The following is an 867,147-nucleotide window of genomic DNA, read 5'->3' as shown; positions in this document are numbered from 1 at the left end:
AGAATGCATTCAAAAGATGCGCCTATATACTCTTATTACTCTAAGGCTTACAGCATATTGATGAACTAGCGCACTAAAGTGTCCTGCTATTCACCAATAAGTAGTTCCTAACTTAATATTATTCATCCAGGGCATCCTAAAGATAACTTAATTCTTGTAGTGGAATTCCTAATATGATAATTTGCTATAACACAACGGATAGTTGAAAGCTCTACTACGTATAAAGAGGAACAACGCTAGCAGAACCACAAGAAAGTTCCACTTACGAGCAGGCAAAACAATAAAAGAAATAAAAGCGCAACACAGTACTACAATACGCATAAAGCAGTATTAGATTGTGAAGCTCTGTTCTTAAACAAAGCAGCACGGTTTTTATTGCTCAATGATCTCTAACCGTCTGTTAGGAAAGAGTATTGAGGCGAGAAGTCGCAAGTTCAATGCACGAAGAGCATTCACCTCCCAAAAAAAAAAAAAAAAAACTGCAGTATGCACAGGGCAACACAAGGCAAACCATTGAATATAATTATCAGGCTTTTACTGCGATGAGTATTTTCCTCTGAATTGACAACTAAAAAGCGCGTGATGTGCTTTTTAAGTGAGATTTTATGGATGCAATGAGCAACGTTATTCAAAAAGCTTACAAGTAATGTTTACAAAAACAAGTGTACCTGATTTTTGTAAACAACACATGTTACATCTTCAATTTCGTATCAAGATCGCACACAAGCTTTTCCCTCATCGAATGCACCCTTTGTTGACCAAGGCGAAAGAAAAGGTTCCAAGAATAAGATGACAACAGTTGATCAAAACAACCCTTTATAGATGCTTCCGAACAATGAATAAAGACCTATTTTTGGGGAGTGATGCCATTATAGAATTCCTATCTTACTAAAATCAGTATCACGCGTTTGTTTTCTCTTTATTTCACTGTTTGACTATGGCATTGTAAGGAGAAGACTCGGCGGCATTATGCTTTTTTGCTATACACCATGAAGGGAGAATCACGGCGACGTCCAGCAAATGAATTTTCTCTTGTTCACACGTATAGAAAGCATATAATGCTAATAGCTATGCCTGAAATTAATATAATTCAAACATTTTTGTTGCATGATAAAGTAAACAAAAATGCTGAACAAATGTGCATGTGCTTTTTTCATTGTAAGCGTGAGGGCAATATCTTGAAATCGATCCAGTTTATGTGTTCTCAAAAGCCCTCAAGCCGATGATAGATTACAATTGCTTGCACGCTTTATAGCTACAAGCATCCGTTCTTTCATATTCAATCAGATACTTCATTATCTTTCACTGCCCCTGAGATTGATGTCTGAGCTTATTACTAGCTGATATTTGATTGCAAACTAGACGACACATGCTGCTTAAATGCTCTGCAATAGTTTGCAGACACGTCACACCAAAAATGATAGTTCCATCGCTACATGTACACTATTTTCAGAATTGCAAAGCACCATTTGGAAGCCTTGTGCAGATTCTGAGATGTTTTGATCTGGGTGATATATATATATATATATATATATGATGCGCTGATTAAAATTAGGTACAGGATGTCTGTACACATTTCTTCGGAAACAGCTCAATAGGATTCGAGTTACCAAACAAACAGTAAAACTAAAAGCTGCATATGCCCATCATGATTGACATTAGTAGCCTTGGTCATTTCCATTTCAACTTGATATCATCATGTAGGGCACAGCCTCTGCCGCACTGATGATTGATAGATTACCCATCATGGATATACTTTTCGGTCAATGTATTCTAGACAACTGAGGCTTTAAATAGATTGTGTTGCGTGATAGGCCAAAAACCACTCACAAGTAGCGATATAAAGCGATTGGTATTTCTGGAGCAAAAATTTCTTTCCCCAATTGACCCGTTCCATTCAATTGGGACTCAACTGAAATAAGCTATATGTTGCTTGTCTCGCATTGATCAATTGATCTGGGATGAAGATTTTGCTTGAACAGCCAAATTTGGATCACCATCCGGCCACGTTCTTTAAGACAATATCTGAATGATTCATGTGATTTTTAGGTTACAGGCCATAAGCATCATGGTGAGAGATGTTGAAATAAGATGCTATCAATGAATCAAATGCCATGACCCTGATCATCGGTCTTGGGTGTTTTATTGCAATTAAACGCAGCAAATAAGCTGCGGCATCTGTACATGTTGTTGACATTCGTATGCCTGTTGAGGATGAGGGTAATCTTATACATTGCAATTAAAGAGGGAATTTCCGAAGCATCCGTGTACTCGCCCGAAATCCCCTTTTTAACAAAATTACTGCTTCTTGTTGTTTCAAACAGGTGATGCTATTTAAGTTGCAATTGGTTTACCAGCGAGAGTTACACTACAGACCCCGTGCCATTTTTGACGAAAAAAAAAGTTTAATTTATTTAATGAAAAAGTTGTTGAGTGAGTCAACATTTTGGTCAAGAGGAGACAGCTTGGATCCTTTTGCTTGTTACACATTCACGCGGGTTAAGGGAGGGAAGGGAATAGGATAAACAAAACATTGTTATAATTTCACACATTAAAAAGGGGATGCATCTTGTTTATTTGTTTTGTTCAATGTTGGATACAGATAGAAGAATTTTTGTGGTATATTAACATCTAGAGTTTGCAGAGAGAAATAAAGAAATATCAGAAGGAAGAGTGGGTATCATTTCTTTATCTTGTGCTTGGCATTCATTCTGGTGTATAGGGTGGGATGGGTAAATGAAGATCAAGAATCCTTGAGAGTGTCTTTTTGAGATCACTGGCTGAAATTGGCTTTCCAATGCATCCATTCTATAACAAGAAAATGAGTCAAATGCTGTGCATCATTCATTGATTTGACTATTACCATGCCAATTTCCTTGTACGTTGCTTGCCATGTGCTAGAATCGTTTGTTGTCACAGCCACAATGGGCGCTTTGCGGTTTCTTGGCAGGATATCAAATTCAGTCGATGAGCGAATGTGCTTTGTGGTTTCAATACCGTTCAGGATTGGCATGTCAATGTCCATCAAGATAAGATCGAATGGTCGACATTTCAATATCTCAAGGGCTTTCACACCGCTCTTGACCAGCTCCATATGCTCAATTGCAGCCGACATGTGTAAATTCAGCATTCTCGACAGTATTTGAAGATTAATAGCATTGTCATCGACCAGCAAGACATGCAGTCTGGGCGAGTGGACAGTGTGCGGAGGATTGCTGAATCGTCGTCTGAATGATTTCGATGGGGATGGCAGGGATAATGACAGCGAAGGTAAGGCAGGTAACTGATGGTGCGGCGTGATAGGTGGCGAAGGCAGCGATGTCGATAATGCGCTGGGAGTATTTTCCTGAAAAAACGATGCTGAATAGCGGATGCATGTTGGCTTGGAGGGCGATTTGCCAGCGTCGTGTATAAAGATGGTTGGTGTTGGTGGCATGGAATTGGATGGTTCGCTCGATGCTGTATTTTCAATGAACTCCTTGATGTGCGCAACAGACTTTCGTTTGCTCTGGTAAGCGAAATAATCCATGTTTGTGTTGAAAGAGTAAAAGAAAGGTAAATCAAATGTGCAACCCTTTTTATCTGTTTCTTAAATAGCTTTTTTTTTTTTTTCATTTTTTGCAACACCACACAAATGGCATAAATTTGGGTCGACGGAAAGTCCCCAAATTAGAACATGGGGCCTCTCAATTGCTTGCCACAGAGAGCGACAACAAGTAGAGGAGAAGGGCAATGCGGTTATTCAATCACCCAAAAGAGGGCTTTCTTAATTTACCTTTTATGCTTGGAACCAATCCTGATACAGAGAGTAAACGCACAAACATTGCCATTGCCTTTTTCTTGACAGTGTTGGCTGAAGAGGCGGAAAGGGACAGAAAGAGGAGAAACTGTTTACCCTCCAACATGTTTATTCGAAAAAAGGGGGGGAACTTCCGCCACTTTCCATCAGGCTGATTAATCCAACATACGCAATCTCCGTATACGTATTCACTCTGCCAATTTATTGTGATTTACATTTTTTTTTTTCCTCTTCTTTTTCTCTATCAAATACAATGTACAATATGGAATCACCAACAAAAGATTATTCCAATATTCGATGGAGCTCTCATTTTACCGTAGAAAACGCACCAGTCGAATTAAATCATGGCGATAAAGTTATATTACCTCCCTCAGCTCTGGAACAACTGCTTCAGCAAGTAGGCCCTTCTGGCACATTGCCTTCACCACTGACGTTTGAGCTACGCCACCCTCATACAGCAGCCACGATTCACTGTGGTGTCAAAGAGTTCAGTTCTGAAGACAGCACTATTCAGCTGCCTGCTTGGATGAGAGAATCGCTTGGTCTCAGCAGAGAGGATCATGTCTTGATCAAGCTGTCATTGCTTCCAAAAGGAACCTTTGCTCGGTTGAAGCCGATATCGCACGATTACAGAGACATCACAGACTACAGAGCCGCTTTGGAAGCCCATTTACGAGGACATTACAACACGTTGAGCAATGGTCAAACGCTGTCTTGCAGATATGGTGGTCGTGTGTATGATTTTCAAGTTGTGGAACTGAAGCCTCAAGATGCAGTTTCTATCACGGACACAGACCTGGAAGTAGAAATGGATCCCATCACTAGTATATCGACAAAGTCCAGTGCATCAACCTCAATAGTTCAGCTGAATCAGCCTGTACTAGCAACGAGCATTGCAGCAAAACAGTATCACTATTGGAAATTAGAATTGAATCATGCGCAAAATGTCGTCTTGAATGTAAAGGTGGAGAGTGGGAATGCAGGTAGGGACCAAAAAAAAAGGGGGGGGCAAACAGAAAGAGTGTGGTTCAAGCGTTCTATAGACGTTGTGGTTAGTGGCACAGACAAAACACCAACTTTGGACAATCATGAATGGTCAGATCTATCCAACGACACTGAACGAAGCATTCAAATCAGCAACATCTCAACAGACGTATTGTTTGTGGGCATTCATGGATATACGGATACAGCGGTGTCATGGGAGGCGACTGGGAACACGGATATGGACATCAGCACCAAGAAAGAAGAGGATCAAGCAGAGGATACAACGGGAAAGGTGCAATGCAAGAACTGTCACGCATGGATCGCTGAAAGAACCCTCATGTTGCATGAAGGCTTCTGTTACAGAAACAACGTGGTTTGTGAATGGGGCTGCGGAAAAGTGTTTAAAAAGGATAGTCAAGAGTTACAAGAACATTGGCATTGCGATCAATGCGATGCTATCGGGAACGCGCAGGAGAACGGCGAGAGAGAGAAACACATTGCCTATTGTCACACACTTAAAACATGCGTCTGTACCACCTTTACCACACAGTCGTATGAGGCATTAGCGGAACACCGTCGCACAACCTGTGCTGAGAAGCTGATCACTTGCAGATATTGTCATGTAAGGCAGTATGAATGATTCGCGGAGACCGCATCTCGTTACTGATAGCCCGTTTTGAATTCTAGATTCTGACAGCCCAAGGGGTCGTATCACTTGATTCAAGAGACAGATTACTAGGATTGCACTCGCATGAAAGTTATTGCGGGTCTCGTACGATAACCTGCCAGAAATGCAACAAGCCTATACCCATCAAAGATATCACCGTACATGCCAAGATACATGATGTTAAACGCCAGCAGCAAATTTTACCGCCCGTATGTTGCAATCGGAATTGCATCCGCCCAAAGCAGAAGAACCGACTGTCGTTGTGCCAGTACTGCTTTGGTCCATTCTGGATCACTGAGGACGATCCAAAGAACGCCAAATTGATGCAACGAGTGGCTCGCAAACTTCATTCGCAGTTAACCGTAGGATGTGGTAATGCGTGGTGTAGAAACAAGGTAATTATTATGAGTGCAATTGGTGCTGTGAGCAAATGACTAACATCATGAGCCAGTATTGCGCAACGAGTACAAAAGACCCAAAAGACGCTACGACCGCTGCAAGTTTATTAATCCCAATGATTAAACATTTACCAAAGGAATTAGCCTCGTATAATCCAAATCCCGAGCTGTACTTTTGCGTAGATGAATCAGTGACAAGAAAAAAGGCGCTGGCGGAATCACTAGCCAGTCAATTTGGGGGCAAGTATGATTTGGGCTGGTGTGTGGTCGCCATTGAGAGCAGTCAGGAAGATCCGGACAAAGCTCGATTATGGTTAGATAGAAATGCACCTAGAAAAAATGTGAAATATTGAATAAATCGCCCATTTACTGCTGCTGTATCCATCTCCCATAGATGTACAGTATGGTAAATGTAAACAAACCATTAGATTCATGATCCGAAATTTCGAGCTACTCCTTTTTGCATTCATGATTTCGACATGTTTGTTAATTACAATTGCAAATTTATTTGTCAATTGGATGTGATGGGGGCCGTATTTGTGTATTAGGCTGCTGATACACCATAAGCAAAATGGTGTTAAAGGGCCTGCGTATTGTTTACCGCTGCCATAATTTGATTTGCCTAAATTCGACCATTCATCCCCGTTTGAGAAGAATCACATTACTGCTCTTAATCAATTCTTTCCAAAATGAATGCTAAATTATCTGCAATTAACAAATGTCTGCGCAACTGTGTGGTTTCCATGTATCTTTCCGTCCTTTTTCTCTGCATTGTATCAGAGCATATGCTATCATGGAGGATCTAAGGCAAATCGTCATTTGTTTTGATTTCCTCGAGTTGGGAAATCAATAACAAGGTTTCATATTCATAACCTGAGAAAGAGCGTTCCTGAAACGAGAGATAAATAGCTCATCAATGCATCCTGATTACCAGCAGGTTACACACCCATGGTTATTGACACTCTGAACTCCTCTTTCCTGCTGCTGACTCGCTCGGATCGCTTTCCTGTTCCCCTTCTTCCCTCACTAAAACCAACTCCACCCATCCTTCCTTCGTAATATAATGTGAAGAGTCGTCAATCATTTTTTTTTCGATTGCTAAATGTAACATAGCATTACGAAATAATTCACATCTCCTGGATCGATGCCCTTGATTTTTTTTTTATATAAAAGAGGCCAGTGTCAAAACACATTTCTTTTTTCATCAATTCATTTGTTATTCTATTAACAAACGGTCTTTCAATCGCTACTACCGCTACCACTACATCTTTGACCCTATTTACCACATGAAGTCCTCAACATTGGCATTTGTTTCCGCTCTCGCTTTAAGCGCCTGTCTCTCCATTGCTAATTCTCAGCCAATTCATAACACAGATCTGGTCAATGTGAACACATCTACTCAAGTTGTCAAGCCTGTGGCCAATCAAAAGCGATATGTCAAACATCATTCAAGCGGTAGGAAGAAGAGATCTACGACTACCAAGTATACAACAAAGTATACTACCAAGCGCACTACCAAGTATACCACCAAGCATACGTCCAAGAGCCATTTGACGAAGCGTACATCGAAGCACTCCAGCAGACACTCTAAAAGAAGATCTAGCAAGCACTCTTCCAAGAAGCATTCTAGCTCAAAGCATTCTAGCTCAAAGCATTCTACCAAAACGTCTTCCAAGAAGAGATCATCCACCAAGAAACCAGCCAAAAAGTCTTCTTCTAAAAATTCAGTCAAGACGAAATCAATCAGTAGCTGTTACAAAAAGGCAACATTCACGCAATACTGGATTCCCAAGGAAGGCGATAAAGACATGCTGAACGACGGCAAAATTGTGACATTGACAGGCCCAAAGAACAAGGCACTTAAATCAGACTCTGGATCAACTATTGCCAAGGTATCCAAGACAACATACGATGTAAGTATTCTTAATACTTGTCAAGAAAAAGCATGCATTGACCTGATTTTACATAGAAATTCCAAATGGAGGGTACTGGTCTACTCAAAAATGGTGTCATGGTCAATCTAGGCGACAGTGATAAAACATTCCAAAAGGTGGATCGTTCAGAAGCTCCCTATGGTCTCGGCAGCGATGATAACATTCATTTAAGTCCCTGGGTCAGTGTAGCATCAAATGATCTCAAAATCGGTACAAAGCTCTATGTCAAAGAATTGGATGGTGTCAAATTACCTGATGGCAAGACGCACAATGGCTGTGTTCGTGTGGACGATGAAGGCTGGAGCTTCCATGGATGTCAGCTCGATTTCTTTGTGCTTCAATTCACTGCTTATGAGAAATTAGAGAACATACTGCCTGAGAAAGTTACTGTATCAGCACAAGATTGCAAGATTTTGGATTATGTTACTGATTCCGTCAAGAATTGGGCTGTCATTAACAAATAACTCTCATACCACCCTTCTTCCCTCTTTCTTCAGTTCTGTACTATACACATTCCTTGTCTCTATCTTATATAACATACATACATACATACATACATACATACATATTATACATATTATACATATCTTTTCTCTCTTTTTGTTGTCAGTAATAAAAAAAAATCCTTATTAGAAATTAAATACATGTCAGTTGATCTTAATTGCAATTAAAACCTGAATTTGGGTTGGTGATCTCTATAGGAAGAACAATAGGAAATTCAATCCCGATAGCCAAACAAATACACAAATGAACATTTTTAAGTAGCCTTTTATACTTGGGAACTGATGATAAATAGACTCATTTCAATGTACCATCGTTTGTGTTTGTGTCTGATTCTCATGCAACACGTTTTCCATGTCATATCAGCAACATTTGGAGGAGTAATCCTCATCAAGAGCTTCAGCCTATCGGAAACAATGATTAATTAAGCTATTGTTTACGGAGCACACAATTTAAGGTACATGGAACCACGCAGTTGACATTAACTCAGTTTAAGGGGAACAAACTCGTTAGTTTACCAATTGATGGCTCGAAATATATATATATATATATATAGCTTTCATCTGTAGAAATTACATTCGCCTGCAGTGTAGCTTCGTATATTAGGCTTCACCAAACAAAGCGGTGATGATTGTACCCAAATTGCCTTGATTTGCGCATCATTGCTTGTTAAGACACTACCAACCTGTATTGAATATCATGAGGGCTTTTTTTTTTGCTCTTTGCTCCAGCGTGTGTTGCAACAGCAATTTACAGGCAGTGTTTTGATCAGTAGTCAGTTTTCTATTCAAAATGTGTTTAACTTGCATGCTTGATCTTCATGCTCTAACACTAATGAGTGGTTCAACCAGGCCTCCGTAGGACAAAGTTACACACAACAACTACTAGGTAACAACGGCCCGTGTCCGTTTGATAGCTCCATACTTTTAAGGATTAGTTTTGGATGAATGATCACATCATATAGCAAGGAACTGATGCCATCTAACCCTCTTTAATATACCAAGTGTGGTGTCGATTATGTAATTACCATACTTGCTCTAAAGATCAGACATGTGCCTGTAAAATTATCACGAACGTATAGCTTTTATTGTTAAAGAGCTTGCTTCATTGCATAATAAAAATCATAGAACATCATCATTATATATACTAGAACAGAACAGCATTGTCGTAGCAAATCAGAGATTAAAAGCTTCTCTCCCAAGAACACAACGCATCTAATTCAAGTTATTTCTTGCCTGCTATTTGGCTGTGAATTGAGTGATTTGTGGTTTTAAGGCAACATTTGGTAACACTGACCTTAAGAGGGTTTTACCGTAGCAAAGTAAACCTGCAAAACCATAGTATTCAAGCAGTAGATTTGGCTTTTCATTTCCATCATTAACAGGCTTATCAACAACATGACGCATCAAAATTTGCATGAATTAGCTTTACCAAAATCAATATCCCTTCTATTCGACTATATAAATTGTGATGATCAGCCTGTACTTCCTAATGCATTCTAAGAGTTCTTTTTAAGGCGCTTCCAATGATGCCAAGTAAAATAGGTGTTTTGACTGAGCTAATTGAGCTATTTTAAAAAATATAAAATGATGTTTTTGGCCGAAATGTCAAAATCCTGCATATGAAAGTCTCATAAAAGTAATTTCAGAAGTTGCTTTGGGTCGAGAGGAACATTTTGATTCAATATATACCATAGCAAAAGTCTTCGTTTTCAAGGTGAAAATCATGAGGGATACCTCATGGTTTTGAGTCGATTTTTGGCCATGTTTTTTTTTTTTTTTTTTTTTTTTTTTTTTTGGTCCAAAAAGTCGAGCAAAGGTATCAGGATGTTACTGCTACTCAAGTACAATTGTTTGGGGGGGGGTAATTCCGGTGGCTCAGAAAGGCCTACATGTCAAGATATGAAGGCCTGAAAGCTGTCAAATTTGATTGTATCTCATATCTGCTTGTAGTGCAGCGTCATCGAAACAAGTATTGAAACTTGATCTAATGTTGTTATCCAATACACACATCAAATATGTATGGGACATTTCACATAGGACTAGGAAATCCATAATATAAACGATTTTGCGCGCAATTTGTATTAGTACAAAGAATATAGAATGTACCACGTTCAAGGGTTTGTGTATCATGTGAGAATGCATTAGATATGGTAGCTGTTCGTAGCTGCCTGTCAAGCATTCCACATGATACAATCGTGAACAATGCATCATGCCGTGTAATCTTGCTTTTTCTTTATCCATTGCATATACAGCGCATTTGACGCATGCACGAGCAATCACCAGCGCCATATCATAAGCGTAAAACGCGTGCAGATATATTTGAAGGTGCGGATATACATGATCCAACAGAATGGACCATTGTTGTGTGAATATTCATCGGATATCCAACCTTATTACTCAACAAATTGCTGTCAAGGAAGAACACGCATGATTCCGTTAGATTTGACTATTTATTTCAACGATTCAAGATTGATCTGTTTTATACGGGCTGGCAAAGGAAAAAGGAATACTGTTAAAAGGGAATATTAGCAGAAAGAGAGGGAGAGGGAGAGGGAGAGAAAGAGACAGAGAGAGAGAGAGCGTATATGTACATGATTTTTGATAATAATGATAGAAAAAAGCAAGTGAACAGTGCCAAAGAGATATAAATTAGAGAGGAAAAAAAAAAAAAAAAAGTAGAGAGCCTCATTACTATAATATACAAATGACTCTCATGTACTAAACACAGATGAAAATAAAAAAGCAAGTGAGTAAAAGGAAACAATAGGAAATAAAGGGATTAGAATGAATCGTCATCATCATCGTCAGGAGCTTCAGATAGAGGTGATGGTGGTATATAATTTAAGTCTGCTGGATCATCTTGCATCTGATATACGGGCGTGGATGGTGCTTGTGTTGTGGCTGTTGTTGTTGCTGCTGCTGCTGGTATTTGTGCTGCTACAATCACGGGAGAAGATGACAGGGCAGATTTCTTGTGTACAGTGGGCTTCTTCTTTGTCTTTTTTCGTTTGATGCTTATACTACTACCACTACTGCTGTTATTGCCGGATGATTTTGATTTCTTGTCATCTTCATTTTCATCCTCAGATAATGGCTTCTTCTTTTTGATCTTTCGGTTTGGCCATTCTTGCTTGAAGATGAGACGGTGACGCTCACAACGTGGACATCTCTTGGGATTCCAATCAGTAAATATCGCACTAGGGCTCCATGTCCATGTTGCTAGCTCATTGGTGATTGACATATCCGCTCCTACTTGCTCCGAGATATCTTCCTTCTTCAAGGGACGAGAACAGGCGATGCAAGCTAGAGGAGCTTGTTGCTGACGATGGCCATGCGCAGACAGAGGCGATGCTGATTTTTTGGCTTTTCTGGCAGGGGCAACTGGCACCTCTTCCATCTCTGATTCCAATTCTGTGCTACCAACAGACGAAAGATCCGACACATCATCCAAAAAATCATCAAAATCATCATGGCTTTCAAAGAGACCGTCGTCCATTTCTCGTCTAAAGAAATGCTTGCAATCCTCCTCCTCATTCTTGATGCTGTTCAATTGGAGTCGAGGTGATAGACTGACAGCTGAATCCGCTTTTGATTCACTTGAGTCTAATGAAGATGACTGTGGCGAGTCCGGCTGTGTCGGCGATTCTTTGCTGTGTCTGGATATTTGTAGATTTGATTTTGATTGCTCTTGATGTGGATGCTGATATTGGAAATGCTGTTGTTGCTCCTGTTGTTGCTGCATGTAGACTCGATGAGCAGCATCACGATGGATCTCTGGATTCACTACCACTGTGATTTGACCCGACTGGTGATGATGGTGTGTTTGCTCTTCTGATTTCAAATAACCGGCATCCATCGCAGCATCTACCAACAAATCAAGCAATGGACAGTCCGATACTCTGCGATCTTTTGGTGCAGGCGACATTTCCTCATCACTCCCACACAAGAAATCAATGCTCATGACCTTCAATCGAGCCATTCTCTCTGTCGTTGCAGTGGTCGGTGACACAGGCATGGGTGGAGTCGCTTCCTTTTTGATGGTGATGTGTGAGTCCAATTCCATCATTTGCTGCTGCTGTTGCTGCTGCTCTCCAATCAATTCTTCCAATGAATTGGAAGGTTTTGGTGATGGCTCAATGGAAGCTCTCTTTGAGCGTCTTGTGCTTGGATTAGGAGATGCTGATGGTGAGTTTGATTGCGAGTAATCGACGTATTCTGTGTAGAAGGAAAAGATCAGTTGGCTATTAAGGTTTCTATTTTGTTTTGTTATACAAACCTTCGTGTAAAGCCGACTTTCGCTTCCGCGTACTACGCCTGGTACCACCTTGCTCCTCTTCTTTCATGTCGATTGGTGTGCTCTCTTTTGTTTCAAGTGATGCAAAATATCCCATACCCAAACTATATATATAAAAAAAAAAAAAAAAAAAAAAAAAAAAACCTCACATTGAGTCCTTTTGCCTTGCGCATTATAGCAGGCGGTAACTTACTTTTCACATGTAATGCATCTGCATTCGCAGTTGTTTTCGCCAAAATAATGCTTGCCATAGTACACAGTGATCTCTTCGCCGCATTTGATATTCTTCAGCACCTTGAAAGTGATTGAATTCTGACCCAAGGATATGAATTTGCAATTGCTATCACAATCGTGGTTGGCAAAGCGGGCAGGACCCAAAAACAAACAGCTGCAGTTCTTGCGGGTAGACCACATGACGCTGAAATCGCGATTGCCCCTCTTCAATTCGGCATCGTCCTTTGGATCCAAACATGCTATCATGCCGGTCAACAACCGCATTTCATCGCCAACCTGCCAATCCTTTGTAGCGACCAAACAGGCTTCCACTCTGCGTCCATTGCTGCCATAGCGTCTCGTATCTCCTACCTCATAGCCTGCATTGGGCATGTACCTAGCAGGATCACAAGGTTCAAATTTAATTACACCAAAAAATATATCCCATAATGAGTGTAACTTACATGTATAAATACCGTTTCATATGCTGGACGAATTCCTGAACTTGCTTTTGGTTTTTGGCCATGAGATAATGCTTGAAATAGCCCAGTCTATTTCAAAAAGTGTGAGCAATTCAGTGTATCCTCAACATGATGTATATACAACAGAAAAAATTTTTTTTTGAGTGTGTGAAACATGGGCATTTCAAAGATAGAAGAAATGGTATTACAGCACTAAATCGCAACACACATACCCACAATCACACACACCCAACGCATTGGACATACACTTACGCTAATAGTTCCGTTACAGCATCCATGGGCCTTGCCTTCTCCAGTATGTTTCTCTGAATGATATCCAGGATGGTTTGGTTGGAGACCCTTGGTTTACGATGGTCGTTGTTCATCTTGATCGTAGCAAACCACAAGAACATGTTGTCCAAGAATATATCTGTAAATAGATCGTCGTATCTAGACAGCACCTTGAAGTTCATCAGATTATCCTTGTTTTCTTTAGTGTTGTTATTTGTGTTTGATAGCATCGTCAATGTGTATATGTTATTTTTGGGGAATGAGTTATTTTTTTTTTTTGTGGTTTTTTGTTATATGAGACTATGAAATGTACAGTGGATTTAGCTGTTCATTGAAATGGAGGGTGTGGATAGAAAGATGAAGAGAAGGAAAAAAAAAGAAAAAGAAGAAAAAGGTATACAACAGAGAAAAAGAACGATGAAAAGGAATTTTATAAAGGAAAAAAAAAAAAAAAAAAAAAAAAATGGAAACAGAAAATGGAAAATCAAATGGGTTTGCAAACAATCGCCACCTAAACCCTCTTTGCCTTGCCCAATGACAGATGATGATTACGAAGCTAATACGAGTACGAATTGGATCAAAGTGATATCATTTGTGCAAGGTAAATGTACTACCACCATTTCGCTTCTTCACCTGATCAAGAACACACACCATATAAGATTTGCCCCCCCCCTCTTTGCTGGCTCCATCTCATCTCTCTCTCTCTCTCTCTTTCTCCCTCCCTCCATCTTTATTTACATTGAAAAAATGTCTCGCAATATAGACGGATCCATCTTCCAGGTTGATTCACCTGAACCCACCCTCATCAAAGTAGAAGTTCGAGATCCCGGGTAATTTTTGGTGAGATGTTCCCTTTTTAACAGTGTCTCTAACACTTCATACCACCTTTTTATGCAGACAACACTATCAAACTCAGTCTTGGAAGAATGGCCTAGGAAAGACATCTGAAATAAGCATCTATCCAAATGATAAGGACTACACAAAGGATTCGTTTTTTTGGAGATTAAGTGAACACGAAATTGACGCTGATTTCAATTTTCCCATCTTATTGGGCTATGAGCGCACAAATATCATCTTGCCAAATGAACACGGTACAAAGAGTACTATCCATTTAAATCATCGTGGTGAGGAAGCATCCACCACTGTTAAGCCATTGTTCCCTTATTCGTGGAATGCCGAGTGGGCTACAACTTGTAAAGTGACAAATGCACCTGTATCCAGCCTGCAATTCCTGATCAAAAGAGATCTGGGTACGGCTCAGTTTTCCATCGATAAAATCGGCCAACCTGTGTCAAATGAGAGTGGCGAGACTGGAAGAAAGTTGATTTTGGGTGCCTTCGCGTTGGTCTATGTGGTTGATGGCCATGTTCGCATCGGATTAGACGAAAATAGCCCTCAGGGTCACAGCAATGTCTTGTCTGCTGGACAAACCTTGTATGTTGAACGTGATGAAGACGCTTCTCCTACGAGTATGATCATTCAAGCATCAGATGCCAGTGGCAGTGTCGGTCGCCGTGACCAAGGTATGATACAGTGGAGTGTGTGCATTTTCCCTTTACTGAACACGTATATATCATACAGAAGACGCTACCGTTATCACTATCCAAATCACAGAGGTGAAACCAAAAGGGGCTCCATCAACAATCGGCACAACCATCTCTGATTACTTTGCCTTACAAACAAACAATTATTCAGCCTTGAATACGCCTGCTCTACCAGTATCTCCTGGTTCTACTTATCAAGCATCAGCCGGGGGATTGGTTTCAGCTGCCACACCCAACAGTAGTACGACAACAGGCCCTCCTCCTGCAACTGCAGCAGCAGACGATGATGTACCCAGCCGACGTCGAGAACCTCGTCGAAAGGGATCACTTGTTGTCTATGATGACCAACCCTATTGGAATCTTCCGCAAAACATGGCTCAGCGCATGGCAGCACAGGAAGCATCTGCCTCTGCCTCTGCTATCCCTAGCTCATTCGATGATGTAGGAGGTGAGCTGGCTTCCTCTATGAAGCAGCAGCAGCAGCAGCAGCAGCAAGAAACTCACAAGGAGAGAAGAAATAGTGTGTCGATGCTGAGAGGCAAGTTGGACGCCACGCAAATCTATGAGCCTCCCAACTTTTCCTTGAATCAAGATACAGACGTGCCACCTCCCGTTGTTCGAGATAGGTTAGTGGTAGAAGACTACCCAAAGCACACTATCAGCACAGCATGGATCAAAATGGTAAAACAGGGATTGAGCGAGTGGTTAAGAATGCCTGTGATTGTGTGCAGAGGCACAGAAGATGGACCTGTTGTAGGTATCACGGCAGCAGTGCATGGCAATGAATTGAACGGTGTGCCATGTATACATCGCGTCGTGTCAGAGATTGATGTCAATAAACTACGCGGCACCGTAGTTGCCGTTCCTTGTGTCAACGTATCTGGCTATCTCAAATTCCAGCGCGAATTTGCAGATGGCAGAGATTTGAATCGATTGTTTCCTGGGCGCGAGGATGGCTTTTCAAGTCAAGTCTATGCCTATCAATTGATGAACAAGGTGATTTCTCAATTCAACTACCTAATAGATCTGCACACGGCTAGCTTTGGACGAGTCAACTCTTACTACGTGCGTGCTGATATGAATGATTCTGTTTCTGCCATCATGGCCAGACTGCAGCAGCCTCAAATCGTACTGCATAATTCGGGTCAAGATGGCACACTTCGATCTGCCGCTTCTGCACGAGGCATACGTGCAATCACTGTGGAAATTGGAAATCCACAGTTATTTCAAAGCCAATATGTTCAGGCAAGTCAAAGGTTTCTGATCTGATCACTGATTGTGGTCATGGTCGTTTATTCATTTACCCTTTGTACTTACCCAAATGTCCTACCTTGAATGTACAATAGTGGTCTTATATTGGCGTGATGCGTATATTGGATCATTTGGAAATGTATACCCTGGATTACCAACCCATAACAGATGACCAGGTAGCATTAGGCCCCCCTAATACCATTTTGTGTTCAAAGGGATTTTGGGTAATGTGAAATAGGAATGATGAGAAAGTGGTTCGATGTTGTCAGCTCACCCACCATGATAAATATAGATTTACACTAAAACGGGTGGTGTTTTAGAGGTGTATCCTGGAGTAAATACCATCATTAAAAAGGGAGACTTGATTGCTCGTATAAAGAACATCTTTGGTAATGTGGTCGATGAATATTATGCACCATGTAGTGGCATAGTAAGTGATTATACAGCATGGAATAGTGACATACATCTTACTGTGCGTATCTGCAGGTTATTGGTCGTAGCTCAAATCCTGTGGCAATGTCAGGCGATCGTATCATCCACTTGGGTGTTATTAAAAAGAAGAGCGAGAGTCTGCCCAAGGAAGCCAAAGAGAATTATTGAAAGTGATAATGATAGAGATAGTTTATTGCTTGAAAATAAAAATACAGGCGGGGGGGGGGAGAGATGCGAATTAAGATTTGAATGCTTATATAATATGTATAAATGTTGTGCTTGAGTGTGTATATAAATATTCTTTAGATGGGAGTTCTGATGGAACTAAAAGCATGAGGCGAGTAAGCGTATGCGGTCATTTTTTGTTGACCACAATGGCCGCCCATATAAAGAGGAGAGCGAACATCAGCTAGAAAGGTAGGCTGATCATCGTGATGAAAGCTGGAGGATGTACTGCTAAGACCAGATGTGGTATCGTCAAGGGAAGGCATTGGAGAGCAAGACAGCTCGACGTGTTGCTTGCGAGTCTTGTTTCTTTCCTCGATTAGAATCTTGGCTTCAGCATCATAATCGCGAGTGGGATCGATTGGCTCGGGTTCTTCAGTAAAGCAACCAAGTTCTTCAAAGAAAAGGTGAACACCGTCGACATTTTGGATATGATTCTCGCTGTCAATCACGCATTCTTCAGGATTCAAGGACAGGATGGTAGCAAGGTTCTCTTGACATTCACAGTCATCGATCCAGTTGTATTCTTCTTGATCTTGTTCTTCGTCGTTGTACTGGTAATCATCTTCAGGCGTAAGACACATGAGTTGAAGACCAGGAATAAAGTCTTGTTGTTCTTGTTGATTCATCATTTTGTGCAGTTGTCAGTTTTCTTATTCTAATTCAGGGTATAGTTCAGTTGATTTAAATCGTTGATTCCATTAGAACAAATCAATAAAGTATAAAGTATGTTGAGTGATTTAGAGTTTTTTAATACAGAGTAAAGTCTTTAGTCAAAGTAGGCCACCCTTATATACTAAAAAATTTTACTACAAATATGGGTTTTTTTCGATCTATGTTTAATCTCAATATTCGGGCATTTCAGGGTGGTATACTTAGACCATAGCAGACCAACCAATCGTAATACATTTCGATATATTTGATAGACTTTCCGCCACTCCAAATCCTGTGGCGAATTAAGGTTGCATCAAAATGACCTTAAGATTCTTGAGATTCTTTCTTATAGTAGACGAGATACTAAGCAATGTAGCCGCAGTCAACGTGAGAATGCAACACATGGAGCCAAGCCTAGATGGCTAAAACAGCAAATGTTGAGCTATAGTATCCGCGGCCTCATACATGTCATGTTAATTGAGCGGGCGAAATCAAACCCCAATTTGTAACTACGTGCTGGTATACCTTCAAAAGGTAAATGAACCGAGCAGTGTTATAATTCCCAAGAAAGGTTACACTGTCGTGACATGACGAGCAGGAGAGACATACCATTTATTCGAATAAATATCGTGCTCATTATTTCTTTGAATCATCACACTGCTTTTTTCACCTCTCTGTTATCTTGTTTTTTTTGCTGTAGAAATCAAAACACTTTGGTTTATTCGGCTAATCTCGGAAACTTGTTCTCAAACCAGGTCAATAAACATCCTTGGCTTGCAAGTAAATTTTTTTTCTCACCCCGCATTCTTTGGTATGTTTTACTAGAGAATCCCAGAGTCTCCCGGATTGATTCGAAAGGAGGAAATCCGGCAATTAACCCCAAAACAGAACTACGTACATGGAAAAGAAATACAAACGGCTTTGTGATAATGATCTGGCCTTTCCTCTGAATGAATGGCACTAACCCTCACATATTACAGACATCTAGACTGATTCCATTCCACTAATTCCTCCTTTTCATTAGAATGAACTATATATTCGATTTCTAAAGCGCGAACCTATCTAATCTGCTAAAAAAAAAACCCCCCCTCCCCCCCCACACAATTATTCAACTGATAGAATACGTTTATCTTAAACTTTCTAATGTGCATAAATTGTTCTAATTTACATCATTATTGTATCTTTGTCAGCGTTTGCATCAAGTGTCAACAATGGACTGCATGAGCATACCAGCGATCATCTTCCATTGGTCGTTCTCATGTTAAACATTTTTGTAGAAAGAACTTCCTTTTGTTTCCTTGTATGACATGAATTAGGAGAAGGGTCTTTTTCGATTCTAAATGAGGAAATTAAGAATTACAAGATATGCTAGTCCTTCAGGTCCATTATTATGACGTTGGTGCCCAATTCAACTAATGCATTGAGAGATTGATTGATTGAATGTTCTTTTCATTCAAAAAAGGCTAAAATCATCAACGTGATCACAAGGCTTATCAGAAGATGGTATAATATGGTTGCTATTTTGACATCTGATGCCCCTATTCACGTTGTTTCTATAATAAGATCATTTCTCTGATTTAGTTTGGGCATGGAATGTTCTCTTTTATCAATGCATTGCCTTTGCTCGCTCGTTTGATGTCTGGCAGATAATGCTATTCTTCAAGAAAATTCGTTAATACATGGCTACAAAGAGTGCAAGCATTGTATTTGTTTAGTGAGTTCTGACTTTTTCGTATATACCTTAATATGAAGCAAAGTTGTGGATAAATTAGGAGGGTGACCATTTAGCATTTGATGTTGAAAAGGATTTATAATTAGAGCTTACATTTGGAAAATCAATCTGTACGATTACACTTGTAAAATATAAGAGTTTACAACAGGATTAAAAGGTGCTAAAATTAACCTGTAGTACGATAATAGCTTCACAAAACGTCGATTGTGTTCATTGGAAAAGCATTGGGAGGCCAGCCACCAAAATTGATCAATCTCCGCTCAGCCTTTTTTTTTGTTCCAGATTGGTCAAAATCTGATTAAAATCTACTTCATTGAACTATTTTGCCAAATTCGACTATGTAAACTGTGATGCCCACCCCATGCTTCCTTAAGCTTTCTGAATGTACTTTTCAAGGCGCTTCCAATGATGCCAAATGTAGTAGGTGATTTGAATGAAATTATAGAGTAATTCGATAAAATACGAAATGAGGATTTTAGCGAAAAAATCCTCATTTTGCATATGAAGGCCTCATATACGTGGTTTCAGAGGTCGCTTTGGATCGAGAGAAACATTTTGATTCAATACATACCATAGTAAAAGTTTTCATTTTCAAGATGAAAAATGCGATCGTTTGATTTTTGATGGAAACCATGAGGCACCCCTCATGGTTTTTGGACGATGTTTGGTCATGTTTTTTAGGTCTTCAAAAAGTTGAGCAAAGGTGTCAGGAAGTGAATGCTAGGCGAGAGCAATTATATAGTGCTATTCTGGTGGTCTAAATCGGCTTCTAGCACAAGAAAACACGTCTCGAATCAGTCCAGATTTCGCTGAAATTCACTTATTTTTGACTAGTAAAAGGCATCGCAAGTATGCTACCTGCCCGTATATAAATTGTTTTCATTGACACAAATGTAAAGTGTCTTATAGGAGTCAAATCCACAGTTCTAGGATGGTCTTCATGTGATGGTGGGAAGCCAAGAAGCAAAAATTGAATATATAAGCATGTCGACCAGCGCCCCACTCGTTTATTCATGTCAGTTCGTGGCAAAATCGGCTTCAATTGATTATTCTAGGTTTAAAAACTTTCATCAGCTGAACTATCCAGTCTTCAGGTCAAGGGCTTTATACAAAGCTGTTCCTTGAATGCATCAAGACGTTTGCTGCCATCAGATCCATGTGTCATAGTGCTACAGTCAATGCAGCTTAGCATGCCTGATAGCGAACAATGGTTTGCATAAGAGTAGTGTGTCGAATACGGCTCATACAAAAGCTTTTCGTCTTGTCTAAAGTTGGTGCTTCCCTTTTCTTTCTGGCATCTTCCCTATTTTTTTTGTGCCCTGCCTTATATTACTAGCTGGCAACTGCTTTTCTAGGCTTTCCTGTATATATATACAAATCAACACTGACCATGGAATAATCAAGCATCTGCTGCAAATCACAGCATCACGAATTTGCCATTATATTTTCGTTTTGTAGTTTACCAGCGTCAAAAAGCTAAATCTCTCTGCTCTCGGCTGCATAAATCATTTGAAAGAGTACATGTGGTACGAAAATGATAGACGAAAAATGATCTCATGGTGAAAATATGGAATGAGAAGATCATTAGATTAGTCCTGGAAGATTTTTTTTTTTTTTTTACATTACATTTGCGTTGATGACCTAATAGTGATTTAGTCATAATTTCCTTCTCATGTCGACGCCTAGAAAAGTATTAGCTTGTCAGATTGCGTGGGTTTTCTGTTTCTATTTCAGGCAAAAACGAAAACGGCTGGCTCCTAATTTCAGAAACACAAAATGGGACCACATTAACAAGTTCACGTTCATCTCTTGTTTCCCTGTTAAAAAATATCACTTAAATATGTCTGAAGAAAAATCAATGGGCCATGCCTATAGAAACACAGAAGAAGGTAGCTTTGGCGTGCTGAACTTTCGAGATTTAGGTGTCTCCTCTGCTGATAATGCCGAGAAAAAAAAGTAACTATATATATTTTTGAAGAAGCCGAAAGCTGGTATTCATTGACTTTTTGGTAGGTATGTCAAAGAAGGACTAGTTTTCAGATCTGCTACATTGGACAATATGAGCCAGGAGGATGTGGATGCTTTTATTAAAGCTCATAATATCAATACCATTCTTGACTTGCGTACAGGGTAAGAATTTGGATAGTCTGAAACTGGATGGTGATTGACAGTGAACATCCGCCTATAGTATGGAAGGAAGAGAGGGCCTGCCTATTGACAAGAGCTTTCCCACAAGCGCTCTGGATAGTGTAAAGTATCGTCATTGAGTATACACGCGAAGTTACATGGTATTAACTCTGAGTAGTTGGACGCCTCGACCTTGGTAGACGACGATGTCTCTATAAAGGCACAGACCTCTGAGAATTTCGATACAACAGGACATGGCACGCTGATTAGAAAAAAGTACAGAGTGGATTTTGCAGGAAAGAACTTTCAAAGATATTGCGTCTTTGCATCTTGTTCTTTCCATTTGAAACTGTAAGTGGAATGGGCATCGTTGCCGAGGCTTGTGTTGACAGACCGACTCAATTGGTTGCTAGATACATCATCTATCTGATGGCATTTTGTCAGCGCAAGAAAGCAGCATACATTATTGGGCAAAAGGTGTTGACACCCATGGGCGTGAATAAGATGTACAGAGAGTTTGCCACCTACTGTAAAGCAGAAATTCGAGAGGCTTTGATGGTGTTTGCCGATCCTCAAAACTATCCCATTGAAATTCACTGCACTCAAGGCAAAGACAGAACTGGTATGGTATCCGCATTGATCCTCTCTATTGCTGGAGTGCCTGAAGATATTATTGTCAACGACTATGCCAAGACACAAAAGGCTTTAGCACCTATCTATGACGAAATGCTTGAAGAAGTGCGAAGGTCTGGATTATCCGAAGACTTTGCTCAAGCACCGCCTCAAAATATGAGAGATTTATTAAGCTTTTTGAACAAGGAGTATGGATCCATTGAGAATTATTTGGATGCTATTGGTTTTGGTAAAGAGCTTCGCGACAGAGTTAGAAGTGTAATTTGTGTTTGAATGAATAAATAGATTTTTATTATTTACAATGAAGAGCAGTAATCGAAAAGCTTAGGTGCCAAGTTATTCAATTCGTCTGTTAACGCGCCACCACTGGATTCAATGTATTGAAGCGTGTCCTGCACGAGTTCAAGTAATGCTGATCTGGCTTTATGGTAATGATAATTGCTGCCATCTTCTGGTATGTCATCTTCTTCGTCAATCAATGAGAAATCTTCGTCTGAGGTGAACATGCCGGATGCTTCATCGTCATCGTTTTCTTGCTGATACAACAATGTCTCCTTGTAATGCAAAAGCTCAACAGCTGGTGTCTGAAGCAACGTCTTTTGATGATCTAGTGCCTCGTCATCCTCTTGAATTGTCGTATGTAGCTCCCTGATCCGTGGCTCAGGATTCAAGTAGAACTCGTTGCTATCCTCTTCAATAGCTGGACATTCTTTTGTTTGCTGTGACGAAACGTCTTCAAAATCGCAGATTTGGAGCTGTTGATGGTACACAGAGCTTGACGAGGGTACCAGTTGATGTACGGTAACAGGATGTTGTGGCACCAGGTTGCATTGCACCAAAAACGGGTTCATTGTATTTGGTGATAGCAGAAAATCCAAAGAGTCAATTTGGTTCACGGACAACGATACAGTTCCGCAATGATATGTAACACATACAACGGTGAATAGACACGGTACATTGGCGTACCGTATTTCCATATGCTCTTGTTGCTCATGAGGTATTTGAAAATGAACAGATACGGTGCTCTCATGCTTGCGATACGCAGGAACGACAGCATTTTCATGACTGACAACGGGTAAAAGGCCGGCTTCACTCGTTGTTGACGATGGCATGATGCATAGCGGTGCGCTTGATGAGGTACGACGGGGTCGATTTGGCCGCTGCTGGTGCAACCTATAGTGTTGGTTTTTCTCTGCGTTTCGTTTCAATTGTTCCATAGGATTACAAAGCCAATTTTCAACCAATTGAGATACATGGCCACATCGCATCAACACAGACAAAGAGCGAAATTTAGGAAGCTGAAGATAAATAGAGACATGCGATGGTGATTTAGGCAAGATGTAGATGGCTTGTTGTAATGCATTCTTTGCAGCTTGCCTGGCAACTGCAGTAGCTTGCTTCTTTTCATCCTCTTTGGCGGGTTGATGCGTGCTTGAGATGGGCTTCCAGAGAGGACTTTGGAGGAACTGCCGATGGTGCCCAAATGAATTGGATTCTCCTTTGTCAGACAGGAAAGATGTGTAGAAAGAAGCCGTTGAAAATGTCAATTTATTACTATTCATTACATAAGAGAGAAAGGATGCTTGAATGGAAGCATAGGGAATCTGTTGGCAATTTATAGTAGCCAAAAAAAAAAAAAAAAAAAAAAAAGATTTTCCTCGTATTTAGTGGCGCATCCAATCGATACGACACTTGAAATTAGTTTGGTCGTTCTGTATAGAGATGAGTCCTATAATTGTGAGAACACCCCGCAATTCCTCATTGCCATCTTGATAGAGTTCAACTCCAGTTTCCATCATCATCATGGAAATAAATCTCATGATGTTTTAGATGTTTCAGGGAAAAGACAGAGGAGCTTTTTTGACGCAATACAACAGTGCACAATCAATTGACTCTCATCTTATTCATTAGGCGTATATATTGCTTGTTTGTATGAGTCAATTGAAATGAGTGCTTAGTTGGCAGTGAACTCAAAGAGAAGACTAATAAAGGAGGCGCTGGATCGATTGGATCAGAGAGAACAATAAAAATCGTGTGGTCCGGGAACTTGAGGAACATCAAAGTGCTCAAAATAGGTATTTAAACGAATGGACGTTTCGCTGCAACAAGGTCAAAGCATGCTCCCATACCTAACATTTCGTACCCTTGCATAGGCTATATGATTTATGCATTGAGTGTATTGTGAGTTGTTGATAGAGTTCAAGCCTGGCGTCAATTCCATCTAGTATGAAATGCCACATGCCAGGCACATGTCTGCTTGATAGCTGCACATTTTAATGCCGGAAGCTAGAGCCATGGTCAGTGCGTTTATGAGACCATGTCACTGAAAACGAGGCACATTTCTTTAAAGTATATATTTATTTGCATAATTCATATTTTTACATGGGCATAGGATGATGACTATTTACAACAATTTAATGCATGGAATGATTGCTTTGGTTTGCACCAGCAACAACTACTTGGCCGTGGTGATTCAGTAGAACCGGTCTATTGGAAGTACTTGGCTTCAGATCTGGCATATGTTGACGGATCACGTCTGTGTGGTGTTGCTGAGCAGAAGCATAGACGCCCAAGCCGTACCTGCTGCTTGTCGTTTGAGGCTGTGGAGTGAGCATGGTTGCTGGTTGCTGTTGTGGTTCATTATTTTTGTTGGCTTGCTGGTCCCACAAAGAGTACAGTTCTGAGTCTGCCGTCATGTGTCCGTTTCCAACAGCTGTGTTGCTGCTATCAGCACCCGATACTGTCGTGTCGAAACTACTGGCTGCCTGCATTGTGTTGGCGGCAGCAGAAGACGACGAGGAAGGGGCCGGTTCAAAGTGCTGCTTTTCTTCTTTTTCCTGTCTGATTTGCTGTCTGGTGGAATTAATGAACGAGTTGTCTAAATGATCAGATGAAAACTGCTGTAATCCGTTTTCGAGCGATGTTCTTGACCAGATGTTTGAATACATCTCCATTTGCTGTTGTTCCTGGTTCGGTGTTGGCTGCGACGATGAATTCTTGCTGTGGTTGGGAGAGACAGCAGGCGATCGCCATGCGGTTGGTGTTGATGAAGTTGTTGCAGGTATTTGGAAGGTTGTGGGTCGAGAGTAGGGATCCATGAGAGGCGTTGCTGTCGTCATGGAAGTGGTGGACGAATGTGGTGCTGATAAATGACTGTAGACATGGTTCATTTGCGATAGTGAGGAGTGTGGACGTGCAATGTCTTCATCACGAGACACGGCAGACTTTTCCAGAGGAGCCGAGGCAGTGCTAGATGTAGGCGATACAAGTCCATAGGGTAAAATACCATTACTGTTGTTGTTAGCCCTCGCTGGCCAGCGCTCATCTACGCTGGAATAGTGGTCCATTGGCATGGGTACAATCGTATTGTGTGTGGATGCTGATGCAGTTGTTCGAGGAATGATGGGCGACAAGACATGGATCTTTGGGCTGCTATTTCGACTACTGCTGTTGCCGGTGTCAGCATCGACCAGTGCCTTTTCAATCGTGGTAGCAAAGTCTTGAATACGATCAAGCACCCGGTGATGAAGAATAATCCGCATGGAGCGCAAGGAGCGCTGAAACATGAATCGAGCATGGCGGGCAGTGCTGGTCTTTTCATCTGCGCAATTCATAATGTGCACACGGAGGGCAGCCATGATTGCTTCGGCCATGAAGGCGAAGGAGATGACAAAGGTGGGCTGCTCTGCCATGGCGCAGGTCAATTGAGTGAGATTGGTGGCCACTGAAGCACAGCGTTGCTGAATGATCAGCGATGCAGGTGAAGAACTGAGTGATGTGGATGCGATAGGCTGTAAAACGGAGATCTCCAAGAAGTTGAAGACGAGATGCAGATGAGCTACAAGAGCGTTCTGGGGGGGCTGTGTGGGTATCGTGTCATTGTTTGTGTTGAGAGGCGTCCACTGCAGTGATGGCGGCAGATTTCGCAGCCAATAAAGCAACTGTCCGTCGAGATCAAGCACCAGCTGTTCGTTTTCAGGCGACCGCAGCATGCCCGCTTGCCGATCTGGAATCTCGAGTTGAAGCACCCGCTCGCTGATTTGCATCAATTTGATGTGCTCTAGAAAACAGGTGTTGACATCAAATTCGCTGCTGTCGTCAGTACCAAGCACCACAGGGAAATCAATATCAATGTCCTTGGAAGACAGTAAATACGGTTTACCAGCAACCAAACTCTGCACCTTATCTAAGCAATAACAAACCCAATACGCCCGCTTACGAAGCTCAATGTCATCCGGAGTCGCACCAGTGTTATGAAAGCTGTATCGTTTGTGTAATTTGAGATCGTAACACATGCGGCAGGCCATGTCACGGTAGATGCAAGCCTTGCTTCTCCCAATAGGAGGACCTGTGCCATAGCGGTTGGATTCAAATGTAGACAAGAGGCAGAGCGAAATGACCAGACTGAGATTGGGGGTATCGATGTAGGTGTCTAGCAATGTCTGGGCAGTTTTAAAGTAGTTGTCTGCTTCCGTTGCATCTTCTTGCGAGTAATGAGCAGCATTGCAATACATGCTGTTTAGCAATAAGGGCGTAATTAATGCATCTCGATGCTCCAATAAGCGATAGAATATGGATTTGGGAAGAATCGGGAAGATGGTATGTCGGTGACGGAAGAAGAGGGCCAGCAGGTTATTGTTCAGGTTGAGAAAGGATGCTGAAGTAGGCTGCGCTGGTTCATTCATGGTTGTTTCCTCGGCACCATTGAATAACAGGTTGATATCAACTAACCATCGACCTTCTCTACCCTCACCTGGCCACATCATGCTGAGTCTCTCCAGCTGCTGAAACGTCTTGTTCAACTCGCCTTGCTCTTTGGATTTCTGCTGTTCCAAACTCACGTCGTTGGCATGCTGACATTCATCGTCCATGCATAAGAGTCTCTTTTTGGAGGCAGATGTGGTTGAAGAATGGTTTGTGTACTGATGAGGCTGCTTGGGCTGTCTGTCATCTTCCACACTGGAATTGTTGGCGGGATAAGCATCAGGCAATTGCTGAGTTTCGTCCACAGTGCCATCTTTGGAAAAGGAACAGGGCCTTCGTCTTGCTACAAGAACGAGCACAAGCGTTAGATGCATGCCATGCTTTGTATCAATAGCGTCAGCCTACCTTTACACTGTGACATGTCAAGCATGAACAAACCATCCCACATTTAGTAAACGAATCCTACAACCATCCACATCCAACAACTATTTACCTGCATACAAGGTTGAACTCCATCACACTGTGGAAATCGAAAGCAATTTGGTGAGCAAGTGGATGGCATGAGCTTTGCAAATGTGCGAGGTTTTTACCTTTATCTTCTTGACTCGACATGTAAAGCAGGCTCTTGACACTTTGAGCCGCTTTTCCCTCAGTGGATGTGCTTTTTGTTGGTGAACTTGAAGAGAATTCATGGCGAGAAGGGTATTTGTGATGAAAAAAAAAAGGGAAAAAAGGGAAAATGAAAGTTTTTTCCTTTACTGAAGACGAAATAAAAGCTTTTTCAATGAGAGAGAGACATTCTCGCATTTCTTTGGACGAAAAAAAAGGGTCCATGTGTCTCATAAAACACTACCTTTAGGTAAGCTCCGCTTATCCAATCCAGGCCTCAGATGCAGAAACACCCGAGGGAAAGGGCCCTTCCTTGGACCCTGTAAAACCAAGCTCTACCCTGAAGAAAAATAATGAGGTGACATTGTGCTCAGCTAAACATTCTCGTCGCACGTGCGGAAGAAGAGCCATCTTTTGCTGCTCATTGTAAAATGGAGCAACATGTACATCATCACTGGATCGTATCCAAGTGCGATTTGCCATTTGCTTTATAAAAAAAATATGAGATACCTGTATACTGGAATGCTTGAATACATGTGCTGAGAATATAATCATGCACGCAACAAATAGTCGATGAGCAGCAGAGCACAATGTACGCCGGGTTCTTCTCTGCTTCATTCAAGTAGTCGAGTATTCAAGTCTACTTCATCAGTCGTATTGATGGATGATTGGGCTGAATGCCTGTAAAAGGAACCTCGGTAAAATGTGTGCTTATCTAAACGAGTTCTGTGTTTCAAGAAGGGTGCACAAGTCAGGGCTGGCTGCTTGTGCGACGATTTGGTAATGAATTTCATTTCAATCACGGCATTTCATAGGTTGGGAGGAGTGTACCTTGGTAAATGTAGTAATTCATGTTGGTTTTCCCGTGGCACAAAGAAACGAAACGATGCAAGAACGAAGCTTGCAAGCATTGTTTGCATACAGCTGTAATTGATGTGCCAATCTAGAAATCCAATATAAACAAGGCCAAATAGTGTAGATCAATAAAGATGGTAGATATACCTCAAATGAGGGCTGTTTACGTAAATTTCAAGTAAATAAACATTTTGCACTGGCTTTCCAACATCAAATTCTCGTAGGGAACTCCATGTGTCAACACAGAATTAAGCCAGTGTGAACATCATTGATATTTGGTTGAAACCTAAATCAATTAATGATTACAGATTAGATCCATTCATATGCCAGATAGCTTGTATGCGGGTGGTCATGTCAAACAACAGCAGGCGGGATCAAGTAATAACCCAGCATGCCTATATATGCAGTGCTACGACAGTCTGAACTTATATAATACCACATTTCTCTATTTGACGCATCGATACGAGATGATCACAAATTCTGCTTTAATGACCGTAACAAGTAACAACAACAAATCAAGTTTTTTGTATTATGTAAGATTGGATTATCATATCAAGCCCTCTAAAACCGCAACAATTACTCAAAAGTGCTCATTTGTATTCAAGCAACCCTGATGCTTATGTACTCAGTTTCACTTGTACGATAATTGACCCTTCTATTATCTCGTTGTGCATGCAAACCAGTATATGGCAAGGTACCACACTATCGAGTGACATGGTTGTGGACCACTGAAACACAGGTACAGTCCATCTCATGCGAATGAAAGTCGCACCAATAAGCTCATCTAATGTTTCAAGACGTTATTCGTCATTTAATGCAACGTTGACAGTATAGCCTCAAGTGCTATCATTGCATTCTCTAGGCATGGCTTTTTTGTTGTACCCTCATTGAAGCTCAAAATGCTGGAGCTGCATTTGATGCCAGGCTCTGAACATTAGAGTCGCTTACAAATAGGCTATGCAGATTGCAAATCACCCCGCTGTTAACGACTAGCCCAATATACACGAATAGAATTTCAGCCGCTTTTTCACGAAGAGCATATCAAGCAAGAGCTAATCATGCGTATAAAAGACTGTGTTAGTCATCCGAACGCGTTAAAGACTAATGCATCCGTATTTATGGCTTTCAAAGCTTGATTTTTATTAATAAATGCTTGATGCTCAAACAACATGAAGCCTTCACTTCACGAAACTTCTGTTCTCAAACAAACAAGATTATCAGCATGAAACTAAACTTCATGATGTATCTGTTGTTTTGCACTCAAGACCTCAGAGGACGACGAGTGTATACAAAACAATCCATGCGAGGTAATCACAAGCCTACTTTTCATGATTTTGAAAGCAAAATAAATGGGGTGTTGCACGATTCAAAGGCTCCAGAATACGCCAAACGAATCCTCAGAGCTCGCTGTTACTTTCAGACGCATTTTTAGAGAAAAAATTGGGCCACGGAAAGTTGGCCATTTTGAGCCGTTTCTGATGAGGGTACACTTATCCTAACTTAATGGATATGCTATTATCCGAATTTTGACCTGCAAAAAAGCAATTTTTATATATGGTATGTATTAATACAAAATGTGCAGAAATACTCGTATTAACGCCTGCAACTACATTTTCAAGGAATTCTTAATGAAAAATTGCAATTTTGTTGTATGCTCTGATTTTTAAAATGCTTGGTCAAATGCACACTTGTGAGGTGTACACATGCGGAAGGTCAACGGAGCTTCAATTTCTAATATTCTGAATGATGATCCATGGGATTTCGAAATCTATCGACGACAAAATTACTTGATTCTTGATAGTCAACACGCCTTCAAACTTATATAAAATTTGTAGCGAATTCAAATTGAATACAACGGTACCCATATCAAGTGTCTGGTGTACATTGCTAAACTGATGTTTGATGAGATAAATCTTGCACTTCTCGCGTAGAAACACATTTTTCTATTAATAAAAATTGCTCAAAATTCATGGTGAAAAGCATGCACAAAAATAATATCATTAGATTTCAATTAAAGTATTCTACAGCAGTACTTAGACACAGAATGTATGTTTATTAGGCATAATGGTGAGGAGCTCCTCAAACTACGTCAAAATTCGGAAAAATTATGCAGCCAGGGCTCACTTGACGAAAATGAAAATCAATTGCGGCCTTTAGTTTTGGTGGTTGCTGCTGCTATCCATCATCACGCTAAGCATGATACTGATGCTTGTTGCCCTGCTGACGGAACATACACTTTTGAACGTAGCAAGCCAAGCAAACTGCAACTTTGGCTCTAAATCCAAAATCATGTGATATATTACTGTCATTCAATCATTCAATCATGCAACCATCAGGCAGACAGCAGAGACAGTCCCTGTGATTGATTGTTGTGTAAATGATGTGTATGATCAGCTATTTATTTGCTTTTTCTCTATCCTTTTTTTCGTTTATTTTATTCATACAGTTACAGTTACATACCATATGCGAAGTGCAAGGCTAATACATATTATATTCTTCGCAGCCTGTTTGAGCAGTACAAGAGAGAAGCAATCAGCATTTGCGTTTCAGACTGACAATCCGCAGGAGCAGCGTGTGTTTCACCAACAACAGCGACAGCAGCAACAAGCAAGCAGTAGCTCGATTCTATCACCGTTCTCGTACGAATGGATTCAGTTGCTAGAGCAGTTTCACAACACGCTAGGACACAGAAATACATCCAAAGACGACGACGCTTGTTTATTCCCGGTGCCAGCTTTTGATTGCGAGCCCTTCATCTGGCATGACGCTATATTGAATAGAGATGCTTATCATTTGCGGCCCAATGTATGCATATAGAGCAACTTTTCAGAAAGAAAAACGACGAATAACCCAAATTATATAGGACATCAAGGCTGTCATTGCCATTGGCGACAGCATCAGCGCAGGATTTGGCATGATCTCCGGCAAGTATACATTATCAGACTACATTTTCTCAGGCAAGTATAGTAATACGACACTTTTATATAGGGAGACCACCCTTCTCGACTATTCTTGAATACAGAGGAAAGGTATTCTCAGTTGGAGGAGACAAAGGAGAATACACAATCCCAAATTATTTGTCAGCATGGACAAATGCATCTAATAAAGGGCCACCAACAGGTTATACATTACCGCTTTCTCGGGGTAAACAGCTGGATAATGCAGTGAGTGGATCGAAAGCCCAGGAACTAGACGATCAAATTAGTCGACTTGTGCATTTGCTGAAGGCTGAAAAGTACAAGGACATTCGAGATGAGTGGAAGTTGATTACGCTGTTCATTGGAGCCAATAACGTGTGTGTTTTATGCGAGCCACCTATGAGCACATTGCCAGGATTAGCTGAAGCCGATGTATTCGAAGAGAATGTTCGACAAGCATTAATGAGAATCAAAGATCAAGTCCCCAAATCGTTTGTGAATCTCGTGGCTCTATTTAATGTAAGACAAGAAGGGTTGGAATACATTTCCCGATATTAAATGTGGTATTTTTAGGTCTCCAGTGTCTATGAAGCTTCTCGAGGCGATCCCTACTGTGAACTTGTATTGGATCCATCTCATATGGTCATATGTTCTTGTATCCAAGGCGATGAGAAGCAAAGGAGAGGTGGGTATATTGCATTTAATTTGCAAGCCAAATGTCATTCATTTATACTTGTCGCCTATAAATAGCTGCTGATCGTGTTGTCAATGAGTATAATCTAAGATTAGAGAAGCTGGAGCAAGAATTCAAGCAACAGGATACAATGCAATTTGGTCTTAGTTACCAACCTGGCTTCAAGGAATTCCCTATAGCCAAGTACAAGCAATCTTATTTTAGCGGTGTCGACTGGTATAAAAATGGATCACTTGCGAATACAGCACATTGTAGATTGACTTTTTTGAACATAGCTTCCACCCTAATAAGTGCGCCAACCAGCTGATGTCTATACTTTTGTGGAATGTAAGCTTCTTGCTGTATAGCGTCTGTCTTTATCCATTGCACATCTAATATCTATTTTACATAGAATATGTTTTCAAACAAACAAGACAAGAAGAAGGAGTATGATGTTGAGACACTAGCATTTGTATGTCCCAGCCCTGCCAACCCGTATATTCAATGAGCAAGCTGTTGCAAGAACAAGACCAAAGTAACCGTGTACCTTCTGCACTACGTTTCACCGACATGGTCTATCAAATTAGTTTTGTGAAGCACATTTTATATAATAAAAAAAAAAAAAACATATATAACATGCCTTGGTTTTGCCATCTCTCTCTTCTTGCTCATTTTTCTTTCTTTCCTTTACATTATCCTCATAATACATACTTTCATTCCATCACCTCTAATGTTTCGTTCTCGTAAATACTCTCAAAGCACCTCTTCTCCAGTCAAATCCACTTCGTCACTTTCCTCTGGAAATGCATCCATCAAAAGACCTGCCACCGTTACATCTGCTGAAGAGCAGCCATCATACCAATACAATGACGACGAGGAAATCAACCACGATGAGATCATCGACTTGCAGGCACCTCAACAGCAACAGCAGCCTGACTTGACCATCGAATCCATGTCGGCTGTACTTGCCGCTGCAGTTCAAATGTCTGCTGCTGGCGGTGCTCCGTCATCTCTTTCACTTGGAAGTGCTTCCATCTTACAGCCATTCGCTAAAGCCGAAGAGACCAGCGTGAAGCGTAGATTCTCTGCTCGTCTGTTCATGAATCCCTGGAAGAAATCATCAGTCGCAGCATCCACATCGCCCACGACACCCACGACGCCTGGCTTGGAGCCTTCTTCTCCCTTTGATTCATCCTTGGACGACGATAATTCCTCTCAAGGATCTCCCCGTAGCTCCTCCATCTCTGGCTCAAGGACATCAACCACGACCACGGTTGACGACGGTCGTGATGAGTTATTATACCGTGGTATTCAGATTAAAGAAATCAAGACCACATTAAAAACCTTGGTGGTTTCTGATGAACAACGTTACCCAATGCCTGAGGTTAGGCTCGAAAGACCTGGCTTTGCCCGTATCAACTACTAAGTTGACCATATCATACCCTTACTTACAAACACCTTCATCCTATATTCTGTATCATATTTGTCCAATAAAAACCTCCATTCTACCATTCAAAATGTAGACAATAGCATATGGTATTACAATTTTAATTGGAAAAAATCATGTTATGAGCGCATATCTGATTTGACAAAGAGTATCGCCCCAGTATATAGGCTTGTGTGTGTGTGTGTGTGTGTGAGGTGGTCGGATGTTCATCAAAGCACACGACAATAAACAGTCGACTGCTTTATTACTGAAACTTGCCATTATACACCTTTTATCGCCACTTTTTTTCTGCTATTTTCCACTTTATGGTGAGCTTACGAGATATTGTCAAATCGATCACACAATCTGTTCGAAATGCAACAGCAGAATCAGAGGGGCAGTCCTCTTTTGATACCATAGAAAAATACATTGACGAGCAAACCAGTGCCAACATTGGAGACACCTCTCTTTTGGCTTCAGTGGATTCAGCTTCTGTCGACAAACTATCGCAAGAGCTGGTTACGCTATACGAAACAACGATTGGCGCTAGCAAGAACACGAGTACTGCTCATCCAACATCACAGTCCTCAGTAGCAGCAGCAGCACCCACACCAGCAACACAAGCTACCGTCATCTCGTGCAGACCAGACATCGAGCGCACTCATGCACAGCACTATATCCTGCTTCGTTCGCTGAGGGCATTGCTGCCTATACTGCGACCCACCAGAATATTTGAGGACTGGTGGCATCTACTGAAACCCATCCTGACATCTGCTTGCTATACCACTCGCATCAAAAAGGAGACACGATTGATTATTACAGACTCGTTGATCATGGAGCAGGATCTAGTGCGAATCCATGAAATGACAGATTGCGTCTACTTTCATAAAATAGTCAACACTTACTTGGAGTGGGGAGAAAGCAGCTATCAGAGACAAGAGGAAAGAGACGAAACAAGCAGACAGCATCAAGCCTTGTTGGATTTGGATCAAGATGAGTGGTCCAAGAATCTCACCACTATTCTGTTATCGGTGGGTGCCTCAGAAACGAAGGTGAGTGCGTTATGTTGATGTTGCAGTCATTGCATTAAACAACTGGGTCTGCAGCAATTCTTTCATCTGCTGAATAGATACTTTTTGTCCAGCAAGCATCGATTGCAGATTGTATATTTGCTGAGTGAGTTTATGAGGAGACGAAGAACACACCTACACGAGATCCTAGATACCCCACTATTCGAATCCATGCTCAAGTCGTTGATGGTAAGACAGTGCACTTGGTCTATTTGAAAAACACTTACTCAATCGCTCTGCTTTTCACAGTACGATAATTCGACTACTTTGATCGCCATTTCAGTGACAAACCTCATCATGTTGCTGCCAAGAATGTGTACCTCGTTGCCCCAATTTTTGCCTCAATTATTCTATATCTTTGCAAGAGCTATCTGCTGGGATCAATTAAGAGATCTTCGAAAGAAACAAAGCTCAGACTCTTTTGCTTATCCCTCGCCCAACAGAAAAGTAGCAGATGGATGGGATTGTGTCGGTATGGCATTCTTGCTCTGATTTGCAGTAGTGGTTTGACTGACATGTTTTTATACAGATTATACCTTTTCAAAATTATCAGCCCCTCCTTCCAACCCGCAGACAGGCGCTTTCTTTACATCGCTCTACGGCCTGTATCCGTGCAATTTTCTCAAGTTTTTATACAAACCCTATGTCTATTTCAAGGAAAACGACTTTTCATTGCCTGAAGAGTTTGACGAAGAAACGTTCAAAGCTAGAACCATCGTAAGTTGGATGCCTGTGTCTGTTGAGAGCAGTTTGACTCAGTTGAAAACCATACATAGCCTCAAGTGACCAGACATATGTTACATCCCAGTCTAGTAGTAATGGACGCACAAACTGAATTGACCGACAAAACTCGTTGGATGAAAATGGAACCACCAGATGTGATTGCGCAGATCATGGGACTTGACCTGACCAACGCGGCTTCCAGAGTAGCTTTCACAGCAAGTGAAGAGGCAGAGGAGAACAAACAGCTGGATCTGTTGGATGAAACGCTCTGGTGTGAAGCAAAAGAGGAAAACAAAGAGTCTAAGCGATCGGAGGGACTCTCAGATGATAGCAGTGGATCCATAGAGGCACCACAGCAACCACCGCAGCAGCAACATAACAACACTGCTAATAGACCGTACATGATTTCAAACATTGTGACATTGCACAAAGCACTCAAAAGTGGAGCTGAAGTGTTGGTGGGCGATGATGTCTGGGATGCAGTTGCAGAGCCTACACCGACTACAACAACACCTTCTACGCCCATGGCCAACACCACGACGCCCTCCAGCACGGATCAGTCTATTGATATCAGCGGCATGTCATCAGAGACTAAATTACTTTTGGCAGCTTTGAAAAGAGAAGTGCTGTTGCTCAGAAACGAGCTGAATTTTGAACTGTTTTTAAAGCAACAACATCTTCAGCATATAGGACGCCTTCATCGTGAGCATGTGCTTGATACATCTGTGGAAGCAGAGAGACAACAACTGGTAAGAATCACACATGTCATTGCACCATTATTGATACTCATCTGTCGCACTCAGTACAACACCACTCGCATGTTGAAAGCACAACTGAATCAGACTACATCTGCTCTGGAAAAGCTGAAAGCCGAATCAGCATTAACCAAGCAAAAACACATTAAATGGGAAGATGAGCAATCAGGGAAGCTGCGCAATTACCGTGAAGCGCGCAAAGAGTGGCAAAACCAGATGGCTAGAGCAGCGCATCAAGTGAAGGACTACGAAAAGCAGCTCAACGAACAGCGCATTCAACTAGACAGTGCTCGGCAACGTGTGTTTGAGATGGAGAACGAGCTCAAGACATTAGAACCGACATTGAATCGAGTGACTGAAAACGAACATCGAGTGAAGCAGCTGACACAGCAGATGCTGTTATGGGAGGAGGATACTATTCATATGGAAGAACAAAAGAGATACATCAAGGGCCTTTTGTCGCAATGGTGGAGTATGGAGGAGTTGGTGGCTAGTTTGCAAGCTGAAAACAGACGCTTGCAAGAGGAACAAATGTAAGTAATATTTCATAGCCTTGATGCTGTGCTGATGCGAACATTTCAATTTAGTCATAAAGAGGAGCGCTTTGAGAAACTAAAAGTCGAACTGACGGACTCTCACACAAAGATGGAGAGTCTCAGCAAGACGTTCAACTGCACCAAAGACTCTGTAAAGACAGAAAAATTGCAGCAGACCATCAACCAGCTCAAATCGAGATTAGAACAACTAGAGGTATGGGTTTCGATCCTTCGCTTTCTTGTTTACTGATGCGTGTACATGTTTAGATTGAAAAGCTCGAGTGGAATGCTGAAATAGAAGCATTGCAGTCTAAATCAAACAGTCTTCGGGAACAAGTTGCATCATCTACTCCATCAGAAGAATAAAAATATAAACGTTTCAACATACCCATATTTTATACAAGGGGAGGGGGGGGGGGGGTTGCTTTTATTCGCGATGTTTGTATAGAGCTTTTTGGTACCACACGAGAGAAAACCTTTGACACAATTCAAACGCTGAAGTATCGAAAAGGTACAATTCTTTTCAAGCACAGAGTATATTCAGCTTGGAATTTCAAAGCCAAATCGGCTTGTACAGTCTCGGCTGTAACCACATTTGCTCCGTATCAATTCATTACTATAGAACAGTAAGCCCTTCCGTTGCATCAAAAAGCTATTATCAATCGCTGTTATTCAAACAGCAAAGAATGATTGGATCATGTTAAATGAATAACACGTTTCCCTTCCTCTTCTTGCCACTACCATTTCTTTTACTCTTACCTTCCTCACTTTAGTTACGTACAAACCAACTCAATCGAATCTTGGTAGTCCAGCAGAGGCCTTTCCAACGACGAGATGTCGTCTCACAGGGCCAAACAAGTACGCGTTTCAAAGTTAATATGGCCCTTTTCGTATGCTCCGATTTTTAAAATGCTTGGTCAAATGCATACTTGTTTGTCAAGAAATGGGACACTGCTTCAACTGACATTGTCATTTGATGGCATTGCATCTACCGCCTAGAAACAGGGTGACAGTCGACATTTGCTATCGCAATAGTGCGGGTTGGTGATCTTGTCGTAGACTGATCGGTAACTGCTCTCAAATGACGTATAAACCTTCTCAGAACAAATTTAATTAAACTCTATATACAGTTGATACTTCAGGTCCATGTTCAGAACCGCATCCTTCATACATGGAGCTTGCCGTGTCTCATAAAAAAGATCGACCTCAGGGTCGCTAGAATAACAGCATGGTTATTCCCTAAATCTTCAACCAACAACAATTGACAAAATGTCGATTGTTGTTGGTAGAGGAAGGACGAGTTTGTGCCAATCTAATATCCTCTTCTGCTCAAATATCCTTAACGAATTCCGGGGCACAAGATGAAAGGTTGTGGTAACACGCTCCAACATCGACAGCCAAAAGTCTGCAAATCCTGCTATTTGGCTTGATATATACATCCACACTCCTGTTCTTCTCTGCTGGATGAACGCCTCCTGTTTCTAGGTCAAGTCTTTCAATCATTTAGGTCCATTATTATCTATGCGCATTGGGCCCAACAGCACTTGGGTTCATCAGGTGCCTTGTGATAGAGGCGTTGGAACGGTTGTCCCAGGCCGGTAGACACCTGCTACGTTTCGGTCTGAAGTTTAGATGAGGCACTTTGTAGTTTATTTATACGTTCCTCGAGGATTCTTAATTAATGGAGCACCACGAATGCAAATAAAAATGACATATTCACTCTTTGACAGTGCAAGGAAAAATCAGCCGAAAGCAAATGGGGGGGGGGGGGGGTTTGCGGTTGCCCGTAAGATTACAAAGAGCCTACGGAAAAGTATACTTGACAATGGGAAAGGGTTCAAGATTCAATGCCAAAAATATTATCCTGGTCATATAAAAGGCTGATTAATTGTACGGAGCTCTTTGGATTTACAAGTAATTTATGCAAAATATATATAAAGAAGCTTCATTCTGTCCTTAATCGTATGGCACGGTCATCTAGAAGCTAGAACTGCTGTAGTTAGAATATCACTCAAATTAATATGTATATATAGTATCCGTAAACCTAGCCCTGACATTATTAAAAAAAGAGTTTCCACATCATTCCTTGGCAATATGGAATGGCTAGATCTGTTGAATGTAGAAGAATACTCAAATTACCAAATATGGTAACTACCAAATATGGTAACCAGTACGCCTAACCCCATTGTATTTGAGATTCTGATTCTCTATCTCTAGAATAACGAAAGAGATTCATATACGGGCAGATATAATACTTGCATTGTCTCTTGATGCCAAAATTATACCAAAAATAAACGAAATTGGGATACAATTTGGCGATAGACATACAATTTTAACGTACGGAACGTAAGAAGATTGCCAATCAAATCCTAAATGCATATGACACTTACAGTAACGCTGGTACGTTTTATGCTAAAAACCTTATGCTTCGCGTGCAAGGAAGACGTACTTTATTACATGAAGATGAAATGCAACGTATACATTTACAGTTTAAGTCCTTCGTGGTGAAGCTAATCAACGTGTTGCCATATCAGTAATTTAGAAAGAAAAAAAAGGATTTATACAAAATTTAAATCAATTAAATCTGAAGGGAATCATAATGAACAGGGCAACCTTTTCCTTTCTGTAACCACGATGCTAAGCATTTCTGATGATAAGAGCACAGACAAATCATTCTCGATATTTTATCACCTAAATGAGGTCCTTGTCATTAGTGAATGCATTTCACACACCTTGATTTGCTCCCTTACCTGCTTCAAACTCTTCGAAACAAATGGGGCATTCATCATCAATTTGTGTTGATTCTTGTGATAATTGATACACTAAAAGAAAGATAAATAACGCCATTTCTATTCTCCTTCCAACGATAAAACTTACCTATATAGCGTGGGGATTGCACGGGTGGACTGCCTACGTTCAGACATCTCTGTAAATGCTCCTCTTGTTCACCTTTTTGCATGCCCAAAAATGTACTTCCACATACGGGGCAATCAATCATTAAGCTTTGGCTACTGTCTGTGCGTCTCATTTGTGATCCAAAAGCCATGGGCCTACTGTTAGAGGATCGATGGCCCCTTCGTTGATGTGATTCAGATGAACGACGTATAGGTTCTCGATAGCAAGTGTCACAGACACGCTGAGATTGTGAAGCTAGTAATGGATACTGAGAGGGTGATACCATAGGATCTTCGATTAGTTCTTCTACAGGCAGTCGGATTCTATTTGAACTGCATTTGTCGCATACAATTTGTCCACAACGACTATTGAATTCATGCTATACGTTAGTAACACTTGATGCTTGTCATGGCTGTTTGCATATTTTACCGGCAATGGTGCCTTCTCACTAGGAAATTAAACCGTCTGTGGCAGCGTCGACATTCAGGCGCTTGTCTATCCATCTCCCATACTCTTTGCGACCGAGGCAAGAGATTGCCGTTCAAGGTACTAGGGCTTACACTACTAACACTTCGGCCTCTTGGGGAATAAGGTGTGCTGTTTGTATTTGGCACTGTGATGTTGTTATTACTGCTGCTCGATGTCGCTGTAGTAGCAGCAGGCCTTGATCCACTATTGACAGTGTCTGTGGGTGCTATCGAATGACTATCAGATGACTCTCGTTCTGGATCTGCATGCTCACGCTCAATGGTTGGTATATTCGAGTGTATCTCCTCTTGCCCATTCTCCGTGTGCTGCTCTCTATCATATGGTGTAGATGCCTCTATCTCTGCTACTGGTGTTCTTGCATGTTCACTTGTATCGGTGCTCAAATTGTCCATGTGGGTAACCAGATTACCAACATCGTAATGCTGTACGTTCTCCTCTGTCATGTCCTCCTCAGAATCGGATCCACCATTCTGATGCAATCTCTTGTGTGTATTTTGGGGCGGTAAGGGCGTGCTGTTTACATGAATGATATTGGCAGCAGCCTCTGTAATATCTCCCTCTTCAGGTATGCTGTCTACATCTCGTTCGCTTGTGGTAGATACCGGCTCTTCTGATATGACTTGGTTCTGTAAAGAGTGCTGTGTGATCTCTGTCATTGATAATACGTATTTTAACGGGGCAGAGAAAGAATAGGATGGAACGAGAGCAAATGAAAAAAGGAAAAGAAGAAGAAAAAGAAAAAGAGAAAAGGTACTCTCTTTGCTTACTTGAATTCCAGACAATTTTTATCATGACGCCAGATGCCTGTATCTCTTTTCTCACACAAACCAGATCAAATGCTTACAGCTTTAAAACATTGCTAAAACGAGCTTCCTATAACTTTTCGGCATGTTGCTTGGAAGCCTATCATCTTGACTTCGTTGCATCATCCAGCCTCAAACAATGCATCATTCAAACTTTGGTAATGATGATGCTACGGATTGACATCTATACCCAATCATGCAACAAGTACTCATCGCAACATTTTTAATTTAAAATGTACATTTTCCAGAGATTCGATCTGATAGTAGTAGCGCAGCCGAGACAACATGCTAAAGTTACTAAGCACTTTATATTCTTGCTGCTTACTCTTTGAGGCAGTTGAGATCCCCGTTTTTTTTTTCGAGCTCTTTGCTTTTTAAGATGACTCAAGTATGACATGACGATGGATTGATGAGATCCGCCACCTACCACTACTGTGCAATGCGGTATCACAAAAGCAGTGGCTTCATTCTTGTAAGATGTAGCTTTATGGCAAATAGTGTAAGATGGTATACCGATCAAAGGTTAAATGGGGTGTTTTCTTTGGCAAAATTCGAGATTGAGCATGCTTATTACAGTGTTGATAAGCATTTTCGTGGTCTTGTTACCCAATGATCACATTTTGCAATCTTTGTGTAATCGAGGGATGAAGTGATGCTCCAAGCTGTTCAATCCAAAACAATCGTTTCAAATGTTCGCTGGAAACTAAAGCATCTTCAGTGGAGTACAGAAGCAATGCGATTACAAGTCTGACCCCCCTTTCATGATACGTAAGCTATTTTAGCAAGTATATGATAGTCTTTGGCTTGTTGCATCAAAAGAGCCCACAATCGTTTGCTGATGTATACATAGTTCAGACAACGAGTTGATACAACATGGATCCAGTGCCACTGAAACTACATGGCTGCGCTTCAGTCACTAGAGAAGCAACATCTACATGGTGGTCTACGGTATACGATACTAGCCGAGCTATCTCACTACGTTCGATGTCGGCGTCGCCCTGTGGGCTCTCGCCAAATACATTTTAAATCAGATATAATAAAACTTTGGCATATCAAGTAGATTTTAAACAATCTATTATTAGTATAAAAAAAAAAAGAAAAAAGAAAGGTTATATTAGAGCCACCAGGAGGAGGAGAGGAGGTATCTCCCTCAGTATCCTTTTTGCTTGCACCGATATCAAACGAAGTCTATTACTGAGACGATATGAAAGAAAGTTCAAGTTTTATGCACCATTTGTACACCACAATCTCCATTTTCTGATAGTAGAATTGTCCCATCATTCGCTGCTGCTGATGCTCTTAATAAGATGGCGCATAAAACTGGTCATGCGCAAATACAGGACTTGTGTACGGTCTACAGCGACGTTTTTGAGATATAGTCATTGCAAAATACAGCTTTATGAGGAAAAGCTTCCCCTAAAAAAAGCATTCGAGCTAAGCAATTGTCCTTTCAATTCCATGATCCTCATTTAATCAACATCGCAATTATCATTGCCATCAACAGAAAGGCATTTAGGTCAACCAGCAGCAATGCCGCCGCTAAAATTAATTGAAACTCCGTGTATTTTTTTCTGTTCAAGATTGGACAGATTTCGTCTTTTTTTCAACTTCTTTAATCAATTTTGTAATATCCGACTATATAAACTGTAATGATCACCCTACGCTTCCTAATACATCTTTGAAGCACTTTTCAAGGCGCTTCCAATGGTGCTAATTGTAATAAGCGCTTTGACTGAAATTACTGAGTAATCCAGTAAAATATGAAATGAAGTTTTTAGCGTAAATAGCCATATTTTGCATATGAAAACCTCATAAAAGTGGTTTCATAGGTTGCTTTGGATCGACAGAAACATTTTGATTTGATATATACCATAGTAAAAGTCTTCATTTTCGAGGTGAAAAATGCAATCGTTTGATTTTCGATGAAAACCATGAGGTACCCCTCATGCTTTTTGGTCGATTTTGGGCCATGTTTTTTTTGGACCCAAAAAGTTGAGCAAAGGTGCCAGGAAGTTACTACTACTCAAGTACAATTATTTGGCGTCATTCTGGCGGCTCAAAAAAAGTCTACATATCAAGGTATGAAGGCCTGAAAACTGTTCAATTTGGGTGATTTTTTTGCTTTATGGCTTTTATTTATACGGCATGAACCACACCTCTAGTAGCTGTACTTTCTGGAAGGGCAGTTCTGCAGCTTGTGCAATTTCTAATTCGAATAAGAGGCATATTGATTTTGGTAAGACTAATTCATGCAATTTTTGATGCGTTATTATGTTGTTGGTAAACTTATTAATGATGGAAATGTATAACCGAATTTGCTGCTTGAATATTATGGTTTTTCTCCTTCGCTTCGCTATAGTAAAACCCTCTTAAGGTCAATGTTACCAAATGTTGCCCTAAAGCCACAAATCATTCAATACACAGCCAAATAGCAGGCAAGAAATCACTGTTTTATGTTCTTGGGAGAGGAGCTTCTAATCTCTGATTGGTTACGACGCTTTTGCGTTTAGGTTTACCAGTATAGATAATGATTATCTAGTATATATATATAATGATGAAGCCTGCGCTACACACTTGAATATCAAAAATCTCTTTAATGTTCAGATAACCTTCAGAATGGCATATCCAAGTATAGGGTCTGTTTACCAACACTCACATACAATACAATGGCTTTATAGGCATTCAAATCAGACCTGTCAAAAAGTTACATTTCATGCTGAGTGCTAAATTGAGGCGAGGGAGGAAGAAAAGCAGAATTGACTAGCTTGTTTCGACCCATGTTTTGATTGTTCCCTATACTTTGTACACTATTTTTCTCTTCCAATGTCTATATTGCACCGATTGGGACGACTCCCAGCACGAAATGTATATAAATGGATTCACACTTCAGCCTATCTGAGGACTGCAGCGACAGAATCACCCGCCAAACCTGCAATAGACTCAAAGACAACGACCAGCTTATTAAACTCAAAGCATCATGGCCGTCACCGTTCGTCCAAATTGAAACAAACCATGGCCAAGGCCACGTTACCAGGTAAATCTGATCTCAGTGCATTTTATGGTGCACCGATTGTCTGATACACATCTAAACAGAGTCCTTTTTGTCGACAAATTACACCAAGCATACAGCATTGAAATCACTGCCACCTAAATACGCACCATTTGTACCGGATTATGTGTGGAAAGAACTAGAGTATTCCGTCAGATCAGGGCTGGCACCCAAAGGCACATTGGCGGCGTATGATCATACAGACCATATCGGCCTGACCGTGCCCAACGCAGGAGCATGCTATTTGCAGGACCATATAGTACATCAGCTGGCAGCCAATGTCAATGCTAATGTGCTCACCTTGGATCCTCAGGACTTTATATTCTTGGCTCAACGTAGTTTCAGCAGGGACGGTAGGTGACCATAGAAGAATACACTCAAGTCAATGTCTAATCATTGATGATAGCTGCCGATTTGATGCCTCTCTTTTCATCCAGCGAGCAAGAGCGCAAAAAGCTGCTAGCACTCAGTCAGGAATATCAGGACGAAATGGATAACGCAGACACCATGGATTCAGATGGTGATGTCCGTGGCGCTTTTGGCCTTGTTAAACAACAGCCTCAGGACACAAACCAAGACAATGAGGAGGATGCAGAAGAATACGACGAGGATGACTACGATGAAGATGACGATGAAAGCGCTGACCAAGACGACGGCAAGGTGAAATTGCGAGTTGTGCCTTTTGGACAGCCCACTTCTGCCGGGAAGATCATTGAAGTGCACCGCAACAAGAGAGATAAAGAGGCAGAATCCGTGCTAAGGCACTTATCCAAAAAATACACTCACATGTTCAAACGGCATTTGGCAGATGGCGATAGCAGCAACGACAACAAGATTGTGTATCTGAGGGATTACGGAGGCATCCATGATCAGTTTTCCAAGATACTGTTGAACTCACTTGTGGATGCAGTGGCCGATCTGAAACAAAAGGGACATGCTTTGATCATGATTGCCTCTCACTGTCAGAGAACAAGAAAGCTGGACGAGGATTATCCTGACATATCAAATATGCGTCGTATCTCTGTGCTACCACCGCTGCAGGATGAAGCTCAAGTAGCAGAGTGGACGTCCATAATGAAACAAGACGAAGGTCGCAGAATCAAGGAAATCAACGCAAAGCAGCTGCTGGCCATGTACAACCACAAGAGCACGCTTGGTCTAACAGCAGACAACCAGGGCGATTTGCTCAGAGATCTACTCGCCATGGAAGACCTCACTCTCTCAAAAGCGATATGGACTCCTGATAATGTAGATCGTCGTGTTACGGCAGCGATAGGTCACGCATTGGAAAAGAACAAGACAAGCCTCGATGTGCAAGACTTTGAAGCCGCCAACCGCATTGTTGATCAGTACACAGAGATGCTGGAAAAGAGCACGTCCAAGTTAACAACTCTGCCCAAAGAGGCTCTGAAACTAGAGCCAGACGGAAGCGTGGATTTCGCTCATTTGAAAAAGACGTGCAATGATTTCGAACGCAAGTTGTTGAGCAGAGTGGTGGATGGCAGTAAGTTGAACCGTATGTTTAAGTTTGATGGATGAGTAACACGTGTCTGCTGTAGCTCAAGTCCAGGGATCCTTTCAAGATGTACGTGCACCGCCACTCACTATCAGTACACTCCAGTCGTTGATTTCTTTGCCTTTGATTCGTCCAGAACTATTTAGAAAAGGTATCCTAAAGAAGAACTTTATACCTGGTGTATTGCTCTTCGGTCCACCTGGTACAGGAAAGGTATTTGCTCTTTGTGCAACTGAACAAATGTGAGGAAAAACTCAGTTGTATCTCTTCAATAGACCATGTTGGCCAAGGCCGTTGCCAGAGACAGTGGTAGCCGCATGCTGGACATTCAAGCAAGCGATGTGTAAGTTGAAGATCTGAAGTCGGCAATGCTGTGTACTCTCTGACACCTTCATTCTAGCTATGAAATGTATGTTGGACAAGGCGAGAAAAATGTCAAGGTACACACAGACACAAGCAAATTAGACATGACATGGAAACTCATATACGGCTCTTGTTGTTGTTCCATCTCATATTAGGCAATTTTCTCTCTCGCAAGAAAGCTCTCTCCTTGTGTCATCTTTATAGATGAAGTGGATAGTCTGCTGAACCAGCGTGGATCTGACCATGCAGCGAGATCGCACCGGGAAATCATCAACCAGTTTATGGTGGAGTGGGATGGCCTCTCTAGCCATAATCAAGGCATCATTGTCATGGCAGCTACTAACCGACCCTTCGATTTGGATGATGCTGTTCTTAGACGTATGCCTCGTCGTATTCTCGGTAAAAGATCATGTAGAAAGCAGTGGCACAAATATTTGGTATTTATTGTTTGCTGTTTGTAGTTGATTTGCCTAATGAAGACGATCGTGCAGAGATATTAAAGATACTCTTGAAAGATGAGGATCACCACCAAGTGTTTATAGCAGAGATAGCCAAAGCTACGGAGCACTACTCTGGCTCTGATCTAAAGAATGTCTGTGTCACAGCTGCCCTGAAAGCTGTTCAGGAACAAGTGGCGACAAACCAACCTCAGGCACTGACCATGGAACATTTTAGAGAAGCCATCAAGATGGTGCCTGCTAGTTCCAGCGATGACATGGAGAGCTTGGTTGAACTGAAAAAGTGGGATAGCAAATTTGGTGATGGCAAAAAGAAAAAGAAGACTAGCATTGGGTTCTCTTGAACATATAAATCATGTGCAAAATCTTAATTTTTTTTCCCTTTTACTTCTTTCTCTCTCTTCCCTATACATATCCCCTCACTCGTGGTAAATAGAATATAGACCTGTATACATATAGACATTTAGTAATAAACAAACCCTTAGAAAAAAAAAATGGACTCCAAAAGACAACGCAGATACACCATTGCCAGACCTGAATCAGCCCTGAAAATGCTTACAGAAAACAACGATGCCTTGCAAGAAGAGGATCAGCAATTTGATAGAATATCAGACATTCTATCCAACTTGATTCAAGAGGCAAATCAAGCTGTCTCTATTCCCTTGACACCACCAAGACTAGCCAACACACTATTTATCTCCAGCAAGAAGAAATCATCCAAAAGACCCATTTCATATCCATCAAAAAGGTCACTGACTCCTGTGCCTTCCTTACCATCCACCGTCATGACCACAAAAAGGCACCATGTCACACAGAGAAACAACACAACACCTGTACTATTGGAATCATTCAAGCGGCTGGACTCTTCCATGGCTATCCTTGATTCTCTATCCAAAGACTTGATCGTGCCTGCTGCCAACAGCGTCAAAAAGCAAAGAAAGAAGCACCATCATTTGACATTTGATACTCGACTGTCCACTCTCATTTTGCTGCCACTATTTCACGTACCACATGTGCTTATTTCCATGGTATTTGATACCATCTCTAGCTACGACACCCTGATGCCTGCAGCCTCCTCTGCTACCAGTAGTCAGAGTAATAGCTTCAGTGGTATGCTTATCTGGGCGTTCATCTTTGCTGTCACCAATGTCATTATGGCGGAAAACGCACTTCCATCAGCACCGATGCCGACTTCAGCACACCAAGTTATACCCGGTGCTTACAATGTCAAAAGACGCCGACGAAGCAGTAGTAAACGAAGCGACAGCCCTAGCACACAGTTTTATTTACAACGACATGATCGTTCCATGTGCACATTGCATGGCTCCTCTCCTACAAATAGTGCCATACTGACAGGCAACAAATTCCGTCTATCCAGCACTGTTCATGCTAGACGAAACTCTTTTTGATAAATAAAATAAAGCTTGATTCTATCTCTGTATTTGTATTTACATACTCATTTACATACATTGTATGTACACCCGCACACACATATTCAGGGCATCCAGAAACATGTGAACATTTGAGTGTTGCACAAGGTATGATTATCAACATGTCCCCCATTCAATGTGTGTGCAAAGGAAAGCGGACCGAGATTGGGATCACAAATGTAACCTTGCTATAGACTTGCTGCATAAAAAGAGCTACCTGACAAACCTAAATAGAAAACACCATTATAGGGATATCGTTGTTCTTGTTGAACCTTTCTTGATTTCAAGCTTAGATAGACAAAATGCAGGGCGAAACAACACAATGTATATAAAACATGCAGGTCAATGTCCTTTTGCCTCCTATTTTCTGTTGCTCATAAGAACAATTGAGCCCTACAATGCAATCTCTCTTTTTGTTTTTCGCAACCACAAGTACAAGATGCCAACCGATAGAAACCATTTGTGTTGACTGTCCCATTAGTAGTGTAAGTGGAGAGAGCCACTGTCTAAATCCCCTTTTCAGCTCAACACACCCATTCAGCAAGATAGATATGCAGCTTTTGCCTCTCTTTTGCTTGTTCTATCTACTGAGCTCGTTATACAGGTAACATGCTGAAGTATACACTCAATCTCTGCAGTTTGCTAATAATAATAATAAAAAAAAAAAAAACTCATAGATCAAGCACAGAGTTCTCGAATATCAGCGGACTGGTAATAGATTTGAATATCAAAAATACTCAGGCACAATGGGCTGTTGCCATCTACTACTTTTGTGTCATTATTTTCAACCTTCCATCCAACATTATACTGAGACGCTGGCGTCCATCATGTTGGTTTGGGTTTCTGATGGGGTAAATAATAGTAATTTGAGCTTGTTAAACGTGAAAGGCTAATGAGTAATTTCTAACAGAGCTTGGGGGATCATATCAGTCTCGGTAGCAGCTTGTACTGATTTTAATGGGCTGGTCATTGCTCAATTGTTACCCAGCATTTTTGAAGCAGGTATGCGACATGACACATGCCAAGTCGTACCCGTCATTCACACAAATGACAGGCTTCTTTCCGGGCGCCATCTACTATCTATCGTATTGGTATACGAGAAGGGAGTTTGGCAAGAGAATGGGCATCTTTTGGTCATGTAGATGTCTGGCACGAGGTAGTGGAGGCTTATTTGCATATGGTGTCAGTTATATCAGCAACACACAGATTCATGTTTGGCAATGGTGACTAACTACTGTTGGAGTGTCTGTATGAAAGACTAAATCTGTTAATTTAGGACATACATCATACAAGGAGCTCCATGTGTCGCATTGGCTGTGATAGCTTCTTGGTATCTTCCTGATGGTCCGAGATTACGCCACCTTCCTCTTGATAGAAGAAGGTGCCATTATCAAAAAAAAAGTTGAGAGAAGGTATAAAACGCCATATAGACAAGCTGCTTCAGATTCGCGAGGACTGATCTATCATAACAGACTACTTGACATTAAATTACAATGATTGGTCTTGGGATCAAGTGGGATCCGTGTTTCTAGATTTGAAAACGTACGCTTACATTATACTGTACCTTCTGGGGTCTGCCTGCCTTCAAGGAGTTACCTTGTTTCTTCCTATTGTCATTATGAAATTAGACTCTAAACCGACGAGTTTGCAAAGCCAATTGCTGCTGCTTCCTCCTTATCTCCTAGCTACAATAACAACATTTACGTTGAGCTACAGCTCCGGTACATTTGTATGATTCCAATTTGGTTTGTAACTAATCATTTCCATAGACCGAACGTTTAATAGGTCGTATCATATTGTGATGGCTGATAGTGTTGCCATTATTTCAATCATTGTATTACTGGTATTACCATCCACTGCTTCGTTTCATATCGGACACTACATTGTCACAAGCATACTCGTAGCAGCCATTTATGCCCACATTGCGATTATAATAACATGGATGGTGAATAATTTGTAAGGATATTGCCATGATTGCTTTCGACTGCATGTCGTATGTCTGACTCATTCTCTAATGCAATAGTGTTGGATTTACTCGTCGAACCATTGCCATTGGAGCAACCATATCCATAGGATCAGTTGGTGGAGCAGCTGGAAGTCAGCTATTCAATGGCAAGTTGTCCCTTGAAATATTGGGTAATCTTTGCTCATTCTATGCATGTAGATACCAGCAACTACACATACGGTAAAACAGTCATCATAGTACTGCTGGCGATTGAAATTCTGTCTGTTCTGCTCATGAGACACTGCTTTGCCAAGGAAACAGCCAGGCGATCCAATTTGAATGCAGATGATCGACAATATCAAATCTATAAATTTGGCGGCATTGATCTAGCGCATGACAGACACCCAGACTTTGAATACACACTCTAGTACTGTAGAATGAATACAGACGGAATCAAGCAACTGAAAAACTTGAAAAATGTATGTGTTTATTGTTTTTGTTGGTTTTTAGCAGCAAGAAAATGTATAGACAATAAAAAAAAAGGGGGGGGGGGAAAACTCACAATGAAGAATTTGTTTGATAATAGAATATTAGAAGGTGCGTGATAATGAATATAAAGTAAAAAAGGAAAAAGTGAAAAGGAAGTATGAGCATCTATAATTACAGGTAAAATCAGTGAATGAAAGTATGAAACTATTCTTCAGTCTTCAAAACAGCAACATTTTCAGAGACAGTGGGCATAGCTTCAACTTGATTTTCGATTTTCTTCATCTCCTCCTTCTCCTCTGGATCCTCCTTCTTTTCCAAAGGTGCAACAACGGGTGCTTCTACTGCTGCTGTTACAAAGGCTTCAGCTGGCTGAAATTCAGTGGTGGGCTCCATTAGATTCTTGAGATCCATCTTGACATCTTCCTTCACAAGGTCATTGGCAGCAACATCAATGGGTCCATTGTTAATAAAAGTAGTAGTAGTAGTAGTAGTAGTAGTAGCCTCTTGAATAACGCCCTCCATGGGCTCATGCTCTTCTTGATATTGCACATCACCAGAAACACTGTCAGCAGCAATAGAAGATGGTGCATTTCCGTCATCTTCTTCATCAACATAATCATCTTCGTCATTCATTTCCTCTTCGCTCAAATCACTACGATTGGCTTGATCTTCACCTCCTTCTGTAATCTCATCTTTAGCCTTCTTCTTGCGTCCGCCTGAACCACGAGCACCAGCCATTTGCTTGCGTTTTCTAGATGCGCGCATACTAAGAGGCTTGGGGTTTGTCACCAATTCACAGAGAGAGTCGATACGACGGAAGATGACAAGGTCTCTGGGCCAAACAAACTTGAACAGGTTCAAATCGCCTTCTTCGCCTTCCACATCCTTGCCTCCTTCAGTGAGACTCTTCTTGACATGATAGAATGGTAGCTCGGGGTCTTCAATGATGGACTCTTGACGATTCATGCCGTGCTTACTGACACCTTCCAATAGAGCAATATCGTGTTTAGGCACCTCCCACCAACTAGAAAGACACTGTTAGCCAACATATTCGTTCATAAATCCTACTACAAACATACCTTGGTAGACCTGATGTCTTTTTAGCTCTGATCAAAATGGATTCTAATTCAGGATTCACTAGCACCTTTTCACGAATAATCTCCATCTGTGCAATACGTCTCAAAGAACGACGGGCTTTATCAAAAGGTACAGCATCACCATTGTCATTGGATTCTTCGGGTTCAAGACTAGCTTCACGACTCATGGTGTCTCCATTGTCCTTGGGAGAAGATACAGGCGTGTCCACATCAGCTCCTCCGGCAGCAGAAGAGGCAACACCATTCTCGAGAGCATGCTTTTTGACTGATTCCTCACAAGCAGCATAGACTTCCTTGTAATGGCTGGTAAGTGACTCATCTGTTTTCTTCTCCAGATTGGCAATTTCCTTGAATCGATCCCACCTGTAATCATCGTCTTCACGTTCCACACCAAACGACATGAGGGTCTTGATGAAATCACTCTTGTTCTTCTTGGTCCAACGGTTAGAGACTTCATTTTGTTTGGCTCTTTGTCTTTGCGCAGCACGTGTTTCCTTCTGACGTTGACGTGTTTGACGCTCACTTTCCTTCTTTTGCACCTTTTCCTCCAACTTGCGCTTGCGAGTGTTGTTGGCTCTTTCTCTCAAAAAGGCAGCAATAATGCGACGAAGACGCATGCCAATATCAGCCTTGGATGGCCAGACATAGATCTTGGGCTTGCCCGTGTAATCTTCATCGTCAGACGAGTCGTCAGCCTTCTTGTCGTCGTAATCACTATCGTCATCGTCCTTCTTCGTGTAGGTCTTTTTGGCAATCACATTGACAGGCGTCTTGACAGGCTCCAGAGAGGCTTGTCTGCTGCTGTCAGCATCATCGTTCTTGTCATTGTCCTTGGCATCATCGTCACCGAGGTCACCGGATTGGCTGTCGTCGTACTTTCTGCCATAGAAACAGAGCTCAGGGTCATTACGCATAGCAAGGTACTGCTGATAACCATGCTTGCAGATACCAAGCAAGAGACAACGGTCTTCATTCTCGCCCCACCATCTGGCAGGGGGCAAACCAGTAACCTTGGGCATCTCGAGTACCTTGGCTTCTTCCCAGTCAGTAGGCACAATCTTGTCACGAATCAAATGGAGCATTTGAATACGAAGCAAAAAGTTGCGTCCCTTTCTTTCAATATGATCCACATAGTCTTCAGGTGCTTGGAGCAAGAATGTCTTGAATTCGGCAATCTGCTTCTTGGTGGCGCCAATGTAAGGAATGCCTTCGCCCTTCTTGACTTCATCACGAGCATCGTTGGTCAGGATATTCTCAATATCTTCAATCAACTTGCGGTCTTCTTCGGTCGTCTTCTTGACATTCTTTAGGATGGGGAGCACCTTGCGCATCAATGCTCGAGTCACAGCCTTCAAATCCTTTTCAGAGCGACGAGGGAAGTATTGAGCCATCGAGTCCCACTTGCCATAGCCATAAATCATCAGTTTGCGCTCATACTTGGTCTTTTCAGAGAGGGTCCAGGGACGAACTTGATCACCACGGCCACCACGACGAGGCCTGGTCTCGAGTTCTTCTTCATAGGCAGCATCAGAGTCGGCAGCTTCGTCATTGGAGGAGTAGGAGCCATCCACACCACGAGAACCAAAACGTTGGACTTGACGACGTCTACGAGGCAGAGACACAATCAATTCATTTTCATCAGGCAGTTCAGAGGTATCAATGTGTGCTTTGGCAGCCCATTTCTCCCAGAAATCAGGATCGTCTAAATCAACACCGGCGTTATCATCGTCTGCAGCAGAGAAAGTGGCCTTGGAGAAAACAGAGCCCTTTTCATTGCCTTCATGACGAATCACAGTGGTACGACGCTCAAGAATTTGATCAATATCTTCCTCACAAAACTTGGCACTGGCCTCATCGTCGAGCATGGCACCATAAGCACCCTTCTTTAGCAGATCTTCAATTTCCTTTCTGTTCAGTTCAGCCGTCTTGTTGGCACTTCCATCATCGTGTGTACCCATCACAGCTTTATCGAGACCCAACTTCATACCAGCACGATCAAACATGTCCTTTTCATATGTATTGGCACAGATCAGACGGTAGATTTGAACAGGCTTGGTTTGACCAATACGATGACATCTGGCTTGGGCTTGAAGATCGTTCTGAGGATTCCAATCACTGTCAAAGATAATACAAGTATCAGCAGCCTATAAAGGGGGGATTAGCAGAAGGTCTGACAGCAGTGCGTCTCTAATACATACGGTTAAATTGATACCAACACCACCTGCTCTGGTACACAGCAAAAACACAAAGGATTCTTCGATAGGAAGAGTGGAGAATCTATCGATAGCAGCTTGACGTTGTTCACCTGGAACACTACCGTCAATACGTTCATAGGCATATTCTCTTCCACGAAGATAATCGGCAAGAATATCCAAACAACTAGACCAGTATGTGAGTTAAACAGCACCTACTTGCATTTTAAAAGAGTATTCTTACCTTGTGAATTGGGAAAAGATCAACACCTTGTGGTTACCTTGGATCAACTTTTTCAGCAATTTATCGATGAGCACAAGTTTACCAGAAGATTGGACGAGACAGTTGAACTGCTCTTGATGTCCAGAAGCATTGCACTCGTTGACAATGACATCTTCAGCGCCCTCCAAGAGGTAAGGATGGATACAGCACTTACGAAGTTGCATCATAATGTTGCGAAGATGAGGCATTTCCTTGTTGGACTTGGATCCCTTCTTGAGGAAACTAAAGTTCTTTTCCAGAATAGCACGATACCACTTCTTTTGAGGGTTGGTTAATTCAACTTCAATGACGGTTTCTTCCTTGACAGGAATGGTCTTTTCTACGTCTTCCTTGAAACGTCTCAACATGATGGGTTTCAACAAATACTGCAGTTTCTCTACTTCGTGGGCTGTTTTCAGGGCACCGTATTCTGCAAAGAATCGCTCCTCGTCGTTAAAGATGTCAGGCTGCATAAAGTGGAGCAAACTGTAGAGTTCACCCAAGTTGTTTTGCAAAGGAGTACCAGTCAGCAGTAATTTATGGTCCATGTAGAAGGTCTTGAGCACTTCCAGTACCTTAGAATTCTTGTTCTTAAGACGATGCGCTTCATCAAAGACACCGCAACGCCATGGAATATCCTTCAAAGTCATAGCGCCAGCAGAAGCCATTTCATAGGTGGTGATCAAGACATCAAACTTAAACTTGTTGGGAATTACGTTGCCTTCAGCGTCTTGATAATGGAACTCAGTTTCCACAATCAGATTACGAGCAGTGACACTACCACGGAAGTCAATGACATTCAGGTCAGTCCAGGCACCAAATGCACGGGTCCAATGAGGAATGGTCGACAGTGGCGCAATGATCAAGAAGGGACCACGGATACGAATAGCATTGTAGATATCATTCAACAGAGCGACAGACTGCACCGTTTTACCCAAACCCATTTCATCAGCCAAAATACACGATTTGAAAGTATAGTAACAGAATCGAAGCCAGTTGAGACCTTCCAGCTGATAAGGACGCAATGAATTGCCGTATTTGTATGGTGGAGAATCAGCGTATTCGATGAAACGACTGGAATCAGGTCGAGGAGGAGAGGGCGCCATCTTTTCCTCAGGGATTTGCTTTCTAGCAATAAATTCGTCGAGTAACACGCTGTTGGTTTTGCGAACATCCTCTTCAGTCTCCCAGGTTGATGAATCGTAAAACATGCCGTTCCACTTGACAAGATAATACACCTTACTTTCGCCAGTGTCAGGGTCTTCCAATTCACCGTCATCAATGACACGGTCCATCTAATGGAGACGTAAGTACGCTGCTTTTTCAGTACCGCTAAACAACGTTTTTTTTTTTTTTTACCTTTAAATACTCTTGGAAATCTTCGCCCTTCTCGCCATCTTGATGATACTTTTGCAAAAACTTCTTGACACGGTGCTTACCCAAATGCTCAGCTTCGATTTGCTCAATAGGCACCCATTCGACGTGGAGGAAACTGGTGTGCTTGTATTTGATCAACAGCTCTTCCTTTCCATTGCTCAGCTTTCTGTAGTCCAAAATACGCTCAAACACATGAGTGCCCATAGGAATCATGACAGGCTCATCATCAGCAGCTGCTTGTTGTTTCTTTCTGGATGCGGTCTCTCCATCGCTGTCTTCAAAATCGCTGACAGGAGGTTCAGACTCTTCAGATTCCAGATCAAATTCATCCTCCTCATCAGACGAAGCTTCGTAACCACGTTTCTTTTTAGCTGCATTTCTAGTAGGTCGCTTTGGACGTTCAGCTAACTGGCGTTGCTGCTGTTGTTGCTGCAAATGGTGCTGTTGTTGGAACTGAATTTGGTGTTGATGCATTTGCATCAAAAATTGCTGCTGTTGGTGAGGTTGCAATTGATGGAAACGAGGATCAAAGCCTTGTTGCATCATCATTTGCTGCTGACGTTGCATCTGTTGATGGCGTTGCAACTGCTGCTGGTAAGCTTGGAATTGCTGAGGATTGAGTTGCTGTAATTGCTGAGGAGGCAATTGCATAAAAAATCCGTTGGGAAGAGGAGGACGCTGCTGGTTTTGTTGTTGGGGATGCTGAAGGTGTTGCTGCATTTGTTGCATTTGCTGCATTTGCTGTTGCTGAGGATGATGTGGTGGATGAGGAGCTTGAGGATGTTGCTGAGGAGAGGGCTGGTTGTTATTAAACATGTTTACAAACTGAGCATTGGGACGTTGTTGCTGCTGAAGACGTTGTGCTTCTGCCAATTGCTTTTGTATGGCTGGATTGCTCATCATTGGACTAGCATACACCGGTTTGCTGCTGGCACCAGGTTGCTGTTGGGGATTGGGCATAGCAGCTCTGTTCATGTTGGGCGAAGCAGAGTTCATCAGCATGGGAGACACATTTTGCGCAGATGGAGGAGCTCTTTGTGGTTGTTGCTGATAGTTATTGAACCCGCCCACGTTGTTAAAATTTACTTGCTGCTGCTGTTGTTGTTGTTGTCTCAAATAGTTGATCTGTTGCTGCTGGATCATTTGAGGAGAGGGTTGATTAGGTGATGGTTGCTGTGGTTGAAAATTCTGTGGTGATTGCGATGGCATTTGATTTTGCTGTTGATAGTAAAAATTAGGGTCATTCTGTTGCTGTGGTGGTTGACCAAAATTTGGATTGGCTTGTCTATTAAGTTGAGGTTGTTGCTGCTGTTGAGGCGATGGCACTTGCTGCTGCTGCTGCTGCTGCTGTTGTTGATTTGGGCTATTCATGGAAAAGCCTGGATTAGCCAAGAAATTCTGATAAGTGTCTCGTTGTTGAGCCATAGTGTAAAAATGTCGTGACTAAATGGTCTCCGGTTAATTCGAGATTTTCCCCTTTTTTAAGCTTTCTAATTTCTTTTTTTGAACAATTTCCTCTTCGTTTTACTATAACAAAGCTGCGTAAAATAGGAAAAAAAAAAAAGAAAGTGGAAAGGAAATCTCCTAAAAAATGATTACAGAAAAGAAAAAGAGTCAGCTAAATTATTTCAAAAAAAAGTTTTTTATGAATGTCCAGATTCCCTATTCTCTTCAGTTGGTTGTTTTAAACCAGCGTCTTTAGTAATTGGTTCGTGTTCACCATCGCGTTCTGGAAAGAAGTTGACGTGTGGCCCAAACAATTGCATCCAGCGACACTGGTCTTGCCAATGGTGAGTCACCATGGTAACAGCCATCCTATCCTCTAATGAGGCAGGCCCGCCTCCTCACCAATCCACCCGCATTCCTCATGGTCCAATGTAGACTCACCTAATTTGATATTTTCTATATGCGATAAGCTTTTCCTCTCTTTTCAAACAAAGCAAAAGTGATGGGCAAAGGTCCTTTCTCTGATGAAATAGCGAAAGAAAGGAAGATGAAAAAGAAAAACAAAAAGACTAAAATTCTAAAGAATGAGCAATTTTATTATTTAATCGTATTTTTTTATTGTTGTTATTCGCTCTGGAGGCAAATCAACCCCAGTTATTTGAACGACACACTAGCAAATGGCCGCTACATGATATGCCCTTTGTCCATCATCAAAGACGCTATTAACTTACCCCTTTTTTTTTGCCCTTTTTGAAGATGGCCAAAACCATGATCAGGTTACTCAATTTCATTTAAACAACGATGACAAACTCATAGAGCATGGCTCCTTTTCAATATACATGAACCCATACCTGATCATTCCATCGATTTGAAAAAAAAATTTTCCTGGGTTTACCGTGAGATTTCAGATTTGAAAAACATCTCATTTCATGTTTTTATAGGCTCCTACACTTTCGTAGTCTTAAAAAGTACCTAGATGAAAACAAAAATATATATTTGTTTGCTTGTGTGCACATCAGGTTATACGTAGCCTTGTTCTTTTGCATTTTCATTGACTATCAATGCCACCTTGGCTATTGTTTATAAGCTAAGGCGTCAATGAAATCCTTGTTTTGGATGGACAAAAGTCATGAGAGCACATGAAATTTCACTGTTCGATCTTGATCTCTTGTTTAAGCCATTGCTATCTGATGAGGCCCTTCGTACCCTTATTTTTAAAAACATGGAGCATAACCCTGTCAATCTATTAAATAACTGTATTGAATTCATTGTGCAAAATTTGCCTTTGATCCATTAATAAATAATGCACATTAAAGTTATTGCAAATGTGGATGAGGAAGCTGAGCTTGCTTTTAGTATTAAAGCCAGATTGAATAACGCTATCAGATTTAAGTTTTCAGGGCGAATTCAAGAAAAAAGGTGTCAAGACTAATTTATAGTACCTTTACTATGTTATCGTCTTCCCATGAAGCTTCAGAAACATCGATTGCTTTTATGCTGAAGGAATCCATTAGTTTCCCCTGCCAGACCATATTGAAGCCCCGTCAATATTTCGCCTGAAATAGATCAATTTTCAACTTCTTTAACTTATCTTGCGCATCTCTTTCGCATGTCAGACACTAGTCAAGTACATCAACGTTTCTCGCAAGCTGACACTGCGGCTCCACTGTTGTGGACTCATGTGGTTAACTCACGCCGCAAAGGGAACAACAGACAACAACAATCCGTCGTCTCTTTCAATCCCACTATTGTCAAACGACCTGTAACTGAAGCAGAAGCCTCGCAACAGGCCATCAATGGGGATACTTCGCCACCTCCTCAGGCGGTTATCCGTCCATTCCTCAAAGGCGTGGAACAGGATTCCGTCTTCATCGATCTGACACCTATCAAGAATCGCAATCTCTTGAACAAGGCTCTTCTTCAATTCAACGAATCCTCCAATGCTGAAGACATGTATGAAGAATTCCTTGGATACAGGAAACAACCTCGACACCACCTCAGCCATGCCTTCTTAGAAACCATGTGGCTGCCCAACAGCGAAGGTCGTAAGACTCTCATTGAAGAAGGTATCTCTCTAGAGGATGGCACTTTTGTGAAAGGGTTTGCCTCGTACCATGCTGATGCTACGATTGTGAAACTGACTCTGGAGAATCTCCCTTTCTTGCCTGCCCTTCAGTTGAAGGAGGAAATGGCTGCCCGTTTTCCTGCGTTCGGGGATGTTTTGGATCACGGCATCTCGAGAACTAATGGGATCTATCAAGGAGAAGGTTATGCTACTCTTAATCTAACGGCTCCTTCCTGCCCTGGTTATGAATGTCAAGAGTTACATCCTGTTGGGAAATCTTGCCCTGGTCATCGCCATTTGGAGAAACTCAGCCGTGTCATTGTCTGGGATTTGACAGCTTCGGATCAACGAAAAGTTTTACTCCAATGGGATCAATTGCCGGCTTTCTGTCGTAAGTGTCAGAGCTCTGAACACTGTCGGGCTGATTGTCCTGACTACAAGAAGTGGGTTCGCTGCCACCATTGCAATGAAACTGGACATGTGGTGAAGAACTGCAGTCGCAATGACAGCCCAAACAAGGTCCGTGCGGTGGAAAACACTCCTGCCAAACCCCGAAAGGGCTCTCAGGTGGCCAAAGAGGGTAAAAAGGGTACTCAAGGTGGCTCCAAAGTAACTCCTGGTGGTGTTTCAGTTGGAAACAAAGGTGGTGCCCAAAGAAAAGGCCAAGATGGTGCATCTGGTGGACCCCAAGGTGGTTCTGATAATCGAACTGCTGCTACCCAGCAAGGTAGCTCTCAAGGTGACGCTGATAGTCAAACAGGTGCTAGAAAGCAGGTAGTTGATAGAGATGTTCAAATGGATGATCTTCCAGAACTCCAAGTTAAAGAAGTCGATGGGAAAGGAGCTTCTGATGATATTGTCATGTACAACTCTTCTACCCATTCTGCTAATGAAGGAGAGGAGCGCCCTGAACGCCCTGCGAAGAAGATCGGTAAATTTAATGGCGCGGATGATGTTAGCTCTGCCAAACAACAAGCTGCATCTAGTGAAGTAGAGACTGGACACCAACTCGGCTTGACATGCTCTCTTTCACCTCCCCAACATTAATATGATTAATCAGCAAAATACAGTGAAAATAGCCACCCTCAATTGCCGTGGGCCTAAAAAAAAACAGATAACACCAAAAAAAGTCAACAATTTATTAGATATCTTTGAACATTAGGATATGACATCTTAGTACTTCAAAAAACACATGCAACAGACAACACATTTATAGACATACTCAACACTCAATTTACTTGCAAGTCGAGTCTTTGGACTCAACATTGCGGCATCATTTCCCTCAACACTTATTACACACTCAAACACATCTCAGAAGGCATTGATGGGGGTCGATTTATCTTGGCTTCCCTTCACCTTACTCGAGACTTGGAAACTTCACCCAATTCACCACCAATAGCAACAATACTTAATATTTACGGTCGTGCGTCCGCTCACACCGGCCGATCAGCATTCTATTCAGAACTCATTGACACATAAATTGTCAAAGATACTATTACTAATACAACAAGCACCACCTTTATCATGGGAGACTTCAACTAACAGTACAAGAATCGTCGAGTCGATGGCACCCTCACCAGTGCACCAGAGGAATGGACCGATCTACTCGATGACTACTTTATTGACGTTTTTGGGAATGATAAACATAACACTTGGCATAGTGGAAGCAATGCAGGGATTCTGGATTACATCTTTTGTAGTTGAAACGTTCATCATTTAGTCACTAGTACCAACCAGCAGTATCTATCTCCTGCCTGGACCGACCATGAACTCTTGGGATTCTCTTTTCGATTTCAAGATGCGAATGGCCGTGGTCCTGGTAACTGGAAGGCAAATCCGCTCTTGGCTCGCAACAAGGCATTTAGAAAGGCATTGGCAGAATTCCTCATTGATAGTGAGGCACGTCTGGCAGAGATCAAGCGTTTCTCCACTCCACAACAACAATGGGATTGGATCAAAGCCGAAGTAAAGATGTTTATCAAACAATATCAAATGGAGGACTTGAACTGGCGGAAACAACAGCTACACCGACTGCTATCAAAGAGAAACAAGATGATGCGGCATAAGAAGACAAGAGGCTTGATTTTTCAAGGCTTGGACATAGTTAATCAACAGATTCAATCTCTCCAGCACTCTCTTGCAGAAATAGAGATCTTGAAGGCAGGAAAATTTTGGCGGGAACATGGTGAGAAATCTCCAGGCTTCCTGAAGCACTCTGTGGTGTCTCGAGAAAATCGTCGTTCAATTGTGGGACTCAGGAACCCTACAACTGGCGATCTATGTCAAGATCAACCTAGCATCTCCAACATTGCTACCAACTTTTACACCTCATTGTTCACACCGGAGGCTCTGGATTCAACCTCCCTCAGTGTTATAATTCGCAACATCCCAGGTCATTTGAAGCTCAACAGCGAGCAGCAGGAATCATTGATGATGCCGATTGATGTGGAGGAACTCTTGACCGATAGCAAGCAGACTCGTCGTTTGAGTAGTCCTGGACCTGATGGATTACCTTATGAAATCCTGTACTTGGTAATGAAATTTCCACCGTTCCATGATCTCATCCAATTAGTCTACAATGAAGCTTTGAAGAAGGGTAAGTTCCCGCCATCTTGGAACGAATCCGTAATGTGTCTGCTTTACAAGAAAGACGATCCAGCTGACATGAAGAACTACCGCCCTCTGTCTTTGGCTAATTCGGATTACAAGCTCTTCACTCGCAATGTTAACCGTCGAATCATGGAAGTCTCTTCCAACTTGATCAGCCGACAACAGCTTGGTTTTATTCTTCCTGGTCGATTCATTGCTGAAAAAGGAATGATCTGCCAGCTGCTAATGGAAGATGCTCAACGGAAATGGTCCATCGCTGAACAACAGGAAAATGATCCTACCTTTAGAACCTTGGATTATGACATTGGTCTTCTTCTGGACCAAGAAAAGGCATACGATCGGGTGAACCTGGATTATTTGATGAAGGTATTGGGGAAATTTGGGTTTCCTCGTCCTCTTATCAAGTGTATCTCCAAATTGATGGGTGGCAACCTCATACGTATCAACATCAATGGTTATTTGTCAACTGAAGTGGCGAAACTTCGTGGATTAAAGCAGGGGGATCCTCTCTCTCCTGTACTGTACAACTTGGCATTTGAACTTTTTCTGCTTGCAATCCTGCATGATCGTCAATTTCAAGGCTACTTGATGGGTACCGAACGAACAAAACTCCTGTGCTGTGCTGACGACGCTTTGGTGTTTATCCATGACTCCAATGATTTGACTCGGTTACAGCTCCATATGGCTCGTTACTGTGCTGCCTCCAACGCCAAGTTCAATAATGCCAAGGTGGAAGCCTTTTCAGTGTCTGGTCGGGATACGAGGGATACGAGGGATATGTGGGATATGTGGGATATGTGGGAGGGTCCATTATCTCAAATGGGCATCACACATCTCCATTCTGTTGAGGACGATGAACCGTTGACCTATCTGGGATTTCCCCTCGTCCAAATTAGGATACAACGTGTTCATTTTATGGGTGCTTTGGTAACCAAGATCAAAACTGCCATCCAGATTCATTCAGATCGCTCCTTGTCGGTCGTTGGAAAGGCTACAGTGCTGAACTCTCTTTTGCTGTCCAAGCTATGGTACATCCTGCGTGTGGCGCCTTTGACTCAAGCTGATTTCAAGCAGCTGCGCTCTCTGGCTATTCATTTCTTGAGAAGAAACATCTTCCCCGTCATACCTTGGAAGGTGTGGGCTCTACCAAAGGAAAAAGGTGGTCTCGGTGTTGTAGACATCCAAATACAAGCTTCGGCTTTGTATTTTCGTTGGCTCCTCCCACTACTGGTTCAAGATCAAGATATCATTGATTTCCATCCTGTGTCGTACCTCTTAAGCTACCACATCCGCAATGTCAATGGTTATCCCTACCATCAAATCCCGCTGCTATTTCCCTCTGCTCGGCGCACCAAGGGGTTGAAAAAGCAACGCACGGGAACTGTCGATATGTTATATTGTGCAGTTGACTACCTTCCCAAGTCGTTTGATGCGGCTCCGATCAATACTGCAACTGCCATGGCTCTTCCATTGCAGGCGGCTTTCTATATTCCTCCAACCTCCTCACTGGTTGTTCCTCTTTAAGTCAAAGCGATGATGGTTTCTGATGTCTTTCAATACGATGCTCGGCTTAACTTTGTACACTGGAAAGATACTCGTGACCCTTCCCTCCTCAGTTGGAAGCGAGCTCCCTCAACAGTGTTTAGAGGCCTCGCATCTGACACTCTTAAATTCCAGCCCTACTTCCTCCCAGTGTGTAGCCCAGCCCCTCTTGTAGATCCTGGAGTCTCTATTGTGCCGCTGGTGGATCAATTTAGTCTGCACGATGGCCAATCTCTTGGATACGCTCAGGCTTCGGTCAAAACATTTCGTCTGTCTGTACTGTCGTCGGTGGAACAACCCTTGGTCTTGCAGAATGTCTCTGCTGCTAATTGGAAATTCTTTTGGTCCCTATCTCTTACCTACATTCAACGTAATGTGATATACCGGTTCATCGCAGGCTGTATCCCTTCTAGAAGCAGATTACACTACATGATGCCTGCAGCCTTCGAGTCTCACAGTTGTCCTGTCTGCTTGTCTCCCAATGAAACCGCCAGCCACCTGCTCTTTGACTGTCCATCCAAAGTAAAGGTATGGCAAGGCGTCATTTTCGAATTCCTTTGGCCCACCACGACTATCACTGACATCAAAGAGGCTCTTCTGTCCCTGGACTTTTCGGATATCTGGTACTCCCAAGTCAAAGACATCCATCTATACAGAATCCTACTCATCACCCTGTCTCAAATATGGCTAGCCCATATGCGATTTGTGTTTGACAACATCATCCTTGTCCCTGAGGCGATTCTGGAGAATATTCGCTCCACTGTTCGCCAGACAGTGGAAGAGGACCAAATCCATTCCCTCTTGCAGTTTGATAGTTTAGATAGTTCTTTAGATTAGATTAGTTAGTATTTTATGTTCTTATAGTATTTCTTCTCAATTGCATCCGCCTCTTCACTTCGACCCATTACTCTTAGTGTACGCGGCTCAACCAATAAACAAAAAAAAAAATAAAAAAAATACTTATCTTGCAGGATTCGACTATATAAACTTTAAACATCGTCCCATACTCCCTTAAGCTTCCTTGTAGCGCTTTTCAAGGCGCATCTAATGGTGCTACTTTTGATACATGTTTTGAAAAAAATTAGTGAGTAATATTCAAAAATATAAAATGAGGTTTTTGGCGAAAGTGTCGAGATTTTGCATATGAAGTTCTCAGAAACAAAGTTTCAGGGGTTGCTTTAAATCTAGGGGAATGTTTTGATTAAAAAAATGCCATAATAAAGGTTTTCATTTTTAAGGCAAAAAACGCGATCGTTTGAATTTTGATGGAAACCATGAGGTACCCCTCATGCTTTTTGGTCGATTTTTGACGATATTTGGTGGGTCTCCAAAAAGTTAAGCAAAGATGTCAGGAGGTTAGTACTAGTTGAAAGCAATTGTTTGGCGCTATTCTGGCGGTCCAAGAAAGTTTTTAACGCGAGAAATCATGACTAAAAGGCACCAGGAGTTTGCTGCGTTTTGTATGATTTCAAAGGTTAAGATGTTATACAGCTATGATGCATGTCCGCATACCAGCTGTTTTCATTGAAGCAAACGCGGAGCATCGTAGAAGAGTCATATATAAAGCTCCAAGACAATTTCCATGTGGAAGTGGAAAGTTAAGAGGTCTGCATTATTAGGCTGTTCCAAACGGTTCTTTGTAGCTTAATGAGAAAAACAAAGCTCAACCACCGACACGTTGGTAAGCTCTCATTTAAGCATACCTGGATCAGATTGTGTGGTTGACGAAAATATGTCCATTCCCGAAAGAACAATTGATTGTAACAATCGTGTGTGCATATTTGCCGAGTATATGTAAGACATGGTGTGCATTTCAGATTTGCATATTTAATACTTGATAACGCATGATACAGTGCATACATAGAGCATTAGTACTTCATGCATTCAAATGTCGTACATGGATTTAAATATAGATCATTTATGAAAAATGGCGTTTGCGGTTTATTTGTTTATAATAAATATTACAAGACTCGGGTATAGAGGCTCTGGAACATGTTACATATACTAGATATGTATTGCATTGTTATTTTTTCGGTCCAAAATGTGAATTGGTTTCAAATTGATAGTGTTGGTTGCAGGCTTACTTTTTGTTTTCACGCCAAATGTGCGTATAATGATGGTGATGAAGCTTTGGTACATCAACCAAGCAGTAAAAGATACTATCGACATACAGAACTGTACAACCTGCTTATTTTTACTCGTTTTGGCCACAGTTGTGCTCTGTTGCTGTTGTTTTTGGTAGTACCCGCCAAAGAGAGATGAAAACAAGGCAGATTTGATGTAAGAGCCAACCTGTAAAACAGCTTTCCACAGTTCATCATCTGCCTCCTGATCGTCTTCTTCTTCTCCATCTGAATCCAAGCTGAAATAGCATGTTTTGAAAGACTCTTTCACAGGAGTTTCTGATAGGAAGTTCACTTCGGTGATATCTGGATTAAATCGCACGCTCTGTTTGCCTGATTCCGAAGCGCATTTTGACCAATGTCGATCATTTATCCTCCAATAGTCTTTTTGTAGTAGAATAGATGAAGTTGATGTGTTTTTCTTTAGCACTGGTCTAAGCGAAGCGAGGGTTTTATTCGGCGAGTAGAAGCTCGTATTGAACGATAGTGAAGGATGCGTGTTTGTCTCTTTGTCAGATGATGTTGCTGGCTCATCAGGTGGCATGTACAATGGTCCATATAACCCTGAATACAGGCGAAAAATAAAATAAAATTAATTTCATCTACAAGAATGATCCATAAATTTCCAGGGTACTCACATGTAACATCAGATTCTTTTTGCCTAAAGAAATGCGTATCAGTACATGGTCTCAGAATAATCTACAGTGAAGTATATACCAATTCACAGTGGATGGATGTATCATTTGGTTTGAATGACTCAGTTTTTTTGTGCAAGATCGAGCCATTTGCCTCCAAATTGCATTTTGATATCGAATCTGCTTGTTGCGTTCAATGGATAGCTTTTTTAACTCCTTTGCAGTGCCTTTATGTTGCTTTGTGATGATGTTGAATTGGGTTTTAGATTTCTGTCGTTGAAGTTCTCTGTGAGCTTGAATGAGATCCGTCGAGGACCATTCATGCGACAAGTAGTCGACACAGACACAAGCCTTCATTTTTGAATTTTGGTAAAGGTGTAGTAAGGAAAGAAAAGAAATTAGATGTTTCCCCTTTCATCTCTTTATATTCCCACCAAAAAGAAAGTCGAAACACTTTATTATAGTTTCATTTTAGCCAAAAATAAAATCTTCCGACGCGATTTCTATTGTACATATAATGGGCGTTTTATCTAACATTTAAAATCTCATACACACACACGGACCCAGTTACACACATGGCTACTCTCTCTTTCCTCTGAATGCTCGATGTAATATCTTGTAGATCATTTAGATGCATCGATAATTTCCCGCCTAAATCGTAATTGATGCAGTTTAAAATAACTTGATAGAAGGAGGTTTTTTTTTTTTTTTTTTTTTTTTTTTTTTTTGATAGGAGGAATGTATTGCATGATGATTAATGAATACAGACGACAGCGACATTTCAAAGCCCAAGAGTTTGGTTATGTTTTGTCAAATTGAACAAACAGATTTGGATGCATAAGCTGCCACTAGGCCTCATACGGAATGAGACAAACATGGTAAAAGTTCTTGGGCTTGATGAAACACAACAACACCATCATGTAACAATGTACTATCATGTCTTTTCAAGTAATCGATCTGCTATCCAGCTTTACTTATACTTTATCACCATAGCAACGGAATATCAAGTGACATATTTGAGCTCGTTGCCATGGAAACTGTTCCTGAAACCATCTTCCTGACAAACTGACCAAAGTTTAGAGTGAAGATACGCGTTCATTCATAGATTTCTGAGTTCACCCATTGTTCATAGACCCTCTAAAGGCCACTTCGACGTCATACAGTGCAATTTGTATCCGAGCAGAAAGGGCTGCAACCTAAATTTCGTGATTAATAAATTTATTCTTATCATCTTTTTCTTATTTATTCAAAATGGCCCAACCTACTGATGGAATTAAGGTTGTTGACGCAGAGCCTCAGCCTACAGCTGCCCCTACTCAAAATGCCAGCATGAATGCAAACGCCCTTTTGAACAACACTTTGGATGGATTTGCCAATTTGAGTTCTCGCTTTAACCCATTTGCTCAAAAACTCAACAAAGGTTTAGGTCAAGTCAGACAGGTCAGTTCTACATGGATACTCGCTAATGTGAGATGAGGAAATTTACTCTATGGCTACAGTATGCTCAAGAAAAGCTGGGAACTGCTGAAAATGTCACCGAATTACCTCAAGAATACAAGGATTTGGAAAAGGTAAAATATATGGAACAATGCCCAAAGATGTACATCAACTAATGATAAATCAAAAAAGCGTATCGATGCTCTTCGCACTGTTCAGACCAACTTGCTCAAAGTGTCTCGCACCTACAACAACTCTTCTTATGACTATCCTGTTCAAATCCAAGAATCGCTGCTTGGCATGACCAACACTGTCACGAGAGAGATCCAACATTTAGCCTTATCGTCCACTTCATCAGCTGCTGATCGTGCTGTAGACAGTACTCCTGCTCCTGTAGAAGAACCAAAGACCCTGTTGCATGGCCTCGCTCGTGTTGCTTCTCAAGGATCTGAAGCTATTGGCGTTGAAGAGCCTTTGGGCACTGCACTCTTCAAATATGCCACAATTACCGAAAAAGTAGCTGATGCTCGTGTCAAGATGGATCACACTATCGTCGAAAAATTCAATAAGCCAGTTCAAACGACTCTCAACTCATCCATTGAACAAGCTCTGAAAGCCAGACGCAATGTTCAATCTATTCGTTTATCGCTTGACGCATGTAAGGCTAGATATCGTTCAGCACGCCCTGAGAGATCAGAGGCAGCTCGTCTGGAAGTTGAACAAGCCGAAGATCAGTTTGTTGCAGCAGTTGAAGAAGCCACTAATTTGATGAAGGCAGCACTGGAGAATCCTGAGCCTTTCCGCAATTTGGCAGACTTGGTAGCAGCACAATTGCAGTATTTCAAGGAAGCCCAAGATCTTTTAAGCGATCTTGCACCTGAATTGGATGAAATTCAAGTAACCCAAGAGTCTTTGTACAGAAATAGTCGTGTTTAAATTCTTGTATTAAACAAATTTTGAATGTGTTTTATATGTGTGTTTGTTTGTATCACCATCTGTACAATCTGCTTTGAAATCACATGAAATTATCTACCTTTTTATTCATTCGATAAACGCAAACCCTAAACCCCAACTTGGCTTTTCTCTCTTAATCTTTTGACTCCCTTTTTCTTTATCAAAATGGCCAACAACAAAAGAAATCAATCTCCACCTCCATCAACTGATAAGCAGGACAAGAAGCAGGTAGTTCAGCAGCCAGATGTGAATATCAGCCATTCTTCTTGGTTGTATAAACTGGCATCTGCACCGAGTTTGAGTGCAACAAGGTTGGAGAGCAGCGAGGAAACAGAGCCTCCATCAGAAAAACAGAGCAAGCAAGAAGAACAGGTCAACAACAGCACTACAGAAAATACTCCTAGTCAGCCCAAACAAGACAATAGTGTGCCTCTGCATGCCAATGGAAGCACTGGAGGTAGCATATGGTCATGGTTAGGTTATTCAGGCACTCAATCAGTTACATCAGTGCCTGAGTCTCATCCAGTATCAGAGTCAGCATCAACACCCGTGCCTTTGGAAGAAGTGAATGAGACGAAACAAGAGCAAACAACAAACGACCAGAAGGGTAACAATAGTGTTACACCACAAGAGCATCATCATGGCCATCATCATCAATCCAAACCGTCTTACTGGAAATCGTTCTTCACCTCCAACAACAACCAAGAAGAGAGTCAACAAGATTCTGTGATTATATCTGATAAAGACGATGCATCTGAGCAAGAGATACCAGCACCCACGCCCGAAGCAGAACAGCAGACAGCACCTGAAGAACCACAGCAACGAAAACCAGCAGTTGCACCATCTCGGCATAACGTTGTCTTGCCAACATTCGAATCACAATTCAACAAAGCAACTGTGTCATATCATGATTCGAATACCTCTCTATTCTCAAAAGCAATCAATGCTATCAATTCGATCATATTTACACAAAAACCAGTTATTGACGATAATTGGCAAGACATCAACCGATTGTCAACTATACTCGACTCGCTCAAGGCAGATATATCTAGCAAAAGCATTGTGATTATAGGCGTGCATGGTTGGTTTCCTATGAAGGTAAGCCTTGGTATAGAATTGGCCTTGATTCATGCATACTGACCATCCATGAAGCTTGTAAGAAGTATGGTGGGCGAACCCACAGGCACCTCAATCAAGTTTTGTGAGCAAATGACAGCAGCAGTAAAGAAATACTTTGAGGGCACACACAACATCACTATACCAGACGAATCCATTGTGAATATTCCACTTCAATGGGAGGGAAAAGTGCTTGAAAGAGTAGAAAAATTATACAGTCTTATTGAATTAGACTACATGAAAATGATTCAAGACGCTGATATCATTTTGTGGGCAACACATTCTCAGGGAACGCCTGTTTCTGCTATTCTGCTGCGCAAACTGATCGAGGAGGGCATTATTCAGGTGAATAAGCAACCCATTTGCATGCTTGCTATGGCCGGAATTTCACATGGTCCGTTCCCATCACTAAAGGGAAATCTTCTTGTAAAGGTAATTGGACTAGCAGCCTGTGGAATCTACGTAATAGACTAAGAAGAATCAAACTAGTATTTCGAAGCAGATGCAGCTAGAGAGTTATTTGATTTCATGGACTCCAATTCAGACATATCTGTGCAATACAGAGAGGCCATGGCATATATACTGCAGAACGAGGTGAAGACTGTGCTTGTAGGATCAATGCAGGATCAAGTGGTTCCGCTGTATTCCGCCATTATGTCTGGTATCAGCCATCCCAACATTTTGCGTGCAGTGTACATTGATGGGCATATCTATACCAAAGACGACTTTCTGATTCGACTGATTACATTTGCATTGCGATTACTCAATGTGGGTCTCTCCGATCATGGATTTCTCATACACATCAGCGAGGTACTGGCAGGAAATTTGTATGCTTGGGAAGGGGGCCACTCGACAGTGTACGAAGAGCTGGATGTATTCATGCTGCCGCTGCAATATTTATTTGAAACAAGACCCATTGGCCAATTTGAGATACTGAAGCCTGCATCTATGCTATCGCAAAAGGTCAGCGATGCCAGAGATAGAGCAAAGGAAAAGGTGCTGGATAAAGTGAAAGCGAGGTTGGATCCATTCCAGGCAAAGTTGAGACTGAACCCTTTTCACTTGCCATGGGCAATGCGAGGCATCTGGGATGACCCTAGAATTCTGGAAGATAACACTCTGAGCAGCGAATTAGATACATTGCAGAATCTGTTTGATAAGTGGAATCCTACTAGTGCTCGTTTAAAGGAAATCAAGTTTAGGTTAGAGCCATTGAAAGCAAGATTGTAGCAATAAAGTGTTGTAAATAGCATTGCAAATTTGGTATGTATATTGCACGTCGCTCAAGTTGCACATTCTCATTACATTGTATTGCGTTGCTTCGATTTGAACTGTTCATTTTGCCAATGTATTTCGCGATGATAAATGCCGTACATCCTTGTGTAAAGGTCCCAAACTGTCCTCGAATGGAGTGATCCAGCCAGTGAGAATCTGTCAATCATCCATCCAAACATCTAGGCTATGGCCCTTTTTTCAACCTCGTGTACTGTTTGACTCTTTGAAATGAAATTCAAAAATGCCGATTGGCTTTTATGCTGTGCAGCATGACACTAATGTCAATTTACAATGGCTTTATTTCAGGTATCATTGGACTTGTACATGGCCTCCATCATGATAAATTGGTTCTCCATGCGAGTTTTTATATACACCTGTTCTTCAAATATCGACAGTACTCAACCAAACAGCAGTTCTGCATGTCTATATCCTCAGGCCCAGCGTACACGATTAACCGAGCATCAGTTGCACAAGAGGTTATTAATCAAAGATGCTCTGCATATATCCCATTGATATTTAATGAATGCAGATGTTCACGTATCCGCGGTGAGGGTCTGTGATACCTTGAGTTCAGGGAGATTAGGGCATTTTGCCCAATTTTAGGCTATTAAATTATGCCCTTCTTTCAATGTTGCAATTTCAATAACTTGCTGATTTAATCAAATCAGATTTGATTAAGGTACAATACCGAGGCATCTGTCAATTTTAGATATAAAAGGACAGGACAAATACATCAATCGTTTTTCATCAACAACCGCTCAACCAACACACCATGGTCTACATTCCCTCCATTGCCTCTTCTCTTGCTCTCCTTACTCTCGCTGCCTCTTTTGCCCAAGCAGCTACTACTTGTACCGTTGCCAAAGATGCTTCTGATGATGCTACCACTATTACTGCTGCCTTCAATGCTTGTAAGAACGGTGGTACCGTTGTCTTTACTAAAGGTCAAACCTACAATATGAAATCCTTGGTCAGTGTCAGCGGTCTGAAGAACGTCAATGTTCAATTCTACGGTACTGTCAATCTTCCTGCCTACAATACCAAATTTGATGGCGGAAGCTCCTACTTCTTCATCAAGGGTGACAATATCCATTGGGATGGAAAGAACCTTGGTAATTTTGTCGGTGGTGGACAAGATTGGTGGAATGCTCAAGATAAGAAAGCTCCCAGTGTCTTCAGAATCACTGCCACTGCCTCCAGCTTTGTTAGCTTCAAAATCTCTCAATCTCCCAGAGCTCACTTGGGTGTTACCAGCTCTGATGATGTCCTTCTTCAAGATATCACGCTTCATTCTGTCTCTGGCAACAGCAACTTGCCCAAGAACACGCAAGTATATGCGATTGTGTTTAAAAGACACATGTAACTAACGCTCTCCCCTTGTTTCTTAGTGATGCTTTGGATATTTCCAACAGTAAGAACATTGTTGTTCAACACTCGGACTTTACTGTAGGCGATGATTGTCTCGCCATCAACGGAAGTAAGTGAGGCACACATCCTTAGCCGATCATACTTGTGATACTGACATACCATTGAACAGATGTCTCTAATGTTACTCTTACTGATGTCACTTGCACCAATGGTCATGGTTTCAGTGTTGGTTCTCTTGGTAAAGGCGGTGAAACTGATGTCGTCAAGGACATTACTGTACAGAACAGTGCCTGTATCAACTGTCAAAACGGCGTTCGTATCAAGACCTGGCCCGGTGGAAAGGGCTCTGTCAGCAATGTCAAGTTCAAGAATGTTAATTTGCCTAGCGTCGAGAATGCTGTCCTGATTACTACACATTACTGTGACAATAATCAAATGAGCTACTGTAACGGCAAAGACGATGCCTCCTTGACTATCAGCGATGTTAACATTAGCGGTTTGACCGGGTAAGTGATGATTTTTGAGTCAAAATGAGTATAACTAACTCTGCTTTGTATATATAGTTCCATGTCTGGCTCGAACCCTATCGTCAACATCAACTGCTCCAAAAACACTCCTTGCTCTGGCTTCACACTCTCCGGTGTTACCATTAGCAAGAACTCCAAGACCAAGGCTAATGTTTGCACCAATCTCAGTGGTTCCAGCAGTATCAGCTATTGTAAATAGACTGTGATATCCGAAATAAACAATCAATGCTTGCTCTAAAGCCCTTGAACCACTCTAAATGTCTCTTTTTTTTTTCTGAATGCGTATTTGACATGTTTATTGATTGGGTGTGTATATATAAATGAACCGATTCTAATCCTAATTTTTCTCCTTCTTCTTGTCTTTTTGCTTGTTCAGGAAGTACTCGCCACTCTCCAATTGTAAATCGATCTTTGACTTTGTCTGTACAGGAGGGAATGGTGTGTATTCCTTCTTTGGCTTCTCGACCACCTTCTTCTTTGATTTGACATTTCTCTTCTTGAAGTGAGGCAAAAATCTATCCCATGATTCTGTGGCTAATTTGGGATCCTTTGCCAATTCACGCTTAATCATCAGTTCCTAAAAGTACATGTTAGGCACATGCCAATCTCTTAATTAGCTCAAAAATTCTTACCTTGATGTGATAAATAGGGTGGATGTTCTTCATACAGTCAAGCACAATACGACGAAGATCCTTGAGACCCTTGTATGGGCCCATTGCAGACACTGTATTACCTTGAACCATCATATAGCATTTTGTCAATAATTCGATAGCTTTTAATGTCGAACCATTGGGACCGATCAATCTTTGTCTACGCTTCACAAATCTCTCCTTGTTACGAGTGATGTTGCCAATCTTGATAATATCACAAGCAATGCCATCCTCCATCACTTTCACTGCCTAAGCAAGATGCGCTCAATATCAAATCATACATCCTAACCGACAGTGCAACTTACTTGAGGGAAAGGCACACTTCTTGCCAACAATTTGATAAGATCTCTTGCTTTCAGAATTGAATAGGGATCGTATGACTTTCTAGTAGTTTTGACGGTCATACTACCTTCGACTAAATCCAATACACAAGCGATACCCTGACAAGTACACATTAGGTATTACTCTACAAATATAGCTATAATCCACATGCTTACATATTTCTCAAGTGCTGCAGTAACCAGAGGCCATGTCTCCTTCAAGTAGGCTTCTCTGTATTTGGGGAAAAGGGTTGCAAAAGAAGATTCTTCGGTGAATGGTTGTTCAAGATGCTCAGGCTTGAATTCCTCAATCTTCCAGTGATCAATATCGTCGGTATCCCAAGCTAAAATACATCAAAGCATGAGCAAATCTACTCGCAAAAAATGAGTTAAGCAGACGTACGTTTATCTTTTCTGAATCGCTTGTTGTTCTTTGGTTGAGTCTCTTCGGCCATGTTTCTTTTAAGTGAAAGGGATCGGAAAAAGCACAGTTATTTTTTTCGAGAAAAGTCTCTTCCTGTTAATTCTGTAGTTGTGGCTTAATTTGGAGTCACAGGCACTGCTCTGATGGATGGATCATGCAAACGATAAACAAACAGCATTGCATAAATGAAGCAATTTAGCTTTTTGGTGCCATACGAGCAACCTTCAAGAAGCTTCTCTCATTAGACAAACTAAGCATTGGGTGCTTGCATTGTCGGCTTTGGCACTCTTGATATCTTCATTGAGTTCCAATGCACAAGTTCTCATCAGAAGGGTGGGCATCGCAGGCACTACTACAGCCAAAACTGAGTATCTGCTTGTATATTGAAATTGAGATACTTTATTCCTCTAAATCAACTATCACTGGAGCATCGTCTTCATCCTCTTCCTCGTCCTCATGATCTGCTACTTTCCAATCAAACTTGTTTACAATGAAATATCGAAGCTTTGAATAACGTGACACTAATCTCTCTTCTGATCCAGGGATATTTCTTTGCAATGTCTATTATACCTTGCATTAGTCGTATTCAGCAACTGAGAATAAGCACAAATATACCTTCAACATGATGCTTGTGAAATTGCCTTCAGACAGAATATCGCGATAGAAATCTTCAGGGCACTCATCCAGCTGAAACTGTAGCACATCTAGGACACTCAGTGTTATTATCAAGAGCTCCCCTTATACGAAACCTATCGTCTTACCCATAAACTCAATAAACAAGTCCGATTTCTCTGTCATCAATTCATTGCATGAGCACAGCAAATGAACCATCTTTTTCCATTGATTGAATCCTGAAAAATTCTGTGCCATCAACAAACAGACAAACGAGAGTTGCAGCTCGCCCAGCATGATCTTGTAATCTATAACAGTGTTAATCTCTGGCATGAATTGCATGATTATTGCAGTCGTTACCATCATGATACACATCCCGAAGTAAGTGTCCAGCCAGCCATGACTTGTCCAAGCTCCATTTTGTCACTTCATCCCCAGAAGCTCCAGTTGGAAACGATTTTCGAAGATCAAATGCTGTAAAATCCATGCCTTCCTCTTTTTCAATTGCTTTGCCCAACCTTTTATCATTGACTGTATTGGTATCTTGATCTAGCATATCAACTGATTTATCTGGCAAATGACTCACTTTGCCGTTGTTTGGCAAAACACGTCTAACAAGCCCTGGTGTAATATAATTTGTCAACTTTTTCCATCGTTGATAGTAAATGGGTGGATCAAGCGGGTAAGGGCCCATATTACGGTCAAAGCTTTTGATATCTACGAGTGGTGATGAGTCACGAGGCACTCAAGATGTAGCACTGCGTCTTACTATAGCGAATGCGTTCTACTTGAAGAGGGTCCAAGTCGGATTCATCTCGAAGATCTTCAATCTGTGGATTCCATTCTCTGACTAGAATCTAATGGAATATGGATGAGGCATATGTCAATCGAGTAGTGTGCGCGCAACCATACCTCTTGCGATTCAAAGAAATGGAAAAAGCCAGTTCTGATGCCTTGAGTGCCTTCTTTGCTTGTTGTTCTATCAAATCAAGTGTGAGTCATCTATGGTATTGGATGGTCTATTACTGTATTTACGAAAAGTATATGAAATGAAGACCAGGCGGTATTAACTTGACACCTTTGAATAAGGGTCCAATTGTCCAAGCATTGTAATCGATGCCAAACTCTAGGTTAGGAGGCGCATCCATAAAGAGCATGAAAGCTCCAACGTCAAAGAGCTTGTTTGCAGTCTCTTGATCCATTCCGTTTGAAATGTATTTGTAGACAGAAGAAAGGGTTTCTAATTGAAAAAAAAAAAGCTTGTTTGAATTTGAAAAAGAGTTCGAAATGTAGTGCAGATAAACTTTATTATGCAAATAGTAGTGATCGAAGTATTTAATTTAATGATAATTTTGGTTTCTTATATACAGGTTTTTTTTTTTATAATTCTTGATGCTTCAAGTTAGATGGTACATGGTGATAATGTTGGAGATCCTCATTGTATTCGAGTTTGCCCTTTTCTGTAAGATTGTTGATATGGAATGATGGCTTATCGCTGCAGGACAAGCTGATTAGTAAACGACCCATAGTCTACACCACGGTTCAACTTACAGATTAAGACGTGTGGTTACTTCGGTCAAATTCAAATCAAGTATCTTGGTAATGAATTCGCCAACTTGTGTGTTCTCGTGGCTTCCAATCAGGTACTCAGAACCGCTGCCATAAGCATACAAATTGACATCAACACCACTATGGCCATGCGTTGCCCACTTGAAACCATATTAGTACACTTATGAACAAGAAAAAAAAAAGTAACAGTTCACTTACGCCTAGCTGTGCTCGGATGGATACCATATCTGCTAAATATTTATCCAAATTGCTCTTCTTCATTAGCTGTTTAATCTCTTTTTCCGTAGCATCTGTAATGCCAAGATGATCTTTCAGCACTGTATCCACAATGAACTCCCTTGTCAAGGCGGGCTGTTGATTGATCAAGCCTTCGAGTTTAATGGTCGAACTCCTCACTTTAGTCAATACATCTGGATACCATAAATACTCGGGGTATGTCTTGGCTACTTGTCTTGCTAGTGATAGACCGCCAGTTTCGTGATCGCTGGTGGAAATCATGATTGTGTCTGGGTGTTCATCTACATATTTCTTGACGAGTTCGATTGTGTTCTGATACTCCAAGATCTCGTGCACATGCGTTGCAGCATCATTCCTATGGATTCTCTTATTTAATAAGGATATTCTCAGCTAGAACTCGATGCGCAACTTACGAGTGGGCCGCCATATCAATTCTACTGCCTTCAATCATCAAAAAGAAGCCTTTCTCCTTTTTTTCAGTTGCTTTGTACAGAACATCTAAGGCCTTTTTTGACATTTCTGTCAAACTGGGTTGAGTTTGAGAATCTCTGTCAATTTCATATTCCATGTGCTATAAATAAAAAAGCTTGAGCATCTAACCACAATACGTAATCTAGACATAATCTTACATCGGATGAGAATAGGCTGATGGCAGGCAATATGCTTTCATCAGATGGCAAGGCCTCGAATGCCTTTTTACTATTGTACATGACCGTAGTCCAGTTATATTTGCTTGTTGCTTCATCCAATAGATGTCGGGAATCAGACCTGCATCCGCCCTTCTCTGATTTTGGTAGGAAGTGACAATATCCACCGCCAAACATCAAATCGACGCTCCTTCCTAGTGGGTTATCGCCTATTTGTTGTTTTGCAATCGCATTTTCGTTATCTCTGTCTTGCACATGAGCCGAGAAAGAAGCGGGTGTAGCATGAGTAATACGAGATGTTGCAACCAATCCGGTCAACATTCCTTGTGCATGCTTGGCAGATTCAAGTATAGTTCCACAAGGATTCTTTTTGGGGCCCACTATTTCATAGTGAGTACAAAAAAATATACACACATGTGTGATATACAGTTACCTCCAACTGCACCGTTGTAAGTCTTCATATTACAGCTGAATGCTGTAGCACCGGCAGCACTATCAGTAACGAGGGTAGATGAGCTTCTGGTTCTGGACTGTCCAACATGGATTTTATCCAGAGGCATCTCGTAGTCATAGGGCTGATTTTGTGTGTATTGATAATAAGTTCGGGCAAATGAGACTGAAGCTGGTCCGAGTCCATCGCTAATCATCATGATTACATTCTTTGGTTTTTGTGAAGATGATGAGCTAAAGAATCTTGTTGGCTGTTGGTCTGTTCGGCAATAAGAGTCAATTTGATATGTAAGGGATAAATTAACATATGCTACTTACTGTAGACCCATGATCGAGAGGAATCTTTATTAGTTCCCTCCTCGATCGCATCCTCGGTGGAATTTCCATTAAAACTCATTGAAATGGCTATACCAATGACTGATAATACAGTCGCAGTGCAGCCAGTAATAATCCATTTGCGATATCGACGCTAAATCCAGACGTTAGTAGGCAACATACTTACTCATCCGTCTTCAATGATGATTACCATGCAAGAGGGTCTTTTTTCATTAGGAACCCAGCTGTTATCTAAAGATATATCCTCGCTATAATCCTGCTCTTCTTCGGCAGAAGATCGAGCTGTTTGGTTCGAATTCAAAAGTGGCTCACTCATGTCAACGACAGTAACTTCAATATTTTGATGAAAGAGAAGGAAAGAAAATGAGGAAAATGCATGTGTCCAACAATACGACTTATATATGCGGAGATCTAGCGGAACGCAATCAATCCCTAGTCGGTTGCCGATCTTTTCTTTTGATTTAATGCTTTACCTCTTTTGGAGAGATGGTTCATTTGCCCGTGATTAGGATTTGAGTAAAATTTCAGATCTACCTCTAGCCATTGTTCAATCCAGATGTCATTGATCAATACTGGCAGTTTGTTATAATGTATTTTTCTTAACAAATAGTTTGCAACCAATATTTCATTAATTAATTCTGCCCTTCCATAAATCTCAAAGAGCGATCTTGTACTACCAAAACAAGCTTTAATTGTATGTGCTCCAATGAAGCAAACAGCGTCATACACAATAAACATTCAACAAATAAAGCAAGCTGTACCTTACAAGGTGTAGTAAGGCTGCATATCGTTAGTAGCATTTCTCTTTCTATAGCAGAAATACGTAGACGAACAATTTGGTCCTTAAACAGACAGTTAAAGACCTTTATTCCATATATGACAAGATGAAATATAAGATTGGGGAGCCTGATAACATAAAAGGGCTTCCAGCTCGTAGTTTCTTTCGGAAAAGACGCTCAAATGAAAAAAATCACTTACAAGAGCTGTAGTGCACTGCTCGAAGAGCATATTCAGCGCTGCATATCCTGTTAATTCGTGTTTAAACTAAGATACATCGCATACCTTTAGGTATATAAGATGCACAACGTCCATTCAATGAGGACAGAATACTTTAATTAGATATCATATCCATTCCATCACACAAACGCCACTGAAGGATCAAAATACTGTGAAGTTTGATGATTTTGAACGCGCTATATCTCCCTCTCCTAGCCGCTTTAAATCGCCAGAACAGCACCAAATGATTACTCTTGACCTGTACTTACTTGCTGTAGCAATATCTCAATTTTTTCGTCTTGAATATTATTGACCAGAATTCTCACATTTTCCATGAGGGATACCTCATGGATTTTCTCAAAAATCAGTTAATCGCTTTTTATGCCCTTAAAACAACGCTTTTTACTATGACATGTATTAGTGAAAACAAAAGCCAAGAGTTCCCTACACCACGTAAAATTACTATTTTGAACAATTGTTAGTACGAAATTTGACTTTTCGACCAAATGAGCGTTTTATAATTTTGGTAATTTAAGAAAGATTTTGGGTACACGAAAAAAAAGTTATTGGTACCATTTGATAGAGAATCTAAAGAAGTACTTATTATTTTTAATATGCTAGTTGCAGCCTATATGATTATTTTGGAGCAATCCTGGTTCGAAAGAAATTTTTTGTCAAAATGACCTCAAATTCAGTCCTGAGGTCTCAAAACTTGTTTCTGTTATCCCAATTCTGATTGGCTGTTATTTCTGAACGCGCATTCGAGGCGTGGCAGCCTGGGCACTTATCTGATTGGTTGATTGAATACTATCTTCAGGTGCCGACTGATTCAGCTCACTTTAGCCAATATACGAATAAATAGCTGAAAAAAAATATGGGTAATTCTAAATTTTTGAACGCTGGAATGGGTGAAATACTATTTTTTTGGCTAGTTATAATAGCTCAAAGTATTACTTATCCAATCGTGTTAGTTTCGAAAAAATCATATTATAGAATTCCTTTTGATTTGTAGCGAAAACTTTATATTTTTCCTGAGGGTTGAGGTATAAAAATGGGGCTCAAAACTAAATTGTATCTAATTCTGTGAAAAATGACTCTTTTCTCAAACTTCAAACTAGCAGATAGTAGAAGTATCAATTTGCATTCTTGTCTGAAGCTTAAAAGTGCTTTGGCTCTATCGCCATCAATCGAAAATTTCAAATTTTACACGAGCGCTATATCATCAACAGCAGACTTGAACTCGTAACTGTTGCACATGATGCCAGTAGTAAGACCAAAAAAAAAAGAAAAAAGAAAAAAGAAAAAAACGAGTAAGTGAAATTGATGATTAATGGTATAAATATCGTATGCATATACTGCATCAGATCAAATATCACGTAGCAGTAGCTTTATGTTCTGATTCAAAGATCAATATATGCAAGGTTCATATGTCTGAATTGCATGTGAAATCAGGTCCTTGAGGCGTCTCATGCCGAAGCCCTACCGTAAACGCAAAGGCCCTGTAAACCAAACATAGATCGGCGTAAATGGCATCATTTTTCTTTGCTAGCTTATTGCTACGAATCTTCTACTTGATGGATCTAAGGTGAGGGCAGCAAGACAAATCTAGGACTTTAGTGAGGAATCATCTCTTTTGGCGTATGTTTTATTTATATATTAACGAGAATTTTAAGCTATTTTTCTATACAAGTTATTTTCCCGCACCATGTAGGATAAGTTTCTTTCAAGAGATTGGATATGGGAATTTTGATTTCTTTTGGGATGTTGATGTGAATGAATGATACAGTATTTACCAACCACGCTTGGCAAACTTCTCGTTCTCAGACAAATCTTCCAAGTTGATACCGACCATAGCCTCACCGAGGTTCTCAGAGACCTCAGCCAAAACCTTAGCATCGTTAAAGTGAGTGACAGCTTGGACAATAGCCTTAGCACGCTTGGCTGGGTCACCAGACTTGAAGATACCAGAACCAACAAAGACACCATCACAACCCAATTGCTATGTTACAAAAAAGAGATCAGTAAATCGGCCATCTAATCAACCTTTGGCTGCGCGGTTACACGCAACCTTGAAAAAAAAAAAAGAAAGAAAAAAAAAAAAAAAAGTAAATGTCTTACCATCATGAGAGCGGCATCAGCAGGGGTGGCAACACCACCAGCAGCGAAGTTAACAACAGGGAGACGACCGAGCTTGGCGGTTTCCTTGAGCAAGTTGAAAGGAGCTTGGATATCCTTGGCATAAGCATAGAGTTCTTCATCAGACATGACAGAGGCACGACGGATTTCAGTGGTGACAGTGCGAATATGACGGACAGCTTCAACAACGTTACCAGTACCAGCCTCACCCTTGGTACGGATCATGGCAGCTCCTTCGTTGATACGACGGAGAGCTTCACCAAGGTTCTTGGCACCACAGACGTAAGGGATCTTGAAGTTGTGCTTGTTGATGTGGTTGGCTTCATCAGCAGGGGTCAAAACTTCAGATTCATCAATGTAATCAACACCAATGGACTCAATGATTTGAGCTTCAACAAAGTGACCAATACGGACCTTGGCCATGACAGGAATAGTGACAGCCTCAATAATCTCCTTGATCATTTGGGGATCAGACATACGGGCAACACCACCTGAGATTTTCGAGGAATGAGCTAATATGACTCAACGCGATCAATGAAAATGACTTACCGTTCTTACGGATATCAGCGGGGACACGCTCCAAGGCCATGACAGCACAGGCACCAGCCTCTTCAGCAATTCTAGCTTGTTCAGCGTTGATGACATCCATGATAACACCACCCTGTTTGTCATTGCATTTAGTACCGAGAAATCTAATCTGCTCACATGTAAATATAAACAAACCTTCAACATTTGAGCCAAACCAGCCTTGATGCTGTAGGATTGACCTTCAGAGCCGTTTTCCTCGGTCTTGGTGGAGTGGAGGTTAGCAGGAACAGCGAAAGAAGCAGACATTTTATTGAATTTCAAAAAAGAGATAAGAAAGAAAAGAAGGATTTGTAATATAGGCTTGCAGGTTTTCGATTATATACCCTACTGATAATTTTTTTTTTCAAATGGTTTGAAGCTCAAAGCACATCGAGAGTTGTCATTGAGTAATCAATGCTCAGTAATTGGCTCTACTGCACGTGATTGTGTGAAACATCTCTTACCTCTGAGTCATTTTAACTCGACAGGATTAAGCTGAAGGTGAAGGCAAGGCATCGAGATCTCTCGATTGATGTCGATGTCTTATTACTCACTGATTTCAGTCATTTGACATGCAAGCATATTTGGCTATTTCCTGTTGGCCTTGGCCTCTCTATGATCGTATTGTACTCCCATGAAGCAAAGATGCATTTCAAGAGATCTAATGTCACAGATGGCGGTCACCTAATAGATGTGCGATTTCCATTGTCTCGGGATCCTATAAAATGGATGCAATATGTTTGATCTGATGTTTGTATGGGCCATTTTCTACCAGTTTGCATTTAGAAAAGCTTAAATTTTTATTCTCACGTATCTTATATACCAACATATTACCTAAAATGTCACATATTAAAGGACCAACATGGAGGATGGGAGTGGTAGCACCGAACATTTAAGACAAAATCCATCCAAAGTAAACGGAAGTTTAAACCAATGCTATCGTATAAAATGACTCGTAAGATAGAGTAATCGTCGATAAGCGGCATTCATTCTCATACGACAGCTTTATGACATTTTTACTTGATATAGGTTGTGTTAAATATATAACGGTATTGTATTGAGAGTATTGGGACCATATTCAGTGCATTGCATGGAAAGTTCCTTCTTTTTATGGATGAGACTTGTCATCATACCAGCTGTTTCACTGTCTGCGATGCTAGTTTTGCTTGAAATGACAGATGCCATTTTAAAAGAGCATGGAAATCCTCCCCTGACAATGGATTATCATAGCACGAGATGTCAAATAGACAACCCCTGAATTATGGTGAGCTAATGAATAGCATGCTTACATGTTGGATTGACAGGGTCATACTGATTAAGCTTTTTCCATTGAACTTTCTGTAATGGAAAATATACCTTTCTCATTTTAACCGCCTGCTAAATTGCGGATTCTTACCCATCATTATGCTAAGCATTCACTCTATGGGAGATCTCAAAAGGATGGTTCTGATACCCACCTTGTCCTTTTTGATTTTAAATAACCTATCTCTTTGAAAAAAAAGCATCTACTATTTGGGCATCCAAGCCAAGCTGAAGCCTATTCTTTCAATTATAAAGCTTTCCGTATATATAGCAACAGCTTCATATGTTAAAATCACAATATTTCATTCAATTTGACTTTGAATTCTGCAACTCTTGCTGCTCACATTGGTGCTTTAAGAATGCTGAATAGAGATAAGGTTTCTACTTGGACGCACAAGCTACACTTGCTTGTATTATTGCCGTTCATCTACCATCATTAGCTATAGTTTGGAAACTTGTAGTATAAGGTGTCTCGGAGCAAAGCTTATATCACTTGAAAATCAAACCAAAGCAAGATGAGATGTAATTTTAGATGATCTGACCACTACGGTGCATTGGGTACGCCAAACACGCAAATCGCGGAGATCAGTATAGCTTAAATGTAGCACAATCATCAATTCGTCAGGTAAATGTGGGGAGCATCAACTCGGTAGCAGAAGGTACGCAATTTGGATAATCATTTACTCGCGTTAGTTCGCTCACGAGCGACCTATAATCACTCCAATGTAGTGTTTCTGTTTTTCTTTTGTTTCTACGTCATTGAAACACAAAAACCTCAACAATTAAATATACAACGATCTTGCGCACGAGGAAAACTTGGCTTTTCTTTCACTTTTGTACTTTTATATATCATTATCAATGACTCGGATAGAGCGAAACTTGCCCGATGTATATAACGAACCTCATTTATTTGACCCGCCGAGCAATGCATACGACAATAATCAAGACGACGAAGCAAGAGCACCAATGCTGCCTTCAGTAGCAGCTAACACACTTGCAAACTCTGACAATAACGAATCTTACATCCGTGGACCTACTAATACTCTCAAAATTATATTCTTGACGCTCTGTTTGGCAGGGTAAGATGATTTTGTCATAAACTAATGCAATAATGCTGATATATCTTGCTTCTCGTCAATCACAGGCTTCAGTTTACATGTAAGAATAATGAAATAAGCTGTTATATACATTGGATTCTAAACATTTATTTTCAAAAATAGGGACAGTAGAGATGGCTTATGGTAAATTGCAGACTAGTTGAAGTAGTGTAGCATGAATCTGATTTGAAAGCGCTTAGGTACACCATACTTGCTCTCGCTGGGCTTATCGAAATCATATATGTCACTGGTGTGGATTGCTGGACCATTATCAGGTAATTTATATCGTTTTCTAGATTCCTATACGATTATACTCAATTCTGGCATATGTAGGTCTCATCATGCAACCCATAGTCGGGGTTATCTCTGATGGCTGTAGATCAAAATGGGGACGACGAAGGCCATTCTTGGTTGGAGGCAGCATCATTGTGGTGTTGAGTTTGTTGGCAATCGGATGGACTCGAGAGCTTACACGGCTTTTGACTAATTCAGAGGAGGGAGACACGGTAGGATGTTTATATGTTTACATGCGAAGGGACAAATGTTGATCTATGGATCTAGTTCAAGACGGTGTCGATTATCATTGCCATTGCGTCAATCTACGCTTTGGATTTCAGTGTGAATTGTGGTATGAAAATGTGGATAGTTTTTGCAGAACGAGTGTATTAAAACTAGGTCTAGTTCAAGCATCTTGTAGAGCATTAATTGTCGATTCGTTACCATCGTCGCAACAAGAGGATGGCACTGCGTGGGCAGGAAGAATGGTTGGGTTAGGGAACGTAGCTGGCTATTTTATGGGATATGCCGACCTGGTTCGAGTGTTTCCTTTCTTTGGAAATACCCAGTTGAAAGTGCTCTGCGTCTTTGCTACCATTGTACTTTTGGGCTGTGATTTCATCACATGTTATGCAGTGAAAGAGAAAGTGTTCAATGTTGATTATACCAACGGGTGGGTTCCGGATCAGTACATGGTTTATATTATCACTAACATTTGCAACAGATCTAGAAAGAAGAGATCTCCTTTTGCACTATTTTCAGACATTTTTCGAAACATTTGGCATCTCCCCAAGCCAATTCAGCGCATTTGTAACGTGCAATTCTTTGCTTGGATAGGGTGGTTTCCATTTCTTTTCTATTCCACCACCTGGGTCGCAGAAATCTACAACAACTCGTCATTAGGCGACGACACTGTACAGGATAAAGTGGGTCAAGCCACACGAGCTGGGTCGTTTGCATTCCTAGTGTACTCTTTGGTGTCCTTGTCCTCTTCATTTGTGATACCATTGTTTGTATCGCCATCCTCAACGAAATACGAACAGGAGAATAGTATTTACACCTTTCGGCTGTTCGGGAAAAGAGAGTTCAAGTTGTCTTGTCTCTCTTACCTGAAACTCTCGTTCTTGACACTTCCGCGTGCATGGACATTGAGCCATTTCATATTCTGCATATGTATGTTGTCCACCATTTTCGTCTCTGATGTTACAGCAGCGGCAATCGTCATTGGATTTTGTGGCCTCAGTTGGGCTATTTCCATGTGGGCACCCTTCTCCTTGCTTGGAGAATACATCTCGGAACAAGAAGCGAATTTGGGTAGCAATGGAGAGCAGCCCAATGGCTTTCATTATCACCCGGAGATGATGGCGTCGAGAACTAGTATAGGCGGCGTTGGCATCATTGGCACAGAACCAGCTATATACCACCCCGTGTCTACTGAGGAGGAAGATATTGAGATGCTGGGTATCAAGCAGCCAGATCAACAAGAACATGCTCAGACAAATGGAGAGACAAGCGAAGCTCCAAGTATACCAAGCCAGTCTGACAACAACCCACCTGCTGCTGGTGTGCTCTTGGGGATTCACAACATGTACATTGTTCTCCCTCAGTTTCTGGTGACATTTCTTAGTAGTATTGTATTTCGCATTCTAGAAAGTAGTGAAGGGTCCACTGATACCATTGGCATTATATTACGAGTTGGTGCTGTGATGGCTGGTGTAGCTGGTTTCATCAGTTTGAAGATTGGAAACGAGTGCTAGACTGAATAAATTACAACTTTTGCTTGTCAAATGAACCCTCCATTTCTTACATTTAATTACGTGAATTACAGGATCAGAGCATAATCAACGTGTTTATTTGCAAGATTTTTTTTTTTCGCGTATATATATATATTTACATTACAAACAGATTGCTTGCTTTAACTGTATTTTACATTTCATGGTGAATAAATAAACAGAAGAAATTAGTGTCTGTGCTTTTCATAACCCTTAACGATATCTTCTAAAGATCTGCCTTTCGTTTCAGGCAAGAAGATCAAGGTAAACGTAAAGGCGATGGCAGCAATGACAGCAAAAATGGCAAAAGAATAACCAGCGATACGAGCGAATATGACGGGAAAACATTGACCGATGACAAAGTTCATTGTCCAGTTAATGCAAGTAGCAATGGCACCGACAGCCGAAGAAGCGTAGGTGGGAGTCAATTCAGAAGTAAGCAACCAAGGAATGGGTCCAATACCGATGGCAAATGAAGCGACGTACAAGAACACAGAGACAACCAAGAGAGCGGGAATCTGGTACACGTAACCAATGACCAACAAAACGGAAAACAGACAAGCGCCAAAATTAGCAATCAATAGCAATGGACGACGACCCATACGGTCGATCAATGCAACAGCTACAGCCGTCATGACAAAGTTGACAACGGTGGTGACAATGGCCATGTACTTTGACATATTGGCATCAAATGCCAAGTTGAAAATGGTAGTCGAGTAGTACATGACAGCATTGATACCCACCAATTGCTGGAAAGCGTGCAAAAGAATGACAGTGATGGCAATGCGACGAATGACAGGATCAGTAAAGATTTGGACAACTCCCATCGTATCATGTTGAGTTATGGGGGCAACGACTTCACCAGATGAGTTGTCAAAGTCATCATCAGCATGTGATACAGGTTGAGACGTTGTCAAATGATCTGTGTCTTTGACAGCATCTGGATGATCAGTGGGCACGGTAGCAGCAGCAGGACGAGGGGGAGAAGTGGGGACAGCAACACCTTCAGTTTCTTCAATGTGCTTCTTGTCTTCTTCTGGAGCAGGGCCTTGGTAGTGGGTCATTGATTGAGCAGCAGCAGTACCATAGTAGCCTTCGACCATGCCATAGAATTCTCTGTCGACATTAAGATCGCCTCTTAACTTTTGCAAAGAATGTTTGGCATCTTCTATTCTGTTTACAGAAATGAGGTAGCGTGGGGTTTCAACGCATGTGGACATCAAGAAGAACTGAGCAATTGCAGGAATGGCGACAATAGCATAATTCACACGCCAGAGAGGAACATCTGCTAAGGGTAGGCCTATAACAGAGGATAGCAGGATACCAATAACGATAAAAAACTGATTGCAAGTGCCCATAGCACCTCGAGCTTTGATAGAGGACACTTCTCCAATGTAGGTTGGAATAGACAAAGAGCCCATACCACAGCCTAAACCACAAAGGATACGACCAATGATGAACATGGCTTCATGCACTGAACATCCAATCAAGATACCACCAGTAATGTAGCCTAAATTGTTGAGAACAATAGCCTTTCTTCGGCCCACTTTGGTCTGGAGAGGACCAGCAGAGAGACCACCAATAAGACCACCAACGCAGAACGAGGCAACAGCAAAACCCCTATATCAAATGTCAGCCAGAGCCTCCTATATAAATGCACCACATACCATAGTGCGTTGTCCATTGGCAGACAATCTGGAAACGACTTGTTGTAGACATGCGCATTGCCATTAGGACAATTGTGTGTGATTTCACCGGGAACATTGGGCGAACCAATGACCCAGCCATTACTGAAGGAGCCCAAGCATGCTACGAACACACAGTAGAGCATGTATTTGGGAAATTTTGCACTATACGAATCCATTTTTTTCTGAAGAAAGCAAAACGAACAAAAAGGATAATGGCATCTGTAGAGTGGATCAGATCAAGATATGGCCTATCCGGTGAAACCCTGGAAAATTTAGTTTTGGTTTCAATTACAATTTGCAAACGAGATCAACAAATCATTCTTTAGTCACTCACAAGGAATATTATGCAAAAAAAAAAAAAAAAAGAGGGAATGTTTTGATTAAAAATAATACAAAAAGGGTGAGAAATGCTAAGAATATATATATGAAATAATAATAGAAATATCGAATAAATTATAAAAGTAAGTAAAAAGTTAGAAGGCTAAGATAGTTGTGGATCAAAATTGCTGGTTGTAATGCTGTCTTTTCTATTGTGAAAGGCGCTCATGAGAGGGAAGCTATTGTGTGTGGTGGGGGTTGCCGTGCTGGTGGTGGTGATGGTAGCCGAGGTGGTCGCAACGGGGGTATTTTGACGCACGCCCTAAACCAATAAACATTAAATTCTTGCCTGTAAACAAAAACTACACATCACTTACCAATGGGTTCTTGCTAAATGACAAACGAATACCGCCCTTGACTGAATTGCTGAGAGGGTTGCCATGGAGATCTTGCAGTGCCTGTGCAGCATAAATAGCATCATCGAATTCAACAAAACACATGGGCCCGTTCGATTTGTTGCGGAAGGACAATCGCTTGTAACCTGGACATTTGGAGAACATGCTTCTCAACTCATCTTCGTTGGTATTGGGGGGCAAGTTGCCCACATACAACGTGTTGCAAGGTGGATTCTGATCTGCTGGATTTGAGCTGCCGACCAACATGCCACCTAAGCTTCTATAGCTTGTGGTAGGTGACAAAATGCCTGGTGGAGGCGGAGGAGATGAAGATTTGGGTGGTGTAGACAGTGAGTTGAGAGGATGGAATCGTGTGATGATAGGTTCATGATGGTGATGATGCAATTGTTGTTGTTGATAAAAATTGTTATTTTCCTCCATGACTCTGGCCAAACCTGTTGATGTAGAGCTGGATGGTGGAGATGCAATGCTAGTATTGGAAATTGGTGTAGTACTGTTTATTGTGGATGTTGTATTTGTTGCTGTATTAATCGTGTTGCTGGGTGTATTGTGATTTGCGGAAAAGAAGGAATTCATTGCTTGAAATGTACGGTCTGCGGTAGGTGTAGATTTTGAAAGATAATCAACATCATAGTTATTGGTAGGTGTAAATCTGCCATTACTCGGGTTGAATCGACTGGTAGAAAGGGAAGGCTTCACAAATAGATCCACTGATCTGGCATCTACCGATTGTGATCTTGCAATGAAAGATGCATCAAGTGGAGGCGACATGAGATCAGAGTAAAAGTCGGGATAGCCATCATTAGACATGAATTCATTGGGAACTGAATGAGGAACTGAATAAAAGGCTTCATAAGCTGCAGAAGATGAGTTGGGAAAGCGAGCAGTCGAAGGGGATTGTGCTTGTGCTTGTGCTTGTGCTTGTTGTTGCTGCTGTTGCTGTTGCTGTTGCTGTTGCTGTTGTTGCTGCTGCAAAATTTGGAACTGTTGAAGCTGCTGTGTTTGTTGTTGCAATTGTTGTTCGTTTAGTAGACCTCTTTTAGTGTGTAGATTCTTTTTAGCCATCTCTGCCTTAAGCATACAGCCCTTTTCAGCATCTACTTTACGACCGTTCAAGATATCCCGAGCATCCATGGCCTCTTTTCGTGTACGAAATTTAGCGAATCCAATCTAGATTGTGGAGACAAATGTTAGATCTCAGTTTTCTACTCCACAGTGGCACTATCCACATCCCGGTTCTTCATCATCCCACTCTCTCCCCCCCACTTCCCAGTGTATTAAACTCACTATTTGCTTTCTGCCAGTGCTGTTGTTCATCATATAATCATCTTCTCCATCCTTGGAGGGCACCTTCAGAGTGGCTGCTTCGAAACCAGGGGAAAACATAAACATATTCTGGAATTCACGCTCTTGCATGTCCTCTGGAAATCCAACGACAAATATAGTCGAAATCTCCTCTTTCGTGGGTGAAATAAGACCATCTAATTGCTGCTGCTGCTGTTGGAGCAAAATGCTATTGCTGTTATTGTTATTCATTAGTACATTGAAAAATGATGTATTCAAAGGAGTGGGTGATAGAGGTGTTGTAGGTGTTTGACTCATACTATCCCTAGAAAAAATAATATAGAAAAAAACGTGGGGAAAAAGGGAACTCTGATAAAAATATTAGTAATAGCCTAGAAAAAACGAAATGTGTGCTTACCAAAAGAAAAAGAAGATCAAAATCACTCTTTTTTTTTTCTTTTTTTTTAAAAAAAAAAACGATAAAGATGGATTTGCCTTTTCTTTATCAGTTGTTGTGTGATTTGGTACCTTTACTCTTATGAGAAATAAAAAATAAAAGTGGGAAAATAAGGAAAAGAGGGCCAGATATATCAGTTGTATAACAAAACTATACAATCTCACTTTCAAATAATACAAAACACGAGGCAAATGGCAAGACTTGTCCTGATTGAAGCACACGTGACACTATTTGCGTGTACATGGCCAGATCAAAGTCGTGCTGTCGACATGCATTCTCGATCTGCCATGTATCTTTGGTAATCTGTCACCATGGAAGCCCAATTCCTGCTTTGGTAGACTCATGGAGCCCAATGTGACACATTCAAGTCAAATCAAGAGGAATATATGGCTTTAATTACACATATCCCAATGCCCTTGAATTCAATTATGGCTCATATGAATGTGTGTAATGTGAGATGATATATTGTGCATGATTTAAAGTTGGTGCAAAACTTTATATGTTTATGAAATGCACAATAATTACATCTACTACCACAAAAGAATGTAATAATATTAAAAAAGGGTCAAATATGTAAAATGAAATTCGCAGGGGCACAGAAACAAGGATACATGATAGAATAAGAGATGCTTATTTACTTTTTTTTTTTTTCATCTCTTTCTCTTTCGACTCAACATTCATCCCAAAAATGATGTATACTTCTCAGCCTAGACCCATCGCAGTATTCAATGTACTTGTATTTCTTTGATTGCATCGTTCCAGCTCGATATTAACATGTGCAGCAGGATTCATGCTTTGTCGATGTTGATTTATCCGAAGATGTCAAAATTCGAAACAATGAAGGTATTTTCTCATCAAGGCAGTCAGAGCGAATAAATGAATCTAATCCTCGGAAACAATATGATAGTGATTCAAAGGCCATGCCAGCAAATTGTTACAATGGAATCAGAGCCCACTATGTCTATTTGGAAAGCGGCTGAAATGGGTAATATGGCCGCATTGACATATTTTATTTACAACCATTCATCACAGCAGCAACAAAAACAACAACTGGATGATTCAGCAGAGCCCAGCATAACTCAGCTTTTGAATTCTCGAGATCCAAATACAGAATGCACATTGATCTATCTGATAGTAGCAAACAATCCGAACCCTGTTGAGCCACTTCGATTACTACTGGAGCAAGGAGCTGATGCAACCGCCCGCAATATCTACAATGTACAAGCGATCCATGCTCTTTTTCTTCGATGTCCTGAGCCATTAGAACCATTACAGCTCTTATTAGATTATGACGCCGACCCAAATGCTCGAGATGGTGATGGTTGGACACCTATTCATTATGCTGCACGATTTTGCAAATCGCCAAAACCCATCTTGGAGCTACTAATCAAAGCCGGTGCAGATGTCAATGCAGAGGATGCTAGCCATAAAACGCCATTATTTTGTCTATTAGCGAATGGCGACCATAGTCTAACGCTGGACTGGCTGATTCATACAGCCAAAGCAAACATCAAGATCAAGGGCGATTTTCTGGATGGACAGACTCGACGCACAAAGCAGGGATCACTCATACTACAAGCCGCTAAATACGGTCGTTTATCATCATTGCGTATTCTAATCAGTTCAGCTTCAGCGATGGAAAGCCTTGAAACAATTTTGACAAAAGACGAATTGGTTTTAGCCATTGACGTGGTGCGAGAACAGCTGGTTAAAGTTACAGAACGGGATACTATCGAAAAACTAGGGCTGATGATTATGATATTGGAAAACTTGATACAGAAATTTTACAACCAGAAACAGGTTGAGAAGGATTCGCCACAGCTAGAGGAAGGTCAAGAGCAAGAAGCGAATGGGTTAAAACGGAAGCCAAGTCTGCTAAAGAGAATAGGAAGCCTATCTTGGAGACAAAAGTAAGCATCTCCTCTTTAAAGATGTGCCAATAAACCTCTTTTACATCACTATTGCGGGCATGAATTGATGAAACAGGCTTAAATTTTTCAGTGAATATATAAAGAGAATCTACTAGAAATTTGCTTTCTCTCCTTGTAACTCTATTCAGAATGACAGACCCTATAAACATGCAACCATCCACATCTAATCATTTTAGCGCAGATAGAGGTAGACGAAGCAGCTGCTGCTCTCACTGTGAGCACTCTCCAAGCAATTTCGCATCAATAGTAAATGAATTTGAGCCCCAAACATTATCATTAACACCACCTCTTGAAAATGTGTATTTTAAAGAGCAAAACCAGCCTTTCTCCTGCATATATTTGCTGAATTTGTTTTTGGCTCCTGACATGACTCGATACCTTGCGGAAACAAGCATTTCAGATGATGTCTACTCCTTACCTGTTCATTTACAAACGCTCATCTGTGAAGCAAGAATGGAGGTATTGGTATCCAAGCAAAACAATCACCCTTTAGAGGGAAACGCTATAAAACGATTGGAAAAGGTGCGAGAGTACATCAAAAGCGTCGCTAATTATGACACAGCTGCCATTATCAACACCTTGAGCGAACTCATCCGCGATGAAGATGAAATGTCCATCATCTTGGAGCAGTAATACCTTGATTCTATTCTATTGCACTCTTGTAAATTATTCATAATAGTACATATCCAATATATTCCAAATCAATAAAAACCTTATATTGCTTTTCATTGATGTAATTTGCTACTTTTGCAATCATGACATAAGTGATCCAAAACTACGGTAAGCAAATGCAATTTCGTCAAATCAGATCACTTTAGGTTTCGAGACAAATGATTTCATGGTGAACGATATGTCGACACACATTACAAGATAATGATACTGTATGGGGCTCAAACTCGTTGAGAATACAGCATCAGACCCTTTTAGTGCACGAGCGAACATTACCAGTTACATTAATACTTATTTCGCATCAAATTCGTATTTGGCTGAGCAATAATAATAAATATTTGCTGATATAAAAATTAAAACAAAAGCGTAGCAGATAAAGTAGACTATGCCATAGCATTTTTTTAATTCGCAACCTCCTCCTGGATGATAGATTCAAAAAGCAGCGATTTGTCTTTATGGCAAGGGAGGCAATCAGTCTGTCAGCAAGCGGCCGCCGCAGAAATCGGTTTACGCTCCACTCCATTTCTCGCTCGAAGTAGAAATATTCAATTGATTTTCGACTTCTTTAAACTATTTTGCTAGATTCGACTATATAGACTGTGTTGATTATCCCATACTCCTTTAAGCTTCCTTGAAGTACTTTTCAAGGCGCATCCAATGGTGCTTATTATGAGAGGTGTTTTGAACAAGCTTATCGAGTAATGCTGAGAAATATGAAATGAGGCTTTCGCCTAAAATGTAGAGATTTTATATAGGAAAGCTTCACAACAGTGATTTCAGGGGTTGCGTTGGATCGATAGAAGTATTTTGATTTAACACATACCATAGTAAAAGTCTTCATTATCAAGGTCGAAAACGCGATCGTTTGATTTTCGATGAAAAGCATGAGGGGTACCTCATGCTTTTTGGTCGAATTTTGGCCATATTTTCTTGGTCCCCAAAAAGTTGAGTAACAGTATCTGCCAGATAAGAGCAATTGTTTGGTGCCATTTTGACAATCTAAAACGGCGTTGAATGCGAGAAAATACAGCCCACATGCGCACAGATTTTGCTGTATCAGGGACACCAAGGGTTGAAAAGTGTTGATATCTGTATGCTATTTGCCCATAAATGAAGTCTTTACGTGTATATGGATGTAGAGCATCACATAAGAGTCAGGCCCACAGATAACATGAAGCGTTTTCATGTATAAATGGAGGATCAAAATGAAAGTAGCAGTATCCTGATAAAATACGCAAGTGCATTTCAAACTCAAAGTGCAATGCTATAATCGCCATTGAAAGATGTCCTGTTTAGACATCTATTGGTGTATGCGAGTACATATCTTTATGAGCAATTACTTTTTATTTGGATACTATATGATACATGGCTCTATTGTTCGTCTTCCTCCTCCTCCTCTTCTTCTTCATCTTCTTGATCTAATTTTCTCTTATTACGTCTCTCCTCCATGAATTTATCCACAACAAGTGTATACATTTCGTTGTGTAATGATTTCGACTTTAAATGATGTTCATTCAAACGCATCAGTTCTGCTTGAAGTGCATTGACTTGATTCTGTAAACCAGCACTCGAATCATCGGTCTATATCAATGTACAAATCAGCCACTCGGTAGTCTTTCTAATAATACACCACTCACCTTCATGTCTCTAATGGCATTGGACGCTTTTTGAATAGGCTTCAACTCTGTTGTAAGAGAAGAGTAAGCAGGACCAGATTCCACCAGGTGCTGATGAGCATTCAAGTCAATGCTTGTGTTTTGAATCGTCTGTTGACTGGCATCACGATGCTCCTCCTCTGTTGTAGGCATAGCACGCTTCAATTGTTTCCAGGGCATTGGAATGATGTTTTGAGTGGGGGCATCTGGATGTAATTCAATAGGTCGCAAAAAGCAAGCGACATGGCTGACAGGGCCCTTGTGTGATTCAAATTTGCGTAAAGGCTGTCTACTCAACACATCCCACACAATGCAATTGCCGTCCTCTGCACCAGAGATCAAGATGGTGCCATCGAATGATAAAGTAAGTGAGTTGATTTCGCCTGTATGTCCGATAAACACAGATCCCAACATGGCAGATTTTCCTTGATCGCCTGTCATGTTAGGTGTGGTTGACTTGATACCAATAGATTCGACTCGACTCATGCCGCCCAAACTCTCTACAGTGTTGATCTTGTAAGATTGATCCTGACGACGTTTGTATAAATCCACAGAATAAATTTTGTCTTCACAGGCAGCAAAAATAGTGGTTTCTGAAGGATCCATAATGACACTCGACACAGCTTTGGGGAATAAAAAGGTAGTTAAAAGCTGGCCTGTAGCAAGATCCCAGAGTTTGACAGTATGATCCAAGCTTGCTGTACACACACGAGCACCTGATAGATTACCGTTGCCGATATAGATATCAGATACAGGTAAGGTATGGTCAGACCAAGAGTATAATGGGGCGGGACGAGCTGTAATATCCTCATATCCATCGGCACTGACAGGCGAAAGAAGATGTGCCAATAGCCAAACATTGACAGCGGCATCTTCACTAGCAGTTAGTAATGTGGAATCGTCATTACTGAATGCAAGGCGAGTGATGCGACGGTAGTGAGCTTCGAATACACGCATTAAATGTCCAGTAGGCACATGCCATAAATACACTTTTCCACTGACAGTGGCAGCAGCCAAGTATTGACCTTGGTGCGAAGATGCAACGCTGACCATCTTTTCAGCAGTATTCATTTTATGGAGTACTTGATCGCGCTGCCATTGATAGACGTTGAGAATAGCACGATCAGTTTGAGCAGTGACAATGGAACCGATCTGAAAGCTGGCGCCAGGTTTTGACACTAGTGCGAGGCCGCCCTTCTGCGACATGCTTTGCTTGAATGAAAACAAGCTGGATCCAGATCGAATGTCCCAGACATAGATGGTGTTGTCTGTGTTAGATGCTGATAATGCGACTTCAGTTGCCATGGTGAAGATGATGATTGACAGAAAAAATAAATTTGCATTGGGGATGGTTTATTGCAAAATGTCAATCAGCCAGCCACTTGAGTATGAAAAGCAGTCTGTGAGACAACTACAATGTCGTCCCCTCTGGCATGCCATCATTGCCATGATGGAAAGAGGCATTACTCCCTAGGTAAACGTTAGGTTATGAAAGCCCTTCCGTTTTGTTCAGCCAAACCAAAACTTGTTGTACACAAGTGGGCCAAATTATTGAAAAAGAGTGTAGATTGTGGATTCAGACAATGGTAAATCCAATGTGACAAGGGGACAGGCCCTTTGTCTTTTTTTTGCTCTCTAGAGTACAGCGGAGAGAAAGCCAAAGAGCTTGAAAACTTGAAGATTTTGGATATCTGCTATACTGAAGACTCAAAAAACCAATGTTGATGTCAGTAGTAAGGGTGCAAGCTTCTCCTTCAGAATATCACAAATAAACAATATGACAAGCACTACAGATATATGATTCTCCTTGAATATAGGAAACAAATTCCATTGAATCAGCATGTTGTATTCTCATTGTTGTACTAGCTTATAGTATTGATAAAACCAAGCCGCAATAGATTGTTTTTATCACCACTTGAAAGTATGAAGATTGCATCCATGAAGTGCCTTGTTGACAATTATGATTTTACTGGCATTGATTGTGTTTGAATGCTGATCTCGCCTCAAAAGAAGCCATTAAAGGGCCAACAAGAAGCTCCTAAAGAGTAGGAAACCTTACGCTCAAGCCTTTAATGAAACTCTTGCTATTGATAAATTTAGTAAGATATGATAGAAACCTATTAGAGAAAGGGAGCTACATATCAATCCTCCCACTTTTATTGATGCTGTAATAAGTTACTGTTCGATTCACTATTACTTACGAGCGTTGTATAATATAGAACAATAAGGATGATACATCCTAAAGTACGATTTCTATACAGTATATGTTTTGTAGTAGTAGTTGGATATTTATAGTCATTGTTTGCAAACATACAATCTCATAGGATAGGATAGATCCTGTTTATTACATGTATTTAAATTTAGAGGCTTTGGAAATTGAGAGTGGCTATATATGTGGGTTACAATGCATTGAACGATACAGCTGTCAGATAGAAAACTGTCATTGTATGTCGTTCTGATATCAATCACATTTTGTTGTTTGGATCCTCTTTACTAAAAGGCTTTACTGGGTACTTTTTTAAGATTCAGGCCAGTTGAAAAGGCTGGAATATTCGTTTGGTCATCTTGTGCCACTAACAAATCTGTTTTACAGCATCAAAGGCGATGACTAATATACCGTTTTGACCATGTCCTATAACTCAGGCGATCGACCAAATATTGCACGAAACTGACCAGGCTAAATCTATTCAAAATTTATAAGAAAATTCAGTGTTTTAGCGAAACTTTAGATTGAACACGCCAGTGAACATCAATCCAACTTCGACTTGGGCGGTAGCAGAAATTTTCATCATCGTAGTCAGTGAACAATATAGCACTCCCAAACTTGAATTGCTCTCAACAATGTAAAGGGGTCCATTGCAAAATATCATACTTTCTAGTGCACATATTATCTAAGATTGACTGGTGAGCAGTCATTTCTTGAAATATCATATAGATGTAAATAATCCCTTCCATTTTCACTAGCTTGTTGCAACTTGCACCAACCACAGGTATTGCAAAACATTCAGACGCACACCGAGAAAATGTCAAGTTACAAGGCACTTGAGAGCCGCATCCGTGTGGATTATCGTATCAAGCAAGTAGAAAATAGGTTCATTATAAGAAGTTACATTGCTTTTTTGGATTAGCTGTACCGTATACGAAACTCTAATGACAGTGCATGCACCTCATTTAGTTCATCTAAATTGTCTATGAAGACACATTTAATATTTTTTTTTTGCTACTATAATAGTTGCATTAGAAATTATACTAATATAAACAAGTTCCTGCATTACCTTCGGATATCTATTAAATCAGCAGTATTGGAGATCAACCTCAAAATCAAAAAACATTTTGTACATCCAGGTCCTCAGGTGAAAAAAATTAGAATCATATAAAACTAAAATATGTTGTAGAATAATGATATTGGAGCAATTTCTAAGTGGAAACATTATATTGGAAATGCATACTTCATGAGATAATCAACCTTGGAGATGCTACTTTTAAACAGGGGAATGTACGTACTTTAAATCGAAAGGCTTATTATTCTTGAATAAAGCAGGCCACAGTTGTCTAGTCTTAACAACAAGATTTTTCAACATGTCAAGTATCTATTGATAGCTTGAAACCAGCAAGTTAATATGGCCCTTTTCGTTCGCTCCAATTTTTAAAACGCTTGGTCAAATATACACTTATGTGATTTACACCAGTGGAAGGTCAACGGAGCTTCAATTTTTAATTTTCTGAACGAGGATCCATAGGATTCCGAAATATATCGACCTTAAAAGTACGCGTTTCTTGATAGTAAGCACCCATTCAAACTTATATGAAACTTGTAGAGAATTCAAAGGAGAATACAATGGTATTTATATCAAGTGTCTGGTGTACATTGTTCACCAGATATTTGGTACGATTGTTTTTGTAATTTTTGACTGTTTTCTAAAGATTAATCAATATCTCTCATCAAAACATTTTGTTAAGCATTACCAAACATTATAGATCAAAAAATTTCCTATCGAATGAGCTATTGTTTGAAGCTCTAGCATAAATCTATCATGAGATACTGACGATCTTGTCCTGACTAAAAAAAAAGGTCACCAGATTTTTTGCTTGCTATCACAGGCAGATTTTGAACAAATATCCATGATTTTGCACGATACTCTTTTTTGACCATATCTCGACAAATACTGACTGGATTTGCACAAAACAGAGATCATTCAATAGCTCTACATAATATCCATTATAATGTGCTAGTTTTAGATGCCAGAGGTACCCTCCCTTTATGAATTCGTTTAAAATCTTATATTTGACTACAAGCAAAGACTTTTCAAAACTCAAAAAATATATCTATAAAAAGCATACTATCGTATAGAGAATTGAAAGGGAAACAAAGGATACTAAGCTTCAAGCTCAGGTAGACTTGATAAATTCAGCAGTACAGTTCCTTAAAAGTTGATTATTATTTTTTCTCATTACTCATCGACGTCGTTCACAGTAACCTCAAGTCAAACAGGTCTCAGCCAAGTAAGATACCGTCTAGACTTGCTACTGAATTCCCACCTAACACTTCATCTCTTCAAGGAAACTAACCACAAAAAACTCGGATGCCACAGCATTGGAAATAATAATCTAATCAATACTGACATGTTCCACAAACTGTTGCATAGCTCTTGAAATTTAATGATTTTACAAAGACGTAAAACTAGTAGATTACTGTCAATAGAAATCAACGAGTCTTAATTGTACGTAAAGCGAAAAATTCTTCTATTTCAGTACAAAAAGAAGAGTCTTTACACGTTTGAATTTAGCTTACAGCGTTAGTGATGATAGAGTGCAATAGGTGCTGCTGCTATTGCGATGTCCGGCAAATGTTGTTGACGTTTGATTAGAGAGGTAATAAATTCAAAAGCACCGGCTATAATAAGAACCAGTCTAAGTAACCCTGACAAGGCTTGGATAAGCTATTATAGCAATCAAAGCAGTTGTAATGCAACATTATTGAAAATAGAAGGCGAGGTGTGATATTAGCTACAGTTAGTTGTTTATCCTGGTCTAGAGCGCTGTGCAATTGTAATATCTAGGTATTGTTCACGAACTCAAATGTTTTCTACTGAACTGTTTTCATTGAGACATGAACAGTGTTCATTCTGAAGAACATCACAAATATTGTTGTAAATGTATGATAAGTACGTGAGAATGGGTATAGATTTTTATTCGGTAAGAATCAGATAAAAGAAGAGGAAAAGGAAGAGTGAATATCCACTGCTGTTTATAATTATTTATGAATTGCTTACGCATCCGTCTAGAATGGTGTACTCATACTAAGTTTTACTGTCAATTCTTCACTTACGCTGAATGGTAATTATTTCAGATGTAGATGGTCAGTCTAAATGTCTTTAGTTGCTTTTTGCAACGTTAACTACTTACATTTTTTATCTGATATCTTTTGATATATAAAGAATGACTTACTGAAACTCAGCTTATGTTGATACATGATGAATTTGTAATAATAAGTCGATGAAAATAATCAGTTGTCAACTGTATTTAAAACGAAAAGCAAAAAGTTTCTTTATTACAAGGCATCTAACAAGCTTAAATATGATATATCCCTGGTCAATGACTACTATGTTGAGATGGTATATAAATAGCAGGCCACCACTGGGATCTTATGGATTGTTGGTATAGCTTGTTGAGAGGCCACCTAAGTTGATATGTTTCATGTAATGCAAGTGGATCTCGACATCTTGACATTAAGGAGATTGAATCTATTGTAGTTCCTGAGGCACCCTTGCACACACAATTGACTGGACTTGTAAACATAGATGTGATGTGATACGATGATAAACATCATCTATGTTGCTACACTGTAGAAAGTGGCTTGAGGAGAAAGTGAATGTACCGTAAGTTGCATGCTTGTATGCAACAATACAGTTAATTTACATATGCTCCATATGTGCATAGGTTATTACTGAATTCAGTCTACGATATTGTGATTTAGAAACAGTTATATGAGTGAATACAACAAGTATGATTATGCACTTTTATTTCCATTTTATTAAACTTTTATTATTACAATAGACAATATCTTATTAAATAGCAAACCAGCAGAAAATTAACTAGTTGTAGACCTTCGTTGTTTCAACCTCTTAGCCAATCAGATTGCTTGAAAACTCCGCTGACCTAAAAAAAATTTTGCGAGGGTTTCCCCCTGTTTTGATGTGAGGCAAAATTTTAAGCTCAGCTATATAGCAGTATAGCAGATGCTATCATCAAATTTCCCTCAGGTGCTAGAGCATGCCTTACTTACACCACCTAGCTTTTAAATTCTGGCATTGAGACTCTCAATCATCACTAAAGTAAGTAGCGATAACCAAGTGGAGGCGGCCTATCTACCTCCTAGCCTCGGATAAAGTCTTGTTGAGCTTCAGGGATAGGCACATCCACACAACGTAAAAAAAGATATGCTTCAAAAGAAACATAAAAAAAAAGAAGAAAAGAACATATTACTATAGGAGTATAGTAGTATGTAGGCAAAAAAAAGGACACTCACGCGAAGTGGGTTAAAGAAAAGTATAACAAATACAACATCAGAGATGTTTAAAAGAGCTCATTGTTGTTGCAACAAAAATGCATACATGAGCATCGTGCATGGCAGTAATAGTCGGATGTAAAGCAACACAAACACGCACAACAGCTGCAAAAGCAACAGTGGTATTATAAGTTTGCGATACAACATAATGACTAATGTTGTTTCATGTAAAGCTACAGAGGAAACATTACCAACAAAAGAAAAAGAAGAAAAAGAAAAAGAAAAAGTGCAACAACGCAAACATCATGAATGCATTATTACGAGAAAGGAAGCAATAATATAAACGTTCAAAGAAGGTTTACATCATTGCGACCAGAAGAAAGAACATACTTACCACTTACCACAGCCATAAATACACCAGAATAGTATGGGCAATTACCGGAGACAGACTAGAGAACAAGCATGCACCAAGTATAGTAGACCAGAAAAGACCAGATGAGCAGCAGCAACACTAGTACCATAGACAAACTAAAGAACGAACGCCATCAGCAGAGAGCAGACAAAGACCAAAGAAGTTACTTACCACTTATCACCGCCACAGATAGACCAGAGAACGAGCATGCACCAAGTATAGTAGACCGGGAAAGACCAAATGGGTAGCAGCAACACCAGCACCATAGAAAAACTAAAGAACGAATACCATCAGAAGAGAGCACACAAACACCAAAGAACTTACCACTTATCGCCACCACAGATAGAGATATTACGCAATTACCGGGTATGGACCAGAGAACGAGCATGCGCCAAATACAGTAGACCAGGAAAGACCGGATTAGCAGCAGCAGCAATACCAGCGCCATAGAAACACCGAAGAATGAACGACATCAGAGACCAGACGAAGACCAAAGAAGCAACCACCAGATATGATAAGCCAAAGAAGCAAACAGTAGAGATAGCAGAGACGTAATGGCAGCACCACCCACGTCAACCAGACAAAAAGAATCATCAAAGCCTAATAAATAAATTCAATTAGTGTTAATTCTAAGTCTTCCAGTGCTCGTTATCGAATGGTACTTAATATATTCCACTTCAAAGAAGCAGTATTAAGTTCTTTCAACGGTACATGACAGTGTTATCAGAAGCTAGAGTGTTATTATCAATCAAACGGTTTTCAAAACCACCATGGTTTGATACTGAACGCGTTTTGCAAAAAAGGAAAAAAAACGGGGGTATGGGAGTATGAGAGGGCGCCCTACCCGACGTCACAACCAGTAAATCTAATCTCAGTCTTTTGCAGCGGCAGCCATAGTTGCGGTAATTTAATATGAATTTGTGCTGTGGATATTTTCGTGTTCAAACTTGTCTTGATCTGACATCTTTTAAACGTTTTTGCTAAACTTGACTATGAAAACTGTCGATATCACACCCAGCTTTCTAATATACTTTTAAAGGAATAGAGAAGCCGCATCGAATGGTGTTGATTACATTTAGCTTTCAGACCGAAAATAATGAGCAATTTGCAAAAGTATGAAAACATGTTTTTTGGCAAAATGTCGAAGTCTTATATAGGAAAATCTCACAGAAAGTGTTTCCAGTGTTGCATCTCATTTTTACAATCAACTTGATTTCATATGTATCTTAGGAAAAGTCTCCATTTTTGGGATGAAAAACGCGATCGTTTGATTTTCAAGAATATTCCCTTGCTAATACTCATGAAAAAACAATGATTTTCATGAATTTGCAATGACCAAAAAAAAATTGAGATAAAGCATCAGTAAGTAAAGCGCAACCAAGGGGAGTCGTTTAGCTCTATTCCAAGCGTCCAAAATGCTTTTTGGCATAACTTATTCGAGTTGAAAAATGACTACATTTGGACAGAATTCGACCTAAAAATATGGTATAGCGGGCTGTGTTGCCGAACAAGTAGATAAACTACAGTGCTTTATAGTTACTAGGATTTTCTGCGTTGCAAAAACCCAGATTTGTATCTTGAAATGTGAGATTACAGTGATTTAAAGGCTCGAGCATCAATGACATTATACAGACTTGAATCTAGTACTACACAGCAGTATACTAGGCACAGGATTCTCCCAGCATCAAATGTCCCGCCAAACATGCAATGTAAATCATTGATTTCCATCATATATGTTTCAATGTTTTCATCATAGTTTGATATCTTCTACCTAACATCCAAGACTCCGGAGATGCAAAGGTATTTTCGGTTTTGAGGTTTGGGCCATCCGAAATTTGGTTTTGCAATTCCGTTAATGCTAGAGCTCTGACAACAGCATGTTCCTATAGCAAAATCTTGCAAGGAAAGCAATAGTATAGTTGGATCTTAGATCGGATGGTGCTGCAGTGAAATCAGGTTTGAATAGATTTCACAAAAAAAAATAAAGCAATAGTAAAATACAATAGAAATCAACTGTATTTTATTTGTGTATAAAATGAACTGAAGATCTTGGAATTGAGTAAAAAAAATAAGAGTATTTATACATTTGCAACTAGCTTGTAGGATTAGTGATGATAGAGAGCAATAGGTTCTGCTATTGCGATATATGGCAAATGTTGTTGATGTTTGATTTAAAGTGGTAATCAATGCAAGAGCACTGGCCATAAGGGTCGATTTGAGTAACCTTGATGGGCTTGGGTGAGCTATCGTCATAGCATGAATTAATGTAATCTTGATGGTTTAAAGTGTGATGTTTGTTATTGAAGTATGGAATCCTTTATCTGGGATATTGTGCAACTATGGCGGCAGGGCATAGTTGTCATATTTGAATATGCTTGTTATTGATTTGATTTTATTTGGATAAAGATACCATCACTTATTACGACCATCATGGGTGTGATTGAATACACTGTGCTCAGGAGTGATTCATTCACACGATGTGCGATATAAGCATGCATCTTTACTTCAGTATTTTTAAATGGTTCTTTGATGTACATTTGAGCGCTTTCATTAATAGATCCAAATAGCATGAATTTGAATGAGTGCTATTTGATGAACTTTGGTTTTCAATTAAGTTGCGTTTGGGTGGCTATTTCATTACAGGTGCGTTGCTGATCAAATACAAATGATTCCAAACGTAAACGGTTATGAACAACGATATACGTATAAAAGCTACTGTTGAAAGCTGTTGTAATTGCAAACGATTAAAAGTAAAAGATCCATGAATTAGGTGTTGCGTTGTAGTGAAAAATTGGTTATATCTTGGTGAAGATTTCCTAAAAAGTCAAAAGTGTGTTACGTATCGTAACAGCTTTTGAGTAATAAACTTCTTATAAATACTTCTTGATTACGAGCGACTAGAAGTAAGAGATCAATGGAATTGATACTGGAGAATGCTGTGCAAAACTACTTTGTGAAAGCTTGCTTTGTTGTGTTGTCGTGGCAGAGATTCGAATCTAAACTGCTCATTTTACGAAAAAGGAGAAAGAGCTATTCCAATCTCTATACTGACGCCAAAGCTTTTATATCAGGGTCATTTTGTGTTTACATTGAAGGGTTGCTATACATCTAGAGTGAATTCCAGTTACTACGTTCGTTGTCGAACAATTAAGTGAGGAAAATGTAGTAAATGAACCATTATTGTGGAATTTGAGACTTTATAGACTAAAATTCACGGAAAAAAAAGAATAAAAAAACGGTAATGTCAACTTGATAAAGGTATGTTTTATTATCACACTGACAGGTGTAAAGTAAACTGAAGTATCTCTACTGGCCAGGTAGATGATCCTTCTTATATACTATAACAATGGATAAAAGTTCTATTAATTAGATTAACAAATAAGTCAACTCAGATCAACTAATGTCTAATCATGCTAAAAGACAACTCCAGCAAGCTAATCATGATTTAGCTCTGTCTGGATGAATAATTAGACTCTCATCCGAAGTACCCTGATCTATCCTTTCTATAAGGATAATTAATATCGATCTAGTAGCATGTATTTGATAGGTACAGTCTTCTTAGTCTACATTAATAGTACATATCTGAGTGTATATCGCTAAGCATACATCTTTAGCATGTATCTGGATATATGACATGTCTATAGCATATCGTATGCATGTCTATAGCATGATGTCTCATATATATAGTACAAGTCTGTAGTACATAAAGTATCTGTAGCTAGTATCACAGATATAAGCATGTGTCTTATAGCGTGTATCATAAAGTGCACATCTGAAGCAACAAGCTCATATTGCATTAATCTTGATGTCTATCCAGATATGGCAAACATCCGTAGTCAATGTCGGAATACAAGTATAAGTCTGTAGCGCCATCCATGTCCGTGGTGCCATCTATAGCCTATATCTTATATAGTATGAATCTTATAGTACTAGCGTATCTGAAGTCCATATCTTCTTATAGTATAAATCGATATCGTACATCTAATCCAGTGTACATACAGTTTATATCATCTAAATCTGGTAACTGGATGAACTGTCGGAATGCAGATCGTAGTGGATGTATTCCACAGGTGGCATCGCCCGGGTAGGATAAAAAACCCCTCAAATAGGTACCGTCTTCCAGGGTAATGCCGTCGTTGATGAGTGTGGTGCGTCCTACACACTCAGGCAGCCACATTGTCTCGAGGAAAGTATGGCCAAAATAATGTTTTGGTTTGCTACGGCAACCAAGAAAGTCTTCATAAAGTTCAGAGTTGGTTGTAGCTTCATTGAACTTGAGAACGGCCTTGTTCAATAGATTACGATCTTTGACAGGTTCCAGATCGATGAAAACCGAATCCTCCTCGATCCCCTTGAGGAATGGACGTATGGCGGCCGTAGGTCCTGAAGAGGCCTCTCCATTGATGGCCTGCTGAGATGCCTCTGTCTCCGTAACTGGTCGTTGGATGTGCGTAGGGTTGAAAGAAACAATGGATTGCTGTTGCTTGTTGTTGCCTTTGCGTTTTGAGCCGACTACATGAGTCCACAGCAGTGGGATCTCAGCGTCGGGTTGCGAGGGAGAACGATGTTTATGGCTAGTGTCAAACATATTTACAGGATTCGCAAAAGACGCAAAAACGTTTAAAAGATGTCAGATCAGGCCAAGTTTGAACACGAAAATACCCACTGCACAAATTCAAATTAGATTGCCACAGGTACTGCGGCTGCCACGGCAGAAGGCTAAGACCAAATCTACTGGCCGTGACGTCGGATAGGGCGCATTCTAATTTTCCCATACCACCGTTTTTTTTTTCTCTTTTTGCAAGACGTGTTTAGCATCAACCCATAGTCGTTTTGGAAATCATTTGATTGACAATAACATTCTAGCTTCCGATAACCCTGTCTTGCACTGTTGGAAAAACTTGATTCTGCTTCTTTGAAGTGGAATATGCTAGGTACCATTCGGTAACGAGCACTGGAAGGCGTATAATTAACACTAATTGAGTTTGTTTTTTATTAGGTATTAGTATTTTTTTGCTTGTATGAGTGAGTGCTGCTGCTATTACTTCTCTGCAATCTCTGCTGCCTGCTTCTTTGGTTTATCATGTCTGGTTGTTGCTTCTTGTTTGGTCTTTGTCTGGTCTTTGCTGGTGGCGTTCGTTCTTTGGTTTTTGTCTCGTCTCTGGTGTCGTTGCTGCTGCTGCTACTAATATGGTCTTTCCTGGTCTACTGTCTTTGATGCATGATTTTCTTCTGGTTTATCTCTGGTGATTGCCTATTCTTTGGTCTATCTGTGGCTATGGTAAGTGGTAAGTATCATTTTTTCTTCTGGTCGCAATGATAAAAGGCTTCTTTGAACGTTGGTATTATTGTTTCCTCTCCCATGATATTGCATGCATGTTTTTTTGTTGCGCTTTGTTGCGTTTTTTTTTTCTTTTGCTGGTTGTGTTTCCTTTGTGGCTTCACATGAGACAACATTAGTCATTATGTTGTATTGCAAACTTATAATACCACTGTTGCTTTTGCAGCTGTTGTGCGTGTTTGTGTTGCTTTACATCCGACTATTACTGCCATGCACGATGCTCATGTATGCATTTTTGTTGCAACAACAATGAGCTCTTTTAAACATCTCTGATGTTGTATTTGTTATACTTTTCTTTAACCCACTTCGCGTGAGTGTCCTTTTTTTTGCCTACATACTACTATACTCCTATAGTAATATGTTCTTTTCTTCTTTTTTTTTATGTTTCTTTTGAAGCATATCTTTTTTTACGTTGTGTGGATGTGCCTATCCCTGAAGCTCAACAAGACTTTATCCGAGGCTAGGAGGTAGATAGGCCGCCTCCACTTGGTTATCGCTACTTACTTTAGTGATGATTGAGAGTCTCAATGCCAGAATTTAAAAGCTAGGTGGTGTAAGTAAGGCATGCTCTAGCACCTGAGGGAAATTTGATGATAGCATCTGCTATACTGCTATATAGCTGAGCTTAAAATTTTGCCTCACATCAAAACAGGGGGAAACCCTCGCAAAATTTTTTTTAGGTCAGCGGAGTTTTCAAGCAATCTGATTGGCTAAGAGGTTGAAACAACGAAGGTCTACAACTAGTTAATTTTCTGCTGGTTTGCTATTTAATAAGATATTGTCTATTGTAATAATAAAAGTTTAATAAAATGGAAATAAAAGTGCATAATCATACTTGTTGTATTCACTCATATAACTGTTTCTAAATCACAATATCGTAGACTGAATTCAGTAATAACCTATGCACATATGGAGCATATGTAAATTAACTGTATTGTTGCATACAAGCATGCAACTTACGGTACATTCACTTTCTCCTCAAGCCACTTTCTACAGTGTAGCAACATAGATGATGTTTATCATCGTATCACATCACATCTATGTTTACAAGTCCAGTCAATTGTGTGTGCAAGGGTGCCTCAGGAACTACAATAGATTCAATCTCCTTAATGTCAAGATGTCGAGATCCACTTGCATTACATGAAACATATCGACTTAGGTGGCCTCTCAACAAGCTATACCAACAATCCATAAGATCCCAGTGGTGGCCTGCTATTTATATACCATCTCAACATAGTAGTCATTGACCAGGGATATATCATATTTAAGCTTGTTAGATGCCTTGTAATAAAGAAACTTTTTGCTTTTCGTTTTAAATACAGTTGACAACTGATTATTTTCATCGACTTATTATTACGAATTCATCACCAAGGTGTAAACTTGCTTCACCCATCACAAGATCATCGACACGCTCAAGTCGCCTTCATCTCCGGATCATAGGGTTGACCCCTACTCTCGTCGGCAATAAAGCTTGTGATCATCCCGTAGCATGACCAATGGATTTGTCCCGCAGTCTACTCATGATTATGAGGCGGTGATCCTACTCAGTCCCTACAAAGTAGGTTTTCGGCACTATGTAATCAATAGGTTAGTCAACATGGCTCATACGTCCAACAAGATAATGACTTACTCGCACAGTTCACCAAAGTCTGCATGTATCAAAGATAGTGTGGCCTTTTTCTAGCATGGACCAAGAGACGTAGAGAGGACCATGGATTTGTAAGGCATTGTATGTAGCAGTAGTAGAGGCCAATAGACAGCAGAGTGTTTGATTTATGTGACCATATGTAGAGAGTGAGAGCCCGAACATCTTGTAGAGCGTTTGTTTGTATGGAGTATTTTGCTTTTTGTAAAGAGAAGGAAACGCTGTTGAAACAAACCTCTATTTATATCCTTCTCATCGGCTTTCATGTGAGTCTAGTATCCTTGCCACACTCAAATTTGTTTCCTTTTACTTTTCTCCACAATATGCTTATTTAGGAACGCGAGAGTAGTACCATTTTGACGTTTGACACTTGCTCTATTTGATCGGCTTCGTCCGACGCTTCCAACTATTTTCTGTCGAGTTATATCCATTTTGCTATTTCAAAAAGCCCTTTTTCCACTTTCACAAGAAACGAGTTCCCCCATCTCTTCCTAGATGTAATCAACAGACAGCTTTTCATGGGCTCATTCTCATCAAAAAGTAAACAAAAAATGTCATTTGACTCTGAAAAAAATGCTCGATTAAGTAATCTTTCTCTACTTTCTTAATTTCTTTCCGTAAAATCATACGGTTCTCGGTCCATCTCTCTTATTACTTGTATTCGCCATAAACTGTCCATCTAATTGGGCAATACAGGATGATAAGGTTGGCTTACTTGTCGTTTTACATCACCTCGGAACCAGTGTAATTGATTCTGTCCCAAGAGACAAGTGTACACCTCGGAAAACAAGAGTATTATCATATGAATATTACTGCGGCAGTCTCCATGGAATGGAACATAATTGATTGTTTTCGAACCAGTGCAAGTCATCTTGTTTCAACTACCATGGTTGCTGTCAATGATATCAATCAAGTGTTCGCACTACTAGATATCATCAATATGCCCACATTTACATAGTGAGTTGGTCATTCCCATGTATCATTCCTGCAACCAGTTGTAGTTCTTGTATCAAGAGTATTCATCTCATAAAGAGTCAACACATTTCATGTCATTCTTTTAGGAACTGTCTTCTTTTAGAAGGTACTAGGATCATGTAAAATCAAAATAATTCATTTGCTAGGCAAAGTTAAGCTTTAAAAAAATCACATGTAAACAAGTAAACAAAAAGGACATGAATTGAAGAGAGATAAGCAAGTAAATGGTCAATTTGTGGTCAAAGAGAGGATATTTTATTAGAAAGTATGTACACCATTAGAAAGCAAGTCGCTTGAGGAATCCAGTGGTACTATTTTCAGGGTTCAAGGTAAAGTACACATCGCGAAATTCTTCAAACAAGACCGTGGGATTTCCAAAAGAGGGAGGTTTCTGAATTGAACTCCACCTCTCTTCTCCTGCAAAATCCCTTTGTCTGTATGCTATTCTGTTGTTTTGGATCATGTCACGCTCATCCTATGTCACCATCCTGTCGTTTTCGGGTCTCACGTTGAGTGCGCTATCCATTTGGGAAGGAGTCTCGCTTTCTCGTAGAATCGTTCCGGTGGGTATCATCACCGTTATATGATAGGGCTTTGAGCAATCAAGGAGAGTCTTCTTTTAGCCAGCCAAAAAGGATTACAATCCCGCTCGACATTCTATCACAGTTCGTTGATTTTTGATCCTTTTGCGACTTGATCGACTCATTTTACCAAATTCGACTATGAAAGTTGTAGTGATCATCCTTTACAGCCTTAAGCTATCTAGAAGAACTTTTCAAGGAGCATTCAATGGTGTTAGGTAAAACATATGCTTTGATTGAACTTGTTGAACAATTTATCAAATTATGAATTGTCGTTTTTGGCGAAAATGCCGAGATTTTATGTATGAAGGTCTCACAAACATAGTTTCAGTGGTTGCTTTGAACTGAAAGAAACATTTTGAACTAATATATACCATAGTAAAAGTCTTCGTTTTCGTAATAAAAAATGCGATCGTTTAATTTTTGATGAAACCCATGAGGTACCCCTCATGCTTTCTGGCGATGTTTTCGAAATCCCAAAAAAATGCTCAAAGGTGTCCGTAAGTAACCGCTAGGTGAGAGCAACTGTTTGGTGCTATTTTGATGGTCTAAAACAGCTTCAAACACGAGAAAATGCGATTCAAATGCACGCAGTTTTTGCTGTGCTTTGTATAGTTTTGGGTAATAAAAGACAATACAAGTATGCTGTTTGCCGGAATATGAAGTACTTGTGTGTATTCGGATGTAAAACATTGGATAAGAGTTAGATCCACAGGTAATATGAAGGATTCTCATGCGTAAGTGGAGGGTTAAGATAAAAGTAGCAGTATTTTGATGAGATAAGCAAGAACGGTTGGCAGCGTGAGCTGCCGCTGCGCAGGTTGATTCTCACCGAAGCGAAGCAAAGGTAGAGAGCCATCCGAAGCATAATCACTCGTATATTATAATGCAAAATGCTGCTCTATCATTCCAGATGATCATTGAAAAGTATGGTAATGTGATAATGATACGGTTAAGGTCGTGCTTTTTGGCATCCTATATAGCGTGATATTCAGTCATTCTACCAATATATGTTAGTGTTTCACTTTATAGATTTCAATAATTGCAAGTGAGTCATTTATGTACGATCTGCAACTGTGCATCTGGCGTTTCAACAATGTCCCACGCTTATATCAATGGAAAGAACTAATATGCGTACAGTCAGCATACTTGTATTGTCTTTTATTACCCAAAACTATTATGCAAAACACAGCAAAAACTGCGTGCATTTGAATCGCATTTTCTCGTGTTTGAAGCTGTTTTAGACCATCAAAATAGCACCAAGCAATAGCTTTCATCTAGCACTAACTTACTGACACCTTTGCTCAACTTTTTTGGGATCTCGAAAATATGGACAAAATTTGGCCAAAAAGCATGAGGTACCTCTCATGGTTTTCATCGAAAATCAAACGGTCGCGTTTTTGACCTTGATAATGGAGACTTTTACTATGGTACATATTGAATCAAAATGCTTCTCTCGATACAAAGCAACCCCTAAAACCACTTTTATGAGGATGTCATATACAAAATATGGATATTGTTGCTAAAAACTTCATTTCAAATTCTATCAAATTACTCAATAGCTTCATTCAAAACACCTGTTACAATCGGTACCTTGGAAGCGCCTTGAAAAGTACTCCAAGAATGTATTAAGAAGCTTAGGGTGATCATCAAAATTATATAGTCGAATCTCACAAAATAGTTCAATCAAGTCGACAAAAGACAAAAGTTGGCCAATCTTGAGCAGAAAAATACAACTGAGATCGAATAAATTTTGGCGGGCGGCGGCAGGCGACGATGCTGCTGACTGGCTCAAATGCCTTTCTGATGATGATGATGATGATGATGATGATGATGATGATGATGATGATGATGATGATGATGATGATGATTGTGATGCTGATTGCGATGCTGATTGTGATGCTGATTAAATGAGTACAATGGGGTTTAAAGGACAGTTGATTAGCCTGAATACTTTTTTGAGGAGTTTTCCCTAATAAACGTGTCTTTTACAATGACAGTATCTCAAAAAAGTCGCTGTAGATCTTACACAAGTCCTCTATTTGCGCATGACCAACTCTATGTCGCCATTATAAGAGCATCAGCAGCAGCGAATGATATGGCAATTCTACTATCAGAAAATGGAGATTGAGGTGTACAAATGGTGCATAAAACTTGAATTTTCTTTCACATTGTCTCAATAGTAGGCTTCGTTTGGTATCAGTATAAACAAAAAGATTGCTGAGGGAGACACCTCCTCTCCTCCTGGCTCTGATATTACCTTTCATTTACTAATAAATGATTGTTTAAAATCTACTTGATATACCAAAATTTAATCATGTCTGATTTAAAATGTCTTCAACGAGAGCCAGCAGAGCGACGTCGACATCGAGCGTAGCAAGATATATCAGCTAGTGCCTTTATACCATACAATATGTTGTAATCCTATTGATACAAATGTTACTGTTGCAGTAATAAAAGCTCTAAACCGGTTTAATAAAGTCATTTTAAAGCACATTCACCTTCTCTACAGAAATACTAAAGAAGGATGTCGGGATGTATCCCTAAGAAGAGAATGTATGCCCAGTTGGCCTTATCAGGTTATTGACTGGCAGCGTAAAAAGCCTTTTGGCATGCCGTATTTACTGTGACAGAGCTAAACATGTTCAAGTGAGGAGATATGAGAGATTTATTAAAGGTTGAGTCCAGCCTGAAATGGGACGGTATTGTTTTTGTACTGACGCGCTGCTGTGTACTTTAGAGGGTCATTGTAGGAGAACTTTAATGTGTTTATCACTGCAGTAATCTCGAACCAGCTCGACTCTCTGGCAGATAGGCCACGGACTCACAATAATGAGAAGCTTTCAGTGGGCATTTCAAGGTATCATCACCATGTAATTGCGCCTCCATGAATACATAACGTCACTTTATTTTATATACTCTTGCCGTTGAATATACAGAAGCATACATTGTTTATAGTATTAAGCATGCAGTGATATACAAGCATCACTGCGGGGCGTGTCATTGCTCAATTACACTACATCCTAACGATGCAGATCACACTACTGCTAAATTTGGGCATTTTCCTATGAAAACACAGAAGGAAAAGATACTACTCATAAGCCATTGGTAGGTTACAAATGTTTGAGTAGCGTACTCATCCCTTCATACAATATGCTAAAAAAAAAAGGTCTCTGATGATACAGTGATGAAAGAATTGACCAGATCAATGATAAAAACGTCAAGGGTGAGACATTTGCGAATGTTCAACTCAGCTGGAATGCTAGCCGCTTTGTAACTTTCATGTGGTTCGATGATCTCAAAGGATTCCGTTCTCAGAGCAAAGCAAAACCGAGATTCTTCCGAGCAAATGCTCCATTTAGTCAAACAGTTGGCAAATCATGAAAAAAAAAAAAAAAACGAGAATAACCCAAGTAAAAAACGCGCATTCCGAGGTTCCTGAATGTGTAAGATCTTGTTACTTCTCTACATCGAAGCGTCGGGAAAGTGCAGAATGACCCGAGAAAGAGATTTTATATAGTCACTTTAACCCAATCATAGCGGACGAATGGATTTGTTAAACAACATGCTGAAAACTTTTTCATTCTTGTGCCAACAAAAGCCATCCAAAATTTGGTGCTAGAAAGTTTTTTTTTTCCCTCTTCTTCTTCTTTCTCTTCACTGTTTTTTTCTTTTTGTAGTTTTTTTCAACAAAAATACTTTTACAAGAAAGAATACTGGTCGTTTTTGATTGAACGTCGCAGTGAATAGCCCAACATCTCTCTAGAAGCCGTTGATACAAGTTTTCCTCTCTCGCCTTTTGTACTCGAAGCAGTACAGATAATACCTTTTCGACCTCCGTAATACACAATCCATACTCTTTATCCAATTTATGGTCAATTTATCCAGCAACGCAACTACTACTACGACTCCTACTGCTGGTGAGAATTACTCTGCACAAGAGGGTGCTTTTGAAGGTCCTGAAAAGCTCTTGGAAATCTGGTTTTCGCCTTCGCCGGATAGATTAAAGGATCACCAAAATTTGTCCTCTGACGAATCGGAAGACGATGTCAACTGCGTTCGCAATCAGAGAAGAAGAAGCCATGCTCCTGTAGAAGGAAAGACCGGTCTGCGTGTCATTCCAAGACCCGTGCTCGATAAAATGCTGGCGTTGGTGAAATGTACTGTTCTGAATGTGATTTCCAACAAGGATGTGGATGCTTATTTATTGAGGTAAGAGATCAAGAGAGGGAAAGAAGGGAGATCAAAGAATTACTGTTTATTTATACTGTCTTGTTTTAGTGAATCATCCATGTTTGTGTACCCTCACAAAATGATCTTGAAAACATGTGGTACTACCACTCTGCTTTTGGCAGTATCTAGACTCTTGGAAATCGCCAAGAATTACTGTGGTTTCGAAAAGGTGTGGAGAGTGTTCTATTCTAGAAAGGCTTTCATGTTTCCTGAACGTCAAATTGGTCCCCATCGCTCATGGGATGACGAAGTCAAGTTTTTGGATAAATACTTTGGTGAGTGCTTTGTAGTTTGTGTATAGTGGTAGATTACTAACCCGTATAAACAGACGCCGGGTCTTCTTATATTGTTGGCAAGGAGCGTCAAGATCAATGGCATCTCTACATGACCAAACCTTCTGATGATGTCTTGCACCACCCCTCATCTCGTCCTATTCTACCTCATTTGCGCGGTGTAATGCAGGAACATGAGATTGCAAGCGGCGCTTCCACTCCCGTCACTTCAGACAGTGAAGATCCTTCTCCTTTTGGTAACGCAGGTCATTTTCATCCAGACCAAACGATTGAGATCCACATGACAGGACTCAATCAGGAAAAGATGAAAAAGTTCTACCATGATGTCTCTCAGACAGAAAGCGGTATACCCGGGGGTAAGTGGGTCGATCAGCAAACCGGTATCGATAAACTGTATCCAATGGCCACGCTGGACAGTTACTTGTTTGAGCCTTGCGGTTACTCTAGCAACGCTATCTGGGATGATATGTACTTTAATTTCCATGTCACTCCCGAGGAGGAATGCTCGTACGCTTCATTTGAGACGAATATACCTGTCGAGAAGTCTCATGCCAACTCGGGTGAGCAGAGTCCAGTGGAAGCATTGATTACGCAGGTGTTGGATGTGTTTGATCCCTCTCAGTTCACTGTAACCTACTTTACATCTCACCACAAGGAGCATCATAGCCACAGTCATATGGTCCGATCCATGAGCGCACTGCATGGCTACAAGCGCACGAACCGCATCTTGTATGAATTCGAGGGCTACGATTTGGTCTATGGCCATTATGCGAAATAAAGTCATTATGATGAGTATCATCTGTAAATAATAATCCAATTTATTCTGTTTGTTGTACAAGATTACGTTCAATTTAACTAGTCTTTCTTTTTTTCATTGCGAACCTGATTTATAGGATTGTGCGACAACAGTGTCTCATTTTCATCATGAGAAGGGGGGCAAAAGTCCGTGTCTATAAATTTCTGATTTGTGCTAATTCCTCCCTTTCTTTTTTTTTTTTTTTTTTTTTTTTTTTGTATTCTACATTTGACAATAGCATTTTCTCCTTTCCTTAAATAGACTCAAGATGCGCTTGGAATCCAAAGTCAAGGTCTCTCGACTGGCGAAATATGCCATCCTGGTATACGTGATGATCTCGATATGCTACACTACCAGCCATTACTTTTCATCCCACTATGTAAATAACAACATGAACAGACACAACAGCATGGAGGCATTGGCTGTGGATCAGCAGCAAGATGTCTTGATGCAGTCAGATGCATCCTCCTCCTCTTCTTCTTCTTCTTCTTTTTCCTCCTCTTCATCGACTGCCTATACCAAGCCAAAATTGCAACATCCAGGCAGCCACGAAGACGCAGAAGATGTTGAATATACCAATCAAGTGACATGGCCTGGTTCAAAAGGTAAAAAAAAAAAAAAAAAAAATACGGTTTATTTTATAATGGGGAGGGCAAATGATGTTGACGTTTAGACTATCACAGGCAGCGACATCAACCATAAATTGTCAGAGGAAATCATGAAATCCAAAATCTTCTCTAGCAGCATGGGGTTAGACAATGTTACACCTTATTATTTCAAAGCCTCGCACATTATCAACACACAAGACATCACATTGGCCACACTGGTCACTCGCAACAGATTCCATGTCCTCTCTCGATTAGCAACAAATTACAAAGGTCAGTTGGCAACAAATGTTGCGGGAAATCTTTTTTGATATACTAATAATCAAGACAATATGCAGGTCCAATCTCAGCTGCTATCCATGTTCTAGACGACGGCGACAAACTAGCTACCATCAAGGAGCTGGGCAAAATCTACAGCTCCAATCCTGACATGCAAAAGTATGTCGACATCCACTTGATCATTGACAAGTTCGACAGACAGTTTAACATGTGGAGAAACACAGCCAAATTGTTCACGCGCACTGACTATTTGATGATGCTCGATGTGGATTTCCATCTCTGTACTGATTTCCGAAAGACCATCTTTGGTAACCCCACAATTAGCAATATGCTCGCTGCAGGCAAAACCGCGATTGTTGTACCTGCATTTGAGTACCTGAACCAAAAAGACGGCATGGACTACAAGACATTCCCTACCAAAAAGGCCCAAGTCATCCAGCAAGTGCAAGACATGAAGCTCGATAGTTTCCACAGCTCATGGGTGAGTGGGCATGGTGCAACCAACTATTCTCATTGGTACACTGCTACAGAGATGTATCCTGTCACTGAGTACGAATTCAGTTATGAACCTTACGTTATTTACAAGAAGGAGGGCACTCCTTGGTGTGACGAACGCTTCATTGGATACGGTGCCAATAAGGCTGCCTGTCTCTTTGAGATCTTTATCTCTGGCGTGGATTACTATGTCTTGCCCAACGACTTTTTGATTCATCAATCGCACAAGTATGCTAACCATGACCGTACGAGAGAGGTAAGAATGCTCTCTATATACCAACATGGCATACATACTCACCCACCTGTAGAGAACACACAATCGAGTCTTGTACGAGAATTTCAGAACCGAAATCTGTCTCCGTTATTCCCGCAAATATGTCATTGAAGAGACTTGGTACACGCCTGCTGCCAAGAACATGAAGCAAGTGTGCACAGATATTCCCAAATGGAAGTATTTATCAGGCATCTCCAAGGAGCAGAGACTCAAAGATCTGGAAGAAGAAGCCGCCTTGAAAGCTCAGCAAGAGCAAGGCAACAATACTCAACAACAAGCCTCATTAGACGTTGAAACTGTACAATTACCTGAAGAAGACGAGCAAGAAGACGAAGAGATCATTGCCACTATATAATCGCATTCGGAAAATAAAAATCAATGTGTATAGCTCATAAAGATTGTTTTTGACGACAAGCAAACGACGATGATGCCAGTGATTTGCACGTGAATGCCATTTAGCTGTTCAAGCAGATAAAGCTATTTTTTTTTATTTTATTTTTTTTTTTTTTCATTATTCTCTTTTCTCTCTTTCTTCTTTCCTCTCATCTTTTGCTTGAACTCAGTTATACATGAACAAACTGAAGGAAACACCCACTCGATTATGGCCAAATGTAGGTTGACCATCACACAAACATGCAGGCATTTGCGCTGATGAATAATCTCATCTATAATGCAGATTTATGATCGCATTGTGTCCACTAGCAACAACAACAACAACAGCAGCCATTCCAAATCATACTATGAACATCTCCTCAAGACAGCAACCAACTACGACGCATGGTGTGAAGCAGCAACCAAGTTGGACGAAATTGATGGTTTGGATCATTGGAAAAGAGAAATGGCATCTCCTGACTATGATCATGAACTTATAAAAACTAGGCTGGATCAATTGAGACAGATCAGAAAAACCAACAAGGGCCAGTCAGCCATGATCTTTGCTCTGAGAACAAGCCTAGCGAGAAATTTAGGTGATATGGGCAATCCAAAGGTACACAACTCAATGTTTGTTTATCGTAAACATGGAAAGATTTTCTTATATTCTTTGTTTGGTAAACAACACATAGCTCTACTCATATTCACGTGTAGGCACAAAAGACTTGACCTGTGAATACATTGATGAAGTCGTCAAACAGCTCAATTGGATATGTGATGAGCCTGCAGATCCTGACGATGATCCCCATCTGGACTTGAAAGCCAAGCATGATTTCTTTATGAACATACGACAGAGCTTTGGACGCACTGCGCTGCTATTGAGTGGTGGAGGCACATTAGGTACCTATTTCGTTGTTTCATGTGTGAATGTCATGACATAACAATCATATGAAATTGTGTGTATAGGGTTAAATCATATAGGCGTTATCAAGTGTCTACATGAGGCTCAATTACTACCTCGCATCATCTCCGGGGCCTCCAGTGGAAGTATTATGGCATCGCTGGTGTGTACAAAGACAAGCGATGAACTGCCTTCCATGTTTGATCCTTCTTTGGTTCGTCTGGTAAGTTTTTTGCATGTCTGCGTGCATTGTTATCTATATACCAACACCCAAACTCCAGGATGTGTTTGCCAGAGACGGTGTTCCTGACACTCCCTACGCCCGTCTCCAACGTTTGATGATACAAAACCAGCTGTTTGACGTTGAGATCCTCAAAGAAGCCATGCGAGCCAATATAGGTGACATGACATTTCAGGAGGCATTCAACAGAACTCGTTTTATTTTGAACATTACCGTCAGCTCATCCACCTTGTACGACATGCCTCGACTTTTGAACTACATTACGGCACCAGACGTGGTATGTAATCAGAGTAATGCGACGAACCTGCCTACTAATTGCCCTGTTTAGCTTATTTGGTCTGCAGTGTAAGTTTGAATCGCAATAGCTTTAGATCAGCTTGTTTTGACGCTGTATACAGTGCCGCTTCATGTGCTGTGCCTGTATTCTATGGATCAACACCCTTGTTCGCCAAAGATAAGAATGGGAATGTCGTGCCTTGGAACCCAAATGGTGAGTGAGGATAAGACAGCTGACTATCTGCAAATATTAACACATGATGTATACTAGATCAACTGTATATTGATGGCTCTGTGGAAAAGTAAGCGTGCCAAATATCACATGAAATACACACAACCACTAAATGCTCTTTCACATGTTATAGTGATTTGCCAATGAACAAGCTCTCAGAGCTTTTTAATGTAAATCATTTTATCGTCTGTCAAGTCAACCCACATGTCATTCCCTTTCTACAAAAGGCAAATACCCCTTCTAAATTGAGACAAGCTGCTAATTTTTGCATGCACATGGCCAAGACAGAAGCACAGCATCGTTGCACACAGGTACAGTGGATCTAGATGCCAGCTGTTGCAGTACTAACACGCTGTTGATAGCTGACAGAACTCGGAATATTGCCCTCCTTCTTTTACAAAATTCAATCCATCATGTCCCAGAAATACTCTGGCGATATCACCATTGTGCCTGATATTGGCTATTCAGATTTTCTCAAGGTACTCTCCAATCCAACACCTGAATACGCTTTGGATTGTCTCTACCGTGGCGAACGAGCCACATGGCCCAGTAAGTTGTTATGGTATGCACCTTGATACACCATGGTTTAACAGATTTGAAACTAGAGCTATCCGTGATCAAAAACCACTTGCAAATAGAGCTCTCAATTGACCAAATCTTGTATCGTTTGCGTCTTTTGAGACTGAATGAGCTACCAAACAAGAAGCTCTTGATTGCCAACAACAATCTGCTTACAAAACATTACCACAACAGACCCACGTTGGAAACACGCTCCACATCGCAGTTTAATGTGCGCAATACCTGCATGTCTCCTATTGATGAAAACGATGAGATGACACCTCGCAAACGCACAGAAATGATAGATTCCATAACAGACACGCTTCTCAATATACCAGAAACACTCACTGTTCAATCCTCTCAAAGCACACCTATGATTGTTGCCTTGTCTGATCAAATACAGCTTGTACATGGCACCAAGAAGCCTAGCAACGCCAAACATGACGCCAGTAAGAAGCAGCAAGAAAAAGAGTTGCTCAAAGAGCGACACCAAACAAGACGAGGCCTTTTAATGACCAAACCCGAGTAAGCCTTACAGCCCTTGTATACTCTCGTTTTATCACTTGCTATGAGACACACCCTATATATATGCCATGTATATTATACATCTACACTGTATGCCCTGATTTATTTATTTGTACTCTACAGTAAACGTTATGATTTCAAAGTGGGTTGCATGTTTATTGTTCACAAGTTATTACAGTCAGCGAATGGGTATAGAAATAGCAGCAGCAGAAGAAGTATTTGGGTATAGTGCATGGTCATTCGTTAATGGTTTCTGCTGTTGCTGTTGGTTCTGTTGCACATTCTTAACACTATCGCAATAATCGCAGCATTCGGGCAGCTCCAGATCATCATTCATAGGATCCTCAAAACCAAAAAGAGACTCTGATGAGGATATTGAGGAAGATGTGTAGATGGATTTGGATAACTGGGGCAGAGTACTGCTGGATTCTTGCTTTTTTTTGCGCAACAATGATTTTGGCTTGAGGAACGACAAGAATTTGGTTGGATTTATTTGACTTTTTGTATCCACCAAGAAGCAATTGACTGAGCAATACAATGAATCCTATAGGTGTAGTGGTTAGTTGGGCATGCTTTATTAGAAACGCACAGACATACAGATTCGCATGAGATGGCTTTTTCGCAAACAGGACACCAGTTCAAATCACACATTGCAAACGTAGAGAGATGGAGGAGAGAGAGAGAGAGAGAGAGAGAAACGAGTGTATTAGGTTGAATTTATATAAATTTTTATTAGCTTTTTTGGGTTTCATTGATATTCTTTCCTCTCATTTCATACAGCATCATGTAAATCTTTTAAAATTTCTGGCATAAATTTCCATGCAAAAATTTTGTGACCTGCTGCTTGAATTGATTTTATTGCAATAATTCACCGACTAAGCGGGTGTCCTCACATTGCCAGTCTGGCGTGCAAAGACATGTGAATAAATGGGGGATAAGACGTACCTATAAAAAAAAAAGTAAGAGGTCAAAAAATCTGCTGATAGATCCCAGTGAAAAGGCCAACTTACTTATCAGGATTTTGAGCTCGACTGAAAGGAGGCAACACCTTGTTGTCAAGTGAGACCAGTGCCGAAAAACCAATGAGGGCAATGTTACTCGCTCCTTGCTCATCACGATTCATGGTAGTTTGTTTTAGCCAGCCTTTTTGGACACTCAGGGTTAAAGCATGTAACGGCACCGAGGTTCCTCTTCATTCTATTCTCCTCACCACGCACCAGTTGTTTCTGTGTCGCCTTGAAACATGAGCAGCAAATTCTTGTAGAATTGTATTCGTCCACCAATCTGACTGTGCTTCTTGTGGACAGCGTTGACATGTACGGCTTCATACTTCGAGTGCTGTGGCCACGGAGGTACTGAGTATTGCGATGCCAGTTTCGTATGAAGGAAACCATCTTTGGCTTGTTGAAGGTGGACATGGTTGCAGCAGATCTGGCTTCACTGGCTACCAAATGTTGGTGAAGTTTCTTCAAGCGGATTCGTCCAGTTGCCCTTCCTTTCTGTAGCTTCTTGACTGATGACTTCTTTCTCTTCTTTCGCCTATTGGAAAAGACAGCATTGTCGACTTTGTTGGCTGTCATTTCATACTTGACGAATGTTTCTTCGTTTCCAAGAGAGGTTGCAGTGTCAGAATACTCTTGCAGCATTTGAAACCGATTGATCGACTCAAAAAGAGTGAGAGAAGCCACTAGAAACGAATAATTCCTGAACACTGGCACTGATGTCGTCAATAATTGCAATGGGCTTGACACTCTTACTCAAACCACAATCAAATAAATCAACAGCTTTGATGTCAAAGAAAGACATCTTTTTCTGTGTCGCATGTTGGATGAGGATAACATTACCATCTCTGAGATTGGACATATAGCGAAATACTGTATAGGCAATGTATTGTGTATATCATTCTACCACAGCTCAGATTTCGTATGATACCTTGTTACAGACTATGTTACTTGATTCCATAAGCACAGTACTTGATGATGGCTATTAGATATTGACAAGGCCCATGTATTTTGCTTGCCTGAACATTTACACGAGGTACATTTCATGATTATTGAATAGTGCATGCCTCTTTTTTTTTTAACTTCAAGAGATCTCGCAGCTTTTTTCAGGCACCAAATCAACATTATTGAACATAGTAGGGTAGGCCTTAACAAAAATCACCATTTATAGCTCTAAGAAACCACTGCTTGAAGAATAATCGCCTTTTATGTTAATGTTTGAATGAAAGCTTGTTCTGTTCTTTAATTGGTCACACATACAAGTTTACAATAGAATGCAATTGTGTCTCGCAACATTTTATTGCCACCAAAAAGCGACAAGTTGAGTTAGGTTGAGCCTTAATAATCCGAGGACACAAATTGTGTCCCAACAGTGTCCTTCGCCCCATACAAATTAATCTTGCATCTGAACATCTCCATCGCTGTTCAAGTTCTCGGCATTGGAGTCTTGTTGCGTGGTACTAGTTGCATCATTGGATTCTACTGTCACTGAAGAAGCCTCCTTTTCATCTACTGCACTCGAGCTGGCTTGCTCATCACCAGCAGTAGCAGTAGATGTAGGGATGGCTGTTGCTGTGCTTTCATTCAAGGTGGATCCAGGTGTAGTAGGTGCCGTATTTGCTGCGACACTGGATGATTGGCTTTCATCTTCGTTTCTAGATTTACCATCCAACAGTTCATCAGTAACCGGTTGTGCTGTGTGTTCGTCGTGATGATGATGGGGTTGAGGGTTATAAATGTTGCTTGCCATCTGCCATACTTGAACAATATTATCATCAGCTGTGCTTGATAATACCCAAGGATCTGCAGGATTCCAACTGAAATCAGAGATTTTGTTTGTATGACCACCGTGCATGAACTAGTGAGGATAATCATCAGACACTGTGCTGATACAACGTCTGTATTTCTTACCAAAAGCTCGGGTGGTCCATCTTCTGCTTCTTCGGGAAGTTGAGGGGTATCGATCTTAGAGAGATCCCACACAAGAATTCTTCTATCGCTACTAGCTGTGGCCAAAACAGCATCATGGTGTGGTGACCATGCCAATTGAAGGATCTCGGATTGATGAGCTCTTAGGCTGTGAATCGATTGTTTTAGGTTACGCAAATCCCATAAAGCAGCAGTCTACAAACGCCCATGGTGAGTATACACATGATTCGTCTTGCGAATTTTTTTAGTTACCTTATCTCCAGAGCCTGTGGCGAGCACCCATTCACTTCCAGGGGCAAATGCAACACAGTTGATTTCAGCATCATGCGCTTGAATGTTGTGAATTGGCTTGTTGGAGTCGTTTCTGGCGTCCCAGCTAATCAAATATCAACAGTTAATATCCTTCATTTGCTGTTTAGAGCTATACCTACATCATGAGTCGAGCATCGTCGCCGACAGAGGCGAATATAGATTCGAATTTAGTGTGCCATGCGACATCCTACAGTTTTATTTTTGTATCAATGGCTGTTGGTGCAAACAGTGTCATGATTCCTTACTTCTACACCTGTTGTATGAGCTGTATATGTACGCACAGGCTCCAATTCACGATTTTCCCTTGACGTTCCTGCAACATCCCATTGACAAATCTTCGAATCAAAGCCAGCACTTAGTAAATGAGTCGAGTTTCCTTTATGAGGGCTCCAGGCTAAACCATAGCTATTCAAAGTCATGTTAATACCAGTGTCTGATATACAATGCAACCCAACTTACCCCTCCTTGTCGTGTCCAGTCAATCTGAGAGTAGGATTGAATTTTTCGCCTTCTTTGGGCATTGGGTCAAAGGTAGTGCGATCAAAAACATACACATCGCCAGTTCTGGATTTTGTAGCAATGATGTCTGGATTTTCGATTTGATAACGAGCACGGTTCACCTCTCCGTCATGAAGGATCTTTTGCGTGATTTTGATGAACGTCTCATTGTCTTTTTCGACTATGCAAAAAGAAAATCCAGCATTGGTGTACTAGTCAAATCTCTCTTTCTATCAACAGCCGACTTACCCTCGCTAGCATCCTCCATGGCTGTATCTTCAGATTTTTTGACTTCGTTAGGGAGTCTTACAGATGCAATCTGCAGATAATTCGGTTCATTATCATTGGTGTGAGTTCCCAATAACAGGTTCTGGATCTTGTAATTCTTGTCAGGCATTCTACAAGGCATATTAGCTATTGGTCTACCATCCAAGCATCTCAACATACTCTTCTACAGTAGGGAACCATTGACAAGTCAGACTAGGCCACTCAAGCGCGTGTGTGACAACAAGGTCATATAGAAAAGGCGAGTTCTTTTTCCACATTTTGTACTCCTCGTTGATGAGCTTTTCATTCTCTTCTTCTGTCTTGTTCTCAAGTTCTTTGTAGGTGCAGTTAGTAAGTCTCTGTTATCAAGCGTGTTTTGCGGCCATGTGCTTACCGTAATCCATGATATAAACTCTGTTGGTAAAAAGAGAAAGAAAAGCCAACAACAAAGTTGGTGTCTGCAAGGTCATTGCTCATCTATTCAACAGTCCCGAAGTCACAATTACCTGCAATACGCTTGCCATGAAGGATGGATGAGACACTTTACACTGTAGCAAGCATGACCAAACGTCCACCATCATCTCGGGATTCGCAAGAGCCAGAACCCAAGATCCAGCGCATAGACAACATTTTTAGTAACATGAGGCTAAGAAGAATCGTCAAAGAGAATCATGGACATGACATTTCTCAATTGTCCTTTTTCAATGACCATTTGAGCAAGAAATCAGCAAAGCAAATCGATACCAGTAATGTACTTGCTTCAGTGGGAGGATGCCAGGTAAAAGCATGCAACAAAGCCCATTTTATGGTATTGGTGATTGACATACAGACAAGTTGAGCGTGTACGATAATGAGCATTGTGGAGACCATCTAGACATCATGTCAAACTTTGATATCACACCATCGCATGAAAAGCAGGAAGCCAGACACAGGCTAAAGACGGTATGCTGGTTTTATAGAGAGAGCGGCGATGCATTGATGGCGACAGCAGGTGCTGATGCCATGATACATGTATTGAGCTTAGCCAACTCGGAGGAGATCATCCTTTTAACAGGGCATACAAGTATGAGCAACCAATGTGAATGTGTACCTTGGATCTAACAAGGATTCTACAGGCACAGTAAGTGATCTTCAATCACATCCATTGAACGACCATTATATGCTATCCACATCCAAGGACGGCACTGCGAGATTATGGGATCTTCGCCAAGAGAGATGTCTCGTTGTATTCGAGGCAAATGCTGCCCTGTCTATCTCTGTGAGTTTGCCTATATGTTTGCTTGTGGCAGTCAATCTTAATAATGCTAGTGTTTTCATCCTTCAGGTACCACATTTATCACTGGAAGCGAGCATGGTGACATCTATGAATGGACTATCCCGTCGCTCGACAACTCCATTAGCAATGATTCACCAGTAAGAGTATCTAAACAGGAGGCACGCATTTTCAACAAACTACATGGCAGCAAGTATATGGACTGCATCCGCTATGCGAATGGCAATCTCCTTACAAAATCAGTGGACAATCAGTTGCATTACTGGCGACCGGATACACAGGAGATTATTCACTCTTTTTCCATCGCATCCCAAGAGAACAACCATTCAAGATTTGATGTGAGCAGAGACGGACACTACTTGTGTGTGGGGTCACATCATGGCTATGTGTATGTGTTCGATATACATACAGGTGATCTGCTGGCAGAGCTATGTCATAAGAAGGCAACCAAAGCAGTGCGATGTAGTGTCTTTACTCGAGACTGCAGGTAAGGTAGTTGTGGGGCTATGTATCCATTAGATGTTGACTCTATATAAAGGCAAATTGTAGTCGCTGGTGAAGATGCATTCATCATGAGATACGATTACATTGATAGAAAGACTTTGGATGAATGGGCCAAGTGGAGGAAGTCTAAGTGATAGTCATAATGTAATATACAAACAGGATAGAATAAACAATGGCATTTAAGCGACACGCTTTTATGTACAAATGTTTGAATGAAATGCTATATTTTTATCATGAAGTCTTGATCATCAGAATCGTCATCACTAGGGCAATTCATATTACGAGCAGGTGCAGACACGATAGACTCAACTTTCTTCATCGCAGCAACGATACTCTTCAATCCAGAAAAGCCATAGCAGCTTCTCGGCATGTAGAAAACATCAACCAAGACCAGTTTGTATAGACAATCTTGTAGGAGTCTTCTGCTGTGGGCAGCTAATACTATAGTAAAAGATATAATGCCTATAACATATCCCATTGAGACTAGAATGAGTGAATACCCTATCTTACAACCCTCTTTTTATTTACTTCAAAAACATCAAATGCCTTCATAATTAGCATGACAGTTATCACCAGCCGCCGCCAAAACATGTTTAATGTCCGATTAGTATTCAGTTCTGATTTGTGGTCTTTAATTAGTTTTCGACTTGCAAAAGACTATTTTGCTAGATTCGACTATGAAAAATGCAATGATCGTCCTATGCTCCTCTGAGCTGCCGTGGTGGTAGGGTGAAGTGGTTAAGCATCCAACATGCCATCTGGATGATCCCGGTTTAAATCTCAGTGAGTGCATTTTTGGTGATTATTTTGACGTAGTACTGATGTCCTCGTTTGGTGTTTTGTGCTCTTATCCAGTATCCATATTTTGACGATTCGCATGATTGTATTGGCTCTAGGTGTCGCACCTGATTAGTAGTAGATTTCTTTCCCAAATTAGTATATTATATATCTTATTCCCCATCATTGCAGACATTGGGTCCACCAACAGTCTTTTCTTTCCCTCAGTATGGCATTTTAAGGACTTTAAATAAAACCTGGAGCTTGACTCCCCTACAAAAAAAAATGCTCCTTTAAGCTTCCTTGAAGTGCGTTTCAAGGCGCATCCACTGGTGCTAATAATAGTCTATGTTATTAACAAGCTTATTGAGTAATGAGTGAAAAAGTAAAATGAGGTTTTTGACCAAAACGTTGAAATAGTACATACGAAGGCCTTACAAAAGTGATTTCAGGGGATGCTTTGGATAGAGAGACTCATTTTGATCTAATATATGTCATAGTAAAAGTGTTCATTTTTGTGGTCAAAAGAACGATCGTTTGATTTTTGATTAAAATCATGAGGTACTCATGGTTTGAAGTCGATTTTTGGTGGTTTTTTTTTTTTTTTTTTTGTCCCTAAAAAGTTGAGCAAAACTGTCAGGAAACAATTGCTGGAAGAAGGCAATCGTTTGGTGTTATTCAGGCGTTCTAAACCGCTTTTTGACACGGTAAATTATTGCTCAAATGTGTCCAAGTTTTACTGTATTTTGGATAGTGTGCAGTAATAAGAAGCAATACAAATATGCTGCCTGCTCTTGCATGAGTTGCATTCATTAATACACAAGTGGCAAAACATCGTAAAGGACCCAAATCGACAGTTGCAGGCCGTTTATAAAGGGCTTTATGCAATAATGAAAAGCGAATATATGTATTTGTAAAATACCGCTTGCATATAAAGCTGGTACACGGAGGCAGTGATATATACTAGTCAAGTAACGCATCTTATCCTATCAAACGTCATTTGCCTTTGCTAAAGTATTCTTCAAGAACCTTTGTAGTACTTGCTTCATGCGAGGAGGTGTCATTTTGGGCGCGTATTTGCGAATACGATAATCTAAACACCTTGCAACAACGTCGCTTGTTGGTGAAGATACAGTGGACGTGGCCGTGGTAATGAAGGGAGCCGGCAGCCTTTCTTCAACTTGATGATCCTCCTTTGAGCTCTTCTTTGGTAGCATGACAGATGTGGCAGGTCGACTGTAGTAAAAAGAAGGCGACATCCAATTGACATGCGAATTCTTCTGTGTTGAGGCAGAGTACCATGTGGGTGACATGGTCATACTTGGTAGAATTGTGTTGGAATAGCTTGGTTGGTAGAGGGAAGGTGGCGGCAATGGAACAGCAGCGGCAGCAGTGATAGAGCTTAGCGACGGCAGCTTGATCAAACGAGGATTTTGCTCTTCAAATTGGATATGGGAAACGAGATTCAAGTGTGGGCTGCTCTGCTGTTGTGTAGGTTGTTGTCCAAAAGAGCGATAGCCACTACGCATGGCAAATTCAGGTGGTATGATATCCAGTGTTACATGTTTGGAGCTGTGTAAATACTGAAAGGTTTCCAATATCTCTGTGTCTAGATGGTTCCTGGAAATTAGCTGCTGCGTTGATAACTTCAAAATGCTCATTACCGTAGACATATTCCAGAAAGACCCTGTTTCTAAACATCTTCTTTTCTCGCATACGACTGACAATCTTGTGCCAGAAATTGGTCCTCGTGCTCCAGTAATTCCAGCCAAATTGCATCAAGACAATAATTTGGCCTGCTTTTTCGTCCCAGCGTAAAGCAGAATCAATAGAAGCCATGCTATTGTCTGTTTGTGATGATCTGTTGTTGCTGTTGTTCAAGCTTACATTCAAATGTTTGATGCATCGAACCACAAGGCCTTGTTGAGTGACCCGCATCAATCCGAATTCATGCTCTTGAAAAATAGCTGTGATTGTTCTACAATCAGCTTCATCTGCCAGAAAATCGCTGTCGTCTAAATTACTGGGTACAGGGAATACGGAGAGTATGATGGCTATTTCAAGTGTCGATTGCTATGGTATACATGCGAAATGAGACGAGCATCTAGGAGTGCACAGTATGGACCTACCGGTATACTGCCGACTAGCAAGTAGATAACGCTGATATTGTACAAGACTCGAAAGGCAAACATGAATGGAACCTCAAGCTCTGGTGGTGTCTCGCTCTCATTCTTGTATCTTTGGCGTTGTGCTTCTATTCTATCACAGATGGATTGAGACAGCTTTAAGGCTTTGGCCATGTTTCCTGATGTTGAAGGCTATATATATGAGGTATATGAGTGCGTTATTCATGATGAAACTTGTGGACGGCGTACCGATGACAAGGCCAGATCACTTCGAACAAGCAGCACAGCATTGGTCAGATCAAACGGCAATTGATATAACTCAATCACACGAAGAAACTCTAGAATAGAATTAGTTCAAATACGTACTGATTTTAACAGCTACACAACTACCTTTCTCCCAACTACCGTACAGCTGATCCAGACTCTTATTCTCTGGTAATGCTACTTTCAAAGCCCAATCCCATAACCCTACAGCGTGTCTCATACAATCTGCTGCTTGACTAAGTATCTGCAATGCGTTATCAACACCACCCATACAATAAGAATCGAGACCTTCGCCGCCACGATATGGGTATGCCATCAATTTTCTGCGCTTTTCCGTAGAGGATGACGAGGGAGATCGAGAGCGTTTGTTGTTCTCATTGATGGTATCACTATTGACGCGCTCATCTTGCTCATTGCTATCGGCAGTCGCACGAGATGGAGCCTGATAATATTCAGGCTGTATTGCTGTGTTGACATCTTGATGACCACGATCTGTTATTGATTTCATGGAGCAAATAGGGATCAAGCAAGACTTTTCATGAGAACTACTATCATCCAACATGCAGACAGCACGATAATACTCGTTTGACAAGCGAATGAAATCAGCAGTAACAGCTTTGAATTCAAGCATGAATACAATAGAGATGTGCAATAGCTGAGGCATCTGGTGGTGCGTATCTATATGCAGATAGTGCCGCTTTTGGTGTAGATGCTGAAATCTGCTACTGTTGGCGTTGTCTATAGGTGCTAGTGATGATTTGCTGTATCCACAACAATCCAGCATCATGTGGGTAAATATGGATAGATGATGCCATTCTCTGAGCTCAATGTAATACTGTTGACCCAGCAACAGATATTGTTCAAATAGATTATAGGGTATAGATATGTACTGCTTTCCATCTGTTGACTTCACTGCGGGATGTATGTCTGAATCTGTCAACACAATACGTTGTTTGCATAGCCTGGGAAACAGTTCTGTCACTAGTGTTCGGATATACTTTTTGCTTTCTGTCTGGCTCAATGCTTGCGCCCCTAAAACGAGCAGCTTGATGGCTCTGATCTGTTTCGAATGTTAGATGCTACTGCGTATTCATGCAACGAAACTAGAATACCAAATATTTGTACGCATGTCTCGAGTAATTATGTATGTAATCAAACAGTGCCTGATAGGCTCGAATGGCATCCTTCTTTTCGAGCGAGGCTGTTGAGAAATTGGTAAGTATGCAGTATCGGCTGTTGACCCAAGCACATTACCTGCGATTGCCTCAATGATAGTAGATTGGATCAAGGCTGGTAAGGAAGCAAAAAACACTATAAACAAAAAGTACTCAGTACATGACATAAGCACATTAATTTGGAATGTGTATTACAACTAATATCTGTGTTCCTTGCAGGATCAATGTGATCCGAGAATTTAATTATATAAGCTTTGAATATTTTGTTTTCAGCAGCATTGGCTTGGCTACCATAATTACCATGTTAACCATAGATTCAGAGCGTATTTAAGCAACTTACAGTAAAATAAATGTGTGTAAAGCCTCTTCCATATCATTAATGCGTATGGCTCGTTTGTGCTTCTCAAACTAGAATCAAACATTAGTGTGTGTGTATGCCGAAAGACATGTTTTGTAGTCGCAATTACTTCAACTTCAAACGAAAAGACAGCCTGTCTCTGTTGTCTTTGTGGAGGCTGCTGCGATGATGGTGATAGCGATGATTGACTCTGATTGCTTAGGGTGCTGCCATGGGATCTATTGTACATTGAGAGAATGTGCGAAAAGAAGAGTGAGAAAACGAAAGAAAAAAGAAGGGATCTCTTTGAGAAGAGAAACAGGGAACCACCTTTTTTTTTTTAGGGCTGTTAGTAGCACAATGAGCCATAATCAAATAAGCTCGTATGGCTATGTTTGGAACCCAGTGCTACTTGGTTAGGTAATCAATGCGCACATTGGTCATCGCAAGTAGCTGACCCTGATAGCCTTTAGCTGTAATTTGTAATCAGGCATGCAGATCAGTCTATGAACATTGAGACAACAGGGTTGCCGCCCTGACGCTATGTCTGATGCCAACCCCAATCCTATACTATACACTCTGCTCAGAAGAATAGCCGTGCATCTTCTGCCAAGTCAAGAATTTCCCGAAGACCTCATCTCACTCACATGCTGTCATAATGAGGCAGACACAAGGGGATCATTTCAATTTGAACCTTTTTTCCTTGTCATTTCATGAATCAGTACAAAATTTACCGAGAAAACAATATACATAGATGTCTTTTTCATTTTAGATACTTCATTTTTCTTCTCTCGTACTTATTTTAAATAGTATACACTTGGATTTTAAAGATGAAGGACATTCTTTCGCCAACAACACAACATGCATATCTTGATTTCGATTTCTCAGAATTTATTGACAACAATTTCGACATGTCAAATGACATACTTCCGAACACAAAACCGCTGCTGTCTCCTTCCGTTGTGTCCTCTTCTTCCGTAGCAAGCAACACGCACCTAGATGACTTGTTCTCAGACACGGCTTCCAACAGCAACTATACGCTGGAGCACAGTCCATCTTCCGTCTACCTCAACAATCCCTTGTGGTCCAGCATTGAGGAACTGGCCTACAACACCAGCAAAAAGGAGCAGATCACATCACTGTCTTGCATTGACACGTTTATCAATGACCCCAACAGCGATCTCGTCAAGCTCGTCCAGCAATCGCAGGCAGAGCACGACTTCTTTCAACACTTAATTATTGAAAGCTTGATAAACCAGCCACCACAATACGACTATTACCAACAACAGCGCGTCAATTACGAGGCACAGCAGAGGTATTACCAGGGACAACATGGTGTGGGCTTGACCAGGGCCAATACCTACACCACGCCCCCTCCTCCTCCTCTTTCTGCTCCTACACTTGCCAATCTACCCAAGAAACGAAAGCAAAACCCCACCACCAAGCGAAACTCGGCAAAATCAAGTGCTGCATCACAGTATTCCTCTGCCAACAACACACAGTATACGCACAGCGATCAAGTCAATGCGCAATTACTCAAAGAGCTTATCCGTCAAGCAGGAAGAAACGCAAAGCATCCGATGAACAGCAGCTTGGGCTTTGACATGGCAGCAGCAGCTTCTCTCAACAAAAGCTTGAATATATCTCCTCCCCTTTTTGCTGGTCCTACTGTTCCCTCGACTTCTATGGATCTTCAGCAGTACACATCGCCCAGGATGAACGGAAATTATCCTGCAAATCACAATACGAAAACAGCATATCAAAGCAGTTCCTCGAATAATAGTAGCAGGTACTCGCATCATCTACCTTACAAGATCCAAACCAACGCCACCAGCAAGAAGACCAAACAGCAAAAGACACATTTATATCATCCATACCAGCGATCCTCGTCTTTTGCTAACAGCAGCAGCAGCAGCAGCAACATCATTATGGGAAAACCTTCCATGTATTCATCCGACATGTCTCAAGCGCAATTGTTGGAAATACAGGCAATCTCTCGAGCACAGCAAGACTTTATTCGCGCTCGTGAGCAACAAGAAGCAGAAAAGGGATTGTTGATGAAACATCATCACCATCATCCGCATTCAAAGAAACCAGCTCAATAAGCTCCTGTCACTGTACCAAACTCTATACATATCATCTCACCTACTTACATGTTATATATTTAATTGCTAAAATAAAAAATCTCACCCCCATTATCAATTTCATGCATTCATTCAATTCGCAGGATTTCATCCAATGGATAGTAATGTGGCTTAGTAACTGTAACTTGTCAACATTGAAAAATATTCCAGCTAGACAAAATTAGGCTTTCTCTCCATCCTTTTGATTCAGAATGAAATTAGATGCAAAAGCACTTCGTTACATGTCCTCCGAGGACTTTCGAGTTTTGACAGCTGTAAGAGAGAATCACAAAACACATTATCGACAGACATTTGTATTGACACAGGCATCACATTTAGGTCGAAATGGGCTCCAAAAACCATGAAGTCGTTCCCAGCTCACTTATTGCTCAAATTGCCCAACTGCGCCATGGTGGTGCTCACAAACTTGTAGGCGATTTGGCCAAGAGAAAGCTCATTGCCCGTGTGCAAAACATGAGCTGTAAGTTGTCAACTTTGCTTATAGCTGGGATCTGTTGGACTCATCTTTCTACACATTAGATGACGGCTACCGTTTGACCTATGGTGGTTACGATTACCTTGCATTGAAGACATTTGCCAAGAGAGGCACCGTTTACTCTGTTGGCAATCAGATTGGTGTAGGTAAAGAATCCGATATCTACTTGGTTGCCGATGAAGATGATAATCAGCATGTATTGAAGCTTCAAAGGTAAAGAAGCGGCTGCTGGATGTGTGCTTGGATGCTGTCGTATTTATCGCTCTTCTTTAGACTTGGCCGTATGTCTTTCCGTACCATCAAGTCCAAGCGTGATTACCTGCAAAAGAGAAAATCAGCTTCCTGGATGTACATGTCTCGATTGGCTGCTATGAAAGAATACGCTTTCATGAAAGTGCTGTATGAAAACGGCTTTCCTGTGCCTGAACCCATTGATCAAAGCAGACATTGTGTTGTGATGGGCCTGATTGATGCTTTCCCATTGCGTCAAATTGAGGAGATTGGCAACCCAGGCAAGCTCTACTCTGATTTGATGAGCATGATTGTCAAATTAGCACAATATGGTCTGATTCATGGTGATTTCAACGAATTCAATATTTTGATCAAGAGTGATGGGTCTCCTGTTTTGATTGATTTCCCTCAAATGGTGTCCACCTCTCATATCAATGCTGAGTACTACTTTAACCGTGATGTCGAGTGTATCCGTGTGTTCTTCCGTCGTCGATTTGGCTATGAAAGTGCATTGTATCCTAGATTCACACATGATGTCAACCGTGAATTCAGTTTGGATGTTCAAGTGGCTGCCAGTGGTTTTAGCAAAAAAATGCAAAAGGAGCTGGAAGACTATCAAGAAGAAATCAAGGACATGTCGTCCGATGAAGACGAAGATGATGATGATGATGATAGCGATGAAGAGGAAGAGGAGGAAGAGCAACAGCTTACCAGAGATGATATACCAGAAATGACTGAAGAGGAAAAGATGGAAGAAAAGTTGAGAAATATTCGTCTTGGCAACACCGAGCCCACAACAGAGGAGGAGGGAGAGTCTGAAGACGAAGCTGAAGCATCTCAAGAGGATTCTGACGAGGAGGAACAAGTGGACGAAGAGACAGAATTGGCCAGACGAAGCGAGAAGATTGAAAAGTTGAATAATCGTGATTATAAAGCCCATCGTGATGTGAAGCCCAAGAAAAACACCAAAAAATCAGGCACAGCAGCAGCATCAGCAGCAGCCAAAGAGGAAGCTGTCAAAAACAAAGTTGCGCGTGCGCTCAAGAGTCAGACCAACAAACAAAACATCAAAAACACTCGTGGTAACAACCTCAAAAACAAAGGCAAGAGAAGAGACAAGGCTGACTGTAAAGGTGGTGGCATCTTTGATTAATCCTTCATTCAATTTCATGTATCATATAAATAAAATCATAGAATCTTTATATTACACTTGTGTCTGTTTAGGATCCACTTCGAGTCGTTCTAGCCACTCTTTGAAGTTCTTGGAATCGATTTCATATTCTTTGCCAACCTGGTTTATCAAGGATCTACATGCACGGCAACAGTGTCAGTTCAAGTCGATCTATAAAGACAGTGGGTGCACTCGTATATATACCTTTCTTGCAAATACACGTGTGCCGTTTTCATTTCTTCTTCAATGCGTTCTGCCATGTCCATATTCGCCTTGAGCTTTACTTTTTGTTCCTCAATATACTGCAGTTCCGTGTGCTCAAGGTGATCTAAAGGACGCTTATGAGAAAACGGCCACGCCCAAAAACCACGCTCATCTTACCTCGTAAGGCATCCACGGACTGTATAACATTGTCAATGCCATCATGCACCTCGGGTATGTTTTGTGGTATTGGAATATGTTGTCTGTGCAATGACGATTCCCACTTCTTGACTAGTTTGTCCAATGTCTCTCTGATATCTGTACACACACTTTCCACTGACTCTTTTGACAGGTAGTCTATTGATTCTATTAAATTTACAATTTGAGATAATGCCTCTCCCAGGGACTATAGATATGTGTGAATTTGTCATGTTGATAGCATTAGGACCAGATTACCTACTATGGATGCATGTGGGCTCAGCGTGTTTTTGATGATAGTTGCCTCCTCCAAAGCATGATCTTTGGAAGGGCTCGTGGTGGCCCTGTTGCTTGGCTTGAAGGGTTGCAATCGCTCTAATTGTAGTCTTACTTTCTCCTTTTTGATGCTGTCCATTAACTGTTCGATCTTTTCTCTATTCTCGTCTTTCGCTTGCACTCTACTCTCTCGAATGGCGGTATTTCCAGTCTCGTTGGCATGTATCAAACTATGGAGAGACTGCACAGCTTTTATCTGCATTCTTCGACTTAGTCTGATTCCAAGACAGTAGTTTTTGCTTTTCAATACTTACTATTTTCGTTTCGTAATCCTTCATGATTGATTCTTTATTTGCAGGTGCTTGGAATTCTTTGGATGATGTGATTTCTTCTACAAGAGAGTCAGCTTGATTCATCAGGGACTGTAGCTCGACATTCACTTGCTGAGCGGTCGCTTTGATTCGTATGTTCTTTCTAAAGCAAGAGTGTCAATGACGGCAAAATACGAGAATGCATGCAATACAGACGAACACATACGCTACAGCAGATTGAACCACGGGGTCGACATGAACTTCTCGAATGCGCTGGATCAGGGTGCTCTCTGATTCTCTAATCTTCAGTTCCAATTCATCTTTTCGTTTAGTCAACTGCTCGATCTCCTGTTTCTGTTTGGATGCAGATGCCTGAATGTCCTTGTACTCTTTTGTCTCCAGTATTTGAAAAGCACAGTATTCGGGTTTTGGCATGTCCTTTACATGTTGTAGCAGTGAATTCACCATGTGATACGTCTGCTGTTTGTCGTGCTTCTCTGGTAATCTGTCTATTAAATGTTTGATCTGGTTAATTTCTGCTCCACTGATGAACTTTTGCATCTCGAATTGACGCTTGATGTACAGCTCTAGCTTCTTGCAAATCATGTCAGGTGTTGTCGGTAGTAGCTGGATGAGATCGCGTCTGCGTCTAAGCGGCATCGATGGATTGATTGCATCTGATCTATTGGAAGTAGGTTGCTTTTGTGATTGTGCTGATTGTGTACGTCTATATTGTGCTTGTTTCCGTCTCAATTCACCTAGAGAGCTCTTTTTCACTTCAATTTGGGCTCGAGCTTGGCTTATTCTGGATTCTACAAATACCCTGTCAGTGTACTGCCCCTGATATCGATGCAGAGCGTTCACATTACCAAGGCTTTGTATATCGATTATTTTCTGCTCATTTCTCTTTTTACATTCATAAAGCTTTGACTTGTGGTCCATCGTTTTTTAAAGTCTGAAAAGGGAGAAAGAAAGCAATGCGTTGATGGACAAGAAAACCTTTTTAGTCTTGCTTTCGTTTCACAAAATCTCCGCGCCATGAACATGATGATTACTGTTGGAATGCAATGTGTGCTCATGGTAATGAATTTATTTGAATGACTGGTATTGTAAAAGTATCTTTTCTGTAGGGCCAGTGGTATCGTAGAACAGAAAGGTCATGAAGTGGGATTTTCTGGCTTCGATTTACTAACAGCAGATTTCAACGTGCTGGATATTTGACCAGCCATGTGGGGCGGTAACTGAGCTATCGCTTGTGGCAATAATTGAGCAATGGAAGGTGGCAATGGGTATTTGGTGGGGTCTAGTAGATGCTGGCGTATCGCGTCTTGTAATTGAGATTGAACAACAGCGGAAGGAGAGGGAGACATTGGTGATGTGCTATGAGATGTGGGACTAGAGGAAGGCTTGCATGGGAGATCAGGCACTTGCACTGTTGCTCGCTCTGCTTTTACAGCCACCAATTCCTCCTTGGCATGCTCTTCTTCTTTTACCTGCACAAGATCGCTATCGGACTCTTGCGCTTCTTTTTTGTCCACATTTGCGTTAAATTCATCTTCAAGACCATCATCATCTTCGTCCTCCTCCTCCGTCTGGTGTTCAGCCTCCAATCTCATGCGTTTGTGTGGTAGAGTAGGCGACACTGTATCTTTGGATGCTGAATTTGATCTCTTTAATTTCTTGTAGATTCCTTGTCTAAACTGAGCCTCTGCAACTGCATCGATAGTCCAGAACGCACCTTTACCAGGCTCAGAATCTCTTCGTGGCACCTTGATAAATGCTTTGTTGAGAGAAAGATTATGGCGTATTGAATTCTAAGCAGGAAACAGTAAGCCAAAGCAGTACCATCAGAGTAAATCCTACGGCCTTACCTGCCATCCATTGGATGCCATTTGGTAATACGGGTAATGGGTCGCAATAAAAGTGTAAATGCCATGCAGTGTCATTTTCTTGTTTTTGTCTGAGCTGATGGCTTGGGCAATCAAAGATGCATAAGAGTAAGGTGGCTTGCTATCTTTTGATACGTATTGTGTAATGTCGTCTGCTGGAGACATGGAGTTGGCCCAGCAATCCTCTTTGGGTGACGACAATTGAATAGAGGGTCTCTTTCTCTTGACTTGATGTAGTAGGCGTTTCTTTTCCAACTGCTGTGGTGCTGATATATAGCCAGAGCTTTCGTTCTGTGGAGCTTCTTCTACATCTATGCGTGGCAGTAGAAAGACAAACGACAGGTCACCTATCTGGATCTTTGTTCTACTCGTGGTGCGAGTCAGTGGCGTTGTCTTGGCAGTACAATGGATAGCAAGCTCACCTGTTTTCCAACGGCACAGTAGTCCCCTTTTCAACAAACTGCTCATTGACGAAAGCGCCATTCTTGCCAAATATCATCAATTCAAAGCGCTGCGTTGAGAAATTGTAAAACAAGCGAGCATGCTGTCTTGATACAGACTTGATGTTTCCCAGCGGAATATCCACACTGTCAGGCTTCTTGACCTTTCTGCCCAACGTTACCTGAAGAGTGCGAATGTAGTAGCAGAAATCATCGCTTTCAAGCTTTGCATAGGCCTGAACAGGAGCTGACGATTCCGATGTTTGTTTGTTATCAATGGCTGGTCCCTTTTTTGTTGTTTCAAAAGTGGCCATTCTCCCTGTTTATGTTTTTAGCAAAGAGATAAAGAAGAAACATAAATAGAAAATCCTTCTTGTGTCTTCAAAAAGATATACGGGATCACTTCAGAAAACTGCTTGTGTTTGGGACAGCTGCTTCAAGCTGCTATTTTTGAAAGCCAGGTTGTTTTGCATTTCATGTAAATTTTTTCACTTTCTTCAATAACAACGCGAAGTACTACACACATGGACGAACCGCAAGCGAAACGTGTTCGATTAAGCTCTCCTGAAAAGTCAGTGACAGAAGTTGCAGCCAGCAAAACTGATTCGACAGATCTTTATTTGGACACGATTGATAGACACATGTTGGATTTCGACTTTGAAAAGGTCTGCTCAGTCTCTTTATCACAAATCAATGTGTATGCCTGCTTGACCTGTGGCAAATACTACCAAGGTCGTGGAAAGTCTTCGCATGCCTACTTTCACAGCATGGATAAAGACCACCATGTATTTATCAACTTACAAACATTGAAGGTGTATGTGCTTCCAGATGGATACGAGGTCGACAATGCTTCATTGAATGACATTAAGGTAAGTAGAAGCACAGGATTTGAAGGGCATGCATACTAAAGGTGTCAACATGTAGTATGTATTGAACCCCATTCTGACCAAGGCGCAAGTGCACCAGCTAGATACAACGCTCAAAATGTCGTACGACTTGAACAATAAGAAATACCTGCCTGGATTCATCGGTCTAAACAACGTCAAAGCAAATGATTATGTCAATGTTGTCATTCAAGCGTTGGCTCATATTCCTTCCATCAGAGACTACTTTATACTCGAGGATTTTGAAAAGAAGGGCTCATCTCAACTTGGTATGTTGTATGTTTGGGCAAAAACAAGAGCAATCAAGAACTGACATGGACATTACATTAGTGTGTAGATTCAGTGCTTTAATCAGAAAGATGTGGAATCCAAAGGCATTCAAGGGACAAGTGAGTCCTCACGAGCTTTTGCAGGAAATCTCCAATGCCAGTCAGAAAAAGTTCAAATTGACAGAGCAGAGCAATGCCATTGATTTTTTGTCCTGGTTCTTGAATACGCTCCACAAAGATTTAGGAGGAACTAGAAAGAAGAACAGCAGTAAGTATCGGCCACCATCTTTAGATGCCAGATTGGATCTAATAACTCGAATTCTGCTAGGCATCATTTACAAGAAATTCCAGGGCGAAGTTAGAGTGGAATCTCAAGATTTTGGATCTGCTGGAGCACCTACTGAGAAAGAGGCATTGCTATTATTCGACGAAGCCAAAGAGATCAAATCCGCAACCTCACCTTTCCTGTTTTTAGCTCTCGATCTGCCCCCAGCACCCTTATATCAAGATGAAAAGGACAAGGAAATTGTGCCTCAAGTGCCATTAACGACTATTCTCGCCAAATTTGATGGCCACAAGGTGCAAGAAGTAGCAAATCAAATGAAAAGATACAGCATCACTCGTTTACCACAATTCCTCATTTTCCACATTAAACGATTCAACAAAAACAGCTGGACCAGCGAGAAGAATCCAACCATTGTCAATTTTCCCATCAAAAACTTGGATGTATCTAATTTCACAACAGATCCAGATGCTGAAAAACTAGGAGATCATTATGATTTGTTGGCCAACATTTGTCATGAAGGTAAACCTGATGCAGGCAAAGGAACATACAAGGTTCATGTGCGTCATCGAGGTACGGGTCAATGGTATCAAATTCAAGATTTGATTGTAGAGGAAATCATGCCGCAAATGATTTTTATGTCGGAAAGTTACATCCAGGTAAAACAAATCAAGTCTATCGTGTTACACTGTGTATATTAACCATCGAGATAGATCTGGGAGAGAAAAAAGAATACAACAAAAGCATAAAATGTGAATAAAGGATATCTCTAAAGTCGCTTTTTGAGAAATTCATCTGTTAAGCTGTCAGCCTCACGAATATCGAAATCCTAATGAATTGTCATGAGGATCAATGGCGCATAAAAAAAAAAAACATCCAACATGATATCCTTACTCTCATGATATCAATCTTTTCTTGGAGGAATGTCTTGGCTGATGCGTACTATCGGTTGCAAGTGTGTCAAGTAACCAATCCCACGCTAATCAATGTGTAGCACTTACAAGCATATTAATCTCGGCCTTGGCTGTAGATGGGGACCAGTAAATGAACACAAGAGGAAAGTTGGTTCTTCCATCCCCATGCTTCAACTAGGCACACAGTCGTTTTTAATCACCTTAAGCTTGTATCTTAAGCATCTTTCCCTCACTTACCTCGTAACTCAAAATGATGAAGCGAGGCGTATTCTCCGGTAATTCTATAAGTTCACGTCAACAAATCGGACTCGATAGACATTACAGATAACAAATACCTTCTACCAAATCCTCCAATGTAATATCATCATACACCTCATCCTCAACAATCTTCAAAGTCTTGCGATCAATTTGCACTATTGTCCACATCAATGTACCTCTCTCGTTTGCAAGCCATTTCAGAAACACTTACAAACAAAAGCTGCGTTTCCACTCTCATATTTAGCAAAACGAAAATCCTTGATCTTTTGCACCAAGTCGGCATCAATTTCGCAGGTGGATGTGGCACTCTATCGGACCAAAATAATGATTAGGCGACAAGAGCTCTCTTTGCTTCTACGGTCTAAAGTACCATCGTATGTGATCAACTATTTAGTAATGGAAAGAACTTTGGGGTTTTTTTTATTAGTAAAATTCAAGGTTTTTAAACCAAACTGATTTCGCGGAAGTTGAAACAATGATACTGACCATGGTTAAGTACAGCCTATTCACTTCGATTTCGTGAATGCAAGTTGAATTCGTAAAACCTGACATCATAAGCCGGATCGTGCGCTGCTCACTGTGTTTTTGTAGTGTCAGGCTTTATTGTCATCCTCTTGTCTGCATGCTTGGATTCAATATATGCTTTTCTAGTACAGATGCGTTTTTCATCCCTCAGTCGTTTTTTACTGATGATTCCTTTCTTCGGCATGAGTAAATAATATGACGATCAGCATTCTCTGATATGTAAGTAAAGCTACCAGTATTTGTGCAATCACAGTTTCGTGTTTTGTGATGGAAAGCAGTTGAATTAACGGCTGATTCAATATTGATTTTGCTGTGGTTAATGGAGGTGCATCCTTTCTCTATTGTTAGAGCTGCAGTACCATACATTCCTCCATAGACTTCTCCTAACTTCATGACTAAGATACATTCACTGTATAGGGATCAGGGCTTTAATTATCAAAAAGACTTTGAAGATATCTTACTGAACACCTGCAATAACGGTTATATGTTTGAGACAATATCAGTAATTTGCATCTCACTACACCCATAAAACACTGCTGTGCTGAAATATGATATGGTCTCACATTTCATTCATTAATTTAACAATATTTAGTAATAAGCACGTATAACAACCTTCCTAAAATCAATTAAACAAGTCTATAGCACATATCTGGTTTGATGTGTAAGTATTCCCTTTTTCCTCAAACAATTCCTCATGCCATTGAACACAACACGAGTATCAATTGACATTTCCTAATTAGAAAAGTGCAGTAAAATTTTCGGATTCCGATTTCGAAGTTTTGTTTGATTTGAACCCCCGCTCTTGTCCTCTAAACGATGGTGCAACTGAAATTTGCGTAGGTAGCATGGTTGTTGAGAAAAGGGAGATTTTAGAAAATAGTTCATTTTGAATAGATGCTGCTAGTAAAACTTTTTAAATTACTATATGAATGTGTGATGTACGTGTAGTGAAAGTTGTAGAAGAAACGTTTTTTGACTAGGGCATGCTTGATGTGTGGTTATTGAAGGTGATGCCAATGAGTAATGACAGAAAATGTTCCAAATGATCGATTTTCAAAAGGCCATATCTCTGAATTTTACTAAATAAACGAGAGATTCAAACTTAATAACTTCTGTTTCTTTTTCAATTTTCTATACGATGGTATGGTTATTATAGATAAATAAAAAAAAACTAAATATCCCCTGCTTGTAGCTCATAAAATATATGATTTTGAACAAATCTATGAAGAGAACGTATATCTGGTACTCGAAACCCTTATATTATAATGAATATAACGTAGAGCTACCGAATGGTCTTTGTTTTGTGCGAATCAAGGGAGTATTTGTCGAGATATGGTCAAAAAAGGGTATCATGCTAAATCATGGATTTTTCTTCAAAATCTACGTGTGATAGCAAGCAAAAAAATTGGGTGACCTTTTTTTGGTCAGGGCAATATTGCCAATATTTCATGATAGAGTTATGCCAGAGCTTCAAGCAATAGCTCATTCGATAGGAAATTTTTTGGTCTACAATGTTTAGTAATGTTTAATAAAATGTTTTGATGACAGATACTGATTAATCTTTAGGAAACAGTCAAAAGATTGCAAAAACAATCGTGCCAAGTATCAGGTGAATAATGTATACCAGAGACTTGATATGGGTACCATTGTATTCTCCTTTGGATTCTCTACAAGTTTCATATAAGTTTGAGGGGGTGGTTACTATTAAGAAACGCGTAATTTGAAGGTCGATAGATTTCGGAATCCTCTGGGTCATCATTCAGAACAATAGAAATTGAAGCTCCGTTTAGTCTTGGCATGTGTACACGACACATTATGAATTTGACCGAGCATTTTAAAAATCAGAGCGTACGAAAAGGGCCATATTAACTTGCTGGTTTCAAGTTATCAATAGATACTTGACATGATGGAGAATCTTGTTGTCAAGAAGTGTTAAGCACAAAGAATAAATGGATTATGATTTGTAATAACTTATAAAAAATGTTTGATATCGCAAAAACAAAAAAAAAGACTTATTTGAATAAGATCAGACTTAAAAACTAAAGATTTACTGATGAAGACAAGAGTTATATTTATCCTAAATTCTGGATGCCAAAGTAGCAATTTATCTTGTACAACGCTTATCACATCGTGTGAACCTCAGCATCTAGATAGCTGAGATTTACTTATTATCATAGCTTGTCCATTTTTTTGCACAACACAGACATATCTACCTATCAAGAACACCTTAATCTTTATAGACATTTGTAGTCTTTTTGGCACAACAGGAGGTTCAAAATGAAAATAACAATGTTTTGATAAAATACGCCAGGGCAACCGGTAGCGCGAGCGACCGTTTCGCAGGGTGACACCAAAGCGAAGTAAAGGCGGAGAACCATCCTAAGCGTAAACACTCGTATATATTTCAGAGGTAGAACCCAACGACAACAACAACGCAATTGCAACAATTGCAAAAAAAATTGCTGTAAAAATCTATATATTTGCATCTGACATACCTGTCGTGCCTAAATTTAGGTTTAAGCCAGATTTGAAGAAAGCGACTAAAAGGCGTCAGCGTATACTACTCGAAGATTCTGGAAACTGATAGCAGGCATTGATCTAATTATCAGTTGCTATATCAAGTACTATATCTACTCGAAAGTTCCATTGATTAAGTAATTATCGATAGTAGAAATAGTATAAATATAAGTTGTAAATGCAATCAATAAACAGTATCTTCAAACATAATCTCAATCTAATAGTTACACTCTAAGTTATTTGTTAACTCCTACCATTGCATCTATCTATCAAGACGACATACCAACTAATGGTTCTGTGGCGTAGTTGGTTATCGCGTCGCCTTTACACGGCGAAGGTCTTCGGTTCGAACCCGGATAGAATCATTTTTTGCCACCTCAATGAGGGTAAACAATTAACCGATCATATTGAACGAAGGTGTCGAGATGTGAGATAAAATGGTCGTATTACCTTTTGAACAGCTTTAATGTATATACTTGTTGTACATGCACAGTAAATGTGAGCCTTTGGTACACTTTTTTTGAATGTTAATTTAAATGTGATGATGTTGGTGTCGATTGATTTGATGTCAAGACTGAGATGCCCATCAGAAAGCAAGCCTCGAGTTTAAAAGATGTTTTCTATTTTTGCCTTCAGTGTCTCCTGTGGTTCTACTTTAAGGGTACAATTTTAGAGGTTCTTCTCAATTATCTAAATGTGATCAGCAAGTTCCACTCTTGGGCAAATCTGTAATTGACTGTGAAGTATAACTTTTACTTGAAAAACTTTATCGCAAATAACTTTATCAGCAAAACTGTCGTAAAAAAAAGTGATTCTTTTATTGAAATATGTTACAAAATTTACTAATATTACAGTAATGGTATAGATATGATTGATTGAATTTCAGAGTTTTGATAGTAGACCAGGTTAAGCAGTCTTTTCAAAACCACGGACAATGTCCTCGAGAGAGCGACCCTTGGTTTCAGGAACCTTAAAGTAGGTAAAGACGAAGGCAAGAGCGGCAACACCAGCAAAGATAGCGAATGAGTAGCCCTTGATGCCATCAAAGATCAGAGGGAAACATTGACCAATCAAAAAGTTCATGGCCCAGTTGACAGCAGTGGCAATGGCACCAACAGCAGAGGAAGCATAGACAGGTGTCAGCTCAGAGGTCATCATCCAAGGAATGGGTCCAACACCAATGGCAAAGGCAACTACATAACCAAAGACAGAGACAATCAAGAGAGCACCCAGGTTGTAGACATAGCCAATGATCAAGAGAACAGAGAAAATACAAGCACCAACTTCAGCAATCATGAGCAAAGGACGACGACCCATACGATCAATCAAAATCAAAGACAAGATGGTAGAAGCAAAGTTGACGACTGTGGTGACAATGGCCATGTACTTGGACATTTCAGCATTGAAAGCCATGTTGAAGATGGTGGTAGAGTAGTACATGACAGCGTTCATGCCAATCAATTGTTGAGTAACGTGGAGAGCAATGACAGTCAGAGCAATGCGGCGGATAAGAGGATCAGTAAAGATTTGAATCATGTTTATAGGAGAGCGAGCACCTTCATCTTGAGTAATAACACCCTCTTCGATTTGATCATCAAATGACTTTTTGTCTTCAATAGAAGCAGCATCAGCACCAACAATAGCCTTGGCAGCAGCAGTGCCCAATTGACCTTCAACCATACCGTAGAATTCCTTGTCAATGTTGGAGTTGGGACGAAGTCTTTGGAGGTTTGCTCTGGCTTCTTCAATACGGTTGATAGAGACAAGATAGCGAGGAGATTCGACACAGCCGGCCATCAGGAAGAATTGAGCAATAGCAGGGATCGCAACAATAGCATAGTTGATTCTCCAGAGAGGCACACTAGCAAGAGGAAGGCCGATAACAGAAGCAAGCAAGATACCAATCACAATAGCAAATTGGTTACAGGTACCCATGGTACCACGAGCCTTGATAGTAGAGACTTCACCGACATAAGTAGGAGTAGACAGAGAGCCAAGACCACAAGAAAGACCACAGAAAATACGACCGATAATGAACATGGCAGGATTGACAGCGACACCGATCAACAGGGCACCAATGATCCAGCCAATGTTGTTAAAGATGATGGTCTTTTTGCGGCCAAATTTAGTCTGAATAGCACCGCCAAAGAGACCGCCGATCAAACCACCCACACAGAAGGAGGCAACAGCGAAACCCCAGAGAGCATTGTTCATGGGAAGACAATCAGGGAAGGCTTTACTAGCCACATGAGCAGCACCATTTTCACAGGCATGAGTCACTTCACCAGGCACATTGGCAGAACCAATAACCCAGCCGTTACTAAAGGAGCCGAGACAAGAAATGATTACACAGTATACCATGTAACCTGGCATTTTGAGTTCAGTAGAATCCATTATAGTAGTAGTAGTAGTAGTAGCAGTAGTAGTAGTAGTAGTAGTAGTAGTAATAGTACGAATTTAGAAGGATGAATGTATTGAAATGTCAAAGAGAGAGAGAGACAGAGAGAGAGACTTGTTTGTTGTATAAAATCGATGAAATGATATTGAATAATGAAGAGTGGAAAGGGCCATATATCGGTTCCTTATATACATGATTTTCATAATGCAATTGAAGTTTTCTAATAATGTGGACCCTTCATTTCTCCAGGAAGTTTCTTATTTTCCATCCACATCTTTGAAACAGCGATGACACGATGTTTTGCTTCAATGTTTCAAACTACTATGGTGTTTTTATTTGATTGAAATCTACTCTACGGACATTTCTGAAAAACAGAAAAATTCAACATGATGCTCGGTGATGCAACTTATATACTTAGAATCTCAATGCTTCGACGCATAAGAACATCATATGCCGTATAGCTCTTTAACAATTACTTAGCAAATGAATGATGCCTATTTTCGGAAGGCATAAAACTTTTCTCATTGGAAGGATTTCATAGCTCGAGTGAAAAATCAGGCAATCATACGCTACGTTCAGGCACGCTATACAAGAAAAATTCATTGGCTTGAGTGTTTATGGTATGTTTATTGAGAAATCAAGGAGTAATTCCACATACACCTTGGACACAGGTATCGAGACAATCATCACTATGGTTACAGCAGGCACCTGTTGCACCGCCTCCGTTTCTTTGTCCACTGTAACCAGAGACGCATGCGACACCATTAGTAAATGAAGGGATGTAAGTAACTGTGGTAATACTGACAGTCAAGCCACTGTTAGTAGTGCTGGAGGCAACATTTGCAGCTATAGAAACAGGGACTTCACCAACAGGCAGCGCGGCAGGGGTAGCATTACCGCAAATATACTCTTTGTACACAGATGTCTTCTCAGCCAAGACACAATTGAGAACTTCTTCAGAATCCAGCACAGTGAGATAGTGCAATACTCGGTTGTTTCCGTGAAGAGACACTTTCTCGACTCCATCGCAGCCATGAAAACCTGATTTCTTTCCATAGATGATAGAGTTTTTATCTTGAAATGGGTTTGTGTTGACGCGGCATTTGATCTCGCTCGAGTCCACTCCGTTGAATTCAATCTTTGTCAGCTCTGCCCAGAATGTGCCGTCTTTTCTTGGTGCGTATTTCTCTCTCACTGTCCAATAAGCCTCGGTGTGATGAACCAAGAGAAGTAAAGCTACTGCTGATAACATGAGATAGGCGTTTGCAAACATTTTAAACTAGTAAACCAAAAAGAACAACGCAATAAGATTGCAACTTGAGCGTATTCATATTTAAACATTCCATATGTTACTGGATTTGGGTGGCTAAATAGACGCATATCTTTCCATTTGAACCAAACAATGGGCTTCAGCATTGACAACAAACAAATAGAGAAGGCATCGAGTGATAGTCGGTATCCATATAATCAACTCTGAAAGCTAGTATCAGGTTTGAATGCTGCGAGAACTAGCAGTATGAACAAATAAAGCATAAAAGATGGATCAACTAATATCATACACGTAATACATTGATGCAAGCCATGCTACTACGTGATGGCTGGCTCATTTTAATGAGATTAATAGGAAGCAAGTGATCGATTATCTACTAAAGAAAATCCTTGTATTTATAGTATCATACCAGACTATAATATGTCAATCAAAGGGTTTGGGCTTATAATGAAACTGATCTACCAACTCACTGCTACCGTATTTGCACAAGCAACGATGCACTCTAGTCAATGTTTGAGTAGATATTTTAATAAATGCGTATTCAATTGGGATCAATCCGAGTATTTGCATGTACAAGCCAAGCGGCGCAATCGGAATTCAGGTCTTCACTATAGATTCCACGGAAAGCTAGAAACTTTTTACGATCAAGTAATGAAGTGTGGAGTACAATTGGGAGATCGAATGATTTACATCAACTGCCTCCATTTTCCCCACCAATCATCCATTGCGCCCTTAATCTGAGCTGACCATTTGAACCTTCCAAACCAAGAAAAGCGCGTTGAAGATCGCCTGATACAGAATCATGTACAATGTTGCATTTTGACAGCTGCATGTGGTGTTGATGTATACATATTACAGTTAAACGACTCGATTTCGCCATATATGCAAAGCAAGATTCACAAAACATTCTTTTTTTCTGTAACTACAGGTTTTGCAATAATTGTTTGCTCAGGACACACCATGGATGTTCTGAAACATATGCAAAATCGTATGTTTGGCTTTTAAGACAAACATGGAAAATAAGAAAAACTGGTTTTCCTGCGATTGAAGGGTCCACATTATTAGAAAACTTCAATTGCATTATGAAAATCATGTATATAAGGAACCGATATATGGCCCTTTCCACTCTTCATTATTCAATATCATTTCATCGATTTTATACAACAAACAAGTCTCTCTCTCTGTCTCTCTCTCTCTTTGACATTTCAATACATTCATCCTTCTAAATTCGTACTATTACTACTACTACTACTACTACTACTACTACTGCTACTACTACTACTACTACTATAATGGATTCTACTGAACTCAAAATGCCAGGTTACATGGTATACTGTGTAATCATTTCTTGTCTCGGCTCCTTTAGTAACGGCTGGGTTATTGGTTCTGCCAATGTGCCTGGTGAAGTGACTCATGCCTGTGAAAATGGTGCTGCTCATGTGGCTAGTAAAGCCTTCCCTGATTGTCTTCCCATGAACAATGCTCTCTGGGGTTTCGCTGTTGCCTCCTTCTGTGTGGGTGGTTTGATCGGCGGTCTCTTTGGCGGTGCTATTCAGACTAAATTTGGCCGCAAAAAGACCATCATCTTTAACAACATTGGCTGGATCATTGGTGCCCTGTTGATCGGTGTCGCTGTCAATCCTGCCATGTTCATTATCGGTCGTATTTTCTGTGGTCTTTCTTGTGGTCTTGGCTCTCTGTCTACTCCTACTTATGTCGGTGAAGTCTCTACTATCAAGGCTCGTGGTACCATGGGTACCTGTAACCAATTTGCTATTGTGATTGGTATCTTGCTTGCTTCTGTTATCGGCCTTCCTCTTGCTAGTGTGCCTCTCTGGAGAATCAACTATGCTATTGTTGCGATCCCTGCTATTGCTCAATTCTTCCTGATGGCCGGCTGTGTCGAATCTCCTCGCTATCTTGTCTCTATCAACCGTATTGAAGAAGCCAGAGCAAACCTCCAAAGACTTCGTCCCAACTCCAACATTGACAAGGAATTCTACGGTATGGTTGAAGGTCAATTGGGCACTGCTGCTGCCAAGGCTATTGTTGGTGCTGATGCTGCTTCTATTGAAGACAAAAAGTCATTTGATGATCAAATCGAAGAGGGTGTTATTACTCAAGATGAAGGTGCTCGCTCTCCTATAAACATGATTCAAATCTTTACTGATCCTCTTATCCGCCGCATTGCTCTGACTGTCATTGCTCTCCACGTTACTCAACAATTGATTGGCATGAACGCTGTCATGTACTACTCTACCACCATCTTCAACATGGCTTTCAATGCTGAAATGTCCAAGTACATGGCCATTGTCACCACAGTCGTCAACTTTGCTTCTACCATCTTGTCTTTGATTTTGATTGATCGTATGGGTCGTCGTCCTTTGCTCATGATTGCTGAAGTTGGTGCTTGTATTTTCTCTGTTCTCTTGATCATTGGCTATGTCTACAACCTGGGTGCTCTCTTGATTGTCTCTGTCTTTGGTTATGTAGTTGCCTTTGCCATTGGTGTTGGACCCATTCCTTGGATGATGACCTCTGAGCTGACACCTGTCTATGCTTCCTCTGCTGTTGGTGCCATTGCCACTGCTGTCAACTGGGCCATGAACTTTTTGATTGGTCAATGTTTCCCTCTGATCTTTGATGGCATCAAGGGCTACTCATTCGCTATCTTTGCTGGTGTTGCCGCTCTTGCCTTCGTCTTTACCTACTTTAAGGTTCCTGAAACCAAGGGTCGCTCTCTCGAGGACATTGTCCGTGGTTTTGAAAAGACCGCATAATCAGAGATGTCACTTGCTACTCTCTACTTGTACTTTTAGCTTCTATTAAATCCATAAATACCCCTTTCAATAAATAAATCAACAATTTTTCCATTAAATTTAATAATGTACAAAAGCAAGTTTATTGATGCATGTCTAAAAAAAAGTGGTCTAAAAAGCGATTTGATGCAAGCCATTAACTAACGAGTCAACGACGTCTGGTTGATATTGTTGTTGATAGGGTTGATGACGATACGAATGTTGATAGTGTTGTTGTTGTTGCTGCTGCTGTTGAGGATGGTCGGGCTCAATGTCCATCGGTTCAGCAGTACTGTCCTCCTCCTTTTCCACCTGCACCTCCTCTCTTCTGCTTTTTCCTATTAAAGAATACGGCCAAATCGCACGTCTGACAGCACTATATGAAGCGACCAGTAACTGCAAGAAGAATCAGCACAAATGCCAAATATCCTGTATCAAAGCTGGGTAACTTACACTGCAGTAAACAACAAGAACAGCCACTTCCATGGTTCGATTCGCATCCATTGCAATCAATGCAAATAGCGCCCATCGTAACAAGATCAACACTTTTTGTACATTCTAACACACACAGCCATCAATCACTGACACACACGCACACATTCGAGCAAACTCTACCTTGTAAACGCTGTAATTCTTCAGCTTGTCCGCAGCTTCTTCTATCAGCAAATGGTGCCAGTTTCTGAGAACAAAGGACAGACTTGTCATCAACACCAAAATGATCACATGTTGATAGCTCATGTCCCAATAGCAAGACTCGTCCGTTCTTGAAAACACACATCGCACAGGATCGAATAAGGTGGTACTTGTGTCAGAGAGATAGTCCATCCATTCTTGTAGTATGTCAGGCTGGTGTAATTGCAGCACCTTACTGGAAACGTTGAAATGTGTGTTCTGTGGGTGGTATACAATGCCTACCACAATCATTAGCCATGCCCAAAACGCTGGTGACGGGAGCGAGACTACTTACAAAAAACGCCAAAGAGAATGGTCCAAGCATGAACCAGCAACCATGCACATCCTCTCAGTCTGTGTGCATGTCGTGGGGGTCTAGCGAGTGTCTGAGGCTTTGCGCTTTCGATCAAAGAAGCAGTGAAGCGCATTCTTTTCATGTATTCTCTTTGCTCTTCATTCAGTTTTGAGATTTTTTGCTGGCATTCGTTGCATAGCTTGTAGCGTTGATGCAGCTTGGCCTTGTATTCATCGACACTATTGAATTTGATCTGGTAAGTGGGGTCCTAGATGTATTGTTCAGTCGTCTTTTCGCAAGAAGAACAGGCATTCAGCAGCTTACTGATTCATCTGGGATGTAGTCTGCCAAGTAGCGATAGATGATTTCTTGATTGGCAACACAGTCAGAACACAGTGTTTTAGATGAGTTCTTGCGAATGGAGCTTGGGGTTCTTTCAATGGAGGGTATGTCTGTAAAGAGCTGTCAGTGATCGTGCGTGTTAAAAGTGTGCTGAATGTCACAACATACGTCGAGTGCTGGATGCTTCAAACACTGTGGGATCAGCAATCTCTCCTTTCTATACATGTGTGAGTGAGTGCGATTGGATCCAGTAGCGCTTGTGCACGAATTACCTCGTCTCTGATATTCGTGCTCTCACACAAGTTGCAATACCAATGTTTGACTGTATTCTTGGATCCTGGAAGCAAATAGGAATCCTGACAGCAATACCAGCAATTCACTTTCTGCGGCGAGACTCCAAATCCAAGTGTGGTCAAGATCTGCTGTGTTAGAGAGGGCTTCTTGTTGGTGATATGGCGATTCATCCAGCGTAGAATTGAAAAAGAAAGCGAAAGAAGAACAACAGGTGCTTTTAGAGCTCCAACGACTCAATTAAATCTCAAACAAAAAAAAGACATGGTGGTGGGTGTACTACCAGTGGATGATCATGCTATAAAAACAGAAAAGAACAATAGCTCATGTATTTTATTAAGGGGTATTTCCTTCCTTCATCAGATAACGCATCAACTCGGACACCAATTTAACATTAATACTGTTGCCCAGTGTTCTGTATTTTTGCTTGATGGTGCTGGTGTCTGGAAATGAGAATTCTTGAGGAAAGCCCATTAGATTAGAGACCTCTCTTGGACTAAAGTATCTCAGTTTCAAGGTACGTAGCAGCTCTAGCTGCTTGTCCTCGTCCACGCCCTTGAATGTCATTGCTTTGGAAAAGACGCCTGCAGTCTATCATTGTGTGGAGAGATGGCTGTGAGTCGGGATCCCTTGTGGTTTGGCAGTACCTATACTTACATCCACATCTTGGTTCATCTGCAGAATAGACCCTGTCCCCTGAGCATAGTGAAAGTAACCCTTGGTGAAGCAACAGCTGCGATGTCCATCTGGCTTCACAATGTCAAACACATGGCTGTTCTTGGCCAGCACCTTATCAGGCACCAAATACTGCTCATACTGGCTATCGTGCTCCAAGTATTTTGATAGTGGATCCACAGGAGTGACAGATTCATCGACCAGTTTCTCCTCGTCCGTGATGCCTCGTGTATCGATAAATTCAGTCGACATGTGTGTTGACAGTGGAATGTAGCCAATGATGGTGCCTGTCACAGGCTTTGCAAATGTCAATGGCTTTAGTTTGGCTAATAAATAGTATCTCATTCGAGAGTTGGGGATGCCCAGCTGTAGAGGTGTTAGGAGGAATTCCTGAAATGTGTAGTCGCAGTGGGTCAGCTTGTCAACAAGCATGTCTCTAGAGTCAGATTCCTGTTGTCGTGCCACTTTAGTTTGGGATAGACTTAAGCTAGCACAGTATCATTACCTCGAATCCCTTGACGTTTTCCACCAAGATATACTTTGGCTTGTGCTCCATTTCTCCCAGTACGTTGAGCAGATGCAAAAAGCTCTTGGCACGAGCATCCACACTGCCTTGTTGAAGGCCGATACGAGTGTAAGGTTGACAAGGAGGCGACATGGTCCAGATATCAGCAGCGAGGGCGTCGTAATGCTTTGCTGACAGTGTTTCTATCAAATTTTGTCCCACTGTTTTGGGATCAAAGTTGTGTCTGTAGATCTAATATGGTTATATCAGTTGTCAGCAACTGGAGAGTCGCGCCCGCGAATGATAAATCCCTTACTTCGTTGGCTACCGTGTTGATATCAAATGCCTTGACAATCTCCACATCCCAATCAGCCAGCTTGGCAGCATAATGCTAAGAAATATGAGTTGCTGTCGCCACATGTGATGCAAAATCAGCCCGTACCATGCCTCCAATACCAGAGTAAAATTCCAACTGACGCAATGGTGCCATGGTTATAGTGTGCAATCCACAAAAGAAGAAGGTATTATCTGTGTCACATATTGACAGGCCTGCCACCTCCTTTCAATTGTGGCTTTTCCCGACCATCGTGGATCACAAAACCCCGTGGCCCCAGTTCGATCTGGTACATGCAATTAGCTCAGCAAGGCTATTGTATGAGCTTCATAACTTGTTGAATCTAATCGACTCTTGACTTTTTGTCTATACAGGATACTGGAGCATGTTAGATGGCATCCAAGTAACCCAATCAGAGCCTTGATCTTCTACCATACTCGACCACACAGACGCTGTCATTTTGCATGACATGGCGGACTCTTGTTTTGTGATCTAGTCATAATTGCAACGTGAGAGAGTGAGAGAGCGAGCGAGAGAGCTGTCAATGCAATTTCCCTCGCAATTTATTTTTCCGCAGATAGCAATGACAGAAACGACCCTTTCATATAAATGCCTTTCACAATCGGTTCTATGGCTGAAGAACAATGGAACTTTTCGTCGTCTCAATGGCTTGGACTCATGATAACAGGAGCAGCAGCAGCAGCAGTGTCCTTTATATCCAATGGCTGTGTGCTGATATTGCATGCATTCATGACCTGGTATCGTCCAGTCGTCGTCAATCGATTATCACTGCGCATGATTGTTGTTTCCGTCGTATTCAACATGGTGTATTGCGCATGCCAACTCGTCACCGACGATATCTCTAATCAATCCAGCGCATGTCGAGCCATTGCCTATGTGATGATTGCGGCAGATACCATGGCTTGCATGTGTCTGGCCATGATCGGCTTGAATCTGGTCATGATATTCGTGCTCAAGGTGTCACGATCCATCAAGATTGAGATCCTGTACTATCTGATTGTGCTGGCATCCGGCGTCACTGTGTGTCTGGTACCAATCTACCTGGGTTCACCCAAAGGTCCCAAAGACAAACAAGAAAAAGCGTCGTGCTGGTAAGCATCTTTGGTAATGGAGTGTGTTGAATCTGACGTCTTTCTCCAGGTATCACTATTACTTTAACGGTCGCATCCATAACATATTCAACTGGGTAAGCATATGATACACACGACAGCGACTTGAAGCGACCAACACAGCTCTTAGATGTGGTACTATGCTTGGCTGCTCTTTTCTTCTGTATTCGCAGCTCTCTGTGCTGCCATCTCGATTCGGTTTGTGGTCAAGAAGCAAGAGAACTTTAACGGTGCACTCGACATGTTTACCAAGCGGAACCAAAAAGACCTGCACACCATGGCCGTCATCAAGCGATACGCCGCAGACAACACGGACGTATTCCAGAAAATCGCCAGGCGATGTATCTGCTATCCCATAGGTAAAACAAGAATTGACATATTTAGAAAGAAAGCGTGTCTCTCATGTGTATTTTCTCCTTCTCCTTCTCCCCAACTACACTTTATCTAGTACCATTGATATCCAAGTCGTGGGGTGTTGGCATTGAGATTGCAGCTACTCAACAGGCCCCTGTCCCGTACGCAATTTATGTCATTGACCGTGCCTTTTCCTGCTTACTAGGTATTTCTCGTCTGTGTCATACAACAGCAAATGCTAATATAACGTATGGCTGAATGACTTAGGGTTCATGATAAGTTGCATTTATTTCACAGACCCTGCCATCAGAGCAGTGGTCAAAGAGTCCATTCATAAACTCAAGCAGCGCTATGTGTACGACTATTTCAGCATCAAATACCTGCCAGGAAAAGATCCAGATGTCCAAGCTGCATCACAATACCCCAAGATACTCAAAATTGTGCCTGTTACTGATGATATAGACCGCACACCGGAATACGTACAAGAGGTGAGAAATCGATACTTTAGTCAGGACTTGGAGGTACACAGACAGGAAGACGATACAGTACGCATAGAGGGGTTCATGCTGGATCCGCTGGATCACCACACTATTGACCCCACCCAGTTCCACTCAAGACCGCCATCGCACAAGCCAGATGTGCCTACCATCACCATTCAAACAGCACACCACACATCCGACAGGGAGACGTCTCCAGATGAACGACAGTACAGTGTATTGAATGCGACATCTGTCAATGGCAATACATACACGCCGAATGAAGAGGCTGATGTCACCGATTCCAAGCGTCGACACTCCACAACCAGAGGAAAGACAATCCCCATGCACCGAGTCGACAATACGATTGATTTAGGCGTCAATATGAACCGAAAGGGCCAATACAGCAACCACCAGCACAGGTATCTAAAGTACACAGAAAAGGTAGAGACACTTGTGCCATACAAGTTTCCTTTCATGGCAAGAATGATACATTGGGTGCTTGTCAACCTATTCAGAGTCAAGGAAGCAAAAGCACATCGTCATGACTGGAACGACGATGACAGCAATGATGATGATTTCTGTGTAAAGTCAAGTAGACATCAAGATGGCCCAAGCAGAATGTTCCGCGATTATACAGAAAGCTCGGATCCAGAGTCGCCCAAGCAGGTGCGCAGAAATGACTCTATCATTTTCTCTCCAGACTTTGAATTGAAGGGTGTTCCGCCCTTGCCCAAAAGACCGCCACTCTACACGCAGCAGCGCGATACGGGCTCCACATCGTCCATGAATGCAAGCAGATCACAAGCAGAGGGCTCATCAACAACCGATATGACAAGAAGGAGATCGATGTCTGACATGCTATTCCCTCGCAGCGGAAGTGTTACAAGGTACACTAAAAGTCTGAAAGAAAGAAGCGAATCTCCCAAGTTTCCATTGCGAAGAGCGTCATCTATCAGTGTTGCGACTTTGCAGCGAAATCGAGCCAACAAGAAGCCAATGAAACCTGAAAGCATACAAACATTGCCACCACTAAGCAATATTGATCCAGAACAAAGCGCAACATCCAACAGCAGCAGCAAACCAAGCACCGGCCTCAGTAAAATGCTGACTCGAGGGAGATCCATGTCATTCAGCTGGAGTCGATTGACCAACGTCAAGGGAAAGTACGCCTTGTCTGGATCTCCACTGAACCTAGAGAAGCCACTGAAAGCGACCAAATATGCAGACAGTACGTGCAGTGCAACCAACCAGAGCCGTCAGGATGTATCAAGTGTTGGTGACGGTGGTGGTGGTGGTGCTGGCCAAACACAATCAAGAGCCATGGGCGACGCCCCTCATCAAGACCCCATCCCCATGGTGGACATGGATGTGGATCATCATAGCATCGATATACCTGAAGAACCTGAACTCTCATGCTACCCAAAAGAGCTATCGCCTCGACCTCGTTCTCAATACAAAAAACCGCGTACCATCTCCAAATCGCTCATGCAAGAAAGACGAGAATCCACTGCCTCCGTCTCGCCCAATAGCAGCCATGTCATGACTAAAGCTGCTAACAGACTCAGTAAGCGAAAGCAGCAGAATCGACGCAGTTCTATCATTTCAGACAAGGAGCAATCCTTGTATTTGAACGAGCTGTTTTATGGTGCCACATCTGCCTATCAGCAAATACGGGATTTAGAGAAGGTTACGCTCAAGCACGATTCCATGCAGTCAGAGCTGTCTCGCTTTGAATCCGACAAGAAATCACCAGACATCAAGCGCATCTCTGACTTGTCCATGGATCAGCAGGAAGGGTTTGCTCAAGGCCACACTTCCATCGAGTTCATTTCCAACTGGCAGGAAAGCAATATCAATGACGACTCGAACCGCATCATGGACATTTCTGAGCCATGGGATTTACGACAACAACTCAAGCAGCAATTTGAGTTAGCAGACGATATTGCACACATGTAAAAAATAATAATAGTAATAATAATAGTAATAATAATAAAGTAGCTCTATTGATACAACTTATCCGTACAACCTATCGGCTTAACTACTAAAGAAGTGCGTCTTGTGCCTTTTGCATGGATTTGGCTGCCCTGTTCTCTGCATGACGAGCTAGATGCATATCTTTGGCATCATAAGCTTCTGAAATAGCAGGGAACACTTGACCAGAGTAACCTGTCCAAAGACCTGGAGCATACACAACATGTTTGTACCATTCGCGGTCCTTCATGCCCTCTGGGTCAATAAATCCTCGCTCAAACGAGGTCAATCTGTCATTCATCTTTTCTACGCGCTTGGCCCATTTCGCAGACATCTTTTGATCTTCGTCACCGCCAAACTTGCGAAGCTTCTTTTGGATCGATACCAGATTTGCCTCGAATGTAGAGGCGGCTTTGATGAGTGAGTTGACGGATTTCTTGAGCGTGGGGAAGGTGTGTGGCGAAGAGTGAATGTACAATTGATGCACGTATTTCTGTAGTTCATGCGCATAGTCCACAGGATGGATGGGGAGGATAAGATCGTCCGCTAAACGAAGTGCGAGTAAGCCCCAAATTTTAACCATGGTTTGATGGTAATGGAATTGGGGATCCCCGTACTTTTCCATCCAATGGAAGGAATCATACACACTGTGGTAGACGCCGTAGTCTCCATTGAAGGACATGTCAATACTAGCGACACCTAAATGATCCATAAAGGCCGTGAAATCAGAGCCAGAGCCCAACACGCCCACAGGTGGTTTGGCGGAAGGAATGCCAGTGGCATTGTTTCTTTCTCCCCATGCTTCATAGACTGATTTCTTGGTGAGAGGATCTTGCACCATGCTTGTCACTTCATACAGGAGCTGATTTAATGAGGGAGAGGCACCTATTTCAAAATAAGGTCCAGCTACAGCCACATCGCAATTAACATAGACGGCCGCTTCTTTTGCCAGCCATTCTTTATGATCTTCTACCCACTCTGTAGAGCCAATCAAACCAAACTCTTCAGCATCCCAAGAGGCAAGAATGATGGTACGTTTGGGTCTCCAACCAGTTTGTAACATTTGTCCAAGCACACGAGCAATTTCCAACTGAAACAACTCACACTATGAGTAAAAAAAAAAAAGCCAACATGCAACTTTTTGATCAACTTACAAGCGTGGCAGATCCAGAGGATGGATCTACAGCACCAAACACCCAAGCATCACGATGATTACCCAAGATAATGGATCGATGAGGCTCAACTGAACCTTCAATACGCCCAATGACATTCCAAATGGGCGTCACTTTGTAATCCACAATGTTCTCTAGTTCCACCATGCCTTCAGTAGGTCCACTGAAATAATCCACTTCTTCTAATCCACCCGCCCAATCAAACTCGCCAAACACGCCGCGACCTTCTGTTGCCTTTAGCAAAGGTAACGCATCCTTCCACGACAAGGGCAGGGAAGGAATTTGAGGCAAGACAACCGCATCTTCCATTTTGATACGAGTGGCATTTTCAGTGGCAGCATAACCTGGTGTGAGAGGATCGCCTGGGTAAAAGGGCAAGTACTGAACAGATCCACGTTGTGCAGAAGAAGGAGATCGCCAGGGTCCATCTGGGTACGATTCAGGTGGATTCAAGGTGGTGTCCTTGTCGATGGGTCCATCATCAATGGGGTCCGAGTAAATGAGCACCCCGACACAGCCATATTGTTCTGCTGCTCTTATCTTGAGTCCACGCATGGTCGTACCGTATCTCACGAGCGCAATGGTACCATTGACTTGTACACCTTGATCTACTAGAAATTGGAAATCCTCCAAGCGGCCGTAATTAGCATAAATCACAGGACCTTTTGCGGTGCCATTCTTTGAGAAACCTGTGCTCCACAATGTGAGCTATTTTTACCACGGTCATGTATATGTGTATCATCTTTACCATGAAATAAAGGGACGATATCGGGATGCTTGGTAGACTTATCCTCTTCCACTCGATCCTCCTTGAGCGATGCATTGTAACGAAGGTATTCAGGTCCAGATACAATGGCCAGACGGCGTGAAATGGGATAGTTGAGCAAAGGCCAGTAGGTCTCGATCTTGGCGTTAGGGATACCAAATTCATTGAACTTTTCACGTGTCCATTCTGCTTGTCGTTTGTCGGAAGCTGTGCCAGCAACGTGAGGTTCAGATGTGTAGTTTCTCAAATAGCTCTTGAGCCGTTTGGCGGATGGCAGATCAAGCATCATTTGTTCTGCTGCTGATAATTTTCTGGTAGGGAAGCCTATTGACTGAGCGATGAGACGATATGACGCCATCATGTCATAGACACCAACTCACCTCGAGGATTGTCCCAAGTCCCTACAGACAACAGAATTGCCATGGCCACCAACACGAATATACCTACAATCACAGTGATCTCGATACCCACTCGCAATGGACTCTTTCTAGGCGCCTCCAATGTCATGCGATGTCTGTTGATCAATGGCGCATGCTCTGATCCACTGCTTCCCCAATGCTGTATCCACCAATGCTTAAGTTTTGCAAATGGATTCGTATCTTTCAAAGCAGGAGAAGGTGCAACTGGTTCTGATGTGGACTGTTGAGCTGCTGCTGCTACTGCTGAGCCAGTGTCTGATTGTCTATCAGCATCTTCTCGAGGAATAGCTGAATACCCCTCAGTCGATGCCATGTTGGTGGAAAAATCACTTGAACGATGTATAAAAGAAAAGAAAAGAAAAGGCGGAAAATTTAGAGCAAAAACTGAGGTTTTATACTTTTCTCCAGATGGAACATGCCCGGGCGACTCGTTGTAGCAAATCTCTCTCGCTTGCATTAAATTTAATTTCATTGGATCATGATCTATTACTACTTTTAAAGCATACATTATCGTGGAAGTCTATCTTGATATCAACTTTCGTCTCCAGAGGATATGTCCATATCATCACTTTCGTTGTCATTACCCGCCTGCCTGCTGTAACTCATGTGTGTATTCAAAGAGTCCGCATTAGGGGTGGTTTGTATAGAAGGTTCCAAGCTAGGCGGTGGCAGTGGTGGTAGTGGTTCTGAGGTATAATACATTTGTTGATAGTACTGGTATTGATTGTAGTAGTATTCATCCCATTGCTGCTGAAGAGCTTGCGTCTGGCCAGACACATAGGATGTCGATTGGTCTACTGCTTCAAGTGCATGATACTCATTTTCGGTGTAAAGCCCAGGATAGTGGACAGAATACGTAGGCGCTGATTGCGATCTACCCTGCCGCCCTCCATCTTGTGTGTGTATTACGCAATCGCCATCATATACTTTGAGCAAAGGTGTCTCTGTAGTCAGTGAATGGCTAGTGTAAGATATGTATCCAGGAGGGTATCCATAGTATCGCATTCGACTATAATAGGGCGGTTCATCTTGTTCCAATGTCATACCTAAAGCGTCTTTCAGTTGTTGTGATAATCTACCCGCTTTCATTGCATCTCTCTCCCCATGTATAGATAAACGACCAGAGTGGCTATTGACCTTGGTATAGTTTATTGGTCGAGGGCATTTTCGGAAATGGTGTCCACGCTTGCCGCAGTTGTAGCACAGATACCTGTATCAATCAAGTGTTAACCACAGTGTGTTGAAAAGCCTGTATAGTCACTGACCCAGGAATGTCAAGAGGTGTATCGCTTCCTAAAGGCTGTATATCCAGCTTATCGTACTCGTAGAAACGCACATTAGAGAGCCCTGTAAATCGATGATGTTCGTCGTCAACGTAAAATTTGCCGTTATCGTAGATGACAGGCTGCACTTGATGAGGTTGACTTGTATCTACGTTATCGAGATCTTCCTCTATGAACCCAAGCGCATTCGTTTCGTAGAACCTTGCATTGTCCTTGAGCCCTACTCTGGTCAAATCACTGCTCCATCGGAACCGTTGATCCAAATCGCGTGGTACACAATATTCTACATAATCCAATGGATATGGCTTGAGTTGGGACGTCATACTGTAGACCAGTTTGAGAGATACAAGACCGTCTTTGGGTGCGTTTATAATGCTTTGCAAGACGCTATTTCCATACAGTATTGGGTTCTTGAGTATTTGATACAGCTGATCCAACACTTGTTGCCGTAACAAATGAGCAGTGGCCATGAATAAAAAAGAGAAGGAAGTAGTAGTGCTGTTCAGTAACTCAGCAACAGCGATTTATGTATTATAATCCCTGCACTGGGGTCCGGACAAGCACATCAAACCTATTTTTTTTTTCATCATCCACAATTTGATATCTTTTTTCTTCTTCTAATTTGAATTGTTTGAACCGAGAAAGGAGGTTCAGGTACTATTCCAAAGGGTAAAAGCATGTCTGTAAAGGATTTTAGGTACGATTTCTGGGGTTGGCGATGTAATTCTCGTTGACTGATACATTGATAGAGATGAAAAGGTGGAGATGAATAGCTTAAGCAACAATCTCACTGCAAGAGAGAGGCTGCTGCAATGTATGGTGGGATAAGCAAACCTGATTGAATACGCTGTTAATCACTTGTTTCATTAGCCAACAGAACCATCATTGCAGCTTCTTGTGCTGCTTGGATCTCTGTCTTGGCCGGCTTTCCTGTAAGTTTCTGTTATAGCATGTATAACATAGCGACACTCATCTCCACCCATCCAGTTTGACTCTGTCAAAACTCGAATGCAGACACACTATTATCCATCAATTTTGTCATGCGTCAAAATCACCTACGCCGAAGAAGGAGCAAGAGGCTTCTTTAGAGGAATGATGCCGCCACTCGTTACTGTGAGCATCATCAAATCAGTTTCTTTTTCAATCTATGAAGGCACCAAACGATCGCTGCTGCAAGACAATGGATACAAATACGACACATTATCTGATGTATTAAAAGTGTCATCGTTGAGTGGCGGTGTCAGTGGTGCATTCATCGCATTATTGAGTTGTCCGTTAGAACTCGTCAAGATTCAACGGCAATTGGAGCAAGTCATGTTGAAAGACCAGATAGAGGCAGGCCGAGTAGCAGCAAATCAAGTCGTTGAAGCATCATCATGGAAGGCTGTAAAGCAAATTGTACAACGCAAAGGTGTATTTGGTTTATGGAGTGGGGTAACTTGTCATTCGGGTAAATGATTAACTGCATATCCAATGACAAATCTCATTTTATTCACCATCATCTTTATTATTCACAGCAAGAGATGCTCTAGGTACAGGCATATACTTTGGAGGATATGAATCCATGAAGCGTATATTATCCAAAGATGGCTCAACGATGACAGCTGGACCACTGACTCATTTCATGTCGGGTGGATTTTGTGGAATCATGAGTTGGCTCATTGTTTTCCCTGTGGATGCCATCAAGACCAATTTACAAAAGGATATCATGATGCCGAAACCAAGATACAATGGGTTCATGGATTGTGCAATATCACTAGCAAAGAAGAATGGAATTAAGGGACTCTACAGAGGGCTGAATGTAACATTGCTCCGGGCATTCCCTATTCATTCTCTAAATTTCTTGGTTTATGAGCAGGTCCTCAAATCGATACCTCCATCATCATCATCGTGATAGACTTTTTTTTTTTTTATTTATTTAACTTATTCATATGAAATCGACATGTAAATAAATGGCATGCTGATGAAGCTTTCGTTGGCTCATCAATTGAACGTCTGACAAGAATGGCCAGTGTTTTCGCCATATACAGATACAGCTACCACAAGCAAGCATACTCATATCCGTATTCATGACACAGCCGCCAGTAAAACAAAAATTAAACACCCGCTCTGCTTGTGCTCCAGATTGGCCAGATTTGATCCAATTCGACTCAATCTCGACTAATTTGCTAGATTCGACTATGTAAGACATGCCAATTCGACTATCCGCCCTTAAGTTTTCTACAAGGCCTTTTCAAGGCGCATCTGACGGTACTAGCTACAAGAGATATTATGAATAAATTTATTGAGCAATTAATGAAAATGTGAATTGAAGATTCTGGCCAGAATGTTGAGATTTCACATACGACGACCTCGCAAACGAGGTTTCAGGAGCTACTTTGCATCAATAGAATCATTTTGCATCAATATATACTTTAGTAAAAGTCTTCATTTTTGAGGGGGAAAATGCGATCAATTGATTTCTTGATGTTTTCTATGAGGGATACCTCATGGTTTTGGGTCGATTTTCGATGATGTTTTTTTTAGGTCCCAAAAAAGTTGAGCAAACGTGCTAGTAAGTAAATGCAAGTTGAAAGTGATTGTGTGGTGCTACTCCAGCGGTCTAAAACGGCCTTTAACAGGAGAAATCACGACTTGAAGACGGGGATGACTAACGTATCAACAAATCGTCTCTAGATATTGACAGACTTGCAAACTTTCCGTATTGCACGTAATATAAATACAAGGTAATAAATGACGACAATGCAAGTTTTTGATTCCTAGTAAGTATGAATTCATCAATAGAGGCTTTCAGTTTGGGTTGTAGTAAAATTTAATTGATTTACATTACTGAAGGATAGTTGTATATATGTGAGGTCTTGAGAATGATTTTGAGCTTTACCAAAATCAATATGCATTCTATTCAAATTAAAAGCTGCACAAGCTGCAGAACTGCCCTTCTAAAGAATTTCAGCTCTCTATCGAAGATGTGATTCATGCTGTGTAAATAAAAGCTATAAAGCAAAAACATAACCAATTTTGACAGCTTTCAAGCCTTCATATCTTGACATGTAGGCCTTTCTGAGCCATCGGAATAACGTCAAACAGTTGTACTTGGGTAGCAGAAACTTCCTGACACATTTACTCAACTTTTAGGGGACCCAAAAAATATGACCCAAAATCGACCAAAAAGCATGAGGGGTACCTCATGGTTTTCTTCAAAAATCAAACGATCGCGTTTTTTTTACCTTGAAAATGAAGACTTTTACTATGGTATATCTTGAATCAAAATGTTTCCCTTGACCTAAAGTAACCTCCGAAGCTAATTTTATGAGGTTTTCATATGCAAAATCTGGCTATTTTTGCTAAAAACCTCATTTTAAACTCTATCAAATTGCTCAATGGCTTCATTCAAAACACATATTACAATTAGTACCATCGGAAGCGCCTTGAAAAGTACTCCAAGAATGTATTAGGAAGCATCCGATGGGCATTGCAATTTCATAGTCGAATATCGCAGAATAGATCAATCGAGTCGAAAAAAGCCAAAATCTGGCGAATCTTGAACGAAAAAAAAAAAAAGAAGCTGGGTTTGAATAATTTTTGGTGAACGTCGCTGCTGCTGGCTGACCCAAATGCCTTTCTGATGATGATGACAATGATAATTGGGGTTGTACGTTTTTTATTATGAGGCTTTTCGCCTATAATAATAGTAGCGTAAGTTTCAAAAGTCGAGCCCCATAGAGTGGTAGGATAAACGGTGGTTAATGTGTCAGACACGGAAGTGAGGCACATCAAGTAGTTTTCACGGTCAATTTCTCTGCCAGATCGCCTACTGAAGAATGCGACAGTTAGAGACCGTTCAACATAAGACTAATATCAACAGAGCAGCATAGAGATTAATGTTTTAAAATTTGTTTATTCACATGTTGAATGCCAGTTATTTTTTGGTTTTATGTGCACTACCAGCATATATATATCTTCACAAGAACATGTTGAAACGTTCATTTTTTACAATAAAAGTGGATGCAACTTCATTTATATTTATAGAAAGAATGAAGAGGCATCATATATTAATGATATACAAAAAGAAATGCAAGGTGGGGCCGCTTAGTAACGGTAATGATCGGGCTTGTAAGGACCTTCAACAGCAATACCGAGGTATTCAGATTGAACGGGAGAGAGTTCAGTGAGCTCAACATCGAGCTTACCCAAGTGAGAACGAGCAACTTCTTCATCCAACTTCTTGGGGAGGACATGGACACCAACGGTCCACTTCTCAGGTTCAGTCCACAAAGCAATTTGAGCCAAAACTTGGTTGGAGAAAGAGTTGGACATGACGAAAGAAGGATGACCAGTGGCACAACCCAAGTTGACAAGACGACCTTCAGCAAGGAGGATGACATGACGACCGTTCTTCATGGTGAAACGGTCAACTTGAGGCTTGATGTTGGTGACGGAAGCAGCGTTGGCCTTCAACCATGCGACATCGATTTCGATATCAAAATGACCAATGTTACAAACAATAGCATCATCCTTCATGTTTTCAAAGTGACGACCGACAATGATATCACGACAACCAGTGGTGGTGACAAAGATATGAGCTTCAGTGACAGCCTTCTCCATGGTGGTAACTTCATAACCTTCCATAGAGGCTTGGAGAGCATTGATGGGATCAACTTCGGTGACAATGACACGAGAACCGAAAGCACGGAGAGCAGCAGCACAACCCTTACCGACATCACCGTAACCAGCGACAACGGAAACCTTACCAGCAATCATGACATCGGTGGCACGCTTGATACCATCGACAAGAGATTCACGACAACCGTAGAGGTTATCGAACTTGGACTTGGTGACAGAGTCGTTGACGTTGATGGCAGGGAGCTTGAGCTCACCGTTCTTGAACATCTTGTACAAGTTGTGGACACCAGTGGTGGTTTCCTCAGAGAGACCCTTGATACCAGGAAGCAAGTGAGGGTACTTTTCGTGAACAATGTTGGTCAAATCACCACCATCATCCAAAATCATGTTAAGGGGTTGACCATCAGGGAACATGATGGTTTGTTCGATACACCAGATGAATTCTAATGTATGTCAGATATATGTACATGGTACTCACATTATCTGGTATAGACTTACCCTCATCAGTCTCACCCTTCCAGGCGTAGACGGGGACACCGGAAGCAGCGATGGCAGCGGCAGCATGGTCTTGAGTAGAGAAGATGTTACAGGAAGACCAGGTAACCTCAGCACCGAGAGCAATCAAGGTACGGATGAGGATAGCAGTTTGGATGGTCATGTGCAAACAACCAGCAATTCTGGCACCCTTGAGGGGTTGAGTGGGACCATACTTGCGGGTGATTTCCATCAAACCGGGCATTTCATTCTCGCTATAATGATTGTAGGTTAATAAAGCAGCTTTGTGGATCAGTCAACGAATGAGCACTTACGCGATCTCGATTTCCTGATTGATTCCAAATAAAATAAAAAAAAAAAAGACAAATGGGGGTTAATTATCAGCAATTCCAAGATCAATCCAACATGAGTGATGCAAGATTTACCTTCATACCGAAAGCGGCTATCAAATGTACATGGTTAATGGCAATGACAACGAATCATACAGACATGCACTTACCAAGGGAGATATCAGCGACCTTGTAGTTGTTAGTAGACATGATTTTGGATTAAAAAAAGAGGGTGGAAGCAAGAGTTTGCGCGTTCAAATGGTCCTTTTATTCAAAGATTTTTTTTTTTTTGGTTTGAAAAATTTTCCTCTCCTTCTTCCAATCATCAGAAAGGATCTGTAAGAAAGGCTGTCCCTGGCTCCGCTCAATTGGCTAGCTATTAAGCATCTTTTTGAGATCCCATCTATTTAACAGTGTAGCACATACACGTTTGTTACTGTTTGCATGCTGAAAGGTATACATATTACTCGTTTGAGTCTAGCCAGAATGCCTGCTCAATCAATGATGTATCCATGCTACATCATAAGCCATTGTAAATGGACTGGTTTTAAGCGTAATGATAGTATTTAGAAGCCGCCAACTAAACTTCACTTTCTCTGCTTCTTCTTTACATGTGTTTAACCTTAAACAGACAAAAAGGGAAAGTCCATGATACGCTGCATGTACATGGCAGCCACTGGCCGGGAGAAGTTAGGCTGTATCTATCTATACAAGGAGCCAAATTACTCGAGTCATTTCTGATCAAATCCAACATTTGCAATCTAGCATAAACTTCTGGGTGTCTCTCCCTTCCCCCCCCCCAGAACAGAGGCGGACAACTAAACCTTAATATGCGTTACAGAGCTGTAAAGGAGGAGATGGGAACGGGTAACCTTGCACAAGGCTTCATTTAAATTGCATTTATCGTGGTTGAATAAGACTGGATGGATAGTTTTTACTAGGAATGTCTCTTATGGTCTGTGCCTGGTTTTCATATGCTAAAGCTGATTACTGTTTGATTCGTTGGGGGTGTTTGTTCCTGATCCCTCCATCATTTTGATGAGTGAAAGACTGTCAATCTCATTGATAAATTACTGCTAGCGATCTCGAGATCGTAGTGTAGATTTCTTAGTTTGATGCACATATTTTCACGTTTTTTTTTTTACTTGGATTAGTGGGCGTAATGCTAAAGCGCTCATAACAACAGCTACATATGAAGAGAATGGCCTTGACTGCACTCTTTCTCAAAAAAAAAATAAGGGGTAATCAACACATTTAGCAATATTAGCTGGCAGTTGCTCGTACCAGATGCTTTTTAAAGTATTTAACCTTAGGATATACGTTGATTCTTCGTTAAAAGCGTTATTCCAAAAGGACCTCTGCCATTATAACTACTCTAGTATTTGCATTTTGTACGCCATGGCCATCTGACTGCAGCGGTGCAGTTGAATACTAGTGTTGAACTGTGTAGGTTTGAAGAAAGTCGCTCCCAGCAACGAACGCGTTTTGCGTCTTTGATCAAGTATAACCAAACTTATCCTGATACATTTTAATCACGGTCGCTTTGCGTTATACATGTCTGTTAAGGATTGATACGTGAACTCGAAAGACTCGCTTGATTCAATAATAGCAAGCGTAAGATAGATAATGACAGAGTAGTGTGAGCATGGTTTGGATTGTATGTTAGATCTGACTGAGCTTGACCAAGAGAAATAAGAGTGGTTAAGATGCATCTCTCTATCAAAATATCCAAATTGATCCATAGCAACAGTTAAATTACACAGTATTGCGCAAAGAGGGCTTGCTTGTCAGTTCAAATCGCTTGCTTGTCGTACAGATCAACCCGTAAGGCATCAAAAGTCGCTAATACATTGGGCTGATCTTGAATCCGGTGCACATGAGCCTCAATATTTCGTCATGCGCATGAAATTCGACAAAATAGATGGAGGCAAACAGCACTTCATTGATCAAGAAGCACAATACAATGCGTTCAACAGCAGGAAATCAAAAAAAATACGACCCAAGAACTTGGCAACTGTAGGAATTCCTCCACAGAGGATCTTTTCTATACATGGATTAACGTCAAAACGAGTCGAAAAATGATATATCCAGTAAGATTTAATCTGGATGATTTTCTTTTTTTCTCTCCCACTTGACTCCCCCCCTTTTGCAAATACTGCTTTTTCTTGTATATATTCATCCATGTATCTTCATAGACGGTGCTTCGTTTTGCTGCTTCTTCTATCCGAAATAAATGCTTGCGGGATGTATGCTTGGTATTGATTGTGTTTCAATGACAGAGTCGATTGATAAGCTGTTTTCTTTAGTGCCGTCCACAACGAGGTTACTTTTCGGTCCCTGGAACACTTTACACCTACAACAGCAGTGCAGCGGCTATACAAGGATGATTTGCTTGATTCCGCTAGCTATACACAAGCAGGATCGTTTTTTCCAGATTGGTATGTATAACTGCTCAACAAACCACATCAATTCACGAGCATGTACTCATTGATTTGCTGGCGTATAGGGGATACCAATGCTTGGGCAACAATCAGCAATCAGAAGATGGCAAGTGTGTGCAAAACAGCCAGATTGCATCGTTATTAATAGCCATGGTACGATTAGCTCATTGGCCATCATTCATAAAGACGGCTGTAAATTACATCCGAGAGGTGTATCCAGCAACGCAATTCCACACGGATACGCATGTAAAGGTAATCAAATCTAAACATCCGCTGGAAATGATTCATGCTTACGGAAATTAGGGGCTGATATCTTTTGTGTTTGCCATCATGTCTCATGGCATGGCCGATGTAAAATGGCATAGTTTAAGCGGCCTTCAAGATTACTTTATTGTTGCAATGGCGAAATCGGATTTTCATGGTAATGCCGAGGAGTCTCATATAGCCGCTGATGCAGGGGCAGAATTCACATTAAGGCATTCAAGCAAGCTGTCTTATTTGAATGAAACATGGAAGGTGCCAGTAAACGACATCATCGAAATATACAAGCGACTCTACGAACCCTCAGGGCAAAGAATACCCCTCGCATCACATATCCAGTATTGTATGGCGGCCGCGTTCGCTGCATCCAAAATAGACGTCGAGTTTGGCCAATTGATGTTTGGCTATTATGGCTCAAAAAGCCCATTTTTGATAGAGGAACTGTACGACTACTACAGGGGAGGTATGATTGCATGATGACTACTAACAAACATCAATGACTCTGACGAGTATTGCAACAGGCATTGAGGATTTATCTGGCAGTGTATCAGATTGTTATCCAGAACTCGTCAATGCATTTGAAAACGGCGCAAAGCATGATCATCCAGACACACTGTGTGCTAGCTACTTCTTCAGCGAGACAACAAAGCCAATATCGAAAAGGGCAAGATGCCTGAATCACGGCATTCAATCACCGTATCGCACTAACGGAAAGGACGCTACAAACAAGATTTACCAAGACTATGATGCTACGACAGGCGTGTTGACCCTCACTGTCAATAAAACAAAACAAATACGTATGGCGAAACATGATGTTACGTTTCCTCACATCACTACAACGGTTGTGTTACCCACATTGATCAACAACCACAACAAAAAGCATGCTGCTATTCAGCAGCAGTTCGGTCGCCCTGTGTTCGATTCAAATTCAGCTGCAAATGCGGACAAGGTGAAAAAAGGATCTTCATCAAATAGCCTCAACAAACACCAATGTCTATCACTTCACCAAGAACGAGAACCCATGTCCAAAATCACATTGACGATACCAATGTCATCTTCGAGAGTAGGGCATCAAATTGTCTCTGGCCATTTTAGGAGTAGCGACAGTAACGACGACCAAATGGACATTGCCATCTCTGCACCATTTTACTACAAGGATGGATTACAAATAGGGGCGGTGTTCGTGTTGGACAGCAATCTACAGCCTGCAAATATAGACACGGATATACGTAATGTATCTCACACAATCTTGCATGGTAACACCCATCATGGCCGATTTGGTTGGTCTATGGCGGTCTTAGATTTAAATAAGGATGGGATCGATGATTTAGCCATTGCAACACCGTTTAATGACAGAGTGGATGTCTATTTTGGACAAGTTCATACGGGGCTTTCAGAATCGTCGTGTGCCCAAATTCAGCTTCACTCCCAAGGATCACAAGGAACAGTTTTAGCGGGGATCGATGTGGATCAGGACGGCTTCAAAGACTTGGTGATTGGCTGCCCACTATGTCCTATTGGGAACCAACCACAGGTAGAGTTGCTGACACTCAAGAGAGAGACAGACAAGGTTCTAATAGTAGCACTTTCTCTAGGCTGGAAAAGTATCCATCTACCTCGGTCATGGAAATCAATTGACTCAACCCCATTTCGTGATTGAAAATCCAGATGTGAATGCATATGATCATTTTGGAGAATCCATCTTGATCATTCAAGACACGCTATTGATAAGCGCTCCTAGTTATTCCGTAGACCAAATGCAGCGTGTTGGAAGAGTTTATGCATTTGATACATCTACGTACAAATTGAAGTGGACTGTTACTGGCACCAAAGAATTTCAACAATATGGAAAGTAAGGCCCAAAAGACTAAAAAAAAAAAAAACAGTTTCACCTGAGATCAATTGAATGGAAAAAAAAACAAACTAACAAAAAAATGTTGATTCTATAGAGTATTAGCGACAAACGAAAGGCAGGACGTCCTAGCTATCTCGAGTCCATCGGAAGTAAGTTTGAACAAGTCCAAATATGATGTATAACCAACATTACCAATAGGAAACCAGGTCAAAATTACAAACATTTTGGCAAGGGGGAACTGTGCGACTATATGACTGGAATATCATGCAACAACAGATTCGAGATCATGTAAATCAAAAGAATGTTGTGCCGAATCTTGTTATGGAACAGGGAATGATGGGTCTGATAGAAGGTCGCACAAACGCAGGGCATTTAGGTCAATCGATTCTGATGGGAAAAGATGATGTGATTTGGATAGGTGAGCCAATGTCAGAACAAGGTTAGGCTTTGGAATGTATCAATGTGTTAAATACATGTGCTTACTCATATCTTGCTTTGATTTTTTTTTTTTTAGAGAACGGCCGAGTGTATCAATGGTGGTATAAGAAGACTCATGAACTAAAGTGTATTAGAAATAATGAGCATCTCTTAGTAAGTGTCAAGGAGCGGTGTTGGAAGCGGAGTGTTTTGTCGGAGCGTACCTGAAAAGAGCCGAGGTTTAAATCAACGATTTCATAGGCACGGTTTGGGTCTCAAATCGGCTCATTGGGTCCTGATGCCATTTGTATCACATCGCAGCGATATGGTCAAAACGCACGGTAGGGTGCACAAAATACAATAAGAAATGAGGTTGACACTAATAACGAAAATCTTTTTCGCCTCCACAGATATTCGGGTGCAGTAAATATTTTGACAAGACCAGAAAATGGAAAGGAGACTGATAAATTAACATGAGATAATCAGTTTGAAACATTCATATCGTCAATTCGTATTCATTGAACCTAGATCTTTTTTTTTTTTTTTTTTTTTTTCTTTTCTGCTGCTCATTTTCTTTTTAGCTTTGCCTGAGACAAAAAATTGTCTTAAGAAGGTGATTGAAAAATAAAATTTTTTAGTTTGTGCCCTGGACAAACACTGTGCGATTGCATGACGGTGTGTCATTTTGTCATTTAGGATAGAAAAAGAGGGAAAAACTATAATTAAAACGCTGTCCCAGTGAAAAAAAAAAAAATGGAATAAATTTATAGGAACCTGCGCCTTTCCCCTTTTTCTTTTTCGATTTATTACTTTTCTTCCTCACATACTCTTTCTCTTGACATTTGTTAATTGACAACAACGATAACCCCTTATTTGCAATTTAATTCATATTTAATCTATTCAAATTGACTTCCTTTCACCCATCAACTACCTCTTCATCAAGTGATTCATACAACATGCCACAGAAGAAACGAACACCAGGACGTAGATCTGAACCGAAATTGTTCAAATGTACAGGCTTTGGCAACTGCGACATGGTCTTTACCAGAAGTGAACATTTGGCTAGACATGCCAGAAAACATACAGGCGAGGTAACTATTTGTAAACATTAGATGAAATGATGATCACTGACGTCAATTGGCTTGTTTTTCCCTCCAGAAACCATTCAGATGTGTTGTGCCTAATTGTGATCGCATGTTTAGCAGATTTGATAATATGATGCAGCACACCCATACTCACAATCGTCCAAAGAAGAAGGACTCCTCTGACTCATCTGAAGGAAAGCTCTCTCCCATGTCGATTCCCGAAGATCATAGTATGATGCATGTGCCTTCTTTACCAAGTTCTCCTGCTACAAGCACTATTATGATGGAAAATCATCATCATTTGCTCAGCGATGAGGAAAAATTCGCATCATATTATCAAAATCAGCATCAACCAACATCTCCCGCTTCCGAGAAAGATTTCGTCAAGTACAAGCAGCAGCTCTACGGCTACTCACCTCAACCTTTCTCATCTTCAGAATCTACCAGTGCCTCATCTCAACAAAACCAGCGACAATGGAGTCCAATGTACTATAACAGCCCCACATCTCCACCTCACAACGCAAGTTTGATGAACGCACTTCCCCCTGCTCATCCTCCACCATCCAGTGTTACTTCCAATACAGTAGCACAAGCACCCAAACCCTTTTCTTCTGTTACATCTACTGAGTATTTCCATCACACCCAACATCAACATCAACCACGCAAAAACTCCATGCACAGTGAAACCACACCCACCATGTTGAAAAGACGTTTGTCCTACGTAGATCTTTCGACTCCTATTCAAGAATTAGGTCATACTTACAGCACGCCCTCCTCCACCTCATCCTACACAACATCAGATGAAGAGGCAGACGAAGACGTCGACACAGCAACAAAGCATACTAGCATGCCTTCCTATTTACAGTCCCGCTTTAAAGCTGATGGCATTGATATCACTCCTGATGAATTTGAAGCTCTGCAAGGCTTTGGCAAATTCTGCTCTGAACCTGTTGTAAGAGAGCCCATCTTGATGACTCGTATCACTACTTCGCCAACATGTTCAGTTTCATTTCCCATCAAATTACCACCTTTACGCAATGTTTCTCCCACTGCTGTCATCAGCAACTACACAACTTCTCAAATCAATGCTTTCCGCCAGCAAATCTCCACTGCTCATGAATCTTTCTCAAGAAATCGTACATAGGAAAAAAAAAAAAAAAAAAAAAAAGATCCAGATCATGAAGTTTATTTTCTTTTTTTTTTACAAGATAAGGACATTCTCCTGCCCTCCAACAAGTTACTATTATACAAAGCATTTTCATCTATACTATTATCATTTTAAACGCGCAACATTTCACGAATAACTATAGCTTTTAGTTCTGTACATTTTCACCCAAAAATAAAAACACCCTTGTATACAATTAGAATTTTATCCTTTGCATCATGAATCCTAGCTGCTTGATGTACACTGGTTTCTCATGCTGCCATGAACGCTTATATTTACAACACAAGAGATAGACTTGCTCCTCGATGGAAGCTTTGGAGTGAAAAAGGGCTGCGGTTGCGCCATGTCTTACAGGGAGATTGGAAATTCACAGAACAAAGCTTAATTCACAAAGCCCTGCTCTTGTACATCAAGGCGATGACAATCATAATGGTATTTCCATTTTCATGTCTGAACCTTAAATGGCTCAATAAGCGTATTACATGATTCATATGTCTGTGTATGTTTTCGCCCCGAAATACAACATGCAAATAGCCACAGTTTAATATGAAACCATTTAGATTGAAATGGATCAAAAAAGTTAGTTTATGATGTTTTAGGAAACACAGGTACATGAGGGCTCGAAATACGAAAAACTACCCAGCGAATGATTGTCATGATAGAATGTTTGTTCGTGTATTGTTCTTTGCAGACTTTTGCTCCTGCAAAGGACACTATACAATGTCAACATCTGCCGTACACCCAGGCTCAGCCTTTTTGATGCCGATCTTGATGAGAGAGATTCAAGACAAGAACACAAAATCATGCAATTCATTAACTTAGTTGTAAAATGCGTGTCCGTTAAGGAAATGAAACTTGGCCAGGTAGAAATCCGGACCATGCAGTCTAAACAGTGTTTTAAGAATAGATTTCTTAAAGGAAAAATTTAAAATCACATCCATCAGTGATAGCAAAACGGCTCGATGCTAAGCATAAATTACGCAACATACTCTTAAAGCCTAGTGCAAAGGATACAGATACCAGTTCTCCTATGTCCTATCTTTCTGGCTGGAGTTTTCTCTTCTTCTAACAAAATCCACAAATGACCGTGTTTGAAATGCACATGTCTAGTTTGTCAAGGGCATGAACAGGGTGAATGACTCTACAGATGTCAATTAAACTGCAGTAGGCAGCCTAGAGTTTCTCATTGTCGATTTTCACACATGAATGACATTGCAGGCATCATATGGACAAATGTAAACGTGCTTGGCATCTTCTATTTGACTCGCAGAAAAACTGCGATTGACAGACATTCAATGTTTTCATGCACATTGTGTTGGAGTAGAGATGTTGATGCTCAATTTGCCAAATGCATTGTTTACAATCTAGAATAGTACCACAACAGAAGCACAAAGTTGCCTTCTAATGTGAAACGATACATTTACATGAAATGTTTCACTGTCATTTGTCTGGAATATTCAATGAACGAAACCAGTTGCGGCTTATACCATCTCTATTTTGGCTGCCTTCCGAGCCTGTACCACATGCAAGCAGGCTATGTCAATGAGTAAGCTACAAGTTGTGCATTGCACAGCTAATCCAAAATAAGCATCAACCATTGCTAGAACATAGCATTGAGACTGGTGACAGCATAGGACGAAGAGCCTTCAATTTTACTTTTTCGATAAGGCTAGTATAGCGTTTTTTTTTTGGCCTTCAATCAGTGTCATTTATCTATATCAGGTACGTGAGCGGATTCAGAAGACGTAATTCTACTGTACTTGTAAAATCATGATTTCGTAACTGAAAAAACGGTGATACGAAATCGGCATGGCTGGCAAATTGGGAAATTGCAGCTACAAATTTGACATAAGTATACCAAGTCTGATTGGTGGTATCAGAGGTTTTACTTTTTCAAACTTGATTTTAATTCAGAGAGGACCCATGAACAGCAGGTCCCTTGTGTACCTGAATTGGAGATAGTAGTATGATGTTTATTGATGCAATGATGAAGGGTATATTGGATGGAAGAGTATATACATGAATGCATGGAAGATATACATATAGAATAAAAGTTGAAATCATGGTAATAAGGAAGATACAAGCTTGCTGTCTGGCATCATAAAGATGCTCTCATTTTGTCGATTGATCTCGAACCCTGCATCGAGTAACGATTGTATCATTTCATTTTTGTGCCTTGATTTATTCTTGGGATTCACCGAGTACTTTACACCGCGAAGAACACCATTGCAGTTGGGATTTGCGCCCTTCTTCAATAGTAGCTTGAGCGTGTCCAATTGATCATAAACAAGCGCCAATTCCAAGAGGACTCCATCTCCAATATCAAAGGTGCCTGTCAATCTGTAGAGATACTCGACAATGTCATTAAATCCTTGTCCACAGGCGTGTCTCAATGGCCAGTCATGGTTGCACCTTGGATCAATGCCGCCCTTTTCAATCAAGCACTTGACCATGTTTAAATCGTTGTTGTTGATGGCGTGTTGAATACAAACATTTTGATTAATGTCAGCATGCGCCCCAGCATCCAATAGCAACGCCACGATATCACTGAACCCTTTGTAACATGCATTTTGTATAGCAGCATCGTTGTAAGCATGCACATTGGCGCCGTCCAACAGGAATTCCACCAGCTCCGAGAATCCAAGCAGACAAGCATTCCTGAGATGGCGTTCACTATGACTATGCGCATTGACACTGTAAGCCTTCACCAAATGTCTAACCAGCTTGACTTGATTTTCTCGACAGGCTAATGCCAATACGCTGTCATGATATACATTGGCTCCAAATTCATTCACCAACATATCCACCACCCCCATGGAGCCCTTCATGGCTGCCAAATTGATCAAATGTGCTACATTGCAGTGTCCTACTTGTACTATCCGTCTACATAGATCCACTTGGTCTATTCCGCATGCTTCGATGAATAGCCAGTTATCGTCAGCAGTAGGATCACAATTCAGTCTTAACAGTTGATGAATAGTCGGTAGTGACACAATATGTCGCCGCATTGCTGTCTCGCCTAACACAGCCGTCGGACCATAACGATGCATTAAATAGTCGGCTCGTAGCATGGCTGATTGTCCCAGGCTCCAGAATTGTTTACAGACAATCGCTAATGTTGGGTTTTGGGCATAGACAAAGATACGATGAAGTAGCTCATTGGGTAGATCAAGTAATCGACATTTACCGCTGTACATTTCCCTTCCTGTGGAGATGCTGTTTACCGAGGTATTTGTTATCTTTGATGCTCGCCTTGTATTGAAGAGTTCATGCAGCTGTCCTTGATGTCTCTGCTGGTTCTTGGTGTATTTAAACATAAACGGTGGAAAAAAAGAAAGAGGTATGAAAGAAAAGAATTTTCAAATGCTAATCTTGCCAATAGCAAAGAATGAATAAGAGGTAATTGTGACGATGCAAAGAGAAAGACTCGAAACGAATCCAGATAGCCGGTTCTCCCGAGCCCAATTTATTACTAGTGATACCTGAATTCTACTGTTTCTCTTTGGTTCAATCTCTTACTTCAGCTCAAACATCATCAGTGTATATAAAATATGGCTGTATTCTCACAATCAAGGAACTGCTGCTTTATGGTTCCGCTGAAGACAGGTAGGCGATGCTCTTCAGGATGTTAAGTGATAGCACAGTGTTGAACAAGTCGAGAATTTAGGTGTCTATTTGATTACAACGTTCGGCCTAGTAAGTATCAGCAGTGGCAAACTTTTCACTCATCAATCAATCTAACATTTGCATAGCTCAACAAACTATCAGGATTCTACGGACTTATTTCGCTCGACTATAGCAATCCATTTGTAGTTTGTGTCCATGTGTACTCACTCTTGGCATTGTTTGTATTTGGGTTTGGACTCTACAGTATCAGCAAAGTAAACATTTACTCGACAGTAGTGAAAGGCATATATTCATTGATTGCAATAGGACAAGTACACCTTTATTCGATGGTTCACTCTATTTTACTGGATTGATTTCACTATTAGCACCATCACAACCATTGTCTTTAGTGTGCAATGGTTTGTTTATACCGATCATAGTTTACCAGATTTAGAGGACAATCCAGAGGAAAAGCAACAACACGATGATTCATTCAAGGCTGAGAGCATTGTCAGCATTGTTATCTTATGTCTCGTTCGACTTGTTCATGTAAGATATTCTTCAAATCCATGGGTGTGAGAATACTAAAATAGAAGCTTTTCTTAGCTTTATTTTGCCTATGTGATTACATGCTACTATGTATCCATGGGTAAAACTCATTATTCCAAGATGACAGCTGCGGTTGATGAAGAGCTGAATTTTGCTGGTTACGATGAAATGAACGAAGAGGACGATGATGATTTGGATGATGATTCAAGACCTTTGTCTGGTAGAACAAGACCACTTTGAGATGGTGGTTTAGTGTATCAGATGATGTCCTCCTTTTTCTATATACAACAACAACAGCCAAATAAAGACACACCGTCTATGGGCATTATATAAAGCAGAATACCTCATTGTTCATACTCTGTTGCCTACCAAACCCGTTCTGTTGAATTCAGATATACAGTCTTTTTATTACTTTTGCTTTGCTAATCACATATTGTTCAAATGTCTATGCAGCACAGTTAATAATCCATTGACAGTTGTGCATGTTTGGAAGGTTACCTCTTGTAGATACTCATCACATTGGCAACGAATGCCTCTAAATGAAAAATGTCCTTTCTTCCAATGTGCAAACGATGTTCCTGCGCAAAAAATGAGTACTACTTCTATCAGTTCTAAGCTTTACTTACATGGAAAGCAGCTTGCTGGATGATTTTGATCTTGACTGGTTCAGGCACTTTTTCCAATAAATAAAAGGTTAATCTCTTCAAGATAACGGAGGGCTGTATGCATTTAGTGATAATGTCATAAAGATGGGTACGAATCTGAAGCAACTTGTTGGCTGATTGTTCTTTGATGATGGCATCTGCCACGGAAGCGATCGCCTTTTCCCAATCCAAATCCTCTGGCTTGCTGATAGCGTGCAGATCAGGACTAACAATCAACAACAAGATGAGCTAAACACATCCACTATGGCTCCGTACGCACTTACTGTCGAACTGCTGTGCTCTCCAATGCTAATAATGCAGCACGCATGTTTCTCTCTGCATGCTCCGCGATATTCGCAGCCAATTCCTTTGGTAACGAGAATCCTTCCTTGTGAGCCACATCTTGCAATACACGCACAATTTCCGTAGTCTCTGGTCTTCCAACACGCATCAACAAGCAGCGAGATCGAACAGGTGCAATGATTTTACTGAGACTGTTGCAGCACAGAATGAGTCTCATGGAAGAGGTGTATTTTTCCATAGTACGACGAAGTGCTGCCTGAGCTTCTCTGGTCAATTCATCTGCCTGATCAATAATGACAACTAAATAAAACAGCACTGTAAGCATCTGTGTTTCTCTCTCTAGGCGAGCGTTGCCATTTTACCCTTGAATTGATGCTTGGCATTGGAGTCGATTTGTTGAGTTTGAGCAATGCCTTTGATAACGTCTTGAACGATAACACGATCATACATGCCCAAATCACTAAGCAAATCAGTCAGTATCAAGCGTTGTGTGTGGGAATGCTAGAGTAATACCTAGGATTCAGCTCCAAATGAAAGTTACTAGAGACAACAGTGAACAGCATTTTACGGTTGGAAGTGGTAACAAATTGACGCTGGTCTACTTTAAGCTATATATCAAAACAGTTAATCAGTGTATAACAGGGCATACACACCACATACCTTGTCGACTGAAGGGCCAAAGATCTCTCTCAAAACAGCAGTTAAACGAGTCTTTTTACCAGCACCAGAGGGGCCATAAAACAGCATGTGAGGGAAATTGTCAGAATCAGCCTATTGAACATGTGGATGAGTGTGTGTGTGTGTGTGTGTGTGTGCATACTCGTCATGGAAACAAGGTGTCTCACCAATTTCTTCAAGTGATTCGACAGATCTTTGTGGTATGAAAGTTGATCTAACGTCTTTGGCTTGTACTTGTCGGCCCAGAGACTCATGTCGTTTATATGTAGTGGATTGAAATGCAAAGAAAAAATTGCACCGCGTTTGAATCCAAAGCGCGTCTTTTAATGTCATTTTGCTTTATTCAAGTCACTGCCATCATTTGGATATCAGTGCAATTGCATTGACAAGTGATCCCTCAATTAGGTTCTCTGTCTGTCTCACGCTGAAGAATCGTTGCTGCGGTTTGTTATTCATTCGTTGAGACACACCAAGTGTTTGATGGTAATCAGCTCCATGCTAGAAGCAACCCTCCTTCAAAGCCGTCAGATGCGTCCATTGAGGCAACGCATTTATGCCAGCACATTCACGACCAGACATTGGATTTTCCTTCTAATCTGCTCTCCACAATGCCATGCTCCATCTTTACCATTTCCTGTCTCTAGTATTACTTTTGTGAAAAGCATAGGGCTAGCCATGTCTCTTCACTCTATATACTGTAAACCACTCAAAAAAAGTAGACAAGCCAATCATACCCTTTCAAAATTTTAAAGAATTGTGTGCCGTACAGAGTGAATAATACCACCGGCAAAGCCGGCGATGGGGAGGGGGTTTGGCGAGGGGGGAAGAACATAATGCGTCAAATTCAACACTTGATAGCATTGATTTATAGGGAGGTTTTACCGTAGCGAAGCAAAGGTGCAAAGCCACGGTAATAAGGCGTCTAATCCAACACTTGGTAACATTGATCTATATGAGGGCTTAATCGCAGCGAAGCACAGATGCAAACCTATGACAACTAAGCATCCAATCCAGCATTTGATAGCATTGATCTATACGAGGGCTTGATTGTAGCGAAGCGAATATGCAAAACCATAGTATCTAAGCAGCAACTTTGGGTATTCATCTCCATTATTCATAAGCTTATCAACAACATAGCGCACCAAAAGTTGCATGAACTAGCTTTACCAAAATCAATATGCCTCCTATTCGAATTAAAATTTGTTCAAGCTACAGAACTGTCTTTTCAGTGAATTGCAGCTGCCAAAGATGTAATTTATGCCGTGTAGATACACCCTCTAAAGCCATACATAACCAAATTTGACAGCTTTCAAGTCTTCATATCTTGACATGTAGACCTTTATGAGCCATCTGAATGACGCCAAACAATTGTACTTGAGTAATAGTAACTTCCTGACACCTTTGCTCAACTTTTTGGGGACCTAAAAAACATGGCCAAAAATCGGCCAAAAAGCATGAGGCACTCCTTATGGTTTTCATCGAAAAATCAAACGATCGCATTTTTCACCTTGAAAATGAAGACTTTTACTATGGTATATCTTGAATCAAAATGTTTCCCTTGACCCAAAGTAACCTCCGAAGCTAATTTTATGAGGTTTTCATATGCAAAATCTGGCTATTTTCGCTAAAAACCTCATTTCAAATTGTATTAAATTGCTCAATAAGCTCAGTCAAAATGCTTATTACAATTAGTACCATTGGAAGCGCCTTGAAAAGTACTCCAAGAATGTATTAGGAAGCGAAGGGTGATCATCACAATCTATATAGTCGAATACCATAAAGTAGATTAAAAAAGTCGAAAAAAAAACAATAACTGTCCAATCTTGAGCAGAAAAAATACACTGAGTTTGAATTAATTTTGGCGGAGGCATTGCTGCTGGCTGACCTAAATGCCTTTCTGTTGATGGCAATGATGATTGCGATGCTAATTAAATGGGGACTATGGGATTGAAAGGACAATTGATTAACGCAAATACATGAAGATGTCTTTTGCAATGAAAATATCTCAAAAAAGTCGCGCAGGGCGACACCGACATTGAGCGTAGCGAGACAGATCGGCTAGTACTGATTTACGGTAATCAACAGCTTCTCAAGTAAGGAATGCTCAGGTCAAATGCATATCATGTCAATCTCATGAAGCTTATGTCGAGCTCAAACTTGAATGCGCTGCCGATCGTATAGGGTCACAGGTAGGATATATCTTCAGCTAATGCCCTGATGGTAAGTAACGATATATCATCTCATTACGATACTATCATATCAGCAATCATAAGCGCTTGTATATCAACTCAGTTGCTAGCAAGAAGGATCGGCAGTGATTGTTGGATATGAGCAAAGAGAGGAGGCAATATGAAGAGGAAAAGACGCACGACGCACTCAGCAACCAAATGCGGAAATGGTTCTAGATCTGCCTAATCAGAAGCTCCTTTCAGAAGCAAGGTAACATTCCGTTTGATTACTGAATGCTCCCCAAATGATTTGCAAACAACATGGGAGTTGTCAGATACTCTATCTTGAGGAGGAAGCAATGTGGCCGTGCTGTTAGATTGTGAAAAGAAAGAGACAAAGATCAACGTTGACATTAACTGGAAAATTGACTGACAAAATGTCGCAATGAGGCATATTTGCTGAGCGAGACCCAATGTCAACTGTAGCATATACCATGATTGCAGGCGGAGATACCCTACACAAAGCAACAAGTGATACAGACACCCACGACAATTCTCCAGTTGCAGAAATGCCTTCTTTGATCAACAACTCTTCTCACATTTCTACTCCTTCTCTTTCCAATATATATATATATATATATACACACAAATGAGAACCTCGCTTATTTTGGCCTTTGCAATTTTATCAATACAGTCAGCATGGGCCATTGAAAAGAGAGATTACGATAAACGATCCTATTACACAATCCATACCCTTCAACCCAATGACAGAGCTTCAGCAGACTTGATAGCTCATGAGATGGGAGGCAGAATAGAAGGCCAAGTGGGCGAACTAAGCCATTACTATTGGTTGAGTATACCCAAAGGCAGCAAAGATGTGCTACAACATTATAAAAAGCATAAAAGAAATTTTGATACCATGGTGACGGATATCCAACCACAGATCCCAAATCGACGCTTATACAAACGAGCACCACCGCCTATCATTGAAAACAAGGGCGAAGAATACAAGTTGAATGGCGAGGCGATACCATTACCTTCACTAGATGACGCCAATGGATATCAGCTCATAAAAGAAGCGCTGTCCATACGAGATCCTGGATTTGATCGACAGTGGCATCTAGTAACGTATAAATTAAAATATGTGGATAACACATATATTAACTATTTGTGTCCTGCATAGATTAATAGAGATGAGCGCGGAAACGACGTGAATGTAACAGGCGTGTGGAGTCAAGGCATCACAGGCAAAGATGTTGTTGTGGCCATCTTGGACGATGGATTACAGATGGATCATCCTGATCTAAAGGAGAATTATGTAATTATCCATTGTGTGTCCATCCAGCGTATTTATGCTTATTCTGTTGCTTAGTTTGCTAAAGGCTCGTATGACTTTAACGACCATACAGAAGAGCCCAAACCTAGACTCAGTGATGACACTCATGGCACTCGCTGTGCTGGTGAAATTGCAGCTGTAAAGAATGATGTGTGTGGTATTGGTGTTGCCTATGATGCCAAGGTGGCGGGTATCCGTATTTTGTCAGGCGATATTACAGAAGCCGATGAGGCGGCTGCACTCAATTACGCTTACCAAGACAACTCCATCTATTCATGCAGTTGGGGTCCTGCTGATTCGGGCGAGGTTGCTGAGGCCCCTCAAGGCATTATTTTGGATGCCATCAAGAATGGTATCAAGAATGGTAGAAATGGTACTGGCTCTATCTTTGTATTTGCCTCTGGGAATGGTGGTGCTCATGATGATAACTGCAATTTTGACGGTTACACCAATAGCCTGTATACAATCACAGTGGGTGCCATTGATAAAGCAGGCAACCATCCCTACTACTCTGAAAGATGTGCAGCGCAACTTGTGGTAACGTATTCGAGCGGAAGCGGCGGCTATATTGTAAGTATTCCTTGTTACATGTTGGCTGAATTCCTCCTATTAACGCGGTTACCATAGTATACATCCGATGCAGGAGATAACCAGTGCTCTGATCGACACGGCGGTACGTCTGCAGCTGCTCCTTTGGCAGCAGGTGTGTTTGCTTTGGTTTTATCCGTGCGTCCTGATTTGACATGGCGTGATATGCAACATCTGTGTGTACAATCAGCTGTGCCAATATCGCTATTCGATGACGACTGGTCAAAGCTCCCCTCTGGTCGAATGTTCAACCACAAGTATGGTTATGGTGTTTTGGACGCCTATCGCATTGTCGAGTTAGCCAAAACCTTTGAATCCGTGCGTCCACAAACCAATCTGGAAGTTTTGTCTATCATTGATCCTGAAAATGAAAAACAAGATATTCCAGACTTGACACCACCAACATCATTCAATGGAACTATCGAGAAGGAGAAGGCATTTACAACTTCATTGACAATCACGCGAGATATGCTTGACGAGGTGGGTTTGAGCCGTTTAGAGCATGTCACAGCGACAGTGAATATCGAGCATGAAAGACGCGGTGATTTGGAAATACTGCTAGAAAGCCCACATGGTGTTATCAGTCAATTGGGATCACCACGCCAGTTTGATAAGAGCGATGCTGGCTTGAAGGATTGGACATTTATGACTGTAAAGCATTGGGAAGAGGATCCTGTTGGCGAATGGACTTTGCGCATCGTAGATGGAAAACATCCTGAATATAAGGGCCAATTCATCGACTGGAAGCTGACTTTGTGGGGTGAAGCGAGGGAAGGCTTTCAAGCGAAACCAAAGCAGAAGGCAGATGACGACAGTGATAAACCAAATATCGGTGTCGATGATTTTGAACAAGATCAGCAAGAAACAGATGGTTCAGATGAGCACCAGAACAACCAGTCATTTATAGATCAGCAAGACACAGTAAAGGATCCAAACAAAGCATACGTGATTTACGGCGTTGTCTCTGTTTTTATGATTGCTAGTGTTGCAAGTACAGCATTTATTGTCAAAAAGTACATGCTGAGCACAACGCAATTGAGTTACACTAGGCCCACTGAAGAAGATGCCTTTGAATTTGACAATTTGTTAAATGATTCAAACAATGATGAGGATGAGGATGAACAACTTGATTTTGACGATGATAGTGTAGACGCATTTCAAGTAGATGATGACAATAGCAGCAATAGTCGGGCGTAGCTACCTTACCGTAATAAAGAGCTATTTTCTACTGCATACAAGTGTATTTATGCCTCGGGTGGCTCACTATCTTGTCTTCACTTCGGTGAGAACCAATCTGCGCAGCGGCAGCTCGTGCTACTGATTGCTCTTGCGTATCTTATCAAAATACTGCTACTTTCATTTTGATCCTCCACTTACACATAAAAACCCTTATATTATCTGTAGATCTGATTATTATGTGATGCTCTACATCCATATACACGTAGCAATTTCATATACGAGCAAGTATCATATAGATATTATCCCTTTTTAATCAAGAGTGACCCTGATACAGCAAAATCTGAGCGCATTTGAGCTGCGTTTTCTTGCGTTCAAGGCCGTTTTAGATGGTCAGAATAGCACCAAACAATTGCTCTCATCTGGCAGTTACTTTCTGACATATTTGCTCAACTTTTTGGGGATCAAAAAAACGGCCAAAAAGCATGAGGTACTCCTCATGGTTTTCATCGAAAATCAAACGATCGCGTTTTTGACCTTGAAAATGAAGACTTTTACTATGGTGTGTATGAAATCAAAATTTGAATAATATAAGCACGATGCTCTAACCAATGTATGAAATCAAAATGTTTCTATCAATCTAATGTATCCCCTGAAATCATCTTTGTGGGACCTTAATATGGAAAATCTCGACTTTTTGGCCAGAAACCTCTTTTTATATTTTCTTAAATTACTCAATAAGTTTATTCAAAACATCTATCTTACTTAGTACCGTCGGATGCGCCTTGAAAAGCATTCCAAGTAAGCTTAAGGGAGTACAGGGTTATCATCACAATTTATATAGTCAAATCCTGCAAAATAGATCAAACAAGTCATTTTGAGCGGAAAAATGTTCGGCGATTAAACCGGATTTGGCGGCTGTTTGTTGCCTGAAATGCCGTACTCATAGAGATAATCAATGCTTAAAAAGGGAATTGCGAATTAAAAAGCACTACAGCTTAGCCTGAATACTCTCTTTTGCATATGTTGCGTATTTCTATATCCGAAAGACTTGACCGTTACAAACTACTCTTGCGAATGTGAATTTCGTTTGCCGAATGCATAATTGCCACCTATTCAATTGCGCATGCTGTTACAAAAGCTTGTAAAAGCTCATTTTAGCCATCAACAGTAAAAAGAAAGAAATTAAACTATGAATCACTGCTCTTGACTCTTTGTCTTATTGCCAGACCTGGAATCATCCGAGTATTAGGATACGCCTTGCTATACACTGCATGATTTGGATAACTTATTTAGACCCTAGGCCACCATCCAGCAAGTAATAAAAACCAAGTTCGGGAATAGGCCAGATGACCCTATAGTCTCGACTACAGTAACAGTGAATCATGCAGTGAGCATCATTTTTGTGGTTGTTGTATATATTTGTTGCGCTGCTCAAGCTTGGCATCGATCGAGGAAGCCCATCAAGCTTTTTTGAGCTGTTTCTCAATTGCTGCTTAGTCTTCGATGCCCTGAAAACGTAATCGATGTCTAGTAGATTTCAAAAGAACGATTTTACTTACACAATAAACACTCGATCGTCGGCTCTGAATCTAAAGTGTACACACAGATTTTGATGTGAACATTGTGGTCCTAATCTTGCATCAACCCTATGTAATCAAAGCCTATAACAAGGCTTCTAAACCACGCATAAAATGAGGTCAATATGATTAATCATTCTATTAAATGGCGAACTTTATAGTGTGTTTAATATTTTAAATCCAATAAAAGTCGACGTTGTGAGAACAGACATGAGGATTCTTGTAGTACACGGTCGTACATATGCCATCTGGCACAAGTAACACGGATACAAATTACACTTCTTTGGGATGTGGAACTCTTTTCTTTTCTCTTTTTTTCCCCAGTCATTTCAGTATTTCATACCGTTAGATGTCAGCAGCAACGCTCCACCAGAAATATGGTCCAAGCTTTAGTAATAAATGTAGCGAAAGATCCACATCTACAGCATCGATCGGGGAGGCAGCAACAACAGCAGCATTGGCAGATTATTGTACTCCATTAAAAGATAATACAAAAGTACTAGCTGAAGATAGCGATCTGAAATTACTAAATGAGATTAACTCTTTCTCAACCTCTAATGGTAATAACAGCAATTACGACCTTTCTTATTATTTTGGTCAATCAATGTCGACAAGCACTACAAAGACTACAACAAATTTGTCTGATAATTTCCCAAATGTCATTTACAAAAGAGGCCGATCACTCTCGATCGACAGCATAATTTCGGTTAATCATCAACAACAACAGCAACAGCAGGCAATGCCACTAACACAGCCATTTGTGATATTGAGTGATGAGAACAAGACTCAAATTTATAAAAAGAAAACCGATAAAAGCAACAAAAAGGCTTTCCAGTTTTTTGGGGAACAAGTAAAACTGGAGATATCAGCCAAAGAAATTAGAAGAGAAGGACCACGGGCATTACTACATTCCACTGTACCACTAGCATATTTTTTATATCACCTATTGAATAAATACAGCAGTGAAAATCTGGTAAATATAAACGTAGAGTAGCCAATGTACAGAAAGCTCATAAACTCGCATCTAGTTTTTCTATTTAGCTGTCGATAATTATGAGCATTTCAATTTCTCAAGCTACAGCGAGCGATATCAAGTTGCCAACAAGATTTACAAAACGTATCTTACCCGGAATTCAGACGTTGAGGTGAACTTGGAGGATAGAATTTACCGGCAAGTGACCAATGCACTAAGTAGCCAATACACGACTACTGGCAAAGAGTTTGAAGCAGCAAAGAGGCACGTATTCTCACTCTTGAACGTGAGTTATCAGCAATTCAGAACAAGTTCAGTTTGGGATATCATGGAGTCCAAATGCAGTAAGTCATGTATTTGCCAAACGTATTGTATGATAACTTATCAGACAACAAAATTATTCAGGTGATCTCAAGTCATACAACCGTAGTAGGTCGCAGGCACTAGTTGTCAATCTACTGTTATCGCAAATCAAATGGAGAAATCGAGACTCTGCCACATTCAAACTTGTACATTCATTTTGTCGCATTTACCTACCATTCGGATATGATCACCGGCTGTTAGAAGAACCAACATCAACCCCCACATCATCTAGTAGCATAACAAATAGAAGGAGCAGAAGCAAGAGCACGAGTAACAGTTCAGAGAGCAAAAAGAATGGTGGATTTATCACTAGCAAATTTGATATTTTCAAACTATCTCGTAAATAAATCATCCTTTGTGCCTGAATTTATATGTGCCCAAGACTTTCAAGGTGCTCATCCTGATAGGGGTTATTCTCGAATGCAATCAATATACTGCGTGGTATCGTCACTCAGTTATTGCCTCATTCACTACATGAGCTACTATTTTGTTCAATAAAGTATATAATGCTACCTTGTAGTTTGGATGTTTTGAACAAGCGTATCAATAATAATAAAAAAAGCCTGTGCTTTATTGAATTCGCATTACGTGTGGATAAGAAAGAAGGCTTAAGTAATTGGCCATTGAGAGGGATTAGTTATTAAAGAGTGATATAGGTAGATATAGAGTAAATATGATAAATATATGTATGTTAATAAAGTTTTACGTAGCAATTAATTAAAGGTTGTAAACATAGTTCTTGTCTGCCTTGTCTGTCAGGTTGAGGTATACATCGGTAGGCTCATCTGTTCTTTCGGCCGCACGCTTCTTGTTGATACGGGCCAAAATCAGACGAACGAGTAAAAGACACGCCATATTGAGAAGGTTAGCTCCAAAGAGACCCCACATCGTGGGTGTATAAGAAGGCTTGGTGCTATCGACAAGCATAAGAGGACCAGCAAAGTTACCAATGGTGTATGCCAGCATGTTAGCACCATTGTAGAAGATCTTCTTTGAATACCCAGATACAGTTGATCCAATGATGGAGATGAGCATGACATAACCTAGTCAGCTTTAATCAGTACACAGCTTCAATTAATGTTGATAGTGAAAACTTACTTCCAGTTTGAGCCCAAGTGAAATAATAGCCAACAAGCTTCACACCAGTGTTGGGTAACACAGCTAGCAGCAAACAGCCTAAAGCAGAGACAGTGTAGCAAATAAGGGCAGTGTAGATAATTTGCTTTGATCTGCGATTGATGTAGACGGCAATAGCAATATAAATGACAGTAAAAGCGCCACTAGGGATTTGCAAAAGAATGGATTCATAGGCATCAAAACCAAGGCCATGGACCAGCACGGTACTGTAAGTAACCAAACCACCGTTTTGAAGATTATGTGAAAGTGAAGTAATGAAAAGAAGCCATAAGCGAGGTTCTCGGAGGGCTTCCCAATATTGACTAACTTTGACCTTTTGCTTGCGCACAACAGCGTTATCCTGAGTACGCAATTTAGTAATCTCTTTCTCCTCCTCTGTCAATTGCAAGACCCAGGATTCAGGACTATCGATCAAGAAGATGACGGTAATGATACCAATTACAACAGTGATGGTGCCCCAAATAACATAGCCCCTTTAATGGAAGAGAAACGTTAATGTTGTTTGTCAAGGATACGTGAGTGCCGTGTTTTGCTTACCATTGCCATGCAGTAATTCCATTTCGTGTGCCCATTTTGGCGATACCAACAGCGGCAGCAGAGCCAACACAGCTGCCGAGGCCATTACTCAAATACAGGAAACCAAAACAAGCAGACTGCTCGCTACGGCGATACAATGTGTTGAATATCATGATTAATGCGGGATAGGTACCCGCTTCAAAGACGCCAAGAAGAACACGCAAAACCGCCAACTGAGCAAAGTTTTTACCAAAGGCAGTAGCAATAGTGATAGCGCCCCAAATAATTAAAAGAGTACCGAGATATTTGCCAATTGGAAACTTTTGAAGAAGGTACGTGTTGGGCAATTGCCATACAAAATAACCCAAGTAGAAAAGAGCACCCAACCAACTGTATTGATCCATTGTCATCTTTGTATCTTGAATGATACCTAAAACGGCAGCAACACTCAAGGCAGCTTTATCGACAAACTAGAGTACGGTCAGAATGCGTGTACTGAATAAAATCTTGAGAAATGTACCTGAAGGAAGATGATCAAACCGGCAAGTGGCAATAATCTTGTATTCAGCTTTCTAACCAAGCGTTTCTCTGCATCAGACTTGACAAACGAAACATTGGTTACTTCAATGCGATCATTTTGGCCTTTTTCCTCGAATGAAGAGGATGTTGTGCTGGATTTTTCTATTTTTTCACTCATTTTAAGTTTGAGCGTATCGCTAGAATAGGGAAGAAAAGGGGAAACATGTCAAAATGCACTGTATTTATATGGAGAAAAACTTGAGAGTTTGTTTCGCACGAAATATCAGTTTGTCATTATTTTTGTCTTGAGAATAAATCCAGAAAAATAAATAAAAATGTATATATGTGTAAAGCAATGAAAACAGGATTTCTGGTACGAGTTTGCATTCACAAAAAAAAAAACTGTCATTTTGTTTGAGGAAAAAACACACACGCACATCTTTCTCATGATTTGGTATATACATGGTCAGAGTTGCACAAGTTGAATGAAAATAATGCTTGATTTGGGAACTTATTGGCCTTCTTGATTTGTTCTCACCCGATTGCAAAAACTTGGATCAGAGTTACATGCCGTACTAGCACTACAAAGTGCTGGTGCATGCCAATAAATTTTGCAATGGTTATCAAACATACTGGGATGATGCGACATATACAAACGACTACGATATTTGACTCATTATAATCGCCTTAGAAACCCTTCATCTGATTGTTGCTGTGGAACATTGTACAGACTAACAATTCCATGAAAGAATGAAAGGAGGGATATGATATTTACTTGGTCATTTTCTTTCTGATACATGATTCACATACGCATTTAGCGCTATGAAAAGCATCATGATGCACACAGTATATAGATGCGAATGCATTACGCACCGCCATAGATAGCCACTACAGTAATATTAATCAAAGCGATGGTGTGCGCATTGACATTATCAGTAATGCCTTCTCGTACTAGGGAAACCTAATCCATTAAAAATATACTTGCTAAATTTACTAATGTCTTAGCAACCAACACTCTTTTCCTATTTAACACACATTAGATGGACACAGATTTGCTTTTATTCTTAATGTCTGTATACAACAATGTTATACTGGGCTTACAAGCTTTTAACGCAAATAATTACGATACAAGGCATCTTTGAAGCAAATGCTACTTCGACACTGCATATCGCCTCTCAGTATCCGTATACAATAAAAATGAGAAGAATGGTAGGAACCGAAATCCTAAAGCGCGGAATCATCGACTGTTGTACAATACTATGCTGTTTGCTGTTTGCATAAAACTCACAGCGTCTTGGCTGAAAGTGTTACACCATCTATTATATGGCTCAGTTGAACAAAACGCTAACAGGAACGTCCTTGATTTAGAGACGCCTTGCAATTCAAGTCAAGAAAAATGGCACCTAATGACTGGATCAGAATCCAACGCAAACTATTACTTGTGGAGCACATGATTGCATTGTTGCAAATATTTCCTAGTTGAGCAATTTCTCCATGGGTGTCTCGCCGATTCACTGCTCATTTGCCCTTTTGCAACCTTCTATTCTCGACATCTTGTGTTTAGTTATTGAATCATTTCAGTCAACATCATGAAACATATGAAAACGCATGTGTATTTATGAAAAAGGGGGGGGGGATTTAGTGTGGCATTTATTTTTTGTCGTATTACACACGCTTTATCAACATTAGCTGGAATACCGAATTGTACTACAGTTAGTGCAAATATCTGGGGTACATTCTTCCTATTTGGTTTCTTCTGTCCTCTTTCCTGTATTTTTCTCTTGCCCATTTTTTACAGCGTATCAATAATTGGTATTAATAATTCAGAATTTTCAAGACGGGTGCTATGATTTATAAATACATGACATGACTAAACGTTTATGGACGAGCTTCGTAACAATCAGTGACCCGTTGAGACGAATTGTCATAAAGCAACTACCAAAAGTAGCTCAATTGCAATCACTTGCCTCTGAAATACGAGATACTTACAGTAAACAGCATTAGTAACGGCATCTACTTGAGAGTTTATGGCATTAGCATGAGAAACCAGCGATACCCTAACTCAGTGGCTAACAAAAGATCGCTTAAAGCTCATTACTGCCGACATAGGAGCAAACTGTACAGTAGCATCCGTTTCTATTTGATACATTTGACTTGTTCTACATACACAGATGAAGCATGGCAGTACTACCATTATATTGTTGGTGAGTCACACAAAACAATACCAATTGATATAAGCTACTGAAGCCCCTGAAAACAACTTTATATCCAATTGATGCTTCGGTAAGCATTGCCAAGTTTTCTCCAACCGAAATCATAGGCTGTTCTCCTGCCATTACACCTCATAGAATTAAGAAACCTTTTCTTCCAGGTCAGATTGAGAGCAATGATGGCAGCGATGTATAACTCAAGTAGACTAGCAGCATTGAATGTTGCATTAATACCCAAGATGAAGTGCTTTATACTCAGTCTCTTAAGGAGTGTAGATTTGCTTAACCTTCAAATACATGCACATTACCAGGGGATCAAAATCTAATGAATAGAGAAGATGCTTGGTTGAGTAGTTGGCAGTTGTACAGCTTATAGCGTCGAAACACTGTTGTTTTTATAGCCTTTTTGACAACCAATGTAACCACTGAAAGTCCCTTTATACGTTTAACAACCCCTCAAAATGGGCATATAATCCCCATGATAAAATGCCTTCTTTAGTATCAACATAGGGCGTGAAAAAGCTGTTCTCCCTTCTTGGTAATGAGGTACGCGGCAGAGCTTAGAAGCTTTGCCAAGCCACAATAGAGCAGTATAAGGTATTCTCAACAAACAGTAGTTTCCAATATAATGTTTCCCAACATCGCATCCATCATTAGTCTATTACTTGTTGTAGTCACTTGTAATTAACAGGCTCTCTTATCAAGGTCATGGTTTAACATTGGCTTATGTTAAAAACTATCCGTTTCTGAACAATAACTACCCTTTCAGTCTAAAATCCTGTTACACTACCGTTTTTATCGCAAATCTTTGTCATAGGAGCATGCTACTTTCAAAGCGAATTTCAGTCCGAAATTCAAAGAGAAATCAAAAGAGAAATAAAAACCGAATAGAGAAAGGCCCTAGTCATCCGTCTGTTACAATTCCAATTGTTGACAAGTCATACTGCACTGTCTTGGAGATGCGATTCGAGTCATTGAAGACTGAAATGCGAGTGATTGACAGCTTAACGAATCAGGTACAAATTGACATTGCACTCTTTACGCAGTAAAAAACTTCTCTAGCATCATTTATGGATGAGCCCTCTAAAGAAACAAGACAATCACTCTTCAACATGTAATGAGTAACAGGTAAAGAGATATAAATAACTTGCCTATCAAAGTAGCTCAAAAAACTTTGTTGAGTTGGCACTTGTAGAGATAATAGAGATGAAAAGCTAATAATGTAAAGAGAAGACGATCCACGAAGAAGACGTAAACATTAGCATAAAAGGAAACAATGATTTCGACTTTGTAGATTTGTTATAAGCATTTAAACTACACCAAGCAAATGTCAGCTTAATTGCCATGCATAGTCATATCAGTGATAATAAAATGCTCTGATATTTACAAATGTGCCTCTTGTGTTAAAGATTTTGACTCGCTGCATCTTCTTGTTTTCGATTTTGGCGATGTTGCGGTGGATACATAGTAGGCTTTCTCGCAGTTACTTTGCTTGTCTTTGAACATTTGACGAAAGCTTGTCAATTACCAACGAACAACTTTATACATGTATCAGGCCTAAATAATTATTGACTCACGCTGTTTATGAATCGCAAGTTTTGTCGAGAAAGTCCTCATCTTTGAATACTTCGACCATATAGTAGCTGAACAGCCGACTATAGCTAGTCATGCTCTAGTTGATTTGTGATCTAGCCATTAATATCTTGGTCATTTCTGAATTGCATTGGGTTACGATCTTTGCATATAATCTACATAGCACCACTTACAATAATTATATTATAAGTTATAATACTGGTAGTTTATGGAAACATTGACCAAGAAGGCGCCTTCAGCCTGTAAATCAGCACATTTACGCACCAATTGGTACCTTGAACCCTCGTAGACATTGACTGGATACTGTACAAATCAAAATGGCTTGGGAATGCCCTCAATAAAACCCATCATATCTTCCGGTATAGTTTGAATACTTCGATGACATGCAATTCTTTGAATATTGAGAACAACAACGATGGTTATGAGCATTGGAGTTACATGCAATCTCCAAGCAAAAGATCTGATTGTTGGATTCTGAGGTTGAATAAACTTGATGTCACCCAGCTACATGGAAAGTCGCGTTGAATGCTGTCCACCACTGGCTGTATTGGGTTTATTTGATATCTTTCAAGACGAGATCCGAATGAGGGGTCTTTTCTTTTACACTTCCTTTGCCTTTTATATAACCCCAACATGCCACCCAATTCAGGTGTGAGACAAAGAAACAGCCTAAATGATATCAAATCACTTCGAGCTCAATACAGACAAGCATTGCCTTCCTTAACTGAACTATTTCCAGATTGGAGTCATAATGATTTGCTGTTTGTAATGGACGAATGCCAAGGCGATTTGGATCTTGCCATCACACGTATTTCAGAAGGCCATGCAAATCAATGGGGTCAAGTCAAGTCGAAGAAACCAAAGCCCAAGCCATCATCAGCACAGTTGAATCATAAAAAGTCAAATCATAAATCATCATCCAACAACACCACTCCAACATCAACAGCAAATGCTTTGGCCGATGGTAAAGGTAACAAAACGCCTTCGAACTCAATAGACAGCTTATTAACCATATTTGACATCATATTAGCGCTTGGAAATAACAGCAAATCCAAGAACAATGGAAAGCATCGTATGTCAATTATAAAGCATGCAACGATGCATAAACAACTCATCATTACGATATCAAATAGATAAATCAAAGAGAAATAACAGCAAAAAAGACAAGGTCGAAAAGGAAGTTGTGGAGAAAGAAGAGGATGAGGAGGAAAAAAAGCCTTCGTGGGCAAGCATTGCAAAAGGGCCAACAAAACCTGAAGTAATGGTTCAACCCATGGAGGATTCGCCTTCTGAGGCCCCACCCATCTTAACGGCACGAGAAGAAAAAAAGGTAGAAGTTGATAATACAATGGTCAAACAACTAGTAGATCATATTCAGGAGGAAGTAGTCGAGCAAGTATTGGAACAAATTACAGACAAAGCAATCGAACAGGCAGTGGATCAGTTGAATACACATGAGCCAGAAACTTTAGCAGCGATTGTTGAGGAAGAGCCTAACGCAGAGCCAGTGGTAATTGCAGAGCCAGTGGTACTTGCAGAGCCAGTGGTGGTATCAAATACAACTACTACTACTACTACTACTATCCGAAAGCCTACTATCAGACGATTGAAACAGACAGAGCCAGTGATTTTGCCCAACAATCAACAAGCAGACTTACCATCTGTCAATGTGCAATTTGGTAGTCTAAATTTAGCGAATGGAGAAGAGATGAGTAGAGATGAGAACGAAGAGGCCGTGGAAGAAACAGCCATTATCGAAAATATTGCCAAACAAGCACCGCAACCGCTGGAAGAGATTACTGTGGATGTAACACCTTCCCCATCACCAGCACCTACCATAGCACAAATTTCGGAGCAAGCTAAACCCAAAGAAACACCAATCGTAGCTACTGCTGCTACTGCTGCTACAAATACAACAACATCATCAGTAGTGTCTAATGGCTTGGCGTCTTTTCATAATATTGATAAGCCTCTTCCTGAACCATTCCATCCTCAACAACAACCTGCACACATTCAGCCACAGCAACAACAAGCTGTTCAGCCTCAACCTACCCAACCACATGTATATACCGAACCTTATTCCATGAATCCATATGCAACCTACGTTGCTAATATACATAATTCGGTCGCAGGATACTCTGGCGGTATACCGCCAGACTACTACAGTGCTGATCCCCAGAGAATGGTATGCATATAGATACAGGCTTACATTTCGATTCGAAAGATTGACATTGACCCATAATTAGGCTTATTATGACACTTCTTTTTATGGTCATTCTCCTCTAATGAATGGTGGTGCAAATGGACATTTATTTGCTCGTGATAGATACAATACATTACCACCACATCCACCAATGGAAATGATGAACCAAACACCTCCTCCTCCTCCTCCACATTTAGCACAGCAATATCCTCACCCACACTCTCATCCAGCACATCATGCTCCTCCTCCTCCACCACCCGTACCACAAGCTCAAAACCATGGATATTATCCATTATCCTACCAGCAACAACAGCAACAGCAACAAACACAACCTCCACCTCAACAGCCTTATGTAAATAAATCAATGTACAATGCTGCTATACCCATCAATAAATACGACTATAGTGCTTATGAAGACTATTATCATCAACAGCAACAGCTACAGCAACAACAACAACAACAACAACAAAATCACGACATAATGTACACTAGCAACAATCATCCAGCACCTTCTGCTCCTCGAGCTCACCCTCCATTCCAGCAACTGTACCAACCACAACAACCACAACCCCCTCGACAACCCTACTGGCATTAGGATTATTATTTGATTAGATATGGGGGTGGCAAGTTGCCGTCTTTTTATTCTGTCCGTATTAGCAATTATGCCCGGCTCTAGTCAATCATGCCGTCTTTCATATCTTCTTAACCTGCCACCTTTTTTAAAAAAAAATGGAATTGTTGTTATTGGAACATAGAATATAACACAATTTCAACTTTTTGAAAATCCTTCAGATTCCAATTCATAAATAATATATTAAATCATAACTTTTATCTGCATGGCAGTGCTTATCAGAGAGTAATCCTTAAATCTTGTACTCCTAAGCGGATGAAACTTTGTATGTGACATGTGTCATTTCAGCACGAATTCACTAGCTTTTCTACAATTCTCGATGCCTCGCAAAATTTGGATGCATTCAAGTCGTACTTTCTCGTGTTATAAGCCGTTTTAGACTGCCAAAATAGCGCCAAATCATTACTTTCTTCTAGCACTTACTTTCTAACACCTTTGTTCCATTATTTTGAGACCTAAAAAAACATGGCCAAAAATCGATCAAAAACCATGAGGGGCACCTCATGGTTTTCATCAGAAATCAAACAATCGCATTTTTCACCTTGAAAACGAAGACTTTTACTATGGTATATATTGAATCAAAATGTTTCTTTCACTTCAAAGCAGCTCCTGAAACTTTGTTTGCGAGACATTTGTACACAAAATCTCGACATTTTAACCAAAAACCTCAATTCGAATTTTCTGATGGTGCTCAATAATTTCAGTCAAAAACCTATTTGTGATCGCCACTATTAGATGCGCCTCGAAAAGTGCTCCAAAAAAGCATAAGGGGGGCATAAGATGATCATCACAATTTATATAGTCGAATCTTGCAAAATAGATCATTTGAGTCCAATTTAGCAAAATTTGGCCAATTTGGAACAAAAGTGTAGCAAGTGTTTAAATTGTTTCTTTGGCGGCTGTCAAGATTAACAGTGATACTCATACCATGAAGACAATCAATGTTTGTGAAGCCAATATGATAACGATTGAGAACTGATACGCACTGTAGCTTAGACTGGCTACTTTTTCGTTGTCTCTAACGTTCGCCTTTATACTTGGTGGATTTATTCGCTATATTTGGCCGTCCAGAAGGCAATTTACGTTGCGAAATGCAAAATTGCCCACCTTATTCAAGTTTCCATAATTTGAATGTGTGCCTTGTTAACATCTACGTGTTTATTTTATATATGTTTATTTAAAGCAACCTTAAACCATACACTAATGCTAGGCTTGCTTTAATTGTGTTCATTCACTTGATCATGGCGTAGAACGACGGGCATAGCGGCTCTTGCATTTTGTCTAACCGAAGGGGTTGATAAACCACCTTTCTCCATGACACCTGAGAACTGCATGTTTTTCAGTGGAGGAAGTCTCTTCAATTACATTCTATCCGATGTATCCAATTCATGCTCTGAATCCGATCAAGTGATTTAACTATTTTAGAGATCAAAGGTTGAGTTCACCCATTTTGCACCCAAAAAGAAAAAGGGGATTGGAGATAAAGGCTTTATGATGATATGCGGGCTCAATGAATAACCTGACATCGAGAGGTATGCTTTTCCAGAAAGTAATAATGGAATATATACCGCTCACAAATATAAATAATACATATCTTGAAATGACCATTGACATAGATTCAACGGTGGTATACGTACTGCCTATCTCACTCAGTTCTTACTTAGATTCACTAAAATTTGAATATGACAGTATGTTTTCTGAAGTAACCTATTCATTTTGTATTTTCTTAAAGAACACTCTGATCTACCGTACACCACTACTAGATTTATCTATGATATTGGCTCAGAACGTCTGTCATATACACAGCACAATACTGCCAGTAATCAGGTGTATCTACCTTTAACCCACACAAATGTTTCTGATATGCAAATCCAATCATCGCAAAAAGAGGGCTGATGTGGATGTTCTGAACTTGATTTCTTTACATACATAGTGATGTTACCTTTGCAAAGCCTTTCTACACCCCCTTTTTGTGGTTTTTGCCAGTTGAAGTTGCCCAAACGTTATCGTTTCATCACTCAATGTACCTCTTCTTGGTAGAGTTATCCGACATTTGCAGTCAGTAAAATCGTATCTAGTCTGAAATAAAAGTGCACATCAGATTTATATATATTGCAATCAAGTCCAGGCCCCTCTTTTTTATGTAATTTTTCCTACATGCGATGTCTTTGGCAGTAGTACTGTCGTTAGGGAGTAGCCCATTAGGAGATTTCAGATATGAGAAGCGAGAGTACACCAACAATAAAGTTTAATCCATATCTCTCTTTCTCAAGTCATACAAAAATCCAAATATAAAAAGGGCCATTTGGAGGGGCTAAATTTAGATTTCAAAAAATATCCTCTTTTTTTCCTCTTTCTATCACTTTATATATATATATATATATATGTTGATGCTCAAGGAAGAAATCTGGAGACCACTGCTAATTGCGCTGGTAGCAAGCATGACACAGGCATTCGGTATCTCATTGCAAAGAAAGTCGCATCTCGTCATCGATTCAACTATACCACTGTACAAAAGACCTATGTGGGTATCTGGTTTTCTGGTTTACACAATATCAAATTTAATAGGATCGACATGCACAATAGGCTATTTACCTATAGTGATACTGGCTCCCATCGGTGCCATTGGTCTTGTATTCAACGCTCTGTTTGCAAAGTGTATTCTGGGTGATCCGTTTACCAAGCGAACTGTTTTCGGCACTGGATTGATCGTTTTGGGGGCTGCACTCGTCGCTGGATTCGGTACTGTACCAGAGCCTCAACACACACTCAAGGACCTGATTGCTCTGTATAAGCGACCTTCATTCATTATTTACTTTTCGCTGGTGGAGGTGTTCACTTGTATTGGCTTGTTCTCGACTCATGTGATTGAATATTTGATGAAAGTAAGACCGAATCATTGGACACATCCCGATTTGAAAATGTGGTTGGGCATTAGTTACGGTGTGTTTGGAGCCAATATCAGCAGCCAAGCCATGTTGTTTGCCAAAAGCGGCTTGGAGCTGTTGATCTTGACAGTATTTCAGCACGACAATCAGTTCATCTATCCTCTGACTTGGGTAATCGTGTTTGCATTGGTTTTCACGGCTGTATTACAGGTAATCAAATTAACATGTGGGTTTTCCTAGTTTTATATTAACCATTTTCTGCAGTTGTATTATTTAAATCGTGGTGTTCAATTGTGTGATACCATCATTTTGGTGCCCCTCAACTTTTGCTCTTTCAACGTGTCCTGCTTGTTTAACGGCTTGGTGTATTACAATCAATGGGAGAGACTATTTTACTGGCAAGTATTGGCCGTGCTTTTCGGCATTGTGCTGTTGGTGTATGGCGTCTTGGTGATATCATTGCAGCCTTCATCTTCAACATCGACATCCAGCGATTCAAATTCGACGTTGAGCATCACACCATCTGACTATTCACAGCCTTTTCTCAAGACAGATTCACTAGATGAGGAGGATGGCATATGCGGAACGACGTGGTGGACTCGAATGAAGTTGATCTATAAAAAGTCAGATTATCAAAAACCACATACCAGTGAACCTGATGAGCACACAGGTTTATTAACCTCAATTTAAAACAAAAAAAAATACATATATACCAAATTGTACATAAACTCATATATCATACAATAAACGTTTACAAGACATTCAATCCAGAGAAGCAGTTTTAAGTAGTGTTGCATAGAAACTCATTGGGCGTGAAACATTCGTAGGTTGCAAGCTGGTTGAGTGCTGTAATATGCAAAATATGTTGATCTGATACCATGTGCGTGATACAAGGAACAGGATCATGGCAGAGGCCTGGTGCTAGGAGAAATTTTCAAGTATGGGACCAAACACCCTACTCGGACCATTCAATGCAAATAAACAAATTATTCAACTTTAATTAAATAGTTTTTACGTTCGAAAATATACAAGTAGAAATGATATCATGGATCGTTTGATTGAGTCTGTGTAACTACCGTAGTTGGGTGATATGATGAAATATATAATGTAAATATGTACATTTAATTAGCCATGATGACATTAGAAGATGATGGCAGTGGTGAAGGTGTTGTTGACCACCAATTTTCGGCATGTTGAGTGTATCTTTTGCTGTTTTCTGAATCGAGTGCCAAGGCATACATCAAGGTTTCCTGAGACCAGCTCATTTGAATAGTATCGTCTGCACAACATGTCAGAATACAAGGCCAAATGTCGGCTGTTAGGGAGAGTTTCCTTACCTTGTTCTTCATTAAGAGATGCAATCAGTGTATGCTTCTCTGGTGTTTCTTGGTAATTGCTCAGACAGCAATGCACTGTATTTGATCGTCGTGCAGTTGATGGATGTGTATGCTGATTTAATGATTTTTTGATGCGTCGTAATAATGGGCCAATGTTAGAGACAAAACTCGACGGTCTCTTTCGTTTGTAACTGCTTAGATTCAAGCTGATGGATGTGGATAGTGTTAGTTTGCTGAGCATCATTTTGAAAGAGTGATGTAAGAGAGAGAAATAAGAAGAAATTCAAGTATCCCTTGAGAAGTTGTTTGTTTATATATGGGTAAATAGACTTGTAGTCTAGAATTCAAGCCATTTATGATCTAAATCATTTTAATATCACACTTTAGACTCCTCTTCCTCTTCACTTGAGCTTGATCCTCTCTATGTTTGTACTATAAAAATAAGGATAGCAGGATAAAGACTAATCTACAACTAGCAACAGAAATAGACACTGAAATATGTAGGCACATTTTTTGAACAATTTAAACAATTAAATGTAATTTTAGATGGACTCTCAAGGAGCTTTTTCATCTCCCACTCCTTGAAGTCTGTATACTCAAATGTAATCGGATCTCCGGCTTTCATTTAGTCAGCATGTGGAGATATTTATATATTCATAGCAAATTCTACCATCATCAGTGGCGGGAGTTTGGAGCATCAAGACGATCAAGAGGTGTCAAGTCAGGGTCATACCACCCAATTAGCGCCATTATAAATAGATTTTGTAGGCCACCATTGCCGAATATCCTGCTGCACATGTCTGCGATATGCACTTGCGTAGAAGGTATATATTACGACAGCAAGAGTGGCCCTGATGTCAATGCCAATCTCGCATATCGTACAGCACATGGACAAGGCATAGCATACAAAATGCAATGCACACCCTCGCGGCCAAGTTTCTGATCCAGGTGCATGTAAGCCGTGTATCACGCAGAATCTGGATTTTCCCCACAATGCTAAAATCCCAAATCTTTTCAGTTATCAGTTTTTTATTATTAGAACAAGTGTTTACGCTTTGGATGGCTCTCTACCTTCGCTTTGCTTCGGTGAGAACCAACCTGCGCAGCAGCAGCTCGCGCTATCGATTGCCCTTGCGTATCTTGTCAAAATACTGCTACTTTCATGTTGACCCTCTACTTACACATAAAAACTCTTCATATTGTCTGTGGATCTGATTCTTATGTGATGACCTACATCCATATACGCGTAGCTATTTCATATACGGGTAAGCAGCATAGAGATATTATCCCTTTTTAGTCAAAAGTGTGTCTAATACAGCAAAATCTGGGTGCATTTGAGCTGCGTTTTCTCGCGTTCAAGATCGTTTTAGATCGTCAGAATAGCACCAAACAGTTGCTCTCATTTGGCACTTACTTCCTAATACTTTTGCTCAACTTTTTGGGGATCAAAAAAAACATGGACAAAAATTGACCCAAAAGCATGAGGGGTACCTCATGGTTTTGATCGAAAATCAAACGATTGCATTTTTTTACCTTGATAACGAAGACTTTTACTATGGTATGAATTGAATCAAAATGTTTCTCTCGATCCAAAGCAACCTCTGAAACCAATTTTACCAGGTCTTCATATGCAAAATTTCGACATTTTGACCAGAAACCTCTTTTCATATTTTCGCAAATTATTCAATAAGTTTATTCAAAACATATATCTTACTTGGCACCATTGGATGCGCCTTGAAAAGTACTCCAGGAAGGCTTAAGGAAGCATGGGGTGGTCATGATGTGTTACTTAGTCAAATCTGCTAGAATAGTTCAATCGAGTCGAAAAAGCTCCAGATTTGGCCAATCTGGAACAGACCGTGATTCTGGGCTTAAATTAATCTTGGCTGGTGGGCTGGTTAATCATATATGAGCCAGGCTTGACAGATGCCAGGCAACTCAGTTTCCATATTAGGGCTGTAAAAGTGTTGAGGGATTGAACATTTATTATAATATAAGTGGGTTCTTTACAAGCTTAGGCAACTATATTCTTAGAGTAATATTTTTTTAACATAAGGACTTTAAGGGATTATTTTGTTGGCTTAGCAGCTTTTCTAACATTTGATGCATTGCGATGATCACGAAAAAAGTATTTCGATCTTTTGATTTCCTTGATGGGAGAAGATTCTCTATTTGCATGATTGCCTACAATAAACGAATGTCTTGCGCTGTTGTCGGGTGTGCTTGTGCGGACGATAGCGTCTCGAAAACTGAAACCAGCATCAGAGGGGCCGTTAGTGTCAAGTACAGGAGACTGTCGTCGTGGTTGATTATTAGAGCTATTGCATTGCATTGGGCCCAAGTTACTCAGTAATTTAGAGCTGCATCGATGCGCAGGCTCTTTTTCTGAATTATCTACGATGTCGCTTTTACACTTTTTATCCAAAGAAGCTTTGTTTGCTTGAGATCCTGATCCAGGTACCGTATGCTCTTTAGTGCTTTTGTCATGGTTGTCATCATGGAGGTTTGCAGTAGGTGTATCGATTGAGCTACTCTTGGTGTGGGTGCGAACAGTAGACTGAGGTTTGTCTCCAGAGGCATTCTCGCTTAGCACATCCTTCAACAAATGTATACACAAGCGTAAATGAATAAACTACCTTGGTATCCATTAGTAAAAATGCACCTACCTTGAAGGCCGCCATATCATCGTCGCTACCGTATAGTAGCCATGAAGAGAAATCCTTGCCGTCGAGGTCGTCCTCAAACATGAAAGGTTTATCATTGCCAGACAGATCATGCTTTGAACTACCGAGTCTCTCATTGATGTGATCTTCGCTGTTGAAGGCACTGCCAGTGATTCTTTGTATCTCTTCTGATTCGATCAATTCAAGCTTGTTAAGTTGCACTTGGTGGTGGTGGAGGGGTACATCTTCACCCATGAGAAGCTGCTCGTGTCTGGCTTGTTCGGTCTCTTGCTCGCTGTTTCTTCCTCCTTCTAATGCACAAGCGTTGTGATCTATTACTGAACTGAATGTAGGCTGCTGGGCATTAAGTTGCATCACAACATTGACTAGAAATGCTTCATCGACTTGTCTGACTGATCTGCACAATGCTTGCACAAAACCAGAGCTGTAGCTGGAATCCACACTAGGAGGAATGGTTGTTTGAGGGTCGTTTGCCGATAACTGATTGTAAATGATGCATTCTCTGTACGGCTCTCCCGAGAAACTCGCATAAACAGGACACTCTTCGAGATCAGGATCCTGACTGATGCTCCAGTCGTTTGTCATGTACTCTTCATCGGTCGCATTGAGAAAGTATGCTTCTTCAGAAACGTTCATGTAGCCCTCGTCAAACTGATTCAAGTCAATGGAATCATCCACATCAGACTGAAGTGCATTGAGAGATCCATCTTGTTCAGAAGGGAGAGACATAATGTGAAATCTAGTGTATGAATATAAAAAGAAAAGGGGCGAAAAAGAAAAAAAAAAAAAAAAAAAAAAAAAAAAGAGCATCTCAAAATGCAATTATGTATGTAATTTTTTTAATGTGGTTTTTGTTCAATATTCATAATACAAAGGAGAGAAAAGAGAGAGTTAAAATCTATATACGTAAATCTTTTGGCGATAAAGCAGCTTATCGTCTTGGTCTAGGCTTGACCACGAATTGATTAGGTGTCTTTCTGGTCTTACCACCCTTTGCCAATACACCCCAAGGAGATCTAGGGTCTTTGTTACCCTTTGATTTACCTCTACCACCACCGTGAGGATGGTCGCAAGCATTCATAGCCATACCACGAACTGTGGGACGAATACCAAGCCATCTTGATCTACCAGCCTTACCAAGCATTTCATGCTGATGATCAGGGTTACTGACAGCACCAATAGTAGCACATGCATCCACAGGTACTAAACGAACTTCACCGCTGGACAAACGAACTTGAGCGTAACCAGTTTCTCCAGTTTGGATCAATTGAGCATAAGCACCAGCTGCTCTTGCCATGACTGCAGGTCCATTGCGCTTCAAACCAATGTTGTGCAAAATGGTGCCGACCGGAATCATCTTCAAAGGCATACAATTACCAGCATCCACTGCGACTGTACGAGTGATCACAGGATCCTCGGGGCTCTGCTCTTCTTGTTGTTGTTGTCTGTAAGATGTCACTTTGTCGCCAGCTTTGATGCCGTGAGGAGCGATGATGTAGCTCAGTTTTCCAGTAGTGTCATTCTTTAATAAGGCGATCCATGCAGTACGTCCAGGGTCATGTTCGAGTCGCATCACAGTTTGTGAGCCTGCTTCTTGACGGTGCCAATCCAACACACGAATACGTCTCTTGTGTCCTCCACCGCGGTGACGGATAGTGATGCGACCTGTGTTGTTACGACCACCAGAGCTGCGTTTAGCCACAGTCAAACTACGAACTGCTTTACCCTTGTAGAGATGATCACGAGGCACACGCTTCAACCAACGTTTACCAGGTGTTGTGGGCTTCTTTGTCTTGAATTGGCTAGAAGGTGAAGCGGAAGACTTGATGCTGTTCATGGCATTGCCTTGTGTATTGAAACCTGTCAAAAAGCTAGGACTTTCCACAGGGGGTTTGTTGCTGCTAGTGTAAGTGCGCATTTGACTGAAGCGAGAGATCAATGAAGCCATGCTGTTGTTGGTAGGTTGGTATACTTTTGCACCAAACACAGTAGGTGCCTTACTGGTGGCATGTTGCAAAACTCTTCCTAAACGAAACATTTACGCAAAAAAAAGGGTGTTGAAGAGAAGAGATGCTTCCAGTTTTGTCCTCCAATGTTCACCCCCCACTCTGTGTGTTTTTTAGACAGGCCCCTTCCCTTCAAAATGGTGTGAATACATTGCTCCAGACGGTCACTTACACAGTCACCAGCATTCATGAACAAAGTGAGCTGCAGTCCTTGACCTATCTATGGATCCAGCTAAAAAGAGGCATATTTGAGCCATTGTAGATGCTGGACAATATGATGAATGCCTGTCTATTTGAATTATTTGAAAGCAAAATGCGTAGAGTGGTGAAAATGCCATGAAGATTTTTCACAAATGTCAAAGAGATGTGTGATTGGAGCTCCTCCCTTATTTATACCACAATTGGTGCCTGACAGCTGGATTTCATGCGTTTGTAATCTACTAGACATGACGAGAATATGAGTTTAGATGACTTTCTTGATGTTGATTTGAGCAATAAACATTCGAGTCATCAGAGCGACCAAGCATACTTACTGGGCAAGGATTTCTTGCTAAGCAATTAGCAATCACTTGGAAATTTATATAAAAACTTGACAATGATAGCCTAATAGCTTAAGCCCACGTTTTCTTGGAATAGATATTTCGTGGAAACGAAATTCTTTCAGGTGCTGTCATGCAGCTTTTCATGTAAATGAAGCCCTTGAATACAATGATACCTCAAGATCAAGCTTAATACTCCCAAGTGCTTACATGTATGCGTCCAATACAATATCCAGTCTCTAGAGGAGATATCTGTAAAAAAAATATAAACGCTTAGTTTATTGATAATAAATGCTCTTGTATAAACCTTTGCTCTGAATCATTTCTATACGGGTACATTACCAATGCAGTCTACTGGAATTTTACTGTTTAACAGTTAGCCATCAAATGAGAACCTTTCCTGAACAGTCTGTAACGGTGGATCTGATTCCCTGCAACACTTCGTAAGTGTATCGACAGGGACAGTTGTTCAATGGCGTATGGAACACTTGCACTAACTCTTTTGACATGAAAATTAGCAAAACCCAGTGAGTATTGTATTCATTCGGGCAGAAAATTCTCGCGTTGGAAGCCGTTTCAGACCACCAGAATAGCGCCGAATAATTGCTTTTATCTAACGCTTATTTTCTTACATCCTTGCTCAGCTTTTTTGGGACCAAAAAATCATCATCAAAAATCGACCAAAAAGCATGAGGTACCCCTCATGGTTTTCATCAAAAATCAAACGATCACGTTTTTGACCCCAAAAATGAAGACTTTCATTAAGGTATTTATTAGATCAAAATGATGCTACCGATCCAAAGCAGCCCCTGAATTCACTTTGGTGAGGTTTTGGTATGCAAAATATCAACATATTCGCTAAAAATCTCATTTCACATTTACTGATTTTGCTCAATAAATTTATTCAAAACGCCTCTTATAATTAGCACCATTATATGCGCTTTGAAGAGCACTTCAAGAAAGCCTATGGAAGTACGGGATGATCATCACATCTTACAGAGTCGAATCTGACAAAATAGTTTAAACAAGTCGAAACTAAACGCGTTTTGACCAATCTGTGTTGAAAATGATAGTCGACATTTCAATTATTTTTGCCTGTCGAAAATGTTTCTCATAAAGATAAACGATAATTTATTCAAAAAGGGAGTCGCAAACAGAAGAGCACGATAGATTAGCCCTGACTACTTTTTTTCTGTTTGTGTTGCACATTTTTTACAAAAAAAAAAAACCGAGATTTAAGGGCCATGTATGAGAATTATACGAGATGCAAAATTGTCCAACGTAGTAATCAAAACTCCATTATTTCGAGCCTCTAATTCAATCTAAATATAATGGCAGTAATCATTGGTGCCATGTCGATTGCTCAATCATGAAGCGATATTGTACATGAAAATTGTAACGTAGCTAATCGAACCCGTATTGGTACATGATTCTAAATTGAGTGATTTATGCTAAAATCAGATATTAATAAACCATTGGTTGATTCGTCCTCTCTGCCCCATAAAAATCATTAATTTACTAAAACGATTTATTCGTCAATCAAAATTTCTTGCATCAAATGTGATCTATTGCGCTTAGTGCCGCGTACAAAAGCATCCTTTCTTCTAGGCAAAAAACCTCTTGGCTTCAATGGACTCAGTAGTTTTCGCCCTCTCATCATATTCAATTCGGCGGAAATCATTCGCAAGTGGTCTGGATTGGATCTCGTATCTCTTGTATAGGTGTTGGTATCTGGGTTAAATCTTGGTTGAGTGGTTGCTTCTGATCTTCTTTTTTGAGATATCTTTCTGGGTGGTATAGGCATAGGGATTAATTTGCTAGTGGCTCTTTTCTTTTTAGTAGACGACGACGAAGAGGATGCTGGTGCGGGTACAGGTGGTGGTGGTGTTGGAGGTGTTGGAGGTGATACAAATAGAGATCGTTTTAATTTAGCTAGTGTTTCTTTCCATAATTCATGATCCGTATTTGACAGGTGTGGAGGAGACGACGATACTGCATAAGACGCTGTAGTAGTGGAGGAAGTAAATGAGGATATCGAGTGTCGACGTAATAAATCTTTGTGTATTACAGAGCTTGACGACTTCCAGCTGGTGCCTAATACCTGATCATCCTCATCATCGCTTGCGCCATCGTACTCTTGTATTAACTCTAACGATAACTGTGCATCATCATGTAATTTTCGGCCTTCGCCTTGTTCTTCCTCTAATCCAAATCGCTCGCTCAAAGAGGGTGGTGGCATGTGTAGTGGCAACACCTCTGTAAAGAAGTCTCCAGATAGAAAATTTTTGAATGGTGATTGTACCTGTAATCACGTTAATTTTCCCATCACACTAAAATTTGGCCGAGTTGGACATACCAGCTCTTCCTCATCGGGTAAGGATTCTTTGCTGTCGACAACAATCCAATCCTCGACATGCGACATCCTTCTCATAGGTTTGGTTCTCTCTGACGAAGCAGTCGATGTTGCTTTTGACGTTGGTGGACTCTCTTTGTCTTTTTTGGTTTTTTTTTTCTTTTTCGATTTCATCATAGGGGGTATATCACCATACGGTTTCGCTGTAGTTTGTGCCAATTGTTTTATAATCTCTCGATACGACATTTCAGTCTCCAGCGGTTGTCCTGGAATGGTGATAGGTTTTGAAGGCAGCATCAGGGTTGTACTTGGCATTTATTAATGTTGCAATAAAACAGAACAAGGAGGTAAGGAAAGGGAGGGTTAGAGGCAAGAAGGGGTATTTGGTATATATATATATATATATATATATATAAAAAGAAAAGAAAAAGTTAAAAAGAGAAGAAAGAGAGAAAGAGAGGGAAATGTGGTAAGCCCATTGTGAACCCATTTTTACCCTTTTCGCCATTCACGATAACTGGTTCCGGCTGCCTGCCACGGGGTTACATCATTGCTTTTCACTTGTTCCTGGTCTGATGCAGTAGTAGAATTCGCTGCTGAAGGATGTGCTGCTGTTGCCAATTTCCTCTTTTCATGAGGTAGCAAGGCTTTGGATGAGGATGACCTGCCCTCATACGCATAAGCAAATGTTAAGGCAACCAATGCAAATCCAAAAATGTAACTTCTCTTTGTCCACAGATTAGTATTAATTGGCTTGTGATTGTAATTGTAGTTTTTGATTTCTAGTGCTTGCTGGTGTTTATTGTTTGTTAACATATCATAAGCAACTGTGATTTCTGTGAAATCCACCTTTTTATTTGCTGAAATATCTGGATGGTACGTCTTACAAAGTTGTAGGTAGCGTCTCCGGATTTCCTTTTGTGTCGTAAACCGGCCTACTCCTAGCACTTCGTATGGGCTTCTTTGTTGTTGTTCTTGTTGCATAGTGTACACCAAAACCCCACTGCAAAATACAAATGTGTTTATTTTTAAAAATGAGATGACCCCGCGCGCACTCGTGGTTTCGTATAGGATGGGGCACAGCATCCCAGTGCGACAAAGTCACTTTTTTCATCTGAGGGGGGGGGTATGTCCACGTGGAGGGCCAGTGTGCTACATGGGCACTCACATTCCATGTTTTGTACGCTGGGTTGTTGAGCGACTGCTTGGACTCTGCTAAATAAGTCGCAATGTGGTGCCTGACATCTATGATCGGGACGCCAATATAGGCTGATCTGCCTTGGAAGCATTGTATTGCACAATCTGCTGAATTGACATGCAATGCCAATGTATGATTTGCAAGTGGATGTGCAAGCATTTATTATTATAAGGTTTACAAAAAAAAGCATCAGTTGATGTGATTGATTAGGAAGTATGATGTAGTTGTGGAATAATAGTAATGGGGCTTTACAAGTTGGAAATGGGATAAATGTACAAATGATTTAAGCAATACATGCGCTATGTTGAGTGTGTATCTTTTCAAGTTCTTGGTCTTCATTTTGCTTGGCAAAGTCAGCCTTGTCGCTCTTGTCCAGATCAGAAACGTCAGCCAAGTCAGGGTTGTTCAAAATGTATAAATCAGGCATATGCTTTTGCTCAAATGACCTTCTCCATTTGGTGCCTTTCAGGTAGCAAGCAATAATGAAGCCTCCGTTGAGAATACCAATCACTGCCAAAATGGTAAACATAATGCCATTTCCTAAGCCGTCTACAGCAGCGCTCGAGAATACCGTGGTGATGGCAGCAAATATGCAACGAACACAGCTGTTGACACCAACTGCAGTTGCCGAATACCCTGATGTCGATCAAACAAATCAGTAAACAGACTGCTATTATCTAAATTGAAATGTTACCTGGTTTAGCATCCACGAGATACACACTTGTAGGTGTGAAAGCCCACATTTGACCCATTGCATCTACATGAATTAAGCAAAAAGAGTCAAAACATTGACTAGAAGCAGCCACATCGTATCCGACTTACAGATGAACAAACCAATAAGAGGAGCATAGACACCTACTTGCTTCTCTGTAGTCCAACCATAAATCAAATAACCTGCAGGCATAAGAAAAAACGATGGCACTGCAGCTTGCAACCGCATTTCAGAAATGACCTTTTTGCCATCTGCATTCTTTTTGGCGAGTTGCTTCAAGACATAATCCGAATGACGTCCACTGACAATGGATCCAATCATGAATCCAGCGCCCAGGGACAGATAGCACAGGCCTGTCTGCCACTCAGTGTAACCGTAGATCTGCTTGAATGTCTGAGTGATGGTAGGATTCAAAATGTACAGACTGGCAAAGATGACACTGTTGAATAGCATTAAAAGGATGACGTTGGGGTCGTACAACATGGTGACCATTGGACGGAAACTGTGGTAGAGTGTTGTCAAAAGGGAGGAAGATGCGAATTTGGACTTGACTTGAACGGTAGTGCTGGTAGAAGACAAGCTATCGTCCATTGGCTTTTCTGGTGAAGGCCGCTGCTTTCTCATTGTCTCTGGTAAGAAGAATGCTGTGAAAATGAGCAAAACACCACACAAGATGGCAGTAAAGTAAAACGTGGATCTCCAGCCCAGGTATTGACACAGGAAGCCGCCAATAGTAGGACCTATACGTGCAAAAGGGTGAGTTGCTCAGAACAGATCAACGAAATCGAGATGAAGACTTACCAATGACAGGACCTAGTAAAGGACCCCTACAAAAATACTACGTAAGTCAATGCTATCAGCGTGGTGCTACAGTTACCTACGTGTAAAATACGCCATACGCTTTGCCTCTAGATTCAACAGGGATCATATCTGCAATAACACCAGCGCCCAGCGTCAAACCAGCATTGGAACCAAAAGATTGCAAAGCACGGAATACAACCAACATGCCAATATTTGAAGAATTAGCGCCGATAACAGAGCTGACTACACTGATGATGCCACTATAGATGTACATTGGTTTTCTGCCATACGTATCACTCAAAGCGGCCCAAACCAACGGCTGTATATCATCAAGTTAACACAGATGCACACAAGTGTCGTGAGCAAAAACCTACCGATATACCCATGAACACTACGAAAGCCGAGATTGTGCCATTGACAGCAGACGTTGTTGTATGCAGATCCTGCACTACAGCCAAGATACCAGGCATGTACATCATAGAGGACATTGGTCCAGCAATTCCACTGAGGGCTACCAGCAAAATGATGACATTCTTTCGCCTTTCGGAATACAGGTTGGGATCATCTGAAGCATAGATGTCTCCCATGATGAAATGATACCAAGATGCGAGTCCATTGCTCTTTTGGCTACTACTGTTGTGTGTGGTATTCGTTGAGTCTGCTGCACCATCTTTGCAGGTAATGACAGTATCCCCTGCAGCAGCATCGGTATTCCTTGATGCATACATTTGATGCGTCATTGTATTGACAGTAGCATCGTTTTCTTCAATGATCTCTGCTGTAGGCAGATCAATAGAATGCTTCATTTGAAAGATATGTGATGGTATGAAAACACGCTATTAGAAAGGAAGGAGATCGAGAACCTTTTGCTATTTATATGGCTTTCTGTTCATGACATTGGATCTGGTAATTCTTTAGCGGAGACAATCGGATTGGTCCGTAGATACAAACCGTATTTCTTTGCTGTTCAATATCCTACACAGCGGATCATGACTCATCAGAGCTCCATAGCTGCTAGTGATGCGTATCATCCGAGTGATCTGCAGGCACAATAAATACATTTTAAGCCAGTTTTGCGTATGCCATCATTTATTAGCTGTAGAAATCAAATGCTCGATCCATATCTTCGCTGTAAGAGACATATTCGCTGTCCAGGCAGGGTAAAGTATGTCCCACGCAACAAGGTTCTGTGTATACAGAGGCATGCAGTCTCCGGTCGATCGGATCAACAGAGCAACCCAACCAACCGGACATTTTACAGGCTTCATCAACTCTACAACAATAGGCATCTATGCTGATCCAGATCAAGTAACCAAACGATAAGCCAGATCCAGCTTCTCAAGGCCAGACAGAGGCAATGCTATCCGTTGGGACAAGACTACTGATGTATCTCACTAAAAGGAGTGCCGAGAAGATGCAACAGGGCTTTCAGGAATATCTCACGGAAAATTTCTTGATTTAGATCCAGAACCTAATTGTCAGACATAGCACCATTTTATAATTTGGTAACCTTGTAAAAGCAGGGAAAAAAAAAAACCAAAAAGAAGGGCATAAGATGAAAGTCATAAGAACATCATTCTATGATGCTATTCTTATTCTTAAACTTATCGCCACTTAATAATAGTTTTAGCTCTCTTTGGTATTGCATACATTCATAGAGACTTGACTTGATTTGCGTGAAAGATACGCATTGTGAAAGGACAATCTCTTGTCGCGCTATCTAGCATGCAGTTTGTATGATTCAATGCCCGTGTTGCAAACGAATTGAGTAAGAGTACGTGTGTTTGTTTTGATTACTTTTTAATCAAATCAGGTGTGTAGGGTAGGCTTGCGATACAGAGATGTTCTGTGTGACTTGAAGCGCACTGTATTTTCGATTTCTAGACGATTGCATCTGCTTTGTTTGGACAAGAGGCGACGAGTAATGCAAATGACGCTGTTATCCGTAGTTCCGGAGAAACATTTGTCACAACTTTAAACTTGATGGCATTCATGCAACAAAGCCATTCAATACGACCCCAAACTTGTCGAAACAGCTCAGGAGAGGGTACGAAAGTAAAAGTACGGTACGGACAGCTATATCGAGTTGGAGAATCCTCAGTAGTCAGATTCAGAAACGATCAACGTTTTATTATACAAAAACAATATAATCTATTAAACTATTTTACATGGCATCGCTTATCAAGGCAAACACATTTCTATAAATATCCAACATGGCCTTGCATCTTTCTCTCTCTGAAGCCACCGCTGGATCTTCCTTCAACAGCTCATCGAAAAGATCCTCGCGATACAAAGACGAGACCAGTCGATTCTGGACATTCTCCTTGGTAAAATTGACCAATAAATGCATGATGGCTTTAGGAACCAAGTCCTGGATGGATTTACGGATAATGTTGAAATACGATGTGATCAAGTAACCTGTAGTTAGGCGTGTTAGCACAATGAAGAGCGCTACGCTGGCACACTTACGGATAAGTTCCACCTCTTTGTCATCTCTTTCTGTCGTCTTGATCTTGAGGTCGCCTTCCAATTCTGAAGAGAGCGCGTCCATGCTTTTTGAAAAGTGCTGCTCTACATTCTCGTTTACAGATAACAGTGGCGATAGTCCAGCAGCTGGTTTGGTGATAATATTACCACTGCTATTGCCGAAAAAGAGGTTCAAAAACGAGTCTTTGGGTGGTGTTGAAGTAGATGTGGTTGATGAAATGGAGGTGATTGACATGGATCGAGAGGATTTTCTATGATGCGTCTCTGCTACATTTGGACCGAGTATCATCTGTTGACGAGCTTGCCTCTTTTTCTCTGCCTTTTCCTCCTCTTTGTGTCGCTTTTGCATTTCTAGCATGGCGCCTGATGCGCCTGGAAAGTCGGGATGGTTTGTATTGATGTAAGAGCATTCTACAGCGATCAGGCTTTGAATGTATTCGGACGATGGGCTCAATCTTTCCTGCAGCAAATCGGACACTACTTCAACAAGCTTGGTGTGTAGCTTGGGAAATCGAGTGATTTCCTTGTTGCCGCAAGTGTGACATATCTTGGACAGTTCTTCATAAGCCAGGTCCACACATCGTAAGCTAGGTGCTTCCAAGAGCTTGATTTGAGGTCGCACTAGCAAATCAAAGGCAATTTCAGGCACAAATAATGAACAGCGCGGTCCCTTTGAGTTTCTGATGGCCGTGCGAATATCGTCATCTGTCAAATTGGTGCAAGGATAGATACTGTCAAGTGCATGTCCAAAGATGGAGTTGAATATGAAATAGATGCGTGCGCCTCCAGACAGCTCCTTTGTCGAGATGGAGGAGGATGTACCGTCAATGGAGGACACAAATTCAGATGAGTACATGGTCAGCAATTTCAGGATGAGCGATCCCTGATGAATGGACATAAATAGTTAGATTTCTTTTCAGCTTGGTTTGACAGGTTGCAAGCTTACACGATGCACTGATCCAGTAAAGGCAGGATCGCCGTATTGTGATAATTCATGCTGTGTTTGACCTATCAGCGAGCTTGTCTTTGAGCGAAGATCTGGCAGTTTCTCTCGAATGTGATTGACGAGAATCTGATGTAGCTGTTTGCTCAAATACACGGATCCACATCGCTGCGATATGCTTCTGTACGCAGGATGGCTTTGAAAGAACAGCCTTTCTGATTGAATTGCATCTTGCATTGATTTGCTGGTGATGATATCTTGTTGGCTCCGATTCACTACACCAACAAACCCCATTTTCAATGGAAAAGACTTGCCTGTCAGCACATCCAAGGCGTTTGTACCCGTGTCCATCAGATCTAACTTTGTCAATACACCCATCGTTCTCTTTCCTGCTGGATCTACTTGTTTAGCAAGCTTCAAACTATCGGAGTTGGCTAAATCAGCGTTTGCAGGGGTCACCGCTAGAATAATGCTAAAAAAAAGAGAGAGAGAGAGAGAGAGGTTGGCCACACTTGCCCATAAGACGCACTTTTCACATTTCTACCTATTCACTTTGGAGATATAGTCGAGCACCAACTTTCTAATTTGGACATCAATGTCTTGTGGTTGATCCCCTACACAAAGTAATTGATGTGTTGAATACAAGGAATAGCTGTATTAAAGTGTCATGTGGAAGAATACCTATTGGAAACTACATCGCTGGGTCAACGACCAATCTCAACCAGCGTGTGCTAATTCAAGGCTTACCTTTGTGAGTCCCGGTAAATCGATCAATGTCAGGTTGAGCACGTTCTTGGAGTAGATTTTGAGATGGATAGGTGATCTTGAAATGCCCTTGTTGTTTCCAGCAATACGGTCAGTCTCATTCACAATCTCTTGTCGCACTTGATTAAAGTCGTATATCTTTTGATTTGGCAGATGCAAAAATTCAGCGTAATCGTCTTGCTCGCCATTTCTGATAGTAACAAGCTGTAATACGAGTGGTCTTCTGGTGACAATGCCACTGCCTCGAGGCAGGAAATCGCGTTGAACAATGTGCTCCAAGACGGATGATTTTCCAGAGCTCTGCTCGCCCACAGTGATGATTTGAGGCAAATCTAAGCTCTCGTTGCCTCCAATGGTAATGAATGCATCCTGGATTTTGTTAATTAGCTCGATGCTCGTATCTGACATTTTGTTTGTGCAAAGGAAAAAAGAAGAGAAATCCTCTATTTCACGATTTAAGACCTTTTATATATTTCTGAATTTGAATCATAAAGGTGGGCAATGATGAAATGTACATCCCACACAACACATCCATAAAATGTGCTGGTAGCGAAAGACACTGAATTCAAGGCAACTAGGCAAAGTGTCGTCTGCATCAGATCAAGCACTTGCACCATCTTTATTATGATCACCACTCAGCAACCTGTGGAACTCTGAATGCGACTGATCCATTTCAAACAACATTTGTCTAGCCTGTTCCTCTGTAATCTCATCACTGGCCTTCATGGAATGCAGTGTAATAAGCCATTGACGCACCTTTTGCTTACCCTCAAAATCTGCTGATAGTCCAGGCACATTGTTCAGTGATTGGATCAAATCTGCTAGAATGGGATGTAGCTCATCGACTGCATATCTGTTTAATCGCAGCGTATCCATCAGTGTGATGAAATGGAGCACGCTCTCTGCAATGTATTTGGCTGATTTGGCAACGTCCTTTGTGTTGTCCCCAATAGCATGTTCGTATGTTGCGGGCACTCCAATCTTGAACCGATTGACTGCTGCAGGACAGGACAGCTATCGGGCAACATGAGTTATCTACCATCTTATGATCAGTGCTATGCTGTACTCACCTTGTAGTCGTTCATGAATGTCTCCAAATTATCAACCGAATCAGATAGGAAGTTCATGGTCGTCTTGTACTTTGCAATCAGGTTGGCACATTGAGGTGTGTATTCATCCGCTGTGATAGAGTCTCGAATAAATGCCTTCTCCAGGTGCTCCATCAAGACGATGATGGAATACAAGTCGGCCATGTTGTCGTACTTATCTCTCTCCTTGTTGTTTGTGAATAGCTTGACTTCCTAATTACAGCCGTTCAGTGCCTCTCTTATGCTACCCTATACACATATATCGCAATTACCTCGTCCATATTGAGGTCTAGCAATGCACTTTACATATGAGTCATCTTGCCGTCCGTGATATCCTCGACACTTACTTGCTAGATTGCTGCGATAGCTGGGAGCATACTGTGGCACTTGTGCGTTGGTTGGTGAATCCATGTTGGTAGTAAAAAGAAGAAAAGATGCTAGAACACGTTATCAGGCAGCCGAGATGATATTAATGGTGCTGGCATTACAGATATCATTGGTCAGTTACTCAACGGTCATGAAAAAGAAACTCCTCCCCTGTATCCTTAAAACCCACATCAACCCTCACAAACCTTTTTTTTCTTGCTCCATCTCGTAGCACACTTTATTGAAATATACCATGAATAGACCTTTGGGTAGCATGGGAGGCCAGCAAAACAGCGGCATGTCTCTCCAAGAACAACAGACTATTAAAATGATGCAAGGCGCAATGGAATCATGCGTTGCCAAGACTGCCATGTCTGGTGTAGCAGGTAAAAAAGGAGCATCAGCTTGCAGTCGTATATCCACTGACATGTGTCTCCTAGGTTTTGGTATGGGTGCAGCATTTGGTCTTTTCATGTCCTCATTTGAGTATGCTGGTCCAACAATGAACGAAGAAATGGTGAAACAGACAACAAAGCAGCAAATCAAGCATGCATTCAAAGATATGGGCACCAGATCATTATCCATGGCAAAGAATTTCGGCATGGTGGGCATGATTTACTCTGGATCTGAATGTTGTATTGAATCAGTAAGTCTACAGGAATCGAGAGCCATCATTGTCATGGTTTTGCTGATGCTTCAATCAATACAGTATCGTGCCAAAAACGACTTGACAAACAGTGTGGCAGCAGGTGCTTTCACAGGCGGTTTATTGGCTGCGAAAGCAGGTCCTCAGGCTATGGCACTGGGTGCTGGTGGTTTTGCTTTGTTTTCATTAGCCATTGATTGGTATATGCGTCGTGATTAATTGTGTAAAGTATAATAGAATATTTAGATGTTGTAAATAAAGAAATTAGGGTTTATTTTAGCCTCTATTGAGCTCTTGACAGACGGCTAGGATGGCTTTTGCTACAGTCTCGAAATCAGACTCGTCATTGTAGACTTGTGCGCTCAGACGAGTGTACCACATGGCATTATGCTTGTAGACAGGCGCCATGCAATTATGCTCATACAGCAACTTGTCAATGAAAATGCCAATGATTTCCGCATCCGAGAGCTTGACATCTGTGAGTGGAATCTCGACATTGACCATGGCTATCTGACCAGAATTAGCCATCACCTTGGTGCCTAGAATTTTAGCTGCAATTTCTCCTCCCTTGGCAGCCAAATCATGACAATATGTCATGATAGCGTCCTCCCCTCCTATCGATTTTCTAAATTCCACCGCTAACAGAATGCATCTATGAGAAAATAGCTCATCCAGGGCAACATCTTACTTTAGATCATTACCTGCTTCAACACACATAAAGTTGGAGAAATCTGTTGTACCTGGCCAAGCAAATTCATCTTGGAATGATACTGATTTATCGGCTGGGTCACTGTGGTCTGCGTAGGCTGAATTGATGATGGCAGGGTGAATCAGACGCTGATTTCTAAAAGGCACATATAGCACAGCACATCCTCTGGGCGCATAGAGCCATTTGTGGCAATTGGTGATGAAGAAATCAGGGTCTACTTGATGCAAATCCAATGGAATCTGCCCTATAGCGTGTGCACCGTCCACCAAGCTAAGAATGTTGTGTTCACGCACCAGTTTAACAGCTGACTCAAATGGAAATCGCACCGCTGGCACAGAGGAAATGGCGTCCATAAAACAGAGCTTGATTTTACCATCGCCTTTACTATTCTCACGCTCAATCGTCTCTTGGATCTTTGTTAGCACCTCATTGTCATCCAAGGGGTACGTCAATTCAATGCGGATAAGCTTGAGCTTTTCCGAGTTTTTGATGAACTTGATGGTACTTTCCACAGAGTTGTAAGCTGTACTAAACTGTACGTGAAATTGAGTATCGTGATGAACATTTGTGTGATATGATACATACATAAATGACTTTATCGCCTGCTTCCAAAGGCAGACTTCGAGCTACTGTATTGATGCCAGTCATGGAATTAAATACGAAAACTAGTTCTTGAGGGTCGACATGAACAAGATCTGCCACCACTTGCTTGTTCCGTTCAATTACTGGAAACATCTCACGTCGTAACCAACGATCAGGGTTGACTTCGGCTTTGAGACGAAGATCCTCCAGAACTGGCAATAGCACTCTAGGGATAGAGCCATAAGAGCCGTGATTCAACGGAGTGTATTGAGGCTCTAACAGGAATTGAGAGCGAAGGCTTCTGCCAAATTTGGTGGCTCCTTGAGTCATGATGATAAATGTTGAGAAAAAGAGTAAAAGTGCCACCAATACCATTTAGATTGAAACCCCCTTTTTAGCTTGAGCTTGTGATGGATTTTATAAAAAAAAAAAAAAAAAAAGCCTGTGAAATGAAAGAAATAGAGATTTACCTTCTCTACTTCTTAAAGCACTTTTTGAGACACTCATATTGTAATTTGAATGTATTTATATAAATTAAAATGCATTTCAAAAAGAAATAAAAGGACAAATAAAAACAAAGGCGCTGCTAATTTATGCAAAATATTACTGAATTCTCAAATGGATATATTGTTCGAGGTTTTACTGAATACATGCTTGTTTGTACGTTTTCAATATCGAATAGTAGATAGTGAATTTTTCATAATAGCATATGCTACTACCGTATACATAGTTGCTCTGCCACGAGAAACATGTTTATAAGCAACCTACGAGTTCGGACCTGGCTCTCTACGATAATTTACGTCTGTATCAATGAGAAACTCTCATCATGGATGGACAGCATACAATTATTGCCTCTTAATACTCCAGACTATGCAAAACACAGCAAAACCTCGGCGTCTTTGAGTCGTGATTTCTCGCGTTAAAAGCCGTTTTAGACCTCCAGAATAGCACCACACAATCGCTCTCAACTAGCATTCACTTACCAACGCATTCACGCAACTTTTTTAAGACCTAAAAAAAAATCATCGAAAATCGACCCAAAACCATGAGGCACCCCTCATGGAGAACAATAAAAAATCAATTGATCGTGTTTTTCACCTCAAAAATGAAGACTTTTACTAAGGTATACATATCAATTCAAAATTTTTTTTTTGTATTTAAATGTGTTTTTTATTTATATTATAGACAGTAAGGTGCCATAAGGGTCTTACATGTCTAAGAAAGAAGAAATTAACTTGGAATGATCTTCCAGAAAAGAGGAGAAAACAGCCCGAGTGATCCAAGATTTACCATCAATTGTGCAGCCCCAATGATGTTGCCAGATAGATGAGAAGGCAGCGCCGAGAAGTTCCAAGATGGAAATGTCCAGAGGATTGTTGTCCTGGCCGTGAAGGGTGGTCAACCCAATCCAGATGGCCTCGTCCGTAGGGAACAGATCAGCAAGACCAAGGTGAGAGACAAACTCATACCAGAAGAGGGACTTCATACTGCAGCCAATGACCATATGGTATTCATCTTCAGTTGCTTCATGACACATCTTACACAGTGGGGAAGGATACTTCACACGGTTCATGGAGTGCAGGCGAACCTGCACCGAGAGATGTCCATGCAGCAAACGCCACCACGGTGTAAATGCCTTGGGCGGGAGACAGAGAGACCAGAAATCACGCCAGAGGTGAGGAGGAAGCAGGAGATGTGGTGGGCGATAGCCAGGAGGATGGGCTGGGCGACGCAACATGTCAAATGACGGATGCCAGGAACGGCGTAACGCCCCGAGAGTGATCTTGTCCACTGTAGCTTTTGAGCGAGGGCCAGTGGTGATGAACCAATGCGAAAAGCTAGCCGTGGGTGGAGAGGGGGTAGTGGAACTCTCCAGCAGTGCGGTTCGCTCTGGAGCGGTGAAGGCCATGACGGACCTGAGAGGAGCAGGGACAGCCCAAACAGGAGGACCCTCGATGGGGCACAAGGCATTGAACAGATGTTGCAATGCAGCAGTATCACGGGGACGCACGCAAACCAAGATGTGGGAGTTGGGGAGCACGCTCAAGAGGCTGGCAATCAAGGCATGAGGTGGCAGTTTGTCACTGTTCCTAGTCAAAGGCAAAGTCGCTGTGGGAGACAGGGAGCATACTTGTAACCAGGGCAGATCTAGGAGCCACCAAGACGGCCACTCAGGAGTGAGAGTCAAGGGAGGCAAACGAGTGAGTAGACGAGCCAGATGCTCCAAGTGAGGGCATTTCCGCACACGCGGCCAGCAGGTACGTGGGTATAGCAGCAAAGGCAGCACCGTAGCATGACCTGAGTATACATGGAATGTATACATCAGCCAGGGAGTGAGGAAATCCGCTGGGGATCTGGGACGAAGCAGACGCTTGACATATATGAGATGCAAGGCGAGATGTTGCTTCTTGATGTCAACCAGACCAATACCTCCATGCTTCCTAGGAAGGCAGAGAGAATCCCAAGCCACAGTAGGCCAAAACGAGACGATGTACTGGCGTACCACGCGCTGTATCTCCTCCAGCCACTTGTCAGGAACCACAACCACACGCAGGAGATGCCACAAGCGAGACAGCAGAAGGGAATTCGCCACTAAACCCTTTCCACGAATGGATAGCTGCCGCTTGGTGAGCAGATTGCAATGACGTTGAATCTTCACGGTAATGGAATTCAGGAAATGCTGCAACTGCTCCTCTGTATGATACAGAGGGTAACCTAGATACCTCACAGAGCCAACTGACGAGCTGTCGTACCACTCAATGTTAGACGTTTCCGTCACTCGCTTCCAATCAGCATGAGCCTCGCCTGACAGCGACAACAGCACGGTTTTCTCCAAATTGACCTTGGCGTTGGACGCTTTGCCATAGAGCGACAAAAGAGACAGCAGCACAGGCCATTCCGCCGTAGAAGTCAGGAAGACTTCCAGATCATCGGCATAGCTCAACAGCTTCACCCGTGGAGGGGTCGCCGGAGCGCGTAGGAGATCATGGTCGCCTTGGACCGGCACGAGAGAGGAGGCACGAGAGATACGCCCTGCGAGAGGAGCACGGACAGCGGTAGACATTAAGACGCCTTGAAGAGAAGGGCAGGCCAAGATGGTTCTAAGAAACGGCTCGAAAGCCAGATTGAACAGCAAAGGGGACAACGGATCACCCTGTCGTAAACCACGTTGTTGATCGATGGGGGCGCCCAACCACCCATTGATTGACAAGGAGATACGAGTACCAAAGAACAGACTTGACACACTGGATACCAACGATGCCGGGAAGCCAAACTGACGAAGAACCATCGCCAGATATGTCGGATTGACCCGATCATAGGCTTTCTCTTGATCCAAGAGTACGGCGACATTGGGATCCTGAGGAGCTGCATCACGGAGGTTGGTCATCAGCGTCTGGTTCAACCACGCATTGTCCGAGATGAGCCGGTGAGGCATAAAGCCTGTTTGGTACGGCGTAATCAATCGGGAGAGGACACGTTTGAACCGGTTGGCTAACATCTTGGTGAACAGCTTAGCATCGCTATTGATCATCGAGAGAGGTCGCCAGTTCTTGAGGAGCTCTGGATCGCCCTTCTTGAACAGCAGTACCATCCTCGTTTCTTTCCAAGAGTCAGGGAAGACACCACGCAGCGCATCAGTCAGCACTTGCTGCAAGAGAAGCAGAACAGCAGGGAACTTCGCCGCCAAATAGCGATACACCTCAAACGGAAGGCCATCCAAACCAGGAGACTTGTTCTTGGGTGCATGGTCCAGTAACAGCAAGACAGAGTCTGTGGAGGGTGGTTCAATCAGCCGGTCTGCCTCAGCTTCTTGTAGCTTCGCATCAGCAGGGATATTGTCAAAGAGAGAGTTGACGGCAGCCAAATCAATGTCTTCAGGTGTGTAGAGATCTTGATAGAAAGTACGAGCTTCTTGGAGAATGTCGCCCATGTCTGTCAGCTTCTCTCCAGTGCCAGCCTTTTTCAAGGACTGGATGGTTTGTTGCGCCTCACGATCCTTGATCACATTGAAAAAGTATTTGTTGTTTTGCTCTCCCATTTCCAGCCAACGAGTAGCCGAACGCAGCATAGCTTGACGAGTGTCATCTTGAATCCGTTGCTCAATCAGTTGCTCCAGTCTTTTGATCCTTGCCGACTCCTCCGGGGTCCCAAGTAGCTGTTCCCGTTCACGTTGGAGGTGGGAGACTCGAGCTTTGAAGCGAGCCTTCTGGCCTTTGGTGAACTGTTTGGCACAGTACTTGATGATCGACTTGAGAGATTCCCACTTCTCCTGAGCAGAGACACCCATATCAGCCACATCTGTCGTATAATAGTCAGACGCCAAAAACATATCCACGGTTTTATCCAAAAGGGCTTGGAATTCACGGTTCTCAAGCAAGTACGGATTCAAACGCCAGCTGCCAGGACCCAACTGGACGCCAGAGGTGACCAGATCGATTGTGAGGAGGCTGTGATCGGTCCACTCAGGTGGAATGTGGTGAGTCTGAGTGTTGATGATACGAGTCGCCATAGGAGGAGGAGCAAAGACATAGTCAATGGTGGTGCCAGCTTTAGGGAGAGTCATTGTGCCTTTTGGAAAACAGTTGAAAAAATGAGTGTTCAGCCATTCAACAAAAGGTTGGACTCTAGGGAGACGAGCTTCGACCGCATCATGTAAATGGATATTGAAATCCCCAAGCAAGATCCACTGGGAGTCAAGCATATCAGACCAGAAGGGCATGGACATCAGCTCCTCCAGGAAAGCATAGCGATGGGCTCTGTGCACGGGCATGTACACATTAGCTATCTGGCATATGGTGTGATTAGCGTCCTTAATAGTGGCGGTGATGCAGCGTTCGTCACGAGAGATGGTGGCATCCGCGAGCTCCAAGCCTTGCTTCAGACACACTATTGCACAATGCTTCGAGACGACAAAGGAAGACCGAGGAAACATAAAAGAGAAAGCACGCACATTATCATCAGTGAGGTGGGCCTGCTGACGGTAATGAGAGACCTCCTGCAGACAGAGAATATCTAGCTGGAGGGTTTTGGAGCGCAGAAAGGAAGTGAATTCCTTCTGTATAGATTTTGAGGAACCCTTAAAGATGCTCCGGGCATTAAGGGTACCTATGCGCAATGATTGTTGTATCATTATGCCCTATGGGCGACATGATACACTTGAGGCTGCGACATAGACGTCGAGCTCATAGAATGACGGCGGAGAGAGGGCACATCAGTCTGGAAATCATTGGGAGAGGAGACATTGTCAGCAGATAACTTGGGATCCAAATGCATATGGAAGGACGAAGCTAACGGAGCATGCTTAGAAGCATCGCTACCGTTGGGAGAACGCTGGAGGGTCTGGGGATCTACCTCCATCACATCCGGAGACTGGTCCCAGGTTTGGCTGTCATTTGCGGAAAACAAGGTACTGATCTGGCTACTTGTGAGCTCGGTCGTTTTGCCGGCTAGCTTGTCTGTGGTGGTGGGCTGAGATGGCAGTTGCTGCGCGAGAATATCATTGATCGCAGGGGATGCTCTATGGCCCTTCTCTTTTTCGTTAACTTTATCAATTGGAGTGACTGAGTAGGAATCAGTGTGATCCCTTTGGCTCGACTCATATTCAGCGATTGCTTCGTCAAAAGGCTTCTCTTCCTCTCGACAGAACTTAACAGTGTGTCCCAACTTGTGACATTTGAAACATTTGCGTTTAGCTAGGATAGGACAAGCAGCGCGAATGTGTCCACTCTGACGGCAGAAATGGCAAACTGGTGGTGCTCCTCTGTATGTCGCTGGCACATAGACATCCCAGGCGGAAAGGTAAAGCATGCGACTCAAAGGCTGTACGTCGTAGGAGTGACCTTCCGCGTCAGTGTGCTTGACCGAAGTGTCGATCAGGAAGCTGACATGACCCTCAAAGAAGCCATCAACAGTGTACTTCTTGATTTGGTATAGCTTACCATAGTATTTCAGCGAGCGTTGCAAGTCCTCCAGAAAAGTGGTCATGTTTGGCATGCGGACAATAGTCATTTGCACATGGGTGAGTTTGCCCTCGCTGTTGTCCTTGACAGCAGTAGCTTTGTATACCACATCGCCATGAGTGATGCCATTGTTGATGGCTCGTTTGGCATCCTCAGGGGAGTCAAATTTAGCTTCCACCAAGAGATCTCCAGTTGACTTCTGGTGATACAGACTAAGGGGGCGAAACTGGACATTAGCAGCTATTTGTTCCTGAATGAGGCGATACGCTGTTGTACGATGCACAAAAAGTTTGTTTGGAAAGGTAAACAAAACCGATCCCGGTGTCAAAGCTTGCTGCAGGATGGCAGTAGCTTTACGAGTGAGCACCTCGGCCTTCAGATCTTCGTGTTCGAACATAACTTCAGGAATTAGTTTAAAATGGTCATCTTTAGCTCGCTGTTGTGGAGCATTGATGACCTTCTTGGAGAGGCCTCGAGAGAGGACCGTGACCCAAGAGAGGTCAGTGGTGGTAGCCATGAGGATGGGTAGTGGAACGCTGGTGGTTATAAGGTTGTAGATGTGATTTAAGCAGTGGCGTAATTTTCACCTTAGGGGTAGTGATGGTTACGCGAAAGAGCTTTATATCAATTCAAAATGTTTCTCTCGATCCGAAGCAACCCCTGAGACATTGCTCGTGAAACCTTTATATGTAGAATCTTGACAATTTGATGAAAACCCTTATTTCATGTTTTGTAAAATTACCCAAAAAGCTTGCTCATAACAACTATATGTATTAGCACCATTGGATGCGCCTAGAAAAAACACTCTAGGAAAGCATAAGGTCGTATGGGATGATCACCACAATTTATATAGTCGAATTTCGCAAAGTCTGTCGATCGAGTCAATTTTAATCAAAACTAAACCAATCTTGAACAGAGACTGAACTGAGTTTAAGGTGGGGTTTGTTGCTGGCCAAAGCCAATGTCTCTTGTATTATGAAGACGAGCGTTCATGCTTCAGATGGCTCTCTACCTTCGCTTTGGTGAGAACCAACCTGAGCAGCAGCAGTCCGCGCTACTGATCTTCCTTGCGTATCTTGTCAAAACACTACTGCTTTCATGTTGACCCTCTACTTACACATGAAAATCCCTCAAATTATCTGTAGATCTGATCCTTATGTGATGCTCTACATCCATATACGCATAGCTACTTCATATATGGGCAAGCAGCGTACTGGTATTTCCCCTTTTTATTCCTTAGTGTGCCTAATACAGCAAAACCTGAGTGCATTTGAGCTACGTTTTCTCGCGGTCAAGACCGTTTTAGATTGTCAGAATAGCACCAAACAGTTGCTCTCATCTGGCAGTTTCTTTCTGACACCTTTGCTCAACTTTTTAGGGACCAAAAAAAAACATGGCCAAAATTCGACCAAAAAGCATGAGGTACCCCTCATGGTTTTGATCGAAAATCAAACGATCGCATTTTTTGCCTTGATAATAAAGACTTTTACTATGGTATGGGTTGAATCAAAATGTTTCTCTCGATCCAAAGCAACTCCTAAAGTCATCTTTGTGGGACTTTGATATGTAAAATTTCGACATTTTGGCCAGAAACCTCTTTTCATGTTTTCGTAAGTTATTCAATAAGTTTATTCAAGACATCTATCTTACTTGGTACCATTGGATGCGCCTTGAAAAGCACTGCAGGAAAGCTTAAAGGAGCATAGGATGATCATCATATTTTACTTAGTCGAATCTGCAAAAATAATTCGATCGAGTCGAAAAGTACCAAAATTTGGCTCATCTAGAGTAGACTAAGGGTCTGAGGTGGAATTTATTTTGGCGACTGGCTGGCAAACTCAGTGCCATTTCTATCATGAAGGCAATACAGTAATAGATGCTTTTGAAGCGTATGGAAAGTAAGTGAAAAATTACATAGCACTATCGCTAACTATGTTATTTTTCTTGCATTCTATATTTAATAGATGCAGTCTATCAAAATACTTGTTAGATCAACTTCTTTCCTTTTCGAGGCTTTGAAAGTGTTTAGGGACAATAATTTTATTATTTTATGAAATACAATGCCTGCGAAGCTAATTAGAAGGGGGAGTGCGTGTTCGAGACGCACCAGAGCTTGACCTAACCTCTTTATTTTGCTTCCTGTACTTACTTTTATTTTTAGTAGACTTAATCGTTGCAAACTTCTCACCTGAATGTAAATCCTAGTATTTACATTTGCTAATCGAGTATGCGAAACACATCTGGCTAAATTATACTGTGCTGTTATGTATCGTCGGATACGTATTGTGCAGCATTTCATATATTTCATGGATCCTCGGTTCACTAAGCCGTTTTTTATTTATATTCCTTTTCAGGGCAATTTCTAGCGACAGGTTTATTTTTAACATTGAGAAGGGTGATATCGATGCGTGGGGCATATACGCAAAAAAAGGCACAGTTCTCTTGTAAGACGGCTTGTATTTCACACGTGGCTTTTTCATTTGTGCCAAGTATATCCAGGCTAAAGGTCCTGTTTACGAAGAAAGAGTTGTTTATGTGTACAACAAGGAAAGCTACTTTCATTTCATTTCATACAACCCGCGCATGCATGTGCAAAGCAACATTGTTGCGGATGAAAAGGACTACCTTTGTCTAAAAACACACATCTTGTTCATAAAGGCATGAGAGAATGCACCCAAAAGAATATATCATTCAATCAGGATATTAGTCTTGATAAGAATACCTCTGTTGTAAAACCTTTGGCTGTATTACACATGATAGCTTTGTTGTTGTTGTTTTGATGATCTTCTGGTTGCTGCAGTTTTCTTATCAAAACAAGAAATCCGCATAAACAAGCAAGATCCAAGATGATGATCTTACTTTGATACTATATAAATACATGCGCATTTGTTGGATGTTTATTGCGTCTTTTATTTTATCAAACTTGGTTCTCTTCACATGAAAGCTGTTATCCTGCTAGTGCTGCTCACAACGTTTTTGGTGTTGACACAAGCTGGGCAAACATATTCATCCTCTGTCAACCTACAATTGCAACGTCCACGTCAGTTCTTGATGGACGTCTACACTCGGCCAAACAGAAAGGGGTTAGTGCAACATATGAGATTAGAGCCAGGAGCAGGTATTCTAAGACTGTAAAAACGTATCTATTCACAGGTATTAACAAATTCTACGCAGCTTTTACACGGCCCTGTTGGAACTTGCAGTCAAGACATGTTGGATCTGTAACGTTAAATGATCCATTTGTCAAAGTTTCATTCTATAGGGTAACGTACCTCACAGCATCAAATCCTCGATGCATATTACTAACGGATTATTGACCTGTTTACATATAGGCAGCTGATTGCAATGGATTCGCAATTAACACTTTCCACGGTTCTGAAACCCTCCCTGGAGGTGGCAAATACACCTCAATTATCAAGGCAAAGTCAGTTTCTATAACAAGAATAAGGCCCATTTTATTACAGGACACGGACCGATTCTATGAAGCTTCTGTGTAGTACACATTGATTTTGCAAGCATCAAATCAAAATTATATTAATAAACAATCTTTGAAGCAACACTTCACTATACATTAAATAACACGATAGGGCTTTAGTATAGAATTTGATTATTCAAAATTCGAATTAGCAGACATTGCTGAACACTATGTCATCGATGGTCCTCTTGGACTCTTGGTATGTAAAACAAATATGAATTTAAAGTTGCAGTGAAATTTTATTGCAGGTGGCCATTGATGTGTAACTTTTGATGGCAAAAGCATGCTTTTTGATGCGTTATGTAGACATTTTATTTTGAAATGTTTCTTAAACTGTCTTTATTCAATGCCGCCTTTCGCATTCTAAGGGAGCAGCGCCTCTATGACATACTTTCATATGCGCTAAGGGTACTGCTGTTGTAGCTCCAGTGCTTTTATCATTGCATTGCTTTTTTATCAATCAACCATCTTTATTCAGGGATCTGTAGAAACCAGGAGTATTTCTTAGCTAAGCATTCAGAAAACAGAGCTTTTGTAGCTGTGCCACCAATACAAACGTTTGGAACGCTTGTTTATTATTTAGGGACCACAGCAAGACGATCAGTAGAAATATATACGCTATCTTTTGTATCAAATAGACTGTATGATGTAGCCTGATACAACCTATCCTTTGTAGTTTTAATTAATGCTTTTGAATGTATCCATCAAGAGGAGCAAGACAATAAAATCTTGAAATGGCAACCAGCCAAAGCAGCAACTGATGTCTAGTAATCACATGCATCTTTTACTGCTTCTTCAAAACCGAGATTGTGTTTTAATTAAAGGAGAGCTTATATATATATATATATATATATATATATCGCATCTCCTGAACAGGAGTGGCCTCATGAATGAGTGTACATAAAGATAAAGATCTTCAATGAAAATGTAATTTAGCAGGAGACTTGAAGGCGATGATTCTCCCTAACTTGAGTTTCTGGAAAAACGTGAATAACTGTATCAAGACAGATATTGGGAGAGATGGTTGATTTGATATAAATACGTGTCCATTTTACAACAAATCCCACATCTTTCATTCATATCTCTTTCATTCATAATATACATTCCTTTTCAACGATAAAAATGAAGGTAAGTAGCCTCATATGGCTTGATACATGGATATAGAGCATTAACTAAAAGCACTCTAGTTTTCTCTCCTTTCTGCCATCTTTGTCGGTCTTGCTGCCACCTTTGTTCTCGCTGAGGACGAGCCCCATTATTTCTTTTTCCCTAATGAAGGTGCTGAATTTTCTGTCACTGACCAAATCACATTTGCCATGAATGGAATCACCAACGATGCCGATGAAACCATTATCGCCAAATTATTCAATGCTGAGGATGACAGCGAAGTCAAACAAATTGGATCCTACACCGGTGATACTATCGTTCGCCCTGATGATGACGATGAATGGACTTTCACCTGGGTCATTGATGTTGAACCTGGAACTTATTATGTTCGTCTCTATGAGCAAGATGCCGACGGTCAAATTGATGATGACGACGAGTGGGATAATGAAATCATCAGTTATGATTTCCGTATCAGAGATTACTCTTCCAAGAGAAAGAGGGCCGCTTTGAAACGTTCTCAGAACATGAAAAAGAGAGCTGCCGCAAATGCTTTAAAAAAGGCCAGCTTGTAAAACAACTCATTCTAACACATGCTTCATTATTATACATCTTGTAGCGGCCTACGAGCGTTCATTTGCTATCGCTCACAGTTTAAACCATCTAGTTTTTCTTTTACATTAGCTTATCTTCCATTACATTCGTTAAAATAATAAACCATCTATTATTTGTTACCTCTCTAATTCAGTATGGATCGTTTTTGGTGGATCAATCAACGTACGTGTTCCTGGTCGCATTTGACTCTCATACATCGATCCATCGCCAATCCAATCAACAACAAAAATAAGACTAACGACCATTATGTCTTTCGGGTGAAGTTATATGTAGTTATTCAGTGCTTCGTAGTCAAAGTGCTTGCCAGCATTAGCATAAAGTGTGTTTGTGCCTTGAAATGCGGTACAAATCCCGCCCTCGAAATCCTCTGGAGTCACAGATGGATTGCAACAAATGAAGCTTCACTTTAATTTGAGAGCAACGTGTCTTTTCCTACACATAAATCTTATACAATGGTCCAAAATAATACAGTTGACCTTCATGCCTATGCCATCCCTCTTTTACACGCTGCTAAATACCCCTCCTCTGATGTTTGTGGTGTTTTGTTGGGTCAACATACTTCAGATGGATTACTAGTCAAGACAGCTATACCATTTTTCCACCACTGGACAACTGTAACTCCAATGCTTGAGATTGCTTTAAAGCAGGTACATAAAAGAGGCTCCAGATTGGCAAGCGTCATGTTAACATGTGTTCAACTTAGACGGATCTTTATGCCAAGAAGAATGATTTAAGCATTCTCGGTTGGTATCATGGCAACGCTCGTAACGATGACACCGTGCTGCCAGAGAGAGCCATCAAAGTGACAGAAACTATCAAGAGAAATAACCAAGATAAGGCCATCATCTTTTTAATCAACAACAAGCAATTCACACACTTGGAAGAAGATGAATCTGCCATCACAGTAAGCTGTCCTATGGTGATGTTTAGAGTGTTTGTATACTAATCGTTCATATAATGAATAGCCATTTGTGCATGTAGACAATCAATGGAGAAAGATCAAAGAACCCTTCACTAGCAACAACACAGAAGCTAAATTGAACGAGAAAGATACCTATTCCAAAGTTCGCGGCTTGTTCAGCAGCAGTGCTTACAATAGAATTCATGATTTCGATGAGCATGTAGATGACGTTTCATTAAATTGGTTAGAAACAAGCAAGATGGCTTTATAAATAAATAATATAGTGGTTTTTAAACAAATTTCTTATCATTGCGTTCTACACGCAGTTTCCAGTAGAGATAAGCAGCGATACCAAACAGGAATTGAGCAACAAATGCGTAGAATATGTATTTGAGCAAGCTGGACATGGTGCCTTTGGTCTCTGCTGAATGGATATTGACTTCATTCATCTTTTTTTGCATCATATTGGATTGAGAAAGTAAGCGTTTCTACAGTGATTCGAGATGCAAATCTGTGAGTACCATGCTCTTTTAATATTCATCAAGTCGACTTACATCCAGTACAGCTAGGGACGCCTCCAATCTTGCGATGGCTGTTTGAATATCCTCCATTTTGCGATTTTGTTCCAGCGTTAATCTGTCGAATTGGTCGGCTGTCTTTTTTGATTCAGATCGCACTTGATCTGTGATGCGAGATAGATCACTAAAAATTGCGACTCTGTCAACAAAAGGTGCCACTTGTAGACTGCTACTATATGACTTACATGTTGCTGCTACTACTGCTGCCCTTACCACTGTCTCCACTACCGCCGCCCGTAGCCAAACTGCGAAGATCTATCTTTTCATATTGACCCGTAATGGCATCATCTGGACTTGGAGCTCCCAAGGCTTCAATCTGTAACTGCACAATTTGAATGTGCTCAATGGCTCTTCTCTGCGTATCATAGATGGCAGCCTAATTCGCAATGTTAGCACAGCTGCTCCACATTACTCACACACACACACACACACCATCAGCTTACCAAGCTAACAGCAGTTTCTCCCTGGAAATCATCAGCATTTGCCTGATCTCTGAGTTTTCTCATTTGGAATTCTGCTTCCTCAATCTTCTTTTTCTGTTCCTCATCTATACCAGTAAACTCCTCTCCTCTCTTCTTCTTTTCCTCTTCCAATGGACGCTTTGGGTGCTACACGAGATGTGTGTCAGTATGTAAATTTTCAGTGTGCGATTCTAAAATCTTACCTCTAACTTTTGAGGAGGATTCAACTGTTTTGTCTCGAAAGAATAAATGTCATGGTCATCTACAATGGTAAATCAATTTAATTAGTACATTTAAGTGTATACAAATAAAGCTGTTACAAACCAGCAGGTGTGTGTGACGCAGCCTAAAGATCAACATGATGAACGTGTCAGAATTTAATCTAAACGAGAGAGTAAACGCTTTGTAACTTACAGATACGCCAAAGTAATAGCCTGTGGGCAGTTTGATGCCTGACTTTTGAACACAAATACGGTAATCTTTGGCGCCAGATCCATTGTCCATAGAAACCTAAACAAATTTTCAATTAAGGAAGATCAGCAGCATGTATAAAAGGGCACACAAAGGAGGCCCAAGGGGGGGGGGGACGGGAGCAGCGAAAAGCCAAAACAAACAAAAAGACACTTACGCTAAGTGTATTGTCCTTGTAAGACACCTTGAGGTACGCTGGTGATTCTGTGTTTCTGTAACTGATGGAGCAAGAACCCAGCATGTGTTTCGTGGGATCCGTGCCAGCAGCAAATGCCATGGTTCCATCGTTCAACAAGACCATGGTGCTTGGCTTATGCGTCTATTCAACAGGGTCAGCTTGACGTCAATTGGATTCTCTCTGGTACCCTACCACTGGATTAGCAGAATCAAGCCAGACACTCAGTCCATCCCACTGATCTTTGGAGCCAAACACAGGGCCTGTTTCCTCTCTGTCCTTGGTATACCAAAATGCTAAACCACGTCCACCGTGCATGTTATTCCCTGTCACCTTGAATGCAATCTCTACCTCCCAGGCTTCATAAGGATTTGGGATTTCAGACCAGATGAAGCCCTTTGTGTTTGGCACAGAAGGAGACAAACGGATGAAATCATCGGATTTGAATACGTCTACAAGAATGTTGGTTGTCTGCTATGCTACATGTAGAACAGCAGCATACTTACCACCGCCCATTGACCAGAATGGAACAGTGCCATTGTAGTAAAAGTTCTTTTTGAATGAGAGCTTGTAGTCGAATTTGGATGTTGGAGCAAATGGCAAGTTTTCTTCTGCTACGATGGGGTCGACTTTGTTGCTTCCCCAGAGACCAGCAGAGCAGGTTTCCAGCAGTAGTAATGACGATACAGCTATGATGCCAAAGATCTTCATTATAATCAAGAGAACACGTAAACAGAGATTGTAATTTGGAGGAAAGAAAGAGGAAACTTAGGGGGGGGTGAAATTGCGATGAGTGTATAGATAAATTTACTTTTTTTTTTTTTTTTTTTTACTACTAAAACTTTAATTTTGTAAAGCAGCGATACAACAGCTGCCAGCATGAGAACAAAGTCCTATTAGATAAAAAGTGTGGTGCATCTAAGACATGAAAGCCGCCTCACCAAGAAGCGTTTTACATTAATAAACATGGGCTATCAAAGCTCGGCATTGTTTATTGAGAGGGAATATGCTTTTTTATACGACCAAGACGACGTTGAATTATCACCAGAAGAGGGGGTGGGGCTCTGGTCAAACAAATGCACTGGTGTTTACAATGTCGATGATGTTGATTGTTCCTGATCTTCCTGCTGCTGCTGCTCTTTGCTCTTCTTCAGAGCTTCTTTTCTATCATTTTCTTCTTGCTCAGCAAGAGATAATCGTATTGCCTCCATCACCATCCAGTCCTCCAAGTCCATATTTACATCTCTCATATTGTTCAAATGTTGATGATACTCGGTTGCTGCGGCTGATGATGCGGATCTACCTGGTCTTGTCAACAGCGATGTGACACCTGCGGCTCTCAGCAGGTTGTTATGGCGAGATCCACCACTGCCAGCATTGGAAGCAGAGTTTCTTCTAGAGACAGCTCGTGCGGGAGTTGGTGCAGGTGTTGTTGTTTTGTCCCAATTAGGTCTGATGTGATCTACACCATGGTTGATAAAATGGCCCATTTCACCTCTTCTAAACACTTACCAATCAATACAACGTCAGGGTTCTTGTGGCCTACACTTTCACGACGGGGTCCATCTGATCCTCCTACACCAGATGTTGTATGTCGAGTGCCTGTCATTGTGCTGTGCGAACCACTTCGAGAGCGAGCCTGAAACCTCTCGCTCCACGTGGGCGGTTCATACAAAATGCCGTAATTCTCCTCCATACAAAAGGGACATGTAGCAGGCACTGAGGGTGTTTCGATAGGGCGATGGATCTGAACAAAGCATTCGGTGCAAATAGGCTGATCACAGCAGCGAGAGTAGTTGATATTTGCAGGATAATACTTAAAAGCGACAACATGAGATAACAAAGCTCATTGTGGACAGCAAGCAGCCACTTACCAGGAAACAAATGGGACATTCAACAGCATCATTGTACAGCATTTTCTCTCTTTGTTTCATCTTTTCAAGGTATGCCTTCTTTCGCTCGACATAAGGGTCATAAGAAGCGTCTCTTTGCGAAGCACTGCGAGGTCTGTTTTTTGGTTTGCTGTCTGCTGCGGCTGGTACTGGTGCTGGAGCTGATACTGATAGTGAGGATGTTGTTGCGTTTGGGTTTGTGATGGATGAGGAGGTGGATATGGTGGACAAAGATGAGGATGATTGTGGTATAGGCAAGTTGGGAGATAGCGTTGCTACTGTCACTGTCTCTGGAGCATCTGGTAAACCTACATACCTGTGTAAGTGTCAAGATGTCATGGCAAACTGCAATGGAGTGTACCTTTGTAGAACGGAGCTATCTTTCTCTGTACAATGAGCTTCTGTAAAATACGAGGGTCGTAATCTTGCTCTGTGGTTGGATACAGGCCGTTTGGAAACACAGCACCAAGGTCAACCAGGTCTTCAATCTTTTGTTGCGGCATACGACCAGGCTTTGCGTTTTTGCTGCTGCTACCAGACTGCTTAGACGCGTTAGCACCCATTGTATATATAAATGATAGGATGGTGTTGTAGAAATGGAAAAAGAAAAAAAGGAAAAAAAAAAGAAGAAAAAGCCCTGTTGGTTGTTTCCCACCCCTCTTCAAGCATTGGTTTATTAATTTTCAAACGGTAAAATGTACAAAGCGCCCTAAACCTAAATGATGCATTTGAACGGGACACACATTCAAACTCATTGCTGCCCGCCTCTTCTCTATCATGGAAGGGATATGTAGTTATCGATATCTAAGCTGTGCTGGTAGCGGACGATATAGGTTGCACGTCAATAATGGCATTGGCAGGTGCATGGCCTTGATTCTCGGTTAAAGCACCATCCAAAACGTAAGTGTATGGGCCTAGCTTTCGATGCTCGTTCATTTCGTATGCAATGACTAATTGACATCCTATGCAATTAATTCAGTTACTGTAGCACTCACATCAACGTCATGGCATCTTACTGGGACAGTGATATCTGAATTGCTTCTCATATCCATCGCGTCTAGATCCACAAGAGGATTAAAAAAAAAACAGACATTTTAGAGTTACAGACTACAACATTACTTCATGGATCAAACCTTTTCAGCAGCACACATTCACCTGCTTCAGCTGTTAGTTTGTATGTGCGTCTGGCATTGGAAACAATGATGGCATTGTCTGTTCTGCGTCGAGGTAGTTGTCGAAGATCCGCATCAATCACCAGTGCAAATTCTGAGCAGAGACAGTAATAGACATGCAGTGATTTTGGCTGATCCTCTGGTTTTGTGGCATGATCTGAAGAAGAGACGACTGACGAAGATACAATTTTAGGCATAATGCAAAATGGGGAAAGACGGATACACGGCTTGTTTGAACACAAAAAAGTCTTTCGTATGTCTGAAGCTGTGACTCTGAGCCATTGGGCCAATGTGAGCACCATGATATCATGAATACAACAAGAAAAACCATGCCTCTCCGATTAAACCTATTACAAGCACAATGGCAATTTTTTACGTCATTTGCGCCTCTTTTTGCCCTGATCAGAAATCAATAAAAGACCCAAGTTTCAGTTCATTTTGATTTTACTACGTTTTCTCTCATTTTACATTTTACAACATGGATATCACACCAAAGCAGCTACACTATTTCAAACGAGAGCTGATTACTGAGCAGTTGATTCACGAGATCAACACACTGATCAAGAGTCCTGATATTGCGTCTATCATTGATAAGGAGGACAGCGAGGCATCGCCGTTTCTTCGCTACATCTTTCAGAACATGATTATTGAGTTTCCATTGCTCAAACACACCTGCGGCGAGGATTTCTGGCCCAAGTGCAAGGTGTTCCTGAACGAATTCAACAAGGTGAATCTGGATTCCTACTATACGCCTCGCAGCAGCGACTCCACCAAGCAACGAAAGATGATCCAGCACAAGATCCAGAAATCGCTGGTGTTTGCATTCTGCGCCAGTATCAAGACATTGCAGGGCCAAGAAGAGAGCATTCGTGTCAACCCGCAGGAGACATCCGCAACTACCACAGCGCCATTATCGCCCGTATCAGCAGCTGCTGCAGCTGCTGCCGCAGAGCAGAACGACATGTTTCGAGTGAATATCGTTACAGTACGTCAAATCAAGGAGAAGAAGACATTGCGAGAAGTTTCACATGCCGAATTCTTGATCGAAACCTGGTTTCCACATCAAACGGAACCTATTTACGTGGGTCGCCGCCATGGAGAATTTAGGCGTCTTCGAGATCAGCTCAAGCATCACTTCAAGAACATGGATATACCTCCTGCTCCATCCAAATCAACAAACACAGCACATCAGCAAGGCTTTCGTGAGAATGATAGACTCCTATTGCGTGCCTTTCTGTACCATTTGACGGGCGATCCTTGTAGCACCTCCATGCCTTCCAAGCACCAACAGCAGATCCAGAAGAGTCACATACTCCGCAAGTTCTTAACAGACTCACCCATCCTATTCACTGTGGAGGAAGAGAAGGATACACTATTGAGAGAGGCAGCTGACAAGCGCCGTCTCGATGAGCAGCAACAGTTTCAAAAGGAATTGGACAAACGAGTGCTAGAACTGAATGAAACGTTGGAAGATCTAAAGAAGGATATACTGCAGCCGGGCGGTTTAACTGGTGTATTTGACATAATCAAAAAGACGCCGCAAATGAAAGATCTGCCAGAGTCTCTCAAGAAAGCATTTGAATGGGGCCGCATTAAGTAAGTAAACTTGTGATACAGAGTAGTTTAGTAAAAGGCTGATTATTCTCTCTACTCTCCTGATAGCTTTGCATTTGCTTTGCATCGGCAGTTCTTAACATCAGATACAGCTACTGAGAATCTGAACAACCTGCGCCGAACGCATGGTCTCATGCCCTATCGCACAATGTCTGTTATTCTTCGATTTTCCAATCCCATGTCCATGGTGAAGAGCATCATGGATCTGTTCTTGGCTCAGCCGTTTGGCGGAAGAAGTTTGTTTCAGAGGTATATAATTCAAGCAACTGGGCTCGACGTTTTATGATCCATCTTACCAATCAATCCACACTTACAGGATTATCATCTCCAATATGAACGAAGAGTCAAAAGTTTTTGAAAAGGATATCAAAATTTTGGAAGAAAAGATTCAAGACAAGGTGCTATGTCAGAAAGTGTATAATGCTGTTAGAACACCGTTGCCCGAAAACTCCAACTTTAGAGGTATGTGTCTCTCTTTACCCAGGCTCGCAATGTCGATTTTTTAATCCGCAATGACATTAGATTACGATACGCGAACCATGGAGATATTGGCGTTGCTTGGCAACGATGAAATCAAGCCATTACTGTCTGCAGAGCAAATTACAATGCTTGCTACATTTGACCAAACACACGAGACCAAAAAGCTAGTCAAGCATATTGCTCAATTGTGGGAACTGTACGCACGTCAGTATGAGCAAGAACTTATGATGAATTTGGTATTCCAAGGTGTCACTGGTGAACTATTAAAAGAATTTATATCCGTCTTTTATCAACCCTTGGCACAAGTATACAAGGCTGCTGATATCAGTACTACCATACGTCACGTTGCCTCTTTCTTGGATGATTTACTGCAAGTCATTGACGAGTTGCCAGCAGATCTGGGTGTTACTGATACTATCCAGCTATTTATTGATCTTGTGCAACGCCATGAACAACATTTCTACGAATTTGTCCATAATGTGCATAGTCAAGAGGCATCGAAAGTATTTGACGAATTGGTTCAATACCTGGATAAACTATTTACGTTTGTGGCGCAAGGCATTCCTGGCAAAATCGACATTTGGCACAGCGTGGAAAAGGCGGTTAGCAAGGAGGAACTGCCGACCTTAGAACAAGAAATTGACGCTATCTGTCAATATCGATATCAGCAAAAGATGTATCATTTTGAAAGACAACGCAGAAAGTTGATGATTCATCACCATGGCAGCGGCATCCATACTGGCACCATCGAAGGATTGGCTAAAATCGCAGCTGATGCAGACCAAGAACGTCAAAATGACATATTCCAGTATATTTCCCAGCGAAAAGAACTCGTGGGCGTCATGGGTGATTTTGAAGAATTCCAATACGAGGACGATGCTCTCCACTGTTCAAGCATCAGCAGTAGTAGCGATGACGATGATATAGACGATGGCCAATCGAGTGGTTCTTCGCTAGCATCAAGAAGAAGTAGCAAGAGCAGCTCAAGTCAAATATCCCATGTTGGCATTGAAAAGCCAGTGTTGAAACTGATACCCAGAATTGTACCTTACTTTGTACAAGACGTAGTAGAAATGATGAGGAAGAGCAACCAAAATATTAACTGTATCTAATTTTTTTTATTCATATCTTATAAACAATTTCATTCATCAAGAAACTACCATCCTTGAGTTCCAGACTTGTTTGCGCCACGGATCAATAAACTTCGTAAAACTTCCCATCTCTTTTCGCATACATCTGCACTGTGTTTACCACGCAATTTTGCTTCAGCTTCTTTCCATCGACATCCGCTTAATCTTGTCAATACATGAGCCATGAGTATCTTGTCGTCATCCATTGTCCATGTTTCATAACCCCGAATGAATTCATGTTCTTGTTTTGGTGAGATGGATGGTTCGCTGACAGGTGGAGACAGTATTGATCTGGTATCGTTAGTTGCTTTTATTTGTTTATCATTGCAGTTCGAATCACGTGGTGGTGTAGGAGGTCTCCACTTTTCTTGCTCCTCATGTTTCACGAATACCTAATAAGAAGCGTTAATATATACATTACAATTATTGCAAATAATATATATATATATATACACTCTTCTCTGGCTGTTGTGCTTTACTCAAAACGTAGGCTATTAAATCCTTGGCTGAAGGTCTTCTGGCTCTGATCTTTGCCTTCAAAGGAGAGTCAGTTGGTAAGGATGTAGACTACACATGTATATGAATAAGTTGAAATACAAAGTGATGATACAAGACTAGAATACTTTACAGCAATATCAGTGCTCTCCTCATCGTCGCTATCAATCAAATTTCCCTCTCCATCATATTCTAGAAAAGGTTTGGATTTTTCTATCCATTGATAACAAGATGTTTAGCTATCGGTTACTGTACATGCAATGCTATCCAAACCTTTTGGTGTTAGGCCTCTGGGTAAAGTAGGTGATCCTGTCTTTTTGAAATTGAGGATAGTACGACGAACGCTTGGTTGATTGATTTTACACATGCGTGCAATTTGTCTTTCATTTGCTCCTGCTTGATATGCGCCAATGATGAGCCATCGTTTCGCATCTCTCTCATCTTGACTTGCCGTTGATGCTGTTAACGATTTTGCTGGTGATTTGACTCTTTTGTACGGCATGCTTTGATGTTTGTTGCTAAAAGGAAAAAGAAGAAAGAAGGTGAAAGGGGAATAAAGGAGAGAAATGTTCTGTTAGCCGACTGAAAAATTTCCACAACGCATGACGTATTGAGCCAATAGCGTTGAGATTTTGGAGCATTGCATTAAATGTAAAACGGGCCTGGTACCTGATGTCGCTCATGTCTATAACCTGATAATGAGCCATCATGTACATTTGATTTTCTCATGCTGGATTGAACAAATTTTTTGACATTCTTGAATGTAAATATTGGATCTGATTGATGCAATTTAATTCATCTTTGGCTTTGACCATTGGTTCTCTATTGTGATTATCAAAAGTGGTAGTGAGTTTCTTTATGCAAACGTTATTTCGTGAAAACATCACATGGGTATAGTAATTTCGTTTTCTATAATTTTACGAGCCTTTTGACACTTTGGGTGGTTTCCCGACTTACGGCTTCGCTTCGGTAAAAATCAACCTACGTTCAGACGGCGAGCGCTGCTGTGGGCCTTTGGCTAATATTGCAAAATTAATATAGCTAAAATACCAGAAGAATCTTGATTGCTGATTGATGTAAAATCACTAATCATATGAATGTTTATGCTTTGGATGGTTCTCTACCTTCGCTTTGCTTTGGTGAGAACCAACCTGCGCAGCAGCAGCTCATGCTACTGATTGCTATTGCGTATCTTATCAAAATACGACTACTTTCATGTTGACCCTCTACTTGCACATGAAAATCCCTCAAATTATCTGTAGATCTGATCCTTATGTGATGCTCTACATCCATATACGCATAGCTACTTCATATACGGGCAAGCAGCGTACTGGTATTTCCCCTTTTTATTCCTTAGTGTGCCTAATACAGCAAAACCTGAGTGCATTTGAGCTACGTTTTCTCGCGGTCAAGACCGTTTTAGATTGTCAGAATAGCACCAAACAGTTGCTCTCGTCTGGCAGTTTCTTTCTGACACCTTTGCTCAACTTTTTAGGGACCAAAAAAAAAACATGGCCAAAATTCGACCAAAAAGCATGAGGTACCCCTCATGGTTTTGATCGAAAATCAAACGATCGCATTTTTTGCCTTGATAATAAAGACTTTTACTATGGTATGAATTGAATCAAAATGTTTCTCTCGATCCAAAGCAACTCCTAAAGTCATCTTTGTGGGACTTTGATATGTAAAAATTCGACATTTTGGCCAGAAACCTCTTTTCATGTTTTCGTAAATTATTCAATAAGTTTATTCAAAACATCTATCTTACTTGGTACCATTGGATGCGCCTTGAAAAGCACTGCAGGAAAGCTTAAAGGAGCATAGGATGATCATCATATTTTACTTAGTCGAATCTGCAAAAATAATTCGATCGAGTCGAAAAGTACCAGAATTTGGCTAATCTAGAAACAGACTATGAGTCTGGGTTTTAATTGAGTTTGGCTGGTGGAGCTGGTTAATCATATATGAGCCATGCCTGACAAATGCCTTGAAACTCATATTAGGGTTGTAAACGTGTCTAGGGACTGAACATTTATTCTATATCTCAACTTTATTTATTCAAAGCAGTTATATTGGAGTTTTGACAATCCTCGCTTACTGTGTGATGTGCTCGCTTCGCTTGTACGGATTGCAACGTTGGCGTTGCTATGATGGTGTAATCAGTTAGTACGGTTGCACAGCCAAGGGTGCCTTAGTTCTGCTCATCAGAAATATATCTAAGATTTGAGTTAGTAAACAACAATGGTGGCACTAAAGCTTCTTTATGACAACTTGACTCATTGATTGTCTGCTGTGCGGATAAGTAAACTTATCAATGAACAAGATCTCATTATTAAAAGCGCATATAAAATAGCAGTTTCGTCGTTTAATTACTGATTAGATTTATAATTTACGACAATATGCTCCCATACCTTTTGCTCTTAACTCCTTTTCTTATCGTTGCAATCAAGCAATTTTCAAACGTCAAGATACTTGTCAAGATTTCAGAGCGTAATTTGTAAAGTTGCATTCAAATTACTATCATCTAACAAAGAGTTCATAGAATTCCGTTATAAAATGTTGACACGATTGATACACGGTATGTACAATTTAGAAACTCTTATATCTGTAGTACTAACATTGATCTTGCTTTGTTTTGACAATATCAAATCCAATAGATAATTTCTCGTTTATGAAGAGTAGAGAAATCCCAATTGACGAGGTAAATTTTAGAAAATTTTCTGTATCCAAATCAATCAATTGATGTTTGTATTTAGGTCAACAAATTGGAAACGGAGCAATCTGTATCCAATGTAGATCAGTTTACACCGCCTGCTGTTGACTCTCTTCTGCAAAGACTGGAAATTCTAGAAGACATACTCTGTAGCAGCCAAAAGTCTCTCACTGAATCTCAAGCAATTGCAAAGATCAATGACCTTGTGGAAGCATCAAAAAATATGGAATTGACGCTCTCAAATTTGCAGGAAAAATACATTGATTTACATGCTAAACAGAGCAACTACAAAACAACCATAACCAACATAAACCGCGTAAAGAAAAACCAGCAGCTTCTTGGATCGAGGTTGGATTTGTTGGAAAACAAGAGAGAACAAGATGACGGTTATGGTAATAGTGCTGCTGAGCAGTTTTTGGAATCTCGGATCAAACTTTTGGAAGAAGCTTTATTCAGTGTGCAAGCCTTTGAACCCAACGCACAGTTGATAAAAGAGATGAAGGATTTATCCGAAAAGAACAAGGCTGCAGAAGTCAAAAACAAGTTCTTGCAAAAGAAACTGGCCGATACTCATGCAAATCAAGTGGTTCTTCGTGTAGATTTGGACAATTTGGACCGCAGAACCGCAAGTATCCGAGAAGATTTGGATAGCATGAACAATACAGTTGCAACAAAAATTTTGGCTTTGAAAGAAAAGAATGTCTCTATTGCTTCTAACAAAAAAAATGACAACCAAGAACAAAATAGCATGAATAACACAACATCACCTACACAATCATCTGAACATTAGCTTATAAACTTTTCTTTGACACATTTCAAAAATAAACACGCTTTTTGTATCTAATACATATTTACTAATGCGATGTATAAAATGTAACATCTTGCTCTTGGTCCCCTTTTTATGAGCTTCCAACAGCATCAATTACCTCCACAATCATGGTACAGCATTTGGCAACAGCAGCCAGAATTATTAATTCTCCGCTTATTTTCATTTCGCTCGAAATAGAAATAATTTGTTCAATTTTCGACTTGTATGAAGTATTTTTAAGATTCGACTATATAAATCGTGATGATCATCCTAACCACCTTAAACTCTAGGTTTCGCACCTTATTAGTAGTAGATTTCTTTCCCAACTTAGTTCAAAAATTTCTTATTCCCCTTCATTGCAGACATTGGGTCCACCAACAGTCTTTTCTTTCCCTCAGTATGACATTTTAAGGACTTTAAATAAAACCTGGAGCTCGTCTCCCCTACAAAAAAAAACCCCCACCTTAAGCTTTCTTGTAGTACTTTTCAAGACCTATCTAATGGTACTAATTATAAAAGGTGTTTTAAATAAATTTATTGAGCAATATTAGAAAATATGAAATAAGGTTTTTGCAAAAAAAAAAGTTGATATTTTGTATATATAAGTCTCGCAAAAGTGGTTTCAGGGGTTGCCCTAGATCGATAGAAACACTTTGATTCAATATATACCATAGTAGAAGCCTTCATTTTTGAGGTCGAAAACACGATCGTTTGTTTTTCGTTGAAAACCATGAGGTATCCCTCATGGTTTTGGGTCGAATTTTGGCGATCCCAAAAAAGTTGAGCAAAAGTATCAGCAAGCCATTGCTAGCTCAGAGCAATTGTGTGGTGCTATCCTAACGGTCTAAAACAGCTTCTAACGCGAGAAACTACGGCCTAAATATACCCAGATTTCGCTGTATTTTGCATTCTCGTGGGTAGTAAAAGGCAATTTAAGTATGCTATCTGCCCTTATATGAATGCTTTTACTTGATGCAAACGTGTAACATAATGGAATAACAGTCAGATTCATGATTACAAGTCGATAATGGAGAAATCTACGTCGTGAAATGAAAAAAGTCAAAATGTGAGACTTCAATACGCATTAAAAAGATACTAGGATTTATTGAAGTTTTTGTTTGATGAAATAAAAAAGTCCTTCCTTAAGGAAAGAATAAAATAAAATAGAGGTAATAGTACAAAAGGTAATTATAGTAATATAATTAAGAATAAGTTTACAAGGGGATGGAAGAATTGATTAATTTTAAGCTGAAGACTTTTCCTCATAGTCGTATTCAACTTCTTGATTTTGCTTCTCGTCATGACGACCAATGGCATCATCTGCAACATCAGTAGCATCATTTTTACCGTGACAATAATAGAACAGTGGAGCACAGATACCCATAGCAATAGAGATACCAGCATACATCCACTTGAGCTTGGGGTTATAGGCAACAGAGACAAGAGCGAAACCAAGAACGGAACCAAGACAGTTCATGAACAAAAACAAGGCCATGACCAAAGACTTCATCTTCTCAGGAGCCTTCTTGTAAGCATATTCAAGGCCAGTGATAGAAGCAAAAATTTCTGAAATACCAATCAAGATATAAGCAGGGACAATGTAACCAGCAGACACGTCGTTCTTGTTGGTACCACTTGGGTTGTCATAGTATGGACCAGTGCTGTAGATGAGAGCTTGAATGCCTGCAGCGTAGGCCATAGCAAGAGAAGCAAAGATAAAACCGCAGGTGATACGCATGATGGGACGGAAAGGAATACCAATTCTACGGAGGCCAGGATAAACAAATTTATCCATGAGAGGAATGAAGAGGACGAGAGTCAAAGGATTGATGTTTTGCATGATATCATTGGGGACATTGCCAGTTTGCATAGTAGCAGCCATGGAAACCATGTTGCTAGTCATTTGGGAGTAGCAAAGCCAGTAGATGGGATACCAACAAAAGACAAGACAGGCCCTGAAAGTACGCTTCAATTCATCAATAAAGACATCATCCCAAGTAGCCTTGGCAGCAAGTTCAGGGTGGGAAACGGCCAAATTACTGGGCTTACAGCCCTCAAGGCCGTTCTTGAAAGAGAGCTTGATGATCTTGAAGACTTCCACAAAGATGGAGCCACGGGGAGGATTGCGAACGTAGAATTTTTTACCCAAAAGCACAACGCAAATACATGGAATGAAAACGAGGGTAGGCAAAAGAAAAGCAGCCCAGAAACCAACTTGTTGTTCGATTACGATGGTGGTGATGGCGATAAGACTACCGACATTGATACCTAGAATAGTGATTGATGCTCGGTTAATAAACACGTTTATGCCCTTCTTTTTGAGATATACATACCCCAATAAAAGTAATTGAAGAGCTTTTGGTATGTAGCTTGAGGAGAGACGATAACACGAGTTTCAGAGCCGGAGGCAGCAACAACAGTTTGGCCGTGAGCAGGCATATCACCTTCATCAGCAGTGTATTTGGAGGAGGTCTTGTGTTTGATGGTTCTAATGAAAGGCTTGGTGTTCTTGTATTGTTCAGCAACGAGGGGAGACACATTGGCCTTAATACCGCCAGCAGCAAGACCAATAACAATGATGGCGACAATGAAACCAGGAAAAGTAGCACCAGCTGAAATGGCAGCAGGCATGGCAGTCAATGTCAAGATGAGCAAACCGAGGAAGTAAAGACCAGAAAAGACAAGAATGGTCTTGTATTTGCCCCAGTATTGATCAGCAACGATAGCGCCGATGATAGGAGTAACATAACACCAGAACTGGAAGAAGGTATTCAATGCAGTAGCCGTTTGTTGACCTCTACCCATAGCACCAGGCAATTCAGCGGGATCTACCGAGGATGGGTCAATTATTGGCTCACATTCAACATCTAAACCAACCTACATGATCCAGGGTCAGGATTTTGGATATAGTTTTGGAATGGACCTGTTAAGCCATAGAATGTGAATCTCTCACAGAATTCAATAAGGATGACGAGGTAAGCAGCTTTAGGAATATGATCAGCGACTTCTCTCAAATGCTTGTAATCTTCGTCGGTGGGCTCAACGAGGATTTCGCCAGTTTCGGACACCTCAAAACCACCTTCATGTTCTTGCACGACGACTTCTTGCTTTTCTTTTTCACTCATAGACGAAGTATAGTAAAATATAGCTGAAAAAAAGGTGATAAATCGAGAAATGCATGCTGCTTTATATACACGGATCAGAAAACTGTTTATTTCGGAGTTACCTTGATAAGATGAATGGAAAAGGTGAATTCATGTTTTTCTATTGTCAAACCCTCCTCGTACGCTTCCTCAAGTTCTATTTTCCATTTAAGAGCAAGAAAATTCCATGGTCGTTGAACGGGTAGCCGTGTGTGGTAAAATTGTAAATGAATCCTGGGAATTCTTCTTTCTATCTATCATCTTTTGCAATGACGGAGCAGATGAAGATTGCAAGATTGAAGTTTTTGATCTCTTCAGTGTATCAACTTTAAAATAGCACTGCGGATCAAATAGCTCAAATTACATTGCAAGAAAACCATGCACAGCACACAGCACAGTGGCCAGTTTAATTTACCAAGAAATCATCTGAAAATGTCGTAGTACAGTTGTAACCATATAATCTTAGATTTGAGTGCCCTTAAAATCAAATCTTTGGTATTGATGGTGCACGAAATGCACTTGTATTACAAGCAATACCTCGTTTTGTACTGAATCTTGAATAAAAATTCTAGCTATTTATTTGATTGAAAAAGGAAAGAAAGCACAAATAGAGTAAGTGCAACGCCTAGAGAATATGCATCTCTCTCTCTCTCTCTGGCGCAATGCATTCATCTAAATGCATTGCAGCTCGGAGTCAAGGGCGATATGAATTTATTTAAAACTATATCGCAGCTATACAATGCAATGTGATGTGATGCGATGCAATAAGGCACAATATCTTCTTTTTAGCTTTTCGCGCTGTTGTTGAGCTGGTTTTCTTGTCAAGTTTCACCAGCAAACTCATTTTTTTCTCGACGTTCCAAACCAAATATAATATAAAGGGCATCAAGGAAAGAAGGGAAGGAATGATCCACCAATGAACGATAAGAAAATCTCATATCACTGATGATACAAAGCTGATCATTTCATTACATGAAAAGAAATCATAATTTGTAACATTAGTTCGGGATTTGGCCGTCTTGAAAGCCTCATACGCGTTTAGCTCATCACATTTAGCGCATCGTGAAATCTTTCAACAGAAATCGGTTGTTTAATGAAAACAGTATGCGATGACAAATTAGATTGCTTGAAAAGTTAATGTTTCCTTGTGACAGATGAACTATTTATTATTACTAAATACTACAACTGCCTTATTGGCATGGGTCACGCTCCATGTATACAAGAATAGCTGCACCGATTAAATGGAGAGAAATCGGAGAAACCCCTTAGAGGATCAAAGATACACAAACACACATGATTTTTACCACGAACCCTCGCTTTGAGGATGCCAATTTTCTCACATTCAAAGATTCACGACTTGCGATTCTAACATCCCACATCAGGGAATGGTTACAATAATACAGGCTCTTGCGCTCTTCTTTTCAAGCTACAAATCATACTTTTTTTTTCTTTCCATTTTCTGATTCATGTTTCAAATTTTAAGAAACCTTACGATGATTACATGAAAATATTGATTTTTTTTATTAAAAAACTGCATACGATGAAGCATCAAACTATGTATAAAGGTATATATTACAAAAAAACAGATTAGATTATGTATGATAAGAAATAGATGTCTAAACAGCAGGCTTGAATTCAGCTTCATATTCAGCGAAAACTTCGGCCTTCTCAGCTTCTTGATCATGATCACCTCTGATACCAATTGCATCTTCAGCAACATCCGACTTATCGTTCTTTCCATGGCAGTAGTAGAAGAGAGGAGCACAAACAAACATAGCAATGGCAATACCAGCGTACATCCATTTGAGCTTAGGATCAACAGCAACAGAAACGAGTGCAAAACCAAGAATGGATCCGAAGCAGTTGGTAAGCAAGAAAAGAGCCATTACCAAGGACTTCATCTTTTCAGGAGCCTTTCTGTAAGCGTATTCAAGACCAGTGATGGAAGCGAAAATTTCAGAGATGGCAACCAAAACATAGGCAGGGACGATCAGACCAGCAGATACATCATTTTTGCCATGGCCAGTAGGATGGTCGTAGTAGGGACCTTGCATGTAAATGTAAGCTTGGATACCGGAAGCATAGGCCATGGCAAAAGAAGCAAACAAGAAACCGGTGGTGATACGAGCCATAGGACGGAAGTTGATGTTCATACGACGAAGGGCAGGGTAGAAAACTCTGTCCATGATGGGAATAAGAATGACGAGAGCTAAGGGATTGATGTTTTGCATGATATCATTGGGGACATTGCCAGTTTGCATAGTAGCAGCCATGGAAACCATGTTGTTTGTCATTTGAGAGTAACAGAGCCAGTAGATGGGATACCAACAAAAGACGACACAGGCCCGGAAGGTACGCTTCAATTCATCAACGAAAATGTCATCCCAGGTAGCCTTAGCAGCAATCTCAGGATGCTCGCTTCTCAATACAGAAGGCTTACATCCCTCAAAACCGTACTTGAAAGAGAGGCGAATGACCTTGAAAGCTTCAAAGAAGATGGAACCACGAGGAGGGTTTCTCACATAATACTTCTTACCAGCGAGAACGATCAAGATACCAGGAATGAAAACAAGAGTGGGCAAAAGGAAAGCAGGCCAGAAACCAACGTTTTTCTCCAAGATAACGGTGGTAATGGAAGCCAAGGAACCGCAATTGATACCTAATGAAAGCAGACACGTCTCGGTTAGTAAAACTTTTTCTCGATTCCTGTTGTTCTAAAATAGTTGCATACCCCAATAAAAATAATTGAAAAGTTTTTGATATGTTGCTTGAGGAGAGACAATGACGCGAGTTTCAGCACCATCATGAGCAGCGGCAGTAGCATTATGAGTAGGCAGATCACCCTCATCAGCAGTATATTTGGAGGATTTCTTGGGAACTAATGTCTTGACATACGGTGTTGTGTTTTTATATTGCTCAGCAACCAAAGGAGACACATTGGACTTGATACCGCCAGTAGCAAAACCAATGATAATGATTGCAACGATGAAACCAGGGAAAGTGGCACCAGAGGCGATGGCAGCTGGAATGGATGTCAAGGTCAAGATGACCAAGCCAACGAAATAGATACATGCAAAGATGAGGATAGTCTTGTACTTGCCCCAGTATTGATCAGCGACAACGGCGCCAATGATGGGAGTGATATAGCACCAGAATTGGAAGAAGGTAGTCAAAGCAGTGGCAGTTTGTTGTCCCTTGCCCATGGCACCGGGCAATTCTGCAGGGTCTATGAGATGACAATGGTATGAGTTTGAATGAACGTGAGAATATGAACGTGAGAAAAAACACTGAAAACTTACAGGATGGAGGGTTAGGGTTCTGGATATAATTCTGGAAGGGACCGGTCAGACCTAAAAAAAAAAAAATTGACAGAAGGTCAACATCTGCAGTAATTGCATGTATATATACATAGTATCTTACCATAGTAGGTGAATCTTTCACAAAATTCGACAAGGATAACAAGGTAGGCGGCCTTGGGGATGTCATCAGCAACTTCTCTCAAGTTTTTCCAATCCTCTGCGGTGGGTTCAGGGCGAATCTCGCCATATTCATCCACTTGATAGCTTTGTTCTTCATGCTCTTTTACGATAACATCATGTTTAGAGTCTTTATGGTCTTCCATGACATTATCACTCATTGCAAGGATATTCTTTAGAAAAATAGAAGAGAGGAAAGAAGAAAATATTCCTTTAAACACAAACATTATCGATTTATATATCCAAATCACAGTAAATTCGATTGAGTTTCGGATGTTTAACATCATTGAACGAGACAAATTTCCTCCTCTCTCCAATGCTTATTTAAAAATAGAAAGTTCTTCGTTTCCTGGGTCATTTCCTTTTTATAATTACTAAATGTGGTAAAAATCGACATTGGTAGGTCATGGAGATGATGGAGGATATATTATTATACGAGATTTCCTTCTTCAGAGTTTGCACTGACGCGTTGATGTCTCTTGCGGTCCACATTCTCATAGAAAGCAATTACCTTGTCATTCGCCTTAACAACCTCTTTTGAGAAATTAAACACCTGCAGATTTTCCATGCTTCTCACTCGAGACAATGCAACGTAAGCGTGACCAAAATCAAAGCTGTTTTTCAGATCAATTCGCAGGTAATCGATTGTTTGTCCTTGAGATTTGTGAATTGAGAGCGCCCAAGCTAGAATCAATGGAATTTGCACTCTTGTTGCTACTGCGTAGCCTATTTTTCATAAAGTGAATGAGTAATCATAATACAAGACATAGATAAATTCAGCCCTAGTTTTACCGTGCGAGTCAAATGTAAAGCTATACTGGGTTATCATCAACTTTTCACCGTTTGTGAATGTCACCACAGGATACAATTTCTTCTGCTCATCCTCTTTGAATCCTGAAACGACACCTCTGGATCCGTTGACTAATGTCGATGTCAAATTCTTGGTTAGCATGACTTGGGCATCTACTTTGAGTGTAATCTCTTCAGGCGCTATACAATGTTTTAGAAGCCCTGGTTGGCCAGAGTCTGTTGATTTGTATGTGATGGGCTCTCCGCTCAAAGCTGTCAGTTTTCCGTAATTCGCCGCATCCAGTTCTTTTCTAAGGGGGTATCTTGAAAAAAAAAATCATTCTTATGGTTCCATTTAACCATGAAAGTGGACTTACAATTCGGTTGGTTCGATGCCATGATGGATTGTCAGTGGTCGCTGCAGTCTTTGGAGCTCCATTAACGTCTTGTCCGAAACCACACCTCGTTTTAATTCGTTCAGGATGTCCGTAAAATCTGCAATTGTTTCAGACGCAGTTTGTTAGCGATCTTCGGGTCTGATAAGTAGAGTTATTGAGCCCAAACTCACGTTGATCTGTCTGTCTGAAGGCTTTTGTCAGAGTCATTGTCTCTTGGACAGCTCCATCCCAGCATTCGGCTTCAAATGCGTATTTTATAAAGCGGCTATTTCGATTGATGGGCGGCAGCTGATAGAAATCTCCACACAATACTAATTGCATTCCCCCAAATGGGGCCAAGCTGTCCCTCAACGCTTGCGCAATTTGACTGATTTTGTCAAATAGCCTGGCATCAATCATGGATATTTCATCTATAACAAGCGCTTTGAGTGAGTTGATTTTGCTGTAAGTTCTCCCTTGCTTTCGAAGCATTTTGGTGTAATGGTCAACACTTTTGTCCCCCAGACCTATGCCGAATTCACTGTGTAGCGTAACTCCTCCAATATGACATGCTGCAAGACCTGTAGATGCCGTTACTGCAATTTGGTTTGCCCCATACTTGGATTGAAGCCCTTTGATGATGGCTCTCAGCACAACCGACTTTCCTGTACCAGCTGTTCCTGTTAGGTAAATACTTTTCCCCAAACGAACAACGCTATCGTAGATGGCTAGTTGTTCGTTTGATAGAGATTTCGTCAAATCAGGATTGTGCGGGCTGTTGGAGTTTTGGATACTGTCACTTGACTTTTTGACCCAATTCCCTTCAATTGGTGGTGCTTGGATAATACGACTCGACGAAGGCATAGACGCAATGCCTGGTATAGGAAAGACGGCTGACGATGAATGGGCTTGAGATGATTGAATTATAGTTTGCTGATTAATTTGAGCATAGCGGTTTTGTTGAGCAGGATGATTGTGCTGAGCAGAATGATTATATTGAGCATTGTGGTTGTCTAGAGCATTGTGGTTGTCTAGAGCGTCATGGTTGTGTTGAGCAGAGCGATTGTATAAACCAGGAGGATTTTGAACCGGCAATATTCTTCGAGCCTTTTGTGAGGGGGTAATAGTGTATTGATCTGCGCAGATCTTTGAATATGTATCTGGCTGCATTTGCGCACTCGGCAGAGGCATATTCGAATCACATACTTGAGGAGCACGCATTACCTTGGCAGGTGCCTGAGAATGGCTGCTGTTGCTGGCGGGGCTCTTTCTTTTGGCAGGTATCGCTGAGGGCAGTGTATTCGTAATTCTTTTGCCCAACATGGCATTCAATCCCGAGATGGGCGAAGAAGCATTGATGGTAAGTCCATGCAGTCCAGCAGCAGGATGATAATAAGTGTTTTCGTCTATAGAATAGCCTTGCTCGTCCTCTTGTTCTTGTAAGGTTTTAGTCATGACCATAAAAGAGTTGTGATATAGCGATCGAACAGCTCGAGCTTTGATTTTGTTGCATGTCCGCCCAGACATGAGGTCGCGACAAGGCCGCACTTTCGTGAGACGCGTACATTTGACGGTCCTCGTTGCTCGTCCTGCAAGGTGCGACCAAAATTCAGGTATCTGATGCCATCCAGAATTGCAGTAACATAGTTCGCAATTGATGGTGGAATGAAATAACCTAGCTGATGTAGTAGAGCATATCGAAGCAAATCAGTTTATTATAAATTCAATAAATTTGCAAGTTTGACACTGACTACAGGAACCTCATCCGCTTCTTCATTATGGTGATGGTGATCAAGCTCCTGCGGATGACGGGGTAAATTGAGGCCATAGGAATTGGCGTGCTGGTGGCTGCCGCTTGTTGGATCCTCTGTATTGCTCTCTTCTTCCTCGCTACTGGTCTCATCCTCATCGGATTCATCGTCTGATTCTGCAAGTATGATTCCAGCCTGAGGACCTCGATGCAATCTGGCATGAATTTCAATTTTTTCCAACGGGATGGGTTGACTGTACTCGGCACTATCGGGTCTGCTGTCGTTTTTGTGAGCAATGTAAATGAGATAGCTCTCGACTACCCATGGAAAGCTCATGTATCTCTGCAGTGTTTTGCTGTAAACCATGTCGCTCTTGATTTCAGATGGATGATACGTGACATAGTACCAAGCTGCTGCTTTTGCCTCAATTTCAACCGATTGATCCTTCGTATCGGCTCTGGGCGGCTGTCCATTGTCAACTGCATCGCTGGCCCATTGTGAATCAAAAATTCTTTTCCAATATCCTCTGAAGCGGATATAAGCAGCCTTGATGCGCTCCAAGAATTGAGGGCGGTATTGTTCATTGAGGTACTTTGGCCATTCAATGATATGGCCTGATATGAATTCAATTTCTGTCTTGACTGAATACTGGCCAAGCAAGATGCGCAAGCTGTGGTCGTACCTGGCTTTCATCTTGCGTGCCTCGATAATGTATTTGTACATGTCTTCCACATACAATCGGGTGTCATAATAGCAGTGGCTGTTGGAGAGCGGCCTTTCGTACATGCTTTTGGTGGTGCGATAGAGGGATCCCAATGGTGTGGATGATGTGTATGTTTTGAGAGGCCGCTGTCTCATGAAGTCTGGGTATGGGTATTGCATGAGATCATACTTGATGGTGGCGTACATGCCAGTTTTAGCAAAATCTAGTAGGAGAATTATTACACATGTATGACACGCTTTGCTAAACACTATTACCCAAAGCTCTCGACATTTGCAGAGACATATAAATGCAATCGCCGTTAAAAACACCGTCCTTGTGTCGATCTGCTACGGCGATAAATGCTTCATGCAGCTTTCTGGACATGTCTCTAGCTATATAAGTAGTGAAGAACTTGGCGGCTTCTCTGAACGAGATTTTCTTGGATTGATGAGGCGTCATTACAGTTTGATAGCTTCGTGCGGCCACATTGCATTTGGCAGGTAAAAGACGCGTATCCCAAATGACACTGTATATTGCACTATAAGAAGACATGCTGCATATGTTGAACACTAGAAGCCTTACTTGAAATTGTCTTCATCTGGGTCATCATTCGAGCACAAACTAGGGAGATCACAGTGGTCAATGGACGAAAAGATCAAAACATTAGTATAGTGTCTCAGCTGGGAGTAGTTGATGGCAGCCATGACACGCACATCACCAGGAAAGCAGGAGGAGTCTCTGTAGATAACAACAGGGCCCTCAATGACTTTTCTGTTGGCCGCTAAACCTGATGGATCCGTGATTTGTAAAAAGACTTCGCCTGGCTTCAATGTCCCTGTCTCGTCCATGGCAGCAAACACCCTGACACCTTGATGAACATAGAGTTGGCATTGCTGAAGATACCTGAGAACATGGTTCTGATAGCTAGAAACGAGATTGGTTATGAACGGATCATGCCTGTCTTGGAACTTGCAGTCAAGGATCTGTCTGAAATGGTCCATGCGTCCATTTGAGTAGTGCACATCCATCATATCCATGTTGGGGTACTTTTCACAATAGTCCATGTTCTCATCCAGCAACTGATGAAAGATGTAGTTCTCGACACCAAGAGATGACAGCAGCAAAATAGACTTTTCGTTCAGATAGAGCTTGTTGGGCTTGGAATACTTGATAACCTCCAGCGAGAGCTGTGTGCTTTCAAAGTGAATCTGGCTTGATCTCAGTTGAATTCTGCGTTTGGTCAGAAAGTTGGACAACAGGAGAATGCCTCTGGCACCGTTAAGATTAAACTTGATCACGGAGGGCGTGTAATCCAACTCGAGCTGCTTGGCTACTTCTCTGGCAATCTGTGGCGACATTTTGCCGCATTCCGTAGTAAAAATGTGTTGGTTATATATGTAGTCCTCCACTTCCTCAATGTATTCTCCTCTGATCTGTACATGCATCAACCGAGGCGTCAATGACTATATTACTGTTAATCCACATGCTATCTCGTGATACAGAGAGCTTTACTTACCTGTCCTGAACAATTGATAAAGGTCGATATAAACTTGATTTCTGAAAAATCGCCCAGCCAAGCCATGATCTGGCTTCGACTCACTTGGGGTGTTGATGCAAAAAACCAGCAGCCATGTGCCCGCAGGTCCTGCATGCTGGTGCCCAGAAACTTGTAGGTTCTCCCTGCAATTCTCAATCCACGACGCAGGATGTTGTAGATGCGATCAAACAGCTTTGCGTTTTGCGATGTCTCCTCGTCTTCTTGAGGCGCCACCAGGCTCAAATCTTCGTCTGTGAACTGCAAATACAAGAATCGATCTGTGTGCTCTTTAAAGTGATACTGCAAGTGGGTCATTGGTTCCACAGTGGGTTGCATTGGATACACGGACGTGGGTGTCACCAACACACGTCTCGTCCAGGCACAGTCGTCGGGTATTGGTATTTGAAAGCCAATTTGGTCTTTGCATAATCTGTAAATATACTTAATAACCGTGTCAGGATTGTACACGCGCTGTTGTGGTGCTGACAACAGTGTCAAGAAGACGCAGCTCACTTGGGGTGGCAGTTCTCGCATTTTTTCGAAAAAGTCCAGATCCACATTATACTCCCGTAGTATCTTGAGTCGAAAAGCGTGCTCCATCATATACTGGACCTCAAATGCCATGTCTGCAATTTGTCGCTCAAAGTCGATTGTTTTGGTAGATGACCTGACAAGGATCTGCTCGGTCAAACGCTGTTGATGCCCACCCACGGCTTGTCTCAGCTTGTACTCGATGGCTTCATGCGTCACATTGCTGGGCGAGAGTGATGCTGGATCCTTCTTGCTGCTCAACGGGATGTCAAACTGCAAGCGGTACACGGTCCACATGCCGAGCTTTATGTTGTGATCTGGGTATTGTCCACCAGGCAAAATAGGCCCTTTGTTCTGACTCGCACCTTTAGCTGCCTTTTGACGGATCATATCTTGAGAGAATTCGTCCAACGGGATGTCTGTCACCCTCTCCCAATCTGATAAATAATATGTGTCGCCAAGTTCCTCCATTGGCTTCTTTGATTTCCAGACGTAGGCAGGGTATTTACCACTTAAAGTAAGTGATGTCTTGTTGTCGTATCTCTGCAATATAACATTGTCTCGCAGATTGTCATCGTACATAATGCGCAATCGATAGTAGCCATCCACATGCTGGAAGAATATATCAATGTACTGATCGTTCAAGTTGAGGTCGAAAGCAACGTACTGATCAGTTGACCACTCTTCAATGAATAAGCGTGGAGTCTCCAGTCCACCAAGCGACAGTTTGTTGGCGGGTATTGCTCTACTGAAATCAGCAATGTATTCTGCTATGGGCAATGGCTGCACGACAATCAGTCGATCAAGGATGTAGATCTGTTGAGTAAAGAGGTACTCGGATGGCTGTGAGCTGTAATAAACGGGCCATGTTAGCTAGAGCGTAACATGCATCAGCTTGCTTACTTGTATATAATGGCTGCTTTGCTCAGTTGTCCCAATTTGATTTCAAGCTGTATGATAGTGCCAAATGCACCGAGGACTCGCCACAATGTGTCTCTGTCAGTCTGAGGACTTAGATTGGATATCAAATAGCAGAAAGCATCCTCCTCTAGTGATGTTTATGGGTATACTGCATCGCTATTCTTGTATCTGTGCTTACCAAAGTTTGAAGTGGATGATAGTGACATTTTACAACAGAGAACAAGAGGAAAAGTGATAACATGCTTTCGGCGTTCTGCATGTTTATATACTTTTTGTGCTTTCCAGTCACAGGCCATCAAGGTGGATCAGGTTGTTTCAAGGAACACTTGTTTATCCAATGTCAAGACCATATGCTTGGCTTCATGCTTTATCAGTGTTGTTGATTAGTTTCATTGAAGTATCTTCAAATAGCCAGAATACGCACATGATACCTCCCTACTTTGATCCACCTGGATCCATCATGTTATTTGATCTGCTTGAAGAGCGAGAGAGAAGGAACAATCAAATGTCGGCTATTCAACATGAGCTCATATCTAATGGATTTTGACATTTCGCATTCATGAGCATTTCTTTCCTCTCCTTTCATCCTCATAACATGCCCAGAGAAAATTGCCGCTGCGGCCTGCCTCCATCCTGCTTAGAAGTAAAGGCGCCGGGAGAGAATAGAGGCCGTTGGTATTGGAAGGTAAAAACCAGGCACAAAAAGATGGCCAATTTATCACATACTCACTATTCACAGTGTTCAACAGGTACCTGCCGATATTTCAAATGGGACAATTCAGCCATGCCCTTCATTCGGCATCCAACAGAAGCTTATGCTGCTGCCAATACACTAGGCAGTCTTTCAAGACGTCCAGCCTCAATTCCATACTACTACAGAACGCCCAGCAAAGAAATCACACTAACACGTACCACTGTCAAAGTCGTGTTTAGTTTGGTCTCTGCAGACTGCATCACTATCAAGGCTCAAAAAAACCTGACAATTGATCCACTCATCAAAAAGATCAATGGCGTGCAATGGGACGAACATCGTCAATTGTGGACTATTCCAACGTCCATGCGGATCTACAACGATGCCATGCGATCGCTGCCAACAGATCTGCCCAACATCCATCTCGACATTGAGCCCATTCCAAAGTCCTTGATTGAGCTGTTGCACCCAGACGAAGCAGCAGATGACCCTGATATTATAAACGAACCAGAGCTCAAGTGGACTGAATTCGTGGAATCACCCATGCGATCTCGACTCAATACATTCCAGCGAGAAGCGGTACGATTAGGCGTAGAGAGAAGAGGACGTATTCTGATGGGAAACGAGCATGGTGTGGGTATGAAGGAACAAGCACTTGCACTAGCTAATGTCTATGAGAACGAAGGCCCTGTGCTACTGACATGTCCTGGTATCTTATGCAGCACGTGGAAGGAGGAAATTCAGAATTTCTTGGATTTGGAGGACGACGAAGTGTGCATTCTGGATAATGTGCTGAACGGGCTGTTTAGAGAAAATCCATTGGTGATGAAGCGAAAGAGAGTGACGCCTACGCCAACAAAGAAGAGATCAACAACACGAGTGAGACAGCCCTACCAAAAAAGAATGAAGATGCGCATGGAGAACCCAGACTATGAGAACAGCTCATCAGACGACGAACAGGAAGCCGAAGGTGTGGGCAACAGCGACGTGTACGAGATCTTGAACAGAAAACCTGTGAAATACTACATTGCAAGCCATAAAAAGGTCTCCAACAACAAGACCAAGATTGCAGATCAGCGGTTTAAGGTTATGATTTGTGATGCTGGCCATTATCTGAAATCTAAAGACGTGAGTATGTGTGCGCCTTGTGTGGTTAGCAGTAGTCTCATACGCCAACTGTAGCAAAATTTACCCAAGAATCTGTGTGCGCTATTAAAGAGGACCCCAAGAGCGATTATTCTATCCGATACAGCCATCTTCTCATTGCCCATTGACCTCTACATGCTGATTGACAGCATTGACGAGAAGCTGCACAAGGATGTGGAGGCCTACACGCAGCGCTATTGCAATCCCAAAAGCACGGTGTTTGGTTGGACAGTCAATGGTCGATCCAATGTGGAGGAATTCAACTTTTTCATGAATAGAAAGATTTGGTATTGTCCCAGAGCCGTTGATATGAAGTCTGAATACAGAGATGCCATTCGAGACAAGATTGTCGCCACTATCAAACCGCAAGCAAAGCGCGAATTCCATGTACATTTCCTGGCATTGCAATCTGGAGAACATGAGTTTGACGACTATGTCAAGGAACACAACTTGGTAAGTCCCGATTGCATGATGATGTGGATGCCTGTGTATTGACGGATGATACTCTAAAGCTCAAATTGACAAACGACGCCAAAAAAGACGCCATTTACGATTTTATGGAATATGTGTTTTTCACTTATAAACGGCCCAAGATTGCGATAGCTTATTTTGACGACACTACCTTGCTCCATATCAAGGAATCCATGGCAAAGAAAAAGGTAAGTTGAGGAGTAGGGCTCTGATTATCAAAAGGACATTCACTCAGCTTTTCTGCGGTGCTAGATGAAATATGTTGAATTTAACAATATTCAAGATTTAAGTGACAACGTGGACAGATACAATGCAAGTCGTACAGAGCAATTTGTGTTTGTGAATATGAAATTGGATGATCTCAACATTTGCCTAAGTGCAGTGGATATCGTCGTGATGATTGATTTGCCCACAACCAGAGAAAAGTTGCAAGATGTCGAGTCGTATTTCCAGGTACGAGCATGCATTATGGTATATGATGTGAGACTCATGCTTATATCCTTCTAGTTTGCTGATAGAAAGACACCACTGATCATCAAATACTTGATTGCTCCAGAAACACTCGGTAATTATAGAGCTAATCATGAAAAAACAGCTTATTGATCACATTTGCATAGACACCTATCTGTGGCCAGCTATCATGCCAGAAGACCAAACAGCCCTACAGTACAATATGTATGCAACTGATGATGACAAGTATGAGGCAGAAGATATTTGGGATGCCTCTCTTGATGGTAATGATTTGCAAGAGTTGATAAAAGTGGAGGCATTGGCTATTCCTGTTGATAGTAGCAAGGCGGAGAAGGCTATGAAAGAGGAGGCCATGAAAGGCGAAGCCGTAAAGGCGAAACCGTAAAAGAGGAGGCCAAGGCTATCTCGCTGGATTCACCATCACCACCTCCCACGTTGGCCGTTCTCTGTGATTAAGCATATTCTTCACTCGGAGCGTTGAAGTATGGTGCTGGGTGCGAAGAAGATAGTTCACATCAAGCAATTATATTTGATGATTAAGTTTGTAATATTTCTAGTATATCATCATAACATAATAAATTTATGGTCCCTAGACACTTTCAAAGCCTCAAAAAGAAAAAAAGCTGATCTAAAAGCTATTTTGATACACTGGCGTTATTAAATATAGAATAAAAGGAGAATAGCATGACTAGAAACAATGCTATTCAATTTGCCACCTACTTTCCATACGCATCAAAAGCATCTATTACTGTATTGCCTTCATGATGGAAAGGGCACTGAATTTGCCAGCCAGCCCCGCCAGCTGCCAAAATTAATTCCGACTCAGACATTTAGTCTACTTCAAATTGGACAAATTCTTATGAATTTTCGATTTGATCAAATTTTGATGATACTGGACTCGATCGATGGCTTCCTCCGCTAAAAAACAGAGTGATAACAGTGATCCACCCACACAAGGTGGCTCAATGGATTCTAGCCATAATCCAAGCAATCAACTATTTACTTACCAATCCTTTACCGATGCTCTCAAGGAACAGAAGAGACACAACTTTGAAGTTGTGCCGGATGTGGATAACAACACATTCAAACCTCTGAACACCTACTCAACATTCATTGAAGCTAAAGAACGCAATTCTATCGTCATCGACTGTGCTCAGTTCTTGGGCATGGAGTTCAAGGACACGACTCTCCTCAAGGTACTGCGAGAACAGTTTCCCAAATGCTTAGGTCTCAAGCCTAGGATCATTGGCAAAAACAGGAAGAAGGCCATTGAACTTGGGTTCTCAACTGAAAACCTCTGTCGCGACGCTCTCTTGAAGGAGTTCAAGGTCAATGGAAAAGTCATTGAAGTCAACAAGACTCTGAATCACACTGCAAACGTAATCAACATTGGTATCTCTGAGATCCCACTCATGGAAGAGGATGAATTGAAACCAGCCTTGATCAAGACATTTGAAAGATATGGCGATATCTTGAACATTGGTATCTCAAAGAGTGGAGACTCTGACTGGTTCACTGGAAGAGGATTTGCTACTCTTAATCGGGATAAATTAAAGGAGTCCACTTATGCAAACACCCTAACCCCTCAAGTTGAATTGGAAGGTTTCCCAGGCGCCCATCTGCACTTGGTATGGTCCCAGATGAAGCCTATCTGCACCGACTGCCACACGGACGAGCACGTTAGACTTGACTGCCCCAAGAGAAGAAGAAGACTCTGTCACCGTTGCAAGAGTCCTAACCACTTGATTGCGAAATGTCCTGTGGCCCCATGGAACAACAAATCAACGGAGAATAGCAATGAAACCAAATCAAGCAAGTCTACCCCTGGATCCAATGAGAATGAATTCCAGTTGGTGTCACGAAGAAATTCCAGCAGTAGAGAAGTCAACCTGCTTGATCTTGTGAAACAAGGTCAGCCACAACAACCAGCATCCCAAAACCAATTTGAAATATTAAATCACGAAGTGGAAATGGGAGAGGTCGAAGAGGTCGAAGAGTCCCAAGGAAATGAAGAAAACGACACTGAAAAGTCCACTTCACTAGACAAAGGTGTCAAAATGTCTCGCTCCTCAAGTGAACTAGCCAACAAGAAGCCGTTCAATGTTACCCCATCTGTCACACAATCTACTCCTCGCCTCGCCACCAGAAGTAACCAAACTTTGAAGCTCACTGACGTTGACAAGCTCACTCCATCGAAATCCAAGAGAAATCTGGATGATGCTATATCCCCAAATGGTCAACAGGAAACTGTCCCATTTTCAAAAAAAAAGAATACAAAAAAGAATGAATCAAGCACCAACGAAGCAGCCGGTTCTTCCAATACCTCTGGTAGCGGAAAGCCACCGCTAAATAAGTTGGATTAGAACTTGAGCCAGAAAAAAAAAAAGAAAAAAAAAAAAAGAAAAAAAATAATAATAATATATATAGAAAAAAAATGAATAATAATACTAAACACCTAAACATCAAAGTAGGATCTCTTAACTGTAGAAACCTACATTTGAACACCAACCAACACACTACTGACACCTTTATTGGCCTGCTGAAAGACAAGAAATTAAATATACTACTGTGCCAAGAAACCAACATCCCTTCTCACTCTTTTGAAGAAGTAACAGACAACATGAAGATCAAATTCAACTACCACCAAGCAATATGGACCCAACATTGTGCCATAATCAATTTCAACAACTCACTTAACCTGGAAAAAATCAAAGAATCTAACGATGGTAGAATGATCCTGGCAAAACTCTCCATAGCCGACAACTCCATTCCACCAGTATACATTTTGAATCTGTACGCTCGCTCAGGTATATTTGCTGAAGAAACCTCACAACGCAATCAATTCTACAAGAGAACAGTAGAGATGTTGCTAACAATGCCTGAAATTATCCCTGACCTGATAATGGCGGGCGACTTTAACTATAGCTTTGACAGCTCATCAAACCACGCTACTAGGCGCATAGCAAAACCGAAACATCTCATCAACTTTGTAAAGGGGTATATGAATGACTGTATTAACACAAAAGGTGAAAAGTATACCTATACCTGTATTCAAAAGCGGCGAGAACGAGTTACCCTATCCACAATCGACTACATCTTTGCTGGCACCAACACTCACAAAAAGATGCACGACGGGGACGTGGAATTCTTCAGCGATGTATACACCGACCACGCTCTAATTACGATTACACTGACAGTGGAAATGAGCAACAATGGAAAAGGCATATGGAGAGCAAACCCACATCTGGCTAAAAACAAGAGATTCACCAAGAAGCTATCAAAGGAAATCAACAACTATGTACAACACAAGCTGGACCCGGATCTTTCTGCACAAGTCAAATGGGATTTAATCAAGAACATGGCCAAGAAAGTTACAACAAATTTCTGCCGCCATCACAACCAATGGAGAGAGACTAAATTGAAACAACTGAACAGTGAAAGGAACAGAATACTCCGACTCTATGGAAAAGAACCCCTAACTTTGAAGGCACTACTACCACCTATACACCAGGAGATCAGCAAAATCCAAGAAGAAAAGTACAACATTAGCAAATTGAGAGCAGGCAAGCGCTGGATGGAGCAGAATGAAAACTCGCCAGCATACATCAAGAAGACCATTGACAGGCGACTAGAAACGAAGACAATGCCCATGCTGAAGCACCCAACTACTGTAACAGAGTGCACTGACACCAAGTCGAAACTGGATGCCGTCCATACCTTCTATTCCAAATTGTATAGCCCTGAACGGATCGATATAAATAGCATGGAAGGCATACTGAACCACATTACTGTATTTATTTCCCAGGAGGAAAGCGATCAGATCATTGATGACATTCCGTTTGCAGAGATATTCGAGGGATCCCGTAGGAGCCCCAAGTCTAGTAGTCCAGGTTTGGATGGACTTCCATACGAGATCTTACATGTCATAGCAAGTCAACCGATATGCCAAAGAATTATCACCCAAGTATATAACGACGCAATCAAGCTCGGTATATTCCCAAAGTCGTGGCAACAGGCTTGCGTAGTATTACTGCCCAAGAAAGGCGACTTATCTGATCTCAGCAATTGGCGACCTATTACACTGATCAATACAGATTGTAAAGTCTTCACGCGGATCATGAACTCACGAATCACGACAGTGGCAAGCAGACTCATAAACAAAGTACAGACCGGGTTCATGCAAGATAGATACATTGGTGACCAAGGAATGGCCCTACGAGTGATGATGGACAATGCCAAGACAGCAAAGGGAAATAACAAGGACGAATTTGAAGAATATGTGGGAGTCATGTTGGATAACAACAAAGCCTACGACCGAGTGCACCCACACTACCTGGCTCAGGTACTCCAGAAGTTTGGATTCCCAATGGAGTTCATTAGATGTATAGAAAACCTGTTTTTTGGCAACGAGATTTTCATCAACATGAACGGATTTCTAACCAAACCAGTCAAACAGAAGAGAGGATTGCGACAAGGAGACTCTATTTCACCAATCTTGTTCAACTTTGCAATAGAGCCCTTCATACTGTCAATCATCAACAGTCAAGACATATCTGGATACTCAATACAACCAACCAAGCCAGCACCACAGAGGACAATTCAGCTCAACACCCCACCACCTACAAAGATCATGGCCTATGCGGACGATATTCTCATCTTTGTCAAATCAAGAACGGAATACATGGCAATGGAGGAATGCATCAAGACGTATGGTAAGGCATCAAACTCAAAGATCAACTATGACAAGTCATTGGCGTTTCCCCTACATGGTGGCAGAATGGAAGGGTATTTCGGTACAAGACTGAAAACTTACACTCAACAGCGAATGAAATGGTTCGACTACAGTAGCCCAGAGTACATCAAATACCTAGGGTATCCAATATACTATACAATACAACAACGGGATTGTTTCATTGCAGACTTAACCGCCAAGATCAAAGCGCAAGTAGAATTCCTCAAGCCCAGGAAAATATCAATGTACGGTAAAGCTAATGTCGCTAACACAATTATCCTGTCCAAACTGTGGCATGTCCTCAGGCTGACACCTCTACCGAAAGCAACCATCAACAAGCTCAACTCCATCATATATCAATACATAGTGGATGAGAAGAGACTGCAAATCAAAAAAGATGTGTACTACCTACCCAAGGACCAAGGAGGACTAGGTTTGCTACATGTAGGCGCCCAACAACAAACCCTGCAAATGAGGTATATCACAGCACTACTATACCACGACCAGCACAAAACAATCCCGCAGTACCTATACCAATTGATGTCACATACGCTACAAATGGAGACGAACCTGCCTTACATTGATACCATACTGATATTTAAAGAAGCAAGAAGCTACAAGAACAACCTAAAAGATGGGGCCATGAAACTGATTATTGAAACAATGAATAGTCTTCTTGCAAACTGCCGACCAGACTTTACCAATACACCCATCAATATCAACACTTGTTTAACTTTACCACTGACCACTATATACAAGGACTGGGAAGACTTGGAAACTACTGACTACCTCAGGAACCCTACAGCCAAGAGAAGCCTAGTGCAGGATTTTTTCAAGCCAAATCTTAATTACACAGCTCTCGAATACAAGACAAGACAAGAATGCAAATCACCGCAGATACTGTACAAGCTCAAAAGAGACCACAACAACAACCAGTTACACCTTCAAGATTTCTTCAGCAACCTGCTTCATCCAAACAACTCAACTCCCAACAACCAGGAAGAGGCAGCAAGTCTAATCCAACATTTTGAGCACGATAGCAACATCATTTGGCTCTGCAAGAACAAAATAATCAGACAACTGCTCCTCAAACAACTGCCTATACAACTGCCAAAAGATCACAACAAAAACATCAACCCCAAGCAATGGAAAGCATTCTACAGATCACATATGCACCAGTCACCTCGAAATTTATGGCTCAAGATCATATACAACAAAGTCCCCTGCAGAAGTTTCCTATACCAAAGTCAAATCAAAGATATAGAAAACAACAGATGCATACAATGTAACGAAGTAGAAGATGCCAGACACCTTCTCATGGAATGCGGAAACAAACACGACGTCTGGGAGTCCGTCTTTAAAGAACACCTAAGCTACCCAACCACAATCAACACTCACCGCATATACAAAGACATGCAGAACCTGACATTATCAAGATACTACATTTACAACCTGGACCTCAAGATCAACATCTTCGACCTTTTTGCCACCATAATCCGAATAATCTGGACCCACCATTTCTTCGTACACTACCGTGGTACCCCTTTTGAGCCCCAAACAGTTGTTAGCAATATCAACAGAGAACTGGATAAGCTGTCCAAAATGGATAGTATTGATTTATAAGACCTCATAAGATACAATATGGCAAGTCACTTTACCTAGTATACACTTGATCCATTTATACAATGATTTTATTAACTATTTATTCATAACTACTTAATAAAACTTTCATTCCATACAAAAAAAAAAAAAAATTTTCGATTTGATTGAACTATTTTGCTAGACTCGATTATAAAATGGTGTTGATCAACCCATACTCCCTAATGCATCTTTGGAGTACTTTTTAAGGCGCTTTCAATGGTACCAAGTAATATAGATGTTTTGAATAAACTTATTGAGCAATTTATGAAAATATGAAAAGCGGTTTATGGCTAAAAAGTCGAGATTTTACATATCAAAATCCCACAAAAATAAGTTCAAGAGTTACGCTAGGTCGATAGAAACATTTTGATTCAATACATACCATAGTAAAAGTCTTCATTATCAAGGTCAAAAACGCGATTGTTTGGTTTTCGAAGAAAACCATGAAGGATACCTCATGCTTTTTGGTCGAATTTTGGCCATGTTTTTTTGGTCCCCAAAAAAGTTGAGCAAAGGTGTCAGGAAGTAACCGCCAGATGGGAGCGATTGTTTGATGCTATTCTGACGATCGAAAACGGCCTTGAACGCGAGAAATCGCAGTTCAAATGCACTCAAATTTTGCTGTATTAGGCACACTAAGGAATAAAAAGTGCTAATATCTGTATGACACTTGCCCGTATATGAAATAGCTACGTGTTATTGATGTAGAGCATTACATAAGAATCAGATCCACAGATAATATGAGGGATTTTCATATGTAAGTGGAGAGTCAAAATGAAAGTACAGTGTTTTGACAAGATACGCAAAGGCAACCAATAGCGCAAGCTGCTGCTGCGCAGATTGGTTTTCACCGAAGCGAAGCAAAGGTAGGGAGCCACCTGAAGCGTAAACACTCGTACACAATAATGTTATTCATAAATTTTGCTTCAAGCTACTTGTACCATTTTAATGCGCAATCTGTTTATTATAAACTCCAATGCGCGTACAAACAAATTGGGGCAACGAGCTGGGTTGTTTACGCGATGTTAAAATTAAAACGACCGTGGAACTTTTGTAGAAATACAATATCTTTCATCATGTCAAATTCAGAAGGTTTGGCTGTTGTATCAACCTAAAGTAGCACTGCATTATTCATCCATTGAACCTCTTAGATGAACTCCAAGCAGAGATATTAAAGGAGCAAGGCTCTGTCATCCAGACACACAGCAAAGTGTCGGCTCCAGGACGCAAAGTAAACCCACTTTTATCAACTGATGTAGAAGAGCACTCTGGATTGCGGATCAAGTAGGCCTATCTCCATTGAATATTGAATACTTTGCTAATTGCATACAGTAGAAGACGTATCGTATCAACATCCAAGTGCAAAACTGGCCTTCAGAATGTAGAATTCGTCCCTATTCAAAACGTAGAGCATCGCACCAAGCAGTACTTTTCAATTCATGTTGGAGTCAAGCCCTCTAAGGATTGGGGCACAATTGGTGTTGTTGATAAGTGCGTTGCTCTATCAGATTTCAGCGTTACTCGCATAACAGACATGCGAGGCTCATTTTTAAACCTCTACATCACCGGCAAAGCATTCGCTCAGAATCAAAATCACATTGGAATGGGCTCCATCATTGCCATTAAGAGGCCCTTTCTACTAAAGCCCACAGAAACACACCATTCCATTGGATTACATGTCGATCAGTTGCAGCAAATGTGGGTAATAGGTCAGAGCATGGATCTAGCCCAGTGTAGTAGTTATGTGAGAAAGGATGTTCGATGCACAGAATGGACCGATATGTAAGGCCTTGAATCGCAGTGTGCCTGAAGGATGAGCATTGACATTTGCGATAGTCGATCTGGTGATTATTGTGATAAGCATCTGGAACGAGTGTGTAATTTTTCCAAAAACGGCCGAATGGAGTTAGCAGGAGGGTGAGTAGCTGGTTATTATCTACTTGGCAATGCTGATACTGAATCATGCACAGGGATAGTGGATTTGATATTCGATGGGCAACCCAAAAACGACAATCCGATGGATCTATACTGTATGAATCCAAGAGAGAAAGAAGAGTGGATCCCATGTTAAAACTGTTCTCCAGCACGTCCAAATCCGGCAAGGACAGGGAAGCGTACTATCTCAAAGGCAAGGGACTTGTCGCTGTGGATGGTACCCTGATCCAGAAGACAGCACCGCCTAAAAGGGAACCCACAGCAGCAGAAAAACAAGAATTAACGTACTCTTATTAAATTTCCTAAGTCCTGTTCGATTTCTAACATGTAGAATTTGTAGGGAATTTTTAAAGGGTAGAAGAGATCCCGGTGCTGAAATGATCCGAAAAATCAAAGGCATCAAGGAGGACTCACCGAGTAAGAACAGCTAAAAGTTTATATGTTGTATGTGTGTTTGTTGACCCCATGTGTACCTTTTTTCATTTCCTTCAGGAACTGTGCTCTCTAAAGAGGCATTGGATAAGATGGGCATTGGCATCAAATCGCTAACAAAGGAAGAGGAACAAGCTAAGGTAAGACACTGTTATCAGGCATGATTTTAATTGCTAAGTTTCGGTTGATTAGAAACGCTCATTTGAGGCTCTTAGTAAAGCCAGTGACAAAGACGACGATGGCAGCCAAAAGAAGCCTCGCTATGTGTATCTCTAAGTTTAGTCGGTCCACACCTTAATATATAAATTCCACAACATGTCCTTGTATTTATACACAAACATTCTCTATGTGATATTTCATTTCTTCTCATTTCTCTCTCTCTCTCTCTCTCTCTCTCTCTTCTTGTTCATCTTCTTGAAATCCCACTCCACCCCTCCCACTCCTTCACATTATGTTTTTGACTCGATCAAAAACGAGTTCTGCAATAAATGAAGAGCAACATGTAGATACCAACACATACCCCACCATTCCTCTTGATATGCTCGCAACTATTGAAAACGCTGTGCCTGACATGGATTCAGCTTTAAGCCAGATTTTACCTGATCATGCTAAGCATTTAATGCTCAATATGATTTCTACCTGGATTATTTCCTCTCGCATTACACTGAATAATAACATTGCCACTGACAACAAGCTGCAATACCGATCAAACAGTAATAAAACTACACTTCGTTCTTGGGCCACTCGTTCATTCTCATTGAAACCAAAACCAATAGTAGCACCTATGCAACTACCCGAAATTCCCGATAAGATCCAAGAGCAACAGGCACCGTCTTCATCACCACCTTCCTTGGCAAATTCCTCAAAATCCACGCTTTCCAGTTATGAAGAGGAAGACGATGATTCCTTGTATACACCAAGGATCGACCATGCGGCAGGCGCTCCAACATCTGCTACTGCCTCCAAGCATCCATGCTCTCAGTTACCAGTGTCGCTCAAAAGTATGATCGACCTACTAGATACCCCACCTTTAATACCAGATACCAGCACCTTATCTTTGATTGAAGAGTCGCTAACACCTTTGACATCTGCCTTCTTTGAGGGCCAAGACCATTTAGCGACAAGCCCGTCTTCAGCTGTTGTTGGCGAGAGCAACAACACAATTGAAACGGCATCCGACATTCGCCACAGTAACAGCATTGTTGCGACGTTTGCATCCTCTAAAGACGCCAAGTCAATTGGAAGCAGTATTTCGACTATATTCACTCAACTGGGTAACTCTGTGAAGAAGGCTTTCAAAAAGAAAGCACAATCATCGTCCATCAGTCAGCTCAAAAAGACATTTTCTGTCCAGCATCATTTGTCTCTGAACAGGGAAGGAAACTCATCATTTACACCATCCAAGGAGAAAGTAAGTCTGTTGTAAATCATGCCAGGTGCAGTTATTGACTTGTTTTGCTAGGCAGTACGTCGCTCATTCTCATCACTGGCTTCAGCAACGTTGGATCAGAATAATCAGGCAAAAGAATCGGCTTCCATTTCATCGCCTTTTGTGAAAAAAGAGCATGTATTTAACAGCAACAATAGTGAAGCAGCAAACAGTTTGACAACCATCAGCTCTCGCAATACTGACGACATTCAGTTCATGCCATCGCATGAAAGTTTCAATCGTGCTATCAACTCGTCGTACTGGGATGGCGATTCAACGCAATCACAGCAATTCGATAAGCTGTTGGACGACATCTGGGAAAGATCGCAAGAATATCGAGATTACTTTGCTACTCAGGAAAACGAACTGCTATCAAAAAGAGCATCAAAGCAAACATATGCGTGTCTTGACTACAAACACGAAGTATGGTCGCCTTCCATGGACGATACTATGAAGGGGTCAACAGCTGTTGTGCGTGCAAGCCAAACTGAGGGCAACATGAACAGTATTCAAGAGAGCATTCCCTATGTGTGTGTGGGTAGACAACAGGCAAACCAACGAACCAGTCATATTCCTAGACCAGTCAATAAGAAATTGCTGTTGGACATTGAAGATGTCAAGACGTACAAAAAGTCGACCTCTGTGTACTCCAGTATCAAGGATTACGATATAGAATGGCAGCGATCGTTCCATGAAGAGCAAAAGAGCAGGGATAAAGTAGCCAACACATTAAAGAGGTAAGCATGCAGCCAAGACATGGTGGTATATTGCGCTCACATTATGAATATTGAAGTGTTTCGTGGGCTTTTTACTGCATCATCAAACGAAATCATACTCTGCATGAATTTGAATGTGATGTGATTTTCGATGAAAATGAATCCAATATGGAGGATTTCGAACCCTACAGCCAAGATGAACCTTTGACAGAGTGGAACGACGTGTATGATCAACTGGCCTATGTATTTGATTGTGGCGAGGTAAGCATATGTCAGGCATCGATATGCCCTAAAGTTATTAAAAACACAATGTACACCAGCTGACGGCCGAGCATGCCATCATCACTCTGATCTACGTGAAACGAATGTTGGAACTATCAAATCAAAGATTGTGGGATTTCAGCTGGAGAATGATCATCATGTCAGCACTACTGACCGCTGTTAAAGTGTGGGATGATTGCGCTATTTTCAATGCTGATTTTGCCATGATCTTTCCTGAATTGAGCTTGGACGTCATGTAAGTAACACTCTCGCTTACAGCCATGCCAATACTCATCTTTCTATAAAACTTATAGTAACAATATTGAGCGCGTATTTCTGACGTATTTGCAATGGGATGTGTCTGTCAGTTGCTCTGAATTCGCAAAGACATACTTTCATCTTCGCGACATTGAGCACATGATGGAGCAGTGGTAGACACTTTTTTTATTGTCAACATTTCAGTCATTATATATATGTGGAGAAATGATTCCAAATAGAATAAAATGTAAAAAGAGAAACTCAATGGTGAACCAGACTGGCTGGTATTACCAAGCTGATCTATAGTGCTTTTCAAGCGTAATTCTCTTCTGTCTACTGCTCACAACAGCTTAATTATGGTCGCCTGCTGCTTGCAAAAATTTAATCTCAGATTAGGTTTTTTTTTTTTTTTTTCAATCGATTAGATTAATTTTCGACCTGTTTGATCTATTCTGCAAGATTCGACTATATGAATTGTGCTGATTCTCTTGTACTTTCTTAAGCTTTCTTGAAGTACTTTTCAAGGCGCTTTTAATGGTGCTAATTTTCAAAGGTGTTTTGAACAAGCTTATTGAGCAATGTTTGGAAATAAGAAATGACGTTTTCAGCCAAAATGTAGAGATTTTGTATATCAAGGCCTCACAAAGGTAGTTTCATTGAAAACCATGAGGTATCCCTCATGCTTTTGATGTGGTTTAAGTCGAATTTTGACGACCCCAAAAAAGTTGAGCAAACGTATCAGCAAGTCATTGCTAGCTCACAGCAATTGTGTGGTGCTATTTTGGTGGCCTAAAACAGCTTCTAACGCGAGAAATTACGGTTTAAATATGCCCAGATTTCGCGGTATTTTGTGTTCTTTTGAGTAGTAAAAGATAGGGCCAGTATACTGTCTGCTTGTATACGAATCGCTTTCAATAAAACAGACGCAAAGTATCATAAAAGACAGATTTACAGCTGAAAACAACTTTAACGGGATACTGATAGGTCAAGAAGTCTATCTTGGTAGGATATTTGACGAAGCTTACAGTTTGGTGATGAGATGGATGAAGGCGAGCCACAGTCGCGTGGGTTGGCTCTCAGTAAAGTCAAGCAAAATGTAGAAAGCATCCCAAAGTGCATAGGAACTCGCGAATCAATATTGCATTCATGGCTTTCAGCCAATTTTAACAGTGCATCAAGTGGTGCCATGTATGCCTGCCAGGGATTGCGCATCTTTCTGAAAATGTATTTGAAGCGGCATCAGTAAATTGGTCCAGTGATGTTCCCGCTGCAGGAAAAAAGTAGGAATGAATCATGTCCCGTAGAGATCAAATGCAGGCAATTCTTGCTAACAAAAAGGGTAAATCGAAGACAGGGACACATCCTAATAAGCTTGAACGTATTTGCCTCATCAGAGACACGGCGCATATGGACTTGCGAGCATCCATATCGAAAAGCAGATTGTTTTCCATTTCGAGCGGTAAATATTTTATCAGGAGTCGAAAATGTATCTCACCAATGACTCAGAATCAAGAAAAGCTATTCTGCTCTAACACACATATCCACTATGCGGTGCGCATGTGGATCTTGTCGCCAATACTCTAGCATGATTCCAAAGTTTTGACTGCTTTGAAAGGATCTAGTGAACTGTATGCGATTTTAAATAAGGCACAAGCACCAAAATCCCCACGGTTTTTTCCAGTGATTTGAAGGAAATCAACTCAGCGATTAAGATTCCCTTTGTAAGGGCCGTGTAACCAGTATAGAGAACAGTGGATTATCAATGGGCTTTAGGATAAACAGTATAGAAAACTTGACGAAACTGATCTCAATCTTGCCAAGGATGGGAGCTAAAAGAGACAAATCAAGAAAGATCGCAGTACAGGGCAAGTCAGGGCTGCGCAATGTCCCTTTGACGTTGATTCCGAACTCAAATGTTGAACCCCATGTTCAAGAAAAGTAAACGGATAAAAAAGAAAAAAGAAATGCGCAGGATCCAATTCACTCCAAATGCAATTGAAGACACTCCAGCTCCTTTTCTGTTTGTGAAATCATTTAAGAATATTCAAACAGGGATAACATTAAGGATTCCATCTTTAAAAGGTAAATTGTAACAAAGAAATGAGATTTGCTAGCATATTCTAGCACAAAGTTACAAGATGAGATTGGTTGCCTTTAAGATCCCCGCCTGTCTTTTAGTGCAAATGAATTGAACCTTTCGAGAATCGAAAGAATCGGGACGAATGAGAAAGAATATTTAGACTGTCTCTTTAAGCCCAACCCCGGCAAAAGTTTTTCGTAAGGTACCTGGCATATAAAGCACCCTTCAGATTTCTGCCCTTTTTACATCTTTTTTTTTTTTTCCTTTCTCCACCTTTTTCTTCATTCGAAATTATACAAATGTACAACTTGTCAAAGGTTGCTCACCAACGTCTTTTCCCTACCTTGGCCCGTAATGTAAGTTGCGAATCAATTCGATTTCACGAGATTTGACATGCGAGATAATGGATCAAACTAACCTGCATTTGCATTTATAGACCGGTGTCCTCTCCACCGCTTCTCGTGCTTACAGCCAAGCTGTGAATGGCCCTGTTATTGGTATCGATTTGGGTACTACCAACTCTTGTGTTTCCGTCATGGAAGGCAAGAATCCCAGAGTCATTGAAAATGCTGAAGGTGCTCGTACCACTCCCTCCATTGTTGCATTCACCAAGGATGGCGAATTATTAGTTGGTCAAGCTGCTAAGCGTCAGGTAAATACAATGAGCAATTGGGAAAGGGAATGGGATCGGTCGAGGCGATCCGTTGCTTTTCCGATGGGCATTTCGATTATGAGTCATCTAGGGCACTGGCATTAATCTGACATATTTTTCTATTTCAGGCTGTCGTCAACTCTCAAAACACCGTCTATGCTACCAAGCGTTTAATTGGTCGTCAATTCAAGGATCCCGCAGTTCAAGCTGATATCCCTGCCGTCTCTTACAAGATTGTCGCTCACAGCAACGGTGATGCTTGGGTCGAAGCCAACGGTAAGAAGTACTCTCCTTCTCAAATGGGTGCCTTCGTTTTGGGTAAGATGAAGGAAACTGCTGAAGGTTATCTCAGCAAGAAGGTCAAGCACGCTGTTATCACTGTCCCTGCTTACTTCAACGATGCTCAACGTCAAGCTACCAAGGATGCTGGTAAGATTGCTGGTCTCGATGTTATGCGTGTTATCAACGAGCCTACTGCCGCTGCTTTGGCCTATGGTCTCGATAAGACTGGTGATTCTACCATTGCTGTTTATGATTTGGGAGGTGGTACCTTTGATATCTCCATTCTCGAAATCCAAAACGGTGTCTTCGAAGTAAAGTCTACCAACGGTGATACTGCTCTCGGTGGTGAAGATTTCGACTCTCATCTCGTCCGTCATGTTGTCAAGGAGTTTAAGGACGAGTCCGGCATTGATCTCTCTACTGACCGTATGGCCATTCAACGTATTCGTGAAGCTTGTGAGAAGGCCAAGATTGAATTGTCTTCCACTGTCCAAACCGACATCAACTTGCCTTACATCACTGCTGATGCCTCTGGCCCCAAGCACATCAACTCCAAGTTGACTCGTGCCAAGTATGAGACCCTCGTTGGTGACCTCATTCACCGTACTATCTCCCCCTGTGAGAAGGCCATGAAGGATGCCGGTATTGCCAACAAGGATGTTCACGATGTTATTTTGGTTGGTGGTATGTCTCGTATGCCCAAGGTTGTTGAGACCGTCAAGTCTGTCTTTGGTAGAGAACCCTCCAAGTCCGTCAACCCTGATGAGGCTGTCGCCATTGGTGCTGCTATCCAAGGTGGTGTCCTCGCTGGTTCCGTCACTGACATCTTGTTGCTCGATGTCACTCCTCTCTCTTTGGGTATTGAAACCCTCGGTGGTGTCTTCACTCGCTTGATCAACCGTAACACTACTATTCCTACCAAGAAGTCTCAAGTCTTCTCTACTGCCGCTGACGGTCAAACTCAAGTTTCCGTTCGTGTCTTCCAAGGTGAACGTGAACTCTGTCGCGACAACAAGCTTTTGGGTGACTTCAACTTGACTGGTATTCCTCCTGCTCCCAAGGGTGTTCCTCAAATTCAAGTTGAATTTGATATTGATGCTGATGGTATTGTCAACGTCAGTGCCAAGGATAAGGCCACTAACCGTGATCAATCCATGACCATTGCTGCCTCTTCTGGCTTGAGCAATGATGAAATTGAGAACATGATCCAACAAGCTGAGGCCAATGCTGAGGCTGATAAGGCTCGTCGTGATACTATTGAAATGGCTAACCGTGCTGACTCTGTCATGAGTGAAACCGAGAAGGCTATGGATGACTTCAAGGAGCAACTCGATAGCGCTGAGGCTGATAAGCTCAAGGAAAAGATTACTGCTCTCCGTGGTGAAGCTTTGAAGGCTCAATCTGGTGATGCTGCTGTCAACCCTGAAGACCTCAAGGCCAAGATTGACGACCTCCAATCTAGCTCTTTGAAGCTCTTTGAGATGGTCTACAAGAACCGCGCCAGCCAAAACGAAGGTGCTGCACCTGAGAACAACAACAACGGTGGTGCCAACCCTCAATAAATTACCATCAACTAATTCCCTTATTACCTTTACAACACACAAACACAACATTACCTGTAAACACTTTTCTTCCACCCTCCTCCAACAAACCCACTTATCTGTAGATTATTTATAGGATGATTTCTTATTAAAAAAATATATTGTAGACACTTTTTTCATACTCTAAAACGTTTGACCCTTTTTTGACATTTTGCTGCATTATTTACGTCAATGAGTAATGACAAGAGTTGATGCTTAATTTGGTCAGCTTTTTTCTTGCCAAGGCCAACAAATGATTGGTGAAATGGAGTGGTCGAAAAACCATTTAAGCGCACTGATGTCTAAAGAAGTGACGCTGATAAAAATAGACGATACAAATGCCGTTCATTTCTCGGAACTGTTTCAGTGTAATTGTACTAAATCATTATATTAATGGTGAGGTATAGACGGATGCCATCAATGACGTTTTTTTATACTACAAAATGTCTGCAACGCAGTTTTTCGAGAAGATTACATCAATAATGCTAAATAAATCCATAACGTAGGGTCAAAAACGATGATGTAACATGGAAAATTGCCTAGATTGGCATATTTCGTTCGAAAGGTCTGGAATTCAACACTGCAAAACCATTGGACTCATGCTGATATTTTATGCTTTTTTGTATGGTACGGCGGAAAATGCAGCAATTGCATAGCAACCAATGTGCTGTAGCTTTTACAATAGCAGCAATTATTTATTTAGCTATCAATGGCCTCAGTCTCTCGCTAAAAAGTAAAATCAAGCTACGGAATCATGGAGCAGACAAAGTTTAAAAGAACAGGCGGAGATGAGGTTGGAAACGGTTGAATTCTCGAAAGAGTGCTTAAACTATGCGTTTGTATTGGTTACGAGTCAGTAAGCAATAGTAAAAAAAATCTTGCATCTGTATAAAAAGCAAACGATTTCAACAGTTTGCCATGATCCCCCCCCCCTTTAATTTAATTTACTATTATGTCCTTTACTTCAAAATTTACAGAGAGATTTGATATTGATCCATCTCAATCCATGATGTTAGATCTATCAACCACACCACACTCAGATTCATTAGCATCTGTCTACTCTACACCTTCCCTGACGCTGTCAGACCCCGTCTTGACCGATCAATCAACTACGGCCACTAGTCGTCCCATTGCGATTCCCAAAAAGAACAACATCAAGAATAGAAGCATGTCCACCTCGCCTCAACAAGAACATTGCCCAAGTCCCAAAGATCATGCAGGCTCCAAATTCAAGCATTTCCTGAGCACCTTGTCCAGAAAACGGGATAGATCCTCTGTGTCATCCTCCTCGTTATCCAGAGCCATCTCGACCAAATATTAGATATCTTATACCATTTTATTCAAGCAACTTTTCTTTCACTCTCACTGTATATTACAAATCTCTACTGTAAATCTCCTTGTATATTACTATCTGTTAAATACTAATACTTATTAAAGCTCGTGTATTATTCTTTTGTATTTTTCTTGTCTCGCTTTGCATTACAAAGATGAAGAGGTCATCTCGCTTCTTAGAAAAGGTTATTTCTTCTACGCAGAATCTAGTAATAGATGACACATGTGCTACACCGAGAATGTCGTCAATTCTACGTTCTAGCTCGAGTCCATGAGAGCAAATGTTGCGTGAAGTTTGACTAACATTGACAGTAGAGCATTGACAAATTACGATGCTCTCAGCGCATCGAAGCCGAACCGTGAAGAGACAATGTGATAGTTAGGAGCCATCTTGTGATATCTATTGATTGCATACTACAACATCATTCTAATACAAGTAGTGGCGCCAGTGAACAAGCTCAATCATGAACTTGATAATTTAGTGTGTTGCATTTTCATTATTAAGATGTTGCAAGACAATGCCTATCAGTGACACTATAGTAAACCATCCTAAGTAAAGAAAGTGAGAGTTTGCTGTAGGCAACGTTCTCACTTAAGCAGTAAATTATGTGAGCATTATACGACAAAGGGTAATGAACAAGTAGCCTTTTCCATGCACAAAACTAGAAATCCATTATCACTGATGTTTGGAGTCACAACACGTGCGGTACCTCCTATTACCATATTCTCCTCGAGCCTGTAACTAATGATGAATTAAGCTTTTTCACTCTTGTTTATTTTCATGTCTATTGTAACACTATTCGTTGATACCTCTGACGAGAAGGTCAGTTCTGAGAGACGCTTTGATAAGAGTTTGACCATCTCTCAGCTCAAGGTAAGGAAAAGTATCATCAAATCTGCTTTCTTACTTGACAATTTCCATGACAAACTAGTACAAGCTTGAGCCTATCACTGGTATTCCCTACTCTACACAAAAGATCGATCTCTTTCAAGGCAACAACCTTCAAGGATCACTGGACGATGACAACAAAATGTTGGGAGCGTACCCTGTCGAGGACTATATGAGAATCCATATTACGGATACGAACCCACATCGTGTCAGAAACCAATACACAGATGTTTCACTCGTCGAAAAGTTTGAGTTGACAGAGGATGAATACGAGAAGAGAACAGGTGGGTTGACACACTTGGTATGATAGAGTATGGCGTGAGGCTAACGTATGCTCAAAAGACACGGTCAGAGCTTTCAAAGAACGTAACAAATTAGGTAGATTTTCGGCTGAAGCCGCTGCCAAAGAAGAAGCCATCGAAACAGCATATGAAAACGCAGCTAAACAGATCAAGGTCGGTGATCGATGCGAGGTTTTAGGAGACGATTACACTGCGCAGCGACTTGGCACTGTCAGATTTGTGGGAGAAACAAAGTTTCAGCCAGGATTATGGGTTGGCATTCAGTACGATGAGCCATTAGGCAAGAATGATGGTAGCGTGCAAGGGGAAAGATACTTTGAGTGTCCTCCAAAGTATGGTGGTTTCGTGCGTCCTACAAAAGTGAATGTTGGTGATTTCCCTGAGGAGGAGCTGCTTCTAACAGACGATGAGCTTGAAGAGATGTAGAATGTATACGTGCACTTGATTTTGAAAATAAAGCTCGACCCCATTTTGCATCGAACAGCATATTTCCTGGTTAAAAGAATCGATGACTGATCTTGCAAGCAACGGCTCGACGTACCTGATACGCATAATGGCCAAAGGTGCATTTACTATTGAATAGCACTGCGTTTCAAAAAGCTGTGAGCCGGATCAGTGTGGTAGAGGACAGCAATTCCTCATACACCAAAGCCGAATCTCACTGTACAACATCCCAGCCTTTATCGACAACACCGTGCCCAGAAGCTTCATTTATTAGGCTGAAAGGCTGCCTCCTGTATGTTTTACTTAAAAGACTTTGATGCTCTGGAGATTGAAATAGCAATGTGAATTGAGCAATGTGTATTGTACATCAAACCAAATTCATGCTGTCAAATTGCTCTGGCAGTCACTGTCGTATTACGATAAAAACTTTTCATTAGATGTTTGGACACCTTTGCTTCCTCTTGGATCGATTCTTTATAGCTACTATGTCTGATGAATTAAAGGTACTGAGAGAAAGTGAATTGATAGCAGCGCTAGTGCTAACATGAGTGAATTGAAATGACATTAGCCTGTTGAAAACACTATGACCACAGCTAATGAAGAAGAGCGAGAATCATTTCATGGGGACGTCATTAGAAGAAGGTATAAATGCATTCAGATTTCTACTCAAGTCAATCTTAATCTCTATTCGAATAGATCAGTGGTTTCAGAAGATGAAGATGAAGAATTAGATGAATTTGGAAGAGTGAAACGTCGCAGAGAAAAATTCAAGAGAGAGAGATCTGAAGAGGATGATGTGGATCGAGATGAGCGCTCTGAAAGTGATCGTGGCAGAAGAGAGGATAGATACCAGCATAGACGCCATCACCGCAGACCTTCTTCTGGCTCGCGTTCACCAAGACGTTCATACCGTCGTCGACACTCAGACTCTGACAGCGACTATGAACACCATCGCAGTGACAGTAGACATCGACACCGCCGCAGTGATAGCTACCGAGGCTATAGGGGTCATCAACACCATGGCAATAGAGGTGGCGCGGATGTAAGTGAGCGTTTTTAGCACTTTGAAAAGAATATTAAATCAGTATCCTTTTTGTAGCTCTACTCTGAGGCAGCACAATATATCGATACTGAATTTTATCCTACCAAAGTTTATATCGGTGATCTCGAAAGTGTTGATGAGAGTCAAATCGAATCTGTATTTTCTCGTTTTGGGCCTTTACAAAGCGTCAAACTTGTGGAGGGGAAGGAGTAAGATGAATTGCAACAAGAATATTTTTCTTTGCTAATCAGTTTTTCATGGTAGTTATGGATTCATTACATTTGAGAAGAAAGAGGCTGCATTATCTGCTATCCAAAGTATGCATGGTGCATTGTTGGGAGCCAGACATATCAAAGGTAAGTTTATGAATTGACAAGGTAGCATGCTTTGCTGAATTGGGTATAATGTGTAGTAAATCGTGCCAAAATTCCTGAGAGAAACAAGGTTGGATTTGGCAATGTACCTTGGCAAGATGAGGATGGCTTGATGGCAAAGGAAGCATCATTTGACAGCTATGTTAGAAGAAGCTCATCCACTATAAGAATGGGTTTAGATGACTCAAGTCACCCTTTATTGGACCCTGCGGCTGCTGCTATACCTCGCCGAGTATTAACAAGTTATGATGATCTCTAACCAAATTTATAACCTATTACTATTCAATTGTATTTTTCCTGTAAATTCATGTATACTTCAATCTCGTAATTATTTAATAAAAGCTTTAAACATTTTTACATTAATAGGCTCCACACAATTACATAATGGCCATTCAATGACCATTGTGAATTGCACAAATTTTCAAAGTAGTAGGCTAACTTTGAGCAGTAATGAGCTTCATATAAGAACCTCTTGATTAAGAGCATTTACGAGTAATAGGTCGACAGATAAGGTGTTATTGACAACACCAGGCCACGGGAGCATCTTCTATGCGGTCCTCAAGTCTATAAAATAAACTTAGGGCTTGGTATAACTAATAGCAAGGCATGAAAAGAAATTTGTATGCGCCACTACAGCAAAAGTTAGCTTTGAGCAATCGTTTTTCTCCTACGAGGACCTGGATGTACAAAATGGTTTTTGATTTTGAGGTTTTCAATTTTTGGACGATCGAAAATCGGTTTTCTAAATATTGATGCTAGAGCCTTGAGACTAGCATGTTCCTATACCAGTTTTTTGCCCTCTAAACGATGGTGCAATTGAAATTTGCGTAGGTAGCATGGTTGTTGAGAAAAGGGAGGTTTTAGAAAATAGTTAATTTTGAATAGATGCTGCTAGTAAATTTTTTTAAATTACTATATGAATGTGAGATGTACGTGTAATGAAAGTTGTAGAGGGTACATTTTTTGGCTAGGGCATGTTATGTCAAAATACAATGTAAAATTGAATCTGCCAAAGAATTACACTTTTATTGAGAATGCATCCTTGGGATGCATTCATATACTTTTCATTATGCTAGAGTTTATAGCATGATGGTTGTAATGAAATAGCCACCCAAACGCAACTTGATTGAAAACCGAAATTCATCAAATAGCACTCATTCAAATTCATGCTATTTGGATCTATTAGTAAAAGCGCTCAAATGTACATCAACAACCATTTAAACATACCAAAGTAACGATACACAATTTTTTCGCATATCGTGTGAATGAATCACTCCTGATCACAGTGTATTCAATCACACCCATGATGGTCGTAATAAGAGATGAAATCTTTATCCAAATAAAATCAAATCAATAACAAGCATATTCAAATATGACAACTATGCCCTGCTGCCATAGTTGCACAATATCCCAGATAAAGGATTCCATACTTCAATAACAAACATCACACTTTAAACCATCAAGGTTACATTAAATCATGCTATGACGATAGCTCGCCCAAACCCATCAAGACTACTCAAATCGATCCTTATGGCCAGTGCTCTTGCATTGATTACCACTTTAAATCAAACGTCGTCAACAACATTTGCCAGATATCGCAATAGCAGAACCTATTGCTCTCTGTCATCACTAATTCTACAAGCTAGTTGCAAATGTATAAATACCCTTCTTCTTATTTTACTCAATTCCAGAATCTTCAGTTCATTTTATACACAAATAAAATACAGTTGATTTCTATTGTATTTTACTATTGCTTTATTTTTTTTGTGAAATCTATTAAAACCTGATTTCACTGCACTCACGAAATATATGATTTTGAGCAAATTTATGAAGGAACGTACACCTGGTACTTTAAACCCTTATATTAAAATGGATATAACGTAGAGCTATCGAATCGCCTTTGCTTTGTGCGAATCTAGTGAGTATTTGTCGAGATATGGTCAAAAAAGGGTATCATGCAAAATCGCAGATTTTTGTTCAAAATCTACGTATGATAGCAAGCAAAAAATCTGGTGACGATTTTTTGGTCAGGACAAGATTGTCAATATTTCATGATAGAGTCATGTCAGAGCTTTAAGCAATACCTCATTCGATAGGAATTTTTTGGTCTACAATGTTTAGTAATGCTTAGCAAAATGTTTTGATGACAAATACTGATTAATCTTTAGAAAACAGTTAAAAAACCGCAAAAACAATCGTACCAAATCTCTAGTGAACAATGTACACCAGAGACTGGATATGGGCACCATTGTGTTCTCCTTTGAATTCTCTACAAGTTTCATATAAGTTTGAAGGAACGGTTACTATCAGGAAACGCGCATTTTTAAGGTCGATAGATTTCCGAATCCTATGAATCCTCATTCAGAACAATAGATATTAAATCTCCGTTGAGCTTCCGCATGTGTACACCAGGCAAGTATGCATTTGACCAAGCATTTTAAAAACCGGAGCGTACGAAAAGGGCCATATTAACTTGCTGGTTTCAAGTTAACAATAGATACTTGACATATTGGAGAATCTTGCTTTTAAGGCTAGACAGCTATAGCTTATCTTGTTCAGTTATAGTAAATCTTCCAACTTAGCATATGAATTAATATTCCGCTACCTAATAATGATTGCCTCTTCAATGTCGTTCATCGCTCTTCTAGAGAAAACAACCCGTATATTATATGCGGCGAGTACTACTGATCAATAAAAAAAATTCCACTCTTTTCATTGTTTGTTGTTGCGTCGAGGTAGCTGTTTGCTGATATGGTGTAAATCAGTTGATGTATGATTTATCAGAAATAAATTATTTATAAAAAAAAAGAGTATGAAATTAATCAGGTAAAGAATATCGTTTATTACATTGAAAATAAGAGGGTTTATATACTATTTGAATTGAAGGATTTGATGTGAGGATAAGGTATTAGATGGGTTGATTTGGGTGATAGGATAATAGATCCAATCTATTATCCTGAACATGCCATGATATGGATCGTAACTGAATCCTGTTTCATGTCAAAGTTTATGATCTGATGTGATCGGTGCTTGAACTGCTTGTTTCTACGCATTTGGAGATCCGGTTTAGAAATGATACATCAATGTATATACAACAATAATAATGATGCAAAATTATATATATATATATATATAATAGCGCTGATTTCGGATTGAGTGAATTAAAGGTAGTATATACTACAGTATATGTATTTACTATGATAATACTTAGTTTGTGTAGAATACGCCTATCACGTTCTGCACTTTAAAGCTTCTTTCAGGTAACTCATTTTGCTATATAAACTACTACATAAATATAACACTAGATTGATGAGAAAATTGTTTAACTGCAAAACAAACTCCAGGTACAGCACAAAGTGTCAAGAAGAAGAGGTTTATACTACATAGAAATAGATCATATATAATAGATGGCACTATTAGCATGGATGACGCTATTACCTCAAGCTTTGCTTGCATTTAAGGTAGGCTAAGAGCATGTGCCACATACAGTACACGCTATGGATCTATAAAATATAAAACTAATGCTTCAGATGTGTAATTAGTGATCTGAACCACCAGACATAAGCCAAGATAACACTAGTTACGGATACATTACGTACCGCAGACTTGTACTTTAAGAGCTATGCTCTAAGCAAACCGTATATTTAGATGCATATCATGCTTGAATTGAACAATCCGCGATACTGTATAGCACTGAGGAAAATATGCAAAATCGCTGTAATATCTCTGTTCACAGTGTTTAGATGTAATTCCTTAAAATGACTACAGGCTTTCCTATTTATGAGTGCTTTTTTCTCGTAATGAGGTGATAAAAAACTTTGGTACGTTGGCAGTATATGGCCTGAAAAGCAGCTACATTCTACAATCATGCAATCGTATATTGTTCTTTGCTTGAGCAGTGCAGTAAATACGAGCGTATTAAGCAATTATCTACTAAAAAATATGTTTTCTGTTATACAATGTGTATCTCCATAGTGGTGTTACGTATTTAACCCGCTATTAGGTTTACAAAATACGAACTATTATGATCTGTATTGCTACAACTTTGTGGTATTTTTTGAAAATGTTCTTTGACCGTCAGTCCCAAGTAATGCATAAACCGTATATTCAGCGAACGAATACCTATAACCGTTGCTACACCTAACATTTAGCTATTTCATGAAGGATAGTACGCATAATCTCTGACGGATTCGAACTCTCGTTCATCAATATCTGAACATTCCCCAGACTCTTCAACTCTTAATATTGTTACACCGACGAAAATATACCAACTATCATACAATTTTATTACAGTAGTATATTCGAATAATTTAACTACCACGATAGGTAGTGTAAGAATAAGGACTGATCAGCAAGGGAATATGATAGTGTTGTTCAGGGTTGGCCAACTCAAAGACAATCTATAAAAAATAGCATGTCAAAACCTTGGACGCTTTGCTTCTTCCTGCCAAAAACACCATATACTTACTTGGACATAGGGGTAGAAACATTCTTGACCAATCTTGGAAAAGAAAGCCTTGGTTTCAAAGGTAACACGGTAGATACCTTTCTCGGCCTTATAGCCTTCAGGCAACAAGGTAGGGCAACGACCATCACTGTTGGTTTGACTATTCAAAAAGCATGAATATCCCATCATGCTCTGTCCAACATCATTAGAAAACTTACGAAGTAGAGAGAGTAGCAAAGGCACCAGATTGATCCAACTTTTCGATCTTTACATCGATATTTTGGCCAGGAGTACCCAAAGAAGCGATGAGAACGTGGCAAGTGATAGGGCTCTTGTGTGCTGACATTGTAGGCTAATGAAGACCTGTGGTTAGATACATCAAGATCATTATTTATGCTGAATAGATCATATACCTTTAAGTGATCTTTGACAGTTTCAAGACGAGAAGAAGCAACAGACATGATAAAGAGAAAAAGAGAAAAGAAACAATATAATAGGTATAATTTTCCAATCTTTTATAGTTGGCAATCCTTGACCAAGCGAACCTGAAATCACCGCACATGACCTATCAAAAACATTGTCCTCTCTAGAGGCCCATCCAACAATTCTAAATTACAATGACATTCACTTTCAATAAGTATCAGTTTTTTTATTTCTATCTGTTTGCCATCTCCTAACAAGCATAATTTTGTGTTTCCTCGACCAATATATGTGAAAAAAAAAAGAAAAATAAAGAGAGATAAGCATGAGACGGGATTGTAAGCCCAAAACGGTTGTTGTGTATATATATCAATCTTTCGAATTAATGGTGGTGGGCAGCAGCATCATTCTAGAGAATTCAAGCCGTCAGTAAACCACGCATGCTGAACATTCACTATGAATCACTTACGACAACAGGAGGAAGATTACGCTCCCACTTGGTACCCTCGGGACCCATAGGCACTACAAATTTGAAAGGTGGATATATTAGTAAGCGTCCAGAATCTGTTCATGTCGTTCAGCTTTACATTTGTAGGGATCAGGATGAGCCCAATCTTGAAGTTCTTTCTCTGCTTTCTGGACAAGAGCTTGAATTTCCTTGGGGCTGGTTACATGCTTATTTTGCTCAAATTGAGCTCTGATTTGAAGAGCTTTTTGTCTCCATAAATCACGTTGAATATACCAATCGAGCGAAAGCTTCAATGAGCGCTTATAGAGTGATTGAACATGCAAACGATGAGCAACTGCAGATGGAGTAGACATGATTTTTGAGATGTTGTTATTATAAGAAAGGGCTAAAGAACAAAAAACACAAAAACAAAACAATCCAAGCTCTTGTTTTCGCTCCCGCTTGAGGGGTGTGGGGCTCGCCTTCTCTCATCCACTACATCAATCTATCTCAGTGCCTATGATGACGTACGTGCCATGATTGGACATTCATATTGAATGAGTAGAAATGTCAAATCTGGAGAAAATCCAAATGCTCAAGACTCTCCTTCCTGAATCTCTTACTACTAAATTGCTCTTCTCTGGGCGCCCCCCCACTACTTAGTGTATTTGCTATATTCCGTTGACCTTACCCCAAACGATAATGTACTGGATCCATCTAGCGTATAGTTTATTCACTTTTGTCTCAGCAGGAAGGGTATAATCGACATTGACCAAACGTTACATATCAAGGAGATTCATCCGAGTCGTACCTTGCATAACGGAATGTATGTGGTTGCGTGCCGTCGTCTTCATCATCGTCTTGAGGCTGCTGCTGCTGCTGGTCATACATGGGGTTGTGGAAATCATCGTTGTCAGTTGGGAGATGGGATGCTGAAAGATCCGTCTCATCAAGCCCATCATCGTCAACCACCTCTTCCTCCATAGGCTCTTCTTCATCTTCGTCTTTGTCTCCATTGACGTTGGTCATCTTCGAGGGTAGGATAGGCTGGCCACGGATCAAGATGGGAATACCCACCTGGATGTCATTCAACCTTTTTGCTTCCATTTTATCCTCCAGATACGCTATCTCCAGCGCCTTGTCTTGGACAGTTTGCTTTTCAGTGTACCAATGCGAGCTTTTTCCTACAGGCGTCAGTGTCGGATACATGATAAAGAATGGATGAGAACAGAGAAGAGCGGATGCACTTGCCAATGGAGCTACTAGTAGTGCTGATTGTGTGACGTTTTAAACATGAAGGTTGCAATCCTACGAGAATTTAGACAGTGGGGTTTTTTTTAGTTGATTGTTAAAGTGAAGATGTTGCCCAAACAAAGCAAAAAAGTACAGGAAGAAGAAGAGGATGCTGTCTATGAAGTCGAGGAAATTGTTGGTCACCGACGCTCTGCAAAGAATCAAGTAAATTTCGCGTGTAAATCTTAATGCGAAAAAAGGAATTCTGACTGTATTGCCTTTGGTAGAGTATGGTTGAATACCTCATCAAATGGAAAGACTATGCTCCTGAATATAACACCTGGGAAAAAGAACGCAATGTGTAATTTGGATACATGCCTACGTTTATTGCTGTACGCTGACCCTTGCTCTATCTCTCTCTTTCCCTCGCTAGCTATTCTAAAGGCCTGATCAGCAACTACTGGTCTACTCAGCCATACACTCTTACTGCATTCAAAAAAAAACTTCATGAAACAGACTCTACTATACCAAAGAAGCGTCCAGCTGCACCGCCGGCAACAAAGGTCGACCGAAAGAAGGTAGCTCAAGAGATTAGGTCTTCCCAAATTTCCACTGCACCTCCTTCTGGACTTGTCTGGTCTGATGTCGAAGCCATCGTTAATGTATTCCATAGTGAACCTGCTACCTTCTTTGCTGAAGTCAAGTGGAAGAATGGACAGCGAAACACCTATATTCCCACCAGAATCATCAAGAAGTACTGTCCTCAACAAGTAAGTGTAATAGCAATTGACGTTGGTTTTACTAGCAACTCATGTTTTGCCGTTAGCTCATTGCCTTTTACGAGAGTCAAATCGAGTTTTACCTACCTCCTTGATTGCGCGTTTGATAGCGGTGTTCATTTGTTTCGTTCAGAAGCTTAGCTTATTTTTCATTTCTTAGTATAAACATACAAAACCTCCATCATATCATCAACAAATACGATAATGCAAACCATTCAAATCTTTGTTAATCTTGGCAGCATTTGGCGATTTAATCATCCTCTTTCTGGGCAGCATTATTCAGGCCACACACGCCTTTTCAATTTTGTGATCCATCAAAAACGTTTTTCGGGTTTTTTTTGTGATACTATTATGCATTTAAGCACGACAGCCGCTCAAGCAAGCTGCTTACCATCAACTACATATTTCCTTGATTTCCTATGATCCGAAATAAAAAAAAAAAAAAAAAAAAAAAAATACCAGGTCTTTAAACAGATAGATTTTTGCCCATGATGTGCGTATCAAGACGTTAGGAGCCTAGTAAGAAACGAACTTTGCAAGCATACTCATAGCTATGATCAGTATTTCAGCTCTTAATTTCCCATGCATGTACACTATCAACTTGTCTGTATCAGATGCGTATAGTTTAAAACGATAAATCAAATATTTTAATCAAGGATAAGAAATTACATGCAAAAAAAAGTATAAAATGGGGATGTGAGTGTGAGAGGGCAGTCTGTTGCACGACGGTCAACAAAGAGAATAATAAGTCTAATAGCAAAATAAAAAGAGTGAAATGTAAATGAAGCTTAGTCGAAAACAATCTTGGTGGCCTTCTTGACTTCTCCTCCAGTATCCTTGTAAAAGGCACCATAGGCACTGTGAGTCTTCTTCTTGACAGTAGTACCGAAAGCCATCAATTCTTCAGGGACTTGCATGTTGGCTTGCTTCAAAACATTGATCAATTCGCCTGAATGCGACTTGTCTTCGGGGGTGAAGAAAGTGTAAGCAGTACCCTTCTTACCACCACGACCAGTACGACCAATACGATGGACATAAGCCTCGATAGTGAGAGGGAAAGTAAGGTTGATCACGTACTCCACATCAGGGATATCGAGGCCACGAGCAGCAACATCAGTAGCAATCATCAAGGGAAAAGAACCATCCTTAAAGGAGCTCAAAGCTTCAGTACGTTGCTGTTGGTTCTTATCACCATGAATACCGACAACCTTGTAACCGTGGTACTCCAGAGATCTCTCTACACGAATGGCTTCCTTCTTGTAAAGTGCGAATATCAACACACGGTTCGTACGAGATTTGTGAACCTTCTTTAGTAAATCCAGTAAATGACGCTCTTTGTCTCTGGGGTTGTCAATGACTTTGACAATTTGTTGCACATTCTGAGAGGCGGCAAGATCAGGTGAACCGATAGTAACACGCATAGGATTGTTCAAGAAATCACTGGCAAGCTTACGGATGCTCTCGGGCCATGTAGCAGAGAACATGAGTGTTTGGCGATCCTTGGGAGAATAGCTCATGATGGAACGGATATCGTTCTCAAAACCGTCATCCAACATACGATCAGCTTCATCCAACACCATGAAAGAAACATCGGTCAAATCACAGGTACCTTCATTAATAAGATCAATCAAACGACCGGGAGTAGCAACAACGATATCAACACCTCTTTGGAAAGCTCTGCGTTGAGGCTGCTTGTCCACACCACCATAGACACAGATGGAAGTGACACCCACAGCCTTACCAGCAGCTTCAGCTTGTTCAGCACTTTGCATAGCCAGTTCACGAGTAGGGGACACAACCAACATGGAAGGCTTACCGCTCTTCTTACCCTTCTTCAATTTGGCAGCAATATGCACTAAACCAGGGATAGTGAAAGCAAGTGTCTTACCAGAGCCAGTCTCGGCAATACCAATGATATCACGGCCAGAGAGTGTAATGGGCCATGTAGCAGCTTGAATAGGTGTGGGGTTGGAGAAGTTCTTGACGACTTCCAAAATGTTATCAGGAAGACCAGCTTGCTTGAATTCTAGGATAGGACGAAGCTTGAGATCGCCAGTGACCTCAATAGTGTGCTTCTTGTAAAATTCGTCAATCGTGCTTTGAGGAAGAGCAGTGAGTTCGTCGTCTTGTTGATATTTGTATGATGCAAGGATTTCGACGTTCTTTTTGATGGCCTTCTTGGGTTCAACAGCAGCGGGAGCAGCAGTGTTGACATCCATCTTTTCTTCAACAGGCTTGGCCTCCTTCTTCTTGTCTTTCTTGTCCTTCTTCTTGTCCTTTTTCTCCTTCTTGCTCTTTTTGCTGACGGCAACGTCCTCGTCTCTCTTTCTCTTCTCAACCTAAGAGATGTTTTGTTACTGTCAGTTCGAATTGACCTCAGTATAGATTATTACCTTTTCAATCTTTGCAGGTGACATGTTTGTGTTTAGTTACAGGAAAAAGCAGCATTAGATCAAATACATTGAAAACCTTTCAAATTGACAGAAAAAAAGTGACTGATTACCTTTCCCATCTCATGTACGCCACCAACAGATTGCAAGTAAAATGTGCGGTTAGTGATTTGCAGACTGCAAATGCGACTAGAGTCAATTACAGGTTTACCTGAAATTCACCTAATATGCCAGCAGACGAGAACAAGAAGCATCAATTAGAAGACATTCTATCAGATAATGTGTCTATCATGGATACAGAGGATTTGTCATTTGAAGCAAACCCAGCAGTAGTGGATGAACAAGTCAAAGAGGGCTTCTGTGTGGAATGCAAAGACCAAGCTGCAGATACTTTTTGTGTTCAATGCAATGAGCCTTTTTGCGAGGTTTGCTATGGTAAATTTATGCAGGTTTATTGCCGAGAAACCATGATTTACGGTGCTTTTTTTTTTGTAGGCATGATTCATAGAACTGGCAAGCGCAAATTGCACACGAGCAGAGAATATTCGACATCGACTCAAGCGACACTCGATAAAACAGATGGAGATCAAGACAACGAGACACTCGTGGATCACGACCATGTGAGTTGATCATGTACAAACGATTGCTTGTGTATCTAATACATATTCAAGCAGGCCAAAATCGACGAGAAGGTAGTAGAGCCTCTCTCTGAGAAATCCAAGCAAGCAAAATTCAGAGAAATCATGGAGAACCGAGCCAAGTTCATCCCACTGCGACTCAAGTTGGAAGAGAGAAAATACCTGAGAATGTAAGGCAGAGATCGTTCGATTTTTGGAACAGCAGCAATGGATACTGATAGTATTGTTTGCAGGCTGGAGGCAGCGCTGAATGTGACGGAATACACGGAAAAGATTGACAATGAAAGCAGCACTGGAAAAGCAAAGCGTGTCGTCAATCAAATCAAGGAACTGTGTGCCATTCTAACAGGCATTGTGCTTGGATGTGATTACAAGCGCGGTCAGGAGCTTTTTGCAGAGAGAAGTTATGAGGAGAATGAGGAGTTTTTCCAGACCATCTTTGAGATTGGACGTAGACACAAGATCATGAACCCTGAGAAAATGAGAAGTGCTTACGGTAAATTAATGTATCTCTTGTCTGTAAGTACCTCATGCATTGTATTGCTACAAGATGGCTTATATAGTTGAGACGTTTATAGGATTCCATGATCCCTGAGGTCAAGGAAATGCTTGGATTCGATTGTGTTGTGCCTATCCAGACTGTATACACTTTTTTGGAGGAGAGAGACTGCCTGGGTGTTTTGCATGAAGAGATTGTATTGCTGGCTACCATGGAGATCATGCCTGATAGAAAGACAAGACCCCAGATTCAAGCAGAGATCAAGCGCAAAGAGAGAAGCATTGAGCAACTGAGTCGAAAGTATCAGTCCAAGTACATTTCTGCTGATGAGATCCGTCATTGTTTGTACAGTATTGGTGATAACAATGCTTATTTGAGAGCAAATCGGTATGTTGTCTATCAGGACTGTCTCGGCTTGGTTACTGACGCTGTTCTACCACTTTTTGTAGTGATCCTTGCGAAAAGATGATCAAATATCTCGAGAAATACTTTAGCCCTGACGATGGCGATGATTCCGAGTACTCTCTGTCCATTGCATCTGGATCTCAAGGCCATCGTCTGAGCCACGATCACGAAACACAGTACATTTATGTGAATCAAACACTGCAGCTGTGGAAAGAAATTTTGAACGACATGTTTAAGCTGTGGACATTGGCCGATCAAGACATGCTGTCGACCTCAAATCCTTATACCTTATCGCAAACTGGCCAAGGTGTGCATCGTGTTCAACCCTGTCCTGCTGTGTCGCGAGAGATGCATCGTACGTTATTCAAGGCACAAAAGAAGGCAGGTACCTGGATTGGTAGTAGTGTGATTCATTTGGGCGACAAAAATGTGCCAAATGCACTGATGTTTATTGACAAGGTAAGCAAGTTGTATGTGTCACGCTTAGCAAGCTACTCACATGCTTCATCTCTTTAGTATAATCAAGTCGCTCGTATCTTGAGCCCTATATGTATTACCATTAATATCTTGGATGACTTGGCAAAAGATGAGGGTATTTGCCAGTTTATCGAAAACAAGTTTGAAAGTCTGGATCTCTGCAGAAAGACCATCCTGAGTAAGTTGATTCATAGACTGACATGGAGCGGTTTGACTGACTCGGAATGTGTCACTAGCTGATTTTTTCCGCTTTGCATTTGACGGATCTGGCGCTGATAATTTCTACGATGCGGGTAGTTGTATTGATGGTAGACTAACGTCTGCGTGGAATTGTGAGTTGCTCATTAGGATTGATGTGTCTGTTGGATCTAATCTCTATTTATGTGTATAGGGTGTTCGCAAATCGAGCAAAAGCCATATTTCCCAGTGTTTTTATTAGCAGGATTCGCTGGTTTTGATGGCGGTGGATGGTAAAGAATAAATAAAAGTTCTCCCATAGACAGAGTTAGACATTAAACACCACGGATTGCGCGTACATGAGTTCAATTGTAGTCATCATTTCCATGGAACACATTTGATTCCACGGATCAGCTATGTATAGACGGCAGATTTGGCAGCATTGCCAAGTAACTGACTGATGCTCTATCAAGAAGCAAAAGGATCAGCTTCAAACCAGCAGCCCGGATAGTAATCTACACAGGCACAAGCTGCGCCAAGATATGGTTGCTATGGTGTACCTTACATATGCATCAAGCTAAATGTAGGAAATATTTCTCGAATAGGCTACAGTGCTTGTTTGATCAGCGTTACACTGTATATTGCACCCTTGAATACAAGAAACCGCAGTTTATCTGTTGTTTACGATAATGAGCTGCTGCGGATATTTTTCACAAGTCGTTTGATCGTTTTTATGGAAAGAATTACTAAATGAGGATGAGAATCGTATTTCGTGCAACCCGACCTATTTGAATAAATAGCAAGTGATGGAGTCCAAGCGAGGAAAGAATGCTCCGTTTTATCTCTTTTTCTTTTTTTTTTTTCTAATCGATTGAGAAATTGAGTCTGTTGTGCATCTATGGTAATAATGAACTCCACAGTGCACATTACCTCCTGCATGTATACTTATGTTCAATTCTGTTTCAGGAACAACACGAAACACACGGCAATGTCTATTATTACAGGTAAAGAAAATCAAGGCACCAATCTCTTACAGGATGGCATGCTGAAATCAGGGCATTTAGACTTGCATACGCACTATCGCCGTTAGTGGTGACAGGATTAAGCGTCCTGTTTCTGTCTTGCAAACGATATGGCTCCAAGTATGCCGCATTCACTGAAATAGAGTCGATTACAATCTCGCTGCAGAAAAGGAAGATTGCATTGATGCTGCTTACAGGCATCCAGACAGCGAGTTGGCTGTATCAATTCATTCAGTACGCATTAGCATCGCAACATCACAATTTGACAAATTCCTTATCTTTGGTGTCACTGTTTATCACCTGGGTAATGTGTTGTTTTTTTTAGCGTTTTAGACGAAGGCGTGTGCGTTTTAACAATCCATCATCTCTAGTTGACACTGTTTGTCTTGTCGTGTACATCACCACGATTGAATCACTACAAGGAGCGTGCCTACAATTACGTCTTTACCTTTGTGTTTTGTTATTTATCTCTGGATTCCGTATACCGCTTATTATCAACAGACAACGTACAACGTAGCAGCCTCATCTACTGTGCCATCAGTTTTGTCTTGTTTGCCATTGCAGGTACCACACAACAACCCTATCACCCTAGAGATTTGCAAGCTGCCAGCTATGAAAATTTAGAGATCAAGGATGGTACAGTGTATCGCAATGTAAGTTTGTGTTCCCCTGTATGACCCTATTTGTGTGTGTGTGTGTGTGTGTTCTGATCTGGTATCACAATAGAACCTTGTCCTAAGTCCAGAAGCCACAGCCAGTATTTTTTCATGGTCTGCTTTCCAATGGGTACGTTGGAGAAATGCGGTCGAGTAATATAAGATACTAACAGCAGGATGGTCATTAGATGAACCCTTTGGTCGTCTTTGGTTTTCACAATGTGGTCACTCGCGAAAACATCTACGCCATGACCTTTCAGCACTTGTCTCGCACCACCTACGCTGATTTCGTAGACACAAAGCTATTCATGGCTCGTGCAAGAGTACTGGGCCGTATCTACAGAGCCAACAAGAGCACCATTTGGTTCCAATTCATCTTTGCCATGGCTGCCTGTGGTGTCGCTTACCTTAGTCCTTACTTTCAGCAGAAATTCCTAGAGTACATTGAGCTGTACGAGGAAAGATCACCCATTCAAACTGCCTACCTATACGTCTTGGGCTTGTTTTTGGTTGGCATCGTCAAGCTCTTGTGCAATTCAGTTCAATTGTGGATGGGCCGTCGTTGGAACATTCGTACATTGATCATGTTGGATTCAGAAATTTTTGCAAAGACTTTGAAGCGTAAGGACATGTCTGGAAAGCTCTCTAAAGCAGCTGAGGCAGCAGAAGAGGAGGCTGACGGAAAGAAAGACTCCAAAAAGAAGGACGCTAAAAAGAAGGACGCCAAGGAGGAAGAGGAAGAGACCTTTAGTAACGTGGGCAAGATTACCAACTTGATGAGTGTGGATGCTGATAAGCTGTCTGATGTGCCTAGTTATATCTTTGTATGTATATATCAATGAGGTGTAACGCTTTATACTAACCTCACTGTCTCTAGATGATGTACACTGCTCCTGTCGATATCACCATTGCCATCATCTACTTGTACAGTTTGCTGGGTAGCGCAGCACTGGTCGGTCTCGTTGTCATGATCTTGTGCTTCCCCATCACTGGCATTTTGACCAAGAAGATGTCTTCTAGCTACACTGCACTCACTACAGCCAAAGATCGCCGCAATGACCTGGTTAATGAGCTCTTGCAAGGTATCCGTATGATCAAATACTTTGCTTGGGAGGACAATTGGAAGGAAAAGGTCTACGAAGCCCGTCGTGACGAGATCAAAAAGTTGATTCGCACCATTGTGATTGATGTCTTGGTCAATCTTATCTTTTTGGCTGTGCCTGTCCTGGTTACAGCAACTTCCTTCATCTGGTACACCAAGGTTGCTGGTAACGAACTTACTGCCAGTGTTGCCTTTGTCAGTATCACGTTATTCGAAATGCTGCGTGGACCACTCATCTTTATCCCAGAGACCATCAATACCTGTACAGAAGCTTATGTCAGTTTGAACCGTATTGCCAACTACTTGGAGGAACCTGAAGTTGAGGAAAATGTGAACAAAGATCCTGTTGATTGCCCTGAAAACGTCGATCCTCAGATTGTATTGGCTCGTGTTGGCTTTGAGCAATCTGTATTCCAATGGCACATTGAAAAGGAGGTACCAAGGGCGGCTCCTAAGGCTGCTACTGCTGCTTCTCCTGCCACTACACCTCGATCAGACGAAGAACAGCATCTGATCTCTGCTAGCTCTACCTCCTCTACCCTGAGTGTTGCTGCTGCTCGTCTCAGTCGTCGTACCTTCCAATTGAACGTGCCCAAGTTTAACTTTCCCATTGGAAAATTGAGTTTGGTATGTGGCCCTACTGGCAGTGGTAAATCCAGTTTCCTCAATGCCTTGCTGGGTGAGATGGATATCATCTCTGGTCGTGTCTATTTGCCCTCCAAGGTCGTCCTCGCCAATGAGAATGTGTCCAAGATTGACGCCAACTACGAGAATTTGTATTTAGACAAGGTTGCCTACGTGGCGCAACAACCGTTCTTGAGACACGCCTCTATCCGCGACAACATTTTGTTTGGTCTTCCCTTTGACGCTGCTCGCTACAAAAAAACGCTGTATCAGTGTGCTTTGATCAAGGATCTCACCATCTTGCCTGACGGAGACCGCACTGAAATTGGTGAAAAGGGTATCTCGCTCTCTGGTGGCCAAAAGCAGCGCGTCTCTTTGGCTCGTGCTGTCTATTCCAATGCTAAAACGGTCCTTTTGGATGATTGTCTCAGCGCAGTGGATGCGCATACTTCCAAGCATATCTACAGAAAGTGCTTTATGGGCGATCTTTTGCTGGGCCGTACTGTGATTTTGGTGACACATCAAGTCAGACTCTGTCTGCCTGGTGCTAGTTTCTTTGTCAAGATTGAAAATGGCCATGTCTTGGGCTGTGATTCTGTTGACAACTTGAAGGCCAGTGGCGAACTACAAAAGTTGCTAGGTGCTGACGAATCCAAGGAGGAACAAGCTGAAGAAGACGAGGAAGAAATTGAGGACCTTGTAGACGATGATAATGCAGATGCGGATGTGGACCTCGACAATAAAAAGGAAGCTGCTAAGCTCGTCCAAGAAGAAACTTCGGAAAAGGGCCAAGTCAAGCTCAAGGTCTATGTCAAATACTTGGCTGCCTGTGGTGGCTGGTTCTTTTGGATCGCTTTACTTTGTTCCTATGTGTTTGCTCGCTTCCTGACCTTTGGTGAAAACTGGTGGCTAAGAATCTGGGCCGCGTCTTACGAGACACATGCACCTGCGAATGCTACTCTCTCTGCACTCTCTGCTGCTTCCCCTGTGATCGCCAGCAACAAGGCGCCTATGATCCAAGGCGTGTTCGATACGATGGGCGCTGCTATTCAAAAGCAAAACATGTTTAGAACGTGGGTATTTGAAGAAAAAGCACCTGTGAATGTGGACTACTACATTGGTGTCTACATTGCCATCTGTACCACCTATATCATCTTTGATGCCTGCAGAAACATGCTGATTTACTGGGGCTCCATTCGTGGTGCTCGCACTTTGTTTGACTCGTTGCTCGATCGCATCATCCATGCTCCTATGCGCTTCTTTGATACAACGCCCGTGGGCCGTATCCTGAACAGATTTGGCAAGGATGTGTCTACCATTGATATGCAAATCGCTCGTTCTGCTAGTTTCCTGATTGAATGTGTCACTGGTGTCATTGCCTCTACTGTGGTCATCTCCATCATCACGCCTCAGTTCTTTATCGTGGCTGTTGCTATCAGTTGCTTGTACTTTGTCATTGGTTTGTTCTACCTGCGCATCTCTCGTGAATTGAAGCGTCTCAATTCTGTCAGCCGTTCTCCCATCTACTCTCACTTTACTGAATCTTTGATTGGCGTTACTACTATCAGGGCGTACGGTGTTGAGGAGCAATTCATGCGCACTGTCTATGAAAAGATTGATGCCTTTGTTGCACCCTTCTATTTCCTGTGGATGAGTAATCGCTGGCTCTACTGTCGCATTGAATTTACTGGTGCGTTTGTCACCTTCTTTACTGGTATCTTTTTGATCTTGAATATTGATCATATCGACGCTGGTATGGCTGGTATCTCCTTGTTCTATGCTCGTAGTTTCTTGGAGTATATTTACTGGTTCATTCGTCAATACACTACTGTGGAGATGAACCTCAACTCTGTTGAGCGTGTCCAAGAATACCTTGAATTGGATCAGGAGCCTCCTGCTACCATTGAGGGTCATAAGCCTCCTGCTGCCTGGCCAACCACTGCTGCTATCGAAGTCAAGGATTTAGTCATTCGCTATGCTCCTGAACTCGACCCTGTCTTGCATGGCATTTCGTTCTCTACCAGGGCACATGAAAAGATTGGTATTGTAGGTCGCACAGGCTCTGGCAAGAGTACCATGGCATTGAGTTTCTTCCGTTTCTTGGAAGCTAGTAATGGCTCCATTTCCATTGACGGCATTGATATCTCCACAATCGGTATCCAAGATTTACGTTCTCAAATCACCATCATTCCTCAAGATGCCGTCCTGTTCTCTGGTACTATCCGTTCTAACATTGATCCCTTTGAAGAGCATTCAGATGAGGCCGTTTGGGAATCCTTGGAACGTGCTCATCTCTCCAAGGCTTCTGATAGACTGCGAAAGGTGCAAGGCTATGGCTCTGGCGATGTGACACCCAAGAGTGCTACAAGTACCCATACCGTCGACGATGATGAACAGCGCATCTCTCCTATTACTAGTCTAAATCAACAAGTCAGTGATGGTGGCAGCAACTTTTCTCAAGGTCAGCGTCAACTATTGTGCTTGGCTCGTGCTCTGCTCAAGAACAGTAAACTGATCATCATGGATGAAGCTACTGCTAGTGTGGATTTCGATACAGATACCAAGATCCAAACCACCATTCGTGAGGAGTTCACCAACTCTACTTTGCTGTGTATTGCCCATCGTCTTCGTACCGTCATTGATTATGATCGCATCTTGGTCCTTGATCAAGGTCATGTAGCAGAATACGATACACCTTACAACTTGATTGCCAAGAACACGGGTACTGGTATCTTTAAATCCATGTGTGAAAAGTCTGGTGAATATGAGATTTTGCTCAAGATGGCTACTGAATCTGATGCAAACAACAAACACGATGAAGCAGAAGAGAGACCTGACAATCATGCAACTATCTATTAAATATCTATCTACAATCTTATTTACTTTCCACCATACCACTATTTTTTTTTAAAATCATTATATCGCAATAAACAATCTGATTTACATCATTTCAATGTTCTGCTTGTAGCCTTTTGTCAGAAAGAGAAAAGAAAATAATAATAGTTATTGATTTACATCATAAGAGAGGGGGGGGGGGGAATAAATAATAGTTTTATATATATATACATGATGAATACGAATCTTAGCATTTAATAGGACTTTACTGAGCTTACAGATTCACGTCTTTGAGCTCTGTCATAGCCAAATCGAGATGGCTGTTGATGCTGCTTTTGGATGAATTTGGATGCTTTGCTGGTATCCTTTTTGCTTTTAGCAAAGGCGGGTACCGTTGCAAACTCATGTCTAGACTTGTCGGCAAATTTGTCCCAAATAAAGATAGTAAGCACCTTGATGACATCGATAATGAAAAAGGTACCGAGCGAGATGGCTATGATGATCATACCACGAGCCCAGCCTATGCTGGTAATGTTGGGATCTGCTCCAAAGGCACCGTATACAGATAACACTAATGCAATGACTTGTGTACCCAGTACGATAGCAGTAAACACAAGCGATGGCATACTAGTCCACCAGAAAGAGTTTGTACGAGTTGAGAAGATGACGAAATGAGGGGCTGATGATGATATGGCGTTAGTACCAAGCCTCTTGCGCTATCACGACACAAGTAACTTACCAGAAGAGATATGAAGATACATGATGGAAGAGAGTTCTCCAGGAGTAGCATGCAATACATCACGGAAGATGTAAAAGTGTGCAAAAGAGAATCCTGACAAGACAATTGCGAGAACACAAGAAAGCACAAGCAGCAGACGAAGACGCCACATATTGGGTGAGTGGGAGATGCTAACGCTGTCAACTGCCATGATCAATGTGGCTGCATCGTTCAGCAACGAAATCAAGATGAGGAATACAGGTGGCATCTTCCAGTCTTCAGCGAGTGTGATGACAAAGAAGAAGATGAGAAAGTGAATGGTCGATGTGATGCGGTACAGGGCGTAGGACTGAAGACGTTGGAAGATGATTCTTGATACTTTGATACCATCGATGATAGCAGACAAACCTGGCGCCAGTAAGACAATGTCGGATGCTGAGCGAGCTGCATCAGTCGCTCCTGCTACAGCAATACCCACATTGGCCTTTTTCAATGCTGGTGCATCGTTGACACCATCACCCGTCATGGCAACAAAGTAGCCTCTTTCTTGTAGCAGTTCCACCACTCTGTATTTGTGCTCTAAAATGTAATAGTGTTAATGGCGCTAGTCTATGTATCGATTCCTTCGCGCTAGATACTCACCAGGAACCACGCGGGAGAAACCATCAGAAAACAAGACAGCATCCGACAGCTCTTGCTCTGATTTTGTAGGATCCACAAGCTCGTCTACGTCCAAAATGTTCTTTCCCATGCCTAATCTCCCAGCCACTTCTTTGGCAATAACACCTTGATCACCGGTAATCATCTTGACAGTAATACCGTATTGGTTGCATTCAGCCAAAGTCTCTGCAGAGTCGTCTCTGGGAGGATCAATCAAACTAAGCAAGCCCACCAACTCCCATTGATCCATGCCTTTCACAGTTCTTGCGACGCCCAAGGAGCGGAGTCCTCGAGCAGCAAAAGCTTCCACTGTTTCCTCAGCCTGCTTGTTACCACCCACCAGGCTCAGAATCACTTGAGGAGCACCTTTGGCTACACGAAATTTGGAATCCGTTGCTAGTTCCTGCACAGTAGCCTCAGCGGTCTTGTCGGAGGGATTAAAGGGCTTGAAAGATACCACCTTGTAACCTTGTACAGAGTGGCTGCCATCGTTGTTCACTTGCGGATGGTGCTTTTCAGCGGCTGTGCGTACAGCGAATTCAATCGGATCATCTGTGGCTACTTCGGCAGCCAAGTAAGAGTAGAGCAAAATGTCGTTTTTATCGTAAGAGCCAGACAAGTAGGGCTTGTCAAATGTGAGTTCGTTTTTGGTGAGTGTGCCTGTTTTATCGCTGCAAAGAATGGACACAGATGCGAATTCCTCAACAGCAGTTAATCTCTTGACAATCACTTGTTTCTTGGCTAGCTGTTTAGCGCCGATGGCCATGGTGACAGACATGACGGTAGGTAAGCCGACCGGAATACTAGTGCAGCGTGTTAGACGTCGCATAAATTACTGCTTCCAGCCTTCAACTTACGCTGCAATTGTCAATACCACCATCTGGTTCAATGCCGATAACACTTGGCCCTGTGTCACTGCGCCAGTAGCCACCTTCTCCTCCAACAGTTCATGGATGAAGATGATGAGCACGAGCAGCACCGAGATGATGATGAGAAAGTTACCAATGTAGTTTATCACCTTTTGGAATCTTCCAGATCCTGTTGTCACCGAGATCAAACTAGCGGTCTTTCCGATAAACGTATCAGGTCCAGTGCGAACGACAATGGCTTGCTGTTGACCTTGTTTGACGACACAGGATGAAAATACAACGCTTCCGGGCTTCTTTTTTGATGGTAAAGATTCGCCTGTCAATGAACTTTGGTCGATCTGAATGTCTGTCTCAATGGCTTCACCTGATGCGCCAATGCCTAGTAAACGAGCATCTGCTGGTACAATATCACCCAATCTCAGCACAATGATATCACCCACCACAATGTCCGCAGAATTCACTTCAATCAATCGACCATTTCTCCAGCATTTACAACGCAATGCAAGGCTGTTCTTGAGTGATGCAATGGATGATTCTGCGCGTGCTTCTTCGACGTAACCAATGACTGCATTGATGATCAGCATGCCAGCAATGATTCCAAAATCAAGCCAATCTGAGGTAACCGCTGTCAATATCAGCGATAGTATCATCAAATATGAAATGGCGCCAGTAACTAGGTAGACATGAATCATAAGTAATGCTGGTTTTTTTTTTTTTTTTTTTTTTTTTTCAGGGGCGAAACAGTCAATGGACAACTTACAAAACGATAGAAAATGCAGTAATTTGTTCCTCTTCTTTTCGGCCAACTCATTTCTACCAAATCGTTGCATTCTCTCATGCACCTGATCGTCTGTTAATCCAAATGTCGGTTGTGTTTGAAGATACGGCTCCAAATGAGCAGGCACATCATCAATGATATTTTGCTGTGGTTTCTCATTTGATGATTTGTTGATGGTGTTGGTTAAAGGCACGACCTCTTCCAGATCATTTGCATATTGATTTGTGATATCTTCTGGCTCGTTTGTGAGCTTTCTAAATCCCATTTTTGAAAAAATTGATAAAGAACAAAAGGGACCAAAGAAAAGAAAAGAGAGAGAGAGAGCAAGAGAGGCTAAAAATAACAACATCCAAATAGGCTAATTAAATCAAATAGCCTTATTGGCTTATGTGACTCGAACGAGGCTCATATCAACCCATCAATTATTTTGGCCTTCCATAATGGTCATTGAATGTGGCTGAATGAGTTTGTATTGCAAATACGCACATCTGGAGATGATTTCATTGTGTTTGGTTATCTACCTATCCGTTTCATTTCAGCATCTTATCAAGCATATAGAAGCTGAACTTTGTGAAAATAAAAACTATCACATAAAGGCAATATAAGTCATTCAGACAACACTATAGTACTATTCACTTTGTAATTTCTTTCGTATTAGTTTTACTGTACTATCACATTAAGCATGGCGTATCAGAATCGCCTGCCGCCAAAATCGGTTGTATTTCCGACAAATTGCTTCGACCAAGATTGGCCAAATGTGGTCGATTTTAAATCGATTTAAGCTATTTTGCAAGATTCGACTAGGTAACATGTGATAATTATGCAATGCTTCCTTAAACTTTCTTTGAGTACTTTTCAAGACAAATCCAATGATGCTAACTATGAGAGATGTTTTGTACAAACTTATTGAGCAATATTTGAAAATATGAAATGAGGTTTCTCCCTAAAATGTTGAGATTTTGCATATTAAGTTTTCACAAAAGTGTTTCTAGGGGTTAGTTTGAAGTGATACAATCATTTTGATTCAATACATGCCATAGTAAAAGTCTTCGTTTTTGGGGTCAAAAACGTAATCGTTCGATTATTGATAAAAACCATGAGGTGTCCCTCATGGTTTTGCTGTGGTTTTTGGTCGAATTTTGACGATCCCAAAAAAAAATGGAGCAAAGGTAACAGCAAGCAAGTACTATATCAGAGAAACTGTTTGGTGCTATTCCGGCGGTCTGAAACAGCCTTTAAAGCGAGAAAACATGCCTAATTTTCACTGTGTTTCGCATGATTTCGAGTAGTGAGAGGTAACGCCAGCAAGCTGTATACCAATATATGAGTTGTTCTCAATAATTTAGACGGGGAGCATCACGGAAAAGCTGGATCCACAGTTACAGGTCGTTTACAGAAGAGTTTTACACGATTAAAGAGGCTTAGTACTTAAAATTCCAGTATACATCAGCAAAATCGTGAATTTATGAGTAAGGTATTCAGGGTATAGCAATTGATGAGCATTTCAAACGGTTGGTTGGTTGGAATACTTTGATATAGTAGGCGAGTATCTGATTCTGATAAGTTGCAGCCGGCATTTGGTTAGCCCAAGATGAATAAGCGTTAAATCAAGCTGCAGTTGTCTTTCTTCCCGCTCTTCATAATCTCAACAAAGCCCTTTCGTTCTCTTGATCAAATGATCCTTCATCCATTGTTTATCAAGACACACTAAAATGCGCTGCACGCTTATTCTTCTTGAAAAAGAAGATGGAGCTGTCAGAAACACTGTTAGCATATAGATTGGGGTATTTCATCCGGAATCAAATAAGTAAGTAAAGAACATTGCTTCCACAGCCTGTATTTGAGAGCGCTCGACCGAGCCTTGCTCGATCATGACCAACTTTGTTCAATGATGCTCTTGAAACCGATCAAGCGCATTGTAAAGTCTTGATGTATTCAGCTCCATCATGATGAATACAGAACTGATTGGCTTCAAGCAATTGCGGTGTCTTGATATCTCGATGGTATCTTGTGATGAAATCCTCTGTTTTTGTATTTCCTTGTTGAAGAATGTATTTTTGCTTATCGCTAACAAAAGCAACAAAGGAAACGTCAGACAGGCACCAGTGAACAATAAAATACTTTGGTTGCAGTGGTAAATTGTTTAAAGTAATGTTGGCATTTATAACGCTTCTGTTGCTAATGTAAATACAGCATTTCCACAAAGACCAAAGAGAGAAGGTTTCTGGGGCCAGTTCTGAACAAGTGTGCAACAAAAGAGCATGTACGGTACTGCAGTTTTATCAAAGGCGAAATGAAAGAGGTATAAGCATTTGAATTACGCTCATTCAAGAATCAGCATTAAATACATAAGGACGCTCTTAAAGGAAGTACTATATGTATGTATTCTCCACATCAAGCGTCTTTTTTGTAACTAATGCATGCTTTATATATGTAAAAAGTAGAATATGGTAAACTGTACAATATTTAAAATGATTAGACTCTCCCTTTATCAACATAATCCTTGAATTGGAATGAGGTGTCTGTGCTGAGGAAGTCATGCGCTAATAAATCAGTAGCTGTTGGTCGTTTCAGTGGATCGCTATAGATAAAGTTTGTTAGTACTTGACTAGTGAATCGATCAAGCGACTTACATGACGAAGCACTGCCGCAGGAAATCCTTTGCACATTCAGATATATTTTCGGGTATAGTGGGTGTATTTAGTCTACCAAGCTTTACAAGAGACATTAGACACGCATGAATCACATTTAACGGCAAGCACTTACATTGTACAAGGCAGCAATTTGACTCAAGGCAATCCATGGCCTCTGTCCTGTCAGCATTTCAATCATAGTGCACCCTAGACTCCAGATATCCACTTTGGCGCTATAGGGTTCGTTTTTCACCACTTCAGGAGCCATCCAATAGATAGAGCCACGTAGCGACATTCTTGAGTTTTGATCGTATACCTCATCGTAGTCGTTCTTTTTCGATAAGCCAAAATCAGAAATCTTGCATACGCCATCCACCTCCACCAAGATGTTGGCAGCCTTGATATCCTGTAATGAAACAAGGTCAGTGATACAGTCTCCAGTTGGTCCTTGCTTGAAAACTCACTCTATGCAATATGTGCCTTGAATGGAGATAGGCCAGACCCGAGCATATTTGTCTAGTGAAATATTTTGTCAGGGCTTCGTCAAATGCACCATGCAGTGCCAATCGACTCGCTACGCTTCCACCAGAGACATACTCCAAAAAGATATTGATGACACCCTCTGCATTGTCCTGACCATAGCCAAGATACTGCACAATGTTCTCATGGTCTAGATCTCGCAAAGTCATGATTTCTTGATATAGGGCTTCCACCATATCATGCTGCTCTTCATTGAGTAGATCAGATGCGGTCTTTGGGATTTCTACCTGTTTCACAGCAATCACTTCACCGGTGCCCACATTAAAGGCCAAGTACACTCGTCCAAAGGAGCCTTTGCCAATCAATTTACCTCGAATCCACTGCATTGTATCATCAGTGCCTTCGTCTTTGATGTTACTCTGACCATGCGAGAGACGCATATGCTCACTGACGGATGGCAAGCGCGCCATGACGTTCTGACTACGGTTCTTGAGCTCCACCACACGCTGGCCCCATACTTTGGTGCTCTTGCGACGTACCATCTTGTTGTTCTTGTACTTTCGACTGGCTTCACGTGCGACTAATCGGATGGATTTGGTGTGTCGTTTGATGGGCTCGACTACAACCTCTTTATCCAAATCTTTGCTATCAAAGAATTGCTCCATGTGTTGAAAGACAACTTCTGCAGGAGGTCTCTCTCCCCAAAACACGACTCCACTCGTTTTTTTAAGGGGAGGTGTAGGTAATGGCTTATTTACTGCTGGTGGTTTCCTAGAGGAATGGATCGGCATTTGGCCTAGATCATTGGATATACCATGATGGCTAACGATCGTGTGGTTAGTAGTATGAGGTGTTACAGCCCATAACTGCTGCTGCTGCTGCTGCTGCTGTTGCTGCTGCTGTTGCTGCTGCTGTTGCTGTTGCTGTTGCAGAGGAAGTTGCGGAAGCTGTTGTTGCTGGGTAGGAGGCACAGCCCATAAACTGGCACCATTGTTGTTGCTGTGACGATTACTGGTTTCTATCATCTTTTCCATCTCGGGTTCAGAGCGACGCCATAATGCTTGTGCTGTGGGTAGTACAATAAATGGCTCACTGCCTGTCCTACATTTCTCCATTTGTGGTGGATCGGATAATTGGATACCAACAGGTTGTGGCTGCTGGTATTGCTGTTGCTGTTGCTGGTGTTGCTGAGGGGGCATGGGTCTTCTGGCTGCTTTTCGACATAGTGGTTTGAATGTAGGCGATCCTTTATTGCCTGTGCTGGAAGGACTACATGACAGAGAGACGAATGAGCAACAGAGCTTCTTTTTAATCTGCACTGTGCTTACCTTTGATTTGAGGGTATATCTGTAGGTGATTTGCCTAACTCTGGTGTGGATAGCGTGAATACGAAATCGTTAAAGGCTTGAGTATGTACAACGACGGGTTTTACTAAAATGCGCTGTGAAGCCGAGCGATCAGCAATTGAGCATAGATACATGAGCTCTTGTGGGTCCATTGGCCTCTCTGATAACAAAGGAGACATTTTAGTATTTGTTTTGGTCAAGATAGCAATGATGCTATTACCTGGATCAGCGCCATTTTCATGAAAGTATTGATACTGATCACAATCACCACTGAATTGCATGCGTCTCAGGATATGTTGTTTGATGGCTACTGGGTCTCTCATGTTGGTCACATTGAGACTGTACCAAGTCTCTTTATCGCCAGTGATCTGAATGCGTTGATCTGTCGGTTTCTTGAGCTGTGGTGACTGATATTCGTGGGTATACGATGATGGTGAGGGCTTCTTATGATTGGAGGATGGTGATGAGGAATGCCAGTTTGAATAAGTAGCCCAAAACTTTGTAATCTTGTCTGGTGTGGATGACACACGTGCAGGTATAGCTGGCGATGTGCGCCTACCTCGGTCATCATCGCCCGATTCATGCCGTGCAGAACGCGGACTTGAAGATGCTGAGTTTTGCTGTGGTGGGTGTTGTTGTGGATGGTTAAAATGGGTAGGCTGAATCACAGTAGTGGTTTGCATTTGATTTAATGGAGCAGCATGTGATCTGAATGTGTTTTTAATCTTGTGGAAAGCAGCTTTGGGCGAATACGAAGATCTGGTCGGTGAGCTGCTGTTGTATTTCTTCGAGAAGGGTGCAATCAAATGGTCAGAAGAAGGCGAAGCTGAAGGCGAAGGTGAGGAAGAACCAGCAGAGTAATGAGATAAATAGCCAATGCCGCTATCTCTGGTAGTTATATGCTCTGCAATGGCACTTGGTGGACTATGAGATGTTCGAGTATTTTTAGCTCTGTCTCCCCCTTTTCCATCTTGTTCTCCTAATCTCGTATATTCATGTAAATTTGTATTAATTGAAATCTATACAAAAAGGTTAATTATTAGCATGTAGGAGTTTCTCATTCAAACACACAAGTCTAGATTACATTACATTGGCGGGTGTGCTCGGTGTGTGCTTTTGCTGTTGCCCAGGCGTTGTAGGGAGTAATGATCTGATCTCACTTAAAAGTCTCCGTCTTTCATAATAAGTTGTCATGGTCCTAAACTGATTATTTAGTGGGTAAATTCATGCTAGATGCTACCTGGCAGATTGTTTTAGTTTAATACCTTGGTAAATACTCGACTAGTTCAGCTAGAGTGATTTGAAAGAATTTTTCTCGACAGATCCCATGCTCTACATGAAATGATGGGTATTTAGTAGCATTTCAAATGTGTGTGTATGCTCTGTATTTACTTTCAAACGTGGACGCGAACTGGCCCCAACCCTTCTCTTCCAGCCATTGTGTCACTTTTTCCTGATTCCATGTATCCACCGTCGCATCTCCCAAAAGTGTCCGAATGTCGTCTTCCGTCGGTGGGTCTACCATGTCGTGTGAATCCAAAGCTTAGAAAATAGTGTAAAGAAGAGAAAAAAGATGGTAGATGTTTACAGAGAGAAAGAAAAAAAAAAGAACGAATGAATACTTGTTTTCGATGTGGTTTTGTTTAGGGTTGACACAATAGAAGCAAGAAGGAGTTTAAATGGCTGCCTTGTTGTTGATGTTGTAGTCGTTGCTTTGGAAGGAAAAAGAGGAAAGAAAAAGACTATGTAATTATGTGATAAGAGAGAAAGAAAAAGAAGGGATTAAGGGATGTAATTTAGGGAGAGCATTTTTATTATGGTGAGTGTAACACTTTTTTATGTAATATTAATCCGTTTCAAGTGTAATGTGGTAAGGTAATAGATCAAACAAATACTGCTTCTACGAAATAATGCCATCTTTCATCATCACATCAATCAATTCTTGCAATGGCTGAATTTCCTTCTTCTCTAATAGATCAAACTCTTTGGCGAACGATATAAAATGTGCAAACAGCGAGTTCAAATGAGGTTCCTCATGTAAAGACAGGATCTTGTCGTAATGGTGGTGGTATATATGAGCGAATAATCGAAACAACTGCCCGAAAATGCGTCGAACGAGTTGAGGAAATTCTCGTGGAAAATCTCGGCCTGCTTTTGTGGGGAATAGTGTCTCGTCTCCCATCATATTTTGTATGCTGGATGCCATGTAATCAATGTATTGCGGTGCTGAAAGCTTGATCTTTTTGGAGGACGCATCAACCCAGGTATATTCAACCCTGTGCATGTCCATTTAATACCACACATCCTATACCGTTGCCATAACTAACTCACCCTGGCCCAGCAGACATGGAGGGGCACATCTGTGGCGTACAAAAATCAGTAATTGAGCCGTAAAACATGTTGATATGATTGAAGAATTCAAACGCTATAACAGAATGTAAGCATTTACTACACCAAATCAATAAATTACTCACTGTTGAACGCAAGCCATTCATCTATATCAATGTATTTTGGTAATTCAGTGATTGTTTTAAAGTTGCCCTTGACCAACATATGAGTTACGTATGGATTGGTCAGAAATAATGGCTTCGTATCAGCATTCGGAAAGGCGGTTGACCCTTTTGATTTCGATAATTTGTTCTTTTTTCCACCTAAACTGTTCTACTATTTAATACAGCTCAACTACTGCAGCCTGCACGGGTTTTTACCTAAAGTTTAGAAAACTCATCCTGTTATTTTTCGGGTTACAAAAGGGGGTATATGTGAAGAGAGAAAAAAGAAAGTGTATTGCTCATCTCGTTTCCTATTCCATTTACCCCCTACTATAACTCAGCCGTTTTTCTTATTGGAGTGACCATGTGCTCACATTACCAAAGTTTATAGTGCAATCAAACAGGTAAATTAAAAAATCGATCTGATATTGCAAGCTTGGCAAAAAAAAAAAAAAAAAAAAAAAAAAAAAAAACTTATATTTGGTCCTTCTCGCGGTGCCATTTGGTTTTCTATGGACATCTTACTTGGCCAAATTTCACAACTTATGTTGTTTGATTTGCCAACAGAGGCGCATTCCATGATGAAGAGACACTATCTGCGTATTTTAAACTAACTAGCCGATCTATCTTGCTACGCTCGATGTCGGCGTCGCCCTGCGGGCTCTCAGCGAAGACATATTAAATCAGATATAATAAAATTTTGGAATATCAAGTAGTTTTTAAACAATCAATTATTACTAATAGAAAGGTTATATCAGAGTCAGGAGGAGGAGAGGAGATATCTCCCTCAGCATCCTTTTTGCTTACACTGATATCAAACAAAGCCTATTATTGGAACAATGCGAAAGAAAATTCAGGTTTGATGCAGCATTTGTAGATCATAATCGCCATTTTCTGATAATAGAATTGTCGTATCATTCGCTGCTGCTGATGCTCTTAATAAGATGACGACATAAAGCTGGTCCTAAGTAAAATACAGGACTTGTGTAAGATATACAGCGACTTTCTGGAGATTTTGTCATTTTAAAAGACACATTCATGAGGCAAAGCTCCCCAAAAAAAAGCATTTGCACTAATCAATTGTTATTTCAAGTCCATGATCCCCATTTAAATAGCATCGCAATCATCATTGTCATCAACAGAAAGGCATTTGGTGGGTCAGCCAACAGCAGAGCCCAATTTGATTCAAACCCAGACTGTTTTTTCTGTTCCAATATTGGCCAAATCTGTTCTTTCTTCGACTTGATTAAACTATTTTTTGAGATTCGACTATATACACTGTGGTTATCATCCGATGTTTCCTAATACATTCTTGAAGTACTTTTCAAGGCGCTTCCAATGGTACTAATTGTAATAGGTGTTTTGAATGAACTCTTTGAGCAATTCGATAAAATATAATATGTGGTTTCTAGCAAAAATAGCCAAATTTTGTATATGAAAGCCTCATAAAAGTGATTTCAGAAGTTGTTTTGGATCGAGAGAAGCAATTTGATCCAATACATACCATAGTAGAAGTCTTCATTTTCAAGGTGAAAAACGCAATCGTTTGATTTTCGATGAAAGCCATGAGGGGTACCTCATGCTTTTTGATCAATTTTTGGCCATGTTTTTTGGGTCTTCAGAAAGTTGAGCAAAGGTATCAGGATGTTACTAGTACTCAAATACAATTGCTTGGCGTTATTCCGGTGGCCCAGAAAAGTGTACATGTCAAGATATGAAGTCTTGAAAACTGTCCAATTTGGCTGTGTTTTGCTTTATAAGAGCTTTTATTTACACGGTGTGGATCACATCTTTGATAGCTGTAATTTACTGGAAGGGTAGTTCCATACCCCGTGCAATTTTTAATTCGAATAGGAGGAAAATTGATTTTGGTAAAGCTAATTCATGCAAATTTTGATGCGTTATGTTGTTGATAAGCTTATTAATAATGAAAATGAAAAACTGAATTTGTTGTGGGGCTGCACCTTCGCTTCGCTATGGTAAAACCGCCTCATAGGTCAAAATTGCCAAATATTGAATTAGACGCGTCATGTTCTTGATGGATGGGCTTAGCGCCTCCTCCAAACCCTCTCCCTAATGCCGGCTCTATGCATCTTGTACGGTACTCCATTTTTTAAATCTTTGAAAGGATTTGATTTGTTTGTCTACTTTTTTTTTAAAAAAGTGTTTTACAGTATATATATTAGACTAGCCGATCTATCTCGCTACGCTCGATGACGGCGTCGCCCTGCGGGCTTTGGCCGATTACAATAAAACTGATTAAATCAATAGTTATAAAGGGTAAAAAAAAATATATAGAGTAGTTATATTAGGTAGTATCTGAAAATAGAACTTCAGGATACACTACATTTTCTGTGTGTTTCATATTTTCGGGTAATAAAATGGTCATGCCATTGGCAGATGTTGCTCTTGACATGGCAACATAGAGTTGACCATGAGTAAATACGGGACTCCTGAGGTCCACGGCAACTTTCCTGAGAGATTGACCCTGCGACTTGTTGATGGTCATTGCGAAAGATACTTTAACCGGGAATTGCTTCCTGGTCAATATGAATGGCAATGTGCCAGGCAATGTAGACAAAGTAAAGCGAGGAATCAACTCGACTGCACCTGACCCTCCGAGGATTTTCACCTTGAGGACATACTGTCCAATTTGCTGAATGATCAGCCTTGTACCATTGCACAAACCTCTTTCAGGGTTGAGGTTTCTCAAGAGCATTACAGGAAGACCTACTTTCAACTCCAAAACTGCTGGCGGCAGCCCTGAAGGCGAAAGGGTTTGCAAATACTCTGAGGGATAGGCTTGGGTCTCAGTGTTGGTCAGATCAGATTGCACCGTGTCAGCAGAGTACAAAGTGACCTTTTCCCCAATCACGTTCTCCATCACCTTGCTGTTAATAGCATCAACGTTGACGTTCTTTGAACAGAGAATAGCTCTTTCCTTGAAGAAATCACTATTTTGCAGAGGACACTGCAGAACATGCTGAGGATAGATATCTTCAATGAACTGATCAAGATCAGTCATCTGCCTCAAAAAAGAGGGCAAAGCAATGCTGCCAATCATGGATGGTTCATACGACATTTTTCCTATCCAATCTGCAAATTGCCTATCTGTGTCATTGGAGTTGGCAAGTCTCATATTCTCAGTCAGGCTCAGCTTTTGTAATTTGGGCCATAATCTTGACGATTTCAGTGAGGCATTGACGATTTCAGGACGGCCACCTTGCCTAACAACAGGTGGAATTTGAGCAAAATCACCGCCAAGAACAACAGGAATACCACCAAAGGTAACTTCATCACCACGACTACAAATATCACGAAGTGTTCGATCAAAAGCTTCAAAGCAATATCGATGCTGCATTGGCACTTCATCCCAAATTATCAATGCTGTCTCTCGAATGAGATCAGCAAGGTCATCGTTCTTCTTGATCGCACACACAGACTGCTCGTGGATGTTGAGTGGAATGGCAAAGCGAGAGTGTGACGTACGCCCACCAGGAAGTAGCAAAGCAGCAATGCCAGAGGAGGCAACACAGAGAACAATTTTTCCTTGGCTTCTATAAAAGTGACAAAGAGTATTGTAAATGAAGGTTTTGCCAGTGCCAGCTGGACCTTGCAAAAAGAAATGTGAGCTGTTGGCGTTGCTGTTGATGGAGGAGGTGATGGTCTCAAATATGTGCTTCTGGGTAGCGTTCATTTGAGCATACTTTTGCTGATACGAAAAGGCTTCTTGATCTTGGAGATATGACATTTCATTGAGTATCAATGAATTGCGCTGTATGCCAGTCATTCTGCTTATCAAGCCATTCCAGTTGAAGAGAGGCAAAGGCAAATTGAACTGACCTAGAGATCTGTCTTGTGCACCAAGAGATGTTTGCAACAGATATAAGCCATAATCAAGACTTCGCGTTCCATGGTAAAATTCAGCGTCAGGTTGCACGCTGAGCAGCAGCGAATACCCTTTTTGCACGATTGCATGCTCAAGGTCATCACAGAAACTTTCACAGAATTGATCCCAAATCTGAACAGGCGATACCAATGAGTTGAACATGAGCGCAGAGACAAACATTGAACGCATTGCGTAGCCAGAGGCAAAGGTAGCAGCTTCTTCAAAGGCTCTGGTCCATTCTCCATCATCTTCGATCAAATGCAGCATCATACAGGCCTCACGAAAGGTGGCATACTCGTGATTATTGACAGTTCTCAGATGAGAAAACGACGTGGCTCCTCTGACAACTGTGAGCAGCAGACGCAGATAATACCTCTCGCCGGCAGCAGGGCTACAGTAGTACATGCGGCCGATAGACATGGTATCGGTTCGTCTTGCTTCCCACCTTTTTGGCTTCTTTTCTTTCCAAGTCATATGCTCTGGGAATTGCTGGTAAAGCAATGGTTGAAAACCAGGTTTGTTTTGATTCACGGCATTATAATGAAAGTAACCCATGAGCGTGGTATGACTCTCTCTCAGGACATTATCAATTCTTGATTGAGGCCAGGAAGGATCAAAATATACAGGCTGCTCATTTTCAAGATGAATAGCAAGTGTAGTGACAGGTGGGCTTTCCTCATGCATTGGGAACTCTTTCAACCTCCAGACGGCTTCACACGGGCTGATATAACGGCCATTCAGATATTTGGCACATTCATCATTCTGATACATTGCTGCAGTACCAGCTGTTGCGGTTGTTGTCGCGGTAGTCGTGGTTTTCAGAGTAGTCTGATCAGAACCTTTGTATATATACTTGTTGATGTATTTGATAGCCTGGACACTGGCGCATACTTCCACGTTGATATGAGCGTTGTATCTCTTTGATAGGAATGGATTATACGCTACCACCCATTCATTTGTCATATGAAAGTCGTGGTACACGTTCTGATCATCTTTGATGCGTATTACATGAGAGCGGCCATCCATTCTTCTACGATAGAGTGGATACCCATCATCAGGAACTATGGTTGCTGGCTGATAAGGCTTTGGGAACTTTTTTGAGCAGACGTCGTTACCGAAAGCATCCTTCACCATACAGGGAGATTTCTTGTTATAACCACCACATGGACCGTGCATCATGTTGCGGGTGACAATTGCATGTAGTTCAGGGTCTTGATGAACGTCTGGAATTTCTGTGGAAATAATCTGGTCGATCCTCTCTGCCGTATCAAACCGGTCATTTTGGTTATCCAAGAACAACAGCATATGACTATGCGGGAGGCCGCGCTTCTGGTATTCGATTGTTCTCACAATCCCTTTATAAGCACCAAAGATTTTCTTTTGCTTCAGGTCTTTGAGTAATGCGTCGTGCTTCCGGTTGAATACTTCAGCAACCAAATCTGGGCGATCAGCAGCACTTTGGCCAGGCAACAACTCATCTTGGATCTCCCTCCAGTTTGGGTTTGCAGTAAACGTTATGAATAACGTTGGCTTACCAAAGAATCTAGAAATAGCCATTGCGTTTTGGTACAGCTCTGCCATAAACCGGGGACCACCAGTGAAACTGCTTGGCAAAATAAACGTTCTACCCACCGTTTCAAGATCTGTATCAGAAGCACTGATAGCATCAGCAAGACCTTTGTAGACATCAGCACGGAGAGTCGTTTGATTAGCCTTGATCCAGTTTAACTTGGTTTGTTCACAAACAGCCCAAGCATCGATCAGGTATTGCTGGAATAGACGTCTCGAGAGGAACAGGATTTTGGATTCACCATTCCTGACATGCAATCTAAATCTATAGAAGGCACGCTGGGTAAGCCTGCCTGTTGCTCGACGTTGTCCCTCTTCTTGCGCTTCTTCATTGTCAACATCCATGGCATCAACAGTTGAAGCAGGCAATTGCAAACGAAGGCCCCAATGCCACCCATATTCACCTCTGGGAAAAAGCAAAACGTAATGGAGAGGCATGTAGGCAGCATGCGTCTCGTTGATCCTTCTAAAGAGTCCTCTGGAACTGGTGGAGGTGCTATTTCGATAGGTAATCAGGATGTCTCTGAAACTTGAATCAGCATATTCATTGGGGATAATAGCTGCAATCTCGTTGACAGTTGGCAAGTTCTGAGTACGCCTATCTTCACCGACAACCAATTCCAGTCTCATTTGAGGATTGAGTCGAATATACGCATCCTCGCTGACATGATCTTGGGCTTGTCGTTCTTCCTCTGCACTCAGAATTTCGTGGGCATGCTTGTAGATACGTACAAATGGGTTACCACAACGAACCGGGTCATCAATCATTTCACTTAATGCTTCAATGATTGAATCATCTAAATGCTGATTTCTGGGGTTGGCAGATCGACATGCAGCAGCATACTCGGGATCGTAAATGTACAGTTGATTGTACTTTGGAGCATTACCAAAATTCAAGGGTGCTTGCATGTGATACAATTCACCATGGGCACTTACTGGAGTAACTCCACCTCTTCTCTCCTCCTCTCCTTCTCTCTGGGCCCCTGCTGGCGTAGCAGTGGTACCGAATGAAGTAAAAGCAAACAAAGTATTGTATTGCCTTATATGCTTCAAGAAATGGGATGAGCGTGGATGGCTTCCGTTGATTAAGCTATTCAAGGGCTCAGGCGGATCTTGCAATAAGGGCAATATGGCCTTTCCTTTTTTACAGCAAGAGTAGAAGAGATTGTTGCTTCTGGATTGACCGGTAGTTCTTGCTGCGTCCCAATGCAATGCGCCACAACCATCACATACAACGTCCATTCTTCCCAGATAATGAGGTTGCATTCTTCCAAGTTCTGATATGAAAGCGGCAGGTGCTCTAGGTGCTCTAGGTGGCCTTAATGCAGCTCTCTGTCTGGCGTAGTTTCGGGCACGTTCCTGAAACAAAAATATATATATAAGGTTCGTTCGAATGTTTGTTTTCCATTTCTTTTCTATTTACTCGACATGAATCACATTTTCGAAAATTGTAATCTTCAGGTAGAGCAACTCTACAGGTTACACAGTTTCTAGCTTGAACAGGAGGCATGATAATTCGATTTGATTTTAACAAAAAGATATTTCATACACTTTATGCAAATTGTGATGCTTGATGTTCTTGGTGGAGGGGCTAAGCCCCCTCCCCCAAACCCCCTCCCCATTGCCGGCTTCGCCGGTGGTTATGCCCTCGTTTGTTCTGGCTTTTAATACTATTAGATTTTAAAAGGATATGATTGGCTTGTCTATTTTTTTTTCATAGTTTTCCAGTATATATATTTTAGATTAGACTAGCCGATCTATCTCGCTACGCTCGATGACGGCGTCGCCCTGCGGGCTCTGGCCGAAGACATTTCAAATCAGAGATAATAAAAATTTGGTATATCAAGTAGGTTTTAAACAATGATTATATTCGATTCGAAGATTTTAAAACAAAAAATAGACTTGAAACTTGATTGAGACGACAGGAGTTGGGAGTTACAGACCAACTTTTTTTATACAGCATTTATATTATATAATACTTCTGGGTAGACAACATTCTCTGTCCGAGTCGCATTTTCTGGCAGTAGAATTGTCATACCATTTGCAGATGTTGCTCTCGAGATGGCAACATAGAGTTGGCCATGTGTGAAAACAGGACTCCTGAGGTCTACAGCGACTTTTCTAAGGGATTGCCCCTGAGACTTGTTGATTGTCATCGCAAAAGACACTTTTACAGGGAACTGTTTCCTAGTCAAAATAAATGGTAATGTACCAGGCAATGTTGATAATGTAAAGCGAGGAATCAACTCTACTGCACCTGACCCTCCGAGGATTTTCACCTTGAGGACATACTGTCCAATTTGCTGAATGATCAGCCTTGTACCATTGCACAAACCTCTTTCAGGGTTGAGGTTTCTCAAGAGCATTACAGGAAGACCTACTTTCAACTCCAAAACTGCTGGCGGCAGCCCTGAAGGCGAAAGGGTTTGCAAATACTCTGAGGGATAGGCTTGGGTCTCCGTGTTGGTCAGATCAGACTGAGCTGTGTCAGCAGAGTACAGAGTGACCTTTTCCCCAATCACGTTCTCCATCACCTTGCTGTTAATAGCATCAACGTTGACGTTCTTTGAACAGAGAATAGCTCTTTCCTTGAAGAAATCACTATTTTGCAGAGGACACTGCAGAACATGCTGAGGATAGATATCTTCAATGAACTGATCAAGATCAGTCATCTGCCTCAAAAAAGAGGGCAAAGCAATGCTGCCAATCATGGATGGTTCATACGACATTTTTCCTATCCAATCTGCAAATTGCCTATCTGTGTCATTGGAGTTGGCAAGTCTCATATTCTCAGTCAGGCTCAGCTTTTGTAATTTGGGCCATAATCTTGACGATTTCAGTGAGGCATTGACGATTTCAGGACGGCCACCTTGCCTAACAACAGGTGGAATTTGAGCAAAATCACCGCCAAGAACAACAGGAATACCACCAAAGGTAACTTCATCACCACGACTACAAATATCACGAAGTGTTCGATCAAAAGCTTCAAAGCAATATCGATGCTGCATTGGCACTTCATCCCAAATTATCAATGATGTCTCTCGAATGAGATCAGCAAGATCATCGTTTTTCTTGATTGCACACACAGACTGCTCGTGGATGTTGAGTGGAATGGCAAAGCGAGAGTGCGACGTACGCCCACCAGGAAGTAGCAAAGCAGCAATGCCAGAGGAGGCAACACAGAGAACAATTTTTCCTTGGCTTCTATAAAAGTGACAAAGAGTATTGTAAATGAAGGTTTTGCCAGTGCCAGCTGGACCTTGCAAAAAGAAATGTGAGCTATTGGTGTTGCTGTTGATGGAGGAGGTGATGGTATCAAATACGTGCTTCTGGGTAGCGTTCATTTGAGCGTACTTTTGCTGGTACGAAAAGGCTTCTTGATCTTGGAGATATGACATTTCATTGAGTATCAATGAATTGCGCTGTATGCCAGTCATTCTGCTTATCAAGCCATTCCAGTTGAAGAGAGGCAAAGGCAAATTGAACTGACCTAGAGATCTGTCTTGTGCACCAAGAGATGTTTGCAACAGATATAAGCCGTAATCAAGACTTCGCGTTCCATGGTAAAATTCAGCGTCAGGTTGCACGCTGAGCAGCAGCGAATACCCTTTTTGCACGATTGCATGCTCAAGATCATCACAGAAACTTTCACAGAATTGATCCCAAATCTGAACAGGCGATACCAATGAGTTGAACATGAGCGCAGAGACAAACATTGAACGCATTGCGTAGCCAGAGGCAAAGGTAGCAGCTTCTTCAAAGGCTCTGGTCCATTCTCCATCATCTTCGATCAAATGCAGCATCATACAGGCCTCGCGAAAGGTGGCGTACTCGTGATTATTGACAGTTCTCAGATGAGAAAACGACATGGCTCCTCTGACAACTGTGAGCAGCAGACGCAGATAATACCTCTCACCGGCAGCAGGATTGCAGTAATACATGCGCCCAATTGACATTCTACTCGAAGACCTAGGCTTCCACTTTTTTGCATTCTGCTGCCAAGTCATATGTTCAGGGAACTCTTGATAAAGCAACGGTCGAAAACCGGGTTTGCCGTGATTTGCATGGTTGTAATGAAAGTAAGCCATCAAAGTAGAGCGACTCTCTCTCAATACTTTGTCAATTTTCTCCTGTGGCCATTGGGGATCAAAATAAACAGGTTGCTCGTTTTCAAGATGCACAGCAAGTGGAGTAACAGATGGGCTTTCCTCATGCATTGGGAATTCAAACAACCTCCATGCAGCTTCAACAGGACTAATATAACGGCCATTTAGATACTTGGCCACTTCGTTATTCTGAGTTGTTGCTGTGGTAGTGGCATTTGCTGTTTCAGTGGCTGTGGTGGTGGTTGTAGTTTTGAGCGTTGTCTGATCAGAGCCTTTGTAAATATACTTGTTGATGTACTTAATTGCCTGGACGCTACCACATACTTCGACATTTACATGGGCATTGTATTTTTTTGACAAATAAGGGTTGTATGGCACCACCCACTCATTCGTCATGTGGAAATCGCGGTAGACACCCAACTTGTCCTTGACGCGCACCTGATGAGAACGACCATCTCTTCTTCTTCTATAAGTAGGATAACCATCAGCACTGGTCACCGTTACTGTCTGGTAGTTTTTGGGAAATTTTTTTGAGCATACATCATTGCCAAAAGCATCTTGTACCATACACGGAGACTTTGAGTTTAGCTCGCCACATGGGCCATGCATCATATTGCGAGTGATGATTGCATGCAATTCAGGTTCTTCTTCAACATTTGGGATCTCAGCGCAAATGATCTGATCAATCCTCTCTGGCGTATCAAATCTATCTGTTTCTGCATCCAAAAACAATAGCATATGACCGTGAGGGAGACCACGCTTTTGATACTCAATAGTCCTTACAATGCCTTTATAACAGCCAAAGACCTTTCTGTCTTTCAAGTCTTTAAGCAGCTCTCGGTGCTTAAGGTTGAATACTCGAGCAACCAAGTCGGGGCGATCAGCGGCTGTTTGGCCTGGCAACAATTCATCTTGGATCTCCCTCCAGTTTGGGTTGGCAGTAAATGTGATGAATAACGTTGGCTTACCAAAGAATCTAGAGATAGCCATTGCATTTTGATATAGCTGCATCATGAATCGCGGTCCACCAGTGAAGCTACTGGGCAAGATGAACGTCTTTCCCACCTGTTCGAGGTCTGAGTCAGCAGCAGAGGTAGCATCAGCAAGTCCTTTATACACATCAGCGCGAAGATTCGTCTGATTGACTTTGATCCAGTTCAGTTTTGTTTGCTCACAGATTGCCCAGGCATCAATCACATATTGTTGAAATAGACGTCTTGACAAAAAAATGATCTTTGACTCGTTGTTTCTAACATGCAATCGAAATCTGTAGAACACGCCTTGGGTAAGTCGGCTATCTGACACTTGTGGTTGTTGTTGTTGTTGTTGCTCTGCTGGTGTCTCATCTTCTTCGCTCTCAATAATCATGGCATCAGCAGTTTGCGCTGACGATTGCAGTCTTTGGCCCCAATTCCACCCATATTCACCTCTAGGAAAAAGCAAAGCATAATGAAGAGGCATATATGCAGCATGCGTCTCATTGATACGCTTAAACTGGCCTTGAGCCCTGGCCGAGGAATTGCTACGATATGTGATCAAAATATCTCTGAAACTCCTGTCAGAACACTCGTTTGGAATGATGGCAGCAATCTCGTTGACAGTTGGCAGATTTTGAGTGCGTCTGTCCTGGCCAACAACCAATTCCATTTGCATCTGAGGACTGAGCCTGATGTGAGCATTCTCGCTAACACCATCTTGAGCTTGCCTCTCCTCTTCTTCTTTCAGGATTTCGTGAGCATGTTTGTAGATGCTTACAAATGGATTGCCACAAACTACAGGATCAGCAATCATTTCACTCAGTTGCTCAATGATCGTGTCGTCCAATCCTTGATTTCTGGGGTCTGCACAGCGAATCGCAGCGGCATACTCTGGGTCGTAAACGTACAGCTGGCTATACTTTGGCACATTGCTCAAATTTAGTGGTGCTTGCAAGTGATAGAGTTCCCCATGAACACGAACCGGCGTGATGCCGCCTCTCATCTCATTCTCTCTATCCCTTTGGAGCTGCTCAGGCGTAGCATCGGTGCCAAATGATGTAAATGCGAACAAAGTGTTGTATTGTCGCATGTGCTGCAAAAAATGAGAGGATCGAGGATGGCTTCCGTTGATCAAGCTATTTAAAGGCTCGGGAGGCTCTTGCAAAAGGGGCAAGACAGCTCTACCTTTTTTGCAGCAAGCATGAAAGCAGTTGTCGTTTACTCGCTGTTGAACAGCCCTCTCTGCGGCCCAATGCAAAGCTCCACATCCATCACATTGGTTGTCCATTCTGCCCAAATCTGAACGTTGTACTCTTCCAAGTTCTGATACAAACGCTGCAGGTGCTCTTGGTGTTCTTCGATTCGCCAATCTTCTTTGCCTGGCGTAATTTCGCGCTCGTTCCTGAATTTGAGTACAAACAAAATAAACCATTGCGTCTCAGGGTTTTATTAGGCGTTAAAAGCCATTTTACTTACTCGACATGAATCACATTTCCGATAAGCATAGTCTACTGGAAGAGCAGCTCTACAGGTCGTGCAGTGTCTTGTTTGAATAGTAGGAGGCATATTATTACGTACGTATAATAACAAAAAGCAATGTATCAAATTTTTTTTTTGGTGCCTTATATTCTTGGTGGAGGGGCTAAGCCCCCTCCCCCAAACCCCCTCCCCATTGCCGGCTTCGCCGGTGGTTATGCCCTCGTTTGTTCTGGCTTTTAATACTATTAAATTTTAAAAGGATATGATTGGCTTGTCTATTTTTTTTTCATAGTTTTCCAGTATATATATTTTAGATTTTAGATAGATGATGGCAACCCAGGGCACGATTTGCTTAAGCTCTGACGTTGTCTCGGGCTAAAGAGATATAGCATCGGCTCACTAAGCTGCTAATTGGCACAGCAAGCCATTTCAAGGTCAATGACAGTTTCAAGGTCCTATAGCGCATCGAATCTTGGATTTCATATGGTACTTGCCATGATTACTTGCGTGTATCTGCACGAGATTGACTCAACTCGACAAACATCTATTTTTTATCACTTGTATTTGTCGCTAACAAGGACGATTGATGCTTCTTTGTCTACTTTCATGAGAGATTGTTTATGATTTGGCATATAAATCTCTTGATCGTACTTTTTATTTCAACAATTAGCATCTCAAATAATGCCATTGCGACTATCATCAATAGCGGTTAAGCCATTCTCAACTGTTTATTGAAAACCTGCTTACATCTAACTTGCTTATTTGCTACAAATTTTTTGTAAACTGTGCGATATTCATGCTGAGGAAAGTGTGAGTAAATAGCACCATTGGATACACCTTAAAAAATGCCATGGAAACTAATTCAAGCTCGACACCTGGTAGGTATGGTTTAGTACAGTAGGCTGTAATATACAACTAGATGGATTCATGTAACGGAGCTAGTTTGTGGCAGCAATATTTTTGATTAATTACACAACACAGCTACAAAACCTTCCTCCTATCCTCAAGATACCTGCTTTACAGCAGCAGGAACCTTTAACGGTTAAAAACTATACTCAATATACGAAAAATATTAAGTTAATTGCGGTAGATGTCTGTATCTTCCTAATGATGATTTTGAAATGTCTATTTTGTTGTCAGGGGCATTTTTAATAATCAGTCCTGTAAGTATAAAACAGATCAAAAGCTTATATTTTGTTTAACAACACGCCGGGTACGGTCCATTTTTTTTTTTTTTTTGGGGTTGCTTATCTACTGTAAGATGTCAAAAACTGGAGAGTTGAACATGGCTGAGTTTAGCAGGTGCAATTTGAGTGGCAAATGAGCATATGCAAGCAAAACAACCCCACCCATATGCATTGAAAGAATGTTCTTTTTTTTTTGGTTAGAGCACAAATTTTGAGCTTTCAGAGTTCAATTGACTGTGTGCATTTCATTAAACTCTTGTTGCACTAATGAAAAACTAAAATGCCTACTGTTTAGAGGTATAAATTAGGCAAAAAATCGGCTTCTATCGCCAAGAAATAGCCAATGGTTTCTGTGATCCAGGTACGATGACAATGCTATTTCAGTGAATCGGAAGAATTGCGATATTACAAAGCAAATGTCTAATTTTCACAAGATCGAGAGCAAAGGTTTTATGTATGCAATTTACACCAAAGATTAGGCAGCAGCAACAATAGCAAGATTCCCAATGAATCCAAACATTTTTATTATTTACAGTACAAGATTCAACTAATTACAAAACTTCGGCAGCATGAGCAACACCTTCGCTGTACCAAACAATGATACCTTTCCTTAGTTCCTTCTGCCACAAGACACCTTTGTATTGAAAAGTCCAGAAGCTCCAGAAGATAATCATCATAAATCCACCCATTGTGCTGACCAGCAACAATTTCATAATGTGATGAATTTGTAGCAGATATTTGAAGGCATAGCCATCTAATTTGGCTAGGCCAATATAGGACAAACCCCAGAAGCTACCGGTGCCTAGTAAGCACCATATGCGAAAGACCAAGAGACGAAAGCTGCCAAGTTCCCACAGCTTGAGAGGCCTTGTTGTTTCCAGATTGCTACCAGCAGAGGACGAGGAGTTTAGATTTTGATCTAATCTACTAACAAACTCCCAAACAATGATGCCCCAAGCATTTCTTCTTTCTAACATAAGGAGCCAAAATAGAATTGTTGTTGAAGCATTATGAGCGATATTCACTGCCAGGCGTTCAGAAAACAATAAGGTGCCAAGTAGCCAGCCAGTCCAATACAGCCATGTGCCATAAACAACACAGTGGCGTTCCAGTTGAAGCCAACTAAACATATGAGCTGATAAGTGTGCAACATGGAACAATAAATGGAATAAAACAAAGATAGGTGGAAATGTATGTCCCCATGGAAATGGCTGTAGCAAAATAGTATGAATAGATAGTACGATGATAGATAATGTGAGGGTATAAGTCAATGGTGAATAGGATATTTGACTAAATGGAAGCTGTTAGTGTTCTATCAAGGATTATTGATAGTTTATACATACATAATGCGGTTGCTTTTTAGAATGGGTATCTCGTTGTCATGTTTGTTTTGCTGTTGATGATGATTGTTGTTTTGATATGGTTTTTCATCGGTGTGATATCCTTCATCTGTTATACAGGAATCATATGAAGATGTTGGTGAAAATGGCTTCCAGCTCGTTCGAGGCAATGGATCAGAATCGTAAAATTCTCTTGTAAAATCTACCATTGAATTGATTGTTATATTCAATTGATTGACATGTAGGTTTTTTTTTTTTAAGACAAAATAGAGAGAAAAGAAATTTCAAATGTTGTAATAGGAAGAAAAAAAAGATTTCAAATATATAGCTGCTTGATTTTATAAGTCTGACACGTGAATGCCAATATTCATATGCCTCTTACATATGAAATTATTGCAAACATGCTGTGCAGTTACACGGATATGAAAGCGATAGGCCATTTATGTTCTCCACTTGCAACTGGATCGAATCCTTACGTCTTTAACAAGAAAGTTTGACTTTCATATGCCAAACAAACACACTTGAGTATCTTGCAGATGGATGTGCACGCCTATTTTGCTATTTTTTTATACTCCCAAAGACTTATGTAATAAAATAGTCTTAATTTGGTCATTGAAAGTCTATATCGTCTTTGTGATTTGTACCATTATCATATGCAATTTCATGATTAACAGATAGAAAGTCTTTTTACTTTTTGAGGTCTACAAGTAAAGGAGCCTACAGGTTGCTATGCTTACAGGCAGTGAGCTTGTACGCTAAGTTGATATTTCTTGTTTGTTGTTCCTGATTCACCTTCTGGATGCAAGTCTGTTAGCATCAATGAATGTAATACGTAACAACAAATGGTTTGTTGCATGTCCTTTCATCCAATGGGAAAAACAAGCTTGAATATATATCACCTAATGTTTATTTGCAGGCTTTCTTTTATGTATATGCAAAGTAATAGTGTTGTATGTATATCTACATCAGATTTTGCCTTTCCTATGTTATTGTTCATCTGCTTGAATGATCAAGTGTAAACAGTACCTGCTTTCATGAAAAAGCACAACGTTTCGACTCCTTTTAGGACTTGTGTCTGCTGGCATGATGGCGATGGAGAAATAAAGGTCTAGTCATATAGCATTTGCTCACCTCGACGCTGATGTGTCTTTGCATATGTTGTGCTTGAATGCGTATGTTCATGCGTAGAAGATGCTATTCATATAGTGTATTGTACTTGAGCTAATAAAACACAGCAACTCATTCAAGTGTTTCGGATTCAAGAAAACTCGTTCAGGTAGGATGCGAAGATATCCAACCAGAAGTGAAATAGTTGGAGACAAAATATGAGGATTATACATCTCTGTTTTGTTTTCGCATTACATTTCACTGAGTGACGAAAATCTTTGTTCAATATCAAGTGTAACACATGCATCCTGCCATATGTTGCATCTCCTCATGGCACTAAGTATTAGCAGTTTATTAGAATAATAAACCGAAATTATTAGAATAATAAACCGAAATTATTATGAAAAGATGTAGCCTTCCCATATACGATAGTGTTGTTCAGACTTCAATTTTTGTGACAATAATCACTGTCCCTGGAGTTAACTCAATTGTGAATCAAGCATTAACAATACATGCACATCTCTTAAAGTAAAGACACTTGAAAAATGCATGCTTCTAAGACAAGAAAGAGGATAGACAGACAGTGGACTATGATATCCATCATTACACAACACTATTGACAGCAACTCCGTTCTGTTTGATTATTAACTAAATCAAAAGAGAACACTTCATATCAGTTCCAGAACCCCTTCAACGCCCCTAAATCATAATGCTTCTCTGCCTGCAATGCGTCTTGTACTGCTGCTGGAGTCATTATCGCTTTCAAGGGTACATATCACAGATAATTGAGATATAAATACTGTATGTAACTTGACATTTATCGTATTTTCTTTTCTTTTCTAACTTTTATACTTCACCTCACGCCGGCCGTCTGTCTTCACCATACATTACATTGGCTATGCAGCTTCTATCAACTTCTATTATTTCTATGCTCGTAGCTTCAGCATTGCTCATGTCCTCACAAGCAGCTCCTACTCTTCAAACTCGCAGCTCAATGTCTGGAGATGCCACATTTTACTCTGTAGGATCCGGCTCCTGTGGAGGCTCAAACTCTGATAACGAGTTTGTTGCAGCGATTTCTGCTGAATTGATGGGCTCTGGCTCCAAGAAGAGCTCTCATTGCGGTAAATACATTACTGTTAAAGGCAAGCACGGATCTGTCAAGTTGAAGATTGTCGACACTTGTCCTGGATGCAAAAAAGGCGATGTTGACATGAGCAGAGCCGCATTCGAAAAGATTGCAAAGCTTAGCGAAGGCCGTGTCCCTATTTCATGGTCTATTTAAAGTTGTGTTTTATACATTTATGCGGCTGGTTTCGCTTCAACTTTTGTATAGAACATCTCCCGTTCCATATCTCATCTCACACGCCACTCTTTTCATAGTTTGACAATCCCCACTCCTTGAATTTCGCTATTAATATCTCATGAATAGACATATATGCGAATGATTTATTTGATTGAAATTGTTTTAAAAATAAATGCTTAATTAGCAATGCTTGTATTCGAGAATTGGTCCTCCAATGTCTGAAATCTCTGCCAAAGTGCAGTTCAAATCAAAAACTTTTGCCAGCACAATTTTGTATATCTTTTGTACATTGATAGACTCTGCTGTCGAGCAGAAAACTAAAGGCGCCTTCATCACTTTTGCGTATTTTCTCGCCTGTCGAGTAATCTCCTCCTGATCAGCGTCTGACAAATTGACAAATTCATCGTATTTCGTGCCCACTAACAAAGGCACAGCGCTCTAGCCATGAGGTGTTATATTAGCAAAATGACATGTTTGTTGGCAACATGCAACCTACCTTATTTAAACCTCTAGCTTGTCTATACCACTCCCTTAAGCTATTTAAAGTAGATTTTCTTGATAAATCAAATGTAAATAGAATAGCGACCGCATCACTACACACGAGTGGTAGCATGCTAGCAAACTCCTTTTGACCTAGTTACGCATGTTAATATATATTTGCCATGGTAGCACACACATTTGCACACTTTATTACCTCCTAAATCCCATATACTAAATGTAATTTCTGCTTGCCGGATAAGAATCGTTTTCTCCATGAAATTAACACCCAATGTTTGAGTGTACTCTGTATCATACGCTCCCTCAGCATATTTTATCATCAAGCTGGTCTTGCCTATCTGCGCATCTCCAATAATACCCATCTTCAGCACAACGCTACATTGCACATTTCTTAGTATCCTGTTTCACTAGCTGTGATACGATTCGGTTTTGGGTTCTCAATACCTGGTAGTCGGAGATGAACCATCTGCTCCAGATGTTGAAGCTGCTACTGCTGCTGTTGCTGTAGCAATTGATGATGATGAGGTAGAAGCTGTTGGAGTAATCATGTTGCAAAATAATCAATAAAAACGAGAGAGGAAAGAAAGAAAGAAAGAAGCAAAATAATCCCTAGCCCTCTCAATCTTACTTCATTATCCATCCAAACAGACAATGAATGTAAGCATCATCGCAATAAACATTAAGAATAATGAATTTCAAAACGATATCCTTAACTGGCACTACCATTACAGACCCTTGACGGTGACTGGATCTAATCAATGAATTAGGGAGCAAACATAAACAAAAGAGTAGTACCTTACCAGTTCTGCGTCAGTATCCGATTGGCCAGCATACAACACCGTTTGGGGGGAATCTTGTGAAAGAAGGTACCTCACTGGTCATCTTTCTCTCCTGGTTTCCTGTTGGTATATAAACAAGCCTAATCAATTCAGCTTGATCCTCTTTTCTTTCCTTCCTTCTATTTCAACTCTTTTTGTTTCACTTGATCTTTTGGATTTTTTTCTCGAGACTGACAAGTGTATATATATATATATATATCTGTAGAATCAAATTACATTACTTGATTCATCAACCTTCCTTCCCGAGAATTTCTATACACAGCAGAAAATCCTGAAGCAGCATGGCACCTCCACAGATGGCAGAACAACCTCTTTTAGGGGATGATTTACTATCAGATCAAAGCAACCTCCACTTGCGTCGATACTCACAATCCCATGTCATCTCTGCCTCTTCAGCAAAAGACAGTTTAACAGTTCCCTACACTCGTGGGCGTTCATTTTCGACATCTGTTGTTCCAGGTTCCTCTCTGGCAGCTCAGATCTTGGCCACTGTCAACAATAAATTGAAAACAAAGGACGAATATGACGACCCCTCGTTTTTGGAGTACATGGATGGCCAAATCCATGAGACATGGGATACAGCAAAGGCCTTGATGCTCGGTTCAAAGCGTCTGCTTTTGATTGAAGAGTTGCCCAAGGATCGACAAGAAAATCAGTATGTCTTGTCTGGCTATCGTTTCTATCGCAATAGTAAGGATTGCCTGCGATCTTTATTCACATTGCACAATGAAACCATGAACATCTGGAGCCATCTACTTGGTTTCTTTTTCTTTTTGTATCTTTCGGTCAATGTATTCCAGGTATGATTTCCACCATCTCAACTCTTTTTTACAAGAACTTATCACTGACAGCCATTTAATAGAGAAAGTTTCCTAATGCTTCTACTCAAGACTTGGTCATGTTCACAGCCTTTTGCTTAGCTTCATTGACATGTCTTTTGTGCTCATCGATTTACCATACTTTTGTTTGCCACTCGGCCCATCACATCAAGAGTTTTACAGCGACATTGGATTACATCGGCATCACATTTCTAATCACTGCTTCTATCTCAATGGTTGTGCACTTTGGTTTCTACTGCGATCCCATTCCTCGATCACGCTACATGTTGTTTAGTTGCTTGATTGGACTTATTGGTGTCATCTTACCCTTCTTTCGCTTTTTCGACACTAAAAGATACAGACCCCTCCGTATCGGGCTTTTCGTTGCCATGGCATTTTCCAGCGTTGTCCCTCTACTGCATTTAACTACAGTCAAGGGTACCACTGCAACAGGAGCCTTCCTCAAGCCCGCTTTACTTGGTGCTCTCATGTACATTTGTGGTGTCATTGTCTATGGTAAACGTTTCCCTGAAAAGTTTTTTCCCGGTAGATTTGATGCTGCAGGTATGACAAGTCATGCCATCTGGCATGTATTTGTTTGTTTAGGAATCTTTGTAAGTTTTGATCGTCTCATGTAAATTGACCTGCCGCATATACTGACGTTTGTTCTATCTCTTAGTTCCATTACATCGGTTCTTTCCATTTCTACAATTTGCGTGAAGAATATGGTTGCATGCTCAATTAACTTCAATCCATCACAACAGCAATTACAGCAATACCTCTTTAAAACTAAAGAAATCCTATTCCACCCAAATTCGTATGAGCAGGCTCATTGTATCCTCCCTTCTTGTCAGTTTCTCCTCTTATAACTCCTATTCCACATGTAAATCTTTCCTCCTTTGCTTTTGTCATTATTTCCAGTTATCATCTTCTTTTCAACAGGCTGATGGTATTAATTCAAAAAAATAAAACTGTTCTTTTCTTGTTTTTGACATGATTGCTTGAATTCAATGTGTGATCTATCGTGTCCCTTGTTTTTACAAGGTTTAGTCTGGGATACTAGAGTAAATTAAACCTTCGTTCAAACCAAAAAGGTCCAATTTGGTAATTCTGTATGTGAACGATCGCAGAAATTTTTTTTTTTTTGGGTCTCAGGATCTACCATGAAGATCCACAGTCAATCCCGACATATAGTATTGGTCCTTTGTTTGGTCAACGAAAAAGCTATCATCTTGTCGATTATCGATTAGACATCAGATTTAGATTTGCACGAGGACCCGTTGCCTATTGTTTTCATTACATTTTTTCGTTATGATTCAATGCCTGACTTGAATGAAAATACGTGATCAAAGAAGCGGTGCTAAACATTTATCCACTGAAATGGGGTCAGTTTCATTCTTTAGCATAAGCATGGCTTTGGAAATGCCTTCGAAAGAGCATCTGTAAACCCCTTCTATCTGAAGACAAAATGAAAGGGATTTCTCGTTATCTCTCTCTACGTTTACTTACCGACCAACAACGGTACCTCTCAATTTTTTGTTAAAACTTGATATCAGTGTTGTAGTTAACATTAGGATTTGCGTTTAGATGATCATTCGCACCCAAGTGAGCATTTTGCAATATTTAAATATATTAGATAGAGCATTGTACAGAGAAGCAATAAAACTTGTTTGGAATAGGCTATTATTATATCTTTCAATTCACAATCTTCATTTTATTCGCCTCAAAATCATTTCTTTCATGAAGAAGGCAATATTATTGACAGCAGGCCAAAATAAATTAACGCTCCGCCTAATTTTTTGGTTCCAGGGGAAGTTTGGGTTGGACAAAATCTGATCTTTTCTCGACTTGTTTGAACTATTTTGCCAAATCCGACTATGCAAGTTGCGATAATCACCCATACTTCCTAATGCATTCCTAAAGTACTTTTCAAGGCGCATCCAATGATGCTAACTAAAATAGATGTATTGAACAAACTTATTGAGCAATTTTAAAAATTATAAAATGACGTTTTTGGCCAAAATGTCGAGGTTTTGTATATTAGGGTCTTACAAAAGAACTTTCAGGGGTTGCTCTGGATCTAGGGAAACATTTTGAATCTATATATGCCATGGTAAAAGTCTTCTCTTTTAGGGACAAAAACACGATCAACTGATTTATTGATGTTTACCATGAGGGATACCTCATGGTTTTGGGTCGATTTTGGATGATGTCTTTTAGGTCCCAAAAAAGCTGAGCAAAGGTGCCAGCAAGTAAGTGCCATCTGAGAGCAACTGCATGGTGCTATTCTCGAGGCTTAAAGCAGCCTCTGGCACAAAAAATTGCTGCTCAAATGTACACAATTTGGCCCTCATTTAAGGTATACTTGAGGAGTGAGAGGCTTTTTCGCCAAACGGCTATATGTAAAAAAAAGCTGCAACCAATGGCCTAGATGTGCTGCATCGCACGAAGAGTATATAGCAAGTGACATGTACTATTTGCAGGCCTTTTGGAATATAAATCCGCCTTAAAACGTGTTGCAATGAGCTGATGCGAGCTTTTTGGTGAGAAGGTAAATGACCGCAATTCAGATTTGCATAAATCTTCAATAGTAAGTAGTTTTGAACAGCATTAACGCTCTTTACGTGCATTCCCAGTACAATGAGTCTATGGCAGGGGTTTGCAGCAAATTTGAATTGTTACATACATTTAGCAAATCATACCTTGTACCAGCTTTGCTGCAAACAAGCCAATATAGATCGTTGCAAGCATTCAATAGAGCTACATTTACATCTTCAAGGCAATTATTGGTCAAGTACCTAAGCAAGCATTTAGGCAAGAAGACGTTATTCTCAGCAAATTTGGAAGGAAATTTCAGCCATTTGGCTAGCCTTTAATAGCCCAAACACAAGCAGCCCATATAGAGCCTGCTGAATGTCATTATTCATGTCAGGCACTGAACCTTAATTATAGGATTTGTCAGTCGATTGAATAGAAGATTCTTAGCAAAGCTAAGCTGAAGGCTTTTCAAGGAGCAGCAGATTTAAAGCCATGTTCCTCAGGGTGGCAGCTTGAATGAATAACTGCTTGTATGCTGCGAGATGTCTAGTCGTCCATTCGGCAAGCAGATCTTTTGTAAACAACGTAATTATTGCACGATCAACTCCCTGTACTGCCCCAATGATCAAAAGAAGCCCCTTAGCGAGGAATCAGGACATGAATGGCATGTGGATTGGATGCAGAAAGGCATTCCCCAGCGATATACATGCACAATTAGTAATGTGGATACTAACTCTTTCCAGAGGCGAATTCCTAGAGTCTATTGGTCCATAAATAGCACTACAGGATTACACACACAGCTAAACAACAACAACAACTCCTCCTCCCTTCTTTTGCTGCTTGATGTCGAAACTCATTTTAAAACTTTAAGGACTTGTTTTTCCCTTTCCTTTCCTTTCTTTTTTATTCTTTTTTCCTCTTGAAAGAAAACAACACTACCAGCACAATAAATACAAATCAAATATGGGTTCTGAAAGTGATTTCGAAGATGAATGCATGGTAAAGTCATGAAATTTGATCTTGTCACAACTCACTGATTGGAAAAAATTCCCAAAATAAAATAAAAATAGTACGAAGATGACTCTGACTTTGCCAGTTCCATGAGTGGTAAATGTGAAATGGTATGTAAATATTTGCTGCTATGCAAATCGTCTAGAGATATTAACGGAATTTATAGATATTTTTGAAATACGGGGGGGAGGAGGGAGGGAACATACATACTGAACCTTTGTGAATGTTAGAGAGTGAGGGCTACAACAGCAACGACGACGTGAACGACGATGTGTTTGTAGAGAAGCAGCACAAGAAAGCTTATCAAGTGGACTACAATGTCCTGGGCTCACTTCATTTGAAGAGCAAGCAAGATAAAGAAGTATCACAGGTGTCTCTTATTTTAGGTAAATTGATTTTCAATCCGCAGTTTACTTATAATTCCTAAGCTTATATGATTGCCTCTTGAATAGGACTATCAACAGAAGATGCTGCTACTTTACTGCGATACTTTCGTTGGAACAAGGAAAAGCTGTTTGAGCAGTACATGGATTCATCGGAAAAGGTGTTGAGATTAGCGGGCGTATCGTCTGTGTCCGATTTAAAGCATGCTATCGTCTTGGCCAAGGACCTTGGTGTCGATTTCATGTGCGATATCTGCTGCGATGACTCTCCTGACATGGAAACGATCAGTGTCTCATGTGGACATCGATTTTGCAGAACATGTTACACACACTATGTTGTTCAGAAAATCAGAGAAGAAGGCGAAAGTCGAAGAATTCAGTGTCCTCAAAGCGATTGTGCCGTCATAGTGGACGAAAAGACTGTCGAATTGCTGGTTGACCATGACACGAACCTCAAATACCGCGAGCTACTCAACAGAACATTTGTGGATGACAACGACTTTCTAAGATGGTGTCCAGCTCCTGATTGTGAATATGCTGTCGAATGTAGTGTGCCAAGCACTAGTTTAACCTCCATTGTACCAACTGTAGAATGCAAATGTTCATGCCGCTTCTGCTTTGGTTGTGGGTTAGACGATCATCAACCTTGTATCTGTGTATTGGTCAAAAAGTGGTTGCAAAAGTGTGAGGATGACTCAGAGACGGCTAATTGGATATCAGCTCACACAAAAGAATGTCCCAAATGTCATTCTACAATTGAAAAGAATGGTGGTTGTAATCATATGACATGCAGAAAATGTAGATACGAGTTTTGTTGGGTTTGCATGGGTACCGTATACGAGCCTCAAATGATGGTCCAGTGTGTTATTGACAGCATGTTTATAGGTCCTTGGTCAGAGCACGGAACTTCCTGGTATACCTGCAACAGATACGACGAAAAGAGCAGCGAAGAAGCAAGGGACAACCAAACACAATCTAGAGCCAGTTTAGAAAGATACCTCCATGTAAGTTTGCATTCTATTCAGACGTATACTAGGCACAATGGCTAATTGGACGCTGCGCAGTATTATAATCGTTATGCAAACCATGAGCAATCTGCTAAACTGGATCAAGATTTATATCAAAAGACTGAAAAGAAGATGGAAGAGATGCAGCAAACAAGTGATCTTTCATGGATCGAAGTGCAATTCCTCAAAAAAGCAGTAGATGTCACAGTACAGAGCAGAACTACTTTGAAATGGACATACGCATTTGCCTTTTACCTTGACAGAACCAATCAAACAGAGCTATTCGAGGTAAGATGTGTACTGCACGGACTATGCCAACATGAGCTCATTGTGCGTATCTTGTAGGATAATCAACGGGATTTGGAAATGGCGACTGAACAGCTATCAGAATTATTGGAAAAGCCATTGGAGCCAGAGAAGATTTCAGAGTTGAGACAGGCCGTTCTGGACAAAACTGTCTATGTCAAGCAAAGAAGAGAAATCTTACTGGAAGACACTGCCAAGGGCTTACAGGAAGGTAGATGGGCATTTTTTGTTGAGTTAAAGTAATCGTTTCAATAAAAAAAAGAGATTCATAAAGAGCAAATGTACATTGACAAGGCACATGGGTTGTTTAGAAGAATCGATGCATTACAGCCTTCAGCTGCGAAATGGCTTGATGTAAGCTGTCACATTGCTCAGGTCTAAAATTTGAATGCTTGCCTAAATATAAAGCTTGATACCTTCTTTCCTCTCCTTCCCACTTCTATTTCTCTTTTCTTCCAAGATTATGATATCACTGTCTAATAGAATCATCAGTCAGTGTAATAGATATCATTTACCCAAATCTTGTATCCAACTCGTATCCATCACTACGTTGAAAGTTGAAATGTCAACAAGGTAAATCTGCACAAGGTGGATTGCTGACGTTTGCCTGATTGTTAAAGTGAATGAAATAGCACGGTCAGCTCAAGCACAAAGAAAATCATCAACGTATCATCACCCACTACAATACCGTACCCAGGACATGCTACCATCACACAATTAGATCAAAAGGCCATAGAGAAGGAGCGTTTGAAATTGGAGAGACAGAAAGCAGCAGAGGAAAAACGAGCGAGCAATGCCCGTTTCAACACATATCTGGATTCTCTGCCTACTTTGATCTACCCTAACTTTTATCAAGTAGACTGCATTGGTAACATGGATGAAGCAAACAGGCGTCTGCGCCAAATGACAAAGACTGAAAAGATATTTGGAGTCGATTTGGAGTGGCCACCCACTTTTATCAAAGGCCAGTCTGAAAAGAAGACATCTCTAGTTCAGATCTGTTCAGCAAACAACATTTTATTGCTCCAACTTGGCCGAATGCATGGTAAAAACTGTTTGTATGCCACAAAAATTGGAAATCTAACCAGTTTCCTTTGCGAAACGAAGGATTCCCTAGTGAATTGAAACGGTTCTTTGAAGATAAACAAGTGCTGAAGAGTGGCGTTAATATTGGAGCTGATGGACTCAAGCTGTACCGTGATTTTGGCATCAAAACAAATGGCCTTGTGGAGCTTAGAGATGTTGCCGAATCAGTGAAATCACCCAAGCTCAAGATATCTCACCTACGATCATTGCGTGCATTAACTGGCATCTTTGTGAGTTGCAATCATCATAGTCTCCATGGTTAGATAGCTCATCATGTTGCTGATTATAGCTGGATCAAAATATGGCGAAGGGGAAGGTTAGACTCAGTAACTGGAGCAGGCCAGATCTATCAAACACACAGATCAAATATGCTGCCCTCGATGCTTATGTAAGTGATGTTACATTTGCATTTGATGGCCAACGCTGAATATACGATGCTCCTCTAGGCTTCCTACAAATTATACGTGGTTTTGAACGAGCTGCGGGATCAATCAAAACCCATTGCAGTACGACACTTATCACAAGAGGATCTAAAGAAATCCCTCAACACTAAAAAGAAACCTCTTGAGAACCAACCATCAAGCGCAAGCCATGCTGTAAAGTATTACACTGCGAAATATTTGTGCTACTTGAACTAACAATCAATATTCAGGTACACAACAAATCTTTTCCAACGTCAACTACCACAGTGATCCTCAAAAAGAAGTCGTTCGTTCCAGCTGGAAAACCTGTAATGACAAATACAAAGAACGAATCCTGATTTCATCATGTGTGTATATAATAGAAAACTTGAACCAAGTAGGCAAATGCCTCAATTTCTATAGCTATATCAAATGTTCAGTGGCTGTCAGTCATGGCAAGCCATGTGTTGAGAAAGACCTATTATATAAGTACATGTAAAAGAGACAGATTTCCGGGCCAGATGATGGCTTGAGGTCAACCAGTAAATCATATCGGCCATAAAGCACAGCAAACCGCCCTATTTGGAACCAGATAGTTTTGAATTTCAATTTCTCTTTCTTTCAAACTTGCTCTCACCCCTTGTTTAAATTATAAATATGAGTTTTGGCAGACCTCCCAATATCGAATCTTCACCAGGAAAAGCTCCATTAAGAGGCAGTTTCCCTTTAGATCATGATGGTACTGTATCCAATCAAACTAGGGTGGGATTACTTTGCTGATGCATTTTCTTAGGTGAATGCAGAACCTTCATGAAGGATTATGTCAAGTGCTTGAAAGAAAATAAAAACAATAATGGGTTATGCCGTCAATTCTCAGAAGCCTATTTGCAATGTCGCATGGACAAGTAAGGGCTCGCGTGTATTTATAGCATGGATGTTGTTTCTGAATGTGTTTGTGTTAGTGGTTTGATGGATAAAGATGACATGGGAAACCTTGGTTTTGCTGATTTGCGCAAGAACAAGCAAGAGAAACCACCCAATTCAAAGGCAAAAGAAGAAACATAGCCTTTATTTATCATATTTTGCGCTCTTGACAACATAATCTGCATACAATGCAAATGCGGATCCGAAAGGCTGTAGATTGTATCTCATCAGTAAAATAAACAATACCATGTAATCCCTTCTTACCTGTCCAATGGCGGCTAAAATGTAATCGAGAACCAGGTTGTTGGTTGGGCTGACACCTCTGACTACACAACGCAGCACTTCGCTAATAGCATCAGTGACAATCATGTATTGGCCTTGATGCAAACCCTTCATCAAGGATCTGGCACACTCGGCACCCGTTTGTGGTGTATTAGCTCCTTCAATAATCTTGGTTACTTGGGGTTTTGTTAGATTTTCAATCTCGAACCCAGGAGATTCAATACCACCAGGAAAGAAGATGTGGACGCCAATGGCGTATCTCTTGAGCTCGTTGCGCAAAGTATCGGCCAATCCACGAATAGCGTATTTGGTAGGTGAATAGGTAGCCCATCCAGCAAAACTAATCATACCCAGCATGGATGAAATAAAGACAATCTTGCCGTCCTTGATGCTGGAGTCTCTCATGCGTTGTGCAGCTTGCTGTACCGAATTTGCTTAGTGATCACGCTTGGATTGACAACTGTAAACTTACATGTGCAACATAGGCTTGACCGAGGTAATTTAAGGTTGTTAATTTCTCGAAATCCTCCATTGTGTGATCCAGAAAGAATTTGGGATATGAAGCACCAGCACAGGCACAGACGAAATCAGGGTTACGGCCCATCTTGACCTTGGCCTCATCAAAGGCACGCACTACATCCTTTTGGTTTGTCACATCTGCACTAATATAAATGACCTTTTGGCTCTCGCTAAGACAGCTTGCCTATTTTCACAACTATGAGCTTATGGTAATCCTTCTCTGGTATAGTCCATACCTTGATCTCTTCCACAGCAGCCTCTAACTCAGACACTCTTCTTGCGACAATACAAACATCTGCACCTTCTTTGACTAATTGAACAGCCAAAGACTTTCCTAAACCAGTACTTCCACCAGTGATAAAGCAATGCTTCCCGGCTGCTTTGAAAGGAACGCGAGTCAGTTTGCTATAAATGAAATCTCCTACAACAACAAGCACAGTAGCAGCTCCTAGAGCGATAATGACTGATGCCCAGTTCGGAAAACCCATATTGTAATAAAGAAAGGGGTTAATAATTAAGAAAGAGAGGGACACACTGACTTGACTTGTAAATCCAAAATGGACTTTATACACACCACTTTCGAACCACTCTTTTTCGCTCACCTTAATTACAGCATGGTACAGAGTTTAAACTTGTCAGGCATAGCAAATGCGTTTCGAGTGCTACTGAATCCTAGCTTAGCCATGCCACATATCATTGTGGATGACATTCGGCACATCAATTTCAAACACATCAAGCAACATGCCAACATCAAAGCCATTGGGTTCGATAAAGACAACTGTCTAACAGCACCATATGTCTCGACTATATATCCTCCATTCAAAGAAGCATGGAAGGACTGCATAGATACATTTTCTAAAGACAAGGTGTTGATTGTCTCCAACTCTGCTGGCACAAGAGACGATGTAGATTACAAAGAAGCTCAAAAGCTGGAGGAGTCCTTGGGTGTGGCAGTTTTGCGACATGATGAAAAGAAGCCGTCTGGCGGGCAGTTTCTCAAGAAGAGATTGGATCCTATTCCAGCAGATCAAACTGCCTTTGTGGGTGACCGCATACTGACTGATGTCCTGTTTGGCAATCGAAATGGAAATCTGACCATCTGGACGAGAAAAGTAGTTACAGAGCAAGGCGACAATAAAGCAGCAATGATTGTAAGTTTGCCATGTTTACAAGATGATTTTTTTTTTATTTACAATAAGAGGGTAGTTGCGCCGAATGGAATACAGATTGATAAGTTTGTTACAGAGGCTGAATGTCAAGCCACCGCCGCATGCAGGTTTCAACAGCATGATGTCTATCAAGGAGAAGGTGGTGGTGGTGGAGGCGGAGGAAGAATGATGTCTATGGAAATCTTGTCCATCTTCTTTAGCTCTTCGTTCAGTTTTTTTGTCGTAATGATATTAAAAAAGTACTTCAAATGCTCTATCAGTGTTTTAGCTGTCAATTTGGCAAGCAAATTTTTATTTCCTCTGATTGAAAAGAACGATACTGGGTCAACAAAGGGTTGAACGATCCAGCTGCCCCAGAAATACTTTAGGTAGTCCTCGTTCAGCTAAGAGAAAGTAGCGTTAGCTTTGGTTCATCACAAGAGCATGCCATGATTACCTGTTGCTCCAGAACCTCTTGCAGGCCCTTTTCATTACTTAAAAAAGCTTCTTCCGTTATGTTCATTGTGCGTATATGATGGAGATGTCTTTGAGTAAAGTCAATGCGATACATGTACAATTCGTCCTTGATGAGCGTCGCCAGTTCTTGAAGTGATTGCGTGTAGAAGCCGCAGTCGACATATTGAGCCAGATGCATACACTCTTGATCTGACAAGTATCGTTTTTTAATAAAGGCTCGATGTAAACAGACAGAGTAGTCTCTGCTCTTGTTATGATGACTCATATCATCTTTCGTCAAAAAGCGTAAGCCGTCCTCAGAATCATCTACTGGACGAAAGCGAGTTTTATCATAGTATGCATCTTGGTCGTTTCTAAGAATGTCTCGTCTCTTCTCGGATGTGGTGCCTCGTAGGAAAGATGATGGTAATTGTTGTAGTTCTTGCAAATAGATGTCGAGATTAGATTTCGGTAAATAGGGCAGCTCGTATTGCAGCTCTCTGAATTCTGTTGCGAGGAGATGCTTAGCCATCTCTCATGCCATTTGTACAGTGTATGGGCTTACCAGGATCTTTTTTGTAGTTTTTGTCTTTGCTCTTGCCTTTGCCTTTATGCTTTCGACTTTTTTTCTTTTTAGACTTTTTATCGACCTTTTTATGTTTGACATTAGGTGGATTCTCAACATTTGGCGATGATTCTGCTGAAGAAATGGGAGCAGAGCGAAGAGGTGCGCTACTGCTATCGTCTTGAGATTTTGTACGATTTCTCGTGCGAGTAGCAATAGGTTTCCGTTCTTTAGCCATTTGTTGCTTGAATGTGTGTAGTTGTAGAGAAAACCCTCATTGTTCCTTGGATTTGCTATCCTTGGGCACTTTTAAATGCGTTTTTTCTAGTCACAGAAGGTATACCGTTGAGTCATTTAGTCCATGCACCAGCCATGATGATCATGTTTTCAGCCTGTTTATTAATTGAATGTTGCTCAATTCTGATGAAGGAGCCATTTAGTTGTGTTGTCAGTATGATGTCTTGCTTCAATCTATAGAAATCAGCCATAAAAAGTGGACGATCTATTTCCAAGTTTTAAAGCTTAAATCGTTGCCTTAGCTCTTATTTTGCTTTGCATTTCACAATCTGTTTCCATGTGAACGTTGTGATAGCAGTGTTATTGAATTCACCCAAATGGGGCAGACCCGTTCTTCGTTGAAAGCCGCATTGTGTATCTCAGTTACATGTCGCGCCATCAGATTCCATTCTTTGACCGACATCATGAGCTGGTGATAACAACGCTATTTGCAAACAAGTCGCTCGGTACAAGATTGGGTTAAACAAGACCAGGAGCGTATTTATTCCATCAAAAATAGCATTAAAAATTGGTCTTGATTACTACTGAAATAACTGAAAAGATTTAAATTGTACATATAAAGAAATAAGCTCTAACCAATATCTTCAATATTGGTTAGAGCTTACTATGTTGTGAAATGTTAAGGTTCGCCAAAGTTTTAAAGAGAACTTATGTTTGATATTCAATCCTACTCGTTGAACATGTAGAGCGACTGTAAAGCTACTGGATTGTTTTTTTTTTGTTCACATCTGAAAGAGACGATGCTTTCCCTTGCTACATTGTTTGTCAAAAAGTTAAGTGAGGAAAGTGCAACGAAACCAACATAAAAAGAGCCAGTGTGATTTATTAGAAATAAATTATTTAGAAAAAGAGTATGAAATAATCTAGTAGTAAAGAATAATATTTGTTGCAATAATGAAAATCAGTGGGTTTATATAATACTATTCAAATCGAAAGACTTGATGTAAGGGTAAGGCATTAGATGGGTTAATTCGGATGATGATTGTTTAAAATATAGATCATATCTGAGACGCAAATGTATTATACAACGAATAATACATGAGAAGGATCGAACAGAAGCAGAGATGCGCGATATATTCAGATCTCTTTATTCAAGCAGCACAAAGGAACATGAGTAGTGCCATCAAATGGCTAATCTATATCTTGGTTCCTGAAGTACGGTAGTCTATAACTTCTCATCTCTGAAAGCATGTTTAAATTCTGACAAATGTTCTTTCATCAAATCTACTGTAAAGAACATTCTATTCTGGATCTTCAGTGCTGTTCGTTCTTGACTGGTAGTCCATGAGCGTTTACGCAGCATATCTTCAAAGCCTATAATACAATTATCCCGTATTCAAGATCAAGGTCCTACTGTTGGGGCACTATCAAATAATAACTATAAATATCTTCGAAATTTACACTATTCGTTTTAATCCTCAAACAAGCTTAGAGTAAAATAATAAATATGTTCAGTTCTAATTGTTATTCTAAGCAGATAGCACCACTGTGTTGTTGAAGTACCGTAATATCTATATAGCTTTCCTACTACCTAATGATAACTTTAAAAGACGTTCCTCACTTTAAACTATTGTGCAATATGTGGAATACATCCACTATGATCTGCATTCCGACAGTTCATCCAGTTACCAGATTTAGATATAAACTGTATGTACACTGGATTAGATGTACGATATCGATTTATACTATGATCATGAGAAGATATGGACTTCAGATACGCTAGTACTATAAGATTCATACTATATAAGATATAGGCTATAGATGGCACCACGGACATGGATGGCACTATAGACTTATACTTGTATTCCGACATTGACTACGGATGTTTACCATATCTGGATAGGCACCAAGATTAATGCAATATGAGCTTGTTGCTTCAGATGTGCACTTCATGATCCACGCTATAAGACACATGCTTATATCCGTGATACTAGCTACAGATACTTTATGTACTACAGACTTGTACTATATATGAGACATGCTATAGACATGCATACGATATGCTATAGACATGCCATATATCCAGATACATGCTAAAGATGTATGCTTAGCGATATACACTCAGATATGTACTATTAATATAGACTAAGAAGACTGTACCTATCGGATACATGCTACTAGATCGATATTAATTATCCTTATGGAAAGGATAGATCAGGGTACTTCGGATGAGAGTCTAATTATTCATCCAGACAGAGCTAAATCATGATTAGCTTGCTGGAGTTGTCTTTTAGCATGATTAGACATTAGTTGATCTGAGTTGACTTATTTGTTAATCTAATTAATAGAACTTTTATCCATTGTTATAGTATATAAGAAGGATCATCTACCTGGCCAGTAGAGAGACTTCAGTTTACTTTACACCTGTCAGTTTGATAATAAAATATACCTTTATCAAGTTGACATTACTGTTTTTTTTATTCTTTTTTTTCCGTGAATTTTAGTCTATCAAGCCTCAAATTCCACACAATAGATGCTAGATTAAATGCTTGCGCCTTACCATACTTTTATATAAAGAAGACTTTAAATTGTATTCATTTGGCTACCCTTTTATAACAAGCACAAAATCATATTTATTGACGGATCATTAATAGGAACTCAACTACCGTAGGGGGAAAAACTGTCCCGTTCGTTCAAATAATCTTGACTTTTACCCAGTATATTGCCAAAACTCAAAAAGAAAATCCCTCCCATACTGCGTTCGACAGAACAGCTAACAGGAATTACAGCAACATAAAAAACTTATGGTTGGGCTATATTTTAATCCCAGTATAACCAGCCAAAGTGGGAAGTGTCAAAAATGTTAGGTGGGTAATTCTAGATGATATGAAATAGTTGATATCTTTACTTCCAATAAACGTATCGAAGAGATCTAAAAAACTACCCGCGGTATGCCCAGATTATTTAATACTCGAGGAGCATTTTAAAAGTATAAAAGAAGCTAGTTTTTTCATATTTTTTTCTTTATTTCTTTGCTTTCTTATTTTTTTTCAAAACTTTCGTTATGTCTGCTCATTTAACACAAGATTTGCGCAACACTCTCCAATCTTTGCTCCAACGTGGTCTTTCGTTCTCAAAGACAAAAAAATATGTATCCAGGAGTCGGTAACTGTACTCTTACAAGGCTCAGAAAACTCTATTGCCCTGACCTAGCTATACCTGTTGGCGGAAGACCGAAAAAACTTGGTACTAAAACTGTCCCTAGTGTCAAGAGGACTTCGATCAGGTACAGTCTCCTTAGTCTATATCAATAGTACATATTTGAGTGTATATCGCTGAGCATACATCTTTAGCATGTATCTGGATATATGACATGTCTATAGCATATCGTATGCATGTCTATAGCATGTCTCATATATAGTACAAGTCTGTAGTACATAAAGTATCTGTAGCTAGTATCACGGATATAAGCATGTGTCTTATAGCGTGGATCATGAAGTGCACATCTGAAGCAACAAGCTCATATTGCATTAATCTTGGTGCCTATCCAGATATGGTAAACATCCGTAGTCAATGTCGGAATACAAGTATAAGTCTATAGTGCCATCCATGTCCGTGGTGCCATCTATAGCCTATATCTTATATAGTATGAATCTTATAGTACTAGCGTATCTGAAGTCCATATCTTTTTATAGTATAAATCGATATTGTACATCTAATCCAGTGTACATACAGTTTATATCTAAATCTGGTAACTGGATGAACTGTCGGAATGCAGATCATAGTGGATGTATTACACATACCCATCAAGAATAACGTAAACCTTATAGACACTTGTAACCTTTCCAGCGCAACAGCAGCTCATGAAATTGAATGTTGGGAGTCAATCTTAAACGATGTAAGTTTGGCAAGGCATACGGCATTGGGATTATACTTGGTACCTAGTAGTATACTGCAGCAGCTATATAACTTTCCTCACATACTGCAGTGAACTTATTTAAAGAATATCCCTCGCACAAAACCGTGTGATAGATGCCAGATCCAGTAATTGCACCTTATCTTACTTTTGAATAAAGAAGGATTTAAATTTTATCAATATTTGAATATATTTTTATTACAAACACAAAATTATAATACATGACATCAAGCGGAAATCAACTAGTTGTAGACCTTCGTTGCTTCAACCTCTCAGCCAATCAAATTGCTTGAAAACTCCGCTGACCTAAAAAAAATTTTGCGAGGGTTTCCCCCTGTTTTGATGTGAGGCAAAATTTTAAGCTCCGATATACAGCAGTATAGCAGATGCTATCATCAAATTTCCCCCAGGTGCTAGAGCATGCCTTACTTACACCACCTAGCTTTTAAATTCTGGCATTGAGACCCTCAATCATCACTAAAGTAAGTAGCGATAACCAAGTGGAGGCGGCCTATCTACCTCCTAGCCTCGGATAAAGTCTTGTTGAGCTTCAGGGATAGGCACATCCACACAACGTAAAAAAAGATATGCTTCAAAGAAACATAATAATAATAAAAGAAAAAAGAATATAATGCTATACGAGTATAGTAGTATGTAGGCAAAAAGAGACACTCACAATACGAAGCGAGTCAAAGAAAAGCATAACAAACACAACATCAAAGATGTTCAAAAAAGCTGGTTGCTGTTGCAAGAAAAATACATACATGAGCAACGCACATGGTAGTACTAGTCGGATGTAAAGCAACATGACACAAATACGCACAACTGCAAAAGCAACAGTGGTATTATAAGTTTGCGATACAACATAATGACTAATGTTGTTTCATGTAAAGCTACAGAGGAAACACTACCAACAAAAGAAAAAGAAGAAAAAGCGCAACAAGGCAAACATCATGAATGCATTATCACGAGAAAGGAAGCAATGATATAAGCGTTCAAAAAAGTTTGATATCATTGCGACCAGAAGAAAGAAGATACTTACCGCTTACCATAGCCATAGATAGACCAGAAGAGTATAGGCAATTACCGGAGACAGACCAGAGAACGAGCATGCACCAAGTATAGTAGACCGGGAAAGACCAAATGGGTAGCAGCAACACCAGTACCACAGACAAACTAAAGAACGAACGCCATCAGCAGAGAGCAGACAAAGACCAAAGAAGTTACTTACCACTTATCACCGCCACAGCAGATAGACCAGAGAACGAGCATGCACCAAGTATAGTAGACCGGGAAAGACCAAATGGGTAGCAGCAACACCAGCACCATAGAAAAACTAAAGAACGAATACTATCAGAAGAGAGCACACAAACACCAAAGAAGTTACCACTTATCACCACCACAGATAGAGATATTACGCAATTACCGGGTATGGACCAGAGAACGAGCATGTGCCAAATACAGTAGACCAGGAAAGACCGGATTAGCAGCAGCAGCAATACCAGCGCCATAGAAACACCGAAGAATGAACGACATCAGAGACCAGACGAAGACCAAAGAAGCAACCACCAGATATGATAAGCCAAAGAAGCAAACAGTAGAGATAGCAGAGACGTAATGGCAGCACCACCCACGTCAACCAGGCAAAAAGAATCATCAAAGCCTAATAAATAAATTCAATTAGTGTTAATTCTACGTCTTCCAGTGCTCGTTATCAAATGGTACTTAATATATTCCACTTCAAAGAAGCAATATTAAGTTCTTCCAACGGTACATAACAGTGTTATCAGAAGCTAGAGTGTTATTATCAATCAAACGGTTTTCAAAACCACCATGGTTTGATACTAAACGCGTTTTGCAAAAAAGGAAAAAAAAAAACGGGGGTATGGGAGTATGAGAGGGCGCCCTACCCGACGTCACGACCAGTAAATCTGATCTCAGTCTTCTGCAGCGGCAGCCATAGTTGCGGTAATTTAATATGAATTTGTGCAGTGGATATTTTCGTGTTCAAACTTGTCTTGATCTGACATCTTTTAAACGTTTTTACTAAATTTGACTGTGAAAACTGTCGTTATCATACCCAGCTTTCTAATATAAGCTTACAAAGCTAAAGAAGCTGCACCGAATGGTTCTCATTGTATTTAGCTTTCAGACCGAAAATAATGAGCAATTTGCAAAAGTATGAAAACATGTTTTTTGCCAAAATGTCGAAGTCTTATATAGGAAAATCTCACAGAAAGTGTTTCCAGTGTTGCATCTCATTTGTACAATCAATTTGATTTCATATGTATCTTAGGAAAAGTCTTCATTTTTGGGATGAAAAACGCGATCGTTTGATTTTCAAGAATTTTCCCTTGCTAATACTCATGAAAAAACAATGATTTTTATGAATTTGCAATGACCCAAAAAAATTGAGATAAAGCATCAGTAAGTAAAGCGCAACCAAGGGGAGTCGTTTAGCCCTATTCCAAGCGTCTAAAATGCTTTTTGGCATAACTTATTCGAGTTAAAAAATGACTACATTTGGACAGAATTCGACCTAAAAATGTGGTATAGCGGGCTGTGTTGCTGAACAAGTAGATAAACCACAGTGCTTTATAGTGACTAGAGTTTTCTGCGTAGATTTGTATCTTGAAATGTGAGATTACAGTGATTTAAAAGCTCGAGCATCAATGACATTATACAGATTTGAATCTAGTACTACACAACAGTATACTAGGCACAGGATTCTCCCAGTATCAAATGTCCCGCCAAGCAAGCATTGTGAATCATTGATTTCCAACATATATGTTTCAATTTTTTCATCATGGTTTGATATCTTCTACCTAACATCCAAGACTCTGGAGATGCAAAGGTACTTTCGGTTTTGAGGTTTGGGCCATCCGAGATTTGGTTTTGCAATTCCGTTAATGCTAGAGCTCTGACAACAGCATGTTCCTATAGCAAAATCTTGCAAGGAAAACAATAGTATAGTTGGATCTTAGATCGGATGGTGCGTTGCTGATCAAATACAAATGATTCCAAACGTAAACGGTTATGAACAAAGATATACGTATAAAAGCTACTGTTGAAAGCTGTTGTAATTGCAAACGATTAAAAGTATAAGATCGATGAATTAGGTGTTGCGTTGTAGTAAAAAATTGGTTATATCTTGGTGAAGATTTCCTAAAAAGTCAAAAGTGTGTTACGTATCTTAACAGCTTTTGAGTAATGAACTTCTTATAAATACTTCTTGATTACGAGCGACTAGAAGTAAGAGATCAATGGAATTGATACTGGAGAATGCTGTGCAAAACTACCTGTTGAAAGCTTGCTTTGTTGTGTTGTCGTGGCAGAGATTCGAATCTAAACTGCTCATTTTACGAAAAAGGAGAAAGAGCTATTCCAATCTCTATACTGACACCAAAGCTTTTATATCAGGGTCATTTTGTGTTTACGTTGAAGGGTTGCTACACATCTAGAGTGAATTCCAGTTACTACGTCTGTTGTCGAACAATTAAGCGAGGAAAATGTAGTAAAGGAACCATTATTGTGGAATTTGAGGCTTTATAGACTAAAATTCACGGAAAAAAAGAATAAAAAAAAAACAGTAAAGTCAACTTGATAAAGGTATGTTTTATTATCAAACTGACAGGTGTCAAGTAAACTGAAGTATCTCTACTGGCCAGGTAGATGATCCTTCTTATATACTATAACAATGGATAAAAGTTCTATTAATTAGATTGACAAATAAGTCAACTCAGATCAACTAATGTCTAATTGTGCTAAAAGACAACTCCAGCAAGCTAATCATGATTTAGCTTTTGCCTGGATGAATAATTAGACTCTCATCCGAAGTACCCTGATCTATCCTTTCTATAAGGATAATTAATATCGATCTAGTAGCATGTATCCGATAGGTACAGTCTTCTTAGTCTATATCAATAGTACATATTTGAGTGTATATCGCTGAGCATACATCTTTAGCATGTATCTGGATATATGACATGTCTATAGCATATCGTATGCATGTCTATAGCATGTCTCATATATATGGTACAAGTCTGTAGTACATAAAGTATCTGTAGCTAGTATCACGGATATAAGCATGTGTCTTGTAGCGTGGATCATAAAGTGCACATCTGAAGCAACAAGCTCATATTGCATTAATCTTGATGTCTATCCAGATATGGTAAACATCCGTAGTCAATGTCGGAATACAAGTATAAGTCTATAGCGCCATCCATGTCCGTGGTGCCATCTATAGCCTATATCTTATATAGTATGAATCTTATAGTACTAGCGTATCTGAAGTCCATATCTTTTTATAGTATAAATCGATATTGTACATCTAATCCAGTGTACATACAGTTTATATCTAAATCTGGTAACTGGATGAACTGTCGGAATGCAGATCATAGTGGATGTATTCCACATCAATATTTAGAAAATCGATTTTCGATCGTCCAAAAGTTGAAAACTTCAAAATCAAAAAACATTTTGTACATCCAGGTCCCCATAGGTAAAAAAATTAGAATCTCGTCAAACTTAAATATGTTGTAGAATAACGATATTGGAGCAACTTCTTAGTGGAAACGTTATATTGGAAATGTCTGCTTCATGAGATAATCGACATTGAAGTTGCTATTTTTAAGCGGGTGAATAATCATACACTAAGGCTTATTATAATTGAACAAAGCAAATCTTTGCTACAGTAAAGACCCATATAAATCTTCATTTGTGTGTCAGCTTTATTAGTCAATTCGAGTCCTAGTTTTTTTTATAGACTGAAGTACTATATGGACGTTTCTTTGTTGTTATCAAAGAAAAACGTGTTTTCACCACTGTAAATATAAACTCCAATTTGAGAATATTTTTGTAAAGCAAATACAGGAGAGCAGAGTTTATTTAATAGATGAGAAGCTTAGTCGAGCTAGCATTTGCACAGATAATAGAGTAGTTAAAACCCTGTTCTTTTCATATTATTTATTTCTTTTTGTTGTGCCAGAAGGGCTACAACTGTCTATAAAGATTAAGGTATTCTTGATGGGTAGATATGTCTGTGTTGTGCAACAACATGGACAAGCTATGATAAGTGAAGTGCATCTCAGCTATCTAAATACTGAGGTTCACCAGATGTGATAAGCGTTGTACAAGATAAATTGCTACTTTGGCATTCAGAACTTAGTATAAATAGAATAACTCTTGTCTTCATCAATAAATCATTAGTTTTTGTGTCTGATCTTATTCAAATAAGTCTTTTCTTGTTTTTATAATATCGAACATTTTTTATAAGCTACAAATAATAATCCTTTTATTCTTTGTGCTTAACATTTTTTAAGATCGTGTAAATCAGAATCTTCCAGATTTTAACCTACCTATCTAATTTAAACCGAAAATATGACTATGAATGATTTTACTGTGTCTTCTGCAGAACAGAACAAGAGTTCAGATGTTCAAGCTGTTGGAAGCGAGCTTTCGTACGGAGGAGCTGTAGAGCGACTTCGTCAGGAGGTTCATGGGTTGATCGCTGAAGTTGCGAACAGTGGGGACAAGTCGGACGAAGAGGTCGACGCTTTGAAGGCTGCCCTGTCAAAGAAGTGCTCTAACTTGGAGGCTATAGAGAAAGCTCTCTCTATGGTCACACCTAACCAGAGTCCTTCCCAAGCAACAGTGGTTAGTCAAGGTGCGGCTAATAGTTCAACTGTACCTGATGATCTTCCTTTGTTCCAATGGTTTGGACGTGTCAAAGATGAAAAAAAGGAAGTTTTTGCCAACATTGAGGAGTGTTGTCGCCGGTTTTCCGATAAGTTGAGCAGTTGCACGCTTGATCTTGACGAACACTGGTATCGTTTGCTTCCTCCTTGTCTTCCCGGCGATCTTCGCAATTGGCTTGATGAGTTTGTGAAAGCATCTGGCTCCACTGTGTCTTGGGCTACCTTTAAGGGAGCTATCATCGGTCGTTTTGGTACACCAAAAGAACAGCTCAGATTCGAAAGAATTAGGGAGTTTCTTCGTTGTACTAAAGGAAACGAAGAATCCGTTGATGGTTTCGTAGAGCGGTTTAAGACGTTGAGAAATAGAGCTGACATCAGTGATAAGGGTGTCGTTGCGATGGTGTTTTTTGACGCTTTCCCCAAGGTTACCGCTAGGTTGCTAATGGTTGCTATGAGTCAGGCACCAGAATCGTCATTTTATGACATTGATTATGTGTCCTCTCTCGTGCGCAAGATGGATATGATGGCTATTGAGACGGGTCAAGAATCTTTGGGCTCTGTTTTTGATGGAAGAAAACGCGCTGCTGACATACCTGTTTCGAACGAAGCAAAGAAGTCTCGGTACGCACCTTCTTCTAGTGGAAACGCTCTGCAAAGTAGCTCTTCGTCGAGATCCAATGGTCCCTCGTCCAACCCTCCACGTTCTGGTGCTAATCGTTTTGGCAAAACATTTGCTGAACATGTTGCTGAAGGGACTTGCTCCAAATGTAACGGTCCTCGACCAAAGGGGCAGATGCATCACTGCAACACTGCTATTCGTACTGGTGGTGGTAACACTCATCAGGGTAATGGTGGTAAAAAAGTTTTGCGTGCCATGACTAAGAAACGTGGTGGCAAACATTCGATGGATGCTGCAATCCAAGCTGCTTTTCTCTCTGCTCGTGTTGATCGTGCGTTAGCTGAGAAAGGTGCTTCTTCCCCTGCTGTCTCCTCTGCTGAACAATCGGTGGATGATGTTGTCCTTGCTCCTTCTTCTGGTGACAGTGACAATGTTGATGTTGACCAAGATGCTGTGATGAGTGAAGCTCATGGTATCTTTGAGGATACTGACCTGGTGAATCGTGCCCAGTCTATTCTTCTTGAAAAAGAGATGAGTAGCATGTCTGTGGACGACGATACGCTACAAAATATATTTGCTCAGCAATGCAAGTTCGATGCTAGATTTAGTGCTCCACCTACTATGACCACCAATGCTATTTGTGTTCCTATTGTGGTTCAAAATGTCATTTGCTTTGGCTTAGTGGATACGGGTGCTACGTTTTCGTGCGTCACTGACAAGTTCTTTCAATTCTTAGGAGGAACCTCTCTTGCTGGATTTGAGGCTAATGATGATGATGAGAGCTTTGTTCAAATGGCTCATGAAGTAACGACTGTGCCTAGAATAGGTGCGGTACGTTTGCACATTAGCTACAATAAATCAAATAAAAACCATTTGTTTGAAGTATTTCCATTCTATTCTGAGGAAAACGTACCTGTATTGCTTGGTATGGATATTTTGTCCAAGCTTGGTATTGGTCTTACGGGCTTGGTGAGTCAACATGGCTTTCAATCAGGTCCTCGTGTACCAGATCCTATTGATGATGGTATTACTCCAAACGCACATCCTTTTGGTAGTGAGGAAGAGAGACAACCGTTTCTACTTGCACTAAAGGGGTTATTAGAAGAGAATTCGCGCATTGATATGAAGAATACTCAGTGTAATCTGCCGGATTCGATTATTAAGCTTGATACTAAACCAGGTGCTGTCGCTTGGCGAGCTCAATATCCTTTGCCTGAAGCTTATCGTGATGCTGTTGCCAAACAAATTCAGATATGGCTTGATGAGGGTGTTGTTGAAAGATCTGCTAGTCATACACGTTTCAATCATCCATTGTTGGTTGTAAAGAAAAAGGACGCTGATGGTAATTACACAATGTCTAAGCCTAGAGTGGTGTGTGACGTTCGTAAGTTGAATGCTATCTTGGAAGTGGATGACAAACAGCAGTTACCTTTGATCTCTCATATCCATCAGAGCATTGGTACGAAAATGATTCATACTTGTCTCGATATCCATGCTTGCTTTACTAGCTTTGGTTTGGATCCAGAGCAAGCTCATAAAGTTTCATTTACTTGTCCCTTCACGAATATCCAATACACCCATAAAAAGGCTGCTTATGGAATTCGCCATGTCGGATCGGTGGTTGTACGCACATTGCAAACACTGCTCTCTGATTTGAATACAAGCTCTGGTTCTACTTCGTTTCCTACTGATGGTGATCACTCGGTTTCCTGCTATGTAGATGACATCTTATGCAGTAGTAATGGGAGCCTACAAGATCACTATGCGTTGGTTGCTGAGGTAATTCGTCGTTTAACCGATGCTAATTTGGTGCTCAATCCTGAGAAAGTCGTCTTCGCTCAGCGTAGTATTTATCTCTTGGGATGGAGTGTTATTAATGGTAAATTACTGCCTGACGGTAGAAAACTTACCAACATTGCAGATTGGCCGGCTATTACCACTGGTCGTCAATTGGCATCTTTCTTGGGTTTAATGTCGTACTTTCGTGCTGCCATTCCATGTTATTCTCGTCTGACTCGAGATCTTGATAGCTTGAAACAGTACAAGGATCTAACAGATGTTTGGAATGAGTCTCATACAAAAGCGATTGCCGACTTGAAGGATGCACTTACGATGGCACTTGTGCTGTCACCTCCTGATTTTTCGATTCGATTTCACTTGGCTACTGATGCTAGTTTAACTGCTCTTGGCGCGGTTTTATATCAAGTGGTCAACGATGAAATTCGATATGTAGGTCTCGTATCTCGTAAATTGTCTGTTTCTGAGCGTAACTACAGTACTACGAAAAGGGAATTGCTAGGGATTTGCTATGCCTTGGTTAAGTTTCATCGTTTTCTGTATATGCGAGAGTTTACCTTACATACGGACCATAAGAGTCTGATCTACTTGAATACACAGGAAGTCCCCAATGCACTCATGCTTGGATGGTGGGAGACCATTTTTTCTTATACTTTCGATATTGTGCATTTGCCCGGTGTCCTTAACGTAATTCCTGATGCTTTATCTCGACTTTACGAAGATTCGGATGCTGATGCTTCAGCACGACATCTTCTGGGGGGGCAGGTACTATGCTGATGGTGGTGAAAGTGTAAAGAGAAAGAAAAAGGGTTCCAAAAACAAAGTCAAGGTTGTCACACCTTCGCCTCCAATGAAACGTACTTTGGTCAAGACAACTAAGGCGTTACGATCTAATTCTTTTAGCAACCATGCACGCACTGCGGTAAACGCTACTCTTATCAAAGATGGCACCACCACAGCTGTCTCGCAAAAGCAAAAGGAATTCATATTGCGTACGCTTAGGTTTGCTGACTATATCACTCCTCTTGCTAATGAAAGAGACAATATGATCATTGCTCAGCATCTGGTTGGACATTTTGGGATCAAACATGTTGAAACTGCAATTCATCATGAAGGGTTTCACTGGGTGAACATTCGGAAAGACATAGAAAGAATATTAGCTGATTGTGACGAGTGTAACAGGTACAATATCGCTAGAGAGGGATATCATCCTTTCCGTAGTGTCAATGCAGCCCAACCTTTGGATCATTGGTGCATGGATCTCGGTGATATGGGTGTTACTAGCTCTTTCGGCAGCAACTTTCTATTTGTCCTTACTGATTACTTTACGAGATTTACTGTGATAAGATGCATTCCAGACAAGAAGGCTACGACAATTGCCAGGGAAATGCTTCAAGTTTTCTCACTTTTTGGATGGCCAATCAAGTTGACTTCAGACAGAGGCCTGGAATGGATAAATGAGGTGGTCCGTGCTATGATGGACATCAGTGGGATAGACCATCGCCTGTCATTAGGGTACAATCCATTGGGTAACTCGGTTTCTGAGTCATTTATCAAAATATGTAAGTTAACGACTATCAAGTTGTTAAAAGGTAAGAGGGATCAATGGGAGCACTTCATTCCGTGGGTGAATTACTGCATCAATGTCAAGTATGCTCGGTTACATAAATCTCGTCCGTATACACTTTTGTTTAATCGTCAACCAAATGGTCTGGCTGATTACTCAAAGGTGGACTATTCCAAACGTTTGGAGAAAGCTGATAACAGACTCATTGACAAACGATACCGTTTTGTACAAGATGTTCTTATCCCGGCTATTTCTAAGCGTATTGTGGATACACAAAATGCTGATCATGCTAACTTTGCGAAGAAACATAAGGTCATTGCCGAACCCTATCCTATTGGTAGTAAAGTTATGATTAAAAATGTTCATCGTCAAAATAAGTTAGATGAACGGTATGAAGGACCTTATTTGATTCATAGTATAACCGATAAAGGTTCCTATGTGCTGGCTGACAAGACGGGTGCACTCCTTAGTCGAGATGTGCCTACCCATCATATCAAGTACCAAGTCGCTGCGAATCCTCAGCCAATCACAACTGATGAATTCTCTGCAGAGCATTACGAAATTGAAGCTGTGATTGATCATAGAGGATCTCCTGGTAACTATGAGTATAAGGTAAAATGGAAAGGGTTCGATGATCCTAGTGAAGATACTTGGGAGCCTGTGAAAAACTTTGATTCGGCCAAACACATTGAGTTGTATTGGGCTCGAAGAGAAGGTGCAAAGGCTGCTGGTAAACGTAGGTTAGCTCCTCAAACAGTTAACTGGCGAACTACTACTACTCGCGAAATTGGTCAGAGTGGTAAATCAAACAGGTCTTAAATGGCTACTAGCATGATGGGATCAAGTCTTTTCCTTACATTTTTGTCCTATGAAAGGTTTTTACACAAGGTTTTTACTGACTGATCTCGGATGCAGTGTCATTTGGTAATTATTTGTTGGAAAGTGCTTTATGTGCTATATTGTCATGATGTTTTGTAATCTGGGATTACGAAATGTCCACAAGAAGTACCTGAATCTGGGGGGGGCAATGTTGTGCCAGAAGGGCTACAACTGTCTATAAAGATTAAGGTATTCTTGATGGGTAGATATGTCTGTGTTGTGCAACAACATGGACAAGCTATGATAAGTGAAGTGCATCTCAGCTATCTAAATACTGAGGTTCACCAGATGTGATAAGCGTTGTACAAGATAAATTGCTACTTTGGCATTCAGAACTTAGTATAAATAGAATAACTCTTGTCTTCATCAATAAATCATTAGTTTTTGTGTCTGATCTTATTCAAATAAGTCTTTTCTTGTTTTTATAATATTGAACATTTTTTATAAGCTACAAATAATAATCCTTTTATTCTTTGTGCTTAACAATTTGACAGCAACAGCGAATGCCATGAATGATAATCCGCTCATATATGTTTATCCACCCCTTAAAGTGGGCATGTGATGATCCTAATATAAAAGCTCTAGAACCGACGTAGGGCGTGAAACAACGATGTCTCCTTCACCGCCGTTCGTTGGTGGGATGCGCAGCACAACTTCGACCCTCTACTAAACAGCTCCACCGAAGCAAGGAATAATGGCTAAGCTGCTTTGACTATAAGTCAATCAAACTTCTTGTCGTCTATCATCGCTTCATCACTTATTATGGTTGCTTGTGAAAGACAACAAGCGGTAAATATCTAATTTACACTTACTGTGCAGCCAGCAACTAAATTTCAAAACAAAACTGCGTTTACGGTGTGGAGTGTAACCCTCTACTAGTCTGTGAACAAAAATTCTGTGGTAATAGTTCGAAATGTAATTGTGTAACACTCAATACAAATTAAAAGTAGAAACCACTACTAATGAGCAGCAATGAAGTACACTCACTCTATGTAAACTAAGTATGAAAAGTTATCATAATATCGTAAATGAGAAAATATAAATTTAGCAACGACACTACTGTTTGGCCAAGTGGCAAAGGTTTCTTCAACCATCATAATGTTTCACCAAAGCACAAACGTTATGAGCCAAACGGTTTTCGACAATCTAGAATACAGCAGTTAGACGTTTTCTGCAGTTTGCAATGGTAGAGCGTAACACAGTACAGTAAGTAATTCTGAAACTGGATTGTTGACAAGGCAAACAGACTTCGAGCTGGTGGATAATTGCAACAACAGCTTACCATGCTAAATTGGCCCTTTCTTAATCTCTCTTAAAGCACTCGGCGTACATTTGATAGATTCAGCAATTACTTTAAAAAATTGAATCAAATTGACAGCATGCAGATTGATCAATCAAGCTATGATATCAAAGATACACTCTCTTTCCCACATTATTTTTAGTGAGTTTATAGCAAGTGAGTGGATGCTGCTGTAGATGGCCAGTAATTGTCCTCATTTTTGCATAATACAAGCGTGTTTCTGAGATAAGTTTACCTCCCTCTCAAACCAATCCTACCATGTAGTTGCAAGGATTCTATTGTTTGCATCATACCACATCTGTGTTTACAGTCGGTTGGGTGTATTCGGATATCTCACAAACGACAGTAGGTTCAAGCTGCTTAATACCAAAATGTCAAGTTCCGCCAATATCACATGAAACAAGCTGACTTGGGTGATGTCTCTTCAACCAACAAGCAATATGCTTCACGCTTAAATATATTAATCTATTGCTTTGCTATTTTTATGTTATTTCAACGTAGCAGTGACTGATTAGGAGTCTATCATATTTACGCCAGCTAAGTGCATTGTAATAAAAATACTCTTTCCTTCCACTTTAAAAACATTTGACAACTAGTCTTTATTCATTGCTTATTTTTAATTGATTTTTTACGTTTAAATTGAACACTCAATATCAGATGGATTGTTGAAGGCTGTCCTATCGTCGTCTTGGTCTTGAAAGTTTGATTGTAGCATCTCCTAAATTTCATCATGATTGGCCTTTTTTGGAGTATTATTCAGTATTTGTTGCTGTTGTTGTACTGGTACAACCGTATCTTTAGTAGTAGCTGTAGATCTAATGATAGATAAACAAACATCCACTAGGGATCGGGCAATCAGGATGGGCAAGACAACAGGAGATGACAAAGCAGCAGAAGATGGCGAGACTGTGGTAGATTAAAATGAATTATTTTCATATTGAATAATCCTAGCATTGGATTTCATATTCAAATGCTGAAAATCATGATTTCGAATAATTTGAGCGAATAACTCCAACGATGGGGCATCTATTATATTTAAATCAGTTGATGGACTAAACAGAAAAATATGTGTCAGTACTAGTCGCGAATTCAATTCATTAAATCCTGAAGGTCGTTTTCAAACGTAAGAATGCCGCCTTGGGCTCAGAAGAGTTTGTGCTGATTGAAAATAGTAATGATGAAAATCTTTACTGGTAGAGAGAGAGAGAGAGAGAGAGAGTGTGTGTGTGTGTGTGTATGTATGTAAATGGAAGGATAAGAGATTGAGAAAGAGAACAAGAGAAAGGGGGTGGTCTCATCTGTATCTATAAGAGAAGACTTTAACAGTGCCCATTGCTACAACAACATCAATGAAGAAGTCATAAAGACACTCATTGTCCTTAAAACGTTAAAGATGTGGAAATTAAGAAGCTATCAAAAAAAAATTCAAGATGTTTAACTCTGCCAGAGAGCGCAAGTATCACATGTAAGCAAGCTGTTAAGCAGTATTTCTTGCGCCAAACGTTTGGTTCAAGACAAACAGGGAAGCAATTAACAGACAGAAAGTTTTAAAAGTATGTGTTTTTAGGTAGGCAAGCTGGTTTCAATCAGATGTCAAATGCTTGTCATTTAAAGTGTGCTTCGCAAAGAGATTCGCAAGCAAATGTATAATACCAGGTTAAAGACCTCACTTGCAGAGCCATTGAAAGATCTAAAATCGACTGATAACAGTTTACAAGAAACATGAAGCCCCCCCCCAAAGAGCATAACGCATCTAATTCAACACTTGAAAGCACTAATTTATATAAAAGTTTTACCGTAGCGAAGTGAAGATGCAAAACCATGGAGACTAAGCATCTAATTCATCATTTGATAACACTGGCCTATAAAGAGGGTTTTATCGTAACCAAAGGTGCAAAATCATTTTATTCAAGCAGCAAATTCGGATTTTCATTTCCATTGTTAATAAGCTTACCAGCACCATAGCGCATCAAAATTTGCATGAATCAGCTTTATCAAAATCAATGCGTCTCCTATTCGAATTAAAAATTGCGCAAGCTACAGAACTGCCTTTCTAATAAGTTCCAACTACCAAAGATGTGATTTATGCCGTGTAAATAAACTCTATAAAGCAATACATAACTAAATTTGACAGCTTTCAAGCTTTCATATTTTGACATGTAGACCTTTATGAGCCTCTGGAATGATACCAAACAATTGTACTTGAGTAGTAATAACTTCCAGGCACCTTTGCTCAATTTTTTGAGATCAAGAAAAATATAACCAAAAATCGAGTCTTGACCATGAGGGGTACCTCATGGTTTTCATCAAAAATCAAATGATCGCGTTTTTCACCTTGAAAAGGAAGACTTTTACTATAGTATATTAAATAAAAATGTTTCTCTCGATCCAAAGCAACTTCTGAAACCACTTTTATGAGGTTTTCATATGCAAAACATGGGTATTTTCGCTAAAAACCTCATTTCAATTCTTATTAAATTGTTCAATAATTTCAGTCAGAACACTTATTACAGTTAGAACCACTGGAATCGCCTTGAAAAGTACTTCAAGAATGTATTAGGAAGCGAAGGGTGATCCTCACAGTTTATATAGTCGAATATCATAAAATGAATTAAAGAAATCGAAAAAATACAATATCTGTCCAATCTTGAATAGAAAAAAAAACTGAGTTTGAATGAACTCTGGCGACGGCGGTGGGCAGCACTGCTGCTGGCTGGCTCAAATGCCTTTCTGATGATGACAATGATGTAAATGGCAAAGATGATTGCAATACTGGTTAAATGGGGATCATGAAGTTAAAAGGACAAATGATTATCCCAAATAATTTTTTTTCTTGGGAGTTTTCCTTATAGAGGGGTCTTTTGCAATGACAATATCTCGAAAAAGTCGCTGTAGATCTTACACAAGTTCTATAGTACTTAGGTATGGCCAGCATTATGTCACCATCTCAAGAGCAACATCAGCGACTGAATACTTCTCCCTCCTAACTCTTATATAGCCTTTTTTTTTTTTTTTTTTTTTTTTTTTTTTTTTTTACTATTGATTGCTTGTTTAAAATCTATTTGATATGCCTGAAATTTATTATCTCTGATTTGGAATGTCTTGCGCGAGAGCCCGCAGGGCGACGCCGTCATGGAGCGTAGCGAGATTGATCGGCTACCTGATATATCTACTGTACAAGATGCTCTTGGCAGCATGGCAAAATCAAATAGTAGTAAAAATAGAAATTGCTTGTACCAAGAATACAAAATATACAGCATCATATTTTCTGCGTCGTGTTTAATAACACCAACTGCACAAAAGATGCATAGTGCTAATATTGATTTCGTCGCAGAAGCACACTCAACTTATGAAAGAGAGCAATTCAGGAACCAATAATGCATTCAGCAAAAGAACTATATCTTCTCAAAAGCCAATGCTATCATGGAATACTGCCAAGATGGCTCTAATAAAACTACTAATTTTTCATATAAAACTTGAAGCTATAATTCCTTTCTTTTCAACAGCAATCACATGGAAACAAATTCATCTGTGAGATGCCAATGACGTTGATCATTATAGAAATGTATGGCAAGAAAGCAGTAGCATTGCTGTTTGTAACAAGTTATCCTAAAAGGACGGTACATTGTGATGTGCAACCCTATCAAAATTGATCAAATATAGACATAATAATACAATCTTGTGCTCGACAAGAATACCAAGCAATTGATGTCAGATAATCAAAGCTTTAGCCCAACGTTTGTTGGCCGTTCCACATGCGAATTTTCATATGCAAGTAATTCGTGTCCAATTAGAGCAAATGCTTTCAGTTTGGGACCTTAATCAACCTATTTGGAGTCACAGATCTTCTCTTTTGCCAAAGATTGGGGGCAATTTTGATTTTTTGTATATAAATATAAGCCGGTGTCATATATCAAACGACGTAATATACTTCTTTAACATAAACTCTATCGAGATACCATGGCAATTCAGCAGCGTAATACAAGTCAAGCTATCAACTCTGATATTCAAAAGCAAAAGGATGATCAAGGTCGAGATACAGACAGATTATTACCCAGTCCACCTGAAAAACTTATATTAAGCTGGCATGAGATTCCCGCCTGGATGCAGGACAATGTCTACATTACCGGTGGTTATAGACGTCAAACCAACAACTACTGGGATTGCGTAAAAAGTTTGGGCTATCTGCATAACGAGAGCGGTACGTACACTGGGTTGCTCGTGTGGAAAGGAGAAAGTACTGAAGGTTGCATTTACAGTGAATATCTGGAGCCATTTATTGACATTTATACTGTTTGTTGGTTTTGGAATTCATTTTCTGTGGTCACAGCCCTTTCAAGAGACTTTAACTACGTTCGATATCACCTATTTCTTCTTGTTCATTGTAGGCGCATTGTTGTGTTTGGGTTTCAGTGCTAGTTTTCACTGTTTTTCATGCCACTCTGAAAAAGTAGCTGCTACATGGAATCGATGTGATTATGCCGGTATCACTTGTCTTATTGTGTAAGTGGACACATTTAAAAGTTTAGATAGGATGCTAATTCCGGATTATTGGCATAGTGGCTCCTTTTTCCCTGTCATCTACTATGGATTTCATTGCCATCACATTTTACAAGGTAAGCATTGAGGCAGTAGTATAGATTACGGTGATCATATGCTAATTGGAGGATTGCCGTTTAGTTGTTTATTTGTCAATCATTGTTTCATTGGGATCTGTCACTGTAAGTATGCCGAGCTGTTTGAGGGGAACATGCAACTGAGTGTTTTAATAGGCTGCTGTCACATTGATGAAGCACTTCCGAACACCTGCTTATAGATGGATTCGTGCCTCACTCTTCATGGCATTGGGCTTGTTTGGCTTGATTCCTACCTTCCATGGTATTTGGATCTATGGTGTAAGTGTGTCTGATATCGAATGGAAAACAGTACATGTACTGATGGCTTTGCTTTACTTGTAGTTGAACAATGCTACTAAAACCATTGCTCTGGGTCATATGGCACTCATGGCCACTACATACATTGCTGGTGCCTTGATCTATGGCTGTCGATTCCCTGAGCGTGTCATGCCTGGTAAATTCAACATTTTTGTAAGTATCCTTGTAGCAGCATCTTGATTATATGGTCTAACATGGGGCGATCATTAGGGCGCTTCACATCAAATCTTCCATATCTGTGTGACAATTGCAGTGTTAGCTCATTACTTTGGCGTAATGAGCGCAATGGCATTTTGGCATGACGTCTCCAATGAGGAATTTTGTCAAACTTTATTCTTTTAAATACATAGATACGCTTACACAAACAAATAGTGATACCCCTCTAAAATTCTCTCTCTCTCTTTTAGCCTTAGAAACATTCATTTTGTATAGATTTATTTTGATTGATTAAATCATGGATTATTATTATTATAATGAGACAGAAGAAAGTTGACCTACCTGACCAGAATTGCTATTTAAAGTATGGGCACAGATATTGGGATTGATTGCTCTGTAATAAGCGATACAATTATGCAATGTATGCCAGTTTTCTAAGACCTTGCGTCGTATTGGACGAGAAATGCCGAGACGCACGCGTTCTGGACCTGCAATCATCTCTCCAGGCAAAATTGATTGATTGGATGATCATATGATCTTCACTATATATAATGGAAAACTATGATTTAAAAAAAAGTCAATCACATTCTTTTAAATATAATTCTAAAGAATTGAGAGCTGGACAAAGGTGAATAAAACCACCAGAGAAGCCGACAACAATGAGGGGGGGGGGGTTTATCGTAGCGAAGGAAAGGTGCAAAGCCATGTTAATTAGGTATCGGATCCAATACTTGACAATATTGGTTTTAATGACGGCTTTACCGCAGCCAAGCAAAGGTGCAAAATCAGAGTATTCAAGCAGCATATTCGGATTTTCATTTCCATTGTTAATAAGCTTACCAGCACCATAGCGCATCAAAATTTGCATGAATCAGCTTTATCAAAATCAATGCGTCTCCTATTCGAATTAAAAATTGCGCAAGCTATAGAAATGATCTTTCAGTAAATTACAGCTATCGAAAACGTGGTTTATGCATTGTAAATAAACTCTATAAAGCAATACATAACTAAATTTGACAGCTTTCAAGCTTTCATATTTTGACATGTAGACCTTTATGAGCCTCTGGAATGATGCCAAACAATTGTACTTGAGTAGTAATAACTTTTAGGCACCTTTGCTCAATTTTTTGAGATCAAGAAAAATATAACCAAAAATCGAGTCTTGACCATGAGGGGTACCTCATGGTTTTCATCGAAAATCAAATGATCGCGTTTTTCACCTTGAAAATGAAGACTTTTACTATAGTATATTAAATAAAAATGTTTCTCTCGATCCAAAGCAACTTCTGAAACCACTTTTATGAGGTTTTCATATGCAAAACATGGGTATTTTCGCTAAAAACCTCATTTCAATTCTTATTAAATTGTTCAATAATTTCAGTCAAAACACTTATTACAGTTAGAACCACTGGAATCGCCTTGAAAAGTACTTCAAGAATGTATTAGGAAGCGATTTTTTTTTTTTTTTTTTTTTGTAGGGGAGACGAGCTCCAGTTTTTATTTAAAGTCCTGTAAATGTCGCTATGAGTTGTATTAGGAAGCGAAGGGTGATCCTCACAGTTTATATAGTCGAATATCATAAAATGAATTAAAGAAATCGAAAAAATACAATATCTGTCCAATCTTGAATAGAAAAAAAAACTGAGTTTGAATGAACTCTGGCGGCTGGCTGGCTCAAATGCCTTTCTGATGATGACAATAATGATTGCGATGCGATTGAATGGGGACAATGGAGTTGAAAGGACAATTGATTAGCCCAAATATATTTTTAAGGGGGTTTTGCCTCACAAATAAAGGGGTCTTTTGCAATGGCTATATCTCTAAAAAAAATCGCTAGAGATCTTACACAAGTCCTATATTTGCGCATGGCCAGCTTTTTGTCGACATCTTAAGAGCAGCAGCAACAGCAGCAAATGGTATGACAACTCTACTATCAGAGAATGGAAATTGTGTAGTAAAACTGCTGCATAAAACTTGAATTTTCTTTCACATTGTCTCAATAATAATAGGCTTCGTTTGATATCAGCGTATAAGCAAAAGGGGCGCTGAGAGAGATGTCTCCTCTCCTCCACCTCCTGGTTCTGATATAACTTTTCTTTTACTAAAAATTGACTGTTTAAAATCTACTTGATATACTAAAATTTTATTACAACTAATTTAAAATGTCTTTGGCGAGAGTCCACAGGGCGATGCCGACATCGAGTGTAGCGAGATAGATCGGCTAGTATTCAAATACAGGTCATTGTCAAATGTACGCATTACCATACTGAGAACACATTCGATCAAACCTGCATCTGAATATGTAGATAGAACTAGATCATCCCCATGCTTCCACCTAGCAACAATACTTTACTGCGCATATCTGTATAAAACGTTCATTGTGAACGAATAGTAACTAAATGCAGCGTATTAACAACCTGAATAATACAGAAAAAAAAACCACCTGGGGTTTTACTTTAATCAGATAATGAGGAAAACTCAAGCATTGCAAATTTTCTGGTGGCTTTAGCTTGGGTGGCAATATGTATACAAGTGGGCCACTTGATGAGTAAGCCATACCAGTGGCTGCATTGCTGGTGTGCAACCACCCATTGACATATTACAACGCTTATGATGTTACACTCAACTTTGTACAGACAATGTCGAGTAGATTTTTTAAAAAAAGCCTTATTGTTTTAAGCTTTTTCCACCCCTTTTGATTCAACGATCTCAATTTGGTATCATTGGATCCGGAATGAATGGCAGCAGAATATGGTTTGATTGATAAAAAGATAGGGCACATCATTGGCAATGCCAGAATACAGGCACAATCGACAATGGCTGGGAAAGCATTGCTAGCCATGTCGAAAGCCTTTGTATCCGAAGTAGAGCATAATGTGTATGTGTACAGATGAAGTCCAGACAAGCTTATTGTCCGAGTAGATGCCAACAAGCGTTCAATGTACATAGAATAGCAAGTGTATGATTAGACATCCGCAGAAAAACATCACCCCATTTGACATTTATTAGAGCAGAACAGTCATTTTCGGTGTGGCATACCGAATGGTCATTGCACTTAAATAAGGATTGATTTGACCTTTTCTCTGCTTGTAATCTTCTTTTTCTTCTTCCTGCTTAATTTATTACCGTATTTAATTCTTATTTATTCTTATAATGAATTCTACTTTGGCAGCTACAGGTGAGCCATATCAATTAAGTTGGTTAGAGAATCAATGGGAACAACTCTACGAAGGCCGCAATCCTTTGCTTGTCACTGGCACTGTTGCCTTTGTCATGCACGAACTCGTCTATTTTGGCCGTTTCCTTCCTTTCCTTCTGTGTGATTTTATTCCTTACTTTAAGCAATACAAGATTCAACCAAACAAGGTCAACACCTCTGCTGATTACTGGAAATGCACCAAGGAAGTTCTCTATCAGCATTTCCTCTATGAAGCTCCTCTCATCTTCCTTTTTCACCCTGCTGCTACCTACTTGGGCATGAACATCTCTGCCCCTTTCCCTCAATGGTAAGTTTTTTTTTTGTGTGTGATGAGGAATCAGAGTATGTGGGTACGAGAACATTTGTTCTAATCTGTTTCTTGCAGGAAACACATTTGGCCCCAAATTGCCATCTTCTTTGTCTTTGAAGATGCCTTCCATTACTGTGTGCACAGACTCATGCACTGGCCTCCTCTTTACAAGTCCATCCACAAAGTTCATCACGAATATGCTGCTCCCTTTGGTATTGCCGCTGAATACGCTCATCCTTTGGAAACTTCAATTCTCGGTTTTGGTACCATTGGCGGTCCCCTCATCTATCATTTCGTTGAAACTCATTACTTCCACGGCACTCGTGATTGGCAGCTTCACATGTTCACCATGCTCTTCTGGATCACTTGCCGTCTCTTCCAAGCCATTGATTGTCACTCTGGCTATGATTTCCCTTGGTCTGCTCGCCACTTTATTCCCTTCTGGGCTGGTGCTGATCACCATGACTACCACCACATGGCCTTTGTTGGTAACTATGCCTCCAGTTTCCGTTGGTGGGATTACCTTCTTGGCACTGATACCAAGTATCGTGCTTACCGTGCTCGTCAAGCCGAAGAGAAACGCCTTCAAAAGAAGAAGGGATTGTAAATCATTTCGCATCTAAAACACACATTGTTTTACCTTTTTACCCATCATCAACTCACATTTAATTTCAAACCTTACATTGTTTCATTTTCAATAGCTTAAACACCTCGTATCCATTTAGAACATTTTCTCCTCAAGGGGAAATATTTGATTATTCTTGTACTTTCTTTCTTTCATCTAATAATAAAACCTTTAGCATGTACTAGACAAATCTTGGCCTTCATTTGCAGTGATTGATAATAGAATGTTCCAAGCACCAGCAGATTATTTTGGATATTTGTCCCGTTCAAGACTACAGCGATCTTTGCACTAATGAAATGCTGCAAAACTCGTTTATTTCTATTAAATTTTTCTTATATATTATGATACACATAGATAAAAGAGATGCAGACAAGACTAAGCGAGTGTTTACAATAATTGAAGCTTCCAGTCAACCTTGGCAATGACAGGTTTATCAATGATCTTGGGGTTGTTCTTGGCCTCCTCGTATTCTTCTAATGTAGCATACTGTACAGAAATTGCATTAGCAATCACTCTTGATATCTTTATATCCACTTACCAAGCTAACAGTGAGCTGCAAAGGCACAAAAACGGTGGCTATGGATGCCTCGAGCTCCTTGATGAACTTTTCAAACTTTTCTTGGATGGCTCTTGCTTCTTCAACATACTCGAATGGAACCAAAGCGCGAATCAGGTTACCGAGATCATCTATAAACACAACATATCAGTATACACTGAAAAGCTCTGTAATGAACACACTTACTTTGCATAGTACTGGCTTTTTCTATAAGCTTTTTGACAGAGTTGACAATGTATTCCTCCTCAAACACGGAACCCTTCTTTCCGCGAGCTCTCTTGCGTTCCTCCTTCTTTCTAAGTTTAGATGTCTTTCTTGATTTACTTGATCCTTGAGAGGACACTGAGGACACTCTTGAAGATGCATTCGTATATCTTGTGAACTGACTATACATGGATGTTGTGTCTGAGAACATGTCGATATTATCCAAAGACTCATCGTTTGCCATGGTATTCTCAATATTGACTTCTGGCTTCTTGGTACGCAGCTCGACCAAACGTGCGCTTTGCTTATGGAATTGCGCCAGCATTTCATCAATGTCATCATCCATCTGTGTGTATCCTTCAACGAGTCCAGGCTTGACGTGAGTCTCAATCAAATCAGGACGATCATGTGTATAAGATGTGCGTTCAGCCTCTTTCCAAAAACTGCCCTTCAACAGACAATCAACGACTTCCTCGATATCCTTGGCGTAATCGCGAGCAACCATGGCTGCATCTTGGAATCTACGCTTCTCCTTCAGGTACTCAATCATGTCATAGGCCAACGAGTGAATCTCCTCTTCAGTGTATTTCAATTGCTTTGCAATAGAGAATGCCTCTCTCCAGCAGCCAGCCATGCGATAGGACTCCAGTGCCTTGACAGAGTTGCCAGCCATGGTATAGACAATACCAGCTTCTTCAAAGTTGCTTGTGAAATCAAGATGAGCAGCATACACTTGCAAAATAGCCAGCTTTTGTTGCTTTCTATGTGCGTATTCCTCGATGGCCACGTGATAAAGAGAGTGCTTTTGCATGTAATCGAGCAGTTCATCAAAGTGCTGATCACCAGCCATACTGAGGTTTTTGATGGCTTTTTCATAACGCTTCAGATGGTCGTCAATCTTGTAGCGCTGATAGTACTTTTCAAAATTCTTCAATTCTTGCAAGAAGGGAAGATACTCTTTGGGATCCATTTGCGCTTGCTGAGCGACCATGAGTACGAGAGGGAAATTGTACATACCCAAAGCGACATCATACAACGAAGCAGCCTTACACAGGAAAATGGTATACTTTAAGGCATCTTCAGCAGCTGCCATGTTGGTTTCACGAAGCTCAGATAACAGAGCCATTGCAGATTCAATATCAGGGGGCGAGCTTCTGACATAGGTGGACAGAATAGATTGGATATAGTGTTCACGGCCAAGCTCAATCAAGACGTTGCGGACAGCTTCACAGATGTTATTCACCTTGTTTTCCACGCCAGTAGCAGCAGTGAGTTGATCAGCAGTGCGACCACCGCGACGATACATGGTAACCAGTGTATCTTCATTGCGAAGATTGGACAGAAACAAGTTGAGGTAATCTACTTCAGGCACTTGCTCGATGAATGTACGGATGTTCTCAACAAAGCGTTCAGGACTATCGTCGTAAAGAATGTTGAGATCGATGCGGTTTTTACGACAGGCAACAAAGGCAGAGCGAAAGTTCAGAGCCTTTAAGTCTTCACGAATAGTGGCGAGAACAAAGGCACGAGGACTGATGGTTTCCAGATTACCGCGAGGCATTTGAAGAACAAGCGAAGGCTTGTGCTGAGTAGCCATCACAATCTTGGAGCCACGTTCCAGACGTCTAGAGGTTTCGTCGTAAGCATCACCAGCTTCATCTGAGAGCTTCAAGTCTTGTAGAGATGCACTATCCAAGGCCAAGAATCTTGCGGAATGACTTGTAGTGGAGAACACCAACCATGTGCCGCGCAAGAAGAACGACGTAGCTTCTGAAGAGATGAGCTTATCATTGATGTAGAGTTTGCTGCGTTCGGTCAAACCAATGATGGCACGTTCAGTCTGTTCACTGCTGGCGCCGACACGAGCAGTGGCAATCCAAGGGCAGAAATCAGGGAACTGTTCAATACGGCTGACAGTAGGCATATCCTCGTCTAATTCGATATTGAACACAGATCCGTCTACTCCTTCCACAATCAAATCCAAAGTTGTAGCATTGTAGTAGATGCGTCCAATATGTCCATCCAAAGGGTTGGCTGATACAGACATGGCTTCATTGCTCAAGGTGAATGAAGCGACGCAGAGCATATCGGTTTGCAGTTCCTCGTCGTATTGACAGTACACAAGCTTTGATTCACTGATCCAACACAGTTGTCTAATGGGATTCTTTGCATAGGTCTCGTTGCTAGCAGTGATCTCGGGTAGAGCGAGTTGTCCAATAAGAGGAGCATCGCCATGGCCTCTTTCAGGTAAGTCGAACAATTGGATCATTTGATTGGTGAGTACAGCAATCTTCAATCCATTCGCTTGTGGTCCAAAAGCGACGTATTGGATGTTACTCTGTGTCGAGACGGTAAGCGAGCTCATGGGTGGAGGCACATTCATGTAACTGAAGGGTGTCAATAACAATTGAGATCCATCAATCACTGCAACATATCCCGAGTTAGATTCGTCAATGGAAGTGCTAGTGTATACACCCCATGTGTAAGCGAGTCGTTGATAATCGCCAGAGTTACTGAATACATGAGCGATCAGCGCATTTTCGACATCCCAAGCAAATCCAGCAATATCTCTGTCCTCGGAGAGTACAACGTGTTGTTTCATGTACCAGTGATAATTCTTGGATGTCCACAGTTGCACTGTTTTTTGTAGCTTGCCATTTGTGTTGACGGACTCAATCCAAACTGCAAGAATAGTAGAATCAGCATTCCAAGATACCTCCAAAACCCGTTGTGTTTGATCTTTGGTCTCTCTCAGTGTAAATTCGCCATGTCTCAAGCCATTTCTCTCGAAAAACACAATGTCATGACGGTGAGGCAAGCGCTGACTAGATACGATCAAGTTTCCAGAAGGTCTCCAATCCAATGCTTGCTCTAATTTGTCCACCGGCTCGCTGGTGTTTTGCAATGTGCCTTCACGATTAAAGATACGAATGACACGGGCTGATCTACTGGGATCAATGTCTGAAACGACAAAGAAACTGCCATCGCCTCTCCATGAAACACGAGGTCTGGCATCGTCGTCATCTGAAGTGCCGAATTTACTGGTATCCACCTTTTGTTTTGCTGCTTCTTTGCCTGCTGAGCCATGGAACTGAGTCTCCTTGCTGCCCCATCCTACACTGTGTTGCACGCCTTCTCCTTGGTCCTCAATATGGAGGTCGAATTCAGTGATTGTATCGAAATCCTGTGTCATTTCCAGCACCTTCTTCTCACCTGTCATCAAGATGGTTATGATGTGATGGCTCGATTGACATGTTCTGCATGATGTTTACCTGTGACCAGAACAACCAAATCCTGGTCTGGACTCCAGCACATGGCATGAATCCCAGAATCAACAGAACCCATAATTTCCATCTAACAAGTGAATGTTAATGTCAATGCATCTCCCACCTGTCAAAACAAGACTGTATACATACTGCTTCATCTCCATTCTCGAAACGCTCTTTACTAAAGAGCATGATATCGCCATTATAAGTACAGAGACAAACCACTTGCAAGTCGGCTAAAAAGGTGAAGCTGACAATAGCTGATGCAGGGCAACGGCCAAGCTCTATAAAGGCATTGGGATCGCCTGGAGCTAAATTGGTGGCTGCAACCCGAATGTTGGATTGCTCATCTTCAAAAGCAACATAGACCGTGAGTGATTCGGGATCTGTTGCAATGAAGGATCTTCCTTTGATTTCTGAACTGGTGACCTTGGAGGATCTTTGTCCCAAGAGTTCCAAACTACGCATAGTGTAAGAAGTGTATTGAAGAAAGGGAAAACAAGGCAGTTATGGATCCTGATGTCCAATTTCAACATTTGGGTTTGCTAGAAAATTTTGTTCGAACAGTCACTACAAGCATGCCTCTATGCAATCCTCCACATAAGATTGATGTTGCGGATTACTGTTTGTCTATCAGTCTTGGTTTTGTTATCAAAGTTTCTGCTTTCATCAAGAGCGAATGTCTCAGAATGCTTTACATATAGAGATACCACGCAAGAATGTGACGGAAACAAAGCCAGAAGGTTGCATTTACCATGCAATCAAGCGGATCCGTCACATCTCTTCAGTAACTAGATGGCTTTGATACTCTATCAATGAAAAAGTTAGTTCTACAATGTCACTATGCCAAAAGACTAGTGATAAGACAGCTGGAGTATTATGCAAATATTCAATGAAACCATACGGTCAGCCGTTCAACGCTACCGACGATGCTATTAGAGCAAGCATGCTCCAACGTCTTCCAAAGCTCAGGACATCACCAAGCAGTTTCTAAGGTCATAAGCTTGCATTTTTCTGCACTTTGTGAGAAAGACATGCTCCCTGTGCTTTTCACTCTAAAGTGACCTCTTCTATAGACGTCCAAAGGAGGTAAACTATGCGTTCTGCATAACTGATTCAGTTTGACAGACTAAACAGCTATTTGGTTGGACGTCTGCTTTTTGCTGATCTCTACTCTGGAAACTGTCAAAATATTTGCTCATATAACCTTCAAGAATGTTTATCAAACTTGAAGAGTATAGTTGCATAGTGTGTTTGTATTAAAACTATTGCAACAAAATGATCAAGGTAATATACTTAAAAACATTGGATCTGGCAATCGTAATAAACGTTATCATGGACTAAGATTCGTATTCCCTACAAATAAACCCATCAGATATGAGGATCCATAAAAACAGAAAGGTAGCTATACTAGAATATGGCTTCTAAGATTCGCAACTCTCCCTTTATGAGCATGCAAGAGCTTCAATTAATTCCACAGCGGTCATGGCATTGCTTACTAACTGCTGCCAAAAACGGTTATATCTCCGACAAATTGCTTCGACCAAGATTGGCCAAATGTGGTCGATTTTGAATCAATTTAAACTATTTTGCAAGATTCGACTAGGTAAAATGTGATAATTACGCAGTGCTTCCTTAAACTTTCTTGGAGTTCTTTTCAAGACAAATTCAATGATACTAACTATGAGAGGTGTTTTGTACAAACTTATTGAGCAATATTTGAAAATATGAAATGAGGTTTTTCGCTAAAATGTCGAGATTTTGCATATTAAGTTTTCACAAAAGTGTTTCTAGGGGTTAGTTTAAATTGATACAATCATTTTGATTCAATATATGCCATAGTAAAAGTCTTCGTTTTTGGGGTCAAAAACGCGATCGTTCGATTATTGATGAAAACCATGAGGTATCCCTCATGGGTTTTGGTCGAATTTTGACGATCCCAAAAAAACGGAGCAAAGGTAACAGCAAGCAAGTACTACATCAGAGAAACTGTTTGGTACTTTTCCGGCAGTCTGAAACAGCCTCTAAAGCGAGAAAACACGGCTCAAAGCACCTAACGTTTGCTGTGTTTTGCATAATTTTGAGTAGTCGCAGGTAGTGCTGCTATGCTTTGTACCAATATACAAGTTGTTCGCATAAATACAAACTTGGAGCATTATAGAAAAGAAATACCCGCAGCGATAGAGAGTTCTCAAGTGAGCAATAGGCTGAAAGTAGAATTTCAAGGTATTTTATGACTTTGATAACTGGTCAATACCCAACCTCAGGTCTGCCAAGAAGCTCAAGCGAACTTTGTAGCAGCCAGCTAGTGTTATCCCATTAAAATCAGGACTCGAGAATAATGATTTTGAAGGCAGCCGAATGCCATCCTATTGAATGCTTGCAGGAAATGATCTCAAAAGATATTAATTACACTAGTTCTGGGTAGGAACATGAAGGAATTCCGTAATCATACACGAGCGATAACAATCTGGATCATGTCCAAATAGAAAATGAAGCGCATTGTGTTGTCAATGCAAGCCTACATCACACATTCAATGGCATCTCTGCCCAGCATCCCACACGAGCTAGCAAAACAGCAATTTACTTTACAATCTTTTTACCGTGGTTTATTATATTTTAATGCTTCAATTCAACTTATCCTTCCCAATGAACTATTAAAAAAAAGTTAGTTTACAAACACATCGATTATCCCTGAATCTTCGTAGTTACCAGGCAAAGCGTTTCCAGGAACGAACAATCTCTCGACACCATCTTTTGTAATAACAGCTAAACGAATAACACCACCTGAAGAGCCATCACGAGACATTGCTAATGACAGAGCTATTTCACGTATCATGTCAGTAATAGTTACAGTGACCCATCATCTATAAACACTTACAATTCTTGACAAAAGTTTCGCACTCTTCGCGAGCCATATCATCTCTATAGTTTGCATCACAGTAACCGTAGATATAAGTTGATCCAGAGCCTACACGTGCATTGCATTGATTAAACGAACTACTATGAAATGGATACAGATTCAACACATACCACCGATGGCAAAAGGAGCTTTGTGTAAGGAACCACCAAGGGGAATATTATATACAGAGGGACCATCTGTCTTGTCCCAACCAGCAACAATGATACCTGCAGATAAATTATCCTTGTTTTGATAGCACATTTCTTGGAAGAGAGCAGAAGCTGTATGAACAGAAGGAGCTTCGTTTTCATTTACACTACATGTTGACAATCTACTTTAGCATGATTGCATTTAGTCTTCCAGAATGAGCCGCAACTTACGAATACATCTGAAGATAGTAATGAACAATGTCGGCAACTGCTTGAGTATCGGCAGCAGAGCCAGAACGGCAACAGTAAATAGTGTCATGAACTTTGGTCAATTTGTCGGTAACTCTGTTGGCAATGTAAGCACCAGTGGTTGTACGTGAATCAGCACCAAGAATTACACCATCTTTGAAGGCAACTGCCATGATGGAAGTCTATTGGAGAAGTTTAGTACATGGCCATCTTGTTATTCAAGTGCGTCTCTACTTTACACCAAGATTAACTTCTCCTTTCTTCAGACTCATGATTGATATATGTTAATTGTTAAAGGATAAAGAAGATGTCGTTGTAGAATACGTATGTAGGTTTGACCTTTGACTGACTATTAAAATTAGCAAGAACTTTTTTCTTGCGCTTATAGATTACGCGTTTATAACAGGCTGAATCGATGTCATCAGAGGTGCTTACATGATTGTAGTGTATCTAATCAGTTGCTCTATAAGGAGATTGAGTATTCAAAATCCTGTGCTCTACAGAAACAATGTCAGGCACGAATGAGATTACTTTGGACGAATCAAAAGGGGGGGGGGAGATCTGGTCATTTCGTATAATCTACTGCAAATGAGCAAAGTATATTTCATGCCATGTTTGCTAAGATAGTTGATGTACCTGACGAGATCCTATGAAAATAACACATTTTGCCAGGCAATTCATTCCGAATAGTAAGCGCGGTTTAGGTATAGGCATGATGTAAAGAAATAAAAAAAAAAAAAAGATGATGATAACATGATTCATTAAGCAACATTATCAAAATACAGGATAGCATTTGGTCATTCGGAACAATGAATTTCAAGTAACAAGAAAAGATGATGGTTACTGAACTAGGGTGGTTCATCAGCTGTCTCAAAAGGCAGAAATAAGTGGGGCAGGATGATCCACTGCGGTTGTTTATATGTTGCCATATATCAACAAAAAGATGGGTAAACATTTCAAACTTTCTTGTGATTATACAAATTTGTAATAAAGAGTAATTCTGGATATATTTATACACACATATCTGAGCGAGTGAGCACAATCAAAGTATAGGGAGAATGTATATTGAATGTCTTTTATATATGTATTTGTATATGTATCAAGTATATAAAGTCAGGAGGAGTATATCATCATCATCATCATCATCATCATCATCGCTATATAATAGAAAGGAGAGGGGTTGATCTCTTAATACTATACAATAGATAGAAAATGCTCACAGCCAATCAATTCAAATTCTTGATGGATTTGCTTTGTCGAAATCTTCTGATATTATGATAGGTCCCTTTCATTTTCTTACTTGATTTAGATCAGCACGTTTGCTCCCTGAATTTCTCTGCGTCTTTGCCATAAGCAGCTATTATATCATGCCGAACGGATCATTATTGCAATAGCTAGCAGTAATCCCTTGTCTCACTCCATCTCTGTCTCTATCTCCTATTGAGTCATGTTTAAAAATGGAATATTCAATGACACTGATAGGCAAAAATCATGCGTTCATGATACTCACTACGACAACTGAAGTACTTTAAAAGGCAACTAATCCCTTTTTTATTTCTGATTGTCTATAAAAGATCTCATCGTATCTTTGAATAAATCTCTCTCTCTCTCTTTTTTTTTGTTTTTTTTTTTGTTTTTTTTACTTCATCATTTCAGCATGTCCAACATTAATTACGGGTCTATACCTTCATCACCACCATTGAAAACGTATCATCTGACGACAGCAGAACGAGACTTGCTCCAATCAGATCGGCCAGGATACGGATCGAGAACAAGAGTCGAAGTTGCCTTCAATCTAGTCAATGCTACAGTTGGGGCTGGCATCATTGGCTTGCCATTTGCCATTGCTCATGCTGGCTTCTTTACCGGCATATTTGCCTCCATCATCGTCGCTGTATTAGCCCAAATGGGCTTGTACATGCTGGTCGTTGCAGGGCAGCGAGTGGGCAGCTATAAATACGCATTACTTGTGGAGCATTTATTGGGCAGACCTGGTTATCATTTCCTCAATTTCATGATTTGCGTTCAAGCAGGCGGAGGTGCTGTTAGTTACTTTATATGTAAGTGTTGTCTGCTTGCATTGATGCACCATCTTAACCGCAGTTCTCTAGTGCTCGGCGACAGTTTGCCCTTGTTATTCCAGAGATACCTTCCTCAGTATCCCATTTTAGGTGATCGTACATTCATCCTGATATGTGTCGGCATCGCTTGTGTAAGTCTCATTTGATAGTGCAGTTATCAGCATCACGCTCACGTTTTTTCCCTTCATTTCAAACAGGTGCTACCATTAAATATGTCAAGATCCATTGGTTCCTTGGCTCGTTGGTCCATTATTTCAGTGGCATGCTTGCCTATCATTCTTCTCACGATTTTAATCAGAGCACCTGCTTATGCTCCTAAAGAGAGAATTCCTCTTGAATGGGTCGGACCTGATGTCTTTGGTGCATTGGGTATCATGGCATTCGCATTCACCTGCCATCAAGTGGCACTGCCTAATTTTTTGACCTTGGAGAACCAATCCACGCATAGCTGGAAGTTAACTACCATCTTATCTACCGGTATCAGCTGGTTGATCTCCATGACCTTTGCTATTATCGGCTACTTGTGCTTTGGTACTGACGTGCAATCCAACTTGTTTATGAATTTCGCTAGCGATGACCCACTCATTAATGTCGGCCGATTTGCGCTCAGTGTGAGCATGATTTTGACCATTCCGTAAGTGTGTCATACAAGGAAAAAAAAACGTGCTATCAATATATTAAACACGCATTATTTTTAGTATGGGTATCTTTCCTACTAGAGAAGCCATTCAAAAGTCATTAGGGTTCGAGACTGCAAGCAAACAACCTACTAACACACAGCATTACACTGTAACCGTCGTCTTATTTGCCGTCATTCTGGGCCTCTCCGTCGCAGTGCGATCTCTTGGCACTGTGTACTCCGTTGTCGGTGGATTTTCGGCAACTACACTTGCTTACATCTTGCCTGCAGCTTCTTATCTTGTCACCCGCAGTGTCTATTATAAGAATATGAGCTCACAATCCATTTTGAATTCTTCACAGCCCAAGAATTTCATTGGTGTATTCCCTACATTGACTGGATCGACTACATTGACTCCTGACGAAAACGACCTAAAGGCACCCTTCTCGTGGGACACTGCATCATGCTCATCTTCCTCTGCAAGACACTTGAATTTCGATGATGATGTTGCTACTGTAGATGGCGAGGAAATCAATGAGCCGGATTTGGGCATGTACGCTTCTTTGAAGCCTACATGGTTCCTGGATATCGCAGCTGGTTTGCTTATCATCTGGGGATTTGGTGTCATGTTTCTTTCATTATCTTCAGCACTCAGCTAAATATATACACACACACACACACACACACACACACACACACACACACACATACACACACACATAGATGATATTCCCTTCCCCAAGCAGATTCCCCCCCCCCTTTTTTTTTTCTTTGTATATTCCATTCTACTCTAGAACTATAACCACAAGCATACTATTCCTACTGCCATCACCCCCTTGTCATCTAATTATGACTATATTCCCCTGTTTCCCCCCCTCTCCCAAATTCCCCCCCCCCCTTGATTATCATATCAATAAACTTTCATTTTATTTAATTTCTTGCCATATGAATTCTCTATAAGATAGATACAGGTTAATCAACGTGTCTGCTTGTGCTAAATGACTTGAATCGGAACTTACTCTTCCCTTTTTACTGACTGAAATGGGCTTGTTGTTTGACGCACCATGACCTCCATTGACCAGATTGAATTTATCAATAAGATCATTGACAGTGTTTAACCCTTTGGTGATGGAAGCAAGATATGCTACTAATAAAACATCGTTGTATTCCTACTCTTGCAGGTTAATACCATGGCTCATCACTTTGGTGAGCGTATCGTTACCGTCTTGAACTGTTCATCAAATGCTGATTTCTCCAATACAGGGGATCTTCTGCAGATACTAGAGATTTGGCGGATGATATCATGATCAATGGGTATGGCACCAGATTGAGTATCCTGAAGATATTGATGGAGGAACTGGATTCTGGCGTTCAACATGGCAATCGCATTTCTCTGGGTAGTCAAATGAGCAATCACTTGATTTGCGCTGTATTAAGTCATCTCATCATCCATTAACCCACTGAGCACTTACATGTATTCCCAAGGCCAGTATCTGCACTGGATGAGCTGGGCTTAGCCACATGATCCACAGCTATACATTCAGCTTCCCCAGTTTCCACTTTGTAGGTTGATTTAATAAAGGCTAATCTGGTATTTCCTTCCACAATGTCAATGATAGACTCGTAAATGTCGACTGGGAATTCTTTGGCTGCTCCTGTTGCCTGTAATGCCATGGGATCCATCTGTAAAAACAAGGCTGATTCACTCACTTGAAGGAACTTAAGGCTGCAAGTTACTACCTCCCTTTCTACATCTCATGTGGGCCTATGTTACCTGTTCATGAAGCTTCAAATCGGCTTCGGAAGGGGATGATCCGAGTGTATACCAGCCCATAAAGTCAAGATTCGGAAACACTTGCTTTACTATATAAATTTATCAGTACTGTAATGCAGTGTCACTGTGTATGCTTGATAATACTTACATTGCTCCAGCTTATAAAGCAGGAATGCCTTGTCCAACACTGTATTACCGTCTTGCTCGGTTGATAATGGAAGCTCAAATGAGTTGATGATATCGACATCACGGCCTGACTGAGAAGCCAATAATGCACCATACATACGACCTATGTACCATGTGAATACACGCTGTCTAGACTGAGCCCCATCATCATTATATACCATTCTCAATCGCTGTGGGGTTCTGCAATTTGGTGCGTGTGTAATGATCAGAGATATTCAACAAGACTAAAGGATGACTGAAGATCATGTTAGCATTAGAAACAAACGTGTCCACACATCACATACACAGAGATGGAAAGACCAGAGCTGCTCTGAACATTGGATACGATGGGTGCTATCTGTGTTGAGTCGTCTATGATTTCCATGGCGCTCATCATATAGGGTTTGCTCTCACTCTTTCGGTTGAAACAATACAAGAAGAAGAGTGTTGTCGACAATGCAGAATAACGAATTGAACAAAGAGTCTGTGACGCGTGTCTGCCATTAGAAAGGTGTATCAGAACTGATACAAGGCAGCAGTAATGGAATCACTCAAGCAGCCATCTCTCCCGCTGCTGCTTTTCCCACTCTGACATTTTGTTTTGCACCGTTCGATTCACAGTGGCGATGGGTGCCCGGCTATAGTTGATCAACGACCACTACCGCCTCATCGATCATGGAACCGCTGTGGACATTTGTGCCACGAGTGGATAGCACCCAGTATCACACATGGAGTATTGCGAGACATCTGATGTAGGCTCGATATAGGCTTATTTGCTAATACAGCCTGGTAGAGTGTATATACAGCAACGCAATTGATTTACACATCTCATTCGCTGACTCCCTAGCTAGAGCACCGATGTAGATACTATTCATTTGTAAGCATCCCGGTTACACAATATACCACCTATCCGAAAAACAGTTTCTTTTCAGATCCTACTTCCACTCAATTGGGCATCCCTCCTGTTGATGCTACAGCGATATGGCTGTCAACGCTTGTCTCAAGCTTTCTGTTATAATGGAAAACTGCATTGCTGTTTCATTCGGTCTTGCTTCATCGTAATGGCAGGTCTAATTTGACCCGAACAGTTGTGATGGGGTTTGATGTAGAACCCAAATGCTTGATTTGAAACTCATTGTAGGAACAAAAGCCAAGGCAATTTTTTCTGCTGCTTGCTCTTGTCTTTTCTCTCTCTTTCTATCTCTCAACATGTACAATGGAATGATTCCAATAGCACCAGCAGCACCCATCTCAGCATCCAAACCAAGTGACATACACAGAAAGAAACGCACAAGGGCCAAACGTAGCTGCGACTTGTGCAGAAAGAAGAAGACCCGATGTGATAGCGATGTCAATCAACCTTGCACAAAGTGTCGACTAGCAAAAACGGAATGTCAGTTTCTTGTAGAGCAAAAGAAGCGAGGGCCATCATCAGGGTAGAGTGGAGTCGTGCCTGTATAGTCATGGCGAGGATTGCAGTCGCTAATATGCCTCCAATGTTGTAGGAGCTATGTTGAAGTGCTGGAGAACAGATTATTGCGTATGGAAAAATTACTACAAAACATGGCTAAAGAAAAGAGCCATAATACAGCAGACGAAAACGAGCACAATTCACCTAATATGGACCGAGGAAGTTCCAGCCCTAATTCGCGAATGGAGAACGTTTGCTTTCTCCAACCTCCACGATCAGAAGACACCGAGCTTTCAGATACGCTTCCTGAGCATTCGAGCAATGGCAGTGACGATGAAGCAGCTTCACCCAACATCATATGCCCCACGAAAGAATACTCATTAGAATCAGACAAGGATTGCCAAGACATCGAAACACAGATGCAGCAGCTCACCATAACAGACTACCAACGGACTCGTTATCTCGGTGCAAGCTCCGGTGTGCATTTCCTGAATCAAGAGCTGTTCAGCACCAACAAAAAGCATCGTATTCCACAAGAGCCTTCCTGGTTTGTGCAGAAACTCAACAAGGACGAAGAGGAGCATGTCATTATCAAGAGCAAAGAGGTGTTACAGGCAACACTCAACACTGGACAAGATGGCACAATCAACCGCGTTGTGCTGTTTGAAGATACCCCGCATATAACTCAAGAATTTGTTGATTACTTGGTTCACATGTATGCACGAGGAGAGTTGCATTGTTCTAGACATTGGACTGATGAAACCCTGCTGTAGGTACTTTACTCGTATCCACAATTACTGTCCAGTCATCAACAAGGTGCAGTTCCTCGAACAATACTACTATCACAATCCTTCACCGCCTGACAGATACTTGCTATTTGCCATTGCGTTTATCGGCATCACCATTTTCAAAACGGACATCACCAATGCAAAAGTATTCAACCTGTCGAATCAGCAGTTGGACGAAATTGAAGAGTCGTTAAAGAACAAGGCGCACAAGCTGATGAGCATTGTTTACAAGCGATCGATGATCAGCACTGTCCAGGCACTAATGCTGCTGAGTATGTTTGTGGGACACGGTGAAAACGACGATGAAGATACCAGCCATTGGTTCATCACAGGTATGGCCATTCGTATGGCTCAGGATTTAGGTCTTCATCGTGATTGCTCCAAATGGCTGATTCCAGATTACGAGATTGAGCTTCGAAAGCGCATCTGGTACGGAGCCTATCTGATGGATCGATGGGTTGCAGCTGAATTGGGTCGGCCGATCTCTATCATTGACAACGAATTCGACGCAGAATTGCCTACACCTTACGAGCTCAACTACACATCGTCAGCGCAAACAGAAAAAGCGGAATTTACGCCCATTCTGATATTGGAAGCTGAAGAAGCATTGCGTGAAAACAAACCTGTCTATTCGTCATTTGTTTACCTGGTAACGTTATCGCAAATCACAGGCCAAGTCCTCGTGGGTCTTCATTCGACTAGAGCAAAGCAGAACCGCCACAACAGTCTGGACCTTGTCAATATTCTGGATCGCAATTTGAGCATGTGGAAGGCCTCCTTACCGCGAGAGTTGCAGGTTGATTTGAGCAATCCCAGCCAGTATTTCAGCACAGCTGCTGGCGTTGTCAACATGGCACACGGATGTGTCTTGTTGCTGTTGTACAGACCGTTTATCAGGAACCATTCAGAGACAGACGACGCCAATTTAGCTTTCAAAGCCCTCAGTATCTGTACAGCAACAGCTACCAACTTGTTGGGTATCGTCGAAGCAATGGAACGAGATTACTTTGTTGCGTTACCCTGGAACATGTCAGTTTAGTAAGTTCAATTATGCAATTTAATATACTATTTCCAATATTAATTTGATGCTCCTATTCCGCACTCCAGTTCCATCTTCCAGGCTGCTATTGTGTTTCTACACAACGCCAAAGGTGAGAATGAATTTGTCAAGGAGCAAGGCAGACAGCATTTGCTGAGATGCTCCAAAGTCTACCTGGGTGACCCTTATCTCAAGAATACGCGCGTGGTGAAGGTGCTGCAGTCCTTGGTCATGAACTTTGATGTCCAGATGGACGACTCGAGTAGCTACCGCAGTTCAACCCATTCGCTCGTAGTGAATTCAGACATGGGCGCTAGGGAACCAGAGCGCAACGATTCGGACGAAAACGACGATGCTCAGCACAACTCGTTTCTCGTCAAGACTATGATTGAGTCAAATCGATACAAAAACACACTGGAATCATCGCCTAATACAAACAACGCGAGCACGTTTACAGTGACCACCGGCCAGATTCCTGGGAGTCAAAGCAGCGTCAAAAGCTCCAGCGACAGCAGTTATCGTGAAACCACTCCTACGATTCCCAATCCATTTGCTGCTGCCCCTCATTTAGGTGGAACCAGACCAGAAGACATGTTTTATTCATCCCTATCCATGAATTTCGCTAATAACCGATACAAGCAACAGCAGCCAACAGCTGTATCGCCCAACATGCCTCAGCAGATGCGACAACAACAGGACCAACCGATGAATATGGATTTTGAAAAGAGCTGTCTATTTCAAAATGCAGATGGGTCAGAGATGGCCGACTCTATCCTCTGTCCAAATATGGCAGAACTCCAGCAAGGTCATGCTGGCTTAGGAGAAGGTCAATGCTCACTCGCGTTTGATGCAGAACAACAGCAGCACCAGCGCTATCCAACATTATCTTCCACAAGCACAGCAAATACAGCATCGGAATCCAACTACTCAGCAGCATGCCACCAACAACCACACCACAGTGCCAACACGTTTTTAGGCATCCACAATATGGAGCCCATATCACAGCCACAGCCAGCACAGTTCGATCTGACAAGCCTAAGTTCTCAGGTACCTCTGTGGGATGTTCCAAGCGGCGTTACCTGGAATGAGTGGGAATCCTTCCTCAAGACAAATGTTGACTCTCCACATGTATCCACTTGATGGAGAGTCTCTGTTTATATAAGAATAAAAAAAGATGGAAAATTAACTTTTTTGATGTCGTACCACGATGTAGAACATCCCTCATTCATCGATGGTGAGCAGCGCAACCAGATGGCCTTTTTCTTCTTGTTGAGCTAGCGCTTTTTTTTTTTTGCATTGTACTGTGTGTTCTACATGGATCTATGGCTTTGGTGCTAAGGAGTGCTCAATTAAGTTGATTCCAAATTGATGTGCCTTGTTTTGAATATTAATCAATTGTACAAAAACGAAGCAGCTGTGTTACATTTTTTTATTGTAAATGTGTAACTGGTTTACTTTTTGTTCTGGATTTTCTCTTTTTTTTTTCCTCTTTTCTCTCTCTCCCTCTCTCTCTCTCGCTCCATCCCTCCATTTTTACTCACAAGATGAAATGTGTCGATAAAGTGTCGCTCGTTTATTTATTGACAACTTCCATCAGCTTCTGTTATGCGCAAAGTAAATAGATCCACATCCGTCATCACATTTCATCCAATACTGACTTTTTTTTTTTTTTTTTTTGTGCTCTAGACTGCAAAACAGATTGCTCATCTACCTGCTCACCGAGTTGCTCAGGCAACAATGTGTGTGCTGTAGGAACAATGACAACATGCGGTGTTTGCCCTGTGCCAAAATGTGTGCCAAGATCAACAATTGGCCTTCCTGATATCGAGAATCCCACAGACAGTAGCAGCTCATCAAATGCTGGCCTCATTGGCGGTCTTGTGGGCGGTATACTTGGTGCAGGCTTGATTGTGGGTGTGCTGATGTTCTTGATGATTCGACGCAGAATCAAAAACAAGAACAATATACCTTTGGCCTTTAGAAGTAAACAGAGAAGCAACAGTAACAACAACACAGCAGTCAATGAAGAGATGCAGGAACGAGCCAGTCGCCAAGTTTTATCTGGTGTCATTCCAGTAACATTTATACCTCCAACAGCAAGTAGCCATAACAGCATGTATACAGAATCAGAAGCAGAAATACCTCGTTCTCGTTATGGAAGCTTTGCCACCTTTGCTAATCAGAATGAAGATGATTTAGAAAACCCATTCAGTGATCGTCCCTTCTCCAATGCCCACAGTATCATGACCACCACCACTACAACAACAGACTATCACGGTAGACGAGATTCAATTGAATCCAATGTGAGTCGACAACATGTCGCTACTGTCGTTCAGGCAACGCAAGTCATGAGAGCCAAACCTCAAATCATGCGAGTCAATACAGTCAAAGTACAAGATGGCGTTACTCGTAGCGGATCATTCAAAAAGACAATACAACCTGACATTGCCAACGCATCGACTTTTACTCCCGACACAGCAACCTTAAGAGCAGCCACACCATTATCAGTAGCTTTACCTGCAGCGAACGCTACAACAATCACAATCGCAGAGGAAGACGACCCTTTTGACGATAAGAACAAAGTAACATCGGCTTCATCTCCCATTACATCGTATACCGATAGCGTAGTAGGATCACGAAACAATAAGCCTACGGATAGCGTCATGTCTGCTCCTGGAGATGGTGAAATCACAATCTTTTGGAATGGAAGTTAATTGAAAAAGGTGATCAATACCTCCATCTTTTTATAACATGAATGTACCATATATCATATCAATACTACTTATTATATACTCTTTTTTTTTTTTAAAAAAAAAAAAAAAAAAAAAAAAAAACTATAAAATACATAAATCAACGCAAATATCATCATATAATTACTAGCCATAACTATGTTATACGACGCTGCACGACAAACAATGCTAAAATGCTTTCAATTCTATTAAGAAAAGGCATAAATAACAACGCATGCTCTAGATATTATTATACGAGATCAAGATCATCTTTGATTCAGTATCCAAGGCATAATCAAAACCTCAATAAAGTAAATATGTCAGTCGTGAGCCAGGCTGACTAGCATGTCCAAGCACCATAATGTACAGAAATAGTGAAAGAAAGTAGTTGGGTTAAGCGATAGTACTTTTTTGATCCACAGTTCCGTTCGCCAACATCAATTGTCTAAGCGGGGCATTCTGGCCAGCCGCCAAGTATAAATGAATCTCCGACCATTCTCTCTTGCCAAGTTTTCTTCAGAATCGACTCAATTGATCTGTTTTGCGAAATTCGACTATGTAAATTGAAATGATTTTGTCAGGCACCCTTAAGTTCTTTTGTAGTATTTTTCAAGGCGCATCCAATGGTGCTAATAAACAAGCTTGTTATTAACAGGCTTATTGAGCAATTTTGAAAAATACCAAATGAGGTGTTCCGCTAAAATGTTGAAATTTTACATACAAAGATCCCGAAAAGATAGTTTCAAGGGTTGCTTTGAATGAATAGAAACATTTTGAATTAATATATACCTTAGTAAAAGTCTTCATTTTTTGAGGGGAAAAATGCGATCAATTGATTTCTTGATGTTTTCCATGAGGGGGTTACCTCATGGCTTTGGGGTTGGTTTTTGATGATGTTGTTCAGGTCCCAAAAAAGTTGAGCAAAGGTGTCAGTAAGTTAATGCTGGATGAAAGTAATTGTTTTATGCTATTCTGGCCGTCTAAAACAGCTTCTAATGCGAGAAAACACGGCTCGAATGCATTCAGATTATGCTGTGCTTTGCATAACTTCGAGTAGTAAGAGGTAGTGCAAACATGCTGTATGCCCTTACATGATATATACTTATTGATACAGACGCGAAGCGCTCAAAAAAGGCCAGATCCACAGTTTTAGAGAGCTCGCACGCGATAGTAGAAATTTAAGAAGCCTGCGCTAGTGGGATGCTCGATTTAGGCTGCAATCTTTGAATGCGATTGATAAAGGTGAGCCACCACCGCGTAGGTCAATTCAAACTGGAGTGAAGCGAATTTACAAAGGTATTCGAGAGATAGAGGCATTCTTGTATACTCCTCATGATGATAAAGATTGGAGCATTTGCAACGTGTACCTTGCAAGAGTCCTAATGGTCATGCTGTCCAGCAAACAGATTGTCTAGCACATTTACAGTTTGGCATTCGACGAGGCCAGCAAGAGGCTTGATTGTTGAGGAATCCACCTTCAAACTATCCACCACAAGGGATTATTGCAAACAGCCTCCGGCAAATCATTTATTACTGCAATGTGTGTGATGCTAGCAACTGTCTGCCAATAATATAAGATCTGCGTTGAAATGCGCATTTGTATCTTGATTTCAATCAAGGACTACACATAGGGGCATGCACGGCTTACACTCAAGTTGATGCAAATCTGACGAATTAAAAGCATAGGCTATATGTTTATGCTGCAATGTGAAATGTACATGAAAATCAACAGGATTTCCTCTTAAAGTTTGCATTTTTTGTGTAGCTTTGTAATACGGAGATATTTTCTTCGGGGTCATCTGTTTGTTACTCACACACATAATGGCCCTGATCGCAGGTTACACGTTGTCGCCTAATCTATTCGACTCGCTTCCATGAACGGAAAACCGGGTGCAATGAACAACACCAGCAGCAATGTGACTGGAAGCAAGATCTTTCTATCAGAGGTGCGATAAGCGGTTATCTAAAATACATGCCTTAACATTGGTCAAATTCATGTCAAGTTGACTCACTTTTTTTTTTTTTTTTTTTTTTTTTTAATAGCATGTTGGCTAAATGAGTAACCAAAGGAATTTTATTTCTTCTTTTCTTTTCCTTATAGATTTATAAATTAGATTAGAATGGTGCGCACTTATACTTACAACAATTCACCTGGTCTTCCTTGGATCGTGCAAAAATTTGGTGGTACCAGTATTGGTAAATTTTTGGATAACATTGCCAATGAAGTGATCAAGTAAGGGTCAGATTTGAAAGACATTGGAGGTCACTAACCTTAATTTTTTTTTTTTTTCATCTGCAGAGAGTATGTCAAACAAAATCGTTTGGTCGTTGTTTGCTCTGCAAGAAGTGGAAAGGACAAGCAAACTGGTACTACAAACAGACTTATCCGTGCTGCCAATGATGCTCTGAAGCCTGGATCCAAGGAGTATTTGGACATTGTTGCCGCTCTTTTGGAAGATCATCTTGCAGTGGCTGTAGAAATGATCCACAATGATGAAATTAGACAAGAATTAGAGGATGATATCAGAACAGATTGTGAAAAGCTCAAATCTTTCTTGGAAGCTGCTCAAATCATCAACGAAATCTCTCCTAGGTCCAAGGATATCATCATTGGTGTTGGTGAAAAGCTGTCTTGTAGAATTGTTGCGGCTGTGTTGCAGGATAGAGTAAGTGCCCTCACTGTGTGGCTGTGGTCTGTCAGTGGTTGATCCAATGTTTGTATATAGGATGTGGATGCTCAATTTGTGTCGCTCGAGAACATCATTGATCGTGATTTCGAAAAGCTGGATCAAGAATTTTACGATTACCTCTCCAAGAAGATGGCTCAAGCTGTCGAGCAATGTGGTAACAAGGTTCCTGTCGTTACTGGTAATAGGATATGAGCACCCTCAATTGTAGAAAAAGTTTTTTAACCTGTGCGTGCGGGGTGTTTAACTAGGTTTCTTTGGTATTGTCCCTGGTAGTTTGTTGACTTCAGTCGGTCGTGGTTACACCGATCTCTGTGCTGCTCTTACTGCTGTCGGTTTATCTGCCGAAGAACTTCAGATCTGGAAGGAGGTCGATGGTATCTTTACAGCAGATCCTCGCAAGGTCAAGAGTGCCCGCCTCTTGCCTATCATTACACCCGAAGAAGCCTCTGAATTGACCTATTACGGCTCTGAAGTCATCCACCCTTTCACCATGGAACAAGTCATCCGTTCTCATATTCCTATCCGCATCAAAAATGTAGAGAATCCTCGCGGACAAGGTACCATCATTTTCCCTACTGATATCGTAACCAAGGATGGTACTGCTACCCCACCTCACTCACCCAAGGTGCTGGCTGAGAACGGTTACTCTATCGATTTATCTCGCAAATACCCTACAGCTGTTACCATCAAGGATCATGTTATTGTTCTTAACGTCCACTCAAATCGCAAGAGTGTCAGTCATGGTTTCTTTGCAAAAATCTTCTCTACTTTGGATCGCTATGGTGTGGTGGTGGATCTTATCTCTACATCTGAAGTCCACGTCTCCATGGCCCTTGGTGAAGACAACCTCGACAAGGATTTAGACCATGTCATTGCTGATTTGCGTGCTGTTGGAAGAGTAAGTATACGATAAGGGTCAACTTTAAGTGCTTTGTTTGACATTGCTTTTGCAGGTTGATGTTATCAAGGATTTGGCTATCCTCTCTCTTGTTGGTAAGCAAATGAAAAACATGGTGGGTATTGCTGGTATGATGTTTAGTACCTTGGCCTCTGCTGGTGTGAACATCGAAATGATCTCTCAAGGTTCTTCAGAGATCAACATTTCTTGCGTTATTGATGAACGTAGCGCTATCACAGCCATGAATGTTATCCATGACCAGTTATTAAGTAAACGTGGTAAACTCGTGTTGCCATCTGTTAGATTAGCATTAGAGTAATTATTTCTTACTATTTTTCATACTACATTTATATATATACATCTAAAATAAATCCTCATTTGTACCTTTTATTACATTTGATGAACATTAAAGATGAAATGTAACTTTAGAATAGGGAACGTCCAAGACTTCAGTGGGTATATTACTGCGACCTACAATGACACCGTTCTCACTTACTGCACCAAACACCTCAGGAACGACATTGGCCTCATCTGGAATCTGGACAGGCAATGCATCGATTGTATAATCCTTCCCACTGACACCAAGGACAATTTCTTCCTTCTTAATAGGATCGTTTGAGATATTTTTGAATTCAAGGTTCTTCTTCCTCATAAACTAATGTCAAGTGAGTCAACCATGTGTCATTCTGATTCATCTGGAATAGCATGCTTACCTGAACGACTTGTCCCACTTGCAAATCCGCAGTTGTATCAATAGACATGTTACCTCTGCTTGGATCGCCACTAGTAATACGACTCACGGTAGCCTCCTCATCAGCGTTTTGATCCTTTCCAGGTGGATAGATCCCTAAATAAAACTCTTCATCTTTTGACAGCTTCGGACCCTCTTGAATCAAACGCAACAGTAAGCCAGTAGCACCTCCTTCGTCAAGATCCAGGATGATGTTACCACGGCAACGCGTGATCTTTAATGGATTGCCCATCTTTTCCATAGCGGCATGAGTTACTTTGACATTGTGGGATGCATCTGATTTGGTGTAGGATGCAAATCCAACCATGCCGGACCCCATAATATCGCCATTCGAGTTGAAAAGCGTATAAGGTTCTCCCGTAACAAAGGGTGTTGAGGCTCCAATGATACCCACCTTGGCCACATCAGGGTAGTGATGATCCAATGTTTGCAAAAGTTGATCTGGCTCGTTATCGGAGACTGTAAAGACAAACGAAGGCTTGCTTTCAAGGCCTGGAGGTAATTGGTAGGCCTGTACTGGGGTGCTGACAGAGCCAAAGTTTTCCAATCCTACTTTGTCAATGTGGTCGCTCTGATACTTAATTCTTTCTGTGTCTTCAACACGACCCCATCGACCTACAGATGTACTGCGGATTTTGAGTCTATCCTGGCTATCATTGATGGTAAATGGCACAATGTCCTCGTCAAATCCAAGTAACAGTGAAATGCCATGGTTCACTTGGGCTACTCGATCGACTACGCCGCCAATCAAGCATCTTGGCTCCAGCTTGGCATGCAAGTCTTGGGTCAACTTACGGTAATGACCTAGCGAGTAGGATTTGGAGGCCAAAACTACGCAAATATCGGGTTTTTTCTTATCAAGTGTATCCAGCGATGCTTGCACGCATTCTTCAATAGTGGCTCCTGTGGTGGTTAGCTTGGTCCAGTACGAACGTGAAGAGTGTGGTACTTTAGCGAGCGTTTTTCGAGTAATGGCAGATAACATGGATGATGTAATTGAGGGTTTTCTTTAATGCAAATACGAGAGAAAAGGGAGTGATCGTCTATAAACACAATGTACCTCGATTTTAAGCAAAGAAAATTCATCTCAGCTGAATACAGCTGTCAAATTAATGTCTATATCTTTATTGATCTATGTACAAGTGTAATTCTATGAGGTTATTTACTTTTTGCCATTGTTCTTCTTCTTCTTCTTTGTGGTTGGTCCCTCCAACAAGCTGGATGCACTGGCAATGGCGAATTCACCAGCATGGTCAAAGTTTCTCTTCAAAGGATTGTTGATATTCTTTCTAGGTCCGGTAGGCTTTTCCTTGCCCTCAAACTTCTTCATACCAGGCATACGCTCATTCTTAGCGTCCTTTCTCTTCTTGCCCTTGGTCTTTTCATGGATATTGGATGGTGCTTCTCTCAAGGCAAATGATTTGGCCAAATGTCCCAAATGAAGTCTCTTGACATGGAAAATGTGCTTCTCAGCAGCGGGATGAGTGGCGTAAGCACGGCATGTAGACCAAAAGGCTTTACGGGCCAACATGACATGCTAAATGAATCGAGTTAGTAACGAAATGTCAGCTACTGTCTAGTGTAAGCAACTTACACTTTCATCAGATAGAATGTAGTTTTCCATGGTGTTTTGCAAATCTTGTGCAGGTGTCTGAAAATCATCTTGATGCTCTGCAATGTGCTTCAAGATGGTTTCCATGGTAACAGATTCAGGGAATAGATCCTGGGCCTTCAAGATATCAAGGTAGTCCATTTCGCTAGGCAGTAAGAAGAGCATGGCTTCACCAGCCTTACCAAGACGAGCAGTACGACCAGCACGATGCACATAGTCTTTGAGATCCGTAGGCACATCGTATTGGATGATACGATCTACATTGGGTAAATCTAAACCACGAGCAGCCACATCAGTACAAAACAGAACGCCCGACTTGGCCTTGCTGAACTCGGCGAATGTTTGAGAGCGAACTTGTTGATTTAAATCACCATGGAGGCGGAACACTGGTTTCTCCAAGAGCAATGTACTGACCTGGCTGGCTTCTTCAACCACTTTTTTACCCTTCTTGGTATCTCCCTCTTCTGCTGCAGGCACAACCTCATCTGAACGATTGCTCTTGAAGTTCTTGTTGTTTCCAGTAAGCTGCTTGGAGAACTTTTTGGCCTCTCCTTTACCCACAATCTTGTCTAGTGCCTTCTTCATAATCTTGGTTTCATCATCCTCATCATCGTTCTCGTCGTCAGAGTCTTCATCCATAATGGGCTTTCCAGCATGAGCGAATAAATCGTAATGGAAGTCGACAGAATCGCAGCACGAAAAGAAGACAATGACTTTACTGTTCATGCTTTTCTTTTGGCGCTTATCGTAAAAGCAAGATCGAAGCAATGCTAATAAGGTGATCAGACGTAACTTTGCAGGTACTATGGTATATGATTGCTTCAATTGATTTGGCGTGGTAAACTTCATTTCTTCATTTTCTTCCTGTTTGGATTCTGTCATTGTGGTGTCAGTGCTCAGTACGGTGGATGCGTCTCGTTTGGAATCTGTGCCACTAACAAAAGCTGGCTTTTCCAAAGACCAGCCCGCCAACTCTTTCACATCGTCTCTCAATGTTGCTGAACACAGTACTGTTTGTCTCTTCCTTGGCCAGAATTTAGATGTCATCAGTTGTTTGTATTTGGAGGATCCTCCTTGCTTTGTTCTTTCGCCAATGATGTTCATAATCTTCTTGAGTGTCTCCTCGAATCCGAGATCCAGCAAACGATCTGCCTCGTCCAACACCAACCATTTCAAATTGGAGATATCAAAGCTCTTTGTGTTCTCCAAATGATCCAAGAGGCGACCGGGTGTGCTGACCAAGACATTGACACCCTTTCTCAAGCGAGCCTTCTCTTTTGCTTTGGAGTCGCCACCAATGACAATACCAGGTACAATCCAATGCAGACGACGTACATGTTCGTCCTTGGGTCTAGGTAAATTGACAAGTGTGGTCAAGACGCCCAAGACTTGTTGAGCCAATTCACGAGTAGGAGTCAGAATGATGGCTACAGTACCTACCATGCGATCGCCAAATGGTTGTTCGCTTTGCTTAATGGCATCTTTTGGCGCAGTTGAGGCTGAAATCAGACGATTGACAATAGGAAGAAGGTAGGTGAGCGTTTTTCCAGAGCCAGTTTCTGCTTGAACGACGACATCCACATCCTCTTTGTAAAGGGGAGATGCAGGGCCCATCAACACTGGAATGGCCTTGGCTTGGACATTGGTAGGTGTGGTGACATTGAACTTGTTGACGAGATGGCCAGCGAGATCAGATTGGATGCCAATGCCTGTGAATGTGCTGGAATCGGTGGGCGCATTACTAGCACCTTCTCTGGTACTAATCACTTTCTTGCGATACGTTGTAGGGATGATGGGGTTGGAGGAAAAGAGAGAGGATGCGATCTGAGCTCTGCCATGAAGCACTTTGGTGCCAGGAGCGAGCCCACTTGCTGCTGCTGCTGCTGCTGCTGCTGCCTCTTCTTCTGTTGCTGGAGGAGTATCGGTGGATGGTGCAATCGTCTCACTATTGACAGTTGCTGGCACGGCTGATTTGGCAGCGTGTGTCTTGAGTACGCCACGGGTGTTTCCATGCTTTACAGCAGGCGCTTTAGCTACCTTGGGAGTGGTGCTAAAGTTCAAAAGAATACCATCGTCGTCCATTTTTTGCTTTGCTGAAAAAGATCGAGATCTAAAAGGTATGAAAATTTTTTCAATTGCTGGTGAGATGCTCTCTTTTATAAATCAAATGTCTCGGGGTTGGGATTCAATCAAAGCCTAAATTTGAAGTCTGCTGGCCCCACTGGCGATAAGCAATTTATGCATGGCACTTGAGGCCATTGGCGTCGTGAAACTACAAGTACCAGCTACGTTTTATCAGGGCTATTCAATCATACAGCTCTGGATGGCTATTACTAAATAATACTACAGTCTAACCACATATTCTTTCCATCATCCTACCAATTGCTTTATTGATTCAAAATTCTGTCTTAAGGTTCATTAGAATCCTGGATTAAGCACAGGTCTCTTGGCGTTCTCCCAGAATAACGAGCGCAATCTTACACCTAATGAATGCAGCAGCAGAACCCGGCGACTGGGGGGAGGTACAATCCTTTGTATGCGATGCTCGCCAATATAACCTTGTTGATCAAACTTGTAGATAAACACCCCTTCAATGTTTCTTATACGTGGTTCTGGCTGGAAAAATGTAGCATTCTTTGTGCCCTGTAGCTTCCACCGTACTTCCAGCCGCTTCACGATGCCTCTTGCTTTTATATCTTGCTCGGCTTGAGTGATGGATGAGTAGGGTACCACGGAAGATGAGGACGACACATCGTCATAATCGTCATAATCGTCGTCTATCTTGACATCGTTAGGCAGCACTCTCATTTTTGTGATTTCTAGTAAAACATTGTCGAAATATAAGCTGGTGCTCCACTTGAGCATTTGTGCAATTCCCAAATACGCTGTGCGACCATGAATTGAAAGCTTTGTATAGTGTGGATCTGATAAAACGATGTCTGTGGAATAGATGGAATGCTCTGATAATCCCTTTTGAAAAAAATGCGGTATATCATCCTGTAGTGTTGCGATGGCTAGTGACACATGTTAATCGAGTGCTGCTGTCAAGTGTATCAGTGTCTGCAGGGTTTCCTTACCAAATCCAACTCGCAATTCGTACTCTTTTGGCCTTCTCTCCTGCTCTTCTAGTTTAGTATAGACGGTGGAATGGAATAAACATCTTTTAGTATGGATGGATGGCAGGGCATGCTTCAGCTGCAGAAGGGGCCGAATGGATTGCATAATGATGTGTATAATGCAAACAGACAAATATCCGGAAACCAAAAGATACGAAACAAAATACAAACGAAATGTTCAGGTGAGGGTCCTGTCTGCACCGTGGAGCGTCACTGACAGTCTTTGAAGCACCGCGTTGGCATGTGTATGCCGTTTGATGATTGCATGAACGACATCTCAAGGACATTGTTACAGAAGACTGAAATACGTGTGCATTGGCAAGTTAGATATTCGACTTACAAGACCACAAGAGTCTCACAGGCTGCTTCAAAAAAAGGGGGCTTCATTAATGTCTAATTTGTGATTTCCCTGAGCATCAGTCAATGCCGATCTTTTGTGAGTTGATGATACAGGTAAAAGATGCTTTCAAATGTGCAATACAGTGTTCATCTGTGAGCCATATTCGGGCGTGTCCCTAAAGTGTGTACTTTTAGAGTTTATAAAACATTGAAATAGCATATTGGAAACCACATTTTGTCTATGTGAAACTACTTTTTTTTTTTTTTGAATGAAATAGAGGTACATGGGGTTTGTGATCTGGCAGCATTGATTAAATGGCCGCATGGTAAATCTCCATTTACAAAGGGTGACGGTGGCTGATTTGCCTTTCTTTCCCACTATCCACACATTTTCATGGCGAGTAGCTTAACCAAGTTCGACACAGGTCATGAAGATCTTATTCATGATATTTCATACGACTTTTACGGCAAACGATTAGTAACATGCTCCTCGGATCAGCGCATCAAAGTCTGGGATTTCATCGAACGACCTGATGCTTCAGTCTGGGAGCTGAACGATGCATGGAAAGCACACGACGCATCCATCCTCAAGGCAATTTGGGCGAGACCTGAATACGGACAAGTGATTGCTAGTTGCTCGTTTGATAGGCAAGTAAAAATTTGGGAAGAGCAGACAGTGGGTAAGATCATCTTTTGAGCACGCCGATAGATCAAACAGGTGTAAAAACAGTTTATATTAGAACCGAGAAATAGTCAAAAACGTTGGGCAGAACGATTTCGTCTCGTAGAATCGAGAGGGGCTGTACTTGACATTGCATTTGCACCAACACAAAACTCGCTTCGATTAGCCACTTGCTCTTCAGACGGCATTGTACGTATTTACGAAGCACTTGAGCCCACAAACCTCGCTCAATGGTCCCAAATGGAAGAGTTCGAGATTTCAAGTGTGTCGTATCAAAGTGCTGATTCAAAGTTGCAATCGGGCATTGGTCAGCTTCAGCAGCAACAGCAGCAGCGACAACAGCAACAGCAGCAATTACAGCAAAATCAACCTCAACCCATGCTACAACAACAGCAGCAATTACAACAGCAACAACAACCATCACAGCAACAGATTTCGCAATATGGATTCCATCAATCCAACGCACAAAGCTCCTATCAGCAACAATCTCAGATTCCGATGGGACATCCGTACGCTTCAGCGAACCAAGTACCCCAGCATCCATTTGGACAACAGCCCGTTCATACCAACAGCACAAGCTCCAGCGGGAGCTCCATTGCCAGCCATGGGTTATCTACACCTGGGGTATCCGACATCCCCACCATGACGAGTACAGCGACGGCTGGTTATGTGCAGGGAGTGTCGCCAGGATCATCCGCTGGAATTGCTGGTGTACCCACAGCAGTTGTGAGTAACATCCATCGACCTATAGACGCTGATAGTGGGTATTGTATAGACTGGTGTCCCAATAGAACGCCTGCGCCCATGATGGTAGTAGGCGTTGGTAAAGAGATTGGCGCAAGGGTGAGTGATGTCTTTGGTTAATCTGTGTCGAGTCATATTAATCTCTTTGATTAGATTTTCAAGCATGATGGGCATAATAGATGGATACCATCAGAGTTCCTACCGGGCCATACACAAGAAGTGCATGATGTCAGCTGGGCACCCAGCATGGCGAGATCATATCAATTGATTGCAACTGCGAGTAAAGATAATTTGGTGCGCATCTACAAACTGACAGAGCAACTATTACCTTTGCAGCAGCAACAGCAGCAACAACAGCAACAACAGAGAGGCCGTGTGCCCAATTCACCGGCCGGCACACCAACCCAGTCTAGTGGATCTGCCAGTAAATCATACCACATTGAGTTGATTGCTTCATTTGATGACCACAAGGCAGAAGTATGGAGAGTGGAATGGAACATTACAGGCACTATCTTGTCTTCTTCTGGCGATGATGGTAAATTGAGGCTATGGACTGCAGGCTATGATGGAAAATGGAGACAAATGGCTTCAATCACTGCAAATACACAAGTGCCTTCTGCTTCATAGTGCCGCGTTCTTTTTTTTTTTTGATATGCATTGTTTCTACAGCGACTGATGAACCTCAATCTCAATAAATGAGGGATGACATACACTCAGACATCCATTGAACGTGCAGTTTTGTACTAGTTGAGCAATGGCTATTAGTGGGTATGTCTGCTTTGGATCTCGAACATCAGACAATGACAGCGGGGTTTGGCGAAAAACTTTATTATTATCCATTACGCTCCTGTACCTTGATTTATCTATATGCTCGCAATTGTACAAATGTACCAAATTGAGCTTACCATTAACTTTTCAGAAAGAAGAGACTTCAAGCGCTATTTTATTGATCTGATTAATTTTCCTTTTTTTTATATTTTTGCATTTGGTATATCATTATCATATTGCAGTTTGTAAGTTATCATTTTGAGATTTGCGAAAAAAGAAAGAAAGATATCAACACGTTATCTGTTTGCGTTATGAAGAAAGAGACGCTTTACTCGGCAGCGACCTTTCTTGGTCTACCTCTACCACGCTTGGGAGCTAATGGATCAGCCTGTTTTACCGTTGATTTCTTCGTGCCATCACTGTTCAGTTTTGCAGGTCTACCACGCTTTCTCTTTACGACAGGCTGATATTATGGATTGTTAATGTTAATGATACATGTATATCAAACACGCACTTGACATCTTTTTTTTTTTTTCTAATTTACCTCTTCATTTTGTTGTCGCTTCTCGGAAAGATCCAATTCCTTGACAGCTTCTTCCTTACTTTCCTCGGCAGTGTTTTTAGCGGCATCAGCTTTAGCAGCGGCCTTCTTGGTTGGAGGTCTTCCTCTCTTGCGAGTGGCGGGAGGAGGTGCATTATTTCCTGTTGCTGCTGATGCAGCGGTATCTGATTTCTTGTCACTAGCAGTAGTACTTCTTTTTGCAGGTGCCATTTTAGATGAAAAGACTGTAAATGCAATGGTAAGTACAGAAAAGAGAAAAAAAGAAAGAAAGAGTGCGAGAATTCAGATAAAAAAGTAAGAGGGAAAAAGTCTTTTTCCCTAAACTTTCATTGCAATTGGCCGTCCCCTATTGTAATTCCTTTCGTCTTGTAAAATCACATCTCCAAATATGTCAAAACTATATACAATGTGTAATTTCGCCATCACCATTCCTGATAAAGCAGGTCTTTTGTATATCTGGGAGAAATAAAATGCTCAAAAGCGCAGTTTTCAATGTTGATTTAAGACGAACAGCATCTGGAAATGGATATGATTACTGTATAAGTGAGTCGACTTGAAATGGTGCCTGCTCAGCGGGTGATTACATGTGGTGCCCAGCAAGATAATCCAATGCATTCGATTATTCTAGAAGACGCTTCAATTCCAATCTCTATCTCAAAAAAAATACACGCAACATCAGTTCAATTGGTAGTTATACATAAATACTGCTGTGGTTTATTAGTTTTGTCCGAAAAATCGTGTCATGACACTCAAGTAATGGGAGCTAATTGTATCCTTGTCATTTTGGTATAGTGTCATCAATGTACCCATGGAAGCCATGAACAAAAGAATATCGCCATGCGGTATATTCTTGACTTGTCCGTTCTTGATCAAGGTCTTCCATAAAGATTCTAATGCTCTTGGAAGACAGTACAATCCAAGTTCTATCAATGAAACATGTGAGCCTCTGCAAATTGAACAATCACTGTGCACTTACCTAATTGTCGGCCGGGAGCCTCGATGAATACCATACTACCAGCCACTGCACCAGTAGCAGCATAGATCCAAGGCTTATCTGTGCCTGTCAATCTACGCAACCAGCAAGGCGTAGATAATCCCATAACAACATACATTGTCAGAAACAATGCGGATCGTAAGCAGGAAATTGTGAATTTCTGCATTACTGTTTTAGGACTAATAATATCAAGATGAGTTGCTGTGATCTCCCATTCTTCCCCGTTTGATTCAAAGACAACTTACTCGACGGTTAATTGTTTTGATCTAAAAACAGCCAGCATGATCTACCACATTCATTTTTTAGTCATACACATCCTATATGTAAATCAGTCATATACATACGACATTCAGGGGAACATAGAGCTTGAGAGATCGCAATAATTCATCTCTGAACAAGCCAAACTTGTCAGTTGCACAATTATCGTTCAGAGGATGCTGGATAGCGCACATGATGTACTTGTGGTTCATTTTGGGATGAATAGCGCTGCCAATATTAGGGCTGACAAACTGAGAGATAAAATCGCGGCTGGATTGACCCTCGGGAATCTTGATATTGACTTCATCTTCGACCAAATGATTGACAGTGATACCTACAGCTTCAGCTATACGAGCAGCCATACCACCAAAGTTCTTTTTGAATCCAGAGTGCGTCAGAAGGAAGGCAAAGTAGGATCTAGGCAATGTATCATGGTTGAACAAGAATGCATAAATGATCTGTGCGTTGGCAATCATCATGACACCAACACCCGAGAATCTCGCGATCCATTTGGCCAAATGATCGTCCCACTTCTTCTCCCCTGGATGGTCTTCATTGCGTTTGAGTGCCCATTGCTTCATCAGCCACGCGCCACTGAATTGAAGTGCTCTTGTAAACAAATAGAGCATGATGGATTGTCTTCGTTGCTTGTCTTTGTCAAAAGCAAGAGCTAACCCAGCTAAACTACCTGCAACAAATGCGTTCAATCGATCCGATTTTCTATCACTTGTCTTTCTAAAATGTCTCATAGCGCAAAGGATGCCTTTGTAACTGCTGATGAATGTACTGAGGAATAGTGCAAAACTCGCTGTATCTCTATCGTATTCACACACAAGAATTTAAGGTTAGTGCTTACATGTGGGGAAATCACACCATAATTTACCTTCCCGCCATTTGCTTTAGTACGCCAGGCCTATGATAATCATGCTGTGAGTATGAATTTTATTGCATAAATGTTGAACACAAACCTCGTTAATATCTTTCCAGACAGCAGTGTAGGCAGGATACCAATCAAATATTTCACGACAAATGCCACCGTAAATGTCTTGATGAAACTTCGAGTGCAATTTTGAGTACATGTTTTTCCTTCATGACGACATAAATGAGGCCTCGTCTTCTCAGCTGCTGTGATGTCCAGGTTGAGTCTATTCAGATTATGGCTATAAACAACATGGCAATGAGATGAGTCCTTTTACGAGAAGATTGCGCCAAATCCTCTTACCTGCTTAAACGCTTTAATTTCTCTTGAAATGTGCGAATCGAGGATATAACAGTTTCTGTTTCTTGGTCAGTGAGTAGTTTGGAGAAAATTTGCGCCAAACTTTCTAAAAAGTTTTCATAATAGGTGGATGGTATTGGTGGCATGCCACCATCACCAGTAACAGCACTAGCAATAAAATCTGACATGCAGAGAAAAAGTGTAAGGAAAGTGAATAAAAGAGGTGAAGAATTGAATTGATGCCAACCCCATAAATATATCTTCAGTGGTTTTTCTCATCATGTGATACGACAAGTTTTTTTGGATATGCTTGGACTATTTACTTTTGGACATTATCCACTTAGTCATTGAAAATGAAGTTATGGGTTTTATATACAATATTCAAAGTGAATGCATCAAGCAATGCTTGGTGTGTCTACCTGCTATTATAGCAGAGTATTGTATGAACCAAATGTGTTTAATTCTGGAATTTTGGCAGAAAAATCAAGTTTTGTGCATTTGTTTTTTTTTTTTTTTTTACAGCCTGCCTGCTCTTGATAGATCGCTGATTCCGTAAATGCATGGCATTTGCCTCCCTGCTCTCCCTTTTTCTTTTCAATGCTTGAAACCAAAAAAAAATTAATGATATGGTATGTAGTTGCACAATTTTAAGACCTAATTCGCGTAATGCGATATAGTCACTTCTTGGTGCAATTGCAATTTCATAAGCTTTCGCTTGTGTCAACCCAAATAAAACTTCGTTATTCTACGATCAAAAGAGTTTTCGGGCATTGCATATGCAAATAGATGTTGAATTTACTGCAATGATCCCATCGCAGCATATGGACGACTTGGGTCATTTTCCGTAATAGCAGAACTAAAATTTGTACATTCGACAAAATGCGTAATAATGGTAAAAGGTAAATGAACCGAGTGAGATAATGCCACTCAAATTGCAATTTCTTTCTTGTTAGCTTCAAAAACATCAATTGTCTACATCAAGCGAGGTACAGTTTGTCGGTTATTACAAAGATAAACCGATAGACAAGGTGTTGAAGCACCTTGTAGTCAAAGCCGATCGATTATACTGTGTTTCGCTGTCGCTTGGTAGAGGGTCAAAGTTGTGCTGCACATTTGACGAAAAGAAAGAGATTGATCTCCTGGGCCCTATGTTGATGTTAGAGCTTTTACAGCAGAATCATTGTATGCTCATTTTGAGAGGTTGTCAAATATATAAATTCCCAGTCTCTGCATTGGCTGTCAAATAATTCAGAAAGGAAAGTTTAACGAAGCGAAAGTAAAACAGTGTTTGGGTGCTATTACTTGTGCAACCGCGGCTTCTCTATTAATTGCGTTTTGTTACCCTTTGTTTGCTGTACGTAACGAGGCCTCGTTTGGCCATCCATGATGTTTCTTTTCAAAAATCTGGGTTTGACCCCTCAAATTGAAGTTTACAGTGGCAAAAATCAGTTTTTTTTTTTTTTTTGATAATACCACGGAAACATCTATGTCGTGCTCTAATCTATGAAATAAATCTAGGGCAAAGTATGACTAATAGTACTGCAAAAAAAAAGAATCTTATTTGCGCCACTGTAGCAGAAGTTAGCCCTGAGCGATTGAGGTCGTAACTTTTGGTCGCTGTATCAAACTTCGTTGGAAGACTTTCATGTAATGAGAGTACAATAGTCTTGTGGAGGGATGACATGTGTACTAGGAATGGGTAAACTGGTGTTACTATTTGTAGGTCCTTAACCTTGCACAATACTTTTTATATGATACATGTAAATACTATTGGACAATTAGTATTAGGATTAAATGGTGGATTTATTGTAATAAAACTATAGGAAGAAGTAACGACAGATATTTTTACTAACGCTAATACCCGTCAAAAGGAAGGCTATTTATATACTATACTAATGTTTCAATCATGAAACATATGTAATGCGAATCATTACATTTCACCAGAAGCGCCAGGTCAAGTGATACAACAAGTGATGAAATCTGTCGTTGTTTTGTATTCTTGATTTATAGAGTGAGGCTTTTGGGGAATCTTCAAACCAGGCATTCTGTGGCGACCAAACCATTGATTTGTCGATTCGTCAACGCAAAGATACTCACCTGGGACAACTATATTCTTGCGAAGATTCTCGTTGTAGTAGGCGTCAAGTGAGACTCAAAGTTGGTAGTTTGTAGCACACGCATTTGAGTTACAAGGAGCAAAGATGTGCATCTTATTGATGCAATCAAATCTCTCTTTTCACATCCAAGCAGAGATATCTATTAAAGAGCCAAACGCAAATGTGAAGAATATAGACCATCTCTGAGAGGCAAACGTATTGTACAACGTATTATAATACATGAGAAGGATCGAACAGAAGCAGAGATGCGTAGTATATTCAGGTCTCTTTATTCAGACAGTAGTATAAAAAAGGAACATAAGTGGTGCCATCAAATGGCTAATCTATAACCTGGTACCTGAAGTATGGTTGTCTATAACTTTTCGTCTCTGAAAGCGTGTTTCAATTCTGACAAATGTTCTTCCATCATATCTATTGTGAAGAACAACATTCTATTCTGGATTTTCAGTGTTGTTTATTCCTAACTAGCGGTCCATGAGCGTTCACGCTGCATATCTCGTTAACTTGTTTAAGGCTTATAAAATTATCCTCCGTAGTAATCAAGAAGATCAAGATCCTATTGCTGCAGTACTATCAAATAACTATAAATACCTTCGAAATGTACACTATTCGTTTTAATCCTCACTCAAGCTTGGAGTAAAAAGGATGAATATGTTCAATTCTAATTGTTATTCTAAGCTAACAAAAACACCACTGTGTTGAAGTGCCGTAATATCTATGTTGCTTCCTCCCTACAGAATAATAACTTTAAAAGACGTTCCTCACATTAAACTGCTGTGCAACAGATTGCAGATTACATGATAACTACACCTTATCTTACTTTTGAATAAAGGAGAACTTAAATTGTTGTATTCATTTGGTCATTCTTTTATTACAAACACAATATTATATTTATTGGCAGATCAATAAGAAATCAACTAGTTGTAGCCCTTTGATGCTTCAGCCTCCGAGCCAATCAGATGGCTTAAAAACTCCGCTGACCTAAAAAAAAATTGCGAGGGTTTCCCCCTGTTTTGATGTGAGGCAAAATTTTAAGCTCCGATATATAGCAATATAGCTGTTACTATCATCAAATTTCCCCCAGGTGCTAGAGCATGCCTTACTTACACCACCTAGCTTTTAAATTCTGGCATTGAGACCCTCAATCATCACTAAAGTAAGTAGCGATAACCAAGTGGAGGCAGCCTATCCACCTCCTAGCCTCGAATAAAGTTTTGTTGTGCTTCAGGGATAGGCACATCCACACAACGTAATAAAGAGGTATGCTTCAAAGAAACATAATAATGTAAAAAGAAAAGAACATATTACTATAGCAATATAGTAGTATGTAGACAAAAAAAAAGGACACTCACACAAGGTGGGCCAAAGAAAAGCGTATCACGAATACTACATCAAAGATGTTCAAAAAAAGTTCGCTGTTGTTGCAACAAAAATGCATACATAAGCATCGTGCATGGCAGTAATAGTCGGATGTAAAGTAACACAAACACGCACAACAGCTGGAAAAGCAACAGTGGTATTATAAGTCTGCAATACAACATAATGACTAATGTTGTTTCATGTGAAGCCATAGAGGAAACACAACCAGCAAAAGAAAAAGAAAGCGCAACAAAGAAAGCATCATGAATGCAATATCATGAGAAAGGAAGCAATAATACTACCGACGTTCAAAGAAGTCTTTTATCATTGCGACCAGAAGAAAAAATGATACTTACCACTTACCATAACCGCAGATAGACCAAAGAATAGGCAACCACCAGAGATAGACCAGAAGACAAGCATGCACCAAAGACAGTAGACCAGGAAAGACCATATTAGCAGCAGCAGCAGCAGCAGCAACACCAGCAACATAGAAGAACCAAAGAACGAACGACACCAGCAGAGACCATAAAAGACCAAATAAGAAGCAATCACCAAACATGTTGAACCAAAGAAGCAGGCAGCAGAGATTGCAGAGAAGTAATAGCAGCAGCACTCACTCATACAAGCAAAAAATTACTAAAACCTAATAAAAAACAAACTCAATTAGTGTTAATTCTACGCCTTCCAGTGCTCGTTACCGAATCATACGTAATAAATTCCACTTCAAACAAGCAGTATCAAGTTCCTCCAACAGTACAAGACAGGGTTATCGGAAGCTAAAGTGTTATTATCAATCAAATGGTTTCCAAAACGACTATGGTTTGATGCTAAACGCGTCTTGCAAAAAGGGAAAAAAAACGGGCGTACGGAAAAAATGGTGCGGCGCCCTATCCGACGTCACGGCCAGTATATCTGGTCTCAGTCTTCTGCCTTAGCAGCCGTACCTGCGGCAATCTAATTTGAATTTGTGCAGTGGGTATTTTCGTGTCCAAACTTGACCTGATCTGACATCTTTTAAATGTTTTTGCCAAATTTGACTATAAAAACTGTCGTTGTTACACCCAACTTTCTAATACAGCTTCAGAGAAATAAAGAAGCCGCATCGAATGATGCTATTTATATACAGTTTTTAGACTGAAAATAACGGGCAATTCGCAAAAATATGAAAATAGGTTTTCTGTGAATATGTCAAGATTTCGCATATATAAGTCTCATCATAGATGTTTAGGGTATAGATCATCTCTGAGAGGCAAATGTATTAGGCGTTGTATATTACATAAGAGGATCTGAGAATGAGCAAAGATGCGTAGTAGAAGTGGGAGGTCTTTATTCAAGCAGCACGAAGGAACGTGAGTGGTGCCATCAAATGGCTAATATATATCCTGGTTCCTAGAGAGTGGTAGCCTATGGCCTTTCATCCCTGGAAGTGAGTTTCAATTCCGACAAATGTTCCTCCGTTAAAGCTATTAGGAAGAATATTCTATCCTAAATCATCTTTGTTGTTTATCCTTGACTGGTGGTTCATGAGCTCTTACGCAGTACATTCTCGTTAACTGGTTCAAGGCTTTTACAATTATCCCGCATTCAAGATGAAGGTCCTATTGCTGCGGCACTGTCAAATAACTATAAATACTTTTGAAATCTACACTAGTTTCGATTCTCATTCAGTCTTGGAATAACTTAATAAATATACTCAATTCTAATTGTATTTCCTCTGTCTATAGTTCGTTATTCTAGACAATAGAAAGAGCTCCCAATGTTGCATTTCATCTTTACGATCAATTTGATCTAATATGTATCATAGGAAAAGTCTTCATTTTTGCGGTAAAAAACGCGATTGTTTGATTTTCAAGAATTTTCCCTTACTAATACTCATGAAAATATAAAAATTTTCATGGATTTAAAATGACCCAAAAAATTTGAGATAAAGCATCAGTAAGTAAAGCGTATCAAAGGAGAGTGATTTGGCCCTATTCCAAGCGTCTACAACGCTCTGTAGCATGGGTTATTCGTGGTTCAAAATGGCGAGATTTGGACAGAATCTGGCCAAGAAATAAGGCGTACTAGGCTTTGTTGCCAAAGAAGTAAGTAAATTACAGTTTTGTTTGATGATCCAGATGCTCTGCATTGTATGGAACTTAGTTTCTAAATGATAGATGCTTTTATTCTAATTCTAAGACTCAAATCTATTTTTTTGAAATACGCGATTGATTCAGTAAATTTAAGACTTGTGCATGAATGCTATTATGCAAATTTGAATCTGACAGCTCACTTCGATTGTGCGAGATGCTTATCAGGTTAACAGGGTACATTTGTTGGTTGTACACAACAGAGATGTCATATCTAGCCTTGAAACTAGACTTAAAGCTTATGCACAATGTTAAACATTCATATTTAAGGAGGAATGGCTGTTGTTGGACAGACTAATAAGTCCGTTTTAGCACTATGGGTGGGGACAAACAATGAAATCACGTATCAAACTGGACTGAACAGACATTCATGATATCTACTGATGCATTCCACACCATGATCCATCACATCATACCTCTCATACAGCGCATCAACATCTCATTGGTTTTTACATTCACTACAAAGCACATATCAGACTATAGTTTACAGACACAGCAGGATACATCAAATAGTCAACTAATAGCAGCATGATTATTACTGAAAGAACGCCACTTACTCCACTGACAAGAGCAGACTACAACTACATCTATCTCTAGATTATCTACACATATCATGTATGACAATCTACTCGATCATCACGCTTGAAATTACATCTCAATATCTTACATTTAGAAAGATATAAAAAGGACCATATATATATTTCATTCCATAAAGAATCATCTCAATTTTCCACAGAGTGGAAAGATGACACTTTACTGTTCCATTGCATTTGTGTGATTTTAGTTATTCAACTTCTTGTTGAATACATTACCTACAAATCTTGTGATACAAGAATCGATATGAACAAACTAACACAACTTGCTAAAGATTAGAAGTACACAACAAAAGGGCCTCATATGCAAGTAATACTATACATCTTGTATTACAGAAATAGGCTTGTTTTATATATATATATTTTGAAGGTTCTCTAACAGGAGTATGCATTGAATCTGCACCACTGTAACCCACAATCTGAGGGTTGAAGCCTCAATTATGGAAAGAAATTATCATGTAAGTGCCCAAACGAGGTCTCATTCTGTGAAGCAAGCGCAAGGGATCAAAATCTAATGAATAAAGAAGATGCCTGGTTGAGTTGGTGGTTATACAGCTTATAGCACCGAAACACTGGCATTTTCCTCGTTTAATTTTTTGACAATCAATATAGCTACTGAAAATCCCTTTATACGTTTAGCAACCCCTTATTAAAGTGGGTATATAACCTTCCTGATAAAAAGCCTTCTTTAGCATCAATGTAAGGCATGAAAATGCTATCCTCTCCTTTTGGTCAAATGCGCAGCACGTCTTTGACCCTCTGCCGAACGACAGCGAAGCAAGATATAGTCAAACGACTTCGACTACAAGGTGCTTCACCACCTTGTCTATTGATTTATCATTCTCAATTACTTGTCATTAACAAGCTGTAATGCGCAATCCACTCTTTTGAAAATTGGCTGAATCAAGACTTGCTTCCACAGCCAGTAATAAGCTTTCAGAACAAAATTGCATTCTTTATGTGAAGTTTGTCTCTCTACTTGATTTGTTAGCGGGTAAAGTCTGTAATAGTGTAAGACTCATGAAAATGTAACACTCAATACAAATTAAAAAGAAAATTATCAATATCAAGTAGTAGTGAAAGTACTTTGTTATACTCGTTCCATCTACATGAAGTATGGAGTACTGCCTCTAGTATAATAGATGAAAAAATATTACTTCTTGAGTAGACTGTGTTACTCAAAAGAACAAACTAAAAGAAAAGGCTTAATCTCAGTGCATCATACAATTATTTCGATTTAATATATGCTATAGAAATGGCCATCAATTTTAAGATGAAAAACGCAATAGTTTGGTTTTGATGAAATCATCAAAGTAATTGATACCTTTGGGATAATTTTCGACCCTTCAAAAAAAAGATGATGAAAGGCGTCAGTGAGTAGATGCTTGTTGGTGAGTTCAACTGTTTGATGCTATTCTGGAGGCTAAAAAGGTTTCTAACAGGAGATATTACAATTTAGATGTATTCAGATTTTGTAGTGATTTACGGAATTTTGAGTAGTAAGGAGTAATACAAGTATGCTATCTGCCTGTAATGCATTGCTTTTATTGAGACAGACGTAGGCAGTGTAGAGGAGTTAAACCCATAAATATAGGCATTATTGAAGGATTTTCAAGTAATAATCATAAGTTAAAAGTAAGTTTATAGTATTGGTAAATTGTCGAGTGTATGAAGAGTAGTATTATTTATTGAAAAGAATAAGAGTATATCACTAGAGGGCTGTTAATACTTGTTCATTCACCAGTGCAGCGTAGCGACCATGTAAGGCCAATAATTCGTAGTGTGTGCCTTGCTCCACTACTTTGCCATCATCAATAACACAGATCATATCAGCGTTTTGTATAGTAGACAGACGATGTGCAATTGTAATTGTAGTTCTCCCTCCTTCTTGCAACACGTTGTCTAGCGCTTCTTGCACAAGGCGTTCACTATCACTATCCAAAGCTGACGTGGCTTCATCCAACAACAAGACCTTGGGCTGACGAATCAAGGCACGAGCGATAGCAATTCTTTGCTTTTGACCACCAGAGATTTGAGATCCATTAGCACCAACAAATGTATCATATCCATCTGGGAGACTTGTGATAAAATCGTGTATATTTGCAGATCGACATGCGTCCTCAATTTGAGCTTGGGTGATGGGTTCATTTTTGTCGATACCAAAGCGGATATTATCAACAATCGGCAGGTCAAACAGCGTAGGTTCTTGAGTTACGATGGCCATATGACTACGAAGGTTATGAAGAGAGTAGTTCTTGACATCCTGTTCGTCCAAGCAAGCAGCACCTTGTAGAGGGTCATACCAGCGCTGAAGCATACCAATTGTCGTAGATTTACCACAGCCACTTGGTCCAACGAGAGCTATGTTTTGACCAGGTTTACCGCGTAAGTTCAGCATTCCATTAAATACGGGAGCATCGATTCGAGTAGGATAAGCAAAACTGATCTTCCTGAATTCCACGTCACCTTGGATACTCTCTTTTGTTGGTTCAATGCCTTCCAATTCAGGGTCAATTCTTGTATGTCGATCCAAAATTTCAAAGCAGGCAATCGCTGCAGATTTGGCCTTGGCGAATGTAGCTACAAAGGTAGTGCTTCTACCAGCCGCTTCTGAAGCTGTCATAATGACCTAGACAAGGTATATTAGTAACATTGGTAGATAGTATTGATATGAAGTATACTTACAGTCATGCTGGTAAACACATCTTGAAACGAAATCATACCGCTCTTGATGAAATGGACGCCAGCAAAGAATGCAATCGCATTCGTGTAAATACTGATTCCCTTGCTACAAGCAGCACCAATAGAAGACAGATAAGCCTTTCTCACAGCAAGCTTATGAGGATGGGCAGTAGCTTGAAAGTAACAGTCCTGGAAATACTGTTGCTTGTTGAGGGCAGCCACTGTTCTGACTTCGCGAATGGCTTCACCGGCTACCTGGCTGCTTTGAGCATTGGCAACTTTTGTATTGTCTTCAAAACCACGTTGTAGATAGAATTCATAAGCTGTGGATGCCACAAGAAAGGGAGACATGCACAATGTGACCAGAGTAATAGCCCAGCTATGAGTGAATGCAATAACCAATGCCACAATGATGGTGATGCAGAGGTTTGATACATCGCCCCAGACCTTGGTAATCATCTCATTCACATTTCCAGCGTCGATGGCCAGCGAAGTAGTCAATGCACCTGTACTGTTCTCGTCAAAGAAGGCGACCTCCTGCTTAAGATATGCAGCAAATACTTCACCACGCAGACGTTTTGAGTACTTTTGGCCACAGATTTCGAATGCCATGAATTGACACCCACTACCAAGAAAAGCACAAATACCGATAATGAGAAAAATAAAGGCATAGAGGTTGGTTCCTCCTAATGGGCTCGGCTGAACGTCTTGACCAGGTATGCTAAGCAAAGAGACCACATGAGAGAACGCGTAGGCATACAGGGGGAAGATACAGCCAGCGACAGTAGATCCAATTACACCTAGTGCCAAATAGCTCCATTCGGGACGCATGTGCCAAAAGACTCTCCAGACAGGAGCTTGCTTCTTTTTCATTTCAGATTCTAGACGTTTCTGCTTGATCAGCTCAAGCATGTGAGTATCCTCAATTATATGGTCATGTAATTCAATAGAGAGGTGCTTGGTATCGTTGTCATCCTGATAATGGTTGGCTGCAGTTGTCTTGGCATTCACATATATGTGTTGCTGAATCTCTGACTCTTCTTGCATCAGGAGTTGATTTGTATCTTCTTTGGCCACGTCAGTATGAATTGCTTGCTTCTCAACCAGATCAGCATAAACGCCACCCATTTCAATCAGTTTACGATGCGTGCCCTTCTCAACGATTGAGCCATGGTCCATCACAACAATCATGTCTGCATTAACAATAGTAGAGAGTCTGTGAGCCACAACTATAGTAGTGCGGTTCTTGGATGCTTTGTCCAGGGCGTTTTGAACCAGTCTTTCCGACTGCGTGTCAAGTGCTGATGTTGCCTGTAGAGAATAATGTGAGTAACATCACTGCGAGTAAATACATCTAAGCTCACCTCGTCTAACAAAAGGATAGAGGGGTTCTTGAGAATAGCACGAGCAATAGCAATTCTTTGGCGCTGACCTCCAGAAAGCATGCCTCCATTGTCACCTACAATTGTGTTGTAACCTTGAGGCAATTGGGAAATAAACGTGTGGCAGTTGGCTTCTTTGCACGCAATTATAATGTCTTGGTCAGAAACCTTCTTGTCAATACCCATCAAGATGTTTTCGCGAATGGTAGAGTTAAACAGGGTTGGCTGCTGACTCACAATGCCCATCTGCTGGCGCAGCCACTTGACATTCAAATCCTTGATATCATGACCATCCAAAGAGATTCCACCCGAGGACACATCGTAGAAACGCTGAATGAGCTGGATGATAGTCGACTTTCCAGAGCCACTAGGACCAACGAAGGCTACCGTACTACCCGCATCTACTTGAAAATTAAGGTCTTGAATAATTTTGAGATCAGGGCGAGTGGGGTAGTTGAAGAAAACGCGCTCAAATTGAATGGTTCCTTGCACGTCGCGAGGCATTAGCCCTTCGTTAGAGTCAGCATTAATTTTAGGGACACGGTCGATGACTTGAAACACATTGTAGGCAGCAGCACGAGCACTTGAGACAGCAGACAGATTGGGTGGCAATTTGACAAAGCTCATACAGCCCAACATCATGGCCAAAAACACAATAAACACAGAGGGACCTGTCAGGTGGCCTTCGGTAACAAGCTTAGAGCCAAACCATAGAGATAAACCAAATGTGCCAAATAAAAAGAACATAAAGAACGCAAAGCCAAACCCAAGGGCAACGCCTCCTTTGACACCAGATCGGCAAGCTGCTTCTAGCTTTTGGTTGTAGCGATCAGAGAACCGTTTTTGCAAAGAGAACGAATAGACTGTTCTAATAGAATGAAAGGCTTGTTCAGCAATAGTGCCTGACTCTGCAAATGCGTCTTGAGATTCCTTTGAGAACTTGGTGAGGAAATGAGCCATGATAGCACCAGAAGCACCCAAAAGGGGAACAGCGACGAGCAAAACCAGGGCCATCTGCCAGCCTATGACAATAATCAGTAAGAATAATTTAGATAGCAGCAGCTAATTTGATTTACCTTTAACAAACGCAACAACAAAACCTCCAACAAATTGAGCAAAGAACGAGATTAATAAGCCAGCCTTTTCGCTGATACCATCTTGGATCAACTGGGTGTCAGATGCCAGACGAGTGTTGAGAGAGCCTTCTTTGGATTGATCAAACCAAGACATGTCTTGATGCAGCACTGATTTCAGGTACAGGGATCGAATTCTTCGTGTTTGGCTCTCTCCAGTCAAGATCCATAAGCAAGTTGAGATATAGGCAGCAACCAGGGAAGCAGTGCCCATGTAGACCATAGTATGAATGAGGGGCAATGTCGCTTCTACCAATTGAGATGTGTCAGAAAGTGAGCTTGTCAAGGTGGAAATGAAAGAACCGTAAATAAGAATGGATACTGGCTGTAGTGCGCCAGTGCCAGCTGAGCAAATTATGGCTATGCAAATCATGAGTCTCTCCTTCAGGGTAGCAAATCGAAACAAGCGGAAGATGGAAACACTAGGTGCCTTTTGCCTTTTGTCCTTTTCATCGAGAACCTCATCAGATGGAGATATGCTATCAGTGAAAGCTTCTTTAGTCATTTTTATGAGTGAACTAGGTAGAAATTTGGAGGTGGCATTCAATTCAGATCCCTTATTTATATAAGAAATCGATAGAAATCCCAAAACTAGCAGCTGAGACCTCGCCGTAGATCCGCCTCTTGTTTTGATTTGCATGTAAATTTCCATTTCAATATACAAAATTGCTTGAAAAACACCTTATATATAATGAAGATATCGTATATTACCCAATACACTTTTTCTATTTCATTTTTTACTGTTATAACAGCCTATTTGCTTCAGTTTCGAGTAGATACTCTTTTCGATTCGAGCGATGATTGGCTGTGCGCGCATTCGGACGCTGGCAAAAAAGGAAATTTTATTACTCGTGCGACCACTGCCATTCAAAATATGGTCAAAGAGCTCACTTGGAAGGGTGCACGCTGTCTTGCTATGGTAAAAAGGGACAAAATCGGTGCAATTTTCGAGATTTCAGATTACCGTGAGCTCCAATGTATCAAACATTCAAGCAAAAAGTAATTTGAATGCTTGTTTATGACAAAGCATATAAATGGCCGACAAATTGCGGCTTCGTAGCATATATTTCAGATAGATCCACCTTGTGGCATTCAAGATATTCATGCCAACTAGAGCCACACCACAAAAGACTGGGAACACAGGCAATTTTATGTTTTTTTCTTCTCCACCTTTAAAACCTAATGAGCTCTAATGGAAAGAGAGATGTGTTGAGGTCCTTGGACTATCTCTTATACTATCATATAGCATATACATACTTTCTTGATACAAGCTTACTGGTTCTGTTCTTTCGTATATTGCTCCAACTGGTAGGCAAAGCTCACCTCGAACTAAACAGACATTATGATATTCATTTATCCTTACAGCAACTACTATCGCCGCGAGCATTGACTCGTTCATTACGCACAGCTCTAGCTATAGTGACAGCAGGATGGCTCATATGTATACTCATGCACATCACAACTGAACCTGGTCAGCCAGGCATCATCATCGACTTTATTGGCAACCGTAACGTCTTCTTCTTTGTTGTCTCCATTCGCTACTAACACTTCCCATTAGAACAGCCTCCCAGCACATTCAGACTACTCTGTTTGGATTGCATCGTATACATCTTTCAGGTTGTGCGGGTTCTAATCACTTCAAGTCTGTCTTCACAGCTCTTATTAAATGGCACAGTGGTTACGACATTGTCTGTCCCTCCTGCGCTGGCAACTGCTTTAGGAGCCGACAGCGTCACATTGATGTTACCGCCCAGAGAAGATGGTGGGGATGAATCCACCTCGGACGATTTGTTCTACCATGATGATTTGGTGGTTGACATTGGACTGAGGACATCAATCAGGAACATCATGTATGCCGATATGGAGGATCACAGCACTGCAAGAGATGGATCAGAGCGTTTGCCAGTGTAGGATGATCGGCACAGAGTGATAGGGACATTCGCAAGCAATCACTCTATCCGCCATGTATACTCAAAACCAATAAAGCTTGCACTTTACCCATCAATATCATGGAACTCATTACGCTGGATAAGGATTTCATTCTATGCCAACAGTTGGGTGCAAATGTGTCGATCCAGGTACATGTGTGCAATGAGGACATTGTATGAATTTAGCAACTTTTCTTCTTCGCATCACCATAGACACATGGCTGTCATCCATCTAGCGAAACGTGGTAGTTGAGTTACGGAAATACAATGAAAAGCAGGTGTGCGTGCCAATATACCCAAAGCAGGCTGATCCTCACGTTGATCCCGATGCGATTCAAGCGACGACACCAAGTCATTTTGATGAGCAGCGATGATGAAGATGGCATTACATGCCTCAAGATGTGCAAAGCAACCTATAAAGTCTTTATGCTTCATTCAGTGGAATGTACACCTTGCAGTATCAAGTGCACCAGCCATTAGCATCGTGATGTGTAGTACGAACAGAAACAGGCATCTGGGAATACAAAACAGCTGGCTGCAGCATATTCAGGCACCACGTGAGGCAGGACGAGTATAAAACTGCACAACCATGTTTCTTTTTTCTCCTCTTTTTCTTCCTGTTTCTTTCTTCTTGTATACTTGATTGCAGCAACTGAAATAAATATGGAAAAGATTCGCGAGGTAAGAGTAATGGCTAATGGCAGCTTCAAAGGAGGACGGTGTGCTGACAGTCCAGCAGAAAATTGCAATTATCCGTGCAGAGGCTGATGCTGCCAATGCCAGAGCAGATGAATACGAAGCAAAGTACAAGGAGTTGGAGCAAATCCAGATGAAGCAAGAACACGACATTATTTCACTCACAAATCAAAACAAGCATTTGGAAGAGGATTTGGAGTTGGCACAAGAGAAGATCAAGCAATTGAAATCTCTTGAAGATGGTGAAGACGATTTGAAAAAGGAAAACGACGCGGCTCAAAGAAAGATTACCTTGCTAGAGCAAGAGTTGGAGAACTCTGAATTGACCATCAGAGAGACCACCAAAAAGTACGTAGTGTATCCGTGAATCTTTATCTCTCTAAACCCATGTTTTTTCCGTAGCTTCAGAGAGGCTGATGTCAAGGCCGAGCATTTTGAACGCAAAGTGCAACAGTTGGAAAGTCTTTCCTTGGATCAAGAAAAGAAAAACGAAGAGCTCAAGGCAAAGATCCTGGAATTGCAGGCTCAATTAGACGAATTCAATGCTAGCTTGGATGACATTTAATTGATTCGCGATCCATTGACATCGGCAAATCAAAACACTACGTTCTCCCCAAGTTATTCCTTCATCAACAACAGCATTTCAATTGAGTTTAAGCAGCTCGCCACATCATATTATAATAAATGTTCAGTCCCTAGACACTTTTACAACCCTAATATGGAGATTGAGTTTCCAGGCATCTGTCAGGCCTGGCTCATATATGATTAATGGTTTTACAATCAATCAACAAAAAGCACTTTTATTTTTACCCTCTTTCCTCTGCTCAATGTTTTCAACGTTTACTAAAGAACGTAGAATTAATATTGCCTTCATGATGAAAAGGGCATCGAGTTTGCTAACCAGCCCCAACAGCCAATATCAATTCAAGCCCAGACTCATATTCTGCTCTAGATTGGTTGAATCTTGATAATTTTCGACTCGATTGAACTATTCTTGCAGATTCGACTATATCAAATATGATGATCATCCTGTGCCCCTTTAAGCTTTCTTGAAGTGCTTTTCAAGGCGCATCCAATGGTGCCGAGTAAAAATAAATGTTTTGACTGAATTTATCGAGCAATTCAAGAAAATATGAAAAGCGGTTTTTGGCCAAAATGTCAAGATTTTGCATATAAAGGCCTCGCAAAAGTGGTTTCAGAGGTTGCTTTAGATCGAGAGAAATATTTTGATTCATGATATACCGTAGTAAAAGCCTTCATTATCAAGGTCAAAAACGCGATCGTTTGATTTTCAATGAAAACCATGAGGGGTACCTTATGCTTTTTGGTCGATTTTTGGTCATGTTTTTTGGGTACCCAAAAAATTGAGCAAACGTGTCAGGAAGTTACTACTACTTGAGTACAATTGTTTGGCATCATTCTGGCGGCTCAGAAAGTTCTATAGGTCAAGATATGAAGGCTTAAAAGCTGTCAAATTTAGTTATGCTTTTTCTTTATAGCTGTTATTTACACGACATGAATCACATCCTTGGTACCTGAGATTCTCTGGAAGGGCAGTTTTGCAGTCTGTGCAACTTCTAATTCGAAGATTTTAATAACGCTAATTTCATAGACTTTATATGAATTATGATGCATTATGTTCCAGCCCCAAAGTCCCTCTCTATTGCCGGCTTTGACGTAAACAATAGATTGCACATGTATATATTATACGGAGGGCCTAGTCTGATCTTTTGAGGAACCTGTATCACCCAAACATTATTTCCACTTCTCTACACGTTGAATAGAATCTCTACTCAGCAACAAAGTGTAACAAGTTGATTCAAACTTTTGGCTTGATCGATTTACTATCAAAGCATTGAATTTTGCGCAAAATACATGATTTATTTTTGACAGTTCTTAGGTTCCCAGTGTTCTTAAGGTGGCTCAGCCCCCAATTTTCTATGTTCTTTCATTAAGAGGTTATTGCCAGGAAAAAACCGTTTGTAATGGAGCACCTTGCGTATCAGTATCGAAAGCATCAGCGAACAGAAATGCCAATTATACCCATATCTGGAATCGTTCCTTAACAAAACACAACGTCTGCCAATGCCGCTTTTCATTGAAACGACCAGTATTAGCTTGCCTTGAGCTTCTTGATGGAAAACTGCAGAACCAACGAAACCGCAGAGTAGAGAGCGCTAATTTTGCAAATCCGTATTGACCATCTGCGCTATCCAAGTCGCTTTCATTCAAAATTGTTAATCTGATATGGTTGGTTTTACCAGGCGTCATGGTTGGCGTGCTCTACCATTGTCTACAGCTTAAGAATGCAACAGCATAGCGGGAAACCCAATGGCGTTGTATACACCTGATTGCAAAGTGTTTTTGTATATCATTCTGTATGGGAAACATACCAATTGACCATGGTATACTAAGCATGAAATTGGACAATTTTCTTTTCAGGAACATTTTTTGTTTTCAATTTTAAAGCCTTTATTAGAGATAAAACGGTGAACTATACAATGTTGAAAGTTTAGCCAAACTCATAAACGAGCTTTTTTTTGGTGACATGCCACCCACATCTACCTTGTAAAAAGGCTTCATCATTCTGGCAGCAAGAGAAAAGATAAAATAATCCCAAAAAAAAAAGCCAATGCAACAGGATACAGGTTTGCACTGATGGCATTCCTTTGGTATGCATATGAACGGTAAAAATGGCTTCTGTTTTTCGAGATCAGGCATTAGAGATGATTTTACTGGTTTGGTAGACTTTTGCCTGTATAGAGGATATTATATGCTGAATCTTGACCATTTCAAAAGCTTTTTCACTTGATCTCATTCATGAAAGACATGGTAACTGAAGAAAAAGATATAAGAAACTGATTTTGCTGCCCAAAATCAAGCCTATACATCATCAATCATTGGGCCAGAAGACCTTGTTTGAAACCCAATAAACATACAAGCAGCTGTTGTTGCCCAGACACAAGGTAAACCGTGCTGTGCAGTCTGAGACAATAATAAAAAGTTTCCGTCCAACCGCTCTGTTTTCTTTTTCTCTTTTTCTTTTTCTATTAAAACAAATATTTAGACTTTTTTCTCTCATCATACTACACAATGTCCAAGTTTGGCACAGACGAGAACCCCATAGATACCTCATATTATGAGTTGTTAGACATTCCTACTAATGCTGAAGCTATACAAATTAAGAAGGCCTACAGGTATGTGCTTTGCTGCTTTGATAAACCGCTTTGAAATTGTATACTCATTTGAACGATAGAAAACTTGCCATGGTACATCATCATACATAGCCATTGAACAACAAACGTAGCATTGACACTGCGCTTACATAGGTTTACCATCCAGATAAAAACAAGGAACCAGGAGCTGAAGAGAAGGTAAAGACACAACAAGAGAGGGAAAAATTTTCATTGGAATCTGTTACTCAATTCATTTGCAGTTCAAAGAAATCTCAGAAGCTTATCAAGTCTTATCAGATCCTCAATTGCGTGCAGCATACAACAAGTATGGTAAAGACAAAGAGCTTGCTCCAGAAGGTGGATTTGCCGACCCTCGTGAGTACTTTCAACAAATGTTTGGTGGTGATGCATTTAGAAGTAAGCGAATCTCGCAGTAAGGATGTATAAATATACAGGGTTACTCAAAGGTGCTGTTTTTAGGCATCATTGGTGAATTAGCTGTTGGTGAAATGTTTAGTGATGCCCAACAAGACGAACTCGAAAAACAAGGCACCGCTGCTGAGGGAAGTGAAGATAGCGAAAAGAAGCTAATGAATAAGGAGCAAATGGAGAAGATGCAAAAGCAACAACAGGAACGTGTTGATAAGCTAGCAGAGACACTCAAGTTGAAATTGGCATTGTTCACTGAGAGCGAAGGCGACCAACAAGCGATAACTGCATTCCAGGATCAAATCAAACATGAAGCAGAAAAGTTAAAAAATGAAAGCTATGGTCTTGAGTTACTTCATTCCATTGGTGGTGTGTATTCTCTCAAAGCCAAGCATTACTTGGGTATTAAGGGTGGTGGCATGCCTAGTATCTTCCTTGGATTCAAGCAAAAGAAACACATTGTCAAGGAGCTCTGGACTACAGTGAAGGTTGCTATGGACGTTCAGCAAGCTGCAGAAATGATCTCGAAAGCAGAAGAAAAGGGTATGGATGATTCAGACAAGATGAAGTTGGAGGAAGAAGTGACAACCAAGGTAGATGCGTGATGTACAGAATTGACTCAAACAATTTGATCCTCATCATGATGAAATAGACCTACAAGGCATTATGGCAGACCTCCAAATTTGAAGTTGAGGCTACATTACGTCAAGTGTGTGATAAGGTGCTTCAAGATAAGGAGGTTGACAGCAAGACTCGTCAAAAGAGAGCAATAGCATTGAAATGGGTTGGGTATATTTACAAACATACCGAAGCAGATAAATCTTGTATGGATTTACAAATTAAGCCGTAAATTTAATTCTCTTAATACACCTTACACTTAATAAACTACTACTTGTTAATTGATCCCCATACTCTCTTGCAAGAGCTCTTGAGCTTGCTTCTTGAAGACGGATGAGATGCCTACAGCAGGTGCAGAAAGAGGTTCTCTTCCAACATACTGAATTGCCTATAAAACAACAGGTTACACCAAAGATCCCAAATGCATATATCAGGTAGGTAGTACCTTATTTTCAGGCAACAATTGAGCCAATCGTGGCGCCATAAAAGCATAAGCTCCGGCATTTTGAGGTTCTTCTTGGCACCATACAAATTCATGTGCACCTTCGTACTTTTGGATTTCCTTTGCAAGCGCATCTTTGGGGAAGGGACTCAATTCTTCAATGCGGATCAAGGCCACCTTGTCATTGAGGCCACGGGCTTGTCTTTCCTTGACGAGATCGTAGTAGAATTTACCTGATAGAAATACAACCTTTTCTACCTGAGCATCGTTCTTGATGGAAGCATCTTTCAAGACGGGTTGGAAACATGTTCCAGGAGCCATGTCTGCTAAAGAGCTGACAGCAAGCTAATTTGAAATTGATTTAATTTGGACATTCAACTCGTTCCTTCCTTGAACCCAGACTTACGGGAGACTTCAAAAGGCTTTTAGGTGAGATGACAATGAGTGGTTTGCGGTAACTGCGAAGCATCTGGTATAGAACTTTTCAGAACACAGTTCGATTTGTGCTACGGTGTACCTTACCTGTCTTCGCAACACGTGGAAATATTGCGCTGGTGTCGTACAGTTCACAATATGCCAGTTGGGTGGTCTATCTTGCATTTTTGTGACATCAAAAGCATCGTTGCTCATCTAGTATAGAGTGCTTTAGTAAGGACATTGGCATGGCATGCGCTTGATACCTTACCTGCAAAAATCGCTCTACTCTGCTAGATGAATGCTCAGGACCAGCACCATCTTGACCATGAGGAAGCAGCATGACTAGACCACTTTGACGCAGCCACTTTTCTTCTCCACTGGACAAAAACGTGTCAATGGTGATTTGTGCGCCATTAAAGAAATCACCAAATTGAGCCTCCCATAACACGAGACGTTTAGGCGACTCGATGGACATACCATACTCGAAACCCAAGACGGCAAACTCGGACAGGGGACTATTCGCTACCTCCAAGAAATTCTTTTGATCAGCTTGCATGTGGTTCAAAGGAATTACTGCGCGCTCAGTATCTTGACACACAAACATGGCATGACGCTGAGAAAAGGTGCCACGACCCACATCCTGACCAGAAATACGCACATCATAGCCTTCTTGAATAAGTGACCCAAATGCCAGAGCTTCAGCAGTTGCCCAGTCCAAACCGTGGCCTTGTTTCAACTTCTTGGTACGCTGGTCAATATGGTATTTCTGCAAGCGAGAATGTACCTTGACATTATCAGGAGGAGTGACCGAGCGCTGGCCAATCTCTGTCAACGCAGTTTCATCGTAGCCTGTATCGGGCGTCTCACTTTCGCTGGCTGATGTAATATGGCGGAAGCCTTTCCAGTTCTTGTCGAGGTGGAAGTGTTCAGCATCGGGTACAAAGCTCTCAGCATCTTGCAGACCTTGCTCTAGTTGCTTCACTTGGCTTTCACGCACCTGTTGAGCCTCCTCTGTCGAACTAAGAGTCTTTTCGTCAATCAGTTTCTTTTCATAGAGCTTGGGGACAGAGGTGCGATGTCTAATGTTATTATACATGATGGGCTGAGTGAAGGCGGGCTCGTCCAACTCGTTGTGGCCCCAGCGACGATAGCACATTAAATCAAGAATAATATCCTATGTCAGCAATGGTTATTACTGTGCCTGCTCTCCAAGTTGTCAGCGGCGCTTACCTTTCTAAACTTGTTTCTATATTCGAATACCATATCTAAAGCTCTAGCAACATCTTCAGGGAAATCGCCATTGACATGAACAACTGGCACATTGATCATTTTACCGATATCAGAACAGTAGGCTGACGAGCGAGCATTTTGAGCAGGTGTAGTGTATCCCAGCTGGTTGTTGACGACAATATGAACAGAACCTCCCGAGGAATAGTGGGCCAAATTACTCATGCCCAGGCCTTCCATCACAATGCCTTGACCAGCAAATGCCTAATAGCTGTTAAACAGCGTCTATTTAGTGTGTATTTAATAAACTTACAGCATCTCCATGAATTTGAACACACATCACACGATCGCCCAAGTTGCAAGTTTCCTCTGAGGACGCCAAAAGACCCGTTTGCTTTGCTCTAGCTTTACCCATAGCCACGGGATTGATTGCTTCTAGATGAGATGGATTCGCCAACAGAGACACATGCACCTTCTTTCCTCCGTACGTCAAATCAGGATTGTTGACCAGATGGGAAATGACATCCCCTGAGCCAAAAGTGCCCTCAGGGAGCTCAGAATGGCCCTTCATCTTATGAAAAAGAGCTGCGTAGGGATATTGCAATAGGTCGCAAAGCAGGTTTAAACGGCCACGATGAGGCATGCCAATGACGATGTCCTGGATGCCGTTCTTTGCCGAGAGCTCAAATAAGCGATCCAAAGCGACCATCATACTTTCAGCACCCTCAAGACCATATCTCTTGAGGTTGGGGAATTTCTTGCCCAGGAACTGATCAAAAACCTATATACACAGGGCGATCAGCTTTGTGCTGCACCAGCATTGCACTACACAACATACCTCTGACTTGGATAGTATCTCGTGAATACGCTTCTTTTGCTCCACATCCAATTGAGGCTTCTCCCAGCTCTCCACAGCGTGATACCACCATCTTCTTTCGCTAGCAGACTATACAGCCAATGTTACTCATTTGATGCTTGATGCAGGGCCGTGAGAAAAACAAACAATACTTACTGGTAAATGCATAAACTCGTATGCAATTTTCCCACAATAAACAGCTTGCAAGTGATCCAAAATAGTTTTAAAATCAGCCTCGTTACCTAGGTTCTTTTCTTGCATGGCATCGTTGACATGCAAAATACCTATATAGCTTCATCAGCCCAGCATTTGGGCACGCTCTCACACACGTAAAAACTTACCAGCCAGATTGTAGCTTTCTGACGCATTTTCGCCTAATCCGTATCTCTCTGGCTTCAGAGCAAGCACCTCCTTTCTCTTCATAATGTTCAATGGATCCAAATGCGCGCCTTCGTGTCCGTGAGTACGATACGCCTGCACCATACGCAATAGACTGCCATATTTCATACGATTGGAGAGCTCTTCCGCAGTGTAGTCTGGGAGCTTGAACTCTTTGGCAACGCGATAGCCGTAGACACCATCATCATGGTAGGATCTTCTTGCACCTTGATGGAGTAGGGTCGTGGTGGATCTGCGGTGGTTTATGTTTTTGGTAAGCGATGAAAGTCGAAACATTATTGCATGAAAAAAGAAAAAAAAAGGGGGATTTAAAGGGGAAGTCTTGGGTTTTTATATGTTGTTGTTTTCTTTGTTGAGTGATAACGATAGTGAACTTTATCCAGGTTTGATTTTACCACGCATGGATTACAGCAAGCATTTTTTGGCACACGATCACCTGATGATTGATTGTAACTATCTATTTTTCAATGCGAACGCTTATCCTGTTGTACTAAAGGTGGTACAAATGGGCATCAGAGACCAGTAAACGATTCAAGTGTATTCACAGCAAAGCCGTTTGTCTCGTCAAGCACGTATTCATGTCAGATTCGATTACTGAATGCTATTTGATATTACAATGAATGCACTTGTTTATTCAAAAAAAGGGCAAAGAGCCGTCTGGATGTTTATAAGCTTCGTCTATACTAGCATTATACAATGGCCTACTACTGTGGACTTTTTAACGTTTCCTTATCATGTGGGAGCTTTCTAAAGCTATAGAACTAACTCTTCTAGGATGCTCCACATCCGTATTAATGGGAACGATTCATATACGAGCTCCGGGCATATTAGTATTGCCTTTGACTACTCGAAATTATGCAAAATACAGCGACATCGAGACACATTTGAGCCGCAAATTCTCGCGTTAAGAGTCGTTTTAGACTGCCAGGATAGTGCCAAATGATTGGTTTCATCTAATAATTACTTACTGACACCATTGCTCAACTTTTTGGGACCAAAAAAAAAATCGACCAATATCTTCCAAAAACCATGAGGTACCCCTCATGGAAAACAATAAAAAATCGATTGATCGCATTTTTGACCAAAAAATGAAGACTTTTACTATAGCATATACTAATTCAAAATGTTTCTCTTGACCCAAAGCAACTACTGAAAACACTTTTATGAGATATTTGATATGTGAATTCTCAACATTTTGGCCAAAAACCTCATTTTATATTTACCAACACTGCTCAATAAGCCTGTTCATAATATATACTTTAATTAGTACCATTAGATTTGCCTTGAGAAGCACTTTAATGAAGCTTAAGGGAGTACGGGATGATTATGGCAATTTATATAGTCGAATCAGTCTTTTTTCCTCTCCCATCTAATAGGCGTACGTAAAAGGACTTTAAATAAAGCAATACAATTGCCCTACAAAAAAAAATTTATATAGTCGAATCTGGCAAAGTAGTTCATCGAAGTCGATTTTTATTAGATTTTAACCAATCTACAGCAACAAATTATTAGCGGAGATTCAATCAATTTTGGTGGCTGCTTGCTTAAACAACATGTAGTGCTGTTGTATCTTTTGTAAAGGCAAACGATGTTATTGAAGCTACCATAAACCACGATAGCTAGTCGAGAGGCACTGTCAATTAGCTCGGATACTTTACTTTGTTACTATTAGGGAGCTTCATCTCTGATATTGCCAGTCAGCCTGATTTACGACAGAAAATGATTGTGTAGTAGGCTCAAATTTTCCTGGTTAAAGCTTTCATGATAATGCTCATTGGCTATTAAAACAGAAATTCATACAATAATAATGGCGTGCCTTATTTCATAGGAATAGAAGCCTAGTAAATTTAACTTGATTCAAGACTCATTTTTATTGTTTATTTGGGATTGGAGGGTGGGTTATAAATGCCTTGATTCTTACTGCCATCAATTCTCATGTAGACTTCATTTGAAGGGCCTAAGCTTTGCTTTTGTTCATACAGTTCGCCATTGCGCACAGGTGTGGTGTGAGTGAAGGAGAACTTGCTGATATGAGCTACTTTGCCACTAGTGCTAGTAATGGTTTGGTTTCCGTAAAAGCCTTCCTTCAATGTGGATTGATCACTACCAAAGTTTTCCAAAAAGCTGTATGGACTAGAGAGGTAGATCTTTTGCTTATGAGCCAAGAAAGTAGCCATCAGGTTCCAATTTTTACCGCCATCTGTACTGTAGTAGCCAGATAACGTGGTTTCGTTCGTATCCTCATTAACATCAGATGCTACCTTGAAGTATACAGTGTCTTGAGCCTTCCAGTTGTATACCTTGTATGATTGTGAACCAGTGCCTTCGCCGCCAAAGCCTTTAGCGATGACACCATCGCCCTTCTTCAAAACATCTACAGTGCTGCCTTTACCATCATCCCAAACAGAGAACAAAATGCGACGCTCTGTACCTGAGTTATGTTGAAATCCCATGTAGCCTCCAGTGAAACCATTTGCCATCCAGTAGGTGTTGACAGGGTCAGAGCCTTTAGGTACACGGATAGAAGACACAAGCTCTTTGATGTTGCCAAATCCACTAGGCACGCTCCACCAACTATGAACAGAAACGCAAGCTACTTGAGAGACAGCAACAATTGCAAGAGGTAATAAACGAGAAAAGATCATGATGATGAGAATTGAGTTGGGTTGAGGATAACCGAAACCTCTCTCGCTCTTTATATACATTCAAGAACGGAATGCAGTTGGTTACGCAGAAGGTAGGTTTATCCTAAATGGATTGGCATACTCATTAATTTAAATAATGCTTGTAAATATTGTTGCATAAGAAATCAGTGTTCTTGGTGGTACACAATGTTTATTCGGCTCTCCGCGCTAATTCGCAGTATATATCGGGTGGCATGTTAAGGGAGGCCAATTTATTTAATTGATGAAATTAATACGAGTTGGCGCCAAAATGAATATTTCCAACGACAGAAATATACCATCTATCTAGTCTATACATAGCATGCAATGCTATTACCCAAAAATGAGTCGATTTGTCAAATCGATGAAGTATGCTATAATTATTATTTTGCTTTTGATGCAAATCAAAATAACCACAGCACGAGATGAAATGCTTATGCGAGCTTTTGATGCCTGTAACTCAATGCCTGACATTGCCGTGTTGCCTCTAGTAATTTGTCTCATTTTATTAGCACACTAACTAGTTTTGAGCAGTGCAAGACGAAGAGATTCTTGAAAGCATGATTCTGAAAATTATCGTGCCTTTCTGGTTGTAGCGTTGGCTGTAATAGGTCACAACAAGTAATGATTTTTTCAGGTATGCATCTTTTCTTGATGTTGTTGATCGGCGATAGCATGAGGAGCGCTCTCACGGTCACATCAAGACAGTTCCAACGAGATAGTTTTGAGTATTGAGCATGCTTATTCGTATTTTACGCCGCCATATTATGTCAATATCAAAGCAAAATTCATTGCAAACCAGCCCAGGAGATCAACCTTCTGCTATAAACATTTTATCTAATAATGATCGTCCTGGTGCGTGTCATTCTTTGTCTGTACAACGACAATGCCATCGACAGCAAGCTCAAGCGGGTATCTAGTGCAATTGAAGGGTGTATAGTGAACTAATTGAAACATACTACTAAACAGATGCTATATGAGAGTACAGCGCGACACCATCAGACTCACAGGCCTCAAGAGCAATCAACCAAACTTTATTCTGTATTGGTCTCAACCCATATTGCTAGCAGTGACGCTACGAAGCATCACAATGTCATTGCTGATCACGATGCTATCTCAGACACCGAGTCGATTAGCTCATTCCATACCGCATCAGACTGTCCTACACCTGTAACACTGAATCCCGATAAAGATGCTGATATGGAACAACAAACGGAATTCGCCAACATGGATGCACTGTTAAGGGAGCAAGACAACTGGACTCAGGAACTTGAATTCGAGAACATGGAGATCGAGAAAATAGCTTGGGCAGTTGGCGCGAAAAAAGCTGAACTGAAGGAACTTGAACTGAAGCAACTGGAGTATCGTGCCTGCAAATCATTCATAAAAAATAATCGTATCACAGAGAATATGCTTTAATAACACATAGTATATTAACAGTATGGGGAGCAATTTTAGTACAAATAGTTACACGATCGTCTTGACACTCTTATTGTTAAAGCGAATCAATATCAAGTGTAATAAAACAAACATCATGACAAAGGGTATAGAAGCATGTGTTCTGAAAGTATTCATATGTCAACAGACTCTTCATAATACCTCTTGGTGCACGTTGGTGTGATGAACCTACACACCAAGCTGATAGGGCCGACAGCACCTGTGAGCATGAAGCAAGCGGTTGCTCTGTATAGGAGACAGTATGCCAATTTGCATGCCAACATTGATCAGGATCATTACCACTACCCTGCTTGCCCTGATTTCAGATCAAGATCAGCAACAACAATAAGGAGAATGATTTGATTGGACTTACTCCACATCTTTTGCTGGACCCAACAGCCATGTTTCCCTTTTGGAAATAATTTAAATAAAAAAAAAATTTTCTTCTTCTTCTTTTTCTGTTTCCTTGTTCAATTTACTCTATGGAATTATTATTACTCTTACAATTTGGTTTGATTGCTCATTTCTCTTACATTGATATCTAAATTACGAAAAAAAACAAGACTTAAATGAGTGCCGTATTTGAATTTGATGATTTACCATCCATTCATGTATCAGCATCAGCAACAACAGCAACACTCGAAGATGTCAACGAAAGTGGATACTCCTCAGAAGTAGATGCCACTGAGCCAACTCAGATACCTTTGGACGAAAAGTTGTATGAGGTACCTCTGGCAGAGAACTTTATATCATCGTCTCTATCCACTCCATTGACAACGGACAATCGTAAAGTTAGTCTGGACGATTTCGAAATTCTGAAATTACTCGGTCGAGGAGCGTAAGTTGTGACACCATGTTTAAGCAATGACCCCAACTGACATGGTGCTGTAGCTATGGTAAGGTCATGCTGTGTCGTCATAAGGAAAGCGGGATCTTGTATGCCATGAAGGTCTTGAAGAAGGCCTCCTTGTTTGTGCATGCAAAGAATGCGGAACACACCAAAGCAGAGCGGCAGATCCTGGAGGAAGTGCGCAATCCGTTTATCGTTCAGCTCTTTTATGCATTTCAGACAAACGACCGATTGTATCTCATCTTGGAATATGCAACTGGTGGCGAATTGTTTACGCACATGGCTTCTGGTATGTGGTGATTTATGATTTCATGATGCGGTTGTTTAATCTGCAAATGCACTGACATCTTTCTCTTTTTGATTCCAGAACACATGTTTACAGAAGATGTCGCACGATTCTATCTGGCAGAATTATTATTGGCTTTGGAGCATTTGCACGGATTAGGCATCGTCTACAGAGATTTGAAGCCTGAAAATTGCCTATTGGATGGTAATGGCCATGCTCTTTTGACTGATTTTGGTTTGTCCAAAGTATCCATTGAAGGAAGTCGAACAAATACCGTTTGTGGAACGGCAGAATACATGGCACCTGGTACGAAACAAATGATGGAGGCTCTACAGCATGTAGATACTGACCAGCAGCTTTTTTTTTTTTTTTTTTTTTTTTTGCTAGAGATTCTATTGGAATTAAGCTATGACAAGAGCGTCGACTACTGGACATTTGGCATTCTGATGTATGAAATGCTGACCGGTTATGTAAGCAAAAGGAGTTTCAATCCCAATGCGTGTAGATGTTGAACTGATTGCTCTTGTAGACCCCTTTCCGATGTCGTAATAAGAAAAAGACCCTGGATGCTATTCTCAAAAAGAAGCTACAGATCCCATATTATATCTCGTCAGACGCCAAAGATCTGCTCATCAGACTGTTGCGCAAGAATCCCAATGTGCGTTTGGGCCATGGTGATGATGGCATGGAAAAGCTCAAGAGCCACAGATTCTTTCGCAAGATTGACTGGAAGGAGTTGAAGATGCGTACCAGCACACCTCCCATTCAACCTATAGTGGTATGTATTCATAAAGGACATGGTTGCGAGTCTGACTAACAATGTTAGACCGACCCTTCATTGGCCGAAAACTTTGACGAGGAATTTACGAATGAAATCATAAAGGAATCACCCATTGACGCTGCTAATCTCGACGCTAAAATGCAAGATTACTTTCTCAACTTCAGCTACGTAGCGCAATCAAATTATCTTTTGAACACCTTTGAAAAATGACACATGAAACTGTGGATACATGAGCAACTATAGTTAGTGATTACTTAATCAATAGTTTAAAGCCTGGCTTTCTAATGAAAATTAATAATTTATCCCTTGACTAATGTTGCATCTCTTTGGATTGCCGAGGATGAAAGCCTTTGATGGTTACTAGTTTGTCATCATTTAGTCAAAGCCAGCCTCTAAATTCTCCATTCAATAGCTTGTATCACCAATGCATTGAGGCAGAGGGGAGAATAAGGGAATTTTTTGGTGGCTATTTACCCGCTTTTCCATCCTTGTGTGCCATTTTATAGTACATGCTGCTTACATAAAGTTCTGCCTTGAACACATAGGGTTTATCGAGGCTTTTTTTTTTTTTTTTTTTTTTTTCGTCAGCAAACTGGAACATTGTCATTGAACGGGTTTCTCAATATATTGGGTCGTGTCCAATTAGTAGAATCATACAAGATCCATGACGTTTTTTTTTTTTTTCAGTTTCGCTTACTCGGATACCTTTGCGCCGACCAAATGCTGATAGCTCCAAATCCCCATTTCGCATTATAAAAGGAGGCCTAATGTATGAAACCAAACTACTAGTTTCTACTTTTTTTCTCTTTCTTCTCAATCTTCAATTTAACTCTCAAAATGGCTACTGCTCTTGAACAAAAGGCTATCGATACTATCCGTGTGCTTGCTGCTGACATTGTCCGCAAGTCCAACTCTGGTCATCCTGGTGCTCCTATGGGTTGCGCTCCTATCGCTCACACTTTGTTCACCAAGTTCCTCAATGCCAATCCCAAGAATCCCTACTTTAAGAACCGTGATCGTTTCGTCCTCTCCAACGGTCATGCTTGTGCTCTTCAATACATCGTCCTTCATCTCTTGGGCTACAATGTCACTATGGATGACTTGAAGAACTTCCGTCAATTGGGCTCAAAGTAAGTTGGAAGATAAGAAAAATCATACGCGTTGGATTTTTTGAAATCACGGATACGTCATATACTAACGCCTAATGAAAGGACACCTGGTCATCCTGAACGTATTGATACTGAGGGTGTTGAGGTCACTACGGGTCCTCTAGGTCAAGGTATCTCCAATGCCGTTGGTTTGGCTGCTGCTGAAGCTCAACTCGCTGCCACTTACAACAAGCCTGGTTTCGAGATCTTCAACAACTACACCTATGTCATTCTCGGTGATGGTTGTCTTCAAGAAGGTGTTGCCTCCGAGGCCTGTTCTCTTGCTGGTCACTTGAAGCTTGGTAAGCTCATTGCCTTCTATGATGACAACCACATCACCATCGATGGTGACACTGCTGTCTCCTTCACTGAAGACGTCCTTAAGCGTTTCGAAGCTTACGACTGGCACGTCCAAACTGTTGGCAACGGTGATAGCGACTATGCTTCCATCGAAGAGGCTATCAAGGCCGCTCAAAAGGTCACTGATAAGCCATCTATTATCAAGGTTAGAACTACTATTGGTATGTATTCAATTTATTCCCATCATCGTGTGCGTGTTGGCCCCTCAACCTTTGATGTGTCACACCATCTTTTATGCAAATATTGACTCTCTTTTTCTATGTTTAGGTTATGGTTCCTTGATGCAAGGTGAGGAGAAGGTTCACGGTGCTCCCCTCTCCAGTAAGTGTGCTTGAGTCTCTGATATAATTGGGTTTACCTAACCGCGCATTTTCTTCATAGACGATGATATCAAGCAATTGAAGGAGAAGTTTGGTTTCAACCCTGAAGAAACCTTTGTTGTTGCTCAAGATGTCTACGATTTGTACCACAAGCGTGCCCAAGAAGGCGCTGAATACGAAGAAAAGTGGAACCAACTCTTTGCTTCCTACAAGGAAAAGTACCCCAAGGAAGCTGCCGAGATTGAACGTCGTTTCTCCAACGTTTTGCCTACTGGCTGGGAGAAGGTTCTTCCCCGCTTCACACCTTCTGACCCTGCTGTCGCTACTCGTAAGTTATCTGAAGGTGTCTTGTCTGCCATTGAGGCTGAACTCCCCGAACTCTTGGGTGGTTCTGCTGATTTGACTGGCTCCAACTTGACTCGTTGGAAGAATGCTGTTGATTTCCAACCTGCTTCCAACGGTCTTGGTGATTACTCGGGTCGTTACTTCCGTTACGGTATCCGTGAACATGCCATGTTTGCCATGATGAACGGTATGTCTGCTTATGGCGGTATTGTCCCTTACGGTGGTACCTTCTTGAACTTCTTGACCTACGGTTGGGGTGCTGCTCGTCTCGCTGCCTTGGGCCATATGCGTGTCATCTTTGTCATGACTCACGATTCCATTGGTCTCGGTGAGGATGGACCTACCCATCAACCTATTGAGACTTTGGCCTTGACTCGTGCCACTCCCAACATGCTCACTTTCCGTCCTGCTGATGGTAATGAGACCTCTGGTACTTACTTGGCCGCCATCCAAAACCTCACTCGTCCCTCCGTCATTGCTCTCTCTCGTCAAAACTTGCCTCAACTGGAAGGCTCTTCCATCGAAGCCGTCCTCAAGGGTGCTTATGTTCTCTCTTCTGACAAGAACCCTCAAATCGTCTTTGTTGCTACTGGTTCTGAAGTCTCTATCGCTGTTGAAGCTGCCAAGACTTTGAAGCACAAGAACATTGCTGTTCAAGTTGTCTCAATGCCTTGTTCTGAACTCTTTGATGAACAATCTGCTGAATACAAGAAGGAGATCTTCCCTCTCGGTGTTCCCGTTATTGCCATTGAAGCTCTTGGTACATTCGGTTGGGAACGTTACTCTCACTGTCAAATTGGTATGCGCACTTTCGGTGCCTCTGGTCCTATTGACAAGTTGTATCCTCACTTTGACATCACTGCTGAAAACGCTGTTGCCAAGGCAGAGTCTGTCATTGCTCACTTTGCCAAGCTTGGTTACGTTCCTGAAGTCAATGCTCAACTCTAAGTTGACATGTGTATAATTTCATAATCCCATTTTTCATTCCATCCCCCCCCCCTTTTTTTTACTATTCTCCATGAATAGTGTGTCTCATTTCATGAGTGTAATATAAAAAGAATTTAATAAATTCAATGATTAATCATGTAATCTCTGTTTCCTGGCTTTGTTGTCGCAAGCTTGAGTCACCTTGCAAGGCATCTTCATTTCGTCCCACCAAAATGAGAAGAATCATGTTTGTAATACCCAACAGGATACCGCGGCATGAATATTTAACGCTTTACATGTGTGTTTTAAAGGGGAGGCACTACGCTCTGATGGATTAGTAATTAAAATTAGCTTCGGGCTGAAATGGCTGCACAACAGGAGCCTTGTCCGATTGTGTGATCTAAATGCCATACTTTTAGCTTGGTCATTGCTTGATAATGCTTTCATCATTTTGTCAAGCTCACATCATGTGTAACAGAATCTGGAATTCACTAAAATGAGGCAAGATAGCCAATGGCCCTTGCCAGCAATCTTTCGTTTGCCTTGCATTTGTCTCAGCTACAAAAATGAAAGGCATACAACACATCTGTTATTACGTAAGAAATCAATATTTTTCTTCGTTGCTCCATTCCTATTGAGTTGTCAAACCGATATCAGTTTTAGACGGCCCTGACCTTACAAGGCGCATGTAATGAAGCAGGTCTACTATTCAGATCGATGACACTTTTGGCTTTCAATGTCTATTTTTTATTGGATTCAATCATACAGACAAACTATCAATGGAAAGACCACAGATTTCAAAAGGCTCGCTCTGATCCTTTCTAAACATGATTTTGATGGCTCTGAATAGCTTGATATTGGGGCAGCTGATACCAAGCGTGATGCGGTTGCTCTCCGGTGTAGATTTATCGACGGCCTTACATTTGATCCAGCTATCACCACTTTCCAAGACTGAGATGGACAGCTGTTTTTCGGGATGGTTCATTACTTGTGGTGTGTGGATAACGAGGTTGGAGGTCTTTGATGTGCCCACCAAAATCAAACCAAAATAATCGCCCTGCTTTGGATCTGGCAATGTACACTTAGCTTATCAAGACTACCTATTTCACAGCGATACACTTACTTTTGATGGTGTTCCAGCAAGTGTTGGGATCATTGTCAACTACTCTATGATACGAGTGCTCATCCCACTCCACTGCAGGCGAGACAATAGACATGCTTTCATAAATATTCTCTAATTTGGGAATAGAGGTGATATTTTGATAGTCGAATGTTACTTGCGAGGGCTGGACAAAAGGATCCATGTTGGTCATGAACAGACATCGATCATTGGCGCAAGAAGAACGGACATCACGATGCTCCAGAGATGGCTCCTCCTCTTGCCTCTCAAAATAGTCTTGTGGTGCTTCTGATTGATCCAAAGTCAACGATCTTTGCAAATGGCGGATGGCATCATACTTGGCATTCAATGAGTCTTGATGTAGATCGCATTCTTGACACAATCACTTACTGTATAGCTATCCAAAGTTTCTGGATACGCAATATCCCTGTCTGTAGCCTTGTCACCTTTGGCAGTATGAGGAGGATTGCTGAGTAACCAAGGGTATTGGTTCATCCAGATGGCAAAATAGTATTCAGCTTGGCGAATGCTATCCTTTATGAGGCCAGATTTGCCCAATTGAGTCAAGAAACTTTGCACCTTCCATCGGGGCACAAAAGCGCCATATCTGAAATCAGCATACCCTGTATGCAGTTTCAGCTCCTTGTTGCTAAATCTCCATTTCATTTGGGTCTCGTAGTGCGATGGTTTTGCATTGGCGTGAATCAGAGTAGGGAATCGCAAAAAGTTGGTATATAAGGTATCCATGTAAGTGTTCAAATAAGCATCGTCCTGGAAGTAACAATATAATCTAGAGGCAGTGGCGCAAGTAGTGAATCGAGCCATGCTGCCTAAATCTTCATCTGATTCCATTATCTCTATACTGATACTGTCTCTTAGTTTGGGATCTAATTTCAGGCTCTTGGAGGTGATTTAGCGCACATGAGGGTATTGGAGCGTGGTATGTATAACAGCTTACCTCTACTGTCAGTGGCCTCTTTTTGATAAGGTTGTGAATGTAGATATCGCTGATGAAAGGATATTTAATCAGGTTCTTTACAGCGTACTCTATGCTTTGATCGTCATCTGTAACTCTGAGGATAACTGCAGATACTGGATTGAATTCGTTTTCTCTTAATGCTTGTGTCGTGAAGAAGCTCTTGGGAAAAGCGCTTTTTCCAATCCTTTCGGATAGTGTGGGTGCCCAATAGAGAGGATTGATATTGTACTGTGTCGATTTGGGCGAAATCATGGATTCATTTTGTGTGGTTGTGGTTGTAGAAAACGAGTAGACAACGATGAATAATACGATACAGAAGACCGCAAAGCGTTTGACTGTGCGAGACATGGCGGGGGAACCCATGGATGATGAGTAGCCCCTCCCTTTGTCATTATGTAAAGGAAGTGTGTTGGTGGCCATGAAAGAGAGTGATGCTAACGACAACAAAAGAAGCAAGAAAGGGAGAGCTACTAAATGAATGGCTTTTTTTTTATTTATGATTGAAGACCAGCAAGGTGCTCTGTTAAACAGACTTCTTATCTGCTGGATCCACCTCAAGAGGAACTGCCTGTCTATACCATCTTCTTCTTCTGGTCAAAGCTTTCGAGGTTTCATTGTTATGGCCGTTTGCAATCACAGCAGCTCTTCCTTTTGTCATCTCGGGCCTGCCTCGAGGGTTTATCCAGCGATGGTCTGTATAAACCCAACCATTTTCATCACATTCAATCAAAGTCTAGAAGGAAAATTAATAAACCACATAGTTACACATGCAAAAAGATAATTACCACTACAAAAGAGAAAAAAAAAAAATAGAGGATGCGTGAGACTTTATATACACATGAACTTAAACAGCTACCCATATGTTACCTATTTCAAGTGCATCATCTGTCCAGGGGCCAGTTGTATCGAGATGCCATTCAGGATCATCATCAGCCCATGCATAATGTGCCGGCGGGGGCATGTCTTCCTTGGGTGGCAGAGGTTCCAAGCCTGTAATGTTGGACCAGGCTGATCTTTCTGATCGTAGCAGCTAGAGAGGCATGCAATATCATGAGTGACAGATGCCAGCTACTTTTGCTGTTCTAGTTACCTGAGACGTGTATCCTGTTCCTGCCCACCATCTCTGATTTTCATACACTGATACCTGGATAGGCTTCCTCTCCACTGCTGTCTTTTTAGAAGATTTGAATTTCTGGATGATATCCACTGCCGTTTGTACAACCTCCAGCAAGAACTGCAATATAGCTTCGATGAAGGTACCGAGCCAGGTCTTGTTCAACAAGACCATCAATCCAGCCACCATCACTAACCATTTACCCATGTAAGCAAAAATAACAGAGATGCAGATGCTTGAGACGAGCAACACTTTGTATGTCGTTGCATTTAGATGGATGTGCTGTAAGTGGTATGCAAAATTGTCGTAGAGTCGAATGAAAAAGATAAAGGCATACTGCATGCTTTCCAAGTTGGTATAATATTCTGGCGTACTCTCATCGAAACGAGGGAACAAGACTTGAGCAGCAGTCTGCTGTGAGTTCACAACGCCTGTTTGGCTATGTAGCAGCCAGATCAGCAGGGGTGGAATGAGTAACACGGTCTTTGAGTTTAAACCTATATACAACCGTATAAGTAATTATTAAGGATATATCACACTTCAATCCATACATGAGCATATCCAGAATAAGCTGACTAGTGTAGAATGCGTCTTGTTCTTCCAGCTATATACATCATGTATTGATTTTCCAATGTAAAAGAATGCTTTTGATCTAGCAACTAATCTGGTAAATGCTTTTGCTGTTGCGTGTGGGCTCAGCAAATCGACATCGCTGTTCTTTTGTAGCTGTTGCTTTTGTAATTGCTGCTTGATGGATTTGCGGTAGGACTTGTTCAGCGTCGCTTTGCTTCGTTGACTTCCGGATAACGGATCGTTGCTTGTGCCATTGTATGTCGTTCCTGAAAATGTGGGTGATTTAAGAGGCTCTTCGATTTTCGAAGACGATAAACTACGGGTTAGACTATTTGGAGGTGGTAAGATGTCTGAGGATAATGTTCTATGCTTTCGACTGCTGGTATTGCTGTTATTATCATCTGTATTATTGTTCAGCGAGTTTCTGTTGGTGTGTGAGTGGAGAGAGTATTTTGATACTGATTCTGCTTCCGAGTCTGTCACTGATAGAGAATCGGGACTCCAGCGTCGAGGAGGCCTACATTGAATAACCATATCACTGCAAGCAGTATGGCAATTATAGCCGCATTCTAGATTCATGTTACATTAGAAGTTGAATTGCGCGTGCGTGGTGTTTTGATGCATTACCGGTACATTGCAACCCTTGTCTTGCTAATCCCCACAACAGTTTTTCACAATAATCACAATAGACTAGGCCCTGGAAATTTTTTTCTGTGAAATTGTGGTATTTTATTGCTGCTGAAGGCATTTTTGGATAGTATTAATACAAGCGAAACTAAAGAGAAAAGAAAAAGAAGCGGAAGTTGAGTCTAGGGAAAAAGAGATTGGAATTGTTTATACATTTTCACGTGGAAAAATGGCTATTATTCCCTTCTGCCTACTTGAAATATACTTGGTGGCAGTAGTAGACTTTCGAGGGACACAAACAGACGTCCAATGATGATCTAGTCTGCTATTTAATTTAACTCGCTATTGATGTGAAAGGATCAGCATGACAACCAAAACTTTTGTAGACATTGAATGGCAATTCCTGTGTGCAATGCTTGGATCAAACGCTAATTTAAACAGTTATTGCCACTAGGCAAATGTGGTCACTCGGTACGATCAATAGCCGGAAGGAATCAAGATGATCCATGCGACAAGCAATTACATTAGACAAGCCCGCAAGCATGAGTGGCAAACTATCAGGGCTATTGACCATTGAGATTAACATGGCAATCAATTCGGCCAATTTTTGAGAGAATTTGCCGTTGTAGCGTTCAATACGCTATGTAGATGAGCTATCTGTTTTACCTTCCATAGCCTTCACGCTACCATCTTGGCCTCAAATGCCCATGATTCTACATACGTTTTCTGGATGTAATGTAATGTATCCAAAGACGTCAAAGTTGGCTGATTTGACATCAAATTAGAAACTACTTTGACACGGAATATCCTTCATCTTCAAAAGATGAATCCAGTTGAAGAGCTGTTGCGTAAAATTTTGCATTTGATGAGACAACGGCATGCCCAATTAAAATTTGCCTGTGAATGGGCAATTTGCAACGACGAAACCTATCAGGCGTAAAAATACATAAAACAAGCAAAATATGATAGTCAAACTAAGCAATAATACTTTTTGATCCGCCATCCCCTTCTTATTAACTTCAAAAGTGTCGCTGCCCAAGGTATTTTTTTTTTTGTAGGGGAGTTGTACTCCATTTTTTATTTAAAGTCCTCTAAATGTCATGATGAGGGAAGAAGAAGACTGGATATATTTTTAAAGGCAAGGAAATGAAAAAGGGAAGCAAGGAAGTGGAATACGACCATAAAATACGTGGGGGTACATACTTACAAATCAAACTGTAATTCCGATTCCAATCGAGACAGAGAACGGGCAATAGATGTGTTAACGTTGAGGGTGACAAAAGGGACATGGTCGAAGATGGAGTGCCAGTGGGCTTGCCATATACAGAGTAGACTGGTAGCGAAAACTTGGTAAACGGTAAGCTCTGGAAAAGGTAAGGAGGCAGAGCGAGTGGGTTCAGCTATGGATAGAGTTTGAATGCCGTGGAGGAATGGGAGAAGGACGTCGTCGGTCATCGGTGTGTGGGATAGGTATGTAGTGGCAAGGAACCGCCATACAGCGAGTTTGAGAGGACAAGTAAAGAAGAAATGTTGGATATCCTCCGGGCTCTGGGTCAAACAGAGAGGACACGAAGGTGAAGGGTGAGTTGTGGGGATGAAGCGGTGGAGGGTCGATTTGGAGGGAATTTTTCTATGGATAAGTCTATACCATACAGTTCGGGATTGAAGGAGAATAGGTAGTTTCCAAAAGAGGCGCCATTGGGATGGGGAAAGAGGTGAGGTGTTGATGGTGGGCATTTCCGTGGAAACCAGGTGTTTGTAGTATTGAATACTGTTGAGTGGCACTGTTGGAGGTAGTGGTGTTATAGGTTTGATAAGACGGCGAATGAGTGGGCGGATGTTGTGGGGGGCTGCCCAAGGTAAGAGAGCTATTGTTGATTTTATCTGTCAAAATATTCAAACTCAGGCAAAAAATTTTGGTTCAAGATTGGTCAAGGTCTGGTTAATTTCGACTTCTTCGATCTATTTTGCAGAATTCGACTATATAGAACGTGATGATCAACCCATACTCCCTTATACTGTCCCTGGTGGTAGGGCGAAGTGGTAGAAACTCCCGTATGCCAACGGGAGGATCCTGGTTCAAATCCTGGTGAACGCAAGTTGTTTGATTTTTTGAAGTAGTACTGATGTCCTCGTTTGGTGTTTTGTACTCTATCCATTATCTATATTTTGACGATTTCCGCAAGACTGTTTTGGCTCTAGGTGTCGCACCTTATTAGTAGTAGATTTCTTTCCCAACTTAATTCAAAAATATCTTATTCCCCTTCTTTGCAGACATTGGGTCCACCAACAGTCTTTTCTATCCCTCAGTATGACATTTAAAGGACTTTAAATAAAACCTGGAGCTCGACTCCCCTACAAAAAAAAAAAAAAAAATACTCCCTTATACTTTCCTGGAGTACTTTTCAAGACGCATACAATAGTGCTAATTAAATTATATGTTTTGAATGAACTTGTTGAGCAATTTTAAAAAATGTGAAATGAGGTTTTTGGCCAAAAAGTCGAAAACTTGTTTATGAAGGTCTCACAAAAGTGATTCAAGGGCTGCGTTAGTTTGACAGAAGTATTTTGATATAATATATCCCATAATAAAAGTCTTCATTTTGGAGGTGAAAAACACAATTATTTGATTTTAGAAGATTTCCATGAGGTGCCTCTCATGATTTTTGGTCGATTTTTGGCCATGTTTTTTTTGGCCCAAAAAGTTGAGCAAAGGTGTCAAGAAGCAAATGCTACACGAATGCAGTTGTTTGGTACCACTCTGGTAATCTGAAATGGCTTCTAACATGAGAAATTACGAATCAAATGCACCCAGGTTTCGCTGTGTTTTGTATACTTTTGCTTATAGTCGACGAAACTAGGTTGGATCAACTAAAAACTTTGATCATTTCCAAATTGAGTTGGGACACAAAAGGGAATATAGGACACAGAAGGGAATATGGGAAACCTGAAATTTGTTTTTTGCTATTCTAATGAAGACTCTTCTTGAAGCATCTGTTGCTATTTCTTTTCTCTACTTCTTTGAAGATTTACTATTGTAAATAGCGAAACTAATCTTGATGAACAGACAGTATCATTGATGATTCAATGCTGTCCATATGAATTGAGAAAAGCCTGCACAAGCGAATGCCAGAGACAAGTTGGCAAAGAAAAAAAAACGGTTCGCTTTAAACAATATCCTTTGTTTACTACAAGACAAAGAGGACCTTGCAACTTTCATTTCAAAGAAAAAAAATGCAGCTTTAAGTTTGATCGACTTAAAGCAAGATTATGAAGGTATGCAAATTCGTGAAGCAGTCAGTAAATTACTACTTTCTAAATCAACAGCTACATGCAAGACCAAACATGAAATAAGCCGTAAAACAACATCAATAAGGTATACTATTATGTCTAAAAAACATCCAAAGGCTTAAGAAAAGTACTTGTAGAACAGCATACTGCCTGCGTCTTTTAGCTGTTAGCTGGAAATATAAGACTTACAGCAACACAACATGGCCGAAAATTTGCGGATCTGTAAGAATGAAGTAAAAAATCGGTAACAAAGATAATAAGTGAGTACTTTCAGAGTATTTGTAAGCTTGTATTTATCATGATTTAAAAAGCTCTAGCATTTATAAACATTGCTATTCCATCTCTGGCTTCTGGAGGTAAATGATCATAACCATATTTAGATATTAAGATCTTCAACAGTTTTGATTGTTTGATAATGCGATGTAGTGGTAGGGCTTGGCTGTACATATATATATTATACAACAGAAAAACTAAAAACAGTATAAAAGTAAGAAAAAGGCTATGCGATCGATAGTTTGCACATATAAATATTGATATTTTTTTTTCAGTCATCATCCCTCGTTAGTCATTTTGTTCGCCTTGAGTTTTTGCTTTGTACATTTTATTAGCTAAAAAAATCATCCAAAATCAATCATAAAATCATCAAAACTGATGAAACTCATTATAAAAGATAAACTTGCAATATGGCCAGTTAGTGTTTCCTTTCTTTTTCTTACCTAAATATCTTAATGCGTCCTATTATATATCCTAAAACAGAAGAACTAATTCGAAATAAAAAACAACTGAAGTTTCAAGCACATGTTGAAGAGGAAAGACAATCTAGTAGTAGAAGATGAGGTAGCATTGAACTACAATAGTTTCTGTGAATTTTATTAATTACATTTATAACGTTATATAACTGCTATGTTGATTCAGGTAAAAGAAAAAAAGATACACCAGAGGAGAAACAAGGCAAGGCGGATGCCAGAAAAACAAGAAGAACAGAACAGGCTTCTTCATCATCTGGACCTGTTTGCAAGTCCTGTGGCCAACCTGGTCATACTACTGCTGCCTCTCGTTTATGTCCCAACCATGAATATACTATCAAAGAAAGACTGCTTATGACTTTCCCTACTTCTTATCAATTGTATACCGTATCTCTGATGCTCAAATCATTCATTAGGCAAGATGAAGGGAATCCAAACAAACTATTAGGATATCAAGAGAGAATAACTGCACAATCTTCATTTTTACGAGAGGTTGTTTACAAAGCACAGCTTCTACTTAATTATTATATATCTAGTAATGCAAACAACAATGTCGAGTATCTATTAAATGATACATTTGAAAAAAACTTCTGGTACAGAGTTTATAGATTAATCTATGGGAATATCAACATTGAAGCACTACAAAACTTTTATCCAAGACTTCCTGGCATTCAAGCAGCCTATAACCGTTTACAAGCGTTAGACAATGTCGATCTTTCAGTTGAAAACCAGGGTCTAGTAGGATATGGCCAAATTGTTTCGTCTGCTTGTGATACTATAGCTACTGTCTACAACAGCTTTTACGTTGAAAACTATGAAACGTATATTGGAAACTATTTATATACAGACTGAAGCAGGAGTATACTGTAAGTATTTACAAGGACACTAGTTTATATAAATATTTTACTCATGTATTCTATTTATAAGGAACTTAAAATGCCACTGGTCAATAAGATTGTATATGGTTATGCCCTAGATGAAGTCTTAGAGAACGACACAAGATCAAATATGCCAGAAGATTTTATTACACAAGATGTCCTTGACAGTGCACCAAATCTACAAGCATTTTTAAACAATATCACCCAATCAGTTAGAAACAGAGTACATCGACTCCCACTTTCAAGAAAAGAAGTGACCAATAACCCGTTCGTTGTTCTATCAGTAATGAGTTACATTCTCCAGTTTTACGAGCAGGTCAACATACAATTGCAGGAGAATGCACAACCAGCAACAACAGAACAACCACCACAACAACAACCACAACAACCACCAGCTCAAACGGGTGAGTTGGTCCGTCCTCAGCCAGCACAAATACGACAGCCCAGGAGGCCTCGCCTGTTTTCTCTTTTTCCAAGCCCTAGCTTTAAATGGCGATTCATAAAGGTCGATGGTCAAAATTTGTCAACTCTTTTTCCTGATACACGGCTCCAAAAAGAAGAAAACGAAGCAAATTTTGCCTTCAGTACACGCTGCTTTTTCAATTCTTTTGATTTTACCAAGCTGAAAATTAGAAGGTGTGTCTTGAAACCCCCCCCCCCCAATTAAGGCTATTATTAATTTTTATTGCAATAGTTTGGCAGAATTACAAGAGTTACCCAGACAGAAAGGGCGTGTGTTTTTAAACAGTATATACACTGATGGGTATACCTGTAGAATTTCTTTCGCAAGGAGAGTCCCAGAAGTTCTTGATGAAGACAAAGTAAATCTTGAAATGGCTGATTTCAACACAGACGAAGTTGAAAACTTTTTCCGTTCTTGTTTTCTGGATCCCGGCCGTAAGAATGCATATGTAGCATATCATGGAGATGAACAGGTCAGGTCTCTGACAGTGAATGAATACTACTGCTCTTCTGGATCTATAAATCGAGCAAGAAAACAAGACGCTTTAAAAATCGAACAAGGCATAAAAGATCTGGAGACTCAAATCCCGACGACTAAAACTGCTTCTGGTGATTCCTATATCAACCATATAGTATATGTACTGACTCATTTGGGTCGTTTCTATGGCTTCTATGACTTCCGGACAGCTTCAAGCAAATGAAGTAATTACTATGGGAGATAGTGTGCCCTCGAAGAAGCTTGCAATATTCTGATTAATGGCGGAAAAAAATACAATTGCAACAGAAGAAAGAAGACTGGTTCGAATAGAAGGAAGAGGAAAAAGATGGCCGAGCGAAGAAGTTCTAATAGGCGTAACCCTTCTATAAAAATAAGGTAATAAGCTGTTTTCCAAGTTTATAAGATCATCTTACTAACAACCACATTATTTTAGAAGAACTAATCACAAAAGCCGCTTTAATGAAGGGGACACGGCAAAGATGCCTTTAGTCGTTTTTGGTGATGGCGTAAAAGGGAGAAGCCATGTAAAATATGGAGGACGACGAGTTGGCGTTTCTGATATCATCTACAAGAATTTGAAAAGAAGACAAAGTCTTGGCGAGGTTCTTTTGCTTGATATAGATGAATTCCGGACCTCTTCTGTAAGTCGTTACAATACAAATAAACGCTTATTAAGTCAACTAATTATGCTTCTATAAAATAGGTTTGTCCAAATTGCAAAGAAATGCATCTTAGAAATCATAGAGTTGAAGACAAATCTTTCTTTAATATATTGATCTGCATCGATTGTAATATATTCTGGAACAGAGATGTCCTCGCTGCAAAAAATATGATGTTCATCGCATGTCAAATCTGGGCTGGTATGGACCGACCAACAATTTTTACACGTCAAAATCGACAACGCGCCACATAGAACGTGGTTGTTTTGCGTCTTTGGACAAAAAACTTAAAGATTACTACAGGTAAGAGAGTATATAAATACATGACCAATAGAGAGTTGATATATACTAACGCTCAATATGCCCTATTTTTGCATCTGTGTCCTGTTTTTCTATTGCTGTAACATTTTCCCTTCTGTGTCCTATTTTCCCTTTTGTGTCCCATTTTTGTAATCGTGTCCCAACTCAATTTGGAAATGATCAATTTTTTTTTTTTTTTTAGTTGACCTAACCTAGTTTCGTCGACTGTAATAAGAGATACAGCAAGGATGTTATCTGCCCATATATGAATCGAACCCTTCGATGCGGACGTAGAGCATCATAGAAGGCTCTAATCACAGTTCACCAGGTCATTTCGATCGCGCAGTGAAAGGTCAAGAAGTACAATTTCAAATGTCCAGACAGAAATAGTGGTCTGATAAGCCCACCGTATTTTTGACGACAATAAAAATAGTATCACTGATCCTAGTACACGGTTATATGTCGAATAAACCTCGACGGTACGCTGTAATCTTCCTTATTTCTCCGTGTATACGCAATATCCTCTAATATGTTACTGATCAGCACTCCTAGCCAAAAAAAGTATGCGTAGCCATTGTTACTAGCACATCAAATGTATGAATCTTGATTTTACTGCTCTCGTCTAAATCAAGTTAGGCCCTGTGCACAATGAGATTCTGCAATCTTTCGGTATTATGGCAAATTTCGTATGAAGAATTAATTTCTTTATTATAGAAAATGGGTATCTGAGAGAGAATGCGATATATAAAAAATGTAAGGGGTAATCTGATGGGGTAAATGTAATTCTAATTGAAGGCATGTACTGCAGTATAAGTCATCACAAAGAGGCCAAAGACCAAGAGAACAATACAAGCAATATCCAACCACCAAGTTGGCTTTGCGAAAATCTTTAAATCAGTTGTTGCAGCAGGTACGAGCGGCACAGACTCGTGTTCAGTTCTTCTGATCCAATTGGGGTGGAAAACGGCAATATAAGCAAATGCAGGAATAATATAAGCCAAGAAGGAGGAAGCGATACCACCAACAACAGAATACACTTTGCCAAGTGAATGAATATTGACACCAGCAATCAAGAAGAGTGTGAATAGTACCACAGTGACGCTATAATGTTGTAATGCACTTGGCTGACGATCTTCAGTTTCAAATCCAATAGTCTTTTGCACAGCATCTCTTGCAGGGTAAAATGCCATTGGCACTGTCAACACCATAGAAAGGCCTAGAGCCAATCTACCAACATTAATCACATTATCGTCAGCAGGGAAATTGCTGAAAATGTTTGATGTAACATCTTGACCAAAACTGAGGTAACCGATGGCTGCAAATGAAATTGAAATGCCCCAACTCATGAACGAGGATAGAATTGATGAATACTTCCATGATGGTAGTGATTGATTCTTTTGAGACAAGTAGTTGGAGAATGCGACTTGGGAGCAAACAAAGGCAAATGACATGATACCCATGGCAGCAACAGGATCTCTACCGACCGATAAGACGGGGGCTTCGTGGTCTTTTGCGTACACAGGTGCTCTAATCAGCACAGTCAGGATCATGACAGGCAACAGCAAGACTGAGAAGGCGGACCATCTTGCGAGAGCTCCGATAGACCTAAATAAGTTGAGAGGGAAAATCTATTTATACAGAATGGTTAAACAATTATTCGAAATGCTTCTGCCGATAAAAATTACTTACAACAAACACGGACACAAGGATTGTTATCAACTGCCTATCGGCCAACAAGGGATATTCAGGAAAATACAAGCCCAAGAGCACAGGGATAGTATCAGCAACCACTACGGATCAGGATGTATTAATATATGTAACATGTAGAAATTTAAATCTCCATTAAATACGTTGTAGAAACACTCACAAATAAAGTAACTAATCACACTGCCAGCGCTCTGGATAAACAACATCAGGTTAAGCATGTGGAATCCGAACTGACCCATGGATAGTTTAGCCAGGGATGCAAAATCATAGACTTGGCTCTTTTGACCAGACAAGATCAGGGAGTAGATGGCGAAGAAGGTCAAGATGCTGACAAAAACTGAGATTGCGATACCTGTTGTAAAACCAGCCAATAACAACGCAAACGGCAAACCGATAACACCAGAGCCCACAGTGGCATTTACAATATTGAGTGATACTTCGAGAACAGATCTTGTGCCGTACCCAGGTTTGCTGGCTTGTAATAGATCGGCATCATCCTGTGTGAGTGACACATTTTCAATTGAGCCGTAGGCATCTTTCTGGATCATTTTATGCGAGCAAGTAAGAAGAAAAAAAAAAAAAAAAAAAAAAAGATAAAAATGAGATTAGGGATGTTGCAATGATGCTCATATTTATATATGGTAGAAAATTGCTCGGAATTGAGTTCCAATTGCGTGATCCACCGTTGAATGGTTCGTCCAATGTACCATGCGTCATGACTCAAAATCCAATGAAGCCAGGTTAAATCCTTGTATCTTTTTGATTTATACAATACACAGACTGCTACAAACAGAGTGCGTGCGTACTACACCAACAAAACGCTGGCATTTGTTTGTTACCTATCTCAAACACTATCAAATCCCCTTGTATTGACAAAGTTTTCCCCCTTTTTCATGTCTGAGATGAACCAGTTGTTTTAAAGGGAATTTTTTGCCTTTTTCTGTCAATTTACAAAAATGAAACTCGAGACAGGAGTCTTAAATATTTACAATAATCGAGAAATGTTGTTGATTTATTCATGATATGAGACAATAGGCAGAGAATTAGTAAATTGAGAAAAGGGGCATGTAGAGAATATAAGACATGTACATAACATGGGCAGAAAAAAAAAAAAAGAAATGGCATAGGTATTTAGAGTCATAGAGTAAAGGTTAGCTTCAGGGTGAATGCTGATTGTTTAAGGAATCACGTTGTTGTTTTTGTTGCTGTTGCTGTTGTTGTTGTTGTTGTTGTTGCTGTTGCTGTTGCAACTGTTGCAATTGCGGAAACTGTTGTGCAAACTGAGAAAAATTTTGACTACTTGACGATAATGATGCCGATGATGACAGCCCGTCTTGTTGCTGTTGTTGCTGTTGTTGCTGATATAAAACATTGCTTAACAATGATGGTACATTTGCTTTTTGCTCTTGCTCTTGTATCCGCTGTTTGTTGGCCGCATGATAGTTGGCTGCTGAAGCAATCAATGGCAATAATTCAACAGGTAAGCTATTTAGATGTATACCAATGGACTCCAGTATAGCATAAACCGCTGCATTGGTTGCAGACGCAGCAGGTAGATTGGCGGGCGATTCGGTTGTGGGTGTAGTTGCTATCGATTGCGTCAATGGAACAGCCGTGGGTATCTGCGCTGTGGGTGGCGGGGAAGATGTGTATGTCAGAGGTGTAGCAATAGGAGAGATTTGCTGCTGCTGCTGCTGCTGCTGAAGAGGGAAGTTATTGCTTACTGGTGTGGGTGGTGACGATAACAGATGATTGTTGCTAAAAGGTAACCTATCTGACGTGCATCTCTGTCTCTTTGCTGTTAGACTGATAGGTTTTGCTGGTAGCATTGGCCTGTGATTACCGGCATTGGATTGATGGGGTGCAATGTGAACCGTGTTTCTTCGATCTAACAAGGATTTATTGATGCTACTTTCCTCTTTTCTAGCGTCCACCGCCTGCTGATGCCTTTTGCCATACATCTTGATTGACTTATGGTTTGATTTACTAGTTGTATTGCTACTCGATGCTGTACCACCATTGTTGCTACTGCTTGCTCCACTGGCACTGCCACGATTGCGCTTTTTAATGATATCTGTTTTGAGACTAAGGGGTCTTACTGCACCGTGCAATTTAAGAAATAGTCCACATGCATTACAGAGTGGATGACCTTCAGGATCACGACGCCAAAGTGGTGTTGTTGTAGTCTGACAATTGGAGCATTGCGTTTTAGCTGCAACATGGCCAGATTTGCTATTGCTGGACGCTTGCTGCTGTTGCTGGCGAATTCCACTAATCGACTTGGGTTTCTTGTACCTGCTAGTGAATCTTTTACTGTCGTCCTCATCCAAGTCTTCATCCTCGAGACTATGATATTCTGAACTTGACATGGAGTGTGGCGACGATACAGATGGTGGAGGAGATGCTGAAGTTGAGCCTCCTGTTACGGACGACGAAAGATGAACAGACTGCAAATGCAGGATACCAGCTGTAGACGACGTATCAAAAGCATCCGGCGTTTGTACATTGGGCTGGCTGTAATAAACGTTCAAGATGTCTTCAAAGCTTAAGCTTCCGGCATTTGTGCTGAGTGATTGCTGCTGCTGATGTTGCTGTTGCTGATGTTGTAGAGATGCGAGTGATGGAGACTGCATAGGCAGTAATGCATTTTGAGCAGATGAATCAAAGTAGAATGAGCTAGATGCGACCGGAGGGGTTGTTGGCGAATACTGGCTAGTCTGATGCTGAAGTAATGAGGGCTTATTGGTGTTGAATGCGTAGCTTCCTTCGTTTAGAACACTATTGAAATAAGGCTGCGATGTGGGGGCTGCCTGGCCATTATTACCAGTAAATGCATTGAAGTCTTCTTCGTCTAATGAATAAGGATCCACAACATCTTGTTTAGTCGTGCTATCCATGTCATCATCTTCTTCCTCGACTTCTTCATCCAGCGACGGTATAGTGATGCTGTTATTCTGATCGTAATTCACTCTTCTTTTGACAGGCTATTCAATAGATAACTTCTTAGTATGCATAATGCGGCTATTGAAATCAGACTTACAATGAACCTGGGGACGTTATAGTTGCCAGTTATCGCTCGTGTGCTTCCAGTAATGAGCACATTGGTTTTGTTTTCATGCATTGAGCCATAGTCATCTTGATGAGAATGTTGTTGATGTTGTTGATTGGTATTGAAGAAATCCACCATTGTGTAAGGTGGGGCGGACGAAGATAATAAGCCGGTAGTGTCATCAGCAACAGGAGGTGTTGTTGGGTTGTTTTGTTGATCAACATTCATGGCTTCAGCTTGCTCCTTTTCTTCTCTTTTTGCTTTTAATGCTGCTTCTTCTTCTTCAGCTAGTTTCTTCTTGGTCAATGTCATTGCCATCATTCTCCAGGTTAGGTTTTCCATTCTGGATCCGTTTGGTAGCGTATCCTTTGCTTTTGTATACATTCTCCAAACTCTGCTTGCCAATGGATCTTTCTTGGTTTCGTCTTCTGACTGCTGCTCTCTGTCAATTGCTGTTGCGGTTGCTTGAATGCCACTGTTGTTGTTGGGAGGGGGACGAGGTCGAGTGGGTGGGAATAAGGAATCAGATAGTAGCTGATCCATAATTGTTGGCTTCTTGATTTTATTGTTGCTGATCAACGACATGGTGGTGGGATTAAATGGCTATAGATACGAAAGAAAATGATGCCCATAGGCTGCTTGGTAGTACTGATCCTTTCCAATTGAATGTGGGATGTGGGATGTGTTAGACAAATCAAAAGGTTTGTTTTTGCCAATTCACAAAAACTTGTATGGATAGAAATAGTTGGAAAGAGAGAAAAGAAAGGAGATAATTAATTGCTGTAAACACGATCATTTTTCTTATGTGTGCTACACTCTCTTCTTATGGTACATTTATAAGTTATCATAGTAGAGTTGGCTGAAGCTGGATCGCTGGTCAAATAAAATGGCAATCGCAAATTACCTTTTTTGTTGATTCTAGTTATGCCAGTTATCGCATGTGACTGAAGACAGCCGTATTACTTATCTATTTCAATGGACCTGAATTGGGAATATAGAGTAGGAAATCATCCAGTTGAATATATATATATATATATATATATATATATAATCGTCTAGATGTTCACACGGCATGGCCATTGCTACCGCGTTAAAGTAGCTTCTTTCCAAGTAACGTCTTGATAGTTGGCTCCTGTATATTTGAATCCCAAGCTTCAGTCAACTGAAGTGTAACCCGGTCATTTCCGATAGCTTTACATTAACCATTTGTACGTCATTTTGGGCAGACAATATTCAGGACACTATGGATTTATGACATCCTATATAGTGATCGTCTGTTTCTAATGTGAATCAGCCGCATAAAAAGTACTCCATTGTACAGATCAAACGTTTATTCGGACATCAGATAAAATGCTGATACTGAACGCATGTAGTAGCTATGTACCCCTTTAAATACGACATTTTCGGAATGAGCGATAATAATATTCTTATCTTTCTTGTTCCCTTTTATAGAAGAGTATGTGCAAGCCTAATCCTCCGAGTAATTATTTAAGCTTCAATTCTAGACGCGACACGTGCTGATAAACACTGTCTCTCTTCATGAATCATGCTGTATATCTTGGTTGCATTGATAACAATTGCTTTTTATATCCAAATATTAGATAGTGTCATTCCACCGTAGAAACATGTCGTATATAAGACTATACATATTGTATAAATCACAGTGAGAACATTTAATTTTATCATTTACTGCCAGTACGCACACAAAGACTTGCCTCATCAGATATTATTCTTATAGCCAATCAACAAATGTTAACCGCCAAGTTTCTTCAATACTACTGGGCTTAAACAGAATGCTTTTTAAGTCATTTAGAACAATGGGCATATTCTTTTAATGCTACATCTTTACGATTTCAGGTACGGGTTTTGTATGAATCATGGCTGCTTTCATTGACCAGATTCGGAGCTGGTGACTACTTGATGATTTCGAACCTGACCACCACCACAGCAACGGAAGCTGGGCATTACTGCGTTGTTAAAGAGAACGAGGTATTATGAGTCGTATCACCGATTATCAAAGTTTAGTCTTATAATACAGATAAGACAATGTGATAAAACAAACATATGCACTAACAGGCTCTTCTTGAACATTATTGGTCCAATACACAAAATCGAAGCTGTTTTGCCCTTTGCAGCAATTTGTATTAGGTATTTGGCATAGAACGTTTAACCATATGGTTCATAAGCAGAAATCCCAAAAACCTGAAGTGCTTGTATGACACAAATCTTCTAAACGTTCCAAATCAAGCTTTGACGAGATACACCTTATTCCTGGGTCCACTTCTGATTACGATAATCTGTTTCAGATTAAGATCGTTTATAACAAGAAATGATGCTATTAAGAAGAAGCATTAAGCTTTAAATCGATTCACATAAGAGAAGCAAATCTGATTTGCTTTTCAACGAAGAGACTTTGCGCACAAATTAGTAAAACCAACTTCAAAACTTATACAAATGCTTCATTTTGACCACATACATATTCCATTGTATAACTTCATAAAAAAAATAGGAACTCTAAACCCATATTCCTCCAAAGGACGCTTAAACAGTTAGAAGGTTCTTTAACGTTCCACGTTATTCCTGATTGATGGAAAATGAGTCTGGCTCTGAGACTACGGAGGATTGAGCATAGGATCTTCCGGATCACTGCTAAACAATTTCTATTTAGGATATAAGCTCAGCAACATATATTTTTCTGAAGAAAAAAAAAAAAAAAAAAAAAAAAAAAAAAACTTATATATGAAGACGGGCATCGGTCATGTGGAATTTGAGGCTTGATAGACTAAAATTCACGGAAAAAAAGAATGTTTTTATTATCAAACTGACAGGTGTAAAGTAAACTCAAGTATCTCTACTGGCCAGGTAAATAATCCTTCTTATATACTATAACAATGGATAAAAGTTCTATTAATTAGATTGACAAATAAGTCAACTCAGATCAACTAATGTCTAATTGTGCTAAAAGACAACTCCAGCAAGCTAATCATGATTTAGCTTTTGTCTGGATGAATAATTAGACTCTCATCCGAAGTACCCTGATCTATCCTTTCTATAAAAATAATTAATATCAATCTAGTAGCATGTATCCGATAGGTACAGTCTCCTTAGTCTGTATCAATATAACATATCTGAGTTTATATCGCTGAGCATATATCTTTAGCATGTATCTGGATATATGACATGTCTATAGCATATCGTATGCATGTCTATAGCATGTCTCATATATATAGTACAAGTCTATAGTACATAAAGTATCTGTAGCTAGTATCACGGATATAAGCATGTGTCTTGTAGCGTGGATCATAAAGTGCACATCTGAAGCAACAAGCTCATATTGCATTAATCTTGATGTCTATCCAGATATGGTAAACATCCGTAGTCAATGTCGGAATACAAGTATAAGTCTATAGCGCCATCCATGTCCGTGGTGCCATCTATAGCCTATATCTTATATAGTATGAATCTTATAGTACTAGCGTAGTATCTGAAGTCCATATCTTTTTATAGTATACATCGATATCATGCATCTAATCCAGTGTACATACAGTTTATATCTAAATCTGGTAGCTGGATGAACTGTCGGAATGCAGATCATAGTGGATGTATTACACATACCCCCCATCAAGAATAACGTAAACCTTATAGACACTTGTAACCTCTCCAGCACAACAGCAGCTCATGAAATTGAATGTTGGGAGTCAATCTTAAACGATGTATGTTTGGCAAGGCATACGGCATTGGGATTATACTTGGTACCTAGTATACTGCAGCAGCTATATAACTTTCCTCACATACTGCAGTGAACTTATTTAAAGAATATCCCTCGCATAAAACCGTGTGATAGATGCCAGATCCAGTAATTGCACCTTATCTTACTTTTGAATAAAGAAGGGTTTAAATTTTATCAATATTTGAATATATTTTTCTTACAAACACAAAATTATAATACATGACATTAAGCGGAAATCAACTAGTTGTAGACCTTCGTTGCTTCAACCTCTCAGCCAATCAAATTGCTTGAAAACTCCGCTGACATAAAAAAAATTTTGCGAGGGTTTCCCCCTGTTTTGATGTGAGGCAAAATTTTAAGCTCCGATATACAGCAGTATAGCAGATGCTATCATCAAATTTCCCCCAGGTGCTAGAGCATGCCTTACTTACACCACCTAGCTTTTAAATTCTGGCATTGAGACTCTCAATCATCACTAAAGTAAGTAGCGATAATCAAGTGGAGGCGGCCTATCTACCTTCTAGCCTCGGATAAAGTCTTGTTGAGCTTCAGCGATAGGCACATCCACAACAACGTAAAAAAAGGTATGCTTCAAAAGAAACATAATAATAATAAACGAAAGAAGAAAAGAACATATTACTATAGGAGTATAGTAGTATGTAGACAAAAAAAAATTACTCACACAAAGTGGATCAAAGAAAGGAATATCATAAATGCAACATCAAAGATGTTTAAAAGAGCTCGTTGTTGTTGCAACAAAAATGCATACATGAGCAACGTGCATGGCAGTAATAGTCGGATGTAAAGCAACACAAACACGCACAACAGCTGCAAAAGCAACAGTGGTATTATAAGTTTGCAATACAACATATGGCTAATGTTGTTTCATGTGAAGCCACAGAGGAAACACAACCAGCAAAAGAAAAAGAAAACGCAACAAAGCGCAACAAAGGAAACATCATGAATGCAATATCATGAGAAAGGAAGCAATAATACAAACGTTCAAAGAAGTCTTTTATCATTGCGACCAGAAGAAAAAATGATACTTACCACTTACCATAACTACAGATAGACCAAAGGATAGGCAATCACCAGAGATAAATCAGAAGACAATCATGCACCAAAGACAGTAGACCAGGAAAGACCATATTATTAACAGCAGCAGCAACGACACCAGAGACCAGACAAAGACCAAAGAAGCAACCACCAGAGATAGACCAGAAGGCAAGCATGCACCAAAGACAGTAGATCAGGAAAGACCATATTAGCAGCAGCAGCAGCAGCAGCAGCAGCAACACCAGCAACATAGAAGAACCAAAGAACGAACGACACCAGCAGAGACCATAAAAGACCAAATAAGAAGCAATCACCAGACATGATGAACCAAAGAAGCAGGCAGCAGAGATTGAAGAGAAGTAATGGCAGCAGCACTCACTCAAACAAGCAAAAAATTACTAAATCTAATAAACAAACTCAATTATTAGTGTTAATTCTACGCCTTCCACCAGTGTTCGTTATCGAATGGTACCTAATATATTCCACTTCAAAGAAGCAGTATCAAGTTCTTCCAACAATACAATACAGGGTTATCGGAAGCTAGAGCGTTATTATCAATCAAATGGTTTCCAAAACGAATATGGTTTGATGCTAAACGCGTTGCAGTAAAAAGGGGGTTAAAAAAGCAGGTAGAATACTGTTAAAATCCTTCTTTATTTGAAATTAGGATAATGTGCAATAAAATGTATATTCTACGTCTCTATTTATATTATTTGGTTTATATCTCTTATCTGGCAGCAGTTTAGTAGTTGCCAGTGATTCCATTACTTTATATATTTTTGTTGGGTCATTTAGTTGTTGATCTGATGGATCAAGAACGGTATTTCAATATATGGTTTTTGAATCATGCGTAAAGAATAGCTCTTTATTGTTGAGCCTGTATCCTTTTTAGGTATATTTATGTTACAACACATTACAATACCCTTGACATTTACTTTAGTATCTGTCATCTCTTATTTTAGAGCATTTAACCCTTGCTATCATCATGCTAATACTATTATTATGCATGCCTATCTGCTGATGGTAGCATGGTTTGATTGAGATGACATTTATTTTGGGTTTTGTTTATGATGGGAATCTAGTCTAGTTCACTTCATGCCTCCCCGCTAAACGCAAACAAGATTTGCGTTGACCCGGTATGCAGCAAATTTAGAAGACTTAAATTCGAAATGAAATCAGAGATATTGGAAAGGAAAAAATTATGTATTATGTATATATATATATATATATATATTTAAAGAGATATTTTAGGTAGGATATTATTTAGATTTCGTATTTCTTGCACGTTTTTGGCGGCGAGTATTTGTTTGAGGCAATTTTGTTTGGCGTTTCTTAGATTTGTTGATAGTATTCTTAATTGAAGTATCATTGATTTCTTTTCTAGATGCCTCTCGTCTTTCAAGTTCTTTCATTTTCTTCCAGTAATTGGTAATAGGAGTAGGTGTGGAGAATAGATCAGGGGTAAGCCAGTCATTCTCTCTTTCACCGTAACCACACCATTTGGTCAGATATTCGTATGTGCCATCGGGGAGCACTCGATGATCACGAATTTCTTCTACCTCATATACTTGCGCTTCCAATGCTGTTTCGTCTAATGAGACAACTTTTAATTCAGAGGGCGTATATTCACGATGTAGCAATTCGCTAGTATCATCTTTTAGTACATACGTTCCTGCTTGAGTACGTCGCACCACAATATATGGTCCTGAATATAGCGGGGCTAGTTTATTCGATCGACCTTCTGCGTAACGTACCATTACAGGTGTACCAGCTGGAATATCTTCGATTATGTAGTGTTTCTTGTTGAATTTCTCGCGATATATTTTAGCCAATTCATCAGTTCGTTGTTGTATAGCAGGAAAGACAATGTCATTCATGGTTTCAGCTCTTTTTTGTAGCTCTTCCAGTGTCAATGCTTTCCTGTTATTTCTATTAATTTTCTTAGGGTCCAATGTTACTTGTCTTGCAAACATCAAGCTGAAAGGGGTGCTTGCTGTGCGATCACGGACTTTCATGTTTATAGCTAGTTGTACAATAGGCAAACGGTTATCCCAGTTTCTGGTGTCATTCCCACACATTTTCCTTAGTGTTGCAGTTACAGTTTTCACAGAATTTTCACTATGACCATTTCCCTGTGCGTAGTAAGGAGTGCTTTGTATCATGCCAATGTTTAATGATTTATAGATGTATTCTGATAGTTGAGATTTGAATTCTCTTCCATTATCAGATAAGGTAACATTCACTGCTAAACCATAATCTCCATAGATTGAGACCAAGATGTTAGCGATTGTGTCACTTTGTTTGTTTGGTGTAGGACGAGCAATGATGTATTTGGTACAGATGTCTACAACCACAAGAATATAACAATTGCCTCTTTCCGTTACTGGTAAGGGTCCAATCATATCCATGCTAATGAAATCAAATGGTTCATACGACACTACACTTCTTGCTGGGTTGAATCCTTTCTTTGCAATATTATGCAATTGACATTCCTTACAAGACAGCAAAAGTTCTTTGGCGTCCTTATAGATGGAGTTCCAATGAAGACCATGATAAGTGTGAATGTGCTTAACCACAGCCGCAATCCCAAAATGTCCTACCTTATGTGCATCTTGGATGATCTTTTTACGATCTTGTTGAGGTGGACAAACATAATCAGTTGTGGTTTGTTTAAATTCTTTGCTACTGAGCTTTATCGCTAGGACATTTAGATTGGGGTCTTTGGAATGAACTTCCTTTTGTTTAACGATTTTGTTCCCGGTAGTTCTTCGTAGCAGGATTAGCTTGTGTAGTTTCTTAATCTGTTGTTCATATTCATCAGCTAGCTCTTCATCTTCGGTTATGGCAGGGTACAATCTCGATAGTCGGTCAGCAAGAATGTTTTCCATTCCTTTGATGTGAGCTACTGAGAAATTGTATTCTCCTAAAATTTCCAGATACCCTTGAAGAGTGCTGTTCAGTGTTGATGATGTAAAAAGATACGTTAGGGCCAAATGATTACATAAAACAGTTATATCATTGTGCCCCCATAATAAAGCTTTGTATTTTTCAAAACCAAACACAATGGCTGCAGTTTCTCTTCGGTTAGTAGACCAATTTCGTTCTGCACTATTCAAAGATCTGCTTGCGAATGCTATATGCTTAATGCGTCCCATTTCATCCTTTTGGAATAGACAGGCTGATATTCCCAGAACGCTGGCATCAGTTTGCATGAAGTATGGCTTTGATGGATTAGGTGCATAAAGGATTTGACTAGACATGAGTATTTGTTTGATTCTTTGGAGTCTATCAGTATGTAAGGATGTCCATTTTGCAGTGATTTTTTTCTCATTTCGTAGACTGTCAATAGGAGCAGCTATTTTAGACAGCATTGGACAGTAGTTTCTTAAATGGCTGATAATACCCATAAGACTACGGACCTGTTTCGTTGTCTTTGGGATTTCCCATGACTCAATGTTTGATAGTCTTTTTGTATCAATTTTTGTGGTATCTTTACTGATGATGAATCCAAGCAGATAGACACTTGTTTGGAAGAATGAACATTTATCTGTATTGATACGTAGATTTACTCTACTCAATCTCCTTACCACTAAATTAACCATTAGTGCATTAAATTCTGCGTTTCTAGCATACACCACGATATCGTCTAAGTAGTGGCAGACTCCTGCTTGGATTTCATTGCCAATTTGAGTGGTGTCTTTGTTTTGTTTTATGTATAATTTCTTTACTTCATCTTTCAACTCTTGTTCAATGCCATCGAATAAAACGCTCATTGTATAGACAAACTGGCTTACAAGGAATTTTAACCCAAAAGGGGCTCTGGTCCATTGGTACGTCAAATTGTTATGACTAAATATGAGGCAACGTCTTGATTCTGGTGATACAGGAAATGCAAAATAAGCTTGCTTTAGATCCAAAACACTTATGACATTAGCGTTACCAACAACCTTGCTGAAGATTTCATCTATTTTTGGTACAGCAAAGTTCTCATGACAGTCTTTATCCGAGATGGCAGCATTTATTCTTCTTAAATCGCAACAGATTCGAAGCTTGCTAGTTTTCCCGGTGAGTGGATCACGTTTAGGTACAGCCAATAAAGGTGAGTGAAAGGTTGGATCAGGTTTGGTACGCTCGACAATGCCATCTTTTAGCCATTCTTCTAGCTGTGATTTGATTTCTGCATTTGCATTTACCGCTAATGGATATTGTCGAACGAAACAATCACTGGGATCCGAAATTTTGATTCTTACAACTGATTCTGGCATTGTACATGCTGCATCACTTGGGATAGCCCTGTTTTCGTCCAAAGCTGATTGAATTTGTGCTAGCAATTCTTTTCTTTCGCTTGGAGTACCATAATCAGCCTTTTCAGGATTGAATTTGTTTTGTTGATCGTGATTTATATCCTCAAACTGCTTCATTTCTTTGTCCTTTTCTGAATCAGGAAATTTATATGCTACTCCTTGCAGGTAGATATTCAATTTGGGTAGAATATCGACACCAAGTAACACATCAAATTCAGTAGACAACTCATCATTAAATTTAATGACCTCGAATTCATGAGCGAATTTGATATTGTTTGTATAAGTTACTTCCATAGGTTCAGTTTTACCAATTCTTGTTACCGTACTGTTCTTGTTATCATCATTTACAGACAAGAAATTGAGAAAGCCATTTGTTTTATACGTTTGTATGTTTGAAAACGATTTATTTAATATGCTTTTATTGATGAAACTAATATCCGATCCGGGATCCACTTTTCCGATGATTCTTCTACCATTTAATAGAAGAGGCGTGATTAGTTTCATGTTGTTTTTGCTTTCGTTTGTCTTTTTAGACTTACATTTGTAAATTTCGTTTTCATATGCTTCTTTTAAAGCTTGGGTCATCACGTCAGTTTCATTTTCTTCTTTAGTATCAGAAGTAGTAGACACGGACAATACGTTGATTCCATCACCAGCGCCCTTTTGGCGTTTGGCCATTCGATATTCTTCACAAGTATGGCCATGCTTCCAGGGGCGACCACAATGGCGGCAAGGGTTAGGGTTCTTGGTAGCAGCCCTATTGGGCAGATTTCGATCACCAAGCATTCTTGCCTTTGGCAAAGCAGAAGATGTGGTGGCAGATGAGCCAGAGGTAGCAACAATAGGGGGTTCAACAGAGCCAAACTTGCGCTTGGTGTCCTTTCCTAGCATCAATGATTGGGGAGTCTTTTCACCAAGAAGATCTACGGCAGCATTGTGAATTTCCGTGGTAGTCCAGGCTTGTCTCTTGGTATTTGAAAGGAGCACAGTACAAATGTTCAGCTGCCAGGACTCGGGTAAAGACAACAAAAAGACATCACCAATTGTCAAATCATCACGATGATAGCCGGCCTCACCAACAGTGCGGAAGAAACGATTGGAATATTCATCGACAGATTCATGGAACCCAATTTCCATATTCATCACAGCACGACGCTTATGTATTCTTGAAACTACTGTCCCAAACTTCTTGCTGAAAACCAACTTGACATCGTGCCAGACATTGCACTTCATGACCACCGTCTTCATCCAGTCATCCAATTCATACGACAACGTGAGGGGAATGTACTTGCGCCATACGGTTTCGATGTCTTGGCCAGAAGAATACACAATTTTTTCGAATTCTGAGAGGAAATGATCAACAGAACGATATGCCTCCTCATGTGGAAATGGTTTAGCTTTGTTATCCTCCAGTTGGAATTTGGGAAGATCTCTCTTGGAAATTTTTAAGCCAGTGGACGATGAGTTAGCGGCAGCGGAAGCCTTGGTGGCAGCAGCAGTAGCAGCAGCAGCAGCCTTGAGACCATCGGTAAGTGTTTTGACATGCTTGTCTAAATTGTTTACTTTTTCACGGAGTAGGTTGGCTTCATCAACATTGACATTGGAATGGCTCAGAGCTTTCAAGTATGCTATTTGCGCATTTTCCTTTTGGAGTAGAACCTTCTTCAGAACTTCAGTCAACGTTGGCGGCTTCGTAACAGGTGGAGCAGGTTGTGGTGAGGTAGCGTCAGGGTTGACAATTTCTTCACCTTTAGTGGATATAGTAGGCGCAGGAGACGGGGTGCCAACGAGGTTTGTATGCGGGTCAGCCGCGAGATCCATCTCATTGAGGCGTTCAGTTGTTGCAGAAACTGAGGCAGGTAAGGATGCGTTGCCATCCTCCATGATGACGTCCTCTTCCATGGGATTAGGTGAGCCAGCACGAGATGACAGTGGGGAGTTACCAGACAGAACAGACGACATAACGAAATCAATGATTGATTGTAACAGTAAAAAATGCAGTAAAAAGGGGGTTAAAAAAGCAGGTAGAATACTGTTAAAATCCTTCTTTATTTGAAATTAGGATAATGTGCAATAAAATGTATATTCTACGTCTCTATTTATATTATTTGGTTTATATCTCTTATCTGGCAGCAGTTTAGTAGTTGCCAGTGATTCCATTACTTTATATATTTTTGTTGGGTCATTTAGTTGTTGATCTGATGGATCAAGAACGGTATTTCAATATATGGTTTTTGAATCATGCGTAAAGAATAGCTCTTTATTGTTGAGCCTGTATCCTTTTTAGGTATATTTATGTTACAACACATTACAATACCCTTGACATTTACTTTAGTATCTGTCATCTCTTATTTTAGAGCATTTAACCCTTGCTATCATCATGCTAATACTATTATTATGCATGCCTATCTGCTGATGGTAGCATGGTTTGATTGAGATGACATTTATTTTGGGTTTTGTTTATGATGGGAATCTAGTCTAGTTCACTTCACGCGTCTTGCAAAAAGGAAAAAAAAAAGGTGTATGGAAAAGAACGAGACGGCACGCTATCCGACGTCACGGCCAGTAGATTTGGTCTCAGTCTTTCGCCGTAGCAGCCGTAATTGCGGCAATTTAATTTGAATTTGTGCAGTGGCTATTTTCGTGTTCAAACTTGATTATATCTGACATCTTTTAAAAGTTTTTGACAAATTCGACTATGAAACTGTCGTTGTCATACTTTACTTTCTAATGCTTCTATGGGCAGTCAATAAAGCCGCATCAGATCATGCTGGTTACATTTAGCTTTCAGACCAGAAATAATGAGCAATTTGCAAAAATACGAAAACAGGCTTTCTGGGAATATGTCAAAATCTAGCATATACAAATCTCATAGAAAAAGTTTCCAGTGTTGCATTGCATCTTTATGATCAATTTGATTATATATATATATCATAAGAAAAGCCTTCCTTTTTGCGATGAAAAACGCGATCGTTTGATTTTCAATAATTCTCCCTTACTAATACACATGGAAAAAACGATGATTTTACACGACACCCTTTTTTGGCCATATCTCGACAAATACTCAACGGATTCGTACAAGAAAAAAGCAATTCAATAGCTCTACGTTATATCTACCATAATGTAAGGGTTTTAAGTGCCAGATGTACGTTCCCTTCATAAATTCGCTCAAAATCTAATATTTCATGAGCTACAAGCAGGGCGTTGAGCCAGAAGGGCTACAACTGTCTACAAAAATTAAGGTATTCTTGATGGGTAGATATGTCTGTGTTGTGCAACAACATGGACAAGCTATGATAATTGAAGTGCATCTCAGCTATCTAAATGCTGTGGTTCACCAGATGTGATAAGCGTTGTACAAGATAAATTGCTACTTTGGCATTCAGAACTTAGTATAAATAGAATAACTCTTGTCTTCATCAATAAATCTTTGGTTTTTGTGTCTGATCTTATTCAAATAAGTCTTTTCTTGTTTTTATAATATTGACCATTTTTTTATAAGCTACAAATAATAATCCTTTTATTGTTTGTGCTTAACACAGGGGATAATCAATGCTTTTTTTATTTATCTATAATAGCCATACCGTCGTATAAAAAATTGAAAAAGAAACAAAAGCTACCAATCTTTAGGCTTCGGTTCACATAGTAAAATCCTGAGGTACAGTTCTTTGAAAATTCACCATTTTGACTATTTTTGCTCATTGCTCATCCACATCGCCCTCAACAAGCCCAATTCAAACACGTCCTAGTCAATCAAAGTACCCTCTACAACTTTTACTACATATACAACCATTATTTATATAGTATTAAAAAAAGTTCTATTATTAGCTTCTCTCCAAATTTCGCAAATTTAAAAAATCACTGATTTCTCATCATCAACGTATCCTATCTAAAATCCAATTGCACCACCGTTTTCTCCGCAAAAATTTGCTATAATAATATGCTACTTTCAAAGCTCTAGCGTCAGTATTTCAAAAATCGATTTTCGATCGCCCAAAAATTGAAAACCTCAAATTCAAAAAGTATTTTGTACATCCAGGTCCTCGTAGGTGAAGAAATTAGAATTTCATCACACTTAAATATGTTGTAAAATAATGATATTGGAGCAACTTCTTAGTGGAAACAATATATTGGAAACGTCTGCTTCATGAGATAATTGACATTGGAGATGCTGTTCTTAAGCGGGGGAATATACATACTTTAAATTAAAAATCTTGTTATTCTTGAATAAAGCAAGCTACAGCTCTCTAGTCTTTACAACCAAATTCTTCAACATGTCAAGTATCTATTGATAACTTAAAACTAGCAAGTTAATATGGCCCTTTTCGTACGCTCCAATTTTTAAAATGTTTGGTCAAATACATGCTTGTATGGTGTACACATGCAGAAGGCTGACGGAGCTTCAATTTCTATTATTCTGAATGAGGATCCATGGGATTCCGAAATCTATCGACCTTCAAATTACGCGTTTCTTGATAGTAAGCACCCCTTCAAACTTATATGAAACTTGTAGAGAATTCAAAGAAAAATACAATAGTACCCATATCAAGTCTCTGGTGCATATTGTTCAATCGATATTTGATACGATTTTTTTTGCGATTTTTTCACTGTTTTTGAAAGATTAATCAGTATCTTTCATCAAAACATTTTGTTAAGTGTTACTAAACATTGTAGCCTAAAGAATTTCCTATGGAATGAGCTATTGCTTGAAGCTCTGGTATGATTCTGTCAGGAAATATTGAAAATCTTGTCCTGACCAAAAAAATCATCACCAGATTTTTTGCTTGCTATCATAGGCAAATTTTGGAGGAAAATTAGTGATTTTGCACGATATCCTTTTTTGGCCATATCTTGTCAAATACTCATCCAATCCTCACAAAACAAAGACCATTCGATAGCTCTACGTTATATCCATCATATTGTAAGGGTTTTAGGTATCAGATTTATCTTCCGTTCAGGGGTTTCTCAAAATTCTGTATTTTACTGTCATTATTATTCGATAGAAACTTCTCAAGCTATCTCAAATAGACTCATATTAGCCTCGTGACTTGGTAAAGGAGCAAAGTACACAGCAGGTGGAGCCTCACATGCAACTGATACTATATAGATACTACATAAATAGGCTTGTTTTTTTTATTTATTTTGAAGGTTCTCTAACGGGAGTATGTATTGAATCTGCAATACTGTAAACCAGAATCTGAGGGTTGAAACTCCAATTTTGAAAATAAGGTATAATATAAGTGGCCAAACGAGGTCTCGTTTTGTGGAGCAAACGCAAGGGATCAAAATCTAATTAATAAAGATGCCTGGTTGAGTTGGAAGTTGTATAGCTTATAGCATCGAAACACTGGTCTTTTTATATGGACATTTTCCTCATCTAATTTTTTAACAACCAATGCAATGAATAAAAATTTGTTTATATGTTTAGCAAGTCCTCGACGTGAGCATAAAATTGTCCTGATACGAAGTCTTTAGCATCAACATTAAGCTTGGAATGAAAAGAAGCTATTCCTTGATTTTCGTGAATTGTGCAGCACAACCTGAAATAAACCTTTGCCACACCACAATGAATTAAGTTTTCAATGCCATTTGCATAGTAGTCAAGATAAAAGACAACAGTGAATGCACACAATCAGCCACGCATTTTAATAACAATAGACAATTACTTCAAGGAATTGATAAACTCTGTTACAAAATTATGGAAGACCACGAAATACATTAAGAAAAGCTGGACCCTTTTCAAGTTAATTAATTTCTATAACTATTTTACCGAATTGAGAAGCAGATCTATCAAATGTAATTAGTTCTATGCTACTGAAGAATCAACAAAGGACTTACTCCATCAAATCAACAGCATTTTGAACAGACTCAACAGACAAGCCCTTGAAAACTTTGGATACAATAGGCTTGATTTTATATTGATCTACAAAATCAACCATTTCCTTGAACTCACGGCGAGATCATCCCATGGTTGAACCACGCAAATCAATGTTTTGAGCTACTTGATACATGGAGAAAGCGATTGGCTCGTTGGATGTTTGACCATAGTTGGCAATGACACCACCTTGCTTCATAACAGAAGGATATTGACCATACAAAGAACCACCAGCACCATCAACAATAGCACGAATCAACCCACCGTTCAACATGTCTTTCAACTGCTGTATACAGTTTGCTAATGAAAATTATTAATTAAAAGCTATGTTCCAATGACTGAAAACCTACCATCTTTGTAATTAACACCTCCTTTAGCTCCCAAAGCAACTGCTCTATCGATTTTTTCGGGGTTAGAGGATGTCACATAGACATTAGCACCAACAGCGACAGCAAATTGCAATGCAAAAAGAGCAACACCACCACCAATGCCAATGATCAGGACATTGTCACCTTGCTTGATGCCACATTTGGAGAATACAGCACTGTTATTGCAGTGGCATTGTGAGATAAACCTTGATCAGATCAATAGTGTTCAACTTACCGATAAGCGGTCAATCCTGCTAAAGGTAAAGCAGCAGCTTCGAGATTGGACAAATGCTCTGGACATTTGAAGATTTCATTTGTCTCAACCAGAGCCTTCTCAGCAGCAACGCCTATATTACTGTCATTTAAATGATATTCAAATGTGTCTGATATGTGAAATTTACCAATACAAGGATTCAGTCCCAACATGGCAAATGCATTCTCAGGACCCTCAGCATCCTTTTCCCAACCCCGACCAGGATTGATCAAGACGCTTGAAAGGTACTATTATCACCACATTGAGTAACAAGACCTACTGCATCGGACCAAACGACGCCTCCTGTTGTAACACCCATAAACTGATTCTTCATGATATATACGTCACTTTGAAGATGTAAGCATCTCATGAAACATACGCTTGCATTGCACTTACCGATGATTCAAAGAGGCTGCGAGTATTTGCACGGTTGTATAGTCTGATTTTGGTGCATCCAAGGAGAGCTTCTTCTCTTCCAACCCGTACTTAAAGTCGGGCGAGGTTTGCTTGTCTGAGAGGCAGATGGCAGAGGACATTTCCAAAGTAAAATGGTGGTTGAAAAAGGCAAAAATGAGACTACTATGTATGTACATTTTGTCCCATGAACTACCGAAAAAAAAATGTCTTATCCATGCGTTAATTTAATTGGTCTTTTGGGATTCTGACAAGTCAAACACACAATGGCAAAACAGTTGTACATTTAACGTCGTGTCCAGAGCAAGTGAATAAATAAATATGATGTGATAACTTTATTTAATCTTTGCAACCAAACACATTTGTAGCTACAAATTGGCCGATTTTAGCTGGCAAATTGGACTGAATAATTGCTGAAGTAACACATATAACCTGCGCATTCCAGGATTCTTTGACTATAAATTCATCGCGTTGGTTATACAATCCAGAAAAAATCATGTTATGTATCTGTTTTACCTGAAGGTACGAGGCGGCCTTTGTAATACGCTTTAGTATTATCTACAAATTGTTCAACGGAGCTAGTTGGGCGTTGCAAGGAAAGTCTAACCAAAGGCTGATTATGCTTGATAGTGATCAAATCAGCATTCTCCTTTGCCTTATCCAGTTGAGCTTGGACGTGAGCGGTATTTGTGATGAGATTGATACGTGATTGATATGTCAAGGCGGTAACCAGCGTGATGCCAGCCAAGATTGTCACTGCTGTGGGCATTTTGTACGGAATGGTAGAAAGGGAAACAAAGAAGGGGTAATGGGTGTTTTACGGGTGTGACTCCAGTGGAGAAATGTAGCGTTGTCATGTCATCTTTTTTTTTTTTCGGTTGATGTTACACATTGGATCACAGAATTGGTTTGTTTGCGGATTTCAGATCAAAGAAAACAAGAGTATGGATCGCTCTAGTTGACATTCTGTAGCATCTGTATGCTGCACGTTGTTTACGTATACAACGGATAGAGTAAAAACACAATAAAATGAAGCAAGACATTTGGGCGGGGCTTCTGCTGGTTTTAAGTTGTAACACGTTGCATCAAGATTAAATAGGTTTCGATGTTTGTTTACAAGGCGAGTTTTTAAGAGAAACCAAATGCAGGTTTCAACAAACAAAGCATTTGGAAAAACATTGTTTTGATCTGCCTGTCGGTTTGTTTGGGCATGTTGTATTATTAACAACGGGAGATGAAATGAACTGTAGCCAGCCATTTTGCAACCAAAAAGGTGGTTTGTTATTATTGTCCTGAATGGAAACATAATTTAATTTTAATATTCTGAATCAAGATGGTTACACTTTGTTCTGCTGCTAATGCTCTCCCACATTTTAACAGTAAAAAAAAAAAAAAAAAAAAAAAAAAAAATAAGGTCATTTGTTGTTGTTGTTGGGCTATTTAAATGCTGATTTTTTCCCTTTTTCTCTCTCTTCTTTCTCTCTTGCTTTTGCTACCCCTTGATTTCCTTTTCAAAACACAGTATTCTGATATAAATTTGTCATACGCACAATACACATATCTTTTACATTTCTTTCCTCTTTCCAAATGTTATCTACTGTCCAATTAAATCACAGTAACCATGCCCAAGATATGGTGCCTGAAAATAGTTTCAACAAAATAAATAATTTCCGTAACGATGAACATGGTCCATATTCAAATCCACAGCAAGAAGACTACACATCTTACGATGCAAATTTTGAAATAGCAAACCGTGCCTTCTATGCCACAATCAATAAATTCACAAGACAGGCTTGTCCTGATACATCAACAAGACGTAGATCCCCTCCTTATTCATTTTTAGAAAACTGGCATTTACACAGTATTTACAGCAAATCACAACAAACATTACTAGGCATTACGCCCGTTAAACCTTCGGTGCTACTATCAGGTGACGATTTCATGTTTACACCTCCTTTTATCCAAGAAGAAGATGAAGAAGAAGAGGAGTTTTACAGCGATGAAGATGAAGAAGATGACAACCAAGGCAACTGGGATTTCTATCATCTCAGTCCATGCCCTGAATCAAATCAAGCTGGCGAGCTGTTCTCTTGCTCCTCGTATCCTCCATCATCAACTGTGTCTGCTACAACAACGTCCCTTTCATATTTTGAAACAACCCCCCTCTCCCCTCATACTATTGCTACTACAACAAAACAATACTTTTACGACCAACACGAGAACCAAGACGGCAATATTTGGATAGAGAATGACGAGAGACGACCACTCAACTTGAATGGATTTCAGTCGCTTTCAAATCTAAACCTACTAACCATCCAAATTCCACCTCAAAACAAAACACTAGATCCACTATCATCTCCTGAAGAGGAATCCAGCTCATCATCGTCGGCATCCTCCTCTTCGTCCGACGAGCAATTGCTCAACAACTACAGCCCAAGCGATAGCGACAGTACTTGCAGCAGCATCACCAGCGAAAAACTGGATGCTTTTTTCAACACTACTGACGACTTTGAAAACGATGCTGATATCGATGGTGTTGACGATAGAAATCAACTATCGCCGCAACAACAAGAATTATCCTCATATGATCTAATGAACTTGTATGATACCGTATTTCCCACTAACGACGAATTGAATCGACAACAAGATGTTGCACAAATCTCCACTATGATTAGCCCCGTGACAAGATCCTCATCATTCAAAAGCCAACATTCGATAGATTCCGTCGTGTCTTATCAATCGCTTGCTGACCTGATGCATCCTCAACAGCCATCCACTGGCTCCTCATTTTATGGGTCTATTAGTCATTCTTTCACTTTTGATGGCAACGTGGAATCCAGTTCAAGGAAATCTATCTTGAATTCAATAGTCGATACTCTTGTTAACAACAATAACAATGCAAAAGATCACGATGCTTTTAATAACGAAGAGATGGGAATTCGACCAGCTACTAACGAACATGGTACAGCATTAAATACTATTTGGACGAGTCTTGCTATTTTTATCATGTATTATTGGCAACTATTGACTCAATTCTTTACGAGAGAATCCTCAACATCACCATCAAATGAATCTGAATCTTTGCTTTAAAATTCTCCCCCTTCAACATACCTTCCATTGTACATTCCCTCTTCTTTTAGTATATAATAGTAAATAATTTAATGTCTAATAAAAAAAAAAGTTAACAATATATCGACATCATTTGCCGTATAAATTGAACTCTTGCTTATATCTATTATTAGGCTTCAATAGCCAAGTGATCATTGATTTGTGTAATAGAAAAACGAATGCCGTAAATCGAAAAGCTCAAAGTAGCTCATTTGCTGTGCATGTTGTACGAATTCAGCAAATGTTATATGAAGTATATGTCTTTATTATATATTAAATAATCAAACGAGTATTCTCTAGTTCTTGTCATCAACGGTGCCCTTTTCAGTCTCTTCCTCGGCGTCTTTCTCAGGTTCAGCTTCTTCAGCTTCTTTCTCAAGTTCAGCTTCTTCAGCTTCTTTCTCAAGTTCAGCTTCCTCGAGTTCCAATTCCTTTTCGCTCTCAAGCTGCTCTGCCTCTTTCTCGGCTAACATGATGATGGTTAGTAACTTTTCGCGTCGTACACTAAATAGAAATAATTCCAACCTAAAGAAATATTAGTTGATCTGATGTTTCATTGAGTACCTGTTGGATATAAGCTTACCTTCGCGCTCTTGTTCTTCTTCCAACTCCTTGTCTAAAGAAATGGCAGTTAGTGTAACACTCTTGTAAGCAAATCAACATAATGCCAACCTAATGAATAGTGGTTAATACGGGTTTATTGTACACTATTTGAATGCGAGACTTACCTTCACTCTCCTTCTCTTCTTCCAACCCCTTGGCTGATAGAGGAATGGTTAATACATGGTGTCATTGAGCACCTGTTGGATATATAGCTTACCTTCAGGCTCTTGTTCTTCTTCAAACTCTTGGGCTAAAGAATTGATGATTAATATCATACCCTCTCATGTACAGTATGTCCAGGTGTACCCTCATTTTCAGCTTTTTCCTCGGTTTCGTCGAGTTCTTCAGCTATTAGAGTGGTTAATAATAGAGTTTACTCAACATGTAACGCATAATGAACGACAAATGTTACCTTCTTTCTCAGCCTCCTCCTCAACAGCTTGTAATTCTTCGGCTATATTAATAGGTTACTAGTGAGAACCTCGAATGCAGAATCTTTACAGGTGGGCGACATTTACCTTCCTCCTTGGCTTGCTTCATCAAGGCCATCTTTTCCTCATGTTCAGCTTCTTCAGCAGCCTCAGAGATTTCATCATCTTCGGAAGAATCCTCGTCCTTGTCCTTCTTGTTGACCTCGAAGGAAGATACGGCAACCATACCAGCATGAACACCAACATTTTGAGCTACAACGTCAGCATTAGTGTTCACAGTGGGAACTGGATGACAATAGAAAGTTAGATCCTGCTGAATGATACATGTCAACCTTCTTACCGGCAAGAACCATGTGAGCACAGATGGCGGCAACAGCGGAAATAGCAAGGAACTTCATTGAATTGATTTGTTGGAGAATAAGATGACGATTGGATTAAACTGTCAAGTGTCAATTAAAGATCTTTGATTTATATACAATTTCACTAAAATATATTATCCTGTTTGCTTGCTCCAACATCTCATTTAGTAAACAATTCCCTTTTGAAATATCATGGCTGTTTAGAAAAGTATTTATTTGCTAAAAGAAAAAAAGGATGTCTTTGCATGGTTTCGTCAAATGGTGTGTATGTTTATGTGTGTGTGCGTGTGTCTTGCGGTGGTGGATGTCTCTCAATTTGTTTATTTACGATCGGTTTAGATGTGAATAACCTCTCTCCAAAGAGGGTCGGTCAAATAATGAATATTGTCCACACCAATGCCCTTATTAACCAATTTACTAGTATCACACTATTTGTTAGATTGGAGCTTTCTATCACCCACTAGTATTACTCACATGTCCTGTGTGCTCATCTTGAGCAAACCAATTGCAAGAGCGTTCTCTTTACCCTCAGCCATGATGGCTGCAACTGCACCAGCAGGCAAATCTTCATCCATACGAGCACCCTTGGACGTCAAACCAGGACACATAATGTTGGCTCCTGACAAGACAAATTTGATGGCTCCACGATCAACTTGTAACTTGGGAAGCATGTCGGGATCTAACATGTGTTGTTATTCATCTCGTGTGTGCTGTACGGCTGTATGGCTGATTGTTCAAAATGCTTACATTTGTGCAATAATGCAAGTGTAGGGAGGAAAGGTCCATCAAAATGTTGGAAAAAGAGAATTTCGCCATTGACAGAAAGAAAGGTAATATGTTCGTGACTAAAGGCAAGGAGAAAGAGATTTAGCTATGATGTCCCTTGCAAATGTCGAGACTTTGTTTGTATACCCCTTGATTTGAATGATAGGCGTCTTCTTGGGGATCAACTCTTCCAAGACAGTTTCAATCTTGGGATATAACTCGTTCAACTTTGTACGAATGTTTCTTTGAACTGAAGACTTGAGCTGGGATTGACCAGCAATGTTTTCAGAGAAACTGAACCTACGAATCAATCGTTTTATCAGTACATTGGACGTTTGCGCTTTCGGTGTGCAGCATTTACTTTTTGAACATGTTGAGATTTCTTCCAAGTATAGAGAGGTGAAAGAAAAAAAAATCGTCAAGCAATGCCCTTCCTTCACAACATTTACATCCAAGAAAAAAATGAGCCAAAACGCTCATTAAAGACAGTCCCCAAATGACTCTTCCTGACGCCTTCTTACATGCAATGATGTATGATGTTTACATCGAATTGTGTTTGTACATACGCAGCGCACTTGTAGTGCAACTGGCCTGGCCTATAATTCAACATTTCTCGCCATTCTGTGGTATAAATATAACTCTCTCCAGAATTGGATCTTTGAAATGGCTGGAACATTTGATTGAAACGAGAGAAGCGAGACGATGATACATTTTGACAGATTCATCTCAATCCAAACGTGTTGATCCGAGCTTAAAATGAAGCTTGTGCCATCTCTGAGAAACTAGTATACATTTGATACATACTACCCTGAGACGGGGCAATGTCGGGACGATAAGCGATTGTTTACTATGTACTGTATATCAACTCCTAAATCAGCCAGGATTTGCACGATTTCATAAACCACAGCGTGCTTCCAGTAGAGCTTGTTGGTACAGCTAAGACGCTTTCAGTAAATAAGACTTTATAAAGAGAGTATTAAGCTATGGCATATTGTCGAGTTGGAAATACAGACATAACGAATGGTGGACTGCATCCTTTCATGCTGGGAACAGCGTTAAAACAGGAGTATAGGCAAGCATAATTATCAACCAGTGCTCAGTAATATATCCAGCACGATATTTCGATCATACTAATATATATATATATATATATATATCACGATTTCACGCTTTGATCCACCACTAGCACATGACATTTCGTTGCAAACAGCTGCTTTGCACTACTTCACGTCCGTATCGTTAGAGCAACATGCAAAGCGGATGGTAGCATACTTGCAACGCCTCTTTTTATAAGGCAATACTCAAAACACAGCAAAATGCAAATGCCTTTGAGGTGTGTTTTCTCGCGTTAGAAGCCGTTTTATATCGCTCGAGTAGCACCGAATGATTGCTCTCGACTAGCACTTACTTACTGACACCTCTCCTCAACTTTTTCAGGATCGCCAAAAATCGACTCCAAACCATGAGCTCAGAACGGAGCAGGAACAGCGCGCCAATCTCACCAGGCGCTTCACCAGAGGCAGCGCAGCCAGCAAATTCAACACTGACACCGACAAGGACGGCAAAGGAGCTTCAGACGACTCCCAAGGGCAGGAAACATCAGAAACTGCTCAGTCCAACCCTCAACACTTAGAATAATATGATGATTAGAGCACCTAATCATCGATTGCGGATTGCGACTCTCAACTGTCGTGGTCTGACACACAAAAACACAAAATGCAGAAAAAAAATTCATAAAATACCTCAAAGCATCAGACATTGATATTCTTGCCATCCAGGAATCTCATGCTGACAAAAAAGATACTCAAGACACTTTAGATATGCAGTTTTTCCAGCAAGTCCAGCACCTACACCAAACATTGCGGAATCATATCACTAAACCACAGATACATTATTACACCCATTGACACTGGCATCGATGGTAGATTTATATTAGCACACGTACATTATGCGACGGAAGAAGAACCAAACTCCTCCAACTCCATAGCCACAATACTCAACATATACGGAAAAGCAGCATCTAGAAAAGACAATGTGGAATTCTACACAGAATTGATGCAACACAGATTTTTGATCCACAAGATTACAACTGTTCAGAACAACATGATTATTTTGGGAGATTTCAACTACAAGTATGAGTCTCGCCGATCTAATGGAACAGTTGAAGCAACTACAGTCGAATGGATAGCCTTATTGGAGGAACATTTCATCGATTGCTTTTGGGAAAACAAGAGCGTCACTTTTCATGGATCCAACAATCTCCATTACATCTTGGACTACATCTTCTGCAACAACACTTCCTATGGAACAGTTACAGAGTGTACCCAGGAGTTTATGAACTCGACATGGACAGATCATGAAATGCTGGTCCTTACTCTACAACTGCAAAAGGATGCAACACAGGGACCTGGCGCCTACAAATGCAATCCCTTTTTGGCCAACAACTACAAGTTTCGTCGTGAATTGGTGATCTTCTTGCAAGGTCTACAGCCGCAAGTTGAGCTCAAGACAGCCTCCCAATCCCCTCAAGAGATCTGGGACTGGATCAAAGACGAGTTTAAGGAGCATGTCCGACAATTCCAACTGGAAGAAGTCAACTGGCGTAGAAAGGCACTGAAGACGTTACAAGCAAAACGGAATCGGTGTAATGCGAGCAAAGAAGAACCGGGGACTGATATTTCAAGGGCTAGACACCATCAACCAACAAATTGGTGCGTTACAAGACTCTATCGCCGAAATTGAAGTCCTCAAATTAGGGCAGTATTGGAGAGAAAATGGAGAGAAAAATGCTGGGTTCTTGAAGAAACTCACCCTATCTAGACAGAATCAACGTCAATTGAAACAACTGAGGCATCCAGTTACTCAAGAATTGCATTCTGATCAAGGTACTATGAGCGAGATCGCTGGCAGCTTTTACACGAATTTGTACACACCAACTCCACCCGATGCCAGATCAATGCGGCTATTGTTGGATCAAATCACAGCTGACATGCAACTTGACGGTGAACAGCAATCACTCCTCGAACTACCAGTAGAGCTAGATGATTTGTTGTTTGAATGTAAAAGATTGCCTAAATTTGCGTCTCCTGGCAGCGATGGCATTCCTTACCAACTCCTCCGGCTGATTCTCAAGCTCCCACCCCTCCACTCTCTCATCACCACGGTCTACAATGATGCCCTCACCAAAGGCATATTTCCTGCGTCTTGGAACGTCTCCCTCATGGCAATCCTCTACAAAAAAAATGACCCCAATGACATGGCAAATTATAGACCTATCTCCCTCTGCAACACTGACTACAAACTCTTGACACGTTTGCTTAATCATCGAATGATGGAAGTCGCTAAACAACTGATCAACGAGAACCAAGCGAGCTTCGTACCAGGGAGGTTCATTGCCCAAAACGCTCTGCGGTGTCAGGTCATAATGGAAGATGCTGAACGAACCAGGAACTTGGCCAAGAAGAACAATGTGATACACCAAATGCCCAAAGCAATTGGCCTTAGTCTTGATCAGGAAAAAGCGTACGATCGAGTTAACCTCTCGTACCTTCAAACTGCACTCATTACCTATGGCTTCCCTGTTAATCTTGTCCGCTGCATCATCAACATGATGGGCCAAAATCTCTTGCGCATCAATGTGAATGGTTACTTTACCGATGATGTTCCCAAGCTGCGAGGCTTAAAGCAAGATGACCCCAATTTCCTCTATTTTGTACAATTTGGCTATTGAACCCTTGCTGCGGTCTATTCTCAATGATCCATTATACCACGGCTATCAAATGCAGTATGCAACTGACCATCGCAACTATAATGCTAATGACCCTTTAGTTCATGTGTCAAAAATCCTATGTTACGCTGACGATGCTTTTGTATTTGTTCAAGACCTTCCTGATCTGGCAAGACTCGAGTACCACTTAGATGTCTATTGCAATGCAACCAATGCCAAGATTAACTACAACAAGGTCGAAGCTATCTCGCTCTCTGGTCAAAACACATGGTCATATTGGCAAGCACGACTCTCAGAAATGAATATCACAAAATTCACATCCAACATGGATTCCAATCCAGTGATCTATCTCGGGTTTCCTCTGCTGCAAACGGTTCAACAACGTGAAGTATTTATCGGTGGTATTGTCGACAATCTCCGGACAGCTACCAAAATCCACAGTGTAAGAAGTCTCTCCGTCGTTGGCAAAGCTACAGTGCTCAACAGTTTGATCTTGTCCAAATGCTGGTATGTACTACGAGTAACTCCGTTTGCTCAAAGTAATGTCCAAGCTATCCAGTCCATTTGCGCCAAGTTTCTACGAAAAGGCATCTTTCCTGTTATCCCCTGGGCCACATGGACCAAGCCGAAGCCATTAGGTGGATTAGGTGTTCTGGATGTTGCCCTGCAACAATCAGCCCTATACTTTCGTTGGGTTCAACCGCTCCTCCATCCCTCTGACTCGCCCCACATCCTAGATCTCATGCTGATCATGCTAGTGAATAAGCAAAATCAGAGTGCGCATGTGCAGGTTCCATTGCTCTTTCCCCTCACACGAACCACTGGTCTCACTAAACAACGCACCAACACGGTAACAATGATCTACAAATCAGTTGACCGCCTCAAACGCATCCACGAACCAGTTCACCTCAACATTGCTACCGCCTTAATCCTACCTGTCAAAGTCATTCTGCAGCCGTCTGTCACTGTCTCCAAAATGCCGATTAGGGCCACTCAGTTGCAAGTAAAGGATTTCTATCAACCCAATCCTGACCAACCTCTGCAACTAGAAGCACGAAAAGCACCAACCATCCCAGCTGACATTCGACGCGCTTGCAAGAAAATCCTGAAGCAAATCAACGAGAACAAAGTACATATCCAACCGTACTTTAACCTCATGCTACAACCCCCTCAGGATGGCACCAATCGCACAACCGATATCTCCTTTAAACCGTTCATTGACTCCTATGACTTCAGCAGCCAGCAAGGCCTCACTCGACAGATTTCAACCAGAACATTCCGCACAGCATGCATCGAGGCTCGCACCTCCACCATCGCCAGGTCCAATTGGAATTTCTTCTGGTCTCTGTCCCTGAACCTTGTCCACCGTAATGTCATCTATCGCTTCCTCACCCACACCATCCCGACCAAACGCCTGCTACACTACTTTGAGATAGCTGAATCACCTCTCTGCCCGATCTGTGGTAACGAAGAAAATGCTGTACACTTGCTTTTCCTCTGTTCCAGTAAGGTATCCATCTGGAAAGCTATCATCTTTGAATTCCTGTGGCCAACCGTTTCGATTGGTGATGTTATCCAAGCCTGTTCCTCTCTTGACTTTGAAAACATCAAATATGTCTCCAAATCGTACACCACTGCTCTCATGGTCGTACTGGTAACACTTGGCAACATTTGGCGAGCTCAAGTTCGTATGATCTTTCATTCGACTCCATTTATATGGATCGATGTGGTCCAGCAGATCAAGAACGAGCTTCTTCAACTACATGCCCAAACTGAAATTCACAAGCAATTGTAATTCTCTAATCACAATTGTCATCTATCATCTGTTCCTGTCATCTGTCGCTTTATCCTAAATATAACTGAATCTCATATCAATTGCGCCCGCCTCTTGGTAGTGCCCTAGGGACCTACTTACACGGAGCAATCAATAAAAACAATTTAAAAAAAAAGTACCTTATGCTTTTTGGCCGATTTTCGGTCATGTTTTTTTGGTCCTTAAAAAGTTGAGCAAAAAGTGTCAGGAAGTAAGTGCCAGATGAGAGCAACTGTTTGGTGTTATTCTGACGATCTAAAACAGCCTTGAACGCAAGAAAATGCAGCTCACATGCACTCAGATTTTGCTGTATCAGGAACGCTAAGGGCTAAAAAGGGGAAATACCAGTATGCTGCTTACTCGTATATGAAGTAGCTACGTGTATATGAATGCAGAGCATCACATAAGAACCAGATCCACAGATAATATGAAGGGTTTTCATGTATAAGTGGAGGGTCAAAATGAAAGTAGCTGTATTCTGATAAGATACGCAAGGGCAATTAGTAGCGTAAGCTGCCGCTGTGCAGGTTGATTCTCACCAAAGCATAACTCGTATCAATAATTGATGGAAGTGTCAATAAAGATTATGTAATATCCCCTGTCCTCCTATATGTCTTCAGATTCAAGCTATTATACAACACAATATTGACATTTCGCAGCTAATAAGCATAGACTATGTCTACATTTGTGGAATCAGTAGCTTCCAATATCGCTGAGTGTAATACTACGTACCAAGAAATAATTCATGATGCAAAAAAACGACGCCTCTTATTTGTGTACAGAGAAGAGAGTACTAATTGATGGTGCATATAGCAATACTCTTTAGGAACAAATAGTAGGGGAGCCGAGCTCAAGAAAACAAATAATGCGCTTCACATCAAACAGTTTCTTACAACATCTTGTCTCAGAATTTCACATAAGGCAAATGAACCAATCAGTGGGCTTTATCGTATATTATAAATCTTTGATCCAGTGATAGAATGTACTATACACGAACTGTAAAATCCCATATCGTCATAAGAGAGTCTTTCATCAAACATAATATAGTGAGGGATGCAAGTAAAGCTTCCAATACGAGATGGCCCTCAGGGTTCTCACATTTCTAGTACCTACTTCATTTCTAGGCACAAGTGGCACCAATTTATAGATTGCATGTTATCTAATCTTTTTTATCATTTGCTCTTTTTAGTAATCTTAAATCCATTTGTCTTGTTGTAATACAAATTGTTCGTGCAACATTGTAACCCATTTGATTTCGAAATAGTTGGTTCTCTCGGAAAAAACTTGAGAAGAAGGTTCACGGTTGAAATAGGGAATAGGTTTGGAAAATCTTCCGTGAGGTGGAGGTTTTTGGGGCACCCCTTTTTTATTTTTACGGATCAACGCTTGTCTATTGCTGTCATCCAACAAGATTATTAGCCATCTTCTTTATTGGATCCCGATAAAAATGTGGGGTTAGAGATTATTAGCCAATGGGTGAAATCATAGTGTAACTTTGATAGTGAAAAGTATATGTTTTATTTTCAATGCGATTTTTACATTAAAAAAAATAAAAAAAAAGTGATAATACATATGGAGTATGAGTGCGTGTGTTTGATATATCTAAGAATACATAGGGAAAGTTCAATTTAAGCGGTTCCGGTAGGAGGAGGAGAGTGGAGGGAGAATATGTTTACAGAGAGAATTGCAGTGATTTTGAATGATTTTACTTCTTTGCAGGAGTAACAAGAGCGGTAACTTCACCATCCTTTACCTTTTCTTGAAAGATATCGAGCCATGACTTGACCTTTTCATACACCATGAATGTAACAGCTTGTCCAGGAGCAACTCTCAATAATCTAGGTGTCAAACCCTTATAGAAAGCTCTGGGGCCTTCCTTGGTCATGATTTCAGAGGTAACAACCTTGAAGCGTTCCCAGCCAGATCCAGCAGCGCTAGACTTTTGAATACGAGTCTTGATGGTATCAATAGGAGCGTTGGAAAGAGGACCTGTTTGATTTTTTTTTTTACGTGTGAGAACTTGTACTGATCCATTCATGCATGTGAAACTGTCTTACCCATAGCACCAGAAACACCACCAAGAATCAAATGTTGGTAAGAGGGAAGTTCATCCAAGTTTTGGTATTTTTGAGCTATCTTTTTGAACTCTTGGTAAGCAGTAAAGTTGGCAGCTTGGTTGGTGGCTAAGAGGGTTGTTGGTTTCATTTAGTCACAAGGTTTCCTTTGATATTACATAACATCTTGTCCACATACCTTGTCTCAAAGCGGTCAAGGTAACACCCTTATACAAAGCACGAACACCTTCCTCGCGAACAATAGTGTAAGCAGCATGAGGAGCGTTACGGTACTTGGGAATATCCATGGGATCAGCCATGGAATGTCTTTGAGCCTATCACCACACAAACATTAGATCATTACATTAAAAAAGTGTGTGTACCAAGTATATACATACCTGGAGACGAATCTTGATAAGATCCATAGGAGAAACGACCATGATGGCCTCAGTAGTACCAGCAGCAAGACCAGCTAGTGATAGGCGTTAGTATGTGCTGGCTTCAAATGCTCCAATCCTTGCATCTCTTACCAACGAAGACGGCAGAGGTGCTGACCTTTCCGTTGGCATCAGCCATCCATTCCTTGTACAATTCAAAAGAACTAAAACGAATAGCCATCTTTGGCACGATACCGGAAACAACGGCACCAAGACCCTTATACAAAGCCCAGAATGATTCGTTTCTAATGATCTTTGCACCTACACCGAGGAAACCAAGAGGTTTGCCCTGTTGGATTGATTAATCTCTGATCTATGCCATCGTGTTTCACACACACAGATACACACTGATCAACTTACACTAGCATTTCTAGCAGCACTCTTTGCCAATTGCATTCTGACCTTGATGGTATCAAGAGGATGGCAAGTACATGCTTCCATAAAGCCAGCAGCACCACCTGCGACGAGATGAGTGAGGAGAGGAGTCTTTTGTTTGCCGTCACCGTTTTTGCTCATTGTGCGTGTAATAAAAAATGTATATGGTTTTCAAAAAGTAGAAAAAAGAACAAGAAGAAGAAGAGAAAAAGAGGAATTGATTCGAGTAAGGCTTATTTATATATGAATGAAGGGAATGAAAGGAAATTGTTAATTTTCATATGCTATCTGAACACCGCTATAAAGCAGCTCTTGATGCTCTGATGGGATTCACACACAGGTTCAAAGTGTTTGTGGAGCCAATCATGCTATATGAAAAAGCAAATGCGGGGTAAGTTAGGGAATCACCGGAACTCCATCACATGTCATGGCTGCTTGGTCTACATGCTTGTATTACAACTGGTTTTTTGTTGATTCATCATCAAATATTATTATCGTCATTGTCCGCATATAGTAAACAATCTGAAAATGAAGATAATCCAAATTGTGCTTATCAATTGGATTGTTTCTCTTGGGTAACCAGAATCTCACTGCCCTTTCATCGTGGGAAGAACGAAAAACAGAAAGGCTTAGGCAAAACGTTTATCAAATAAACTTTAAATATCTGGTGGCATCAGAAAGTGTGTAAATGGCTTGAGAGACTACTATTTCTCATTGATGTTATTACTCATAATTTATCGTTGTGAAAGATCTACTATTGCAACCAAAGCTGGTTGACCTCCGACATGAATGCTGCATTCATAGGCGCTTTCAAAGGCGCTTTCAAAGGCATCATCTAATATACCCTCGGCTTAGCAGCATCGTATCCATGGCAACAGAGCTCCCTGAGATGAGAGCAAATAACAAACATTGAACGGAAGTAATTAGATACAAGATTATTCCTCTTGCACACAACAAACAAAATTTCAACAAATACGGAAATACACATCATTGCTTCAGTTGACTGTTGTGATTTGCATGATAGCATGTCTCTTTTGCTTGTTTCCTCTCAACAACATGGCTCCCATCATAACACCTCCACCAGCATCTGATCCAGTAGTGACTAAATCAGCAAAATCAGCAGCAGTAGCAGTACTAGAGACAGCATCCACAGAAACACCTCTGAACGGTATCCATGAAAAGCCATTGCCAGAACTTATTGAAAAGGTCTTGGAAGCCATCAAGCAGGAAGAAGATAGATTGCGAAAAGAGGAAGAGCTCATGCACGCCGTCAACCAGATTCGATTTAATAAACCACTGGCACCAGTTGAATACGATAGTCTATCAGCACCACCCTCTCCTCCTCCCAAGGACGATCAAGTCAAGGAAAGACTCAGTCTAGAAGAGGACTATCCCAACCGCACCGTGGATTTGAAGGATACCATCAACACTGAATATCGTGAGCGCACGAATTTCATGAGCCATCAATGGTACTTTGATGAATATTCTGGTATTTATCGACAAAACGCGCCTGGATTATGGGTTTTTCAGAGCATGCCTAGTTTGCAGCGATACACGTCGACACGAGCATCCGATACACATACTAAACATATAACCGAAAAGTTGCTTTCATCTCATAGCTCCATCCTTGGTACGAGTCAATCTCCGTCTCTTAGGCTTCGATTTTCTCAACAACATGGCAGTAGATCAAATCGTTCTAGTTTACCCACTAGTAGCGGCAGTAGTAGCTTCATTACATCATCTACCACCGACACATCAGAGCATGAGCAGCAACAAGCCGACGCATGGCCGTCACCTCGCACAGTAGAGCAAGTGCATCAACTGAGAAAGCAAGCCAGAGCCACCAGAGATAGACGCAAGCAGCTTGATTTATGTCGCACCTTGATGGATGCAGCATGTCGTGATGAAGAGACAGAGCATGTAACAGAATCGCCTATTCCAGGTACGCCGCCTGTCAACACTCGGTACAGACAGCAAGAGTTACGTAGACTGAAAAAGAAGGACCTCATGCTAGATCAGGTGCTGGTGCTGGAGGCTCAAAAGATCTTGAAGCGTCTTGCGCTGGGTGGAGGCGGCATGGGTCTAGGCACAGACGGCGATGCTCAGTTCTTGCTTGCTAATTGCTACGGTGTTGGTGGTCTAGGGCTCCCGCTGGACAGAGAAAGGGCCTTTTCATTGTATATTCATGCCTCCAAACAGAACCACCTTGAGTCTACGTATCGCGCAGGCGTGTGCTACGAGATTGGCATTGGTACACGCAAGGACTATGGCCGCGCCATGTCGTTTTATCGCAAAGCAGCTACTCAATCCCATGTTGCCAGTATGTACAAGTTGGCTATTATCTTGATGCGAGGCTACTGTGGACAGACGATCAATATGAAGGAAGCGCTTGCGTGGTTACAACGTGCTGCTGCTTTAGCAAGTGCTCAGAACCCACATGCCATGTACGCTTTAGCTATGTTTCAGTTCTCTGAAGAGTTTGCTGAACATACCATTGCAGATAGCTCGTATGCCTTGGAGCTCTTGCATACATCAGCACACATGGAATACCTTCCAAGTCAGGTCAAGCTGGGCGAATTGTACGAGATGGGCGGCTATGGTTTGGTGCAAGTAGACGATGCACTCTCTATTTATTGGTATACGCGGGCTGCAGAGCAAGGCAATGCGGATGCAGCATTAGCACTGTCCAGCTGGTACTTGACCGGATCCGCTGGTATTCTTCCGCAATCTGACCGTGAAGCCTATCTCTGGGCACGCAAAGCTGCATCGTGTCAATTGGCTGACAGATGGACAATCGCGAAAGCTTATTTCCTGGTGGGTATGTACGTGGATAACAGGATTGGCATCAGTGAGACATCCACAGAAGATGCGGCCGTATGGTTTGAAAGATCTGCGGCTCTGGGCCATCTCGGTGCGATGGCCATGCTTGAAGAAGGCGAGGAAGAAGCATTGAGTCATGGCATATAGTCGACTCCTGAACACCTACATACCTGTTGCTTCTTCATTCCTGCCTGCATAGTTTCTATTATCTAATCCTGTTGTCCCTGAAACAAGCAAGAATTCTTTAATATAAATAATTCTCTTTTTTTTTTTTCTCTTTCTTTCTCTCTCTCTCTCTCTCTCTCTCTCTTTGTCTCTCTTTAGTCATTCCTTACGTTAATAAATGAAATGTTGTCTGCTCACCGCAACAAAAACAAATCGCGTATTCCGATGCCAATTACCTCACAGCAACGACACAACAAAAAGGTGAACAAAGCGGTGGTAACACCTGCCAAATTGGATCAAAAGAAAAACAACAACAAAAGTAGCTTGTTTTCGACAACTTGCTTTCGTATGGCACAGGAAGCGAGAAACTATAATAAGCCGTATATCAGATCAGAGCACAGCCATAAAAAATCTCCACCTCTTCTTTCTTCCCTTACTACTACCAACAAAATGAACAAAAACATTCACAAATCTCCCATCACTCGACTGAAAGAGGACCTTGAGACATGGAGGCAAAAGGTACATTAATGCCCATGGCTTGCATATACAGTGCGTGCTCATCACCTCCACCTGTATTACCCGCAGAAACTAGACGACGAATTGCTCGTGCAGAAACAGAGCAATGCTATATTAAAGCTCAAGCAGCAATTGGCTCTACAGACAGAGATACAGCAAGAACGACAACGCAAGGCCGTGCTGCAGAGCAAACTAAAGGCCATCACAGCAGAGATAGAGGTATGTCATGAATGATATGATCTGCTCTGTTTTGTTAACACTGCTTGACAGAGTCTCAGCATGGATGTGGTGGACTCGCTTGATGTAAAGACCACGCTTGATCAGCATGTGTCGTACACAGATACCATTAAAGAATTACAATCACAACTCGAGGTAATTTAACGATTACGATAGCAGACGATTCCATTTCCATGATACCCATTCATCACTATAGTCAAGAGAAGCCGATTTTAAAAGAAAACTAGGTCAATATCAAAGGGAATTACAGCACAAAGAGCAATGCATTCAGCAGCAACAAGCTACTCGCAAGCAACTACAAAGAGACCATGCAGATCACATTGCCCAATTGAACACAGCACACACGGACCATACGCAGACACTACAAGCGCAATACCAAAAGGAAGCTGCTACCATGCGCACATTATCAAAACCGTCTATATCCTCCATTGACGTTAGTTCTGCTATCGAGCAAGCATTGAACGAATTCGAACAAGAGCAGCACAACCATGCACCCTCATCACCGCCGCCAACAACCACCTGTACACCACTTATATATCATCCTGTGACTGTCACAGCGCTAGCAAAAACCAACCAGCAATGGTACTCAAAGCGATACATGCCAATTGATGCTGTGTCATGGCCAGTTCCTCAGGCTGCACCTAATTTAAAAAGACAAATACGTATTTGATAAATAAAGAAATTATTTATTGTAAAGATGATTGGTATTCTTGAATCAAAATGGATGTTGTTGTTATCGCATCCTCCTGTTTTGGTATATAGTCTATGGATGTGGGTGTTGTCGTTGTAGCCTCATCCTCTGATGATGAAGAGCTGGATGATGGGCTTGAGCATGTCTTGCTACCAGGCCTAGGCGGTAAGGGCGGTGGTTGCTGTTGCTGCTGCTTGGCGATGATGGCTGGCTCATTGTTTAAAAACAGGTTCATCATTTTGCGATTGTGTGATTCCAGTAGTTCTCTATTGCGCTCATCACGCATTTCTTGAGATACTTTCTTTTTGTTGAACAGATTACCTGCCATGGTGTATAGCTTCTTGTTGGTATTAATGTTGAGTTTAGCTCCTTTGCTGACATTGCTGAACTTCGTTAGTAGATTGGTGCCTGATTTCACAGCGGAAGTAGACAAGGAAGCAAGAGAAATAGCGTCGGCGTCAAGGATTGATTCTGTCTGGACATTTTTCACAGTGATGGTCGCGTTGGTATCGGCATTGGATGATGGTTGCTCTCCTTGATCCTTTTCCTCAGATGGCACAGATGCCAATGAAGGTACTGCGGTTGTTGGTGTAGACTGTCTCTTTCTGAACCCCATGTTGGATGCCATTCTTCGGCCTGTTGTCATGGCACTAGCAATGATTGGCGATGACACAACCATAGCTGGTGATGCTTCCTCATGAATACTATCCTCGCCGCTGTTGCTGCTGCTACTGCTACTGCTACTGCTACTGCTACTCATACGGCGGATATTGGGGTTTGAATAACCTCTGGCTCTGTGGGCGCTTTGCATGTTTTCTGCTTTTAAGCTGTTGGATACATCCAGATTGCCTACTGTTGCTCTACGTGCAGGTGTCTTGATCGATGCTGGCACTGTCAGACTATCTTGCTCTGCCTGCTGCGTTACAACTACCTTGGGAGGGACCACCGTCTTGTTGACTTTGTTGCCTAGCATATCCACATCCATGTTTCTGTTGCTGGGCGTGGAAGGCATGGTTGATTTCGGTGAGCTTGGTTTTGGCACACGCTCTCCAAATATCCCACCATGGCCACCTGAAGGGCAGAATGGGAAATCATCCATATTCGGCAAGACGATGTTATCCACAATAAACTCACGAATTTTTGACTGAATAGCATTGGCGACCATAGAGAGACGGATTTGTTTATCAGAGACAATGGGTTGAATTTCCCACTCCATGTCTGGCATCTCATAGAACCCAATCCAGCAGCGATTTGTAGGTGGAGGCTTGACCTTGACTAGGAATTTACCAGACAACTTCTTTAGCATGACAGACAACACCAAAGGCACCCGAAATGGCTTCATCAGCGACGAATAAGTCCACGTGAAATCAGTCTGTATCACCACACGGAGTCCACCTGCATAATGGATCGTAGCTTCCGCTTCAAGATCTCCCTCCGGCGTCAAGGAAAGCAACTTGGGCTGTGTCACGTAAGGAATCGAGTCCCCAATATCCACACTTTGAACAACAATGTCTCCTAGAAAACCAGGTCGCTTGATCTTCTTGGCCTTCTTGGAGATCTTGTCTTGTAAATAGCGCCGCATAGCATCCGTCTTATAGAGACCTAAAAAGAGCCTGCCCAAGATGGCATTCAACCATTGTACCTCACGGTATTCAGCATCTTGTTGCACAGTAGAAATCAATGTCTGCATAGCGGATGAATCAAAATGTGTCATATCCATCATCTCAACATGCGAGGAAGATTCTGCCATCATCTGAGTAGCTGCCAGCAGTCCAAAATACCAATCCTCCTTGTCGACAGGACGAGCACATGTGATAAAGAGCTCATTATGCGTGGTCAGATAGGGGGAAGAGGAAGAACCCTCATGGTGATGGGGTATGAGTACTTGGCTGCTGTCCATGTCAATCACATCTGGTTTAGGCGTTAATTTCAGCCACGTTGATTTACTAAACATGTCATGATCGTGCTGTTGCTGTTTATCAGGATTGTACATGGTGATATTGTAATTATGGACTGGAATGATGATTTTGCATTCATCGTCTGTCTGATTCGTTTCATATATGAATAAGGCGCCGCACTTGAGTTCAGCGTATACATGCTCCTTTTGACGTTTGACGCCTACGCCTTGGACATAGGATAAAAGCACTGCGACATTGGATTCTGATTCCTTGGGTTTGTATGTTTTGGTGAGTCTAATCCAACCTTTTTTGCCGTTTTGTGCGTATGCATTGGTGGTAGTAGTGGTATTGTGGACAGTGGGTGCCTGGTCTTGCGTTGTTGTTTTGATAGCGGGTGACACAAAGTATACCAAAAGAAACGTGATGGGTATAAAGGTGAGGCCTCCAAGTAGGTAGATGGCTAGTACTTCAATGAATGGAGGGACCATTGTATGTATGGAACAGTATAAAAAAAGAAAAAGAGAGAGAAAAGAGAGGAATGGTAAACATGATAAACTATGAACCAAATATAAAAAAGACCAAATTAAGGGGTATTGTATTTAATAGAGGTCAATCAGGGCAACTGAAACTTGCGCCACCCAATGGCAAATACAATTATCAAAAGCTATTTTTGTATACATAAAACCACTATTACGTATGGAGATCATTACTGGATTTCACTGCACTCTATGGATTAGCGTTTGATTATGCAAACAAAGGATCCTTGAACACCCAAATGTAGTAATTGCTATGGTGGTCCACACCCGACATGTAGAATATTGAATAGATGGGCACTTTTCAACAATTGAACCTACTATATACAAAAAAAAAAGAGGCCAAACTAATCAAACTAAACTATCCAGCTCTTCGATCCGTAAACTTCATCTCAGAAACTTCAAAAACGTATACACTGCTTTCATGATGTGATAAGGCATCATTGATTTTGCCAGCTAAAATCAATTGAATTTCCGCTCGATATATTTCGTTCTGGATTGGTCAAAATCTAATCAAAATCGACTCTAGTAAATATTTCACTAGATTCGACTATATAAATCGTGATGAACATCCCATACTTTCTAATGCGTTTCTAGAGTATGTTTCAAGGCGCATCCAGTGGTGTTAATTAAAATGGGTATCTTGAATAAGCTTATTGAGTAATATATGAAAATATGAAATGTGGTTTTTGACGAATATGTCAAAATCTTCCATACAAGGGTCGCACAAACAGAGCTTCAGAGGTTGCTTTGGATTGATAGAAACATTTTGAATTAATATCATCATAACATAATAAAGGATTCAGTCCTTTTGCACTTTACAATCCTAATATGGAACCTGAGTTTCAAGGCATCTATCAGACCTGGCTCATATCATAACATAATAAATGTTCAGTACTTTTGCACTTTACAATCCTAATATGGAACCTGAGTTTCAAGGCATCTATCTGTCCTGGCTCATATCATAACATAATAAATGTTCAGTACTTTTGCACTTTACAATCCTAATATGGAACCTGAGTTTCAAGGCATCTATCTGTCCTGGCTCATATCATAACATAATAAATGTTCAGTCCTTTTGCACTTTACAATCCTAATATGGAACCTGAGTTTCAAGGCATCTATTAGACCTGGCTCATATCATCATAACATAATAAATGTTCAGTCCTTTTGCACTTTACAATCCTAATATGGAACCTGAGTTTCAAGGCATCTATCAGACCTGGCTCATATGAGAATAATGATTTTACAATCAATCAATAAAAACCACTATTATTTCTACCCTCTTTCCTCTGCTCAATGCTGTCAGTGTTTTATTTGAGTGACGTCTCAGAGCCTCAGAGATTTCATTACTTACTGCAGACATTTTATGCAACCCATGCATTGTCAATGTCCAGACTAACGTTATTAAATATAGAATGCAGGACGATGTCATTATGAACGATATAGAATGCAATAAAATAGCATCATAAACGATAGTGCTATGACCTGCCACCTACTTTCTATACGCTTCAAGGGCATTTACTACTGTATTGCCTTATGAAAAGGGCATGAGTTTTCCAGCTGGCCCTACCAGCCAAAATTAATTCAAACCCAGAATCATAGTCTGTTCCAGATTGGACATATTTTGATAATTTTGGACTCGATCGAGCTATTTTTGCAGATTCGACTAAGTGAAGTATGATAATCACCCCATGCTTCCTTAAGCTTTCCTGGAGTACTTTTCAAGGCGCTTCCAATGGTACCAAGTTATATAGATGTTTTTAATATACTTATTGAATGATTTGTAAACATATGAAAAGAGGTTTATGGCCAAAATGTCGAAATTTTACATATCAAAGTCCCACAAAGATGATTTCAGAGGTTGCTTTGGATTGATAGAAACATTTTGATTCAAGATATACCATAGTAAAAGTCTCCATTATCAAGATGAAAAATGCGATCGTTTGATTTTCGATGAAAACCATGAGGGATACCTCATGCTTTTTGGTCGATTTTTGACCATGTTTTTTTGGTCCTTAAAAAGTTGAGCAAAAGTGTCAGAAAGTAACTGCCAGATGAAAGCAACCATTTGGGGCTATTCTGACGATCTAAAACGGCCTTGAACGCAAGAAAATTCAGCTCAAATGCACTCATATTTTGCTGTATTAGGGACACTAAGGACTAAAAAGTGGGAATACCAGTATGCTGCTTGCCCGTATATGAAGTAGCTACGTGTATATGGATGTAGAACATCACATAAGAATCAGATCCACAGATAATATGAAGGGTTGCTATGTGTAAGTGGAGGGTCAAAATGAAAGTAGCAGTATTTTGATAAAATACGCAAGAGAAATCAGTAGCACGAGCTGCCGCTGCGCAGGTTGGTTCTCTACCTTCGCTACGCTTCGGTGAGAACCATCCGAAGCATAAACACTCATATGATTAGTGATTATATATCAATCAACAATCAGGGTTCCTCTTCTAACATTTTAGCTATATTAATTTTGGGATATTAGCCAAAGGCCCGCGGCAGCGCGAGCCGTTTGAACGTAGGTTGGTTTCCACCGAAGCGAAGCGTAGGTCAGGAAACCACCCGAAGTGCTGAAAGGCTCGTGAGAATAATGATTTTACAATCAATCAATAAAAACCACTATTATTTCTACCCTCTTTCCTCTGCTCAATGCTACCAACGTTTTCTTTGAACGACGGCTCGGAGTCTCAGAGATTTCACTACTTACTGCAGACATTTTATGCAACCCATGCATCGTCAATGTCCAGACTAACGTTATTAAATATAGAATGCAATAAAATATCATTATGAACGATATAGAAGGCAATAAAATAGCATCATAAACGATAGTGCTATGACCTGCCACCTACTTTCTATACGCTTCAAGGGCATTTACTACTGTATTGCCTTATGAAAAGGGCATGAGTTTTCCAGCTGGCCCTACCAGCCAAAATTAATTCAACCCCAGAATCATAGTCTGTTCCAGATTGGACAAATTTTGATGATCCTGGACTCGATCGAGCTATTTTTGCAGATTCGACTAAGTGAAGTATGATAATCACCCCATGCTTCCTTAAGCTTTCCTGGAGTACTTTTCAAGGCGCTTCCAATGGTACCAAGTTATATAGATGTTTTTAATATACTTATTGAATGATTTGTAAAAATATAAAAAGAGGTTTCTGGCCAAAATGTCGAAATTTTACATATCAAAGTCCCACAAAGATGATTTCAGAGGTTGCTTTGGATTGATAGAAACATTTTGATTCAAGATATACCATAGTAAAAGTCTTCATTATCAAGGTGAAAAATGCGATCGTTTGATTTTCGATGAAAACCATGAGGGGTACCTCATGCTTTATGGTCGATTTTTGGTCATGTTTTTTTGGTCCTTAAAAAGTTGAGCAAAAAGTGTCAGGAAGTAAGTGCCAGATGAGAGCAACTGTTTGGTGTTATTCTGACGATCTAAAACAGCCTTGAACGCAAGAAAATGCAGCTCACATGCACTCAGATTTTGCTGTATCAGGGACACTAAGAGCTAAAAAGGGGAAATACCAGTATGCTGCTTACTCGTATATGAAGTAGCTACGTGTATATGAATGCAGAGCATCACATAAGAACCAGATCCACAGATAATATGAAGGGTTTTCATGTGTATGTGGAGGGTCAAAATGAAAGTAGCTGTATTCTGATAAGATGCGCAAGGGCAATTAGTAACGTAAGATACCGCTGCGCAGGTTGATTCTCACCAAAGCAAAGCGAAGGTAGAGAGCCATCCGAAGCATAAACACTCGTTTCATATAACAAAAGTATACTTTTCTTAATTAGGCTTCAACAGTTCAATCTTTAAATAGCTTTCAGCAGTCTTATTTGAAGAAGGAAACCACTCCAATCGGTGCACGAGCCCTGAATAATGAGACTATTATACTTGAGCGCGAGTGCGATTACAGTGTCTTAGATATCCCGGTGTGAGAAAACAATATCTGGATTGACTGTGGGTACAAGCCATACTATTGATGTATATGTGATGAATATTCCTTCTTTCGGCCATTTTACTTTGCTATGACATGGACTTACGTGTAGCTACATTTCAATCTTCAGCCTTATTCTGTCACACATATATCATGACGCTCCTAGGTACTCGCTGATAGATGTAACTGATCTAGTACATATACACAACTCACCTGATACTTTGAGACATACTCGCAATATATATTACTCGACTGTTGAAATTTATATACTCTGATATGAAAGAGAAGCTCTGCTTTACTGTTGTAGAGAACCACCTCATTATTACTACAAAAAATGATGTTTATCATTAAAGAATGATGGACCTGATCATTCAAAATGGCAGAGAGCGGAACGGGATAATATGCCAAGTGCCGATTGGCTAGGTTAATGTATGCACATCAGAGACATTTCGTAACAGATTTAATGTAATAGCAGCAATCATGAGCAAAAAGGCACAATTTACCGCAGCGTGTACACTAAAATGCACTTTTGCGGCAGGCCACATGTTACAACGGGTGCACGGCATCAAATATATCCGTTGTGTTTATATCAATGCTACCACCTTAGCATTTGTGCAAAATCAGTAGATCCCATATCGGCAAGTATTGCATTGATTTCATCCGTTGAATTTGCCCGCGAAATGCATATATAAATGAAATCAAAATCCTGAGATGGTCCTTACTTTTATCAATAATATTATAAAACTTTCAAAATGACCAACTCAACTACTGAACGTATCTTTATCATTGGTGGTACAGGCAATTCAGGATCCAAAACGGTACAGGACCTTATTTCAAGAAACATCTCTGTCACTTTGTACGCAAGAAATCCCTCCAAGGTGACTGAGCTGTTCTCAGAAAACCCTCTTATTAATGTCATTCAAGGTGATCTCGCTGATTTGGCTCCTCTCAAGGAGGGCTTGAGTGGCCACACTCGTCTCTTCTTGCTGTATAGCAACTTTGAAGACTTTGTTGAAAAAAAGATAACCATTGCAAAGCTTGCCTACGCTGCTGGAATTAAGCAAATCCTGGACATCTCTTCCATCACAGCTGGTGAATCATGGAGATCAGGGTATGTTGGTACTATTCATCGTGACGCTGAACAAGGTATCTTGAATATACCTAACCGTGGTGCATTGGTGGTGCTTCGACCTGGTAGATTCATGTCCAACATCTTGACTTTTGAGAGACCCTCTCCTGATGGTGTGATGTACGATACGGTTAATGCAAACGAGACCCAAGGGTGGATCTCGCCTAACGACATTGGTGCTGTTGCTGCTGCTGTCTTGTCTGAAGATATCAATAAGCATGGTGACCTTGTTTATGAGCTGATTGGAGATGTTGTTAGCCTCGATGAGCGCTCTTCTATTACCTCTCGCGTGTTGGGACGTCCTATTCGCTATCAAAAGGTGAGCGCTTCCAGCAAGTATGACCAGTTGATGAAAACTGGCATGTTCCCTCATGGTGCTGCCTACAACTTGGCAGCTAGCATCCCAACTGTGCCCCCAACTACTACCATCTCTCTTGGAATTTCCATCTTGATTGGCCGAGAGCCAGAGACTTTGGAGCAATACATTTTGTCCAACAAAGCTAACCTGTCTTAGATAACGTTGCTTCATCTATAGCTTATAATGATTCATACAATACCGAATAAACAACATAACCTTTTTTAATTGAACTATTCTCATTGCTGTGAAATGAATGCTTACTAACATTTTCAATAAAACGTGCTCATTTAATTGATGTACCATCTTGGCATCTACGAATGGCGCCTGCATTTTAGCATGCTGTCCAAAGGCGAAATGTCTGTTTGCTGTGGCAGTTCCCTGAGATGGCATTGCTTTTGATTTTCCGAGTTGTCACTGATCACCTCATGTTATGGATTTATAACACCAGGTCGTCCATTTTGTATAACAATAGGAGTTGTTAAAGTTTAGCTAGTTTCACATACAGGAATAAAGACCCCTTCCCTTCTAAAAATAAAAAGACAATTTCTAGGAGTTTGCCTGGAAGTAACGTAATATCTTGGCAGATCCTTTAGTAGTGATTTGCAAAAACTGTTTACACGTGTAGCTGCCTCTTTTTAATCTTTATGTCGATCAATGTTGAAGTGGGAAGCGTGTTCCACGTGCAATTTCATGATATAATGCCTCAATTAGGAACTATTAACTTTATACGATCCTTTTTCTTATTTTCTGTATTGTATTTCTACATGGTCTAAATTAAGGCCCACACTAAACCACTTTTATCAACCCAACATTAATTCGTCAATTCAAGGAGGCTAAAAAACATGCGGAACACATCTCATTTCATGGTGATAGGAGCAATATAAAGACTAGAACAGGCACACGGACCCAGAATTTTTAAATTATCAAATATAGGCAAATAAGTTGTATATAGAAGGTAAGACAGAACAAAAGCTAATTAGGTGTTGAGAAATATATTATTTTATTACTATAAAGTATGACGGGAAAGGTGATATATGTCGATATTTGATTAAAATAACAAGGTGGCAATGAAGGCAGAAATCATGGCAAGGTTGGGGAGAACAGACATGGCGCCGCTGGTAGAAGCGTTGACTTGAGCAGCAGGAGTGATAGCTCCTCTAGAAGCGGTAGCAGCAGCTCCACTGGCAGCAGGTCCACTGGCAGAAGAAGCAGCATTGGTGCCGTTCAAGACATTGGTCCATTCATAGTCTTCAAAGTAAGGATGAGAAATGTTGTAACAGGTAGCGACATCAATGACTTGCTTGTAAGCAGAGATGATCTTGGGCAAGTTCTCAACAGCCATGCTCATAGTTGTGTTGTTAATTTCATGGGTCAAGACAATGTTACCACTGTTGGCAAAAGTACCGTTGGTACCCATAGCAATATAATCGGAATAACTTTGTTCAACAGCTGCAACAGTAGTAGTAACACCAGCAGACCAATCATCAGTATCGAGATTCCAAATAACAGCAGTTAAACCCAATTGAGAGGCAATCCAACGAACACGATCATCGATATCACCATAAGGAGGACGCCAGTAACGAGGGGTCAAACCAGTAGCGAGCTTAATGGCCTTTTGAGTATAGTAGAATTCAGTAAGGACCTCTTGGTTGGTCTTGGTAGTCATTTGGGGGTGAGACCATGTGTGGGATGCAATATGATGACCATCAACAACACCGCGCATAGCACCGTATGGCCAGTCAACAACATTGGAACCGATATAAAACATGGAGGCCTTCAATTTCTGCTCTTGAAGGTAATCATAAAAGGCGTTGTGAGAACAGTTGGGTCCATCATCGTAGGTCAAACCCCAGGTCTCGGGTTCAGGACATCTTGAGATATCATCATTGATATCAGCAATCTTGGGAGAGGTACACGTGGTGGCTGTCCACCAACAATCAGGGTCAGTAGCAGTGTCATAACCAGTGGTATCCAGATTGCCTTGGGCGTTGAGAGTACGGACAGAAATGTTGGGTGCCTTGGTCCAGTCAATCGAGTTGTACACACTGAGGAACTCGGCAGACTCATTCATGCCATTGGTGGTGGCTACTTCCCAGATAGAGGGCCATTCAGAAGCGTTGAACGAAAACAATGAGGCATCAGGGCTATAGTAGGTGCACTCTTGAGTGGGGTCAATGGATGAGGTTTGCTCAATGGAGGGAATGGAGATGTTCTTGGGATTAATTTGAGAAGTGAACGATTGCCAGTAATTGGAGGAGGTGTCGGCTAAGGCAAGAGTAGCAACTTGGGCGATTGCGGCTGAAAGGGCGAATGTCTTGATTTGCATCTTGTTTGATTCTCTTTCAGAGTAGAATAAATGAACGAAATGAAAGAATATGAGGTCCATTTAAATCTACATTTGTGGATATTTATACCCTTTTCGTTATGGCGGCAATAAATAATTGTGTTACACCTTGTCTCTTGGCGATATATTCATCTGTTGTAGCGTCTCCGCTGCAATGTGTGTATTTTGGACATAGTATAAAATTAGAATTGGATGATCTATTCTTGGGAGATCCAGAATTCATGACGTACCACGGCTTATTCGTCGTCTTGGTGACATTTCAATTGCATTCTTCTTTGTGGTAGTGCTTCTGCTGGGACCACACACTCTGCAAATGGTATAAGTTTTCCCATTTTAGCCTGTGTATCTGTTTACAAGAGTCTATTTATAACATTGAATATAGAGCGAATAGATAGCAGCATCGAGATTTGGGTGCTTGTATTGAATATACTCCGAAATTTGATAGCACTATGAAATGACAATGACATGATTTGCGTTCATGTACATTTCAGAATAACACATTGAAAGCCCCTCAAGCAGTTGAATGTTGGCATTTCCTCCGAGTCAGAAGCTCGGCGCATTGGACTACCAAAAACTAGGTAAACGAGCCCAAGATTGCGCATCGATACCTCATGTCTCATGACAATTGAATTCCGGTTTCAATGGTTCACATTTTATCAAAAACAGGTTTGTATTGGGGACATTGTTTTTTAACACAACGCGGTGCTTAATCCATCGAATGGCTTGATCTTTTTCGCTTTTCTTGTCTTCGACCTCTTTATTTAATCTAGCATTCCAAAAAAATGAAAGCGTCTGTCCTACCAAATGCCGAGCACCCCATTGTATTACGACAACAACAACAGCAACAACAGAGGAGGCCCTCTGATATTTTGGAGGAATCATATGTCACACAAAGTGTCAACAATAGCAGAAGAAATTCAAATGCTGATAGCATCATAAACTACAATGCACTATCTGCTGCCTCCGATACTGCTGATTTAGATGTTGAATCGCTTGTGAATTCAGCCATCTGGCCACTCGCTTCCAATGCTGCCACGAAAACCATCTTTAGCAGCACTGCCACATCTGGAAACAACTCGAAAGAGCCATCTCCACCCGCATCTACTCCACATCCTTTAGATTCTACGCTCATGATGAATGATTGGAACCCCAATGTCACGTCAACGCGAATTAAAACAGAAGCGTGGGACATGGCAATGCAACCACAGCCACACCAACAGCCATTACAATATCCTTCAGATATCTCCTTCCTGAATAATGACAACAGTCAACAAAACGACAATGGTAACTTTCCAATGCATAGCAGCAACTACAACCATGTCATTCCAATGAACAACTTTTCATATCATGGTAACTTTACAGACATAACGAACGGCTTTAATTCTGCGCCTCCTTCAATGGTAAATACAGCTTTATCAACACCAAACAGTGGGCTGGTGACACCGCCAATGTCAAATTACTTTCCAGCACGCAATAGCTTGCCAGCTCATTCTAAAAAGATGCCTCCATTCGATCAAGATACTCGTCGCAGAAGTTCTACAACAGACACACATCACCCTCAGCGTACCTATGGACGAAGAGCGTCTTCGCATCCCTCTGTTGCCTCTGTCGTTAGTTTGACAGCACATGAACCCATCTCCAAGATCATTGATGGCATTGAACACATTACATTTTTGTACTCGCATGACCGTCTAGTCAAGGAGTACACTGTACGCACGGATATAGATAATGTAAATATAGATGATATAACCATGGATTTCCGAATTCAAAATGCGGTAAGATGTCTTTAGTGTGTGTAAATGAATGTAATCATTAGTAACAGTGGTAAAGATTTACCCAAGAGCCAATGTCAATAAGTCTGAATATGATGGCAATCGTTGGGATTACGAAACTACCTGTAATCAATTAGGTTGGAAACTCTGCTGGCTCAACAAGGACCAACTATTTGGAAGAAGGGGCCTCATTCAACGAGCTGTGGACTCGTATCGCAATCGTCATGCTGAAATGCGGTCCAGAAGAGTGACACGTCAGGAGAAGGTAGCAAATGGAACTCTACGCAAAAGGCGTTCAAAGAAATCATTGACCTCCAATATGCTGTAAAAAAATAACGCTTCCCTGTTTCCATTTGCCACATGTATATAAAGATGAAATGCGAATCAAATAAAAACAAAAGCATATTCTAAAACTTGTACACGAGCGGTTGCCATGGCAATCAAAGCAACCTGTCAAATCTACTACACATTTAGATATGAACTCAGCCTACAGGCAATTGTCTCAATTTCAATCCAAAAGCCACCACCTTATTTCTATTGATACTTTTTTTTTCTTGTTTTCTTACCAAACGTATGCAAAAAATGGCCAGCAGTGCAGTCAATTTCAAGTTACAGGCAGAAAGCAACTTACTCCGTCGTGGAGCATTGCAATTTGTAAAGAAAAATAAGACGATCCAAACACCTGGATGTATGACTTACACGCTTCGAGGTTCAGTGCCTCACCTCATCAAAGACAATTTGTCCTTATTACCAATCGAAATTGTACAAATCTCTCTGGAGCAGTTGTAAATATATGGACTTACCCTCAACATGTTGCTTTTTTTTTCTTAATTCAATGTTGTATAGTTTGGAGCAGAGGGATCCCTCCTCTTTAAAATATCCTCATGGCATCCACAAGTACGTCAATCTCGAGGTAAACTTCATGTTACTTGCAGTGCTTCGAGCACCAAATCACTGATGTTTGAAGTATTAGGAGGCTTTGATTTACTGCGATGTTCGTGATCCTCTTAGATTGTCACCCATCTCATTCAATACTGACAAGTATCTTTCTGTTGAAACTCACGGCGGTGTTCGTCAAGTTACTCCTGACAACTGGGCTGAAGCCATGAGCGTTTATCGCCCTGATGTAGTAGCCTCCATGGCTGATACAATTACTGATATGGAAGCAAAGACAAAGCGCATCAAGAAATCCGTCGATAGATCATTACGCTGGTTGGATGAAAATTTAAAGAAATCAAAGGTACGATTGATTAGTGTATTCTGATCCGATTTTTTTTTCTTACGATGATCACTATAAGGAATTAGAGATTCCAGTTTTTGCTCCTGTCATGGGTCACACTGATGTTGAGGAGCGTGCTCGTTCTGCCAAAGAAACTGCCGAGAGAGATGTTCAAGGTAAGACGTTTTGGATGATGGATGTAAATGGGCGCATTTATTCACCTAGAGCGCACAGGCTTCATTGTAAATGTGCTCGGTTTGGACAAGAATCAGTTGAATAAGCATGTCAAGGCGTCGACCGACAATTTGCCCACGGATAAACCCAGAATTGCATATGGTTTAGCATCCCCTGAGAGTATCTTGCTAGGTGTTGCAAACGGGATTGATTTGTTTGATGGAACATATGCATACAAGGTGACAGAAAAGGGCCGTGCTATTTCATTCAAATTTGGAGAGGAACTGAAGGACATTGCTGGATCAACAGAGCAACCCAAGACAATCAACCTCTGGGACAGTCAATTGGCTCATACATTTGAACCTCTCGACACAACATGTGGATGCGAAGCATGTTCTCGACCTCACACCAAAGCCTATATTCACCACTTGCTCAATGCACATGAAATGTTGGCTCCTCTTTTACTGATGAGCCACAACGTGTATCAATTAGAGAAGTTTATGGCCTCTATTCGCAAGAGCATTCAAGATCAACGTTTTGAGCAGGATATGGATGCATTTATGAAGTACTACAGTCATAAAAAGGAGGTTAATGGCATGGAAGATCATGAAGACGAAGTGGATGACCAGTCCTTGGGTGTCCATTTGAAAAAGAAGAGAACCTTGCTGCTCTAGATGATGTTATTACATGTAAATAAATTATCTGGCTTGAGAGTAATCAAGGATTCGGTTGAAAAGCTGGCACACACAGTTCATTTACAAGGTTTTTGATTTATTTATAACATACACTTAAACAAAGTTGGAAGCAATCTTCCATCCAATATCTCTGTTGGCGTAGAAAGGCACAACAGTACCTAATTCAGCATTAGTAGCAGAGATCTGGTACTCTTGAGGGACAACAACGTTGGCTTCCTTGACCAAGGTCACCTTTCTATCCTCAAATCCAGGCTTCTGAGAGAGACCATAGAACTTTCTACCGAAATGACAAGCAAAGTTTTCGAGACGATCCAAACAACCAATCTCTTCAAAGATCTTGGCAAGGTAAGGAAGAACGAGAGGTGTAGTGAAGACACCAGCATTGGATCGAGCACCTTCCTTGGCAGCGATAGGATGAGGAGCAGAATCAGTACCCAAGAAGAAGCGAGGATGTCCTGATTTGACGATTTCTCTTAAAGCTTCACGATCATGAGGGTATTTAGCAACAGGCTTACAAAAGTGATGAGCTTGGCCAGCCCAGTCATCTACAATCAATTGAAGATGATGAACAGTGATACTGCAACCAACATTATCACCCAAACGCTTGACCATATCAACAGCAGCCTTGGATGTAGCGTGTTCCAAGACGATCTTCAAGTTGGGGAAAGCATTGTGAAGCTTTTCGAGCTCAGGCAAGAACTTTTCCTCAGCGTTCATGACACAAATGTCCTTGTTGTTATCACTAGGACACTCACCATGCAAGTTCAGCACAAGACCCTCTTCTTCCATGGCCTTGAAAACGGGGTAGTATACTTCATAATTTTCGATACCATTGTCACTGTTGGTGGTGACACCACGAGGGTATGATTTGACGCCTGCAACACCGGCCTTGGCAGCTTTACGAACTTCCTCAGGTGTGAGTTCAGGAGACAAGTAGAGGGTCATGTAGAAGGTGACATTGGGAGCAAGAGCCTCCAATTCTGCCTTGTATGCCATGGATTGCTCAGTGTTTTTGATAGGAGGCTGCAAGTTAGGCTGTCATCAGATTTTAATTAGTGATTTGCCGCAACAGCTTATACACATCCTTACCATGATATAAGCAAGTGAGACACCACCTTCTTCAACCTTGGGGGTGACCATGCGCATCATATCACCTTGGCGAAGATGAAGATGGAAGTCAGAAGCAGAGGGGAGGGTGATTGAAGTAGTCATGTTGCCCTTTCAGTTGTTGTTTTTGTAGTGCAAAAGAGAGAAGGAAGGTGTCTAGAGGAGATGGGGGAGGGGGGTATATAAAAGATACCCCGCTGGATGAGAATATTGTGCTGCTTGATTTGACTCATATATTGGAATTCTCCAGAAGATGTTGTTTTTGAACGAGCGATGAAATTATGGAATTTCGAAAATCTGGCATTCAACATCTATTCAATCATGCTGGCGCTACGTTTAATATGCCACTATTGTCGATGAGTCCATGGATCGAATCTCGTTACATATTGTTGAGAGAGTGAGATAACGGGATGTAAATTATCCGTGCTCTAGATATAATACGCTTATTCAACCATTATGGGTTCGTTCACGTTAAGTAGCTATTACAATCAATACTACTTATATGGTGAACAAGATTGAGACCAAACAGAAAATAAACTTAAGGGTATAAAGGACTTATATTTATTGACATTTCATACAATTTGATATTTAAATGTCGTTTGTTTTGTTTGCTGATTTGCTTGTTTATTTGCTACTCCTTGATTCTGTCTCAATGCAGACATGACCGCTCACAGCAATACATATAGCGATATTCTAAATCTTTGATCCATCATGTCAAATCATTCAGACATAATTTATCTATTTTTGGATTTTTTTTTTGCCAAGCGAAATAAACTTTTCATGTGCTAATTTCTGAATTATGATTAAATGATTTTCTGCAGGACATTTGGGCTGAGTCAACCCAATCTTCTAGGCGTCTATATTCAAATCAGGAAGAAGCATAGTTTGATGTGACAGGGCACTTGAGGGACAGTCCCTCTATTGTATCGCATCGACGGACTGTTGCCAATACAGCACCTTTGCTCTGATCGTGGTTGTGGAATTGGTGGTTGTTGATCAACGATTCAGGCTCAAAAAAAAAAAAAAAAAAAAAAAAAAATGGTGAGGTACTCTACAGTTTATCCAGATGAACTCAAGGGAATTTCACCTCCAAAGATGCCCTTCTTTTCTAAATCTATCTATTACTGTTTCCGTATTGTGAAAATATGTTGCTGTGATATCTTACATTAAATGCTTCAACAAATTTATGCAATTTAGAATAGTAAGGTTACTCTAACTGTTTTATTTAAACATGAGCTTGACTCAAACTGTCAAACGAAAATTCTGATACAAATTTTAAAAACACCCTCGCCACATACCGAAATAGCTTTTCAGCCAGTGGCAATAGTCCCTTTTAGACGAATCAATGAAATGCTTACTACCTACATGTCATGTTCAAATGCTGTAAATCATGATTAGGACGTTGCGATCGCGTATATTTTGGAGGTGAGTCAGGCTGACCGGCGTTGTTAGATATGAAAATGCTCAACAAAAGCAAAAGAAAGTATTCAGGCAAAGCGGTAGTTCTTTCAAACTCATGATTGCCATTCAACCAGCATCCTAATTATTTATTGTCATCATTAGAAAGGCTATTGCGATATCTGGCAAATGTTGCTGATGTTTGATTTAAAGTGGTAATCAATGCAAGAGCACTGGCTATAAGGGTCGATTTGAGTAACCTTGATGGGCTTGGGTGAGCTATCGTCATAGCATGGTTTAATGTAACCTTGATGGTTTAAAGTGTGATGATGTTTGTTATTGAAGTATGGAATCCTTTATCTGGGATATTGTGCAACTATGGCAGCAGGGCATAGTTGTCATATTTGAATATGCTTGTTATTGATTTGATTTTATTTGGATAAAGATAACATCTCTTTTTACGACAATCATGGGTGCGATTGAATACACTTTGATCAGGAGTGATTCATTCACACGATGTGCGATATAAGCTTGTATCTTTACTTTAGTATGTTTAAATGGTTGTTGATATAGATGTACATTTGAGCGCTTTTATTAATAGATCCAAATAGAGCATGAATTTGAATGAGTGCTATTTGATGAATTTCGGTTTTCAATCAAGTTGCGTTTGGATGGCTATTTCATAACAATTAGGAAGAACATTCTATCCTAAATCGTCTTTGTTGTTTATCCTTGGCTGGTGGCTCATGAGCTCTTATGCAGCACATTCTCGTTAACTGGTTCAATGTTTATACAATTATCCCCCATTCAAGATCAAGGTCCTATGGCTGCGGCATTGTTAAACAACTATAAATACCTTTGAAATCTACATTAGTTTTGATCCTCATTCAATCTTGGAATAACTTAATAAATATATTTAGTTTTAATTGTATTTACTCTGTCTATATTTCGTTATTCTAAACAGTTGCTACACTGCAAAAAGTGGCTTGACGAGAAAGTGAATGTCCCCTAAGATGCATGCTTGTATGCAACAATACCGTTCATTTACATATGCTCCATATGTTGTGCATAATATATTACTGAATTCAGTCTACGATATTATGATTTAGAAACAGCTATATGTGTGAATACAGCAAGTATGATTATGCACTTTTATTTCCATTTTATTAAGCTTTTATTATTACAAAAGACAATATCTTATTAAATAGCAAACCGACAGAAAATCAACTAGTTATAGACCTTTTCTCTTTCAATCCGTCAGCCAATCAAATTGCTTGAAAACTCCGCTGACCTAAAAAAATTTTTGCGAGGGATTCCCCCTGTTTTGATGTGAGGCAAAAATTTAAGCTCCGCTATACAGCAGTATAGCAGATGCTATCATCAAATTTCCCCCAGGTGCTAGAGCATGCCTTACTTACACCACCTAGCTTTTAAATTCTGGCATTGAGACTCTCAATCATCACTAAAGTAAGTAGCGATAACCAAGTGGAGGCGGCCTATCTACCTTCTAGCCTCGGATAAAGTCTTGTTGAGCTTCAGCGATAGGCACATCCACAACAACGTAAAAAAAGGTATGCTTCAAAAGAAACATAATAATAATAAACGAAAGAAGAAAAGAACATATTACTATAGGAGTATAGTAGTATGTAGACAAAAAAAATTACTCACACAAAGTGGGTCAAAGAAAGGAATATCATAAATGCAACATCAAAGATGTTTAAAAGAGCTCGTTGTTGTTGCAACAAAAATGCATACATGAGCAGCGTGCATGGCAGTAATAGTCGGATGTAAAGCAACACAAACACGCACAACAGCTGCAAAAGCAACAGTGGTATTATAAGTTTGCAATACAACATAATGACTAATATTGTTTCATGTGAAGCCACAGAGGAAACACAACCAGCAAAAGAAAAAGAAAACGCAACAAAGCGCAACAAAGGAAACATCATGAATGCAATATCATGAGAAAGGAAGCAATAATACAAACGTTCAAAGAAGTCTTTTATCATTGCGACCAGAAGAAAAAAATAATACTTACCACCTACCATAACTACAGATAGATCAAAGGATAGGCAACCACCAGAGATAAACCAGAAGACAAGCATGCACCAAAGATAGTAGACCAGGAAAGACCATATTAGCAGCAGCAGCAGCAGCAACACCAGAGACCAGACAAAGACCAAAGAACGAATGAAACCAGCAGAGACCAGAAAAGATCAAATAAGAAGCAATCACCAGACATGATGAACCAAAGAAGCAGGCAGCAGAGATTGCAGAGAAGTAATAGTAGCAGCACTCACTCAAACAAGAAAAAAATTACTAAATCTAATAAACAAACTCAATTATTAGTGTTAATTCTACGCTTTCCAGTGTTCGTTATCGAATGGTACCTAATATATTCCACTTCAAAGAAGTAGTATCAAGTTCTTCCAACAGTACAATACAAGGTTATCGGAAGCTAGAATGTTATTATCAATCAAATGGTTTCCAGAACGAATATGGTCTGATGCTAAACGCGTCTTGCAAAAAGGAAAAAAAAAGGCGTATGGTAAAGAACGAGGCGGCACGCTATCCGACGTCACGGCCAGTAGATTTGGTCTCAGTCTTCTGCCTTAGCAGCCGTACCTGCGGCAATCTAATTTGAATTTGTGCAGTGTGTATTTTCGTGTTCAAACTTGATTATATCTGACATCTTTTAAAAGTTTTGACCGAACTATTTTACGATCAATCTATTTTGTAAATTTGACAATGGTGAATATGTTTGACACTAGTCATATACATCATTCTCCCTCGCAACCCGACGCTGAGACCCCACTGCTGTGAACTCATGTAGTCGGCTCAAAACGCAAAGGCAACAACAAGCAACAGCAATCCATTGTTTCTTTCAATCCTACTACGCTCATCCAACGACCAGTTACGGAGGCAGAGGCATCTCAACAGGCCATCAATGGAGAGGCCTCTTCAGGACCTATGGCTGTCATACGTCCATTCCTCAAGAGTATCGAGGAGGATTCGGTTTTCATCGATCTGACACCTGTCAAAGATCGTAATCTATTGAACAAGGCCCTTCCCAAGTTCAATGAAGCTACAACCAACTCTGGACTTTATGAAGACTTTCTTGGTTACCGTAGCAAACCAAGACATTACCTTGGCCATGCTTTCCTCGAGACAATGTGGCTGCCTGAGTGTGTAGGACGCACCACACTCATCAACGACGGCATTACCCTGGAAGATGGTATCTATTTGAGAGGTTTTCCATCCTACCCTGGCGATGCCACCATTGTCAAGTTGACATTGCAGAATTTCCCCTTCTTGCCAGCTTTGCAACTCAAGGAGGAAATGGCGACTCGTCTCTCCCGTTATGGTGATGTCCTGGATCATGGCATCTCAAGAACTAATGGCATCTTCCAGGGTGAAGGTTATGCTACGCTTAACCTTACTGTGCCTTCCTCCCCTGACTATGCCTGTGATTAATTGCACCCCGAAGACAAGCCCTGCCCTGGTCATCGACACCTGGAGAAACTCAGCCGAGTGATGATCTGGGATCTTCGTTCAGCCAATCAGCGAATGGTTCTGCTGCAATGGGACAAGGTGCCCAACTTTTGCCGTATCTGTCATAGTGCCGATCATTGTAGGGCGGATTGCCCTGAATACAAGAAGTGGATCCAGTGCTACCACTGTGATGAATATGGTCATGTGGAGTACAACTGTGCCCTAATACAAGTCCGAACAAAGTCCGTGCGGTAGACAGTAAGGCTGTTTCGAAGCCCCGAAAACGGTCTCAGGAGGCAAAGACCGGTGCATCATCTGGTAAGAAGAAAGCCGCTCCCAAGGTCTCCAAAACTCCTCCAGTAGCTGCTGGTGCTGGTGCTGGTTCTGGTACTCCTGGTGGTGATACTGCTGGTGGTGGTTCTCCCGGTGGTGGTGATTCTGGTGTTGTTCCAGGTAACAATCAAGGTGATGGCCAAGGTGATGGCCAAGGTGTGGTCCACAGTGGTGAACAAGGTGGTGCTGATAGCCAAACCACTGTTCAAAAGCAAGGTGCTGATGGGAATGCCGACATGGACGAGCTCCCTCTGACTCAAGACTCTGACAATACCACTGGTACTGGGTCTAATGATACTGAAATGGGGGAATTTCCTGACAATCCTACTAGTGCATCCGAGAATGGGCTGGATCACCCAGTGAAGAAGATAGGTAAATTTGATGGTGCGGATGATTTTACTTCTGCCAAACAACAGGCTTCAGTTACAGCAGCAGCACAGGGATAACAACAACACTTGAAAGGCCCACCCTCACCATTTCAACATTAATATGATAAATTTACAACATACAGTGAAAATTGCCACCCTCAATTGCCGTGGCCTCAAAAAAATAGATAACCCAAAAAAAAGACAACAATTTATTAGATACCTTAGAACACTAGGCTATGACATCTTAGTGTTCCAAGAAACACATGCAACAGACTCCACTATTATAGACATGCTCAATACACAATTCAACACCAAGTCGAGTCTTTGGACTCCACATTGCGGCATCATACCACTTAACACCAATTATACACTTCAACACATCTCAGAAGGCATTGATAGCGGTCGTTTTATTTTGGCCTCCCTTCACCTTACTCGAGATGTAGAACTTTTAGCAACAACACCACCAATAGCAACTCTACTCAACATTTACGGTCGAGCGTCAGCTCACACCGAACGCACAGCATTTTATTCAGAATTACTTGATATACCAATTGTCAAGGACACTATCACTAACACAACAAACACTATCTTTATAATGGGCGATTTCAACTATCAATACAAGGATCGGCGAACTGATGGCTCTCTCATCAGTGCACCTGTGAAATGGACTGATCTTTTGGATGATTATTACATTGATGTATTTGGGGATGACAAGCACGACACCTGGCATAGTGGCAGAAATGCTGGGATTTTGGATTATATCTTTTGTAGCTCCAATGCTCATCATCTTGTAGCTAGTACTAGTCAACAATACCTCTCTCCGGAGTGGACTGATCATGAGCTTTTGGGGTTCTCCTATCAATTTCAAGATTCCAATGGTCGTGGCCCTGGTGTCTGGAAGGCTAATCCCTACTTGGCTCGCAACAAAGATTTTCGCAAGGCACTGGCGGAATTCCTCATTGACAGTGAGGAACAAAGAGCAGGTATCAAGCGGTTTACATCTCCCCAACAACAATGGGTTTGGATCAAAGCAGAGGCCAAGTTATTCATCAAGCAGTATCAAGTTGAGGATTTGAACTGGAGGAAGAAACAACTACATCAACTGCTTTCAAAGAGGAACAAGATGATGAGACATAAGAAGCATCGAGGATTGATATTTCAGGGATTGGACTCCATCAACCAGCAAATTCAGTCCCTGCAGCACTCAATTGCAGAAATAGAAATCTTGAAGGCAGGCAAGTTCTATCGTGAACATGGTGAGAAATCACCCGGATTCCTCAAGCGCTCTGCGGTGTCTCGAGAGAACCGTCGGTCCATTGTGGCGCTGCGAGATCCCTCTACGGGTTCAATGTGTCAGGCACAGGATGGCATATCTGCCATTGCAAATAATTTTTACACTGCATTATTCACACCAGAGGCTCTAGATTCAACAGCACTCAGTACCATGATTCGAAGCATCCCTCAGCACTTAAAGATCACCAGCGAACAACAGGAGGAACTGATGTTGCCGATTGATGTGGACAAGCTCTTGGCCGACAGCAAACACACTCGACGCCTTAGCAGCCCTGGCCCGGATGGCTTGCCATATGAGATTTTGTACCTGATCATGAAATTCCCACCATTTCATTCACTCATCAACCTAGTCTACAATGAAGCACTGGCGAAGATTAAGTTTCCGCCATCTTGGAACAAATCTGTCATGTGTTTGCTCTACAAGAAGGGTGATCCGGCTGAAATGAAGAACTACCGTCCTCTGTCTCTGGCCAATTCGGATTACAAGCTGTTCACTCGCAACATCAATCGTCGTATCATGGCTGTCTTTTCTCAATTGATTAGTCACCATCAGCTTGGATTTATTCCTGGACGCTTTATTACTGAAAATGGCATGATCTGTCAACTGATCATGGAAGATGCTCAAAGGAAATGGACAATTGCGGAGCAACAAGATGACGACCCCACCTTTCGCAACTTGGATGCTGATAACGGTCTTTTGTTGGATCAAGAAAAGGCCTACGATCGTGTGAATTTGGACTATCTCAAGAAAGTCTTGACAAAGTTTGGGTTTCCTCGTCCCCTCATCAAGTGCATATACAAACTGATGGGCAACAATCTTATACGGATTAATCTGAATGGTCATATGTCAACAGAGGTTGCCAAGCTGCGTGGACTTAGGCAAGGAGATCCTCTCTCGCCTATCCTGTACAATCTGGCCTTCGAACCCTTTTTACTGGCAATCTTGCATGATCGTCAATTTCACGGATACACGATGGGTACTGCTACTACCAGGTTATTGTGTTATGCGGACGATGCTTTGGTATTTGTTCATGACGCACAGGACCTGTCTCGCTTACAACTTCACATGTCTCGCTATTGTGCTGCTTCCAACGCCAAATTCAACTGTGACAAGGTGCAAGCCTTTTCGGTGTCTGGTCGGGATACATGGGACATTTGGCAAGTTCCGTTATCGCATGCCCACATCACCCATCTGCATTCTGTGGAAGATGATGAACCTTTGATATACCTTGGATTTCCTCTTGTACAAAGCAGGATCCAGCGGATCAACTTTATGGGTGCATTGACAACCAAGATCAAGACGGCCATCCAGATCCACTCTGCCCGATCCCTGTCAGTTGTTGGAAAGGCCACTGTGCTGAATTCTCTGCTTCTGTCCAAGTTATGGTACGTTCTACGTGTTACTCCTCTCACCCAGCCCGATGTCAAGCAGCTGCGGTCACTGGCAATTTTTTTCTTGAGAAAGAACATTTTCCCTGTCATTCCTTGGAAAACATGGACTCTCCCAAAAGACAAAGGTGGACTGAGTATTGTCGACATCCAAACTCAAGCTTCGGCTCTGTATTTTCGTTGGCTACATCCGTTGCTGGTATATGATCAATCTGTCATTGATGCCCACCCGGTGTCCTACCTTCTCAGTTACCATCTACGCAACAAGAATGGATACCAGTATCATCATATTCCGCTCCTCTTCCCCTCTGCTCGTCGCAATCAGGGTTTGAAAACACAGCGCACTGGAACTGTCGATATGTTATATCGTGCAGTTGACTATCTTCCCAAGTCGTATGATGCTGCTCGGATCAATACTGCTACTGCCATGGCTGCTCTCCCACTACAGGCTGCCTTCTATGTCCCTCCATCCTCCTCACTGGTGGTTCCTCGTCGAGTCAAAGCGATGATAGTTTCTGATGTGTTTCAATATGATGCTCGGCTCAACTTTGTTCACTGTAAAGATAATCGTGACCCTTCCCTCCTCAATTGGAAACGTGCTCCTTCTACAGTGTTCAAAGGTCTTGCGTCTGCCCAGCTGAAATTTCAACCCTACTTCCATCCAGTGTGTAGTCCTGATCCCCTGGTTGATTCTGATGTCTCCTTTGCGCCTCTAGTCCATCAATTTTGTCTGCACGATGGCCAACCCCTTGGAAATGCTCAGGCTTCGGCCAAAACATGTCGTAAGTCCGTGCTGTCGTCGATGGAACAACCCTTGGCCTTGCAGAATGTCTCAGCTTCCCGTTGGAAATTCTTTTGGTCCCTGTCTCTTACCTACATTCAACGTAATGTGATATACCGGCTCATCACAGGCTGTATCCCTTCTCGAAGCAGGTTACACTACATGATGCCTGGAGTCTTCGAGTCTCACAATTGTCCTGTCTGCTTGTCTCTCAATGAAACCGCCAGCCACCTGCTCTTTGACTGTCCATCCAAAGAAAAGGTATGGCTAGGCGTCATTTTTGAATTCCTATGGCCCACGACGTCCATCACTGACATCAAAGAGGCTCTTCTGTCCTTGGACTTTTGGGATATCTGGTACTCTCAAGTCAAAGGCATCCATCCATACAGAATCCTACTCATCACCCTGTCTCAAATATGGCTAGCCCATATGCGCTTTGTTTTTGACAACATCATCCTTGTCCCTGAGGCGATTCTGGTGAATGTCCGCTCTGTGGAATACATCCACTATGATCTGCATTCCGACAGTTCATCCAGTTACCAGATTTAGATATAAACTGTATGTACACTGGATTAGATGTACGATATCGATTTATACTATGATCATGAGAAGATATGGACTTCAGATACGCTAGTACTATAAGATTCATACTATATAAGATATAGGCTATAGATGGCACCACGGACATGGATGGCACTATAGACTTATACTTGTATTCCGACATTGACTACGGATGTTTACCATATCTGGATAGGCACCAAGATTAATGCAATATGAGCTTGTTGCTTCAGATGTGCACTTCATGATCCACGCTATAAGACACATGCTTATATCCGTGATACTAGCTACAGATACTTTATGTACTACAGACTTGTACTATATATGAGACATGCTATAGACATGCATACGATATGCTATAGACATGCCATATATCCAGATACATGCTAAAGATGTATGCTTAGCGATATACACTCAGATATGTACTATTAATATAGACTAAGAAGACTGTACCTATCGGATACATGCTACTAGATCGATATTAATTATCCTTATGGAAAGGATAGATCAGGGTACTTCGGATGAGAGTCTAATTATTCATCCAGACAGAGCTAAATCATGATTAGCTTGCTGGAGTTGTCTTTTAGCATGATTAGACATTAGTTGATCTGAGTTGACTTATTTGTCAATCTAATTAATAGAACTTTTATCCATTGTTATAGTATATAAGAAGGATCATCTACCTGGCCAGTAGAGAGACTTCAGTTTACTTTACACCTGTCAGTTTGATAATAAAATATACCTTTATCAAGTTGACATTACTGTTTTTTTTATTCTTTTTTTTTCCGTGAATTTTAGTCTATCAAGCCTCAAATTCCACACGCTCCACTGTTCGCCAGACAGTGGATGAGGATCAAATACATTCCCTCTTGTAGTTTAGATAGTTTCGATAGTTCTGTTTAGTTTAGTCTAGTTTAGTTAATATTTTACCTTCTTTTTATTATTTCTTTTTCAATTGCACCCGCCTCCTCACTTCGACCCCAGTACTCCTAGTGTACGCGGCTCAATCAATAAACAAAATTTAAAAAAATAAAGGCTTTGACAAATTCGACTATGAAACTGTCGTTGCCATACTTTACTTTCTAATGCTTCTATAAGCAGTCAATAAAGCCGCATCAGATCATGTTGGTTACATTTAGCTTTCAGACCAGAAACAATGAGCAATCTGCAAAAATACGAAAACAGGCTTTTTGCGAATATATCAAAATCTAGCATATTCAAATCTCATAGAAAGACTTTCCAGTGTTGCATTGCATCTTTACAATCAATTTGATCTTATATGTATCATAAGAAAAGTCTTCATTTTGCGGTGAAAAACGCGATCGTTTGATTTTCAAGAATTCTCCCTTACTAATACACATGGAAAAAACGATGATTTTACACAATACCCTTTTTTTTGGCCATATCTAGACAAATACTCATCAGATTTGCACAAAAAAAAGTTTATTCGATAGGTCTACGTTGTTTCCATTATAATGTAAGAGCTTTAGGTACTAGATGTATCTTCCCTTTATAAATTCGTTAAAAAACTTATATTTCAGGAGCTACAAGCAGGGGATATTCAACTTTTTTTTGGTTTATCTATAATAGCCATACTATCATATAGAGAATTGAAAAAAAAAACAAAAGCTATTAAGCTTAAAGCTCTCGTTCACTTAGTAAAATCTAGCGATATGGCCCTTTGAAAATCGGTCATTTTGAACATTTTTCGTCATTACTCATTGCCATCACCTTCTATAACCCCACATCAAACATGCCCTACTCAATCAAAGTACCCTCTACAACTTTTACTACACATACTGTTATATCAAATGTCATAGCAAGGTCTTACACTAAAGGTTTTAGGCTATTCTTAGGTCCTTTGGGTAAATCATACTAATCATGATTTACAAATCAATTGTTGGGTAGATAGTAAACCTATTTGTATTATAGTTCATCATGATGCTATAAACCCTAGCATAACGAAAAGTATATAAATGCATCCTTGGGATGCATTCTCAATAAAAGTGTAATTCTTTGGCAAATTCAATTTTACATTGTATTTTGACATAACACATACATCCCACATTCATATAGTAATTTAAAGATTTTTACTAGCAGCGTCTATTCAAAATCAACCATTTTCGAAAATCGCAGATTTCTCAGCAACTGGTGGTACTATTCTGACCATCTAAAACGGCTTCCAACGAAAGAAAACGCGGCTCAAATGCACTCGGATTTTGCTGTATCAGGGATACTAGGGACAAAAAAGAGGGAACGCCAATATTCTGCTTGCCCATATATGAAGTAGCTACGTGTTTATGGATGTATAGCACCACATAAGAATCAGATCCACAGATAATATGAAGGGTTTTCATGTTTAAGTGGAGGGTCGAAACGAAAGCAGCAGTATTTGGATAAGGTACGCATGTGCAATCGGTAGCGCGAGCTGCCGCTGCGCAGGTTGGCTCCCACCAAAGCATAAACACTCGTATAAAATAAAGCGAGTCTACTTGATTGTGATTTACTTCTATTAAAATCTTTTCATTTCATTGAAATAGACAGCTACAGCATCTCGCTTTGCACGTTTGCTGTTGAGCACATTTATGTAATGATGTCTTGATTTAAAGATTAGGCATTCTAAAAGTTAGCGTCTTTATCAAATTTTATGAAGGAGGTTATTGTTGATTCATTTGCTATACAAAAGGCAGGGAAATAACCCTAAAATAATCAGGTAATGTACAATTAGAAAATATAGTAGTAAATATAGTATTAATATTGCTTCTGTTTTGAGTTTTTGTATCTAGCTAGAGCAAGTTTTACTTGCTCATCTTGATACAGCTCTTTGGATTCCTTGAACAGCACCACATCAATCCCCTTGACCAATCTTCTTGCTATAGCTAGCCTTGAGAATAACTGGATTAAGCTCTGTGAAGGAGGTTGTTGATGCTGATGATAATGTTGTTGCTGTAGCCCCTCTGGAAGATCCTCATCTGCTGCTGCTGCTGTTTGTAAGTGTGTTTCCATATGCAATGGCTGATGGCCTGTCAAGGAAGGTTCCAACACGAGCTCCGCCAGCTTTGTCGCCGTATCCTGCAGTTCCTCATCTTCCTCGTCGTTGTCTTCGTCATCATCATAGTCTGTGTTGGGAATCCTCTGGTCATCCTGATGTATCGTCGATGAGAGATTTGGCGTAGATTCAGTTTTATGTGACGAGGCAAAGTTGGAACTAAAGAACGCAGGAAGTGTCGCACTTCTTTTATTGTTGATGCGACGCTGCTTTTGCTCTTGTGTAGTAGGATAATGATGATGCTGGTGTGTAGTGATGTCTCTGATAAATATCTTGATGATTTGGCCTGGAAAATCTGCGGCAATCCTTGTATAAATCTCTAGGTCAATTTCACCTGAATCACCTACAAGCACAAATTTGCGGTGTGGAAAATCTCGTAGAATCTTGCATATGGACTCTCGTTTTGAACGACCTGATTCCTGTACCAACTTGGAGATGATGCCAGTGCTTGGACGCAAGTGAAAGCTGCCTGGTGGGAAATGGTGGCTGTTGATAAATTGATGTAGCATGTGCACTAGTTGAAATGGACTGTTGGAGACATAGTGATAGGATGCGCCCTGGTTGTACTAGAAGCAATTGTCAGCACCTGCGCACATCATTGGTTGCATGATGTACATACCCACTGCAAATATGCATCTGCCATGCCTGGAATAGCACGCGTTGGATTGAAAAACGTATTGGATAGCACAGTGCGAGCGCCTGATAGTATGCGCGTGTCTTTGATGGTATCATCAATATCGCTGATCACAGAGACGCCGTAGGGTTCAATTAATTGCACAATACCGTAACTAGGAGGAAAAAAGAAATCCTTCTTGGTGGTGGTATGATGACCATCTCTTTTAGAGCAGGATCGGATCTTGATCATTCGCTCTTCATCTTGTTCTTCAGACGATGCATGGTTGCTATCTCGAATCCATTTCTCCACTTGTTGACCTGAAATGCAAAATTCACCTTGAAAGACGCCAGCACCTGCCGATTTCAATATCGTGCCATTTTCACTCAAAGGAGAAGCCATTTCATCACAACTGCTGTCCCCTTCTTCGTCGTCATCTTCATCACTACTGATTTGGTGGTCGGTATTGGAAGCCATTGATGTAGGGGCATGAGGTGTATCAAGAAAGATGGGCGGGGGGTTCACATCATTATCGTCATGATTATGTATGACAGTGGCAGGTGAATCTGCATACTTTTTTGTTGCATCATAGATTTTTTGCCATTGCAAAGACGTCTGTTTCTGCAGCTGAACATCCTCAAGGTTATTGTGCGGAGTGGATGATGAGGATGGTGGTGGTGTCAGTGGCGACTGTAAGCTAGGATTGTTTCCAAGCTGAATCCATTCTGCATTGGTAGCCGCTCCAATGGCCTCCACTTGGATTCTCTTGTTGCGTTTACCTTTAGCCATAAAGTACTTGAAGCGACTCTCAAACATTTTGTTGGCATGCTCGTGAGTAGCAGACCCTTTTCCAGCAACACTCTTTGTGATACCTATGTCATGCTCATGATTTAATCTTAGCACACTGGTCTAGTACGGAGTGTTTTACCTTTCAAGACTCTCTGTTTCGGACCTGGTTTTTTCATGGATAATGCCCATCCTTTGGTGCGGACAATCCATTGGTCAATGTCTATTCGTATGTTAGTTGGTGCCATTGAAGGCTGTATAAGCGATAGCGGCTTACTGGAAGGGTCTCTGAACGCATAGGTGGGAAACAGGATGCATTCACGATGGACAGCATGCGTTGTTGTATCGATGGACAGCGGTAATTGCGACGAATTGCATGATTTGGATGAGGCTGTAGCAGTGGATAGCGACGATTTTGTTGGTAAATGATAATGCTTTAGCGATGGTTTATGCATGGCTGTTTATTCAAATGACATTTCTTTTTTCGAATTGTAACTATAGATAAAAGAGACGAGAAGAAAAGAGAAAGAGAGAACAAAAGGAGTCTCGGTTCATGTAATGTGTTATGATGTTATAGATTTGATGTTCCGCGCCTGAATTCCAGTTATCATTTCGATTTGCCGTTGTTGCTGCTTTGAAATCATGGTTAATGATCTGCGATAACGAGTATTTCCAATGGCCTCCACTTACAGCTTCTTTTTAACCTCCAAATTCTTGATTTTGTTTAGTAGTCTTTCACGGTCTGCATTGGAGTCTGCTAGTTTGGATTCCAATGCTTGCACAGACACATCAATCTGCGCTAATTTCGACTCTTTGCTCTCAATTTCCTTTTCTTTTAATCGAAGCGATTCTTGCAATTTCTAAGTACTCTATTGATAAGCATTCCATGCTGATAGTTTGCACTCGGCTTTACCTTCATATCACTCTCTAAATTTCTGTTTTCGTGATCCAGCTTTTCAAACGCTGCTGTTGCCGTATCAATGGATGTCCTTAGCACTCCATTGTCCTCCTTTATCTGATCCAATTGCTTGACCTGGACGTCTAGTTTTCGTCTTGCGTCAGTTACTTCGGTTTCAATGGTAGTAAGTCGTCTTGAAAAATTCAGATTATCGTCCTCTAATCGCTGGTACTCAATGCGTTGATTGGCATTCAATTCTTCGATATCGATGGTGTGTGCTCTTTCCATTTCTTGGAGCTGTGTTCTCAATGCTGCTGCCTTTTGTAATGTCTCCTTTTCTTGAGATTCCTTTTCGCTTTTCGTGATCTCTAGTTCTCGTTTGAATCCATGCAGCTCTTCCACTATACATTTCTATTAGGCTGTGCAGTTTGGTATCAATTTACTGTCATCACCTACATCGCTGCATATTCATCTTGTATAGGTTGGTCATATCCGTCACTTTGCCCTGGTAAAAAAAAATGGATAAATATACACCATCTACCACTATTTGTATACACAAATCTTACTCTTAGATCCCATGCTGGTCTTTCTTTGAGTCCTGCTGCTGTTGTCTTGAATGACCTTGCTAGCGTTTTGGGTTCTTCAGGCTTTTTCTTCCGTGCTAATCCAGATTTTGTGCCTGTTAATTGAGCGTTCACAGCCTTTGCACGAGCCATGGAGGCTTTTGTAGCAGTGATAGGTGGCCGTGTGGGTGCTACTTTTCTCTGCTTGGCCTTGTTGCTGAGAGTAGGTGAATTTGCAACACGTTTTCTGCTTTCCATGATTGTTGTGTGCTTTGTAAAATAGATGTAGGATAAAAAAAAAAGAATGGCGTTAAAATATTTTCCAAAGCGAAAGCAAGCGTTCACCCACTCTATTGCAACTCAGTGATTGCTGTACTTCAGGACTGAGCAACCTAAACACCACCAAATCGCTTATGGCAACTACCATCTGCAGTGATAGTAGTGCGCTCATGGCTCTTTGTTCTATTTATACCCACAATAACGGTCTATTAAGAAAACATTTATTTCAGGCCCATTTTCTTTTTAATAGAGCTGGTACTGGTAGATGTTGACGGTGTATTAATGACTAGCGGTGGCAGAGGCTCTATAGTAGATTCATCTGTAATCAGTCTCAATCGACGCGTCGTGGTTGAGAGAGATATCAAGTCGTCTGCCGTAGTCACTGAAGACGAAGCGGCAGGCGCATCTGTCACAGCATCACCATCTGTTCTAAATTTCTCTGACCCCTCCCAGGGAAAGTTTAAAAAGTCTTGCTCTAATTGCTCTGTATCCACCAGGTCCATCCAATAGTCTTCAGTGTGATGCCAAGGTTGATCTAGCTCTACTTTCTTTGCATAGCATAACTTGAGTCTATGGACATTGTAATGCGATGGTAAATGATGTATTGTGTCCACAAGACCATTGCTGAGATCTGCGTTGCCAAGCCATAGCCACATGGCATAATAAAACTGTTGTAGCACTTCGGCATTTACTGCTCTATGACCCGAGTTGTCTTGTTCTTCTTGGCTATAGTTATCGTCATAGTTGGCTACTAGTGCGGGTGTCGTCGTAGTGATTTTCTGTCCATAGTAGGTCTGCACGCTTGCAATGTAGTCTCGCAGTTTGGTAGTCCAATCCGTCTTTTTATGAAAGCAAACAAAGCCCAGTGTCACCTCGTCATGAATGTTTAGATAGTACAAGCTAAAAAACATTTGCAGATAGAGTGGGAGCAGAGGATGGTCGACTGGCATCATCATGATGTGTTGCACCCACCGATAGATGACCAAATAGTCCATGGGCTTCTTTTGACTTGTTAGTTTGTAGAGGCTAGCAAAGTCGATGGAGAACTTTTGCTGTTGCTGATGTTGCTGTTGCTGCTCTTGGTCATTGGCGAGAGAGGTGCTCAGTTGCTTGGTGACCAGAGCACACAGCTCTTCTCGAAACGGGGCTTCACTGATAGTCTCCATTACAAGCACCTCAAATGCAAACCAGTGGTAGTTTTGCTCCACGCCTGGGCCTTTAGCTGGTTTCAACATGGACCATTCACCGTTCAGCAACGAAGCATAAGGACCGCCATCTGATACTACCATGTTCTTGATGAAGCGTGTTAAGCGTGGGGAACTAGCGGATTGCTGCACTCTGGTAGCTTCCATTCTTTTGTGTTCCTCAGCGAGCATGTGATATACCATGCCATGTCGATACAGAACAAATGCAAACTTACACAGATGGTCTACAATGTGAACATAGCCACTGTGCCACATCCAGTCTGCTTTCCGAAATACCGTCTTGAGCCATGAATGCAGCACCAAGTCCACGTACGAGAAGCCTTTGCCTTGGTCGTCCATGAGGTCGCTCACAGAGTCAATGAGATGCGCATGCCATACATGCGAGCCAATCATGAGCCCAATCCCTGAGCCACCATTTGTCTTGTGTACCTTTGCTGCTGCTTTGATCAACATTGGATCCGTCTTGAGTTCGATCATGTGCTTCAAAAAATCAGATAGGCTTTCATCGTTAAAGAAATCATCGCCATGCATGTAAACAAAGGAAGGCACCATGTCACTAAAAATGCGTATTACTGCTTCAGGCTTTCCTTTCTTCAAGACGACCAACAGCTTCATCCAGCCGCCATTGGACTCGAAACGTAAGAAATGGCGGCTGGTCGCAGAAAGCGCAAATGAGATGTAGACCAAGAGCGCACTGTGTGACGAAGATACGTTATTATAGCTATTGAGTACAAGCTTCAAAAACGGTAGTGTGATTGAATTTTCAATGTCGCTGGCTCGAGGCGATACAGGGCAATCGTACAGTTTGAGTTGAGCAGCCACTGACCACGCCCAGTGGATAAAATCGTTGGCTGTATTACCATTACTACGATTGTTGTTGCTTGTGGAATGGTCGTAGGTTGATTTGAGCAGTTGGATTTGATCAGCAATTGGCAGATAGGTCGACACTGCGGTTGTTACTGTGCCAACGAGTTCAATAGCACCCTTGTTCTCATTGGTATGGGTGGTGTCAGGCAGAGGTTGGAATTGCTGGCATACGTCCAGTAGTATAAAGGCAATTTCTTCGTGGGTGTCGTAGCTGAGAAACGGCATCTTTCGACTGTGCCATGGCTGCGATTTAGAGACATTGGGATCTACCATGCCGTGTTTGTAGCCGTAATTGAGGTGCTGTATAATGTACTTTGCTAGCTGAATCTGGGCCTTTTGCTGCGATGTCATGGAAGTGGTTTTGGAGGCACAAGACATGAGCTTGTGCAGTAACTTCAGGTCGTCCTTGAGTATATTCCAGTTGTCTAGTTTCAGCGAGTGGAATAGATACAAGGCCATGCGCTCCATGATGGCCATGTGTTCTGCTGTCCAACGAAACAGCAGTGAGATGACGAACGGATGGCACCTGCAAATGGCGCCAAAGCTATCACGCACATCCTTGTAAAAGTCTTCTCGCAAGTCTTTGTCGACAAATGCTACAGTGAATAGGGTGTAGGATATCACAGTGACAATACAGGCAGAAACTGTGCTTTTGGGATCATTGATGGCACTGGTTTCGTCTACGCCAGAGGGGATACAGGCAGCCATGTTGGTTAGGCAGTTGAGCATAAAGTAGCCTTGCATCTGGTTATCGTGGAGTTGGTACTGGAAACGAGTAATGTTGGGTAAATGGTCACCCAGCACTTCGTTGAGAGAGCCAGGTGGAATAGAAGCGTCTTTAAGCTGCAGCATGCGTACGGTAACAAGCCATAATGCGTCGATTGACAAGGCCTTGAAGGGTATATTGGGCAGAAAGAACCAGCCTCCGGTCTCTTTTAGGTCGTAGAACCCGAATATCAGTTGACTCATAAAAGCGTCCACTTGATCTTGACATTCCCATCCTTTCTCGATGATTGCATCAATGAGTGATATGGATATCTGAATGACTGTCTGAGCCAATCTCTTTACTAGGCTGTTCATGGCTTCTCCTGAACGATGTATGGCTTGCATTAATTTATTTATTAAATCTTGACTAAACTTCAAGACGGTCTCAAGCGACACTTGTTGATCTGGGTCCACCGAATCCACCAGTTTATTGTAATTAAAATCGATGGCCAGCTGATCCAAGACCGCAAGAAAGTCATCTTCGGTCCATGTCCATGTCTTGGGTTGTATAAAAATAGCGTCTACTGTATCCAGAAAGTCGTCGGCTTGACTCATTTTGTCTGCTTGGATGTGTATCAGTGGCATGGCCCACGATGCAATGTTGGAGGTGGTGCTTAACAGGGCCAGTATCTTGTGCTTTTCCATCTTGCTTCCCAGTCGCAGATAGATGGTGACGATGTGGATCATCCAGCCGTGCAACTGAGCCTTGTATTCCTCGTTTTCAACCTGTTCCTGATCCAATGCAAACAGGGTGGATATCAGCTTGTGGAGGCACTTTTTGTCGTCAATTCTCTTTTGATCATTGTTGAATAGTAGCGTGTCGTTCTGTAGCTCTGTTCTCGAAAATAGAGACCACACTGTATTGTCAATGTAGGATTGCACGGCGGATTTGGTGGATTTTGTCTCGGCGAGTCGTTTGGAGAGCACAGCGTCGACATCCAGTTTGAGTTTGCTGATGATTTGATTGAGCTTCTCGTCTGTGTCTTTAGGAGTCTGGCTGGAGGATTGTGTCGATGTGGATGTGGATGTCGAGGCAGACAAATGGTTCGCGATGGCTTGCTCTGACGAATTCACCGTTTCGATTTTCGCATGTATTTCCTCTAGTTGTAGACATGCAATCTTGTATTTGGATACGAGCGAATGCAGCTCTTTATTCATCTATGAGATGGCTAAGTACTTGTAGGATCCAAGCAGAATGTATACTTACTCTCTATAATATGGCAAATAAAAAGTGAAAGAGAAAAGAGGCAAGTTGCGTCATGTTACAAAGGCGAGAAAGCACTGATGTAGAATATACAGCGTGCTTTCAAATGATGCTGTAATAGGAGCTATGTGGATAAATAGAGATGCTGTTACAAGGATTCTCAAAAAGGATTCCACTGCAACCACAGAGTATTTAATAAGCAGGAGCATTTAAATAAAGGATTTTCTCTCTCTCTCTCTCTCTCTCTCTCTCTCTCTCTTTCTCTTTTCTTTTTCCCTTTTTCCTTTCACCCCATTTCTATCTTTCTGCTTCTTGCACACATCGCACCCTTTAGAAGAAATGACTCATCTTACGACGTATTCGTTTTGCCTTGACGATAACGCTCATTCAGCCATTTTGCGTGATCAGCTCAAATCATTCCATCCAAATCTGCATTCTGTCTATCTAAACCATAGCAATCAAAATAGTTGCATCACGATTTCAGGCACCCAGAGTGATATACAAGCTGCCAAAAGTGATTTGATCAAATTACAGGCCATTGAAGTAAAAATTAAGACCAGATAGACGCACCACACACATGCAAATGACTCATTTGAATTGCCTTTATAGATTACACTCTCAATTCACTCGCTATATCCTGGGCTTGCTTACCGAAACATGGCCAGAAACAATCTACATGAACAATTGAAGCTGATTGCCATCCAAAACAACATTCAAATCGTAGTAGACTATAACCAGATTGTCATTCGATTGATTGGCCCTGTTGATCGAGTAGAATTGGCGCGTATTGATGTCTTGTTGTTTTTCGATCATCTCGTAACGTATTCAACCACGAATCAGCAATGCAACATGTCGTATTAACTCGCATCCATTTTAGCTGGGATTGTCTGCCAGCAGCTTAAACATGCCTCTGTATGCGCTGAATACTCTTGGTAGTAGAAGACATGCCAATATCTTGGCGATCATGGAAGAGACGGGTACACACATTTATCTGCCATCTCCTTGGACCAAATCAACTGCAACTACTACTCAGCCATCTTTACTGTTCAATGCTTCAGCTACCACCACCACAGCTGAATCCGAAAGTATCATTCATGTAACGGGTAACACAACTGAAGCAGTACAGAGAGCGACAATGTTACTTGCTAAATCACTCCCTCAAAAGGTATTTTGTATGAAAACAAACCACCAATACAAAAAGATGGTTTTTAACTGAGAGTTATCTTTAATTTTTTTTATAGATTAAAACAATGTGTAACTCTCAGTCTATACTAAATCCACGAAAAAGGGATTGGCTCTTATTGTATAAAAAAGGGGAGTTGACGAAACTGATGAGAGATAATGGTAAGTTGGAAATGTGTGTATCTATAAAGTGTGTAACTCATCTTCGTTTCCGTTTGAAAGGCTCTTTTATAGTATTTCCTCCTTTTGGCTCCGAGGATTCGAATCAAATTCAAGTGTTTGCCGAGAACAGCATCAACATTGAAAGGACATTAAGAACACTCAACTATTTGGTAAGCATGCATGGAGTGTCACCTTTTGTACGGCTCTCATATCTATATCACTCATAGACGAGCCACATATTTCAAGCCGTCATCTGTGTGAATACAGTGCAGCCAACCGAGATGGTTGCTCGTCTGTCTTTGGACTCTGGCGCCCAAATCATATATCGAACAGATCTGTCTCAGCTCGAGATGACAGGCTCTAAAGAGCAGATCCAATGCATAGTTCAAATGATGAGAAGCTTGCCCATATCACAAGTACGTAAATTATCGAGCCAACTGCAGTGTAACCTGACATGTAAAAATAACTATAGGAACAGCACAAGTCGGTAATGTTCTCTATCGAATTAGCGCTGGATCAAAGAGAATTCATCAGCGGAAAGAAGAATGGCAAGATCAACAAGATTATGAAATCATGCGATGCAGACATTCGGTTCCAAACCTTCAACGATTACAATTTCATTATCACAATCGAAAGCGAGGACTTTTTCAAGGCAAAAGACGGTTTAGACTCGCTGCAGAATGAATTACCCGCAGAAATATCCTTCTTTGTGCCTGAAATATGTCACCGCCGCATCATTGGCGTTGCAGGAAAGAACATTCAACGAGTTATGAAGCAATACGGCGTCTATGTCAAGTTTTCAAGCAACGACGAATTAGCGACCTTTGGCGGATACTTTGAAAACGAACACAATGTGATTGCCAGAACACCTGAAAAAAACCTCCACAGCCTACTCAAGCTCAAATCTGCCGTCATGGAGTTTATTACGTTTCAAAAGGATCGAGATTATGTATCTCGATCAGAATATGTACCCTACTTTACACAAAGAAATTTGTTATATCACAATGGAAAATACCTGCGCGATAAAGGAAGATTGTACAACTCCAAGATTACATGGCCCGAAAGAAATGGTACAGACCATGTGTTGGTAACTGGTCCGCAGTCTCACATTGAAGAAATGCAACTAAGAATACAAAGCTTATTACCGCAGTACGTCGACATTCAAGTGCCTGCTTCCGTCGTACTAGAAAACATCCTGAAATCGGCCGATATTGAAGAACTGCAGCAGAAATTGTATACCAAAACAAGCATATTTTTGGTATTACCGGATAGTCTCATCATGACATCTAGCATGGCAATCGAGGAAGAGGACGAAATAGATGACCCTCTGTTCAGAATCGAAGGCCGAAACAACCATGTCGCTTATTACGACTATCGTGTCTTGACATTCAAGCTATGTTATGATGCCAACTCCAAGAATCAACTGCCAAAAGCGAGACAAATGTTTGATACATTTATGAACAGTCGATTTGTGCCTGTGGATGATACGCTGCATAACAATGCGTTGAATGGATCTCCTAGTCCAGAGGACATGCGTCATATCAGCCCCTCCGTCATGCATCATATAGATCATCCAGAGTCATGTAAGTTTACCTTGGTGCTTTTTGAGCGAGCCTCATGCTAAGATTTGTATGTTATGTAGATGAACAGCAACAGCAACAACAGCAACAGCACTTTTTTGCCAACAAGAAACTGTCTTCCAAGCTAAGACAGCAATCTGCAATTGACTTTTTTACGCCTATGTCTACCTCTAGTCATGGTAGTAAACCCTCTTCCACTGTATATGATCGACAATCGCAGCAACAACAACAGCCAGAAAAGCCTGTTTCCAATGCCAGTGACGAGTTCAATGTATGGGCCAGCAAACCCTCTCCTTCTGCAAGCCTTCATGTAAGGAATATTTATATAACTCAATTATCGCGCATTTATGCATGCTAATACTTTGTGTAATATACGCAAATAGAATGATTCATTACGCTTTTCTCGGGCTAATATACCATCTACAAAATCATCTCAATTCTATTACCCTAGACCCGAGTTAAAACCCAATTACTCTACTAGTTCTGCTAACCTGTACAATCAAGACTCTTATAACCTATTCTACCAGTATGGACGCAACAATCAATCCATGCCGCCACAACGTCAGATACAACACCAACAACAACAAGAGTTTGTTGCGTCCAATACGTTTGTGCCTGTAGGTTATTCTAGACAGAGAAGCACCTCATTGATACCGTCTGGACAGCACTACCACAACCACACCCTGGTCCATCATAATCAAAGTGGTGCTCCTTCTACAACGTCTTCCTCGTCTTCCTCGTCCAATACATTTGGTCCGTACCCCTCATTTAACCTGCCTACACCTACCTCCAGGATTGGCATTGGTTCCACGTCTGCCATGAACAGTAATGATCATCAGCATCATTACAACAATGCAAGATTTTACCCTCTCGACAGTGCGTATCATCAGGCTGATTCTCATTCATCTCATTACTAACACTTTATACAACAGAGAAAAATCCTTCAAGCTCTCTCAGTACACCTATCCCTGTCACTGTGGATGGTAGCAATCCTACCATCGAGAGCCTATCCATGCAATCTATTCACTCGCATAGATTCAACTATTATTAATATACCCCCTTATATCTTAGCTTATTCGAATACCCATGATATTCATGTAATTTTAACTCATTATTTATATATACGTATACTTTTTTCTTTACTTTTTCCCTCCTTCGTCTCTATATTATATAATACTCTCATCTACATCTTTTTATGAAATATGATATACACATTGTATTCCCCCTTCTTTCTCGCTCCTCAGTTTTGGGTTTATTAGATGATTTCCAACAGTCTGTAGTAATCTTCCTCCACGCCGAGATAGGTCTGTTGAAGTTTCTCCTTTCGTTCAGATTCCTCCATTTCCCTCAGCACGTCCTAATGACCCAATAAATGAAATGAACATGATCCACGCTAGTTGTTTACTTACAAAATTAAACGAGTATAGTCTTTGCTTGACTTGCAATCGATACGCCTTGTATTCTTCAGCGTTCAGTTTGTTCACATTGGATAACAGATACATTTCTATGCAGCGTTGGGTTTGTCGATTTGTCAACTTGTATGTGTCGCACAATTCCTGAATTTTGTCTTGAGATACAGGTGCTTTCAGCCCTTTAAATGCACCGTGTTCCAGCAAGTATCGAATATCGTTCTTGTCTCGCATGTCTGAAAACTCTTCATTGGGATCCTCTACTGTAATCTCGCAAATGTCGTCTCTTGATTTAAATAACTCGTAGATGGTTTGATATAATTTACTTCCATGGCCTTGCTTTTTGTAGGGCGGGAGCACCAGGAACTGACTGATTCTCATGCGGGTGTTCTCTGGCCAGCAATAAAATGGATATGTTGTGCTATAGCCTACAAAGTGGTAGGCAACTTGGGTCTCGTTTATCTTTTCGCGCTTGAAACTGGGTCAACATGGAGCGTCAACACTCGCCAGATACTTTTCATCTGCACGCATACCTACCTCGTATAAATCTCCCATTTCTCATCATCATCTTCAATATAACTAGATCCTTCGATAAAGAACAAAACAAATAACTGCATACGCGAATGATACTCTCTAAACTTGGCATTCGAAAATGAATTCTACCAAATATATGAGAATAATGGATCTGACGCTTACACTTTCCTAGTAATTTACCTTGAAAATTTCAAATGTCTCCACAGATCCATCATCCTTCTCTCGAGTGTATTCACGAATCTTCTCGCCAAGTGGTTTAAACGTAGTATAATCGTTTCTCACTACATCAATGAATTCGTTATGGCTGGTCAAATAGCCCTGGGGCAGATATTCTTCCAATGTTGTGAGTACATTATCCGCTTGAACCTGTTCTACAGACGAGGAAGAGCTTGCTGGCTGATATTTTGCTGAATATTCCATCGAAACAAAAGGTCGTAATGAGCCTGAAGCGTATTTCAGCTACTCGTTGTGTGATTGATTAGTTCAAGCAAGCCTTTCACCAGTCTCCAACGTACCTGTAAGGATAGATCCTTGTATCCAAATGCTGTCTCATGGTCACCAAAGATGGAATATGTAAATTCAGGATGAAATGTGGTAGATGTTGTAGGTTCGTTGGCGTTACTATCGCCTTGTTGTGGACGAACTTACATGTGCGTTAGTAGAGGTTATGTACAATGAATACTGCTTATATACCTAAACTTATCTCCAGATTTTCAGTGGTGCTGCAAGACCAATCCATGAAATCAATTACTTTGGTGGCAGCAGGATGAGGTTGCAATTGAGGTTCCATGATTGCTTTGTAATATGTGATAAACGCGCGACGCTATTGTCTCTTTTTAAATTTCAAGTTTTTTCGTGAAAGAGAGGCGTCGAATTAATCCAATAGGATTAGCTTGTTGAAAAGGTCCCTGAAGATTCAATGTTTGGATGAGCAACTCGTTCAATTATACATATCAAGCTGTAATGGAATGTTACTCTAATAAAAAGAATACCTGACACCTAGCCAGCTTGGTTGGCATGCTTGCGACAGAGACGGCTTGAGATCAGAAATGCCATTCGCTATGGAGAAATGTCTCGAATCTAATGGGGTCAGCATCTGAAATAAACCAGTCAAATAAGAATGCCTGCCAATTCAAATCCATTCATCCCTGGTTCTTTGATTTCAGCATTTCATTACAATCCCCATTATGGCCATCAAACTATCGCCTGCCGGAAGAAGGTAGTCGTCTATTCCATCACAGAGAGGAGCTCATGACTAATGTTGGCATCTAGATTAGCAACAATCATTGTTTCAGCACCATTTGTGGTTGTTACTTCGTGGATTCTATATAAAAGAGGTAATGTTTGATATGACGAGGTCAGCTCGAGGACAATTGCTAACAGTCTGATATAGTTGTGCTCGGCGAACAACCTCGAGTATCAGATGGAAGTGCTATTCGACCAATGGGTGTGAAAGAGCGTGATGAGAAAGAGAATAGAATCATCTAAAAAATACCATGTACATATCAAAGCCGATGAATAAAGCTCAACTATCAATACGACAGAGGCACAAAAATTAACATGTCCAACCCGATATACGACTAACAGCATTGCAATGGTTTAAGGCTGGGGTTGAGGTTAGAGTTGTGGTTGAGGCTAGAGTTTGATTTTTGCGCAAACATTCAAGCGAAGAAATTGACTAAAGCGGCTGTCAGCTTACATTCATATGCCTACAATGCTTCAAAATGTATTAAACTATACAGAGGCAATTATTTTTTCGCTGGCCATTGCCGCATTGATCAACTTCTTGTCAAAATATGACATTTTGAAATAAACGACAGCCTCAAAAGTACCAAGAATTCGATTTCTACTTGGAATCCAAGGCTTGGACAGTAAATCACATCAATCGATATGTATCCAAGTACAAACTATCATAAAACAGCTGCATTTTATTCAAGACCATATGAAAATGCGTTACTCCAATGCACTACTTTCTAGACTCGAAGGCTAACTTGGAAGGCTGGCGTTTCTCGACTTCTTTCTGACTGATAATAATATGATTGCAATCTATTGACTAAGAGTTCACTGCAACGTCCTTCAATGTGTGGTTCAATCCCGCTATTGTATGGTCACAACTGTATAAAATAGCATGCTTATCATCATCTCTAACATTTATAGTGGAAAACTTGAACACAAAAGCGTCGTTGTAGCCGATTAGGGATTAAAAGCTTCTCTCCCAGCAACATAACGCAACAAAATTTGCATGAATTAGCTTTACCAAAATCAATATGCCTCTTATTCGAATTAAAAATTGCGCAAGCTACAGAACTGCCTTTCTAATAAGTTCCAACTACCAAAGATGTGATTTATGCCGTGTATTTAAACTCTATAAAGCAATACATAACCAAATTTGACAGCTTTCAAGCCTTCATATCTTGGCATGTAGATCTTTATGAGCCACCGGAATGACGCCAAACAATTGTACTTGAGTAGTAGTAACTTACTGACATCTTTGCTCAACTTTTTCGGCAAAAAAAAACATGGCCAAAAATCGACCAAAAACCATGAGGGGTACCTCATGGTTTTCATCAAAAATCAAACGATCGCATTTTTCATCTTGAAAATGAAGACTTTTACTATGGTATACGAGCCTTTCAGCACTTCGGGTGGTTTCCTGACCTACGCTTCGCTTCGGTGGAAACCAACCTACGTTCAAACGGCTCGCGCTGCCGCGGGCCTTTGGCTAATATCCCAATATTAATATAGCTAAAATGTTAGAAGAAGAACCCTGATTGTTGATTGATATATAATCACTAATCATATGAGTGTTTATGCTTCGGATGGTTCTCACCGAAGCGTAGCGAAGGTAGAGAATCAACCTGCGCAGCGGCAGTTCGTGCTACTGATTGCTCTTGCGTATTTTATCAAAATACTGCTACTTTCATTTTGACCCTCCACTTACACATAGTAACTCTTCATATTATCTGTGGATCTGATTCTAATGTGATGTTCTACATCCATATGCACGTAGTTACTTCATATACGGGCAAGCAGCATACTGGTATTCCCACTTTTTAGTCCTTAGTGTCCCTAATACAGCAAAATATGAGTGCATTTGAGCTGCATTTTCTTGCGTTCAAGGCCGTTTTAGATCGTCAGAATAGCCCCAAATGGTTGCTCTCATCTGGCAGTTACTTTCTGACACCTTTGCTCAACTTTTTTTAGGACCCCAAAAACATGGTCCAAAAATCGACCAAAAAGCATGAGATACCCCTCATGGTTTTCATTGAAAATTTCATCCAAAAAAAAAAGTTTTCATTGAAAATCAAACGATCGCGTTTTTTGACCTTGATAATGAAGACTTTTACTATGGTATATTATGAATCAAAATGTTTCTCTCGATCTAAAGCAACCTCTGAAACCACTTTTGCGAGGCCTATATATGCAAAACCTTGACATTTTGGCCAAAAACCGCTTTTCATATTTTCTTGAATTGCTCGATAAATTCAGTCAAAACATTTATTTTACTCGGCACCATTGGAAACGCCTTGAAACGTACTCCAAGAATGTATTAGGAAGTACGGGCTGATTATCACATTTCATATAGTCGAAAAAATTATAATGCGTTGTTATAGCAAATAAGAGTACGAAATTGCTATAACATTTGGTTATAGCAAAGGACACTGTTGATTGGCTAGTTATTAGCTGTTCAACTTGATATTTTAAAAACTATAATGCGTTGTTATAGCTCTGTGTCTTTTCATATATTTCCGTGTTATACTGTTGTTATAGCTAAAAATATGGCAGACGGCGTCAACCTCAAGACCTTTTCTCTTCCAAGGAAGTATTTACCCGGAACCGATTTAATGAGCAAGCTCTTGTTAGCTGATCAAGATGTTATTAATATTGTTGTCTCAGCAGTTATTGGTATGATCTTAAATATGCCTGTTAGTATGCTACTAATTCTTTTCGTTTGTGTAGGACCAAAGGCAAAAGATCAATACATTGCCATTCCAACTGAGTGGATTGATTTCACTCGCTCTGGTGTCGCGTACGAGCCAATCAACTGCTCTAATGACCTACCTCGTATTCTAATCGAGATTCAAAACAAGGCAGATATGAATTTTTATCAACGACTAATCGACTACTCGCGTTCGGTTTCTAGACAACATAAAGCGTCTAAGCTCCCTATTGTTGTGGCAATTGTGATTAATTCGACAACCAGATATCTACTTGAAACTGAAATACCTGGTTCTCGTATCCCTTTCGCAAAGCAGCTGTCGAGTATTGGCTGGGCCAGCTCATGTCTATTTTTCAATGCAGAGACTATTGCGCCCTATCTCAGCGAAACCCCGTTAAACCCATTACTTGCACTTGTTCACTGTCTTATTGAACAAGAGACATCACTTATCAACTTTACACAATGCAATGATCCAACATTAATTTGTCTGTATACCAAAATGAAAAATATACTTGGTAGCCATATCCATGACAACGAAAACTCTATCCATGCATTAAAAAGTGTATGTGCCCAATCAAAATCAGAATGCTATAAGGCAAAGGCAGCCCTTGAAAATCAAGATCAACCTGTTGGCGTGCGTATTGAAACAGCCGTAAACATTTTGAGTAATGTCATTGCGTATGTCGATGGAATAGCACAAAAGCGACGCTTAGAGGATCCATTATCCGATTTCGAATTTGCTGAGCAACAAGTGGACAAAAACGGACACATACCATGGAAAGCTCAATTCCAACAGTGGAAAATACTGGGCCGCTTTGAGCAGTATAAGTCGTACAAAAGTGCTCAAAGTGCTTATCACCGCGCTATGAAAAAGCAAAAGCAAAAGCAAAAGCAAAAGCAAAAGCAAAAGCAAAAGCAAAAGCAAAAGCAAAAGCAAAAGCAAAAGCAAAAGCAAAAGCAAAAGCAAAAGCAAAAGCAAAAGCAAAAGCAAAAGCAAAAGCAAAAGCAAAAGCAAAAGCAAAAGCAAAAGCAAAAGCAAAAGCAAAAGCAAAAGCAAAAGCAAAAGCAAAAGCAAAAGCAAACTGAACAACAACAGAGAACACCTGTAGTAGCGTCCTCATCATCATCACCTCCCGGAGCAAGACAGTTATCATTTTAAATTGAATTTCTGATATTAGTTATTGATATGTTCCCCTTGTCATAGTTAAAAAATTAGGAAAAAAAAAGTATTCTAGGCATTAAGAACCAACGAAGGATTGCTTGATAGTTGAGCGTATAAATTGCGCAGAGAAGACGTAAAGAAGCAGAGAGGCGTTGTTGTAGCATTAAAAGGAAATCACTTAAACGATTTGACGCCGTCTGCCATCAATTTTTTTTAGCTATAACAACAGCTATAACAACGCATTATAATTTTTGAAATATCAAGTTGAACAGCTAATAACTAGCCAATCAACAGTGTCCTTTGCTATAACCAAATGTTATAGCAATTTCGTACTCTTATTTGCTATAACATTATGTTATAGCTATTTTGTACTCTTATTTGCTATAACATTATGTTATAGTACTCTTATTTGCTATAACATTATGTTATAGTACTCTTATTTGCTATAACATTATGTTATAGCTATTTTGTACTCTTATTTGCTATAACATTATGTTATAGTACTTTTATTTGCTATAACATTATGTTATAGCAATTTCGTACTCTTATTTGCTATAACATTATGTTATAGCTATTTTGTACTCTTATTTGCTATAACATTATGTTATACAGTGCGTACGGTCCCAAATGGCGGATTTGAAAAATCAATCAGCGGTTTCTGAAAATTCAACTGTCGTAAAATAAAAAATCATTAAGCGTGAAAATAATTATCCAATCAGCAGTTCCCAAAATCTCAATGAGCGTGAATAAAATTTCCAAACAGCGTATTTTGAAAATCAAATAGCAGACTCGATCATCCTAAAAAGCGTTTCTTTCATTTGAACATGTTTAAATGAGCAACACACACAGATTCTTTATTGAAGATGGACAAGGAGGAATAACTACAGAAGATGGTGAAGAGGCCATGGACTGCATTATTGAAGAAGGAGACGAATTTAATCTTCAAAACTTAACAAATTTAAGTGAATATAATGAATGTTCAACTTGACCTAACTATTCTTTAGCTTTTTTTCACTTGTAAAGTGAATAGCTGCTAATTTATTATGCGACATGTTGTCTTGAGATTTATCGTTTTCTACAAAAATCATATAATTACAGATACTGCAACGTAGACATACTTTTACCTTATACTAATTTCTCATAATTTCTTTTTTATTAGTGCTTTACTCTAGAGTGAGGCGATTGGGAATCCAACATGAGATAATCTGAAAATTAAAATTAGTGATGAACTGAGCAACCAAACCATAAGAAGCAGTTGCACTACTCCCAATTCAATTTCTTCCATAACCAAATCCTCTTCTTCTTCGGATGTAGATTCATCTGGAAGTTGCTTCAAACGATGCAGTGTTTTAATGGCCAGTGGTTATACCCGTCTTTAAAAGAAAAAGAAGGCTAAGAAATGCCAAGACACATTAAGCTATTTTTGTGGTAAGTCTTAAAAAGCCAAAAGAAAACAAATAACATGGTGAAAGAAGTAGAAAAAACTTACAACTCACAAGATAGTAAGTTGTTTTTTTTGTTACCGTGAGGACAATATTTGTATTTGTGACCTGATATTATCTCCCTCCCAAAGATAAAATAAAAACATTTACTATGGTATAAAAGGAAAATAAAGCGTGGCTCAGAGAGCATGTATTAAGTTGGAAGCTAGAGACTAGTTTTTAGTTTCGGCAGAGAAAACGATGTTTTTCATTTAGCTTTACGAGTAAAAAATAAATCCTTCTAAAATTAAAAGGACCCCCCTTAAACTTAAGAGGAAAAAAAACTCCTAAACTTAAGAGAAAAAAAACTCCTAAAATTAAGAGTAAATTCGCCCAAGTAATTTCCCTAAACTTAAGAAAAAGACTCAGGCGTCTCCTAAAATTAAGAGAAATAATTTAAAGAAAAAATGGAAATTGTTGGAATGGACGTTATTTATAGTTTTCCAGTCCAACAGAGGCTTAGCTTTTCTCCATCACACTTAAGTATGATTGCTCTATTGGTTGAATCAAATGAGCTTGAATACAGGATTAACTGATGACGTTTCAATTGCTGGTGTCTCCTGCGACCAAGTCTTTGCTTGATAAAAAAATTTCACATCCTATGGTTGTTCCTTCTACACATTTTGATTTCTGGTTATTTGTATTATTGTCTTAAAGCAATCTGACATGGTAAAAAAAATTGCAAGTGCGAGCTTTTGTCACAAGTATTTGTTGGAGGTTACACTTTGAAAGGGATATCTGCTGAAGAAATCGAAGCTGTGATCAATCGTTGCTCGGTTGTAAAGTGTAAACACGTTTATAAACCTCAAAAAGTAGCCGGGTAGGTACTAGCTTCTACAAATTAAGCCTATTTATTCAATTTTTTTATAGTTTCTGTTTAGTACATTTTCAAAAAGCAACAGAAGCTGCTGATTTCTTTAAAACATACTCTTGTAGACGTAATTCACTATGCAAGAAGTTATCAGGAATCTATATCAACGAAGCGATCTTCAATGGTATTAAAGCTAACTATGTTAGTTTGAAATTCATTGATCGAAGAAGAATTATTAACAAAAACTTTTTTATAGGATCTATCTACCACTCAAACACGGTTGACACCTACAGGCAACGGGTGCCGCTGCAAACCCACCTCCACCAGTAATGATCAAAGTAACCCCACCACCATCAGCTCTAATAATCAAAGTAACTCTACCACCACTAGTAATGGTAATCCCACAACTATTGGTAATATCAATCCCACCACCACCACCAGTAACAGCATTCCCACCACTAGTAATAGTAATCCCACCACCACTACCAGTAATAGTATTCCCACTGCCAACAGTAATGATCAAAGTAACCCCACTACCATCAGCTGTAATGATCAAAGTAACTCTACCACCACTAGTAATGGTAATCCCACAACTATTGGTAATATCAATCCCACCACCACCACCATCACCAGTTACACCACCCACAACAATGAAGATAAGAGAGTTGTGAAAAGAGTCCTGCAGCAACTTAAAGAAGAAGCAGAGATTGACAAGGCTGCCCTCGACTTAAAATATAAAAAAATCAGGCATTTGGAAGAATACTTATCTCTTCAATAATCGTACCATAAATATTATACAATGTCTCATACCATATTATTTTATTTTTTTTGATAAAAATAAATAAATACGTTGTTTCTTATATCGTCTTTAAAACTAATGAAACAAGGTATTGTATTATTTGTATATAATGGCGCCCTCTTTTTCTAATCAACTGTGATGCAAAATTGTTTGCCAAGCGTTTTGCTAATCGGTTCAACAAGGCCATGCCTCTACTTATCACTCCCTACCAAACCACGCCGACTGATTTCAGAAAATGCTTGGGTTAACCAGATCCTGATGTCCAATTTGGGAAAGGCTGCTTCTCTCGAACCTAATGTTGCAGTACCAGAAAAAGGAATACAACCATATCAATTCTGTGTATCTCCAGAAGGTGCAAACATCATTTTGGCTTTTCCGCTTCGCTAAATACTAGTATTTTAAATATCCTTTTGTCACTCAGATCTCTATCTCTATCAATGGGTGGTTGGGTAAACCTTTCCTAAGGCAGTATGGACTATGACAGGGTTGACTGGTCGTTAGAATGGTTCAGTGTTAACCACATGATTCATGCTATTGAGAACCACATATTTGTATTGTTTGTTGCTGGCAGGAATTATGCCACTGTAGACAATACTGTTGTTGGTTTCTTTATTATACAAAGTAAATACACACCACTGATATCTTCGTAGTGAACACCTAGTGTATTAGGTTGACTCGTTTGAATGGCCAGTTCCAATATCATAATTGGGTGCATGAATCACATCGAACGTTACCATCTTTAAATCATTATCAACAATATTTTGGGCATGTCCATTTGAAGTACCCAAGAGAAGCAATAAAAGTGTAGTAGCTAAGCATTAGGAATGCATTTTGATTTATTCTTAGAGCCGTTTCTTTGTATTTTACGTTTTCATAATGATGTGATCAACGGGATTGGTATTTAAAAAATATGTGAAATTGAAGAAGACTGAAAAAAGGGTCGCCTTATTAAACAAGCGTCGAGCAAGATGTTAAATAATAACAATTGGTAAAAGATTGCGTTCTCACTAATTATAACTTATAATTGTCCTTTTTCCCAGGCAAGGTTAACATTTGTTATATTGAGTTTAGGACTTAGACTTCGTGTAATTGTGCAACAATGAAAAGTATAGTTATGGAAGATATACTTGAGAACAGTTATTAATGGCAGCTCAAGCATTGAGTGTGTTGAATTGCGTAGAAATGAGACTTTTAAGAAAACAGACAAAGGGGAATTATTCTTTATTCAAATTTAACTGAGAGCTCCAAAGGATAGAGAAACAACACAGCTATGTATACTGAAATTAAGGATGTTATGACATAATGTTAGACTTCGTTATATTAGAACTCTCTGACTAAACAGCACAGTTCCCTTGCAAATTATTGTATAAAAAGAGTATGGTATGAAAGATTTGTAAAGATGCGCTATCATGTATTCGCGTCTTTACAGACAATTATCTGCTTTAAGTTTAATATGGTTTAAAGTAAATATACTTTTACTTTCTTTCAATCATTATGTTCATGATGCGGGTAAGAACAGTGGCTAGGTCGTTTACTATAAGGTATGTCAATGTCCTATTTAGCTTGATATAACCTACTCTCAAGTAACAACAAAAAACTTCCTTTTGTATATTGCCCATAGCATATATTAAAGGTAATAACATATACGCCAGAAGTATATATTATATAAGCTTACATAAGTAAAGTGTCAAAGAGTACTATTCATATCTGTTCTTGTTTAATAGTTGTAGCCACTCAATTATTAACCATATGATAAATAATACACTTTGTCTAAGCTTATACGACATGTATGATAATACAAGAATAGTGTATATTATTCTTATTTTGAAGTTATATTGTTTGCATCATGGATTCCCTTAGATCCTAAAGTTATACTCTTTTAAGGTGCTTAATATGCCTATGTATTATTTTATGTCAATCCTTTTTAGTTTAAGGTGTATTTCTTTCCTAAATTATTACCTGTGCCAGACATGAGTGTAATTTAGGTCTTGCTTTTTGTTAAGCGCAAAATAGGGTCAACTACAACAATTTTAACTTCCCAAATAATGGTTGCTTGTCACTATCTCTCGTAAAGATTGTGTTGGAGGATAAGACACGCAGAAACCTTTTCTGACAAATAATCAGAAGAAAGGCGATCTCTTTTCTGAATAGTCTCAACTATTTTCTTTGCGTTCCATCCTCCTTCTTTTTCGTCCCAAGTGTAAAAATATGATCTCAATAAAAATTTAAAAGAGCTTCATTGGCTATTTTTTTTTAGCTTCAATAGGTTTTCAATTCGTCTCACTGACAGAAAACTCGTTCCTCTAAATATTTGATCTTATAAGTTTTTCTCCAGGGCTAAGCACTTTTCAAAGAATCAGAGGGAATGGTGGGTCCAGCCTTGGCAGTCTTTCTTGGCTACCTTGGAGCAGGCATCCATGATTCTTGGTGTGAGTGTCTCTCCAGTTTCGAAAGGCTCTCTATTGACACCATACTTCACCTTCGACCAGAATATCTCAATTGGGTTTAGGAATGGTGAATATGGTGGAAGATATGCACATCTACAGCCTCTGCTCTCTATCAAATTTCTTACTGTAGCTGGCTTATGTATGGGAGCATTGTCCATTATCAAGTAAAAGCCCCTCATATTTTTCGGTCAAGAACATCCATCACATTACTCAAGTAATTTAGATAATGCTCGGCCCTTGTTCCAACTTTGGCTGTTGTTGTAACAACTTTACCGTCTTCTCTTCTCTTCTTAGCTCCCGAAACCATTATTGGCTTTCTCAAAGAAATGTCAATAACGCCGGCACTTGAGATGGCGCCAAGGATGGTTATTGTAGTGACTTTTGAAGCAGGGACAGTTGTCTTAGCAGGTGCTCCCTACTTAGACCAGCCACGAGTGCGTGTCATGTGTAGATTGAATCCCGCTTCTTCCAAAAATACACAATTGTTCTCAAAGTTCATTTCTTTATCAGCTAGCCATTGAAGGATGGCCACCTTTCTCTTCTTCAAAGTTTCTTCGCAACTGAAATCTTCAACTTCTTCATAAATTGTCGTAGTTTGAACCTTTTATACAATAAAAATGTAATTGTTCACTCATTACATAATAATACCAACTAGATCATACAATCCATAATCTAATATCTAATAATAAATAATAAACAACATGTTATAATATAAATAACTGTTATATCCACACTACATATAAATAATATATTAAATGGTATGATTAAATCTTTGATTAAAAAGATTTTAATTGGTAGTTTTAGATCTGACTCTAACTCAGGTTCTACCCTGAGACAGATCAAGTCCTCAACCAGTTACAACCTTTAAATCATCTATTCTTTATTTCATAACATATCTTGTTAATCTCCTATTCCCCTGAAATAAGATATATTTTTATATGGCACCATTTTATAATGTGCCATATCTAGCCTATCATTTTATATAGTTTATGTTTCTTATATTTTAATATAAATACTTTAGTTTATTTTTTATATATATTTTTTTATCTCACTTTAAACTTAATAAACATCTTAAAGATTCTCAAAGTACTCTTTTCTGTGTTTATTTCTTTTAATTACAAACTATCACATAGATAGTGCGCAGCTGGTCCTAAGATGTCTGTATACTGCGGATGGGCTTACAGAGAGACTTGGAAACTCTATGAGCAACAACTCGTGTATTCCAGCTACAGTTGCAGTTGAACGCTCATCAACAAGGTCGATAATAAACTTTGAGTGCTCCTCAGTAAGCTCAGGAACAGTTCCCATTCTGCGTCCTCTTCTCTTCTGTTGAGGTACCTCCCCAGTTTTCTGCCAATGCGATTTGATACGGTAGGATGATTTTTCATTTATTCCTGTCTTTAAAGCTGCATCCTTTATAGGTACCTGTTCAACTAACAGACCAATAAGCTTGTTGATATCCTGCTGAGTGTATATACGTCTAGCATTGCTAGCGTCGTCTTTTTTTTCAGTCAGGTCTCTGAGAGGCTTCTCTTCTTTCAAATCACTCTCACTACTCTGCACGTCAGCTTCATTTTCCTCCTCGTCCGAGCTATTACTGGCCTCATCACCCTCGTGCCCTTCCTTCAGCTCCATCGTCGTATCTTCATCTAACTCCATGGCTGATGCAGTGATGTTATACTCCCACTTCTTTCTCATTATTGACATTACATTGACAATAATCTCAGGTACAGCTTCAATATCTTCGTCGCGTAGAGAGATCTCGTTCATATCATAGTCAATATCCATTTTTTGTTAATAATAGTGAGAAAAGTGTTTTCTACTAATTTCCCTTTTTTTTTTTTTTTCTCTTAATTTTTCGTACACTTTTTAAGAGCTTCAACTGAGTGCTCTACCGATTTAGTTTTTATCTCCATAGGTACTTCATTGCAAGCATCACGGATTCTTGTAAACAAGTCTTTTTTGTCGTTGAACTTACTACGCTTGACTCTATTTTTAACTAACGACCAGAATTGCTCAATAGGATTCAGTTCAGGAGAGTAAGGTGGGAGGTATACGCATCTTATAGCCTCTGTCGGTAAGTAATGTTTCAATCTCCTCATGATTGTGGATAGGGACATTATCCATTACAAGATAAAAGCCGTTTAACTCAAGGCATTTGTCTAATTGATCAAGTGCCCCTCGTAAAAAATTGAGATAATGCCCTGTCGTTGTGCCTTTCTTCCCAGCTTTTTTAGCATCAGTAATTTTTCTTTTGCGGCCGCCAGCAACTTTGATCCTCTTGTTCATTTGAGGAACTCTTACGTCGATATTAACGACCTCAACAGTGGCTATCGCCCCAAAATGTAATGTGATTCGGCTTTTGCAGATGGCGTTGACGCAATAGCTGGTGTTCCGGAAACTGCTTGATCATAAGAAGGCCTCATGTTAATATCAAAGCCTGATTCATCAATAAAAATGCAGTTTCGAAGAAAGTCCATGTCTGAGTTATTGTACTTTATAACCCATTCGTATCTTGCATCAATACGCTTAGGATCGTTTCGAGCTTTAGGTTGGCGTTGTAATCTTTTAATCGTCAAATTGCACTCATGTAATATGAAGCTATTGACTGTTAATTTTTTCAGCGTGAACCCTTCAAAAGCCTTCGTTAAACTATCAACAACTTCGTCGGTCGTCGTATATGGTTTATTGTCAAAAAGCTCAAGAATATGCAATTTTTGTGGCTCTTGAAGCTGACTCTTAGCCCGATTGCCTCTACTGGTTTGTTTTTCATAAATGTTCCAATCTGGTTCCGTTCTAATTCTTTTTGCCCAAGTTTGAGCAGTTCTCTCAGCAATTCCGGCATACTCTGCTGCTTTAGCAGCAGAAAAAAAACTTAATTTTCAAGTAGTATAGGAACAAAGTTTTCTGATCATCAGTGTAAGATGCGTAGTTCCTAACATTCCCAACTTTATTAGCAATAGTCTTGTTTACTTTTTCAATGACGAGCGAAATTCTGTTCTCTAAATTTTCGTCTTCGGCATCGAGCTCAATGGGAACAGATTGACATTCATTATATTCACTTAAATTTGTTAAGTTTTGAAGATTAAATTCGTCTCCTTCTTCAATAATGCAGTCCATGGCCTCTTCACCATCTTCTGTAGTTATTCCTCCTTGTCCATCTTCAATAAAGAATCTGTGTGTGTTGCTCATTTAAACATGTTCAAATGAAAGAAACGCTTTTTAGGATGATCGAGTCTGCTATTTGATTTTCAAAATACGCTGTTTGGAAATTTTATTCACGCTCATTGAGATTTTGGGAACTGCTGATTGGATAATTATTTTCACGCTTAATGATTTTTTATTTTACGACAGTTGAATTTTCAGAAACCGCTGATTGATTTTTCAAATCCGCCATTTGGGACCGTACGCACTGTAGCAAAAAAAATTTCCTAATACGACATTGTCTACCGCTTACCGAAACGGGCTCTTCTGCTTTATAATTCATCCCTTTTCCCGCTAGTTTAGCGGATACGTCCATTATTTCAAATGTTGTATATTTCGAAATATGTCGTAACCAACCACACATCACTAATCACTATCACTAATCACTAATATATATACTGGAAAACTATGAAAAAAAATAGACAAGCCAATCATATCCACTATTGAGAGCCGGGCAAAGGTGAATAAAGCTACCGGCAAAGCCTGCAATGGGGAGGGGGTTCGGAGGAGGGGCTCAGCCTCTCCACCAAGAACATAATAATGCATCTAATTCAACACTGGATAACATTGATTTATAGGGGAGGTTTACCTTAGCGAAGCAAAGGTGTAAAGCCTATGACAACTAAGCATCTAATCCAACATTGGGTAGCATTGAGTTATAGAGGGTTATACCGTAGCAAATCAAAAGTGCAAAGCCATGGTAATCAGGCGTCTAATCCAACACTTGGTAATATTGATTTATATGAGGGCTGGATTGCAGCGAAGCGAAGGTTCAAAACCATAGTATCTAGTAAGCAGCAAATTCGAGTTTTTATTTCCATTGCTAATAAGCTTACCGGCAACATAACGCAACAAAATTTGCATGAATTAGCTTTAACAAAATCAATATGCCTCTTATTCGAATTAAAAATTGCGCAAGCTACAGAACTGCCTTTCTAATAAGTTCCAACTACCAAAGATGTGATTTATGCCGTGTATTTAAACTCTATAAAGCAATACATAACCAAATTTGACAGCTTTCAAGCCTTCATATCTTGGCATGTAGATCTTTATGAGCCACCAGAATGACGCCAAACAATTGTACTTGAGTAGTAGTAACTTCCTGACATCTTTGCTCAACTTTTTCGGCAAAAAAAAACATGGCCAAAAATCGACCAAAAACCATGAGGGGTACCTCATGGTTTTCATCAAAAATCAAACGATCGCATTTTTCACCTTGAAAATGAAGACTTTTACTATGGTATATATTGGATCAAAATGTTTCTCTCGATCCAAGGCCACCTCTGAAACTACTTTTATGAGGTGTTCATATGCAAAATTTCGACATTTTGGCCAAAAACCTTGTCCCAGATCTTTTGGGATTGCTTATTAAGTTCAGTTAAAACATGTATCTTACTTGGCATTATTGGAAGCGCCTTGAAAAGTACTCCAAGAGTGTATTAGGAAGCGTAGGGTGATCATCACAGTTTATATAGTCAAATACCTTAAAATAGATTAAAGAAGTCGTAAAAAGACAAAATCCGTCCAATCTTAAGCAGAAAAAAATAAATGGAGTTTGAATGAATTTTGGCGGCGGCATTGCTGCTGGCTGACCTAAATGTCTTTCTGTTGATGGCAATGATGATTGCGATGCTGATTAATTGGGGATCATGAATTTGAAAGAACAATCGATTAGCTTGAATTCTTTTTTATTTGGTTTTATTGCGAGTTTTTCCCTATATAGGTGTCTTTTGCAATGATAATCTCTCAAAAATCGCTGTAGATCTCATAAAAGTCCTGTGTTTACGCATGGTCAGCTCTGTGTCGCCATCTCAAGAGCAGCATCCGCGAATGGGCATCACTGTTCTGCCGCCAGAAAATGCGACTCGTACGGAGGATGTAGTGAACCAGAAGTCTTATAATAACGTAAATGCTGCATAAAAAATATTGATTTGGTTATAGCAAAGGACACTGTTGATTGGCTAGTTATTAGCTGTTCAACTTGATATTTTGAAGCGTATGGAAAGTAGGTGGTAAATTACATAACATTATCGTTAACCATACTATTTTCCTTGCATTCTATATTTAATAACGTTAGTCTGGATATTGATGATTCATGGGCTGCGAAACATGTCTGCAGTAAGATTTTGCTGAAAATGGACAATCTAAGCAAATAATAATAATAATAATAATAATAAAAACATAAAAAAAAAAAAAAAAACTATGAATACTCATTTATTTAATTTCAAGAATCATAAGTAATATTTGGCTATACTGAACTATTGTAGCTATGATTATTTCTTATTCATTAATCAATTGAACCTTGACTTTATACGTAGATTCAACGAGGATGGTGCTTTTTGCGACTGTTGCCTTGCATCGTGGAAACACTATGCTCTGTCTGATCAAACGATCTTTTCTTGGATTTCTCGTTATTAGACCTTGACGCCATATTTGTTGGGATAAAGTAGTTTGGATTGTTGTAATAGGGATCACGCATATCGTATTTGCTGCTATTATTGTTACCGTTCTCCTCTCCACCACCATTTGACGCATTTTGAGATAGCTTGATGGCCGTTATAGTTGCCGCTATAGTTGTATTGCTCGTTGAAAAGTTAACGTGAGCATTGTAAGATACGTGATCAGATGATGGCGTCATGTTCACAGCTTGAGATAATTCACTGGCATTGGGCCTGGCTAGGGTGTCTTGTTGAGTAGGGATTGCTGTCTGTTTGATGGATGTAGCTATATTGTTTGTAGAGGGGTTGATATGTGCAATGTTTGGTATATAATGAGATGGTGGTGGTGTTATTTTCACAGGTTGAGCCGATTTGTCAGCCAAGGGCTTGGCCCCGGTATGTTGATTATATGAAGCCGTATTCTCTTTGATGGGTGTAGCTGTAGGTGGCGACAAGGGTGGAGATGGGTTGTTTCTCTCGCATGTTTGGCCACTTGATGTTTGATTTGTGTCCTGCGATACTTTAGAAACGCTTGCGTTGATATTGTTGATAGATACTGTGGTAGTGTCAGGCATCTCATCTTTCGTTGGTGTGACATGAGGAGGAGAGATGGGATCGTCATGAGTTGAAGTTGTGCTTGCTTCAGTTAAAGGCATCAAAGGTTGTTCAACTGAAGGAGGTAGTGAGAATGAAGGACATGCAGCAGTTGACTCTTTAGGTGTTGCCACTGTAGGTCTAGGCAAGTGTGATGAGGCTTGCGCAGAGGTTGATGCAAAGAACTCTCCAGCTGTTGTGGCCACTGACACTGATACTGTGGTAACATTACTCAATTCAGAAAGCACTCGTTTGGGTCCCATTCTAGATGCTGATGATGTAGATGATTTAGGTGACTTTTGTGATTTGGGTGCTGCCGCTGAGAATGGTGTTCCTAAATGTGAAGGCTACAAAAGATGTACGCCGTTAGTTTGGTGGGCACTTTTAAGCAGCTTGTTGGCGCAACACCTACCATAATATTCTCTTTTACTGATTTAGCGTAAGCGAGAAACTTTTCTGTGATACGCTCTTTTAAATTTAAAGGCTTGCTCTTGGGGGCGATCTCGTTGACAATGAACTTGATGGAGTCTTGTACGGTTGGGGTTTTGCCCAGCAACTTGACATCTTCCTCCGAACAATTGGGTGGAAGTGGATTCAGGCGCACGTAGTTCTTTTTGTCCATATCGTAGACCCATTGATACGTGAAACCAAGATCTGTCATGTGAAAGTTTTTGAGATAGTCCAGAAGGAGTTTTTCCTTGAATAGCTTCTGCAAGACACGTAATACTTGATCAGTGCTGCTGTTGTTGCCTTCATACACTCTCAGTAATGCTCTGAAGATAGCACTTTCAGCGTTAAGCAGGTAATTACAGCCGGCTAAAGATAAAATACAGATGTGTCGAAAAGTGTCAGCACCGTATGCTCGAAAATTGCTTCTGTTGTCATTGAATGCTCTATCCATGCAGAACTCGATATATTCTCCAGAGATAAAACTCTTGTGAATAAACTTTGGACAACCAAAAGCCAAGAGCTCAGGGTCCTCAGAGACGACAGCATCCACCTTGCCTGTCTTTGCCAAGTATGTCAGTTGAGCACTAGTTTCGCATGGTGCTACAATGCATTTAATCTTCTTTTCCATCAATTTCTGCAGAGTAAAGTCAGTAAAAGATATAAACCATCCAAAAAAAAAAGGGGAGAATACTTACTGTAATAGTGGCAATGGCCATGTCTTCTGAGATGGTTACTGGTCCCAGGTGGCTACCACTGTTTAATGCAGCTTGACGGGCTCTAAATCCAAATACATGATCAATGACAATGATATGGTTACTTGATTGCACTACCAAAACTTACTTGCGACATTCATTATTCATGCTTTGCTTGAAAGAGAGAGGAAGACCGCCAAAGACCACAATAGGTGTTACACCATTTTCTTCAAGCAATTGAGTAAATTCCAGCAAATAGTCGTTATATCTGCAGGGAAATCTTGTTAATATAAGATCAACGGAATAGATATTAATACTTACGAATTGGCGGAATGATTCCATACAGGCTCCAAAGCAGTACGGGAAGCTCCATCAAGAAGAAAGTAATCACCATCAATGGCAACAGTTTTACCTTTGTATTCTGAGAATTTGATGGTTCTTTGATTACGGTCAATTGATTGCAAAAGTACGCCAATGCTTGTCATGGTGAGAAAGTGTTTCAATGTAAGCTTATATTCTTTTTTGTTTTGTATTTATGATTTAATGAGTGATAAATGAGAAAACAAGTGTGTAGCTTGGATATGAAAAAGTAAAGAAGACAATGAAAAAGCTTAAAGCAAAGTAGACAGTTGTATATCAATGCATATATTTTTCGCGTTTTGTAGTGACGTCTGCATCCCATACTGTGCAATAGTTCAGTGCTCAGATCAGCCATTACGCCAAGCACACACACATGTATTGGCTCTATATACTTGATGCTTGAAACGCCACTCCTTTAAATTAGATTATCGGCAAGCCACCGCGTCCGACCTCTCCAATATATTGCCTTTTGGGGGGGGGGAATACATACAAAGCAAGAACGTCTTGAACATGAATTTGATCTGTTGATTGACCTTGATTAACCTTGATTAACCTTGATTAACCTTGATGCTAGGACTCATACATTGCATTTCTTGGGTTGACACTAGCACAAATAGTTAAACCGCAACTGCATTCATTCGTTCCTGATTTGCAGCTCACATTCTTATTACATGAGACATTATGCAATATATGAATGCAATATATGAATGCAATAAAGATGTAGAGGATACCTAAATGCATTCTATAATCTAGAAAATGCAACCTTTATTTTAAAACTAGAACAGCTTATTTTTGACACCAAATGCGCTCTTGGTATCGTACCTGCAGTGTATATTTACGTCAATAAAGGGTTGCTACTAGTAGATGTTGCGCTAATCTCTGTGCATTGCCTGTTGATGCTCAAAAATATGCAAAACACGGCAAAATTTGGATGCATTTGAGCAGTGGTTTCTGGCGGTAGAAGCCGTTTCAAGCTGTCAAAATAGCCCCAAATAATTGCTCTCATCTAGCATTTACTTGCTGATATCTTTGCTCAACTTTTTTTAGGACCCAAAAAACATGGCCAAAAATCGACCAAAAAGCATGAGATACCCCTCATGGTCTTCATTGAAAATCAAACGATCGCGTTTTTGACCTTGATAATGAAGGCTTTTACTATGGTATATTATGAATCAAAATGTTTCTCTCGATCTAAAGCAACCTCTGAAACCACTTTTGCGAGGCCTATATATGCAAAACCTTGACATTTTGGCCAAAAACCGCTTTTCATATTTTCTTGAATTGCTCGATAAATTCAGTCAAAACATTTATTTTACTCGGCACCATTGGAAACGCCTTGAAACGTACTCCAAGAATGTATTAGGAAGTACTTTTTTTGTAGGGGAGTTGTACTCCATTTTTTATTTAAAGTCCTCTAAATGTCATGATGAGGGAAGAAGAAGACTGGATATATTTTTAAAGGCAAGGAAATGAAAAAGGGAAGCAAGGAAGTGGAATACGACCATAAAATACGTGGGGGTACATACTTACAAATCAAACTGTAATTCCGATTCCAAGCGAGACAGAGAACGGGCAATAGATGTGTTAACGTTGAGGGTGACAAAAGGGACATGGTCGAAGATGGAGCGCCAGTGGGCTTGCCATATACAGAGTAGACTGGTAGCGAAAACTTGGTAAACGGTAAGCTCTGGAAAAGGTAAGGAGGCAGAGCGAGTGGGTTCAGCTATGGATAGAGTTTGAATGCCGTGGAGGAATGGGAGAAGGACGTCGTCGGTGATCGGTGTGTGGGATAGGTATGTAGTGGCAAGGAACCGCCATACAGCGAGTTTGAGAGGACAAGTAAAGAAGAAATGTTGGATATCCTCCGGGCTCTGGGCCAAACAGAGAGGACACGAAGGTGAAGGGTGAGTTGTGGGGATGAAGTGGTGGAGGATCGATTTGGAGGGAATTTTTCGATGGATAAGTCTATACCATACAGTTCGGGATTGAAGGAAAATAGGTAGTTTCCAAAAGAGGCGCCATTGGGATGGGAAAAGAGGTGAGGTGAGGTGTTGATGGTGGGCATTTCGGTGGAAACCAAGTGTTTGTAGTATTGAATACTGTTGAGTGGCACTGTTGGAGGTAGTGGTGTTATAGGTTTGATAAGACGGCGAATGAGTGGGCGGATGTTGTGGGGGTTGGCACCAAAGGAGGCACTGGTAAATGAATGGCGAGGGGCCTGACGGCAGAGAGCGAGAAAGAATGGTTGGAGGTAGATTTGGCCTTCCTCAATCCAACGGGCAACTCGATGAGATATTCTTGGATAATGGCAAAACTCAAGGAAGGTCCAGTTTCTAAGACGGATCACTTGTAAGTCGAAGTCAAAGGTAAACACATCTATTGCGAGCAGTTTCTGGACGGCGTGATGTCGGTCAAACAGTTGATCTGGAGCTGTGAAAGAAGAGAAATGGGGGTGAGTAGAAGGGAGGGTGTGTAAGATAATTTCAAGGAAAGGTAATGATAAACCTGTATGAAAATCTAAGTGACAGGTTGTGAAGGAGCGAGGTATTCGATCCATGGTGGTAATGACATTGGTGAGTATGTTAAGGAAAGCTTGGTGTGGGCTGGGTCGATGTTGGAACCAGATGGTTTGTCGAGCAGTAGGAAAGAGTAAGTAGTAAAAGTAATCAGAGAAAGCGGTTGAGTGGAAATACCATTGCAAGGTGTACTGGAGTGGAATGTTTGGGGTGGTGTATGTCGGTAATAGTGGTGAATGACAGGTGGCTAAAATGAGAGGGCAAATCCAGCGCCATTGGAGAGCTTGTTGTTGGACAATGGGATCTAAAACTTGGAGGCCGCCATGACGGCGAGGCTGTTGAAGGGTTCTAAAGGATAGTTTGGGGAAGATACGAAAGTTAATGAAGGAGGACCCAAGGCTGCGTAAGGAGAGTAATTGAGCTTTAGTGAAAATAAAGTTGCGCATGACATGCCAGAGTTTCGAGAAAATGAGTGTGTTGAGAACGGTTGCTCTTCCACGAATGGAGAGGTTCCGTTGGGAGTGAATATGGATGCATTGTTAGATATTGTTGTAGAGTTGTTGGAGAGCGAGGTTGCGTTGGGATAAACTAGAGCATATGGGATAGCCAAGATATGTTACTGGATCAGGAGAGGTGCGGTCATGCATTTGGTGGATTTGGTGTGTAGCAAGAAACTCGCGCCAATCTGGTTGTGGGTGTCCAGAGAGCGAAATGGCTATAGTTTTCCTGTAATTTAGTAGTGCATTCGGTGCTTTCATGTATGTATTGATAGAGTCCTGCAGAAGAAGGAAATCCGAAAAGTTCTTCAAATAGACTAATGTGTCATCTGCATAGGCTAGAATTTTGTACTTAATTGGATTGCAATGGGTGGGAGAGACTGAAGGAGTGTTGCGAGGAGAGGCTGGCGGAGAGGATGAGTTGGTGAGGCTTTCGGTTAGATCGTCTATGTCAACAGTAGGTGATGGATGTGGTGGGGCTTCTTGTTGTACATGGAAACCCTCAAAAGTAGGGTTCTGTTGAATGGAGCGGAGGAAAGGGTCAAAAGCAATGTTGAAAAGGAGGGGACTGAGTGGATCATCTTGGCGAAGGTCTCTTTCTTGAGGAAGAGGTGCCGTGGTGATGTGGCCATTAATGTTGATCTGAATGTTAGTGGAGAAGAAAAGTGAGATGATACAGTGTGTTAAAGATTGTGGAATACCAAATTGGAGCATAATGTGTTGAAGATATTCGGGATGAATACGATCATATGCTTTTTCTTGATCCAAAAGAAGAGCAATGGTGAATGAATGGTTGGTAGTAGCTAGGAGTTTGGTGGTCTGTAATGTGAAGCCGTGCTCGTCAATGAAGCGGTTCGGCATAAATACAAGTTGTTGGGGGCTGATTAATTGTTGCATATGTGGCATCAGACGCTGGTTGAGCAGGCGTGTGAAGATTTTGGCATCGCAGCTGATTAACGAGATGGGACGAAAATTCCTCAGGTCTGTGAGATCGCCCTTTTTAGGGAGCAGGCACATGCAAGTAGCGAGCCAGCTGTCGGGAACGATGCCGAGGGTAAGAGCCTCCTTGAAGACGGCATGGGCAAGTTGGGCTGTTTGTTGGTGGGATAGTAGCACCGCTAGGATTTCATAGGGTAGGCCATCCGTACTTGGGCTGCTATGGTTGGGCGACCGCTGTGCACCAGTCATAATCTCGTCGATGGTAAATGGCGTCTCCAAGGTGGGTTGGCTGTTTACTGGGATCTGTGCTGAGGCAGGGATGGTGTTGCAGAGTTCAGAGATGCTGGTATAATCTATGGAGTCAGTAGTATATAGCTTACGATAAAAACATACTGCAGCATCCTGCATAGTCTCTGCCGTATCGCAGATGGAGTGGGTGTCTGGATGTTGGAGAGCTAACATGGTGCGTTGAATTTGTCTAGTGGCGATTGTGCGTTTGAGGTATCCGGCAGACGTTTCACCCTGTTCACGCCACATTTTACCCGCACGAATGGTTTGTTGGATGGAGATCTCCTGTTGCAGATCGCTGATGAGTTTCTCGATAACGGGTAATCGTTCTCGGAGAATGGTTGGTTGATTCTGATATCGTTTGAACAACTGGTTGCGTTTCCTTTGAAACCGTTTGAGCTGTCGGTTGCGCCAAGAGCTGTGGCGGCGACCAATGCGACGGGCAATGGTTTTCACTACGGCCTTGAGTGCATCCCATTGTGCTTGAGGGGAAGTACCTGGTTCCTGGAAGAACTGATCTAACGCCTGGTGGATTTCGGTGACGAAGTACTCGTTCTTTGCTAGCTGGGGATTAGCTCGCCAAAGTCCAGTACCCTGTTGAGAGGAGGAGAATTGAAAGGTGGTATTGAGGATGGCATGATCAGTCCATTGGGAGCACATAAAATCAATGGAGGACGAGTGTAGTTGTTGAAATAGCGTTGGTGAGCAGTAGACATAATCGATGGTCGACCGTGAGGTCCCGCGACGGAATGTTGGTAAAAGTGGCCCATCATGTTTTGAATGGGTACATTCGATGAGGTAATTGCTGAGTAAGTCATGCCAGCGATGTTGAGCCAGCATGGCATAGTGGTGGTGGGGTTGATCTGACTGTATAGGGGGAGAGAAAGAATCAGTAGTATAGTTGGTATTGTCAATGGCATAAGAGGTAGCATGATAATTAAAGTCACCTAGTATAATCAGAGATTCACGATCCACTGCAATCGTGGAAGGTTCCTCGGTAGACATTGGAGGTGGTTGGATGTCAATGGTGATGGGAAAGGTGTCCAGAGCCCAGGTATCGGGGTGAAAGAGTGGAATGGTAAGCAGTTGTGAATAAAAGTGGGCTCTGGACGACGCCGTGGCAGGAGCATAAATATTAACGAGTGTGATGGGTGAAAAGAGTGCATTACAGTGTGTTACCTGACACACTATAATTCGGTCACCAAGGGTAACGTTGAGCGGTTGGATGATGATTTTTGGGTTGAGGGAGACAATACCGCAGTGGGATGTCCAGATGCTGGTGTTGGTTTGAAATTGCATATTCAATCGTTCACGGACTGATTCGGTAGCATGGGTTTCTTGGAAGCATAGAATGTCATATTTCAGTTCAGGATTACGAAGGAATCGTACAAATTCGGAACTGGTGGTTGGGTTGGAGAGCTTACTGAGACTTGGACAATTGAGTGAGCCTATCTTAATAGTTGATCTATAATCTGTCATAGGTGGGTTAGTAGCATAGTGTGTCATAGAGGGGGGCATAAGGGTGGGGATTCATATAGTTACTAATTAGGTCACGGGGGCTGAAGTCTCGTCAGCTCAGATAGTGGTGGTGTTAGTGGTGTTTGCCTCGCCCATGGTGAGGTCTTGTTCAGCGGCGGTGGGTGTAGTATTGGTTTGTTGACGCTTGTAAGCTGGAACATAAGCTGGTTTGATGGACTTAGCTAGTTGGGCATACTCGTCTTCAGGAATGAAGTGTTGTTTAAAGCAGAAGAAGCGGGCCACTGCCAACTGGTGATGCGGATCCTTCAAACGCCCGATGATGACCTTCCATCGAGCAAGGAAAAGGCGGCGACATTCGGCAGCCAGGAAAGCAGGGTCAGAGTCAGTATATCTGGGGCCACGCAACGTGGTAGTATCCATGGGGTCGAATTGGATAGGTGCCAACTCGTACTTGGTCAATTGGGCTTCCAAGGATGGGATGTAGTCTATGTGGACGAGAAGGCCACAAACATGACGGTCGGGGAAATGGATATCCAAGATTCGCTTGTTGTGGATGCCCATAGCATGGAAGTTATCCCTCATTTGGCTAATGGGCGAAGGGCCACGGTTGGGAATGTAGACAAATCGGTAACCATGGTGGGGTGAAACGACCGAAAATTGACGAGCAGCAGTAAGACTGGCATCGTTAACATTAAGGTTGAGAGGTTGAGGCCTCTTTCGAGGTATGGTTTTAGCTTTGGGACGTTTGACGGCAGAAGGGTCCGCTTGTTTCTTGGCGACGTCGGCAAAAGAAGGTTGGGCCACAGTAGTTGAAGGAGGTGAGGCAGCAGTCGATTCAGGGGCAGGGAAGGTTTGCGGAGCTTGCTGTGATTCAAGTTGACGAATCCGTTGCTGAGCATCCTCTAATTATTTTTTTGGTGTGATCCAAGGAGGAACGAAGGGCCCATGTTCTCCTGGATGAGAGCTTGCATCTCAGAGATTTGGGATGCTTGACTATCGAGGCGGGCGTAAATGTCCTTGAGATAGTCAGGGAGATTGGGCACGGAGTGAATGTTGAGGTCACTCAGTGAAAGAGGGGAAGGTTGAGTAGGGATCGTCGTGGTTGAAGCTATGTTGGGCACGGCTACGGGAGGAATAGCGTTGGCAGCAGGTGGTAGGGTGTTCTCGGCCATGGCTTTGGTAATGGAACGGGTGAGTCGGGTTGTAGCTGTTAACTTGGGACGAAGACTAACAGATGAGGGAAGAGGGGTAAGTGTTTGTCTAGCTAACGTGGAGAGTCGACGTTTAGTGGAGACAGACGGGATGGTAGATGTTGTAAGGCAACTCTTGGCGGTTGTAGAGACTGGCTTGGGTGGAGGAGTGGGTGTTTTACTGCTTGGATTTGTTGGGGTTTTCATTTTATTTACTTCTGTTGTTATTATTTGTTTTATCGCGTTAATAGTGCTGTTTTCGGGGTTTGAAAGGCCCTAAAAACAATTTAGATGAAAGAAAGGTAAATTAGGAAGTATGGAGTGATTAGCACAATTCATATAGTCGAATCTGAAAAAGTAATTTAAAGAAGTCGAAAATCAAGCAAAATCCCTATTTCGGGCCAGTGAAAAAAGGGACGAAGCATTAACTGTTTTGGCTGCTGCTGCTGGCAATAACGGTAAATCCCTTCCTCATGAAGGCAACCGATGCCACCATGTCCACCTGCCTTCGGCTACCACTCATAGCACTACTTGTACACTCCTTCCGCCCACTCACACCATAGCAACTCTCTTTCAATCCCTCAATCAGTATTAAAGACACGTCCAACAATCCGGCAATTTAGAGGATCAGATATATTCTTCTTCCGTCATTCTACTTGACTCCACCTGAAATACCACCATCTCCCCAATCGCCTTTTTACATGGCATAGCCATCACCAAAGCTGTCTCTTCTCTGCGCTCCATTTACCTGCTTCTTACTAATTTCGTTCTGTACATCTTTTTACTACATGTACCTCGATCGCACAACGTCTTGGAGGTCCATGATCTTCCAGCACATAACATATCTTCATTTTCAGCACTTTTATTCATTCTACAACGCAAGTTACTTTTATAAAATACTATAACTGCCTTCTAGCTTCTTCCTTTCCCCACTACTGTTAGCTGTATACTCTCTTTTTCTCAATGGCGTAAGTTTTGGAAACTTGAAGTATCCCTGAATGCACGTAGTACTTGGTACCGAATCCTACACAACAAAATCACTACCAAAGAACTCCTTCACCTTCAGATGTCTGGCAAATTCACTCATCACTACACGGTTTGCCCATCAGCATCCGCCTGAAACGACTGCTTGCTTTCTCTTCTCAAGTCCCTTCAAATGCAATGTTTAGTCCACAGTACTCTGTACCTATATGTATTCAAATCTGCATACCCCCGATTTTTAGAAACTTAAAAACTTCATGAAGGATGGAAGTTGATCTTACAAGTATTTCGGTCGACCCGCATTATCAGGTGCAAGACTTCAAAAGAAAATAGCATGCCTAAAGCTAATAATTTATAATTTGCCAATTGCTTTCCATTGGCTTAAAAACATTTAGTGTTGCCTTCATAATGTTTAAAGGTTTTTTATTACTTGCTCCGCATAAACTATAGTAGTAAGGCTATAATCAAGCGGCAGGCGCAATTTTCTGTGATAATATATGTTTAGACAAATATATGAGAGGAGCCTTCATGATGAAAAGGGCATTGAGTTTGCCAGCTGGCCCTACAAGCCAGAATTTATTCAAATCCAGATTCATAGTCTGTTCCAGATTGGGCAAATCATGAAGATTTCGAACTCGATTGAGCTATTTTGGCAGATTCGACTATATAAAATATGATGATCACCCTGTGCTTCTTTAAGCTTTCTTGGAGTGCTTTTCAAAGCGCATCCGATGGTACCAAGTAAGACATATGTTTTAAATAAACTTATTGAACAATTCATGAAAATATTAAAAGAGGTTTCTGGTCAAAAAGTCAAAATTTTGCATATGAAAACCTCATAAAAGTAGTTTCAGAAGTTGCTTTGAATCGAGAGAAACATTTTGATTCAATATATACCATAGTAAAAGTCTTCATTATCAAGGTGAGAAAAGTGATCGTTTGATTTTCGATGAAAACCATGAGGGGTACCTCATGCTTTTTGGTCGATTTTTGGCCATGTTTTTTAGGTCCCCAAAAAGTTGAGCAAAGGTGTCAGAAAGTAACTGCTAGATAAGAATAATTGTTTGATGCTATTCTGAAGATCTAAAACGACCTTGAACGCGAGAAAACGCAGCTCAAATGCACTCAGATCTTGCTGTATTAGGCACACTCTTGACTAAAACGTGATAATATTTGTATGATAATTGCTCGTATATGAAATAGCTACGTGTATATGGATCCATAGCATCAGATCCGAGAATATTATGAGGGATTCTCATGTGTGAGTCGAGGGTTGAACTGAAAGTAGCAGTATTCTGATAAGATGAGCAAGGGCAATCGGGAGCGCAAACTACTGCTGCATGGATTGGCTCTCACTGAAGCGAAGCAAAGGTAAAGAGCTATCCGTAGCGTAGACAGATTCGTTACGAATAAAACAACTTTCCTTAAAAAAAAAGGTGACCGATGCTGTTGGAAGCTCAGGGGAAGGGGATTACGCATCGAAAGATTTTAGGCTTCAGTTTACGCGCTTTGAGGTATGCTCTAATATCTTACAGCTATAGTCGTTGTCAGATAATCGACCAAATGCAATTCCAATGCGAAATAAACCCTTTCCATCATATACAGTATATTATAGATGGTACATACCATTAAACAGTTGCAACGAGGCTTTATTCTTTGAGTCAACATTTCTTTCATCATACTCCATCAAGAATCAATCTTTGTGGAAAATGTCACAGGTATGGTAAAAAGGATTATAGTTATTAGACATTAATATGATTACTCTTGTATATTCTATCGCTGATCTGTAATGTAGCCAAGTAATCGACTGGCTAGTTTGGCGTTGATGCCAACGTTGGTCTTGATGGCACCAAAGGTAGGTTCACCCAAAGATGAAAATTTGAGGCTCTCCAATCCCCATTTCTGTGTTCTTTTGTTGGTGGATGCTGCTTGATTGACTGAACTGAATGCTGGTTCAGAGCATGCTGTCAACAGAATGCTTTTCACGGCTTCAATCACATCTTGATTCTGGCTGTTCACTACCATTTGATTCATTTTGGGCAACAAAGATTCGTACCTATCAAACACTATGAGTATCAATAGAAGCACAGCTTGTATAATGGACAACAACTTACACCAAGGCAAATACTTCTGGTACCGAGGTAGCTGCATCTGCCAACAGCGTATACAAGAACAATCGCTCAGACTCGTTTTCAGATGCATTCAGTAAAGTCACTAGAAGCGAAATCAGCAACAAGGCTGTACTGTTATCCGGTATCTCTAAAATATCAAATAAGCCAGAATGCGATGATCCGAAATCAATGGCATCCAATTCCACATCATTGATGCCTGCCAAGCGCAACAGCTCTCGCAAAGTATCATCCTTTGCAGCAAACGGCAGCAATCCAGCAAGATAACCCAATGTACTTGCTTCAATGTAGCCCTGATCCATAGGCCGTTTTGAATCAATTTCAAGGAAAGCTGTCAAGCATTGGAATATAACATCCTTGTTTTCACATTGCTTTAGTCCCTTGAGTAAGATGGCAGCCACGGCAAAAGAAAAGTAATTGTTGAAACAAACACCACAAGCATCGTCCAATTCATCCGCGATAGGGCTCAATTCAGCACGAGCATCTAGCAGCACTTCTTCAATGGATTTTTCTGCAAACAGCTTTCGAGAATCCAGAGCACGGAGCACCGATTGTAGGAATTGAACAGCGGTTTGGAAGGTAGCAGGATGACCTACTTGCACCAGGGCAATAGCTAACCAGAACAATTGCAATAAATAGCGAGAATCAGTGGGCAAGTTATCAATGATGTTGCTGAGACACATCATGATACTTGTAATTAGACTCGAGTCCGTCTCGTTAAAGATGGCCAAAGCACCTTTGAGTGCTACTAAGATCTGGTAAATGAGATCATCGTCCACTTCATCTTGAGCCAAACAACCCAGTGTCACGAACGACCTCGGCTGAATAGCAGGGTTAAAGTAAAAGGCCGTACTTGTCACTAGACCCATCCATCGGGCACGCCACATGTTGGCAATATCTACAGTCGGAGCACCGTAATTCAACGCATCCAGCAATAATCGCACAATATTCTGCAACGAGCTGAGATCGATGGTGTCTGCAAAATCAGTGGTTGTTTCCTGGGTTATAGTAAATGCGTTGGCATGCTGTTTCGTAAGACCAAACGAGACTCGGTTCTTGCTATCGCAGAGATCGTTCAACACAAAGTGCAACTTCTTGATGTTTTCATCGACCAAAGGTATGCCCATGGTGCACAGGGTATGAATGGTGTTGACCACTAGTTCGTGCACGGAAGATCGCATCAGAGTGGGCCCAGTGACGACCAGGATAGAAGCAATGTGGAATATCTCGGGTATATAAGGCATGACGGGCCCAGTGTTGTTAAAGGATAGCATCAGAATAAATCGCAGCAGGACGGCAATTTCGTTCCACGAGGGATGCTCAATCAATTGGCGACAGGGTTGAATGGACGTGCTCTCAATGACTCTTCTCATGCGACTGATGACCTTGCCACGGATGGATACGCTGGACATGGTAACCAACGTGTCTGCAATGATCTCGGCCTGCGTGGATCCAATGCCATTTTCCACCGAGTATTGGACAAAACAATCAATGACTAAATTGACGATATCATCGACCTCTGCAATCGTCTTCCAGACGCGTGCTTGAATGTGTTTATACAGCTAAAGATCAATGGAATGAGTAGGCGCCTCCTGCGAGTAGCAGCAGCACTGGACTTACCTGCACTCTCTTGACAGTGACATCAATCAACAGTCGAATCACATCTTTTGTCTTGGACATGTTCTTTTTGTGATCGTCAGGCGAATGTCGAGTAAACACAGCCAAATTTCTCAGCCAAGGCACAATGTAATCCAGCGTCAATTGTTGCATGGACTCACTCGACTTTGCAAATCCTACAAAGGCCTCATTCAAAAACTCTAATGTCAAGTGCAATTCGCTTTTTGCTAGACTTTCGCTGATGCTCACGATGAAATCGGAGCTGTTGGATGGGATACACAGATCTTTGAGTCGAGATAATGTGGAATTTAGTATGGATCAAATAACGCACGCAAACCGAGAGACATGTACCTTTTGCGTTCAGCAATTGATTGCCAATATCAAATCTGAATGATAAGCTTAGTGAGTAAAGCAAGTTGTAGGCGGCCAATCGAAGGCCAGGATCTTCGCTGCCGACATTCAATAACGCCATGTTCAACAGTCTTCCAGGCACATCGTTGGGACGAATGGCACGTTCATTGATGGAAGTGGGTTTGCATGTTTCATAACGCTGTTTGTTGTGACGAAGGTGCTACATATACAAGAGTACGTGAGTAATTGGCCAGTATAAAAAGAGAGTGTAGACATGACTCACGGCCAGCAAGACATCGCGTTTGGTAGATGAGAGCACCATGGTCGACTTTCCTCGGTCGTATTTGATGGAGATTTCTCCGCCGTGTTCAGGCTTCGAAGATGGCAATGCAACCATGTCTTCCAAATTAGATATATGATAGACATCTCTTAAAACAGCGTTCAAGTTGTACAAGATTTCTTGCTTCTTCATCTGAAATAAGAAGGTTAATTTCACTATTTGAATATTTTATCAGGCCACTTTTTTTTGAGTGCTTACAGTGATGACCTGCATGTGCTCTGGGCCAATTCTCACTGTTACTGGAATAGAGGATCTCAAATGTGTGATTCTGGTTACTGGAAGTATGGTCACACTGGCTTCTTTTTCCAGGTCAACTGTAGAAAAGCAAAACAAAGTTAGCATAGTAGCGCAAAGACATGTAAACACACTTACGGGTTTCCTTGGGCAGTTTCATCATGGAAGTAGCAATGTGCTCGTTCAATTCCACTAGGTTGGACGAAAAATGGGTTCGTTTGACAAGCTTGTTGACAATGGCTCTTGGCAATTTTCGGATATAACGTTGCAAATAAGTATTGGGATTGTACAGATGGAGTGACACCAAGTAATCGTTCATTTCACTGAATACCAGCTGGAAGAACTGAGTCAACCAATGAATCGGGATGGCTCTGATCGAACTAAACTCTGTTGTGTCAAACAGTAGCTCGAAGGGATTGTTCAAATAAGGTTCCATCACCTATATATATTCTCAATTGATGAGGTTTATACCACACATATATAGAAACACACTTACGCGCAACATGTAGTATACCAGCAACTCGAAATCCATTTCATCCGCATCAATAGCACGACAAACGATATAAAAGACAGGACGCCCACCTTTAGATGTACCACCCAAATAAAAGATATTCTGCGAACTAATGACCGAGAGATCACGGTATCCATTTCTGCGCATAAACTCGCTGTAATAGTGGTTGCTGTTGGCAATAGCATAGTTGCGAGCATAGGTCAATTCAGAATTGGGAATGTCAGAGGGTCTGCCCAGCTGTGCCAGCAGGTTGGACAGTCTATCCAATGTCTTTTTCCAGCCCAAGAGAGATTGTGTATCCAATCCATGTGTTTTGTTGAGCACTCTTCGGCCAGTCAAGTCCCTAGACATGCGCTCCAAATTATCAGACAGGTATTTGTGGAGTCGAACATATCCCGATTGATCCATGCGGACGGTGCCTTGGATATTGTGTGTGCTTTCCGGTGGCAATGTGGAGATAGACCTCAAGAAATGAGTGACCTTGTAAATGTTGCTTGTCAAGAAATCGTTCAGTACAATCATGTGTGTCTCCTTGGATCCAAACAAGACATTGTTGGCGAGATTTTGCATCACCCGAGTCGCTTGCAATAATATTTTGCGCGCATTGGGGCTTTTGGGTAATGCATGCTTGGCAAATCCAGCACTTTCAGGTGATAATATAGCGGGACCAAACAAGCGAAGAAACACAAAGCCGCCCACGGCAGTTGATTTAGCCTCTGGAAAGCGAGCACTAACAGCTTCACTGATCAGAGATAGTTCTTCTCGGAACACACTATTGGGATAAAGTGAGTGAGCAAGTGTGTCGTTTTACTCTGAAAGAAAACTTACCGTGGCGCACTTTCTACCGAGGAGCAAATGGCTTTTAAAAAGATCTCTGTTGCTTGTATCACATTTCGTTTATTTCGCATCACTTCATCTGCAGAGCCCACCTTCTGTGGATCTAGTTCCCAAGTGAGTTGGTCTTCGGGGAGAGCATTGATTTGCTCCATGGCAGGCTGCAATGTGATGCGAATGTAGTCCAGACAGGATAACTTGGCAAAAATAGAGAGGATTCGCGTTGCCATAGTTGTGCCTCTAAAGAGAGTCGCTTCTTGCTCTAAATCAAGAGGGTGAGTGGTATTGGATGGCGTGTATCCATGGTAACGTACCAGTCAGTGCGATCTCCTTTTGTACAACAGCTTTAAGCAATGGTACCACTTTGGCGCGCGATTCAAAGCAGATTAATAAAATCTCTGCAACGCCAGTGGTTTCTTGCGATGGACATACTTCGCACAAGGACATGACAATTTCCATATCAGCATCCACCAGCATCTACGCATCTTATGTCAGTATTTTGATTGGCATGCACACTGCATACACCACCTACATCAATCAGTTTCTCGTAGCGATCTGTCATGACACTCTCCGCCAACGTTTCAAACTCTGTGCCTTGATTCAGAATGTTGGTAAGCACCTGCATAAACGCCATTCGTGTTTCTTGATCGTCGTCGTAACCCATGGACAGCGAGTACTTGAGTCCTGCATCTACATTGGCGCTCAAAAGATGCGACATGGCTAAAATTGTCAGTTCTTTCATTTGCCCAATGTCCTGGTACAAGTCGCCATTGCCGTTCAGCCCTTTGATGGCAGCAGACTCTCGGCTGTGATTGATGAGATGGCTGTTGAGCGAACTGGTAATGGAAGTACTGATGCCCAGCTTACCCACGACATGGGCATCGCTTTCGCTCTGCTTGTATCGATCCAGGAGTTTGCGAAAGAAGCCAAAGTATTTCAGAAACAACTTGCTCTTGATCTGAGATATATCTGCAGGTCTCACTGCTTCAGAGGGCTGCAGCGGCAGTTGCTGCAACAGACTGACCACCGCTTTTAAACAAGCTTGATCCAGATCTTTTTGCAGTCGGTCCATGTGCTGTCCTGTCTCCACTGGTTTACGCAACTAGACAGGGCATTAGACTAGCTGCACACAAGCCTAATGACACATCACCACTTACCAGAGCAAAATCGCTTGTCCATTCCACGCATATCTCCAAAAGCTTATTTCTCAACCTCATTTCATCCCTAATGACAATGTGCTCCTTCTTCTGCATGACGGCCTCAATTAGCAGACACATTTTGATCTTGATGCGAAGTGTGATGTAGGTGTTGGGCAGTCTATTGAGATAGTCTGCAAATTGGTGTATCAGGGTGCTGAAATCAATGTTCAACAAGCAATCACCAGGATTGACAAGTCGGTCTAGAATGAGTCGAAGCACAAGCACCGATTGCTCTACAAACAGTTTGTTCTGAGGGCTGCGAATAGCATCTCCATTAGCGTCAAAGCACTTCACCATGTAGGCCTCCAAGTGTCGGAAGAGAATCATATACAAGGCGGGCGAGAGATCGTTGCCCAAAGTGTCCTTGATGCCCTCGGATATATAGACGTTTTCGGAGACAAGCATGTCTGTCATTTCGCTGATGAAACGATCTACCATGATGATGGGCTGATTTGGTGAAGAGACGCGTCGAGATGGCTGCTGTTGCTCCATGGCCCACATACCAGGATCAATGTCGTCTAAACAACAACCACCCAGTGCTGCTAAAAACCCAGTGAAGTTCTGCCATTCAATAGCCTTGTCTTCATACATGTCTAACTGTTGCTGCAGTTTGGTTGCTGTACCAGCCATCGGTGCTGACGATGTGTTGGCTCGTGCCTTTTCCAAGTTGTTACTGTTGTTATTATTATTGGCTGCTCCACGGGGCAATGGCAGCTTCTTCAAGTTGCTATTGCTGTTATTAGCAGCATTGGATGCACCGTTGCTATTGTTGGAAGATGCCACTAGTGTCGATGCCGAGTTCATGGATCCGTTGGCGAGTGAGCTGTTGGTGCTGTCCATCGACATGTCATCTGCCGCGTCATCCGACAGTCTGCTCATCAGCAGTGTCAATTGTTTCCAGCGTTTCCAAGCTTCTTCCCATGCAGCCATATTGCCAGGAGTGTGCTGAGGGAGCATGCGCAGGTACTTTCTGATTCGCTTTTGCTGTGCTTTGCGTCCAATGAACTTATGGTCATCCGCAGCGAGTTCCTCGTAGACCTTGAGATTGCAAGCAATAGTCACTGATTTCACCTCCCCACCTTCATCCAAATCCACCATCCTTGCTTCTTTGCATAGTAGTCCAATGCATTGAGATGCATCATCACAGACTTCCTTGGTGCCAGAGCACAAGGACACTAACAAGGCGATTTCAAGCGCAACAGATGCCTGCAGTCTCTCACGCATATTGGCATATTCAGGAGCCAACAAGTGCTAAGAAAACAATTCATCAGAAAACCCAGCATGTGTCATTCAGGTGGCCCAACTTACTTGGTTGCTTTTCAAAAAGACGTTTCTAGATTTCAGCAGTTTGATCAGCAATTGCAACAACGCCCTGAGGTTGTCGTCATTGGACTTGGTTTCCAGCATTTGTCGTGCCAAGTTGAGGATCACAGGCGAGGAAATTCTCCAAAAATTGACAGCGAGCTGATTGGGAGGGCCCCACTCCTTGACAACATCCGCTTGATGGAGCTTGACGAGCAGTTCCAGTGCGCCCTGTCTGATTCGCTGTACCGGGTGCTGAAAGAGCGTCGCCAAACCAACCATACATGCACTGTTCTCTTCCACACGATTTGCATTGTTACCAAGGATGGCCAGTTTGGTATCCAATCGATACAGTCGAAGCATGTCCAACAGCAATTCGACTCGGTTGTTATGGTTGCTGTGTGTTTCCTTCTTTTTGCTGCTGGGTGAGCTGTTGAGATCCATGTGAATTGTCTGCAAAAAGAGCTTTCGTAAGGGTGTGCATAGTCCGTTGTACAGGGAGGCAATGGTGGGGTTCCAAGCAAGATGGTTGTCGTCCTCTGTGATGATCAGACAGGTTTTCACAAGGGCCAATTTAAATAGTATCGGCACATTGTCTTGTATGCATGAAGGGATGATGTTCAGCAGTGTTTCCTCAGGATGAAGGCGTATGCGAGATAATAGAAAGTCAGTGGTCAGTGTTTGCTGATCAATGGTGTAACCCAACATGGCCAACGTCGATTCAGAGCTGGGCGGTTTGGAGAAATCCCACACCTTGTCCTTGAGATCCACTTCAATGTCGGCTGCAATGGCTCTAAGAACAGACTCGTTGTTGGGAGGCACGTACGTTGCTGCCTTGCTGAGATCGACATAACATACAGCAGCAATGTCCACGTTTCTTGTTGTCTGTAGTGATTTCTTCAGTAAGCTTAAGAAATTGGCTCGTCTGTTGTGTATGGGGGCTGTGTCCAGGAACGCCTGCATCAGTAGTTCAGGTGACAGTACAAGCAAGATGGTTTGCAATGGCCAAAGCACTGCCTTTTTTCTCGAGTTGTCAGCAGTTGAACTGCACATGTCAAAAAGCACTTCTGATCCAGATAATAGACGAGCATCACTAGCACATACCTGTGCAAATTGGGATGGGTATTCTTCGATCCACTTCCATATTGCTTTTCGCATCATCTTGGAAAACAGTAATTTGCCTTCCTGTCTCATATGCAGGTAGTATGGGCTTAGTTCTAGATATACGCCGAGTTTAGCAAGATCCCCCGAACATGTATAATGTGCGTGCGCATGTGTGTACCTGAGAATATAGTGTGGAGTCTTTCTCTTGTCAAACAGCTACACTCTAGCATTCGAATTTCAGGAGGAATTTTGTCTGCAGTTCCATTGATTGAATCCAAACTGAGCACAGCGTTCTTTATTTTGGCATAACAAGCGTCCCAATTGCTTGCGCTGATGTAGTATAAAATGCGAGAGGAGGCCTTGTAAATGTCAGTGAGTAAACTCAATTTGATCTGCTCGTAGGTGTATCCGTTTTCGCTTTCGCTGAAATCAATAAATGGTATAGGCGTATTGTTTTGCTCCATGTTGGTGGACTCCTCGATCAAATGAAATTGTGTGATATATCGACTCATCAGTACCAGCATGAAGGTGACTAACGCGGCGTCTAATGGCGGTGGTATCACATTCAATTCGTTTATTGGTGTATCTTTGTTCTTCTCCTTTTCCAGATCGCGACAGTACTGCCAATGATGCTGCATACATGCAGATAAGAGTCGCAGAACAAACAGCTTGGATTGCATGATTTCAACTGGGACATTTTGCTCGTAAATTTGATGGGTCTATTGTTTGTCTTTTTCGATCAGTAGAATGTCATTGCATACATAGGTCTGTGCTGTTACCTTGGACACACTTTCCAATACATAGCCCAATGTGTTGGCAACAATGGATAGTTTGTATTTGGATAGTTCAATGATGGCCGCAACTGTAATTCAAAATGCGAGGTTTAGGTATCAGGAAATATGCTAAGATTCATTGCTGCAAATTACCTGTTTGTTTGACAATGGGATCTTGCTCGACGACCTCGATCTTTCTGCCGCTTTTGTAGGGTAACTATAAGAACTGCTGTGAATATCGACCATGCTGTTCTCGATCCATGTCTACTAACTCGAACTGATACTCGGTGAACCAAGTTACCGATCAGTTTGGCACTCGTTTTCATATGTTTTTTATGGTATTACAGAGGAGAAAGAAAGCGAGACACTGTGTGAAAAAAAGGACCTTCTCAAAATAGGAGGAGGAAAAGATGATTATAAAGAAAGAGACTAAACAGGACGGCGAGATGGAACGCGCTGGTAAAATAAGAAAAAAAGAAAAAGAAAGAAAAGGAGGTCCAAAACAAGCAGCATGTATAAAATTTAAATTTATATATAATAAGGATCACAAAAGTGTCCTAAAGTTTAATGTTGTATTGTTTTAATGATATGCTCGGAATCGAAGAATAACTGGCTCACTTCCAAAAAAAAAAAAACAAAAAAAGGCACCACTGTTGTGTAATCTTGCACGGATCAACTATTGCCGCCCAGAGAGTTAACATTTGTTTAAAAGGCAGGTGTTGTACAAATTTAAATTGGGCACCACATATCATCAAATGTTTATCATGACAAACCTCAAATAAATGGTAGAAAGCTATCACCGCTGTAAACCGCTTGTTTTCGTCGATTCTGGGGCTGTGTATGAAAGTGATGTGCTATTGAAACGAGGCAATACTACGTAGACAACAGTTCAAAATTAGGCATAATGTGCCAGATGATTGTCTTTCTTGCGTTACATTATCTGTCGAATGATTAGAAAGGCAAAGAGTCTATTTTTCGACATTTTTAGATTGGTAATAAAAGATTAGACTAACTCTGTGTAGGCTCTTGGATTCAGTTGTCATTAGTTTATATACAGGGTATCTTACGAGTGAGGACAGCGATCTCTCAAATTCGAGACATCTTGCTCCATAAAAAAAAAAAAAAAAAAAAAAAAAAAATAGTGTCCATGTTACATGATGAAGAGATGCCCTGGTACATCTAATTAACGTACATATGGGACCAATGGTTTTCTAGGCCTTTGCCAACAAGAAGCCTGCATACATGCAAATGTCAGTCCATTTCTTCAAATACCATACAATAGGATAAACACCTTTTGACATCGCCACGGCCTTTCCCGAATGCCAAATTCTGAATCTAGATGCGTGGCATGAACCTTGTATTCCAAGACATAGCATTCTCTTTAATTGTTCTGAATTAATGCTCATTATTACTTGATTTGGAAACCGCACGATAGATGAGATTGTTTTTTCAAGCTTGTTGTTTTTGATTTCACTAATTTCAACGATCATCCTGTTCATTGTGGATATCATACAAGTGATAGCCTACGTTTATCTCGTGTTAAGCACTTACTTTTGCTTTATTGTACTGTTGTGTGAATCGAAAATGCTGTCGTTTAAGCTTGCATGTCTTGTAATTTCTTTTCGTAAATACAAATAACGAAAATTACTTTAATATCGGACCAATTGATCTTATTAATTGCAGGGCTGTGGCAATAAAGAGCGTTGTCTATGAATTCTTTATAATTTTGAAGCCTTCATTGAATCAAGTTTTCCTACCACAATCTTTAGCAAAAGCACACAACTTCAATAACTCGAACATGAAAGCTAATCGAGCTGAAATTCGCGATCAGAACGCAAAACACGTTACAAACATTTCAGTGCAGAATAGAAAACGTAAGGTCTATGCCTGATCTAAAAAAGACAACTTCTAAAAGGCATACTATATGGCGATTGTATGAATTAAAATCTTTATAAGCTAAACACTTCTACGTAGACCTCGAATTCGGGCTTCTTTTTACCTGTACAGCTGAATACTCCCTACACAGCAAAGATATAATAACAAAATATGGTAGAGTGTGGTGTATCATTTCTATACGGGATGTCATAAAAAATGACGCACTTGTGTCAAGCACGGTTTTGAATATAAGATTATGGAATACCAGCACTGTATTTATATATTCATACGCCAAACGTACCATGTGTATGTCATTTATTTAAGAAATACTCTGCATTCGACAGTGAATACGATCTACGAAAATCTGGCAGGGACTGATGACCTAGTGAGTGCTGCAGATCCATGAGAACTGATGCTACAACTTTGAGTAAAGCCTGAAACAATAGATAATTCTTATTCCTAGAAAATGGATATTATTACAGGTTGGTGCAGACTTATTATTACATGTTCTCCTTTAAAAACCCTTAAAATATCTAAAACAAGCTTGCGTATGTACAAGCTGTGGGATCACTTTTAAAAGTGGTACCATTTGTTACGCATTTCAATTCTGTACAGGCTTATGACAGATAGAGAAAAATGTCAACTACTGAAAAGACTACGTTTGAGTGATCGAAGTTTCAACTTTTGGATGCATCCAAAATCGATTTTTGAAGTATTGAGAGCTTCGAAAGTAGCATGTTCCTACAGCAGTCTTTTCTTGCATAAAAAACGACAGTGTAATTGGATTTTAAATAGGATACTTGATGATAAAATATTCGTGATTCCTAGAATCTGCAAATTTTGGACAGACGTTACTAGTAAACTTTTTTGGTTGCTTTATAAATGTGGACAGTAAGTCTAATAAAAGTCGTAGGGGATATTTTGTTAGACTATTATGGCGCGTTAGATTCGGGCTTGTTGAGAATGATGTCAATGAGTAATAAAAACAGATAACAGAAATGGCCGATTTTCAAAGGACCATGCCGCTAGATTTTACTAAATGGAGAGCTTTAAGCTTAATAGCTTCTGTTTCTTTTTCAATTCTCTATACGATGATGGTATAGTTTTTATAGAGAAACGACAATAGTTTTGCATATCCTCTGTCTGTAGCTCATGAAATATAAGATTTTGAGCAAATTTATAAAGGTCACGTACATTTGGTACGTCAAACTCTCTTATTATAATGGATACAATGTAGAGCTATCGAATGGTGTTTGCTTCGTGCGGATCCGGTGAGTATTTGTCGAGATACGGCCAAAAAAGGATGTCATGCAAAACCATCGATTTCTCTTCAAAATCTGCCTGTGATAGCAAGGAAAAAACCTGGTGACGATTTTTTGGTCAGGACAAGATTGTCAATATTTCATGATAGAATCATGCTAGAGCTTCAAGCAATAGCTCATTTGATAGAAAATTTTTTGGTCTATAATATTTAGTAATGCTTAACAAAATGTTTTGATGACAGATACTGATTAATCTTTAGAAAATAGTGAAAAAGTTGCAAAAACTATCGTATAAAATATTAGTTAAATCATATGCACCAGACACTTGATATGGATACCATTGTATTTTCCTTTGAATTCTCTACAAATTTTATATAGGCTTGAAGGGTTATTTACTATCAAGAAACGCGTAATTTTAAAGTCGATAGATTTCGGAATTCCATGGATTTGTTATATCAAATGTCATAGCAAGGTCTCACACTAAAGGTTTTAGGCTATTCTTAGTTCCTTTGGGTAAATCATGCTAATCATGATTTACAAATCAATTGTTGGGTAGATAGTAAACCTATTTGTATTATAGTTCATCATCATGCTGTAAACCCTAGCATAATGAAAAGTATATAAATGCATCCTTGGGATGCATTCTCAATAAAAGTGTAATTCTTTGGCAGATTCAATTTTACATTGCATTTTGACATAACAGGATTGTCATTCAGAATATTGGAAATTGAATCTCTGTTGACCTTCCGCATGTGTACACCACACGAGTGTGCATTTGACCAAGCGTTTTAAAAATTGGAGCGTACGAAAAGGGCCATATTAACCTGCTGGTTTCAAGTTATCAATAGATACTTGACATGATGAAGAATCTTGTTGTCAAGACTAGACAACTGTAGCTTGCTTTATTTAAGGAAAATAACTTTTCCAATTTAAAGTATATATATTTCCCCGCTTAAAAATAGCATCTCCAATGCTGATTATCTCATGAAGTAGACACTTCTAGTATAATGTTCCCACTTAGAAGTTGCTCCAATATCATTATTCTATAACATAACTTGGTTTCATTATAGTAGTACAATTCTGTAGTACATAATGTATTTGTAGCTGGTATCACTTTTATAATCACGAGTCTTATAGTGTGTATTATAAAGTGGACATCTGAAGCAACAAGCTCATATTGCATTAATCTTGGTGCCTATCCAGATATGGTAAACATCCGTAGTCAATGTCGGAATACAAGTATAAGTCTATAGCGCCATCCATGTCCGTGGTGCCATCTATAGCCTATATCTTATATAATATGAATCTTATAGTACTAGCGTATCTGAAGTCCATATCTTCTTATAGTATAAATCGATATCGCACATCTAATCCAGTGTACATACAGTTTATAATTAATGTGGTAACTGGATGAACTGTTGGAATGGAGATCAGAGTGGATGTACTCCACAATTATCAAATCCAAATGATGTAATTGATGGTTATTTAAATACCAATATGTTGACTTATGTGGAAGAGGGAAAGAAGGAAAAATATATGTTAGCTAATACATCTTTATAAATGATGAGATTTGATCTAGTTGTGCCAAATATATTACAAACTACTGCTCCCCAAATCAGATTCAAATCTGCACAATATCATTGACGCTCAAGTTATGAAATTGATGTATCATTTATAAACCAGGTCTCCAAATGCGTAAAAACAATCAGTTCAAGCATACATCACATAAGATTTGACATGAAACAGGATTCAGTTACGATGCGAATCATGGCATGTTCAGGATAATAGATCCAATCTATTATTCTGTCATCGAAAGCAACCCATCTAATACCATATCCTCCTCACATCGAATCCCTCAGCTCGAATAGTATATAAATCCTCTTATTTCCAACGTAACAAACGATATTCTTTACCTGATTAATTCCATACACTTTTTTTTAAATTTATTTCTGATAAATCAGAAATTACTGTATTCGCGCATATCAAAAAGAGAAATCTGAGCCTTTTCAGAATCAGATGAATGCGTCGTCGACCGCTTTGGTGTGGGGTATCGTACAATGCAGAACATCAGAGACGTCAAACAAAGCTATAATTTATTTACTTTTTTGGCAACAGAATCTACTACGCTTTATTTTTAGGTCAAATTCTGCCCAAATTTAGTCATTTTGAAGCACGAATAGCTCATGCTACAAAGTGTTACAGACGCTTGGAATAGGACCAAATCACTCTCCTTTGATATACTGTACTTACTGATGCTTTATCTCGAAATTTTTTTGTCATTGCAAATCCATGAAGATTCTCATACTTTCATGAGTATTAGCAAGGGAAAATTCTTGAAAATCAAACGATCGCGTTTTTCACCCCAAAAATGAAGACTTTTCTTATGATACATATACAATCAAATTGATTGTAAACATGCAATACATCATTGAAAACTCTTCTTATGAGACTTTCATATGCTAAATTTTGACGTATTCACAAAAAACCTGTGTTCATATTTTTGGAGATTGCTCATTTTTTTGGGTCTGAAAGCTAAATGTAATCAACACCATTCGATGCGGCTTCTATATTCCTTTAAAAGTATATTAGAAAGCTAAGTGTGATATCGACAGTTTTCATAGTCAAGTTTAGCAAAAACGTTTAAAAAATGTGAAATTAAGTCAAGTTTGAACACGAAAATATCCACTGCATAAATTCAAATTAAGTCGCCGCAATCACAGCTGCAACGGCAGAAGACTGAGAACAAACCTACTGGCCGTGACGTCGGATAGGGCTCCCCCTCATTCTTCCATATCCCCATTTTTTTTCCCTTTTTTGCAAAACGCGTTTAGTATTAAACCATAGCTGTTTTGCAAACCGTTTGATTGATAATAACAACCTAGGTTCTAATAACACTGTCTTGTACTGTTAGAAGAGCTGGATACTGCTTCTTTGAAATGGAATACATTAGGTACCATTCGATAACGAGCACTGGAAGACGTACGGTATAATTAACATTAATTGAATTTGTTTATTAGGTTTTGATAATTTTTTTTTGCTTGTTTGACGTGGATGCAGTTGCCATTACTTCTCTGCTATTTCTGCTGTCTGCTTTGGTTTATTATGTCTGGTGTTTGCTTCTTTGGTCTTTGTCTGGTCTCTGGTGTCGTTCATTCTTTGGTTTTTCTATGGTGCTAGTGCTGCTGCTGCTGCTAATATGGCCTTTCCTGGTCTACTGTATTTGGTGCATGCTCGTTGTTCTGTGATCTGTCTCCGGTAATTGCGTACTATTCTCTGGTCTCTAGTGTAGTTCGTTCTTTGGTTTTTCTATGGCGCTGGTGTTGCTGCTGCTGCTGCTGCTGCTAATCTGGTCTCTCCAGGTCTACTGTCTTTGGTGCATGCTCGTTCTCTGATTTATATTTGGTGGTTGTGTATTCTCTGGTCTATCTGTGGCTGTGGTAAGTGGTAAGTATCTTCTTTCTTTTGGTCGTACTGATATAAACCTTCTTTGAACATTTGTATTATTGCTTCCTTTCTCATGATAATGCATCATGATGTTTTCTTTGTTGCGCTTTTTTCTTCTTTTGTTGGCTGTGATATGATCAGCTCAACGAGTACTTGTTGCAACACTGTTGTTTCGTATATACGAACAACAAGCGTGATGCACTGCTATATATCTGCATTACCGTTGTAATACTACTATGTTATATAGCCGTGGATTGTTGTTTGTGTTGCCTCTGTGGCTTCACATGAAACAACATTAGTCATTATGTTGTATTGCACACTTATACTACTATTGCTCATGTAACTGTGTGTGTTTGTGTTCCTCTGCAACAGACTATTATCATGCACGTTGCTCATGTATTCATTTTTGCTGCAATAACAACGAGCTGTTTTAAACATTCTCTGATGTTGTATTTGTTATGCTTTTCTTTGACTCATTGAGTATGAGTATTCCTTTTTTGCCTTCATACCCCTGTAGTACTACTGTAGCATGCTCTTTTCTTTTGTTCATTTGTTTTTTTTATTATGTTTCTTTTGAAGCATACCTTTTTACGTTGTGTGGATGTGCCTATCCCTGAAGCTCAACAAGACTTTATCCGAGGCTAGGAGGTGGATAGGCTGCCTCCACTTGGTTATCGCTACTTACTTTGGTGATGATTGAGGGTCTCAACGCCAGAATCTAAAAGCTAGGTGGTGTAAGTAAGGCATGCTCTAGCACCTGGGGGAAATTTGATGATAGCAGCGGCTATATTGCTATTATAGCGGCGCTTAAAATTTTGCCTCACATCAAAACAGGGAGAAACCCTCGCAAATTTTTTTTTAGGTTAGCGGAGTTTTCAAGCAATCTGATTGGCTAAGACGTTGAGGCACCGAAAGGTTACAACTAGTTGATTTCCTATTGATTTGTCGTTTATCATTGATTTCCAACATGCTGCTATTGCATACAAGCATGCATCCTGGATTATATTCACTTTCTCTTCAAGCCACTTTCATAATGTAGCAACATAGATAATGCTGCTGATCGTCTTACATCACATTTATGTTTACAATTCCAGTCAGTTATGTGTATATAGATGCCTCAGCAGCCACAATAAATTTGATCTCTCTAATTTCAAGCTCTCGAGATCCTCCTACAATATACTAAACATACCGACTTAGTTGGTCTCTCAACTACTAGTAGCTATACCAACAATCAATATGATCCTAGTAGTGGCCTGCTATTTTACCATCTCAACATAGTAATCATTGGCCAGGGATCTACAGTAGTATCATATCTAAGAAGTTAGTAAGATGCCCTGTAATAAACAACAAGCTCTTTGCTTTTCGTTTTAGATACAGTTGACAGCTGATTATAATTTTCGCCGACTTTATTATTACGAATTCATCAGGTATTGTATTGAACGTTTATATAATAATACTTTTCATAGATTGTAGAATATATCATTTGCCGAAGAATATTGAGAGTTTGGGATTTGGACGTCCAGATTGTCAGAATTGTATGAATCAACCTTCAACGGTGCTAATTTGTCATCTTTTTGGAATCCCCAGAGATAGACTTTTCCGATATGATGCATTTTTGCAGGATTTGCAGCCAAACAGACTACTATGCCCAATTCAGCCAAAGGATCACACGCGCATGAAATGAATCGAAAGCACACATCATCCACTCTGTCGTATAAAACACTTCCACGTGATGGCAAGGAACGTATGTCCAGTGGACCGCCTAATAGATGTGATGCAGCCTCCCAACGGCTAGGATTCCGAATTTCTTGCACTTTGCATTGGTTGCCAGTATAATCCTTAATACACTCTAAATCACGCACTTCAACCAACTCAATTTCTTCATGACTACCTTGTAAAAGCCGCCTGTTACATTTTGGGCATGCAAAATGAATAGAGCTTGTCTCTTTTGCTGAAGAGTGAGTGTCATTGAAATTGTTACCATGAAGTATGTCTTGTGGCTCATACTTTGCACTAGGCAATTGAGGTGGTGGCATCAAATCATCGTCGTCAAGCTTGAAATCGTGCTCAGCAGCTTCAACAGCGTCATCTTGGGGAGAGTAGGTCTGATAATCATCGTTAACTTGGACATGGCATTCCTCTTCTTTTACAGGGTATAGATGGAGCATTGTTTCGCTTTCGCTTGTAACAGAAGCTGGGCCAGAAAGGGGCACTGAGCTGTCTAATGGGTCATGGGTATTTTCAATGCTCTGTGATGGTGTCGTCTTTTGATGTTGGTTAAAGTATTTACTGAATGTTGAGGTAGTTGACTGCTCCTTTTCATGCTTCTCGTTGGTGACTAAATAATCATCCTTGCCTTCCTCTTTAATGGTGACAATCTCCTCTTCGAACGACTGTGAGCTGTGAATCGTGAATGGATTTGCGTCTGCGGTGAAGCTTTGACTTTCGATCTTGATTGCCTTTTCATCCTCAAGCCGCCTTTTCTCTCTTTCTTCCTCTGCTTTCTTTCTATCTTCTTCTACTTGTCGATGGATGAATTGCCCCAGATTTGCAATCGAATCCCTGTATCCAACTGGCTGCTTGTATTGACCCTTGACCCATTTAGAGAGGTTGTCCACTATGCTTCTTTTGTTGAACCGTTCTTCCAGCAGTATGATAGCTCCCCAATCCTACAAGCCACATCATAAGTCTACATTCTTGAGCCGCCATGTTCAACGACTTACATTTTTATGTCTGATACATCTTCCTAATGCCTGATTGATTGCTGCATAAACCATTTAGCTCTATATGTTAAGCCAAGAACCACGGCACAATTACCTCGATAGGCTTGAGCCTCGTACCATTCCGTCCCAGACAGCAAATTTTCACCACTTGATTGCGATTTCATTCTGTTGTTGTAGTCTCTCTTCAAATTGACCTCTAGGTCTTTGCTATATATACCGATCAATGCCTTTTCACTCTGTTCAGCCAATTCTACTTACAATCCAGGGAAAGGAATACCCAATGTCACTACAGCACGGCAGTAATTGTCGCTAAAGTCGATACCTTCACTCACTTTTCCTCTGAATACAGCAAAGAAGAGAGCACCATCTCGGTTTTCCTCGTCAATATTTGCTTCTACCGCATCGATCTGTTCATAAAATGTGTTCAATACCGCTTCAAATTCCTTCTTGTCACTGCCTTTAGGTTCTGTATCTTTGGGTTAGAACAAAATCAATGACTGAAAATTCATCTCGTACCCGACAGAACAAGTTTCTTGGCTTTCAAACGATCCATGACGCCCGTATTCTATGAAAAAATCAGTATTTTGCTGCCACACATAGTGCTAGCGTACATACATTCCATCTGTCCATAAACAAATCCAAAGCTTTGTAAGACGGCATAAAGACAAGTACACCATAAGGCACTCGCTCGATAATGTCACAAAGAGCTGTAAAATGATTAGCAGCGTTTGACATTTCACCATGAAAGCAACTTACTTTCACCGACTTCATCTTGGAAGGCTAAAGACTCCATATTGGAATACACACATTTCAGTGGAATACGATTTGGCCTACCATCACACAATGAGCACTGGTAGTTCATAGCAACTTTGGAGAAATAACTCACCCATGAGGAATCGAACTGACCCAAATTTGAGATGGCTTGATAACATGGTTCGCTTCTAATCTTCCGGCGCTAAAGTACCTGTTAATTTCGATACTGCAAATATATCCAATGTCAAGTACTTACAATGGGACACCGAGTTCGGATGCAAACGTGTTTAGCTATAGACAAGATGAGCTACTTTACTATGTATATACTCCATTATTACTTACAGGTGATAATGTACCACTGGTCAAAATGACAGACCGAGTTTCTTTACACATATCACCAAAAATGATGCCAGGATTTAAACACCAAAAGGCAATTTTATGCACCCATAAAGACTGTTTGGCTGGATCCTGAAATCGTTTGCGCCGCTTATTTGAATTTGCCGCTGCTCTCTTCATTGCTTTCATAAACACCAGTTGATAGTCTTTGGCATTTGACTGATCAGGCTCAAATATAAATCCAAGGACTGTAACCAAGCCTTGCAATACAGTCAAACTACCATTACTGACAGCACGAGTGCCTTGCGCATGAACAACTTGCGACGATAAGCCATCGATCTCTTCCATTTCATAGTCATCATATTGAGTCGCTTTGCTTTCCTTTGCTTTTCGTACTGCCTCGGCATGAGACGCTATCTTTCTGTATGCCGGCAATATGTCAGTTGCAAATGTATTGCTGTTTATGTTCATTTCATCCAGTGTATGCAAAAGTTCCAGCCCTGTAAAGCTAATAGACATCACACATTACTAAGTGTATCGTGCATTCCATTACGCTGAAACTTACTGGCATGATTGTCTTTCATACTCCTTCACTACATAGTTGATGTCTTCTGATTTCATTGCCTCATACAGGCCGCTTATGATAGTGTCCATTTGACTGTGCGCTTCCTTTTCGCCTCCAAATCGAGTCGTGAGTTTCAGTTCTTTCAGCAAGACCTCCAACATATTTTCGTCTATATTGAGTGATCCAGCACCTCGGGATGCATCTTCAATGTTATGCGCTTCGTCGAGAATCACAATGCTGTTTTTGAGATTAATGTCTAGAATTTTGCGAATGACTGGATCAATGATGTAGTTGTAGGGACAAAATATGACCTCCGCGCCTTCGTATAACTTTCTTGCAGCATAGTATGGACATCCTCGCACTTTTTTACCCAACTGAACCATGTCTTCAATATCCCAGATGCGATTCTCTGCTTTAAGTGATGAATGGTTGAGAAGCTTTTGGGTTTTATGCGAATAGCCGCATCTGTTTTCATCTAGCAGTGCTGTACTATTACGGATGAAATGTCAATAAACACTTACTCGAAGCTACATGTATCATTAATACCAATCGTCTGTCTTGTTGTTGGATTTTGACACCTTTGGATGAACTAGCACCGCGCACTCAAATTAGTATATCTCTAACCTTGTTGCGATACCCAAGCAAAACTTACTGCATAGATGATCTCGACTGCCCAGAATAGTGGTGCCTGAATAATGCATAACTTTTAGTATCAAGACTGTTTGATCTATCACAACTTACGAGGGCTATATCTTGTATTGCTTTTCAATTCAGCAACAAGCTGAGTAATCTGCTTGTGTCTAGCCCAAGTGTCAATCCCATTGTTTACCAGTAATCCCATCCACATCTTACGTTCTGCTACCAACAAAGATTCTAGGCACTGCTTTGTAAGTTTCGTATTTCATCCTCTTGGCTTCGTCCATGCTAGCTAAGTCTGGAGTTGATGGTTGTGATTTTTCCTCGTCTGGGTCGACTACTTCTGCTACGAATCTCTTTACCAAAGGTTGCTGAAAATCCTCATCACTGCAAAATGACGGCGGTGATGCCAAGCGTGTTCTCACTTTTTTACTAGGCCCTTGGCTTGTTTCAGGCTCATCAGTAATTTGCCGTTTTTCGGGTACTTGTTGTTGTACTTTTAACATTTCTGCTGCTCTTAGCTTTTCTTGATTCTCTCTCCATGCTTAAAAATTGATCCGCTGTCAAACATACTGTAAATTCTCTTTTCGCTGATTAATTACCTAGCGCAGCACATAACAATGCAAGTGATTTGCCGGAACCTAATAGTAAAAGGCTCAATTGACAAGTCGGTTTGATACTTATGTGATGGAATACCTGTTGGACTCTCTAGTAATGCATTTTCCTCCGTATTGAGAGCATGTATAATCTACAAAATGAACATCAGGTTAGGCATTGAGTCTGCGTATGACTAGTACAAGGTACAAACTCTTGTCATCATTTGAATCTGAGCAGCATCTGTGAGTGATGGTTAGCACTAGCAGCTGATACAGATTCAGCAGAATGCTTACAGGGCTTGAGAGGAAAATCGATGCGGATGCCTTCAATAGTAATGACTTGGCCATCTCCCGGAGCATGGACCTTCTTCTTGTGCACAGCTGGTTCTGCGGTGGGAATGAAGTTGTCAAGCAGATCCAATTGTGTGTATTCTTGCTTTTGCGTCTTTTTGGAAGCAAAAAAATCAAACGGTATAGACATAATGGCGGTATATTTGAGTGAAAAGAAAGATAAAATGTTTTACTGTAAAATGCGCTGACCAAATACAGTAATAAATCTGGGCGTTTCGTGACATTTGATGTTTGGGTGATGGTGGTGGTGTTTCAATATAGACAATTGCAAAGAGGAGGATTTCAAAGGCTTTGTCCTTTCTACACAACATGATTTATTCTCTGTATATTATCAACAAGGCTGGTGGTCTTGTTTATCAGAAAGATTTCACAAATCAGCTCGAAAAACTATCCAGCAATGAGTATCTCGTCTTGGCTGGTACATTTCATGGGTAAAAATACAGATAGCATGCACATTAGGCTGTAGAAATACTCATCCGTTAGCTCACAGTGTCCATGCTATTACATCCAAAATTTCGCCTCTGCACAATTCCTCTGGTATTGAGATGCTGGAAGCCGAGAATTTCAAGCTGTATTGCAACCAAACACTCACTGGTAAACAGCAGAATTTATGCTACATGACAACAAGCTAAAATAAAACACATAGGCACCAAATTCCTGCTCATCACGGCACCTCAGCAAAACAATGTGGATGCTTACATGAAGAAGATTTACGACACTTATAGTGATTTTGTCATGAAGAACCCCTTCCATACCCCAGAAATGCCAATTCGTTCAGATCAATTTGATCAATCCCTGTTGAAGTTCATCAATACTAATGGAACAGCATAAATAAGAACGAAGAATTTGGATTCAATCGAGATTTTCATCGTGTAGGAACGTCTCTTTTATATAAATAAATGCACCATCATTGCTCTTTCCTCTCCCCTTCGTCTTGTGCTATCCAACAACGAAGTTTTTATATCCCATTTGTTTGTCGTCTTGCTACTTGTTCCTGCATTACTGGCTCAGGACTATTACGACCCAGAAGAAGAGGACCAAGAGCAGTTTATACGACAAGAAGCAGAAAGAAAAGAGACATCTCCCAATATGGCGGATGCTTTTGATACTTACGATGTATACCAAGACAAGCTCTTTCCTGCTGTCGCTGTCGCTTCCTTCACAGGGCCTTTTATTGTGGGTGAATTCAGCTTTTATCAAGACAACACTGGGCAAGTGGTTGCTACAGGTGCATTTCAAAAGGGTTTACTACAAGACCGAGAGTACCAATTCAGATTCCATCAGGGTCCAAACTGTGAAAACTTGGGTGAGGCTGTAATGGCACACTACTTTGAAACCATGCATGTGCTAGATATTGGAGGCACCCCACCTATTCAGGAACCATTGAATGTCCACTTGACTGACGAAGACGGATATATGGGTCTACCTTGGGTACTATCGGATGGTGTACATGATTTAGCCTGTGTCGTGCTTAAAGGCCATCAAACAAAATAAAATCGATACCCCCCTCCCACCGCACATTCTCCAACATGTTTTCCCGTATCACAATCCATATACTATCACAAACAACAACGTCTGCTAAGTTCCGTGTCTAAATCGAATATATATTGTACAATGGTTTATTTAAATGGTGTGAGGGTTAGAATTGAATGGTGACCAGATGCCACGAACACTTTCGGTTGTAGAGATGACAGGCTTCTTGGTCAAGTTTTTGATCTTTTCGCCACTTGAGTCTCTCAAGAGTTCTACTTTAGTGTTGATTTCTCCAGGTGTTAAATTGCGGGTACAAATGACTTTATCACGGCCGTTTACTATTTGGATTGATTAGCTTCCAGTACACACACATGCTGCATTTGACATCTATTTACAGTAGTATCCACGGACAATGGGATGATGAGCTGGTCTAGGTTGAACGACAATTTCTATTTGAGGGTGTTGCTTTGCGAATTCGGCGAGATCTTTCTTGATATATTCACTAGACACAAGCATGTCAAACTGTGTGAGCCAGGGTATGCCTCTATCTGTTACTAATACATGACTACTCACACCATGCCCTTGTTGCTTCCCCATTTCTCGCAGTAGTTAAATACCATCTTGCGACATTGAAGCACAAATGCGCCAGTGCCGTTATTTGTTCTAGGTAAGATCTTGCTGGCAATAGTTGACATTTCGAAATAATAACAGGGTTACAAAGAGAAAAAGAGGGGGTGAACTTGATTTGAATACCAGCCTTTTTGTTCAAATGGGTAAATGCCTCTGATTAACAAGCCACAAGGACATGGACAACTGAATAAAGCATGATTGAAAGCTCTGCTGAAGATTCGGGCATACACTGCACATAAATTTGATCCATATATCAAGTCAGAACAGTAGGTAAAAGGCAATCAACATGTTCTGTTTCTTCATATCATGTACTATTGATCTGTTCTTTTTACCAACTGCAAGTCGTTTGCTTCAATGCTTTTGATCCATTGCATTACTACATATATCTGTGACCTTTTCTGTGACCATCGCAACCGAAAAAAAAGCTAAATGCTCATGGAAATGACAATAAATCAGACTTTTTTTCTCTTTATACAACACTCATCATGTAACTATCCAACAGCCATTGTGTACTCTATAATTTCATGTACTCATCTTGATATTAGGTCTCGTTTAATTGTCAAGAATTTGCCCAAAGAGCTGTCCGAGGAAAAGTTCAAAGAGCATTTTGCCAAGAAGGGAGAGGTGACAGATGCCAAATTGATGAAGACACAGTAAGCGATCACTATGATTAGCAAGCCGCCCTAGAGACTAAGCTATTCTATTAGATGGGGTGTGTCCCGTAAGTTTGGATTCATCGGTTACAAGACCGAAGCAGCAGCAGAAGCAGCCATGAAATACTTTGACAACACCTACATCAACACATCCAGAATTCACGTGGAGAAGGCTATCGCTTATGGATCAGAAAACTTGCCTAGAGCTTGGAGTAAATATTCAGAAGGTTCCTCTGCCCACGACCGCATGACTGGAGCATCGAAAAAGAAGGCAGAGTTCGCAGTAGAGGAGACCGACGCATATCATGACAAGCAGCGCAAAGAAAGAGAAGAGTTTATCAACAAATTGAATGCTGAAAAGAGCGATCCCAAGCTGAAAGAATATTTGGATGTCATGTCATCTCGATCCAAGAGCAAGACTTGGGCCAACGACGATTCTGCCGCTGCTCAAGAAGAAAAAGCCAAGGAGGATATTTCAACAAAGGTCGATTATCAAGGCTCAGATGATGAACTCTACGATGATCTTCCACCCAAAAATGATACCAAGAAGACCGATAAAGAGGATGTAGATATGGAGGAGAAGGAAGAAGAAGAGGACAGTATGGAAGTGGATGCCAAGAAAAAGAAATCCAAAAAGACTACAACTACTACTAAAGCTTCTGAACCACCAGCAGCAGCAACTGAGACAGAGGAGGCTCCTGTGCACACCAAGAGCGACAACCCCAAGGAATTGATTGAGGACACTGGCCGCTTGTTTGTTCGTAACTTATCATACGCATGCACAGAGCAAGATTTGAGAGATCTTTTCGAGAAATACGGTACCTTGTCTGAAGTGCATATGCCCATTGCTAGAGACACCAAGAAATCCAAGGGCTATGCCTACATTCTCTACTTGTTGCCTGAACATGCGCTCAAAGCCTACGAAGCATTGGACATGAAGACTTTCCAAGGCCGCCTACTACACATTATCCCTGCTGAAGAGAAGCCTCCCGCCAAGGAAGAGGATATTTTGGGTGTGAATGGTACTAAATTGAGTGCTGTCAAGAAGGATAAAGAGAAGAAGCGTAGAAATCTTGCCGGCAATGATTTCAATTGGAACTCGCTGTACATGAGTGTAAGTGCTTGATAGATAATGAACAATCAAATTAGCTCATTCAAGTTTGATATAGGCTGATGCTATTGCAGAATCCATTGCTGATCGTCTCGGTGTCGACAAATCTGAAGTATTAAACGCTGATGCTGATAACATGGCTGTGAGATTGGCTTTAGCAGAAACACAAATCGTCAATGAAACCAAAGAATTTTTTGAAAAGCATGGCATCGTGCTCGACAATTTTGGAAAGAAGGAGAGGAGCGAAACTATCATCTTGGTCAAGAACATTCCTTATGGCACCAGCGAAGATGACATGCGTGAATTGTTTGGTAAATATGGTGAATTGGGTCGTGTACTTGTTCCTCCTGCAAAGACAATTGCCGTGGTCGAGTTTCTTGAACCTAGCGAAGCCCGTAATGCCTTCAAGTCTTTGGCTTACCGTCGCTACAAGGATTCCTTGATCTATCTTGAAAAGGCTCCTAGTAACTTGTTCAAGGACAAGTTTGTACGTAACCCCAATGCAGCTGCCAAGAAACAGGAAGCTGTTGAAGCTAAACCTTCTAGTGCTGCTGATCTATTGCAAGCCTCTGATGATACTGTCAACAGCGACGACATCACCACCCTGTTTGTCAAAAACCTCAACTTTTCTACTACAGCGGAAGCACTTCGTAACTCATTCAAGGGTATCGCTGGCTACAGATCGTCTCGTATTAATGTGAAGCCAGATGCCAAGAATCCAGGAAAGACCCTCAGTATGGGTTTTGGCTTCATTGAATTTGACAACAAAGCCAATGCTGAAAAGGCATTGAAGGCTATGCAAGGCTTCAACCTGGACGGACATACACTAGAGTTAAAGCTCTCTCATCGTAAGGCAGATACAAGCTCAAAGAAGAGCAGCAAGACACCTGAAACCACCAAACTGGTCGTTCGTAACGTGCCATTTGAAGCTACTGATAAAGATTTGCGCGAATTATTTGGGTAAGTTGTTGTAGGGGTGTATGTAATGAAATGATACTCATGTATGACATAGTGCTTATGGCCAACTCAAATCACTTCGTATGCCCAAAAAGTTCAATGGTGGCCATCGTGGTTTTGCCTTCTTGGACTTTCTCACTAAGCAAGAAGCTAAAAATGTATATGACAATATGGGTAATATTCACTTGTACGGTCGTCATCTTGTCCTTGAATGGGCTCAAGAAGAAGATAATGTGGATTCGCTCAGAGAAAAGACTGGAAAGCATTATTCAAAGGAAGAACAGATTGGTGGTCGTGTGAATAAGAGACAAAAGGTGGATTTAGATGGTGACGATGATATGTTGGAGTAGAGAAACCATCTCACGCTGTATATTTAATAAAGAAAACACTTGCATTTAGAATAAGAAATATAATGTCTTGCCAGTACGAACATCCACCCTTAAAGCATCCAGTATTTAGCGTGGAAGAATGCTCATTTTTCATGTTTTTTTTTCGTTGGATCTTTATCATGGTAATGAAGAAGAAGAAAGGATGAAATAATAAAGAATGAGGAATTCATGGAATATTGTTAATCAATTCAGCATAGCATTTACCTTTGACGTTTGACGACAAGGTCCTGTACAACAGTGATCTAATGCTGGTTTTTTAAATCAAGCTTATCCTGTGCTCTTTTTAAATACGTGATGTATGGTTTTTCTGCTAGATCAAGATGGGCTACATATTCTTTTTAATGTTGATTCGTGCAATTTTGTTGGAACGAGCAATGTTGGTCGATGATTTCTCTGATTTGAACCAGTGTGTCTACGCTTCGGATAGCTCTCTACCTTCGCTTCGCTTCGGTGAGAACCAACCTGCGCAGCGGCAGCTCGCGCTACCGATTGCCCTTGCGTATCTCATCAAAAATATTGTTACTTTCAGTTTAACCCTCCACTCACACACGAAACCCCTTCGCATTATCTGTGAATCTGATTCTTATGTAATGCTTTACATCCATGTACACGTAGCTACTTCATATAAGGGCAAGCAGCATACTGGTATTACCTCTTTGTAGTCAAGAGTGTGCCTAATACAGTAAATCTCGGTGCGTTTGAGCTGTGTTTTCTCGCGTTAAAGGCCGTTTTGGATCATCAAAATAACACCAAACAATTTCTCTCGTCTGGCAGTTACTTTCTGACACCGTTGCTCAACTTTTTGGGAACCCAAAAAACATGGCCAAAATTCGACCAAAAAGCATGAGGTATCCCTCATGGATTTCATTGAAAATCAAACAATCGCATTTTTCACGTTGATATTGAAGACTTTTACTATGGTATATCTTGAATCAAAATGTTTCTATCGATCCAACGTAGTCTCTGAAACCATCTTTGTGGGACATTGATATGTAAAATCTCGACTTTTTGGCCAGAAACCACTTTTCATATTTTTATAAATTGCTTGATAAGTTTATTCAAAACATCTATATTACTTGATACCATTGGATGCGCCTTGAAAAGCACTCCAGGAAAGCCTAAAGAAGCCGAGCATGATCATCATATTTTACTTAGTCGAATATTGCAAAAAAGTTCAATCGAGTCGAAAAAAGACAAAATCTGGCCAATCTTGATACCCCATACTAACTATTACTTCCGATTAAAAATTGAAAAAAAAAAAAAAAAAAAAAAATTGGGCAGGATTTTCCAACTAAATATCGTAGCTAGTGATGGATAAAGGCGAGACGTACCTAACCCAAACCAGTTTTCCCTTTTTCTTTTATAAATCATGTTTGTATCAAACAATCATGGAAGGTAATTGTGCCATTCTCTTTGTGGGCGTCAATCCTAGCAGTAACCAGCCCCTTGTCAATGTGTTTGAGTCGAGCAACAACTGATCCTCTAAAATAATGAAGGAGGCTAGATTCTTTGACCAATCTGTTGAGAATGTCGAGCAGATAGAGAAAAATCGAGTGATGAGTGTAAATTACTGTACCAGAGCAACACAAACAGAAAAGGATCTTACTGCAGCAGAAATGATCGAAGAAAAATAGCGTTTGTTCAATATAATTGATAGACTGTATTCTCGTTTCATTTGCTTTCTCGGCAAAAAAATGTTGTCAGCATTTTCTTTACAAGTTCAAGATTGCATTCGGATTGCAGAAGGTAAGCGGCTGCCAGTGTAGATCATAAAAAGTTGAATGAAGAACTGCAAGATGGATTGAAGATTGGGAGTGCATCTCAGTACAGCAAATTGTGTGATGTCCTTGATGTGGCTGTTGGTTGTGCAATGGGGATGTACATCAAGATTTATTCCATTGAGAATATTGTGAAAACGAAGAGCGTTTTGATAAAAATAACTTGATAATGGCTTATGATAATGGTAATGGCATGTTTGGGATTTTTAATATAACTTGATCGTAGCTTTATGATAATGGCAATGGTATGTTCGCAATTTGATGATTAAATGGGATTGGTGGGTGGTATGGTTTTATGATAATGTCTTGATGTCTTTTAATGGTTTTGGATGCAACATTGTCTGGATCATGGCAGGATATAATGTTGTTTATTGAGAGATTTATCGTTTCGCTATTTATGAAACTATGGTTTATTGCTAATATAAATGCTTTGCATTAGGGATTGGTAGGATTGATTACAAACAGATGAAAGTATATGTACCCAGGAATAAGAGAACGAATTATTAATGTCGCCTACGTTTTCTGTAGATTGGAGCTGCATTGAAACAGAGTATCATGTTTCCAACTGTATTGATCTTGCTTTTGCCAACAGAGATCTTTGTCTTATCAACAGCTAATCTGGAGGCGGCGTTTTGCATCATGAGTTCTGCACCGACAATGATCTCCAGAATTGCTGATAACTGGCGATGTAATTGAGGTTCAATGGTTGGAAAAAAAGACATTATCCATAGCGTCGTATCTAGTGACATATTCGGTAGGACAATCCAACATGAGTAGTTTCAATTTTGTATTCTAATTAAAATTTAGCAAATGTAATCATAATGTTGATTAAACGAGCTGACCATCTATGTATAATCCAGTTATGATCAAATTGCTCTTGAGAGCAGGCGATACTGACACGAGTTTGATTAGCATGTCCCTCATTACTTTTGGCATTTTGAACATGGCATCGTTCAATTCTTTTGTGGTGTTTGCATCACTTACCAAACTAGCTTCTCCACATCCTACCTCATTATATGAATCTAAAAACAAGTAATCCAATTTTCTGCCAGATGACTGACGAGATGAAAGGTCAGAGCGAGTTGCATTTGTTGTATTCACAGATACAATATTAACAAATTAAGATAGATTTCAAAAGGAAGACTTTAAAAAGTAACCAGATACGAAAACTTAATGATTTATTAATTGATTCGAGCACATCTTATTTATACTAAATTATTATCGCTAAATAAATCCATCTATATTATTGTTTCAACTGAGTCAATACATCGGATCATGTTTATCCAATATCGATCATTATGAAGGATCCAATCGTCAGTTCAGCTACGATGATACGACTCACAATCTATCATCGTCTTTCGCAATCACGGACTTTCATAGCAAACCATATAGTTCACTTCTTGTTGAACCTTGCGTCCCAACATAGACAGTGAGTAACAATGTAAATCATGATCCGACTACCACTGAGTTAGCTCTCGTAGCTTCTACAGATTCAACAGCATTGATTGCATCGGCTGATGAAGTGCCACTAAAATTCTATTAGTAAAAGCCTAAATGTTTTATTCAATATGTTGCATTACCTGATGCAGGTGATAGGCGAGAAATCAAAGCAGGAGTCGATACAACACCATACTCTTTTGAGCAATTGTGTTTCAGTGATGTTAATTGTTAGTAAAAAAAAAATAGTTATGTCAGAGCCAGGAGGAGGAGAGGAATATCTCCCCCCCCCAGCGCCCTTTTTGCTTATACACTGATATCAAACGAAGCCTATTATTGAGACGATGCGAAGGAAAATCCAAGTTTTATGCAGTATTTATTCACCACAATCAATCTTCGTTTTCTGATAATAGGAATGTCATACCATTCGCTGCTGCTGATGCTCTTAAGATGGCGACATAAAGCTGGCCATGCACAAATACAGAACTTGTGCAAGATCTACAGCGACTTTTTTGAGACATTGTCATTGAAAAAGACACCTTCATGAGGCAAAGTTCCTCCCAAAAAAGTATTTACGCTAAGCAATTGTCCTTTCAAGTCCATGATCCCCATTTAATCAGCTTGGCAATCATCATTGTCATGAACAGAAAGGCATTTAGGTCAGCCAGCGGCAAGCCGCCGCCAAAATTGATTCAAGCTCAGTATAATTTTTCTGTCCAAGATTGGAGAGAGATTGTCTATTTTCGACTTCTTTAATTTATTTTGTGATATTCGACTATATAAACTGTGATGATTACCCTACGCCTCCTAATACATCCTTGAAGTACTTTTCAAGGCGCTTCCAATGGTGCTAACTGTAATAAGTGTTTTGACTGAAATTGCTGAGCAATTTGATAAAATATGAAATGAGGTTTTTAGCGAAAATAGCCAGATTTTGCATATGAAACCTCATAAAAGTGGTTTCAGAGGTTGCTTTGGATCGAGAGAAACATTTTGATCCAATATATACCATAGTAAAAGTCTTCATTTTCAAGGTGAAAAATGCGATCGTTTGGTTTTCGATGAAAATCATGAGGAACCCCTCATGCTTTTTGGTCGATTTTTGGCCAAGTTTTTTTTTGGCCCAAAAAGTTGAGCAAAGATGTCAGGAAGTTACGACTACTCGAGTACAATTGTTTGACGTCATTCTGGTGGCTCATAAAGGTCTATATGTTATCATATGAAGGTTTGAAAGCTGTCCAATTTGGTTATGTATTGTTTTATATAGAGTGTATTTACGCGGCATAAATCACATCTTTGGTAGCTGTAATTTACTGGAAGGGTAGTTCTGCAGCCTGTGCAATTTCTAATTCAAATAGAAGATATATTAATTTTGGTAAAGCTGATTCATGCAAATTTTGATGCGTTATGTTGCTGATAAGCTTATTAATAATGGAAGTGAAAACCCGAATCTACTGCTTGAATACTATGGTTTTGCACCTTCGCTTCGCTACAGTAAGACCCTCATTAAGATTAATATTACCAAATGCTGGTTTATATGCTTAGTTGCCGTGGGTTTTCACCTTTCCTTTGCTACGGCAAAATCGCTTCATAGGTCAATGTTACCAAATATTAAATTGGATGTGTTATGTTCTTGATGGATGGGCTTAGCATTTCCTCCAAACCCCCTCCCCAATGCTGGCTTCGCTGAAGGGTTTATTCACCTTGTGAGGTACTCCATTCTTTAAATTTTTGAAAGGATATGGTTTGGTTGCCTACTTTTTTTTTCATAGTTTTCCAGTATAAATATTAGTGATAAAATCTCTAGTCATAGATGAACCATGCCCGACAAATCTCTGGCAACTCAGTTTTCATATTAGTAGGGTTGTAAAAGTGTCTAGGGACCATAAATTTCTTATTATGTGACAATGATGCTCATTGCCATATTCTTGTCTTTGGTGTCGTATTATTCTTTTTGACCTCTTTGTTGTTGGTAGGTTCATACCGAAACATAACCTCTGTATGTGAGATGTTGAATGGACTAGCCCAAAATAATACATAAATGTATGATGGCAATATGTAGTGGAACGCTTTATTTATTGACAAATTGGTGAAGAGATATCTACTATGCATAGATAAGATTTGGCTTAACAAAACCAACTGTTGAAAACACTACGATCCTCCACAGCTTGAGGATCCACCACCTCCACAACTGGATGATCCGCCACCACAGCTAGATGATGCGCCACCTCCGCAACTAGAAAATGCACCACCTCCACAACTTGAAAATGCTCCACAGCTTGAGCCAACACCGCCACCACAAGAAGTCATGCTGCCTATCATGTATCCTGAACCTGAATAGGTAGCAGCCCAAATAATACTCACTTTATTCCAATCAAATGAATCTGTTGTGGTTGGATTATCCCGTCTCTTGGACTTTTCTTCGGCTGACATTGTCTGATATTTTGATAGTTGCACTCGTTGCTCAAATGAAAGCTTTGCCATTTTCTTTTGTGAGATGGTAGGAACGACGCCATCTGTACAATGTTAGTGTTGCGAAGTACAAATTTGTGATGCATTGGCTTACTTGATACAAATACTACAAAGCAGAAGAATTAGAGAGTGTGCTTTGCGATACTATTATTACATGTATTACCTTGAGAGTACCCATCCGCTTTGTAGTTTGAGCGCAATGCTTCTCTCTCCTTTTCAGCTGTGTCATAGAAACAGTGTTTAGTATAGCTATGCAGTGGCTCTTCTAAATGATGATACACTTACACATATCAGGGCTGCATCAAAGTATAATATTAGAATTGTTAAATGACATTATCATGTCTATTTATGCCAAATTTACCTTTCCCATTTGTTAAGATAGTCAGAAGCTAGAGAATGAGTTTGTTAGCCATCAAATCGACACATAGTTTCAATGATGGACACTCACTTCCACATGTGCTTGTTCTATTGATAGACGTGCACGAATTAGTATATCACATTGCACTTCAAGAGGCATCAAGATACACTACCCTATAAAACCAAAGAAGGATCTTTGGACATTTCGAAACTTGTCTTCCATAACAGCATCTGAATTCTTAAAGTTGATAAACTCTTTGATGTCACCTGTTGAAATCAATTGTCAATTAGTCTCAAAGCAGCCATAAATACTATCGCATCATACGTTTATCATGAAAACTGGTATTTTCCACATCATATACATCAATGTCTTCTGTGATGCTTTGAGCGTCATCATTGATAGGTTTGTAAGCTGGAGATGACTGGTATGTCCCAGCAATATAGCGACCCTTGAATGCCTTTTCATCAGATAGCAAAGACTGTTCATTTGTAGATTCATTCTTCTTGAACAAGGTCTTGAGTTTAACTGTGATGCTATTTGTTCTCTTGGGCATAGGGACTGGTTCAGATGCGTCTTTGGCTGTTGACTTGGTGCCTTGCTCTTTGTTTTTGAGTCTGAACCTCCAGGCACTATCGGTGTCTTTGATGTATTGATCTAATTTGCTTTCAGAAATTGTATCATCATGGTTGAGAAATTTGCCCACAAACTTGACTGTAAATTTGCGATAGCTGCTTGGAAATAGCATGTGTGTATGCCATGCAAGATCTGCTAATATATTAGCGACATGGCAAATTGCAAGAATGCCCATACTTACCTATCTCAAATGTTGGTATTGCAGTCAGCGTGGGGTTCGTCTTTAGCAACTGAAGGAAGTTAGTGTATTGCCGAATGCCTTTAATGATTCCCTGAGGAGCATCCCAATTGATGGTTTGAGTAGCCTTGAATGCAAAATTGTACTGTCTTGCCACTGCTTGTATCAAATCAATAGAGCTTCCTCTATAAGGATTGCACAAATACGTGCTTTCAATAGCTTCAATGATTCCTAGTAATCCATATTAGAGCAATTAGTAGCCTTTGCATCATTCTGATACATACTTTCTCTTCTTGCTGAATTATCTGGCGAGTTCTTCAATTTGGTTGCTTGGTTCTTGAGTATAAGATTGTTAAGAGGTTGGGTACCTCTGTTGAAGGGCAATGATTTGAGATCCTTGACAGAGCCCAAGGACCCAACGTCCTTGTAACTCAACTTGATAGATTCATCAGGTGCAAGCATGAGGCCACTATAAAAAAGTTAGCTATCTATACTGGGGATCATAAAAAGATACTTGCGCTACTGCATTCTTTTTGGCATAATCAGCAATCATGTTGGCTTTTCCTACATGTTTGGTAGTAAACATGGCATTGCACTTGTGGCACTGCAAAGCAATGGTTGGATCCGTTCGCCACTCAGTGTAATTATCCCTGAAAGAAATGCCGTATACTTAGCATTAGATACCGCAGCGACACACTGACACGTACCAGTCAACTTCCATCTTGATAAAGCAAACAATGCAATTGATTTCTGCGTAGCTTGTATAACTCTTGGGGCCAGACACATGATTCTTCAAGAGATGGTATGGCTCGTCGCCCATAGCCTCCTTCCAGAGAATTAAAACATTGTTTGGAACCTTTCGAGATGTCTCATGCTATACCAAATGAATGAATTATACCCTTTTAGAGACATTTTGACTAAACAGGATTGTGATACACTTACAATTTCCTTTAGTGGGATTTTCATATTCTTCAATGCTGTGAATTGAGGGCAACGGTGCTGATCCTCGTAAAATCGCAAAGGACTAAGCATATGAGCTTGCCAAAAGAATGCGATATCTGGATGTAGCGTTAGTATGTTATATTCAATTCAGTTCAATTCAATTATAGATAGCTTACCTAAAGGTGGAATCGCATACCTTGACGTGCTCGAGATTTTTTGAGTATAGGCCCATTTAAAGTATCGATATTCAGCACGCACTAGATACTTTTTCAAGATATCTTCAGGCATGTTTCTGGTTGTTTGAACAAAGCGCTCCAGCAGTGACAAATAATAAAAGCAATTGGAGACATTAACAACTGTGTCCAGAGTGGGATACTCGTCTTTCTTGGTTTCTTCAGGTGGGTTGGTATTGCAGAATGGCATACTAATGAAAAAAAAAGGGGGTGAATTATAAAAAGAGAGATTCATATCGAATTAAGCATGTATTTATTGAAATCAGAACATTTTATCACTAAATTTTGTACTACGAGACATACAATGCTTTCAGACTAAGTCTATTCATTGGTGTCACTTACTGCTAAGCACTGTAAATATTTATCCAGGAACATGGTTGTGTCATAAATGACTATATAATCATACTAGCAATGGCAAGGCCACTATCAGCACCCTGAATTCCACCTGACGCACAATTGCCGATGCCTGCTCCTCCACAGCTGGGTCCAATGCCGCCTGATGATTTGGATATAACCTTTGCAACATATGCCTTGTCCTTATACGTAACAGCCCAAGCGAAACTGACTTTATACCAATCGAACGATTCCTCTTCAGAAGGGTTCACAGATACCTGAAGTCCAAGCTGCTGCATTCGTTGATCTGATGGGATTAAGCCCAATCTCTTTTCATCAGTGAGAGGCAGAGACCCCTCTGCGATTACAAATGTTTGATTAGATACATACAAAACTAACATGTTGATTTGATTAGCTTACTTGAGGCGAAAAATAGAGTTTATTTGATTAGAGTTAGGTTAAATATGGATCTTCACCAACATGTAAATTTTAGCTACCTTGCGTGTATGAAACAATGTCGCTGTTCGAGCTGGATGCCGCTTTTCCGTAGGCCACTTTGACAGAATCCTGATTAATGATAATGTTAAAAATGACGATATCAAGAACAGCTTACTATTGCTGGGCCTATCATAGGATTAAATGTTCATTAGAAAATGTACGTGGAATAGCGAACCTGCTATACTTTACCCCTCCCATTTGTTCAAATGATCGGTTGCTACATGACAGGTTTTATCGGGTAAATTCCACTAATTATAGAAATGCCAACATGCTAATGTGGTTATTTTTGACAGAACTAGCACATGTGGAGGTTGGTTGCATTGTTGAATGTAGTATAGTTGAAGCTGGTATTCAAACGAAATCCGACTTCTTGACTCTCTTAAACTTCTTATCCATAATGTAATCCAAATTTTTTAGGTCAATAAACTCTTTGATATCACCTAAAAAGTTTGTGGTTAAGTATCACAATTGCTATGCCTATCACTGCAAAATAAAACTCACGTTTATCATGAAAGCTGACATGTTTGGTGTCGTATTTCTCAGCATTTTTTTTTTGAGATGTTTGCTATCAGTACCAAAAGCATAAGCTGGAGATGTCTGAAATGTGCCTGCATGGTAAGCATCGTGGAATAGCTTTTCAGGGTCTATTGCTTTGGTTTTCTCCTTCTTGACGGCGCTTTTGATTTTCATCATTTTCATCATCTTCATTTTGAAACCTTTACTCGTCTCAAGCAAAGGTACTTCAGCCATAGCCTCTTGCTTGGGATCATCCAAATGCTTCCACGCATGATCTGTGTGTTCCACAAATTGCTCCAGCTGTTCTCATTTTACCCATGTTTTTTTTGGTCCCCAAAAAGTTGAGCAAAGGTATCAACAAGAAACTGCTAGGCAAAAGTGATTGTTTGGCACTGTTCCGGCCGTCTGAATGTACTTCTAACACGAGAAAACACGACTCGAATACATCCGAGGTTTTGCTGTGTTTTGCATAATTTTGAGAAGTGAGAGGTAATGCAAGCGTGCTACCTGCTCACGTATGCATCGTTTCCATTGATACAGATATAGAGCATCGCGAAGATGCCAGGTCCCCAAGTACAGATGATGTATGTTAGTTAGTACAAATGCTTTTGAGACTGGCCTTCATCTGCCTGCAAAAATATCTGCAGTAGCAGGTGCCAACTTCTTATTTATCCAATAATACCAACTGCCTGCCAAAATTAAATGTAATACTTGCATATCAAATCAGTTGAGTAATGTTATGCAAATGACTAATGCTCAGCAGTTGTACAAAAATATTGGCTGCACTATCTATCAGGCTACATACGTATCCACTGTTTGGCAAGCTCACGGAGCAAGAAATGTTCATCCGGCATGCAAACTGTTCTAAGCATAAAGTGTAAATGAGCATAATTTGCGATTCGCTAAAAGAGCAAGCTCAGAAGACTCATTGTTCTAAAATGCAGTGTAATGGCTTCGACTGTGCAGAGAAATGTTTATTAATAGAGTTTTAAAATGTATTTTACAGCAAAAAAGGGAGACTAGAGGTATGATATAGAGAAAGTTAATGAGCAGTAGTAGTAGTAGTGACATTCGCGGTGGTAGTTGTACACAAATCTCCCTCGACAGCAACGGGAGATTGCTGAGCAGCATCTGTTGACACATGAATAGATGTAGGAGGTTTAGCACTGAGAATGTGATTAGGCGTAGGTGTATCATTGAACAAATGAACGGTTTGTTGAACATAGGATTGTCCTGGTTTGAACCACTCTGTTTGTAAATCATCAACCAAATCTCCTAGTTTAGTACCGCTTGCAACGACGGTTCGACTCAAGGCAGGAATTACACTGTCCTTGGAATCGACACGAGGTCTAATTTCAACTTTAACCCTTTCAGAATCGTAGATGTCAACGAAATAAGACTTGATGTAATCGACGTAAGTTTGCTCTTGATCGTAGACATATTGCACATCGATAACAATTTCAGTGTGAACATTACTATCGCATGTTTTTCCTCCAGCAAAGATTGAATTCTCCAATATGATATCACCATGCTCTCTCATCCAATCCAAGATTTGCTTGCGAGTGCCATAGAATGCCCAACGATTTGTGTTTCCTGCGCTTGATAAAGTGATTTTGGTTGATAACAGTGGTGGGCAGATAACATGACCAATTTGGCCAGCAGAAGCATCTATACAATACAGTACGTTAGATGAGAGAGTAGTAGGATCAAGAGCAATCCGCTATAAGACTTACTCATTTCGTATCCATAGATAAGTTTCATTTTATAGTTTGTATTGTTGAAGAGAAAAACAGCTGGATAGTTGGAAATTTAGTGCTTTATTTTATAGCCAATTTTTTTTCATTCTTTCTTTGGAAACAGAGACGGGGTGGAGTTTCCGGTTATTCTCCACCTTCCAAAATCTGAAACTTAACCACGACGATAAAATATGCCAATCTGCTCCATCCAACTTTTAGCTGAGCCAAATATGCCAACCATTTCGTATCCTTGTGGTGCATTAATTTCATTTAAACCGCCTCCATTGCCTCCAAACCAAGGACTCAATCTGCCACTAGATAGTTTGAATTGCACGCCGTCAATCCACGCGCCACTGCGAACAATCAAGCCTTGGATGCGTTCCCCTCTACTCACATCAAACTGACTACGACCACCGCCGGTCTTTCCAATTTGATCTCGACTTCCGTCCTCATACACCAACGTGAAGCCGTCCAAAAAGGCACCATGGTTTACCAAGATGCATGTCAGTTGCTTGGGTCGGCTGTTCTGGTAAAAGACAGCTGTAGACTTGATCATACCTTGGTCGGATCCGTTACCAAAGATGTCACTCTTGAGTACGAGTCCATCCAGGCCGGGTAAACGGACGCCGCCATGCGAGTTCAAAAAGGAATTCAAGCTGTCAATGCCCTTGTCTTCTTGGTTGACACAAATAGCATGCAGTGAAATCTTTTCATCGGGATTGCATTTACATCTGTCACAAATGTCCTTTTGATGGAGTGTCACCATGCGAGGCTGATCTTGCAAGAACTCAAAATGTGTACGATAATGACCACCAACATTGATCTCGAGTAACGAGAGGCCGGCAGGCGCAATCACTTGGAATTGACCGCCTTCAAGTGCAACGAAGCTAGGTTGAGAGGGATTTTTGGTGCCAATGACGCCATCTTGAGGAAGTCTAAATGCTGGATGGAAACGTAGACGCATGATATCAAGTCTATGCCAATGCGATCCAGCTTCTTCTTCAGGAGGAATAGGTCCATATCCAGGTTCTTTGGCGACAAATGTACGGTTCCAATTATTGTAGCCTCGACTCATCACGCCTGCCAAAAGAATGCTTACTACATGAGTGTTTGGTTGCGCAGTTTTTTCTTAGTGGAGGTTACCTGTTGGTGTGTGGCTCAACGTGTATGAATGTCCAACTTCATGCATCTACAAGAAATAGGTTATATTCGTTAAGCAATCTCTGTCACCGGCTCATTTATACACTTACCATGGCACCCATGCCAATGTTACAGGCTCTCCACCAGTTATCACTTTCATTCGCATCATTTGCCACATAGCGAGTATCCGTCTTTGTGTTGTTCATGAAGGCAGGGACAATGTCTTCAATACAAGTTGGCCATGCATGCAACAGATGAGAGCCAAAGATGCCCAATTTTGTATGTCCAGCTCCACCACCTAGCGCAGCATGTCCTACAGTCAACTGCTTATTCACATCCCAGTGTGCGTCCAAAATAAGTCCTGCCACCTGACAAGGCATGTCAAATGCAGGGTTTTCACGCAAATCATCTAAAAATAATCCGAATAAGCTTTCGACATTTTCATCTTCGTCATCGCTTTGTTGGGCACGACGGACATCACGAATCTGAGCAACAGTGTATTTCGAGCGAATGACATGCACTTTGGCAGTGTTTCTCATCACACCTTTATCTTGACAACTGACTGTATCGGGCAACCAGGCTTCTTCGAGGCGAAATGTCCGTCTGCCCATGCCGTTACGATGCAATTGCTCGGCGCAAAAGGCTTGCCACATGTATCCTGCTGTTCGAAGCTTCTCGACGGCGATATCCAACGTATTCTGGTCCTTTTTCTCTGGAGGCACATCAAATGTCGCATCGGAATCAGAGCCAATAAAGATAACCAGTGATAATGGTGGATTCTGCAATAGGGGCAGGTAGTTGACGTGGAAATGAAGTGATTCATTGTCTTGAGGAAAGACGAACGTAATCGTATTCGGTCCAGGAACAAGGTGTACCATCGCTTTGAAGTACGAATTAACGCAGGGCCATTCTGTCTGAGGAAAGTCGTTGCATACAACGTAAATTGGCTTATCAAAGGAGCCGTTGCGAGGTCCAGCACGACCATTGACGAGGAGAAATCGCTGTTGCGAGCAGTGTATGCGGGTGTGAGCCATGTTGTCATGTAGTCATGGTGTGTAGCCTACCTGATGAACAGTTTCACCTTCTCTTACATTACTAATTTGAATGTTGTTCGTAGTAGGCCTGGACGGAATGGGTGGTGCTTGATAGTTCATTGTTGGGAAACTAAAGGAGAGCATGTGTGCATTATCCAGAATCTCATCATTTTGTATCACTTTCTACTGGGTTTCAACTGGTGTAAGAGTTGGTTGAAGCTTGAGTTGACTAGATGTACAAGTAAGGATCGTTGATGACAGAGCAGGCGATATATTCGAGGGTTGGATGCTTTCATCACTGCTGTTCGATGTGGGAATCTGAACTGCTACTTTCAATACAACTCATCGCAAACACATCTACATACTTTTCAGATTTGACAAGATATGATTTCAGGGCTTCCACATGTACGAGATGCCAACCTGTCAATACAGACTCATAGAAGATGCCTGCAATATTGCTGTCTATTGTAGGGCATCTCTAACCAAAGAGGCCCTATGCTATGCTCCTGACTAAAGTCCATCTCAAATTCATGCTATTTTACACCATTGGATGTCACCTTGAAAGTAGTTGAGTGACTGAAAATACTTTCTAAATCCATTGACTAACCAATTGAATGTAGTCGACATTTGATCAAAAGTTTTTTTCGTTAGCTTTTTTCAAATCCTCCCCTTTTATCTTGTATCCTTATAACAATATGAGCGAATCCAACACTATCATCGGTATCAACTTTGGTACTGCCTACACTTCTATTGCTTACCTCAACAAGGTACGTTCATAAGGACATTGGGCGAGCTTTGCATGTGGGAGGGCATTGAGCAGACACACTGGAGAGCTCCTCGGTACAGCATATTGTATGGTAGTATATTGACATGGTTATTATAGGAAGGTCGCGCTGATTGTCTCGCTAACGAAGAAGGTGATAGACAAATTGCCTCTGCTCTCGCTTTCCACGGTGATGAAGAGGTGCGTATTTCCGTGATTTGAAATGGCATGTTTGTAGACATATGTATTGACATTAGTAACTGATTAGGTTATCGGTTCTCAAGCCAAGTCTGATATTGCTCGCCATCCCAACCACACCATCGCCAACTTCCGTGCCAATCTCGGAAAGAGGTAATATCCTGATCTTGTCTATTTCATGCAACTCTGTATACTCATGTGTGTCATTCTTATTAGCTTTGCTGATGCTGTCAACTTGACTGGTTCCGCTGCTCCCGTCGTCGACAAGAACGGTGTCCCTGCTTACGAGATTGAGTTGCCCGCTGGTAAGTCTGTTTTCACTGCTCAAGAAGTTTCTGCCAAGTACTTGCGTCACATTCGCGAGTCTGCTGAAGCTTTCTTGGGTACTGCCATCAACGGCGCTGTCATGGCTGTTCCCTCTTACTTTACCGAGAAGCAACGCGAGGAATTGGTTGCTGCTGCTGAGGCTGCTGGTATCAAGGTTGTCCAACTCGTTCACGAGTCTGCTGCCGCTGCCCTCGCCTATGGTGTTGGTCAAGATGCCTCCAACAAGGATCCTCAAGACAAGACCATCGTTGTCTGTGATTTGGGTGGACACTCTTTCGATGTCACTGTTTTGGCTGTTCGTTCCGGTATGTACACTGTGTTGGCTACTGCCCACGATACCAAGATTGGCGGTGCCTCTTTCGATGACAACTTGATCAAGCACTTTGTTGCCGAATTCCAAAAGAAGTCCAAGATTGATATCTCTTCCAACAAGAAGGCTTTGGCCAAGCTCCGTAACGCCGTTGAGGTCACTAAGAAGATGTTGTCCAGCGGTAACTCTGCCCCTTGTTTTGTCGAGTCTTTGGCTGATGGTGTTGATTTCCACAGCAATGTCAACCGTATGCGTTTCGAGATGTTGTCCAAGAACGTTTTCTCTCAACTCCAAACTGTCATTGGCGAGGTTTTGGAAAAGACCAACTTGGATGCTTCCGAGATTGACGAAGTTCTCCTTGCTGGTGGTTCTGCTCGTATCCCCAAGTTTGCCTTGAAGATCCGTGAAGTCTTTGGCGGTGAACACACCAAGATCTTGAATGAACTCGAAGCTGATGAAGTTGTTGCTCGTGGTTGTGCTATTCAAGGTTCTTTGGTCTCTGGTTTCGAGAAGGAAGACATTGAAGCTGCTATCCATCCCGTTGTCACTTTGGCTCCCAACACCACCAAGGCTATTGGTATCATCAATGCCAAGGGTGAGTTTGTCACTGTGATTCCCCGTGGTACTGCCCTCCCTACTCGTCGTGTCTTTGAGTTCTCCAACTCTGAGGCCAACCAAACTCACGCCTATGTTGCTTTGTTTGAAGGTGATCATATTGTTGAGAAGGTTGAGGTCAAGGCTGAGCCTGTCCAACTCGAAGATGATGAAGAGCCCTATGAGGAAGAGCCCGAGATCCTCACCAATGTCTTCAACAAGCCTGCTGCTCAATTAGTCGAAGCATGTCTTCCTCTTGAAAACGCTTCCAAGCCCAAGGCCAGCAAGATTGAGGTTCAAATCACTGTTGATGCTCAATCCAACTTGGTTTTGATCATGCGTGAAAAGAACGGTTCCAAGGTTGTTAAGGTCGAGGCCAAGAAATAAATCCCCTTATAAATGCTACTATTATCCCCTTTTTGCTCTTCTCTCTCACTCACTCCTAAGATTCGCTCTCGATTTTTGTTCACTCATAGTATCCTCTCTCTCTCTCCTACATGTTATTTAGATAAAATTATAGTACTGGATTTTCCAGAAGTTTTTTTCTTAGAAATACAGTTGGTTTTTGTTGATTTGAATTCATGCTCTTTCTCTATTTCATGCAAAAAAGAGATCAAATGTTACTGAACATGGCGAGTGGCTTGCGCGTATCGCATCTCAAGAAATACAGTCTAATACCAGGTACCAGAAATGCAGATTCCGTTTTTTTTTTCTCTTCTTCAGTATCCAACATGTTGTTCTGCCCTCATTGCGCCAACTTGCTACTGATCGAAAACGATGGTGGACAAGCATTCTTTTGCCAATCATGCCCCTATGTTTACAGCATTCAAAGCAGAGTAAGTAGCTGCACATTACTATAGAAATAGTCAGATATTAACATTCATCTTAGCATACCTCTCGTAAGGAACTCAAGAGAAAGGAAGTGGACGATGTTTTAGGTGGTGCTGATGCCTGGAAGAACGTCGATTCTACAGAAGTTACTTGTCCTAAATGTGAGCATGGGCGTGCCTATTTCATGCTGATTCAAATCCGTTCAGCTGATGAGCCTTCATCTATTTTCTATAAATGCTGCAACGAGGATTGTCAGCATCAATGGCGTGAGGGATAAATCACTCCAGCCAACACCTTTTTCACCATTGTACAATATATATATATATCACCCTCATTCCATCTTCTACCGACATTAGCTTTGAGTAATTAATAAATAACATGTTTTTAACAATTTTATTGCAATAATTGATAGTATAGTGATATTAGGAAAGAAAAAAAAAGGGGAAGAAAAGAAGGGAAATGGGGGAATATGATCAAAAAGATGACAAATAAATTAAGGTAGATGAACGATTTAATAAGCTCTGGTTGGTGCAAATCCTGTATTATTCACAGTAGAAGAGGTCTTTTGCTGGTGTTGTTGTTGCTGCTGCTGCTGTTGGTTCATGGCTTCTCTCATCATACCCAACTGGATTTCGCAATCCTCCACATGGATTTTAGCTTCGGTCAATGAGTCTTCACGTTCATGCAGAAGCGTACGCAGTCGAGCAATATCATCCATGTTTTCGGCCAGCTTTTGCTTCAATGTGGCTGCCTCGTTGCGAGCCTTGAGATTTGCTGCTTCTAATTGAGACGCCTTCAATTGTGCTTCAGTTAGCTCTTGACTCTTGACCACGGGTTGAGCGGTCAGCGCATCGCTTAATTGTTGGGTCAAGTCTGCAATCTTGACAGCATTGTCACGGACCTGCACCTCGGCCTTGGTGGCTCTAGCGTACACAGTCTGCAGTTCTTCCAAAGCACGTTGATGTGCTTGCTGAGCTTCCTCTGCTCTCGCCTGAGCTTCATGAGCACGCTCCTCTGTGGCTTGACGAGCACTTTGATCGTGTTGCGATTTCTTTTGAAGTTGTTGTAGCAATTTACCATTGGTTTCGTTCTCTGTTAAAGCAGCAGCTAATCGTTTCTCCAGCGTATCACAACGACTTAATTCCACATTCTCCAAGTCTTCTTGACGACGCGCCTTGAGAGCTAAATATTTACTTTTGAAATAGGCAGCCTCTTGTAAAGCAGCAGTACGCATACGGTCCGCTTGGCCCACCTTCTCAGACATGGGCTGTGCTTGCTGAAAGATGCTTGTTCTCACCCGTCTTAGTTCTGATTTGACAGCTACAAGTTGCTCAAAGATCTTGACCTTGTCTTCTGACAAATGATCAACATCCATCAAAAGTGCCTCATCAGCGTCAGGTCCATCATCGAATGTATCACTCTTGATGCGTTGTTTGCGTGCCAAAGATACTTCTGTGCGCCACCAGTTTTCCTTCTTTTTCATTTCACTGATAATGGCATCTCGTGCTTGGATCTCTCTTAACAGTGCTTGGCGTTCTTCGTTTGCAGCGGCTGTGGCAGCAGCATGTTCTTGCTGTAATTTGGCGTGATCTTGCTGTGATTTGTTTGGACGAGGAGAGGGTGAAGATGTGGTGGGTATCACTTGACGACTGGGTGAGCGCTCGGGTATCTGTTCAGGTTGTTGTAAAGACACAGGAGATGCTTGTGCAGTGTATTGTGGCTGAGTATGTTGCATGTCCATAGGAGGATGAGGCTGTGGTGGTTGGGGTTGAGGCTGGCTTGGGGGCACTGATTGGTTGCGAGGAGGCATATGAGATTTTGGCCTTAATGGCTCTTCATGATCTCCCATAGTGTGATGCACTGATGTGTCTGAAGACACGCTAGGTACCACCATGGTGTTTCGTTGAGTATTGCCCAAGCCTACACCCTCACGTGGAGGACGTGGAGGAGGAGCCAAAGGTCCACTAGGTGATGAGCGACTTGCTTGCTGCTGCTGTTGCTGTTGAGCCAACATCCTCTGCTGGTGCTGTTGCTGCTGTTGTTGAACCATGGGATCGACAAACGCATGATCTTCAGTAGCGGCTAAAATGCTTGTTTGCATTGGACTACTACGAGGCATCAAGAGATCGTTGCCTTCAGTCGATGTCGGTGATGTAGGCGAAGCATTCGACTGGTATTGACGACGAATATCTGCAGCAATGTCAGCTTCGGATTGTGGCAATGGAGAAGTGGCACGAGGACGACGAAGGGCTGCTTCAGGCACCGTTGAAATGTGTCTAGGTGGTCGCACAGGTGGCTACAATATAGAAAAATGAGAAAAACAGTGCGAATAGCTCGTAGCACACATAGTTTACCTGGCCATTGCTTTGCTGATCTGGATAGTAAGAGCGGTGCCGAGAAGTTGCGCTAGTAGGGCTACTATTAGTAGGTGATGGTTGAACGTCAGGGTACTTTATGGTGGCATCGACCTCTGTATAGGCAGCGTTGGCATTCATGACAGCACCGACGAGAGAACGGGGTTGCAGCTGTTGCAGTGGTGAGCTAGGTGGATTCAATCTTTGTGTCTGTCTTTGATCTGGATGAGGCTTTTGGATGGTTTGATGTTGTTGTTGCGGCGAGTAAGATCCCTGCTGTTGAGGTTGTTGAGGTACCTGTCCTCCTCCTCCTCCTTGTTGCTGTAGTTGCGGTTGATACTGGGGTTGATATTGTTGTGGAGAGTGTTGCTGTTGAGGCGATTGATGAGCATAGCCATTCATGCTATCAATAGAAGCAGAATCAAATGCCTGTTGATGCTGTTGATGCTGTTGATGCTGCTGTTGCTGATGTTGCTGATGTTGCTGATGTTGCTGTTGCTGCTGTTGCTGTTGCTGTTGCTGTTGCTGTTGCTGCTGATACATTCTTTCGCTATTTGTCGAATCCATGGATTGCTGTTGTTGAGGGGTATCTGTGGGGTATTTGATTTTAGTACTGTCTAATATAAAGATCGAAGAAGAATCCTCCATTTTAGATGTTTCATTATCACCACCAAGCACAATCAAACGATGACCGACTGTTGTCATGGTCAGTCCATGGCGAGGCGAAGGTGATGGCCCCATATTTTGGAATTTAAACCATCGACGACCTTGTGGGTTATATTAAATTGAAATTAGATGAAATTGGATCTATAGCAAACTGAGTAAAACTTACTTTTGATTTTATAGGCGCATAGATCGTTTAATTCGACTCCATTTTCGCCCTTTCCGCCAATAATGTAAATCACATCTTCAACCATGGCAGAAGCACAGCTCTCCCTGGCAGAAGGTAAGAACCCATCTGCTTCGATTTTCAGCCATAATCTGGTGTGTAAATCGAATGACCAAATATCGTTGAACAAGACATGTCCATCAGTGCCTCCAAAACTAAATAATTTTGTGTTAGACATCATTTAAACTTGTGTAACTTGGCCACGAGGAGAGAGCTCCTAAATAGGTTTCCACTTTCAACTTACATGTATAACTTGTTTTCATAAATTGCACTGATATGACCTGATCGAGGTTCAGGACATTCATTGTTGTAGTTTAGCTGCTCCCATCTAGGCACTGAATTAACTGCAACGGCTCATTAAATGTTGATCTAGCTTCTCTATGTTTGTCACCCCCCTCCCCACTTACATGTACTGGAGTTGAACATGAACAAGTCGTTAAAGTAGTTGCCCTCTTGTTGACCACCCCAAATATACATGATGCCATCGCTTGATACTGCACTGTGTCCCCATCTCGCTGCAGGTTGATTTCCTTCCAACTGAATGTGATTCCACTGCTTGGTATCTAATATTGATATTTAGACACAACTACCACTGTCTCCCAATGTGCTGACTTACTCAGATTTAAAATGTAAAATCCTCCATCATAATTTTCCTCAGGTACGATCGGTTTACCTCCATAAACTACAATAGATGGAATTCAGTATATAAGTGAATCGACAAGCAAACAAACATACGCATAATATGATTGTTCATAGCGACAATCGTGGGTGATATTCTAGAGCTTGGTATATCTCCAACAGCATTGATGCTGGCGGCAGACAAGTTGTCTATATTTTTTGCACACACATCAGAACCAGCCAAAACACACCACGCCCTGCAACGACTTACTGGTATCAATGTAAAATAGTTCCTTCTTGGTACTTGCTCGGTGAACGCCGCCATAGATAACAACAGCATCTGGTGAGATGGCAGCAGCAGCATGGCCCGCTCTTGGAAGAGCACTATTACTGCCGCCCAATTTCTTCTGCGACCAGGGATAAAGCGTCTTTTCGCTACTCTTGGAAAGCTTTGAGAACAGTGACATGTATTAACGTGTTGATAACTGAATTTGAGTTGCTCTCAATAGCTGAATGAAAAGGAGTGTGAGGGTGTATATTCGATTGAAAAACTATATAGAACAAAAAGAAACAAGGTAGGAAAAGGAAATAAACGAGCAACTTAATTAAAAAAGATGCCGGATTGGTATTTTGAGTTACATTGAAAGGCAAGGCTCCGCACACAATACTTATACCTAATATAGGGATTACATGTTCCTTGAGTTCTCTGATGATTTCTAGCAATTCAGTATGTAAAATTAATGTATAGCAGCTGACAAAAAGCTCTGAAGATGTTTTTGTATTGCGCCCTCAGTGAGAATTGCATTGAATTCCTCCACAACTTCGTGGAGTAAGGTTTTCAAAGCACATTGTACAGCACACATCAAATCAAAGGAATTAGGCACTGAACGATATTGCAGGCTTTTCAAGCTCAGTATACCAACACCTCTTTTTTTTTACGTGTTTTTGAGCAAAACGATCAACTTTTGGGAGGCTGTACCTTACTCAAAGCAAAAGCTAAGTATGTAAAAGTTGACGCCAAAAATATCCTTCATCCTGGCTTTTTAATGATAGCAGTTTCATGTCAATAGCGTTTTTAGAACTCGAGAAATATGACTTTCAAATCTAACTTTCTGAAAACGGTTTGTTTAAACTCTCATCTCAAGGAGATGCGCACAAAAGTTGATATAGCTTGAGTAGTATTGGTATCAAAAGATGTGCTGAGTTAAGGCAATCCTTTCGATGCTATACTTATGCTGCTTTGAATTGGTTATGCATCCTTCATGTGTGTTCTTGATTGTAGCATACTGACCAGTGGCTATCTGGGCAGGTTCAGGTAAGAGTAGTGTTGTTGGTAATGGCCACCAATGGTTCATTTAGGAAACATATTTTTTTTGGCCCATTGTACGCTTTGCAAGGGACAATGAAAGGACTGATTATATTGAAATGCTATTTTCAACAAGAGATCGGGGTGAGCTGCATCAACCAAATGAGAGAGGACAAAGCTAAACAGGGCCAAACCTGTCAAATTTTGTTTTATCCAAGCCCTACTGCCAAGGTGAAAAGGATATGGTCGATAAATGCACCCAGGCTGTCAGCAATGACAAGAGCTGTACTGACAGAAACTATGGGCTAGATCAATGCATTGCAGCCAAGTCGCATTGGCCAACTTCTTTCTGCCTCTCCTGTGACCGGAAATCCTCTTGATTAACTGCCTTTTGTGAATTTTTTTCCAATGATTTTGATCGTTTTCCACTGTCTATTTCATCCATCATGTCCAAAGTTGCTGCAGTAGAAGTGTCTAATGACAAGAGCTTGGAAAACACTATTGATGGTAAGCCAATATTACTGAATACTCACTCCCAATGTCATACTCATCCTGGCAACTCATGGCAGAGACTGTCGAATTCACAAAGCTCATCAAAAGCCTGAAAGCAAAGATCATTGACATGAAGAATCAATTGAAACCTCTCAAGCAAAAGTAGGCTTACATCTGTAGATTACAAATACATAGATACTAATTTTACACTAGGATTGATGACAATCAAGTGCATACATCTAAAGGTGTGTCGTTCCTTGAAGTCAAATATCAAGTGATGCTGCAATATATCCTTCAACTCGCCTACTTTGTCCACCTCAAGATCTCTGGAAAGCAATTAGAAAACAACCCTGTTGTAGAATCGCTTGTTGAACTTCGTGTGATTCTCGATAAAATGAAGCCAATTGAAGCCAAACTCAAATATCAAATCGACAAATTAGTCAGAGCTGCAGTAGTCGAAAACACACAAAAGAATGAAGAAAAGAAGGCTGATGTCTCAACATCAGAAGCTGTTGCTGCAGACCCTCTTGCTTTTAAACCTAATCCCATGAACTTGCTCAGCAAAGACAACGATGACGAAGAGGAGGATGTGGATGATGATGATACCAATGCCGCTGGTGTGTACAGACCACCCAAGTTGGCACCTGTCAATTACGATGAAAACGTAGGCAGAAAGAGTGGAAAGAAGGAGCGTGATGAGGCTCGTATGAAGGAGAAGGCATCCAGATCCCGTTTGATGAAGGATCTCATGGCTGAAATGTCTGAGAATCCAGAAGAAATTGGTGTCTTTGGTGGTGTGAATGAGGGTACCGGTTATGGTGATCGTATCGACAATGTCATTGCCGAGAAGGATCGTTATGAAGAAGACAACTATGTCCGTCTTGCAGTGACCCGTAAGGAAAAACAGAGATTGAACAAAAACAAGAAGATGCGCTTTGAAAGCGAATTCGATGTAAGTGTTGTAAATCAGACATTGTACCTGGATTCGTTGTTCATGATGTGGTTATTATAGAACTTGAACGATTTCTCCAATTTGGCTGGACTGGAAGATGTGGAAGAACAAGAAAATCAACGTTATCGCAATGTGCTCAATCGCAAAAAGCAAGATGTTGATGTGTTGGAAGCTGGACAAAAGCGTGCTAGAGGCGATGACGACAATGAAGACAGCTTTAACGGCTTGTTTGATGGAGAACGCAGAGGAAAGAATAAATTCTCATCAGCAAGAAACAAAAAGAAGGGCGGTCGTCCCAAGGCCAAGAAGAGAAGAGCATAGAATAATAATTTCATTAGTAGTAATATATTTAGATATCAATAAAATCAAGTGTACAGTTATCAACGCTATAGTGGCTCATGTTGCATGAACTTATTGCAACTCAATTCAGGATCAGTGGATGTAGGATTGTTTTACCAGCTTCTCCAAACATATAACCTGCAGATTCTCTGGCAACACCCCCCACAAGACAAAAAGATAGTAGTAATGGTACAAATTTAAAAAAGAACGAAGAAAATGTTGTTTGCTCTCTTAACACATAGCACCAATCATTGATACCACCAACACTGTCATCGAGTTCACTTTTCAATATGGTTAGAAATTCATACTGTTTTTGTTGAAATGGACTAGCAAACAAAATAGGATCCTTCCATGTTTCCCAGAGCCCTGTACCATTCTTCAAAAAAAAAGCTGTATTATGTAATGCTGTGTGCTTGAACGTAACATATTTATCCTACAATATGCTCAATCGCCAAAAGAAAGCATTCAAGCTAAGCGATAGTTCTTTCAAATTCATGGTCTCCATTCAATCAACATCCCAATCATCATTGTCATCATTAGAAAAGCATTTAGGTCAGCCAGCGACAGCATAGCCTCTACCAAAATCAATTCAAACTCAGTTTAACTTTTCTACTTAAGATTGGTCAAATTGTGTCTTTTGACGACTTCTTTAATTTATTTTATGATATTCGACTATGTAAACTGTGATCATCATCCGATGCTTCCTAATACATTCTTGAACTATTCTTCAAGGCGCTTCCAATGGTGCTAATTGTAATAGGTGTTTTTAATAAACTTATTGAGCTATTTGGTAAAATATGAAATGAGGTTTTTAGCGAAAATAGCCATATTTTGCATATGAAAGCCTCATAAAAGTGGTTTCAGAAGTTACTTTGGATCGAGAGAAACATTTTGATTCAATATATACCATAGTAAAAACCTTCATTTTTAAGGTGAAAAACGCGATCGTTTGATTTTCAAAGATTTCCATGAGGGGTACCTCATGCTTTTTGGTCGATTTTTGGCTATGATATTTTTGGTCCCAAAAATTTGAGCAAAGGTGTCAGGAAGTTACTACTACTCAAGTACAATTGTTTGGCACTGTTCTCGTGGTCTAAAACAGCCTCCAACACAAGAAATTGCTTCTCAAGTGCACCCAAATTTTGCTGTGTACTGAATACGTTTGGCTCGTAAAAAGTGATACCGGTATGTTTTTTTTGCCCGTGAGTTCATCACTGTCATTGATGCAGATGTGGAGCACCGCATAAAAGTCAATTACACACTTACAGATGACTTATGGAGCACTCTCACGTGAAGATGCACACCTTGAAAGTGAGATTTCAGTGAGGTCGTTTAATTGAGAAATTATTATGGCTGATACATTCGTCTAATGATACAGTACAAAGTATCTAAGACTCTTGCCGAAATCCTACTGAAGGATGACATTTGGCGCTTTGGCCTATTGAATACAATCTTTGAAATGAATCACTAAAGCAAAAGCACGCTTAATAGCCAGATAGAATAACAGCCCTTCGATTGATCTCTCGTTGCTTGCGTAGAAAGTGAAAAGGGACCTGACAACCATAGGAGATCAAGCAATATTGACGTCGCACGTATAGCCAAAAACTGATTCGGAGACACAACCCCACAAAGTGTAATAAAACAATGCCCCCCCCCCCTTCCTTTTTTCACATGCAAAAAGTAATGAAACATAAATTTCACATTTTTTTCTCTTCTTCCTATAACAAGAATCGAAAATGGATGTATACAGCAAAAGACACATTGAAAGCAATCAGCTCTATAAACAACATGAGCGAGCCATTGACAGCATACACAGTGCTATACAGAGAGAAATACCTCATTTGATTCATGAATTTGATTTATCAATACAAGAGGTGCACGCATTGAATGATTTCATAGATGATAGAGGTAAGTTGATAGCGTCCGTACCGTGTACTGTCCTGTATTAAGCAAGGCTTTTTTTTAGCAACCTTGTTTCGATTTCTACGCAAAAACAACTACTCATTACCAACAGCTCTGTCTCTTTTGCTGGACACGATACGCTGGAGAATTATTGCAGACATTGACAACATCAGAATACCCTCAGTTGCAGATGATTTCTTGGAAGAGCCGTTGGTCTATTTCCACAAAACAGACAAAGCCAATCGTCCAATTTTGATGATCAATTTGGCTCATTTACCGAAAGCACCAGCTGGAACTGATGTGAGCGACTATTTGACTCCACTGGTCATTTTTGTGCTTGAAACAGCACGTTTGCTGCTGTGGGATACAAGTCAAGAGAGAATCAAGGCAAACATAGAGCACCCAATGGTATTAGAGACACTTGTGCTGGTGGACTTTAAGGATGCGAATTCACTGCCCACAGTAGGTGTTCTTGTTTAGATGTGATTTGCCATGGTTTTATTCAACTTTACATAATAGGACATTGGCCTATTAAAGTCATTTGTTACACTGTTAAGGAGATACCCCGGAATGACAGGCACAGTGAATTTGATCAATTTTGGCTGGATGTATCAAGGATTATGGCAAATGTGTAAACTGGTGCTGTCGAATGAAGCGAAAGCCAAAGTCAATTTCCCTAAACTAAAAGAGTTGCCTGCACTAATTGAAGAGCAAGACATTGTGATCGGTATGGACATCAACTATGCAGGCATTCTCGCTGGACTTGAGAAAAACTAATATACGATACAGATCTTGGTGGCATGGATACATATCAATGGAGCTTGAGTACAGATGCTTACTATACAAAATACAGACATGGACTCTTACCAACACCGTCTATCAGCAGACGCAGCTCGAGTTCGTCTGTATACTATGACACACACAACTCACCTTTACTCAGCATGACATCAACAGGCGAGAAATTGACCAGGCCGCCATCGTCATTTAGTTTATACAACACACCGCTAGCATCATTATCACCTGTAGCTAGTCATGCAAACTTGGCTAGTGTAGCAAAAGCTTACTCCGGCCTTTCACTGCAGTCTAAATTAGGCAATGGTATGCCACCTCGGTTCCGTTCCACTATCAAGCAACTGGGTGACATGATGGCCACGAGCTCCTCCCCACGACCTGCTGAAAACGAAGGCATCTCATCTTGGCTGCTGTCTGAAAAACTGCAGGCTATCCAGAACAGTGGCAATAACAGCAATCCTAGAAGATCGCCGAATTGGTTCCTGAATCTCTTCTTTAAATTTGAAACCACCGCTCGACACATTACAGTTCGACTGATCAAAAAGATGATACGCTACAGAGGGACACTCTACTGGGTGGTTGCATGCATTTTACTGCGAAATGGAGTGCAAGAACTGCTGCAACATGTATTCCTGATAATGATGGAAATCATGTTCAAGCCAGCGGCAGGAAATGCGGTTGGTATGCGCAGTCTTCTCAGTCTCACAACGGGTCAAATGACACTATAAATGACCTTTTTCACTCCAATAAATATTTATTGTTTTTATGATCCATCATTTCTGCTCTAATGATTAATATGTCTCTATCAGGTAAAGAACCTAAAAGCATGGTTGGGTACAGTGTGATGGTATGTTCGAAATGCGAATCCTTCAAGTTGATGTATATGCAGTTGTGATCATATTGGATTTCTGGATGAATCGAGTCGTCTTCCTCATCCGAGTCTATAAGTGTGTCTGCTGTCAGTGGAGAGATGGTATCGTTCTGCTTTTGATTCCATAATTGAATAATCTCCTCATGGTGCCGATATACGTATTCCAGCTTCTTTTGGTTTGATCTATCAAAGGGTATCCACGCGTTGGCGAAATGATTGTTTTCAAAGAACCAAATGACCATGGTGGTGTATTGAAAAAGCTGCAAAGAGGTTGAAAGAGAAAGAAGCGAGTGAAAAAAAAAAGGGGGATCCTGCTAGTAAGCGATGTACAGACTATATAACAGGCTATACATACAGCACACATGTGATGTGCAAATGCCTTGAATCAACGCACTAAATAATAGCGTCATGATGCTTGTCAGTCAGTCAAAGTCGCAAGAATATACCGGGTGTTTCCGACTTTACAATATATATATATGTGAGATTCTAGGTTTCTGTCCGTGCAACCTTGGATTGATTTATTGTGTAATCTGTTGCTTGTTGTTGCTATCATGATCCTCCAACGGATACAAAAAAAAAAGGGGGATATTTGTTTTTCTTTCTTCCTTTCTCTTTCTTTCCCATATCAATCACAAATGATTCAATATCACTCTTTCAAGATCAACCCAGCATCGTCTTCTTCCTCGTCATCATCATCAACGACATCACCTGTCTCTTGTGCTGACAGGCCATCCACAGCACCCTCGTTTTCCATGTCAGTTGATGCTTCCAAGCAGCAGAAAAGGTATGCATAAAAAGCTTAAATCGGCATCGGCATGTACTCAATGCGTCGTATACACACAGATTCGACAACTATCATCGCAGGCAGCTGGTAAGTGCATGTAGCATGTGCAAGCTGAACTATGGATTAATCGCATAAAAGGCTTGCAACAACAATAGGCTTTCACCAACATCACTGGCTGGACCATCTTTCATTAATGCATTGCCTATTAATAACATCAAGCTACCCAGTATCAAGGAACTTGAAAATTTGATCATCAACCCAACTCAAACAAGCGAACCAATAACAACAGCGTCCACCGTAATGCCACAGCTGCCTCCAATCATGTCAGTATCCACAACAAAACGGCCATTTTCCGCCATTGTAGAACAAGAGTGTCGCACGAGTACAACCCACAGCATGCGTCCTTTAAAACGACTGGTAAGGTTAAGCTAGAATTTGGCTTTATAAAATCATTATGTGTACTCAACTGCAAATGGCAGAATAATGAAAAAAGAAAGCTCAAGCCAACTCCCAAGCAGCAATGCCACTCATGTAACAGGTAACATAGCTGGTGCAATTTACCCAAAAAGCTTAACCCTAATTTTCTCCTGCACTCTTTTTTACAGCACTGAAACACCCGAGTGGCGCAAAGGCCCCCTAGGTAGTGTCAATTTGGCTTGATCCACATACAGACAGCCTTCTTACATATTCCACTATAATAGGTCCTCGCACGTTGTGCAATGCATGTGGCCTAAGTACGTATATTCGCCAAGATTTGGTTGGGTTAAGGAGATGGTGGTACTAATTTCATTATACTCTTCAATTCTCGATTTTTTACCTAGTTTGGACAAAGCTCTGCAAACAGAATGGACAAGACAATCAAAACAAGGAACTGTCAGCGACATCCGACAGTAGTCAACATTGTGAGTGTATCATCGTCAGCTTGAATGCTTGTTACTGATCGAATTTCCAAACAGTATCTCCTTTGTCGTCACCTACTTCTCATGCATCATCTACTGTTTTTAGTAGTAGCAGTTACAAGAGCAGCATTAACTGTCAGAAATATACGCTTTCATTCTTGTTGACTTGAGTCTAAATTGGCCATCATATTTTCGAAGTTTTTTTTTTTTTTTTTTTGATTTACGCCCATCATTTTGGAAAAAGCTCCCTATTTTCTACAACTGTAATAAAAGCAACATTTACTTTATTCGAATCTTTTTAAACACTAGGGAATGTTGCTTGTACACTACGCTTAATACGAAGCATTTCCTTGAAAGTGTCTTCATTACCATGTTGAACTTCAAAGTCATGCCAAGTCTTCCAGAATCCAGGTTGAGTCTATATAAACGCTAAATCAGTAACTCACTCAGGCACATTACTGCTAGAAACTTACTCTTGGATCAAATAATTGTGAAGCAAAACCATAAATAGCACGAGCACGATCAATTTCGCCCAACTTTCTTTCTAATTCGGCATATCTCAAGCTCATAATACGGACATCCTTGTCAGGGAGTGCTTCAATAGCACGTTCATAGATTTCACGGGACGCCATAACGCCAAATGATTCAGTTGCTTTGGCAATGTAGTATTCGTACATGACCATGCGGTCTTCATCGGCAACTGCTTTGGTAGCACGGTCATAGATGCGCATGGCATGGCGGGCTAAACCATGCTCTTCTTCAAGTTTACCATACATGAGATAGATGGGCTTAGCGTATTTGGGAGGGCATTCTTCGAGTGCTTGTTCAAATAAGTCTCTTGCACGCTCCAACTTGGTACCACCCTATTTTTTTATGCAAGAGTCAGCAATGGATAAAGACGATTCAGCACTTGGCAAACTTACATAACGCTTCAAGAATCTCTCCAAATAGATGTTCCACAATTCAAAAGCAATTGGCCAGCCAAATAGTTCAATACCACGCTCATATACCTTGAATGATTCTTCAAAGTATTGATTTTCCTCCAAAAAGGTTGCATAATTTACAATGGTTTGTGGGTTGGCGATACGAAGATCCATCACCTTGTCGTAAACTGCCTTGGTGCTTTCAATGGTGCCCACACTTTCTTCTAAATCAATGTAGAAACTCCATAAACGCAAGCTCTTGAATACACGTTGCTGGACAGGAATTGATTCATCGTGAAAGTTGATCTGCTTGGGATTCACTGACAGCACACCAGGGATTTGTGTTGCACGAGCCATCACTTCAATTGCTGCATCAAAATCATCATGACGAGTCTCCATTTCTGCGTATTCACACCACACTTCGGCTAGATCATTGACAGATTTGTAATTCACCTTGACAGCCTTCTCAAAGATAGCACGAGCAGAGGTTAAGTCGCCACCGTCTTCATAGAATTTAGCAAATCGAGCCCATAATTCATGCAATTTGCCGTGTGCTTTTTTGGGATTCACTGTTTGCACAGCTTGAGTGTATGTTTCAACCACCTTTTCCTTGTTATCGCCCCACAGCGTTACTCTTTGCTGCCATTCCAACACATTGTTGGGATTTTGTCTTAATAGCACATCGTTGACCAAGAAAGGTCGACGATCCATTAGACGTTCAAATCGCAGTAAGCGCAAATCGAGATCAAGATCCTCTTCTTCGTCTTTTTCTCCAGCAGCTTCGCGTTCAGCAGCCATTTCCATCTTTGTTGTGATCATCTCCTCCTCGAATTCAGCGTACGCATCGAATATCACTGTGAAATCTCGGACAGTCATGACGGTGGTGATTCCCTCCTCAAATATATCTCTCGCTTTTTCTAGTTGTGCCATCTTGATCCAATACATAGCTAAACGAGAATATAGTACACCTACTTGATCTGTGAATCGCTTGATGCCTGATCGAATGATTGGTTCCACTTGCACACTCTTGATATCGTCGCAATGTTCAACTGCTAATTCACATAATTGCTGCCATAATTGATAGTGTGATTTGCCACGAGCAGATTTGAATTTGGTATCATTGACGATGGATACAAGCTTGAGTGCTGCTTCGTCGTAATGCTCGAGTTTGACAAGGCTTTCAATGTAGTTTTCGACAAAAGTGGGTTCAAGCTAATCACAAGCTGTTTTAGCCAACATGAATCAAACACAACGAGAGAGACATACCTTGAGATAACGACGGTAAATACGAATAGCCGTTTCTCCACCTGCGGCTTTAGCAAACTGTAAATAAAGATCCCAGATACGCGCATGTTGAGTAACAGGCAAAGCACGCAGAGCGCTGTCAAATGCTCTTCTGGTTTTTGTGATGATGGGAAGTGTTGTCAGCAATGAAAGATAATCCAACCAGATACGAGGCATTTTGTTCAACAGGACGAGTGCGCGTTCATACAAGGCAATGACATGATTGTACAGCGATTTGTGTCGAACTGCATTTAAGCCCTTTAGTTTATCGCGTCGAAGATCTAGATATTGTTTCCATAGTTTGTAAGAGCCTGGAAGTTCGTTGAGTGCACGTTCGAATACAAAACAAAGCTCGTTGAATGATCCAAGTCGTTTATGATCAATGTAGTGGAGCCATGAACGAAGTGAATAGGGGCTTCGAAGGAGTTCTTCTTCGTATGGTATGTCGTGTTCGTTCTAGTCAAGTGTCATTAATATTCTACCACTGAAATCGCTATAGCTTTTGTTACGTACAATCAAGAACTCTTCTTGAGTAGGAACCATGTAGATGTTTTAAAAAGACAAGAGGAAAGAAATACGTTTTAAAAGGATTTTTAAGAAGCTTGTAAAAAGGACATTGGGTCAACTCCGAGTGATAGGGTGGCTGTTCTTCCTTGCAGCAATGAAACACCCAGCTTCAGTGCGAGAGGGCGTAAACAAGGCACTTTGGCTCTCTAAATATGAAGAGGCCTTCATGACTAACTAATGAACAACAAAATAGCACATGGTGGATCTTTTAGATGAGATTGTATCCATTTTTCAGGCAATTCAGCTCTCTGTGTTCAAGAAATCACAGTTGTAGATATAATTTACACCCAATGGGAGCTAGCATTCAAAGCGCAGCATATTTTGATGAGACACAAGTACATATGTGTAGTCTGTTTCTGATGAATTGCAAAGTTTATTCACAGTGATATCACTCACACATAACAAAAATGCTCGCAGGATGATGTGCACGGCAGTTGTTAGGCGTAACCTGCATCGCCTAGTAGCATGGCTGGAATGCAATGTATACTATCTCTGGACAAGGCACACAAACAGCAGAATCACCCGCTTAAGCTGCGACATACTGTGCGTACAGTGAGAGTTAGCTCTACGTACCTTGCTAGTTTGTGGTGGAACCGAAATATAAAGCACAAAGGGGCCATGTACAGTAACTCTGTAGCTTGATTGTTGTGCTTTAGAATGACTTTATTAAGCCTGCTCAGAGCTTTCATTACAGTAGCAAGCACTTCTTTCATTAGCATTATAACATGATGCGTGATTTGAAAGCATGGAATAAACAAACCCGCTGCTCTGGGCCTGCCAGCGTGCTGCACCCTTTTTGAATGCACTGTTCATTCATCCCATGAAAACATTTATATACTTTTAATAATGGCAAAATGTAATAGGATTTGTAGTGATTGTGTATAAGCAGTTCACTGTATGGGTATGCATGTGCCACAGTGGCTGCACATATACCAAATGTGCTGTATTTTGCTCATGCTCATTAATACACCGTGAATCCGAGCATAACATAAATATGTTGGCTCGATTGATTCTACAGTTCTGAATCTCATGTTTTATTATAGGGTAGTATGTGTCTAAACAGTCTAAGAGGGAGGTAGTAGCTAAAAACATGAACTCATTTTCGGTCGCTACATTGATTGCCAAGTAATTAAGTGAGGAGTGAAGAGAAATGGTCTATATCCCCATCATATAAATACCCAAAGTAAATATCATATCAATCAAGACATGGTACCATCAACAGATAAGCATATATCATGACAACATTGTCCCTGCACACTTTCGAAGCCTGAAAAGGAAAGAAGTTGATCTTGCGAGTATTTGGTGGGCTAGTGTTATTAAATGCAAGACTTCAAAGAAAACAGCATAGCAAATTACGGTACTATGTAATTCGCTACCTACTTTGCATTGGCTTCAAAAGCTTCTATCATTGCTTTCATGATTAGAAGGGCATTGAGTTCGTCAGCCGGCCCTACCAGCCAAAACTACTTTCAGCTCAGACCCACAACCTGTTCTAGGTTGGCCAAACTTTGATAACTTTCGACTTGATTGCACGTTCATACAGGTTACGTATGGGGCTGCCCACCCTCACTTGCCTTTGTTGTTTCGCAACATGCGATATGGCTCCTCCTTGACTGGCCTCCACTGCCTGCTCCCGATCTTCCGTTCGGTTGATGCTTTCGCTGTGGAACCGTCTTGGACCGACTGCATCTTGTCGGTGGATACCATGTTGCAGCTACCGATGAACGTATTGTTCGACCAAACAACTACCGATATCGGTTTCCTATACCACAAACAGATTCGTATGCTGCCTGCTCATGTCTTCTTAGAGCCTAGTCGTCTCCCGGATGCGTTGGTGTTCAAACCAAGAACTACTAGTTCCAGCCCTGGTCTTCTTTCCAGAATGACCACGGCCGTCCGTGCCACCACCATCCAATTTTTGCCTACGTTATGCCCTGATTCCCTTGTTTCTCCTGCTGGCCCTGAGCCATTACTTGTCACCGGTGGAGGTGTTGATCTGTCGCCCTACTATTGTCACAAGCTCTTCTACCAAGGTATTCAGATTCTGTCCATGTCTGGTACCGAGCTCCGTGCAATGTACATGCGCGATCACCCTCCAATAACCGACCCTCGGGTGGATGTAAATCGACTCACTATGGCCTCTTCTCTTCAAACGAAAATGCCTAGTGCACCTCGTAATCTTTGGTTCCGGTTGATCCATAATAAGGTCTCATCCAAAGCTAATGTTAGTCCCATCTTTAAGCTCCCAGATGACTTATGTGTGTACTGTGGCTATCGTGAGACAACAACTCACATGCTGTTTACCTGTCCTGCCAACTTGGAAATTTGGTCCAATTACTTTGCTCTGATCTTCGTGCCTCTGGGGTCACTCGACATGAGCCAAGTTGCCCAAGATGTCCTGTCCCTCAACCTGTCCTCGTACTGTCTCTTGGACTCGCCTCTCAAGGTCTCCATCTTTGAAGCAGTAACATGTGTTTTAACAGCCATCTGGCGTGTCAAGTGGCGCAATCATTATGATAACGTTGGCTTTGACAACCAGTCTGTAGTGGACCGTGCCATGACCAACTTGAGACAAATATCGTCTTCAAATCTATTCAAATAATTTCTTTGCTCTTCCGGGACGGGTCACTTTATACTACACCCGCACCCTTTTCCTATTTATCTAAATACTTTTTATGAGTTTATCTAATAAATCTTCATACTTACAAATAAAAAAGAATAAAAATCGACTTGATTGAACAATTTCGCTAGATTCGACTACATAAAATGTGATGACCATCTTATGCGTCTTTAAGCAGTCCCTGGTGGTAGGGCGAAGTGGTAGAAACTCCCGTATGCCAACGGGAGGATCCTGGTTCAAATCCTGGTGAACGCAAGTTGTTTGATTTTTTGAAGTAGTACTGATGTCCTCGTTTGGTGTTTTGTACTCTATCCATTATCTATATTTTGACGATTTCCGCAAGACTGTTTTGGCTCTAGGTGTCGCACCTTATTAGTAGTAGATTTCTTTCCCAACTTAATTCAAAAATATCTTATTCCCCTTCTTTGCAGACATTGGGTCCACCAACAGTCTTTTCTATCCCTCAGTATGACATTTAAAGGACTTTAAATAAAACCTGGAGCTCGACTCCCCTACAAAAAAAAACAAAAAAAAAAAAAAAAAAAAAAAAATGCGTCTTTAAGCTTTCTTGGAGTGCTTTTCAAGGCGCATACAATGGTACCAAGTGAGATAGATGTTTTGAATAAAATTGTCGAGGAATTTGTAAAAAATATGAAAAGAGGTTTCTGGTCAAAAAGTCGAGATTTTCCATATCAAAGTCCCACAAAGATGCTTTCAAGGGTTACGTTAGATCGATAGAAACATTTTGATTCAATATATACCATAGTAACGAGCCGTTTGAACGTAGGTTGGTTTCCACCGAAGCGAAGCGTAGGTCAGGAAACCACCCGAAGTGCTGAAAGGCTCGTATACCATAGTAAAAGCCTTCATTGTCAAGGTGAAAAACGCGATCGTTTGATTTTTGATGAAAACCATGAGGGGTATCTCATGCTTTTCACCGGTCTGCTTTTTGGTCGAATTTTGACCATGTTTTTTTGGTTCCCAAAAAGTTGAGTAATAGTGGCAATACGTATGTACCAGATGAGAGTAAATATTTGGTGCTATTCTGACCATATAAAACGGCCTTGAACACAAGAAAGCGCAGCTCAAATGCACTCAGATTTTGCTGTATGAGAGGACTAAAAAGGGGAAATACCAGTATGCTACTTGCCTTTATATGAAGTAATTACGTGTATATTATGGATGTAGAGCATCACATAATAAGAATCAGATTTACAGATAATATGAAGGGCTTTCATGTGTGTGGATGTTCAAAACGAAAGGAGCAGTATTTTTGGTAAGAAACGCAAGGGCAGTCGGTAGCGCGAGATGCCACTGCGCAGGTTGGTTCTCTACACCGAAGCGACGCGAAGGTAGAGAGCCGTCCGAAGCATAAACACTTGTATAATCATAATAAAAAATAGTATTAGCATGATGACATCAAGGGTAAAATACTCCAAAATAAGAGATGTCGAATACTACAGTGTTAAGCACAAAGAATAAAAGGATTATTATTTGTAGCTTATAAAAAATGTTTGATATTGCAAAAACAAGAAAAGACTTATTTGAATAAGATCAGACACAAAAACTAAAGAGTTATTAATGAAGAAGACCAGAGTTTTCCTATTTATAATACTACATTCTGGATGCCAAAGTAGCAATTTATCTTGTTGTACAACACTTATCACATCTGGTGAGCCTCAGCATCTAGATAGCCGAGATGCACTTCAATTATCATAGCTTGTCCATGTTGTTGCACAACACAGACATATCTACCCATCAAGAATACCTTAATCTTTATAGACATTTGTAGCCCTTCTTCTGGCACAACAGACGGCTAGATGATATGGCATTTCTGTTGCGGACAACCATCAAAAGTGTTCTGCTAAGCTGATAAGCATCTCGTTCAATCTGAGCAAGTTGTTAGATTCAAGTTTACATAACATCATTGACGCTCAAGTTATAAACTTACTGTATTCGCGCATTTCCAAAAGAAAGATCTGAACCTTAGTATTAGAATACAAGTGTCGATTGCTTAGGTGTCGAGTTCTGTATAATGCAGAACATTAGAGACATTAGAAAGAACATGAATTTATTTACTTCTTTGTCAACACATCCTACTGCATTTTATTTTTGGTCAAATTGTGCCTAAATTTAGTCATTTTGATGCACGAATAGCTCATGCTACAAAGCGCTGTAGACGTTTGGAATAGGATCAAATCGCCCTCCTTTGATACACTTTACTTGCTGATGCTTTATCTCGAAATTTTTTTGTCATTGCAAATCCATGAAAATTTTCATATTTTTATGAGTATTAGCAAGGGAAAATTCTCGAAAATCAAACGATCGCGTTTTTCACGTCAAAAGTGAAAACTTTACTTACGATACATATTAGATTAAATTGATCGTAAAGATGAAATGCAACATTGGAATCTCTTTCTATGAGACTTTCATATGCTAAATTTTGACATATTCACAGAAAACCTGTTTTCATATTTTTGGAAATTGCTCATTATTTTTGGTCTGAAAGCTGAGAGTAATCAGCACCATTCGATGCAACTTCTTTAGTTCTCTAGAGATGTATTAGAAAGTTGGGTGTGACAACGACAATTTTCATAGTCAAATTTAGCAAAAACGTTTAAAGGATGTAAGATCAAGTCAAGTTTGAACACGAAAATACCACTGCATAATTTCAAATTAGACTACCGCAATTACGGCTGCTACGGCACAAGACTGAGACTAAATCTACTGGTCGTGACGTCGGATAGGGTGCCCTCTCATTTTTCCCTGCCGTCGCTTTTACCCTTTTTGCAAAACGCGTTCTAGTATCAAACCATGGTGGTTTGGACACCGTTTGATTGATAATAACACTCTAGCTTCCGATAACATTGTCTTGTACTGTTAGAAGAGCTTGATACTGCTTCTTTAAAGTGGAATATATTAGGTACCATTCGATAACGAGCACTGGAAGACGTAGAATTAACACTGCTGATTGAGTTTGTTTATTAGGTTTCAATAGTTTTTTGCCTGTTTGAGTGAGTGCTGCTGCCATTACTTCTCCGGTATCTCTGCTGTCTGCGTCTTTGGTTTATCATGTCTGGCGGTTGCTTCTTTGGTCTTTGTCTGGTCTCTGGTGTCGTTCGTTGTTCTTTGGCTTGTCTATGGTGCTGATGTTGCTGCTGCTGCTGCTGCTAATATGGACTTTCTTGGTCTACTGTCTTTGGTACATGCTCGTTCTCTGGTCTATATTAGGTGGTTGCGTATCCTCTGGTCTATCGACGGTGGTGGTAAGTGGTAATTGACTTCTTTGGTCTTTGTCTGGTCTCTGCTGGTGGCGTTCGTACTTTGGTTTGTCTATGATGCTGCTGTTGTTGCTGCTGCTGCTAATATGGTTTTTCCTGCTCTACTGTGTTTGGTGCATGCTCGTTCTCTGGTGTCACTCGTTCTTTGATTTGTCTATAGTGCTGGTGTTACTGTTGCTGCTGCTAATATGGTCTTTCCTGCTCTACTGTCTTTGGTACATGCTCGTTCTCTGGTCTATATTCGGTGATTGCCTATCCTCTTCTGGTCTATTATCGACGGTGGTGGTAAGTGGTAAGTATCTTCTTTCTTCTGGTCGCAATGATATAAAACTTCTTTGAACGCTTGTATTATTGCTTCCTTTCTCATGATAATGCATTCATGATGTTTACTTTGTTGCGTTTTTCTTCTTCTTTTGTTGGTTGTGTTGCTTTACATCCGACTATTACCATGCATGTTGCTCATGTATGGATTTTTGTTGCAACAACAATGAGCTGTTCTGAACGTCTCTGATGTTGTATTTGTCATACTTTTCTTTGACTCACTTTGTGTGAGTATTCCTTTTTTGCCTACGTACTACTCTACTCCTATAGTAGTATGTTCGTTTCTTCTTTCTTTTGTTATTATTATGTTTCTTTGAAGCATACCTTTTTTTTACGTTGTGTGGATGTGCCTATCCCTGAAGCTCAACAAGACTCTATCCGAGGCTAGGAGGTGGATAGGCTGCCTCCACTTGGTTATCGCTACTTACTTTAGTGATGATTGAGGGTCTCAATGCCTGAATTTATAGCTAGGTGGTGTAAGTAAGGCATGCTCTAGCACCTGAGGGACATTTGATGATAGTATCAGCTATATTTCTATATATAGCGGCGCTTAAAATTTTGCCTCACATCAAAACAGGGGGAAACCCTCGCAAATTTTTTTTTAGGTCAGCGGAGTTTTCAAGCAATCTGATTGGCTAAGAGGTTGAAGCAACGAAGGGTTACAACTAGTTTATTTCCTATTGATCTGTCATTTATAATAGTGTTGTGTTTGTAATAAAAGGGTATCTAAATAGATACAATTTAAGTTCTTCTTCTTTATTTAAATGTATGCTAAGGTGCAATCATCATTTGATCTGGCATCAATAAGACAGTTTCATGTGAAGGATTTTTTATATTATGTATGGAAAATTATGTAGTAGGTACAACTGTAGTAGGTACAACTGTAGTAGTACACTAGACACCGGTTCCTCCAGTACCAAATGCCCCGGCAAACATGAATCGTTTATCACTGATTTCCAACATGTTTCAACTTATGGATTGCTATTATTTACCACATAATATCAAAAATTCTAAATGTACACAAATGTTTCCAATTTGAGTTTTGAAATTTTGATACTACTACCAGAGCTGATGCATTATTTCTGAAAACGGGATCTCCAAATGCGAAGAGAAACTCAGTTCAAGCACAACAGATATCATTATTAGATCATAACCTTTGACATGAAATTGGATTCAATAACAATTCCATTTATAGAATACACTGGAGAAATTTACTAGTAATGAACTATAATAGTAGTAAGTTATTAGTAAATTATTTTGAAAATCCATGAACAAAAATGGATTTGGTTAACTATAGCATATTATTCAGGATAATAGATGATGGGATCTGTTATCCTCCTATCACTCAGATCCCCATCTAATACCATTTCCTGACGTCGAATCTCTCATTTCGAATAGTTTATGAACCCTCTTATTTCTTATGTAATAAACGATATCCTGTACTTGCTGATTTATTTCATACTCTTTTTTCTAAATAATAATATATTTCTGATAAATCTAGAGCTTTGAAAGTAACTCATTCCTATAGCCAAATTTTGCGACAAACCAATATTTCAACTACGTTAATGTTGGACTGCACGGACTCAATAGCGACAATATCAACTTGCAAATTTAGACCACAAAAAGGAAAAGACATGGCAAGTTAAACATAAAAAGTATCTGCAGTTAAGCAGTACTTGAATTGTACTCTTCTGTGTAGTATAGATGGTAAGGAAAACTATGGCAATGGCAACGATAACAGTTCAGACGATGATGGTTGCTATATTGGTGTAGATTCTTCTCACCCAGGCTATCGCTCATGCACGGTAGACGTCGAGGCGAAAGAACCTGCTTTGTTCGCTACGGCTGGGATAGACTGCACCCACCAAACTAAAAATTTAACTGTTATACTACAACCAGCAAAAAATACATTACTGTATGACACCGAAGGAGGTAACTATGAATGTAAGAATAGTATAAGTATTATAGAAAAACCGAAAATTCTTAGATATTACATATTCGTCAATCGTAATTGTTAATTGATTTAGAAGGTTAAAGAGAGGCAGCAATACAAATATCCACCAGTTGCATCCACACACGGGCAGCTCCACGTTAGCACCACCTCTACAATATGATGGCGGATACGATTATAAATGAACAACAAAAAAAGTGGCATTGAATTCACAATAGCCAATGTACTATCTTTATTCAGATATCTCTTTCCTGCGAATTCTGTATCGTCCTGTAGATAGTCAGTAAGTATTTCTTACGTGGGAGGGCAAAGCTAACAAAATTACATTTAATGCTTAAATCCTAGATGTTACCTAGAGTACAGCCTCGAAAGGGGTTCGAACGGATTTCATCATACTTGCGAATGACCAAGAAGGTTATAGGGAGATCAAACCTCCTGGTACCATCTTCTAGTTGGTCAATGAAGATCAGGCCCGAACAGCTGAAGCACTAAGAAAGCAACTAGATGGCCGTATATATGAAGAGCAAAGAACAAAAGGGCTCTATAACCTTTAGTATGGCATTCAATGGATTTACTATTGAGTTATACCTTATGGTATTTCAAGTTAAAAGCACTTTGCCATTACAATTTTATGCTATTGACACCTTGAAATTCCCAAGCTTGCCTATTATATACAGTGTAGCGACATCGAAGAAAGTATTGGAACTTTATTAAGTTTCAAGTTGGAGGGCTTCATTTGTAAGGGCAAGAAACGTATGGTCAAGTATTCATTATTTGACTTCCATCATATCATGCTTAGTTGAAGAAGCAAACGCTCTAAATCCCTAGGTTTATCATGACTATACCCATATGTTTGAACCAATCTTTATATTCATAATATTCCAGGCCATTTCATTATATGTGAAAATCTGGGACAATGTACACAATGCTGCTATTACTTTAGCGGTATAAACAACTTGTTGATTTGCATATGATGACAAATGTCCCCACTGACTGTGGGAAAACCAACATGTTTGGATCTGTTGCAAATGATCCAAGGTATTATACAATAACATTGGCCGACCTGGCGAAATCCCTCTTGAGACATCCAAGTCGCAACTCATCTGTTGGTTTTGCTTTACATTTGCTTGCTTCACGACGCCTGCTTTGCATGTTTGCGTTTAGCTAATTTGTTGCAAGTTTCACAAGGCATAGACATGGTAACCCAAAGACCAGCCATCTCTGGGTCCAGGCACACAGTGTAACTTAATATAGATGCACTAGGGTTTTTCCACATGAAGATGCCAGTGAACAATGCCGTGTACTTGATAGCAGACCAAGGTTGTATCAGAATATTCAAGATAAAAGGTGGAATTTGTCTGCATCTTTTGAATTGGTAGTACAATAGCTCTCATCTTCATTTAACATTGCAATTATAGAAAGTTTGGTAAAAGACGAAAAATCAACCTCAATGGAGAGGGCTAACACTTTATTTCAAAGAAAAACGAGTCTGATGTGACCCTGTTGCATTCATGGCATGATTGAATTAGTTTGTATTGCTAACAGCTTGTTGGCTATCAACAACCTTGTCAAGACCAAGTTGCTTATCAGTCCACATGGGAGTAGGCTCAACGGCATTATCAACGCCAACACCTGCGCAACCTCCTTGGGCAGACCAATCCTCGAGACGCTTGAAGCCATAACGAGTCCAAATCTTGTCAAGAGAATGAACAAGCTCATCGATCATAGGAGCATTGTGGCCAGGGGTGGGAGTGATACGAAGACGTTCCTCGCCAACAGGGACGGTGGGGTAGTTAATGCTTTGAACGTAGATATCATGTTCAGACAAGAGTTCATCCGAGGCTAACTTGGCAGCGGCAGCATCACCCACAAGAACAGGGACAATATGAGAAGGATTGGGAATGACGGGAATACCAATATCACCCAAACGAGACTTGACGGTACGAGTGTTGATTTGTTGAAGGCTACGTTCAGCACTGGATTCCTTGAGATACTTGACAGATTCCATAGCACCGGAAACGACAGCAGGGGGAAGAGAGGTAGTAAAGATGAAGCCGGGAGCATAAGAACGGATCATGTCAACAAGGTATGCAGAACCAGCAATGTAGCCACCTACAACGCCGTAGGCCTTACCCAAAGTACCAGTAACGATATCGATCTCATCCAAGATACTTCCATTGCCCATAGTAGGATTGGCAGCATTCAAATCGTAATCGAGATGCTCAGCGACACCAGCACCGCGAGGACCGTACATACCGACAGCATGGACTTCATCTAAAAAGGTGATGGCACCGTATTTTTTGGCCAAATCAACAATCTTACGGATAGGACCAATGGAGCCACACATGGAGTAGACAGATTCAAAAGCAATAATCTTGGGGACGCTGGGGTCAACAGATTGCAAGAGTTGTTCAAGATGCTCCATGTCATTATGACGGAAAATCTTCTTGGGAGCACCTGAATGGCGCATACCTTGAATCATGGAAGCGTGGTTCAAGGCATCAGAGAAGATGACACAGCCAGGTAGCTTAGAAGCGAGTGTAGAGAGCGTAGCATCATTGGCAACGTAGCATGAGGAGAAGACGAGCGCGCCCTCTGTGTGATGGAGATCAGCCAATTCGGACTCAAGACGCAAATGAAGATCAGCATTTCCTGCAATGTTGCGAGTGCCACCAGCACCAGCGCCATAGCGATCCAAAGTACGCCTAAATCGTTACACGTTAGTATTTGTTTGCATGCGAATGTAAGGGGTGGAAATTTATCGGAGACATACTTCATTGTATCAGTCAATACAGGACTTCTTCCCATGCCCAAGTAATCGTTAGCACACCATACGGTCACTTCATCGGTGACACGAGCGGTGTGGGCACGAGGGAACTTTTGGGCCAAACGGTTGATGTTGTTAAAATAACGATAACTTTTATCCTTGTGCTTTTTGTCCAATTCCTCCTGATAGAAGCTTTCGTAATCGAAATGCTTCTTGGTCTGATGAGAAACAGCAGTGGCAGCAGCGGGGATGGGACCCTGGCCATGATTGGTGACTATAAAGAGACGAAAAAAAATTAAAATGAGACATCTCCGCAATGTTCAACATTTGATTGTCTAAACCCTACCAGCAGTTGCCTTTACGGGCTTGGAAGGAGATTGAGATACAACACTGGAGGTTGAAATGGAGCGAGATTGGATAGCTTTGCTCATGATGGGGCATTGCTTGGCCTTGTTCATCAAAGGGCTCATGGCTTGGCTAGCACTGCTTCCAGTCGTAAGTCTACGAAGAGAGGAGGCGGATGCCACATGAATGAATGGGCAAGATTTCTTTGCTTGCATCAAAGCGATCTCCATGATAAAGTATTACAGAAAAGTAGGGGGGGGGGGCTTGAAGAGAGAAAGAGAGAGAAAAGAACTGAAAGTGTAAGAAAAGTTCTTTTATACAAACAAAAGAGAAGAAGGTTGATGTTTGCGCTTCCTGATTGTGTGTGGGGGGGTGTAAGCAATTTTATAATGTTTTTTTTTTTTTCACGGTTCCGACACAACCCAAAATGAAGCCAATCGTTTATTCACATTTGATAAGATTATTTGACACAAATTTATATCAACCTATTAACAGCAATAGCTTCTTATTGTGCAACGATTGATTTCAAAGTTCGTCTTTGATTACTATACCCGCAATTGCCGGGGAGGCAGTTTCAATCAGTGAATCAAGAAGGGTAGTAGCAGCAGTGGTGCTAGGAGTAGTGTTGGATGTGGTGGTTGCTATGGCGGTTGCTGTGGATTGTGCAATCACAGTGACAATGGTCGTTGTTAATGTCTCCTTGCTCTTTTTGGTCTGACTTAACCAAGATACCCACGAAATGCCAACATCCCATGTGCGTTTCTTTATGATATACAGCACAACTGAGCTAAACAACAATACGCCAAATAAGAGCAAGAGCCGATCAAACCAATCTGAGGCTTCAAGCTGAGTAATCACTCTTTTAGAAATATGGATAAGAGATCCCAGATTTTGATATTCCGTGTACGTTGATGTGAGGGTCTTTGAAGACTCGGCTAAACAATTTCTAAGGATTTCCGGCTCTCATTATCAAATCAATCAATCTTACCAAGCATACTAGCTGAAAATGTACTCTTCTCCAATTCTTGTTGCATGAGTGTGCTAGTTCTCTTTAGTGCTTCGGTGACATCTGAAGATGCACGTAGAACAGCTTCATCATGTTGACTATTGTACCCCCCCCCCACAAGATGGTCAGCCATGTTGCTTGCAATTCATCTCCCAATGTTCACTATTACCCTCTCTGTAAACCCTTCTGCTTCAATTCGTACTGTTCTGTGAAACTCTTGCCGTTCAGTCTCTTGCTTCCAATGCCAAATAGCTCCTCCCGGTTTCTTTTTTCTTCCTCATCTATTCTCTTTTTTGCCCTCAAAATAGCTTGACGTGAACTCACTTGCAGTCTACGGAAGGTACTCAGCATGGCTGCTTCTGAGCTTTATGCGATGCTTACTGTTTTAATTGGTTTTCGTATTCGCCAAGTCGATTCAGGATATTCATTTTAGACGATTCCGTATCTTGCTCCTCTGCTAATTGCTTTACCACCTAGTCTTGAGTGAACATCATGCAAATAGTGTACTGCATTCAAGGTTTACCTCGATATCTGTGGCCAAACAACGAATGCTGGATCGGATAAGCTCAGCAACTTCTTTCTGCACTGTGATGGAGTCAACGTGGTAGAGTCGCTCCACTTGTCGTTGGCATTCAGCTGCTAGTCTGCTTAGAGACCGAAAGTTGTTCTCGATGGATGCCATTTGGTATAGTAAGAATTGCAATAGGAAGAAAAAAAGATGGAACAGTTGATAGCCAAAACATTGCTTGCCACGACACACACATACACACATGAAATTGAGCGATTACAGCTCCGTGTGATATAGTAGCAGTGCACATGAGATCATTCTTTCATGTTCCTTCAACATTAGGCATTTGACTTTATGGCCATTTACATGTGGAAAATAGCCAAATTTACTGGCAAACAGACGAATAAAACAAGATTTCTTACTGCTACATAGACCCAGCTTTGGATCTCTGCCATATCTACCAAGAAACCATGATTCTATTCATGCTTATGATGCCACTATGCTCTCAACAAGTGGCTTAGGCTATATTTTTAGCGAGAGAAAAAAATTTGTTTTTATTTCAATTGCATATTAGGATTGCCTGTGTATTTCTTCTTTTTTTCTTCCTTACACTTTAACACTTCACAAATAACCCCCCCTTCTCTCAAATGAGTGATAAACTTACCCGTATTGCTATCGTTAGCGCTGACAAGTGCAAGCCCAAGAAGTGTAGACAAGAATGGTAAAAGACAGAATCAGCATGTGGCAAATCATTGAAATCTAATCCAGCATTTTGAATTTACCAGTAAGCGTTCTTGTCCTGTGAACCGTATGGGTATGTATATTCAGCAGCCATCACGTCTATCAGACTGTATAATTTCTGACGCATGCTTCTATTAGGTAAGCTCTGTATCGAAGTCGAGCCTACTTCAAAGATCGCCTTCATTTCCGAGGAGCTTTGTATTGGTTGTGGTATTTGCGTAAAGAAATGTCCTTTCGGCGCCATTCACATTATCAACTTGCCCACCAACCTCGAGGGTGAGGTCACTCATCGTTACTCTGCCAACTCTTTCAAGCTTCATCGTTTGCCTGTACCCCGCCCTGGACAAGTATTGGGTTTGGTCGGTACTAACGGTATTGGTAAATCAACCGCCTTGAAGATTCTCTCTGGTAAGATGAAGCCCAATTTGGGTAAATTCGAAGCACCCCCTGACTGGCAAGACATCCTGAAGTATTTCCGTGGTTCCGAATTGCAGAATTATTTTACCAAGATTTTAGAGGACAACTTGAAGGCCATCATCAAGCCTCAATACGTTGATCACATTCCCAAGGTCGTCAGCGGCAAAGTGCACCAACTGTTGGAAGATAAGCATGAACGCAACAATTTGGAGGAGATGATTGATTATTTGGATCTCAAGGATGTGCTTCAGCGTGAAGTGGGTCAATTGTCTGGTGGTGAGTTACAAAGATTTGCCATTGGTGTCGTCGCTGTCCAACAAGCCGATGTTTATATGTTTGATGAACCTTCATCTTATTTGGATGTCAAGCAACGTTTGAACGCTGCTCGCGTTATTCGCTCCCTGTTGTCTTCCAGCACCTATATTATCTGTGTCGAGCACGATTTGTCCGTCTTGGATTACCTTTCCGATTACATTTGTATCCTCTACGGTAGACCTTCTGCTTATGGTGTTGTCACTCTCCCTTACTCTGTTCGTGAAGGTATCAATATCTTCTTGGACGGTAACATTCCTACTGAGAATTTGCGTTTCCGTGAAGAATCCTTGACCTTCAAGATTGCCGAAACTGCCACTGAAGCCTCTGTTTCTAAGGTTAACTCTTACAAGTACCCCAAGATGCAAAAGGTGCTCGGTGATTTCAAGCTGGATGTCGAAGGTGGTGAGTTCCAAGATTCTGAAATCATTGTCATGTTGGGTCAAAACGGTACTGGTAAATCTACCTTTATCCGTTTGTTGGCTGGTCTCTTGAAGCCTGATGGTGATGCCAAGATTCCTCAATTGAACGTCTCTTACAAGCCTCAAAAGATCTCTCCCAAATTCAAGGGTACTGTTCGTATGTTGTTCTTGAAGAAGATCAAGGGTGCCTTCTTGAACCCTCAATTCAACACCGATGTCATTAAGCCATTGAACATTGAAAACATCATTGATCAAGAAGTCATGCACTTGTCTGGTGGTGAATTGCAACGTGTTGCTATTGTCCTTGCCTTGGGTCAACCTGCTGATATTTATCTTATCGATGAGCCTTCTGCTTACCTCGATTCCGAACAACGTATCATTGCTGCCAAGGTCATCAAGCGTTTCATTATCCATTTCAAGAGAACTGCTTTCATTGTAGAGCACGATTTCATCATGGCCACCTATCTCGCTGACCGTGTTGTTGTCTACGATGGTACTCCTTCCGTCCATGCTGTTGCCAACACTCCTCAATCTTTGTTATCTGGTATGAACAAGTTCTTGGCTTCTCTTCAAATTACTTTCCGTCGTGATCCCACCAACTACAGACCTAGAATCAACAAGCTTGACTCTCAACTCGATCAAGATCAAAAGTCAAGTGGCAACTACTTCTTCTTGGAACAATAAGTTTCCAGCATTATTCTTTAGAATCGTTTTCACCTCCTTTTTCCCTCGTGTACACACTCAACACACCTTATTTTCATTATTGTCAACTTAATTGTTTCGTTATTTCTTCATCTTTAGCCCGTTTTTTGTTATACTTTTTACTTTCCTCATGGAAATAAATTGCTTTTTGTGTAAATTGTTTACCACTCATTGAAACAGGTTGGACTTTGACAGGTTGTCTTATTGTGAATAATTTACTGAATCAGAAGAAAGAGGGGATGTCATTGGAAAACCATACTAGACATTGATTCGTATGCTGAGCATCATGTCAACTGTACATCTCCAGTTAATAAGGTGGCCAAGCTGGCTCGTATCGCTGTACGAAACACATTGCCAATTGTGCCACTGATTCTTTTCATACAGATCCACATAAAAGTATATGACGACTACATGTAGCTACCTATTACGTTTAAAATGCCCAGCGTGCCTTACCCTCCCTAATAGGCTGTATCATTGTGCTATGATACAGTAATACCACAGTGTTACTCAACTTGATATTTAAACTGAATATTTGGATGTAACACCATGCTCTAAATCTTGATTAACGAACACAGTGTCTTGACGCCTTTGTATCATAGCAAAGTCGCGCCTTTTGACAAGTAAATGAATGAGACATGGCCTAATTTGACAGCTTTCGATCCTTTATATCTTAAGATGCAAACCTTTCTGAGCCGCCGGAATGACACCAAGCAATTGTATTCGAGTGGTAGTAACTTTCTGACACCTTTGCTCAACTTTTTGGGGACCAAAAAAAAAATATGACCAAAAATCGACCAAAAAGCATGAGGTACCCCTCATGGTTTTCATCGAAAATCAAACAATCGCGTTTTTGACCTTGATAACGAAGACTTTTACTATGGTATATCTTGAATCTAAATGTTTCTATCAATCCAACGTAGCCTCTGAATTCATCTTTGTAGGACTTTGATATGGAAAATCTCGACTTTTTGGCCAAAAACCTCTTTTCATATTTTCATAAATCATTCAATAAGTTTATTCAAAACGTTTACCTTTCTTGGCACCATTGGAAGCGCCTTGAAATGCACTCCAAGAATGTATTAGGAAACATTGGGTGATCTTCACAGTTTATATAGTCGGATACCTTAAAATAGTTCTGTCAAGTCGAGAGAAGACAGAATTTATCCAATCCTGAACAGAAAAAAAAATAGCTGAGCTTGAATAAATTTTGGCTGCTGGCTGACCCAAATGCCTTTCTGATGATGACAATAATGATTGCGATGCTGATTAAATGGAGAGTTTTGTCTCATAAAGTTGTCCTTTGTAATGACAATATTTCAAAAAAGTCAAAGTATATCTTAAATAAGCCCTGTATTTGCGCTTAACCAGCTTTATGTTGCCATCTTTAGAGCATCAGTAGCAGCGAATGGTATGACAACCCTATTATCAGAAAATGGAGATTGTGGTGTACAAATGCTGCATAAAACTCAAATTTTCTTTCACATCGTCTCAATAATAGGCTTCGTTTAACATCGGTGTAAGCAAAAAGGGTACTGAAGGAGATACCTCCCCTCCTCCTCCTTCTGGCTCTGATATAATCTTTCTTTTACTATTAATGGATGATTGTTTAAAATCTACTTGATATACCAAATTTTATTATATCTGATTTAAAATGTCTTCGGCGAGATAAATCGGCAAATGATATTTTATAATATAATAATGGTTTGCTTTGATTACATCTGTAAAAAGGAACAAGGTAAAAGGGGGGGGGGGGGTTACATAAAGAGATCGTTGTAGTCTTCCATCCATGAAAGCTCTTCTGACTGTGTTGGGGGGTTTACATTATCAATTGTGAGGAGAGATTCAATGTCACCAAGGGTATAATCATTGATATTAGGGGTATTACTTGAAGGAACCTTGGCAACTTTAGCGGCAGCCATAGGAGGTAAGCACAAGCCTGGAACAGCAGGTGGGGTTTGTGGATCATTGCGTTTGAATGAAGTGGTAGCAGCAGGAGGAGGAGCTTGAGTGATATCTGAATAATAGTTTAGTAACTCTGTAATCACAGGATCCAATCCTTGGGATGACTCACTATAATCAAATTGACTCAAGGTATCACTGAGGATACTGTTGGTTGGTGATGGCATTGAAAAGCCAAACAAGCTGAAAAGTGAAGAGGATGTGGAGGATACAGAGGATACAGATGATGAGGATGGTGGTGTAGTAGCCGATATGTCTTTAATAGTGTCTTGATGGTCTGCCTCAGGAGGCGGAGTCAATAAAGTGATTGCGTTGGTACTCGCAGTCGATGGCTCAAGATTCTTGGTAATGTGGTACTGTGTAGCGATGGCAGGCAGGACATTAGTGTGTTGATTGGATGTAGCTATTGCCAGTGCTGCCACTGTTGGCTTTGGTGCATCAGAGACTGATGGCTTTGTTAAATGTAATTTATCTTTCTGCTTCTTTTCAGTAGAAGAGCTTGAAACAGGCTTATAGGAGCTAGTTCTAGCTTTCTTTGCAGATTTAGCATCATCTGGTGTTGGCAAAGCAACAGTGTTAGATAATGATGATGCTTTGCTATTACTTTTACTGTACCGTATGAAACTTGTGATGGGAGTCTCAATATTAAGCCCCTCTGCACTTTGTTCATTAAACGGATAGCTACACTGTAAGAGAAAAATGTTTAGTTTCAATTCGCGTACATGTGTGCAAAGGGATACACTTACATTTAGGCTTTCACACATGCTGATTTCGCAATCTGTGTTAATAATGAATCTCTCTACTCGAGAACTGCACTGAGGGCAAATGCTGGAGAGCTTGCGCTTTGTGTTCGTCATGTTTTAATGTTGTTATGAATAAAAGAAGAGTAAATATGTTCGTCGCTGCGGTTCACAAAACGGAGAGCACCGAGAAAAAATTGATGATCAAGAAAAAGCCACTTTCTTCTAGTCACATTGACCACCATTGCATTTGAACCAACATGAGGTGCTTCGATGATGATCTTCTCTGGTGAGCAGATCCCCATGGAAACATGCAATTCTATTTATAAGTAGGGATCTATAGGCAATTTTATAAATAATGAGATGATGATGCTGTCTATTGTGGTACCACAGCACTTGCAAAAAGATCAAAAGAATACCATGTAATTGAAAAACATTGCTCTTAAAAAGGCAAATCCCAAACTGCAGCTTGTAGCAGTTACACATTGAGCCCTCTCATAGTAAGCTTACGCATTAATGGAAGTCTGAAAACATTTGCCTGATATAAATACAAATGGCATTCTACTGTTATCATAATTCATTGTCTTGTTTCCTCTCTCTCTTTATTCATTACAATGAAATTTCAATTGTGTTTACTATTATTAGCAGTGTTTAGTGCTATTCATGCCATCGTCATTCAACCACAGCCAACTCGCACAGCAGATGGAGTAGGAGCACTCATAAGAAGACATCAAGGATCGCCTACACCTGCCCCCAAAAGATTTATCAAAAGAGATTTGGAAGAGTCCCTGAGTTTATATGAAAATTGGGCAAATGATTGCAATGGCAATAATGACAACAATGCAAAGGTCGCTGTATCCGATCTGAACAATCTCTGGCAAACTGTAACAAGCACTGTCTATTGCGGCAATGGCAATATGAGAACTGTCACCAAAACTGTTACAGCTACCAAGGAAAAGACGACTACAAAGAGTAGCGGTGGAAGCGGTAGCAGTAGTGGTAGCAAAGGGCCCGTATGCGATGATAAATGCTGGAGCACTTACCTATGGCGTAAGTCTTTGTCATGTAATCATCTACGTAACCTCTTTCTAAACAGCAAATGTACATATAGACACGTATGGTTACGGTATCTCTGTCGCTCAAGGTTTTACTGGCATTGTTATGATGCTGATAGGTCTCTACTTCTTGATCTTTGGCTTCAGCTCATTCAGAGGTACATTGGCTGCTGTGGGCTTTGTCTTTTTCGGTATGTAGCATATCAACAAGTTATACAAAACCATATAATAAGAACTGCTTCTCCATATAGCACTCATGACATGGATTGGCCTGGTCAATAATGAGCCCTTGTATGGCTATCCCCATAACGAGATTGTGTACATCTGTGTCAGTGTCGGTCTCGGTCTTGTAGGAGCCTTCCTCTTCCTATTCTTATTTGGCATCTCATTGTATTTCATTGGCGGTCTTGCTGGTCTCTTTCTCGCCGTTTTTATCTTGTCATGGAAAGAAAACTTGGTGATTCAGATTGTAAGTACATTCAGAAAACCATGCGTTGACTTGTGAAAACAAACAAACACTCAAACTTTATTACTAGGCTGTAGCACGCATCTGCTTTATCGTAGGCATGGGTGTTGTGTTTGCCGTGCTACTTATTCTGGCTGAAAGTTATCTTGTCATATTTTGTACAGCATTCATTGGTGCCTATCTGTTGATCTTGGGTTTGGATCTATTTATCCACACTGGTCTGGTCAATGCCTTTTTGTCTATATTCGATGGCAACAAGAATCACGTCAATGTTTACATTATCAGAACCCCTGTCTTTGTCATGCTTGCCTTTATCATTGTGCTCACTTTGGGCTCATTTGGCTGGCAATATTACTGGAATATTGTCTCCAAGAAAAAGCAATTTGGTGTTCACATTGAAAAAAAGGACCCCGAGGCTGATGAAAAGAAGTAGTGTACATTCCATTCAAGAATCTTGCATTTTATATATATATTACAAACAGATCAAATGTCTTTATTCAATATCAATAAAACTCATATACGCGCATCACATTTATTATCCATCATATAACATACGATATCAATAATATACATGAAACAATGAGCATTAAACAAGGTTCAAAAGCCTCTGTTCGTATTTACATATAAACACGCTCATGAGAATCTTCAGTAAGGGAGAAGAACGGCAGGCCCGAAGTCGTATCAACGAGGATGCTCACATTCGACTCAACCCTCAAATGAGATTGTAGCTAATTGCTGGTGACGATAGGCGCACTCAGAATCTGCCAACTATTATCAACGAGATTGCAGCCATCATTCCCAATGAAAATTTGATACAAGCTTTGAAAATATCCTCTTTTAAACGAACCAATGGCATAAGTATTGCCTACAGACTATGTTGAAATGCTGCAATCACGATTAGGAAGGTGCGTTCACATATATTTTGGTGGTGATCCAAGCTGACTGGCGTTGTCAAATATAAAAATATCCAACCAAAAGCAAAAGAAAGTGTTCGGGCTAAGCGATAATCCTTTCATACTCATGATGCCATTTAATCAGCATCGCAACCATCATTGTCATCATCAGAAAGGCATTTGGGCCAGCCAGCAGCAGCACAGCCCGCCAGCTGCCAAAACTTATTCAAACCCAGTTTACTTTTTCTTTTCAAGATTGGCCAAATTTCGTCTATTGTCGACTTGACAGCTCTATTCTGTAATATTCGACTATATCAACTGTGGTTATTATCCGATGCTTCCTAATACATTCTTGGAGTACTTTTCAAGGCGCTTCCAATGATGCCTAGTAAAATAGATGTTTTGACTGAGCTTATTGAGCAATCCCAAAAAATACGGAATAAGGCTTTTGGTCAAAATGTCAAAATCTTGCATATGGAAACCTCATAAAAGTGGTTTCAGAGGTTTCTTTGGATCAAGAGAAACATTTTGATTCAATATATGCCATAGTAAAAGCCTTCATTTTCAAGGCGAAAAACGCGATCGTTTGTTTTTCGATGAAAACCATGAGGTACCCCTCATGCTTTTTGGTCAATTTTTGGCCATGTTTTTTTGGTCCCTAAAAAGTTGAGCAGATGTGTCAGAAAGTTACTGCTACTCGAGTACAACTGTTTGGCATTATTCCGGTGGCTCAGGAAGGTCTACATGTCAAGATATGAAGGCTTGAAAGCTGTCAGATTTGGTTATGTTTTTGCTTTATAGCCTTCAATTGCACGGCATGAATCACATCCTTGATAGCTGTAATCTACTGGAAGGGCAGTTCTGTATTCTGTGCAGTTTTTAATTCGAATAGGAAATATACTGATTTTGGCAAAGGTAATTCATGCAAATTTTGATACGTTATGTTGTTGGTAAGCTTATTAATAATGGAAACGAAAACTGAATTTGTTGTGTCATTTTACCTATCATTTCAGTTCTGCCGCTTGTATTTTGGATGCTTTTGTTGTTGAAATGTTGCTAGCTGACTACACCCATTTGAATTTGACCTCATAACAGCCAATGGCTTCTTTAAACTTCTGTTACGAACTGATTAGGCTATCAAACTGGAATTAAACAAAGCAAAATGTAAGCATTCGCAACTTTAAAGAGATACAGATGCCGCAAAGCTTTGAAATGGACGTCAGTGTGTTCTGTAGCATTTAAGCTTGCCTGTGATATCAATTGCCAAATAAGGCGTATCACTGACAGTAGAACTCGCCCCTTTTTCTGGAGCTGCCTATCAAATTTAGAGTTACATCTCAGAAATAGCAAAAGAAATCATCAACAGCTCAAAGAATAGATGACATTTGCAAGCTCGATCGATATGAATGATCGTCGTAAACCAGTTGGATATTGCCTACAAGTTCTGCTTGAATAACCTTGGTATAGCGCAATACATCAATGAATATGATGCATGATTGAAACTGATCTATGAACATCCACATTGCTCCGCCCTTCAAGGAACAACCACCATTCAAAGCGTTTAAAAAGTCACCGAGTACTCAGCCACCTCTCAAACCCTTTTGAACATTTTTTTCTCGCTGTCTTGTTTAGTTTTTTTTTTGACATTTCGAAGTTCATTAAACCCATATAATGGCTACTACCACACTTCAACTTTATTGGGATCTTGCTTCTTTTGATCCTAGTGCTAGACAAACAGCCGCACTCTCCTTGATCAAGACATTGGCCGATTTCCAAAAGAGCCATGAAGAGACATTGGAAAACAAGAACGACATTGCCGACACTGAAGAAAAGCTCGACCTTCTCTGTGCTTCCGATGTATCCTATGCTGTGCGTCGTTTGCTTCGTGGTCTTCCTTCTTCCAGACAAGGCGCTCGTCAAGGTTTCTCCTTGGCTTTGACTGAAGTAAGATACTGGATCCACAATGCCACCATTCATATGTAACATGATTTGCTAACATTTTGACATTTTTCTAGCTTCTTGCCATTGTTGATGTTGTTTCCACCAAACTCGTGCTCGATCTTTTATTCCAATACACTGAGCGCACTGGAGCCATGAGTGGTGATGAGACTCGCGATATGTTGTTTGGTAGACTTTTCGGTTTGATGTCCATTGTCGCTGCTGGTATGATTGCTAGATCCTCCACAACCACCGAAGATATTGTACGCATCGTCGAAAGCTTGCACGAAATGGCTAAATGCAAATCCTATCTCGCTGAAGTATGCCACCATGTTGTTATCAATATCCTTCCTTATGTAAGTTGGAGTGTTGTGTTAATGGGGTCGTATTTATGCTGATAGCTTTCATGTGTGTAGTTGAAGGACACAGAGCACCAATCACAAGTAGTAGACAAGATCAAGGAGTTGTTTTTGAATGGTCCCGTCATCAATGTCGATCAACTCAACCTTGTTCTCGCCATGCAACAAAAGCTCGATAATGTCGACTTATCTGCTCAATTAACCAACTTGAAGAGTACCACTATTTTGGACGCTGCCAACTTGAATGTCTTGGCTGGCATTCTCAGAGAGATTCCTGCAGACACCCAAGAAGCTTTGGCTGATTGGAAGCCTCAACTTCACTCTGTGTGGGATCCTATTCTTGCCGTCTATTTCCAAAAGTCGCAGCCCAAGAACATTGCCTCTTTCCAAGAGTTTTGGACCGTCGCTGTTGATAGTAAGTAGTCATGCAGTTTGCAGATAGAGTGTTTTGGGATGTGTGCGTTAACCACGAACTTAGACACCATGTTTGAAAAGAATGCTTCTCATGGTCGCAAGTACTGGGGCTTCCAACTCGTCGAGAAGGTCTTGCGCCGTCTTTCTTCGGATCAAATGCCCTTGATCTTTACTGCCAACTTTATGAGAACTTTTATCAACAACCTGTCCTCTGAGGATCGTTTCTTGAACAGAGCTGCTAGACACACTGTAAGTATCATGTGGATGCAAGTAAGGTGTTTCGTGTATACTGATTGTGTCTTGTGTGCAGGCTCAAGTGATTCAAAATGTCGCTGAAGAAAACAAGCAGGTCGGCTTTGCTTTGATTACCCAACTTTTGGGCGAAAATGGTCATCAAAACTTTGATCGTATCACTCGTACCAAGACTGTCGAGAATTTGTTGACTACCATGGACACTGAAGGCATCAAGTCTTACCTTGAATATCTTGCTCAAACATTCGTCAAGAGCGATGAAAGTTCCAGCAACTCCAACCGTGAATGGGCTCTGACTCAGCTCACCTTATTGATCACCAACGCAAAGATTCCCAAGGAAGAGGATTGGGTTACTCAACTTGTTCAATTCTTGATGCTCCACGCTTTCTTTGACATCAAGTCTGCTGACAAGACCAAGTCTTATTTGACCGGTCTTCACAAGCCTACTCCTGCCTTATCTGAAGCTACTGTCAAGCTCTGCCAAGACCGTTTCCAAGCCGTTCTCGTCGCTCTCAGCAAGTTGCCTCCTATGCAACAAGCTGCTGCTGCCAATGCTCCTATCAAGACTCGTAAGTTGCAAGGCATCACCAACAATGGCGAGTTGTGGGCATACCAAGCTTTTGAGATCTACCAAAACCTCCAAAAGAACAAGAAATTGACCTCTCGTGCTACTCCTTCTGACAAGACCCGTGAGGCCACTGATAAGGCTGTCAAGATCGTCAAGGAACTCAGAGCCAAGATTGCTAAGATGGACAAGAGCGAAGTGCACGATAGCGTCGAACGTGGTTTCGAAATTCTTTTCCTCAACATTATTCTCCATACTTTGATCAACGAAGCTGAAGGTGTCTCTGTCTTGACTGAATTGACTGACTGTTACCAAAAGACTTTCAGTGCTCCCAAGAAGACACAAAAGAAGAAGGCAAAGAAGGCCCAAGAAGAAGACGAAGAGGAACAGCTCGATCCCATTGATGTTATTGTCGATATCCTCATCTCTTTCTTGACCAATGAGTCTCCTGTTCTGAAAAATCTCGCTGAACAAGTCTTTGAAATCTTCTCTCACAAATTGACCAAACAATCTCTTGAGATGCTCCTCAACATTCTGTCTTCTGGCGAGAACAAGCAAGACGATGAACTCTTTGGAGAAGATGACGACGATTCTGAAGACGACGATGTCGAGATGATTGACATGGATGACATTGATGAGATTGAATCCGAGGACGATGAGGGTGATGTGGATGAGGAGCTCCGTCAAAAGATTGAAGAAGCCATGAAGGCTCAAGGTATCAATGCTGTGGATGATTCAGACGAGGAATTGGATGATGATGCTATGGCTGCCTTTGACGAAAAGCTAGCCGAAGTCTTTAAGCAAAAGAAGATTGCCAAGGAGGACAAGATTTCCATGCAACAAAATGTGGTTCACTTCAAGAACAATGTCATGGGCCTTATTGTCATCTATGCCCGCAAGAACCCCGCCAACCCTCTTGTGTTAACATTGATTGTGCCTCTCTTGAACATTATCCGTGCTACACCCTCCAAATCTGTCACCAACCAATTCGTCGAAAAGGTGGTTGCCTTCTTGAAGAACCGTCTTTCCAAATCCACTGAATATCCCAAGGAGCAAGCAGATTTCGTATTTGATGTCGTTCAAGCTGTCCATGATTTCGCCAAGCAGTCTACCTCTAAGGAGCTCTCTGAAATGTGCAACAACTTGTCTCTCTACCTGCGCAAGTGTATTCTGGGCGGTGCTGATTTTGAGATCAATAAGACTACACCTTCAAATACCAAGAAAGCCGTTGAAAAGTTCAATGCCATCTACAGTGATTCAGCCAAATTATACTTGAGCAAGAAATCCACACCCTATCATCCCAGTATCATCCAGCAAATGTTACAGCGTTACCCCTTGAGCTCTTGGAGTATGCTCGACACTCTTGTAACATTCTTGGATCGTGCTCATTGCGCCAATATCTATAGACTCTCCATGGCATGCAAATGGACATCCGTCATCATTCAACGTACCGTCGGCAAGAAATCAGATGTATATAATGAAAAATTCCTCACACTCGTCCCCAAGCTTGCCGAATCAGTGAAATCCACCATCGAGCTATCTGTAAAGGATCAAGACAAAGCATTAGACTATGAAAACATGAAGAATTACTTGAGATTCGTGACATTGATTGTTAGACTTCACAAGAAGGTTGCACCCGAGACAGTGGATGTAAGTTGGCTTGTAGTTGTGCTTTTAACATGTTTTTTTTTTACTAATCACTTTTAATTCATCTAGCTGAAGAAGGTGTGGGATACAGAATTGATCTTATCGATCGCAACAAATGAAAAGTTTGCAAAGCCTGCCATTTCCGCATCATGTAAATCTTTGGAACAGCTTTGGTCTTAAACTCGTATAAAATGTTATCTTTTTTTTTTCTCTCTTTATTCACTTCCTACCCTTCACTTTTAAAGTATATATAAAAATTACATAAATGCATAATTTATTTCGATAATTTATTACAAGTCTGTATGCTGGTTGAATTGAGCTGACACAACAGCAATCACTCTTGTTGATTGCTTGAAGCCGCAAATTGCATCTTGGAAGATGCAAACAGCAAAGCTTTGGTACGCAAGATCAGCTTTTAAATGTTTCGTTGGCAAACCAGGCTGAGTGGCATTACCAGTTATGAAACTATGCGCAATAAAAGTAAAATAATTTGGTCATGTCAAGTTACAGCACTGTCAATTCACAATCCTTTTCTTGTGGACTTCAGGAACATCAATTTGTATTCATGGTGAAGGCATTACTGATCTGGCCTGCAGTCAAATTACGTTGAATCACCGACGACCATCAATGTCATTCCAGATTGGCCAGATTCAATTATTTTCGACTCGATTGAACCATTTTTACAGATTCGACTATGTAAAATATGACGATCATCCTACGCTTCTATAAGAGTAATGCCCCTGGTGGTAGGGCGAAGTGGTAGAACTCCCGTATGCCAACGGAAGGATCCCCGGTTCAAATCCTGGTGAACGCAAGTTGTTTGATTTTTTGACGTAGTACTGATGTCCTCGTTTGGTGTTTTGTACTCTTATCCATGATCTATATTTTGACGATTTCCGCAAGACTGTATTGGCTCTAGGAGTCGCACCTTATTAGTAGTAGATTTCTTTCCCAACTTAGTTCAAAAATATCTTATTCCCCTTCATTGCAGACATTGGGTCCACCAACAGTCTTTTCTATCCCTCAGTATGACATTTAAAGGACTTTAAATAAAACCTGGAGCTCGACTCCCTTACAAAAAAAAAAAAAAAAAAAAAAAAAAAAAAAACGCTTCTATAAGAGTGCCCCTGGTGGTAGGGCGAAGTGGTAAAACTCCCGTATGCCAACGGGAGGATCCCGGTTCAAATCCCAGTGAACGCATTTTGATTAATTATTTACGGTCGTACTGATGTCCTCGTTTGGTGAATGTTCTCTTATCCAGTATCTCTGTATGACAACTTAGCATGATTGTATTGGCTCTAAGTGCCCACCTTATTTGTAGTAGATTTCTTTCCCAACTTCCTTTCCATAATTTATTCCCCATCATGACTGACATTGGGTCCACCAACAGTCTTGTCTATCACTCATAGCGACATTTACAGGACTTTAAATAAAAACTGGAGCTCGTCTCCCCTACAAAAAAAAAAAAAAAAAAAAAAAAAAAAAACGCTTCTATAAGCTTTCCTGGAGTGCTTTTCACGGTGCATCCAATGGTACCAAGTAAGGTAAATGTTTTGAATAAACTTATTGAGTAATTTACAAAAATATGAAGAGAGGTTTCTGGTTAAAAAGTCGAAATTTTACGTATCAAAGTCCCACAAAAATGATTTCAGAAGCTGCTTTGGATCGATAGAAACGTTTTGATTCAATATATAACATAGTAAAAGTCTTCATTATCAAGGTCAAAAACACGATCGTTTGATTTTTGATGAAAATCATGAGGGGTACCTCATGCTTTTTGGTCGATTTTTGGCCATGTTTTTTTGGTCCCCAAAAAGTTGAGCAAAGATGTTAGAAAGTAACTGCTAGTCGAGAGCAACTATTTGGTGCTACTCTGGCAGTCTAAAACGGCTCCTAACACGAAAAATTACAACTTAAATGCATCGAAGTTTTGCTGTGGTTTGCATGTTTAAGTAGTAGAATGTAACGCAAGTATGCTATCGGCCCGTATTGAACTTTTCTTCATGCTGATACCGACTTGGAGCATCCTGCGAAAGCGCAACTCATCGCTGCAGATTGTTGATAGATGATAATGGAAAGCTAAGAAGCGAGATTTTTGAATTAGTTAGTAAAATCACGCAAGGGTTGCTACTACAACACGAAAATGAGGCAAATAATGTGTCGTATCGTATCCTCAGTTCCGCCATCTGTGTGCGCAAGTATAGATCACTTGCCTCTCATCTGCCATCTATCCATAAACTGTGATATGTATCGCTTCAGCTTGTTGGACAATCGCAAGTTTGCATTGTACATCTGAGGCAAGTGTCTTTATGTATGTAATCACATGTTTGGCATATTTTTGTTACGAACACTGTTCCGTCTGTGGAGAAACTGGTGTAACCCATAAATCATTATCAGATTTATCGTTCTGCAGCAGATGATCGGCCTATTCGATTGCTGTCGTCTCTTCAGACGACGGTGTAAGGTAATATCGTTATCGACATTAGAAATGTTAAACAGGTGAGGGCACATTGGTGACTATGTGATATTCAGGAAGGAAAGCTCATTCAATAGCATCATAGAGCTGGTTGGGTTGGAACGTCACTGACCTCTAATTGGATGGAGATGAACATTTCTTGTTTCGATATTCAATTTTCTCTTTTCCCTCTTTTTCCTTTCATCTGCGATACCTCTCTTTTTTTCTTTCTTGTTTTCTAGTATAAAAAGAAGAAAACAGACAATAACATTTTGTATATACAACATAATAGCATGGTACCTCATGATGCTAGACGCTTACCCGAAAATGACGATGATTTAGACATCTTCACTCTGGCAGATTACGAAGACCCATTGCTACCTAAAAACGAACGTTTCAATGAAAGCCAATCACATCAACCACTATCATCTGCTGCACAACAACAACGGACGGACGCTGCCAACAGTACATCCAGACTATTCGGCGATGATTTAGAGATCAAACCTGAAATCGATACGGGCACAGTATCTGAATCTTGCTTTTCATTTAAAAAACTGTGGAAATACACTGGACCAGGTCTGTTATATCTAAACTATGATTTGAAACAGAGATTAAACTGAATGTCATTTTAGGCTGGCTCATGTAAATAGAGTGTAGACACTTATCAGATGCTTAGAATAGGATCTCTAATATTATTCGTTTAATATCTAGGTCAATTGCTTATCTTGATCCAGGCAACCTTGAATCTGATTTACAAACGGGTGCAGTCGCTGGGTACAGCTTATTGTGGTTATTGTTCTGGTCGCATGTCATTGGTAGATATTGGAAACTTGTTGGGTTGATACCAGGTAGTTTCTGTTAGGCTAACATAGACTTGTCTGAATAGGGCTGATATTTCAACTGCTATCCGCTCGACTAGGCACAATTACAGGAAAGCATCTTGCTCAACTGATACGACAGAGTTACTCGAAAAAGCTTACGCTTGTATTATGGGGATTTGCACAACTGGCTATTATTGGAGCTGACATTCTGGAGATTGTGGGCACAGCAGTTGCATTGCACATTTTGCTTCGACTTCCCTTGTGGGCGGGTGTGTTGATGACAGCAACAGACACATTCACATTCATGATGATTCAGCGCTACGGTATTCGACGATTAGAAGCATTTTTTATGGTCCTTATCACTATGATGGCCGTGTGTTTTTGGGTAGAATTAGTGCAATCTCAACCTGATGTCCGCAAAATCATTCAGGGTGTGATTGTGCCTTATGTGCCCAAGAATGCGGAATTACAAGCTGTGGCTATGCTCGGTGCCATTGTCATGCCTCACAATATGTTCTTGCACAGTGCTCTTGTCATGTCGCGTGATTTAGGCAGACAACCGTCGATTCGAAAGTTAAAGGAAGCCAACTTTTACTTTGCCATTGAATCCATATTGGCATTAAGTGTTTCCTTTTTCGTCAATCTAGCTATTGTTGTTGTGTTTGCACAAGGTAACTAGCGCACAGGTATATTTATGATGGGCATATTCAAACTAGTATCGCATAGTCTTTTTCAAGCCAGACCACACAGGGCCCGTCAAAATCCCAGGCTTAGACGATGCAGACAAAGTGCTGAGTGGCACATTGGGATCTGCTGCCAAGTATTTATGGGCTGCTGGATTACTCGCAGGTAGAGTGTTTGCATAGAGAATCAGGCAGAACTCAAGTAACACAATTTCTTTAGCTGGTCAAAGCTCTACCATGACTGGTACATTAGCTGGACAATATGTAACAGAAGGGTTCTTTGGTAATATCTTTAAAAAGGACTGGCATCGTGTTGCTGCCACTCGCAGTATTTCATTGATCCCTGGTATGTTGGTGGCTATTTTCGCAGTGGATCATTTTGATACTATGGGCGAGTTGTTGAATGTGCTTCAAAGGTAATGCATTTAATTCTGTGTGTAAAAACGTGCCTTATATTGACACACATTCTTGTTTTGCACGATAGTGTTTGTTTACCCACTGTGCTGATTCCAATCATCAAACTATCGACATCGCCACACGTATTATCCAAGGAATTTCGACCCTCCTTGTTTATGCAAATCACATGCTGGGGATTAACGCTTGTAGTGATTGCATTTGATATCTTTTTATTCATCATTCATGCGACCAACCTCACCTCAGCAATCATTATTGGCATTACAGGCGTGATTTATCTGATATTTCTTGTGTATCTCGTGTGGAAGCCATTAGAGACACCCAGATTATCTGCAACGGAAGACGGCTGGATGAGCTTACCGCAAAACGAAAACGATGTGGATGGCTCCTTCACCAGCGATGAACCTGAAAGCAGCAATAGAAGAAACAACAAATATGACGACGATGCAGAGGAAATCTATGCTCTTTGAAATATCTCATCACCTTGTAAACACCCACCCACATACATTAATTCATACCAAACATACGCAAAATCAAAACCCCCCCCCCCCTCTTTGTATATAATTATATACACTTTATTTATTCATACATGCAGCTTGTAATAAAATGCTTACAACGTGAGTTGCAACTGATATATAGATGTTATTCTGGAATCTGCTGTATTTGCCATAGTATAATACAGTGGTTGACTATAGTCATTTGTTGTGGATATGAATTTGATACGCTGACCTTGGATGGCTTGAACCAGCTCGGTCTAACAGAAGGCGTGAATTACAAGGCCATTCTATACATTGTCAGTATATACTTACTGTTTCTATGTCTCTAATCTCAATGACATTGGGTGAAAATGCAATCAAATAAGGATATACGACGGCCACTTGCTGAATTTGACATTCGAATTTGATCTTGACCAATGCGCCGCCACTCTCAAACAAGGACACAGAGTAAGCATGCTGTTGATCGCATACAATGCCTCTGTCTTTGCATGTAATCAAGCCTGTGTTCATGCCGAGATACACCCAATGCGTTGCTGAATTCAGAATAGCAGAGGGATCCTTGAAGATATCGACTCGCTCTACGCCGTATCGCTCCGACCTAACAAAGACAGCATCGTACATGATTTGGATGTCATTGGGTTCCTTGATCGAGACCAAGTACTCGGTTCTGTACTTTTTGTACCAGTGATTTTTTGTGCAGGGCTTTTCATTTTGGACGATAATCACCAGCCATGTGGTTTGTAATCGCTTGGTGAGGTATACAATGACAGGTTGGCTTCTGATCTGACCTATGGCAAAGCATATCACAGAAGACCGTTTGATCATGCACCAGTCGACACGCTGACTCTTAATCAAAGGCTGGACATCGTATGCAATGAGCATGTGCTGCTTGTTATCGTGTACTTGCGCAATGATCTTGTCGTTCATCACTGCCATTTTTTGGACATTGACATTGGGCAGGACAAGCTGGGGTTGTGTGGTGCCATCACGAGGGCCTATCCACAGGCCATAAGGTGTACCAAAAGCCACAAGGTTGCTATGGAAGCCAGTATGTTTATCAAAGTAAGCTATCGTATCGCAGGTGAGCCTAATGAAGATCATCTACTATCGCCAAGCCAACAACTTACCAAAAGCATAGGCGCACTTTATCCTAGCAATGCTGGTTACATGTGATGATGAAGCATGTGTTGTGCTGTTTCCACTGAGGCTGGCATTTGCCACAGAGAGCGATTTAAACATCATCTTTCTTCTAAAGACTTCATTTTTCTTTTCATTGGTAAGCAGTGTATTTCGTATTAGGTTCTCCCAAAAGAGTCTATCCGATCTGGAGAGGAATTCAAGCTTGAAAGAGTTTTCTGGGTAAGCCATGTGGCTAATCTTGAGCGTCCGTCTTTGCTGCTGTTGTTGGTGTCTGCTTTGCTGCTGCTGTTGCTGCTGCTGCTGCTGTTCTTGCTGCTTGATTGAATCGAGTGGCGCTTCTCTGCGCTTGGATAGGAGCAATGCAGGTGCAGAATCGCGGCGAGTGACCAAGACTTCACCAGTGTTGGTAGTAGGCGAAGCTGGGACCGAGAAACTGGTGCTCCATCTAAAGTTGTTTTTGAGTTTGGATAGTTTTGTCTTGATCTGGGAAGGCAGCAGGACTCTATTTTTTCGGTCAGAGAGCGAGACTGTATGTACATGTTTGACTGACGAAGCAGCAGCCGCTGTGCCGCCCGTTGTGTTGCTTCTGCTCAGCGTAGTGTTGTTGCTCTTGTACCACGAATCGCTGCTATCAGCACTGTCGGTGCTGTTGGAAGCTTCTGAATTGATGCTCTTTTGTCGACGCAAGTTGCTAATGAGATGCAGTGGCGTGGACACCATGGATGTGGATGCAAAAGAGATGCGGCGAATCATGGATGATGTACTAGAGTCAATCATCAGCAGTTGGATGGGGATGACTTGGATGACGATGTATTCTGTTCTTCCGTTGGATACCCTGGGATGCGTAAGAATCAATGCATGGGAGAATAGCATCAAGTGGCATAAGGATGGCTGCAGAGGGTGCGTCGAACGAGCCAGCCACAGCGCTTCTTCCTTGATCAGCGTGCAGTCGTCAGGCAACGAAAGTAGCTGTAGTTCCGGCTGCTGTCCATAGTAGATGGAGATTGACAGCTCTTCAAAGCGAAAGTCTTCTGCAGAGCTGTTGGCGGCAGTTGAGCTGTTCATACGACACAGCGTATCATGCAGGATAGCCAATGTTGCTTTCAGTGATAATTGATCAGCATCATCCACAGTGTTCTTGAGAATGGCTTCAATCAGTAGCTTTAACTTGCCGATCCATAGCGTAGGCGATGTCAGGTAGTGTCGAAGGCCTAATCTTCTGGTGCATTTTTGTGCGTTCTGCGTCTCCAGAAAAGATGCAAATTGAGGGTTGTTTCTGTGCTCAATAGTCATGCAATAGATAGCTCTGACATGATTGGATGCATACTGAATGTAGGGCTCAATCAAGTTTGTTACATGTTGCATGATAATGGTCCCCACACGGCCTATAAAGAAGCCAGAATGTCTGTTATGAGAGACAAGCCGTTGATAAAATGAGTGGTGCAGATGAGTGATGTCCAGGTAGTTCCCAAACACGTTATTGTAGAAGCGCTGCCTCCTTGATGGGTTCGCAATGATCTCGGTGGACTCCAGCAGTGGGATGGCGTACACACGGTGAAGAATGTCCAAATCATGGCAGTAGTTTTGCTCGGTGGATAGCAGCTCTGCAATGCCAGCCTGTCGCTTCAACTCTTTTCGACTAATAGAATCTCGAATGTGATGGGGTATTGTCGAAATCCAGTCTCGCTTGTTGGGCGGTGTGTCCTGTTGCTGCTGTTCTTGCTGCTGTTGAAAGTCATTGTAAATGTGCAACAGACTTGACATACGCTTGTTTGGACACAGTGCAGAGTAACATGACATATCATTTGGTTGACATGACGGTGAATAGCATTTGGTGAGCGGTATAAAAATGCCTGAACATGCAATGTTGTAATTGATCTTTAATTGCGATGCATGATTCAAGGTCAATAGACCATGATCCAGAAAGGAATCCAGTAACTGTGAATGGACAATGTCCTGATATTCATACAAGAAATAGGCAATTGTATCCTATAAACGTAGCAATGTTATTCTTTCTATTACTTAATGAGGAAATCACTGTATTACCAAAGCTTCTTGTTTTGTCAAATTGAAATAAGCTACTGTGCTCACGAAAATCGATGATAAATTGGATAGCAGAGCCGATGGCAATTGTTTGTTTAAGGTTTTGTCTTGGTCGTTGAATTCATTGGAGGAACTCAGCCATGAATCAATCGTGTGCTGTACCTATCCAACGAATTAGTTTTTGGCTTGCTTTAGCAGTGCTGCTTTACTGACTGTGGGATATGACATGCAAGTATATAAAGTAAGGAGTGAAGGAAGAGAGAGAGAGAGAAAGGAAAAAGAGAAAGAAACCAGATGAAATGATGTAAATGTCTGCTTGAACATCAAGCAACTTGTTTTGATGTCATGTGCATTTGTGTGTGTGTGTTTCCCGAAAAAACCTCTTGTGATTTAGACAAGACAACCCATATTTTCCATGAGTGCTTTGGATTGACAACATCTAACCAATAACAGCTATACTAGACATGCGGAAGGTTTCCTCAATCTATTAGAATTACAATTGAAAAAGCGAATCACCCTTGAACTGATACCGTGTAGATCGTTTGTAATTATTGCGAGGCAATGATACGTTATTTCGCATTCTTTTCATTGAATCGAATTTTCCTTTGAGTGGTTTACGAGATCGGCAGCTTGTCTATAGATTAAGTGAGAAGGCGCTGTGATACAAATCGAGTGGCCATGGCGTCAATATTTGTTTCCAACCACACACACAAAAATCTCTTTTCTCTCCACCAGAATAGACCCTGAGCACGACATCGCGTTAAAAACGGCGGGTGTTATGTAATACATTCAACGGTTGTCATGGCAATAAAAGCGCCATGTTTTGCATGACTTGCTGTAATTCGCGCATGTCAATAAAATGACACGCTTTATAAGCTGGTACTTTTTCTAATCAGCAGAAAAGAGGATCGCTCATGCAATTATAGCCATGAGCATGGAACACGAAAGTGTTTCCATCTTGTCATTCGTGGAATTCCTGATTAATTTACAGTTTCTTTAGGCGACCACATTATCAGACACTGAATGATTTCTGCGTGCTATATTTTCGTGTCATTACATTTACAGTTAGTTTGCATGATTTGCTTCTCAGAGAATACAGTGGAAATAGCCAAGAGATTCATTAAACATAAGCGTGTCTCAGATACGAAGCCAGGCAATGAAAAGTAAAAGTTTACCCTACAACTATCTCTCACAATGATTACGGTTAATAGAAACAATTGCATGGTTTTTTTTTAGTCATTATGTGGTAACAAGTTTGATGGGGGAAAAGGAGAGTAAAATTATAAGAGAAGTTTGATTGTATAAATGTATATAGTCCTAAGGTTTACTCGAGTTGATTTCTTTCAGATGCCATGCGTTCATCTTCACGGCGACGGTCTTCTCTGGGCACATATTCACGACGATCTCCGCGATCGTCTCTTCTGTCACCACCACCACGTCTATCGAAACCTCTGTCAACTCTATCGCCCCTTTCACGGTAGTCATTACGACGAGGAGATCTATCACGGCCACCACGCTCATTACGGTCATCACGGCGAGATTCATAACCTCTACTATCTCTGCATCATGAGCTAACAGACGTGTCAGCAAACCAAATTACCCCAGTTGCATGAATAAGAATACTTACAAATTCGGAATTAAAATTAATGTTGAATCAAGAGGATTGCAGATCAGAAAAACAAGGATATAAAAAAATAGAAAAAATGCCAAAGGGTTGTGGTCAGAGACTAGGAATACTTCACATCATCATAGCAGCATCAAGTAAATTGTGGTATCAGATTGTGAGCAAGTTGTTTCACACACACACTGGACTGCAACTGATAACATTTTGATGATTGACTGGGAAAAAGCTATACCTTCTGTCGCGGTCATTTCCACGTCCACCATCACGGCGAGGCGATCTATCACGGCCGAATCCATTACGGCCTCCACCTCCTGCCATACCACCACGGCCACCACCACGACCACCATCACGACCTCCTTCAAGACAATCTCTGGCCCAATGGCCTGTACATGTCGAGTTGAGAATAAAGATACACTATCCCTGATATCAAGCTTACCTTCTTTGCCACAATGGAAACATTCATTCTCTCCAGGTCTCTTACCACCATTCTTGGCCCATTCAACCACAAGATCCTATGATTTGGGATTTTTTGGGTTTTAATTTAACCTGATATACTAAAATAATCACACAATACGTTACGTACGCCTCTCTCGTTAATACCCTTGATGGCATCTTCAGCATCACGTTTATCATCGTATTCTACGAAACCAAAGCCTACATATATCATGCAAGTCAGTACAGTGCCTACCAAGGCAAGTAGCAATAGATGGAGAGAATACGCTACCTTTCTTAACATCGAGACGAGTGATTTTGCCATACTTTGAGAAGGCATCTTCGAGATCACGCTGATCACATCGGAGTAGCGTTAGTCACCGAGTTGCCCTTTATACATCCAACAAACTTACATTGTTCATCTCCCTAGGGATTCTACCGACAAAAAGAGCCATTTTTATGTACTATCGTTTATCTGGCTGTAAAGAGGAAAAAAAAATAAAAGGGAAAAGGGGAAGAGAAGGAGAACTCTTTTGAATGGGAAAGGCAAGAACAAACTGTGTCACAATAATAAAATTGAGCATGTCTACCCAATGAAACTGTAGGTGCCTATCGTAGTAGAATAAGCCTTCTGCATTGATATTAAGGGGTTGAAGATACAGTTGCACTTTGATTTACACAAGAGAGGAATTTGTTTTGGTAGCGATCGCTTATTTTTGATGAGATATAGACTTCAGATGCTGGGTGAAGATGAGAGGATTTGCGTTGCGAAGAAGGCCAACTATTGCTGGTAACCGTACAATGCTCGGAAAGCAATCTAAAGCATCATAAGACATCACATTCTACACGCTTGCTGGTCTACTTCCATCCAAATGAAGCTCATGCTCTGAGTCAGACTCGACTATTAATAGCACTCATATCTGTCGAGAGCCTTGGTAGATTTTACTACAGCGAATGGTTCAATGCAATGACATGGTGCTTTGTGGTTTTTGATCAACATGGTAGAACTGTCCTCAATGGCCTTACTCGAAATGCGAGATTTTTTTGGCTAAGGAATATACTGAAGGATGCTATACGAATTAAACATATTATGATACAACCATGTGGATAAAAAAAAACATGCTAATAAAGAATTAATGGTATCTTGATAGTGGCATGATGAAAGAAAAATGTAAAAATAGTTATAGGGACTTCAGCTTAATAGTTATGATTGGGAGCAGTAATAGAGACAGATTTAGTTGCAGCGGCTTTGGTGGCAGCTTTCTAGAAAGAAGAGAGATTTGCAGCAGGAGCAGCAGCGCTTCTTTTCAAATTGACCTTCTTGGAAGCCTTTGACGCGATCAGTGAATCTACAGTCTTTTCCATGATAAAGCTCAGCTATTTAGATCGGTTTGAGTATAGACGACATTGTTGAATGATTCAAATTGACTAGGAAAGGAATGTGAGCTTAATGGTGGCTGAATATTGATCTCCTAAAGCTCTGGTTCCTCGCTCCTTCTTGGTCTGTGAGGCCTTGGCAAGGCTGAAGTAATCCGGTCTTGTTTAGCCATTTTTGTGGTATTTAGGATGTCAACCTCTTTTTGTTTAACACAGTTAGCAATGCTGCAGAACTTCAATATTCATATTGACATACCTTTGATTTGCGTCTGTGTGTTATCCATATTCGAGGGTTATCGCCTCTTGGCGAATAAGACCAGCCAGGTCGAATCCTGTTAAGGCATACTTTCGATGTCGTAACAAAATAACGGATAAGCTATCAAGCAAAGACAAGTGTACTCATACAAATGCCTCTGATGTACAACGAGACCATCGTCAACTTTAGGAAATAGCTGTTTGAGACATTTATCCATCTCATTCACTTCTTGACTTGCGAATGTAGAAAGGAGCTCATCATCATTCTGATCCAATATAAACTGATGGCACAATATATCAATCTTTAAGGATGAGTGTCCACTCAAACAAACGCCATCTGTCTTTACACATACCTCATGTGTGTTTGTTGCATTCCATACTTTTATAGTTTTCCTCCACAATTGTTCCCATAGACAGTGTCCATAGAGTGTCATCCTTGAAAGTCTGATAGCTTTGTGTAAACTTGTCCCCTTCATCAGGGAAGAAGGTCTCTGCAGAATTGAATCTATTAGACGTTATGCTTGAGGGTATAGGAGCTGGCAAGCATCATGTTTCGCGCGTTGAGTAGGCTAGCACTCTAAGATACAACTTGCGGGTGGTTAAGATTAATATCGCAATAACACCATATCTTCCAGAGAAGCATACTCATAAAAATGTAGCAAACTCTGCCATTAATATGTATTGAGGGCTACTTGGTAGCCGATATTGCCATCTGCTTTCATTTTTCGAATTGTATATCACTTCTAGAGGTTATCAGCTTACGCAGCGACGGCTACGCAGACCTCACCTTCCTCCATCTCGTGAAGACACTGCAAGATTGGTTGAATGCTATACTAATCTAAAGTTTTGCGTTCTACGCTATTAAGTAGGAGCCCTCCATAGCCGTGGATCTGACTCTCATGCGATGCTCCAGATCTGTTGCAACAAGAAAAACTTGTAAACGAACAAAGAACATACTTGCATCACCTCTTACTACTCAAAATTATGCACACCACAGCAAAACTTTGATGCATTTCAGCCGTGATTTTTCGTGTTAGAGGCCGTTTTAGACTGCCAGAGTAGCACCAAATGATTGCTTTCGACTAGCAGTTACTTTCTGACACCTTTGCTCAACTTTTTAGGGGCCAAAAAAACATGGCCAAAAATCCACCAAAAAGCATGAGGTACCCCTCATGGTTTTCATCGAAAATCAAACGATTGCGTTTTTCACCTTGAAAATGGAGACTTTTACTATGGTATATCTTGAATCAAAATGTTTCTATCGATCCAAAGCAACCTCTGAAATCATCTTTGTGGGACTTTGATATGTAAAATTTCAACATTTTGGCCAGAAACCTCTTTTCATATTTTCAAGAATTGCTCTATATCTCAAGTCTCAACGCCTATTTTAATTGGCACCATTGGATGCGCATTTGAAAGTACTCCAAAACCCATTAGTAAGTATGGTATGATCATCCACATTCACATAGTCCAATTTTCAAAACAGTCGAAATCGAGTCCAAAATGATCAAATCTGGCCAATCTGAACAGCAGTTGTTCCCCGGAGTTTTAATTGACTTTTGGCTGGCAAGCAGAACCATTTCAGCTTTCAAAGCATTTTAGCGGGAGCAAGATGCATTTTTAATTCTTTTACCTCTTTCGCATCCTCTTTACAACATGCCTGACAAACGATTCCGAGACAACAACAGAAGACGGGACCGTAAGAAAGTAAATCCATCTAGCAGGTAGATTGATCCACGCATTTAACCGTCGCTGCTTTGTAGAACGAGTCGTCTGGCAAACCATTTCTACAAGCTCCCATCATTTTAGATAGACGTGAACGTCCCGAGCAAACGGCCTACTCGCCCACAACAACCACAACAACCACTTCAAATCCTGATGTAGATACACCACCTAGCGCTCATCAGCCTATCAAAGCGAATTCGACATCTATAGAGGATTCTAGTGCTACATGCATTCCATTCTTGCGACGACCCAACAAGTTTAACGCAGACACAATACTTAAAGTATGCAGTACATCCATATCAGACACGAGAGATGGTCTATTCATATCCATTTCGCACTAGCATCTTACAGATTACCCTGGCCATTTTGTCATTGGCATCATTGGGAAACAGGGCGTTGGCAAATCAACTATTCTATCGCACTTTACACAAGATACCAAACATGTAAGAAAGACTTTATGCCAGTGCGGCCTGTCCAGCTCATCACCATGTTAGGCATTTCCCAGCCAAGACAATGCGCAATTTCTGTATCAAGGACACAAGACAGAAGGTATCGACATGTACATTACACCCGAGAGAGCGATTCTACTGGATACAGAGCCTATTCTCAGTTGGACGATATTAGACGATGCGCTTCGACATGGATCTCTAGGAGGACTTCATCCAGATGTGTGGCTGGAGATGGAGAGCTTATACAGCATTATTTTTTTGATGTCTGTGTGCAATAGTGTGCTGGTGGTCAACGACAGCCCCGAGATTGATTTGGATGTGTTGAAACTGATACAACGAGCCGAGATGCTCAAGTTCTGCATACCCGATTTTCCTCTGCTGGTGGGTCAACAAGACATGCATCACTACCCAGACATTGTGTTTGTATGCAACAAGTGTCAAAAGAACGAATTCACCTATAGAAATTACAGTGCTCTCCAAGCGATACTGACGTCGCTTTTCGAGACGTCTCAACTGAAAACTAGAGGTAAAAAGCATCGCATGAACTGTGAGTGTAGTCAATAAGCAATCTAAACAAACCCTTTTTTTTTATGTAGGGCTCGTGAGTCTGGGTGATGTATTGCCTCTGTATAAAACAAATCAAGAGAACGAGGCAAATCTATTTTTTCTACCACAGCAGGACGACATTGATTCATTGCAGGATCTCGTTTCTGCATTGCGAGATCAAGTGATTGCAGGCCCACGAAGACCAGGCAAAAAAGGCCAGGTTTCCGAGAAGGATTGGTTTAAAAATGCCATCAAGACTTTTGAAGTGGTGCGCAAATCAGACTATATCATGGAATACCTACAAGTGGTGCGTAAGCTGAGGGATACTTGAATCATATCGAAATAAAGCCATGACCTTTTTTTTTACCGTCACTGTCAACCAACGACTGTTGCTTCAACCGATACGGTAACTGCGGGACGTTTGCTAGTATGCTTTTCTCTCTTTCTTGTTATTACCATGTCAAAAGAGCATCTGCATCGACAAGACATCAGTTTGACCAGCATTTATCGAGCAGCACAACAGCCCACTGCGTCATCATCCGCTCGATTCTTCAACCAACGCCTCAAAAAAGCCTCGACAAAGGAAATTGATTATACTCTGAGAAAGCTGCTAAGTTATGTCAAGCACAACAATGAGCAATGGCCGCAAAAACGACTTGTACGTTGTTTGGATTGCATCTACATACATGCCGTCAAGCCACATTTAGAGGAACGAGCTCAATTGCCATCATTCAAGGCGAGCGTGCGATGGACAGCAGCTATGCTGGCAGATACAGCCACTGAGAACAACAGCAACGACGATCAAGTGTCTCAGCAAATTCAGTGTGCCACTAAATTTATGTGTGGGTTATTGGAGGACATGGCTGCTGTTGCTACACAACTATCGTCTGACGCTGAAGCAGCAGCCACCACGATAATAGCAGAGATCAGACATAAACACGGTGTCAAGTCGTTGCTGGCGAGGACGCATGATTGTCCATTGCCGATCCGTATTTACAGTGTTCGTGCACTTACCTCACAAATCAAGTATTTTGCCAAGGACATGATCGCCTTGAATGCCTATGTGACGCTATCGCAGTCTTTGAACAATATACCCAACTTGCTGCATGTCCTGTCCTTGAAACCACCAGCGACGGATGCAGCACAACAACGCAATGAGCTGGATCAATGCGTCATGGTATGTCGGCTATTGGAGTCTCTTTTCAAATACGAACTTCCCTCGCAATCATCACCAGCCCGACAACAGTTTGCAGCGTCTGACGCATTTCACCAACTGCTGTCTGTGTGGCAAGCAGCATGTCACCATGATTATGCATCTCTCATGGATGATGCCACTGCTACGACTGCCACTGTCAGCATTAAGTGTCAACGTGTGCTGGTCTATTCACTGACTAGCATTGTACAGAAATGCATCGCCTCATCCACATCAGCATCCGGACTCATCGCAGAGGAGACATCAAGAGCGAAATGGCAGCCTCTGCTAGCGCTGTGCATGCAACGATGGATCCGTGGCACATGCTGCACAATGAACAAGGCCATTTTTACGTCAGCCATGCTGGATCAGGACAAGAGCATCATGAAGAAGCTGGTACAAATCTCGCTGGATATCCTGCCGGTACTGAAGCAGTACAACTACTGGCTTGACTATGTGGACCAAGCTGTATGTGATCTGACTAACTTTTTCATGGCCTACGTATCTCAACCCATCTTACCAGAACAAGCCAGTCTAGTAGGCACACAGTCGACGCTTTTGCACACCAACCTATGCATTGACGTTGAAGAAAGAGGCTATCAGATTGATGGTGTCATGCTCAACCAGCACCAAGACTTGTTTGTGTTGCTGCTCGAGTCGTTCATCCAACATGTGCAACTGGCCACGCCGTCCTTTGTCAAGATGATTTCTGGTCGGGTTGCCTGGTGTCTGAAATCCATACTGACCATACTCTTGAATGCAAATCAACTAGAAACGTCTGCCTTGCGATCCAGGATACTCAAGCTGATTGTCTTCTTCTTGCACTATGATGATGCCATCCACAGTTTTGCTACGTCCTCCACCAACATCGCATCGCTGGTATGGGGACCCACGATCGATACTGCTAAACAAGGCTTACTGACAGCAGTATCATTATCGAAATCACAAGATTTGACAGCTGAACAATCCGTTACCATTTACAAAGCCAAGCGAGCGTTTGTGTCGTTGGCAATGATATCCAAACATCCACGCGCTTGCGAAAGACTGGTCGACTCTCAAGTACTGCAACTGGTCGATGTGTCTTTGATTCCTCGAGGCGATATTATAGAGAAAACAGCCCCTCTGCTCGCTGTGTATGCGCTGTTTGGCCAATTCATTGCTGCTCTTTCTCGTCGCACTGCCTTTGTGAGGACCAAGTTGCGAGACGAATGTAACTTGATTCCCATGATTATGAAACTGCTGCAAGAAGCTGTTCAGTTGAAAGAGGTCAAGCGAGACATGACTTGCACAGTATCCAAAGACAACAACCAAGATGCCATTTTCAAGGGCTGGAATCACGTCATTGCTAGCTGTCTGATGGTGATAAGCACTTTTCAGTATGACGAGCCTTCCATGCGGATGTGGCTCTCTTGGGACAACAGCTTAGAACTACAACCTATCAATGATGATGTATGCGCCAAACGAGACCAGGACATGAAGATGGAGGATGATATTATGATAAAGCAAGAAAGTAGAGATGCAGGCGACATGACAAAGCTGATGGAAGAGTACACTGTAGCAGCAAATACACCCAAACGACTGTCCATTCTGCCTATTCTTTTATCTGTCTTGTTTCCTTGGAGGAACCATACTGACAAGAGAGTCAATTTTGCAGAGATCAATACGTTCTTAAAATCAGATCTCCAGGTCATCCTGCTTGCATCCCAGTTATTGGATCAGCTGTCAGTAATTCCAATCTGCGGCCGACAAATGATTGTAGACCCAACAGCACTGCACAACCTTTGTAGCTTGATGATATGCCTCACAGCAGCATACTGCCCAGATCAACCCGAGTGCATGTACAAGCTGATGACAACGACGGTTGGTAACGATGTAAACGGTACGACCGCCCTATTATCCATGCAAGACGGCGACATGATTGAAAAACTGGTGCCCCTGTCTACTGAACCAGTGCAAGACGCAGAAATGACTGAGGCACACCATGACACCATACTTGACAATGTCCCTTTAGACCTCGATAGCCATCAGGAAGCAATGCAGCGCCAAGAAGAAGCACCCAATCTCTGCTGTGCTGAGCATTTACGCCGTGCCGCTGTGCGCATGCTCATCACACACGATAACATTCAGTTCACCATGCTGAGCGATGCATTTACGTCCTTCTTCCAGCCTGTATTGCAGCATCCTGTTCGAGGCACATCGCACGAGTACTGGCGAAGATTGGTGTGCGATGATCTGTTTGAAAAGAAGATCAATGATTTCCTGAGCCTGCTTCGTTTTACAGAAACAGCGGACAACGCCATCAAGTTGCACGAAATGGCTGCAATTGCTGTAGGTTATGCTGCTATGGGAGCTCCCTCTGAATTGGAATGGAATCAGAGCCTTGGTCTGGTAACTTTGGATGGCTGCGTTGTCAGTAGCAAGCAGCCTTTTGGTATTTTCTGTCAAATGTTGGTGTACGAACTCGAGTACGACGACGAGGAAGAGGAGCTGGTAAAGAAGGAGGAGCTCGACGATACACAACAAGCGGATGCGCTACTCAGTATGATTACACCCTTTCGTCGACACGCTGCGGCTCAAGTTTTGGAGACACTGGCTTTGGAGTTTGAAGTCATTTGGAAGGTAGAGACAGAATCCATACGAGAACACATCACCTTACCACAGCACATGCCGCTGGACCAACCTGCTGAAATTATCACCTTTGTCACAGACGATGCCACACCTACCATGCCCAAGATATCGGGTAATCGACAATTGCTTCGCGCGCGTTCGCCTATTTTTGACGCATTGCTCAGTACAGACTACGCCGAATCCAAGCTGGCGGCCATTCCTCTCCATGATGTAACGTTCCACAGTTTGGAGTTATTTATTAGCGTCATTCACCAATTAAACGACAAGGCCGAGATGACAAGAGGCCATTTAGTGGATAAAGTTTTAGCACCATCGACGTCCTGGAATGACATTGTCGATCTATTGCTTATATCAGATCGGTTCGGATCTACTGTAGTCAAGAGTCTATGTGAGCATTGGATTTTGGAGCAAGTCAAGCATATCAGCAGCAATGCTCGAAGCCGCTTCGTTTGCTTGGAGGGCATGGTTGGACTGTATCGTCAATGTTGTGACCTCATGGAGAAAGATGGTGGTATCATTTCGGATACCTGGCCGTTTGCCACTATTCTGAGAGAGGTGCTCAAGACAACCCTGCAGTACATGTCTGAATCTTGCCAGACAGCCAGCTTTATACAGATGATCAAGGACAGGCACGTCGAGGAACTGGATGTGTTTTGTAATGGTCTCGCTTACTTATTACAGAAATAATCATGATAATAAAGCAGAATCATTGTTTGTGTATCACACAGTTGTCTAGAGTGTGTCACCAGTTGACTAAACTCGTCGGATGATAGGCAATCTTCTTTCACTTTTCGTTAAACAAGCTCATTACTTCCACATTCCATCCACTACCAACGAATGACAAAATGGATGTTGGACGGGAACCGAAATCATGGGTTTCTATTTACACTTTTTCTCGAAATGAGACGCCACCCACGGACTAGCCTCATTAAGAGAAGAGGGCAGGATTAAAAAAACGTTGGCAGGCGCATTTCTCTGATTTTTTCTTTTTTTTTTTTTTTTTTATATATATTCATTTGATGCCCAACATAAAGAGTATAACTCATCTTAGTTCTATACGAACCATCATCCTGGCTACGGTCTCTTTGACATCAACTATCTATGGCCATCCTTTGAGTCAATATACCAATCAAGAAGTTGCTGTCGAAGAACCTGAGGTTGATTATGGTTCTGCCGAGTTTTATGAGAAATTAGTAGTGATTATGATCCTCGTATTGACGGGTGGTGCCTTTGCTGGTAAGATACATCAAATATGATTTAGGGACGTCCCTGACTGAGGAATGTTATAGGTCTTACACTTGGTTTAATGGGTATGGATGAAACCAACCTTCATGTCCTTATTCAATCTGGTACAGAATCCGAGAAAAAGTATGCCAAGCAAGTGTTGAAGTTGCTCAGTCGTGGCAAACATTGGGTCTTGGTTACTTTGCTCTTATCCAATGTCATTGTCAACGAAACCTTGCCCATCATCTTGGACAGTGTTCTTGGTGGTGGCTGGAAGGCTGTTGTCATGTCTACTGCTTTGATTGTTATTTTTGGAGAGTAAGTTCTGTCTCGTTGAAAGTGATGCGCAGTGTTCTAATATACAAACCCATAGAGTTATTCCACAATGTACGTAATGCCATTCTAACTTCTCAATGCTGAGGTAGTCATTAGTAACTTTTTTTTTTTTCTTCTGTGTAGCCATTTGTGTTCGTTACGGTTTAGCCATTGGTGCAAAGGCTTCTGGGTAAGTTGGACATGCAATCATACTGATAATATCATTGACATGACTTGTGTAGCATGGTGCTCGCATTGATGTACATCATGTACCCTATCGCCTACCCTACTGCTCTTTTGTTGGATTTCTTCTTGGGTGAATCTCATGGTACCATTTACAAGAAGGCTGGTAGAGTATTTGTGTACAAATGTGATGTGGAACGAAATCAAAGAGACTGATCTGGTGTTAATTTAGGTTTGAAGACGCTTGTTTCTCTCCACAAATCCGTCAACCCTACTGATGTCGATGCATTGACTGAAGACGAAGTTACCATCATTGGCGCTGTGCTCGATTTGAGATCAAAGCCAGTATCTCAAATCATGACACCCATTGCCGATGTATTCACCCTCTCTACTGATGCCATTTTGGATGAAGAGCTTGTGGATAGAATCTTGCTTGCTGGTTATTCCCGTATCCCAGTTCATGTGCCTGGAGATAATGTCAACTTTGTCGGTATGCTTCTCACTAAGCGTTTGATCACTTACGACCCTGAAGATGCTCTTCCTGTTAAGGACCTTCATATCAGCACCTTGCCTGAAACTGGACCTGAAACGAGCTGTCTCGATATCTTGAACTTTTTCCAAGAAGGCAAAAGTCATATGGCTTTGATCTCGGAAGATCCTGGAGCTCATAGTGGTGCTTTGGGTGTGATTACCCTCGAGGATGTCATTGAGGAATTGATTGGCGAAGAGATTATTGATGAAACTGATGTCTATGTTGATGGTTAGCTTAATTTGCATCCGTTTTATCATAAAAGAAACTAACATGTTGCTTTTACCTTAGTGCACAACAAGATTAGAGTTGTCCGTCGTCAAGTTCAAAACAGAAGAAACAGTAGACTGACTCGTTTATTGACTGCTCACAAGCGTCAAACCCAAGGTATCAAGGGTACTCCTAGTCGTGAAAACTCTACTGGTTCTTTAAGCAGTAAAAAAGTCATTGAGCCCCACATGAAGCCTGTCTACGGCTCTGTGCCCAAGACTTCCTTGTCTGCATCGCCTGAACACCATTTTGGTGGTGGTAATGATGAAAACCAGCCTCTTTTAAACAACTCTAATTAGGTGTTACTTGTACCTATCTAAACCATGTTGAAAACTGAATAAACTATTGATTGATCCACATAAACACATACACAGTTGAAAGCGGCTTGTGAATTGATGATGGATTGACTGACTGACTGACTGCTTTGACATTGACTTGCCCTTTCGAGGAAAATGTCCCTCCCACCACCCTTGAATTTTGAAAGGAGCAAAATAGGATTTTTTCTTGTATTTCTTGCCCTTGTTCTAATACAATCAATATCAATTCAAAATGCTTCGTTCAGTATTCTCGGCCCGTATTACAACGCTAGTTCCTGCTCGTGCAATTTCAACACACATTCAACCGCCCAAGACCCCTGTCAACCTGGGCCATTTGTCTGATAATGCCGGTGCTGTATCAGAGGTATATACATTTGAGAATAGACACATGCAACATCCATCAGACAGAGTGCTCACACATAAATGATCATAGCGTACTCGTGTTGGCCGTGGCCCTGGTTACGGTAAGGGTAAGACTGCTGGTCGTGGTCATAAGGGCCAAAAGGCTCGTTCAGGCAATGGTCAACCTGTTCCTTGGTTTGAAGGTGGTCAAACTCCTTTAGTCAGACGTTTGCCAAAGCGTGGTTTCTACAACATGTAAATAGCTGAATGCTCATATACGATCACCAACAGTTAGCTAACACTTCTTTGAACATAGCCATGGTAAAGATTATCAAGAGTTAAATTTGGATCGTTTGCAACACTGGATCCAAACTGGCCGTATTGATGCTTCTCAACCCATCACTATGAAGCATTTATTAGACAGCCGTTGTATACATAAGATTGAGGATGGCGTCAAGTTATTGAGTGTAGGCGCTGAGAGCTTCAGTACTCCCATCACAATTGAAGTGTCCAGAGCATCGCAAAAGGCCATTGAGGCTATTGAAAAGGCTGGCGGCAAGATTGTCACTCGCTACTACAATGCTCTTGGTTTGAGATCTGTTGTTCATCCCGAGAAATTTGCACAATTACCCAAGTTAGCAGCACCATTACGAAAGGAAGAAATCAGTAAGTTTTATAGAAAAGATTGGCTGGCTTGGTATGAGTAATTGACATGTTTTTTTTTTTTTGATAGAATATTACTCTGATCCTAAGAACAGAGGTTATTTGGCTCAAGAGGCATAAACAGCATGAAAATGAATAGAAAGCAGTCTTTAACCCATATTTACAATGCACCAGACATCACTCTTAAATAATTTATATTAAAAATGTATATATACATACATCTACAAATGTTTGTGCTTCAGTCATGAATGTGGCATTTGGGTGTTGATTTTAGCTGGGATGCCGTGGATCTCTTTAGTTGCATCAAGGATACCAAATGCTTTAGTGGGTCTGTGCATGTACCTTGTTCTATCAACACATAGTTGCATGCAATGTACATAATAGATATATGCTTCTAATTCGTACGCTTCTCTACAAGGTGTTACAGACATCTCTAAAATGAGCAATATATAAATCTCTTTTTTTTTTTTTTTTCTTGGTTGAATAGCCGCTGTATGGAAATCACCCATTGATCTTTTGGCTCTCTCCAGAAATATAGCTTTTGTCCCATATTTTTCACACACCCAATGATAGCATGTCGATGCTTCTTTAGCATGAATTGTCCATGAATCTTTGATGCTTTCGAGCGAGCCTTTTATGAATCTATGGTAGCACCACGCTAGATCACTGATGGCATTCAATTGTCAGTCATTCCATCGAGATGTGGAGAACCTCTTTGCTGTTTATAGATAACACAAACAGTATCTCTTTTTTTTAGTAATTTTTTTGACGCGGTGGATTGACTCGGTGGAAGCAAGATTGCCTCTTTTAGACTTTTTTACTCACCCTCTTCCCTTAATACTTTCATCTCTGTGGCTCCTCTCCGCTCAAATCCCCTTTAGATATAAAACTTGCCTTCCGTGCCATCTTGTGGATTAATACATCTTGTTTGTTTTCTTCTTCTCTTTACATTTTCAAAATGCTTAGATCTCTCATTGCTAACGCTGCCAAGCCCTCTACCTTGCGTATGGTCGCTAGACCTGCCATCAATCAAGCCAAGGTATGTATTCAGTACATGCGGCATTGTCAATTCATTATGCTAACTTTCTCTCCGTAGCGCGGCTATGTCTTCCCTGCTGGTCAACAAGAGGTGAGTTATGCTGTATCTTTACGAATCGACATGTGTATTGATACATGAATCTAGTTCCTCAATGACAGACTCGAAAAGATGGATCCTGAAATGTTTGATATCATTGAAAAGGAAAAGAAGAGACAACAAGAAAGTGTTGATCTCATTCCTTCTGAGGTAAGTTGACTGTTGAATGTATTCACATACTTGGAGCTAATGTAGAATTGGGCCATTAGAACTTTACCTCCAGAGCTGTTATGGATGCTCTTGGCAGTGTCATGCAAAACAAGTACTCTGAAGGTTATCCCGGTGCCAGATACTATGGTGGTAACGAATTCATTGATCAATCCGAAAACCTCTGTCGTAAGAGAGCTTTGGAAGCCTTTGACCTCGATAACGAAAAGTGGGGTGTTAATGTTCAACCTTTATCTGGTGCCCCTGCCAATTTGTATGTTTACGGTGCCATCATGAAGCCTCATGATCGTATTATGGGTCTTGATCTTCCCCACGGTGGACAGTAAGTTTTAAATATTTTGCAAAACAAATAGGCCTCTCTTCTCACATACGTGCGTCTAGTTTGTCTCACGGTTACCAAATTCCTAACAAGAAGATTTCTCAAGTCTCTGCTTATTTCGAGACATTGCCTTACCGTTTGGATGAAAGCACCGGTCGTATCGATTATGATGCTTTGGAAAAGAACGCCATGCTCTACAGACCCAAGGTCATTGTTGCTGGTGCTTCCGCCTATGCTCGTAATATTGATTACGCTAGAATGAGAGAGGTAAGAGATCCGAGATCATCTTTTCGGGTTGAATAGTGTGGGGTAATAACGGTTTTTTTTTAGATTGCCGATAAATGTGGTGCCTATTTGATGGCTGATATTGCACACATTTCTGGTTTAATTGCTGCTGGTGTCTTGCCTGGTCCTTTCGAACATGCTGATATTGTCACTACTACTACTCACAAGTCTCTTCGTGGTCCTCGTGGTGCTATGATCTTCTTCAGAAAGGGTCTCCGTAGCGTTGATAAGAAGGGCAGAGGTAAGCTTATGGAGTGATATCTTGCAGACGAGTCAATTCATTCGACTTCTATATAGAAACCCACTACGACTTGGAGAATGCCATCAACCAATCTGTTTTCCCCGGTCATCAAGGTGGACCTCACAACCATACCATTGGTGCCTTGTCTGTTGCTCTCAAGCAAGTCAAGTCACCTCTTTTCAAAGAATACCAAACCCAAGTCTTGAAGAACAATGCTGCTTTTGCTGATCGTTTGAATGCTCTCAAATACGACCTTGTCTCTGGTGGTACTGACAACCACTTGCTTTTGGTTGACTTGAAGTCCAAGGGTGTTGATGGTGCTCGCGTTGAACGTGTGTTGGAGTTGGTCAACATTTCTTCCAACAAGAACACTGTTCCCGGTGACAAGAGTGCTTTGATCCCTGGTGGTCTTCGTATTGGTACTCCTGCCATGACCAGTCGTGGTTTCAAGGAATCTGATTTCGTCAAGATTGCTGATTTCATTGACCGTGCTGTCAAAATTACACAAGAAGAGAAGGGTAAGGCTGGTGGAAAGAAGTTGGCTGACTTCAAGAACCACATTGGTGACGGTAGCGCCATCTCTTCTATCCAAGAATTGAAGAAAGAAGTCTCTGATTTTGCTTCTACTTTCCCTACTGTCGGTTTCTGGGAATCAGAAATGAAGTATTAAATTAAATATCATATAGAATAACACTTTTAACTCCCTTTTTACCAGTAAGGCATTGTTTAGACTCGAGTGGATGAGCATGTCTTGTTGTGTTGTATTAGCATTGATTTCATAAAATAAAACTTATTTATATACATAAAAGTGTGTCTACGCTTCGGTGAGAGCCAACCTGCACAGCGGCAGTTCGCGCTACTCATTGTCCTTGCATATCTCATCAAAATACTGCTACTTTTATTTCAGTTCTCTACTTACACATGAAAACCTTTCATATTATCTGGGGATCTGATTCTTATGCGATGTTGCACATCCGAACTCACGTAAATACTTCACCTAACAGCAAGCAGCATACTGGTATTTCCCTTTTTTAGTCCTCAGTGTCCCTGATACAGCAAAACCTCAGTACATTTGAGCTGCGTTTTCTTGCGTTCAAGGCCGTTTTAGACTGTCAGAATAGCATCAAACAATTGCTCTCATCTGGCAGTTTGTTATTGCCACTATTGCTCAACTTTTTGGGGACCAAAAAAACATGGACAAAATTCGACCAAAAAGCATGAGGTACTTTTTAAATTGTTTTTTTATTGATTGTTCTGTGTAAGTAGGTTCCTAGGGCACTACCAAGAGGCGGGCGCAATTGTTATGATATTCAATTGTATTTAGGATAAAGCGATAGATGACAGGAACAGATGATAGATGACAATTGTGATTAGAGAATTACAATTGCTTGTGAATTTCAGTTTGGGCATGTAGTTGAAGGAGCTCGTTCTTGATCTGCTGGAACCATGAGGGGTACCTCATGGTTTTTGGTCGATTTTTGGCCATGATTTATGGGTCTCCAAAAAGTTAAGCAAAGGTGTCAGGATGTTGCTACTACTCAAGTACAATTGTTAGGCGTCATTCCGGTGGCTCAGAGAGGTTTACATGTCAAGATATAAAGGCTTGAAAACTGTCCTATTTGGTTGTATTTTTGCTTTATGGGGTTTATTTACACAGCATCAATTGTATCTTTGGTAGCTGACATCTTCAGGAAGGGCAGTTCTGCAGCCTGTGCAACTTTTAAAATTCGAAAAGGAGGCATATTAATCTTAGTAAAGCTAATTCATGCAAATTTTGATGTGTTCTGTTGTTGGTGATCTTATTAATAATGAAAAGAAGAAACAAAATTTACTGCTTGAATACTATGGTTTTGCACTCTCGCTTCGCTATGGTAAACCCTCATTTAGATCAACGCTATCAATGCTAGATTAGATGCTCGGCTACCATGATTCTGGACTTTCGTTTCGCTAGGGTAAAAACTTCAGATAAATCAATATAACCAAATGTTGGATTAGATACTTAATTGATATGGTTTTACACCTTCGCTTCGCTACGGTAAACACCTCTTATAAGTTAATGATGCTATCAAATGTTGAATAAGATGCGTTATGTTCTTGGGGGAGGATTTCTGATCCCCACTTTGTCGTTTTTTTCATAGTTTTCCAGTATCTATATTAAAGTATAGATATTTGCTATTAATATGGCATTTCGGTCTCATTGTTGTAATCAGCAACTTGTCAACTGGCGCAAAAGTTATAAATAAATGAACGTTACTATTGGCTCAGTCCCACTCAAAGAAATTATGTTCAACAGGCCATTTTTTTTTTTGTAAAACTCAATGCTCGACTCTGTTGTCCTTCTTTCTTGATATGAGAATGCTTTCTTTATCATGACACTTTTCGCAAGCTTTCTTTTCTTTAATCTATTCTTGAAAGCTGTGTATGCAGCACCGCTGAACAGCAGCAGCAAAGGAACTATTCGACACTTCTACATTGCAGCACAAGAAGAACTATGGGATTATGCACCCATGAATTGGGACAATGTGCGAGACCAGCCTCTTACAAAAGCACCCTCTTCTCTGTATACCACCTATCGAAAAGACAAGCGTTTAGGCTCAGTCTATCACAAAGCCTTCTACAGACAATACCGAGATGATTCATTTTCAAATCCTATAGCTCATGACACAGTGTTGGGAAATTTGGGCCCCATCATTCGAGCAGAAGCAGGCGATCAGATTCACATCACATTTTACAACAAGGCCTCCTACCCTCACAGCATACATCCGCATACTGAGAATGGTGATGCGATGAATCTGCCCGGTCAATTTGTTCAGCCAGGCGACAAGTATCGATATGTTTGGGATATTCCTGCGAATTATGCGTTCCCTGACAATCAGTCTTCTGTGATATGGTCGTATTCGTCGAAATCATCACCTGTAGGCGATGTGAATGCAGGTTTATTTGGTTTGGTAGTCATCTATAAGACTGGCACTCTTGAGTTCCCATCTCCAGGTTCCATGTTTCAAAGGCCAAAAGGCATAGATCAAGAAGTCTTCACGCTGATGACCAATACAGATGAATCAAAATCAACCTATTATACAGAGTCAGGAGCTCGGCTTGGATTTAGTGTAGACAGACTCAAGGAATTGGAAGCTACAGATCCACTATTCAAAGAATCGAACCGCATGTACCATATTAATGGCTATGTCTACAACAATAACAAGGTGATTAACATTGTGTATGGATCTCGAGTGCGCTGGTATGTCATTTCATTTGGCGTCTCGGATGAAGATGTGCATACAGCACATTGGCATGGCGCAACAATGCTGCATCATGGTCACCGAGTGGATGTAGTGGACCTGACGCCCATCAGCTTTCAGGTAGTGGATATGATACCCGATAATGTAGGCCAGTGGCTTTTTCATTGTCACGTCGCCTCTCATTTCGAGTCTGGAATGAGCGCTTTCTATCAGATTGAGGAAGTCATTTACACCGGCGATGAAGGTTGGGAGTAGACAGGTTTAATTAAATAAAAGTGCTTTTTGTACATGTACTCTATTCTTTGTGTGCTTATATGAAACGTCAATCTACTATAAGCTCCTTTTTCACCAAACAAGTGGCCGACAAGAAGCCGAAGCTACAGCACGACACTGGCAATGCGATAACGAGTACGCCCATGGAAGTTGATCCTCCTCAAGTAGCAGTAGCAGAATCCGTAGCAGCACCGAAAAAGCCGATGTACAAGCTCGCACTAGCAAAACCTCCAATCTCTGACCAAGAAAAGCAGGCTCTGCATCAACGATTTGCACAAAAATTTGGATCAATGGACAAGGAGAGATCATTGAAACGTCAACGCGTGGAGCAGTTGATGACAGATATTGATAAGCAAAAGGTCGAAATCATACCACACCAGAAATTTACACCGTTGGAAACACAAGTTGTAGAACTCAAGGCCAAATACCCTGGATGTCTTTTGCTGATTGAAGTAGGATACAAATTTCGATTTTTTGGAGAAGACGCAAAAGTACAGATCGCCTGTTTGCATGAAATTGAGCTGATTTTTTCTAACCATACTGTTTTAGATTGCATCCCGCATTTTACACATTGCAAATTTCATTGATCGTAACTTTTATGTTGCCAGTATACCAGTGCATAGACTGAATCATCATGTTCAAAAGTAAGGTACAGATGCTGATAAATCAAATGGCATGTTTATCTCTCAAAACGCTTATAGGCTTGTGAAAGCGGGGTATCGGGTGGGTATTGTTCGTCAAACCGAGACGGCGGCATTAAAAGCAGTAGGGTCAAATCGAGGACAGCCATTCCAGAGAGAGCTTCAGCAGATGATTACTAAAGGCACAATGGTGGACGATCTAGAAAGCCCTCAAAGCGGCAGCTATCTCATGTGTCTGGTAGAGGAAAAACGAGGAGGGCATGGGCCAGATGAGAGAGTATATACAGGCATGGTTGCGATACTGCCCTCCACAGGTGATATAATCTATGACACATTTGAGGATACATACATGCGCTCAGAGTTGGAAACTCGATTACTACACATTGAACCAAGCGAACTCCTGGTTCCTGGCATGTTGAGTAAACCCACCGAGAAACTAGTCAAGCATTTATCGTTACAGAAGTCAACTTCATTTGGAGAAGAGTCGGTTCGCATTGAACGCATGCCATCAGACGATACACTCTGTGGAGACTACAATGCAGCATTGACCTTTGTTTCTGACTTTTACGCTTCCACGCCCTCTTTGGCTCAAGTTGTTGAGCTACCAGATATAGTGATCAAGACACTTGCATGCATCATTCGCTATCTGGATGAATTCAATCTGACCAACACACTCAAAAATACCAAGTTTTTCAAGCACTTTGTTTCAGCAAGCCACATGCTGCTCAACGGCAATACACTTGTGAATCTAGAGATATATCGCAATAATACTGATTTCACAGAGAAAGGATCTTTATTCTCTATTCTGAACCATACAAGCACAAAATTTGGTCAACGATTACTGAGAAAATGGGTAGGAAGGCCACTCGTCAACATGGATAGATTGAATGAACGGATCAATGCCATTGAAGAGTTAATTGCCACTGATAATCCAAAGAAGAATATGGCTTTATCACTGTTCAGCAAACTGCCTGATATTGAAAAAGGATTGTGTCGCATTCATTACGGAAAGGTAACTTGAAAGCAAGACTGAAGTAATGGTTCATACTAACACTCAGCTCGCATCTGCAGTCTGCCCCAAAGGAACTTATTCAAGTGCTGGATGCGTTGATTAGAGTCTCTACAGCATTTCTAAAAGCGCATGAACCGAGATTTAGCTCTGATTTGCTGAACCGACTATTTGACACACTACCTACTATCCATGACATTGCTGTTGAGTTTCGAGAGGCTATCAACCCCAATTTCAGTGGCGATAACAAGGTCGACCTTTTCAAATCAGAAGAACGCTGGCCAGAGATTCCAAAACAAAAGAAAAACATCAAATACGTGGAAAGTTTACTAGCAGATCAATTGGAGGAACTAAAGGCCACCACCCACATGAACGAGCTCACATATGTCACAGTGGCAGGCATTGAATATCTGATAGAGGTCCTAAATACCAGAACCAAGAAGGTACCCAACAACTGGATCAAGATTAGCGGCACAAAAGCTGTTAGTAGATATCACAACAAGTATATTATAGATCAACTCAAGGAGCGGGAGCAATACAGAGAACTATTAGCACTATCTGTAGAGACGGCTTACAAGAACTTCTTATCAGAGATTTCAGAAAAATACGAGCAGTTTCGAGACGTTGTTTCCTCCTTGGCCCACTTGGATTGTTTATTGTCACTTACCATCACAGCTAGTCAATTGGACTATGTCAAGCCAGTGTTCAATACAGACGAGCAAGAAACCAAGATCAAGGTCGTGGATGGCCGTCATCCAATTGTCGAACGTTTATCCAACACATACGTGCCGAACGATATTGACTTTAGCGGATTACAGAAAGCCATGATCTTGACAGGCCCTAATATGGGAGGCAAAAGCTCGTATATTCGTCAAATTGCATTGATCTCCATCATGGGACAAATTGGATCCTATGTGCCAGCAAGGTCTGCCACATTGAGCATCTTGGATGCAGTGTATACTCGGATGGGGGCGTCAGATAACATGATGCGAGGTGAAAGTACATTCATGGTGGAGCTACACGAAACATCTGATATTATGAAATACGCAACCTCTAAATCTTTGGTCATTCTGGATGAATTGGGACGAGGCACAAGCACACACGATGGACAAGCTATTGCCTATGCCGTGCTGAAGCATTTTGTACAGCAGGTCAAGTCAATCACCTTGTTTGTTACACACTATCCGTCTCTGGGAAAACTCGTCAAGACATTTCCAGGTGAGGTCAGAAACTGTTTCATGAGCTACATTCAAGAAGGAGGTGATTCAGGTACGTTTTATTACTCTTTGTTTAGTCGCCCTACTCATGCGTGAACAGACTTTGCCAACATTGTGTTTCTATATAAATTGGTGGATGGCATTGCCATGAACAGTTATGGGTAAGCTGACAGTGCGTTTTAAAACTGTTTTCTTCATTACTTACAATTTCCACCATGTAGTATGAACGTAGCTCGATTAGCCAATATTCCTTTGTCTGTGATTAAGGTAGCAAAACAAAAGTCTGAGGAAATGCAAAAAGAGATGGAAGAGCGCCAATTTGAAAACAGAAGAATACAGATACTGAGGAGAATTATGCGATCTTCGTATGACACAAGACAAATTCAACATGAGTTATCCATGTTGTAAACAAAGATCTATAACATCTTGATTTGCAATTTCAAATAAAAATTCCTAAATAAACAACGCTTTGGCTATCAATAAACTGCAATAAGAGCCAATCTACTACAGTACTTTTCGATTCTCAAGTCTCTTCTTGCTAATAATAATAACCTCAAACAACGATTGTCTTCACAACAACAATGAGCCATAATAATAACAATAGCATCCTGCTGTTTGCCAGCCACCAAGAAAACAATTAAAATGCCGCTCACCTTTCTGATCAGATTGGACAAATTCTAATCAAAATCGACTCAATTGATCTATTTTGCCAGAACTGACTATATAAATTGTGATAAACATCACATACTGCCTTAGGCTTCCCTGAAGTACTTTTCAAGGCGTATCCAATGGTGCTTCATAAATTATGAGTTTTGACTCAATTTATCGAGCACCATCTTAAAATACGAAATGAGGTTTATGGCCAAAATGTCAAAAAGTTGCATATGTAGGTCTCGTAAAAGTGATTTCAGGGAATACTTTGGATCAAGAGAAACATTTTGATTCAATATATGCCATAGTAAAAGTCTTCATTTTTGCGGTCAAAAACGCGATCGTTTGATTTTCGATGAAAGCCATGAGGGGTACCTCATGGTTTTCGGCCCTGTTTTTGAGATCCTATAAAAGTTGAGCAAAGGTATCAGAAAGCAAGTGCTAGATCAGAGAATCGGTTTGGTGCTACTCTGGCAGTCTAAAACAGCTTCCAACACAAGACATCACGGCTCAAATGCATCCGAATTTCGCTGCGATTTGCTTATTTTGAGGTAATAAGAGGTGATGCGAATAGGCTGTCTATTCGGATATGAGTTCTTCCTGTTGATAAAGACGTACAGCATTTTGAAAGAGTCGGATCTACCGTTACAAGTCGTTGATGGAGAACTGTCATAAGGAAATTGAAAGTTGATAGGTGAAAGTTCAATATTACAATTTTTATTACTGTACAGTGATTAATAGCGACGACGAGGTGATCTTGAACGACGACGTGAAGGGGATCGAGAGTAAGAACGAGAACGGGAGCGAGGAGATCTTGAACGACGTCTACTACTGTATTTATCATCTCTGCGAGACGTTTCTTCAGGCGATCTCTCACGTCTACTACTTGATCTGTGTCTATCGTCATCTCTGCTTGATCTATGATGTCTTTCCTCTCGAGATCTGTCTCTGGTACTCTTATGTTTGTGATGTCGACTGCTGCTGCTGCTGCTCTTTTTATCTTTCTTTTTGGATTTCTTTTCATTCTTTTCTCTGAAATAAGCTGCCATTGGATCTTCTTCGTCTCCATCCATATCCATTTTGGCAGGCTTTGACTTCTTCTCTGGCCCAACTACCAACTTCCATGAGTTTCATCTATGCCAATGAGAGCTTACTATCTCGCCTACCTTCAATCATCTCAGGAGCGACATTCATCTTGGGTTGATCATCATCTGAATCATCCTCTTCGCCTTGCTTTTTATGCTTTTTCGGTCCTGTGTGTGAATGATCCACTCGAATTGTACGACCCAATACCTAAACATGCGTCAATTGACTGCGCTACATCTTTTTACCAATCCAACTTACTGTGGCTCCATTCAAGTTGTCGACAGCCAAAACGGTACTGCGTTGATCCTCGTACTGAAGAAAAGCAAAGCCCTTTGACTTGCCGGTCTTTTGATCGCGAATGAGTTCAATATGGATAATTTCGCCATACCTGAGGAATAAATCATGAGTGCTTAGTTTACCTATATACAACCGCAAACCCTTACTGTGAAAAGATACACACGATATCTCCCTCTGTTAAATCATAAGGTAAACCACCTGCATATATCCAAGCAGAATTTTTGTATTGATTGTGCCATGAACCAGAATCAGACCATGAGCCGCTGCTTATTTCCCTTTGATTGATCCTTTGGATCTCTTTGACAACACTGCCATCGTTGAATAAGCAACTAAATTACGTACATTCTTTAGAAATCACTTACTTCATTTTTTTTTTTATATATACACAACAAGGAGAAAAAATATCTCTGCGCGGCTGAAAACAAGCTAGATTTTTAAATTTGAAGCGTTACTCCGGTAGCAGCAGGAACACCACTGTATACACTACGTAGTCAATGAATATGATCCTACGCTGAAAACCCTCAATCAACCACTCAAATGTTCCAGCAGAAGCTGACAGAACGAAGCCATGACATTCAATGCTCAATTGCAACCGCTGCCATCTAACTCTTCATCTCGAATTCCAAACACTATAAATTCTGCATGTTGGATCATCAACTGTCAAAAAAATTTCGTGTTTTAAAAACGCTTTATTGTGCTATGATTTGATTGACGCTTTGACATTAGTTATTCGTTACGAAGACCATTCTCTACGTAGTATTTGTGCATTTCCTGATTGTATTTGTCCTGGATAGCCTTTGCTTGCTCTCTGTAGACATTCTTCTCAGCTTCGCTAAGGGCTCTATACTTTTTTCCAGCTTCAACAACCATGTCTTTGCCATAACTCTTGCGGATAAATGGGTCGTCAGTAGCCTTTAGATGGTCGAGATACAACAAAAAACTGTTTTTGGAACGCTTGGGCTGTCTGGGATCTCTCAAGAGGGGCAGATTGTATTTTCTTCTCAAGCCATTCTCTTCTTTGATCTGCTTTGATGTGGCATTGAGTAGAGCCTTTGTTTTGCTGTCATCGTGAAGCTTTGCAGCAGCCTCAAATTTCTCATTATACACCTATATCTTGTTCAATCACACCTGTCTTGGACCAATAAATCAAGATATTGACAAACCTTCTTTTGAGCTTCTGGCATGGCCTTCCAGCTAGCACTCAACTCCTGCATGGCCTTTTTCAAATCAACTTTGTTGTTATTGCTGGGGTCCTTAAAGTTGCGAAGGTTCTCGTTCATGTACAATTGCCAACCACTACGAGGTCTTACAGGAACGTCCTGCAAAACTTGGCATGGAATTGTTAGATTTGAAATATGATGAATGATTCGAGGATTGGACTTACTGCTAGTGAATTGCTTGGGGTGGAGAACACGAGCACTTACATAGGAACGCGATTGAATGGTCAAAGAACCAAATGCTTTGATAAGAGACATGTTTTTTTTTGTGGGATAAAAGAAGAAAAGAAAGATATGTGAAAATGATTCCTTTTAAAGAATTTAACCACATACGAGACATTTGAAGCATTCATTGTTGTGATGACGTCGAAGTCAGTGGCGTGTGCTACATGGAACTGAGCGCTTAGTAGCATGAATTGCGAACAAAACAGAACAATGAACCATCGACAGGCATTGGCATCAGCAGATCCACACGTTATTCTTGGTATTTGACCCTCTATGTCTGGGATGCGATACAAAAAGATGAGGCTAAGCGGAGACATCTTGATGGCGCATCATCATGTTCATCTGTAGTATCTCAACGACGTAATTGTTGCACCGCCTTTTTCCATCTCGCTTTGCTTGGCTACCACCGCGCCGCATTAGAAACAAGTATATTAAAAGTTTGTCTCGTCTTTCCTTTTCTCTTTTCTTCTTTTCTCTCAATTTTTGACCAATCTATCACAGTGATGGACAACAATCCTTTCCGTAGCCATCAACCGCAGACAGGTAACTATATGACGCCCACAATGGGCGGTCAGCAACAACAGCAGCAGCCTCAGCAACAGCAACAGCCACCTTATCAATCCAACTATGGTATGGGAAGCAGTGGGTATAGTACATCGACTCCAACAATGGGCACGACACCACAAGGCGGGTACCAGCAGCAACCGTCTTGGCAATATCAACAGCCTCAAACGGGCATGATGTCTCCTACTCCTCCCCAGCAAAGCAACTTTGCATCGACATTGCCTCAACAGAGCTCTTTTACTTCCTCACTACCGTCTACCACAACTGGTCCTCCTCCAAGCCAATTTTCTCCTTACACAGCCAATGCCTCATTGATGTCATCTACTGCTACCAGCAATGTTAGTACCCCTCCTCAAATGAACACTTTTGGTGTTAGTGGTAACACATATCAACCATACAGCATGCCAACCCCGAACACTGGCATTGGCAACTATCCCAACAATAACAGCATGATGTTTAATAATCCAGGCTATCAACAACCCTATCAACAGCAACAGCAACAGCACGATCCGTCCAATTTCTACATCCCTCCCAACTTTGGCATGTCTACACCAACTACTACTACTAATAATAACAACATGTTCCAATCACAACAACCCAGACATGCGCCTGTGGATGCCAGCACCTTATTGAAGGGTACTCAGGTGCGTCGTGTAGAGTGTCCAGTGTGTCAAAAGATGATTGAAGGCGATGATATGGCAGTGAATCATCATGTAAACGAGCATTATTCGTAAAATAAACGTCTATATACATTGGAAATCACATGATCGGGATTAACGTGTGTGTGTGTGTGTGTGTGTGTGTGTGTGTGTGTGTGTGTGTGTGTGTGTGTATTTAAAGACGGGATGATGGTTAGAAGTGGAGGGAGAAGCTTATCTTTTTTTTTTCTCTCTCTTTTTCTAAAATATATTTTTCTCATCAAACATACAATGGACGCTGTGATGATTCAAGATGATAATAAATGGAATTGCTCATTTTTGAAGGATGTTTGTGATGAAGAAAGCATGCAAATGAAGGTGCCACCACCATCACCTCAGGATGCGTCCATGTTGGAAGCCGTTTTTTCCCAGCATTTATCCGCTAAAATTCATGCTGTTGTGAATCCAAGTCATGATTCAGCGCAAGAACATGCTCAGGCATTGGAGCGATTGCTACTGACACATAGAAAACATCCATTAAAGAGACACACTTATCATAAAAGACCCTCTCGTATTCCTATCTTATCGACGCGCATCATTCATAAAAAAAACAAAAGATTATCAATGCAACAAGATGCATTAGCAAATGCTCTGGAGAAGGTCCACATTTCCCATCATCACTCTGCTGGGGAAAAGAAAAAGGCATCTGCTAAACGCCCTTGTATAAACGGGTTGGTTACCATGGTGATGAACAAATCCAAAAAGAATGATTGTAGTGCGCAAGAAACCATCATTCAAGACATTAAAGACATGGCCATTTGATGAGAGCCACCATTTATTGTGTATTTATATGCTGTATTATGTGAGTTTCTTCTTTCAAATGAATAAAAAAAAGCGATGATTGATGCTTATCATTAAAAATGTTGTCATGGTGGGAGTGGCGATGTAGGTGCTGTGGGTGGAGGGCTTGATGCTGGTGGTGTTTTACTATCATCGCCTTTCACAGCAAAACATAGGAAGCATGCCAGCAAGCTATGGAAAACGTTATTCATGCAAAGAACTCTACAACATTTGGTAAGAAATTTACCATGCAAGACAACAGGATTCGTTTTTCGGTGCTCTTGCTTTCTTGTGAAATATGACAGATTCTGGAGATGGTGTGGGTTCATAATCTAATCGTACAAATAACGTCAGTTGTAAATCACTCTTCTGTTGCTTGCATATGCATTTTACTTGTGGTGTGAATTGGCCCAGTAGGATTTTTTACTTGCGGTGTGTAATATCGATCTGGTTTCAACTGGCTTCTGCTTGTTTTTTCATTCAAGCTCATTTTTAGCGTAAATGTAAGGATGAAAAAGAAGAGAAGTGATGATCAACTGAATGCTTTACTTTTATTGAAACATTTTGGCTTGATAATAAGGAGTGGCAAGGGACGTTACACATTTTTCGAGCAAAAAAAAAAAAACAATGATCCCAAGTTGGGCAACTTGTTGATAAACGTTAGCATATGCCTTCGGGAGGCCCGGATGACATCTTTGTAACAGGTTCATTTTCTCTATTCATGCAGGATGTGTGTGTGTGTGTGTGTGTGTATACATCAAGGGGTGGCACGGCATGCTTCAAGTAGATCAGAATGGATCAGTGATGATGATCATTGTCGTATACATGTCTAATTCACATAGCATGTATATATATACATTTAAGTCATTATTAGTTTTATATAAGTAGGCTAAGACAACAAACATTTCGAATGTAAACAACAGCCTAAATGTTGAAACAATCCATCTATGGAGTGCTGCAGATCATTCACAAAGAGCTAATTGCACCAAATTATCATGCCGAAACAGCAAAGTGATCATATCCATGTCTGTATCTTGATCATTCTCGGATGAGTTGTCATATGTAAAAATCCTGGGACCCAGGCAGGGTATCTATAACCTATATACGTGTAGTGTCGATTTCTGTAAACATGCTTTCAGACTCTCTTCATATTCTCTTCATTGTCCAAGTCAAGACACAATGTGATGTTCATATTTTTTTGCAAATTCGGGGCAGAATTCATGTATGGCATTGGGCACAGTGAGTTGCTGTTGATGGATGGCTATTACTGATGGATGCTGCTGTAACGATAAATTATAATATAGCTTTATGTTGCCATCGTTCAAATACATCATCTGTATACTATTGTCCGTTCTGCTCGTTCGACTTGATGATTTCTTGGCCTTCTCCTTTTGCCACTTCCATGGCTGTATCTAAGGTTTTGTTTGTAGCCATCGAAATGATGCTTATGATTAACTCTTGTGTTTGAATGAGGTATTTGTTATTCTATGAATAGCTCGTGGTAGTAGCGCTGTACGGCGCAGACCTTGTCTAAAGCATAGACTGCTGGAATTATTCAAAAATATCGCGCACCATTCAATCGATATCATTTCAAGTTGGCACCTTCATTACCATACAAAAATCAGCTTGCGACAGGTTCTATGGAATGCTTTTGCATGTAAAATAAAATATGGGTTTTATTGTTCTCATAAGAAGCGAGATCTCCAAAAGGACTCGTTGCAAGGTTTGCATGCACAATTGCTTCCGGTCTTGTTTACCAACACCAGGAAGCATAGCAGTGTGCTATCAAAAGTTGGTTTTCGTCTGCTTCAATACGATGCTTTTGGCTCGACAGTATTTGTATTGATTTGTATTATAATAGCCATAGACGTGCCATGCCAACGCTCTAAAGCCACGGTTCTGTCGTCTATTGGGCCCCTTTCTTCAAAATTGGTTTCCGGGATAGCAGGGCTGGCCGGTTCAACTACTGTTACAGTAGGATTTATTCTTATTTGAGCTGTTTATAGATGCGTGCACTCATTTAAGCAGAAAGATCATTGTCAATAGATGAACCCTGGGCCTTTTTTTCTTACTAAAAATGTCCTTTTTATAAATTGTCCAGCTCGACAGGGCCCAAAATTATCCACAGGCTCTATGTAACAGCCCTCTTAAGCCGCGTTTCTAGGTGTATTGACTGCTAGTTCGTATTGATAAGGGTCTGTTGGGTCAATGTACGACTCAACAGGCTTAATTCCTGCTGAATACTGTCCACACGCGTCTGTGCGTATTGCTGCGCGATGTTGTGCTATTATGGTCGAGTTGTGATGGTCACAGATACGGATAGCACCTTGGGGGGGATTTTCATTTAGATAGCCAAATGGACATAGGCTCAGTTAATATTAAATGTACTATTACCTAAATGAACTCTAGTCATTTGTTATTAATGGTTGGTGCAAAAGGATCTTACTACAAATTTGAGCCATATAGAAAGTAAAAGTAAATGTACAGTATCCCGGTTTCTAGCATGCCTGTGTACCCTAAGGTGGAGACATGGCTGAATAGTTCTGCCCTTGATCTAGCAAATAGGTGCACCACGGGAAAAGGAAATTTAATCTACCGTGGTAGAATCAATTTCCGTATATTGCTAGTGTTGGATCAAGTTCAAGGCACTTTACTACAGGTATTACATCAAGGCAATGACATCCATACGCTGAATATAAAGAGACAGTATGCTATTGATTGCGAGACTACAGTAAATGTTTACCTCTAATTCAGCGTAAAGAAAATACTACCAACTATGGAGCAGGCGCTGAACGCAGAGTGCTGCTTTGGGCTATCAGTGCAACATGGCTACCTCCAATGTAGGACAACGAGATGCCTGATTTAGCTTAATTTGTTAAATATGGGCAACAAGTCAAAACTTTTTCCCCGGGATCAAGAACATCGCTTTATTGCAACACTACACAAGTTTCAAGATTTCACATCACATTACCAAATAGTTTGAGTAATGATGACACTTTTTGTTTAGTGTAATTGGCTGCGAATGGAGGCAGTCGCTTATCGCTGGATCAAAAGAAGGGTCATTGGCATAGCTAGAATTGACAAGCAATTGATGCGTTACGCAACAGAGCAATTCTTGACGCATTAGGAAAACCTTGATCCCCGAGAAAGCGCACCTGAACGAGCGTGTCCACACACATACACAAACAAAAAGGCGGAGGTTTTTATCCATATAAAGATGATGTTCAGTGCAAGATTGACATTTATTTTGTAAACCAGCGGCCCACTGGCAGCCTTTGCTTGGCAGCAGCAGCAGCCAGGAGCCGACATTTGACAATATGGTTTCATCCGCAGCGAGCAGCTCGCATCCCCAACGCCGATTTTATCTAAATTTGACATAATGGCGGTGTTGGCTCTGCGACGACACACACCTATTTTTCTCTCTGTGTGACATTTACCATATGTGATTTCGTATATAAAACGATCGAGATCTTGCATCATTCTTCTATTTTTCTGTTTTTCTCAATTTTGCAATTATGAACGAAAAAAAGCTAGGGGTGCGAGAGGAAGAAGAAAAGCAAACAACAATGGCAACGACCCCAGCTGTCTCCACATCTACCACTGAACGAGCAGAGGAAGAAGGAAAACAACCCCAATCTAAACAAGCCGCAGAAAAACCCAAATACAAGAGAGAAAAGGGGCCTGCAGTGTCGATGCTCAAGCTGTTCCGTTTTTCTACACCTAAAGAACGAGTGCTGCTTGTGCTAGCAGTTATATTTTCCATTGGCTCAGGAGCATTACAGCCTGTCTCAATTCTGATTTACGGTACATTCATCAACAACCTCACTGGATCACTCAATGATCCCAGTTCACTGTTAGAAACAACATTGCCCGTCATTCACATCATGGCTTACATGGGTACAGCGTCCCTCATTGCAGCTTACCTGTCCAATTGTCTGTGGGTCATGACAGGTGAAAGTCAGACCAGACGCATTCGATCCCTGTATTTGCATTCAGTGCTAAAACAAGACATGAGTTGGTATGATAAAGCAGCTGATGGATCGCTCAATACACGTTTGGCATCCGACACGCAGTTGATTCAAGATGGCATTTCAGAAAAAATGGGCTTACTGGTGCAATTGATTGCTCAGTTCATTGGTGGTTTTATCGTGGCATTTGTGAAAGGTAAGATGTCCTTGGCACAGTGGCATTCATGGTTCAATGACTCAACGTGATGTGATGTTAGGCTGGCAAGTGGCAGTCATCATGCTGGCAACACTGCCTCTGATGTTTGGTACAGGAAGAGTGATGGCTTATTTTATCACTAAATACACTGTCATGGGTCAACAATCCTACGCTCTTGCTGGATCAGTAGCAGAATCATGCTTCCAGTCCATTCGCACCATCTACTCATTCACCTTGCAAAAGCGATTCTCCAAGCGATACGACGAAAAGCTGGAAGAGGCATGTCAATTCGGTATCAAGCGTGGTGTGTCCTTGGGTCTTGGTTTCGCTACCTTTATGTTTATACTCTTTTGTACCTATGGTTTAGCCTTGTGGTACGGATCAACAAAGGGTAAGTGAGTGTGTGTTTGATGTTGATCATGACGGACTAATCGCATCTATGTATAGTTGTGCAGGGTGAACTAACTGGCCCTGCTGTGTTTGTTGCATTCTTGGCTATGATGATGGGTTCCATGAGTAAGTTCAAGCGGATGATCAAATGGATGGTTACGTGCTAATTCAATGGCGTAGGTATGATCCGTTTACCTGTTAATCTGTCGGCTGTGTCCAGCGCCCGTGGTGGTAAGAGGAATAACGCATACCTTATAACAAGTAAACTGACATGTTATACCAGCTGCCTACAAGGTGTACCAAATCATTGATCGTGTACCTGATATTGATGTTGACGCAACATCAGGTCTTACCCCTGACAAGGTGGTAGGTGCTATCGAATTCAAGAATGTCCATTTCAAATACCCCACGCGTCCTGATCTCACCATCTTGCAAGACCTCTCATTAAACATCAATCCGGGTATGACTGTAGCATTTGTTGGACCTTCGGGCTCTGGCAAATCAACCACTATTCAACTTGTTCAACGTTTCTACGATGCACTTACTGGCGAAGTCTTGTTGGATGGCAACAATGTCAAGGATCTCAATGTCAAATGGCTTCGCCAGCAAATTGGCGTTGTGAGGTAAGATGAGACACGATAGCGTAGCTTTGATTTGCCGTGTATTAATATGTATACTAGCCAGGAGCCAGTTTTGTTCAATATGACCGTTAGACAAAACCTGTTGATGGGTGTTGATGCTGATGTGTCAGAGAAGCAGATTATCGCTGCTGCTAAAGAAGCCAATTGCCATACCTTCATCACGCAACTACCTGATGGATACGATACACTGGTCGGCGATGCTGGCGGTATGTTGTCTGGTGGTCAGAAGCAGCGAATTGCTATTGCGCGTGCTATTTTAAAGAACCCTACTATTTTGTTGTTGGATGAGGCAACCTCTGCTTTGGATACTCAATCTGAACGTCTGGTTCAAAACGCCCTTGATAAGGCATCTGCTTCTCGCACAACGATTGTTGTTGCTCATCGTCTATCTACCATTATGAAGGCTGATATGATTGTGGTGTTGGATCACGGTGTCATTGTCGAACGTGGCACGCATCAACGACTCATTGAATTGGGCGGTATCTATGCTGATCTCGTCAAGAAGCAAGCAATTGATACGGAGGAAACCGAAGAAGCTGGAGCCGCGCGTCATGATGAATTAGACGCTGAAGAATTACTAAGACAAGAAGAGTCTGAAGTCAAGCAACAAATCTTGGAAAAGGAGCGTCATGGCCTTACCAGAGTGGTCACCAACTTATCCGCGCGCAGTGATGAAAAGTACATTGGCACTGAAGGTGGCAAAGAAATTGATGCGTACGAAATTAAACTTGCTGAGCAAAAGCGAATCAAGAAGGAAATGAAGAAACAAAAGGCCCCTATGTGGAAGGTGCTGAAACATATGCGTCCTGAATGGAACTACCTCGGTGCCGGTGTGGTAGGCTCTGCTATAGCTGGATGCATTTTCCCCGTGTATAGTTTCAGTTTCTCCAGAGTCATCTCTATTCTCAGTGTGCCTGGCCAAGAGATCCAGCCTGGTCCTCTCCAAGGCACCAACTTGTACTCGTTTATCTTTGTCATGATTGCTATTGCTTCCTTTATCGGCAATGGCACTCAGTTCTGTGCTTATGAAGTCTGTGGTGAAAAGTTTTCCAAGCGATTCCGACTGGAGGTATTCGATGCCTACCTGAAACAGGAGGTGGGCTTCTTTGATTTGGAAGAAAACAACAGTGGTGCTCTCACAACTCGTTTGGCTGTCGATGCCCGAAATGTAAGCGAGATGGTGACAAAAACATGGGGAGATTTGACGCAACTCGTTGCTACTATCGTTGCTGCATTCATTATTGCTTTTATCCACAGTTGGGCTCTCTCGTTGGTTGTCTTGTGTATGGCGCCTTTCCTCTGTGCTGCTACAGCTTACGAGTTCCGTGTTCAACGTGGGTTTGAGGATGAAACGAAAAAAGCAAATGCCGAGAGCGGGCAAGTGGCTGGCGAAGCCATCCGTGAAGTGAGAACAGTGGCTGCCTTGAACAAGCAAGCCTATTTCGAAGAACGTTACTATCTGGCTACAGACCGTCCTCACAGATTGGCTATGAAGAAGGCTTATCTATCATCCATTGCTGCTGGTCTCGGTAAGGGCATCAACATCTACACATCGGCTCTTGCTTTCTACGCTGGTGCTCGTTTTATCCAAAGTGGCATGATTGATTTCCAACAAATGTTTACTAGTATGACTGTAAGTTTACTGATTGAAATATCCACTTTTACGTTGCTTGACTGACATGCATGAATAATAGGTCATTATGACAGCTGCTGAATCTGCTGGTCGTTCCACCACCTTTGCCTCTGCCTTTAGTAAAGCCAAGTACGCCGCCATTGCCTCTTATGCTGTTATTGAACGTGAGTCCAAGATTGACCCTGAGTTGGAGGGCATTGAACCACCTGTTGGCACTGTAAAGGGCGATGTCGAATTCAAACATATCAAGTTTGTTTATCCTGCTCGTGAAGATGTTACTGTATTCAATGGTGAGTTTAATCTCCATGGTAAAGCCGGCCAAACAATAGCTCTTGTTGGCCCCTCTGGCTGTGGTAAATCAACTACTATTGGCATGCTGCAGCGTTGGTACGATCCCCTCAAGGGTGCTGTCGCTTTGGATGATACCAATGTCAAGAACTACTCTCTCTACAACTTGCGTAGTCATATGGCCATCGTGTCTCAGGAGCCTACTTTGTTTGATTTAACCATCGATGAAAACATTCGTTTCGGTATCGAAGAATCCAAGCAGGTGTCTCAGCAAGAAGTCGAAGATGCTTGCAAAGCTGCCAATATTTATGATTTCATCTCTAGTTTGCCAAACGGATTCGCAGAGAGGGTGGGTAGCAAAGGCTCTCAGTTATCTGGTGGTCAAAAGCAGAGAATTGCTATTGCACGTGCACTTATTCGTAAGCCCAAGGTCTTGCTGCTGGATGAAGCTACCAGCGCTCTGGACAGTGATAGTGAGAAATTGGTGCAACAAGCTCTAGATAACATTTTGGAAGAAGGAGGAAGAACCACCATTACCATTGCTCATCGGTTGTCTACCATTCAAAATGCCGATTTGATTTGTGTTGTCAAAGATGGCCGTGTGATTGAACAAGGCACTCATTTTGAATTACTGGCTCTTGATGGTACCTATGCTGAGTTGGTACATGAGCAATCCTTGTCCGTCTTATAGACTACTTTCTACATTTATACCAACTGTTCCAATAAAATACAATATAATAGAAGTTAACTAATGACGATTGAAGTATTTGAGTGAAAAGGTTTTAATTTCATTGAATGCCTCAGTCTTTCTTGTTTCATAATTTTCACTGTCTATCACAGTAGCATCGCAGAGCGGCGTAGGTATCGGTAGGTGTTATATTTTGTTAATAGAGTGGCTTTAACTAAATAGCTTCATATTATGGTTTCTGTATACCATGTAAAGCACTACCATTGCCGTAGAGACCATAAGCTTGCAGGTAACAAGTAGAGTTCACATTGAAATTATTACTGCATAAGTAGCAGTAGGTTTCGCATTGGGGTAACCATTGTGCATCAACTAGACCAGCCATATACAAAAACGTGGCGATAAACAGAAGAAAAAAAAATAACCAGCCTAAGCTATAGTATTTTGCCACTAGCCGATCTATCTCGCTACGCTCGATGTCAGCGTCACCCTGCGGGCTCTCGCCCGAAGACAATCCAGATCAGAGATATCAAGTAGATTTTTAAACAATCACTTAATATTAAAAGAAAGGATATATCAGGTTCAGGAGGCAGAGGTGTCCATTCGCTGATGCTGCTCTTGAGATGGCGACATAAAGCTGGCCATGCGTAAAAACAGGACTAGTGTAAGATTTACAGCGACTTTTTTGAGGTATTGCCATTACAAAAGACACATTCATGAAGCAAAACTCCCCAAAAAAAAGTATTTGCGCTGGTCAATTGCCCTTTCAATTCCATGATCCCCATTTAATCAACATCGCAATCATCATTGTCATCAATAGAAAGGCATTTAGGTCAGCTAGCAGCAGTGCCGCTGCCGCCAAAATCAATTGAAACTCAGTTTATTTTTTTTCTGTTCAAGATTGGACAAATTTTGTCTTTTTTCGACTTCTTTAATTTATTTTGTAACATTCGACTATATAAATTGTGATAATCGTCAGATGCTTCTTAATACACCCTTGGAGTACTTTTCAAGGCGCTTCCAATGATGACAAGTAAAATAGATGTTTTGACTGAACTTAATTAGCAATTCCAAAAAAACTGAAATAGGGTTATTGGCCAAAATGCCGAAATTTTGCATATGAGAATCTCATAAAAGTGGTTTCAGAAGTTGCTTTGGATCGAGGGAAACATTTTGATTCAATATATACCATAGTAAAAGTCTTCATTTTTGCGGTCAAAAACGCGATCGTTTGGTTTTCGATGAAAAGCATGAGGTACCCCTCATGGTTTTTGGCCCTGTTTTTGAGATCCTATAAGAGCTGAGCGAAGGTGGCAACAAGCAAGTGCTAGATCAGAGAATTGGTTTGGTGCTACTCTGGCAGTCTAAAACAGCTTCTAACACGAGAAATCACAGCTCAAATGCACTCAAATTTTGCAGTGTTTTGCCATGTAAGTGTATAGCAAGAGGTTGTTTCCGATAGTTGCTAGGCGTAACCATCTCTTATCATTTCGAGTAGGTGTAGTGCATTGTACTGTATAATTATTATTCCAGTGATCCAACAAAAAGTTCATTATTATAGATAATCCCACAGAAACAATAGTCAAAGATCCAAATGGTACCAGTATAATCCATGCAATCACTTGTCAGTTCATTCTACCCAGCAGGAACTGATCAAAATTAACATTTAGATATCTCAAAAAGTGTTTGATGGAAATGGTCTCAATAAAAACAAATAAAGCGCCTTAGGTGTTCCCAGCTTTCATTTCCTCTTTCTCTCTGAACGCTGTGTGTTGTATGTGGAAAACTCATTCAACTGGTTGACGCTATTCATCGCTTGTCCTTGTAGGTCTCTTTGATACATTTGTCACATCTCGCCTATTGACAAATACAGTATCTTTGGTATACGATACTATTCGCCTTATGCTTTTGTTGTGATCTCTTCAACAGTGCATTATCTTGACCCACTATGATTTAATTACTCACAGATGTCAAGCTTCACATGACACAAGCATCCTGAAAGAGACGGCATTTGTCAAATGATTCTGTTCATGATGATGAGTAGCACAACAGGAGACCCTGCCTATCAAGTGGTTTTATGTTTTGACTCTAGACGTTAGCTGTGTTTATATACAAACAAATGGATACGAAACATGAACCCTAAATCTGACTTTTGTTGTCTTCCCCAACACATGCACATACTACAAGAGATGCCACCCATGATCTACATTGCTGCCATGTGCGCACTCTCTATGCGGCCAGCCATACTGCCGTCTCTTGATGTATACCATCGATGAATGACACTGTAAAATGACGCAAATATTGATGATATATGCATACTAAAGGATGAATGATAACACCACGCCAGCATTGTCAAACCAACGTGATTATGTGATTGGCTAAAGAAACCCCTAAACTTTTGCCATAAAAAAAGGTTTTTGAGTTCTACCTCAACATTTGCTTGTTTCTTTTCCCTGTTTTCTTTTGATTCACGTATATATATAAATATATATATATATATTAAATGAGACTGATAATTCGTGAAGATTACGACGAAGTATCTGAATTTGTAGGTTTGTATTTCTCATCTTTGATCATAGACTCTTGACACACATGTCTAAATGGAGCTGTGTAGCCAACTACATCAAGGAACGTATCCGTCAATTTGAACCGAATGCAGACAGACCCTTTGTACTGGGTTTGCCTACAGGATCTTCTCCAGTTGGCGTCTACAAGCGATTAGTCGAGTTGTATAAATCCGGCCAAGTCACCTTTGAGCATGTCGTTACTTTTAATATGGATGAATACGTTGGGTTGCCTCGAGATCATCCAGAATCATACCATTCATTCATGTGGAAAAACTTGTTTATGCATGTCGATATCCGCCCAGAAAATGTTCATATTTTGGATGGAAATGCACCTGATTTAGATGAAGAGTGCAAGAAATTTGAAGCTGAAATCACTCGTGTGGGAGGCATTGAGTTGTTCCTAGGTGGTATTGGCCCAGATGGCCATATTGCCTTTAACGAGCCTGGATCCTCCTTGACATCTCGCACACGTGTAAAGACATTGGCCTACGAGACCATCATTGCTAATGCTAGGTTCTTTGACGGCGACATTGCCAAGGTCCCCAAGCTTGCATTGACAGTTGGTGTAGCGTAAGTAGAATCTGGGTGTGTGCCTGTAAGCGGCTGTGATCAGTGTATCTTACAATCTTGCATGACAGTACTGTGATGGATGCCCGTGAGGTAGTAATTCTTATTACCGGTGCACACAAGGTAAGCCATCCATCTAATGGACGAACAATCTTGAGACTGACATGCCTCACAGGCAATCGCACTTGCTAAATGTATCGAGGAAGGCGTGAACCACATGTGGACAGTATCCGCCATTCAAATGCACCCCAAAGGTTTGATTGTCTGTGACGAAGATGCTACATTGGAGCTCCATGTCAAGGTATGTCATGCATTGAATCCAGAGGTAGAAGCATGCTGACATTGTATGATGTATAGACTGTAAAATACTTTAAATCAATTGAACATGTCCACCATTCATTGATCGGTTCCGAAAACTTGTCCCTCCAAGGTGGCGTCAAGCAACTCAAGAACGTCCTGACTGCTGCTGATTCCAGACCCTCCACTCCAATGGAGTAATCCAAAGCATATAGCTACACTCGCATGACAATAAACTGTAGCAGCATTTGAACGCTGAGAATCAAGTCAGTGTGACTCCATAAAACCTGCCATTTCTTTCGAATTTTTCAAATGGCCAGTTTCATTTCCTCTCTTTCACTTTTTAATTACACATTACTACAAATACAACCATTACATCAGAATGGAAACGGCATCACACAACAAATGGGAAGACGATCACTCTGGAGGAGCAGGTGGAGGAGGAGGAGGAGGCGGTCGTCGTCCCATGAGAATGTCAGGTAGAGAAGATGGCGGAGGAGGAGGAGGAGGCAATATACCATTCTCAAAGATGATCTTCGACGGTAAAAGAATGAGAAAGGCTATTCAGAGAAGAACAGTCGATTATAACCATAGTGTTGCTAGATGGATGCAGGTTAGATTCGTTTTCTTATTAAATAAAATACGAGAATTTCTGAAAAATTTGGCTCATGTTTCCTTATTGATTGCTTGGTTTTCTGGTTTGCTTTTGTAGGAGCGTGTATGGATTCGAGACAGACGGGATTCGCGGTACTTAAGGCCTGACCCCAACTTTATCGTTAATGTAAGTGTGTTTTACTAGTAAGTACTAGCGCACGGCTGATGAATTGGTGATTTGATAGATGCTTCCTCCTGTTGCCTACCTCGATAACCCGATTAATGCTGTAACGACTAAATTCATCCACACATCCACCAACAAGATCAGATTTCCTGTCAATGTAGTTCGAGTAAGTCGCTTAGGAATAAACTAGCAAAAAAAAAAAGCTAAGCTTCTGTACCGTACTGTAGTGGACACCCGAAGGTCGTCGATTGATTACAGGCTCTTCCAGTGGCGAATTCACTCTATGGAACGGACTCACGTTCAACTTTGAAACTATCCTCCAGGCGCATGATTCAGCCGTGCGTGCCATGAACTGGTCTCACAATGATAACTGGATGATTACCGGAGATCACAGTGGTATCATCAAATACTGGCAATCCAACATGAGTAATCTGAAAATGTTCCAGGGCCATAAAGAAGCCATCCGTGATCTTACTTTTGCACCTTCTGATACTCGTTTTGCCACCTGCTCAGATGATTCATTGATCAAAATTTGGGATTTCAATACGGGCACTGAAGAAAAGACGCTGACAGGTCACGGTTGGGATGTCAAGTGTGTCGACTGGCATCCTTATAAAGCATTGCTAGCTTCTGGAAGTAAAGATAATCTGATTAAACTGTGGGATCCTAAAACTGCAAAGAACATTACAACACTGTGAGTTGCTCACAATTGCAGTCTGTGTTTACGTTACTAACCCTGCGTGTGCTCACTAGACATGGCCATAAAAACACGGTACTAGCTCTCGAATGGAACCAAAACGGCAACTGGCTAGTTACTGCGGGTAGAGATCAACTGGTCAAGGTGTACGATATCAGAACAATGAAAGAGTTGCAGATCTTTAGAGGCCACAAGAAGGAAATCTGTTGTAAGTATCGATACCTATTTGACAACTTCAATCAATAACCGATTTGTCAATTAGCTGCTAAATGGCATCCTCAACATGAAAGACTGCTAGCTACTGGTGGTTCCGATGGTGCATTGATGTTCTGGATGACCGGCCAAGATCAACCTGTAGGTGAGCAAGAGACAGCACACGAAAGCAACATCTGGTCATTAGACTGGCACCCTGTTGGGCACATACTTGTCAGTGGCTCCAATGATCACACAACTCGTTTTTGGACTCGTCCTAGACCAGGAGAATTGACATCTGATAAGTTTGACTCGAGTCAGCATCATGATGAAGAACCAGCAACTGTCAAAAACGAGGATTATGGTAGACAGCAATTCACAGAGCCTCCTCCCTTTAGGCCTCACAACGCTCAGGGCCCTCACAACAAGGTAGAGCCACCGCCCTTCAGACCAGCCAATATGCCTCGTCCTCCTTCCATCATGGATAACAATGGCCCTCCACCCTTTAGACCCAACAGTAACTTTGGCAACAATGCTCCTCCTCCATTCAGACCTCCACCTCAGCAACATCAAGACATGATGGGCGGCATGATGAGACAGAATCAATCCCTTCCACCTCAACAAATGCAGCACATGCAACACCAGCAGCAACAATTTGATGGAGGATACAGACCACAACAGCAGCAACAAAGAGGAGGCAATCCACGTCAATTTGGCAGAGGAGGCATGCAACAACAGCAGCAGCAAAGACATAACCCCAATGATCGCAATACGCAGCACCAACAAGGATATAGACCTCCTCCTCCCATGATGAATAATAACAACAACAATGGCAGATACAATGACTTTCAGCAACAGCAACCACCGAGAATGATGAACAACAGCAATAACAATATGAACAAGAGACCTTATCCTCAACAGCACCAGCAAGACAATCTGCCAGGATATCGACCTCCTCCTCCTTTCAGCGGTGGTGGCAATGGCAGTGGTGGCGGAAACCAACATCATCACCAACAACAGCAGTTCCAACAGCCAAGAGATTCAAACAAGAAGCCAAGAAGATGGAATTAATATAAAAGATCAATAGAGCTTTATTATTGAAATAAAGAGAATCGTTTGTACATACAGACTAAGCCTTTTTATACTCGTAAAAGTGAGGTGCTAGTTCTGCTAGCCATTCTGGTTCAATGACTGTCAGATCTCTCATGTAGGCTTGTGTTGTCTCCACGACTTCATGGAATACAACACATTTGGGGTTTCTGTTGAACAAGACAGAGTTGGGGTGGATTTGCAGCAACACGCCATCTCGCACTGTTCTGAATCGACCACTGCCATCAGGCTCTGCAATCGCTGCCTGGGAAAAGTAGCCGCTGGTAATGCATTTCCTCACATCTTGACTAGCTGCCAGTCTACCTTCTGCAGTTTTGGGATATTTGGCAGTGGCACTCACCAGAGGTATGTCGAATCGCTTCAGGTACTTCATCAACTGCAATCGAATCGTCATTGCTCTGGATAACGCCTTGAAGTTGAGGAATCGGTCATGGCACCATTTGCCCGATTTGTTGCCCTTGTTGATGAATGCATTGTACACATTGATTAACGATAGACTATCGCCTTCTTCTACCCAGAATTTGCGTCGTGCTTCATGGATCACTTCACGAGGTATTTTAGCAGGCTGAATGAAAATGTTTTGTACAGAGACCATGGCTGCAATGGTGACAATCTCATGACTGCATCCAAACTCTTTTGACGACAACAGTATCTTGCCCAGCATGGGATCTACAGGAAACTCGGCCAATTGCAAACCCAAGGGAATAGTCAATCGACCAACATCGTCCAGTGCTTTCAGGGAGTACAACAGTTCCAGTGCCCTTGTCATGAGTTCCGCAGGCGGCGGGGTGATGAAATCAAATCGAAGCACATTATCAATACCCAAAGCCTTTAATTGTAAAATCACAGGTGCCAAATTGCTCCTACAAACGTGATTCAAATGAGTCTTCAGTCTTACAGGGCCATATCCTTTGCTTACCTTTGAATTTCGGGTATACTTGTGTCTCTGAGTGTATTGTAAGTTTCTTCTGTGTATAGTCGAAATGCTTTTCCAGGCTTGACACGGCCAGCACGACCAGCTCTCTGTAAAGCAGAGGCTTTTGATATAGGTGTTACAACGAGTGCCTCCATTCCGGTTTTCGGGTTGTATGCACGGACCTGGTGGAACGGGTATGAGACACTTTGAATAACCCTCTTTTGAAGAATGCCACTTACCTTGACAAAGCCGGTATCTATAACGTATACAACACCCTCTAAGGTAACTGAAGCTTCTGCAATATTTGTCGATACAATCACTTTTCTAGTGTACTTGGGTGTGGGTTCAAAAACTTGCAATTGCTCTTCAATAGTAAGACCAGCATAAAGAGGAAGAGGCATCACAGACAAGCTATTCTTTGGTAACCTATGGTTTGAGCAGTGTATCAGTAAACGCACTCTGATAAAAATCCTTGCCATTGAAAACTCACGTCTGTCCTCTCTCGTACACTTCGGAAACGACCTTGTCAATCTCTTCTCTGCCTGTCATGAATATCAAGATGTCGCCTGCTGGTTCCTTCATGTGGATATCAAACACAGTTTGTATACACTTTTCGACGTAATCCACCACAGGCCTGTCAACGTACAAGATGTCGACGGGGAACATTCTTCCTTCCAAAGAGATGATAGTAGCAGTGTCCTTTGATGGATTTCGAGTAGTGTTTGTGTTGAAGAACCCATAAAACTGTTCTGCATCCATGGTGGCAGAAGATATAATCACTCGCAACTCTGGTCTCTTTTTCTGAATTCTGCAAAAAGATATCGTTGAGTATCCCTGTCATTCTAACACAACACAACTCACTTTTTAATGACACCAATCAGTATGTCAGTGTACAAGCTTCTTTCGTGCGCTTCATCCACCATAATGACAGAGTATTTGGTCAAGAGAGGATCTACCATGGTCTCACGAAACAGCATACCGTCTGTCATGTACTTGATCTTGGTTCTGTCGCTCGTTTGATCATCGAATCGAATCAAGTATCCCACTTCGGCTCCAACACTGCAATTCATTTCCTCTGCTACTCTTTGTGCCACTGACGTTGCTGCAATTCGACGAGGCTACAATGGCTGTGAGATTCAAGTAGTTGATTTACGGCATATATCATACCTGAGTACAGGCAATTTGCTTTCCTTTACTTGCCCATCCTGATTCCATTAGATATTGAGGAATTTCTAGAGAACATTGCATAAATAATAGACTCGATAAAGTGAGCATTTTGACGTACGTGTTGTCTTTCCGCTACCCGTTTGACCTACAACGATGACAGTTTGATACTTTTCTAATAGGTATAACAGCTCTCTTCTCAATTTGAAAACGGGCAGTCGCTCTCGTTGTTGAGTAAGTGTCAAGTGGCGATATTGCTTTTCTGCGTGAGCGACAACTGCTTCGCCTGTTTCGTTCTCTGTGTCTCTATCTAATGTGCTGCCTGTGGCATGATTGCATTGTACGTTGTTAATTGAATGAGCCAGATTGTGTCATTTTCCATTCATCCTTACCAGGGGCAACAGCTCCAGGCTTCCAAAATGACATTTGCTTGTTCTATCAAAGTATAAAAAGGCAAAGTTATCTGATGCAAAATGCGCTTTTTATACGACTTTCGTGACGGTGGGGTACAAGGAATCACCACAATGGTAACCACAATGTGCTATAGCCTCTGACACTAAATGCTACAGTTTGATGTTCGCTTATTCTTTTCATCTTGTTGAAATTATCTCGTCATTTCAGAAATCTCATCACCAAAATAATGCTTGATACCAAACTTTAGTAATAGATGCCATTTCAGGTAAAAATCTCCCCACAACAGCAACTTGAAGCACAAATGTTAGAAAGCCAGTTATTAGAAACTGCTCTAGCAAGACAAGACATCGAGTTCAACAGATAATTTATATATTACATGAAATATAGTCTAATATTTGCAGTTGCCAACCCATCTAGGCATTGGGATGACTTCACGAACATTTTCTAAACCAGTGAGCCACAGTAACAAACGCTCGAAGCCAATACCGTAACCACCATGAGGAGCGCTGCCGTATTTACGTAAATCAAGGTACCATTGATAATCCTCCATGTTCATTTTAGCATCCTTCATCTTTTGTTCCAAGATCTGATATCGTTCTTCACGCATAGAACCCCCAACAAGTTCTCCAATGCCAGGCAGTAACAAATCAAAGCATCCCACCGTCTTTCCGTCTGAATTGGCTCTCATGTAGAAAGGCTTCAGTTCTGAGGGATAGTCAGTAACAAAGACAGGTTGGCCACAGTATTCTGATGCTAAATAACGCTCATGCTCTGATTGAAGACTGGATCCCCACGTCGTAGGAAACTTGAACTTGTTCTTCTCCTTATCTTGCACCTTTTGCAACACGTCGATGGCCTCTGTGTATGTCATTCTTGCAAATGGTTTGTCAACACTTTTGTGTAATCGCTCTAATAATGACTTGTCGACCCATTGATTGAAAAACTCGAGATCCTCGCTACAGGTATCCAGTACATGACGCGTGGTTTGTTGTACACTGCCCTCTGTCACATCAAGTAAGGGTGCTAATTCATCGATAAAGGCCATTTCCGCTTCCAACATCCAAAATTCAGACAAATGACGGGATGTCAATGATTCCTCTGCTCTAAACACGGGTCCAAATGTGTAGACACGAGACATGGCTGAAGCTGTGATCTCTGCATGTAATTGTCCAGATACTGTTAGATACACTGGCTTTTTGAAGAATTCCACTGGATCTGTTGTATCGATGGGAGAGACCTTGAAAACTTCTCCGCCCCCTTCACAATCATGCGATGTCAAAATGGGTGTGTTTGTCAATATGAATTCTTGATCTCTAAAGAAATCTCGGAGCCCCTCGCTGGCAGCATTTCTAACTCTGAGAACTGCACTTCCTGTATTGCCACGCATTCTCAAATGTCCAATGCTTCTTAGAAACTCTGTAGAATGACGCTTCTTTTGCAATGGATACGTCTGTTCTGTAGTCAGTCACCTCTTCATATATCGCATATGATCACTGAGATATATTACGTACCGAATCGCATTCGCCCAGCACTTTAATGCTATCTACTTTTAGTTCTTTGCTTTGTTCCTTGCCGGGACTAGGTATTAATGAACCATGCAATTCGACACAGGCACCAGTTGACAATCTATATTGGTTTCCTCAAATGTTCAATGCATTTATCTTGTCAATACAAAGGACATCTCTTACTTTTCTGCATCTTCGCCGCTAAGAATTGCTTGAATGCCTTTCAAGTTGGAGCCATCATTGATAGTAGCAAAGCTAACTTGCTTTTGTTTGCGCACAGAACGAATCCAGCCTCGGACAGCTACATTGGCGCTATCCTCACTGAGCAATGTCTTGATGGTTTTGTTAAGTAAGATTGGTTTCGTTGTTGAGTAATTGACTTTCTGTATAAGTTGTGGTATGTTGAAACGATTCATGTTTATTTCGGCAAGCAATATGAAAGGTAAGGGGTAAGATGTCAAGGATCTTATTTTCGCTTTTGCTGGGTTCCGTCCACCATTTCGCATCTCGAGAGCGTTGAAAGCCAGATCAATGTTGAACATCTCTATAGCAACATGATGTCACTTTATAAAAGCTACATATTTGACAGTTATGGTTGCTGTGGAGACACACCTGACAGATGTATCGTATCAAATGATTCGAGAGCTCATATGGAAGTTTTTCTAGAGACCAAGCATGATAGATTCCATGAGAAACCATCAACATCTTGTCAGGGTATGATGTTTAACTAGTCACATTTAGCCCTTCATTCCCTTACTTCTTTGACCTCGCCTGAGTCTGGGGTGTGGTCGAGTTTAGCGTTGAAAAAAAAAAAAATAGTCGAGGAGCGGCTATTTCAGAAAAATAGAAAAAAAAAAAAAAACTTGGTGTAGGGTACCATCTACATTGAAAATTTCTCTTTTCTTCCTATATTTCCTTTCAAAAACAAGAAATAAAGCTCGTATAATCAACCATGGCTACACCCGAGACATCCCCAGTATCACCCAGAATGTTTTCTCCTCTCTCTGGCTCCTTTGGCCTCAAGGACCAAAAGCCTGCTGGTTCTCCTTGGAACCCTCTTCAATGGCCCACTTGGTTTACCTACCAAAAAGGACGCCTTAACTTGCCTAGCCCTGGAAAGTTCGAAAGACTTCATGGCGAAGTTACCAAAGGTAAATGGTAAATGGGTGATTTTATCTGCCAAGTATTAACACATCTCGGGCTTTGCAGAGGTCTTCACCACCAATTACCTTTTTGATGGTGCTCAAGCCAACATTGTCAAAGAACTTTCCGGTAACTTTCACGTTCAACATCAATTCTCTTTAGGCTCTCAAGTTATGCCTCCCATGTACAACTTCATGTCTGGTTACATGACTGAAAGAGTAAGTGATTTATAGGCTGATTGCTGTGCGAAATGTGTATTCCCATAAGACTGGATTTTGACATTTCCTTGCTTCCATAGACCATGTTGCAAGGTACTATGGATAACGACACCAACCTCAACGGCGTATTCAGACATGCCTGGTCTCCTTACTCTGTTACCAAGGTCGTCGCACAGGTAATTTAGAGGATGACACATTGCTAGACGACAAGAGAGTAATACCTATCACAATAGCTCACCAACATGCCCGGTCATTCCATGCTTCAAGTTGAACAAGAAGTCAACGGATCAGATTACTCCATGACATTCAAGACCATGAACCCCAATCCTTTGGAGTTGACTGGCCTCTACATGGCCTCTTACCTTCAATCTGTCTCTCAACGTTTGGTTGTTGGATCTGAGATTGTCTTGCAACGTCCTACTCCTGACATGGAGGAAACAGCCATGTCTCTTGTTGGTAAATATACAGGCAACGATTATATTGCTACTGCACAATTCCAAGGCGTTGGCGCGATACAAGCCAGTTATTATCAACGCATTAACGAGAAGGTTGATTTTGGTGTCGAACTCAATTTGATGGTTCAAGGTGGTCGTAGAGAGGCTGTTGCTACTGTTGGTGGTAAATTTGACTTTAGACAAGCTACTTTCAGAGGTCAAATCGATACTACCGGTAGAGTTTCTGCTGTTTTAGAAGAAAAGATGGCTCCTGGCTTCTCTTTCCTCATCAGTGGTGATTTAGATCATATGAAGGTAAGTAGTTCAGCATGTTGTGTTTTATAGCAAAGTTACTAATTCATTTGAACAGGGCCAAAGCAAGTTTGGTGTTGGTATCATGTTGTCCGCTTAGATTAGATTTTAATCATTCCTGTATCATTTTTTCTATAAATGCTTGGTGTGTTTTTATATATTGTCCCATTTCTCTCTTTCTCCCACTCTTACTTTCCATCTTTCTATTTGTGTACAAAACCAAAATCAAAAAAGCCTTTAAAAGCGTATTACTCTTTTCTTTTTTTTTATTCCTAATAAACAATATACATACAGAAATAAGTTTTTCACTGTGCTTTTATTAGTAGAACAATAATATGAATGAGCTTTGAAGGGATGAAATCAATAAAAAGGGGGATAAAAAAAATACTTGAAATGAATGTTGCATTGTGCTGTGAAATTGAAATGAAAAAGAAAAAAGTCTATAGTGAAATGATGGTTTACTCCTGGCCGAAACCAACAGTTTCCTCTACAGCCATTGTCAGTTTGGCAACAAGGGATTCGTACGTCTTGTATGGTGGCATGTCAATACGATTGAAGCTATTAAATGCGTCAGTTTATAAGGGTTACATGAAACAGACTTGTCTTAATAATTACCATGTATGTGCTTTAGGTAACTGAGTCACCTCGCCTGCTTTTTCAATGGTGAATCGTCTGGGACCATCGCTTCCTTGAAGATCTTTGAAACCATTGACTGGAATACGAGAGGTGCCAGTGGTGAATTGCAGTAATCTAGACTTCTTTTCACTATCCCAGGTACGAATACACTGCCAGAACCATTGGATAACATCATCCTGCTCGGTATATCCTCTGTAATCAGTGTGCTTTTTCCAGTCATCTACATCGATTTCTGCAATGCCACCAATGAGCAGTTCCAATTCACGTTCATCAAACACATTGATGAGATCTTGAGGGATCAGCTGATTGAAGCCTTCTTTGAAAGCTTTAAATTGCTCTTCAACACGCTTAGAAATACGCCATTCAGTGACCAAACTGCAGATGGCATGTTAGCTCCTACATCTAGCATACATCTCGAATACACTTACTCGACATATTCCTTCTTGTTTTCTTCTGTCACTTCAATGTCTCGTCCACCGTTCTTCAGATCAACAGTGACCATTTCACCGAAACGATCGTCGTCTACAGAGAACGTCAAATCAAGGACATCCGTAATGTCATTGTCACTGGAAATCTTGGTCAGTGTTTGGTTCCGGGTCACAATCAATGAAAAACTTACAGAATCCACATTAGACTGCGGTAAAATTCAGCATCTACACTTTCCATGTTGGCAACAAGCACCTTCTTGTTCAAGATCATACGATATAGCGACACAATGAAGAAGGCGTCCAAGAAACGACGATGAAAGATGGCCAAACCGACCACACGACCAATGAATCTGAAGTAGTTCAAATGCTCGGGATTGATACCAGAGTGAGGGTTGATTTGGAGTGTGTAGTTGTCATGAGCAGAGTACTCAAACAAACAATAGAACGGGTTGAACATCTCGTGAGACAGCAAGAAGAAGAATTCTCTCGAAAGACCACCGTAGTCCAAACCATCTTCTCCCTCAAACTTGATCATGAGTCGTTTCTTGAGATCAGCGGGCACTTGTCTCATCACCTCGGCATAAGCATCTTCAAAGATATGATCACGTCTCACCTTGATATGGCATTGACCAGGCACAGGGCGCAGAGCAGGCTGAGAACGGAAGTAGATCAACTTGCGGCGGAAATCTCTCTTGTACTGAGGCACGTTCTGATCCAGACTACTGGGCAATCGTGGGTCATCCCATGTGGTCGTCTTGGTATTATGGTCTACGAAATAAACTCTGCCGGTACTTGTCAAACGCATCTCCCAGCCCGAAGGTAATGGGCCCAGTTGGGATACAGGTTGCACCTGCACTTGCAGATTAGATCCGGGGCCAATCGTATTGATATACTGTTGACGTCTAGGATCTACCCAAGTTGTAGTACGAGTATTATGATCGACAAAATAAGGACGGCCTTCGGGATTCGTGCGCATTTCCCAACCTGGTGGTAATGGGCCAGATCCAGCTGTTGTCATGTTATTTTGAACGCCAACAACACCACCTGGATTGCTATTCGCTGGGGGAGTCGTAGCTGCGGCAGATGCAGCTGTAGCCGCAGCGACATGGGATTGTGATTGGCGATTTGTCTCTGCAAGAGAGGTAGTGCTGTTGTTTGCGCTGGACCTTTCTTCGGGTAAACCTCGAGCATTGTGTCTGCGTCTCTCCAATTCGGTCTGATTTTGTTGGTCTTGAGCAGTTCTGGCTCTAATGGAGAACAAGCATTAATAAAGAGTACTGAGCTACATCAAATGGATACTTTACGAAGGTCGCTTCCATGTGGTTGTTCTATTGTTGTGGTCAACGTAGTATGGTCTGCCTAAATGATCAACTCTTCTTTCCCATCTGTAAATAGAGACTTTGTTAGACAATAGCCTCTAGGGACAGCTGATACTATTTCTTACCCTTCCGGCAAATCACTGTTTCTGGCATCGTCGTCCGTGGAAGATGAAGTGGCGGTTGCAGGCGTATGTGATGGTGGAGCAGTAGTTGGAATTGACGTCTGTGCTTGTGGTTGCGAATTGGTTTCGATTGAATGACTAGAGGCATTACGGGCAACAGAGCTGCGAGAAGTCGATACCAGGGTATTGGTACCATTTCTGATGGGAGCATTGACGTTGGTTGATATGTTCAAAATGAGTTTCCCTTGAATAGTGTCATGGTTGTTTGATTTCTTCAAGTCAAGTGTCAACATTTCTACATTGACATGCTTAGTAACAGCAGATGCAAATAAATTGATCATGAATATTACCATCGCCACCAACATCAAGGTCAAATACGCTCGACACTTGCACATTTATCACACCTAGAAATCCTTGATCCTTCTTTTTGAACTTCTTTTGATCAAACACTTGAACTGCAATCACACTGGAGTTGTTGACTTGTCTATTTGTGTGCGCTCAAAATTAGCAAAGGTAGATACTAAGCAGCACTGTATACTCACAAGTCAAAGCTCTCATTCCAATAAGGGTTCAGTGTCTTTTTCATTACGGTTGTTGTGTGGGTCTGTTCACCATCCACAGTTACTACAGCTATTTGCAAGAGAAAGATGTCAAAAGATGAGCTACGAATGACGATTGAAAATGCAGTATATTACCAAATGGGTCAGGCATTTTGAAGAAGAGATCCTTCTTAACAAGACCATCAGCAGCAATGACTGTAAGTCGAACAGTCCTTGTTGAGCTTGGCATGGTTGATCAAAAGCCTGTTAATATGTTGTTGTACAAGAGAAAAAAAAATATATAAAAAGCAATCAAGAAAAGCCTTTTTTTAGAGGAATTACAATGCGGACAATAGAATAGTGGATGCGTCAGCTATAATCACACAGCGATTGAGATCCCTCAATACATGCTTGAATGGCCATACATCTGTCACCATGTCAATTAAAGCCAAAGACCTAGTCTTGTAAAAGAACATTGGTTTGAGAGCACATTGCAATTTTCGACCAAGAAATATTCCATACCAATGTCCACGCTTAATACTACAGAATGATGGGATATGGTTGCAAGTATTACAGAAACCATCCGCTTTCAAATGTGGTTTTCGATCAAAGAACTATTCCCAGCGATCACCCAGGAGAATGCCAATGACATGATATATCATACCACATATTCAAGTACTATCAATAACGTGTCATTTTGGCCAATCCAGACCATAAGAATGTGTTTACAAGCATGCTCATGAAATCCTGAGTGAAGAAAAAAAACGACAAGCCTGAAATTATATCAACGATAATGCCCACAATTGACTCAACCCTCAAATGAGATTGGAGCCCAATGGAAAATACCTCGACACATACCGAAATAGCTTTTCAGCCAGTAGCAATTGTCTCTTTTAAACGAATTAATGATATGTATACTGCCTATATGCCATTTTGAAATGCTGCAAATCATGAATGGGAAGTTGCGATTACATACATTTTGGTGGTGAACCAGGTTGACTGGTGTTTTCAGATATAAAAATGCCCAGCAAAAGCAAAAGAAAGTATTTGGGCTAATCAATTGTTTTTCAATTCTATGATCCCCATTTAATCAGTATCGTAATCATAATTGTCATCATCAGAAAGGCATTTAGGTCGGCCAGCAGCAATGCCGCCGCCAAAATAGATTTAAGCTCAGTTTATTTTTTTTCTGTTCAAGATTGGACAAATTCTGTCTTTTTCCGACTTGATCAAGCTCTTTTTCGAAATTCGACTATATAAATTGTGATGATCATCCGATGCTTCCTAATACACTCTTGGGGTACTTTTCAAGGCGCTTCCAATGATGCCAAGTAAAACGGATGTTTTGAGTGAACATAATGAGCAATTTCAAAAAGTATGAAGTAAGGTTTTTGGCCAAAATGTCGAAATTTTGCATATGAAAACCTGATAAAAGTGGTTTCAGACGTTGCTTTGGATCGAGAGAAATATTTTGGTTCAATATATACCATAGTAAAAGTCTTTATTTTCAAGGTGAAAAATGCGATCGTTTGATTTTTGATGAAAACCGTGAGGTACCCCTCATGGTTTTTGGTCGGTTTTTGGACATGTTTTTTTTTGGGCCAAAAAGTTGAGCAAAGGTGTCAGGAAGTTACTACTACTCGAGTACAATTGTTTGGTGTCATTCCGGCGGCTCAGAAAGGCCCATATGTCAAGATAGGAAGGCTTGAAAGCTGTCAATTTGGTTATATTTCATAAGTTTGATTATCTTTTAATAGCATACTAGAAAACTACGAAAAAAACATCGCCGTAGCTAATCAGCGATCAGAATTCTATCTCTCGAGAACATAACGCATTCAATCCAAGTAATATCTTGCCTGCTATTTGGCTGTGGATAGAGTGATTTGTAGCTTCAAGGTAACATTTGGTAACATTAACCTTAATAAAGAGGGGTTTTCCGTAGCGAAGCAAATGTGCAGAACCATAGTATTCAAGCAGTAAATTTGGTTTTTCATTTTTATTATTATCAAGCTTACCAACAGCATAACGCATCAAAATCTGCATAATTTAGCTTTACCGAAATCAATATACCTCCTATTCGAATTGGAAATTGCACAGGCTGCACAGCTGACCTTCCAGAAAACTACAGCTACCAAAGATGTGATTCATGCTGTGTAAATAAAAGCTATACCGCAAAAATATAACAAGTTGACAGCTTTCAAGCCTTCCTATCTTGACATATGGGCCTTTCTGAGCCGCCGGAATGACACCAAACAATTGTACTCGAGTAGTAGTAACTTCCTGACACCTTTGCTCAACTTTTTGGCCCAAAAAAAAACATGTCCAAAAACCGACCAAAAACCATGAGGGGTACCTCACGGTTTTCATCAAAAATCAAACGATCGCATTTTTCACCTTGAAAATAAAGACTTTTACTATGGTATATATTGAACCAAAATATTTCTCTCGATCCAAAGCAACGTCTGAAACCACTTTTATCAGGTTTTCATATGCAAAATTTCGACATTTTGGCCAAAAACCTTACTTCATACTTTTTGAAATTGCTCATTATGTTCACTCAAAACATCCGTTTTACTTGGCATCATTGGAAGCGCCTTGAAAAGTACCCCAAGAGTGTATTAGGAAGCATTTTTTTTTTTTTTTTTTGTAGGGGAGTCGAGCTCCAGGTTTTTATTTAAAGTCCTTTAAATGTCATACTGAGGGATAGAAAAGACTGTTGGTGGACCCAATGTCTGCAATGAAGGGGAATAAGAAATTTTGAACTAAGTTGGGAAAGAAATCTACTACTAATAAGGTGCGAAACCTAGAGCCAATGCAATCTTGCGGAAATCGTCAAAAATAGAGAATGGATAAGAATACAAAACACCAAACGAGGACATCAGTACTACGTCAAAAATTCAGACAACTTGCGTTCACCAGGATTTGAACCGGGGATCCTCCCGTTGGCATACGGGAGTTCTACCACTTCGCCCTACCACCAGGGACTGTATTAGGAAGCATCGGATGATCATCACAATTTATATAGTCGAATTTCGAAAAAGAGCTTGATCAAGTCGGAAAAAGACAGAATTTGTCCAATCTTGAACAGAAAAAAAATAAACTGAGCTTAAATCTATTTTGGCGGCGGCATTGCTGCTGGCCGACCTAAATGCCTTTCTGATGATGACAATTATGATTACGATACTGATTGAATGGGGATCATAGAATTGAAAAACAATTGATTAGCCCAAATACTTTTTCTGGTGGGTTTTTCCTCATAAGGGTGTCTTTTACAATGGCAATATCCCAAAAACGTCGCTGTAGATCTTACACTAGTCCTGTATTTGCGCATGAACAGTTTTATGCGCCATCTTAAGAGCATCAGCAGTAGCGAATGGTATGACAAATCTACTATCAGAAAATGGAGATTGTGGTGTACAAATGCTGCACAAAACTCGAATTTTCTTTTACATCGTCTCAATAATAGGCTCCGTTTAACATCAGTGTAAGCAAAAAGGATGCTAAGGTAGATACCTTCTCCTCCTGGCTCTGATATAGCCTTTCTTTTACTAAATAATAATTGGTTGTTTAAAGTCTACTTGATATGCCAAAATGTTATAATATCTGATTTAAAATGTCTTTGGCGAGAGCCCACAGGGCGTCGCCGACATCAAGCGTAGCGAAATAGATCGGTTAGTTATATAATACTACGAAACTAACGACTTATCAAGATTTTACCAGGCAATCGTCTGCTGTAAGGCAATTTCAAGTACAACAAGCAGTGCAATCTCAGATTGATGAAATTGCTACTACATGCCATCTCTTAAACATCTTTATTCTTATCTTACAATGCATGATGGCCTGTCATGAGCCGCTTTTACAAGATATTACTATTTAGAAATGGAGCGTCTCGTGGCTATTGATTTTCATTTGATTTTATCGATTCTTAGAGCTCAAACTAGTGATTACTAAATAAAGATTGAACATGTGCGACTTTTCTTACAACGTCTACAAGGATTGTGATAATTTAGCCTCGCAAACAACAGATACAAGTAAAAAGTTTGATTTTGGAGCATCATGTTAAGTATATCATCTTGAGAATTTTATCAGATGAAATCTTATGAGGAGACATTCCTTTGAAAAATATGTAAAGAAAATGACATTTGGGACAAATGGAGCTGTCAATTTATAGCTGATCGAAACCTCTCTCAAGTCACATTCAGAAACACACTAAATCAAAGATATGTCTGCGACTTATTTCACGGGTAACTCAATGAGATGATGCCATTGTATAAGACTAAATACCTGCAATCTGACGTAGTATAGTGTCTTGCTAGCACGAAAATTGTTCAGTTACTTTGACGAAGCGACAAAGAAGATTAATCATTGATTTAAACACATCTCTCGCTCGCTGAACATTTCAAGCAATCTGTATCATGTGATGACAAGTGACATTTGCTATAAATGTCTGAATCAGAGCCTTTAAGTGGGCAATCTGTGGATGTTACCCACACACAAAGACACCCATTGTATGTAGCAAGGCACAATAATGATCCAATTACTGCAGTTTCAAAAAATCCTGATATCTTCGCGCTCTCCCAGATTTCTGTAACATCTGATGGATTAAACTACGCTTGAATGGCCAAGATTCTTTCCAGGTTGGTAGCTCAGCCATGGTGGGCTAAAGGATGCTGTTGGATGAGATTAGTGTACCTTCTCAGATACAGCAAAGCAGAAGTAAAGTAAAATTGCCACTTATTTCGGTGAGCTTTGGATCTAGACACTCATCTACATCTTGAACACAGCGAACTCGTTGGATGACACATGTGTAGTGTAAAGTTTAATATATAGGCATTTGTTCATTTGCGTAACTTGATCGTTTGGCTTTTAGGGTTACAAATATACCACTATAAACAAAAGTATATATGTAGGAAGTTGAGATCAAATTGCTTGAATGTATAAAAAATAAAGCTTTTTATTTTCAAATGATTTTTTCGAGAATATGTATATATACAATAACATATCGCATTTAATAATTAAGATCAAGCTGTCAATCCCAATGCAGTGCTCTTTGATAACCCAGTTACCAAATCATACTGTAATAGAAGAAACGCTAGAAAATGAAAATGAAAATAGGATAAAGTCGTAGGTATTTCGTCAATTTTTGAGGGGGGGAAAATATCAAACATAAAGAGAAAAGTAGGATCATCGACATAAAATCTTGTTTTTCCTTTTTTAGGCAGTTGTAGCAATTTACAACTTGGATTCCTTGCGGGCAGCAGTGGCAGTAATGAGGCCTATTCAAAAAAAAAAAATGAATGGAATCAGTTTCTTTCCAATTCACTCAACATCCCATTATAAACACTTACCGGAAGGATCAGCTTGAGGGTGGTAAACTTCCATGTTCTTACCGGCATTGTCAATGTTGAACTTGCTCATGTCGACACCAACGTAATGCTTGTTGGGCAAAGCATAAGAGACTTCAGCAACAGCGGGGAACTTAGCCAAGATTTGCTGTTGCATGAGGTAGAGAGTAGCTTGGACGGAAGCAGAGTCATCCTTGGCAAAGGTATCACAAGTGATTTGCTTGACACCAGCATGGATGGCCTTGAAATCAACATTGCGGAGAGTGGAAGGAGACTTGGAGACAAAAGTCCACTTACAGTCAACAGCAGTAGAGAAGATACGATCCCAAACAGGAACCAAAGTGGTGTATTCATCAGTGTAGAAACCGTGGAAAGCAGAGCCGGTAGTCTTGAGGACGAGGAGCTTGTCAAGACCAGAGGTAATGCGGACTTCGTTACCAGCACGATAATGGTGAACACTGGTGGTTTGGATATCCTCACCATCACGGACGAAAGAGTGGTTGTGGGGCTTACCATCAACAATAAGACGAGTCCACTTGTGCTTGATGATGTCAACGAAAGCACCAGAGATGTGGGGATATTGCTTCAAGACATGTTCAGTGATTTCTTGACCAAAGACTTCAATGTTATCGACGTTTTGGCTACGCTTGGCCACGATGTTGACAGTGTTCTTGCAGGTGTCGGTGGTGACAACAACAGAGTTATCGGCCTTGGTGTAAGAGGTCTCGATATCACCTTCCAACAAAAGTCTGACCTACAAGTCGAAACAGCAGAATGAGATCCCATGTCAAGCAATGTCAAGATGATTGCAATAAACTTACAGTGAGTTCGGTACAGTGTTGAACGCTACCCTCCCTGTAGACTCTCATAAGGCGGACGAGGTCCTTACCGTAGCGGGCTTTCTTGAGGTAAACGTTGGCGTTGTTGGCAGACATTGTTGGAATATAAATTGATAGTATTTAAGATATAGAAGAAGAAAAAAAGGATGATTTCGAAAAAGATAGATCCTTTTTATATGAATTTCTTCAATATAAGTGTAACACAATCTGTGCGATTATACTGGTATATTTGCCATGATTCAACTCCAGTAAGGACTTGTAGATTTTAGTCTAATGATTGGTATTTTTCTTTCGATATACAACTTCCCAATCATTCGTGAGAAATGAAGTTTTCAGCTTTTTGATGGATTTCCATTCTTTTATTAGTGGCGTGATTCTTTTTTCTGTTAAATGAAAGTATAATTTCACTGCTTAAACATTTATCATTTGATATGATGTGCATATGCTATCTTGTGTGTATCAGAGTATATTTGATATCTTATCTATCCAACATGTCCCTGTGCACTTATCAGCGCAATTAACACTCAATTCACTTGCTCCATCCCAACAAACAGCAAGGTAGCGGGTATTGGATTGAATTTTTGCTTATGCAAGGACAATCATGAACACAAATTGCGGGGGGAGGAGTAGACATTTGATGATGCGGGGAACACTCAAATTACGGGATTCACTGAATGTGCTCAAAAAGCCATTGATTAAATTTTAATTTGTCTATCATAGTGCTATATTCAATATACGGGCTATATTAGTTATGGAAAATAGTAGCCTGTGCTTGCGAAGAAGTCTCTGCTCTCATGATTTCTCTCAATGCCATTGTTGCGTATTGACTTGTACCAAGAGTGAATTCCACTCTTAAAGCTAAATATTGCCCATCTGTACGTATATAGTAAAAGGGTGGGAATCGTTAATACCAGAAATATTAGAGTTTTGTAGGTGGGCTTGATATTTACCAGCAATGCCAACAGGCTCGTCCTTGTTTTCGAGTCTATCCACATCTGTATTGCAGAGCTTTTCGTTGGGATCATTGTATCTAATGAAAGACCTGCTACATGTTAATTGACATTGTATCCGCCAAGCTCAATGACTTACCAGCTCATCTGCTCTGGCTTGGAGAGCATGGTTCTATAATCGCCATTCAACCCACTATAAGGTAATACCGTTAAGATTCAGTACACAGAAACACTTAGATTGTGTTGAATATGGCAACTTTACTCGAAATGATTGTCTCTCTTTTCCATGGAAATACCATCTTCGGCTGTGTTGAAATAAATCGTATGAGTATTGTGTCAATTGAAAGATAATTCTTAAATATTACCCATAAATTTTTTGTAAAGTTCCTTGATTTCATTATCAGGATACACAGACTTCTTTCCAGGCAAGGGGTAAACTACATCCGTAATAGAGTAGTTTTGTACGTCGTCTGCAGTCAGAATCTTGGGCACTTGACGCTTGAATGAAAGTATAATCAACATACTACGTATTATCCTATGCGGCACATTAAACTTACATTGGCAAAGCTGCGTCTACCAGTATTGTTATCCGATCGGCCTTCGTTTTGCTTTGTATTATCCACCATCACGATATCGCCTACCATAGGCTTATCCGTGCCAAAAAGCCTTGCCCGCTCAGAAACGACACGATTCCAGATGTAGGATTGGTACGCATGTGAGTACAAGGAAAGCATGTTTTTGGGCAACTACAAGACTCTTGGGCGTGAGAAACATTAATTGCATGAATCAGTATATCAGCGTCTTACTGCTTTGATGGCCTTTGCATGCTGTCCGGGATTTCTGCTGTAAAAACTAAGCAATTTGCGTTCGGCAAAGCCTCTCTTGGGGAAGATGGCATATACAGCTGCAGCATCGTGAGTGTCTTTCCACAATGTTCTGGCAATGTGGTATTCTTCGCGATCTAGCAATTGAGCAAGTGATTAGTGACAGTTGCAACCATGATCTTGTATGCTGATTACCTCCCTCGCGAGGGTCCAAGATCAAATCAGATGCCTTTTCATATTCCTTCTTCATGATAGCACAACCAACAGTGTGTGTCAGCACAGTGCTAGTACCAAATCTCTGCATGCCAAAGTAATTCAAATAGCCATTGCTTTGTAAAGACTGCAATGACAATTTCAAATCAGCCTCATTGGCACCTTGCACATCTCTGAGCACAATTGTAAAATGGTTTCCTCCCAAATCTCCAAGTGTCAAGCCTTTGGGAACAAATCTAATCAGAGCGTTAGACAGCTACACCAAAGCGCATGATTTGCACTCACTTGAAATCGCCAAGATAAATACCGCTTTGTATCAATTCTTCCTGGGCCATGATGATGCGGCCAGGCTTGACGCTTTTCAGTGTGAGTGTTTGTGTGGTGATGGCACGGGCATCTTTTGTACCGGCGTAGCCAAAATGTTTTGCATGAACCCTGTAGCAAAAAAAAAAAAAACATCAGAAAAACGTGCCTGTACATTTGCTTTAATGGCTTACAAGGTCTTGCTAGAGATGATGTTGATAGCATTCATAGTGTCAATGCCAGACTTGTACATGTTGACTTGCAAATATTCACCACCGAGCGCTTTCCAATCAATGAATTCTACAATTAGCAATTCCATGTTAAATCGCTGTCAAATGCTCTACAGCTGTCATTGTATACCATCATTGTGCACTGCTGAGGGCCATCTGAGAACGAGCTTTCCATCTTTACCACGGCAATTGACCTTTGTCTCTAAATGTGTCTCAATGAGCTGGTAAAACTCCACGCGCTGATCTTTGTTTGTCTATGGTAACATAACCGATTAATCTTCCTTGTGTTGGGTAGGCAAGTTTCTGCAAATTACTTCGACTGTGAGGACGGCAGCTTCGTCTTCGGGATGATTGAGGAATTGACGGAACTGTTGAGCAAAATCATTGCTCAGAATCTCGCCTACTGCCTTGTCAAACACATCAGAGGGATAGTAATCATACAAAACCTCCTATATCAATGTTGAGTTGCCTGGCAATTTAAATGATTCGACAGCAATTTGTTTACCTTGGTCTTGGTATTGGGTGGTGCAAGAGAAGTAAGGTGTACAATATTCTTTTCCATGTCCACTTCATTTACTAGGAAATCTTCAGCTCTGGCAACAGATCGAGTGAGTGCAATGAACCACGAGCACACCAAGTATCAATTACCTGTATTTCAAGATACTATGAAAGCCCTTCAAGTGTGGGTTGACATAAGCAACAATGCCAACATCGCTTTCCTTTACAACGACTGTGGGCTCTTGATCAAAGCGGCTTCTTTTTTTAAGACTACTAGATGAGTCGTCAGAATCTAAAGCACGCTTTCTACCCTTGTCTTCGCTGGAGCTTCTTGAAAGTAAGTTTCCCATGTTGATTGATATTAACAAGAAGAAAGCCCTTTGAAGAAATAAACTTTTTTTTTTCTTTTATAAAACATTGCCCCGTTTTGTTTGTCACTGGGTTTGAAGGCTCTTTGATGCGACACAGCTTTCTGACAAGATGTTGCCTTGAGTTTGATGTATCACTTCAGCGCAGAGTGGCAAACACGAGAGATGAGGCAGTAACCTTCAGGTCGAGATTTGCACTACCTGTAATGCCCAGATGAAGGCTCTCCAAGCCTAGAGCCAACATGACCTGTCTCATTTCCATTGACCACCCACAGATCACAAAACCTCGGTAAAGGCTGATAATTCTGACATTGATTTGATGCCTTCACATGATCAATCCAATACCCAAATACACGTATGATTATGTCTGCATTGGAATCCTCATAAGATTCCCTTTATCTATGGTATACGAATGATTTATCCTTTGATCCATGCATTACGTACGCTAAGCCACCGCTTGAGCTTAAAAGCTCATCTATTAAAATAGAGGCTCTCCAATGGATGGCACATTTACTTCTTGAAACACCAACTGTAAACTACAAATGGGCGTCACTTGGTAAGTATACAATGCGTTTCAGCATTAGGATAATTACCAACATATATTCAGTCTTGTTCGATGGAAGAATGCTACAGGCATGCGTGATTTCACCTTCATTGCCGAACATGTCACCAAGACGTTGCATGGTAAGAATACTGGTCCTTGGTCACTTTCTTTCAAAGTATTTCGCGACAACAACCAAAACAGCAGACAAATAGCACTCAAAGACAGCAAGTTGCTCTACCAGGTGTCGCTTGCACAACAGCCAGGTCATGTATACTGTATGGTCGATGGTAGCGTAGTGGTAGAAGCAGAAAAAGAAATGGAGATAATTCTTTCACGTCTGAAGAATCTATGGCAGTTGAGACAAAGCGTTACGATCGAGGTAAGTGAAAACGCAGATTGTGCAAAAGAAAGAGTGCGCGTGAGACTCAATTTATGCTAATAGGGTACAAGCTACGAAATTGGCGATTTTACACTGAGAGTTGCCAATATTCTACTGGGATCTACATACAAAGGATTACTGCTAGAGGTACAATCGTGAAATCAAGCGTTATACAGCATCAATTACTCATATAGCCATAGATTGACTATCATCCATGTACTACACCGAATAATGCCAGCAGACTGTTCCAAGAATTTGTCGAATCCATCGTACCTCCAACAGCACAACTATCCTGTGAATACGAATATAACTACGAACAAGTTGGTCTCAGTAACAACGAATTTACAACTGCTCATACAAGCTATCAATACATGCAACTGTTTAGAAATGATGGTCTATTCTAGATGGATACATATACCCCCCACCCGCCCACAACCTGCATGCCTTTACATGTCTGGTTAAAGTATAATAAATATGATATAGTTTATTAAATTATTACGTTTTTAAAAAAAGAGAGCTGAAGCAATTATGACAATGGCACAGATAGCAACAGTAGGTGCCTTGAATCCACTAGCAGCGGAAGGAGCTTGAGGAGTGGTGGAAGCAGAGACAGTGGCAGAGGTAGTGGCGGCGCTGCTAGTTTGAGGGACGGAAGAAGTGGATGAAGGTCGGATAGAGGAGCTGGTAATGGCAGATGAGCTGGCAGAAGGAACAGCGGAAGAGGCGGCAGAGGAAACGGCAGTGGCAATCGAGGAGACAAACGATTGAGAAACAACATCACCGGTGGTACCAGTAATGGTGAAACCACTAGAGTAGGTAGAGCCACTACAATGGGAATATGAAGATTTAGTAATTTAAAATTGAATGTGTTACTAAGTTATTACTTACGCAACGCCCTTGGAATCAGTGTAATCAATCTTGAATGAGAAGGTAGCATTTTGAGGGAGATCAGAAGGTACCTGATAGAACAAATTTCAGTTAGTAAATCCGACTTGCTGTAACATTGAATCGACTTGATATAGTCAATGTGCACGTTTTTCTTTTCTATCTCTTTCTCTCTGTACCTTCCAGTTATACTCTCCATCAGAGCCCTTGATAGTGAAAGTATCACCAGTGGGATGCATAGTAGCAGCATTGGTACCAGTAAGAAGAGAGACTTGGGCAGACTCATCAACGCCGTTGGTCCAAGCTATTCAATGCAAACAAATGGTCAATTGTCTATCCTCATGAATTGCAATTGCAAAAATAAAGCGAAAAACTTACTAATGGTAACACTATGTAATATGAAAATTAATCTTTCTGTAGGTTTATCGAACTATAGCAAAGACTTACGTGCTACCAGCCTTGTAAGTGGTGCCAACAATAGGGCTTGTCAAGTAGAATGGAGCAGTTGTTTGGGCAACAACAGCAGCGACGAAAAGGAGGGATGTAATGATAGCAGCCTTCATTTTAACAGATGGTTTAAGGATAGTAGAAGAGAGAAAGAGTTGAAGAGTTGTGAGATTCAAGATGAATCTCAACCTTTTATATACCACTGGATCTAATGTGATTCCCCCGCCAAAAAAGAAAAAAAGAGTGACATTAGAGAATTGAGGGTTCCTGATTTTCGCGAGAACAACTAGCACCTTTCCTGAGTTTCGAAGACTTTTTGTTGTGAATCTACATCCTATTGTCTAATTCAGCAATTCTCCCCTCTCTTTCCCTGCATTATTTTTAAAATTGCATGAAAATTTACCAAACAAACAAAATACCAATTCTATAATTAAACACATTTTGTTGTCGAAAACAATAAGAATTTAGAGGTCAATGCTTTTCTATACGGATCCCATAGCCTATAAACCACGTTTTTTTTTTTTTTTTAATGGAATGCCCTTTTCAAACGTTACACTCATTTTATTGCTGTGTCTTTGCAATACATCTTATCGCATCCCAATGGCCAGGTTTCCTGTTTAAGAGCCAGTTTGGCTTGTCCCACCTTTATCTTCATAATAGCTTTTTTTAGGTTAAAAGATACAGGAAATCTGTCAAAATTCTAATTGCACTTGAAAGTTGTGCACTAAGAACTTGGAATTGTTGTCATGTTATGTAATGTAATGCACGTCTTTTACCGAGACAAATACATGATATACATTGCACTGTCTAGCAAGCATGCTACCCTATCTGTATGTATGTATGCTGGTGAATCAAACAAAAAAGAGCTGCTAAATAACAACTTCGAGTACTCCTACTCATCGAGCATCTATATTATGGGCTTGATTCAAACTTGCTATATCCCATTTGATACGATTTTTTTTAATCCCATCGCTCTTTATGAATCAGGGCGATAAAACTGCTTTGATAATGCAAAAAATATTGCATTTCTAGAGACAACATGATATCCAGGATTCTATGTTCAAAAGTTTTCAGCTGATTGCAGTATTCAACTATTAGGGATGTTTTCATCAAAACCTCGATACGAGAATGGCATTTTTTTTAGCAAGCTAAGAATACGATATCTATTCGACCAAATTAGATTCTGGTAAACCGAGCATTCACATATCAACTGTTAATAAGCTATTATACGATTTGTAGCTTATTAAGCTTCGGGTTTTTGCTTGTTAAGCAAGGATACATGTGCTTATCTTTAAATATGCATTATACAAATGGACAGTGCGATCACAGTATCATGTCGCTCGATAATAGCCCTTGCTACTTTACAAAGATGGAATACTATAAATTAATAACACTGAGAGGAAAAAGGAGTTAATGAAGGTTTAAATGATGTAAAATGAATTTGATAATTGGGACGAAGCATCACACCTATACACCTTTTGGGATGAACAGAACAAAGCAAGATATACTTTTAAAATATTGAACGTTATTACCATGATGTTTAACTTTGTATTTGCTAATTACTTAGGAATTTGTGCGACTTGGCGCACAGCTATTGTTGCAAGTTCAAAATATAGCATTTGCATCAACTCTATTTGTGAGATGTAACCCATTATTGGGTAAAGATATAAGCAATGGGGCTGATGACCAATTGGGCGCTGTAGATCCATGAGAATTGATGCTGCAGCTTTGAGTAAGATCTCAAACAGCATTTCTTTCTTCTTGGGTGGCCTACACAATGAACAGAAGTGGCGCAGATTAAGTATATGCTCCCTTAAAGAACATCTAATATATATACATATACATATAAATAAGCTTGTTTGTTTATAATAAGTTCTATATCATCACTTACATGTCTGGTACCATTTGATGCGCTTTTCAATTCTGTATCAAGTAACGTCGTGGCTAACATGACTCTATTATTTAGAATGATCTGTCAACTTTTGTACCTAAAGATCATTAAAGTCAGAATTCTGAGTAAAATCATAAAAGGAACGTATATAAGGAGCGCAAAGCTCTTATATAATAATAGATCCAATACAGAGCTATCGAATTGTTTTTGTTTTGCGCAAATCCAGTAAGTATTTGTCGAGATATGGTCAAAAAAGGGTATCATGCAAAATCATTGGTTTTTCTTCAAAATCTGCCTGTGATGGCAAGGAAAAAAATTAGGTGACAATTTTTTAGTCAGTAAAAGATTGTCAGTATTTCATGATAGAGTTATGCTAGGACTTTACAAAATAGTTCATTCGATAGGAAATATTTTGGTCTACAATGTTTAGTAATGCGTAACAAAACGTTTTGATGGCAGATATTCATTAGTCTTTAGAAAACATTCAAAAAATCGCAAAAACTATCGTACCAAATATCATGTGAACGATGTACATCAGAGACTTGAAATAGATGCCATTGTATTTTCCTTGCGATCCTCTACAAGTTTTATATAAGTTTGAAGGGGTGTTTACTATCAAGAATCAAGCAATTTTAAGGTCGATAGATTTTGGAATCCCATAGATCATCATTCATAATATTAGAAATTGAATCTCCGTTTAGCCTTTGCATGTGTACACGGCACATGTATAAATTTGACTGAGCATTTTAAAAATCGAAGCGTACGAAAAGGGCAATATTAACTTACTGATCTCAAGTTATTATCAATAGTACTTGACATGTTGAAGAATCTTGTTGGCAAAACTAGACAACTGTAGCTCCTATTGTTTAATTATAATAAAGTTCCCAGTTTAAGGTATGCATATTTCCCCGCTTAAAAATAGCATCTCCAACGCTGATTATCTCATGAAGTAGGCATTTCTAATATAATGTTCCCACTTAAAAGTTGCTCCAATACACTATTTTCAGAAATTATTGGGACATTTTTAAAAAAAATTGGTACTAATTCTGAATAAATATTGGGTCAATTTATAATTAAATTTGGGACAAATCTTGAACTATTTTGGAACACTTGCCTAATTAATATTGGGACACTTTTCGAAATTATAATGAGACAAAACTAAATGGGATTTGAGATGAAATCATAGTCGCTTTCTTCGTTATTCATAACATGTCAGATATCAGAATTTACTACGAAGACGGAATAAATGCTCCAGTCGATGGGCATGGAAACGAAGCTGTTGAGATGGATGTAGACAACGAAGCCTTCCCTCTCGGTAACATTACCAACTACAATACTTATGTTGATAGGAAGCCACCTGAAAGAGAATTGACCGTACTAAAAGAGAAAAAGATTAAAAATAAGAAAAATGTGCCCAAGACTGAATATAACAGCTACACAGACAAAGACAAGGCAAGATTCTTTATCCTTATCTACGACCATGGCATGAATCCTAATCAAGCTTGGAAAGCGCACGGCCATATATCAAGAACAACCGCTTACAGATGGTACGCAGAGGATCAAAAAAAGGTTAACAAAGAAATTGAGGACGATGAAGAGCCAGTTAAGAGAGCAGGTCGACCAAAGATTTTGAACGAAGACCATACGAAGCACCTAAAACTAGAATTTGAAGATAATCCATCAGTAACAATCGAACAAGCTCATGAGAGTCTTGTTAGGGCTTTCTCGGGTTTGACTATCAGCCAAACGACTATTTACAACTACATGACCAATGATCTTGCCTTGACTTTCAAGAAAGCTCATTTCCATTCCAAAGAAAGAAACTCGCCTGAAAACATTCAAAACCGGTACGACTGGGTAGTCAAATGGAGCCAAACCGACATGGATTACATGTCCAACTGTGTTTTCATTGATGAGTCAGCTTTCCATATTAACTTGAAGCGAACAATGGCTTGGTCAGAGAAAGGAACTCGAGCTGAAGTGCCTGTACCTCAAACAAGAGCGAAAACTACCACTATTATTGGCGCAACTAGCGTATGGGGAGTGTTGAATGTTCAAGTGAGGTTGCCTGGAACATCCAACAAGAAAAGAAAGTTAGCTGGCACTTCTTCTGGAAAAGCAACAACAACTGTGGGTACTGTAACTGGCCACTACTTTAACTTTATTGCGAAAACGATTGATATCATGGACCAGCATGAGCAATTCAAAGATTTTTATCTTGTTATGGACAATGCACCCATCCATACAGCCAAGGATATTGAGAGGTATATCATTCAGCGAGGTTACAGATGTGTTTACCTCCCACCATACTCCCCTGAGCTTAATCCTATTGAGCAATTCTGGCATGTGGTCAAGAGTAAACTCAAGAGGGAGAGGCTCTTAAAAACTGAAACACTTTCGACCAGGATTACCGATGCATGCAATGATGTATTGTACAGTGATCTTGAAGGTTCTGCTCGCTACTCTGTTAAGAAATTCGATGTTTGTTTGGCGAAAGAGCCATTGTAATAAATGAATTTTACTTTCTCTGAAAATGTCTCAATGTTTTTTTTATATGTGTCCCAATATTAATTAGGCAAGTGTTCCAAAATAGTTCAAGATTTGTCCCAAATTTAATTATAAATTGACCCAATATTTATTCAGAATTAGTACCAATTTTTTTTAAAAATGTCCCAATAATTTCTGAAAATAGTGTATCATTATTCTATAACGTAACTTGGTTTCATGATAGTAGTACAATTCTGTAGTACATAATGTATTTGTAGCTGGTATCACTTTGTTAAGCACAAAGAATAAAAGGATTATTATTTGTAGCTTATAAAATGTTCGATATTATAAAAACAAGAAAAGACTTATTTGAATAAGATCAGACATAAAAATTAAAGATTTATTGATCAAGACAAGAGTTATTCTATTTATACTAAGTTCTGAATGCCAAAGTAGCAATTTATCTTGTACAACGCTTATCACATCTGGTGAACCTCAGTATTTAGATAGCTGAGATGCACTTCAATTATCATAGCTTGTCCATGTTGTTGCACAACACAGACATATCTACCCATCAAGAATACCTTAATCTTTATAGACAGTTGTAGCCCTTCTGGCACAACAAGAATCAGATAAAAGCGTCGACTGCTTTGGTGTTGGGTTTCGTACAATACAGAACATCAGAGGCGTCAAACAAAGCTGTAATTTATTTATTTTTTCGGCAACAGAATCTACTACGCTTTATTTTTAGGTCAAATTCTGCCCAAATTTAGTCATTTTGAAGCACGAATAGCTCATGCTACAAAGCGCTGTAGACGTTTGGAATAGGATCAAATCGCCCTCCTTTGATACACTTTACTTACTGATGCTTTATCTCGAAATTTTTTTGTCATTGCAAATCCATGAAAATTTTCATATTTTTATGAGTATTAGCAAGGGAAAATTCTTGAAAATCAAACGATCGCGTTTTTCACCCCAAAAATGAAGACTTTTCCTATAATACATATAAGATCAAACTAATCGTAAAGATGCAATACATCATTGGAAACTCTTTGTATGAGACTTTCATATGCTAAATCTTGACGTATTCACAGAAAACCTGTTTTCCTATTTCTGGCGATTGCTCATTTTTCTGGGTTTGAAAGTTGAATGTGATTAGCACCATTCGATGCGGCTTCTTTAGTTCTTTAAAAACATATTAGGAAGTTGGGTGTGATATTGACAGTTTTCATATTCAAGTTTGCCAAAAACGTTTAATAGATGTCAGATCAAGTCAAGTTTGAACACGAAAATACTCACTGCATAAATTCAAATTAAGTTGCCGAAATTATAGCTGCCACGGCAGAAGACTGAGAGCAAATCTACTGGCCGTGACGTCGGATAGGGTTCCCCATCATTCTTCCATATTCCAGTTTTTTTTCCCTGTTTTGCAAAACGCGTTTACTATTATCAACCCACGGCTGTTTTGTAAACCTTTTGAGTGAAAATAACACTCTAGCTTCTGATAACACGGCCTTGTACTATTATTAGTATTTGATACTGCTTCTTTAAAGTGGAATACAGTAAGTACCATTCGATAACGAGCACTGGAAGACGTAGAATTAACACTGGTTGAATTTGTTTATTAGGTTTCGATAATTTGTTTTGCCTATTTGAAGTGGATGCTGCTGCCACTACTTCTCTGCTATTTTTGCTGTCTGCTTCTTTGATTTGTAATGTCTAGCGATTGCTTTTTGGTCTTTGTCTGGTCTCTGGTGTCATTCATTCTTTGGTTTGTCTATGGCGCTGGCGTTGCTACTGCTGCTGCTAATTTGGCCTTTCCTGGTTTACTGTATTTGGTACATGCTCGTTCTCTGGTTTATATCCTTTGATTGTGTAATATCTGGTCTATCTGTGGTGGTGATAAGTGGTAAGTAACTTATCTGGTCTTTGTCTTCCTTCTGCTGATGGCGTTCGTTCTTTAATTTTTCTATGGTGCTAATGTTGCTGCTGCTGTTGCTGCTGCTAATATGGTCTTTCCCGGTCTACCGTATTTGGTGCATGCTCGTTCTCTGGTCTGTCTCCGGTGATTGCCTATACTCTTCTGGTCTATCTGTGGCTGTGGTAAGTGGTAGGTATTTTCTTTCTTCTGGTCGCAATGATATAAAACTTCTTTGAACGCTTATATTATTGCTTCCTTTATCGTGATAATGCATTCATCATGCTTGCCTTGTTGCGCTTACTTCTTCTTTTTCTTTTGTTGGTGGTGTTTCCTCTGTGGTTTCACATGAAACAATATTAGTCATTACGTTGTATTGCAAACTTATAATACCATTGTTGCTTTTGCAGTTGTGCGTGTTTGTGTCATGTTTCTTTACATCCGACTATTACTACCATGCGCGTTGCTCATGTATGCATTTTTCTTGCAACAGCAACAAGCTTTTTTGAACATCTTTGATGTTGTGTTTGTTATGCTTTTCTTTGACTTATTGCGTATGAGTATTCCTTTTTGTCTACATATATTACTATACTCGTATAGTTTTATATTCTTTTCTTTTTTCTTTTATTATTATTATGTTTCTTTGAAGCATACCTTTTTTACGTTGTGTGGATGTGCCTATCCCTGAAGCTCAACAAGACTTTATCCGAGGCTAGGGGGTAGATAGGCCGCCTCCACTTGGTTATCGCTACTTACTTTAGTGATGATTGAGGGTCTCAATGCCTGAATTTAAAGCTAGGTGGTGTAAGTAAGGCATGCTCTAGCACTTGGGGGAAGTTTGATGATAGCAGCGGCTATATTGCTATTATAGCGGAGCTTAAAATTTTGCCTCACATCAAAACAGGGGGAAACCCTCGCAAAATTTTTTTTAGGTCAGCGGAGTTTTCAAGCAATCTGATTGGCTGAGAGGCTGAAGCAACGAAGGTCTACAACTAGTTGATTTCCATTGATTTACCATCTAATATAATTTTGTTTGTAATAAAAGCGTATCCAAATACATACAACTTATATTCTTGTTTGTTCAATAGTGCGATACGATACAATCATTCAATTTAGCATGTATTAAACAGTTTCATGTAGGAAACATCTTTTAAATTCATTATGTAGGGAAAAATATACAGGTACAGCAGTACACTAGATACTAGCTCTTCCTAGTACCAAATGTCCCGCCAAGCGTCATGCGTCGTTTATCATTGATTTCTAGCATGGCTTAATTGCATGGATTGCTATCATTCACTTCATTTCATATCCTGAATGTATAAAAATGCTTCGAAATTCAAGTTTTGGGTCATCTAAAGCCAAGCTTTGGAGTATTGATGCCAGAGCTTTTTGAAAGTAGCATGTTTCTTTAATGAATTTTGAGAGAAAAACGGTGGTGCACCTAATTAAATTTTAGATTGAAAGCATTGCTGGATGTATCATTTCTAAACTGAATCTTTAAATGCGTAAAAACAATCAGTTCAAGCATAGATCACATCAGATCACATCAGATCATAAACTTTGCCTTGAAACAGGATTCAGTTACGATCCTAGTTATGGCATCATGTTCAGGACAATAGATTAGATCTATTATTATCCCATCACCCAAATCAACCATCACATCAAATCCCTCAGTTCGAATAGTATATAAACCCACTTAGTTCCAATGTAATAAATGATATCTCTTATTACCTGATTAATTTTGATGCTCTTTTTGTAAGTGATATATTTTTGATAAATTAAATAATATCAGGCTTGTCGAGATAAAATTTCGGGATAACTGTCAAGGTTAGTATCATCCTATGTGCATTTTAACCCTGCACATACGTATTACGGACTACGGACAATGGTTACTAACAAAAAAAAAAAATACGTTTGAGCAATTAGAAGTGGGAAGTATGAGTGTTATTAGGTGTCAAGCTAGTAGGAGGTCTCAGTATTTTCAACTACGGAGCTACCATTTATTCAAAATTACTGCTGCCAAATCAAAAGAACTGAAACACTATTGACTATCCTAAAGAGTATATCTTTTAAATAACAGCCCTACCAGATTGTCTTTTATTAACTTGCAACATGTTTTAGTTTCCTCGCACCAAGTCGAGCAATCAGAGCTGTAGTGCGAAATCGTCTGCGTGCCATTCTTGGGAATAGTTTCTTAAAGATTATGTATATGCGCGTAATAAACGTCCAAACCATAGCTCAGTGCATAGCACACGTTCCCAGTTTAAATTATACGCTTCCAGGATCGACCCTTGTTGCGCTCAGTTCTATTTTACTTTCCTGGGCCAAAACGAGAGATGCTTTCGCGCGAAGAGTTGGATTTACATAGCTTGCATTAGGGTTAGATATATATGAGACAGAGATACGCTTTATTTTTGTTTTGCATTTTCGGTGCACACAGACCTTGTGCATAGCTGTTTTCAGACAGTATAAAAAATATGAATTCAATCTGCAAAACAATAAAAAATCATCGTTTATCGCATACCAAAACTCATTTGGCCTAATTATTGGCTTTCATATTTGTAAAGGTAATGAGAATCCACATCATACAGCAATAGACAGGCAAACTTTTTGAGCGTAAACGTTTCCTATGCAATGTTCTTTTAAATATAGCATAATGTCCCCATTGTCATTTCTTGCTTTAGCTGCCGAGAATCAATTCAAACCAACTCAAGGATAATCAATCTTACACACCACTGGATACAAATTACGAGCGTCTTGCTAACAGCAAATGGTGCTATGTAGCTGGCAATGCGCAAAGTACAGAAGGATACAGACTAAAAATTTGTACCTGAGAGCTGACTGCTATGCAAGTCTAATTTTTTCGATTCAAACCAGGTTATCTTATTCCGCATCAATGAAATAATGCTCAAATGAATCATTGCACTTTGAGATCGTTAAACATCTTGGCAATAACAAACAAGCAATGTAATTAGATTGTTATATAAAAGGCAAATTTGATACAAATATTAACATGTTGCACAAAGGCACTGGTTTGATCAGCTACAATCGGAGGCTTTCCAGCTGCTAAAAATAACAGACGACATGACTTTTTTGATCTGAAGGAAATAAAGTGTTACAAAAAAGGGTAAAGAAAACAGGGAGAAGATAATAACAACACAAAGGAGGGAGGCATGATTTAATTATTATTTTATACAAGCATAACAAAAAGCGATTAAGCTGACAGCGTGGCATTATGGTTTGCAGAGTTGGCCCAGCCATCATAAAACCCACTATCCACTTCCCTCGATGATTTTTTCTCCTCTTCCAGGGAAGACTCATCTTCTTCAGTTACTATTAGATCTTCGTCTTCAAATGGATTCTCGTAAGCTGGTTTTGCCAGTTCTCTATTGTGGTCCACAGTTCTCTTCAATCTATGACGCAATGATCTATCTTCCTCCAGTTCAATGTGCAAATCAAATGCACCATGTAATCCCGCGCGCACACCATGAAATACATACATGGCATCCTTTTCTGCATGTCCCAGCTTGGACTCGCTTTCCAGGCATTGTTCAATGACGAGTCTAGCTTGTTCAACCAGTTGGTCAATTTTTCGAGTATCATCTGACGTTGCTGTAGTTGTAGGCAAAATAGCACCTGCTACACTGCCGCCATTTCTTTTTTCTTCGGCAAATGCATCTTCCAACAATGTCTTGCGCCGGCGAGGTCGCTTATGTTCCAATGCATAGCGCACAGCAAAATGCGCTTCCATCCCTCCACGACGTTGTAGTTCACGGCCATCACTTTTTTGCGATAAATCTGCTTCAATCTTGTTTAGAAAATCAGCTCTCGATTGCGAATCAGCAGGCAAGACAAATAGAATATAGTTGAGTGTGTATAATCTGTGAGTTACTGTACGCCAGAAGCTGTCAACGGATGCAATGGGTTTGGTAGGGGTAGCAGGTGATGTAGTGCTTTGTGATGAGGCAGCACTAGCAGTGGTCGTGGTAGATGACGTTATGGGTGTTGAGTAAGATGGAGTTAATGTCACTGGTGGTAATTCACGTAATGGTCCGTAATTTGAGCTAGGGCGAATTGGGTTAATGACTCCATCTAAGGTTTGTTTTAAGCGGGCAGCCATAAACAAAGCACGATGTTGACATCTCTTATCGTTGAAAAAGAAACTATCGAATACATCATCAAATTGAGTGCGATTCGCTTCCTTTGATATGACTCTGAGTGTTTCAGCAAAACTGGATTGAGGCATGGCATGAACAGAAGTGGCCACAACAGTGGGTTCAGGGGTATTGTAAAAGTTCGGCTCTCTTGATTGTGATTGCAATGGTGGTGAGGATGGAGACGGTGTGGATGCTGTGGATGATGCGTTAGAGGATGATGTAGAACTCGACTTTTTGAAGGGCAGCTTTACAGATCGCATGCGAGTAATTTTCGAAGTAAAAGATGAAGGCATTTTCGGTGAATGTGTGGTATAGAGAAAGAAGAGAAGAAAAAGAGAAGAAGAGAAAAAAAGAGGAGTTATTTTTATTTTCCCATTTTTCATGATGGAAACCTGCCAAATAAAGACAGCCAGCAAAAGATCAGACACGTTCTCTTGTGTACAGTCAACGAATAGCTATTTTTACACTTTCCAACAACGAAAGCAGATCATTTTCGCTTGATTTTAATAATAAAAAAAAAAACAAGGGAATTTTTATTACAATTAATAGAAATGAAAGCAAGTATTTACATTTAATAGGTTAGTAGAGGGAAATTACAAGGAAAAAAAAACAGAAATGTCTAAATACACGGAAAAACTACAAAATTCTCTTTTTGTTCATTTCGACTTCGGCTCTGGTTGTGCGTTGCTGTAGCCAGGTTGCAAAGTTACCACATTTCAGGAATTGCGAGTATAGTTCCTTGGTGGGGTCTGTTGTAGATGTTCGAGTTTTAAAGGTGGATTTGAAGGGTAATTGTGGGCCATGTTCTTTCAGGGATTTCATGAATTGGTCGGTCTGGAAGGGTCTTAATCTGGGTGCTTCGCCAGCAGCGGATCTTTAACGAAGCGTAAAGATGATGATGAGCATCTCCACTTGAACGTGCACATCTAAAGAGACTTACATGTTGACTGGTATCAATGTGCTAAAATATCGGTTCAAGGGCACGAGGAATTTTTCTGTTAGATCTACAAAATGTCTTCGCAGAATATTATTCAGAACCCAGTCAGGAGGATATCCTCTGACGGATGCTTCTGTGAGCATCTTGACTAGTTCTCGGTCTCTTGATATCACTGATTTTCGTTTGGATGTCACTCCCTGTTTGTGATGAATCACGGATTGAGTACACACAATGACGTATTCTTCAATCTAAATTACCTGTACAAAATTGAACAAAACATTTGATTTATTACCAAGTCCAGGCTTGGATTTTCCAGAATGCATATGCTGCATATGACTAGGAATCAGCGTACCGTCAGGCTTTCTATCGCAACTAGTCAGCAAGATGCTTGTTCACGTCTTCAGGGCATACTCACCTCAGTTGTTGCCTTCCTACTCTGACAATATTGGGCCAATGTTGGACAGCGGTATTGAAAAATGGATTAGTTACACCTAGCACCAAACTGGATAATGGCTGATTGCAGAAGGTAAACATTTAGTCGCTATCCAAATCGTCAAATCAGCACTGCCTCACCTTGTTTTTGGTAACAAAACTCTTGAAGTCAGAATCTTGGATGGTGAAATAAGGCCTGTAATCACCACAGTAAGGTATCTACACCTCTGTTAATCAACAAAACACATCCCAACAGTCGCCGCACACTTACAGGGTTGATAATATCCACCAAGGAAACGACTGCCTCACTACACACACCTGGATCAGGAGCAATGACTACAATTGGTTCTGCCAACAACATCAATTCCCACAACAACCATAAATCCTTCAAAATGTCTCTGAAATGATGATATAAACCTCCCACTGGCAGTGATGCCATGATCTAATACGGTTGATTTCTATCAGTGATCCAGGCCCATCTTCCATTGAACCAATCCAACTCACCTGCACGTCTGGCTTTAGTTTGTTCATATCAAAAGGCGTTGTTTCCAATAATTGAGGTTTAAACGGTGTTGGTAGTTCTACTTGTAATAACCGACCGAGAAATGGTAAATCGATGACTTTTCCATCACGGGGTGCTTTCCTAATGCAAACATCCCATGTTAGATCAGAAACGATCCTATGCTGGATCTATTCACTGTACCATTGTGCTATGTTCATACACGCTGCTTCCAACATGGGTTGTCCTGTATCGAAATAAGCAGGACCTAGAATCGATACGACCCGAGAGAAGAGTCCAACGAATGGGTGCTGTGAGAGCAAGACCAATGATTTCTAATGGTGAAAAAAAGTCCGGTTAGATCCACAGCACTTTTTTGTCATGACAATGAACTTGCCTGGAAATACCCCCGTCTAATAGTAGGATCCTTTTTCTGTCTAAAGAACACATAACCGTACAAGAATCCAGCATCTGCAGTTGGACCTAATGGAGCATCATGGTGACAAAAAGTCAGCCACTGAACACATACGCAGCCCCCCCCCCCCCTTGAGGCATGTCTTACCTGATGCGGCAAATTTAGATGTGCTGGCTCTGACACGTATATTGAATATTTGATCTCCCACTTCAAACACGTTTGAATCTGGAAATGCAGTAAAGCATCTAGAAGGCATGTTAGCTCAAGCATTTCATAACAAACAATGATACCTTACATGTTCTTTTGTTCTGTAATCGTCAAATCTATTGGAGGATACGCATAATCCAAAGCTATATTATATGCAGGAAGGATTTAGCCTTTCAGAAACAAGGAGAAGGGTTCATTATTTCAAGAAAATATTACCTTGGCCGATCTCTAAATCAAAATTCACTATACAAAATCCAACAATCCATTTTCTGAAATTGGCTAAATCCAAGGGATCCAGTGTGAGGAACTTGTCTTCTGATCCATTGTCGGTGATATCTTGACCAGCAGTAATTGAGGAGGGTGGCGAGGGAGAGAATGGAGGGGTTGGCGTACGATGGAGGAGGTGAAGATCGTCCTTCACAATGAGGTTGGGGTGCGATGCAGATGCTCCCAAAGTATGCGTGGATGATTGCAGCACGGATGTGGAGCATTGCTTTCGAAGTGGATAGTCAAACACTGAATCACTCATGTCAGCTTCGAGAAAGCCATCCTTGGGCGAATTGTTGTTGCTACTGCTGCCATTGTTGTGGAGCAGAGATCCTTGGCTATGGCTCTTTGTGGCATCTGATATACCTAGACGCTTGAAGGCGGAAATTGTTGCTTTTGGTATTGATATCTCGCCTTCCATGCTGTAAAGGTGATTGACTGAATGCTGCTGTATAGGCCGCCACTTTCAGTCGTTGTTGTTGCAAAGAAAGGAAAGGAAAGAAAGAAAGAGAAAAAAGAGAAAAGAGAAAAGCACAAGAAAGAAACCCGTATATAGATATTTTGGCTTTTCCTTTTCAGTTGGTTTCGAAAGCCAAAAAGCAAGCATCTCTTATTATAACTGCCGCGCTCAGATTTCCATTTCTCGGTACGGGGCTTTAATGCGCTCTGTTGCAATCCCTATAATATGATCTTGTCATACGCACCAAGCAGGTCAAAGGAAGCCTGGATCCTTAGTAGTAGTAGTAGTAATAAATGATCGAATCAAATCAGCCCTTGGTGGATTGACAAAAAAAAAAACACCAAACATTAATGCAAACGGTATGACAAGAAGTGTGTTTCTATACAAGCCAAACCTACCCATTTCTACTGGTTTAGTCCACTATCGTGCATTCAATTACGATTTGCCATGTTCATCATGATGGTATAATATTTGGTGTCAGAAATACAGAGCGAATACGTCAAGAATAGGTACTATTTATGCAAGACATCATATATCGTGAAGAGCATGTATAATTACCATGTAGGTGAACCTTTCAAACGTATCCACATCATCCTTCAATTTGCACATGTGTGCCTCTAAACGTGAAAAATGATCTAATGCTATAGATTCCAACCACTCTTTCAAAATCATGCTCTTTTGTTCATGTCAATCGTTGTACAAGTATTAACGGACGGTGGGTGGGGGGGGGGGTATTTTCAGCTGATAACATGGAGAAAGCAACTATAAAAATTCCCTAGGTTCTCACAATTCATTTCTTTTTCTTTTCTCTCTCTTTCTCTAAATATTTCTCCCTTCCTTTCCATCATGTCATTATCTGAAAACGATCAGGACAATGTCTTTGTAAGGCATTTCCAGCAGCAAGCTAAATACAACCGTTCTCAGCAACAGCATCAAAACCACAAGCAGCAGCAGCAGCATTCATCTGCTCCTCCACCACCTCCATCTCAACCATTTCGATCAGCCGACATTAGCAAGAAAAATGAGTTTCCACCTACCGTATCATGGCCCATCTTGCTCGCCATTATCCCTACGTTGGGAGCCTTTTTCGCTGGTAATACCGAGATTTGGAGTGATTTCATTATGCTCTTATTGATACTCTACTATGTCTACAAATGGATGACGGGTAAGCACACAAATGCAATGCAAAGCTTAATTTTTTTAATTTAAATTTATCAACAGTTCCTTGGGCTTATTATGAAAGCGCACGTACCAGACGCATCATTCATCAGAAATCGTCCACTGAAAAGTCAAAAGCGAGTCTTTTGAACACCCAGAAAGAAGATGAAGCCTATTTCAAACGCATGCAACAAGAACATGCCAAGCGCAAGTTGATCACGGCAGAGCTTCGTCGCCATGAACTTGCTGGATTACTCTGGGTTGTACTCTCGCCTGCTATCGCTGGTTACACATTGCAATACAGTCGATATTTACTTAGTAACGTGGATAGATACATTAGCGCATTCAATGTTACTGTGTTTATATTAGCTGCTTCCATCAAGCCAATCTCGCATGTGATGGTGCTCTTGCAAGAACGCACCATGTTCTTACAGAGTGAAGCATTGGTCTCTGAAAGCCAAATTCAAGTCCTGCAAACAAAGATGGATTTGCTCGAAAAAGAACTCTATGGTCTCCGTAAAGCCTATGCTACCAAGAAGGATCTCGGTCAAGTAGTAACAGAAGACATCAACCCCTCCTTGCAACAACTGGCAAAAGCACTCAAACGATTCGAAAAGCGTGATCTCGCACTTCGCACTTGGTCTGAAGAGCAATTTACTTCCATTGATCACAAAGTGCGTGAATTTGACCAGTACATCTGCTATCGTATCGAGCAAGATCAGCGTCAACAAGCGCATGGCATGGTCGTCAGCTTGATTTTGCTCCCACTCAACATATCTCTCTGGGTCGCTAAGCGCATGACATTGTTACTCCCCATTCATCATGGCAGCAAGAACCTGTTGGCAGCCTCTTCAAGTGAGTCTCCTGCTGCTTCACCGCCCACATCTGCATCAAAGAAGCCATTATTGCAACAACAGCGTTCCAGCATTGCATCTCGGCATCAAATGACAACAATGATACCCGATCCGACAGAGTCGAGTTACTCCACAGAAGGAAGCATTGCTGCGTTTGGACATTAGCCACGACATTTTCATACACATGAATCATCCCAATTACTATTCAAATTAGACTATCCCTTATTTCAACTATTTTTCATATGAAAGTGATCATCACACAAAATCAACAATAGGCATATGCTTATTGTAGCTATCTTTCATTTTATCAAATTATCATTCATTCCATCAAATTACTCTACTATTGCATTTTATTATCTTATCATGCCAACATCCATATCGGAATAAACACTACTATATCTATTGAATACTCTTGTTATGCTCAGCAGCAATAGGATTGCTTGACGACTCTTGTAATAATGGTATAGGCAGGCTTAATTTGCGAGTGAGTATATCTTGCCTGCTGATTAACTTCATGCTTCTCCATATCATATTTATACAACATCACTACTCATGGTTACTAGCAAGTACTATTTCTTTCAATCGTCATAAGCACACCCAATGTATAAAGTGTATCAGTTTAAAGATTTTTATTACTTGCTAGTGTTTATGCTTCGGATGGCTCTCTACCTTCGCTTCGGCGAGAACCAACCTGCGCAGTGGCAGCTCACGCTACCGATTGCTCTTGCGTATATTATCAAAATACTTTTACTTTCATCTTGACCCTCCACTTACACATGAGAATTCTTTATATTATCTGCGGATCTGACTCTTATGTGATGCTCTACATCCATATACACGTAGCTACTTCATATGTGGGCAAGTATCACATAGATAGTATCCCTTTTTAGTCAAGAGTGTGCCTAATACAGCAAGATCTGAGTGCATTTGAGCTGCGTTTTCTCGCGTTCAAGGCTGTTTTAGATGGTCAGAATAGCACCAAACAATTGCTCTCATCTGGTAGTTACTTTTTGACACCTTTGCTCAACTTTTTGGGGACCAAAAAAACATGGTAAAAAAATCGACCAAAAAGCATGAGGTACCCCTCATGGTTTTCATCGAGAATCAAACAATCGTGTTTTTCATCTTGATAACGAAGACTTTTACTATGGTACATAGTGAATCAAAATGTTTCTATCGATCCAACGCAACCTCTGAAATCATCTTTATGGGACTTTGATATGCAAAATCTCGACTTTTTGGCCAGAAACCTCTTTTCATGTTTTCGTAAAATATTCAATAAGTTTATTCAAACATCTATCTTACTTGGTACCATTGGATGCGCCTTGAAAAACACTCCAAGAAAGCTTAATGAGGCATTTTTTTTTGTAGGGGAGTCGAGCCCCATGTTTTATTTTAAGTCCTTTAAATGTCATTATGAGGGATAGAAAAGACTGGATATATAGATGGTAGGAACGGATGTAAAATAGAAAAAAATGATGCAGAAAAGGAAATGGAAGAAGAGTAAAAAAAAAAAAACTAAGTACTTACGAATCTAGAGTTAACTCGGCATCCAAGCGAGCAAGAGAGCGATTAAGACGAAGTTGAACAGTTGAAGCTAGGAACGGGGTTTGGTCGAAGATCCAACGCCAATGCGCTTGCCATATTGTCAAGAGAGCGGTTGCAAAAAGTTGAGGAATAGATAAATCATTGAAAGGAAGAGTAGCATCACAATCAAGAGGGGGTGAGGAATCAAGTAAGGTTTGTTGGAGGAGAGTAAGGAGATCCACATCAGAGATAGGTGAAGAGACAGAGAGGTAAGAGTGATAGACGTTACGTCAGACCTGAAGTTTAGGTGGGCAGGAGAACAGAGCATGAGTGATATCCTCCGTGGTTGAGGTAGAGCAAATGCTACAGCGAGGAGATGGATGTTTCTCTGGGAATCGTAGATGTAGGAGGGCTCTTGTTGGTATTTCTCATAGATCGCCCGATACCATACCGTGCGAGCAGCAAGGGGGATGGCCTCCGCCCAGAATGAGCGCCATTGGGAAGGCCGGAGGAGAGAAAGGGGGGAGGAAGAGGAAGAGGTTTGTCGTAATCGCTTGAAGAAACGGATACTGTTGAGGGGCAAACGACCACGCAGGGATGAGGAAAGAGGAGGGACGAGAATGCTACGACAAAGGGCACGCAGCGAAGGAGATTGATGGGGATCTAAGGATGGACGAGGAGATACGAAGCACTGTTGCGCAAAGAAATGTTGGAGCAGTAATTGACTATAAAGGATGTGGTCAGCAACGCGTTGGGAGACAATAGGATGGCGAGTGAATTGGAAGGGGGAGCTTAATGAGGCATAGGATGATCATCACATTTTTATAGTCGAACCTGGCAAAATAGATCGATCAAGTCGAAAAACCATGAGAATCTGTCCAATCTGGAATAGACTAAGAATCTGATCTGGAATTAATTTTGGCGGCTTGTAGGACCAGTTAGCCCTTCTTCTAATCATGAAAGCAATAATAACAGATGCTCTTGAAGCCAATAGAGAGTATGTGACAAATTACATAGCAGTGAAGTTACCCATGCTATTATATTTTGAAGTTTTACATCTAATATCGCCAATGCTTGTTAAATCAACTTCTTTCCTTTTCGAGGCTTCAAAAGTGTGTAGGGGCAATAGATATGATGATTATGCTGATGATGGATCATGGTATGAAAGTACTAAAGACTGAGTAAAGACAATAGCGGATTGGAGTGAAGAGGCATATATGCATGGAGCATTATTAAGGATTGAAAGAGTACAACAATGTTAATGGAGAAAGGAATGGGTCATATGTTGACAAGCAACAAATGGAGCTATCTCGACAGCAGGAGTAGCATCAGCGCCAATCAAGCTTCATGTGGTATCTGCGATGCGATTGAGACAGACGTTTATTCAACGTTCACAATAGCCCAAAATGGAAGCTGGTTGTCGTATGCTGCAATCCACGACCACGTCATGGTGGTCTCGACAGTTGAAGTGATAATCATGAGTCGTTCTTTCGCTTCAGATAGTATGCATATCTTCTTTCAACGCCAATGTAATGCTATTCTATTACAAGTCAGAGAGCTTACATTACAAGCGCTAATCTTGTAGATGTGATGTGTTATTATAGCTAGCAAACACTTCTATAGACTTCAAGTGCCGCGCAATATGATGACCACAATGCAAGTAAGAATCCAACTGCCCTATGAATATATCCAACTGATTGATCTCTAATGCAACGCTATGGAGGCAGTATCAATCATTGTTTACAACCTCTTCCTTCCTCTTTCTCTCTCTCTCTCTCTCTCTCTCCATTCTCAATAAGCAAGTCTATACATGAGGGATAGTATGTTTGTTTATTAAGATTACAGCGTCCACAACTCAATGAGGAGCCTAGCAATGCTTGAGACAATGGTCATTTAAGCAACCCTTGAAGAAAAAAAAAAACAGGTTAGTAAAAAGCCCAATCTACCACCAGTAATCTCCAGTCCTCTCTCAGATCTCCCATTCCAACGCGAAATTGCAACTTACTTCGGCAATTCAAACTTCTCTCCTTTTACAACCCTATTTCCAAGTAATCCATCAGTCTACATCCTCCAATATCAACAATCTCTACTCACTTGACGTAATAAATATAAAAGAAATCACTATATAAAGCAGTTTGCAATAATCCGGCAACAGAGGCAATCCAATCCACAGAGTAATTCTCTTCGAAATAGTAACGATAAATCCAGTTGAACAAGTAAAGCGTGCGGTAAGCACCCAAGGCAAAAATGTAATGTGTTGTGATCGTCTCTGCTTCACCAGTGCGTTGCAGCATGAATAATTGTGGTAAAATAGCGACCGACTCCAACCAGATGGAGAAAGACCAAAGAATCTGCGTCATGTCTTAGTTTTACAGGCACCAACAAAATTGCAATTCTACACTACATACCTCAACAGGAGTATACTCGTAACAGAGCAAAACAGACAAGACAGCGGCGAATACGAGCAGATATTCGTTACGGAAAGTGTCGAGATTAGGGTCGTAAGTGGCCTTGAACTTCTTCATCATCAAATACAAGACATAAAAGGACGAGGCAATGAAGAAGAGTTTCATGCAAGTGTTGTAAACAGAGTGGAATTTATAGACGACATCAATGTATCGCGTCAAGAAGACGACACAGAATAGGATTTGAGTTTTGAGCGAAATACCTAATGTAATGCAACATTTTTAATTTTGATTACTACGTTGTTTCGAGAAATCTATCGAGTCTCTTTCTCTCTCTCTCTCTCTCTCTCTTTTCCTTACCGACACACGAACGACTCTGTCTAATCTTTGCGAGCAAAATAAAGATGGACGCTAAATGTGTTAGATCTGCACAAAGACGAAAAATGTTCATCGTTTTATTATTTTTCTATGGAACCAAAGAGAGAAGAAAGGTGGATATATAAATAGTTACAATTTTGAAGAATATATGTAATTCCAAACCAACACATGTACGATCCTCATTTGCAAGTTTTAGCTTGGTGACGGTAGTTAGTGGGTATTAGGCAGCACCCCGCTTTTCCGCTCAGCTCGGTTGTTGAATGTATGGTCTATAGCTTTGATGAAAGAAGCCCAACGATGATACTACCAACAATCACAAATCCTACTACAGCCGAGGTGATTCTTACAATGGTATTATGCATTTTTGTAGTAGATCGATACGTCTCATTGGCTCTTGTAGTCACTGGCGTGGCATCTTGGGGTTGCAGAAATAAGATCAAGAATTGCTCTAATGCAAATTCGCCATCCAGTTTAAAGGCAGGTAATATGTTTAGCATTGCCAAGGCCAGGGTGAATGAAGAAATGTATCTATGGTGCGTTAGATGTTAGTCGCCGCCCAGTCAAAAGTACCGTCATGTAAATGTACCTCAATGTTAGTTCCAAAATGTGAGGTAGGGATGATGGGAGAATCCAAAATCTAGGTGTCAATAGACTCACTTTCACTATTTGTAGAGCAATGAGTGCTTGATGCCTTGTCATCAAGTCTAACGAAGCTTACCACTCTCCCAAATGTCGACCAGTTCGCCTTCAAACACAAAGACCTTTTCATTATTCTCGTTCTCGGTCTTAATCCAGCTAGGGAATCGAGCATAAATCCGTACAACTTGTCCTGTAACTGAAGGTGTGTATGGTGTCACGCAGCTCATCTCCATGCCAGACAAGGAAGAACAATCAGAAGCTTTGTAGCATCGCTCTGGATTAGTGGATGCTATCACAGACAGTGTTGGCAAACAGAGACGGTCCAATATCTTGCCTGTATTGGGAAATGGATGGAAGCAGGAGATAGAAGCGTTGTCTGACTGTCCAAACGGATACGCATCATTGATGTTGCAACAACTGCTTCCATAGTCTTCTGTCGGTAATGCAGTGCAAAAGCCTTGAGTCACCTTGTTTCTGCCATCCTCTTGAAATAAATGGGCATTCCAGTCCTCAATGTTGTTGACGAGAGGAAAATCATCGAGTTGGTATATGACGGTGGATGGTGGGAAATGTGGCGCTAAGGGAGAGTTTTCTCGAATATGTACAACACTGACACCACCGTAGCCTTCCAGGGATTGCCAGCCCAAAATCAGCAGTAGTAGCTTTAATCCTCCTGCCAGCGAGATGAATGAAAATGCGTACAAGACAAGGTTGTGCCATACACCTGCACATATGATTCGAAGTTGTTTGAAAGGGGTTAGGCCTTGTAGTTGCTGGTCTGGTATATTGACAAAGGCACCGGGATACATATAAGCGACAAACATGCCTGAACTCTGTATGGGAACACCTTGGCTGTAAGATGCAATTGCATGGCCTGCTTCGTGAAATAGTCCACATACAGTCAATGCTAGTAGATAGTAGCCAATGTGTGACATTGGCAAAGTAACACCGGGTATCTTTGCAAAGGATTAGCGTCTCTGGTCTTTCTCTGCGTGCACAGAGTCAACTACATTACCATAGGTAAAAATACTTGGTCGTCGTCATCCATTCCTTCTATGCCTCTTTTCTTCAAGCTGCTATTGCTGCTAGGCTGACTCGGCATGATGATCTGTTTGGCACTGGCCAAGATTTTGGCTGCAGCGAATAAAATAACAATCATCCCCACAAGGATCAAAATCGAGGCTGCAATGACACCACAAGTAAACCACATGTTCCAGAACGAAGGCGATAATCGAGTCAACTTGCCAAACAAATTGTTCAGTCGCTGTGTTGTGTATTTGACTTGGAACAGCTTAATCTCCCATTGATCTCTTTGCGGTGGCTCTCTGCTACTATCATCGACAATGGAAAAGGTTGGCAGCAGGGAATTGGGCCTTCGTCGAGAGGGCTCTTTTTTCTTGCGAGTGCTGATGATTTGGAGTATAAACACAATGATATACAAGCATACCCATAGCAGCAGGAATTGCCAAAGAATCGAGAATAATTCCATGTGTGTGTGTGTGTGTGTGCTTATATATATGGTTGGTTTATTTTATAATTGTATACGAAAGGAAAGAAGAAAAAACAACTGTAAATGCCATGTGTGTCTGTATTGTTGTTTCTGCGGTAAATTGTCACATCAAGCGATATACATTTAACAACAGCCGCCACCACTGTTGCTCTGTCCAGGTTGAAGTGATGCACCGGGACCTACTTTAACAGTTGATTGTTGCTGCTGTTGCTGGACAGTTGCGCCCATTCTATCCTTAATTTGCTTGGCCATGGTCAAAAATGCTTGCTCGACGTTGGTGGAGTCCTTTGCAGATGTTTCCAAGAAAGGTATAGTGATAGAGTCAGCAAATTCCTGTACGAATGACCACTATTAATAACCCCAAATGTGATCATGACAAACAGTAATCAAAACCCACCTTGGCTTCAGTATATTCAACAACCTTTTTGTCAGTCAAATCACTCTTGTTACCCACTAATAGTTTGTTGACACCCTCAGCGGCATAACGATCGATTTCTTGCATCCATTGCTTGACATTGTTGAAACTATCGGCGTCAGTTACATCATAGACCACAATGATACCATGTGCTCCACGGTAGTAGGATGAAGTAATAGTACGGAAACGTTCTTGACCTGCTGTATCCCACTATGGCTCCTAGTGAATATCAACTCCACTGTCCAAGAAGTAGCAACTTACAATTTGAAGCTTTACAGTCTTTCCTTCCAATTCAATAGTTCTAATTTTCTATGACATGGGATGGTTTAATACAATGCCTGCTTGACAGTGTCCCTCACGAGTTCTTACAAAGTCGACACCAATAGTAGAAATGTAACTTTCAGTGTAAGTATCGTCAGCAAAACGAAGCAATAGACAAGATTTGCCTACACCAGAGTCTCCAATAAGGAGTAGTTTGAAAAGATAGTCGCTACATGAGAGTGATAAATAAAGTCGTTGCTAATACCTGGTATCTTTTAAAGCCTTACTATTCCGCGTTCATGTTGCTGAAGATAATAAGGAGAAGAGGAAAGAAAGGAAAAGAAAAGAAAGAAAAAAAACCAAGAAAGTGAACACATATAATATTGAAAGACACGTGTTTATTCTGAACTCTGTTGCCAGAACTGTAAACTCAACTCATGCAGCATTGTCCTCTCGTCTTGAATCGATTCCCAAGATCAGTCGAATGAAACAGGTGCAGACATGTCATGTAGATGCTATGATGTATGATGAATCCAACTGAAAGTAAATGAATGCTATGCAGCAAACGATGAAATGTGAATACTGACAACATGTGGGGAAAGGAGGGAATGCATTGCTACTATGACACTACCACTGTGGCCATCAAGAGGCAGTGGAAGAGAACGACGAGTGTTTGATCCTCAGCATCATCACTTGCTCTTGTTTTTTGCTCTGATCAATGCCATTGTCATTATCATCGATCACTACATAAGCACCAGACTCTAGCCTTCGTTTGGCGTCTTCAATTTCTTTGCTCCTCAATACAAGTAAGCTTGCTGTTTCTGTTGCCGTATACACTGCTTCTCCAGTAGCAGAGAGCAGTTTACCAATCATCGTGCGTACGACGTGGTCATACCAAAACGATACAAATGGGATTGCCTTCAATATACCTGTATAAAACAGTTTAGTTGTTGTGGCGTAATGATGACATTGGCCCACTAGCAGCTTCTGCACCCCTCACCCTCGATTGTCCACTGCTCTTGATGTGTTTCAATCTTGAGCAATCCGCTGTCTTTGTCTGTTTCTTTGAATTCTAGTACAACAGTAACTGGCAATGCTATTTTGATCCAGGGAAACATTCTGGGACACAGTGTTTGCGTCAGGAACACAACACATGTCTTTCCATTGAAGCAAATGCTGTTTATCTGCGGCTGCTCTTTGTTGAGTGTCTTCCATACCAGCAGGACGCTGTTGTCTAGTTGTTAACAAAAAGTGACGCTATGCGATCAGCGCAAAATACTCACTGTTTGATGTTGTGCACGCCTTCAGTCCTCAATATAGGCGATGTAAATGTGGCATTTGGAAAATAATAGTGGTCAAATATACGTCTTCTTTTGATATCATCATAGGAAAACAAGTCTGTAACAATGCCTATACACGATCACCTATTAGCATGCCATCAAAGGGAGGGGGGAGAACAGCTCGCATGCTTCATTACGCGTTATCACTTCTTCGCAATTGGAGATGCCATCATCAGACACTGAATGAGCAGCAGTTGTATCGTAAACGTCCATGGTATGTTATTGTATATAAAATGAAGAAAAAAAAAAAAAAAAAAAAAAAAAAAAAAAAGAGAAAGGCAAATGCTGCATTTTCCACATCTTTCTCTGGAACAACAAATAAATAACCATCGTGAATTAGCACTTGGGAGAAATGCCCTGACTTTTTCCCGATAGCATTCAAATGCGAACAACATGCTACATGATCTGGTATCACGTGGGGTTTGACCTTGATAAATGCCTTTCAGGTTTTTCAACGGCATGATCTCTTCTTTTCCACTCTTGCCATTTAGTATGATGAAGGAATCATCAGCTCCAAAAGCAATCAACATCATAAGACCTTCAAATCAGACTACTAATGTCAACAACCATCCTCCTCAATTCGTTTCAAAGCCCTCGAAAATCATCGCTTCATCGAAAATCCATCAGAGATCATCGACATTCAGTCTATACGACCCAAAGCAGCATACGGCTACTGTTCAACCTCTTAAAAAGCCAATGATAGAACTGTATAAGCCAGGCAAATATCAGCTGAAAATGCTCACTCGACCTCACATCTTACAAAAGTCCGAGCAAATGTCAAATCCAACACCACCACTACCTGCATTGCCAATGCCTATAACCGACATTGTAGATCAGAAACAAGAAGATTTGAGTGTACCAAGTGACAATGAAGGTGCTGAAGATCAAGCAGAGGTGACCCAAGAAGAAGAAGAAGAACAAGAAGAACAAGAACAAGAACAAGAACAAGAGAGAAAAGAGGAAGAAGCAAAACAGCAAAGCACCAACAATGACAGCCTGCCTGAAGCTCGCATCCATCGAAAGGTACCTAGATTCGGATATTATCATCAGAAAAGCACTCGGAACTAATGACATACTACAACTTTTAAGATCGCAGATTTAGAAATTTCAAACAAATCGTTGCTCACAATAAATGGAATGCTGGAATTAACTGTTCGGCATCAAGCAAAGCAGGTTGCTTCGTTTAAGAAACGAATAATGACAATTCCAGAGTGAGTTCTTTCTTGATACACACATCAGGTTGCTTATTCTTCATGTGCATAGTGCCGAAGAGCAGCAAGAGCAGCAGCGCAGAGAAGAGATCATACGGCAAGCAGAAAATGAAGAGGATTGGGAAAACGACGAGCAATTCAATCGATTGAAGCGCATGACAGAAATGTTGATTGAACAGGCTCAGAATGCGCTTACATTTCAAGCGCAGGCGACTGGTGGACGAGTGATCACAACAGGTAAAACCTCAAATTGAATCGTCTTGCAAAGAAAGACTCATCATCATATAGGCCATCATCACCGCCGTCGATCCAGCAGCACTCGAAGACATAAAAGCACACGTAGTAGCAATAATGAAACACAACAACAGTGATTTTTTTTTATTATTACAATTTCAAATTTACATGTTAATAAATACGAATAGAGATGGCATCTTAGAATTCAGAAGATTGTTGAGTGGCCTCCTCGACAATGCGGGCAGTTTGCTTGGCATTGGCCATGGCAGTGGGTTGATTCTGCATCTTTTCATTTCTGGCTTGTTCCTCCAAGGCGTCTACTTCATCCCAGGCCTGTCTTTTGCTCCCTCTTGATGAGGATTCAATGGCCATTATGCTGTCATTTTCTTGTTGATTGCTGGTTATATGGCTAATGTCAATGTCATCAGCGCCTGAAGACTTTTGATTGAAATGTCGATAATCGTCCTCATCAGGACAATCTTCAATGGTTACATGGTACTTGTTATTTCGCTGACTCATAGTATAGAATGTCGATTTGAGAGAAAAGGATGGCCTTGACGAGAAATGCCATCATTTTATACAAAAGCACTCGAGTTGTGAGAACAAAGCGCCCTATTGTTTATGTTTCCCAAGTAAGAAAATGTTCCCATGAGATAATGTGTCGTAGGATTTACAGGTTTGCATGAATTGAACTACTTTTTTTTTTAACTGAAACCTAGAATGCACCATGATGATTTCATTGGCATCTCTGCGCGATTGAAATAAGTTGTAGGCTTGTAAAAGCCAAGAGCGGCCGTTCACATTGGCATCAGTAGATGATGAGAAGGTGTAGGACAGTAATCCTGCAAAGCCCTTTTCTGAAGGTAGGCAATCTGACATTTGACCTGCCACCAGCTGCCAAAAAGCAGTTACCGCGGCTATCTTGGACATTCAGCGTACTCACACACACATGTCAACGATTTGATCGATCTTAGCACCCAAGAGCATTCCAGAGGCATATGTTGGTCTTGAAGATACAAGATCCAAGCTGCCTATCCCTTAGACTAAGCCTATGCATGGCTGGAAATCATCTGAGGCTGTGCTCTGCCATGTATAATGGTTGCGTTTGACCAAATCCAGGTGATTATGTAATACAAATGTTGCTTTCACAGTGTCTTGATGGCAAATCCACCAATAGACAAGTATGGTACACCGTTTTCGAGCTAGAGTCTTTGGTAATGTACTTTCTTACAATCAAAAGAGCAACGCCAGTGTTTGAATGCCATCCAGGACATCAAGTACACCTTGTGACTAGTAGCGTTCCAGTGGTATCCAAGGTTAATTCACATTTCTATCGTTAAAATTTCTCTGCTTTCTTTTACTACTATTATACAACGACGCTACATGTCAGACCTCAATCAGATTCTCTCATTACTCAAGGTAGGATACATTCCATGCCCCTCCTCGTGAGCAACATGTGTGATAATCTGTAGAATTTAGGGTCAAAATGTAAAGACGCCTACTACAGCAACTGATGGCAATGGGCCACAACCATCACAACTACCCTCCACATCAACGCACGATCATTTAGCTGGACTAAATCTATCCAGCATCAATCCTGCTCTCATCCAGCAAGTGAGGCAAGAGTATTTAACAAAGAAATCAGCAGAAGACAGCTTGAGAAATGCCACTTCTCTGACGCCCGAAGTATTGATTGCTATTGCCAATATGGCCAAGGAAACAGAGCTCAAGTCAGTCCTGAAGAAATGTAAGCAGAGGCAGGACGCAAAGGAGAAAGAATTGTACGCGCACAGAGAATACATCAAGAGTCGCTATAAAAAGCAAAAGGAGAATGTGATGGCAAAGTAGGTTGATCAGTTGTGATTTGATGTACAAACACTGAATCTCTCTTTCTGTCTGTGTATAGGGAACTGATTGGCGTGAAGGTGGATGCCAGCGAGATTAGAGTAAGATGAAGCAAGTGTACAGACGGCATGACATACTCAATTTCTTTTTCATTGCTAGTCGATTGACCGAGAGCTTGATCGAGAATTGCGTTCGATGGATTTGCAGATACTGAAAGAGATGGACAAAGAAGCGAGATATTTACAGCAGGAATTTGTGCGATTAAAAGTGCCTCTATTCAAAGTGTCGAATGATCCAAATGACCTGAAATTGCAGCAGAAGGTTCTCTTTATCCTTCAAGACATTTGAGCCAAGTCCGAATTCATGCTATTTATGAGCACAAAACCATTGAGGTCATCCGGGTTACTTTTTTTAGTAGCCCATTCCTTTTCTCTTATTTAGTTATTTTTTTTCTTCTTCCCGTTTTTACACTTTTCTTACTTTCTACTGCTACAATAAATAGGAAATGGAGTTGAATGGACCTTGGTTTACTGATAAAAAGACGAATCGCACCGTATTGTTCAAAGGCGTCAACTTGAGCGGTGGCACTAAATTGCCAGTTGGCATGCCTTCTCACCAACGTCATGGCTATTGGGTGGATTATGACCGTAGAGTGAGTTTTGTGGGAAGACCATTCCCATTAGATGAAGCAGATGAGCATCTACAGCGATTGGTGAGCCTTGGGTTCAATTTGCTACGTTGTGTCGTTACCTGGGAGGCTATTGAGCATGAAGGACCGTACGTAGTCGTTTATGCACATGCGCTGGATGTGTTATTCAACTAACGCCTTTTCTTTAGCGGCATCTATGATCAGGATTACATTGATTACTTGATGGCATTACTCAAGAAATGCCAGCATTACGGACTGCAGGCTTTCATTGATCCTCACCAAGACAGCGTAGGCAGTGTATAGTGGCTTCATTACGACTATTGCTAACTTTCGTTGCTCCACAGTGGTCTAGACATTGTGGTGGCTCTGGCCATCCTGGCTGGACATTGACACTTGCTGGCTTAAACCCGTTGAATTTTCCAGACACAAATGCAGCCATTGTACACAACCTCTATCCTAATCCAAAAGAATACCCAAAAATGATTTGGAATACAAACTATGCAAAATTAGCAGCTGCCACCTTATTCACACTGTTCTTTGCAGGCAAGACATTTGCACCCAAATGCATCGTCAATGGGGTCCATGTGCAAGACTATCTACAATCCCACTACATCAACAGTATGCAGCAGATTGCCAAAGCCATTCAAGCCAACGGATTGGAGAATACAGTTATTATTGGCTACGATACCATAAACGAGCCTGGCCAAGGGTATCTGCCCATCCCACATCTGAATCAACTGTCCAAAGAGGACACGGACTTCAAGATGGGTTTCACACCTACTGCTTATCAAGGCATGCTACTAGGTTCAGGTATACCTACCAAGGTGGAGAACTGGGAGTTTAGATGGAATGGTCCCAAAAAGACGAGCGAGGAACTAGTGAATCCTGATAACGTGGTTGCTTGGCTGACTGATGAGGAACTCAAAGGAGCGTGTGATACATTTGGATGGGAAAGAGATCCTTCTTGGACAGCTGGCTGTATCTGGGCTCTCCATGGTGTGTGGGACAAGGCAACGCAGCAACTGCTGAAGCCTGATTACTTTGCTACACATCCTACTACTGGAAAGCCCACGGTGTACATTGACTACTGGCTGGAGCATGTGCACCACTATGCAGCTGCGCTTCGTGCCATCCATCCTGATGCTATTTTGTTTGTGCAACCTCCAGTGCTAGAAGTACCACCCAAGATGCCCTCCTCGCTTGAACGCATTGTCTATGCTCCTCACTGGTACGATGGACTCACCTTGGTCAAGAAGAAATGGTGCAGCTATAACGTGGATTTCATCAATCTAAACCGCGGTAAATATGGCACTGGCCCTTTGCGTTTCTTGCGCGCATTGCGACTGGGTGAAAAGGCTATTCGACAATGCTTTGTAGATCAGCTAAAGACGATACAAACCGAAGGCCTGGAAAACGTTGGAAACTATCCTTGTATCTTGGGTGAAATTGGTATTCCTTATGATCTAGAGGTGTCGGACTCTTCCAGCACAAACAGCGTGGCATATTGGTGGAACTGGTGTCTATCCTTCTTTACACAGGCGAGTCAGGTTGCAGAGACTTCGATCAACAGCTCCAACTCGCCGCAAAACAGAGCGTTGGATGCCAACTTGAATGCTCTGGAGAAAAACTTGCTCAACTACACACTTTGGAACTACATGTCTGACAACAGCCAAGAATGGGGCGACAGGTGGAACGGTGAAGATCTTAGCATCTTCCAACCACCTGCAAACGCTGTATCTACCACATCACTTAAAATACCAGAGTACAATGACGATTTGGAGGCTGTGATTACCAGCGATTCCATTGCAGAATCATCGAGTTCCTCAAATACCATTGTCGCCACGCCCAGTAGTACAAGCAAAAAGATGCCCTGGAATGCTACTGACGACTATATCATGACGAATGCAAGCACCGATTCATTGCAAGGTTTACTACAACAAACACAACAGCAAACGAATGTTCGTAATGTCATTAGCCTGCACCGACCCCATCCGACGCTCACAGCCGGCATTCCTATCAGCATCAACTATATCGCACCCACTGAAAGCGCATCAGCCATATTCGAATACACAATGCACTATCAACCTCAGTGCGATGGTCCCACAGAAGTTTACGTACCCAGCTGCTATTTCCCATTGCCACCTGAAATTACTAAAATCACTGTAAATGTTGGAACTTGGAAAGTACAGACAACTCACAAAGCTTACTGGACCCTGCTATGGACCATTGAAAAAGGCGATGCTATTCCTGACGCTACATTGAAGATAGAAGGTGTTTCTGTCGTTTGATACAAATATTTATTTTTAAAGGAAAAAGGGCATTCAAGAAAATAAAGGAAAATCAGAGAAATCAAAATCATCCTCGTCATGGTTATCGTTGTTGAAACTGCTATTACTAGGTGATAAAAGAGGAGAGGGAGGAGGAGAAGCGAGATAGTTGCTTGCGGGTGTAGAGATAAAGTCATCAAATTCACTGAAGATTTCATTATCTTCTAAAATAGATGCGTTATTTAATGATGTAATGGAAGGGGAGGAGGCAGCAGCAAAGGATAACGATGGCGATGATGTTGAAGACGAAGAAGAGGACGATGGAGAAGCGGATGAGAGACATGGAATAGGACCAAATAGAGGAGCGTCTTGAATGCTGTTGTTGTTGTTGTTGTTTAAAGAAGTTGAATAGGGTTGGTAACGCCTGGACGTACGCTGATGATGGGTGCGATGCGATTTCAGACCACCAGAGGATTGTTGTCGTCCATGGAACAGCAAGCCTTCTGTGGGCTCAAGTGATGATTCACCATAGTGAAGAATACTTGATGAGGTTGGTTGATGTGAGTAACAGTTGAGTTCATACTTAAGGTTTTTAGTTGAGGAAACTTGCAACACCTGTTTAGATTGAATGTTCTTTTTGTAAAGGCCCTTTTAGTCGTATAAAAGGGTCAACTCTTTTGTAGTTGCTCTTTGTGTTCTGTCTAAGTGAAGTAAGATTTCACCTGTTATATGTGTTTGGATACGTTTCTTTTTTCTTGTATGAAAAAAAGAAAGGAAAAAAAAAAAAACAAACAGTTTCTTTTTAGATGTAGGAAATAGGGAAAAAAGAACTGAAAAAGATGAAAAAGAGAAAAAAACCAGGTTCTCTTCATGGCCTCCTCTTTATGTATCCTGTATTGCGTTGCCCTTTCCTCTAGATGTTGTGCGGTTGTGTATCAGAATTTAAAATCCAATTAGATGCTAGCTTCACATTTGAATGGATAATGTCCAATCACTCATGAACCGGACTTGAAGATATGGAATGAGGTAACCATCATAATCACCATTGGTAAGGCGCAAGTCGCCGAACTGTACCCACACTGACAAAGCACATGTTGTATTTTTAAATGTTGATTGTTCAAGCAGTAAATTGACTATCAGGCTGTTTTCCTCTTGGTCTCAATAGTGAGGCATTGATGGAAAGCTCTTCAACAGATTCATAGCTTTATATTCAAAGTATGATGTCGCTTTAAAAACCCCTGCTTTAGCGTGCCTAGTGGGAAAAAAAAATCATCGAGCAGATCAAGGTTGTTGGCTTGAGTCCCTTCCATGATCAGCAGCACAGATCACAAAGTTTCTTACAATAGAGTGTTTCATGAAACGACAAAAGACGTATACGTTTATTAGCGTTGTAAGTGACATCAAGCTGTAGGTTCGAATAAATGACTAATCATTCGATCTACCTTGTCTTTATCATAACGGATATATTTAGCAGGATTCTTAGTGAAATCCGTATGTTGATATTTATCCAAGAATCGACCATACATGGGCACCAGCACGTTCTTGACATCACGGATAACTTGATTTCTCAGCTCTGTATCTGGAATAGCATACGTTTGTTGGGCTCTAGCAATCTCCTCAAACTCAGTGTTGAAGTTCTTGAAGCGCTCCTTGATCAATTGCCTCTCCTGACTTCCCATGGAGCTCTTGATGGCTCCTCCGCGGACATAGGTCACATCCATCAGATTCTCAACGCAAGGCTTCCACGATTCTTGGTATGCATCCAGTTGTTTCTTGACGAGCTTACCAAACTTCATCTCGGATCCGTCGTCAAAGATGGCATTCAAGGGTGGAGAGCGGATTTGTCTCAAAATGTGGTTGTAGTTGTTGAGCAAGAATAAGGTAGCTAATGTCTGCTTTTTGTAGCCTCTGGATTTGAGTTGCAGTGCAACTGTCATTTGGTCCAACGCATCCACAAAGAACTTTTGAAGCAGGGCTGCACCAATAGCGGATTCGCCCTGTTGAATGCGAGAGGTGTCGTTCATAATTTGAGGCGATGGCATATTGTTCCAGCCACCATCACCGATCAAAACCAGCAGTGGCTCCACTGTGTCTCTCCAAATGTAAAGACGCTTGAAATAATTGAGAGTCTAGTAGTAATGGGTTAGCAGCTTGGCTGAATGTTTTCTATGCCATACACTTTACATTACTGGTCATCTCATGCACAGTGCCATCACTGCTGAGGTTGATAGGCTGACTGACTTCCTTTCTGCCTCTTACATCCTCCATGAATTCATAAAAGTTGCGAAGCACAGTCAGTTTGAACGAGTTCATCATGTCTTGGATATCATGCAACGACACAACATGAGACAATTCCTCCACGTACGATATACACTCTCGATCAAACTTTTCGATGATATCAAACACAAATGTTGTTTCGGTATAGTTGAGTCTTTTGGCCACTGCGTTCAGTTGTTTACCGGCTGCAATGTATTCCACCGTGGCTGGCACAAGCGATCCCTTGAGTGCTGCAGCTCTTCTTTGCTCATTACCCATGGTTTGTTGAGCAAACTTGTATTCGGATTCCAGCATCTTCGTATAGCATTCAGTGTACTTGAGAAATTCACTCGATCCTCTTTCATATGAGCTGCCTTGGTGCTTCTCGGATAGTTGGACAGATTGAGATAATGGATGCAATGACCGTTGTAAGAAGGATGATCGGATATCAATGTAAGGTTTTGTGAAATCCACTGAGTAGCCAATCTCTTTTTCAGACGATGAAATATAAGTGGATAATTGTGAGAGCTGTTTCATAGAAGCGGTTGTCATCATTTCACTGTCTATCATGCAATGTTCCTGGGGGGTGAATACGATTGATCTCTGATCACACGGCGTGGCTGTCACCTACTTGAATTGAGCATGGTATTGACGTCTACTGGGTTGCTTACTGCAGACAGCCATTTTCTAAACAAAGTCTCGAGATGAAGCATACCCGCTTTCAGGAGTTGTTTCTGTATGCGAATGTTAGATGCTGTGGTGTGTTGTAGATACTCTCCGTGTTACCATTTGATACGTTGTCTTTTCGCAAGATCGAAGCTGGCTCTTTTCAATAGCGTCCACACCATCCTTTAGTCTGCCCATTGCTTTCAAGTAAGGCAAGACATTATTCTCGTCAGGACTGTATGTGCGAAATCAGCTGCTGTGTATTTTCGTGTATATGCTGTTGCATATATATATATATATATATATACCCTTTCAATATGTAAGCTTCTTCTTTGCTAGGCATGTTGAGACAGTCGACAATGTTTTCCGTTTCCTTGAGAGTGGCATCGATATCTAGAAATTGCACTTTAGATCCTATTGAGATGCTGTGGATAATGTGGAATGTTACTGTTTGCGAGTTTCGTCAAGTTTTGTGTCGATTTATGGATGGGTAAGATGGAGGCTTCCAGTTTGAGTAATCTACCATCAAACAGGTCCAGAATGTTCACCTAATGTAGGCTAGTTTGGTACGTCAATAGCCTTTAAGCATGAGATTCACTTACAAGTTTATCAGAGAGGCCATTCATCCTGCCCAATTGCTTTTGAAGAGCATCTAAATCAGCTGTGTCTTCATCGAGTTTGCCATTTGTAGCGATTTGCCTGTAGGCCTGTGCTTTTAGTCATAGACGAGCTGGGCGATGGCACGACAAACTACTTGCCTTGGCATGGTGTCAAGATGTTCTTGTGGAAGAAAGAGATGCAAAAAAATGCATCCAAGCAGCAGAAGGAAAGGTATTTGCAATTTAGGTGTGATGCAACTCCGCATACAAAGCAAACCACAGTACGCTCCTGGAGGTTGCTTCCTCTTTTTCACTCTGTATCATGATATCCTTTGAAATCAAATGGGGTGCCAAGAAGTTTGATATTGAGCTCACTCAAGAAACCTTTGATACAATGACAGTATCTGATTTGAAGTCAAAATGCCAGCAACTTACAGAGGTCGAGCCACAGTTTATGAAACTCATTGTCAAAGGAGGTATACATACAAACACCAACATCAGCATTGAACCATGTCAGATCTCACTATGTACACAGCCATTCTAAAAAACGACACACAGTTGATCAAAGACACCAAGGTTGGACAAGGAGCCAAAATCATGCTGATGGGCGGATCAAAGGTTTGTCAAATAATCCCAACAAAACGACATCAACATCTCATGGTGTATGCTTTAGACACACATTTCTGTGGCAAAGACACCTCCCAAGGCAGATGCGCCCATTGCAACTCGACTACTGTGGACTCGAAACTTGCGAGAATCCGTACTGCGACCTGATATCAAGCGCTATGAAAAGCAAGTTGGCGAGCATCTATTACAACCCTCACCCGAGCCCAAACAAACAAATCAGTTGATCAATTACGGAAACTACATGCACGAAAAGTTAATGCACATTCTACAGCAATTGGATACCATGCCAGAGGTGAATGACAAGGAAAGAATAGAGCGCAAGGAGAATGTGAAAGACACAGAAGCACTGCTAGATTTGATCGAGAGTATAAAGGCCAGATTGACCAACATTACAAAATAAATACACATTGCTACGTGGCCATCTCTATAAGTATTGAAGCCACATACATTTTAACTTTATTATTACTATTACACAATCTAGTTGAAGAACTTGTCTAAACTTTCACCCAAATGAGTCTCGATTTGAGCATTAACTTGCTGAACCAGCTTTTCGACACGGACATCATCGTCTTCCATGAGTTCAGCAAGGAAGGAGATACTTTCAGCCAAGAAGAGCAGCCATTCTTCACCAAGACGAATGTAGAATTCTTCAATACACTTCAATGCAGCCAATCTGATCTCAGGATCATCCTCTCTTGTCTTCAACAGCACCTTGTGGTTAAGAGGCTTCCAGAGAGTATCGTTAGACACAGTGACAGCCATTTGACCCACACAGGGCACAAGGTAAGTGTTCATGCGAGTGAGGTAATCAGAGCTGGTGCCCTTGCTGGTGACCAACATTTGATCGGTAACAGGATCCACAATCTTTTCAAACTTAGTGGCATTCCAAAGATTGTCGTTATCGTACAAGAACGATTTGCGGAGAGCTGACATGATGTAGTTCCAGAGAGCGTCGATAGGCTGTTGCTCTTCCTTGTAGCGTTCTAGGCGCATAATCACATCGTCGATCAAGTAGCCAAAGTAAGGTGTAAAGATAGACTTGAGCTTATCCAAGAGTGAGTCTGCCAACTTGTAAAAGAACAGGACACGCTTGAGGCCATCCTCAGACACAACTGCGCCGTCAGTAGCCAACTCAATGGTAGCCCAATCCACCACCTTGAGGAACAAGGGCTTGAACAAGGTTTCATTCAGCTTCATGACCAGATCCAGAAAAGCACCGACAATGGCGTCTTCAATGGCATTGATATCAGATTCATCAAAATCCTTGCTGTGCGTACGACGAATATCGAAAGCAATCAAGAAGAACTTGAAGAGCTGCTTGTAATGAGAAGTCATGACATCGCGCGTCATGCTACGGATGGCTTGAGAGACGACAGAGCAGAGAGCCAAGACGGATTTGGTGCCATTTTGGATGGCAGTGTCAAAGAAGGCAAAAACGGGCGTCAAGAGAACACGAGGTGCAACGCTGGTAGCCAATTGAGACAAGACGGCAGTCGTCTTGGCTTCGATCAATGCCTTTTGAGAGTGAGCAGCATCGTAGGTATAGATGGAGGGGTTCAAGAGACCCTTCAACATCTTGGTGATGTAAGGACTGACAAAGTGAGGCAAGACGCTGACAATGGTTTCAAGTGCACTGACAACACCCAATTGCAAAAGCATATTGGGAGATTCAGCATTGACGGTGTTGTCCAAGATATTAGTGATGAGAGGCATAAACTTGGGGAGATGAGGCACAGCACGAGGACCAATCTCTTGACAGATGACAGTGAGACAGACCAAACTAGAGATTTGCAACTGAGCATTGCCAGACTGAAGACTGTCAGCACCAATGATGACAGGAATAGCCTCAGCAAATTGGCCAGGATAGAGGTTACCGAGGATCTTGGCGAGAGAAGCAATACACAGCAAAGCAGATTGCTTGTTGACAGCGCTGTCTTCTTCGCTGGATAGACTGGCAGACTCCTTCTGAATGACTTGAGCCAAGTTGTTGATCATCTTGACCAAAATATCCTCAGAGCCTTCGGGAGCATGGCCATCGAAAGAAACAATCTTTTCGTTAAAGATGTTCATGGCCTTGCGACGAATAGCAGAGTCATTGTGTTGGATCAGTTCTGAAATCACATTGACGAATGCGTCCAAGGGCAAGAGAGCATTGACCTTGTCCAAGACATCATAGACCACCTTCAAGATGGCTCTCCAGAACTTGGCAATACCAGGCACCGCGTTCTTGGAAACAGAGTAGGTATCACGGAACTCGGTAAAGTAGGTGACAATCTTGAGGATGATCTCCACAGCTTGGAGGTAGTAGGGTTGCATGCGTTGAGTAAAGACGTCAGAGGCATTGCCTTGAGTCATGACCTTGTTCAAGAAACCCTTGGAAGACAACAACTGGCCGACAAAGTTGAGTGTGGCAAGCTTGTATTGACGCAGCTGCTTGGCACTGTGTTCAGAGACGTTGAACAAGTGAGCATCCTTCTCATTACTCATAGTGACATCCTCGGGCTTTTCGTTGGGCAACACCAGGAGACCGTTCAAGAGAGCCAGAATGGCCTTCATTTGCTGTTCAGGACCAAAGTGCTGACTGATGACCAAACTGAATTCTGTCAAGGACTCGGCTTCAGAACGAGCACCCTTGGCCAGTCTTTCGGTAAACTTCTCCAACAACAAAGAGATAATGGCGTACAGGAACTCGTCTTCACCCAACGTATGAATGAGGACAGTGAAGAGACGCAAACGTCTGTGCTTGGGAATGTGGAAGAGGGCGTCCACAAACACCTTAATGATAGGCTTGACTTCGAGCACAAGAGCAGCTTCATCATCGTTGTTGGACTTTCTGCTGGAGACAACAAGAGGGGGCAAAATCTTTTCCAGTGTTTGTTGGATGACTTGGAAACTGTAGTTGTCGTCTTGACGAAGTACATTAGCACCCATGAAAGTAAAGACAGGCATGATATTGTGCAAGACGGTCTCTGGGAACATGGAGGCAATGGTGGCCATCAGCAAGAGCGCTTGGTTGTGGGTTTGTGGGTTACCAGTGATACGGATGCATTGCACCACAATATCCACACGGAGAGCGGATTCCTCAACGACGGTACCGTTCTCCTCAGCATTGTGAATGATGCGAGTGAGAGCAGACATGAGCAGTTGGTTGATGTACTCGAGAGAAACAGGGGCATCACGGAGATCAGCATTTACCATGGCTGTCAAGACCTCAAACAGAGACTTGACGAGGATGTAGTCCTTGGTGATGGTCTTGGACTCGATCAGCTCGAGCACAGTGACCAGCTCATAGAGGTCGACATCAGCACTGTGTTGCACCTCAACAATAGCACGGCCACGCTTGGCAGCAGGAACACCGCCATTGCTGGTGGGAGTAGGAGCACCCATGAGGTTTCTGGCAGCAGATAAGAGCACATCATCAAACATCTTGGCGTCAATGTCAATCTTGGACAGTACCAACTTGGAGGCACGTACTTCGTTTTGAACGCCATTGGTAGCAATATCAATCAATGAAGTAAAGATAGCTTGTTGAGCAGCAGCATTGGCTTGAGCAAAGAAGTCGGCGGTAATTTGCTCCAGAGCGAAATGACGGGTAGACACTTGCCAGCCATCTTCATCAGATCCTTGAAGCGTGTCCTTGTTGGCAAGCAAACGGAGGAAGAGAGGTAAGGTTTTATCGCCCTTAGCACCCAAGTTAGCGGCATTACAAGGCAAGTAGGTGCGAATAAGATAAGACACCAAAGCAGTAGACTTCTTGGTGCGTTTCTCGTTCAAGGCCTCTTCCAAGAGAGGGGCTAATAGTTGCAACTTGAGAGGGCTGTCGATGGAATCCAGCATGGAGAGCATGCTGATCTTGAGTTCCAGTGTAGGCGCATCCTTTGCGTGATTGAGCAAGAAGGTGAGTGTGTGAACCTTGCGAGCCTTGTGTTGCTTTTCTTTGGATTGCTCACACAACTCGAGGTACTCTTTGAACAAGCGAGTAATGTAGCTGCGATCTTTGCTGATTTCGTCGTGTCTGTACCATAAAAAGTCGACCAGATGAGCAGCCTCGTTTGATTTCATGGGCGTTACGGAAGCAGCTTCATCGTAAAAGGTGCTGTCGGGGAGGATGGTCAAACTGGTAGCAGCCTTGACCTTTTGCACCGTCTCGGTGAGAATCTTGGTGTCATACACCTTGTGGCCGCTGGGCAGACCTTGAGACATATAGATGGAACGAATGTTCTGCAGACAGGCGAGACCTTGAACACGCACAGACTGATGAGCATCACCCAACGTAGGGAAGAGAGCAGGCACCAAATGTTGGAAATCGACCTTGACGTTCTTGGATTCAATGTAGTGGCCAAGATAGGCAGATGTAATTTGCAGAGCACGCGCACGGACAATGTAAGTATTGTCACTGTTGGACCACACACTGGTAATGAAACGAAGCAAATCGTCATTGAATTGAGCCTGAATGAGTTGAGGGATGGTCTTTTCAAAAGCAACGATGGAGGATCCGCTGACAAAGGTCTTGAAGAGTTTGCTGACTAAATCAATATAAGTAGCATTGGCAGTGTTGCTTCGATACCAGTCAATGGGTGTCTCAGGACGATGGATAGAGTGGGTCAAGGTGATCAAAACGAATTGGGCCAATTGAACATAGGAAGCAGCAGGCACATCTTCCACGTTTCTTAGCTGCTTGATGACTTCCTTGGAGGGCAAACCCGCAGCAGCAGAGCTCTCATCGAGGAAGCCGCTCTTCAATTTAGTGGAATAGAATAGATCCAACTTGCTATGAACAGCAACCAAGACGGCATTCAGAGCATTCAACCCCAAGGCATATTGCTCCTGTTCCTTGGTGACAAGAGAAACTGCCAAAGCGATCACCAGCATACCGAGAATACTCTCACCCTTTGACTTACTTTGCACCATCTCAATCCAGAAAGAAGCATACTCGGGCTTCTTGTTTTGCTTGATCAGATCAGCTTGCAATTTGATAAACTTGGTAGGCACCTGGAAGGTATCTTCAGCCTTAACAGCGGCCTTGAGATGGTCAATCATGGCCGCCAAGACAGGGCTTTGCTTCAAATGAGTGGATCCCATGCGCTTCAATAGGTTAGTGAGGTTATTGCTGGAGGCAGAAAAGATAAAGACAGACAGGATGCGAGCGACCTGGAAGTCTTGCTCGGGATGCTTTTTGATGAAATCGGACAGCAAGAATTTGAGAACAGAGACAGCATCCTTGGAATTGAATGCACCACGCTCTTCCAAAAGACGGACCATGGAAGCCAAGATCTTGTCAGCAGAGACATAGTTGAGCAAGTGGTTAGGGACTTCTTCAATCGCGTACGTAAAGAGTGCGTTGAATTTGTCCAAACAGGCAGCCAAGGAGGACTCAAAGATGTCGGGAGTTTGAGTCAAGGGATTCGACTTGTCATCAATGATGGACACCAACTTCTTTAAAGCCAAAAGGCGGTTATTGACTGCAGGGCTGTTCAAACAAAGGTAAAGAGTCGTGTTGGCTTCTTGAACAACTTCGTGCAAAGTACCCTTGAAAGCAGAAGAGGTGAATTCATAGAGCTCCTTGTTGATGGCAGCATTACTGTCCTTTGTCACAGCTAACTGGGATTCCAAAACCACATCCAATTCTTCCACATAGCGTTGAGAGATCATGGCCAAAAGAGATTGGTACTGAGAGACAAACTCCTGCTTCTTCTCCTGATTACCACCAGCCAAAGCAACATAGCTATCCACAATAGACTGACACAAACGAGAGATATTCTCGCTGGAGAGATAGCCCTGCAGCACCAAACTTTCCAGCAACTTGATGCAGTTTACTTGATGACTGATATCCTTCAAGAAACAAGCAAAAAAACGATCTGTAGCGTACTTGTCAGTGATTTCCAATAGGGTCTGCTCAAAACGAGTGTTGTTAAACATGCTGTTGAGTGCGTTCTTAGAGACGGATTCAAAGCTTTCTTGTGTTTGACAGAGATGAACGACTGTGAGCAAGCAGTAGGCATAGCATGACTTCTTGTAGTTTCTCAGCATGGTGTCAGCAAGTGCTTCTACACCTTCCTTGCTAAAAGTGGCTTTAGAGGACAGTTGAGAGACAATCATGTAGGTAGCTAATTGCAATTCAGGCAACTTTTTGGCCTTCAAGCCGTCGATCAAATGAGGCATGAGGGCGATGGTCATGTCCGCAGTAACCGAGGGCGCAAATTTGATGAAATCTGTTAAGAGTGCTGTGTAGAACGAGTAGAGTGTTTGATAAGGCACCAGAGATTGAGTCACCATTTTGCAGATAAAGTCGAATACGTATCTGTCCTTCATCATCTTTTTAACCAAAAGAGATCTTTCAAGAGGAAGCATGCTCTTCTTGATGGGCTTCAAGAACTCCCAGGGCGACTTCTCACTAGATAAAAAGATGTGTGTAAGCATCATATGCATCTATGCTACGGCTGATTGTACGTCTCGCTCTTACCCAATGTTGAGGATAGAGATCATCTTGACAAATGACTTGGTTTCGTGGTAAGGCAGAATGCATTTGAGGATGGATTCTACATTGAAATCTTGGATACGGAAACGACGGATGAGGTATTCCAATACCTTTCCAGAGGGTTTCAATAAGAAATAAGGTGAAAGTTGAGAGAGGAAAGCGTTGATGCTAGTGTCGAGTTTCTCGTTCTCTTCTTTGGTCTGATATAAAGAAGAGCACATGTTAATTTATCGGCTCACATGTTACTTAAGCGTTATCCCAGTTACCTGAAGGATTCTATCCACAGACTTCATGCCTTCAGAGAAGAGAGTCTTTTCGAAAGCAGAGAACTTTTCATCGAGGATCACAAGCTCCATGATACCATTGTAGGCAATGGAGTAGATGGTCTCCAAATCTTGATCTGCGGCTTCACGAGCACTGAAGAGAAAGGAAGCCTTGGTCTTTCTGGATGCCTCGCTCACATTGCGCAGGTCGAGGGTACCAATCTTCTTCAACTGCTGTTTCAATGAAGACATTTCGAGTAGTTTAAAAAAGAACAAGCTGAAGGTCAAAACTTTTCTGACATTTACCAAGCAACAACAATGCAAAGCGAATGAAAGGAAATACGGTCATTAGGAAGCCACACTTGTGCAGACAAAAAATTTTTTCAACCTGTCAAATAAATGGCAGTTCCAAAATCGTAAATTGTTTGAATCCTTCTCTTTCTCCCAATCTTTTTTCGAGATCTTTAATAACTAGTCAAAATGGGTCGTATGTATACTTCTGGTAAGGGTATCTCTGGTAGTGCCCTCCCCTACCGTCGCACTCCTGCCTCTTGGGTCAAGACTACCCCCGAGGAGGTTGTTGAGCAAATCTGCAAGAACGCCAAGAAGGGTCTTTCTCCTGCTCAAATTGGTGTCCTCCTCCGTGACTCCAACGGTATTCCTCAAGTCAAGTCCATCACTGGTAACAAGATTCTCCGTATTCTCAAGTCCAACGGTCTTGCTCCTGAGGTCCCTGAGGATTTGTACCATCTTATCAAGAAGGCTGTCTCCATCCGTAAGCATTTGGAACGTAACAGAAAGGATAAGGACTCCAAGTACCGTTTGATTCTCATCGAATCTCGTATCCACCGTCTTGCTCGTTACTACAAGACTGCTGGTCAACTCCCTCCTACCTGGAAATAGTATCCTTTTTTGTGTTTTTGTTGTGTACTAACATTTAGTGTGTGCGTGTGTGTGATGGGATGGGAAAAACAATTCGATTACTGCCTATATTGGACATTATGTCAAGAGTCAACGTCTCGTTTGCTTTCGAGTGAATTGAGCGAGCTCGGTAACTGTCTACCTTAACCCTCTATCTTTTCTTTCTAATAGTGAGTCTGCCACTGCTTCTGCTATGGTTGCCTAAATGCATCACTTCTGTGCTTGCGTTTGGTTCCTTTTCCAAGAAGGTTCTCGATTTTCGACTTTCAAGAATGTCTCTGGACTGTATCTTTTTGCGTTAGAAGTATTCAAGAAAGTCATCATTAAAACTATTTTTTTTTATTTGCTTTTGCAAAGGTGGGATCTTCTGTACTGTGTGGGTGAGGTCGTGTTTTTCTAGTGCAATACGTATACATTGCGACTGAATGAGGTGATTTAAACTGTAGTCCTGGCACGCATCTTGCTCTGATTGATTTATACCGCCTGATGATGACACTGAATTATCATTCATATTACTTGAACACATCGTGAGAGTTGTATTCACACTGGCTGAGGGTTGTATAAATCATAGCAAAATGTCTTGTTGTAAGGATTCAGTTGTTATCATCTTGCAAATGTCCATCTGTAATGGATGTTCATTTCCTAAAGTTGCAATTATAGTGGTATCTTTTCTTTCTTAATAAACATTTTCTTGAATAACGTCTATCATCAATTGCTTGCCTTTATTTCTTTTGTGTTGATCTTGCCAGCAAGTTTTTGCTTCTACTATGGAGGAGGCGGCGGCTTAGGCTCCACGCCCCTCTTTTTCTGTAGTGGCTGTCATTCTTTTTGAAAGCAGATCGAAATTTGCTTCTAAATGTAAGCGAGCGCGATAATGCCAAAGTTTCTAGTCAAAGCGTTGGTGTTAGACTTCATTTCGTATTGAATTACTGCTGGTAGCTTCCATGGATGTAGGTAATAACAACATCAACATTGGGCTTTGATCTTTATCCATACAAAAAAAGCAATTCCAGAGTATAAAATGTCACTAACCGATCTACCTTGCTACGCTCGATGTCGGCGTCGCCCTGCGGGCTCTCGCCAAAGCCATTTTAAATCAGATTTGATAATTTTCGGTATATCAAGTAGATTTTAAACAATCCATTATAAGTAAAAGAAAGGTTATATTAGAGCCAGAAGGACAGCATCGCAATTATCATAGTCATCATCAGAAAGGCATTTGGGGCAGCCACCACCAGCGCCAACAGCCAAAATAAATTGACACTCCGCTTATTTTTTCTGCTCAAGATTGGACGGATTTCGCCTTTTTTGACTTCTTTAATCTATTTTATGGTATTCGACTATATGAAATGTTGCTTTCAGCCGATGCTTCCTAATACATTCTTGGAGCACTTTTCAAGGCGCTTCCAAAGATGCTAATTGTAAAAAGTTTTTGGAATGAAATTATCGAGTAATTTACGAAAACATGAAAAGAGGTTTCTGGCCAAAAAGTCGAAATTTTACATATGAAAATCTCATTTAAGTGGTTTCAGAAGTTGCTTTGAATCGAGAGAAACATTTTGATTCAGTATACACCATAGTAAAAGTCTTCGTTATCAAGGTAAAAAACGCGATCGTTTGACTTTCGATGAAAACCATGAGGTACCCCTCATGCTTTTTGGTCGATTTTTAGCCATGTTTTTTTGGGTCCCCAAAAAGTTGAACAAAGGTGTCATTGAGTTATTGCTAGATTAGAGAAATGGTTTGGTGCTATTCCGGCGGTTTGAATCCGCCTCCAACGTGAGAAACCATTGCTTAAATGCGCCCAGATTTCGCTGTAAATAGTACATATTCGAGTAGTAAGAGGTAATGCCGTTATGCTGTGTCTATCCGAATATAAATTAGTTTTTTTGATTTAGACATGGGGTTTCGCAGAAGAGACAGATCCGTTCCTGCAAACAGGGGAAGATGAGAAAGTGAAATTTTAGTGTACATCAGTAGGATGTTTGCAATGCTCAACAAGGAGGGATCGAATATAATGCGATTTGATTATTTTTTATTGAATAGGGTATGACAAGAGTCGAAAGAGAATGTAGAGTGTAGAATGCCTTGTGTGTTTTCGAGAGACATATGTTATCATAGAGTGATTTCCTTTTTTTTTTTTTGCTCTTTTTTGTTGGTTTTCAGACATGTTTCTTATAAGGGACATACGCATATAGTAAATAATTGATATGACCAATTTGTTTAGTTCTTTCCGTGAACACGTTCAATGAGATGAGGAACCACAGCAGGCTCAGCCAATGTGGAGATATCACCTAATGAATCTTGCTCGCCATTGACAATCTTGCGAAGAATACGGCGCATGATCTTTCCTGAACGAGTTTTGGGGAGATCGTTGACAATATAGATCTTCTTGGGTGTGGCAAATGGACCAATCACCTTTCTAACTTGCAACGCCAACTCCTTGTCGAGACCCTCAGAGTCTTCAATGTTGGGCTTCAAGGTAGCATAGGCATGAATACATTGACCGGTTAAATCATCTTGACCACCAACGACAGCAGCTTCAGCGACAGAGTGATGCAAAATCAATGCAGATTCAATTTCGGCAGTGGAGAGCCTGTGACCAGACACGTTGATAACATCTAAAGAATTTTGTGCATGAGAAAGTGGCTCTCACTTGGTGTATTAAAATGAGATTCAATTACCATCAACGCGACCACGAATCCAAATGTAACCATCCTTGTCTCTAGTAGCGCCATCACCTATTTTTAGCGAGTAAACAAACCAGTCCATTAGGTAACAAAAATGGATTATCTAATATTACCAGTAAAGTAATGACCCTTGTAGGGATTCAAGTAGGTATCGAGGTATCTGTAGTGGTTGTTGTAGACGGAACGAGCCATGGAAGGCCAGGGTTGCTTAATGGCCAAGACACCAGTAACATCGTTACCCTCCAACTCCTTGCCAGTGACAGGATCGAGAATAACGGGCTGAATGCCAAAGAAAGGGAAGGTGGCGGATCCAGGCTTAGTAGCAGTAGCACCAGGCAAAGGAGTAATGATGATAGAACCGGTTTCTGTTTGCCAGTAGGTATCAACGACAGCACAGCGACCCTTACCCACTTGTTCATTGTACCATTCCCAAGCTTCTGGGTTGATGGACTCACCAACAGAGCCAATGACACGTAGAGAAGAGAGATCGTTTTGTTGGACCCATTTATCACCCAAACGACGAAGAGCACGAATAGCAGTAGGAGCAGTGTAGAATTGAGTGACCTTGTGCTTTTGAACGAGGTTCCAGAAACGAGCAGGATCAGGATAAGTAGGAGTACTTTCAAACAAAACTGTAGTGGCACCTAAAGCAAGAGGACCGTAAACAATGTATGTATGACCAGTAATCTAATGTAATCATGTACATCAATTAACAAATACTGCATTTTCTCTCCCCTGGACATCTTAAAAAAGGCTTACCCATCCGACATCAGCCATACAGGCATGGATGTCACCTTCATGGTAGTCAAATACATATTTAACAGTGGCAGCAGCACCCAAGAGATAACCACCTGTAGTATGCACAACGCCCTTGGGTGTGCCAGTGGAACCTGAGGTATAAAGCAAGAAGAGAGGATCTTCAGCATTCACATTGGTAGGGGCACAATAGGGACGAGCCTTTGCCATCTCATCGTGCCACCAGAGATCACGACCAGCGGTAAATGGAACTTCAGAGCCAGTGCGACGCAACACCAAGACATGCTCGACGGTGGGAGTTGCTTTGAGGGCTTCATCCACGATACGCTTAGTAGCAATGTTCTTACCGCCACGACGACCTTCATCTGCAGTCAAGACGATGCGAGCACCAGCGTCATTGATACGGTCACGGAGCGAATCAGAAGAAAAACCAGCAAAGACGACAGAGTGAACCGCACCAATACGAGCACAAGCCAACATAGAAAACACTGCTTCTGGTACCATTGGCATATAAATGGCAACATTATCACCTTTACGGACGTCCAATGATTTCAACACGTTAGCAACGCGACTTACTTCTTGCAACAGTTCGCGATAAGTGATCTTGCGAACATTTTCAGGTTCGTCCCCCTCGTGGATGATGGCGATCTAGGTAGAAGGGCGTTGAGTTCAGTATGCCACTGGTATACCTCCCTCTTGTCTGTATCTAATTTACCTTGTCTGGTGTTGCTAATGCATGACGATCAACGCAATTGAATGCAACATTGAGTTCACCTTCCAAAAACCAAGCAACATCGCCTTCATTGAAACCACCACTAGTAACGGTCTCAAACGGCTTTGACCAAGTCAATAATTCGCGAGCGAGCTATACATAACAAGCATGTGCGTTAGTGACCACACTTGGATGGTGCTTGTGTATTATATACGTACGTTGCCAAAGAACTTGGTAGGTTCCTTTACAGACTCCTCCCATTTGGCCTTGTATTCATCAAAACTGGCGACAAAGGGCTTTGGGATATCACCACCAGCCAACAAGCGTTCAGGCACAGGGTATAGTTTTTCAGCAGGAGCAGATTCAACGGTCATATTCAAGATGGTGTTAATAATGTTAGAAGAAGAAATGAAAAGAAGGGAAAAAAAGCAGACAACAGATTTGGATTTTTATAGTGAGTAGCATAAATTCATGTGATCTGTTCATGTTCATACAGAAATTGTAATAGATTACCTAAGATTGTGTGGAAAGCTTAAATCTCCACACAATCATGGTGTCACCATATATTTAGGTAATGAATAAATAATTCACACACGCATTTCTTACAAGCACACAACAACAGGTTGATGTGGCACATCAATCCTGAACCTTATAGCCAGTTTCCCCACATTTTTGAATCTGAATCAAGAGAAGCAGAGGAATGCTTCTATTTCAGATCCATTATTTTCTCATAAGGCAAATTTGTCTTTTGAGCAGAAATGGTATGAAATACGCCATTCTGCTTTAGCAAGGTGGTAGATGCATGCGTTATTCTAGAAGCAGCATTAGGAGCAGTACACAAACAAACATGGCTGCTGTTCCTTATAACAGGCATCTCCATGCATGTCCTTTAAACAACCCAATCACTGGCAAAATAGAGCGTGGGGATATGAACCTTTTTAATCCAAGAAAAAAAAAAAAAATAAAAAATAAAAAAAATTAAAAAACTACACACGACTAGCAAGAGAAAGAAAGCATACTGATTTGGTCCATTGATTACAAGTAGTACAATAATGGGCAAACACAACAAACGGCGAAATGCGGGGAAGACATACGATGAGGTGATCTTTCTTGAACATTTTATTTAATTTGGCCCCAATGGTTCATAGCTCCAGATACGAGCACGATTGTCACCTGAACCAGTAGCAAACATAGGTTTATGACCTGGGCTTGTTGCAACAGAGATGACTAAAAAAACGACAAGACACATTAGAGGGCACACACATTACCCCACCTTTTTTCTCATCTGTTACCTGAATTCTTATGACCTTGAAGCATAAATTGTGTTTGACCTGTACGAGGATCCCAGAATTGCACACCACGATCCTTTGATCCAGAAACAATCCAATTGCCATCAGGTGTAGTAGCAACAGATAAGACGAAATCCTATTTTGTATGAGCAAGATTATCCCACACGCGCAATGTTCCCAATTACCTTGTGTCCAGTAAACACTTGAATGCATGCACTCTTGCCTCGTTCTGTACCATAACCTGCTCTTTCACTGGTGCCCAATTGCCACATCCTCAAGGTCTTGTCCAAACTACCGCTGACCAAGGTCTTGCCATCTGGCATAAATGCAACAGAATACACGCTATCCTTATGACCTTCTAAACGTTCTAAAAGCTGACCGGTAACAGCGTCCCAGACACGTACGACCTTATCAAGGCTACCTGCTGCAACAAGACGACTATCAGGAGAGATTGCAACACTAGTGACTCCCAAATCTTGCTGTTCTACATCATTGATACGAAGCTCATGTATGCAGCGGTTGGTTTGCCAGTCCCAAATACGAGCAGTGCGATCACCAGATCCAGAAACTAGGATACGGCCATCACGACTGAATTCTAAAGAGTAAATGTCTTGCTCATGGCCAGATAAAATACCGCGGATGCGTTTCTTTGCAATATCCCAAATTCTAATCTGCTTGTCCTCGGCGCCAGTGGCGAGATACTTGCCATCAGGGCTGAAACTAACTGAGCGAATGTACAGATCGCCATCACGGCCTGCATTGGCATCTTGAAGCACTGCAACTCGTGTAGCGTTTAATGTGTCGTAAATGTAAGTTGCTTGATTACAACCAGCTGCAAGGAATCTGCCATCAGCACTGAACTTTACACAGCAAACAACGCTTCCATGATCAAATGTATGAAGAAGATCCACTTTCAAGTAACGAGTAGCCTTGGGATTGAATCTAAATTACAGATATGGTCAATTATTCTTCCCTTTCTCTCTTCCCTCTGATACCGTAAATCCAGCACTTACAATGCGAACCAATCTTGGCCTTCCACCTTCATATTTGCGGGTACGTTTTCAGGGTTAATGTCACCAAGCGCTTCTGATGCTGATGAATTGCTCACAAGAGGGCCAGCCCCAGACTTGACAGGAGTAGAAGCAACTGATGTCACTCATGAGTTACTGCATGCTTAGCTGCTTGTTCATACTTACGTTGTGAAGGAGGAGGTGGTGGTGGGGCATTAGATGGAAGAGGAGATCCACCGTTCATGTAGGGTGTTCCAGCAGAAGGATGAGGTGGTCCGGCTACTGCTGATGAAGGATGAGGTGGTCCAGCGGGATAAGATGGGTGATGTACAGGAGGTTTTGATTCCATCAAGGAGGGTGGTGGTGGTGCTTGTTGTTGCTGCTGTTGCTGATATCCTGAAGGGCCTAATTCAATCCATGTTGAGTGAGAAAATTTTCTGCAATTATAGGCGATTTTCTGCAAATTTCTATATACATACCACCATAGCCGCCAGCTGAAGGAGGGGGAGGAGCCACAGCACTGCTGCCGTGTTGTTGAGGATGTTGAGACTATGTGAAAAAGGTCAACTTTCTATTATTTTTTTTTTTTTTTTTTTTTTTTTTTTTTTTTTACCTGCTGGTCTAACTGTTGACGAAGTCTAGCAATTTCTTCCTCGTATCTAAAAAATAAAAAAATAAAAAAAAAAAGAGTATTCAATGTCGAGCATTCGCAAGTTGTCTGCGGTGAATAGTTACTGTTTTTTGATCATTTGTTGGTTTCTTTCGAGGTCAAGCAGGTTTTGTTGAAATAGGTTCATCTCTTGGATTTGGTTATTCACTAGATGAATATTAATACAACGCGCTTTTCTAGCCATCCACACATTCACTTACTCTTGTGCTCATATTCATCTCTTTGGTTTTTGCAGACAATCACCTCCTGAGCGAGCTGGTCGTATTCGCCTTTCACAGCATCTAATAATTCAATCAAGCGACTGGGAGTGGGTGGCCCCATAGGTCGATGATTATACACAGACATGTTGATGTATATGGATGTGGGTGCTTCTCGTCGTCAAATTATCGTACTCGATTCTTCTTTTTTCTTCTTTTGACTTTCTTATCGCAGCAAATGAAAGAGCCAAAATGGTCGAAATGAAGGTCTATAGAATATGAAAAAAAGCAAGGAGAGAGAAATACAAAAAAGAAAAAAAAAAAGGGAGCTGTTTAGTTCGATGGTGGGTGACGACCATCGCATCATGGTATAATTCGAAAACACTGATAAAGTTTCGAATCTATTGAATGTCCGGGCCATGTTCTCTCTTGTTCTTGCTCTTATCATTACCAAAGATCGCTCAAACATATGTTGCAAGATCAGATAAATACGATTTTTATTAAAAAGCGTTAATTCCAGCATTCTTCTTGGTATTGCCCTGATTTGACCATGTCTGAAAAATAGCTTTCCGCTTCTTCTGCATCTAATCCTCCTTCTTTCATAAATATCTGCTTGAATGCATAAGCTACCTCACCAGGCATCTTGTCCAAGGAGCCCGAAAGCACCACCTTGGCTTGCTGGTTCTCGATGAGATCCCACAAGAATTCAGAATGCTGTCGAATTTTATCTTGCACATAGACTTTGCTATCTTGATCTCTTGAGAATGCTGTGAGCAAGACAAGCTGGCCATTTTTTTCGTATTCCTGCCATTGATCTTTAAAATAAAAATCCTTATCATGGTAGCGGCAACCAAACAACAGGACGTTTTGGGTAGCTCCTTGTTCAACAACCCTTTCTTCTAAAAATGATCTCATAGGCGCAACGCCTGTTCCTGGCCCGATGGCGATCAACGGTATATCCTCTGAGGGCGGCAGTGTCATTGTACCCTTTGCAATGCGGACACGCGGTATCACGTCTCCTTCTTTCCAGGTGGACATCCATTTAGTAAACACACCACGGCGGATCTTCCTCATTTTGGTCTTGTATTTGACGACTGCAACGCATAATTCCAGGGATTTGGGATGTACATTCAAGCTGGATGCAATCGAGAAGGACCGAGGCTGCAATTGAGGGAATAAATCGAGCATGTAATCAAATGGAATATCAAACGGCTTGAAATCAAACAAGACTTCACCGATATGTCGACGTGGTCTCGCACAGTAAGCCCACATATCTTCCTGTCCCTCGGGCGATGCAAATTCGCGCAATCTTTCAGTATGATTTTCATCCGTAGTAAAGTTCGCCAGCATCTCAAAGAATGATCTACGAGGGACACCAAACACATCCAAGTAGCATACAAATAGATCTCTAAATGTCATGATCGATGGCCAATGTGCTGGCAGTGTATGGAACTCATCAAAAGGTGTAAATCGAATCAATTTGTCAGCGTGCTCCGTCCAACCCAATTGCTCAAAGAACATATCGACATCCTCCACCAAGTTCTTTGGTGTAATCACTGCAATGTCTCCGGGTTCATATTTGAAATCTTCTTCTGTACACGTTAGCTCTATATGGCGTACATCTTGAAAGTGATCGTCTGCTGTGATGCGTTCGTTTTTCTGCACGACGAGATTGAATTCGCCAGCAAGTGTTGTTTGAGGCTGTGCTTGACCATCGGTGATGAATTCCATCCTGAAGCTAGGCGGCAACAAGACATCGTCCGGGATCAATGGCTCTGATGTAGGGTATTTCTCCAACACAACATCCCATAGGTTCTTTGCCCATGGTACAAATGCACCGTCCAAGCTAAAGAGTGATCGTCAATATAAGGTCCCAACATAACCAATATGCATCCAATGTTACCCCAAGTAATGCTGATCATCGCAGTCTCCTCTGTCAACAATCATATTTGCACCCAATTGCAACAATCTCTTGTACAGCTTCTTTGATGGATAGTTGAACCTATGTGCGAGTATCATTGGTCAGCTTCAATGTATGACAATTAGTAAGAATCTGATTAGCAACCTACTTTCTATACGAAGAATCGCCTAATCCAAGCACTGCACAATCTAAATCACACAAAATGTCATTTGGTAGATTTTTTCGAAGCAAGAATCTCCAAAATTTCTGTTTTCACTGTTAATTCAAATCGAGAGCATGCCCTTCTTTCAGACATACCTTCATATTGGCAGGCTCTACACCCTGGCCAGTAGTGGAACATACAAAAAAGACCAATTTTTCCTCTACAAACTGACTCTATTCAACGGATAAGTACATCAATTTCTATATGTATTTATAATCATAGCACAAGTATTACCTTGTCATAGTTATCCATGGCAATCACTCTTGTCTTGAAATGACGACGTCTTGCTTGTCTTGCCAAGTTTTCTGCTACATCTTGTGCACAGCCCGTTTCTGAGCCAAAGAGAATAAGAAGAGAACGATCCATCTAGTGTGTGGCAGATGAATAGAGAGAACAAAGAGAAAGAAACCAAGCAGGCGAGATGGAGTGATAGAGGAAGATGAATTACCAAAAGATTTGATTTGGTTTTCCGGTCGAACTGAAACTCACAGCTTTTTGTTACTACATTTTCCTTTACAAACTAAACATCTCAGCACTTATCTTAGCCGATGCAAACGGGCTGCTTGTCCTGAAAGTTTAGGTCTTCTTCAACATCGGGCCAAGTAAGTACAAAGCTCATGATTGTAGTCATCAACAATTACCAACGTCTTGCAAAACAGGATACCGCTGTTATCGTCACTGGGTGCTGTAAAGGATTGTTTCTACCAATGTAAAGGAAGTGGTATGGCCAGAGATGTCTTTAAGGAAAAGCAGCTCCCCCAGCTTGGTTGGTAGTTTGGGTGTGGGTCATGTTGAGTTGGTTAGCTCTTTTGTTGGACGATGTGTACCTAAACCATCCCTCTCCTTGAGCGTAGTTCGTGGCCCCTCAGCAGGTACTTCTTCCATGTCTGAAGCTCAACCCTTCTATTTCAATTCACACTATGGTATCACCTTTGCTCATGCAAATCGTAACATTGAAAATTCACATGTAGCCAAACTAAACTCTCTGTTAGAGCGTTAATTTGACCATTGCTCGTGAGTTGAGAAAATTTATGGACAAAGTTGCTCACAGACACCAACACCGAGTTACTAATGAACATTTTGGCTGACAATTTGAAAAGGTATCTGTCAGATTGAGAGCCACGCCCTAATGTGGGTCATACAGCTCATCTGGTTTTTTCGCAATCCACACTCATACACCTCCAACATCCATCTGCTTGCCATCACACAGAGTCAACGAGAGGATATTTCCACCGCAATCAGAGATGTGTATGCTCAGTGTAAGGGTATTTATGTCTGTGTTGCTATAATTGCTGGCTTCGGTATCATTGGCTTCCGTGATCCTCATGGCACCAGATCTTTGATCTTGGGCCGTTGTCAAACAAAAGTTGGTTTCAATTACATACTGGCTTTCGAGAGCGTTGTTCTTGAAGCCTTGGGTTTCAGCGATTTTGAGGATATAAAGGCTAGTGAGGCTGCCATTATTACTCGTGAGCAAGCTTCTCTTTGTTGCCTAGTCGTTGAAGAGAATTTCGGCCAATGATACCAGATATGCTGCTGCTCTTCAATGCTCTCGCAAATTGAACATTGCTTGTCGTAAACGCTGTAATAAAAACAAATATGTTGGAGGAACCTTCATTATGCCTGTGCAATAAGTGAGTTGCATGAATTGGAAAGTTGAATGCAATGGCTTTACCACATACCAACGTATGACGAACCATTAGACTTCATTGCCAAACGTACCATTTCCAAAGAAATTATCATGATGGCCCGTGAAGGCAGTGGTAACGAAGTATGCTTTGCATCTTATGCTCCCCTATTCGATACCCAATGTCTATGGCATTGTCATGCCTATTCGTAGCGAGCTTGTTGCTTACAACCGTAATGAGGATGAAATTGCTGAGGAAATTGGTGCTGATAAGGCTATCTATGAGGATTAAGACAATCTCACTGGATCCGCTCTTCGTTTCAACACGTCCATTGATACCTTCGATATATTTGTCATTGATGCAAATACATTGGTGGTGTGGATGAATTATATTTCAGCTATATCGAAGATGAATGTAAAGATAACGAAGGCATTGGCTCGCATAATAGCTTTAGAAAGTAGATTGTTTGTCTGCTACATCTCGAATATACTGTACAGTATATGCTGGAAAACTATGAACTATAAACTTCAGAATGATCAATCAGAGATCAGAAGCCCCTCCCCAAAGAACATAATGCATATATTTCAACATTTGGTAACATTAACCTATAAGAGGACTTTACCGTAGCAAAGTAAAGACGTAAAACCATAGTGTTCAAGCAGTAAATTCGGTTTCTCATTTCCATCATTATCGAGCCTACCAGCAATATAACGCATCAAAATTTGAATGAATCAACTTTACCAAAATCAATGTGCCTCTTATTCGAATTAAAAATAATTCAAGCTATAGAACTGCCTTTCTAGAAAATTTCAGCTACCAAAGATGTGTTTTATGCCCTGGAAATAAACTCTATAAACCAATACATAACCAAACTTGACAGTTTTCAAGCCTTCATATCTTGGCATGTAGACCTTTATGAGTCACCGGAATAACGCCAAACAATTGTACTTGAGTAGTAATAACTTGCTGACACCTTTGCTCAACTTTTTAGGGATCAAAAAAAAAAAGGACAAAAATTGACCAAAAAGCATGAGGTACCCCTCATGGTTTTCATCGAAAGTCAAACGATCGCGTTTTTTACCTTGATAATGAAGACTTTTACTACGGCATATATTGAATCAAAATGTTTCCCTCGATCCAAAGCAGCTCTGAAACCACTTTTATGAAGTTTTCTTATGCAAAATTTTGACATTTTGGCCAAAAACCTTATTTCATACTTTTATAAATTGCTCAATAAGTTCAGTCAAAACATCTATTTTACTTGGCATCATTGGAAGCGCCTTGAAAAGTACTCCAAGAAAGTATTAGGAAGCATCAGATGATCTTCACAAATTATATAGTCGAATATCACAAAACAGTTCAATCAAGTCGAGGAAGGACAAAGTTTGTCCAATCTTGAGCAGAAAAAAATAAGCTGCGTTTGAATTGGTTTTGGCGGCGGACAGCGCTGCTGCTGGCTGGCCCAAATGCCTTTCTGATGATGACGATAACGATGACAATGATAATGACAATGATGGTTGCGATGATGGTTGCGTTGCTGTTCAAATGAGGATCATGGATTTGAAAGAAAAAATGAGCCCGAATACTTTTTTTTTCTAAGGAGTTTTTCCCTATAAAAGTGTCTTTTGCAATGGTTATCTCTCAAAAAAGTCGCTGTACAGTAGGTCTTACGCAAGTCCTGTATTTACTTATGGCCAGCTTTATGTCACCATCCCAAGAGCAGCATCAGCGAATGGACACCTTCCCCTTTTGACTCTGATATAACCTTTCTTTTACTGTTACATTGGTTGTTTAAAATCTACTTGATATCTCTGATTTGAAATGTCTTCGGCGAGAGCCCGCAGAGCGACGCCGTCATTGAGCGTAGCGAGATAGATCAGCTAGCGTATAGTAAACAATTTGTAATTCATTTGATATTATTCCAATCGGCGTTCTTTTATGTAGTTATAAAAATAAAAAGTATGTTTGAACAAAAATCAGGGCAGCATACTTACGTTTTCCTTGCCATAGAAACACCATGCAGGAGCAAAATCAACAGATTTAGCTTTGTCGAAATTTCAATTTCTATGTCAAATGAAGCTCTGTTTGTTCGATATGGCCATTTCTAGAATTATTTTGATCTTTGAAGGATTTTTTCGACCTAAAGTAGATATTCAAGTTTGCAAGTAGTCCTAATTGATTAGATGTAATTTGATATGCTCTACACGTTAGTAATTTTTTTTTTTCGTTATCTGTTGTCGAAATAAAGTCGATAAGTTAATTTTTTTAGTTTTTTCAATAAATGTCAAAAATTTTAATCTTGAAGCCTCGAAAAAATGCTTCCATTGTGCGAAGCGACAAACTTGACATCAACCTTACTAATATCATATTATAATAAATGTTCAGTCCCTAGATACTTTCAAAGCCTCAAAAAGGAAAGAAGTTGATCTGACAAGTATTTTGGTAGACTGGCGCTATTAAATATAGAATACAAGAAGAATAGCATGACTAACAATAGCGCTATTTAATTTGCCACCTACTTTCCATACGCTTCAAAAGCATCTATTACTGTTTTGTCTTCATGATTATTAGAAGGGCCAGCCTATCCCATAAGCCAAAATCAATTCAAACGCAGCTTATTTTTTTCTGCTCAAGATTGGACAAACTTTGTCCTTCCTCGACTTGATTGAACTGTTTTGTGATATTCGACTATATAATTTGTGAAGATCATCTGATGCTTCCTAATACTTTCTTGGAGTACTTTTCAAGGCGCTTCCAATGATGCCAAGTAAAATAGATGTTTTGACTGAACTTATTGAGCAATTTATAAAAGTATGAAATAAGGTTTTTGGCCAAAATGTCAAAATTTTGCATAAGAAAACTTCATAAAAGTGGTTTCAGAGCTGCTTTGGATCGAGGGAAACATTTTGATTCAATATATGCCGTAGTAAAAGTCTTCATTATCAAGGTAAAAAACGCGATCGTTTGACTTTCGATGAAAACCATGAGGGGTACCTCATGCTTTTTGGTCAATTTTTGTCCTTTTTTTTTTTGATCCCTAAAAAGTTGAGCAAAAGCGTCAGCAAGTTGCCGCTAGGCAAGAGCAACTGTTTGGTACTATCCTAGCAGTCTAAAGCAGCTTCTAGCACGAAAAAACACGTCTCAAATACATTCAAATTTCGCTGTGTTTTGTATACTTTGGCGTAATAAGAGATGATTCCGTATTTTGTCTGCCTGTATGTGAGTTGGTTTTATTAATTGAGACGTGCAGCACCGCAGAAGAAGTAAGTTCACCGCAAAGATTTGCTTGTGAGAGGCTCTCACTTTAGGACAGAATGTTAAAGTACGACATTTCAATACGAATTAGTAGGATCGAAGTCAACTCGCTGTCAATGATTACGCATTATCGTAATCAGGAATATACTGGTGTATATTCGATGCAAATGCAATTAACAGAGCTGTTAAACATGAGCTTATCAAAAGCATTGAGGATTATTAGTACAGTAGCAAGAAATAGAGCTACGAGGCATGACAGTTGTTCGCATTAATTGTCGTACAGAACCAAGCTACGAAATGATTGTCAACCTGGTGTTCAAAAGCGAGTTGTTGTAATACGATACGTAATCCACCGTTTGTATATTTCCAACATGGCTCAGTGACGAATGATATCTCAAAAGACTAAATGTGAATTAGCCTGAGCCACGAAAGAAAGATGGGCCTGATTTTGCTGTAGATTCAAATTCATACAGTTTGTATATATCAAATCAAAGAATGCTCCAACTTTATATAGATGAAAAGCATGAATATCGCGTTGTGTTTATATGTATATAACTGTTTCAATGAGAAAAAAAAAGCGATTTGTGGCACCTTCATTTACACCAATTTGACAATCTACTATCACAAAAAAAACATGTTCATGTGTCTATTGTATATATATATATATATATATATATATATATATATACATCTTTATTGAAATCAATTGAATCAACATGCACATGAATGAGTGGTGTCAAGGCTAGGCTGAGCGTCTCTTTATGATTATGGTTGAGATGAGAATAGCACAATTTACAAAAATTGTTTCAAAACAAACAAAAATTAGGGAGAGAAGCGGGAAGAAAAGCATGGGACATTTGTTTGTTTATTATGCTATATTCTTAAGCTCATATTCCTGTTGAATGTGTATACTAAAGAATTGAGATGTCGATTTTACTGAAACCTAATGTGATATAAATACTCTGCTTGATTCTCGTTTTCCTGTTTCTTTTCCTTAAAACTTTATACTTCTTTCTACTGCAGCTATAAACCAAGATTCCTGCTGTGAAGAAAATAAAGCTTTCTGACAACACCATCTCAAAATGACAAAGGACACTGGCCAACAACCTTCTGTTCTACATAAAGGTTGTAATTCTGCCAGTTGTTGTTCTCCAGCAAAACTATGGCGTACACTTCAGTCATTGGTCAAAGGTGATGACAAGAAGGAACTCATCAAGTTCTTCAAAGATGATCGTTTAGAGCACATTGTTCGAGTTGCCCTGACATCTAGAATCACAAATGATGCTGCTCTCTATCCTCCATCTCAGCAACACAAGGTGATCCGACTCACTGCGACAAGAGAATCTATGCTGTGCCTTGGTAAATCCTTCACTGATTTAAACCTACTTCAATTGGCTCTGATGACCAGCTCTGAATCTACGGTCATGGCTCTTTTGGCACAACTGAAACTTCATGCAACTCCAGCTCAACTCAAGCACTTTATCAACCATGTCTGGGGCCAAGGAAACACCAGCTTACACCTGGCTGTATTTCTTAAAAGGCATTTGGTGGTGAAGGCTTTGCTGGATCTGGGATGCTTATCAGATGTCTCTAATGCAAGGAACAAACGAGCTGTTGATTGTTGTTTTGGTGATCAAGCTATATTGGATCTATTATTGTGCCACAATAACAAAGAAGTACAACCAGTGGTGGCAGCAGCCAAGAAACAACGTACGGTCGACCTGAGGAAGGATGAAACTGTTTGTCATGCACCACCTACTATAGTGGAACAACCCAAGGCTCAATTGATTCTAGACCAACCACTACCAACGAAAACTGAGCCACTGCTTACCTCAAAAGAAGATGCTTATGCGCACATCAGTGATTTAGCTTGCCTCTACCATGGTTATTTCTTGTCAACTTTGAAACATCCATCATCCTCTTTTGTACAGCCGAATCAATGTGTCCCTTTGGCTCAATTGAAAAAACCTCCTGATATAATCAAAGATTATGCTACTTTTGATGTCGCTGCTTACTAACAGCATTGGCAACAAACAAACACCTTCCTTTCCTACCCCCCACCCCTTACTCTCCTTGTGATTATATTGTTTAATCATATGTTTTTATTTCATCCCTTCTGAAAATAGCTCTGTTATTATACTTTATTCTATACATATATTAATTTTTTCTCTCTGTGTGTGATTATATATTTTTCTTAATTTTATGCCCTTTCATATTATGATTGGAACTTTTTGTAGACAAAACCCTCCCTCCCTTCCTCTTTCTTATCCTCCACTTATCCTTTATATGATATCCTTCAACCGAAAATGGATCAAATTAATCAATTAATCAATCAAATCAAATCAATGAATAACTGGAACTGTAGATACTTATGAAAAAAAAAAACTCAAATCTATATCAAAAATTACATTGTTCGTCTAAAAACACATTAATTTTTTCTATAATAAAGCAAATTATCCATTTATTATTTGTTGTGTGCATTAATTGCGTTGAGTGCCCCTTGAAAAAAAAGATGAGAGAAAGTACAGGGAAAGTATCGAGTTTAATGATAAATGTTACAAAATATGGATCAACTAAGATATTAAATAAAGAAGTGAGTGTGTACTCTGCTATACTCATGAACCTGCATTTCATGCAACTTGTAGGCATTTAGCTCTTCTTTGATTTGTTGTGCCATAACAGGAGTCAGTCGTGTGCACACAGCATCAGGATTAGAGCCTCGATCGTAATCAGTCTTTGAATAAGTCTCTCTGACAGACACCAGTTTGGAAAATCGAACAACCGTTTTCTGATACTGCTGTTGTTTTAAGGAACTCTTTCTATCGTTGCTACTGGCAGACATGGGAGAAGATTGTCGCATAACAAATCGCACGGAATCGTTGGGATTTACAGCCCGTAGCGGCTGTCTTGGTCTGGTTACTGCTTGGTGGCTGTGTCTACTACTACTGCCAGCATCGCTATTACTACTGCTTGCTTCACTGCTGGATTTGTTATAGAGACGGTGAGAAGAAATGGACTTGGTCAATGAAAATGCAGATGACGATGTTGCTGGCGTACTAGTGGCGATTTGAGACGGCATACATAACGATGTATTTCTAGAGCTGCGTTGAGATAAGTAGTTCAAGGAGTGCGAAGGCGAGGAGGAGGAGGAGGAGCAGCTGGAGGAGGAAGAGGAAAGGGATGAAGATATCGATAGACGCGAAGAGACTGATGCAGAATGAGATAATTTCAGCTCGTCATTGTGTGCATTGATACCCTTCTTTAGAGGCGTTGATTTGTTGCTATTGCCACCGTTTAAACGGGATGACCAATTCGTCATGGATGAGAGGGATGCAGAGCGAGACATGGTAAAATTGGAAAGGGCTCTCTTTTTGGTAGATAGCTCGACCAGGCTGGCTCTGTTCTTTTTCTTATCTAATTGCTGATGGAACTTACTCTTGATTTTGTCGGCCAGCGAGCTTTTGGAGGGAGATGGCTTCATGGTAGATACAATTTCTGCAGGTGCTACACTATTTGTTGTATTCTGATGATGATGGTGATAAGATGCATTCTTTTGGCTGATGGCACTAGCAGAGGAGGAAGCAGAATTACGAAATCGATGAAAGGCATTCATTAAACGAGATGTGGATTGCGACGGCTGGGGTGGAGAGCGTATGTCCATCTTGATGGTAGAAGTAATTTTTGAAGAAGAAGAAAGAGTAGCAGTGGAATAAAGAGGTGTTTGTCTTTTGATGTTGTTAAATGAGGTTAAAGTTGGATTTCGAGCTGCAGCAGAGGACGCAAAAGCAGCAGAAGCAGAAGCACAGGAGGATTTGATAGTGGAAGGTGGTGCAGCAGCAGTAGATGCTAAAGAGTAACTAGGATGGCTATTGCTAGTACTGCTGCGACTTTTTTTGGTGCTTCTTATTGAGGAAGCAACTGAAGGTGATGGTGAGTATAAACTCAGGTTCAATTGCGGTGAATAAGTTTGTATAGGTAGAGGTGTTATTGATTGAGAAGAAGAGGAAGAAGAAGGGAAAAGGGGTGCTGATGCTGCTGCTGCTGCTGCTGCTGCTGCTGCTGCTGCTTTTTTGATAAAGCAAAATGTCATATTTGTATAGCCGGCAGGTGGCGCTTTTTGCTCTTTTACAGTGGTGTAATCATCATCGTCTTCTTCAGTGTCATCTCCCTCCGTGTCTTCCTTCTTATCATCTTCATTAAAGTACAGGGACGGTAATGATTCAATCAAGGAATCTTCTTCAATCAAAAGAGAAGATGATAGTAAAGAGTAATGTCGTAACAGGGAGTTGTCAAAATTGTTATGAGTACTATTCATGCTCATTACAGCATCAGGTACCTTAATTTCAATTACATTAGGTATTTTAGGAATTGCAATACACTGTTTTCTTTACCTCTTCTTTTTGAGAAGCATTAGATAGCATAGACGAAGGCTTAGATGTTACCAGAAATTCCATTATTTAATATTTAATATGTAAGTTGTTTATAATAAGAGTACAGTAAGAAGATGTGGGTCTATAGAACTGTGAGAAGAGCAAAGGATTGGATATGGAAACAGAGAAACGAGAGAGAGAGAGAGAGAGAGAGAGAGAAAGAAAAAGAGAGGGTTTACCATTGCAAAGTTATGGATATTATTTATATCATCATCATGGTAAACTGGACCAAAGGTAGACGCAAAAAGAAGGAGCTTATCATGGTTTTCATTAAGGAGATGTGGGCTAAAGCGCTTATTACGGAAATCATGCTAATTAACATATTCCAGAAAAAGGGGAAGGACCAGCTACGAAAAAGTCTATTCAGTAATTAATCAACAACGGCAACAACAGCAACTTGTTTATTCATTGAAGGAGTGTTGTGAGGCAAAGTGAAAAAAGTTGCTATTTTTATAATCTACACACAAACACACGAAAACAGAAGGAGCTTAAGGCCATTCACAGCTTTCGACAATGGCAGCGGCAATTGCTTGCAGTCCTTCCTTGTCCTCCTCAGTAAAGCCCTCGACTTTTTCACAATCAATGTCCAAAACACCCAAGACACGCTACATGAGTACTGAATTAGTCAAGCAATCTCCTGTGGGGTTAAAAATAGCTTACGTTTTCTTTGATCAGTGGGATGACAACTTCAGAGTTTGAGGCTGAATCACAAGCAATGTGGCCAGGAAATTCATGGACATCACGGACTAATTGGGATTGTTTGGTGGCAGCAGCAGCACCACAAACGCCTTTACCAAATGGAATAGCTGTACAGGCAACCTAATCATCATATAACATGTCAGAAATTGTTGTCTCAGTCGCCCAATTTATAATCGTATCTCACCTTTCCTTGGAAAGGACCGAGAATTAATAATTCATCATTTTTAGGGTCGGTAATATAGAAACCACACCAGTTAATGGGTTTAATTTGGAAATGCTCGAGCGATATCAAAGCATGGTAAATGACAGCAGAAGCATTGGAAAGGTTGGTTACCTGCACATCTCGTTAATGTTTTATGATGTCTTTGACATTGGAGAATGAAAATGCTTACCCAAAATGACTGATTTTCACAGATACATTGGATTTGTTCCAAGAGCTCTTGATAAAACTCTTTTCTGGAGCGGTTGGGATCTGTGTTGGTAACAAGTTCTTTCATTATTCGATAGATGGTGCTGAAAAAGAGAGCTTGAATGAAAATTTTCGTCTTCTGCCATGAAATAACGTTGAATCTCCGTTTTTAGCAGGATTACAAATCTGTCAAAAGATCGCCAGCACGCAATTACGATTAGATGAAGAATAGCCATTAGAACAGTGATAAACGGTTGCAAGGTAATGGCTCCAAAAACAATCGGCTATATTTTTTATTGCAGTAGATTAAAATTGGATGGCTCATCATGGCAATACGTTTAGAATTCAAGTGGCCTATATTAATAGAGGTAAAATTAGAACACGAGCTGATTGTCACTGTAATCCTTCAGTATCATTCTCGACATGAAAGGAAAGGCACTTTATTTACGTGCATTTATTCATACAGAATGGCCAGTACAAAAAGAGAAAAAAGCTAACTTTTATAATAGTAATAGTGGCTATAGAAGTTTAAAGTAGCTGTACCAAGCTAGTGGCCATTCAAATAGGTTTTACTATCAGGGGTATTATTCACAATAGCAGTGCTCCCAGATGACTCTGATCTAAAATACTCTTCTTCTTGCATATGGAGGGGATCCTGCAAGATATTTGAATATCGAGACCTTCGAGGGCTATATGTAGCATGCATTGATGCTGTTCTTAGTGGTGGAACTCCTTCTCCTGCATGTCCATTGTTGATGTTGTTATTATTATTGCTGTGAATCATAGTAGGATGTATCGGAGATGTGGACAAAGACGCCGCACAAAGGTAGTGGAAGTTGTTCTCTTCTGATGTGGGGGTATGATGTTTCTCTCTAAACGTCATGGTTCGACGTAGGTTCTGTAATCGGATTGTGGCTCTTGGATCTAGATCGTATTGTACGCCTGTGGAGAAATGGCGAACTGAACTATAGTATTGCTCCCCTCCGTCGCCATTCTCGTTGTCCACTAAATGCTCATCTGTTAGCTCTGATAGATAGATCAACTCTTGCACCTCTTCTTGTGTCAGATTGACTACACATAGGATTGGAAACAATCCGCGAAGACCAGAACCAAAGTTATCGCCTAATCGAGTCAAATCATTAGTACACATACCCAAAGATTACTTGAAGAATCTAATATACCAAACGCCCAGCCGTCATCGAAATAATAATACATTCTAATGATGTCGTTCTTTAGTAGTTCTAGTTCGTCTGGATTCTCGGGTGCTTTCAGTGGATAAATGACTCTGACAAATTGCTTCTCCAAGGAATTCACTTTGAATACATGTCCCTTGACAGCTTCAGCATCGCAATTCATGTTGATGTCAGGCACGACCTCCATGTAATCTTCATCTTCGATTGGAAATACGTGTCTCATCATATGAGATTCGGGAGTATTATTATTGTTCATCATGATAGTAGAGCTTGAATTTGGAAGGTTGCAAGACATCATGCGAGTGAGGTCTTTAGAGTTTTTGCGGCTGTACATGAAATCATTAGGGTGTGTTGATCTACGCTTCTTTTTTTGCTTTCGTCGTATGATACAGAACGCTATGAATCCACATAGACAGAGTCCACCTACACTTCCAACCACAATGCCTGCAATCACGCCACCGCTCAAGACCATGGGTTTGTTTCTGATGCAACTTTGCTCTTTGCAGCAGGATAACGTGGAGTCGTATTCATTGCAGTACCTGCAAAGTGTTTCTACATCTTCTCCAAAGCCTATTATGTATAGTGGATTGAGCATAGTTTGAATCACTGGGTAAATTTTGTTTCCTTACCACACATTGAAACTTCATGGTCTGCTCCTGATATACATCCAGTTGAGGGAAGACCCTTTAAGCCTTCATTGGTGTTACACTGTTGGGATAAGCTATTAGAGCCGGCAGTTATCAGACTACCGCCATTCAGATTACAGATACTATCTGAAGGGGATGAGCTTAGTATTGACTGCACTGATTTTGAGTACGATTCGCAGGTAGATTGGCAGAGTGGTATAGGCAACGTGTTATTTTCAGGGTTGCACGGCAGCGATGATTTAGTATCGAATACGATGGTTGCACAAGTGAGGCTTACAGCATAACGTGCTCTATTGTGGATTGTTGAGCTCTTACATCCCAATTCCAGATTCCAAAAAGTGGATGAGTTGACGTAATTTAGTAGTTGGTGGTCGAATTCGGCTACGGTAGAAACATTGACTAGCCAAGGTAGTGCGATAAACTCTGAGTCTCGTATACTAATATGCGCTGCGTTGAACATGGTGCAAGTATTTGATCCATTCAGTGATAGGCATTGCTGACATGTAATTAGGTTAATATAGCAGCACAATAGGATGAGAAATGCAGATAAAGACCGCTGAGTATTGACCATTGCTGTGTGTGTACGTATATGTGGAGATGGCTTATATACAATGATATATATATATATATACACATATATATATATATATGAAGAAAAGAGAAAAGCAAAAAAGCAAAAAAGAGGGAAAAAAGGGGGAAGAAGAAAGAAAAAAAGAAGGATAGAAGAAAGGGGAGTAAATCTATAGTTTGGTGTGTTTGTGTGCGCTTTGCTGTAGATATGTCTATCGCTTGGACAACTAAATGCTGCTATTGCTGTTGCTGTTGCCTGCCGCTGCTGATGTACGTAGTAGCTGCTATGGTTACTGACAGGGAGAAAAAAAGGGGTAAGTTTTCTAAATGCACACTTGGAAAACCTAAAGTTGTGTGTTTCTTTTTCCAAATCTCTGATGTTTGTCCTGAAGGATTTGCAATGCTTTGAGATTTACAGAATATAATCGGATCTACCATAAATTGGAAAAATACAAGGGTTTTTTATATCAATGATATCAGGCTTAATAACAAAATCACTGTAACATAATCTGAGGACACTAAATATTCGTATGAGAAAAATTGATTTGGGCTGAGGAGAACAAGAAAGGGATTTCTATAAGCATACTAGAGTGTACATTCAGCATTTGCCATCGCCTCCATCATTGAACATAAGCCTCCGCATAATAGTAACTGGATCTCACCCATTGATCAAAAATAGATTCAAACATTTCATCTGCTTTGCAATTCTGATCATTAGATGGACATTTGTGAATACAATGAATTCATATTGTAGCTTGCAATTGCACAAAGAAAACTTTATCACACATGTGATGTGGAAATCTGTCCATCTCCTCATTTTATAATGATTGGACGCATTTCGAAATAGACAGGACAGAATTATCCTGTGATTACTGCCAGAAATGAATTCATCTCGGCCAATGTCTTAACCTACTCAAAGGTGTGCTATTTTAGCTATAGTGAACTGCAAAGGGAAGCTCGGAGCAGATTAGACTACGTCTAAAACGTGAAGCACAATCGCGCATTATGTAAGCCCATATGCATCCCATTTCCTTCCCTAAATCCACAAACCCGAATACAATCGCAACACGATAAGGATTTAAACAAAAAAAGTGTACCTTAAAATTTTTATTCAAATGCGAGAACCGGATGTAAAATAAAAATTACACAATGTCTAAAGAGCTTCTAATTCTTTCCACATCCAATGGATACGAAAAAAACAGAAAAGTTGTGTCTTTAGATTTATTGTTGGTAAGAGAAGACGTTCTTCAAGTCTACAAAAAGAGTGGGTGTCAATCACAACCACATTTTACCCAAAAAAAAAAACCTTCAAATACTTACAACCATCTTGTTGAGAGAGACGGTTAAGGGCATCGTCAGACTCAGCTTCCTTACGGAGGAAACCACAGAAAGCATAGGTGGCGAAAGAGTTGGTGGCACGGCCCTCAGCATCAACATCAGCAACGTTGATTTGAACGGAAGCGTGATCCTTGGCAGTGATGAGACGGTTGGTGGCAGAGCTACATTGAGAGAATTGATCTCGTTAATATCGTCTAATCCTCATCCATTCTCTCGATTGTGTTGTTATTTACCACTTGCGGGGGATGTAAAGATCGATAACTTGGCCTTCAGAGTTCTCCATTGTGTATAAGTAGTGGGAAAGAGGAGGAACTAAACTGATTACCCTTTGGCAAGCAAATTTTTTATTAATTCTAAGCCACGTAAAAAATTAATCGCTGGGACTGCTGCGATGCATACCTTTCTTCAGGCGTCTTGCCCTGGATCATCCAATGATGTGGCTCCTAAACGTTTCTTCATCCCGCCTACATTGGGCATAAATTTTGGATTCATAAAATGATTTTTTGATTTTGAAGGCATAATATTTAATGTAATATCAGAGAAGCTATGAGTAGAAACTGATCTCTCTTTTGCTAAGCATCGCATTTGGTGGTATTCATGCGATGAAACTGAGAAAAGTAGGTGTGATTGGCTTCTCCTTCTGAACTTCCTTGGCAGATCTGTTCAATTTGCTTAGAATACAAATAAAAACAGCTCAAACCTTGCATTTAATAATATTTTTGGATTCTCTGATATTGATTTTCTAATGTAAAGCTAAGATCGACCGAGATTCTACGCCGTAACCACCCTGCCCTGAGCATTGAAAACAGCAGATCAGAAAACGTCGGAGTTTCATATATACTGTATAGCAACTTACCTGTATGGATCATCCATCAGATTTTTGGCATTTGCCATTTCAATGAGGCTTTCTGGCGTTTTTTGTGATTGATACTAATACAGTTGGTACGAATTTCTAACAGTCTGATCAATTGCAGCTTGTAAGGACACAATTTCATTGCAAATCTCCTTGCAGATCTGATGAACTTCACCAAGGCGTATATCAATGGAATTCTTGTAGTCATGAACATATAGAAACCATGCCTACATTCTTAGATCTGTAGACGGGCATCGGCTTATGTTTGAGCATTTATGTATATGTTTCCAGTTAATTGCTTTAATAGGCAGATATTCATTAATTATCTGGCATGCATATTTCCGCAATGTCCAGTTCTTTGAATCGTGAGCAATATTATTGGCAGTGTAAGTAGCTATATCGCTAAACCCAATAATACTAGCCATCACAGAACATAGTTGTTCGTCTTTCTCAGCTTCTTGTCCAGGCGCACCTACGCATGATGAGACGCTTTACTGCTTTCCTATTTTGCAAAATATACAAAACAATATAGCTGATGAATTCTTATTCTTTTACACAGATACTTCAGTAGTGAGAAAAGCATTGTGCTTAATGAGTAATCATATAAGTGGCATGTACTCAAGAGATAATAACATTGCTTGATTTTTGATGAGCAGTGCTTGCAATCTCCACAATGCTGGACCCAATAACAAAGCTGGACAGAAAAATTAGAGCATTGAGTCGAATGAGAATAGAAATGAAGCAAATGGAGTCCTAGGAGCTCACAGGCACAATGAAATTATACTGTCGTTTATATAATTGGAGACATGGAATCTTTTCTTTCTTTGGATTTCATGTGTGTGTGTGTGTGTGTGTGTGTGTGTGTGTGTGTGTGTGTGTGTGTGTGTGTGTATGTAGCTTCAAGACTGAAAGAGGATTGTTGTGAACAAAAAATTGAGTTACAACATTTAGCCTTTTCTCCTCTTTCTTCTCTTTTCTATTTTTATTTCATACATATAATATCGTACTTTTTCACTTTCTCTTTGAAAAGTCGATATGCAACAACACCATTCATATTCATCAACAAGTTTCCTTAGCGAAAACAACGATAAAGCCAGTAATGATTTCAAACTTGAGAGGAGAGAAACGGCATTCACAGTAATATTTGTTTCCTTTTTGTGTTTGATACACAACTTCATTCATAATTAGCTTAAATATATAATGTTGTTCTTTTTACTATTTAGTCATTATGGAAAACACAAAACTCACTGTACCTAGTATTACTCACCATCATTGAAGCGGTGGTGGTTATCATACTGGAAGCTGTACTATTCGCAAAATTCAAACAAAGGTACAAGATTGTTACAATATCTCGATTTTTCATATGAAAGTTAACATTTTTCGTCTTGATACGCTAAAGCATCACTGTCAATATAGAGGAAGGGCTGACAAAAGGAATACCTGTGTATCTCATTATATTCATTTTCTCATTAATATTTCAGGTGGCACTTGCTTGGGATGCGGTAGAGTATTGACCTCCCAAATAATCAGAAAAAAAAAAAAAAAAAAAAAAAAAACTCATGATCTCTCTATTTATTAATATATATTTAGGTCCATAATAAGAACACCATTCAAGTAATCGCCTTTATTCTATTCAATTTATGTTGTTTCAGTTATGCCGTATTTCAATTCAAGCAAATAGCAGAAGCACTCATTAGCAACAAAAGCATCGATCGTGCCTTTGTCTGGGAGCTACAGAAGATCATGATTGCAAATCCTGTAATTATCGGTATCTGTCAATTAGTATATTTTTACTTGGGAGCCAGATTGTATCTTGAATTTGGGTAGGTGTCATATGTCTTTACAGGTGAGATCCTGCCATTAATTTATGAATGATATAGCTGGAGAATTTACAAGAAAATTGGTGCTGATCCAGATGTCAGAAGTAGGTGCGGAATCAAGGACAACATGTCAATTGACTAAATGAAAGAAATGTAGATATGTACCGATGGTATCAAATCTTTTTGACGATTCTCAAATTAGATATTTTCTTCTTTTTGGGCTTCTCGATTCAGTACCTGGTTCTTGTGCTTCAAAGAGGAGATGTTGAATATCCATTAACCATCGTTGCCTTGCCATTGACTTGTCTCGTGCTAGTATTGGCTGTGTACGCTGCAAGTGTTAATCTCCAATGCATGTTATTAGAATATCCAACTAATTAGTTTTTATTCATCATAGGTTAAACATGAGTCAAAACCTTTAATTACTCTTTTTTTTGTTGGTTTAGCGGCAGGAGTAGCTTATTTCATATTCAAGTTATATCGAATGTACGATGAATCACAGCAACAAAAGTATCTTTTTGTGAAAGAATTTCTCACTTTTTTTGGTAAGGATCAAAAGCTATCATGAAGTTTATATCATAGCTCATTAATTAAATGTTATATAGCGTGTGTAACTTTGATTCTACTGCTATTGACGACAGTAAATGCTGCTATTTGCTGGTACAATTTCGATAAAGGCCTAAAACCTCATTTGTTGAAGAGAGCAGATGAACCATCGCAAAACACTGAGGAAAATGCTGGTGGCAGAACCTTATCCTTAGATTAATATTCCATCTCTTGTCTCTATTACTCCTCACTCAAATACCCTAAATCTGTACCTATACATATATTATGTGTCATTTCTCCAAGCAAATAAAATGAACTTAACATGCTTTCTTAATTCATCACTAGTAGTAATCCCATTGACGATTTCCTGTCTTGTTCTTTTCGTGATTAAATGATTGATGTTGCATTTATTGCCATAATGCTTCTAAACATTATGAGTACACTTCATACATATAGCTGAATTCAAGAGGATAAATAAGCCTCCAAGTAGCCAAGATCTCACTCAGCCTTACGGGCTTTGTCAGATTTGGTCCATGCTTTCCAGTTAGGAAGGCAGGTGTCCCAATTTTGGTTATGATCGATGTTTTCATTATTGGTACCAACAGGGCAATCGCAACGGCATCTCATTTGGCTATTTTTGCTGGGACAATGGTGATAAAGATCATGTTGATAACCGAAATCTTCAAAATAATGTATCTGATCTGTATCGAGAAACAACCCAGCCGCCAAAGAGTGTACAGGTGCGTCGCCCCACCTCTCATAAAAGAAATTGCCAGTTTCATCAAGGTAATTGAAAAAATCCCTGTACGCAGGGCTGCGCCACAGGTTGAGTGATGCTATTTCGAAATTAGACCAGAAATGGCACCTATTGTAATCCCATTCTTGTTCAGAAAGTATGGAAATGATAATTTTCTGTCGTTTTTGATATCAATGTGCCGTGTTTTGACATGATATAGCACATGCTTCCATAAGCTAGGGATAGTTGACGGTAACTCGGTTAATGTGATAACAAAGCCGTATTGTTTGTTGTGTTTTTCCATGTACAGGAAGGAATCATAAGTAATGTCGCAATATAATTTGACCCCAGGCTCAATTCGCCAATACCAATCATATCTACGAGTAAAGCTGTAAATACATCATAATGGGTCATAAACTCTCGTTCTAACGCTGTACTCATCCAACAACGGGTGTCTGTAAAAGAAACCAGAATAGTAGCGACATATGTGATGGTAGCTCCCCAAACCGCCGAAATAAACGCCATTGCGATCCATCTCTTGACGAGCCTTCTCTGCTTTTTGCTTATTCACCCATGCTGGATAGCCCCAATGCTCTTGAGGAATCAAACCAAATTTGACCTCTGTCTCGGGTGACAGGACAGCGCGAATTGCATTCTTGAATGGTTCATCAAATGACTCATTATTCAGAAATACGTAAGGATATTTAAAGTTTTTGTTGAATTTATCTTCAAAGTTGACGACGGTTTCCGTAACTGCATCCTTTTCGCTGTTTCTTGTCAAGATCACCATAGCAGCCTTCGCCTTTTTGACTGGTCTTTGCTTCTGAAGATAGTTTTCGGGTAAACAGACAGGCTCGTTATTATTGTTGTAATACGTCAAAGGCTGCATGAATTTGTTAACAATTGGATTACCTGCTATTTTATACAGAAATAAAATAGTGCAAATAAAACTTATTGCTAGCAATCCTTTTCTTTCGATGAGTGCCCTCCATCGCATTAGAGTTTGTAGTAGAAAGAGAGTGTATCCAAAATCAAGGGACATTGTAACAGGTTTTAGAAAATTTTGACATAGGGAGCTTCAATGGGCATTATGGCGCCATGATGATCCTATTTCGTACAGTGCAGTCAATACGATACCAAAAGCCAGCGCTGAATTCAGTATGAGTGAACTGACACATTGACTTGAGTCACTAGTCTACACGGCAGCGGCTCGCGTTGCCCGACGCCTATGCCTATTCCACCAATTATAACTTTTTAACTTTCTACTATCACGTAAGAACCCTTCATACTGTGAATCAGACTCTTCGCGAGTACTCTACTACGCCGAATCAGTAGAAATTGTCCAGAAATTATACGTTGGATTACTTCTGACTACGAGAAAGTATGCAAACACAGCGAGATCTGTGCACATTCGAGTCGCGTTTTCTTGTGTTAAACCTGTTTTAGACCGTCAGAATGCATCAAAATCTCTCTAACTTGCTAACACCTTTGCTTCAAATTTTTGATATCAGGAAAATAAGACCTAAAACCATGAGATACTTTTTTTATATTGTTTGCTCTGGGGAAGTAAGTCCTGAAGGAACTACCAAGAAACGACCGCAATGGAAATGTTATTCAATTATTTTTGAGACTAGCCGATCAATCTCGCTACGCTCGATGGCGGCGTCGCCCTACGAGCTCTCGCCGAAAACATTCCAAATCAGAGATATGAAGTAAATTTTAAACAATTAATCAATAGCAAAGGAAAGACTATATCAGAGTCAAGGGGAGGTATCCATTCGCTGATATTGCTCTTGAAATAGCGATATAACGTTGGCCATGCGTAAATACAGGACTTCTATGCGATCTACAGCGACTTTTTTTTTTTTGAGAGATTATCATTGCAAAAGACACTTTTATAGAGAAAACCTCCCAAGAAAAAAAAAGTATCTGGCCTAGGCAATTGTTCTTTCAAATCCGTAATTTCCATTTAATCAGCATCGCAATTATTATTGTCACCATTAGTGTCATCATCAGGAAGGCATGTAGACCAGCCAGCAGCAGCGCTGCCGCCAAAATCAATTGAAGCTCAGTTTGTTTTTTTCTGTTCAAGATTGGCCAAATTTTGTCTTTTGTCGACTTCTTTAATCTATTCTATGATGTTCGACTATGTAAAATGTGATTATCATCCGATGCTTCCTAATACATTCTTGAACTACTTTTCAAGGCGCTTCCAATGATGCTAATTACAAAGGGTGTTTTGAATAAAATCATTGAGCAATTTGGTAAAGTATGAAATGAGGTTTATAGTGAAAATAACCATATTTTGCATATGAAAACCTCATAAAAGTGGTTTCATAGGTTGCTTTGGATTGAGAGAAACATATTGATATGATATATACCATAGTAAAAGTCTTCATTTTCAAGGTCAAAAATGTGATCGTTTGATTTTCGATGAAAACCATGAGGGGTACCTCATGCTTCTTGGTCGATTTTTGGCCATGTTTTTTTGGTCCTCAAAAAGTCGAGCAAAGGTGTCAGCAAGTAACTGCCAGATGAGAGCAACTGTTCAGTGCTATTCTGAAGATCTAAAACGGCATTGAATGTGAGAAAACGAGGCTCAAATGCACTTTGATTTTGCTGTATCAGGGCACTAAGGATTAAAAAGCGGAAATACCAGTATGCTGCTTGCCCGTATATGCTATCTTAAACCATAAAACATGATCATGTTTGAAGTACAATTACTTCATAGTCTGTGCCTGAGCAATGTTAAGCCTAATGTATCATCTTCGTGCAATCATTGAAAATATATGTATTACTCACTGTTGCCGAATTTCGTAAAAATGCCAGGTATATACAAAACCATCTTGATTTGATGATGAGGACATAGGAGCAGACTTATCGAGTGGATTTAACGAAAAAGGCGCAAAACCTCTTATTAGCTTTCATGATATGAGAACCGGAATCACTGATGAGGACAGTAATTTCGGTGAGATTTAGTCAACCAATCTTCTTTAAAAAACAGGTGTTCATATTTTATGTCTGCAAAAAACACTTGGAAAGCATGTGTTTACTGAATGATTCTTATTCATCTAATTTGACCAATTTGAACATAAGTGATCTCGATTTTTGATTATTAGCATCCTTCTGTGCAAAGGAAGAGAGAGCTATCATTATGCTTGTCAAGTTGCCAATTTTAGAATGCCCTGAGCCAGTTTCCTTTAGTTTTAAAGAGTATTTACAATATTCTCGGGAAGGATAACTTGAACGGTGAAGAGAGTGATTTGTAAGTTGTAAAGGATATCAGCCCTATTTGAGTAGCCAAATAAATAATAGGATATGATAATTTGAGCTGCCATCATCTCACTAATAAGCTACATCCTTGTGCTATGATACAGCGATATTCGAATCCTAGATTAATGCATACAATGTCTTTACGCCTTTATATTATAACAAAAACGTGCCTATTGGCAAGCAAACGTATAAAATACAACCAAATTTGACAGCTTTTAAGCCTTAATACTTTGACATGTAGACCTTCCTGAGCCACCGGAATGACGCCAAACAATTGTACTTGGATAGTAGTAACTTCCTGACACCTTTGCTCGACTTTTTGAGGACCAAAAAAACATGGCCAAAAATCGACCAAGAAGCATGAGGTACCCCTCATGGTTTTCATCGAAAATCAAACGATCACATTTTTGACCTTGAAAATGAAGACTTTTACTATGGTATATATCATATCAATATGTTTCTCTCAATCCAAAGCAACCTATGAAACCACTTTTATGAGGTTTTCATATGCAAAATATGGTTATTTTCACTATAAACCTCATTTCATACTTTACCAAATTGCTCAATGATTTTATTCAAAACACCCTTTGTAATTAGCATCATTGGAAGCGCCTTGAAAAGTAGTTCAAGAATGTATTAGGAAGCATCGGATGATAATCACATTTTACATAGTCGAACATCATAGAATAGATTAAAGAAGTCGACAAAAGACAAAATTTGGCCAATCTTGAACAGAAAAAAACAAACTGAGCTTCAATTGATTTTGGCGGCAGCGCTGCTGCTGGCTGGTCTACATGCCTTCCTGATGATGACACTAATGGTGACAATAATAATTGCGATGCTGATTAAATGGAAATTACGGATTTGAAAGAACAATTGCCTAGGCCAGATACTTTTTTTTTCTTGGGAGGTTTTCTCTATAAAAGTGTCTTTTGCAATGATAATCTCTCAAAAAAAAAAAAGTCGCTGTAGATCGCATAGAAGTCCTGTATTTACGCATGGATGGTAAGTGTACTACTCTTTCTGGGATGATTCGTTAGTATACTACTCTTATAGTATCCTGAATAAAAGAAAATCGTTGGCGGCGCTAGAGGAGATAGCATAGCTGAAGCGTGCAAAAGGCAAAACTTCAATTGCAAGATGGATTTATAAATGACTACGAATGCTATCAAATACCATGATTTGAGTGGAACAGAATATGCTAGGACTCCAGGTTTAAGCAAACAAAGGCAAATTGAAGCTGGCCCTTTCTGGGCTGATACATCTGCAACAATTAGCTTTGAAAACAATCCCTATGATGCTTATCCAAGGCTTGGAGGTAGAGCTATTTACTCTGATAGCAATTAGGTGGCTATAGAGAAGATTGGAGATGCCGATATACCTGAAAGCATCAAAGAGATCACAAGTGGAGAAATCCGAAAATATATCAATGGTCCCCTCATATATAAAGTACGCGATGTATACAGACATGTCTCTGCTAATTCATCTTATTCACGTCATATTGTTATATAGGAGTATTGTCTCGGTGTACACAGACAAACTGGACTAAAAAGAAAATCGAAGACATTTACCAAGCGAAGAGGCTTATTTACCTCTTCTACCAGACTCTAAAGTCTTCTTCTCTATGTACTAGTGGCCATCAGTCGCCTTCTCTCCTCTAGTCCCAATATTTGAAATAAATAAGATTAGGTGACACTACTAACCATAATGCGAATCTCTGGTACAAATCGGAAGCCATTTTCATGCCATGATTGGGAGTTACCAAGCTAGACATTGTCAATTTCTTTGCTGTGCCTAAAGAATTGTTTCAGGGTGTGCGGGTTTGACACTAAATAGTTTCAAGGTTCATTCATCCTGTTATAAGTTAACATCTGGGGATGTAGTCTTTTGAATAGGGATTTGCATGGCCGTGAAAAGATAATGAGGGCAACTGTCCATAGCAGCATATATCAAAAAGTAGATTAACATAGCTTCAATAGCCATCATTGCAGCTACCTGATTTATCCAAAAGTAATCCTCCTGCAAAATGTAAGGAGATGATATAATGACAAGACTAAATTTTAGTGTATCCCGGCGATCACATATTTCCAACTTTACTGAACATTTCTGTTATGGACAAACAAATAGCTTGATTGCAACTAGCTCTTAGCACTATCATCACTTGAAGGAGGGGCACACTCGTTTCATTGATTTTCGTAGGTACATGTTCGTCAAGGTCTATCTGTCTTGGGTGTACTGGCATGTATAAAGCAGTTACTTTAGACATGCATCTATAGTTCCCGAGGGAAAAAAAAAAACGGCGTGGATAGTGCACGCTTTTCGGCATCATGCACCAAGTATAATTCAAAATGATCACCTTGGCCATGATAAAAAACACTAAACTGTTACACACACACGACTTGAAACATCAACAAGATCTTGGTCTTTTCAGGCTTTGCAACTTTGTTCACTTTAAGATAACATTTAAGGCAACCCGAGCTGTTAATTCAATCGTTGTTGTTGTTATTGTTTTTTTATTTCTCGAGTTGCGTGCCTTCTTTTTCTGCTTCACATCTTCAGTAACATTTAATGCCTGGATGAGAAAGCGCTCATGTACTATTACACATTGGATGCTATTATAGTGCATGATGCCTAAATGCGTTTTTATAAAGTGTACATGTCGCCTATAATTTTGCAGGTACAAATTAGTAAAATCAACAAGAAATTCACTGTTTGTAACACTCAATCATGCACTACTACAAAAAGCAACAGGGCGTTTTTCCATAATTTTGCATACTAAAAGTCTAAATCAAGTAATATATTTCAGTCTTAGTGGAATGTTCAAGAAGCTTGATTTCTGATCTATTTCTCGATGTTTTCGTGCCTTTATTGTTGTCTTGATTCTTCTTGACAAGAATGGCGAGTGCACAGGGCAATTGTTCCCATCTCAAAGAGCGCTTCTTCTTGTTTTTGTTATTAATGAAAAAAGAAAACAACAGGATGGGTTACACTGTATCACATCATTAATTACGGTTTAAAATGTTGTTAAAAAGTACATGAATGATAGCAGGTTCTAAATTTAATCATATATAATGTGCATACGTATATATGCTTTCAAATGCTATCAAACCTTTAATAGTGTAAAGAGGGCATTAGCATGTTGGTTTGATTATAAACGTATTAAATTTATTTTCGGAAATGAATTTCACTTCAACATTTAGTGTTCCAATGTAACCATCAAGGCAAATCATGATGAAAAAAAAAAAGAATCGGAATGGGTGCCCATGGTGACACATTTGAATTAACCGCAGGATAACCCTCATTTGACATGAATGAATCAAGAAATGGCCTCTCCTTCAACTCGCCTAGAAAACAGAGAATGAGAGAGGTCTTTACACGTGATTCTAGATTAATCAGTTATACCATGATAAATAGGTGGTTCTTTCAGCTTATTGTTTCATCAGAACCATAATGAAGAAAGCTAATTTAGGATGATTGCATCTATTGGTATCACTCCAAAAGAAAAGAGACCTCGGCGGTTGATTTCCGACTAACAAGAAAACTTTGACCTCCCTTTTCTTGCCTATTATAAATAACAATCTGGTTTCTTGTCTCTTACATTTTATCTCTTTCTTTTCCTCTTTCTTCTTTACCCATTTTTTAATTCCTCGTACATATGAATCACTCTGCCAAGAAAAGTCCAAATTTATCACATCTAGACCATCAAGACGATTCATCCGAAGAGAATGTTGTAAACAGCAACAACAAGAGACTTCGCATCAAATCGCACGAAGGTAAAATTTTTTAGTGTTTCATCAGCAGCAGCATAGAAAAAGGGCACTAACATGTTACTAGTCGTCAATAAACCAAAACGAAAGAGAATTACACCATACCAGTTGACCATATTGTCAGATTTGTTTGCAAGTACTGATACACCTAATTACCAATTAAGAGAGAATACAGCCTCCAAATTAAATATGACAAATCGTGAAGTACAGGTATTTATTTACACATGTGAATACCATAATGCAAAATCACTCATGAAATCACTAGGTTTGGTTCCAAAACCGTCGTGCTAAAGTCAACCGTAATCGATTGCAAGAGCAAAAGAAACATGATCCATTCGTATATCCCATCTGCTGGACCCCGCCGCCAGATCACCATCACCATCATCCACAAGCACAATCACAACAGCCACCACAACAGCATCATTATCCCCCACAATACCTGCATCATCACCATCATGGCGTTGCCACATCTACTGCTTATCACACAGAACGACAACAACGACAACATCAGGATCAATACGTAGCCGATGTAAATCAAAAACTCATGAATCCACCAAATCAAAATTATAGCAAAATGCCTTTTGGAGAAGAGCATAGTGCCTATGATAGTCAATCTAGTGTAACATCTTCCAATTCATCTACACCCACACTTTATCCCCAATTATCGCCGCAAATGAGACCCATAGATATCTTGGCTCTCGCAGCAGAATATGTACAGAGATGCGACGAAGAAAAGCGGTTGACAGAGGAAAGAAGAAAATGTTGGCGACCATGGGATTAAGCCCCCTTATTTTAGTTGTATAACAGTAAAAAAAAAACATGATAATTCTAATAATCTAGTAATAATTCCCCAAATTGTATATAATAGTTTTACACTGATAAGTAATAAATTGAATGGCTGAACACACTACTGCTATACAGTATAACGTTGTATGTCTGGTATAGCGTGATGCGTCATTTCACTTCTCATAAAGGACATAAAGCTTATAGCACAGTAGCGAGATGAGGTTGTGATGAAGGGCTCTTACGAAATGCCTCTTCTACACTCTTCTTTCTGAAATTCAGAGCCTGTTCCTACGTCTACTCTTATCAATTTTACTAGACTCTTTGAATCTGTAGTAAAATCGCAAGACGACTCACTTAAAAATTGCACCAAATTAGGTTATTTGCCCTTAAATTTAATACATGGTACTGTTAGTAAGCATAGCAATGTTGCCCAACTCGGATTAAAGGTCAAATTCAACTCACATGAGTCATTAAAGCTTGGACAATGCTCTCCACCCAGATCAAAGGATACATGCAATCAGTTTATCAAGTTGAAGGTAAGATGTCGAATTTGCAATGCGTAAATCTGATATCAGAATGCTTTGAAAATAAGCAATGACATGCTCAGCATTGTGAAGTCCATTGATTTCCTGGAACTTGCCTTGATTGTCTAATTGACCAGTTTAAGTTTCTTCGTTCCAATTCCAAGTGGGATGGTGCTCTTCCATCTCGATCCATGGCTTTACTACCATTTTCGTCTTTAGCTCCTTCAGATCTATACATTCTAAATAGTTTCACACTCATTTGATTGAAGATAGGAGCAAAAGTGAGCACTCACGAGTCTCTTGGGTGCTTGCGCTTGTGTTTTTTTTTTTTTTTTTTTTTTTTTTTTTTTTTTTTTCGAGAATGCTAAAAGCCCACTTTGAGTTACCTAGAGGCTTCATATGGTCTAGCGAGATGCACAAATGAGTCCGGTCAAGCAAGATCAATTGGGATGTCCAAAACAAGCGCAAGCTACTTTAAAAAAGCGTCATTTGGCTATGAACAATTCATTTCCCCTTTTTTTTCTCTCTCTTTTTTGAAACATTTATTAATATCTTTATTGTTTAAACATGAATAATGAATCATCACCGGAACCTCGTCATTTCCTGATAAGAATGCTCAGTCTATCGGTATGTGGTTACATGAAATCAAACGACTTAAAGCAGGATCTAACTATCTGTGTATGCTATAGAAAAAACGAATCCAGGAATCAAAATACACCAGAGTTTTTACAATCCTAATTGTCCTGACGACTTTTATTTGCATTGTTCTAGAGAGTGTAATTGTGAACTCTCATGTTAAAGTATACCAAGATTTGATCAATAACCAGTCGATACAAGATGTGCCAAGCACTTCCGTTGATCCTGACAAAAAGCTAGTGGAAAACGATGCAGACGCAAAGATCATGCTCATCGCACTCGGCCTACGACGACTCAAGAACGAAAACGTATTCTTCATTCTCTTCTCATTGTTTCAATTTGTCTTGGGAATGGATGCCGTAAGTCGTATACAGGGTCGCACATAAATCACTTTTTTTTGTCTGGTAGTAACATGTAGTAAAAATAGATTGTTCGACAAAGTGTGATCCAGCTTGTGGCTCATACCGTAAATCAAGTCTTGTTGGTCGTTTTTGCAGCCATTCAAGTAGGAGGCACCATCTACAAGTGAGTCAGCATGCTGGCGACGAAAACCATGGTATTTATGTTATTTTTATACAGACATTTAGATGTGAAAAACGACATTCCGCCACCAGAGGACACTGATGTCTCCTGGAACTTTAATTTCGCACTTCGTAATGAAGTGGGGCTTGTTTCAGTCATGTTCCTTCTATCGATGTTATTCATGTATCTCTGCTGGAAGCTATACAAGCAATTTGGATGGAATATCTACAAACGAATTGGGGCAGACATTGAGCAGCAAGGTAAACCAAAGATACTTATACATTATTACGTACTGCTGATATACTAACTATATATATATATATAATACAGCCCGATTCAAGTTGACACAAATTTTCTTCTTGATCCTTAAATTAGACGCATTCTTTCATTTCGTTCTGTGTGTATTCTATGCTGTCGTCATGTCACAGGAAAGATACTATTCTCTTTGGGGCGTTATAAATCGAAAGTTCATAGGCTACATTATTCATATTATATTAACTGTTCTATTGATTCCCGGCTTACTATTTGCACGACGCGGAGTGATTACGGAAAGCAAGACAATTATGATGGTCTTTCTAGTAACACAGATCATTATGGGCCTGGATTTCATTTTGATCTTGGTGGATAGTGCAGGATCTTGGGTTTTCTGGATTTTGGCAGGTAAATATTAGATCAAATCAGGGGGGGGGGACGCATCATTTGATTAACCTTGATCTATTGTATGTACGATAGTATGCTTGGCTATTATCTTGTGTATTGTAAGTAATGTGTCATCAGCTGTATATAGTGTGTACTGACATGATGTGCTCCATAGTCTACCATTGTATTGGATATACTGGTATGTCGCAACTTTGGCAAGGGATTGAAACCATACTGTAAGTTATATGTATCATCTCTGATGGATCATAGACTGAGGATTGCAATTAGTGAAACGACTATTCATTGAAGAAAACGACAAACCACAATATCAACCCAGTGGCAACAATGCAGCATTACTAAAGACCAATGAATGGATGATTGATGATGAGGACGATTATCCAATGGCACAGACCAACAAACCTTCATCAGCCTATATTAGCCACAACAACAATAACAGCTCTGGCTATATCGCCTAAATGTAATATATATCTATATACGTGTATTAATCAAAAGAACCAGAGAAAATGTAAAACACATCTACTCATGTATAATAAAACTATGTGACCAATCCAACATCTGCACATAGCATTAGCTGAGTGGCTTCGGATCTGCTCTATAAAGGCACCGTTTGCAATTTCAGTATAGTATACATGTATTCAATGTGAGCAACTGTGAATTAACGCATGATGGTCCTCTCTTCGCTCACTACCAGGGCGCTTAGTAACTACAATGGTAGCGCTTCTTGAGTTTCAAAAATGTCAAGCACAGCTGTATGTGAGACCCCCGGCATCTTGCCCATATTTTCATTTTCTTTTCTTCATCTTACACAATTCAACACAATGGCCAACGAAATCAAAGTTATTCTATACATGACCGGTATCCTCGCAACAGGGTACGGTCTTATGAAGTACACTGTTCCCGATGAAGAAACCATGAGAAAGGTAAAACAAAACTAGTTGATCAGATTATGCATTGAATTCACCCATATCAACTGCTTTAATAGCGTCTCGACCCCGCATTAAGAAAGGAATACGATGAAAGACGAGCAGCCAACCGTGAAAAGGGCCAACAAATGATGGACATGATGCGTGAAGCAGCAGAATCAGATAAACCCGCCTGGAAGATTGCTAATGAACAACTTGGCAAGAAATAGACGAGATTTGTAGCATATATCCCAACAGACAACATGATGATTGACACTTTGTTTTGCTCAAGAAAGAGTTTATATATATATATATTTTTTACACGATAATTAAAGACTAAAGCTTTTTCTACATCTTTCTTCCTTGCTTCTTTTGCTGTTTCTTCATATTACGAGCACGCTCCTTTTCCTCCCACTTACGTTGTTCAGCAGGGCTCAACTTCTTGACACGCTCCTCTTCAGCACGCTTGGCTTCGGCCTTCTTTTTAGCTAATTCTTCAGCACGATCAGCAGCAAGCTTCTTGGCAAATTCTTTACCGAGCTCTTCACGATTCTTGTTGATCTTGGTCTTGACATCGCCAGTAAGTCTCAATTGACTGATGGCATCGGGGAGATCGCCAACGAGTTCAACGAGAGGATCGAAGCCAGCGGATGTGGGCATCAAAAAGTTGAGAGAGATTGTAATGTAGCTGTCAGTTTCGAACCTATCATTGTCCAGTGATGAGTCATTATGCTCTTATAAAGCACTAGTACACACTCACATCTCAGGCTCTTCCTCAGGTAAACTAGAGATCACCAAAGATTCAAGACGACCTTCAGATTTGTTGATGATATCAGCGACCTTGGAAGTCAAGATGGAATCAGCCAATTTTTGAGTCTCGGCATATATGGTGTATTCAGAGGAAGCAATGGCCTTGTTGGAGGCAATTTTACCGACACGGTTCTACATAGCAAGTATGAGTAATCCTTGCCACACACGCCAGAGCAATGTCAAGCATTTACCAAATCAAAACGCTTCTTGAATACTTCAGTAGCCAAATCCTTTCTAACCACTCCAACAACAAACTTTTCTGCCAAACCTTTGTCCAAATGCAATTTCAATTCCTTTAGAGGTACTGTTAAGTAAGACCTCAACTAAACTTCAGATAGAAACTTACAACTCTGTCGGCAGCAGGCTTCGTTGCTGAGGTGAGCTTGGAAAGCACTGTGGTGCTGAAATAGGTCAAAATGTCATTTCTAGGCTTCAACTATTACACAGAACGCAAGATGGTGAATATCAATGCGATGGTCTTTTGTTTCTATAATTTACCTTGAGCCACCAGTGACCAAACTGAACATTACGTCTACCGCTAACATAAAGCAAGAGGCAGTCGGGACCATCCATCATCAAGATGGATTGGTCACTGGATTTTTTATCGCCAACAAGGGCAAATTGACTTTGGAGATAGTCCACTTGGCCATTCAGCCTACAGAATACGGTATTAGTGACCCCAGAATACTCTCATCTTGGCTCCCTTACCATCCCTTGGCTCTATTCAAATTAGCCTTCTTTCCTCTCAACCAAATGAAAAAGTAGAGGATAAAGACGCTGATCAACACGATTTCCATCTGGAAGTCCATGATACGAAGAGCTATGAGAATAGATTAATTTAGCTGGTACACCACAATGCTCTAGCGATGTAATCACTTACGTCTGACCATGACATTATCAGCTGGAACTATGCCACGCTCAGTAATGCTTCACGCGTTCTCGCAACATAAGCAACTTACCATCAACAACAGCCTTTTTGGGTTCGGCAACATTCTCATTTACAACAGCAGAAGCAACAGACGCAGTAGCTGCAATAGCCAGGCAAGTGAAAAGCTTTGACATCTTTCAATCTATTAGTAAAGTCAAAACTATACAGAAAAAAAGAAGAGATGTATATACATCTTTACTTTGTTCTTCCCAAGAACAACGGCGATTTAATAAAGACTGTTGTTTGTGCAACTTGGGGTTTATTGATATGCCCTTCCATCATCATCATCATCAAATTACCCAAGAAAATGAGTAAAGATACATATTGGAAGTTGACTTATTGGACGAGGAACAAGCTCATTTAGATATAACTCAGTAATCGCGGTGCAGTGCTATAATCTGCATATCATTGCATAAGGTTATAGTTAAGGCTATCACTTCCAATAAGTTGGTAAACTACCCAGGTAGTTGGTAACTTTAAGTTTGATATAACTTGTTTGCCAACTACTGCAAACGTTTGTATTGAGCACATTTGTATAACATTTCATAATCTACTCTAGAGCTCATCACGGCTCGTTTTTCATTCAATGTACTCTGTTTAGTGAAAGCTCATTCTTGAAAAGCATTGCCTTGCGATTGTGCAATCGCATTCCTCAATCAGTATGTAAGCAGGATTGTATATATACTATCGAGATGCACCGATCATTTGCTTTCTTTGAGGAATGCTTGAATGTTATCGGTTGTTTGATTCAAAAACTAAATGTTTGGTACTAAACGATACTGAAACAGTAGCATGGACGGATTCATGTCAATTGTATAACAGGTATCATGCCTGGCTTGCTGTAAATTTGTGTAATGCAGAAGATGACAGATGAAAGCATAAGAATGACTTGTTCATTGTAAATTGATTCTATCACATATTTTGGAGAGATGTATACAAACATTGCAAGCTATTTTCTATAAAATATAAAACGTCATTTTTCTCCCTCATTTTCGGGTTATCTATATCATTCACTTTGCAATGGCCAAAAAATCGGGTGTGTATCTGCTATGTTCTGCTTTGGCCATGCTTGGCTTGTCTCAGGCCACACCACTCGATCAGTTTACAGTGGATTTCGATAGGTATGGTTTTTAGATTGGCCACTTCCAAAATATTTAAGAATCTCTTGCGCGTCCTGTAGATGTCGTGATGACGGATTCAGTACAAACCGAGCTGTATGTAATAGAAGAGCTGATGTCTGCATCAATGCGCTCACTCAAAGTTTTGTATAGCTTGCAAGATTCAACGGTATCTTTTTTGGCGACTTTGATACATCTGGTTCTCTTCAAAGTTTGGGTCCACTAGCTGTCAAGGGTGATTTCTCTGCGCCAAATTACGTAGTCAATGCCAATCATCGTATGTAGCATAGTAGCCATTTTCCTCATTTGCATTGTCTAACCAACTGTTACAAATAACAGCTGTCAGCTGCAGCAGAACAAGATCCTAGTCGTTGACGGGAACATAAATACTCAAAACACCAAGGTCTGCGGTAGCGCATATATCAATGGGGCGGCATCATAGATCAAGTTATTATGGAAGAGCAAGGATGTACCGCGCTCAATAACAAAAACACTGGAATTTTTAACTTTACTTCGGTTGAGGAAGATCTTCGCCTGGCAAGCGAGGAATTTGCAAACCGTGAGCCTACTGCTATCCTAAAGAACGACGCCATCTTTACAAAGATTCCACAAAACGAAATGGCCCTGTACGATGTTATGACCTTCCATTCTTGTGGTCAAGCTGTTTGTAGTCCTAATCCAACGGAAAAATCACAGGCTGAGGGTGTGTTTTTTGGACAAGGCGACTGGAGAGTCCCGCAACCTCAGTTTAACCGCACTAGAGCCTATGTCTACAATGTAAGTCTGTGCTTACAAGACTAAGCAACCATGCCTCTTAACACTCCCACTGTGTAGATTCCAGTCAAAAATGGTGCTACTATCACAATAGATACAAATAATCCAAGTGCTGGATTGAATGCAGGCAACTCCACTTACAAATTCTATCCTGTAGACGAGTCTGTAAGTTTTCTATCTTCCAGAGGCCCATCTTTGTATGAACTGACATTCTGAACGCAGGGAAACATCATGCCAGAAGGTACATTCATGCTTCATCGAAAGACAGGTGGTCAACTCCAGGGTCTTGTTTTGGCGCCCAGAGGTATGCATGCGTTGAGTACATGTGCTATAGAAAGTGTATATTGATATTCTACTCCAGGCAACATTATCGATGGTACAGTTGGCGCCTTTGCAAGCAACATTGTTGGGAAATCTTACACTTGGGAGAGCCCCACGGAGGGTGCCGAGTTGCTCGATTATCATGCGGCTGGTGGTTCTTGCGATTCTTATGGTGGCTGTATGCCCTTCTTTTTGCCACCAAGACCCGCCACCAGTTCTAGCAGAAGAACAACAACCACTAGCACCAATGCTCAAGCAACCAGTAAGAGCACTTCCACGACCACTGAGATTGGTATTGGCACAGCTACTGATACACTTACTGATACAGTTACGGTTACCCAAGATGCAGCAACCGCAACTGTCACCAACATAAAAACATTTTTGGAAAAACCACAACCAGTTACAATTACCTAAGCCGTAGTGACAGATGCAGTAACACTTATTGAAGGCACCATTACCGAAATAGTGGGCACAGCCACCATTACTTTACTACCAACGCCTATCGTTGAAACTGTCTTTGTCGTTATGGATCGTGAAACAGAGACTATCACAGTCAGCGGTGAGACTATTGTCATTCCTGGTGAAAATCGTACCCTCACAGAAGAACTAGAATATACCCCAGAAACCTACACTACCACGATAACGAACCCATCAACCTATATCTCCACCTATACGACTACAAGGCTGCTTCAACCCGTATATACGTTGATTGGAGAAGATACTACCATTAAGCAGACATTTGGATACACTGAACCTGGCGTGCCAATTTTCTTTACTGCTCAACCGAATCCAGAACCAGCACTCGCAGTGACAGAGACTGTCATTGAATGACAGTATAGAAAGCACTATCACAAGGGCTCTGATCAAGAATGCTACGAGGACGATGAAGACAGGGAAGATGTTTATGATGAAGACAATGAAATCGATGAAATCGATGATGACAACGACGGCGATGACAACGACGATGACCAAGATGATGGTGATCATAAAAGAAATATCATTATAATGATCACGATGACTGAATTAAATAAACTATTATATACATTAAGTACTAGCCGATCTATTTTGCTACGCTCGATGTCGGTGCTGTCCTGCGAGGCTCTCTCCCAAGACATCTTATATCAGATATAATCAAATTTTGGTATATCAAGTAGATTTTAAACAATCCATTACCAGTAAAAGAAAGGTTATATCAGAACCAGAAGGAGGAGGAGAGGAGGCATTTTCCTCAACGTCCTTTTTGCTTACACTGATATCAAACGAAACCTATTATTGAGACGATGTGAAAGAAAATTCAAGTTTTATGTAGCACTTGTACACCATAATCTCAATTTTTTGATAATAAAATGGTCATAGCATTCACTACTGCTGATGCTCTTGATAAAATGGCGACATAAAACTGGCCATAAGTAAACACAGGACTTGTGTAGGATCTACAGCGACTTTTTTGAGATACTGCCATTGAAAAAGACATGTTTATTAGGGAAAACTCCTTAAAAAAGTATTCGGGCTAATCAGCTGTCCTTTCAACTCCATTGTTCCCATTTAATAATCAGCATCGCAATCATCATTGTCATCATTAGAAAAGCATTTGGGCCAGCCAGCAGCAAACCGCCGCCAAAATTGATTCAAACTCAGTTTATTTTTTTTCTTTCAAGATTGGCCAAATTCTGTTTTTTTTCGACTTGATTGATCTATTTTGCGAAATCCGACTATATAAATTGCAATGCTCATCCGATGCTTCCTAATGCTTTCTTGGAGTACTTTTCAAAGTGCTTCTAATAGTACTAAGTAATATAGATGTTTTGAATAAACTTATCGAATGATTTATGAAAATATCAAAAGAGGTTCCTGGCCAAAATGTCGAGATTTTACATATCAAAGTCCCACAAAGATGATTTCAGAGGCTGCTTTGGATCGATAGAAACATTTTGAGTCAAGATATACCATAGTAAAAGTCTTCATTTTCAAGGTGAAAAACACGATCGTTTGATTTTCGATGAAAACCATGAGGGGTACCTCATGCTTTTTGGTCGAATTTTGTTCATGTTTTTTTGATCCCCAAAAATTTGAGCAAAAGTGTCAGGAAGTTACTGCTACTCTAGTACAATTGTTTGGCGTCATTCCGAAGGTTCAGAAAAGTCTATATCTCAAGATATGAAGGCTTGAAAGCTTTCAAATTTAGTTATGTATTGCCTTATAGAGTTTAATTTACACAGCATGAATTACATCTTTGGTAGCTGACAACTTCCGGAAGAGAAATTCTACAGCCTGTGCAATTCTAATTTGAATAGAAGGCATATTGATTTTGGTAAACCTAATTCATGCAAATTTTGATGCGCTATGTTGCTGGTAATTAGATACTGTGGTTTTCATATTCGTTTCGCTACAATCAAGCCCTCGTATAGATCAATGCTATCGAATGCTGGATTGGATGCTTAGTTGTCATAGGTTTGCGCCTTTACTTCGCTGCGATTAGGCCCTCATATAGATCAATGTTACCAAGTGTTGGATTAGACGCCTTATTACCATGGCTTTGCACCTTTGCTTCGCTACAATAACCCCCCCCCCTATAAATCAATGTTATCAAGTGTTGAATTAGTCGCATTATGTTCTTCCCCCCAAACCCCCTCCCCATTGCTAGCTTTGCCTGTAGTTTTATTCACCTTGTACGGCACACAATTCTTTAACTTTTTGAAAGGATATAATTTGTTTGTCTACTTTGTTGGAATGATTACAGTACGTATATTATATGTTTTTTTTCTTCTTTTTATTATTGATTTACATATTGGTACTATTGAATAAAGAGGTGACATTATTCATATTCTGTTGATGTTGTTGCTGAAGAGGGTGAGTAGGGTTATTATTCGTGCTAAACGGTGAAATACCCAAGGCGGGAGGAGGCGGTGAGTTTGCCGATGCTGGGTTAGGATGGGCTGGTTGCTGAGGTGGTTGTAGTGGCGTGTTTCTCATCATCATTGGATCGTACAAGACGACCATGCCATGCTGTGCATGATTCAAACACTGGAATCCACTCAAAGGCGATCCCAGCAACACTTCATATAGCTCGCGAATGTCAATCTGGAAATCACTGTATAAATCGTTCATCATACAGTGCAACTGCACCAGCGTATGGTACTGCTGGCTACCTCTAAATATGTTGGTCTGTGTGATTTCGTTCAGTTTTTGATAGGCTACTTTGGCTCTTTCCAATGTCATGGCTGGGCGATCAGGCTGTATGAGAAGAGTTAACGAGTGCCCCTACCAACAAGCTTTCCCCATCACTTACCAATGCATCACCAAATAGCTTTCCATGCACATTATCAGATAGAACTGATGTTGCGGTCCATCCGTTCGTCCAATTTGGCTGCATAGACTGTGAACTAGGTTCTGTCGAGAAGCGTCGATCAAACGAAGGCTGTTGTGGTGCAAATCGTGTGTCATAATCGTTCATGGGCATCATTGTGCTGCGAGGCTCGCCAAACAAAAAGCTGCTAAAGAACGATCTTGGCTCTGTAGAATCAAATGGCGAAGCCACAGATGGTCGCTTCACAGCATTGGAAGCTGTCATGACGGGATCTGACGACGTCGAGTCATGTAATGGATTGCTGCCAAGGGGCACAGATGATACGCGACGGCCATTGATGGGTTGTCCAATAGGGGCAATTGGCGTGATAGATCGTCGAGACGATGCACTCGGCTCCAGTGGAGATGTCACACGATTATTAAAGATACCCAGCATGGAGGGAGAGTTGTCAGATAAAGGAGATGGCGAGGTGTGGTTGTCGATAGGTGATGCATTCAGCAGAGAAGAGGATGAGGACGTGCCTTGGAGGATATCAAGATGGGAAGGCATGAATGGAGGAGGCTGTAAATGGGGAGGAGGTCGAATAGGCACTGCGCTGACAGGATGAGGATGAGATGGAGGTGAAACAAGCGCGTTGGGGTCATTGAAGTTCGGTCTGCCTGAGCCAACTAGTGCGTCAATCAGCACTTGCTGTCTATCAGGCGAGAAATCTGAAGAGGTTGGTGCTGCAGGTGCTGTGATGCCTGGGGGAGGAGATGGTGTGTTGGCTGAATTAGCAACAGAAGTATCTGTTTGTTTGACAGCTTTGGAGGGAGAAGCATGACGAGGCGATGTTTGCTCCATCGTATTGGCAGCTGCCTTAGCTTTAGCTTTAGCTTTGGCTAATGCGTCTGCTGCTGCTGATGCTGCTGCATCTGCCTCTCTCTTTAAACGTTCACGTTCTTCCTTCTCTGCCTTGCTTTTTTGTGCCTTCTCACGTTCCAAGCGATCTCTCTCTTCCTTTGCTGCCTTGGCCTGTTGGGCCTTTTCTCTTTCTATACGATCTTTTTCTTCCTTTTGAGCCTTGGCCATTTCCATATTTTCCTTTTCGATACGTTCTTTTTCTTCTTTTTCCTTGCGTTTTCTCTCCTTTTCAGCAGCACGCTCTTTTTCCTCTCTGATTCTGCGCTTCTTTTCCTCTTCCTTACGAAGACGTTCCTCCTCTCTGTGTCTCTTCTCTTCTTCTTTTCGCAATCGATCTTGTTCGCGCTTTTGTCTTTCCAGTTCAAGCTTCTTTTGCTTTTCACGTTTGGCGGCTTCCTCTTCTGCCTTCTTTTTGGCTTCGCGAGCGAGACGCTCAGCCTCTTGTTGTTGCTTCATTTGTCTGTGGCAATCATAAGTTGAGTGTGCCACGGGTGTAAAAGCGTGTTACGTACCTCTTTTTGTCCTTTTTCTTCTCTCGCTCCTTTTGCTTTTTGGCTTCTCTTTCTTCGCGCAAACGGTCTTCCTCTTCAAGCTCTTCCAACAAGCGCTGTTGACGTTCCTGAGCTACTTTTTCTCTATAAGCAGCGAGGACACGTTGTTCAAACATACGCGCAGCAAAAATTTGAAACATGCGTCGACCTTCCTCCATACGTTGCTCTTCAGTACGCGTGTCCTGCAACACGGTAGAATCAATAAAGGTGGTCTTACAAGCGAGCGTTTCTACAATTTACCTCGTCATCATCATCGTCAAAGGCGTCTTCGTCGTCTTCTTCCTCTTGAAAGTAGTTGTTGCTTTGATCTGGCGGAGTGTCTTCTTTTTGCATTCTGCGTTCAGCAAGACGCTCCATCATATCAAGAAACTTTTTGCCATCATTCTTCAAGAGATCGTCAGCGACAGTCAAAATACCACCTGAAAAAAGCTAGTCAGTACTAGGAATCTGAAGGCAGGTTGAGATGCGCTTTTACCTTTGACAGTTAAACTGTTTCCAAAACTAAAGTGGTCTCCATTAGCAGAGGCTCTCGAAAGAGCAGTATGACGAATGTGAGCCATCTCTTCAAAACGACTTCTTTCGGCATATGTAGCAATAGGAGGGCGAGTGATGATTTCATCGTCATCATCAGCATCATCAAAATCTTCATCCTCCTCGTCCTCGTCCACATCGTCTTCGTCCTCCTCGTCTTCATCGTCTTCTTCATCATCCTCGTCGTCTTCATCGTCATCGTCAAGGTCTTCATCTTCGAGATCTTCCTCATCTTCATCCTCGTCATCGTCCTCCTCGTCGTCTTCGTCCAAGGGGTCTGTATCGTCGTACCCATGGTCGTACATTGGATCCGTGGGGAGATAGCTTGCGTGCAAAGGGTTTGCTGTGCCTCGAGTTTGTTGCTGGTGGTTGGCATACTGCTCTAGCTCTTCATAGTAAGCGTCGTATAAAACCTCCAATTCATCTTCAATGGCAGTTCTACTTGAGTGGAGATTGGTTACAACGAAATTATAGCGAGACGTGGTGCTGAAAAATTACCTCTTTTTACCACATACGGAGCAATTGCAACTATGCTTTTGTTGTTCCTTCATTTTGCGCAAAACAGCTTCCTTTTCAACTTTGACTAGCGAGCGTCTTTCGTCTTCGCCTAATTGCAACCAAAATTCTCGAATTTTTTGACGTTCCTCCGTGTTGTTTGTGCTTGACCAAAAATTGTCTTCTGTCTTTTTGCTGCTACTGCTGTTAACTTTGTTGTTGTTATTACTGGAAGAAGAGGAAGAGGATGCTGCTTGAGCATCCAAGTGGTCACCGTGTCTGATTACGTGGTGATTCATCATGGCATCTACCATATCGGCCTGAGTTTTGGCGGCAAAATCAGCAACCTTTTGCTTTGACTTTTTCTTGTGCTTCTTCTTCTTTTTGGAGACACTTGTAGCTGTACAATTTGCGCTCATGTTGTCGCTGCTGGATATGCTAGATTGAGTGAGAGTAGCGGGTGAAGTGGTGGGTGGTTTGGAGGGTAACTGGATAGACTTTGTCATAAGCCTGATTAGCCAAATGAAACAAAGGTCAATAAAGAGTTTTAACTGAAAAGACAAGACCCTTTCTATTTCTGTGTGGTTTGTATCGTTTTAAAGAAAGAATAGACAGTTACAATTTCAGGAAAGAAGTTGTAATGAATGGAAAGAAGAGTGAGATTTGACAATTTACCCTATTCTATTTAAATGTTCACAAAAAATATTGAACCGAAAAAAAAAGAAAAGGAAAGAAGGAAAAAGATCGTTCGCCCGTGGCCTTTCCTTGAAAAAACTCCTCTTTATGAATATGAGAGTCTTAAACCAATAGATGGGTACGTACCTTGTGACGCTGTAAAACGGTTGAAAATGATCTCTTTGTAAAGTAACCAACATACAGAATGCAGATCTATGGATTTCTGCTCAAATGTCAACTTAAATGTGCCAACGAGATAGCGCAGTTCATTTAACGCAACTTTGTCCATGTATCTCTGTTGAGAACGATAGTAGAACTCCTTCTCATGTTTCAGGGGGATCACCTAGAGCACGCAACATTGCCATGTCATGAAGGAAATGTTAAGGATTAGATCAGTAGCTCTTGTTGAGTACGCAGCGCAGACATCGAAAATGGGCATTAATGTAATGTGGCTATAGTAAACAGTGTTAGCAAGTTGAACAACATACCAAGAAACATTTGACTATATCCTCCATACTCCTGAAAGAACATCAGCCTTGTGCATGGATAATACGAATCTCCAATTCGAAGCTGTGTCAAAAAGACAGGCAGGCTAGCCAACCCAAGCCAATTTCTGCTTGAATAATGTTGCATGCTCGCAATTCTCTTTCTTGTAAGCCTGTTCCTTATAGTGTATGCAGGCTGTTTGAAGATCACATTCCCCTTAGCGTGGAGTATAGCCAGCAGCATTGATAGCATTTCAACGGAAAGGGCCAACTTGTTATGTCAATACAATACCAAATAGCTTCTATATACGTGCTTCTCTGATTGCCACTTTTTAAATCTGCACTTCCACGCAAAAAGTTTCGATGAACGGCTGGTAACTGCAGATCTGAGTCATTTGGAATGCCCTACGTCTGTATCGATGGGAACAAATTGTAAAAGGGCAGATGGTCTACTCGAACTACTTCTTACTGCACAAAATTATGCAAAATACAGCGAAAAATGGATACATTTGAGTCGCAATATCTCGTGTTGGGAGCTGATTTAGACTGCCGGAATAGCACCAAACCATTTCTCTGATCAAGAACTTGCTTTCTGACACCTTTGCTCAACTTTTTTTTGGATCATCAAAAATTGACTCCAAGCCATGAGGGATACCTCATGATTTTTATCGAAAATCAAACGATCGCGTTTTTGGCCCCCAAAAACAAAGACTTTTACTATGGTATGTATATAACCAAAATGATGCTATCGATTCAAAGCAGCCCCTGAAACATAGTTTGTGCAACCTTGATATGTAAAATCTCAACATTTTGGCCAAAAACCTGATTTCATATTTTCGGATATTGCTCCAAATTCTTGTTCAAAATACCTCTTGTAATTAACACCATTAGAAGCGCCTCGAAAAGTACGTTAATAAGGCATTAGAAAGTATGGAGTGATCATCATAATTTACATAGTCGAATCTTGCAAAATAAGTCGAATAGGATCCAAAAAGTTTGAAAACGAACAAATCAAAACAAGATGGTGTACGGAGATAAAAAAAATAATTTTGCCCGACGAAATCAATGATGCCTCTCTTTTGGTTGCAAACGATGCTTTTGAAGCTAATTGTTAAAAGGAAATTGCGAATAGAAAAAAGCATTATAGTAGTTTACATGACTATTTTGGTTTACTTCTGTTACAGCTTTTAGATCTGTCAAATAAAATCATCGCAAAGTGCGAATTCAAATGTGAAGCCTGATGCGAAACGCTAAACTGTAATTTTGATCAGCATTGCCTGGGTGTTGAGAGCAGGGAATCCTGCTTTTTTTACTACTAGTTCAATGGAATCCACGACGATGTTAATCATGTTAATGATATGGAGCAACACAGTAGAGCCACTTGTTTAATATCTCTGCATTTTAGTATAATGGCAGCATTACCTTATACAACAGACATTATTGCTATGCAAATCTCTTGAAAAATGATAGAGAAATCAGATGACATGATCGTTTTTAGTGCAAATGCCCCATAGAGGGCTTGATTTGTTTATGTACGTAACTGTAAATCTATTACGACATTCATTGACTAGACATTTGTTTGTATATAAAGAGCCAACGATGATCTTTAGTTGATTTACATAATAGAAACCTTAACTTTATTACAATCTTGGTATAGCGAGACTTGCACTAGTATTTGCACCAAATTTGCGAAAAAAAAACGCAGCAACTGACGCAACAAACAGAGGCTTTTGGCTAAGCTTTGTTCTGATAAAAGGCTCCTTGTACGACAAAAAAAAAAGTACATTCATGTCAAAATGTAACCACACATGATGCTCAACTATTTTTAGCCTAAAAAGCATTGCTTGAGATCAGTGGTGCACTGAATGGAAAGGAGAAGATACCAACATCTCCTATCATTGGTAGTATGTGGCGTATAGAAAGAGAAATGTTGATATGATACACAGCAAAAAAAAAGAGAGAGAGAGAGAGCCACATGCTATACACCCAAATAAAGACATTTTATATCAAGTTTATCATTGTATTTGTTAAACGAAAACAGTTGATTTCATCTAGTTGATTTCATCAGGAACATGTCTCGACACTTTTCGAGTCAGATCATAGTCATTCTCATCTGGCACATTGCGTCCATGGGGAGGATTACCTGAAGAGAGACCAGCAGTTGTCGATGTTGAAATAGGTATCATTGGTTCTTGCTGATGTGCATAATAAGCATCATGTGAATATGCATTCGTGTTGTAGTTATTATTGTATGCCTGGTTATAATCGCTGTAGTAATGCTCTTGAGGAGGAGATTGAGATCCATCGTATCCAGCGTACTGCTGATGCTGGTCATCGTAGGCAGGATTGTAGGCTTGAACAAATGGTCTTGGCTTAATGCCCTGTGAGGGAGCTGTGCTCATCGAGAGTGGTCTGCTGCTGGGTAGACTATTATTATCAGAGATCACTGTGGGTGTACCATATGTATTGTAGTTATTAGCGAATGGATGTGGGTTGATAGGACCACCTGCACCGCCAGTCTCTGATTCGTATGATGTTTCCTTTTTGTTTTTGTTGCGACGACGTCTCGATAGTAGAATGACGATAAACCCTAAAATTCAATTAAACATGTTCAATGTCAAGAATGGATGAAACATGTTGATTTACATGTATATACCTATCAGAGCAATGGCTGCGACACCGCCTACGACACCGCCTGCAATAGCACCTACGTTGGTCGATCCAGGTTCACCTCCACCCTGAGAAGGTATAGCTGTTGCAACATGCGTGATATAGCTGCTATAAGAAGTGGATGTAAACGTGCGAACAACAGTGCCTGATGTTGTTACAGTGACAATGGGAACAGGTGTAGATGTAGCAACTTCCTTTGTGGTACTAATGACGGGCGGTGGTGAAGTAGTGGTTGATATGGAAGGAGGGGGTGTGGTGGTTGATGTTGGAGGAGGATCTATGGTTTTAGAGGATGATGAGGATGTGGTTTCTTTATATGAAGTAGTAGAAGTTTGGATGCTAGTGTCATTCGTCATACCATTCGTCGTGGAAGTAGTACCAGAAGGATCCGTAGTTGGGTTAGTGGTGGTAGATGTTACAGGATCCTATATAGTGTGAAATACGTCAATATTGCCCTGTATGATATATACTACTGGTATATTTACTGTAGTTGAGGTTTTTGGAGGGGTTGATGTCGAGCTGGGAGGAAGGGAAGAAGCTTCGGTTGATTTAGGATTAGAATCAGAAGTAGCAGCTGGCCTGCCATTTGTCACTGATCCGCTGTAGTCCATGATTAAGAGATTAGATGAATAGTATATAAGATAAAGTGTAGAGAAGGAAGGAAGGAAGGAAGGAAGGAAGGAACTTGAGAATGAAGGTACTTTTTTTTTTTTCATTTTATGGCAAGATCAGCATTGATGTTCCCTCTTTCATCGGACCGAGTAAAAAAGCTCTCTCTCTCTCTCTCTCTCTGCTTTTGATCATTCGTGTAACAAGAATTACAAAAGGGCATCTTTGTTTATGTTCCATGGTGCAAGAACGAACAAAGAACAAGAGTCAGTACAAGCTGGTCCCCTTGAAATGAAATTCCAATGCAAAGGCTCCTTTCATAGTGTAAATCTAGAGCAAGCTTCTTTTCTGTATCTCCTGAATTTTTTGCACTTTATTCATGTCATGTTTAGGATGATTCGTTGATTTCAGCATTTTTATCAGCCTCACTCTCAGCCTCTTTCGTGGTGCTAGTAGTAGCAGTAGTATCAGCAGTATCGGCAGGAACAGCAGGCGCATCGTTCTTTTGGTTTGCCCCAAGAATGCTCTCCACATTGTACCTTTTCAGCTCATTGAAATCATCGACAACAGATAGCATACATACAGTCTATCATCTTCTGTTAGCGCATGTCTCCTGGATATCAAATACCATCTTTACCTGACACACTTCAGCAATGATGGTTAATTCAGGTTCTTGCAGGTCCACTTTATGTCCAGGTCCAACCGTAGCAGCCAAGGCATTGATGATGCTCATACGGTCAATCTTTGTACAATTACGCACTCTGCATGCCACAGCAAACTAGTAATTCAAACCGTCAGCATGTGCACTGCGCTCATACTACCGAGATTTCATGTAGGTTACCTTTCTAGAGATGAGATTGCCTTGGTCGTCTTTCTGGCTGAAATGAGGTTCAAATAGTGCTTTAGCGGCTGCTTCGATGTCTAAGATATGAGCATTGCATGTCTTTTCAACTGGAAGAAATCTGGAGATATATCTGGTCATGTACTTTTGAGTCTCTTTCAATTCTGTCAACATGTGATGAACCACTTTGGATGGGTTTACAGGAGGATTGATTCGAATGAATGCAACTGTCGCCATGGAGAATCAGCACTGGATCAATAAATGTTGTACGCTCATGCTTACCGCAATCAGTAGCTGTCGTGATATTGCTGTATCGTTTCTTAGAAGCAGGCTTTTTTAGTGCGGCTACTTCCTTGGCAATAGATGCTTCCAAATCGAGATCTTCATCATTGGAGTCTTCTGATGCATCATTCTCTTCTGGAGGATATAGTGTATCGCCGTACTATGTGTGGTCTGGTCAATACTCCATGCTACAGAGGGTGTAAGTTACATACTCTGGCCAAGACATCTAAAGCTTCTTTCACTGCACGGCTTTCTTTGCCTCGAGAACACATTACAAGTACACCTGCCATGCCAGGAGTAACATTGAATTTATTATGGTGGCTTTTGGTGGAGTTTTCCTACAGATGACATTTGTTGGCCATCTTTCATAGTCGAGCATTTGGGTTCACTGTACCTTGGCACAATGATAGATCTTTTGCTTCTTCTTCTTGTTTCCTCCGTTTTGATTTCCTCGTTTAGACATTTGGCTTTGATTCAAAGAGTTTATTGTTCATCTCGATGAAAAAAATTCAATCCTTTTGATTTGAGTGAATGCAAGGTCACATATCGACTGCTCTTTGCTTGTATTCATGGACCTGGATCGAGCTGCTCGCATGAAAGAGGCATTTACACAAAAGAAAGTGCCTGGAAACAGCTACATTTTATCTCGCAATCACATTGAATTGAATACAGGTCGAGCGGGTTTAGGTCAAATGCCTTTCATGCTGACATTTTCACAGCACGATGCCTCAATTGCATTGCAAAGATGTCAAATGCCAAATGCCATCCATCATGAAAATCACACTCCGTTTTTTTTTCAGGCTGTATGAAAAAAGATTTTTCGACCCTTTTCGCTTCCTGTCATATCTCCATTTACCAAATCAATGGTTGCCTCTACATCTTTAGACGTTGTTCCTGACGACCCAACAGCATACAAGACTCAGCAATACTGGGAAGATAGATATCAAAAGTAATATTCTTGGAAATTTTGCAGAATGACATACTCAACATGACAACGATAGAGAAGATGCAAACACTACCTTTGACTGGTTCAAAACATATGCCGAGCTCAAGCCTTTACTAAACGAAGCCATTCCCAACAGAGAAGCCAGGGTGCTGATGCTTGGATGTGGCAACTCCAGTAAGTAGATTGGTATATGCAGTCCAATCAAAGGACCTTCTAACATCTTGTCAGCACTGGGAGAGGACATGTACAATGATGGCTATCAGAATATCGTGAATATCGATTACTCTAAAACTGTGATTGAGCACATGAAGGAGAGATGTGCTGATAAACCTGAAATGAGCTGTAAATATGGACATCATTGGAGAATGAACAGGCATTGATAGGCACACATGTAGGGCTAGAGATGGACATTCGTGATCTGAAGTTTGACAATGAATCATTTGATGCAGTGATTGACAAAGGTAAAGCTGAATGTGGTAATGTAGCAACCCATCTCATGTAAAATCCAGGTACCATGGATGCTTTGATGTGCGATCGAGGCGATGTGTGGGACCCCTCAGAGGAACTTATCAACGATGTCAAGGGAGAAGTAGATGAGGTCGAAAGAGTGCTCAAGGTGGGAGGCACATTTTTATACATTACATTTGGACAACCTCATTTCCGCAAGAGACATCTTCAAAGAGACTGCTGGAATATCGATACAAAGACAATGGGCGATGCATTCCATTACTTTTTCTACACTATGGTCAAGCATGCATAAAGCTGGCTGGGTGGCTTATGCTACCGCTGCTGCTGCACATATATTTTCATGAGAAAGAGTGCAATAAAATCCACCTTTTGTTCTTACATGACCCTTTTGTATTTATTACCTAAACGATTCTACAGCTCCAACAAGCAAACCTCTCCTGTAGCTCAATTAGATCAACTAGCAAAGTTATGCGCCAGTGTGAATGGCGTGCAAAGTACACTGAAGAAGAGCGCCATCGTCAAAGAGTCGCCAGCATGCCATTCCACTTTGAAGCGCATCTACGATCCACACTTGCGCTTCCACCTCTCCAAGAATTCAGCACTAAAATATCTAAAGTCGCATGCCATTGAAGCTGTATCCACATATGACGATTTGAACACACTGTTGGACGACTTGGCAGCACGCACACTGAGAGGAAACGCTGCTTGTGAAGCAGTGGGAGCCTTTTATCAGACGCATTGCCTGACAGAGGAGCACAAGGACATCTTTTGGCGCATCCTGGACAAGAACTTGAAAATGGGCGTTTCTTTCAAGACCATCCGCCATGTGCTGCCCATGGAGAGCATGAGTGTTGCATTAGCAGCATCCTATGTGCCTCATCTTGATGTGACAGAGGGTTGGTATGTCTCTCAGAAACTAGACGGTATTCGATGCATTGCTATGATACGAAAGAGCAAGGGCGGTTGCCAGCACGACATTCAGTTTTATTCCCGTACAGGAAGGCCATTTCAATCATTACAAAAAGTAAAGAACGACATACAGAAACGACTGCATAAATTAGCCCTCCACGATGAATTCGTGCTAGATGGAGAAATATGCGCTTACACCAGTGATGATTTGAAGAACGAAGATTTCTTGAAGGCAATGGGACAGGTGCGACGGTTTGAGGAAATGGAGAACCCAGTCTATCAAGTGTTTGATCGGATTCAACTAGATCATTTTCTGCAAGCAAAAGGAGATGAGCTGTTTAGTGAGCGTCAACAGGCATTGGAGTCATTTATAGGCACAATACCACTCCCCCATCTCAAAAGAGTAGTGCAAACAAAACTGTCAGATTCGAATCAGTTGGACCGGCTCAAGAAGGAAGCCATAGAGAAAGGCTGGGAGGGATTGATGCTGAGAAAAGACGTCGGCTATGAAGGAAAGCGAACGTGAGTGTAGCCAACACCTACCAAGCATCATTGTAACTGACTCAAAAGCATGACAGGAAAAACTTGGTCAAGCTCAAGGAATGGGAGGATGCTGAATACACTGTGAAAAACATAGAAACTGGATACATGCGAATGGCAGACACAGGTGAGACCAAGCTTGTGGTCACCAATGTCAACATTGAGCACAAAGGATACCCTGTCAGTGTTGGGTCTGGATTCTCCATGCAAAGCCGCATAGATTACGCTCAACATCCAGAGAGGATCATTGGCAAGACAATTACCGTTCGCTACTTTACAGAATCCAAAAAGGAGAATGGATCCATCTCATTGCGCTTTCCAACTGTCAAAGCAGTCTATGAGGATGGATCAAGGGACATGTGAAGAGAATTAGCAGTCTAGAAATTGCTTTAGATAAAATAAAAAATCTCTTTCTTCTGTCCAATTCTTTTTGCTTAGCAACAACTATGCAACCTTTCTTTGAAACTTCAGGCTGGGCATTGCCAAAGAGCATTGCTCCTCAAAAGCAGCAAGAATCCACCAAAAAGACAAAATTAGCAACACAACAAGTAGAGGACAATTCAAAGGAGATCAAGGCTTCCAGAGAGGCCGATCAGATTCAAGCTCAAATGGCTACATTGAATGATGCGTCTGCTACCACGCCAAAGGAACCCAAAGCTAAGAAGCCCCGTAACAGAAACAAGAAGAGAGCTTTAGAGCAAAAGCCTGAAGAGAAGGAACCCGTGCAAAACAAGAAAGCCAAGACTGCACCTGCCAATGATCAAAAGAAAAAGTTACAGCAGGTAAAGAAGTCCATTCATGCACCTTGGTTTGACATGTCGGCTCACATTTGGTGCCACAGCTTTTAAACAAAAAGAACAAGAGCACAGATCAAAAGAACAAACAACCAGCAAAGAATGAAAAGGTAGGCTGCCCAATGTACTCAACAAGAGAAAGCGAGAACATGCTTAGTAATACATGGACTCTAGAAACAGCAGACCGAAGAGCTCAGTCAGCCCAAGAAATTAGATACTTCAGCAAAGAACTCGCCCATGGATGATGGACTTACACCACTCCAACGCAAAATGAAGGAAAAGCTATCAGGCGCTCGTTTTCGATGGCTGAATGAACAACTGTATACCACACCTGGAAAGCACTCATTCAGTCTTTTCCAAGAGAAGCCCGAGTTATTTGACGAATACCACGAAGGTTTCCGTCACCAAGTGGAATCATGGCCTGTCAATCCTGTCGATGTCATTATCAGCCAGCTGAAGAAGCTTCCCAAAGACACTGTCATTGCTGATCTCGGTTGTGGCGATGCTATGATCGCGCAGTCCTTGACCAAGCAAAAAGTGTTGAGCTTTGATCTGATCGCCAAGAACGACCTTGTTACAGCATGCGATATCACCAAGTTACCGTTGGAAGCCAATTCTGTGGATGTCGCTGTGTTCTCATTATCGTTGATGGGCACAAACTACTTGGATTTTCTTAAAGAGGCACACCGTGTCCTTAAAGTTGGTGGCGAGTTGAAAATTGCAGAAGTTGTTAGTCGATTCAGTGATTTGGATTCGTTCATTTCGCTGCTGGAAGGGTTAGGATTCGATTTCATGGACAAGGAAGACGACAACAAGATGTTTGTCATGCTCTACTTTACAAAGCAGCCCAACTACGAGGAGGAAATGGACAATGAAATGTTGGCAGGCCTCAGTAAAACACAGATTCGGTCTCTCAAGAAGGGTGCAGGCATCAACAACTCCAAGACAAAATTGCAAAAGAAGGCACAACAGTTACTAAAGCCTTGTTTGTACAAGAAGCGCTAATAAAACATAGTTTATTACTACACTACATTCTTCGTCTCTCCCCCTTTTGAGTCTTTTTCTTTTCTTTATCTTGTTCCTTATCCTTCTTTTGCTTGCTCTGTAGCATGCGGTTACGCTCCTTCTCTTTATCAGCTGCCTTTTTCAACTCTTCACGGCGTGCTTGTTCCTTTTCCTTGACAATGTCGGCATTGCGATTAGCAGCAAGTAATGGATCTAATAGGCAGATGTGTCAGAAATGGTGCCTGAATACATTGATCCGGGTCAAATGGTTTACCTGCAACAGGCAATGTTTTTCCTCGGCGTCTATCTCTGGGTGTCAACTCTGTGGGCTCCTCCTTTTTGCTCTCATCATCACTGCCATCAGCGACATATCCATATTGCTGCATTAATTTGTCTCGAGCCTCTTTTTGCTCTTTGGTCAACAGCTTTTGTGCTGTGCGAAGTGACACATTCTCTTCCTGCTCCTTTTCTGCTTTGATTCGTCTCTCTTCCTCGCGCGCTTTGGCATCTTGGATCAGTTTGGACTTTTTCTCTTCTGCTTCCTTTTGTTGGTTTTCATGAACTTGTTTCCAGTCTTTCAGCAGGTGGTTGATCAAATTCTCGGTATCTTTGTCCTAGCTCGAGATCAGCTTTGTGTTTGTTGGATAGATACAGAGACCACGACTTACAGTTGCTTCTGACAGGAATTCGGATATAACCTCTCTTTTCTCGTCCTCTTCCATGGACTCATCCTCAATGATGCCAGTAATGTACTCTGCAATATCATCGTCTACAATGCTGTTAGTATGCGCTGGTTTTTATGCTACCATGTCATATTACCCTTCAGTTCAATGAGAGCCAATTGCTCGGTTACTTTATCGACCACACTCATGTTGGAGCTATACAAGATGATATCTCACCAAAAACTCGCTATAAATATTTTTCGCTCTCTGTGACGTTGGAAGACCAGTTAAAGCACTTCTTTTGCATGTCGTTCAACAAGAAATCAAACGACGACTTTACGAGCAGAGTCAACAAACTGTTGTCCAAAGATGATGGCTCTAAGAAAGAGACGTACGTATAGCATAATGAACGACCAAAGCGATGTTCTTATGCGAAAACGTATAGAGACGAAGAACTAGCCAGCAGATTCACCAGCGTCTTCTCCTCGCCGCCTATTGTGAATCAACAGAGTTACCATATACCTGACCATGCGTACGGCGATGATATAGACAGAGAAGTAAGGATTGAAGCATTGTTATAAAACGAGCCATACACAGCAAGGACTAAAGATGCATGGTGTTCTCACAGATTGAGAAGATGCTCCAAGACAGCGACGAAGAGACGGATGCTATCGACGATTACATTTATGGCGTGTTGGACGAGAAAAAGGACATGGTGCAAGAGAAAATGGACGGTTTTCAAAAGGCATTTATGGGCGACAACGACCCGTTTATCGGTACGGATGAAAGCGATGAGCTGATCAAGAAACTGCAGCAAGAAAACGCATTGGATGCTAAATATGAACAGTTTGCAAAAAAGAGGGACGAGGATCTGGAGAAGCGATACCACGCATTAAAGAAGGATGCACCTTCCTTTTCAACAACAGCATATGATGATAGCAGTAAGCCCAAAGGGTCTATTCCAAAACCACTGACAAGCACAGACTTGCATGACGAAATTGATGATTGGTGTTGTAAGTACTACATGCCATATAGAGTAGATGTAGAGTGTCTCATTCATGGATGTACAACAGGTATTTGCAATGACGATGCCACTGTTGAGTGTCTAGGATGTGAGGATGACAACAAGTATTGTAAAGAATGCTTTTTCCATACGCATAGGAGTGAATCTGCAGATTATAACGCTACCAAACACAAAAGCAGGCCATATCAAGTGAAAACATAGTTGTTTTTTTTTTATTGAGCTGCTGTTGGTGTCATTAGGGATAATGCTCTGGCATAATCTTGCGTAAGACCCCTATACCAACATGATGAATAAACCGTGCCCAATGTTCGTTGTACACATGCACATACCGTCTAAGATGAAGGAGGTCAACCCCCAAATTTGCTTTTCGCCTTCTATATGATCTGGCACCTTGAATTCTGTATACTTCATCTTGCTCTCACGGAATTGCTTGAGCTGTCTCACTTCTGGCTGTATCAGGTAGTCGATGGGCAATGTAAATACACTCGACACTTCATCAGGGTTGAATTTTGTGAGGTCTACTTGATCCTTGATAAATCCCACATAGGGATACACTTTGAGCGATCCTGTTTTGTTGGGCAATGCTGAATAACAGCCCAAGATATCTATTGATTCAGTGTCTATGCCAATCTCTTCCTTTGTCTCTCGCAACGCAGTAAACTGTGTTGAGGGGTCGCTTTCATCTAGTACACAGCGTCAGCGTCTTGCCATTTCTAGCGTTTGTGTGTTCCTTTATGATGAGTTACCTGTTTTACCACCAGGGAAACTATAACCAGAAAACATTAAGACTGGCATGTCAAAATGACTCTGTACACAAAACTCACCTTATCTCGCCGCTATGCGTTCTCATATTGATGTTTCTTACTGTGAATAGGATGCTAGGTTTTCCTTCAACGACACATAAAGGCACAAGCACTGCCGCATCTTTCACGTTCGGTTTATAATTCAGCTTGAATTGAGGTGAATTGAGTAGTCTTTTTGAGAACAGTGAAAGTGTTGTTGTATCAAAAACGATTGGAACTGAACGAGATAGCATTGTTGAATGGAAAGAGAATAATGAAATGCTCATGTTCTGTTTTCTTCTATATTCATTTGGTGCTGGTTTTCAATGTAAATTAGATCCATCGTCCTGTGTGTGGTAAAAGCATTTGTAATGTCCCACTTTCACCCGATGCTCAGTTACAGCGTCAGCCTCATTACGGGATACGTCTGGTTAAAAAAATCAACCGATTTGCTTTTCTTGATACCAGCAGACCTATTTCAAGTATCAAAAGAGGGCTTACAGCATGAAATAAAGCTGCTCAGAACTAAAGCACCTGGCTATTTCTGGTTCAAAAGTCAAATGTTTAATTTGACAACAATCCAGCTGCAAATCATCGACTATAAAATGATATTTGGATGGTATGTTTTAAAAAAAAGGTTGTTTGATGATAATTGAATGGATTAAATCAAAAATGATGGTGACATGACGCCAAAGTAAGTTTGTAAACTATACCACTGGTGGACGAGAGAAAGACGGTTACTAATGTCCAAATTGCTGGAAGCATTTAAAGACTGTTTCGAAACTCAAATCGCATCCGGAGTACGACAACAATAGTTCAGTAAACATTAAAAAGCAAAAGAGAAATGATGTCCAGAATACCACATCACCAAACCCCGGCCTCACCGCTTCCACAGCTAAGGATATCAAAATATGCCAACAAAGCATTGCTTGAAACCAGCATACTCAGGAAGCCCACAGCCATACATGCTACAGCAGCCGCCGCCAACCCAATTAATCCTCCGCTCAACATCGTTGATTTGATTTGATGATTTCTGAATTTTTTGAACATATTTCGACTTATTTTGCATAATTGACTATGTAAGTTGTGATGATCACCCCATACTTTCTAATGCATTATTAAGGTACTTTTTGAGGCGCTTCTAATGGTGTTAATTACAAGAGGTATTTTGAACAAGAATTTGGAGCAATATCCGAAAATATGAAATCAGGTGTTTGGCCAAAAAGTTGAGATTTTACATATCAAGGTTGCACAAACTATGTTTCAGGGGCTGCTTTGAATCGATAGCATCATTTTGGTTATATACATACCATAGTAAAAGTCTGTATTTTTGGGGTCAAAAACGCGATCGTTTGATTTTTGATAAAAATCATGAGGTATCCCTCATGGTTTGGAGTCAATTTTTGATGATCCTAAAAAAAGTTGAGCAAAGTTGTCAGAAAGCAAGTTCTTGATCAGAGAAATGGTTTGGTGCTATTCCGGCAGTCTAAATCAGCTCCCAAACACGAGATATTGCGACTCAAATGTATCCATTTTTCGCTGTGTTTTGCTATTTTTGAGTGTCAAGAGGCAATTCAAGTATTCCATCCGCCCATTTAGGAATTGCTCCTCTGGGTTTTCGACGTAGAGCATAGCGTTGTTTGTCAAAATACGTGTACCTTGTATACAAGACATGATAGGTTCAGAATAAAACCTATTGATACTAGATCTATGCAAGTAGTAATTACATTAATAGCCAAATATCAGCTATTCACGCTTCTTTGTCATTGAGCATTTATAATGATTACAAGTAGGCTCGATTCATTTGCTAGGCAACATCAGTTTCATGAAATGTATATCGATTTTGACGCTGTTAAAACGGTGATTCATTCTACAATTTTCAGTGCAACATGAACATTGGAAGATCTTACACGAGGTGCTGAAGTTTCTCAAGGATTAAACCATTCTTGTCATGTAAAGAGAGATGATATTGACATTTGATTACTGGCTTTTTGAAAGTGTTTAAAGTAAATACCCATCATGCGCATTCGTGCCAAACATGTTTGGTAGCGCGGCGATCTCCATCTTTGGCCCTTGGTGGTACCAATTTTGAATAGGATCTACTATTACCTATTGCCTATCAGATGATGATGTTTACAACAAACCGCCTTATTAAGGACAATGTTTTGGATTGCCCTTTACTACTTGATGGATGCAATGTATGTATATAAAACAGAGATTTGGGAGATTTCTTTCATTTTTCTTTACTTTCTTCCTACATACAAACATAACACAACATGTTGATACCCTTCCCTGTATTTCGTAACCAAATTGTGCACTCCATGAACCCGTATATACACAAATACTGTGGATGTATACATTTGCGAATGGGAGCCACTATATCGTGCATCATTTGGATGGTAAATATAATACCACACATGGTGGACCGTTCAATAGTTTGGCTAAAAATGATACACACACACACACAGGGATTGTCACTCTATTTCGCCATCATTTCGTTTCAAGCAAAGAGTCGTGAGTAACAGATGAGAATGAATTATACTGTAACAGAAGGTTAAAGATTGTTATAAGCCTTCTATTCATATATAAATACAACGGCTATCTACATATTTGGAACAATCAACCTCGTATTTTTTGGTATTTCTCTGGGCACATTACTTCCAATTTACTTTGTAAGGATCTTTGTCGGTCCATTTCCTCATCGCCTTCTTGTATCACTCACACTAGCAGTTTTGGATAGAAATCATATCATGGCATCAAACGGGCCACCTTATTCATATTTGTCGCACTCGCGTTTCTGCTACTTGATATGCTTATCAACACTATATTGTTCATTGTAGACAGAGACAACTATGTGAGTTGGTGCATCAGATCAGCCTCATTAAATCTCAATTCGATCTTGCAACAAGTTCAAAGCAATGGTACACAAGAACCAACAACAACAGGCTTCAGTACAGAAATGGGCGATTTTTATAATTGCAGCAGAACCTGGGAAGATGAGCTCAAGTTTTCCATCATGATGACTATTGTCATGATCATGGTCTATGTAAGTTTGGCATATTGGCATAGGATAGAACATGGACAACTCACAGCGACTTTCAGTCTTACTGGGCTATCAGCTTGCACTCGTATAGTCACAAACTTCGAATTGACCTGCGTGTGATGATGACCCAAAATATGAATACAAGGTTACCTATGATGGGAAACATGATGCCCGCTCAAGGAGGACCAATTGTTACTGGAGCAGATATTATGCTTCAATGATGATCCCATAGAAGGGAATATAAATAAAATGGTGTAGCGAATCGGTACAACGCACCTAAACAAGATTAGTTCTTTTTTCTACGAAAAAATGATCTGTATTGTTGCTCATCGATTTTTCTTCTTTTCGCTTTTGCCCCTTCTCTCTTTCCTATTTTGCTCCTTTCTTTTCCCTTTTTCTTTTCTTGCAAAACGCAAACAAGGTAAATGGCTTCATTTTACAAATACTCATCACCATCAGCATCGTCGAGCAAAGAAAAGAGTGCGAAAAAGGCGTCCAATCCAAACTCCAAATCACTGTTAGATCGACCACTTCCCAGGGCACCTCCCCCTGGAAATTTTAATGTAAATTATGATACGTTTGAAGTTAGAATACCCAATTACATTTTTGGAAAGGCCATTGAGCTTGCTGGAGCAGGTGGTTTGATGGCAGTCAGTGTTGGAAAGAGGTATGTATATATATATATATATATATATAATCTTGTTGTTTGTGTACCTGTATACAGTTTATTGAAATTCGTCTCCAGAATTAAAGACAACAAGATCGTGCTAGCAAAGATCTCGCCTCATTCAGTTCGACTGGAACGAGAATATTACGTAACAAAACGACTGTACTCATTGCCGGGTGGATCCAAATACGTGCCCAATGCTGTAGAATACGTTTCGCTGGTGCAAGATGGACTCGCAGCGTTACTCTACAGCGACATTCAGCCCAATGACTACATCTATTTCGAGCAGTATCAAAAGACCAACTACTTTACGCTACACTCATTGACGCTGATGACCAACAACTACGATGTGTGGGGTCAAGATGTGATGCCAATACCCAAATGCAACGAAATAACACTGGATGTCTTTCTAACCTTTGCTGTTGAATGCTGTTCGGCTCTCCAATTCTTACATGAGAATGGTGTAATCCATGGCGAATTGCGACCATCAGCCTTCCATTGTAGATCCGATGAAAAGGGCAACATCAGCACAAAGGTCTGGAATTTCGGTGGTGGGTTAAACTCGTACGAAGAACTATTGCTCACAAGCTCACGATGGAGGTCGTTCATGTCAAACGAAAACAGCAGCAATGCAACAGCTACTGCACCCGCCTCTACGACATCCTCCGCCTCGACCATCCCAACACCTCCACCACCTCCTCCATTCTCACCTCAGCAACCCTCCAACTACTTTCAGGTTAACAACAGTTACAAGCACAAAACGAATCATTACAGCAGCACGCCTACTTCATCCACACCGACTGCACCGAATTCGAGTCGATTCTACTCGCCCAAAGAGTTCCAGACATCGCTTGTCTATGTCAGTCCTGAACAAACCGGCAGAACATCCAATGCGCTGGACCACAGAGCGGATTTGTATTCTCTGGGCATCATGTTCTTTGTCATCCTGACGGATCGAAACCCTTTTGCCGGCACAGCCATAGATATCATCCACGCCATTTTATCCAAAAATGTGCCTCTTGTACATACCATTCGAAACGATATACCACCCATCATCAGCTTAATTATCGATAAACTGACCAGAAAGACGGTAGACGAGAGATACGACAGTGCCTATGGATTGCGAGAGGATTTGCTCGAATGCCAGAAGCGACTTGAAAACGATAATCCAGAAGAGGTATACGGAGAAGCCTTTCTTTGGTAAAACGTTGTGCTTGTCTATTAACCTGCTCTCTCCATGTAGAACTTGGTCTACTTTCCTTTGGGTCTTCGAGACATCAACCCTGTATTCAAAGTGTCTGATAGCGTCTACGGCCGAAACAAAGAATCCGAGTTGATTAGTTCCATCATCGAAAATACCTACAATCTTCACCAGCAGCAAAAGAGAAAAGCCAACAATCTACCGACGACCAACAACAAGAGCGTGCCTGAAGATCTCAGTGTCTTGTCAGCATCCGATTCCACCACCACCACTTCCATGTCTGTCGCCAGCGTATCCTCTTCAGTAACAGAGAAGCCTGACACTGTTGTGCAAGAAACGAGTGCATTGACGGAGGCAGACAATCTACTGCGAGTCAACTCATCCACATCACTTGATCACACTAGCTGTGAGGTCATTGTACTGAAAGGACCAGGTGGTATAGGTAAATCCACGCTAGTATCCACCTTAAATGTACAGGCGCGGCACTGCGGATACACTGCATCAGCCAAATTCGACAAGAACCAAAAGAGACCTTACAATGGATTACTGCGTTGTCTCTCCTCTATCCTGCGCCAACTGTTGACTGAATCAGAGCATGTCATTCGAGAATTTTACAGCGATCTCAAGAAAAATCTTGGCCCCCAGTTCAGCAACGTGCGATTGATGGTCAATATGGTGCCTGAATTGAAACCAATTTTGTATGATTACAGGGAGAGAATCAGCCTATCTGACGATGATGTCTTGATCAACATTTTGAACACGGAGACTCGATTTCACTCGGTAAGTTTTTATGACAATGTACCTTTAGGTGAGGCTGACAACAAACTATCTTAAATAAAAGGTCTTTCTCAACATCATTCGCACCATTGCGAGACGAAAGCTATTGACTTTGGTAAATGAGTACATCATGATATCATATTGCATGAAACGGGGTTCCTGATTGTCTATTTTACTAGTGCTTGGATGATTTACAAGAAGCAGATGAAGCTTCTATTCAGTTGATTAGCGCACTTATCCACTCTAGAACTACAATGCTGGTTATCTTAACGTTTAGAGATGGAGACGAGACACCTCAGAAAGTAATAGATATCCTAGACAAGTGCGCCAGTCCAGTGACAACCATTCAGCTTGTGCCATTGGACAGAGAAGGGCTCAAAGAACTCGTGCTGGATACATTCTACAATTCGCACAGGTCATACACAACACTGCGGTACCATGAAGTGGAGCAGGAACAACAACAGCGTATCGAGACCATCATGCCTCTCGTCGATATCATATACAAATGGACGCGTGGTAACCCCTTTTATGCCAAGCAGTTTCTCAAGACGATGAAGCGAAAAGACGACATTTGGTTCGACTGGACAGCGAAGAGCTGGAAGTTTAGGCTGGACAACATCAAGAAACTGTTCGATAATGACATCAAGCAGCCACTGCCACCCTCGAAAAAGCCCCTCTCTTCTGCAAATCATGCGACCGAAGTGCTGTTGTTTAGCCCTGGTGGATCTCAACCTCAACAGCAGCAACAGATGCAGCAATATCACAATGCAAACCAGTCTATATTTGATGTTCGAAACCTCGTCTCTCACTTGCGTTCATTGGACCTCAGCGCACAGTACTTTTTGATGTGGGCAAGCTTAATAGGCCATGTCTTTAATTTTCGAAGAATCAAATGGCTCATGATGGCCACCAGTTCAGGCAGTGGTGGTGACACATCGGACGAAAACAGTAGCATAGCAAGTTCCAGTAGCATCAGTAACAGTAGGTCCCCCATGTCGACCGATGAGGCAAGCAGCGTCAAGAGCCGCCCTCGCACCAATCCCACGTCGCCTGTGTTGCCCAGCAGCAGCAGCAGCAACAATCCCTCTTTAACGCCTGTGCTCACCTTTGAAGAGGAAGAAAAGAGGTCCAATCAAGCCATGTTGGGTCTGCAGGTCGCTTTGAACGAAGGTATTATTCAGTACAAGGCAGGCAACGACTTTCACTTTATCCACGATCGTTACTATCAAGCGGCTTCGATGCTGATTGTAGACCCTTCGCAGAGAGAGAGCATGCATCTCAAGATTGGACAGATGCTGATGTTGGAGGAAGAGGAGTTGGAAGAGGATGATAATGTATTTCTTACAGCAGATCACTTTGTCAAGAGTGCTGGCCTCATCAAGCTAATGGACAAGAGAAAGTGCTATCGAGATGTGCTCATCAAAGCTGGTAATGAAGCCACGCTGTCGGGCGCCTTGCAGATATCAGCGACTTACTATCTGTGCGCGCTTTCTTTGCTGGAAGAGGATGTCGAAAAGCGGTGGCAGGACGGCCCTGATACGTCCTTCTCTGAGACGTTGACAATCTACATGAAGATTCTGGAACTCAAGATTCTAAACAACAATGACATGAACAGAGCCACTTATACTCTTCCGAAAGATGTTGATCCACCAGCGCCAGCGACTGGCAAAGAGGAAGCAGTAACGACCGTCAAATCCGCCATTGCCAATGACAACAAGCTTGTTACTGCAACAACCTTCATCATACACGATGACATGAGGGACAGCATGGTCAAGCAAATCATGGACCACACACACGACCTTCCCTTTGAAAGAGCTCAAGCATGGCGCATTCAAGCACGCATCTACTTTCAGCAATCTCAGTATCGAAAGGGCATCTCCAACATCTTGCAAGGGCTGGAAGAACTGGGCATTGTCGTGGATACCAATATCACAGAGGAGGAAGTGCTGCGGTATTACCAAGCTGTCAAATCCAGCATCACAAAACCTGGTTTTGACATTTTGATCAAGTCGGGCCCCTGTCAGAATACGACGCAAATTGCCATCATGACACTATTGAACGAGGCCTGCACAGGTGCGTATTGGGTGAACCCCATTTTGGTCGACTTTTTTGCCCTTAAGCTATGTGAGCTCTCGCTCAAGTACGGATACACATCAGCTAGTGGAGGCGGCTTTATTTGGGTGGGTTGCACTGCGACCCGAGTGTCTGAATTCACATTGGCGGCTCAACTGGGTAAATTTGGTATGGCCATCAGTGAAAAGTATGCAGGAAATTCTGAAATTGCGCGTGCCATTATTGTGCATCATGCCATGTTGGCTCAGTGGACCGGTGTGCATGTAAGAGAGTATATCTATCAGTACCAGCGAGCCTACAAGTACGCTATTGCTGGCGGCGATCAGGTAAGTACTATATGGAGAGTAGTATAGACGCAAGGTCTGATCCCGTTTAAGCTTTTTTCCTCCATGGCTCTATTTCATGTTGCCACTACATTGTACTGGACCAGCTGCAACCTATCCGAACTGCGTTGGCACTTAAATCACTCGATGGAGGAATGCAGTAAAGGCAGTTCCAAGGATGTGCTTATCCTCAATATCTCCTTGTGGAGGTCCGTGCTTGTTTTCCAAGGGAAGACAGATATCACCATGGACCCCGAGAAGATGATGAATGACCCTGACAGTAGCTTTGATGAGCCTTCGTTTGTGGAAGATCTCAAAAGCCAGAGCGTCAATTCTGGTAATCCTCTCAATTGGCACTACAGTTTCAAGATGATTCTGCTATTCCATTTTGGCTTTACACAGGCTGCATCCGACTTGGGATTCAAGATTTTTGATAACTCAGTGAATGAAGCAGTGTAAGTCCAAGAAGCTATGAAAAAAAACAGGCAGCTGAATCTCCTTATTAACTAGACATCGCCATGTTGGTATTGCCATGTACTATCACTGCATTGCTATTGTCGAGTCGTTGAGAGACCCTCATCTTGAGCCCAGCACGAGGGAAAAGTATGAAAAGCAGCTTTACAAGAACGAAAAGAGGCTTAATGAACTAGCTACTCACTCTGAGGTGAACTACCGCATGTACCATAAAGTGGTGGTAAGTGTAAATGGACAGTTTGGTATGGCAAGTGTTCATTCATTTACCTATAGCAAGCACAAATATCCACACTAGACATGAACAACTTGAACAAAACGCTACATCTCTACAACGAAGTGATGGAGCTTGCGCTCAAGGGCAACTGGTACTCGTTCTTGGGCCTTACATTCGAGCTTGCGTCTGAACACTACATGCGTTGCGGCCTCACCATGTTGGCTATACCCACGTTGTCGAGATCCATTGAATTTTACGCGCGTTGGGGGGCTTTTGGTAAAGTGCAGTATCTCAAGAACAAGTACAGCGCCGAGTTAGAGAGCCGAACAGTAGTAGGAAAGGAAGAAGCGGCAGTGCAGACGGAGGATGTCATTGTTGGATTGACCACCACCGTCGTGGACAAGAATTTTAGTATTTGGGATAACAATAGCAGTGACGAAACGAGTCCAGGCTCTTCACTCAAAGAATTGTATGGCAACGACGACTCCCAGCAGCAACAACAGCAACAACAGCAGCGACATATGGGTGTAGGCACCGGTGGGCCAGAAGGCGGTGCTGGCGGTGCGGGTGGAAACAACGAGTCTTTGCTGAGCAACAATGTGGCTTCAGAAGATGTCAATGTCGTGCGAGAAGACACGCTGTTCTCCTTGGACATGGTGGATTTGACCTCTATTATCAAGAGCTCGCAAGGTACAGTACTTTTAGCACGCATGTTAGTATGAAGGCTCAACTAACCTATCGTGTAGTTATCTCCAATGAGATGAACTCGTTTGACGAACTGCTGAAAAAGATGATGGGTATCATCATGGGCAATTCGGGTGCAGAGTCTGGTGCCATCATCATCAAAGAAGGGGTATTTGGTATTGCTGCTTATTCCGTGCGAGCGACCGACACTTGTCAGACATTTGAACCGCCTCTGGCTCTTCGTGATGACGATGACAAGATATCCACTTCAATCGTGCATTATGTAATCCACACGCATGCCAATCTTTTCATCTCCAATGTGGAAGGCGATCCTCGTTTCAACACGGGCGATGGCGGCATGAAGAAGGGAGCTGTGATCTGTATGCCCATTATGCACAAGAGCACACTGGTAGGCGTGCTGTACCTGCAGGCCAACTTGAACGCCTTTACTCACAAGCACGCCAATGTACTGGCGCTGCTGTGTGACCAGATTGGTATCTCCATCACAAATGCCTTGCTGTTCAAATCGGTACAAAAGGCTACAAAGGCCAATGCACTCATGATTGAGAGCCAACTCAAGGCATTGGAAGAAGCTCGCGCCAGCAGAGAACAGGCATTGCGAGCTACCAAAATGAAATCCAACTTTCTAGCCAACATGTCTCACGAACTGCGTACCCCGTTCTCTGGTTTCTATGGTATGATTTCCCTGTTGAGCGAAACTCGTCTGGATGCAGAACAGAGGGAATTTGTGTCTATTGCTAAGCAGAGCTGTGAGATGTTGCTGCACATCATTGACGATTTATTGGATTTCTCAAAGCTGGAGGCGCACAAGGTGAAGCTGTTGCATGGCTTATTCTACATTGAGGACCTGATTGCTGATAGAATGGAACTGCTCATCACACTGGCAACAAACAAGAACGTTGAACTAACCTACTTTATCGACCAAGATGTGCCGTCCATCATCTTTGGTGACGGGAATCGCATCGGCCAAATACTCATGAACCTGATTGGCAATGCTATCAAGTTTACACATCATGGCGAAGTCGTGGTGCGATGCTCTGTAGACAAGGACAGTGCTACGCAGAAAGAGCCTGATGACTTGACGCTAAGAATATCTGTTCAAGACACTGGCATTGGTATGTCTGAAGAAGAAATCAAGGGCTTGTTCTTGCCATTTAGCCAAGTAGATGGTTCCACGACAAGGTATAGTAATATATATACATAGGAGAGCGCTTGTCAATGAGAAACTAACGACTGCAAAAGAAACTTTGGTGGCACGGGCCTTGGCTTATCCATCTGTTTACAACTCGTCAAGTTGATGCATGGCGAAATTCATGTGGATTCCGTGGTGAACAAAGGATCCACCTTTACATTTACTATCCAAGTCAAAAACGGGGACACTGTCGCCAAGACGGATGCCAGTTATGATGCACGCAACTGCTCTATCAAGGAATTACAGCTACAACTCGGTCAGCCTCGTATGTTGATTGTCGGCGTCGAACGAGTCAAGTTCATGATCCAATCGTTCATACCTTGGGTGCAACATTTGGAGCACAAAGACTCGGTATCAGAGGGTATTGATGCTGCTTTATTCAACGCTAGAAGCGGTACGCCATATGACGGTATTGTGCTTGACTCGCCCAAGCCTGAAGATTTGCTAACGTTGATCAAGCACATTGAGGAGACGCCTGCCCTTAAAGACATGCGTATCTTGATTTTACTTGCGCCAACGGTAGACAACATTCGTCGCCATTTCGTTCAGAGTATTGTATCAGCTCGCAATGATGATAAGACTACTTCGTCGCCCTCCGCTAATACCAAGGCGTCTGTTAACAGCATCAGTGGCGACCACCTGCACCATCATCATGTATTCCATCCTCTGGTTACTCGACTCTCCAAACCCATTCGTACAGTCAAACTATTGAATGCACTTGTCAAGGTGCTGTCTAAAACGTCAGTGGTAATTGGCACTGATGCCGCTGAGAACAACACGCTGCTCGCCATCACAGACTTACCTACCTCCTCCTCCTCAGAGACAGATGCGACTGCAGTAACTGACATCAACAACAGCAGCCAAGTACTTGAAACTGGACTTGTGCAAGAGATTGTGCCTGTGCTTGTAACACCTCCTTATTCAAGACAGGATCATGAGGGATTCTCGCCTGAAGAACTAGCGCAATTCAAAGGTCAAAAGATTCTGGTTGCTGAAGACAACTTTATAGCGCAAAGGTTGATTGTGAAACAGCTGGATCGATTGGGATTTATCGTTGAAAAGTGCAATAATGGGTTCGAGTGCTTTGATACGTGGAAGGCAAGAGGACCTGGCTACTTTTTGTTGGCTTGGATAGATCATCATATGCCCGGTTGCGATGGATTAGAAGCAACAAGGAAAATTCGTGCCTACGAAAAGGAGATGAAGTTTAGCCCTGCATTACCGATCATTGCGTTAACAGGTAAGATACAATTGAGCGTGATTAGCTATGCGGTATGCTTATTTCCCCTATATAATCATAGCCGACATCCAATTGACTGCACAGACGAATTGCTTCAATGCAGGCATGAATGATTATGTAACTAAACCCTTGATGCAGAAAGATCTTGCAATGATTTTGAGAAAATATTGCCTGTAACGTTATTTCTGCCATAGAGCCTTGATAAATAACGAGTTTGGCTTTTTATTATTATTCTTTAACTATCCATAAAATCTACAACTACTAGAAATGTGCGATTAACATCAAATTTAAAGCATGTTGTGTGGTATATTCTTTTTTTTTTTTTTTTGGCTATCGAGCAGATACAAGGGAAATGTTACGCTCTACCACCTCCATTATTGAGTTCATCCACTGCACGGCGTTTCCTACTATTTGGCTTCCAGGTCTTATCCTCGTGCACAGACATGATATCCTGCGTTTTCTCTAATATATTCATCCATACGTCCAGTAATGTATTCGTACTATTCACAGTGTCTGTGAATTGATGTATCTTGTTGCTTGCTTCTCCAAAATCCTCCAAAATGCTCTCCATTGCTCGGTTCATTGATTTCACTGCTTCATATTCTGCTTTCAATTGCTGATTTTCTTCCTGTGTCAAGTTGGGATCTTCGGTAGGTGGTTCTTCTTGGTTTGTGGGTATCGCCAAAATGGTGGAGCGTCTACTGCTGATACCAAGCAATCTGTTATGACGATTACTAGGCGCGGATGCAAGTGGTGCTTCTACACGGTCAATTTCATCTTCATCCATGTTGAAATGATGTAAATAAGAAATAAAAAAGAAAGGCTTTGGTATCATTTGCATTCAATAAGCGCTCTTTAGGCATTGAGCTTGTGGTTCCTGTAACGCGTCTCAACAGCGTGAAAGGAGCCTGCTACTAAATCACTGCAGTGCTGCACTTGAAATGTATCTTGCACAAATACAAGATACTTTTCGAGTCATTGAATCAAGTAAAATTGACATGCCATTGTGCCATGCTATACAATATCTTGGCATCCAGGTATCTGGGCAATCAATACAAGTTTTAGATATTGAAAGTTTGAGGGATTTTCCTTTGAACTTTCGGGATTCTCGGTTTCCGGAGATAAATGTGACCATAACATTTGAGGGAAAGGCCCAATGAAATGAAGCAATAGACCCATTGCAAGACGTTGAGTCATACACCATCTTTCCAACAATGCTATTATTCCGAAATTCTAAAATATATTATAAGCAATGTCCATCTAATGCAATGTTAAGCTACATATTTATAAGCACACTGACAGAAACAATTGAGAAGCCATATCCATCAGCGTGAGTTTTCCAATTTTCCTGGGTTTCTAAGGATGATTCATCTTCCAGCAACAAGGAGATCAAAAAAAACCCGCTTTTGGTCGATAAGATTATCATTTGAACGCCAGCACGATGGTTGTAACACTTTAACCCATACCTGCTCCAATGTTTGCAATGAAGATTTCATTTTACCGTGAGAAATAACATGTCAAAATAGAAATTAGCAAAATCAAGATCTCTCTTTCGACATCGTTTATAGAAATAAGCTTATCGACATTTGCAATCAACAGACTAGAAAGCCGATCCCAATCAAATGGTAGTGTAGAAGGAACATGAGGAAACTATTTTTGATTCCATTGTATGCTATGTGCATTTGGCATTCCGTTTCTTGCTCTCGATTTTTAACGTTTATCCTACACAACTAAAATGACTCACATGCATGTATACTATTCAGAAAGAGATAGGAGAATGCCTTTACAGTCGAAATGCAGCAACATGTAAACGATATCCTAGGGTTGTATTAAAGTGAGTTTTCCATGTCATTCGCCCCGCCCTGTTCGTCGCCGCTGCCGACGCTCTATTATCTTCATTTAAGAAAGAAAATTTCTTTTTTTAAAAGAATTTGTTTCAGTCAGTGATGGTATAAATCAGAGCTGCTAATCAAAAAAATTTTCGCCTTCTTTTCCACTTTTTGTTGTATCAAATCGAAAAGAAAAAACATTTATTAAATTATTCTCTCCACAAATATGAAAGATCAGCTTGATCCAAGATTCGATGATCTTCGACCCGCTGAATCATCCTCAAGTTCAGCAATCTCACTAGGCGGTGGCCGCATGGAGAAGAGAAACTCCATCACATCTGTGGAATCAGGTGCCATGACAAACGATAGCACTTCTGTCGAGAGTAATGGTCCCATTGTAGTGCCTCACATGGGCCTCGTCAGTAGTTGTAATATGGTAAGCTGGCATGTCTACAGTGTAGAAACAACATCTGAGACTAATTGATCCTTGCCTAGATTGTGGGCCTCATCATTGGTAGTGGTATCTTTGCCTCACCTGGTCCTGTTACATTGAAGGTAGGTGCTGTAGGCTCTTCCTTGGTTGTTTGGGCTGTGGGTGGTATTCTCAGTATGATCGGTGCTCTCTGCTATGCTGAATTGGGTACAATGATTACAAGATCAGGCGGTGAATACCAATACCTGAAAGCATCCTACGGTCTTTGCCTGGGTTTGACCTTTAGTTGGGCTAATCTTTTGCTCACCAACCCCATCGGTACTGCTTCCATCGCTACTGTGTTTGCTCAATACATTATGGAAATGGCCTACTTTAATTCCGAGGATCCCAATGGCGAAAATGTCGTCATGCCAGATTATGCCATTAAGCTTGTTTCCATTGCTTGTATCTGGGTTGTTGTGTTCTTTAATGCATTTGCCAGAAAGGCAGGTGCTATGGTTGCCAATGTCTTTACCGCTGCCAAGTTGCTTGCTTTGACAATGATTATCATTATTGGTTGGGTATGGCTTGGCAAGGGTCATACAGAAAATTTCCAGGACGCTTTTGCCGGTAGCTCCACAAATGCTCTTGATTACGGTACTGCCATGTACATGGCTCTCTTTTCTTATAATGGTTGGAACAACTTGAACTATGGTATCGCTGAAGTCAAAAACCCCCAGCGTACTCTGCCCCTTGCTATTACTATTTCCTGTATCCTTGTCACCATGGTGTATGTCTTGGGTAACATTGCTTACTTTGCAACGTTGCCCGTAGCCACTGTCGCTACTTCATCCACTGTCGCTATGCAACTCGGTATGGTTGCCATGGGTAAGGGTGGTGCTTATTTCTTTGCTCTTATGGTAGTCTTGTCTACGTTTGGTGCTGTCAATGGTAATGTGTGGGCTGCCTCTCGTCTTGTAATGACCGCAGCCAACGAAGATGCTGTGTTTATGCCTCCTTTCTTTGGCAAGTTGAATGAGAAGCGTGAAACTCCCATCCGCGCTCTTATTCTTGTTGGTGTTATCGCTACTATTTGGTGTATTCCTGGTGATTTCACCTATCTTGCAAAGATGTACAGTTTCACTGGCTGGCTCTTTTATGGTTTTACCGTCTTTGGTTTAATCTTGATGCGTTTCAAAAAGAAGACCAAGGATTTACCTAGACCCTTCAAGATCTGGCTTCCTCTTGCTATTTTCTTTGTCATCATTGATATTTATCTTGTCGTTGCTCCTTTGATCGATGCCGGTTCTGCTGGTGTGTATCAATACATTATTTGTATCATTATTGGTCTTTTGGCCATTCCGATCTGGTTTGTGCGTGTACGAAAGCCAGCCGTTGGTCGCCTCTTGTTTGGCTGGATCCCTGGTTATCAAGAGGCATACATTCTTGAAACTCGCCGAAAGAAAGAGGAACGCAAAATTCGTTTAGCAGCCCTTCAAACTCAAGAGCCTCTTGAGATGACTGATGAAAAGACTGAAATCTAAGGGCCTCGTTGTGTGTATTCATCTCTCGGGTTTTGTATGTATATATTAAACTTTCATGGATGTCCTTTGTCGATACCCCCACACGGATGATGCTCTTTGTTTCTCTTTTCCTCTTTCTATCTTTCTTGTCTTTCAACTTTCTCTTCCAATATATTGTACTTTTTTCACTTATAAATAAATCATTTAGTAAATCATTTAGAAGATAATAAGTTAAATTTTTATGTCATTTTCTTTTTCGTTCCATCATAATTCAGGCATGCGTATTACTCTTGTTGCCTTTAACCAGCAGAGCTCTCTTGGGTACATCTGGGTTGGCTAGCATTTGTCGTTTTTGCATGTACTCGAAAACAGAGCGTTTCACGGATAGCGCTTGTACTAAAGACAAGTATATCTTTAAAATAATCACTAAAATTTCGCTATTTAATGCAGCAGTAATGAGGTGAGTGGCATTGAAAGTAAATCAGAAAACTGTGCTTGATCCAAGCAATAAATCTTTATTATATGTTTATTATGTGTCCTAATAATTTAAACATCAGGCTCTGGATGTACAATCCAATTTTCGGTTCCTGTTTTTGGGTCATTCAATATCGAGTTTTAGAATAGTAATGCTAGAGCTTTGAAAGTAGCATGTTTCTATGGGAACCTATTAATTGCAAGAGATTATGAGTAACAAATCAATGGGTGCAATGTTGGGAAACGCTGTAGTGAAAACCGCTTGGTTATACCTAGCTTCATTGTGGTTTGGCAAAGGTTTTAAGCTATGATGCTATGCATTTCACCAAGAAGGGGGGACAGCTTTATTGCGTCTTCTGTTGATGCTAAAGACTTCCTATCAGTACCATTATTTGCACGCTTTGGGGGGGGGAGGGGGGTTGCTAAACATATAAACGGATTTTCAGTCGCTACATTGGTTGTCAAATAATTAAGCAAGTAAAGTGTAACGAAGCCAATTTAATAAGAACCATGTTTGGACGCTATTCTTTGTTCAACTGTTAACTGAGCCCGGGATCTTCATTGATTGAGTTCTGCTCCTGATTTATCAGAATTGAATATTCAGTGAAATTTAAACTGTAATTAAAAGATGTCTGCCGTTTTATTGATATATGATTTGACTGTATTTATACTTATTGAGATGGATCAAGCAAGTGAAGATAAGGATTATATATCATGAGTAATGGCATAAAGATGAATTGTGCGAATGATTGATTATAAAAGATAAGGTATATAAAAGCATATGATGGGAATAGACGCAATGGTGATATGTAAAATATCCTTATTATTATATTAGATTGTTAAACTGCATTGTTATAGTTGATGGATTATTGCTTGACAGTTGAGCCCAAATAAAAAATGCTGTGATTCCTCACTGTTATAGATCAGCTCCTCTGTGTTCACCATGCGTATGACTTTCCCCATGTAATAAATTTAAAAAACATTGCTTGCATGAAACTGTTTAATAGATATCAGATCAAATCATTGCACCTTATCCGACATTTTATAAAGGACTTAAATTATAACTGTTTGGATATACACTTTTATTACAAACACAATTATTATAAATGACAGATCAACAGGAGATCAACTAGTTATAACCCTTTGGTGCTTCAACCTCTGAGCCAATCAGATTGCTTGAAAACTCCGCTGACCCAAAAAAAAATTTGCGAGGGTTTCCCCCTGTTTTGATGTGAGGCAAAATTTTAAGCTCCGCTATATAGCAATATAGCTGTTACTATCATCAAACTTCCCCCAGATGCTAGAGCATGTCTTACTTACACCACCTAGCTTTAGATTCTGGCATTGAGACTCCCAATCATCACTAAAGTAAGTAGCGATAACCAAGTGGAGGCGGCCTATCTACCTCCTAGCCTCGGATAAAATCTTGTTGAGCTTCAGGGATAGGCACATCCACACAACGTAAAAAAGGTATGCTTCAAAAAAGAAACAACACAAAAATAATAAAAGAATGAAAAGAACATACTACTATAAGAGTACAGTAGTATGTAGGCAAAACAAAGAGACACTCACACGAAGCGAGTCAAAGAAAAGCATAACAAACACAACATCAAAGATGTTCAGAACAGATCGTTGTTGTTGCAATAAAGTTGCATACATGAGCAACGTGCAAGGTAGTAATAGTCGGATGTAAAGGAACATGGCACAAACACGCACAACTGCAAAAGCAAAAGTGGTATTATAAGTTTGCAATACAACGTAATGACTAATATTGTTTCATGTGAAGCCACAGAGGAAACACCACCAACAAAAGAAAAAGGAGAAGAAAGCGCAACGAGGCAAACATCATGGATGCATTATTACGAGAAAGGAAGCAATAATAATAAAAACGTCCAGAGACGTTTTATATTATTGAGACCAGAAGAAAAAAAGTTACTTACCACTTACCACAGCCACAAATAGACCTCCAGAGAATGCGCAATAACCAGAGACAGACCAGAGAACAAGCATACATCAAAAACAGTAGACCATCAAGGACCAGAAGATTACCAGCAGCAACAGCAGCCGCACCAGCCCCACTAAAATAGAGAAACGAACAAACAGTATTAGAGAAGGCTATACACAGAACGTACGCAGACCAGATACAGACCAGATACAGACCAGATACAGACCAGATACAGACCAGATACAGACCAGATACAGACCAGATACAGACCAGATACAGACCAGATACAGACCAGATACAGACCAAATACAAACCAGACACAGACCAAATAATCAGCCCCAACAGTACTACTATAATAGAGGAACGAGAAAACAAACAACATTAGAGAAGATCATACATTGACCGTGCAGAGACCAGATACTTACCAGACACATACCAAATAAGCATTCACTAAAGACGGTAGGCTAAAGGAGATACCAGAGATAACATAAAAGTGAAGGCAGCAGGACCCACATCAAACAGGCAAAAGAATTATTAAATCCTAACAAATAAATACTTTTAGTGTAAATTCCACGGCTTGCTGTGCTTATTATTAAATTATACCTGCTACATTCCACTTGAAAGAAGCAGTATCAAGTTTTTTTAGCAGCGTAAGACGGTGTTATCAGAAGCTAGAGTGTTATTGTCAATCAAACGGTTTCCAAAACCGCCATGGTTTGATACTAAACGCGTTTTGCAAAAACGGAAAAAAAACGGTGGTATGGGAAAATGAGAGGGCGTCCTACACGACGTCACGGCCAGTATATTTGGTCTCAGTCTTCTGTTGTGGCAGCCGTAACTGCTGCGCTTTAATTTGAAATTATGCAGTGGGTATTTTCATGTTCAAATTTGACATAATCTCACATCCTTTAAACGTTTTTGCTAAATTTGACTATGAAAACTGTCATTGTAACGCCCAACTTTCTAATGCATCTTTAGAGTACTAAAGTAGCTCTATCAAATGGTGCTAATTACATTCAACTTTTAGACCGAAAATAATGAGCAGTGTGCAAAAATATGAAATCAGGTTTTCTGTAAATATGTCAAAATTTAGCATATGCAAACCTCATAGAAACAGTTTCCAGTGATGCATTGCGGTTTTGCAATCAATTTGATTCTATATGTATCATAGGAAAAGTCTTCATTTTAGAGGTAAAAAACACGATCGTTTGATTTTTAAGAATTTTCCCTTACTAGTACATATGAAAAAAGGAGAATTTTCATGGATTTGCGATGACCTAGAAAAATTTGAGATAAAGCATCTGTAAGTAAGGCGTATCAAAGCAGAGCCGTTTGACGCTATTCCAAGCATTCGCAACGCTTTGTAGCATGAGTTATTCGTGCTTCAAATGGCTATATTTAGACAGAATTTGATCTAAAAATAGGCATAATAGGTTTTGTCGACGAAGAAGTAAATAAATTAATGCTCTTTCTGGTATCTCTAATATTTTGCATTGTACAGAACTCGATACCTAAGCAATCGACACTTGTATTATTGAAATGCTGAGGCTCAGATCTTTCTTTTTGAAATGCGTGAATACAGTAATTTCATAACTTGAGCGTCAATGATGTTATGCAAACTTAAATCTTACAACTTGCTCAGACTGAATGAGATGCTTATCAGCTTAGCAGGACACTTTTGATAGCTGTCCACAATAGAAATGCCATATCTAGCCGTGAAACTAGGCCAAAAAGCCTATCCTCGATGTTAAACACTCGTATTTAACGAGAAATGACTGAAAACAAAAAGGCTGAGTGAGTGTTAGCATAATTGAGAAAGCAAACAACAAAACTTTGTGTCAAAGTTGAGCAAATAGGGATTCATGATACCTACAAACTTCGCAATACAAACGTCGACAACAATAGATTGTAGTGAAATCGTGTTTAAATGGTTTTGCAGTAAAACCAGGTTTGAATAGATTTCACAAAAAAAAATAAAGCAATAGTAAAATACAATAGAAATCAACTGTATTTTATTTATGTATAAAATGAACTGAAGATCCTGGAATTGAGTGAAGAAAAAAGAAGAGTATTTATACATTTGCATCTAGCTTGTAGGATTAGTGATGATATAGAGCAATAGGTTCTGCTATTGCGATATCTGGCAAATGTTGTTGATGTTTGATTTAAAGTGGTAATCAATGCAAGAGCACTGGCCATAAGGGTCGATTTGAGTAGTCTTGATAGGTTTGGGCGAGCTATTGTCATAGCATGATTTAATGTAACCTTGATGGTTTAAAGTATAATGTTTGTTATTGAAGTATGGAACCCTTTATCTGGGATATTGTGCAACTATGGCAGCAGGGCATAGTTGTCATATCTGAATATGCTTGTTATTGATTTGGTTTTATTTGGATAAAGATAACATCACTTATTACGACCATCATGGGTGTGATTGAATACACTGTGATCAGGAGTGATTCATTCACACGATGTGCGATATAAGCGTGTATCTTTACTTTAGTATGTTTAAATGGTTGTTGATGTACATTTGAGCGCTTTTACTAATAGATCCAAATAGCATGAATTTGAATGAGTGCTATTTGGTGAATTTCGGTTTTCAATCAAGTTGCGTTTGGGTGGCTATTTCATTACAGTTACATCCTATTTGCATGGCATCTGCTTGTATTCCTGATACTAGATACAGATACACTACGTACTAACGTGCTTGTACAATACATGCTATGTAAGAGACATGTAAGCGATATTCTAGATATATAATAGATATCATGATGTATGCCAAGATGAATACACCCTGATGTTACACTCAGACATGTGCAATTGACATGGATCAAACAGATTGTAGTTCAAGGCGCATACTAATAAACCGACTGTGCCGTATCTTTTGTAAGCGTCAGCTCCACACGAATGATCATGGCTCAATTCGAAAGCCTTCAACCTATTGCTTTTCTCAATACAACAGAACGTTGGAGAGTTAAGCAGCCAAAGACTTTATGTGGCTTCCAGTAGCTTATGATATAGGCTTCAAAACTTCACCCAGAATCTATCACTCCAAGAAGCCTGAGACTCTCCATTGTAGTCTTCAATTCTCTACTAATAGTGTGCTCTACCAGCCTGCAATCAAAGATTTGAACACTACATATGGTATACACGAAACGCAAAATGAGCTTGTAGTATCTCATTTAATGTGGTGATTAAACACGAAACTTATAATTTTGCTATATAATGTATACTGAGTACATGATGAGGTCTTTTATTGCTCACTCGACCCGAGAATTTCTCTGCAGCAAATACAGTTACAGACAGCGGCTTATTGCAAACTCGCTCCTTGAATACTGCTAACTGAAGGCTCCTATTTACTGCAGCGTTGGTTAGGATAGCAGCAATTAGAGAGAAAGCTAAACAGTTCATTTACATCTTTGTACAACTTGAACCTTATTCAATGAAATCGCCATTTGCCCAATACTACCAGAGAAAGCCCGTAGTCCACAAGCAAGAAAAAAGTGGGAAAGAGATGGTTGAAGCTCAATCTGGCGATAAGCAATCCTACATAGATTAGTTCCAATGGATTGATATTGGCAGCACATTTCCATACATTCGCAATCAAGTCTCATCATGATTTGAGCTCGATCCTTCATCAAATTTCGTTTATCATATCGTAACAAAATTGAGCACATTCGCTATGTTAACATGCCCTCTTTCCTCTAGACTTTGAAATTCGAACTGGCTACTACCACTCAATTATAGTCTAATTCATTGCAGGTCCATTATCAGATCTCCGCATTTTCGAACCATTGAACTGCATCGTATGAAACGACGACAAGAATGTTTGTGCAACAAAAAAAACAAACGCACTAATTGTGGGGTAAGGAATTTAACGTCTGTGGTATAAATCCCAAATGAACGTTTTCAAGAAATATACACAAGACACATTATAGACATCATGAGATCATGCACTTTTGTATAAGATCCCCCTCTTAAATTTTTGACAGGTGGTCTATTTGTGTGACACTTCTTGGACCCACATTTACCCCCTGTTGTGCCGGTATAAAATTATATGTGCTACTTGAATTTAGTTTGTTCCTCATAAAGAAAAAGATAAGATATTTAACGCCTTTATATCCGGTAATATATACGATCTTGGGTAAAATATGAAGCGTGCCTTGTTTGACACTGGAGAATTGGATGTTTCTATGCTATGGTTCTCAAATACATTGCAGAATGATCTCGGTACATGTAAGGCCTATCTGTTTGTTTTGATGTGTAACTGGGTTTCTTTAGTAGACAGTAGTAGCTGGATTATTAACTGTGGGAATTCTGGAGATTATGACTCAGTCGATACAACCTTGTTTGTGATCAAAACTACGTATGAATATGCCTTATGTTATCTGGCCAGAAACACTTAAATGTAATATTATAGCTATAATTGGCACTATTTCGCCTTGGCTCTATGAAAAATACGGTTTATTTCCATGGTTTGAATGCATTGAATATCGGAAATCAAGAAAGCTTTTCTGCACCCAATGACAAGCCGATTCAGATATGTGTCATAGAGCAGCAAGAGGACTCATATGCTTTAATCAAAACACTGAACAACTCAAGGATACGTTTTGAATCCATTAATTATATCCTTTTATAGGGGAAGGGCGCATTGGGTCGAGATAGAAAACAGTGCTGTTACATGATTCGATTTAACGATAAAATGGCTCTTTTTTCCTGATCATTCGCAAAACGGAGTTGAAGTGAGATTACACATTTGATGCTACTTTTTTGTATAAAAGCTGTCTTTTTTAACCTTTTAACCTTTTCCTCTCCCTCTTTTCTCTCTTTTCTCCAAATTTTATTTTCACAATCATGATCAGAACCCTTCTCCGTACAACAAAGACTAGCTACATTCAACTGAACCAACGCAGCACTATTCGATTTGCTTCAACCAAGCACGGTAAGCATTTTGTGTGTGAACAATCAGGTAGATACGATGACGCTGATGGATCTCTCGCTCACGTAGGCAAGGTATTGACTACTGAAACCATGCACCCTTTGGTCAAGAGCGTTGAATATGCTGTTCGTGGTGCTTTGCCTATTCGCGCTGAAGCATTATCTCAGGTAAGATTGAAAGGAACAGAAAAGATGAAATAAAGGGGTGGCATTTGGATGCTTATTGTTTCACATCACGATTGTTTAGCAATTGAAAAAGGATCCCTCAAAGTTGAACTTTGACCGGGTGGTTTTCTGTAACATTGGTAACCCTCAACAATTGAACCAAAAACCCATTACATTCTTCAGACAGGTAAATGGTGCAAAGCAAGGGGAGATCTGCAAGTGAAAACAAGCGTTGGCTAACATTTGAAACATGGAATAGGTCGCATCACTCTGTGAAAACCCAGAATTATTAAAGACAGAGAACAGAGCATTAGTGTCTAAATTGTACCCCGCTGATGCCATTTCTCGCGCTCAAGTCCTTTTGAAGAACATTGGCAGTGTAGGTGCCTATTCTCACTCGAAGGGTATCACTCATATCCGCGAAAATGTCGCCAAATTCATTGAACGTCGTGATGGCTACGCTGCTAATCCTGACGACATTTTCTTGACCCAAGGTGCCTCTGAAGGTGTCCAAAAAGTCATCCAGCTCTTGACCCAAAATCAGCAATCAGGTATCATGATCCCCATCCCTCAATACCCTCTCTACTCTGCCACTCTTTCATTGGTGGATGCTGCTCCCGTGCCATACTATCTCAACGAGAGCCAAGCTTGGGGTTTGGGCCGTGAAGAGCTTCAAAGATCTGTCGATGAGGCTCGCAAGAATGGTGTCGAGGTCAGAGCATTAGTTATTATCAACCCTGGTAACCCCACTGGTCAATGTCTTTCCGAGGAAAACATCAAGGAAATCATCCAATTCTGTCACGAAGAGCGTATTGTCTTGTTGGCTGACGAAGTCTATCAAACCAACATTTATCAACCCGAGCGTCGTCCCTTCCACAGTTTCAAGAAGGTCTTGAAATCAATGGGCCCTGAATATCAAGAGCAAGAACTCTTCTCCTTCCATTCCACATCCAAGGGTATGATTGGTGAATGTGGTCGTCGTGGTGGCTATTTCGAGTGTGTTAACATTGATCCTGCCATCATGGAGCAACTCTACAAGATTTCTTCCATCTCATTGTGTCCCAATGTGCACGGTCAAATCATGGTGGATCTCATGACCAACCCTCCTGTTGAAGGCGATGAATCTTATCCTCAATACAAGGCTGAAGTGGATGCTATCTTCCAATCTCTTGGTCGCAGAGCAACCAAGCTTGCACAATGCTTCAACAGTTTGGAAGGTGTCACCTGTAATGATGCTGAAGGTGCCATGTACTTGTTCCCTCGAATTACTTTGCCCAGCAAGGCCATTGAAGCTGCCAAGAAGGAAGGTATGACCCCTGATAGCTTCTATGCTATGGGCATGTTGGAGGCCACTGGTGTCTGTGTTATCCCAGGCTCTGGTTTCGGTCAAGAGCCAGGAACCTTCCATTTCCGTTCCACTTTCCTCCCCGAGGAGAACCTCTTTGACAAGTTCTGCGGTAGTCTTGAAGACTTCCACAAGTCTTTCATGAACAAGTACAGAGACTAAGTCATCTCTCTTTTTTTTTTCTTCTTCTTCTTTACCTGTTTATTCCTCTACAACTCTAGCTCCTATCCTCTCTGTATTTCCATATTTATAGATTAACTATATATGCATGCCGCTCATACGTATATAATAACTACACATGTACAATAATATAACTTTTTTTCACCGTTTATATCTTGGTTGATACTTCCAATGATTGATGTATACAGTTTTTATTTATATAAAACTGCTTTTTGAATAATGAACCGGTAACATTGAGCTACATGTCTTTTGTAGTATTCTCAGACGCAACCACTGTAGTCTCTGAATCTGTGTTTGCCATTGTCGGACGAGGGAAGTAATCTACAAAAGAAGAGTAAAACGAAGATCTTTCAGAGGCATGATGTTCCTGATCTGTATTGGCCATGGCTTGCTGTTGGTGTGCTTGTGCTTCCCGAGCAGCTATAATTTGACTGATGCCATATTCTGCATTGGACAATACAGGCTGGAAATAGCAGCTATCTAGTGTTTCGTCTGTCATTTCGCTGCCCCTTCGATCTACATCCTCGTCTTGGTCATATTCATCCTCTTCCTCGCCAGCCAGCAGATGATGTGTTGTGATGCCTGAATCCAAACGAGATTGTCTAGTCAACCGCTTTGCTGATTTCTTTGTGCTTCCCTCACCATCCTTTAGTCGCTCCAATGTAGCAGATTGCAGCGATGCGTCTAAATAGTTATCTCCCTCATGTTTACTTGGAGTTCTTGATATCGACGAGTGGATGGTAGGAGGAGAGGATTGAACACGAGTATTAAACCAATCATTCCACTTGACCAGTTCTTTTTCTGATTCTACCTGCATCAGTACATTGGACATGCCGATACCGTGGATTTTCAAAATGTACTCATTAGGTCTGGAGCGCTCAATGGATGAGCCAGAGTAAGCAAACACCTTTCCTTTGCTTGATTTTTCCTAGAAAGAAGGTGTTAGCACGCTACTGTGGCGAAATTAGCCCTTGTTGGCACACACACACATACCGAGAAGAAACTAAAGTAAGATATACCAGGCATTAGCACAACAGACATCATCTCCCATGCTGCCAGATATGGAAAGTACTTGAACACCTGTTGGACAGGAACCTCGGTCTACACAGTGCTTGGAGTTAGGAGACAAGTAGTCAGCAAAGGAGTAGTATATACAAAATACCTCGTGCACCTCCATCATGATACCGTGCATTCGCCCTTTTCTGGATATGTTGTTCAATTTCACCTTGGAATCATTGAGCGGATGCAACGAGTTGTTGACCATGTAATTTAGGCTCACGAGATCAGCGTCCTGATACGAGTCAAACTCAAACCTTGCTGAAGGTGTATCGCTTGATGCCGACTTGTCGTCGACAATGCCAATGGCGTTGTTTCTGTTACGCTGTCTTCCGCTTAGCTCTGACGTTTTGCCGATACGGCTAGAGGTATCATCCTTGTCGGGAAAGAAGAAGGCGTGCAGTTTGGGCACGAACAGTGTCAGCAGAGAGAACGTGGTTGCCCACACAATCATCGTCGCTGTCAGATAGTGTCGAGTGTAGTAGTCTGTTGTGGGCACAAAGAAGATGATGAATCCAATCAGCACTGAAAAGAATATGTTGTAAACGGACAGGCCAATTTGCTTGTATTCGCTGTATTTCGAATAGTTTCGCCCCACAGAACTTGTTTTGAAGGCCAAAAAGGTCGCAAATATGAGCTGAAATGAGCCAAATAACGTCAGCAGAGATACAAACACAGTATGTCCAGGGCCTCCTTCAAATGCACAATCGGTGTAGTATGCACTCTTGGACACAGGCACATTGACTGTGGAGACTTTGCCAGACGCAAACCAGGCAATCAGGATAATCTAATAAGAATCTTATTTAATGGGAGTAGGACATGTCTGCAAAACGACACTTACACATGTAGTAGCAAAGATGGAGCCAGACACCTTGAGCAGCTGAACGTCTGTCACCACTGTTCGAGTGATAAAGATGTTGTTGAAGATGCGGTATATGCGGTAGTTTTTAGCGATCAGGTTCCTAAGTAAACAGTGAGTAGCCATCCTCGATATCTTGGTAGAAGCATGATATACCCTAATATGAGCGAGTAGCCCAAATGAAACGTGATTGGAATCAAAGTACAATTGAGTGGTGTTCGATAGCCAACAAAAAAGAAGAGTGAAATATAAGCCAACAGAAACCCAATCAACTCGAGGACGCAAAACAAAGGACTATACGCCTAGTTAGATGATCTACTACCACATACAGCCGGTCAATCACTTTTACCTGGAGGCTTTAAAAACTTCTTGTTTCCTATATACAAGCACAACTACCATACTTAGTAATGCAATAAACGCTCCTAAAGAAGCTATCACAAGCAAGGTAATTGTTACAGGAGAGTTGTAACCGGGATTCAGATACAATCTGTCAGGAACACCTGTAGGTGCCTACACTAAGCATATTTATTGTAAGCAAAATCAGGGCATATCACGCGCTTGAGCAAAATACAAGTACCTTTGTCGTGCCATCGTGATACACAGGCAGGGATGTCAAGTTCATTTGCCCAGCGATGACTCTGCCAATTTCAATTTGTGAGCCATTTTGAATATTATACAGCTTAAAGTTCCCAGAAGAGATGTCTCCGTTTTGGTCAAATACAACTGGCCCCTCTGGACCCACAAATGATGTGTTGAAGGTGGATGGTGTCAAGTATTGGCCCAATTGACCTGTGGCTAGCTTCTGCAATATGTCGGTCTTGTTGGAAGAATGCAGAGATGTGTTGTAAATAGTCTGATTGAATCCGCTCGCCATGACCATCATGCACGAATAAGCTAAACCTTCATTGCTGCTGATATTGTTTTGTCCTCCGTAAGGATAGCTGTTTAAGGCGCCTGTTAGTGAGACCATGACCAGCAACATGCGAAGAAAAAAAAATAGTACATTACATGGCAGGGTCTAAATGAGACCATTTATCCAAAAAAGTATCAAAAGGAGGATATCCTGGCAGTTCTTTGAGGATATCAAATGTAAATACACCACCTGAAAATGTCGCATTGAAATCAATAGGTTTGAGATTATCCGTTGTTCGAGCAGCGTATTCCACTGGATCAATCAGGTCGATCAGAGATTGTTTTTTCAATGCTCGATTGGCTTTGGTCGAGTTTGCTGATAGCTCGTTCACGAATGCGGTTTGATAGATAGACGGCACAATATCAGTATTGTTCTCTCTTCTAGCCAAAATAGAGTTATAATCGTTGACGGCTGCAAATAGTGTGTTGGTGTCAGCATCGATGGTGATCCACACTGTATTGTCGTTGATGTAACCACTGTGTGCCGCAACAGTCAATGCTGCCAGCTGTGCTGTTCCCTCTGCTGCAACGAATATCACTCGCACTCCCGTAGCAGCAAAGGTGTCTAGTGATTTCTTGATATCGCTCTTGGGTCCATCTTCGTAAAACGATTGATAAGATTTGACATGTATGCCATGAATGCGAGCCTTCATAACGACGTTCTCAGATACTATATGCTATGGTTAATTGTGTCGGATCTGTATGTATGTGTCATGTCACTCACATTGCTGGCCAAAATCGTCATTTGAATACAGCACACCGAGTTGAGGCCACCCTTGACTGATGATGAATGTGATTGCAGCATCCGAGTAAAGCAGGTTGGTAGGAGCAGTTCTGAAGAAGTAGCCAAATTGCGATTTATCTGACAGGGATGCTATGAAAAGGTGTCCGTCTGTTAGTATTGCTGAGTAAAGTAGAGTTGGTCAAACTTGTTTCTTACTTGCAATAGCAGAATATGAGCATTGCGGTATTTGCAATGTACTGGTCATGAGCGCTGACAGAGATGTCCATGAAGACGATATATCACCAATGACTCCAATGACGCCTTCTTGAATCAGTGATATAGCAGAAAACACAGCTTGCGTGATGGCTGCTTGTCCTTCAACTGCTTTTGGGTATGAATCTTTCTCCACAAGTGTGATATAAGCACCGGGTATCAGGTTTTGTGCGTTGATTTCAGCGACGGCTAACCGAATCGCAGAGATACCACTATCGACAAGTAGCAAGTTTATAACATGACCCTCTCTTTCTCTGATCTGCTACATAGTAATTTACCTCACCGTCATGACTCTTGTCCAGCCATTGTTGTTTTGATGGAATGGCAGCAGCACGCCAACCTTGAGCTCGACGAGAGAGTCGTTTCTGGCGGAGGGGTTGATAAATGTGGTGCCCTGTCTTCGAGCCACTTGGAACGTATAGTTGTTGTAAGTGTCATGACAATGAAATGACTTGAAATCTTGTATCACATTATCATCGATTGAATCCGTGTCGTTTTTATGGTATTGTAACTGTTTTAGCTGCTGTGGAGTGGGTGCATTTTCCATGTTTTGCGTGCGATCTTTGTGCAGAGAAAGAAAGAAAGAAAGAAAGAAAGGCAATGTTGGAGGAAAGAAAGAGAAAAAGTCTGATTTAATGTACATGAACACATAAAAAGGAGACGAGATTATTTCAACATATGTCTACTGAACAACAACAGGAACCACAATGATGGGCAGACCAGCAACAATAGCTGATGGTTGTTAGCATAAAAAGGGATTTTGTGTGTGTGTGTGTGTTTGTATGTGTAATTTTGAATTGAGGCAAGGGGTAAAGCGATTTTATAGTCATATCACAGATCAAAACATTGCAAATTAGAATGAGCGAGGAGGAGTAAGGCAGTTGGAGAGCGAGAAGGGGAAGATGAATATATATATATATATATATACAATCGAGGAGACAATTAGCACATAGGAGGTCTCTCTTTTCTTTTTTTCATAGACCACCAACTTGATTTATTATTATTTGAGGTTTTTTAGTTAGTGGCAGAAGGGGTTCTTTTATTCTTTATTTGCATATTGTATATATTTATGCACAAAAGATTTATACATCAATTTGTGCGACATACTATATTCAGTGCTTGGGTAAAGGAATGGGAATGTGTCGTGGAGTAGGCACCATACGAGGTGGCAAATGACAATAATTGGGGCGGGTAACATTAGCAGAGAAACGATGGTGGCGGTGGCGAGCAAGGAAACGGGTGCATTCTGGGTATGTATAGCCAAGTAAAGAGTGGTTGCAAAGTGCATCCGCTTTCAGGCATTGATCGCTGCAATAAAGTGATTTCTATAACGAGAGAAAGTTGTATGAGCTAAATTTTAGTGCGCACGCAAGAGAAAACATGTGTTGCTCTTACGGATAAAGGGCTTATAGCCGTATCACAAAATGTACACCAGTTAAGATCACTCATGTTTGTATAACTAACTAATGGGATTCAATGTAATGACGGTTCATACAATTGTCTGCTTGGTAGGATTTGGACGACGTGATTGATTCTGTAGTGCTTTACTCTGCTGAGTGTAACTTGTTTGCGGTACAAAGATTGATGATATATACTTTGTATAGTGCAATGTTTTGAGAGATCCGGAAAAGAAAACGAGAAGGGAAGGGAGAGAAGATAGCAGAAAGAGCGATTTTAAGAGTGTGTGTGAGAGTTATATAGATTAAGCAATATTCTCGCATTCAGGTCAGGTACACACACACACACACATACACACACACACACACACAGGACAGCAACGAATTTTAATAAGTGTTTCGTTAGATTTTGTTGATCTCTGATCGAGTTTGGTAACATGTGTCTTTATTGGGGTCCGAGCGTTTCCTTTTTCTTCTCTGCTGTTGTTCAGATTCATGTCGTACTGGAGTTGGAGCACCTTGTTCTTTGTGTTTGTATTAGTTGAGCTGGGCATTTGGAGTTTCAAATGATGCTTCAGACTATACAAAAGCATCGCATAGAGCTGGAACACCGGACGGCATTTATTTGAAGCGGTAGGGACCCTCACACAGGAAAATGTACAGGATACGCAATGTCAATTAGCTCTGTAGCAGGTCTCGACATGAACAAACTTATACCTGCTTTCATTGATATATGTTTTCTTTATTGTTTCTATGTGTAATGCAATTGTAAAAGAATCATTTCATATGGACATTGGCAGACGAAAGCTATGGCTAGGCAGGAAGAGAGAAAAGGAGTTTGGTATTTACAAGATATAAGAGGTCTTTAAAGAATTTAATAACGACAGACATTGCCGTAGATTTTCTCATAGCCACTCATGCGAAGAGCAGGTAAAAATGCAGTCTGATGGTTTTGGATCGCTGGAGGATGAGGAGATTTCGTAGCAGGCAAAAGAGGGCGAAGGTTTTGCTGAGGATGCGCTTTCAAGGTAGGATCCATATGTTGTTGTTGTTGTTGTTGTTGTTGTTGTTGTTGCTGAATGTGTTGATGATGATTGATATTATTACTGTTGTTGTTATTGTAGGCCACAACGTGATTGCTGCTATTGTTAAATAATTGAGGTGGTTGAGGAATATAGACTGAGGAAGGATAGGAAGAGTAGGGATAGTTGTTGCTACTACTTAATGTTGGTGTTGAAGCAGCAGATGAAGGATTTGAAGATACAGACATGGATGAAAAGACAGATTGCAACTGTTGTTGATGAGGTTGTTGTTGAGGTGGAGGTAAGGAAAGAGGGGGTGGTAAATTATTAGGAACAGGTTTATGCATCACACCTTCTTCTTTCAAATGCTGAAGTGGAGAGGAGGGCACTGATGCACTCTGCTGGGTAAATGTTGTGTTACTACACATGTAGCGAGGTGAAGTGGGTGCGGATGGAGACTGATGATAGTTTGCATTATTCATTTCATCGACCGAAGCTTCCATGGGGGCTGTAGTTAGGGTAGCAGCGGCGAGAGGAGGGGAAATAGATGAAGTACGAGATGATGAAAAGTGACTCAGACGCTCTTTCAAGGCAGCATTTTCGTTTTGCAATTCCTTTAGAGCCGAGAAACATGACATGTTAGATGCGAGATGGCTTTGAGATGAAGCAGTGTTATCTTACCCTTATATAATCAAGAGATAGCTTCAAGATGTTGCCCTTGTTTGGCTTTTGGCCAGGCTGAATGGCATTTGGGACTACGCTGGATAATTCAAAGATCGTATTGTTGATGTTGTCTCTGCGACGACGCTCAACATGATTGTGGTTTTCTCTGCGTCGTTGGATTCTCTCAATGGCCGTTTTACTATCCAAATTGTTTCTATAGAAATCCGGGTTAGCATTTTCATTTTCTCACAAGCCAAAATGATTGGGATTCAATATGTATGATTAAAAGGAGGAATTTTTACCTGTTCAGGATATTAACGCCATTTACTCGATAGGCCGTTTGCTTCTTTGGCTTGGACTTTTTCTTGCTCATCTTTTGAGGCGACAGGTCAGAAGTAAAATTGAGGAATAAGGCCTGAGTGGCAGGACGCTTGTTGTTGCTATTAGTGCTGCTGCTGCCAACATGGGAGGAGGAAGCAATTGAAGAAGGAGTGGAAGTCTCGCCATCATCTTGAGAGGAATCTTCCTCAGAATCCTCATCTTCTGCCATAGCCATATCAAAATCTCGATCATGATTCGCTGCTTCCATTTCCTGTTGTACAGGTTTTTGCTTAGGTGCCATTCTATGATCGTTGATAATATGTGTCATGCTGTTAATTGAGTTAGTGTTGGTAGTGGCGCAAACCATGAGAGGCAAGGCTTAAATGGTAAATGATATAGTTTGTTTTTTGGTGATGAAAGCAGCAAAAGAAATGCTAGGTTTCTAAACAGCAATTTTGGAAAAGAAGAAATTAAGTGAAAGAAATGAAGAGAGAGAGAGAGATAGAGAAGAAAGAAGAGATGAATCCTTTCACATGTTGAATTATTTTTTATGTCAGGCTTCTGCCAATTCAAACTTGGAACATGTGTACTTGAAACTCACTGATGAGAGGAATCAAAGCTGAAGCGCCTCTCAAATCAAGTTTCCCACGGATCCAACCAATGGTATCAACGAGTTCTTTCATCCTATTGACCGATCTTCGGCCTCTTCTCCGGTAGATAGTTGAACTCTTTTCCCTTGTGATGTACATTTGTTCTTTTTTTGAATGTAACGTTTATCTGATCTTTTAGATCTCGAGCCACTGGGACATCTTCCTGGATTTTCCATCTTGTACATGTTCTCCTTATCTAACAGTCCTTGCTGTTCTCGCATCAAGTGAAGAACGATGTCCATTACCATTTGCTATTCGGTTGTACCAAATATTCCTTCTAACCAATGCTTGATCTTTTCGATTGAAACGGAGAGGAGTCCACAAATTTTTTTCGTTTGTGTCTTTTTATCCAGAAATTTTATTCATATATGGAGGGACAAGAATCACCAGCTAAAAAAATCCTGCATAGATTTTGGATCTGGAAAGAAAAAATGATGCATCAGGCGAGCAAATGTCGTCTTGTCAAATGGTTCTAGATGTTGGCAAAATCACAACATTTCGTATAAACGGAGTTGTCCTTTTAGTATATCATAGATGATATAATTTCTTTGGTTTTTTTTTATGTCTCAGACATTCTCTTCATATATGGACCCTGTTTTCATATAAAAGACATTTTGATAGTTTGACCTTTTCTGCCTTTTCTCCGTATCCAACTGATTTTCCCATTATTTTCTCACGATAACAGCCCATAGGTTTTATGACTCCTTCCTTGCAATTGCGGGACAAGAAACAATGCACGGTTCTTTTACTGTCTGTGCAACTGATGGAAAACGAAAATGAGGGATTTTTTCTTGTATTTGCCAAAAATTTCCTTTATATTTCAACCCAATAAACTGAGTGAAAACCATCATATCCAATCACTGTTGCATGTTTCTTTTTAGTATCTCCTTAAAAATAGGTACACATGTCTCTTTTCAGACACTCCACTTGCCTCGGCAAAACGATACCATCCAGGAAAAAGAATGGCTCCATTTTTTGATCTGGATTGTTGTGCTCCATATATATATATATATATATATATAAATGACATTGGATCATATGAGCAAGGTAGACCACGTTGACCAAATTAAATCCGTTGGCTAGACTAGTGTATATCTCTTGAGAAACCTTGCCTTGCTGTACAAAAAAATAACATTTAGTGGCACTGTTCAGCTCAAATTCAAAAGATTAGCCGCACATTTATAGCTGTGTATGCTGTTTTCTGAGCTCAAACAGCATACACACACATTCTGTGTCGACACCTGGGCAATCCAAGTGCTATAGGTTGCTTGATCCGCTATCTACTCTTGGTAGAGAAGCATGCTATATTAACATTTGATATATGGGGTGTAACCGCAATTTAAATGCAGACATCCACTTGCCTGATCTTCCTTGCATCCTCTATTGCGATTCGTATAATCTCTGCAGGTGCTGAGCACTTGTAACAGGTACAAGATTATGTATTTAGCAGTTATCTAAACCTTAAATCTATAAGCATTGCTAATATCTCATCTAAATTAAAAGCTAAAATACGCGAATTGGTACTAAACCTAAAAATGATGTGTTTTTAATTTATTACAAAAATGAGAGAATATTTATGAAAAGAAAAAAAAAATAAATGTTATATTTAAGCACTAATCTTCAACTTGGCAAACTCTTCAGCAGCCTTCAAAGCATCAGATAAAGCCTCAATCTTATCACCAGAACCTTGAGCAGCATCGTCTTTACCACCCTTCTTACCACCGACCTTTTCACAGACAACGGTAGCCCAGTCAGAGGCCTTGAAACCCTTCTCGATCAGGTTCTTACCCACAATACAGTTGTGTGCAACACGGCCACTAGCCTCATCACCACTCAAGACATAGACAGCCTTATCCTTCAAGTTTGCCTTGGCATAGTTGATAGCACCACCTAAAGCCTTGGAGTTGTTACCAACAGGCAATTCAGTGACGAGGTATTGAGCATCAGGGTTGGCTTCAAAGTACTTCTTGACAGCATCACTGGCTTCCTTGATTTGTTCGGCCTTGCGAGCCTTTTCAGCATTGTCAAAAGCCTTCTTGATTTGAGTGAAACGTTCACGGAAGTGGGCCTTGGAGACAGCAGAGATGACGGCGAGGTCCAACTCCTTGTTGACAACCTTCAATTCAGCCTCGAGTTCAGCACCACTCAACTTTTCAAGTCTATCGAGTTTGCCAACGAATTCGTCAGCATTGCGATGAGCGGCAGCAGCTTCATCACCAGTGACGGCAACAATACGACGGATACCCTTGGCAATACCAGATTCTTCGAGAATGACGAAATACTTGATATCGCTGGTCTTGGCAACATGAGTACCACCACAGAATTCAATGCTGGTAGTACCCCACTTGGGGTTGGAAACATCGTTGGTGATTTCGTCAACATCAAAACCAATAGAGACAACGCGAACGGGATCAGGGTAAGTCTCACCAAAGACAGCTCTCAAACCATGGATGGCCTTGGCAACAGCCAAAGGCACTTCCTTGGAGTACACCTTGAGGTTCTTTGAAATGAAATCATCACAGATCTTCTCGACCTCGGCCAACTGCTTGACATTGACGGGGTTCTTGAAAGAGAAATCGAATCTGAGCTTTTCAGGGGAGACAAGAGAGCCCTTTTGATCAATGTCTTCCTTCAAGACTTCACGGAGAGCAAAGTTGAGGATGTGAGTGGCAGAGTGGTTGTTTCTCAAAGGATAACGTCTGTTGTCATCATAAGACAGCTCGACCTTATCGTCCAACTTGAGTTGACCGTACTTTAAGTGTCCAACGTGGAGGACATAACCACCATACAGTTGACAGTCTTCAACAACGAATTCAGTGTTGCCATCCAAAGTGATGATGGAACCAGTATCGTATTCTTGACCACCAGATTCAGCATAAAAGTTGGTCTTGTCAACCAAGAGACCAAAGTTACGGTCTTCAGGGATATCGGCAGTATTGTCCAAGAACTTGTGTTCAAAGAAGATGGCCTTGATGTCGCCTTGAACATTACCGGACAAGTATTTGTAGCTATCATCAGTCTTGGGGACAGCAGCATTGCTGTCCAAGGCACCGAGATCGTGCACATCCAGAGCGACAACACCTTGACCGTTATCACCACCCTTGACCTTACGAGACTTGTTCTTGGCGGCTTCTTGGGCAGCTTCGAATTGAGCTTCATTGACTTCTAAGCCATTCTCTTCAGCCATGATACGGGTAAGATCGACAGGGAAGCCATAGGTATCATAAAGACGCCAGACATCATCACCAGATAGGACGGAAGATCCGGACTCCTTGGTCTTGTTCATGTAGAGCTCGAAAAGCTTCTCACCACGATCCAAGGTCTTGGAGAAAGCAACTTCTTCTTCATCAAGGATAGCCTTGACATCAGCAGCCTTCTTGGCGAGCTCAGGGTAAGCTTCGTGCATTTGCTCAAGCAAGGTGTCGACGAGAGAAGAGAAGAAAGTACCAATAGGGACATTGAAGTACTTGCGAACATATCTGGCACCACGTCTGAGAATACGTCTCAACACGTAACCACGACCTTCGTTGCTAGGAACGCCACCATCAGAAATAGCAAAAGTCAAAGTTCTAATGTGGTCACCAACGACACGGTAAGCGGTATCGATACCATCCTTATCCTCCTCACCCAACAAACCGGTATAATCTCTAGCGCCAGTCAATTCCTTGATCTTGTCAAACAATGGAGTGAAACAATCAGTGTCGTAGTTGGAGTACTTGTTTTGCAAGATAGAAACAAGACGCTCAAGACCGAGACCTGTATCAATGTGCTGGTTGGGCAAAGGACGAAGAGAGCCGTCGATTTCTCTGTTGAATTGCATGAAAACAAGGTTCCAGATTTCGAGCACATTGGGATCATCCATGTTGACTAAATGAGCAGCATCACGACCACCAATGCGATCGTAATGGATTTCGGAACAGGGACCACAAGGACCTGTCTCACCCATTTCTATACAAAAAATAAAACGATTACTACGAAATTCGGATCAAAAGCAACCTACAACTCACCCCAAAAGTTATCCTTGACACTGCCGGGAATCAAGCGCTTTTCCTCGACACCGAGATCCATCCACATTTGCTTGGCTTCAAGATCGGCAGGAAGACCCATCTTTTCGTCACCACCAAAGTAGGTAACATAGAGACGATCTTCAGGAAGGTCAATCACCTTGGTCAAGAATTCCCAACCAAACTTGGTAGCCTCCAACTAATTTCATGGATTTAGCGCCTTTCCTTCATTTCAATTTTTAGGTCACATCCCAATTTTACCTTGAAGTAATCACCAAAAGACCAATTACCCAACATTTCAAAGAAGGTATGATGATAAGTGTCTCTACCGACATCGTCGAGATCGTTGTGTTTACCACCTAAATGATCCATGTCAACAACTGGCAATCACACGTCTATTGTTACCCAAAATCTAACCTGCACGGATACACTTTTGAGAATTACAGGCACGCTTGACATTGGCCAAGGGTGAATTGGGATCCAAGGTACCCAAGAAGATGGGCTTGTACTATATTGTCGCATGAGTACAGCCAAGCAGGGCGATCAACTGCGGCAAAAAAAATGACTTACTTGGTTCATACCAGCATTGGCAAACAAGAGAGTGGGATCATCGTGGGGAATAGTAGAAGAGGAAGGCACAAAAACATGGCCGTTGTCTTCAAAATATTTGATAAAGGTAGCACGGACCTTGTTAGCGGGCCACTCTGTTTGTCCAGTCATGATGATTGATGTTAGTGTATGATAACAAGAAAAAAAGGGGAAAAGAGAGCAGAGCTATCAATCAATGTCAAAATAAAGAAAAAATTATTTCCCACCTAGAACCAATTACATTGATTGAACAATACCACGTCATGAACTAAATGGGTTGCTTCTTATGCTATTTCCACCAGAAAATATAGACATAACCTTCATATTTGATTCGAGCTTATCTATAATAGGAGTGCAGCCAGGTCTTGAAGAGGTCATGTACTTTGCCACAAACATTGACTCATGGAGTGTCATGAAATGTGTACATGTCAATCCTGCTCTCGGTTTAACGTTGCGCCACTAACTCTCGAATTCAATATCAGTCATTTGAACTGATTTTTATATGAATCGACTAAACATGAGTTCTTATTTTCATGGAGCAATTCCGATACGGGCAGACCGTACGGTAAAACTGCTGCTACTACTTGAAAATATCAATATCGCAGCAAAAACTGGGTACGTTAAAGCTGCAATTTCTCATGTTAGAAGCCTTTGTGGGCTTTTAGAATAGCACCAAACAGTTGCTTTCATCTAGCAGTTGCTTTATAACACCTTTGCTCAACTTTTTTGGGACCAAAAAAATATCGCCAAAAATCGACCAAAAAGCATGAGGGGTACCTCATGGTTTTCTTCGAAAATCAAACGATCGCGTTTTTCACCTTGAAAATGAAGACTTTTACTATGGTATACGAGCCTTTCAGCACTTCGGGTGGTTTCCTGACCTACGCTTCGCTTCGGTGGAAACCAACCTACGTTCAAACGGCTCGCGCTGCCGCGGGCCTTTGGCTAATATCCCAAAATTAATATAGCTAAAATGTTAGAAGAGGAACCCTGATTGTTGATTGATATGTAATCACTAATCGTATGAGTGTTTATGCTTCGGATGGTTCTCACCGAAGCGTAGCAAAGGTAGAGAACCAACCTGCGCAGCGGCAGCTCGTGCTACTGATTGCTCTTGCGTATTTTATCAAAATACTGCTACTTTCATTTTGACCCTCCACTTACACATAGTAACCCTTCCTATTATCTGTGGATCTGATTCTTATGTGATGTTCTACATCCATATACACGTAGCTACTTCATATACGGGCAAGCAGCATACTGGTATTCCCACTTTTTAGTCCTTAGTGTCCCTAATACAGCAAAATTTGAATGCATTTGAGCTGAATTTTCTTGCGTTCAAGGCCGTTTTAGATCGTCAGAATAGCCCCAAATGGTTGCTTTCATCTGGCAGTTACTTTCTGACACTTTTGCTCGACTTTTTGGGACCAAAAAAACATGGTCAAAAATCGACCAAAAAGCATGAGGTATCCCTCATGGTTTTCATCGAAAATCAAACGATCGCATTTTTCATCTTGATAATGGAGACTTTTACTATGGTATATCTTGAATCAAAACGTTTCTATCGATCCAAAGCAACCTCTGAAATCATCTTTGTGGGACTTTGATATGTAAAATTTCGACATTTTGGCCATAAATCTCTTTTCATATTTTTACAAATCATTCAATAAGTGTATTCAAAACATCTATTTTACTTAGTACCATTGGAAGCGCCTTGAAAAGTACTCCAGGAAAGCTTAAGGAAGCATGGGGTGATTATCATACTTCACTTAGTCGAATCTGCAAAAATAGCTCGATCGAGTCCAAAATTATCAAAATATGTCCAATCTGGAACAGACTATGATTCTGGGTTTGAATTAATTTTGGCTGGTAGGGCCAGCTGGAAAACTCATGCCCTTTTCATAAGGCAATACAGTAGTAAATGCCCTCGAAGCGTATAGAAAGTAGGTGGCAGGTCATAGTACTATCGTTTGTAATGATATTTTATTGCCTTCTATATCGTTCATAATGATATTTTATTGCATTCTATATTTAATAACGTTAGTCTGGACATTGACAATGCATGGGTTGCATAAAATGTCTGCAGTAAGTAATGAAATCTCTGAGGCTCTGAGACGTCGCTCAAATAAAACATTGACAGCATTGAGCAGAGGAAAGAGGGTAGAAATAATAGTGGTTTTTATTGATTGATTGTAAAATCATTATTCTCATATGAGCCAGGTCTGATAGATGCCTTGAAACTCAGGTTCCATATTAGGATTGTAAAGTGCAAAAGGACTGAACATTTATTATGTTATGATATTAAATCTAAATGTTTCTCTTGATCCAACGCAACCCCTCAAACCGCTTTTATGAGGTTTTCATATGTAGAATCTCGACATTTTTGCTGGAAACCTCATTTCATACTTTTTGATATTGCTCGATAACTTTGTTCGGAACACATCTTTTAACAATTATCATCTGATGCGCCTTAAAAAGTACTTTAGAAATGCATTAGGAAGTGTGAGATGATCATCACAATTTTATAGTCGAACCTTTTAAAATAGGTCGAATCATATCCCAAAAGTTTCAAAAATAGCAAATCAGGACAGAACATGTAACGGAGATTAAATTGATTTTGGTTGCTTAATGCTGTTGAACGCTCATGGGCATAGGGCTCATATCGAAAGTGGAGATGTTAAAATGCCAAGGCAAGACAGTCTCCATAGTAAATACTTATTGCTACTGTATAATGTATATATCAAACTAGCGGATCTATCTTGCTACGCTTGATGTCAGTGTCACCCTGCGGGCTCTCGCCGAAGTCAATTCAGATCAGAGATATCAAGTAGATTTTAAACAATCACTTAATAGTAAAAGAAAGGATATATTAGGTTCAGGAGGCAGAGGTGTCCATTCGCTGATGCTGCTCTTGAGATGGCACCATAAAGCTGGCCATGCGTAAATACAGGACTTGTGTAAGATCTACAGCGACTTTTTTGAGGTATTGCCATTACAAAAGACACCTCCATGAGGCAAATCAGCCCAAAAAAAAGTATTTGCGCTAATGAATTACCCTTTCAATTCCATGATCCCCATTTAATCAGCATCGAAACCATCATTGTCATCAACAGAAAGGCATTTAGGTCAGCCAGTAGCAGTGCCGCTGCCGCCAAAATCAATTGAAACTCAGTTTATTTTTTTCTGTTCAAGATTGGACAGGTCTCGTCTTTTTTCGACTTCTTTAATTTATTTTACGATATTCGACTATATAAACTGTAATAATCATCAGATGCTTTCTAATACACTCGGAGTACTTTTCAAGGCGCTTCCAATGATGCCAAGTAAAACAGATGGTTTGACTGAACTTAATGAGCAATTATAAAAAATTTGAAATAGGGCTTTTGGCCAAAATGTCGAAATCTTGCATATGAAAACCTCATAAAAATGGTTTGGGGGGTTGCGTTGGATCAAGAGAAACATTTTGATTTAATATTCACCATAGTAAAAGCCTTCATTTTCAAGGTAAAATATGCAATCGTTTGATTTTCGATGAAAACCATGAGGGGTACCTCATGCTTTTTGGTCGATTTTTGGCCATGTTTTTTTTTCGCCCACAAAGTTGAGCAAAGGTGTCAGAAAGTTACTACTACTCAAGTACAATTGTTTGGCGTCATTCCGGTGGCTCATAAAGGTCTACATGTCAAGATATGAAGGCTTGAAGACCGTCAAATTTGGTTATGTATTGCTTTATAGAGTTTATTTCTACAGCATAAATCACATCTTTGGTAGCTAAAATCTTCTGGAAAGGCAGTTCTGTAGCTTGGGCAATTTTTAATTCTAATAGGAGGCACATTGATTTTGGTAAGACTAATTAATGCAAATTTTGACGTGTTATGTTGTTGGTAAGCATGATAATAATGGAAATGAAAAACCGAATTTGCTACTTGAATACTATGGTTTTGCGCCTTCGCTTCGCTGCGATCAGTCCCTCATATAGATCAATGTTACCAAGTGTTGGATTAGACGCCTGATTACCATGGCTTTGCACTTTTGCTTCGCTACGGTAAACCCCCCCCCCCATAAATCAACGCTATCAAGTGTTGGATTAGATGCATTATGTTCTTCCTCCACACCCCTTCCCCATTGCCGGCTTTGCCGGTGGGTGTATTCACCTTGTACGGCACATAATTCTTTAAATTTTTGAAAGGATATGATTTGTTTGTCTACTTTTTTTTTGAATGTTTTACAGCATATATAATGATACATACAGAGCTGAATAGAATGAGTATAAAAAGCGTTTGCATTTGATATCTATCCTAGACATTTCATACAAAGATTTTTTTCCTGCCATGTACATTGCCTACATGTTTGTTGTGCTTTTAATGATTAGATGACCCCGGATTGTTGTAATAAAAATGCTATCTCTCTCGTACTGGTAGATTGAATAAACGGCATGCACTAGTCAAGCAACTATGAAAGATGTTTAGGCAAGCGGAAAGACATCTAAATACAAATCTTGCTTAATTTGCAGTATTGCCAGCGTCTACATACTATAAAGTTGCTTTGAAAGCTATACAAACATCTTTGCTGTTCATAATACTATCAAGAACCATACTGTAGTGAATCGATCCATGATCTGCATAATTGGCAGATGACATTTAGGAGGTTCAATACTGTGGCTTGTAATTGACCAGAATACATGCGTGAGCTTTTCCGTACTGCTAATTTTTTTCGTCCTTGTTCCACTACTACCACTTTGATTCATATAGCAACTACAAATGGATTTGAGAATATTATCACCAGTGCCAACTACCAAGGTCAAGAATGACCGCATGGATGTCGATGAAGAAACTGTTCATCTCGTCAATCCTGGTGAAACAGTAACCACCGATCAACAATTCATGAGGTAAACTTCGCTCTTTTGTGTTCGGATATGCCACAACAGCAACAGATATTCATATAATGCGTTATAAAACAGAGGTCATGGTACTTACACTGACGGAGAAGGCACTGTCTTGTCTTCTGTTGCTGGTGCAGTGGAAAGAGTCAACAAATTACTGTCAGTCAGACCATTAAAGACACGTTATACAGCTGAAATTGGTGATATTGTAGTGGGTCGTATTACAGAGGTGAGTGTTCAGTTGCTTGATTGTCTCCGAAAATCTGACTCAATGGGATGTATAGGTCGCAATGAGAAGATGGAAAGTAGATACCAACGCTAGACAAGATGCCAACCTTTTATTGAGTTCAGTCAGTCTTCCTGGAGGTGTGCAGAGACGTAAGAATGAAGCAGATGAACTGCAAATGAGGCAATTCTTTTGTGAGGGTGATGTGTTGGTGGTAAGTGTTTGCTTATTCTATTGGTCATGGCAATGGGTTATTGACACTAGAGCAGGCTGAAGTTCAAGCATTTTATGCTGATGGCACGATGGGTCTCCATACTCGTGGATTCAAGTTTTGCAAATTGAGAAACGGATCGTTCTTGTGTGTGCCTCCTGTGCTTGTCCAACGCTGTAAATCACAATTTCACTCTTTACCATGTGGCGTAGATGTCATTCTTGGGTTGAATGGATACATTTGGATTCACAAGAAATTCGAAATTACTGGCGATGAATCAGATCCTACTGTCTCTTATTCCAGCGAGAACGATGTAAGTATAGCAAGCAAAAGACATCATTAGACTGGGTGATTGACATTTCACTGTTTAGCCCATCACTGAGGAAGAGAGACAAGACATTGCTCGTGTGTCAAACTGTATTGCAGCACTCGCTAAACAGTATATGCATATCAATGATACAATCATTGTCTATACATACGAAGCTTCTTTAGAATATACCGTCAAGGAATTGCTCAATTTAGATGTTATTGAATCAATCACCTCAGAGGCTAGCTTAAGGATGCATGCCGTATAAGTTCAGACGTCTTCTTTTTTCCCCTCTTTTTCCCTTGTAAATACTATTATCAATATATTGGCTGTATGGTAATTTATTATCCCATGTCTCTATATTCTTTCGGAATAAAACTCTGGTATACATTTATGATTTTTCTTCCGTGTCTGTGGGTTTCCAAGAATCTGGCGATATAGAGCCAGAGGCAACATCCTCAATGATGGTCCAATCCTGATCTTCCTCTCCAAAGCTGGATGCCATCATATCCTCACCCCCCTTACTCGTCTTGAGAATGGACGACGATGTTCTCGCTTTAGCAAGCTCCATATCACGATAAATGCACTGAATGGCTGTGTCCACGCCCGTTTCCTATGAAAAAAAAAAAAAAAAAAAAAGTGTCAGTAGTGTATGCTCGGTCTAGTCATGCACATTACTTACAGCACGAATTTTTTGACCAACACGGTTAGCCACTTTGAGCATGTTTTCATCAGTAGACACCACTCTCAAAGCAGCAGACAGAGTATCTACAGTCAGATTCTTGATGCATCTTCCTATTCCCATTTCTTCCACTCGTTCTCCCCAAAAGAACTGATCTGCAAAGAACGGCTTGATAATGGTAGGTCTTCCCGCACGAAGACCAGCAGCAGTTGTACCAGCACCACCATGATGCACCACAGCACGGATCTTGGGAAACAACCAATCATGAGGAACTGACTGCACGCTCATGATGGTTCCTGGATGTCTACTCAGCATGTCTGCTTCTTCACTGACCGCACCTTGCTTGTGACGAGACGACCAACCTTTTGATACAATTGCCCTGACATTGGATAACAACACGGATTCAATGATAACACGCGTGATACCCACAGGGTCTGACACAATGATGGATCCAAATCCAATGTACACGATAGGCCTGGTGTCCTGAGCTTCGATGAATGCCTTGAGGTCTGGATCAGGCGTCCATCCTGTTTGTGGGTTATCCAGGAACCAATATCCAGTGCAATGTATCCAATCTAGCCAATCCAGTGGGCTGGGCACAATGCTCGGACTGAATGAGTACAGATAGGGGATCTTCCATACTTCCAGCTTCTCGTAGCTTGTTGATGGTATTCCTAGTGTTGTTTTTCTGAATGAATTTGTGCGTGCAGCAATGGCTCTCCAAACAGCATGATCAAATAGGACATAGGTCATATCGTTGTATAGTCTGCCTTTAGGGTTGTTGGGAGTGGCAAATGGGTGAGGGAAGGATCGTGTGCGAGTCATTGGCATGGGGAATGATCTAAAGTAAGGAACTTGCAATGCTTCTGCCATATGAACGCCAATCATTGCACTGGGGCTCTCAATGATGATTTCTGTGCCTTGGACAGCCTTCCATGATAGAGTAAGCAATTCATCGATCCAATCTTTAAACTAGATAGGCTGATGTAAATATCCCAAATAACGGTGCGAATGGAGGAGGGGGGGGGGAGATCTGTATGCTTACCAGACGAAGACCTTCCACAACAAAATTAACGCTGAAAAAGTTGTTCTCAACACAAATCCTCTATTAACATAGCTTAAGTTCACATTGCACTACTCCATCTCGGTCAAATTTACCATAAGCTCTCCTGGGTCACCACCTACAGTTCTAAATTCTATGCCGTGCTCCTCTATCCAGTCTTTAAATTCATCGTGCGTAGCAATTCTGCAGCAATGTCCTTCCTTCATTAAACCCTTACACAGCGCAATATATGGTTGAACATCGCCCCGCGTGCCAATCGTGATACAAGTAAAATGCAGCGACTTTTCAGGCTTCTTGTACACAATCGTTTCAGTTTGCTGGCGAGATAGCACTGGCAAACTAGCATCATTGGGCACCACTCGGCCAATAGCGTCTTTTTGCTCGTCTTCCATCAGTCTGACTTCCCAATCCTTAATTTTCCTATAGACATGTCATAAGGATGCATACAAGTAACAGGTGGTTATTCAAGCATCAACCTACTTTTCGGCTTTATCTGGCTCCGTTTGGCTCTCCAACGCTCTTTTGTGCTGCAAAAAGAGCTTAGCAAAGCAGCTGTTTCTTCGTGTAATGGATGAAAATTCGAGGTAAATTTCTTTCTTGGTCTGCGTAAGGATGCTGAGCGAATGGAAAATGTAGCCTCTGCTTCTCAGTTTTTGTATGCGAATGACGTCCAGGAAAGGGATGATCATCTATACAGAGTCTCATAAGCCAAAGCGTTCAATCACAACGCATCTTTTTTTTTTTTTTTTTTTTTTTTTTACCTTGGCCTTGGTAGCAAATCCTTTGGCATTGAACGAAATGTAGTTGGAGGAAATGTACAATTTTCCGTAGCATGGTAATGTCTTCATCAATGAGCATCGATAGACTACACACACCGCTGGTTAGTAGATACTCTCCAGCAACACAAACTATCTCTCACCTGTTAATAATTTCTCTGATTCCGGCAAAATGAAATACTTTTGAAAATTGGTCATGGTACGGTCATCCAGAACTTCTGCCTCGTCTGCACGTGGGCTACTGACCGTATCTAATCTATAATGCTCCTCCTCGTCATCTTCCTCCCCCTCTTCGTCGTCGTCTTCATCATCTATTGCTAAAGCAGTGGATGGACTACCCTCCATGGTGTTGCCTCCCAGAAGTCCGTACACTAGCTTCATGCCAGATCGACGCTTCCCATGTAACCAGCCCACGGATTGATCGTCGTCGTCTGAACTGGAAGATTCCTGTAATTTATCAGATGCTGCTGTGGATTTGCTAGATGATGCTGATGGGTACAGAAAATCTTTCAATGCACCGGGTACAGCAAGCGCATTAGCGACTACTGAATTGGATCTTTTGGGTGCAGGTATAAATCCCGCTGACGATGCTGCTGGAATCATGATAGGCTGCGAATCGGCATCATACAAGTCTGATATTGATAGAGAAGGTGAGTTGTTGGTTGAATCATGATCTGACGTGAGTGCATGTAACTTGTCGGATCCTGATGCTGCTGCTGTATCACGAGAATAACCCTCCCATGCCAATTTCAGCCGCTTGAATGTCGTCTCGATATCCGAGAAATAGGCAAAGTAATACTAGATTCTCATCAATACGTCTGTATATACATAGCTTACACAATCGGCTCACCTCGTCCATCACAAAGCTATCGTCAATGCCCACTGCTCTGATCTTGAGGAACTTTTGGAATTCAAATGCCTCTGTTTGCTCGATATCCAGTATATTTTCAAACGGTAATGTGATCTTTAAACTACTGCCATTATTCTTGGCCCTAAATATAGCCTTTTGAAGAGCATTCGTCCTACCACAGCAATGAGTCCAATGTTGCAAACACTCGTTCAGATAAGCAAATTTTTACCACTCTATTACAGCTGCATTTGTATCCGCCTGAAAATGCCATGTCTTGTTCATTGTCACTACTCGAAATCCGTACTTTCTCTTGGTGGATTGACGCACAGCAATTGCGTATTTTAGATCAATCTTCCCCAACGGTGAATAAGAATCTGTGGAACTCTCAAACCAAGTCAGCACATCGTCATTTACATCAAAAAAGAAGCGTTCAAATGTGCTCTTCATCTTGCCGGCTTTTTTCAGTTGTAAATAGCCAGATTTGTGGAAAACAAGCTAACAACATCAGTCAGATGTATGGATGTAATACAGGTATACTTACTTGGCTTTTGGGCAGCGAAGCATAGAAGCAAATGTGATTGTCCGTAAGATACATAAAGCCAGGCACGATGGCAGACTGAACAATGTAGCATGGCCATTCTGTAAGAGTTGCCAGCACTTAGTTGCTACCCCGATAAACGAGCTGCTTTCTTACCTCCTCTTAGTGATTCTTTTGCTGGAAGATGGAATACGCTCTTTAGTTTGTCCTCTATGCTTGCATCGTTTGCTACGGATGAATCGCTCGAGGATGCTGTCACGGATTCCTCTATCTTTGCGCCTGTAGCTTCTGCTAATAGCTCTCGGATCACGTCTGGTTTCTCTGACGTAACTTTGGTATCGGTATCATGATCTGTATGTGTGTCTGGAATATCCCAAGCGCTGCTGTTGGTTAAAAGGGCTTCGGTTGAGCAGCGTAAGTCTACACAAGAGTATCAGTATGAGTCACTGTATAGGACCAGTGGATGATTTACCGCTAGTTGAGCCTATGTAGATGCCGTCAGTTCTATGTGTCTATCGGTCTTTGGGTGAGTGCATCTACCTTTCATGTCTTCTACTTCTTGTGTCTCGAACTAGCAGAAATAGAAAAAGAAAAACAATCAGTAACAAGCAAGAGAAAGAAAGGGGAGAAGGATAGTTACAACTTGGGCAGCAGCTGATACAAACTGCAGTACATTGTGATTAGCAGTATCCATTTATTAATCTCTATTATTATGATGATTTGATATTTTGGAGAAAATCAATGATGTGAAATTAAGAGGAAAAGAAAAAAAAAAAGAGCTCATTCATGCAATAGGGCTAAATACGCTTGATTGGATTCAACCCCTCGGCGCGTGATAACGGTCATTGAATCACACAATCCAGCAGGCTTTCGTATGATGTATAGTTTGATTTATGATAGATAAACTTGTAACAGTGCCTTCTGTAGTAGTGCTTTCCAGGATGCCATAAATGCGTAGGCTCAGTGTGCATGTGCTCGTTAGAAATGCAATGCTTCTCGTTCCTGTTTAGATCTCGTTCAAGTTCATCTTGAACTGTTTTTACAATGAATGACATGTAGCTTATGGAATCCGTCTTTCAAATGGTGTCATTTAAAGTTGAGACCAGAACGCATAAACCATTGACAAACAAGTACTGACCGAGTGCTTCCATATATTTGGGTGCTGTACGACAGATGAGCCATGTTGTTTCACCAACACACGTCGATAAGCTCACATCTGACTCCATTTCAGTTGTTATAGAGATCCATGAAAAAAGTGGCTCCATTGCTTACTTGAAGACTTCAGTGTCGATTCCGCAGGCTGGGCAGAATGTCTTTTATTAGCAACAGTGGCCAAGCAGACACTAATGGCATGCAATGTCTAGTTTTTCAAATCAATAAAGATCGCATCTTGAATGGCATATTGATAAGTCTTTTGTGAGCCTATGTTTAGGTGATATATGCTTATGATTAACAACTATTTGCGCCACACATCCTTTTAACAAAATGACCTAAACCAGGCAGCCTTTATAAAGTGTCGGCAGCATTCATGCAACATCTAAAAGGAGAGCTTTAGGGTGACTGGTGAGAACCAAGTGACCCAAATTGGCTGACGCTGCTGTTGGAAATGTCTCTTTTATACAATAATTTCCTCTTTTTGTTTGCTTGTAATATCACTCTACTTACTATGGTGGATAGATCATTAAATACAGCTAACTATATACCATTCTCTCCCCTTCGAAATACGTTTAATGATGATTACGAGTCTGGCATGGAGGCTTCTGCTTCCTCTATGGCATCTGGAGGAGACGAGGATGACGATTTCGACGATGTAGAGGAAGAAGACCAAAAGCGCAAAGAAGAGTTGAGAAAGCTATTTCAAGAGAGGCATCAGCCCAAGAAATCTCTCATGAACTATACAAAGACGAGCAACAAACTCACTAGCAAATATCATCGAAGAATGAGCAGTGGGAATAGTAGCACAGATAGTAATGCTCCTGCATCTACAGCAACAACGGCAACAGACTTTCGCACTCCACTGCCTGTCATTCGCCAAACCAACGCTCGCATCAGCAATATTGCTACTGTCAGTTCTGCTGCTGCTGATGCTGCTAGAAGGGAGGATGTGCCAACACCAACCTCAGGTTATGATGGAGACACTGAAGGCCCTGTCATCAACGAGAGTAAACCAAACTTTCGCTTATAATAAAGAAAGGCTGCAGCTTTTACAGTCGAGTTATGCGGATAAGAAGTGTGTTGGAGAGTGCTTGGAAAGCAGTGAGCCATATAGCTTAATGCTTCATTGTTACATGCGTGAATGAGGTGTTTCTATATTGCAGCTAGTAGAGCGTTGTGTATTTGAATGCAAGTTAGGATGCTATTCTCTCTGTTCGTGTCATTTACACTTGATGATAACGATGATAAAGGTCTCGATTTAAGATCAATTTTGAGAGGACATTGAGTTTGGTAATTTATAGCCTCGATAGGCTCTCTTACGGATTCCAAGAGCAAATGAGCATTAATTTCTATCAAATAGAGTCTCCCTCCATGGGTTTGGAGGACTAAATGTGGTCAATTGGATTGGATTGTATGCAAGATTATGATCAGCACGATTGAAACGGAATCAGTTACAGGACAGACAGGCTACTGAGACTATTGGATTGACTGATTAAAGCAGATTTAAAGCATACGTGCGCAACGAGCTTGTGTCGATCCGCATCAAATACGACTGTATATTAATTTTACTTTTTGAGGCGTAACTAAATAACACAATTGATGCTCAATATTCAGCTTTTTGCTTGAACATTGAAATGAAAGCGGCCCTAATTGCCGATACTGTGAGTCTCTATTTGCCATTAAACATTTGAGATCTTTTACAATTTTCAAGCTGATCCTTTATAATCATTGGATTCACAATAGAATAAACTATATTTAGCATATTTCGCAATGATGAAGCTCTCTAGATTATACAGAGAATGATCAGTGCTTGCATCGTAGACACTTTCCAAGTTGTTTGGAAAATTATCGACAATTCAAAAGATAGGCTTATCCATTTTCTTTGAGAGGATCCTTCTTGGACTTACGAGACCCAACTTGCCTTGTCCCTACTCTTGCAAATTACTCTTGAAATATGATTGTCAACAGTGACACAAGCCTTGTACTGCACATCCAGGGGTAAATGAATATTATTGTGTGCGCAAATGGCTCATATGTTTCTTTTTAATTTTGGTTAAATATAAACTAAATAAACATACAACCAAATATACAGTTGGCACCATTGATGGCATTTAGGGCCACATCCTTTCTGTCAGTATTTGCTCCCGAAAATGTGCATCATCTACTTTGCTGTCGAGATAGAAGGTGTGACAAAGAAAGTGCTTAAACTTCTACTCGAAATTAGATGACACAGTTGAGATTTCCTTAACAGGATAATTGGCACTTCCATAACATTGAAGCCACTCAATACTGTATCTTTTAAAAGAAATCTATATGTTCGCAACTGTTCCTAAATCAGATAATGTTACAAATAATGGGCGAAATAGCATTACTCATTGAAATTTGATCATGTATGATGAATAATTGCGTGTAACATGTAGCCTGAATGAAAAGTTACGTTTCAGAGCTTTGTATTAGTTACAAGGCAAATCTAGATGAATAAAGGTATCGCTTTATTTTGATCTTGACATCATAATTAACAGTTGTCTATTTTGGTTAAGTCGGCAAGCCCGTTAAAAGGATTTCCAAGCACATATCATGTAAATAATAGTTAAAGTTTTTACTTGGCAAAAATACATGTACAACGCACACATGATGTATACAGTAGACATCACAACAAAGGCACATGAAAAATACTCTCTTTACTAACTATTTCGGTACTCAACGTTTATTATTTTTACTCTGCTTGAGCCTTTCCTTAGCCAATGGATGATCCGCTGGTGTAAGAAGTTCGAAACTGCATAGTAATTCTTCATTGACACTCATGATGGCTCCAAAATTATCAAACTCTCCACAGTAGTTGGGTGCTGAAAACACAGTAACAAGAGATCTGTTTGAGAAAAACTCGTATCCATCCTCCACCACCTATACAGATATGTAAGCATGCTTTAATCAAACATGGCACACGTTCCTTTGCTTACCATGTGTGCTCGACACACCAGATCCAAATCAAATTTAGACAGGAATTCGTTTATAACCTTTTTCCCAAACACATAAGACACTCCTCTTTCATTATCCTCCCAGTCTGTCTCGATGTCAGCAGGGTCACTCCATAGCAGATCGTTCAGTAATCCATAATCAGGCACATCGGTTGGTCGTTGTATATTTCGAATATCATCCATACTGTTCAATGAAGGGCTGAGACCACCATGAACACAAAAGATCTTGCCAGCTACTAGACCAGCAATAGGCAGTGTATTGAAGACATCGACAAATGTCCGCCACATCTTTGGACTAAGTCTACGTTTACATTCGTCATAGAAACCGTAAACTAGATTACACACAGAATTAGATCTTTGCCACGATGATGTAGACTAAAATTGTGATTCATGTACCTTTTGTCACATTTGCGCACTCGTGGTTTCCACGTAAAAGGAAGAAATTCTCCGGGTATTTGATCTTGTAACAAAAGAGCAACAGCATATTTTCAAGACTTTGCTTGCCTCTATCCACATAATCGCCCAAGAACAGATAGTTTGAGCTAGGTGGAAATCCCCCCATCTCGAATAATCTGATCAAGTCGGTAAACTGGCCATGGGTATCACCTACTACCTTGACAGGTGGAGAAAGTTCTAATAGAGACTAAGATATAAAAAGGTTAATTTTTTACTTGCTAAATATATAAAGCATACACACATTACAGGTTGACTTAAGAATATATCCATGGCAGCTCTACAGATGGCTGTCACTTCAGATGACTTCAAACATAGTTGTTTGGATACTTTGCTAGCATACCCTGCTTCCAGTAACCGATGGATGTATTCGTCGATATTGGTAGTTGAAGAGTATTCTGATGACATGGAGTTTACTGTCAACTGGTTGATGGATCCGACTGTAAGTTGATTTGCATCGTCTATTTGACCTTGAAATGGATGTGCTGCTCCTTCTGATTGTCCTTGCTGTTGAGGAGGCCAATAATCAGAAGTTGCGAGGAGTTTATGCTGCTGTGGATTTTCAACTTTGCCTTGGAATGGGTCTGTTCCTCTGGGTAAAGTGTCTTCATTATTATTAGGGAGCGGGTAATCTGGATTTAACTGAGCCAAGGTATTATTGTTATTAGTGGTATTATTGCTGTAGTTATTAAGGCTGCCAATGGTATTGTTGTGGTTGTTGTTTTTCGATGTTAGTAGGATTGAATTGACTGAATGTGCTGTATTGGTTGAATGTTCATTTTCAAGATCAATACGTGGAGGCAAAGGCATGCTCTTGCTCTTTTTGGCTCTTTTGTCTTTCTTTAAGCCCTTTTTAGTTGATACATTATTTCCCATTTTTGTTTGAAAAAAGAACAAAAAGAAAAAGAAAAGGGAAAAGTTGAAAGAGGAGTTCCATGATTTCAATTTATGATAATTTAAATTTGAGGGAGGGGGTTCACCATTTTGGATTTCCGTGACATTAAAGTTTGTGTGTATGATGAGTGATATTCTATCAAGAACATGTCTCTTTTCCTTTGTCATCCAGGACCAAGTGATGAGTGCTTCCATTTGCATATCTAAAGCCTCGCTTTAGGTTAGTTGCCTTATACGAGATTCAGTTCACAAAGATCGACATTGGTCTTCGGAGCCCAAATGCTTCTAGCAACGCATCATCTAATCCATCTGTTTAAGTAAGACATGAGGTGTTGCACGCTTCAAGCTAAATTAAATATGAAGTACCTCAACTCTGTCAACTTATTTTTTTTCAAAGACTGGATATGCCTAAATGCTAATGTCTGTCAAAATAAAACATGGAGGGCCACAACCCCAACTCAGTAGTCAGATATTGCTTCCGTTACTTAAATGTAGATTCAACCTTTTGTCATGTTCCTGCAAAGCGGTCAATTGTATATTTACTCTGCATTCTCGACTCTTGAACCAATATATCTCAATAATTAAATTCATCCAGCCACCTCGAAAGTACCAGCAATTCGATTTCTGTTTATATAGCTTCCAATGCTTGATTTGGATTTTGAATGTGAAGCTCTAGTAAGGCTTGATATGTGTTTCATAAACGCTGCATGCCATAATTGCTATGACTTATGCAAAGAGCCCCAAAAATAGCTTTGCATGTGCATCACTAGCGAGTGACCTAATTATTACATCTAATACAGCAATGGAATATTTTTAACTCTTCCAGTCTTTCAACATATAAACGGCCTTGTACAGCATCAAAACGAAACAAGAAAAATTACTTTCCAGAAAGAAGTTTTCTGATATTTATTTCAAACCAAATCATATTGCAGACTGCAGATTTATAACTAGAGCGAAAACATAATTGAGGTTGATAATAACACTGATTACTGATCAGTTCATCAACTGAAATAACCATAATATTATCCTGCTACATTCATCCAAAATAGGGAATCTACCATACGGCATGCTCTTCAAAAGTTATTCATGGATACTACAATCAGATGAAAAGACATTGGCTATTACGTGTGAGATGACAGGACTTTTTTTTTTCATACAAAACCGAGAGAATTATATAACACCATACCCAGAGCTAGGAGCATTATGGTACGGCCATGGATTCTGATTTATCAGAAATAAATTATTTATAAAAAGAGTATGAAATTATTAATCAGGTAAAGAATATCGTTTATTACATTGGAAATAAGAGGGCTTATATACTATTCGAATTGAGGGATTTGATGTGAGGATAAGGTATTAGATGGGTTGATTTGGGTGATAGGATAATAGATTGGATCTATTATTCTGAACATGCCATGATATGGATTGTAACTGAATCCTGCTTCATGTCAAAGTTTATGATCTGATGTGATCGGTGCTTGAACTGCTTGTTTCTACGCATTTGGAGATCCGGTTTAGAAATGATACATCAGTATGAATCTTATAGTACTAGCGTATCTGAAGTCCATATCTTCTTATAGCATAAATCGATATCGTACTATACATCTAATCCGGTGTACATATAGTTTATATCTAAATCTGGTAGCTGGATGAACTGTCGGAATGCAGATCATAGTGGATGTATTCCACAATTTCGGTGAGACTAACTCATGTAAATTTTGATGCGTTATTATGTTGTCGGTAAGCCTGCTAATGGTAATGGAAATGAGAAAGCGAATATGCTATCTAAACACTAAAACTTTACATTTTGGCTTCGCTACGGTAAAACCACCTTTAAAATCGCTGTTATCAAGTATTGGGCTAGATGCTTGAATAGTATTTTGGTATTGCACCTTCGCCTCCCTATGATAAAATCCTTATATAGATTAATGCTAACAAAAGTTGGATTAAATGCTTGATTGTCATGGCCATTCACCTTCGTTTGACCACGGTATAACCCCCTCAAGGCCAATGATACCAACAAGTGTTGCCTTGAAACAACATATCACGCAATCCATAGCCAAATAGCAAACAAGAAATCACTTGATCAGATACGCTATGTTCTGGGAAGAAGAGCCTTTAATCTCTGATTAACTACGATGGCGCTTTTGTGTTCATATTTTCCAGTATCCAATATATGAAACCTCCGTGGTGTTATACCATACCATGGCCTAGAGCTTACCTTGATAGCAATTGAATGCACGTTTATACAGTACAACTCCAAAATAATTCACTCTGAATTTGCTAGTCAGCAACCAGCAATACTTATATTACCGGAATAATTTAAAGAACCTTCTGCCATTACATTTTAACTAAATTATTTTCCGTTATTGGAAATAGTCAAGTCGATCAAATCAATTTCAAACTTTTCAATTCATTACATTCTTACCCATGAAAATGTGATATATTTAAAGAAAACCACAATTTGACAATATTAAAATTTTCTCACCATATAAAAGGGCTCAATGTTATTGGTTAAATGTCAGACGTGAGACCATCAGCGTCTTTATATAAAGAAGTGTGGCCCAGACGTGAGCTTTCGGCGTCAGTATAAAAGAAGCAAGCACCCCCCCTTTTTTTTTCATTGTCAGGTGTCAGGTACACACAGACTTTGTGTGTAACTTTTTTAATTTAGTATAAATATCAACCTAGTTTGCAAAACAATAAAGATCATCTTATATCTCAATTCTATTCTTTTATATACATTTTGTTGTGCCAGAAGGGCTACAACTGTCTATAAAGATTAAGGTATTCTTGATGGGTAGATATGTCTGTGTTGTGCAACAACATGGACAAGCTATGATAAGTGAAGTGCATCTCAGCTATCTAAATACTGAGGTTCACCAGATGTGATAAGCGTTGTACAAGATAAATTGCTACTTTGGCATTCAGAACTTAGTATAAATAGAATAACTCTTGTCTTCATCAATAAATCATTAGTTTTTGTGTCTGATCTTATTCAAATAAGTCTTTTCTTGTTTTTATAATATCGAACATTTTTTATAAGCTACAAATAATAATCCTTTTATTCTTTGTGCTTAACACATTTATTTAAGTCTACTCTAAAACTATACCTATACACACGACACAGGTGCACACAGACTTTGTTAGTAACTTTTATAGTTAATATGAATATCAAAAATAATACAGGTTATTTTTTTTCTCACTTATACTGCTGAGACATATACATTTATCTAAATCTGTTACTTATACTCACAACACCATTAAATAACAAACACTTTGTAACATTCTATGCGGAAACTTTTTGATAATTTTACATTTATCTGCCAGTAACTTTTAAACGAATCAGCTCTAGTACACATTCAAAATAACATTCATATATTACGAACTGTTCAACAACGCGATGGCATAGTAAAAGCGAATATAGTACCACAAAATTTCGAGAACCTAATTCCACTACAGTAGCAGTTTATGAAGATTATTATCTACAGTCTGATTGGATTATTTTGTATATTCCACACGGTCATCAAGCGATTGAGAAACAGTATCTAATGAATATTATGGCAAACATTGTATCGTATAGTATTAAAAGACAATTTTTCATGTATGTTATCGTTTTACTATCTCATGCCGTGCAATAGATAGCATCCTATTAATAAAATTAAACAGTATGGGCCCGCTTCTGCAACAAAGGCAACATAATAAAGCGTGCTACTCTTTGGGGGTATTCTATGCATTCATCTTTAATAAACTCAGTAAATCTGTAAGCCATGTCTTTCTACGTGTTGTATTCACATATAATCCAGCCCTGCCTTTCATAGTATTGATCTATACGAGGGCTTGATTGTTGCGAAGCGAATATGCAAAATCGTAGTATCTAAGTAGTAAATTCGATTTCTTTCCCTCTTTATTAATAACGGATTGTTTAAAATTTACATATATAGCAGAGTTTATTATTGTTAATGATTTGGAATGTCTACGGCGACAGCCCGCAGGGTGACACCGTCGTCAAGTATAGTGATATTGCATCTAATTCAACATTTGCTAATATTAGTCCTGATCGATTTTACCGTAGCCAAGCAAAGGTGTACAACCATAGCGTTCAAGCAGCAAATTCGGGTTCTCATTTGCATTGTTAATAATAAGCTTACCAGCAACATAGGGCATCAAAATTCGCATGAATTAGTCTTACAAAATCAATATGTCTCCTGTTAAAATTACAAGCTGCACAGGTTGCAGAACTGCCCTTCAAGACGACTTTAGATACTAAAGATGTGGTTCATGCCGTGTAAATAAAAGCTATAAAGCATAAACATAACCAAATTGGACAGGTTTCAAGCCTTCATATCTTGACATGTAGACATTTCTGAGCCACCGGAATAACGCCAAACAATTGCACTTGAGTAGTAGTAACTTTCTGACACCTTTGCTCAACTTTTTGAAAACCTAAAAAATATGGCCAAAAATCAACCAAAAAGCATGAGGTACCCCTCATGGTTTTTTACGAAAATCAAAGGATCGCATTTTTCGCCTTGAAAATAAAGACTTTTACTATGGCATATATCAAATGAAAATGTTTCTCTCGATCCAGAGCAACCTCTGAAACCACTGTTATGAGGCTTTCATATACAAAATATGGCTATTTTCGCTAAAAACCTCATTTCAAGTTTTATTGAATTGCTCAATAGTTTCAATCAAAACACTTATTACAGTTAGCACCGTCGGAAGCGCCTTGAAAAGTACTTCAAGAATGTATTAGGAAGCGTAGGGTGATCATCACAGTTCATATAGTCGAATACCAAAAAATAGATTAAAGAAGTCGTAAAAAGGCGAGATCTGTCCAATCTTGAGCAGAAAAAAATAAGCTGAGGTTGAATTAATTTTGGCGGCGGCGTTACTGCTGGCTGACCTAAATACCTTTCTGTTGATGATAATGATGATTGCGATGTTGATTAAATGGGGATCATGGAATTGAAAGGGTAATTGCTTAACCCAAATACTTTTTTGGGTGATTTGGTAACAGAGGAGCCTTTTGCAATGTCAACATCTCAAAAAAAGTAGCTGTAAATCTTACACAAGTCCTTTATTTACTTATGACCAGTTTTATGTCGCCATCTTATTAAGAGCATCAGCAGCAGTGAATGATATGACAATTCTATTATCAAAAAATGACATTTGTGATATACAAATACTGCATAAAATTTGAATTACTTTCGCATTATCCCAATAATAGGCTTTGTTTAATATCAACGTAAGCAAAAAGGATACTAAGGGAGATACCTCCTCTCCTCCTTCTGGCTCTGATACAACCTATCTGTTACTAACTAATAATAAATTGTTTAAAATCTACTTGATATACCAAAATGTTATAATGTCTGATTTAAAACGGCTTCGATGAGAGCCCGCAGGGCGACGCCGCCATCGAGCGTAGCGAAATAAATGGGCAAGTAATAAATACTGGAAGCCTTGAACATAAAAGCGTCGTAGTAGCAAATTAGAGACTGCAAGCCCTTGTCCCAAGAACACACTGCATCTAATTTTAATGATGTTATACCTGCTATACTTAGCTGTGGATTAAGTGATTTGTGGTGTCAAGGCAACATTTGCTAACCTTGAACTTAAACAGGTATAATAACCCTAAGGAAGCAAACGTGAAAAGCCATAATAAAGCAGTAAATTTGGTTTCTTATTTTCATTTGATGCATTTCACACCATAATCCATTATATCACACCTAATACAACACATCAACATCTCATCGGTTCTTACATACACTACTAAACGCACATCAAACTATAGTCTACAAGCACATCAAGACCCATCAAATAGTCAACTAGTAGGATGACTATTACTGAAACAGTACCATTTACTTCAATGACATACAAGAGCGGTTACAATTACACGTAACTGTAGATTATCTACACATACCATTTACGACAATCTACTGGATTATCACACTTGACTTTACACCTCAGGATTTGACATTATTCATAAAGATATAAATGGGACCACACAAATCATTCAATAAAGGTTCGTCTTAATTTTGCGCAGAATGATAAACTGATAATTTACTGATACATTTATTTGCATGCCTTTAGTTATTTAGCACCTTGTTGAATATATCAGCTTGTAGCTCATAAAATATATATTTTTCAGCAAATTTATAAAGAAAACGTACATCTGGTACTTGAAATCCTTACATTATGATGGATCTATCGTAGAGCTATTGAATGGTCTCTGTTTTGTGCGAATCCGGTTAGTATTTGTCGAGGAATGTTTAAAAAAGGGTAGCATGCAAAATCTTTGATTTTTCTTCAAAATCTGCCTGTGATAGCAAGCAAAGAATCTGGTGACCTTTTTTTTGGTCAGGACAATATTGTCGATATTTCATGATAGAGTTATGCCAGAGCTTCAAGCAATAGCTCATTCGGTAGGAAATTGTTTGGTCTACAATGATTAGTAATGCTTAACAATATGTTCTGATGACAGATAGTAATCAATCTTTAGAAAACAGTCAAAAAATTGCAAAAGCAATTGTACCAAATATTTGGTGAACAATGTACACCAGAGACTTGATACAAATACCATTGTATTTTGCTTTGAATTCTCTACAAGTTTCATATAAGTTTAAGGGGGTGTTTACTATCAGGAATCAAATAATTTTAGGACGATAGATTTAGAACTCTCATGGAACATCATCCAGAACAATAAAGATTCAATCTCCGTTTAGCCTTCGCATGTGCACTGACGTATCATTTTCTAAACCGGATCTCCAAATGCGTAGAAACAAGCAGTTCAAGCACCGATCACATCAGATCATAAACTTTGACATGAAACAGGATTCAGCTACGATCCATATCATGGCATGTTCAGGATAATGGATTGGGTCTATTATCCTATCACCCAAATCAACCCATCTAATACCTTATCCTCACATCAAATCCCTCAATTCGAATAGTATATAAACCCTCTTATTTTCAATTTAATAAACGATATTCTTTACCTGATTAATTTCATACTCTTTTTTATAAATAATTTATTTCTGATAAATCAGTAGTTAAGAGAAGGCGTGTGAGGCTATTTCAAGCGCTCAAAACGCTTTGTGGCATGAGATATTCGTGCTTGAAAATGGTTAGATTTGAACAGAATTCGACCTAAAACGACGGTGTAGTGGGTTGTGTTGCCAGAAGAGTAAGTGCATTACAATTCGGTCTAATGTCCCTGATGTTCTGCATTGTACGGAGCTCAATCTCTAAGTTATCGATGCTTTTATTCTTGCAGTGTAATCAGGTTTGAATAGATTTCACAAAAAAATAAAGCAATAGTAAAATACAATAGAAATCAACTGTATTTTATTTGTGTATAAAATGAACTGAAGATCCTGGAAATGAGTAAAAAAAAAGAGAAGTATTTATACATTTGCAACTAGCTTGTAGGATTATTGATGTTAGAGAGCAATAGGTGCTGCTACTGCGATATCTGGCAAATGTTGTTGACGTTTAATTTAAAGTGGTAATCAATGCAAGAGCACTGGCCATAAGGGTCGATTTGAGTAACCTTGATGGGCTTGGGTGAGCTATCGTCATAGCATGATTTAATGTAACCTTGATGGTTTAAAGTGTGATGTTTGTTATTGAAGTATGGAACCTGTGGAATTTGAGGCTTTATAGACTAAAATTCACGGAAAAAAAAGAATAAAAAAAAAACAGTAAAGTCAACTTGATAAAGGTATGTTTTATTATCAAACTGATAGGTGTAAAGTAAACTGAAGTCTCTCTACTGGCCAGGTAGATGATCCTTCTTATATACTATAACAATGGATAAAAGTTCTGTTAATTAGATTGACAAATAAGTCAACTCAGATCAACTAATGTCTAATCATGATTTAGCCTTGCCTGGATGAATAATTAGACTCTCATCCAAAGTACCCTGATCTATTCTTTCTATAAGGATAATTAATATCGATCTAGTAGCATGTATCCGATAGGTACATTCTCCTTAATCTATATCAATAGTACATATCTAAGTGTATATCGCTGAGCATACATCTCTTTAGCATGTACCTGAATATATGGCATGTCTATAGCATACCGTATGCATGTCTATAGCATGTCTCATATATAGTACAAGTCTGTAGTACATAAAGTATCTGTAGCTAGTATCACGGATATAAGCATGTGTCTTATAGCGTGGATCATAAAGTACACATCCGAAGCAACAAGCTCATATTGCATTAATCTTGGTGCTTATCCAGATACGGTAAGCATCCGTAGTCAATGTTGGAATACAAGTACAGTGCGCGAAAAAAACGTTCCAGTGTTTTGCCAAATTGCACTTATAGTCAGTTTTCTCTGCAAATATCAAAGCTACTGGGGTTTGCTTAGTTTCATAAATAGCCTAAGTAGTTGGCTATCAGATGATATATTATGCACTTTATTCACGTAATTAGAAAAAGAATGGTAGCCACATGAAAAGTGAAAAGTCGAATTTATTAAAGTTCATAAAAAAGCTCAATATTTAGTTGGACCACCTTTACTCTTGATAACCGCTTTGATTCGGCGTGGCATGCTGCCTATGTATTTAAGACAGTCTTCTTTTGTGAATTTATAACATTCCTGTTCAATTCTGTCTTCTAACTCAGAAATGCTGGCGGCCCTAGTAGGGTACTTGTTCAAACGACGTTTTAGTTGATGCCTGACATGTTCAATGGGGTTTAGGTCAGGGCTTTGGGAGGAGGCCAATCAAGAACATTTTGAACAGAGAATCCGTGATGCGTGAACTATTTTTTAATGGGACCAGAAGTATGTGGTCTTGCGTTATCTTGCTGGAATCTAAACGTTTTCTTGTCCAGCCCATAGTACTCGATAGTGTCTAGCAAAGATGAGTCCAGAATTTCAGCATAAACTTCTGAGTTAACAGTTCCTTCGGTAATGGTGGAGCCATAGCTGGGTCCCTCCGCTGTTATCATGCCCCAGAAAACAACGCCACCACCACCTCCCTGAACTTGAGCCTCAGTTTGATGAGGCATCAACTCAGTGGGCCTGTCAGTCCAGTAGAAAGATTTGCCGTCTGATCCCCACATGTTGACCCTGGTTTCATCGGAAAATCCCCACTTACACCAATCGTCCGCAGTCAAATGTCGATGTCTCTTGGCCCACACAAGACGCTTTTTCCGGTTCTCCGCAGACACGAAATTGATCTTTACCTTTCTTTTAGCCTTGAACCCTTTGCGCTTGAGTATATACTGTATATTCCTCAAAGTCATCTGAACTCCCATATGAGCAAGGTAGCACTGCACACCCTTGGGGCCGTCTAAATTACCATTGCGGAGATTCCTCTCAATGTAGTTCATATTCTGCGTAGTGATTTTGCTGCGTCTTCCGGGTTTGGCATGTTTTGAATGACCAAGAAACTTCTTCCTATAGCGAGAACGTACACTGACAGACAAATCTGGAAAGATTTTTTGAATGGCACGGAGGGAACAACCTTGGTTGAAAAGAGCGTTGACAGATCCTTGAACCTCCTGAGGAATGGGACGTGTCATGTTAAAAAAAGTGATGAAGTAAAGATGGTAAAATATAATGAGGGAAAAGACCAAAATCTCAGGCTTCTTTATACTTTTTTAAGCATTCCTCGGATAACTAACATTTTAAACATAACTGATATAAAAAATTACGGCTCTCGGATTATTTTTGTGGAATGTATACAAACAATAAGGTCATCAAGCGATATTTCCAATTTTACAAAATCGAAATTTTTTACTTCACGTCAGTTGCACTAGCTCAATATCTACTGTATCAATTATTTTAGTAGTTCATTTTATGGCCAAAAACCCAAACTTTCGTAGTCTTACTTTAGTTTTCAAACTGGAAAAAATTGACAGAGCTGTAAGTGTAAAACTACGAATTGGCAAAACACTGGAACGTTTTTTTCGCGCACTGTATAAGTCTGTAGCGCCATCCATGTCCGTGGTGCCATCTATAGCCTATATCCTATATAGTATGAATCTTATAGTACTAGCGTATCTGAAGTCCATATCTTCTTATAGTATAAATCGATATCGTACTATACATCCACTCCAGTGTACATATAGTTTATATCTAAATCTGGTAACTGGATGAACTGTCGGAATGCAGATCATAGTGGATGTATTCCACAGAACCAAACTGTACTCGTCGTCTACTATGAAACGAGCACTAGGTTTATAGTTGTACATCCGGTAAAGATTAAGAAATAAACAAAATGATTTAGATATATTAAAGTCAATGTAGATTTCGTACAATAAACCATTATGAAACTGTATTCATCAAGAATGATTTTAAGAACAGATAAGTTTCGTGAGGCATAAACGATAATAAGCCCAATAGTAGCTAGATAAATGATATGATATAGTAAACATTGAGCTTGGTGATATATTTGAGCAATCAGTATTGATCAGATTACGAATTGTTTTCCGTTCAGGTAATTTCAGGAGTGAAGAGTAATGTTTAAGAGTTTGGTTGAGTTCACATCTGTCAAGAGTAGAACGAGGCTGTTTAGTATTTAGTTAAGTAATTCTTGCAGATAGAGTTTATGATTGTTCAAATTTTGATAGTGAGAGTAAATTCTAGTATTGTGAATATTGAGATATAGCTTCTTCGAAAATAGCGGATCATGGGCAGAATACAGCAAAAGAAAAGAGAATGAATAAGGACGGTGTTACAAAGTGGTTCAATGTAGTGTGAATAGTAAGAGTGATAATAGACTAGGTATATAGATAAATAGCCAAAGCAGATTCGTCTATAGAAATGAGCACCAGGTTTATAGTTGTCCAACTAGTAAAGAATATAAAAGCAAAGAAAGAGATGTGTAAATAAAGTGATAATAGTAGATAAAGTACAATGAATCAATGCGTTAATGTATACAAAGGATTCAAGGGATCTTATATTTGATAAGTTCAATGAAATAACAAAGTTAAGGAGCTATAGAGCTATATAGATATAATTTTCAAGTAGGAATAAGATGATCTTTTATTGTTTGATATCATTTGAATATTTATATTAAATTGATTCTATGAATTATGTGTCCTGAATTCTGTTTCTATATGCTATAATTTGTAATGAAGGGCTGACCCTTCTATAATTGATTTTGATACCCTTAATAATCCTAAAAGCTTGAACAATTTTTATAGCTGGAAAGCTATATTTGTTGTTGAAAGATGGTGAATGATGATGTTGATAATGTTACTAGAGGATGAAAGGATGGGTAATGTGGAGTTGCTTCCCATTTGTGTGTTTCCATTAGGAAAGAGAGATGTTTAAGAGTTTGAATATATCTGTCAAAATGATACGAGGCTTAGTAGTAACTGATTTGTCATTCTTAAGATAGGATTCAGAGTATATTCGAATATAAGAAACATTTGAGTCTAATGTCAATTTGTAGTAACAGAAGTAGAATCCAATATAGTAAGCAGTGAAACGTAGCTTATACGATAGTGTAGGCAATTTACAACAAAAAAGAGAGATTCGATTACAAAACCAAAAATCGACTTGTAACAATATAGAGTGTAACATTAAAAATGTAAAAAACAGAAAAAATGGAGAAGCTGGGCGTCGATCCCAGTGCCTCTCGCATGCTAAGCGAGCGCTCTACCATTTGAGCTACATCCCCCCCACCTTTCTTTCCGCTAAAGAATTTTTTATATACTTTCATAGCCCGAATTATATCGAAGATTCCTATAACCCATCATCTCTCATCAAGTACTTGCTATATCAATACCATAACCGAGCAAAACACTTTTAATAAGATTACACCTGCTGACACCCTTTCGTCCGGTCAAAAAAGGCCAATTTCAACCCTCTCTCCACCTTTCTTTGCTGCTGATATCTCTCAACATTTAAAAGCAAAGAAAATGCAACCTCAAGACCTCTCCAAAGCATCTCATTTCACATCCTCGATCGATGTTGACCCCAACTCGATTGACTTTGGTCTCACTTCCCTCCCACCTGCTTCGCCCACTGATCAAACTGCGTTGTCGACCTTTATGGTTGAGGTCAGACATCGTTTGAGCAGATTAGAATCTGCCCATGCTGAAATTGCGCAGTTGAAAACAGCCCTGGCTGAATCAGAGGCTGCTAGAGACGCCCTTGCGGCTCAATTGGCAGCTATCAACGCTCAATCCACCACCAATGTTGCTCCCACCACCATAGACGCTGTATCGTCGAACACTCCAACACCACCATCAACAACATCTGCCTCCAAGTCTACCCCCAGCTACTCCCAATCTCAAGTTACAACGCAACCATCTTTTGCTGCCGTCGTTGCATCCAGTGCAGGTACAAAGCGTAAGAAGAAGCCTGCTGCTCGTCCTCCTCCATCTGCCACCAAGGCATCCGCTACTCTTGCTCGTCTTTTTGCTCCTCAAAGTGATATACCATCTGGTTATCAATTTGTGTACTATGCTACTCCTGTCCGCCGTCGTCTTTCTGAGCTGCGTCGCCTTGTTCAAGGCGTAGGATTGAATAACTCTCGTGTGCTGGATATTCAATATCCTGTACAGAATGTGATTTCTTTCCTTGTTCACAACGACTATGTTCTCACCCTCACCAAAGCCATGCATCTACATGGTCGTGGCTCTTCTCCGTTGATTGACTTTGATCCATGTGATCCAGTCAATCTCAAAGATCCCAAATTTGCTTCTCTCTCTCGTGATCTGCGTGTCCAAAAGGCCATTGAGGTCGAAAACCTTCGCTGCCTTCGTTCGCTGTCTTTTGTCCGTCGCTCTGTCCGTGTTTCTGTTGCTCGTTCTTTTCTTTTGTATGATCGCATCAACCAAGCCCAATTTGATGCCATTTTGAAAGAAGAAATGCCTGCTCGTTCCTCCTCCTCTGCTGCTGCTAAACCACCATCCCGATCCTCTGATCAAGAGCGTTTAGCCAAGAAACAACGTTTGAGTTATCTTGGCTACCTCTTGCATCATGATGCTGAAACTGCCTCTCTCTTGGCTTATGCTGTCTCCCCCACTCTCTCTGCTACCAAGGATCTTGAAATGTCAGAGCCTTCTGATAACTGATTGACACCTTGTTGTTAAAATCGTTTTGCTCTCTCATTCCCACTCTCATTGTTTCTGTTTCTGCTGCCTTTGTGGTAGTGTCCGTATTCACTTTGTCCTCCTTCTCTGCTTCTTTCTCGTTTGGTCTTTGTCTCTCTGCTCATTTTGCTATATGCAAATGCCTCGTTTTCTCCTTTTTTTTCTTGCTTTTTTTGTGCCACTGAGGTCTGTGGGTTTATTTTGTCTGTGCTGCTGTCTGAACATCGAGGTATCCCCAATTGCATGTCTCATACACCATAGCTTCTTATTCTCTACCCTTTTATCTCACTTGTTTTACTCCTTTTTCCTGCCTGTACTTCTTTTTTACCAGTTTAATTTTTAGTTTAGGACCTTTTTTCCCTTTTCTGGACACTTGCATGTTGTTCCTGCATGGAGATCAAACTATTAATTTAAGCTTTTTTGCTGTACGTCGCTTCTCAGGACTTGCAACTAATGATCCAAAGATCGCATGCATATAAGTCTATATTTTTTACATTGCTAATTCATTGTAATCAATAAACAACCATAAATTTTCGCCTGAGCTACATCCCCATCTCTTTCCGTTTTTCATCACTTTTTGCCACCTTCCCCCGGTAAAAAGTATTTCCTCACTATAAAAGCGGTTTATCTCGACAACAAACACTCCAACTAGCCTTCAGTTGTACCAGTTTACTTGCATTTAGTCAACGTACATTGTGTTATAACTTCCAGTTTGTTGGACATCTTTTTCATATTTTATTGAATCTCCAAAGTTTGATAGAATATTTTCAGCCATGCTCAACAATAATCAGCAATCTATGGATTTGAATCAGCTCATCCAAACTGTTCAACAACAACAGCAACAACTGGTCTCTCTCACCGAGCGAGTACAGCAACATGACAATCTCCTTGCTCGCCTGGACCTTTTGGAAAAGGAAAATGGAGAATTGAAAAATCAGTTACAGGCCAAGGACCTTGCAATTGAAAAATTACAGGGCCAACTCTCATCCCGCCGCACCAATCAAGGTGCTCAATCCAGCTCTCAGGTAACACCAACCCAAGAGCTTGTTACTATTCACCAACCCGATGCTACTCAAGGTAGCTACGCATCTGCTGCCCGTAAAGGTGCCCAACATCGTGACCCTGCCCGTACTACCAAGCGACGTCTTGCTGCAGGTCGTATGTTCCAAACCGCCACCACCAAAGGTCAACAAGGATACCAGTATGTGTATCTAGGCCGCTCTGGTAAAATCCTGCGCTCTGAGGTTCGTTACCAACTTCGCCGAGCTGGTATTGATACTGGCCGTGTGTTAGACATCTGTTTCCCTGCCACTGGCGTCATTGGCATCTTGCTCCACATCCAATATGTAGAGGAGTTTCTCGCCTGTATGCGCAAATGTGAAGCTGATCACATTGAAAACTTTCAACCCTTGGATCCCAACAACATTGCTGATCCCAAATATGCTGATCTTGCCATTGAAGAGCGTGAGCAATTGATCTATGAATTCACCAACACCCGTGCTCTGCAAACCCTCTCTTTCCTTCGTCCACTCAACGTTAGTGGCGTTGGCAAATACTTTGTCTCTGCTGGCTGGATCTCTCAAGAAGAGCTAGATATAGCCGTCTCTGAAGCTATCGGTCGTCTTGCCGAGAAGGAGCCCAAAAAGGCTAAATTCTTGTTCAAGCGTCAAAAGGAAGATCATGACAGCAATGGCTCTGCTATGGAACTCTAATGAGTAACATAGCTACTAGTCATACTCCCAATAACAACCCAGTCCACTCCTTTCAAGTCTCTCTCTCCCTTTGGAATGCCAATGGTCTACGTCAATCAACAGTACATGATGTTCTCCATCATGTTCAGAACACTCATGTACTGCTTGTCACTGAAACCTGGCTAACCTCTGGTTCTTTCCCTACTAACTGGTCTCAATTCCACCT

General features: G+C 40.7%; 295 protein-coding genes and 2 non-coding genes across 297 annotated transcripts in view; 143 read left to right on the top strand and 154 right to left on the bottom strand.

Moving 5' to 3' along the window:
• Positions 1-2,706: 2,706 nt before the first annotated feature.
• On the bottom strand, positions 2,707-3,529 carry ATC70_004975 (uncharacterized protein; the record flags this gene model as incomplete). Its single annotated transcript, XM_064824274.1, has 2 exons — positions 2,707-2,808; positions 2,864-3,529. The coding sequence occupies 2 exons, from the start codon at positions 3,527-3,529 to the stop codon at positions 2,707-2,709; spliced, it is 768 nt and encodes a 255-aa protein (XP_064677210.1).
• A 523-nt stretch (positions 3,530-4,052) lies between these two features.
• Positions 4,053-6,201, top strand: TVP38_2 (Tlg2-vesicle protein; the record flags this gene model as incomplete). Its single annotated transcript, XM_064824273.1, has 4 exons — positions 4,053-4,782; positions 4,843-5,405; positions 5,471-5,845; positions 5,902-6,201. The coding sequence occupies 4 exons, from the start codon at positions 4,053-4,055 to the stop codon at positions 6,199-6,201; spliced, it is 1,968 nt and encodes a 655-aa protein (XP_064677209.1).
• Positions 6,202-7,134: 933 nt separating this feature from the next.
• On the top strand, positions 7,135-8,246 carry ERC1_3 (ethionine resistance protein; the record flags this gene model as incomplete). Its single annotated transcript, XM_064824272.1, has 2 exons — positions 7,135-7,761; positions 7,818-8,246. The coding sequence occupies 2 exons, from the start codon at positions 7,135-7,137 to the stop codon at positions 8,244-8,246; spliced, it is 1,056 nt and encodes a 351-aa protein (XP_064677208.1).
• Positions 8,247-11,064: 2,818 nt separating this feature from the next.
• On the bottom strand, positions 11,065-13,774 carry ERC1_2 (ethionine resistance protein; the record flags this gene model as incomplete). Its single annotated transcript, XM_064824271.1, has 5 exons — positions 11,065-12,500; positions 12,562-12,683; positions 12,773-13,189; positions 13,257-13,343; positions 13,527-13,774. 5 exons carry the CDS (start codon positions 13,772-13,774, stop codon positions 11,065-11,067), a joined length of 2,310 nt encoding a protein of 769 aa, XP_064677207.1.
• A 517-nt stretch (positions 13,775-14,291) lies between these two features.
• ATC70_004971 (uncharacterized protein) lies at positions 14,292-16,357 on the top strand (the record flags this gene model as incomplete). Its single annotated transcript, XM_064824270.1, has 3 exons — positions 14,292-14,374; positions 14,442-15,067; positions 15,126-16,357. The coding sequence occupies 3 exons, from the start codon at positions 14,292-14,294 to the stop codon at positions 16,355-16,357; spliced, it is 1,941 nt and encodes a 646-aa protein (XP_064677206.1).
• Positions 16,358-16,476: 119 nt separating this feature from the next.
• ATC70_004970 (uncharacterized protein) lies at positions 16,477-16,939 on the top strand (the record flags this gene model as incomplete). The annotated part of the gene is made up of 3 exons (XM_064824269.1): positions 16,477-16,563; positions 16,632-16,769; positions 16,826-16,939. The coding sequence occupies 3 exons, from the start codon at positions 16,477-16,479 to the stop codon at positions 16,937-16,939; spliced, it is 339 nt and encodes a 112-aa protein (XP_064677205.1).
• A 134-nt stretch (positions 16,940-17,073) lies between these two features.
• On the bottom strand, positions 17,074-17,628 carry ATC70_004969 (uncharacterized protein; the record flags this gene model as incomplete). The annotated part of the gene is made up of 1 exon (XM_064824268.1): positions 17,074-17,628. The coding sequence occupies one exon, from the start codon at positions 17,626-17,628 to the stop codon at positions 17,074-17,076; it is 555 nt and encodes a 184-aa protein (XP_064677204.1).
• A 3,594-nt stretch (positions 17,629-21,222) lies between these two features.
• ATC70_004968 (Cytochrome b5 heme-binding domain-containing protein) lies at positions 21,223-22,415 on the top strand (the record flags this gene model as incomplete). The annotated part of the gene is made up of 5 exons (XM_064824267.1): positions 21,223-21,338; positions 21,396-21,512; positions 21,571-21,631; positions 21,688-21,860; positions 21,923-22,415. The coding sequence occupies 5 exons, from the start codon at positions 21,223-21,225 to the stop codon at positions 22,413-22,415; spliced, it is 960 nt and encodes a 319-aa protein (XP_064677203.1).
• Positions 22,416-22,438: 23 nt separating this feature from the next.
• Positions 22,439-23,704, bottom strand: SNQ2_4 (ATP-binding cassette transporter snq2; the record flags this gene model as incomplete). Its single annotated transcript, XM_064824266.1, has 1 exon — positions 22,439-23,704. The coding sequence occupies one exon, from the start codon at positions 23,702-23,704 to the stop codon at positions 22,439-22,441; it is 1,266 nt and encodes a 421-aa protein (XP_064677202.1).
• Positions 23,705-24,556: 852 nt separating this feature from the next.
• On the bottom strand, positions 24,557-27,294 carry ATC70_004966 (uncharacterized protein; the record flags this gene model as incomplete). Its single annotated transcript, XM_064824265.1, has 2 exons — positions 24,557-27,189; positions 27,252-27,294. 2 exons carry the CDS (start codon positions 27,292-27,294, stop codon positions 24,557-24,559), a joined length of 2,676 nt encoding a protein of 891 aa, XP_064677201.1.
• Positions 27,295-30,773: 3,479 nt separating this feature from the next.
• On the top strand, positions 30,774-32,409 carry HAS1_1 (ATP-dependent RNA helicase; the record flags this gene model as incomplete). Its single annotated transcript, XM_064824264.1, has 7 exons — positions 30,774-31,115; positions 31,174-31,234; positions 31,299-31,747; positions 31,802-31,913; positions 31,979-32,138; positions 32,198-32,249; positions 32,314-32,409. 7 exons carry the CDS (start codon positions 30,774-30,776, stop codon positions 32,407-32,409), a joined length of 1,272 nt encoding a protein of 423 aa, XP_064677200.1.
• Positions 32,410-32,631: 222 nt separating this feature from the next.
• On the top strand, positions 32,632-33,327 carry ATC70_004964 (uncharacterized protein; the record flags this gene model as incomplete). The annotated part of the gene is made up of 1 exon (XM_064824263.1): positions 32,632-33,327. The coding sequence occupies one exon, from the start codon at positions 32,632-32,634 to the stop codon at positions 33,325-33,327; it is 696 nt and encodes a 231-aa protein (XP_064677199.1).
• A 326-nt stretch (positions 33,328-33,653) lies between these two features.
• On the top strand, positions 33,654-36,777 carry ATC70_004963 (uncharacterized protein; the record flags this gene model as incomplete). Its single annotated transcript, XM_064824262.1, has 8 exons — positions 33,654-34,379; positions 34,434-34,586; positions 34,647-34,869; positions 34,927-35,114; positions 35,174-35,869; positions 35,924-36,408; positions 36,463-36,625; positions 36,679-36,777. The coding sequence occupies 8 exons, from the start codon at positions 33,654-33,656 to the stop codon at positions 36,775-36,777; spliced, it is 2,733 nt and encodes a 910-aa protein (XP_064677198.1).
• Positions 36,778-38,989: 2,212 nt separating this feature from the next.
• Positions 38,990-40,451, bottom strand: SKN7_2 (kinase-regulated stress-responsive transcription factor skn7; the record flags this gene model as incomplete). The annotated part of the gene is made up of 4 exons (XM_064824261.1): positions 38,990-39,102; positions 39,162-39,233; positions 39,289-39,671; positions 39,736-40,451. 4 exons carry the CDS (start codon positions 40,449-40,451, stop codon positions 38,990-38,992), a joined length of 1,284 nt encoding a protein of 427 aa, XP_064677197.1.
• A 2,970-nt stretch (positions 40,452-43,421) lies between these two features.
• Positions 43,422-46,328, top strand: ARP4_1 (NuA4 histone acetyltransferase subunit; the record flags this gene model as incomplete). Its single annotated transcript, XM_064824260.1, has 8 exons — positions 43,422-43,632; positions 43,692-44,000; positions 44,054-45,151; positions 45,207-45,376; positions 45,439-45,506; positions 45,564-45,603; positions 45,682-45,925; positions 45,988-46,328. 8 exons carry the CDS (start codon positions 43,422-43,424, stop codon positions 46,326-46,328), a joined length of 2,481 nt encoding a protein of 826 aa, XP_064677196.1.
• A 150-nt stretch (positions 46,329-46,478) lies between these two features.
• Positions 46,479-47,393, top strand: LEU4 (2-isopropylmalate synthase (Alpha-isopropylmalate synthase) (Alpha-IPM synthetase); the record flags this gene model as incomplete). Its single annotated transcript, XM_064824259.1, has 1 exon — positions 46,479-47,393. The coding sequence occupies one exon, from the start codon at positions 46,479-46,481 to the stop codon at positions 47,391-47,393; it is 915 nt and encodes a 304-aa protein (XP_064677195.1).
• Positions 47,394-50,052: 2,659 nt separating this feature from the next.
• Positions 50,053-56,201, bottom strand: tmk2_3 (mitogen activated protein kinase 2; the record flags this gene model as incomplete). The annotated part of the gene is made up of 5 exons (XM_064824258.1): positions 50,053-50,872; positions 50,928-53,089; positions 53,144-53,324; positions 53,382-54,694; positions 54,759-56,201. The coding sequence occupies 5 exons, from the start codon at positions 56,199-56,201 to the stop codon at positions 50,053-50,055; spliced, it is 5,919 nt and encodes a 1,972-aa protein (XP_064677194.1).
• A 1,630-nt stretch (positions 56,202-57,831) lies between these two features.
• Positions 57,832-59,334, top strand: ATC70_004958 (uncharacterized protein; the record flags this gene model as incomplete). Its single annotated transcript, XM_064824257.1, has 1 exon — positions 57,832-59,334. One exon carries the CDS (start codon positions 57,832-57,834, stop codon positions 59,332-59,334), a length of 1,503 nt encoding a protein of 500 aa, XP_064677193.1.
• Positions 59,335-59,896: 562 nt separating this feature from the next.
• ATC70_004957 (uncharacterized protein) lies at positions 59,897-62,421 on the top strand (the record flags this gene model as incomplete). Its single annotated transcript, XM_064824256.1, has 2 exons — positions 59,897-59,913; positions 60,015-62,421. 2 exons carry the CDS (start codon positions 59,897-59,899, stop codon positions 62,419-62,421), a joined length of 2,424 nt encoding a protein of 807 aa, XP_064677192.1.
• Positions 62,422-62,458: 37 nt separating this feature from the next.
• On the top strand, positions 62,459-63,276 carry ATC70_004956 (uncharacterized protein; the record flags this gene model as incomplete). The annotated part of the gene is made up of 2 exons (XM_064824255.1): positions 62,459-62,512; positions 62,575-63,276. 2 exons carry the CDS (start codon positions 62,459-62,461, stop codon positions 63,274-63,276), a joined length of 756 nt encoding a protein of 251 aa, XP_064677191.1.
• Positions 63,277-64,443: 1,167 nt separating this feature from the next.
• ATC70_004955 (uncharacterized protein) lies at positions 64,444-65,554 on the bottom strand (the record flags this gene model as incomplete). Its single annotated transcript, XM_064824254.1, has 3 exons — positions 64,444-65,126; positions 65,201-65,223; positions 65,280-65,554. The coding sequence occupies 3 exons, from the start codon at positions 65,552-65,554 to the stop codon at positions 64,444-64,446; spliced, it is 981 nt and encodes a 326-aa protein (XP_064677190.1).
• Positions 65,555-66,448: 894 nt separating this feature from the next.
• Positions 66,449-67,570, top strand: ATC70_004954 (uncharacterized protein; the record flags this gene model as incomplete). Its single annotated transcript, XM_064824253.1, has 3 exons — positions 66,449-66,637; positions 66,697-66,768; positions 66,827-67,570. The coding sequence occupies 3 exons, from the start codon at positions 66,449-66,451 to the stop codon at positions 67,568-67,570; spliced, it is 1,005 nt and encodes a 334-aa protein (XP_064677189.1).
• A 183-nt stretch (positions 67,571-67,753) lies between these two features.
• RPL33B_1 (60S ribosomal protein L33B) lies at positions 67,754-69,934 on the top strand (the record flags this gene model as incomplete). Its single annotated transcript, XM_064824252.1, has 3 exons — positions 67,754-68,686; positions 68,741-69,136; positions 69,194-69,934. 3 exons carry the CDS (start codon positions 67,754-67,756, stop codon positions 69,932-69,934), a joined length of 2,070 nt encoding a protein of 689 aa, XP_064677188.1.
• Positions 69,935-70,751: 817 nt separating this feature from the next.
• Positions 70,752-72,073, top strand: ISU1_1 (iron-binding protein; the record flags this gene model as incomplete). The annotated part of the gene is made up of 4 exons (XM_064824251.1): positions 70,752-71,305; positions 71,368-71,456; positions 71,517-71,853; positions 71,911-72,073. The coding sequence occupies 4 exons, from the start codon at positions 70,752-70,754 to the stop codon at positions 72,071-72,073; spliced, it is 1,143 nt and encodes a 380-aa protein (XP_064677187.1).
• Positions 72,074-72,211: 138 nt separating this feature from the next.
• ATC70_004951 (uncharacterized protein) lies at positions 72,212-73,299 on the bottom strand (the record flags this gene model as incomplete). The annotated part of the gene is made up of 5 exons (XM_064824250.1): positions 72,212-72,451; positions 72,507-72,773; positions 72,830-72,964; positions 73,022-73,188; positions 73,248-73,299. 5 exons carry the CDS (start codon positions 73,297-73,299, stop codon positions 72,212-72,214), a joined length of 861 nt encoding a protein of 286 aa, XP_064677186.1.
• Positions 73,300-73,667: 368 nt separating this feature from the next.
• Positions 73,668-75,082, bottom strand: ATC70_004950 (uncharacterized protein; the record flags this gene model as incomplete). The annotated part of the gene is made up of 7 exons (XM_064824249.1): positions 73,668-73,829; positions 73,884-73,972; positions 74,030-74,188; positions 74,241-74,597; positions 74,650-74,737; positions 74,793-74,859; positions 74,916-75,082. 7 exons carry the CDS (start codon positions 75,080-75,082, stop codon positions 73,668-73,670), a joined length of 1,089 nt encoding a protein of 362 aa, XP_064677185.1.
• Positions 75,083-75,260: 178 nt separating this feature from the next.
• Positions 75,261-77,435, bottom strand: CDC45 (DNA replication initiation factor cdc45; the record flags this gene model as incomplete). The annotated part of the gene is made up of 8 exons (XM_064824248.1): positions 75,261-75,375; positions 75,432-75,589; positions 75,648-76,041; positions 76,100-76,257; positions 76,316-76,713; positions 76,767-77,042; positions 77,102-77,252; positions 77,310-77,435. 8 exons carry the CDS (start codon positions 77,433-77,435, stop codon positions 75,261-75,263), a joined length of 1,776 nt encoding a protein of 591 aa, XP_064677184.1.
• A 2,469-nt stretch (positions 77,436-79,904) lies between these two features.
• Positions 79,905-81,085, bottom strand: ATC70_004948 (uncharacterized protein; the record flags this gene model as incomplete). The annotated part of the gene is made up of 4 exons (XM_064824247.1): positions 79,905-80,114; positions 80,234-80,742; positions 80,801-80,912; positions 80,975-81,085. The coding sequence occupies 4 exons, from the start codon at positions 81,083-81,085 to the stop codon at positions 79,905-79,907; spliced, it is 942 nt and encodes a 313-aa protein (XP_064677183.1).
• Positions 81,086-82,978: 1,893 nt separating this feature from the next.
• Positions 82,979-85,250, top strand: ATC70_004947 (uncharacterized protein; the record flags this gene model as incomplete). The annotated part of the gene is made up of 8 exons (XM_064824246.1): positions 82,979-83,199; positions 83,265-83,278; positions 83,341-83,361; positions 83,418-83,492; positions 83,551-83,723; positions 83,779-83,845; positions 83,899-84,166; positions 84,218-85,250. 8 exons carry the CDS (start codon positions 82,979-82,981, stop codon positions 85,248-85,250), a joined length of 1,872 nt encoding a protein of 623 aa, XP_064677182.1.
• A 203-nt stretch (positions 85,251-85,453) lies between these two features.
• On the bottom strand, positions 85,454-87,129 carry ATC70_004946 (uncharacterized protein; the record flags this gene model as incomplete). Its single annotated transcript, XM_064824245.1, has 2 exons — positions 85,454-86,885; positions 86,933-87,129. The coding sequence occupies 2 exons, from the start codon at positions 87,127-87,129 to the stop codon at positions 85,454-85,456; spliced, it is 1,629 nt and encodes a 542-aa protein (XP_064677181.1).
• A 305-nt stretch (positions 87,130-87,434) lies between these two features.
• Positions 87,435-89,289, bottom strand: kes1_4 (Oxysterol-binding protein 4; the record flags this gene model as incomplete). The annotated part of the gene is made up of 3 exons (XM_064824244.1): positions 87,435-87,593; positions 87,649-88,857; positions 88,975-89,289. The coding sequence occupies 3 exons, from the start codon at positions 89,287-89,289 to the stop codon at positions 87,435-87,437; spliced, it is 1,683 nt and encodes a 560-aa protein (XP_064677180.1).
• Positions 89,290-90,116: 827 nt separating this feature from the next.
• RPL23A_1 (60S ribosomal protein L23A) lies at positions 90,117-91,342 on the top strand (the record flags this gene model as incomplete). Its single annotated transcript, XM_064824243.1, has 3 exons — positions 90,117-90,158; positions 90,214-90,271; positions 90,336-91,342. 3 exons carry the CDS (start codon positions 90,117-90,119, stop codon positions 91,340-91,342), a joined length of 1,107 nt encoding a protein of 368 aa, XP_064677179.1.
• A 146-nt stretch (positions 91,343-91,488) lies between these two features.
• On the top strand, positions 91,489-91,992 carry ATC70_004943 (uncharacterized protein; the record flags this gene model as incomplete). The annotated part of the gene is made up of 2 exons (XM_064824242.1): positions 91,489-91,546; positions 91,607-91,992. 2 exons carry the CDS (start codon positions 91,489-91,491, stop codon positions 91,990-91,992), a joined length of 444 nt encoding a protein of 147 aa, XP_064677178.1.
• A 1,407-nt stretch (positions 91,993-93,399) lies between these two features.
• On the bottom strand, positions 93,400-94,988 carry ATG1_1 (Serine/threonine-protein kinase; the record flags this gene model as incomplete). The annotated part of the gene is made up of 2 exons (XM_064824241.1): positions 93,400-93,609; positions 93,666-94,988. The coding sequence occupies 2 exons, from the start codon at positions 94,986-94,988 to the stop codon at positions 93,400-93,402; spliced, it is 1,533 nt and encodes a 510-aa protein (XP_064677177.1).
• A 9,570-nt stretch (positions 94,989-104,558) lies between these two features.
• ATC70_004941 (uncharacterized protein) lies at positions 104,559-105,191 on the bottom strand (the record flags this gene model as incomplete). Its single annotated transcript, XM_064824240.1, has 1 exon — positions 104,559-105,191. The coding sequence occupies one exon, from the start codon at positions 105,189-105,191 to the stop codon at positions 104,559-104,561; it is 633 nt and encodes a 210-aa protein (XP_064677176.1).
• A 7,825-nt stretch (positions 105,192-113,016) lies between these two features.
• Positions 113,017-114,449, top strand: ATC70_004940 (uncharacterized protein; the record flags this gene model as incomplete). Its single annotated transcript, XM_064824239.1, has 3 exons — positions 113,017-113,357; positions 113,427-113,653; positions 113,707-114,449. The coding sequence occupies 3 exons, from the start codon at positions 113,017-113,019 to the stop codon at positions 114,447-114,449; spliced, it is 1,311 nt and encodes a 436-aa protein (XP_064677175.1).
• Positions 114,450-114,735: 286 nt separating this feature from the next.
• IKS1 (putative serine/threonine-protein kinase iks1) lies at positions 114,736-116,475 on the top strand (the record flags this gene model as incomplete). The annotated part of the gene is made up of 4 exons (XM_064824238.1): positions 114,736-115,072; positions 115,151-115,345; positions 115,411-116,102; positions 116,155-116,475. The coding sequence occupies 4 exons, from the start codon at positions 114,736-114,738 to the stop codon at positions 116,473-116,475; spliced, it is 1,545 nt and encodes a 514-aa protein (XP_064677174.1).
• Positions 116,476-116,689: 214 nt separating this feature from the next.
• Positions 116,690-119,229, top strand: ATC70_004938 (uncharacterized protein; the record flags this gene model as incomplete). The annotated part of the gene is made up of 11 exons (XM_064824237.1): positions 116,690-116,731; positions 116,797-117,108; positions 117,185-117,392; positions 117,459-117,616; positions 117,675-117,911; positions 117,963-117,979; positions 118,033-118,124; positions 118,182-118,212; positions 118,276-118,453; positions 118,505-118,691; positions 118,748-119,229. The coding sequence occupies 11 exons, from the start codon at positions 116,690-116,692 to the stop codon at positions 119,227-119,229; spliced, it is 1,944 nt and encodes a 647-aa protein (XP_064677173.1).
• Positions 119,230-119,403: 174 nt separating this feature from the next.
• Positions 119,404-119,876, bottom strand: ATC70_004937 (uncharacterized protein; the record flags this gene model as incomplete). Its single annotated transcript, XM_064824236.1, has 2 exons — positions 119,404-119,769; positions 119,823-119,876. 2 exons carry the CDS (start codon positions 119,874-119,876, stop codon positions 119,404-119,406), a joined length of 420 nt encoding a protein of 139 aa, XP_064677172.1.
• A 355-nt stretch (positions 119,877-120,231) lies between these two features.
• On the bottom strand, positions 120,232-120,871 carry ATC70_004936 (uncharacterized protein; the record flags this gene model as incomplete). The annotated part of the gene is made up of 2 exons (XM_064824235.1): positions 120,232-120,368; positions 120,436-120,871. The coding sequence occupies 2 exons, from the start codon at positions 120,869-120,871 to the stop codon at positions 120,232-120,234; spliced, it is 573 nt and encodes a 190-aa protein (XP_064677171.1).
• Positions 120,872-121,619: 748 nt separating this feature from the next.
• On the bottom strand, positions 121,620-123,636 carry ATC70_004935 (uncharacterized protein; the record flags this gene model as incomplete). The annotated part of the gene is made up of 9 exons (XM_064824234.1): positions 121,620-122,084; positions 122,138-122,350; positions 122,408-122,531; positions 122,587-122,654; positions 122,713-122,872; positions 122,927-123,146; positions 123,215-123,363; positions 123,413-123,566; positions 123,627-123,636. The coding sequence occupies 9 exons, from the start codon at positions 123,634-123,636 to the stop codon at positions 121,620-121,622; spliced, it is 1,563 nt and encodes a 520-aa protein (XP_064677170.1).
• Positions 123,637-123,791: 155 nt separating this feature from the next.
• TSR2 (rRNA accumulation- protein) lies at positions 123,792-125,143 on the top strand (the record flags this gene model as incomplete). The annotated part of the gene is made up of 5 exons (XM_064824233.1): positions 123,792-124,010; positions 124,067-124,295; positions 124,348-124,490; positions 124,541-124,992; positions 125,044-125,143. The coding sequence occupies 5 exons, from the start codon at positions 123,792-123,794 to the stop codon at positions 125,141-125,143; spliced, it is 1,143 nt and encodes a 380-aa protein (XP_064677169.1).
• A 1,632-nt stretch (positions 125,144-126,775) lies between these two features.
• ATC70_004933 (uncharacterized protein) lies at positions 126,776-129,938 on the bottom strand (the record flags this gene model as incomplete). The annotated part of the gene is made up of 10 exons (XM_064824232.1): positions 126,776-127,395; positions 127,451-127,859; positions 127,916-128,104; positions 128,162-128,250; positions 128,303-129,236; positions 129,289-129,377; positions 129,431-129,487; positions 129,547-129,638; positions 129,692-129,759; positions 129,819-129,938. 10 exons carry the CDS (start codon positions 129,936-129,938, stop codon positions 126,776-126,778), a joined length of 2,667 nt encoding a protein of 888 aa, XP_064677168.1.
• A 580-nt stretch (positions 129,939-130,518) lies between these two features.
• SQS1 (squalene synthetase-like protein) lies at positions 130,519-131,793 on the top strand (the record flags this gene model as incomplete). The annotated part of the gene is made up of 1 exon (XM_064824231.1): positions 130,519-131,793. The coding sequence occupies one exon, from the start codon at positions 130,519-130,521 to the stop codon at positions 131,791-131,793; it is 1,275 nt and encodes a 424-aa protein (XP_064677167.1).
• Positions 131,794-132,023: 230 nt separating this feature from the next.
• ATC70_004931 (uncharacterized protein) lies at positions 132,024-133,691 on the top strand (the record flags this gene model as incomplete). Its single annotated transcript, XM_064824230.1, has 4 exons — positions 132,024-132,086; positions 132,151-132,292; positions 132,352-132,520; positions 132,581-133,691. 4 exons carry the CDS (start codon positions 132,024-132,026, stop codon positions 133,689-133,691), a joined length of 1,485 nt encoding a protein of 494 aa, XP_064677166.1.
• A 51-nt stretch (positions 133,692-133,742) lies between these two features.
• On the bottom strand, positions 133,743-135,637 carry ATC70_004930 (uncharacterized protein; the record flags this gene model as incomplete). The annotated part of the gene is made up of 7 exons (XM_064824229.1): positions 133,743-133,845; positions 133,914-134,037; positions 134,091-134,316; positions 134,371-134,640; positions 134,699-134,858; positions 134,922-135,507; positions 135,565-135,637. The coding sequence occupies 7 exons, from the start codon at positions 135,635-135,637 to the stop codon at positions 133,743-133,745; spliced, it is 1,542 nt and encodes a 513-aa protein (XP_064677165.1).
• Positions 135,638-135,852: 215 nt separating this feature from the next.
• Positions 135,853-137,338, bottom strand: ATC70_004929 (uncharacterized protein; the record flags this gene model as incomplete). The annotated part of the gene is made up of 3 exons (XM_064824228.1): positions 135,853-136,509; positions 136,567-136,948; positions 137,007-137,338. The coding sequence occupies 3 exons, from the start codon at positions 137,336-137,338 to the stop codon at positions 135,853-135,855; spliced, it is 1,371 nt and encodes a 456-aa protein (XP_064677164.1).
• Positions 137,339-137,548: 210 nt separating this feature from the next.
• ATC70_004928 (uncharacterized protein) lies at positions 137,549-139,209 on the top strand (the record flags this gene model as incomplete). The annotated part of the gene is made up of 5 exons (XM_064824227.1): positions 137,549-137,893; positions 137,949-138,177; positions 138,239-138,445; positions 138,506-139,119; positions 139,174-139,209. The coding sequence occupies 5 exons, from the start codon at positions 137,549-137,551 to the stop codon at positions 139,207-139,209; spliced, it is 1,431 nt and encodes a 476-aa protein (XP_064677163.1).
• A 20-nt stretch (positions 139,210-139,229) lies between these two features.
• On the bottom strand, positions 139,230-140,005 carry ATC70_004927 (Small nuclear ribonucleoprotein E (snRNP-E) (Sm protein E); the record flags this gene model as incomplete). Its single annotated transcript, XM_064824226.1, has 7 exons — positions 139,230-139,289; positions 139,355-139,402; positions 139,462-139,548; positions 139,612-139,655; positions 139,710-139,787; positions 139,844-139,940; positions 140,003-140,005. 7 exons carry the CDS (start codon positions 140,003-140,005, stop codon positions 139,230-139,232), a joined length of 417 nt encoding a protein of 138 aa, XP_064677162.1.
• A 2,960-nt stretch (positions 140,006-142,965) lies between these two features.
• Positions 142,966-143,039, top strand: ATC70_004926. Its single transcript has one exon. It is a non-coding gene; the product is annotated as a tRNA-Val (tRNA).
• A 541-nt stretch (positions 143,040-143,580) lies between these two features.
• CYC1 (iso-1-cytochrome c) lies at positions 143,581-145,068 on the bottom strand (the record flags this gene model as incomplete). Its single annotated transcript, XM_064824225.1, has 1 exon — positions 143,581-145,068. The coding sequence occupies one exon, from the start codon at positions 145,066-145,068 to the stop codon at positions 143,581-143,583; it is 1,488 nt and encodes a 495-aa protein (XP_064677161.1).
• Positions 145,069-145,709: 641 nt separating this feature from the next.
• On the bottom strand, positions 145,710-146,345 carry ATC70_004924 (uncharacterized protein; the record flags this gene model as incomplete). Its single annotated transcript, XM_064824224.1, has 1 exon — positions 145,710-146,345. The coding sequence occupies one exon, from the start codon at positions 146,343-146,345 to the stop codon at positions 145,710-145,712; it is 636 nt and encodes a 211-aa protein (XP_064677160.1).
• A 1,289-nt stretch (positions 146,346-147,634) lies between these two features.
• ATC70_004923 (uncharacterized protein) lies at positions 147,635-149,122 on the top strand (the record flags this gene model as incomplete). The annotated part of the gene is made up of 1 exon (XM_064824223.1): positions 147,635-149,122. The coding sequence occupies one exon, from the start codon at positions 147,635-147,637 to the stop codon at positions 149,120-149,122; it is 1,488 nt and encodes a 495-aa protein (XP_064677159.1).
• Positions 149,123-149,272: 150 nt separating this feature from the next.
• On the bottom strand, positions 149,273-150,913 carry LYS1_1 (Saccharopine dehydrogenase; the record flags this gene model as incomplete). Its single annotated transcript, XM_064824222.1, has 7 exons — positions 149,273-149,536; positions 149,594-149,698; positions 149,756-150,051; positions 150,108-150,375; positions 150,432-150,559; positions 150,618-150,666; positions 150,722-150,913. 7 exons carry the CDS (start codon positions 150,911-150,913, stop codon positions 149,273-149,275), a joined length of 1,302 nt encoding a protein of 433 aa, XP_064677158.1.
• A 163-nt stretch (positions 150,914-151,076) lies between these two features.
• Positions 151,077-152,410, bottom strand: ATC70_004921 (uncharacterized protein; the record flags this gene model as incomplete). The annotated part of the gene is made up of 5 exons (XM_064824221.1): positions 151,077-151,331; positions 151,398-151,865; positions 151,921-152,172; positions 152,237-152,311; positions 152,363-152,410. The coding sequence occupies 5 exons, from the start codon at positions 152,408-152,410 to the stop codon at positions 151,077-151,079; spliced, it is 1,098 nt and encodes a 365-aa protein (XP_064677157.1).
• A 453-nt stretch (positions 152,411-152,863) lies between these two features.
• Positions 152,864-156,173, top strand: ATC70_004920 (uncharacterized protein; the record flags this gene model as incomplete). Its single annotated transcript, XM_064824220.1, has 5 exons — positions 152,864-153,366; positions 153,416-153,461; positions 153,515-153,743; positions 153,833-153,943; positions 154,006-156,173. The coding sequence occupies 5 exons, from the start codon at positions 152,864-152,866 to the stop codon at positions 156,171-156,173; spliced, it is 3,057 nt and encodes a 1,018-aa protein (XP_064677156.1).
• Positions 156,174-156,258: 85 nt separating this feature from the next.
• RAD2 (DNA repair protein rad2) lies at positions 156,259-158,858 on the bottom strand (the record flags this gene model as incomplete). The annotated part of the gene is made up of 4 exons (XM_064824219.1): positions 156,259-157,278; positions 157,343-158,049; positions 158,109-158,450; positions 158,507-158,858. 4 exons carry the CDS (start codon positions 158,856-158,858, stop codon positions 156,259-156,261), a joined length of 2,421 nt encoding a protein of 806 aa, XP_064677155.1.
• Positions 158,859-159,076: 218 nt separating this feature from the next.
• Positions 159,077-160,298, bottom strand: ATC70_004918 (uncharacterized protein; the record flags this gene model as incomplete). Its single annotated transcript, XM_064824218.1, has 2 exons — positions 159,077-159,755; positions 159,811-160,298. The coding sequence occupies 2 exons, from the start codon at positions 160,296-160,298 to the stop codon at positions 159,077-159,079; spliced, it is 1,167 nt and encodes a 388-aa protein (XP_064677154.1).
• A 207-nt stretch (positions 160,299-160,505) lies between these two features.
• HIR3_2 (Histone transcription regulator 3) lies at positions 160,506-161,722 on the top strand (the record flags this gene model as incomplete). The annotated part of the gene is made up of 5 exons (XM_064824217.1): positions 160,506-160,525; positions 160,578-160,642; positions 160,699-160,760; positions 160,816-161,278; positions 161,346-161,722. 5 exons carry the CDS (start codon positions 160,506-160,508, stop codon positions 161,720-161,722), a joined length of 987 nt encoding a protein of 328 aa, XP_064677153.1.
• A 2,195-nt stretch (positions 161,723-163,917) lies between these two features.
• Positions 163,918-165,485, bottom strand: HIR3_1 (Histone transcription regulator 3; the record flags this gene model as incomplete). The annotated part of the gene is made up of 5 exons (XM_064824216.1): positions 163,918-164,894; positions 164,950-165,200; positions 165,261-165,274; positions 165,372-165,388; positions 165,446-165,485. 5 exons carry the CDS (start codon positions 165,483-165,485, stop codon positions 163,918-163,920), a joined length of 1,299 nt encoding a protein of 432 aa, XP_064677152.1.
• Positions 165,486-167,456: 1,971 nt separating this feature from the next.
• On the top strand, positions 167,457-170,726 carry SRV2 (suppressor of rasval19; the record flags this gene model as incomplete). The annotated part of the gene is made up of 11 exons (XM_064824215.1): positions 167,457-167,521; positions 167,582-167,713; positions 167,782-167,968; positions 168,020-168,440; positions 168,499-169,511; positions 169,573-169,829; positions 169,927-169,981; positions 170,031-170,271; positions 170,347-170,423; positions 170,511-170,590; positions 170,660-170,726. The coding sequence occupies 11 exons, from the start codon at positions 167,457-167,459 to the stop codon at positions 170,724-170,726; spliced, it is 2,595 nt and encodes an 864-aa protein (XP_064677151.1).
• A 479-nt stretch (positions 170,727-171,205) lies between these two features.
• On the top strand, positions 171,206-172,478 carry ATC70_004914 (uncharacterized protein; the record flags this gene model as incomplete). Its single annotated transcript, XM_064824214.1, has 2 exons — positions 171,206-171,340; positions 171,408-172,478. 2 exons carry the CDS (start codon positions 171,206-171,208, stop codon positions 172,476-172,478), a joined length of 1,206 nt encoding a protein of 401 aa, XP_064677150.1.
• Positions 172,479-174,559: 2,081 nt separating this feature from the next.
• Positions 174,560-175,816, bottom strand: ATC70_004913 (uncharacterized protein; the record flags this gene model as incomplete). Its single annotated transcript, XM_064824213.1, has 1 exon — positions 174,560-175,816. One exon carries the CDS (start codon positions 175,814-175,816, stop codon positions 174,560-174,562), a length of 1,257 nt encoding a protein of 418 aa, XP_064677149.1.
• A 234-nt stretch (positions 175,817-176,050) lies between these two features.
• Positions 176,051-176,894, top strand: ATC70_004912 (uncharacterized protein; the record flags this gene model as incomplete). The annotated part of the gene is made up of 5 exons (XM_064824212.1): positions 176,051-176,105; positions 176,167-176,195; positions 176,252-176,380; positions 176,433-176,654; positions 176,712-176,894. 5 exons carry the CDS (start codon positions 176,051-176,053, stop codon positions 176,892-176,894), a joined length of 618 nt encoding a protein of 205 aa, XP_064677148.1.
• A 186-nt stretch (positions 176,895-177,080) lies between these two features.
• ATC70_004911 (uncharacterized protein) lies at positions 177,081-178,533 on the bottom strand (the record flags this gene model as incomplete). Its single annotated transcript, XM_064824211.1, has 8 exons — positions 177,081-177,099; positions 177,153-177,232; positions 177,281-177,524; positions 177,583-177,901; positions 177,964-178,061; positions 178,115-178,209; positions 178,262-178,372; positions 178,447-178,533. The coding sequence occupies 8 exons, from the start codon at positions 178,531-178,533 to the stop codon at positions 177,081-177,083; spliced, it is 1,053 nt and encodes a 350-aa protein (XP_064677147.1).
• A 2,563-nt stretch (positions 178,534-181,096) lies between these two features.
• ATC70_004910 (uncharacterized protein) lies at positions 181,097-183,568 on the top strand (the record flags this gene model as incomplete). Its single annotated transcript, XM_064824210.1, has 4 exons — positions 181,097-181,570; positions 181,631-181,765; positions 181,820-182,353; positions 182,411-183,568. 4 exons carry the CDS (start codon positions 181,097-181,099, stop codon positions 183,566-183,568), a joined length of 2,301 nt encoding a protein of 766 aa, XP_064677146.1.
• A 1,908-nt stretch (positions 183,569-185,476) lies between these two features.
• On the top strand, positions 185,477-186,810 carry MYO1_2 (class II myosin; the record flags this gene model as incomplete). Its single annotated transcript, XM_064824209.1, has 3 exons — positions 185,477-186,100; positions 186,156-186,444; positions 186,506-186,810. The coding sequence occupies 3 exons, from the start codon at positions 185,477-185,479 to the stop codon at positions 186,808-186,810; spliced, it is 1,218 nt and encodes a 405-aa protein (XP_064677145.1).
• A 370-nt stretch (positions 186,811-187,180) lies between these two features.
• ATC70_004908 (uncharacterized protein) lies at positions 187,181-188,813 on the bottom strand (the record flags this gene model as incomplete). The annotated part of the gene is made up of 4 exons (XM_064824208.1): positions 187,181-187,506; positions 187,562-188,073; positions 188,138-188,586; positions 188,637-188,813. The coding sequence occupies 4 exons, from the start codon at positions 188,811-188,813 to the stop codon at positions 187,181-187,183; spliced, it is 1,464 nt and encodes a 487-aa protein (XP_064677144.1).
• Positions 188,814-193,071: 4,258 nt separating this feature from the next.
• ATC70_004907 (uncharacterized protein) lies at positions 193,072-195,236 on the top strand (the record flags this gene model as incomplete). The annotated part of the gene is made up of 4 exons (XM_064824207.1): positions 193,072-193,408; positions 193,469-193,510; positions 193,572-194,623; positions 194,685-195,236. The coding sequence occupies 4 exons, from the start codon at positions 193,072-193,074 to the stop codon at positions 195,234-195,236; spliced, it is 1,983 nt and encodes a 660-aa protein (XP_064677143.1).
• A 2,420-nt stretch (positions 195,237-197,656) lies between these two features.
• Positions 197,657-198,850, top strand: NEM1_1 (Nuclear envelope morphology protein 1; the record flags this gene model as incomplete). Its single annotated transcript, XM_064824206.1, has 2 exons — positions 197,657-198,370; positions 198,425-198,850. 2 exons carry the CDS (start codon positions 197,657-197,659, stop codon positions 198,848-198,850), a joined length of 1,140 nt encoding a protein of 379 aa, XP_064677142.1.
• Positions 198,851-199,281: 431 nt separating this feature from the next.
• Positions 199,282-199,741, bottom strand: ATC70_004905 (uncharacterized protein; the record flags this gene model as incomplete). The annotated part of the gene is made up of 2 exons (XM_064824205.1): positions 199,282-199,439; positions 199,498-199,741. The coding sequence occupies 2 exons, from the start codon at positions 199,739-199,741 to the stop codon at positions 199,282-199,284; spliced, it is 402 nt and encodes a 133-aa protein (XP_064677141.1).
• A 1,824-nt stretch (positions 199,742-201,565) lies between these two features.
• On the bottom strand, positions 201,566-202,910 carry PRP8 (pre-mRNA-splicing factor 8; the record flags this gene model as incomplete). Its single annotated transcript, XM_064824204.1, has 2 exons — positions 201,566-202,093; positions 202,164-202,910. The coding sequence occupies 2 exons, from the start codon at positions 202,908-202,910 to the stop codon at positions 201,566-201,568; spliced, it is 1,275 nt and encodes a 424-aa protein (XP_064677140.1).
• A 202-nt stretch (positions 202,911-203,112) lies between these two features.
• Positions 203,113-204,219, bottom strand: ATC70_004903 (uncharacterized protein; the record flags this gene model as incomplete). The annotated part of the gene is made up of 1 exon (XM_064824203.1): positions 203,113-204,219. One exon carries the CDS (start codon positions 204,217-204,219, stop codon positions 203,113-203,115), a length of 1,107 nt encoding a protein of 368 aa, XP_064677139.1.
• A 2,035-nt stretch (positions 204,220-206,254) lies between these two features.
• POL12 (DNA-directed DNA polymerase alpha subunit pol12) lies at positions 206,255-207,394 on the bottom strand (the record flags this gene model as incomplete). Its single annotated transcript, XM_064824202.1, has 2 exons — positions 206,255-207,028; positions 207,083-207,394. The coding sequence occupies 2 exons, from the start codon at positions 207,392-207,394 to the stop codon at positions 206,255-206,257; spliced, it is 1,086 nt and encodes a 361-aa protein (XP_064677138.1).
• A 177-nt stretch (positions 207,395-207,571) lies between these two features.
• On the bottom strand, positions 207,572-208,063 carry ATC70_004901 (uncharacterized protein; the record flags this gene model as incomplete). Its single annotated transcript, XM_064824201.1, has 1 exon — positions 207,572-208,063. The coding sequence occupies one exon, from the start codon at positions 208,061-208,063 to the stop codon at positions 207,572-207,574; it is 492 nt and encodes a 163-aa protein (XP_064677137.1).
• A 497-nt stretch (positions 208,064-208,560) lies between these two features.
• Positions 208,561-210,596, bottom strand: CTDSPL2 (CTD small phosphatase-like protein 2; the record flags this gene model as incomplete). Its single annotated transcript, XM_064824200.1, has 6 exons — positions 208,561-208,913; positions 208,972-209,034; positions 209,100-209,729; positions 209,791-209,816; positions 209,871-210,109; positions 210,165-210,596. The coding sequence occupies 6 exons, from the start codon at positions 210,594-210,596 to the stop codon at positions 208,561-208,563; spliced, it is 1,743 nt and encodes a 580-aa protein (XP_064677136.1).
• A 1,358-nt stretch (positions 210,597-211,954) lies between these two features.
• On the bottom strand, positions 211,955-214,393 carry FAL1 (RNA helicase; the record flags this gene model as incomplete). Its single annotated transcript, XM_064824199.1, has 6 exons — positions 211,955-212,208; positions 212,260-213,160; positions 213,224-213,692; positions 213,765-213,834; positions 213,902-213,911; positions 213,968-214,393. 6 exons carry the CDS (start codon positions 214,391-214,393, stop codon positions 211,955-211,957), a joined length of 2,130 nt encoding a protein of 709 aa, XP_064677135.1.
• Positions 214,394-214,585: 192 nt separating this feature from the next.
• Positions 214,586-215,484, bottom strand: ATC70_004898 (uncharacterized protein; the record flags this gene model as incomplete). Its single annotated transcript, XM_064824198.1, has 4 exons — positions 214,586-214,999; positions 215,056-215,286; positions 215,346-215,362; positions 215,421-215,484. The coding sequence occupies 4 exons, from the start codon at positions 215,482-215,484 to the stop codon at positions 214,586-214,588; spliced, it is 726 nt and encodes a 241-aa protein (XP_064677134.1).
• A 208-nt stretch (positions 215,485-215,692) lies between these two features.
• On the top strand, positions 215,693-216,304 carry VRG4_2 (GDP-mannose transporter into the lumen of the Golgi; the record flags this gene model as incomplete). Its single annotated transcript, XM_064824197.1, has 3 exons — positions 215,693-215,825; positions 215,880-216,085; positions 216,149-216,304. 3 exons carry the CDS (start codon positions 215,693-215,695, stop codon positions 216,302-216,304), a joined length of 495 nt encoding a protein of 164 aa, XP_064677133.1.
• Positions 216,305-216,361: 57 nt separating this feature from the next.
• On the bottom strand, positions 216,362-217,706 carry SNO1 (Senecionine N-oxygenase; the record flags this gene model as incomplete). The annotated part of the gene is made up of 3 exons (XM_064824196.1): positions 216,362-216,723; positions 216,787-217,327; positions 217,380-217,706. 3 exons carry the CDS (start codon positions 217,704-217,706, stop codon positions 216,362-216,364), a joined length of 1,230 nt encoding a protein of 409 aa, XP_064677132.1.
• An 877-nt stretch (positions 217,707-218,583) lies between these two features.
• On the bottom strand, positions 218,584-222,309 carry ATC70_004895 (uncharacterized protein; the record flags this gene model as incomplete). The annotated part of the gene is made up of 1 exon (XM_064824195.1): positions 218,584-222,309. One exon carries the CDS (start codon positions 222,307-222,309, stop codon positions 218,584-218,586), a length of 3,726 nt encoding a protein of 1,241 aa, XP_064677131.1.
• Positions 222,310-222,506: 197 nt separating this feature from the next.
• ATC70_004894 (uncharacterized protein) lies at positions 222,507-223,853 on the bottom strand (the record flags this gene model as incomplete). Its single annotated transcript, XM_064824194.1, has 1 exon — positions 222,507-223,853. The coding sequence occupies one exon, from the start codon at positions 223,851-223,853 to the stop codon at positions 222,507-222,509; it is 1,347 nt and encodes a 448-aa protein (XP_064677130.1).
• Positions 223,854-226,273: 2,420 nt separating this feature from the next.
• On the top strand, positions 226,274-226,833 carry ATC70_004893 (uncharacterized protein; the record flags this gene model as incomplete). The annotated part of the gene is made up of 3 exons (XM_064824193.1): positions 226,274-226,454; positions 226,511-226,599; positions 226,669-226,833. 3 exons carry the CDS (start codon positions 226,274-226,276, stop codon positions 226,831-226,833), a joined length of 435 nt encoding a protein of 144 aa, XP_064677129.1.
• A 1,100-nt stretch (positions 226,834-227,933) lies between these two features.
• On the top strand, positions 227,934-228,490 carry ATC70_004892 (uncharacterized protein; the record flags this gene model as incomplete). Its single annotated transcript, XM_064824192.1, has 2 exons — positions 227,934-227,939; positions 227,999-228,490. 2 exons carry the CDS (start codon positions 227,934-227,936, stop codon positions 228,488-228,490), a joined length of 498 nt encoding a protein of 165 aa, XP_064677128.1.
• Positions 228,491-228,982: 492 nt separating this feature from the next.
• Positions 228,983-229,702, top strand: PMC1_3 (plasma membrane calcium; the record flags this gene model as incomplete). Its single annotated transcript, XM_064824191.1, has 3 exons — positions 228,983-229,177; positions 229,234-229,434; positions 229,496-229,702. 3 exons carry the CDS (start codon positions 228,983-228,985, stop codon positions 229,700-229,702), a joined length of 603 nt encoding a protein of 200 aa, XP_064677127.1.
• A 19-nt stretch (positions 229,703-229,721) lies between these two features.
• On the bottom strand, positions 229,722-231,827 carry ATC70_004890 (uncharacterized protein; the record flags this gene model as incomplete). Its single annotated transcript, XM_064824190.1, has 10 exons — positions 229,722-229,919; positions 229,986-230,133; positions 230,195-230,385; positions 230,453-230,617; positions 230,674-230,732; positions 230,795-230,816; positions 230,885-230,980; positions 231,099-231,260; positions 231,312-231,568; positions 231,623-231,827. The coding sequence occupies 10 exons, from the start codon at positions 231,825-231,827 to the stop codon at positions 229,722-229,724; spliced, it is 1,503 nt and encodes a 500-aa protein (XP_064677126.1).
• Positions 231,828-232,204: 377 nt separating this feature from the next.
• Positions 232,205-233,571, bottom strand: ATC70_004889 (uncharacterized protein; the record flags this gene model as incomplete). Its single annotated transcript, XM_064824189.1, has 4 exons — positions 232,205-232,578; positions 232,629-232,932; positions 232,991-233,316; positions 233,370-233,571. The coding sequence occupies 4 exons, from the start codon at positions 233,569-233,571 to the stop codon at positions 232,205-232,207; spliced, it is 1,206 nt and encodes a 401-aa protein (XP_064677125.1).
• A 241-nt stretch (positions 233,572-233,812) lies between these two features.
• Positions 233,813-234,377, bottom strand: ATC70_004888 (Rho-GAP domain-containing protein; the record flags this gene model as incomplete). The annotated part of the gene is made up of 3 exons (XM_064824188.1): positions 233,813-233,970; positions 234,025-234,065; positions 234,142-234,377. The coding sequence occupies 3 exons, from the start codon at positions 234,375-234,377 to the stop codon at positions 233,813-233,815; spliced, it is 435 nt and encodes a 144-aa protein (XP_064677124.1).
• Positions 234,378-234,658: 281 nt separating this feature from the next.
• Positions 234,659-237,386, top strand: ATC70_004887 (uncharacterized protein; the record flags this gene model as incomplete). The annotated part of the gene is made up of 4 exons (XM_064824187.1): positions 234,659-235,776; positions 235,843-236,043; positions 236,111-236,256; positions 236,317-237,386. 4 exons carry the CDS (start codon positions 234,659-234,661, stop codon positions 237,384-237,386), a joined length of 2,535 nt encoding a protein of 844 aa, XP_064677123.1.
• A 44-nt stretch (positions 237,387-237,430) lies between these two features.
• Positions 237,431-238,401, bottom strand: SAR1_1 (COPII coat GTPase; the record flags this gene model as incomplete). The annotated part of the gene is made up of 4 exons (XM_064824186.1): positions 237,431-237,796; positions 237,858-237,971; positions 238,033-238,112; positions 238,173-238,401. 4 exons carry the CDS (start codon positions 238,399-238,401, stop codon positions 237,431-237,433), a joined length of 789 nt encoding a protein of 262 aa, XP_064677122.1.
• A 2,169-nt stretch (positions 238,402-240,570) lies between these two features.
• On the top strand, positions 240,571-241,402 carry ATC70_004885 (uncharacterized protein; the record flags this gene model as incomplete). Its single annotated transcript, XM_064824185.1, has 2 exons — positions 240,571-240,600; positions 240,656-241,402. 2 exons carry the CDS (start codon positions 240,571-240,573, stop codon positions 241,400-241,402), a joined length of 777 nt encoding a protein of 258 aa, XP_064677121.1.
• A 1,261-nt stretch (positions 241,403-242,663) lies between these two features.
• ATC70_004884 (uncharacterized protein) lies at positions 242,664-244,545 on the bottom strand (the record flags this gene model as incomplete). Its single annotated transcript, XM_064824184.1, has 3 exons — positions 242,664-243,688; positions 243,754-244,248; positions 244,302-244,545. The coding sequence occupies 3 exons, from the start codon at positions 244,543-244,545 to the stop codon at positions 242,664-242,666; spliced, it is 1,764 nt and encodes a 587-aa protein (XP_064677120.1).
• Positions 244,546-246,179: 1,634 nt separating this feature from the next.
• Positions 246,180-248,200, bottom strand: ATC70_004883 (uncharacterized protein; the record flags this gene model as incomplete). Its single annotated transcript, XM_064824183.1, has 4 exons — positions 246,180-247,222; positions 247,295-247,789; positions 247,863-247,913; positions 247,984-248,200. 4 exons carry the CDS (start codon positions 248,198-248,200, stop codon positions 246,180-246,182), a joined length of 1,806 nt encoding a protein of 601 aa, XP_064677119.1.
• Positions 248,201-248,469: 269 nt separating this feature from the next.
• Positions 248,470-250,666, bottom strand: ATC70_004882 (uncharacterized protein; the record flags this gene model as incomplete). The annotated part of the gene is made up of 4 exons (XM_064824182.1): positions 248,470-248,765; positions 248,832-249,151; positions 249,206-249,323; positions 249,397-250,666. 4 exons carry the CDS (start codon positions 250,664-250,666, stop codon positions 248,470-248,472), a joined length of 2,004 nt encoding a protein of 667 aa, XP_064677118.1.
• Positions 250,667-250,920: 254 nt separating this feature from the next.
• ATC70_004881 (uncharacterized protein) lies at positions 250,921-254,854 on the bottom strand (the record flags this gene model as incomplete). Its single annotated transcript, XM_064824181.1, has 6 exons — positions 250,921-251,882; positions 251,935-252,185; positions 252,242-253,122; positions 253,176-254,577; positions 254,631-254,775; positions 254,827-254,854. The coding sequence occupies 6 exons, from the start codon at positions 254,852-254,854 to the stop codon at positions 250,921-250,923; spliced, it is 3,669 nt and encodes a 1,222-aa protein (XP_064677117.1).
• A 389-nt stretch (positions 254,855-255,243) lies between these two features.
• On the top strand, positions 255,244-257,812 carry ATC70_004880 (uncharacterized protein; the record flags this gene model as incomplete). Its single annotated transcript, XM_064824180.1, has 7 exons — positions 255,244-255,333; positions 255,388-256,467; positions 256,522-256,938; positions 256,998-257,144; positions 257,209-257,409; positions 257,464-257,521; positions 257,574-257,812. The coding sequence occupies 7 exons, from the start codon at positions 255,244-255,246 to the stop codon at positions 257,810-257,812; spliced, it is 2,232 nt and encodes a 743-aa protein (XP_064677116.1).
• Positions 257,813-258,332: 520 nt separating this feature from the next.
• ATC70_004879 (uncharacterized protein) lies at positions 258,333-259,790 on the top strand (the record flags this gene model as incomplete). The annotated part of the gene is made up of 1 exon (XM_064824179.1): positions 258,333-259,790. The coding sequence occupies one exon, from the start codon at positions 258,333-258,335 to the stop codon at positions 259,788-259,790; it is 1,458 nt and encodes a 485-aa protein (XP_064677115.1).
• Positions 259,791-259,861: 71 nt separating this feature from the next.
• On the top strand, positions 259,862-263,782 carry ATC70_004878 (uncharacterized protein; the record flags this gene model as incomplete). The annotated part of the gene is made up of 1 exon (XM_064824178.1): positions 259,862-263,782. The coding sequence occupies one exon, from the start codon at positions 259,862-259,864 to the stop codon at positions 263,780-263,782; it is 3,921 nt and encodes a 1,306-aa protein (XP_064677114.1).
• Positions 263,783-264,876: 1,094 nt separating this feature from the next.
• Positions 264,877-266,443, top strand: ATC70_004877 (uncharacterized protein; the record flags this gene model as incomplete). Its single annotated transcript, XM_064824177.1, has 8 exons — positions 264,877-264,892; positions 264,952-265,084; positions 265,136-265,582; positions 265,637-265,717; positions 265,771-266,019; positions 266,076-266,152; positions 266,228-266,307; positions 266,360-266,443. 8 exons carry the CDS (start codon positions 264,877-264,879, stop codon positions 266,441-266,443), a joined length of 1,167 nt encoding a protein of 388 aa, XP_064677113.1.
• A 175-nt stretch (positions 266,444-266,618) lies between these two features.
• ATC70_004876 (uncharacterized protein) lies at positions 266,619-269,008 on the top strand (the record flags this gene model as incomplete). The annotated part of the gene is made up of 5 exons (XM_064824176.1): positions 266,619-267,578; positions 267,630-268,333; positions 268,390-268,573; positions 268,633-268,829; positions 268,888-269,008. The coding sequence occupies 5 exons, from the start codon at positions 266,619-266,621 to the stop codon at positions 269,006-269,008; spliced, it is 2,166 nt and encodes a 721-aa protein (XP_064677112.1).
• A 2,202-nt stretch (positions 269,009-271,210) lies between these two features.
• Positions 271,211-273,407, top strand: ATC70_004875 (uncharacterized protein; the record flags this gene model as incomplete). Its single annotated transcript, XM_064824175.1, has 3 exons — positions 271,211-271,267; positions 271,348-271,563; positions 271,692-273,407. The coding sequence occupies 3 exons, from the start codon at positions 271,211-271,213 to the stop codon at positions 273,405-273,407; spliced, it is 1,989 nt and encodes a 662-aa protein (XP_064677111.1).
• A 970-nt stretch (positions 273,408-274,377) lies between these two features.
• On the top strand, positions 274,378-274,746 carry ATC70_004874 (uncharacterized protein; the record flags this gene model as incomplete). Its single annotated transcript, XM_064824174.1, has 1 exon — positions 274,378-274,746. One exon carries the CDS (start codon positions 274,378-274,380, stop codon positions 274,744-274,746), a length of 369 nt encoding a protein of 122 aa, XP_064677110.1.
• A 792-nt stretch (positions 274,747-275,538) lies between these two features.
• On the top strand, positions 275,539-276,374 carry ATC70_004873 (uncharacterized protein; the record flags this gene model as incomplete). The annotated part of the gene is made up of 3 exons (XM_064824173.1): positions 275,539-275,631; positions 275,690-275,930; positions 275,989-276,374. 3 exons carry the CDS (start codon positions 275,539-275,541, stop codon positions 276,372-276,374), a joined length of 720 nt encoding a protein of 239 aa, XP_064677109.1.
• A 455-nt stretch (positions 276,375-276,829) lies between these two features.
• On the top strand, positions 276,830-278,067 carry ATC70_004872 (uncharacterized protein; the record flags this gene model as incomplete). Its single annotated transcript, XM_064824172.1, has 6 exons — positions 276,830-276,895; positions 276,961-277,034; positions 277,089-277,434; positions 277,492-277,643; positions 277,699-277,790; positions 277,847-278,067. 6 exons carry the CDS (start codon positions 276,830-276,832, stop codon positions 278,065-278,067), a joined length of 951 nt encoding a protein of 316 aa, XP_064677108.1.
• Positions 278,068-282,118: 4,051 nt separating this feature from the next.
• Positions 282,119-282,716, bottom strand: ATC70_004871 (uncharacterized protein; the record flags this gene model as incomplete). Its single annotated transcript, XM_064824171.1, has 4 exons — positions 282,119-282,208; positions 282,277-282,415; positions 282,474-282,607; positions 282,669-282,716. 4 exons carry the CDS (start codon positions 282,714-282,716, stop codon positions 282,119-282,121), a joined length of 411 nt encoding a protein of 136 aa, XP_064677107.1.
• A 341-nt stretch (positions 282,717-283,057) lies between these two features.
• On the bottom strand, positions 283,058-283,497 carry GCD7_1 (GCD complex subunit gcd7; the record flags this gene model as incomplete). The annotated part of the gene is made up of 3 exons (XM_064824170.1): positions 283,058-283,084; positions 283,145-283,197; positions 283,263-283,497. 3 exons carry the CDS (start codon positions 283,495-283,497, stop codon positions 283,058-283,060), a joined length of 315 nt encoding a protein of 104 aa, XP_064677106.1.
• Positions 283,498-283,909: 412 nt separating this feature from the next.
• ATC70_004869 (uncharacterized protein) lies at positions 283,910-284,332 on the bottom strand (the record flags this gene model as incomplete). The annotated part of the gene is made up of 1 exon (XM_064824169.1): positions 283,910-284,332. One exon carries the CDS (start codon positions 284,330-284,332, stop codon positions 283,910-283,912), a length of 423 nt encoding a protein of 140 aa, XP_064677105.1.
• Positions 284,333-284,482: 150 nt separating this feature from the next.
• On the top strand, positions 284,483-285,230 carry BEM3_2 (Rho GTPase activating protein; the record flags this gene model as incomplete). Its single annotated transcript, XM_064824168.1, has 4 exons — positions 284,483-284,581; positions 284,644-284,717; positions 284,790-285,126; positions 285,183-285,230. The coding sequence occupies 4 exons, from the start codon at positions 284,483-284,485 to the stop codon at positions 285,228-285,230; spliced, it is 558 nt and encodes a 185-aa protein (XP_064677104.1).
• A 693-nt stretch (positions 285,231-285,923) lies between these two features.
• On the bottom strand, positions 285,924-287,552 carry ATC70_004867 (uncharacterized protein; the record flags this gene model as incomplete). Its single annotated transcript, XM_064824167.1, has 2 exons — positions 285,924-287,474; positions 287,529-287,552. 2 exons carry the CDS (start codon positions 287,550-287,552, stop codon positions 285,924-285,926), a joined length of 1,575 nt encoding a protein of 524 aa, XP_064677103.1.
• Positions 287,553-287,752: 200 nt separating this feature from the next.
• SLP2 (Synaptotagmin-like protein 2) lies at positions 287,753-290,018 on the top strand (the record flags this gene model as incomplete). Its single annotated transcript, XM_064824166.1, has 9 exons — positions 287,753-287,960; positions 288,021-288,145; positions 288,200-288,333; positions 288,397-288,682; positions 288,742-289,049; positions 289,112-289,526; positions 289,584-289,722; positions 289,781-289,876; positions 289,936-290,018. The coding sequence occupies 9 exons, from the start codon at positions 287,753-287,755 to the stop codon at positions 290,016-290,018; spliced, it is 1,794 nt and encodes a 597-aa protein (XP_064677102.1).
• A 601-nt stretch (positions 290,019-290,619) lies between these two features.
• ATC70_004865 (BHLH domain-containing protein) lies at positions 290,620-295,984 on the top strand (the record flags this gene model as incomplete). The annotated part of the gene is made up of 7 exons (XM_064824165.1): positions 290,620-290,622; positions 290,688-290,725; positions 290,786-291,047; positions 291,115-291,396; positions 291,470-291,529; positions 291,588-292,223; positions 292,277-295,984. The coding sequence occupies 7 exons, from the start codon at positions 290,620-290,622 to the stop codon at positions 295,982-295,984; spliced, it is 4,989 nt and encodes a 1,662-aa protein (XP_064677101.1).
• Positions 295,985-296,214: 230 nt separating this feature from the next.
• Positions 296,215-299,250, bottom strand: IML1 (vacuolar membrane-associated protein iml1; the record flags this gene model as incomplete). Its single annotated transcript, XM_064824164.1, has 5 exons — positions 296,215-296,639; positions 296,700-297,257; positions 297,321-298,141; positions 298,196-298,880; positions 298,968-299,250. The coding sequence occupies 5 exons, from the start codon at positions 299,248-299,250 to the stop codon at positions 296,215-296,217; spliced, it is 2,772 nt and encodes a 923-aa protein (XP_064677100.1).
• Positions 299,251-301,460: 2,210 nt separating this feature from the next.
• Positions 301,461-304,969, bottom strand: ATC70_004863 (uncharacterized protein; the record flags this gene model as incomplete). The annotated part of the gene is made up of 9 exons (XM_064824163.1): positions 301,461-301,566; positions 301,619-301,698; positions 301,752-302,024; positions 302,083-303,367; positions 303,427-303,604; positions 303,665-304,463; positions 304,534-304,642; positions 304,710-304,776; positions 304,837-304,969. 9 exons carry the CDS (start codon positions 304,967-304,969, stop codon positions 301,461-301,463), a joined length of 3,030 nt encoding a protein of 1,009 aa, XP_064677099.1.
• Positions 304,970-305,344: 375 nt separating this feature from the next.
• On the bottom strand, positions 305,345-305,997 carry ATC70_004862 (uncharacterized protein; the record flags this gene model as incomplete). The annotated part of the gene is made up of 3 exons (XM_064824162.1): positions 305,345-305,720; positions 305,776-305,869; positions 305,919-305,997. The coding sequence occupies 3 exons, from the start codon at positions 305,995-305,997 to the stop codon at positions 305,345-305,347; spliced, it is 549 nt and encodes a 182-aa protein (XP_064677098.1).
• A 2,247-nt stretch (positions 305,998-308,244) lies between these two features.
• ATC70_004861 (uncharacterized protein) lies at positions 308,245-312,660 on the bottom strand (the record flags this gene model as incomplete). Its single annotated transcript, XM_064824161.1, has 1 exon — positions 308,245-312,660. The coding sequence occupies one exon, from the start codon at positions 312,658-312,660 to the stop codon at positions 308,245-308,247; it is 4,416 nt and encodes a 1,471-aa protein (XP_064677097.1).
• Positions 312,661-313,346: 686 nt separating this feature from the next.
• ATC70_004860 (uncharacterized protein) lies at positions 313,347-317,909 on the bottom strand (the record flags this gene model as incomplete). Its single annotated transcript, XM_064824160.1, has 1 exon — positions 313,347-317,909. The coding sequence occupies one exon, from the start codon at positions 317,907-317,909 to the stop codon at positions 313,347-313,349; it is 4,563 nt and encodes a 1,520-aa protein (XP_064677096.1).
• A 1,785-nt stretch (positions 317,910-319,694) lies between these two features.
• ATC70_004859 (uncharacterized protein) lies at positions 319,695-320,692 on the bottom strand (the record flags this gene model as incomplete). The annotated part of the gene is made up of 2 exons (XM_064824159.1): positions 319,695-320,433; positions 320,487-320,692. The coding sequence occupies 2 exons, from the start codon at positions 320,690-320,692 to the stop codon at positions 319,695-319,697; spliced, it is 945 nt and encodes a 314-aa protein (XP_064677095.1).
• Positions 320,693-322,488: 1,796 nt separating this feature from the next.
• Positions 322,489-322,875, top strand: RPS24_1 (ribosomal 40S subunit protein S24B; the record flags this gene model as incomplete). The annotated part of the gene is made up of 1 exon (XM_064824158.1): positions 322,489-322,875. One exon carries the CDS (start codon positions 322,489-322,491, stop codon positions 322,873-322,875), a length of 387 nt encoding a protein of 128 aa, XP_064677094.1.
• Positions 322,876-323,076: 201 nt separating this feature from the next.
• ATC70_004857 (uncharacterized protein) lies at positions 323,077-323,942 on the bottom strand (the record flags this gene model as incomplete). Its single annotated transcript, XM_064824157.1, has 4 exons — positions 323,077-323,334; positions 323,393-323,529; positions 323,591-323,769; positions 323,839-323,942. 4 exons carry the CDS (start codon positions 323,940-323,942, stop codon positions 323,077-323,079), a joined length of 678 nt encoding a protein of 225 aa, XP_064677093.1.
• Positions 323,943-324,529: 587 nt separating this feature from the next.
• ATC70_004856 (uncharacterized protein) lies at positions 324,530-325,796 on the top strand (the record flags this gene model as incomplete). The annotated part of the gene is made up of 3 exons (XM_064824156.1): positions 324,530-325,033; positions 325,096-325,665; positions 325,731-325,796. 3 exons carry the CDS (start codon positions 324,530-324,532, stop codon positions 325,794-325,796), a joined length of 1,140 nt encoding a protein of 379 aa, XP_064677092.1.
• A 2,756-nt stretch (positions 325,797-328,552) lies between these two features.
• On the top strand, positions 328,553-330,539 carry SRR1 (sensitivity to red-light reduced protein; the record flags this gene model as incomplete). The annotated part of the gene is made up of 7 exons (XM_064824155.1): positions 328,553-328,588; positions 328,660-328,696; positions 328,831-328,986; positions 329,053-329,811; positions 329,869-329,987; positions 330,048-330,278; positions 330,336-330,539. The coding sequence occupies 7 exons, from the start codon at positions 328,553-328,555 to the stop codon at positions 330,537-330,539; spliced, it is 1,542 nt and encodes a 513-aa protein (XP_064677091.1).
• A 220-nt stretch (positions 330,540-330,759) lies between these two features.
• On the top strand, positions 330,760-332,142 carry ATC70_004854 (uncharacterized protein; the record flags this gene model as incomplete). Its single annotated transcript, XM_064824154.1, has 6 exons — positions 330,760-330,869; positions 330,929-331,341; positions 331,404-331,612; positions 331,672-331,770; positions 331,829-331,978; positions 332,035-332,142. 6 exons carry the CDS (start codon positions 330,760-330,762, stop codon positions 332,140-332,142), a joined length of 1,089 nt encoding a protein of 362 aa, XP_064677090.1.
• Positions 332,143-332,440: 298 nt separating this feature from the next.
• Positions 332,441-332,848, top strand: ATC70_004853 (uncharacterized protein; the record flags this gene model as incomplete). Its single annotated transcript, XM_064824153.1, has 3 exons — positions 332,441-332,522; positions 332,577-332,688; positions 332,746-332,848. The coding sequence occupies 3 exons, from the start codon at positions 332,441-332,443 to the stop codon at positions 332,846-332,848; spliced, it is 297 nt and encodes a 98-aa protein (XP_064677089.1).
• A 3-nt stretch (positions 332,849-332,851) lies between these two features.
• set9_2 (histone lysine methyltransferase Set9) lies at positions 332,852-333,996 on the bottom strand (the record flags this gene model as incomplete). Its single annotated transcript, XM_064824152.1, has 4 exons — positions 332,852-332,917; positions 332,972-333,409; positions 333,462-333,692; positions 333,745-333,996. The coding sequence occupies 4 exons, from the start codon at positions 333,994-333,996 to the stop codon at positions 332,852-332,854; spliced, it is 987 nt and encodes a 328-aa protein (XP_064677088.1).
• Positions 333,997-334,122: 126 nt separating this feature from the next.
• ATC70_004851 (uncharacterized protein) lies at positions 334,123-334,799 on the top strand (the record flags this gene model as incomplete). The annotated part of the gene is made up of 2 exons (XM_064824151.1): positions 334,123-334,659; positions 334,785-334,799. 2 exons carry the CDS (start codon positions 334,123-334,125, stop codon positions 334,797-334,799), a joined length of 552 nt encoding a protein of 183 aa, XP_064677087.1.
• Positions 334,800-334,805: 6 nt separating this feature from the next.
• ATC70_004850 (uncharacterized protein) lies at positions 334,806-335,915 on the bottom strand (the record flags this gene model as incomplete). The annotated part of the gene is made up of 3 exons (XM_064824150.1): positions 334,806-335,060; positions 335,114-335,619; positions 335,678-335,915. 3 exons carry the CDS (start codon positions 335,913-335,915, stop codon positions 334,806-334,808), a joined length of 999 nt encoding a protein of 332 aa, XP_064677086.1.
• A 9,294-nt stretch (positions 335,916-345,209) lies between these two features.
• On the top strand, positions 345,210-350,328 carry ATC70_004849 (uncharacterized protein; the record flags this gene model as incomplete). Its single annotated transcript, XM_064824149.1, has 2 exons — positions 345,210-348,629; positions 348,685-350,328. 2 exons carry the CDS (start codon positions 345,210-345,212, stop codon positions 350,326-350,328), a joined length of 5,064 nt encoding a protein of 1,687 aa, XP_064677085.1.
• A 5,320-nt stretch (positions 350,329-355,648) lies between these two features.
• ATC70_004848 (uncharacterized protein) lies at positions 355,649-356,964 on the top strand (the record flags this gene model as incomplete). Its single annotated transcript, XM_064824148.1, has 7 exons — positions 355,649-355,889; positions 355,948-356,191; positions 356,249-356,304; positions 356,369-356,409; positions 356,461-356,583; positions 356,647-356,775; positions 356,833-356,964. 7 exons carry the CDS (start codon positions 355,649-355,651, stop codon positions 356,962-356,964), a joined length of 966 nt encoding a protein of 321 aa, XP_064677084.1.
• Positions 356,965-359,931: 2,967 nt separating this feature from the next.
• Positions 359,932-360,894, top strand: ATC70_004847 (uncharacterized protein; the record flags this gene model as incomplete). The annotated part of the gene is made up of 2 exons (XM_064824147.1): positions 359,932-360,284; positions 360,363-360,894. The coding sequence occupies 2 exons, from the start codon at positions 359,932-359,934 to the stop codon at positions 360,892-360,894; spliced, it is 885 nt and encodes a 294-aa protein (XP_064677083.1).
• Positions 360,895-361,299: 405 nt separating this feature from the next.
• ATC70_004846 (uncharacterized protein) lies at positions 361,300-365,406 on the bottom strand (the record flags this gene model as incomplete). Its single annotated transcript, XM_064824146.1, has 5 exons — positions 361,300-361,398; positions 361,451-361,599; positions 361,655-364,885; positions 364,945-365,026; positions 365,089-365,406. The coding sequence occupies 5 exons, from the start codon at positions 365,404-365,406 to the stop codon at positions 361,300-361,302; spliced, it is 3,879 nt and encodes a 1,292-aa protein (XP_064677082.1).
• Positions 365,407-367,575: 2,169 nt separating this feature from the next.
• Positions 367,576-368,510, bottom strand: ATC70_004845 (uncharacterized protein; the record flags this gene model as incomplete). Its single annotated transcript, XM_064824145.1, has 6 exons — positions 367,576-367,592; positions 367,651-367,761; positions 367,820-367,909; positions 367,972-368,156; positions 368,221-368,420; positions 368,478-368,510. The coding sequence occupies 6 exons, from the start codon at positions 368,508-368,510 to the stop codon at positions 367,576-367,578; spliced, it is 636 nt and encodes a 211-aa protein (XP_064677081.1).
• A 1,385-nt stretch (positions 368,511-369,895) lies between these two features.
• ATC70_004844 (uncharacterized protein) lies at positions 369,896-371,597 on the top strand (the record flags this gene model as incomplete). Its single annotated transcript, XM_064824144.1, has 4 exons — positions 369,896-370,298; positions 370,350-370,450; positions 370,517-370,953; positions 371,018-371,597. The coding sequence occupies 4 exons, from the start codon at positions 369,896-369,898 to the stop codon at positions 371,595-371,597; spliced, it is 1,521 nt and encodes a 506-aa protein (XP_064677080.1).
• A 271-nt stretch (positions 371,598-371,868) lies between these two features.
• On the bottom strand, positions 371,869-373,274 carry ATC70_004843 (uncharacterized protein; the record flags this gene model as incomplete). Its single annotated transcript, XM_064824143.1, has 8 exons — positions 371,869-371,892; positions 371,958-372,107; positions 372,161-372,354; positions 372,411-372,657; positions 372,713-372,801; positions 372,861-373,001; positions 373,057-373,133; positions 373,183-373,274. The coding sequence occupies 8 exons, from the start codon at positions 373,272-373,274 to the stop codon at positions 371,869-371,871; spliced, it is 1,014 nt and encodes a 337-aa protein (XP_064677079.1).
• An 812-nt stretch (positions 373,275-374,086) lies between these two features.
• ATC70_004842 (uncharacterized protein) lies at positions 374,087-377,255 on the top strand (the record flags this gene model as incomplete). Its single annotated transcript, XM_064824142.1, has 4 exons — positions 374,087-374,313; positions 374,383-375,003; positions 375,062-376,114; positions 376,184-377,255. 4 exons carry the CDS (start codon positions 374,087-374,089, stop codon positions 377,253-377,255), a joined length of 2,973 nt encoding a protein of 990 aa, XP_064677078.1.
• A 404-nt stretch (positions 377,256-377,659) lies between these two features.
• On the top strand, positions 377,660-378,829 carry ATC70_004841 (uncharacterized protein; the record flags this gene model as incomplete). Its single annotated transcript, XM_064824141.1, has 2 exons — positions 377,660-377,729; positions 377,802-378,829. 2 exons carry the CDS (start codon positions 377,660-377,662, stop codon positions 378,827-378,829), a joined length of 1,098 nt encoding a protein of 365 aa, XP_064677077.1.
• Positions 378,830-380,964: 2,135 nt separating this feature from the next.
• On the top strand, positions 380,965-382,751 carry ATC70_004840 (uncharacterized protein; the record flags this gene model as incomplete). The annotated part of the gene is made up of 5 exons (XM_064824140.1): positions 380,965-381,077; positions 381,144-381,510; positions 381,571-381,712; positions 381,783-382,432; positions 382,488-382,751. The coding sequence occupies 5 exons, from the start codon at positions 380,965-380,967 to the stop codon at positions 382,749-382,751; spliced, it is 1,536 nt and encodes a 511-aa protein (XP_064677076.1).
• Positions 382,752-382,838: 87 nt separating this feature from the next.
• On the bottom strand, positions 382,839-384,168 carry ATC70_004839 (uncharacterized protein; the record flags this gene model as incomplete). Its single annotated transcript, XM_064824139.1, has 2 exons — positions 382,839-383,087; positions 383,146-384,168. 2 exons carry the CDS (start codon positions 384,166-384,168, stop codon positions 382,839-382,841), a joined length of 1,272 nt encoding a protein of 423 aa, XP_064677075.1.
• Positions 384,169-384,345: 177 nt separating this feature from the next.
• ATC70_004838 (uncharacterized protein) lies at positions 384,346-386,877 on the bottom strand (the record flags this gene model as incomplete). The annotated part of the gene is made up of 2 exons (XM_064824138.1): positions 384,346-384,720; positions 384,778-386,877. 2 exons carry the CDS (start codon positions 386,875-386,877, stop codon positions 384,346-384,348), a joined length of 2,475 nt encoding a protein of 824 aa, XP_064677074.1.
• A 336-nt stretch (positions 386,878-387,213) lies between these two features.
• On the bottom strand, positions 387,214-388,017 carry ATC70_004837 (uncharacterized protein; the record flags this gene model as incomplete). Its single annotated transcript, XM_064824137.1, has 2 exons — positions 387,214-387,809; positions 387,873-388,017. 2 exons carry the CDS (start codon positions 388,015-388,017, stop codon positions 387,214-387,216), a joined length of 741 nt encoding a protein of 246 aa, XP_064677073.1.
• Positions 388,018-388,644: 627 nt separating this feature from the next.
• Positions 388,645-390,303, top strand: ATC70_004836 (uncharacterized protein; the record flags this gene model as incomplete). Its single annotated transcript, XM_064824136.1, has 3 exons — positions 388,645-388,930; positions 388,991-389,775; positions 389,830-390,303. 3 exons carry the CDS (start codon positions 388,645-388,647, stop codon positions 390,301-390,303), a joined length of 1,545 nt encoding a protein of 514 aa, XP_064677072.1.
• A 469-nt stretch (positions 390,304-390,772) lies between these two features.
• Positions 390,773-391,216, bottom strand: ATC70_004835 (uncharacterized protein; the record flags this gene model as incomplete). Its single annotated transcript, XM_064824135.1, has 2 exons — positions 390,773-390,907; positions 390,989-391,216. 2 exons carry the CDS (start codon positions 391,214-391,216, stop codon positions 390,773-390,775), a joined length of 363 nt encoding a protein of 120 aa, XP_064677071.1.
• Positions 391,217-391,723: 507 nt separating this feature from the next.
• GVP36_1 (BAR domain-containing protein) lies at positions 391,724-393,665 on the bottom strand (the record flags this gene model as incomplete). Its single annotated transcript, XM_064824134.1, has 7 exons — positions 391,724-391,929; positions 391,983-392,179; positions 392,246-392,286; positions 392,345-393,074; positions 393,142-393,171; positions 393,227-393,418; positions 393,481-393,665. The coding sequence occupies 7 exons, from the start codon at positions 393,663-393,665 to the stop codon at positions 391,724-391,726; spliced, it is 1,581 nt and encodes a 526-aa protein (XP_064677070.1).
• A 7,724-nt stretch (positions 393,666-401,389) lies between these two features.
• On the bottom strand, positions 401,390-405,380 carry ATC70_004833 (uncharacterized protein; the record flags this gene model as incomplete). Its single annotated transcript, XM_064824133.1, has 4 exons — positions 401,390-402,307; positions 402,364-403,671; positions 403,725-404,764; positions 404,819-405,380. The coding sequence occupies 4 exons, from the start codon at positions 405,378-405,380 to the stop codon at positions 401,390-401,392; spliced, it is 3,828 nt and encodes a 1,275-aa protein (XP_064677069.1).
• A 944-nt stretch (positions 405,381-406,324) lies between these two features.
• On the top strand, positions 406,325-406,786 carry ATC70_004832 (uncharacterized protein; the record flags this gene model as incomplete). The annotated part of the gene is made up of 2 exons (XM_064824132.1): positions 406,325-406,382; positions 406,434-406,786. 2 exons carry the CDS (start codon positions 406,325-406,327, stop codon positions 406,784-406,786), a joined length of 411 nt encoding a protein of 136 aa, XP_064677068.1.
• Positions 406,787-407,466: 680 nt separating this feature from the next.
• KRR1 (ribosomal RNA assembly protein krr1) lies at positions 407,467-408,064 on the top strand (the record flags this gene model as incomplete). Its single annotated transcript, XM_064824131.1, has 3 exons — positions 407,467-407,484; positions 407,543-407,847; positions 407,902-408,064. 3 exons carry the CDS (start codon positions 407,467-407,469, stop codon positions 408,062-408,064), a joined length of 486 nt encoding a protein of 161 aa, XP_064677067.1.
• Positions 408,065-410,592: 2,528 nt separating this feature from the next.
• Positions 410,593-411,954, top strand: ATC70_004830 (uncharacterized protein; the record flags this gene model as incomplete). The annotated part of the gene is made up of 6 exons (XM_064824130.1): positions 410,593-410,696; positions 410,756-410,768; positions 410,829-410,873; positions 410,936-411,092; positions 411,156-411,697; positions 411,757-411,954. 6 exons carry the CDS (start codon positions 410,593-410,595, stop codon positions 411,952-411,954), a joined length of 1,059 nt encoding a protein of 352 aa, XP_064677066.1.
• A 45-nt stretch (positions 411,955-411,999) lies between these two features.
• PHO8_1 (vacuolar alkaline phosphatase) lies at positions 412,000-415,339 on the bottom strand (the record flags this gene model as incomplete). Its single annotated transcript, XM_064824129.1, has 10 exons — positions 412,000-412,110; positions 412,168-412,509; positions 412,571-412,633; positions 412,687-412,794; positions 412,850-413,755; positions 413,812-414,072; positions 414,122-414,589; positions 414,647-414,754; positions 414,821-414,948; positions 415,006-415,339. 10 exons carry the CDS (start codon positions 415,337-415,339, stop codon positions 412,000-412,002), a joined length of 2,829 nt encoding a protein of 942 aa, XP_064677065.1.
• A 1,601-nt stretch (positions 415,340-416,940) lies between these two features.
• Positions 416,941-417,708, bottom strand: SNZ1 (Pyridoxal 5'-phosphate synthase subunit snz1; the record flags this gene model as incomplete). Its single annotated transcript, XM_064824128.1, has 1 exon — positions 416,941-417,708. The coding sequence occupies one exon, from the start codon at positions 417,706-417,708 to the stop codon at positions 416,941-416,943; it is 768 nt and encodes a 255-aa protein (XP_064677064.1).
• A 987-nt stretch (positions 417,709-418,695) lies between these two features.
• On the top strand, positions 418,696-419,145 carry ATC70_004827 (uncharacterized protein; the record flags this gene model as incomplete). Its single annotated transcript, XM_064824127.1, has 1 exon — positions 418,696-419,145. The coding sequence occupies one exon, from the start codon at positions 418,696-418,698 to the stop codon at positions 419,143-419,145; it is 450 nt and encodes a 149-aa protein (XP_064677063.1).
• Positions 419,146-419,732: 587 nt separating this feature from the next.
• HGT20_12 (Bifunctional purine biosynthesis protein PurH) lies at positions 419,733-421,290 on the top strand (the record flags this gene model as incomplete). Its single annotated transcript, XM_064824126.1, has 6 exons — positions 419,733-420,001; positions 420,055-420,302; positions 420,381-420,605; positions 420,687-420,769; positions 420,829-421,077; positions 421,126-421,290. The coding sequence occupies 6 exons, from the start codon at positions 419,733-419,735 to the stop codon at positions 421,288-421,290; spliced, it is 1,239 nt and encodes a 412-aa protein (XP_064677062.1).
• Positions 421,291-421,917: 627 nt separating this feature from the next.
• Positions 421,918-424,201, top strand: ATC70_004825 (uncharacterized protein; the record flags this gene model as incomplete). The annotated part of the gene is made up of 4 exons (XM_064824125.1): positions 421,918-422,210; positions 422,292-422,749; positions 422,856-422,909; positions 422,970-424,201. 4 exons carry the CDS (start codon positions 421,918-421,920, stop codon positions 424,199-424,201), a joined length of 2,037 nt encoding a protein of 678 aa, XP_064677061.1.
• A 739-nt stretch (positions 424,202-424,940) lies between these two features.
• On the bottom strand, positions 424,941-426,642 carry ATC70_004824 (uncharacterized protein; the record flags this gene model as incomplete). Its single annotated transcript, XM_064824124.1, has 4 exons — positions 424,941-425,248; positions 425,304-425,637; positions 425,691-426,200; positions 426,259-426,642. 4 exons carry the CDS (start codon positions 426,640-426,642, stop codon positions 424,941-424,943), a joined length of 1,536 nt encoding a protein of 511 aa, XP_064677060.1.
• A 481-nt stretch (positions 426,643-427,123) lies between these two features.
• On the bottom strand, positions 427,124-428,714 carry ATC70_004823 (uncharacterized protein; the record flags this gene model as incomplete). The annotated part of the gene is made up of 4 exons (XM_064824123.1): positions 427,124-427,309; positions 427,370-427,890; positions 427,945-428,535; positions 428,594-428,714. 4 exons carry the CDS (start codon positions 428,712-428,714, stop codon positions 427,124-427,126), a joined length of 1,419 nt encoding a protein of 472 aa, XP_064677059.1.
• A 1,082-nt stretch (positions 428,715-429,796) lies between these two features.
• IPI3 (Pre-rRNA-processing protein ipi3) lies at positions 429,797-430,330 on the bottom strand (the record flags this gene model as incomplete). Its single annotated transcript, XM_064824122.1, has 1 exon — positions 429,797-430,330. One exon carries the CDS (start codon positions 430,328-430,330, stop codon positions 429,797-429,799), a length of 534 nt encoding a protein of 177 aa, XP_064677058.1.
• A 5,883-nt stretch (positions 430,331-436,213) lies between these two features.
• On the bottom strand, positions 436,214-437,683 carry ATC70_004821 (uncharacterized protein; the record flags this gene model as incomplete). The annotated part of the gene is made up of 3 exons (XM_064824121.1): positions 436,214-437,056; positions 437,118-437,218; positions 437,296-437,683. 3 exons carry the CDS (start codon positions 437,681-437,683, stop codon positions 436,214-436,216), a joined length of 1,332 nt encoding a protein of 443 aa, XP_064677057.1.
• Positions 437,684-438,292: 609 nt separating this feature from the next.
• On the bottom strand, positions 438,293-440,769 carry SPE2_2 (spermidine resistance protein; the record flags this gene model as incomplete). Its single annotated transcript, XM_064824120.1, has 2 exons — positions 438,293-440,119; positions 440,176-440,769. 2 exons carry the CDS (start codon positions 440,767-440,769, stop codon positions 438,293-438,295), a joined length of 2,421 nt encoding a protein of 806 aa, XP_064677056.1.
• A 5,460-nt stretch (positions 440,770-446,229) lies between these two features.
• ATC70_004819 (uncharacterized protein) lies at positions 446,230-451,236 on the bottom strand (the record flags this gene model as incomplete). Its single annotated transcript, XM_064824119.1, has 1 exon — positions 446,230-451,236. The coding sequence occupies one exon, from the start codon at positions 451,234-451,236 to the stop codon at positions 446,230-446,232; it is 5,007 nt and encodes a 1,668-aa protein (XP_064677055.1).
• Positions 451,237-455,234: 3,998 nt separating this feature from the next.
• TGL5_1 (Lipase 5) lies at positions 455,235-456,306 on the bottom strand (the record flags this gene model as incomplete). Its single annotated transcript, XM_064824118.1, has 6 exons — positions 455,235-455,449; positions 455,500-455,693; positions 455,753-455,864; positions 455,919-455,973; positions 456,051-456,117; positions 456,167-456,306. 6 exons carry the CDS (start codon positions 456,304-456,306, stop codon positions 455,235-455,237), a joined length of 783 nt encoding a protein of 260 aa, XP_064677054.1.
• A 217-nt stretch (positions 456,307-456,523) lies between these two features.
• ATC70_004817 (uncharacterized protein) lies at positions 456,524-456,953 on the bottom strand (the record flags this gene model as incomplete). Its single annotated transcript, XM_064824117.1, has 2 exons — positions 456,524-456,639; positions 456,701-456,953. The coding sequence occupies 2 exons, from the start codon at positions 456,951-456,953 to the stop codon at positions 456,524-456,526; spliced, it is 369 nt and encodes a 122-aa protein (XP_064677053.1).
• Positions 456,954-457,771: 818 nt separating this feature from the next.
• On the top strand, positions 457,772-459,274 carry ATC70_004816 (uncharacterized protein; the record flags this gene model as incomplete). The annotated part of the gene is made up of 1 exon (XM_064824116.1): positions 457,772-459,274. One exon carries the CDS (start codon positions 457,772-457,774, stop codon positions 459,272-459,274), a length of 1,503 nt encoding a protein of 500 aa, XP_064677052.1.
• Positions 459,275-459,588: 314 nt separating this feature from the next.
• HAT2_1 (Histone acetyltransferase type B subunit 2) lies at positions 459,589-460,724 on the bottom strand (the record flags this gene model as incomplete). The annotated part of the gene is made up of 8 exons (XM_064824115.1): positions 459,589-459,758; positions 459,876-459,908; positions 460,021-460,053; positions 460,113-460,145; positions 460,202-460,243; positions 460,308-460,349; positions 460,414-460,611; positions 460,667-460,724. 8 exons carry the CDS (start codon positions 460,722-460,724, stop codon positions 459,589-459,591), a joined length of 609 nt encoding a protein of 202 aa, XP_064677051.1.
• Positions 460,725-461,020: 296 nt separating this feature from the next.
• ATC70_004814 (uncharacterized protein) lies at positions 461,021-461,822 on the bottom strand (the record flags this gene model as incomplete). The annotated part of the gene is made up of 5 exons (XM_064824114.1): positions 461,021-461,102; positions 461,160-461,364; positions 461,433-461,530; positions 461,598-461,750; positions 461,812-461,822. The coding sequence occupies 5 exons, from the start codon at positions 461,820-461,822 to the stop codon at positions 461,021-461,023; spliced, it is 549 nt and encodes a 182-aa protein (XP_064677050.1).
• A 1,683-nt stretch (positions 461,823-463,505) lies between these two features.
• ATC70_004813 (uncharacterized protein) lies at positions 463,506-465,180 on the top strand (the record flags this gene model as incomplete). The annotated part of the gene is made up of 2 exons (XM_064824113.1): positions 463,506-464,094; positions 464,141-465,180. 2 exons carry the CDS (start codon positions 463,506-463,508, stop codon positions 465,178-465,180), a joined length of 1,629 nt encoding a protein of 542 aa, XP_064677049.1.
• Positions 465,181-465,229: 49 nt separating this feature from the next.
• Positions 465,230-466,972, top strand: ATC70_004812 (uncharacterized protein; the record flags this gene model as incomplete). The annotated part of the gene is made up of 1 exon (XM_064824112.1): positions 465,230-466,972. One exon carries the CDS (start codon positions 465,230-465,232, stop codon positions 466,970-466,972), a length of 1,743 nt encoding a protein of 580 aa, XP_064677048.1.
• A 1,723-nt stretch (positions 466,973-468,695) lies between these two features.
• On the bottom strand, positions 468,696-469,997 carry rio2 (Serine/threonine-protein kinase rio2; the record flags this gene model as incomplete). The annotated part of the gene is made up of 6 exons (XM_064824111.1): positions 468,696-468,979; positions 469,048-469,173; positions 469,244-469,379; positions 469,443-469,516; positions 469,575-469,770; positions 469,842-469,997. The coding sequence occupies 6 exons, from the start codon at positions 469,995-469,997 to the stop codon at positions 468,696-468,698; spliced, it is 972 nt and encodes a 323-aa protein (XP_064677047.1).
• Positions 469,998-470,912: 915 nt separating this feature from the next.
• On the top strand, positions 470,913-472,823 carry ATC70_004810 (uncharacterized protein; the record flags this gene model as incomplete). The annotated part of the gene is made up of 1 exon (XM_064824110.1): positions 470,913-472,823. One exon carries the CDS (start codon positions 470,913-470,915, stop codon positions 472,821-472,823), a length of 1,911 nt encoding a protein of 636 aa, XP_064677046.1.
• A 201-nt stretch (positions 472,824-473,024) lies between these two features.
• ATC70_004809 (uncharacterized protein) lies at positions 473,025-474,264 on the top strand (the record flags this gene model as incomplete). Its single annotated transcript, XM_064824109.1, has 4 exons — positions 473,025-473,360; positions 473,427-473,576; positions 473,628-473,729; positions 473,791-474,264. The coding sequence occupies 4 exons, from the start codon at positions 473,025-473,027 to the stop codon at positions 474,262-474,264; spliced, it is 1,062 nt and encodes a 353-aa protein (XP_064677045.1).
• Positions 474,265-474,280: 16 nt separating this feature from the next.
• ubp10 (Ubiquitin carboxyl-terminal hydrolase 10) lies at positions 474,281-476,671 on the bottom strand (the record flags this gene model as incomplete). Its single annotated transcript, XM_064824108.1, has 1 exon — positions 474,281-476,671. One exon carries the CDS (start codon positions 476,669-476,671, stop codon positions 474,281-474,283), a length of 2,391 nt encoding a protein of 796 aa, XP_064677044.1.
• A 4,757-nt stretch (positions 476,672-481,428) lies between these two features.
• Positions 481,429-482,319, top strand: ATC70_004807 (uncharacterized protein; the record flags this gene model as incomplete). The annotated part of the gene is made up of 1 exon (XM_064824107.1): positions 481,429-482,319. One exon carries the CDS (start codon positions 481,429-481,431, stop codon positions 482,317-482,319), a length of 891 nt encoding a protein of 296 aa, XP_064677043.1.
• An 892-nt stretch (positions 482,320-483,211) lies between these two features.
• On the bottom strand, positions 483,212-484,489 carry HGT20_11 (Bifunctional purine biosynthesis protein PurH; the record flags this gene model as incomplete). The annotated part of the gene is made up of 1 exon (XM_064824106.1): positions 483,212-484,489. The coding sequence occupies one exon, from the start codon at positions 484,487-484,489 to the stop codon at positions 483,212-483,214; it is 1,278 nt and encodes a 425-aa protein (XP_064677042.1).
• An 800-nt stretch (positions 484,490-485,289) lies between these two features.
• Positions 485,290-486,607, top strand: ATC70_004805 (uncharacterized protein; the record flags this gene model as incomplete). The annotated part of the gene is made up of 2 exons (XM_064824105.1): positions 485,290-486,282; positions 486,338-486,607. 2 exons carry the CDS (start codon positions 485,290-485,292, stop codon positions 486,605-486,607), a joined length of 1,263 nt encoding a protein of 420 aa, XP_064677041.1.
• Positions 486,608-486,861: 254 nt separating this feature from the next.
• On the top strand, positions 486,862-488,346 carry HGT20_10 (Bifunctional purine biosynthesis protein PurH; the record flags this gene model as incomplete). Its single annotated transcript, XM_064824104.1, has 5 exons — positions 486,862-487,064; positions 487,126-487,192; positions 487,253-487,519; positions 487,578-487,674; positions 487,733-488,346. The coding sequence occupies 5 exons, from the start codon at positions 486,862-486,864 to the stop codon at positions 488,344-488,346; spliced, it is 1,248 nt and encodes a 415-aa protein (XP_064677040.1).
• A 114-nt stretch (positions 488,347-488,460) lies between these two features.
• On the bottom strand, positions 488,461-489,579 carry ATC70_004803 (uncharacterized protein; the record flags this gene model as incomplete). Its single annotated transcript, XM_064824103.1, has 2 exons — positions 488,461-489,402; positions 489,457-489,579. 2 exons carry the CDS (start codon positions 489,577-489,579, stop codon positions 488,461-488,463), a joined length of 1,065 nt encoding a protein of 354 aa, XP_064677039.1.
• Positions 489,580-493,620: 4,041 nt separating this feature from the next.
• Positions 493,621-494,346, top strand: ATC70_004802 (uncharacterized protein; the record flags this gene model as incomplete). The annotated part of the gene is made up of 2 exons (XM_064824102.1): positions 493,621-493,642; positions 493,706-494,346. 2 exons carry the CDS (start codon positions 493,621-493,623, stop codon positions 494,344-494,346), a joined length of 663 nt encoding a protein of 220 aa, XP_064677038.1.
• Positions 494,347-494,406: 60 nt separating this feature from the next.
• Positions 494,407-495,143, top strand: ATC70_004801 (uncharacterized protein; the record flags this gene model as incomplete). The annotated part of the gene is made up of 2 exons (XM_064824101.1): positions 494,407-494,563; positions 494,620-495,143. 2 exons carry the CDS (start codon positions 494,407-494,409, stop codon positions 495,141-495,143), a joined length of 681 nt encoding a protein of 226 aa, XP_064677037.1.
• Positions 495,144-495,354: 211 nt separating this feature from the next.
• Positions 495,355-499,077, top strand: VPS70_1 (Vacuolar protein sorting-associated protein 70; the record flags this gene model as incomplete). Its single annotated transcript, XM_064824100.1, has 1 exon — positions 495,355-499,077. One exon carries the CDS (start codon positions 495,355-495,357, stop codon positions 499,075-499,077), a length of 3,723 nt encoding a protein of 1,240 aa, XP_064677036.1.
• A 2,760-nt stretch (positions 499,078-501,837) lies between these two features.
• Positions 501,838-503,989, bottom strand: ATC70_004799 (uncharacterized protein; the record flags this gene model as incomplete). The annotated part of the gene is made up of 4 exons (XM_064824099.1): positions 501,838-502,701; positions 502,755-503,620; positions 503,677-503,757; positions 503,812-503,989. The coding sequence occupies 4 exons, from the start codon at positions 503,987-503,989 to the stop codon at positions 501,838-501,840; spliced, it is 1,989 nt and encodes a 662-aa protein (XP_064677035.1).
• Positions 503,990-504,141: 152 nt separating this feature from the next.
• Positions 504,142-505,253, bottom strand: ATC70_004798 (uncharacterized protein; the record flags this gene model as incomplete). The annotated part of the gene is made up of 5 exons (XM_064824098.1): positions 504,142-504,163; positions 504,225-504,394; positions 504,448-504,833; positions 504,889-504,937; positions 504,999-505,253. 5 exons carry the CDS (start codon positions 505,251-505,253, stop codon positions 504,142-504,144), a joined length of 882 nt encoding a protein of 293 aa, XP_064677034.1.
• Positions 505,254-505,495: 242 nt separating this feature from the next.
• On the bottom strand, positions 505,496-509,269 carry SAH1 (S-adenosyl-L-homocysteine hydrolase; the record flags this gene model as incomplete). Its single annotated transcript, XM_064824097.1, has 1 exon — positions 505,496-509,269. One exon carries the CDS (start codon positions 509,267-509,269, stop codon positions 505,496-505,498), a length of 3,774 nt encoding a protein of 1,257 aa, XP_064677033.1.
• Positions 509,270-509,654: 385 nt separating this feature from the next.
• Positions 509,655-513,290, top strand: ATC70_004796 (uncharacterized protein; the record flags this gene model as incomplete). Its single annotated transcript, XM_064824096.1, has 10 exons — positions 509,655-509,858; positions 509,925-510,131; positions 510,193-510,480; positions 510,557-510,659; positions 510,720-510,829; positions 510,887-511,075; positions 511,132-512,242; positions 512,302-512,549; positions 512,623-513,115; positions 513,172-513,290. 10 exons carry the CDS (start codon positions 509,655-509,657, stop codon positions 513,288-513,290), a joined length of 3,072 nt encoding a protein of 1,023 aa, XP_064677032.1.
• A 204-nt stretch (positions 513,291-513,494) lies between these two features.
• USV1_2 (Up in starvation) lies at positions 513,495-514,972 on the bottom strand (the record flags this gene model as incomplete). Its single annotated transcript, XM_064824095.1, has 6 exons — positions 513,495-513,596; positions 513,649-514,126; positions 514,186-514,307; positions 514,363-514,641; positions 514,698-514,825; positions 514,876-514,972. 6 exons carry the CDS (start codon positions 514,970-514,972, stop codon positions 513,495-513,497), a joined length of 1,206 nt encoding a protein of 401 aa, XP_064677031.1.
• A 2,989-nt stretch (positions 514,973-517,961) lies between these two features.
• Positions 517,962-519,281, top strand: ATC70_004794 (uncharacterized protein; the record flags this gene model as incomplete). The annotated part of the gene is made up of 2 exons (XM_064824094.1): positions 517,962-518,088; positions 518,143-519,281. The coding sequence occupies 2 exons, from the start codon at positions 517,962-517,964 to the stop codon at positions 519,279-519,281; spliced, it is 1,266 nt and encodes a 421-aa protein (XP_064677030.1).
• Positions 519,282-521,757: 2,476 nt separating this feature from the next.
• Positions 521,758-522,354, top strand: ATC70_004793 (uncharacterized protein; the record flags this gene model as incomplete). Its single annotated transcript, XM_064824093.1, has 2 exons — positions 521,758-521,760; positions 521,833-522,354. The coding sequence occupies 2 exons, from the start codon at positions 521,758-521,760 to the stop codon at positions 522,352-522,354; spliced, it is 525 nt and encodes a 174-aa protein (XP_064677029.1).
• A 3,593-nt stretch (positions 522,355-525,947) lies between these two features.
• Positions 525,948-526,610, bottom strand: RFC5 (Replication factor C (RF-C) subunit; the record flags this gene model as incomplete). The annotated part of the gene is made up of 1 exon (XM_064824092.1): positions 525,948-526,610. One exon carries the CDS (start codon positions 526,608-526,610, stop codon positions 525,948-525,950), a length of 663 nt encoding a protein of 220 aa, XP_064677028.1.
• A 3,736-nt stretch (positions 526,611-530,346) lies between these two features.
• Positions 530,347-532,685, bottom strand: KEX2_1 (pheromone processing endoprotease; the record flags this gene model as incomplete). Its single annotated transcript, XM_064824091.1, has 5 exons — positions 530,347-531,405; positions 531,471-532,142; positions 532,204-532,285; positions 532,349-532,468; positions 532,522-532,685. The coding sequence occupies 5 exons, from the start codon at positions 532,683-532,685 to the stop codon at positions 530,347-530,349; spliced, it is 2,097 nt and encodes a 698-aa protein (XP_064677027.1).
• A 1,598-nt stretch (positions 532,686-534,283) lies between these two features.
• Positions 534,284-535,522, bottom strand: ATC70_004790 (uncharacterized protein; the record flags this gene model as incomplete). Its single annotated transcript, XM_064824090.1, has 1 exon — positions 534,284-535,522. The coding sequence occupies one exon, from the start codon at positions 535,520-535,522 to the stop codon at positions 534,284-534,286; it is 1,239 nt and encodes a 412-aa protein (XP_064677026.1).
• A 93-nt stretch (positions 535,523-535,615) lies between these two features.
• ATC70_004789 (uncharacterized protein) lies at positions 535,616-538,306 on the bottom strand (the record flags this gene model as incomplete). The annotated part of the gene is made up of 1 exon (XM_064824089.1): positions 535,616-538,306. The coding sequence occupies one exon, from the start codon at positions 538,304-538,306 to the stop codon at positions 535,616-535,618; it is 2,691 nt and encodes an 896-aa protein (XP_064677025.1).
• Positions 538,307-538,375: 69 nt separating this feature from the next.
• Positions 538,376-539,676, bottom strand: ATC70_004788 (uncharacterized protein; the record flags this gene model as incomplete). The annotated part of the gene is made up of 2 exons (XM_064824088.1): positions 538,376-539,181; positions 539,274-539,676. 2 exons carry the CDS (start codon positions 539,674-539,676, stop codon positions 538,376-538,378), a joined length of 1,209 nt encoding a protein of 402 aa, XP_064677024.1.
• Positions 539,677-542,223: 2,547 nt separating this feature from the next.
• On the bottom strand, positions 542,224-551,170 carry ATC70_004787 (uncharacterized protein; the record flags this gene model as incomplete). Its single annotated transcript, XM_064824087.1, has 17 exons — positions 542,224-542,506; positions 542,565-544,141; positions 544,200-544,480; positions 544,548-544,767; positions 544,831-545,019; positions 545,086-545,201; positions 545,260-545,560; positions 545,618-546,404; positions 546,461-546,728; positions 546,781-546,943; positions 546,999-547,568; positions 547,624-548,916; positions 548,974-550,184; positions 550,250-550,790; positions 550,851-550,933; positions 550,998-551,061; positions 551,117-551,170. The coding sequence occupies 17 exons, from the start codon at positions 551,168-551,170 to the stop codon at positions 542,224-542,226; spliced, it is 8,001 nt and encodes a 2,666-aa protein (XP_064677023.1).
• Positions 551,171-558,885: 7,715 nt separating this feature from the next.
• Positions 558,886-563,515, bottom strand: ATC70_004786 (uncharacterized protein; the record flags this gene model as incomplete). The annotated part of the gene is made up of 19 exons (XM_064824086.1): positions 558,886-560,094; positions 560,149-560,189; positions 560,243-560,355; positions 560,407-560,614; positions 560,665-560,713; positions 560,764-560,855; positions 560,905-560,978; positions 561,035-561,103; positions 561,158-561,192; positions 561,244-561,745; positions 561,803-562,291; positions 562,349-562,391; positions 562,455-562,490; positions 562,544-562,602; positions 562,655-562,982; positions 563,041-563,079; positions 563,135-563,186; positions 563,247-563,275; positions 563,329-563,515. 19 exons carry the CDS (start codon positions 563,513-563,515, stop codon positions 558,886-558,888), a joined length of 3,654 nt encoding a protein of 1,217 aa, XP_064677022.1.
• A 179-nt stretch (positions 563,516-563,694) lies between these two features.
• On the top strand, positions 563,695-564,216 carry ATC70_004785 (uncharacterized protein; the record flags this gene model as incomplete). The annotated part of the gene is made up of 3 exons (XM_064824085.1): positions 563,695-563,816; positions 563,876-563,979; positions 564,032-564,216. The coding sequence occupies 3 exons, from the start codon at positions 563,695-563,697 to the stop codon at positions 564,214-564,216; spliced, it is 411 nt and encodes a 136-aa protein (XP_064677021.1).
• A 258-nt stretch (positions 564,217-564,474) lies between these two features.
• Positions 564,475-564,879, top strand: RML2 (mitochondrial 54S ribosomal protein rml2; the record flags this gene model as incomplete). Its single annotated transcript, XM_064824084.1, has 1 exon — positions 564,475-564,879. The coding sequence occupies one exon, from the start codon at positions 564,475-564,477 to the stop codon at positions 564,877-564,879; it is 405 nt and encodes a 134-aa protein (XP_064677020.1).
• Positions 564,880-565,008: 129 nt separating this feature from the next.
• Positions 565,009-565,553, bottom strand: ATC70_004783 (uncharacterized protein; the record flags this gene model as incomplete). Its single annotated transcript, XM_064824083.1, has 3 exons — positions 565,009-565,196; positions 565,254-565,360; positions 565,432-565,553. 3 exons carry the CDS (start codon positions 565,551-565,553, stop codon positions 565,009-565,011), a joined length of 417 nt encoding a protein of 138 aa, XP_064677019.1.
• Positions 565,554-566,130: 577 nt separating this feature from the next.
• ATC70_004782 (uncharacterized protein) lies at positions 566,131-568,559 on the top strand (the record flags this gene model as incomplete). The annotated part of the gene is made up of 4 exons (XM_064824082.1): positions 566,131-566,141; positions 566,196-567,255; positions 567,311-568,212; positions 568,265-568,559. 4 exons carry the CDS (start codon positions 566,131-566,133, stop codon positions 568,557-568,559), a joined length of 2,268 nt encoding a protein of 755 aa, XP_064677018.1.
• Positions 568,560-573,964: 5,405 nt separating this feature from the next.
• ATC70_004781 (uncharacterized protein) lies at positions 573,965-576,819 on the bottom strand (the record flags this gene model as incomplete). The annotated part of the gene is made up of 13 exons (XM_064824081.1): positions 573,965-574,329; positions 574,380-574,391; positions 574,449-574,505; positions 574,571-574,581; positions 574,647-574,674; positions 574,734-574,750; positions 574,816-574,909; positions 574,968-575,408; positions 575,458-575,685; positions 575,739-575,923; positions 576,162-576,328; positions 576,397-576,512; positions 576,573-576,819. 13 exons carry the CDS (start codon positions 576,817-576,819, stop codon positions 573,965-573,967), a joined length of 1,968 nt encoding a protein of 655 aa, XP_064677017.1.
• Positions 576,820-577,021: 202 nt separating this feature from the next.
• ATC70_004780 (uncharacterized protein) lies at positions 577,022-577,363 on the bottom strand (the record flags this gene model as incomplete). The annotated part of the gene is made up of 1 exon (XM_064824080.1): positions 577,022-577,363. The coding sequence occupies one exon, from the start codon at positions 577,361-577,363 to the stop codon at positions 577,022-577,024; it is 342 nt and encodes a 113-aa protein (XP_064677016.1).
• Positions 577,364-579,018: 1,655 nt separating this feature from the next.
• Positions 579,019-579,737, bottom strand: VPS28 (Vacuolar protein-sorting-associated protein 28; the record flags this gene model as incomplete). The annotated part of the gene is made up of 2 exons (XM_064824079.1): positions 579,019-579,644; positions 579,710-579,737. The coding sequence occupies 2 exons, from the start codon at positions 579,735-579,737 to the stop codon at positions 579,019-579,021; spliced, it is 654 nt and encodes a 217-aa protein (XP_064677015.1).
• A 147-nt stretch (positions 579,738-579,884) lies between these two features.
• Positions 579,885-582,006, bottom strand: TIM22 (Mitochondrial import inner membrane translocase subunit tim22; the record flags this gene model as incomplete). The annotated part of the gene is made up of 4 exons (XM_064824078.1): positions 579,885-580,792; positions 580,856-580,901; positions 580,963-581,853; positions 581,917-582,006. 4 exons carry the CDS (start codon positions 582,004-582,006, stop codon positions 579,885-579,887), a joined length of 1,935 nt encoding a protein of 644 aa, XP_064677014.1.
• Positions 582,007-582,581: 575 nt separating this feature from the next.
• Positions 582,582-584,465, top strand: ATC70_004777 (uncharacterized protein; the record flags this gene model as incomplete). Its single annotated transcript, XM_064824077.1, has 4 exons — positions 582,582-582,653; positions 582,770-582,850; positions 582,918-583,000; positions 583,064-584,465. The coding sequence occupies 4 exons, from the start codon at positions 582,582-582,584 to the stop codon at positions 584,463-584,465; spliced, it is 1,638 nt and encodes a 545-aa protein (XP_064677013.1).
• A 344-nt stretch (positions 584,466-584,809) lies between these two features.
• Positions 584,810-585,186, top strand: ATC70_004776 (uncharacterized protein; the record flags this gene model as incomplete). The annotated part of the gene is made up of 2 exons (XM_064824076.1): positions 584,810-584,914; positions 584,968-585,186. 2 exons carry the CDS (start codon positions 584,810-584,812, stop codon positions 585,184-585,186), a joined length of 324 nt encoding a protein of 107 aa, XP_064677012.1.
• A 234-nt stretch (positions 585,187-585,420) lies between these two features.
• On the bottom strand, positions 585,421-589,237 carry ATC70_004775 (uncharacterized protein; the record flags this gene model as incomplete). Its single annotated transcript, XM_064824075.1, has 8 exons — positions 585,421-587,205; positions 587,264-588,030; positions 588,096-588,307; positions 588,397-588,496; positions 588,560-588,715; positions 588,769-588,834; positions 588,888-588,980; positions 589,042-589,237. The coding sequence occupies 8 exons, from the start codon at positions 589,235-589,237 to the stop codon at positions 585,421-585,423; spliced, it is 3,375 nt and encodes a 1,124-aa protein (XP_064677011.1).
• Positions 589,238-590,522: 1,285 nt separating this feature from the next.
• On the top strand, positions 590,523-591,841 carry ATC70_004774 (uncharacterized protein; the record flags this gene model as incomplete). The annotated part of the gene is made up of 4 exons (XM_064824074.1): positions 590,523-590,583; positions 590,646-590,730; positions 590,782-591,520; positions 591,581-591,841. The coding sequence occupies 4 exons, from the start codon at positions 590,523-590,525 to the stop codon at positions 591,839-591,841; spliced, it is 1,146 nt and encodes a 381-aa protein (XP_064677010.1).
• A 1,754-nt stretch (positions 591,842-593,595) lies between these two features.
• ATC70_004773 (uncharacterized protein) lies at positions 593,596-595,281 on the top strand (the record flags this gene model as incomplete). The annotated part of the gene is made up of 4 exons (XM_064824073.1): positions 593,596-593,767; positions 593,826-594,223; positions 594,281-594,488; positions 594,551-595,281. 4 exons carry the CDS (start codon positions 593,596-593,598, stop codon positions 595,279-595,281), a joined length of 1,509 nt encoding a protein of 502 aa, XP_064677009.1.
• Positions 595,282-595,291: 10 nt separating this feature from the next.
• ATC70_004772 (uncharacterized protein) lies at positions 595,292-595,666 on the bottom strand (the record flags this gene model as incomplete). Its single annotated transcript, XM_064824072.1, has 1 exon — positions 595,292-595,666. The coding sequence occupies one exon, from the start codon at positions 595,664-595,666 to the stop codon at positions 595,292-595,294; it is 375 nt and encodes a 124-aa protein (XP_064677008.1).
• Positions 595,667-596,059: 393 nt separating this feature from the next.
• Positions 596,060-597,277, top strand: ATC70_004771 (uncharacterized protein; the record flags this gene model as incomplete). Its single annotated transcript, XM_064824071.1, has 8 exons — positions 596,060-596,208; positions 596,268-596,295; positions 596,347-596,625; positions 596,688-596,746; positions 596,814-596,848; positions 596,910-596,942; positions 597,030-597,110; positions 597,165-597,277. The coding sequence occupies 8 exons, from the start codon at positions 596,060-596,062 to the stop codon at positions 597,275-597,277; spliced, it is 777 nt and encodes a 258-aa protein (XP_064677007.1).
• Positions 597,278-597,405: 128 nt separating this feature from the next.
• Positions 597,406-599,857, bottom strand: SIP5_1 (SNF1-interacting protein; the record flags this gene model as incomplete). The annotated part of the gene is made up of 5 exons (XM_064824070.1): positions 597,406-597,525; positions 597,581-597,970; positions 598,031-599,242; positions 599,297-599,770; positions 599,828-599,857. 5 exons carry the CDS (start codon positions 599,855-599,857, stop codon positions 597,406-597,408), a joined length of 2,226 nt encoding a protein of 741 aa, XP_064677006.1.
• Positions 599,858-601,472: 1,615 nt separating this feature from the next.
• ATC70_004769 (uncharacterized protein) lies at positions 601,473-602,483 on the top strand (the record flags this gene model as incomplete). The annotated part of the gene is made up of 1 exon (XM_064824069.1): positions 601,473-602,483. One exon carries the CDS (start codon positions 601,473-601,475, stop codon positions 602,481-602,483), a length of 1,011 nt encoding a protein of 336 aa, XP_064677005.1.
• A 7,096-nt stretch (positions 602,484-609,579) lies between these two features.
• On the bottom strand, positions 609,580-611,396 carry ATC70_004768 (uncharacterized protein; the record flags this gene model as incomplete). Its single annotated transcript, XM_064824068.1, has 3 exons — positions 609,580-610,759; positions 610,828-611,095; positions 611,168-611,396. 3 exons carry the CDS (start codon positions 611,394-611,396, stop codon positions 609,580-609,582), a joined length of 1,677 nt encoding a protein of 558 aa, XP_064677004.1.
• Positions 611,397-611,691: 295 nt separating this feature from the next.
• ATC70_004767 (uncharacterized protein) lies at positions 611,692-612,854 on the bottom strand (the record flags this gene model as incomplete). The annotated part of the gene is made up of 5 exons (XM_064824067.1): positions 611,692-612,101; positions 612,155-612,270; positions 612,342-612,503; positions 612,554-612,645; positions 612,696-612,854. 5 exons carry the CDS (start codon positions 612,852-612,854, stop codon positions 611,692-611,694), a joined length of 939 nt encoding a protein of 312 aa, XP_064677003.1.
• Positions 612,855-613,327: 473 nt separating this feature from the next.
• On the top strand, positions 613,328-615,256 carry ATC70_004766 (uncharacterized protein; the record flags this gene model as incomplete). The annotated part of the gene is made up of 3 exons (XM_064824066.1): positions 613,328-613,401; positions 613,466-613,494; positions 613,560-615,256. 3 exons carry the CDS (start codon positions 613,328-613,330, stop codon positions 615,254-615,256), a joined length of 1,800 nt encoding a protein of 599 aa, XP_064677002.1.
• A 1,772-nt stretch (positions 615,257-617,028) lies between these two features.
• On the bottom strand, positions 617,029-618,090 carry PTR2_2 (peptide transporter ptr2; the record flags this gene model as incomplete). The annotated part of the gene is made up of 3 exons (XM_064824065.1): positions 617,029-617,288; positions 617,346-617,919; positions 617,980-618,090. 3 exons carry the CDS (start codon positions 618,088-618,090, stop codon positions 617,029-617,031), a joined length of 945 nt encoding a protein of 314 aa, XP_064677001.1.
• Positions 618,091-618,587: 497 nt separating this feature from the next.
• On the top strand, positions 618,588-619,927 carry PTR2_1 (peptide transporter ptr2; the record flags this gene model as incomplete). Its single annotated transcript, XM_064824064.1, has 4 exons — positions 618,588-619,023; positions 619,085-619,219; positions 619,280-619,497; positions 619,565-619,927. 4 exons carry the CDS (start codon positions 618,588-618,590, stop codon positions 619,925-619,927), a joined length of 1,152 nt encoding a protein of 383 aa, XP_064677000.1.
• A 2,131-nt stretch (positions 619,928-622,058) lies between these two features.
• On the top strand, positions 622,059-625,742 carry PIF1_1 (DNA helicase; the record flags this gene model as incomplete). Its single annotated transcript, XM_064824063.1, has 6 exons — positions 622,059-622,331; positions 622,403-622,681; positions 622,742-623,099; positions 623,163-623,347; positions 623,409-625,565; positions 625,632-625,742. 6 exons carry the CDS (start codon positions 622,059-622,061, stop codon positions 625,740-625,742), a joined length of 3,363 nt encoding a protein of 1,120 aa, XP_064676999.1.
• Positions 625,743-628,310: 2,568 nt separating this feature from the next.
• ATC70_004762 (uncharacterized protein) lies at positions 628,311-630,405 on the top strand (the record flags this gene model as incomplete). The annotated part of the gene is made up of 7 exons (XM_064824062.1): positions 628,311-628,593; positions 628,650-628,659; positions 628,729-628,832; positions 628,904-629,509; positions 629,565-629,687; positions 629,742-629,937; positions 630,006-630,405. 7 exons carry the CDS (start codon positions 628,311-628,313, stop codon positions 630,403-630,405), a joined length of 1,722 nt encoding a protein of 573 aa, XP_064676998.1.
• Positions 630,406-630,545: 140 nt separating this feature from the next.
• Positions 630,546-633,843, bottom strand: ATC70_004761 (uncharacterized protein; the record flags this gene model as incomplete). Its single annotated transcript, XM_064824061.1, has 5 exons — positions 630,546-630,689; positions 630,745-631,499; positions 631,560-633,561; positions 633,619-633,777; positions 633,829-633,843. 5 exons carry the CDS (start codon positions 633,841-633,843, stop codon positions 630,546-630,548), a joined length of 3,075 nt encoding a protein of 1,024 aa, XP_064676997.1.
• Positions 633,844-634,939: 1,096 nt separating this feature from the next.
• On the bottom strand, positions 634,940-636,126 carry ATC70_004760 (uncharacterized protein; the record flags this gene model as incomplete). The annotated part of the gene is made up of 6 exons (XM_064824060.1): positions 634,940-635,174; positions 635,472-635,622; positions 635,676-635,751; positions 635,823-635,893; positions 635,964-636,024; positions 636,085-636,126. The coding sequence occupies 6 exons, from the start codon at positions 636,124-636,126 to the stop codon at positions 634,940-634,942; spliced, it is 636 nt and encodes a 211-aa protein (XP_064676996.1).
• Positions 636,127-638,959: 2,833 nt separating this feature from the next.
• Positions 638,960-640,354, top strand: ATC70_004759 (uncharacterized protein; the record flags this gene model as incomplete). Its single annotated transcript, XM_064824059.1, has 5 exons — positions 638,960-639,010; positions 639,067-639,309; positions 639,370-639,471; positions 639,523-640,003; positions 640,074-640,354. 5 exons carry the CDS (start codon positions 638,960-638,962, stop codon positions 640,352-640,354), a joined length of 1,158 nt encoding a protein of 385 aa, XP_064676995.1.
• Positions 640,355-640,480: 126 nt separating this feature from the next.
• On the top strand, positions 640,481-644,530 carry MCM10 (minichromosome maintenance- protein; the record flags this gene model as incomplete). Its single annotated transcript, XM_064824058.1, has 1 exon — positions 640,481-644,530. One exon carries the CDS (start codon positions 640,481-640,483, stop codon positions 644,528-644,530), a length of 4,050 nt encoding a protein of 1,349 aa, XP_064676994.1.
• A 332-nt stretch (positions 644,531-644,862) lies between these two features.
• ATC70_004757 (uncharacterized protein) lies at positions 644,863-646,663 on the top strand (the record flags this gene model as incomplete). Its single annotated transcript, XM_064824057.1, has 7 exons — positions 644,863-645,079; positions 645,133-645,385; positions 645,441-645,454; positions 645,527-645,572; positions 645,625-645,731; positions 645,798-646,325; positions 646,386-646,663. 7 exons carry the CDS (start codon positions 644,863-644,865, stop codon positions 646,661-646,663), a joined length of 1,443 nt encoding a protein of 480 aa, XP_064676993.1.
• A 250-nt stretch (positions 646,664-646,913) lies between these two features.
• ATC70_004756 (Hsp7-like protein) lies at positions 646,914-647,806 on the top strand (the record flags this gene model as incomplete). The annotated part of the gene is made up of 4 exons (XM_064824056.1): positions 646,914-647,045; positions 647,115-647,278; positions 647,340-647,689; positions 647,757-647,806. The coding sequence occupies 4 exons, from the start codon at positions 646,914-646,916 to the stop codon at positions 647,804-647,806; spliced, it is 696 nt and encodes a 231-aa protein (XP_064676992.1).
• An 838-nt stretch (positions 647,807-648,644) lies between these two features.
• ATC70_004755 (uncharacterized protein) lies at positions 648,645-650,504 on the top strand (the record flags this gene model as incomplete). The annotated part of the gene is made up of 7 exons (XM_064824055.1): positions 648,645-648,725; positions 648,783-648,815; positions 648,870-648,971; positions 649,031-649,311; positions 649,371-649,575; positions 649,639-649,834; positions 649,891-650,504. 7 exons carry the CDS (start codon positions 648,645-648,647, stop codon positions 650,502-650,504), a joined length of 1,512 nt encoding a protein of 503 aa, XP_064676991.1.
• Positions 650,505-652,203: 1,699 nt separating this feature from the next.
• ATC70_004754 (CAP-Gly domain-containing protein) lies at positions 652,204-653,328 on the top strand (the record flags this gene model as incomplete). The annotated part of the gene is made up of 1 exon (XM_064824054.1): positions 652,204-653,328. One exon carries the CDS (start codon positions 652,204-652,206, stop codon positions 653,326-653,328), a length of 1,125 nt encoding a protein of 374 aa, XP_064676990.1.
• A 59-nt stretch (positions 653,329-653,387) lies between these two features.
• Positions 653,388-656,621, top strand: ATC70_004753 (uncharacterized protein; the record flags this gene model as incomplete). Its single annotated transcript, XM_064824053.1, has 6 exons — positions 653,388-653,837; positions 653,896-653,990; positions 654,048-654,999; positions 655,059-656,265; positions 656,314-656,374; positions 656,435-656,621. 6 exons carry the CDS (start codon positions 653,388-653,390, stop codon positions 656,619-656,621), a joined length of 2,952 nt encoding a protein of 983 aa, XP_064676989.1.
• A 977-nt stretch (positions 656,622-657,598) lies between these two features.
• Positions 657,599-658,614, bottom strand: ATC70_004752 (5-hydroxyisourate hydrolase (HIU hydrolase) (HIUHase); the record flags this gene model as incomplete). The annotated part of the gene is made up of 5 exons (XM_064824052.1): positions 657,599-657,975; positions 658,031-658,157; positions 658,209-658,338; positions 658,394-658,555; positions 658,610-658,614. The coding sequence occupies 5 exons, from the start codon at positions 658,612-658,614 to the stop codon at positions 657,599-657,601; spliced, it is 801 nt and encodes a 266-aa protein (XP_064676988.1).
• Positions 658,615-658,973: 359 nt separating this feature from the next.
• On the bottom strand, positions 658,974-659,722 carry ATC70_004751 (NADH dehydrogenase [ubiquinone] 1 beta subcomplex subunit 9; the record flags this gene model as incomplete). Its single annotated transcript, XM_064824051.1, has 3 exons — positions 658,974-659,354; positions 659,411-659,574; positions 659,632-659,722. The coding sequence occupies 3 exons, from the start codon at positions 659,720-659,722 to the stop codon at positions 658,974-658,976; spliced, it is 636 nt and encodes a 211-aa protein (XP_064676987.1).
• Positions 659,723-660,192: 470 nt separating this feature from the next.
• ATC70_004750 (uncharacterized protein) lies at positions 660,193-660,987 on the top strand (the record flags this gene model as incomplete). Its single annotated transcript, XM_064824050.1, has 1 exon — positions 660,193-660,987. The coding sequence occupies one exon, from the start codon at positions 660,193-660,195 to the stop codon at positions 660,985-660,987; it is 795 nt and encodes a 264-aa protein (XP_064676986.1).
• A 195-nt stretch (positions 660,988-661,182) lies between these two features.
• ATC70_004749 (uncharacterized protein) lies at positions 661,183-661,713 on the top strand (the record flags this gene model as incomplete). The annotated part of the gene is made up of 1 exon (XM_064824049.1): positions 661,183-661,713. One exon carries the CDS (start codon positions 661,183-661,185, stop codon positions 661,711-661,713), a length of 531 nt encoding a protein of 176 aa, XP_064676985.1.
• Positions 661,714-665,297: 3,584 nt separating this feature from the next.
• Positions 665,298-669,538, top strand: DBP3 (RNA-dependent ATPase; the record flags this gene model as incomplete). Its single annotated transcript, XM_064824048.1, has 7 exons — positions 665,298-665,895; positions 665,957-666,286; positions 666,343-666,411; positions 666,466-666,516; positions 666,569-666,908; positions 666,966-668,559; positions 668,621-669,538. The coding sequence occupies 7 exons, from the start codon at positions 665,298-665,300 to the stop codon at positions 669,536-669,538; spliced, it is 3,900 nt and encodes a 1,299-aa protein (XP_064676984.1).
• Positions 669,539-672,035: 2,497 nt separating this feature from the next.
• Positions 672,036-673,164, top strand: ATC70_004747 (uncharacterized protein; the record flags this gene model as incomplete). Its single annotated transcript, XM_064824047.1, has 5 exons — positions 672,036-672,084; positions 672,147-672,669; positions 672,738-672,789; positions 672,842-672,967; positions 673,024-673,164. 5 exons carry the CDS (start codon positions 672,036-672,038, stop codon positions 673,162-673,164), a joined length of 891 nt encoding a protein of 296 aa, XP_064676983.1.
• A 181-nt stretch (positions 673,165-673,345) lies between these two features.
• ATC70_004746 (uncharacterized protein) lies at positions 673,346-675,701 on the top strand (the record flags this gene model as incomplete). The annotated part of the gene is made up of 6 exons (XM_064824046.1): positions 673,346-673,576; positions 673,676-673,744; positions 673,803-673,907; positions 673,969-674,435; positions 674,495-674,646; positions 674,701-675,701. 6 exons carry the CDS (start codon positions 673,346-673,348, stop codon positions 675,699-675,701), a joined length of 2,025 nt encoding a protein of 674 aa, XP_064676982.1.
• A 58-nt stretch (positions 675,702-675,759) lies between these two features.
• On the bottom strand, positions 675,760-678,246 carry ATC70_004745 (Plasma membrane ATPase; the record flags this gene model as incomplete). Its single annotated transcript, XM_064824045.1, has 8 exons — positions 675,760-676,603; positions 676,660-676,838; positions 676,896-677,082; positions 677,147-677,464; positions 677,518-677,774; positions 677,824-677,888; positions 677,942-678,142; positions 678,213-678,246. 8 exons carry the CDS (start codon positions 678,244-678,246, stop codon positions 675,760-675,762), a joined length of 2,085 nt encoding a protein of 694 aa, XP_064676981.1.
• A 376-nt stretch (positions 678,247-678,622) lies between these two features.
• BCK1_2 (mitogen-activated protein kinase kinase kinase) lies at positions 678,623-680,155 on the bottom strand (the record flags this gene model as incomplete). The annotated part of the gene is made up of 3 exons (XM_064824044.1): positions 678,623-679,684; positions 679,746-679,860; positions 679,923-680,155. 3 exons carry the CDS (start codon positions 680,153-680,155, stop codon positions 678,623-678,625), a joined length of 1,410 nt encoding a protein of 469 aa, XP_064676980.1.
• A 536-nt stretch (positions 680,156-680,691) lies between these two features.
• On the top strand, positions 680,692-681,946 carry MOB2_2 (Maintenance of ploidy protein mob2; the record flags this gene model as incomplete). Its single annotated transcript, XM_064824043.1, has 5 exons — positions 680,692-680,890; positions 680,949-681,100; positions 681,181-681,276; positions 681,334-681,849; positions 681,905-681,946. The coding sequence occupies 5 exons, from the start codon at positions 680,692-680,694 to the stop codon at positions 681,944-681,946; spliced, it is 1,005 nt and encodes a 334-aa protein (XP_064676979.1).
• A 358-nt stretch (positions 681,947-682,304) lies between these two features.
• On the bottom strand, positions 682,305-685,140 carry ATC70_004742 (uncharacterized protein; the record flags this gene model as incomplete). Its single annotated transcript, XM_064824042.1, has 9 exons — positions 682,305-682,404; positions 682,462-682,857; positions 682,911-683,048; positions 683,102-684,157; positions 684,215-684,295; positions 684,355-684,646; positions 684,702-684,835; positions 684,894-684,981; positions 685,047-685,140. The coding sequence occupies 9 exons, from the start codon at positions 685,138-685,140 to the stop codon at positions 682,305-682,307; spliced, it is 2,379 nt and encodes a 792-aa protein (XP_064676978.1).
• A 4,982-nt stretch (positions 685,141-690,122) lies between these two features.
• On the bottom strand, positions 690,123-691,170 carry ATC70_004741 (uncharacterized protein; the record flags this gene model as incomplete). The annotated part of the gene is made up of 3 exons (XM_064824041.1): positions 690,123-690,166; positions 690,239-690,989; positions 691,057-691,170. The coding sequence occupies 3 exons, from the start codon at positions 691,168-691,170 to the stop codon at positions 690,123-690,125; spliced, it is 909 nt and encodes a 302-aa protein (XP_064676977.1).
• A 649-nt stretch (positions 691,171-691,819) lies between these two features.
• Positions 691,820-694,442, bottom strand: ATC70_004740 (uncharacterized protein; the record flags this gene model as incomplete). The annotated part of the gene is made up of 14 exons (XM_064824040.1): positions 691,820-691,947; positions 692,025-692,116; positions 692,164-692,217; positions 692,287-692,329; positions 692,390-692,522; positions 692,582-692,770; positions 692,831-692,985; positions 693,044-693,297; positions 693,347-693,496; positions 693,559-693,664; positions 693,725-693,848; positions 693,909-694,043; positions 694,100-694,187; positions 694,243-694,442. 14 exons carry the CDS (start codon positions 694,440-694,442, stop codon positions 691,820-691,822), a joined length of 1,851 nt encoding a protein of 616 aa, XP_064676976.1.
• A 560-nt stretch (positions 694,443-695,002) lies between these two features.
• On the top strand, positions 695,003-695,787 carry ATC70_004739 (uncharacterized protein; the record flags this gene model as incomplete). Its single annotated transcript, XM_064824039.1, has 4 exons — positions 695,003-695,016; positions 695,068-695,383; positions 695,447-695,530; positions 695,584-695,787. 4 exons carry the CDS (start codon positions 695,003-695,005, stop codon positions 695,785-695,787), a joined length of 618 nt encoding a protein of 205 aa, XP_064676975.1.
• Positions 695,788-695,886: 99 nt separating this feature from the next.
• On the bottom strand, positions 695,887-696,831 carry TEM1 (Ras GTPase tem1; the record flags this gene model as incomplete). Its single annotated transcript, XM_064824038.1, has 5 exons — positions 695,887-696,208; positions 696,272-696,342; positions 696,448-696,572; positions 696,647-696,657; positions 696,716-696,831. The coding sequence occupies 5 exons, from the start codon at positions 696,829-696,831 to the stop codon at positions 695,887-695,889; spliced, it is 645 nt and encodes a 214-aa protein (XP_064676974.1).
• A 2,984-nt stretch (positions 696,832-699,815) lies between these two features.
• Positions 699,816-701,114, top strand: IZH3_2 (inc metabolism membrane protein; the record flags this gene model as incomplete). Its single annotated transcript, XM_064824037.1, has 1 exon — positions 699,816-701,114. One exon carries the CDS (start codon positions 699,816-699,818, stop codon positions 701,112-701,114), a length of 1,299 nt encoding a protein of 432 aa, XP_064676973.1.
• Positions 701,115-706,225: 5,111 nt separating this feature from the next.
• On the bottom strand, positions 706,226-707,461 carry ATC70_004736 (RBR-type E3 ubiquitin transferase; the record flags this gene model as incomplete). Its single annotated transcript, XM_064824036.1, has 1 exon — positions 706,226-707,461. One exon carries the CDS (start codon positions 707,459-707,461, stop codon positions 706,226-706,228), a length of 1,236 nt encoding a protein of 411 aa, XP_064676972.1.
• A 343-nt stretch (positions 707,462-707,804) lies between these two features.
• ATC70_004735 (uncharacterized protein) lies at positions 707,805-710,346 on the bottom strand (the record flags this gene model as incomplete). The annotated part of the gene is made up of 12 exons (XM_064824035.1): positions 707,805-708,042; positions 708,109-708,302; positions 708,363-708,468; positions 708,521-708,618; positions 708,679-708,756; positions 708,809-708,979; positions 709,042-709,180; positions 709,241-709,371; positions 709,434-709,519; positions 709,599-709,696; positions 709,747-709,801; positions 709,875-710,346. The coding sequence occupies 12 exons, from the start codon at positions 710,344-710,346 to the stop codon at positions 707,805-707,807; spliced, it is 1,866 nt and encodes a 621-aa protein (XP_064676971.1).
• An 885-nt stretch (positions 710,347-711,231) lies between these two features.
• On the top strand, positions 711,232-712,562 carry COX19 (Cytochrome c oxidase assembly protein cox19; the record flags this gene model as incomplete). The annotated part of the gene is made up of 2 exons (XM_064824034.1): positions 711,232-711,550; positions 711,607-712,562. The coding sequence occupies 2 exons, from the start codon at positions 711,232-711,234 to the stop codon at positions 712,560-712,562; spliced, it is 1,275 nt and encodes a 424-aa protein (XP_064676970.1).
• Positions 712,563-715,817: 3,255 nt separating this feature from the next.
• On the bottom strand, positions 715,818-716,780 carry TSC10 (3-dehydrosphinganine reductase; the record flags this gene model as incomplete). Its single annotated transcript, XM_064824033.1, has 5 exons — positions 715,818-715,827; positions 715,930-715,962; positions 716,019-716,275; positions 716,333-716,592; positions 716,690-716,780. The coding sequence occupies 5 exons, from the start codon at positions 716,778-716,780 to the stop codon at positions 715,818-715,820; spliced, it is 651 nt and encodes a 216-aa protein (XP_064676969.1).
• A 196-nt stretch (positions 716,781-716,976) lies between these two features.
• Positions 716,977-718,835, bottom strand: ATC70_004732 (uncharacterized protein; the record flags this gene model as incomplete). Its single annotated transcript, XM_064824032.1, has 4 exons — positions 716,977-717,235; positions 717,294-717,369; positions 717,426-718,302; positions 718,362-718,835. 4 exons carry the CDS (start codon positions 718,833-718,835, stop codon positions 716,977-716,979), a joined length of 1,686 nt encoding a protein of 561 aa, XP_064676968.1.
• A 144-nt stretch (positions 718,836-718,979) lies between these two features.
• On the bottom strand, positions 718,980-719,833 carry ATC70_004731 (uncharacterized protein; the record flags this gene model as incomplete). The annotated part of the gene is made up of 5 exons (XM_064824031.1): positions 718,980-719,189; positions 719,254-719,481; positions 719,533-719,580; positions 719,641-719,761; positions 719,820-719,833. 5 exons carry the CDS (start codon positions 719,831-719,833, stop codon positions 718,980-718,982), a joined length of 621 nt encoding a protein of 206 aa, XP_064676967.1.
• Positions 719,834-720,174: 341 nt separating this feature from the next.
• ATC70_004730 (uncharacterized protein) lies at positions 720,175-721,085 on the bottom strand (the record flags this gene model as incomplete). Its single annotated transcript, XM_064824030.1, has 4 exons — positions 720,175-720,461; positions 720,533-720,759; positions 720,816-720,942; positions 721,010-721,085. The coding sequence occupies 4 exons, from the start codon at positions 721,083-721,085 to the stop codon at positions 720,175-720,177; spliced, it is 717 nt and encodes a 238-aa protein (XP_064676966.1).
• A 246-nt stretch (positions 721,086-721,331) lies between these two features.
• ATC70_004729 (uncharacterized protein) lies at positions 721,332-722,454 on the top strand (the record flags this gene model as incomplete). The annotated part of the gene is made up of 4 exons (XM_064824029.1): positions 721,332-721,895; positions 721,962-722,083; positions 722,136-722,320; positions 722,372-722,454. The coding sequence occupies 4 exons, from the start codon at positions 721,332-721,334 to the stop codon at positions 722,452-722,454; spliced, it is 954 nt and encodes a 317-aa protein (XP_064676965.1).
• Positions 722,455-722,515: 61 nt separating this feature from the next.
• ERG25_1 (C-4 sterol methyl oxidase) lies at positions 722,516-722,836 on the bottom strand (the record flags this gene model as incomplete). Its single annotated transcript, XM_064824028.1, has 1 exon — positions 722,516-722,836. The coding sequence occupies one exon, from the start codon at positions 722,834-722,836 to the stop codon at positions 722,516-722,518; it is 321 nt and encodes a 106-aa protein (XP_064676964.1).
• An 864-nt stretch (positions 722,837-723,700) lies between these two features.
• On the top strand, positions 723,701-724,510 carry ELP1 (putative elongator complex protein 1; the record flags this gene model as incomplete). The annotated part of the gene is made up of 4 exons (XM_064824027.1): positions 723,701-723,736; positions 723,797-724,161; positions 724,224-724,263; positions 724,322-724,510. The coding sequence occupies 4 exons, from the start codon at positions 723,701-723,703 to the stop codon at positions 724,508-724,510; spliced, it is 630 nt and encodes a 209-aa protein (XP_064676963.1).
• Positions 724,511-724,667: 157 nt separating this feature from the next.
• Positions 724,668-727,099, top strand: PRE3 (Proteasome subunit beta type-1; the record flags this gene model as incomplete). The annotated part of the gene is made up of 3 exons (XM_064824026.1): positions 724,668-724,939; positions 725,000-725,099; positions 725,156-727,099. The coding sequence occupies 3 exons, from the start codon at positions 724,668-724,670 to the stop codon at positions 727,097-727,099; spliced, it is 2,316 nt and encodes a 771-aa protein (XP_064676962.1).
• Positions 727,100-727,132: 33 nt separating this feature from the next.
• ATC70_004725 (uncharacterized protein) lies at positions 727,133-727,659 on the bottom strand (the record flags this gene model as incomplete). The annotated part of the gene is made up of 2 exons (XM_064824025.1): positions 727,133-727,513; positions 727,606-727,659. 2 exons carry the CDS (start codon positions 727,657-727,659, stop codon positions 727,133-727,135), a joined length of 435 nt encoding a protein of 144 aa, XP_064676961.1.
• Positions 727,660-728,478: 819 nt separating this feature from the next.
• Positions 728,479-730,766, bottom strand: ATC70_004724 (uncharacterized protein; the record flags this gene model as incomplete). The annotated part of the gene is made up of 8 exons (XM_064824024.1): positions 728,479-729,207; positions 729,263-729,897; positions 729,966-730,068; positions 730,121-730,235; positions 730,309-730,393; positions 730,449-730,548; positions 730,603-730,699; positions 730,759-730,766. 8 exons carry the CDS (start codon positions 730,764-730,766, stop codon positions 728,479-728,481), a joined length of 1,872 nt encoding a protein of 623 aa, XP_064676960.1.
• A 155-nt stretch (positions 730,767-730,921) lies between these two features.
• ATC70_004723 (uncharacterized protein) lies at positions 730,922-731,626 on the top strand (the record flags this gene model as incomplete). Its single annotated transcript, XM_064824023.1, has 3 exons — positions 730,922-731,075; positions 731,135-731,217; positions 731,273-731,626. 3 exons carry the CDS (start codon positions 730,922-730,924, stop codon positions 731,624-731,626), a joined length of 591 nt encoding a protein of 196 aa, XP_064676959.1.
• Positions 731,627-731,703: 77 nt separating this feature from the next.
• ATC70_004722 (uncharacterized protein) lies at positions 731,704-738,219 on the bottom strand (the record flags this gene model as incomplete). The annotated part of the gene is made up of 3 exons (XM_064824022.1): positions 731,704-737,620; positions 737,690-737,904; positions 737,971-738,219. The coding sequence occupies 3 exons, from the start codon at positions 738,217-738,219 to the stop codon at positions 731,704-731,706; spliced, it is 6,381 nt and encodes a 2,126-aa protein (XP_064676958.1).
• A 228-nt stretch (positions 738,220-738,447) lies between these two features.
• HOM3_1 (Aspartokinase) lies at positions 738,448-739,093 on the top strand (the record flags this gene model as incomplete). Its single annotated transcript, XM_064824021.1, has 2 exons — positions 738,448-738,869; positions 739,060-739,093. The coding sequence occupies 2 exons, from the start codon at positions 738,448-738,450 to the stop codon at positions 739,091-739,093; spliced, it is 456 nt and encodes a 151-aa protein (XP_064676957.1).
• A 2,018-nt stretch (positions 739,094-741,111) lies between these two features.
• On the bottom strand, positions 741,112-743,420 carry ATC70_004720 (uncharacterized protein; the record flags this gene model as incomplete). The annotated part of the gene is made up of 6 exons (XM_064824020.1): positions 741,112-741,509; positions 741,573-741,629; positions 741,692-742,265; positions 742,338-742,982; positions 743,050-743,199; positions 743,265-743,420. 6 exons carry the CDS (start codon positions 743,418-743,420, stop codon positions 741,112-741,114), a joined length of 1,980 nt encoding a protein of 659 aa, XP_064676956.1.
• Positions 743,421-744,169: 749 nt separating this feature from the next.
• Positions 744,170-746,360, bottom strand: DBP7 (ATP-dependent RNA helicase dbp7; the record flags this gene model as incomplete). The annotated part of the gene is made up of 9 exons (XM_064824019.1): positions 744,170-744,273; positions 744,339-744,471; positions 744,521-745,277; positions 745,349-745,481; positions 745,532-745,750; positions 745,825-745,894; positions 745,959-746,004; positions 746,081-746,162; positions 746,216-746,360. The coding sequence occupies 9 exons, from the start codon at positions 746,358-746,360 to the stop codon at positions 744,170-744,172; spliced, it is 1,689 nt and encodes a 562-aa protein (XP_064676955.1).
• A 362-nt stretch (positions 746,361-746,722) lies between these two features.
• Positions 746,723-748,701, bottom strand: ATC70_004718 (uncharacterized protein; the record flags this gene model as incomplete). The annotated part of the gene is made up of 5 exons (XM_064824018.1): positions 746,723-748,058; positions 748,116-748,214; positions 748,282-748,379; positions 748,431-748,508; positions 748,570-748,701. The coding sequence occupies 5 exons, from the start codon at positions 748,699-748,701 to the stop codon at positions 746,723-746,725; spliced, it is 1,743 nt and encodes a 580-aa protein (XP_064676954.1).
• A 5,599-nt stretch (positions 748,702-754,300) lies between these two features.
• SEH1 (epoxide hydrolase, soluble (sEH)) lies at positions 754,301-755,236 on the top strand (the record flags this gene model as incomplete). Its single annotated transcript, XM_064824017.1, has 1 exon — positions 754,301-755,236. The coding sequence occupies one exon, from the start codon at positions 754,301-754,303 to the stop codon at positions 755,234-755,236; it is 936 nt and encodes a 311-aa protein (XP_064676953.1).
• A 563-nt stretch (positions 755,237-755,799) lies between these two features.
• On the bottom strand, positions 755,800-757,533 carry ORC4_2 (origin recognition complex subunit 4; the record flags this gene model as incomplete). The annotated part of the gene is made up of 1 exon (XM_064824016.1): positions 755,800-757,533. The coding sequence occupies one exon, from the start codon at positions 757,531-757,533 to the stop codon at positions 755,800-755,802; it is 1,734 nt and encodes a 577-aa protein (XP_064676952.1).
• Positions 757,534-758,136: 603 nt separating this feature from the next.
• On the bottom strand, positions 758,137-758,844 carry ATC70_004715 (uncharacterized protein; the record flags this gene model as incomplete). Its single annotated transcript, XM_064824015.1, has 4 exons — positions 758,137-758,253; positions 758,309-758,467; positions 758,532-758,681; positions 758,740-758,844. 4 exons carry the CDS (start codon positions 758,842-758,844, stop codon positions 758,137-758,139), a joined length of 531 nt encoding a protein of 176 aa, XP_064676951.1.
• Positions 758,845-759,303: 459 nt separating this feature from the next.
• On the bottom strand, positions 759,304-761,056 carry ATC70_004714 (uncharacterized protein; the record flags this gene model as incomplete). Its single annotated transcript, XM_064824014.1, has 3 exons — positions 759,304-759,878; positions 759,938-760,519; positions 760,579-761,056. 3 exons carry the CDS (start codon positions 761,054-761,056, stop codon positions 759,304-759,306), a joined length of 1,635 nt encoding a protein of 544 aa, XP_064676950.1.
• A 1,331-nt stretch (positions 761,057-762,387) lies between these two features.
• ATC70_004713 (uncharacterized protein) lies at positions 762,388-762,787 on the bottom strand (the record flags this gene model as incomplete). Its single annotated transcript, XM_064824013.1, has 3 exons — positions 762,388-762,419; positions 762,487-762,665; positions 762,738-762,787. The coding sequence occupies 3 exons, from the start codon at positions 762,785-762,787 to the stop codon at positions 762,388-762,390; spliced, it is 261 nt and encodes an 86-aa protein (XP_064676949.1).
• A 1,605-nt stretch (positions 762,788-764,392) lies between these two features.
• Positions 764,393-765,943, top strand: TPM2_2 (tropomyosin-2; the record flags this gene model as incomplete). The annotated part of the gene is made up of 8 exons (XM_064824012.1): positions 764,393-764,494; positions 764,581-764,687; positions 764,757-764,859; positions 764,948-765,180; positions 765,238-765,281; positions 765,335-765,510; positions 765,575-765,722; positions 765,783-765,943. The coding sequence occupies 8 exons, from the start codon at positions 764,393-764,395 to the stop codon at positions 765,941-765,943; spliced, it is 1,074 nt and encodes a 357-aa protein (XP_064676948.1).
• Positions 765,944-766,859: 916 nt separating this feature from the next.
• On the bottom strand, positions 766,860-767,348 carry CAJ1_1 (DnaJ-like protein; the record flags this gene model as incomplete). Its single annotated transcript, XM_064824011.1, has 1 exon — positions 766,860-767,348. One exon carries the CDS (start codon positions 767,346-767,348, stop codon positions 766,860-766,862), a length of 489 nt encoding a protein of 162 aa, XP_064676947.1.
• A 6,039-nt stretch (positions 767,349-773,387) lies between these two features.
• ATC70_004710 (Oxoglutarate dehydrogenase (Succinyl-transferring), E1 component) lies at positions 773,388-774,280 on the top strand (the record flags this gene model as incomplete). The annotated part of the gene is made up of 3 exons (XM_064824010.1): positions 773,388-773,505; positions 773,567-773,709; positions 773,765-774,280. The coding sequence occupies 3 exons, from the start codon at positions 773,388-773,390 to the stop codon at positions 774,278-774,280; spliced, it is 777 nt and encodes a 258-aa protein (XP_064676946.1).
• A 1,096-nt stretch (positions 774,281-775,376) lies between these two features.
• On the top strand, positions 775,377-777,082 carry ATC70_004709 (uncharacterized protein; the record flags this gene model as incomplete). Its single annotated transcript, XM_064824009.1, has 8 exons — positions 775,377-775,436; positions 775,499-775,804; positions 775,873-775,970; positions 776,025-776,227; positions 776,298-776,627; positions 776,700-776,725; positions 776,782-776,842; positions 776,895-777,082. The coding sequence occupies 8 exons, from the start codon at positions 775,377-775,379 to the stop codon at positions 777,080-777,082; spliced, it is 1,272 nt and encodes a 423-aa protein (XP_064676945.1).
• Positions 777,083-777,445: 363 nt separating this feature from the next.
• On the top strand, positions 777,446-777,759 carry ATC70_004708 (uncharacterized protein; the record flags this gene model as incomplete). The annotated part of the gene is made up of 2 exons (XM_064824008.1): positions 777,446-777,547; positions 777,610-777,759. 2 exons carry the CDS (start codon positions 777,446-777,448, stop codon positions 777,757-777,759), a joined length of 252 nt encoding a protein of 83 aa, XP_064676944.1.
• A 118-nt stretch (positions 777,760-777,877) lies between these two features.
• On the bottom strand, positions 777,878-779,401 carry ATC70_004707 (Protein kinase domain-containing protein; the record flags this gene model as incomplete). Its single annotated transcript, XM_064824007.1, has 8 exons — positions 777,878-778,232; positions 778,290-778,471; positions 778,531-778,632; positions 778,686-778,775; positions 778,838-778,994; positions 779,048-779,159; positions 779,220-779,246; positions 779,299-779,401. The coding sequence occupies 8 exons, from the start codon at positions 779,399-779,401 to the stop codon at positions 777,878-777,880; spliced, it is 1,128 nt and encodes a 375-aa protein (XP_064676943.1).
• Positions 779,402-780,287: 886 nt separating this feature from the next.
• On the top strand, positions 780,288-781,894 carry TKL1_1 (Transketolase; the record flags this gene model as incomplete). Its single annotated transcript, XM_064824006.1, has 7 exons — positions 780,288-780,388; positions 780,448-780,481; positions 780,539-780,662; positions 780,828-781,162; positions 781,220-781,324; positions 781,382-781,463; positions 781,521-781,894. The coding sequence occupies 7 exons, from the start codon at positions 780,288-780,290 to the stop codon at positions 781,892-781,894; spliced, it is 1,155 nt and encodes a 384-aa protein (XP_064676942.1).
• Positions 781,895-782,005: 111 nt separating this feature from the next.
• ATC70_004705 (uncharacterized protein) lies at positions 782,006-782,311 on the top strand (the record flags this gene model as incomplete). The annotated part of the gene is made up of 1 exon (XM_064824005.1): positions 782,006-782,311. The coding sequence occupies one exon, from the start codon at positions 782,006-782,008 to the stop codon at positions 782,309-782,311; it is 306 nt and encodes a 101-aa protein (XP_064676941.1).
• A 1,950-nt stretch (positions 782,312-784,261) lies between these two features.
• Positions 784,262-787,773, bottom strand: ATC70_004704 (uncharacterized protein; the record flags this gene model as incomplete). The annotated part of the gene is made up of 6 exons (XM_064824004.1): positions 784,262-784,714; positions 784,770-786,150; positions 786,203-786,423; positions 786,482-786,660; positions 786,717-787,210; positions 787,271-787,773. The coding sequence occupies 6 exons, from the start codon at positions 787,771-787,773 to the stop codon at positions 784,262-784,264; spliced, it is 3,231 nt and encodes a 1,076-aa protein (XP_064676940.1).
• A 2,705-nt stretch (positions 787,774-790,478) lies between these two features.
• Positions 790,479-791,708, bottom strand: ATC70_004703 (uncharacterized protein; the record flags this gene model as incomplete). Its single annotated transcript, XM_064824003.1, has 4 exons — positions 790,479-791,017; positions 791,084-791,374; positions 791,456-791,522; positions 791,583-791,708. 4 exons carry the CDS (start codon positions 791,706-791,708, stop codon positions 790,479-790,481), a joined length of 1,023 nt encoding a protein of 340 aa, XP_064676939.1.
• Positions 791,709-792,094: 386 nt separating this feature from the next.
• On the bottom strand, positions 792,095-793,292 carry ATC70_004702 (Aa_trans domain-containing protein; the record flags this gene model as incomplete). Its single annotated transcript, XM_064824002.1, has 6 exons — positions 792,095-792,292; positions 792,344-792,484; positions 792,548-792,774; positions 792,830-792,989; positions 793,042-793,167; positions 793,224-793,292. The coding sequence occupies 6 exons, from the start codon at positions 793,290-793,292 to the stop codon at positions 792,095-792,097; spliced, it is 921 nt and encodes a 306-aa protein (XP_064676938.1).
• A 400-nt stretch (positions 793,293-793,692) lies between these two features.
• On the top strand, positions 793,693-794,535 carry ATC70_004701 (uncharacterized protein; the record flags this gene model as incomplete). Its single annotated transcript, XM_064824001.1, has 5 exons — positions 793,693-793,778; positions 793,831-793,949; positions 794,004-794,117; positions 794,171-794,236; positions 794,285-794,535. 5 exons carry the CDS (start codon positions 793,693-793,695, stop codon positions 794,533-794,535), a joined length of 636 nt encoding a protein of 211 aa, XP_064676937.1.
• An 87-nt stretch (positions 794,536-794,622) lies between these two features.
• Positions 794,623-796,055, top strand: ATC70_004700 (uncharacterized protein; the record flags this gene model as incomplete). Its single annotated transcript, XM_064824000.1, has 2 exons — positions 794,623-795,674; positions 795,731-796,055. 2 exons carry the CDS (start codon positions 794,623-794,625, stop codon positions 796,053-796,055), a joined length of 1,377 nt encoding a protein of 458 aa, XP_064676936.1.
• Positions 796,056-796,138: 83 nt separating this feature from the next.
• Positions 796,139-797,491, top strand: ATC70_004699 (uncharacterized protein; the record flags this gene model as incomplete). The annotated part of the gene is made up of 3 exons (XM_064823999.1): positions 796,139-796,474; positions 796,534-796,596; positions 796,661-797,491. 3 exons carry the CDS (start codon positions 796,139-796,141, stop codon positions 797,489-797,491), a joined length of 1,230 nt encoding a protein of 409 aa, XP_064676935.1.
• A 22-nt stretch (positions 797,492-797,513) lies between these two features.
• Positions 797,514-798,362, bottom strand: ATC70_004698 (uncharacterized protein; the record flags this gene model as incomplete). Its single annotated transcript, XM_064823998.1, has 4 exons — positions 797,514-797,704; positions 797,766-798,105; positions 798,160-798,260; positions 798,311-798,362. 4 exons carry the CDS (start codon positions 798,360-798,362, stop codon positions 797,514-797,516), a joined length of 684 nt encoding a protein of 227 aa, XP_064676934.1.
• Positions 798,363-798,458: 96 nt separating this feature from the next.
• On the top strand, positions 798,459-799,378 carry ATC70_004697 (uncharacterized protein; the record flags this gene model as incomplete). The annotated part of the gene is made up of 4 exons (XM_064823997.1): positions 798,459-798,544; positions 798,599-798,710; positions 798,782-799,166; positions 799,227-799,378. 4 exons carry the CDS (start codon positions 798,459-798,461, stop codon positions 799,376-799,378), a joined length of 735 nt encoding a protein of 244 aa, XP_064676933.1.
• A 34-nt stretch (positions 799,379-799,412) lies between these two features.
• ATC70_004696 (uncharacterized protein) lies at positions 799,413-800,213 on the bottom strand (the record flags this gene model as incomplete). The annotated part of the gene is made up of 4 exons (XM_064823996.1): positions 799,413-799,450; positions 799,507-799,860; positions 799,924-799,943; positions 800,002-800,213. 4 exons carry the CDS (start codon positions 800,211-800,213, stop codon positions 799,413-799,415), a joined length of 624 nt encoding a protein of 207 aa, XP_064676932.1.
• Positions 800,214-802,325: 2,112 nt separating this feature from the next.
• On the top strand, positions 802,326-803,223 carry TMA20 (translation machinery-associated protein 20; the record flags this gene model as incomplete). Its single annotated transcript, XM_064823995.1, has 5 exons — positions 802,326-802,358; positions 802,428-802,473; positions 802,531-802,631; positions 802,700-803,005; positions 803,062-803,223. The coding sequence occupies 5 exons, from the start codon at positions 802,326-802,328 to the stop codon at positions 803,221-803,223; spliced, it is 648 nt and encodes a 215-aa protein (XP_064676931.1).
• A 204-nt stretch (positions 803,224-803,427) lies between these two features.
• Positions 803,428-812,045, top strand: ATC70_004694 (uncharacterized protein; the record flags this gene model as incomplete). The annotated part of the gene is made up of 11 exons (XM_064823994.1): positions 803,428-803,669; positions 803,748-804,846; positions 804,913-805,650; positions 805,712-805,762; positions 805,827-808,046; positions 808,098-808,498; positions 808,554-808,737; positions 808,791-809,421; positions 809,478-810,618; positions 810,679-811,868; positions 811,930-812,045. 11 exons carry the CDS (start codon positions 803,428-803,430, stop codon positions 812,043-812,045), a joined length of 8,013 nt encoding a protein of 2,670 aa, XP_064676930.1.
• Positions 812,046-812,223: 178 nt separating this feature from the next.
• Positions 812,224-812,655, bottom strand: ATC70_004693 (uncharacterized protein; the record flags this gene model as incomplete). Its single annotated transcript, XM_064823993.1, has 1 exon — positions 812,224-812,655. The coding sequence occupies one exon, from the start codon at positions 812,653-812,655 to the stop codon at positions 812,224-812,226; it is 432 nt and encodes a 143-aa protein (XP_064676929.1).
• A 1,268-nt stretch (positions 812,656-813,923) lies between these two features.
• Positions 813,924-815,653, top strand: SFC1_1 (Mitochondrial succinate-fumarate transporter; the record flags this gene model as incomplete). Its single annotated transcript, XM_064823992.1, has 2 exons — positions 813,924-814,133; positions 814,193-815,653. 2 exons carry the CDS (start codon positions 813,924-813,926, stop codon positions 815,651-815,653), a joined length of 1,671 nt encoding a protein of 556 aa, XP_064676928.1.
• Positions 815,654-822,905: 7,252 nt separating this feature from the next.
• ATC70_004691 (uncharacterized protein) lies at positions 822,906-824,661 on the top strand (the record flags this gene model as incomplete). The annotated part of the gene is made up of 4 exons (XM_064823991.1): positions 822,906-822,993; positions 823,060-823,157; positions 823,237-823,341; positions 823,414-824,661. 4 exons carry the CDS (start codon positions 822,906-822,908, stop codon positions 824,659-824,661), a joined length of 1,539 nt encoding a protein of 512 aa, XP_064676927.1.
• Positions 824,662-824,917: 256 nt separating this feature from the next.
• On the bottom strand, positions 824,918-829,050 carry ATC70_004690 (uncharacterized protein; the record flags this gene model as incomplete). Its single annotated transcript, XM_064823990.1, has 11 exons — positions 824,918-825,607; positions 825,673-825,780; positions 825,842-826,522; positions 826,577-826,697; positions 826,751-826,888; positions 826,944-827,104; positions 827,172-827,535; positions 827,603-828,176; positions 828,231-828,380; positions 828,447-828,715; positions 828,782-829,050. The coding sequence occupies 11 exons, from the start codon at positions 829,048-829,050 to the stop codon at positions 824,918-824,920; spliced, it is 3,525 nt and encodes a 1,174-aa protein (XP_064676926.1).
• Positions 829,051-830,774: 1,724 nt separating this feature from the next.
• On the bottom strand, positions 830,775-832,207 carry ATC70_004689 (uncharacterized protein; the record flags this gene model as incomplete). Its single annotated transcript, XM_064823989.1, has 3 exons — positions 830,775-831,536; positions 831,604-831,799; positions 831,888-832,207. The coding sequence occupies 3 exons, from the start codon at positions 832,205-832,207 to the stop codon at positions 830,775-830,777; spliced, it is 1,278 nt and encodes a 425-aa protein (XP_064676925.1).
• Positions 832,208-834,162: 1,955 nt separating this feature from the next.
• ATC70_004688 (uncharacterized protein) lies at positions 834,163-837,280 on the bottom strand (the record flags this gene model as incomplete). Its single annotated transcript, XM_064823988.1, has 5 exons — positions 834,163-836,504; positions 836,564-836,759; positions 836,822-836,919; positions 836,978-837,068; positions 837,131-837,280. The coding sequence occupies 5 exons, from the start codon at positions 837,278-837,280 to the stop codon at positions 834,163-834,165; spliced, it is 2,877 nt and encodes a 958-aa protein (XP_064676924.1).
• A 4,628-nt stretch (positions 837,281-841,908) lies between these two features.
• On the top strand, positions 841,909-843,042 carry ATC70_004687 (Chitin deacetylase; the record flags this gene model as incomplete). The annotated part of the gene is made up of 5 exons (XM_064823987.1): positions 841,909-842,036; positions 842,109-842,259; positions 842,315-842,470; positions 842,526-842,780; positions 842,839-843,042. The coding sequence occupies 5 exons, from the start codon at positions 841,909-841,911 to the stop codon at positions 843,040-843,042; spliced, it is 894 nt and encodes a 297-aa protein (XP_064676923.1).
• Positions 843,043-843,165: 123 nt separating this feature from the next.
• ATC70_004686 (uncharacterized protein) lies at positions 843,166-847,377 on the bottom strand (the record flags this gene model as incomplete). Its single annotated transcript, XM_064823986.1, has 14 exons — positions 843,166-843,387; positions 843,457-844,428; positions 844,502-844,561; positions 844,615-844,939; positions 845,000-845,208; positions 845,281-845,384; positions 845,439-846,093; positions 846,146-846,317; positions 846,375-846,640; positions 846,687-846,784; positions 846,840-847,103; positions 847,156-847,167; positions 847,224-847,254; positions 847,324-847,377. The coding sequence occupies 14 exons, from the start codon at positions 847,375-847,377 to the stop codon at positions 843,166-843,168; spliced, it is 3,444 nt and encodes a 1,147-aa protein (XP_064676922.1).
• Positions 847,378-848,349: 972 nt separating this feature from the next.
• Positions 848,350-848,868, top strand: ATC70_004685 (uncharacterized protein; the record flags this gene model as incomplete). The annotated part of the gene is made up of 1 exon (XM_064823985.1): positions 848,350-848,868. One exon carries the CDS (start codon positions 848,350-848,352, stop codon positions 848,866-848,868), a length of 519 nt encoding a protein of 172 aa, XP_064676921.1.
• A 1,670-nt stretch (positions 848,869-850,538) lies between these two features.
• On the bottom strand, positions 850,539-852,145 carry URA4 (dihydroorotase; the record flags this gene model as incomplete). The annotated part of the gene is made up of 4 exons (XM_064823984.1): positions 850,539-850,742; positions 850,799-851,148; positions 851,213-851,459; positions 851,519-852,145. 4 exons carry the CDS (start codon positions 852,143-852,145, stop codon positions 850,539-850,541), a joined length of 1,428 nt encoding a protein of 475 aa, XP_064676920.1.
• Positions 852,146-860,940: 8,795 nt separating this feature from the next.
• Positions 860,941-861,705, bottom strand: ATC70_004683 (uncharacterized protein; the record flags this gene model as incomplete). Its single annotated transcript, XM_064823983.1, has 1 exon — positions 860,941-861,705. One exon carries the CDS (start codon positions 861,703-861,705, stop codon positions 860,941-860,943), a length of 765 nt encoding a protein of 254 aa, XP_064676919.1.
• Positions 861,706-863,737: 2,032 nt separating this feature from the next.
• ATC70_004682 lies at positions 863,738-863,810 on the bottom strand. Its single transcript has one exon. It is a non-coding gene; the product is annotated as a tRNA-Ala (tRNA).
• Positions 863,811-864,051: 241 nt separating this feature from the next.
• On the top strand, positions 864,052-865,212 carry ATC70_004681 (uncharacterized protein; the record flags this gene model as incomplete). Its single annotated transcript, XM_064823982.1, has 1 exon — positions 864,052-865,212. One exon carries the CDS (start codon positions 864,052-864,054, stop codon positions 865,210-865,212), a length of 1,161 nt encoding a protein of 386 aa, XP_064676918.1.
• A 791-nt stretch (positions 865,213-866,003) lies between these two features.
• Positions 866,004-866,942, top strand: ATC70_004680 (uncharacterized protein; the record flags this gene model as incomplete). Its single annotated transcript, XM_064823981.1, has 1 exon — positions 866,004-866,942. One exon carries the CDS (start codon positions 866,004-866,006, stop codon positions 866,940-866,942), a length of 939 nt encoding a protein of 312 aa, XP_064676917.1.
• Positions 866,943-867,017: 75 nt separating this feature from the next.
• Positions 867,018-867,147, top strand: part of ATC70_004679 (uncharacterized protein) — a gene marked incomplete at both ends in the record, with an annotated part of 3,269 nt that continues 3,139 nt past the window's right edge. The window contains 2 exons of the mRNA XM_064823980.1: positions 867,018-867,026; positions 867,071-867,147. The exon at positions 867,071-867,147 is cut by the window's right edge and continues 3,139 nt beyond it. Of these exons, the coding sequence (XP_064676916.1) occupies positions 867,018-867,026; positions 867,071-867,147 (86 nt within the window). The remainder of the gene's footprint in view (positions 867,027-867,070) is intronic.

Source organism: Mucor velutinosus (assembly GCF_035048745.1).
Source record: "Mucor velutinosus strain NIH1002 chromosome Unknown tig00001542, whole genome shotgun sequence".
NCBI lineage: Eukaryota > Fungi > Mucoromycota > Mucoromycetes > Mucorales > Mucoraceae > Mucor > Mucor velutinosus.
Note: the sequence above shows the minus strand (reverse complement) of the source record. Positions and strands in the feature narration are given on the sequence as shown.